At 38.9% G+C, this 1,153,433-nt stretch overlaps 28 protein-coding genes and 7 long non-coding RNA genes across 90 annotated transcripts in view; 16 read left to right on the forward strand and 19 right to left on the reverse strand.

Moving 5' to 3' along the window:
• Positions 1 to 3,317: 3,317 nt before the first annotated feature.
• Positions 3,318 to 6,191, forward strand: LOC105663153 (uncharacterized). Its single transcript, XR_001096630.2, has 2 exons — positions 3,318 to 4,882; positions 4,933 to 6,191. It is a non-coding gene; the product is annotated as an uncharacterized LOC105663153 (long non-coding RNA).
• Positions 6,192 to 16,417: 10,226 nt separating this feature from the next.
• gw (trinucleotide repeat containing adaptor protein gawky) lies at positions 16,418 to 35,036 on the reverse strand. 5 transcript variants are annotated; one of them, XM_076541556.1, is made up of 17 exons: positions 34,710 to 35,033; positions 33,511 to 33,560; positions 33,082 to 33,216; positions 32,384 to 32,561; positions 29,010 to 32,123; positions 28,486 to 28,841; positions 28,077 to 28,410; positions 27,472 to 27,996; positions 27,015 to 27,394; positions 26,745 to 26,942; positions 26,481 to 26,636; positions 25,883 to 26,362; positions 25,698 to 25,797; positions 25,462 to 25,622; positions 24,830 to 25,059; positions 24,391 to 24,757; positions 16,418 to 24,143 (listed from the first exon to the last, which is right to left on the reverse strand). In XM_076541556.1, the coding sequence occupies exons 1-17, from the start codon at positions 34,777 to 34,779 to the stop codon at positions 23,802 to 23,804; spliced, it is 7,176 nt and encodes a 2,391-aa protein (XP_076397671.1). In that variant the 5' UTR covers positions 34,780 to 35,033; the 3' UTR covers positions 16,418 to 23,801. The 5 variants fall into 5 exon arrangements, with proteins under 5 accessions (XP_076397671.1, XP_076397670.1, XP_076397669.1 ...); XM_076541555.1 differs by having other exon boundaries at positions 24,830 to 25,050; positions 25,462 to 25,797; positions 27,015 to 27,391; positions 34,710 to 35,036; XM_076541554.1 differs by having other exon boundaries at positions 24,830 to 25,050; positions 25,462 to 25,797; positions 34,710 to 35,036.
• Positions 35,037 to 36,753: 1,717 nt separating this feature from the next.
• Positions 36,754 to 42,078, forward strand: LOC105663151 (uncharacterized). 3 transcript variants are annotated; one of them, XR_013041105.1, is made up of 6 exons: positions 36,754 to 39,109; positions 39,426 to 39,756; positions 39,845 to 40,341; positions 40,417 to 40,522; positions 40,587 to 40,720; positions 40,818 to 42,078. It is a non-coding gene; the product is annotated as an uncharacterized LOC105663151 (long non-coding RNA). The 3 variants fall into 3 exon arrangements; XR_001096628.2 differs by having other exon boundaries at positions 39,426 to 39,747; XR_013041106.1 differs by having other exon boundaries at positions 39,426 to 39,747; positions 39,845 to 40,328.
• Positions 42,079 to 46,333: 4,255 nt separating this feature from the next.
• On the reverse strand, positions 46,334 to 50,785 carry LOC100879057 (ubiquitin carboxyl-terminal hydrolase MINDY-3 homolog). Of its 2 annotated transcripts, XM_076541573.1 has the most exons (6): positions 50,652 to 50,785; positions 50,421 to 50,535; positions 49,227 to 49,653; positions 48,710 to 48,978; positions 47,310 to 47,607; positions 46,334 to 47,233 (listed from the first exon to the last, which is right to left on the reverse strand). In XM_076541573.1, exons 2-6 carry the CDS (start codon positions 50,521 to 50,523, stop codon positions 46,927 to 46,929), a joined length of 1,404 nt encoding a protein of 467 aa, XP_076397688.1. In that variant the 5' UTR covers positions 50,524 to 50,535; positions 50,652 to 50,785; the 3' UTR covers positions 46,334 to 46,926. The 2 variants fall into 2 exon arrangements, with proteins under 2 accessions (XP_076397688.1, XP_003708674.1); XM_003708626.3 differs by having other exon boundaries at positions 50,421 to 50,729.
• Positions 50,786 to 51,220: 435 nt separating this feature from the next.
• Positions 51,221 to 59,626, forward strand: LOC100879169 (triokinase/FMN cyclase). 3 transcript variants are annotated; one of them, XR_013041089.1, is made up of 11 exons: positions 51,729 to 51,864; positions 51,976 to 52,045; positions 52,159 to 52,269; positions 52,513 to 52,601; positions 52,657 to 52,873; positions 52,935 to 53,180; positions 53,251 to 53,634; positions 53,709 to 53,962; positions 58,929 to 59,056; positions 59,128 to 59,287; positions 59,369 to 59,626. XR_013041089.1 is itself a non-coding variant. In XM_076541570.1 (10 exons), the coding sequence occupies exons 1-10, from the start codon at positions 51,236 to 51,238 to the stop codon at positions 59,487 to 59,489; spliced, it is 1,644 nt and encodes a 547-aa protein (XP_076397685.1). In that variant the 5' UTR covers positions 51,221 to 51,235; the 3' UTR covers positions 59,490 to 59,626. The 3 variants fall into 3 exon arrangements, 2 of the variants coding, with proteins under 2 accessions (XP_076397685.1, XP_076397683.1); XM_076541570.1 differs by lacking the exons at positions 51,729 to 51,864; positions 59,128 to 59,287 and adding an exon at positions 51,221 to 51,259; XM_076541568.1 differs by lacking the exon at positions 59,128 to 59,287.
• LOC105664302 (general transcription factor II-I repeat domain-containing protein 2-like) lies at positions 52,034 to 58,843 on the reverse strand. 4 transcript variants are annotated; one of them, XM_076541567.1, is made up of 3 exons: positions 58,020 to 58,842; positions 57,006 to 57,948; positions 52,034 to 52,466 (listed from the first exon to the last, which is right to left on the reverse strand). In XM_076541567.1, the coding sequence occupies exons 1-3, from the start codon at positions 58,275 to 58,277 to the stop codon at positions 52,435 to 52,437; spliced, it is 1,233 nt and encodes a 410-aa protein (XP_076397682.1). In that variant the 5' UTR covers positions 58,278 to 58,842; the 3' UTR covers positions 52,034 to 52,434. The 4 variants fall into 4 exon arrangements, with proteins under 4 accessions (XP_076397682.1, XP_076397681.1, XP_012153589.1 ...); XM_076541566.1 differs by lacking the exon at positions 52,034 to 52,466 and adding an exon at positions 55,346 to 56,759 and having other exon boundaries at positions 58,020 to 58,843; XM_012298199.2 differs by lacking the exon at positions 52,034 to 52,466 and adding an exon at positions 55,346 to 56,453.
• Positions 59,610 to 71,020, reverse strand: mAChR-A (muscarinic Acetylcholine Receptor, A-type). Of its 2 annotated transcripts, none has more exons than XM_003701049.3 (6): positions 70,905 to 71,020; positions 68,835 to 70,018; positions 68,256 to 68,535; positions 67,996 to 68,122; positions 67,304 to 67,621; positions 59,610 to 66,465 (listed from the first exon to the last, which is right to left on the reverse strand). In XM_003701049.3, the coding sequence occupies exons 2-6, from the start codon at positions 69,301 to 69,303 to the stop codon at positions 65,863 to 65,865; spliced, it is 1,797 nt and encodes a 598-aa protein (XP_003701097.1). In that variant the 5' UTR covers positions 69,304 to 70,018; positions 70,905 to 71,020; the 3' UTR covers positions 59,610 to 65,862. The 2 variants fall into 2 exon arrangements, with proteins under 2 accessions (XP_003701097.1, XP_012135511.1); XM_012280121.2 differs by having other exon boundaries at positions 70,887 to 70,996.
• Positions 68,032 to 81,375, forward strand: LOC105661862 (uncharacterized). Of its 2 annotated transcripts, none has more exons than XR_013041107.1 (4): positions 68,032 to 68,141; positions 70,075 to 71,920; positions 73,232 to 73,338; positions 73,451 to 81,375. It is a non-coding gene; the product is annotated as an uncharacterized LOC105661862 (long non-coding RNA). The 2 variants fall into 2 exon arrangements; XR_013041108.1 differs by having other exon boundaries at positions 68,140 to 68,210.
• nopo (TRAF interacting protein no poles) lies at positions 81,314 to 83,715 on the reverse strand. 2 transcript variants are annotated; one of them, XM_012280122.2, is made up of 7 exons: positions 83,429 to 83,714; positions 82,969 to 83,343; positions 82,790 to 82,891; positions 82,597 to 82,719; positions 82,267 to 82,531; positions 82,060 to 82,197; positions 81,314 to 81,981 (listed from the first exon to the last, which is right to left on the reverse strand). In XM_012280122.2, exons 1-7 carry the CDS (start codon positions 83,539 to 83,541, stop codon positions 81,835 to 81,837), a joined length of 1,263 nt encoding a protein of 420 aa, XP_012135512.2. In that variant the 5' UTR covers positions 83,542 to 83,714; the 3' UTR covers positions 81,314 to 81,834. The 2 variants fall into 2 exon arrangements, 1 of the variants encoding a protein (XP_012135512.2); XR_001095129.2 differs by having other exon boundaries at positions 81,938 to 81,981; positions 82,060 to 82,193; positions 83,429 to 83,715.
• Positions 83,716 to 95,955: 12,240 nt separating this feature from the next.
• Positions 95,956 to 99,855, forward strand: LOC100877424 (activator of 90 kDa heat shock protein ATPase homolog 1). 3 transcript variants are annotated; one of them, XM_076541430.1, is made up of 9 exons: positions 95,956 to 95,976; positions 97,089 to 97,231; positions 97,968 to 98,047; positions 98,121 to 98,314; positions 98,393 to 98,513; positions 98,592 to 98,674; positions 98,775 to 98,912; positions 99,131 to 99,366; positions 99,466 to 99,855. In XM_076541430.1, exons 2-9 carry the CDS (start codon positions 97,152 to 97,154, stop codon positions 99,548 to 99,550), a joined length of 1,017 nt encoding a protein of 338 aa, XP_076397545.1. In that variant the 5' UTR covers positions 95,956 to 95,976; positions 97,089 to 97,151; the 3' UTR covers positions 99,551 to 99,855. The 3 variants fall into 3 exon arrangements, with proteins under 3 accessions (XP_076397545.1, XP_003701102.2, XP_076397546.1); XM_003701054.3 differs by lacking the exon at positions 95,956 to 95,976 and adding an exon at positions 96,066 to 96,351; XM_076541431.1 differs by lacking the exons at positions 95,956 to 95,976; positions 97,089 to 97,231 and adding an exon at positions 96,066 to 96,351.
• A 105-nt stretch (positions 99,856 to 99,960) lies between these two features.
• Positions 99,961 to 115,283, forward strand: LOC100877085 (cilia and flagella-associated protein 47). Of its 4 annotated transcripts, XM_012280128.2 has the most exons (30): positions 99,961 to 100,108; positions 100,418 to 100,639; positions 100,731 to 101,023; positions 101,112 to 101,249; positions 101,658 to 101,883; positions 101,977 to 102,074; positions 102,142 to 102,272; positions 102,344 to 102,409; positions 102,479 to 102,802; positions 102,880 to 103,023; positions 103,106 to 103,158; positions 103,237 to 103,464; positions 103,519 to 103,904; positions 103,979 to 104,363; positions 104,439 to 104,724; positions 104,823 to 105,142; positions 105,196 to 105,707; positions 105,775 to 106,066; positions 106,136 to 106,419; positions 106,477 to 106,725; positions 106,811 to 106,979; positions 107,148 to 107,395; positions 107,454 to 107,799; positions 107,878 to 108,036; positions 108,096 to 108,309; positions 108,367 to 108,585; positions 108,692 to 108,888; positions 108,956 to 109,184; positions 109,271 to 109,435; positions 109,521 to 115,283. In XM_012280128.2, the coding sequence occupies exons 1-30, from the start codon at positions 100,082 to 100,084 to the stop codon at positions 109,661 to 109,663; spliced, it is 6,753 nt and encodes a 2,250-aa protein (XP_012135518.2). In that variant the 5' UTR covers positions 99,961 to 100,081; the 3' UTR covers positions 109,664 to 115,283. The 4 variants fall into 4 exon arrangements, with proteins under 4 accessions (XP_012135518.2, XP_076397542.1, XP_076397543.1 ...); XM_076541427.1 differs by having other exon boundaries at positions 100,746 to 101,023; positions 103,237 to 103,904; XM_076541428.1 differs by lacking the exons at positions 99,961 to 100,108; positions 100,418 to 100,639 and having other exon boundaries at positions 100,890 to 101,023; positions 101,144 to 101,249; positions 103,237 to 103,904.
• Positions 101,885 to 103,542, reverse strand: LOC143266053 (uncharacterized). The gene is made up of 2 exons (XR_013041058.1): positions 103,403 to 103,542; positions 101,885 to 102,777 (listed from the first exon to the last, which is right to left on the reverse strand). It is a non-coding gene; the product is annotated as an uncharacterized LOC143266053 (long non-coding RNA).
• Positions 109,234 to 213,737, reverse strand: Cad87A (cadherin 87A). Of its 3 annotated transcripts, XM_012280126.2 has the most exons (29): positions 213,234 to 213,737; positions 212,050 to 212,254; positions 154,797 to 154,868; positions 136,220 to 136,275; positions 120,632 to 120,849; positions 119,870 to 120,127; positions 118,632 to 118,766; positions 118,261 to 118,453; positions 117,858 to 118,168; positions 117,629 to 117,787; positions 117,371 to 117,558; positions 117,096 to 117,258; positions 116,122 to 116,566; positions 115,854 to 116,045; positions 115,523 to 115,776; positions 115,334 to 115,466; positions 115,033 to 115,248; positions 114,664 to 114,963; positions 114,350 to 114,594; positions 113,996 to 114,289; positions 113,704 to 113,901; positions 113,410 to 113,632; positions 112,802 to 113,346; positions 112,561 to 112,736; positions 112,356 to 112,491; positions 112,144 to 112,268; positions 111,975 to 112,076; positions 111,693 to 111,906; positions 109,234 to 111,549 (listed from the first exon to the last, which is right to left on the reverse strand). In XM_012280126.2, exons 2-29 carry the CDS (start codon positions 212,088 to 212,090, stop codon positions 111,433 to 111,435), a joined length of 5,709 nt encoding a protein of 1,902 aa, XP_012135516.1. In that variant the 5' UTR covers positions 212,091 to 212,254; positions 213,234 to 213,737; the 3' UTR covers positions 109,234 to 111,432. The 3 variants fall into 3 exon arrangements, with proteins under 3 accessions (XP_012135516.1, XP_012135513.1, XP_012135517.1); XM_012280123.2 differs by lacking the exons at positions 136,220 to 136,275; positions 154,797 to 154,868; positions 212,050 to 212,254; positions 213,234 to 213,737 and having other exon boundaries at positions 120,632 to 121,198; XM_012280127.2 differs by lacking the exons at positions 119,870 to 120,127; positions 120,632 to 120,849; positions 136,220 to 136,275; ... (1 more) ...; positions 212,050 to 212,254; positions 213,234 to 213,737 and adding an exon at positions 118,854 to 119,000.
• Positions 118,315 to 121,945, forward strand: LOC143266052 (uncharacterized). Of its 4 annotated transcripts, none has more exons than XR_013041057.1 (6): positions 118,315 to 118,455; positions 118,555 to 119,273; positions 119,849 to 120,372; positions 120,444 to 120,954; positions 121,011 to 121,240; positions 121,339 to 121,945. It is a non-coding gene; the product is annotated as an uncharacterized LOC143266052 (long non-coding RNA). The 4 variants fall into 4 exon arrangements; XR_013041056.1 differs by having other exon boundaries at positions 121,011 to 121,108; positions 121,141 to 121,945; XR_013041055.1 differs by having other exon boundaries at positions 118,555 to 119,738; positions 121,011 to 121,945.
• A 1,006-nt stretch (positions 213,738 to 214,743) lies between the features above and the next one.
• His2Av (Histone H2A variant) lies at positions 214,744 to 219,275 on the reverse strand. The gene is made up of 5 exons (XM_003701043.3): positions 219,143 to 219,275; positions 218,920 to 218,997; positions 217,550 to 217,663; positions 216,253 to 216,382; positions 214,744 to 216,138 (listed from the first exon to the last, which is right to left on the reverse strand). The coding sequence occupies exons 1-5, from the start codon at positions 219,143 to 219,145 to the stop codon at positions 216,077 to 216,079; spliced, it is 387 nt and encodes a 128-aa protein (XP_003701091.1). The 5' UTR covers positions 219,146 to 219,275; the 3' UTR covers positions 214,744 to 216,076.
• A 956-nt stretch (positions 219,276 to 220,231) lies between these two features.
• Positions 220,232 to 232,759, reverse strand: SPARC (secreted protein, acidic, cysteine-rich). Its single transcript, XM_012280136.2, has 6 exons — positions 232,598 to 232,759; positions 223,516 to 223,592; positions 222,475 to 222,693; positions 221,716 to 221,934; positions 221,283 to 221,633; positions 220,232 to 221,201 (listed from the first exon to the last, which is right to left on the reverse strand). The coding sequence occupies exons 2-6, from the start codon at positions 223,588 to 223,590 to the stop codon at positions 221,145 to 221,147; spliced, it is 921 nt and encodes a 306-aa protein (XP_012135526.1). The 5' UTR covers positions 223,591 to 223,592; positions 232,598 to 232,759; the 3' UTR covers positions 220,232 to 221,144.
• A 1,680-nt stretch (positions 232,760 to 234,439) lies between these two features.
• On the reverse strand, positions 234,440 to 241,286 carry rin (ras GTPase-activating protein-binding protein 2). Of its 3 annotated transcripts, none has more exons than XM_076541297.1 (9): positions 241,077 to 241,286; positions 239,988 to 240,174; positions 239,733 to 239,913; positions 239,283 to 239,657; positions 238,784 to 239,215; positions 238,491 to 238,677; positions 238,130 to 238,389; positions 237,898 to 238,060; positions 234,440 to 237,822 (listed from the first exon to the last, which is right to left on the reverse strand). In XM_076541297.1, exons 2-9 carry the CDS (start codon positions 240,083 to 240,085, stop codon positions 237,683 to 237,685), a joined length of 1,836 nt encoding a protein of 611 aa, XP_076397412.1. In that variant the 5' UTR covers positions 240,086 to 240,174; positions 241,077 to 241,286; the 3' UTR covers positions 234,440 to 237,682. The 3 variants fall into 3 exon arrangements, with proteins under 3 accessions (XP_076397412.1, XP_003701093.1, XP_076397411.1); XM_003701045.3 differs by having other exon boundaries at positions 234,440 to 237,831; positions 241,077 to 241,283; XM_076541296.1 differs by having other exon boundaries at positions 234,440 to 237,831; positions 239,988 to 240,263; positions 241,077 to 241,283.
• A 1,447-nt stretch (positions 241,287 to 242,733) lies between these two features.
• sqd (RNA-binding protein squid) lies at positions 242,734 to 253,023 on the reverse strand. 9 transcript variants are annotated; one of them, XM_012280143.2, is made up of 10 exons: positions 252,739 to 253,022; positions 249,395 to 249,430; positions 249,249 to 249,289; positions 248,930 to 249,057; positions 248,606 to 248,752; positions 248,399 to 248,530; positions 248,092 to 248,317; positions 245,603 to 245,674; positions 244,063 to 244,178; positions 242,734 to 243,696 (listed from the first exon to the last, which is right to left on the reverse strand). In XM_012280143.2, exons 1-9 carry the CDS (start codon positions 252,861 to 252,863, stop codon positions 244,111 to 244,113), a joined length of 975 nt encoding a protein of 324 aa, XP_012135533.1. In that variant the 5' UTR covers positions 252,864 to 253,022; the 3' UTR covers positions 242,734 to 243,696; positions 244,063 to 244,110. The 9 variants fall into 9 exon arrangements, with proteins under 9 accessions (XP_012135533.1, XP_003701094.1, XP_012135531.1 ...); XM_003701046.3 differs by having other exon boundaries at positions 248,050 to 248,317; XM_012280141.2 differs by lacking the exon at positions 244,063 to 244,178 and having other exon boundaries at positions 252,739 to 253,023.
• LOC143266032 (uncharacterized) lies at positions 250,116 to 250,608 on the reverse strand. Its single transcript, XR_013041018.1, has 2 exons — positions 250,386 to 250,608; positions 250,116 to 250,307 (listed from the first exon to the last, which is right to left on the reverse strand). It is a non-coding gene; the product is annotated as an uncharacterized LOC143266032 (long non-coding RNA).
• A 442-nt stretch (positions 253,024 to 253,465) lies between the features above and the next one.
• LOC100876752 (uncharacterized) lies at positions 253,466 to 258,591 on the forward strand. 5 transcript variants are annotated; one of them, XR_013041012.1, is made up of 17 exons: positions 253,467 to 253,678; positions 253,779 to 253,995; positions 254,128 to 254,235; positions 254,305 to 254,451; positions 254,527 to 254,650; positions 254,741 to 254,887; positions 255,290 to 255,468; positions 255,547 to 255,753; positions 255,813 to 256,034; positions 256,104 to 256,296; positions 256,358 to 256,568; positions 256,626 to 256,932; positions 256,992 to 257,137; positions 257,206 to 257,422; positions 257,590 to 257,873; positions 257,950 to 258,170; positions 258,345 to 258,591. XR_013041012.1 is itself a non-coding variant. In XM_076541295.1 (14 exons), the coding sequence occupies exons 3-14, from the start codon at positions 254,437 to 254,439 to the stop codon at positions 257,803 to 257,805; spliced, it is 2,184 nt and encodes a 727-aa protein (XP_076397410.1). In that variant the 5' UTR covers positions 253,466 to 253,678; positions 253,779 to 254,235; positions 254,305 to 254,436; the 3' UTR covers positions 257,806 to 257,874. The 5 variants fall into 5 exon arrangements, 1 of the variants encoding a protein (XP_076397410.1); XR_013041013.1 differs by having other exon boundaries at positions 253,779 to 253,959; XR_013041014.1 differs by having other exon boundaries at positions 253,779 to 253,934.
• A 468-nt stretch (positions 258,592 to 259,059) lies between these two features.
• heph (polypyrimidine tract-binding protein 1 heph) lies at positions 259,060 to 742,395 on the forward strand. 11 transcript variants are annotated; one of them, XR_013041017.1, is made up of 17 exons: positions 360,897 to 361,900; positions 440,416 to 440,570; positions 552,698 to 552,751; positions 595,653 to 595,757; positions 634,377 to 634,526; positions 665,584 to 665,733; positions 686,621 to 686,761; positions 707,588 to 707,639; positions 711,109 to 711,167; positions 718,692 to 718,920; positions 723,017 to 723,234; positions 725,957 to 725,990; positions 726,779 to 726,871; positions 727,602 to 727,818; positions 727,892 to 728,033; positions 729,485 to 738,311; positions 738,344 to 742,395. XR_013041017.1 is itself a non-coding variant. In XM_076541298.1 (17 exons), the coding sequence occupies exons 3-17, from the start codon at positions 440,490 to 440,492 to the stop codon at positions 729,551 to 729,553; spliced, it is 1,794 nt and encodes a 597-aa protein (XP_076397413.1). In that variant the 5' UTR covers positions 360,897 to 361,900; positions 404,588 to 404,638; positions 440,416 to 440,489; the 3' UTR covers positions 729,554 to 742,395. The 11 variants fall into 11 exon arrangements, 10 of the variants coding, with proteins under 10 accessions (XP_076397418.1, XP_076397413.1, XP_012139253.1 ...); XM_076541298.1 differs by adding an exon at positions 404,588 to 404,638 and having other exon boundaries at positions 729,485 to 742,395; XM_012283863.2 differs by having other exon boundaries at positions 729,485 to 742,395.
• Positions 352,769 to 357,734, forward strand: LOC143266031 (uncharacterized). The gene is made up of 2 exons (XM_076541308.1): positions 352,769 to 355,960; positions 356,022 to 357,734. The coding sequence occupies exon 2, from the start codon at positions 357,048 to 357,050 to the stop codon at positions 357,720 to 357,722; it is 675 nt and encodes a 224-aa protein (XP_076397423.1). The 5' UTR covers positions 352,769 to 355,960; positions 356,022 to 357,047; the 3' UTR covers positions 357,723 to 357,734.
• LOC143266026 (uncharacterized) lies at positions 366,084 to 369,372 on the reverse strand. The gene is made up of 3 exons (XR_013040957.1): positions 369,215 to 369,372; positions 368,758 to 369,097; positions 366,084 to 367,588 (listed from the first exon to the last, which is right to left on the reverse strand). It is a non-coding gene; the product is annotated as an uncharacterized LOC143266026 (long non-coding RNA).
• Positions 742,396 to 752,263: 9,868 nt separating the features above from the next.
• LOC100875742 (uncharacterized) lies at positions 752,264 to 755,225 on the reverse strand. Its single transcript, XM_003702693.3, has 2 exons — positions 754,591 to 755,225; positions 752,264 to 752,892 (listed from the first exon to the last, which is right to left on the reverse strand). Exons 1-2 carry the CDS (start codon positions 754,998 to 755,000, stop codon positions 752,490 to 752,492), a joined length of 813 nt encoding a protein of 270 aa, XP_003702741.3. The 5' UTR covers positions 755,001 to 755,225; the 3' UTR covers positions 752,264 to 752,489.
• A 1,482-nt stretch (positions 755,226 to 756,707) lies between these two features.
• On the forward strand, positions 756,708 to 761,012 carry LOC100875857 (uncharacterized). The gene is made up of 2 exons (XM_003702694.3): positions 756,708 to 756,857; positions 760,213 to 761,012. The coding sequence occupies exons 1-2, from the start codon at positions 756,846 to 756,848 to the stop codon at positions 760,699 to 760,701; spliced, it is 501 nt and encodes a 166-aa protein (XP_003702742.1). The 5' UTR covers positions 756,708 to 756,845; the 3' UTR covers positions 760,702 to 761,012.
• A 5,721-nt stretch (positions 761,013 to 766,733) lies between these two features.
• On the forward strand, positions 766,734 to 772,997 carry LOC100882804 (uncharacterized). The gene is made up of 4 exons (XM_012283870.2): positions 766,734 to 766,883; positions 767,777 to 768,140; positions 769,951 to 770,217; positions 772,747 to 772,997. The coding sequence occupies exons 1-4, from the start codon at positions 766,872 to 766,874 to the stop codon at positions 772,926 to 772,928; spliced, it is 825 nt and encodes a 274-aa protein (XP_012139260.1). The 5' UTR covers positions 766,734 to 766,871; the 3' UTR covers positions 772,929 to 772,997.
• A 4,644-nt stretch (positions 772,998 to 777,641) lies between these two features.
• On the forward strand, positions 777,642 to 781,037 carry LOC105662346 (uncharacterized). The gene is made up of 3 exons (XM_076541527.1): positions 777,642 to 777,765; positions 778,643 to 778,975; positions 780,168 to 781,037. The coding sequence occupies exons 1-3, from the start codon at positions 777,754 to 777,756 to the stop codon at positions 780,456 to 780,458; spliced, it is 636 nt and encodes a 211-aa protein (XP_076397642.1). The 5' UTR covers positions 777,642 to 777,753; the 3' UTR covers positions 780,459 to 781,037.
• Positions 781,038 to 784,696: 3,659 nt separating this feature from the next.
• On the reverse strand, positions 784,697 to 794,142 carry LOC100875968 (pupal cuticle protein-like). Its single transcript, XM_076541721.1, has 4 exons — positions 794,005 to 794,142; positions 792,126 to 792,521; positions 787,408 to 787,682; positions 784,697 to 786,125 (listed from the first exon to the last, which is right to left on the reverse strand). The coding sequence occupies exons 1-4, from the start codon at positions 794,023 to 794,025 to the stop codon at positions 785,924 to 785,926; spliced, it is 894 nt and encodes a 297-aa protein (XP_076397836.1). The 5' UTR covers positions 794,026 to 794,142; the 3' UTR covers positions 784,697 to 785,923.
• A 6,018-nt stretch (positions 794,143 to 800,160) lies between these two features.
• On the forward strand, positions 800,161 to 802,504 carry LOC100876081 (uncharacterized). Its single transcript, XM_076541528.1, has 4 exons — positions 800,161 to 800,887; positions 801,108 to 801,606; positions 801,696 to 802,016; positions 802,197 to 802,504. The coding sequence occupies exons 2-4, from the start codon at positions 801,595 to 801,597 to the stop codon at positions 802,389 to 802,391; spliced, it is 528 nt and encodes a 175-aa protein (XP_076397643.1). The 5' UTR covers positions 800,161 to 800,887; positions 801,108 to 801,594; the 3' UTR covers positions 802,392 to 802,504.
• An 85-nt stretch (positions 802,505 to 802,589) lies between these two features.
• On the reverse strand, positions 802,590 to 804,624 carry LOC100876196 (MYG1 exonuclease). Its single transcript, XM_003702697.3, has 6 exons — positions 804,230 to 804,624; positions 803,979 to 804,074; positions 803,678 to 803,911; positions 803,395 to 803,596; positions 802,969 to 803,141; positions 802,590 to 802,899 (listed from the first exon to the last, which is right to left on the reverse strand). The coding sequence occupies exons 1-6, from the start codon at positions 804,442 to 804,444 to the stop codon at positions 802,728 to 802,730; spliced, it is 1,092 nt and encodes a 363-aa protein (XP_003702745.2). The 5' UTR covers positions 804,445 to 804,624; the 3' UTR covers positions 802,590 to 802,727.
• A 410-nt stretch (positions 804,625 to 805,034) lies between these two features.
• Positions 805,035 to 867,593, reverse strand: LOC105662353 (uncharacterized). 3 transcript variants are annotated; one of them, XM_076541522.1, is made up of 8 exons: positions 867,435 to 867,593; positions 867,102 to 867,208; positions 836,264 to 836,319; positions 814,731 to 814,792; positions 814,119 to 814,242; positions 813,232 to 813,400; positions 810,634 to 811,270; positions 805,035 to 810,510 (listed from the first exon to the last, which is right to left on the reverse strand). In XM_076541522.1, the coding sequence occupies exons 3-8, from the start codon at positions 836,295 to 836,297 to the stop codon at positions 806,746 to 806,748; spliced, it is 4,791 nt and encodes a 1,596-aa protein (XP_076397637.1). In that variant the 5' UTR covers positions 836,298 to 836,319; positions 867,102 to 867,208; positions 867,435 to 867,593; the 3' UTR covers positions 805,035 to 806,745. The 3 variants fall into 3 exon arrangements, with proteins under 3 accessions (XP_076397637.1, XP_012139329.2, XP_076397638.1); XM_012283939.2 differs by lacking the exons at positions 867,102 to 867,208; positions 867,435 to 867,593 and adding an exon at positions 856,886 to 857,495; XM_076541523.1 differs by lacking the exons at positions 867,102 to 867,208; positions 867,435 to 867,593 and adding an exon at positions 839,069 to 839,147.
• On the reverse strand, positions 864,345 to 866,615 carry LOC100883694 (quinone oxidoreductase-like protein 2). Its single transcript, XM_003702680.3, has 8 exons — positions 866,266 to 866,615; positions 865,742 to 865,975; positions 865,489 to 865,680; positions 865,237 to 865,418; positions 865,073 to 865,164; positions 864,877 to 865,003; positions 864,657 to 864,786; positions 864,345 to 864,586 (listed from the first exon to the last, which is right to left on the reverse strand). Exons 1-8 carry the CDS (start codon positions 866,512 to 866,514, stop codon positions 864,560 to 864,562), a joined length of 1,233 nt encoding a protein of 410 aa, XP_003702728.1. The 5' UTR covers positions 866,515 to 866,615; the 3' UTR covers positions 864,345 to 864,559.
• LOC100884026 (uncharacterized) overlaps positions 866,708 to 1,153,433 on the forward strand; it is a 392,036-nt gene continuing 105,310 nt past the window's right edge. For 2 of the 5 annotated variants that reach the window (XM_076541524.1, XM_076541526.1), the window contains exons 1-5: positions 920,114 to 920,437; positions 985,458 to 985,538; positions 1,026,889 to 1,026,963; positions 1,059,800 to 1,059,882; positions 1,096,223 to 1,096,300. In XM_076541524.1, the coding sequence (XP_076397639.1) occupies positions 1,096,231 to 1,096,300 (70 nt within the window). In that variant the 5' untranslated portion in view covers positions 920,114 to 920,437; positions 985,458 to 985,538; positions 1,026,889 to 1,026,963; positions 1,059,800 to 1,059,882; positions 1,096,223 to 1,096,230. Of the gene's footprint in view, positions 866,860 to 920,113; positions 920,438 to 985,457; positions 985,539 to 1,026,888; positions 1,026,964 to 1,059,799; positions 1,059,883 to 1,096,222; positions 1,096,301 to 1,153,433 lie in introns of those variants that run through there. The other 3 variants (XM_012283875.2, XM_076541525.1, XM_012283879.2) reach the window with 3 other exon arrangements.
• On the reverse strand, positions 867,792 to 872,003 carry LOC100883805 (uncharacterized). The gene is made up of 5 exons (XM_003702681.3): positions 871,848 to 872,003; positions 871,134 to 871,231; positions 870,859 to 871,063; positions 870,315 to 870,794; positions 867,792 to 870,232 (listed from the first exon to the last, which is right to left on the reverse strand). Exons 1-5 carry the CDS (start codon positions 871,921 to 871,923, stop codon positions 870,108 to 870,110), a joined length of 984 nt encoding a protein of 327 aa, XP_003702729.1. The 5' UTR covers positions 871,924 to 872,003; the 3' UTR covers positions 867,792 to 870,107.
• Positions 872,547 to 873,834, forward strand: LOC100883917 (putative rRNA-processing protein EBP2 homolog). Its single transcript, XM_003702682.3, has 3 exons — positions 872,547 to 872,710; positions 872,784 to 872,870; positions 872,929 to 873,834. Exons 1-3 carry the CDS (start codon positions 872,624 to 872,626, stop codon positions 873,712 to 873,714), a joined length of 960 nt encoding a protein of 319 aa, XP_003702730.1. The 5' UTR covers positions 872,547 to 872,623; the 3' UTR covers positions 873,715 to 873,834.

Here is a 1,153,433-nt window from a genome sequence, read left to right on the forward strand (position 1 = left end):
CTAGTTGTGAGACATCCTATAGCTACTATAGCACTGCAATAAAAGAGTCATGTAGGTTAGGTTAGAAGTGTTACGATACCAACTTCACTTGTTAAATTATAGTAAATAGATTTTGCTACAAATGCTTTCTCAATATAAACCAGACTCCATAGTCTTGACCTCTTGATTCGCCCTTATCTTTACTTTGTAACATGGCGACCATTCACCAAGAAAGTAAGTCACAATTAGGAAAAGTATACAGTCAGATTCTTGATTAATCGTTTCCTTTTGATTCTCAGATCAACAACGTTGTACGAGTCAGCGTGCAACAAACGTCCCGGTTAAGTCGTTAAATTAAGAGAAATTAAGTAGCTGAACGACAGAATCAGTTCTGATCGTAATGTCACATTTGGAATGATAGAAACATGACTTAATATAAAAATATATTATGTAAATATGTTCTTTCTACTAGGTTATGCGCGCTTAGTTATTAAAGCGAATACCTGAATCTACGAGAATTACTAAATTTTAGTTTAATTATCGTCGATCGGTGTTTTTGTAGATTTTCCAAATTTTGCACGAGGAGAATCTGGATTAGTCACGAGCAGTAAGGTAGAGGGCAGCAGATTTCTCCGTTACTGGGACAGAAGCGTTCCTCGCTTCACGGAGTCATATCTCCGCCATTTTGTTCATCGCAAAGAGTGCCATCTTGCTCTTTTTGCCCATATCTGACCCAGATAAATAAACGTTCGGCTTGTGTCTAAAGTTTACGTATACGTGTAACTATTTTGTTAATAGTTAAATAATACAGGGACGAATCATGAATTCGAATTGCTTATTCAATGCCCTTATTTTGAATTCCATTAAGTTCTAATGTAAAAAAGTGGACAGTAGACAGAAGACGTTTTCGTTTCAGCTATTGTATTCATAAAGAAAGTGTTCAATCGTTGAAACAGTCATGGGACTAAGAGGAGACTGGACGCCATACTGTGCCTCGGTTTGGCGGGAAATTCAAACGTGATTCAAATGGCGGGAAATTCAAATTGAAAAAAACAAACTTCCCAATTTAAATCGAAAAATTTGAATAAAAGTATAATATAATTTAACTGAAACTTAAGTCTCCTCTTATTCCTACGTCCAACATAATTTTGAAAGAAGTATTTCCTCAAAATGACAATCAACGATATTTAAATTACAAAACCCTGTCTGCGAAATTACAAATGAGTAAATCGCAAAGCGTAGAAACTTCACAGTAACGGTAAAAATGAATGTTTCTTCGAAAGGCACAGAAGATTCGATGAATTATTTCATTTCTAACGTGTCCCTAGCCATTGGCGTAGCTAGCGGAGGAGAGTAGGAAGATCCTTCCTCGAGCTACGCCAATGTTCTCATTTCAAATTTGAAACGCAACATCGGGGAAGCTCAAATGAATTTACTGAACAGTACACTTATATCATGCAAATTTATATAGGCTGAACTTGTTTTATCGACGGGGTTATCGAAAAGATATTGCAAAGCTTCGTGACACAGCTTTCAGATTGTTATTCGTTTCATTGTGCATCTGTGTGTGTGTGTTCGTGCACGCGCGCGCGTACGATTTTTCTTTCATTAAAACTTTTGCAAATATTGGTTCAAAATTGGAGAGAAAAAAATGTGCGGAACTTAGAAATTTTCGCTTTGTTAATAAATAAAAAAATATTCAATGACAGAAATTTGTAGGTTTTATAGTACGACGAGTACAACGCTAATCAGTCATAAATGGAAAAACATGTTTATTTGTTCTCTTAATTATTGTTCCCTGGTATATTGGCACTTGACAGTTAAAACAAACGGTCCAGTTTTAACATGGTTTGTTATACGTCTTTTATGTCCTGCACAAATAATTTTTACGAGGTTTATTCTTTTTGTTAAAATCATTAAAAAATGTTATGAATTGATTTTATAGTTTCATAGATTTTTCAAAATCTGACAAAAAGTTCAGAAATAATTATAGCATTTTTCAAATTTTAAATCTTGCAATTTTAGAATAAATTTAAAAACAAATGTTAAAAAGTTGCGTTTACCATTTTTAAAAACAACAAATAGAATTTGAAGCTGAGCTGATTTAATAAGTTTTGATAAACTTCCTCTTCGTTGTACATCATAGCATTCCATCACTAGGCCGCTATTTATATTGCATTTCCACCATAAAGTAAGAGAACTTTTCGTCAGATAGAAATTTAAAAACCTCGTTAAAATTTTTTTAATGACAAAGTTACTTGTTACAAAGTTTAATGACAAATTTGAAGCGGTTTAAAAATTTTCGTGAAATGTTACACTAATTCAAAAGAGAAATATAATTCTAGCAGTATGCAAAAGAATATTAAAATCGACTCCATAGCGCCCCCTTTTAATTCTAATTTGGGAACATACAATTTTGGAATTATTTATTTTCAAGGGAGACGAATTTCAACAAATTTTTAAATAAAATTCACATATCATGCACTCGACAATCAATATCAATTCGATATAGTGAGTACAACGCGAAAAGATTGTCTGCACGCACTTTCTTTAAACATTTAAGCAATTATTTACCGATGGATATAATAAAATTAGGATACAGCTAATAAAATAACGTGGTTTTCAAAGTCGCACACAAGTAACACAGCACGCGTTAACAAAAAAATACATTTGAATTAAAAATATTGCAATAATAGATTAAAAGCAAATCAATTTTTACTTAAAAATTAAATAATCGCTGATTGAGACCTACCTATTCGGACGCGTCACTGTCGATCCCCATGAAAACATTTTTCTATAAACTGATCGTTCAAATAATTAAAAAAATTTACTTACGTATCACGCGTTTAATAATGTTTGAATTAGAGTAACATAAATTATTTTGTAACTGAAAAAAACTGCAAAAAGTAAGAGAGAAGCAAAAGATGTTTACAACTGAACTATAAACTTGTACGGATACTGCATGGTCTGATTGGAGGGGCAGAGACACGTGAAGGGTCACGTGGTGGTCCTCCCTCGCCAGAGACTGGCGAGTAATTGAAGGACAAGTGAAAGGGGCGTCGTCAAGCCCCTCCCACTCCACCAATAAGAAGTTAGACCACGCCTACAGGCTCCACCCACTCCCGCCCCTCGACTTGACTCCTCCCACTTATAAATTTTGTACATTTTTAAGTTTACAAATTTGTAAAGACAAAGATTCTAAGTAGAAAAAAGTTGACATAGTCCGTACAAGTCTATGAAATAAAACGAAATTTGTATGAGGGAAATTTGAAAACAAAAAGAAAAGGTTTAATTTGATTTTAAATAACTTTATTTCTATTATCATCATAATTATTAGAAAATGAGAGAACACCCATGATCGTTCAATCACTCGTTATTCTAATTCTCACTCAACGATTACATAATTAAGTAATTTTAAGAAAGCAACCCAGCGACATATCCGAAATAAAGAAGGAAAAATGAAACATCTTATTATAAACATATATTAAATTCATACAATTAATTAATATACATATGCATTTCTATATTGTATACGTATATATGTGTATATGCACGGACACGATACATATATACATACATACATATATTCATTTGTATATATATGTAACATATATATTAATTAATACAATAATAATTCCTACGGATTCAGATTAAAAATAAATAATAAAATGAAGAGAAAAAACCACGTTAACTTATTCACCAGACTTCTCATAGGTGTATGACGACATTATCTTTTTTTTTTGCCTTTTAATACCTTCTATAAAGAATTAACTAATTCGCTTATTGGTACGGTTCTACAATCGTTAATTAATACCTTCGTAATTCATTATTTTAAAAATTCTGAGAAAAAGCGTACTCGATTCGGTTCGTTAAAAAAAGAAAGTCTCCATTTAACATTACAGAGAAAGAAAAACGTTCAGAAAATGCAGGGTGATCAAAAAATAATGGTGCAAGAGACAATTGGTAAATTTTTCAGCGGAAAATAAGACGATTTTCGAAATTTTCCCAACAAACGTTTCAAAATATAAAAAATACTGGATTTAAACCAGTTATCTCACTATCTACCATGATCCGGTTACTCGCCACTCGTAAAGTACAATAAAAAAAAGCTTAAAAAAAAAGAGAAGAAGTTATGAAGTTAAAATCCACGAATTTCTCGACGATTGTTTATTTTTGTTGCCATCGATACAATTACAATAAAATACACCATACCGTTTACAATGAACACTTTCGTTCGACTCTTTCCTCTCTACAAGCGAACAAAACTAACGGATAAACAAAGACAACAGGAAAATCGGAAAACCATGTTATTTCCAACTAAAAAAATTGTTCGTTATTGCAGCCAGAATTTTAAGCCGTGATCCGCTATCTATCGACATTTCTTTTTTTCTTTCTTTTTAACGATGCAATCATTCTCGCTGAAGAAAAAACCACGGTTTAAGAATATATTCCATTTATAATCTAAGAAAGGCCGCAGTTTTCTCTTGTACTACAATCTTTAAAACACCCTGTGTGTGTGTGTTTGTGTGTGTAGTAGTAGAAAGTATGTTTAAGTAATTAATATGTATACATGTGTACGTGTATACGTGCACACGTGAATGATACACGTTTCTCATCCTACGTACTTATATGTATGACTACAAAATTCGGATACATATTTATTTTTATGGTGTTCATACATCGTTCACGTATATACGTATTGGGTACAGTCGCGTCCATAAACGATTAAGAGGAAGTGTATGTATTTTCATAAGTGGGAGGAGTCAGGATAGGGGGAGGAGTCAATGAGCGGGGTCAGTAGGAGGGGCTAACAGGCGGAGTCAATGCAGGGAGTAAGTAGGTGTGGCAGTAGGTGAGTCTATGGGCGGAGCCAAAGGGAGGGAGTCAGTAGGTGTGTCAGTAGGCGAGTCTATGGGCGGAGCTGGTGAGGGAAGTCAGTAGGCGTGTCAGGAGGCGAGTCTATGGGCGGGGCAAATGGGAGGAGTAAACGGAAGGGACCAATTTGAAGAAGAGAATGGTGTAATACAGTAACACAGTGTAATGTAGTGTAGTGTAATTTTGATTTCGAAAGAACTTAAAACCTACACTTCTGCTTAATCGAGAGATGGACGCAAGAATTTATGGACAAGGTCCGAAATTCAACTAGGTAGGGTGGTCATGTTGCTCAGGTGAATTTGTACCTTTCCAATTAGAAAATTTCACGCGGACACACAAACATCAGTTAAATATACATTACACGCGAATCAATTCTATCTAATTCGTTTATCACGAATATTCGTAAGTTCATTTCAAATTTCGCGCCAATACCTTCGTCCATTTTCTGAACCAGTCAGCGACCAATCGGGACGCTAGAATTTGACTTGAGCAATATGGCCGCCTCACGAGGCTCGAATTCCACCGTTTTCAAATCCGTCCGTTTTTATGGAAAGCAAGACCGAAAACGCGACCGTACGAGCATTTAATGTATACCGATACACACGCATACATGAGCACTTGGTTCACATAGGTGCACGTATATTCGTATATATGCATTGTATATACATATATATATACGGACATAGAATGTACAATTGAAGTGGAAGGGCGATATGTAAGACTCCCGGGTTCAGAATTAGCCTTCCCAAAAATGATTCGTTTTGCACACGCACTCGGGGAAAAAAACCAGAGGCATTCGTTCGGAGAAACGCATCGTCATAGAAACAAAGCTTAAGCGTATAACGTCATAGCGGTTACAAATATCTTGTATATAAAAAATGCGTGCAGTGAAGGAATCAGACTGAATTTAGAACGATCTTTTAAAGCGGACGTAAAAACGAAAAATTCGTAATATAGTTTTTCTTTTTCTCGACGACCGGAGTTTATCCTTATATATTTATATAACCATGTTACATATAGGGTGCTTAATATAGGAGGCGCTATAGTGTACAGTACAATTCCCTACCAATAAAACGAAATAATTTTCGGCAATACTTCCCCCCACCCTCTCTCCTCGTTCGAGTTTCAGTCAAGTCCGAGGGAAAAAACGTTGAAACCGGGAAAATCTTGAGAAATTAAAAAGGGTATTGAATTTCTGAAAATCATCTTATTTTCAGCACAGGAATCGTAACTGCGTTCTTGTACTATAATTCATGAGACACCCTGTACATATTGAATCGTTAAGCATATATATATAATATATATATAATATATATAATATATATATATATTTTTTTAAATACGTAAACACCACACGAGCGTGTTATCTTTTCTCGACCAAGAAAAGATTGTTTCCTCTTTTTTTTTAAATCTTATCTCATTCATCACAATATCGGCACACATACAGAGACGCAGGTAGAAAATGGGACCAGGTTCGACGTGCGAATACCATGCGCGAACCTTTTCTTTCTCGAGTAGAAAAAAGTCGAGGCTTTTTCTTTCCTCCTTGAAAATTTACTTCTTTTCTCGTTTTTTTTTCTTCTTCTCCCTCCCCAGGCTTAAATCCGCCGCGTTATTTAAATCCTAATCTTTTGTGTTTAAAGTAATGATTTTATATCCTAGAAGAGCTATATATTCAATATTTATTATCACAACAAATATCTTTCTGCTAGTTTAAGAAAGCTTTTCGCCCTTTGATTTAATTTGATATATATATATCATATATATGTACGTGTGTATGTAATGCATGTGTGTGTGAGTGTGTGTATGCGGCGTATATAATCCGAATGCTTAATATACGCGACATCCTGTACAACAGTGATAGGCAAATCAGCTGCGCTCGCGAGTATACAGGCTTATTAAAAGTTAAAATAAGATTTTAACCGCGGGAATGTAAGGGGGAGGGGCGCCACGCCCCTGCGTATCCCGATCCGAATGGTCAATGTTGATAAATCTGAGACAAAATTGGGAAAGGAATTTTCAGTTCTTTCTCTCTCAATGCCCCTGAGCTCGTCGGGCATTTGATTTGCCCAACACTGGTATACCTTTCCACTGTGAATTTTTTCTGGTTCTTTTTCTTTATGGGCGTGGTCTACGCCACACTCAGTAGCGGCAATATAACGAGAGTCTACTGGACGAATAAAAATGATAACAACATCAATTAACATTAGATCGTAAAGAATAACAGTGGAGTCTCGTTATATTAACGAGGATGTCTCGATATCTTCCTGCGTTGGGGGCCCTAGAGGCGGGGAGGACCATTGTCATGCTTGCAGGAAGAGGACACTACAGTGTGATACATAATGAATGTCTACGTTGTTACTTTTTACAAGGTAGTAAACATATCATTATAGGAATGTTAACTGAGTGTGACGTAGCATAAAAGACAAACAAAATAGAATTGAAATAATTTTCGATGTTTGTTCAACTCTGATATGTGTAACATCCCGTGTAGATAAATTATTTGAAGTCCTCGTTGCTACAATAATTTCGATAACAAGTAAAAGTACCACTGGACAAAGAAAAAGCCAGAGAAAATTCATCGGTGAAAAATCCCCGAACGTTTAAGTAAAAAAAAAAAAGAAAAAACAAAAAAGATAAACAAAAACAATGTTATTCACAGAATCCTAGTTACTTTTCCATTTACGCGCGATTTAGTTCTTTTTCTGCAATTCGAAACCTTAGCCTAAGAGTCCGTTAGAATTATCACTAAGCTACGTCGTGAATATATCTCTCAAATACCGTTAGACAATGAAAATCGCAAAAATCGTAATAACTATACTATTATATATTTTTCCATTATTTCGTACCGCAATCTCTATTTCTTTAATATATGGTTATTAGCACTATATATATATAATATATATGTATATATATATATATCGCGTTTATTTTTTTGTTGCTTATTAATGAACATTACGATCAATTATTATTTATTATTACTTGTTAATACCTATTTATTCCATTCATCATCATAATCAGCATCCTCGTCGTCATCATCGTTATTAGTTACTATTAATCTGTTTAAAATTAATTAATCTTTCATTCTTGTTAGGAATAGAGGTTACTCGCGAATTAGTCCACTTTGTTGCATTAATCAATAGTCACTTTTTTTTACTTTTACAATAATTAATCGATCTTACCAACTAATTACTCTTTATCAAACTGCATGTATTTCTATACTATTAATAATATTATAGGAATGTATATATGCGTAGGCGCGCGCGCGCGCGCGTGTACGCGCGCATAGCTGTGTAGTGTGTACTTGTTTGTGTGTGCATGCGTGCGCGCGCGAGTGCAATATATACGTATAAACAATGTGTCTGTCTCTGACTCTGTGTGTGCGTGCAGTACAACCTCGATATTTTCCTGCGCCAGGGGCTGTAGAGGCGGAGCGGTACGTACAACCAATCGCACACTATCCCCACTCCAACCATTTTACCGTTCCTCGATGTTAATGCAGGTCTGTCCTATCCCTACGCTGACCAGAGTCGTTCTCAGTGTGTAAAGTTTCTATGGCTAATCGGTTCAACTCGATTCAAATTCGACGCAATTCAAATTGGACGTGATTGAAATTCGACTCGATATGACTTCACACGATTCAATTCGATCCGACTCAAATTCGACGGGATTCAAAGTTGAGGCGATTCAATTTGGCGCGATTCGACTCGGTCGCACGGTTTCCTTGGCAACGAAGGCGTTACCGTGCGATCTCCTTATCAACGGAGGCGTTACCGTGCGATCCCTTTGGCAACGGGGGCGTGTCGCGTAGTCCCCTTAGCAACGAGGGCGTGCCACGTAACTCCCTTAGCAACGAAGGCCGTTTCCTTGACATTGCGAGATGCGTTGCACAGAAAAACAATGCCACTGCATTGTACAGACCTGCACTAACCGAACTCGCGTTGGACATGTGAGCAACAGAAATTTCAATCTAACAGAAATTTATCAAGGTTTGACTGTATACCGAAAACCTGCAATTCTGTGAATTGTTATGCGTGTGTGTGTGTGTGTGTATGTGTGTGTACGCGCGCTCGTACATGCGTGCCTTAATGTGTCCCTGTACTTGCTAGCTAAGTATGTATGTATATTGTTGTTAATAATACGCTTAAACGACGAAATTGGACTTTACTCCTTGATTCTTCTTGATTCACCTTTCTTTGATCTTTCGGGATGTTTGTTTCGAGACGTGTGCACGAGGGACACTTTTTCGTTTTCTATATCTAATGAACAACATGACACACACGAACTAATATCTCATAGTTGTATTTAGAATTTTCTTCATTTACTTATCGTTGAAAATCGGTGCATGGCACACACTCTGTCTTAACACTTTGACAGTCGCTTATCTTATGCGATTGTTTCAGCAACCTTCGAAAGATTCTATGATTTATCGGTATTTAAATTACAATTAATTCGGTGATTAGAAATGAGGTAAAGAACGCTGGCCTGGGTCAGTACCGGCCGTCAAAGTGTTAATCCCTACAGGGTGATTCAAAAGAGATGAGCAAAACTTCTGTGTGTTAAAATCAGGGTTATTCTGACCCAATGAGCTGTATTTACATTTTTAAGAGAAACTGATAAATAATAACATTATGGGGATTATTTTCGGTACTTAATTCCCTTGTCATTATTATGTTTATGAACATATATATGTTTATATGAACTTCCCTTATATTAAACATTTTTGGCCACCCTTTTTGAAGCACCCGTATATATATATAGATTTAGTAAACGTATACACTTATTGATCAATGTATACGTATGACAATGTATTTATAAACAGAACTTTTGTTATAGTGGAAGCATTATCTATCGAGGTTGTAACAAATTTGAAGGTTTTTAAATTTTGAGAAGGCAAGGAGGCCTGTGTTGCGTTCGAATATACCGATTGGTAACTTTGATGTATTTTCTGTTAGAAGACAACCATCTCTACGTATGGTAGATGGAGTCTCCCCAATCCTGAACAGAGGTGGGTGGAGTCTCCCCATTACTGAACAGACATGGGTGGAGTTTCCCCACTACTGAACAGACGTAGGTGGAGTCTCCCCCTCTACTGAGCAGAGGTGGGTGGAGTCTCCTCACTACTGAACAGACATGGGTGGAGTTTCCCCACTACTGAACAGACGTAGGTGGAGTCTCCCCCTCTACTGAGCAGAGGTGGGTGGAGTCTCCTCACTACTGAACAGGCATGGGTGGAGTCTCCCCACTACTGAGCACAAAAGGGTGGAGTCTCCCCACTTCTAAGCAGAGATGGGCGGAGTCTCCCTACTATTAAAAGTTTAACTCATATTTAGACTCGTGAAACGTTTAATACAATAACTAGTAATTGTATACATTTACTAAATTTTTACATTTTTCCCGTAATAAATTAAACAGAATTGTTCCAACGGGAATTCAATGCTTATTGTGAAATTAACATTTACTTTAAAATCGTTCATTATATTACTTGGATATCTTGATTAAATAATAAGTGTGCGTGAAAGCTTCATTGAAATTTCTCATTTTTTATATCCACTATATAGATTGTACGTTTATTGCAATTATGATATACACTTAAGTCATCGCACGATAAAAATCTAAACGAAAATTGACTTCAACGAAGATCATTTCAAATTCATCGAGGATATTTTTGTTACCAATATTAACAATCTTCTTAAATCAACAACATAATTGCATTTTGAACTGAATTCGTAATCGTTTGCACTTTCAAGGACATGTACCTCATAAATCTTCTTTTAAAATCTATTTATACCTATCAATTTTTTTTTTTAAGGCAAAAAATGTTATACTGATTTACGAATTTAATTTGCTACTTTCGAAGTATTTTGAAAGATTCGTCAGCCTTCGTTACATTTTTATCGAAACGTCGGTAAAACTTGTATTAAAAAAATATTTACAGATTTTTGCATTTTCATAAAGCACTTTAAACATCGAATACCGAACTTTTGATCAGTTTTACCCCTTTCTTTCGCTCCCGAACGAAATATCCGAATTTTCACCGAACTGAGTATTTTAAGTACTCAAAAATGCATGAAATATTTTGCTCACGTGATCTCGCGAAACATTTGTTTTCTTTCGTTAGCAACATAGAAAAAAAGAAAAACAAATACTAGAAACGTAAAAGAATATTCAACAAGCAGTTTTATTCTTTGTATTTTAACATTTGAAATAATAGCGATAAGAACTTAATTATCGAGCGTTACAATTACTATTATTTAAGCACATTTCGTGTATATATATCTCTTACTGAAATACGAGGAACTGTAGGAAGGAAAAAAGAAAAAAAAAAGTGATTCATTAAAATTTGAACACACACGTTCGCGGCTTGTTTAAATAATACTGTATAACAATTAAAAATCAAACTACATGGATAATCATTATTTTTTTTTTCTTTTTCGTTTAACTATATATGCGATCAGTGAAAGAAAAGAGAAATTAATTAAATAGCAACTTTAACGATAATATCATTTAACTCTGTTAAATTTCCATCCGCTAAACCTATCGTTATATTATCGTACATATTCGTTAACAAAATGTTAAGACGTAAAAACTAATTACGTATGCCTTCGTTTTTTAATCGTCACCGGCATTGTCTCTCCGTTAGCCATTGTAAAAAGTACTTAAATATTTGTATCGTTAAATTTGGCGACTTACACGAAGAAAAATCGAATTTACAATTATTATCATTTAAAAGCTACAGAAGAAAAAATATAGAGATATCTCTAACGTGTATAAATTAAAAAGTATATACTCGATACTTTTGGTCTCTACAAAGATTCCCTTACGCTTCGAATGATCGAGCCTTGACTATAAATTCATATTGTGATTAGAATTACACTAGTTAATCGTTACAATCTTTTTTTTTTATCATTTTCAATTATCGTATCAAATCAACAATGGCACACGCCCCTGATGCACACGTATTTTGTGTCGAGAACAGAAATAGCGACAACGCATCCCGAAAGAGAGGTTCGTATGTGTACGTTTTCTTACTGGCGCGTGTGTACGCATGCGCACGGCATAAGCAATCCGATTGGCTCCCAGTGGAGCGCATGCGCATACTAACTAATGTATGCCTGTATAAGCGTACTGAATCAATAATTCACGATAAAAATAGAGTAAGCACACACACATACGTACGGAATACGCATTAAAAAAAAAAAAATAAGAAGAAAAGGTGAGAATACGCATGCGCGTAAGCGTACTGAATTCGTATCGTATCGAATTGCGCGTATGCATAATACAAGTTCACGAATATAACACCTATTGACTGTGTTCCTTTAAAACTTCGCTCCAAACGTAAATTACAAAATGGAGAACTTTCTAAAGCCTTTGAAATTCGATGTGTTTCACTGGACAATATGTTCGACTTGGATAACGGATATTTGTACTGGTTTAAAAACAGAAACTGCGATTTAAAATTAAGTAGCTGATAAAGAAATTCTTATAACTAGCACTGTGGAAACTTTTAGGACGTTTGTGATTGATTTGAGTTAGGACTGTGCGAGGACCAAAATTGGGTATAGCTGGGCCGTGGTGGCTTCTGGGCCTTAGTTTTGGTGTTAATTTTGAAACGCACTGTATACTAATGCAATTATCTACAAATTCATATAATCTGTAATTTTTATTAATTAAAGATGGGCGGAGTCTCCCCACTTCTAAGCAGAGATGGGTGGAGTCTCCCCACTTCTAAGCAGAGATGGGCGGAGTCTCCCCACTTCTAAGCAGAGATGGGCGGAGTCTCCCCACTTCTGAGCAGAGATCTATATAAATAAACTAAATCCTCCAACTATACCCTATAATCACAGGGACGTAGTCGATACGTCAGGGACGTATCTAGGAGGGGCACCCAAGATAAAAAAATTTAGAGAAAAAAATTTGATTGAATTCGTATAAAGAATTAAATGTGATAATATAATTCCTCTCCCAAAATTTGGATTCTCGCACAACCCTAAAATAATTGCAACAGTATAGTAGAAATCGGAACGGTCAACGATCACAATAACAGACTGCGGTCTGGCAATAAAAATAATTGACTGTTTGAATTAGTTCGATCAACAGAACCCTTTGCAGTTTCAAAAGAAGACAGACAATAAAAGTAATATTAGGTACAATGCGTGTTTGCGAATGGATAAACGAGCGGATCAGACATATCGTCAAATGGCGAACAGAGGAACGAAGGAGGAGAGAGAAGTGCTTTGATATTCCGTTTGCTTTTTCTCTTCTGCGCATGCGTACAAGGTGTTGCGAATTAATCTTAAATATACAGCATGCTAACTCTAACTCGAAGTTCTGTTTATAAAATAATGACGACACTGAGGAGAAACAATTACTTGACCTTCCCCGACGATGAAAATTAATTTTTAAACTCCAGTAAAAATCAATAAAAACCTTCGAAATTTTGTTAAAAATTTCACGAATAAAATTATATATAAAAAAAAAATTCAATGATTCAAATAAAGAATTCTGGAATATTGTTAAAAAAAATAGCCCCCAGTGTCGTAAAAGTTCCACATATAAATACTTGGTATATTCTTTAGCTTAGCTTTTCTCAAACTTTTACGAGCAAATATGTCGATCATGCTTGGAGTGTGCTGCCGTTTTATCCCCGTGATAAAATGACAATGGATTCTTCCATTTCACTTGTTCAAAAAATCCATTGTCGTTGGAAGTACCAGCGCTTGCATAAATTTAATTTTTTTTTTGTTCTCCTTGCAATATAAATTTATGTTCCATCTCGTGGAACGCAAAAAAGGTACATTTACTATATTCAATACGCCCTCAGACCTCTATTGTATGTATGCATATATATATATATGTATATATACATATTATTAATAACATTATTTAATCTAATTATAATATCATCGCTACATATTTTCCTTATGTGACTGGTGCTTTTTTTAAAACTATATATATGTATTATACTACCACTGCTGCCACAATAATTCTTCAACGACAAATATTATTACTGCCACTATTAATACTACCGTTTAAAATATTACAATTGCGATTATTAATCGTTATTATCCTCGTCACAATCACTCTTATTTTTATTGTGGTTTACGGATTATTGATTACTAAATATATACATATATATATACATTTATATATATATATATTTATATAAACAGTAAGTTATACTCTCTTATACCATATGTTTTTTAATGTTAGCAGCCTTATTACTATTACCATTGGTTAATTCTATATCACTTAAATATATATATGTATATATATATATTTATATAACTATTGTGATTACTGCAGCTGACCGTCTACTACTATCATTATTTCTGTTTGTTCCACCACTACTATTTATTATTACTATTACTGCTATCATTATCTGTGCAGCATCAGTAATGACAGGGGAATTTTACGAAATAATAGAAGCAGTGATGCCAATACTGATAAAATAACAATAGCAGCAAGTAACAGCACCAATAGCGTTATATTCTATCATTTTTTTCTGTTTAACATTAATTATATTCGTAATAGTAGTTGTAGCAGTAACAATAATTGCACCCATAAATATAGTAGTAATATATTATTACGAGTAACTAATGGTAATAATAACAATGGAAATTAAAAAATTAGGGTTGCAAGAATAATATAAATATAGTGGTAGTAGTAGCGATTGGAATAGCAGGAACAGCAATAAACAACAATACAATTAGTACGTTTTAGTAATAGTAACAGTGGTAGTAGGTAATGGTAATGATAGTAGCAGTAATAGTAGCGTACCGATTATAGCCCCGTCAGTGGCGAATCCCATTAAAATATTTCATCAAATTTAATAAGAATACTTCAAATTATTCTACAATTCGGAGATTTAAAGGCTTGGAAAGTTTGAAATTCTAAGGTTGATTCGAAAGTCGCGGGCGCGGAAAGTGGCGCGCGCAGCATCGAGAGTGAAATGCGCACGCATGCGCCGCCATTACGAGAGATGCGCACGCATACGCAGAGTAAGATGCGCGAAGGGACTACGAACCCTACGTCTCTTCACGCTACAATTTACCATACCGTATCTGTATTAAAATAACTGAAGAAAGATTATAATCGTGAAAATGTAAGTGAAGATCGATCCCAAAGCAAGGGTAGATCCGCCCCTGAACCCCTGTCCCCAAAAATATGAAATAATTTTGAAACAACAGCAACGATAATACCAAAACAGTATCGACAGTAGTAATAATCATAATAATTACCGATGATGATTGTAGTAGTAGCAAAAGCAGTAATAATAATAGTGGTAACACCATCATTAATCCTATTATCACAATTACACAATATTGCCGCTATTACTATCATTGTCAAAGCCACTACTACCGTTGCAACTGCTATTACTACGATTATCATTTATTTTCCCATTTATTTATTTATCGGTACGACTACTTTCTTAAATGACCATCGTTAATATTATTGTTGCTGTCGTCGCTAATTCTACACTTTAATTATTATTCTTATTAAAAATTACATATTCTGATCTTTTCTTTTATCATACACGTCATTGATCAAAATATTATCATGGCTATTTATGTTGCTATTACTATTGTTTATATTGTATTATTACTGCTCTTATTTATTATTATTGTTGTTGCTGTTATTAATATTAGTGTTATTATTACTATTACTATCATTATCATTGCATTATCGTTATTCTTAAACTTATCATTATTATGATTCAGTGGTTCTATGGAACCTGAGATATCTGGGTAAAAGCTTAGCGTAAACTAATTTCGATGAATTGCAGAGGCAGCTTTTTCCAAGCATTAGGATACGAATTTTATAAATTATTCTTTTAATTCAAATTGAACGTTCGTTTCTTTTTTCCTTTCTTTGAACGTAAGTCTTCAGGTTTTAGGACACCACTCAAATCTCAAGTCTTTGTTCAAATTTTCGAAGAAATTACATTAAATATTCTACAGAATTAGCAGTCTGAATTAATCTGTTCAAAACATTTGAAGTTGAATGTTTGATTTCAAACTTTCGCGCCAATAGAACATGGCGTTTTTAAAATTCGCGCCAACAGAACTAACATGGCGTCTTTAAAACTCGCGCCAATAAGGCGGCCAGTGTTTTTAAAATTCGCGCCAAATGACTCTTCTACGTTTAACAAACGTAATGAAAACGTATGAAGCTCAAAATTCGATTTCAAAAATGGTGTCCTCAAAAGATTCTAAAAGAAATGCATTTTCTCTCAATCTTGAACTACTCAGAATAAACACAGTACAGGGACCTCTCAACACACGAAGCACTTATCTACTTTTCCCTTGTTTCTCGATACACTAATTTCAAGAAATTGTTAGTAGCTGTTTTGTTAGTTTAAGTGATATTAATAAAGCAGGACACGATAAAAACGAACATTCTTAGGTACGTCAAATTCGAAAAGAAAAATACTAAAATAAAAATTGTGTCATGAAACAAAACACGTTTTACGAACGTGTTACATGGAAGCGTTTTCTTCTTAAAAAGACTAAACATTTACGACCGAAATTTGTCTAACTTCAGTCTATGATAAAACGCATAATTTCGTTTTTTTTTCTCTCCTCCGACCACGTAATTAATTATAGTTTTGTAGCATCGTGTATCTTTGGCTTTACCAAACTACTGACAAATTTTTTTTTTTCATTTTTTTTTCTTTTTTTTTTATAAGTATCCCATATTATCTACACGCTTATCGATTCGTTCCAAATACACGGTGTATAAATAAATTTGTTAAATATTATAATTTCTTGTATGTTTAATATTATGGAATTCTAACATCCACTCCTTCGGATCTTTTGATTTTTTTTAAACAATTAACCCTTTCCTTTTCTAAACTAAATGTACAGAACCATTTTGATCCCTTCATTTTTATAACCCAAATATACATAGTCTGACTCAGAAGAAGAAAGGAAAAGAGACTATAGTTTGATTACACACACACATACACATACATATATATATATTTATATATACATATACATACATGTACTTTTAATGACTCAAATTTGATTGCAGATACTTGTACTTTTAGATGGAACGAAAACTATCTTTATTTTATTTGTCGGGCCCAAGTGTTCCAAAATGGCGGACTCGTCTTTAGTCCCACAATATAAATTTGATAATTCTTAATCATTTCTGAAGAAATAAATTTAATTCATGAAAAATGATAATAATTAAAAAAATCATTTATGATAATATTTTTGAACTGCCCATTTGTTGGGAAATTTTTAACTTGAACAAAAATGAATAAGTGTCGTTCCACCATGCTTCCCCAAGAAAAATGGCGACGCAGAAAAAAACGTTCGTTGTGTGAGTATCGTAAACATTCTGGTAAATAAATATAAACGATTATATTATTATTATAAATAAATATAAACCTTATATTATTATCGTGAATAATAATATAAGGGGCGCTTAATATTAATAATATTAATATCCGCATCACACGCATGTCATTAAGATCACAACCGAATGATCCACAGTTACAACGAACGTACTCCGAAACCTAGGGAATACTAAAGATCTAGAGGAAATAAATCTAGAGGACCCTTACCCATAAAAGCTACTGTACAGGAAAAATCGGAGTAACGAAACCGCTCGCTATATCGCCGTTTTCCCCAAGGAAGCGTACCAGTAAAATAAATCTAACGCCCGTGAAAAGACGGTAAATCTCACATCTATATATATATACATATATATGTATATGTTACGGCAAGATCTGTCATCTGCTTCAATGGCAGTCTGCAGAGGAGAACAGTTTTTTTTTTTTACTTTTTATCTTTTTGTTTAATCTTGTACCTAAGAGAAATCAAAGGTCTGAGGGCGTTATGATATATTTTAGAATATCAGAAAAAAAATATTGTGCAATGAATAAACACTCTTTTCTTTCCATCAGTATGGTTATCAGTCCATTCAGGTACCTTTGACGTTGAAAACATACACATACATACAGGCGCACGCGAGCGTACAAAGCAAGCTTACACACATACACACACGCACGCGCACACACATACACACATACGTAGATGTGTCACGCGTACACGCACACGTACGTATACTAGGATTAATAATTTTTATGTACATACACACCGTACGGGTCAGAAAATCGAAGGAATGAGAATTCAATTAAGGCCATCATTCAAAGTCATTCTTACGCTTTGTAAACGCTTCTTCCCAATGGTTTAACCCTCGAAAATTAGGCACAGTTTCTCAACGAAATGGAATTTTAAATTGAATTTGAACTCTGCGTGCGTCGGGTCGGTGACCCGTCTTTGTCCAAGGGTTAATGAAAAATACAGGGTATCTCACAAATAGTGAACCTAAAATGAGGAGAAGCTGATTCTGAATGAGATTTCCCTTTGCGAAAATGCGATCCGAAGCTTCGTTTTTGAATTATTAAGGAAAAATGCAGAACCAATCAGAGCGCGTGAATTTCCCGCGCACAGCCGCTTGGCGCGAAACCGACTGCGCACGCAGACGCGAGAGCGACAGCGTCACGCCTACCGGCTAAGCGCGGGAAATCCTCCCGCTCTGACTGGTTCCGCATTTTTCCTCAATTATTCAAAAAGGAAACTTCGTACCACATTTTTACAAAGGAAAATCTTATTCAGAATCAGCTCTCCCTCATTTCAGGAATACTAGTTAACACCCTGCAGTTTTAACTTCTAAGGGTTAAAATATATTGTACATTTTCCACAACCGAATGGTGAAAATTATCGAAAGAATAATAGTCGAATTTAAGTGTAACGTTTCTATCACATACGATCAGGGTTGACTAATACATTGCAAGAAAATAGTAAACTTGTTTTACACAGAGATTCGTTAATTGTACGTGACGTGAACCGGCGAACTATTACACAAATTTTCGAAGAATTATTACTAGAACGGAATCGTCGTAAAAAATAAAATATCTATTACTAGTCAATAAACAGATTGATGGATTGGTACAAGGGCGGATCCAAAAACGTCGCTTGATAGGGTGAAATATGTAAAAATATATTTTCGAATCTCTTTCTGCACGAATATGTTTACAGTTTATTTATTAACATTTTTAAGCAATACTTCACATAAATTATTTACAATACGTGTGATTAAATAATTTATTTTATAAAAACGAAAACAATAATTGTTAAAATCTAATAAAATTAGAATACTAGTAAAAACAATTTTATTTTACAATATTGATTAGTTTTTTTTTGTAAGAGCTTATAATTGTTGAAGGACGCCCCTTTGGATCCGCCCCTGGACTACAGGGAGACACATGAGCAATTATCAATGAATCGATAAACCATCACATATTTGAGTGTATGTACGTATATGCCGATCTATATTACAAAAGAATGGTGAGGTTTTAAGGTACATTTAATAATCCAGTCAAATTCATCATTCACAAAATCTAAAACGACATTTGTCGATATGAGGTACCCGTTTCTGATCATAATATTCAGTGTACAACAACAACAAAATATCTATATTTGTGAAGCAAATATTGGTCAATTATTGTCTGATACACAAGTGTCACTTTTAAGTAGATGGCAAGAATATTTGAAAGGAAACCTAGCGAGTACTCAAGGGAGAATCCAGAGAAAACCCAGGAAGAACATAAAGAGAGCCTAGGGAAAACCCAAAGATAACCCGATAACCCAGGGAGAGCCTAATCTCCTGTCTTCCTAAGCTGCACACTACTGTAATGCTAACAATTAGAACTAGTAACAGAGGCAATGTTTTGAACAAGTTATTAGGCAATTTAATATACTTTGTGATCTTCCAATAAAAGGAATTAGTCTAAAAGTTAAAATTTTTGTAAATTTGGTGGTACGAATATACATGAATTTTGAATAAATAGACAATCAGATTAAACTTTTTGATTCTGTCAATGATTATGCAAATTAAAAAGAAAATTTGACTCGTTTCAGTTCACTGTTCTTAATAAAGAACACTAAGCATTAACTTCTTGTTACACAAAATAAATAAACTAAAATAAAATAAAATTTTCAACATAGATAATATAATTACGTAGTACATAGTACATAGTTCCAATGTACAAATACCGAATCAAAAATTTAGTATACTCAGTTAAAGTAATAAGGAATCTGAACTTTGGGTTATACGCGACAATCCTAATTCGATTTTAGTATTAAGTCTTACATACGTATAAGAACTATGTTGTAAGGCCACCTGTGGGTATAACAGCTTCTGCCTGTGGCAGCGGATATAAAATAAAGTTGACTTTACTAGCCTTATACAACTGAAATTTACTAGTTACGCGAAGATGGAACCTAGTTTAAATCTCAAGCTGCTAAACAAGTTCTGTAAGAACTATCCGTAGCAACTAAAATGAAACACCGTAAATAAATAGAATGTGAAGAAAGCGAAGAAGCATCCTATGACTTGTTCGACAAGAAAACAAAATAAACAAAGAAGGATATGTTTGCAGACAATTAATAACATTTGGAATGACATTAGTTACAACAAAATAACTGAATTAATGAAAGTATTGATCAAAGTATCAACTAACATAGGAACAGTTCATAAAAGGTTTTGAAGAAAATTGTTTCCGATGAAGAGAAAACGGAGATCAATCAGTTCTTAGAAGCATACACCGCCTATTCTAAGGAAATGTCTTTATTATCACTAGTCATGGAGGATACTGATATGTCAACCATAACTCCAACAACACATTGGAAACAAACTGGAAGAAGTTTCTGAAGTCAGAGAACTCGAGTAACACTTCCCTAGAAAGTCATCCGCTGAAATCAGTACCAGGAATTAATGAATGTAAATTTCTACGTAACTAACCGGTCCAGTCAAAGTGCAATTAACAAATCTCTAGCATATCATAGAGTTTACTATTGTGATTTATCTATATGTTTCACGCACTGTCGCTGAGGATTATCGTATAAAAGGAAACTTCCTGACGCTTCTTAAAACATAAAAAAAATTAATATGTATTTTTTGCGACAATCATAATATATGAATATTTTCTGTGTCATTATAGAGTATCATGTAATAACCGACAAAATATATAGAACAATATTAATGTATCACTAAATACCTATTAACATATTAATTTTGCCAGTCTGTTGCCTGAATCTAAGCCTGTAACGCATATTTTATTTGTACCAAAGAGTATCTGCTATCCTAAAATAGTATCAGGTGAAAGAACATACAGATACATCTAAAAATAAATATCACCTCATCGAACAATCAGAAAATTTGAAATAATCTTAAAACTTTGATTTAGAATTTTAGCTCAAGACTTTGCATCTTGTTAAATGCTACTTTTATGAACGAAACTTGACCAATGGGAAGTGGTACGTTGTTTACTTCGTTATTGTTCAATTTAAACAACCACTCACAGACATAATAACGCATGTATGCACTCACGTACGCACACAGGGAGGAGAGAAAGAGAGAGAGAAAGAGAGAGACGCACAGGTATACACAGAACAAGATAACTAGAGAAAAACATCGAATTGCCATGTTCGTTATAACTCTATAATTAGTAAATGGTAAAGAGACACGCTGGACATTGGCACGACAGGTGGCATTTAGATTTAATATAGAATAAAATTTATGTTATTGCGATAACATTTGGTATCGTTTTTGTTGTTGTCGCAAGAATTCAGACCCCGATGTAATATACCCTTTTCTTTTAAAGGTTTCTGGGCACTTTCAGAGATAGAGAATCGATTTTCACAAGAAACATTTCTCAATTCTTTATTAAGATTCAAAAATGTTTCCATATATGTCAATAATTCAATTGTTAATGTCATTTCAAACAATTTCATCAGGCATAACAACATATAAAAAATAATTGTGAATACCAATGTTCTAATTTAGAAACGATTCTATTGTATATCATGGAAGATCATACACATCTGATAGAGAAACAATTATATTTCTATAATAAGTGTGATAAGTACTTACTATAGAAAACAATAATATTAGTACTATTCCTAATAACATATATATTTTACGAGAAATAGTAATCACATTATTGAGGTTAATTAATCATTATTTCTCCACGGAAATAGTAGTATAACACTAAGCAGTGTGAAATCTACTGAACTTACCGACGTGACAGATCGTCCATGAAACAAAGAATACGTAAGTCTTCTCAATTATTTTCTTTCTCGCCGATTCATTAAAATCAATTGAAATTCAATTAAAAATTCGATTCTGTATCACCATCGCTAATGGAAGAGGTAATTTACGTAGCCCAAAGCATCGATGTGGATCCTTGCTTGGTTTTCTTTAAAAGAGGTAATTATCCCTTCCCCCTTTTTTTTTTTTATTTTATTTTTGTTTCATTCAACTTATTTCTTTTCTCCGCTTATTATTTTTTCTTTTGTTTTGATTAGATTGGTACAGTCTACGTTTGATACGCATCGCAGTCTCGATTAAAGGAAACCTTTAAGAGCAAAAAAGTGGAACACTCATGAGACCAACGATCATAATTTACTTTCTTACACGCGCATTCTTAAGGAATCATTGGCGGCGCCATTATCTAGAAGCAGCCATCTTATAATCTTTAGACTTTTCTTTTTCGAAGCTAAATATATATGGTTACGGTGTTATGGCGCGTACCTTCTCGTATCGTTTGTGTTCTAATTTTCAATACGTAAAAAATAGTCAAAAATTTGTATTTGTTTTAAAGAAATCGTTTGCATGTCGATGTTTTAATATTAATCACACGAGCGCATTCGCGTTTAGCACGTTACTACGAATCTTGTTAATCGAACGGAAAAAAAAGAAAGAAAGAACTAACACACACGAACAATAATACTTAAAAGAAAAAATACAGATACAAATATACTGTAGTTTCTTACCGATACGACGTGTAATAATGTGCGTTTATTAAATATACATATATATACACATATATATACATATATACATATATATATGTATATACATGTATATAGAGTAAAAGAGATACGCACAAATACCAGATACCGAAAGTTAAAAATGCGCTCGAGACGTGATTTCAAAAATTTCTTCTTTTTGCAACATAATCCGTGTGATTTATATCCATTTTTACTGCAATAAAACGCATAAGCGCAGCAACGAATAAAAAGTTTAAAATATATTAAAACATCGAGAAGATTTGCAGTATACCAAATACACGTATCGAATTGAACATCGAAATATGCTAGTAATACACGTTTTCGTTTGAATAAACGGAATATCGTTAAAGAATACACGATAATCAAAAGATGACTTGCACAAGGAAGAATACTTATAGTTCAGTAGTGTCATTAAAATATGTGTTCTTCTTTTATATATATGTATATATATATGTATCGAATATGGTGCGCACTTAAATGTACACACATACGCGCATTATTCGTCAGATGAAATTAGTATTAACTTTAAAAATACCAAGTACTAAAAGTAGCAACACAAGCAATATCCATTCAGTGTGATAATACTAATCATTTTTTTTTTGTCTGTTTCTTTCTTTAAAATATATGTAAAACAGTGTGTAGTACACGTTTATCACATAGTACACGTGATAACAACCAGCATCCATGCGTAATGTTAAATGTAATCGGGTTACTACTCCCAACGAACAGTTTTCCTTTTTTGAGAAAAATACGGCGCACACCAAGAGAACCTTGGAAATTCGTAAAATATTCTTTTCCCCTCCCTTCCTGTGTATCCTTGAATCGAACAGGATCCCCTTCCGGGAAACGGAAAACGAAATGAAAAGGATGATCAAAAGTCAGATCCCTGTGTTACTGGTTTCAATTGAGTTTTGTTACGCGTCGTGTTTAGGATGCGCGTATACGCGGCACTGATTTAAGTAACTTCTTCGCGAGAACCGGCCCATCGGACAATGCGGAATATATAATTGACGTATCGTGAAGTAGAAGAAGGCTTGGTCGTCGCACGAGTGACACCGGCTCCGTCCGTGCGGCACTCTACATCGACTCACCTCCCAGAAGGTCTCCGGGTAAGTACGAGTTCAGTGAACTGGGCGTAGCACGTTGCTGATCGTTGCTGTCGATACCGGTGCTGCTCCACAGTGAATTGCTGCTTTGCGGAGCGCCCCACAATTGGCTGGAACTCCCGCCCCACGTGTCTGGCGGTGGACCAGTTTTGTTCGATGGCCGTAAACTCCAACCTGCTCCGGTTGTCGCTCCGGTCTGCTGTTGACCCCCATGACTTAGCTGTTGTAACAGAGCGTGTACCTCGCTATCGGCCGGTGATTCTGCGAATATCGTCGTGTTGCCCAGGACGCAATTGTTCAGAGCACCTTGTGCCTGTCACAAAATAACAATTTCTCTTATTACTTACTCCTTTGCTTAATTCAGAATTGCAGGAATTTTGTAACATAGGAATTTAAGGACATATGAATGTATAGAAGGATCTAAGGTATTTAGACCCAGGGATATAAGAGTGTATAGTGATCTGCAAAATGTAAAAATTATTTCAAAATTGGAATTAGTGATTGGATCAATATATTTTTAAATTTGGAAATATTAAAATAATAGATGAAGGGTACTATACCTTGATAGCCTCGTCTCTCGATGAGTACTTTGTTAACGCAATTCCATGATTGAGGTATAGTCGAAAGTCTTGAACAGGACCGTGCTGCATACAAAGTGTTTTCAATGTAGAACCATCAATTTGAGGCGTCAAATTTTTTAGTAGTAGCCAGGTGGAAACCCAGCCAGCATTTGTGCTTGATTGAAGACCCCATGAACTAGATGATCTACCAACGGTGCCAAGACCTGCCCAGCCATTGCTTGTATTCCCTGTGGCCTTGCTGCTCAGTCCTGGCGGTGGACCACGAACCTTACTCATCGGTGCTCCCCAGAGTTCTGAAGTGACTGCAGTCGGTGGTGGTGCAGATTCACCCCAAGTATTTTTCGCACTGAAAACAAATGTATTCATTCAATTCACATCTACAGCTTTACAGGAAGTTACCTTGTAAACGAAATTTTACCTTGTAAAAGCACTTGGAGTAGTGGCAGGTGGATTGAACGTCCATGTAGAATTACTTAAACTTGGTATTGATGTATCAGGATTAGTAGGTTGTTGCGGTGGCGGTGAAGTCTTGCTGCTTGAAGAGAAGATGGCATCGGGATCTTTGATCGTTGCCAGAGACAGTGGTGAACGGACCACAGAGCCCGGAGTAATGCTAGGATCATCCTCGATGCTCTTCATCTGGGTACCCTAAAATGAAATCAAATATAGGTGGACCCGAATAAATACCAAACCTGGACAGGTATTCATTTTTCCCTCCTCAAGGCTTTTCGCTAACGAACTCTAAACGGTGCTTCTCGTTGACTTTTATTAACATGTGCTAGAAATATATAAAGTATTAGAATAAATCACTTATGATAATACCAGAATTTTTAGCAGCTTCAACATTATTTAAACAATACATTTAAAAAATGATTATTTGAATAATGTCAATTTTCTGAGTCATATCAGAATATTGAAATCTCTACCGATCTCACCCGAAGTGTTCCGTGCCGTCCCGATCTCGGAAGTTCGGGATCCTGAACATCCATAACGGCTAGTAAACGTAAAAATTGCCTTCCAAAAGGAAGTACGATATTGGAAATGGATTACCTTCCATGGCTTGCCAGGCTCAAATTCAGGTACTAGGTCGGTGAAGGCAGCGGCTCCAGCAGCTGCACCCGTTGGCTGCCAGTCCTTTCCGTCAGTGGAGTCCGTGTTACCTGGATCTGGCCAACCACTCTCCCCAAGTCTGGTGGACCATGTACCATCTCCTTGACCCAACAAAGGATTCATGTTAGGACTACTGTGTGATCGTGTCAAACCAGCCGGTGTAGCTGCTGGCTTACTGGTTGTTCCTGGCGCTCTCGAAAACTCGTTTGAAACTAAATCTACGTCCTTGTCCAAAGAAGGCAACTTCCACTGATTAAGTCTTGATTGTTGCTGACTCTGTAATTGTAAAGAACATTCAATGTTATCTACATTCACAGAAGATAAGTACGGACATATCTTTAATTAAATAAAGAGAACTTACGACAGGAGGCTCCTTGTTCATTGTCAAGTCCGTGAAACTGTTCTGCAACGCCGACATGGGATCATGTACAGAACTCTTGTAATATTCCGAACTCTGAGATGGTGGCGCCGGATGCTGTTGTTGCTGCTGCTGCTGCTGTTGCTGTTGTTGCTGCTGTTGCTTCATATAAGTAGCTTGTTGCACAGCGATTTGATTTTGGAGATTTGCTATCTGCTGTTTCGTCTTGGTTATTTGTACGCTTATCTGAAGGACTGATTGATTATTACCCTTCATTGTACTTTGCACAGAATGTTGCTGATGAAGTTGCTGCAGTACTTTGATTTGTTGCAATAATTGGTTCAAAAGTATTAGAGTTTGAGGTGCAAGTGGTTGATTTAGAATTTGGTGGTTTAAGTAACCTTCTTGGACGGCTAATTGAATTTGTTGTACTAACATACGTAGCTGCTGAGTACTAGGCTGATTTTGAGGAGCTCTGGAAGCCTGAAGTATCAAAATAAGCATTAACAACCGAAGCAAATAAAAATTGTAAGTAACAAGAAAAAAATACATTGACCAAAATTATCGATTGTTGCACGATTCTTGACGACGATTGTTTTACCTGATTAAAAGGTGGTTGAGGTGCATTAGTACTAGGTTGTTGTTGTTGTAACGGAACAGCGGCTTGTTGTTGCTGTTGTTGTAACTTCAGCAAACTTGCACTAGCAACCGATCCTCCCACACTGCCAGTTGTGTTTCCACTTGGTACTCCAGCACCCTGTAATTATAAACTAATTCATGAGTACCGTCCATTTAAATTTTTTCAACTTTTATCAGACACTGTAGTTGTTACACGAATGTCCAAAGGTTACAATAATTCTTTTACCGGTGGGAAAGACATCTGTTGTGCGACGTGATTAAATCTAGGATATGCTGGTGCAGTTGTAGCTTGATTTGTCGGATCATAACTGGAGTGTGCGTCGTGTCTTCTCCATTGATCCAAAGGCCGCAACTGACTTAGAAGTTCCAAAGCTTCTTCTCTGTTCATTTCTCGATTCCTGAGGGCCAATTCAACATCTTCCTTCTGCAAATTAAACAGTAAAAATTATTACATGAAGAACGATTTATAGAAAAAGATTCTGAAAGTGTCATATACCTTGAATCCCAAATCACACAAATATCGGAACTCCCTGCTGTTCCATATAACTTCCTTTGTGAGAGTAGGTTTTGTAGGATGACCCCAACTGGGAGCAGAATCCATATCGGCATCGACCCAGCTTCCAGTAGGTCCCATTGGTTTAGGTTTATGTGTACTAGGTGCACCCCAAGTGCCAGGGTTCAACGGAGCTTCATTCCAGGTACTTGGAGTTTTAGGCTCATCCCATGAACCTGTATCATGTGGTCCTTCTGCCCAACTACCATTACGTCCGCCAGGTGCACCAGGATGACCCCACATTGGTCCACTTACATCCGGTTTCATTCCAGGTTGACCTGGCATTCTGTTCTGTGGCATGCCTGGAGGGCATTGCATTCCTACTAAGAGAATTTGATCATTTATCAATAACATTCCAACTCATCACACCTAATACAAAACACTGATTAAATAAACAAACCTGTTCTGCCCAAATTTGGCGTTGGAAGATCCTTCCAGTGAGAAACTTTAGTTCCAGGTATTGTCCTTTGATTGGCTGCAGGATTACCCCACAAACTTGTACCGTCATCGTAATTCGGAACATTTCTTCTTTGTGTCGGTGGGGAAGGTTCTTCCCAACCTGAAGGTTTTCCAGGCATAATATCTTTCGGCGGTGGGGCAGCCCACTGATTTATGTTAGATGGATTCAACATTTTCGTAGGAGGTCCCGAAGGATGTTGATGTCCCATTTGATGATGTGGAGGACCCGGAGGTTGGCCCCACATGGCATCCGCATTGGCACCGTTCAATCTTCCAGAAATTCCACGAGGATCACCGCGCATGTCGGCTATTCTAGGATCTCGAGCCATTGGATCCATCACACGCATGTGTTCCCGAGGATCCAAGGACATCCTATGATCACGAGGATCCCGCATCTCTCTAGGATCAACAGAACGAAGATCTCGAGGATCCCGATGATCAATTCTTGGATCACCCCAATTAGATCCTATGACCAAGAACAGTTTATACGTTTAAACAACCAGTTCAAACAACGTGAAATCTTTTATATTTAAAACGGTAGCTTACCTGACCACATGCCGGACTGATTGCCTGTGCTGGTTGTCCATTGTCCAGCTGCAGAATTTGGTTGAGAAGACGTAGGAGCACCAGTCCACATATTTGACGAGTCAGCTGCGTCGTCATCCTCGCCCCAAGTTCCACCAATATTTGTAGCTGGTGTATGACCCCAAGGTGTTTTTGCTTGTTGTTGCGGTGGTGGCTGACCACCGTTTCGAAGATTGGCTTCCCATAAGTCTGTACCGTTATTTACTGGTGGCTTCCACATTGGAACTCCATCTTTAGTCATGCTAGGCTCTGGAGAAGTTGGGACGTCCCAGTTTGTGTCTTGATTAACGTGTTGCTAAGGATGGAAAGAATGATTAATTAAAAATCCAAGTTTAGGTTCGACTCGTAATTTAATAGTAATTTAACTTACACAGCCCCAACCATCCTGGCTGAACAGTGCTTCCCTCATTGTATTCAATTGTTCTAGTTGTTGTTTCGTCGAAGGGGTATTGCTAGCAGATGTGTTATTATTGTTAACGGATCCCTGAGCCTGATTATTCGGCTGATTATTATTGCTACTGGAATTTGACTGCTGCTGCTGGACTGAACTATTATTGTTATTTTGACCGGAAAGGTTTTGGCCAGGCCCTCCAGGGTTGTTGGATTTTCCTTGTGACCATTGGTTACTGTTTTGTCCACCTTGAGTCGTACCACTCGACTGAGAAGTTGGTGGCCCTGATTGTTGATTCGACTGCTGATTTGGATTGTTCACCTTATTTACATTTCCTGTGTGACGTACCCAAACAAATGTATTATGTGAAATGTTCTAGTTACTAAAAAATATTGAAAGTTTAGAATATTATAAATTGATGTTAGAATCCTAAGTGAAAACCTGAAATGAAGCTGCAATATATTTAAGAAGAGAAAGTTTGAAATATTGAAACACAAAGGTACCTGGAACATTTTGTCCACCGGGTCCTTGGTTCTGATTTGGATTCTGATTGGCAGTAACAGATCTGTTAACGCTATTTCCAGTCCAGTTTCCAGGTGCCCCGCTGTTACCAGAAGGGTTTCCCGAGGTACCACCCCATCCTGATTGATTGTTGTTGTTATTGTTTGTAGCACTGGTCTGCGTAGAGCCCCAATTAGTAGCTCCAGCGCTGTTCAAAGAGGTTTCACCTCCACCGGCTAATTTGAGAATGCCAGGAATGCCCCATCGTTTCTTATATTCTAAATTGGGCTGATCTAAATTGTAGACCGATCCGAAAAGAAGCTTTAACGCCTGCTTAAGATCATTTTTGTGAGCTTGTAGTAAAGTGCCTGCGGAAACTCCCAGGGATGCTGCTATGAGATTCCTTGCGTATGCGATAAGTTGAGTTCGGTTTGAGCCGTTTACAATAGTTTCATTACTTTCGAAGTGAACAGGAATCGAATACTTCGCATTGATCTTATCTGACTGGGTCGAAGTAGTCGGATTATCTTCGGGACTCGTTTTATTCTCTGAACGGAGAGCTGTTCGAGACCTTTCGAATTGGCTGCAATCGTAAAGGTCTACAACGTTATCCGTCCTCTTCAAATCCGGGGTATTCGCGTTACAATGATGGCCGTCGACCGATCGGGCAGTCTGAGGCGTCGAACCGACGAGAGCAAGTCGTTTACAATTGATCAGACTTTTTGTAAAAACGTTCTCAACATTAAATCCGATAACTTCGTGTACTTTGTATAACCTTCTTTTAAATCGATACAAATCACAGAGATCCTCTCGGGTAATTTTATCATTGATCAAGCCGACGACAGCTTGATATCTTAGCTTGATTCGTTTATTAAATAAATTAGAGCGCAACGAACTAATTGAATAAGACGCATGTGACCCCGAGTACTTATAGCTCGCTAGATAAGTGCCCGAAGGCTCGTTAGACTTAACATTATCCTGAAATGAAAGAGCACCAACAGTAATTGTTGCCACGTCACTAATACCATTATATTCCGAGGACAACATCTCCATTGTCTTTTCGTTTAAGTTCAAGATCAACGTGCCCGTGGTTCTCGTAGAGATACGAGCGTCCGGATGTTCGTTCTTCGAGGCCAGTCTCGAATACATTCTTCTAAAGATCTTTTTTAATAGGAACACGCAGTTTCGTGCGAGAACTGTTGTGGAGGTAAAAATTTCATCGTTCAATTTTCTTAAAGTTACAAGCGACCAATCCGACATCCTACCATCTATCACACTGAACGACGACAGGGCATTCAAATGTTCTCTCATTGAATTCATGTGGTCACAATTGATCGTTGTCAATGAATTCATCGAAGAAATTGAAACTCCCTCGTTACAAAGAAAGATCTCGTGACTAATCCCTTCGTGGGGACACGTTATCGTCATCGCCGTTATAAAATTTGGTATGTTAAATGTCGTCCCGTTTATTACACAGACAGAAATACTCAAGAACTGAACATCGAGATGCGTCCTTTTTTTGTAACTAGTCTCGTGGCTCGGTATCCCCTTCCACGTAATACTAAAATCGCGAATTACCTTACAGCTAAGTTTAACCACATAAAGCTTACATCCTAACGAGAGTGGAACACATGCGCGTTGCGTCAGCTCGCTCGCGACCAGGTCGAGCCACGAAGGAGAGGATTGTGCGCGTATCGGCGCGTTTCTCAATGGGAAAGGTCGCGGAGGCTGCTGGTCGGTTAGCTCGTTTCCGGGAACGATAAGCGTAATGGAAGAACTGGTGGCCACGTTTTCACCTTCTTTCATCAGACGTGATTCTTCGTTCGACGACGTATCGCTTGCTTCAACTTTCTTCAGCGTTATGAAATTTAAAGGCGCTTTTGATATTCTACAGTTCTCTTCGATTATCATCGAAACGACGTTTTGCAATGTTACTCTGTCCCTAACGTCGATTTCCATCGAACAACATTCGATCGTCACTAAGACAGAAGAATTAATCTCTGACGGGTTATCAACGATTTCCAAATAAAGTAAACGAGATTCGGCTTTCGAATACGGATATGTCGATAAAAATATTCGAATCTTTGAACGAAGGTACTTAAAGGTACATAAGCGTGACAAACAGAGTTCATTTGAGTCTTGATTTTGACGTGGAAATGCACAATTAATCTCCATGAGAATCTTACTAGATTCTAAAAGCGTCAAAGAAAATTTGCTCGATGGACTTCTTGATCCGAAATTAATCTTAAGCTTGGTTTCGATCGTTTGGTCGTTTATTAAGAACATCGTGTTTGTGATTGTGAAACGTTCATCATCCTGCGATTCGAAATGATATTGTTCTTCATTTTCTAACGATAAACCGTCGAAAAAAGAATTGACGAAAAATCTGAATAAATCCAAATGGGTTCTTAATTTCATTGCAATCGCACCACCGTCCATTTCGACGCGGAGGAAATAATGGTTACTGGTTGAGCTGAGCAATATCACAGACTTGTAGTTATCGTTATTATTACTTAGGAGGCTAAAATTAGACTTAACGTTATTGTATTTGCCCGAATGAAGGCAGGACCCTAGTAAGGAGTAATTGTCAAGAGAGTCGAGAGAGAAGTGGCCTGATGAGGGGCGATCAGACTTGGGTATCCTAACTAGGCTAGGTACCCCTTCACCGACTGCACACTTATCTCCTGTTAATCGTAGATTTACGCTTATACTTAGTACCCTAATATTTAGTATGCTAAAGCTAGTCTTATTATCACTTAATGTCTTAGACATAGACTTAGAGTTATTGGCGGAGCTGACCGGTTTGTTCTTACCGGACAAGCCCGGATGTTTTCTTTTTGTTGTTGTTGCTGTTGTTGTATGAACTGTTGGTTTTCGATCGTCTTGATGATTATGTTCCGCTCGATTTGAGCGATCATTTAGTTTAGGATTATCATTATCATTATCATTATTATTATTACCACTACTACCATTGTTATTATTAATATTAATAATAATATTATTATTATTATTATTATTATTATCGTAAGTTAGAAGATGATTTTTTGTTGGGTGTTTTGTGGTTGACGACGCCACTGACTGGCAGATCAAGCTTCGACTAGTCAAGATAAACTTGCCTGCAAAAATACAATTATGTTACTATAATTTTCTACAAGATTTGAACTTTCAAAAAAAATTGTACATAGAACTATTTCCTTTTTCAAAAACACTCAAATTTTAATATGTCCAATAAATATTTCCAGATAATTCATCATTCGATACTACCACAGTTAATTCAATAATGTTCATTAAAATGAAATTAATTTAAAACTTAAATTCCTGTTGTAATATTGTAGAACATAAGATTCAAGATGCAACTATAACAATTAATAATTACCAGTTTGGCTTGACAGGACGGTTAAAAAGTCAGTGGCGACGATATTTTCGAGATGGCTAGTAGGTTTTGCCATCATGCTGTTGTTTATGAATTCAATATCACAGTACCTAGCATTCTCTGATTCTCTTCCCTCCCCCATCCCTATCGGACTGTTTTTCCCTAATACTACTACATCCCCCTGAAACAAGAAAACACCATTACAATAGAACTTCAAAATACTTCATTCCTGCGATTCTTTGAAATATTATTTAAGAAAATTTTAGTTTAGCTTGTAAAAAAAGTATATCTTCCTATTTCTTTAGTTTGAAAAGAAGTTTGCTATACAGTGTTTATCCAAAAGTTTGCTCAAGGTTTTACTGGTACATATATTATGGTATAGAAAAATACAATAGCAGGAAATGAAGCATAAGATATCATGTAATGCTATAAATATATTAAAGTATGTAGGTAACAACAAAATATATGCGATGTATTATCCAGACATTCGCAGTCACCATTTCCTGTGCTGCCTATGACATAAAGTACATTTGGTGCTTTCTACTAATGCAACATAAAATGTCACATTCTTTCATTTGTTTCTGAACAACGTATCCTGTACTCCTTTTATGAATACAGTAACATTAGCAACAATTACAAAATAACAAGTAATTTGAATATACTAAAAAATTAAAATTATATAAATTACAGTTAAAACTTACCATGGAATTTTGTACGAAGGCATTTGTTTCTGTAGAAATCTCATGTGAACTAGAATTGTGTGGAAACATAGGGCTCAGTTCTTCTTTGGCAGGCAATGCATAGAAACCAAGATCTAACATTTGAAAACAATGTACCTTATAGTAAGATACATTTAATACCGATTTTCATATGGTAATAGTATCACAATTAAAAATGTGTAAATCAAGTCTAATTGTACTCATCCAAAATTATAATACACTAAAAATTGTGCTCTCTTCTTCATTTGTAGTTTGAGGATTTTTACTTTAAAGCTTTTATATATAAATTAAGACACGGTTTGCAAGTTAGTTTATCTATACTTAATTTCAATTTATCGAGCTACTAATTTTATTAAACTTCCACAAATTGATCAAATTTTTAAATCACTGATGCAAAATATAAGTACTAACCTTGTAGACTATCACTATCAATGTGCTCCTAGCTCCATGCCAGTGGAGATCTGTAACAAAAAATTATATTTTTTATTACTGGAGAAATCATGAAAAAAAGATATATGAATAAAGAATTGTAAGCTCTGTATATTTATTAATAAAGATACATTGCAAATACTTAATGAAAAGACTAATTATAATTTTATTGATCCATTCCTATAAATAATTAGATTTTATATAAATAGTTTCAAAAGATGAATAGAAAAGGTAATATAAAATACATGTTAACTTGTATATAGAAATAAACAATCAATAATATATAATGAATCATAAATATGTTATAAGCTCAAGTGCTGAACAAAAGTACTGTCATAGGCCAGATTTTAATATGGTATTAGAATGAAATATGTTTTATTTAATCCTTTAAAATTTTATTGCAGATAAAGTATTATTTCCAAAATTACAAGCCAAAGTCTTACTAAGTGAATTAGATTACGTTACTTCATAAAATAGTAATTTCTTAAGGATTTTTGCATGAATAACAAAAATAAATTGCAACTTTAGTCCATTCAATGTCTCATCAATCAAAACTGTAATAAAAAACAGAAGATAACACATTATTAAACAATATAATTTAGTATTTTATACTGTAGAAGCTGTGAGTGTCTAATACTTCTCCGATGTTGCTCCCAATTGATATATTGCTATTTTTGTAACTGTGCAATTATTTTATATACATACAGAGCTTGTTATATATTTTATTTGTAAATTAGAAGCTGCATTTTATAAAAAGATTAAGTAAAACACGATAGTATGTTCCAAATGTACATGCAAATTCATACTAAAATATTGTCTGTGTCAATACTTTAGACCAACAGTGTAAATATTGCTATTAATACCAATTATTAAGATTCTTCATCAATGGAGTTAAATATTACTCCGCACGTTCAATTCTTAAATCCAATCATGAATGATCACACGCATACACCAACATTATAGAACACCTCTTCCTATTCAAATGTCGTAAATACATACTGAATACCGAAACGGAAATCGTCGTTTCGATCGATCTTATTCGTTCCGGCAACAAGCTCGTATTCACTTTTCTGATTCTTAAAAACAGCATAGCAAATGGAAAATCAAATTCAAGCGATCCCCGTGACACCAAAATACGCCATTTACCAAATTTACGCGCAATACAAGGTTAGATAACTTACAGAATAAACAAGACGAGGACGAAATTTTTGCTCTCCATAGATAATATCGCACGTATACATGCGCACGCATACATTATATACATACACGTGCATATATACACGTTAATTAAAAAATGCAAGAATATTTAACGCTGAAATAAAATCTTTTCCATCCACCCGAAACTCGTACGCATTTATATACGTACCACGATACATCCAAGCATATTCATGAAAGTATGCACAGTGTATTCCAAAGAATATATAAATTTATCTGGTATAAGTGTACATATATATGCACGTACATTAGGTGTGTAGCTTGTGTGCGCATGTGTAACTTATATTTATATACACACATATATGTCCTCTGCATATACATATGCAAGTTTATGTGCGCAGATATGTATGTGTGTACATACATGTGCGCCCACCCTACGCACACTGGCGTAAATACATATGGATTTATGTAATATGTACATAATCAAAGAACGTAGAACGTAAAATGTGAATCAAGGCCTGAAAAAAGGAGCACTCCTCTTTTTTCGGCCAAAGTATTTGTGCACGTTGGAAATATATAGAATACGTGTCTCGGTGAAGAGAAAGAGAAGTTCGTAGACTTACTGTTTAGATTCGGTGCCCGAAGAAGAGTTCAGTCTAGTCGAAGATATTTCGTTGGTGCACGAAACGGGCAGAGCGAGTACCGCTCCGCTGGTGGGCTATTCCCGCGAGCGGCGCTACTCCCCCGGATTTCGAGGACTCGGTGCGGCCGATACGATGCGCGCACCGAGACCCGATTCATACTTGTACAATTGCGAAAAGTCCCTTTCACATGGCGGAATATATAATCATAAACAACCGCTATGTATTCTGACGAATATTACATAGCTATTTCTAATACAAAATATTACATATCTGGAATATATACTGTACTGGACGAAAGTATTGACACAGGAAACATTGCAATATGGAATTGCATGTAAATTTGGGACAAAACATTATGGTTTATTTTATCTTTTTCTAAAATGTACCTATAAACTAGTACATAACACGCTACGAAACTGCATACAAAAAATAGAAAAATACAGTTATACAATTTATCATGCACTAGTTATAGAAGTCCCTTTTATTTAATTATCAGAAAACAAATACTTTTTTTAACAAGTTTTTTGTACACATGGTATATGTACTATTTTAACAAATAATTTACTGTGTCTAATGAAATACATTTTATTGACACAGAACTAAGCTTACATATAACAGCAATTCTAACTTGGTCGCATGTCAATTTACATGTATAATAGCTTCTAAATATTCATATATAACTTCTTTTTAACAAAGCTTTGGATATTTTCACATATTTCCATAACTTTTACTTCTGCTCTCATTTTATTCGCAACTTGAAAATTTCTTAAATTTATTTTCAAATCCTATACTCGATCAGATTTAAATGTAATAACTCTGATGAAGTATATAGTAGTTTTGAACAGGAATTCTTTGACTATGTACACATATTTAATCTAAATATATCTGGATAAATCTAATAAAAATTTATGGGAAACCATAAATCTGCTTTCACAATAGTAGTTCTACAATTAATAATTTAAAAAGAAAATGCAATAACAAGCAGTACAGTTCTATTCATCGTGGAATACATATAAGTCATTGTAAATATGAAAAAGAATGTTGTAAAACTAACATGAATCAGTTGTAGACTTTGAAACGACATAGAACTATGTTGGCACTAACTACGTAGAGACTTTAAAATAACATAGAACTATATCATTGCCAGCCAATGCATCAATTATGATAGACAGCAATCAGTTTGTGAATATTGATTCAGTTTATAGCAACCATAGTAGAATATTGTGATAAGTCATTCATTTGTTTCATTATACTTTCTCAAGTCGATGAGATAAATAATTCAAAGAAATCATATACAAATATATAGAGAGTTTTATTATGCTTAATGAAGTTTCATTCTCTTGATTCTTGCCTGATAATAATTTATAAGTGCTAATCTAAAGTATAAAGTACTTCTCATATTCTTTTGTTTACTTAAAGATGTAGTTAACGTTTTACTTAACATTTGTTTATATCGTTCTCAACTATATTATATATTCTAATTCAAAGAATTTTGTTCTGGACACAATAATAAAAATAAAAATTCAAATTTTTAAAAGGTACAAAACTAAAAAAGATCGAATATTTTGATTTTAATCGGTTATAAATGCTGTGCCATAAATGATTAAATACGCATTTAATATTTACAGTTCAATTATACCGTTACATAAAGTTGTACAATTACAACGAAGTAAGTACAGTTACAGGGAAGTAAGTTAAGTATTTTCGAACAAAAACGGAAAGTTTTATATCTACTATAAGCGGAACAATCATCTAGATTAAATCGGATAAAAAATTTAAGTAATCTTCATCATTGTTTCATGTGAGATAAAACAAGTTACATTATGCCGTCATATTTCCCGCTGTTAAGATATGGAAGTTATCGAACCGTTAAAGGTGGTACTAGCTAGGTAGATATATGTATGCGATCTTTACCTATAGAGAACCTCTAATATCTACGCGTGTACAAGTGCGTGCTATTCTCTGTGGCGCACGTCTGCCCTTTGCTGCGACAAGTCCGCTTGCACTATAAATTGCCAATGGAAATTCATGTAAATACTTTATACACAGAGCGAGGAAGTTAACTGTTACTGCTTTTAAATATCATCGAGACAAGTTTGTCTAATAAGAATTTTATGGTATAGAAGGGATCATCGTATAATTTTCTTTCCAGATGGAGTTGTTCTCGAAATTAAAGGTCACCTTTGTTTTTCGAAATAGAATACACACTATGCTTTTAGACAGGGCCGCAATAATGCCTTCAGAGACTCCAAACTCCAAGCATAATATAAACTGTAAAATAAAATTTTATTTTTCAATATGGGATTCTGGAATTTTCGATATCCAAAATTTTTGGGTTTAAAAATTTAGAAACTTCGAAATTTTAATTCTTACATTTGAGAACGTAGAATTATGAATTTTGGAGATTCAGGAATTTGGGACACGGAATATAGTCCGCCATAAATTCAGCAATGGAAAATTTGTGTGGTACCCTTCTCTTGATGCCCTAAACACGTGCTTATTTTGCATAATGGTTTAATCCAGCCCTGCTTTTAGATTGACTTTCTAATAGAGGTTGCTGAGAATACAATGGTGTATGATGTGTGTGGTCAAACATAATAATAAAAATGTCTCTTAACTGAAAATAACTGAATAATAAATTTCCGAAACGCAGTTATATTTACCAGTAATAATAATAGGAATACCAGAGAAAAATCATATGACAAATACGATAATATTAGCGTGAATAAATAAAATGATTGTGTAGGATGTACTCATTTATAGAATAAGTTGGCATGCTTTTCATTTAGAAGAATGTCGATAAAATTGAACAACTAAATATTTACCGGGGTGAATTTGGAAGCCATGTTTGCAAAATTCCAACAAAATCACGATATTAGCAAAAGCGAAACTATTTTATAAATAATTTTTTTATTTTCGTCATTCTTGCCTCCATTGCACCTCTTCTGGATTCGTCACTGTTCTAAATTAACGTTTATACCGCTCTCAACCTTTACGCTGGATGAATTAAAAGAATAGCTAAAGCAAAATTAGAAGTTTAACTCTTCAAAAAGGAATCTGTGTCAAATTTCATGTAAACTGGATGTTAGTCGTAAAAGTGTACTTCGTATTCATTGTTATCGTCATACGTTCAAGTCATCGTAGCTTTTACCGAGGATCAGATAGCACGAGGCATAGAAATTTCGGAATTCCAAAGTTGGGAATTTAGAAATTTCAAATTTTTCGCGGGAAATCACTAGTATCGAAGTTTTGGCAACTAATTGTTACATGGGAGGAGTTCCGTTTATATGTACAATTATTTTCGTTCCTGCAGTCCTATACAGGACTGTATAGCAAAATTCTATTATATTTGCTGCAAAAATAAGAAATATACAAGACATATGGAACTTCGACTAGCCCAATTATTTCGTATCAAATCGGAACAAATCGGGCGGACTCGAACAAATTCTTGCGATACCCGATATCTCGATTCGATTCGATTTAATTCGAGCGGGCTCGATTTTCTCCGACTTTACCCGAATGTAATCAGAGTATCCGAAACAGTATACAAAAATCCTATGTATTTACATCAGTAGATAAAACTGCAATATTTTATAATACCAGATAAATATAAAATACACGAGTTATTTAATTATTATTTCTTAACCATTTCAGTTTGTAATTTTATAGTTCTGTTAAAATAGGTTTTAAGGTTATCTATATCCAACGTTTTTCATGATACTGACCTTTGGCCTGGGCCCTGTAAATTCTAGGGACAGCTCTGGTTATCAGTAACAATTTTTGTAAGCATTAACAATATGCACATCATATTTCTTCAAGAAATATAAGGTTCATTTTAAATAACTTCTAAATAGAGTACAAGTAAAATACTCACCCTGGACGTTACAAAATTATGAAATAATAATTGAGATTAAAAAAGAAATACATGTAACAGTTTACCATAAATTTGTACAATCATAGCGGTATATGATCATTTACACAAAAATATTATCTATACCAAAGATTATTTTCTTATTCTCTGTCATATATTATATTAACAGATACATATTGATATATATTGATTTTGATTCAGGCTAAATCAATATAATTCTGTTGCAGATATATTAAATACTTGAAACAAATTAAACGCAACATTAAATTATTGTCGAAGGACCACGCTTTACTGTATATATAAATTGCATACAAGTTGAAGTTATTAATGTTTACATATAATTGCAATGTTACTGAAAAAGTATAAAAGCATTAAAAATAATTATGTGATGATATAATCAAATAGTCAATAGTATAACTACTACTTGAAATAATTCAAAAAATATTTAAATTAATTTGGGTACAGTTTTAAGAGTATATTATAACCTTATGTCAATTAAAATTACAGAAAGATTTCAATATCATCAGCGATTCAAATATATGCTGTAAGGTAATAAATGTAAATGCATTACTGATATATACATGCAAATATATAACAGTCAATTCTTTCAATAGCAAACATATATTGACACAAGAATTTTTTACAGTAAAAAGATGATTATTGATCATTTCATGAAGCTTATATTCCAAAAACAATGGTGTAACAGATTTAATACAGAACAAGTGATATAAATTGGGCAAACTGAGTACCAAATGTTTGATTCAAATCAAAAAAGTAGTAGCACTTGAATATTAATCAAGTTACTTTGTAAGGTTATACATATATATATTACATATATATGTACATATATACATATATACACATGTATATTCGACAATAGAAATAATGAAAATCAAACTTACCAGAGTATATGACCATGGAAAGTTCTCAAGATCAGGCAGATTATAACACTACAGGCTTTCAAAAACACATTTCGTTGTGAGCACAATATTATTTACCGAAAATACATCTCCACCACTAGGCACGGAGTTTAAAACTGTGCTGTTTCACGAGCCACGTCATACAAAACAGATTGAAATCTTCAATAGGGTATTCTCTTTCGGACAAGGACGACATCTTGTACATGAAAAGTAAAAAATATATGTAAGCCGGGTAATTCAAATGTAACTCACGTTACACTCATACTTTTTAATAGTTTACGAATATTTTACGTTCTAGAATACTTAATATAAAATACATGGGCACAATATTAGAATAACATGTCGATTTTTAAATGCTGTGCATAATTAGAGATCTAAGAATCCAGAGGTATAGAAATCTAGAGGTAAAGTATAGATCTTTGATTTCAACCTATTTTAATTAAATATTTATTTAATATAATATTTCAGCACATTTCATGAGATGAAAGTTATAAAGGTGCAAAGTAAGCATTTTTTTATTTACGCACCAATGATCTTTATTACATTTTCGTATTACACTCTACTATATCGACTGGAATTAGTAAATCACAGCGCTTCTGGTGGTAGGTATTGAAAACAAAAACGCATATTTTACATCAAAGATGTCCATAATCGTTCCAAACTTCATTTCCATTATGACTATTTTCCTCGTGTATGTAGGTTATGAATTTCTAAGAGAAGGGGAATCCCATAGCAACTTTGTACATCCCTGATGTACATTTATTCAGAAAGGGTTCTGAACGGTGTAATCACAAATGTGACCTTGCATACTTGACCGAAACGTCGCATTTGCTTGCACGTTCGATACCTACAGTTACAAAAGCGATAGAATAGTATAATATTGATTAACTGAAAATTTTGGCATTGCTTTTAAAGCCAAAACCTCTTAACAGAAAAAAACATTCATTTTCTATCATATTCTACATACTCTTTCATCTATATTTATGATAAAACTAATCATTTGATCAAATGCGGAAATATTTTTACGCTTTTTTTAGATATGATATTTTAAGATATCAATAGACTCCTTCAAAATTGTTATTGCAGAATTCATTACATCATACTTCAAAAGTACAAAATGCAAGTTAATACACTAAGGTTTATAAAATAAAATACTTTGATTATAATAAAATAATTTATTTCTACTAACAAAAGTATAATTTTATATCAAATAACTTTAAACTCATTTTCTTTGTGATATTGAATGAAACAAGAAATGCAAAGGCCTGGATGACCTTCACAGCCTGGACAGTAGGATGATACATATTTTCTAATTTTGTTCTGATAGCATAACCTACACAATTTTTGTGCACGCCTTTTCTTCTTCAGAGGACATTCAGGATATATTGCTGGGAAGTGAACTGAGTTTATGAATGAGGAAGTGGAGGGAATACGATTGGCAGAAAGTCTTCCTGATGGTGGACCTGATAAACTCTTCACTACTTCTAAGCGATATCTAAATAAATAATATTCTTTGTCCCCTGAATACCTCCTGTACAGCAAGTAGGAGTTCAGCAGCATTAATTCTAAAATATCAAACCACAATTTTGTATACCACTTTACTGACCTCCTTGTAGTAAGGTAATATGATAAGAGTTGATCAATGCCTCCTACATGCTTATTTAATTTAGGCATCCCCTCTGATTTTTCTTGCCCAAGACCTTTACTTGTGGTAGTTTTGGAAACAGCAACATGCAGATGGCTATCTTTCTTGGAAAATTCTTGAAGCATACTAGAGTTTAAAGTTGTTCCATTATAAAGATCATCCGCAAGAAAAGAAGGATTTGAATGTTCCAAGCCTTCAAACAACATATGAATACCTCTATTGGAATCTCTTTGGCTTTTGCCTTCTGTGCCAGGATGAAGCAACAAACGTTGGACTAGTCCATCGTTTTCGGCTAATATATACATTTTTACATTGCGCTTCTGAGTTTTGTTTATAACATAAGATCTATAAAAAATACGACCATTCCACGACGCCAGTGGCTCATACGGATTAATCCTTCTTTCTGACTTATACACTTCCATCATCCTATTCTGGAAATGGTCCACTATAGAACGAACTTTATAAAACGGATCCCTAGGTGCTGTTTCCCGTTCTGTAGGATCTTGAGCAAAGTGGAGACATTGGAGTATAGCCATATATCTGTTCCTGGACATTCTACTTGAGAAGAATGGAAAATTAAACAGTTCACTTTTGTCCCAATAGTATCGTATCTGTAATATCTTTACAACACCAGTGTGAAAGAATAAACCAAAAAAAACTCTTAACTCATCTACAGTAAGCTTTTTCCAATTTGAAATTTGAGAAGATGGAAGATAAGCAAATCTGTTTGTTTCATATACTATTTCTTGCAACAAATCTCGCGTAAATAACAAAGAAAAATAATCAATGGGAGTATTAGCATTAGGTCTTACTTTTAATGCTTCATCAAAGTGTATATTAGTACTTAATGAAGGATTATCATTATAATCAGAAGAGGTTGCTGTTAATGGATCTGTATCAGGTTCACTGCCAGCAGACTCAGGATTCAAATTTGGATTGGTCATTTCAGGTACACATAAAAATGTAAAAAGGGTAGGACATTTCAACATAGGCTTTTCATCAACAGTTTCAAAGGTATAATCGTTGTCATCATTATCACCATGATGTTCACCTTCTAAATCTGAATCTAAATCTGAATTTTCATCCAACATTCTTGTTGAATCATGTTGATTTAAGGTTCTTTTCATCTTTTGCAGTTTTCTGGATGGTTCAAATGATGAACCTCTACTGGTCCCAGGAATTGATGTACCTGTAAATTTGAGAAGCATATGTAATGATAATGTTTTGGCAACAGTGAGTGAAATATTTAGAATATTTATTAGGTCGCCAAAGAGGAAAGTACTATGGAACATAAAAAAAGTCAAAGTCAAAATTTTCTGTGCTTTCTGCGCTGGTTTAAAATTTATAGAGTCCGCGACTTTGTATCTCTCGGTAATAAGAGAAATAGCTCACCATTAAGATCCATACGTCCGTAAACAACTTCAGGTCGTACAAACAATAAGAAATGATTTCTTACAAAAACTATGATGATGTTGGATATGTATATCACAATTTTCTAATAAAAGCTCATGTAAAGTTGCCGTTGTACACCACTGCGTTCTGGACCAGCGTCAATCACTTAGTCTCGTCGAAAGTGATCGAATTTGCACTTTTACGAAGAATCAACAGATTGTGTTGTTTACTTCAAAGCCGGTTAGCAGAATTGCCGCATGACAGAACTTGAGAGTTGTGTGAAACGACACAAAGGTGAAAAATGTATATTACTCTCCTCATTCCACCTGACCCCACCATTGACGCTTATGGAGCCTTCACATTTGGGTTCTCGACCATATTCATGCAATGGACTGGCTGCTAAGATCTACGGACATTGTCGAGATGTGTGGATGTCTCGGGAACCCAAACTTCAGATTGAGAAGAAATTCGGACGATCGGTATTGCGATAGTAGATCAGATTATAAGACAGACTTGAACAATTTCGGTACCACATTCTAGTCCTCTCATATCTAGACGTTGAGTTTACCACTCTGTTGCGCTCAAATAGTTTTACCATCTCTTCGAATTTTGCTGTCCTTCCAGCACGTATGTCTATGGAGTTCTGGACCGGAGATTTTGAAACTAACTATTTTATGGCGGTAGATTCTACGAGGCTGCACCGTTGGTTGGATACCACCAACAACTTGTAAGTGGGGGTTATGGAAAGTACTTAGTGGGAGGAGGTGGTGTATGCCTTGCTCGTCTTTTTAAATTAGTAATCCATATATGTTACTATACCTAATGCATTTATAATACTAGGTCTGTTTGATTAGGCGCTTCGCGCCTAACCTAACAATGTTGCGCAAGCGAGTAAATTTCACGCTAAAGCAAAAATAGTCAACCGTGTCATCCGGTTGAATTGATTGAGTGGTGCAAGAGAAAAGTGTGGATAAAAAAGTTGAAAAGTCAAGTACATAAGCGCGAGCAAATTCAATTTTGCATTAATGTGTCAGCATTGCGATACGTACATGAGCCGCCTATGTCAATTCTACTGCACATGCAAAGTGCAATATTTCGGGACTTTGACGATGTAATATTGTTCCTGAGGCATTTAGAAACAAATTTCTATTAGGGTTCGATGCGTTTTGATGCCTAATAAAGCCAGAAAATCAATTTTTGTCGAATTCGGTCCAAAACGGTACAGGTGGCGCCATCTAGCGGCGAACGGCGGAACCACGAAAAATTAAAATTTCGATTTTCTCCGAAATTAGACAATTTCACGTATTTCTGAGGGTCAGAAATTGTTCTGTGACTTCTCTAGAACTTATGTAATGCCACAAGAACCTCCTCAGAGCGCTAGAAAAGAAAATAGAAAAATAGTCCAAAACGTGGACTAAAAAATTGGCGTCCATCTAGCGGTGAAAGTTGGAACTACAAAAATATAAAAATGCGATTTTCTCGAAAATTAGCGAACTTTGAGTACGTGTAAGGCTCAGAAAGTGTTATGTGATCGCATTAGAAGCAAAATAAAGCAATAAAAGCTTCTTAAAAGCTTTAGTAAAGAAAATAAAAAAAATGTTATTTTATGGAGAAAATTTGTGGCGCCATCTAGCGGCGAAACTGCGAACTAAACTGAAAAACCGTATGTCTGAACACGCCTTGAGGGGTCAAATAAAAATTGATTTTCTGGGCTTAATAGGTAAAAAAATGAATAACTTATTGAACAAAAATTGCTTTGAAATGTCTAAAGAAGCATACTACGTCGTCAAAGTTGCGAAATATTACTTTTTATATTTTTCCTTCAACGCGTGTTCCGACATACAGTTTTTCAGTTTAGTTCGCAGTTTCGCCGCTAGATGGCGCCACAAATTTTCTCCATAAAATAACATTTTTTTTATTTTCTTTACTAAAGCTTTTAGGAAGCTTTTATTGCTTTATTTTGCTTCTAATGCGATCACATAACACTTTCTGAGCCTTACAAGTACTCAAAGTTCGCTAATTTTCGAGAAAATCGCATTTTTATATTTTTGTAGTTCCAACTTTCACCGCTAGATGGACGCCAATTTTTTAGTCCATGTTTTGACCTTTTTTTTAATTTGCTTTTCTAGCGCTCGGAGGAGGTTCTTGTGGCAATATACAGGTTGTAGAGAGGTCACAGAACAATTTCTGACCCTCAGAAATACGTGAAATTGCCTAATTTCGGAGAAAATCGAAATTTTAATTTTTTGTAGTTCTGCCGCTCGCCGCTAGATGGCGCCACCTGTACCGTTTTGGACCGAATTCGACAAAAATTGATTTTCTGGCTTTATTAGGCATCAAAACGCATCGAACCCTAATAGAAATTTGTTTCTAAATGCCTCAGGAATAATATTACGTCGTCAAAGTGCCGAAATATTCATTTTCTTATTTTCCTTATATGCGTGTTCGGACCCTCACTTTTTAGGATCAGTTTTTTCGGTGATTATTCGTTCGTAGCAAGTCTGATTAAAATTTTTTTCTCTATGTCCACCTGGATGTACATACGTATGTGCATGCAAAATTTGACGAGAATTGGTTGAGTGGTGCAAAAGAAAAACGTGGACAAAGAAGTTGCAAAGTCAAGTATAAGAGCTTCGCTCGCCTTCGGCTTGCTCGCTCAATAATATTACTAATCCATTTTTATATTAGATGTGAATACACAAAGTGTATCCTCAATCCCGCGCCATATGCAAGAAACGGTAGAAAAGAAATTGCACATGTAACTTATTAAATTAATTGTACAAGTTATTAAATAAATTAAAATAAATTAAAATGAAATGTGTTTCCTTATCCTGTTTCAAAACTAAACAGTATTTTCGTGAAATTACTTTATTATTCGTTTTTCCATAGATGTGTGTTATTAACAATAACAAAATGAGTGGTAGTTATTTTATGCATATATCTTTATAATGACAAATTTGCCGATGGTTAAAAAGTTCTTTTATACATTGTAAGACACTGACAGTAAAGAAATAACTGGAACATTTGCTAGTGTTGCTGATTATAAAAAAAATACAAAACTTACTCTGAACACTTCATTTTTGATATAAAAAACAAAAGCACAAAATTATTGAAATGCCGATAAGGTGACTAGACTACAATTTTAAAGTAACGTATACATTTAACTACGAATACAATCTTCGTAGATTTGTACATATTTTATTAAACATTTTATTTCCATTCACCTCTTTTTTGTGACTATGTTTCTTACATTTCATGTTCGAATTGTTTTTGTTTCATAATTATCGTTTAACATCGCTTCCTTCTTTTAGTAGAATTAGTAAGTTCGACCTGAAGTTCAGAATCGAATGTAAATTTCGTGAAATGGAAATTAGCTCACAATATTATGCAACGAAGTTCGTTACAAAACCCTAAAATATGTTGCACATACAATAGTTTGCAAAACTAATTGCAAACTTTTTAAAAGCTAAAAGAACAAATTCGGTGATCATTTGGATCAATTACTTAATCTTTTATAGTATTAGATTAATGGTGTTTCAATATTTTTATCAAACAATAAATAAAATTCTATCTGTTATTCAAAAGCTTCGACAAATCCTTTTTTCTATGGAAAATTAGTTCCACGTTTTCTTAAAAACGCAAACAACCTTTCTCTGATTATGTTTAAATTACTTATCTCTCGTTCTTTAAATTGTTTTATTACGTTTTCCTTTGTTTCCTTACATAGGAACTCTAACAATGTTCTCACAAATCAAATCCAAGCAAACTAATTTAATTGAGGCTCGGATTTTGTCCAATATCCCACTGAATTTCAATTCTGGGCCATTTTGTTTGAAGTACCGTTAACATTGGATTACTTTCCATGATTGCCTTAATAGTACATTCTAATAAAACCGCTTGTCCTTTATGATACATCACTTTGTTGTTTGGGTTACTGTGCCGAAGTCCATTATAATGATACAAGGGGAACGTGTCTGGACAAGTCCGAGGTTTTTCAGGAAAGAATTCATCCATAAAATAACTACGTAAAATAATTCCCAAGTTTTCATTATCTAACTTTTTCCTCATTACATTAACGCTACAATAAAAAGGTTTTCAAACATAATGTAAAAAGTCTCAATACAAATATTACTGTTATTCAAAGCAATACTTACTACTCAGGATCTGTGACTAATCCAAGTTCAGCAAGAACATCCTGAAGCAAATTAGCAGGAATAAAATTATTTCCTTCAGGATCGAATTTTCTGAAAATCCTTTTTGCCTGATCTGCAGGTGTTTCAGGGCTTACTAGCCTTTTCTCGTCAGAAAATAGTACGGTTAAATGAGTCTCTGAACCCAATACCCAAATAGGATACGATGGTGACTTCAAGAATGTGCCTACTTCACAGTAACATAAATGTTCCAGAAGTGCAAGAAAACCTATAGTATTTTGCTTATCTATTCCTCGCAATTCTGAAATCAATATTTATTTGAATGCTAACTAACAATGTAGTGAATCTCAGTTGACTTATACAGCTCATAAATTGATGCTTAAGGAAAAATGTATAACAGCGTGAAAGTATTACTGATAGGAGAATAAAGATGAAAGTTGCTTTGTTTTGAAAAAGTAATACAACACCAGCAAGAACATTTTTCTCAAGGTTATAGTTTCGAATTTTCAAGGTCATCAGTGTGTTCTTATGACACAATTTGGAATACCTAGATGAGAGAGCACCTCGAGACAAATTCAGTGATGTAATTTACATACATACTATTTACTTACGTGTGTAGGAAGATATTTAACATGACGTTCAGGGAAGTTGATGTCTGGAGCAGGGTTATCCTGATGTTCATAATACTTTGTAATGTTTATTTACAAACGGCCAGCAACGTCAATGCAACTTTTCAGTCGCTAAATAGCAGCAGCTCAACATGTGATAACACAGTCAAATTACAAATCCATGAATACTGATCCATTACTAACTAAATCTTTTGTTTATGGTTATTCTTATAATTCAAGCACTATGTATTGTGCAACCATTTTGTTGGAACCACATCGCGTAACTTGTATATTCATTTTGATTAGATAGTACTGGTAAAATTTTCAACACAAAACTATATTCTATTAATTTAACATGAGGACCAACAATTTGATTGCAAAGTATCCCACACCAAACATTATTACCCTACAGCTTTTGTTTCATTATTTTGAATCATTCAGGATTTTTGCTTGACCAATAATAACTGTTTCTCAAATCCATTACATAATGTGAGAGGTCAGTCACATATCATTAATTAAGGAAGACTACTGATATTTATATTAAATATCTCCCTAGACATGTAACTGAGTAACGCATAAACATTATTACTGAATTTGTCTTCAAATACTCATTGACTTTATCAAAAACTTATACAGCATCATTTAACAAACATTGATGACCTTAAAAATTCTGATGAAATACACCTGATAAAAAGCTTTTTTTATGAAACTTTGACACATTTCTGAATTTGTTTCAGCAGTGTACATTTAAATCATGTGTTTTATACTGAATATATATTATAATAAATGTCTTACTGAGGCCTCCAATATCTTGATCATGGTCCCATACATGGCTGACTGCTCTGCCTGTGAGCATCAAATTTATGAGACTTTGATTTCCATAACCATATGTAGAATCAATCATTGACTCTGAAGGATCTGACATTTCAGAACGAATTTCAGTGATACCCTTTGTACCAATTACACTATAAAGAAGTAATAAGACACCATATTTGGCTTTCAACATTTCCAATTTTTCGGAAAAAAATTCTTCTACTTGTTCCGAGGTGTTTGTCGTAAATAACCTAAAATGTTATTTATTCTTATGATACATTTAAAAACTCATTTCCATATTTCATAATTTATATCTTTATGCATTATTTTACGCCATCTTGGACATTATCCCTATATAAATTTTTTGTTACCCCTCATCCAAGAAATGCTTACAGTTACTTCTGCCATTACCTATGTTTGTTTTGCATGCTAAACATGACCATAATTATTTATAAAATTTGTAAGTAACTATTTGAATAATTTAATGACTTTCTTTTACCTCAATTGGGAGTGGAAAGAATCAGATTCCACATTGGTACATTCCTCGTTCACTTCCTTCATTAACAATTCTTCATTTTCCTCCTGGCTCTCCTTATTTTCTACATTTTTTTTCTCCTCCTGTTCAGTTTGTGATGTATTCTCAGACAGTCTACTCTTTTCCTCATTGTTCTTGTTTGATAATTTACAATCCATGTACACAATTAAGAACTTTGGGACCTTTTCTCCTGCAGCTTGTTTTAAAATTTCAACAGAAGCTTGCACAAGAAGTTGGTAGCATTTGTCCTGGTTAATATTTCTCCAGATTGAAATATCACATTCAGAAAGTAACACTTTCAAAATAAATGCCTGGACAGGAGCTATAATAGCACATGGACCACCTTTTTCTTGTATCAATGCTGTAGGTTCATCCGGGCTAAAATAAAATCCTGAAACAATAAAAATGAATAATGTGAAAAGATTGAAATATTGCTAGTTCTTTTTCATTTATCTGTCTAAAACAATCTTTCTTGTGAACTTGGTTCTTTGACCATTTCTACTTAGCACTATCATCTAAGCCAACAATATCTCTTATTTCAATATGGGAAAGAAGTTAATTCTCTCCAAGTTAACATATAGGTGTGCTCAAAATATTCACATATAGTTGCAACACAAACATATTGAATTGTTAATATGTTAAAGAAAATGTAACATTCGCAAATACTCGCTACACTTTTACTTCAAACTTTAATAGTACATTACCACTGATACAAGAAGGATTTTATCCTTTAGATCAGGTGTTCCAAAATTTGATACTGTGTAGACTCAAACTATTATTCAATAGCATAACATAATATTTGTCAAACTTATATACCAAACTGCAAATTACTATCACAATTCTGTTTAGACGCATACATATATCCATCTCACTTAAAGCATTATGGTGTTGATCTTGCTCTCATGGAATGTATACTTCCATCAACTAAGTTACAATATTAACATCTAACATCATTAATTATATTCAACTTAAAAACTCATATATTGTTTATCTCTGAAATAAGAATCTGTTTCTTTAATACTAAGACCAATATTCATTCAAAACAGATGTGATCAATAACTGATTAAAGTATTAATGAAATGGCAGCAAATAGAGAATCGAGAATACGAACTTAATTACAAAGTTATCAATAAATCAATGGAAAAATAAACGACCTACCTTGCGCCCATCGTTTGAACACATCTTCTTTGACAGAACTACCCCAAAGCAGTGTTTTGATAGAACGTATCAACTCATCACACTGAACAACATTTTCAGCCATTATCTAAGTTTCCTGCGATTAATCGAACATTAAACCGCGTTTCATTGACTTGAATTATTTCAACGCAGTCATAATATTTTTCTATAACATTGACAAATCAAATTATCTTAATACTTTTCTTGATATACCTCAACTTTTATCGGTTAACCTATTTCAGAAACGAAATACTCGCTAAACACGTCGCCATTTTGAATGTACAAACATAGTCAAAAAAGATCTGAGGTGGACAATGTCCATTTTTGTTATTTCAAAAATTACCGAACTTTGGATCGAAATCCGCCAGTGGATTACGGTGGATATTAAAATATAAAATATTTAAAGATAGTATGGCAATATTTTTAAGTAGCTTCTTTCCGGAAAGAGTGCTGCGTGAGAGAGTGGGACATTGGGGTTTTAAAATTAAGAGATTTTTAAATTTGTAAATTATGAAATTTTGGTACTTTGGCATTTCATGGTTTTGGAATTTTGAGACTTGACCTTGGGCTTTAAAGTTTAAATCTGTAGATTCAAAGTTTGAGGTCTCCCTACGTTTAAATAAGGCGCTCTATAATATCGAAATACTATCGAAGCTTCGATGTACCGACCATCGATCGATAATCAACGTTAACTAGTATTCGAAAGTAAGTGCCAGTTTGAATTATTGTACTTTCGTCTTAACCGACTAGTTATCAAAAATCAAAAATGTATTGTTTTGGAGACAAAATTTTCCATTATGAAGAGAAACGCATTAAAAGAGGTAGTTAAGATAAATATTTAATTATAATACTATGACTGCATCAGTTCACGAACCCTCGTATGCTAACCGTTCTGGTTATGTATCGGAATGATCCCGCCTTTTTTGTAACGTCATTTCTACAGCGCATATCTTCAAATAACGACATATAATATTGTTTGTTTTTATTATTATAACATGTACATGTTTATTTCTAGCGATAAGACAACTTTTTATCGCTTACCACAAGCAACTTGCATCTATAGATCATAGAGACATGGTACTTGCGATACTATTATGCATACAGTACTGGTATATTACTTAACAGCTCTCTATTTATGTACTTGACTTGTATTAGTACTGAATATGTATAACTACAATTTTTATTAGGTTCTCTAAGTTAGCGATAACCTATGACTTCCTCCGAGTCACGATTAATCTTAAACGATTTTCATTCTCAGTACGTCTAACTACACTTTCGTTTAATTTATAAATTGCTCTTAACGAAAACAATGAAAAGTTTAGTGAATTCGATTAACGATAGTGTCACGGAAACGCTATATGGTCTGAATTATGCTTATCCGCAATTAGAGTATCAAGTGTCACATAAAGTGGTTTTAATGCCAAGGGTTTGTACATAACCTTATACATCTATCAATGCATTACATTATCAGTGCTTAAATCACGATATTATACTTTTTTCTGTGGAAATCAATTTATTCAGAAATATAATATTTTAGCTCCAGGATCGGAAAGGCAAAGTATCTATCATATGTGGAGGCGGAAGTGGACACGAACCTTTTGCCGCAGGTGATTGGTAAATCCACCTAGACTGTTCCTAGACCTTCTTCGGTTTCCCCTAGATTTCCCAAAACCCAGTGGCGGAAGCAATGAATGAAATAATCTGCGACATTTTCTTCTAGGTTTCGTTGGAAATGGCATGTTGACAGCATCAGTGGCGGGCTCCATATTCGCTGCTCCGCCATCTCAACATATTAGTTACGCTATCGAACGTGTTTCCGAACACAGTAATGGTAATTAAACTTTTTTATTTATAATATTAAAATAGTTCAACATTTGTTGTAGAAGTAATTACATGTCATATATTACTAACAGAATATAACATTTCAAACTTTTTTATTTCTGACGCTTATCACGTTTCGGATTAGACGCTCAGCTTCCGGGGAACCTGTGTTACCTCAGGTGACTTCCGGCGCGCCACGTTTGAATCCTAGACAACACGTTTTGAACAATAAACTGATTACGAATACTTTCAGGTGGAATTTTAATGGTAATCCCAAATTATACTGGCGACCGACTAAATTTTGGAATAGCAATCGAGAAAGCGAGGCAAACAGGTGTAGAGGTTAGCTTCAAATACAAACCAAGTTTGGAAATATTTCTAATGCTTCACGTTTCAGGTGGAGGACTTAGTTGTAAACGATGACTGCAGTATACCAAGCGAGGAACAAGGTGTAGCTGGTAAACGTGGTTTAACTGGAATGCTGTTCGTTATTAAAATAGCTGGCGCGATGGCTGAGAAAGGGTCACCACTGAAAGAAGTCTATAAAACTGCACAAGTTGTTCTCCAAAATATGGCCACCTATGCGGTTGGATTAACCGCTTGTGCAATCCCTGGTATGCGTTGATAAAAACAACAAATCGCTTAGAGTACACATTATCTAATTAAACTTATCAGGACAACCACTGATGTTTGACCTACCGGAAGACGAGATAGAATGCGGTATGGGGGTTCACGGCGAAGCAGGATACGAGAAGCTTAAATTAAAATCCTGTAGCGAAGTCGTTGCATTTATGTTGAAATGTATTTGCACCTCGCTGTCTTTGCAAGGTGGTGATTCAGTTGCGGTTATCGTAAATAATTTCGGTGCGTTAAGCCAATTGGAACAGGGAATCGTTGTCCATGACGTAGTTAAGCAGCTTCGTAAGTACAGGATGCTTCATATAGCCGGCTCCCTAATTATTTAAAAAATATCATCTTTTTCTTTATATAGGAAACATGAACATAGAACCCCTACGTGTGTATTCGGGGGTCTTAATGACGTCATTGAACAGCGCTGGAGTGCATATTACTCTCTTAAAAATATCCTCGGACAACAAGGTCTTCCTCGACTACCTGGACGAGCCAACCAATGCACCAAAATGGCCCGGTTGCGTTTACAGTGTTCCCTCAAATTCTCCACCAGTTGTTCAAGACAAAGTATCAAGAAAAATAGAGAAGGTTGGAGTTGAGCTCAATTCAAGACAACAGATGTTATTCAAACAATGTTTACAAAGTAGTTGCAAAAGTTTGATCGAGAAAGAGACTCATATTAATGATTTGGACAGAGGTTGTGGAGATGGGGATTGCGGTTCTACCCTTAAAAGACTCGCTGCTGGTACATATCCATATTTTCAAAATATTTTATTTCTCTTGGAAAAGAATCACATTTCTTACACGCATTCTTTTTAGATATATTGCAAAATTTGGACCGCTTCCATATGTCACATCCGTCGTCAGTTTTTATCGAATTGGCTTATATAGCCGAACAACAAATGGGTGGCACTTCTGGAGCATTATATTGCCTGCTGTTTACTAGAATAGCTAGGGAATTAACATCGAATCAACAGCATGACGATTGGATAGGTTTCTGGGCTCAGGCATTGCGCGTTGGTTTAAGTTGCTTAAGAATGTATGGAAAAGCGGAGCCAGGCGATAGGTCTATGGTATGTACTTTATCATTATTTTTAATTATAATTTTCTTGAATGATGATTTGCATTTATATGGGAGCAAATTCTGGAGAAAGCTTTGTGAAGGGAAGAGTGAGAAAGCATGTTGTGAAGGGAAGTCTGTAAGATTTCATGGCGTCACCAATATCCTTCGCTCAGGTCAAGTAGGACCCAAAATGCCTAAGGTTCAGTTACATGGAGCGGCCAGTATACACGCATAGCGCTATCAATTCCAAGTATTATGATTCACCAGTGTCAGCGATGGGCATCGGGGCAGTAACGTAATCTGGATCAGACTGGAACGTGTGTAGTCGACTTAAGGCGCTATCTCTGGTCTTGAACTGGTTTATTTGGATCGAAACGTATCGCGTTACTGCCCCGATGCCCATCACTGCATCACTGGAACTTGCAACATATTATCTGACCCGTTACTCGTTTCAATGCTACAGTTCTGTTTATCTTATCAGCATCTCCAAACTCTTATCTTATGGAACCCTAAATAATACTCTTAATATGCTTATACCTTTGAAGGAAATTTTCACTCAAATTTCCCGCCAAATTAGGGCACAGGAATATTCCCATTTTGATGCAAAAATTTTAATTTCAGTTCATTTTCATTCCAGCGTTGAAATTATATCGATTTTGTATTCTATTAAAAGCATCAGATGCTGTAGAGCAAGCTCAAAAGAGTTGCTCTTCGATCGGCAGTCCTACCTTGCCCGCGGGCAGAGCTTGGTGACGTCAGAAACTAAAATGGAAAAGTAGCTCTGACTTTGTATCATTGCTTTCTTTCACCATGAATTTTATTTAAAAAACAATTGATAAATTTTTACGTTAAATACCTTTGGTATTGATCGTTTAGGTCGGAGATACGAGGGCAATCTCCTCGAGTAACATGATACATTGAAACCCAAACAAACCTAAGTAACGAAACGTGTTGCTTTAAGCAGTAGTCACAACGTCTTGTTCGATCACTGATTCCTTTCAAATATATTACAATATAGTAAACACAATTCTATCATAGTTACATATATAAGATTGGAGGAAAATATTATTTAATATAATTTAATTGTTTAAGTCATATAGTAATTATAAAATTAAAGAAAGTAATCGAACAGTTGTGTAGCCAGCTTAATACGGCGGCATGTCGTGTCACTGTCTTGGTTCAAGTTACAGTGGGTCATATTACTCAGAGATTATCCTGATGGTCATCCCCAGTTTATGTCTAAAATTATATACAGAGAGATTCATAATATTAAGAAAGTAAGTTCAGTTTTTTGGGATGATAAGGTTTCTGATAAACAACTGAACAGAATTGTTTTTATATTTTTTAATTTTAAACTGAAATTAGAAGAATTGAAATGAAGTAAACAGCAATATTAAGATGAATAATTTGTATCATTATTTATTCTAGTAGGATGAAAATTATACAAATTTTACGTAATATTAGCGCTTACTTATTAATAATATAATATACAGGACAAGTACGCTTTTATAACTGATAAATGCTTACGTACAGTACAATATTTACAGTTTCTTGATATGTTGCATTTTGTACATTTTGTATACTTATTACGTTTGGAATGCGACGATATTTACATGAGTTTTATATGATTAGGAACTAATGAGCATAATTAAAAATAATATGTATCTTTACATATAAAAAGTAAATGCAAAACAGATATGAAAAATAAGCACTCAAATATAAATACTATATACAACCTTAATAATAATAGATACTACAAAAGATACAAAGGTATGTCTTAAAATATAAGTACTATATATGTATATTTATATATATATATAGTTTGAAAGTAAAAGGAATTTTGCCTTTGCTTTTACTTACAAACTTTTAAATATGATACTGTTTGAGCAAAAACACTTGCTTCTGAACAATTATTGTATCTTTTGTAGTATCCCTAATAAGAGTACACTGCAAATAATAATTTTTATTTGTGATGTAAACAATAATCGAATGTGATAAATGAATTATTAAATGTAGTACCAACTAGAAGGATGCAATAAAAAATATCGAAACAGTTAATTGTATGAGTTAGAAATAATATTAGAAATCATGGATTTATATAAAAAGAGATTGAATTCAGTTTATATCTAATGGTATCGAAAATATTTGATAAATTTTATTCTAAACAAGCAATCACATTCTGTAACCATGTAAAATGTTATGTACCAAAATTGAAGGATACTGTACATATTATAACAAACATAATAATTCTTTGAAAGATTCACAACATTATGTTTAAAAATAAAATTTTCAAAACTTTTCAGAACAGTAAAATATTCAAGATTAACAAAAGTTAAATTTGTTAATTTAACAGAAGTTAACAAATGATGGTAAACATAACAGAAAATACTATTACATCAAACTTATGACAATGTATTGTTAAAAATAAGCCAGCTATTCTGTACTGAACAGTCGTCTAGATGATGTCTGTAGTCTTTTTTGCTCCATTAATAGACTAATATCTGGAACAATTGATTGGCACGAGCTCAATATCAATGAACACTTTAAATTATAATTAGTTAATCCTGTCCTGTGAATAGATTTTGTTTTTTTCATATTTGAAAATAACTGTTCACAGACATAAGTGGACCCAAACATACATAATATTTTACCTGCCAAAATATACAACAGTGGAAAACGAATATGTGAAAAACTTGTATAAAAATGCATCAAAGATTCTGCTTGATTGAACTTAGTTTTTAACATTCTATCACATTTTAAGTCAATCAACTCGAGCTGCATTTCTGGTGGAACTGTGTCCAAGTTAACTGAAAATGGGGTAGCAAATATATTAAACTCTGTATTTAAACTTTGAAGGTCCTTAAACCTACTGTTAAATTCTTGTTCAAGTAAATCTAAAACTGAGCAATATTTTGTGAAACAACTTTGATTTGCTGCAGCAGCTTTCAATTTTGGAAAATGACAAGCATTTCCAATTTGTAATTGTCCTATCCACAGTTGTATTTTCATTTGAAATGCTTGAATAGTGTCGTATAATTCTACTATGAGCATACCTTTCCGTTGCAATGATTGATTCAGCATATTCAAGTGATGAACTAAATCGGTCAAAAATGCCAAATCAATTAGCCATTCATTATCCTTCAATTCTGGTACAGGATTTTGCATTGCTTCCATAAACGTGGCTATCTCGCTTCGAAGATTATAGAATTGTTCCAATAACTTCCCCCGGCTTAGCCATCTGACCTCTGTATAATATGGCAAGTCTGCATACTCTGAATCTAATTCTTCCAGGAACGCACGAAACTGTCGTCTTTTTACACCATGATTTCTAATGTAATTAGTAACACGGACAATCACAGACATTACATTTGACATTTCCACATTCTTCGAGCATAAATTCTGTCTGTGAATGAGGCAGTGCACTCCGATCAACTTCTTTGCGCTGCCTAATTCATTTAACTTCTTCCTGAGGCGACCAACAAAACCATTATTGTTATCAGCCATGGCTGGAGATCCATCGGTCGCCACAGAGATGAGTTTATGCCAGTCCAATTGGTTGGTTTCTATTATTTCCTCGACACAGGAAAAGATGTCCTCCCCGGATACGCCATCCCTCAATGGTACCAGATCCAACAATTCCTCTGTCACTTGTAAATTATTGTTCACACCACGAATAAAAATGGCTATTTGCGGTGTGCCTGATATATCACTGCCCTCATCGATGGCTAAAGAATACACAGTGAAAGTAGCACACAACTGTCTTAACTGGTCCATAACATTGCTGGCCATTGACTGAATTCGACGAGCAATGGTCATTCTCGATAAACTGATAGCTTCGAATGTCTGTACTTCTGTCGGGCACAATTGACCCGCGGCGTTCACCAAATATTTCTTCACAACATCACCGTCCGTGTAGCTGCGCGACGATCTCGCGATTTCAAGAGCAATTCCGAAGCTCGCTCGCACGGCTGCCTCGCTACACGACGACACCGTTTCCTACGAGAACAACAAAACGTTCACTCGTCGCGTTCTTTTTCTACGATAATAAAAGAATCAAGGTAACTCACTTCCTCCACTTCCGCTTCCACGAATTTCTGCTTCAACTGCGCGACTTCTGCTTCGCGTTCTTCACCAGCTAATTGCGCATGATGTCCGTGCATAGACTGAAAATGTCGTTGCAGATTGTACTTTTTCACTTGGTGCAATTTTTTCCCGCATATCAAACAGGTCGGCACGCCTTCGTGCTCTATGAAGAAGTAGTCCGATTCCCACGATGGCTTGAAGTACGTGGAAACGGAACTTCTTTTTCGATGATATTCAGCCATCGTCGCGACGCTACGTTTTATATAACACTGGTACGCTCGCGAGAAACGTACGCTTCCCTCGATCAAGAGAAAGTGTAGAGCGGGCCTGCACAGCAACTAATAGGACGAGCGAGGGCGCCCTTCCGCTGCCCGTGGGCAGCGCGAGGGGCAGCAGGGGAGGGCAGAAGCTCCAGGCAGCCATTTAAGAGTGGGGCCGGCTAGTCACCACTCCTCACCATAGAGATATAAGACATAGAGCACACAGTCAGCTGAAATTGCAGTAGAGGAATAAAAACAGAACGTTGCACATGGGCCAGTTATGTCCTTGTCCAATCACGCATGTGCATAAACATAGTAAACGCACGCGTGATTAGTGCGCATGCGCACTAATGCAATAAGTGTAGCGCGCGATAAGTGTATATCATTACGCAATTATACACAATTTAATTTTAATTAATTAAATTCATTGATTATACGGTTTATATTTATATTACGAAAATAAACTGTCGGCACGAGGCGTTTATATATTCCTTGGTAAAACTTTTCAAAATAATGCGGACAACAGTGGTTACTGAGCGAGTTCGCGTGCGTGATTAGCGAAGATCAAGATGTACGAATGACACTTGTTAGTTGACACATGTTTAATATCCGTAACTAATGTTTATTTTATAGATTGATGTAATCAGTGCGGTTTGTGAGAAGTATGAGATCCTGCTGAATAAACCAATAACTGAAATTTGTGAGATATTGAAGACGGTAGCTTGGCAAGCGTGCGAATCTACAAAGAACATGAAACCAAAGTAAGCATAAGGCAAATTGTTATCTGTAAATACTGTGTAAGATCTGATTTTACATTTTCGATTTTTATCAGTGCATGCTTTAGAAAGGGACTACTAATTTCATACATCCATGACTAACAGAACTAACAACTAACAGTAATTTCCCGCCAAAATTTGACTTCACGGTTTTATCACTTACCGTTAGGTGGCTTTACTGCTCCTCCGCTATGGCGGTTTCTTCCAGTTTAAAAGGTTTCCGTCCAGAATCCGATTTTTAAAATTAATTTATTTAATTGTCTTGATATTTTAATAAAATAAAATATTACGTTACAGGGTCGGGAGAGCCAGTTACGTGAAACAGGAGCAATATTTACAAAATGCAGATGCAGGTGCATACGGAGTTGCTACTTGGATTAACGCCATCACTGATGTTATTAAGAACGCCAAAGCATAATATTAATTAATAGAAATAATTTAAATCATGCGATAAAGGGTAAAATTTGAGACGATTTAAATCAGTAATTCGTCGTATTTAGTTATTAATCTATTATCTATAAAATGTTAAATAAAACGCTTGTTAATTACAGATAATACGGTATATTTTTCCAGATTCTACTGGTACCATTACATACAATTTTCCTATACGTTTCTTCCAGTTACGTGACTCTTTATTTTTTTGTTCGTTTTCGCCTTATTATACTCTTCGTTAATATAAAACACGTATATAAACATAGATTGAGTATATTGGTGTTTACAATAATGTATGGTTAAAAAAAAGTCGCACACCATTGTCATTATTTTCAGTATACGTTTATACGAAGACATCGTTTCCTTTAAAATGAATGACACAATTCTTTCTTTGTTTTTTTTTTGTGCTCTACTACGTGCAAGGTTTCCACTGTTACATACTTTTGTATCTAAACGTATATAAATTATACCTTATTGTTAATTGAAAATAGTTTCAAATAACATAGAAAAATTGTACTGTGCATAAAAAAATACCATTGAAACTATGAATCTATTTGTAAATTAAATTTTCAAATTTCAAGTTAGCTAAATGGGTAAGAAAATACTTTTTTTTTTATTGCAAAAAAATTTATCCTAATAAATGGAATAGAATTCTTAAGTGTAGTTTTTGTTTCTTTTTTTTGCAGAGAGTGTTGGATATAAATGTTGAGATGTACTTTCAAATGACACATACAGCCAGTTGAGGAATTTGGTGAAGGATCTGAATTTTGGTGTTTGGTGCATTCTTGGAATGCACACAAGTGTTTCTAATCAAGTAGCTTTTGACAATTTAGAAATTTGAAGAACCCAAGAAGAGTCTGGAGAAAATTAAAGAAAATTCTAGGGATAATTCAGGGGAAGAAGAATCCAGTCCAGCTGGTTTGAATGAATATTGTAACTTCTGGGTTGAATATGGACACCTATTTTTTTTTAACTATTTTCCAAAATTGAGATTTTATACTTTGAATATGTTCTTTCTCAAAATGTTCACCAAATTTCATCTTGATTGGCTACCAGTGCTACTCAAAAGAATATCCAAATGCAATGGTACATAAGTATGTATCGTATATCGGTGAAATTGAACTGAACGTCTGCACCGGAAGTAAAAGTTTGACGCACGATGTTTTATACCTATTATTTGGATCACTAACAGTCAAAATTGAACACGTTCGCAGTAAGTTTACATATCTTTTAGCGATAACAATACGAATATGATTCAGCTTAATGAATCTTATATGAAACGAGTAAATTTGATTCGCAGAGTTCGATATTCAAAGAATTGCTGAGAAATCTCGAGAAGTATACGTTATTTACATCAATTGTACATTTACAATTAAAATATATAATGACAATATTTTCATGAATTATATATTTTATCATGTATATGTGTGTTAAGTTTTCTTCTTGAAAATGGCGGGAAAACGTATAGGTTATGAATCACTTACCTCAAATTATAATTAATTTTAATATAGTTGAAATTTAAATATATAGTTAGTAATAAACATTCTTTTATTTATTAATTTTGATTATATTTTTTGAATGTCGTTGAATGAAAGTCTAAAGCAATGTTGCATAAATCTGCAACAAAAATGTTCTTAAACTGGAAAAGAGTGGTTGAAATATCTCAGATCTTGTAAACTATTCGAAACTAGGAAAAGTATACTCCTCGATATTTATCAGCGTATTATCTTCATACGAAGTTATAATATACGATTCTATTTACAGAGAAAAATTCTAAACGACATTGCTTGATCAGACTTTTCTGTACACAAAATTGTGCGCGCCATTTTACGCAATAATTCCCTTCGGCGTGAATCATGCGTTTGAACGGGCAACAATTGCCTTTATATCAAGAACAGGCACCAGTCTTTTGAAGTGATGCATAGGATATCTTGAAATCAGGACTATGATATACTGCACAAGTTCTATGGTAACAAGAGGTTTCTGAAATGTGTAATATTACATGGTTGGGTCTGAAAGTCATGTTATTACTTCTGTAATAATATGCACAATATTTGCATAGGTTAAGAACAAATTGAAAGTAGTAACAGTGATTTGTAAATTTGGTAGATGAAAGTTGTATATCAGTTCTGAAGACTTAACCTCTGTAGAGAGATTGTAAGAGCTAACATATTTGTATAACCTTGAACTGATTATATGTATAACCTTGAACTGATTATATGTATAACCTTGAGCTGATTATATGTATAACCTTGAACTGATTATATGTATAACTTTGAAAGAATGTTAGTAGTATTCATATTATATTTTGAGATAACATCTGCAGATCACTTCTAATTTGGTTCTTTGTTGATTGTAAATGTTGTTATGCAAAAATTTATAATGAAGACTCATTTATAATCAACACTCTATTGAAGATAAAAAGAGCCACAAATGTAGAAGTACAAAAGAACTATATAAATTAATTTTTAGTGACTTGTTAGCAGCATATAACCTTGATTTATATAATTTCGAATGCATCAGTTCAAAAGTGGTGCCCATTCTCGATTTACACAAAGAGAACTTTTCAGCGGTCGCGTGATTGATACTGTACATGTAACTTTATCCTCTGTTTCGCTCATTTATTTCTATCCAAACGGTCTTTAAATATAAACTTCAAATATCTTCTATATATATTTACAAATGTACACATCCTAAGTAATAATAATAAAAGTTAAACAAGTGGAATGTTAAGGTATACCCAATATCTGCGATAGAAAATAGATTCTTTCGATAAAAAAGGAAAGTAGAATTGATACGTCGTTTGGATCAGCGCGACTGCTGCGAAGTTGACAATATATTTATCGAATAAATGTGTACTTTCAAAATTTTTATCAATCGAATCAGCATAATTCTATGCTACGATTACAAACTTTTTATGAGTAAAATTATTTTTGATTGGTAACTTATCAATTTTCAAACTGCGAAACTTCAAAGATTTGTAATTTCTAACTTGTAAATGAAACTGCCTATTTTTTTAAAAATAGGTCCATTTTTACTGGTTCTTATTTTTTTACACTTCAAAATAATGGGAACTCGTTTCTTACATATAACACGTAGAAATGCGACACAATCGAGAATTGTTAAAAACTATTTCCAAAAGAAAATATGATATATATAAAATTCATGATACTCTTTTCAAGAGCTAGATATTTGTACTTACTTTTATTTATATACATACAAAGATAATAATGATTTCAGGTATATGTTTCAAAGTATTACACTTCCATTAATTGTACTGTTTTTATATAATAAATTTGATTACATCTAGGAAACTGGAATAAATTAGAATATACAGGGTCAACTAGTGTCCCTGAAATAAGGGGGAGCTGATTCTGAATAAGATTTCCCTCTGCAGAAATGGGGTTTGAAGTTTCGTTTTTGAATTATTAAGGAATAACGCGGACCAATCAGAGCGTGAGGATTGCGCGCTCTCGCGTCTGCGCATGCGTAGTCCTCGCGCTTTCGCGTCTGCGCATGTGTGATCCTCGCGCTCTCGCGTCTGCGCATGGGTAATCGCGCTCTGATTGGTCCGCGTTTTTCCTTAATAATTAAAAAACAAAGCTTCGTACCCAATTTCTGCAAAGGGAAATTTTATTCAGAATCACGTCAGCTACCCCCCATTTACTAGTTGCACCCTATAAAAATTAAATAGATATAAAAACATACAAAATTATAATTACAGAATATATATGTAATTACTAATAAATTATTAGGAACTTTGTAATTCACATAAACGGTAATCAACGCCAATTCCATAAAATACATAAAATCAGCAAATATAAAAAAGAGTATATATATCACAAAAGGAAAGGTATTTGAGCTTCGAACTTAATGAATGTTCTCCCATGCTAATCGATCGATTTGATTAGTGTAAACGTTTGAAAGGACACATTTATTAATTTACCTCCCTAAACCATCATTAAAGCTTCGTTTGGCACGTGTGATTAGAATGTCACTTAATACGAAAGTGTTAGAATATTAATGAATACAAAAGAATCGATGTAGCGCGTTTCACCCACTGTTGTTCGCCATTTTGTCTTGACACACTCTATTGTATAACAGCGCTTGTTCATTTTGTTAATTTTTTTCTTTGGTTCTTCATAACTAAATTACACTTAAAACACTCAGTTACAACTTGGACTACTATTTAAAATGTACATCGAGTGCGTTGTTCCTCGAATAAAACGCACGAGAAATGCCTGTCTTTTTATTAACATTTTTCATTATTCCCTTAGAATTCGAATAGATTTTGTTTCTTTGTGCGGTGTAGCTTTGTAGGAAGTCTGCGAAATCGAGTCAGTTTCTTGCAGCATGTAAGTAAAATATTTTACATAAATTAAGAATTCAAATTTTTTAACAATATGGTTAAATAAATTTTTGTCCGTAGGTCAATTGTACCGGACTCGCCTTCAGATTGCCTTCAGGCTTGAAGAAATCTACAGAGAATTTATTGGAAGAGAAAACCTAGAACATCAAAATTTACAAAATAGAAGAGACAATAAATAAAAAAACTTTAAAGAAATTTTATCCTCGGGGTCGATAAAAAAGTTTGTTTACAAATATACAGAGAAGTAACTTGAGAACGGCACGAAAACTGACTCTCTTCCGCGAACTATAAAAAAAAAGATGACGACACCAAGTATTCGTCGCAAGATGGCCGCTAAGATCGAGCCACGAATTTGGTACTGTCGAAGAACGTGCCCGTTCATTTCTTTCTTCTTCATGTCTCTTCTCCTTTCTTTTTGTACGGTTCAGAAATATATTTATAAAGATTATTTTTCATGGCAGTATTCGTGTTGCATTGCCTCAAATATGGAAATCCGAGCTGTCGTAATGGCAAACGTTTTTTTGCTCTCTTTTTATTTCCCCAGAAATAATATTTGTCATTTTAATGACGCTTGTAATCGAAATTCAATAGAAAAATGAAAGGTGAATTCTAATGTACAAAGATATACAGTGTGGTTCAAATAAATGGCACAGTACCTGATTAAAAAATTAAATGTTTAATTTAAAAAATGAGTGGTTGAAAGCAGAGTACAGAAGACCACCATTTTGAATAAATAATGTTAGAAATAAAGTAAGGTTAGGTCAAATGAAATTCTTCATTTAAAGAACTGAAAATTTGAAACTAAGTATGGCATGTTTCAGTTGGACCACACAGTATTTAAATTCTACCGTCAATCAAAATATGCAATGGAAAAGAACATGATCGATGGCAAAGTACGCGTAGAAAATGCATTTTCTAAATTTATCAAATCGAATTGTACACCCTGTTTTTCCCCAGATCTAGTTCTAAAATATGCAACGAAACTTTTCGAGCGACATACATTTCATCCACTTAAATTGTACATACATATTTTGATTTGTATATAAACGTTGCGAGCCATTTTATTTCGTATCCGTTTGAACATTCATATACGTACACGAAAGGAATATGTTTCATGCGATATATCCTTAACAGTAATTCCGTCAAAAAATTCCTTAAAACAATCTATCTATTTAATGCAATTGCATTTTTTCTCTTTCAGGAAAGAAGTATTAACAGATTGAAACTGTTTCTTAACAGTTATTTTTGTAAAATGAAAGAATTATGGAAGAAAGTAAAAAAAACTGTGGACGCTTTGGGACTACTCGTGAGGTCGGCGTAGAGGAAGTAAACATGGCGTAGATGCGCAAAGAGTATGCGCATGAGCACATGGACCGCGGTTAGCGAAGGGTAATCTCTGTTATAAGTTTTCAAACAACTTTGTTATGCTGAAACTTTGACTTACTGCAATAATTATTAAGATTAATATGTCTCGTCAAACTAGAGACTTTCTAGAATATTTTTTGGCAAAGTAAGTTTAAGAAAAAAATGATTCAGTGAAAAATAATTTACCTTTATTACTTGTGAACCTTCGACGTTGGGTTTAATTATTAAAACGCTATTAAAAAGATTATCAGATAAATTTTAATGTAAAATCTTCAGTCTCTGTTCCGAACTATCAAGTTTTCCAACAGTTTCTAAGTCCCCTTACATTTTCAGATGTCTATCTGTAAGTACTCATCGCTACCGACTGATTCCAGTGCGCATGCGCGTACGCATGCGCAGTGTCGCCGTTGCGTACTGTAGCTGCGCCAACCCAGCCAAAAAGCGTTTCAGCAAATCGTAGGAAACGAATGTTATCACTGTATATCGAAGCAACTCAGTTTCCTTATTGTTGGCAAGCAAGTTCGGTGGAATGTTTATAAAACGATAAAAAAGAAAACAGTAACGAAACAAAAGGTGACACGCTTCGGCGCGCAAACGCGTTGCACGCGAAGCGTTTCTACTGATATCATCCTCTGTCAACTGCGGCCCTGTTTCTGTTATGCCACTTGCACTTGAGAATCCTCACGTAGGTTCTTCGGAACGCCGCGTTGCATAGAGCGTAACACATTGGGTTCACAGTACTATTAATATAACAAAGGTAATAGAAAAAGTCCCATAACTGCTGCGGTATGTACCACGAGCAGGCTGTGATGGATTTTATTAAAACGAGAATATTGTACGGCGTCCAAGTGATGATGAACGCCAACAAGATGGCCGACAATGTCTTTGCCGCCTTACGGTCCGCTTTCTTCTCCTGTAGCTTCTTCTTCTTCTTGTTCGCGCTCTTGTTCGCAGGCACCTTGCTGGCCAATGCTTTCGGGATGTTTTTCGTGTTTAACGGGATCCTTATGTCGGGCATTCGCGACGGTCTTCTGATCACAGGCGACGGGCTCGATATCGTGCTACCCAGACGAAATATCTTCCCGTTCTCCTCCTCCACGTCCTCGATCATACTGTGAAGTTGATAGGTCACTGCTTCGTCGTGATACATCTTTATGCTAGGGCCCTCCGTGTACTTCCCCATGCCGCTGGTATCCCTTGTGGGCAGCCGGATTAAGATCGTGTACACCTATGTGGAAATTTTTAAGGTTTTAGAAAATATAGCCTGATGAGGCTGGATGGTGACTCTTGTGAAGCTTCACACTTAACACTGAGGCTTTTGGACGTGAGTTCAGAAGGAACCGTTTAACAATATTGGTACTAGTGTACACTCGTGAGCACTGCAGGCATCCACAGATGAAACACTGTTTTTAGATCTGAGAACTTCCACTTAGGTTTTTCTTAGTTTTTCCTAGGTCTCTCTGAATTCATCAAGGTTCTTCCTAGGGTTTGGACCCCTTGGTTCCTTCCATATCCTTGTGGGTTCCCAAGGTTCCTATGGGTCACTTGTGGGCTTCGTTTGTTCCTCTGCTTTCTTCTTTGAGTTTCCTAACAGTTTCTCTTTGTGAGAAGCTCCTCTATTTACTGTTAACTGAATACCTACATTGCACTCAAGTGTACACAAAGCTTCAAATAAATCTTTAGATATTAGTTATATGCAACAGTGTTAAGTGTGTCCTAGCAGTAAATGCTTCAAAACATCTATACAACATGTTTTATCATCAAAATGATTTATGGTAGTTTTCGTCCTCCTACTGGCAGTAAATCTGCGTTTACCTATAAACAAAACGGTATGATTTATTATGAAAGACAACACTGAATTACATTTGCAGGATTATAATGTTTTGCTGTAGCCAAGAACATCAATTTATTATGAAAGTAAAAGGAATTATCCAGGTACCATTTTTAACATCTTTGATCTGAACATAACCTCAACTGAACCAATGTTCAATCACCCAATCTTAGCTAACTTTAAGCTTATTCTAACAGAACATGCAACAAGAGTTGAATCTGAAGCAAGGACTCACTGAATCACTGGAGATGCTCTTTGTCGACAATTCGCCGCCCTTCCCAGACTTCTTGTAATCGTGGATATCCGCTATGCAGACAGTCTTCTCAACTGTTAGAGCCGTAGGATGAATCCCACTCAGAGAGGCTGATCTAGAGACCGTGCCAGTTAGAGGTGTTTCAGCTGATAGTGGCGTTGTGGCTTCATCGTAACCATGGCCTGTTCGACTACTCTCGGCTCCTTCGATGTCGTCGTCGTCGTCGTCGTCTTCACGACCGCTGTGCCACCACGCGATGCACCACATCTTCAACCACATCCACGATAGAGGTCTGTATTTCTGCAACAGGGAAATCATTTTTAGGGAAGCACCATTCTTTAGGCAAGCATTGTAGCATGACTCAACTTTGGATAAAGGTTTGTAAATACAGAGACTAGGATATTGACCGTGATCTTGAGCTCAAGGTCAAGCTTAGCAAATTTATTAGTGTATAGTACTCAAGGGGATCTTAATGGTGTAAATATATGAAACTTGTTTTTACAGGGGTCTATTGAATGAAGTCTTGGAGTTGAATGAAGGCTATACATATTTGAGGATCAATATACTATGAATAATAAGGTGTAGTGTTGCAAGTTGGAATGAGAGAATGCTGCACTTAATGTAAGGCTTTAAGTTTTTAATCAGAGTGAAGTAACAATATGATAAGCACTTACTGTTTTATATTGAGGACAATGTTTTTCAAGATAGGAGACAGCGATATGCGTGGAATTCATGTCCTCGGCTCCTGTGCTAGACTCGCTCCTAGGCCTCTTGCAGTCCTCCATGTCCAACGCCTCATCGCTAATTAAAAACAAGCAAAGTAATTATTTAGAGAGTCTGCAAACAATGATAACATAAATGAAATTAACTAGTAATACTACACTGACAGGTAATATAATTTATACTACATAACAGTAAAAGTATAATAACTAACCTAGAGTTACTCCGTTTGCTAGCGTCTTGTTTCCCTGCCTGCAAGTACGGAAGGTCTTTCTGCCTCTTCTTGGTCTCCTTCCATATTCGCCAGTAAAGAATAATCATCACAGTAACAGGCACATAAAATGCGGCGATTGCGGTAATAAATGTGATGTAATGATTTGTCTCGATGAATTGAATGTAGCAGGCGTTCACGGGCACCGTTCTTTGCCCCTCGATGTATGGCCAAGCATAAATCCATGGCGGCCATAAGACCATTGAAACGCCCCACGCTAATGCTGCAAGTAGATTATTTTGCCGTTCTTACCATTATACGAAATTACCACCGCCGTAAGGTTTTATGAACGTTAATTGAAACTAATGCGAGACTAAGAGTGAGAGATGCAATTGGGGATTCTGTTAGACTCACTGTATGGCTGCAACTGATTATTTTCACAATTTATATTTTTAATTTCCTAAAATTCTCAAGGTTTGAATTTTTTAAATTTTGAAGTTCAGTTTGGAGAATTTGAGAGGTAATATAAATTGTGAACGGTGGCCATATAGTGAGGTCATCGGTATCAGAAAGTTATCTTACCGATCATAATGCCTGCTTTGCAAGTAGTCCTCATGGCGCGATAAGTGAGGGGCCTCGTCACAGAGAAGTATCTGTCGAAGCTGATAAGAAGAAGGTTTAAAACCGACGCGTTGCTGGCCAAATAATCGAGCGCCAGCCACGTGTCGCAGATGTGCGGTCCCAACGGCCAATAACCGAGCACGGTGTACAACGTGAAAAGAGGCATGGAGATTAGACCGATCGCGAAATCGGCGACCGCCAGGCTGAACAAGAAATAATTTGAGATCGTTTGCAATTGTTTGTCGATCTTGAATGAGATCATGACCATAATGTTACCAACGACGGTCGTTAGACTGAGGACAACGGCAATGATGACTATCATCACACGTTCCCATATCCCGTAGGAGTAGGTGTCGCCGCCGCAGTCGAGACCGTTGCTCGCATTGTAACTCTCGTTGCCGAAGATATCCGGTTCCGAAGTGTAATTCATGTCTGAAAGATTCGCTATTGCCAAAAAATACTTTGTGCGTTCTGAATGCGAGTCTTTTTTTTTCTTCTCGTAATAATAAATAAATTCTTTCACTCCGCTACTTTTTCTACGTTTAAGTACAAATTTGCCTTTTTTGTTTCCTAGTTTAGAATATACCTTCTCGATTATATTCGAAAGTGTGTTTTTACAAGTTACTCCTCGAAATTCTTTGCTCGTCGTAATTGTCCGTTTTAGATACAAAATTGTCTTATTCTATCGTTTAGAATTCTTTTTGTTTAGTGTACTCCTGTTCTACTTTGAACACGCCCGCTGTTCATTTTCTCTCCGTAGAATCGATTCGTCCGAAGTTTTCCCAAACTTTTTAAGCTACTTTTGTTTACGTATTTGTTCTTCTCGTCTCTCCCCCTCTTCTGCCCCTCTCTCTCAATCCCGTTCTATCTTACCGATCGCTGGTAACTCAGTGTATTCAGAGGTATTCGACGCGTTTTGTCACGTGTCCAGCCAGAACATTTTTCCTAAAAAGCCTATCTCTGTGCAAGCTCTTCCTCTTTTCCTTCGCATGCAAACAGCAAAAATGATTACGCGCGTACGCACACACGTACGCACGTACGTATCTTTGTTTTTGAACCTTGTTCTCTTTTTTCTCTATGATTGTTATGGAACCGGGGGATACGTCAACTACATACTCTCAACCTGTGTGTTGATGGTGTGCGATCTGCAAAAAGGAATGTTTACCTTTTACTTTTATTTTCTGTTTTCTGTTTGTTTTAGTGGAGGCAGCATTTTTATCTTCTATGGAGGAAAAATGAAAAAATAGAGACTTGGAGAGGAAGTCAGTGAACATCCAAGATGGCGTCAGAGAACTTACTTTGTTAGAAGAGAAGAAGAATCTTGGAAGCAATTTGAAGATAGAAAAATGTGAAATTACTTAGGAAATTTGAGAATTGAGAAATTTGGAAGTTGAGGAATTTAAAGATTGAAAATTTGAAACTTTGAAAAGTACTTGAGAAATATTTGGAAATGAGGAGATTAAAGAACAGGGAGATTGAAGACAGGAAATTAAAAGTAGGGAAATAAAAGAGAGGGAAATTAGGAAATTTAGAAACAGGAATTAGGAGAATTTCTAAATTGAGAAATTTTGAAGTTGAGGAATTTAGATTTTGAAAATTTGGAACTTTGAAAAGTACCTGAGAAATATTTGGAAATGAGGAGATTAAAGAACAGGGAGATTGAAGACAGGGAATTAAGAGTGGGGAAATAAAAGAGAAGGAAATTAGGAAATTTAGAAACAGGAATTAGGAGAATTTCTAAATTGAGAAATTTTGAAGTTGAGGAATTTAGATTTTGAAAATTTGGAACTTTGAAAAGTACCTGAGAAATATTTGAAAATGAGGAGATTAAAGAACAGGGGGATTGAAGGCAGGGAATTAGGAGTAGGGAAATTAGTTAATTTAGAAACAGGAACTAGAGGAATTTCTAAATTGAGAAACTTGTAACTAGGGGTATTTTTAAATAGAATTTCTAGGTACAGTCCTAGGCTAATTATAAATTAATAATTAAATGAAGGAATAAATGTTTATTACCAAGCATATAATTCATACCAATATCCAGGCAGCCATTGCCATCATCGCTGCAAAAATGCCCATGGATGTGTAAGCGAACATAGTCAAACACACCACAATGTCCTGGTGAAGAGATCATTTTGGATATTTACGTTCCTGTAAGAACGATAACTCGTATTCATAATTTCTATACTCGTATCTATAATTTTGTTGAAAAAACAGCATTGTGAGAAAAATGTTTGTTTGAAACTCTTTTTCGATAAATTATCAGTATGAAAAGAAAAATGGCGCATTGTTCTCCATATTGAATATAACATTGTTATCTGAACGAGCGAAAGACTCGACAGTTGTCATACAAAGGTAGATTTACACAGTAGTTCTAGCCGGTAAAACATGGTTTATTATTAAAGTGGCATCGTTGCACGTCGATAAAGCTTTGCATTAGCTCTCCTTATTCATGCTATAAATAATTTTCCGATATTGTTCCATCCTCGCACGCGTAAGCGCCTATAATGCACGCCAAGCGATAGTTCTATTCGTACACATTAAAAATATCATCTTGAGAAAGGATCAGCCATGGTTAACGGAAAACTGTCGTGTAATAATATCGTTCGTGGCCTCGTTAATACACCCTTTCAAAATGCATAAATCTTAAAGCGCGACATAACATTATTATACAGGTCGGATCACAAAAGGAGAGCGCGACGTTCGTAACATTGATTAGGTTGAAACTTTGAGCGACTATAGGTGATGCGATATATAATAATTCTTTGAAGGAATTACTCGCTTCGACTGATAATAGAGATATTCATATTTGATGTCTGGTTACAGGACTCTCGTTATATTATCGTGGACAGGTTTATACGGTGCATGGTGAATGCAGCGGGTTAGATGGCCTCATTAGTATGTTTTCTAATCTTCACATTTCTGTGTTTATAGATTTGTGAATTTTGAAATTTTCAATTATTTCTATGGATTTCCAAGTTTCTAAGTTTTGCAATTTTTGAGTTTCCCAAATTCCAAATTTTTCAATTTTTAGATGTTTTAATTATTTAGTAAGTAATTTTCAATTTCCACATTTTTCAAATTCCAAATTCCCCTAGTTCCATATTTCCCAATTTCCTAATTCCCCTAGTTCCAAATTTCTCAATTTCCAAATTCCCCTAGTTCCAAATTTCCCAACTTCCAAATTCCCTTAGTTTCATATTTCTCAATTTCCAAATTCCCCTAGTTCCAAATTTCCCAACTTCCAAATTCCACTAGTTCCATATTTCCAAATTCCCCTAGTTCCAAATTTCCCAGTTTCTAAATTCCCCTAATTCCAAATTTCCCAACTTCCAAATTCCTTTAGTTTCATATTTTCCAATTTCCAAATTCCCCTAGTTCCATATTTCCCAATTTCCTAATTCCCCTAGTTCCAAATTTCTCAATTTCCAAATTCCCCTAGTTCCAAATTTCCCAACTTCCAAATTCCCTTAGTTTCATATTTCTCAATTTCTAAATTCCCTTAGTTTCATATTTTCCAATTTCCAAATTCCCCTAGTTCCATATTTCCCAATTTCCTAATTCCCCTAGTTCCAAATTTCTCAATTTCCAAATTATCCTAGTCCTAGTTCCAAATTTCCCAATTTCCAAAGTCCCTTAGTTCCAAATTTCCCAATTTCCAAATTATCCTAGTCCCAAATGCCCCTAGTTCCAAATTTCCCAATTTCCAAATTCCCTTAGTTCCAAATTTCCCAATTTCCAAATTCCCTTAGTTCCAAATTTCCTAATTTCTAAATTCCCTTAGATCCAAATTTTTCAATTTCCAAATTTCTCTAGTTGCATATTTCCCAATTCCCAAATGTCTCAATTTCTAAATTCCCTAATTCCTAAATTTCCTAATTCCCTAGTTTCCTAGTTCTCAAATTTTCTAATGTCCAAACTTCTAAAATTCTACATTTTCTAATTTAGAAATTCCCCTAGTTCCAAATGTCCCAGTTTCTAAATTCCCTATTTCTAAAATTTCCTAATTCCCAAGTTTCCAAAATCCTAAATTCTCTAATTCACAAATATCCCAATTTCCTAGTTACTAAATTTCATTTTCCATCTCATAAATTCTCCACCTCTTAAATATCCCTATCTCTTACTTCCCTAACCTTCAAATTCCCTAGTTACCAAATTTCATTTTCCACCTCAAAAATTCTCCACCTCTCAAATATCCCTATATCTTACTTCCCTAACCTTTAAATTCCCTAGTTACAAAATTTCCCAATTTCCCAATCTCTAATTTTTGAAATTAGTCAATTTTTTAGTTTCTAATTTAGCCACCATAAAAATATCCTAAAACCCAAAAATTTGACACTAATAAATCTCTTTGATTTCAGAAAGACCGTAAAAAGGTAGCTAAAGAGGTGGCCTATCCGGTAATATAACGAGAGTGTGCAGTGAGAGATCGGTGCTACTCGACTCTTAATTAGGAGGGACATAATAGGTGAGGATTCAATTTGTACGTTACTTACTTGTTGCAAAAGCGTACTTGCAGCTCATAGTCGTTTGACGATAACATGTCACGCTTGCTCTTACATCGACGAATTTTGTTTCAGGATCGTACAGCGTGGATGGTTAATGAAAACAGCCTCGCCAGTCGTGAACATGATGGCTGAATTCTATCTTTCACCAGCAGCTTTCCGTAGTTGCATTCTTCGACGGTATTTCACAGTCATGATATATCACAGTCGACGATATTTTGTTTCCGGTTATTTCGTGTAACGTCACTAGAGATTACTCTGCACAGAAATATACACATCCGAGTAAGATATGGGCGCAGTCGATGATGTAACTCCTTCGATAAAAACTTTCGCGTATCACCGAAATTCGATCCGAGTCGAGAATCCTCGTTACGTCGCATAAAAATCAACTTAACGCGGAATTTTCTGCGTTTTAATCGAATTTCGCGTGCGGTCACGCAAAGGAGCGTATAGTGTCCATTTTGAGGCACCGTTCCTAACAGTCCGCGTGCGAAGCGCCCTAAAATACGTGGCCGAATAAAAACGTCTACTTTCTCTGAAACTAGAGGAAGCGAGCGATCGTTGACTGTGAGAAAAATTAATACCGAAAGTTAACGGGAAGTTAGTTACATTTGCGTATATTTGAATTCTACGAATTTCTTCGCGGGCCTCGGAGGAGCGTCCAAAGTTTGTCTTTCAGGCAGGAACTGCGAGGCTGCGAGCTGCCGCGATCCAACAAAATAAAATTAATCTTCGGATAACTAGAACGCTTAAGTATTCAAACTTGTTTAATTCAAAACCTGCGCTCTTGGTCTTGCAGCGTTCATTCGGAAACAATTTTACTGATTATAAAATACTTTAATTTTATGTACATACTTTATGTAATAGTTTAACTTTTGTACACGTTTGAATGAGGATAATGTGCTTGGATTGTTAAATTGTTAATTGTATTTTGTTAATGTTTTGTGGAGGAATGTAGTATTTGTATTAGGGAAATTATAATTAAATTTAGTGAGTGAGTGATGAAAATTGTATGGGTGTATGTTGTGACGGTTGTAATAATGGATTTTAGTGTGGAGAGATTGGGTTTTGAGATAGTGGAGTTTAGGTATTTAGGATAGTTTAGGATTACTGGGCTTAGGGGTATTGGAAATTAGGAATGTTGGTTTTTAGGGATTGTGGGATTTAAGGGTACTAGTAATTAGGGATACAGGGACTTAGGGATATTAGTATTTAGAGGTACTACAATGTAGGGATATTGGAATTTAGAAATACTGGAATTTAGAAATACTGGGACTTATGAAGAGTGGGATTTAGGAATACTGTAACTTAAGGATAATGATATTTAGGGATACAAGGACTCAGGGATATTAGTATTTAGGGTTACTAGTATTTAGAGGTACTAGAACTTAGGGATATTGAAATTTAGAAACACTAAGATTTAGGAATATTGGGATTTAGAAATACTGAGACTTGGGAAGAGTGGGATTTAGAAATACTGTAACTTAAGGATAATAGTATTTAGGGATACAAGGACTCAGGGATATTAGTATTTAGGGTTACTAGTATTTAGAGGTACTAGAACTTAGGGATATTGAAATTTAGAAACACTAAGATTTAGGAATATTGGGATTTAGAAATACTGGGACTTGAGAAGATTGGGATTTAGGAATATTGTAACTTAAAGATAATGGTATTTAGGGATACAAGGACTCAGGGATATTAGTATTTAGGGTTACTAGTATTTAGAGGTACTAGAACTTAGGAATATTGAAATTTAGAAACACTAGGATTCAGGAATATTGGGATTTAGAAATACTGAGACTTGGGAAGAGTGGGATTTAGGAATACTGTAACTTAAGGATAATGGTATTTAGGGATACAAGGACTCAGGGATATTGGTATTTATGAATACTAGTATTTAGAGGTACTAGAATTTAGGGATATTGGAATTTAGAAACACTAGGATTTAGGGATATTGGGATTTAGAAATACTGGGTCTCAGGAATAGTGGAATTTAAGAATACTGTAAGTAAGACTTAGGACTAATGGAATTTACTGTAACTTAAATATAATGAAATCTAGAGATATAGTTACTTAGAAGTACTACTATTTAAGTCTACTAAAATCCAAATATATTCCAATCTATAAATATTAAAATGAACACCATAATCAAGAAAATTGAGATTTAGGAATAGGATCTAGGAATGTAAAAATAATCTTGATACAATAATTGAAATTTTTACTAAAACATAATACAATAAATATACAATCCAAGTTCATGTACTGCAGATTAATTTGTTAATAATGACTTCACTATTTCTATTATATTAATTATATATTTTGTAAAATTTTTTGGTATTTGAGGTTAGGTACAGTCAGTAAAATGGCCGATTTCGAAGCATAAAATGTCTGACACAATTTGATAACATAAAAGTACAGCAAAATGGCACTTGTGATACATCAATTTAAAGCTTAAAGTCTCACGAAAATACCTGCATGGAAGTTTCATCGATATTTTTAGTACAAAAACGTCCGCTAATTATAGACAAGAATGGTAAATTTTGGAACAAAAGGTAATACGACTCGTGGACATGAAAATGTTTGTAACAAAATGTAATACGATTCGATGACAGAAAAATGTCAGCAAATACGATACAACAATTAGAAGCTTCAGAAAACAGACTAGATAAACCCCGTATTAATCATTTTTGTATAAAGTAACTAATTGGCAATTACAGCTAACAATAATCGATTTCAAACATCGTACACCAAAATATCGATTTAAAGTTTGATAAAAATGTATAAACTCATTGTTCAAACATGTTGACTGCGAATTTGAAGCAAAAGTAGTAAACAAATTTTTCTATTTTACAAACACGTAGTTTCGGAACACACATATATCTCATGCAGAAATAAATAGAGCAAACTTTATGGAGTTTGAAATCAGTTCAAGCCCTACAAAAGTACTAATGTAAACACATACGACATACATGCAAATTTACGTTACATCACTGTAACTTTTTATACGTGACTTTCAAATAATTTGCACGTTTATTGTTCAAAAGTGGCAACATAACGAGAGTATTAAAATCATATCTACAATGTAAAATTTAATTTAGGATGAAAGGAAATTTATTTGAGGTTTAATAACAAAATGGCCTTTTCATAAAAAACTACAGAAGTTAATAAAAATTATTCGACATTGAAAAATTAAGACACCAAGGTTGAAATAAAATAACAAAAGATTATATTGCAGTTTTTTAATAGAAAATACATAATATACAATATGATGTATCCACAATAACAACGGCATCAGTGGCGCCATCGACGTTAATTCCAACGAAAATAACAACAAAAATAGTAAGCGATTAATTAATACACCATTTAGCTAAAAAGACACTACACAAGACAAAGAACACGAATGACACCAAGGTTTCTTCTTTACCTTCTTTCAAACGTTCGCAGAGGTTAGCCACTCGGACAGAAACGTCCCTTAATCTCAAAACACACCCTTTATTCGGTTTCATGTTCACGTTCTGATCACCAAACGAAAACAAAAGGGGCATAAAACTCGTATCCTTGAATGGAGAACTTAGGCGTGGTACCCAATAGTTGACAGAAAAAAAAACAACCCCGAATCAGCTAATTGTCCATCGAGGAAATAGCAACGATAAAAAAAAAGTTGATATAAAAGTGATCCGTTCAAGGATTACCCTTAAAAAATAGTACACGCACCGATTTTTCACGTGTAATTTAAATCACTGGTATCCAGCATTGGTGTGTCGAGTAACGGTACGGTCTTGATGAAAAATCTCGCGTGCATTTGGTACACAAAATACAATTCGGATTACGTAGCACCGATGTCGAGTACCACCCTTTTATCATCAACAACACATTTTTGATTCACTGGAACCCGAACCTAAACCCGGAGGGAGATAGACAACAAAACAAGCAGGCACACAGATTAAGGGAGGACAGACCGCGTGTATGTTATATAATGTACCCGCGTACGTGTAGATGCGTGAGAAAGAGTAAGTGAACGAATAAGTGAGGAAGAGAGAGAAAGCTAGTGCAGAAAGAGAGAGACTGACGGAGAAAGAGAGAAGAAAAGCGAGAGACAGAAAGCGAGAGAGAGAGAGAGAGAGGAGCAAAGTGAGGGAGAGAGAGGAGGACGCAAAGACGACGATGATTGCACGAGGGATGCGTTCGCGACGGAAGTACGAGGCACACTAAGGGCGTGGGCAATCGGAGCAAGGCCTGTGTGGAGTTCTGAGGGGTGGACCACATTGATTTTGATTTTCGAAGCGCGCGCATGAGTGTCCGTGTTCAGCTCTGCCCATTCATACGTATGGGACGTTGGACCTTAGACCAGTATACTACTCCCTCGATCGTTCTACGCTCAACATCGAATTTTCTTCCTGGACAGATTTTCACTTTGGAGGATGATTGTTATGGGAGATTTGGTAAATGATGGGTATGTGGAATGTGGAAGCGGAATTTTCGATATCGAAGAATAGGCGGGGACCAGATGGGCCCTTCCAATGTGTGGACTGAACCATCTTTGACCTGAAATTATTCGGATAAATCGAATTTTGTAGGAAGAGTTATACGGGAGTGATTCTTTACTGCGGTCTTTAGCTATGTATTATGGGAGTAATTTTTTAATTGTGAGGAGTGGTTATATCAAAAATTCGCAAACTGTACCATGCTAGGGTTCTCTAATTGTCGAACTGTATCATGCTGGGGTTTGCTAATTGTTAAACTGTATTATACGGGGGTGACACCATGCTGGGACCAAGTAGGGGTTGGTCGATTCTTAAATTATCGTATGAAGGATGTAACTGGGACGGGGTTCCTGAATTGTACCATACTGGGGTTCCCTAATTTTCGAACTGCATTATACTGGAGTTCCCCAATTCCTAGATTCTCCAATAGGGAGTTCCTCAATTTCTAGACACCACAATAGGGGGTTCTCCAATTCCAACACTCCCCAATAGGGGTTCCTCCAATTCCAACACTCCCCAATAGGGGTTTCCCTAATTTCAACACTCCCCAATAGGGGCTTCTCCAATTCCTAGACTCCCCAATTCCAACACTCCCCAATAGGGATTTCTCAAATTCCAACACTCCCCAATAAGGGTTTCCCCAATTCTTAGACCCCCAATAGGGGGTTCCCTAATTCCAACACTCCCCAATAGGGATTTCTCCAATTCCAACACTCCCCAATTCCTAGATTCCCCAATTCCAACACTCCCCAATAGGGGTTTCTCCAATTCCAACACTCCCCAATAGGGGTTTCCCCAATTCCTAGACTCCCCAATTCCAATGCTCCTCAATAGGGATTTCTCCAATTCCAACACTCCCCAATTCCTAGACTCCCCAATAGGGGTTTCCCCAATTCCTAAACTCCCCAATAGGGGGTTCCCCAAGTCCTAAGCTCCACCATACTGGGGTTCCCCACTTCCTAAACTCCACCATACTGGGGTTCCCCAATTCTCAAACTGTATTACACATTACCCCCAATCTTGAACCATGTACGAAGCTACCCTCGATTCTTAAATTACCGTATGAAGGGTATTCCTACGATTCCACCATGTTGCACTGTATTCCCCTAATTTTTAAACTGTGTTCCCTAATTCTCCATTCCCCACAGGAGTTTCCAATCCTCAAATTGTGTAGGGGCAGTATAGTTAGAGGGACCACACGAATTCTTAAACCTTGTCATTGTCCCTACCATTCTATGCCTTTCATTTTTTTATTATTCTGTATTTCCTTAATTATCAAATCGTTCCCTTAATACCTTCAAACAACAAAGATGTCCGTCTACTTTTAGTCCCCGTTAGAATGAAACCGCGTCACGTGTATAACAAGCATGTAATCCTGAACGAAGCAAAAAACGAAAAGTGTAAATTGAAGAATTGAATCATTGCACCCTTAGTAACCGTTATCATTAAGGGGGGCAATACCTTTAGAATCTTAAAAAATTACAAAATTTTTGTTTTCTATAAAATGTTAGTGTAACGTCTTAAAAATATTGTCTCAAAATTTTCGAGTGAAATACGAAGCCCTTTTGAAGTTATGGCCGATTAGCGCCGCGGGTATTCACGCGTTCAGTGCGGAGGACTGAAACTTTAAACGCGTTTTTCTCAAAACTACATTTTTACAATTGGTGTGACTGATAACTCAAAAACTGGTTTATCAATCGCGCTCAAATTTTTTGCACATATCCATGACAATAGTATCTAACATATGAACCTATATTTATGAAATAAATTGAACATTAAAGTCCCTTTTTATTGCAAAATATTGCAAAAATTTTTAGTGAAATTCAAAGTTTTTCTTTAAAAGCGCGCCATTTCTTTAATTTTACACATTTTGCACACTTCTGAGGTTCATCTACTAACTGTGAATGTTAGTTTTCGAAACATTGTCTGCAAACTTGCTTCAGACCAATATATCTAAAGCTAGAACCCACACCGATTCACGAGACGCGCCCAAACACTTCCAGAAAGGATTGTCATAATTCTGGCATTTTCAAATATTTTTCAAAACAGAAAATATTCTGTAATAGCCAATAATTATAATAAATTATACCGAAATTTCGAAAATGCAAAACAAAGGTGTCCTATACAAAAAAAATTCACAAATATCAGCTTATTTTCATCGGTCTAAAGGTATTGCCTCCCTTAAGTGCCTCGCCACTGTGGCCCTCGACTAACACGTTAACCGCAGCAGTGAAAATGGACGTAACATTACCATGTCGCTTACGTGTAACGATTTAATTTCTTAATTCAACCCTTATCATAATTTCATCATTTGATTCTTTGACGTGGTCGTTGATTTCTGCCACAAACAAATTGCAATCCACAGTTTGTGCTAACAAAAGCGTTCTTATAAAAGTTAACGATGGCTCTTGCAGTTTATCTTCGATATATTTTAATTATAGCTCAAGGATTGATTTTTTTCATCTTGTTATAACGTGCCGCTAAACTTTTTTTAAATAACTCTTTTTTTATGCATTATAATAATGTACCGCTTTATTATTAAAGAACAAGGTAGTCCAAGTTTATCGCGCAAGTTATTGAAAAGTAATTTTTATTTAAACAATTCTGTAAATTAAATATAAACATTGTATAGCAATAAAACATTCGCAGAACAGTAATTAAGAGAAGTAGTTCGAAAGCATAAGTCTGACTTATGAGGGTCGTATACTACTTACGACTTACAGTAGCCTATCGTTATATTGCCACATTCGCGCGGATTTCCGTGCGCAATTATGATAGTCCTCACCGTCGAGTGTTTTATGGCCATGCGTTGTATCATCGGGCGTTATGTCCTCGTATATTATAATTCCACGCATTATTTTGTCATTCCAGGAATTTCCGCTGCAATATATCGAGAGCCTACTGTAGACAAATGGGGTTACTCGGTCGCTTTTATTGTTGATGTAGTTAATGAAGCGATACATGCTTTTTGTTTCCTTTTTTGAGACTTGCAATCTAATTATACTCATCGTAAACAGCTCTTCTGATGTATCTTTTTCACCTTTTATTTAAGATCTTGTTTCATTAATTAGGATTGAAATGAGCAGTAAACACGAATGAACGCGTGGCAAAAAGTAATTATCGCAAGACACAAATTTGAGGAAAAACGGCATTCATAAGTTAGGGGCTGAAACAAGATTATTGAGCGAGGATAATTATCCGTGAGAGACAGGATACGAAATACGTGAATGCATGTGTGTTTATAGCGCATGAAAACCGCATAAACTTTCCAGAACACCTAATAACTTTCTCATCTATGTTGAATCGTTTGTACAAAGCGCAAACATTGAAATAACGCTTCAGAACTTTAACTATATCGCATCTAACATTGAACAAAGACCTGCGAAAATTGATCGAGAATGTGTTCTGGATCAGTTACAATTTTTGTAAAAGAAAAATCAATATCTGGGAATACAGTACTTATGTTAAACATTTATTTAGATTTTGTATAAAAATATAAAATAGACAATACAATTCTGTGTGAATGTCATATAATAAATAATGTTGCTGCTCTCACACTTTTAGGACATATTTACATTTTAAAAAATAGTGTACTACATGTTTTCCCAAACAATGTTTATAAAAATATGGACTTTGACATAATAAACTAGTGGAACATGTAGTTCCACGTGGTTTGTATATTTTAATATATTAGAACAGACATTCAACAACAATTTTTTTCACCTTGTAGATTACATATCTCTCACAGGCTCACGTTACCGATTACATGTAATATAAATAGATTTTCCCTAGCATCTCTTTACGCGAAATTTCATTTGTTTCGTATTTCTAAAATATCAATCACCTTAAAGTGAAATTGTGGCTAAATATTTATACAGTAATTGACTCAGTTTCTACGCATGACAATGCATAGAATCATAGTACATCAATTTCCTATAATACATTTGGCGTGTAATTGTCATTATAATTAATCTATATCAAACTTCTTTGTCTTGCATCTAGTTTAAATTTTGCATCTTCTTTTGCTTTCTTCATTTTCATACTTAATGGATTGGGGAATCTTTCAAGCTTCGAATGTCCTCCAAAACCATCATACATAAGATTACCTCTTACTTGTTCCTGAAACATACTTTCTATAAATATACAAATATAAAACATTAATTATCAAGTGTGAAAAATTGTTGTGTAGATCATTACATTTGGCTTCTCAGTTCTTGGTCTCTTTGTAAAGATGGACGGATTCAGATTACTTGTATTACGTTTTGTTACTGAATGTTTTAAAACAAACAAGCCCCCCGATTTAAGCGGAAGATACGGCGAGTTTGTATCATCTGTCTAAAAACAAACTATTTAACATAAACCAACATTAAAAATAATGCAAACTGGCAGACTAATTTTCATTACCATCTCAGTCGATTGACTTTTGTCTTCTGATCTCCTTCTTTCTGTATTGCTCTTTCTCTCAGTTTTTGCATCATTTACAGCAGTTTTAACTTTATTTTGTTCACTATTACTAAGTAAATTTAAATCACTATTTAATGCATCTACTTTTTGTGAATCATAATCACTTGTTCTTTTTGCTAATGATATATTTCTTTCTAGCTCTTTTACCTTATTTTGTAAAAACATTTTTTCACTTTCGCAAATCATTAAGTCTTCTTCTAATTTTCTGAAAACAAAAAATGTTTTATTAATTAGTCAATGCTCATTTATGTCATTTTAAAATATACATACTTTCTTTTAACCTGTTCTTCGGACAACAAGTTCCTTTCTGTTGTTACTTTGGTAAGCTCTTGTTGTACGCTTCTTAATTTACTTCTTAACTCTTTCCTTTTGTTTAAACTCACTGTCATTTCCCTAGACATAACTTGTGACTTAGAAAAATTAAGTATAATTGTATATTGTACAAATAATGGCATTCAGTTACCTTTTCATCACACAAATATATGTAATAAGTGCAGTGGGTTCAGCTGTTCTTGAGATTATCTCGTCTACATGTTCTGTAGATGCTTCAAGTAAGGTTTGTACACTTGAAAAAAAGAAAAGGTACATACACTAATTGAATACAACATTTGCATAATTAACGTGTTATATATTTTCACATACTTTTTGTAGGTTTCAATTTCTTTTCGTAGCTGCTCAATTTCTTGTCTTTTGGCTTCTACTTCTAAATTCTGTTGTTTGAAGTACTTAATCTGATCTTTAAGAGCATCAATTGTACATTTTTTTGCCCTGAGCTCAGACTCCAGTTTATATACTTCTTTTTTTAGCTCTGCAGTTTGTTTTTCAAATGTTTCACTCTTTTCCATAAATTGTTTAAGCTCATTCTGTTTCAGTATGAGCTGAAAATTCATTTTATCAAGTTTATCCTGCAAAGAGCAGGTATCATCGACGATGGTATCATTGTTAGAGAAATTAAAATATATTCTATGAATTTTATGCGAGGTAGTTTTCTCTCTACATTGTGGACATGATCTGGATCTACGAATAAAATGCATAAGTTTAAATAGATGCTCTTACATTTCTCTGTGTAACCATTTATTTCATACAAACAAACATCAGTTACCTTTCTAACCATTGGGTTAAACAAACAAAATGAAAAATGTGCCCACAAGGTGTGTGGAAAACATCATCAGAAGGTATTAATAAATCACTACATATTACACAAACAATATTCATCTTGTATGTCTAAAGAAAACAGTAGTTTAACTCAAGATAGAATTATAAGAAAATTCTTATTAATATTAGTATATTGTTCAACCTATTTTAACGTACAAAATTCAAATTAAATAACATAACAGAATACTCGTTTCATACAAGGCCCATCAAGTACTCCATATCATGGACCTAGGGACTTCTAGGAACATTCTGTTTGCATTTTTGTTCTCTCGAAAGCACTAGCCCTTTACTGGTTGTGCAAACGAGCGGAAAATTTGAAATTTAAGGGTGGTAAAAAACTGATAATAGTTTAATAAAGTTAAAACAATTCGAAGTTAATTGGACTTGCACTTCAATGCAATTCGAGTCATATTATAATCAATTATACTAATAAAATCAATTATATTAATCGAATTTAACGGAAAAATATACACGTGGCGCCGCCCTGTGGCAGCGTGGAGAACTAACGAAACTGCAGTTTCAAAATCGTGTAGTTCACCCTGTTCGTCGGAGAGATGGCGCTGGCGTCATTTTCACGTGGCGCTGTCTAGTGGCAGTTTAGAAAACTAACGAAACTGCTGTTTCAAAACCGTGTAGTTCACCCTGTTCGCCGGAGAGATAGCGCTTGTTCTATTTTCGCTGATGACGTCACTTTTTAAAAAACCGCGCGTAAAACTTTCGAAAAATACGAAACTATTATGCGTTCAAAATAGTTCGCACAAATAAAATATATTGTAATATATTAATTAACAATCATTTTGCATCATATCTGCAAGAGTAAGTTAAAAAAAATAATTAATTTAAATAATTACAACAATAAATTTGTTAATAAACTACCAAAAAATATAGAATTATAAAAAATTTGACGATAGAATAATCATACAGCAACCAATGAGAGTGGCTTCACGCTATTGGTGGATTACATGATGTCTGATTGGCTACTGTACATTACCAATCACTCTTGCACTTCGATTTGATCTATTGGTCGATTACGTGATGTCTAATTGGCTACTGTAAACTACCAATCGCACTTGCACTTGAAGAGGTCGCCGCTGCTCAGTTTTGTTTTGGAAGTCGAGGAGGTCGGATCGGCCCTGTCAACACTTACCGGTACGAGTCAAGGGTTTACTTTACCGATATTGTGCTTGTCCCTGTATTACCTACTGTGCTTTAATAAGTGTTTAGTGTGTTTTAATAAATATTTTTTAATAAATATGCGGGTGTATTAACAAATTTTATGGTGTGATTCTACAAGTGTCAGTGACTTAACCAGTGTGTTACCTGCATGCATATACGGATATATTAGTGTACCTAGTGTGTTATTACTAGTGTTTAATGTGCTTTAATAATTATTTTTTATTAATTATGGGGGTGTATTAATAAAATTTATGGTGTGGTTCTACAAGTATCAATGACTTTACTAGTGTGTTCCCTTAAGTGATTGTGCATGTGTGTACGGATTTATTGCTATGTTTTATGGTGCGGTTATTTGAATGTTTTATTAATTTTTTACTGTTTTAATTTATTTTGTGGAGTGATTATTTAAGTGCTTTTACAAACTGTTATTGGGTGTTGGTGTACTTTATGCAATGATTATTTAAGTGTTTTGGTATAGTGTTACTGGTGCTTTAGTGTACTTTATGCAATGATTATTTAAGTGTTTTGACATATTGTTACTGGTGGTTTAGTGTATTATGTGGAATGATTATTTAAGTGTTTTGACATATTGTTACTGGTGTTTTAATATATTTTATGGAGTGGTTATTTAAACGTTTTAACAAATTGCTACTGGTGTTTTAGTGTGTATTATGGAATGGTTATTTAAATATTTTAACAAATTGTTACTGGTGTTTTAGTATGTATTATGGAGTGGTTATTTAAATGTTTTGGAATACTTGCACTGGTGTTTTAATGTGTTTTACCTTGTAGTTATCTATGTGTTTCGGTATAAATTTGCAAACGTTTTAACCTGTGCCATACAATAATTATTCAAGTGCATTGACATATTTTTTCGAATATTTTATAATGTTTCACTGAGTGACTATACGTTTTGATATACATTTGCAAATTTATTACTGGTTTTTGTAATGTAGTACTGCATGCATGCTTAACTTGTTTATTAACTGTTTGCGTTTCAAAAATGTATACGTTACTCGAAATGCAAATTGATTGACAGTTATTAAATTGTTGTCCTGCTATGATTACAGGTCACGCTGCCAATCCAATGGACAAACTGCCAAATCCAAACGTTGCCAAAGCAGTCCAAAGCAGTCCAAATCTCTGATGCTTTACCGGTAAAGCGATCGCAGTGGCGCAAGTCAACGATCGGTGAGTCGCATGCTTTATGGTTCCTCCGGTTCCCATCATGTCGTAGGACGAATGGTCCGAAGCGACACGGGAACTGGTTGTATTTTATATTTTTGAGCGAGCATAGTGACCACGACTGTACGATCGTGCAAAATTCGTACAAACTGTTTATTTTATTTATTAGATCAGGTCAGGGTTTTCTTGTACATTTTCTTTTTGCAATTTTAAAACTACATAGAAGTCGGATGACCCTCCGATTTCACAGTAGTTGTCGAGTCACTTTTAAATTCTTTTTACAATTTTATAAATTCCATCAATTTTCAAATACATATGTACAAGAAAGTATCGCGAAAAACAGATTTCGATATCAAAGTTATTTACGAATGTTTGAGTCATTTAGAAATTTACTTTGATATTAGAAATCTGTTAAAAATGAAACAATCGCATACTTAGATTTTTGCAAAGTGATCTTCCATTTTCCATTTTGAGAATTTTTTAAAGTTAGAGTCAATTTTTGCTGGAAGACACTTTATTAGCATGTTTCTAATCACGTTTTTTAGCTCAGGATTTTCAGCACACATGAAGAAAACTGGTAGGTCAAAATACATGTGGCCGTGTTCATTTTTATGCTCTATACTCATGCGCGTGCTTAGATGCTACTCGCATGGGTTAGGGCAGGTGGACACGGTTTAGTTTTAAGATGTTTTGGCGATCGACAAATTGACAGTGAATTATCGACACAAGTTACACGTGTGTGTGTGGTTAGGTCGTGGACCTTGTGTCGATTATAGTTTTATTTTTTAAATTTTGCAAAATTCTATTTGAAAATGCATACAAAATGCAAGTCGAGTCATTTGAAAATGCATGCAAAATGCAAGTAGAGTCATTTCAAAGTTATATAAATTGATTAAATTAGAAAATTGTATGAGTAGTTAAAATTATTACATGTGCATATTACATTGAATATTCGAAAGAGTAAGAAAATGACATATGTATGTTCACTGTCAATTGTCGGTCGATTTCAGCAAAAAGGTATGAACTTAGAGTGTGAATGTAGTATTGAACTCGGGTGTCGGAGACGTCCCGGGACGTACTCCCTAGGATTAGGCTTTTTTGCACCCGGGTGGCATGTGTGAGAACCGTGGAGTGTGTTTTTGTGAGAATGGACTTTGCAATTTTTTAAATATAGCGATAGGCAGGCAGGTAGCTTACTTCTGGTGTGAATGAGTTAGTTTTAAGTAGGTAGGGCCAGAGCAAGCTTTCACGTTTCTCTGTCCTCCTCTCTTACACGTGAGATGCTTGCATCTGGGGGGTTCACGAAAAATCGAGAAGAGAAAAATTAAATATGAATATATTTAATATCTCTTGAACTCGATTATTCGTTCAGGCCAGGCCTTTTAGTTTGTAAGTCGCAGTCGGGTTCTAGATCCGACTGCAAAAATGAAGTATACTGTGAAGTGAAGTGAAGTGCAGTGAAATAAAATATTCTGCTCGGACATTCTTTTACGGACAGCGCATTCTGAGAATCGCTGGTCGTATTTTTATTTTGAGTAATTATTTTTCTTACCAAATTAATTTATTATGTAATACATAAAATTTTGATTTTGTTATCGATCGAAATAAATGGATAGTTGTGCAATTTTATTTCTATAAAACTGTCTGCTATCTGTTTATGGAGACTGATAGCGAAATTGAGAATTTATGTAATTGAAAACTAAGAATGTCCGAGTTACCGTAAAAATTCGCGAGTGATTTTTGTGAGGCTTTGCCGAAGAGAGAAGAGGCTATATGCCGAAGAGCCCCGGCAAAAATTGCCAAAGAAGAGGGGAACTATTAATGGCTGTCCATCTTAGGATGGACAGTCATTTTGTCACTATGCTCGCTAATTGTTTTTTTGTATTTTACATGTGTTTTTTTGAACGATACAAAATGTATCGTTTTGCTCGAATTTTTACGAGCAAAGCCACCCGCGATTTTTATGCCCTCCCAATTAAATTTCGAGATTAAAGATTTTTGCATAACTTCGTGATTAAATTTTAGAATTAGAGATTTTTGTATCCCTTCGCGATTCGAGATTTTTATGCCCGCCCAATTAAATTTTGAGATTAGAGATTTTTGTGTCCCTTCGCGATTACATTACAAAATTAGAGATTTTTGCATATTTTCGCGATTCGAGATTTTTATGCCCGCCCAATTAAATTTCGAGATTAGAGATTTTTGCATCCCTTCGCGATTACAGTACAAAATTAGAGATTTTTGTATCCTTTCGCGATTAAATTTTGAGATTCGACATTTTTATATCCCTTCGCGATTTTATTTCGAGCATCGAGATTTGTACACCCCTTCGCAATTTTAATTTCCCCGAATTTTATGTGCTAATTATTTTTCTCTGTTTCAGGAATTGATTTAGAATAAATTGTTTTATTGTTGATTGATCTTAATTTCGTAATTGTCATTGTGTTTTCTGTTTTTCGATAGGGTTGTTTCACTTCTTCTCGTACAATTTTGTAGGATAATAAAATTTTGTATGTTTCAGATTTTACTTTTTGGTAAGCTAATATGTTCTCTTCTCAAATTTCTGTTTTAATAAATTTTTGTCTGTTTCAATGTTTCGTATTTGCTAAGTTCTGTCGTTTTCTCAAATCCGCAATTTTCATTGCGTTTTGTATTTTTTGAAATTCTTGTATGAAATAAAGAAAAATTTTCCTCCTCCTCCCACAATTTTCTGTGTTAATAGAATCTTGTCTGTTTCAGATTTTTATTTTACGAAAGTAATGAAATAATTTATATTTGTCTTAATAAAATTTTATCTGTTTCAGAATTTAATTTTTCAGGTCCTTTTATTGCATTTTCTATTTTATGAATGCCTTGGTGGGATAAAGTAATGATTCCCTCCTTTGCTTAATTTTCTATTTTTCGTGGGGTAAAGTAAAATTATTGTTCCTTGCTTAATTTTCTATTTTGTGGGTGGGCTAAAGTAATATTTCACTCCGTTGCCTACTTTTCTATGTTAATAAATTTTTGTCTGTTTCAGAATTTAATTTTTCGTAAGTTCCTACGTTGTTCTCTCTTCTCAAATTTCTGTGTTAATCAATTTTTGTCTGTTTCAGCATTTGATTTTTGGTAAGTTCTATTTACTGCATTAGTTTTACATTAATTCCGAGCTTGTGGGAGGATGGGTGGGCTCGGGCGCAGGTTTTTCGTCACGACACGTGGCGAAAAGCTTGCGCAAATTGTAAGTGCCTTTTGTTCTAACTTGCACTCATCTTTACGACAATTTTTTAACTTGTTACATATTAGCTTGTAGTAATAGCCTATCATTTTTATTTTCAATTGCTCGAAACTTAAAAGAAAGTTCTTCCAACTTTCTTCTTTATCCCTTTTCTTTACAAAGTTTTAGATTATACGAGTGCAATTTTAGAACAAAAGGCACATTTAGGGCTTTTGTTATAAGTATTGTAGTATGCGTGAGTGTGTGAAAATGTGAGTACAGGATGCAGGACTTATTCGTCTCGTCGTGGGATCATAGAGTTTTTCAAATTCTAAATGATTTTATTTTTCGCTTCCGCAGATTTCAAGTCTTCGCTGTTTTATTCCTTGCTTCGAAGTTTTCAAGCCTCTTCAGTATTTTATTTCTTCCCCTGTCTTACTTTATTATTTCATTGGTTTTTAATACTTGTACTTTCGTTTCATTTTCTCTTTCGTTTCATGCGTGAATATTATTTCGAGCTTCGAAGTTTTTGGATCACCTCATTTTTCCAATTCAGTTTCGAAGTTTTTGGATCACCTCATCTTTTCAATTCGGAATTGAAGTTTTTAATTTCTTGAGGGTTTTATTTCAGATTTGAGTGTTCTGAATCTGTTCGTCTTCTTATTTCGGAATTGAGGTTTTCAAAATCGTAATTTTATTTCGGATTTGAAGGTTTTCAAAATCTACGATTTCAATTTTCGAAGAGTTTCGTTTCAAATGAAGGGAGATTTCATTCCTTGCTCCTTCAATTTTCAGTCTCAATTACTTTCGTCTGTTTCAGGTTTTGATTTCATGTAAATAATTTAATTTTTCATATGTGTCTAATTACAATTTGTCTGTTTCAGATTTTTATTTCAAGTAAGTAATTTATTGGTTTATGTTTATATAATTACTTTTCGTCTGTTTCAGATTTTTATTTTATGTAAGTAAGTGAATTTGTCATATGTATCTAATTACCTTTCGTCTGTTTCAGATTTTTATTTCAAGTAAGTAATTTATTGATTCATGTTTGTCTAATTACTTTTTGTCTGTTTCAGATTTTTGTTCATGTAAGTAATTCATTGATTTATGTTTGTCTAATTAATTTTTGTCTGTTTCAGATTTTTATTTTAAGTAAGTAATTCATTGATCTATGTTTACCTAATTATATTTGTCTGTTTTAGCTTTTTATTTCAAGTAAGTAATTTATTGGTTTGTGTTTATATAATTACTTTTCGTCTGTTTCAGATTTGTATTTTATGTAAGTAAGTGAATTTGTCATATGTGTCTAATTAGATTTGTCTGTTTAAGATTTTTATTTCAAGTAAGTAATTCAATGATCTATGTTTGTCTAATTACTGTTCGTTTGTTTCAGATTTTTATTTTAAGTAAGTAATTCATTGATCTATGTTTGCCTAATTACTTTTTGTCTGTTTCAGATTTTTATTTTAAGTAAGTCTTTCATTGATCTATGTTTGCCTAATTATACTTGTCTGTTTTAGCTTTTTATTTCAAGTAAGTAATTTAAAGATTTATGTATGCCTTAATAATTTTTGTATGTTTCAGCTTTTGATTATTATATGTAAGTAATCTTTAATGATTCATATGTGTCTTAATTATTTTTGTGTGTTTTAGCTTTTAATTTCAAGTAAGTAATTCATTGATTTATGTATGTATAAATTATATTTGTATGTTTCAGGTTTTTATTTTATGTAAGCAATTTTTAATGTTTGATACATGTCTTAATTATCTTTGTATGTTTCAGTCTTTAATTTCAAGTAAGTAATTTTTAATGTTTTATGTTTAATTATAATGATTTATTTTTGTATTAATTATTGTTGTATAATTCAGGTTTTAATTTTATGTAAGCAATTTTTAATGTTTGAAATTTCCTTCAATTATTTTTGTATGTTTCAGGTTTTATTTTAAGTAAGTAATTTTTAATGTTCGAAATTTCCTTCAATTATTTTTGCATGTTTCAGGTTTTTATTTTAAGTAAGTAATTTTTAATGTTTCATGTTTATCTAATTATTTTTGTATGTTTCAGGTTTTAATTTTCAATAAGTGATTTTTAATGATTGATATTTGTCGAAATTATTTTTATATTTTTCAGATTCTTATTTTAAGTTAAATGACCTTTTATTTTAATTTAATTAATTGTCTTAAGTTTCACTTGTATATTTCAGATTCTTATTTTAAGGTAATTGAGGTATATTTCTCTTAATTTCATTTATATTTTTCATTCGCATATTCTAATCTTACATTTATTAATCCTTTCAGATATTATTTCCCTCTGTTACAGCATAGGTGATCCAGAACTTTTACAGAAAAGAAGGATGCGCTAATTTTAAGTTAATTTTAAGTTGCGTCGATTGCAAAAAAATTGTAGTATGAGTGAGTGCATGTATGAATTGCGTATACGCGAAGATTGAAGACATCGATCATCGAGGGATCATCGAGGCAACTTCGTGGGACGCGCGCGTTAGTTTTAAGTTAATTTTATGCGTGCGTTAGTTTTAAGTGTATGCTTGTGGGCAGGGCGGGTGGGTCCCTGTAAGTGCCTCTTATTCTAACTTGCACTCATCTTCTCAATTCTCAAACATTGTACGCGTTAGGCTATAGTATACTCAGCTATTTTTTGTCAATCGTTCCGAACCCAAGTGGATCATTGGGGGTTCATAGCGCTGTGAACACGCGGTAGAGGTGAGCTGCAAGTGCTGGTGTAGCGCCAGGGACACATCTCTGCGGGGCCGATCGATTGATGAACCATCTCGATCTGCCGCCTCACGGCAGGGGTTTCCTCTCTGCGGTCAGACTTGCTTTAAACGCAAGCGGGGAGAAATGGGAGACCCTCCGCGGATGTGTCACTCGTTCTTGCCAGTATTTTCGGTTCATCTCTGTCTCGTGGTTCACGTAAGCCACTATGGACTACCCTTTGACCCATGGAAGGCGAGGTTCACTTGGCGAAAAATACTGTTCCCCTTTTTTGACAGAAAGTTCTTCTAACTTTCTCTTCTTTTTGTCAGAAAGTTCTTCTAACTTTCTTTGCTTTTAATAGAAAGTTCTCCTAACTTTCTTCCCTTTGCTTTTTGAATTCGTCATAGATTATTTGAGTGCAATCTTAGAATAAGAGGTACCTTGCGGCGTTTAAAATAAGTTAAGCGTATGTGTGTGGGTACCCATGCGATTAGTATTAAGTTAATGTATGTGTACGTGTGTGATACAAGTTCTTTGCTGGATGGTGGTAAAGAACTTGTATATGCGAGCCTATGAGCTAAGTAGAGTCAGAACTCATTTACCCTTCCGATAAATGAGCGATTTGCAAATGGAGGGTGGTAGGGATTTGGAGTTAGGGTGGGTCACTCTCTAACGTAGCCACCTCCTCGTGGTGTGACCCGGTAATCGATGTCGTTTTCTAAATATTTTTCACGAAATTAACTTTAGAAAACGAGATCGAGCTAAGAGCTACGATCATAACTTCTCAATTCCATATCTAAATTACAATAATTCCGAGCTGTGGGAGGAAGGGTGGGCTCGGGCGCAGGTTTTTCGTCACAATATATGGCGAAAAGCCTGGGCACATTGTAAGTGCCTTTTGTTCTAACTTGCACTCATCTTTACGACAATTTTTTAACTTGTTACATATTAGAGTTTAGTAGTAGCCAATCATTTTTATTGTCAATTGCTTCAAACTTAAAAGAAAGTTCTTCCAACTTTCTTCTTTACCCCTTTTCTCTACAAAGTTTTAAATCATAGAAGTGCAATTTTAGAACAAAAGGCACATTTAGGGCTTAATCATTTTTATATATTTCAAGTTTTTATTTTATGTACGTAATTTATTTATTCATATGTGTCTTAACTGTAATTTGTATGTTTCAGGGTTCTACTTTAACGATTCCTGTCTGTTTTAATTTCATTGATATGTTTCATGTTTTGATGTTAATAATTCTTGTTTGTCTTAATTTCACTCAGATGTTTCAGGTTTTTATTTTAACTAGATAATCTTGCATTTCCTTTTCTGTTTCCTTTTTCCTTGTCACACCTATTTATTTTACAGGTAATGAATAGTTCATCATTGAAGACATCGATCAGCGAGGGATCATCGAGGGATCATCGAGGGATGCGTGCGCTAGTTTTAACTTAATTGTATGCGTGCATTAGTTTTAAGTTAATTGTAATCGTGTGGGCAGGGCGGGTGGGTCCTTGTAAGTACCTCTCATTCCAAGTTGCACTCATCTTCACAATTCTCAATCTTTGTACGCGTTAGCTTGTAGTATACCCACTTATTTTTTGGCAATCGTTCTGCGCCCAAGTGGATCATTGGGGGTTCATAGCGCTGTGAACACGCGGTAGAGGTGAGCTGCAAGTGCCGGTGTAGCGCGAGTGATATTCTTTGCCCGGCGGGGCCGGTCGGGGGGAGCACCTCTCATAGCATGATGTGCCCCCTCGATCTGCCGCCATACTGCCAAGGGGCATCACGGTAAGGGTGTCCTCTGTATAAGTCGCCCGCGCGTCAGAAATGGGAAACCCTCCGCCAACTGGGGTGTATCACTCGTTCTTACCAAAGGTATCTTCGGTTCATCTTTGTCGTCGTGGTTCACGTAAGCCACTATGGACTACCCTTTGACCCATGGAAAGCAAGGTTCGCTTGGCGAAAAATAATGGTCCCCTTTTTTGATAGAAAGTTCTTCTAACTTTCTTTTCTTTTAGTAGAAAGTTCTTCTAACTTTCTTCTCTTTTAGTAGAAAGTTCTTCTAACTTTCTTTTTTGCCCCTTTGCTTTTTTACTTCGTCATAGATTATTTGAGTGCAATCTTAGAATGAGAGGTACCGTGCGGCGTTTAGAATAAGTTAAGCGTATGCGTGTGGGATCCCATGCGATTAGTATTAAGTTAATGTATATGTGTGAGCGTGTGTGATACAAGCTCTTTACTGGATTGTGGTAAAGAACTTGTATATGCGAGCCTATGAGCTAAGTAGAGTCGGAACTCATTTATCCTTCTGATAAATGAGGTTGCATTTGGAGGGTGGATGGGATTTGGAGTTAGGGTGGGTCACTATCGTAGCTACCTCCACGTGGTGTGACCTGGTAATCGGTATAGTTCTCTAAAGATTTTTTAAAGAGTCTTTAGAAAACTATACCGAGCTGAGAGCTACGAATTCGATTATAATTTTGTTCCACATTTTCTTTTGTAAAAGTGTTTGGATTATGTATGCATATATTACAAATTACACACTTATACAAATGTAGAAGATTTACAGATCTTATAATAAAATGCGAAGCTTTGAAAACTATTGATAATAATAGTTTTTTATTATTTATTATTTATTATTAACTAATTATTATTAATTATTATCTATTATTTATTAATTAATAATAGTTTCGTAAAGTCAAAACAATTCGAAGTTAATTAATTTTGCACTTCGATGCAATTCGATTCATATTATAATTAATTATACTTATAAAATGAATTATATTAATTGAATTAGCGTAAAAAACAGACGCGGCGCCTCCCTGTGGTAGTGTGGAGAACTAATTAAACTGCAGTTTCAAAACTGTGTAGTTCACCCCGTTCGCCGGAAAGATGGCGCCACGTCCATTTTCCTTGATGACGTCACTGTTTTAAAAACCGCGCGTAAATTTGAATTTTTAACAGCATTGAAACTTTTCGAAAAATATGAGACTATTATGTGTTCAAAACAGTTCGCACATTGTACTGAGTCTCTTTGGTAATAAATAATTACTAAGAATTACATAAAAATAAAGAATAGAATAATTCCTAGATAATTTACAAGATATTCGCTCGACAAAGTTGTGAAAATAATGCTTTACAATAATTAATTTATATAATAATGAGTTACAGTAAAATATATCGTAATATATTAATTGACAACCATTTTGCAACGTACCTGCCAGAGTAAATTAATAAAAATGATGAATTTGAATGGTTACAACAATTTTGTAAATAAATAACTAAATTATTAATTAGAATAAAATATATGGTAGTATATTAATTATCAATCACTTTGCAACATACCTGCAAGACTAAGTTAAGAAAAATAATAAATTTAAATAATTGCAGCAATAAGATGCATATGTCGACTTTGATTGGCTCGAATTTATTATGTAACTAGATACAATGCACATGCGCCCTTATACAATTTGTGACATTGAGCGACATACCTGGTGATCATTTAATCGAAGGCGCCATTTATACCTTTTATCGACCGAATTCAATTAATATTGATTTTCTTGGGTAAGTAGACGATAATATACATCAGTTTTCCTCATAAATCAATATTAATTACGTTTAGATGATTTAAGAGTGTTAAGAATCGAGAGAGTTAACATAAATGCTAATTTTGTAATCGTAATTTGGTTCCATTAGTTCTGATCCTCTATCACTAGATGGCAAGGATTGCAATCCATAAAATGCAATATTTTTCATTTTTTTTTAACACATTATGATAGCATTTCTTCATTTCTATTGATGTTGTAAAATATGCGCCCTAAAAAAGAATAAAAGTCGTAGTTTTTGAAGAAAAGTATATTTTCATTTTGCAAGTTCTGTCATTTACCGTTAGATGACGTTAAATTTACCGCTTTGGAAAAAAACCGCGAAAAATATAAATTTTAAAATGGATATAACAATGAGAAATCCAAAATACTTTCAATCTTCCAAATTATGTACTTCACACTAAATTATGTTTTTTCCCGAACATTAAATTCACATTATACTTCTATTATGAATGTAAATTTTGATTGTAATTCTACTTTCCTCCCATTTTTTCTAGAAAAAATCAATTCACACTTGAGTGTCATTCCATTTGTCCACAGGGTATAAAAGCAATGGTGTACGGTAGAAGAATCACACAATGTGGAAGGAATCCCATTGAAGTTAACCGAGTTGCGCAAGTTGGGTATGGTCTATTGTGAAACGAGTAATAAAGTATCTTAATTTCCTAGCCTAGTTTCCTATCTAGTGTATTTTCTTTTCCATAAGTTCTCGAAATTTCTAGAAGGATTTCAGATCCCCCTTCACGTTTAAATTTGTTTCTTTAGTAATTTCGAGTTTAGTAAGGAAGGTTACCTCGTCACATTATTTACTTCGTCAGAGGAATTTTGACGTTCACGTGCATATTTGGGATTTCCTAAAAATAGTTGTTTTCTCGTAAAGAAATATGTTGAGCGTTTAAATAAGATCTGTTTTAAAATCGAATTTCAATTGTACATAAGTAAATATTTAAGTGACTGGTATACTTATTTTCTAGTCGGAGAAATTTTTTAAAATTTCGGTGAGTAAAATATTATTGACGTTACGTAAAAAACTGCGTTATGTAAAGTACAATATTTTTCACTCATTCAAAACGTATATATTGTGTATACAATTTGCAGGTTATGGTTCCTGCATTTTCTTTCGATTCAAAGTCATTTGTGTAAAATTGTACGTCTGCTGCTCCGATTTCATTATTTCGTAGTTAATTCCTATTTTCGGTCTTTCCTATTAAAATCTTTTGTTAGATCTATTCATTCAATTTTTATTGATAATTTCGTGACAGTGCAGAAACTGAATCGTTCCATTTCTGAAACTTGAAATTCGATTAACAACATTTGTTACATTTCAATTAATTTTGTCATATTCTACGTTGTATGTATAAATTTGTTGGTTTCCATTGCAATGAAGTTTCTTTTAAACAAAAAGTTGGATCAAGTTTTTGTTAGTACTATAATTTAAATTACTTTTATTAATTTTTACATTCTCTACTCCCTATGACTGAAATATTTTATAAATTTTGAATTTAAGAATTTAAAAAAATTTTTTTTGCACATGTATTTTATGGTATTTTAGTCAGAGTTATAATTCTATATAATTCATTTAAGCAAAATAGATAAATTTTTAAAGATTCTGAGATTCATATGCCATGCTGCAAAAGTTAATATTCTATATGATTTATCTTCATATAACAAATTTATTAATCATTCATAATAATTATTCTGTTATAAATAATTCAATATCTATTGTATGTTTTAGGAATAATTATTTATTTTAGTTAATATATTTGAGCAGTATTATACAGTTCATAATTTCTGTGGCATGGCTAAGTGGGGAGAAGGAGATCCACGCTGGATTGTGGAAGAAAGACCTGACGCTACTAATGTTAATAACTGGCACTGGTATGAGAAAATGTGCATGTAATAGTATTAGTTCATTTAGTTTTAAATTAGCAGTGTTAAACAAATTCTTTACATAAGTTACGTAAGTTCATAATACTAATAAAATAAATGAGTAGTCTAATTTAATGTATTCAAAAAATAGGTTTATCTTAACATAATCATCTTTAAATAATGTTATCACAGTGTACTTATTTCTATTGTTTTCATTTTTATTATAGAAGAAATGGAATTAAATTACATTGAATTTACATCATGATTAATGGCTTTTTGTTCATGTAAATATATAAATAAATAAATAATAAAACCCTACGAAGAATTCTGTTATTACTGTTACTCATTTTTTATGAAGTACATTTCTTGCAACATTTATCTTAGAATTAAGATTCTAAAATGGTTTATCTGTCAATGCAAATTATACATATTTTTTGTTATTATAATTTGTAAAGGATATTAAAAAGCAGTACTTTCAGAGAAACCTGTGTATTTATTTATAACTAATATAGTATCCATTTACAGAAAGTAATAAATTTATGGTTTCTTTATATGCATACTATTTTTTGAATGATAATCATATTAACAAATGAGTTTTTACCTAGTAGATTTCTCATTGAACTTCATTGAATTTATTATTAGAATCTTCATTAATTATATATATCCCACTGAAGAAATTACATAACACTATATTAGATATGCATATATCTTAGTCTCAAGGTTTTTAATATTTATGTTTTTTAAGGACGGAAAAAAATGCCTGTGCCTGGTCCATTGAAAAGCTTAAGGACTTATTTACCAACATGAAAATAGAAGGAGATGGAGGTTTGTATTTTTAATTTATTTAATGATTATTAATACTGAATTGATTATACATATCTAAAATTATTGTTTCCAGTTTCTTGTACAGTAACAGAAGTAGAAAAATGTGAAGGTGAAGCAACAGCAAATAATCGAAAAGGTAAATTAATCTTCTTCTATGAATGGAATATTATTTTGAAATGGGTATCTGAAGGAAAATCTAACAAGAAGATTGAGGGTAAAATAAACATTCCAAATTTATCAGAAGAAAATGATATTTCTGAAGTAGATGTAAGTAATGAGTTTCACTGTAATATAGTACTTCACTATATCAATAAACATTTATTAAACATTTCTAATTACTTACAGATTGAAATTACCTTAAAAGATAGTACAGATGAAGGAGAATTAGTAAAACATTTCCTGCATACGAAAGGAAAAGAAGCAATTAGAGAAAAATTGAAAAAATATGTTTCTTCTTTAAAAGAAGGTAAGTCTTAGAGTTTAAATTATGGTAGGAGAAAAATGAAAGATATTGATTATATTAATTCAACTTTTGTTGGATTAGAATTCACAGTTGGAATGATCTTGCCTAAAAAAGATAATGTGAAAGATAATATCTCGAATATCACTTCTGGATTGAATGCAAAAGTAGGTAACACGTTTATTATTTGATAGGAGCAATATTAGATACACTGTTAAATGTTACACTGCTGTAAATGCATGATTAATTTTTAATTAATCGTTGCAGATACAAATGAATTCCACCGTGGTATCGTCAAATAATAAAAAAGAAATAGGATGTAAAATTTCAACAACAACAATTAAACAACAACAAAAGTTTCAGTGTCGAGCTGAAGAGTTTTACAACGTTTTCACGACAACTGAGGTAAAATAATTTTTATATTAATATGTTTCAACATACTAGTATTACGAATTAAATTCTAACTATTTCCGAAATCAAATTTGTTACTATTTTTCAATTATTGCATCGCTTGTCTTAAGGTATGCATTTATTGCAAAGCATTTTGTGTTTATAATTCCAGTTTGTTGTGATTATTCTAGTAATTGAATAATGTCTTCATTCGATGATATTTGTTTGTACAGATGGTTCAAGCATTTACTAAAGGACCGGTAAAGTTAGAATTGAAAAAGGCAGGCAAATTTGAGTTGTTTGGCGGTAATATACACGGTGACTTTGTAGAAATCACACCTACCAAGATTGTACAAAAATGGCGCTGCAAACAGTGGCCTGACGGTCATTTTAGCGACGTGACAATTGACATTTCTGAGAAAAATGATCATACGGAAGTTAATCTAACGCAAATAGGTGTACCTGTTAGGTAAATTATTTACATTGCTATGTCTAATCCAAAGTGAACTTTGCACTGCATAGTTCTTCCTATATGAATATTAAACTAATAAAATATATTGCTTTACAGCGAGGAAGAATCGACGAAAGAGAACTGGGAGAGGTATTACTGGGATGCTATAAAACGTACATTTGGATTCGGTTACTTCATGTGATCTACGTATGCTCTAAAATTTGCACGCTTATTGATAAGTAGAAAAATAATAAAAATGTGTATTGTCGTAAGTTGCCTCGCAAACTTTCAGCATACTAGCCGCATGATAACCTGCCACGGACGAACTATTTTCTCTTTCGATGATATTTACTATAATTTTCTTACTTTGCCCTTCTGTCTCTTCTATTTAAAACATTGCATCGTATAAGCAGGACATTACGTCGTTGCTTAAGCGTAAATCAAGTATCATCATGACACATCTGTATTAATAGTTGTATATGTCGAATAAATCAGGTCAGATACTTACATACATGTTGTTTTAATTTTTGCCCATTGACACCTTAATAGTTAAGTTATGAATGAGGCATAATAGGCGTGAATCTATTGAATCAATAAGCGAGTGAAATTTAGCGTTATAGATAAACAATCGTTATGAGAGCGTTGTTGGTAACGCTGGAAAATACCAAAGTTGGTTATGAAGAGAAAATGAATATAAACTTTTGATTACTTTATTTTTATACTAAATATAAAAATGTCGCTCAGAGGAATAGAAAGTAAGGTGAGAAATTATATCAATGTATTGAGTTACATTTTGGGTGTAAAAAATTAAAGTTTGACAATTTTTTTTGGTAAAAGTTATGAAGCTAATACAAAATTTGGTACGAGTCTCTTTTTGTGTGCGCTTTAAAATACATGAAAATATTTTTTTATCTGTTCTTATGAACAAAGTAATGGCACTGGACTTGCCTCACAATGGCTCTTCTTGAAAGAGTGCCGTATCAGTATTTTAGCAATACTTGTATTAAGTATAGTTATGTTTGATGTTTTCAGAAAGATTAAATCTTTATTTTGTTGTAAATGTTTTTAGACAAGCACCTCCATTATCCTTATACAGGAAGGGGTTGAAGTGAAAAGTATTCGGGACTCATGTGATGCAATACCAAGTGCTGTACATGACAATGTCCATATCACCCCTAGTTTTATTGAGTTTCAAGAAGCTAGCGAGGGAATTACATGTCGTCAACGTATCGTTATTAAGAACACAGGCATTAAACCAGCCTTTGTCAGACTCCGACAGCCACAATCAATTGTAAGTTAATGTCCCTGTACAATGTGAGGCTCTAAGTCCATTTCTTTAGTTGAGGAAAAGTGTGATAGAAGGTTCTAGGTTAAGTCCTTAGATTTTTATATTGCAGGTGTTCCAAGTAAAAATATTGAAAAATGGGGTGATGCTTAATCCAGGCTTGAGTGTGTCCACAAGCGTGATATACTCGTTCAGGCGACCATCTTTCTTGCGTGCAATGATTCCTATTGAGATTAATGGGAAGACCCTCGATTATCGAGTAGTGTGCAAGTTATTGGAAGAAGGCATCAGTGTTGAACCAAAAGCAATTGATTTTGGAATTATTGATATTGGGTATTCCTCTGGAATTAAATTATTAACTTTGAAAAACGAAGGTGGTAAAAGCACAAGGTATCAATGATATATATATATCATGTTTTTTACTTAAGTTTAAAATATTCGAATTTTCGTTCACTACTTTGCAATGTAAAATTAATAGGTTCTCGATTGATCTTGGTAAAAATGATTTAGAGGTTGCAGTGAAGCCTTTACGTGGTGTTGTTAGACCTAACAGACCATTTCAACTTACAGTTGAATTAATTGGTATGAAAGAAGGCATCTTTTACAGTGAATTTTGGTAATTCTTCTTCATTGGTTACTTAAAAAATTACAGTGATCTTTGACAATTTTTTCTGGAAAAATGGTAAAATAACTAGAAATTCTATAAAAAGTTTTTTATTGTACATATCCTAAGGTATACGAATATATTTTTTAATTACCTTTTTTGAACAAAATGGCGGTGCTGCAGCTGCCTCACAGTGACTTACACTTTCATAGATAGCCACCGTGAGGCAGCTGCAACGCCGTCATTTTCTTGCGGACAGAGATTAAAAAAATATTTGTACTTATTCTGAGATATATATAACAAAGAACTTCTAACAGATTTCTGAATTACTTCATAACTTCCAAAAAAAAAATTGTCAAAGATGGTGTTGATTTTTTCTTATGCAATTCCTTAAGTATTCATTATATTTCTTCTTTCCAGGATAAAATCAGTTCCAAATATACGTATACCTCTCAAAGTTAATGTAATTACACCAAGGCTGATAGTTTATCATCCCAATACGACTGGAGATTTTACCCTAATTGATTTTTCTTTGACCATAGCAAACACAAAAAAATACGATTCATTGGTTTTACGAAATGTTTCTTCACAAGTGGCCAGCTATGTGGTACTTGGCGAAATTGAAAACGAAGTGAAATGCATTCGGGTAACTTTTTATCATTTATTGTTATGAAATAATCTCATAATTTTTTAGATTATATAACAATATCTTATACAGGTATTCTGTCTTTTTTTATAGGATATTGATCGTAAAAAATATCCTGTTTATAGCGCTTTCGAAATTCGACCAATTGAGGGCCGTATGGGTTCCATGGAAGGAATTATTTTTGAAGTAGGGTAAGCTAGCCTTCATAGCGAAAAGGACCTGCTGTTTCAGTATGCACTAATTTCTACGTCGTTTTAGATTTACGCCGACGAGCAAGCTATTACGATGGCGGCAGAAAATCAAAGAAACAACCGATAGACCAGAAAACGATTTCATGGCTTTCCTCAGAATTGTGAGGGTACACGTTACCGAGACAAAGAATATCCCGAGTATTTTGCATTTTATATAGATTAAATGTACTTTGTATACATTAAATGAATTGTGTGAACAACAAATTTAGGAAGTGATGCAATACGAGCACTACTTGCAAGTGAAACCGCAACACAATCTTCTTACGACATTAACGGTGAACATTCACTATTTTAATTTAAGGTTATTTTATATATATTGGGTTTATTGTAATAAAACTTAACAGATAGCGTAACGATTATGAACTCCCCTTCTTCGACGTCTTCATCATCGAGCATGGAATGCACTGTACATGACACGATAAGACTCTGTCTTCATGGCGAAGTTGAAGAAGCATATTTGAAGTTCGAACCAGATATAGTTTATTTTGGGGATCTTAAAGTCGGTGAAATTTCTCAGCGTGTTGTGCGGATATTGAATCCTTTGAAATTTGCGCCGGTCATATATCGTTTTGTACGTAATACAGCAGTGCATTGCCATCCGGAATCGATGGAACTGAAACCGGAAGGGTGCATAGAAGTACTTCTGAAAATCAAAGGAAAAGAGAATGGTATATGATGGTATATAGTACTTATGTCTAGGAATTTAGATACATGTAAAACAGCACTTGTCAATTTTTGTTTTTAGTTTCCTCCCCCTTCAAAATTTACTTTGATGCCGTAGCAGATTCATATGAGTCAACGATAACCAGAGATAAGATAAAGTTGAAAGTAGGAAGTTACTCTGTAGAGTGTATAGTGAGCATGATACTTTTACCAAAAAACTTAGCAGGTAAATTAAAAAATATTGCACTTATAAACAATGCTGTATATCAAGTATAATTATATTCATGTTACATTATCACTTATTATAGAACGCCATGATCATTCAAGGGGTATTAGAAAACCATCACTATCACAGTTTCTGGTAATATCAAAATAATCAAAGGAAAAGTGTAAATGAGAATACCAAAATTTTCAAACATTTCATAATAAATGTTTTCAGGATAGAAGAGTAGAACCAGTCAAAAAAGACCCAGACAGTGGAATAATAGACAGAGTTATTGGTTCCCCTAAGTGGAAGTTTAAAGACATGTCAAAAATAGTAGAATGTAATCCTGCTTTGCAAAGAGAATTATTATCATCAAGAATCAATACTGAAGTATTAATACCTTTGTCTCCTTTGCAAATATACAATGTGCATATATATCCTTCAATGTTCACTTTTGGAATGGTAAGTAATTCTCATCAATTTTCTCCATCAGTTTTCAAAAACTATTCATTGCAGGTTGTACTAAAAAGTCACAATTACCGACAGCTAATTGTTGAGAATAAGAATAATTTTCCAGTCATGATTCGCCTAACGAGCTTGTCGGTCAGATGTATCCAATTCCCAGAGGGAAATTTAATTACTTTACCAGCTGGTGCACTCGTTACTCGGCTAGTTGAATTTCGAGCACATCATCTTGGCAAATTTAATGGTTACATTGATTACATTATTAATGATAATCACTCGTTCGAGCTAGGAGTTACTGCTGACGTTGTTCACAAACATTTGTCACTCAACACACGTGAAGCAGTGCTTGGTACAGAATGGTTTGGAGAAGAAGTTTATAAACCATTAGACATTGCACTTCGCATTAGAAATAAGTTGGATGCAAAAACTCATTTCAAGTAATAATCTTACCAATGAATTTACCAAGGCTAGGAAACTCAATTACATTTATTGACTATATTTATTATTTCAGGTGGGAAGTACCAGCAACGTGTAACTTTTTCATAGAACCACATTTAGGTGTCATTCGTGAAAACACTTCATTACTCTGCTACGCGTATTACAAGCCTCATGCTGTAAGATCTCATAACACAGAGTTGACATTAAAGTGCGAAGGTGGTACCTATCTTGGGGTACGACTCAGTGTTCCAACTCGGACACCAAGAGTGAGCTTCATTGAAGACACTATAAATGTCGGCGAAATACCACTTAACCTCCCAGTGGAAGTAGTCGCATTCTTGAGGAACTTTGACTTTATCGAAGCTGTGTACGAGGTTGATACTTCATCTTTGATGTACGGATGCAATGTTCTTTCTCATCATGGCGTAATATTACCACGTGGGATGGTTGCTCTTGAAGTATATATACTAACCTCTAATTAGAAGTACATTGTTACTATGCAATACAAGTGGTTCCATTATTTTTATATTTAGCTGAATCTCACGTTGAGCCTGTGCTTTAATTTCTCTACGGTAATCCATGTCATAGTGCAAGGATGTTTACATCTGGAATTAAAAATTGAAGGAAGTGTATGCTATCCACAGTTAAAGTTACATCCACATTCAATCAGTTTGAGAAGAATAAGTGCAGCTGCTTATCAGCATTATTTAATAACTGCCATAAATGCTGGAACTACTTTGCTGAAATTGAACTTTTTGTTACAAAATTATCCAGAGTTTCGAATTTCTCTTTCACCGGATAGAAGAGACTCTGGTTTAGGTATACTTCACTTTAATAATTGTATGATGATAGTTACTTCATTATCCTTGTAAATAGAAATTACATCTCACTAATTGAGAGTTATATTTTATGAACAGGACATGAACATGTTTTCATCCAGCCAGGGTCCAGCACGACTCTCCACCTTCATTTCGATCCGATCGATTTCGCTAGTTATGCTTTCTATCTTCCAATAGTCGTCAACGACATACTTGGCCCAGCAGTGGAAATGGAACCAAGGTCACTTAGAGTTGTGGAGTATTTAAAACCATTTTTAAAGCACTACGAGAATATATCTAAAGAAAACCTGCACAATATACCTTCCAAACTTGTATCGATATCCATTGATTGCACGGTTGCAGGATACGTTGTCCATTTTAGCAAGTTACAGTTTCACTTCAGTGTCGCGAACAACCAGGTAAACTTCAGAAGCTTGTCATCATAATGTAGCACTGATTGAAATTTTCAAAGGTTGAAGAATTCTGTATAGAGAATGGTAAGCCAGCAGAAATAAGATCGGTTCGAATAGACACCAGCGACTTCCTGCTACCCGATTGTCCATTTTCTATCAGATGGTCTCATGGCAAAGAAGCAACTGTAACATTGAATTCTATTGAATGTACGCTAAAGCAAGGAGAGAAGTGCGTTTTTCTACTAGCATTTCATTCAAAATCACAAGGGAACTTTAGTGTGGAAGCACCGATCTTTGTAAGTGGGGAACTGGATGGGCAAATGTTTAACAAATTATCTCTGAGCGGTGAATGTCCTGTGAGATCTATCAGTGCTGAGCCTGCAGACATTTATTTCACTCCCGTACCACTTGATACAATGTCTGAAAAATCATTTCGATTGATCACGAGGAATTTTGACAAAGTTTCAAGAATTTTGGCAAGGGTATTACTGCCTGATTATACTAGTGGCATATATAAGGAAGATACCTTGACCGTTTGTTTTATAAATGATAACATTGTGCCAGCTTCTGAGTAAGTTTATATAAAATGTTTGTGTTATGATATTATCTGTTGTAATGTGGGGATAAAATATTACAAGGTACTCAGAACTGGAACTGAAAGTAATGTTCAAAAGTGTTGTGCCTGTATCTTTCCGTTTGACTGTTGAGTTCTTCGATGAAAGTAGATTAGCTTCTTGTCTTGTGAGGATGTATGCTATTGCGGATAATTGTTCATTAACAACGCATGCACATATCAGAAAACCTTGGAGTGAGTTTGAATGGTATGTGGACCAGGATAAACGAGTATCCCATATTTCCAAATTATCTGATAGCATTACGGATGAAGAAGATGATGAGGATGATCAACAGAGCTCATATACTGGTAGACAGGTAAGATATAAAATAGAATTTAAACTTGCTAAGTATGTTGATACAGAAAATAATTTGAATTATTTTCAGAGACAGTTGTCAGGACCAAGAATTAGTATTCTATCTTATATTGAAGCACACAGTGAAGGATCGCTTAAGAAACTGTTGGAATCTAGATTCAAGTTACCGGTTTTAGAAAAATCGACGTTTATGAAAGAAATGAACAGTGATGACCATAAATCTGATGAGGAGATAGAGAAATCTCATTCAGAGAAACGTCTATCAGGTCTTTCCTCAAAAGTTTCATCGTCTCATGGTAAAAAGTGCTCCGTACAACTGGAGTATCCATTTTTTCCTTCTGACGACGAGGGAGAGTAAGTTGTTCTGGATTCATCAGTTCTTCTTTGAGCAATAATTTATTGCAATTATAGCAATTTCGAGAGACATATGAACGACGCGTTAAAGGCTGCTGAAGAATGGTTGTACACCACCCCCTTCAGATTCAGTTTTTATCCTGATATCCCAAAGGGCATGACAGTATCAATGTCAAAATCTTATACAAAAAAACAACCGCAGGCCAGGAGCAGTAGAAGTCAGAAGGGTCCTATTTATGAATGGTTTTTCTTGGATGTACTTGAATTATTTGTAGGTCCAACACTGTATGATTATATTGAAATGCCGTAAGTATTATTATTTGGAATTATTGTTTTGTGTTATAATATTATTTTGAAAAATAAATAATTAAGTTTAAATTTTATGTTGCAGTAAAACTCCACCAGATGATAATATTGAAAGAGCGTACTATTACTTCAATCTTTTTGATGCTATCCTAAATTATTTATTAACATGTGGAGCACACGTGTGTCATGTATCAGCTCAGTTCTTATTGAGTTATGAGAGCTATGTAATTATTACAGAGAATGTAAGGACTAATGTAAGTACAAAATATCTTCTTCAGTTTTAGGTTATGTTGTCCTTGGGCTCTCCTTGGATTCTCCTTGGATACCCATTGTGTTCCTTGGGATTCAGAGGAAGTTGTAGCTAGGTGTACTGAATTGTTCTATATCTAAAATTGTTTATTTAATCAATTTTTGTATTTCAGAATAAAATGCAAAAAGCATCAGTAACGAAATGGACATCAACAGAGAAGTTATCACCACGGTTATTTGAATCACGAAGCAAACAGTGCTGGCTAGATGTAATATTACAGACATACAAATGTTTTGTTCTTCTACCTATTTCTGATATAAAAGTGAAAAAAGAACCGTCAGTTTTTGGTTCAACTTCGGTTCCCACTTCTAGACGATCTACTGTTCATCGAGCATCTGTTATTTCACCTTCAATATTCAGGTATACTTTACATCCTTTATCAGACGTTGAATATTCAGATTTCTCTCCGGATTTACAGTCTACCAAGGCAATGTGAAATACATGAGAGAAATATTCGGAACATGATCCAGTCATGTGGTGATCGTAGAATACGTAATAATAATTATACTCAGCAAGAGTTATTTTTAATGGCATGGTTGGAATATCATTACGAACAAGAACGTACAAAAGAATGGATGATTGATCGTCGATTCATATTGAATCCTCATCAGAGTAAAGATGTAGCGAATGCACGTCTCGTTGAAAATTTTGATAAAGATTTAGCTGATTCCTTAGTATTAATTACGGTCACTGCTGCTTACTGTCCCTTTCTTGTTGAAGAATGTTTTAATAGCATATATATTAGTCCACGAAATTTGGAAGAAGTATAGTGTTTAGTTCATATAATAATTGTTCATAACTTTAGACAACTGAATATTTTATCATTTGAATTATCGTTAAAGGTAATACACAATGCAATATGCATTGTAAACACTTGGAGGAAGATACGACTTGGTTTTATAATTTCACCATTGGAAATTGCATACCCAAATTGTGTAAAACTGTTAATGTTGGTTACATATTTATACAAAACATTACCAACTTACATTCCAAAAGCTAAAGTTAGTATTTAATTCAATAATTTCTTCTTGCTCAATTTAATACTTACATCAATCTCTAGATTAGGTTTAGTTGTCCTCTGTCTGAGATTGCAACAAGGCAAATAAATTTTACAAATTCAACTCCTCACAATGTTGGTTTCTTGGTAGTTTTATTTGGAAATAGTAATAAATTCTTTATGACTGCAACCTCATCACCGGTTATACGCTTAAATGCTCATGAGACCACTGTTATAAAGCTGCAGTTTCATGCTAAGAAAATAAAAAAGACCAAAGGTAATATGGAATAGAAATTTGTGAAGAAGAGTTTAGTGTATCTGTTGTATACTGTAGCTTACTTGCTGTTCTGTGGAGCCGCAATTGGCCCTCACTTTGGTAGAAATCAGACATTCATTCTTGAGGGTCAAGCTGACACTTTGGAAATAGCAAATGAGTACACAATAAGCAGCAAATTATATGAGGTTCTTGACGAAAATTTAAATATTGATGTACCTTATGAAAATCCAACTGAATATGAGATATGGATGTCTGAAGAACGTCCGAGTAAACCAAGTAATTCGTAGCACTCCTTTGGTTGTTCCAGAATCTCCACTTTTCCTAACCTTTCAAAATCTCTACTTTCTTCTTAACCAAAAGAAGCCTACCCTGTATTTTATAGGTACATTGAATTTAACACGATGGTCTGAGCTACGCTTGAGGAAGATACCTCGAAGACTATTTTTAAATCAAACATCAATTACAGTAAAAGAAGATAGTACGCAAGCTATTTTATCGATCACAGTGGCATGTATTATGCCAGTTAACAGAAATTTCTGGATTGTTTTTCAATCTAAACATGGTGATTTTATTATTCAGGTAGAGCTGTAACATATCAATATTGTCCTCATCAATATTTGTAATAATTTATTCTCCTGTGATATAGATCAATTCACGCTGGCAGTCATCAATAATCGATAATATTGTAGTAACATTGAAGGTAGAAGAAGACCAATGTATTTGCACAGATATGGATAGTGAATATAGTGAACAGTGTCCTTTGCATGTGGTAGTGCCTATACCTTCTAAAAACAAGCAACTTTGGGGCTGCGTTGCTCACATGTTCCAAAAAACTCTTGATCAGCAGGAACGCATATTTTGGTCACGATACTTAGGTATGTAGTTGTAAAATAATAAATTATAAGTTGAAATTGACGTTACGTATAAAGTGTCAAAACTTTTTATTTATTGTACGATGAAGATACTTATATTGGTCTACATTTGATTCGTTGGTTAATGGGAGGATACGCTGGGGATTCTGTTGCATTGGAATTTTCTCATATATTTGATAGAAAAGTTACTTACAATGTAACAACATCCAAGACATCTGGTATACTTGATATTCCTAAAACACTTACTATAAGTGGTTAGTACATTTCATTCTGTTTTTGAAAATGTAAAAACTACATTGACATTTTATCAATCTTTCAATATTTTATATACGAATTTAGATGTAATGAATACTACAGAAAATATTCCAATCGATGTTCATATTGTTCCTTTCACTGGTCCATTGTATGAAACAACATTAACGTTAACATCAGTTAATGGTAAAGAATTAAGGAAATATACAATCAGTTTCTTGTGTACTTAAAAGTAAGGAATGCATCAGCCGAGTTGACTTATATTTATATTAACAAAACTTTGTTACAAATACTTTTTATACAACTAATAATTTTAACATTTGGTTCTTTAACAAAAGTGTCAAATTTGCAAAATGAATAAAAAATTTAAATGTGTCCTTGATAACATATTTATGTATGTAGTGTGTGATGATGCTTTTATATTGATGATTTTTTAAAACAAAGCGCCAAATGTATAAATGAAAGGTAAATGTATAAATATCGAGAAGAAAATTAAACGTACACACGTTTTAATATTTATTTCCATATGGTGTGAGATGTAACGAATGTTGATGTATGAATATTTTTTATCAATGGTTTACATAAAATATGTTACAATAAATTTATAATCAATTAAACCGATGCTATTTACTAACTAGATTATTCATAACCATCTAGTAATATCGTGAGATTAATATAATTTTTTTTAATTAAATGCTCATAGACATAACATGATCGTAGTTATATTATTTTTTTTCCGAGTACATGACATATTATGAGATCCATTCGCAACTAATTTCACAGATTCCAATGCACGCATATTTTGCTAAGGGCGGTTGAAACAATGACAAGTGATGTGGTTTTCGCAAACAATCCGTATTACATTATCCGGACGATATCGAAATTCGGTGCGAATGTCTCTGTTTAACTAGCTATAATATGACTATATCCGCCCATCGCCAATGATTCTTTTACTAAATCTCAAATCGAAGTTAATCGCTACGTATTCACATACGCGGACATAAGGAAATCACAGATCAATTGGACAAAATTTAATCCTAACTTAGATAAATATAATTTGCATTTTTAAATTAATCAATCTACTCAAATTCATATATAATGTATATGACGATATTTCGATTGAATTTTTCTCATTTTCTTATTACAAATACCTTTAACATTATGAACTTGTTTTTCAGCTACGATATTTTGTTATGTTAATGCCATGATATGCCAGTGATTCGTTCGTGTTGACGCAAAGAGTAATGACACTTTTGAGTACGTTCGTTTTTTTCTTCTCCTTTCCACGTGTAAAACGTACATAAGTTATATAAATACTAAACTAGCGAGGAGGTAATAAAAAAACTGCGCTGGACGGAATCTACACATTCATCATTTATATACATATATCTGTCGTGCCAAGCTTCGCTCGTTAAACTATTTCACAGTGTCATCTATCTACCAATTTTGATATTCTTAACAGTGAGCATAAAAGTCGATTGGATGAGACCACAGGTTGGGAACGTACAATCAGGTGCAACTTAGGCTCTCAAGAGGAAGTCCAAGGTTCTTTGTATTTTCCTGGATTCATAAAGTTTCACCGGGTTCTCCAAAAATTGAAGGCAAATGACAAATTCTCGCCATACAAGAGAACCTTCGTTACACCCAAGGGTACGTGTATAGATGCACGTACCGCCTACAGGGAAATATTTATTTCAATAATATTGACCGTCGTTCGTCGTAATGTTGTCTGATGGTTTTTGATTACTGTAGGGTTCAAACTGAAATAGCGGGTTACACAGTTAATTCGCACAATTCAAGATAATCCTTACTTTGCACACCGATCTACTCGTAGGTAAACCTAACGATATTACCTAATTATTGGTAGAAAGGGTGTGTACGTAACAAGTGTCGTTTCGGGAAGACGCGTGCAGTAGTTAGAGCCGCGGATAAAGAGGCACAACGTATGATAACAAAAATATATTACTAATTGAGAAAAGAAATTGGCATAGTACCTAACTTATATTAATCCTGAAACGAACTGGGGTTGGCCATCACGGTCAAGTGTAAGTTGAGGTATTACACTTGACGATGGCTGGAATGTTGATCCTTGGAAACCCATCGCTGATTCGTACAGCTGCAAAAGAACATACATGTTTACTCCAAGTATCACAAGCTTATATTGTAAGTTTGCATTTACTAGTTATGTACATTGTGATCAGGTTAGGTTTGCAACTGTCATATACATTGTGGTTAGGTTAGGTTTGCATCTGTACATACATTGTGGTTTCCTGGAAGTGTCGTGTAATCTGGCGTTGTTGGACGATGCCTGCTTGTAGGCAATGGACGTTGAATGGTAGCATAAGTGTTATCTTGGGACGTATCACCTATACCAACGCTAACCCCACTTCCACGTCTTTCTGTACCTAGTCCTCCTTCAGGTTCACTGAATACTTGCATCGTTAACTCTTGTTCTTCATACAGTTTAAGTTTCCTAAGACGATCAGGATTAATATATGCTAAGCAATATTAATTTCTTATACATCACTTGTGTCTACTCACTGTTCAATCCACAAAGGATTTTCTGTAGTATTCAATTCATCGATGATTTGCTTCTTTATTAGACCATCCTTCTTTCGGATATCATTTGGTACAGTGATTACCCTAAAATGATAAAATAGTGTTGGTATCTTGTAGTATGAGTTAAGTTCATTAGATCATTGCTATGTACCAGTGACGTAAACAACAGCAGACTACTATTACTGTGACAGCACCAACTAACAGCACCACCAATAAGGCTATCAAAGCTGCCAATGCAGGATCAAATGACTCTTCTTGAACTCCAGCGTACGCAGGCTGTAATAATTGCAAATTATCAGAACTATAATATTGTTACATATATGAATACGTATAATGACATTTTCAAACAGAAAAAGTATTTACCACCACATTTTCAATAGCGAAGCCTGCATAGTAGTCTTTCAAGAAATCATATTTGGCATCAATAACCTTCAGTACTTGAGGAATAGGAGCTATAGTATTGGTTTTTGGTTCCACAACGTGTAAATACATGTCGCACCTGTAGAATTAAAATATGTTTCTAAGAAACAAAATAATACATTAAGAACCTATTTAGAACTCTGCTTACCATTCTCTTCGAATGTGACCCGATGCATCCACATGGTACCGTATATCATCCACAACAACTCTGCTTTGCGTCACATTTGATAATTCTGATACAATTTCATCACGTTCGCGGTTCACTTCTTCAGGAGGTCGCGACAAAATTACCCTTATCAGTTGTGTTGGCTCGAAAACCCAGACCTTGATCATAGAAATAAATAAGTAACCAGAACTATGGATATAAAAGTATTTGCAATGAAACTTACATGAACTTTGGTCATAGCGTATCGTTCTGGAATAACAATTTCCTTTGCTACAACTTCAATGATGAACCTGTCTTGATTGTACTCTGCCATATATCCACTGGTAAGGATTTTGCCATCTTGCGTGACATTAAATGGACTTGGAACTATAGAACCACTAGGTTTCTCAGATCCATATTTGTAAAGATTTGCGCTGGCAATGTAATAATGTAGTGTGCCGTTATCACCAACATCCAAGTCTGATGCTGTCACTTTTGTTACAAAGTCATTTATGTTCGCCATTGAATTAACTCCAGCGTAATAGTCATTGCGTTCGAATATCGGTGGGTTATCGTTTTCATCTAGAATCGTTATAGTTACGTTCGCATGTCCCTGATCGGTACTCTGAGTTACTGAACGTTTTGCATCCATGGCGTTGATGTAGATGTTAGGATCATTAGAGGCTAGTATCAACAAAATGTACTTGTCCCTGACTTCGCGATCAAACGACTTGTTCGCGTAAATACTGCCATCGGATTTGTCCAGATAGAAAGCGTAGTCTTCGTTCCCTAAAAAATGTATCTATGTACGACCACGTACGATTTGAACTAAATTTACAAATCATTATTTACCAGCTTCTATGTAGTAATACACTTTGGCATGTCTGCCTTCGTCTTTGTCTTCCGCGGTTACTTTTCCTATAAAGTAATCTTTAGGACGATTTTCTGACACGTGGAAATGATACTCGTCGAAAAACTGTGGCGCATTGTCATTAGTATCAACTAATTGTATGGTGAGTAGCCGCAGGGTTTCGTATGCTGTGGGTGTACCATGGTCAGCGGCTACTAGCACAAGCTGAAATTAACCTTAATGTTATTATCTTTGAAAATGGTTAGGTTAGGTACCTGTACATTTTCGTGTCATACCTCGAATTTACTCTTCGCTTCACGATCAAGAATAATCTTTGATCTTAACTCGCCCGTATCTTGGTCTATGGAAAATTCTTCCGTTTCCTGAACATTTCGGTTCCCCACTTTTAAGTGATAATTTACGTGGCCGTTTTCACCGGGATCTCTATCTATCGCTTTCACCGTTAATATTAAATAATTTGGCACACCAGTATTCTGGAAAACATCGTTCATTATAATGTTTGATTTAGTGACTTGATATGTTAGGTTAGATTAGATAAGGTTAAGTACAGTAAGGTTAGGTACGTACTTCAGGCACTTCGACGGTAGCATTGCTTAATTCGGGTAGAACAAATTGAGGTTTGTGTTGATTGACAGGTGTTACCCGTATGTAGACATAACACCTGTCAGAATGTGGTCCATGGCCAGCGCCGTCTCTCGCCTCTATTTTTATTCTGTAAGATCCAGCTCTACCAAGGAGTGCTGCGCCAGGGTACAGAATACCCGTTTCACGGTTCAAAGAGAACGATTCATTTTCGTTTCCATGCATTATGGTGTACCACACTTCTCCGTTGACTCCTTCGTCATGATCTACAGCTCTAACCTTATGAGAAACACATTGTTAATGTTTGCTGATTTAAAGTTACATTAAGATGAAGCTTACCTGTAAAATAGGAGCTGGTGGATTCACGGATAAATTTTCAGCAACGGATGCTCTGTAGCTGTGCTGTGTAAATATTGGTCGATTGTCATTAACGTCTACAAGCTTCACGACCACTGGAACTGTGCTGCTTCGACAAGAATTTATGGGAGCACCGTCACTTGCCAGCACAGTGATAGTGATCTTCGAAGTTACTTCTCTATCCAGAACAGTTGCGCTGCCAACAGTGATCTCGCCAGTCTCGTGCCCTGAAAATCATGTAGACTAGCTTTTACAAAATATTTTTACTGTGCTTTGTTTTGAAGAGTTTCATTCACCAATGTTGAAGTCAGCAGCATGATCACCGATGAGGCTGTAATTAACTTCTCCAAATGGACCTTCATCCCCATCTGTTGCTTTAACTGTGATGACATGTGTGCCCGGTGGGGAATTTTCTTCCACAGACGCATTGTATAATTCCTTCTCAAATTTGGGGTTTTGGTCATTAACATTTATTACAGTGATTGTCACTTTCGCGGATGCGGATAACTGAGGAACTCCAGAATCGTAGGCAACGACAGTAAACTCTAACTGTTTTGTTTCTTCATAATCAATGACCTGACTAGTCCGCACAATACCTGTGGAAGATGTAACATGTCATGTCTTGCTGTTTGTATGTCTACAAAATGACAAAACTTGTAGTTAACCTGTGACATTGTCTATACTGAAGTATGGACTTGGCGGTACAATTGCGTATCCTGCTATGGTGTTGTCCGCGTCGACTGCTGTGAATGCTCCTACAACAGCTCCAGTCGGTTGTTCTTCCTGCATTTCTATTAGATACCTCGGATTTTCTCTTGTCCAGGGTTTCAAGAACTCTGGTGCCAAGTGATTCACATCAATAATTGTGACAACCAGTGTACCTGATTTCAAATAAAAAAGTTACATCAAATTTGAATTACGTTTGAATATAATTGTATGCTATATAAAAGTGTATGCAATATGGACCTCTTCCTTGCTGTAAAGTGGGTGCTGTCGTATCGCTTACAACAATGGTGATACTTATTGTGGCTGCAGTGTCACGGTCCAAAGGCCTAACTACTGAAACTTGACCTGTTGCACGATCAACAGCAAAGAAGTCCTGCAAAATATAATTAAGTTACAAGCATGAAAAGTAGACTTCAATGTTGAACATACCTTAAAAGATTTACTGTCATTCACTCGTTGGCCGTTTCTATCAATTGCTGTGATGGGTTCAGAAATGGCAAAATTTAGTGCCTCTAAACTAGCACTGTCTGGATCAGTGGCTTTTAGCGTGGTAAACACTGTACCAATGGGAGTGTCTTCTGTGACTTCGGCTCTTTGCGTTTCAGGAGTAAAATATGGGGCTTTGTCATTGCTGTTTTCCACATTTATCATTAATGTCGTTGTTCCAGTTAAACTGGGAGTTCCTGCAGAAAAAAGGTTAGGTTGTGATGGTTAGGTTACATGATAATTACATGATACCTTTCTTCATGTGTTCACATACCTTTATCCAATGCTATAACCTCTATATGATACGTATTTTTATTGTCATAGTCTAATTTTCTAAATACTGTTACAACGCCTGTGGTTTCATTAATTGTAAAATCATCAAAAGCTCCCTTTTGTATTCTGTAGATCAGCTCTGCATTAATCCCTGTGTCAGCATCTGTGGCTGTCACCTCCTCTACTATCGTCCCTGTATAAAACATAGAAAATTATAGTAGATGATCATTTATATTTCAAGTGTAATTATTAACCAAATCCAGGCATACCAATTGGTGATATTTCTGGTATACTAGCAGTGTACAGGTCATGTGGGAAAACTGGCGCGTTATTATTGACATCACGGATTGTAATGTTGACAGTAGTGGGATCCACAAATATCCCATCATTTGCTTGTACAACCAGTGCAATCCAGTCATGAGTCGAGTTTGTTAAATTGAGTAGACCTTTTCTTTTTACTGTAATTTCACCAGAATCTTGATCTATTGCAAAAAAATCCAAATCATTGCCACCTACTATTGCATATGTAATTTTAGATGTTTTGTCTTTGTCTCTGGCTTGTACTATTAACTCAGGCTCAAATTTATCGGCTCCTTCATCTATAACGGCGCGATATTTGTCTTGCAAGAAGCGTGGCGGATTGTCATTGGCATCTGATAAGTTAATGCGCAGCGAAACGCTTGCTGTTTGTCCCTGACCATCGTCATCAGTTGCCTAACAAAGAAGAAAATAAATATTTGAAGCATTATATTTAATCTTACTTGCCTTATTTTATTTATTTATATAATACAATCACATCTTAAAGATGTATTGCTGTATAGGAAAAATGAGATAGTGAAAAAATTAGTAATGAAGAAATATAGTTTTTAATGAGTTATTAATGTATAAGATACCTAAGTAACTCCACAGTAGTTTACTAATTTATGTACATTTATGCAAAAAACTGTGTAGTGCACGTCGAAGAACAAATACAATCACATCTTGTAGACTTATCGCTGTACATGCAAGAAAAGGAAAATAATTCAAAATTAGTAAGAAAACGACTAAGATAAGTAAAATTAGTAATGATTCAATTTGGGTAGTGTACAGATTTTGAGGGTTAAAACTGTACATGCAAGATCATTACATGCAAGAGAATGAAAATCATTAAAAATTAGTAAATGAATTATACCCTCCATTTTTATCTATCGCAGAACAACAATCAAACCATTTACAAGTTATTCAAATTTTTTTACATAAGTACCTTATAGGTGAGGAAATATTCTGTCTGCTCCTCATAATCTAAGCAAGGTGATGTTCCAGGAGTTGGACAAGGAGCCACAGTGATAGTTCCAGTCTTACGGTCTACAGAAAAGTGTTGGGCACCTTGTCCTAGTAACTGGTACGCTATTCCAGCTGTACCAAATCTAAAATACAATTTTTTATTAAGCTAACGTAGGTTCTGTAGCTTAACCTAGTCAACCTAGGTTCAATAGTTAATTAGGAACATTTAAGAGTTAAGTTAGGAACATTTCTCACCGTCCACTGTCCCTGTCTTTGGCAGTGATTGTTATAACTGGCATCCCTGGAGATGCAAGTTCTGAAATTACAGCTGTATACGTAGGACTACTGAATGTTGGTGAATTATCATTTACGTCAGTAATGGCAATGGTTACAGTTGCAGTGGAGGTAAGTTTAGGATTTGTGTGAATTTCTTCTGCAACAACCTAAAAATTGCATTGTTATTTATAAATTATGCTACCTAAATTATAAATGTGCAGTTGAACAAAAACTTACAAGAATGATGAATTTACGTTGGTTAGGATTCTCATAATCAAGAGAACCATTCGCAACGCGAATGTTTACAGACGTACTTCCAGTAGCCACAGTTGGCTCAATGGTAAATGCACCATCTGTAATATCTTCTAGACGTAAAGAGAATACTGAGTTCAACCCCTGCAACAGAAGTAGATTATAATTTTATTATAATTTCATGCTAAACCACTTCATGTAAAGTGGTACTTACAATGTCAGGGTCTCTGACAGTCATGTCTAGATTACGCAAAGGTGTACCGTTCATTACATTTTCTGGAATTTCTATATTGTACTCGCGATGATTAAAAGTAGGCGGTTCATCATTGACATCTTTTATTGTCACCGTTGCTTCTGCTGTTGATACTGTTAAATTATCATTACCCGGAATACCATCAATTAGTTCACGTGCTTTCACTTTCAATTTTAGTACTCCTGTTGAATCCTTTAATGCTTCTCTGTTTAGAGGCTTCGCTGTTCTTAATTCTCCTGTCTCATCGTCCAGAAGGAAATAGTCAAATGGATCTAAAAGGTAGCAGAAAATATGCAAGATTTTGTATAGATGTTATAACATATTTAACTTTAAAGGTTAAGTTTGGTGATTCAACAATACTTACTGTTGACTAATTCATAAATGATCTTCCTTGGCAATCCTCTGTCTCCATCTCTAGCTTTAACGGTCATAACCAGTGTACCAATTGGAGCATCTTCATGTACCACACCGGTCAAAGAGTCTAGAAATTCTGGAGGACTGTTCTGAATATCTCCCACCTTGATTTCCACTCCTGTGGTCTCATTGTTCAACCCATCCTGTAAGCATATATAAATAATTAAAAAGTTATTACAATCTTATAACAGTTGTAAAGAATTCATAGCTTAACATCACTTAACGCAATATGACATTTCACCAGAAACATTATGAGGTTTGGTATATTACATTAAAGTGATGAGAGCACAAGAGATTAATTAACTTGGAAGCTTTACTTACACTTGCTCTGAGTAACAGTTGGTAGAAAGGTCTCTCCCTGTAGTCAAGTGGTTGTTGCAGCACCAAGGCACCCACATACGCATTTTGACTTCTCTCTACATCCACTATACCAAACTTCTCGCAAGCGTCGAGAAACTGTAACAGAACCGTAAACTTGATTCCAACATTCTGGAGGGTTGGCTGCCCGCGATACTGCGTGGTATTTGTTTAAACGTATCTTACATACAAAACGGGTGCTAATATGCCCAGAACAGTCAAGAAAGGGAAAGTGAAAGAAACAGCCGTAGAACAGAAGCTGATTATTCGATAATAATCCCTGGAAAGGGATGGACAAGAAAGATGAGAATAAATGAAGCCAACAGAGGGCATGGAAAATAGGAGGTGAAAATACAGTGGTAACGGAGGAAGGAGAACATCCGGGGAACGAAATCGGATTGGGGAAAGTAATGAAGGTGATAAGCACGCTAAAGGGTAACAAGGCACCGCTCTGGGGCAGGATAAGCAATGAAGTATGGAAATATGGAGAAGCAGAGCAGAAGATAGTACGGTGTGAGAGGAGAATAGAAAATAGGGATAATAACTTCGTTTATGGGAAAAGGAGAGGTTATGAACCTGAATACGATCAGTATTCGATTAAGTTAGGTTAGTTTACCAACTTCATTCATGGGAAAAGGAGAGGTTATGAACTTAAATACGATCAGTATTTGGTCAGGTTAGATTAGGTTAGTTTACCAATTTTATTTATTGGAAAAGGAGAGGTTATGAACTTAAATAGGATCAGTACATGGTTAGGTTAGGTTAGTTTACTAATTTCATTTATGGGAACTGCAGAGTTTATGAGCTTGAATATGATCAGTATATGATTATGTTAGATTAGGTTAGTTTATCAATTTCATGTATGGGAACAGCATAGGTTATGAGCTTGAATATGACCAATATATAGTTATGTTAGATTAGGTTAGTTTATCAATTTCATTTGTGGGAACAGCAGAGGTTATGAGCTTGAATAGGATCAGTATATGGTTAGGTTAGGTTAGTTTACCAATTTCATGTATGGGAACAGCAGAGGTTATGAGCTTGAATATGATCAGTATTCAGTCAGGTAAGGTTAGTATACCAATGTTCATAACTGTATCGTTTCTTCTTTCTAAACATTTTCAAGTATCATTCCGTGTTTTCTTAAATGTGCCATGCAATTAATTCTTGCATATCTACAGGTGGTAGCCCTAATGGCTCACCTGTGGCTGCGGGACGCAGGTGAGATCTATGGTGTCGCCCAACATGTCGGGGTCCATCACCCTAATCCCCGGAAGAATGGTCGACCCAACTGGAAGGTCCTCCACGGCCACGGCCTCGTATGGCACACCCAGGAAACGCGGGGGGTTGTCGTTCTCATCGAGGACGATAACGAACGCGTCAACGCCGACGATGTTCGGTTGCTGACCCGCCGGGACTTCGTCCTCCAGTGTGATGCGAAAGCGTATCGTGTCGTATTCCTGAGGACAGAAAGTTTCGTAAACAAACTGCTGTTGAAGAATACGCGTCAATCAAGGATAGCGAGTTAGCCTGCTGATGGGAGCTATAAAACAGAAAGTGCGCCACTCGGGGATGATTGAAGAGGGAGAACAAAACGGAGGTGATCGATACGGGTAAATCCAGGAGATATCTCAGAGGAGGGTAATCAACGTTTCAGGGCGCACCTGGAAACGACAATGCTGAAGGGAATAAGGATGCGGTTCAGGTAGGTGGATTCGCCAGAAGGCGCTTGGACCAGCATCTAATAGAATCTGTGGTGATGTAATGTTCTTCTAGGTGAGTGGCGGCATCTGTGGTCGTACAATCAGCTATTTGTTCAAGGCTTAACGCGTTCAACTCGGGTGAAGCCTCCAGGCCATCAATCTAAGCGAACCCTCTGTCCAAATGATGCTTTAACCATTGTATTAATACAGTACCAACGGGTGTTTTCTCTAAATGTTAAAGTGAAAAGAAAAAATACGCACCTCACGATTTAAAGGTTTGGCCAATTTGATAACGCCAGTGGTTGGTTCTACGACAAAGTAGTCCGTTAGTTGTATACCATATTTCACGGGCGATCCCTCGGGATCATGGCCCTTAAGGACAAAAACTTCCGTGCCAACTTTGGTCGATTCCGACAGTGTCAGACCTGCGGGATACCCTCCGCCCTCCAGGATAGGCGGCTCGTTTACATTGTTAGCGCCTGAAACAATGGAGAAACGTTTACTCGGAGATTTTAGCAGAAATTTCCTTGGGAAAAATCTGGGACGATGAATGTAAACTGATTTTTCTTTCTGGCATTTTTGAAGTAAGTTCTTGTTAAATATTTTTGGGTATCCACATGTTACAGGTCTTTGTTTGCAGGTCCATATATGCCTAGGTCCACGTGTGGATAGGTTCACATATTTCCAGGTCCACATATACTCCCAAGGCCACATATTCCCAGGTCCACATATTCCCAGGTCCACATATTCCCAGGTCCACATACCCCCAGATCCACATGTACTCCCAGATCCACATACCCTCAGGTCCACATACTCCCAGGTCCACATACTCCCAGGTCCACATACTCCCAGATCCACATATACTCCCAGGTCCACATACCCTCAGGTCCACATACACCCAGATCCACATGTACTCCCAGGTCCACATACCCTCAGGTCCACATACCCTCAGGTCCACATATCCTCAGGTCCACATATACTCCCAGGTCCACATATCCTCAGGTCCACATATCCAAACCTCCACATCTCAAGCTCCTCCATCCCCCAAATTCGGACAAGTCCCCAAACACATAAATCTTCAAGCTCTAATACCCATAAGTCCTCATATTTCTAAGTCTCCTCCCTAAGTCACCAAATCCTTACCTCCCCACATTTGCATCTTCCTATCTCCCAAACGCCATAAAAATCAAATCCCCGCACTCTCAAGCGTCCACATCTTTAAAACAGTGATTTCTTCATCGCGAAATCGAATTTCTCTAGTGACACGTTAGCGTAATTTGAACCATCGAACAAGCAGCGTAATGGGACCCGGGTGTGGAGAAGAAGCATCAAGAAAAAAGACAGTAATGAAACTGAGGATAAAAGAAAAGCTTGCGGAGAGGTATACGACAAAACTTCTCCCCCGCATCGGTACATTCAACGGAAGTATCATCTTAGACTTGTTAATGCAATTTCCTTAAAAGCTCTCACGATATATCACCGCGTTAACGTTCTACAGGGTGTTTCAAAAATTGCGCGATCCTGACAAACGTGATTTTTATGGAAAAATAAAAAACCTATAATGTTTAAAACTAATTTTATTTTGTGTCTGTTACTATTTGGAAATTTCATTTTTTAACCAGTAGAGCGCAACGTAAATAGGCAGACGAGCGATCTGCATGCCGCAAATTCCCGTAGCTGACTGTTATTAGGTCGTCGCACCGAGGCGACTGGAGATGTCAAATAGTCGAAGCAATTTGTCCGGAAGTATTTATTACCTGCCACGTACGGCTCTTCCGGGGAAGGAAGAGGTTAGGTACGCTGGATCGCATTCGTTTCTACTGAACCAGAAATAACACAGAATGGAATTTAATAATCCCCATGGAGGGAATTTACAATCTTTCGCATTATTCGCCCTTGATGTGTGAACATGAAGCATGGAGAATGTGCCGTATACGAAGGGCGAAGTGGATGTGGTGCATGCATTGGAAAGAGTTACACTCGTGCATGTTGGGATACTTTAGGGGAGATAGCGATATATGGAGGTATATATCACTTATTTATTTTTTGTTGGAATGTTTTCAAATTTAGAGATTTAGGAATTTGGGGTTGTGGGCATTTGGGGAGGTGGAAAGTTGGGGATGCAAAGTTTTGGGGACGTGGGGATTTGGGGACGCAGGGATTTAGGGGACGTAGAAATTTGGGAATGCAAGGTTTTAGGGACGTGGGGATTTGGGGATCGTAGAGATTTGGGGACGTAGGAATTTGGGGGTCGTACTGATCTGAGGATGCAAGGTTTTGGGGACGTGGGGATTTAGGGACGTAGGGATTTGGGGGTTGTAGAGATTTGGGGACGTGGAGATTTGGGGGTCGTAGGAATTTGGGGATGCAAGGTTTTGGGACGTAGGAATTTGAGGGTCATAGTGATCTGAGGATGCAAGGTTTTGGGGACGTGGGGATTTAGGGACGTAGGGATTTGGGGGTTGTAGAGATTTGGGGACGTGGAGATTTGGGGATCGTAGAGATTTGGGGACGTAGGAATTTGGGGGTCGTACTGATCTGAGGATGCAAGGTTTTGGGGACGTGGGGATTTAGGGACGTAGGGATTTGGAGGTTGTAGAGATTTGGGGACGTGGAGATTTGGGGGTCGTAGGAATTTGGGGATGCAAGGTTTTGGGGACGTAGGAATTTGAGGGTCGTAGCGATCTGAGGATGCAAGGTTTTGGGGACGTAGGGATACTGAAACGTAGGGACTTGCGGACGTAGGAACCCAGAAGTCGTAGCTCAAAACATAGCAATTTCAGGTCGTAGTGATTAGGGCACATAAATACTTTTATACATAGGTATTTACATAATTAGAAATATAGGGATTATCGGTCTAGGTAGAAGGAATAGTAGGCTCAAAAAATGAGGATGGAGTCCTCCATCCGGGACCTGCTAGTGCACTCAATAATGCATACTAGCAGGCCCCTGTCTTAAACAGGGCACACCGTACCTATTTGTAGGCGTCGGAAGACTCAAACACCTGCGAGAAAGTTTCTCGATCTCCTGCGCCATCTAGCGGCAATGCGCGCAACCATGAAAGCGCCTCAAGGGATTCGGTTTGACTACTTAGGAACATAGAGCATTTGAAAAATCTGCAACTTAAGAGAATCATACACTTGCAATTTTTGAAATGACATAATTTAGAAATTGCACGTCACAAAAATCAAGTGTAGAATACATAAAAATAGAACCATGTACAAATAAATTGAAAGTCCCTCACCGATCTCCAATGATTTTTATTCTTCCGAACTTTAGTTCAAACAAATTATTCTTTCTCCAAACGAACGAGTTCAGTTATTTTTTATTGGAATTGTACATTCAAAGCGGTAGTGTCCTAGTTGGAAAACTTTCATCGATTCGTTTCCCCGATAAGAAAAGCTGTGCATCGAAGACAAAACCTTGTCCATTTCTTCTGGGACACAGAAGTTCTGTAGAGTAGCAATTTAAAAGAGGTTCTGTATTTAATCAATGGATTCTGTACAAGCAAGGCTGTATGGACGATTTACGGACGATTCGAATCGACTGAAAAAGAGAGAGCATCGGCTGCGAATAAATTTGTCGAGTGTGTTCGTGTCGACATGGAAAATATTACAAGCTGGCAGCGAATCGGCGAAAAAAGAGAGAGAGGAGAAAAATTAGTCTTGTCGACCGGGCTGACGTTCGAGAATCGATCCTGAAACTTATCGAAGCTCATCGGGTAATAACTGCTGAGATGACGAAGAGGATCCTTGGATTCGATGTGTTATATATTGACTTCGCTCTCTTCAGCCCGTTCGTGTGATCTCGTAAACCTCCTTCAACGGTTTTCCCCAATTTCGAGATCCTCCTACGTAATACAGCCGCTATCGACTATCGGTAAATGTATCGATTGTGATTCGTATCTATTGATACTTAACGATACATCGATTGTATTGATATTAGTGGCAATCAACTACTATGTATAATTTTATCATTCATATCTCGTCAGGTTTGTTCAAATTTCAGACCTAACCTAACCATACATGCAGTTAGGTTACTGACAAGTTAGGTTAAGTTAGATTAGTCCAATTTATTTGACGTTAGGTTAGATTACTACAGATCAATTAGGTTAGGTCAAACTAGTCCAAATTGTTTGACGTTAGGTTAGATTAGTACAAATCAGTTAGGTTAGGTCAAATTAATCCAAATTGTTAGACGTTAGGTTAGATTAGTACAAATCAGTTAGGTTAGATCAAATTAGTCCAAATTGTTTGACGTTAGGTTAGATTAGTACAAATCAGTTAGGTTACGTCAAATTAGTCCAAATTGTTTGACGTTAGGTTAGATTACTACAAATCAGTTAGGTTAGGTGAAATTAGTCCAAATTGTTTGACGTTAGGTTAGATTAGTACAAATCAGTTAAGTCAGGTTATATTAGTTCAAATTGGTTGACGTTATGTTAGATCAGTGCAGGTCTGTTAGGTTAGGTCTGATCAGTGAAAATTATTTGAAGTTACGTTAGAGTAGTACAGATCTAGTTACATTAGGTCAGTTCAGTACGAGTTATTTGACGTTAGGTTAGGTTAGTACGAAGTACTTATGTTAGGTCAAGTTAGTGTAAATTGTTTGATGTTAGGTTAAATTGAAACAGAACAGTTAGGTTGGGTTTGATCAGGGCACATTGTGTGAAGTTAGGTTAGATCAGCATTACGTTTGAACATTGTAAGTTGAGATTGTGTTAGGTGAGATTGAATTAGATGGTCAGGTTAGGTTTCTTCCGTACTTTCTATCACTCTCTCAGTAATTATATGGCGCATTTGAAAGCGTCACGCGTGCACAGAGATATTACGGTGATTGGGTCCGGTGTAACGCGTTAAACCGTGACCGTGTCCGTTCGATCGGAAGGTTAGAACACAGAGAGAGGGGCTTCGCCTCCGGGTAAAGTGGGATCCGATGGTCGGCTAGCTACGTCGACGATCGTCCATTTGAAGCGTCGTTGAAAAGAGCCAATATTCCGTTCGGTTGCGCTATGCAGAGTTCGATTCATCGGGGAATTCAATTAGCGCCAGTTGCCGGAAACCTCAAGCAATTTGCGCTCAGCCTCCGTCCCTCTTCTCGCCCTTTCGCCTTCTCTGTCTTTCTATATTTCCCTCTTCTTCCGTCCGCCGGCTCTCCTTTCTCTCTTGTTGTTACGATTCCACGTCTGTTCCCAATTTCCAACCGATTCTCGCTCCGTTTATATCTGTCCGTGTTTGATCCTTCTTCAGCCCTCTGATCGTGTGTTACCAGCTCCGGATATCCGTGCGTACTGTCCGCCCTGATATTCCATTTGTGTCCACGTTCGAGCCCTGACAAATTTGCCTGACTTTTTCCAACAAGATACGTGCTTCCAGACACTCTTTATTTTATCACGATTCCGGGATACTGCGGGTTTAGGTAGCGGTAAAGAAAGTATATCGGATATGTCTGATGTCGGCTGAGATAAGACATATCTTATGTCAACTATGTCTTACGTCCAATAAAATATGTCGTATCTCTATGCCGAGAATATTAGAGACGGTAGAACTAGCTCCAAATGCATATGATCTCATTTTTTCTCTTTACACTTAACCAGGAGAAGCATCCAAGGGGAATCATAGCAACTCCCATTCAAATTTCCCGCCAAATCGAGGCAAATGGTGCCCCATCACTCTTAGGCTATACCAAATCTCTTATATCTAGATAAATGTGAATTCTATCAATACAATTTCGCAACAATTAATCTTCTATTACTTCAAAAACTATTCCCAACATGTCAAAACACTGTTCACAACTTTTCGCCCGTAAAAAGTCCTCCACCCGAGACTGCTTCCCGCCACAATCGGCCATTGTAAAAAAATGCTTGCGTCAACTGCACAGCACAGTTTGAGTAGCTCGGCAGATTACGTGAGCTTGCAATCGGTGGAGCAAACAGAGGATCTCGCAAACGCGTGACACGGTTGCGCCTGCGGAATGGCAGATAAAGGGCTGCCAGCGTATAATTACCTCCCTTTTAGCCGGTACCGGGCGTAATCTTTGTTGGAGTTTGAGAACGGTGTTGGTCTTTCGTCCATTGGCCGGTTATTTCGTCTTCCACCCCCCGGGCGATCTCCCGATAAAGTCTCGGGTTTCTTCTTGGCACGAGGACCTCGCGGCCCGAAACTCCGCGTTGCCCGGTGGCCAAGGGTCGCTTTGATGTCGAATGGCGGACGCAAGTAATTTGTTTTAGGCGAAACTGCTGGCCGGGAACGCGTCAGCAACCGGTGGCATGTTCTTTGATTACGGTGCGTTGGACATGTTAATTTCTGTTGGGCCAGTTTCGTCTGGCGTCAAACTCAGACGGACATCCTGTCCACGGCACAAAGCTCCGTGTCGCTCGTTTTTTCTGTTTGTCGTGGAAAGTTTGTCACTCGCTGATGCCACGTGAACTTGTTTATCGCCTGGACCTGCTTTCCGACACTGTTTGTCTTGTTGGACGAACTGCTGATTAACAACCTCTGATTGTCTGCTTTAAACTGAGGTGCGGGACGTAATTAAGAATCTTGGACTTCGTAATTGGGGGATTATTGAGTTGTTGAGTAACTAAACCTTTGACAGAGTTTAGATTCTTATCTTGCTTTGAAGTTACAATTCAGACGACGATTTTCGATTAAGAGGTTGGAAGTCCTAATATTATCGGGGTGGTCATTAGTTCTGAAATATGCATGTGCAAAACCGACATAGTCGGTTCGGTGGCTTATATAAAATAATTCAGCATATTTGGTATGCTCCACGTTAACTTTGGTCTAAAATTATAGGCAGATATATTATTGACAGAATTTGATTTTAAAATAAAGAGATTCGTGTACTTGAAGATTCGGCATAGTCGGTTCGGTGGCCTATACATAACAATTTGAAATTTTGGTTAAATCAGTGTTAGATTCCGGTTGTATTTGATAGATGTCAACCCCTAAATACGTCCACAAGCCTCCTATCTACTAAACTTGATCGTCCAATCCAAGATTCGTATACTTGAAGATTCGGCATAGTCGGTTCGGTGGCCTATATATAACAATTTGAAATTTTGGTTAAATCAGTGTTAGATTCCGGTTGTATTTGATAGATGTCAACCCCTAAATACGTCCACAAGCTTCCTATCTACTAAACTTGATCATCCAGTCCAAGATTTATATACTTGAACTTCCGGCATAGTCGGTTCGGTAGCCTATATATAACAATTTGAAATTTTAGTTAAATCAGTGTTAGATTCAGGTTGTATTTGATAGATGTCAACCCATAAATATGTCCACAAGTCTCCTATCTACTAAACTTGATCATCCAATCCAAGATTCGTATACTTGCACCGGCTTAGTCGGTTCGGTGTAATTTTTGAACTTATGCCTACATTCTCCGATCTCTAGCAAAGTGTTAAACCTCCGCCTGTTATTTTCGGTTGTTCTACAAGCCCGAGAAGTTCGATGATGATCCTCATTAGTGTTTCAGACTCGATGAAAGTTTCTAGACTGCTTCTTGAACTTTTAATCAGTGTTCAAACCTGGCAATCTTCGATAAATTATATTTGAGAAGGCAACATTCATCGCCGCTCTTCTCTTGTTAAGTAAACGATTTATAAACTTGCACGAAATTAAAATTTTCAACATTTGTCTCTGGTTTTAAAATATTTGCCTCTCCATTTTTTATGACGATGTCGAATGTTATATTACAGTCGTAATTGGCTGAGCGTGCGTCGGAATTTTCCCGTTTCTATTTATTTCTGCTGAAATTCCAACTTATCAAACGATACGGTTCACATTACTTTTTCTGCAGATTATATGTACTGCGGCTTATTAAATCTGCTCGGACTGTGTCTACAAAAATCCGTGTAATATAACTTTGTACCTTCTACTATCTCTGTTTTATGCTACCTCCGTTTTATGTGTAATTATAATTTATTTGGTCAGAGCACGCTCTGTGCATATGAAATGTCAGGTTTCAAAAATAACAGAGTGATTTGATGACAGAAAAGTTACGGAAAATTCTGCTGCGTGGAAACAGGTTAAGGATACATTTGAGGCGTCTACGTTAACAAAATGGCTGACTAAGCATCAACAAAATGGCTGGCTAATCGTCAACAAAATGGCTGACCAATGGTCAACGAAATGGCTGACTGATTGTCAACAAAATGGCTGACTATTCTTCAACAAAATGGCTGACTACTCTTCAACAAAATGACTGACTATTCTTCAACAAAATGGCTGATCAATCGTCAACAAAATGGCTGACTAATCTTCAACAAAATGGCTGACCATAAGCTTCTAATTTATTTGTAAAACTAAACAGAGTCTAATACAACTTTGCGACAAAAAACTATTACAAAATGGCAATTATTTTACATGAATTTTAATATTAAAAATTAAATAAGAAGGCTACATAAACAATTTATCAATCTTTTTATTACAAAATGGTTGCCTGACAAAAAAGAGATGAATTTTTCAGTAACATAATTGTTCAAACACGAATTTTGAAATTAAATACAATGAGTATAAATCCAACTACATATCGACCTTCTAAAAATATATATGTATTTCGATTAAAAAGAATGATGTCGAAGAGATAACGCCAAAGTTGGAAATAAGAAATAGCGAAGAAAAATTTATAGGAAATTGAAGAAGTTTCTCCTTCAAGCCTGATGGCCGCCATCATGTCAGACTGGAAAATGAAGCTGGATGAAACTTGAGAAAGAACATACAGAGTTCTTTGATCTTGACGCAGCTAATATGCAGTCTGTTTTAAAAAAGATGTGCTGTGTGAAAATTGCAAATTCTCCGTGTTAGAACCTTCGTTTCAGGATATAAACGATTAAAATTGGATATCCAATTTCCGGGGAGCTCGTGGAAGCTTCCTATAGGGAGGGTGGATCGGGAGATCTTGTTCTTCGGAATTCATTAAAAAATTTAATTCGTGAAATTTACTGAACTTCATTCTATATATCATATTGTTAAATTTCCTTGTTAATTTTTTAGGTTCTTTAACTTCCACTGTGATTTATTTAAGTGTGTTACATTTGATGAGCATTTGTAACAAAATGGCTGACCAGTGGTCCACAAAATGGCTGACTCATCATCAACAAAATGGCTGACCAGTAGTCAATAAAATAGCTAACTAATCGCCAACAAAATGGCTGACTAATCATCAACAAAATGGTTGACCAATTATCAACAAAATGGCTGACCATAAACTTCCAATTTATTTGTAAAACCATACAGAATCTAATATGACTGTGGCAAAGTACCATCACAAAATGGCGGCCTACCGACACCAGCTACTCAGCTCAATATTAAAATCGACAAAGTTGAAAAGTTACGTCAATCAGCCATCGCATGTCGACTATGCAAGTTATAAATGTACCCGAACTCCAAATCGAGACGTGTTGAAAATTTAACTAAAATTGACGAAACTGCGTCACGAGTCAAAATAGTGCAAGAGTTTAATCGTAGACCAAGCTGAATTATTTCAAGACCTCGTTTGAAATATTCCCAAGCGACGAATCTCTCCGGAAGATAAATAACGAATGAAATCGATACGGTTTAAAAATGATTCCAGCCGACCTTTCCATCCGAATTCCGTCCACGTGTGTGTCCGCGTTTCTATGTACGGTTAGAACGTAATCGAGGGCGGCGTTCGCGAGAAACTAAACGTTGCCCTTTGGGTGATCAATCGTACGCAGTCGATTGCAAACAAGTCGAGTTTCAATACACGCCGGCTGCGTTTCATTACCTCTTTCCCCGCCTGATTCGGCGCTGCCGCGAATGCCGGCCACCAAAGAAGCGTTTATTTCGGAACAGAACGGTTTTTCGATGCCCACCTCAAAGGACCATCAATTAGAGAGCGAAAAAAAGCGCGATGGATGCCGTGGGAAAAACGAGAATTCTGGTTGTGGTCGACGTGGTGGAAGAAATGAAATTTTTCTGTTAATTGTGGAGGGATATTTTGGGAATTTTTTTATTGGGGCATGTTGGGATTTTAGGGTGGGAGATGTGGGAGTTTGGGGGTGTAGGAATATGGGGATGTGGGGAGTTTTGGAAGGGAGGAATTTCGGGAACGTAGGAATAGGGGGATATAGGGATTTGCGGAGGTAAGGATATGGGGACGTAGGGATATGGGGACGTAGGGATATGGGGACGTAAGGATATGGGGACGTAAGGATATGGGGACGTAGGGATATGGGGACGTAGGGATATGGGGACGTAGGGATATGGGGACGTAGCGATATGGGGACGTAGGAATATGGGGACGTAGGGATATGGGGACGTAGGGATATGGGGACGTAAGGGTATGGGGACGTAAGGGTATGGGGACGTAGGGATATGGGGATGTGAGACTTTGGGGACGTGGTGACTTGGGGACGTGGTGATTTGGGGACGTGGTGATTTGGGGACGTGGTGATTTGGGGACGTGGTGATTTGGGGACGTGGTGATTTGGGGACGTGGTGATTTGGGGACGTGGTGATTTGGGGACGTGGTGATTTGGGAACGTGGTGATTTGGGGACGTGGTGATTTGGGGACGTGGGGATTTGGGGACGTGGGGATTTCGGGACGTGGGGATTTCGGGACGTGGGGATTTGGGGACATGGGAATTTGGGAACGTGGGAATTTGGGGACGTGGGGATTTGAGGACGTGGAAATTTGGGGACGTGGAAATTTGGGGACGTGGGGATTTCGGGACGTGGAAATTTGGGGACGTGGTGATTTGGGGACGTGGGGATTTGGGGACGTGGGAATTTGGGGACGTGGGGATTTGGGGACGTGGAAATTTGGGGACGTGGGGATTTCGGGACGTGGGGATTTGGGGACATGGGAATTTGGGAACGTGGGAATTTGGGGACGTGGGGATTTGGGGACGTGGAAATTTGGGGACGTGGGGATTTCGGGACGTGGAAATTTGGGGACGTGGGGATTTCGGGACGTGGGAATTTCGGGACGTGGCGATTTCAGGACGTGGAAATTTGGGGACGTGGGGATTTGGGGACGTGGGAATTTGGGGACGTGGGAATTTGGGGACGTGGGAATTTGGGGACGTGGTGATTTGGGAACGTGGAGATTTGGGAACGTGGAGATTTGAAAACGTGGGGATTTGGGGACGTGGGAAATTAGAAAAAGTAGCAATTTGGGGTTGTAAGGACTTGGCAACGTATGAATATGAGCACGCAGCGATATGGGGACACCTGATTGTTGATGTTTCTTTGTTAATAACTTAAGAACGGAGCTTCAGATCCAATTTTCGTAAAGGGAAAAGTTGTTCAGAATCGCGAACCCAATTGAGTTATGATGTTAGGGGCACTGTTTGTGAGACACCCCGTTTACCCTTTCTGAAGGGGTAGGGACGTAGGGACAGGGGGACGTAGTTATCTGAACATAGTGGACCTGAAGACATATCACTCAGCCAATGTAGAGATTTGAGGGTGTACAGACTCCCGAGACGTTAGGGCTCCCTAGATATAGAAACCCTCACATTTGTTATAAACAAATCTCGTCACAAATACCTCGAAAACCTTTCTTTAAAAAATGAAGCCAAAAGATTAATCACACATTCTGAACTTATCCTTCCAGTAAAATCATAACCTCATCTTGTACCTATAACCTTACCCTGTATCTATAGCCCCACCTTGTACCCCAAGTCTCGTAAACCCTGAATTAATTTTTGTATATCTATTCTAAGAAGAGGAAAGAGAAAAACACGCGGGAACAGAAAATAATTATGATCGCGTTCGGCAAGGCAAATTATTCGGCGTGCCGGTATAAGGGAGGAACAGCGATTATGAGCGCGTTCGCAGCGCGAATGTCGAACAAAAGAGGAGCAGACAGGTCCTAATGAGAGAAAACGCGGGAGAGAAGGAATAATGGGGCAGGAGAAGGAAGGAAGGGAAACGGAAATGGATAGGGCAGGGCGAGCGGAGACGCAGACGGGCGTCGGCCGACCGGGTCGAAAAGGGTTTTAGCGGGTTGAGGAGGCGGCGGCGAGAAGAGTTGGCGCATCAATGGGCCAGAGAAACTTTTCAACCGATCAACTGTGATCGAACAGACGCGTATTATTGAGCGAGCGACGCATTATCCGGTAATACGGCCGACTGCATCCGAGGTATTATTGGAAACTCGTTGCTCCTGCCTCGACGAAGCTCTATTTAATAGGATCCTGAACAAATCTCCCGGACAGAAGCCGCATTCAGAAATGAAATAATAATATGTAAGGAGTGATTGATGGAAGATTCTGCGTTCTCCATTACGATACCGGATGAATGCTGATGATATTAACTGCTGCTGCATTTTCTGGGAAATTGAATTTTAAAATAAATGTAAAGCACATTAATTCTGTGTAGCGATGAAAAGGTTGCGATATATAATTTTGTTGAGCTACATTTATTCGTTTACAGTTGTCTTGGCGGTGATGGCTATCTTGTTTGTTGGCGGCCATCTTGGTGTTGACGGCCATCTTGTTTGTCTACGATCTGTGCGAGCGATCTCTTACGTTTCGTGTAATTTTATATTCATTGGTATATGGTACAAAATGCGTACGGAGAGATTGGGAACTTATTATATTTTCAGTTCTGAAATTAAAGAATTTTGAAATTTCGGAATTTTCGAATTCTTAAGTTCTCAAATTTTCAAGGTTCCGACTCCCTAATTTCCGATTTCCTAAATTCCCGATTCTCTCAATTCCCGACTCTCGAAATTTCCAACTCCTTAAATCCCCCACTCCATAATTCCCCGACTCCTTAAATCCCCAACTTCCTAAATTCCCGACTCCCTAAATTCTCGACTCCCTAAATCCCCGACTCCCTAAATCTCCGCCCCCTAAATCCCCGTCTCCCTAAATTCCCGATTCCCTCGATTCCCGACTCTCTAAATTTCCAACTCCCTAAATCCCCAATTCTCTAAATCCCCCACTCCTTAAATCCCCAACTTCCTGAATTCCCGACTCCCTAAATTCTCGACCCCCTAAATACCCGTCTCCCTAAATCTCCGCCCCCTAAATCCCCGTCTCCCTAAATTCCCGATTCCCTCAATTCACGACTCTCAAAATTTCCAACTCCCTAAATCCCCAACTCTCTAAGTCCCCCACTCCATAATTCCCCGACTCCTTAAATCCCCAACTTCCTAAATTCCCGACTCCCTAAATTTTCGACCCCCTAAATCCCCGTCTCCCTAAATCCCCGCCCTCTAAATCCCCGTCCCCCTAAATCCCCATAAAATGAAATAAAAATAAAAATAGTCTAATAAAAACAAAACTAAAGTAACTCATAATTCCTAAAAAATTCCAAAAAGTCACCCAACAGCTAAAAACCGAAAAAATAAAGGAAAAAGAATTGCGGAAAGGCAGAAAAATGTCTGGCAAGCGTAAGAAGAGTAAAATGTTGAAGCACCTAAATGTCACAGAGTATTCACCATCGGTAAACGTTCGATACACAAAAGGTGAGTTGTAACACTTGCAAATAAAGGTAGGAAAGTTAAGACGGTAGAAACGGAATCGGATATAGAGGAGAAATGCAGGCAAAAGCGCGGAGAAACGAAGGCAAAAGGAAGAAAGCGAAGGGTGAACAACATTTCTTTTCGTTGGAAAATCGTTCGCCGAGAAACGAAGCTGTTTTAAGAAGGAACAGCCAACAGGGAATGTGACAAGTCGCTTCGATAGTACAAGCTTCCTGTTTCCTGTACCGGAAAGGAGAACACCCTGTTCTTTTCGCTCTTGTATTCACCCTTTCTGATCTTTATTTCCTCTTGAAACAAATAGACAACATCTTCACAAAATGGCACTGCAAAATATGTACGTTCTTTCAGGGGGTTGTTTTCTGAAATGCTTCTACATATTTTCAAAAAAATATTTTGTTAGCTACAAAAATATGTGGACAAATATTTTTCATATTCTTTAATCAAATTTTTATTTTTGCAATTTATTTATACTTTCTTTCTAAATCACATTTTTATTTTAAAATATATTTGTCCACATATTTTGTTTATAAAAAGTATAAATATTTTTCAAAAATTAAGATATGTCTGCAAAAATGATTTAGAAGGAAGCATAAGTATAAATAAATTTTAGAAATAAAAAAAATTGTTTAAAAGAAGTGATTTGTTTTTTAGTAAAAATGGTTTGAATAATTTTGAAGTTAGTTTTTTAGAGGCACATATGGGTGATACTCTTGTAAGTTATTGTCAGGCATTTTGTAAGGTCTGGCCAGATTCGGACGTAGATTTATGAATTCGAGGACAGCAGATCCGCGAGGAGACACAAATGGCTTAAGGGAAGTTTTGTCCCAGCGTAAGAAACCTATCGATCAATTACCACCACCACGAACGACAATTCTTTAAACCAATACAAGTTCTCCCTTATTTTGCCGAAGTAATATTAGCAGAGACAAAACTTTTCGCACCCTCGATGTTTCCTAACAAGTATTGGAAGAATGTTTCCACGAGGAAAATTGTTTCTTGGGGGTGTTACAGGAGACTTATGTTATATTGCCATAATGGGAAATTTTTGGTGAGTGGGATTGGGAGATTTAGGGTTTGGGTTTTAAGGATTTTGGTATTCTGGGATGGGAGATTTAGGGATTTAATAATATCAAGTTTAGTTTTTGAATGTTCGAGGACCAGCTTTTTAAGTTTTCAAGACTAAGTCGGGAAATTTTTAAATTCGTAAATTTTGAAATTATGGAATTTCTAGATTTCCAAATTACTAAATTTCTAAATTCTCAAATTTCTCTCTTCCTATATTGCAAATTCCAAAATCCCCAATTCCCACATTTTCTAAATCTCAAAATTCCCTCTTCCTATATTGCGAATTCCTAAGTCCCCACTTCCCACATCCCCCAAGTCTCAAATTTCCCACTTCCTATATTGCAAATTCCAAAATCTCCAATTCCCACATCCCCCAAGTCTCAAATTTCCCTCTTCCTATATTGCAAATTCCAAAATCCCCAATTCCCACATTCCTTAAATCTCAAAATTCCTTCTTTCTATATTGCAAATTCCTAAGTCCCCACTTCCCACATCCTCTAAATCTCAAATTTCCCTCTTCCTATATTGCAAATTTCTAAATTCCCAATTCCCACATCCCCCAAGTCTCAAATTTCCCTGTTCCTATATTGCAAATTCCTAAGTCCCCACTTCCCACATCCTCTAAATCTCAAATTTCCCTCTTCCTATATTGCAAATTCCTAAATCCCCAATTCTCACATTTCCTAAATCTCAAATTTCCCTCTTCCTATATTGCAAATTCCAAAATTTCCAATTCCCACATTTCCTAAATCTCAAATTTCCCTCTTCCTATATTGCAAATTCCTAAATCCCCAATTCTCACATTTCCTAAATCTCAAATTTCCCTCTTCCTATATTGCAAATTCCAAAATTTCCAATTCTCACATCCCCGAAATCTCAAATTTCCCTCTTCCTATATTGCAAATTCCTAAATCTCCAATTCCTATATCCTCAAAATCTCAAACTTTCCTCTTCCTATATTGTAAATTCCTAAATCTCCAATTCCCACATCTCCAAATTCTCAAATTTTCCTCTTCCTATATTGTAAATTCCTAAATCCCCTAAATCTCACTCTTCCCTCTTCCTATATTGCAAATTCCTAAATTCCCAATTCTCACATCCCCAAATTCTGAAATTCCCCTATTAATAAACCCCCAAACTCGTACTTTAGTAGACTCTCGTTATATCGCCACAGTAGGAAATTTCTCATAACTCATGTTTAAAAATTTAATATCTAAATTTTTGAGATTCTGTAATTTCTGTAACGCAAATTTAGGGATTCACAAATGAAATATATTTCGCAAAACAAAATTTTTGAGTAAAAAGAAAACACTTACCAGCGCTTGTGGCCAGAAGAAATATCACCAGCATCGTAGAGAACTTCATAGAAAACCTGAAAATAGAAGAAATTATTCACAATTTGTCCAAAAAAATTTTTATAAAATAAATAACTCCAATCTTATACATAATAAAATACATGTTATTATTACATAACAATAATATTAGCACCGAAATTATTTTTATTGAATCTTTCAACTAAAAGTTTTCCCAGAAAGTTTAGTTTTGGTCCTAACAAGCTTATTTTGTCCCCGATTCTTCGGATGTTCCAGCACCGAAGGTAATCTGTGACATCAGTTGTTTTTGAAGTTTAAGACAACATCGAACTAACTATTCGTGTTAACCGGTTGTTGAGAATGAGCCGCAACCGGAATTAAGACAGAGTGGCTGGCAATTAGACATTTGAGAGATCGATGCTTCGAGAACATCGATTAGAAGCATTCGGTTCGCTACGATCCTCTGATAATTCAATTGATCGCCACAACCCTAGCCAACTTCAAAACTTAAAGTAACTAGTTGTTTAATAGTTTAACACGCGATTCAGCTTTCGGAGGCTGGGTAATTGGAATGCAAGATTAATTAATTCAGTTTTATTTAGATTAGGTTAGGTTAAGTGATACTAAGTGTATTAGTAATACTAAGGTTAGGTTAAATTAAGCTTGAGTGATTCTAAGGTTAGGTTAGATCTTAGAAATACTAAGGTTAGGTTAGATTAAGCTATTGTAATACTAAGGTTAGGTTAGATTAAGCTTTAGTGATATTAAGGTTAGGTTAGATTAAGCTATTGTAATATTAAGATTAGGTTAGATTAAGCTTTAGTGATACTAAGGTTAGGTTGGATTAAGCTTTTGTAATACTAAGGTTAGGTTAGATTAAGCTTTAGTGATATTAAGGTTAGGTTAGATTAAGCTATTGTAATATTAAGATTAGGTTAGATTAAGCTTAGTGATACTAAGGTTAGGTTGGATTAAGCTTTTGTAATACTAAGGTTAGGTTAGATTAAGGTTTAGTGATACTGAAGTTAGGTTAGATTAAGCTATTGTAATATTAAGGTTAGGTTAGATTAAGCTTGAGTGATACTATGGTTAGGTTGGATTAAGCTTTAGTGATACTAAGGTTAGGTTAGATTAAGGTTTAGTGATACTGAAGTTAGGCTAGATTAAGCTATTGTAATATTAAGGTTAGGTTAGATTAAGCTTGAGTGATACTATGGTTAGGTTGGATTAAGCTTTAGTGATACTAAGGTTAGGTTGTATTAAGCTTTAGTGATACTAAGGTTAGGTTGCATTAAGCTTTAGTGATATCAAGGCTAGGTTGGATTAAGCTTTAGTAATACTGAAGTTAGGTTAGATTAAGCTTTTGTAGTACTAATGTTAAGTCCGGCTTTAGTGATACTGAAGTTAGGTTAAAGTAAGTTTTTGTAATAGAAGGTTAGTAATCTGAAGTTAAGTTAGGTTAGGTTGATTTAGTAATCAGAAGTTAGATTAGGTTAAACCTTAATAATACTAAGGTTAGATTAGATTAAGCTCTCTCCGAAACCCCACAATCCCAAACAAACTACCATAAAACTACATAAATCCAGACGTTTTTGAACATTCATGATTCCGCGACAGGGGAAGAGCAGTCAGAGCGAAACGAATTGCCCCGTCCGCCACTCTGAATTCTGTATGTTTATGATTCTTTTCAGCGGTTCGGGCGTAGCTGGAAGATAGCCGGGCATAATTTAGTTGCAATTACACGGTTTTTCCTTGTTTACAGACGCTGGTTAGAAAACGTGTCACTACTTCCGCGTGGTACACGGCAAGTGCTCGTCCTCGTCGGAGCTTCTGCCCCAAGGGTGACCGAACAAAGAGAAAGTAGCTCAGACTCGGGCTTTTCACCGTGCCTCTGCTTTACTCCACTTTATTTAAAAAGAAAAGTGTTATGGTATTAGTTTAAAGTGTCGAAAGCACGTCGCCGTAACTTGCCAACTCCGAAAGATTCTTACCGAGATTCGAGCTGTACGACAGAGGTATTTGTTTTCTGGTAACAGAAGCTTCTTGGGGTGTTCATCAAATTTTTCAACTTTGCAAGTTTTGTGCTTGTGAGGGTTGATAAAGTGAGAAGTTATTGGATTCTGATAATTTTAAATTGGGATATTTCCATATTCATATCTTCCTGTATCCTTATATTTCTGTATCACTACTCCTTGTATTACTATATTCCTACATTTCCATATTTAAATATCCCTAGATTCCTACGACAACATATTTACATATTCCCGTATTCCTATATCACCACTCTCTACATCCCCACTCCCATATATCCCCATTCTCTATATCGCCACTCCCATATATCCCCATTCCCATATATCCCCACTCTCTACGTCCCCACTCTCTACGTCCCCACTCCCTATATCCCCACTCCCATATATCCCCACTCTCTATATCCCCATTCCCATATATCCCCACTCTCTATGTCCCCACTCCCTATATCCCCACTCCCAACATCCCCACTCTCTACATCCCCATTCCCATATATCCCCACTCTCTACATCCCCATTCCCATATATCCCCACTCTCTATGTCCCCACTCCCTATATCCCCACTCCCATATATCCCCACTCTCTATCTCCCCACTCCCTATCTCTCCACTCTCTACATCCCCACTCCCTATCTCCCCACTCCCTACATCCCCGTATTTCCATATCCCCATATTCCTACAACCCCATTTCCCACATTTCCACATTTCCCCAACTGAACATCAACACATACCTCCCCACATCGCTAAATCCCACATCCCCATATTTATTCGACGAATGATACTTCCGCGAGCCAGATAATAATTTATGTAATTAGGAACGGTACATCGATGTCGTGTATTGAGGCTCTCGAGTTACAGGGACGTGCTACTGTACGACGAGAATGCGCTATTACCACTACTTACCTCATATTGCCGACATGCAAACGTGTAAGCCCTTGTCTGGCGTGTACGGCAACGTTAATGCAATTGCGAAGATAACGTAATTAACACGTCCGAATTTATACACTCTCTTCGGTAAGAGCAACTGTATCCGGGATGTATATATATTCGGGCGCTTAGTCTACCCCTAATTTAGGATATGACATTATGTCATGCACCTCGATACACTTTACCATCTTCTTATTTTCGTATACGCACTTTCGATCAGTATATGATTTCATTTTGACAAAATATCTTAGAAATGTTAACTAACCTAGCCTAACAAGTTTGCCAAAACCTAACCTAATAAGTTATCCAAATCTAACCTAATAAGTTATCCAAACCTAACCTAACAGCTGCCTAATAACTTAAAACCTAACCTAACCTAAGATCCTCCCGTGTGGCGATTTCGTCCGAAGATATAATTCGGCAATATAACAAGAGGTTATTGGAATCACTGTCTCCGCGACTTAATTTCTCACCACATTTTTATACCGAATCCAATTAATCACAAAGCTCATTAAAAAGTTCCAAATTACCCAGGGCAGGCAAACTTAGCGCGTACCATGCATTTTGTCTGAGTTAGTAGAATTCGCAGACCAGTGTCTCACAAGGGAATTCGGATCGATAGATTCCAGCAACCGCGGTATGCTGCGGTGTTTAATTGATACTCCGTAATATTAAAATCGTAACTTCAAACGGGTCAAGTCCTTTGTACCATAATCAAATACCATAACATCCAATCTTGTACAAATTCAGCAGATCTGATGGAAAAATCGATGAGGTAAGAATGATTGTTTCGACATGGATGCTGATGATATTCACAGAAGCGTCATTTGCGAATAGAATAATAATCCTGGCAGGTGGGAGGGGCTGCTCTAGGAGTCATTAACTCGAATTAATTAATGGCTACGGACACAATCAAGGACCGCGACCATTTTGGATTTGGCTACCGTAATGAACTTCAATTTGTGGCTGCTTGTTATCCGCGATATTGGGATTTGCTAATTTATATAGAACCGTATTTCCATCGATCCTACTCTTAAAATGGTGGACTAATACCGAATTAACTTGGACTCGCACCTACACGAGTTTAGACAAGTCCTTGACTCTTTTAGAGAGATTTGTTTCTTTTATACAAGCAATTATTTATTATACAAGCCATTTGATCTCTTGTTAACTTTAACATTTGTTACTTAAAAATTATTGACCTTCATATGTCCTTCATGTTCATTCATAAACAGTCTGACAATATTAAATCAATTCCCCTTTGAAACAGAACAAGCTTCAGCCATTTTATTAATAAGTTAAATATTATAAATGAGGACAAGTATAGTTAAAAATAGACCACCTTGTATATACGTAAACTTCTATTATAACTTACTTGAATTTCCACTAAAAAAAAATAATATTCACTTAATGTATATACGTCAATACACATAAAGCACGAGTTCGCGCGTTTGAATTTCCCGCGCGTTCCTGTAAAAATGGCGGCCCTCACTCGGTCCGAGTACCGCTGTATTTAAACTTGATTTTAATTCATTTAAAGACACACTAAGTGAACAAAACGAAGATATACTCATACACAGCTGTTCCTATATTAATATATATTTATTTATACTTATATGCATTTATTTTAATTAAAATTGATAATATACAAGGTAACATGAGTTGCTCTAACCGATGCAGACTTCAGGATAATCATTTAATACGATCTGCTAATTATTGAAATCTACATGCGCGTGTCAGAAGTCGAAACAATGAGCAGACCACGATAATATAGATACACGGAAAGGATTGTCATGTCCGTGGCTGACATTCATCCTACAGATAACCAGTTTCCGCCGCGGGCGCTTCCTGCGACTCGAATGATGCATAACCGCCTCGAAATGGGGCCTTCATGAAATCACGCGAAACATATGCTGACTTTGGCAATATTGGACTTTCGGGGTCCTTTCTAGAAATTCTGAGATTCCTTAAAATTTTTTAAAATTCAAATTTTTGAGTTTGGATAATTTTGGTAATTTTCATAATTTGGGAATTTTAGGTTCCAAGACTTCTCTTCATATCGATTGCATCCTCAATCTCCCTCGTTAAAGACCTTTACCTACCCAAAAACACTCAAGCGGCCATATAACGAGACTCCACCGTATTTCGCAACGAAGCAACGTTACGAGGACAAAAATGAATACAAAATGTTATGAAATACGAAGATGCAAACTTCTCTCCAATTCATAAAAATCAGGTGAATTCTCCGTACGAGCCGTACATCAACACTTCCCAAGTTAGCCAAACCGGCAAAAGTCTGGCTTCCAAAAGAATCTGAAATTCCGTGATCAAAAAGTGTCGGACTCGTCGTAGAAACGTCCGCGATAAGATTCATGCAATTTTTGCTGAAACCCGGAGTGATGAGATGTATATTGTCTTGTCCGGGTCGTTCTTTCATGCCGGTGGTCGTCAGTGGTATAAGTGTAGCATACAAGCGTCGGTTCGTCGCTGTTGAATTGACCCGCACCACTGTCTACGGGTAGACACTTTCATTCATAGCCGAGAGCTTTTTATGAATATTAAATGTCGCCAAGTGGAATATCTCTGCGGGTTTCTAGATTGAACTACGACTTGCTCTGATCCGATGCGAGCATACTGGAGCCGTCATCTACAGCTATTGTTTTTATGAAATCTACGACGGCGTCGAATCGATCGGCCCGTGGGCTTTTTTAATATTTCACCTGCGGGTCCTGCGAACGATTTTCCTTGTGTATTTACTGGGAAACTTATATATATCTATATACCTTGTCAGATATAGTGTACAGTGTGTTCGTATGGGTATAGTGCATACTGCGCTGTGATTGACCGGTGTTTGTTTGTTAATAACTCGAGAACGGAGCTTCGGATTAAAATTTTGTAAAGGGAAAAGTTGTTCAGAATCGCCAACCCAATGGAGTTATGATGTTAGGGGCACTGTTTGTGAGACACCCTGTTCACCCCTTGGGAGGGGGTGGATTTGGGGATATGGGGAGTTAGGGATGTGAGGATTTGGGGATTTGGGGATTCAGGGATGTGAGAATTTGGGGATGTGAGGATTTGGAGACGTGAGGATATAGAGATGTGAGGATTTGGGGGTTTGGGGATTCAGGGATGTGAGAATTTTGGGATGTGAGGATTTGGAGACGTGAGGATATAGGGATGTGAGGATTTGGGGGTTTGGGGATTCAGGGATGTGAGAATTTGGGGATGTGAGGATTTGGAGACGTGAGGATATAGGGATGTGCGGATTTGGGGGTTTGGGGATTCAGGGATGTGAGAATTTGGGGATGTGAGGATTTGGAGACGTGAGGATATAGGGATGTGAGCCTTTGGAGATGTTTGGCTTTGGAGATGTGAGAATTTGGGGATGTGAGAATTTGGTAATGTGACAATTTGTGAATATGACAATTTGAGGATGTGACAATTTGGTAATGTGATCATTTCAGCATGTTCGCCTTTGACGATGTGACAATTTATCAAACTTATCATTCCGAAATATAAAAATCAACCCCTGCAGTAATTTACGAACCTCTACAACCGACAAAACTATGAACCTAAAACTACAAAAATTTAACAACGTCCAAACATAAAAATTCGTACAGTACATAGACGTTATTAAACGTAACAATGGATGAGCTATCGAGCACACTACTCCCCACTCACCCGCCATTTTTAATCTGGTCATTACATTAAAAGCGCCATCGTTGTTCCCCGAACAAGTATTCGTCTCCGAATGCCACATACAAAATTTCGCAATCCATCTGCAGCGTGTATCGATAAAATCGAACATTCATATCCAACGAGTCGTTTAACAGAATTTTGAAATACGATTTCGCTCCGTTGAAACTCAATAAAATGGTGAGTCGTCGAACATAAATGTGATGGAGGTTCTGTTATATTTAGACAGAGTAATATACGAGGTAGTAGTATTCGCGAATGATTTAATTGGCATCGCACTCATCGGTACATCGTCGATTCTTTCGGGAAATATTGAGAGTTTCCGAGAATTTGTGGAATTTGTTCGCAACGTTCTGCGAACGTAGTGTCGATCAGAACTCGATCGATGAAATATTTCGCTGTAGCTCGTTTTATTATTCTGGCTTGAAAAGAGAACTTTTATAATCCTTCGAGAAAGTCAATTCTTAAGTTTTGTGGAAGGCTTTCAGACTGAAATAATGGCGATCATTTTAATTTCAATATTGCTGAGAAACTAATTTAGAGATATAGGGATTTAACTTAACCTAACCTAACCCTTCAATAATTTTACCTGAAAATGTAACATGACCTAAGCTATTCTTCTCCAATAATTTCACCTGATAATCCAAAATGATCTAACCTATCTGACTTCAATAATTTCACCTGATAATCCAACATGACCTATTCAAAAATGAAAACCTAACAATCTACCAACTCTACACCAAGTCCAACCTAACCTGACTCGCCCTAATTAACTACGGAAAATATAAAGCGGGAAATTAAATGTGAAAGGTGACGTCAGTGAAGTTACACAGACACCGTGCCGCCATTTCGTAAACGGTCCAGTTAAGAAGGTTAGCATACTCCAGACTTCAAGAGGACGCAATATTCGAAGGAAATGGAAGTAAGATTGCGCGAAGATGTTACAAGTGTTATTATCTTATTTTAGTATCATCCGTTACAATCGTAAGACCGTTCACGATCATTCTAAACAAGTTTGCCGCTTAAACGTCCCGAGCCGTTCCGCTTGCCTGATGAATAATTTAGATGCAGACAGTAGTTTCATCTCACGCTAGCATGCTGCAACGTCGATGCACTCTAACGTTGCTCGGGTAACAGCTACCTTAATAATAGATGCAACTAGTTCCAGCTTTATTAAACATGTCTATTTACGCGGGTGAAGGTAGTCCGAGCGTGTCGTAACGCGCGACTACTGCCTTACGAAATAATTTTCCAGTTACCCACCAGAGACCGGATATGATTGTATAACCTTGTCTTCGCGAAGCGGTATCCACTTGCAACCGAGAAACATCATCCCTGGAACTGCGCACGGTTACCCGATACCGCACTCAGGAATGTGTCCTTTGTTGATTTTTGATCAGCGAGGATTTCAGGATCCTTGCTTCTCCTGTCGCCGGAAGGATTAGAGCGATTGCGGATTATAGATTCGATTACCTAGGGCTTGGCTTATGAGCTCCTGGAGACGTATTGGGACATTTTAATTTGCTGATTTGGGAATTTAGGGGCTGTGGATTTCAGATGGAATTTGGGGATTTGGGAATTTAGGAATTTGCAATATAGAAAGAGGGGGATTTTACAGTTTGGGGACGTGAGAAACAGGGAGTTAGGAATTTGCAATATAGCAAGAGGGGGATTTTAGAATTTGAGGACGTGGGAATTAGGGATTTTGGAATTTGCAATATAGGAAGAGGGGAATTTTAGAGTTTGGGGATGTGGGAATTGGGAATTTTGGAATTTGCAATATAGGAAGAGGAAAATTTGAGAGTTTGGGGATGTGGGAATTGGGGATTCTGGAATTTGCAATATAGGAAGAGGGAAATTTGAAAGTTAGGAAATGTGGTAATTGGAGATATAGGAATTTGAAATATAGGAAGAGGGAAATTTGAGAGTTAGGGGATGTGGGAATTGGGGATTCTGGAATTTGCAATATAGGAAGAGGGGGATTTTACAGTTTGGGGACGTGAGAAATGGGGAGTTAGGAATTTGCAATATAGCAAGAGGGGAATTTTAGAATTTGAGGACGTGGGAATTAGAGATTTAGGGATTTGCAATATAGGAAGAGGGGAATTTGAGAATTTGGGAATGTGGGAATTGCGGATTTTGGAATTTGCAATATAGGAAGAGGGGGATTTGAGAATTTGGGAATGTGGGAATTGCGGATTTTGGAATTTGCAATATAGGAAGAGGGAAATTTGAAAGTTAGGAGATGTGGTAATTGGGGATTTTAGAATTTGCAATATAGGAAGAGGAGAATTTGAGAGTTTGATTATGTGGTAATTGGGGATTTTGGAATTTGCAATATAGGAAGAGGAGAATTTGAGAGTTTCGGGATGTGGGAATTGGGGATCTTGGAATTTGCAATATAGGAAGAGGGGAATTAGAGAATTTGGGATCGTGGGAAATGGGGATTTTGGAATTTGCAATATAGGAAGAGGAGAATTTGAGAGTTTGATAATGTGGGAATTGGGGATTTTGGAATTTGCAATATAGGAAGAGGAGAATTTGAGAGTTTCGGGATGTGGGTATTGGGGATCTTGGAATTTGCAATATAGGAAGAGGAGAATTTGAGAGTTTCGGGATGTGGGTATTGGGGATCTTGGAATTTGCAATATAGGAAGAGGGGAATTAGAGAATTTGGGATCGTGGGGAATGGGGATTTTGGAATTTGCAATATAGGAAGAGGAGAATTTGAGAGTTTGATAATGTGGGAATTGGTGATTTAGGAATTTGCAATATAGGAAGAGGGGAATTTAGGAATTTGCAATATAGAAAGAGAGGAATTTTGGAATTGGGAATTTATGAATTTGCAATATAGAAAGTGGGGAATGTGAAAATTGTGGATTACAAAATATTAAAAATTTGAAATTGCGAAAATGTCCAAATATGACCCAAAAAAATATCAAAATTTCATCCTATAAAAATTTTGCAATGTACAAATCTCCCAAATTGTACGTTACAATGTCTCCCTATATCACCAATCGCGTCGCACCCATACATCAAGAGTACGATACAAATTCCGAATAAAAAGATTCAACCCTCGTAACTTGCAATTAATCCTAAAAGAACTGGGCTAAAATCGATAGGTAAAAATTACACGGTTAAACTATGCAATTAATCTAGAGGTAGTAAAGGAGGTAGAGGCAATAAATATCGAAGGAACGATGCAAATACAGGTGGAGGGTTCAATTAATAATCGGATTAGTATTTTTCGAATGGATAAGCCAATTACTCTCTTTGTTCCGGCGATAATTCACTTGGTCCCTGTCGAAACATAGTTGGCCGGCATTAATCAACGTCCAAGGGAAGTACGCTCGTGACCCCAGTTTCGGTTCAAGGAAGGATCGACTTTATCAACGACTTTATCAGGATAATCGAACGGAGTCGGTCAACCAAACTCGGCTCCCCCAGGAAAATACACCATCCTTAACGAAATGGCCGTTTATCGAGCGACCAAGCTGACGAAGTGACTGGTTCGGTGTCCTATTCGTCGCCACCGTAAATCACCGGCGATATAATAGACCATTCGCATCGGTAACCGTGAAAATTGCTTCTCTCGATGCCTTTCTGTGTTGTTTGCCATTTAAGGGGCTTTAGAATGGGTTGGTATTAGGTTAGGGCTGGGGAATGATCAACTGAGAATTAGGCGAGGTTAGGATTAGGTCAGTATACGCTGATGAATCATAGATGAGGTTAGGTTAAGATTAGGTTATGTTATGATGGATGATCAACTGAGGACTGAGTTAGATTAGGATTAGGTTGGGGTACGTTGATGATGAATCAAAGGTGAGCTTAGGATTAGGTTAGGATACGTTGATGGATGATCAACTGAAGACTATGTTAAGTTAGGTTAGGTTTTGGATTGTCAGATAAAGTTAGTGGAGAAGGATAGGTTAGGTCATGTTTAAATTGTCTGGTTAGATTGTTGAAGGATGGGTTAGATTATACTGGAGAGTCTGGTTAGGTTGTTGAACACGTTAGGTCATATCTGCTTGTCTGGTTAGGTTATCAAAAAAAAGCAAGTTAAATTATATTGTGCAGTTAGGTAAAATCCCCTCCCAGTCACCAACAACTACCAAACTCCCAAATCCCTAAACTCTCGCTATATTGCCGTTTCCCAGAATGCCTCCCATACAATCGCAGTCCACGTAGAACATCGGTAGTCCACTCTATTATATCGGAAACATACGTAAGTACAAATGTGTAGCAATTCCCTACGGAATTTACAGAACTAGAGTCATTCCACAGTTTCCCCGCCCCCCTGTGTCGCGACGTTTGTTCTTTGCGTCGTGTCGGTTGCAAGTATTCACGGCGTTCTACCACCCGCCGGTTTCGCACGCACAAAGTTTAATCCATAGGGAATTTCCGGGGCGGCGCGACTGCATTCCACGGCCGAACGGCTCTATCAGATATCATGGACGTACCTTTGAGCCGGCATACATAGTGGACCGATTACCACGTTCGATCCTCGCGGACCCTTTGAAACCGTTCGATCAAAATACGATTATACCGTCTCTCATTATCAACGATACGGCTGGCTCGTAGCAACCCTCGATAATGAAACGCCGCGGCCCTGCGTCGCCATCGCTGTTCGAGGTTTTCGATCTGATTAAAATGCATGGCAATTTATACGGGAGACGCTGGAATATTTTCCTGCCAGCGGGATTTTTAAGCTTCTTACTCGATCGAACGGTCCATTTCGCGTTCGGGGAAATATCGGTGACGGTATTTTTAAACTTAGAACGATACGGCAGCTGTACGTAAAAACCCGCTATAGAACGGTAACGATATACCGTGCTCGTAAATCGAATCGATTACCGTTGCCGTTTCACTGAATCACCGGTTTCGTTCAAATTTTCTACGACTATAAAGCGCAACAAGAAGAATAATCTTGTATGATCGTGGAGTGCAATTCTCTGAAATAAAGGAAAAATAGTGGCGAGTTTCGGTATCTACCGCGGCCATCATTAGTCACGTGACAGGAGAGATTTGTGGCGCGCGATTTGAAACGCGTAAAGTGATCAGTAAATTGTTCGTTATTATTTACATTAAATATATCATTATTAATGAAGTTAATATACTCGTTTGTTTATTGTGTACACAGTACACTTGCTACACTGTTATTAATATCAATTAATTAGAGCATCATTAGTTACGTGACATTAGGTTATGGCGCCCAATTTGAAACGCGTAAAGTATCATTAAATTGTTTATTATCATTTACATTAAAAATATCATTATTAATATAGTTAATATACTCGTTTGTTTATTGTGTACACAGTACACTTGCTACACTGTTATTAATATCAATTAATTAGAGCATCATTAGTTACGTGACATTAGAGGTTATGGCGCGAAATTTGAAACTTGTAAAGTGATCAGTAAATTATTCCTTATCATTCAAATTAATAATACAATTAATATAATTTATTCTAGTTCATTTACTGTGTACACACTATACTTGTTACACTAATCAATAACAATTACTGGCCTAAATAAAATAATAAAAATATCGAAATAACGATAGCTGTGCAATTTTTTTTTTTATATAAAATTTTTCTTCTATGCAGCAGTTCTTTGTGCGCACGTATTCATTTCACGTATTGAATTTTATTAATTAATTACTTGTGACTCGGATGAACCAAATATTGTTGTTTGTTGATTGTTCGTGAGGATAACATATTTTCTCAACAAAATTCCGTTATTATTTCATGCACGCGAAATTAATATTTGCTATAACAACCGGTTCAGCAAAATGAAATGGTGTCGCCCTATTCATGCATTTCACGCTTAAACAACAACAAAAGCGTTCACTAATTGCAAACTGGGAGTACGTATATACATATCGGTGAGGTTGCTTATATAATGTATAGAAGCTGGTGACTCAGGAATAATTTTTAGTGGGAGACGAGGTGGGGGAAGGTAAGTGAAACTCTTGTACTTTCTTAAATTTTTGGGTTAAGGAATTTATAGGTCGTTTTTAAATTTTTTGGTTTTTAGGGTTTTATGCTTGTGGATTCTCAAGTTTATATGTTTCTAAATGTACAAGTCTCGAAAGCTTTAAATCTCCAAATATATAAAGCTTCAAAACTACAAAACTCCAAATGTCCAAAGCTCCAAAGATCCAAAACTCCATGTCACCAAATCTCCAAATTCCTAAATCTTCAATGTCACACAACTCCAAATTTCCAACTCTCCAAATCCCCAAATTAAAAATTCCCAAATCTTCAAATCCCCAAATCTCCAAATTCCCAAATTTCCAAATTACCAACTCTCCAAATCCCCAAATTACCAAATTCCCAACTCACCAAATCCCCAAATCTCCAAATTCCCAAATCTCCAATTCCCAAATCTCCAAATTCCCAACTCTCCAAATTCCCAACTCTCCAAATCCCCAAATTACCAAATTCCCAACTCTCCAAATCCCCAAATTACCAAATTCCCAAATCTCCAAATTCTCAAATCTCCAAATCCCCAAATTACCAAGTTCCCAAATCTCCAAATTTCCAATTCTCCAAATTCCCAAATTACTAAATCCTTAAATCTCCAAATCCCCAGATCTCCAAATTCCCAAATCTCCAAATTCCCAAATCTCCAAATTCCCAACTCTCCAAATTCCCAACTCTCCAAATTCCCAACTCTCCAAATCCCCAAATTACCAAATTCCCAAATCTCCAAATTCTCCAATCTCCAAATCCCCAAATTACCAAATTCCCAAATCTCCAAATTTCCAATTCTCCAAATTCCCAAATTACTAAATCCTTAAATCTCCAAATCCCCAAATCTCCAAATTTCCAAATCTCCAAATTCCCAAATCTCCAAATTCCCAAATCTCCAAATTCCCAAATCTCCAAATTCCCAACTCTCCAAATTCCCAAATCTCCAAATTCCCAACTCTCCAAATCCCCAAATTATCAAATTCCCAACTCTCCAAATCCCCAAATTACCAAATTCCCAAGTCTCCAATTTCTCAAATTTCCAAATCCCCAAATTACCAAATTCCCAAATCTCCAAATTCCCAAATCCCCAAATCTCTAATTCTCCAAATCCCCAAATCTCCAAATCTCCAAATCCCCAAATCCCCAAATTTTGAAATCTCCAAATCCCAAAAACCCCAAATCCCCAACCCTCCAAATCCCCAAATCCTCAAATCCCCAAATCCCAAAACCCACAAATCCCCTCCCCAACCTCCCCTAAACATCCCCAAAATCCGCGAAAATCCCCAAATTCCCAAATCAGTTCCCCCGAATCCTTAAATATATAATTACACACGCTCGCAACGGTAGTTTCGTCGGTAATTTTCGTCGATCGTATTTCGGGATTAGAGCGCTCGCGAGCGGTCGTTAGGTTCGCCAGTGTGCATAGTCCTCGTTCGACATTACGAGATAATTAAAATCGAATTTCAGTCGGCCTGGGTTGTACACGCAGTCGAGCATGATTATCGAAATTGGCCAAGTTCGTTCTAGCTTAGGCGCATCTCTGAATACCCGTGGAATTATGTGTCAAAATTTATTGGCGAACCGAAATGCATGAATCCCGCCATTTTCTATCCCCTCGCAGACGGCCGACAGCAACAGTACCATTCAAAATGGTCGTTTCACTTTGTACATTGATATTTTGTTAATTACTCGATTCGTGTGTCAGAAATCTTGCTGTTTCTGTCACCGTTGCCATTTTTGTTTACCGTTTCACATTTGATTGGGGATATTTTGTAATAAATCGTGTGTGGTCGATTTGCAAGGATATTATCGAGCAGATATATATTTTTGGGGCATTCATTTATTTTTAATAGATATATCATTATTAAATTTATTATTTTTTGAATTATTTAATGAATATTCAAATTTCCCTTTTATTATATTGCAATATCCTAAATCTCCAATTCCCACATCCCCAAATTCTCAAATCTCCATTTTCTTATATTGCCAATTGCTAAATAACGAATTCCCACATCCGCAAATTCTCAAATTCCCCTCTTCCTATATTGCAAATTCCTAAATCTCCAATTCCCACATCCACAAATTCTCAAATTTCCCTCTACCAATATTGCAAATTCCTAAATCCCCAATTCCCACATCTCCAAGTTGTCAAATTCCCCTCTTCCTATATTGCAAATTCCTAAATCTCTAATTCCACATCCCCAACTTTTCAAATTCTCCTCTTCCTATATTGCAAATTCCTAAATCCCCAATTCCCACATCTCCAAGTTGTCAAATTCCCCTCTTCCTATATTGCAAATTCCTAAATCTCTAATTCCACATCCCCAACTTTTCAAATTCTCCTCTTCCTATATTGCAAATTCCTAAATCCCCAATTCTCACATCCCCAAACTCTCAAATTCTCCTCTTCCTATATTGCAAATTCCAAAATCCCCAATTCCCACGATCCCAAATTCTCAAATTTTCCTCTTCCTATATTGCAAATTTCTAAACCCCTAATTCCCACATTTCCAAATTCTCAAATTTCCCTCCTCTTATATTGCCAATTGCTAAATACCAAATTCCTACATCTCCAAATCCCCAAATCCCATATTTTAATAATTATTAAACTTAGTAGTAGTCGCACGCGTCCCGTGAGTTGGCGCGCGACCCAGCACCTGCACCCAGCTCCCACACGCCAACTTACCAGGCACAGTCCGCAATTACCCAGCGTCAAAAGACCAATTTACAAATTTTCCGCGCGCAGCCACGCGTGATCCGCGTACCCAGCGTATTTTATCATATTTTTCTTTTTTTTAATAACTCTCATTCCATGGGAATAACATCGTCAGTCTTTTTTGCTGAAAAGAGTGGAGAGCAGGAAAAGCAGTCGGGGTTGTTGCCCGGAAAAGTTTCGCAACAACGTTGAATGGGTGTTGGGCGCATTGTTATTCGGCTAACCCTGTCGCAACTTTCCATCCTGCCGCTAACGAAAGGCTTGAGAGAAGAAAGGGTTGGTATGGAAAAAAAAACGTGGAGAACGCTGTGAAAAAAAAGGAGGCACGAAGAAGAGAAACGAAGGGAGCAAGGAAGATAGATTTGTTCGGGCTTGTTCGACCATGATGATTTGAAACGCTCGCGAGTTCCATGCGCAATGCCCGATCGATATAGCAGTTCTCCACGCGACACCGGATGCGATCCCTGTTATCATCGTCGACGTTCTACCCCGTCTCGTCTTTTGCCCTTTTCAACCCTCTTGTTGTTGCTGTTCTTCGGAGATAACACCGCCCATGATTTTCTGGTGTCGCTGAAAATAATCTGTCGGGACGATCAATCGTTCGCACGCTACGAATGCAGTCGGTTGGGGGCTGACAAGATGGCAGTTGCCTCTGATCCGATATAACGGATGGGATTTTTTGGCTGTTTCGGGGGACAATAGAAATATTTGTTGGATAGGATTTTTTGGTAATTTCAGGAGGTTTTTAAATTGGAGTGTAGGGGGATTTAGAAATTTGGGAGTTTGAGAACTTAAAGAAGTGGGAACTAGGGAATTTAGGAATTCAGGTATATGGGAACTAGGGAATTTGAGAATTTGGGTATATATCGCCTAGGGAATTTTGAAATTTAGCTATATGAGGACTGGGGAATTTTTGAATTTACCTAATGTGATCTAGGGAATTGTTGAATGTTTAATTTGAACTAGGGAATTTTTGAATTTCGAAAAATAAAACAGTGGAATATGAAAATTGGCAAACATGCAATATAAAAAAATGTGAAAATTAAAAATTATTGTAATCAGAGAAAATTTGTGAAATTAAGATTGTAGGGCAGTGTAAAGCACGCCGTAGGGAATATCCGGCAAAGTTAATTTCCGCAAGATTCTAATTCGTTAAAGAACGAATGACCGAAGTAGAGAGAAATCCGATTTCCATATCTCGAATTGTTCCAACAATTTATTTTCGAAGTCCAATCTTGCTGCACTCGATTATCATTCATAACCGCGAAACGGGCCAGGAGAATTAAAGCGAAATGAAACTCGGAAGGAGGACGAAAGATGCGGGGAACAATTTAAAAGTTCAATAAAATCGTAAACAACGGGTAAGGCGAGGTAAAATAATTTGCTCGCCAACGCAAAAAAAAAGTGACAGTGGAGGGAAATATAGCGGGCAAACGGATAGAAAAACGTGGAAAATACGTGAATAAATATTTTCAACCTGGTGTTTGCGCATTATGGAAGGAAAATATATTCGTTCGTAAATATTTTCGCTTTTCGGGAATAACAAAGTGCTTTATTGAGATCCAACGGATTTATATTTTTCTCATTTTTTTAGTACACAATTTTATCAGTTTTTGGTTTTTAAAATTTCAAATTTTTAAACTTTGAAATTCGGGAATTATTAAATTTGTATGGTGGAGGATATTTAGATAAATTCCTAAATCTCTACGTTCTTTTCATTGCTAAAACCCTGAAGTCTATTTTGATATTTTCACACTCCCGAATTCCCAGCTACCTAAATCCCCGAATTCTCAAGTCTCCAAATTCCTAAACCCTCAAATTCGTATATTTTGCCACCTCCAAATTTCCAACTACCTAAATCCCCGAATTCTCAAATTTTCAAATTTCTAAATCCCCAAATTCCCATATTTTCACACTCCCAAATTCCCAGCTACCTAAATTCCCAAATTCTCAAATCTCCAAATTCTTAAACCCTCAAATTCGTATATTTTCACACTCCCAAATTTCCAACTACCTAAATCCCCAAATTCTCAAATCTTCAAATTCCTAAACCCCCAAATTCCCATATTTTCACGCTCCCAAATTCCCAGCTATCTAAATCCCCGAATTCTCAAATCTCCAAATTCCTAAACCCTCAAATTCGTATATTTTGCCACCTCCTAATTTCCAACTACCTAAACCCCCAAATTCTCAAATCTTCAAATTCCTAAACCCCCAAATTCCCATATTTTCACACTCCCAAATTCCCAGCTACCTAAATTCCCGAATTCTCAAATCTTCAAATTCCTAAACCCCCAAATTCCCAATTTTCCCACTTCCAAATTCCCAGCTACCTAAATTCCCAAATTCTCAAATCTCCAAATTCTTAAACCCTCAAATTCCCATATTTTCACACTCCCAAATTCCCAGCTACCTAAATCCCCAAATTCTCAAATCTTCAAATTCCTAAACCCCCAAATTTCCATATTTTCACACTCCCAAATTCCCAGCTACCTAAATCCCCAAATTCTCAAATCTTCAAATTTCTAAACCCCCAATTTCCCATATTTTCCCTCTCCCAAATTCCCAGCTACCTAAATCCCCGAATTCTCAAATCTCCAAGTTCCTAAACCCCCAAATTCCCAGCTACCTAAATTCCCAAATTCTCAAATCTCCAAATTCTTAAACCTCCAAATTCCCAAAATACCTAAATTCCGTTTCCACTTATTTCACAAAAGAAGGAAATTATTTTTAAATCCCTCAACGTTTAAATGTGAGAGAAAACGGAGAGTCCGATATCTGGGACATCTTTTATTCAAAGCTGAAGCAAGCAATCGATCTGGGTTAAGTTTAATTGGTACGCTGATCAATTAAAAAGCAGTTGATTGGTGATTAATAATGTATATATAAATATGTGGATTGCACGACATGCATCGGTATCAAAGCATCCTTAAATTGAGAATGAAGCTCCTGCCAATAGAACGTCCAGATGTTATTTGTTATAATAATGGAATTTTTATGAGGCGAATTCTTTGTGAGGATTTGCAGAGATGGAATGTTTTATCATTTTATAATAAATATGGAGTATTAAATTCTTTATGATCGTATTTTACATTTGTGGATTAAATGTTTTATAAATTGTTATTTTATATTTAAGAGATGTAATTATTTGAAGAGTTAAGTAGTGTTTAACTTTATTTTATATTTAAAATCAGTTTAATTTTAATTATTGTTAATGGAGTAGGTTTAGTGAACACTTACCTCATTGAGGTTATGTGAAGAGGATGAACCTCCATTTTGTTTTGTAGTCCCGTAGTTTGATATTGTGTCCGCCTGCAAAGAATGAAATTATAATTAATATTGAGGGATATACTGTATTTCTTGGAGTCGAGGGTGAATATAAGCATTAAGCTGGTCTACCAAGTATGATAGATATAAAATAGCGCTTGTGATACATTAAATTCAAGCTTGAAAAGGAAAGAGGCTGCATACCGATGTCAACCCATGAGCTGGCGCCTGAAGCTATAAACTTCTTAGGTAACCTAATTCCCATAGTCCCTAGAATCACCACAGTTGCAGACCCTCAGATTCCCTATATATTCTTAGTTTCAGTTTCCAGTATCACTAAGTTCACTAGGACTTCCAGTCCCTTGGATCTCTAGGACCCACATCCACACATTCAACATATTCCCTGTTAACTATAAGTTAGGATACCTAGTTCCCATGGTCCCCAGAGTCTCCACAGTTCCAGATCCCCAGATTCCCTATATATCCACAGTTTCAATCTCCAGTGCTAAGTTCGCTAGGACCTCCACAGTACCCAACCGTCAAATTACCACGCATCGAATTACCACGCGTCGAATTACCATGAGTTGGATTACCACGCGTCGAATTACTACGCATCGAATTACCACGCATCGAATTACTACGTATCGAATCACCACGTACCGAATTACCATGCGCCGAGTACCCAAGCGTCGAATTACTACGTATCGAATCACGACGTATCGAATTACCACGCGCCGAGTACTCAAGCGTCAAATTACCATGCGTTAAATACCCATACGCCGAATTACCACGCGTCGAATTACCACGCATCGAGTTACTACGCATCGAATCACCACGTACCGAATTACCACGCGCCGAGTACCCAAGCGTCGAATTACTACGTATCGAATCACGACGTATCGAATTACCACGCGCCGAGTACTCAAGCGTCAAATTACCATGCGTTGAATACCCATACGCCGAATTACCACGCGTCGAATAATCATAAGTAGAATTACCACGCGACAAATTACCACGCGCCAAATTACTATGCGTCGAATCACTACGTACCAAGTTACCACTTGGATCCCTTGGATCCACATCCCACATTCCCATGGTTCCCAGAGTCTCCACAGTTGCAGGCCCCCAGATTCCCTATATATCCACAGTTTCAGTCTCCAGTGCCAAGTTCGCTAGGACCTCCACAGTCCACAGTCCCTCGGATCCCCAGGTCCCCACATCCCCACATTCTCTACAGTTCCCGAATTCCCCAGATTCTCACAGTCCTCGGAATCGCCATATTTCCTAGCTTCCCAAAATCCCTACGTTCCCTTGGATCATCACAGTCTCTACTGTAGACAAGCCAGGAGTTGGCGCGTAGGTCGAGCCAGAGTAAAAGAAGCCACTCGCTCCACCTAACCACCGTGAACACTTCCAGTTACATTTCGGCAAATAAGAATAATGACCATAACTGCTGAACGCGATTCGCGCTATCTCGAGACGTTTGCCGACTGTCATTTTTGGTTTAATTAGTGTGAGTCGATATACCGAAAAAGGCGTCCATTTTTCTATTCTGACAGTAGCTCTAAACAGCTGACTCACGCGCCAAATCGTGGGTTGACATCGGTAAGTGGTTCATAAATATTCTCAATACAAAATGTCAGATTAAAGATAAATTCAGAGTCGACCATTTTGTATTAAGGACGTCGACAACAAGCTTCAAAATATAAATTTATATATTAAACCTTTTTGCGATACGTTTATGTGATACATCCACACGAGACTTCTTTACTTCAAAATCCCCTTGATACTCCGAATAATAACCCATTATATGAGTATAATAATTCGACGATTCTTGAACAGGTACGACATCCAATTTCATATCGTATGCGCTGCGTCATTATAAGGATTAACTTCAGCAGGTTTTATAGACGATTCTACAGTAGTGGAAATGTAAAACGTACATAAGCAGCCCAAAGTGTCTAGTATGCAGATTAAACCAGTTAGCGGGTTAATTTGAATATTCAGTTTGCGCGGTTTCATTTAATTTTACATTCACATGTCAAGCTTTAAATTAATAAAATTTTACAGACTACGTATGTACATGTTTCAATTAGATACCGTGATACTTTGTTTGAAATACTTTGTAGGTTCCCTAACTTTCAAAGTTTTACATTTCTAAGATTATTGAATTTAGGAATGTTTAGAGTGATAGGTTTTCAGATTTTCTGATATGGCAGGTTCTCAAGTTTAATTTCCCAGTTTCTATGAATACAAATTCGGAAATTCCCTAGATACCATATCTCCAAATTTGCAAACAACCTACTTTTCACATTTCCTAATTCTCAAATTCCCTAATTTCCATATCTCCAAATTCTCAAACACCCTAGCTTCCACATTTCCTAATTCTCAAATTCCCTAGTTCCCACATTCCCAAATTCTCAAATTCCCTAGTTCCCATATCTCCAAATTCCCAAATTCCCTAGTTCCCACATTCCCTAGATTCTATACATCCAAATTTCTAAATTCCCTAGCTTCCACATATCCCAATTCTCAGATTCCCTAGTTCCAACATTCCCAAATTCTCAAATTCCTTAGTTCCCATATCTCCAAATTCTCAAAATCCCTAGTTCCCACATTCCCTAGATTCTATACATCCAAATTTCTAAATTCCCTAGATTCCACGTATCCAAATTCTAAAATTCTCAAATTCCCTAGATCCCATACATCCAAATTCTCAAATTCCCTAGATTCCATAAATTCAAATTCTCAAATTCCCCAGATCCCAATTCCCAAATTCCCTAGATTCCACGTATTCAAATTCTGAAATTCCATAGATTCCATACACCCAAATTCTCAAATTCCCTAGATTCCATAAATTCAATTTCTCAATTTCCCCAGATTCCATATATCCCAATTCCCAAATTCCCCAGATCCCAATTCCCAAATTCCCTATATTCCACGTATCCAAATTGTCAAATTCCCTAGATCCCATATATCCAAATTCTCAAGTTCCCTAGACTCCACAAATCCAAATTCTCAAATTCCCTAGATCTTCTCATATGTCCCTATCATCACATTTCCAAGTATCAGAATTCTCCAATTCCCAAATTTCCTTACCTTCATATATCCAAATGTCTCCCTAACTCTAAAACCCCATTTTCGCAAATCCCCAAATTCCCTGTTTAAATATTCAACCCTTAAAATTTTCGTCTCCCAAGTTCCATAATTCCCCAAAACAGCAATAAGAGGTAAGAAAGCGTCGATCCAAGGGGCGCAGTAAATCAGTATGAAATTCCCGAAAATCCCAGCAATCCACTATTTCCCGGACTGCATCGCGCTAGATAATCAAGCTGATTGTCGCTAAGAGAATTTCGGGGCGAGAGTCGGTCGTTGCCGGAAACTTTCGTCGATGATAAAGTTTCCCCCGGAACGGCTTCATCGTCGCGTCTGCTAGGAAAACGGCACGGCACGTGAACGGGCGAGGGCTTTCAAGTATCCGTGAAAAGTCCTGGAAGAAACAGCTGTATGGAATCGTTGGCCGAAGTCGAAGCAAACCATAAGAAAGCTGAGAGGTGACGTTGCTGGCACAGAACGTACCGGGGGTTGAAAGAAGAGCACGAAGTGTCGGGGAAAGCATTTCCAAGTCCTCGAGAAAATTCGTTATCGAGAATTGAAAAGTTCAAGGAAAAACGTGCTCACGTAGCTAAATGAAGTGGGTACGGGTTAATGCATGCCAAATGGGGTGGCCACCCCCTCTCTGAGGGCCAGCGAACCTCCGAAACTGAAATGGAAATGGGAACTTTCCACGAAGCCAGGGTGGAGAACCGTGAAATCAAGTGGAGACGTTTCTCGTGTCCTCGGAAAACTTTCTGCGATCCGATATTTCGTGAACGGAGTCGCTAAAATTCTTAGATATGCAAGAGCATGCGTCGTTAATTATTTACGTTCTTCTACGGACAAACATTTACTGGGAGGATGTACTCCACTATCTAGGGAATAATGTGTACGTAGGATTTTAAGGTTATTCGAAAATTTGAAGGTTACGTTTCCTTTCTGTTCCTCCCTTTTATTTTAATGAAACGACGCTATGTAGGGAGGTTCTTTGAAGGATTCTCAGTGAAAAAGTATAGGGGTAGTATGTCGAAAAAACGAATGAATTACGAGATATTTTAATAAATAGATCCACTGTCGAATACAGTAGATCTCAATATATCGGCACCAAGCTTAAAATTCAAGATTACAACACAACCTAACCTCAATAATGTTGTACATGGTGATGCTTGAGAGATTTTTATATGGGTGGGAGCCAACGAAGTCGACTGACAAAGGGAAGAATTAAAAATCGGTTTCTTGAAGCATGAAATCGTACGACTTCGACCAACGGATATTTATGAGCAGAAGTTCTTGGCAAACGGTTTCCGATATTCCTCCACGTTCGTGCAGGTCCAGATAGCTTTTGAGAACTACCTAACCTTATGGATATGCTTGTAATTAATTTATTACGTTTTTTGTTAATAAATTATTACAAGGTTCTTACTATTTTTTTGCTATTAATTTATTACAAGGTTTTTAGTATTAATTAATTACAAGGTTCTTTCTATTAATTTATTATAAGCTTTTTTTTAATTAATTTATCACAAGTCTTTTGCTATTAATTTAGGTTCTTACTATTAATTTATTATAGGCTTTGTTTTAATTAATTTATCACAAGTCTTTTGCTATTAATTTATTAAAAGGTTCTTTCTATTAATTTATTATAGGCTTTGTTTTAATTAATTTATCACAAGTTTTTGCTATTAATTTATTACAAGTTTTTTGCTATTAATTTATTACAAGTTTTATATTTAATTTGTTACAAGGTTTTTACTATTAATTTATTATAACTCTTTTGCAATTAATTTACTGCAAGTTTTTAGTAATTAATTTATTACAAGTTTTCTACAATTAATTTTTCACAAGTTTTCATTTAACTTTCTTAATTTCGTCTATTTACAACTATTACTTGTGGTTTGCAGCCGCCATTTTGTAGCACCGCGCGCTACGCCAAAATGGCGCGTAATTTGAATTCACGCGTACCACTATTCATTCAAAATTATTAAATTTTCGTGTGTAAATGAACAAAGGACATATTTTTCGAATGGTTCCATACAAATTTAATTAATACTAATTAAAGCAACCAGCTTCATATTTCATATTTAATATTAAAAATATTTTGTCGAACTGTGTCACATTTCGTTCATATAAAGAATGATTTCATACAATGAATAAGTTAATTTATTTTACAGAAATAATTATGCAATTGATTTAATGCAAAAGTTACTGTTTTATACATGCTGTCTCATTTTGTTCATATAAAGAAAAATTTCATACAACGTATAATTTATTTTATACATATAATTATACAATTGCTTTTATGCAAAGGTTAATTTATTATACATGGTGTCACATTTTGTTCATATAAAGAAAAATTTCATACAATGTATAATTTATTTTATACATATAATTATACAATTGTATACACGTGAAAGTTAATTTATTATACATGGTATTTGCTCATAAGTTTCTCCATTAAACATTTAAAATTAAGCGTGCCATATTAAGAACATACGTGAGTAAAATATGGCGCCATCCGAAATACGCCATTTTGCGACTCGTCGCTTTGAGCGTTCATTTAGTCTCCATTTCAGTATCGTTAATGACCCCCTTTCGCACCCTTTCAGAAGGCACGTCCTTTCTCTCATCCGAGGACAAAAGCGATCGAGTATCGTTAGAAGTTTGTGCTTCCTGTTTCCTCCGCGTTTCGAATGTAAAACCATTGCGACGTTCCTTTTCTTTGTACCGTGGTGATCCAAGTGGTAATCAAAAAGGAATCGATTACGGTTCCGCCATGATTATTTCCTTCCGTTCTTTCTGTCCATCTCTGTTATTATTTCGAGGGAACATACCATTTCTCGGTGTACGTACGTGCGCATGTTTCTTTGTGAAAAAAAAGAGGAGAACAAAGGATACGATCACTTTTCACGCTCGCCTTTCCGGTTGGTTACAGTTTCTTTGAAATGATGATCGCCGGCTTGAATATAACATGAACAGCCATGGCGTGAAACATCTTCGTTTATGTCTTGTTGGACAGTGCCGCGCAGCTACCGTTAATAACAACGACGAATAAATTACTCTTTAGAAGCTATGAAACTACACGCTCGAGAGCTTGATGGATCTGCTACGTTTACGTTAAAAGTTTAGCTGCTTTTAAGCGCTTTTGAAAAATATGTTTAAATTTTAAACGACGGATTGATTTTTAGGCGGAGCTGCTTTGTGAATGGCGGTTGCAGACGTATACGTCATTAATGAAATTTTATATATTTTATACGGGGATTTAGAGATACAGGGATTTAGGGATACAGGGATTTAAGGATACGGGGATTTAGGTATACGAGGATTTAGAGATACGGGGATTTAGGGATACGGGGATTTAGGGATACGGGGATTTAGGGATAAGGGGATTTAAGGATACAGGGATTTAGAGATACGGGGATTTAGGGATACGGGGATTTAGAGATACGGGAGTTTAGAGATACGGAGGTTTAGAGATACGGGAATTTAGGGATACGGGGATTTAGGGATAAGGGGATTTAAGGATACGGGGATTTAGAGATACGGGGATTTAGAGATACGGGGATTTAGGGATACGGGGATTTAGAGATACGGGAGTTTAGAGATACGGAGGTTTAGAGATACGGAGGTTTAGAGAAACGGGAATTTAGGGATACGGGGATTTAGGGATACGGGGAATTAGGGATACGGGAATTTAGGGATACGGGGATTTAGGGATACGGGGATTTAGGGATACGGGGATTTAGGGATACGGGGATTTAGGGATAAGGGGATTTAAGGATACGAGGATTTAGGGATAAGGGGATTTAAGGATACGGGGATTTAGAGATACGAGGATTTAAGGATACGGGGATTTAGAGATACGAGGATTTAAGGATACGGGGATTTAGGGATAAGGGGATTTAAGAATACAGGGATTTAAGGATACGGGGATTTAGAGATATGAGGATTTAGGTATACGAGGATTTAGAGATACGGGGATTTAGAGATACAGGAATTTAAGGATACGGGGAATTAGAGATACGGGGATTTAAGTATACAGGGATTTAGAAATATTGGGATTGTGAGATTTAGGGATTTTGGGATTTTGGGATTTTGAGATTTAGGGATTTAGGTAGCTTAGGAATCTCTAAATTCCTAAATTCCCAAATTCTTAAATATCGAAATCCCTAAATTTCCACATTCCTAAATTCTTAAATATCCAAACTCAATGTCGCCATTCTACTATACGCTTTAATTATCAACCTCCGTACATACCTCACAAGAAGTCCTCTAATGTATCCCATATAACCTCAAACATTAATTGAAAAATCCCCGAATTTCCTATCACCATTACACCAACTTAATTATCCCCTCCTACCTCACAAGAAATACAATAAAAACATAATGAAATCCACAAACAGCTAAGTCCAAACGAGCGTTCCAAGGTGAGATTCCTCTAAAGCACTCCGAAAAGCGTCCTCCAGATTGCCACTTGCAAGAACTCTATTCTCGCAGACCCCGTGGCAATATACCGTGGGTCTACTGTATATAAAGGCCGATTTACATTCCCGTTCGTTTTCTTTGCGTTAAACCGAATCGATAGAGTTGTCCTGGAGGATCTTCCGAGCTATTGGACCACATACAGCTTCGATTCACCGGATCTCGTTTCCGTAAACGTCGTAAATTGACTCGGTCGACGGTTTGTCCACTCCTCTGTCTGAAAACGTAGAAACCGAGCTTCTTTCGAGATACGTTCAATAGGAGAACGTCTGTGCTATGATTACGTTCGACACTCGTTCCGACGGAAACGATTTGAAAGATCTTTCTTTACTTTCCACTCGTTCGCTCGGCCGCCATCTTGCTATCTGCCGGCCGCTTTAATTATGGAATGTCATTATCCCTGTTGATAAGAAACTGCCCTGTTAATCGTGGCGTGGGTTTAAAGGCTGCCTTCCATGAATATCAATTTAAAATAATACAGTTTCGTAATTGGGACTTTGATTAATTAATTTTTAATCATTATTTTTTTGTTTGGTAGTTCACTGCATGTGTCTGACAAGAAGTCCTCCGGTCTAGGGATATGTAGACCTGACGATTTTTAAGGTGATTTCTAGGTGTTCAAGTTATTTTTGGATACTAGAATTTTTAGGATTAATAAAGAATCATAAATGTCCCTAGATTCGTAGATTGCTGAACCTTGATGTTCTCAAATACCTATGTTCCAAAATTTCAAGACCCTAATATCTCTAAATCTCCGTATCTCTAAATCCACGTATACTTAAATCCCCGTATTTCTAAATCACTATATACCTAAATCCCCGTACACCTAATTCCCCGTATACCTAAATCCCCGTATACCTAAATCCCCGTACACCTAATTCCCCGTATACCTAAATCCTCGTACACCTAATTCCCCGTATACCTAAATCCCTGTATCTCTAAAACCCCGTATACCTAAATCTCCGTACCTCTAAATCCCTGTATCTCTAAATCCCCGTATCTCGGAATCCCCGTATACCTAAATCCCCGTGTACCTAAATCCCCGTATTTCTAAATTCCCGTATCTCTAAATCCCCGTATACCTAAATCCCATTATCTCTAAATCCCCGTATACCTAAATCCCCGTATCTCTGAATCCCCGTATCTCTAAATCCCCGCATCTCTAAATCCCCATATACCTAAATCCCCGTATCTCTAAATCCCCGTATACCTAAATTCCCGTATCTCTAAATCCCCGTATACCTAAATTCCCGCACACTTAAATCCTCGTATCTCTAAACCCCGTATACCTAAATCCCTAAACCGAAAATTCCAAAATTTTAAAATCTGAAAATCCCATCTCCCTAAATAAACCTCCCATAAATCAGCAAAGACGAATGATTGGTGGTCTCCTTCACTGCAGGCCATAAATGCCCTAATAAGGTCAGATCTCCCGTTGACCGCGATGACAAAATGGAGAACGTAGAACGCTGTTTCTCGTCCGTTAAGTTCCGCTGCCTAGAACGGCTCGAGTGGGTGTCGCGCACACTTCAGGGCTCGTACCCGTCGAGAAATAAGGAAAACAAAAGAGAAAAACGCGCTGAAGCGGTTTTCCAGGCGCGACTGAAAGCGTAAGATCTCGGCGAAGGGGCCGGGGATTTAATTTAAATCGCTTCTTTGTCCGATTCAAAGCGTTCGCGCGTTTCTTTCTTTTTTACGAGTCGCAAACAAGTCCGGCCACGGATAAATTTCATACGATTATTTAATTCCGTCAAGCGCGTTTCGAAATTTCGAAATTAAAATTCTCGTAATACTCCGCCGCGACTTTCACTCGTTTCTGTACACGCTCGTTATTGTTCGGCGGAATTACTGCTTCTTTTTTCCTCGCATCCGGCCATCTGTAAATAATTTCGACTCCGTATTTCCCTGTTCTGTTCCTCCCCACGGCTTTCATTTAAGTTAATTGATGTATTATATGCACTGACTGAAAACTGCCTGGGTGATTTATGATTCTTATTATATTGTTCCTTTTTAACGCCGAGATGAAAACGCCCTTCGAGTTTCTGGGGTAATGGCCTTCCTTTTACAAGCTGCTCCACAAAGAATCTCGATATTATACTAGGAGAAACCAGTGATATTTTTACGGAACAGATACTTTTTAAACAAATGAATTCAAGAATTATACATTTGTATGGACAAGTATTGTAAACTGACTGGAAGATGAAGATAAATGTGTCGTGTTTGGAAATGTGCGGTGAGAGACTGTCCGCCATTTTGTGACGCTCGCGGTAGACTCACAAAATGGCGCCGGAGACTCTACATCTGTTCATCTACAAATTATGATGAAACAATTATTGTATGGTGAAATTGTTGTGTAACGGTACAATATAACAGTGGAAATAGTTGAGTAGTTTATAGTTAGGTTAGGTTAGGTCATAAAATAAAGCAGGAAAATAATAGTAAATATAATACTGTAGAATAATTTTACAGTGTAATAAAGTAAACTGCTAAAACAATGGAAATAATAGTATATACATTTTTCCCAAAATCTTATGTTCTCAAACTTGTAGATCCCAAACCTTGCAGGTCCCCACATACTTATGTTCTAAAACTTGGAAGTCCCCTAAATTCCTAAGTCCCCAAATCTCTATGTTATCAAACCTCTAAGTTCCAAAACTTGCAAGTCCCAAACTATTTATATTTTTAAACTTCTGAGTCCCAAACCTTGCAGGTCCCCAAATCCCTATTTTCCAAAGTTTCGAGGTTTCCCCAAATTCCTAAGCTTCCAATTCTCTATATTCTTAAACTTCTAAGTCCCAAAACTTGCAGGTCCCAAAATATCTGTGTTCTTAAATTTCTAGGTCCCCAAATCCTTATTTTCCAAAGTTTCGAGGTCTCCCAAATTCCTAAGCTTCCAAACCTCTATGTTATCAAACCTGTAAGTCCCAAAACTTGCAGGTCCCAAAATCTTATGTTCTCAAACTTGTAGGTTCCAAACCTTGCAGGTCCCCACATACTTACGTTCTAAAACTTGGAAGTCCCCTAAATTCCTAAGTCCCCAAATTACTATGTTATCAAACCTCTAAGTCCCAAAACTTGCAAGTCCCAAACTATTTATATTCTTAAACTTCTGGGTCCCAAACCTTGCAGGTCCCCAAATCCCTATTTTCCACAGTTTCGAGGTCTCCCTAAATTCCTAAGCTCCCAAATCTCTCTATTCTTACACTTCTAAGTTCCAAAACTTGCAGGTCCCAAAGTATCTATGTTCTTAAATTTGTAGGTCCCAAAGCTTGCAGGTCCCCAAATCCCTATTTTCCAAAGTTTCGAGGCCTCCCCAATTTCCTAAGTCCCCAAATCTCTATGCTATCAAACCTCTAAGTCCCAAAAGTTGCAGGTCCCAAACTATCTATATTCTTAAACTTCTGGGTCCCAAACCTTGCAGGTCCCAAAGTATCTATGTTCTTAAACTTCTGGGTCCCAAACCTTGCAGGTCCCCAAATCCCTATTTTCCAAAGTCTCAAGTTCTCCCCAAATTCCTAAGCTTCCAAATCTCTACATTCTTAAACTTCTAAGTCCCAAAACTTGCAGGTCCCAAAATACCTAAGTCCCAAAATTCCAAGACCCTCCCATTCCTAGGTCCCCAAATGTCCCAAAATTTCCAAATCCCAAATTTCTCGATTACAAATACTAAAACATATGAAAAAATATAAATTTCCAAAACAGTACTATCCTAATAAAATTAATATAACAATAATTTATTAATAATAGTAGTATTATAATATTTGAAAGGAAGGTGTAAAATAATAGAACCGAAATTTTGAAATAAAATCCAAATGATTGACGCTTTGAAAATAGTTCCCGTCAAAGCCGTTAAAAGAGGATGAAGTTGGAAATTTCTTTTGACATAAAACGCGAGAATGGAGTCGTAAGTTACTTGACGAACAACAGAGAAAATTTTGAAATAAATCACCACGATTTTACCGCACTACCGGTACCAAGTTTCTTTCTGTCCTGCGGTATTGTTTGAACTACCGGCTAACGGAAAGAAGTTCCAACCCTGTATCGTTTGTTGGATTAACAGAAAGTTGTACTCACGAAATGCATGTTTCATCGAAATGAAGTCGAACCGTGGAGTTTACTCGGAGTTCCGCAATTTTCATCCTCTTTCCTTTATTAATAGCCTGCAAACTTTTATTGTGAGTAACGAAGTAGCCGGGGTATGTAATTAATAATTCTGATTAGATCGGTACTTTTTTTATTGTGTGCACGTTGTTTACGGCTTAATTATGGCAGTTTGGGAATTTCATATTATACGCGCTTTTTAGATTGAATAGTATTTGGAGGGTGAAGTGATAATAAGGGTGCAAATTTTATTATTTGTGGATATTCGAGTTTTTACGTTTATCAATTCTCACAATTTTCCACTATCAATTTTCCCGATTTGCAACTTTTCCAATTTTCTCAATTTCCTCATTTCCCAATCATCAAATTTCCACATAGGGGACATAGGAATTTGGGGGCACTGAAATTTTGGGACTTAGGTATTTTGGGACCTGCAAGTTTTGGGACTCAAAGATTTGGGGCTTAGCAATTTTGGGACTTAAGTATTTTGGAACCTAAAAGTTTTGGGACTTAGAGATTTAGGGCATAGCAATTTTGGGACTTAGGTACTTTGGAACATGAAAGTTTTGGGACTTACAGATTCGGGGCTTAGGAATTTTGGCACTTAGGTATTTTGGGACTTAAAGATTTGGGGCTTAGGAATTTTGGCACTTAGGTACTTGGGGACTTGCAAGTTTTGGGACTTAGAGATTTGGGGCTTAGCAATTTTGGGACTTAGGTACTCGGGGACCTGCAAGTTTTGGGACTTAGAGATTTGGGGCTTATCAATTTTGGGACTGAGGTATTTTGGAACCTGAAAGTTTTGGGACTTACAGATTTGGGGCTTAGCTATTTTGGGACTTAGGTATTTTGGAACCTAAAAGTTTTGGGACTTACAGATTTGGGACTTAGGAATTTTGGCACTTAGATATTTTGAGACCTGCAAGTTTTGGGACTTACAGATTTGGGGCTTAGGAATTTATGAGACTACCAAGGGGAACATAGATATGTTCCAAACTTTCCTTATTTAAATTTACTAATTTAATTTCCCAACTTTTCCAATTCACAAATTTCCCAACACCTCAGTTTTCCCAGCTACAAATTTCCCAAATCCCCAGATCCCCAGCCGCAACAGTATAAAATATCCCAGATATATAAATCCCGACATCGCACGAAAGATGGCAATCGCTGTTTAAGCAGTGTATCCACGCGATCCGTAGGATAACGAGCACGAAACCGACTGGTTGGAATACGGATTATAGGTGGCCGTCGGATGGACCCCATTATCGGAGCAACAGAGCGAAATCAGGCTCGTTTCTGTCTCTCTCTTAGTCCAAGCGTTCTCCTAGGATTTTGGCCAAATAGGATCCTAGGAATTCGTGCAGATGGCTGCTGGAAAACAGAGACGTAGATGCGTCTTATTGGCTTAGCCTTATCGATTAGCCTCGCTGTTCCTTTTTTCTCTGTTTTTTCGTCAAGCCGAGATTTTCCTCTGGAAATTGTCTCGTCTTTCCGCCGTGGAAAGTGGAGATTCATCGAGTGTTGAAAAATGTTGGATTTATTCTGCAGCCACTTTAATTTCAAACAGGGATATAGTGTGCGCTGCAAGAACGGAGTTAATGTATGCAGCTGTTTTGCTGGGACGTGTATCGTTTTTATGGAGGGGTATGTGTGTTGGTGTATAAGTGTGTCGATATGATTTATAGGTGCACATCAGGACATGTAGAGGTGCCTATGGGAGGACACATATACAGCTAGTTATGGTAGGACACTTATACAGGTACCTATGGAGGGACACATATACAGCTACCTATGGTAGGACACCTATACAGCTAGTTATGGTAGGGCACCTATACTACCTATGGAGGGACACCTATACAGCTACCTATGATGGGACACCTATACAGCTACCTATGGTAGGCCACATATACAGCTACCTATGGTAGGACACATATACAGCTACCTATGGAAGGACACCTATACAGCTAGTTATGGTAGGACTCCTATACAGCTACCTATGGAGGGACACTTATACAGCTACCTATGGTAGGACACCTATACACCTACCTATGATAGGCCACATATACAGCTACCTATGGAAGGACACCTATACAGCTACCTATGGTAAGACACCTATACAGCTAGTTATGGTAGGACACTTATATAGCTACCTATGGAGGGACACTTATACAGCTACCTATGGTGGGACACCTATACAGCTACCTATGGAGGGACATCTATACAGCTACCTATGGTAGGACACATTAAAGCTACCTATGGAAGGACACCTATACAGCTAGTTATGGTAGGACTCCTATACAGCTACCTATGGAGGGACACTTATACAGCTACCTATGGAAGGACACCTATACAGCTAGTTATGGTAGGACTCCTATACAGCTACCTATGGAGGGACACTTATACAGCTACCTATGGAAGGACACCTATACAGCTAGTTATGGTAGGACTCCTATACAGCTACCTATGGAGGGACACTTATACAGCTACCTATGGTAGGACACCTATACAGCTACCTATGGAAGGACACCTATACAGCTATCTATAGAGGGACATCTATACAGCTACCTATAGTAGGACACATATACAGCTACCTATGGTAGGACACCTATACAGCTACCTATGGAAGGACACCTATACAGCTACCTATGGAAGGACACCTATACAGCTACCTATAGAGGGACATCTATACAGCTACCTATAGTAGGACACATATACAGCTACCTATGGTAGGACACCTATACAGCTACCTATAATAGGACATCCAAATAGCTACCTATGGTAGGCCACATATACAGCTACCTATGGTAAGACACCTATACAGCTAGTTATGGTAGGACACTTATACAGCTACCTATGGAGGGACACCTATACAGCTACCTATAATAGGACATCTATATAGCTACCTATGGTAGGCCACATATACAGCTACCTATGGTAAAACACCTGTACAGCTGTCTATGGCAGGAGACCTATACAGCTACCTATGGCAGGACATACTTGATAGCAATACTACTAAGTCCTGATAACCTTACGTCCACATATAAATACATTTTGATATACCTTCATCCCGACATCTCTAGATACCCCTTTGTCCTCAAACGTCCTATTCTCCGCACCCAGAAACCAAGACCCAAACTCGCCCTCAGTTAATTGCAGTAGCCTAACAAGATTGAATAGAAGCAAATAAGATTTCTGCTAAAAAGCAGAAATTAATTACGGTCTCATAAAGCGATTATTCTTGATTACAGCACGAGGCATTCGCGTCCGAGATTCTTCCAGCCCATAACCCGCACCGAGAAGGGAAGTAAAGCGGAAGTGGAAAGGTCGTCACTCTTACGAGATCGGTGACCGGAGGGAGAGGGTCAACCACCAAATTACGAGAACTCGCGTCGATGCGAGTTCCCCTTCGAAAACGGCTCATCCGTGTGAGTTCCTGCTTAAATGGGCGCTTGGCTGCGTCGACACGAGCTACTATGACACGCAAATCATCGTCGATTCATCTCTTCCCACGATTGTTGGGCGAACGTCTAGTCAGGACTATTCTGATCTTTCCATCGATTTCCTGGGACACAGGTTTCCCCTTGTGAGTGAGGCAACTTGCTAAATCGTTATACTTAGGAAACCTAATGCTGATGTATGTATGAGGAGTAATGTGATGTAAGTGTAGATGAAAATGTACGGAAAATAGTCACATTATGGACTTTCTTCGAATGAGGTGGAATATAAAATAAAATTGTATAAAAATCTATAAAACTATATATATAAATATATAATACATATGTGTGAATATATTATACATAATTACATCTAAGATTTCAATAATAAAATTTAAGTTTATGCATCAAAACCTACAGCGTCATTTAACGCGTTTGAATTTCCCGCGCGTTCGAGTTTCCCGCGCATGTCTCCACAAAATGGCGAAACCGTAAACCAGACTATTATTCAAAGCAAATAACAGCACAAAACAGAGTAGTTCCTCACTCCAACTCCCGAATACCTCGATATTCCTTTAAATATTGAATATACCAAGATTCTGACGTAAAATGTACTAAGTACCTTAATGCAGCAGAGCATAAAAGTAGCTGTAATGGTTGACGTACGTTCAGAAGAGCCGATTTGCAAATCGGAGCGCGCTCGTAGTACGATTTCAAACGGAAGGAAAATAACCGTGGAATTTTGTACCGAAAATATGTACGGCAATAAATCGGCGTGAAATTTGTGCAAATACTGCCAATACATTCTGTGTGTGCAAATAAGTTGAGGCTCCATATGAAATTTCCTCTCCGGGGACTGATCGGTAACGCGTGAGAGGCAATCGATAAATGGAACGTGATTAAATGAACGCAAGGCAAATTTATATTTTCCATAATTACTATCGGAAAATATGCGGTGTAATTCGATACGTGATGGTTAAATATTGATTTTTCCTACGTGCAATTTATAGCGTGCTACCAGCCCGTAATTTGTCGAATGCTAACTTGTTAAACTGATCGATGAATAATAATGTAATAAAACGAATGAATTTTTAAATTTTTTAAAATTCCGACTTTTTAATCTGGCTGGGGATTTTGGGCTTTGGAAGTTTAACAACTTGTAAATTCCAGAATTTGGAAATTTTTAAATTTATAAAATTTGGTCATTTTTTATTCCCTAGAATTTTTTAACTCTTTGAATTTGGTAATCCCTAGAAGTTATTATTTCTAAAAATTTGGAAATTTTAAAATCCCTAGAATTTTCAAAAAACCTAAAATAAAATATTCGCGATAACGTTAGAAAATGGTGGAAGTCAAAGCACATGGCGGCAAAAATGAAATCGTTGTTTCGTGCGCGTCGACCGCACGGTGCCAGCTTGCGAGGCTCGTGAAACTTTTCCGTAAGTCGAGGAGAGCAATTTTTCAGTGCAGCGAAAAGGTTTTGCGACCCCCGACCAGACTTCATTATTAAGTTTCACAGTGAAATGCCTCGCATTCGAGTGACGTTGAAAACAAGAGAAATTCTACGTAATTTCACCTTTTACGGGCCACGACAGGATCTTTCTCTTCTGATAAACTTTGTAATAAATATTTGTAAATAAAGTTTCCGTTTGAAACCGGTATGCTCTCATTTGTGTCGCCGCTTTGCAGTCCTTTGAAAGAACATAATTAATAAAGAGGTACATTTGTACGGTGCTAATGGAGAACGTGGCGGGCGCCATTTAATGAATACTCTATTTATATTTACGGGAGCAGCTTTTAAGTGAGGTGAAAATGGATGTCGTTATATAGAGATATTTGGTTACAATATTAGGTATGGAGTTATTAGGTTTCATATAGGGATATAGTGATTTGGTTTAGTGATAGGGTTTAGTGATGAAAAGATGTAAGGATTAGGTATATGGGGGCATAAGGGATATTATGGAGTAGTAAGTGGCGATGTGGAGATATTGAGACGGGAAGATATGGGGACGTGGAGATATCGTGACGTGGAGATACAGGGACGTGGAGATATCGGGACGTGGAGATATGGGGATGTGGAGATATTGGGACGTGGAGATATGGGGACGTGGAGATATGGGGATGTGGAGATATTGGGACGTGGAGATATCGGGACGTGGAGATATCGGGACGTGGAGATATGGGGACGTGGAGATATGGGGATGTGGAGATATTGGGACGTGGAGATATCGGGACGTGGAGATATCGAGACGTGGAGATATGCGGACATGGAAATATGGGGACGTGGAGATATCGCGACGTGGAAATATAGGGACGTGGAGATATGGAAACGTGAAGATTTCTGGGGACGTGGAGATATCTGGACATGGAGATATTGAGACGTGGAGATAACGGGATGTCGAGATATGTAGATGTGAAGATATCGGGACGTGGAGATATTGGAATATAGAGATATATCGGACGTAGAGATATCGGGACGTAGGTATATTGAGACATAGGGATATGAGGACGTAGTGATGTTAGAACATAGTAATATCAGTACAAGACTTAAAGTTCGACGAACCTTTAAGTTCAATTATTCCTAAAAGTTTGTTTATTCTTTTAATAAATACGAGTCAACATGCCCCGCAGCCGATATGTTCCAGCCCAGAATTCATTTACGAGAATCAAAGTGTCCTGGTACTTTGAACGCTTTTAGGAGCCGCCAACCAAACGGAGCGTTAAACCGCCGGAAATTGTTCAAACACTTGAAAGTTTGAAAGCAAAGGAATTTAGACGGAACTCAAAGTGTGGCTCGCGTTATGAACAAATTATAGGTATGCGCGTGCGGTGTTTGGAATAACCGAGCTCCCTTACGGCCTTACATGATGAACAAGTTTCTCGTGGTACCCTTTTCGAACTTTCCCACCGGAGAATACGTGACTGTTGGCCTTAGTGGAAACTTTTGCACGCGACGAATACAAATACTGAAAATGTATTTTTAGTATCCATAAGACGGAGGATGTACGAGATCAGTCAGGACACACTTAGATGACAACTAGTAGAAACGTGACCTAAGTGTATACAGCTACTATCAGAATAGAAGGACGCCTTTTTCGGTATATTGGCTCACATCAATTGGACCAAAAATGACAGTCGGCAAACGTCTCGAGATAGCGCGAATCGCGTTCAGCAGTTATGGTCATTATTCTTATTTGCCGAAATGTAACTGGAAGTGTTCACTGTGGTTAGGTGGAGCGAGTGGTTTCTTTTACTCTGGCTCGACCTACGCGCCAACTCCTGGCTTGTCTACACTAGAGACTGTGATGATCCAAGGGAACGTAGGGATTCTGGGAAGCTAGGAAATATGGCGATTCCGAGGACTGTGAGAATCTGGGGAATTCGGGAACTGTAGAGAATGTGGGGACGTGGGGACCTGGGGATCCGAGGGACTGTGGACTGTGGAGGTCCTAGCGAACTTGGCACTGGAGACAGAAACTGTGGATATATAGGGAATCTGGGGGCCTGCAACTGTGGAGACTCTGGGAACCATGGGAATGTGGGATGTGGATCCAAGGGATCCAAGTGGTAACTTGGTACGTGGTGATTCGACGCATAGTAATTTGGCGCGTGGTAATTTGTCGCGTGGTAATTCGACTTATGGTTATTCGACGCGTGGTAATTCGGCGTATGGGTATTCAACGCATGGTAATTTGACGCTTGAGTACTCGGCGCGTGGTAATTCGGTACGTGGTGATTCGACGCATAGTAATTTGGCGCGTGGTAATTTGTCGCGTGGTAATTCGACTTATGGTTATTCGACGCGTGGTGATTCGGCGTATGGGTATTCTACGCATGGTAATTTGACGCTTGAGTACTCGGCGCGTGGTAATTCGATACGTCGTGATTCGACGCATATTAATTTGTCGCGTGGTAATTCGACTTATGGTTATTCGACGCGTGGTAATTCGGCGTATGTGTATTCAACGCATGGTAATTTGACGCTTGAGTACTCGGCGCGTGGTAATTCGGTACGTGGTGATTCGATGCGTAGTAATTCGATGCGTGGTAATTCGATGCGTAGTAATTCGACGCGTGGTAATCCAACTCATGGTAATTCAACGCGTGGTAATTCGATGCGTGATAATTTGACGGTTGGATACTGTGGAGGTCCTAGCGAACTTGGCACTGGAGACAGAAACTGTGGATATATAGGGAATCTGGGGGTCTGAAACTGTGGAGACTCTGGGGACCATGGAAACTAGGTATCCTAACCTATAGTTAACTGGGAATATAGATGTGGGGATGTGGGTCCTGGGGATCCAAGGAACTGTGGAGGTCCTAGCGAAGTTGGAGGCACTGGAGACTGATACTAGGGATATGTAGGGAGTCTAGGGGTCTTAGTAGAGGTCCTAGCTGTCTTAGGGGTCCTAGGAGGGGTCCTAGTTGTCTTAGGGGTGTTACGACGAATGTCCGATAACATCACACGTCAGCCAATACGATCCATATTCATCCACTTGCTAGACGCGCAAAGCGCCATAGACGCCATTTTGTGCTCCTTGTCCGCCATCTTATATAAAAGACAGTATCCCTCGCACCAAATACTATTACTCACACATTACAATTACTTTATACCTGTTTACTTTTTAATTGAAACAGTATTGATTTCTTAGGGAATCCACAAAAAAAATCTTCCAACAAGCCGTTCGCGAAAGTATATACATCGATGCCGTAAATATATTCAGATTCCCCTCATCGCATCCGTTTTTCCGCGTACATAAAATATCAATCTGCGGTACGTCACAAAACAGAAAAGAGCGAAGGCAATGACAACGTCAACTCAGGCTGAGCAAGGAAAAACAATATTACGAATTGCAGATGGGAGGAGCACAATATCCCGTGTCCGTGTATGAGCGACATGAAAGCATGCTAGCTAGAAACACGTATGCTTTTTAGTTCCAACATGACAGCGCCGAGAAGAAAGATGACGCGCAACTATTCTTTTGTTGGCACAATGTTATCGGAGGCGGCTCGTGTGCATAAGATAAATTTATAGTTAAAGAAACTTTCGTACCGATGTTCGAACTTCTTTTAGTTCGCTTTATGGTAATGGAGGGACTGTCGGTTATGGGCAGATGCGATAAACCTGCACGCTTTGCGCTTGATTCCAGTTCCAATATGGTGAGTGCCATCTATGGCACGGTCATAGTATTTTCGAGACTTTTCTGGGAAAATTGACGATGGTAAGATTGCTTTCTTCTGTTGTAGTATCATGTAACTTCTGTTGTATTATCTTGTAAATTATGTTTATAAATATTTCGTGCAAACAGCTAAATTCCCATCTCATAAATCCCTAAAATTACCAAATTCCTAAGTCCCTAACTGCCTATATAACTAAATCCCTAAATCTCCAAATTCCCAAACTTCCAAGCCTATAAATTCCAAAAATTTCAAACTAGCTAAATTCCCACCCCTAAACCCTATTAATTCCTGAAATTCTCAAATCCCTAATCCACAACTTCCCATATTCCCAAATCTCTAAATCCCCAAATTCCCAAATTTCCGAACCTATAAATCCCTAAAACCCCCTAATGTCAAACCAGCTAAATTCCCACCCCCTAAACCCTATAAATCTCTGAAATTCCCAAATCCCTACATCCATAAATTTCCACATTCCCAAATCCCTAAATCCCCAACTTCCCAAATCCAAAAATTCCCAAATTTCCAAACCTATAAATCCCCAACACCTCCTAATGCCAAACCAGCTAAATTCCCATCCCCTAAACCCTATAAATCCCTAAATCCCCAACTTTCCAAATCTCCAAATTCCCAAATTTCCAACCCTATAAATCCCCAAAACCCCCTAATGTCAAACCAGCTAAATTCCCACCCGCTAAACCCCATAAACCCCTGAAATTCCTAAATTCCCAAATCCACAAATCCCTAAATCCCCAAATTCCCAAATTTCCAAACCTATAAATTCCCAAAACCTCCTAATGTCAAACCAGCTAAATTCCCACCCTTAAACCCCATAAATCCCTGAAGCACTGCAACCTATTATAACCTAAAAACATAATAACCTCACTTTTCCCGCCAATTTTACAGGATATAAAATCCCAAGATGCCCCAATATGTAAGAACATCTCGGACGAAGCATTTGCAGACGTCCGTGACACTTTACTCAGCGTTTATTGTATCATCTTTCTGGTTGTCTTGCACATTGTACCTCCGAGGTCTTCCATTCTCGCTAGTCCGCCATTTCACGGCGTTACTCGGAGTGCATTGTATTACCCGGCAAAATGGCCGTCCTCGTTTTCTCAAAAAGACCTCGCAGAAAGTTTCCAACTGTTTCAAACGATAACCATCGAATCTAGCGTGGTGCGGCACTGTATGTGTGTGTGCATATATCCGTCTGCGTTTCTGTTTACCCATGTCCTATGTACATTGGTGTAACCTGCAAAGTCTGCGTCTCGAGACGGTTATATTCCATGTACACCCGTGTAAATACCGAAATATGTGAGAAAGGTCGTTGACATGCGAGTGAACGGGGAATCATTTTGTTATGTCATGTTTGGGGAAGTCTTCGTGGTATTAGGTTACTGAGTGTTATGTTTATCACGTGGGCAAACGCAGACTTTTATGACTTGTATATTACTAGATTTATAAATTTTTATTTCACTAAATTTGTTGGGAAATCAGTAGATACATAAGTATTTACTTCTTTAAATTGCTAGGGTACGAAGTCCCTAGATAGATTAATTCTTATATCTAGAAATTTTTGGGTTTCAAAGTTACTAGTGAAAATCACTGGATTTACAAGTATCAAAGTAGTAGAATATTTAGGGTACTAAGTCCCTAGATTCATAAGTTCTTATTTCTAAAGATATATAGGTTTCAAGATTCCTGGTAAAAATCCCTAGATTCACAAGTACCAAATTAGTTGAATACTTAGAGTGTCAAGTATTCCAAAAGTCCGTAGATTCGTAAGTTCATATTTCTACATATTTATAGGTTTCGAGATTGCAGGTAAAAGTCCCTAGATTCACAAGTACCAACCCACTGAATTACTTAAGGTACCAAGTATGCCAAAATTCCCTAGATTCAGAAGTTCGTAATTTTTACTGATTTATAGGTTTCAAGATTCTTGGTAAAAGTCCTTAGATTCACAAGTACCAATCTATTCAAATACTTAGGGTACCAAGTCCCTAGATTCACAAATTTGTAAATTTCTAAATTACTAAGTCTCCAAGACCCTAGATTTGCAAATTCCTACGTTCACAAATCCCTACTTTCCAAAATCTCCAGGTCTACAAATTTCTTATGCTTCCTAGTCCCTAAATTCCCCAAATTACCAAATTCATTGAATCCCAAATTCCCTAAATTCCCAAATTCCCTCGTCTCTAATTCCCCAGTTCTACAGTTCCCCAAATTCCTGAATTCCCTAATTCCCCTAACTTCCCAAATTCCCTAGTCTCTAATTCCCAAATTCCCTAAATCTCTAAATTCCCAAATTCCCTAGTCCCTAATTCGCCAATTCCCCTAATCCATAAATCCCCAAATTCTCTAATTCCCAAATTCCCTAGTCCCTAATTCCCAAATTTCCCAGATTCCCAAATTCCCTAATCCCTAAATTCCCAAATTCCGTAATACCTAGATTGCCAAATTCCCCAATTCCCCAAATCCCTAAATTTCCAAATTCCCCAAATCTCTAAATTCCCAAATTCCCTAGTCCCTAATTCCCAAATTTCCCAGATTCCCAAATTCCCTAATCCCTAAATTCCCAAATTCCGTAATACCTAGATTGCCAAATTCCCTAATTCCCAAATTCCCTAATTCCCTAATTCCCAAATTCCCTAGTCCCTAATTGCCAAATTCCCAAATTTCACAAATCCCTAAATTCCCCAAATCTCTAAATTCTCAACTTCACTAGTCCCTAATCCCAAAATTCCCTAGTCCCAATATACTCAAATTCCCCGGTCCCCAAAATTCTCCAATTCTCTAAATTCCCAAATTCCCTAGTCCCTGAATTCCCAACTTCCCTAGTCCCTAAATTCCTACATCCCCAAATCTCTCCCACATCCCAAACTTCCAATTTCCCAAAAATCCCTAAACCTCGACAAGCTACTCTACTCCCAAATAATCATATTTCTTATAGAAAGCAAATTTGACGTCGACTGTACATCGCGTTCAGTTTCAAGTTCACTGACTTCTGTTTGAAAGCCCCCCACGATCGTTAAGCACCGATAAGCCATCGATAAGGCATCGACAATCGATGGTCACACCTCCGGTTTCCAGGAATGCACAGGTGTCCGGGGTGCGTTTTCGACGAAACGTATGAACCGAGTTGTCTCTACTTTCTCTCTTTCGCTCCGTTCATCCGACTGGTCGCGAAAATCGATTCTGGCCAGTCTGGTAAAGTGGTGCAGACGAGAGGAGAGAAGAGAAGCGGGGAACTGGTCCTCTACGTCGTCTCCCTTCCATACGATATCGTGTAACCTACTACCTGTCCGTTATAACTGGCTCTAAAGCGCACTACTGCCAGCCTGCACCGAAAATCTCAAAGGGGAGGTTCGTTTGAGGTCTCGCCTAGAACCTCGACGAACGGACCGTGTCATAAACCTATTACGTGTTTTAATTGTATCCATTAGCGATACCCGGTCGCTATAGTCTTCTCCCTCGCCTACTGCGCGCTCGCTACGCGTCCCTACCGTAACTGAGCGCTGCGCCCAAAGTTGCACAAAAATGTCCTGCGACTAAATATTTGCCCGGAGTAAATTGTTATATTTCATTAATTATCATAAATTACTCCAGTTTAATTACGTTTCCCATTTCATGATGAAATTTTAAATACACACGCATACGAGTCGTAATTTTGTTACGTATTTCACCTATGCGCGCGTTTTAAAAAAGGCACATTTCATTTTATGCCCGAGTAATTTCAGTTTTTCGTGAAAAGGGTAATTTGTGAAATTTAAGTTAACCGTACTTGATTCGCTGTAGCTCTAAAGTATTCAATTAATTAAGAACATTTAACGACTTTTTATGACTTTTATGCAGAGGCGGCGGGGCTCGATGGGATCGGCTTGAACTACGGGGATAAATTCGATTTCAATTTACACGGTAAAAGTGCGGTAGACGTTCATTGAAAAGTTGTTCGGACTTACCGGTTTTTGTAGGTAACTTGTTAATAGCGCTTAATTTATTGATCGTGCGAACGGTAACGATAAAATAAAGTCAAACGACCTATTTACTATTTCGAGAGCCAATTCGGTTCGATGAAAAGTTCGACTGAAATTTATTTGTGGAGAGGTGACATGCATAAATAAATGATTTCTGATAATTTTGTGATGGCGTTTGGTTTTATTAAATTATTAGATTTAATAATTTTTTAATTTTGAAATTGACAAGTTATCAAATTTACATATTCTCAAAATTCTAAAATTAATAAATTTACATATTCATTAAAGTGACAAGTCCTTAATTTCTAAAAATTTCTAAAGTTCCTAGACTTCAAATTCCCTAATCCCTAAATTCCCAAATTCACTAGTCCCTAAATTTCAAAATTCCCTACTCCCTAAATTACTAAATTCCCTAGGTCCTAAATTCACAAATTCCCTAGTTCCTAAATCCCCTAATTCGCTAATCCCTTAATTTCCCAATTCCCTGGTCTCTAAATTCCCCAATTCCCTAGTCCCTAAATTCCCAAGTTCCCTAGTCCCTGAATTCCTAAATTCCCTAGTCCTTAAATTCCCCAATTCCCTAGTCTCTAAATTCCTCAATTCCCTAGTCTCTAAATTCTCCAATTCCCTAGTCTCTGAATTCCCCATTCCCTAGTACCTGAACTTCCCATTCCCTAGTCCCTAAATCCCCAAATTCCTCAGTCACTAAAGTCCCTAGTCCCCACATTACCTTGTCCTTAAATTCCAAAACCCCTTAGTCTCTAAATTCCCAAATCCCCTAATTCCTAAATTCCCCAAATCCCTAATCCCCAAATTCTCCATATTCTCCAAAATCTCCAAATTCCCCAAATTACCAAATTCTGAATTCCACAATTCCCTAGTCCCTTAAATCCCCAAATCCCTAATCCCCAAATTCTCCAAATTCTCCAAATTCCTCAAATTACCAAATTCTGAATTCCATAATTCCCTAGTCCTTTAAATCCCCAATTCCCTAGTCCCTGAATTTTCTAATTCTCTAGGCCCTAAGTTCCCCCATTCCCTAGTCCCTAAATTCCCAAATTCCCCAGTCTCTAAATTCTCTGATCCCTACATCCCCTTGTCCCTAAATTCACAAATTCTCCAGTCCTCAAATACCCCAAATTCCCCAAATTACCAAATTCTGAATTCCCCACCCTCGAAATCCCCAAATTACTAAATCTCCTAAAGAAATTTCAGCGAGTGTTAAATTCCCTTTCGTCGCCATTTTTTCCACGGGAACCGACGACGGTCTTTAGTCACCGGTGTAAGTAAGTACAATGATCCATCCTGAAAAAGACGGCGTGAAAACGTTGAATGGAACCTAAGTATAAGAACTCCTTCATCCCTTTACAGTGTAAACTTTAGTACGCTGTCAAAAAAAAAAAAAAAAATAGAAAGAAAGAAAGAAAGGAAAAAAAATTAGTCGTCCGAGTCAAACAACAGCACCGTTCCATTGTAGCAGATCTCCATTGTTTCGTTGACTCTCATCAAACGTGCATTTCGTGGAAACAGCAAGAGTGGACAGGCTATTCAGGAACGCTCGAGTTTTTCTCAGCACTGCCGGACAAAAAAGGATCGGTTTTCAAAGGATTGGTCCTAGGAAAATGGTCGAGGCGAACGGAGAATAATAAAATTCTGAAGCGGAGACAACTGAGGAATGAAAATGGAAATAACGGCAGACATCCAGGTTAAATGACTGGATTAATTATAAAGGAACAATAAATTTAATTGTCTCTTATGAAAGGCATAGCAATTTAACGAAGTAATACATTCCGAAACAAAGCTGAATATATGAAAAGAATAACTAACTCACTCTAAAATTGAAGTTAATAAATATTTGTATGTTCTCTATAGGACGAGTAATTTAAAAATAAAATTGGAACATCAAATTTATTTGATATTGCGCGATATTTTTGGTTGCACTTGTGCAAATCGCAACATTAATTGCACATAAAAAATTTAACTCCCCAGAATTTTGTTCGCTGATTTATGAGTGCAGTTTTTATTGGGAAAGTTAATGTGCGACACTGACGGTCAGAATATGAACTAATGAAAGTGGTCTATCGGATGGAGCGATCATGTACTGATGGCAAACCAGTAGTTTGTGCAGGACCCAGCTGTTTAGAGCTACTATCAGAATAGAAAGGACGCCTTTTTCGGTACATTGGCTCACACCAATTAGACCAAAAATGACAGTCGGCAAACGTCTCGAGATAGCGCGAATCGCGTTCAGCAGTTATGGTCATTATTCTTATTTGCCGAAATGTAACTGGAAGTGTTCACGGTGGTTAGGTGGAGCGAGTGGCTTCTTTTACTCTGGCTCGACCTACGCGCCAACTCCTGGCTTGTCTACAGTAGAGACTGTGATGATCCAAGGGAACGTAGGGATTCTGGGAAGCTAGGAAATATGGCGATTCCGAGGACTGTGAGAATCTGGGGAATTCGGGAACTGTAGAGAATGTGGGGATGTGGGGACCTGGGGATCCGAGGGACTGTGGACTGTGGAGGTCCTAGCGAACTTGGCACTGGAGATAGAAACTGTGGATATATAGGGAATCTGGGGGCCTGCAACTGTGGAGACTCTGGGAACCATGGGAATGTGGGATGTGGATCCAAGGGATCCAAGTGGTAACTTGGTACGTGGTGATTCGACGCATAGTAATTTGGCGCGTGGTAATTTGTCGCGTGGTAATTCGACTTATGGTTATTCGACGCGTGGTAATTCGGCGTATGAGTATTCAACGCGTGGTAATTTGACGCTTGAGTACTCGGCGCGTGGTAATTCGATACGTCGTGATTCAATACGTAATAATTCGACGCTTGGGTAATCGGCGCGTGGTAATTCGGTACGTGGTGATTCGATGCGTAGTAATTCGATGCGTGGTAATTCGATGCGTGGTAATTCGGCGTATGGGTATTCAACGTGTGGTAATTTGACGCTTGAGTACTCGGCGCGTGGTAATTCGATACATCGTGATTCGATACGTAATAATTCGACGCTTGGGTAATCGACGCGTGGTAATTTGGTACGTGGTGATTCGATGCGTAGTAATTCGATGCGTGGTAATTCGATGCGTAGTAATTCGACTTATGGTTATTCGACGCGTGGTAATTCGGCGTATGAGTATTCAACGCATGGTAATTTGACGCTTGAGTACTCGGCGCGAGGTAATTCGATACGTCGTGATTCGATACGTAGTAATTCGACGCTTGGGTACTCGGCGCGTGGTAATTCGGTACGTGGTGATTCGATGCGTAGTAATTCGACTTATGGTTATTCGACGCGTGGTAATTCGGCGTATGAGTATTCAACGCATGGTAATTTGGCACTTGAGTACTTGGCGCGAGGTAATTCGATACGTAGTAATTCGACGCTTGGGTAATCGGCGCGTGGTAATTCGATGCGTAGTAATTCGATGCGTGGTAATTCGACGCGTGGTAATTCGGCGTATGGGTATTCAACGCATGGTAATTTGACGCTTGAGTACTCGGCGCGTGGTAATTCGATACGTCGTGATTCGATACGTAGTAATTCGACGCTTGGGTACTCTACGCGTGGTAATTCGGTACGTGGTGATTCGATGCGTAGTAATTCGATGCGTGGTAATTCGATGCGTAGTAATTCGACTTATGGTTATTCGACGCGTGGTAATTCGGCGTATGAGTATTCAACGCATGGTAATTTGACGCTTGAGTACTCGGCGCGAGGTAATTCGATACGTCGTGATTCAATACGTAGTAATTCGACGCTTGGGTACTCGGCGCGTGGTAATTCGGTACGTGGTGATTCGATGCGTAGTAATTCGACTTATGGTTATTCGACGCGTGGTAATTCGGCGTATGAGTATTCAACGCATGGTAATTTGGCACTTGAGTACTTGGCGCGAGGTAATTCGATACGTAGTAATTCGACGCTTGGGTAATCGGCGCGTGGTAATTCGATGCGTAGTAATTCGATGCGTGGTAATTCGACGCGTGGTAATTCGGCGTATGGGTATTCAACGCATGGTAATTTGACGCTTGAGTACTCGGCGCGTGGTAATTCGATACGTCGTGATTCGATACGTAGTAATTCGACGCTTGGGTACTCTACGCGTGGTAATTCGGTACGTGGTGATTCGATGCGTAGTAATTCGATGCGTGGTAATTCGATGCGTAGTAATTCGACGCGTGGTAATCCAACTCATGGTAATTCGACGCGTGGTAATTCGATGCGTGGTAATTTGACGGTTGGGTACTGTGGAGGTCCTAGCGAACTTGGCACTGGAGACAGAAACTGTGGATATATAGGGAATCTGGGGGTCTGGAACTGTGGAGACTCTGGGGACCATGGGAACTAGGTATCCTAACCTATAGTTGAGAAGGAATATATTGAGTGTGAGGATGTGGACCTGGGGATCCAAGGGACTGTGGAGGTCCTAGTGAAGTTGGAGGCACTGGAGACCTAACTTATAGTTGCCATAGATGTGGGGACCTGGAGATCCAAGGGGATGTGGAGGTCCTAGCGAACTTGCCACTGTAGACTGAAACTATGGACATATAGGAAAAGGCCTTAGAACCTAGACTCCAAGGGCTACAGGAACACTAGGCCCCTAAGAAACCTTGCAACCCTTCTTAGTAAACATTACTCATCACCACATGTTTGATACGCAGCTCCTTCCACGCAGCTCCTTACATCAAAAGTGTACTTCAGACGACTTCAGCAGCTACACGACCAACATAAAAAGAAATGCGTGCTGCCATCAGAAGCAAAAAGTACACCCTCCAAGTGTAAAGAGAACTCGGAAAAGTAACGGAGGAAAGGAGTACGAAGAAATGAAGCGAAAGAAAGTAACCAAGGGAGCAAGGAAGGGTAACGAGGAAAGGATACAGATAAAGAAGAGGAAGAGTGTGAGTGATGAAGCCAGGGCTTCGGGGTATCGCAAAGAGCGAATTTCTACTGGCATTCCTGTCACTTCCGGACTCAGAAACTCCGTCCACAGTTTTCTCTTTAACCGGGCAGCAGATGTTCTCTACGACATTCGTGCTGCAAAACTTCTCGCCGACCAGGGAAATGTGCTTAACTAGCAGTCGCCACCCGATGCCGTCCGCCATTTCGGTTACCTCGATTTCTCTAACTCCGACCCTAAACAAATGGCACTCCCGAAGAGGCAAAATGGCGACGGTACCCCTCTCGAAACAGTCCCTTTTAATATTCATGCGTTGCCACTCGCGAGAAGAGTACTATCCCCAAATTGTACCGCGAAATTTAACCTTCTCTGCATCAAATTCAATTTTCAAGTTTGTTCGAATGGGTCTGCGGAATTTAGGTCCGGTACGGAATTTACATGTGCATTGGATAATTGTGTTTGGGATTCGAGAGTGAGGTGGGTGAGGGAGTTTTTAAGGTTCAGGGACGTGGAGATGAGAACTAGTTGGGATATGGGACTTTGGGGATTTTAGGGATTTTGGGGTGTGGGTGGAATATGGAGATTGGAGGATGCATTTGCTGCTTTTAAGATTTGGATATGGGGATTCTGGGTATAGTCAAGGTGGGGAATATGGGGATTTAGGGGTGTAGGCATTTGAGGACGTGAGGAGGTGGGTATGTGGTGTTTTGGGGATGTGGGGATTTGGGGACGTGGGGATTTGGGAACGTGAGGATTCGGGGACATGGGAAATTGGGAAAAGTAGCAATTTGGGGACGCAGCAATATGGGGACATCTGATTGTTCGGTGTTTTCTTGTTAATAACTCGAGAACAGAGTTTCAGATTCAATTTTTGTAAAGGAAAAAGGTGTTCAGAATCGCGAACCCAATGGAGTTATGATGTTAGGGGCACTGTTTGTGAGACACCCTGTTTACCCCTTGGGAGGGGGTGGATTTGGGGATGTGGGGAGTTAGGGATGTGAGGATTTGGGGATTTGGGGATGTGAGGATTTGGGAACATGTGAAATTGGGAACATGAAGATTGAGACATGTAGGTATTTGACGACATGGAAAGTTGCAAACATGAAAATTTGGGGATGCAGAAATTTGGGAATATGGAAATTTGTGGAAATGTGGATTTGAGGCTATACTTCAACAATTTGAGAATTTGAAAGATTTAAAATTTTGAAAACCTTAATTTTAAAAAAACTGCAAACTAAGTCCAAAAAGTAAAAACCTTGTCAACATACCCAAACTCACAAAACACCCCAGACACCTTGAAATCCAGCTCACTGCAACAAAGTCCCCAACCAAAAAGCAATTTCCAACTAATTAAAACTTCATAAGGAACCCATAATTTTCTAAGAAAGATGGTTAATCGAATTTGTGTAGCACGAGTGTTCCAGTAACGACGACACACTGTCCAGAAAATTGATACCGAAAATATATCTGATGCGACGACTGCGATGCTGGCGAAACGATAGAAGCGTCAGGGGTGTATTTTTCACGTCATGGCGGCAGTTGGACGTGATCGATGAACAGTCGTTCTCTCGAGTGAAACTTGTCCCTTGTAAAACGTGCATAGCTGCACGGGCTGGATCCAGCACCATTTTTCGGATATTAAATATATTAAATTTCTGTGCCATCCACTTTCAAAGGCGGCTATTTGTCAAACCTCTCTCGTTTATAATGCACTATACTGTGATGTAGCTAGGTTTAAAAGCTTTGAAGTTACGGAGTTACGTTCTGGAGTAGCCAGGTTGAAGAAATCCAATTTTATAAGCTTTTGATTTTTACATTCGCAAATTTGTATGATCTGAAAAATTATTAAATTATGTTCCACATCTCTAAATTTGTAATTGTACCAATTCCACATCTCCAAATTTGTAATTGTACCAGTTCCACATGTCCAAATTTGTAATTGTACCAATTCCACATTTCCAAATTTGTAATTGTACCAGTTCCACATCTCCAGATTTCTTATTGTCCCAATTCCACATCTCCAGAATTCCTAATTGTCCCAATTCCACATCTCCAGAAACCTAATTGTCCCAATTCCACATCTCCAAATTTCTAATTGTCCCAATTCCACATCTCCAGAAACCTAATTGTCCCAATTCCACATCTCCAAATTTCTAATTGTCCCAATTCCACATCTCCAAATTTCTAATTGTCCCAATTTCACATATCCAAATTCCTAATTGTCCCAATTCCACATATCCAAATTCCTAATTGTCCCAATTCCACATCTCCAGATTCCTAATTGTCCCAATTCGACATCTCCAGATTCCTAATTGTCCCAATTCCACATCTCCAAATTCCTAATTGTCCCAATTCCACATATCCAAATTCCTAATTGTCCCAATTCCACATCTCCAAATTCCTAATTGTCCCAATTCCACATATCCAAATTCCTAATTGTCCCAATTCCACATATCCAAATTCCTAATTGTCCCAATTCCACATCTCCAAATTTCTAATTGTCCCAATTCCACATCTCCAAATTCCTAATTGTCCCAATTCCACATATCCAAATTCCTAATTGTCCCAATTCTACATATCCAAATTCCTAATTGTCCCAATTCCACATCTCCAAATTTCTAATTGTCCCAATTCCACATCTCTAAATTTCTAACTGTCCCAATTCCACATCTCCAAATTTCTAATTGTCCAAAATCCACATCTCCAAATTCCTAATTATCCCAATTCCACATCTCCAAATTCCTAATTGTCCCAATTCCACATCTCCAAATTCCTAATTGTCCCAATTCCACATCTCCAAATTCCTAATTGTCCCAATTCCACATCTCCAAATTCCTAATTGTCCAAATTCCACATCTCCAAATTCCTAATTGTCCCAATTCCACACATCCAAATTCCTAATTGTCCCAACTCCACATCTCCAAATTCCTAATTGTCCCAAATCCACATTTCCAAATTTACAATCACCTCAAGTCCACATCCCCAATGTGCCATAACCCCAATATCCACATTACCGAAACCTAAAATCCCAACAATCCATACCCTAAATGCTGAACCTCCCAAATCCCAAAATTCCTAAAACCCATACCCCAAATGTGCAACCTCCCAAACCCCAAAATTCCAAAAATCCACCCCACAAATTCCCACCTCCTAAATCCCCAAAATTTCAAAATCCTAAATTTCTAAAATCCCTAAAAACCCCCATCATCCATTAATACCTAAAAAAATTCAGTACCTCAAAGCATCCGACAGTCCGCTATCTCCTATTCTTCACTCAGGACGCAACATTTGAAAGAGCCTGTACATCCTAAAGGATCACCCAGATCCCGGATAACGCAATAACGTTAACATGCACTGAACACAGCAATCTGACCCAAACACAACATACATCCATAGGTCCACTTCGGGTGGCGTGCTCCAACAAGATGGTAAACGAGAAACGGTACCGTTGCATAATAAATCACCTTCCGCATCGACGACGTTCAGCCGGAAACGGGGAAAAGATGCACTGAAGCGAAAGAACAAATTGAGGAAGCAGCCATACGTTATACTCCTAGAACAAGTGTGTACCATTGCGATCAAGCCTTAAATTCGCAAAGAGAATTATTTCATATTACGTCAAACTTTCAAATTTCCCGCCAAATTTTATTTGAAGTTGGAACCTTGTTTGTAAGATTAATTTTACTTTTATGACTGCTTATTGGGTCCTGCTAAAGTATTATCAATTATTATAGATAATCAAATTGTGTGGGTGATGATTCATATTACAAGCAAACTTTCATCTTTCATATTTCCCGCCAAATTCAATTTGAGGTTATGTTGGTACCTCGTTGCTTACAAGATTAATTCAACTGTTATGACTGTGTATAGAAAATCTTGGGCCCTGCTAAATTATTACTGAATACGATAGTCAAATTGTGTGGGTGATGATTCATATTACAAGTAGACTTTCATCTTTCGTATTTCGCGCCAAATTCAATTTGAGGTTATGTTGGTACCTCGTTGCTTACAAGATTAATTTCACTTTTATGTATGGATGAAATATATTAACATGTGTTAATGTACATGTATCATGTTGCAAACTAAATTATATAACTACAATTGGAAGAGGTTTTAATTTTAAGGAAAATTTGGTCCAAGGTGTAATAGGAGTATGTCGATAAAAGTAACTCGATCGGATGACAGGAATCATCGAGGGAAATGAAGTGTAATCGGAGAAAAAGGAAGTGTGTCTCTTCGGAAATCCGTTGGATTATAGAAACAAAGAGAATCGTTGGTATCCACGACACGGCTGGTGGCTTGTGCCACGAGTCAGAGACCTACCCTTTGCCGGATTTCCCTCGAGAAAATCATCTTACCCTCAAACCTCGATCCTTGTTCCTGTAGACACGAATGAAATATCTATTTGCATACGAGCCTGGATCTTGCTGCAGTCTCCCAACTCCTGGCTAGGTAAATAACGATCAGAAATTCGCGTTGCGGAATCGATAACATACTCGTCTTGTAAAATTTACGTGACGTGGCTGCCCGATGGGAACAACAAATGCTACCGCGAATTTTTACCGTAGACTTTTATTTCGTCACTTTTTGGGATGAGGACTCTTTTGTGACGATGGCGGATTGTAAAATAAATTCGTCGATTGAAAATACCAAACTCTACGATCCTTAATGGTTCACCTTCAAAATATTCTGAAATTTCCATACATGCACAGCCATAAACTCGCTAAATTTCCCACGTGAAAACTATCCGAAAATGCTTCCAGCAAAGTGGCATCGATGATCGAAATATGGCCATATAACAGGTCCGTAGGCTAAAGCGATCCGCTTGACTATCATGTCCGCATAATAGCTCCCCACTATTGATCGATTAATAGGATAAGTGGATTTAAGCATGAAATAAACTTGATATTAGTGCGTGTAAAATGAATTATACGGCGTGAAACAGGCAGGCACAAATGACCGTATAATGATATATACTGTGTGCTCAGCTCGAGCGTAACTAAAGGGTTCATTCCCTTACTCTCGTTAGCGGGTTCAAATCGATCATGTGCGTTGAACGTTAGAACAAAATGGGCTACGCGATTATCTAGATTTATCTTGATAGGTACAACTCGTGGGAAAGCATGAATCGCGCGGAGAAATACTTCCGTGGTAAAAATTGTGGAGAAAATGTATATTGTCTCATATTTCAAACTTTAACTTAACCTAACAGATTTGAATGATGATATGTTAACTTTATTTTAGTTGGACTAACCTAACAAATTTGAATGGTGAAACACAACCTAACCTGACTTAAACGGACCTAAAAAATTGAATAACAAAACCCAATCTAACCAACAAAATTGAATGCTAAAACCCAGCCTAACCTGACTTAAACTGAGCTAAAAAACTTGAATAACAAAACCAATCTAACCTACAAAAATTGAATGATAAAACCTAGAGTAACCTGACTTGAACCAACCTTAAAAAATTGAATGACAAAACTCAACCTAACCCAAAAAAATTGAATGACGAAAACCCAGCCTAACCTGACTTAAACTGACCTAAAAAAATTGAATAACAAAACCCAATCTAACCTAAAAAAATTGAATGATAAACCCTAGAGTAACCTGACTTGAACCAACCTTAAAAAATTGAATGACAAAACCCAATCTAACCTAAAAAAATTGAATGACGAAACCCAACCTAACCTAAAAAAATTGAATGACAAAACCCAGCCTAACCCGACTTAAACTGACTTAAAAAAATTGAATAACAAAAACCAACCTAACCTAAAAAAATTGAATGATAAAACCCAGTCTAACCTGACTTAAACTGACCTAAAAAACTTGAATAACAAAACTAACCTAATCTAAAAAAATTGAATGATAAAACCCAACCTAACCTAACCTAATAAACTTAAATAAAAATATCCAATCCACCCTGTCTTTCCTTAACCTAACCTAAAATATTAACCCGAACCCAACCGATTCAAACCTGATAAATAATTCCCCGTTAACTTATTCACAGGTATTTACCCTGTACAAAATTATATATTACATCCGGAGTTGAAGCAAGAATAAATAGATTCCGGCGATAAGGTTCTATACTATACCGAGTGTTATTTCTTAATTAATTAAGACGTCTGGCTCTTGAAGGTGGCACGACGTTAAGGCACGTTTATGGAACTTGAAAATGTTAGTCGACTAATTAATTAACTGGCGCATTTGTACGCTGCAGCTCTCCGTGAAGCACAATAGACCGCAGTTAACGGGAATAGAATAGATATTCCATAGCGAACCGACGAACCTCGTTATCATCTTTAATGCTTTGCGAGATGCAAGATTTTATTCGGTCCACGATCTGTCTTCGCCGGTTGGTATTAGGTTGTTGCAGATGACGTTCGTAGAACCTCATCAGTTATTTAAGACTCTTATGGATAGTCTCTTTATGCATTTCAGGAAGAAAGGGATATGTCCATTATAGAATTTACGGTGGGAGGGATTTTAACGGAATGGAGTTTTGCTAAAATCTGCATGTGGACATTTGGGAGTTAGGGACAACCTAGGTTGAAATACTGGTGGGAGCAATGATATTATAGTGGAGTATCCTTAAGTACAAATATACCCAGGTGTCCATCTTCACCAGATCCTTATATCGCTAGTCTTTATCATAGTATGATAGTTTTGATTGTGGACAGTTAGGGACACCCTATGTCCACATACTGCTATAACCATTGCTCCTATAACCCAGTACCCCCACATCCTATGTCCTATGACTCCACTCCTTATTGTCCTCCACTATACTCACATGTGGAGGTTTAGGGATACCCCACATCCCAATATGCCTATAGTCCACTATCCTTAAGTGCAAGTACCCCCACATCCTATGTCCTATGACTCCACACCTTATTGTCCTCCACTATACTCACATGTGGAGGTTTAGGGATACCACACATCTCAATATGCCTATAGTCCACTATCCCTAAGTGCAAGTACCCCCACATCCTATGTCCTATGACTCCACATCTTATTGTCCTCTACTACTTTCATATGTAGAGGTTTAGGGATACCCCACATCTCAATGTGCCTATAGTACACTATCCCTAACTGCATGTATCCTCACATCCTAGGGCCCACATCGCTAGTTCCTATTGTCCTCCACTATGTCCTCACATGTGGACATCTATTGACATCCACATCCAAATTCTATTAGATCCCATATCTAAGCATGCAGCACCTATCCTATTATGCAGTATCCCTAAGTGATATCTCTATGTCTATCATGCATCCCTAGCATCCCTAAGTGATATCCCTATGCCTATCATGCATCCCTAGCATCCCTAAGTGATATCCCTATCCCTATCATGCATCCCTAGCATCCCTAAGTGATATCCCTATGCCTATCATGCATCCATGGCATCCCTAAGTGATATCCCTATGCATATCATGCATCCCTAGCATTCCTAAGTGATATCCCTATGCCTATCATGCATCCATAGCATTCCTAAGTGATATCCCTATGCCTATCATGCATCCCTAGCATCCCTAAGTGATATCCCTATGCCTATCATGCATCCCTAGCATCCCTAAGTGATATCCCTATCCCTATATCCCTACATCCTCTACCTAACCTAACCATCCTCCACTATAACCCTATACCTCCACATCATCGCCCTCCATCATATCATCCTCCACCATATTCTCCCTTTTCAAAAACTCCAACACTATTGTTTAGTACCCATAAACGTTTATCAGTGTCTTAAAATCCAAAGTAAAACGAACGGATCAGTATCAGCCCCAAGATTTATCGCATCTTATTTCTTTCTCAAGTCGGTAGGAAAAAAATCGTGTTAGCCAGATAGTATCGAAAGGTCAAGAGATTCGTGGCCAAAAATGGATGGTCTACAATTACGGGCCAAGCTCACTCTCCCTACCCCTTATCTCGGCCATTTCCTTTCTCGTGCACCGTTTGATCGTATCTTTCTAATTCCCCTCTTACTGCGAGTATTCCATTAATGGAAACTGATCATTAATGAAAGTCGATTAACCCGTTAAAGTATAGGACTGCTTCGTGGATGAAGATTGTGTCGCAACGCGAGTTAGGTGAAAACGTGTGTTTCTAATAGTAAGAGTTGGTCATTTTCTTCGTTAGGTTAATGTAGATGTTCATTTGGAACTTTTTTTATGATTTCAATTTTCAGAGTAGCTTTGTGCAAATTGTTAAGTAAGGTAGTTTTACAACATTTCAATATTTGTACCTTTGAATAATTGACAACATTATGAAATTCGATTACAATAATTGCAATCTTTAAATTATTGAATCATTAGTTCCAAAATCCCTAAATACTTATATACCAACATTGGTGACGTTTCAAATTCTTATGCCTTCAAATCCCTAAATCCTCACATCGAAATATCCTCATATGCCTAAATCCCCGTTCTCTAATTTCCCATATACCTAAATCCCCGTATCTCTAATTCCACGTATCCTTAAATTCCCGTACGCCTAAATCCCCGTTCCCTAATTTCTGTATACTCAAATCCCCGTATATCTAATTCCCCGTATCCTTAAATTCCCGTATACCTAAATCCGCGTATCTCTAATTTCCCGTATCCTTAAATTCTCGTATCTCTAATTCCACGTATCCTTAAATTCCCGTATACCTAAATCCTCATATCTCTAATTCCAAGTATCCTTAAATTCCCGTATGCCTAAATCCCCGTTCCCTAATTTCTGTATACCCAAATCCCCGTATCTCTAATTCCCCGTATCCTTAAATTCCCGTATCTCTAATTCCACGTATCCTCAAAATTCCCGTATACCTAAATCCTCATATCTCTAATTCCACGTATCCTTAAATTCCCGTATGCCTAAATCCCCGTTCCCTAATTTCTGTATACCCAAATCCTCGTATCTCTAATTCCCCGTATCCTTAAATTCCCGTATACCTAAATCCCCGTATCTCTTATTCCACGTATCCTTAAATTCCCGTATCTCTAATTCCCCGTATCCCTTAATTCCCGTATACCTAAATCCCCGTACCCTTAAATCCCTGAAAGGCGAACGCATTCGCCCAGCAGTTTTCAATCGCACGGTCAGAAAGGCAAAGTCCACTCAGTGGCTGGCAATCACGAGTATATACAGTAGATACACTTTAAGCGGAAGCGAGAAAACTGGTTTTCCCCGCGACAGAAACAATTTCCATCGGTATGGCGGCACGACGGTCAGAACCGAAGAAAGACGACGGAGTTTCTCGAGTTTCATTCCCTTTTTACGCGGTCCTCCTCTTTCGCCGCAACTTCGTCTCTCCCTATTATTTCTCCGCTCTTCGCCCCGTTATTTCCCTCTGCCTCCGACAACCTCCCCCCTTCCTATCCCTTTTCTACCCTCTCGTTTCTTTCCGTCCTCGTCCGGGCGACTTAATTCGTCGGACGTCTTAATCAAAAGTTACGATTCGCTGTTTTGCCCGAAGTTAAACGGAGTTACGAGACGACGGTCTCTTATAAGAATGGATTTTAATTCGACGAAAGTGAAAAGGGAATTTAATCTCTCCGCCGTTGGCAGAATGTCGTTCTCCTGGTGATAAAAGGTGCAGTGGAAATCGTGTTTCATTGCTTTCCCGACGTCTTATGTTCTTTGCGGATGGATAATTGTACAGATCTCTAGATCCGTGGATTTATTCTTTCTGTATTTAAGTCTTCCTAAATTTTCATTTATCTAGGTTCGAGTATTAGGAAATAGGGAATCTGGTGATTTTCGAATTGGGATAAAATCTGGGAACTCTAGAAAATAATTGAAAACCTAAATTTCCTAATATCATATATTATAAATATTGAAATTGGAAAATTTACAAATTTCTCTCATATAATTCCCTCTAAACGGCGATATAAATAGAGTCTACTAAGAGTGAAAGAACCATAAATCGAAACAATCTTAAGACCGTCAATTTCTGTACAAAAAAGGAATGATATATCACGAAATGTGCGATGGTCAAAGCATTAAGAAGCACGAATCAACAGTCTCGTATACACATTGTGCCGAGCTGATCTTACAAGGATCCTGGATTCCGGCGGGATTTTCTTTAATGCCCGTTTACGTGCGGGATTACCTAAACAGGGAATAGCAGCTATGTCCGATTTCTACGCTTCTGCGAGCAAATTCAAATATAAGAGAGATCGATTCTCTCGCATAAATAACATATCTTTCAAGGAAAATCCTTTTAGGACACAGACAGAAGAACAAAATAAAACGAAAATCTTTCTTTCTTATAAAAGATAAAATTACACTTATTTTCGGTGGCAATAATTATTTTGTTACAATCTCTACATGCAAATTGTGTATTGAATTAAGCTTCTCTAATCGCAAATGTCGGCCATTTTGATTAGCTCGCACGCTGGCCGCTAGGGTCGCATGTTACATTCATACTCCGAGTTATAAATATGTATAAATGTCTCGTACCATCATAATTATTGCAACTATAACAATATTTTTAGTTCTGACACTTTAAGACAAGACACGTCGCCGACCCTCTGGACGCATCCTTGTCAGGGACTGTTAGTTTGAAGAACTGTGGCGGTTTCATTTCTACGCTCGCCGCTAGATGGCGCATAAGACCGAGACTCTCTCGCTAGCACTCAAAGAGCTTTCCTTCTCATACTGTTCCTATCCATTCTTTCCATATATCGCTGTGTCTAAGGCAAGGTCCTGCTAGGATATCTTACTGTCTTCCTCTCCTCCATTTTTCCCAGCCCTTACATTAGCTACCCAAAGCACCAAAGAACGATTGACTTCACAAGGCAAACATGAACAAGATGCTCTCATCTTGCACACAGCTTATAACCGGGATTAGCACTGACACGAGGACAAGGGTTACAAGGTTCCGAGGAAATTTGTCTTTAGAAGTAAGTAGGGACTTAAGAGTGGAGATTTCGAGGTACACCCTGGGTGACACGCAACGGCCTGTACCCGCTGCAAATCCGGCGAGCTTGAAATTTCATTAAGCTCGGCCGACTGTTCGCGGGAGTACCGGTAGATTATACGGTACGTGTGGTACATGTTAAAAGGAAGTAGTTATAAAATTCTCGATATCGTCGTAAACTGTCGGGAGTTGGTCCCATCAAAAGAGATTAAAAGTTTCGCGGCTTTGCACGTTGCGTCTCCGGTATTTTCGAAACTTTTCAACCGGGGATTAACCGGAAACCCTGACGGGGATCCCCTTTATGGAACCAAGAACTTCGCGGCTAAACGACAAGCGTTCCGGGTAATTTTAAACGAAGCCGGATTACAATTCAATGCGAGACCGCAGGCCACACTCTTCGATAAAGAACAACTTGTCGAAGTTCAATTAACGGAAGATCGTTTCAGAAACGGATTAAGAGCTCCTGGCGCTTCGAACGTTTTCCAGTTCCAATTTTTGCGTCCTCTCTGAATAAATACTTCACCCAAATACACAGAGAATTAAACGAGAGAAATCATAAAAATATTAACACAGTAATATCTTTTTCAGTAGTGGGTCAAAAAGCAAAATGGGCGGACCTCTTTCATACGTCGCTGACCAACGGTCACGTTTCAATAGCCCAGCCATTGACACAAATTGCGAGGGTAGATAGATCCTTTTGAATCGGTCGGTTGAATGCGGTGCTTTCAATTCGTGGCCATTTGTAACGAAGCACGGATCCCTGTCTGAGCACCTGCGCTTAATACTTGACGCCAAGCAGCCAGTTTAGATTTTATTATGACGAGTATGCACGGTAAGCTATAATCCTCGGAGAGGGTGGCGTATTTCACGGCATGCCTAACAGCCGAGTCGGAGCAACCGGAGAGCAGCCTCTCCGCTATTCCGCCCTCGAGAATTTAGTGGTCCAAGTGATATTACCAACTCTAGGATTATTTAGAGCCGTGCGACCGCAAGGGCCCGGCACATACCGGAGGACCGAATGCAATGCGTTGCAGGTGCCACGAGAATTACAGGCGGCGTATTTACGGAGCCGATCGATGCGACTTCTGATAACTTTTACCCGTTCAATTCTGGTCAAACGGTTTATATGGTTGAGAAGGAGGGTCACGGAAAAATAACTTAGAATATGGTACAAGTTAAAAATGTCTGTCGAAAACTTCGATGTGAATGGGCCTGTGACACATGAGTATGCAAGGACGCACAAGTTTGGGGTCACCGATCTTCACTGAACTTTCTGTGATTAATCTAGAACAGATACAGGACCATTCACATTTGATGGTTTTACGCAATACTTAATTTAAGAGAAAATATTTAATATCTTTTATCACGGTGTCAGAAGTTCAATGTGACCAACTCTTTCAGTTTCTTTAACTTGATATAAAATCATAGAACAGTAACAGAAGATTTCATAAACAATAAAATAGTAAAATGACACAGTAAAGTACAAGGAGTTTCACGATCCCAATAACGATCATGTTACATGGATCACCCTGTACACCAAAGAACCCGAAACGTAGCTTTTACATCAGCGATAGAGTATTCAGAGTAGATGAACAAAAAATGAAACATCACAACCTAGTGAAGTACAGGGAGTTTCACAATCTCAATGACGACCACCTCATATGAATCACCCTCTACACCAAAAAACCCGAAATGTAGCTTTTATATCAGCGATAGAATATTAATTGCAGATGAATAAAAAATACATCACGACGTAGTGAAGTACAGGGAGTTCCACGATCCCAATAACGATCATGTTACATGGATCACCCTGTACACCAAAGAACCCGAAACGTAGCTTTTACATCAGCAATAAAATATTCAGACTAAATGAATAAAAAATAAAACATCACAACCTAGTGAAGTACAGGGAGTTTCACAGTTTCAATGACGATCACCTCACATGAATCACCCTGTACACTAAAAACCCCGAAATGTAGCTTTTATATCAGCGATAGAATATTAATTGCAGACGAATAAAAAATACATCACGACGTAGTGAAGTACAGGGAGTTCCACAATCCCAATGACGACCACGTCACATGAATCACCCTGTACACCAAAGAACCCGAAACGTAGCTTTTACATCAGCGATAAAATACTCAGAGTAGATGAATAAAAAATACATCGCGACGTAGTGAAGTACAGGGAGTTCCACAATCCCAATGACGACCACCTCACATGAATCACCCCGTACACTGAAACCTCAAAGCAGCTTTTACATCAGCAATAAAATATTCCTTGCAGATGAATAAAAAATGAAACATCACGATCTTTCTCCCCAACAAAAATGCAACTCTCGGTTACCCTGGCAACAGCGTGTATCCAAAGTGGTAAAATGTGCATCAAGTGGACAGATTAAATTTATTTAACTCCTGAACATATGTGTTCAGTCGTAAATTTATAACAAGCTCCGTTTCGCTTTAAGCGAGCTGCGCGGCCAGCTTCGAGCTCGAACACAAAAAAAGCGGGGGGAAATAAAAAAAATAAGAGGCTTGCATAAATAACGAGCAATTTCTTGTAGAACGGATACATAAACCGTATCTGCCTTTCCGACGTGCCGATGAATTCATAAAATTTGAATAATGTATCGCTGCAGATATTAAATTAATACGTTACGCGAAACTTGCGAGTAATGATTGAATAACATTTCATTTACATTTTGTAACGACGTTTGTAAAAGCAGGTTTATTTAGTGCTCCTTTTAGTTTAAGCTGCAATAAACTTGATTAAATGTAGTTTTAGGAAAGTTATTATAGGACATAAAGTTTGTAAGCAATTTGAAATTCGTGACACACCAGGTGCGTCACACGATAGGTCATGACACACCAGGTGCGTCACATCATCGCTTATGACACACCGAGTGCGTCACATAATAATCTATGGACACACCCTGTGCGTAAAATAAGAATCCATGACACACGAGGTGCGTCACGACTGCTCATGACACACATGGTGCGTCACATGACAGCTCATGACACACCTGGTGCGTCACATGATAGCTCATGACACACCGCGTGCGTCACATAGTAATCTATGGACCACCTTGTGCGTCAGATGAGAATCCATGACACACGAGGTGCGTCGCATGACAGCTCATGACACACCTGCTGCGTCACAAGATAGCTCATGACACACCGCGTGCGTCACATAGTAATCTATGGACACACTCTGTGCGTCAGATGAGAATCCATGACACACGAGGTGCGTCACATGACAGCTCATGACACACCTGCTGCGTCACAAGATAGCTCATGACACACCGCGTGCGTCACATAATAATCTATGGACACACTCTGTGCGTCAGATGAGAATCCATGACACACGAGGTGCGTCACATGACTGCTCATGACACACCTGCTGCGTCACAAGATAGCTCATGACACACCGCGTGCGTCACATAGTAATCTATGGACCACCTTGTGCGTCAGATGACAATCCATGACACACGAGGTGCGTCGCACGATGATTCATGACGCACCTGGTGCGTCTTATACGAAAATTTGAATTGTTAATTAATAATTAAAAAGCTGAAAATGTGACGGTACTGTATGGAAATAAACAAATTGGAAAAGGAGTGCGAAATTGGAAAGTTGAACAAATTTCGAGTCAAATTAAAAAATAAGCAATTTGCAATTCAAACAGTGTAAATAAAATTTACATTATAACGCTCCTCTGCTATTTTCAACATTTCTGGTTCGAATTATTAAAAAGTTCTAACCTTTCACACCGCCGCTGTAATATCTAGCAATTCCGATTAAAAAGTCCGATAATTTCCCGGCGTACATTATGGAAGCCAAACATAATTCCTCGGTTAATCCGTTTTTCGATATAAAAATTACAGAAGCTCCGTTAATTTTAGAAAATACGTGTCCGTCAAAGTGTTAATTACGGCCGTTCATTAAAAGTTGCATCGGAAAGGTGTTAAAATTAATCATCGGCGAAAGTTCAGTGAACCAAGACGGCCATAAAAGAAGGAGCCGGGGGGAAAAAAAGGGAAAAGAAAAAAAAAAATGGAAAACAGTGGCGTTGAGTGGCTGCGGTGCTAATGACTTAATAAATCGATTCGAACTCGAGACGGTAACTTGCCACGTTATTTTAACTCCATTAGCCGAAAATTGCATTATAATTTTCCAGTTATCCCTGGTGGTGAACACGTACCGTACGTTAACCACGCTACTTGCAGTTTCAGCGAACTTCGCGCAACTGCAGCAACAGAAATTGATGGAGATGTTCCAGCAAGTGACATATCGCCAACTACGAAATTCGCTTTCGCCAGCCACCGAACAAGATGAACGTAAACATACATGCGAGAGCATACATGAATACATAAGCAGAACTTGCATATGCAAATAACTTGGACGGTAAATATGCAATTGTGTCAGTTCGCAGCTTACCTTCTTAGCAAAAGAAATTTTAATGTACAGAGAGCCAGGGACTCGAGTGGTCCACTGGACAAAATGAATGCCTGCAAATCCAAGGGTCATGGGATCAAATCCGCTTTTCGGGCTTTTCGTATTTTTCGATATTTTCTGGTTTTCATTGTAATTCATATTTGAGTATTCGAATTCTTGTTGAATTCTGACTTGAAATTCGAGTATTTGAATATTTGAAGTCGAATTTCAAATAATTCAAGTATTTAAATACCAGTGGAATTCGAAAATTCGAATGCTTCGGTATTGAAAGAATTCTGAAAATTAGAATAATTTCGAATACCTAGTACAATTCAGATAATTCGAATACTTAGTACAATTCGGATAATTCGAATACCTAGTACAATTCAGATAATTCGAATACCTAGTACAATTCGGATAATTCGAATACCTAGTACAATTCGGATAATTCAAATACCTAGTACAATTCAGATAATTCGAATACTTAGTACAATTCAGATAATTCGAATACCTAGTACAATTCGGATAATTCAAACACCTAGTACAATTCAGATAATTCGAATACCTAGTACAATTCAGATAATTCGAATACCTAGTACAATTCGGATAATTCGAATACCTAGTACAATTCAGATAATTCCAATACGTAGTACAACTCGGATAATTCGATGAATTCAAATGTTCGAATACCAATAAAATTCGAATGATTCGAGTAACTCAAATGTTCAAAAACCATGAATTCAAAATAACAATTCAAATACTCATTTGAAACCTAATTCGAATTGTTAGGTTCGAATAATTGGAATTCGAAAACCATCAAAAAATTCGATAATTCAAAGAACCTGTATATCCACAAAATTTGTGTATATCTATTCACTTAGTGAAATTTCCACTAAAAGGATGACTTGAATATTTGAATACCAGCAGTGTATTCAAAATCGAACCAATAAAAATTGAATACAAAGTACGAACATATTAATATTGTAACAGAACAAAGTATTGATAAATCCACAAAACAAACAGCAAAGAGAAGGAATAAAATTCGACAATGAAACTTCATACGGCAATGATATACAGCCACTCACACGAACATGCGACACGAACGTAGTAACCTTGTATAGTGACCGACCCTCAGCTCCCCACCCAATTGTCCTAGAACGCGAGAGGGTGTTACGGAAGTAGCGAATCGGAAACGTGACACATCGAAGTCACGTTCTATTCAGTGTCTTTCATTCATCCAAAGCGACTTGGGGCAATGGACGGTTAGTTTAGTCCCCGTGCTATCACCGAAGACTATAACGAATGGTCCAATAAACGTACGGTAACAGTCGAATGCACAGGAAGGCCATTATTCAATATCATATTTTGTGACATACGTACGCTATTCGCAACGTTCAGCTTTTAACTCTTCGGTCATCGTATCTGTGCTAACACGGTTTTAATCTTTCATCGCATTTGTTTCGTACTGGATTAATAATTATTCTCATCAATTTTTGCAACATTTTTTTCGAGGTTGAAGGACAAATTTATATTATATTTATGCTTTGATAAATGTTTTTAGTTGGGTCTTGAAAAATTTTGGAAATATATGGTAAGTCTGGAAGTCTTTGATAAATTCGGAATGGGGAAATCCTAAGGACAGACAGAAGCACTTCAAGGCTTAAGAATTGTACAAGGACTGAGACTAGGACTCTTGATGGACTTAGGGGGAATCTAGAGAGGTCCTAGGTAGAAGCGTGGACCAATGCAAAGGGATGACACTCGTACAGGACCCAGGACGTCCTTGGGTAGAACCTTGAAGCAATCTAAAGAGGCTGAACTCGTGGAGGACTCAGAAGGACCTGGGTAGAATCTTAAAGCAATCCAAAGGGATGAAACTTGTGGAGAACCTAGAAGGTCCTTGAGTAGAACCTTGAAGCAATCCAGAGAGGTTGAACTCGTGGAGGACCTTGGAGGACCTAGGTAGACTCCTCCAACTGACCCAGAGGACCCTACTGAAATCCTAGGTGGAATCTTGAAGCAATCCAAAGAGATTAAACTTGTGGAGGACCCAGGATCTAGGTAGACTCCTCCAACTGACCCAGAGGACCCTACTGAAATCCTAGGTGGAATCTTGAAGCAATCCAAAGGGATTAAACTTGTGGAGGACCCAGGACCTAGGTAGACTCCTCCAACTGACCCAGAGGACCCTAGAAAAATCCTACATGGAATCTTGAAGCAATCCAAAGGGATTAAATTTGTGGAGGATCCAGGACCTAGATAGACTCCTCCAACTGACCCAGAGGAACCTAGTGAAATCCTAGGTGGAATCCTGAAGCAATCCAAAGGGATTAAACTTGTGGAGGACCCAGGACCTAGGTAGACTCCTCTAACTGACCCAGAGGACCCTAGAAAAATCCTACATGGAATCTTGCAGCAATCCAAAGGGATTAAACTTGTGGAGGACCCAGGACCTAGGTAGACTCCTCTAACTGACCCAGAGGACCCTAGAAAAATCCTACATGGAATCTTGCAGCAATCCAAAGGGATTAAACTTGTGGAGGACCCAGGACCTAGGTAGACTCCTCCAACTGACCCAGAGGGAACCTACTAAAATCTTAGATAGAAGAGGGCCAGAGAGGTTCAAATAATCCTTAAGAATGATCCAGAACCACCTACAATCCTTTCAATGAACCCAGAGAAAACGTACGGATCATAAATAACCTAAAGAAGTATAAGTAAACTAGTCTGCTAAAATGAAAAAAATCTAAATAGCACCTAGGTGGTAATATTGCATACAAAATGGCAGGTAAAACGTTTCCATCGATTCGATCTGCTTTCATCCGAAAAACAGAAACGAGCATGCTCGTAATTCCGACAACGCCTCTGTCCGTGCTATTCGCGAAATTTATATGCGCAACAGCCATCCCGGCAACTGATGGACATATTTTTAGGAGCGTGACACGTCCAACGAACTCGACATTCAGCCACGCCATGTTACCGGCATCGCGACATTGGATTCTGGCCTTTCTACCGCGGGTTTTCGACAAGCCGACAAAACGAACAGGCGAACGATGTGAAGGTGCGAAAACGCAAGTCAGAAAGCCGTGGAGTACGGTTGTATAGGAAGCCCAGGATCAGAAACGTGACATATCGAAGTCACGTGCTGCGCATTCATGGCTCGTAGCTTTTCATTTATCCCATATAATAGAGCAGTTGCGAACTGCTGGCTGACACGTGCCAATGTTACGGAAGCGTAACTTCATCGGAAGGAAACGAATAGCACCGTGCCGCAGGAACAGCCATCCGTGTAGTTCGATTATACGGATGAAAAAAAACTGTATACTCTAGCCTTTTTTTTTTGCGGATATAACGACGTGACGAGCGAAATTTGTTCTCTGCGTCCTCTCGTTTTAGGCACTTTCTAGGCTTGGGTTGTATTAGGGTCTTAAGCTCCCTTTTATCAAGGTTTTACCCCAATTCCTAGAGCTCTCAGGTTCCAGAGCTACCTCTGAAGTAGCTCTGAAACTGTCCAGTTTCTAAAATTCCTCTCATCATTGTCCTACGATTCAAAGGCACCAAAAAATGTAAAACTAGATCATTTCCACACCTTTCAAAAAGTGATCAAAATCAGCCCATTGTCCCAAAGCAAGATAACAAAATGAAAGATTTTGGGAGATGTTCCTCCGACAATGATATCGTATCGGCAGTGTAAATCACGCACGATAAAAAGAACGTCGTGTCAATGGTAGCAAGACAGAGAGAACAATGAACCCCCCGGACACAATGAAAACCGTTTCCACGATTCTATCGCGAATACCTCGAGCATCTGAACTCTCTCACATGAGTATGAATAGAAGCGAAATCTTGGATGTTGCGCAATTCAGGTCTACATCCGCACAGAACGCTTTCGTCCCTTTTACGTTTAAGATTACGGCTGAATGCGATGAGAAAAAGAGGCGGGTGCTTCTGACGATTCAATGTGGGATGTGCCAGACGATGTGCGTTAGGTATCTAATCACAACTTTTCTGTCTACGTTTCTTTGTGGGGGATCAATTCTGCATAGTCGGTTCGGTGGTTTCAAAGTCACTTGATCTGCCATAGTTATTGTCCACATCCAAGTTACATAATAGTGGGACTTTTGAATCTGTGCAGCAATGGAGACGTGGGAGATCTTGATAAGACGAGAAAACGTTACTTTTGATTTCTGTCGGTAATATACTGATTTTCCTTCAGTGCCACTTACGCAGATGAGTCACACTTATGCACAGGATTCACACATATGCACATGAGTCACACTTATGTTCCCTTCTTTTCCTTTTCAGAGAAGAAACGAAGGAAGTGCTTAGTATGGCCATGTACATTTTTTTTGAGACAACCTGTAGCCTTACGCAGATGAGTCACACTTATGCACAAGAATCATACTAATGCACAGGAGTCACATTTATACACACGAGTCACACTTACGTTTCCTTCTTTCCCTTTTCACAGAAGAAACGAAGGAAGTGTTTAGTATAACCATGTACATTTCTTTTGAGACAACCTGTACATCAGCTTGTACCACTTATTTCTGGACGCGTTTCAATCTTTGTTCGGGCGGAAAATGGTTAGAAAATGTGGGTAATTTCAGGAAAAATAGGTAAAATCAGTTTTTCCGTACGGGTCCGACCAACCGTAAAACAAGTAGACCGTTAATCGATTGACGGAACCGTTAACTGTAACGACGTTGCTTTCTGCTAAACACTTGGATTCCCTGTTACGTTGTCTGTAACTGCAGATTGCTTGTTTCGTTCCCTATTCCAATCCCATTTACGAACAATATCCTGCCGATTGATAACAACCGCCGCTAAATTCGTGCGTTACGTTACTGGAAATTACCCTCAGCGTCTACACAATGCGTACCATTTACAATGAAACCGTTTTATCGTTTTGCATATCAAGCTTTAAATAATTAATTTTCCGAGTAACGTCTATCATCCGTTTTCCGGAGAATAAAATACAGATTTCATTTTAACAAAGTCAACTCACGATATTCCGCGCGAATTTGATATTGGAAAAATGATCACCTGTTATGATTTATAAACAATTCGCAACTTAATTAAGTTTGATCGAACGATGTACCACGTCGGATGTTTAATGTGCAAACACGGACTTGTCAAGCTGTACGGAATGAAACGTATGTTTTTCCAAAAATGTACGATTTATTACATTTCATATTTATTATTGAAATTTATTTCTGACGTTTCACGAATCCCGTGGATTTCCTCGGTTTGACCTGGGCTCTCCCGGGGATCTCCTCGAGTGCTCTCTGAACTCGTTCCAGGTTCTCCATAGGTTTTCCATAAGTTATCTGTAAGACCTTATGTTCCTTGGATTTTCTGAACTTTATATAGAGCCTCTTTTATCTTGGACTCTAAATCGTTCATTATTTTTATAAACGTCATCTTTTTATGGAGGACACATGAAGGATGCTCTTTGCAGCTACATTTATCAAGCTTCATCAAAATGAACTTCATTACGTTTCAAGTTCATGAGTATCCTTTGAGATACCATGCTGTCTATCTGACCCATCTGATACCTTCAAATCATACCAACCCATCAAATCTGTCATCAAACAGTATTACAAGTATCTACAGCAAGTTTGTGTTAAAAATATTGGCGAAGTATGCAGAGTCCATTCATGGAAATGAACTTCATTAAGTTTCAAGTTCATGAGTATCCTTTGAGGTACCATGCTACCTATCTGAACCTCATCTGATTCAAACCATATCTTCAAACCATACGTACCCATCAAATCTGTCATCAAACAGTATTACAAGTATCTACAGCAAGTTTGTGTTAAAAATATTGGCGAAGTATGCAGAGTCCATTCATGGAAATGAACGTCATTAAGTTTCAAGTTCATAGGTATCCTTTGAGGTACCATGCTACCTATATGACCCATCTGATACCTTCAAACCATACCAAACCGTCAAATCTGTCATCAAACAGTATTACAAGTATCTACAGCAAGTTTGTGTTAAAAATATTGGCGAAGTATGCAGAGTCCATTCATGGAAATGAACTTCATTATGTTTCAAGTTCATAGGTATCCTTTGAGATACCATGCTACCTATCTGAACCTCATCTGATTCAAACCATATCTTCAAACCATACTGACACCATTAAATCTGACACCAACATACTTAAACCATATGTACCTAACATCCAACTCCTATCTGACGCCTCCAAACCACATTTTATACTAAAAATATTGGCAAAATAGTCCATAAAGGAAACACGAAATCGGTACAAGTGGCAGCTAGAGGTTTTATGTCATCGGATGACGTCAGATACGTTTGGAAACCGTTTAATATGCAACAAGGTAATACTTGAGTGTGGTAGTGCAGTATAGAAAGCATATCTCGGAGCTCAGTGGCGAGATACACCATACCGTATGGGCAACGTCGGGTCAAACCGTTACTTCAGCCGTCTGCTTGCACGTACACTTATCCATAGACATAACTCGCCGGAGAATCTACATTTTCCCCCCTTTTCTAACCTTCCTTTACCGTTTGAACGGTCGTTCTTCTTTGGTTATGGCCACCTCTTTGAATCTATTTTGTGCTCTCTAAATATTCAGGCAAATATATAAAATAGATACGTATTTTATCGTGAAAGGTTTATTAATGGACGTGAGTGTTACACTGGTGTTTTAACGGTCGTTAAATGCTGATGTGGAAGTTGGATGTCGATGAAGTCCCGGGAGACGCTTTCGACAGGAATCGAAGGATTTTCGTGCCATGTTGTCCAAATTTTGGGAGCGATGCTAGTCGGTGGCGGGTACAGTGAATGTGGTGATGGAGTTTGCAACTACGGTGGTATGGTCATTTACGGTATGGTCTAGCAACATGATTGTACGGATATTTTGTTGAACCAATTGCTCACTGTGGATCACTCACCAAATACATTACGGTCCTCCAATACACAGCAGAATCGTAAATCAAGAATTTTTACATTTTCACATTTCCACTAAACCATGGTACCATGATTATTTACGGTATGGTCTAACAACAGGATTGTACGGATATTTTTTTGAACCAATTGCTCGCTGTAGGTCATTCACCAAATACATTACGGTCCTCCAATACACAGCAGAATCGTAAATCACGAATTTTTACATTTTCACATTTCCACTGAAAATCAACTGATAACGTGACGAATAAATATGGCAAATGAAGATCTAACCTAATCTAGTAATTGAGAAATAACTTTGCAGTTTGGACTTTTGTCAAAAATGTCTGAGTGAGATAAATGCCATAGGTGCTTCATCAAGTCCAATCAATTTAATTTACTTCCTATGCAGTTACAAAACTGCAGATCTTCCGTGTAGATACAAGGAACTAGAAGATTACATCCCGATGCATGGAGGCAAATGATATTTATGATGAGATTTATCCCATAAGCTTAATGAACCTTGATATAACGGTAGCGGTAATTAACGATCAGATGTGATTTAGCGATCAGAATTAATTTTGCATAATTAATTTTAATTACAAAAATAGGGAAAAGTGATAGTTCTTTCGCGTCACTGTTCACATTGTTGCACTTTTAAGTTCTGCACTGCGAGGATCACTGTTGACATTGTTGCACTTTAAGCTCAACAGTGGGAGACTCATAGTTCACATAGTTGCAGCTTTCTTAAGTTCAGCACTGCGAGGATCACTGTCCACATTGTTGCACTTTAAGCTCAACAGTGGGAGACTCATAGTTCACATAGTTGCAGCTTTCTTAAGTTCAACGCTGCGAGGATCGCAGTTCACATTGTTACAACTCTGTTAAGTTCAACCCTCCGAGGATCGCAGTTCACGTTGTTGCAAGTTTGTTAAGTTCAACACTGCGAGAATCGCAGTTCACATTGTTGCAACTTTGTTAAGTTCAACGCTGCGAGGATCACAATTCACATTGTTGCAAGTTTGTTAAGTTCAACACTGCGAGGATCACAGTTCACGGTGTTGCAACTTTGTTAAGTTCAACGCTGCGAGAATGACAGTTCACGTTGTTGTAATTTTAAGTTCAACGCTGCAAGGATTACAGTTCACATTGTTGCAACTTTGTTAAGTTCAACACTCCGAGGATCGCAGTTCACATTGTCGCAACTTTGTTAAGTTCAACCCTGCAAGGACCACAGTTCACGTAATTGCAACCTTGTTAAGTTCAACCCTGCGAGGATCACAGTTCATATTGTTGCAACTTTGTTAAGTTCAACTCTGCGAGGATCACAGTTCATATTGTTGCAACTTTGTTAAGTTCAACCCTGCGAGGATCACAGTTCACATTGTTGCAACTTTGTTAAGTTCAACTCTGCGAGGATCACAGTTCATATTGTTGCAACTTTGTTAAGTTCAACCCTGCGAGGATCACAGTTCACATTGTTGCAACTTTGTTAAGTTCAACCCTGCGAGAATGACAGTTCACATTGTTGTAATTTTAAGTTCAACGCTGCAAGGATCACAGTTCACATAATTGCAACTTTGTTAAGTTCAACACTGCGAAACCACAGTTCACATTGTTGCACTTCACACTATTATACTGGAAATAAACTGAGCAAACTATAAGCAGTATTTTACAAGAAGAACCAACATTTTACCAACACTACTAGCTTCATCACAAATGAACTCCTTACACTATTTTAACGAGGCAGTCTCGTGACGTACTTACAGTTCAAATGCAACAAATCTTGCTCGAATATTTAATACATTTCAATTTGAAGTTCAAGTCGAATTTGTATAGTCAAAAACCGTTGAATACAAAATAGCCTCAACATTTTCACTTTCCTTACTAATTTTAATTTAATATTGTAGTTAATAGTTAATGACTGACACACTTGACAAACTAATCATGCAGCAATGGGTCAAAGCACACTGATTTAAAATGGCAGGCCCGAAATTATCTAACGTGTAATTACTTGTATCCAAAGAATGAAGACACACACTGAAACACCGCGAAATATCTTTTTACATCGCGCAACGTTTATGGAACACACTGTACAGACAATTAGCGGTTAATTAATCAATCATCCCGCAGTCTATACGCTCAATCTTCGCATAATGAATTCCACAGTGTATTTCTCAATTTTAGGTTATTCCGGGTCAGTATAACTGTTACTGACTATATGAGACTTAACGGTCCGCATGTATATTTACTAGGTAGGCCAATCATCAGGCAGATGAATTGCTGTGTATTCTAATAAAAAGTATGACAAGTTTTATCACTTTGAACTATCGTGAAGATAATGTCTCACCACTTCCTTGTTGCTGACTACTATTTTTTAGTACTTTTAACGTTTATAGGGCCTTGGAATTGTAATGATATTTAGATGCTAACATGATACACATATGACATTGACACATGTTAGGTTAGGTTAGGTTTGCTTTGGTCACCATAAGATTAATCCCTCATCACTTATTAATTTATCATGATACAATTATCGATAGTAATCAATTGCTATGTATACATCCTTATGAAAATTCAATAATAATTTTTGACCCAAGACTTTCCATTACAAAAATGAAATTAGCCCTAAATTTAGTCCTGAAATTTATCCTAAATTTAGGACATACAAGCATGATGTCTGGTCCAAAGTTCCAAAGTTTGGTGCTATACTCCGGACCAAATTCCCTCCGCTCTTTCCGCAAAATCAAAAGAACAGTAGTGACTCACGATAGGTCCCCAGAAAATTCTAACGAAGCATAATTGATGGGAGGACGCAACTGCTGTTACGTTTTACGAGACCACATGAGGTAATGAAGAAATACTTCCCGTATTTATGTACGAAATTCCCAGGCTGTGGCTTTCGTTCTAACAACGATTCTGTGTTCTTTCCTTGCACGGACCTGGCATGCAGAGATCCCTGCTATGTGGGATTAACTTTCACCGCAGCATTTACCGTCGACTCGATGACGTTGGCGATCACAACCGACCTTGCGTTCCGAGTACCGGTATTTAGATTAAAGAAAACATTTTTCACCGGTACTAAACTTCATAAATCAGATCTCGATAATATTTGATGTACATTTTTCTGTTTCGATGATTTTTGGGATCTATGATATACTTGTTTAATGATTGGTGAGAGAAAATCGTAATAAGTGAGGATGTTGGGTTGGAAAGTGAAAGACACAGGTGATATATGTTATATATGTTATATATGTTATATATGTCACATATGTGATATATGCTATATATGCTAGATATGTTATATATGTCATATATGCTATATATGTTATATATGTGACATATGTTATATATGCTATATATGTTATATATGTCATATATGTCGTATATATCATATATGTCATATGTGCTATATATGTTATATATGTTATATATGTCACATATGTGATATATGCTATATATGCTATATATGTTATATATGCTATATATGTTATATATGTGACATATGTTATATATGCTATATATGTTATATATGTCATATATGTCGTATACATCATATATGTCATATGTGCTATATATGTTATATATGTTATCTATGTTATGTATGTTATATATACCACATATGCTATATATGTTATATATGTCACATATGTTAAATATGTCATATATGTTATACATGTTATATATGTCATATATATCATATATGTTATATATGCTATATGTGTTACATATGTCATATATGTATATATGTAATACATGTTAAATACAATATAATTAAACAATGAATAAAAGAATTTTACAAAGAACATAAAAATATAACAATATATTGAAATATAATCTAGTATGTAGTAATAGTTAAAAAGCAAATAATTACTTAAATAAATAAATTAAAAGAAGTTCTTAATAAACCTCATAAATATTAAGTTTAGAAGGAAATTATGAAGCGTCACGTCACAAGGAGACACGTTTAGATGCGAGCAAAAAAGCGTCCACTTCAAGGTAACTCATGGCGCCAAATTCAAATCGCATAACATTAATTTTAGGATTTAACGTTTCCCTAGTTGTTAATAAAAATACAACGATGCAAAATGTAAATTTTATTTAAGAATACGTAGATTAAGGAATATTACAGCGAAGAAATGATTAAAAAAGGAAAACAGAGAGCTGAGAAATTAGGACACGAAGACATGCGCGTAGAGTGTGCGCAGTAGTCTAAAGTCATGCAGGGTTAATTGACAAGCGGTAAATGTACAAAAAGTAGGATTAAGAGCAAGCAGTAAAAAAGATGGAAATTTGCTAAAAACATTGGAGAAGTTTTTAGTGATCGATTTGCAAATGTTACGAAACGGTGGTCGCAGTGAAAGTACTGATTCGACAGTTTTTAGAACCGAGACGAAATACACCTTGCGGTGTGGATGCAAATCCGAGCAGACACTTTTATTCGAACCTCAATTATTTATCGAACGATATTCCGATAATTAAAGCAGAAATTATTAATACAAACTGCGAATTCTGAAATTGTGTCCTCATTAAATATTCTCATTAAATATTCACCGAAGAAACGTGACTTTGCTAATAAATTAAACGATTTAATTTTCATTTCTAAAATTGCACTCAAAACTAGAAGCAAATTTTCCGGAACATTAATGCGCTTCTAGTCGGATAATTTGCCTTTTGAAGTTGTACAAACATCTCTGTAAATTTATCATTTACCCGTCAACAAACAGTGTGCAGTGGTCTTTCCACTGTTCGGCACTAATTAGTATTATAATTATATTTCGTAAACCCCTAATTAGATCGTACAATATTAATTTGCCGGTGTCCAATTACGTAGTTGTGGATTTAAATAGTTCTGTTCATGATTCAACCATTGACGTCAATGATTAATGTCATAATACAACAGTTACCACTCATAAAAATAGTTATTTTATTTTCACTTTTAGTAGAACATATTAGTGTCATTATTTTGAATTCAAATTTTCGCGCCACTGCGTTGCGTAATGGCGTTTTTTAGACTACTTCAAAACTAGTTCCTTTTATAAATATGTTTATAAATTATAATCTTCATAAATAATTTTCAAAAATAATCTGATTATTTATAGTCTATAATAATAAATTAAAATTTAATTAACAAATACATGCAAAAGTTTTATTTCCTTTCTCAAAGGACATCATCTTAAATTACTACATTAATAAATGAATTTACTTCTTCCAAACTATTAACTTTTATTATGAACATTTCTTTCAAACTTATTACCAAACAATTAATTCAAAATATGAATATTAAGTCTAATACTTAATTAAGTAATCTCGCCTCGAGCGTTTAACCAGCATGGAATTATCAAGCAATAAGCACAACCTAAAAAGGTATGCAATTGTTTAAACCATATACACATTGTTTAACGATTAAACCACAAAAACTAGTGAACCAAAATTAGTGATGAACCATGAAAAAGATGGTCAAGTATCCTTGAAGACATCCGTTATTAAAAACAGCCATCATAAGCGTGGAAGTCGAAAGGAAGCATCAATGCTGTTCATTGACCTTCACTGAAGCAACTAGTGTTCAAGTATATGTTCCCCTTCCCTCCCCCATGATTAATCTACCAAGATCAATAATTCAAAATTGAATTGAAAGGGCAGTAAAAGCGAGTTTTCACTGAATCGATCAATGACTGGTATGATTTTTTTTATACAGTAAAATCTGACGAAGCGAAACAATATTACACGAACACATCTTCCTTTCACCTGACGTAACGCGCTAACTTTTCCGAGTAAAAGATTACGAAAATGGAAATTACTTACCGGCCACGAAGAGTGCCTCGTTCCGCGTGTCGATCGGTCATCCTCAGACGGTCGTGTCAACGTCGAGGAATTTAAGGACTCATCTCGATGATTCTCGGGAACAGTGTACGATTTTGTAAATGCACCCTCTGCCCCGCGCGCTTCGAAATTCCTCAAAGGCGTAAATACCGACAACAGCGCGACGGGCGATTTCCGGATTTGTTACCTAAAATTCGCGCCAAGTTCGATTAACCTTAATGTTGGAAAACTTGCAAGTTTTAGTTCTACACTCCCTTTTATTTTTATACATTCACGTTGTGGATTTGGATAATTAGTTTTCTGGAGTTTTCTAATTTGGAAATTAGTGATTTGGAAATTCTGTGTTTAGATAATTTCCAAATTTCTAATTTCGCTAATTTCTCAATAGGTAATTCCCTATTTCTCTAATTTCCCGCTAACTAATTCCCCATTTCTTTAATTCTCCATTTCTCTAATTCCCAATTTCCTTAATTCCCCATTACCTAATTCCCTATTTCTCTAATTTCCCGCTAGCTAATTCCCCATTTCTCCAATTCTCCATTTCTTTAATTCTCCATTTCTCTAATTCCCCATTTCTCTAATTCCCCATTACCTAATTCCCTATTTCTCTAATTTCCCGCTAGCTAATTCCCCATTTCTCCAATTCTCCATTTCTTTAATTCTCCATTTCTCTAATTCCCCATTTCTCTAATTCCCCATTACCTAATTTCCTATTTCTCTAATTTCCCGCTAGCTAATTCCCCATTTCCCTAATTCACCACTAGCTAATTCCCCATTTTCCCATTAGCTAATTCCCCATTTCCCTAATCCCCATTTCTCTAATTCCCCATTTCCCTAATTCCCCATTTCCCAAATTTACATTTTACAAATTTTCTATTTCTCCAAATCGCCCATTCTCCCAACCCCCAAACCTCAAATAAACATCCAAATTTCCAATTCTCTCAAATCCCAAAGTTTCCCACACAACTTCCACAAAACACAAATTTACAAATCCTTAACTCCCCAAATACAAAATTACAGTTCCAATAATATTACACTAAATTTTAAATTATAATATTATGATCTGTCCACACTGAATACAATGAAATACAAGCATCCATGATTTTTAACAACAACAAACCACAGTGAAGCACAACTAACAACATAAATATTATCAGAATATTAACCGAATGCGTGGCGAATCCGCGTCGTCCTGTCGCACTGTTCTGTCACTGTTCCGTCGAATTCTAGTAAACGAGAGATCTTTTGATCGATTGTTATCTTTGACGTAAACCACCACGCGTACTGTTGCCGGTGTGTACAACTTTGACCCTCCCGATTACAAACGAGAAGCTTAAGAAATCCGTGGAGAGATCCTGTACCCGGCGTGAAGTCAATAACACAGAACCGTGTCGTACGATGGAATTTCAGTGGCGGTCTGTTCACATTATAATCGTAGTCACAACACACACCCGCCCAACCGACCGAACCCGTGAAAGGCGACTGAGGTTCTGACCGATCTAGTGGGACCTCTTCTTTGCTGTTGTCTCACTCTAGCAGGAACGCGAGGAGCCACATCGTTCCCCACACGAGAGAACTCGACGAAAAACCGCAAGGTTTTGAACGAGCCAGGGGATTGGCTGCTGGTGGGGAAACGGGAATAGTGATAGGAGACCGCTCCCACTGTGATGGCAGCACTGCAACCGAGAACGTCGATATACAAAATTTTAATCGTCAGTAACATAGAAAAAGAACGAAATTGCATGAAATTTTAATTACTTGGAGAATTTTAATAACCGCTGGTAGTCGAAACAGAAATGGGGCCATATAACGAGACTGCGCTATATTACGTCTTAAACCTTGTTAAACCTTAAACATTTCTTGAATAATTTTAATAACCGGTAGTCGAAGGTAAAACAAAAAGTGGGCCATATAGCGAGACTGCGCTATTTTACGGTCTTTAAACCTTCCTAAAACCTTAAACGTTGCTTGGATAATTTTAATAACCGGTAGTCGAAGGTAAAACAGAAAGTGGGCCATATAGCGAGACTGCGCTATTCTACGGTCTTAAACCTTCCTAAAACCTCAAACATTTCTTGAATAATTTTAATAACCGAAAGTCGAAGGTAAAACAGAAAGTGGGCCATATAGCGAGACTGCGCCATATTACGTCTTAAACCTTGTTAAAACCTTAAACGTTGCTTGGATAATTTTAAGAACGGGTAGTCGAAGGTAAAATAGAAATTGGGCCATATAGCGAGACTACGTTATATTACAGTCTTAAACCTTGCTAAAACCTTAAACGTTGCTTGGATAATTTTAATAACCGACAGTCGGAGGTAAAACAGTAATTAGGCCATATAGCGAGACTGCACTATATTACGGTCTTAAACCTTGTTAAAACCTTAAATGTTGCTTGGATAATTTGAATAACCGGTAAGCGAAGGTAAAACAAAAATTGCGCCATATAGCGAGCCTGTGGTTGATTTGAAATATACAAACGCTACTTTCTTCTGAAGAAAGTATATTTCTACATGGTTTGTTTACAGATGATACGAAAAATTACACAATTCATGTACAATACACTTACAAAAATCATTCGTTGTGACGACAGCCTAGTTTAGCAAAATCTGCGATTTCACTTCGACGATAAAAAAGGCACAAATAATAGCTCGATTTTTAGTGATTAAACGATGCTTAATAGTAAAATTGCTCTTTATTATGAAAATGAACATTTTACATATGGCTGATTATTCAATATGTGGTATAATATACCGAAGGTACAGCGAAAATTACGCTAAATGACACAAGTAACAATAGCTTTACGATTAATAAAGTGAAAAAGGAAGAATGATACGAAAATGATAATTTTCTTGGAAAACGTGTACCGTTTGTATGCTTCAATCTTTCTACTATAGAATTTACATCGATTGAACACTACCGGAATAAAGATGAATTACGTTTGAAAAGTGCAACGTCGAAATGTCTCTTACTGTAATTTTACTAAGCCTATGAACTTCAAAGATTCCAGTCTCACGATTTTAATACACTGTGTACCATAAGCTGCAACGCATAATTTTGTGTCAGTTTAACGTTTGAGATCCATTAATTACTATTTATAGATACCATTAACTTTTAAGAAGTTAACAAAATGGAAACAATGTTTGTAGAATTATAACCTGCCAACTAATCTTACATACCTACATGTAATGCTAAGGAGACTGAAAACTTTAAAAATGAATCTTCACAACACAACGCTTTTGGAATATGTTTGTCCAAAATAAAAATTTCCGCCTAAACATATTTATGCACATTTCATACTGTTATAAGACAGTTGAGAGTATTTAATAACAAGAATGAGTATGCATCTTGCGGCTACATGCACGGTATATATTTAAATCAAACTTGAAATTTTTAAATACACTGAAAGTAACATAAAGACTATTAATACTTGATCGTATTATACATTTCAGCGTAACACTGACGCGATCTTCGAGTAGAAAACATAAGAACTTGCGTATGATACTTTTAAAAGAAGTCCATGAACAGAACAGAACTAAAGCAATTTTTCCTTATTTTTTTTTTCTTTTTATCTAAAACTATACATAACAATTGACACATCCAAGTCCTTAAATACTCTAACTTTCAAAACATTTAGTATCCGTGTACAGTATCAAAGATATCTGCAGTTTTGAGCAAGCCATGCTACAACACATCGCTCGTCAAATAATTGCAGTGCAGCATACACTAAAATTTATTTAGTTTAAACCTATATTGTTAACTTTTTTTGTTTTGAATGCCAATTAAGTGATGAAAATGTCTTTTCTTTTTAACTCTCATTGCCTATATTAAATTATATCAATATTTGCTTTATTTATATATATATCTATATCTATATATATTTATATATATATATCACGCCAGTCTCGCCATCAATTTAGTAACATAGGTACACTTTGTCAACAATCACTCTGCCGCTTTGCATCTGCTTTCTCTATAGATTTCAAACGTTCTTGAACAAATCACTAAATTATGCTGGCTTTTGAGAACCCTTCTTTCCGATCAGTGATTTGTGGATATGTGGAATAACACCTGTAAAAGAAATAGAATTGCTTATTGCTTTATATCGCAGTACAATCTCAACATAAACATAAAATTCTTGAAGCACTTTCTGTTCTGCAACATTCTGTAACAGTAAACACATACCTCCTCCTGCAATAGTTGCTTTAATGAGACTATCTAATTCTTCGTCACCACGAATAGCAAGTTGCAGATGTCTCGGTGTAATACGTTTAACCTTTAGATCTTTAGATGCATTTCCTGCTAATTCCAGTACCTGAAACAAAATTCCCTTTACCACCTAAACTCTACAAAACTAACGTTTCATTTCATGAACAAAAATATTAGCGCATAAAACCATAAAATACAATTGTGTAATAAAGTAAAGACAACAATATATTTAATTTAATATTCCAATTATCCAATCTTGATTAACAAGTCGTGTGCTTGAACCTGGCTAACAACATGTTTGTTTCTCTAATTATGTTAGGCTCTCTTCAGGATTATAATACACTATACAAATCTGTAAGGCAGTTAATACATTAATTGTTGAATAGTTTTATGAAATAATAAATGATGATGGTGTAGAGATTATACTTACATACTATAGAATTGTGGGTTTTTATTTTACATGTATAAAACACAAGTGCACTGACAAAATTAAAATATGATATGAAAACACGCTGTACTGGTATGTACAATGTGGTGTTAAAAAATGAATGTTGTATTATAAAATCATGTGCTGATCGTGTACATGTACAAATGGTAAATATACAAAAGGTATTTCTGCTCAAATGTGAAACATCATGTGTGTGGTTAATGCTTCATGACGTGTCATTCTTTGCTTCTGATTTTCAGACATTCTTTGATTGACTGATTTTCAGTCATTAATGTATGAAAACATTTATTCAAGATTGGATAATTAGTATATTAAATTAAACAGATTGTCATTATTATCTGCAACTATTATCAAATCTTCAAATAAATCATGTATAAAAAAAGTTGCATTGAGAAGAAAATTAAAACCTAACAATCTGGAAACTTAACATAAACTAAACTACTGATAACAAAAAAGACTGCAGTGGTGGACAAAAGTATTGACACAGACATACTTTGGTCTTTCAAATATAAAAAAATTTTTGAGCAACGCGCACACATGATAATAAAACGTAAAAAAGACGACGGAAAATTTTGAGAGAACCGTGTAACACAAGCAAAAAAATATGCTGTTCCTTATTTTGCTTACGGTTGATGAAAAGGCGGGAAAAATCAGCCATAATACTTGGCGTTAGTGACGCCATCAGTAGCTAGTTATGCCCAACGCATATAATCCAGGGTTATAACGGCTGATCTTCCTATTGTGCGTATTTGCCTGTGTCCCCCCCTGAACCCCTCCCCAAACGACTATCTCTGTTTTGCGAACACTTTCTTCTCTTTCACTCACCTCAGCAGTGAGGTATTCCAAGATAGCCGCGCTGTACACCGCCGCGGTGGCACCGACTCGACCGTGACTTGTGGTTCTGTTTTTCAAATGCCTATGAATCCTACCGACTGGAAACTGAAAAAAAATAGACAAAAAAATAAACGTAACATTCGAAATTTGTACGTACGCAATGTGCATATACGAAACTAGTTACATTGACAAAATATATTGCTTTCGTGGCAAGGTAAATATTTTCAGGTTAGGACGCATCGTACGTAATGTCTATTCGAGTAACATCAGGTCATTAGCGTCAGCAGCTTTTCACGCGAGAAATATCGAACGAAAAAACATGACACGAATTTCTGCAACAACTCGTTCACGTTGCGTCTCCGTACGATTTTATGCCAGTCAATTTTTCAGTGACAAAAACCGATCAAAACGTTTGCGACAATGCACGTAATACGGTCCTCTTTTAACGCAACAGAATATCGAGCGGTATACGATTATTTGGCTCTCCCGAGCTCTGCAGCTCGGTACGTTTCGTCATTGAATAGTGCACGCCCCGTATTTTCATTTATTTACGTTTAAAATAGTAACAGAATCTCTCAGACGGTTTTGTAGATCGGTATCGCTAATAACACGTTAAGTTACTTTACAAAGTGTTGCTATTGACATCTACATGTTCTCGCACGCGATGATAAAAATGTAAACATGTGACTAATAATTAAATCGTTAAATCTGTATCGATGCGTAAATATTTAAATAAGTTTCAAAGTATCGGTTCGGAAACGCGTACATAAACAGTTGTTTAAGCGACAGGTAAATAACGAGTGAATACAAAAATAAGTCATGTTTTATGCTCAAGTCGCATTTGACGATTTTGCGAACAATTTAATTAAAACATAAATAAACATTGATAAAACAATTTCCGGTTGCACGAACTTTCTTTCGATTGTTATAGAAAAAAATATTTCAATTAAAGGCACATTAGTATCTGAATTGAAAGATAAGAGAGGGGGGAGGACGTACACAGGCTCAACCGTTTGGTTTGAAAACTTCCGAACTTAGACGTGACCACCATAACTTTAATTCGAAAAATAATGCATTTCCCGCAAGCATTTCGCGCTCGTCTGTCGCGATAAATGTAAACGGAAGTTAAATCAAGCGATTTCACGCTTTACGTTTCACCAATGATCAACGAAACTCGGAAAAAAATCAACTGTCGTTAGTCGGCGAAAAACGCTGGCTTTTCGCGCCAACCATGATACTTTAACCTGTTTACTTTTAAAATTTACGGAGATAATCGCGGAAATACGGGTTGTCAAAATATAACGTTGCTCGAAACGCAGTGTACGCGTTCGAGTTGGTTGAACAACGGGCAATAAACTCACCTGCAAGCCGGCCCTAGCTGAACGAGAGACCGCCTTTGCCTTCGCTTTACCAGAGTCCTTGCCCGCCTTTCCGCCAGCCTGTTCAGACACGAAAATTACTGTTAATTTGCAAGATACAAGCACAAAACTTCGCCAGACGACAGATTGAACATCGCAGAACACGATGGTGTGGTTACGAGGCACGGATGGCTCAAGGAGCCACTGGAAACTTGCGGATACTCACCATTATCTGACAAGAGTCTTTGCGGTTCGCTACACGACAGACTTGCGAGAAGCACAGACGACGCCGTCTAATCGCGGTCCCGCCAAATACGCTTGGCGCTGTCGGCGCCTCCCGCAATTCTACCACGTGACTGCAGCCCACCAATCACGGACAACCGTCGAAATACCCCCGCGCCATCTATTGGACGACACTCGAATCACCACTTTGACAGAAACGTTTCTATCAAGTGTCAGAACATTGAGGAGAACCTTTCGAACGTATATGTCCACTTTTGGTTATGTAGGTACAAATAATAAATTAAGTTTATACAACTGAGTGTCTTCACTTTTAAACACAGATGTTTTAAATTTTAGAACTTTTTTTGATAGACGTTTTTTAAAGTAAATAATAAATAAAGAATAATAAATGTAGAAGAATAATAACTTGTTTGGTATCAGTTTGCTTTGTAATAATTTTATTAGAGTATAGTATGGTGTCCAGGTATTCGTAATTGGCGCCACGGCGCATGCGCAGTGAACAGCCAATAGAATTCGAGCATCGGATATTGGTATCCCCTGCCGTCTCCCCTCGTGCAATCCTAGCTTACATCCCTATATTCCCAGGCCCATATCTTGTAATACTTGAACCGTTCCGTGGTCCGGGTAATTTTCCACGCTGTTTAAGGCACACCTTTTTATTCGAACAGCTTATTTTGATTTTCAAGTTGCATACTTTTTAAACCATCTTTTTCCTTCATATTTTTAGACACTGTATATGTTTGTCCGACGTTTACGTTTGAATTTGATGACTTCAATTACTGCGTTTATGCGTTATAAATCTTGTATATCTAATAAAGTAGTAAAAATCAGAAATACATTTTTTTAACGTTGGAGTTTATGCTTCATAAAAATAGTTAATTGAATTTATGTGCTTTTATATACGTTTGAAAGCACTTTGCGTTTAATTTAAATTCGGATAGTGCTTTAAAAAAATAGAGCACTTATAATTTTTTAATAAAATACTGAGCTTTAGAGAAAAGTTATGAATATTATAAAAAGGTAAAGGAACATTTGTGTCATTTTACATATTTTGGTAATTATTAATATTGGATGAAAGAAACTGTATCACTCTTTATTGATAAAAAGGCAGTCATAATAAATTTATACAAAAGACGTATATATACGTACACGTTGTGCACGCGTGCGCCTCTGCATGTATATTGTATTTATATATAATACGTTGTTGCTAAGAGAATGTCAAGACTATAGGACGGGAAATGGGCAGCTCTATTTGAAATCATGTTGTAATATAACTAATAAAAAAGTATGAAACTGTCTCTAATGTACACACGGTGCAACTTAGGCTTCATTTAGTTAAGGATGAATATGCAAGGAGGAGATCCTAGCTTAGGGAGATCCCAAGGAAAAGTGAAGAGAACCTGAGGACTGGAAGGAGAACCTGAGGACAACTCAAGAGTGCCTAGAGATTTTGAAAATTTAAAATTCTGAAAGAGCCTAAGAGTCCTAGCAAAATCCAGGGACTAGATGGAGACTTAAGGAGAACCCTGGTAGCCTTAAGAGAATTCTAAAAGAATTTTTATAGATTCCCGATAGAATCTAAAACCCTGGACTCTAGAATGTAAAAAAGTCTCGAGAGGATTCAGGAAAAGCTCTAAGAGGATTCAAGTCGAGATATAAATCTGGGAGAATTTAAAGAAGTTTGTAAGGCTGAAAAAGTCCAAGCAGCCGGAAGCTTTTATCTCGCTGCATAAAGAAAGAGGCAGATAGTGGAACATTTTCCGCATATTCTCTTTTAACTAACGGAAGCCTGAGTTGCAGCAGGCCGTCCATATCTATACTTTACTAGAGAGCACTGTCTAAAACTGCAGTTGGCACGGCCATCACGTTCGGGTTGCAATATCGACGAGTCTCTGCGCAGACATGCGCACTGTTCGTGCGCAGACGTGCAACTTTTCCCGCCATTTTTCCCCCACTCTTTTTTTCTCCACGCGTATCGTCTGGTATTATTGGTCGGGGTTTGTCGCTTCGGCCAATTCGTCGCACTTCTCGTCCAGATCCTCCTGCAATTATTAGAATAAATATTAAGAATTGTAACTTACAGGAATATTGAAGATGCATCTTCTTTGCAGGAGGAACATTACCTCCTCGAGTTGCAGGCATTTGCCCCATTCGGTAAGGGTAATTTCGTGATCGTTATTAATATCGCAAGAGTCGAGGAACGGCCCGATGCAGTGTTCCAGGGCCATTAACGGCGCTCTGATGGGGAAAAGTTCGTGTCTGGAAACGGCTTTGTCATGGGGGTGGCCATCCAAGTCGCACCACTTCCAAATTGCCGCGTTGCTCCAACGTAATGTGTGATTAGTTTCCGCTTCCCGCTGCATCTTCAGATAATGCGATGGCAACTCTTGACGGTCGGCCAGGTCCCTCATGATGTTGAACAGCCAATCGCGCATACGCCTTGGGAAATCTGCCATTTCTTCCTCTTTACACATCTGCAATTAATTTGGTCATTTTAGTCAAGATTCGATTAAGGTCATTTTAATTCAAGATCCAATTGAATGAAGGAGTAATTACAGGCATCTGACGACATTGGCCGTAGTACTCGATGTGGACATGCTGGTAATCGGGGCCCTTGCACCTGTCGTCGTTGGTGTCGCAGAAACAACGTTGCTGGTAGACTTCACAGTCGCTGCTGAACGTCTCGTTGTAATTGGTGCAGACCTTTCGTCTGGGGTCGACCTCTTCGCCGCATACCTCCACGCAGACACACTCGGCGGTCTCCTCGTCGATGGCCTGAAATTTGGCAAGGCTTAATCAAATGATATCATTCGATTTAAATTTTAATGGACTGGCGAAACTTTACGGCAAGGACTAATATTATACTGACATTCTTAAGAATAAGGATGGTATCCTTGATAAGAAGGATACTTTTGTATATGAGAGTCTGCTAAGGCCCCTCATAAGGAATCTTCACTTCTAAACCACTTATTTTGTACTTATAATGAAATCTTTACTTTTGTATGTATCATATGTTCAAATTAGTAGTAAAAGACATAAGCGCTGAATCTTAGTCAACTCAAACTGAAGCAAACAGAAGAGGACTCCAACAGAAGTAATCTGCGCATGAGACTCTAAAATAAAAAATGCCTTGCAGCTGTGTCTCTCACATGAAGTTCTAAAGTTCCAACTAAACTAAATCTCAAATCATTAAATTCAGGAAGTGAAATCACATCAAGCCACATGATGGATGTTCCACATGAGGCCACACATCCTAGTCCATGCGATTAACAATCGCATCATTTGTTACATCCAAAAGAATGAATTTGGACGAACCTTGCAAACTCGTCCTGCGCTGCAGTGTTTATTCATGCACGGATCCATACGGAGCAAACTCTGACGCTTCGATCCAACCTCGTTTCTGCCATCTTCGGCGGCGACCTCAGCCTCCTCCGACGTCTGTTCGGCTATTTCGTCAGCCTCAAGCATGTTCATGACCTCATCTTGAACGCTGGCTTCCGTCGTGGTCGTGCGACGACGGGGTCTTCCTGCTCGCTAAAAAATCGATAATCATCTTGATGTTAGGCTATCAGACGGTCCGCCATGTTGCTCATACATGGCTGAGGCATCTTGTAGGACTCTTATAATGAAATAGAATTTGTAGCACTGTATTTGGTAGTATGGTACATGGTATAGCAAGGATAACTGAATAATGAGGTAGAGCAGTGCAGTGAAATGGCAAATTCAAACATTCTCGTCCGCCATGTTGCTCACACGTGGCTGAGGCATCTTGCGAGAGCCTCATAATGAAATACAGTTTGCACCAGTGTATTCAGTAGTATGGTACATGGTATAGCAAGGATAACTGAATAATGAGGTAGAGTAGTGCAGTGAAATGGCAAATTCAAACATTCTCGTCCGCCATGTTGCTCATACGTGGCTGAGGCATCTTGTGAGAGCCTCATAATGAAATACAGTTTGCACCAGTGTATTTAGTAGTATGGTACATGGTATAGCAAGGATAACTGAATAATGAGATAGAGTAATGCAGTGAAATGGCAAAGTCAAACATTCTCGTCCGCCATGTTCCTCACACGTGGCTGAGGCATCTTGTGAGAGCCTCATAATGAAATACAGTTTGTACCAGTGTATTTAGTTGCATAGTACCTGCTATAGTAACTGAATACTGAAATAATGAGATGAAAGAGTAGTATAGTGAAGTAGTAAGCATCAAGGTACATATGTATAGTGAAATAATATGAAAGTAAACACACTGTATCATAGTAATGTAATGTAACAATATAGCACTGAGTAATAACAATAAACGACTTGTGTTATTATAAACAATATAAGAAGTATAAGTTTATTTATAGTTACCCGTTTAGCAGAAACATCGGCCAGCATGGAGAGCACCACCAAGGCGAACAAGAGGAGCTTCAGCTTCGTCCTCATCTCTGCAACATCAAACATCATCTCTGTATTCATCAAACAATTGAGGGACACTTATTAGAAAACGAGAATAGATTGAGCCGTGCGTGGCTCACTTTTCGAAATTCCCAGTAATCTGACATCGCACGATTCCGCTCGGGTCAAACCGATGACCGATAATAAATCTCGGAGACCTTAATAGGAGCAACGAAGCGATAACCCAGATATGTATGTACCCTGAAACCACGATCCTTTACGAATCAGCGTTTACACGCGATTTCCTTTGCACTTAAGCTAATAGTAAGAATGCAACTTGACAAACTAGCGTTCTTGATAAATCTTCTTTGAACATTTGGAGAAATTGTTTGTTATTAATGGAAGGATGTTATCAAGTAAACGTGGGCTATTTTAATGGTCGTGCGTCATTGTTATGGAAGTCTGGAGTACGGCAGTCGATGAAGTTTCGAGAGGCACTTTGGAGGGCGAATCGAAGAATTTTAGTGCCATGTCCAAATTTCGGGGAGGATGGTACTGTGATGGGGAGTTTCCAACTATCTGGTATGGTTATTTGTATAGTGAGCTGTTGAGAGGCATCTTGCAACGGGATCGAACCTTTTTCTTGTGGAACCAAGTGGCTGGGTGATTCATACATTAAGGAGCACAACATTGTTCCACGGCAGAATCCATAAACATATATCAGATGTGAAATTTACCTAATTCCAGGTTTGGGAATTTTGGAATAGGGGGAATAGGGAATTTGGGGATTTGGGAAGTGGGATGTAGGGAGTTGGGGAAATAGGGAATTGGAGGGTTTGGGAATTGGGGAAATGGGGACTTAAAGGGGTTGGGAATTGAGGAAATAGGGAATTGGGGAATAGGGAATTGGGGGAATAGGGAATTGGGGGAATAGGGAATTGGGGGAATAGGGAATTTGGGAATTTAGGAATTGGGAAAATAGGGAATTTGGGGATTTTGGAATTGGGGAAATAGGGAATTTGGGGATTTAGGAAGTGGGATGTAGGGAGTTGGAGAAATAGGGAATTGGAGGGTTTGGGAATTGGGGAAATAGGGAATTAAAGGGGTTGGGAATTGAGGAAATAGGGAATTGGGGAATAGGGAATTGGGGGAATAGGGAATTGGGGGAATAGGGAATTGGGGGAATAGGGAATTGGGGGAATAGGGAATTTGGGAATTTAGGAATTGGGAAAATAGGGAATTTGGGGATTTTGGAATTGGGGAAATAGGGAATTTGGGGATTTAGGAAGTGGGATGTAGGGAGTTGGAGAAATAGGGAATTGGAGGGTTTGGGAATTGGGGAAATAGGGAATTAAAGGGGTTGGGAATTGAGGAAATAGGGAATTGGGGAATAGGGAATTGGGGGAATAGGGAATTGGGGGAATAGGGAATTGGGGGAATAGGGAATTGGGGGAATAGGGAATTTGGGAATTTAGGAATTGGGAAAATAGGGAATTTGGGGATTTTGGAATTGGGGAAATAGGGAATTTGGGGATTTAGGAAGTGGGATGTAGGGAGTTGGAGAAATAGGGAATTGGAGGGTTTGGGAATTGGGGAAATAGGGAATTAAAGGGGTTGGGAATTGAGGAAATAGGGAATTGGGGAATAGGGAATTGGGGGAATAGGGAATTGGGGGAATAGGGAATTGGGGGAATAGGGAATTGGGGGAATAGGGAATTTGGGAATTTAGGAATTGGGAAAATAGGGAATTTGGGGATTTTGGAATTGGGGAAATAGGGAATTTGGGGATTTAGGAAGTGGGATGTAGGGAGTTGGGGAAATAGAGAATTTGGGGGTTTGGGAATTGGGGAAATGGGGAATTAAAGGGGTTGGGAATTGAGGAAATAGGGAATTGGGGGAATAGGGAATTTGGGAATTTAGGAATTGGGAAAATAAGGAATTTGGGGATTTTGGAATTGGAGAAATTGAGGATTTGGAGATGTGGGAATTGGGGAACTAGGGAATTTGGGAATTTAGGAATTGGGAAAATAAGGAATTTGGGGATTTTGGAATTGGGGAAATAGGGAATTTGGAGACGTGGGAATTAGAAAGAGAGAGAATTGGAAAAATTGAGAATTTAGGAATTTAGGAATTGAAAAAATAGGAAATTTGGAGATTTTGGAATTGGGGATATAGGGAATTTGGAGATTTTGGAATTGGGGAACTAGGGAATTTGGGGATTTTGGAATTGAGGAAATAGGGAATTTGGAGATGTCGGAATTGAGAAAAGGGAGAATTGAAAAAATTGAGAATTTGGGAATTTGGAAATTGGGAAAAATAGGGAATTTAGGGATTTTAGAATTGGGGATATAGGAAATTTGGAGATGTGGAAATTGGAGAAATAGAAATTTAGAAAAATTGAGAATTTGGAGATTTAAAAATTGTGATAAAGAGAATTAGCAAAATAGAAAATTTATTGATCTTGAAATTGGAGCAAGTGCTTGTCTGCCACCTTGCTTTATAGATAGAAGACAAAATGGCGGCCATTAGACTCTTCTCTAACATTAACCTAACTCTCTACCTGTATTATTCTTTTTCAAAATACATTTACGATTAATTATTATGTTTAATAGTTACGTTCAGATAATTTCAAGTATTATTTATAATAATAATTTTATAAAATAGTATATATGTATAATTATCTTGTAAAATGTCACATATAGTAACCTTGTTAAAAATTTCAAAAGCTACATTCAGATAACTTTGACTCTTGCATAATAACAAACTTATAAACTATTATATATAATAACAATCTTGCAAATTATTATATTAATAATCCCGTTGAAATTTGAAAATCTACGTTCAGATAACTTTGAGTCTTGCATAATAACAATCTTGCAAAGTATTATACATAAAAATCTAACAAAGTATATAACAATCTTACAAAGTATGTAATCTCGAACTTTCGAAAGGTAAATAACAGAGACTGATCACATAACCAGCGTCATATCGTTCCGTCATCCCGACTTAAATATCCGAATGAACTTATTGCTCAACCTCGCACTTTTTATGAGAGATATGATCAATACGATCTATTTGTACATAGTGTCATCGCTTTAAATTGATGACGAGTAACGAAGGTTACGTTGAACAACGACCGCCTACTTGTAGCTCGAACAATGTTCGCGCGTTTCTAAGTTTGCATTAATGTTATGGAGTTTGTGATGCTAGCGTTTTACTTCTTCGTTCCGATGATTAGCATATATTTCCGGCGTACAAGGTGAACTACATAACCTCACCACTTCTGGTTATCGCATCATCAATAAACTGATTAATCTCAATAGAAGAAAGTATAATTTTTACATTATTTTTAAACGAGTCAACCTGTATAGAGTGTGCAAGAATATAAATTATAAGAACATAAACCATAAGATTATAAATCATAAGAACATAAACCACAAGAATATAAATCATAAGAACATAAACCACAAGAATATAAATCATAAGAATAAAAACCACAAGAATATGAAACATAAGAATAAAGCTAACAAGAATATAAAACATAAGAATAAACTTAACAAAAGAAGACAAGGACCTCCTAATAAGATATTAAAAATATATCAACAAAGCTGCAGAATATTAACAGCATAAGTAGATTTGCTTCTGAAAAATAGATCGCTGCAATAATAAAGCAAGCTGAACACATAAACAGTTTTTTATGGCCGCCATTACATCTACAAACTGGGTCTCTAACCTTTTAACCGTTTAATACGCTAAATATATCTTGTTTGGTTTATGCGTAACGTTTCCTCCGTTTGATTACATTTGCAAGTTTCCGCGAACTTGTTCAACACTATCATTGCATAATTTACATCTCATCTTTAATCCCTACCAAGAAATTTTGTTCACTTTATCAGAGTTTTAGGAGTCTTATCAAGTTTTTATTAAAAATTAACATTCTTTCAAAGACTTCTTCTCAAGGTTTTTTTTGGTTTTGGAATTGGGACATAGGAAATTTGGGGATTTTGGAATTGGGACATAGGGAATTTGGTGATCTTGGAATTGGTGAGCTAGGGAATTTGGGAATTTTGGAATTGATGAGCTAGGGAATTTGGGGATTTTGGAATATTAGAAACACAGTTTCTAATTTTTTTTAGACTATAGTTTTGAACTTTTTACATAGATTTTTTTATGGCGACTTGTCAGTGTCATAAAACGTTCCTCTTATAGCTAATTTCAGTTTTGGAAAAGGGAAGTAATCGCACGGAGATCAGGCGAATTTGGAGGATGTCGAAGCACACAGACTTTTTCGCCAAAAATTCACGAACAGACAGTTCTGTGACACGGTGCGTTATCATGCAACAGAAACCAACTTCCCGGCGCTCGATATTCGGGCCTCACACGAACGATCCTCTTCCACAAATGTTCCATAACACCCAGATAATATTCGCCGTTAACATTTTGTCCCTGCGGAACGAATTCCCGAAGTATAATTCCTTTAGAATCGTAAAAGCAAATTAACATTGTCTCTCGGGACTTCTGGAATCGCAATTTTTTTTATTTTGGAGAGCCTGGAGATTTCCACGTAGCACTTTGGCGCTTTGAGGTTCATACTTGAAGCACCAGGTCTCATCACTAGTTACAATTGATTCCAGGAATGTATAGTTTCTTCTAGCTGTTTTGATAAGATCGCAATATTCAACGCGAGCAATTTGTTGCGCTCGCCCGCGATTTTGTGACACGGTGACGAAAGGTTCTGTCGCATTAAACGCTATAAGTTATTCGTTGCTCGATGACTGCTGTGTTTTGTAGGGAAGGTACACTGTTTTCAAATAGCATTTAATAGATGATGCTAGTTTAAATTCAAAAACCGTTACTTTTCCGACATACTGCGTATTATAATTTTTCGATAAAAGAAGAAGCTACGTCTACAGAAGATAACTGATAGTTGTGTCGCTATTTTTAAGATCAGTCTACTAGGAAGAGCAAGTAAACAGTACTTCCTTGAAGAAGCCTATCAGTTATTTCCCTGAATTAAACCCTGAAACAGTATCCTCTGTATGTCACGTGAGCCCACGATTAAAACTCTGGACGTCGTAATTACGAACGTAGGGACTCAAGTTCGATGTTTACTTAAAGCATCTGCAATGAACGGGTTGTTCTTTTTTTAAACCGTTCGATCTCGAATGGTGTTCCAGAAACTTTCCAAGATGGCGGTCCGGTGAAACGAGAGTTTGAAGCAAGAAGAGAACGCGGAGCAGCGATACGCAGCGATTTATGAAGCGTGGAGGCGAACGCATGTAGGAATTGCGAACGACCCTGTTTTTATCGCTGCTATGATCGTCGCCCACGAGCTCACGTAATCGTCGTCATCCGAACTTTTAATAGATATTATAGAAACATATTACTTTGCGTTCAACGGGGAATTACTTTTGCAGTTTGTGAAGTTGCAGTTTTGTGAGGAGAGGTCACTTGGGGATAGGTAGATTTGGTTTGTGAGGTGGATAGATGGAGGAAGTGGAGGAGAGGTTTTGGAAATAGGGATTTTGGGAGGTGGGAGAGGGAGACATAGGGAATTTCAGGATTTCGTAATTGGGGAAATAGGGAACTTGGGGATTTGGGAAGTGGGATGTAGGGAGTTGGGGAAATAGGGAATTCTGGGGTTTGGGAATTGGGAAAATAAGGAATTTGGGGATTTTGGAATTGGAGAAATTGGGGATTCGCAGATGTGGGAATTGGGGAACTAGGGAATTTCGGAATTTAGGAATTGGGAAAATAGGGAATTTGGAGATTTTAGAATTGGGGAAATAGGGAATTTGGGGGTTTTGAAATTGGGACATAGGGAATTTGGGGCTTTTGGAATTGGGACATAGGGAATTTGGGGCTTTTAGAATTGGGACATAGGGAATTTGGGGATCTTGGAATTGATGAGCTAGGGAATTTGGGAATTTTAGAATTGGTGAGCTAGGGAATTTTGGAATTTTGGAATTGGGGAAATAGAAAATTGAGAAATCTGAGAGTTTGGAAGAAATGAAAATTGGGAAAATGGAGAATTTGGAAAATTGGAAATTGGAGAAAATGAAAATTGGGAAAATTGAGAATTTGGAAAATTGGAAATTAAAGAAAATGAGAATTGGGAAAATTGAGAATTTGGAAAACTGGAAATTGGAGAAAATGAAAATTGGGAAAATTGAGAATTTGGGAAATTGGAAATTAGAAAAAAAGAAAATTGGGAAAATTGCGAATGTGGAAAATTTGAATTTGGAAAAAATGAAAATTGGGAAAATTGAGAATTTGGAAAATTGGAAATTGGAGAAAATGAAAATTGGGAAAATGGAGAATTTGGAAAGTTGGAAATTGGAGAAAATGAAAATTGGGGAAATGGAGAATTTGGAAAATTGGAAATTGGAGAAAATGAAAATTGGGAAAATTGAGAATTTGGGAAATTGGAAATTGGAGGAAATGAAAATTGGTAAATTGAGAATTTGGAAAACTGGAAATTGGAGAAAATGAAAATTGGGAAAATTGAGAATTTGGAAAACTGGAAATTGGAGAAAATGAAAATTGGGAAAATTGGAAATCGGAGAAAATGAGAATTGGGAAAATTGAGAATTTGGGAAATTGGAAATTAGAAAAAAAGAAAATTGGGAAAACTGAGAATGTGGAAAATTTGAATTTGGAGAAAAAGAAAATTGGGAAAATTGAGGATTCGGAAAGTTGGAAAATGGAAAATAAAAAATTTATGAACATCACAATTAGTCCTAAACCTCTCAATTACCCAAATGAAACACCTAAAATTTATAAATGAACAGACTCGAAACATCAAAACTCTAAAAACATGACAAACCTCCACCAGAATATTATTGACGAAGCTTTCATTTCGCTGACGAACTCCAAAATTGATTACTATATCACGTATCGCGTTCCCGCAGCAATTCGAGAGCCCGAACCTCCATTTTATCCTCGTCGAAGCAGTTTCTAGGTCGATCGAGATTTCCCCGCAGTGTAATTGCCTGTTTTTTTTTTTTTAAACCGACCGATAAAGCTCGACTTTGAACAACATCGAATGCTTTGATAATGAAATACTTGTTTCTCTTTTTCTCGTTTCGCGAGGAGGATGTTGAATTTCCGTTCCGAAAGGATCATTTCCGAGGTACGCGGGACAAGATAAGCTGATTACGACGGACGCCTACTATCGATGTGTTCGTTGGGCTTATTTGCCGGTAAAATTATGCCATGGAAACAATGGACAGGCATTTATATTAAGTTAAACAAACGAATCGTGGACGGTTCGTGTGCTTCCTTGTCTGTGGACTTAATTAATTCATTAGGCGAATCCTTCCGCGTACAACTGCGGATGACGCTTTCTGACTTGCACGATGTTATATATTTAGAGAATATATGGAGAAGAATATAACCATAGTAGAAGATTTTAAGGAATTTAGTCAAAATATAGTGAAAAATGTGATTTTATAGATAAGTACTGCGGAGTTTTAGTATTTGTTTATGTAGTTTGCATAGAATGTAAATAGATTGGGAACTAAGGAATTTGGGGATTTTGAAATTGGGATATGGGGAATTTAGGGATTTGGAATTGAGGAGATAAGGAATTGGAAAAATTGAGAATTTGGAAATTTGTTAAATAGGGACTTTGGGGATTTTGGAATTGTGGAACTAGGGAATTTTGGGATTTTGGGATTAGGGAAATAGGGAATTTGGGGATTTGGGAATTAAGGATATAGGGAATTTGGAAATTGGGATATAGAGAATTGGGAATTTGAAATTGAGGAGATAAGGAATTGGAAAAAATGAGAATTTGGAAATTTGTTAAATAGGGACTTTGGGGATTTTGGAATTGTGGAACTAGGGAATTTGGGGATTTTGGTATTAGGGAAATAGGGAATTTGGGGATTTGGAAATTTGAGAAATACAGAATTGGGATCTAGGGAATTTAGGGATTTGGAAATTTAGGAAATAAGAAATTTGGGGATTTAGAAAATTGGGGATTTGGAAATTTGAGAAATACAGAATTGGGATCTAGGGAATTTAGGGATTTGGAAAATAAGAAATTTGGGGATTTGGAAAATAAGAAATTTGGGGATTTGGAAATTTGGGAAATAGAGAATTGGAAACTAGGAAATTTTGGGACTTCAGAATTAGGGAACTAGGGAATTTGGAGACTTTAGAATTGGGGAACTAGGGAACTGGGCAATTTGGGAATTAAGAAAATGGGGAATTTGGAATTTTTGGAATAGGAGAAATAGGGAATTTGGGGATTTGGAAAGTGGAGAAATAGAGAATTGAGAAAATAGGGAAATTTGCAATTGGGAAGCTAGGGAATTTGGGGATTTTGGAATTGGTGAAATAGAGAATTAAGGAAATTGAGAGTAATTATCAAATTTGTAAATTTGATAATTAGAGTTTGGGGACTGGGAAATTGGGGAAATAGGAAATTTTTAAATTTTGAAACTAGGGAACTAGAGAAATTGGTGATTTTGGAATTAGGGAAATTGAAAATTTAGAATTTGGAAATTAGAAAATTTGATAAATAGAGTTTGATGACTTGAAAATTGGGGAAATAGGAAATTTTTAAATTTTAAAACTAGGGAACTAGAGAAATTGGTGATTTTGGAATTAGGGAAGTTGAAAATTTAGAATTTAGAAATTTGAAAATTTGATAAATAGAGTTTGGGGACTTATAAATTGTGAAATAAGGGAATTTTACAACTTTGAAACTAGTGTCCTAGGGAAATTGAGGATCTCGAAATTAGCTAAATAGAAAATTGAAAATTTCGAAATTTAATAACTAGGGAATCTGTCAATTCAGAAATTACACAAATCAAGAATTAAAAAACCTAGAAATTTGTAACTTGTCAAATACCAAATTCAAAAATTCCAAGATTCCAAAAATACACTTAAAATTGCAAAATAAACAACAATAAACACTTTCAAAAATTAAAAATTCCCTAAAAATTAACCTTAAACAATTAAAACCTTACATTTTTACAAAGACCCACATAAGATCATAAAGTCCCAAAAAAAAACGCACACCTGTCCCAAATGCAATATCACCTACCTGGAGCTTATTCACCTTAGCCGAATGGTTTCTTTGCGCAGAGTTGTTGTCCTTTCTCCGATCGTCTTTTTTTTCGAGGAACGTTCAAATGTGCCCTCCAAATCGGTCGGTGGACCGGTACTGACTGCGCGTTGCGCGACCAGAAACACCGTCCAGCGAGTCGCGGAGATGATCTCATCGTTTTTCTTTCTTCCAACACCCCCGTTTGATCTTTCTGCCATATGCACCGCTTCTCTTTACTCTTTACGAGCCAGACCCTGCGATGAATTACGCAACCAGCTTCCCGAGACTCGTGTCAGCACGAACACGCGCCTACAGCTTTTTTTTATTTCTTCAGACTGATTATTATCGCTCTACAATAACGTATTTTACGTTTCTGAAATCCGAGGGGCTATTCCATTTATTTTAGTAGGAAATATAAGTTCGATTGCTTTAATTCAATTATTGAGGGACTTCCATGGTGGTAAAATGTGGGTTTGGTTCAAAATATAATGAAGAATGGGTTTTTCTTTTTTGAAATAAAAAAAAATGGGAACTGGTTGAAAATATTTTATGGTAGATTAGGTGCAGTTAGTATAAGAAATGATTAGTGGACTTTGAGAGTGGTAAAATGTATTAAATTTGGTTTTGGGTATGATGGAGTGGGAATTTTGAAAAATTGGAAGGGAGAAATTTGAGAATTTGTAGTTGAAGAAATTTGAGAATTTGAAAATTTTTTAATTTGGAGGTTTGAGATTTGAAAAAATTGGAATTTGGAAATGCAGAAATTAGGAAACTTGAGAATTCAAAAATTTGGAATTAAGAAATGTGGAAATTGGGAGATTTGAGAATTCAAAAATTTGGAATTAGGAAATGTGGAAATTGGGAGATTTGAGAATTCAAAAATTTGGGATTTGAAAATGTGGACATTAGGAAATTTGAGAATTCAAAAATTTGGAATTTAAAAAAGTGGAAATTGGGAGATTTGAGAATTCAAAAATTTGGAATTTCAAAATGTGAAAATTAGGAAATTTGAGAATTCAAAAATTTGGGATTTAAAAATGTAGAAATTGGAAGATTTGAGAATTCAAATATTTGGAATTTAAAAATGTAAAAATTGGAAGATTTGAGAATTCAACAATTTTTAATTTAAAAATGTGGAAATTGGGAGATTTGAGAATTCAAAAATTTGGAATTTAAAAATGTAAAAATTGGAAGATTTGAGAATTCAAAAATTTGGAATTAGGAAATGTGGAAATTGGAAGATTTGAGAATTCAAAAATTTGGAATTTCAAAATGTGAAAATTAGGAAATTTGAGAATTCAAAAATTTGGGATTTAAAAATGTAGAAATTGGAAGATTTGAGAATTCAAATATTTGTAATTTAAAAATGTAAAAATTGGAAGATTTGAGAATTCAAAAATTTGTAATTTAAAAATGTGGAAATTGGGAGATTTGAGAATTTAAAAATGTAGAAATTGGAAGATTCAAGAATTCCAAAATTTGTAATTGTAGAAATTTGCCTGAAATCTTTAGGAATCCATAATTTAGTAATCAAACACAAATAGTTAAAAATGAAATGCATAAAGGTTATCTAAGAATATAAAACATACTTCTTAAAAACATATCACATAATTATTAAATGATCCCTGGTCTTTATTGTTGTATAATCTACATTCTCCCCTGTGATTTAATGAAAACTAAAGAACATTGAATAAACATAAAAACATATTATAATCACATAATACAATTTTGGTAATTAAAACTACAAAAGTGTACTCACAATTTATCAGCTGCAATCAGCTAAAAACCTTGAAAGAAATGGTAAACATTTGAATAATAAATAAAGAAATATTAATAGGATTTGGTAGTAAGGTAGGTATATTATACTAAATGCAAAAATGTTACAATACATTTGATGTTTGTTTTTGTTTCTTTTTTCCTCTCATTTTCCTTTAACATTGTTCTTTTTCATTTTTGTCGTAGTAACGTTGTTTGACCATTGGTTGTACACACAAATTGGCCCGAATAGACCGAAATAAAAATGTATACTACAAAAATTCACAACTTATTATTCGCCATCCTCTAATTATATTCCTTTATAATTATTTTATCTTCCTTCGTTCATTTATATTTATCTTTGTATTATTATTATTATTATTATTAATATTATTATTAATATTATCATTATTAATAATAGTCGCTTAAAAACAAAAACATTCACACTAAAAATTTGCAGAGCTTTCGTTCAAATATAAAGAGATGATCCCGCGTCTGTACGTGGCTTCTGAACACTTTCTTTTTCTTTATTTATTCATTTATATTTTTGCATTAAAAATGCTGTGACTATCGAAACGAATCTACTTAAAAACTGTATATACATCTCGGAGATTTTCTTACAATGTTAAAATTAAAGTGCTGCAGTATGCTCGCATGACATAAACCATATGATGCCACAGTGGATCAACAACTTACTGACATACTGATTTATTATTGTCATAATTCTCAACCTATCTAATTTTACTACTCAATAATTTTGTTAACTTAATTTCACTACACATAATTTAATACTCAAACTTTAAACATTATGCCAAGCTTACATTTGTAGACCTCAATAAAAACTAGCACTAAATCAGTTACAAAATATTAAAAACATGCAGTACATTTTCTAATATAACCTAATACAATTTTCTAATATAATCTAATACAGTATAAATTGTTTTATTAAAACAAAGTGATGGAATATGACAATACTTTGTTGACCCACAGTGTAAGCGACCCGGTGCATGGATATACAATATAAAATTTGTACAATTGAAATTACATAGACTGACCCACGCATTGGCAAAATGTAATGAGAATGAACAGTACAAAGTCAAGAAGTTTGACAGCACTCTAATCGCTCGGTATTAGAAATAATTCAGCCACCTAACTACGCGAAATTGCCTCTTTATTTATGGCCAAGATGAAGCAGCGTCGTCGCGTTAATAAACAGCGAATCAGCGAAGCTTTGAACAAATGTGTGCCTTGAAAAAAGGGGTCTTCTGTGTTCGAGGTAATCGGAACAAGGGCCAAGTGTTCGATGACGACCCTGCTGCATCCGGGACACGATCTGTGTAACGCATTCGATTACAAACTATTGAGGATGTTTAATGAAAACTACGTAACAATTTAATGGATCAATAAGAAACGTAAATAATTACTTTTCACATGTTCTCAGCCTTAATGTCGTAGCGTTTTGCGGTTTAGTCGCTGTGCACTTAAGTTCCTGAATTACAGAGTTGCTTTCATTCATCCCCTGTCTTTTCTTTCTTTTTGTCGGTGCCAACACGGTCAATTTCCATGCGTTTGACGAGATGGCACGTGATATTATGCGCAACGACCGTTTCGCGATGTTTCTTCTCTGCCGGTGTACAGCGTAGTCTCGATATATGGCACTCTTTGATGCTAAAGAAACTTCGAATTTGTGTGAAATAAATTTCCAAAGTTTCTGCTTGAAGATTTAGAACGTTAAGGCCACATACCAAGCCGCTGTACATCAGTTCAACTTCCAATCAGTCAATTACATTTAGGACAATTTCGAAAGTAGAAGCATCGCAGAACTCGTGTCGCTTTCTGCAGAAAAGTCTCCTGGTGTTCTTTCTCTGAAAACACTACCACCTTAATTAATACATGATATTATTGACATGAATTAAGTTTAATATCTTCATACAAACACTTATCGTACCTATTTATGTATGCACAATAGTTACAAGAATAACACCAGTTTCAATACACTTTGCAGAAAGACTACTTTAGTCTTTGAAGAGTGCACGAGTTCTGCGACCATCGAATACTTATCGAGCTTTTATTGGAATTTTAAAGACAGTAATTTGCTCTAAGGTTAAAAAATGATGCTTAAAGTAAATCGGTGAGGGATAAATAAGAGGGAAAGAAAGCGACAGCCAAATTGCACGGAAATACGCGAATGCAGAAGAGGATAAAATCAAACGAAAGAAAAAGTCAGCAGATGGAAACGAAAATAGAGCATTAAGCGACACTTGCGCAAATGAATTAGGAAACGGCGAGACCAGCTGCAGTCTAAGAAATGTCCCATTACCAATCGATACCGGTCGATTGATAATCGGCCATGCTTCGTGAGAAAAATCGGCTGTCTTTTTGTATGCGACCAGAGAACAGCCACAGCTTTTTTACTCCTTTAACCCAACATCGACCAACTACCACCTATAAACATTATTGCCGACTTTTTCTACGTGTAAGGTGGAACGTTTAATCGGCAGTCAATGAACATTAACTCGAGAGCATATGAAATGTGCACGGCGATACTTTTGTTTGTGAAACACAACGGTTCGTATCCTCTCGTTTTAATTTCGTTTTTTAGTTTGGCTTATTTATACGATAGCGGAAATTCGTACCGCCGGTGTCTCCTTACTGCGATCGGAAAAACAAAAAAGAACTAAAAGAGCGACGTATGGTTTTCTTTTTTTTCGGTGTCGTTCATCCGACAAAGAACAAAACTGTTTCTGGTTCGACGTGGTGTGCGCAAGCGCTTCTGTCCTTTCCTCCGTCCCTTTTTATTCAGTTCCAGTTTATATCGTTTGCACTTCATCACAACTTGATCATTTTTGCTTCTTGGGCTTTCGGGAGACGAAACACAACTGCATTTTTAACGAGATTATCACGCGCCGCTCTGTTCTGTGTGTACATGTGTGTGTGAGTGAACATATTTTTTTGTATTCTCATCGTAAGGTTGCCTGACGTTGATGTATGAAGGGCGAACTCGCGGTGTTTCGTTCATCGAATATCCAACGGATCCGGTCGAACGTTCAATGAAATTATTTTACTATATTTATTACTCTTATTCGCGAGCTCGATAAACCTAGCTTAAATGCGATAACCCGATTATCCGTTCGTCGAGTTCGTGTTTCATACAATTTGAGCTGCACCATCTACAGTTGTTTCTTAACGAGAACAATGCAAGCGATGTTTAAGCGTAATGTGAGATAGTCCTGGGTTTTTGAGTCTGGAAATGAGGATGGTAGTTATATACCGATGACTTGTTCAAGAAGAAAGAAACTGGAGATGCCTTAAACGTTGGTTGAAGTATTAGCGGCGATTTTGGTAGCTTGGGTTGCTTGGATTACCGGGTTGTCGCATTCCACCGCCACCCCTTGCGCCGTCACCGCCACGTGAAAATCCTCCGCGTCCACCTCTTGTTCCGTGTTGACCGCCTCTCATCACGCCTCCTGGACCACCTAAAGTCAGTTCAATCGCAAAACTTGGAATAACAGTACAGCAACGCAATAGAATAAATTACCCACCTGGACCTCGTTGCTGTTGCTGCTGTTGTTGGCCTCCCATGGCTCTCATGTTTCCATCGTTAGAATTCAACCGTCCACCGCTGCCGTCCATCGACATTCTAGGCCTGACCTTCTTCTCTTCCACGTTCAGTTTTTGCCCATTTTCAGCAGGGTAATAAATCGGCTAAGAAGGAACGCGAAGGTGAATCGTTTTTCTTGAGTTCAGAGAAAGAATTATACAAACGACACTAACCAGATTCTGCAACACCTTGTTGACAACTTGCTGGTCCTCGAAAGTGATGAATCCGTAGTTAGGCACTTTTCCAGTATTGTTTCCTTGTGCCCCTTTGCACCTGTCATTCGATTTACTGTGTATACGTAGCTCTACTACCCTACCGTAAGATTCAAACACTTGGCGTAAATCATCTTCAGACGCATTGTGCGGCAAGTTTCCAAGGAATAGTTGATGAGCATCACTGTACTGACTTTGCCTCGTACCACGGCGGTCACCATCTACAGAATTTATCGTTTCGATTAGCAATGTAATATAAAATAAAACTCTGAGAAATGAACTTCTACTGCTGTCACTAATACCTTACAGCTAACTTCTTTACCTCGTTGTACTGCTCCCCCTCTCGGAGCTCGTTGTTGCTGATGCTGTTGCTGCTGTGGTTGCTGGTTTCCAACTCTGTGAGTCTGTTGCTGAGGCGTGGAAACATTCGTTGACGTAGAAAGCGCGGGTCCACTGCTGGTCGGATGTAACGGTGACCTGTCATCTAATCGCAAGTTCGTCATCGGTGGCTGAAAATGAAATGAATATATTTACCGTTTTAATCTCGCATGGATATGTTGAAATTAATCAGGATTTGCCTGCTGAAAACCAACATTGCAATTATAAAATATATACCGGTGACATAGACAACTTGGGGGCTTGAGGACTAGTTGCGCCGGTGGTACTGGGGAAGGATTTCACAAGATTGGCGTACGTTTTCGGTCCGCTACTGGTCACACTTGTGTTCGACACTTGATGTTCTGGTTCGGATTCTTGTGCAGAAGCAGTGAACGTTTCAGCCTCGGGTTGTTCGCGAGTTTCATTCGTTTGAGGTTGTGGTTCGCTTTCCGCTGGTTGTTGCGGTTCAGTTGAAGTGTCTAATTCTGCTTCTTGCACAAATTCCGTTTGCGATGTGGACTCAGTTATGTACTGATGCTGTTGCGCAGGTGGTGGTGGTGGAGGCTGTTGCTGTTGTTGCTGCTGCTGCTGCTGTTGGGGTTGCTGATTAATCAGTGGCGTTTCTTCGTGGACTGATCCATTCAAAACCTGCTGCATTACAGGATGTACCTGTAATGGTAATCTTGCTTAAGACAGATTCTTAATGACATTGTCTCATTTATAACACTAAACTAACATGGGACTGCTGTGGCGGTGGAGCATAATACATTTGTTGTTGCTGTTGAAGTACAGATGGCTGTGCAGGAATAAGCGGCGGCTGAGTTTGTGGTTCCGTCGTTGCAGCTGGTGCTGTAAGCTGCTGTCCCCGATTTTGATGTTCCTCTTCCTCTGCTTCGGAACGTACTCCCTCTTCTCCTTCTCTCTCAACTGATTCACCTACACCTCCTTCTACACCACCTACATCCGTTTCCTCCTCGTCAGGAAAGATCAAATCTTGGTAGCGGAATATATCGTTATGTACATAATACGTTTTTGGCGCTTGTATAGCCAACACGAACGTTTGCGTAAAACGACGCATCGGCTGCCCCGCATTAGACAGTTCTCCTGACACCTGTGGATAATTAAATTGTTAATAGTATTTTTGGAGTATTAGCATATGTATCGTTGTGGCCATATCTTTACTTACTTGTACTACAACACCATTCTCAAGAGTAAGTTGCGAATCAACTTGACTTATCTTTGCATGGCAATCACGAAAGTTCAGTTGTTGAATTTTTTGGTGTATTTGTTTTTGCCCAATAGCAGGAGTTGATTCTCTATTAGAATCTAATCCTCCATGCACAAAGGAAGAATGTTGATTGTAGAACCTGCAACATTATTTGGCACAAATTAAACGAGTGATAACAACTTACGTGTTTGATTAGTGAATAATTTCAATTACCTATGAAGATGCGCAGGTGCTTGATTAAGTAAAGTGTAATACTGTCGGACAAATTCACGACCGACATTTTGTGGAGAAGGGGATGCCTCCATGACCATTTTCTTACTCCTAACGTCTAAAATAATACTTTGCTTAAACAGCAATGGAAGGTTCGCTAGGTAACTGTTAAAATTAGAATGTTAAACGTCTGTAACAAACAAAATACTTACAATTTATATAATCGTCATGTACTATTCTCTTTTTCTTATCCAAACATTACAGCGTAAAAATACAATTCTACAAAAGACAATTATACATATTCAGAGTAATTTATACTTGTCGCATACGCTTTAAAGGAGAGAAAAAATACATAACGTGACTAAAGACTACGTCATTATGTGCTTTATTACATAAATAAAATGTATACAAGAAATAAATGCGCAATATAAATGAGATAAAAACTATAGATATGCACATCAATCAAAGTGGCTATCTGTGGCTATCACATGAGAATGATGCGCTCGAAAGTAAAGCTTTCTAGCAGCAACTATTTTTCCAAAATGAATTTCTAATTGCATACATGCGAACGGTAAACACGATAATATCGAAATGCGTGTTCGAACGTATAATCTCGATAATTCTGCACGAAACTATAATAAGCTGCGCGGACACGCGCGTTTTGAAGGAACATGTGCTCGCGCTGGTCTAAAATTCGCAAGAATTGTCGCGAAACGATCGCACGAAAACAAAAAACTTGTCCATCATCTTTAAGCTCGTGCGCTATATGATCAAGAGCGAGGTCGAGGGCAAGAGGGCCGTCCGGTTGTACGAGCAAGCATGGCGATATTTCTTCATCTCAGAAACGGTAACGCTAAGCCTCAAAAGCACGAAATTTTAGCGGGATACTTTGGACAAATATCGTTCAAAATTATTCAATGAATTAGACGATAATCTACAAACGATTGATATCGTTAAATTGTTCACGATTTAACCGAACTTGTTCGTAATATTGCATCGTGCTTGCTTTGCTGATTCGCTATGAGGTCTCCTCTATGAGAAGTCGAATGAAAGAACATCGGCAAAGCCGATCTTATGGTGTTGTACACTCACCCGATGGAATCACTAATACGCGACACAACCCAATGCTTTTTCCCGATCAAACGAGATGCTGTGATGAAAACAAAAAGTTTGTACGAGCAACAACAGTTCACAATAATGTTAATTATAAAAACAGTTCAATGTATGCTCCAAGCACCTTGATGTCAGCACATGCAGCGGAACCTGCACAAAAGCACCGGTCGCGTGTAGACGAGCGACTCTAACGGGATTTTTACATCAACCTTTTGCGGATCTTATGGAAACTACACCGAAATTGATATTTGTTTTGTCCCTAGAATATTTGCTAGGAATATTTCTTCCTACACTATTCCTTGCAAGATGGAGTTGTGTAAGTTGAAAACTGAAAGAAAGACCACGTTTAGATGTCTTTTACGCAGATCTATTGTGATTGGTTTTAAGACGCTTTCGTAATTAAAAATAATGCGCATGTTCGTCACAACATTTCTGTTTCTGAGTCTGTATATTTAGTGACCTTTTATTTAGTATACTTTCTTACGTGACTTTTTTCTTGCATTCATATATTTTTTGTTCACTATGTATATGATCATTAAATAAAAAGTAGACATTAGATTGGCGTCACACATATATTGCGGAGTCTTTTGATCTGTCGAGATGCGCAGAATTGGTACGGTTCTCTCTTGGAATGAAATCTAATCAAACATCATATCTTCCATATTATATAACCTTAAAAGTGATAAGGGAATTTCATAAGACGGTAGAAATTTATGTATACTTTATACTATGTAGTAATTATATACAATTAGTAATAGTATAACAGTACTTTGAGTGCTTAATTTTTTAGTTGTGTTAATTGTTTTAATATTCTTGAAACAGAATACCATTCTAACAACATGCAATAAAAAGATATATATGTATATGTACTTATAGGTCTTATTTTTACATTAAATTTTTGTACTCAATCTTTGAATAAATTATTTCTATTGAAAAATTAAGTTCGTACATACATTGGGTATAAAATGTACATAATGTAATACTCACAATGTAGACAGTAAATCTTTAATTTTATAAACATAGTATACAAAATTTTGTTTCATATTTCTGTATATAAATTAGTAAATAATAAAATTGTGGTCAATAAATGATATAATACATAAAAAATTATCTAAAAAATTGAATTTCAAGAATATGCATTCCCTTCTAATATAAGTTTGAAACAATTTTCAATTACACGCTAAGAATTAATTTTATACAATTTAAATTTGTGAAATTAAGAAAAGACAAATAGTTTTGTCTAATTTTTTTTTAATATAATACTTTTGTGACATAGAACAGTGTTGAATTTGAGAAAAATACAATATTTTCTTTTACTTTTAAAAACCTTATTATGATGTTCTCCGCCTAGAATGAAATTGTTGGTATATAAATATAATGTACAAGTGTTATTTGTTGAGTGTAGAGTAAAAACTGAAGGAATACTTAGCTCGGTGCTCGTTATCGTGATAGAATCGGCAAAATATTGTTTTTCGTAATACAAATTCACTAAATCTTCGTGTCAGTCTTATTTAAATCTAATGTATAGATATTTATCGCTATATTTTAAAGAAATATCGTGTACATATCATTTTCCAAAAAGAAAAAGAATTAAATTATTAAGGATCGGTTAACACAAATATAAACATACATGGGATATTATTATGTACACAAAATGAATTTATTTTATCCTATTTCTCTTACCAATAAGGAAGCAATAATCTTTTTACCTCATTTTCATACCTCACACAATCATTATAAACAACTTGGTACTTCTCATTTTTCTCTTTTTTCTTTTTTGTCTTATAACGTAGCCGTGTAAAAAGTACATTGCCTGCTTACTTCTCTACAGTGGGTTTCTCATCTTATTAAGTTTAGTTTTATAGACAAATTAAAATAATCTTATTGTTAAAAATAGGGACGAAGTTGTTCCCCAACAGTCCCAAAATGGTGAATAAGAAACTTGATTCTTCCTAATATATCTGTATTTAAATTATTTCCTATCATCTTTTGCTTTCCCATTTGCACAAAAATATTGCGTTACAATGTTTCATCGCAAGGCGTAACATCGGTTTATTCATCCATACGTTTGGAAAATTGACATTGCGCTACATTCGTATTGTGTCAGCACACGTTTATTATTTTTCTTTGCAAACGTACTACGATACGATCCTGCCTCACGCTGAACGACTGAACGTACCATTAGTAAAAAAATTAATGATAAATAAGATGAAGTGAAAAGTAAGACCAATGAAAAATATGAAGTATTTTTCGCTTTGTACAAAAGGGTAAACGAGAGATGGAAGAAAGCATTGTGTACCTATCTTGTATGTATGTGTGTACCAACAATCATATGTATATCTATATATGTATGTATACGCGGTACAGACATATATACACACACACACACATGTTCATTTTTTTCTTTTTTCTTGTCCTTGATAATACAGATGTATTGCTAGACGCAAAATGTGAAGCTATTACGATTTTTGTCGTGACTCCTGATGATTCATTTTATTTTGCGGCAGTAGTCTGCGTTGTTGAAAATCTGGCTGAAGGTGGCGTTGTTTAATGGAATGATGATTTAACGAGTTATGAGATTTGTTGTAAGACAGGAAACCTGAAAAAAGAAAAATATACATTCAATCATCTTCCGTAACAATATTTATAAAAAAACAGGTCGACTACATATTTTTTTCATAACGATTTAAATAACCACCAGAAAGAATTAGTTGTTATTGCATATATGACATTTTGGAAAAGGAAAAGAAAGGTTCAGATACATACACTGAAGTCTGGATGTATGGCTCTGATTTTTCTTCAGAAAGATTCATGAAAACTAGCCAGAATTAAAAAATTAAATATTTTGAATTTTGAAAATTCAAAATATTTAATTTTCTGGAGACTGACTAGTTAAACACTAGATAGTAATGGCCATATAGCGAGACTCCACTGTATAGATGTCAGGAAAGCTATGATGACTCACCAGCGGTTACAATGCGTATTGCATTGCGGTCGCAATGAATGATTTCCATTAATAGGGTTGGTGCCTTTGGTTCTGACGACCACCTCCCCTCTGCTTTCCGCCGTAGCCTGAGCCTCCTGAAACAATACCCATGACATACGTTAGTCCAATAACTTAGGATATTCCCCCTCGCCTTCCCGCCATTCTTTCTTTTTCTTTTCAAAGAAATTACAACAGATTCATCGTAAAGTATTCTACTTATAAAAATCGCACGCACACTTCTATCAGTAAACAAATTAAAGTATGAAATAATATAAAGACTAACGTAATGGCTATAAAACTATGAAGAATCTACATAGAGGCTACAGGCTAAGGTAGTAAGCTGCAGGCTGCGTTCTGAGTCATACTCTCCTCCTTTTTCTCCTTATACATTTCTGGAATCTGGAATATGTTTCTGAAATGGGATCCCAATTTACTGATGTATTGAATACATTGTTGCAGAAACCTTCCAAACTGCTTAAATCTTATTAAAATTTCTAGTGTAATCTTATATTAATATTTCTTAAATACTATCATTACAGTATGGCTTGAAATAGTACTACTAATACAATTATCAGTAAATTCAATTATTTCTACCAAATAACCAGAAATGTTTAAGGCTAAGGATGTACATAAATGAAATAAAGATGAAAATGGATCAAGTGGTACGGAATATCATTCTCGACTTTTAATATGTTATTTATAACATGTATCATATTTAATATAAATAATTTTAACAAAATAAAAGTCGATGATCTATAACATGTGTACTAGGTAAAAAGTAACACTGTTTTCTTTAACCAAACTATCAAAATATCTGAAGAATTGTACATTTTTTTGAAAAGTTATAAATACAGTAACACACTTAAAATTAATGTAGTTGTTAAAACTTCACCAAACCTTTATCTGGTTAAAGAAAACGTACAACCAAGATAAATTTTATTCATATATTAATATTATTAGAAAAAATATCATTTTTTTCTTCACTTAATGCATACCAATAAGCTGAAAATTCTTATTAGCATGGTATCAATGAATTCTGTCCAAACGTGCACGTACACACAAGAGTTAGAAAAAAGGGAAGATGAGGATAAAGGATTAAAACAAATGATTGGTGGGATTAAAAGTAATGAGGTGTGCGGGATCCACATCATGAGGTCAGAAAACTTCGGGTAAGATCGCTGTATGACTCAGGATCCTGAAACTGAATTGAAAAAGTTGGAGAGATGAAATTTTAAACTGTGTTAGAGAATTAACGTTTTAAAAAATGAGATTAAAGAACCAATCTATAATTCATAAGTTATGTATATACACATATTTATTATGCATAACTTATGATTAATAAATTGATTCTAATTTTACCCAAAGTTTTCGAAATTCGGACCGATCCGCACACCCCTAGTAATGAGCGATGAACAGAAATAATCGATGAAGTGAATGTGAATTTTGAAGTCAATATGCTAACAAGGTAGAATATGTTCGGGAAAATATAAAACAATAGAGAAGGAACGCTAATGCGTACCTTTACCGCGTGCACCACCGCGCCCACCACTGTAGCCACCATCGTAACTACCACCGCCATAGCCATAGCCGTCTGCGTTTCATGGAACACACGGTATAAGAGACAAATGGGGTAAGTATTAACATGAACCGGCGACTATACTTTTAATTTCTATAGTACAATATATATACGATAATAATACAAATTATCGCCGGCACATAAGCACATCATTTATATGACTATCAAAATCTTAATTTGATTCTCAAATCTTTATGTCAAGTGCAGTTACAATACATCAAGTCTTTGTCATATATATTTTTACATCATTTAACGACAATAGAAAATTTGATCTTCCAAAGGGTTCATTGTTTTCATATTTAATATGCAATACAAGTGCAGAGGCTGTTCAGAAAATTGACTCATGTTTTAAGATACTACAATTGGCTTTAGTAAAACATTAATACAGTGTAATATCTCCCTATATGACTCAAGGTCACCCACCCCTCTATTTTTGAAATGGACAAATTTGGAAATTTGTGAACTGGGAAGTGTTCAAAATTTTTAGACTAAAAACTGGGGTAACATGGATAGGTCCTATTCCAAAATTGTATCTTCCGACCATATAGCGAGATTTCACTGTAATACAAAATATCATGCGCTTAAATCATTCAATTACGACGGAAAAGTTCAGTATAAATGTCCCAGGAAAGAGATAGTGTGCAATACCGACACTTAAAATGGATAAACGTACAATTTGCTATTGTGTCTAATATGTAGCAAATGAAGTAGTTTCATAAAATGGATCTTGTATGATTAATGATGAGAACAGAAGCTATCGAACGTTTTGTTCCTTCGTTCTGAAATAATAATCGCGTTGACGGCCAATAAAAGATTTAACAAAAAGGAAATTAATGAAACATGAATATTGCAGATATTGTTGACTGAATGTGTTAATTGTTCATGAATGAAATGATTACGTGAAATGTGGAAATATGTGACACATGCAAATCAGGAGACGTGGCAGGATTTGAAAGCAAGGATTCAAGGCTCAGTATACTATTTCATACGACATCATCCTGCGTAGATACGGTTTTCTCCATAGATAACTGTACAGTGATTGTATGTGTTTGAAACAGCTTTCAGGATCCACAGGAAAATCAGAAGCTATAAAAATCAATTTATTCCACGGATTCACTGATCAGTGAACACATGAAATATTTATTTCATACAATGAATTATTCATTGTATTAAAATTAGACTAACATTTTCTACGCACAAACTTGTAGAAATTTAAGCAACAAAAAAGTTTTTTTTCTTCACACAATCACTGTAACATATGATATCCTGCTTTTCTGAACATACTATTCGTTCATGAGTATACATATATATAAATAATTATTATGTATATATATGTACATTTACCAGCTAAAAATTAACAGGACATCAAAAAACATAACTTAGAACACTGTTGGGATCAGTAAGTTAGTTGTTCGCAACTCAAAAACAGCCAACCCTCTGGAAGTAGGGATTCACTTTTCGGATTATGTTTAATATACTTAACCGTTTGTCCAGTAGGACAAAATCGTGTAATAACAATCTTAAACACAACATAATCCGAACGTAGTTCCTACATATCTGAGCAGCTGGTTTACTTCAATAATTTAAAAATATTTACCATGTTATTTGATTCTAAATGTCTTATGTAACTAATGAATGTAAACGTACTTACATAAATAAAATTACTGCTGATTTGCCAGCAAACCAGCGCTCATTTTATAATAATATCAAGTATAATATAATATTCTTTTATAATATCACTATCACTAGCACTACTGAAGATATGAAAGTGTTAAAAATAAAATACTGTTTGAAGGGACTTGACGTCTTGCACTTTTGGCAACATGTACACTATTCTAAAATACGTAATTTATGACACCTTTCATATCTTCAACAGTGATGGAGATATTGAAGATGGTTATCATAAACGGGACACGTAATACCGATTTAGTACTTCATGTAGGCAGACGATTTGAAATCATGTAATAAAAATTAAGATTCAACAAATTTATACAGGATGTATTCTCTAAATTTTAAAATACAAAGTCATATAAGTCATTGAATCTGTCTTAACACCACAACTCTAATGTTCAAAAGTTAAAACTAAAATTAATTTTAATAGCCACATCCTGTAATAACAAATCTGTGATTCTAAAATTTTGCACAACTCCATAATCACTATGTTAATAATAATATAATAATAATAATAAAAAAAACGTATATAGAAAGAACGATTATAGTGAATATAAGAGTAATAATTTAAAAATTACGTTCGTCTACCGAATACACTGGGACGGTTCACAGCTGACTATTATCCGCTGTTGATTATTGTAAAGAACTGAATTGTTCAAAATAATCGTACACAGCGACAAGCTTGTGTAAGTCCTTTTAGTCATAATCAGTAAAATTACCGTATCCACTGTAGTCGTAACCACCATAGCCGCCGTACCCACCGCCGTAATAATCGTAGCCTCCTCCGTATCCGTCATAGCCACCGCCATAACCGCCTTGGCCGTAACCCCCGCCGTAGCCACCTCCGTATCCACCTTGGCCCCAACCACCTTGACCGCCAAAACCGCGTCCTCTACCTCCCCTTCCGCCACGGCCGCCGCGTCCGCCAGCTCCACCCCGCATTCCTCCCATTCCGTCTGGCTTAGGTGTCGCCTTCTTCACGTCGACCTATACAGACATTTCAATTGCCTCGTTACATAAACTGTCCATGATATTGATCTTCATTATCTACTACGCTCCTCTACGTACCTCTTTGCCGTTGATTGTTTGCTTTGGAGTTTTTAATAATTCGTTTACTACTTGTTCAGATTCAAAAGTGATAAAGCAGAACCCTTTCCTCTGGTTCTTTGTCTTGTCAAATGGCATTTCTACGTCCACAATCTGAAACAGGCGTTTGATTTTATTGTATCGTTCAAGTAAACACTCGAGAAATGAAGTAACAGTTGATGTACTTACTGTTCCAAATTGAGAGAAGAAATTTTTGATATCTTCGTCCGATAACTCTGTTGAAAGACCACCAACAAATATTTTTCCATGTCTAGCTTTCGCCTTCTTCGGGTCGACTTTTTTACCGTTAATTATGTGATCATTAGCTGACATGATCTAAAATAAAATAACTTGTTAGTTACAGAAATTTTAAGACTGTAAAAATTTTGTTTGAAATTATATCTCAGGAGTGGAATATCGTCATATAAACTCGGTAGCAGAACTGAAATAAGGTTTCATCACGTTGTTGAATTTTTTTTACGTAAGATAAAATATATTTATGAATTACTTTACCTTGTCTAGAGATTCGGCTTTTGCAAAAACAATGAAAGCGAATCCTCGTGACCTTCCGGTATTGGGATCCGTTTTAACATTGATGCTTTCGATATCTCCATATGTGCCAAAGTGATCTCTGAGTTCCTCTGAAAATTTAACACTTAATTTAGGAAACTATAATATTTCTTAATAAATTTAATTTCAAGTGAAAAGAACAATCAGTTGTAAACAATTTAGTCTCATCTGACGTACGTCATCTGAAGGTGTCCTAAGTAAAAAATCATCATGCTGTTTGTGTATGTAAGATTAGTTTGTTATGAAGCCAAGAAATACTCACTGTCTGTGGTTTCCCAGCTTAAGCCACCAACAAACAATTTCCTGCAAAAAATAAAAATAAAATATTGAATCGCTGTCTCGAAAATATTTTTAGTAGCAATTCTATATGGCATGCATTAATTAAAAAATAAGATAAATTGAACGTACCTATCATTCAAAGAATCCTGATTACCACCAGTTGACCTGCAAAGCAATGTAATGAAATTTATTATAAGGGTCTTTGAAATTAATATTGATTTTAAGGACTAAGGTTGAAGTAAAAAATTAAGTTCTGTTATAAATAATTTCCATTTATGTTTAAAAAAAGGAGTTTGACTTGACCCCTGGAAAAATTAGAATCAGAGTTAAAATATTAAAATCTAATATTGACAATGTACAAGAAATGCAAGAGACCAGTAATATATTATTTGGAAAAGGGGCACTGGATAAAATTTTTAGACATTTTGGTAAGGAACTTTATTTAGCAGGTTAATGTACGTAATTTATTATATACTTCATATTTATATAAACATAAATTATACTCATATATAAATGTATTCTATGATCGATTAAGTGACCTACATTAATGTTTACTTGAAAATTTGGAAGAATATTTTTGTAATAATAATATTATCTTAATTTGATAGTTACAGTTATTAATAAGACCATTAAAATACCATTCCTAGAATAAATGAACTCACTGATATAATATCTTATTGTATGAAAGGTTGTATGTCTGTCCTTAATAAAAAACAGGATTACAATATAACCATGAGAAGACTGCTTTGCACACCACATAGACCTTGATTTCAACTTCAAATAAATGTGCTTGTCAACAAAAAATTAAAGGAAAAACTTGGAAAAAAGTAGATATATATATATATAAAAATTAACGCATTGAAAAGAGCAAAGTGTATTTTTCACGATGTTCACATGTGAACTCGAACAATAGTTACAACTCCAGTTGACATACAGCTGCTCCTAAAGGAAACAAGATTTAACTTTTCCAAGTTGAACTCTGACTGCTGATTGGCCCAAAGAATTGACATATGGTAGACTGACTGCAACTCTATTAAAAAAGCTAAAAAAATTGTTTCCACATTACAAGTTAATGATGGTCACTTCTTGATATTTTGTTTGAAAAATATCTATTACGCACACAATATTTTATATTTATTTCTACGTATGTTTATATATATTATTTCTCTCTCTTTGTTTATTCATCAGCAAAATATTATTATTGTTTCAAGTCCTGATAATACTTTTCAGCCTTTTCATGTACAAATACAACGAGCTGCAATATTTTTCATTTTTCTGGCAGTGTGACGATAGTTATCTGTACTTAGATTCGATCATTTCATATATCATCTAGGGCTGGTGATAAATACCGTAGGCACCAGTCACTCGCCGGTAATCAGTTGTTGGTCGGGTCACGGTTAGCCGGTTGCGAGCCGCCCGCCATAATCGCACTGGGTCGTTTGCCACCTGCAGATCAAGCCACATAAACTGGGTTAATGGCATTCCGACCTATCAGAGTTTTTCGCATTGGCCCTAGTGACTCTGTGCTTTGATCACGCCCAAACAGCATTGACATCTGATCAGAAATTACTCTACGCGTGACCCAGCAGGCAAGTGTGTGTCTGTGCGAGACTTATTGATCTGACGTAATTGACTCGATTTCCAGTGCTTGTGTCGTGACGAAACATGACGGACTTGAACTTGACGTAGACTTCTCACAATAATTCAGACTCAGAAGTCAATCATAAGGCTTCACGGTTCAGTTCACAGATCCCAGGTAAGCGTACATATTGTCAATCGTAAACAATTGACTAACCAGAATTCTGCTGCAATGAATCAACGAGGAAGACTCGGCTGGCCAAAAATGCATTTCAAAGTTTATGCTCTATAAAAATATTACAATTATTATTTGTGCAACGTGTAGAAATCTTTATCATTGATGAAAATCACAATTCTCTTTTTACCAAGTACAAAACTAGAATAGAATTAACTAGGAAGGAGAGCAGAAAATAAGGAGTTTACACAAAAATTACAAAATTTTTAAACGGATAAACGTATACCTCGCAACAACAGCACATATAAAGTTATAACTAATACTTATTATTCTTATACGTATAGTTAGCTTATCTTAATTTTGCAATAAACAACATGCAATAATTATCTTTATTCTCTCAGCTGTATAGACTAGCCTAATAGATATCCGAATACCAGGCTTTCAGTTGTTTACTTTTGTTACTTCGTGCATAGATATCACGTCCTTCTAATACGCACCTATGTATTTTCATAATAGGTAAGAGGAAGCATACCTCCAAATTCCAATTGGATCTCTCGTATCATTAATCGTACAAAAAAATCACATTATATACGATGTTATATCAGCTTTCAATATATAACAATATAAATACCACGTTGAATATTTTTCTTAAATTTGAAGGTTACATCTTCTTTCCCAATATCGTTCCAAATACTTCTACAAGTTACAATTTAAGATAGCTTACCCTTTTTGCAAAAACACCCCAAACTATGTTAGAGTTTGTGACAATCCAAAGCTGTAGGAGTACTAAGAAAAAAAAGTCGAATCCCTTCGGTATCGAACCCAAATTGCTGTGATGATAAAACAAGAGAACGAATGTATATTGCGATATTACAGAATTATTTACATAAACTGTGTTCGTACATTAACATTCTACATCTAAACTCGTTGGTAGGCAATTCGTCCAGCTCGAGATCTCGTTACGCTGAAAAGGGGGGAAAGGCAAGGTGCTGCGCGCCACCAGCCACCAAAAATTCTTACAATCTATGAAATATTTCTAATAAATATCACGGCAATACTGAATAACGGAAAATTATTGAGCATTACCCTCCCTGAATCATCTACATACTCATTATGTTCACGCAAGATATTATCCAGTAAGTGTTTCGACTTGATGCACAAATGCATGTCGCGTGCGTAAAAGAACACAAGGACGTGATACGATGTAACCGTAACAAAATACCAAAAGACGAGCCCAAGCAAAGCAAATCGAATCCGTAACAAAAAAGATTGTCTAAATCAAACATCGAAAATAATTCTCTCTTACTAACTTTACAACAATGCATGGGCGCGCCCTTTCTAAACCTGCGGCCGGCATTCTTTCCTGTGATCGACTCATTTGCATTTATTATCGCTTACAGTTTATTTAGAAAAAAACGATTGATACCCAGGATTTTTTAATACTGCAACAATGCAAAAAGAATTAACTGCAATGTTAAGAATACTCGCTTTGTAATCGATGGAAATGGATTACGATTTTTTTCGGGGCCTCGCGCACATCCGCCATTTTGTTATTCGCGACAATCGTATCGCACAAAGCAAGTCTCGTTTGTAAGCCATCATCGTGAATTCCGCGCGTTCAAAGCATATCAATTTAACCGAGATCGATAGTTTCTTTTATAAAACGACGTTTCATTTCGAACGCAAGATCGAGAGATACGTAGGATGAAAAAAAGGTTACCTGTCCTCCTGCGATTCTTGGCCATTTTCTGCGGCGTCCCCGCCGCCGTTCTCCGCTTCGCCGTTCTGCTCGAAGTTTTGATCGGCAATATCTTCGCTGAAGTCCTTGTTCTCCTGATCGGCCATTATATACTATTACTTTGTTTTTCTTTAATTAAACACTTAAAACACAATACAAGATCGCGTTTTAACGAATAATTAAATACACTATAGCAGCTAATACACTCTCACGTCCGTACTGATCGGCCGCCGAATGGAGAAGGGAGAGGTACGACCTGCGCCAGTTTGACTCAGGGGATTCCGCGCAAAGCATCATGGAATCTCTTTCACCGCTCCCACCCCTTACCCACTCTTTCGACCAATCAAATTTTACCATGCAATAACGTAGCTTTAACATTTGCGCCCTCTGATTTTACACTTTCTCAAATGTACGCATTATTCATTATAAATTTTCTGCAATACTGAAAAAAATTATATTTTCTAAAAGTATTATTTCAATGTATCTCATTTCTAATGTATAGTACATGTAAAGTTTTCAGTTTGACTAAAATTAAAACTTGTAATTTTTAGATTTATTAATTTTGTTAAGTGGTTTGGCTTGGTTGGTTTAAACAACTACTTTTAATTTTATTTTACAAAGTTTTGCTTGTGATGGAATACTTTTATCGATGACTAAGTAAATTTTATTGAAGCGGTAAAAAATTATTGATAACAAAGAAAAAATAAATTATTACAATTTGGAAATATCGGTACGTCCCTAGCATACCAATCGATGTTGCCGGGTATTCCAGCAAAGGGGAGCAGAGCATGTAATGGCCAGCATATGTAAATTTTCGTCCAGCGTGGGGATCAGAGCGAAACGAAGGACCAATACGATTCATGGTAACCGCTGAACACTGTATGTCAGCCAATAGCTACTCGTCGAAGATCCGGCTCCATTTGTAAGCATCATTTCCCAGAATTCTATACGCGTAACCTCCAAGAAATCAATAAAATATTCCTTATAAAATCCATCCCGACACATTTATTTTCTTTCCCCAGGTTTTCGTATTTTTACTTCTATCATTTCATCCAGATAAACGGTTCAATTATTCATTCAGAAAAATCGAACTGATTTCTACGCTGACACGCAATAAAAGCGGGAAACATTTATAGTTGATTCAGCATTCTCGGTATGGGATGAGTCAACAGACGCTAGTAGGTGTCGCTGCAGGCGCTGCAGGTGTCGCTACAATACTGCGACGCACAAAGAAAAATTGTTAAAAACACGTTACCTTTGAAATATATTTCTTTCTTTCAGATTATTTAGCTAATAAAATTTTTATTGTTAATAATATTCTACTTACTCATTTTGTTATTCCTTTATTTTAATGCTAGTTTGTAATTGTAGGCAGTGCTGTCGCTAGAGGAGGGAAGATGGGGTTACTGGACCCTCAGAACTTTCAAAACTTATAGAAATAATTACATGAAGTATAATATGACTACCACTTTTATTCAAGTAAAATCACTTTTTATTCTAGTAAAAACTTGAGATACAGTATTATAATGTCGCTAATTTTTATTTCAGATAAATTCAAGCGGTGTTAATTGTACACATTCTGTAATTGAATTCCGATCTTCATTTGTTTACCAAAGTTGATCGATGAAATTCTTACGTGTCACAATAAAATTCCCGTGATCTTTAGTTGCTTTCTTGAAAATGCCTGAGGAAAAGGTAAAGTCCCCCGTGTTTCCTAAAATAAAACGAACGGAAGGACGCACATGGTCACAGCATATGCTCTATCCTTAGATTTTGAGGCTGCAAGATGTTTGGCGTACTTGTAACAAAATAAGGGCGGCGATATTTCGCGTTGGATTTAGTTTATGGGATTACTATAAGCCTCTGGACCCAGAAAAAAATTGCTTGATTTCAGGTACAATAATTAAAGCATTTATTTTTTTTTAAATAAAAATCTCATAAGTGATCGCATCTTTATCGCCGATTATATAATGTTAATATGCAGAGTCGAAGTTTATTTCGGTTTTGGCTGGGCCCCTGAAGGATGTAGTCGGTCTATCCGATAGCGAAATTTGCGATTTGGCTGATTATTTTCGCGTTCAAGATGGCAGAGTACTGTACACGCAGTTTTGCAAAATTATCCACGATAGCGGTATGAATAATTTTTATAAATAAATCTTTAACTCAAACTTTGACCCAGTTTAATCAATTTTATCGTGCACAGAAACTTGCACTGCATGTACGAATATTGATATGAATTTTCGATTGCATAGAGAAAGAAATATTAAGCGTCGAAATCTGTGGCCTGCGGTGTCTAAAATCCGTATTCATACCTGAGGTACCGTTAAGTCAGGGCTTCCCAAACTTTTATGGGCCGACCCACATTTTGAAGCTATTCACTATTCACTCGTACCTAGGATTTTACGACGCCGAAATCTTCACAATTGCACTTTGAAATTTTTTAAAATATTTAAAAATAATAACTTTTCAGTCTCAAATTTTTGTTTTTGACTAGATTGTATGATGCACTTTGTAAATACTGTTTTTTCTGCAGTTCCTGAATTCGATAAAAATAAACCGCTCGTAACCGGACTAGAATGGGAAGATCCGGAACACGTGAATCGACTGAGTGCAACAGAGTATCGCAAATTATGTCTGATACTCACTCAAATCGCTGTTCTTGTGACCAAACGGAGACTCGTCCTCAGGCCCTATTTTCAAGACTATGAATTAGTACTGTCTCAATATCAAATCCTTGAAAAATTAAAAATTTATAAAATTGTACCCTGTTACAATTTCTTTGATTCACAGATCTCGAAGAATGCAGGAACAGTGACTTTCACGCATTTCGGCCGAATCTTGAAATTCTTAGACATCCTCCTGGCCTCCGAAGAATTCACTTTGCTCGTCAAAAGATTCGCGAAGGACGCTTACACGATTAATTACGTGGCCTTCTTGAAAGCGGTCGACGAAATTCAGTCCTACTTCGACAAACACGGAATGCTGGCTCTTGGTGGAGTAATGATCATCCATTTTGTTAAACCGATCTTATTTGTCATTTGGAATATTTTTAAAAGGAGTTACTCGATCAATTCCCTGGGCGAATCATCACAGCTGAGCTACCGAAACTTCCGAGGCCGGAAATCGGAAAGTGCTCGCCTGGAAAAGTATTTGGGAAGCAGACGGTTTTCCATCCGGTGACGGAGGAGCCGAGAGTTGAGATGTCGTTGATGGAAACTGTTCGACGCATACAGCGACACGTTTACGAACATCGAATACGCATTTCTGAGTTTTTTCAGGTTAACTCGCATTTAAATAAGCTTTATAACTTCTATTAAGCTTGAAGACTTATGCGAAATTGATTACAGAGGTTTGACCATTTGAATGCGGGCAGAGTAACGATCTCGCAATTCAAAAGAGGATTAGACGGTCTTCAGGTTTCGGGCCTGGGAAGGCTTTATTTAGCAGAAACGGAAATCGACGCCCTCGTTCAGCTCTACAAAGATCCAAACGATCCGGATCGAGTATGTTGGCGCACATTCCAAGACGACATCGATCAAGGTTCTCATCCAAAGCAAACATTAAACATTCGATATACTTCAATTTTGTTTTTCATTCACAGTATTCACCGTGAAGGAGTTGGAAAAATTGCCGAATCTGAAAGTTGAATCACCTCCAAAGGAAATAGCGGAGCTAAACCGGAAGGGAACGGCCGATTGGCAATGCGTGTCGAAGGACATCAGAAACCTTTGCGAGGAAACGCTGCAGAAAGTTCGTCACCGAGTGAACGAAAGAAGAATTATGATCAAGCAATTTTTCAAAGACTACGATCGGTATGAACGTGAAAAGTGAAATTAGTTATCTGTAATTTATTCGTGTTTACTTTCCAGAAATAACAAAGGTCACGTGTCACGTGCACAAATGCGTCAAGTTTTAACAACTGCGGCGGTGTTGATTTCAGAACAGGAGGAGTACGCGTTAGAGCAGAGATATAACGACGAGTTAGGGTTTAACTATATTTGGTTCCTAAGGGAATTAGAGTCGCAGCGAATAGAAGAACCTTTGTACGCTTCTCTACTGAAAGAGAAGGAAATGATCAACGCCGAGAAACCGCCACCGGAACCCAGCGCCGACGAGACAAATATTGTTCTAATTTTAGCAAAGATCAAAGCAAAAGTCGTGCGCGAACGCGTGAAGGTAAACGCGATAGTACAAATTTCCTTTGGGTAATTGTAATTCTTTCGTTTTACGTAAAGGTTGTTGAATTCATGCGTCAATACGATGTTCATAATGAGCTCGTGATTAAGAAAACAGACTTTATGCGAAGTTTAGATCAACTGCGTTGTAATTTAACTTGCGCGGAAATAGGAACCATTATGAAGGTCTTCCAATCGCCAATGAGGTAAATATGGGACACATTTATGGTGTTTTCATGGAACTAGGTTTTAAATTTGATTTCTTATTTTGAAGATCGGATTGCGTGGATTACGTGAAGTTCGGAGAAATGATCGAGGAGGCTGTTTCCTTTGGTAGTTTAGAAAGAGCTCCACTTTTAGTGCCGATGCAACACGTGCCCTCGGAAGCTTCTCCTAAAACGTTCTTGACTTTCGATGAGAGACATATGGCTACGACTGCAATGGACAAACTGAGCAGAGTGAAGCAGCCGAATCTTTCAGAGTTGTTCAAGGTCAGCTGAACACTTAAAAAATTTATCAAGTATTAGACTAAATACATCAAATATTATATATACAACTAAATGAGTTATAATGTTACACAATTTATTATTACATATTATTAGTTACTACAAATAATAATTTAGAAATATATATTTAATTTTAACACGCTGTTCTGTAGGACTGTGACAAGGAAAATATCGGCACAGTTTCAAAGAACTGTTTGATGAAGGTCCTCTCCACCAGACATATGTTACAGTTAATCGGTAACAGAGAGCTGGACGCAGTACACAAATGTTTCTCTGTGGAGAGGGGTGGTCGCTTGGAACTTGATTATCGAGCATTTTTGCATGCTCTGCACCTAATGCGGGAGAACAGAAAATATCTGCACTTTTAAGTCAATTTATTATAAAAGAAAACTCAAGAAACTGCATTGAATAAAATTTGGTATTCCAACTTTACCAGGTATATTTTAGAAATACCTTGTATTCTCAGAATATGGCATTCAGGTTCTTAAGAATTCTTGGTTTTTGACCTGCAGGCAATAAAGGTTTGGACCTATCATTTTTCCTTCAGTACCTGCCGTATGGCGTGCAGAAAATGGACAACAAAACCTGACCCTCCTAAACGAGATACGATCCTTCGGTAGCGACATGGTTATAGAGAACAAATTTTTCCTTCTACACGTTTCATATATCTGCTACAAATCTATTTCTGTTCAATAGTTTCCTCTAACTGCAGTACAACAAAATTTAAATTTAGGTAACTTAGCTATCTTGTATAAAAAATTGTTTAACTATGTTAACTATGTTAATGTTTTTGTATGTAGTTCTTGTCTTAAATACAAGGTTTCTAATTTGATCTTGAATATTTTTTATTTAAATCAACTTTTGGTTTAGGAATTTCAAGACTCAGGATGTTTGATTATTTTTATAGCTATGTTACATATTGGCAACATGTGGCAAATGTGTGAGACGTAAATAAAAATGTCAAGATATTTTGTGAACACTGAAACTTTATTACTGTATAATGGTAAATGGAGAACTGACGTTTTCTACATTACCAACAGTTGTGATCACAGCTGGCACAGTAGGATGTGACTGTATCAGCTGCTGACTTATTGTAATATGAAATATTTAGAAATTAATTACTTCTATAAGATATAATTTGATATATATTATAGTACATTAAGCAGATACAATATTAATTGAATTTTAAAAAAAAATATAGGGTAGTCTTCCTATATTTTAATAGTCAATAAATAATAACTTTACAAAAATAACTGATTTTATTGAAATTGATTCTGGATTTGATTTTAATACGTGTTCTTGAATTCAGGTTTCATTACATAATGAATAGCGAACGATTTTCTTTTTAAAATAAAATTAAATATGATCAAACGACGATAGCTTTAAACTTAAACATCAATCATTTGTTAAAACGTACAAATAGAATTCTTCATGATCGACGGCTTGGTAATAGAACTCTTCTTGACTGACAACTCTGATGATCATTACAAAAATATAACAAGTGGCGCCATCTCTCCGACGGACCATAAAGTATTCTACAGTTTCGTCGGTATTTATATTCTTAGATTAGATTCCAACATTATCGATTAAAGTAATCTTGTTTCACTACAGTAGTTAAATACCTTATCTCCACTTTCACGAAACTTCAACCTTAACCTAACCAAACTATTTCGACTCCAAAATTAAATTAAAAAAATATCCGTTAAATGGTGCATCACGGGTACGAGTCGCGTAGTACCCATAATCCCGCGAAATCCTTATCGGGTAAGCAGTGCAGCAATAAGATGTCGACAGTGTGGCCGATTATGGTCGAAAGCCTCCGTCTGTCTCGTGAAATGCCACGGCCCAAAAGTGGCAGCGCGTGTCTCCTGTCGCTCGGAACGATTCGGCGTGTGTTACTGTTGTGTACAATTGTTATCATCAAGATATCCCTTTAGTTTCGTCCGTTCTCCGTACGCATGACAAGTGTTCGTTCTCATACGTAGTAGACCGCGTGCGAGTCCGCATGAAAACCCATAATCCCCAGCATTTCGAACGTTTACGTCGATCAAGGCGGTGACGACTGTGATTTGCATTGCGGCAGCGTTCGGGTGCGGTGACGGTGATTCAGTGTTGTTCGACGTGGACAGGAAAACAGTGTCGAGGGACAGGTGAATTTAGCCGAGCCGGACAAGCAGACACTGCGGACCAGACGGTCAGGGAAAAGGTTAACGCGACACAGACACGCAACGTCGCACGTACACAGCCGGGCAAAGAGACACGCGACGTTTACGCATATCGGTGCAGTGCAGGCGAAAAAAAACGAACGGCTGGTCGTCGAGCCGGGCGGAACGGTGATTTTTTCGCCGCCATATTTGTGCCGCCGTCACATGCAACCTGTTGTTTTCGGTGCGTCCTCGTGTCGTCGCTGAGATCGCTGCCGGATACGATCCGGCGACGTGTGCGTGAAACGTCAAACGCGGGAGTTAGAGGCCCTGGGGGACAACGTGGGTAGCCGCCATCAGGATGAACGGGTAAGTTTATCTTCCCTATATTATCGATAAGTCGCGGCGCAGTGGCGGATTCTCCCAGAGCCCCACGTTACATTTTCAATCTTAAAAGATACTCACGATGAACCTAATAATTTTTTGGGCTCACCATAATATTAAATTTTGTGTGCTGTATGTTATGCCATATATACAGTTAAAAATTTGTGTAATGCCCCGGGCACACAGTGAGGTAAATCCGTCATTGGGCGCGTGTACATTCGTGGAAGAAAGGGAAAGGATACAGGGTGTAACTGAGTGGATGAGAGAGAGAAAGAGAGAGAAAGAATCGATCTGTGCGTCATAAAGAGAGAGGACATTACGAGAGTGGGAGAAGGAGAGTTCAGTGAGAGTACAGTGAGCAGGCGCTCTTTCAAAATACCGCTTTTCTTTATCTTCATCTCTCTTGGTATTCTTTACGCTTTCACGCGTATGTGTGCACGTGTGTACGTACACGTGCCCAACTAGACGTTACTTATGGCTTTTCTGCTTCTGCGTGCCGGTGGCCACGTGATGCCTCAAACTGCTGCGTCGCGTGGCCTATCTCTTACTCTCACTCTCATTCGACAATCATTTTGTCATCGGGTTTCGCTTCTGTCTGGTTTAATGGTTCTTACGTATTTTCTTAAAACTTGCAAATTTTTTTATTCTTAATGTTTGCGGGGCTTCAGAATTAATTTATGAAGGGTTAAGCGTTTATCGAATTAAAATATTTGAGGGGTAACTTTCCGGTCGGTATTTCGACGCACGGGGTAAGTATCCGGATTCCACCCTTAACAGGTGTGTTTTATCAACCCTCGGTCACGTGATCACTTCTATCATCGGTGGATAATATCTGCAATTATCAAATTCGAGTACTGGCAAATTGATATTTGGCCGATCGAGTATGTCCAAATATACCCAAGGTTAGAACGTGAGAGATACTCGAGATTTTCGACACCGATTTTATTGTAGCAGAGAAATATAAATTTTTCTAAAAAATTTGTTGTTATATGACCATACTGTCAAAATAGAACTACTACAAAGATCAGAACTACTTCAAAGAGACTACTACAAAGTTCAGAACAAGTATCGACTTCATACAAAGAGTAACACAAAATGAAACTCGTAAAAAGCGCAAAAAATTCCAAAATATGGAACAATGCGCTATATGGCATATTTGAAGAACCATCTCCCTAATGAGAGTCACTGTGTTCCAATTTTCGATTCCTAATTACACAAAGTCGTCCATAACCCTCAATCCGAAGACGTCTATATACACTTTAGTGGGTAGGATCTCAAGACGAAATTAGATTTCGCCACTTCATCGGTTCCGCGTAGATATGCAATAAGACGAACGTGTCCAGCTCGTGGATTCGCGCCAGCGAAAGATTTATCGGCGGACCGTGTGCTACTACTTAATAAGACGCTCTGATAGTTACCTACCGGTAACCGTGCTTCCAATAGATCTCCCTATGACACGCCTGTTCGAATCCTAGCTCGTGGATAATGGGACAATTAGGTGACATCGTTCCAACGCTTGTAACACGGAGATCACCGTGTTTCCCGAAACTGTGCTGCCAATTCGTCAGACTTACTTTTTGGAATTCTACATAGATTCCTATGCATACATTTTGTTGATCATCATTGTGCGTTTTAACTGTTAAATCAGATTATAGCTATTGGGTTTGATAATTAGGTCAGTTTGTTAGGTCTGTTCGAGGTTCAGAATTAGGTTCAGGGATTAGTTTAGTTTAGGGGTTGCTAGGTTCAACGTGAGTTGACAATTTTTGGGTTTAGCGGAGGATTTGGGTTTAGAGATTCTTATAATTTATACTTTTATTTATTTGTAGTTATTACGAGTGATAATGTTAGAAGATTAATCGATGTGTCTTTCGTCAGCGCACTTCTAGTGTATGCATCGTATGTGACGCCACTGCGTCCACAAGATGGCCGCCACTGCAGCCACAAGATGGCCGCGCGCCGCCATTTTGTCACTGCGACTGTTAACTCTCTTTTGGACCCACTTTTTGACCCTTACGCACTAGCAACATATATTATTTTGTACAGTGATCGACACTAATCCAGCAGTCGACTATTGCAAGCAGAAAGCTATATTATATTATTAATTCCAAAAATAATTTAGCTCTGCAGTTTCATTAGTGGTATACAAGAGATCTGTGCTTTAGAAGATCTAAGTTAGAGCAGTTTCTTTGAGTCCAAGTGCTCTAAACATGTTTACGAGTGTCCTCATTAATTGAAGACATTGTATGATGTCTTAAGTCCCCTCATTAATTGAAGACATTGTATGGCGTTTTAAGTGTCTTCAGTAATTGAAGACATTGTATGGCGTCTTAAGTGTACTCATTAATTGAAGACATTGTATGATGTCTTAAGTCCCCTCATTAATTGAAGACATTGTATGATGTCTTAAGTCCCCTCATTAATTGAAGACATTGTACAGCCTCTTATGTGTCCTCATTAATTGAAGACATTGTATGATGTCTTAAGTCCCCTCATTAATTGAAGACATTGTACAGCCTCTTATGTGTCCTCATTAATTGAAGACATTGTATGGCGCCTTAATTGTACTCAGAAGTCAAGGACATTGTATTAGCCTCATTGTCCTCAAAAGTTAAAGACACGTTAAGAAAAAAATAAACCTAATATCTTGAAAGAACAATTTGAATTAGCTAGGAAGAAAAGTGAATTGTAAAAGAAGGAACAAGGTAGGCAACAGGCTCGATTTATCGACAAGCTGCAATTTCCAAGTGGAACGATGTCCCAACTATCCGCGACAATGGTTCCGTTATCGATGCTCGAAGACACGGAATCGCGTGAGGAGAATCGGATCGCGCGAATCTAGTCATTTCCGAGGATCGTCCCTTTGATCGGTTGGTAGCGGCACGATCGATGTCACAGCTATTGAAACGCAATATCGAGCACGAAGATAGGCCCCGGTCGCTCCGCCGTTCGCATTCAGCCGCCTCGCATTTATCAACGAACCGGCATCATTACCTAACACGTATTCAACCAAGTCAGACGCTAGCAGGCTTCAATAACTGCCAACGATGAATGCGATCCTGCGAACGCGAAAAACGCGACGGCCAATAAACTGATTTTCATTCAGAGCCGATCCTTTCAGAGATGTATGCAATTAACATGTGCTGGGGTATTCGCGTTTTGTCACGTTCTTTCACGATAACATTGTTCCTAACTCCTCGACCGTGCCGCAGCTGCTGTTCAACGTGCGTTTTAACGAAATGAGAGAACTAAGGACGCGGTCCAGAATTGTTCAAGATGAAAGCGTTCAATTCGCTCGTCATTTCCCGCGGAACAATTTCCATATCGAGCCATTTGAATCGCATCGGTCGTCCATTTCGCTAGGAAACGAGCACTTAAAACGATCGATCCTTTCATCCGAGCGCTTCAGACTGTTCCTACGAATGGAAGAATCGTCACGATCGATCGTACAGAAAAATCAACCGTGACAACAACCTTCGAAAAAAAGAGGTAAAAAAACAGCGAGCAGAAAAAGGATTGATGCAACACGATTGACACGAGTCAGTGCACGTCGGGACACTGTGCGGCGTCGTATTCATCGATATAAATGCCGAACGGACGATGGGGACATTCGAGGCTGCATCGAAAAGTTCAATCGACGGATGCGCAACGATGCATCGGTAATGCACCCATCCGGGGCTTCGGGGCCAATTTTGCTCGACGAGAAAGGGTGAGAGCGAGAGACAGATGACGAAGAGGCGCAGGGAAGCACCGATGTCCCTCCAGTAGCAATTACCGGGCATTCATCGCGTGGAAACGTCGTCTGTCTCCTTTTCACCGCCATTGTCACCGGCCTGGCCATTTCTGTCCGCTCAGAAACCCTGCGTGTAATCAAAAATCAAGTGTTGACCCCTATGCATGGCTATTGATTATCGATATTTTATCAATGGCAATCGATACAACTTTGGAGCGCAAATTTTAGCTGAAATATGAAAGGAAATGGGTAACGAAGTATACCTAACCTAACCACGATACCGTAGAACTTTTCTTATTTGGCTGAGGGATCACAAGGGTGGTTAGAGTTTCGAGAGTTGACATCATTTGTCACATGTTTCAGTTAATCCTCCATTTTGCGAGGGTAGCTAATCGTATAAGGAAGCTTGAGTGATTCTTCCAGATCTTCAACAGTCGCATCTTTCACTAAAATTAATTTGATCCATATTACAAGGATACATTGGTACAAGTTACATTGATACATTGGTTCAAATTAAGAGGTGCGAAGAATCATCAGTCGCGTAGTGATTTGACTATTAACGATTATTGCGAATCGTCGAAAACAGGGTGACTCATAACTAGTATAGGTTCCAGAAATGAAAAATGATTCTGAGTAAGATTTCCCTTTGCAGAAATGGGATTTGAAGCTGCGTTTTTGAATTATTAAGGAAAAACACGGACCAATCAAAGCGCGAGGATTACGCATGCGCAGACGCTAAGCTGCGTACTCGCGTCTGCGCAGTCGCGTTATAAGTGTCATAAAACGTTCCTTTTATAGCTAATTTCAGTTTTGGAAAAAAGAAGTAATCACACGAAGATCAGGCGAATTTGGAGAATGTCGAAGCACACAGACTTTTTCGCCAAAAATTAACGAACAGACAGTTCTGTGACACGGTGCGTTATCATGCAACAGAAACCAACTTCTCGGCGCTCGATATTCGGGCCTCACACGAACGATCCTCTTCCACAAATGTTCCATAACACCCAGATAATATTCGCCGTTAACATTTTGTCCCTGCGGAACGAATTCCCGAAGTATAATTCCTTTAGAATCGTAAAAGCAAATTAACATTGTCTCTCGGGACTTCTGGAATCGCAATTTTTTTGATTTTGGAGAGCCTGGAGATTTCCACGTAGCACTTTGGCGCTTTGAGGTTCATACTTGAAGCACCAGGTCTCATCACTAGTTACAATTGATTCCAGGAATGTATAGTTTCTTCTAGCTGTTTTGATAAGATCGCAATATTCAACGCGAGCAATTTGTTGCGCTCGCCCGTGATTTTGTGACACGGTGACGAAAGGTTCTGTCGCATTAAACGCTATAAGTTATTCGTTGCGGAATTCCAATAATGACTACCGTGTTTTGTAGAGGCGGTATACTGTTTTCAGATAACATTTAATAGATGGCGCTAGTTTAAATTTAAAAACCTTTCCGACATAGGTATAACAATAACAAAGGAATTTTCGTGGGAAAAAAAGAATCATAGGATCACCTTTCTAAACAAATCCGAAAAGGAAGAAAAAACATTCGTTCAATCAACAGAGGCAGGAAAAAAAATCCGCGCAAATCGTTGTTAACTGTCGAGCACTTCTGATCTTGGCGGACGGTAGCCGGGCAAAATTGAAAAACGTTCAGAGGCCGCAAAAATGATCGCGCTTCGATTTCATTGCCGTCGGTGGCCAAACAAAGCGTTGCTCCATCGCGATTCCGACGATCGAGCCGTTTTATAAAACGCCATCGAACAGTTACCCGACAATTTTCCAATCTCGCATTTCCAGCCTCGTTGGAAACGCGTTCCAGATGCCGTTCGTAACATCGAACACGGATGGAATCATCGAGATGATTCGATTACAAAGAACAGAATGCTTTCACGCTGGAAAAATGAATGCCCCTCATTGAACCATTCGCTCGCGTGCTTGTTGCAACCTGATGTTTAAATAAAACTATTTGTAGTTGGTGAATAGCTACGTTTTATTGGATTTCTTAGGTTCAATATGGTGGACTGTCAGATCATATAACGTTTAGGTTTTAACATATATGAATTTTGAAGATTTAACTATCTGTATATATAGTTTATCTTAAACTATAGTTTTCTATGGAGACTTTTAGAAATCTAACAGTTTTTAGCTCCATGAGATGTGGTACTTTTAAGAAATTGTGAATTAATTATAAAGTTGTGAAGACATTATGCAGTTGGAGGTCCATGTCTACAGGGAGGCACCTCTACTTAAGGACATCACCATTTTTGTCATTATTACAGTGAATAAAAGTTTGTGAACATCAAATCTTTCACCATTTCTCAACATCATTCACCCAAACTCCTCTCCTAAGTCCCCGTGGCGATACAACAAGAGTGTATCATATTTCATATAATTTCCCTTGCGGTACGAGGACTTAACTCTTTAGCTACTTGCTGTGATTACTACTGTAAAATATAGTAGTGAAACTTGCTATACTTGCTAATATTACTACTGTAGTTACTATACTTGCTATAGTCACTACTATAAAACATAGAAACTTGCTATAGTTGCTAATGTTACTACTGCAGTTACTATACTTGCTATAGTCACTACTATAAAACATAGAAACTTGCTATAGTTGCTAATGTTACCACTGTAGCTACTAAACTTCATATAGTCATAAAATAGTGAAACTCAAAACATAAACCTCCCTCCAAGAAAAACCAATACCAATAGAAGTTGAATTAATTCAATAAGCGAATACACCAACGAGAAAATATCGAATCGCACGTTCATTTCCATGAAGGACCCCGAAATGGACTCCCAACGCAGCGACCTCCCATAGCGTTTCCCATCACGAGCGTTTCCTAGTCAAATCCAGCGCAGTTCAGGCGCGTGCTTCATTTATGTGCCGTGGATGTGTTCGTATAAATGTCGCTTGCACGTGGTCGCTCGCATACAGAGGGATTTCGACTAGATTCCAGCTTGCCCGACTGAACGTTCAGCCAAACATCAAGAATGACGGGCGAAATTATAATCGCGCGGGCTTGCGGCTGCATACGAATGTCGGCTCGATTATCGCGATCGATGTTTCGTTGATGTCCGTTCTATGAATAGATTTTAGAACCGGTATTGCTTTTTTTGGACGTTATTGATCTGTTGGTTGGGAGCTATTTTTTAAATTGACTGTGATTAAGATGGCGTTTATTATTCGGTTAGGATGTGAGCATACATATGAACATTATTTATATAGGGCACTTCAAATGGGGATTAGAATAACTTGGCTGGCAAACAAAGATCTCTTCTTCATTAAACTAGTAATTAGATGATCAATCTCTTCGTACAAAATAATTTTGACATGATGCTAACAGTTTCTGCTAACAGCAGCCATATTCAGGTGGCTGGCTTTAACTCAACATGTACAAAATGGCTGAGCTTCAATCGTGGACCAGAATGATGTCCATCTGAAGTAAAAACGTAGCTCACATTCATTTAAATTATGGGAATGAAGAATGAAATTATAGAATGAAGAATGAAATTATAAAATGAAGAATGAAATTATAAAATGAAGAATGAAATTATAAAATGAAGAATGAAATTATAGAATGAAGAATGAAATTATAAAATGAAAAATGATATTATAAGAATGAAGAATGAAATTACAGAACGAAGAACGAAATTATGTGAAGAATATTTTGTGTCAGTACATGTGGAGTGTTTCAGAACAAATATTTTGAGACAGCCTATACATTCTCGAAGCTGTAGTAACAAAGTTCCCTGCGCGATTTAACGATCACGTTCTGATGCTAACAGTTTGTGGCACAGTGCCATGGTGGGCCATGAAAAGGCGCTATAAATTTCTGAGCATCGACATCGAGTAATAATTCAAGCAGCCCGCACCAATTGCAGCGAGATACTGTTTTGACCGTTATTATGACTGTAATTTGTATGGGAGTCGGCTTCATACTGGCAATTCCCCTTTACTTGTGTTATTAAAAATTGTCCAGAAAGAAAAAATCAAGTTTGTTATTGAAATTTATTTTTTATTCTCAAAACTCTTTGAAATTTTTGAAAATTCTTTAAGTTCTTCCTTTTGAAAATTTTTTAAATTGTCTTCCTTGAGAATTCTTCAAATTGTCCCTCTTGAAGGATTCTTCAAATTGTCCCTCTTAAAGATTCTTCAAATTGTCCTTAAAAGTTCCTCAAATTGTCCCTCTTGAAAGTTCTTTAAATTGTCCCTCTTGAAGGATTCTTCAAATTGTTCTTATTGAAGGATTCTTCAAATTGTCCCCCTTAAAGATTCTTCAAATTGTCCTTAAAAGTTCCTCAAATTGTCCCTCTTGAAAGTTCTTTCAATTGTCCCTCTTGAAGGATTCTTCAAATTGTCCCCTTTAAAGTTTCTTCAAATTGTCCTTAAAAGTTCCTCAAATTGTCCCCCTCAAAAGTTCCCCAAATTGCCCCCCTCAAAAGTTCCTCAAATTGTCCCTCTTGAAAGTTCCTCAAATTGTCCCCCTTAAAAGTTCCTCAAATTGTCCCCCTCAAAAGTTCCCCAAATTGCCCCCCTCAAAAGTTCTTCAAATTATCCTTCTTAAAAGTTCCTCAAATTATCCCCCTGAAAAATCCCCCAAATCAAAACTAAACTAAAACTTAAATTTGCCAAATGCACTCAAATAATTTATCTCGTATACAGGAAATAAACCCGAAACGATCTTTGTTTTTCCAACAAAGAAAAAGCGTTTCAAAGCAGTGAAAGACCGTCGGTTGTCAAACGGTTTCGTTACGCGAGAACGTTTTTCCACAGTTATATGAACGCGACGATTTGAATCTTTTATGGGGTGCACGCAAACGCCAGATCAAACTTCACGCATCGTTAGGGTGATTGTATAGAATTTCACGTGGAATGTGTACAACCCGCATGCAGCCCATACCGTTTCGTTATCGATGATTGCACCCTAACGTATGCGTAATTTTACCCTTATCAGTTTTTTACGTGGTCTGTGACTAAAACAGTCAAGGTGCATACTCGTCACGACACGTTTTATACATTTTTGAAGTTAACGTGTGAGGACTTGTGAAACGTTTATTTATGCAGAGTATGTGTTATATTTTTATTGGGGGATTTTATCGAAAATTATGGAGATTGTAAATAGAACGATGTTTGGATATTGTTTGGTCACGTTTGAAATTTAAGGGTTGTTTCATGGTTGAAGAGTTGGGAGTTTTGGAACATGTGAGATGAAGATGTGGAAATTTGGTAATGTGTGGGCTTATGTGATGTGGAATGTGTATATGTGGTCTTACGTGATGTGAAATGTAAATATCTAATGTGGAATGTGAATATCTGATGTGGAATGTGAATATGTGATGTGGAGTCTAATAATGAGACGCAATGTCTGCATCAGAAAACCTAGCTGGCACCTTGAGCTAAAGACCAGTTCATTGCTGGACCATATAATAAACATGGTGCACAGTCTCTCTTTTCTTCAAGTGGACCTATCACAACTAACTCATAGTTCATAGTCGACTTAAATTAAGTTCACATAACATCAAATATTGGGAGCTAAACAGTTCGATGTGTATAATACGAGTAAATAGGCCAAGATCGAATAATAATCAGGAAACGAAATTCGTGAGAACGGAAAATGATCGCAAATCGGTTCGATCGTCTTCTTGGTTCGATTTTGATTTCCTTCACCGTGATTTCTCATCAGACCGACTAATAGGAATGCACCCGTAGAGTTCTACTTCACCGTCTGGCGTCTATATCAGTGTGGTAGCTGTGTGTTGCTCGCCTTCTTTTCTTCGACACGAGGACCCTCGATTTCGTCCTCGTCGACGTCGTCGTTGATGGAAATTAATGAGATCGATTCCGCGCAACCGGCTTCAACCCGCCGTTAGAATCAATGTGCATCTGATCGAATTTCGAAACGCTTCAACAAACTCTGTCCTCGAGACTGGATTGTTTGTGATTTTCCGAGTTAACGGCGAATTTCACGCGGCCAGAAGCTTGGTAATTGATTATCACGCACCAGATCCATAATATAATCGTTTAATTTTAAGTTCTTAAAAATCTTCTAAAGAAACTTTGGGATGGATCAAATTGAAGTACAAACATAACCTAACTTTTGTGATTGACTTCGAAAGTCAAGAATGACGAAGAAGAATTTAATGTTGAATATAAAGCATTTTTATGTCTGAGATCATTATAAAGGTAGCAGCAAACATAACCTAACTTTTATCATCGGTAGACTCTGAAAGTCAAGAAGAATGACGAAGAAGAATATAATGTTGAATACGAAACATTATGTCTGAGATCATTATAAAGGTAGCAGCAAACATAACCTAACTCTCATCATCGATAGACTCTGAAAGTCAAGGAGAATGATGAAGAAGAATATAATGTTGAATACCAAACATTTTAATGTCTGAGATCATTATAAAGGTTGCAGCAAACATAACCTAACTTCCATCATCGATAGACTCTGAAAGTCAAGAAGAATGACGAAGAAGAATATAATGTTGAATACGAAACATTTTTATGTCTGAGATCATTATAAAGGTTGCAGCAAACATAACCTAACTTCCATCATCGATAGACTCTGAAAGTCAAGAAGAATGACGAAGAAGAATATAATGTTGAATACGAAACATTTTTATGTCTGAGATCATTATAAAGGTAGCAGCAAACATAAGCTAACTTTCATCATCGGTAGACTCTGAAAGTCAAGAAGAATAACGAAGAAGAATATAATGTTGAATACGAAACATTTTAATGTCTGAGATCATTATAAAGGTAGCAGCAAACATGACCTAACTTTCATCATCGGTAGACTCTGAAAGTCAAGAAGAATGAAGAAGAAGAATATAATGTTGAATACGAAACATTTTTATGTCTGAGATCATTATAAAGGTAGCAGCAAACATAACCTAGCTTTCATCATCGGTAGACTCTGAAAGTCAAGAAGAATAACGAAGAAGAATATAATGTTGAATACGAAACATTTTTATGTCTGAGATCATTATAAAGGTTGCAGCAAACATAACCTAACTTTCATCATCGGTAGACTCTGAAAGTCAAGAAGAATATAATGTTAAATACGAAGCATTTCTGCATTTCCTTACAAAGAAACTAGAATCGTTACACTACAATTTTCCGTACAATTAGTTTCCTCCATAAACGACAGATAAAGACCCATCGCCATTTTGTGTTTACGGTGATAGAACCACGTGACGTCCATTTTCTGGAGGTATCGATTCGCGCAAACTGGTGGTCCATAAAAAAGGACTCGCACGCAATGTATCACGCTAAAAATTGCAAGAGGACATTAACGCAAAGAAGAGGGGAAGAAAGCATACGGAAATAAATATCAAGATCAAGATCGGTAAGAAATCGTCTCCCAAAAAAGCGAGGAGAATGTCAGAAAAATTCAATACCTGCCAGCCCGTATTTCGTGCAAACACGACCCTCGACCCACCCCTGCGTCCATCCCCCTCGGTGAATTTCAGCCATGCTGGGGCTCGAAGAATCAGGTTACACCGTGTGCGGGCCGACCGATCGACAGATTTATTATTTGCGGACGATTTGTCATTTGCGCGTCGCCTTCGAGTGGCCCTTTGTGTGCCTTTAGGATCGAGATATCGACGCCGTCGGATCGGGGTATTCCTTTCACTCCACCCCCACCCGAGGGTGAAAACGTTCTCGCGAGAGAACCGATGATTTTGGGGATGCGACCTACACTGGATATAAAGCTGTTTTATACCTCGAATATATCGACCGCCTTGTGATTTCGCCGGCTTTATTCGGGAAAATAGCACCGGTGTTTTATTAGCGTCGACTAGCAATATCACATTTATCATTTGACCAAATTCTTAGTTTAGTAGATTTGTAGATTCTTAGATTTTTTGAGTGTTTTCTTTGGAATTTTAGGATGATACTTGGTTCAATAAGTGAAGGTTTTGCTATAGGATTTTTTGCAGGGTGACATTTAGGGATAGCTAGTTAGGTAAAGCATGTAAGCTTCTTTAAATCTTGAACTTAAAAGAATAAGAGTACGTTTTCCGCAAAGAGAGGTCATCATTTGTAGATTAAATGAATTAGGCATCAAATAAATTTAAGCATTTATTAACGCATTGAACAAGAAGAATTTATTGAAAGATTGAACAAGTACATTGAAAGCAATAGAGGAGTAATTTCCGAAGGAAGCAATGATGAGGACGCGTGAAATCTTGATGGACGAATGAAGAGGAAGTTTGGCTGACAACGGAACCATCCAGACAGAACACGATGCGTCGCGTCATGGGACACCGTGTGTCAGTTTTAATTAGCGTGCACCGGCATCGATGCCAGCTAGCCATCAAACACGGACCACCGGCACGTTGCGGTCGTTAATAAAATTCCGTAACCACCGTGTCGGCCATTTGCCGAGACGCAAAGTTGTTCAGGTAGTAGGATGCCTTCGCTACAATACGTTATTGGCTCTAGGGAGTATTCTGATGGTTAGATTGAAATGGTATTTTTTTGGGGTACTTCTTCTAGGGTAGTTGGTACTTTGGAGTAGTTTAAATGCATTTAAATATCATTTGGAAGTTTTATGTGGCTCTGAGGATATGTGGATCTATGAATATGGGGATCCGAGCATATGTGGACCTATGAATATGGGGATCTGAGCATATGTAGGTCTATGAATATGTGGATCTGAGCATGTGTGGATCTATGAATATGTGGTTCTGACCATATGTGGATCTGAGCATGTGTGTACCTATATGAATATGTGGATCTGAGCATATGTGGACCTATTAATGTGTGGACCTATGTGGAAGTGAGCATATGTGGACCTATTGATATGTGGATCTCAGAATATGTGGATATGTGGCTCTGAGGATATGTGGACCTATGAATATGTGGATCTGAACATATGTGGACCTATGAATATGTGGATCTGAGCATGTGTGGATCTATGAATATGTGGTTCTGACCATATGTGGATCTGAGCATGTGTGTACCTATATGAATATGTGGATCTGAGCATATGTGGACCTATTAATGTGTGGACCTATGTGGAAGTGAGCATATGTGGACCTATTGATATGTGGATCTCAGAATATGTGGATATGTGGCTCTGAGGATATGTGGACCTATGAATATGTGGATCTGAACATATGTGGACCTATGAATATGTGGATCTGAGCATGTGTGGATCTATGAATATGTGGTTCTGACCATATGTGGATCTGAGCATGTGTGGATCTATGAATATGTGGTTCTGACCATATGTGGATCTGAGCACATGTGTTTACCTGTATGAATATGTGGATCTATGCATATGTGGACCTATTAATGTGTGGACCTATGTGGAAGTGAGCATATGTGGACCTATTGATATGTGGATCTCAGAATATGTGGATATGTGGCTCTGAGGATATGTAGACCTATGAATATGTGGATCTGAACATATGTGGACTTATGAATATGTGGATCCGAGCATATGTGGACCTATGAATATGTGGATCAGGGCATATGCAGGTCTATGAATATGTGGATCTGAGCATATGTAGGTCTATGAATATGTGGATCTATGAATATGTGGTTCTGACCATATGTGGATCCGAGCATATGTGGACCTATGAATATGTGGATCTGAGCATATGTAGGTCTATGAATATGTGGATCTGAACATATGTGGACCTATGAATATGTGGATCCGAGCATATGTGGACCTATGAATATGTGGATCTGAGCATATGTAGGTCTATGAATATGTGGATCTGAGTATGTGTAGACCTATGAATATGTGGATCTGAGCATGTGTAGGTCTATGAATATGTGGATCTGAGCATGTGTGGATCTATGAATATGTGGTTCTGACCATATGTGGATCCGAGCATATGTGGACCTATGAATATGTGGATCTGAGCATGTGTGGATCTATGAATATGTGGTTCTGACCATATGTGGATCCGAGCATATGTGGACCTATGAATATGTGGATCTGAGCATATGTAGGTCTATGAATATGTGGATCTGAACATATGTGGACCTATGAATATGTGGATCCGAGCATATGTGGACCTATGAATATGTGGATCTGAGCATATGTAGGTCTATGAATATGTGGATCTGAGTATGTGTAGACCTATGAATATGTGGATCTGAACATGTGTAGGTCTATGAATATGTGGATCTGAGCATGTGTAGGTCTATGAATATGTGGATCTGAGTATGTGTAGACCTATGAATATGTGGATCTGAGCATATGTGGACTTGTGAATCTATGGATTTGGTAACATAAGGATATCCCAGAATTTAGAAATTCGGGAGTTTGGAAATTGGAGGATTTGAAAATCCTACAACCTGGAAACTTGGGAATATGTGGATGTGAACATATGTGGATCTAGGGGTATACGTAAACTTATGAATCTAACCCTGACATAAAGACATTCTAACATTCAGTAATCTTGAATTCTCCACAAATAAGAACTCAATAACCCCAAAAAACAATCTACCACATATACCAAAAATCTAATTATATTGCATTAAACGTCAGCTCTATCCCCAGAAAGAAACAAAGAACAAAATTAAGTAAAAGATTTTAAATAAAATCGCAGGGTTGTTCACGATGCCAGGGGCGTCTCGATTAGCATTTTAATCGTTTATCCAACGAGTGACGAGCTCGTTCGTCGGTCCAGTGGTTGCCTCGCTCATTGGCCATCGTCTAAACACGTGCGAGCCTGTTGAATGCCTTCCTTCCGCGATGACAAAGTCGATATTAGCCTGTCTCGAACGATCCCGTAGACTCTACTTTGCATATAACTCGCTAACGGAGCTTCGCTTTTAATTCTGTTCACTGTAGGAGGCGTGCAGCGTGTAATTACCTTGTTTTACGACGCGTTACGTCGGATGAGCAACGCTTCCATATTCGAGCGGAAAGTGTGACCGAGTTGACTCACCGGAAGGAACCCAAAAGTTTGGTCAACGGCTAATTACAAACTTATTTTAAGTGATATGGATATGGGAATCTTTTCAGAATTTACTATCTTTTTACAAATATATAATGATACAAATTCTGGCATTTTGTTAAAATATTCATTTTATAATTAATGAAGAATTAATAAATCTTCTATGCATTAAAGCAGAGAAGGTTAAATGGAATTTCTAAGGGATGAGAATAAAATATTTCTAAGGGGTGAAAATACTTTCATCGGATGAAGTTGTTAAATAATCTGGGTCGATTTGTAACCTTGATTTAAATAAAATATAACGATTCATCGGGTCAATTAAATGTTGATTTCACACATTTTTGTTTGGACGAATTTGAAAGTAAGCGCGTGATCGAAATATTAAAACGAGCATCTAATAGTTAGTAATATATCTGTAAATACGTGAAAATATTCGTAAAGAGATCGTTTCCCAGCAAATGTGAAAATTTTGTTGTTTCCCAATTTCGTCTCACAAAATATCCGAATAAACACGATTATATGCGTTGGTAACTTTCAGCTCCGATTCCAGTTTCGACCCTCTTTTTTTCCTCCATCAACAGGCGCGCGTGCTTTATTTCATTATATCAGTGATAATGTATTTTAATGTATTCCGTATTTAGTACGCGTACGAAAATAAAGAGCAACGGTTCGATTGTTGCACGCATAAAAACTTGTCAATCGTTGAAATTCAAAAGCCTTGCTCTGCCCGATCGCTCGTGTCATTTTCATGTTGCTTTTTCGCACGTTGAATATTTTATTCAACTCCATGTTTTATTAAATCTCTGTAGGAAAAAAATATCTCTGCAAAAGTTAGATATTGAATGCGAAATATTGTATTTCATAGCGTTACCGATGTCAACCAGGTGTCAGGTGCTGTTGAATAGAAAAATGGACGCCTTTTTCGGTATAGTGGCTCACACCAATTAGACCAAAAATGACAGTCGGCAAACGTCTCGAGATAGCGCGAGTCGCGTTCACCAGTTATGGTCATTATTCTTATTTGCCGAAATGTAACTGGAAGTGTTCACGGTGGTTAGGTGGAGCGAGTGGCTTCTTTTACTCTGGCTCGACCAACGCGCCAACTCCTGGCTTGTCTACAGTAGAGACTGTGATGATCCAAGGGAACGTAGGGATTCTGGGAAGCTAGGAAATATGGCGATTCCGAGGACTGTGAGAATCTGGGGAATTCGGGAACTGTAGAGAATGTGGGGATGTGGGGACCTGGGGATCCGAGGGACTGTGGACTGTGGAGGTCCTAGCGAACTTGGCACTGGAGACTGAAACTGTGGATATATAGGGAATCTGGGGGCCTGCAACTGTGGAGACTCTGGGAACCATGGGAATGTGGGATGTGGATCCAAGGGATCCAAGTGGTAACTTGGTACGTGGTGATTCGACGCATAGTAATTTGGCGCGTGGTAATTTGTCGCGTGGTAATTCGACTTATGGTTATTCGACGCGTGGTAATTCGGCGTATGGGTATTCAACGTGTGGTAATTTGACGCTTGAGTACTCGGCGCGAGGTAATTCGATACGTCGTGATTCGATGCGTAGTAATTCGATGCGTGGTAATTCGATGCGTAGTAATTTGATGCGTGGTAATTCGACGCGTGGTAATCCAACTCATGGTAATTCGACGCGTGGTAATCCAAATCATGGTAATTCGACGCGTGGTAATCCAACTCATGGTAATTCGACGCGTGGTAATTCGATGCGTGGTAATTTGACGGTTGGGTACTCGGCGCGTGGTAATTCGGTACGTGGTGATTCGATGCGTAGTAATTCGATGCGTGGTAATTCGATGCGTAGTAATTTGATGCGTAGTAATTTGATGCGTGGTAATTCGATGCGTGGTAATTCGACGCGTGGTAATCCAATTCATGGTAATTCGACGCGTGGTAATTCGATGCGTGGTAATTTGACGGTTGGGTACTCGGCGCGTGGTAATTCGGTACGTGGTGATTCGATGCGTAGTAATTTGATGCGTGGTAATTCGATGCGTGGTAATTCGACGCGTGGTAATCCAACTCATGGTAATTCGACGCGTGGTAATTCGATGCGTGGTAATTTGACGGTTGGGTACTGTAGAGGTCCTAGCGAACTTGGCACTGGAGACAGAAACTGTGGATATATAGGGAATTTGGGAGTCTGGAACTGTGGAGACTCTGGGGACCATGGGACCTCGATATCCTAAGCTGTAGTTTTCAAGGAATATTTAATGTGGGGATGTGCGCTGGGGATCCAAGGAACTATGGAGGTCCTAGTGAAGTTAGGGTCACTGGAGACTGGAACTATGAACATATAGGGAGTCTAGGCGACCCTAGGTGAATGCTAAGAATTGCAAAGAGAGTCTAGGGACTATTAGAACTCTATATATCCTAAAAAACTTGTAGGTCCCAGGAATGTGAATATTGAAATCTAGGAATTCTGAAATTTGACCTACTACCTTGTACACTAGTAATTCTTCATATCCAAGTTACAAATTAAGTTAGCAACAACTTAGAATTAAATTAGAACAATTTGTATTATTCCTAAATTAAAAGTATAAGTAAGAAAAATATTGATTACTATGTTTCTTATGAACATCGCATATAGAGCGTTCCTTAGAACCTAACGTGAAGATCCTAACGTGAAACGAATCCCATCACCGTGGAAAAGCCTTTCCGGTCGATCTGTCAGCTTATTTTCACCGATTTGGCAAAAGTACAAAGGAAAAGAGGACGACAGAAAGAAAGCAGAATCACGGCTGACATTTATGTTCACGCAGGTATACCGAATTTCAGTGACATGCCAAAAGGCGAGCGTCTCAAGGATAAATCCTTTAGACGTCGAAAAGAACACGACACGTGCTGGTTTCTTCCTTTTTTCCACCTTTCAAGCTTTTTATTTCATTTGTCAGTGTATAAATAATGTTACGAAATATTCTGATGGAACTTTTCAGAGATACCTCCAACTTTAGAGCTGGGAGAGAAAGTCATATTATAATCCTTGCATTATGCGAATTCCAAATGATCTTTGGGTGTTTATACATGGATTAGCAGGTTCAAATTTTGGCCTGAATCTTCAAATTAAAATACCTCGTTTTTTGTTATTAAGTAAGATGATGTTCTTTGATTTCTGAGTTACTGTGTGAGATAGCTGGAGAGTCACACTCTAAGAGTCCTCATGTGACATTTGCACATTTGCAAATCCCATATTCACCAAATCTCAGATTTCTCACTCCCCATTTACCTAAATTCCAAATTTTCAAATCCCAAGTCTGTCAATCCCCAATTACCCAAACTCCACATTTGCAAATCCCAAATTTCTCAAACCCCATTTACCCAAATTCCAAATTTTCAAATTCCAAGTCTCTCAATCCCCAATTACCCAAACTCCACATTTGCAAATCCCACATTCACCAAATCCCAAATTTCTCAAACCCCATTTACCCAAATTCCCAACTTGCAAATCTCAAATTAACCAAATCCCAAGTCTCTCAATTCCCAATTACTCAAACTCCACATTTGCAAATCCCAAATTTCTCAAACCCCATTTACTCAAATTCCAAACTTGCAAATCCCAAATTATCCAAACTCCAAGTCTCTCAATCCCTAATTACTCAAACTCCACATTTGCAAATCCCACATTTACCAAATCCCAAATTTCTCAAACCCCATTTACCCAAATTCCAAACTTGCAAATCCCTAATTAACCAAATCCCAAGTCTCTCAATCCCCAATTACTCAAACTCCACATTCACAAATCCCAAATTAACCAAACCCCAAATTTCTCAATCCCCAATTACCCAAATTCCAAATTTCTCAATCCCTAATTTCTCAAACCCCATTTACCCAAATTCCAAATTTTCAAATCCCAAATTAACCAAATCCCAAGTCTCTCAATCTCCAATTACTCAAACTCCACATTCACAAATCCCAAATTAGTCTAACTCCAAATTTCTCAATCCCCATTTACCCAAACCCCAAATTTTCAAATCCCAAATTAACCAAATTCCAAATTTTCAAATCCCAAATTAACCAGATTCCAAGTCTCTCAATCCCCAATTACTCAAACTCCACATTCACAAATCCCAAATTAACCAAAACCCAAATTTCTCAATCCCCAATCACCCAAATCCCAAATTTCTCAATCCCCAATTTCTCAAACGCCATTTACCCAAACCCCAAACTCAAACCTAACCGAATTCCGAACCCAACAAGCATTTCCATCTCCACCAAAAAGAATACCGAGCTTTGCAAACTCTTACAAATAGCCTTCCCTTTCACAAATCGCGTTGTAATCCAGTACTTCGGATTAAGACCGAAATAACAAGTAATATCGTTCGAGCGATTGGAAGTTGTTGAGCCATTTTTTTCCAAAACAGGTACGCCCGTAAGCCTCGATAAATCGCGTGAAATTTTTGTTCCCATCGGAAATCCCGTTCTCCATAAACTTTCCTAGAATCTGCTGGCACTAAGCTGTTCGTATAATTCTCGAAACGGATTTTCGAAAAACCGAGATCAAAATGTATGTCTCGTTTACATTCGCTATCGATTTGCTTCGACAAGACCGGTATATTTTTGCGAATTTTACAATTAAAAAGAAGTCGTGATTTAGCAGCCTTCGTTTACCAGCGGATTCTTTTCATATTAAGCAATTCCGGGCCGGACGAGATAATTAAAAATACGCTTCGCCAGAAATTTCATACGCGAAATGAAATTTCTGAACGCACAAAGTGCGGCGATCTTCTATGCAACGGAAGAATACTGTCAATCAAAATTAAAAAAGTAAGCGAATTAATCCAATATGCGAGATATAACAGTACGATTTACTAGCGTACGGTAAAAATTTTCATTCGATGGCGAAGTCTTCGTATATATTGCAATCTGCATTTTAATATGCCGTTTAAAACGGGCAACCGCGGAACGTACGTGACGTAATGTGAACTTTTATTATTCGTCTGATTGATGTATCATTTAAAAAGTTCCCTTCTCTTTCACCGTCATATTCGTTTTTATATTTTACGAAAATTTACGTGCAACGAGACGTTTCATTACGATTCGGCGAAATGAAAAATGCCGGGACAAAGCGGAGCCTCGAGCGAGGGTAAACCGAATTACAAAGAAATCTTACGATTTTCCTTTACATTTACCACTTGTGCCGCAAAAACAAGCTTTTCCATTAGGTACCGCTTAATCGTTCCTTAATGTCGGTTTTCTAATTTTTAATATTTCGTTTCGTTGGTTTCGTGCAATATAATAAGAGGGAGATATAATACTTTCATTTTGTTGGTCAGTTAATTTCTGTCTTTGATGAATTTTCAAGGAAAAAATTCATTATTTTTCGTACATCATTTTGCGCGGTGGAAAGATTGATATAGGACAAAGATATTGGTATGAACTTACGGTATATTGCAGAGGGATATGTATTCAATAGCAGTGTAATGCGTAGGAATACAATGCGTTGAAATGCAACATGTGTCTGTGCGTTGAATTGTCAAGTGTGGAATTATGAGACGAGGAATTACAGTATGTGGAATTATGTCACATAGAATTATGGTGCATGGAGTTACAGCGCGTAGAATTGTCAAGTTTGGAATTATGAGACGTGGAATTACAGTATGTGGACTTACAACATGTGGAATTATGGCGCATGGAGTTACAGCGCGTAGAATTGTCAAGTTTGGAATTATGAGACGTGGAATTACAGTATGTGGAATTATAGCATGTGGAATTATGTCGCATAGAATTATGGCGCATGGAGTTACAGCGCGTAGAATTGTCAAGTTTGGAATTATGAGACGTGGAATTGCAGTATGTGGAATTATGTCACATAGAATTATGGCGCATGGAGTTACAGCGCGTAGAATTGTCAAGTTTGGAATTATAAGACGTGGAATTACAGTATGTGGAATTATAGCATGTGGAATTATGTCGCATAGAATTATGGCGCATGGAGTTACAGCGCGTAGAATTGTCAAGTTTGGAATTATAAGACGTGGAATTACAGTATGTGGAATTATAGCATGTGGAATTATGTCACATAGAATTATGGTGCGTGGAGTTACAGCGCGCAGAATTGTCAGGTTTGGAATTATGAGACATAGAATTACAGTATGTGGAATTACAGCATGTGGAATTATGTCACATAGAATTATGGTGCATGGAGTTACAGCGCGTAGAATTACGACGCGTGGAACTACGATGCGTGGAACTATGGTGCGTAGGTTTACGACGCGTGGAGTTATGGCGCGTGGAAGTACGATGCGTGGAGTTATAACGCGTGAAACTACGGCGCGTGGAAGTACCATGCGTGGAGTTATCGACACGTGGAACTACGGATCGTGGAATTACGGAGTGTGGAAGTACGATGCGTGGAGTTATGGCGCGTGGAACTACGGCGCGTGAAAGTGCGATGCGTGGAGTTATCGATGCGTGAAGTTATGACGCGTGGAGTTATCGACGCGTGGAGTTACGATGCGTGAAACTACGGCGCGTGGAACTACGGAGCGTGTAATTACGGAGCGTGGAAGTACGATGCGTAGAGTTATCGACGCATAGAGTTATGACGCGTAGAAGTACGACGCGTGGAGTTATCGACGCGTAGAAGTACGACGCGTGGAGTTATCGACGCGTGGAATTATCGACGCGTGGAGTTATGAAGCGTGGAACTACGGCACGTGGAAGTACGATGCGTGGAGTTATCGAAGCGTGGAGTTATCGAAGCGTGGAACTACGGCGCGTGGAATTATCGACGCGTGGAGTTATGACGCGTGAAACTACAGCGCGTGGAAGTACTATGCATGGAGTTATCGACGCGTGGAACTACGGAGCGTGGAAGTACGACGCGTGGAGTTATCGACGCGTGGAATTATGACGCGCGGAACTACGGCGCGTAAACGTACGATCCGTGGAGTTATCAACGCGTGGAACTACGGCGCGTAGGAGTACGATGCGTGGAGTTATCGACGCGTGGAGTTATGACGCGTGGAACTACAGCGCGTGGAACTACGACGCGTGGAGTTATGACGCGTAGAACTACAGTGCGTGGAGTTACAGTATACGGAATTACGTCACGATGAAATGCAATGAATCTAAAATCCTCAAATTGGAAAATTGATCACACAGACTAACAGTACCTTGATCATCCACCTTGTCCCAAATGCAATCCCCCTAATTCTTGAATTATACCTTCCCAAAAAATTGTCCACAGCAAATTCACTTTGTCGCCAATAGATAAGTCCGCCTGTTCAAAGGGTTAATTATCACCGAGCTCAAGGTACTCGTAATTTTCGAAACGCCAGAAAAATTGCGTTTAATTCGCCACCTATGAATCATGGATGTAGTATTGTCCAACGTTTCCAACATAAAAGCAACGTAACGGCAAAGTTTTTCCACGGACAGTAGATTGTCCGCGGCTACCGTGGCCCCTCCCTGGTCCTAATTAACCCCCGCATAATGGAGCGTGAGGGGGTGCATGTAGGTTAGGGGTTGGCCGACTGCAGAGACGATAGGCTTTGATATTTAATCGCGTTTAACGCAAGCGTCGAGCGACCAGGTTGGTTTTAATTCTGTTTGTCCCGCGAAAGAGGAGAATTTCTGGGTCCGAGTTGCCCACAGGAATCGCGCAAAGGATTACAGGATTACGGTATTACCACCTGGACGTTCGTACACGTCTGTTCACCCTTCGAATTACTAACTCTTTATCTTCACTATTTCCTACTCTCCCCTCGCATTTCGAATCATTTTCTCGTTCAAAATTAACTGGTAAATATACTGCATCTACTTTAATTATTATTTCAAGTGTTATTTGAAACTTTTATTATGGGATTGAATTTAATGATATATTTTTATTTTATAAGCTCAGTATAGCATCTCTATGTTAGGTCTGGATGTGGACATAGGTCTCTGGTTAGAAACAAGATTATATTGTTATATCGATACTTTTTTAATTTATTTAAAAATTGAGGTCACATCAAAATTATTAAAATAGGAGATGTTTGGACCACAACCTCGATCATTATCCACGATCGTTAATTAACCTAATTTTGAAACCGCGACCAAGTCAGACCCTATCCTGCCTTCATCCGCAAATCACTCGGCTCGATCGATAATTGTTATCCGACGATTTTGGACTGATCAAATTATGAGCTGCGTATCGACCGCAGGCGGTTTTGTTTGCGTAACGGATACCCATACAGGGCTGTCGCCTAAATTCGGAGACAATCCGTGGTCCTAATGGGTCCGTAAACATTTGCGTGCGAAGATCAAACGGCATGTCAGCCTGATGTCTCTGTGGTATACCGCACTGTCATCGAATTTGTACGCTAATGACCTGAACAACTCGACCCGTCCTCTTACACGTGCGGACATGCTTTCGACACTTTCAAATTTGTTTCTTTTCATTATTTCGCTGTGACATCTCTTCGTGTGCTAACTTGTGGATTGCGACACAAAATGGATGAGAAGTCAAAATGGTGTCTGTGATATATAATCTAAAAAACGAGAAAATAGTGGTTGTTTCTACGCCCTGTAAGTCCACGCGACATAGTTCTACGCGCCGTAATTCCACGCAACATAGTTCCACGCGCTGCAATTCTACTCGTCCCAACTCCACGCGTCGTAATATCACGCGTCATAACTCCACGCGTCGTAGTTCCACGCGTCGTACTTCCACGCGCCGCAATTCCACGCGTCGCAATTTCACGCGTCATAAATCCACGCGTCGCAACTTCAAGTGCTGTAATTCCACGCGCCGTAGTTTCATGCGTCGTAGTTCCATGCGTTGCAACTTCAAGCGTCGTAATTCCACGCGCCATAACTCCACGCGCCGTAGTTCCATGCGTCGTAGTTCCACGCGCCGCAATTCCACTCGTCCCAACTCCACGCGTCGTAATTTCACGCGTCATAAATCCACGCGTCGCTACTTCAAGTGCTGTAATTCCACGCGCCGTAGTTTCATGCATCGGAGTTCCACGTGTTGCAACTTCAAGCGCCGTAATTCCACGCGCCATAACTCCACGCGCCGTAGTTCCATGCGTTGTAGTTCCACGCGCCGCAATTCCACTCGTCCCAACTTCACGCGTTGTAGTTTCACGCGTTATAAATCCACGCGTCGCAACTTCAAGCGCCGTAATTCCAAGCGCCGTAATTCCACGCGCCGTAGTTTCATGCGTCGTAGTTCCACGCGTTGCAACTTCAAGCGCCGTAATTCCACGCGCCATAACTCCACGCGCCGTAGTTCTATGCGTCGTAGTTCCACGCGCCGCAATTCCACTCGTCCCAACTCCACGCGCTGTAGTTCCATGCGTCGTAGTTCCACGCGCCGCAATTCCACTCGTTCCAACTCCGCGCGTCGTAATTTCACGCGTCATAACTTCACTCGTCGCAACTTCAAGCGCCGTAATTTCACGCGCCGTAGTTTCATGCGTCGTAGTTCCACGCGTTGCAACTTCAAGCGCCGTAATTCCACGCGCCATGACTCCACGCGCCGTAGTTCCATGCGACGTAGTTCCACGCGCCGCAATTCCACTCGTCCCAACTCCACGCGTTGTAGTTTCATGCGTCGCAACTTCAAGTGCCGTTATTCCACGCGCCGTAGTTCATGCGTCGTAGTTACACGCGTTGCAATTTCAAGCGCCGTAATTCCACGCGCTATAACTTTACGCGTCGTAGTTCCATGCGTCGTAGTTCCACGCGCCGCAATTCCACTCGTTCCAACTCCGCGCGTCGTAATTTCACGCGTCATAACTTCACTCGTCGCAACTTCAAGCGCCGTAATTTCACGCGCCGTAATTTCACGCGCCGTAGTTTCATGCGCCGTAGTTCCACGCGTTGCAACTTCAAGCGCCGTAATTCCACGCGCCATGACTCCACGCGCCGTAGTTCCATGCGACGTAGTTCCACGCGCCGCAATTCCACTCGTCCCAACTCCACGCGTTGCAGTTTCATGCGTCGCAACTTCAAGTGCCGTTATTCCACGCGCCGTAGTTTCATGCGTTGTAGTTACACGCGTTGCAATTTCAAGCGCCGTAATTCCACGCGCTATAACTTTACGCGTCGTAGTTCCATGCGTCGTAGTTCCACGCGCCGCAATTCCACTCGTCCCAACTCCACGTGTTGTAGTTTCATGCGTCGCAACTTCAAGTGCCGTTATTCCACGCGCCGTAGTTTCATGCGTCGTAGTTACACGCGTTGCAATTTCAAGCGCCGTAATTCCACGCGCTATAACTTTACGCGTCGTAGTTCCATGCGTCGTAGTTCCACGCGCCGCAATTCCACTCGTCCCAACTCCACGCGTCGTAATTGCACGCGTCATAACTCCACGCGTTGGAAACTAAAGCGCAGTAATTTCACGCATCATAACTCCGTGCGCCATAACTCCACACACCGTAATTCCATTCGTCCTAACTCCACGCGCCGTAGTTCCTCGCGTCATAACTCCACGTGCCATTATTCCACGCGCTGTAACTCCATGCGCTGTAGTTTCACGCCCAAAATACTTTTTTATTTCAGTCTTCTTTGCTAAAAAATTGTTGAGAAAGAATCCGTTTATTTCGTTGTTTCCCAAAATCAATAGAATTGATCTCTGGACAATGTTTCAATTATCCAGCTCTCGCGAGGGTAAATATATTGTTGGACTGCAGTTTCATTCTGTCGTCGCTGAAATGTGAAAAATGTTTCGGTAATAATGCTTTCATGCAGTAAGTTAGATCACCTTTTTTCGAGCCTCATTTCGAAACAGCTTTGATTTTCAATGCGTTCTACTTTAGTTTCTTGGAAATTCATTTTTAATTCATTATTAAACGGTGCAAAACGTCCGAAAGAATGATTGACTCGAACGAAAGTTTTGCAATAAAATCAACGATGTTTGCACGAACATTCAAAGAATTTCACGCAATTTCGCGATTAATCCTGGCAAGTTTCCGACCTTAACTCTGCCACCTAGACACCGGATAATCCTCCATTTACTCGGTCGTTCAGTTCCTTTCATCCCCGCTTGGACTTCGGCGTAATTCTTTTTAATAATGAAAATCGTGTTTGTACCGGCAGTCCGCGGGACATAGTAGGGGAAAGTTTTTAATGAGCGAAAATTTAGCGGCCAAAGAAAATCATTCGAGTTTCCTTGAGGAAAGAAAATTAATATCCAACTTCGGCCTGTGAGATAATAATCCTGTAGTTTTGATTCTTACGTCGGATTTGTTAATGGTTATATTATGGTTGCGGTGATGTGACAGCAGGTGGCGGGAGGATATCGAATTTCGGAAGTTAGACGTTTTGTGTCAAGGTGTGGAAACTTTGGTGAAGATTTGGGAGTTTGAGGTTTTTGGGATTTTAGGAGATGGGAATTTGCGGATTTTGGGGATTTATGGGGTGAGAAATTAGGGAACTTGGGGAGATTGGGATTTGGAGATTTTTGGAGTGAGAAGTTAAGGGTCTTGAGAATTTGGGGATTTATGGGGTAAGAAATTAGGGGACTTTAGGATGTGGGGAATTGTGGAGTGAGAAATTAGGGGAATTGAGGATATGGGGATTTTTGGAGTGAGAAATTAGGGGACTTGAGAATATTGGAATTTGGGGATTTGTGAAGTGAGGAATTAAGGGACTTGAGGATTTGGGGATTTGGGGATTTATGGGGTGAATAATTAGGGGACTTGAAGATATGGGGATTTGGGGATTTTTGGAGTGAGAAATTAGGGGACTTGTGGATATTGGAATTTGGGGATTTGTGGAGTGAGGAATTAAGGGATTTGGGGTTTTATGGGGTGAAAAATTAGGGGACTTGAAGATATGGGGATTTGGGGATTTTTGGAGTGAGAAATTAGGGGACTTGAGGATATTAGGATTTGGGGATTTGTGGAGTGTGAAATTAGGGGACTTGAGGATATTGGGATTTGGGGATTTGTGGAGTGTGAAATTAGGGGACTTGAGGATATTGGGATTTGGGGATTTATAGGGTGAGAAATTAAGGGACTTGAAGATATTGGGATTTGGGGATTTAGAGGGTGAGAAATTAGGGGACTTGAGGATATTGGGATTTAGGGATTTATAGGGTGAGAAATTAGGGGACTTGAGGATATTGGGATTTAGGGATTTATAGGGTGAGAAATTAGGGGATTTGAGGATATTGGGATCTAGGGATTTATAGGGTGAGAAAGTAGGGCACTTGAGGATATTGGGATTTAGGGATTTATAGGGTGAGAATTTAGGGGACTTGAAGATATTGGATTTTGAGATTTTTTTATAAATATTAGATAAATCCCCAATTCTCCTAATTTCTCACTCCACAAATCCCCAAATCCATATCTTCAAGTCTCCTAATTTCTCGCTCCATTTTACTTACAACACTTTTGACTTAAATTTAAATACCTAACCTAACCTCTTATTACAACTTCTCAATATATCAGTAAATATGAAAAATAGATTTGTCACTCACTGTAAACAGTAAACTTCTAAATTACTAAAATAATTATAAGTAAAAGGAACGAAGAAGTGCAGAATATAAATATTTCCAAAAAACGTGTATTTTTAAAAATATTTTAAAATAAAGTGAGGATTTTGTTAACATCGTTCAGAAGACATTTTCGAAATAATTTAATTTACGTATATTTTCCTGCCAGTCGCAACGTAAAGCAATATTGATCAGACATTTTATCGAGAAAATAATTATTATTTGTTAAAATGGTTCATCAAATATTATTTAAACGAGGAGTTAAATATTGACGGAAGGCAAACGTTTTTTTACACTTTTTATTGCGGAAGCACGTCGCTTGAATAACGTTCCGCGTTTCCCTGGTTATTTTATCCCCCTCCCTGGGGCCTCCATGAAACGTCAATTCCACCGAGAAAAAACTGTGTGCAACAAAATATGATGGTTAAATGTCGAACATCTTTACCAGAAGCTATTTCCCCATGAAATAATAAACGGAACCATTGCGTGGTTTCATGTTTTCGGTCGGACCGTATAGTTGCTTTTGGTTACCGTTTCGACTCGTTGAATGCTGGTAAAACATCAGCGTATAAAATAATAACTTCCTCCTGTCTAAACAAACAATATGGAAACTAAAATATTATATTAAGAGGTTAGGTTACTATACTAATAGGTTAAACAGTGACACGTCAGATCCTAAATGAACTCGAATATATTTCACCTAAAATTCACCATCGATTTTTGGCGATAGGGCGCCATTTTGTTCCGTTTCCGTGTCAGCGTCCTCCATTTTGTTTCTCTTTGAAACGGTTACAATGTTAATCAGAATCTCGACCTTGTTAGCCGGCGCCGTATCTTCAGAGGAATTCTTCTGACGTCAATGTTTCGCAAACGAACAGGGGCCACGTGTGTAGCGAGCACGATGCAAAATCGGAAATTCAAAGTAAGTTGCCTTCGTTCGTAGCTGCGTTTGACACATCTGTACTGATTCGTAGCCGTATGCGTCCTCCACTTTCGTCACAAGATGTCTTTCTATCGTGATGCCGTCTCTCTTGTCTCCTTTCGCGTTCTTCTGTTCTTTTGTATCAATCTGAAAGTCGATATCCTGTACCCTTCTGCTTGTTCTTTGAATTTCTTCGTCGCTATTCTCTTGTAGCTTCCTCTTGTTAAAACTTTTATAACTATTTCGGTAACTTCACAATTTTTTGTCGTTCTCTTTTGAGATACGTCTAGTATTCGTTTTTTTGAATATTTAGGAATATTTTTGTGTAGTGTCATAGACATATTTTGTCTTATTTTGGACTTTTAGGGACCCTAGGACTAAGAGGTGGTTTGGGGATTTTAAGGAGTTATGGGAGTTTAGGGATTCTAGGGAATTTAGGGAGATTCGCGAGTTTTGGGATTTTAGGGAGTTTAGGGATTTTAAGGAGTTTAGGGATTTTAGGGATTTTAGGAATTTTGTGGAGTTTTGGGATTTTAAGAAGTTTATGGAGTTTATGGAGTTTGTGGAGTTTAGGGATTGTAAAGAGTTTAGGGAGTTTAGGGAGTTTAGGGACTTTTGGAATTTTAAGAATTTTAAGGAGTCTAGAGAGTTTAGGGATTTTAGGAATTTTAGAAATTTTGGGGAGTTTTGGGATTTTAAGGAGTTCATGGAGTTTGTGGAGTTTAGGGATTTTAAGGAGTTAAGGGAGTTTCGGGACTTTTGGAATTTTAAGGATTTTAAAGAGTTTAGAGAGTTTCGGGATTTTAGGAATTTTAGAAATTTTGAAGAGTTTTGGGATTTTAAGGAGTTTAGGGAGTTAAGGGATTTTTGGAATTTTAAGGATTTTGGGGAGTTTAGGGAATTAATGGAATTTAGGGAATTTAGGGAGTTTAAGGTTTTAAGGAGTTTGGGGAATATAGGGATTTTAGGAATTTTAGGAATTTCAAAAATGTTAGAAATTTCAGAAATGTTAGAAATTTCAGGAATTTTAGGAATTTCAGGAATTTCAGGAATTTTAGGAATTTTAAGGAATTTAGGGATTTTAGGGATTTTAGGGAGTTTTGGGATTTTAAGAAGTTTATGGAACTTGTGGAGTTTAGGGATTTTAAGCAGTTTAAGAAGTTTAGGGATTTTTGGAATTTCAGGAATTTGAGGTATTTTTGGAATTGGAAGGATTTTAGGGAATTTATTGAATTTAGGGAGTTTAAGAAGTTTAGGGAGTTTGATACTTGGAGACACTTTAGAGACTTCATAGTTTCTAGGGATCCTAGTAATACTAGGGAATTCATGCATACTTAAGTCCTACTGACTCCAGGAATTTTTAGATGTGGATTCTAGGGATTTTGAAGACAGTAAGGAACCTGTAATAACTCCACGGAGTTTCAAGTAATCCCAGAAATTGCCAAAAGCTTCAGAAGTAATGGTAAAAAAAGAGTATCAAAAATAAGGCAGTATTTAAAAACCCCAAAACTCTTCCCCCAGTTAAAAAGTTGCAATATTTAAAAATTTCTCCATCTACCCAAATTGCATCCATATCCCCATTGAGCACGCACAATTAATTAATATGAAACGAAAACAAAAACCACGCTCGAAAATTTCCCATTTTGCCCGCCGCGGCTCTCATCGACCGTTCCCAATTCGCCAAAAATTGAGAACGTACAATTAAAATCAAGCCGAAGCGAAAAAAAATGGCACAAAATCCCTGTCAAAATTTCTGCGCCATTGCAAACAATTCGGCCTCGTCATCAGCCCCAAAATCGTTTGAACTCCGGCGTTCATCGTGCGGTGAGGTCGCGCGCAGCGAAACGCAAAAGGTAACACGCGAAACAATACGCGGCGCCCAAAAACCGGGAGGAAAGAACGGAAAAAAATCAGGGAAAATAAGTTCGTTCCAATCAACGCGTATCGGTCGTGTGGTCGAACGGAACGGCAATCGTTGCAACGGCTCCCGATTCAATTAAACGAAAGCGAGGTGCAAAAACAGGGTTTCGTTCTTGGCTTACTCGCCGTTTCATCAGACCGGAAAGCGGAAATATTCCGCAGGAAACCGTAGGGGAAAAAAGAAAATCCCCGGCGCAACGTTTGTTGTTTGACGGACGTTTGTTTTCAACGGGGTCTGAGAAGGATTCTTCTCGTTATTGGCCTGCCATTTGTTTCTGGTTGCTTTTGATACCCGGCGATGATGTTTTTCCGCGGTTAAAGAGCAGCCAGCCACGGTTGATCTTCTCTTTCGGCCTCCGGGCGAAATGTTTAAACGTTTTTCAAAGCGACCCTGTTTCAACGGCGAAACTTAATAATGATATACACGTCTGTTTCTGATCCGACGGTGGGCCACTCCTTTTTATTTAATGTTCAAACGAATTATTTTCTAGCTTTATGCGTTATATGGTTTCAGGAATATAAGGATTTTTCGTTAGGGGGACTGTTAGGTGGATTATTAGGTGGATCTGGTATTCTGACATTTTATTTGCTTTTGGGCCAGATCCACATTGTTTAGATTCTTTTATTTCTGAGGGTCCAAATTATAGCTTAGGATGTGGGGGTGGCTGGGGAATAGCCATGGGGTGAGGCTAGGGTTGAGTCTTAACTTTAAGGTAGTTTACCTGGATCTATGGAAATAGGAAGGATTCCAGAACTTCCAACTTGGAACATTCCTAAAGCCACTAAGGTCCTAGGGGTACCTATGGACTTAGGAATCTTGTGGAGTCTATGGACCCTGAAGGGGTACCCATGGACTTAGGAATCTTGTGGAGTCTATGGACCCTGATGGGGTACCCATGGACTTAGAACTCTTGTGGAGTCTATGGACCCTGAAGGGGTGCCTATGGACTTAGGAATCTTGTGGAGTCTATGGACCCTGATGGGGTACCCATGGACTTAGGAATCTTGTGAAGTTTATGGACCCTGATGGGGTACCCATGGACTTAGAACTCTTGTGGACTCTATGGACCCTGAAGGGGTGCCTATGGACTTAGGAATCTTGTGGAGTCTATGGATCCTGATGGGCTACCCATGGACATAGGAATCTTGTGGAGTCTATGGATCCTGATGGGCTACCCATGGACTTAGGAATCTTGTGGAGTCTATGGACCCTGAAGGGGTACCCATGGACTTAGGAATCTTGTGGAGTCTATGGACCCTGATGGGGTACCCATGGACATAGGAATCTTGTGGAGTCTATGGACCCTGATGGGGTACCCATGGACTTAGAACTCTTGTGGAGTCTATGGACCCTGATGGGGTACCCATGGACTTAGGAATCTTGTAGAGTCTATGGACCCTGAAGGGGTACCCATGGACTTAGGAATCTTGTGGAGCCTATGGACCCTGAAGGGGTACCTATAGACTTAGGAATCTTGTGGAGTCTATGGACCCTGAAGGGGTACCTATGGACTTAGGAATCTAGTGAAGTCTATGGACCCTAAAGGGGTACCTATGGACTTACGAATCCTGTGGAGTCTATGGACACTGAAGGGGTACCCATGGACTTAGGAATCTTGTGGAGTCTATGGACCCTGATGGGGTACCCATGGACTTAGAACTCTTGTGGAGTCTATGGACCTTGAAGGGGTGCCTATGGACTTAGGAATCTTGTGGAGTCTATTGACCCTGAAGGGGTACCCATGGACATAGGCATCTTGTGGAACCTACAGACCCTGGTGGACTGCTTATGAACTTAGGAATCTTCGAAACTTTGAAGACTCTGGAAGTTGCAGAACCCTTGCTACTCTTACCCATGCAGGGTTGTAGGGACCTAGGTGGCCTTAAAATCTTGGTGGCCCTAGAAACCTTCTGGGCTCCAGATGCTACTGATTCCAGCTCTCTTGCCATTTATATGGATCTAGGTATCTCAACCAAAAGATACAAGGTACCTTGTTAAGGACTTTTGATAATCCTATAATCCTTGTGTTCCTATGTACCTTGAGAGTCGGGGGCCTTAGAGAACCTAGAAACCCTAAGTACCTTTGGATCATAACCTTCAGACCTTGCAAAATAACCTGACCTAAGGTGTATTTAGTTTCAATATTTCATTTCCATCAAATGAGCGTACAATAACTAAACTTGCAAACTCCAAAAAGAGTAAATATAAATTATCCTTGAGACGTAAACCCATACCCTTGAGATGGGAGCGAGTTGCCCTATAAGAAGGTGCATTTCACAAAGGGTACTCAGACGTGTAACGCTGGAATTGGCACTAAATACGTATAGGTGTATGACGTTTGCAATGGTGCGCAGGAACGATCACGCATGTCCGAGTACGTCTGGTTAGAGTTCCAAGTTGAAGGGGGATGATGCAGCAGCTACAGGTAAATGTAATTAGGGACTAATCGAATGGTAAGCACGAGGCTGTCTAATTGCCCGAGCAGATAGCTCTCTTCCGACAGCCGGATGCTTTGGCTGCATCCTAGCTTAAGATAATTCATCGCGATGCCGCGTATTCGATGTGAGTCTGTTTTGTTATATTGCACACCGTTGTTAAGTCTAATAACGAACAGGGTGTTATTGTTTCAGCGGTTGCCATTTGCGGAAACTTTCACGGGATATATTACAAGCCAAACGAACAATTTAAAAATTAATTTGTAGCTTTACATAGTTTTCAGCTTGTTTCGCGCGCTTCATAAGGCGCCTGCCAGATACTGAGGGATTCCTGCGACTCGGATGAAACGATATTGGACGAAACTTTTTTCAATAAAAGCATTTTCCTTTTTCTGATTAATCTGCGCGAAATTCCCTGGAAACTCATAGTTCAAATGGTTTCCTACAGAAAGATAGCGTTCAATTACGAATTTATATAAATTTCAAACAATATCGCGGCGATATAACAGGAGTTGCCGAGAGGTTTAAAAAGTTCGAAAGTTTACAAGTCTTTTTTACAATTACAAACTTCGGAAATATTTCATGCTATTAAGCCTTATACCAAGCATTTGTACCGTACTGCTGCAAACAAAAAATTCACGGTATTTATTTAAAAGTCCGGTTGAATCGTTGAAAGTGTTGCTCGTTATCTGGGGCAGCGTTCGAAAAGGCTCGTTTCTCGCCAAACGTTATTGATTGCACGCAGAATTACACGGGGATTATTTGTAACGTTATATAGCGGCCGATCGAGCGTTACTAATTGCCGACGCAAACAAACGTACAGTGTCGTTTGAGAGCACGCAGTGGGCGCTTTGCATCCGTCCAACAATGTTTCAACAAATAGAAGTTTATGACAGCTTTAGGGCTGTTTATGGCTCGAATTTCGTCGACGTGTATGAATGGAACTATCCAGGACGTGCATTCTTTTTAAACGTTTCTATGGTTCGTTCAAAAAGGTTACAGATCGTTTCAAATAAAAGTTGTATGTTATTTGTTCACAAAAAATAAATGGAAAAGTCCTTTGCAGTATTTTTGTGTAATGCTTCGTTTGCGAGATATGAGCGGTTAAAGTTTTGAGGTGACGATTGTGACGTCATGATCAGCTGATCGCGCATGCGCAGTATGGTTGTTAAACTTTATTCGCTTATATCTTGGGAACGGTACGTTGGATCGAGAAGTGGTAAAGGACTTTTCGTTCTGGTTTTTTATAGACAATTCATATTTTATAGAATTACGCTCATAATTATTATAGTATTCAAGCTTTTCTGTTAAATGTATCTAATAAGGTGTATTCAAGTTAAATGTATAGATTGCTATGATTGAAGATCCTCCAAATGTTCTTAGAATTAGAAGATTGTTCTTAAAGTGAGAACATCTTATAATAAAAATAATCTTACAGTTAAATGGTGACCTGCTTTTAGAATCGAATTTATAGAAGCATACAAAGAATTTGCAGCAGTGTAAGCGCAAAACGAATGCAAATATCGTACAATGACTGTATAAAAATGGTGTGTTAGCATATTGCGCAGACGTTTGAATAAATTGTTAATAAAATGAAATAAAGAGCAAGCCTCGTCAAGATTACGTATCGTCGAGAAGGAATTCTAATTAGTCAGCACACCGACGCATTATCAACCCTTTGCGAACGGTTGCCTGTTGCCCTACGATAACGCCACCCCCTCGCGAGGCGACCACAAGGCGCTTAGGGTGCCTCGAAGGGTGCCTTACAACGACGTTTAAACCCGCTCGGATACTCGCATAGGTGGTGCCGACAGTGCAAAATTTTTCGAGCGATCGCAAAAAGCGCCTGTGGAACTCGAGATTAAGCAGATTAAGGTTGTTCGATGCTGGCAATTCGCGAATGTTTTTAACCCCATGCATATTTTGCACAGGGCCGTTCAAAAGCTGGTCTCAACGGCTCTTTTCTTACTTTCAGCATTATTACTTTTTGCAGATCAATTTTTATAGTAAAATTGCAGATTATTGATTAAAGTTTTGAGATTAGAAATTTACAAATTTTTATTGGTGATGAGATGAAAATTTTTTTTAAATGAAGTAAAATGGAGGACGAAGCAGCGAATTAAGGAAATTAATTTTGATTTAAAAGCCTGTGAATTTTTGAAGCGACAGGGAATTATTGGAGAGGGAATTAACGGAAAATTCAGGAAATTTATTTTATTTGTGTAATGTGTGATTAGATACGAATATTGAATTATTTTGAGTGTATTTTTATTTGTGAACTATGCATGATTTTCTGCTTCCTATAATTTTTCAACTTTCAATTTGCTACTAACAGTCTCAAACTATCGAGAGCTCTTTGTTTAAAGATTTTCCAAAGAAACATGAAGTAATGGAATCTTATACTGTTGCAGGTAATCTATATGAGAAGAATTGAAATTCCAAATCTTTTTGTTTGTTTAATTTCGGAACGCATTTTTGCCTTTTTTGGAGCCTGTGCTGAAGATAATGGATACCGTATTTTATTTTGCAGACATTAACATTTGATCATATGTTGCTTTTTGTATAATAAAAATTTATATTGTTAATTTGCATTGTTATGCAGAATTTTGTTCTAGAATTTCTTAGGAATTAATAAAAATTATGAATTACAGCTGATTCGTTTTTCTTTAACAAACAACCCTTCGAATTTCAATATTATTAAACATCGTTACTCAATATTATAAATATTATAAATACTTTTCTATTGTTTAATAATGGTTTATAATTTTATTGTAAAATAATCGATACAGAATATTAAATAATTTAACATTTAGTATGTGTTATTGAATGTTCTTCAAATAAAAACAAATTATTTTAAAAAATCATTCTTTTTATTTAAACAAATATGAAATTTTATTTCTGGCATTATTTTAAAATTTTGCAACACATTGTAACATAAAATCAGTAACATATTAATTATTAATTATTTTACAAATTTCCCAAATGATTTTGCAAATAATTTTACAAACCTCACAAATGAGTTTGCAAATAATTTTACAAATTTCAGAAATGATTTTGCAAATAATTATATATATTTTAGGAATAGTTAAACAAATTTCACAAATAAAGATAATTTTACAAATATATTTTACAAATTTCATAAATATTCATTTTAAAAATAAAAGTAATTTTACAAATGAATTATACAAATTTTATAAATATTCATTTTACAAATAAAGACAATTTTGCAAATAATTAAACAAATTTTACAAATGTTTATTTTACAAATACAAACAATTTTACAAATAATTAAACAAATTTTACAAATGTTCATTTTACAAATAAAGACAATTTTGCAAATAGTTATACAAATTTTATAAATGTCCATTTTACAAATAAAGATAATTTCAAAAATAATTAAACAAATTTTACAAATGTTCATTTTACAAATAAAGACAATTTTGCAAAGAGTTATACAAATTTTTTAAATGTCCATTTTACAAATAAAGATAATTTCAAAAATAATTAAACAAATTTTATAAATGTTCATTTTACAAATAAAGACAATTTTGCAAATAATTAAACAAATTTTACAAATGTTCATTTTACAAATAAAGACAATTTTAGAAATAGTATATACAAATTTTACAAATGTCCATTTTACAAATAAAGATAATTTCAAAAATAATTAAACAAATTTTACAAATGAAGACAATTTTAGAAATAGTATATACAAATTTTACAAATGTCCATTTTACAAATAAAGATAATTTCAAAAATAATTAAACAAATTTTACAAATGAAGACAATTTTAAAATTAATTATACAAATTTTTCAAATATCCATTTTACAAATAACTACCCTCGAAAATTCAACAGAATATTGTAAAAATCTCCTCAACCCCATTAAAATACCAGCACACAAATTATAAAAAAAAAAAAAAAAAAAAATACAGAAAATATGAAAAATAAAATTATTAAAAAAATTGTTCACTCTTTATTTCAGACCCCATAAAATAATAACAAAGAACATATCGAACCATTCGAATCCCAAAAAATGCAGCAATCTTTCTCTTCACCCTCTGTCGCTCGCTTTCTCACCCTCTGTCTCTCTTTCTCTATCTCCAATATTATGTTCGTAGACTTAGTAATTAATCCTCTTCACCCGCTTCTTAACCCCATATCTATCGTATTTATGTGTACGTTTTTTCTAACTCTTCTCTTTTCTGTTTTACTTTACAGAGATACTCTGCACAGCGGGCAAAAGGTACGAGCCTCCCCTACATTTTACAGTTTTCTTTTTTGTTTAATTATTTACTTTTTTTCTCTCTCTTTTTCCTCCTCGTTTGTTGTCTGTCTCTTTCTCTGTTGCTCACTTTTCTCTGTCTGTCTTCGTCTCTTCTCCAAACCCCTTGTGCCTGTCGCGTTTCATTGCCATCTTGAAATTCGATACACAACACGAATATTCAGTCTGTAATTTTAGGGATGTTCGACGGATTTTTGTGAGAAAGAGGGGGAAAATATTCGAATATGATGTTCACCCTTTTGTTCAGTTTTATTTTATTTTGCTGAGTGAAGTTTGATATCAATTATTTTGCTACAATTTTTATAAAAATTATTTTGGTACAATTTTTATAAAAATTATTTTGGTACAAATTTTTCTAGAAATTATTTTGGTACAATTTTTATAAAAATTATTTTGGTACAAATTTTTCTAGAAATTATTTTGGTATAAATTTTTCTAGAAATTATTTTGGTACAAATTTTTATAAAAATTATTTTGATACAAATTTTTATAAAAATTATTTTGGTACAAATTTTTATAGAAATTATTTTGGTACAAATTTTTATGCAAATTCATAGTTGTCTTACAAAATGCTAAATTAACAATTAGATACGTTTATTTAACACATGCGTTAATTTCAAATATTAATATTCAGTTGGTAAAGCAATAAAAATGACAATCATCATTAACAATTTTTATCTCAACGTCCATGTCATTTGACTAGTTATTTCAGTATAATAATCACAGTAAATTAGGATCAGAGTCAAACAAAAATTACTAAAATCGAGTTTCATTAAGTTTGCGACTAAAAATGTCCCGGCCGATAGACGTCGAGCAACCCCGAACCTGAAAAATATCCCCCGGTCTTCAGTCTTCTTCACGTAAGTAGATAAACATTTTATTTTTATTTTTTCTTTAACTCAAAAAATTTGCAAAAAGACTATGTGGTAAAAATCCGATCACGCGATATCGCGTGCGAACAAAATTTAAATTAGACGGTGTTACGATTAAATGGAGTCCACGGTAAGTGTGTCGATAAGTTTGATAAAAGTATTTTGGGTTTAACAACGTAAAATTGATCGAAGCAGCGTTTCAATGGATCGTGTTCGCACATTTCCCGAAAGCCCAAGACTTACGCGAATATCCCGTGACTTATGGCTCCCGTTACCCGTGCCGGGTTCTTTGAATATCGCCACCCTTGCCGCGGTTTAAGCGCTTTTCCCTTCGTCGAGCTCCTCCGATTAGCAACCCGCTCGAATCGCACGATATCAAGTTTCCGCAAAGCAAACGGAATTAGCCGAGCTACTTCTGATGTTTCCGGGAAATGTGATTCCGAGAAATTAACCGTTTCATGAACCTACAAATCCCCGTATTAAAGTCAATTTGTAATCGCGTTTTTAACTTATGGCGTTTCGGACGGTTCGCCGTTTCACCAATTTGGGATTCTGATTTTGTGCTTCGCTTTTCTAACCGCTAATTTAGGGAGATTTTGAGGAGGATATGTGGAAAGATGGACAATTTTGGGATGTTAGAATTGTGCGATTTTTTACCTTTGAAATTTATATACGTTTGGAACTTTGAAATTTATATACGTTTGGGACTTTGAAATTTATATATGTTTGTACTGAATTAGGTTTGCGTTGTGAAACGTGAGTCACGTACAAATTATGGTGGAGACTGTAGGAGTCATTAAGGAACATTATTTGTAAAGGAATAGCCAAAAAAAAAAACGAAGGGAAAGCATTGGTATGAAGATTTTATTGTGTTCAAACCCAAGTGGGTAATATTACTATCTGCAGAAATAGAGTGATCTTTGATTGAGAAGCACTGTAACTAACAGCTGATGTGTTCAAACCCAACTAGGTAATATTACCATATCTAGAAATAGAGTGATTTTTGATTGAGAAGCAGTGAAACTAAGAACTGATACCTTCAAACCCAGGTGGGTAGTATTACCACTATTAGAAATAGAGTGATCTTTGATTGAGAAGCACTGTAACAGCTGATGCCTTCAAACCCAACTAGGTAATATTATCACCTCTAGAAATAGAGTGATCTTTGATTGAGAAGCACTGAAACTAACAGCTGATGCCTTCAAACCCAACTAGGTAATATTACCATATCTAGAAATAGAGTGATTTTTGATTGAGAAGCACTGAAACTAACAGCTGATGCCTTCAAACCCAACTAGGTAATATTACCACCTCTAGAAATAGAGTGATTTTTGATTGAGAAGCACTGAAACTAAGAACTGATGCCTTCAAACCCAACTAGGTAATATTACCACCTCTAGAAATAGAGTGATTTTTGATTGAGAAGCACTGTAACTAACAGCTGATGCCTTCAAACTCAACTAGGTAATATTACCACCTCTAGAAATAGAGTGATTTTTGATTGAGAAGCACTGAAACTAAGAACTGATACCTTCAAACTCAACTGGGTAATATTACCACTATCAGAAATAGAGTGATCTTTGATTGAGAAGCACTGTAACTAACAGCTGATGCCTTCAAACCCAACTAGGTAATATTACCACTATCAGAAATAGAGTGATTTTTGATTGAGAAGCACTGAAACTAACAGCTGATGCCTTCAAACCCAACTAGGTGATATTACCACCTCCAAAAATGTAACGATTTTTTATCAAAAAGCACTGAAACCAAGAAGCTGACACCTTCAAACCCAACTGGGTAATATTACCACCTCCTAAATAGTGCAATTTTTTGTCAAAAAGCCTTACCCCTCTAAAAATCTAACCAAAAGCCAACACCCTCAAACCCACCAAGGTAATATTACCACCTACCCAAATCAAATTAAACTTCCCAACTTCAAATTAAAAACTCAGAGAACTACATACACTAAACGATTATGATTACAACATACACTTAGATCGTACAGAAAAATTTGTCGTGGATTTTGTAGAAAAGACCCCATGGCGCAGATATTTCCGAGAATCCGTTGGAAAGGGAACCGGTTCGACAATAGCCGGAGAGAGCCAAGGTATCCGCAAAGAGAGGATCCAGAAGGTGGATCGAACGGTAGAAGACGTTGAATCGTATTTAAATTTCAAATGCCCCTTGAGAAACCAGTGCGGCCGGATATAATCGGATATCCGGACGTTCCGTGGAAAGCTAGGTATTACGCTCGCTGTTACGGGGATACCGATTTACCTGAGTAACCAGCTGGAAAGCAACTAGAAATAAACTGTGTTCTTTTTGAACGCGGTTTTAGATGTGAAATGTTCTTGTTCTGTATGTCGACCGCCATATTTAGGTTCTTTGTCGTCGTATCAGGTTACAAGTATCAGGTTACGAGTATCAGGTTACGAGTATCATATAGTGGAGGCTGTATCTGAAGTGATTATTTGGTGAATTTAGGAAATGTTTGTATATTTTTGTGTTGCAGTAAGGTTACTGTGAAAGCAAGGTTTGAATACGTGTATTATGTATTGCAACATTTTAAAGTTACTTCTTACTGCTCAATCTCTTTATACCAACATCTGCATGTCCTTGGGTCCCTATCTTCAGATCTCCATACCTTCTTTCCTTTATGGGCTAGTACCATTCAAACCCTAGGATTCTTACTACCTGTACAATTGCTACATTCCCATATTCCCACGACCCTATGTCTCTACATCCTCATATCCACATATCATATCTGTGCATTCACCTATCAATTATCGTCAAATCCATAGGCTTGTACGATCTGTACAACCTTTATAGTTCTTTTCCCATATGCTCATATCTTAATATCTCTATGTCTATGTCCACCTATCCACACATCCCATATACCTATATACCTATGTCCACATGTCCCACCTATCCACATATCCCATATTCCTACATCCTTATATTTCTATATGCCTCTATCCACATATCCTATATGCCTACATCCCACATCCCTACATTCCATATCCTTATGTCCACTCATCCACATATGCTATATTCCTACATCCACAAATCCCTATGTTCCCTTATCCCTACGTCCCCAAATCCCTAAATCCCCCTACGTCCACCCTTTCAGAAAGGGTAAACAGGGTGTCTCACAAACAGTGCCCCTAACATCATAACTCCATTGGGTTCGCGATTCTGAACAACTTTTCCCTTTACAAAAATTGAATCTGAAGCTCCGTTCTCGAGTTATTAACAAAGAAACACCAACAATCAGGTGTCCCCATATCGCTGCGTGCTCATATTCCTACGTTGCCAAGTCCTTACATCCCGAAATTGCTACTTTTTCTGATTTCTCACGTCCCCAAATCCCCACGTCCCCAAATTCCCACGTTCCCAAATTCCCATGTCCCCAAATCCCCACGTCCCCAAATTCCCACGTTCCCAAATTCCCATGTCCCCAAATCCCCACGTCTCGAAATCCCCACGTCCCCAAATTCCCACGTCCCCAAATTCCCACGTCCCGAAATCGCCACGTCCCCAAATTTCCACGTCCCCAAATCCCCACGTCCCCAAATTCCCACATCCCCAAATCCCTACACCCCAAAATCCCCACGTCCCGAAATCCCCACGTCTCCAAATTCTCACGTCCCCAAATTCCCATGTCCCCAAAATCCCCACGTCCCGAAATCCCCACGTCTCCAAATTCCCACGTTCCCAAATTCCCATGTCCCCAAATCCCCACGCCCCCAAATCCCCACGCCCCCAAATTTCCACGTCTCCAAATCCCCACGTCCCGAAATCCCCACGTCCCCAAATTTCCACGTCCCCAAATCCCCACGTCCCGAAATCCCCACGTCCCGAAATCCCCACGTCCCCAAATCCCCACGTCCCCAAATTCCCACGTCCCCGAATCCCTACACCCCGAAATCCCCACGTCCCGAAATCCCCACGTCCCCAAATCCTCACGTCCCCATATCCCTACACCCCCATATCCCTACACCCCCATATCCCTACCTCCCCATATCCCTACATGCATCCATCCCTACATCCCTACAACACCAAACTCCTATATATCTCTCCCTCCCTCCACATCTCCATATCCACCTCCAAATTTTCATTCCTCTTCATTTATTTTCGAATGCCTATTCTCACGAATATTCCTCATCCACTCCGTATGACAAAAAAATAATCCCCAATTACCCTCTTTGTTTTAAATTCAATTTCCCACCCAGCTCAACAGTCAGAATTTCAGTTCTTTTTTTTGGAACGTATCAACCGGTATAAACTCTCTTTGTGTTACGTGTGCACTTGACGTGCGCATATTGCCACATGTCCTCACCAAATTCGCTGCCATAATACTCGTCAATAATCGATATCGCGTTTTGCAGTTCCTAGCCGACGGTCATTTATTCGCTCGACGCTATTGCGACGTCTGTGCAATGCTTTCCTTTCAGTTTTTTTGAAATATTTAGAACATAGTTCACTTGACGTGGGTTAGAATTGACTATATGACTGTACTGTATTTTTCAAAGCACATGGAAGAATGTGTTTGAACAACATAAACAAACATAAATAAATGTATATATAAATAAATAAATATTGACTAATTTATGGACATAATGACTTCTTACATAAATTGAGAAAGACAAGTGATACAAAGTCGCCACTAAAGTGATACAAAGACATCCACGTCCGAAACAAATGTGAAAATGGCTTCACACTAGGACCAATATCGTCCGCATTCGCAACTCGTTATATTCGATAATCAGCTTGCAGTATTCTCGAAACTTCCATACTAATTACAGATCACCGCATTCGTGTTTTCATCCCTTTGCTCGCATAATCTACCTCCCAGCCCTGTATGTTCCCTTTTGTCCCGCGTCGCTGCTCTCGATCTCGAGTGGCGTGTCGAATCCTATAGGAGTATTAGTCTCCTCGAATCGTTAATTAACCGTTTGATGCTGGACTCGGTCCACTGGATGTTCTGTCCAATGTTTGTCGTTCGCTGGACCACCTGGATCCACATTTCATTCACAAATATTTCCCTACTGTTCCTTGACAAATTAATGCAAGATCATTTTTTGTGGAGAGTCTACTTTTTGATATTCACCTAACCTAGTCAATAAAATCGGTAGATTATTATCTTAACCTAATCTAACCTACATAACCCATAGGCTATTAAACTGATCTAACCTAACCTACATAACCTATAGGCTATGAAGCTGACCTAACTTATCCCACGTAATCTATAGGCTATTAAGCTGACCTAACGTATCTTACATAACCTATAGGCTATTAAGCTGACTTAATCTAACCTACATAACCTATAGGCTATGAAGCTGACCTAACGTATCCCACATAACCTATAGGCTATGAAGCTGACCTAACGTATCTTACATAACCTATAGGCTATTAAGCTGACATAACCTAACCTACATAACCTATAGGCTATTAAGCTAATTTAACCTAACCTACATAACCTATAGGCTATGAAGCTGATCTAACCTAACTTACATAACCTATAAACTATTAAGTTGACCTAACCTAACCTACATAACCTACAGGCTATTAAGTTGATCTAACCTAACTTACATAACCTATAAGCTATTAAGTTGACCTAACCTCACTTACATAACCTATAGGTTATTAACTTGAACAAACATAACCTACATAACTTATAAGTTATTAATCTAACCTAACCTAATCTCCATAACCTATAGGATATTAAACTGATCTAACCTAACCTACATAGCCTATATGCTATGAAGCTGACCTAACGTATCCTACATAACCTATAGGCTATTAAGCTGATCTAACCTAACCTACATAACCTATAAGCTATTAAGCTGATCTAACCTAACCTACATAACTTATAAGCTATTAAGTTGACCTAACCTCACTTACATAACCTATAGGTTATTAATTTGACCAAACCTCAGTTACATAACCTATAGGTTATTAACTTGAACAAACCTAACCTACATAACTTATAAGTTATTAATCTAACCTAACCTAATCTACATAACCTATAGACTATTAAACTGATCTAACCTAACCTACATAGCCTATATGCTATGAAGCTGACCTAACGTATCCTACATAACCTATAGGCTATTAAGCTAATCTAACCTAACCTACATAACCTATAAGCTATTAAGTTGACCTAACCTCACTTACATAACCTACAGGTTATTAACTTGATCAAACCTCAGTTACATAACCTATAGGTTATTAACTTGAACAAACCTAACCTTCATAACTTATAAGTTATTAACCTAACCTAACCTAATCTACATAACCTATAAGTTATCAACCTAACCTAAACTAATCTAACTAATGCAACCAAATACTCATGTCACAAATATTGAACGACCTCCATTCAACACTCTCTATATATTGCATAAACAAAAATGATGAAAAGCTCATATAACAACGGTAGCCGAACCTTACCACAGTGTGGACGAACCTTAAGGTCCTTATTTTCCGCCGCGCTTTTATCCACTGCTATTAATGCTCTCCTGCAGGCGTACTAAGCCGAAATAATGTTTCAACTAAATACTTAAAGGCCCAGTCGTGGTCCCGTTTCCGCGGATGGCTTACCCGCTCACGGTTCCGGAATTACCCGGAAATCCTTCTGCGTAATTCGTAATGCATCGATCTTGAGTTTATGCGCGCGAAGGATTCGTGATTAAAGCTTCACGGATAATCTTACAGACATTTGCTTATTGCTTTGGGCGAGGCTGCTATGAGGATTTGCTTTGGGTTTGCTATTATGAAATGCGGGGATATAATTATGCGTGAATGACTGCCTTTGCAAAGTATGATTACGGATGACGGATAAGGTTGCCTCGCGTTATATTGCCGGTAGAGGAATTTTTATTGGGGACTGGTTGAAATAATTTTTAGTTTTCTTATTGATTCAAGTTTGTAAATTGAAGGATTCTTGATATTCATTTGTGGCGATACAACGAATGTCTACTGTAGAGTACTGTAGTTCTACTGTAGCTGGAAGTGGGGGTGGACTACAGTCTAATCCAAACGACAGTTATACTACAATTTCTGCTGAACACATATCAAACTGTCAGATATGTAGCTCTCACATCTTCAAGTCCCTAAATTGTAAAATTCGAAGACATCCATATGGGGCGATATAACGAATGTTTACTGTAGTCCACTGTAGTTCTACTGTAGCTAGAAGTGGAGGTGGACTACAGTCTAATCCAAACGACAGTTATACTACAATTTCTACTGAACACATATCAAACTGTCAGATATGTAGCTCTCACATCTTCAAGTCCCTAAATTGTAAAATTCGAAGACATCCATATGCGGCGATATAACGAATGTCTACTGTAGTCCTCTGTAATTCTACTGTAGCTAGAAGTGGAGGTGGACTACAGTCTAATCCAAACGACAGTTATACCACAATTTCTGCTGAACACATATCAAACTGTCAGATATGTAGCTCTCACATCTTCAAGTCCCTAAATTGTAAAATTCGAAGACATCCATATGCGGCGATATAACGAATGTTTACTGTAGACCACCGTAGTTCTACTGTAGCTAGAAGTGGAGGTGGACTGCAGTCGAATCCAAACGACAGTTATACTACAATTTCTACTGAACACATATCAAACTGTCAGATATGTAGCTCTCACATCTTCAAGTCCCTAAATTGTAAAATTCGAAGACATCCATATGCGGCGATATAACGAATGTCTACTGTAGTCCTCTGTAATTCTACTGTAGCTAGAAGTGGAGGTGGACTACAGTCTAATCCAAACGACAGTTATACCACAATTTCTGCTGAACACATATCAAACTGTCAGATATGTAGCTCTCACATCTTCAAGTCCCTAAATTGTAAAATTCGAAGACATCCATATGCGGCGATATAACGAATGTTTACTGTAGACCACCGTAGTTCTACTGTAGCTAGAAGTGGAGGTGGACTGCAGTCGAATATAAATGACAGTTATACTACAAATTCTGCTGAACATATAACAAAGTGTCAGATATGTAGTGGCGATATAACGAATGTCTACTGTAGTCTGCTCTATCTTTACTCCACTTAGAACTGCGGTCTACCGTAGCACCCAAACGACAAGTATGCTAAAATTTCCGCTGAATACGCATACAGAGTGAAAAGGGTTGATCGGGCAGAAAGGGGGTTCTTCTTGGAATCGTCTTGAGAGCTCGTTTTAGGAAACTTGGTCATTGTGGACGGTTGGCCGGAATTTAGGGCGCTGAGACCGCGCTTGGAAATTTGTTTTTGGGCGGATTTTATGTACAGGCTTCTTCAATGATGTATAATTTGAAGGAGAGTCGCTCAGGTATTTTACGGCGGAGGAAGGAAGTCGATTAATAATATCGTAGTTTGCGGCAAGCCTTTGTGTTTATTAATACGATGATGAAAATTAAGCGAGGAATAAATATGTTAGGGACGTGAGTGATGGGTGAAATTACTGCTTATTAATGGTCTACGATGCTGAAATGCTCTCATTTATTGTTATTAATTAATTACACTATTAAATTGGGGAAGTTTAATGAACTTGAATTACCTTTTGGTATCCACTGTAAGGTTGATGCTGACCGACTCTTATGAAGCTATCTTTCCAAATCTCGAACGTGTGGGCTCACGTTAAAAATAAGGTATTGGTTCTTTTTTTGAAATTGTTAGGTTAGGTTAGGTTAGGCTGTTAAAATATACTTTTGATGTAATACCAGATATATTGGCTAATAATTTTTAAGTCTTTTACTTGTAATATCGTGACGCATTGATGACGCACGCATGACACACTAGCGATGCACTGATGACGCACGCATGGCATTCGTGACGCATCTTATGATGCACGCACCACACACTAGTGACGCACTGATGACGCACGCATCACACACTAGTGACGCATTGATGACGCACGCATGACACACTAGTGACGCACTGATGACGCACGCACGACACTAGCGGCGCACTGATGACGCACGCATGGCACTAATGACGCACCTATGACGCACGCATGGCACACTAGTGACGCACTGATGACGCACGCACGACACGAATGACGCACTCTTGACGCACGCATGACACACTAGTGACGCACCGATGACGCACTGATGACGCACGCATGACACACCAGTGACACACTGATGACGCACGCATGACCCTCGTGACGCATCTTATGATGCACGCATGACACACTAGTGACGCACTGATGACGCACGCATGACACACTAGCGACGCACTGATGACGCACTCACGACGCACGCATGACACATTAGTGAGGCACTTATGACACTAGTGACGCACTCATGACGCACCCATGCACCAAATCTAAATCGTATTGTAAGTAAGAAAATAATGTACAAAAGAATTTTAGTTCTGAAAATTGTAAAGTGTGAAGATGAGAACCACTGAAACAGCTGATCCGCACACGCGCAGAAAATTTTGTATGATCACGAACGCGTGTGAACGGTCGAATTCGGACGAATCCAGTTGCACGGAGCTAATTACGCGACTCATTAACAATGAAGCCACTTCAAACGGAGCTGCTCGCACCGTTGCTTGATTATTATTAGCGTACAACAATGAGCGTCGTTACAAGGTTCGTCGAAATATTCGTAACAGCCCTATGGCGTTTTAGTCGCGCGGCTGTAATTAAATGTACTCGCGCACGGTTATTCATTTTTGGATAACATATCCTCATTATTCTTGGAATTATATTTTTAATTCTGATTGTTTAAAACAACGTTGATGTTAATTATTTTATCGTTATTGTTCTCGAGCTTGCAAATTTTAAATTTGGGAATTGTAAGTTTTATGGATTTTGAGGTAGAAGGATTTTTGAAGGATTAAATTATTAAATTACGAACTGGAGAAATTTTGATTCCCAAATTGTCCTATTCACCCAAATTATCCACCTCTCTATTCCTAAATTGTCCAAGTGTCGAATCATAAATTTTCTGACTTTTAAATTCCAAATTGTCCCACTTTTGATTCTCAAATTGTCCATCTCTTGATTCCCAAATTGTCCCATTCTTCCAAATTGTCTAACTCTCCACTCCTAAATTGTCCAAATGTCAAATCACAAATTTTCTAACTTCTAAATTCCAAATTGTCCCACTCTTGTTTCTCAAATTGTCCCACTCTCGATTCCCAAATTGTCCCACTCCCAGTTCCCAAATTGTCCCACTCTCGATTTCCAAATTGTCAAACTCACATCTCCCAAATTGTCCCACTCCCGATTCTCAAATTGTCCAACTCTCGTCTTCCAAATTGTCCCACTCTCGATTCCCAGATTGTCCAAGTCACGTCTCCCAAATTGTCCCACACTCAATTCGCAAATTGTCCTATTCTCGATTTCCAAATTGTCCAACTCACATCTCCCAAATTGTCCCACTCCCGATTCCCAAATTGTCCAACTCTCGACCCCTAAATTGTCCCACTCTTGATTCCCAAATTGTCCAACTCTTGACCCCCACATTGTCCAACTCTTTAATTCCACATTGTCCAACACTCGACTCCCAAATTGTCCCACTCTCGTCTCCCAACTTGTCCCACTCTCGATTCTCAAATTGTCCCACTCTCGATTCCCAAATTGTCCCACTCCCAGCTCCCAAATTGTCCCATTCTCGAATTCCAAATTGTCCAGTTCACATCTCCCAAATTGTCCCACTCCCGGATTCCCAAATTGTCCAACTTTCGACCCTTAAATTGTCCCACTCCCGATTCCCAAATTGTCCAACTCTCGACCCCTAAATTGTCTCACTCTCGATTCCCAAAGTGTCCAACTCTCGACCTCTAAATTGTCCCACTCTCGATTCCCAAATTGTCCAACTCTTGACTCCCACATTGTCCAACTCTTTAATTCCACATTGTCCAACACTCGTCTCCCAAATTGTCCCATTCTCTGCTCCCAAATTATCCAACTCTCAAACACCTAACTCTTCAAAAATCGCAACAGTCCCAGTCCTAAATTACGAACTACACGAATGTATCAAATATGTCCTCCCCGCCATTTTCCCTAAGGACCCCAGATCAGCGCAAGCAGACGTGACAGTATTTCCGATGAAATTCGAGCCGGCTGAAACGTCGCGAGTTATCGCGTCAAACATCAACAACAAACAAGCAAACAAACGGAATAACGTGAACGCGAAGATCAGCGCAGGGTCAAAGGGTGTATTTTTCTTCGTCAGCGGCAAAGGTCGCAATTTCCGGCCACCTGGCAGAATTCGGTTGAAACACGGCCAGATAAGTCGGCTCGAATTCAGACCCAGATGTTAGCAATCAAACTGTCAGCGGCATCGTCTCAAAAGCAAATCCGATATTGTACACACGGTGCATCTGCAAGTATGGATAATCAACGGGGTGATGTCGGCCAGCGCTAAGTCACAAAGGGAATCGCAAAGTGCGTTAGTATTGCGGCCAAATTGGCCTGCGCGGCCACAGATCGCAGTATGATTGGTCGATGTAACGTTCGATCCGTGGCTTAGATTGCCCTCGTCTCGATTGTCTCTGGGCTTCAACGGTTTACTGGAATTCTGATCATTTCATTGGGGGTAATTTCAACCCCGGGTTAGTCACTTCGTTGGGTGGAACGACACTGATACGTTCGGCTACGAGGGTTTCTTTTCATGTTAAAAAATTGTTGGATATTATATACTGTTTCTTTCTTGAAATGGTTAGGTTAGGTTAGGTTAGGATGTCGAAATTTTTGGTATACTACTAGGTGTATTGGTTAATTCTTAAGCCTTTGATTTGTAATAGCGTGACGCACTCATGACGTACTCTTGACGCATTCATGACAGAGTCGTGACGCACTCGTGATACAGTCGCGACGCACTCGTGATGCATTCATGACGCATTCGTGACGCACTCACGACGCATTCGTAATGCATTCGTGACGCACGCATGACGCACTCGTGACGAATTCACGACACACTCATGACGCACTCATGACGCACTCATGACACACTCATTACGCACTCGTGATGTATTCATAACACACTCGTGACGCACTCGTGATGCATTCATGACACACTTGCGACGCACTCATGACGCACTCGTGATGCATTCATGACACACTCGTGACGCACTCATGACGCACACATGGCATACTCGTGGTACACTCATGACGCACGCACGACGCACAGATGCAATAAACCTAAATCGTATTGGGAGCATGTTTAAGTGTAGCTATGCGAAGTTGAAATGCAGCACCTCTCTTTATATTGCCAATATCAAATATTTTCAAAACTGCAACCTATGATGTAAATGATGTTTACACATTAAATATTTCATGTATAGAAACACCGAAGAAGTTTTATTTAGAATGTAATCTTCAGTACCTCTCGTTATATTGGCAATTTCAAATATCTCCAGTTGTAAACTGCAAGGTACAATGTAAATGATGTTTGTACAATATAAATCTCATGTAGAAAAACACCTAAGAAGTTTTATTCCAAATGTAGTTATGTATAGATGACATGCAGCACCTCTCGTTATATTGCCAATATCAAATATTTCCGAAACTGCAATCTGTGATGTTTATACATAAAAAATCTCGTGTATGGAAACAACTAAGTAGTTTTATTTGAAATGTAGTTATGTATAGGTGGCATGCAGCACCTCTCGTTATATTGCCAATATCAAACATTTCCAAAACTGCAATCTGTGATGTTTATACATAAAAAATCTCGTGTATAGAAACAACTAAGTAGTTTTATTTAGAATATAGCCATGTTGCAGCACCTCTCGTTATATCGCCAATATCAAATATCTCTAAAACTGCTGTTGGATGACCTATCTTAAACAAATAATAAGTCATAGCCAAACCATGACTCTCTCGATGCACAACAACAAAAACAGCGTACTTCCACTATTAGTCATAAGGGCTAAGGTTGTCCTCCCCCACTAGAGAGAGGATATATATATATTGTCACTGACCACGGGTTCGGGAGAAAGAGTCCAGAAATTGTAGAAAGAGTTTAGACAGAGAATCAGTTTTGCTGTAAGTTAGCAAGGAGGTCGTTGTTTCTATTCTTCACACGATTTTCTGTTAAAGTTGAGTTCGGCGTAATCATAGAGGTTTTAAATCCAATAAACTTTTGCTTATTGTAAAGTGGTTTTATTCCTCAACCCGGATTCCAACACTGCAACCTACGATGTTTGTACATAAAAAATCTCTTGTAAAGAAGTTTCAATCCGTCCAAAAGAAAAAAATGAATCGATTTGACGTATCGTTGAATCCACTAGTCCGATAACTTTCATTTAACGAGAATTATGTAAAGGGGCAGTGCTGTTCGAACAATATCGTATTATTCAGCCTCTTTCAAGGGAGAACGAGACAGAAATAGAAGGAAGTCGATGTAAGGCCGGCGATATCGTTAATCGAAGACGGAAATTCCCGACAAAGGATGAATAGACCGAACAGGGAATACAAAAGCTGGATAAGTAAATAGCTGCGGGTTTACGTAACTCTTGAGCCGGCTAGTTTCTTTTTTTCCTACCCCCGTGGTTAAGCACAAGTTCGTCGAAGCGTTGTTAACGTTTGTTCGTGGTATCGATTACCCGGTTTGGTTTGCTGAAAACTGATACTCTATTTTCAATACGCGTTTCCAACTCGATAGAATCCTTGGAACGAATCTTCCTTAAATTTCCTTCTCACTTTATCGAATCATCTTCGCACAAACTTATTTCATAGTCGATCATACTGACAGGGTAAAAATGTCGGGTATCAAATATTTATTAAACGAAATTATGTCACGAGGAATTTTTTGAAATTCGTTCAAAAGGTCAGAGGTTCAATAATTACAAACGCGGAAAATTGGTTGATCAAACAAGTTTGGGAATTCTTTGCCCATGAACAATAAAATATTTACAGGGCGAGGTTGTTAATGTTTTTTACCCCGGAGCGCGTACGAGCGAATTTCTCGTCCGCTCGTTTCTTGCCTTTTTCACATCGTAAATGGAATTTCAACAACCTCCCTGTACGTTCGTAAAACAGAAATTTCATAATAATCGAGCAAAAAGGGAGAAACATTTGACCAGCCATGATAAATTCGTCCGTATTTTGCACGACCTGAAATTTTTATCTTCCCCAACGTATCGCAAGGCCGCGCTCCTCCATTTCTTTCCAACATTTCGTTATTCGTCAAATTATTGATCAAACCGTGACGAATGGATTTCGCGATTTAATCAACCGAAACGTGTCCTCCTTTTTCCATGTTTCTTTTGATATTACAGTCAATTTCATTAACTTCGTTTGCAGGGTGCGTCAGAGAGAAAAATTTCGAGTGTCGAAGGGACGTAAATTTTTGCAGTTCGAATGGTTTTATCGCAGACGGAAACAAAATGAGACGGCGTTTAAGCACCGTGGAAAATTCAATTTGGAAAAGCGATCCCAGCTCGTGTATCTCGGCTTCAATTTACCAGTCTCGAAAGGATCATGCTGCTGTTATGGATACTGCGGATTCGACGGAGAACTCCATATCGCGTTGCCAATAGAAACTAGAAACCGTATCAAATCTTTCGGACCCCGCACAGCGTTGTTTTACCGTAAACAACGGTCACTGATGTTTAAATGTTCGACTTACTGTTGTGGATCCATACATCTTCAACTAATATGCCATTAAATCTACACAGATGTCTGGCGCCATCTATTAAAACAATGTTATCTGAAAACAGTATACCTCCCCTACAAAACACAGCAATCATTATTGGAATTCCACAACTAATAACTTATAGCGTTTAATGCGACAGAACCTTTCGTCACCGTTTCACAAAATCACGGGCGAGCGCAACAAATTGCTCGCGTTGAATATTGCGATCTTATCAAAACAGCCAGAAGAAACTGTACATTCCTGGAATCAATTGTAACTAGCGATGAGACCTGGTGCTTCAAGTATGAACCTCAAAGCGCCAAAGTGCTACGTGGAAATCTGCAGGCTCTCCAAAATCAAAAAAATTGCGATTCCAGAAGTCCCGAGAGACAATGTTAATTTGCTTTTACGATTCTAAAGGAATTATACTTCGGGAATTCGTTCCGCAGGGACAAAATGTTAACGGCGAATATTATCTGGGTGTTATGGAACATTTGTGGAAGAGGATCGTTCGTGTGAGGCCCGAATATCGAGCGCCGGGAAGTTGGTTTCTGTTGCATGATGACGCACCGTGTCACAGAACTGTCTGTTCGTGAATTTTTGGCGAAAAAGTCTGTGTGCTTCGACATCCTCCAAATTCGCCTGATCTTCGTGTGTTTACTTCCTTTTTCCAAAACTGAAATCAGCTATAAAAGGAACGTTTTATGACACTTATAACGCGACTGCGCAGACGCGAGTACGCAGCTTAGCGTCTGCGCATGCGTAATCCTCACGCTCTGATTGGTCCGTGTTTTTCCTTAATAATTCAAGAACGGAGCTTCAAATCCCATTTCTGCAAAGGGAAATCTTACTCAGAATCAGCTACCCTTTCTGGGACCTACACTAGTTGTGAAACACCCTGTATATTTTCGACGATTCGCAATAATCATCAATAGTCAAATCTCTGCACTGATAATTATTCTTAATCCCCCACTCTTAATCTCCTCCAACTACAAAATCATATATAGCAAAGTATTTCATTTGGTACCCCTTCCCGAGAAGTCCATATGATGGTTATTAACCCCATGATTATTGACGCCAGCGCCAGAGGTAAACGTTGACAGACCTGACATAATGCAGCTGAAATTCGAAAGCCGAGCCCAACTTAATGCCCCAGCTATTTCCATATTTATAACCGTGGCTACCACGAAATAGAACGAGGCGAAAAGTAGAAGTTCTGTATGATATCGAAGATTCTTCGGAGCCTTTCAAGCACGAATTTCTGATAGCTATTCCGTTGCATCAGTCGGCGCTACTAATGCAGTTTGGATTTGCTGTTCTATGGCGTTCGCCACACGTCACACGGGGAAACACGGAGAGAGGTCTGCATAATCCGAACTCCGGCTCAGATCAAAGCCAAGTTCCTCGTAATGTATTCTCTATGAATAACTGTGCGCCCGAGCTCACTCTATATCTGCCGTATGTAGTTTTCCCTGTTACGAGCTTCGACGTCCTCTGTCTCTGACAGATGCTGATTTCCTATCGATATGGATTCCCTGCTGGACAAACAACTGTTTACAGCTTGTAATTATAGGTCTGTAAGAGGCTCATACAAGTAAAACACCTATGGGAAATACTGCTGACCGTATTTTTGAAAAAAGTGCCAACTCCGAGTCGACCGAGGGACGCCGTCGGTAAAGTAGGGATCTGTACCAAACAGCGGACTTACAGGAATTTACATCCCTGTAATTTCAGGGGCCAAAGTCCCCGTATTACCAACTGTTTGCATTTTTAAGTACAGTTATGAAGTGGTGGAAAAGAGTGAACACCCGGTAGATGAGCAAAACTCGTAAGACGGCGAACGAAACGCGTGCCAGGCACGCGAGAGGATCCACCGGTATCAATCGACGTTCCAATTCCATCAGGAACACGCATCATCGTCCCACGAGATATCGCGCGTTAATTTTCAGCGAAATCTCGCACGACAGCTCGATCTCGTGACCCGTACCATCCCCTGTCAGAAGGATAGAAAATGCCGGCGAGTTAATAGAGGGAACCTAACCTCGCTTGTGTTCACGACAATTTTACTACGATCGCATTAAATTTACGAGAGGATCGGGCATAGAGCGTAGACAGGCTTCTGATTTTACTGTTACCACTGTTCTGCTCGTAACTTCATAACCGAGAGATGGCTTCTTCCCGCTCATGCATGCCAGCTCGAATAATTTTATTGCGATTTCGATGGCTTCGCGACGGGAACCATTCGAAAGCTCCCAACTGTGTTCCTCTAGTTTATTGCGCGCTGAAATCGATCCAGCAAAGAGTCAGATGTCTATGAATCTTATTTTATTGCGGGGCTTAATATTGGGGGAGAAATATGAGGTGTAATTGAGGTCGATTTTTTGTAGTTCGCACAGTTGCCGCTAGAGGGATGCTTCGGACACTACTTTCTCGCAAGTGGTCACACAGTTAAGCGTCACAAGTAGTTTAAACTATTCCCACTCCTTAAATACTTGACACACAAGATTTTAACTAACCATGTATTCATCAAATCCTCAGTTTCTCTGCTATTGAGATACATATGTGAAGATATAATTTGGTGGAGTCCTTTATTGCGTGAATTTTGTGTTTGAGTTCTTGCAGTCACCGCTAGAGGGACGCTTTGGCCACTACTTTCTCGCAAGTGGTCACTTAGTAAACCGTCACAAATTATTTAAACTATTCTCACTCTTTAAATACTTGACACAGAATATTTTAGTTAACCATTCATAAAATTCTCAATTTCTCTTCTATTGAGATACATGTGTGAATATATAACTTCAAAGAAATTGCATGAATTTTATCTAACCATAAACTACGTTAGAATAAATAACGTAGAAGAATAATTTTAAGTGTGTAAGAAAATTCCACGTCAGAGTGGAGACAGGTTCTAACGAAGTTTTTATAGCTTCTACGTCGCAACGGCAACAGGAACGTTAATTAATACGTTAACGAAGAGGGTGCGACCCCTTTGAGCTTGTAAAATCTATATAAACATTCAAGATTCGAGCCAGCTGTTCGTTCGACGAAAATCGTGCCTCTGCTTTATCGAAAATGCCAGTCAAGATCGATATGCATTTTGGTGGAGCTTGCAGGAACACAACGTTCCAATTGCTCGGCAAAATTAACAATTTAATTAATAGCTAACTTGACTGTATCTTTAACAATTCTTACCTAACAAATTTTCTATAAATTTTCAAATGTTTAACTTCTCAAATTCATGTCGATTTCTTTTTTTTATGGAAGATGTAAAAATTATTTCACGTGAAATATGATGGCAGTGATTTATCGAACTGTACCAACTCTTCTTCAAGTTTTAACTGCGAAAGCTAAGAAATAACAGAGGTACCGAAACTCGAGGGTCAAATGTGACCTTATCACGGTCCTTAAACATTAACCAAACCGTGTCGTGCAAGTGCAGCGCAGGTCTTCGGGTCCTCAGATTGAAGAACGATGAGGAAGGGAACGGCTCGAGCATCGTCGCATGAAAAGTTGAAATATCGTCGGACGTTGTTTGTCTCGAGGGCATACAGGCTCGTTAGGCGGGCAAATATGCGACAAAAGACTCGGGGAAGACGAAGGGACTTAGTAATACAAGATATTACAGTTGCGTAAGATAAGGGTTTGAGGTTGAAGTAGCGTACGATCGTTAATAAGACATGTTCGACATGAAAGTTGATCTCGAATGCATTCTCTTGTAAGGCGGAAGGTCGTTAAATGTTTCAGGAAGATTACGCGCAAAGTTCCGAACTTTTGAAATAATTATTCTTGCTACATCGTTGAAAATGCTGACTTAACTACTTCGAGATCGTGTTAAAATTAATATAAATTACTTGTTCATTTTGTACCATGTTATATAAATCATATTCTTTATGATGTATTCAAGAGAAATGCTTGGTTGAAATAATCTAATTTTGCTGGAGGTAATATACGTTCAAGTTTTAGGTTAGCTTTTTCGGCGGGAAATTTAAATTCTTTTAAAAGGCATTTTTTACTTTCAATGAAAATTTGCATTATTTTCTAACTACATGTCCTACTTATAGTTGATTGAAGCAATCTCTTTCATCAGAGATAATATATACGTTCATAGTGTTATTAAGCTTTAGGTTAATTCTGACTGAGTTGGCGGGAAATTTAAATTCTTTTAAAAGGCACTTTTTACTTCCAATGAAAATTTGCATTATTTTCTAACTACATGTCCTACTTATAGTTGATTGAAGCAATCTCTTTCATCAGAGATAATATATACGTTCATAGTGTTATTAAGTTTTAGGTTAACTCTGACTGAGTTGGCGGGAATTTCAAATTCTTTTAAAAGTAACTTGTTACTTAGCATGTACACACTATTTTTTGACTATGTGCACACCTAGGAATGATTAATTCAACTAATTTGGTTGTCTACTGCTGTCATAAGGACCTTGTTTAGCTCCAAATTGGCGCGAAATTCAAACTGCCTTTAAGGCAACTTCTGCTTTCTCCAAAAAATTTCAAATCATTTAATAATTCTTTGTTATCAGTCGTATTCAGGAACATAAAATAAAGGATTTAACGTGTGTTTAGTGTGTATTAAGCTCTCAAAAAGTATAATATGAGCCTTAAGACGAAATTTCAAGTAATTCCTGTCCTTCATGGCCACAATCTCAACTCCACTTTCTGCAAACCTCAGCACAAAATTCCCTTTCCTTACGTCATTTATTTGTCGAGAAAGATCAAGAGAATTGTTGCGGAAAATGAAAGTTGTCTTCTGAAGTTCTCTCACCAGCTCGCTCACGCGTGCATAATCTCTCGACAACGACCATCTTAATAACCTGCGTCCTGTTCATCTTTTTCTTTCTGTTCACTTCTCGACTTCGATCGAAATAGACATTCAGAAATTTGAGGATTTGAAAAAGTTGTAATATAAGAACATTTGTGAAAGTACCCCAAATTTCTCTTTCTAGAAACATACAAAGATAGCAGGTTTAAGAACAGCAGTTCGATAAAGCTCTATACTGGATCCGACATTCATGCAACGTACATTATGCATAAGGTTCGTAGCCGGACACCTTCATGAAAGATTCAGACTAAGCCTCGAAATGCACATACGCAAATCTTATCGTGGCTACTGCGCATGCACCGCTGCATCCTGCTGCTAATTAATCCAGTAATTATATTTTGGTCGAGGCATGTTTGCTGGGTATGTTTGTGCACCTGTAATACTTGGATCTTGTAAAACTATAACATTTATATTCCACATGTTACATTTTAAATTTGCTACCAATATTAGTGCGATGATTTATACAAGATTAATACATTGTCATATTGAAGCAGTTGAAAATTAGTACAATTATTTTTAACAAACATTATTAAATATTAGGATGATTTATTCTATTTGTTAATCAAGGTTTTAAGTAGTTAATATGAGTACTTTTTGTGGGATAACAACTCAAACTTTTAATATTATGAGTGATTCATATGATAGTTCATCATCCACATGTGGGTCATCATACACATATGTGTCGTTATCCACATATGTGTTCTTATTCACATGTCCTCATCCACATATGTGTTGTCATCCATATATGCATCTCTTCATCCACATATGTGTCTTCATTCACATATGTGTTCTCATTCGCATATGTGATTGTCATCTACATATGTATCTCTTCATCTACATATGTGTCTCTTCATCCACATATGTGTTGTTATCCGCATATGTGTTGTCATTCACATATATGTCTTCATCCACATATGTGTTGTCATCCACATGTGTATCTCTTCATCCACATATGTGTCTCTTCATCCACATGTCTCTTCATCCACATACATATGTGTCTCTTCATTCACATGTCTCTTCATCCACATATGTGGTCTCTTCATTCACATGTCTCTTCATCCACATATGTGTCTCTTAATCCACATATGTATCTCTTCATCCAAATGTCTCTTCATCCACATATGTACCTCTTCATCCACATATGTGTCTCTTCTTTCACATGTCTCTTCATCCACATATGTATCTCTTCATCCACATGTCTCTTCATCCACATGTCTCTTCATCCACATATGTGTCTCTTCATCCATATATGTGTCTCTTCATCCACATATGTCATAATCCACACACCAGTCAAAGTATTAAAATCCAGTAATAACTCTAACCAGTTTAATCTGCTACCCGAAGAGATTATGACAGTTAATCATAAGCCATAATTTGATCATTATTTGCCAGCAACATCAGCATCACCATCGTCATCATCGTTATCATCTTCTTGGAGGGTATTGGCGTCGAACCGATCCTCTAATGACTATTGTTGTGTATCGAGGGAGGATCATCCCCGAGCAAGCGAGCTGACCTAAATTATCTGGCCATGGGACGGGTCTAACACGGATGTACGAAGGTGGACGTATGTCCGTTAAGCTTCTCCGGTTACCTGCTGGTTATACTATGTCGGTACGTTTCACTTCCAGCCTCCTAAGAGCAATGGAGATCGGCTTTCGTCGATCGATGAGCAAACTGAATACGTACGTTGTGCATACATTGGTCGCTCGACTTTAAGGAACACGATATTTCGTGGACCATGGTGTTTCAGCGTCCACATCTATGGAGTATGTACGAGTTGGAATCAAAATACGGATATGTGGAAGGCTAGTATCCCAAAATGAGATATCCAATTGCTGATAGAATTAGTGTGCTATTAGGGCGCATTAGTCTAATAGGTATATCTGGGCTATTCATGGTAAGGCGACGTTCGATGCGATTGGTTCACGGGACAACTCATCAGATACAGTGCTAACGGGATGCTAGCAATAATACTTAGGTCCCAAATCAACTGTGGCGCTTTCATAGTTGCGCTCGCTGCCACTAGATGGCGCAGGAGACCGAGACTTTCTCGCTAGTACTCAACGAGCTTTCTACTCAAACTTTCTACTCAAGCTTTCTACGCTCCCTTAAGACCAAATTGGAAATTCCTCAAACTCCCATATTCCTGAACACCGATATCCCTAAATCCAGAAATCCTCAAATTCTCAAGTCTCCAAGTCTCTAAATCTCCAAATCCTTAAGTCCCCAAATCGCCAAATCCTAAAATCCTCAAATTCCCAATCTCCGACGTGCCTAAATCTCAAAGTCCCCAATTTCTAAAATCTCCAAACCCTCAAATCCTCAAATCACCAATCAAATACCCAAACCCCGAAACTCCCAAGTCCTCAAATCCCCAAATTCACTCTCATCACCTGATCGAAATAAAACACATAGCCCACTATCAGTCTCCTTATACAGCCACTATTGATCGCAGTCACAGGATACTTCCGTATCGTAATTAACCGTTGTCCAGCGCAGTACAAAGGGTTAGAAGGACGGAAAACTCGTGTCCAGCTTGTGTACAACGAACGAGAGATTACGGGACCCGACTAATTAGCTGATGAGAAGCTGAAGGGTCCTAAGACTACCGTTGTTTTGGTTACCAGTATGCACTTGAACGTCGGATCGAATATGGTTTCGGAATATCGGGATAACATGTTTGTACTCTTAAACAATGGAGGGCTATCGTTAGAAATAATCGAACCACTCTCGTGTGATCGGGTTAATGGAAATTTTGAAAGCCTCGGTTTGATGGCTGAAATGGCCGGCAATTGAGTGGTCGGTTAAATCGTTAAATTATTGCTACTTCAATACGTAGCCGCTGTTGAATTTTCGAAAATGTTATTGTGTGCATCCCTCCGAAATCGAGCAAATCCGAAATATTTAATGGGGGCATTTCTTCTTTATTCGCTGGGTATTTTTGCAGACCGTGAAAAATGCCCGCATAAACATTCGTAGTGGACAAATAATTATTCTTCGCAAGTATTTGATGCATCAGGAGCTTGTCAAGTTCTCCCCGAAGAGGGTAAATTACTCGGGGCCGCATAAAAGCGATGTATTGCGTCCTCCCCCGCTCGCCCCCGAAATTTTTCATTTCCCAGAAGCGTAATCGCGGATAGAGAAGTGAACTTCTTCTCTTTTTTCGCTCCCCCGCCCGCAGCCCCTGACGGAACCATGAAAGACATACAGTGGAACTGTGCGGGGGTTGATTATGGGGAACTCGGAAAAACTCGGCCACTCCGCGTGATTGCGGCTCCAACGCGTTCTTTTTCCGCGGATTATTTACGTCCACGCCACTTCCGGCCTCTTCCTTCTTCGCCAGACCTGCTTTTTGTTTTTTGTTTTCGCTTTTTTGTTTTGTAAGATGAGCTCCAGGTGGAAACTCGTTCGAACTTCTCGCTTTTCAATTCTGGATCTTGGACTAAATTCTTATGGGATGACATGCTTGGCGTGACGGAGTGTTTACTGCGAAGCATTCCTAGGATTAGGTAACCTGATCTCATTATGGAGAGCAGCTGCGAATACTTCCATGTGTTGTATGGCTATTTATTTTATTCTGATCAGTGGAGAGTGGATTTGAGGGTTGAGAGTTTTGGAGATTGAAGGATTTGGAGTGTTAGAGATATATAAGAACTATTGGGTGAGTAGAAAGCTCGTTGAGTACTAGCGAGAAAGTTTCGGTCGCCTGCGCCGCCTAGCGGCGATGATCTGAAACCGCCACAGAGGTTTACATCCTAGTTCATGAATTTAAATATTTAAAGACTTGTCAGTTTGGAGTCTTTAAAGATGTGGAGAATTAGAGGCTTGAACATATGAGTACTCGAAAAGAGATTCATCAGAAAATTTAAAAATATAAAAATGTAAGATGGTGAAATTGTAGATTTGCTTTGAACGTCAGCGCCTCAGACCTTCACACCCTAACTTCCCAAGTAAATTTTCGAAATCTTTGTTCCATCGTTTCATCTCCAGGTTTGACAAGAAATACGGGTTCCGTTAATTGTCGGAATAATGAACACAGTTCCAAAGGGGGGTTCAGTTATTCGGTGGTGTGCGCCTCCGCGCACCTGTTCTCGTTATTCCATTGGCACCGTTCTCGTCGTTATCGTGCCTTCGTGATCCCTCTGTGCTCCGTTTTCCAGCACGTCAAGAATTCCTGTCCGCCGCGATAAATCTGGTTGCCGTGTGTTTTGCGCACCCCCAGCAGCTACCTTCGGCTCTTTGTAGACGCACGGAGTTGCGTTAACAAGCCCGCCAGCTGAGATGCTAATCACGTCGAACTGCTTGGAAAGAAGGGCCTCCAGGACCCCGTTTGATCGAGTCTTGCCTTCTTGTCCTACTCCCTTCTTCAGCCACCGCGATTGTGTCGCTCGAGACGGCTGCTAATTAATTTACCAAAAGTTCCGAAGATTGTTCGAGCTGGTCATTGTTTTGGAGACAATCGGCGCTCGCTGTTCATCTCAAAAATCACCGTCCTGTTGTTTATGGGGAGAAAGGCTCTTATCTTGCTTTGGGGTGCTTCAAGTTTATGGGACGAGAGAGCAAACACTGTGCTCTATGGATACTGACTCGATTTCTTCACTGAATTTGTACAAAAATTGGAGGGTTGTAGTGATGTGTTTTGAAGGTACCTGAGGACCAACCAAGGTTAAATTAACCAAGAAGGTTACAATGAAAGAGGAATGACTTGTTGACAGTTTCAGACCCGATTGTGTAATAGGACGCATATGTGGACATCACATGCTCTCCACACTGAAATTAAATGTCATGAGGTCTAGGTTGAAACTGACGCTTCAGCATGATTGACGTATTTTGAAGAAGATACCTGAGGATCTGAACAAGGTTAAAATGAGAGGGAAGTAACTTTTAGCAACTACAGACCCGACTGTGTAATGTGACACATGTGTGGACATCACATACACTCCACACTGAAATCAAATGTTATGAGGTCTAGGTTGAAACTGACGCTTCAGCATGATTGACGTATTTTGAAGAAGATACCTGAGGACCTGAACAAGGTTAAAATGGGAGGAAAGTAACTTGTTGGCAACTTCAGACCTGACTATGTAATACGACACATATGTGGACATCCACATACATGCTACATTGATATCAAATGTCATGGGATTTAGGTTGACACTGATGTTTCATCAACCTTGACTGGTTAACAACTTCAGACGTGACTAAATAATACGACACATATGTGGACATCCACATACATGTCACATTGATATCAAACATCATTGGATTTAGGTTGACACTGATGTTTCATCAATCTTGACTTGTTAGCAACTTCAGACGTGACTATGTAATACGACACATATGTGGACATCCACATACATGTCACATTGATATCAAATGTCATGGGATTTAGGTTGAAACTGATGTTTCATCAACCTTGACTTGTTAGCAACTTCAGACGTGACTATGTAATACGACACATATGTGGACATCCACATACATGTCACATTGATATCAAATGTCATGGAATTTAGGTTGAAACTGATGTTTCATCAACCTTGACTTGTTAACAACTTCAGACCTGACTATGTAATATAACACATATGTGGACATCCACATACATGTCACATTGATATCAAATGTCATGGGGTCTAGGTTGAAACTGATGTTTCATCAACCTTGACTTGTTAACAACTTCAGACCTGAGTATGTAATATAACACATATGTGGACATCCACATACATGTCACATTGATATCAAATGACATGGGATTTAGGTTGAAACTGATGTTTCATCAACCTTGACTTGTTAACAACTTCAGACCTGACTAAATAATACGACACATATGTGGACATCCACATACATGTCACATTGATATCAAATGTCATGGAATTTAGGTTGAAACTGATGTTTCATCAACCTTGCCTTGTTAACAACTTCAGACGTGACTAAATAGTACGACACATATGTGGACATCCACATACATGTCACATTGATATCAAATGTCATGGGATTTAGGTTGTAACTGATGTTTCATCAACCTTGCCTTGTTAACAACTTCAGACGTGACTAAATAGTACGACACATATGTGGACATCCACATACATGTCACATTGATATCAAATGTCATGGGATTTAGGTTGTAACTGATGTTTCATCAACCTTGCCTTGTTAACAACTTCAGACGTGACTAAATAGTACGACACATATGTGGACATCCACATACATGACACATTGATATCAAATGTCATGGAATTTAGGTTGAAACTGATGTTTCATCAACCTTGACTTGTTAACAACTTCAGACGTGACTATGTAATACGACACACATGTGGACATCCACATACATGACACATTGATATCAAATGACATGGGATTTAGATTGAAGCTTCATCATACCATGTCCTTATCAATTTAAATGATTTATAAGATCATCCATAAATCTCCAAGTACTTCAAAATCTTTTGAAGACATACCTTGTAAAAAACTCATCAGAGTTTTTCCAGTAGAAATTCATCCACATCTATTTTTAAGGAAATACCGCTTTGCAGTTGTTTTCTTCTTGTTGCATAAGGGCTAGATTGAAATTTACAAGGTTTTAAAGAGATTACGTTTCTTCTTCGCCCTTCAAAGAATTTTATAATTGAAACTTGTATAGTTATTCAGGAAACATAATTTCACTCGTTCCTCATTTTTCGTAATTGAGATCCGACAGCCATTTCGTCCTTTGAACGTCTTAATTCATTTTTCAATCTCCTCGCTAAATTAGAAGTTCTTTCATAAAAGACATTATTATACTGATTTGTCCAAATGTAAGAATTGTGCAAGTCTTCCAAAAACTTTTCAAAACTATAAACCTCAAATTTTGTCATACAGTTTCTTGAATTTTGAGTATAGCGATTTTTGAATGAATTTTTGAAGTGCATTTATAGGACACCCAGTATAATCCAGCATCACGGAAGAAAATGATGTACAACAATTTTCTCTCGTCATCTGGCGTTTACATCCCCATCTCGTTGGCCCTTTTTCTTCGCTCGAGAATCGTAAGCATAGCTCGTGTCACTATCTTGACGTGCCCCGAAGTATACTCGAGACAGTTCCGTATTACTCGCGTCAGAGATTCTCAATCGAGAACGCATCCGAGTTTTCCGGGCAAAGATTAATAACAACGAGCGGAAGTTTCAGTGTACCCGAGGCATTGTTGTCGATGAATCACCCTCCGTAATCCTCGAAATTCTTCTCGAAGGGGTTCGGAATCAAATTTCGTCGCGGTCCCACGGGGAATCCGGTGTCGAATTAGATACAGCCGTATTAAGGCAACTAACGGGGACATAACGTTGGCTTCATCCCTCCAGATTTTCAAATATTCATTTTCTCATAGCGGCTCTTGCATGGGCTACTCCCCCGGTTCGGGGATGCAACGGATTACGGCAATGGCATAACCCCCCTCTATAGAGCACGGGAACTTTAAGACTTAAGATGACGACCCTGAGCCGATTAATCGAACTTCCTATCGATCTTGGTCGTTCAACATTCATGGAATAATTCGGGGACTTTTCTTTGAAATTTCATGGAGTTACAAATATTATCTAAGATATCCTTTCTGAGGGAGAATTATTGTTTCAGACACACTTCTTTGAGTATGGTATTCATAGACACTTTAGGAAAACACTATTAAAAGAAGGATTGGTATAATATTCTTAGCTTTTGTGGATGACATGTACTTGACATAGTCTTCATAGATTGTTATACGTTTAGTAAGGAGTGTTATGTAGTCCTTAAGATATGTGGAATTAGAACTGAATTTGTCAAGGAGTTGCATTTTTAATTATCAGACTTCTATGTCTAGCCCGAGTCCAAATCCAGTGTCACATCCAGTGTCTTCATAGGTGTACTGTGTGTGGACCTTCAGGTAGCAATAATCCTAATAATAGCACGTTTAGAATTGGTTATATAATTAATAATTAAGGTTTGTCATGATGAATTAGCTCTGAATCCTTCAGCATCCTCCTATGGTACTTATGGACATTCTGTGTATGGACCTTCAGGTAGCAAGGTTCCTAATAATAACGCATTTGGAGTTGGTTATATGATTAATAATTAAGGTTTGTCATGATGAATTAGCTCTGAATCCTTCAGCATCCTCCTATGGTACTTATGGACAGTCTGTGTATGGACCTTCAGGTAGCAAGGTTCCTAATAATAACGCATTTGGAGTTGGTTATATGATTAATAATTAAGGTTTGTCATGATGAATTAGCTCTGAATCCTTCAGCATCCTCCTATGGTACTTATGGACATTCTGTGTGTGGACCTTGAGGTAGCAAGGTTCCTAATAATAACGTATTTGGAGTTGGTTATATAATTAATAATTAAGGTTTGTCATGATGAATTAGCTCTGAATTCTTCAGCATCCTCCTATGGTACTTATGGACATTCTGTGTATGGACCTTCAGGTAGCAAGGTTTCTAATAATAACGCATTTAGAATTGGTTATATAATTAATAATTAAGGTTCGTCATGATGAATTAGCTCTGAATCCTTCAACATCCTATGTAGCTCTGTGGACACCTCTGCATTGTGGACTCTCAGTGAGGTTCCTGATAATAAGACATTTGGTTATGTAGTTAATAGTTGAGGTATAACTTGGGTCCAGAATTCTTCAGGATCCTCCTATGAATCCCTGTAGATCCTGCATCCTCCAGCATCCTCCTATGAACCCTTCTGGACCCCGAATCCTCCAGCATCCTCCTTTGGACCTCTGTGTACACTCCTGCATTGTGAACCCTCAATAAAGTTCCTACTAACAACGCACCTAATTAATAACCGCGGTATATCTTAAATAAACCCTGAATCTGATCATACGCGAACACCCAGTAGACAACGGATGTCCATCCAGCGAATTCCGGACACGTTCACGCGTCTCGTTCATATTGACGGTCGACTTGCCACGATAATGACCGGCCGGGCCAGGGCAAAAGTGCAGCAGGGATCCTGGTCGTCCGCGCGTTCCCCTTTCCGCGACATGGAAATCGGGCCAGCATCGATTACGATATCGTCGTGTCGCATGACAGAGCGAGCCACCCGGCCATCACAATACGCTAATGCGACATATTGTTCAGCTCCGCAAAAATTGCCGCTCGTTACACCACCGACAATGGACGAGTCACTGTCCTACGCCACCATCAAACGTTCTGAAAATTATAGTGGACATATTCTGACTTCGAATTGACTCTGTTGGGCTGCTGGAGAAGAATCTGGTTGGCTTAGATTAGCTGGCTATGTGCGTTTTATCATCTTGCGAGGACTGTTTCCTTCATTTTTGAATTATTATGCTAACTACTGCACTACCTGTTACAGTGAGGATTTTGAACTTTAACAGTTTCTCCCAGTAATTCACAAGTAATTTTAACAGAATGTACATGTTTCTCTATGTCCAACCGAAATATCACCGTTCGAATATTGTCCCCTAAAACACCCGAACGAAACTTGATCCAAATAAACTCGACCCGACAGGATCTTCAAAGAGTCGTGACGGCGAGCTCGGACAAAGGAAAACCCGGGTGTATTTTTTTAACCGTAGCAAAGGACAAAGAGAGCGAACGCTAACATCCGCGAGAGGAAAAACAACCAGTTGGAGATACTTGAAGCGAAACAACCACGAGGACCGCAGAGCAGGCGACCGGCCTGGCCGTTGATTGACGATTTGCATAGACAAATAAGTTCCGGAGCTCTCTGATGAGTCGCGTCGCCTAGCCTGTTTACCTAGCAGTCGAATAATCGTTTTCGAAGCGATTTCGAGAACCGTGTTGAAATGTGCAAGGGCAAACAATGGACGAGTACCTTTCGAATTCGTTCGCGATCGACTGTGGCCATTTCCGCTCTTCGACGCCTTTGAAACATTTTCCAAAGAAAATTCTGGATGTGTTTTTTTATGGGGACCTGTTTAAGAATTTAAAGAAAGGTGTAATTAAATTATGAAATGCTCTGTTAATGAAAGGTGGTGCGCATAGTTCTTCAGAATTTAATAAATTCTGATAATAAGTTACATTCTTTAATAAGTTAGAAAACCAAGCAACTTGGTTGTTTTCAAATAAATAACTGATGCAATGATCGTCATTTTAGGACCTGGTTTCTGGGAAACGTAGAGCACAATATCTCGTCTAATGGCCCATTAATTTCAGGAAAGTCCGAAAATAAAAATGTATTCTTCCGTAGATTCTAAAAGTGTTATTGCGAGGGCTACCCGATACATCTTCATTTAACAAGCACCACAATTATCCTCTTTTACTATCCGTTCTTCGCCAGACCGCCCACAAAATCCACATAACCTCGCCCTGAAAACAAGAACTAAAGTAGCCCCCAGTGGCTCATTTCTCACCGTTCCCGCAGGAATCTTCGGTAGGTTAGTCCAGGAAACCGCTGGACGTCATCGAAGACGTAACCAATGGCCACTCACGGGGTCATCTTATTGACGGCCTCAAGGTGGAAGGGTAATATTGTAATATTATTCTGTTTATATATAAAATTAATGGAAAAAATGAAAGTTTGTAAGGCTGATGGTATTTGAGGGCTGGTATCATTAGGGTAGTTCTTCTAAATCTGAACCTGCTGTACTGTTCGGACTTTTAAGTTCCTTGTCGTATCTGGGGTCTTCGTGTATCTATAACACCTGGACCAGAATTTTTTTATCATTCAAGACCCCATTGATGTATCAACTGACAGTATATACCTTGAAGACTCGAATATTTTTCACCAATTTCCAAGAAAATTATAACCGAGGCAGTGCAGCACTCTTTCATATCTTTGGCAACAAGGTGGAAGAGTAATATTGTAAAATTAATGAAACAAATGAAAGTCTGTATTGAGGGCTGGTAGTATCATTAGGGTACTTCTTCCAAATCAGAAACCTGCTGTACTCTTTCGGACTTGTAGGTCCTTCGTCGTATCTGGGGTCTTCATGTATCTATAACACCTGGACCAGAATTTTTTTATCATTCAAGACCCCATTGATGTATCAACTGACAGTATATACCTTGAAGACTCGAATACTTTTAATCAATTTCCAAGAAAATTATAACCGAGGCAGTGCAGCACTCTTTCATATCTTTGGCAACAAGGTGGAAGAGTAATATTGTAAAATTAATGAAACAAATGAAAGTCTGTACTGAGGGCTAGTAGTATCATTAGGGTACCTCTTCCAAATCAGAAACCTGCTGTACTCTTTCGGACTTGTAGGTCCTTCGTCGTTCCTGGGGTCTTCATGTATCTACAACACCTGGACCAGAATTCTTTTATCATTCAAGACCCCACTGATGTATCAACTGACAGTATGAACCTTGAAGACTCGAATATTTTTCACCAATTTCCAAGAAAAGTATAACCGAGACAGTGGAACATCCTTTCACATTTTTAGCAACAAGGTGGAAGAGTAATATTGTAAAATTAATGAAACAAATGAAAGTCTGTACTGAGGGCTGGTAGTATCATTAGGGTACCTCTTCCAAATCAGAAACCTGCTGTACTCTTTCGGACTTGTAGGTCCTTCGTCGTTCCTGGGGTCCACATGTACCTATAACACCTGGACCAGAATTTTTTTATCATTCAAGACCCCATTGATGTATCAACTGACAGTATGAACCTTGAAGACTCGAATATTTTTCACCAATTTCCAAGAAAAGTATAACCGAGGCAGTGGAACATCCTTTCACATATTTAGCAACAAGGTGGAAGAGTAATATTGTAAAATTAATGAAAGAAATGAAAGTCTGTATTGAGGGCTGGTAGTATCATCAGGGTACCTCTTCCAAATCAGAAACCTGCTGTACTCTTTCGGACTTGTAGGTCCTTCGTCGTTCCTGGGGTCCACATGTACCTATAACACCAGGAGCAGAATTTTTCGACCTAGACCCCATTAAGACATCTACTGACAGTATGAACCTTGAAGATTCAAATATGTTTCACCAATTTCCAAGAAAATTATAACCGAGACCCAGCCATAAAATCAAGGAAATCCTCGAGAGTGTGCCTGAGGAATCCCTAGATTAGTGTCCGTTTTAATTGTCGCTGGAAGCGGTCGAAGAAAAAACAGCGACTCGAGTGTGTATAAACGTGGGGCCAGAAAGCTGGCGGATTATCAACGGCTAGACCTCCCCGGAGGATGGACACGGCTCTCGGTTCTATTAAGACAGAGCTAATATACGAAAAGCATAATGGAATCCGTTGGAAATTAAGTTCCACGCGGTGCGGAGAGTTAACGCGTGCATAAAATATGCAGGAGGCCAGGTTTCCATGGGGTTTCTTCGCCGCTCAGGGAAATTAATCATACCAGGACTTGGCGGAGGCGTGTTTGTCTTCCTACCGTTTCCCATTCGTTTCCGGCTGCGCGAAAAAGAACTCGACGCGCAGGAATCTTGGTCGCGATTATAATGAAGACAAACGTCGCGTTCTTTTACGACCACTTTGTGGAACGAATTTGACGATCGGGGGAAACGTTTCAATTAATGAAATTTATAGGGACTATAGAGCTTCTGGTCTGTTAATATTTCTGGGGGGAAAATAATACAGATGGTATAGTAAGAATTACTTCTAGTTTTTGACACAATTTGACGCACATTGACGCACTTAATTTAACTTGACGCACCTGACGCAACTTGATGTACCCATTGCAACCTGACGCACCTGACGCAACTTGACGCACCTGATACAACTTGACACACTTAATTCAACTTGACGCATCTTGACGCACCTAATTCAACTTGACGCATTTGACGCAACTTGACCCACCTTGACGCACCTAATTTAATTTGACGCACCTAATTCAACTTGACGCACTTGACGCAACTTGATCCACCTTGACTCACCTTATTCTATTTGACGCACCTGATACAACTTGACGCACTTAATTGAACTTGACGCATCTCGACGCACCTAATTCAGTTTGACGCACTTGACGCAACTTGATCTATCCTGACGCACCTAATTTAATTTGACGCACCTGATACAACTTGACGCACTTAATTCAACTTGACGCATCTTGACGCACCTAATTCTATTTGACGCACTTAATTCAACTTGACGCATCTCGACGCACCTAATTCAACTTGACGTACTTGACGCAACTTGATCCACCTTGACGCACCTTATTCTATTTGACGCACCTGATACAACTTGACGCACTTAATTGAACTTGACGCATCTCGACGTACCTAATTCAGCTTGACGCACTTGACGCAACCTGATCTATCCCGACGCACCTAATTCTATTTGACACACTTAATTCAACTTGACGCATCTCGACGCACCTAATTCAACTTGACGCACTTGACGCAACTTGATCTATCCTGACGCACCTAATTCTATTTGACGCACTTAATTCAACTTGACGCATCTCGACGCACCTAATTCAACTTGACGCACTTGACACAACTTGATCCACCTTGACGCACCTTATTCTATTTGACGCATATCATACAACTTGACGCACTTAATTCAACTTGACGCATCTCGACGCACCTAATTCAACTTGACGCACTTGACACAACTTGATCCACCTTGACGCACCTTATTCTATTTGACGCATATCATACAACTTGACGCACTTAATTCAACTTGACGCATCTCGACGCACCTAATTCAACTTGACGCACTTGACACAACTTGATCCACCTTGACGCACCTTATTCTATTTGACGCACCTGATACAACGACGCATTTAATTGAACTTGACGCATCTCGACGCACCTAATTCAACTTGACGCACTTGACACAACTTCATCCACCTTGACGCACTTGATACAACTTGACGCATCTTGACGCACCTAATGCAACTTGATGTACTTGACGCAACTTTATCCACCATGACGCACCTAATACAACTTGACGCACTTGACGGAACTTGACCCACCATGACGCACCTAATTCAATTTGACGCACCTCATACAACTTGACACATCTTGACGCACCTAATGCAACTTGATGTACTTGACGCAACTTGACCCACCATGACGCACCTAATACAACTTGACGCACTTGACGCACCTAACGTAATTTGATGCGCCAGAACAATTTCCATTGAAATCATAATGGATCTCTGAGTCTTCCCTCATTATTCTATTCTAAAATTTTACTTCTACACAGCTGTGTTACATTGACGTTCCAATAAGATTTAAGAAGAAATAAGAATGTCATAATTTTACAAAAGCAAATGTTCGAACTTCGATTCATCACTGTTCCCACAGGTTTTCCCTAGGGCGAATTTCCGGTCCGTTTGCACGCAGCACCTTCGCTCGTTACGCGTGTCGTTTGCCGAGCCGTTTATCTCCTCGCCGTTAGTTTTGCCTGCTTCCAGGCGTACCTTCTTCGTTCCACGCCAGAATACCTTGTGGTTCTAATTGCCAGTCACCTCGCAGTGTTTCGTGCTCGGGAGATCCTGGAGCGTGTCGGACACCGGATTTCCCTTTCGAATTCTTGAGAAGGGGTTGGAGATAGGGTTCTTTCGTGCTTCTTGGATTGCCTTTATGGACGAATCACGGGAACTTGGATCACTGTGGTTCTGGACGGTTTGCTCGAAAGTTATGCGATATGGGTTTCAAGGCTTGGTTTCGTTGGAAATTTTCTTAACCTAAATTTTCTTAGAAAGCATAAAGGGGTCTTCAGAACTTCGGAAGGGTTCTTCATTTCACTTTGATGAGGGGATCGCAATCTGAGAAGTCTATCACTCTTTACTGTTTTCTATTTGTTTCAGAATTCTAATGAATTAACCTTAGTCAATTTTGTTGATCTACAGTTATGAAGCTTTTCTTAATCTACAATTTTTTTTAACATGCAAGTTAACCCCCGAACCTACAAGTTACATCAGAGCCACATAATAATTACTGTTTAATCAAATTTATTATTGTCAAACTTGAAGAAGTAAGAACTTCCACTCCATGTTACTTAAAGTATTAAACAACCTCCTAAAAAATTCAAAAACCTACCGACTTTTAGGTCACATAAACAGCAGTATGCTCTCTAAAAATTAAAGACTTAAACAGCACAAGTACACGTGCACAGATTCGTATTAAGGCAGCTTAAGTAGTTTTCCCGTTTATCGGCGAGCTTCATTGGACACGAGCGAGTTCGTAAGCACCCTTCACCCTTACCCTGTGGATACGAGTTTGATAACGGGGAATTAAGTTCGTGGATTAGCAGTTTGACTTAACAAATTCGGCTTCGCATGTACACGCAGCTCGGCTTAATTCGATTACCGGGCGCCCCATGAGACCTATCTTGTCGAATGACACATTTTTCACACCGAGATAGGGACAAATTTTGATGGATAAAACACTATTACAATTATACTGTAACAGAAATGTAGACAAGATTAGTTAGATGGTTGAGCCCTTGTAAGGTGCGTCAAGTTGCATTAAGAGTGCATTAAGAATGAATAATGAGGGAAGACTGAGACGTCCATAATGATTTTAATGGAAATTGTTTTGGATAGATATGTACATTTAGTTACAAGGTAAAAATCATAAAAAAAATTATTGAGCAATGTATACATAGTGAAACATTAGACTTAACCTCTTAACAGCATAGAGTCGTATTTGCTTTCGGCCATCTTGTTCGTCGCCGGCCATCTTGTTTATCCACAAGTTTGCGCGGGAAACTTCCCTTTTACATTTAATCCCACATTAGAGCAGCACAAACTGCATGCAAACTTTCTCCAAATACTTATATTAATAAAATATCATAGTAAAAGTTGTACACATATAAAAGTACAGATTATTAAATAACATATTCGTATGTAAACAAATTTTGACTGTTACAAGATTACATTTTGACTAGACAACATGTATTAGAAACATTCATAAAATTCAAAGAACAGTGTATATAAAAAAGGCGATTAGTATCGAATTTCCAATGGCAATTGTACGGGCTGCACATGTTAATCAACGTGTCCACGTGTGTAGAACGTACGCCGGTGACCGATAAAAGGTAACTGGACTGGATTACCCGTCTATTTGTCGCGAGAAACTAATTGCAGCAGGACTGCGGCCATGCATCACGACGACAACGGTCTCTTGGAAAAGCACGGCTCGGTTTCGAGTGAATTACTGGCCAGAGGATTGCTTTATCACTTTTAACGACGCCCTCGTTGACTCGTTTCCAGCATACTGCTCACCCTCCAGTGTTTTCGAGTTCACTGGGTAACCTTGAAGGGCTCGTTATGTGGAAGGACTAACGTATGCTCTCTGCTGTCATGTGTGCTCTATTTTCTCGGATTTAGACGTCACTGGTTCATCAAGCTTACATTTGTTATTTTGTTATACAGTTTCTTATTTTTTTTTAATTATTAATTTATTATTTTTTTTATATATAATTTATAATAATTTTTTAATTACTCCAGACGTCACTGGTTCATCAAGCTTACATTTGTTATTTTGTCATACAATTTCTTATTTTTGTTATTAATTTAATTTATTATTTTTTTTATATTATTTACAAAAATTTTTAAATGATTACAGATGTCACTGGTTCATCAAGCTTCCATTTATTTTGTTATACAATTTGATATTTTTTTTATTAATTTAATTTGTTATTTTTGTTATACAATTTTTATACAAATTTTATGGACACAGTAATTGTTATCAGAAATTATTTTTTTGCAATTATTTTATGTATTAGTTTATGTAAATGTGAGTGTGTTTGTAGTTAAATAAAATGAAACTGTGTTACAAAAATTTTGTTGTTAAATAATTATTGCAGTTCAAATTTATGAATAAAGTGATTGTTATTAAAAATTATTTTTATGCAATTATTTTATGTATTAGTTTATGTAAATCTGAGTATATTTGTAGTTAAACAAAATGAAACTGTGTTACAAAAATTTTGTTGTTAAATAATTATTGCAGTTCAAATTTATGAATAAAGTGATTGTTATTAAAAACTATTTTTGTGCAATTATTTTATGTATTAGTTTATGTAAATGTGAGTATATTTGTAATTAAATAAAATGAAACTGTGTTACAAGAATTTTGTTGTTAAATAATTATTGCAGTTCAAATTTATAAATACAGTGATTGTTATTAAAAACTATTTTTGTGCAATTATTTTATGTATTAGTTTATGTAAATCTGAGTATATTTGTAGTTAAATAAAATGAAACTGTGTTACAAAAACTTTGTTGTTAAATAATTATTGCAGTTCAGATTTGTGAACACAGTGATTGTTATTAAAAATTATTTTTACACAAAGTGAAATCATAAAATATTAAAATGTAGAGATTTACATAAATAAACACACGCGTAAGAATTTTGTTACCGACGTCATATTCTAACTTTACTTTACCTCGGAGAATAAAAATTTTATTAAAATGAAACACGAAGTAATTTCACGTTTTTAATGAATGCAAGAAACGAACGCTATATCCTCTAACGACTCGTCTTCTTTTTGTTGCAGGTAAGCATTCTGGAGAACACGGTGAGTTTACATGCAAAAATCTGTGATATTTTGTAATCTCCCTTAAGAAGGGCTTCTGCGTAAAACGTTTGACCTAATTCGTTGTGAATATCCTTGCGAATTCAGTGTAAACCGAATTATTACGATCTTGTGAATTTACTTGAATTTATTCGCTTATTGCAATAATACTAACCTCAAAACTAGCTTTTCTGAATTATTCACTGTTATTATTTATTTTATTTTTCCATAAACTTGCTAGACTTCATAAACTTCATAAAAGTATTTTAGTTACTAAAACAGATTTAAATTCGTTTTTTCGTACGTACAAAATGTACACAGCGAAACGTAACGCTACTACAATAAAATGGCTGCCATAAGACTCAAATTAAAATGGCTGCCATAAGACTCTCAAGTTAAAATGGCTGCCATAAGACTCTCAAGTTTAAATGGCTGCTATAAGACTCTCAAGTTTAAATGGCTGTCATAAGACTCTCAAGTTAAAATTGGCTGCCATAAGACTCTCAAGTTAAAATGGCTGCCATAAGACTCTCAAGTTAAAATGGCTGCCATAAGACTCTCAAGTTAAAATGGCTGTCATAAGACTCTCAAGTTAAAATGGCTGCCATAAGACTCTCAAGTTAAAATGGCTGCCATAAGTCTCTCCAGTTAAAATGGCTGCCATAAGATTCTCAAGTTAAAATGGCTGTCATAAGACTCTCAAGTTAAAATCGCTGCCATAAGACTCTCAAGGTAAAATGGCTGCTATAAGACTCTCAAGTTAAAATGGCTGCCATAAGACTCACGAGTTAAAATGGCTGAAACACCAATAACTCAGTGAAACATAACCTACATCTTATTGCAAAAGAATATTTAAAATAATTGAACTTACATCAGAAATCGCGTAGCCACATTTCTAGAAACAAGAAATAATTTGCAAAGCTCTATCATTTTAGTAGAAATATTAGTGTTGGTATAAATAAAATTATCTGGAAGCCTTTTCCACTATGCATCAACGGTATTTCCGTGTGTAGGAAAGTTTCGACTACGATAACCGTGAAGCGAATCGGGGACACGGAAGCTATTTTTCCTCGACAAACTTCCCATGTATTATTCACCCCTTGCGCCTCTGATATTTCACCCCTGAATGCTCTAACGCGTTCGGGTTATACGTTGAAGACTCGATTCTTCAGGATAACTTTTTGATCTTTGTAATTCTCGGAGATATGGATCGTGTCACATCGACAAGTGTACGATTATTCAAAATGGCGGTAACAATACTATAAAATACTGACTTATTACTATAAAATAATGAGTTAGGTGGATGTTTAAACAATTAACTTAATAAATATTATTCAGACGTAATATTGTACTTTTTAAATCATTTCCGTTTGTTGGTAAAAATACAAGTCATAAACAAAACGTTTATCAAACATTCTTCCATTTCCACGTCCGCCATTAATTATGCGCCATTTTCGCAAGCACCCACCCCTCGAGCGTACCATCAAAGGAATTAACAATTATCTTCATCTCGAGATAGGATCGAGTTTTTTCTGCTCGCTTCTCCTAAAGGGCGAAATTAACCGGGAGAAAGAGAAACGAACGGAAGAAAAAAGGGAAGAAGAGGAGGGGGAAAAACGACCCTTTGGCGGTGCTTAAAGTAGCTTCGGCGGTTACGAAACCTGCAAAGCGCGCCGGATATCCCTTTAATTTCGCGTAAGCCCGGTCTTAAGTTGCGGGGAGCAAAAAACCCGCGGGAAAGTGAGAGCAAGCGCTGCTATCCTCTTAAACACGCTTCGACAACTTGGCTGTTTGTGGAACAGCATGTGTCTACAATTGGTTTTGCTTTGTTATGAGAGCGATAATTAATTGATGAAATGTGAAGTTATGTGATATGTGAATAGGTAGATAGATTATGTAAATAGATTGAATTGGACTGAGGTATGATCTACAGGATGTCTCACAACTAGTGCACATATTAAAACTAGTGTATCTATTAAAACGTGTTATCTGAAAATAGTATAGCTCCTCTACAAAACACAACAATCATTATTGGAATTCCGCAACGAATAACTTATAACGTTTAATGCGACAGAACCTTTCGTCACCGTGTCACAAAATCACGGGCGAGCGCAACAAAGTGCTCGCGTTGAATATTGCGATCTTATCAAAACAGCCAGAAGAAACTGTACATTCCTGGAATCAATTGTAACTAGTGATGAGACCTGGCGCTTCAAGTATGAACCTCAAAGCGCCAAAGTGCTACGTGGAAATCTCCAGGCTCTCCAAAATAAAAAAAATTGCGATTCCAGAAGTCCCGAGAGACAATGTTAATTTGCTTTTACGATTCTAAAGGAATTATACTTCGGGAATTCGTTCCGCAGGGACAAAATGTTAACGGCGAATATTATCTGGGTGTTATGGAACATTTGTGGAAGAGGATCGTTCGTGTGAGGCCCGAATATCGAGCGCCGGGAAGTTGGTTTCTATTGCATGATAACGCACCGTGTCACAGAACTGTCTGTTCGTGAATTTTTGGCGAAAAAGTCTGTGTGCTTCGACATCCTCCAAATTCGCCTGATCTCCGTGTGATTACTTCCCTTTTCCAAAACTGAAATTAGCTATAAGAGGAACGTTTTATGACACTTATAACGCGACTGCGCAGACGCAAGTACGCAGCTTAGCGTCTGCGCATGCGTAATCCTCGCGCTCTGATTGGTCCGTGTTTTTCCTTAATAATTCAAAAACGAAGCTTCAAATCCCATTTCTGCAAAGGGAAATCTTACTCAGAATCAGCTACTCTTTCTGGGACCTACACTAGTTGTGAAACACCTTGTATATTTTCGACGATTCGCAATAATCATCAATAGTCAAATCTCTGCACTGACAATGATTCTTAATCCCCCACTCTTAATCTCATTCTCCCTCTTAATCTCCTTGTAATATATCCTTCTATCCAACATATCCTTGCACGTCCAATCAAATATTCAAACCCACAGTTCGATAAAGTATCACCATATCACCCAATCCAGATCATTTAATGCTGTTTGATGCTGTTCGAACATCATCTTACTGTCAGCTCGAAGCCGGATCACAGGGAATGCATCATTTAGCGTGCGCGTAGAACAGCTCGTTGCTCGGGAAAGCAGCTCTACCCGGTGATGCATTGCCCCGGGAGATTAATGTATCGTGGCGCACAGTTTGTTAGAGTGAATAACGACCGGCTGCAATAATGATATCGCCGTTAAGCTGTCCGCAAAAGTTTCGCTTTCGCGGCCATACACAGTGAACGATCTGGCCTTTACAGTCCGATCGACTCGAACAAACGGATCGATTGTTTCGATCCTTGTAAATGCTACTCTAATTTGTTAACGGGACGCCGACAGGATAATTACAAACTGGGAGGGACGTGGGAATTAGGGGGTCTATTAGGAAGTTGGGTATTTGGAAGTTTTTGGGACAGGCAGGGGTGATGAGAATTTGGAATTGTGGGACGTTAGGAGTTAGGAACTTTGAAAATTTTTGGGTTATGGGAATTTTGGGGCTGTGGGAGTTTTGGGATTTTAGGGATTTTGGAGTTTGGGGTGTTTGGACTTTGGGGCGTTTGGAGTTTGGGACGTTTGGAGTTTGGGATATGTGGATTTTGGGACGTTTGGAGTTTGGGACATGTGGACTTTGGGACGTTTGGAGTTTGGGACGTTTGGGGTTTGGGACATGTGGACTTTGGGACGTTTGGAGTTTGGGACATGTGGACTTTGGGACGTTTGGAGTTTGGGACGTGTGGACTTTAGGACGTTAGGAGTTTGGGACATGTGGACTTTGGGACGTTTGGAGTTTGGGACGTTTGGAGTTTGGGACATGTGGACTTCGGGACATGTAGACTTCGGGACATGTGGACTTTGGGACGTTTGGGGTTTGGGACATGTGGACTTCGGGACGTTTGGAGTTTGCGACATGTGGACTTTGGGACGTTTGGAGTTTGGGACATGTGGACTTCGGGACATGTGGACTTTGGGACGTTTGGAGTTTGGGACATGTGGAGTTTGGGACATGTGGAGTTTGGGACATGTGGACTTTGGGACGTTTGGTCTATGTGACGTTTGGACTTCCGGACACTTGGACTTTTGGGCATTTGAACTTTAGAACGCTACGACTTTGGGACTTTGGGACTTTTGGACTTTGAAAGTTTAGTGGAATTGAGACTTTGTAACTTTATGACGTTTAGACCTTGCTACTCTAAGACTTTCAAACTGTATAACTTTTGAATTATTGAACTTTTGAGACTTTTGGTACTTTGAAAGTTTTGACCCACTGTACTCTTGAATTTTCTAAAACCCCCGAACTTTAGGATTTCAGAGCTCTTCACTTTTACTACTTTGAAAAACTACAAAAGCTTTGAAAACTAAACCCCTAATTAAAAATAATGCATTCGAATAATACAAAGTATTTGATTAAATCTAAAACAGGCAACTACCATCCATCTTCTCGAAAACGAGTTTAAAGTTCCATTGAATATGACACGTGTACGCGTAGTTGTAATGGCACGAAGAAAGATGGCGCTTGTCGCACAGTTCATTTAACCCCAGCCACGGTTTCTCTCTGACCAGCTGGCCACCAGGGTGTAGTAACGCGCTAATGAAGTATTTATTATTCCATTACCACGTACCACGAATTCACCGTGCCCTATCGTTCCTCATACATTGTTTTCTCTCTGCTCACGCGAGACAAGCTTCTATAACTACGCTCCTTATCCTTTGATGAAACGTGTCAACTTTACACGACGCGACAGTAAATCCCGCTAAACGTTAACTATTTAGAACGGCGATTTTCTGAGAAATTGAAGCTCTGTGTTCGTTTGATAATACTGGCTGGGTGGTTTGTTAATACACTTTATGTAATTCTGATGATTTTTATAAACTTCATATTTACTGTAGTCTGTGTTTGTTTTTAAGTTTGTGTGGACTTCTGCAGTAATTAGTGTCTAATACACCTTAGTACCTAACCTAATCTTACAATAATAATACACCTTACTACCTGACCTAACTTGACAATAATAATACACCTTGCTGCCTAACCTAACTTGACAATAGTAATACTCCTGACTATCTAACATAATCCTACAATAGTAATACTCCTGACTATCTAACCTAATCTTACAATAGTAATACTCCTTACTACCTAACCTAATCTTACAATAGTAATACTCCTTACTACCTAACCTAACTTGACAATAATAATACACATTACTACCTAACCTAACTCGACAATAGTAATACTCCTGACTACCTAACCTAACCTTGCAATAGTAATACTCCTCACTACCTAACCTAACTTGACAATAATAATACACATTACTACCTAACCTAACTCGACAATAGTAATACTCCTGACTACCTAACCTAACCTTGCAATAGTAATACTCCTCACTACCTAACCTAACTTGACAATAATAATACACATTACTACCTAACCTAACTCGACAATAGTAATACTCCTGACTACCTAACCTAACCTTGCAATAGTAATACTCCTCACTACCTAACCTAACTTGACAATAGTAATACTCCTGACTACCTAACCTAACCTTATAATAGTAATACTCTTGACTACCTAACCTAACCTTACAGTAATAATACACCTTACTACCTAACCTAACTTGCCAATAGTAATACTCTTGACTACCTAACCTAACCTTACAGTAATATACACCTTGCTACCTAACCTAACTTGACAATAGTAATACTCTTGACTACCTAACCTAACCTTACAGTAATAATACACCTTACTACCTAACCTAACTTGCCAATAGTAATACTCTTGACTACCTAACCTAACCTTACAGTAATATACACCTTGCTACCTAACCTAACTTGACAATAGTAATACTCTTGACTACCTAACCTAACCTTACAGTAATATACACCTTGCTACCTAACCTAACTTGACAATAGTAATACTCCTGACTACCTAACCTAACCTTGCAATAGTAATACTCCTCACTACCTAACCTAACTTGACAATAGTAATACTCCTGACTACCTAACCTAATCTTACAATAATAATACACCTTACTACCTAACCTAACCTTACAATAGTAATACACCTTTCTACCTAACCCAACCTTACTATCACAACATGTATCATATCACTACTATATGATTTGAGTTTGGAACAACTGAACTGCTCCTAAAAGTATATAACCCGCACAGAGCAGTCGATCGCACAGTAATCTACCTCGTGGGATAACATCCTGCTTTTTGACATATTCACACTCGACTTATTTTTAATGATGGATTTACTGATCGATATTCGTCCAGGCAGCTCTCGTCAGAATATTCGGTTCAAGACGATAAACCCGATCCTTGGACACGCATGGATAGCATTTGGCACGATATTGGAAACTAATCAAGCGCTCTGTCATCATCGAAGTGTTATCAATCTCGATTACGCGAGCAGAGACGAATAGTGAATAAGATTGTATCCGATGCGTCTACTTGGATCAAAATTGTAACGCGACAGTGATATAACTTCTTCAAAATGATCATTTTGAGATCATTTGAACTCTGAGGATTTCGGATAAGGTACAAGCATTTTGTGTATATTCTTATTCGCACGTTCATTCACAATTACAGGCTTAACACTAATGTCTGACACGTGACGCACATGACGCACCCGATATTTGGTGTTCAAATCCAATTACAATCCACATAATCAAGATTCGCTGAATATAAAAATATTCTCCGTTCCTTGATATTGTCCGATCAGTTCTGACTGACCCGACAAATAAATCATAAGGCAAGGTTACCTCGTAGCACTGCAGCGCGTGACAATGCTGTCGCGAGTACATTGGAGCGAAGTTTTTCATGATTAAATTTTTTCCAAAGATATGATATACTCTAACTTTGATAATTTACTTTTTGGAAAATTCACAAAATATGTCATTTCCAAATGTTTCCGATATCGTGTATTAGTGCGGGAGGTGCCCATGGTGCCCGAACTTGGCGCTACCGTTTATTTACGTGTCATGTACTTTTGTGGGATACTCTTCTAAAACGTGGCGAAAAAGTGCGAGTCAAAACATGTGGATCATTCAATTGAAATGGGTGAGCCGGTAGAGCCACTGTGGCGCTATGTGATGATGTTTGCGAGGGGCACTATAGTGGTCGTATAGAGAGATGGTACTACTACGGTGCCTATAGTGATCGTATGAAGACATGGTACCACTATGGTGCCTATAGTGGTCGTATAGAGAGATGGTACGTTTATAGCGCCTATAGTGGTCATACAGAGTCATGGTACCACTACAGTGCCTATAGCGATCGTATAAAGACATGGTACCACTATGGTGCCTATAGTGGTCGTATAGAGAGATGGTACGTCTATAGTGCCTATAGTGGTCATACAGAGTCATGGTACCACTACAGTGCCTATAGCGATCGTATGAAGAGATTGTACCACTATGGTGCCTATAGTGGTCATACAGAGAGATGGCACCACTATAGTGCCTACAGTGGTCATACAGTGACATGGTACCATTATGGTGCCTACAGTGATCCTACAGAGACATGGTACCATTATGATGCCTATAGTGATCATATAGAGACATGATACCGCTATAGTGCCTATAGTGATCATACAGACCTATGGTACCACTACAGTGCCTACAGTGATCCTATAGACATATGGTACCACTATAGTACCTATAGCGTTCATACGGAGTAATAACCACTACATAGCCTAACAAGTTAAATAATATAAGTCAGGATGTAAACTAACATCAAACTGAAGACTTCCACAAATTGATAATTTTATCTAAACGACATAAGTGAGACTGCGTACTTTTGAACACCGAAACAGAAAGCACTTGTAGCACGTTTCCAATAGGCAACGTTCTGTACGAGTCGAAGAGAGCCCTGCGTGTTTATTCAGTGCACGGCCGTTCATTACCCACATGACAATATTGGTTGATGGGAATTGCTTGTATCCCGTGGTACGCACCATTTGATATGCGGGCCCTTCTCTTACTCGCTCTGTGAGTCACTCGTCCGACCGATCTGTTTGACGTCGCTCGTACCAAGTTTTTTACCGCAATTGTCAGCCATTGTCAGGGACTCCGATGTGGCGATATACAGGGTAAGGCACTTAAAATCTGAATTAGCTGCTGATAGGAAAAATGCAGGAGGGAATTATTTAGAGGGAATGGTACAAATCTTTTGATAGGTGGCGTCAAGGATGTATGAAGATCTCTGGTAGGTTAGGTAAATACAAGTTATTGGCAAAATCTGAAACCATGAGACATGAAAGCTGTTCCACAAAGCTGTACATAATCATAGTTCCATGTCAGGGTATCAAATTTCCAAGCTTAAAGTATATTCCCACTCTTTCAATCCCCGTCTCCCTAAATTCCCCATTTTCTAAATTCCCGAATCCCCAAATTCCCACTCCCTAAATTCCTGGCTCCCTAAATTCCCAACTTTCTAAATCCCCGAATCTCCAAGTTTCCATTCCTTTAATCCCCGTCGCCCTAAATTCCTAATTTTCTAAATTCCTGAATCTCCAAGTTTCCACTCCCTAAATTCTCAACTTTCTAAATTCCCGAATCCCCAAGTTTCCACTCCTCTAATCCCCGTCTCCCTAAATTCCCTACTTTCTAAATTTCCGAATCCCTAAATCCCCAGTCCCTTAATTCCCGTCTCCCTAAATTCTCAACTTTTTAAATTCCCGAATCCCCAAGTTTCCACTCCTTTAATCCCCGTCTCCCTAAATTCCTAATTTTCTAAATTCCCGAATCCCCAAGTTCCCACTCCTTTAATCCCCGCCTCCCTAAATTCCCTACTTTTTAAATTTCCGAATCCCCAAATTCCCACTCCCTTAATCCCCGTCTCCCTAAATTCCCAACTTTCTAAATTCCCGAATCCCCAAATTCCCACTCCCTTAATCCCCGCCTCCTTAAATTCCCAACTTTCTAAATTTCCGAATCCCCAAGTTCCCACTCCTTTAATCCCCGTCTCCCTAAATTCCCAACTTTCTAAATTCCCGAATCCCCAAATTCCGACTCCCTTTTCCTGTCTCTGCAAAGTACTAAATTTTCAAAATACCCTGCGATCTAATATCATAAACTTAAAGAATTTCAAAAATTCCAAAGCACCAAGCACATCACCAAAATCACAATCAAATCATATAATTTATCCAACAAAATAAATTCATCGAACGTCAGAAAAATGCTTTGAGATTCCACTTAAACGTTTTTAGACCGCATTAAAAAGCGAACGCGAGCTACACGATATATTGCATCGAGGCCAATTGATAAAACGCCAAATGGAACAACGAGGACATCTGAAACTCATTCAGTGACACGACGTCACCTAATGATACGCACGACATTTATGATGCCGCAAACAATATCGTGCCGCCATTTCAAAACCCCTTATTTTATTGGACTCTAAGGAAAACGATTTATTATCGGGAGCCAGTGCCCGTTTGAACAGTCGACGAATAATTTGTTATATAGGTATATATGTGGGCCGGATGTCACCCGAAATACCGCTCTGTATTTCAACGAGAAAATAAAACGATTGACCCGTGACATTTGCTGCCTTTGAGAGACGCCTTGAAATATTCGATGCGTATTCACATGGTAATTGAAGAGGCTTCGGCTTTTGTTGGAATGAATTTAGTGTCAAGCTTGTTTACAGCCATTTTGTTAACATTAGCAAAATTATTGAAAGTTTCAATTTTGGAAAGGAATTTTTGAATTTTTGAGTTTTTAAGTTTGGGAATTTGCAAATTTTCAAGGTTCCAAGTTTTTAAATTTGCAAATTTCCAAATAACCGAATTCTTAGTTTCTCGACTCCCTAAATTCCCGACTCATTAATTTCCCGACTTCCTAAATTCCCGAATCCCTATGTTCCGAATTTCTAAATGGCCGAATCCCTAAATACCCGCTCCCTAAATTCCCGTCTCCCTAAATTCCTGAATCCCTAAATTCCCACTCTCTTAATCCCCGTCTTCCTAAATTCCCGCTCCCTTAATCCCCGAATCCCTAAATTCCCGTATCTCCAAATTCCCACTCCCTTAATCCCCGTCTCCCTAAATTCTCAACTTCCTAAATTCCCGAATCCCTAAATTCTCGAATCCCTAAATTCCCACTCCCTTAATCCCCGTCTCCCTAAATTCCCGAATCCCTAAATTCCGACTCCCTAAATTCCCAACTCCCTAATTTTCCAACTCCCTAATTTTCCAACTCCCCAATTTCCCAACTCCCTAATTTCCCGATTCCTTAAATTCCCGAATCTCTAAACTCCCACTCCCTTAATCCCCGTCTCCCTAAATTCCCGAATCTCTAAATTCTCACTCCCTTAATTCGCATCTCCCTTAATCCCCGTCTCCCTAAATCTTCGTCTACCTAAATTCCCCAATCCCTAAATTCCCAACTCCCTAATTTCCCAACTCCCTAAATTCCCAATTCCGTAAATTCCCAACTCCCTAAATTCCCAACTTCCTAAATTCCCAACTCCCTAAATTCCCATCTATCTAAATTCTCCTCAAACTGTTTATCTGTGTACATATAGTGGTTAATTAATTGTGTACACGTGTTAGGTAAATTATGCGTGTGAACGTGGAGTTGAACCTATAAGAAAGTTAGAGTAGTTAACGTTATACCGGTATCGGGTTAATTGAAATCGATTCGTTTGCTTTTCGATATGATATTGTAAGCGAACTCATGAATGAAATCGAGGTTACGCGACGAACTTTGTAGTAACTGCGGGTAAAATCGGAAAGGAAGAGATACGAGCGTGAAACTCGATAAAACGGACTCATTCACTAGTTATCTCGGGTAAATATGTACCCAGATACGCCCTTACATAATGCATCTGCCTGTTCTCTGCCCACGTGCATCGCAGTTGTGTCTTTCGCAAATAAAAATTTTTGACTAATGGCAGACTTTCTTATTTTTGACGAAGCTGGTTAGGTTAAATACTGTGAAAAATTAACTAGTATTAAAAACGTTAGGTTAAGTACATATTAGGTTTTGTGTAACAGTGAATTAGTATTATTGATGTTAGGTTAGGTTAATTTTAGATTAGGTGTATTAATGGACAAGTATTATTAACGTTAGGTTAGGTCAAAGTTAGGTTAGATGTTTCAATGGACTAGTATTATTAATGTTAGATTAGGTCAAAGCTAGGTTAGTTTAGCAGTGAATTAGTATTATTGATGTTAGGTTAGGTTAATTGTAGATTAGGTGTATTAATGGACAAGTATTATTAACGTTAGGTTAGGTCAGAGTTAGGTTACATGTTTCAATGGAATAGTATTATTAATATTAGGTTAGCTCAAAGTTAGGTTAGTTTAGCAGTGAATTAGTATTATTGATGTTAGGTTAGGTCAATTTTAGATTAGGTGTATTAATGGACAAGTATTATTAACGTTAGGGTAGAGCAGAGTTAGGTTAGATGTTTCAATGGCCTAGTATTATTAATATTAGGTTAGGTCAAAGTTAGGTTAATTTAGCAGTGAATTAGTATTATTGATGTTAGATTAGGTCAAAGTTAGGTTAGTCTAGCAGTGAATTAGTATTATTGATGTTAGGTTAAGTCAATTTTAGATTAGGTGTATTAATAGACAAGTATTATTAACGTTAGGTTAGGTCAAAGTTAGATTAAATGTTTCAATGGCCTAGTATTATTAATATTAGGTTAGGTCAAAGCTAGGTTAGTCTAGCAGTGAATTAGTATTATTGATGTTAGGTTAGGTCAAAGTTAGGTTAGTTTAGCAGTGAATTAGTATTATTGATGTTAGGTTAAGTCAATTTTAGATTAGGTGTATTAATAGACAAGTATTATTAACGTTAGGTTAGGTCAAAGTTAGATTAAATGTTTCACTGGACTAGTATTATTAGTGTTAGGTTAGGTCAATATTAGGTTATATGTAACAGTTAATTAGTACTATTAATGTCAGGTTAGGTTAATGTTAGGTTAATTGTAGCACTGTATTAGTATTATTTATCTTAGGTTAGGTCAATGTTTGGTTGTATATAGCAGTGAATTAGTGTTAGTAATGTTAGGTTAGATCAATGTAAGGTTAGGTGTAGTATACCAAAGACTAAATGGCCACCCAAATACATTGCCAATTTCATTTTCCGTTTCTGCTGGCTCGTACTGCAATAGAAACAAGTATCCCAAGTATATTGAATCGAAAGCAACGACAAACCCTATCAAACGAAAAAGCAACGCAATATCACGCGCAAGCAAAGGGCTTCTCATTGAGCGCGACATCAGCCCGTCTACCAGGTTGCGAATATTAGCCGGCACGTCGGTCCTCTGGCAAAGATTTGACAAGCCCACAAAGAGAGAGGGGGAGGAGATCCCTATAGAAGCTTCCACTTGGACGTCCTGGAATGGAAACGAGCAGCCTACCGGTCTGACGTCCGCTGTCAGGCGATTTGACAACGAGATGAGCGTAAGCATCCGTGGCTCGCTGAGCTCCACCGATATCCGATGGATTTCGGTTACGTAAGGGTCCTGTTTGACGAAACTTGTCAGAGAACGCGACTTTACTTTTAAACAGAGATAGGGGAGGATACCAAATTCGCATCTAGGTTAATTCCAAACAATCGGTAACATTGTAGCACTCTTCACGTATATTGTTTATGGCTTGGCATACTATTGGTGGATTATTATTACATCATTAGAACAGTTTATTTTGACGGATGCTCTTGGCTGTGATTCATAGCAAGGATTTACCCCGGCCCACTTTCATGATGACATAAGCGGTATAATTAAATAACTGCGCTACATTTTAAACGGCATAACATTTTCTGATGAAAACACCCATGGTCTGACGCGTGACGCACACGACGCACCCGGAATTTGGAGTTCAAGTCCAATTACAATCCACATAATCAAGATTCGCTAAATATAAAAGTATTCTCCGTTCCTTGATATTGTCCGATCGGTTCTGAGTGACCCGACAAATAAATCATAAGGCAAGGTTACCTCGTAGCACTACAGTGCGTGACAATACTGTCGCGAGTACATTGGAGCGAAGTTTTTCATGATTAAATTTTTTCCAAAGATATGCTATACTCTAACTTTGATAATTTACTTTTTGGAAAATTCACAAAATATGTCATTTCCAAATGTTTCCGATATCGTGTATTAGTGCGGGAGGTGCCCATGGTGCCCGAACTTGGCGCTACCTTTTATTTACGTGTCATGTACTTTTGTGGGATACTCTTCTAAAACGTGGCGAAAAAGTGCGAGTCAAAACATGTGGATCATTCAATTGAAATGGGTGAGCCGGTAGAGCCACTGTGGCGCTATGTGATGATGTTTGCGAGGGGCACTATAGTGGTCGTATAGAGAGATGGTACTACTACGGTGCCTATAGTGATCGTATGAAGACATGGTACCACTATGGTGCCTATAGTGGTCGTATAGAGAGATGGTACGTCTATAGTGCCTATAGTGGTCATACAGAGTCATGGTACTACTACAGTGCCTATAGTGGTCGTATGAAGATATGGTACCACTATGGTGCCTATAGTGGTCGTATAGAGAGATGGTACGTCTATAGTGCCTATAGTGGTTATACAGAGTCATGGTACTACTACAGTGCCTATAGCGATCGTATGAAGAGATTGTACCACTATGGTGCCTATAGTAGTCATACAGAGAGATGACACCACTACAGTGCCTATAGTGGTCATACAGTGACATGGTACGACTATGGTGCCTATAGTGATCCTACAGAGACATGGTACCACTATAATGCCTATAGTGGTCATACATCTATATGGTACCACTATAGTGCCCATAGTGGTCATACAGAGTCATGGTACCACTACAGTGCCTATAGCAATCGTATGAAGAGATTGTACCATTATGGTGCCTATAGTGGTCATAAAGAGAGATGGCATCACTATAGTGCCTATAGTGGTCATACAGTGACATGGTATCACTATGGTGCCTATAGTGATCCTACAGCGTCATGGTACCACTATAATGCCTATAGTGATCATATAGAGACATGGTACCGCTATAGTGCCCTATAGTGATCCTACAGAGACATGGTACCACTATAATGCCTATAGTGGTCATACATCTATATGGTACTACTATAGTGCCTATAGTGGTCATACAAAGATATAGTACCCCTATAGTGCCCATAGTGCCCATAGTGCCCATAGTGCCCATAGTGCCTGAACCTTATTCTACCGAGGAAAAATGATAACAGAGGCAGTTCTAATATAGCCAAAGGCAAAATCCCCATGGAAAAGTTAGACAGCCATATCCATGTGATAGCTGCTTAAACGTCGCGAAGTTTAGTCGGAACTGTTATTGGAAAGTCAAACATCGAGCGGCACGGAGCCGGGTCAAAAGTTGGCCACGAGCCCAGCTCGTGCTGTTCTGGCATCAGAGTACAGGGACAACCAGCTCGTGTGCCGAGCAGGAGAGACAGAGACGCGGGAAGATGCGAGAGAAGAATAAAGAGCTGGATCGCAACAAGTCGCTTCTAGCGCGACACGCTTTGACACCGTGGTTAATTAACTGGCTATATAGCGTATGATCGACTTGTCCGCGGCAATTAACGCAAATTCGTGCGCGGAATATGTTTAAGATGGCCAATTTATAGCCCTAATTGCGATTGCGGATACTGACTTCTAGTGGGCTGGGCGAGATTTTAATTTGCACGTGATTTATGCGATCACAGTGGTTCTCAGCTTGGTGGGTTTGAGAGGAATTTATTTGGAGAGATGGGCATAGGTTCATGGAGTTCTAAAATGCAAAAAATATAAAATCCTGTAATCCCAAAATTCTAAAATGATAGAATCCTATAATCCCCGAAAACCAAACCCCAAAATCCCAAAATCTCAAAAATTCCTAAATTCCCGACTTGTTAAATTCCCGCCTCCTAATTCCCGTCTCCCTAAATTCTCAACTTCCTAAAACCCGAAAAACTCCTAAAAAATTCCCAAAAACCCCATAACCCCAAATCCCAAACTCCAAAATCCTAAAATCCCAACATCAGTACAGTTTGAAAACTGACTAAATCCATCCACATTCCAGACCGACTTTCTCGAGCAGTAAAAGAACAGGGTTCCATCAGAATTCCAGAGAAATCTTCCGAGTGGCCAGACGCGTAAGAAACGAGGGAAGTAAAATTAATCTAAATTAAGTAATCGCTCTTCCTCCGCTCTCCAGGGAGTTCTATGACTATAACAGAAGGAGAGGAACGTCGCATCGTCATAATCGGTCCTCCTCCATCTTTCTTCGTTTCTCGTCGTCTTTTACTTTCTGTTTCGCCGTTACGGTATGCGCCATCTGCCATCCGTCTGCTAGTTAATTAATTGACCAGCCTGTCCTTTCCTCCACTCGCGTTTCCCTCTTATTCGTACGATAGTAATAGATTCGTGGAGGAGACTTTCCCAATGATCAGACATCTTTTTATTTTAGTAGAACTTCAAGAAAAGGTTTTGTATGATGATATACAAACCCTAGTCATCGAATTGGGACTAAACGTAATTCCCGACTCTCAAATTTCCCGCCTTCCTAAATTCCCGAATCCCTAAATTCCCGACTCTCAAATTTCTCCCCTTCCTAAATTCCCATCTCCCTAAATTCCCATTCCTTAAATTCCCGTCTCCCTAAATTCCCGACTCCCTAATTTTCCGACTCTCAAATTTCCCGCCTTCCTAAATTCCAACTCCTTAAATTCCCGACTCTCAAATTTCTCCCCTTCCTAAATTCCCGTCTCCCTAAATTCCCACTCCTTAAATTCCCGTCTCCCTAAATTCCCGACTCTCAAATTTCTCCCCTTCCTAAATTCCCATCTCCCTAAATTCCCACTCCTTAAATTCACATCTCCCTAAATTCCCGACTCTCAAATTTCCCGCCTTCCTAAATTCCAACTCTCTAAATTCCCGAATCCCTAATTTTCCAACTCTCAAATTTCTCCCCTTCCTAAATTCCCACTCCTTAAATTCCCGTCTCCCTAAATTTCCCGACTCTCAAATTTCCCGCCTTCTTAAATTCCCGACTCCCTAAATCCCTTAGACGTAATTTCACTTTCATGAGAGTCCAGGATCTGTAAATTGACGCTATAACAAAGAAGTTCCCTCAACAACCCTGTCAAAATAATCAATACGTGAGAACGGTTTCCGTGCAGATTATGATGGCCATCTACAATCGTAGATGTCCCAATTAAATGCTCAAAGCCGGCACGTCGATACGTCCTCAACAATGACGCTTATTTTAAATTCTCGTCTGTCGATCGGTTCACGAATGATCGAACGAGCGTGTAATAGGTTCTTAATCGGACTTGAAATTCAGGTTCACGGTTGTTCGATCGAGAGGCGAGGAATCGAGGCGTGTCGTTTAATCGGTCGCTTAAGTAATTGTTTCCGCCTCGTTGGTCGTCGCGTTGAAACGCAAAGGAGCATCACTGTGCGATCCTGTCGAATTGCCGTTTCTGGTAATGGTTCTCTGTAAATAGTTACTGTTATTATCAAAATTCTGCGGACAAAACTATATATAGATATGTCATATGTGACTATTTTTAGTATGTTTGATTTTCAGGTTAGGTTATGGCATTCAACAAAATTTACGTTTATGCATATGTGTGTGTTGTTGAAGATATTTATTGTACATATGTATTATGCATGTATATATATACATATACATATACATACACATATGCATATGTATACACATGTACATACACATATGCATATGTTCACACATATACATACACATATGCATATGTATACACATATGTATACACATATGCATATGTTCACACATATACATACACATATGCATACGTATACACATATGCATATGTATACACATATACATACACATATGTATATGTATATACATATACATACACATGCACATCCACATACACATATGCACATACATCTACATATACATATACATATGCATACACATATGCATACACACATACATACACATGCACATCCACATACACATATGCACATACATCTACATATACATATACATATGCATACACATATGCATACACACATACATACACATATACATATACATATGCATGTACATATATATTTGTATATTCAAAACTCTTAACTCGAACTTAAAAGAAGATGAACTACTTGCATCCATGATGTGGTTGAACTTCGGGTCCGTTCGTGCAGCCTTGTGCCTCACCGCATTCCAATATGGCCGACGACTACAATCAACCCTTCAATACTACCGACTTATCACCGCAAACTATGGCAGTAAAAAGTGAGATTTCTAGCAAAAGAAGTTCTGGAGAAGCTTAGCCAATTTTTATGGCATCGCTCAAGACAAGTTTCTCTGTCACATCGTGAAAGAAACACGGCAATGCAAGAGCGTTGCTAGTTAAAACTCATAAGTCTTCGTCGTGACTTCGCGACGCCACGTGAAAAGGCTTCTTGGTCAAACGGCGCCCACGATAAATCTTAATTCGCGCGATGAAAGCGGCGCTTAACGTTTCGCCGGCTGAGATATGGGCTTCCTTCTTTGTGTGCGTCCCGTGCGAAAAAGGAAAACAGGGAAATTGTCCTGCTGGAACAACCTCGTTTGCATATTTATTTCTGGTCTATTGAGTTGCTAGTTTCTTCAGGGTCAGATCGTGCGATTGCGGTACGCAGCGAGATCCAGCAGATAAGTACGTCAAATTAGAAAGGAAAAATACGGTGAATGATTCTCGTTAGTCTTTCAATATTAATCATTCTCTATTTTACTGCGTGAAATTGAAATTATGGATAATTACGTGAATGGAGTGGGGTATTTGAGAGGACTCTTGTTATATTGCCGAAAAGGGTGGTATAATAAATTAAGGCTTTTGCAAGATTTTTTCAAGATTTTTGCAACTGACCATGAAGTGAATTGGTTCAAGAAAGGATAACTGTCGAATGCTCAAGACGGCGATATAGTGAGAGTCTAGATTTTTGTCAAAATATTAATGTATTCTTTCACATGAGTTAACGTCTGAATTGAATCATTCAGAAAGGAAAAATATGTTCACTGATTCTCGTTAGTTAACTTCCAATGTTAATTATTCTCAATTTGAGAAGACTCTTGTTATATTGCCAAAAGAAGGTAGTATAATAAGTTAAGGCTTTTGCAAGGTTTTTGAATTGACCATGAAGTGAATTGGTTCAAGAAAGGATAACTGTCAAATTTTCAAGACGGCGATATAATGAGAGTCTAGATTTTTGTCAAAATATTAATGTATTCTTTCACATGAGTTAACGTCTGAATTGAATCATTCAGAAAGGAAAAGTGCGTTCACTGATTCTCGTTAGTCAAGGTCCAATGTTAATTATTCTCAATTTGAGAAGACTCTTGTTATATTGCCAAAAGAAGGTAGTATAATAAGTTGAGGCTTTTGCAAGGTTTTTGAATTGACCATGAAGTGAATTGGTTCAAGAAAGGATAACTGTCAAATTTTCAAGACGGCGATATAATGAGAGTCTAGATTTTTATCAAAATATTAATGTATTTTTTCACATGAGTTAACGTCTGAATTGAATCATTCAGAAAGGAAAAATATGTTCACTGATTCTCGTTAGTCAAGGTGCAATGTTAATTATTCTCAATTTGAGAAGACTCTTGTTATATTGCCAAAAGAAGGTAGTATAATAAAGTAAGGCTTTTGCAAGATTTTTTCAAGGTTTTTGTAATTGTTCATGAAGTAAATTGATTCACGAGAGGACAACTGTCAGATTCTCAAGACGGCGATATAACGAGAGTCTAGATTTTTATCAAAATATTAATGTATTTTTTCACACGAGTTAACGTCTGAATTGAATCATTCAGAAAGGAAAAATATGTTCACTGATTCTCGTTAGTCAAGTTCCAACATTAATTATCCTCAATTTGGGAAAACTCTTGTTATATTGCCAAAAGAAGGTAGTATAACAAATTAAGGCTTTTGCAAGATTTTTTCAAGGTTTTTGTAATTGTTCATGAAATAAATTGATTCAAGAAAGGATAACTGTCAGATTCCCAAAACGGCGATATAATGAGAGTTTACATATTTAGCATAATGTTAACATATTTTTTTACATGAAATCACTTGAATTATTCAGAAAGGAAAAATAGAAGAAGTGCAGACTTGCAGCCTCGTTTTCAATGAACCATTGTGAATGAACATTGCTGGCGGTCATTACACGCCAGCACATCGTTCCGCAGAGCGAATAGAGAACGTGTATTTTGGTACTCTTGCAGCGTGAAATAATAATTCATTACCTAACCTAGCCCAACCTCTACGTCGGTCGACAAACACGGAACAGTTTTATTTTCTTCTTTCAGGTTTATCGATCTCCGCGACGCGATGAATGTATTATATTATCGAGTTACCGTTTCGATACGTAGCGCGCAATCTCGCGGTAAAAAATGAAGTCCGCCCAATCGACTCGCGTTGTTTCCCCCGTAATAATGTTACCAATTTATCGGTAATTAAAGGCTGCCACGCGAAGCACGCCGGTATGCCGGTTTAATTAAACTTTTTCTTTATTGTTGCTGCCGATCGTTAAAACCGATGTAACGGGACCGAAACATCGCGAATTTCTGCGCCCCATTTTCCATCCCCCGGCAAATATTCCGACCTTTATCAAACGGAATTCCTTGTTTTTGTAACGACGAACATATTTTCGTCACGAATTTTGCCGTTCGATTTTGTCGTCATTTACCCGTCAATAATTTGCCGTTCAAATTCAGAAGTTGTTACGGTTAAAAGTACAATTACATTTATCAAATTAGTTTATAGATCACGGAAATTCGAAAGAGTATTCGAATTTTGCGATGGCGATGTATCATTAAATAAGTAAATTATTTTTTTAATAAAACATAGATGCAATTTTTTTAATAATTTGTTTTATAATTAGTGATGGATTATTACGTTTGTCCATTTTCACGGGGAGCCATTTTGACATCCACAGTTTCGATTTAGAACAGGTATCGCTGGCGCCACCGTCGCAGACACTCAGAAACCTGTTCGTGCAAATACGATTGCCTGCACGAGTTTACACGCGAAGGCCCATCCTTTGTGTATAGAACAAGGATTCTGTGGGTATGTTCCCATGCAGGAGCGTCTCAGGGCTGTAACTTTCTACTTTCAGAGCGCCCTTCGCAGACCCCACCTTTGGATATCAAAATTCTATACATCCTAGGTTAAATCGAATTAGTAAATCAGCGAGTTCTAATTATTTTCAAGAAAAATGGCGATGTGAGTGTTATTCATATATTGTCCTAACTGTCAGATGTCCACATCGTCTGCATTTTCCTTAGGAAAGCCTTGAGAGCCACTAACCTAACCTAACTTTTTAATGCCCACATTTCCAAATTCTCAAATCCTTGAAATACTAAATTGTAAGGAAAGTGAATGTTGGGATTCTTTCAACCATATCCACATTTTCCATAAGGAAGCCTCAGAAGCTTCTAAATAAACCTAACCTAGCTTAAACTAACTTAACTTTCCAATAACTTAACCTAACCTAATCTAATCTAACCTAACTTTCCAATAGCTTAACCTAACTTAATCTAATCTAACCTAACTTTACAATAGCTTAACCTAACCTAATCTAATCTAACCTAACTTTACAATAGCTTAACCTAACCTAATCTAATCTAACCTAACTTTACAATAGCTTAACCTAACCTAATCTAATCTAACCTAACATTCCAATAACTTAATCTAATCTAACCTAACTTTCTAATAGCTTAACCTAACCTAATTTAATCTAACCTAACATTCCAATAACCTAATCTAACCTAACTTTCCAATAACCTAAACTAACCTAACTTTCCAATAACCTAAACTAACCTAATTTTCCAATAACTTAACCTAACCTAACCAAACTTTCCAATAACTTAACCTTACCTAACTTTCCAATAACTTAACCTAACCTAACTTTCCAATAACATAAACTAACCTAACTTTCCAATAACCTAAACTAACCTAATTTTCCAATAACTTAACCTAACCTAACTTTCCAATAACTTAACCTTACCTAACTTTCCAATAACTTAATCTAACCTAACCTAACTTTCCAATAACCTAACCTTACTTTCCAATAACCTCACCTAACTTTCCAATAACTTAACCTAACTATCAAATGTCCATACCTCAAAATTCCCAAATTGTAAGTAAATACGAAACTGTTTTCCATATCCCAATTTCCCCCAGGGAAGCCTCGCAGCAGAGTGCACAACGTTATATAAATTTACTATTAACAAAAGCTTTTACGTAATTCGAATATTCGTATCCGTCAGTATCGCCTCGATATTTACCGTTGCGTAATACAAGTATATTGCATGCTTTTATGTAACTATTGCGCGATTTTAGCAAATTAGTTTTGAACGTAATAATTGGTTGACAACAGGCAGCGTTCAGGACAAATGTTTCGATCGCTGCTGCATCCTTGGGGAATTCCAAGAAACGCCAGGGACAGTGGCTTCGTTTTTTCTTCGAAACCGTCGGTGTTTCCTTATTTCGCCACTGGTCGCTTCTCGACTCGTCCGACTACTTAACCTAACCTCTTTGAGCCTTGTGCTGGATTAATAGAAGGTTCGTTGTATTTGAATTCTGATCATTCGTGATTTATAATGTAGGATTGTCGTTTTATTAGTTATAGACAAAACGGGGAAATGGACTGTTAGGGAAGGTAGGTGATCATTTAAAAATATAGAAATTTGGAAAGTGTGATATATATAAAGCTTGAAATTTGGTCTGCAATGCTGGACAATGTAGAAGTTTCTGATTGGTCAACTCGCAGAGTGGTCACCATGTCTGAAGGCACGGAGTGCGCGCGAAATTTGAAATACATTTTCAAGTATTTGTCATAATAATCAAATTATAAGTCCATTTTCAGTATATCTTGCGTCAATTCATATTTAATGCATGTACACATTTATTTTATACAAAGTTACTAAAAATTATTTTTGTTACAGAAAATTTTCATTATTCTATTATTGTAGGAATTCAATAAATGAAATTACTTCTGGAAGTTAAAAATTAATTAAATAATGAGTAAAACACCATTACAAGAATAATCTCTTCACAATTTTAATAATTAGCCTACCACAATGCGAACGATATCGTTCGTTTGATTGGATCTGGGTTACGCTCGCTAATTAGTCGCGAATTTTCGGCAGAAAATTGATGAAAGAGGCAAACGAACCGGGTATGGTACGATACCAGGCGGTTCATTGCAAAAGCGTTAAAATGTAACCGTTAATTAACAGACCGCTACGTCTTTCTTAACTTTTCCTTTCCATTTCCTGCCGGCTGTGTAATGCGAAGTCGTCTTGTTTACTTTAACAGTGAAAGGGGTTACTTCACTTACATTCATTGTTCGTTACAAGTTAAAATAAAGGGAATGGTGAAGCAACGAGTGAGAAATTGGATAATATTGGACTTGGAGGATTCTATAAGAATTTTAATGACATAGCAATTTATGCGGAGGCTTATGAAGTTCTGGGGGAGTATAGATGTGTTAAGGAGTGTAGAGACTGGGAATAGTGGAGACTCTGGAGTATATGGACTATAGGTGTTATAGACATTTTAGGAATGATGGAGACTCTGGGGACTAGCTGGACTCTAGAGCTACCATTGGTACTAGGACTCTGGGGACTACCAGATTTCTGGGGACACCATGGGTACTGGAGACTACCAGATCTCTGGAGTTACCATGGGTACTGAGGACTGCCAGGACTCTGGAGCTGCCATGGGTACTGAGGACTACCAGAACTGTGGGGCTACCATGAGTACTGGAGACTACCAGATCTCTAGGGCTACCATGGGTACTGGAGACTACCGAATCTCTGGAGCTATCATGGGCACTGGAGACTACCAGATCTCTAGGGCTACCATGGGTACTGGAGACTACCAGATCTTTAGGGCTACCATGGGTACTGGAGACTACCAGATCTCTGGAGCTATCATGGGTACTGAGGACTACCAGAACTGTGGGGATACCATGGGTACTGGACACTACCAGATCTCTAGGGCTACCATGGGTACTGGAGACTACCAGATCTCTAGGGCTACCATGGGTACTGGAGACTACCAGATCTCTGGAGCTATCATGGGTACTGAGGACTACCAGAACTGTGGGGCTACCATGACTCTGGATACTCCCTGGACTCCGGAGGCTATCAGGTCTCAAGAAACAATGGGGACTCTGTGGATCACCAGGACTATGGAGACCACTAGGGCTATACGAACCACTAGGACTATGAGGACCTATGAGGATTATAAGCACAAACACGTCAGATTAACATTGTACCTCAAGCAACAGAAAAATTGTAAAAATTTTTCAAAAGTATAGTGTCATATCAAATTCTATGAACTTATTTTACAAAGCCTTGTCTTTAAAAAAATACCAGTCAATTCAATGTCTTATGTTAAGTTAAGTCAGCCCCATACTTCGATCCTGAAATCAAAATGTCCTCTAAACAAAATGGCCGCCTCCCACGACTCCAAACATCATTCCATTAACATAAATCGAAACAACCTAAGAAAAAACCAATTTTTCTAAAGTGCCACGATGAGTCACCATTTTCCCATCTGAAACGTACAGCTTGAACCCGTGTCTAAGACCGATGAAGAAGAAAGGAGAATAAACTGTGAAAAAAAGAAAATATCGGGCATTCCGTAGCTGGAGGCGTATCTTCATCGAGTGTCTTCTAGCAAGCTGGGAGAGCAGCCGTGTGAAAAGGGCTTTACGTGTGCGAATCGCCGCCAGCGGAGACGCACGAGGGCCTTCTTTTCCTTTAGACCTGTACTTCCTCTCTTATGCAGGCTACCCCAACACAAAGCGGTGTTTTCTACGCGGCACGGAGCCACGCTGTGCAAGGTCTCTCGCGTTCGTTCCCCTCCCTTTGCCCCTAACCCCTCCCCCCTTCGCATCGCGCATCCACGCTGTTTCACAGTCGTCGTTCCTCTTTCTCATTCGCCCATTCTTTCTCAGGCCCTCATCGTGCCCTCTCGGTTCCTCACCTTGCCCAGTCGTGTATTTTTTTCGCCTATGCCAGTGGCGCTCAACTGGTACGCAGGTGATACGTTATACGATACTTTTATTGTCTATGCAGTCATTTTACATTTAAAGGTGCGGGCTCTCGGTAAATCCCCGCTGGATAATTTCATGTTGGTGCTATTTCATTCTTGTTAGTATTATCTCATGGTTGGTTTTATTTCACACAAATTACCATGCGAGTTCTCCCATCAAGGTCCATTTTCTACTACTGTCTCTAGAGCCCCAAAAGCAGGCAATTATCGAGCATGTAAAGTGTAACCAAATAAAAATTGATTCAAAGGAAACAGTTCTTGTAAATTAAATGATTTTTTTTATTGAATACTGTTAATTTTTACTTTCTCCAATTATTCTAAAACAAAATGGACGTCTTTTCATATGTATATCTTAGTGATTTAGCGCTGCTTTTACGTATTAAAAAATAGTTGAAAACCGCTGGAATATGCGACCGTGTGCATACACCGGGTGTCGAATGGGAATAGATTTGCACCGATTACTGTAATTAAGTATAGGTGAATTTGTAAAAGGGGACTTTATTCAAATGTCTTCAAACTGGGCGGGGTTATAGGAGCGTGTTGTCTACAATGCATTCATCGACTGAGACAAGGGGAATGACTCACCATTTGCATTATTCGTCATTGTTCAGTGCATGAAGTTCAAGGTTAACTTAGGCGCTGCTTCGAGATTTTTGGAACAAATTTCTGGTTTTGAACCTTGAATAAGTGACGAGAGCCCATGAAGGGAAACCTTGCCCTAGGTTCTCCCTAGCGCAAGTTCAGGGACTCCCCTCTTAATCAACGGAAGCCAGTGGCGAAAATATACTTCTTCACCGATATAGCGAGATCATAAATTCCACCCTTGTTGAAACATGACTATAGGTCCATATAAATTGCAGTTTCCTTATAAGACTACAGTTCCGAGTTTAACGATTTTTCGCATGAAGGCAATGGGTAAAAATCCGCGCGAAACAATCGCGGGTTTTAACGGGAGGACCGCCTCTTGGCAACCGACGACAGCTCCCACGAATCAGACAACAATAGACGAACAACAGCAACACCTTGCGTACCGGCAAAGTTTTCGCGTGTGCGAAACAGCATTACCGGCTTTCGAGTTTCGCGTCGTGAGACACCACCCCGTATAGGAGGTAGTGGCGGCGGTACACAGAGGGGCCGGGTGTATCGTGTGTCGATACACTAATACACATCACACAGATGGTCGCAGAGAAACGGAGAAAGGGTGCCAGACAGAGAAAGGGAAAGAACGAAGCAAGAAGAAGAAGAACAGGAGTAGTCGAGTCGAGTCGGCTGTTGCCGGCTGTGCGAGCTTCTCCCTCCCTTCGTTCTCTTGCCATCCCTCCCCGGCTTCGTCGCCCTACCCAGCATGGTCGCTTCAATCACCCCACGTCCCTCCGGCGAGTCGACATGTTTCCCCGTCTGACCCCTCCGCACCCTAAGGCTGCGTTCACAATACTAATTCTACATCTTGGGGGTGCTTCCATTTCACGTATGATTCCATATATTTCATGTGTGATTATTTCATATATTTCATGTGTGATTATTTCATATATTTCATGTATGATCATTCCATATATTTCACATATGATCATTGTATATATTTCACATATGATCATTCCATATATTTTACATATGATCATTGTATATATTTCACATATGATCATTCCATATATTTCACATATGATCATTGTATATATTTCACATATGATCGTTCCATATATTTCATGTATAATCATTCCATATATTTCACATATGTTCATTCCATATATTTCACATATGATCATTCCATATATTTCACATATGACCATTCCATATATTTCACATATGACCATTCCATATATTTTATATGACAAGTAACTAACTTTACATTACAAGTAATTAAGTTTAAGGACCAAATTCTATTTGTGGGTAATATTTTCAGGACTTAATTACAAGAATATAATTGAAAAATATAGGATTGAAGAATGGTAGGTCTGAGGATGTGTAAGAGTGTGAGGATTGAATGTGGTGATCACACTATTTGAGAAATTAATTACAAGAATGTAATTTAAAAATATAGGATTGAAGAATGGTAGGTCTGAGGATATGTAAGAATGTGAGGATTGAATGTGGTGATCACACTATTTTAGAAATTATTTACAAGAATGTAATTTAAAAATATAGGATTGAAGAATGGTAGGTTTGAGGATATGTAAGAACGTGAGGATTGAATGTGGTGATCATACTATTTGAGAAATTGATTACAAGAATGTAATTTAAAAATATAGGATTGAAGAATGGTAGGTTTGCGGATATGTAAGAATGTGAGGATTGAATGTTATCATGCTATTTGAGAAATTAATTACAAGAATGTAATTTAAAAATATATGTTTATTTTAAAATTTTTAAATTTGAAATATAAATTTTAAGTATAATTTTAAAAAATATATATTAAAATGCTATTTGAAAACTTGGGAACTTGGAGTGTGTTTAAAAGTGCAAACTTAGGACACCACGTGACTGAGGCAGCCATTTTGAAATGAGGGACTATACATGAGCATCACAATGTGATAAATTGAAAATGTGACAATTTGGAAGTGGAGATGTAAAATATAGATGAAAAGTTTATGAAATAAAAAAATTTGAAAGTATCAGAGATGAGTAATTCTGCTGAAGTGAAAACAATTGTGAACGCAGCCTATAGCAGCCGAGAGTCGAGTGGTCGTGTACGTCCTCCCCTCGTGTCCCTCGCCCATCGTCTCCTTTCCCCCTCTGATTCGTCGTCTCGCTCTACCCCTCTCCGTCCTCTACCCTCGGCTCCTCTCGTGGCGTGCCACGACTCGTGGCGAAGTTTTAGCGTCGCCTACCTCTACTCGTGGCGTGCCTACAATTCTTAGCCGGATCTATTACGCGCAGTTTTCGTGTTCGCGCGACGTTTCGTCCTCGCCAATTCGTTTTCTCTGCCCGTAACCTTCCTTTTTATCCAGCCGTTCGTCATCTGTTCACATATTTTTTTTTCGTAGCCGAGCGGAGTCAGTGTGTAATACGAGCCGAAATAGTGAAACGGTTTACGATTTTTTTTCACCACGCGGGTGTACCGGAAGAAAGATCTCGCCGGAAGTAACCCCCCACCAGTGTGCTGTAAGTGGCCGATCCGCGCCATCTCCTAACCTCCAAAAACGTTTTCGCGAGGCAAACCGCTGTTTCGTGACAAGCCAAACCGGGCAGCGGCTGCATCCTGCTCATCCGCGTGACGTTGTCTTCGATTCAATATTCAGCAGGCGTTCGCGCGTTCGTTCACTTCGCTTCGGTTTGTGCGTGGAAATCATCGATCTCCGGTTTTTCGCCGTTTGTGAACCGATAACGTTTTATTTGGTTTGTGCGGTTTTTTGTGTATTGTGCCAAGGATACGCCTCCATCTTTACGGAATTACGTTTTGGATACGATCTTCTCTGCCCGCCCGGTCCTACCGTTCGCACGGTGAGTAACGGAAATTGTTTTATGACAAGCAAAGCCGAGCTCGCGACGATGCTCGGCGCGCGCGTGCTCCGAAATCCGTGAGTGTACGCGCGTACCCCACCGTCTGTGAGTTTCAAGGGCGCATGTCCAACGACCATTCGCCGACGCTTCGTTCAAACGTAACGTCTCTTTTCTTTTTTTTTTTCGCTCACAGGTAACTACGCCGTATTCGCATCGCCGTGTTTTTGTTCGTGGCGCGGCGTCGTTAACCCGCTCCGTTTTCTCGCGCACGATTGTCCGGCAACTTTTGTTCGCGTCTAGGTCACGATTACTGGCGTCGATCCTGGAAATCATAATATTTGCTTCGCTTCGGGTGTTTACGTTCGCGCGCTCGTCATTCGTTCACACACGCGCGCTTCGTTACGCGCCAAAACTTTGCCGAATTTTTACACCGGTTTCCTTTCTTACAACTTTTCGAACATCGATGTTTGAATCGAAAATTAATTTTGTCGATAATTTTATCGATAATTGGTAGTTAGGTCTGTAATGTACATAATTTTGTCGCCCGATTTTAATGTTTAGATTGTCAACATTAGGTGGTTTGAATCTAACCTCTTTACTTGACAGATTTAAATGACAAGTATGAGGTAAACATTAAAGTTTAATAAACAAATTTAATTGGTAAAATGTTGCGTCGTGGGCTTTCATAAATTTTCTCAATATTAGATGTTCATAAATATTAAGATACATAATAATAAAATATTAAGCTACATAATAACAATAAAATATTAAGCTACAGTACTCGACAGCCACGCGTCGATGTTTGAATTTCGCGCGCTTCGTGCAACGTTCAAATTCAAACGTTTTTTAAACGTTTCAATTGAAACAGAGTCTAAGTAATTACAGACAGTATCTCAATTATATTTTATGATGAATTTAAGCTTATTATACAGTTGAAATAATACCCAGGTATTCTAATGACTATAATAAATATTAATGTTGGCTCGATATCTATGCTTTGAAACTACTATACAGCGCGTGTATCATTTGTATCCAGATCTTTATATCATATTGCTCTGCAAAATGCTTAATTTCTTGCACCACTGCACAACTTAGTTTACGAATACAAATTTAGCATTTGCTCAACCATAACGTATATCTTTCCAAGTAGATTTACGATTGTACCATCATTTTCGAAGTCTGCCAAGTGTCAAATAAATCATGTTGACGTTAACAATTCCTTCAAGCATGCAAAAGTATTCGACTTTACAAATATACCGACCACTTCCTCCTAAAACTCTCTCGTAATCCTCGCCCGTGACCAAACTACCTTCTTACTTTCTCGATTTCCCTTACGAAACAGCCTCGGTCTTTGATGATACTAGCCTTGGTATACTACCATTATAGTTTTTTTGTGCAATCATTAGATCACTCTACGAGTAATGTTCTTTCTACTTTACTTTTGTGTATCTTGTGACTCATGTCGGAAATTAAAAAATTTTTTAGGTTTCTGGTGGGTAGATTCTCAAATTTTATAAATTTTCTTGCTTTCAGATTTCTAAGAAGGGTCTGTATATTATTAAATGACAAATCTAGTATATTGCCGAATTTTCTATTTCAAGTCTACTATATCGCCAAATTTTGAAACTACTAAATTTTAGGATCTACAAGATTTAAATTCCCAAAATTTATAAATCCAAATTATTATAATATACAAATCTACATATATCGCCGAATTTTCTATATCTCCAAATCTCCTCTGTCCCCGAATTTTCCACATACTTAAAGCTCTATCTTCGAATTTCCTGCATCCCCAAATTGCTATATTGCTATATTGCCGAATTTCCTATCTCCCCGAATTTCTCATATCCCCAAAGCTTTATTTTCGAATTTCCTATATCTCCAAATTTCCTATATCGCCGAATTTCATATATTGCCGAATTTCGCATATCGCCGAATTTTCTCTATCCTCAAATTCCCTATATATCCGAATTTTCTACATTCCTAAAGCTTTATTTTTGAATTTCCTATATCGCCGAATTTCATATATTGCCGAATTTCGTATATCGCCGAATTTTCTCTATCCTCAAATTCCCTATATATCCGAATTTTCTACATTCCTAAAGCTTTATTTTCGAATTTTCTATATCGCCGAATTTCATATATCGCCAATTCCCTATATTGCCGAATTCCCTACATCCCCAAATTAAATTTCTACCTTCTCAAACCCTCAATCCCAAATTTCCAAGATTTTCAAATCCTAAATATCCAAATCCCCAAATTTGCTATATTGCCGAATTTCCTATATCACCAAATTCCCTATATTGCCGAATTCTCTACATCCACAAATTAAATTTCCAACTTCTCAAACCCCCAAACTCTAAGTTCCAAAATTTTCAAATCCTAAATATCCAAATCCCCAAATTTGCTATATTGCCGAATTTCCTATATCGCCATATTCCCTATATAGCTGAATTCCCAACATCCACAAATCAAATTTCCAACTTCTCAAACCCCCAATTCCGAATTTCCAAGATTTTCAAATCCTAAATATCCAAATCCCCAAATTTGCTATATTGCCGAATTTCCTATATCGCCAAATTCCCTATATCGCCGAATTCCCTACATCCACAAATTAAATTTCCAACATCTCAAACCCCCAATCCCAAATTTCCAAGATTAACAAATCCCAATTATCCAAATCCCCAATTTTGCTATATTGCCGAATTCGCTAATTTCCTACAACCCCAAATTTCTAACATCTCTCAAATCTCGAACTCTCAATCCCAATATTCCCAAAATTCCTAAATACGAAAAATCTCCAGACTCGATTTTCCGAATTTCCGTTCGCAGAACCACAAACAGGTCTAAGATCACCGGACTTATCGTAGCATTAGGGTAGTATACTTAACCACTTACTCGTAATCCTCTTTCAGTCCTTCTTTCAGGTCAGTTCCTACCGCAAAACAGTCCGAACAGAAGGCCAGAACTGATCGATACTTTTCCACCCACGTGGGCGCTTGTACGAGGGTATTGGACCCATTGGTTAGCGTGGTCGCGTACACGCGATGAGTTCGAGGAACCAACAGACACAGAAGTCGCCGTTTCCACGATAAAGCCTCGTGTAACTGTACGCTACGAGGGCAGCATTTTTACGCCCACTACACACCGAGTAATCACAGATATCGTGGGGTCGCTAATAACAATTTAATGGGTCAAAAGCGGACGAACGCCCCGAGATAATTCTGGCTAATTGACATCGCCGATATCGTGCAGCATTAACGAACAATCAAATGGGAGAAATTTATGAATGGACAGTTCATTGGCGATGATTAGAATTTCCATGAACTCACTTTGATAACGGATTTAACAAAAATTTTCCAGAGGTTTAATTGTTAAAGTCACGGGTTTGTTAGCGGTTGGTTTGTTAATTCAGAATTTGGCAAAAATGCCAGAAATTGTCTCGTTATGCTAAATGATCGTGATTGAAATAATTAGAGTGGAATTAATGAAATATTCCCGATAACGGATCATTTTAAAATACGTTTAACACCTTGTAATTAATGAACGATGTCGCGGATGTTTTGCGCGATCCCCAGCAATTTTGGAACGCTAGAAATTCATTTCGGATGCTATTGAAATAAATAGAATATCCGAAATATTACACGCGCACGTCGAACGGTGATATCGCAAATTAATTTAATACATTCAACGCGATGTACATAATTAGTGACTTAATTGAATCTCTGTATCCAACTAAATTAACCTCGTTAAATAAAAACATTAATTGCTCTTCAAAAATTCGTTAAAAAAATGTTCCTTTTACTCGGCGAAAGATAAATAAAAAAATTGCTCGCGTATGCGGGAAACTTTCGGATCTCTGGATAATTAACGGAACAAAACCTAACAAGTTTCGACACACGATTCGCTGAGAAGTTTGCTTTCAGTTCGCCTAGAAATAGTTTCGATTATTAATATCGTCCAAAATTTCACTGGAGAACGGAGTATCTGGCAGCTACTAATTTTAGACAGTATTTCCTTAGCAGGTGCTCGTAAAGCAACTTCGGCATCATTTTTTTATGAAGCCGAAACTATAAAGCGGACGAAAGAGTTAATTTATTTCTTTATTCAGAAATACAGTTCATAATAAAAGTTAGAAGTTCAGTTTTGAGCTAACAAATTCAATATATTACTATATGTTACTATTTGTTGTGTTATCTGCTACTTCATTAAATTTATTAGCTGTGCAAGAAAAATAAAAAAAAAGGTCCAAAATAAATTTCAAGTTCCTCTCTAAATAATTGCAATTTTTGCCCGAAAATATCTATCAGGGTCTTTCCAAGAAAAGTCGATGAAAACCCTTTGTTCGACCCATCTGGGTCAGTCAAGAATAATGGACAGTGTTCAACACAAATTTGACCAAGGTGGGCTCTGTTTTGATCGAAAATTGAGGGGGCGTTTGTTGCAACCGCAATTTACCTCGCACGAAGACGGTCGATGTCGATCTGGCTCGCAATAACGACGCCATTGTCAATAGAAACTGGCTTTAAACCGGCAATCAGAGCGTACCTTCCTGCAAGTTAAACACGTTCGCATCGCGTATTGCGTTAGAGCGGTTGTCGGCCAAAGAAACTCTTTGTACGTAACAGCCTCTTCGACGATTAGAAACTGTGTCTTTTGCGTTGCTTTTCACCAGGCTTCTTCCTTGACGAGGAATTTATCGGACGGAATCGTGAAACAATTGTAGGGACCTCAAAATATAGCTTGGATGTATATTTTATGTTTGTTAGGTCAGTATTTTTGTTTGGGAAATTCGTAACTTTCGGTTTGTTAGTTTTGTTGGCTTTTTTTGCTTGTTGCGGGTAGTTTTCGTGTGTTGTAGAGTCATTTCTGGGTTTGTAGGTTGTTTTCGAATGTTGTCAGCCATTTCCGTATATTTTCGACCATTTTTGGACGTTACCGATCATTTTTGGACGTTAGCGGTCATTTTTGGACGTTGTCGGTCATTTTCGTGCGTCTTCGGGCATTTTCGTACCTTCTCGGCCATCTTCGTACGTCTTCGGCCATTTTCCTACTTTCTCGGCCATCTTCGTGCGTCTTTGGCCATTTTCGTACCTTCTCGGCCATCTTCGTACGTCTTCGGTCATTTTCGTACACTAGCGGCCATTTTCGTACGTTGTCGGCCATTTTGTGCACGATCAGCCATCATTTCTCTCCCTCATCGCTCAAGATTTAGTTTTGAAACACTTTTCTTTCGAACAAAAAGAAATATCAAAGAAATTTTTCACTTCTAAAGAGGTATAATACATACTTAAACAAAATAAATCCATACAGAGAATTTTATTAAGTAAAAAATAACTTTCAAGGCTAAGAATTGAAGAGTTCCTTTAATAAAATGTTCCTTGAATAAAATTCCTTTACATAAAAATTGTATAAACCAAATATTAGAATATTAGAATATTAGAACTGTCTCCGTCATAAAATTTAAAAATGAGCGATCTAATCGTAAGAATTCGTCCGAATTCATCCGCCAAGAATATTCAACCAGTTTCGAAGCTCCGTCTGCGTTCCTCGACTGAAATTCCCCAGAACACCGGAGAAACCGGTTCCACGTGGCTGCTACCGCGATGGGGTCCACACCGTTGCAACAAGGGACGTCCAGTAACAAAAAGCGTCCATGGGCATCGAAACAGGTGGCCCCTGCGTCATCTGGGAAAATAACTTTCAGTTTCATTGGGGCATTTGACTGGAGTCATCGTTTATACGTAACGCGACACGAATCGTTGAGATATGGGTCGTTTTGATAAGACACCAGATTCACGAGCTACGATTGCGGCTGTGCTACAGTCATCAAATGTTAAATTCCTCTCTTGCTAATGTTAACTGGCATTTTATCGTTGTACGAGGTTACTAGTGGTTTATATGATGCTTTTATTTATTTAGGTTAGGTGGTTCTGCTGGTTATTTCAGTTAGGTTGTGTTAGGTTATTATTAGATGGGTTTCGTTTTAAGGTAGGTCTAATTCTTAGTTTGGTCTCATTCAAAGTTAAGTCTAAGCTAGATTCAGTTTTAAGCTAGGTCTGTTAGTTTGGTCTCAATCTAAGTTAGGTCTGATTCTAAGCTAGGTCTCATTCTTAGTTTGGTCTCATTTTAAGCTAGGTCTAATTCTAAGTTTGCTCTCATTCTAAGTTAAGTCCAAGCTAGATCCAGTTCTAAGCTAGGTCCAATTCTTAGTTTGGTCTCAATTTAAGTTAGGTCTGATTCTAAGCTAGGACTCATTCTAAGTTGAGTTTAAGCTAGATCCAGTTCTAAGCTAGGTCCAATTCTTACTTTGGTCCCAATTTAAGTTAGGCCTGATTCTAAGTTAGGTCTAATTCTAAGTTAAGTCTAAGCTAGATTCAGTTCTAAGCTAGAGCCAATTCTTAGTTTGGTCTCAATTTATGTTAGGTCTGATTCTTAGCTAGGACTCATTCTAAGTTTGGTCCCATTCTAAGTTAGGTCTAATTCTAAGTTTGCTCTCATTCTAAGTTGAGTCTAAGCTTGATCCAGTTCTAAGCTAGCTCCAATTCTTAGTGTGCTCTCATTCTAAATTAGGTCTAATTTTAAGCTAGGTCTAACTCTAAATTTGGTCTCATTTACGAATGAGTGACGTTTGAAATGGATGTGGATCTCCATCTTGTAAGACATGATACTCTTTTTCTATCAGACATCACAAGTGGTTCTATGATTTACTTTAGTTAGGTTATGTGACTGTTTCATTATCTTTGAAGTTAGGCTTCATTTATGAATGAGTGACGTTTGAAATCGACATAGAGGTACATGTTGCGAGACATGATTTTGTTCTTCTATCATTTATCAGAAGTGGTTCTATCATTTACTTCAGTTAGGTTATGTGACTGTTTCATTATCTTTGAAGTTAGGCTTCATTTATGAATGAGTGACGTTTGAAGTCGACATAGAGGTACATGCTGCGAGACATGATTTTGTTCTTCTATCATTTATCAGAAGCGGTTCTATCATTTACTTCAGTTAGGTTATGTGACTGTTTCATTATCTTTGAAGTTAGGCTTCATTTATGAATGAGTGATTTTTGAAATCGACATAGATGTCTCATCTCTCATGTGGTTGTTCAGGTCCATCGTGGTTGTGTAAAGTTAGGTTCTTTTGAAATGAACACAGAGAGTTGTTGAAGTTTTGTCATCTTGTTTAACGTCACTCCTATAAAACACGTTGAACATTAAAGAACTATAACATCAGTTTACCAAGAACAAATGTTCAAATCCTAAAATACATGTGGACAATTTTCCCCGCGGGCCACTGTGCAAATTAACATACATACGAAACGCGTGTATGCGTTGCTTGAAGTTTCCAGTACGATTTTATTTGGCAAAAAAATAATTTAAAACGACAAAAGAAAAACACACAGAGAGGAATAATTAAATAAACCGTCGGTTTATACTGCGGTCGCGGCTCTCGATAATAACACTCTCGTCCCGAACCTCTCGGCCCCCCTTTTCAAACGGCCTCCCCCCCGGATTAATTTATTTCCCCCGTTCCTCTTTGTTCCGTTTAATCACATTGCGCCATTGAAATGCGTGGTCGCAGTAAAAACAGCATTTTCGTGCTGGCCCGTTGATAAATTGAATTTAACCGATGATCGGAGCACCGGGATCAAATATTTATTACGTGTACACCGGTCGCGTTTACTATTTTGTCTCGCGCCCCCGCCGTTATTTAGGTTGCTCTCGTATCGATTGCAACCTATCGAATCGTTCTGCCCGACCCGGTAACTATCAATTTCCATCGAACCAACGACATAATCCAAACGATCTACCGGTTGCTACAAAATTAGGGAAATCTCCTAGGAAGGGCTTGACTGACATTTCTCTTTATTTGCAATAATTCTGTCTCTTTGAATATTTTGTGGTTACTTATGTGGTCACTGGATAAGTGGACGCTGGACTTCCTTTGGGAAATCAAGTCTAATTGTTGACGAGCGTAGAGAGACATGGGATCCATTTGCTGTATTTTCTGGAACCTGAACGTCTACATTACGTTATGAGGAGACATGGGGTCTCCATTTGTTGTATTACCTTCTCCACATGTCCTAAAGTCTGAACGTCCTCACCACGGTTCTTCGGCTCTTTAGGTTATTTAGGTGTATTCCAAGTGTGAGGGATCCTTGGACCCATTTTGTCTGATAGGTTTCATCAAGATTCTAGAACAACACATAGGTGTTCTTCAATTCTAACTTTCTGGGTGAAGGTATCTCTGGATTTGCGGAGTCCCTGATTCTTTAGACTCCAACATTTCTTAAGGATTCTAAGTGATTCTCCTGAAGAAGGATTCTCCTTCAACTTCTTAGACTGCCTAGGATTGCCAGATGTATTGAACTCTTGCGTTTCGTACTTCCTAGCTCCTAGAACCACTCAGAGTCCCTTGTAGTCTTCCCATTCCTTGTAGTCATCTCTTAGATTTCTGTTTTGCTTGAAGTCTCTAAGTCCTTTGTAACAGGTACCCCTACCTTTATCTTCCTTCTTGATTCATCTTTCCTCTTCAAACGTCGATCTCTAGATTTATAGGTTTCTATATATACACTCATCCGTAGTTAATTTATTAAAAAGAATGCACTGTCATAAGATGTTACCAGATATTTTTAGATGACCATGCAATTCGCCAGCCACGCAAAGGAAAAAACAACTTTTTTCACTTGCGTAGTTCCATGTTATTGAATCTGGATGCCGTCCAGTTTACACTCGCCGATATCGCATTAATTGTACAGGGAAAAACGAAGAAAAAAACGTCGAAATGAATGGCTGTCCTCGTACGAGGCCTTGGGACTCGCTATTTTCGTTGCCATTGGTTCTATCGATGTTATGTCTTCGTCAAATATAACAAAATAGAAATAGAATTCGAAAACTTGTTAGCCTCGGTGAAAGTGTTGGACGCGGTAATGAATGTAGGTACCAGAAATTTATTGAGTTGTTTATCATTTCGGAGACAATTTTGAATGATTGGGAAAGAGGATGTTAGGTTTGAATGTGGAACATCTTTGAAATTGGAGAATTTGACATTTTATTATCTAGATATGTGGTGTTATTTTTGTTGGTCATTTAGTGATTCCATGTACTGTTGCCAACCCAGTGGCGCATGGCCCAGCTGTTTAGAGCTACCATCAGAATAGAAAAATGGACGCCTTTTTCGGTATAGTGGCTCACACCAATTAGACCAAAAATGACAGTCGGCAAACGTCTCGAGATAGCGCGAATCGCGTCCAGCAGTTATGGTCATTATTCTTATTTGCCGAAATGTAACTGGAAGTGTTCTCGGTGGTTAGGTGGAGCGAGTGGCTTCTTTTACTCTGGCTCGACCTACGCGCCAACTCCTGGCTTGTCTACAGTAGAGACTGTGATGATCCAAGGGAACGTAGGGATCCTGGGAAGCTAGGAAATATGGCGATTCCGAGGACTGTGAGAATCTGGGGAATTCGGGAACTGTAGAGAATGTGGGAATGTGGGGACCTGGGGATCCGAGGGACTGTGGACTGTGGAGGTCCTAGCGAACTTGGCACTGGAGACTGAAACTGTGGATATATAGGGAATCTGGGGGTCTGGAACTGTGGAGACTCTGGGGACCATGGGAACTGGGTATCCTAGCCTATAGTTTTCAGGGAATATTGAATGTGGGGATGTGGGAACCTGGGGAGCCGTAGGACTTATGACAGCCATAGGACATGTGGAGGTCCTAGCGAAGTTAGAGGTACTGTAGCTAACTAGAGGAACTATAGGAACTCTGAGTAACCTATAGTTCTCAAGGAATAAATATTATAACCTAGAAATCTCCCTAATATATTCTAGCTTATGGTTCGACCTCACGCGTCATCTCCTAGTTAAACTACACTAGAAGCGCAATTTTTTTCTATCCAACAACTTCATTACATCACAACGATGCGGCTTAATGATAGACGTCGTCTGAGAAGTCCCGATGGCGTTCAGAGATTTCTGTGTTACCGCGCTTCCTAATTATCCAGTTAAACGAAACACATAAGGCCGGTTATTACAACCAGTCCAATAACTTCTCCCCTCCAGATAGGCAAAATAAATAATAGTACACGGTAATAAATGTCGTCGTTTGTTCTTTGGACGATAAGAACACCCGATAACAACCAGTTCCCGCGTATTTCTAACGACGTGGATTTTGTTCAATTACCGCGATGATGTAGCTGGTTTCGCTCCATTGAACGTCTCTCGTTTTATTTGCACGTAATAAAGTGACGTAGACTTGATAGCGTAAATTGTTAAGTAATGTTAGGTTCTAATGGATCGAATTTCCGTGTAATTAATTATTCGCTGTTCATGTATCGTGTTCAATTCGAATATTAATTAGTAGTCAGTTTTGAGGTTTTACATGGGATTCGGTAGATTGGGATCGAAATTTGTAGACCTGGGTTGGGTTAGGTTACGTTTCGTGTTCTATAAAATTCAAGAAATTAAGTTCACAAAATTTAGTAGAAATTTGTTAAATAATTTTAGTGTTTATTCAGAATGTGTCTAATGTTTTTGTCAAATGATCACAAAGTATCAAGATGATATCTAAATAAAATAATTTCTATCCAAACCACATTATACTCTTGCACTAATTGGCCTTTCATTTCCGAGAAACAGTTTCTAAATTCATGGCCATGTCCGCAACGCCGAATTGATTTTCTCCGACGAAAGGATTAATTGAGTTCATAAAAACCGAACGGTAGAATGTTTTTGTTTTGGGGAGAAAGCAAACAGAATACAATATTGCATTTAACAAAGAGCTGTAACAATACCGTTGTAACTATGAACACACGATCATTAAACCCCGAAATAAAACCCGGTTGCCAGAACGTACAGGGAAAATATTTGATTTTTCGGATATCAAAATGTACGCTGTATTTTATATGAACAATATAGAAGTAACTCATACTACGAATTTTAATAAACAAAAAAAAAACACATTTCAAGAGAATGTTTACTTTTCCTTGTTTGCGGTTTGTAATTTAAACTCTGGGTAAAAGGTAAATGTTTCGTGAATTTTAAATTGTAAAATGTGCTGGGATAGTTATCATATTATGATGAAAATTATGTGTTTATTATGTACAAGTTTATTGGGTTAGTATATCACTAGATTATTATATTACTTGAGTCATTAGATTTTTATGTCACTCATTCATACTTTTGTCATTGCATCTCTATGCTACATAAAAGTCCCTATGTTCCCTAAATCCCCATATCGCTTCATCTTTCTCTTGATATATCTCCTCTCATTGAATCCCTGTACCGTTAAATACCCGTACTCTCAAATTCCCATACCCCTAAATCCCCGTACCCTTAAATCCCCGTGCCTCTAAATCCCCGTACCCTTAAATCCCCGTATCTCTAAATCCCCGTACCCCTAAATCCCCATACCCCTAAATCCCCGTACCCTTAAATCCCCATACCCTTAAATCCCCGTGCCTCTAAATCCCCGTACCCCTAAATCCCCATACCCTTAAATCCCCGTGCCTCTAAATCCCCGTACCCCTAAATCCCCGTACCCCTAAATCCCCGTACCCTTAAATCCCCGTACCCCTAAATCCCCATACCCTTAAATCCCCGTACCCCTAAATCCCCGTACCCCTAAATCCCCGTACTCCTAAATCCCGTACCTATAAATTCCTAAATCCCTAAAATCCCAAATTTTTAACCTTCCCCCAGGCCCTCAAATCTTCCACAGTCAAAAATGTCATTGATCTAAAAATTCAATATCCACAACGACTCCAAAAACAACCCCTTCATACAACAAGAAGTAACTACCAAAAATTAAATAAAAATTACCATTGGTCTCAACACCTCACCAGGCATAAAGCTTGAACGACCACAAAAAGAAATATCGGAGATTTCATATGAAAGTTGTTTGTTCGAAAGAGGAGAGATGTATTTACAAAGAGAAGTCTTGGAGAGTAAATAAAAGATTCGACGAATATGTTGTGGGACCTCGACGGAGAAGCAACTAGTGTCGCACGTGGTTTCTTTGGCCATGTCGAGGAGCCATGACGTTCGACGGAAAGTTTTTTTCCGCCACGAAATTTGCATTACAAACGACGAGCATCGTACGACAGCCATACGAACAATGAGGCATACTTTTCGTCGGACAGCATTCGACGAATCTTTGGCCCATTCGTTGCGACATTATCATTTCTATATTTAAAGTTAGCGTTCTTGTGCACGTACCGGGGTCTCTGGATCTTTGAACTTTTCTGTATTTGTTATGTAGGAGTAATATTTGACGCACCTGGTGTGTCATGCATCGTTCCATATAAGTTACATTTGACGCACCCGGTGTGTCATGTATCATTTCATATAAATAACATGTGACGCACCTTGTGCGTCATGCATCGTTCCATATAAGTTACATTTTACGCACCCTGTGTGTAAGATACTGTTTCATATAAATAACATTTGACGCACATGGTGTGTCATAATACATTGTCTCATGCAAATAACATTTGACGCACCCAGTGTGTCATAATACATTGTCTCGTATAAATAACACGTGACGCACCCGGTGTGTCATAATACATTGTCTCATGTAAATAACGTGTGACGCACCCGATGTGTCATAATACATTGTCTCGTATAAATAACATGTGACGCACCCGGTGTGTCATAATACATTGTATCGTATAAATAACATGTGACGCACCTGGTGTGTCATACTACATTGTCTCATGTAAATAACGTGTGACGCACCCAATGTGTCATAATACATTGTCTCGTATAAATAACATGTGACGCACTCGGTGTGTCATAGTATATTGTTCCATATAAATGTCCTCGTGCGTCATGCGCCATTTCTATTTAAATTACCGTTTCACGAATTTCTAAAATATGCTGGAAGTATCGTCCACATAATATTTCGTAATTTAACCGTTCGCGATGATTTAACTTGCATGGCCTATCGTCGTTTCGCGAGCGGACCGCTAAACAAGGAATGCGGCCCATTATTATGCTCCCAGTTGCACCACTTATCATCGATCATGGCGTATTCCACGAGAATTGTTCTCCACGGATCGTTCCACCGTTCGCGAAGACCTTTTTGCAGAGAAGGTTACCCGGCATTTCACCTTGGAAAGCGACTTTTAACCCCTTCGCTCACAATTTTCTTCCGTGAATAAGTTACTCGTAAGTAGCGTCTAGCGCCCGCCTCTCTTTGTCCGAGAAATTGTGCGAAAAAAAGCAGCGAAGTGGGAATTTATTAGACCGGAAGATTAACGAGCTTTCTGCCATTTGTAACGAAACATGAAAACGTCGAGGTACTCGTAGCGCGTTGCTGGAAAGAAGTCGTCTGCTGGAGGTGGCGTTTTCCTTCAACGTTCTCGAGGCACGGAAGGCTGTTCACGTTCGAAGGCTCCATTTTTCCCGTCGATCGAACGTCCAATGGAGGTGGCTCGTAATTCACGTCGCTGAGAGTTAATTAATTAAATCGGCCTCGTTGTGCCGGCTGATCGATACTGAAAATTATGTGGCTCGATATGACCGGCTTCCGCTCTCTCCTGCCAACTTCCTCCAGAGAGAACGATCATTATCACGACTCATTTTCGTTATTGCACCTATGTATTCACATTCCATGCGGCATTTAGGACGAAATTGACCCGTTGACGCCGTGAAATTCTGTCGGGAGGTTACTCTAAGCTTTCACTGGGATGTTCAATGTTTGCGGTTTGGAGAAATAAAACTACAAATATTCGCAAAATTCTTATTATACTTCCTTATTAATACAATTTAAGTATTCTGAGACGAGCAGAATTTGGAACTCCAATGGTTATGTAGCAGTAGACGCATCTGGTGCGTCAGCAGATGCATCAGACAACCCTATACGCACCGGGTGCGTCATGAAGTTTATATGCAGCTTAGAAGTTTATAAAACTCCAAGATCTTCAAACTTGAAGAATACTCTAATTTCCAAGTTTCCACACTATTAAACTTCCTTTAAATACACGACAGTATTAATTGGCAGCTAATCGAAAAAATCAAAACAAAGCCTAGATAGCACTTGACGCACCAGGTGCGTCACGGAATGCCCACGTCTAGAAAGTTCATAAAACTCCAAAGTCTTCAAGCTTGAATACCCTAATAAAATATAAGAACAATTTCCAAGATGACCTTTGACGCACCCGGTGCGTCATCACACGGAATCCCCACGTCCAAAAAATTTATAAAATTTCGAGACTTTAAAATCTCAAAAATACCCATTTTCTAAGTCTTTCAAGCTATCTTTCAAACACCAGGCAGTATTTTTTGGCAACCGTACGGAAAGACTAGTACGAAGGTGTCCTATCTATTCATTTCACACTGAGCAGCTGAGGAAGAAAGGTGTCCCAAAGATCATGCAGCTGTTCTTTTCCTCCTCTCGATACTATCGACGTTTCTCGAAAGAGAAAAACATCTGCTCGATCACACCTCAGTTATGTCCTCAACACATTCGATGTTATTTAGCAATTATAATATTTGAGCGTACCCAGCCAGTTTTTAAGTGGAACACTTTTTTGTATAGTTAGAAGAATCTTGGATTTTGTACTACGTTCAAAAGTTCACACCTTGACCCAGAATCAGCAAATTATTGATTTATCAATTTGCATTCTGTACTGAGAAGCTGATCGCTGAGTACCTGGCTCGAGGAAAAGATTTTTAACTTGCACTTTTTATCTTGAATGATTAGAGAGTCAAGTATTTAAAGATAGCAGTTTATGGATAGCAATATAGGACTTTGAGCAAAGGTATCTGGATCTAGGGATATACCTAAGACCTAGATATTCTCGTTAATGTAGCTTCTAAGATCTTAACAGAGTGTACCATTGCTTTCACGACCGCAGAAACATCCACGGTGCAATAATTATCGATTTGAAATTGTTAATTATTGCATCTCGAATGCAACCTCCATCTGAATGCTATTTCTGAACAATGACCGCTGGCAGGTCTTTTGTCTTTAAACCAGGATTATTCGATACAGAGTTGAAACTGTTCCGAAAAAACGAGTAGGTCGTGATCTTTGAAACAATATCAGCGTTACATGCGAACGAGCGCATCCGGATTATCGACGGATTGAATAATTCAGCTGGTTGATGAAACCCAATGGGTTGTGCTTTTCCATTGAATGATCACGCGTTTTGAGTGCTGTGCTGTTCCGAGAACGCGAACGTTCGCTGAAAATGGACTTCGTGTAACGTTTCCACGGTGCAGCCAGGCACAATGGACTCGGGAAATACGGTATATAAAAAGAAACGTTGGTATCGAAGAAACAAGAGCTTTCAGACTTTCTATATGGACCTTCTTTTCTCTTATTTTGGTCTGTGAATGTTCGTTGCTAACGTTCCTATTGCAAGGTTTTTTTAATGTATAATCTAATTTTTATGTCGATCATTATGTATTTAAGAAGTGAAGAAATAAACTAATTTGCTTGAAAGAGGAAAAAGTTTAAGCATAGCACATGACGCACCATGTGCGTCATTAATAGTATCGTGTAGATATTGGACGCAACCAGTGAGTCAACATCTGAATCACCTATGAAATGTTTCATGCACCGTATGGTTCATTTCACCATATATTAGTACTGGACGCACCAGGTGCGTCAGACATTCCACCATATTAAATGTATAGTATAGTATAGGACGCACCGGGTGTGTCAGTCATTTCGTCATATCAAACGCATCGTACAGCGTAGGACGCACCAGGTGTGTCAGTCATTTCACCATATTAAATGCATCATACAGTGTATGACGCACCATGTGCGTCAGTCATTTCGCTGTAACAAACGCATCTTATAGTGTAGGACGCACCAAGTGTGTCAGTCATTTCACCATATCAAATGCATCATAAGTATAGGACACACCCGGTGCGTCAGTCATTTCGACATAACAAACACATCCTACAATATTGGACGCACCAGGTGCGTCAGATATTTCACCATATTAAATGCATAGTACAGTATAGGACGCACCAGGTCTGTCAGTCATTTCGTCATATTAAACGCATCGTATAGTGTAGGACGCACCAAGTGTGTCAGTCATTTTACCATGTTAAATGCATGACACAGTATAGGACGCACCAGGTGTGTCAGACATTTCACCATATTAAATGCATTATACAGTGTAGGACGCATCATGTGCGTCAGCTATTTCGTCATATCAAACGCATCGTATAGTGTAGGACGCACCAGGTGTGTCAGATATCGTTCCGTATAAATACCATTTGACACACCGGGTGTGTCATGCATCTTCCCGTATAAATAACATTTGACGCACCCGCTGTGTCATGCATCGTTCCATATAAATAACATTTGACACACCCGGTGTGTCATGCATCGTTCCATATAAATAACATTTGACACACCGGGTGTGTCATGCATCGTTTCATATGAATAACATTTGACGCAGCAGGTGAGTCATGCATCGTTCCATATGAGTAACATACGACGCACTCGGTGTGTCATGCATCGTGTCATATAAGTAACATATGACGCACCCGGTGTGTCATGCATCGTTTCATATAAGTAACATATGACGCACCCGGTGTGTCATGCATCGTTTCATATGAGTAACATATGACACACCCAGTGTGTCATGTATCGTTCCATATAAATAACATTTGACACACCCGGTGTGTCATGCATCGTTTCATATGAATAACATTTGACGCAGCAGGTGAGTCATGCATCGTTCCATATAAGTAAAATATGACGCACTCGGTGTGTCATGCATCGTTTCATATGACTAACATTTGACGCAGCAGGTGAGTCATGCATCGTTCCATATAAGTAAAATATGACGCACCCGGTGTGTCATGCATCGTTTCATATAAGTAACATATGACGCACCCGGTGTGTCAGACCATGTTTCATATGAATAACATTCGAACACACATCGTTCCATGTAAATATTTGACACACCCGGTGTGTCACATATCCTTCCATACAAATAACATCTGACGCACCCGGTGTGTCAGCGTTCAATGTCCGCCATCGAACATCGACGTTTCGCGTACACCACATACACTTATCAACGTCATGACGCAGGTGTACATTAATTGAACGTTACACGACGCGCGGAACAGTGTTCCACGAACGGAAGTGTACGTGGACGGTGACGCGCGTCGCACACGCCAAGGCGGCACATGCACGTATCTTAAGTCCTCTTATATTAGTTCGGGGCGAGCGCATGCTTTTATCAGCTTATCTTTGAAAGCAATGGTAAACATTTGAATTATTAAGTCCACCGGCTGGCTGTCTGGTCCTTTCTACTTCTCTTCGCTTCTGTCTTTTGAACTCCGTTTCGTGCGTCACCGCTTCGAGGCGTAGGCGGGCCGTGTAACAAAGAGCAAGATCATCCTGAAGCGGAAAGTAAAGTTAGTCTGGTACAAGAAAAAAAGAAGAGTACTTTGTAAGAAAGAAAAATGGAAATTAATGAATCGTTGCACATTTATGATTCTGCGCTGAGAGAAACACAGATCTCCTGGGGTTTGCACAAATTTTTCAAGACTTCAAGCTTTTCGGTTCTTTTAGAGTCCTAGGTTTCTTAGGGCTGTCACATTTTTAGGATTTCTCTGAATTTTTGAAATTTGTAGATTTTCCAGATTTTCTTATGTTGCCAAGTGGGTCAAGATTCTTAGGGTTCTTAGACTCCCAGTTAAATCCTCTGATCAGATACCCACTGGTTCTAGAGATCATAGCTTTTATGGACTCTGGGGCTCATGGGGAGTTAGGTTCTCAGGTCTATTCAGGTTCTGAAATACCGTTAGATTGAGGATGGTCCCCAAGAAGTTTCAATAGGTTAGACCTGAGTGAATCGTAAATCTTGAGGAACTTTCACTAGCTTCATCTCTATTCTATGGTCTGGCCAGGTTTCGTGGTACAGTTTTGTCGATCACTCGGTCGTGGAAAGGAAACAGATGACGAGTCTGAGAATGGAAAAAGTGAAAGTATGTTGGTGGGTCAAGTGTGCCGAGGGCTCCTTGCGTAACGCGACCTCGTTCCTCAATGATCGTATAATCCACGATCGGTGATTTCTAATGACTTGTGATCAGGAAGAGCAAGAATTTTTATCATAGAGTATCCCATTTAACCATGAATTATCACAAGTCACCTGGATCTTGAGGAACTCACCAAAAAATAAATAAGAATGTACCTCTTCAGTCTCATAGCCTAACAAATTAGAGGATTCTCCAGACGACCTAAAGCATAAAGGGAACAGAAATCGGTAAACAATTTTTCCAAGGACATTGTTCAGCTGTTCGTCACGTTCAAGGTTAACCCACAGTTTCCAGAGTTCCACGAAACGAGCAAGCCAGGCTGGCGGGAACAATGAACAATTACAGGCTGGCGGCCAATCGGGTCATTGCTCGTAGCCCCTGGGCCTGAACCGGGTCCTGAACAAAGGATGAGCCTCCCTTTCCCTTTCTGTTCTGGCTCGTGAAAGCAGAACTTGTCGCGGATGAAAGGCGACTCCGGGCTGAAAGAACCGACTGGAACGAAATGGGGGGCGTATACCGCGCCGTCAACGGGAGGGTTCACGGTAACAATGTGGCCAGTGAAACGTGTAAAAGTGTTAACTGTTAATTGTATGGGAGAAATTTGTTTAACCTTGGGTTTGGGAAATTTTGCGTTGACCTTGGGTTGATCATAGGAATCATGAGGATCGTGTGGGGTTATAGGAAATGTGGAGATGGTTTGAATTGTGAGGACTGTGAAGAGGACTCTGAGTGTGGGGATTCTAGGGGAGATTTGGATGTGAGGATCATGCGAGTTTGGTGAAGGTTAGGGATTGTGGGGTTGGTGGGAAGTTGGGGGTTTTAGTAGGAAGTTGGTAGGACGTTGGGAGGCTGAGGACTATGGGAGTTCTAAGGCAGTTAGGGACGGGGGGTCCTTAGGAACCTAGGTACTATAGGGTGTTCTGAGGAACCTAGGGACTAGAGGGGGTTCTTAAGGAACCTAGAAACTAGTGGTGGTTCCTGAGGAATCTAGGGAATAGTGGGAGGATGCTAAGGAACCCAGGGATTAGGGGGGTCCTAAGGAACTTAGGGACTAGAGAGGATCTAAGGAACCTAGGGGGGTTCTTAAGGAACTTAGAGACTAGTGGGGGATACTAAGGAACCTAGGGAATAGAGTAGTGGTCCTAAGGCACCTAGAGACTAGAGGGCATCCTAAGGCACCTAGAGACTAGAGAGGATCCTGAGCCACCTAAGTGCTAGAGAAGGTGTTCTAGGATACCTAGGGACTGAAAGGTGGTTTCTAATCCTAGAAATCTAGGGACTGCGAGGTGGTTTCTAGGATACCTAGGGACTGAAAGGTGGTTTCTAGGATACCTAGGGACTGCGAGGGGGTTTCTAAGCAATCTTGATACTAGGAGGGTTCCTAAGGAATCTCGGGAATAGGGTAGTGGTCTTAAGGAACCTTGGGACTAGGGGGATTCTGATGGTCCTAAGGATCCCTAGGGTTTATAGAGATGTACGAACCCCAGAAATTGTATGGAACCTTCCATAGGAGCTCTGGAAACACTAGGGACGCTAGGAATCCTAGGGGACCCAGAGTCGAAGAAGGACCAATGTCTCCATGAAAGAAAATTCTGAAGTCCTTAAGTGCTATAATTCCAATGTCCCAAAATCCCAAAATTCCAAAATTCCAAAATCCCAGAATTCCAAAATCCCAAAATCCCAGAATTCCAAAATCCCAGAATTAAAAAATCCCAGAATTCCAAAATCCCAGAATTCCAAAATCCCAGAATTTAAAAATCCCAGAATTCCAAAAAACCAGAATTTAAAAATCCCAGAATTACAAAATTCCAATTACAGTCAAAAATTTCCAAAATTCTAAAATTCCAAAATTCCAAAATAACCAAAATCTCAAAATTCCAGAGTCACAGTCCAAAATTCCCAAAATTCCCGAACACGAAGTGTGAAAATCCGAGAGTGTTGAATCGCGATAACGAAAATAATGCGACTGCATTACAAGCGTCGAAACATTTTTACGACAGCGAACTGAGATGCATTTAGCAAAAACTAGCGCACGTCGCGCTGTCGCCAGAGAAACACAATACCGTCCGTTAATTACACCGCTATCAGCTCGTGATAAGCGTCGGTTTACATAACGTGGACAAAACGTTTTGTTCGACCGAAACCAGAGAATGGTCGTTGCTTCGCGTTTCCAGCGAAATCGCTAGAACGATCGAAATTGTTGCTTCAACTTCGACGAAGTCCGTTGTTCCGTTGTATCTGCCGCGTCTGTCGCCGTATCGAGTGCCTGCGGTTGACTGTCACACTAGCTGAATTTCATGACAGAAAAGTATCGTCAAATGGCGTTTATGATGCGTCATTTTAAAGCTGGAAACTTGATGAAAACGCGTGTAGAAATTTTTCATCGATATTTTTAATTGGAACTGATTATTTATAGCATTTAGTACAGCTTGATAGATTAGGTCACTTGTGGACATCAATGAAACTTCACGTATTTATTTAGTATTTTTTATTTATTAGTATTTAAGTTTGCTGAGATGAAGTCGTTTGTTTATACAAGTATTTTAATTGGTACATTTGTCGCTACGTTTGAGTTCAAACGAAATTAAGATTATTTCAACTTGTGATGTTAGCCTATGTCATTTGTGGACCTTAATTAAACTTCACGTATTTATTTAGTATTTTTTATTTATTAGTTTTTAAGTTTGCTGAGATGAAGTCGTTTGTTTATACAAGTATTTCAATTGTTACATTTGTCGCTACGTTTGAGTTCAAACGAAATTAAGATTATTTCAACTTGTGACATTAGTCTACATCACATGTGGACATCAACAAAACTTCACATATTCATTTATTTTTGCTTGTGTGCATTAATACTTAAGTACTATAGAAATCATTTGTTTACAGAAGTATTTTAATCCTTAAATTTATCGTTACCTTTGAATTCAGACTGAAATAACATTATTTCAACTTGTGACGTTAGCCTACATCACATGTGGACATCACATGTGGACATCAACAAAACTTCACATGTTCATTTATTTTTACTTGTGTGCATTAATACTTAAATACTATAGGAATCATTTGTTTACAGAAATATTTTAATCCTTAAATTTATCGTTACCTTCGAATTCAGACTGAAATAACATTATTTCAACTTGTGACGTTAGCCTACATCACATGTGGACAATAATAAAACTTCACATGTTCATTTATTTTTGCTTGTGTGCATTAATACTTAAATACTATAGAAATCATTTGTTTATAGAAATATATTAATTCTTAAATTCATCGTTACATTCAGACGGAAATAGCGTGATTAACATACGTCGTGCACAAGAGAAATTTAACTTTCCGTGTATTTGATTTTTATTACGAGCTTGAAAAAACAAGGATGACTCATTGAAACGGTAATGTGGAAGTAACACGGTGGAAATATTGCAGTTGCGAATAAATATTTTAAAAGCTGGATTATAAATCAAGAGTAATTTATAGTCGAATATTCTGCAGTGATCATGAGGATCTGTTATATAAAATGGCGCTGCAGATTAGCTGGATTCGGTACATGTTTATGAAATATTGCAAATGTAAATTTTAAAATTTTACCGTTTTGTACACCTTTAAAATTTGCTTTGTGACGTCGAAAATTATGTAACAGAAGAGATACATTAAAACTTATAAATTTATTTCTATAATATAATTCACTATCATTTTTAAAATGTTTCTAATTCACTGTATTTCGAAAATATGTGATTGGTAAAATATTCCGAGTATATCTGTAAATAAAAAATGTAGGAATTGCAAATAAATAATTTTACGACCGTCTGCAAGATTCCTCGACGCAGAATATTTTGTTCAAATCGCGTTTCGAGTAAAAATACTGTAACAAGGACAAGCTATTTTTATACGCATCCGTGAAATATTGTGAAATAAAAGATTAAAGTGAATTACGAGAAATACCGTGGCACGATAAAATGACGAGGTTTAATACCGATCATTTTCACGTAATTCCTCGGAGATGTAAAAATAAATGATACACCGATGACGTTGTTGAAATACAATTACGTGGCGTTAAAAAATAGCCGAGCACGGAAAAACGTGTTCTCTGGAAATATTTAGATCTAACCAACGAAATAACATTTTTCACAGTCATTAAAATGGATTAATTTTTATTTAAATTGCAAACTTGATAACTGCAAACTGTCAGATCAAGAATTTTCATATTTTTACAATTTTACTTAAGTTTAAAGTCAAAATTTAAATTCTGTATCAAGTTGAAAATAGTCGTGTAATCGTCCATTTTGTATTCTTTTTCATCTTGTCGTCTCCACGTGGCTTTCTTCGACGACCTTGTCCGACATTCCGTGAGCGGATTGCGAGTTTCCGCTGAGTCCCTTCTGCCGAGCGTTGAAATCTTTAACTCATCGAAACACGTTCTATCTTGGGGTCCCTAGATTCATTAAACTTCCCATGTTCGTTAAACTTTCCATCTAAGGTCCTTAAACTTTTTGCGTCCAGAATTTCTTGAATCCAAAATTTTTATGGATCCAGATTTTGGTCCTAAAAATATTCGAGTGGAGACTAAAATTTCTAGCGTCTCTAAATTCTGTGTCGATTAAGTATAACTAGTATTATCCCCATAAATAAAATTCATGAATTATTTGTAAATTTTCAGTAGCGTATAGTGATTTTTCGAATGAAAAAAGGTAATTATTATTGAATTTCAGCCAGATAAAGTTCGTTCAACTGTATTCGTACCTGTAATTTATTTAACAGACGTCGATCGAACGTTGAAAGATTCATTACCAATTTTGACTAGCTGCATTAATCATGACCGTTTCTATCACGCTGACAAATATAAGCGTTCATCGAATACTTCATTTAGCGAGTTAAATTGGTTGTTGAGATCGAACGAATTTCGAAGTATCGGCTCTGAATTACGCTCGCAAGAATAGTTCGTTCAACCTCTCGGTATCGTTGAAAGCGAATTACGTGGATGACTGGACGTTAACTTTCAGCGATATTAAACTTCGTATTGAACCCCTTTCTCCGTTGATTCCAGTGTGAATGATACTTGTATTTTATATCGGTTTTGTTTCATTCATCGTTTCCGTTTCTACTCGTTCTTTCGTGTCAAAGTAAATTATCCAGATTCATATAATTGCTCTTACTGTATCTCTTAATGATACATTTTTATTAATTTATTAAGCGTTAGTTACCATACTTTACATCCTCTGTAATTTACGAATTTCATCATACGGTCACAAATATTGATTATACGATCGCAAGAAAATTAAAGGAAATAAGAAAATAGTAGACAAAGCATGTAATGAATAATAAGTACCTATAAAAATGGTAAAGATAATTAGAAAAAGAATTAAGCAAAACCTTCATAACACACTTCGTAACGGAGTATCAATGCACACCAATAACAAATCGTTTAACTCCAAAGTAGTCAAATATTATCACAATTTGCTTACATTACGCAAAGATCAAATATTGGTTGAGGCGACAGAAACCGTACCGATAAGAAATACAGATACCGCTGCCAACCCATGAGTTGGCGCATGAACCAGGTGTCTAGCGCTACTATCAGAATAGAAAAATGGACGCCTTTTTCGGTATATCGGCTCCCACCAATTAGACCAAAAATGACAGTCGGCAAACGTCTCGAGATAGCGCGAATCGCGTTCAGCAGTTATGGTCATTATTCTTATTTGCCGAAATGTAACTGGAAGTGTTCACGGTGGTTAGGTGGAGCGAGTGGCTTCTTTTACTCTGACTCGACCCACGCGCCAACTCCTGGCTTGTCTACAGTAGAGACTGTGATGATCCAAGGGAACGTAGGGATTCTGGGAAGCTAGGAAATATGGCGATTCCGAGGACTGTGAGAATCTGGGGAATTCGGGAACTGTAGAGAATGTGGGGATGTGGGGACCTGGGGATCCGAGGGACTGTGGACTGTGGAGGTCCTAGCGAACTTGGCACTGGAGACTGAAACTGTGGACATATAGGGAATCTGGGGGTCTGGAAATGTGGAGACTCTGGGGACCATGGGAACTTCGGCGCGTGGTAATTCGACTCATGGTGATTCGACGCGTGGCAATTCGAATCATGGTAATTCGATGCGTGGTAATTTGACGCTTGAGTACTCGACGCGTCATAATTCGATATGTGTTGATTCGATGCGTAGTAATTCGACGCGTGATAATTCGATGCGTGGTAATTCGGCGCGTGGGTATTCGATGCGTGGTAATTTGACGCTTGAGTACTCGACGCGTGGTAATTCGATATGTGGTGATTCGATGCGTAGTAATTCGACGCGTGGTAATTCGATGCGTGGGTATTCGACGCGTGGTAACTTGACGCTTGAGTACTCGACGCGTGGTAATTTGACGCTTGAGTACTCGACGCGTCATAATTCGATATGTGTTGATTCGATGCGTAGTAATTCGACGCGTGATAATTCGATGCGTGGTAATTCGGCGCGTGGGTATTCGATGCGTGGTAATTTGACGCTTGAGTACTCGACGCATGGTAATTCAATATGTGGTGATTCGATGCGTAGTAATTCGACGCGTGGTAATTCGATGCGTGGGTATTCGACGCGTGGTAACTTGACGCTTGAGTACTCGACGCGTGGTAATTTGACGCTTGAGTACTCGACGCGTCATAATTCGATATGTGGTGATTCGACGCGTAGTAATTCGACGCGTGGTAATTGTAAAGATTCCAGGAACCTTGAAACCTAGGTATCCTAACCTATAATTCCTAGGGAATATGAATCTTGAAAACCTAGGAATCCTGAAATTCGACTTACTCGTACTTCACATGCTAACTCTCCTTGTATACCATCGTCCCTAGGGAAAATTCTCCCAACCTTGTAACGTTCCCTACATTGATCTACTCTCTAGTGTTTCCCTAGAGAGACCTACTCCCTAGGGCTTCCCTAGAGAAGCCTACTCCCCACTATATTCTGACTCCATTCGCTCTGAATCCTACACGTGAGTAACCTATAGTTCTCAAGGAATAAATATTATAACCTAGAAATCTCCCTAATATGTTCTAGCTTATGGTTCGACCTCGCGCGTCATCTCCTAGTTAAACTACACTAGAAGCGCAATTTTTTTCTATCCAACAACTTCATTACATCACAACGATGCGGCTTAATGATAGACGTCTCTGGGGAACTGGGTATCCTAACCTATAGTTGGCAGGGAATATTGAATGTGGGGATGTGGGGATCTGGGAAGCCATAGGACTGTGGAGGTCCTAGTGAAGTTAGAGGTACTAGAGCTAACTACAGGAACTCTAGGTAGCCTAGTAACCTAGTAATCTCCTCAATATACATATTCTGGCTTATGAGTCTACCTTACGCGCCATCCCTGGTTTGACTACAGTAGAACATTCAATTTTTGCAACAATTGGAAACTCTAGGTGTTCTAACATGTATCTCAGGGAATATATCAAAACCTAAGAATCCTGAAATTCCTACTCATAACCACACCAACTCTCCTTCACCACAATTTACCTTAGGGAAGCCTGCCCAACTAAGTTTCCCTAGAGAAGCTTCCATATTCTAACTTCACTAACCTACATATTCCAACTTCATTAACCCGATCTTACACGCCGACTCATGGGTTGTCTACCGTACACAGACAGACAAGAACAATAACATAAAACCCTGCGAACACGGAATTTCATCGACGATCACCTTTCCACACGAAAGTCCCATTCGATTCGCAAGCAATCGCCGGTCGAAAATAAACGTGTTGTCACGTTCGTAAATCGAACCAACGGGTGTGCAGTCGTGTGTTTGCGGTGGTTCGCTAGTTGGTACGCACGCTAACCGAGTGACACACTGTTTGGGAGGTGAGACCATTTTCGCGTGTCCGGTCATCAAGCAGTCATATCCGGTCCACGGCGTTTCGGTAAATAGATCGATTCTTCGTGTGTGATTGCGTTGGACGCGTAGAAAGGGCCGGCTGAGAAATATTCCACGTTGTTGATGAAATCGCCTTCCCTACGGAAATCGAGGAATCGATCGTCGTTGTCATGTGTCCTCCATTTGTCAGCCATTTTCGAAGGAAATGAATTTCTGCTTCACGTCGCTTTTGCATGCTATTTTATACCATTTGTCTCATTTTTATTCTTCAGGCTCAGATGTGGTACTTGTTTTCTAGAGATCCCAAAAATCAGAGTTGCCATACTTGAAACCCAACACATTAAACACCTTGAAACCCAACCACATTACTCGTTCCACAAACGAATGAGAGCTCATCAAACGTTACATATAGAATTACACATAGTACAATACTTAATATTTGTATATTAAAGATAGTTATCTAATTATGTCCGCGAAAAGGTATCCAGAAACAAAATAGGACTCATCTAATTACGAAGAAGACAAGAGCACCCCTGAAAAAAGCACACGTACAGCCCGATACCAGAACGCCCTTTTCAACCCGGGACTACGGTTTTCGACATAATTGCGCGTACGAGCGAGGCAAACAATAATCCGTGTAGGAAAAAGGGAACGGGTCTGGCGTAGTAACAAACAGAAGCGTCGAGTGGGCCAAGTAGCAAAGCATTCGTGCAACGCGAGCTGAAAGGGCCGGAGGGTGAGCACGAAAGCTGCAGAGAAAAGTGGACTAGCAACGGAACAGGGTGAAAACGGGGGGAGATAGATAGGTGGTCGAAGGGTGCACACAGGCAGGTACACGAATTTACATGCAGCTGCGTTGACTCGGCTTTAATAATTCAGAGGGCCGACTGACCGACGCTCCAACGTGTCTGCGGTTACGGCTTCGAACGAAACCGACATGGCGGAACACGGAGAAAGTCGCTGCTCTTTGTTCCCTTGAAGGATAAAATTTTCTTTGGGACTCTAGGTGAAAGGAATTTCGAATTGTAGGGTAACTGATATAGCGTGGTCGTAAATTAAGTGACTTTTCAAATCTTACCGTCTAAAAATCTCAGAGGGCTACAGTTTCAAGCACCTCAGAATTAAAAGATGTCGGTCTCTATCTTAAAATCCCAAAATCACAATATTTCTTAAAAAAAAAAATTCTAAAGTCCAAAGACGTCAAAGTTCCCAAGACCTAAAGTTCCACTATCAAATCTCAAGTATACAACATATGGAAACTTATACCTAACCTTTCTCTGCGTAATCTCGAAGTTCTTTCATGTTCCTCCGCTCGAGCGATTTTACGACCGCGCTATACCCACACGGGTACACGGAAGGTAGAGACGCAGGCCTATAGGTGTCGTCCGCAGTCGAAGGGTTAATCCGTCCATTTAATTTGATCGCTGCGGACCGTTTTAGGATTTAATCAAGTTAATGCCGGCGGGACCATAGCGGGCACGATTAATTCGCTTGAAACGCGGTTGGGCCGCGCCTATGGCAAGGAATCCGCCCGCAAAACCCACGACACAAAGCGGCATGATACAACGAGCAGTGTGCAAACGTCTTTTGTGGAACGCACAAACGGCCACCAGACGGTCCATTAAGCTTGCGTTTGGACGAGTGTGCCTGTCCTGTGAACCGCTTCCTGCGGGATCCTGGCCGGGCTAACGCTGCGGCACAGTTTCGGGCAGAGTGATGATATAGTTCGGTTCTGAATTTTGATAATCTGGTGTTAATGTTTAGGATGGATTTATAAGGGTAATTTGATCATGGTAGAATAGTACGATTGCCCTTTGATATTATTACTTCATTTTGTTATATTATCGCTCCATTTTGTTGTATTGTCACGTGACTCCATTTTGTTATATGTCATCACTTGATTTTGGGATCACAGGACACTTTATTTATTAACAACAACTCAATTTGCAAAAATTTTGTCATGTCACTCGTACATTTGCAAGCTCTATTCGATATCTCTCTTTGTATTGTCACGCTTCGTAATTCCACGCTGTCTATCGTCCGCTTATAATTCGCCACCTGGTCCATCATATCTCTTGATTTTGTTATACTATTACGGGACACTTAATTCATTAGCAACACCTCAATTTGCAAAAATTTTGTCATGTCACTTGTACATTTGCAAGCTCTATTTGATATCTCTCTTTGTATTGTCACGCTTTGTAATTCCACGCTGTTTATCGTCCGCTTATAATTCGTCACCTGGTCCATCATATCTCTTGATTTTGTTATATTATTACGGGACACTTAATTCATTAGCAACACCTCAATTTGAAAATATTTTGTCATGTCACTTGTACATTTGCAAGCTCTATTTGATATCTCTCTTTGTATTGTCACGCTTCGTAATTCCACGCTGTTTATCTTCCGCTTCTAATTCGCCACCTGGTCCATCATATCTCTTGATTTTGTTATATTATTACGGGACACTTAATTCATTAGCAACACCTCAATTTGAAAATATTTTGTCATGTCACTTGTACATTTGCAAGCTCTATTTGATATCTCTCTTTGTATTGTCACGCTTCGTAATTCCACGCTGTTTATCGTCCGGTTATAATTCGCCACCTGGTCCATCATATCTCTTGATTTTGTTATACTATTACGGGATACTTAATTCATTAGCAACACCTCAATTTACGAAAATTTTGTTGTGTCATTTGTACATTTGTAAGCTCTATTTGATATCTCTCTTTGTATTGTCACGCTTCGTAATTCCACGCTGTTTATCGTCCGCTTCTAATTCGTTACCTGGTCCATCATATCTCTTGATTTTGTTATATTATTACGGGACACTTAATTCATTAGCAACAACTCAATTTGCAAAAATTTTATCACGTCACTTCTACATTTGCTCTATTTAATGTCACTCTCTATATTGTCACGCTTGGTAATTCCACGCTGTCTATCGTCCGCTTATATTTCGTCACCCTATATGCAAGTTTTAATAAGTATGTTCGGCACACGAGTCCAATAAAATATTTCACTCTGCAAAGGAAGTGATTAGTCTTGGGTCAAGCTTCGTTTGTTACGAGGCGATTTGACGTGGTGTGTTAGAAAATCTAACGGTACCATACGTGACAGTTATTCGAATAGTGCTGATTAAAATGTTTGTAGACACAGATATATTTTTGTTACAACTAAACCAGCTCTTTATTATTCTTGTATATTTAGCGCTATGTTAATTCTCCTACATAAAAATTTTGAACATATGGAGTCAGTCAAATTGACATGGTCAAACATGGGTCATATGTGCATGTTAGGTCAAGAATAGATTTTTACGGCTGGCAAGACTGTGTATCCCTAGAACGAATTATTTACTTCTGGCCAGGAATAGAACGGCCGGATATTTATTTATCCACTGTCCCTGCTTGCACCACCCGACGAAAATATAATTTCCTACGAAATGTCGATTGTTCAACTCGTCTTGGAATTTGCTTGTGCACTCTTCTGCGCTGGGTCGTTACTTCCCGACGAATTTAGCTGGCGATTGTGCCAGTTCTCCAGGGACCGCCTTCAAAATGCCTCGTTCATGTTGCAAATAAGTTGGGAAGTTTCCGGACAATTTAATCTGGCATTCGTTATTAATTCACATTGCGTGACAGAACGGGTAATGATATTAACAATAGTAGGGAACGACAAAAAGTATCAAAAGTTGTTCTTAACGACAGATTCAGATTTGTCATGTCAAAACAAATAAAAAAGTCCTTTACAGTTTTTCGATACGCCGCTTTGTTTCCGAGATACAACCGTTTGAAAATTGGTTCCTCCACTTCCGGTGGCGTCAGCTGTTCACCGGAAGTGAATTTTCAATCGCTCGTATCTCGGAAACGAAGCTGCAGATCGAAAAACGGTAAAGGACTTTTCGATTCGTTTTCACCCAACAAATCTAAAGCGATGGTTTGCAAAATTTTCTTCGCATTTTTTGAAATATGAACGCGCTTTGAGAAAAGCAAGCGTCTGACGATTGACTTGTAAATAAGAGAAAGTTGTTAATCAAAAGAATGCGAAATAGGAGCAGATTAATTCTGATCGACGTTGAACGTCGAGACGGATGGTAGGTGTCAGGCAAATTCCCGACGTGACGGCAGCATGACCGGCAACGTCGCTGCGACAATTGGCAATTAGCCGGTTCGAGCCGGTGGGTCAATTGGACCCACGCTTACAACGGTCCGATTTGCGAGTCTGGTCACGTCTTGCCACGAAATTACTCGTTGGTATACGCATCGTCGCTGCTCTCCTGAACTGGCAACTTGAATTACTCGACTCAACTCGTACACTCGCGCTCATAAGTTGTCGAACACCTTAGAACTAAATGCATTTCATTACTTCTTATATTGCATTGTCGTTCTATTGCACAATAGTCATACTTGTTCGAAGCTAACATACTTGTTAGCAAAATTAATATGCAACAGTTGAAACAAAATGGGTGTGCAAATTTAATAAAATGGCTGCCTCATCTGAACAATATCATCTGTACATCTTTGAGAAGTTCTGTTACTTTTACATTTTTTGTCCTGGGAGAAAGAATTATGGGAAATGAAAATGATGATAGAAATAGTATATGCAATGATCAAATGTATATGCAAGCTATAGTTTTCTTCTGCAAGTTACTAGAATGCGAGGAGAGTGGGTCCAAACGTGACATGTCCTTTTTTACTCAAACTTGATATACTTTCAAACTTGATATGTTTGAAATAATTGCAAGTGTTTTGTTGGTAGCTAGAGAGATTAGTATACATCATATCGTCACATAATTTATATTGAGAGTTGAAAGTAGTGTCCTACGACTTATGGAGGGGGTTGTACATCCTCCTTCGCTGTTACATGTGTTCGACCTTCGTTCAAGCTCCATCTCCGTGATTCTCATCCGCTCAGAATCATTTACACGTTTAACGCTTTGATACAGAGCCAATCAAACGTTTACCGTTCCTTTGATTCACGAAATTACTAGTATCAATATGGAGCTACAGAGTCTTCCAAAACAGAGTGTTCCTCATTTTACATCGTGCACTATTTTCCTCTTCATCTCTAATAATCATACAAAGAATATTGCAACCAAACTGCGATTGTCAACCGATCCAATCAAACTGTGAGTGTCAACGATTGTCTCAGTACAAGTTCAAGTCTACGAGTCAGTAATTATCAAAGATTTAACTCATCATTGAAAAAAAGAGTTTGTAATAACTCTTTTAAATAACACTAATTTGTAAAGTCACCCTGTATACACAGTTACGATCCGTCGATTCTCGTAGGACGAATATACGCGCAGCTCAAAGGGTTAATCGTCTTTTTGCTCCGAGCTGTACGCGAACACGAAACGACATATGGCAGTGCTCCAACAAGTGGTAGCAAGAACGTCATATGCAGACGTTGTGGCCGCGTGCACGTCGTCCATTGTCTGGCCTGACGCGTGACGTTCTATATGGTGTTGGAAAAAGTATTGCTCGAAAATCTCTGGGATTATGGTTGTTCTGTAAGCTGTTTTATAATGGTTGCTCTATAATCTATTCTGTAATGGTGGCTGTATAATCTGTTCCATAATGGGGGCTGTATGAGCTGTTCCATAATGGGGCCTGTGTGAGCTGTTCCATAATGGTGGCTGTATAATCTGTTCCATAATGGTTAGGTTAGGTTGGTTGGATCTGTAGTTTCTTCCATAATGGCTGACATATAGTCTGTTCTATAGTGGTTGGATCTGTAGTTTGTTCCATAATGGCTGGTATATAGTCTGTTCTATATTGGTTTGATCTGTAGTTTGTTCCATAATGGCTACATAGTCTGTTCTGTAGTGGTTAATCTGTAGTCTGTTCCATAATGGTTAGGTTAGGTTGGTTGGATCTGTAGTTTGTTCCATAATGACTGATATATAGTCTGTTCTATATTGGTTGGATCTGTAGTTTGTTCCATAGTGGCTGGTATATAGTCTGTTCTATAGTGGTTGGATCTGTAGTTTGTTCCATAATGGCTACATAGTCTGTTTCATAATGGCTGCTCTATAGTCTGTTCCATAATGGCTGCTCTATAGTCTGTTCCATAATGGCTTCTACATAGTCCCTTTCATAGTCGTTCATAAGTCAAGTACAGCTACAGAGGTAACAAAATATAAAAATAAACAACCGCATAATTACTCCAATCATCAGTCACTCAAACAACAAATATAACGAAGACAAACTCCTCGCTTCAAAGTATCAAATGGAGATAATAAAATAATAGTGGAAAATGTTTAGAACAAGGACTTAAGCACGAGGACTTAATGTAGGTTAAACTGTTTCATGCATCATGGTCATCTGTTCCACCATTTTGCTTTGCTGTTACTATGACATGGCTATTATATGGTCATTTAAAGAACTTCGTATGCTCCTCCATCTTGTTTGACATGTACTATGACATGACTGCTATATGATCATTTAAAAGACTTCATCTCTTCCACCATTTTGGTTTACACTTAATATGACATGGCTGCTATATGATCATTTGAAGAACTTCTTCATTTATTCCACCATTTTGATTGACGCTTACAATGACATGGCTGCTACATGATCATTTAAAGAACTTCTTCATTTATTCCACAATTTTGTATAACACTTACAATAACATGGCTGCTATATGATCATTTAAAAGACTTCGTCTCTTCCACCATTTTGGTTTACACTTAATATGACGTGGCTGCTATATGATCATTTGAAGAACTTCTTCATTTATTCCACCATTTTGATTGACACTTACAATAACATGGCTGCTATATGATCATTTAAAGGACTTCATCTCTTCCACCATTTTGGTTTACACTTAATATGACATGGCTGCTATATGATCATTTGAAGAACTTCTTCATTTATTCCACCATTTTGATTGAAACTTACAATGACATGGCTGCTACATGATCACTTAAAGAACTTCTTCATTTATTCCACCATTTTGATTGACACTTACAATAACATGGCTGCTATATGATCACTCAAAGAACTTCTTCATTTATTCCACCATTTTGATTGAAACTTACAATAACATGGCTGCTATATGATCATTTAAAAGACTTCATCTCTTCCACCATTTTGGTTTACACTTAATATGACATGGCTGCTATATGATCATTTGAAGAACTTCTTCATTTATTCCACCATTTTGATTGACACTTACAATAACATGGTTGCTACATGATCACTTAAAGAACTTCTACATTTATTCCACCATTTTAATTGAAACTTACAATAACATGGCTGCTATATGATCATTTAAAAGACTTCATCTCTTCCACCATTTTGGTTTACACTTAAAATGACATGGCTGTTATATGATCATTTGAAGAACTTCTTCATTTATTCCACCATTTTGATTGAAACTTGCAATGACATGGCTGCTACATGATCACTTAAGGAACTTCTTCATTTAGTCCACCATTTTGATTGACACTTACAATAACATGGCTGCTATATGATCATCTAAAAGACTTCATCTCTTCCACCATTTTGATTTACTCTTACTATAACATGGCTGCTACATGATCATTTAAAGAACTTCTTCATCTATTCCACAATTTTGCATAACACTTACAATAACATGGCTGCTATATGATCATTTAAAGGACTTCATCTCTTCCACCATTTTGATGTACTCTTACTACAACATGGCTGTCACACGATCATCTAAAGAACTTCACCTTTTCCTACAATATTGATAGACAATTATCAATCTTGCTGCTATATGATCATTTAAAAACAAAGTCAGTAAACGCGTAACAGAGCAAAAAGTTGATGAAAGTCACGCAAGTGCAATGTGAACGAACCCTAAGGCTGTCGAGCGAAACGCTCGCGAAGGTCAAGGCTCCTCGTCGCTGCCAAGAAATTCGCCGGCTCCCTTGGATGTCCATTGTTCCCGGCAAGCTAGCGAATCCGTTGATTATCTTCCGGGACTATCGGAGTCCCCATCGCGTTATGGGAGCGCGGGCAGAGCCAGGGAATGGGGTCGTTTTCGTACGGACACGCTTTGTATTCGTGATACTCTCCGAAAAGTTATTCCGGGAGCTGGTCGCAGAGGAAAGGGAAAGTTCTCTCGTCGAATCGATTAACGGAGGTCGTTTTTTATATCGAAAATTCGTTGGATCTGGTATCTTGTATCAATAAATCCTGTCTTAATATATTTTACGGTGATTTAGATAGAACGTATAATTTAATGTAATTTTATTGCTGTATGGTTTTAGACTTCGTAGTTTAGATAAGATTTGAGTTAAATAAAAGTGAATGAAGATTAAAACTTTTGGCGGGGAGTGTACGGCCACATACCAAGCCGCGATTTGAATTACAATCGGCGCATCCCGCCATCCCGTCCAGCCGGTTCGCGTCTCGTTAACCACCCGCCATTCTTATGTAATTTTATGCTAAATTTCCACCGTGCACCTAAAACTCCGTCCGTCAACCCTTTTCCCATGAAACGTTGCTTGATTTTTCGTGTCTAAGATCTTTATTTTTTTTGATACACCAATCAAGGTTTTAACTTTCCACGTGTTCTATTTTTCTTTACAGGAAATATTGTAAATTTGAAATGAAAAATTTTTGTATTTTTTGTGGATGAAACAGGGAATGTTAATTTTGACAATATTTACGGACAGTTATTAATTTACAAAATTCCCCGAAAATGTTTTCAAACATTCGAAACATTTAATTAGTACTAATTGATATTACAGAGTCCATCAAAAAAGTTGGAACAAAAAATCAATTCATATTTACTTGTAAAAATGGAGTTTATTGATGTCTCTTTGATCAGAATTTCGCAGGATTTTTTTTAATTAAACTTCCATTAGGTTGTATAAAATGTGAGAGTGGATGATTCAGTTGTAGTACGGTTGAGAGGAACAGAAAAGTTGCCCTTGGAAAGAGTGGAAGATTCCTTCTATTGTACTTTTTCTTCAGGAAAAATACTTGGAAGTCGGTACAAGATTCCTTGCTTCTTCGAACACTTCCTTACCGCCGGCAGATGAACAAGCATTCTACCTTATCCTCTTGCGGACAAATGTGTCTCTAAGAAAGTTTCCTCCGAGGCGATCGATCTTTCGGGTCTTTGAAAGTTTCTCGTTTGAGGTGGACAGGATATTTAGCGTGCAATTTTGCTAGTGGTAATATTAATTTTATCGAGGTTATTTTAATTTTAATGTTAAATAATGACATTAATTGTAATGATGGTAATAATATTAGTCATGGTATTGTTATTAATGGAAATATTAGTCATGGTATTGTTATTAATGGAAATATCAGTCATGGTATTTTTATTGATGGAAATATTAGTAATAATGATAGGGATATATGGTCAAGGATTTGGTTAATTTGGCAGAGTAGGAATCTGGGGATATAAGGTCATATTGGGGTATAAGGACATAAATTTAGATATCTAGGTATTTGAACGTCCAGGTGATGGGAGAGTTGGTTTTCAGGATCTAGTGACTTTAGTGTTAAAGAAAATTGAGGTATAGAAATTTTAAATGTAAGTATAGAGACATAAGATTTGGAGGATCCAGATATTTGGACGTCTAGGTATTTGAACGTCTAGGTAGTGGGTGATGTTCAAACACTAAATCCCTAGACACCTAGTCTAGGTGATGGGAGAGTTGGTTTTCAGGATCTAGTGACTTTGGTGTTAAAGAAAATTAGGGTATAGGAATTTTAAATGTAAGTATAGGGACATAAGGTTTGGAGGATCCAGATATTTGGACGTCTAGGTATTTGAACGTCTAGGTAGTGGGTGATGTTCAAACACTAAATCCCTAGACACTTAGTCTAGGTAATGGGAGAGTTGGTTTTTAGGATCTAGTGACTTTTGTGTTAAAGAAAATTAGGGCATAGGAATTTTAAATGTAAGTATAGGGACATAAGGTTTTGAGGATCCAGATATTTGAACGTCTAGGTAGTGGGTGATGTTCAAACACTAAATCCCTAGACACCTAGTCTAGGTGATGGGAGAGTAGGTTTTTAGGATCTAGTGACTTTAGTGTTAAAGAAAATTAGGGTATAGGAATTTTAAATGTAAGTATAGGGACATAAGGTTTGGAGGATCCAGATATTTGGACGTCTAGGTATTTGAACGTCTACTTAATGAGAGATGTTCAAACACTAAATCTCTAAATACCTAGTGTAGGTAATGGAAGATTAATCTTTTGTCTTTAAGAATATTAGAGTATAGGAATTGCAAATGTATGCATAGACTATTTTTAAAGGTTTTGCCTATCTACATATTTGGAGGTCCAAGTGTTTGAACATCTAAGTAATAACAAATTAGGTACTTAGAATCTAGTGATTTTTGAGTTTAATAACATTGTGGTAGTCTGGTTGTAAGTACTGTGTAGAGACGTTATTGTAATCATATGTATAGAGACATTATTGTAGTCAAGTATGTGTGTGTGTGTACTTTGTAATTGTATGGTATATGTGTGTTTGACATGGGTGCATAATATGAATGAAGCTTGCGTATGGTATGATTGAAGTTTGCATGTAATGAAGGTTGCTAGAAGATTGCCTTTTTGGTGCGATTGAATGTTTTGAGAAGAAGCTGAGAGTCTTTGCTTCGTGAGAGATTGTGTGATAAAGACGTGAGAAATTTGTTAATTTGTGAAGTTCCATTTTGTGTTGCGTTTAATTAATTATAGCCAATTATATTTTGTCAATAAATCTCATTAATCGTTCTAATTATTAAATATTATACTACATATGTATAGAATTCTGTTTTGAGGATCCACATATGTGGAGGTCCATATGTGAAGTCCCAATGTTCCATCTCATATGTTCCATCTCATCTACATAAAGACAGATTAGAAATCTAGTAATTTCTACTTAAAAAAAAAAACAATTTATAAAACATTGTAACTACTCCCACAGTACAATCAGTAATACTATCTAAATGCCAAAGGACGTCAAATGACCGTCGTTTAAACATCATGTGACATTACGTTGCCAGAGGTGTGGTAACTGTATAAAATTTCACAGGAACATGTTTGAAATCGATAACGCTTGGTAAAAATCTGGATACGGCTGGTCGTCGAAGCCCTTTTAGCACAGAAGGTTCTTTGTACCTTCACTGGAAGCCTCGCGTGAAATCAGATATGGAAAGGAAGGAAAAGGGAATCAGAGAGCGGAAAATCGCGACGAAACGAAGGTTCGTTGCTCTGATCAATGGTGACGTTTACCGATTCACGTTTTTAATGGAAAAAAAAACAAATTCGGAGCTTGTTATCTTACGTCACTCTCCATTTCAAAATTAATTATTACATTATTTAATAAATAAATTAGGATTATGAGTATTCGGTTTGGACCTTTGGGTAGATATGGCTAAATCATGTCATGGAGAGTTGTAGGTAGATATTGTTTGTCATGGGTAGTCAGGATTTTGTTATAGGTAGACATGCTTTTGTCATAGGTGGAGGTGCGTTTGTCATAGGTGGAGGTGCTTTTGTCATAGGTGGAGGTGTTTTGTCAGAGGTAGATATGTTGTTGTCATAGGTAGATATGTTGTTGTCATAGGTAGACATGCTTTTGTCATAGGTGGAGGTGCGTTTGTCATAGGTGGAGGTGCTTTTGTCATAGGTGGAGGTGTTTTGTCAGAGGTAGATATGTTGTTGTCATAGGTAGATATGTTGTTGTCATAGGTAGATATGCATGTGTTATAGGTAGACATGCTTTTGTCATATGTAGACCAACGTTTGTCATAGGTAGACATGTTTTTGTCATAGTTAGACATGCTCTTATTATAGACAGACCAACTTGTATCATAGGTAGACACGATCTTGTCATAGGTAGTCATACCCTTGTCATATGTAGACATGCTTTTGTCATATGTAGACCAACGTTCGTCATAGGTAAACATGTTTTTGTCATAGTTAGACATGCTCTTATCATAGGTAGACCTACTTTTATCATAGGTAGACACGATCTTATCATATGTAGTCATAGCCTTGTCATATGTAGACATGCTTTTGTCATATGTAGACCAACGTTTGTCATAGGTAGACATGCTTTTGTCATAGTTAGACATGCTCTTATCATAGGTAGACCTACTTTTATCATAGGTAGACACGATCTTGTCATAGGTAGTCATACCCTTGTCATATGTAAACATGCTTTTGTCATATGTAGACCAACGTTTGTCATAGGTAGACATGCTTTTGTCATAGTTAGACATGCTCTTATCATAGGTAGACCTACTTTTATCATAGGTAGACACGATCTTGTCATAGGTAGTCATACCCTTGTCATATGTAAACATGCTTTTGTCATATGTAGACCAACGTTTGTCATAGGTAGACATGCTTTTGTCATAGTTAGACATGCTCTTATTATAGACAGACCAACTTGTATCATAGGTAGACACGATCTTGTCATAGGTAGTCATACCCTTGTCATATGTAGACATGCTTTTGTCATATGTAAACCAACGTTTGTCATAGGTAGACATGCTTTTGTCATAGTTAGACATGCTCTTATTATAGATAGATCAACTTGTATCATATCTAGACATGATCTTGTCATAAGCACTCATGCTTTCCTCATATGTATACATATAAAAGCATGTTTTAGATAAATCATCCTCAAAAACATATCTGTATCACTCCATGACCAAAAGACTTAACATCCACAGTAAATAAATAATTTTCACGTTAATCAACTCGAAATCAATCGTAAAGAACAGCGATTCGCATGAGAGTTTATCCGTAAACCGGCTCATGAATCGTTAAATTGCACCTTTATCGACGAGCGACAATTTATCAGTCCACTTTCTCCCTTCCTCCAAGGTTCATTTTTCCCCGGTTCCAACAGCCTCGACAGGGATTATACGTCGCGTACAATTAATAATGGATCCGAGAACGGGAACGGTGACGGTCATGAATAAATTGAAACTTCATTGGGCGAGCAGGAGCTGCAAACAGGCTGGCCTGCTCATTAGCATGCAAATTTTCTAAAGCCGACCTGTCCCCTTCGAGTAAATTCCCTCTTCTTCGACTACTTCTTCTTCATCGCTTGCTCTCTTCATTTTTCAACCCTCTATCCGATTAAGACTTTAAACGTTCGATATCTAATCGGTATCATCATTTTTTAATTGTTAAAAATAAATTTATGGTTATAAATAGTTTCTGTATATGTCGCTGTGTGTTTGTACGCGTAGCTCCGCCTACTAGGGCCGAGCGCGGCCGACGGCGCCCGAAGACGCACGACGGCGGCCGACAGCTACCGAAGGTAGCGGCGAGAACTACTTTATTCTTCACTTCTATTTGGTTGCAACAAGGGTTGAATGTCCGTGAAGCAATTTTGTTCATTTCAATTGCAAATAGTTTTGCAACGTATTAATTTCCGCACGTTTCTCCTTGTCAGCGGCTCTGATATGGAGACTTCCTTGATTGTTATCTGAGCCTGGAATTACGGTTCGTTGATAGCAGTTACTGGATTCGGGTAAAATCGACGAAGTGCCTCTCTCTAATTTTATGCTTGCCACCTAATTTGAGATTTTTATTTATAGACTTACTATTTTAGTTTACAATATATTTTCAAGTCCCTACAAACAAAGTAAGCCTCTTACGATATAATTCGATCATCGGAAAAATTCAGAAAGAAACGGGCTTAAAAGCGTTCTATCGCGAGTTCATTCAGAAGGAAACGAGAAAGAGACGAGTTACATCGAGGAGAAAATTAGCGAGCTTTGCGTAATCCTCGTAATCCGCTTTTGTTCCACAAAAATGGCCGGTTACATTCTCCGTCGGGGTCACCGTGAATTTGCATGCGACACCTGTTTCTCGTACTTCAGACCCTTGTCCATTCTGTTTCTGCCCGTAAGTACAAAGCGTTTCTGGTGCCGGCTTAACTGGTTCGTTGAACTGATTAAAGAAAAAAGACATGGGAAACAGGACAGTCTTTGCACTTTTTGCTTCTTAATTGCTCTTGCTAGTATTATTGCAGATAGGGATATTTCACTTTGGAATATTATTATTGGGGTTGAAAATAAAAATATTACATGTGGAGATATCATTAGGCATATAGTGATGGATGTACTGAGAAGGACCTCTAGGGACTCATTAACAGCTGGAATATTACTATTCACCTCTAGGGACTTAATAGGGACATTACTCGCCTTTAGGGACTACCAGCAACAAGAATATCACTACTACTGATCTATCAGTAATATCGAACATCAACAGTAAAATTAACGAAGAGCAATTTAAGATCAATAGCAAAATCTGGGGAAATTTTGTTCCCAGAAATATGTATGACACAGCATCGACTGCGAGACAAATTTTCCAAACGAGCGCCGCACCACGTTTCCACCTTGCACGCCCATATTAACGTAATTCGCGGCAGCGAACGAGCTTTTTAATTAAAAGTACCTGCGCCGCCATTATCTCGCGCGGACTTATAATCGCGCCTATCCATCCACCCTGGTCGTCACCTCCTAGCGACCTGGAAGTCGGCCTTTATTCGCCAAGCACGAGACCGTAATGAGTAATAATTCAAATTTCTATGCCGTACGCGGCCGGCGCACCGCCACCAAGGAAAATAGAACGGCTCGCCTCTCTGTAATGGCTACGAACAAGATTGTCTCCATTTACCGCGGTATAATACACGGGCTACGAATGAAATCTTGTTTCAACTTCAGGAATCTATTTTCTTTTTGGTTCGCTTTAAACTGTTCTACCGACGAATTGAACCTTAATTAATTTCTTTTTTATACAGTACTCTATGAATCGGTTGATAGCTTAGATGTGATAATTAAATAGGAGAATCATAGAATTTGATGGAATGTGTGGTGATTTTGTGGGCGTGATCTAATGGGAGGGGTCCGATGGGTGGATCATCCGATGGGGAGTGACCGTAGGGGGAGTGGCTAGTGACTATCCAACTTGTTAGCGGTTTCAAGGACAGAGACTCTTAGTGACGGTTCATATAGTTAATATCCCAAGCTGTATGACTAGTTACTAACCGTGTGATTGTACCAGTAGGCCATAGACAACGTCGTGATTGCTAGTCCCGGGCCTGTGAGGCGTGGCTAAGTGGGTGTGACCAATAGGCGTGACTAATGTTCGTACCGATATAATTGCTGCATACGATTCAATAGAGCAGATCTACATCCAACAAGCAATTGAAGCAAATTGCTGCCGTTATTTATCAATATCGTTCGGTATGTACCCGAAAAGATACTCCCCCTACCACAGGTAACCGAAAATTTCAGTTTCGTTGCTCACAATATTCTCAAAGATCGTCATTTTTCTTGGCATCGTTATCCCCGGTGTGTTCGCACCCTTGAACAGTCGAGCACAGAAGGGGGTTGAAATTCGTTCGGCAGCGCAAAACTCCGAAGCAACCAGCCGAAAACTCGTTTCGAAGCCCCTCCGCAAACTCTCGTGCGCCTGTCTTTCCGTGCCGTGTCACGTAGAAACTTGGATCGTTGAAGTTGCAGCTTTGCCAACGACAAGTTGGATCGGCGAAGTTACCCTGTTGCCCCTCCCCCCTCTGCCCGCCCCCTTCTGCCGGTACACGTCTCTTCGAAGCTATCGTCGACTTTCGTCTGTTCGCTAACGGTGGCGGGCACGTTTTGAATCTGTCCCCCGTAGCCGTAGCCCGACGTTGGGAAACGAGGGAATTGTCGTTGGAATCGTGCGTAGAAGACAGGACAAAGGAAACGCCTCCGGGCGACGGGCGGGCAAAGTGGGCGGTTGAAAGTCTTCCCTCCTCTTTCGTTCGCTAACGTTTCCGCTTCCACGGCGAGCCGGGCTCTTTCGCGGGGCTGTTTTGACACGCTCGTTAGGATAATAGGGGAGATGTAGCTGCTGTAGATGAAGGGGAAGAGGACGTTTAAGGATGGTAAACGACGAAAGACAACGTTCGAGAAGAAATTCCGAGCTAAATGGCCTTCCGAGATCATAATAAGATTCTTACATCGATTCACTTTGGGATATCTGGACTTTGGAAACTTTGGAGGTCTTAGAAGCACGAGAACTTAGAAACCTTACTTTGAGAGCTCTGAGGTTCTACATATTCTATGGACCCTCGGGTCATTTACGAATTCTAGGGTTTTTGAGGATCTCAGAATCTCAGATGTTCGATAAGTTTTAGTAGGTTACCTCTGTCGATAATTTTGGAAAATGATTAAAAAATTTGGAATTATTTTAAATTTAATACTTAAATTAATGTGAGAATATTTTCAACAGATTTTAAACAGCAGTTAAACTGCAAGGCGTGATTTAATTAAAAATTATCTGACGGACGTGTTTCCCGCGCGTGCTCCGTGGCGGCACACGTGTGGCCCCCGGTTCTTGCGGCACGTCCGTGGCACCCGTCGACGAGCTCGCTGATAAAACACGCGCCGGAAATTCCGGTAACGACACCTGTTACGTCTCCCGTGGTTTCAGATGTTTAACACTTTCACATTTTTAATAGATACGAAAAATCCTCGATGTTATATTCTTTTTGTAAATGTGTCAAGGTAAAATTAAAAGTTACGGGATTAATTAGCAAGAAAGAAAAATTTGTATATTCCGGGAAAGTCATTGGAACTTTCACTGTTTGAATAAATTAAAAGTTGCGTAAAAGTGGAAGTTTTAAAGCTTTGAAAACGGCATTCATTCTTATCATTCAACGGTTGATTAAAAACAACGAATTAAGAAGAAAGTTTCGCGATATTACAAAGCAGAAGAGGGCAACCGCTGCAATTTTATACGGCAGAAGGCTAGTGGAACGTTCTTTCACGTTTTTCCCCCCCAACAGATCCTGACTTTTCCTCTTTTCTCTGTTTCAGGTGAGTTTCCCCGTTTCCTGAGGGACCAAAGACTTTTCGCGGCGAGTCGGGGTGAGTTAAGGCTAAAAGTTTCCTAAGAATCCCTCCCGTTGAGGGATCGACAAAGGTCTGCCCGGTAGACTTCCCTGACTACGCGCCTGCCACAATGAAGATGATCTTTCAATTTCCTGTGAAGGATCTGTTTTTCCTTGCGATTCAATTATTTCTCAAAGAACAATTCACCAAGTATAGTCCATGTTTCAGTTATGGGTCATTCCACGCCAAATCGATCACTTCTAGACGCTATCATTTGCTGTAATAATAATATTTAGTAGTCCACGTGAAATTAGGGGGTTTTCAGTCATCATTTTGCCGGTTTCGAATTTGTTAAGGAATAACAAGCCTTCATCGCAATTTTTGCGAAAATAGGCTTCCCTTAGGAATTTTTTTCTCAGAAACTACTCAACGAATTTAGCTAAATTCTTTTTTGTTTTATTCACAAAGGATTGGGCTATTTTAAAATATTTTTTTTAACTCCGTCAATTTGTTATAAAATTTCGAAAAATTTGAACGAGTCTTTTTTTGCGTTTTTTTCAATGAGGTCCATTATAAAATTTTTGGACGTTCTATAATAAATTTGACGGAATTGAAAAAAATATATTAAAATAGCCCACTCCTTCGTGAATAAAACAAAAAAGAATTTAGCTAAATTCGTTGAGTAGTTTCTGAGAAAAAAATTCCTAAGGAAAGCCTATTCTTGCAAGAATGTACAAAAATTGCAAACTCAGAAGGCTTGCTATTCCTTAAAAAATTCGAAACCGACGAAATGATGACTTAAACCCCCCCTAATTTCGCATGGACTACAAAATATTTTAATTACAGCAAAATCGCAGATGGCGACTAAAAGTGATCAATTTGACATGGAACGACCTTCTTGCAATCTCTGAAATTACACTAAAAATTAAAATAGTGGATAAAATGGGTAATAAACGAAAGGATAAATGTTTTCGAAAATGTGTTCCCAAGATAATTTTTAATTCACCCATGCACGGTTAATTAATTGTCGTTAATTAGCGCGTTCTCTCCTATTCCTCTTTATCCCCGGCGTGTTAATAATGTCATGGTAATGCCGTTTTTAATTACGCTCTATTACGTCGCTCTTTTATTACGCTTTTACCCTGTAGCGTTTGGAAACATTTAATTAGTCGAACGGTTCGCTTCCTGACGAAATAATCTCAAAACTTTCGGGCGTTATATTTTTCCCGTCCGATATTTTTAGCTGACAAGCGTTGACTCGTGTTCCGATCGCAAGAAACGCGGGTTCGCATTAGAATTACGTGTTTCTCGATTTAGAACGAAATTGACACGATTGGGAAATCGATGGGCGCTTTCGAAATTCTAAATAATCGATGGCACCCTCGAGGATCTTTCACCCTCCGGCAAAAAAGAAATTTGCGAAATTACTCTCGACATCATTTTTTCGTTGAATTTATTCGAGAAAGTTGTGGAATTCCGAAAAGGAAAGGGGTGGAGTTAAATTGTTCCATTGTTCGTTGCGAGTAGAAAGACACCGGGGGTGGGTCGACTAGAGAGGGGTGGGAAACGACAAACGAAGGGTGGCAGGCTGGCTGGGTTTGTGTGCGTGGAAATTTTCCCCACCTGTTGCCAAACAATTCCCATGGAAACGAAGTTATGGCTACGGTTTCCGCCAGATAAATACCGCGTACACGCGCACGCGTTTCCGGTAACGAGCATGCTACGTGAAATAAGTTTCCGTTGACGAGCTTTGTGCTAAATCTCGGATTCAAGATTTGTGTTCTCAAAAATTTGCGGAAAAATATTCTTGATGTAACATGAAACACTCTGTATATTTATTAGAATGAATTGCTTTTGTGTGTCTACAAAGGTAGAGGACTTATTCAGTAATATAATATGAAACGCCCTGTAGATTTGTTTAAATAGGTGCTTTTTAAGTGTCTGGAAAAATAGAGGACACTTTAGTCTGTATCATAATATGAAACACCCTGTACATTTATTAAAATAGGTGCTCTTTATGTCTCTAGAAAAATAGAAGACACTTTAGTCTGTAACATTATATGAAACGCCCTGTAGATTTGATAAAATAGATGCTTTTTGTGTGTCTGGAAAAATAGAGGACACTTAGTCTGTAACACAATATGAAACACCCTGTAGATTTGTTAAAATAGATGCTGTTTGTGTCTCTAGAAAAATAGAGGACACTTTAGTCTGTAACACAATATGAAACACCCTGTAGATTTGTCAAAATAGGTGCTTTTTGTGTGTCTGGAAAAATAGAGGACACTTTAGTCTGTAACATTATATGAAACGCCCTGTAGATTTGTTTAAATAGGTGCTTTTTGTGTGTCTGGAAAAATAGAGGACACTTTAGTCTGTAACATAATATGAAACACCCTGTACATTTATTAAAATAGGTGCTCTTTATGTCTCTACAAAAACAGAGGACACTTTAGTCTGTAACATAATATGAAACACCCTGTAGATTTGTTAAAATAGATGCCCCTTATGTCTCTACAAAAACAGAGGACACTTTAGTCTGTAACATAATATGAAACACCCTGTAGATTTGTTAAAATAGATGCCCCTTATGTCTCTACAAAAACAGAGGACACTTTAGTCTGTAACATAATATGAAACACCCTGTAGATTTATTAAAAGAAATGGTGTATTTGTCTCTAAAAAAGTGTAGATGACTTCAGTTCCTCATACAAGCTGAAACACCCTGTAGATTTGTTAAAAAAAGTGTTCTGTATGGGTCTAGAAAAATGTAGAAGACTTTGTCACATATTTTGAAACACGCTGTAGCCTTGTTAAAACAAGTGGTCTTTGTGTCCTTAGAAAAGTGGAGAAGACTTCGTGTTTAATCATCCTCCATTATGCAGATATACAGGGTGTTTCATTTACATCTACCCTTGCATATTTCGACCAAGTCTTTTGAATAGAACTATAGCCCCCGAAAAGTAGTCTAACACACGTTTACAGTCACAGTGTATCACACATTTCAGCCCTCCTTATTTCGTAAAACTCAATGTACATAATTTCATCTGAATTGTTGAACAATTAAAGGATAAGGAACACATCTATCCCAGAAACGAAATAAAACGCGTTTTAGCCGTCATCCTCCACATGTTTCATCCGGTGGTCGGGTGTTAATTGCTTTCGCGAAGGGCGGCTGAACGATTTCAATTATTCCTTCCCTCCACCACTCTTCCTTCCTCCACTTCCCCCGCCTCCTGGTCGTCTGGTATGATCGCCCTCTCGCCCTTGTTCGCCGGGGTGGAAATGTGTCGGAGGATCAGAAAAAAATCCAGAGATTTTAATTAGAAGCCTCTCTCGTCATCGTACCGAAGATCAGAGTCATCAGCACAAGGGTCGACGTCTACGTCACAGACGCTCCGCGGGGGTGCAATATACAGGGAGCACCCCCTGACTCTGCTCCTCTCCGTAGCTTGCGATCCGTGAAACTTCCCATCGTTTTATATGCATGTATTTCCTATAAGTGCGTGTGCGTGTGGTGTGACACCCTATACAGGGTGTTTCAGTCGAAAAACGCACTTCATTTCGACGTAGACTATTACTTATATAAAATGTGGCCATATACGTGGATGTGTTGTTCAAAAGTCTTCTACCTCCATTACATTTCATGAAATTTTCATTGTTCCAAAAAAACCTTTTTTGAACTAAATATTTTGCACCAAGAAGCCATTGAATATTTTATTGATTATACAAACAGTCGAACCGTTATATAAACGTAAATTAATGAAACCGCAATTATTAGTAAAAACAGGGATTTATATATCCTCGCTTATTAACGCAACAGGGATTTACGAAGCCGTATTGTAAATAAACGGGAAGAAGGCTTGATTAATCTTGGCTCATTATTGCAAATGTTTCATTATTTTCCATGCACCGAAAGCATCGTATATCGATACTTCCCGCATCGTATTATGTTTCATTTATAATCATTTGCAAATTGTAATTGTGCCGAAATTATTATTGATTCCTACAGCAGATTTGACGGTGATTAAAATACGCGGGTGTAGACCCGAAACAAGGATACGTTTTCGCTTAAAATATTTCGTAGTGTTGTTAATTGTAACGCGCGCTCGTGTAATAATTAATACACGCCGATCAGTTTCAGGAGGTGGATTATGAATGTATTTAGGAAACAATAGCATCGACGGGGGCTACGTAATACTGTATAAAAACATATACATGATACATGAAATTGTTAATGGTCCGTTTTCGTATTCCATTACCGATTGTTAAACTACATTTATATTTTATATCTATGTATGTTTACGGTGTAATTGGAAACATGGTCTTGTTATTATTGATTAATGCGGAATTTTATTATTGTGGTGCATTCAATGCGCAGAGAGATGATTTGGGCCTGGCCATTCGGGGAGTGGTAATTGGGGGCGTGGTGATTCAGAGCGTAGTAGTTCAGGGAGTGGTAATTCGGTGCGTGGTAATTCGAGGCGTAGTAATTCAGGGCGTAGTAAGTGGAGGTGTGATAGTTGGAGGCGTGGCTATATGGGGGAGGGGGGATCATAATGGAGAGTGGTGATACAGGGCGTGAAGATATGGAAGGTTGTGATTCGGGACGTAGTAGTAATTGTAGGCGTGGTAATTGGGGGCGTGGTAATTCGGGGCGTGGTAATTCAAAGCGTGGTAATTCAAGGCGTGGTAATTCGTGGCGTGGTGATTCAAAGCGTGGTAATTGGGGGCGTGGTAATTCGAGGCGTGGTAATTCAAAGCGTGGTAATTCAGAGCGTGGTAATTGAGGGCGTGGTGATTCAGAGCGTAGTAATTCGTGGCGTGGTGATTTAAAGCGTGGTAATTGGGGGCGTGGTGATTCAGAGCGTAGTAATTCAGGGAGTGGTAATTCGGGGCGTGGTAATTCAGGGCGTGGTAATTCAAAGCGTGGTAATTGGGGGCGTGGTAATTCGAGGCGTGGTAATTCAAAGCGAGGTAATTCAAAGCGTGGTAATTGGGGGCGTGGTGATTCAGAGCGTAGTAATTCGGGGCGTGGTAATTCAAAGCGTGGTAATTGGGGGCGTGGTGATTCAGAGCGTAGTAATTCAAGGAGTGGTAATTCGGGGCATGGTAATTCAGGGCGTGGTAATTCGAGGCGTGGTAATTCAAAGCGTGGTAATTCAAAGCGTGGTAATTGGGGGCATGGTAATTCGAGGCGTGGTAATTCAAAGCGTGGTGATTCAGAGCGTAGTAATTCGGGGCGTGGTAATTCAAAGCGTGGTAATTGGGGGCGTGGTGATTCAGAGCGTAGTAATTCAGGGAGTGGTAATTCAGAGCGTAGTAAGTGGAGGTGTGATAGTTGGAGGCGTGGCTATATGGGGCGGGATCATAATGGAGAGTGGTGATACAGGGCGTGAAGATATGGAAGGCTGTGATTCAGGACGTAGTAGTAATTGAAGGCGTGGTAATTGGGGGCGTGGCAATTCGAGGCGTGGTAATTCAGGGCGTGGTAATTCAGAGCGTGGTAAGTAGGCGTGTGATAATAGGAGGCGTGGTGATTCGGAACGTGATAATATATAGTGTGCTGATACGTAGCGCGAAAATACTGAGTGTTCATTCGAAACGTGATAATATGTAACGTGGAAATATAGAACGGTCCAATACAAGGCCTAATAATACTACACCTAAAATTACAACATACACAAATACAATTCATGGTACTACAACAATAGAGCATACCTATCTCACCTTCCAGAATGTTGATTTCTAAACCCTGTTCCGCTACCCAGAATCATTCATTCAAAGACAAAGCTGGACCTCCACTGCTTTGTCCTCGCTTCAACCTGAAAAATATCGTCCTCGGCTCGCCTCTTAATAGTTTCAGCGTTCTTTCGCCGTCGCGGCGATGATTTATCGAGCGTACACGGTGTCGTCGGGACACGTCGAGTTAATCGTTATTTCCTGTCCAGCTCGCACGCGAGCCAGCTCCTGGAGCCTTCCATGGCTACAGATATCAGCTCCTGCGCGCTTTATCGGCCGCCAGAGAGGGGGGGAGTGGCTTAATAATTTACAACGACAAGATACACGCCTCTGTTATTGGCCCATAAAGCATCCCCGCTATGCTTCCACTCGTTTACTCGCCGTCCGTGTTTTATGTCGTTCTCTTCGGCTCTAGGATGGACCGATATGGGATTCCTCGAAGGTTGTGGCCTATGCCTGGACATCATTTTTGTTCCTTTCAAAATTCCTTCTGGACTGTTCATTCTTCACTTCGATTCTTTTAGCTGCTTTTTCATAAGGCTGGGTCCAGTGTATATCAGTACTCGGGTCAATAGCTGTCTTCAGACTTGGACAAATTCTTATCGGTACATTAATGAATTTGAATTTTTGAACGTTTCCAAACTGGGATATACACACTTTTTAATTATACCGTTTCAAAAAAACTTTAAAAATGGAGGTTACTATTTCTCTGGGTATGTAACTTCTCTGCTATCACACATGGCCAGGGGTGTTTCGTCGTAGAGTGACGATGCCCGACTTAGGAGGCGGTCTTAAGTGGCCCCTTAATATTAAGGCAAGCGTTGCCAGTCGTTATTGGCACCCCTGTGCATTAATCCGGTTACGGCGCGCAGCAGCCGGAAATTTGTAGGCGGTTATAAATTTTAAAACTTGTTCACGCACCTGCGTTCATACGCCCTACCATTTACGGTTAATCGATTGACCTGAAATATTTGCAGGGTCCTTAATGATGTACCTAAAAAAGTATCCAAGTTTTCAACTGTCAGTATCTGTTCTCTGAGTGTCCATTACTCCAGCAGGTGTTATTGTCAAATCTACAGATAGGCGAACACATCCACGGCCAATTAATCGATAATATACTTAATTAACGCCGTTTCGTTCCACGCTACTGACGGATATTTAATAAATAGCATTGAAAAGCGGCCTGTTAGCGTCCTTTACACGGACATCGTATTATATGTCAGCTAATGAGAGACTCAAAGTTAGCCCAGAGGCCGTTCGTGATCCCGATTGGTCGACTATTAACAACGGCCGACCGTAACGATCATGGGACGCGCGACAAATACAAATTAATTAATAACGTTCATAAACCACTCCCGGCCGTGGAGTTGCTTTAACGGCTGGCCCGGGCCCGGGTTAGTTAATACCCGTTAAATTATCTCCGGTACTTACGCGGCGATCATTAATTTACCTTCTGTCCTCCTGCTTTTCGCGTGCACGCACTAGCCAAGACTTCGTACCTAGATATTAACCAGAAGTTATTTCGTCTATTGATTTTTAGGCGTATTGATCATTGTGACAGTCTTGTGTGTTCAGGTTACTCATAGGACTGCAATGTGGACATCTCGTTCGTGTCTCTAGCAAGTATCTTGGTAGAAGATGCTGGTAGAAGAGATTCTTGTTAGGTGATACATATGTGGAGATCTATATGTGGTCCCATCAAGATTTGCTACCTTCAGAGACTTGGAGACATAACAAGAATTTGAGACCTGAAGATGTGGACTTCAGAACCTAGGTCTTGAATATGTGTTAAACTATCCAACTATCACATCAGACTACATTATGGACACCTTCAGAACCTAAGCCTTGAATATATGTCACTCTATCCAACTACCTCATCAGAATACAATGTGGACACCTTCATAACCTAGGCCTTGAATATATGTCACACTACACAACTACCACATCAGACTACAATGTGGACACCTTCATAACCTAAGCCTTGAATATATGCCACACTATTCAACTATCACATCAGACCACAATGTGGACACCTTCATAACCTAGGTCTTGAATATATGTCACTCTACCCAACTGTCATATCAGACTACAATGTGGACACCTTCATAACCTAAGCCTTGAATATATGCCACACTATTCAACTACCACATCAGACCACAATGTCGACATCTTCATAACCTAAGCCTTGAATATATGTCACACTATCCAACTGTCACATCAGACCAGAATGTGGACACCTTCATAACCTAGGCCTTGAATATATGTCACACTACCCAACTACCACATCAGACCACAATATGGACATCTTCAGAACGTAGGTCTTGAATATATGTCACACTACCCAACTACCACACGAAACTCCAAATGGAGGAGTGCGCACCAGTTGCCAGTATGGACACCAAGGGCTACCCAGACTTGGACCGCTTTTTCCCTCTTTAATGTTTGCAATCACCGTAATTCGACGCGAAACAGAGTGGATGTCACTTGTCCTACCGCTGTCGCGACTAAGTGATTGCAAACCTTTGTCCCGTTTTAGGGACAGGGTAGTAATTATTCTTAATTAACATGAAGGTGGTTCGGTACAATTGTGGTCCGAGGGACTAAGGACTGGACGTTAAAGTCAGACTTCACCTAACTGATTTCAAACATTCTCCTAGAATACTAGATGTAATCTAAAACGTACATCATGAGTGTGCATCAATGCTGTACCCATAGAGTGGCTATGCCCTACCCATAGCGTGAAATAATCATTGATTACATCGCTGAATTCTTCATCAGTTAATACGAACTGGTACCTGACATCTCTTTTACATCGCCCGCGTTAAACGAAGCATCAAATCGCCCAATAAAACCGAATCGCTCGCGATACAGCCGAGAGGTCCATCCGGGCGAATGCGACACCTCGCGGTTCCCAGTCGATCGTTAAAGCGCCCCCTACGAAACGGCTGCTCGTAAATCAGAACATAGTCGATCGGACATTCGTCACATGAGCTTTCGGCCCGGTTGTCCGAATAAAAGGGACACCGAGCGAACGGTTGCAGCTGGGGGCTGACAGTTTTCACCGTAAAAATGACGACGCCCCTGGCTATTTTATTACAGCCTAGTCGAGAGAGAACGGGATCTACGTTTCCCCGTATAAACCGCCGTACTTGGTAGTTCAATTATTATCAGTCTCGTACGGACGTTTCTCGGGGCTGAATTTGTCCGCCGCTCTGGTAACGTGGTACAGTCTGTTTGGAAAGCGAGGGTGATTTGTGATGTGGAGATGTTTGTTGGATGGAAGATGAGGATTGGAGGGATTTTGTGGAGAGGGAGAGTTGGAGTTTGGGGATTTTGGGAATTTGGGGATTTGGGGAATTTGGGGATTTGGGGATTTGGGGATTTCGGGATTTGGGGATTTGGGGATTTGGGGATCTGGGGATTTGGGGATCTGGGGATTTGGGGATCTGGGGATTTGGGGATCTGGGGATTTGGGGATTTGGAGATTTGGGGATTTGGGGATTCGTGGAGTTTGGACGCGTGGAGTTGGGACGCGTGGATTTGGGACGCGTGGAGTTGGGACGCGTGGGTTTGGGACGCGTGGAGTTGGGACGCGTGGATTTGGGACGCGTAGGAGTTGGGACGCGTGGAGTTGGGACGCGTGGAGTTGGGACGCGTGGAGTTGGGACGCGTGGATTTGGGACGCGTGGAGTTGGGACGCGTGGGTTTGGGACGCGTGGAGTTGGGACGCGTGGATTTGGGACGCGTAGGAGTTGGGACGCGTGGAGTTGGGACGCGTGGATTTGGGACGCGTGGATTTGGGACGCGTGGAGTTGGGACGCATGGAGTTGGGACGCGTGGAGTTGAGACGCGTGGAGTTGGGACGCGTGGAGTTGGGACGCGTGGAGTTGGGACGCGTGGAGTTGGGACGCGTGGAGTTAGGACGCGTGGATTTTGGATGCGTGGATGTAGGATGCGTGGATGTAGGATGCGTGGAGTTGGGACGCGTGGAGTTGGGACGCGTGAATTTGGGACGAGTGAATTTGGGATGCGTGGAGTTAGGACGCGTGGAGTTGGGACGCGTGGAATTGGGATGCGTGGATGTAGGATGCATGGAGTTGGGATGCATGGAGTTGGGATGTGTGGATTTAGGATTTGTGGATTTGGGATTTGTGGATTTGGGGATTGTGGATATGGGATTTATGGAGTTGTTTGTCGATTTGGGAATCTAAGGACTTGGAGGCTCAGGAATTTGGGAAGCAAGAACTTCATAAACCTGTCAAGTTCAAATGTGAAATCATATGTTGTCACTCTAAACTTTCAGAACTAGCCACTTTAAGTGTATGAAGCCCTATAGACATGTCACCCAATTAAATTAACATGTAATTACATCTAGTCTTCCATACCTCTTCACACCTATCACCATCTTATATTCTTGACTTCTGTCCCTGTTATCAAACTGTCCAACGTCAGACATACCGAATCACCAAGCCATCCAGATTAAACTCCTTCAATAGTATTTCCGAACGCTACCGCGTTAAGAGACCGATCATTCCCCATAAGCAGAGAGAGACTGATTCCAAATGGAAAGGAAAAAGGTAGTTCGAAGTTCGAGTCGAGTGTCGGTGGCACTTAGACGTGGTTCGTTAGTTTCTGGAGATTGCATCTCCCTGGATTTAGCCAGGTTACCAAGCCTGCACGTCGACCATTACCAGACGATTGCCGGCTCGAGTGCAATTTCGTTTCCGGATATCGAGCCTTGGTCGCCGCAATTTCTTAGCTGCCACTTAAGTATCCGCTATTTTTCGCCCCTATCCCATCCTGCCCTCCACAAGTACACTTACTGCTGGGTTAAAGCGCCCTTCATTGATGTTATTCTGTTCGTCTCTTGGATAAGTGTTCTCAGCCGTAACATAATTATGACAGTATCAGTGGGTCTCAAATAACCCAGCATTAAGAATACTAGACCCTCTTAAATGTCAAATTAAATGTGAACGTCATTTTATTTATCGAATATATGTATTATTACAAAAAAATTTCTTTAAATGTTATCTTTTACTTTCTTGAAACACATGACATTCGATTCGTGTCAAAATCTCCTGCGGATATTCGACGAATGAGCTCCTTTTTCAAAAGTCGCAGCGTGCAGAAAGTTATTTTTTTACCTGTAACAGAATCAAGATCAATCGCGTGCGACGAAAGCGCCAGGAAATTCTAAGCCGACAGATACGGAAAAACAAATGTCGCAAAATGACAAGCACATCAGTCTTCGGAGAATTTCGGTAACCGGAGCGGATCCGCTCTGAAGACGAAGCTGTTTCGTGCACGCGGCGCGCATCGGAAAAGCCATCAGTGTGCAATCGAGTCCTGGTGCGGCCACGATCTCTGTCCGATTATTCCGCGGATTTCGACACGAAGAAATACGAGCTGTCAGGGGAAAACCTCACGGTGCACGCTGTCGTGCTAGGAAAATTGCGGGACATCGTTTCGAAATTAGCCTTCAAAAGGACAAAGCGTACCGTGAAAAATGCGGAACGCGGAAGCTTACACGAGATATTGTGTATCTACATCCCTTTTAAAGCACTTTCGAATCAACTTTTTGCGTAATTAATTATGCACTGAGTCGCTAGAAGTTTGAAACGCAATTATGTATTGAATGGCTGAGAGTTTGTCAGATTCAGAACTTTGTTCTTTGATAGAAAGTGCATTTATACAAGTTTGTTTTGTTTTATATTTCATTTATAGCGATTTTGTTGGTTTAAATAGTTTTTAGCAAGGTCTACTTAGGATATAACACGCCTACTTTGTACATACCACGCCTACTTTGCACATACCACGCCTACTTTGTACTTACCACTCCTACTTTGTACTTACCACTCCTACTTTGTACTTACCACGCCTACTTTGTACTTACCACGCCTACTTTGTACTTACCACGCCTACTTTGCACATACCACGCCTACTTTGTACATACCACGCGTCCAGAGTCGCTTCCACCTACCTCCGCCCACGTAGCTCCGCCCACAAGTGGTAGGAGAACGAAAACAAAGATTACACAATTCAATACATTTCACGAAACAATAGATTTTAAGAAAATTTGATTGATTTCTTAAAGAATTTGAACAGCAATCGACTCATGCTACTTGAAAATACAATTCAATAAAAATAATGGATGATCAGATGGATTCAGAGGATTGAAAGGTTTTCAACGTTCTCGTTGATCGTTCTACGTCTACCGAAACTCTGGGGATCACGATGGAAACCGGAAAATGTCGGGAAACCTTGGTTGGATTTAATTCCCGGAGGACGGCTGAACGTCCTCTCCCGAGTGTTTTCGATTCCCCTGCTTTTTGCATTATGCCGTGTTTCACCTGCATCTACCTTTTGATTCTCAGCTGTCGACAAAGAGAATTATTTTCGCTCGATAACGAATTCCATTAACGTGAAAGTGCGTCTTTTATAGATAAGCTTATAAGCTAGTTACATCCCCTTTTTGACCTTTTTTCCCACCATTTCTCTGCTTCTCTTGATTGTTCGACTTCAAAGTCGGGAACTGCAGTCACAGAATGATCTTTATTAATTAATGTCCGATTAACTGATATGTCGGAAAGCAGCTGTAATTAAAGTACGAACGAGGTGAACCATTGTTAACTTTTTTAAAGAAAATTTAAATTTTGGAAATTTGAGTTTAGACTATTTTTACATAATCCAGCGCAGAAATTATCGGTGCACATAGAAAAAGAATTAAGTTGTGAATAACGATTTTGTTTACGTCCATTTTGCTAAGGCCAGATTCGTGATAGAGGCAATACCAGTTCAATGCGAGCCCCCATCTGGCAAGTTTCACCATCCACCTTCGTAACTAACTCTGTCCTTGATGGCTAATTAGTTATTACTAATTGCCCGGAGTAGTTTGGCAGTTTCGATTCGTCGCCTCGTATCGGTCCAAGGGTGTGGGACGCGTTCATGCTTCTCGGGGGGATATCACGTTGGAAGGGTCAATGGGGGTGAACAAATATGTGGCTGTCTCTGAAATTCTGTCAGACTTGTCAAATGACAAATTATTGAAATTTTTCAATGATTATTTTTTGTACTGTGTTCATTAATTTTTCTTGTAAAATACGTTTGACACTGGTATTAACAAAATGGAGATTTTTAATTGTATATTAATCTACAATTTCGTGACGCACATATGACGCACATATGACTCACACGTGACGCACACATGACTCATACGTGACATACACGTGACGCACACGACTCACACGTGTCGTACACATGACTCACACGTGACGCACATGACTCACACGTGACGCACATGACTCACATCTGACGCACACATGGCTCACACGTGACGCACATGACTCACACGTGACGCACACGATTCACACGTGTGGTACACATGACTCACACGTGTGGTACACATGACTCACACGTGACGCACATGACTCACATCTGACGCACACATGACACACGTGACGCACATGACTCACACGTGACGCACACATGACTCACACGTGACGCACACATGACTCACACGTGACGCACACATGACTCACACGTGACTCCCACATGACGCACACGTGATGCACACATGACACACACGTGATTCATACGTGACATATACATGACGCACATGTGACGCACACGTTATGTACATATGACGCACACACGACTCACACATGACGCACGAGTGATGCACACATGACCCACACGTGATTCATACGTGATACATACATGACGCATATGTGACGCACACGTTATGTACATATGACGCACACATGACGCACACACGATTCACACATGACGCACGCGTGACGCACACTACAGTTGGAATATGATGGACCAGACTTCTTCACTGCAATTGAATTTGGTGTTCAATTCTAATTATAATTTGTATCATCAAGGAACTGTGGGCAAAATAAGCCTATCATTTTAATATTTATTTTAACGTTGTAGATAGCTGTGATTAGATAGTTGTGTTATTAGATAGCTGTGAATGACTGCATAGAAAATAATAGATTAAGAGGTTAATTATCGAGTTACAATTTTTGTCCAAAAGTAGATACCGTGTTTTTCACCGATGTTTGCTAAAAAAAGATCCTTTAACGATTTAACCCAGCATCTTTAACCCAGCCTTATTAAACATCGCCAACGACAGGAACGGAAGTCGAATATAACGATTCCTTTCGGCAGGATCGATCGATGCGAACAATTGTTCGCTAAGTACGAACAACCGCTAAAGGGGTGGTCGGGGGTTGAAGAGGGTCTCCTCTCATCTAGCAACACGACAAAGGACACGACCGACGATTATTTTATTTATAGACACGCTAATGACCCTCGCTGGAACGAGAAAGTTGTCGGCTCGTTATTTCCTTTCTCCCTCGCAGCTCTTCCGGTTCCTGCGCGTGACGTGGCACTCTTTTAATCGCTCCAGACGTCGATTTCGAACCCTTCCGAATTTCACCCATCCATTGTTTCTCGGCTAATTTTGAACCTCGTTTTTTATTACGAAGAAAAATTTTTTTGGGTTTAGACTAGTTTTATTATGAATTTTCTTTTGTTACTATTTTGTAAGAATATATAAAAAATTATATTAACACTAAAATTATTAAAATTGTTAAACAAATTTGGAACTATAATTTGTTAACCCTTTATCTTAATTTCTTTTACCTACCAATTCTTTAATTCACAAAATGTATCAATAAGATCCAAGAAAAATGTGATGTCTTGAAAGTGTGGAAAATTGAATACATTAAAGTTTGTGAACTAGGCACTTGGATATGTGGGAATTTGGGAATGTGGGAACTTGGGAGTGTCTGAACTTACGAATGTGAAAATGTGTAGTTCCAAAAATGAAGTGTACACTACCGTCCATAAGTATCCGGACACCAGCGAAATATGCATTCGCGTTGCATGAAAGTTATTCAAGTATCTGCAACAGTAACTAAAATCGATATTTTTTCTGCGAAGGTCAGAATACTGGAACGTTTTTCGATTGATAATTCTCGTTTGGAACTCATATCTCGATGGAAAAGAAGCTACAGACGAACTAAACCGAAACTGTCGAGTGCGTAGCGTTACCTCCATTCTTATCTCCATTGAGGGAACCTAAACATCTACCAACAGTTTACAAACACTTGAAACATATCGAAGAACCCTCTGAATACTTTCTGCACCATAGAAATGAAACACAGTAGAAATGAAAATTTTTTTTAGAATCGAAAGCGTTTCATTAGATTCACAAATTTGGACTTTGTACTTCTGGACATGAATTTTACTTTCACACTTTCATTGTATAATTTGTACTTAAAAATTAATTCTATTACGTTATGACACCTCAAAAAAGATAATAATAATTATTACAAATGATATGATAACCCTAAATACCTTTTGTACAAAGTTCAACTATGTTTTATGTAACGAAACCGAGTGTCCGGATACTTATGGACGGTAGTGTATATAAATTTCAAGATACTTAGATTGTAGTCTCCAAAAGGCACTAATGATGAAAAATCGATCATAAGCCAAGGCCACTGATAGCCCTTTTCTTGAAGGCACTCGAGCGTGTTTCCGTTAGCTGGTCGGACTTAATCGGAATAACCGAGATTCCTCTGGTTCCCAGCAGCCGCGCCAGGCTCTCTGGAGTACCCAATTCCAGACCTAACCTCGTTCGTCCTGGTAACTAAGTGGCGCAATCCTGTCGTGGATTCTCTCGTTTCGAAACTTAATCGCGCGGCGTATCAGGATCTCGCGTGTCAGAGAACGATCGTCGACGAACGACCCTCTCGAAGCTAACGAATTGCTTAGCTGCACCGTTTCGCAAACGAGAACATCATTCTCTGGCCACCTGGCAACCCATGAAGAGCGAGAAAATGGGAGTAGTTTTTTTGGACCTTAGGTGTCCGGCAGACACGGAACCCGGCGATAAAATTTATTTATTGCTGTTCCGACGATTTTGGGGATCACTGCTGAAATATGTGGACGAATTGTTTAGTATTTCTGTGTTCGTAGCCTGGTAATTTAGGAAAGTACTGAATCTGAAGTGTGGGTTTTACGCGCCGTAATTCCACGCTTTGTAAATTCCATGCTCTGTAATTTCACGCATCGTAATTCTAAGCATTGCAACTTCACGCTCCGAAGTTCCACACGTTGCAATTCCATGCGCCGTATTTCCACGCATAGTTACTCTACGCGCTGTAATTCCATGCGTCGTAATTCCACGCATCATATTTATAAGCGTCGCAACTCCACGCTACGTAGTTCTACGCATCATAATTCCACGCGTTGCAATACCATTCGTCGTAATACCACGCGGTGTAACTCCACGCGTCGTAATTCCACGCAACGTAATTCTAAGCGTCGTAATTCTACGCACCCTAGTTCCACGCGCTATAATTCAACGCTCCATAATTCCACGCGTTGCAATTCCACGCGTAGTAACTTCACGTGCCGTAACTCCACGCACCGTAACTCCACGCACCGTAATTCCAAGCATCGCAACCCTACGCTCCGAAAGTCCACGCGTTGCAATTCCATGCGCCGTATTTCCATGCATAGTTACCCCACGCGCTGTAATTCCACGCGTCGTAATTCCACGCACCATATTTCTAAGCGTCGCAACTCCACGCACTATAATTCCACGCGTTGCAATACCATTCGTCGTAATTCCACGCGCTGTAATTCTACGCGTCTTAACTCCACGCACCGTAATTCCACGCCTCGTAATTCTAAGCATCGCAACTCCACGCTCCGAAGTTCCACGCGTTGAAATTCCATGAGCGGTATTTCCATGCATAATAACTTCACGCGTTGTAATTCCACGTGTCATAATTCCACGCACCATATTTCTCAGCGTCGTAACTCCACGCTCCGTAGTTCTACTCATCATAATTCCACGCGTAGCAACACCATTCGTCGTAATTGCACGCGTAGTAACGCCATGCGCCGTAACTCCACGCGTCGTAATTTCACGCACCGTAATTCTAAGCGTCACAACTCTACGCTCCGTAGTTCCGCGCGCTATAATTCAACGCGCTGCAATTCAGTGCGCCGTAATTCTACGCGTAGTAACTCCATGCGTTGTAATTCCACGCATCGTATTTCCAAGCTTGCAACTCCACGCCCTATAATTCCACGCGTCGTCGTAGTTGCATGCGCCATAGGTCCACGCTCCGTGGTTCCACGTGCCATAGTTCCACGCTCCGTAGTTCCATGCTTCGTAGTTCCACGCGCCGAAACTCCACGCGCTGTAGTTCCACGCGTCCTATCTTCACAGTCTAATGTTCTGCGTGCAGTAACTCCACGAATCTTAACCCTTTGCACTCGAAGATAATTTTACTGTTTGCAAACAGCAACTTTGAAATATTAATTAAAATGTTAAGTGACTTCTTTTGAAGTTATTATTTCTCTACTAATAATTTCCACTATTGTCTATTTCGCTATGTTTATACATCACATAAGCACTATTATAGAATTAATTAAATAATGCGTCTTTTAAATTATTGTATTAAATCCAGTGGCGCCTAAGAGGCGCCTTTGGAGCGCAAAGGGTTAATATCTTGCACAGTTCCATGCGTTATAGTATTTCGTATTACATTCCCGCACTCTTTACCGTTGATAGCCGGTTCTAAACGTTCAATTAACGGTCTTGTGCATTTTTTTTTTGCACTCTGCGCTTAAAGCTCGTAAACGAACGACTCGACTATTCGCAAACCCTGACCAATTTCCATTCGGAAATTTCGCGATAAAAGTAGGAAGCCCCGTTTAATATCAGCCTCATTATACCGCTATTGAACGTTGATTCGGAAGCACGTGGCATAAATTCCGACGATTTATTTCGTCCATTGAAACGGTGTTAATTAACAACTGGAACCGCGAACGTATTCCTTTCAATTTTCCAAATTATCCGTGCGATCATGAACGCGCGGAGAAAAGGAACGACACCGTGTGTCGGTCGGCGCGCGTTTTAATAAAACGATCAATAGGGTAAAGATAATTTAATGAAACAACAACGTTCGTTATTCACGGCAGAACAATTCGATTTTCGCGGACGCGTTGGAACGCGAAACCGTGTGAAAACTGGCCAAATAACCGTCGCCGCGGTCGTTTACATAGAAATCGCTGCGGGGGCCGATAAACACGGGGCCCCCGGGGCTGCCGATGGTTTTCGATTTTATTAATTGCAGAAATTAATTTAGGCACCGGCGAGCGAACGCTAACGCTTCAATTAAGACTGAACAGTCAATCAAAACTAATTGAAACAGGGATATAGCGGCGTTGATTGGATGTTTTTAAACGTAACCATTAACGGCACCGATATCGTTTACAGACACTTTTCATCCACGCGGAAAATCGCCTCGTTCTTCTGCTCCTTTTTTTCCATCGTGTGTCGACTAAATTCATAGATTCGTTTTTTCTATAATTTACAAAATTTATGACCAATGAAAGGTTCGAAATCTATAAACGAAACGATCGTTAATTGCGTACATGATAAACTTTCGTGTAATCGCGAGTTCACAAAATTGTTGTCGACGACGCAAAACGTTCGAAAGATTAAAATTAACGATATCGCGATCTCGCCCGGTTTATTTCGGGACACGTTACAAACGATCCGGCATACGGTTCAGTTAATGGCTAATTACCCGACTAACACCGATTCGATTGATCGGTAATTATTTTACGAGCTCCATGTAGCTTGCGCGGATAGTCCGCACTCAAAGCACGTTATCAAAGTTATAGGGTCGTACAGACATTCCCTTACGAATCACTTGACTCGTTTTTATCCCGTTTAACATCGATTTTATCACACTAATTAAATATACGTACTGTGTTCCTGTAAAGCATTTTTGCGTTACTGGATGTAATTCTACATACAAATTTTGGGAAAATTAAATTCTTTGATGGTGGACTTTGCAGCGTGTAGTTAATTTGTTATTAAAAATGGAGTTGAAGGGTAGAGGAGTAAATATTAAATTGTGCATTAATTGGGTAACTTGAAAATTGATGTAGATTTTAATAGGCATATTTTTGAACTTGTTATGTATTCTAAGGTCTACATTCACAAGTTACCACCTTCCCAAGTTTCGACATTCCCAAGTTCCCACCTTCTCAAGTTCCTACACTTCCAAGTTTCTACATTACCAAGTTCCCATATTCCCAAGTTCCCACATTCCCAAGTTACCACTTTCCCATGTTCCTATATTCTCAAGTTTCTACATTCCGAAGTTCCAATATTCTCAAGTTCCCATATTCTCAAGTTCCCACATTCTCAAGTTCCCATATTCTCAAGTTTCAACATTCTCAAGTTTCCATATTCTCAAGTTACAGCATTCTCAAGATTCCATATTCTTAAGTTCCCACATTCCCAAGCTCCCACATTCGCAAGTTCCTACCTTCTCAAGTTCCCACATTCTCGGGTTACCACCTTCCCATGTTCCTACATTCTCAAGTTTCTATATTCTCAAATTTCTATATTCTCAAGTTCCCACCTTCCCAAATTCCTACATTCCCAAGTTTCCACATTCCCAAGTTACCACCTTCCCAAGTTTCGATATTCCCAAGTTCCCACCTTCCCAAGTTCCTACATTTCCAAGTTTCTACATTTCCAAGTTCCCATATTCCCAAGTTCCCACATTCCCAAGTTACCACCTTCCCATGTTCCTATATTCTCAAGTTTCTACATTCCGAAGTTCCCACATTTTCAAGTTCCCACATTCTCAAGTTTCCATATTCTCAAGTTTCAACATTCTCAAGTTTCCATATTCTCAAGTTACAGAATTCGCAAGTTTCCATATTCTGATGTTCCCACATTCCCATGCTCCCACGTTCCCAAGTTGCCACCTTCTCAAGTTCCCACATTCCCAGGTTACCACCTTCCCATGTTCCTACATTCTCAAGTTTCTATATTCTCAAGTTCCCACCTTCCCAAATTCCTACATTCCCAAGTTTCCACATTCCCAAGTTACCACCTTCCCAAGTTTCGATATTCCCAAGTTCCCACATTCCCAAGCTCCCACGTTTCCAAGTTCCTACATTGCCAAGTACCTCCATTCCTATATTTCCACATTCTCAAGTTTTCGTTTTCCTGAATGTTCTCATTGTTATGTTCCTACATACCAAAGTGCCTAGTATCTTATCTCACATGTTCATAATTCCGTATGTCCACATTTTCACATCCATACATTCCCAAGTTCTCACATTCCTAAGTCTCTACATTCTCAAGTGTTCCATACTCACAAATTTTCATATTGTCATATCCCTACATATCTAAGTGCCCAATGTCTTACCTCAAATATTCATATTTGCATATCTCCACATTCTCACATTCATACATTCCCAAGTTCTCACATTCCTAAGTTTCCACATTCTCAAGTTCTCGCATTCCCAAATTTTTCCTCTTGTCAAAATCAATTATAAAGCAAATAATACCTCTTGTTATAATAAAAATAATACATCTCTTCATATTACAAACTGTAGCACTCATATGAGTACCTTTGGATCACATATGTACATATTTCATGAGAGTCAATGAATGCAATGTACATAATGATTCCAAACTACCTTACAACCTTCCCCAAGAATGATTTACTTCAAAAAACTAGATGAAGTATGTGAATAGAATCGTAGCCAGATTTCTAAAGCACAGCCAATGGCTCGGGGCACAGGTGAAATTTATTAACGGCTCCAAAAGGACATCCTTTGGATCTTTATGAGCAAGCTTAATTACCTTCGGCATTTCAACCCTTCGCCCCTCGTTTTCTCTCGGAGGCGTTCTACATCTCGCAGAAATTCACTATCAACGCGATGCAGGGGAGTTTGCGCCTTCTGGCCCTCTCCTTTCGCACCCTTACCGCCATCCCCGAAGATGCACGAAGCCTCAAAACATAATTAAAATTTTCTAATTAAGAATTTCGATAACGCGCTGCTTTCGCGATGCACCTTGGCTCATTTTCTTCGACCCCATGCCGCCATCCGTTATCTGTCCGCCTCCATCTTGTTCCTATCGTTGTCGTTTAATATCGGATGCAACCCTCCGTGTTTACTGAATTAACGAATTCCTGCTTGTCATTGTCTACGGATGCATCGGTGAACCTCAAAGGAATCTTTTCAGGGAATCGAAGAATCTTGGTTCAGTTGGTTGTCTGAAACGAATCGGAGCATGATTGGACAACAGACTCCTTCTGATTCGAAGAATTGTAGGGTTGATTCTCTTCTGGCTGGCTGCTTATTGTTCTTCGAGGATATTTTCAGATGGGAACTGGATGCACTTCTTTTGTGTTAATTTCAATTTTCTTCCTTTGTTCGTGTAATCTTGTTTAGCTACGCTCTACGGGGTCCATTCAGTGGAGCTAGATTTATAATTGACTCGGGGGATGAATTTATGGTGTGGTTCCTGTATTTCGAGGCGGATTATTAATTTGACTGTTCGCATATTTAGAAGTTAATACACTGGCAAGTGTGCACATTCTCAAGTTTTTAATTATCAAGTTTTCTTATTCTTAAATTTTCTCATTCTTAAGGTCCGACGTTCTGAAGTTTCCATATTCCCAAGTTTTCATATTCCTAAGTTCCCACATTCCCAAGTTCCCATACTCTCAAATTCCCGCATTCCCAAGTTCCCACATTCTCAAGTTCCCACACTCCCAAGTTTCCATATTCCGAAGTTTCTATATTCCTAAGTTCCCACATTCCCAAGTTCCCACATTCCCAAGTTCCCATACTCTCAAATTCCCACATTCCCAAGTTCCCACATTCTCAAGTTCCCACACTCCCAAGTTTCCATATTCCCAAGTTTCCATATTCCCAAGTTCCCACATTCCCAAGTTTCCACCTTCCCCAGTTACCACCTTCCTAAGTTACCAACTTCCCAAGTTACCACCTTCTCAAGTTCCCACATTCCCAAGTTCCCACCTTCCCCAGTAACTACCTTCTTAAGTTACCAACATCCCAAGTTACCACCTTCCCAGATTACCACCTTCCCAAGTTACCACCTTCTCAAGTTCCTACGTTCCCAAGTTACCATCTTCCTAAGTTACCAACTTCCCAAGTTACCACCTTCTCAAGTTCCGACATTCCCAAGTTCCCACCTTCCCCAGTAACTACCTTCCTAAGTTACCAACATCCCAAGTTACCACCTTCCCAGATTACCACCTTCCCAAGTTACCACCTTCTCAAGTTCCCACGTTCCCAAGTTACCATCTTCCCAAGTTAACACCTTCCCAAGTTACCACCTTCTCAAGTTACCACCTTCTCAAGTTACCACCTTCTTAAGTTACCATCTTCCCAGGTTACCATCTTCCCAAGTTACCACCTTCTCAAGTTCCCACATTCCCAAGTTCCCACTCTCCCAAATTGCCAGCTTCCCCCTCCTTCTCAAGTTCCCACCTTCCCATATTTCCAAGTTGTCACCTTCCCTAGTTCCCTTATTCCCACATTGCCATCTTCACTAATTCCCATATTCTCATGTTTCCATAGTTCAGAGTTCCCATATTGCCAAGTTCTCACATTACCAAGTGTCTACGTTCTCACATTCCCAAGTTCTCACATTCTCAAGTGCCCACTCTTAAGTTTGCATATTTCCAAATGTACACTTAATATGCACACTTTAATATACATTTAAGTTTGTATATTCCTAAGTTCTTATATTTCTAGGTTTTCAAATTTTCAAATTTCTACATTCCTGAGTTCCTACGTTCTCAAGTTTTCATATTCACTACTTTCTACATTGTTGAGATCATGCATTCCTAAGTTTCCACATTCTTAGGTACTTAGTTCTTCACTTTTCATATTCCCTAATTTGCACATTCTCAAGTTTATACATTATCAAGTTCCCACATTCCCAAGTTTCCACATTCCTAAATTTACACATTCTCAAGTTCTCATATTCTTAAATTTTCACATTGTCAAGTTCCCACATGATAACATACCTAATATCTTATCTAAAATCTTCATATTCCTAAGTTGTAACATTCCCACGTTCATACATTTCCAAGTTCTCACATTACTAAGTTTCCACATTCCCAAGTTCTCACATTCCCATAGTTTCATATTGTCAAGTTCCTACATGACGAAATACCTAATGTCTTATCTTAAATGTTCATATTCCTAAATATCGACATTCTCGCGTTCGTACATTCTCAAGTTCCCTCATTCCTAAGTTCCTACATTTCCAAGTTCTCATTTTCCTAAATATTCACCTTGTCAAGTTCCTACATGATCATATACCTAATATCATATTTCAAATATTCATATTCCCAAATGTCCACGTTCTTACGTTCATACATTCCTAAGTTCTTACATTCCTAAGTTTTTACTTTCCTTAGTTCTCACATTCCTAAGTTCTCACATTACCAACTTCCTATATGTCCTTCCCACATTCCAGTATATTCTAAAGTTCACAAAACAATAATCTTCATGTGCCATTCCAGCTTGATCGTTTCGTCCTGTTTGAGAATGTTGAAACTTGAGAATGTGGGAGCTTGAGAATATGGAAACTTGGGAATGTAGAAACTTGAGAATATAGCAACATGGGGAGGTGGTAACCTGGGAATGTGGGAACTTGGGAATGTGGGAACCCTGGAAAATGAGAACTTGGGAATGTGGGAACCCGGGAAAATGAGAACTTGGAAATGTGGAAACTTGGGAATGTAGGAACTTGGGAATGTGGTTCCAGTATATTCTAAAGTTCACAAAACAATAATTTTCATGTGCCATTCCAGCTTGATCGTTTCGCCCTAATTATCCACCATTATCTTCCAAATCGAATTAACGACACCAAATATTCCACCATTCTCAAAATTCCGTTAACTACCATCTCCTTAGCATCGCACAGTTCACGGTGCTTAAAGAGCCAGCAGAAATTAGACGCGGTAGCTACACACAGCGAAGGCTTCAGCCGGACGTCGTGCTTAATCCTCGAGCTGATGAATATTTTTTCACGGATTCCTTTTTGCCCCCCATCGCGCACAACGCACCGCCTCGTTTCTGACCGTCTTTCCGAGCCGTCAGCTCGCGCTCGAGAAACGCTGGCCCGTGTTTTATGCAAGCCTCGGGTTTTATGCAATGAGACTGCAATATCAAACGCCGCGAGAGACGAACGGGCCGAGATGCCGCTGAATAAAATATCCACCTCTATAAAAAACCGTGCGAGAGAAAGGAGAGGAGGTGGACGGGACCGGGGGGCGAAAAAGTAACGCTGTTTAAGGGATGGAAGCAGATGGTAGCCTCACGCTTCTCGGATTTTTGTATTCCAGTCTGTTTGTAGCGTGCTCTCGCAAAGGGAATTTAAGGCGATCGCGTGGTTCATTATGTTCTTTATGCCCGTGTTTCACTTTGTTATAAATCGTGCTTAATAACTATTATTTATACTTTGTCGAGGACGCCTTTAGTTCACGGCTTGATAGTTTGCTGTTCATGGTTGATCTGATATTTGAGGTAGTGTGTCTTACTTGAAGGCTATCAAGGTCATTCGAGTGTCAAAAGGGTATACCGAGTTTAGGACAGTTGGTTGGTGGATCATTATTATTTGGGAGGTACTGTGTCTCACTTGAAGGCTATCAAGGTCATTCGAGGGTCAGAAGGGTATGTTGCATATAGGATAGTTGGATGGTGGGTCATTATAATTTGGGAGATACGGTGTCTCACTTGAAGGCTATCAAGGTCATTCGAGGGTCAAAAGGGTATATTGTGTATAGGACAGTTGGATGGTGGGTCATTATTATTTGGGAGGTACTGTGTCTCACTTGAAGGCTATCAAGGTCATTCAAGGGTCAGAAGGGTATGTTGCATATAGGACAGTTGGTTGGTGGATCATTATTATTTGTGAGGTCCTATGTCTCACTTGAAGGCTACTAAAGTCATTCGAGGGTCAAAAGAGTATATTGTGTATAGGACAGTTGGATGTTGGTCATTATTATTTGGGAGGTGCTGTGTCTCACTTGAAGGCTATCAAGGTCATACAATGGTCAAAAGGGTATATCACATATAGGAGCTTCTGATGGGTGATCATTGCTGTTGATGAAATACTGTGTCTCACATGAAGTCCTTCAATGTTATAGAAAGGTCAGAAGGCTACATGACATGTAGGACCTTCTGATGGGTGATCATTGCTGTTGATGAAATACTGTGTCTCACTTGTAGGTTCTCAAGGTCATACAATTGTCAAAAAGGTATATCACATGTAGGGCCTTTTGATGGTGGATCATTGCTACTGATAAGGTACTATGTCTCACATGAAGTCCCTCAATGTTATAGAAAGGTCAGAAGGCTACATGACATGTGGGACCTCCTGATGGGCGATCATTGCTGTTGATGAAGTACTATGTCTCACATGAAGTCCCTCAAGGTTATAGAAAAGTCAGAAGGCTACATGACATATAGGAGCTTCTGATGGGTGATCATTGCAGTTGATGAGGTACTCTGCCTCACATGAAGTCTCTCAATGTCATGCAAGAATAAGAATAACATAGATGATTTGATAGTTGGTGACTACTGTCAGTCAGGTATTGTGTCTCACATGTGGTCTCTTCAAGTACAAGAGTACAAAGGACATGAATGGTTTGATGTTTGATCATTACTATTAGTAATGTACTGCGCCTCACATGAAGTCCCTTTAAGACCGTACAAGACTAACAACATGTACATATACATGACCTTATGACATCATTAGATCCTGAACAATTAATCCAGATGATAAAAGTGGTGATCACAGATAAAGTACAATTCTTCCACATCGATAAATTGTATCGAAGTTGCAACAGTCATTGGTTAGACGTAGTGCAGGCCACCAGGACAATTTACATTTTTAGCCAATATTCGAGCCAGTCATCTGCTCGACGGACCGTGACTCGTTTCCGTTTCTCCACGGCCGTTGCTCTCCAATTTTCTCTGTTCATCTGGTCCGTCGCCATCGCGTGTGATTCACCGATTTCGCATCGTTACGCCGTGTACCTGTTGCCGGATTATCGGCTCGTGCTGCCTCGTATCCCCGGGGATACTGTCTTTTCCGGAGCCTGGAAATTAGATTGAACGGTGGATCAAGATCGGCTGAGATTTAGAACTGTTCAACATGTTGCTTCTGACGGCGCTACGGAGCTTCCTTACTTCGTAAGTTTCGGTTGAGATGAGAAGTTATGACGATGTGTTATACACGCGGAATAATTCCACACACCGTAACTTCACGCGCCGTAATTTCACGCGTCGAAATCCCACGCGCCATAATTCCACGCGTTGTAATTTCACGCGTCGTACTTCCACGCGCTGTAATTCCACGCATTGTAATTCCACGTGCCCTAAATTCCATGCGCTGCAACTCCACGCGCCGTAATTCCGCGCGACCTAATTTCACGCACCGTAATTCCACGCGTTGTAATTTCACGCGTCATACTTCCACGCGCTGTAATTCCACGCGCCGTACTTCCACGCGTTGTAATTCCACGTGCTTTAAATTACACGCCCCATAATTGCACGCGCTGCAAATTCCATGCGTTATAATTCCACGTGCTGCAATTCCACACGTTCTAATTCTACGCGTCGAAATCCGATGCGCCGTAATTCCACGCGTTGTAATTTCACGCGTTGTTCTTCTACGCACTGTAATTCCACGTGCCCTAAATTCTATGCGCTGTACTTCCACGCGTTGTAATTCCACGTGCTTTAAATTACATGCGCTGCAAATTCCATGCGCCACAATTCCACGTGCTGTAATTCCACACGCTCTAACTCTACGCGTCGAAATCCCACGCGTCATAATTCCACGCGTTGTAATTTCACGCGTTGTAATTCCACGTGCCCTAAATTCCATGCGTTGTAATTCCACGTGCCCTAAATTCCATGCGCTGCAACTCCACGCGCCGTAACTCCACGCACCGTAACTCCACGCGACCTAATTTCACGTACCGTAATTCCGCGCGTTGTAATTTCACGCGTCATACTTCCACGCGCTGTAATTCCACGCGCCGTACTTCCACGCGTTGTAATTCCACGTGCTTTAAATTACACGACCCATAATTCCACGCGCTGCAAATTCCATGCGCCATAATTCCACGCGCTGTAATTCCATGTGCCGTAAATTCCATGCGCTGTACTTCCACGCGCCCTATTTCCACGCGCTGTAATTTCACGCGTCGTATCTTCACGACCCATATTTCCACGCGTCACATTCCCATATTCTCCTATAGCTCCGCGACAATATAACAGGATTTTAATACATTTATACGTATTACGCCCAGAAAAAAGATTGAACGCGCCGTTGATCGAAGATGCCTGATTCCGAATTGAAGGTTAAAGCGTACCTCTCAGGTAAAACGCGCACGTCGACGATGCTCGCGTTGAAAAGAAGTTACGTGAACGCGAGAATGAGCCAGAGGCTAACTAGACAAAATAACAAAAAGCTCGATTACGATAATCACGTAGTCGAGGCTGGGAGCGCTTCCTTAATACTGACTCCGTTAACTGCTCTGCTTCATCCTCAAAGCTGAAAGACCTTCGGGCTAGGAAACGTGAATGGCCTACGATTTTCTGCTTCACCTCTGATGAAAACGATTTTCACCCGTGCACCACTCTATTTAAACATCTTGCCTATGTGCTGTTATGGTTCTTTCAAATTACTAGTGCTAATTATTTTTCATTTGGGACGAAGTTTTGATAGTCTGAAGTGTTTGCACAAATATTTCAAAGTTACAGAGATTCGATGACCTACAAAGAATATGTCTTTTGCAAACTCTTCATATGTAGATGTGCTAACTTCCTCACATATTCAGTTAAATATTCATTTCTCGTATACCGAATTATTTTCCCAAGTTAACATTGTCGAGATAAAAAGTAATCTTAGAAGTACTCCTTCAAATCTTTGTTCAAAAAGCCGTTCAGTTTGTTACATCTAACTCGTGCTCGAAGTTGGTAGCCCTTGTTAGGGATAGTAACGGTGTGTTACAGTATAAGGAGGATCCTTCCTTATGGGACAGTCCACAGATCCTCTGGGCACCTCTTACCAACAAGCTTCCCCCGGTTAGGAAGCGAAGTTAGCCACGGGTCGTTAATTCCGGTATGAATATGCCCGGCAGAAGCACGGCTAGGTGCTAGACCCCTCTGTTAAGTATGTTTCGAGCGTTGGTTTATTAAGCAGAAGCCTGGATCGCTGATGGTTTCCGTCCGTAGCGAGAGATTTTGTTTTGATGTGGCCCCGAATCCTTTAGGAACGGGACTTGTGCACACGGTGTAACCGGAGATCATACTTGCTGACCACTACGAGTTTGCTGAATCATTTATGAACCTGCATTTGTATACCGTACGTCTTCTTGATCTTAGGATTCTGACTGCGATGTGGAACTTGTGAAGGCGTCGAGTGTACAATTGTGTGAAGGAGCATGCAGTGCCACTGGGGATGCCTTTTGGTTAATACGTTGTGCGTTCAGTTGGCATGGAACGATTTCGGATATAATTTGTGGTGATATAAGGCTGGGGGATATCACTTATGAAAGTGTAATTTCTGGAGTTGTAGCGTATGGAGTTACTCTATTAGGAATTATGACGCGTTAGAATACAGTACAGGGAAATAGAGCGCGTGGAATTATGGTGTGTGTAGTTACGGCGCGTGGAATTGTAAAGAGTGCACCTGTGACGCGTAGAAATACGGAGAGTGAGCTTACGACGTGTGGAAGTACGATATAATGAGATTATGGCGCGAGGAAATTCAATGCATGGTATTACGGCGCGTGGAGTTATGGCGCGTGGAGTTACGACGCGTGGAACTATGGCGCGTGGAGTTAGGATGCGTAGAATTACAGTGCGTGGAACTACGACGCGTGGAATTACGACGCGTGGAACTATGGCGCGTGGAGTTAGGATGCGTAGAATTACAGTGCGTGGAACTACGACGCGTGGAATTACGACGCGTGGAACTATGGCGCGTGGAGTTAGGATGCGTAGAATTACAGTGCGTGGGACTACGACGCGTGGAACTATGGCGCGTGGTGTTAGGATGCGTAGAATTACAGTGCGTGGAACTACGACGCGTGGAACTATGGCGCGTGGAATTACGACGCGAGGAACTATGGCGCGTGGAATTAGGATGCGTAGAATTACGGCGCGTGGAATTACGACGCGTGGAGTTAGGATGCGTAGAATTACAGTGCGTGGAACTACCACGCGTGGAACTACGACGCGTGGAATTACGACGCGTGGAGTTAGGATGCGTGGAATTACAGTGCGTGGAACTACCACGCGTGGAACTACGACGCGTGGAATTACGACGCGTGGAACTATGGCGCGTGGAGTTAGGATGCGTAGAATTACAGTGCGTGGAACTACGACGCGTGGAATTACGACGCGTGGAACTATGGCGCGTGGAGTTAGGATGCGTAGAATTACAGTGCGTGGAACTACGACGCGTGGAACTATGGCGCGTGGTGTTAGGATGCGTAGAATTACAGTGCGTGGAACTACGACGCGTGGAACTATGGCGCGTGGAATTACGACGCGAGGAACTATGGCGCGTGGAATTAGGATGCGTAGAATTACGGCGCGTGGAATTACGACGCGTGGAGTTAGGATGCGTAGAATTACAGTGCGTGGAACTACGACGCGTGGAACTATGGCGCGTGGTGTTAGGATGCGTAGAATTACAGTGCGTGGAACTACGACGCGTGGAACTATGGCGCGTGGAATTACGACGCGAGGAACTATGGCGCGTGGAATTAGGATGCGTAGAATTACGGCGCGTGGAATTACGACGCGTGGAGTTAGGATGCGTAGAATTACAGTGCGTGGAACTACCACGCGTGGAACTACGACGCGTGGAATTACGACGCGTGGAGTTAGGATGCGTGGAATTACAGTGCGTGGAACTACCACGCGTGGAACTACGACGCGTGGAATTACGACGCGTGGAACTATGGCGCGTGGAGTTAGGATGCGTAGAATTACAGTGCGTGGAACTACGACGCGTGGAATTACGACGCGTGGAACTATGGCGCGTGGAGTTAGGATGCGTAGAATTACAGTGCGTGGAACTACGACGCGTGGAACTATGGCGCGTGGTGTTAGGATGCGTAGAATTACAGTGCGTGGAACTACGACGCGTGGAACTATGGCGCGTGGAATTACGACGCGAGGAACTATGGCGCGTGGAATTAGGATGCGTAGAATTACGGCGCGTGGAATTACGACGCGTGGAGTTAGGATGCGTAGAATTACAGTGCGTGGAACTACGACGCGTGGAACTATGGCGCGTGGTGTTAGGATGCGTAGAATTACAGTGCGTGGAACTACGACGCGTGGAACTATGGCGCGTGGAATTACGACGCGAGGAACTATGGCGCGTGGAATTAGGATGCGTAGAACTACGGCCCGTGGAATTACGACGCGAGGAACTATGGCGCGTAGAGTTAGGATGCATAGAATTACGGTGCGTGGAACTATGGCGCGTGGAGTTAGGATGCGTAGAATTACACTGCGTGGAACTACGACGCGTGGAACTACAACGCGTGAAACTATGGCGCGTGGAATTACGACGCGAGGAACTATGTCGCATGGAATTAGGATGCGTGAAATTACAGCATGTGGAATTACAACGCGTGGAATTAGATTACATAGAATTACGCCGTGTGGAATTAAGTTGTGTGGATTTACAACAAGTGGAAGTACAATGTGTGTCTCTACAACCTGCAGCCATTACCATCTCGTACATCGCTTCTCTACACAACATACGACAAAATAACAAGAGTCTACTACACCCATTGTGTGATATACCGTCACACATCAATCTCTCCCTCAATAACTGCGCAACCGCACAAGTGAAGTTTGATAGTATCTCAGAGCTCTCAGGATTTTACAGCGCTGAAAATTTCTGTGCGCAACCCACCCCCTCGAGCACGTACGCCGCAACATCACGCTAAACCGTGTAACTAAACCTGTAAACCATCGTTCCACCGCAATTTTATGTCCCGGCAACTTCCCTTTAAAACCACCCTCCAACCTAACCCGGCCCAACTACAACGGAACAAAACTCGCCTAACCGAATTTCAAACATGACCCCGATGCTGCTGCTGTATATACCGCTCGTGAAACTCGGTCGTTTTCTCGTTGCATCGTGATCTTCGAGGATTAAAGTGGTCGCGTTCGATGAATACTCGAGGCACGAGAAAATCGATGATTTCGTTTCTTCGAAACTGATTTCTGGAAATTTTGGGAAACGGGGTTGATAATACCGCTCAGCTGGATCAGCACGCACTCGGGTGTTTTCATGTAAATTGCTGGATTATAGGCTTGATCGTTCGGTCGTGGGCTTATTAAAGTGTGCTTAGGTCTGATTCGCGATGGGGATCGTCGCTGTTGTAAATCGTGACCTAAATACGAGTGTTGGTTCTCGAAGAACGTGAGATTTTGTAAGTAATCGCGTTCGAGGCTTTTTCGTGATTTCTGCTTTCTGGGATTTCAAGTTTAGGGTCATTCGAATGTATGGGGATTTGGTATTGGAGAGGGTGGATCATTTGGAAGTTGGGATATTACGTGTAGGGATTTGTAATTATGGAGTTTGGGAATTTGGAAGTTGGGTTGTTGAGATATGTGGGGATTTAGAATTGAGGGGTTTGAAAATATGGGGATTTGCGACGCGTAGAGTTATGATGCGTGGAATTACGGCGCGCAGAGTTAGGACGAGTGTAGTTGCGGTGCGTAGAATTACGGCGCGTGGAGTTACGACGCGTGGAACTAGGGAGTGCGAAGTTGCGACGCGTGGAGTTACAAGGCGTGAAGTTACGGCGCGTGCAATTACAACGCGTGGAATTACGGTGCGTAGAGCTACGGCGCATGGAGTTATGACGCGTGGAACTACGGAGCGCGAAGTTGCGACACGTGGAGTTACGAGGCGTGGAGTAGCGACGCGTAGAACTACGGCGCGTGGAATTAGGACGCGTGGAACTACGGCGAGTGAAATTAGTGCGAGTGGAACTACGGTGAGTGGAATTAGTGGGAATGGAATTGCAGCGCGTGGAATTTACAAAGTGTGGAATTACAGAGCGTGGAATTTACAAAGCGTGAAATTACAGAGCGTGGAATTTACAAAGCGTAGAATTACAGAGCGTGGAATTTACAAAGCGTGGAATTACAGAACTTCGAATTTACAAAGCGTGAAATTTGCAACGCGTGGAATTTATAGAGCGTGGAGTTACGGAGCGTGGAATTTACAAAGCGTGAAATTACAGAGCGTGGAATTTACAAAGCGTGGAATTACAGAGCGTGAAATTTACAAAGCGTGGAATTACAGAACTTGGAATTTACAAAGCGTGGAATTTGCAACGCGTGGAATTTACAGAGTGTGGAGTTATGGAGCGTGGTATTTACAAAGCGTGGAATTTTCAAAGCGTGGAATTACAGAACTTGGAATTTACAAAGCGTGGAATTACAGAACTTGGAATTGACAAAGCGTGGAATTTGCAACGCGTAGAATTACGGAGCGTGGTATTTACAAAGCGTGGAATTACAAAGCGTGGAATTTACAAAGCGGGGAATTACAGAACTTGGAATTTACAAAGCGTGGAATTTGCAACGCGTGGAATTTACAGAGCGTGGAATTACAGAGCGCGGATTTACAACGCGTGGAATTATAGGGCATGAAATTACGAGGCGTGGAGTTACGACGCGAGCAATTACAACGCGTGGAGTTACGGCGCGTGCGGAAATTTGCAAATGGCAATATTTGTCCCCACACTAATTCAACCCTAAACAAATCCACAAATCCACAATATACAAAATTAACCACCATATTTTAAAAATTCCAGCAGTTACAAGACCATAATATTCTCTCAACTCAGTAAAACTTCCGAACGAAAAGTTTGGTGGGGATTTCGCAATGTCTCTCTCAATATGTCGCCTATAGTTGATCGCCTTAATAGAAACGCGGTCGCGAGACCGATAGAACTGCCGGGACTCCCCCGAACCGACTAGACGGTAACCCAGGAAAGCGACGAGTTCGGAACAATGTTCGTTCGCGAGGCGTGTCGTTCGAGCCGAGAAAAGTTCGGTGCAGATAGGTCGTCGCTGCCTTTGTTACTACCTTTGTTGTTCAGCGAGGATTTAAGATAAGGGCGGTCGCGCTTTGTTCCCGAACGCTCGTCGTCGCTCGAGTTTGCTGATTGCACGCGTTGCTCGCTTTCACGGAGACGCAGGAACGTGTTGCGGGATTGTGAGTTTCTTTTCTTTCAAACGATGCTTGTAGCGACATGTATACTTCTTTCTCCGAAGTTGTATCGCTTCGAGGTACATACGTGCTGTGTAGGATGGATAGAAATTTTTAATATAGGTTTATAATTTCTTGGAAGTAAGGTACAGAGAGCTTTCGATGGTGTATTCGACGGTTTTACGGAGACTTGTGTTATAGTTGGTGGAGACATTGTGAGTCATACGATATTTAAGTGGTAGTTACTTCATTGTAAGACGCAATAGGTTGATGTAAAGAGAGTGGGGATGTAATACGAAGTATTCTAACGGGTGAAATTGGGAGAGAAGTTAGGTTCGTGGGGTCTCTAAAGGTAAAACGTTAGCGTGCGGAAATATGGCGCGTGAAGTTATGGACCGTGGAGTTGTGACGCGTGGAACTATGACGCGTGGTACAACGGCACGTGGAGTTGGGACGTGTAGATTTACGGGGCGTAGAGTTACAATGCGTGGAATTACGGCGCGTGGAGTTACTACGCGTGGAATTACGACGCGTGGAGTTCCTACACGTGGGATTACAGCGCGTGGAGTTTCTACGCATGGAATTACAGCGCGTGGAGTTACTAGGCGTGGAATTACGGCGCGTGGAGTTACTACGCGTGGAATTACGGCGCGTGGAGTTATTACGCGTGGAATTACGGCGCGTGGAGTTCCTACGCGTGGAATTATGGCGCGTAAAATTTCTATGCGTGGAATTACGGCGCGTAGAGTTCCTACACGTGGAATTACAGCGCGTGGAGTTCCTACGCGTGGAATTACAGCGCGTGGAGTTCCTACGCGTGGAATTATGGCGTGTAAAATTTCTATGCGTGGAATTACGGCGCGTGGAGTTCCTACGCGTGGAATTATGGCGCGTGGAGTTCCTACGCGTGGAATTACAGCGCGTGGAGTTCCTACGCGTGGAATTACGGCACGTGGATTTACTACGCGCGGAATTACGACGCGTGGAGTTCCTACGCGTGGGATTACAGCGCGTGGAGTTCCTACGCGTGGAATTACGGCGCGTGGAGTTCCTACGCGTGGAATTATGGCGCGTGGAGTTCCTACGCGTGGAATTACAGCGCGTGGAGTTCCTACGCGTGGAATTACGGCACGTGGATTTACTACGCGCGGAATTACGACGCGTGGAGTTCCTACGCGTGGGATTACAGCGCGTGGAGTTCCTACGCGTGGAATTACGGCGCGTGGAGTTCCTACGCGTGGAATTATGGCGCGTGGAGTTCCTACGCGTGGAATTACAGCGCGTGGAGTTCCTACGCGTGGAATTACGGCACGTGGATTTACTACGCGCGGAATTACGACGCGTGGAGTTCCTACGCGTGGGATTACAGCGCGTGGAGTTCCTACGCGTGGAATTACGGCGCGTGGAGTTCCTACGCGTGGAATTATGGCGCGTGGAGTTCCTACGCGTGGAATTACAGCGCGTGGAGTTCCTACGCGTGGAATTACGGCACGTGGATTTACTACGCGCGGAATTACGACGCGTGGAGTTCCTACGCGTGGAATTACAGCGCGTGGAGTTCCTACGCGTGGAATTACGGCGCGTGGAGTTACTACGCGTGGAATTACGGCGCGTGGATTTCGTATGCGTGGAATTATCCCGCGTGCAATTACAACGCGTTCAAGTATAAAATACCATACAAAACATATCAAAAAACCGTACAATAATGCAATGCGTCTCTATAAACCTTGAAATCCATTGCGAAACATCAATTATGAAATCCAACAATATTTTAGTTACCCAAATTCGCTACCAGTTCCAACTCAACATAAATTCATTGGAACCTTGTCTTTCGACTGAACCAGATTTGCACGCAAAACAATAAACTACAATTTCCTACGATGTTTAAGATTTTCAGTTAATAAAATAGAAGATGTACGGACATTCCTGTGACAATTGTTTAAAATAAAATATCGAAGTTTATATATAACCGGAGGCAATGTAAAGCACGAGGTGCCATATTGTGTACGTGTTAACGGGGTCAGAATGACCGAAATACGATGCGCAAAGTTTAGACTTGATGAAAGGAAAGTTTCCTATGCATCTTCGTGGTTTATTGCGGCCGTAAAGTGTTTCTGTTCTTTGAAGCATGTGTAATAAACGTGTAATATCGGTGTTTACTACGTATGCCCGTGTGTCATCGACAAATATCTCTCACTTGCATGTATCTGAATTTATGATGTCATGATTTTCTTTGAACTTGTTTATGATTTTAATATTTCCATTTTGCATAAATATTTTCTTGGCTTCTCACGGGGATTTTGCGTTTGATACGAAGTCGTACTGTAATTTATTATTTATCGAACGTTTATGAAAGATTTTCTAGGGAAGTTTTCTGCTACGTCATAGGATTTATTATTACACTCATTTATTATTTTACAAAAAATTATTATGCAATGAATTCATGGACTGTTATTATTCAAGACACTTTATTATTAAATTATTAATCTATTCATGAAAAATTTTAAATAAAGAAAATTTTCTACTACGTCAATAATGAAAAATTTATTTATTCAAATTTATTTATTGTACAAAAATTATTATTATGCAATGAGTCCACACTATTATTATTCAAGACACTTTATTATTAAATCATTAATCGACTACTTAAAAAGGATTTTAAAAAAACAAACTATTTTACGATGTCCATATTGAAAAATTTATTATTAAACAAAATTATTATTATTACATAAAACTAATTATACAATAAATTCATGAACTATCATCATTAAAAACACTCTCTCACCAAAATTGTTTCAAAAAATTCAGAAACAGTCAGAGATAGATTAAGTTCTATTTCGTTAAATGTATTGATTACCAACACCATTTTGTTTGAACGTGCCCGTCTGACGTACCGCCATTTTCTGTGTTTCAGGTAGGTCTAGTAAGCAATAAATTGATTTGTGTTCTGTGCACGAAGGGAAAGTACGTGCGAAGATTCTAGACAGTATGATGATGGCAAACCTACCCCCCGTTATGCTGCCACCCCTTACCGACTATGGGATGCTGACTCCTACCCTCGGAATAAAGGTGAGTCGAGATGATCCACTTTGGATTGGCAGTCTCGTTCATATATATATTTTTCTAACTATCTTACGTTCCTTCTAAAACGTTGTAACCTTTTAAAAATAATGGATCGTTCGGTGTTTGGGGTAAGTTAATTATACCTTTCTTCAATTTTTTCATTTTTTGGCTTATTGTTAGGGTGATTATGTTCAGTTATTAAGGTTAGTACCTTATGTTTTATTATTAAGGTTAGTACCTTATGTTTTATTATTAAGGTTAGTACCTTATGTTTTATTATTAAGGTACTACCTTATGTATCATTATTAAGGTACTACTTTATATTCTATTATTAAGGTATTACCTTGTGATTTATTATTAAGATACTACCTTACATTTTATTATGAGGTACTACCTTAATGAGTAATTCCACGCATTGCGAGTCTACGCATCGTAGTAAAGCTTGCGAAGATACGACGCGTGGAGTTACGACTCGTGGATTTACGGCGCGTGGAGTTACGGCGCACGGAGTTACGGCACGTGGAACTATAGCGCGTAGAACTATAGAACGTGGAGTTGCGACGCGTAGAACTATGGCGCGTGGAGTTCCGGCGCGTGGAACTACGGCGCGTGGAGTTACGACGCATGGAGTTACGGCGCGTGGAGTTATGGCGCGTGGAATTACGGCGCGTAGAGTTGCGACGCGTGGAACTACGGCGCGTGATATTATGACGCGTGGAACTACAGCGCGTGGAACTATGACGCGTAGAATTGCGACATGTGGAACTATGGCGCGTGGAGTTACGACGCGTGGAATTCTGGCGCGTGGAACTACGGCACGTGGAACTGTGGCGCGTGGAATTAGTACGAGTGGAATTACGATGCGTGGAAGTGCGATGCGTAGACTTCCGACGCGTAGAACTACGGTGCGTAGAGTTACGGCGCGTGGAGTTATGACGCGTGGAATTACAGCGCGTGGAGTTGCGACGCGTGGAACTACGGCGCGTGGTACTATGACGCGTGAAACTATGGCGCGTGGAACTATGATGCGTAGAGTTGCGACGTGTGGAACTATGGCGCGTGGAGTTACGACGCGTGAAATTATGGCGCATGGAATTAGTACGAGTGGAATTACGGCGCGTGGAATTACGATTCGTGGAAGTGCGATGCGTAGACTTCCGCCGCGTGGAGTTATGACGCGTGGAACTACGATGCGTGAAACTACAGCGTGTGAAATTACCGCGCGTGAAATTGCGGCGCGTGGAATTACAACGCGTTATATTATTAAGGTACTACCTTACAATTTTATATTCTTAAGGTAATGTCTCACATTTTATTATTGAATTAACACCTTTTATCGTTCCATTGCAATATTCTTTGTGTTAACACGTGGACTATCGTCGTCCACGGGCTGTAGATTGCTTGCTTCGATGTTGCGAATGTTCCCAGGCATGTTTTCAATATTTTTCTTGTGAACACTGATTCATAAATATTTTACGAAATTCATGCTACCTTAAGACTTTTCTGTCTGACTATTGCCGTTCCATACTACTTGCATATTCCATAGTACTTGCCACTTCTGTCACATTTCCCTTTACAATTTTTAGAACAATTCATACGATTACATGAACTTTATTGCAGTACAAAAAACCGTACTACGTTTTTCAAGAAGATAAATTTGACAAAATAGAGGAGAAATATGATTACTCAAAAGTAGTAAAAATTCCGTATTCTCTCTAAGGTAGAATATTCGGTTGGCAATAAAAAGAAGAAAGAGGAAAGTCATTCCGTGATCGCCTTTCATCCAGCGGTCTTTTGTACCCTTGTGAGCCACGTTCGACTGGGTCGCTGTAAACCACCGGATATTAATTAAAATTCCTCTGCAAATACTTGGTAGGTGAACGTGTGTCGATGTGTTCGTCGACGACGCGTCTAATTTACTACGCGATTTTCCACGTGCTGCCCTTGGAAAATGGAAACGTGCATCGATTGCTCGCGGTTGCCGCGTTCGTAGCTGCCGTTGCCTTCATAATTTCGCTGTTTCGGTTGGCTCCTTCCAATTATTACCACCTTTAAACCTTAATAGCCTACACACTGAACCATCAGCACCCAACTATATTTTTGAAGAATTAGTAAATTGAAAAATTCATTTAAAAAAATTTGATATGAGTTTATGTGTAAGTTCACGAAATGTGCAAATTCAACATGTACAAATTAGTGAAAACAGCAATAACAAATTTGATATGTTTTGTGTGATAATTATTAGAATGATTAGAATTACGGCGCGTGCAATTACAACGTCTGGAAGTACGGTGCGTGGAGTTATGGCGCGTGGAGTTGCGACGCGTGGTACTATGACGTGTGGAATTACGACGCATGATACTATGATGCGTGGAATTATGGCGCGTAGAATTGTAGCGCATGAAACTTAAAGCGCGTGGATTTATAGCGCGTGGAGTTATGGCGCATGGAATTTACAGCGCTTGGAATTGCAGCGCGTGGAATTGTAGGGCATGGAATTATAGCGCGTGGAATTACAGCGCGTGGAATTACGGCGCGTGGAGTTGCGACGCGTGGTACTATGACGTGTGGAATTACGACGCATGATACTATGATGCGTGGAATTATGGCGCGTAGAATTATAGCGCATGAAATTTAAAGCGCGTGGATTTATAGCGCGTGGAGTTATGGCGCATGGAATTTACAACGCTTGGAATTGCAGCGCGTGGAATTGTAGGGCATGGAATTTACAGCGCGTGGAATTACAGCGCGTGGAGTTATGGCGCGTGGAGTTGCGACGCGTGGTACTATGACGTGTGGAATTACGACGCATGATACTATGACGCGTGGAATTATGGCGCGTAGAATTATAGCGTATGGAATTTAAAGCGCGTGGATTTATAGCGCGTGGAATTATGGCGCATGGAATTTACAGCGCTTGGAATTGCAGCGCGTGGAATTATGGCGCATGGAATTTGCAGCGCGTGGAATTACAGCGCGTGGAGTTGCGACGCGTGGTACTATGACGTGTGGAATTACGGCGTATGATACTATGACGCGTGGAATTATGGCGCGTGGATTTATAGCGCGTGGAATTATGGCGCATGGTATTTACAGCGCTTGAAATTGCAGCGCGTGGAATTTACAGCGCATGGAATTTACAGCGCGTGAAATTACAAAGCGTGTAATTACAGCGCGTGGAATTATAACATCGTGGAACTACGATGCGTGCAATCATTTACATTCAATCACATTAAGAGTCAACCAATGACCTTTGATGACGTCACACACACATGTAAAAACGGCCATTAAAAACTTAATATCAATACTGAACTTACATCTCCTAGAAATGAAATGAATTTACCGGGTGTTAATTTTATCACTAAATTTCCCATCTGATTTTGACTTTTACAGATGTTAGGGAAGTTTCATAAAAATTTCTCTTGTCTCGCAATATCTCTTCTCTAAAGAAATTACAAAGCAGTCGGCAATTAAGGGAAATACCAGACGTGATTTTATCGCGGCCTCATCTCGAAGAATACGGCATTGTAGTCCGATCGTGTTCTTTCCCGACGCGATAACCGTTCTCGTTACCTGAGCTTATAAAAGAGGAATGCAAAACAGGCCTGAATGCGGAGGTTCCTTTCGGGCAAACTAGGACGAAAAAGATGAATAACATTAAGTTACTTAAATCGCCGCCGTTGCAACTCGCGAAATTTCAAAGGGATGACCTGCATTGTTTTGGTGAAAAAGATAACTCTTGCTGTCTTTATTTTTATTTATTAATATGAACACTGATTGCTTATTTGTGACAATTTGTCATTTACTGAACTTGCAACTCTTAATGATCAAACGGGGGTATATGGGTTATGAATGATTCAAGGCAATTTCATTTCAATTTAAGTTATTTTATATCTTGAAAATTTGAGATTGTTCTTCCATGCATTGTAAGTCTACGCACCGTAGTTAAGCTTGTGAAGATGTGCTGCGTGGATTTACGATGCGTGGAATTACAACGCATGGAATGTAGGGTTGCGGCGTGTGGAATTATGACGCGTGGAATTACTTCATGTAGAGCTGCGACGCGTGGAGATACGGCGCAAAGAATTACAACGCGTGGAATTTCGGCGCGTGGAGTTACGACGCGTGAAACTACAGCGCGTGGAGTTACGACGCGTGGAGTTACGGTGCGTGGAGTTACGACGCGTGGAACTACGGTGCATGGAGTTAGGATGCGTGGATATACGGCGCGTAGAATTACGGCGCGTGGAATTACAACGCGTGGAATTTGTACGCGTTGAAATACGGCGCGTGGAACTACGACGCGTGGGACTGCAATGCGTAGACTTCCGACGCGTGGAGTTATGACGCGTGGAACTACGATGCGTGAAACTATGACGCGTGGAATTACCGTGCGTGAGATTATGACGCGTGAAGCTACAGTGCGTGGAGTTACGACGCGTGGAATTACGGTGCATGGAGTTAGGACGCTTGGATATACGGCGCGTAGAGTTACGGCGCGTGGAGTTATGACGCGTGGAGATACGGCGCGTGCAATTACGATGCGTGGAATTACAACGCGTGGAACTACGATGCGTGGAATTTGTACGCGTGGAAATACGACGCGTGGAATTACGATGCGTGAAACTATGACGCGTGGAATTACCGTGCGTGAAATTACGATGCGTGGAGCTACGATGCATGGAGTTACGGAGCGTGGAATTGCGGTGCATGGAGTTAGGACGCGTGGATATACGGCGCGTAGAGTTACGGCGCGTGGAGTTTTGACGCGTGGAGATACGGCGCGTAGAATTACGGCGCGTGCAATTACGACGCGTGGAATTACAACGCGTGGAACTACGATGCGTGGAATTTGTACGCGTGGAAATACGACGCGTGGAATTACGATGCGTGAAACTATGGCGCGTGGAATTACCGTGCGTGAAATTACGTCGCGTGGAATTACGGTGCGTAGAATTACGGCGCGTAGAACTAAGACACGAGGAGTTAAAACGAATGGAACTACAATGCGAACAAAATTTTATAAAAATATTTTACAAAAATAGTAAAATATTTGCAAAATGATAGAAATTAATATTGGTATTCAACGGAAATCTATTTAAGGGATGAAACGTCAGAGTCCCGTGAACCGCACTCCTAGTTACAAAACAAAGTTTAATTGCCGATGCAACAATTCATGGGCAACCGTGACGTTTTAGATTTCTCCAAGGGGTACAAGTTTTTGACGCGTCGTCAATAATTCTGGTCGCAATCAAACGTTGAACGCGTTATCATCCCCTTAGGCTGGATCTCATCAAAACTATCGACCCCCTCCACCTTGCTGTTGTCACGATCCCATTTACGTTTAATTAAAGACTACGAGATTAATTAAGCGATTCAATTAAGTAGATACAGAACTTGCGAAGAAGGCGACCCCCCTTGTACGGAAATCGAGACACTTCGTTGGGAGACTGATCGATACCTTGCTTCAAATTTATATTACTTTCTCAACTTTCATTCTAATTCATTAAATTTTATGAAAAAATTTTACAAAACATCAATGATAAAATGACTATGTACATAGAAGGGCTGGAATTAAATAATAAAGAAAAATGATCAGGGACAATTTTTATGTGACCTTGAAAATTCATTAAGTATCGTTATATCAAGTTTATAGAAATTTATTTTATTTTGTTCAAAAATTTTTATTCTGACTTTGAAACTTCACTAGTTACTCTTAAATCAAGTTTAGAAGAGGTATTTCATTGACAACTTCATTTTGTTTATAAACATAAATTTTGAGGTTTTTATTTGAAATAAAGTAGCCTTTATAGTTGCATGTCCCATGGTGTCCACCATTTTGAAAATTCATTATTTTCATCTAAGAAGATAAGAACTCAAAATAGTTTTCATAGTTCAATATCAGATGTGTCCACCATTTTGAACATTCATTATTTTCATCTAAGAAGACAAGAACTCAAAATAGTTTTCGTAGTTCAATATCAGATGTGTCCACCATTTTGAAAATTCATTATTTTCATCTAAGAAGACAAGAACTCAAAACAGTCTTCATAGTTCAATATCAGATGTGACCACCATTTTGAAAATTCATTATTTTCATCTAAGAAGACAAGAACTCAAAATAGTTCTCATAGTTCAATATCAGATGTGTCCACCATTTTGAAAATTCATTATTTTCATCTAAGAAGACAAGAACTCAAAATAGTTCTCATAGTTCAATATCAGATGTGTCCACCATTTTGAAAATTGATTTTCATCAATTAAACAACAAGGACTCAAAACAGTCTTCATAGTTATATGTCCAATCCGTTCATCATTTTGAAAATTCATTTTGAAAATATTCTCATGCATGTCTCTACAGACCTAACTGAATTTTTATAAATCAATGTAACTGTGCATAAAAGACCTCACCTAATCATATGAGCAATTTTTCGTAAACGAACCTCCTGAAAGTTTGAAGAGCCGGTTGATCATTTTAGTGTAACGCCGTCGATTCCCCTAACGTGTTTCGACGACAATAACGCGCTCCCTGGGGCAAAGGAACCCCGATCGAGCGTGGAGAAGGACGTGTCCGCTCCTAATTCCTCTGTTTGCGTATGCAAACGAAGACCACCAGCTCTCGCCACGGGGTGCCATACCGTGCTTCTGTGTGGACCGTGTGTCGGTGTGTCACTTGCAAACACTCACACAGCCCGTCATGTCCAGCGTCTGTACCACGAACGTTCCTTGTTTCTTTGGAGAATTGTTAGATAGTTCGATTCCTTTGAAACGTGACTAACCCACACGCTTTTTGATGCTAAATTATTTTCGTGTAGGGCTAAGCCTTTTGGAGATGTCCATTTGGACCTTTTGGGTCACTTGTGTCTTTTGGAGAGGGCTGACCTTTTGGGGAGGTTCCACTGCTCCAGCAATTTCATTATTATCTAAAACAGTATTTGAGTAAATTACTTCTCTCTTACAATTCTTGAGATGAAATTAGTGAAATGTGTAAGCCTTTTGAAACACCCTGTACACGTCTGGTGAGCAGAAATTAATAGCAAGTCGGTGGGTCCTACACGATCTAGGCTAGCTATTATACGTCCTCGGTGTCCACATGACTACTCAATAAATTTGATTGCCATTCAAATCGTCGTCCAAAAATCTGTAAGCCTTTTGAAACACCCTGTACACGTCTGGTGAGCAGAAATTAATAGCAAGTCGGTGGGTCCTACACGATCTAGGCTAGCTATTATACGTCCTCGGTGTCCACATGACTACTCAATAAATTTGATTGCCATTCAAATCGTCGTCCGAAAATCTGTAAGCCTTTTGAAACACCCTGTACACGTCTGGTAAGCAGAAAATCCCGTAGGCAAAGGAGGGGGACCGTGTCGAAGCGAGATTCCCGAACGGCTGTAAGTCAAGGATTGTCTCGGCCGCGGATTACGCGCGTTCCTTCACGAGGAAAATTCCCCGGTTCCAGGGATAGGAACGGCGCGACGAGGCTGATTTGAATTTTTCTCGATGGCTCGACGCCTGCGGCCTGTTCCCGGGACACGTCGCATTGAATATTCCATAAATAAATCGGCGTTTAATAGAAAATCGGAGGGAACCAGCGGCCCACCTCATCGCTCACTGTCACGCGGTGCTCCAGCGAAACCGCCTGGTATCTCAATAATATTCAGTTTATAAAGTTTCAATGGCTCCCTTATCACGTGGCTGAACGCCTCTTTGCCTCTGTTCCTTCTTTCTTCGCCGTTTAACGATCTTCATTTAACACCTTAATAGTGGGCCAAATGTGAACGCTCGAAAATGTGATATTATATTCAATATTAGGAACTCCAGGTCGTACGATACTGGATGTGGTTTTACTAATTAGAATGCATTTGATATAGTCTTCTTTATGGTTGGATTAAGATGCCTTCATTGCTGAGAATAATTAGCCACGCCCAATCAGACTTCTGGTTTGGTAACGCCCAGTTAAATGACTTTTAGATTGACTGTCAAATTAGTTTGGGTCTAGTAGGTTATATGCAATTATTTTACATGTAAGTAAACCACTTCCTACTGTATTATCACGCCTCTTTGTATGTCACGCCCCCTTATGTCACGCCCCCTTATATATCACGCCCCCTTATGTCACACTTCCTTATATATCACGCCCCCTTATATGTCACACCCCCATTACATCACATTATATCATATCACTCCCTCTTACAGAACGTTCCTTAGCATTGTATTGTGTTACACAGTTCACCTTAATACCACGCCCCTATACACCACGCCCCGTTACACAACGCTCTGTTACACCACGCCCCGTTACACAACGCTCTCTTACACCACGCCTCCTTACACTGTCTCCCCTCCACACAACGCCCCGTTACACCACACCGCGTCATACCACGCCCCATTACACCACGTTCCGATAGACCACGCCCCTTTACGCCACGCCCCGTTACACTACGCCCCCTTACACCACGTCCACAACTCACACTAATGAAATACTACATTAATAACATAATATACACATCATGACAGACTCGTACTACAATACACACAAATTCAGTGACACAGTAAGTTTACGTAAAGTATTACAAATGTTTTTAATGTAAACTGCACGTTACTTTGAAAATGAAACCGTTCAGTTAAGAAATGACTACGTTTACTAAGTGTCAGAGAATTGCAGCGTGCGGAGAACGTTAAGTTTGTCAGAAAATAAATGCCAATATTTATTTTCATCGATCCGCGTTCTGAAACACGGGAGCACTTGAATGAGTTGACAGAAACGAAACATGATAGCTTTTTGTTCGATTTGTTTGCTTCCCATCAATGGGATTACACGTTTTGTGAGTTATTTGATGTACTTTCCGTTCGTTTACAGTTGTCAGGCTCATTTTTTTAATTTCGTTAACAACGTAATCGTTGATGAAACATGTGTTAATGGTAATTGAAAACAAATATCAATGCATAGGGGAATACGCGATGCGCGTTTGTGTAAGAATGATTCGATCGATTTATTATAATAATACCAATTAATGATTATTTATACCTTGCATAACAATATTTCAAATTGCAATTAGTAGGACGTTAATTATTTTGACGGAAATTGTAATGATTACGCGCAAAATGTTTGCAAATGATTATGCGCTATCATTAGAAGCATTTTAATGTTTATTTTATATGAGAAATTCAGGTAATGTTAAACATTGTTAAATAATTTTCACGGCGAAAGTATTATCTGGATTAAAAATCAGGATGAGAATCTTAGATATCAAAATTAATGGTATAGCATTATCGAAATAAAATAATAATTTCGACGATATTTTATAATGTGTCCAGCATCCGTGACTCCAAAAGTCATTTTTTAATACGGAAAAAGGCTGTTCTGAATGGAAGCGTGATGGTTTACCTTTCGCCGGCGCTTTATCAAAAACCAGATAATTATTTACGTGAATAGAGGCACCCTGACGAAGCAGAAATCCATCACACTCGATCAACCACCTTTCCGCCCCCCAATAATATCTAACATTCAGCCAATCGACGATGTATACAGGGCTCGTTTATCTTTTTATACCCTCTGTTGGCTCGCACCGGGGCTGCTTCTGAAATGAAGGACCCGCGGATACATTTTCCCTTGCAATGCTTATTCATACCGTGTTTTGGGATTCTTACGTGATAAATGACCGAATTGCTGAGATCCTTTGCTCCAGAAACCGGGCGAACGCTTTTTTTTTAAGGGGGCGAAAACTTTTCAGTGCCTCCCTTTTCACAGGAATGATTCGTCGAAAGTTACGTTTTGTTCGGAGAAGAATGAGATAATCTTGTTAACGTTTGGTACACGTGAGGCTGCTGGAAATTATAATTAAAATGGAGGTTCTAAAAGTTGGCTTGGTCAAATGGTTTTTTTTAATGTTATAAAAATATAAGTCATATGGATCTCTTAAGCTATATGAGTCATACAAGTTGTATAGGTATATGAGTCATATAAGTTACTTAAGCCATATGAGTCATGTAGGTCACTTAAGCCATATGAGTCATGTAGGTCACTTAAACCACATGAGTCATACGAGTCATGTAGGTACATAAGTCATATAGGATACTTAGGTCATATGTGTCGTATGAGCCATGTAGGTATACATAAGTCCTATAGGACACTTACGTCATATGTGTCATACGAGTCATATAGGTATACATAAGTCACATAGGACACTTAGGTCATGTGTCATACGAGTCATATAGGTATAAATAAGTCATATAGGACACTTAGGTCATGTGTCATACGAGTCATATAGGTATACATAAGTCATATAGGACACTTAGGTCATATGTGTCATACGAGTCATGTAGGAATACATCAGTCATATAGGACTCTTAGGTCATATGTGTCGTATGAGCCATGTAGGTATACATAAGTCCTATAGGACACTTACGTCATATGTGTCATACGAGTCATATAGGTATACATAAGTCACATAGGACACTTAGGTCATGTGTCATACGAGTCATATAGGTATAAATAAGTCATATAGGACACTTAGGTCATGTGTCATACGAGTCATATAGGTATACATAAGTCATATAGGACACTTAGGTCATATGTGTCATACGAGTCATGTAGGAATACATCAGTCATATAGGACTCTTAGGTCATATGTGTCATACGAGTCATGTAGGTATACATAAGTCATATAGGACACTTAGGTCATGTGTCATACGAGTCATATAGGTATAAATAAGTCATATAGGACACTTAGGTCATATGTGTCATACGAGTCATGTAGGTATATCAGTCATATGGGACATTTAAGTCATATGAGTCATACAAGTCATGCAGGTAATAAGTCCTGAAATAGCCTCTTTAATTAATGTGAAATGTTACAAACTGTAATGTATTTCAGACAATGTACTAATTTATACGTAATATAATGTGACCCCCAAAGTAACGTTGAATGACGATTAAAATCCAGAGCCAGTCAAAGTAACGTTTCATGTAGCAGCGCGAACATATGGAAAATGTAATCAACAACAAAATGTCAATTGGACAATGCAAACGATTAAACAAGATAACTAAAACAGTATCGTGCTGTAGGCAAACGGCAACCAGGCCGAAGAGAAAAGTCCCTCAGGCGTTGCTCGTAATGGCCGCCGAAGCGGCTGTGGTTGCAGCGTTCCAGGGGCGGCGCGCCTAAAATCCACCACCCGGGCCGAAACAAAGCGGGCAGCAGGCTCGGTCGTTCAAACATCCGGCTTCTACCCTTGCAAAACTTCGACAATGGTTATTGTTTCGGCCTCTACCTGTAACCGACCTAATAAAATAACAAAGGCTAACCGTGGAAAAAACGGCCATAGGAAAAATCGGTACGGGGTGGAACGGTAACGGGGATGCTGCAAGTACCTGGCCTATGGGTCATTATCGTTTCCAGCGTGCTTTCTGATGTTTCTCGCCGCCTACGGTTCTGCCTGTTTGCTTTTTAACGACGATGGGGAATCGGCCTAATGGCTGAGCCGGTGTTTTAGAGAAGCTGCGAGATATTTAATTGCCGGGCCGTTTTCCTCGTTGAACGGCTGTTGTTTTTTTCATGGGGTTCGATGATTTTAGGAACACGGTTAATTAGAGCTTTGGGCGAACGTACGACCCGTTACGTCGAGGCAATTTCATTTCGCTTTGTAAATAGGTCGGTTGTTCGGAGTTTCGGAATATTTGACGGGATTTGAGAAATTCCGAGGTGGAAAACGTACAGGTTCGCGGTTCACTCAGCTTATTATTTCGACGTTAACTTTCCTCGCGGAGTTGGTGCTTCGTGATTTTTCAACCGGGGCCATGGTTGTTGTCCACCGATCCGATTTCTGTAGGGTCTCGCGTCGGTCCCTCGAGGGACGATTTACCTTTCACGTGGAATTAACTGGTCGCCGAAAGCCACCTATACCGATATGTTGCGAACGATGTTTCAGTAACAGCGTCGTCGTCGACGACGATGGCGACGACGACCTTGTCTGTAATTAAACTAATGGAAACCCAGCCGGTGCTTTTATGCGATTCGAGGGTGCACGTTGTACAGAGTGTACACAAGCGCGGGAAGGGCAAACATTGGGACGCGATCCATTGAAATTTCACGGCGCGACGAATTCACGTTGTTGAAAGCTGCGAAACTCCACCGACGATGGCTGAAAAATTGTCAAACGACGGAAAGACCTGATACTTCAGCCCTTTGACGATGATTTGACTGTAGGTTAGGTTGTTGGAGATTCTTGTGGTTGCGAAATCAAGTTATAGTTAATATGCGTAACTAATAACTAACTTAATATATTCTAGCTCAACTACAATACGTTCGATAGATGTACAATGATGTGTTACCTTCGTAAATATTCAGTAATTGTTGCCTGATAAGATACTTATGACGCACCTGGTGTGTCTTATATGGTTTGCTTTTAATGCCATAGATGACGCACCATGTGTGTCATATGCTATTTACTATTGGTACTCATGACGCACCTGGTGTGTCTTACGTAGTATATTATTGATGCGATACATGACGCAACATGTGTGTCTTATGCTATTAACTGTTAATACTCATGACGCACCAGATGTGTCATATACTACTTACTGTCGATTCTCATGACGCAACATGCGTGTCTTATGCTATTTACTGTTAATACTTATGACGCACCATGTGTGCCATATGCTATTTACTGTTGGTACTCACGACGCACCTGGTGTGTCTTACGTAGTGTATTATTGATGCGATACATGACGCAACACGTGTGTCTTATGCTATTTACTGTTAATACTCATGACGCACGAGGTGTGTCATTATTTACGGTTGATTCTTATGACGCACCATGTGTGTCTTATGTTATTATCTATTCGTGCTCATGACGCACCAGGTGTGTCATATACTACTTATTGTTGATACTCATGACGCACCACGTGCGTCCTATAGTGTCATTAACACAACTAATTTATACGATTTAACCAAATACCTATGCGTATATTATCAACGGAATAGAATGTGTATTCGATGAAAATAAAAAAATTTTTTGTTTGCATCAGATATTGACGGCAATTGTAGTAATAGCTGCAGTTCTGTTTTGATTAGAAATCTATGAATGTCAACTGGGAGCCGAATGTATCGTCAATTAATATTGAACGTAGACGACAAATAACAGTCCGTAAATACATACTAATTGTATTGGTAGTATATATTGATCGTTCTAGTCGCTTTATATGTTTTGTGGTATTTACTATGCGATCGATGACCTGTGTACATTCTACGGTACTCGGTGGTGCAAGGTATGACGCATATTGTGTGTCTTATACTTAACATTGGAACGATAGATGAAAATCCTATTTATAATATATTTTATGTGTTACTAGAAACGTGGTAGATTTTTGTTATATTACCACAGTAACGTGAAGTTTTTGAAATCGGCAATATAGAGAGAGGTACAGCTAGATACGATAATTTGATGTCTATGTTGCTTAATTTGGGGATTAATTAGTTTTCTTTAGAAAGACTCTTGTTATATTACCACAGTAATACGAAGTTTTCGAAATCGGCAATATAGGGAGAGGTACAGCTAGATACGATAATTTGATGTCTATGTTGTTTAATTTGGCGATTAATTAGTTTTCTTTAGAAAGACTCTTGTTATTTTACCACAGTAACACGAAGTTTTCGAAATCGGCAATATAGGGAGAGGTACAGCTAGATACGATAATTTGATGTCTATGTTGCTTAATTTGGGGATTAAGTAGTTTTCTTTAGAAAGACTCTTGTTATGTTAGCACAGTAATACGAAGCTTTCGAAATCGGCAATATAGAGAGAGGTACAGCAAGATATCATAATTTGATGTCTATGTTGCTTAATTTGGGGATCAATGATTTTGGTTTGGAAAGACTCTTGTTATATCACCACAGTAATACGAAGTTTTCGAAATCGGCCATATAGAGAGAGTTACAGCAAGATATCATAATTTGATGTGTATGTTGCTTAATTTGGGGATCAATGATTTTGTTTTAGAAAAACTCTTGTCATATCACCATAGTAACGCGAAATTGTTTAAATCGGCAATATAAAGAGAGGTACAGCAAGACATAATAATTTGATGACTATGTTGCTCAATTTAGGGATCAATGATTTTGTTTTAGAAAGTGGTGTCTGCTAATTGCCTCAATTAAAAAATGTTCCCTAGGAAAACAACGGAAGCGAGAAATAATGAATTCGGTTGGTAGAAAGTGATTAATGGCCACGGCAGAGCGTTTAAGATATAATTAATTAGCGGGTTAAGTAAATTACTCGACTTTAAACAGTTTTCAAGTTTCATCGAATTCAATGGCGGCGTTTAAAACAAATAATTGTCTCGCTGCCGTATAAACGGCTCGTTTGAAAAATCGAAGATATATCACCTGTTTTTAACGAACGTCGGACTTAATTAAATTGCAAGCTTTTCGCACGGATTTTGATAAGCTTAATCAAATACGGAAGAACGTATGTTCTGTTCACATATTTAAACTGGCTCTTGTAGATCGTTCAGAAAATACAATTCACTTATTCTCAACATTTTTGTACCTTTCTATGCTTTGAACGAATTATTCATTGATAATAATATCCCGTACAATTTTTCACAAAAACCCTATACTCATGACGCACGAGATGTGTCATACGCTATTTACTGTTGATTCTAATGACGCACTTGGTGTGTATCATATGGTTTGTTTAGTGATATGATACATGACGCACCATGTGTGTCATATGCTATTTACTATTAATACTCATGACGCACCAGGTGTGTCATATGCTATTAACTGTTGATTCTCATGACACATATGGTGCGTCTCATATGATGCTTTTATTGCTACCATAGATGACACACCATGTGTGTCATATGCTATTTACTATTAATACTCATGACGCACTTGGTGCGTCTCATATGGTTTTTTTAGTGATATGGTACATGACGCACCAGATGTGTCATACACTATTTACTATTAATACTCATGACGCACGAGATGTGTCATACGCTATTAACTGTTGATCCTCATGACACACTTGGTGCGTCTCATATGATGTTTTTATTGCTACCATAGATGACGCATCACGTGTGTCATATGCTATTTACTATTAATACTCATGACGCACCAGGTGTGTCATATGCTATTAACTGTTGATTCTCATGACACACATGGTGCGTCTCATATGATGTTTTTATTGATACCACAGATGACGCACCATGTGTGTCATATGCTATTGTATGTTGATACTTATGACGCACAAGGTGTGTCATACGGTATTATAAATATGTACCATAATTTCATGAACAGCAATTTGAAGAGCGTACATTTAGCAATCGATTAACATATCACAATTTCAAGGTCGATAATTGTTCCGCAGAGATCAGGAAGTAATCATTCGAAAATGTGGAGGTAAAAGACGAGAAAGACTAAAAAAAGGAAAGAAATAAGATATCGATAGAAAGTATCTGATGGCAGATCGTATATCCGTTAAACGATAATAAGAGAAGCAGAGTGTGGTCGATAGTAGACATTACCGGTACGATCTTGGGAAATGGTAAAATCGCGGTGTCCCGACGCCGGCAAATGGAAAATGGATCCCTCGTACGATTTTAGTACACCACGTGCGCTGGATCCGCGAACCCGTTGTATTGCCTCGTTGCATTGCCGCGTTACTATCTTCCAGCTACCATATCGTATAAAAGCCCTCTCGAATTCGCATTCCTGATAATGGTGAGTTCTGGTAAATTTCACAGGCTCTAGAATCGTTGCGATCTCTACATGGAGATTTGTTTAGTTGGCGAGCCTTTAGTGCCTTCAACCTTTACTGTCGCAATCTTGTCCCTCAAGGCTTTGCAAATGCGACAGCTATGTACTTTCATACTGCTGTGGGGAAAATGGTACTTGTTTATTGTGGCACTTGTTTATCGTGGCACTTGTATACTAATTTGGAGGAAGGTGTTATGGGATTTGGCGGTGGTGAAGAGGAAGGGAGAGTTTTGTGGGGGATATAGTGGACTTGAGAGAATTTGGAGAATTAGGATTTCATGATTTGGGAATTTGGGGGTATAGACACTTGGGGATGTAGGAATTGGGGATATAGGAATTGGAGGATGTAGAGATTTGGGGATATAGAGATTTGGGGTGCAAGGATTTGGGGAAATAGGGATTGGGGGTGCAAGGATTTAGGGATATAGGGATTTAGAGATATAGGAATTGGGGATGTAGGGATTTAGGGCGCGAGGATTCGGGCATAAAGGGATTTGGGGACGTAGGGATTTGGGGATATAGGAATTGGAGAATGTAGAGATTTGGGGATATAGGGATTTGGGATGCAAGGATTTGGGGAAATAGGGATTGGGGGTGCAAGGATTTAGGGATATAGAGATTTAGAGATATAGGAATTGGGGATGTAGGGATTTAGGGCGCGAGGATTTGGGCATATAGAGATTTGGAGATGTGGAGATTTGGGGACGTACGGATTTGGGGATATAGGAATTGGAGGATGTAGAGATTTGGGGATATAGGGATTTGGGGTGTAAGTATTTGGAGATATAGGGATTGGGGGTGCAAGGATTCAGGGATATACGGATTTAGAGATATAGGAATTGGAGATGTAGGGATTTAGGGCGCGAGAATTTGGGCATATAGAGATTTGGAGATGTAGAGATTTGGGGACGTAGGGATTTGGGAATATAGGAATTGGGGAATGTAGGAATTTGGGGATCTTGGGATTTGGCGGTGTAGGGATTTGGGGACGGAGAAATTTAGAAATGTAGGTATTTGCAAATGTGGGAATTTGGGTATGTCAGGTTCTAGGATATGTGGGTAGGTGAATGTAGGAATATGGGATGTGTAGATAGGTGGATGTAGGGATATGAGGATGTGAGAATATGGAGATGTAGGATCAGAGGAGGTTATATGGATCCTAGGATTTAAGGATAATGGATAAGTGCATGTGGAGATGTGAGGATGTGGAGACTTATTGATGTTGCGACTCGAGGATGCTGAGATTTGAGGATGTGGAGATGTGATGATATGAAGATTTGTGGATGTGGATATTTGAGAATGTGGTGATTTGAGGATGTGGAGATCTGAGGATGTAGAAATGTGAGGATGTGGAGATCTGAGGATGTAGAAATGTGAGGATGTGAAGACTTATTGATGTTGCGACTTGGGGATGCTGCGATTTGAGGATGTGGAGATGTGATGATATGAAGATTTGTGGATGTGGATATTTGAGGATGTGAAGACTTATTGATGTTTCGACTTGAGGATGCTGCGATTTGAGGATGTGGAGATGTGATGATATGAAGATTTGTGGATGTGGATATTTGAGAATGTGGATATTTGAGATTGTGGATATTTGGGAATGTGGTGCTTTGAGGATGTGGAGATCTGAGGATGTAGAAATGTGAGGATGTGAAGACTTATTGATGTTGCGACTTGAGGATGTGGAGATGTGATGATATGAAGATTTGTGGATATGGACATTTGACAATGTGGTGATTTGAGGATGTAGACCCTATGTACTATACTTCTCATAGAACCTACATTCTCAACAGTCCATCAAACTGCGTTCTGAATCTAAACCTAACCCAGCCCTACCCTAACCTAACTCTACTTCAAACATTACCCACCAATTCCCCATATGATGACCCCACTCAAAACCAATACCCAAGTAACCATCCCATCCACAAAGAATCCTTCCACCCCACTGCTTACACCCCCACTTACAAAAGTACAATAATCATAAATCCGAGAAAATTAAAATCACAATAAACAAACAAAATAAATACAAACGAAAAGAGCCAGTACAAAAGAACTTTTTTCCCTCTGATACAAGCACTCAGCCATTAGCCAAACGCGACCCATTGGAAACGTAACCGATTGGACAATAAGGGGTTAAACAGTTATTAAACTGTTTATTTGACTGCCCCTTGGACAGCGAGAGGAGGCAAACACACGGAAAGCAGGGTTGGACGTGCACAGGTGAAAGGGTATGGGGGTCAGTATCGTTCAATCGCACCCTTAATTAGCGCACTCAATTAAGCAGGCGCAGCGAGGCCATACGCCACAGCGCGTTTTTGCGTTTAAACTGCGAGGATCGAATTATCGACAATACTGCTAGTAATTGTTTCTCGCTTCTGGAAAGAATATTAGTTAAATATTTTCTTGAGTAATTTGAAATGGGGAACTGTCACGGTTTTAACAAAGGACGTTACGGTAAAATCAATATCGTCGGGGTCTTATGGTTTCTATAAACGTTCCGTCTAATATTAAATTTTCTTCGATTTTCCGTAGCTAACCATTCATTGGGGAATTGATTAGAAATTCGTCTCCTCGCGTGACGTTATTGTCAGTCGCCTCTCAGACCCAGACAGTTCAATGAGACCTTATTTCTAGTTGCGAATTCTGCGCCGTCCTTTGTTAAGTGATATTTTCTGCTGGAACAGGGCGAAGTAAATCACGACGACGACAAGGAATTTGGCCTATTTAATGCTCCGCTACTTACCCGAGATGGAACTCGGAATTGGTTAAAAGACAAGGAGAGCTTTTATATGTCCTATTGAATTTGCTTCGAACTGTCTGTCAATTAAGAGGTTAACGTGACGTCACTTCTCCGTGAAAATTAAGATCTCCGTACACAATTTCAGTTACTTCGTCTTGAATGATCGAGTATGTGCTCAACCAGTGATTTAACATCGTTGGAAGTATATCTCGCAATTGAATTTCTCTTCGGGGTGCTCTGCAACTACGAATCGATTCCAATCCCACCGTTAATCTCGCGAAAATTAAGTAAACTAACGCGTTTGCTCGGAGCGCATCTATTTGGTCACTAGGAGTTCCTTAAACACCTCGATTTCGGCGCTAGAAATCGTCCAGAGATGTTTCTCGTTGCTGCTTGAAAGCTTCTTGATGTTGTGGAACAGGAATGTGATGTACATGTGAGTGGTGGGGGTCTGTCACGCCCCTTGAACTCCCCACGCCTCCATTTTTAAAAATTGCAAGTTTAGTTTGATGGATTCATTGTTAAACGGCTATAAGATTCATTAATATTTTAATAAAATAGGGATATTTATTCTGGTTTAAAGATATAATAATTTAGATGAAGTTATTTTAGATGGAAAACCTTTGCTCCACCCACTTATACTGGTTACCGCCCATATAGAGTTACTTTAATACTATAGCTCCGCCTTCTACCGTCTTCTACATTCACCATTTTACTTAATAAGTTTTAGTTTTAAGGGAGCTCCGCCCTACATAATTGCCACGCCTTCTAGGGCGTTATTTTTTAACAATAACTCCTCCTTCTGTGATCGTCACGCTTTCCAGAAAGTTAATTTCCAATTGTTATCTCTTCTTTCATGTTTTTCTTGACTGTTCAAAACTTATTTCTAAATTGTAGCTCCTCGCATTCAATCATAGTCCTACCCTGTATGCTAGCCACGCCTTCTGATAAGATAGTCCCACCCATAGCTCCACCCCTTTCTCTAATCCCGCCCAGTATTAAATTTTCTTTATTTTCTCAACAATTTCTCGTCATATTACTCTTAAATTTATACAAATGTTAATAAATTTCCACAAAATATTCATAAAATCCTCGGCAATGACATACGTCTCACCCGATCCAAGTGACCAGTAATATAAATTAAGTTGAACCGAATTCCAATAATATTTCCCCGATAATCGTGTTACAGTTACCACTTTTGAAAGCTTTAAATCCGATACGATTTTAATGAATAAACATCACATTACATTCGAAAGATAATTCGTAAACATTTCACCAGACACCGAATGACAAATCGCCGGCTAACGATTCCTCTTGTGCCAACCGCGATTTGCATTTTGTCAGCGAAATTTTATAATTATGTCGGTCATTCGTTAGTCCTCAAAGGAAACGGAGATTCAACGCAAGTGGAGCCTGCATTTATGCAGATGTATACATTCATGAAACGCTTTCTCTGTTCCGCTCTTACGATGTTTTTATGCGTCATTTGCATGCGTTTCTCGCACAGTCGTATTACAAATAAAGGAATTGTCTAACATAACAGTTGACGGTGGACACGGGAAATATATTTGCTAGCCCGCCACAAATCACCAGGTTCCTAATCCGTTGGGAAGGTCGAGGGAGGGAGACCTTTTTGGACTGGGTTCACATTTTCTTCCTTGCGATCCTCTTCACCGAGTTGTCTTCTCGTAGATTGCATCTTGAACTCTTGATTTTCTTTTTGGATAGGAAAATGTTGGGATGTGAGCGGATGGACTGGGTTGCTAAGGTTAGGTCAATAGAGGTGTGTGTTGAGTGTAGGTACTGGACACTCGTGATTCATTCATGGACACTTATGGGGACTTATAGGCATTTATAGGTACTTGCACTGCTTTTGTCTATTTGTAGGTAGATCTGACCTAAAACTGGAAGTGTCAGTAATTCCAGGTTCATACTTCATACTGTACTGTATGTACCTGTACCTATGAACTCATATGTGGTCATTTGATGTGGTCATCACTAGGATGTGACCCATAGGCTACCAGGCTATTTGTGGGGAGATCTGATCTAAAACTGAGGGAATCAGTATTTCCAGATTCATACTTCATACTGTACTATATGTACCTGTACCTATGAGCTCATATGTGGACATTTGATGTGGTCATCACTAGGATGTGACCCATAGGCTACCAGGCTATTTGTGGGGAGATCTGATCTAAAGCTGAGAGAGTCAGTATTTCCAGGTTCATACTTCATATTATACTGTATGTATCTGTACATATGAGCTCATATGTGGCTATTTGATGTGGTCATCACTAGGATGTGACCCATAGGCTACCAGGCTAATTGTGGGGAGATCTGATCTAAAACTGAGGGAGTCAGTATTTCCAGGTTCATACTTCGTACTGTACTGTATGTACCTGTACCTATGACCTCATATGTGGCTATTTGATGTGGTCATCACTAGGATGTGACCCATAGGCTACCAGGCTAATTGTGGGGAGATCTGATCTAAAACTGAGGGAGTCAGTATTTCCAGGTTCATACTTCATACTGTACTGTATGTACCTGTACCTATGAACTCATATGTGGACATTTGATGTGGTCATCACTAGGATGTGACCCATAGGCTACCAGGCTATTTGTGGGGAGATCTGATCTAAAACTGAGGGAGTCAGTATTTCCAGGTTCATACTTCATACTGTACTGTATGTACCTGTACCTATGAGCTCATATGTGGACATTTGATGTGGTCATCACTAGGATGTGACCCATACGCTACCAGCCTATATGATTTTTACAACTAATACACTATAGTTATCCACTGACCCCCAAATCTTCATATAACGATGAGGTCCTAGCACTTACTCATCCCTCCAAGTAGCTTCATATTTAAGCTGCAAAATAATCGGATTAAAAGGTTAATCAAGTCACCGTTCCCTGCACCATCCATCATCCCCGATCCTCTAAATCTTCAAATTATCATCAGGCAGCTATTTATCACTGCAACTCTTCTCCAGTCCGTTCCACAGTTTCTCCAAGAAAGCACTTTCGCTTTCGCGGCCACTTTCCAAATCCTCGTCCAAGCGTGTGGACAAAAAGGAAATGGCTGTAGGGCGATCGGTCTGCTGGGAGTCGAATCGACGATGGAAACGGGAAATCGGTCGACGCACGATTCCCAGCGGAAACGAGTCGGTGACGGGCTTTAAATAAATAAAGAGTGAGCCCGCGAAGGGAATCAAGAAAGTCGAAGGGGCTGCCACAGGACGAATGGCGAATCCCGGTGAGGTGGCATAGGGGATGCGCATCCTGGGAGCCATGCATCAAGTCCTATTACTCTCGCCAGCCTAACTGCTAGACGTAACTGAAATCCAGGGAAATCTGCTCCTTCGAAGGGACCGAACTTTCGATGTCCACCCTGGGCGCGTTTGATTGTTCGTCGAAATGGATTGTATATAGGCTTCTTTGGGTTTTTGAGGGTGGTGATTGGCAAATTGAGGGTGATGGTAATTGGTTTTCTGGTGACATTGGCAAGCTTAATTTTGCTTGTGGTTAAACTCTTAGACAATAGTCTACTATGGTATTGCTACTATGGTGACTTTTGCAGATATCTCTGTATGGCCACTATAGTGTCCCTCACAAAGGTCATCACATAGCGCCATAGTGGTTCTACCAGCTCACCCATTTCAATTGAATGATCCACATGTTTTGACTCGCACTTTTTCATCACGTTTTAGAAGAGTATCCACAGAAGTACATGACACGTAAATAAAAGGTAGCGCCAAGTTCAGGCACCATGGGCGCCTCCCGCACTAATACACGATATGGAAACATTTGGAAATGACATATTTTGTGAATTTTCCAAAAAGTAAATTATCAAAGTTAAAGTATATCATATCTTTGGAAAAAATTTAATCATGAAAAACTTCGTTCCAATGTACTCGCGACAGCATTGTTACACACTGTAGTGCTACGAGGTAACCTTGCCTTATGATTTATTTGTCGGGTCAGTCAGAACTGATCGGACAATATCAAGGAACGGAGAATATTTTTATATTCAGCGAATCTTGATTATGTGGATAGTAATTGGATTTGAACTCCAAATTCGGGGTGCGTCATGTGCGTCGCGTGTAAGACATTAGGGTTAAGCCTGTAATTGTGAATGAACGTCTGAGAACATGTACAAAATGCTTGTACCTTGCAGTGTTTCAGCAAAGGTTTAAAGTGCGAGTACATTCACCTTGAAAAGTATCGATTCCTCGACCCACCTTGATGCATCCTTTGCATTTTATTTTCGCTCGGCCCGTGGCGCAACATCAATCATCCTTCGTAATTTAGCACGTGGAACAATCGACAGCTGGACCGTAAATGGATTTACCGGCACGTATGCACGGATGACCGCAATAATGATTCGTTCAAACAGAATTATGCACGGCCGATGCCGCGATAACAGCGCCGCTAAACATGGACAAATCGTTGTTACACAATTCTCTGCCGGCTACCGACGTTCGCTGGCTCGATAGACAGAATCGATTAGTCTGGAGATCGACTCTTGTGTTCTTAACCCTTTCACTGCTGTACATTGTACATTCGCCTTATAATGTACTATGTTGTTATATAATGTTTAGATATTGGAAAATTGTTTGAAAGGTGTTTGGTTGCGGGACGGTATTTTTTGGAAGGGTAGAGTCAAGGTTTTGGAAGTTTTCTGTTGCCATTTATCTAATTTTTCACATATTACAAATTCCACATATGTCAATTTCCATATATCCTAAGCTCTACATATCCCCATTTCTACATATTCCAAATTCTACATATGTCAATTTCCACATATCCCAAATTCCACATTCCTCAATTTCCACAGATGTCAGTTTCTGCATATCCCAATTTTCACATATGTCAATTCCCACATATTCCAATTCCACATATGTCAATTTCCACATATCCCAATTTCCACATATGTCAATTCCCACATATTCCAATTCCACATATGTCAATTTCCACATATCCCAAATTCCACATACTCCAATTCCCACATATCCCAATTTCCACATATCCCAGTTCCCACATATCCCAATTTCCACATATGTCAATTCCCACATATCCCAAATTTCACATATCCCAATTCCACATATGTCAATTCCCACATATTCCAATTCCACATATGTCAATTTCCACATATCCCAAATTCCACATACTCCAATTCCCACATATCCCAATTTCCAAATATGTCAATTCCCACATATCCCAATTCCACATATGTCAATTGCCACATTTCCCAAATTTCACATATCCCAATTCCACATATGTCAATTCCCACATATTCCAATTCCACATATGTTAATTTCCACATATCCCAAATTTCACATATCCCAATTCCACATATGTCAATTCCCACGTATTCCAATTCCACATATGTCAATTTCCACATATCCCAATTCCACATATGTCAATTCCCACGTATTCCAATTCCACATATGTCAATTTCCACATATCCCAAATTCCACATACCCCAATTCTCACATATGTCAATTCCCACATATCCCAATTATCACATATGTCAACTCCCACATATCCCACATTTCACATGTATCAATTTCCACATATCCCAATTTTAACATATTCTAATTTCCACATATGTCAAGTCCCACATATCTCAATTTCCACATACGTCACTTCTCACATATCCCAATTCCCACATTCCTACCTTCCCAAATTCCCAAATTCTCAAATTTCTCGCATCCACAACCTCCCTTATCTCCAAAATATCCCAACCCCAAATTCCCAAAATCCTCTCCAAAAAATGTTCGCAATCACGTTGAAAATCCCGTTAGAAACCTGACCAATGAAGGGTGCACATATCGGGGTGAAAATCCCGGCGGCTGTACGAGCGATTACAGAAATTATAGTATAGCGGAATACACGAACGCCGCTGCGGAGTAAGTTAAATAGGATTCCTAGGGACATTTCGATCTTCCGATCCCGTGGATCCTCTTTAGCCAAGCGTGCGCCAGTTAATCCTCAACGTATGTTGCGATTTCGCGATCTGCATACTGCTTACCGAGAGTAATTTCCTCGGGACTTAGGGTCGCTCGACGACGACGCACGAAAACGTTCGTTTGCCCAATGTATTAAGTCGTCGCCGGTCTAGGGGATTAACGATCGCTGCGACGCCTAGTAATTTCGTTTGTGCTTAAAGGGAGCAATACCTTTAGAATCTTAAAAAATTACAAAATTTTTGTTTTCTATAAAATGTTAGTGTAACATCTTAAAAATATTGTCTCAAAATTTTTAAGTGAAATACGATGCCCTTTTGAAGTTATGACCGATTAGCGCCGCGGGTATACACGCGTTCTGTGCGGAGGACTGAAACTTTAACGCGTTTTTCTCAAAACTACGTTCTTAAAATTGCCGTGGCTGATAACTCGAAAACTAGTTTATCAATCGCGCTCAAATTTTTTGGACATATCCATGACAATACTGTCTAACATATGAACCTAAATGCATGAAATAAATTGAACATTAAAGTCCTTTTTATTGCAAAACATTGCAAAAATTTTCAATAAAATTCAAAGTTTTTCTTTAAGAGCGCGCCATTTCTTCAATTTTATATATTTTGCACATTTCTGAGGTTCATCTACTAACTGTGAATGTTAGTTTTCGAAACGTTGTCTGCAAACTTGCTTCAGACCAATATATCTGAAGCTAGAACCAACGCCGATTCACGAGACGCGCCAAAACACTTCCTGAAAGGATTGTCATAATTCCGGCATTTTGAAATATTTTGCAAAACAGAAAATATTCTGTAATAGGCAATAGTTATAATAAATTATACCTGAAATTTCGAAAATGCAAAACAAAGGTGTTTTATACAAAAAAAATTCACAAATATCAGCTTATTTTCATTTGTCTAAAGGTATTGCCTTAACTCGAGGCGTTCATTAACGTTTCACGATGGTTCTTCAAAATTTTCGATCGAAAGTTTTCGAAAATCTTGAAACCGACGGTTTCGAGAGTTAAAAGGTTTACATCCGAAACGAATTTAAAAGCGTTCGATTAGAAAATGTCTGCCATCCGACAAAGTGGTTTACCGAATTAAGAATTAATTAATTAAGACATAATTTAATTTATGTTCCAGGTAAGATTTCTGGCCTCTTTGACTCCGTTTCCTTTGGCACACAAACGGCTCGGTAAGTTAATTAAATTTCTGTTGGCGTTGTTGTTTTCATCGCGGTGCGAATAATGAAAGAAAAATGGAGGGAAAAGGATTTCTCTCCGCTGAGTCGCGAGTGTGTTGTAAAAACTTCATTACAGGTCCGGCTCAATTAATAATTCAAAACGTCGAATGAGACGGTGAAGTTCTTATGCGTAATGAAAGACGGAATCTGTTTCTTCGACGTTCTTTATGACATACCATATTAAAAGCGTGATTCATCATGGAGTTGGACCTTTTATTGAAATTTAAAATTTTATTAAAATTAAGGTAGTTTATTTATTTGGTATATGAATCTTAGATAGCTAATCGTGATTTAGCATGTTTAACAAGAATAAAATGTGACAATATTTTGAAATTGTCAGAGCAGCGAATTTTTTTCTCAGAAACTGCTGAATTGATTTAGGTAAATTGTTTTTTGGTTTATTTATGAAGGATTGGGGTATTTTTACATATTTTTTAATTCTGACAATTTGTTATAAAATACATTTGTGGAAATTGGGATATGTGCGAATTGACATATGTGGAAGATGGGGTATGTGGGATTTGGGATCTGTGGTAATTGGAATATGTGGAAATTGACATATGTGGAATTTTGGATATATAGGAATTGACATATGTGGAACTTGGGATATGTGGGAATTGACATATGTGGAACTTGGGATATGTGGGAATTGACATATGTGGAAATTGGGATATGTGGGATTTGGGATATGTGGAAATTGGCATATGTGGGAATTGCCATATGTGGAATTTGGGATATATGGGAATTGACATATGTGGAAATTGGGATATGTAGGATTTGGGATATGTGGGAATTGGAATATATAGGAACTGACATATGTGGAATTTGGAATATATAGGAATTGACATATGTGAAACTTGGGATATGTGGGAATTGACATATGTGGAACTTGGGATATGTGGGAATTGACATATGTGGAACTTGAGATATGTGGGAATTGATATATATGGAAATTGGGATATGTGAGATTTGGGATATGTGGAAATTGGATTATGTGGGAATTGACATATGTGGAAATTGGAATATGTGGGAATTAACATATGTGGAAATTGGAATATGTGGGAATTGACATATGTGGAAATTGGGATATGTGGGATTTGGGATAAGTGGAAATTGGATTATGTGGGAATTGACATATGTGGAAATTGGAATATGTGGGAATTAACATATGTGGAAATTGGAATATGTGGGAATTGACATATGTGGAAATTGGAATATATGGGAATTCACATACGTGGAAATTGGGATATGCGGCAATTGACATATGTGGAAAAAAAATTCAAACAAATTCATTTTCTGCCAATTTTTCTTCAGATGGACCCTGAAATAATAATCTGCTTCAGGAATGACACAAGTTAAAAAATAACACAATATCAGAAAATACAAAAATAGTTTAAATTCATGTTTCCTAATTACAACTAAAATTACCAATAAAATAGCCAACCAATGTTCATTATACAAACTTCATTCAGAATTTTCTCACAAAAAAGCTTCCTAAGAAACTCAAGTGCAAAAAAAAATCCAAGAGAGTTATCCAACATTCGGTTGTTTCATCGTAATTAGAGGTGGCCGTAATCTCGAACCGCGACGCCTAGTAATTATTTCATTTGCTACTTCTTGATTTGACAGTAATTAACGAACCCCGTTCGTCGACCAGGAATTACCACGTCAAACGTCAAGTCAGCCCCATCGAGTTACTCGAAGTCGCATTCTTCCCCTTGTTTAACCTTCATTGTGCCTGATACCACGGTTCTGTTTAATTAACGATATTTACCCCCATGCTACCTTCGTCTTCTTGTCTATTTCACCCTTGAAATAGAACTCGTGTGGAACATGGACTCACAACTTTCTTTGGGGGTGGGTACTATTTGGTTATTTCTTGGAAGTTCAATTTTTTATAGAGTTTCAATCTTTATTTTCGGTGGAGAAATTATATTTAAGGGTTGAAATAATAGTTGTTCATTTTTGGGAAATCGACAGAGTCTTTCTCTTCAACCCTCTTTGGAAATTATTATTATTTCATGGTGTTTGTGGGAGAAAATATTTACTGCAGGTTGTGTTACAGATTATACATGTTATGAAGGTTACTGTAGGTTATACTATTAATATCTTGTAAATATTATAGTCCTCGTTCCAACTTTCTTGGGGGTTGGCAATTGATTTCGATACTTCATGCAATTTAGTTTAATTTTATCTGATTAGGTTATTCAGTGGAGAAATTATAGTTAAGGGTTGAAATAATAGTAGCATATCTTTTAGAAATTTTTCTAATTTTTTTTCAACCCTTTTAGGGGTGCTATTATTATTTGATGACGAAGTTCATTTGTAGTGCTATTTATTATATTGTTATATTATAAGTTTTATTATAAATATTTTTGTAAGTTATACTATAAATATTATTGCAGTTATATTGTGAATATCATCATATTTATTTGTCAGTTACATTGTAAATATTATAATATTTATGTGTCAGTCATATTGCGAATATTATTATATTTATTTGTCACTCATATTGTAAATATTATAACATTTATTTGTCAGTTACAGTATAAATATTATAATATTTATATGCCAGTCATATTGTGAATAATATAATATTTATTTGTCAGTTATATTATAAATATTATCATATTTATTTGTCAGTTACAGTATAAATATTATAAAATTTTTTGTCGGTTACATTGTCAATATTATTATATTTATTTGTCACTCATATTGTGAATATTATAATATTTATTTGTCACTTATATTATAAATATTATCATATTTATTTGTCAGTTACATTGTAAATATTATAATATTTATATGTCAATCATATTGTGAATATTATAATATTTATTTGTTAGATATATAATAAATATTGTAATATTTATTTGTTAGATATATAATAAATATTGTAATATTTATTTGTCAGTCATATTGTATTATAACATTCATCAGTCACATTATAAATATTCCAATATTTATTCACCAGCTATTAAAATTTACTTTTAATTCATTTGATCCTCAAATAAATATTAACAAGCGTATATACACGAAACACGAAGTGTCGTTTAAGAACGTCAACGATCGAATTACATTCAGTAGGTGGAATGTGTTAATTGTCCAACAGAGTTGGAGCACAAATTACAGCGGTCTGTTTGACGCACGTGGATGCGGTACGAAACTAATGAGGACGAAGTATTCAGAAAAAGGCACGGATTACAGTCCTTTGCTTGTCACAGCAAAAACTGACAGAGAAATTTTGTGAAAGCTTGAAACACGCATTTCACCCTCTACAAATTCTCTATCTCGATGTTCTTTTATGTGCTCTGCTTAAACCCTGTTCGGGTAAATTAGCAGAAATTGATAGGGTAGTATTTCTCTACTATTCTTTACAATTTTTTTCGGTACCTATATTACATCCATCTTGTTTTTTCCAATTGACTTTTGCAAATCAAGTACAAATAATTATATATAGTTACAAATAATAAATTAATAGAAATTGATAGGGTGGTATTTCTCAACTATGCATTAAAATTATTTCAGTATCTATATTACATCTATGCTGTTTTTTCCAATTATGCAAATCAAGTACAAATAATTATATATAGTTACAAATAATAAATTAATAGAAATTGATAGGATGGTATTTCTCAAGTATGAATTGAAATTTTTTTTAGTACTTATATTGCATCCATCTTGTTTTTTTCACTTCTGAATATCAAGTACAAATAGTTATGAATTGGGATATGTGGGAATGGACATATGTGGAATTTGGAATATGTGGAAACTGGGATATGTGGGAATTAACATATGTAAAAGTTGGGATATGTGGAAACGAACATATGTGGAATTTGGGATATGTGGGAAATGGGATGTGTGGAATTTGGGATATGTGGAAATTGGGATGTGTGGAATTTGGGATATGTGGAAATTGGGATGTGTGGAAATTGGGACATGTGGAATTTGGGATATGTGGAATTTGGGATATGTGGGAATTGGGATATGTGAAAACGAACATATGTGGAATTTGGGATATGTGGAAATTGGGATATGTGGAGTTTGGGATATGTGGAAATTGGGATATGTGGAATTTGGGATATGTGGAAATTGGGATATGTGGAATTTGGGATATGTAGGAATTGGGATATGTGAAAACGAACATATGTGGAATTTGGGATATGTGGGAACTGGGATGTGTGGAATTTGGGATATGTGGGAATTGACATATGTGGAAATTGGGATATGTGGAATTTGGGATATGTGGAAATTGGGATATGTGGGAATTGACATATGTGGAAATTGGGATATGTGGAATTTGGGATGTGTGGAAATTGGGATATACGGAATTTGGGATATGTGCGAATTGATATATGTGGGAATTGACATATGTGGAAATTGGGATATGTGGAATTTGGGATGTGTGGAAATTGGGATATATGGAATTTGGCATATGTAGGAATTGACATATGTGGAAATTGGGATATGTGGGAATTTACATATGTGGAAATTGGGATATGTGGGAATTGACATATGTAGAAATTGGGATATATGAATACTTACAAATAGCTCCAAATAATAAATTAACAAATAGGCTACTTCTCAACCAAACTACATCAAAATTTCCGTCAATGACCCCTATATTAACCCCATCCCTTTTCTTTCTTCCACTTCTACAAATCATCTACAAATAGCCACAAATAGTTATGAAAACAGTACAGTCCAAAAGTTCCATCCCTTAAGACATTCATCGAATCCCCGGATAATCAGGTTACCTCTTTCAGAGATAGTCGATTGCTCTCGAACTCGTCGAGGGTGAATCGGTTCATTGTGCAATCGATCCTGATCAACGGTGGTCGTTTCTGAACAATCAGCCCCGAAAAGAAGTCGTCGAAGGTCCTTGTGTGGTCTCGCTTTTTGCTTCTTCTCGTTTTCCTTCCAACTTCGACGATTCGGATGATTACGAAGCTGCGTGATTTCCTTCGTTGCTTCCACTGGCAATCTTCATACACTCGAATCATCTTCATGAGCCTTTCTGGATATTTGGACTTGCGTTGAGTAACTGGATTTTTTGTATTAGCTTGAAATTTGGGCTTCGATGGTTCAAGATGATTCAAATTCAAGATGGTTTAAATTCAAAATGGTTCAAATTAAAGATGGTTCAAATTCAAGATAGTTCAAGTTCAAGATGGTTTAAGTTCAAGATGATTCAAATTCAAGATGGTTTAAATTCAAAATGGTTCAAATGAAAGGTGGTTCAAATTCAAGATAGTTCAAGTTCATAAGATGCTTCAAGTTCAAGATGGTTTAAGTTCAAGATGGTTCATGTTCATAAGATGGATGCAATGTTCAATATGGATTCTATCAAACAATTTATTAATTTTAACATAAATTGTTTACATAAGCAGTTGGACTTGGTGGTATCTGTTTAGAGCAGTGCTTTCAACCCTTTAACACAGGTAACCCAACATAGGTATAACCTTGACGTTACTATGAAAATGTGTGTAGTGGAAGATTTTTCACGCCTTGCACCATAAGTTTATGAGACCATAAACCAACCATTGTATCCACCTCTATGATGGACTACTTCCAAAAAGTTCTAAAACATCAGCAATCAAGAGGCATTAAAATCGAATTCTCAATTTTCATGAATTCGCACAGTCACAAACTTGACCACCAAACATGATCACCAAAGTGCCTCCCCCTAAAGGGCGGCATCCAAACAGTCCATGAAGTGGTCGAAGGTACCAAAGGAGCAATCTCGGTGGCAAACACTCGTGTTGAACAATCGCGGCACGTGAACCGGGGCAGATCAAGCGATCGAAGCGTAGCAACGATTAAGCGCGGTAGAGGCAGACGGTTGTAAAAAGAAGAGGAAAGCGAACGAAACAGGGTTAGTAAAGACACACGGGTCCTCGGGTGGGATGCGTAAGGGGGGAGTTCGCGAATGTAGCCGCCGTGGTGGTCGCGAGCGCGCAGACTCGTGCAGTTTCGCTGGCGGTCGGCAGCGTCTGGTCGGCGATTGGCCTGGGACGCGGTGCCGGGGCGCGAGGAGCGGCGGGGTGGCGTTTGAAAGCCGCGTATACGCCGCGACACGACCCGGCTGCGGCGACGGTGGCGGTGGAGGCCTACGCGGGCGTCGCGAGAGAGACGCTCCTCAGTTGTGTCAAGCTAGGCGATCGAGTAGGACGCTCTTTAATCGTTCCCGCCTCCGAGTTACTCTTTCACGTACACACACACCGCCTCACACACACGCACACACACAGCCCCACACGTACACTCTCCTCCTCTCTGTCTCGTCTCCCGCGTTGCTCCTCAGAGCCGCTCCGCAGACCAGTCACACACGTGCACACAGACAGACACACACGAGCCCGCGCTCTCTGTTTTTCTCTCTGTCTCCCCTGTTTGCTCAGCTTCGTTCTCTCCTAGATTCTTTGTTTCCCTCCGATCCACCCGCCGATCGCCCGTACTCTGTTTACCCGTTTTCATCCGCTTTGTCCGCCACGCGCGCGTGCCAGCCGATCACCCTCGCAGGAGGTCTCCATCGGCCGCGTCTCGAGGACAGCACATGATACGCGCCGCGACGCGACCAGGGGCGATTACCAGCCTCGAGTCACCTGGTCCCCGTACGGGAGTGTCCCGACGACTTTAGCCAGCCCCCCGGTCAACGGGGCACACGCATGCACCCGCTCGTTGAATCACGGTCTCACTGTCCTGTCCCGCTCTGTCTGCCGACGACCGTGTGTGTGTGTCTGTGTGTGTCGAACGCGACCAGTGAGACCAGTTGTTTCGCTAACGCCGAGAAAGTTTGCCAACCACCCTGAACTGCGAAACGGGTTCAAGGTCGCCCCCATCGTCATCGTCGCCGTGCCCGTGTGGTGATCGCACGCGCTGAAACTTAGCTGACCGCCGGATTCTGGAGCAGGAGGAACCGCTGGAAAGAGGGAGAGAGCAAGGACGCGAGGCCGAGATATATTTTGTTTTGCCGCGGCGGGCCGCGATTCGGAGACCCAAGCACGGTCTCGAAAGTCGTTCGAACGTTAGATGATCCGTGGAATCAGGAACTAGAGAGAACAGCTCTCATCCTTCTCGTCTTTTAATTCCATATTAGGCGTAAACGAACTTGTTCGTAAGTATTAGGATATTAACATAATATAAGAAGAGAAGGTCGCGAATCATGAGCGACCGATCGAAATAAAGAGAATCGCGTCAAGACAATCAAGCACAGTAGTGGGTTGGGCATAAACGAGAAACGAGAAGAAGGATATAAGGGAGAGAGTGAGAGAGAGAGAAAGAGAGGAAATACGCGTTTCCTCTCTTCCGGGGTGAGCCTATGTCGAGAAATAACGAGTTTCGTGTCTTCATGTGATCTCCAGCCTCTGTACCGAGTCTACGTGTGTACACGCTCTATTATTCTATATAGATATATATATGTATATGTACATATACATACGATATATATATTATATATATTTACACTTATATACATACGTTTATATGTATACACCCTTCGCACATATCCGGTTGGGCCCAGCTAGATGATCTGAATCAGGCCCGAACGTCTCTTCCCTGTGTGCCCCCGTCACGTAGGGGCGTTCTCTGTCAATCTTTGTGACAATCATTTTCAGCTAGCTCTCTTAGTGTATTCGGACTTAAGTGTCTCTTTTTAAAGTCGCGTTTTACCAATCGAGAAAGCGGAAGATTAGTAGGAGAAGCAAATCACGTACCTACGACGTTTCAATTAACGTACACGAGCGAGCCGTGCGAAGCCCACGAAGACTTCCGCGCGTCTTCGTCCCTTTTCTCACCTTAACCCTGCACTTGACACACATTTGTACGCGTGTGTGCAGTAGCGTGTATCTTTGGCCCCCTCTGTCTTTACCTTTGCACGGAACCCTGTACGCCCTCTACTCGCTCACCACTTTGACAATCATCACTTTGTACCATACCGCGTCTGAAGTAACCCTCTGGTCGCTCTGTCACTTTAGGCTTAACGTCTTCGGCCTCCGTGCGATCTGTTTAGGTGACGGCCTATCAAGCGTCGATAAGCGCGTGTTGTATCCTAGCTCGTAAGACCCCCAGAGGAACTCACCCGGGTATCTCGTTCGGACGACAATTAGATTAACTCGATTCGCAAAAGAAATCATCGGCCTCGCGGTTCAATCGCCTCTCGAGCCGAGGACATCGGCTGAACGACAATCAGTCAAACTGTGGTGGCCATCGTGCGAGTTGCGACCGAGCAAGACGGAAGCTCGCCATCAGGCGTCCCTGGAACGTGCCTGGGCCGCACAGGAACGCGCCAGGTTCTTCTGGAGCCTGCAGTCGTTGGCGGCGACAGGCAACAGCCGTTTCTTCCTCCAACCAAGCAAGTCTTGGCTAGCTGAAACGATCGGCGCCGAAGAGGCACGTTCCTCCATCACCACGTATTTTCATTCGTACCCGTTTGTCCCGGGTGGTGCGGTGTCCCTGCCTCCGCCCCTGCTGAACAGTATCAACAACGCGGCGGCAGCAGCGATCACCCCCGGCCTGGTAGGACACCTTTTCGCCGGTCAGCAAGCCTGCAACCTCGGCTGCAGCTGCACTTGCACCAACATCGCAAATTGCAACCCGCACCACCAACACCACCATCATCAACAGCAACAGCATCACCATCACCAGCAGCAGCAGCATCATCGGCCGCTCGCTGCTACCACTGTCCTCCTGCAACCAGTCGAGCACATCAAAGACACCATGGTGAGTCTACTTACTTCTTACGTGATGACCTCCGTGGTTACATGTTGACCTACGTTGTTACATGCTGACCTACGTGGTGACACTCACATCAGACATGGTGACAATATACTCAAAACCACTTTGATAGAAGTACCCATATAGAATTCTACTGTTAAGTATACTGAACTAGCATTTTGAGTTGTCTTCCTATGAAGAATGGATGGGGTAAAAGTTACTTGGGAATGTGAAGCTTCAGAGTGATTTAGAACTGAATAGAGTTGTCTGTGAACAGTTTCGCTTTAGGGAATGTGAGGACTAGGGAAAATGAACCTAGGACTCTGGACCCTAGAGTCTATAGAGTCTACCTATGATCAGATCTAATTTGAAAGAGCGTAGTCTATGAGAAATTGATGGATCTAACAAAAGTAGAACCTAGCATGAACCTAAATCTAGAGAGAATTTTAAAGAGACTCCTAGAGAGTCCTAAAAGAATCCTACAATTAAGTTTTCACTCACATTTTCATTACATTTCTTCAACACCAGAAGCTGATTTTTGTAACCGTCAGACTTGTATCATCATCGTAACGATGCTACGAAACGCATAATTTTCCACGATCCGTGGGTTAACTACCCTGGTGAACTTGCCGCTGGATCGATTCGTGTCCAGAAATAGCGTCGTCGTCGCGTTTCACAGCTTTGGACTCGTCTTATTGCTACTGGCGTCTCGTTGCTTCATTCTTTGCACTGTTTGACGTCTCTTATAACACAGCTAGTTCCATTATATTCTGTATTTTGAACTTCTAATTCTCGGATGTCAAGTCGAAAAGTTCATGACTTTCAGACATTGATTCTGTCCACAAAATGTGACTATATTAGGTGATACATAGGTAGATGTTGAATGGTTAATGTCGACTGTGATGCTAAAAGCAGTCGTCAATGAAATAACAGATTGATCCACACATGTTAACCTAATTAAGGAAAGTATTTTGAGCTCATGTCATCCAGGCAAGACGTTCGAACAGATGGTCTGAACTCTTCGTACTCTGACCAGAGTATACTTTAGGCTAAAGACCAGTCATCATAAAATTATGAAATTATAAAAAAGATTCCTTAAAAAAAATTTCGCGGTTAATTGAACAGCTGCCTTAGAATGTCACACCGAAGGATGTTTAATCGTACCGGAAACTAGACGGGATCCATCGCACGAGGACAGGTGCGCCTAACGCAATTCCACGTCCGTACGAGTAACAGAGGAAGCTCGGATCGCGCGATCGAGCGGAAAGCCCGAGTTTGCTCAGGATTCCCGATCAGACGCGTCTCCGTTCACGTAGAGTCCCCTCTCGACACCTGTCGATCGAGGGATTAAAGAGGACGCCACGCTAGAGACACGGCGGGGCTTAAAGCTTCTTCTTGCCGGGCCGCAAACCTCGGCAAACAGGTTCTATCCACGAGGAATGAGAGGCTGTGAAAAAGGAAGGTACAGTTTGTGCCAAGGCCGGGAGTCGCTTCCGGAGGAACTGTTTGCTCGACAAACCTTGTGTTCGTGCCTATCTCTTCTGTTCTATATTTCAATGTCAACAGCTCGTTTATGGGGGATTGGGTCATTTTGACCCGGTAGATCGATTGGTGTGAAGGACTATCGTGGACTATCGTTTGGTCTGAATGAAGGTGATGGGACTTGGAATTTAGGGAGACATTTGGGGTATGTCAAGATTTGGGGGATGCCTAGATCTGAGGAGTGCTAAGATTTAGAGAGTACGTAAAACTGGGGAGTTCCTAAATTTGGGGGCTTATAGATTTGGGGAATGCCAAGATTTGGGAGATGCCTAGATCTGGGGACAGCCAAGATTTGAGGAATAACCAAATTTGGGGAGTGCTGAGATCTGGGGTATGCCAAGATTTGGGAGATGCCTAGATCTGGGGAGAGCCAAGATTTGGGGGATAACCAAATTTGGGGAGTGCCGAGATCTGGGGGATGCCTAGATTTGGGGGATCCCTAAATTTGGGGTATGTCAAGATTTGGGGGATGCCTAGATCTGAGGAGTGCTTAAATTTGGGGAGTGCCAAGATTTGGGGAGTTCCTAAATTTGGGGACTTATAGATTTGGGGGATAACCAAATTTGGGGAGTGCCGAGATCTGGGGTATCCCTAAATTTGGGGGATCCCTAAATTTAGGGAGTGCCTAGATTTGCAGAATCCCCAAATTTAGGGAATACTAAGATCTGCGTTATTCCCAGATCTGAGATATCCCTAAATTTCGGGACCACCTAAATTTCAGAATGCTTTTAAACTCAGAACCAACCAGAACACCTCAGACCTAGAATTACTATACTAGAGTGTTTTGAGAGTAATTGTTATCTACTCAAATTCACATTACTCGCTATAGAAAATGCAAACGAGCAGTACCGAAAAGCCGGAAACGAATGTCCGCTAATAATTCATAATTTCGTCGACGGAAGACTCCAGTTGTTGTTGTTGCCGAAAGTTTTCAAGCGCCTGAGCAAACGTACTTATGATATATCCTATCAAGAAACTTAAACTTCTGGTTCGCTTAATCTAGCCGTCAAATGGGAGGGAAAGTTCCGCTTGAGCAGTTTGCTAATTTTGCCACCTAAACAGTTCCTTAAGGACTGGCTGTCAGGATTTCGAGCTGTCGCCGACTGCTTTTCGGCCGGTTCTCAATCTCCATTTCGTATATATTCCGTGTAACAGCTCTTGCTGCTGCAAATCCATCTTGAATTGAAAAGAGTTACAAAATCGATATTCGATACATCTTAATTATCGGAGGTACATATCTGGAGTGATTTGGACATTTCTGGATGTGATATTCATTATAATTTTCATTGGGTTGTTGAAAAAATTGTGGTGGTAGATTGTACAGTTTTGGGCATAGATGATTTTCGTGGGCGGGGAGTGGGAAGCGAGTGGGAGGAGCCTCGGGCCTCGACTCGGCAGCGTTCGGCTACTCTCGGCGACTTGGCCACGCCTCCCGCTCGAATGTAGGAGGGGCGAGAGCTTCTCTATGCACGTAGGTATACAAATCGTTCAAAACTTAATTAGGATTATTATTCATATGTTGTTTCAGGGAAATTAATTCAAATCATACATTTGCAAAATTGTTGCATCTAGTTTGAAACGATTAATATTTATTGCGAGGTAATTTTATGAGTATCCAATGTTTGCAACTGCTTAAAATTAAATATAAAAGTTGAAGATTAGGAAAACAATTTTCATGGATATTTCTTGAAGTAAATTTTCTGTGAATAAAGCGCGTTCGAGCAATAAATAATTTACCAGTAAAATGTTATCACAATTTGTCATCGTTTAACTACATCCACGTATCCCGTAGCTCCTGTATGGAAGTTTATGCGAAAAGTTGATGGAAGCAGAGGAAAATTTTGTAGAAATCGTAAGGGCGAAGGTTCCCGTAACAAACTTGCCCGGCGAAGTAGTAAAATCGTATTCCGAGGAATTGGAATTGTTGGATCCTTACGTCCGGAGGATTCGCCGCGCACTTTCGACGACGAACGGAGCTTACGTCACGCTCGAGAAACGAGGGAGAACGGTCGTTGCCTCTTGACAGGCCGTTTCAATGCACCGTTTCCGGGAAGATTTACGCGCGCCTCGAGTTCACGCGCGATTCGACGCGACATTTACACCGCGGCGCCGAAGATACACGCACTCACGAACCTCGTTGAACCCTGCCGGGAATTTATACCCGTCCCGTTCTTTGTTCGGGACAAAAAAGACCCGGGCTTATTTCGCGATCTCGATCATTCACTTCGCTGATCCTAACGAACTGACTTTTTCACGTCGAATCTTTCGTTTCCGATTTTTCTTTTGGAGGACAGTTCCTGCGATGTGTTTCGTCAGTGACAGTTTGGCAATTTTGCAATTTGGGGATTTAGGGATTTGAGGATTTGGGAAGGTTCGGATTTTTAAATTTGGGGATTGAGGAGAGTGGAGGAGGAGTGCAGTTGTGAGAGTTTGGAAATTGGGATTTTGGAGGTTTTTGAGGATTTCAAGGTTTTGAAGTCAGGAAATGTGGGAATTTGAGGTTTAAGAGTGTTGGGAAATTAGTAAGCTTGGAGATATGGAGACTTGGGGGTCTGAGAAGGTTGGGAAATTAGGAGGCTTGGAGATATGGAGACATGGGGGGTCTGAGAAGGTTGGGAAATTAGGTAGCTTGGAGATATGGAGACCTGGAGATCTGAGAAGGTTAGGAAATTAGTAAGCATGGAGTTATGAAGAATTGGGGATCTAAGAAGCTTGGGAAATTGATAAGCTTAAAGATATGGAGACTTGGGGGTCTGAGAAGGTTGGGAAATTAGGAGGCTTGGAGATATGGAAACCTGGGAATCTGAGAAGGTTGAGAAATTAGTAAGCATGGAGTTATGAAGTCTTGGGGATTTAAGAGGCTTGGGAAATTGATAAGCTTGAAGATATGGTGACTTGGGGGTCTGAGAAGGTTGGGAAATTAATAAGCTTGGAGAGATGGAGATTTGGGGGTCAGAGAAGGTTGGGAAATTAGTAAGCTTGGAGATATGAAAACCTGGGGGTCAGAGAAGGTTGGGAAATTAGTAAGCATGGAGTTATGAAGACTTGGGGATCTAAGCAGCTTGAGAAATTAATAAGCTTGGAGATATGGAGACTTGGGGATCTGAGAAGGTTGGGAAATTAGGAGGCTTGGAGATATGGAAACCTGGAAATCTGAGAAGGTTAGGAAATTAGTAAGCATGGAGTTATGAAGACTTGGGGATCTAAGAAGCTTAGGAAATTAGTAAGCTTGAAGTTATGAAGACTTGGGGATCTAAGAAGCTTGGGAAATTAATGAGCTTGGAGATATGGAGATTTGGGGGTCTGAGAAGGTTGGGAAATTAGTAAGCTTGGAGATATGAAAACCTGGGGGTCAGAGAAGGTTGGGAAATTAGTAAGCATGGAGTTATGAAGACTTGGGGATCCAAGCAGCTTGAGAAATTAGTAAGGTTGGAGATATGGAGACTTGGGGATCTGAAAAGGTTGGGAAATTAGGAGGCTTGGAGATATGGAAACCTGGAAATCTGAGAAGGTTAGGAAATTAGTAAGCATGGAGTTATGAAGACTTAAGAAGCTTGGGAAATTAGTAAGCTTGAAGTTATGAAGACTTGGGGATCTAAGAAGCTTGGGAAATTAATAAGCTTGGAGATATGGAGATTTGGGGGTCAGAGAAGGTTGGGAAATTAATAAGCTTGGAGATATGGAGATTTGGGGGTCTGAGAATGTTGGGAAATTAGTAAGCATGTAGATATGGAAACCTGGGAATCTGAGAAGGTTAGGAAATTAGTAAGCATGGAGTTATGAAGACTTGAGAATCTAAGAAGCTTGGGAAATTAGAAAGCTCAAAGATATGAAGACCTGGGCGTCGATATGGTTGGGAAATTAAGTAGCTTGAAGATATGGAGTCCTGAGTGCCTATATGGTCGAAAAATTAGTCATTCTGAAGATTCAGAAGATGATTGTGAAATTCGTGAATCAAATACATCTAACTATTCCACGCGTTATCGCGTGCTGAGCTTCAAAAAAAACCCTCCACCCACTAACCTTAAAACTTGAATATACCTCCCCGAACAAAATCACCAAAACAAATTATAAACGACGGAAATATAAACGCTTGTAACGGTAAACAGTATATTAGGAAGGATGAAATCGCAACGAGTGGAGATTAAACTAAATCCTGGCCGGGTCAAAGCGTTTGATATGCTGTTGCTTTTTCATCTTTCGCAGCAAACTCCGCGTTAATTACCCGGTGTACATAAGGAACGAGGTATAAAGAAGGAAGAAGCGTTCCTTCGAGTTTCACTCGTTTTGCCAGTGGCTTGTTGACGTTTACTTCAGGCCTTTTGAAATTCAGCTGAATAGAAAACTTGCATATCGTTGCAACTTTATTCCGTGGCATTAGCTACTTGAATTAATGGAATCACGTGGTCGAGAGATTGCGTCAGGTTAAAAATCATACTCCGACGTTGTAACGCAATTGGAAGGAGATATTGCAAATCTTGGCAAAGCTTTAGATTTGTGCAGGGAGTTGTAGGAAAGAATGTTATGAAAAGTAACATCTTACGCTGGGGAGGAAACAGCGACGGAACTGTGGTAATTGTTTTGATATAATTTGAAGGAAGTATTTCTTGTGTCTCAGACAGGATTTCCTGCGGTGTTGAGTACATTTATTGTACTTTGCGAAAAGATTTGTCTTCCGTTAGATGTTATTTCATTCCCACAATTGTTTCCGTGATCTAACAAATTTTAAATACAAACATTATTAATTAATTTTATGTTGTTTCACGAATTCTTTATTCTACGAACATAAATTCTGAAGCTTCCCAATAAAAAACTGTGCCGCAGAGATTCGATATCTGAACAATAAAAAATGAATACGAGTTCGTCCGTTCGCAGTTCTTCCTCCGTGTCTGTTCCTCTTCCTCCTCGTGTTCAAGAACCATGCCGTCTGCATCAACTTCCGGTCCACGGGCTGCGTGAAAAAAGAAGAATCCTCGAGCTAGTTAATTATTCGAGCATTCGTTTCACTCTTTGTATTCGGAGGCAACGTGAAGGACTGTACACGCTATTGATAAACAAAATGTCCACGATATCGTTTTTATTTCTATTCTTATTGAAAGTAGTAGGAAAATGTTTGGTTTATTTTTTATTGGGTCTGTATTTCAATTTTAAAATGGTGGAGATATTCGATTTTATTTATGCTAAATATAATAATTATTTTTACAAAGTCTATAGGGGTTTGTTTGATAGATAGGGATTTGTTTGATAGGTAAGAATGAAAGTTACTACAGAGAATTTGGTTGTGATGTTTTTACGGAATCTAGGGATTTTATGAAGGTTAAGAAATATTGTGACTTTAGTTACTGTCAGAATTTATGGAATCTAGAACCATTTATAACTTTATACCATCACTATGAGTATCAATGAACCACGATGAGTATCAATAACACCAACAATTCGTTTAACTGCAAAGTAGTTAAATATTATCACAATTTGCTTACATAACGCAAAGATCAAATATTGGTTGAGGTAACAGAAACTGTATCGATAAGAAATACAGATACCGCCGCCAACGCACGAGTTGTCGCGTGACCCCAGTTGTTTAGAGCTACTATCAGAATAGAAAAATGGACGCCTTTTCGGTATGTCGGCTCACACCAATTAGACCAAAAATGACAGTCGGCAAACGTCTCGAGATAGCGCGAATCGCCTTCAGCAGTTATGGTCATTATTCTTATTTGCCGAAATGTAACTGGAAGTGTTCACGGTGGTTAGGTGGAGCGAGTGGTTTCTTTTACTCTGGCTCGACCTACGCGCCAACTCCTGGCTTGTCTACAGTAGAGACTGTGATGATCCAAGGGAACGTAGGGATTCTGGGAAGCTAGGAAATATGGCGATTCCGAGGACTGTGAGAATCTGGGGAATTCGGGAACTGTAGAGAATGTGGGGATGTGGGGACCTGGGGATCCGAGGGACTGTGGACTGTGGAGGTCCTAGCGAACTTGGCACTGGAGACTGAAACTGTGGATATATAGGGAATCTGGGGGTCTGGAACTGTGGAGACTCTGGGGACCATGGGAACTTCGGCGCGTGGTAATTCGACTCATGGTGATTCGACGCGTGGCAATTCAAATCATGGTAATTCGATGAGTGGTAATTTGACGCTTGAGTACTCGACGCGTGGTAATTCGATATGTGGTGATTCGATGCGTAGTAATTCGACGCGTGGCAATTCGATGCGTGGGTATTCGACGCGTGGTAACTTGACGCTTGAGTACTCGACGCGTGGTAACTTGACGCTTGAGTACTCGACGCGTCATAATTCGATATGTGGTGATTCGACGCGTAGTAATTCGACGCGTGATAATTCGATGCGTGGTAATTCGGCGCGTGGGTATTCGATGCGTGGTAATTTGACGCTTGAGTATTCGACGCGTGGTAATTCGATATGTGGTGATTTGACGCGTAGTAATTCGACGCGTGATAATTCGATGCGTGGTAATTCGGCGCGTGGGTATTCGATGCGTGGTAATTTGACGCTTGAGTACTCGACGCGTGGTAATTCGATATGTGGTGATTCGATGCGTAGTAATTCGACGCGTGGTAATTCGATGCGTGGGTATTCGACACGTGGTAACTTGACGCTTGAGTACTCGACGCCTGGTAATTTGACGCTTGAGTACTCGACGCGTCATAATTCGATATGTGGTGATTCGACGCGTAGTAATTCGACGCGTGGTAATTGTAAAGACTCCAGGAACCTTGAAACCTAAGTATCCTAACCTATAATTCCCAGGGAATATGAATCTTGAAAACCCAGGAATCCTGAAATTCGACTTACTCGTACTTCACATGCTAACTCTCCTTGTATACCATCGTCCCTAGGGAAAATTCTCCCAACCTTGTAACGTTCCCTACATTGATCTACTCTCTAGTGTTTTCCTAGAGAGACCTACTCCCTAGGGCTTCCCTAGAGAAGCCTACTTCCCACTGTATTCTGACTCCATTCGCTCTGAATCCTACACGTCATCTTCTGTATTGTCCACAAGTGCCATTTATTACAATCATCCTGTAATATAATATAATATAAAATGGAAAATGATTTTCAAAGCAGAAGAAAATACCGAAAGACCTCTCACCAAAGTGCAGAAGATAAACTCGTTATCAGAGAGCTACTCGCAGGATTTGTCTGACAATGGCGGAGAATCAGCCACGTTTAGCGAAGCAGCTCGCGCGTAACAGTTTGTCATGCCGGGTTAAATTGCAGCAAACGACGCCAGTTTGCCTCCCGACCGCATTGACCGACAATTATATAACCCTTTTACACACGGTTCTGTTATATTCCTTCGGGATTCACGGGGCTGCCTTTGAACCGACGTCCTCAAACACCCGCGTACCTTCTTGATTACCTTGAATCCGCTTCAAGATGCATACTCCACCGGCTCGAGTTCCTTTCAGAGAACTAGAAGACTAGTTGAGTAATTGCTACTTGTAAATATTTTAAGTGTCTCTTTATTTCGTACTTTAGTAGTCTCATTTTAGTGGAAAGAATTTTACTTCTCAATTTTTTGTGCGTTGTATTGTCTCGCGTTATATGACCGCGATTTGCGGTAAGCTACCCGTAAGCTTGCTGTATATTCGCTGCATTACCGTCAGGAAGTTCGCGATCAATTGAGAAATGTTCTCCCCCCTCTTGCCATTCAGAAGAAAACGATACACAGGATTTTATCTGTTGGTCCTCTTTCTAGACTCGCGTGTTAGGCGCAAACTAGCCGCAGCCGTTTCTCGGCAGAATCGTCACTAATTCAACAACGAACATTCCCGTTCCGGTTTCTGTTCATCGTCTAGTTTCGAGTTTACGAGGCCTCGTAGTCGAGTTGAATGCCTGTTCGATCTCACTCTCTATTCGTCGATTCGATTTTTTACGAGTTCGCGAAACAACTCCGACGCTCGTCCGGGAATTTTCCGTTTTATCGAAAGAGTTTGATTAGAAAGCAATTCGAGCCGTCTGTTGTAGTTTAATATTAAATGAGGTGTATCTGAAACATGCAAACATGCAATTGGTAAGCAGCATTCATAAAATAGTTGGATTTTTCTGGATGAATTTTTAGATCAATGAGGGTTTCGATAGTGGAAGATTTGGGGACTTGGGGGGCTTAGAAATTTGGGATTTTGGGGATTTGGGAATTTATAGGTACGGGAGTTAGGGGTACGGGGAGTTAGCAGTACGGGGATTTAAGGGTAAAGGGATTTAGGAGTACGGGGATTTAGAGATATGGGGAATTAGGGGTACGGGGATTTAGGAGTGTGGGGATTTAAGGGTATGGGGATTTAAGGGTACGAGGATTTAAGGGTATGGGGATTTAAGGATATGGGGATTTAAGGGTACGGGGATTTAAGGGTACGGGGATTTAGAGGTATGGGGAATTAGGGGTACGGGAATTTAGGGGTATGGGGATTTAAGGGTACGGGGATTTAGGGGTATGGGGATTTAGGGGTATGGGGATTTAAGGGTACGGGGATTTAGAGGTATGGGGAATTAGGGGTACGGGGATTTAGGGGTATGGGGATTTAAGGGTACGGGGATTTAGCGGTACGGGGGTTTAGAGGTACGGGCATTTAGGAGTATAGAGATGTAGAAATTTGGGAATTTAGGGATTCGAGAAACTCCAAGTCCCCGTATTTCTAAATTCCCGAACCCCTAAATCCCCGTATCCCTAAATCCCCTGCAATCCGAATCCCGAAATTATCCAATCAATCACGAAAGAGTTCGAAGTACCATAGCCGGCCGAGTATCCATCGATTGATCAATTATCATAGTAGCATCTTTTTCAGCCGTTTCTTTTCGCGACAGGTAACACCTCGAACGAAGTAATTGATAACATCGTTGCTCAAGCGTCCTGATTGCTCGTCCAAGTTCGATTGGGAATCAGTCGAGTGCATCGGAGTGCGCTTTAATCGCGGCACGATGGTAAATCGTAAGAATCGAAACGATTCTCGAGCGAGAGCATCGGAGGGGGAAATAGCGAGGGGGAAAAGGTGGGGAGGTTGAAAGAGTAAATTGAAGATTCGTTGAAAGTTCTGGCTCGACTCGAGATCGTCGAGGAAAGTTTGTTGTTTAATACGGTGGCCGGGGAAATATTCCGCTCGGCGCGAAAGTGTATCTTGAAAAATTTGTTCAATTTACAGCGAAACGTCAGTCCGAATGTAAGGATAAGAAAAAAAATGAAAGAATTCGACGGAGGATCTGGTGAAGTTTCTCGAAGTTGCTCGATCCCTCGAAGGTCCGCGTTATATATTTAAAGAGGAATTTAATAAAGTTAAATCTCTGTTCTCATCCCCTTTGCGTTAATATTTGAAAGGTGCGAAGTGGATCAATCGGTAAAGGATATAACGCGTTGTACCTTATGGTAATACAATGCGTCGTATAATGGTTACACAGCAGGTACAGCGGTGCGCCTCGAGTATGGGCCAAGGTACCATAAAACCCTTGCCCTACCACGTACAGGCCAAACCGTGCTAGATACGACTTTTTGTCATAGAATCAAACTTTCTTAAAATGGGCCAAAACCCCTAGGAAAATGGTCAAAATTGTTTAAAAATGACTGACAGGCGGTGGAGAGCCCCCAGTGAGCAAAAGCTAGTCAGCATACTATAAAACCCCTGCCCTGCCACGTACAGGCCAAACCGTGCTAGATACGACTTTTTGTCATAGAATCAAACTTTCTTAAAATGGGTGAAAACCCCCAGGAAAATTGTCAAAATTGTTTAAAAATGACTAGGGGGCGGTGGAGAGCCCCCAGTAAGTAAAAGCTAGTCAGCATACTATAAAATCCCTGCCCTACCACTCACAGGCCAAACCATGCTAGATACGACTTTTTGTCATAGAATCTAACTTTCTTAAAATGGACCGAAACCCCCAGGAAAATTGTCAAAATTGTTTAAAAATGACTAACAGGCGGTGGAGAGCCCCAGTTAGCAAAAGCAAATCAGTATACTATAAAATCCCTGCCCTACTATGCACAGACCAAACCGTGCTAGATACGACTTTTTGTCATAGAATAAAACTTTCTCAAAATGGGCCAAAACCCCTAGGAAAATGATTAAAACCGCCGAAAGACGGCTAACGGCCGGTGGGAACCCCCAGTGAGCGAAGGCGAGTCAACATACCATAAAACCCTGCCCTACCACTCACCGCTTAAACCGTGCGAGATACGACTTTTTGTCAGAGAGTGAAACTTTCTTGAAATGGGCCAAAACCTTTAGAAAAATTGTCAAAAGTGCCGTAAGGTGGTTAACAAGATTACTGGAGTGTAGGGAAGTTATAGAGCCGGGGTCCCACCGCTTGAAGCATTTCATCCCATGTTACTAATTAACATATTCCTAATTAACGGGTGAAGCTTCAAAAAGTTGAAAAAAAATCGTATAAGAGGAGGTAAAACACAAGATATCAATTTGAGTTGGTTAAAAGAGTGAAAGGAGTGTATCGCGACGATAGCAATTTCAATCCACGCGGAGGGTTAAAAGAGGGGGCGGAAAAGAATCACGCGACCTAAATTCTCGACTAACAGCATTCCAACGAGAGACGAACTACACCGTTACTTTCCTCATTTTTCCTGTACCTTTTGTTCCCAAAAAAAAAAAGTGAGCAAGCGAAGACGAGGGCACGCATGAATCTCGTTTCTTTTCCTTTTATCCGCGTCGCGGGCCTACTTTCGATCTCATTTCCGAGGATCGCCTTCCATCTTGCATCGCCTGGAACCTTCAACGGCAATTCCCTCGGCAAGAGGTTGGCTGCCGAGACAGAGGGGTGGTCGAAAGAAAAGGAAGGGGTGTAAATGGGGTGGTATCGTAATGCAGTATTGTGAAGACGTGCCTGCAGGCTCTTTTCCACCGGCTGAGATGTAGCTACGATATGCAGTTATGCTCGCGAAAAGGAAAAGGGTGGCTCGACAGCGATGGCGACAAACGAGCTTTGAATATTTTTCGCGATATATACCTGCATTTCCAATTCTTCCATTATATTCTGCGGTGACGCATTGATTTTTACGAACAAAGGGTAACGCTTTCTGTTATCACGAATTATCAGTCATTTTATTCTCTGTGCTTTGATTTATGGAATATTTAGAATCTTTCTTTTTATTCTTATATGGAGACTTTCGTTTCGAATTATTTAAAATTATCGTTGACTTATTGAATTTTTATAAGTAATTTTTATTTGCTTTTTTAGTGACGCGACTTTTGGCGGGCTTTTTGAATTTAAGGAAAACTAGCCCTTTCTATTAAAATAATAACTAATCCTTTTTATTTAAAAAGTTATTTTTCCGACCTATTGTTTATAACAAATTATAACTAAAATGAAGGATACCCGAAAACGATATTGTTAAAAAAATAAAAACAGATTACCCAGACACGTTAATTAATACCATCGATTACGCAGCAAATTATGCGTAAACACTTATAATAATAAATAAATATATTTAGTTCTCGAACAAATTACGCGTACAAATATTTGTCGAAACAAAAATTGCTTGGAAAACACTTGAAAGGTGAGAACCCTTGATTCGGAAACAAATAACAGTAGAATATCGGTAATTGTGTTGGAGCGAGAAATTCGTTTGAATTGCCTAGTACGAAAGTATTAAGGCGTAAACAATCGCGTCCGAGCGGTGTGGAACGGTTGAAAACATCAGGCCAAATACACCACACCTCGGTGGTCGACCTCACTGCACATTCGTAGTCTTCGTTCGACCGTCGTAGAGTTTGGGTCGGTGCTTGAATTTTCCTCTCGTTTTTACGCTTTCTGTGTGTGTGTGCCATGATTTTCTACGATCGCGGTTTGCCGCAGATGAACCACTACCCCATTCCATTTTACAGATGTAATAAGGTATTTCCATTTTTGTTATTGTATTATTTTATTATTTCATTGTTTTATTATACTGTGTTGCACTTCATTAGACTTCATCCCCTATTGTGTTTTACCTCATTTTGCAGTTTTATTAGAACTTTGTGATAGTAAACTTGTAAGTCTGTTCACGACAATTTTATTGTTATAAAATAATAAGGTTTTACAAAAATAATAATATTCTACTACATTTGTCCCCTGTTTTACTGTAATTTTAGTAAAAAAAATTTCGAAGAAACCCCTAAAAAATGTTCAAAAAATAATATTCTATTACATCCCCCATTTTACTAAAAAAAATTGCAACTCTACTACAACCCATATTTTGCTAAAAAAAATTCCAATGACATTGTGCAACCTTGCACAGTAAAATCATCCACAAAATGTTTAGAAAATAATATTCTATTGCATCCCTATCTCACTGCAATTTTGCTAAAAAAATATTTATGGACATTATGCAATCTTGCTGAGTAGAATCGTCCATAGAAAATGTTTAGAAAATACTCTACTACAACCCTTATTTTGCTAAAAAAAATTCCAATGACATTGAGCAACCTTGCACAGTAAAATCATCCACAGAATATGTTTAGAAAATAATATTCTATTGCATCCCTATCTCACTGCAATTTTGCTAAAAAAATATTTATGGACATTATGCAATCTTGCAGAGTAGAATCGTCCATAGAAAATGTTTAGAAAATACTCTACTACAACCCTTATTTTGCTAAAAAAAATTGCAATGACATTGTGCAACCTTGCACAGTAAAATCATCCACAAAATGTTTAGAAAATAATATTCTACTGCATCCCTATCTTCCTGCAATTTTGCTAAAAAAATATTTATGAACATTATGTAATCTTGCAGAGTAGAATCGTCCATAGAAAATGTTTAGAAAGTACAACCCTATTTTCCAGAAAAAAATCCTATGACATTTTGTAACCTTGCAGAATCATCACAGAAAAGAAAGAGTTTACAAATACTTCACCTCCCCTATTTTACCAAAAAGAAAATTGCAGTAGATCTTAGTAGACTAGAAACAACAGAATGGTTAGAAAACAACCCCCTAACAAATATTGATTAATTCGAATCCACCATTAGCTCGTTATTCGATAAAAGTGTCCAAGTTGAAACGCAAGAAAAACAAGGAGGTGAATTTGACCGCTATCCTTCCGGGAAATCCAATCCCCCTTCAAACACGACGTGGACAGGTAGGAAAAGAACCTTTTGCGATACGTAAAATGTAAACTCGGCGAGTAATGGCGGGCTCTCGAGAGAAAAACGTGGAAAAAGCGTTGGAAAGTCGTGGCGGAGAATTTTCAGGGGGTGCACGAGCTACTCGAGGCCATCAGCAACGTTGTTCCCGGCCGGAAAGCGTACTCAACCATCCCCTTATGTATCGTGCAGGCAAAGTAATGCCCCAGGTATCTATTGCGGGCATAGTAAATGCTGAAAGAGACCCAGAGAATGTACGTGCACCGCCTATGCTTACCTGGGGCTGCTTGGGGCTTGGTTGTTTGCTGCAGGGGTAAGTGGCCGTGGCAGAAGTCGTGAGAAAGAGACTGTACTGTTCAGTGGTTCTCATTACTCGCGGTTACTTTTCGTGGTATTTTAAAATTGTCATTAGTTACGTTAGTTATATAACTCATATAAGTCACATAACTCACATACATTATATAAGTCATATAAGTCACATATGAGTTCCAGGACACACATGTATAGAATACGTATGAGGTATTTGGACATTATGACGACTTCACCCTTTCAAGTTTCAAAATATATTCACATAAGTCGTATAAGTTATATAACTAATGTAAGTCACATAACTCATATAAGTCATATGTTCACTGAGCTCTGGATCACATATGTATATGGTACATATGATCTATTTGGGCACTATGGAGACTTCACACTCTCAAGTTTCAAAATATATTCACATAAGTCATATAAGTTACATAACTCATGTGAGTCACATAACTCATATAAGTCACATATGTTCACTGAGCTCTAGATCACATATGTATATGGTACGTATGAGCTATTTGGACACTATGGAGACTTCACACTCTCAAGTTTCAAAATATATTCACATAAGTCGTATAAGTTACATAACTCATGTGAGTCACATAACTCATATAAGTCACATAAGTCACATATGTTCACTGAGCTCTAGATCACATATGTATATGGTACATATGAGCTATTTGGGCACTATGGAGACTTCACCCTTTCAAGTTTCAAAATATATTCACATAAGTCATATAAGTTACATAACTCATGTGAGTCACATAACTCATATAAGTCACATATGTTCACTGAGCTCTAGATCACATATGTATATGGTACGTATGAGCTATTTGGACACTATGGAGACTTCACACTCTCAAGTTTCAAAATATATTCACATAAGTCGTATAAGTTACATAACTCATGTGAGTCACATAACTCATATAAGTCACATAAGTCACATATGTTCACTGAGCTCTAGATCACATATGTATATGGTACATATGAGCTATTTGGACACTATGAAGACTTCACCCTTTCAACTTTCAAAATATATTCACATAAGTCATATAAGTTACAGTACTCATATAAGTCACATATGTCACATATCTTCATTGAGTCGTAAACCACATGTGTATGCAGTACATATGAGCTATTAGGGTGCTATGAAGACTTCACCCTTTCAAGTTTCAAAATATATTCAAAACTTGTTTAAATTAATAAATTTGAAGATTTAAAAATCTGAAACCTTGCAACTTAAAAATTTAAGAATCTATTTTAGAAAATTTAGAAAAACTTGATACGAATTTATTTTAGAAAATTTAGAAATACTTGATACGAATTTATTTTAGAAAATTTACAAAAACTTGATACGAATTTATTTTAGAAAATTTACAAAAACTTGATACGAATTTATTTTAGAAAATTTAGAAAAACTTGATACGAATTTATTTTAGAAAATTTAGAAAAACTTGATACCTCAATAATTTACAATTTGAACCCTAAATTACAAACTAAATATTTAGAGTGTATTTTAAGCACCACTCACAGATATTATTAAAAAAATTAAATAATAAACAATATTTTTGTACAAACCTTGATATCAAAAGGTGTATCTCAATTAAATATATCAATAATCAGAATTGCAGTCTGACACTTTGATTTCAGCTAGAACCAGTGTTAAAAATAAGCTTCACTCGAAACCGCCACAATTAAATTATATCAGTATGAAGGGAAGCTAAATTTGAAATCCATCAAAGTTTAATCAAATTACAGAAGCAATTTGATCGATGTTAAAATTTGAGAAATTTCGAGTAAATTTAGTTTCTGGAAATGTGAGAGGTGGTTGAGAGTCACTGTGTCCCATGGGATTACGTCGACCATAAAAGGTTTTGTGAGAAAGGTGATGCTCCCCTACCTATGCCAATTTCTAAGATTATATCACTGCAATTTGTTCCGTTACATGCCGAGTAAAACTTGGGAATCTTTGTTTTTCGGAATAATCGAGTTTGCACTTCGTACTTTAATTCTATTTACAAAAATTTCATTTTAATTGAAAAACGATAATTAGTTATATAAGTCTATGTTTTTGATGTAGTACAAAATATATTACGTACTTGTACGTCCATTCTTGTACATTCATACTTTTTTCATTCACAAGGTTTATTATTAAAAAAAATATTCAATAACAATTGTTACAACGCGTCACAATGTTACAATGCAATATTTTACTAACAATAAAAAAATTAAGCTTCATTATAAAAATAAAAATTATTACAAATTAAAATTGATTAAAAATTATTTAATAAAATTTTTACACAAGTTAAAAGTACTATTAATAAAATTTACTAGAAAATTGACAAAAAAAAATGTTAGAACATCGATCAAAATTTAGGTTCGATCTCAAGCCAATAATGAAACATTGATCAGCAGGTGATGCAAGGATAACGATGTTGTTCACGTATGTTCCCATAATTTATGTTCCTGTAAGATACGAGGATTTAAACTAATAACGATTAAGCGAGTTTCTGTGGGATCGCATGGAAATGGATTCTCGACGTTACTCGAAAATTTATTGTTCCTTCGACGATGGCTTTCTGATACGCTCCTGAAATTATTACCTATAAAATATTATAGTGTCCGTTTAATAACGAGATTTTTAAGGATGCATTTAGAAAAAATAGAGTACTATCACGTTTAGGGGTTTAAAATTTAATTTATGAGGGGTTGAATAATAATCGTTAGGGGTATGAGGACTTTGAGGGGTGGGGATGTAGGGAATTTGGGGATATAGGGATTTTGAGATATAGGGAGGAGTTCCAGGGAATTTTGGGAGGTTCAGAATTTGGAAATATATATTTGGGATATTATGGGGATTTATGGGGATATTTACTGGGGACTTTAGGATTGGGGAATGTACGGAAATTTTGGATTTTGAGAATTTAGGAAATTAGGATATAGGAAATTAGGAAGATGGGAAATTAGGAATATGAGAAATTAGGAAGATGGGAAATTAGGAAGCTGAGAAATTAGGAAGGCGGGAAATTAGGAAGATGGGAAATTAGGAAGATGGGAAATTAGGAATATGGGGAAATAGGAATATGGGAAATTAGGAAAGTGGGAACTTAGGAAGCTGAGAAATTAGGAAGGTGGGAAATTAGGAAGATGGGAAATTAGGAAGATGGGAAATTAGGAAGATGCGAAATTAGGAAGATGGGAAATTAGGAATATGAGAAATTAGAAAGATGGGAAATTAGGAATATGGGGAATTAGGAATATGGGAAATTAGGAAGGTGGGAAATTAGGAATATGGGAAATTAGGAATATGGGAAATTAGAAAGATGGGAAATTTAGAAAGATGGGAAATTAGGAATATGGGGAATTAGGAATATGGGAAATTAGGAAAGTGGGAACTTAGGAATATGGGAAATTAGGAATATGGGAAATTAGGAAGGTGGGAAATTAGGAAGATGGGAAATTAGGAATATGGGGAATTAGAAATATGGAAAATTAGAAAGATGGGAAATTAGGAATATGGGAAATTAGAAAGATGGGAAATTAGGAATATGGGAAATTAGAAAGATGGGAAATTAAGAAATTAGGAAATTAGGACATAGGACGTTAGAGACCATAAATTTTACAATCCCGGAAATTCTCCACAATAAATAACAAACCACATAATTTGCGAATCTATAGAATTTATGGAAACTAGCCCCCATCTATTTATGGCATCGAATTAAAGCACTAATTTCCAGAATCGAGCTATTTACCCCATAAAAACGGCACGACGAGTACTCCAAACAATCCAACGAATTAATCCTCGTTGTATCGTTAATCCGACGTCGCCAATGTATCCGTTATAACCCCGCGGTTTAATATCTCATCAGGGGAATGATTTCGTGACGAATATCCACCCCCTCGGCGGCATCCCTCTCATCGATGTCCCGGCGATGAGAAATACGGTGATTTAGGGGAATTCGTCAGAGCCCGCGAGCCTGTCTAGATCTATTATTGGCGTTGGAACGTAAGTTAGTAGCCGCAGGGGTAGCGAAAAGGGGCCGTGGAAGTAAAGGGGGTGGTTTGCACCGATGGTGTCTGGGGATAACGTAGCGGACGTATTAGGTAATTGTGGGGGTGAACCTTGGAGGAACGGGTGATTTATATTGCTGGCACGTGACGCTGGATAGGAATGATCGTTAGCCAAGGGTGCTGCAACCCCTTATGTTTTTCCTTTGCTTTTCGATTATCAACTGAATTCTTTCAATTGCTTTTTCCATTCCCTCAAATTCTCTCAAATTTTTGTTGCATTGCGAATCATTTTTGTAAGGTTATTTTTTCTAAAGTGCAACTCCTTATTTAATTTACAACCCTTATATTTATTTTCTTGGATCGTTTTTTGCAGTATGAAGATAATTTTAGCTAGTTTGAATTATTTGAACTATTTGAAGTAGTTTGCACTGTTAGAACATTTTTAGATAGCTTCTTAAGGGTTGAGCCTTGATATTCCCCTTTCACCCCCAATTTTCGTATCTTTTTACAAAATATTTGCAAGCTTAATATTTTTTTAATAGCACTGTCGTTCATGAACTCAAGGGTGCAACTGTTATATACGTCGCATACATTCCAATATATTTTCTATTATAGGGGTTGTTTTGTCATAGTCTTTGTAAAAAGAGGGGTGATGAATTTTCTTAATAACTTCTTTTACAGCAAATTATTATTGAACTCAACAAGGTTTATTTCCATTGTATACGAATGTATTTTTTATTATAGGGGTTGTTATGTTATACTCTTCGTAAAAAGAGGGGTAATTAATTTCTTTAATAATTTCTTTTGATAGAAAATTGTCATCAATGAACTAAACAAGGCTGCACCGTTATAAACACTCGAATACATTTTCTAGCATAGGGGTTGTTATATCATACTGTCCTTGAAAAGAGATCTGATGAATTTCTTTAATAGTTTCTTTTAATAGAAAATTTTCTTCAATGAACAAAACAGGGGTGTACCGTTATAGACACTCGAATACATTTTCTAGTATAGGGGTTGTTATATCATACTGTCCTTGAAAAGAGATCCGATGAATTTCTTTAATAATTTCTTTTAATAGAAAATTTTCTTCAATGAACAAAACAGGGATGTACCGTTATAGACACTCGAATACATTTTCTAGTATAGGGGTTGTTATATCATACTGTCCTTGAAAAGAGATCTGATGAATTTCTTTAATAATTTCTTTTAATAGAAAATTTTCTTCAATGAACAAAACAGGGGTGTACCGTTATAGACACTCGAATACATTTTCTAGTATAGGGGTTGTTATATCATACTGTCCTTGAAAAGAGATCCGATGAATTTCTTTAATAATTTCTTTTAACAGAAAATTTTCTTCAATGAACAAAACAAGGATGCAACTGTTATGTTTGTCGTATACATTCAAATATATTGTCACACTATAGGGGTTGTTATAATATACACTTCACAAGAAGACAGCTGATGAATTGTTTTAATAATTTCTTTTAATATAAGTGTTATATCATAATGTCTGTAAAAAGAGAGCTCATGAATTGTTTTAATAATTTCTTTTAATAGAAAATTGTCCTCAATGAACAAAACAAAGATGCAACTATTATGTTTGTCGTATACATTCAAATATATTGTCACACTATAGGGGTTGTTATAATATTCTCTTACTAAAAGGAGAGCTGATGAATTGTTTTAATAATTTCTTTTAATATAAGTGTTATATCATAATGTATATAAAAAGAGAGCTCATGAATTGTTTTAATAATTTCTTTTCATAGAAAATTTTCTTCATTGAACAAAACAAGGGTGCAACTGTTATGTTTGTCGTATACATTCAAATATATTGTCACACTATAGGGGTTGTTACAATATACTCTTCATAAAAAGAGAGCTGATGTATTGTTTTAATAATTTCTTTTAATATAAGTGTTATATCATGATGTCTGTAAAAAGACAGCTGATGAATTGTTTAAATAATTTCTTTTAATATAAGTGTTTAAATAATTTCTTTTAATATAAGTGTTTTAATAATTTCTTTCAATATAAGTGTTATACTGTCCACAGAATTTATTTATAAGTAAAGGATGAAATTCCAGGGCGGCGTAAAACGAAACGCAATCGCGACTGGAATCCGATGGTCAAGTAACTTTGCCCGACATTTTTCATCGTTTCCTCTGTTCTCTGTCCAGAGGGTGCAGAGATTGAATTTTCGTCGCGAGCGTATCCGGCCAAGGGTTTCGCTGGAATTTAAAAGCTTTCACGGCTGAGAATTCTCATCTCAATAGGGTGACATCTTGACGAGACATTCAGCTTTCGAGATCCGTATTACGGAGACACTCGTCTACCCCTTTCAGGAAACTACCCTCTCCTAGCTTCTTTTGACATCCCTCCACCGGAAGTCCTCACCCTTGATTTATAGTCGTCAGACTCGTGATAGGAAAAAATGGATTTCGGCGGTTTAAGTGTAAAATACCCGACAAGATTTATTCCGATTCTGAGGGCTGGCGCGACAAATGGCTTTGGGGGTTGGAAAAAGAAAATTGTCGTTCGAGAACTAAATTGAATATTCTGAGTGATTGAATATGCTGTGGTTTAAAAGTGACTAATTATTACAACCTTCTTCATTAATATTTTTAGTATGTACATCTTTCAACAATATTTTATTAACATTTGTTAATAACATTGCTATCAAACTTTTAATTAAATTAATATAATCATGAGCCTCATTGTGAGGTTGACAATTTAATTTTTCCAAATAATTCTTTTACAATGCAAATTATTTAAAAAAATACAAAAGTGGCCACATCATAAATTATTCTAACAAACAATTTTTCTTTTTGTTGCAGGTAAGTCGACAAATACTTCTCAGCTAATTATCAAGTACCTAATTCTGTTGGTAAGTTACAATTATTAAAACTGTATCAAATAATCGATCGACACCAAAAATTTCCAAACAAAATAATAAAAATTTTTGCTGAACTGAAAAATCAGAGAATGAAAAAATTGACGTGCGCTGACTTTGAAAAATTTACAAACAAATTTCTAAACAAAATAATAAAAATTTTTGCTGAACTAAAAAATCGGAGAATGAAGAAATTGACGTGCGTCGACACTAAATAATTTCCAGAAAAAAATGTTCAAAAAATACTTCTAAAAAAAATAATAAAAATTGCTCAACTAAAAAATCAGAGGATTAAAAAATTAACTTGCGTTTACTCTGAAAAATTTACCCCAAAATAAAATTGCACAACAATTTACTAAGCATATCGACATTCCGCAGAAAATATGTGTAGACATGAAATTCGGGTTTATCCAGAAAGTTTAGCATGGAGAAAATCATCCCTTAACGAGGATCGCAGGTTGCTCGAAGCGCATAACCCCGTGGATAATGAGAGGGTGGCGAGAAAGAGGGTAACGGATAGGAACGAAGGGGCACCTGCGGTTTGTCGGTACGTTACTGCGGCGTACGATGCGGTGTCGAGCCGTCAAGTTCATATTGCTGGTTTCCTGTCATTAACGTGCCTCACGGTCCCTGCACGGACCGTTCTCTGCACACGGTGTGTGCGATGTGACCCACAAGCTGCTACGAAATATCGAATTTCTCGTGTTCTGTGCACTCACGCACTGCTAAATATTTTTGGTAATCTTCGTTTATATATTTGGAATCGTTTATATAATGGTATTCTTCATCATTTTCTGTTTGTATAATGAATGTTAGGGGGTGAGGGTGTAATATGATTGATGGAACTCTGAAGGTAGAAAGAAAGGTGGAAAAATTGAGAAAAGATTTTGGTTTTGTTGTTTGGAATTTTGAGAGACGGGGATTTAAAGGGTCGGGAATTTAGAAAGTCGGAAATTTAGGGAGTGAGAATGTAGAGATTTGAGAATTTTGGTATTCAGGGATTTAGGGAGTCGGGGATTTAGGGAGTCGAGGATTTAGGGAGTTGGGGATTTAGGAAGTCGGGAACTTAGGAGGTCGGGAATTTAGGGAGTGAGAATGTAGGGATTCGGAAATTTAGAGATTCGAGAATTTTGGGATTCAGGGATTTAGGGAGTCGGGGATTTAGGGAGTCGAGGACTTAGGAGGTCGGGAATTTAGGGAGTGAGAATGTAGAGATTCGGAAATTTAGAGATTCGAGAATTTTGGGATTCAGCGATTTAGGGAGTCGGGGACTTAGGAGGTCGGGAATTTAGGGAGTAAAAATGTAGGGGTTCAGAAATTTAGAAATTCGAAAATTTTGGGATTCAGGGATTTAGGGAGTTGGGGATTTAAGGAGTCGGAGAATTAGGAGGTCGGGAATTTAGGGAGTGAGAATCTAGGAATTCGGAAATTTAGAGATTCGAGAATTTTGAGATTCAGGTATTTAGGTAGTCGGAAATTTAGGGAGTCGGAGATTTAGGGAGTCGGGGGATTAGGAGGTCGGGAATTTAGAAAGTCGAGAATTTAGGGAGTGAGAATCTAGGAATTCGGAAATGTAGGGAGTCGGGGATATATTAAAGCGAAGAATATGTCCGTAAAAGTATTTGAAGAAAATCCGCAGAAATTTTGCTAAAGATTCTTATCGATGAAGTTCCGAATGTTTAATTCGATGATCGAATTGGATCACGAAAGCGTGTATAATCAGGGCTAGAGTTTTAAGTCGATGAAGTTCCAAGTCCATTTCCATTCCCTTCGTATTATCGGGGACTCGAATCGAACAACGAACGAACCGAGAGTGTTCGCTCGTAATGGAACGACGGTGTTTCAGACCGTTTTATAGAAAGTAAACGGTCGCATTTTCGCGATGACGAGGGAAACACGAAAGCTCGAAGCGGCGAGGAACGACACGTTGCTAAGGGCTTTCGTCTGTTTCACGCTCGTCACGTTATCCTTAATGCTTCCACCCGCTCGAAATCCTTACTTGTGTCCTTTTCTCATGTTGATTGTTCTGCGAAATGCTTTTAAAGAAGTATCCTCGGAAACTCACGAAATTGTCGTGTACTTTTGGAAATTTTGGAAATGGAGATTTCTTGATTGTGCTTTGAAATGGCGAGGGTGCATTGTGGAGTGTTCGATGGATGTTTCGTGGAAAGTATTTTAAATTTCATGGGTCTCTTAATTCCCGACTTTCTAAATTCCCGACCTCCTACATCCCTGACCCTCTAAATCCCCAACTCCCTAAATTCCCGTCTTCCTAATTTCCCAACTTCCTAAATTCTCGAATCTTTAAATTCCCGACTCCCTAAATCCCTGAATCCCAAAATGCTCGAATCTCTAAATTTCCGAATCCCTACATTCTCACTCCCTAAATTCCCGACCTCCTAAGTCCCCGACTCCCTAAATCCTCGACTCCCTAAATCCCCGACTCCCTAAATCCCTGAATCCCAAAATTCTCGAATCTCTAAATTTCCGAATCCCTACATTCTCACTCCCTAAATTTCCGACTTTCTAAATTCCCGACCCTTTAAATTCCCGTCCCGTAAATTCCCGACTTCCTAAATTCCCGAGCCTCTAAATTCACGCTACCTAAATTCCCGATTCCCTAAATCCCCAAATTCCTCAATCCCCAAATTAAGTAGTAAAAAAATTGCACCATCACCAAATCCAGAAGTCGAACTTCCTCACAGGTAGTCCAGACGATCGTAAAATGCCAGCCGTCCCAAATAATGTCATTAAAATGGGCAAAAAACGTGGTAGCATCCGATAAAATGACAGGTAATCAGAAAATTGAATCTCTCGTCCTCGAAACCTTCCATTATTCCCCGGAGAAGAACTTGCAGGTCTATATTTGCACGTGTAGAGAACCCGTTTGGAAGGTTGTCCGGTTGCGGCCAGGATGTGATTATGGACTTGGCGACCTCATGGTGGCCAACCACCATTGTAAACCGCTCGGAAAGCTTTACCTATGTGTCCACAATGGCCTGACCTTCGTACTCCTTACGGGAACGGGATATTGATCATTGGATGGGGACTTCTGACATTGTGGAAAATATCTACTTATGGAGGCCGAATTAGTTTCAAATCCCCATCTTCTTATTTCATCGTTTATTTAGTTTATTAGAATTATATGTCCTGTGTCGTTCGTGTTGATCTTCTTTTCAATGTGAACATGATAAATTTTTTAATTTGTTAACACAATATCGTTGTACAATAGCGTGACGCACGATACAGTTTATTTGGTGGTCGATAAATTCATAAGGTCCCAATCTTGATTATCAGGGAATTAATTAACGTATAGATATCAAACAGTGATGATATTGTTTCCCCTAAAAATGGAAGATTAAGAAAATCGTGAAGCGGAAGGAATAAGTAAAAGTAGAAAGAGCCGGCATAAAATGGATGAAAGAAGACGAGGGAGGCGTGAGAACGCACGATAGGAAAAAAACAGAGGGATTTTCGGTGATCCAGGTTGTCTACGATGGCAGAGCAGTGTGCACTGTCGAGCTAATGTGACAGCGGAGAAACAGGCGAAAGGCTTTAGAGCGTGCCCTTTTCGTTGCTTTGGTCGAACGGTTTCAAGGAAGTTCGCGAAACCGGAAGGATATTGGGAAAACTTGAAGATCGAGAGGCAATGTCGGCCTTCGGATCGAGTTCTTCGATGAAAAATGGTAGTTCGAAATTCGGGGACATGGATCAATATAACATATCAATTTTTCAATTCTAGTCAAACTTAACTGTGTAACTGGACATTTGTATCAAGCTTAAATTGATGTAATCTTCATTTAACCTAACTTAATTCAACTTAATGTGCACCTAACGTACATTAAGCTGATCTAATTTTGACATAACCTGACTAATCTAGACCTAACCTAACTCGATTTAACTTAATCTGAACCTAACGTGCCTTAACTTTATCTAACTTCGACCTAACCTAACTTAACTTGATCTAATCTCGACCTAACCTAACTCAACTTGATCTAAACTTGACCTAACGTAACGTAAATTGATTTAAACTCCACCTAACCTAACTGAACTTGATTTAATCGCGACCTAACCTAGTGTAACTTAACTTAATCTCAGACTAACCCATGTAAACCTAATTTAATTTCAACCTAACCTAACTTAACTTCATTTAATCTCGACCTAACCTAACTTAACTTGATCTAATCACGACCTAACCCAATTTAAGTTGATCTAATTTGTACCTAACCTAACTTAACTTGATCTAATCACGACCTAACCCAATTTAAATTGATCTAATTTGTACCTAACCTAACTTAACTTGATCTAATCACGACCTAACCCAATTTAAGTTGATCTAATTTGTACCTAACCTAACTTAACTTGATCTAATCACGACCTAACCCAATTTAAATTGATCTAATTTGTACCTAACCTAACTTAACTTGCTCCAATTTAAACCTAACCTAGCTTAAATTAATTTTAACCTAATGTAACCCTATGACTTCTATCGTGACGCACTCCTGACGCACATTATACAAAACGCAAATAATGCAACTCACACAAACTGAAAGTTCAGAAGATCAAACATAACAGAAACGTCTCTCAAAAGACTACCACATTAATATGAAGAGGCAAACACGGCTAAAAATGATGAGTCGCTCAAACAGCAATATGGATCCGAGCAAAACACGTCCGAAAATTTGTGCCGTAGCTTCCTCTCATTTTTGTAATAACGCGGCAAAGACGTTTAACCAAGCAAACGCACGATGTCGTGAAATAATTAAATGTCAGCCAGCCAGAGAACTCGAGCATTAAGTAGACTTTCGAGGTTACTTTGCTCTTCTCTTACCAGTCTTAATAATCTTTCCAGGATTTGCTCGGGAAATAGCAAGATGAAACTGGATATGTTGAAAGCGGAGGGTATGTGCAGTTTGATATAGGGAATCTGAGAGTACCCGAAGACATCCCATCAAAGAAACTTCGAACAGAGCTGGATTTTCATTCGCAAAGGAATAACGGGGCTTTTATAAAGTGCTGGTTATGGTTACACGGGAATTAGGAGGGGATTTTTGATGTAGGAATTAGCGGAGCAATTTGAGAAGCAGTTGGAATTTTTGAGATGTAAGGATTTTAGGTTATTTGGTTAAGGTAGATTGGAGGTTAAATGAACTTTTCTAAATCGATGTCACAAACTTACTATATTTGCAAGTTAAATTGTTAATTTAGTGAATTTGTAAGTCATCCAATTGCCAGGTTCTGAGTCCTCGGATCCCCACCTGCTGAGGTCTTCAGACTCCCAGATTGCAAAATATTTTACTAACCTAAGTGCTAAGACATTTGCAGACTCATGAGTTTTTGGTTCTCAAGTCTCCACATCCTCAGATACTCAGATCTCCACATTCTAAAATAGTTCCCCAGTTTCAAATTACCCCAGCTATAACACATTGTCAGATTCAAAAGTTTCAGATCCTCAGGTCTCCAGATTCTCAAATTCAGAAATATAGCATCCACTGTCCCAAGCTACCTTAGCTCTGGGACATTGCCAGGTCTACAACTTCAAGGTTCTTAGGTCGCTACATCCTCAGGTCCAGATCTCCACATTCTGAAATCGTTCACCAACTGTCCCAAGCTACCCCTGCTCCAAGATATGGCTTCATAAGTTCCAGACCCTCAGGTCTCCAGATTCTCAAATTCAGAAATATAGCATCCACTGTCCCAAGCTACCTTAGCTCTGGGACATTGCCAGGTCTACAACTTCAAGGTTCTTAGGTCGCTACATCCTCAGGTCCAGATCTCCACATTCTGAAATAGTTCACCAACTGTCCCAAGCTACTCCAGCTCCAAGATATTGCTTCATAAGTTCCAGATCCTCAAATTCAGAAATATGGCATCCACTGTCCCAAGCTACCTTAGCTCTGGGACATTGCCAGGTCTACAACTTCAAGGTTCTTAGGTCGCTACATCCTCAGGTCCAGATCTCCACATTCTGAAATGGTTCACCAACTGTTCCAAGCTACCCCTGCTCCAAGATATGGCTTCATAAGTTCCATACCCTCAGGTCTCCAGATTCTCAAATTCAGAAATATAGCATCCACTGTCCCAAGCTACCTTAGCTCTGGGTCATTGCCAGGTCTACAACTTCAAGGTTCTTAGGTCGCTACATCCTCAGGTCCAGATCTCCACATTCTGAAATAGTTCACCAACTGTCCTAAGCTACTCTAGCTCCAAGATATGGCTTCATAAGTTCCAGGTCCTTAAGTCCCTAAAAACTCAGATCCTCAGATCTCCACATTCGGAGTTATTTCATCAAATGTTCCAAATTACCAGCTCTAAGATATTTAGGTAAACCTTGAAATATAAACTGTGTATTTGAGTTAGGTTTTGGATTTGAATAGACGCCACCAACGAAGGAATAGAAATGCAACTAACAGGTTGCGGCTCTGTATTTCCGGACGAATTCATCCCGAAGTGGAGGAATTAGGCAAGCTGTCACGCTTCGAATTGAAACTGGAACACTTAGCACGGACTCACGCTACTGCACGACCTAAAGATTATGGCAATTAATATTAGGGGATTCCAAAGCGGCGAGCGAGAGAGATTTCGAATTGAAACGAGGTGACTTGGCACCGTGACAAATACCTGTGTCACATGTTTTACCGGGGTTAAGAGTAATAATTGCACGTTCTGTTTGTAAATCCTCCAGAAGAATTTTCATAAATATTTAAATCGCGCAATCACATTTCTGTAGTGCTTCTCCTCGAAATCTCCATACGCTAGTTTTTATTTTACGCCGAAATAAGGATATGCGCCGGTACAAAAAATAATAAATCTTCAAGCTGTACTCGTCGACGACACTCCACGATGGAATTTCATTTCCTGAATCGTTGCTACGAAACGTTTCGTTTCCCATTATTTCTTACACACGCTGTTCTTTCATCAAGCGCAAGATATTTCATTTCCTGTTGGCAACGTGTTCGTTTAAACATTAAAATCGGGATCCTTCACTCTCGATGAACCTTTGTGCGACGTTTAATCTCCTGGGACAACAATTCACCAAAATTTCAACCGTTCATTTCCACTGCAATTTTTCATAAGTATCGCCATTTTCATTCACCTTCGATTTTTAACATCTAACCATTCGAGTCATTTTACCACTTTTTGTATGTTTCTTTTAATTGAGATGACGCATCCTGACGCACATTACACATTCGTGACGCACTTATGACGCATTTTTGAGGTACGTGACGCACTTGTGACGCACATTACAGATACGTGACGCACTCATGACACACTCGTGACACACATTACACATTCGTGACGCACTTATGACGCATTTTTGAGGCACATGACGCACTCATGACGCACACGGCACACTCTTGACGCACTCGTGACATACATTACATATTCGTGACGCACTTATGACGCATTCTTGAGGCACATGACGCACTCGCGACGCACTCATGAGGCAGTGACGCACTCTTGACGCACATGACACACTGTTGGCGCACATGACGCACTCGTAATGTACATCACACATTCGTGACGCACACATGACGCACACGTGACGTACATTATACATTCGTGACGCACTCATGACGCACTCACATAGTAATGTTAGTCTCATAACGTGTAATACATCTTTATATAGTCATTTAAAGTTTTACAAGTACATCGTTTATTTATTCGAGTGACTACATAAATCTTGATTGCAGACAACACTGTTTATTTGTACTTAATCTACCTTCGGAATCTTCCAGCTTTTTTGCCGTAGTAAATAAGTTCGAGATCAAGCAGCTCCGCTGTAACATTAGTTGTAATCAGAGTAATTAATTTCTGTTAATGAAATCCAGTTGGAAAAGTTAGACGCCGTTGATACCTGTAGAACTTTTGATTAATTAAAAGTTTGAACTCTGAACCTGAAAGATTCGCGACTGGACCATTATGATAATGGAATTTGTATCATTCGTTGCAGTTTATTTGTGTTAGGATAATGTTCGCGAAGTACGGTTTTTCGTGGATTTGGACGGTTAGAAATATATTTCGGACGTTTCGGAGATAGGATGGATGCAAGGAATACTGGGACCGTGGACCCCCGGCTATCGGTTTCGGCAGGCAGAGTCAAACACGCGGCACTTATCACGACAATAAGACCGTTTTTGACTTACTACTCGAATCGAGACGTCTCTGCTGAAAATCAGTAAATTTCTAAGCGTTACGTCTCGAAAACTAGTAAAAATGTAAATACATTAAATCTTAATGAATTCGTCTTGAAAAGCACTATCCTGATCGAAAAAAAAATAGTTCCATTTAAAAATCGAAACTTCATCATATCTTTTACATTAATAACGTTAAAAAAATTTGTTTACGCCAAAACATAGAGCCCCTTTATCCTGCAATTTCTGTATAAACACTTTTTCGTGTTATCAATAGTTCATGAAATGCGCTGTCACACTTAGGCGTGTCTTAGGTGGTCACCCTGTATGTTGGATTTCTTAGCTAGGGTCATCTGTGATTCCTGCTACTAACTATTCTAGATGAGACATCTCTGCAAACTTTCCCTCAAATTTTTTTGTAAAATCCGAATATTTGGATGCTTGGAAAACGCGAAGACTTATTTGAACTCCGATATTTTTATCTGAGGTCATCCAACAATAAATCATTGAAATTTTTGTGTTCCCATAAGAACTGGTTTTCTTTCTTTAGTTTTTTTTTTCTAGAGTCGAAAACTCGATTATAAAGGGATCTTAAGTCGAAGGAACGGTCGAAAAAATCTGAGAAAAGAAATATTCTGGAAGCTCTGTTCTCGTCGATGCAAACCGTGTTTACTGGCCGGAAATAAGAGGGTCCTTCTTCCCCTGAATAGATTCGAGGCTCGTTTCGGGAACAGAGAATGTCCTAGTGAGAAATCAAGTTATTTCGGTTGAACGAAAAGCCCTTTTCCTCGAGAAAGAATTCTTGAAAAGATTTTGCTGGGAATCGATCGGTTCCCACTACCGTCGACCATTTTAGGTGTCCTCGTTGCTAACTTGAACACGAGAGTTATTCTATTAAAAATTTCGGTTCACGTATTTCTATTATTCTGTGGATGATATGGAACATTGGAATTGATTGATACTTGCAATTATTAGTAGGATTATTTTATTTGGTACTTGTAGTTGGAAATTTGGGGTTTCGGGAATTTGGGGATTTAGGAATACGGGGATTTAGGGATACAGGGATTTAGGAATACGGGGATTTAGGAATACGGGGATTTAGGAATACAGGAATTTAGGAATACGAAGATTTAGAAATACGGGGATTCAAGGATACGGGGATTTAGGTGTACGGGGATTTAGGGATACGGGGATTTAGGGATACGGAGATTTAGGAATACGGGGATTTAGGGATACGGGGATTTAGGAATACGGGGATTTAGGAATACGGGGATTTAGGAATACAGGACTTTAGGAATGCGGGGATTTAGGGATATGGGGATTTACAGATACAGGGATTTAGGAATACGGGGATTTAGGGATACGGGGATTTAGGGATACGGGGATTTAGGAATATAGGAATTTAGGAATGAGGGGATTTAGGGATATGGGGATTTAGAGATACAGGGATTTAGGGATACGGGGATTTAGGGATACGGGGATTTAGAAATACGAGGATTTAGGAATACGGGGATTTAGGAATACGGGGATTTGTAGAGTTGGGGTTATGAGAATATGGGGTTTGTGAGGTTGGGAGATGTGGAAATTTGGAGATTTAAGGATGTGGTAATTTAAGGATTTGAGTATTCAAGAATTTGGAGATTTAGGGATACGTGAAGTTTGTAATTTGCGAATTTGAGAGTTTTGAGATTTGGGGTTTAGGGAATTTGAGGTATGATGAGAATTTGAGGATTTGGGGAATTGGGGAATGGGGGATTGAAGAATTGGGGAATTTGAAAATTTGAGAATATAGGGATTTGGGGATGTGAGAATTTATGGGATTTGAGAATTTGAGAGATTGGAAATTGGTAATTTGAAAATCTGGAGTTTAGGAAATTTGGCAATTTTTAAATGTGGGGCCTAGGGAGTTTGGAAGTTTGAAAATTGATGGCCTAGAGAATTCGACAGTTTGGAAATTTGGGGTCTGGGGAACTTGGCAAATTGGAAATTTGGAACCCAGGGAATTTGGCAATTTGGAAATCGGAGGCCTAGCAAAGTGGGTAATTTTGAAATCTGAGATCTAGGGAATTTGACAAGTTTGAAATCTGGGACTTAAGGAATTTGAGAATATAGAAATCTGGGGCCTAGGGAATTTAATAATTTGGAAATCCGTGGTCTATGTAATTTAGTAACTTGGAAATCTGAAACCTATGGAATTTGACAATTTAGAAACCTGAGAGACCTAGGGAATTTGACAATTTAGAAATCTGTGGCCTAGGGAATTTCACACTTTAAAACTCTGAAGCCTATGGAATTCGACGACTTAGAAATTTTGAACCTAGGGACTCCAATAATTGTGAAATCTAGGACCTAGGGAATTCAACAACTTGAAAATCTGAAAAATTTAGAAATATTTTAATTTAGATGAAACATACTTCAAGAGTGTTCACGTTCGGAGATTTAAGAGATCACAGAAAGTTGAGTCACTCGGTATATCGCGACGGAGAACGAGCAAACATGCAATTTAGCGGTTCAATATCCTATAATGCGTCGCAGAAAGATCAACAGTTGGTGAATCACAGTGATTGGATGCAAGTCTGTTGCAGTTCGATTCTAGGTTCCCACGCAAATAAACGAAACTTTAACGCGAGTTTCTATCGCGATACTTTGTTGCGAACGTGGCTTTACGCTCCGCGGATTCGCACACTCGAAATATTAACAGTATCGATCTTCGAAAATATATAGAAGCATTTTCCACGTTCGTAATGTTTATTTATTAATAGATGTATCACCAAAGTAAATAACAAAATAAATGTGATACCATTTTCCCATCGCTGATTTAATTAAACATGGCATGTTTATCTGTGACGTCATATTCGATATGAGAAGTTTACCTAAATTTGTAATGGAAGTTTTTGAAATCAAAATGGATTGGACGTTTGAAACGCGAATGGAAACGAAAGGAATGGAGAGTTCTAAAATAGAAAGGAAAGGCATGGGGGATTGTAAAAGGTAGCAAACCGAGAGTGCAACGACCAAATGCAGACGGCTGTGCAGAAACGTCACGGTGGGGTGAATCCCCGTGCATTCCACTCGGCTTCAAGGTTGAGGTCAAGGCACACCTAACTATTCATTGCCGATCTAGGAATTCGACTAAGCTTGGCGAGCTGCTTTACAGGAAATATGGAGGCACACGTGTTTATAGTCTTTCGTGAAATACCAATTTTAGCTAAAGGAGAGGTTTATGATGTAAATGTATTATCGAATGATATTGTATACTGATTTCTAGATTAATATTTAAGAAAAATTACTATGTAAGTGCACTTTCATTATGGGTGAAAATGGTTGGTTGATATAGGTAGCTTATTGTTCTAGGATGTGTCACATAATTAATTTTGAAGTACGAAAAGTCTTTTAAAAATTCATGACAGAAAAGTATCTTCAAACAGCAAGTTTAATACATCAATTTCAAGGTAAAAGTATAGGGAAAATGACTGTGTAAGTGCACCTTCATTATTTTTAATACAAAATGGCTGATCGTCACATGTAGTAGACAGTGAAGTTCTAGGTCCATGCCTACAAGTCACACAATTAATTTTAAAGTACAAAAAGTCTTTTAAAATTTCATGACAGAAAAGTATCTTCAAACAGCAAGTATAATACATCAATTTCAAGGTAAAAGTATAGGGAAAATGACTGTGTAAGTGCACCTTCATTATTTTTAATACAAAATGGCTGATCGTCACATGTAGTAGACAGTGAAGTTCTAGGTCCATGCCTATAAGTCACACAATTAATTTCAAAGTACAAAAAGTCTTTTAAAAATTCATGACAGAAAAGTATCTTCAAACAGCAAGTATAATACATCAATTTCAAGGTTAAAGTATAGGGAAAATGACTGTGTAAGTGCACCTTCATTATTTTCACTTCAAAATGGCTGACAGTCACATGTGTGAAAAGCCCCAAACCTTGCTGTACGTCACATAATCACTATGACACAATTGCCATAAAACCACTCATTCTAAGAACTCATTATACATCGTTGCAAAGAATCTTACAAAAACTACTAATTAACTAAATATTTCAATTCATTAATTTCGAAAGAGTTCAACCTCGAACCCAGCCTCCTCGGAGAAGTTTTTTTCACAAAGAAACTGGTTGCCCTTGTCCTCGCTTTCGATGTCTGCATTTCATTCGGACTATCTCCCATTCTCGATTCGACTTACAATATCTTGAAACCCTGCCATAATTTTTGTAGCTAGATTTCGTAAATTTGGGAGAGCATAGGAGAAAATCGCCAGAAATTCATCGAACGAGCGTCTCGTGACTCCCCATCTCTTTGTGGCTTGGATTCAACAGGTTGCAGCCGTCTAGTTGCGAGACGAAAAGAGGTCGTTCGTCCTTCCTTCCTTCCTGTCTTCCTTCCTTCCTTCCTCTCATCGTCAGCCTTTTTATTCTCCGGTTTCTGGTTTCAATTAAACGCCTCGACAATGTGTTTCGCTGTGTTATTCAACTGATGACAATTCTCAAAATATTCGGAAAATATTTTTATAATTTCAATAGTTATTACAAGTAATAATATTACTGCATTAGTTATAGTTACTAGTTATTTAGAATAGTTATCAATATAAGATACATGGATAGAAAATATTAAATTTTCAAGTAAGGCAAATTTTGAACTAACATCACCTTAAGCCAATCTAACCTAACTTAACATCATCACTTTCCTAAACTAACAATATTTCAATGCAACAATAATCGGTGAACCCAAAAAACGCCGCAGAAACAATCATATCCCCTCGGTACGATCCCAATCCAGCTTACAACCCTCAGCGACCACCCTACCTCGAAACGAATTGCCTCGAATCTCCCCTCTGTTAAGCCGCTGGCACCCTCGTTTCCTGGAACACGAAAACCCAGTTAGGGCAAAACACGCGTCACCGTGTCACGGGGTGCAAATCATTATAAAGAGACCAGTGGCCATTGACGATAACGCCGGCTACGTGAACGTCCAGGCGTATTACCCTCGTTGAAACGGGCTTACGGTCGCCGTGCGGGTATAACACAAGTTTGAGACTTTGATTAGCTATCATATTTCGTCCCCTGATTTCGTTTTCTGAATAAGGGCGATTCATTGTGGCTCATCGAAGTGTGGACTGTTTGTTCGCGTTGTTGAATAACGGGATTATGTGGGGAGTTTGGAGGTGGGGTTTGGATGTGCACCTTTGAGGATTTGGGGATGTGGGGGTCTTGAAAGTTTTGGAGGTTTTGGAGATTCTGGAGACACTTTTTACCCTGGAGATCTAAGGAACTGTGGAGATCTAAGGATTTGTGAAGTGACTCTGGGAATCTAGTGATTGAATTAGTGGGATTTTGGTGTTAGGGATTGTGAAAACTAGGTAGTGAACTCTAGGTAGAAACTGTCATATAGTTCTAAGAGCTATGTGATCTCTCACCCTAGGAATTCTAGGTTTTTTAGGCTATTTGGAGATCCTGGAGATTCTGGGACCTCAGGAATTTGGAGGTTTCCAAGGAGCACCACAGTAGAGATGTGGATCAGGGTCTTTAGTGATTCTATGTAAACTATCTAGGTTCTAGGTACTCTATGATTTCTCAGTACCCTCAGTAGGTCTACTAGGCGGATTTAGGTGCTTCTAGGTATTCTGGGGGATCATATGGACTCTCGGGATCTTAGGACTTTGGAGGACACCAGGAACCCTACACTAGAGATGTGGATCTTTAGGGATTATATGGAAATTACAATTGTTCTAGTAATTCCATCATTTCTTAGGACCTTGACAAGGTTTACTAGATAGATCTAAGCGCTTCTAGGTATTTTAGGGAATGGTAGGAACTCTCAGGATCATAGGAATGTGGGGGACCCCAGGAACACCAGAGTAAAGATGGGAATCAGGGTCTTTAGGGATTCTATGGAAACTATGTGTTCTAGGTACTCTATGATTTCTCAGTACTCTGACTAGGTCTACTAGGTGGATCTAGGTGCTTCTAGGTATTTTAGGGGATCATAGGGACTCTCAAGACCTGCAAGTGTGCTAATGATGGCACAGCTGAACATTGATCGCTAATGTATGAACTGTGGTATCTGAAGAATTTTGAGAACCCTATGAATGCTACAGTCTCTAGGGATTCTAGGTACCTTAGAAATTGTAGAAATGTAGAAGACCTCAGAGACCCCATAGTTCCACAAATTTAAGTATCCAAGGTTCCCCAATTCCCAAGTGTCCATATACACAAATTCCAAACTTGTGAATCCACACCAGTAACCTGAGACTTCACTAGTACTCTATAGCCTCATTAGTACTCTATAGCCTCACTATTACCTTAAAGCCTCACTAGTACCCTAAAGCTTAACTATTGCTCCAAAGCTTCACTAGTACCCTATAGCTTCACTATTATCTTAAAGAGCCACACTAGTATCCTAAAGCTTCACTATTGCTCCAAAGCTTCACTAGTATCCTGAAGCTTCACTATTGCTCCAAAGCTTCTCTAGTACCCTGTAGCTTCACTATTACCTTAAAGAGCCACACTAGTATCCTAAAGCTTCACTATTGCTCCAAAGCTTCATTAGTACCCTATAGCTTCACTATTACCTTAAAGAACCACACTAGCATCCTGAAGCTTCACTATTGCTCCAAAGCTTCATTAGTACCCTATAGCTTCACTATTACCTTAAAGAGCCACACTAGTATCCTGAAGCTTCACTATTGCTCCAAAGCTTCACTAGTACCCTATAGCTTCACTATTACCTTAAAGAGCCACACTAGTATCCTGAAGCTTCACTATTGCTCCAAAGCTTCACTAGTACCCTATAGCTTCACTATTATCTTAAAGAGCCACACTAGTATCCTATAGCTTCACTATTGCTCCAAAGCTTCACTAGTACCCTGTAGCTTCACTATTACCTTAAAGAGCCACACTAGTATCCTGAAGCTTCACTATTGCTCCAAAGCTTTACTAGTACTCTATAGCTTAACTATTACCTTAAAGAGCCACACTAGTATCCTGAAGCTTCACTATTGCTCCAAAGCTTCACTAGTACCCTATAGCTTCACTATTACCTTAAAGAGCCACACTAGTATCCTAAAGCTTCACTATTGCTCCAAAGCTTCATTAGTACCCTATAGCTTCACTATTACCTTAAAGAACCACACTAGCATCCTGAAGCCTCACTATTGCTCCAAAGCTTCACTAGTACACTAAAGCTTCACTATTGCTTCAAAGAGCCACAGTAGTACCCTAAAGCTTCACTATTGCTCCAAAGCTTCACTAGTACCCTATAGCTTCACTACTACCCTATAGCTTCACTATTACCTTAAAGAGCCACACTAGTATCCTGAAGCCTCACTATTGCTCCAAAGCTTCACAAGTACCCTAATGCTTCACTATTACCTTAAAGAGCCACACTAGTATCCTAAAGCTTCACTGTTGCTCCAAAGCTTCACTAGTACCCTATAGCTTCATTATTACCTTAAAGAGCCACACTAGTATCCTAAAGCTTCACTATTGCTCCAAAGCTTCACAAGTACCCTAATGCTTCACTATTACCTTAAAGAGCCACACTAGTATTCTGAAGCTTCACTATTGCTCTAAAGCCTCACTACTACCCTATAGCCTCACTAGTATCCTAAGGCAATTGTTCTAGGAACTCCATCAATTCTTAGTACCTTGACTAGGTTTACTTAAGTGCTTCTAGGTATTTTAGGGGATCATAGGAACTCTCAGGATCTTAGGACTTTAGGGGACACCAGAAACCCTACAGTAGAGATGAGGTGATTGAAGAGACTAAAGTATTACCTCGAATTCTAACTAGTGACCCAAAGTCTCACTAACCTAACATGAACCCCTAAACCCAGAAACTCGAACATATAAAACACAAGTCAGATATCAGAACGCTAGTCGGTGAAAGGAATAAAGTAAAACAACGGGGAGGGAAGCATCTGGTTGCATCTTCGATTCCACTTTTCCAGCCGGATGCAACGGAATTCGAGCGTGGAACGGAACGTGCCGCCGGAATTCGGCTGATGCATAGTCAATCCCGAAGCGGTTCGTGAACGGAAGTTGAAGAGAGGGCGCTGCTTGCTCCCAGTGCCCCTGGGAGCGAGGCAACCGCTGCGAACCTGCTGCCACGGATGCGAAGATACGGAGGAGGAAAGTCAAATTTGCTCATGATAATGCCGCGAATTTCTACGCGGAAAAGTGGAAACTGTTTGTGTCTAGAGTCAACGTTTTGCGACTTTGGGAACTTGGAGAAAAAGGGAAAGGGATGAAAGTGACTGAAGTGAGGTTCGATTTGAAGTGAAACCTTATGCAGGACGTTTTGAATTAAAGTTTGAATTTGACACTAGATGCACGTATGATAGTCGCTTATATTTAAATTTGAACTAAAGTAGAAAAATAAATAAATTCGGGTGACATGTGGACTGCCTAAGACCTTCTACAGCTCGATGATTGACATTTTTACAAAAATTGCTTAATAAGTTTTAAAATAGATCTGTGATCCGCTATTTTAACAAGTGTCTAGTGTTAACGAAGAAATTTTTGATAGCACAGTCGCAGAAATTTCAGTCAGTTACCTTTGCACGTCATCAGTTATCCCCTCAATCACAAATACCCTGATATAGTTAGCTTCTGAATCGATTACTAAACTTGGACCATCGATGTTCGTCTTTAAGCCTCGCTATCGATTTCCCGTGTCAGTTCCATGCCACGGTTATCCGTCAATCTTGTCGGTCCTCATTTAACCGACTCTGTTCGATGCAATTTAACGGCAATCGTAGTAGAAACAATTCCAAAAGTCCTCAAGTAAAAATATCCTGACCCGGTTTCAGAAGTCCTTGAACCACATTCTTGAAAGAAGCTCTCAAAAAACCGTTACGTGATTTACGAGGCGAAATTTCATGAATCCTCCGAGGAGCCGACACCGGGCTGTCCAGTAAACCGTGAAGCGGCACGATCGAGCATGACAGCGAAGTTTTCCGGGAAACAGCTCGGAAAATTCGAGGCCTCGGGGAACGAGGCTGAGTTAAGGATACCAGGGGTACCATAAATCCGTCTAAATTGCAACCACGACCTTCGATCTCGAGATCAGCCTTGGCCAACGGCAATTACTCGTTCGACCCCCTCGGTTTTCTTTCGCATGGCTGCTCCCTCTCGTTCTTCTTACAGATGGTTCCTGCAAGACCTTTCTCAAATTCTGTCGGCACTTGTCAGCAGTTTTTTAGTGACAGTGGAGTATGAAGGTTTTTGATAGTACTCGGGGGGTTTGTTGGGTTAGGAGGATAAGGGTGAGGGATTCAATTGGGGTAGTGCTTTGAAGGTAACTTGTTGATGGTAGCTGGATGGTAGTAGTTGATTATAGTGCCGTGGTGGTAGTATTTTGGTGTCTACTCTTAGGGTCAAGTATAGTGAAGTTCAATCGAGATCACAGTCTGGCATTTGGACATGAAGGTGTCTAGCTTCATAACTGGCAGGACCTTACAATGGTAGGAGATTGACCCAGGTGTACGTCCTCAGATAAGGTTGCTAGAGTGTCCACACTTTCCTAGACCACTAGATATCCATAGTTTCATTCCTAAGGTCGTTGGACACCTAAGATGTGGAGGACGTCTGGGATCTGGAGGATCTCTAGGATCCGAAGGATATCTAGGATTTGGAGGACGTCTGGGATCTGGAAGATCTCTAGGATCTGAAGGATATATAGAATTTGGAGAACGTCTAGAGTCTGTAGAACTTCTAGGATACTTAGGATCAGTAGGATTCTTCAGATCCCTAGTGCTCAGAAAGTCTCTAAGACTCCATGGACCTTAGGCTACTGAGGAGCATTCCTCAGAGGAATATAGGACCTGTAAGACCTCAAGGATCTGATGGATATCTAGGATCTGTAGAATTTGCAGGACACTTAAGATCAGTAGGATTCTTCAAATCCCTAGTGTTCAGAAAGTCCCTAAAAGCCCAGGGTCCTTAGGCTACTGAGGAGCATTCCTCAGAGTAATATAGGACCTGTAGGACCTCAAGGATCTGATGGACATCTAGGATCTCTAGAATTTGCAGGACACTTAAGATCAGTAGGATTCTTCAAATCCCTAGTGTTCAGAAAGTCCCTAAGAGCCCAGGGTCCTTAGGCTACTGAGAAGCACTCTTAAGAGGAATGCAAGACCTGAACGACCTGTAGGACCTGTAGGACTTCAAGGATTTGATGGACATTTAGGATCTGTAGACCTTGCAGGACATGTGGGATACCTTGGACTCCAAGTGTTCAGAGAGTCCCAGAATCCTTAGGATCCTCAGAGTCTCCAAAGTCTCCAGAGTCCCTAAGATGTCCGCAACATCCAAAACCTTCAGAATTGCAATATCTCATAATATAACATAGTATCATTCCTATCTGACAATTCTCAGGTGCTTGAATCCTTAAGAATACCAGGACCCCAAGATCTGGAGGAGATGTAGACCTTCTATGACACTTAGGATCCATCAGAAACCTTGAGACCCAAGTGTTGATAAAGTCCCTAGGACTCCAGAACCCTTAGTATCCTCAGAGTCTCCTAAGTCTTCAGAGTCCCTAACACACCCACACATCCTAAACCTTCAGAAAGTCCTAGGACTTCAGAATCCTTAAGATCCTCAGAGTCTTCAAAGTCTCCAGAGTCCTTAAGTCACCCACAACATCCAAAACCTTCAGACTTGCAATATCTGATAATATAACATAGTATCATTCCTATTTGACAATTTTCAGATGTCTGAATCCTTAAAAATACCAGTACCCCAAGATATGAAGGAGATGTAGACCTTCCATGACACTTGGGATCCGTCAGAAACCTTGAGACCCAAGTGTTGATAAAGTCCCTAGTACCCCAGAAACCTTAATATCCTCAGAGTCTCCGAAGTCACCAAAGTCCCTATGACACCCACAAATATTCAAATCTCCAAATTTTCAGAATTGCTATATTTGATAAAGTAATACAGTAATTTAGTACAGTACGTCCCCTGCAAGCTTTTATAAATTTGAAACGAAATTGAATATTTTTTCATGCATACTCTCGCAGTCCAGAGCGAGCACATGAAACGAATTTATTGATTGGCTTTGATGGAAATTAAAACGTGGATAGAACAGCAATTGAATAGATCGATTTTCACTAATTTCGTCGTGGCGGGTCTCGAATGTTTATTAATTGTCGTTTTCGTTTCGCCTTTCACGATAAACACCCGTGTAATTAAGCTTGTTGCGCCGGATTGATTCGTTTAAACGGAAAGTTGTTTTTTCCAGTTCGCGTCTCGTTTGTAAGCTGCTCGAAAGTTAGTTCCGCCGGGTGAAATTTCTGGAAATTTTGTCGTATAACTCGCGGACTGAATATCGATTCGAAATTATCTCGTATTCCGTTTTAAGCTTAAACCGCCGGAATTTAATTACGAGTTGCAATTGGTTTTCGATTCGGCAGGGAAAAATGCGATAGTTTTCGTCATTTAATAAAAGCCCGATGCGAATTAGAAAGAATGTGCGGATACCTTCGGAATTGTATCACGAACAAAAAAAACGGTTTATCGACGTCGTTTTCTGAACGAGCTCGACAACGTCAGGATTATCGGGAGAGCTACGTTTCCGGTTGATCGGAGCCACGAAATCGGCCATCTAATCGAGATATCACGACTCGCACGGTCCACGGACCTTCGACTTCCGGGACAGCAGCGGGACGTGCAAACGAGCAAAGAAATCCGTGGTGCGTAAATTTCAAAAGCGTCCCGACGCTTTTCTACGGATAAACCGATATTCCTGGGACGTTGAATCTCTTGGATTTCTCTTGAAGAAAAGAATAACTGCTGGAGGAAAACATCTGTCGTGAGGGATCAGGGAAATTCGAGCGACCGAGGAAATAACCGTTCTCGATCCTCTTCAGTATGCTTGAAATATTTTTGAAGAGTGCATTTCATGTTTACCTCTTATTCAAAATTAACCACGCCCAGTTGGACCACTGCATCCATTTGAATTATGGTTACGTGTCATTAGGACACGTCTAAGTACGCTATAATTTAGTCAGAGTATGCGTAGTTAGATTATAGTTAGTTAGCTGACGATCTACTTGTGGTATAGGTAGGTTAGGATAGTTGGGATGCACCCCAATTGGGACATAGCACTTGGTACATACAATTGTGGCATAATTAGGTGATGTCCAGGTAATTGACACTCTGTTTGGGTCATTCTTTAGTTGGGACACAGTTATATTGGGTCATACTGTAGTTGCAAGCCACCCAAATTGGGACATCCTTCAATGGGGACATGTCTCAGTTGGAACACCTCTGAGTTGGAACACAATCCAGTTAAACACATGTGAAATATACAGTTCATACATAATTAGAACACTCCTAAGTATGCAGTAATTTGGTCAGAATATGCATAGTTAGATCTTGTTGAGTTGGGTGATGATCCACTTGTGATATACGTGAGTTAGGATAGTTGAGATGGACCCCAATTAGGACATAGCACTTGATGCATACGATTGTGGCATAATTAGGTGATGTCCAGGTAAATGACACTCTGTTTGGGTCATATTTCAGTTGGGACACACTCATATTGGGTCTTCCTGTAGTTGCAATCCACCCTAATTGGGACATCCTTCAATGGGGACATGCCTCAGTTGGGACACCTCTGAGTTGAAATACAATCCAGTTAAACACATGTGAAATATACAGTTCATACATAATTAGAACACTCCTAAGTACGCTATAATTTAGTCAGAATACGTGTAGTTAGATCATGTTGAGTTAGGTGATGATCCACTTGCGATAGCCAAGGTAGGACACTTAGGATGTACCTTAGTTGGAACATGCTAGTTGGTCTACACTGTTGTTGTGGCATGACTAGGTGATGTCCACCTAGTTTATACTCTAATTGTGCCATACTCCAGTTGGGACAGGCTCATATTGGGTCCTATCTCAGTAGCAACCCTAGTTGGGTCATGTTTCTATTAGGACATGTCTGACTTGTACACCCTAGTAGATACACACTGTTGTGGCATAATCAGTCGATGTCCAGTTAGTTAACACTCTAGGTTGGTCACACTTCAGTTGGGACATGCTTCATATTATGTCCTACCTCAGTTGCAACCTACCCAAGTTAGTATATACTTCAGTTAGGACGTGGTCCAGTTAAGACTCGCCTCAGTTAGATCATAATCCAGTTAAGCAGCACATGTGGACCATATAGTTGAGCTTCTTCAAGGACATGTTTCATATTGTGTCCTGTCTCAGTTGCAACTCACACAAGTTAATATATGCTTCAGTTAGGACGTTGTCCAGTTGGGACTCGCCTCAGTTAGAGCATAATCCAGTTAAGCAGCACATGTGGACCATATAGTTGAGCTTCTTCAAGGACATGTTTCATATTGTGTCCTGTCTCAGTTGCAACTCACCAATGTTAGGGTATGCTTCAGTTAGGACATGGTCCAGTTAAGACTCACCTCAGTTAGAGCATAATCCAGTTAAGCACCATATGTGGACCATACAGTTGAGCTTCTTCAAAGACATGTTTCATATTGTGTCCTGTCTCAGTTGCAACCCACATAAGTTAGTATATGCTTCAGTTAGGACGTGGTCCAGTTAAGACTCACCTCAGTTAGAGCATAATCCAGTTAAGCACCATATGTGGACCATATAGTTGAGCTTCTTCAAGGACATGTTTCATATTGTGTCCTGTCTCAGTTGCAACTCACCAATGTTAGGGTATGCTTCAGTTAGGACATGGTTCAGTTAAGACTCACCTCAGTTAGAGCATAATCCAGTTAAGCAGCACATGTGGACCATATAGTTGAGCTTCTTCAAGGACATGTTTCATATTATGTCCTGTCTCAGTTGCAACTCACCAATGTTAGGGTATGCTTCAGTTAGGACATGGTTCAGTTAAGACTCATCTCAGTTAGAGTATAATCCAGTTAGCCACATGTGGACCTTATAGTTGAACATTTCAGTTGAACATCTGTGACTACATTTGCTTGTTTGGATCATGGATTTGCTTGTTTGCATCACTATTGAATCAGGCCTATATAAACCAAGTTAGTCCCAACCAGATATCCCACTAATCACAGTAAACATATTTTCATACGTCCCAATCTCGTAAGTGCTAATATCTCCAAGTTATACTTCATCATTTCGTTCACTCGGATGCAGCCATAAGTTGTCTGTATCGGATGTTTACGATGATTGCACAGCACATCCAGGCAGTAAGCTTTAATAATGAAATAGACGTTGAAGATTAACATCATGAAACGGTAAAGCATGCCAGGTATATCTGGACATTCGTTCCGGCCCACGAAGGGATAATTCGAGGCGATACACGGCGCCACGGAAGTTGGTCTAATCTCCCGGAAGCAAGCCCGAGAAGAAAAATTCCGCTCGTTTCGTGGGGTCACGCAGAGCTAGCAGCAATTTCGTGAATGGTCCGTGCCACAGCCTTTTTAAACATTAATCCCGCCGCAATTGCATTTTTCGCCGGGGCTTCCTTGCCGATCCTTTAGCCAGGATTCACCGTGGAAACGCGATTAGGTCGCCTCCAGTGGTTCCCAGCCATCGAGGAAACCCCCGTACACCCTTGGGGATGAAACCCCTCGATCGTGTTCAATTTCGTGCGTGAGCGAGGGAGATTCGCGATGATCCTCCGCATACACTCCGATCATTTTTTCTCTTCTTTCGTCAGACAACTTTGAATACGGATATGATTTCTTTTCTTGGCAAATCGAGAAAGTTACGGGTGATTAAAGTTGTTCGTCAGTTTCCGAAGGTCCAAATTTTTTATTATTCTGATTCTGGACAAGAATATTTCGGTCGCAAATGGAAAAGGAGATATGAAGGTTTCAGATGAATTTAAGGATGTTAAGTCCATAGGTACCTCCTCTACGGACATTCACCTTTTTGGCCATAACTCCTGAATGGTTCAATCTATAATAATAAGTAGCATATCGTTTTAAACTACAGGTTACACTCTTTCAAACGACACCTCATTTGTCACTATAGGGAATTACGAAGGGGGATTTTAGAGGGAGGGCTATAAATCCATAGGAATCCCTCATCTCTTCAGGCCCTAAAGTTTAGGGAATAACCTGACAAATTTAGTATCTGCAAACTCTTTTTAGCTGTCTAACTATAATACTGCACCATTGAATTTCAGAATTGTCAAGTTTGATAAAGTCCTTTGATCAAGTTCCCCATGAAGGAAATTTTGTTCTAAATCTATCCTCTGTCATAAAACGATCTTTCTTATGTCTCAGTATAGTCTCCCTATAAAACAGTTTCTCCGTAATAAACTTAAGGTTAGCAGGTGCAAACACACGTAAAGTACCTTCAGACCCCTCGAAACGTCCCCGTCCTTCCGTCCATTTACATCTTCCCGAAAGGGCAGTTTCTCAGACTCCCCAGGACCACTCATGATTCCTCTAATGGACTTTCAGGAAATTAGACCATGCGTCACGTAGAAAGCTCGTATTAATATCGTCTCGGGAGTTTTCATCCCTCCACGTGGTCCCAGAGGGATGCATGACGGTTTCAGGGGAGGATCCCCCAGATAAAACTTTGGCGCTCCTCCTTAATTTTGACCATCAAATCCTCGACCCTGTAACAAGCTGATAACTTGTCGCATCTTGTAGCATTTTGCTAACTCTTCAAATCTTAGGAAGTACTTTTGATGGATTAAGTCCAAACCTTAGAACCTAAGTTGCAAAACTTTTGGTGCACCTATGATCAAATTTTATAAAATCTTTTTATGTTGCATTGTGTCTTTCTTGATTTGACAATGTATCTCCACATCCAATTCCCTATATGTCCACATCTCCAGCCCAACTCCCTATGTGTCCACATCTCTAGCCTAACTCCCTATGTGTCCACATCTCCAGCCCAACTCCCTATGTGTCCACATCTCTAGCCTAACTCCCTATGTGTCCACATCTCTAGCCCAACTCCCTATGTGTCCACATCTCCAGCCCAACTCCCTATGTGTCCACATCTCTAGCCTAACTCTCTACGTGTCCACATCTCTAGCCTAACTCCCTATATGTCCACATCTCTAGCCCAACTTCCTATGTGTCCACATTTCTAGTCTAACTCCCCACGTGTCCACATCTCTAACCTAACTCATACATGTCAAAACCCCTACACAAGTCCCTATATCCCAAAATCCCAGTGTTCGCAACTATTTATTGATCGAAAGCCCCCAAAATCATGAATATCCCGTTTCATCCAGCGCATTGAAATTCACAACAGTTACATCTCAGTGACAATGAAAACGCACGGTCACGCAAACGATCAGGTACATGAAACTATGCGATCCATCGGCGAAATCTTCTCCGACGGTTCATAGAGGAGCGAATACCGAGTGATATAAACCGGCATGCAGAAACGCTGCATTGTTTCGAGGCTCAGTCATTAACCCTCTCGCTGGAACTTCCAGTTGGAACAACAGAGAGTCATTATCGACCTCCCGGCCTTCCCGTCGTTTCAGCGACGGGTGTCCGATCTTTTTTCTTTATCTTAGTTTGATTCTCTAAACTTTGATGACAACGTTTAGTTGACCTCGGATGGAAATATTGCAATTGTTATGTAAAATAATTGTTTGCATCACTTTTGCGAAAATAGGCTTCACTTACGAATTTTTTTCTCGGGAACTATTCAACGAATTTGGCTAAATTCTTTTTCGCTTTATTCAAGAAGGATTGGGCTGTTTTAAAATATTTTTTTTAATACCGTCAATTTGTTATGAAATTTCGAAAAATTTTAACGAATTCTTTTTTCGCGTTTTTTCAATGCGGGGCTTTATAAAATTTGTCGACATTTTATAACAAATTTGACGGAATTAAAACAAATATTTTAAAATAGCCCAATCCTTCGTGAATAAAACAAAAAAGAATTTGGGTAAATCGGTTGAGTAGTTTCTGAGAAAAAAATTCGTGAGTGAAGCCTATTTTCGCAATGGTGGACAAAAATTGTGAATTTTTAAGGTTTGTTATTTCTTAACAAATCGAAACCAGAAAAATGATGACTTAAACCCCCCTCCCTAATTTCACATGGACTACAACATATATTGATTAGAGCAAGTAAAGGTCTTATTCTGACGAATTTTATTTTTCTGTTTCAGGTAAGCATTAATGGACCGTTTGGTGAGTGGATGGAAAAATTAAGGAAAAGTATTTTGAACTGACGCATTCGGTAGTTTTATCTCTACAGAATTTTCGTCATTACTTTCCTGTAATAAAATATTCTGTTTACGAGCGGATATACATTTCTTACGAGCTCTCGGGTTACCCGCGTTAACGGTGGATGTAATATTACGTAAATCCTAGCTTTCCATGTCGTGGAAATTTCTCTATTTCCTTCATTTTCGGGTATCTCAAAGTCGAAATAATTATTATCCGAAATGGAGTGGGTTGTTTGTTCGCGCTGAAAATTCAGATTGAGGGAAATGAAATTCATAAATAATATTCTAGAACGCCGTTAATTATGCCACGGTAATTCTATAATGCTAGTTTCAGAACGCGATTAAAACGGGGCTCGTTTTAAACACATCGTCAAAAATTCATACGGAATAATTATTCAGGCTATTTAGCTGCCTTATTCGTTTATAATATACGCAAGTATAACAGGAATATATAAATCATGCGGTATAAATTACTCAGAATTTGTAAATATGCAGAACTTTACGGGGAATAAATTTTGTAAAAACATTTTGCATAAACGTGCTTTTCATTGTTTAATATTTTCATTATATTTGCAATATGGACAACGAAGGAATTAATACAGTGACCATATTTTAAGAGGAGTTAATTTTGTGAAATCGCCGAGTACCATGTATCAAATTACCACGCGTTCGAATACCATGTATCGAATTACCACGCACCAGAGTACCACGTATCGAATTACCACGCGCCAGAGTACCACGTATCGAATTACCACGCGCCAGAGTACCACGTATCGAATTACGATTCATCCGAACACCGCGTATCAAATTACCACGCGTCCGAATACCACGCATCGAATTACCACGCGTCGAATTACTACGCGTCGAATCACCATATATCGAATTACTACGCGTCGAGTACTCAAGCGTCAAATTACCACGCGTCGAATACCCACGCGACCAATTACCACGCATGGAATTACCATGGGTTGAATTACTACGCGTCATATCACTACATATCGAATTACCACGCATTGAGTACCCAAGCGTCAAATCACCACGCGTCGAATACCCACGCGCCGAATTACGACGAGTCAAATTACCACGCATCGAATTACCACGCGTCGAATTACCACGCGTCTGAATACCACATATTGAATTACCACGCGTCCGAACACCACATATCGAATTACCACGCGTCCGAATAACCACGTATCGAATCACCACGCGTCCGAACACCACATATTGAATTACCACGCGCCCGAGTACCATGTATCGAATTACCACTCATCCAAATACCACGTATCGAATTACCACGCGCCCGAGTACCACGTATCGAATTACCACTCATTCAAATGCCACGTATCGAATTACCACGCGCCCGAGTACCACGTATCGAATTACCACTCGTCCGAACATCACGTATCGAATTACCACTCGTCCGAACATCACGTATCGAATTACCAGTCATCCGAGTACCACGTATCGAATTACCACTCGTCCGAACATCACGTATCGAATTACCACTCATCCGAGTACCACGTATCGAATTACCACGCGTCCGAACACCACGTATCGAATTCCACCGTGTCAAATTACCACGTATCAAATAACCAATCAATGTTATCGTCATTTTGGTATTCAAGTATTTTCTTACTTACTTAATCTTATGGTACTCAGATTCCTCGGCAGGTATCAAGGTTACCACCCATTTGTTAGCGATTTTATGAAATCGCTATGTTTATTGAACGAATTTTCCAAGTTATAATATCGTACTCAAATAAATTGTTAAGGAAAGTTCCTTTATTAAAAGTTCCATAGAACGAGGCAATTTGTACCACAATGCTGCGTAAAAGGTACTCGGGCAAAATGTTTTCGAGAAAACCAGCACGCACGAAATTAACTGAAAATAGAAATTTCAATTCGCTGACATAATTCGTATTTCATTTGTGTGTATAGTAATCTCGTTTGCCTGCTTATCTGTTTGACTTATCAGTATCCGCGAACCTATCGCGATAACGCAATAACCGTGAATAGACAGACGTATTCGTGTCACGTACAACAAGAAAGCAAACATTTCAAGCTGTTTGTAGTTTCAATGAAATTGATGTTATTGATCTTTACTTCGCCATTCTCATTCATGGAGTGATAACAATATTTGCAAATCTTAAGAGAATTGCGGTTGAACATATGTGGGATCTACGTTAGACTGAATTTACAAGGTATAGCTATTCTACAAGTTAATATTTAAGGTATAGTTACTCTACAAGTTACACGAAAGATCTACAAGGTATATTCGTGTGATAGTGGCGATATAACGTGAGGTACAATATATTGAGATACGTCATATGTCGTACAGAGTCGTAAAGTTCGCTGCTGATGTAATGAGCCATCTGATGCAACGTCATGTAACGTGCCGCCACATAAATAGTCGCCATGTAACCGCTATTGAAAGGCTGCTATAAAATACAGCCTCATATACCAACATTTTCGTAATGTGCCATAAACTTGTACATAGCGTTGCAATTAAGAAGTCTGACTCTGATGAGATGAATTTTGTATGTGCATAAAACTGGGATCCTAGATGAAGGGCAGATGTAGCAAATATGTAATGTTCTACTAACGTGTGGCATGTAGCCGTCATGTAACGTGCCGTCATATAAAGCAATGCCATATAACGCGCTGACATCTAAACTTGTCAAGCTACCGCCATATAACGCTTCTACAAAATGCGACATACTACTGTTTTTATCTCAGAAACATATATGAAAAGTTGCAATTAAAAAGCCTGTTACTTTTGAGATGATATATACTTGTGTACAATCAATGTAAAGTTCGGATCTGAAATGAACAGCAAGTGTTGCAAACACATCATGTGCTGCTATTTAATTCACTGTTGTGTATCGCATCGCCACATAATGTACTGCTATGTAGCGTATCGCCATGTAATGCACTGCTATTTAACGTACTGCTATGTAATGCACTGCTATGTAACGCACCGCCACATAATGCGCTGCTACGTAACGTATCACTATACAACGCGCCGTCATATCATGCAGTGCTTTGTAACGCACCACCACATTACGCGCTGCTATACAACGCACGGCCATTATAACTTGTCGCTACTTAACGCACCGCCAGATAACGCGCTGCTATCTAATGTACCGACACATTACGCGCCGCTATACAACGCACCGCTATTATAACTCATTGCTACTTAACGCACCGCTACATAACGCGCTGCTATGTAACGCAACGTCATATAACGCGTCGCTAGGTAACGCACCATTACGTAATGCGCTGTTATGTAATGCACCGTCATATAACGCACTGCCGTGTAACCGCTCCGCCAGATAACGCGCTGCTATGTAATGCACCGTCATATAACGTACCGCTTTCTAATCGCTCCGCCAGATAACACGCTGCTATGTATCGCACCGTCACGTAACACGCTGCTATGTAATGCACCGTCATATAACGCACCGCTATCTAACCGCTCCGCCAGATAACGCGCTGCTATGTATCGCACCGTCACGTAGCGCGCTGCTATGTAATGCACCGTTATATAACGCACCGCTATCTAACCGCTCCGCCAGATAACGCGCTGCTATCTATCTTACCGTCACATAACGCGCTGCTATGTAATGCACCGTCATATAACGCACCGCTATCTAACCGCCCCGCTACATAACGCGCTGCTATCTATCGCCCTGCTACATAACGCACCGCCAAATAACGCGCCGTTATTGACATCACCTAATGTACCACCGTAATGCTTCACATACCGTTTTCCTAACATTCTACAATCAAATTCAAAAACTTGCACTTAAAGAGCTTAACCCAGTCAAGATAAATTTTCCATCCTTATAAACCTTGAATCTCAAATTATATAGTAAAAATCTAACAAGAGTAAAATTTCAAAATAATTTGAAAATCCTTGTCTCCTACTCGAAGTGACCATACACAGCTCTTTCGAAACTCCATCGAACAATGGTGTCGCAGACGATGTAAAGCCGTTGTCCACGCCACGAGTGGACACGGTGTCTCCTCTCTTATTTCCTGACCAGCGGAAGTGACGGTTGTTGTGTGCGTGCGTTGCCTCAAGCCCCGAGGGGCAGGGGTCGGTTTTAATTAGAGAGGCTGCAGATCCCAGGCTACAGGACCGAAACAGGCTCTTCGATTAAATTATTAATTAACGTTCTCGTGGAAATACCACATCACACACGACTGGCGGGGCCCCACAGCGATACGTGGGAAAAGGGCGAGGGATGGAAAGGGTACAAAGAGAGACAGCCCAGAGGCATGAACGGGGGAGAGACGAAGGGATTTTACGCGTGTGCTGGCCATGGATGCATGTAATCTGTAGCTTGGCGCATTCACTGCCCACCTATGACGATGGAAAGTGTATTATGGTGGCTTGCTACACGATGCTTTCAGCTATTCAACCGTCTCTGGGCTACTATCGATCACTGAAAGGCGATTGATCGTCTTTAAAATTCTAAGGTTCGTTTACGCAGCTTTTTAGAGATTTGCGTATTCTATCCACAGTTTATTTATTTTTCTGGGTATTTGACAATAGTCTCGTATGTTCACATACTCGTCAAATGACCTCTACAGTTCACACTCGGTCATTCTACGCCATTACATACTTCTCCTTTGTGACGTATACGCCTGCGTCATTCTAAGATTTTCCTCCATCATCATTCACCAAAAAATGTCCTAACATGTGCAAAACGCAAGACGTCAGAAAAGTATCGTGGCGACCGACTTTCTTGGGAGTTTAATTAAAGCCACCTACATTTCTCCCGTATCTCCCCGTAAGTCGATTTCCTGGCCCCTATCGTCTCATTCTCCCCGTCTTTTACGGTGGTGTGTTTATTCTTGCCGTCTGTCTGGCGAACGCTATTGACTCTGTCGAAGGCCTCTTCGTGTTACGGCCCAGATACGACGCCTCATTGTCCATGGTGTGGCGTGTCGCACGCCAGCCTAAGTGCCGATGCGTGTGTTGATCGATGGGTACACGTGTGACTGTATGCACCGGTGAACGTGAGTGACGCGGGTTCCGGTAGATCGTGCACCATGATTGGCGTTCATACTTCGGGTTACGCCACTTTCGATAACCTATTTTCTGCCCAAATACGAAACTTCCATTATAATTATAGCTTCCTTAGGTATATTTAATGTATAGGACTTTAAGGTGCAGTTAAAAAAATAAGGGTTGATGAACAAGGTATGAGACTTTGGTTGGCATTCTTCTTGAGGTGCACTCTAAACAGAGGACATGTTTGATGTCTCTGAGATGAATTTGTGCTGTTCAAGATATTCTATTGTATCTGCTTCTGAGGAGACAAAATGAAGATACATAGTATATATTTACATCGAACTATTTCAATTAGCTTATTCAGAAGAGAATGAAAAATGGTGGAGCGAGAGTTTGAATGGAGACTAAAATACACTTAACGCACCGCCATTTATCGAGCCGCCACATAGTGCGCTGCTGTGTAACACACCGCCGTGTAACGCACCGCCATTTATCGAGCTGCCACATAGTGCGCTGCTGTGTAACACACCGCCATTTATCGAGCCGCCACATAGTGCGCTGCTGTGTAACGCACCGCCATGTAACGCTCCGTCACATAACGCACCGCCACGTAATGCACTGCTATGTAACGCTCCGTCACGTAACGTACCGCTACATAATGCGCTGCTATGTAACGCGCTGCCAAATAACGCGCTGCTACTTAACGCACCGTTATGCAACGCACCGCTACATAATGCGTTGCTACTTAACGCACTGCTATATAATGCGCTGCTACTTAATGCGCCGCTATGTAACGCATCGTCATGTAACGCACCGCCATGTAACGCACCGCTATGTAACGCTCCGCCACGTAACGCACCGCTACATAATGCGCTGTTATGTAACGCGCTGCCAAATAACGCGCTGCTACTTAACGCACCGTTATGCAACGCATCGCTACATAATGCGTTGTTACTTAACGCACTGCTATATAATGCGCTGCTACTTAATGCGCCGCTATGTAACGCACCGTCACGTAACGCACTGACATGTAACGCAGTGCTATGTAACGCTCCGCCACGTAACGTACCGCTATATAATACGCTGCTACTTAACGCACTGCTATATAATGCGCTGCTACTTAATGCGCCGCTATGTAACGCATCGTCATCTAACGCACCGCCATGTAACGCACCGCTATGTAACGTTCCGCCACGTAACGCACCGCTACATAATGCGCTGTTATGTAACGCGCTGCCAAATAACGCGCTGCTACTTAACGCACCGCTATGCAACGCACCGCTACATAATGCGCTGCTACTTAACGCACTGCTATATAATGCGCTACTACTTAACGCGCCGCTATGTAACGCATCGTCACGTAACGCTCCGCCACGTAACGCACTGCTACGTAATGCGCTACTATGTAACGCGCTGCTACTTAACGCACTGCTACATAATCCCCTGCCACGTAACGCACCGCCACCCATTTACCCTTAACGCAAAAGTAACTTCCCTCGCAACTAAAAATTATTCGACTCCCATCATGAAGAACGATTCAAAGTGTAATATTTGACACAATTTAATGGAATTTTCGTCCGTTTTCGACACCGCCGAAAAAAGGCAACGAAACATCACGTCCGAAAGTGTCTTTCACGCGCGATACATTAATTTTTCACGGATACGAGATTCCGTGGAAAAAGGAAGGAAAATCCGCGATCAATCATCGCCGAAATCGGGCGAACTCGGGTCCAGTCAGGAAAAGGAAAAAGCAGGAAATTTCCACGAGAGCTTCTCGACGAGTAGCCACCCTCTCCCTTCGAGAACACACAGTTCACTTTCGCGATACTTCTGTTTTCACATTGATCTAAACGTCTGTTTTTCCACCCTTCCTTGTTTCCTTCGCAGGATTCTATCATTTTTCACGGCCAGACGTAATAAACCGAGTCGTGTGGCATACCCAACACACGTTCTCACCCTCGAATTTATCATAATGGGAGCGATCATTCGGACACTTTTTCACGTTTTATATACGTGAACTGCCTAAGGTAAGGTGGACGTGTTCTATGAAATTCATTCCGCTCGGTTTGCTAATTACTTTTCGCAGCTGACTTTTTTGGGATTCGGAACAATTTTTGGTTTATGTTACAGCGTTTTACAGGACCAAATTTTTAGATTTTCTAATTCTCACATTTGAGGATGACTAAATGTACAAATTTCCATGTTTTTAAATTGTTTAATTTTTAAGTTACAAACTTTGTGACTTCACAGATTTCCAAATCCCTAGATGCAAAAATCCGAATCTCTAAAATCCTATTACTCTAAAAATCCTCGAATTCCCCAAACAACTCGGAAAAAGAAAAACAGAAAAATTGACTGATATTTCCCGAATGCGGTTCTCGTATCGCCACGAAAATGGAAAATATATCTCGGTTATACAGAGCGACGACATTCGGCGCTGTCCGTTCGCTACCCTTGACATGGATCACCAACCCCTGCCTCATTTTTTCCCCCTTTCCATTTAGCCGGCTCTCTGACCGACACCCTTGGGATCCCGAAACTTGCCGACGTATAACCGGTAGACAGGACGTCTTACTAAAGTTCTCGGAAACTTCCCTCGCGTTTATATCTTAACAAATGTGCTTGACAACTAAAGTGAATAGGTACGGAGATAAAATTGTACGATGTTAGGATACTGACAAATATATCTTGATATCGGCTAATGTATCTTCATTAGCTTTTGTAGTTTCATATGTATTTATATTCTTCTTCCAATGATTATACTTTCTTAATGCGACAAGTTTATTTAGGGGTAGTTCTGGTGACTGTTCATCTGTAATTTCAATTTTAAAATGATGAAGACATTCGATTTTAAAATTTATGTTAAATATAATAATTATTTTAACAGATGCTGTAGGGCTCTGTTTAATAGATAGGGATGAAAGTTACTGGGGAGAATTTGGTTGTGATGTTTCTAGGGAATCTAGGGATTTTATGAAGGTTAAGAAATATTGTGACTTTAGTTACTGTCAGAATTTGGGGAATCTAGGACCATTTATAACTTTATACCATCACTGTGAGTATCAATGAACCATGATGAGTATCAATGAGTATCAATAACACCAACAACTCGTTCAACTGCAAAGTAGTTAAATATTATCACAATTTGTTTACATAACGCAAAGATCAAATATTGGTTGAGGTAACAGAAACTGTACCGATAAGAGATGCAGATACCGGAGCCAACCTACGAGTTGTCGCGTGACCCAGTTGTTTAGAGCTACCATCAGAATAGAAAAATGGACGCCTTTTCGGTATATCGGCTCACACCAATTAGACCAAAAATGACAGTCGGCAAACGTCTCGAGATAGCGCGAATCGCGTTCAGCAGTTATGGTCATTATTCTTATTTGCCGAAATGTAACTGGAAGTGTTCACGGTGGTTAGGTGGAGCGGGTGGCTTCTTTTACTCTGGCTCGACCTACGCGCCAACTCCTGGCTTGTCTACAGTAGAGACTGTGATGATCTAAGGGAACGTAGGGATTCTGGAAGCTAGAAAATATGGCGATTCCGAGGACTGTGAGAATCTGGGGAATTCGGGAACTGTAGAGAATGTGGGGATGTGGGGACCTGGGGATCCGAGGGACTGTGGACTGTGGAGGTCCTAGCGAACTTGGCACTGGAGACTGAAACTGTGGATATATAGGGAATCTGGGGGTCTGGAACTGTGGAGACTTTGGGGACCATAGGAACTTCGGCGCGTGGTAATTCGACTCATGGTGATTCGACGCGTGGCAATTCGAATCATGGTAATTCGATGCGTGGTAATTTGACGCTTGAGTACTCGACGCGTGGTAATTCGATATGTGGTGATTTGATGCGTAGTAATTCGACGCGTGGTAATTCGATGTGTGGGTATTCGACGCGTGGTAACTTGACGCTTGAGTACTCGACGCGTGGTAGTTTGACGCTTGAGTACTCGACGCGTCATAATTCGATATGTGGTGATTCGACGCGTAGTAATTCGACGCGTGATAATTCGATGCGTGGTAATTCGGCGCGTGGGTATTCGATGCGTGGTAATTTGACGCTTGAGTACTCGACGCGTGGTAATTCGATATGCGGTGATTCGATGCGTAGTAATTCGACGCGTGGTAATTCGATGCGTAGTAATTCGACGCGTGGTAATTCGATGCGTGGGTATTCGACGCGTGGTAACTTGACGCTTGAGTACTCGACGCGTGGTAATTTGACGCTTGAGTACTCGACGCGTCATAATTCGATATGTGGTGATCCGACGCGTAGTAATTCGACGCGTGGTAATTGTAAAGATTCCAGGAACCTTGAAACCTAGGTATCCTAACCTATAGTTCCCAGGGAATATGAATCTTGAAAACCTAGGAATCCTGAAATTCGACTTACTCGTACTTCGCATGCTAACTCTCCTTGTATACCAGCTCCCCTAGAGAAAATTGAGTCTATATTCCTACCCAGTATTCCTAGAAAGCCCAGTACACATATCAACATACTCTAAATACTGAAAATCCAGCAATAGCTTAACTCATCCATCGTAAAACACCCTATAAAAACGTAGGAAACCTAAGCTCAAAACGTTCGCATGCTTCCACGTGAATTCAACAAAATCAAGCCCCCAGGAGAAAAACAAGAACTACAGAGAGAAGTGCGTCAGTCGGCCAGCTTAAGCGGCGATAAATGCTAATTAACGTCTGTAACCGGCGTTTACGAGCACGCCGTCATAAATGTCCAATCAAGGGTAGGAAAGTTTCGCAGAGCGGGCAACCCCGTTTCTCCTTAAGCTGTCGAGCTAGTTTCCGGGCTAGTTTCCAGCATTCGTTCTTTCCTTGTCCTACCCGACACCTCGGCTCAGACCGTGTTCACCCTCTCGCCGTATTTCTAAGTAAATTTCGTTGTACGATTAACGCTTAATATCCGGGCAACCTAGGGGAAGCCGAATCGGTGGCCAGAATTCGCGTTTACTCGCCTCGAATTAACTGGAACCACGCGAGATTATTTCAGTTGAAGGACAAAGGATGTGCCTTGTCCCGGTTAATCCGTCCTACGTTCTGACCCTTGTTTTCTCTTTGCTGTATACTCTCGTTTGTTTACTGGGGTTGCTTAATTGACGTGAACATGAAAATGACTGAGTGAATGCTCGGACTGTTATTCAGGAGACTTCATTTTGGAGATCGTGTCAGACTAGTCACCTAGCTAGAGTAGTCAGACTAGTCAAACTAGTATGGCAATTTACTGAGAATTAATGTACTGGTTTATGTTCGAATTAATGTACTAGTAGTGTACTAATTGATCTACTAGTTAATGTACCATTTAATTATTGTTTTCACGTAGTTACAATGATGGTCCACAAGTAGATCACAAAGGGTCCTCACAACATTATATTACGTATACACATCAGTTTGAATACTACAGCACTAATAAGATTAAATCTGACCACGCACTCAAGGGCTGAGGTCACATGTAACAGCGCATTGACCATCGAAATGAAAATTCTGGCGTTCGTCAGAAGCAATCGTCTCCGGAACGTTGGCAGCGAAGCACGGTAGGGGTGTGAACGCCTGACTTACCCTTGCACAGGCACCCCCTGATCCCGTGCAACGTGCCGTGTTTCACACGACCACCAACCATGCCCATTGTGCTCCACTATTACCCTCCTCTCACCCCCATTCTGCTTAGCCCGAGACAATTCCGATAACGAGCTTTTACCCAGTTTCGATTAGAACTGGCTAATGCTGAGGCGCATCTCTGTCTCTCCGCTTCCATTATCTTGTCCGGTCTTCTAATAAGAAGTTGTGATTAAAACGTTGCGTATTGGATGTATTTGTAGTTGACAAAATATGTGATGGTTGTCAAGGATAATTTAAAACTGAGATGAAAATTTGAAGAAGATTTGGAAGATTATTTGATGTAGTTTATCTACCTCCAATAATTCTGACATTAATCAAACAATCCACTTCAAAAATAACTAAGTTCGATAAAAACGCATTTGCTGGAAGTGCATCTGGTATAAGAATGATCGACATCGAATCTGAAATATGAAAACAAATAAGACAACGTTCGATAATTTATACGATTCGCATGGAACGGTACCGGCGTTCTGGGTTAGTCGCGGGGGTGGTGAGGGTTCAAATTACACGTTTCACGATAACGTCATTAATCATTCTGTTTCGAATGTTCAACGCGTAAATAGAGGATCGTTTTGAAGCGAGGACCGTTTCTCCGCGCGGATTATCTGGCGTCCATGTGAAACGAGCTGGCCGCATTTTGTAAGCGTGCATGAAATATTGAACCTGTTAGTCGGCGGCAATATATCATTTTAATATCGTTGTAATCAATAGTGTTGCCAGTTCAGTTAATTAAACTGTCTTTCGGTGGCTTCCTATCTTCTGCTTTTCTTCGTGGGACGTTTGAAATTGTTGGACGTTCGAGAAATTGTTTTATAAACAATTCGTCTTTGGAGAAAATGGATGGTTATTGAATTAGGACTTTCGCTTTTGTGACTGTGTGTGACAAGTATTTTTTTAGTTAGTTAATCTTTTGGTACTCGGATTCCTTAGCGGGTAGCAGAAACCACGCATCGAATTACCACGCTTACGAATACCATGCGTTAGGGTACCACGTATCGAATTACCACGCTTGCGAATACCACGCGTTAGAGTACCACGTATCGAATTACCACTCGTTAGAACACCACGCATCGAATTACCACGCTCCAGAGTACCACGTATCGAATTACCACGCACCGGAGTACCACGTATCGAATTACCACGCGTTAGAGTACCACGTATCGAATTACCACTCGTTAGAACACTACGCATCGAATTACCACGCGCTAGAGTACCACGTATCGAATTACCACGCGCCACAGTACCACGTATCGAATTACCACGCGCCACAGTACCACGTATCGAATTACCACGCGCCAGAGTACCATGTATCGAATTACCACGCGCCATAGTACCACGTATCGAATTACCACGCGCGAGAGTACCATGTGTCGAATTACCACGCGCCACAGTACCACGTATGGAATTACCACGCGCCAAAGTACCACGTATCGAATTACCACGCATCCGAGTACCACGTATCGAATTACCACTCGTCCGAACACCACGTATCAAATTACCACGCGCCGGAGTACCACGTATCGAATTACCACGCATCCGAACACCACGTATCGAATTACCACGCGCCCGAGTACCACGTATCGAATTACCACGCGCCCGAGCACCACGTATCGAATTACCACGCGCCAGAGTACCACGTATCGAATTACCACGCATCCGAACACCACGTATCGAATTACCACGCGCCCGAGTACCACGTATTGAATTACCACGCATCCGAATACCACGTATCGAATTACCACGCGCCCGAGTACCACGTATCGAATTACCACTTGTCCGAATACCACGTATCGAATTACCACGCTCCAGAGTACCACGTATCGGATTACCATGCATCCGAACACCACGTATCGAATTACCATCGCGCCAGAGTACCACGTATGAAATAACCAATCAATGTTATCGTCATTTTGGTATTCAAGCATTTTCTTATTTATTCTTTTGGTACTCGGATTCCTCAGCAGGTATTAGGGTTACCACCATTTTGGTATTCAGACATTTTTTTACTTACTCAATCTTGATTTTTGTATTATGTACCCTGTCCGCCAAATTACGTATGAAAATTCCACGTTTATGTCATATATGGAAAATCTTGGGAAAATTACTGAGTACGATAACGATGTATACAATTTGTTAATGTCGATATTAAATTGTGTGTTAATAATGTTATATGTATCATGTTACTAGCGAAACTATATCATTATTCGGGTCGTTTAATTTTAAAAATACTGATAATTCATACTGGTAATTCGATGGCGACTGTACATTAATATCGCGGTCTAGTTCGTGGCAAATCTGGTATCGAGTCTGGAGTAATTGGTAATTAAACAACAACAAGAGTAATAAATTACTCGGGGTATTATTGATGACAGTAATAGGTCTTGGTTGATTTATGTCGCGAAATTATAGCAAATTACAGTTTGATGTACTTATAATGGGTCTATAATGTGATTTAAATTGATTTTTGTCTGCCTAGATTCATGTTACGAGTCACTCCGGTTTCAAAGTACATGCACCGGAAAAACTTTCTCTATTTATTTAAACAAAGGCCGGAATTATGAGGATATTACATCGATGGTCTAAAATTTAACTAAAATTTCCAGCTGGATTATTTAATGTTTTTCGTACGAAATAACTGTCAGTTACAGACAATGGTTCAGAGCGAAATTCGTTCATTATTCTTCCACATGTTACAGTCAGAATGTACTTCAATAGGACCGGTCTTTTAATACGATATTTAATTAACGCATAATAGGACGTTGTTAAAAAAGTTCCGATAGGAACGTTACCAAAATGAACAATTTCATGACGGTTTTAATTAACGAATATTTCGTATCGAATGGCTGACGTTTCTGCTTTCATAGATTAAAATTTTAACAAACTACCTCTTTAAACGGTATCTATCAAATAAATCTAAAATTGAACATAATACAATCGTACATATTATTAATAAATTATACAATTGACGTAAATAATATTTAATTTATATAAATAACCATTTGAAATTGCCTGACCGATTTGAAATTTGAACTGGTTTGAAAACGCAGTGCAATTTAGCAATGTTTCTTCACGTGGAAAGGACGGTCAGGTCGTTGGAAAGGAAAAAGATTGCCCTTTAAAATGAACCTTGTTCCACGTTGATACGACTTCCGGTTGCCGAGATATGGTGGTTTAAAGAGGAGGCTCATTTGTGACGTTTTGCTATCCGCGTCTCGCTCGCACGCTGACCTATCACAAACGGGTCACGTGCTTGCTGGTTAGTGATACACGCCGAGTCAGTGCTTTTTTTACTAGTATTACTAGTGACGTAAGCGTTACTAGGAGAAAAAGTGGGTCATCGTTCCTGGAATTTCAGTCGCCATTAAGGAGCGTTCCCAACGTCTTGAAAATTTCGAACTTTTAATTTACATGTCTTTTCCCTTTGAACTGTTTACAGCACCCTTAATTGCAGACCAATTAGTACAGTATTAATTAATCGCCAACTTCGCAGTGTCCAAAACACACTCGGAAGTTCTTAGCATAAAAAAAATCAAATCGATCGTTCAATCACACGTTCGAAACTTCGCGGTTTTGCCTGAAACTTTTTCTCAAACGTCTCTCTTTCGTGGAACGAGAATAAAAAAAAAAACACCGGCTGGGCTGTTAATGAAACGATCGGTGAAGCGGAAACTTTTCAGCGACTGGGAACGACAGTCCCCGGAAGGTGTGCGTAATCAAAACCAGCCAGAAAAAGTTTCAAGAAAATACTTTCGTCAACTAATAGAAGCCGTTAGTATTGGTAGCTGTAATTTAATCAGGCGACGTAAATCTTTCGGTGAACTTACACGACAAGTACAAAACGAAGTTTCATTCGGGCTTTGCAGACATTTAGAATTAATTTAATTTATAATAAAATATTTAAAATACTATATTTACTAATTTAAGCATCTTAGAATAGGGATAGTAACAATTAAATAATAAATTCATTGCTGAAAAGGAGAAAGAAGACTTTTCCCGCCATTTATAACGGTTTGTGACGTCACGTGACCCGATCGGTGCCGATTACGCCCGACACTGCACGAATCAGTCCGAGACTCCGCCCACTGGCCGAGAGTCCGTAAGTCTTCACGAAGTTAACTTATGAACTGTAACTTCTGTGATTGCTATATGTTCAAGTCTTGTAGATATTCAATGCTAATATAATTTATAATAAAATATTCCAAATTTGTATAAATTTCATCTCACATTGCATCTCAGAATCGAAAAAGTGTCAAATTCATCGCTGAAAAAAGAAAGTAAAGCCGTTATTCTGCCACTTACGCTTCGCGGCGTCACGTGACTTGATCAGTACCGAGTCAACCCGACACCGCACGAATCAGTCCTAGGCTCCGCCCACTGGCCGAGAGTCCTTCGTAAGTCTTCACGAAGTGTAACTTATGTAATTACTATATGTTCAAGTCTCCCGGATATTCAACATTAATATAGTTTATAATAAAATATTCCAAATATAATTACAAATCTCAGAATCGAAAAAGTGTCAAATTCATCGCTGAAAGAAGAAAGTAAAGCCGTCATTCTGCTACTTACGCTTCGCGGCGTCACGTGACCCGATCAGTGCCGAGTCAATCCGACACCGCACGAATCCTAAGCTCCGCCCCCGATTTCAAGTTTCCGCGAAGTGCTTTAACTTATGTGATACATTTATGAATAAATTTGTTAGGAAATTCATTCTTGAGGCGTTTTCGTGAAACTAAACCTTCATCGTGCGTGACGGAAGCGAAGGTGGAAACAAAAGAACGGAAAGCCGTGTGTCGACCGCATTTTTGCATCCCCTTTCATGGCTCACGAGCGTCCATCGCGTTTCCCGCTTAATACCCTCGCACGCGCCACCCCTTTCTACCCACCCCCGTTTTTTTCTGGGTAGCAGAGTGCTCGTTTTGTCGGCTATTTTCCACGTTCACCTTTTACGATGTGTGTCCATCCCGCGAAGGTTCCCCATTTTTGTGTTTCGACATTTTTTTGCCACCCTCCTCCATCGAAACTGCATTTCCTCTTCATTTAATTTTCTACCCTTCACAAACGAGGCGATACCGATATTGCCTATTAATATTGATTTTTATGAAAATTCCACGGATGTTTATGCAGATTTTCATTTTTCCAATTAACGATTCTACCCTGTTGGAAAAACTGAAAACAGCAAAGTCAGCCCCTGCTTTAATTTCGTATCTCCGTTCGCCATCGCGCTTAACATTCTCTACGTGTTCTTGAATATATTCCGGCGTGTCACGGGTTTTAATCGCGTTTTATTTTCGAGGAATCGATACATTAGTGGAAACTTAAGTATAAGTGCTGAATTATGGACCGTGTTGAATGCGATTATCGCGGCTGTTAATTTTCAGCAAAGTAATATAACATTCGGGTTCGTGTTTGCGCCGGCCACTGATAATTCATCGTGTTCGCCTAATGGGTTATTCACTTTGTTAATTAATGAAACCAATATTCGCTGTTAATGCTGATTACCAGACTGCGGATGTTTATGCATTTGTGACGTATCATATTGTACTGAACTTTGCATGTTGCATATTACGAAACATGTAGACACCATACATATATGCACAACTTTTATCACGTTCAGACATCTAGAGTTATTATGGTGGTGATTGTAATACTAATTTTAACATTCGAGTGCAAATATTATTAGTTAATTATTCAGTTGTTAGACGTACACGACGCACTCATGACGCACATTACACACTCGTGACACACTCACGACGCAATCTTGACGCACATGACTCACTCGTGACGCACACGGCACACTCTTGACGCACTAATGACGCACTCGTGACACACATTACACATTCGTGACGCACTTATGACGCATTCTCGAGGCACACGACGCACTCGTGACGCACTTATGACGCATTCTTGAGGCATATGACGCACTCGCGACGCACTCACGAGGCAGTGACGCACTCGTGACGCACATGACACACTGTTGGCACCCATGACGCACTCGTAATGCACATTACACATTCGTGACGCACACATGACGCACACGTGACGTACATTATACATTCGTGACGGACTCATGACGCACTCACATAGTAATGTTAGTCTCATAACGTGTAATACATCTTTATACAGTCTTTTAAAGTTTTACAACTACATCGTTTATTTATTCGAGTGACTACATAAATCTTGATTGCAGACAACACTGTTTATTTGTACTTAATCTACCTTCGGAATTTTCCAGCTTTTTTGCCGTAGTAAATAAGTTCGAGATCAAGCAGCTCCGCTGTAACATTAGTTGTAATCAGGGTAATTAATTTGTGTTAATGAAATCCAGTTGGAAAAGTTAGACGCCGTTGATACCTGTAGAACTTTTGATTAATGAAAAGTCTGAACTCTGAATATGAAAGATTCGCGACTGGATCATTATGATAATGGAATTTGTATCATTCGTTGCAATTTATTTGTGTTAGGATAATGTTCGCGAAGTAAGGTTTTTCGTGGATTTGGACGGTTAGAAATATATTTCGGACGTTTCGGAGATAGGATGGATGCAAGGAATACTGGGACCGTGGACCCCCGGCTATCGGTTTCGGCAGGCAGAGTCAAACACGCGGCACTTATCACGATAATAAGACCGTTTTTGACTTACTACTCAAATGGAAACGTCTCTGCTGAAAATCAGTAAATTTCTACGCATTACGTCTCGAAAACTAGTAAAAATGTAAATACATTAAATCTTAATGAATTCGTCTTGAAAAGCACTATCCTGATCGAAAAAAATAGTTCCATTTAAAAATCGAAACTTCATCCTATCTTTTACATTAATAACATTAAAAAAATTTGTTTACGCCAAATCATAGAGCCCCTTTATCTTGAAATTTTTGTATAAATACTTTTTCGTGTCATCAATAGTTCATGAAATATCGCGATGGAATTCTTAGACCCTGATTTTTTTTAAGTATTTAAAATCGATCGTGTCATTTGCAAGATTAACGATTCAAGAGGAAACCCGATGAAAATTTAGCCTTCTGTCCTTGGAGATTAAGTTACGCGGAACTTTTAATGGAGGCCAGGAATAATCGTTGGGATTTTGCTTTTCAATTTGCTTCGGGCGTCGAAACACAGAGGCCGGAAACTCATGTTTATTTAATTTACGTGGCGCAAACAATGACGATCCGCCTCGGCGAAATCAATTTTCCGCCCATTACCGGGATCCAGTGGAAATTTATTCGGGAAATTTCGGCGAATCGGGAAAAACTAATGGATTCTCGTGAATATTTCATTTGTTATCGTTGCAACGTTATTATAAAAATAAAGGTGCAGTTGTTCTCTTCGAGAAATTTCACATTTTTATATTTTCATTTCTGCAATATCATACATTAAACCTGTACAAAAGATAAAATTATTTATTGGAATTTTTGCCATTAATATATTTACAAGTTTGCATTTCATTAAAATTTAAAGATAAAAAATAATATGAAAGGTAGACCAACTTTTGCATCATTTGATAGTAGTAAATGATAGTAAGTTATATATTACATAATTATTACATTAATATATTTAAAAGTTTGTATTTCATTAAAATTTAAATATAAAAAATAATATAAAAGGTAGACCAACTTTTGTATCATTCTGAAATAGTAAATTATTGTAAGTTATACATTTCATACAAATATTTTTATATTTCCTAAAAGGTATGAACGTCAAAGACCAACATTTTACAATAATAATTAACGACTACCAAATAATTAATTTGATAATTCTTGTCGATACTGAAAGAGCCCCTAAAAGCGAGTAACCCGACGTCACCGTACCAAAAGATGTCTGCCCGAGTCATTACCAAGGCACAATGGACCATAATCCGATCTTCATGAAGGAAACGCGATATGTTCCCGTTCCTATCCGGGGAACAAATCCCGCGGATAAGATTGAAAAACGGATTACTCGAAGGTCATTCGAACAGCCGTTGAAAGGATCGACAGCCGCAGCCAGCGTACAAGCTATTCAGACGACGCGGCTTTTGTGATTTTCTCATTACCCGAGTGGTAAGACACGATTTTGGAAGTCGGGGATCGTGCTTTCAGACTTGAACACGATCTTCTTATTTCCTCCTTTTGACGTAGGTAATATCCTATAAATCGGCTGACGTTGAGGTGTACTAAGTACTTTGTAGTGTAGTTAACTGGGGAGATGGGGTGTGGAGACTGATGGCAGGGTTGGTAGGGTTGTGGTGTTTGTTGGTCTGAGGAATGGTTGGGAGTGTTGGAAGTGAGGACTGGTGGCAGTAGGATTGTTAGTAGTAGGATTGGTGGCAGTAGGGTTGTTGGTATTAGGAGAATTGGCACTAGGACCAGTGGTAGTAGGATTATAGGCACTAGGACTATTGGTGCTACCACTATAGGCACTAGGATTATTGGTACTATAGGAGTATTGGTACTGGGACCAGTCATACTAGGATTATAGGCACTAGGACTATCGGTACTAGCACTATAGGCACTAGGATTATTGGTACTATAGGAGTATTGGTACTGGGACCAGTCATACTAGGATTATAGGCACTAGGACTATTGGCATTATCACTATAGGCACTAGGATTATCGGTACTATAGGAGTATTGGTACTGGGACCAGTCATACTAGGATTATAGGCGCTAGGACTATTGGTACCAGCACTATAGGCGCTAGGATTATTGGTACTATAGGAGTATTGGTACTGGGACCAGTCATACTAGGATTATAGGCACTAGGACTATTGGCATTATCACTATAGGCACTAGGATTATCGGTACTATAGGAGTATTGGTACTGGGACCAGTCATACTAGGATTATAGGCACTAGGACTATTGGCATTATCACTATAGGCACTAGGATTATCGGTACTATAGGAGTATTGGTACTGGGACCAGTCATACTAGGATTATAGGCACTAGGACTATTGGCATTATCACTATAGGCACTAGGATTATCGGTACTATAGGAGTATTGGTACTGGGACCAGTCATACTAGGATTATAGGCGCTAGGACTATTGGTACCAGCACTATAGGCGCTAGGATTATTGGTACTATAGGAGTATTGGTACTGGGACCAGTCATACTAGGATTATAGGCACTAGGACTATTGGCATTATCACTATAGGCACTAGGATTATCGGTACTATAGGAGTATTGGTACTGGGACCAGTCATACTAGGATTATAGGCGCTAGGACTATTGGCACTAGCACTATAGGCGCTAGGATTATTGGTACTATAGGAGTGTTACCGTGAAAGACCGAAACCGGTGAATGTCGACATATACCAAATACGTCGGTGAAAGACCGAATATTTTATTACATTCTTGTACATTCGGACCTTCACCGGTGTATGTCGACAATCACAGATATGCTCTGGTGGAGGTCCAAAAGAGAGGTGCCGACAAAGAAGCGACTGGCTCTCTCCCGCCAAATCCTGTGTTCTGCGTGGAGTCAGTCAGCTTTATCAATCTTATGCAAGCTTTGATGATGCGAGCAACGTTTTCTTAATATTTTTTTCCAATACCGTAATTTATACTGAATGGATACTGCAGTAAATCGTGATCTTTTTCTTGAAAAGTTAAATGCATTAATTGCGGGTAAACGAGAAGACAATTGTTTTTATTTTTCTCAAGAAAAGTACTCTAAAATACTTTCTGAAGTGGTTTCTGCTAAAACTAAGTGCAACACACCTTTGGATTACAGACGATTAAAACGTTTTGACGTTTTAAAAATTAATGATGAAAGGAAATTAATTGTACCATTAAAATCAGGGGAAACGAATATACAGTATTATGTTACCAATGAAAAATTGTTCAGTATACTATATGAAACTCACGCCAGAATAGGCCACGGAGGAAGAACACGTATGCTTAGAATGTACTATGTGTTTTAAATTCTTGGTCTCTCCTCTCAGAAAGAGAGGCGAAAAAGTTACGTCACCCTTGTGACGTTTTATAGCGACTGAATTACGGAGAAGAAAATATAAATCTCCGACATGTTCAACATTCACCATTAGTGCATGGTGAATGTCGACATTTACCGGTGTAAGTCAGAAATAAGGGTATTTAGCAAATATTTCGGACATACACCAAGCGACTATGTGAATGTCGACATTCACCAGATTTCGGTCTTTCACGATAACAGGAGTATTAGTACTGAGACCAATCATACTAGGATTAAAGGCACTAGGACTATTGGCACTAGCACTGTAGGCACTAGGGCTATTGGTACTTGGACCATCAGTACTGGGAATTCAAACAGAACTTCAAGTCTCGAAATTCACTCAGAAGTCTGTCTTTTAAAAATCACACCATAAATTACAATAAAACTCCCTATTAAAAAAATGTCGATCGATCTCTTTTTGAACAATATAAATTTCCAAAGCAAGAATAAAGGTAGTAATTAAAAAATAGAAACTTGGTAGGTGGAAAAAAATAAATCTTCATTAAGCAAGGGAGGTTCGCTTAGTTAGCAGCTTAATGAATCCTAACGCATCCTTCCATTAATCTTCCTCCGATTCTGGCCCACGTCAACGTGCATACATCGGAACTATAATGCAGTCATCGTAACTCGGCCAGCAAGTTTCGAATACACAGTGATTCTAATTTAGTTGCGAAACGGATCGCGAACAATGCCGTTCGCGGAGCAATTTACATTTTCTGCTCGAAACTGAAACTGATGATTACGAGAGTACAATCGTAATTAACGGCCGTGAACGAACGGCGTCTGCACGAGTATGTATATTTTCACTTTTAATTTTCTTATTCCCTTTATGGTCGTTCGAGGTTCATTCTTTATATAATCATTGAAGAACAAGATTTTGTAAATAACCTAATAAGGAAATTTTTATTCAAAATTAATAATTTGTCGAAACTTCAGTAGGTTTTACTAAGAGTAGATAGGACAAGATAGGACTCCAAGTGCCAACTTGTCGGACGCACACTCAAATGTACATACGTTAATTCATGAGTTGGCGTGTAGGAGTCGATACAAAGTAAAGAAAGAGTAGAATTCAACAGAGACAGACTTCTGTTTGAATTCCACGACTAGAACTCCTCATTACATTTCGAAACGACTTAACCTTGTGTTAAAACCCCAGAAAAACACGACCTTGAAAATTCGAACCCCTAACACCTCTAAAATCTAAAAAGACATAACCTTGCGTGATGTACTATTAATTTGTTATTAGAGTAACAAAAGAGACTGTAAAAGTAAATAAAAAGTATGACAGATAATCGAATGAGAAACCATAATCACCGAACACCCCATCCGAGTCACCTGTGTGCACCAAGACAATTCAGAAGCACCCCGGTCGCCGTAATGCAGCAGCATTCTCATTGTTTTCCCCACGCACGACGAAATAAGCCGCGTCATAGAAACGTCTGCCAGTTACAATACTAATTGGTGCCGGGTGATGGACAGGTCCGTAAACAACCGCGGAAGCAGCCATAGCTTGGCCCCCTTTTCCCTTCACAAAGGCAGCCGACTTTTCTGCCAACCCCTGCTGCCTCTCACTGGCAACGTCTACTTCGCCCGGGTAACAATGGGGATGAACACCCTCCGTGTTCCGGCAACAGCCAACGGGGCCAGAGTAAATTGGCAGAGATCGTCCTGTCGTTTTTGTTAGAACTGTTCATGGTTTAATATTAACCCTTATTAACATTACTTAGTAACCTTAATGTTGCACGTTAGTGTTAAACATTTTGCGTTCACGTTTGAGGTTTTGGGATGTAAGAGTAGATTTTTAATTATAATTATTGTTATGGATTTGGGTATTGTTAGGGATGTTTAGGACTAGGGATATTTTAGTTAGGGATGTTCGGAACTGGGGATATTTTAGTTAGGAATATTTGGAACTAGGGATATTTTAGTTAGGGATGTTTAGATCTAGGGATATTTTAGTTAGGGATGTTTAGAACTAGGGATATCTTCGTTAGGAATATTTTGAACTAGGCATATTTTAGTTTGGATATTTTAATTTCTCAAGTTTCAGATTTCTCAATTTCCAGATCTCTCAAGTTTCAGATTTCTCAATTTCCAGATCTCTCAAGTTTCAAATTTCTCAATTTCCAGATCTCTCAAGTTTCAGATTTTTCAAGTATCAGATTTCTCAATTTCCAGATCTCTCAAGTTTCAAATTTCTCAAGTATCAGATTTTGCAAGTTTCAGATCTCTCAAGTTTCAGATTTCTCGAGTTTCAAATTTCTCAAGTTTCAAATTTCTCAAGTATCAGATTTCGCAAGTTTCAGATTTCTCAATTTCCAGATCTCTCAAGTTTCAGATTTTTCAAGTATCAGATTTCTCAATTTCCAGATCTCTCAAGTTTCAAATTTCTCAAGTATCAAATTTTGCAAGTTTCAGATCTCTCAAGTTTCAGATTTCTCAAGTTTCAAATTTCTCAAGTTTCAGATTTCTCAATTTCCAAATCTCTCAAGTTTCAAATTTCTCAAGTGTCAGATTTCGCAAGTTTCAAATTTCTCAAGTTTCAGATTTCTCAAGTATCAAATTTCGCAAGTTTCAAATTTCTCAAGTTTCAAATTTCTCAAGTATCAGATTTCTCACGTATCAGATTTCTGAAGTATCAAATTTCTCAAGTTTCAAGTTTGGAACTAGGGATATCTTAGTTAGGGATGTTTAGAACTAGGGATATCTTGGTCAGGAATATTTGGAACTAGGGATATTTTAGTTAGAGATGTTTAGAATTAGAGATATCTTGGTTAGGAATATTTGGAGCTAAGAATATTTTAATTAGGAATATTTGGAACTAGGGATATCTTAGTTAGGGATGTTTAGAACTAGGGATATCTTGGTCAGGAATATTTGGAACTAGGGATATTTTAGTTAGGGATGTTTAGAACTAGGGATATCTTGGTTAGAATATTTGGAACTAAGAATATTTTAATGAGGAATACTTGAAACTAGGGATATTTTAGTTACGAATACTTGAAACTAGGAATATTTTAGTTACGAATATTTGAATCTAGGGATATCTTGGTTAGGAACATTTGGAACTAGGGATATTTTAGTTAGTAATATTTAGAACTAGGGATATTTTAGTTATGAATATTTAGAACTAGGGATATTCCGATTAGGAATATTTGGAACTAGAGATATTCTAGTTAAGAATATCTGCAACTAGAAATATTTTAATTAGAAATATTTAGAACTAGAAACATCTTAGGAATATTTAAAACTGTCACCTTAGTTACCTCAGTTATTTAAAACTACCTTTTAAGTATAATAACAACCTTTACCCCCGAAGTAGGGCAATTCGTTAATTTAATTTCACAAGTATCGATTCACCTCCTCCACAGTATTTTACAATCATTATTCCATTTTATTTTGGATTTGTCCCAGTTCGACTGTGATCAGTTCACGTAGAACTAAACTATACATACGGTTTGGAAATTGTTGGAATCAATAGTACAGCAGAAATAGGGGTTGCTTGTCGATCTTTGGGGAGCGAATCCCGGTGTTAGGGTCCATGTTTTTTCTGGATCTCAGATTTACTATTGCAGTAAATATTAGGGTGGTAAATACATGATATTAGGACCATCAGAAAATTAGGGAGCATCAGTAAATAGGGGTGCTGTGAAAATAAATAATATTAGGATTTGTAGATATAAATAATAGTGGGGTGAAATAAATTATGGTATACTAAAATGAATGCTATTAGAGTTAGAATAAATTTCAGAAGTCATATAAATTGTATTTAAAACTTATGCTATAAATTGTATTTTAGGGGCGAGTAATTGTAAGTTTGGGGGTGTGATACTAGAGTTCATGCCATTAGGGGAACAATATAGTGTACACTAAAATAAATCCCTCAAATAATTTCCCACAACAATAGAAATAAAATTAAACACCAAAGTTTCGAGTATTAAATTTAGGTGTATTCAAAACGATATGAAAAATAAGCTTGTTAAACTATGACCATTATTTCCATAACACCCTGTACACTTAAAGTGGCCGTACACTAATGCATGTACACTTAAGTTGGCCACATAGAAGCCCCGGTAACTACATCTGCTTGCAGAAGCTTCCGACAGTTTCTTCTCACCCCTGGCAACCCCCGCCACGACCGTCATTATCATCCATTTGCTAATACAACAAGATAAATTGCCCTTCCTACGTTGCAACGTAACACCCTACCTGGCAAGTTTTCTCCTTCAGTCTGCTACCTTCTCACCCCTTTCTAAAAGGTAGAGGGAAGTTGGGGGTTCGTTCGCTACGTCGAGGGTGGAAGCGCCACTTCCGCCGGATTTCTGCCCCTTTTCTTTTCTTTGTTAGAATTGCGTGCGGCGTGGGTTGCCAGTTTGAAAAGAAATTTGTATTTGTATCTTTCACTTTGGCCTATTGATTGCGAGGGGGATTTGATTAATAAGGGAGAGGTTTTAGAGAATTTTCTTGTTCACTCGAATTTATTTGGATTCGCTTTTTGGGGATAGAGGATTTTTATTTTTGAGTTTGTCGAGATTGAGACTTTGGGGTTTGTGGATTTTTTAAGGATGGGGATTGTCAAGTTTCAGGTCTGTCAAGTTTCAGATCTCCAAAATTGTAGGTTACTCAAGTTTCTGGATCTCTCAAATTTTAGGTTTTTCAAGTTTCAGATCTTTCAAGTTTTAGGTCTCTCAAGTTTCAGATTTCTCAAATTTCCAGATCTCTCAAATTTCAGGTCTCTCAAATTTTAGTTTCTCAAGTTTCAGATATTTCAAGTTTTAGGTCTCTCAAGTTTCAGATTTCTCAAATTTCAGGTCTCTCAAATTTCAGATCTCTCATATTTCAGGTCTCTCAAGTTTCAGATCTCTCAAATTTCAGGTCTCTCAAGTTTCAGATTTCACAAATTTCCAGATCTCTCAAATTTCAGGTCTCTCAAGTTTCAGATCTCTCAAATTTCAGGTCTCTCAAGTTTCAGATCTCTCAAATTTCAGGTCTCTCAAGTTTCAGATCTCTCAAATTTCAGGTCTCTCAAGTTTCAGATCTCTCAAATTTCAGGTCTCTCAAGTTTCAGATCTCTCAAATTTCAGGTCTCTCAAGTTTCAGATCTCTCAAATTTCAGGTCTCTCAAGTTTCAGATCTCTCAAATTTCAGGTCTCTCAAGTTTCAGATCTCTCAAATTTCAGGTCTCTCAAGTTTCAGATTTTTCAAATTTCCAGATGTCTCAGATTTCAGGTCTCTCAAGTTTCAGATCTCTCAAATTTCAGGTCTCTCAAGTTTCAGATCTCTCAAGTTTCAGGTCTCTCAATTTCCAGATCTCTCAAATTTCAGATCTCTTAAGTTTCAGATTTCTCAAATTTCCAGATCTCTCAAATTTTAGGTCTCTCAAGTTTCAGGTCTCTCAATTTCCAGATCTCTCAAGTTTCAGATTTCTCAAATTTCCAGATCTCTCAAGTTTCAGATCTCTCAAATTTCAGATCTCTCTAATTTCAGATCTCTCAAGTATCAAATTTCTCAAGATTCAGCTCTCATAATTTCCAGATTTCTCAAGTTCCAGGTTTCTCAGTTTCCATATCCCTCAAATTTCATGTTACTCAAGTTTCAAATTTCTCAAGTATCAGATTTCTCAATTTCCAGATCTCTCAAGTTTCAGATTTCCCAAGTTTCAAATTTTTTCATGTCTCAGATTTGTCAAGTCTCATATTTATCAGATCTGATACTTCCCAAGTCTCAGATTTCCTCATGTCCCAAATTTCTCAAGGATCAGATTTCACGAGTCTCATAATTCTCAAGTTTCAAATTTTTTCATGTCTCAGATTTGTCAAGTCTCATATTTATCAGATCTGATACTTCGCAAGTCTCAGATTTCTTCGTATCTCAGACTTCTCAAGTATCAGATTTCATAAGTCTCAGACTTCTCAATTATCAGATTTCACAAGTCTCATAATTCTCAAGTTTCAAATTTCTTCATATCTCAGACTTCTCAAGTATCAGATTTCACAAGTTTCATAATTCTCAAGTTTCAAATTTCTTCGCGTCTCAGATTTCTCGAGTATCAGATTACTGATGTCTCATATTTCACAAGTATCAGATTTCTCAAGTCTCATATTTCTCAGCTCTGATACTGCTCAAGTTTCAAATTTCTTAATATCTCGGACTTCTCAAGTATCAGATTTCATAAGTCTCAGACTTCTCAAGTATCAGATTTCACAAGTTTCAGACTTCTCAAGTATCAGATTTCACAAGTCTCATAATTCTCAAGTTTCAAATTTCTTCATGTCTCAAATTTCTGAAGTATCAAATTTCTTAAGTCTGATACTTCTGATGTCTCAGATTTCTTCATGTTTTAGACTTCTCAAGTACCAAATTTCACAAGTCTCATAATTCTCAAGTTTCAAATTTCTTCATGTCTCAAATTTCTGAAGTATCAAATTTCTTAAGTCTGATACTTCTGATGTCTCAGATTTCTTCATGTTTTAGACTCCTCAAGTATCAGATTTCACAAGTCTCATAATTCTCAAGTTTCAAATTTCTTCATGTCTCAAATTTCTGAAGTATCAAATTTCTTAAGTCTGATACTTCTGATGTCTCAGATTTCTGCATGTTTTAGACTTCTCAAGTACCAAATTTCACAAGTCTCATAATTCTCAAGTTTCAAATTTCTTCATGTCTCAAATTTCTGAAGTATCAAATTTCTTAAGTCTGATACTTCTGAAGTCTCAGATTTCTTCATGTTTTAGACTTCTCAAGTATCAGATTTCACAAGTCTCATAATTCTCAAGTTTCAAATTTCTTCATGTCTCAAATTTCTGAAGTATCAAATTTCTTAAGTCTGATACTTCTGATGTCTCAGATTTCTTCATGTTTTAGACTTCTCAAGTATCAGATTTCACAAGTCTCATAATTCTCAAGTTTCAAATTTATTCATGTCTCAAATTTCTGAAGTATCAAATTTCTTAAGTCTGATACTTCTGAAGTCTTAGATTTCTTCATGTTTTAGACTTCTCAAGCATCACATTTCTCAAGTCTGATACTTCTTAAATCTCAGATTACTTCTCAGTCTTCTCATAATGTCTCAGTCTTCTCAAGTTCCAGATCTCAATTTCTACATTGCTCAAGTCTCTTCCTCAAGTCTTACTTCCTCCTTGCCAATTTCCCAGACTCACAACTTTCCAAATATTCAACCCTCCATTAAAGAAAGTATTTTTCAAAGCTTCCAACCCCGTCTCGTAAAAATACATTCTCTCTCAACGTCCACGTCACAAACTTATCAAACAACCAAATTTCTAAATTTCAGAATATAAAAATTTCCAATTTGCCAAAATTTCCAACCATTGCATCCTGCACACCCCAAGTACACAGCGTATCACACACAACAAGCCCCGATTTCGATATCCATTTACATGCACATTCTTCGTAAACAGCATCGAAGGACACGATCTTATCAAGTAGGGGTAGCTCGATAACTAGTTAGGAAGGGGTAGAAAAGGGGTAGCGATTCAACTTGCGTGACCAGCCTGATGAAGCCTCATCGACCCGTTTTCAACCATTTACGTACGCGTTCGTGTTCGCTGGGATTCTTCATTGGTTTCTTTTTTTTCTCTCATTCTTTCAACCCCTTCCATTCCATTATCGGACCGTTAAGCCACAGTTTGTTCTAGGTTTATAGTCGCGAATACTATTTTTCTGTGTTTTCTCCTACCTTCAATGAATGTTTATACGCGCTTGTTTGGCTGCTTTCTTTTCGTTGTACGTTTGTAAGTAGTAACGGTCGACGCATTGTCAAACACCGGAAATTAATCCGTGCGGGTTCTGCTAGCGAATGCAAAACATTGGTTGATCAATTTTGTAAAAGCTTGTGTATTGAACGAAGTACAGTAGGCACTTCACGATTTTCAAGTTTTATCGAATTTATGGAAAGTTTTTGAATTTATGTTTCGAAATTTATTTAGGAGACAAAGGTTTGATTAAAACTGGTTTTAAATTTATTTAATTTATGGAACAGTTAGTTTATTTATGCAAGAACAATTTTCTAATTTATTTTATTTATGGACGTGTTTTCGAATTTATTTTTGCAACGACAGTTTTCTAATTTGTTTTATTTATGGAAGCGTTTGAAAATTTATTTATGGAACAACGGTTTTCAAATTTATGGAATTTTCAAATTTAATTTATGCAACGATGGTTATCAAAATTATTTAATTTATGAAACAAAAGTTTTGGGGTTTATTGAATTTATGGAACACTGAAAGTTGAACTTTTGGAGGAAGTTACCTCGTTTATTGAATTTAGGAGAATTTATAAAATGTGGACTGTTTATTTCAAACTCATATATTAACAAAAGTTCTCAGTTGAGGAACATTGGAAATTTGTTTAAATAGAGTTATTGTAAAAACAATAGCTGCTCATGTAATGTTTTCGTTTTTGGTCAATTTATTAATAACAAAATATTTTTAAAATTCAGTTTGTGTATGTATTTCACATAGTAACAGTATTTGTTCCTACTGAATTTATTAATAACAAAACATTTTTAAAATTCACTTCATGTATGCATTTCACATAGTAACAGTCTTTGTTCCTACTGAATTTATTAATAACAAAATATTTTTAAAATTCAGTTTGTGTATGCATTTCACATAGTAACAGTCTTTGTTTTTAGTCAATTTATTAATAATAAAATATTTTTAAAATTCACTTCGTACATGCATTTCACATAGTAGCAGTCTTTGTTTTTAGTCAATTTATTAATAATAAAATATTTTTAAAATTCACTTCGTACATGCATTTCACATAGTAGCAGTCTTTGTTTTTAGTCAATTTATTAATAATAAAATATTTTTAAAATTCACTTCGAGTATGCATTTCACATAGTAACAGTCTTTGTTTTTAGTCAATTTATTAATAACAAAATATTTTTAAAATTCAGTTTATGTATGCATTTCACATAGTAACAGTCTTTATTTTTAGTCAATTTATTAATAATAAAATATTTTTAAAATTCACTTCGAGTATGCATTTCACATAGTAACAGTCTTTGTTCCTACTGAATTTATTAATAACAAAATATTTTTAAAATTCAGTTTGTGTATGTATTTCACATAGTAACAGTCTTTGTTCCTACTGAATTTATTAATAACAAAATATTTTTAAAATTCACTTCGAGTATGCATTTCACATAGTAACAGTATTTGTTCCTACTGAATTTATTAATAACAAAATATTTTTAAAATTCAGTTTGTGTATGCATTTCACATAGTAATAGTCTTTGTTCCTACTGAATTTATTAATAACAAAATATTTTTAAAATTCAGTTTGTGTATGTATTTCACATAGTAACAGTCTTTGTTCCTACTGAATTTATTAATAACAAAATATTTTTAAAATTCACTTCGAGTATGCATTTCACATAGTAACAGTATTTGTTCCTACTGAATTTATTAATAACAAAATGTTTTTAAAATTCAGTTTGTGTATGCATTTCACATAGTAACAGTCTTTGTTCCTACTGAATTTATTAATAATAAAATATTTTTAAAATTCACTTCGTACATGCATTTCACATAGTAGCAGTCTTTGTTTTTAATCAATTTATTAATAATAAAATATTTTTAAAATTCACTTCGAGTATGCATTTCACATAGTAACAATCTTTGTTCCTACTCAATTTATTAATAATAAAATGTTTTTAAAATGCAGTTAAGACAATATTTTTAAAATTCAGTCAAGACAATATTTTTAAAATTCCGTCAAGGTTTCATTTAATAAATAAATCATTTCTAATGTAAACTGGTGATGCATTGAATTACTTTATTTCACTTTAAGGTACATAAAAAAATGAAGACTTTAAAAATGACCGAATGCAACCATTGCTATAATTAATTAAGTAAGCAATAAACAATGAACATTGAGGAGATAAAATAAGAATTTTTTGTTACAGGTGAGTGTCCCGGAATTCCAGTACGCTCGAGGGACAGGCGCGTCCCTGACGATGGTAAGCCATAAAGCAATGTAGCTCGCGTTTCATCCCCCGTCGACCAGTTTCAGCGCCGCGTGGCCCCGTTTCTGCTTTACCACCCCCAACCTGGCTAATACCCCCAGACATCCTTCTTAATTAACGTCTCGCGATATATATTCCGTTCGTTTGCGCGATTAAGCGACTCCGGCGACGATCTCCCTCCTCGACGACGCTGAAACGCCTTTAAACGTCCTCTTTGAGCACCAGAGATTCGCGGCTTGACCGAGTCCTTGTAATTGGCGCTGTTCAAGATATTTGCTTTAGGTATGCCACCGTTGTATTCAGATGTTTCTACTCTGTGTAAAATCGCTGGAAGCGTTGAGGTTTGGTGTTTTTCTGCTGTGCAAATTCTCTTTACTGTAATTTTCTTTTTGAGGGGGAGATTGTTGGAATGTTTTTTGAATTCGGAATGTGGGGGGAGATTGTTGGAAAGAGAAATATTTTGCGTAATTCTGGAGGGGATTCTAGGGATTTTTAGGACGGGGAAAGAGAATTATGTGCTTTGCGTAGTTTTTTTTGGGGCGACAAAGTTTGTAGCGGAGAAGTCATTCGATAGAACAATTTGAGATATTAAAATATTTTCTAGGTAAATATAGTGTGGGACATGTGTAGTGAAACAGACGAGGACAGAATAATTAATAGTAGAAAAATAATAATTTCAAAAGACATGCATACAGGAACTCTTAATTTTAATCTTCATTTGAAGATATTGTATAGCTTATAATTAATTTAGTTTATTTATAATTATGCATTTCTAATTTATTTCATGTTTTATTATATGACCGATTTATGTTTTATTATATGAACAATTTTTATTATATGAATAACTGCTTTATTGTAAGATCAATTATTATTGAATGAATAATTGCTGTTTTATTACATGAACAATTATTGTTAAATGAATAACTGCTGTTTTATTGTAAGATCAATCATTATTGAATGAATAATTGCTGTTTCATTACATGAACAATTATTGTTAAATGAATAATTGCTGTTTCATTACATGAACAATTATTGTTAAATGAATAATTGCTGTTTTATTACATGAACAATTATTGTTAAATGAATAATTGCTGTTTTATTGCATGAACAATTATTGTTAAATGAATAATTGCTGTTTTATTACATGAACAATTATTGTTAAATGAATAATTGCTGTTTTATTACATGAACAATTATTGTTAAATGAATAATTGCTGTTTTATTACATGAATAATTATTATTGAACGAAGAGTTTTATCATAAGACCAGTTCATGTTTTATTATATGAACAGTTTATATTTCATTATAAGACCAGTTTATCTTAGCAAACGGGGGTCGGTTTTTTGGAAGAACAAATCAAGTCTCGTTTTACAGTTCGTAGCCTCTTATGTTCTACCCTTGTTCGTCTAAAATAAGACGTGTCCCACGAGGGGTAGACGAATGTGTTTGTATATCATCAGGGTGGCCACTAAGGGGTGCAACTCGCGAAAAATCGCTTCGGGCCACTGGGGTAAAACGTGACATTCTCGTTGACGTTGAATCATTGTCTCAAAAATACTGTTGTAGCTAAGGGTGCACAATTTTTCCATACGCTATAATATAGCTGTGACTGACTTTAGCGCAAGATTTTCAAGATGTAAAATTATGATGCGTAGAATTATGATGCGTGTAATTACAACACGTGGAATTAATAACGCGTGGAATTGCGACGCGTGGAATTACGACGCATGGAATTATAACGCATGGAATTACAACGCGTGGAATTAATAACGCGTGGAATTGCGACGCGTGGAATTACGACGCATGGAATTATGACGCGTGGAATTACTACACGTGGAATTGCGACGCATGGAGTTACGACGCGTGGAATTACAACACGTGGAATAACGATGCGTGGAATTACAACGCGTGGAATTAATAACGCGTGGAATTGCGACGCGTGGAATTACGACGCATGGAATTATGACGCGTGGAATTACTACACGTGGAATTAATAACGCGTGGAATTGCGACGCATGGAGTTACGACGCGTGGAATTACAACACGTGGAATTACGATGCGTGGAATTACAACGCGTGGAATTAATAACGCGACAGAAATCAACTTCCCAGCGCTTGATATTCGGGCCTCACACGAACGATCCTCCTCCACAAATGTTCCATAACACCCAGATAATATTCGCCATTAACATTTTGTCCCTGCGGAACGAATTCCCGAAGTATAATTCCTTTAGAATCGTAAAAGCAAATTAACATTGTCTTCTCTCGGGACTTCTGGAATCGCAATTTTTTGATTTTGGAGAGCCTGGAGATTCCACGTAGCACTTTGGCGCTTTGAGGTTCATACTTGAAGCACCAAGTCTCATCACTAGTTACAATTGATTCCAGGAATGTACAGTTTCTTCTGGCTGTTTTGATAAGATCGCAATATTCAACGCGAGCAATTTGTTGCGCTTGCCCGCCATTTTGTGACACGGTGACGAAAGGTTCTGTCGCATTAAACGCTATAAGTTATTCGTTGCTCCAATTACTGTGTTTTGTAGAGGAGGTATACTGTTTTCAGATAAAATTGCTTTAATAGACGTCACTAGTTTTCCTTAAATTTAAAAACTTCTATTACTTTCTCTACTGTGTTCCTTACAAACTTTCACATACAAGTACTCAGACCTGTAAAATTAAAAACCCAGAAATTTTCCTGAAAACCACCCCAAAATTACCAAAAGTTGATCACACTATTAATTACTCAACTCCGTATGATTAATCTCTCGACACAGGTCGACAGAAGCTCGCCCGGAAGCTCCTTTTTTCCGTAGAAGGTGAAAAATGCTGGTGTCTTTGGAACCGAAACTTCTGGCCGGAAGAAAAGACGAGAGAGGCTCCTTTGAAGCTGAAACCCGCGAAAGTGCACGCTCATTTCCGTGTACATTGAATACCCTCGATCTCGTCCGACATAGTACCAGTCGTATTTTTCATCGAAGGGCAAACGAAAAGCTTCTTTGGGGGATGAAAGGTGTGACGGAGTCGCTTAAAAGGGAGAATTTGTTCGACGTGTTTCCCTTTTTTTACGGCCGTCTCGGAATTTTCGAACTCGGGCTTTACGGATAAATTTTACCCTTTGAATTATTAGAAAATGCCTTTTGATGAATATTTAGTTATTTAGATGTGGAGGAGTACAATATTTATTTGACAAATTTTTTGAGTTAAACAATTTTTTATTTTGTACTCTTTTTATGGGTACAGTATTGTAAATTTAGGAAGCAGAATTATTTTTTTTTTTAATTGATATTTCTTCAAATATTAAACGTATACTTTTACAGAGTTTCTGAAATAAAAATGTTCCTAATATGTAACATACTGTTCCTCATAAGTAACGTACAATATACAGAACTGTATCACACGTGTGTCACATGAAATCATGTGTCATAAAATCATGTATGATGTGTGTCTTCAAGAATTGAAATTTCTAAAAAATCTTCCTCCCAAAAAATGTAAAATGTCGTTAAATGATCTCCGTAAAGAGCCAGATATTTCTCGTAGATCTGAAGATCCGTATACGTCACATGATAGATTACTATCACGTTGAGCCGCGAATACGTCACTCCGTCGCGAAAATAGATTTCTCGCGCGATTCGTGGCACGGAAATTCCATTCGTGAGGCTCGATACAAGGGGAGGAGAGAAAGGAACGAGGGAGGGAAATGTGCTCCAGGGATTTCGAAGCTAGGAATCCTCTGCTCGAAACGCGGGACTCCTCCACCTCGCGAGGGTCAATTATTGGCAGGCTGCCTAAAGCGTTGGAAAATGAAAAGATATCGCTGCGAGTGGGCTTACCGACCAACCCAGATCCCTTCGATATTGATTTTCTTAGCGTTATTTGTTTCCTTCCGATACAGCCTGCCAGCGAATTTCGTTTTCTCTGATTTTCCTATTGTTGCGATGATACTCCAATTTGTGCATCGTTAGAACGTGTATTGATTTCTGTGTAATATTTAAGAGCCGCATGTAGGTAGCCATTTTGTTGGATATGTAGACATGGAGGCATGTTTAACTTCTAACTAAAAAGATTTGTAACAAGGTTATGTTATTTTTAGCACTATTATATTGTCAAAGGCTACCAGACCTTCATGGACCACCTGATATGACGTATACCCTGACGACGCTTCACTTATGAATTTTTTTCTCAGAAACTACCCAACCGATTCATCCAAATCCTTTTTTGTTTTATTCACAAAGGATTGGGCTATTTTAAAATATTTTTTCTAATTCCGTCAAATTTGTCATAAAATGTCGACAAATTTTATAAAGCCCCGCATTGAAAAAAACGCGAAAAAAGAATTCGTTTAAATTTTTCGAAATTTCATAACAAATTGACGGAATTAAAAAAAATATTTTAAAATAGCCCCATTCTTCATGATTGAAACAAAAAAGAATTTGGATAAATCGGTTGAGTAGTTTCCGTGAAAAAAATTCGTAAGTGAAGTGTCATCACCCTACATGTCATCAAGTGTCTTAGCTAATGTGGACCACATGCGACTACGCGATAAATAAGAAAGTAATAGTACTCCGAGAAAGTTGTACGTCGAAATCGTAGGAACTGTATAAAGAAAGGAAACAGCAGGCGGAGTAGAAATCCAGGGTTCGGCTTATCCCCTTTTCCAGGCGATTTACGTGCGAAGTTCACGTGGAAGGAAGAGAATCGTTTATCACCTGACGAGCTAATAGATAACACGGTGGTTACGTGTTCGAGGTTCGATCGGTGCCAAACCTCTCCCAGAATCCACTTTATCGGTCTCGATCGACCGGCAGCTGCGGCCTCCAGGCTGGCAATTCTGTCTCGACGTCGAACTTCCGGGGATGCTCGGTCTGCCGGAAGTGCGTTACTCTTTGAGACCGACGTGACCCTTACTTTACCGCGATCCTCGTAATGCCTCGAACAATCTGTGAATCTTGCTAACTTCGATAATCTTATTGGCGAGGCGCTATTGTACCTGATACTGATGTATGGGGCTCTAGGGATGTGGGAATTTTAAGAGTCATGGAGAGATCCGGAGATACAAGTATGTGAGATAGTTGGGAATGCGGGAGTACTGAGTTGTGGAGTTGGGAATAGAGGTGGATTAGAGGGATTTGGGAGTATAGGCATTTGGATGTGGAGTGTAGAAATTTGGGGATGAAACTCAGGCAATAGGAAACCTGGTGGTTGGTACATAAATTTGTAGATATAGTGGCTGAGAATTGGGGAATTCGGGACATAGAGATGTGGATATGTAGGGATGTGGACATATGGGGTTATTGGGATCTGGAGTATAGAAATTGGGGTTGTGGAGATCTCAAGCAAGAGGAGTCCTCAGATCTGAGGTTAATACATAAATTAGTAGATACAGTGTCTGAGAATAGAAAAAATTTGGGACACTGAAATGTGAATTAGTTAGGATTTGGACATATGTGCATATGTCCACATATGGCCAGGTATAGGCATCTGGGGTGTTAGGTATCTGACATATAGAAATTTGGGGATGTGAGGATCAGCTGCAGTTGGAATCTTAGGATCTAGGTCTAAAGATACGTCTGTAACTTTAATTGTAAGAATAAGGGAATTTGGGGACATAGAGATGTGGATATGTAGGGATGTGGACATATGGGGTTATTGGGATCTGGAGTATAGAAATTGGGGTTGTGGAGATCTCAAGCAAGAGGAGTCTTCAGATCTGAGGTTAATACATAAATTAGTAGATACAGTGTCTGAGAATAGAAAAAATTTGGGACACTGAGATGTGAATTAGTTAGGATTTGGACATATGTGCATATGTCCACATATGGCCAGGTATAGGCATCTGGGGTGGTAGGTATCTGACATATAGAAAATTGGGGATGTGAGGATCAGCTGCAGTTGGAATCTTGAGATCTAGGTCTAAGGATACGTCTGTAACTTTAATTGTAAGAATAAGGGAATTTGGGGACATAGAGATGTGGATATGTAGGGATGTGGACATATGGGGTTATTGGGATCTGGAGTATAGAAATTGGGGTTGTGGAGATCTCAAGCGAGAGGAGTCTTCAGATCTGAGGTTAATACATAAATTAGATATAGGGTCTGAAAATAGAAAAAATTTGGGACACTGAGATGTGAATTAGTTAGGATTTGGACATATAGGCATATGTCCACATATGGCCAGGTATAGGCTTGTGGGGTTATAGGGATCTGGAGTACAGAAATTTGGGGATGTAGGGATCAGCTGCAGTTGGAATCTTAGGATCTAGGTCTAAGAACATATAGATCCATAGACTTAGTGGTAAGAGTAGGAGAATATAGAGACATGGAGATATGGACTTGTAGGGATTTGGACATGTGGAGACCTGGGGTTATGCAGCTCTGGAGTATAGAAATTAGGGTATATGGGATAATCTGAAGCACTAAAAGTCTTGAAAACTAGGTGTCTAAGTACACAATTGGTAGATCTGATAATAGTAATCTAGTGATAACGGTAGTGACATGCTGATGTGGTGTTGTAGGGGTTAGAAACATCAAGATTTGAAATTACAATCATGTGGACATACACACATCCCAATTTCTTTCCCACCTTGAGTATACAAAACCACCATAAAGTAGCCAAAACATAAATTCAAAATATTCAAAAAATTTGCAAAATCGAACTCAAAAAAATGTTGTAAAATCAAAACAGATAAAACATTATCAAACTCTTCATATAGATCCAATTTCACAAATTTCTCTAATTGAACCCAAGCTCCATTACGTACTGGAGCTTATCACCGCGTCGATCAGGAAGGTAGAAGCGAAAAAAAAATAGAAAGAGGAAAAAATCCTTTGAAATCCTACTTCAAAGGTAAGAGAAGTTTGACGGTGATGTCACAGGCAATCCACTTCCGGTCTTATTTAGTAAATCGACTCCCCTGTCGGGGGAGCGGGTCTCAGAAGTATCTCGCAATAAATATATCGGCTTATGGTCGTCTCGAGGAGTTTCACGAGTCATCAGAAGCTGGAGAAGCCAAACTCTCATCGGGAAACCCGATGAAATAGGACTCGGAGCTCCTTTTACTCCCTTTGGACCCTTTCGTCCTGATCGACACCGGTCCTTGGATATTGAAACGCATGACAAATCTGGGCGGTCTTTGTTTTTAAGGTACTTAGAAAAAAAATTCATTTTTGAATATCAGTTTCAGTACTGTAAGACTATAGTAGTTTCACTCTACTGTAATGGTAGAAAAATTCATTTTTGAATATCAGTTTCAGTACTGTAAGACTATAGTAGTTTCACTCTATTATAATGGTAGAAAAATTCATTTTTGAATATCAGTTTCAGTACTGCAAGACTATAGTAGTTTCACTCTGCTATAATGGTAGAAAAATTCATTTTTGAATATCAGTTTCAGTACTGTAAGACTGTAGTAGTTTCACTCTACTGTAATGGTATAAAAATTCATTTTTGAATATCAGTTTCAGTACTGTAAGACTATAGTAGTTTCACTCTACTGTAATGGTATAAAAATTCATTTTTGAATATCAGTTTCAGTACTGTAAGACTATAGTAGTTTCACTCTGTTATAATGGTAGAAAAATTCATTTTTGAATATCAGTTTCAGTACTGTAAGACTATAGTAGTTTCACTCTATTATAATGGTAGAAAAATTCATTTTTGAATATAATGTCACTTGTGAGGAACTTGTCTATCGTACCAATCAATGCTATTTTATTATTCATGTACATAGTATATAGGGTAATATAATTTTGCCCTAAGTATCTTTCACCCTCAAAATTATTTGGTCCACAAGTAGGAATAGCAAGACACCTGTTCACCTACCCCATTTAATTTATACAGCACTATTAACCCTAAAACTACCAGACCTGTTCCACAAGTTTGATATTATAAATTGCATATTTTGTTAAAATGAATTTTTTGAACTCTTCATTTATTTTCACCAAAATGAAGAATTAATTTGTGCACTAACTTACATATTGTCTTTTGTTTATTTATTCTTCAGCTTCATTTTTAATTTCAAATAAACTGCACATAGATTGCCAGGTTTAGTGTCAACATAGAACATTTTCATAACAGCAGTAATAAGTTTGATTCATTAGTTTGTCATCAAAATGAAGAATCAATGTGTGTATTAATTTATGAATTGTCCTTTGTTTATTTATTCTTCAGCTTCATTTTTAATTTCAAATAAAGTGCACATAGATTGCTAGGTTTAGTGTCAACATAGAACATTTTCATAACAGCAGTAATAAATTTGATTCATTGGTTTGTCATCAAAATGAAGAATCAATGTGTGTATTAATTTATGAATTGTCCTTTGTTTATTTATTCTTCAGCTTCATTTTTAATTTCAAATAAACTGCACATAGATTGCTAGGTTTAGTGTCAACATAGAACATTTTCATAAGAGCAGTCATGAATTTAGTAAGCAGTTAAAAATGAATGTAAAAATGAGACGCAGAGAAAGAAAGGTCCATCCGCCATTTTGTTAAACAGCAATCGAGCAAACGGCAATAGAAGCTTTGTAAATCGGCGGGCAGAAAGCACGAAAGCGTCTCGAAGTGCCAGAAAAAGATTCCCCGTGCCAGTTTCAACGAGGCAGGCCAACCACCCTCTCTCTCGGTTTCACCCTCTGTGGAGAAGGGGGGAAGCGACTGTAATAATGCTGGCTGGCCTCGTTTGCGTGTTGACGCGTCTATAGAGACCGAGAAACCGGAAACGAGGTGTCCGCGGTTATCTTTTTGGAACGCTTCTCTCTTGTGAACAACATGGGGACGCAGGGGGATGAACGGGGGGTGAAACGAGACGCTTGTAACGCACTCAAACGCGCCGATAGGATTGTACCCGTTTGGAATTCCTCTGAAAAACACGTCGACCTGCTTCTATTCACCAAATTTCCGGGGAATTATGGATTTCTTGGTCAATGTACAGCGTATCGGGTGTCCGCAGACGTCTGTTGCGTTTAATGCACTTTGGCCATTTTTAATTGTGACATTTCTGTAGCTTTCAATATTTTTAGTAAATTTAATTTTTTACAATTTTTGTAATTAGGCATTTTTCAAATGTCTATTGTGTTTAGTACACTTTGGCAATTTTTATTTTTTTCTAAGGGGTAATTTTATCACACAGTAAGCTTTGAATATTTTTAGTTAACAAATTAAATTTTTTACAATTTTTGCAAGTAGTCATCTGACTTCCAAATAAATGTCTATTGCATTTAATACACTTTGGCAATTTTTATTTTGTTCTAAGGGGGTAATTTTATCACACTGTAAGCTTTGAATATTTTTAGTTAACAAATTAAATTTTTTTCAATTTTTGCAATTAGTCATCTGACTTCCAAATAAACATCCATTACATTTAATACACTTTAACAATTTTTTCTTCTAATTGCATAATTTTATCAAATTGCAGTAACCTTTAAATATATACCTTTAATTAATAAATTAAATTTTTTACAATTTTCACAATTAGTCATTTGACTTCCAAATGTATCATTTTAAAATATGTATGAACTAATAATAATTCAATTTGCATGAAGAATGAAACTGAATATTAAAAAGAAATTATAAATTCACATTCAATTTACAGAAATTACATTTGTAATATTTTTAAATGAAATTCCTGGTATTTCAATAAATTTTTAAAATACATATTTAAACCATGAAACATTTCCTTCTTTTTCAACTAAATTTTTCCTTCAAAATTTAACAATATAATATGATATATAAATAAATTTAAAAAATTTGTAAATAAAATACGAGATGAATAGTAGTTTAAAGGTTAAAAAAGAGGAAAGAAATATCGGAAATAAACGATAACGTTTATAGAACTCATCGATCCATTTAATTAAAATCGACGATTAAAGTGAAGCGAGCAGAGTTTCGAGGTGATCGAAAATCGCTCATCGTTCGTCATTAATCGTTAATCGCGATTTTATCGAGGCGAGGACCACGCCGTTGGCGATCGTTACATAATAAACGATGAATTTTCATAGCATGAATATGAAGCGGGGCTAATGAGCGCATTAATATTTGCTGGACGATGCGTTTTGCACCCTCGCGTCGACGAGCCGTGCGTTAATTCCGCTTTGCTTCGAAACCCCATCGCGCGTGTGCGTTTCTCAGCTTCATTTCTTGACCTCTGATGCTTCATCTCCTTTAGAATTATTTCTATGATACAACCTTATTATTTACTGTAAAACTATTTCATGTAATTTTAAATTTTATCTAATTTCTTGGTTCTTGACAATTAGTTGAAGGAACTATAACAAGGGGTAGTTTTTGTAATTGTTTATTTTCGGCATAAGTTTTACTGAATGGTAGTTTAAATTTAGAATTGATAAATTTATTATTGCATTTTTATAAAATTTTTAAGGAGTTGACTGTAGCTTGCAAATAAAGGCAGTTTTCTTAAATCTTCGTTTTATGCAGAGGTTCCATTAAATGTACATTATAGTTTAAAATTAGAATTAGTAATTAGAGTGATAAATCTCTTATTGCATCTATGTAAAACTCTTGAAGAATTGATTATAGTATACAAGCATTGGGGTAGTTTTTAACTCTCGATTTTGTGCAAAGGTTCCAATAAATTTATATTATAACTTGAATTTAGTTTTAACAATTATGATGCTAAATCTCCTACTACATTTTTCTAAAACTCTTAAAGAATTGATTATAGTATACAAACATTGGGGTAGTTTTTAACTCTCGATTTTGTGCAATGGTTCCAATAAATTTATATTATAACTTGAATTTAGTTTTAACAATTATGATGCTAAATCTCCTATTACATTTTTCTAAAACTCTTAAAGAATTGATCATAGTATACAAACACTGGGGTAGTTTTTAACTCTTGATTTTGTGCAAAGGTTCCAATAAATTTATATTATAACTTGAATTTAGTTTTAACAATTATGATGCTAAATCTCCTACTACATTTTTCTAAAACTCTTAAAGAATTGATTATAGTATACGAACATTGGGGTAGTTTTTAACTCTTCATTTTGAGCAGACATTTCAATAAATTTACATTTAATAATTGTGTCGACAAATCACCTAGAACATCTTTATAAAATATTTGCAACACAAACTTGGACATCGGTACACAATTTATGGGGTAGTTTTAATTTCTGCTACTCCATTTCCGAGTGTACTAAATTGACGAGTAATAAATAAGAAACAAAATTTATTCCGCCATTGTTGAAGCAATATTGCATGCATCACGTACCGTCAGAATTTATACGGTTCATGTAATACCTGGATAAAGTAATATATTGCATTAACACGTGAATGAATCGATTAAATTTTAAACGTGCCATTACAAATTTCTGATTCGATGCATTATAAATTTTGTAATTTGTAATAATTAATTATACGAATTGTGCAGTATGTTTCCGTGGTTGGGAGTGACACTTCGATTTCCAATTTAACACGTAAGAATTAATTACCCTAATTGTTGACAAGGTTCACTTTTATACCACATCACTATTACAATGATGTACCAACCTTAACTCTGCATATTAAACTTACAATTTTATTTTTGTAACAACCCTTGAATTTTCATTTTAGGAAAAGTTAATATTCACAGAATTTTATAGATTCGTTTTCATAACAATCCTTAAATTATTATACCTTCACGATACCTTCAAAAATAAAAATTGTCGTCTACGAAAATTTCAACCCTCTTCAGAAATCTTTCAGAACATTGCTCTTTCATGTCAACAAGGGTTGAGATTAGATTCGAATGGTAATATACAAGTGCTACGAGGAATTGACATAATATATGTATTGATATAATGTACATATATACAATAAAAAATTGTGGTCTACGAAAATTTCAACCCCTCTTCAGAAATCTTTTAGAACATTGCTCTTTCAACAAGGATTGAGATTAGATTCGAATGGTAATATACACTACCGTCCATAAGTATCCGGACACAAGCGAAATATGCATTCGCGTTGCATGAAAGTTATTCAAGTATCTACAGCAGTAACTAAAATCAATTCTTTTCTTCGAAGGTCAGAATACTGGAACGTTTTTCGATTAATAATTCTCGTTTGAAACTCATATCTCGATGGAAAAGAAGCTACAGACGAACTAAACCGAAACTGTCAAGTGCGTAGCGTTACCTCCATTCTTATCTCCATTGAGGGAACCTAAACGTCTACCAACAGTTTACAAACACTTGAAACATATCGAAGAACCCTCTGAATACGTTCTGCACCATAGAAATGAAACACAGTAGAAATGAAAATTTTTTTTAGAATCGAAAGCGTTTCATTAGATTCACAAATTTGGACTTTGTACTTCTGGACATGAATTTTACTTTCACACTTTCATTGTATAATTTGTACTTAAAAATTAATTCTATTACGTTACGACACCTCAAAAAAGATAATAATAATTATTACAAATGATATGATAACCCTAAATATCTTTCGTACAAAGTTCAACTATGTTTTATGTAACGAAACCAAGTGTCCGGATACTTATGGACGGTAGTGTACAAGTGCTACGAGTAATTGACATAACATATGTATTGGTATAATGTGCATACACACAAAAAAATTGTCGTCCACGAAAATTTCATCCCCCTCATAACTCCTTCATATCAACCCTTCGAATGGTAATGTACAAGTGCTACGCGTAATTGATAGTTTCCACAGAAAACTACCCCTTTATCACCGGATTTTTCGCGGAACGCTCCACCCTTAATCGAGTTGCCCTTAATCGACCAGCCTAATTTTCAATGATACCCAGAAGATATCCCGAGGTTGGCGAAGAACCAGGGAAAAAGTTAACACCAAGGGTGCGGCAACGGATTCGCTGTTTCTTTAGTTTCTTCCATCCATTCACATTAATCACTGGTTCGGGGTGGAAGGGGTGGTCTTTTCCTTCCTCTCGTTTTGTTCTCGCGGCGTACCGTGTTGCAAACGCCGCTTTAATGGGTTTCTTGGAAACGAACACCGTGGCCGCGATAAACATCGATAAAGTCTGCTACCACCACTTTGCCATGCTTCTTTATTCTGCCTACGGATGAAAGAGACAACGCTTTAAGTGCGAGGGTGGGTTTTGTACAAGCTTTAGGAAAAATTGTATTACTCTCGGTTTTCAAATATTATTTGCCTGTTTTTTTAATTGTTTCTTTATAGGGGTTGAAATTATTTTCTATTGAAATATTTATAGTTTTTCGTTCATAAAATTATTTATACACAATTGGTTTCCAAATTTTGTGTACTTTTGTATTTTTCTTTTGTGATTTTTTTATTTTAGTGAGGGGGTTGAAATTGTTCACAGTTAAAATATTTTGAATTTTGCAATCAAACTAACATAGGTATAATAATTTTCCAAATTTGATTAACATTTGTCTGGTTGTTAATTGTATTACTTTTTTGAAGGGGGTTGAAATCATCCACCACTAAAATATATCAATTTTTGCAACCAAACAAATATAGAAATAATTGGTTTTCAAGTTTAACTAACATTGATCTTTTTGTTAATTGTATTTTACTTTTGAAGGGGGTTGAAATAATCCACCACTAAAATATATCAATTTTTGCAACCAAACAAATATAGAAATAATTGGTTCTCAAGTTTGACTAATATTTATCTTTCTGTTAATTATATTATACTTTTGGAGGGGGTTGAAACCATCCACCACTAAAATATATTAATTTTTGCAATAAAACAAAGATATAAATAATTGGTTCTCTAGTTTGACTAATATTTATCTTTCTGTTAATTATATTATACTTTTGAAGGGGGTTGAAATCATCCACCATTAAAATATATCAATTTTTGCAATCAGACAAATGTAGAAATAATTGGTTCTCAAGTTTGACTAATATTTATCTTTCTGTTAACTATATTATATTTTTGAAGGGGGTTGAAATCATCCACCACTAAAATATTTCAATTTTTGCAACCAAACAAATATAGAAATAATTAGTTCTCAAGTTTGACTAACATTTATCTTTTTGTTAATTGTATTATACTTTTGAAGGGGGTTGAAATCATCCACCATTAAAATATTTCAATTTTTACAATCAAACAAACGTAGAAATAATTGATTCTCAAGTTTGACTAACATTTATCTTTCTGTTAATTGTATTATACTTTTGAAGGGGGTTGAAATCATCCACCATTAAAATATTTCAATTTGTACAATCAAACAAACGTAGAAATAATTGGTTCTCAAGTTTGACTAATATTTATCTATCTGTTAATTATATTATACTTTTGAAGGGGGTTGAAATAATCCACCACTAAAATATATCAATTTTTGCAACCAAACAAAGACAGACATAATCAATTTTCAAGTTTGATTAACATTTATCTATTCGCTAACTATATTTTCCCAAAGGGGTCGCAAACCCCCAAAATATTTCCCAAGCAAAAGAAACAATTTGATTGTGTGCCGGTATGAGTAACAATCTTTATGAGGTTATAATTTTATTCCGTTGGCTAGCAACCCTTATCTTGACCACGGTCGCGGATAAATTTTCGGATGACAGTAAGATGGATGAAGGACAGGGTAGAAGGCAGGTAGAGCAATTTAAAACCGACCAAGACGGACAATTTAAATTTTTCGCACTACCCCGACTACCTGCAATTACTCCACCCCGGTCAAGGGGGTGGAAACGAAAAGGAAGCGCGAAAAGAGACGCGATTCTAGCAACTCGCGGGTAATTGCTGGCTGCCATAATTGCTTCGCTTCGATACCATCTTCCTGGGAGGGGGTGAAACAACCCCTCATGAGTATGACTGAAGATTTCTTTTGTTTCCACTTTTTAATATTTTTTGGGGTTATTGAATAGCGGACGGTTTCTCAAGGTAATATTAATTTTAGTATTAGAATTTTTAATTCTATTGTGACTTGACATATAATAATACAATTGGTTGTAGAAATAAAATTTAAAATAAATAATAGAAATTCAAATTTAAATAATTGAAACAAATCAAGTTATATTAAATTGTATACCGTAAATAAAGTAATGAACTGCAACCCTGAGTGAATAATATTTTAAATACATAAAGTATAATGCTTTCACCCTGCACCAAAGTAAAAACAACCCCACATAAAAATGCTCCGCGTAATTACGCGCAAGGGTTGCAGAAGAAATTAATCACAGATTTACCTAATAAAACAATAAATCCCGCAGTGCGTCGAACGTGCAAGTGAATAAATAAAAGCAGGGTGGATGATGTCAGAAGGGTGTCGGACAAGGGATGTTGCAAGTTTTCACGGTTGCGCAGGTGCGACGAGAAAAAACTCACGAAATAAATCTCGTGGCCAGCAGAGTTTCACCTGTAAGAGAGACAGCCTCGTTCCCATCATCCCCTAACCTAACCTGTAGGAAAAAGGGCGGGAAAAAGAGTGGCAGAAATAATCTGGAAGAAACGTTGCAGGATTATTACGGAATTTTCCTTTCTTTTTCGCTGCAATCACTGTCTCCCTTTTTTCGTGCCTGTTCGTCCGAGTTTCTTCGTTCCCCTTTTTTTCGCCGTTGTATTTTATACTGGACCGGAAGTCGCTCCGTCTTTCTTACGACAACGGATTACGTCGTTTAATTGTTTCTCGAGATAGATCGACGACTTAGGTGTTCTAGTTTTCTTTTGGGATGAAGGGACTTCTTGGTTGGAGGTTAAATTGCAGATTCGTTTGCGATGTTTTAGGAGAGTTGGAAAATTTTTGTTTGGGGAAGGTTGGCAAATTTTTGTTTGGTGAAGGGTGTGAAATTTTTGTTTGTTGATGGTTGTCAAATTTTTGTTTGTTGATGGTTGTCAAATTTTTGTTTATTGAAGATTGTCAAATATTCGATGTTTTTAGATGACTGAATTGTTGAATTGTTTGAATAAGTAGAGGGGTGGAAATTTTCGCATATCAACCCTTTCTTGTTCTACACTCTTCAGTAGAACATTTAAGATATCTTACGAAATTTATACCAGAAGAGCTATTATTCCTACAATTCCACATGGCTATATCTCTAGATTTCTACAATACCATGTCTAGTATCTTAAAAAAAATTGTCACGATTAAAAGTGTTTTGGTGAAGCATGCACAAAGTTATCGTTCGATTGTCCTCGTACGGAATCGTTTCCGCGTTCCCTGAGACGATCGATCTCCGATAGGCGTTTTTGATTAGGCCAAGGATCGAGATTAAACCCGGAGCAGGTGTCCGTGTGCAGCGGAAAAACCGTCTTCCGTTTTTAATCCGGTTCTTCCAAGAAAATTGCGTTAGTCACGGAATCGATTCTCCGGGATCAACGAATCGCTAATAATAGGATGAGAGTATCTCGAAGTACCATTACCTTGTCTCGCCATAAATTAAACACTGTAGCTTGCTACTTTACACACTCCTTCATTTTGTTCGACCCCTCAAATAAAGCTTGAGTATACCGATGTCAACCCATGAGTTGGCGCGTGAGATAGCTGTTTAGAGAATAACAGAATAGAAAAATGGACACCTCTTTCGGTACATCGGCTCACACCAATTAGACCAAAAATGACAGTCGGCAAACGTCTCGAGATAGCGCGAATCGCGTTCAGCAGTTATGGTCATTATTCTTATTTGCCGAAATGTAACTGGAAGTGTTCACGGTGGTTAGGTGGAGCGAGTGGCTTCTTTTACTCTGGCTCGACCTACGCGCCAACTCCTGGCTTGTCTACAGTAGAGACTGTGATGATCCAAGGGAACGTAGGGATTCTGGGAAGCTAGGAAATATGGCGATTCCGAGGACTGTGAGAATCTGGGGAATTCGGGAACTGTAGAGAATGTGGGGATGTGGGGACCTGGGGATCCGAGGGACTGTGGACTGTGGAGGTCATAGCGAACTTGGCACTGGAGACTGAAACTGTGGATATATAGGGAATCTGGGGGTCTGGAACTGTGGAGACTCTGGGGACCATGGGAATGTGGGATGTGGATCCAAGGGATCTAAGTGGTAATTTGGTACGTGGTGATTCGACGCATAGTAATTTGGCGCATGGTAATTCGACTCATGGTTATTCCACGCGCGGCAATTCAACGCGTGGTAATTCGGCGTGTGAGTATTCGACGCGTGGTAATTTGACACTTGAGTACTCGGCGCGTGGTAATTTGACGCTTTAGTATTCGGCGCGTGGTAATTCGATGCGTGGTGATTCGACGCATGGTAATTCGATACATGGTAATTCGACGCTTGGGTACTCGGCGCGTGGTAATTCGATACGTGGTAATTCGATGCGTGCTAATTCGGCGCGTGGGTATTCCACGCGTGGTAATTTGACGCTTGAGTACTCGGCGCGTGGTAATTCGATACGTGGTAATTCGACGCTTGGGTACCCGGCGCGTGGTAATTCGATGCGTGCTAATTCGGCGCGTGGGTATTCCACGCGTGGTAATTTGACGCTTGAGTACTCGGCGCGTGGTAATTCGATACGTGGTAATTCGACGCTTGGGTACTCGTCGCGTGGTAATTCGATACGTGGTGATTCGATGCGTGCTAATTGGGCGCGTGGGTATTCCACGCGTGGTAATTTGACGCTTGAGTACTCGGCGCGTGGTAATTCGATACGTGGTAATTCGACACTTGGGTACTCGGCGCGTGGTAATTCGATACGTGGTGATTCGATGCGTGCTAATTCGGCGCGTGGGTACGCCACGCGTGGTAATTTGACGCTTGAGTACTCGGCGCGTGGTAATTCGATACGTGGTAATTCGACGCTTGGGTACTCGGCGCGTGGTAATTCGATACGTGGTGATTCGATGCGTGCTAATTGGGCGCGTGGGTATTCCACGCGTGGTAATTTGACGCTTGAGTACTCGGCGCGTGGTAATTCGATACGTGGTAATTCGACGCTTGGGTACCCGGCGCGTGGTAATTCGATGCGTGCTAATTCGGCGCGTGGGTATTCGACGCGTAGTAATTCTACTCATGATGATTCGACGCGTTGTAATTCGGCTCATGGTGATTCGATGCACGGTAATTCGGCGCGTGGGTATTCGTCGCGTAGTAATTCGACTCATGGTGATTCGACGCGTTGTAATTCAACTCATGGTGATTCGATGCGTGGTAGTTCGGTGTGTGGGTATTCGACGCGTGGTAATTCGAATGTAGCTCCTAGTGAACTCGAGTCACTAGAGACTCTAGTGACCAGGGTGGAGAAAGGACATGTGGAGACCTGGGAACTCTTAAAACGTTCTAAACCGGGATCAGCCTATTACCTTCACCTACCTTCATATCCAAATGCGACCCAAACTGTAACTACTGAATACTCCAGAGAAATATTACACGCAGCTAACTCAATATTTTCATCTCGAAACAGTACAAATTGGGGGGGGGGGGGGGGGGGATATATATCTAATATGTTACCCATCGAAGACGTAACGTTACCTTGCAATATTACAATTTTCCACGAATTCCCCGGCGATATTGTTATTTCATCGATGGCGCATCCATTCGATATTCAGTTTCTTTTCAATTCATTCGAGCTTCATTTTCACCACGGCTAACGCAATATCAACGTTAGACGTAACACACTCGGCTTGAATATCTCGCGAGATCGACTTTCTCCTCCATTGATGGCGCATCTGCACCATCGAGCCTCGTTTCCGGTTGGCTTAGCTCCGGTCTACCACCGGCATCCTGTAAAATATTAATACGAATGCTCTCGGATAGGGTGAAAATTCGATACTCCCTACTCTACTTCGAACTGTCGTTCCGCCCACACACCCCTTCGACATTTCTCACGGTGTTCGTTTCGTTTTATCTGCTGTACGTATATCGGGTGTCTTTTATTCAATTTAAAGATGACTGATCCTAAAATACATTTGCACATCTCTTAATCCTACAATTATAATGTAATTATGTCGATTTATGAGTTTCATTGATTTATTTAAAATTATAGGGTGGTTCATTTTTAGATTTTCAATTTTAATAAAAGGCAATAAATTTTTATTTTAAATTACAAAATTTTTTAGCCGACTTCTTCGAATAAATAAATTAATAGTTACATAATTTACAAATATTCTTCCAGTTTAATTTTAAATTACAAAAATATTTGACGAGCAACATAATGTTCTAACTTATTTACAACGTTATGTAGTATTCAATGTGTCAGAAAAGAGAAATTCGCGGAGTTTCAGAGTCATGAATGTCTGTCGATTCGCTAATATTTTTCTTTGGCCATTATCCAAGATATGGTGATTTATGCAACACCCTATATGCAGAACACTCGCTGGCTCTAGGACTTGCGTTACAGCAGCCTCGGAATCTATTGCCAGCAGAGAATATTCAATGCACTGGTCAAGTAAATATTCGATGAAGCTGCACTAGCTCTCCTTTCAATCTACAGGGTGACTCAAAAACAGTGGTCCGCCATTTTTATAACAAATAAAGGTTTCGAAAAAAAATTATTATAAAATTGCTACAACTTAATATATCTGAACTATATAGTCATATAAATCATAGCATTTTTATTATATGTGGCAGCTTAGTTTTTAAACGATGCAAAAATAATTAAAATTAACAACTGAATAAAATCGATTTTTAATAGTGAATCATAATAAATTACGTTACCTGCCAAATATTTCAGTATCGAGCTTTCCGTGAAAGTCCAGAAAAAAAGGGCCAGCTAAAATGAACGAGACAAAAGAAAAAGTGCAATTCTCTGACTCTGCCTCGATTTCTCTAGAGGTTCGTTAAACAATTTCCCGATGAAAATTCTCACCGACGGAATCGAAGGAACCATGTACCGGGGCGGTTTAATCGTGAAAAACGTGGCTCGAGGAACGAGCTAGCTCGCCTTGGAAAAAGAACTCGACGGGCTAACTCGATTTACCAAATTTCCATATTTATACGGGGCCACTCCATCCCGTTGAGTATACACCACGCGTGTGTGGCTGGTTTTCCTCTTGTTTCCCTTTCGATGGGCTAAAAAACAGGCACCGACCGGGGAAAAAAGAATCGAACCCTTTCGATGGCGACTAATTAAAAAATTACGATGTTACAGACTAATTTGTCGAGTACCGCTATACGTTCTTCTCATGAATTTGCTTGAAAATTTCCATTGATTTCGTGACTTTGCTTGGCTTTTTCATTCAGTCGTTTTAATTAGATTCGGTAGATATTACTATTATATCGCCACCCGGTATATGGAAGGTTGTTGCATTTGTGCTTTGGTTGCGTTGGATGCGATTTGTATAGTTGTGTTGAGGAGCTGTTTTTTGGCGGATTGTATTACAACGCGTTTAATGCAAGTGGGGTGAGGTTTTGTGAATTCGGGTTGTATAGCGATGCGTTGTGATTTTGACGCGTTGTGGTATTTGAGCGTTGTAATTTCGACGCGTTGTGATCTCTATGCGCTGTAGTTTCTAAGCCTTGCCGTTTCTACCCGTTGAAATTGCTGAGCGTTGTGATTTCGATGCGTTGTGCTATTTAAGCGTTGTAATTTCGACGCGTTGTGATCTCTACGCGCTGTAGTTTCTAAGCGTTGCAATTTCTACACGTGGAAATTTCTAGGCGTTGTGATTTCGATTCGTTGTGGTATTTAAGCGTTGTAATTTCGACGCGTTGTGATCTCTACGCGCTGTAGTTTCTACGCGTTGTGATCTCTAAGCGTTGCAGTTTCTACCCGTAGAAATTTCTAATCGTTCTGATTCCTAAGCGTTGTGATCTCTATGCTCTGTACTTTCGACGCATTGTGATCTCTAAGCGTTCCAATTCCAACGCGTTGTGATTTCTACGTGTTGAAATTTCAACGCGTTGTGTTCTCAACGCACTGTAATCTCGACGCGTAGTGTTCTCAACGCACTGTAATCTTAACGCGTTGTGTTCTCAACGCACTGTAATCTCGACGCGTTGTGTTCTCAACGCACTGTAATCTTAACGCGTTGTGTTCTCAACGCATTCTAATCTTGACGCGTTGTGTTCTCAACGCATTCTAATCTTGACGCGTTGTGTTCTCAACGCACTGTAATCTCGACGCGTTGTGTTCTCAACGCACTGTAACTTTGACGCGTTGTGTTCTTAACGCACTGTAATCTCGACACGTAGTGTTCTCAACACATTCTAATCTTGACGCGTTGTATTCTCAACGCACTGTAATCTTGACGCGTTGTGTTCTCAACGCATTCTAATCTTGACGCGTTATGTTCTCAACGCACTGTAATCTTGACGCGTTGTGTTCTCAACGCACTGTAATCTCAACGCGTTGTGTTCTCAACGCACTGTAATCTTGACGCGTAGTGTTCTCAACGCGCTCTAACCTCAACGCGTGTGTTCTCAACGCACTCTAATCTTGACGCGTTGTGTTCTCAACGCGCTCTAACCTTGACGCGTTGTAACCTCGTCTTACTGTACCTCTCTGCACTCCACCCTGAAAACATTATATTCTCACCTCGTACCCCACATTACATCTCCTCTTCCCACATCCCTAATAAACTCATCCACATCATACATCACCACATTCTACATTCACCATCCGTCGAAGTCACACAAGGACTTCACCCCACTTTTAAATACTCGCAACCACACATGCACCTTCTCCAAAAACGGTGATCGATAGGGTACAGAAACTAATTTATCGAATTGAATTAAAATCCAATAGTAGTACGGCAAATAGACCCGGGTCGGTTGATTCAATTTGGACGACAAAGAGCGACATACAGGGGCGTACCATCGCAAACGGCACCCGTGGGATGCGTACGAAAACTCGGCAACACCATTCTTCGACGGTATTTTATCTCCAGCGTCCATTGCATATATCTGGGTCGCGTATTTTTGCGTTTGCCGCGCACCCTGGGACAAAGGAATTTGATTTACGCGCCACGCGACGCTCGTACGTCCTCGCGGCCGCAACTTCTCGAGACCGGTGCTATCGATAGGCTCGGCGGACTCCAAATTGCTTTTGTTTTATTGCAGAAGTGGGTTGGAGGACCTGTTTGAGACAGGTTTCATGAATATAGTGTTTGAAATGGCGGAGATTTTAAGACAATTGGCAAAATTGTGATTGAAAATTATGGGTGGGTGTTTTGTTTGTATCGAGAGGAGATTAAATTATGGCGTTTTTTGGTATTGATGTTGTAAATTAATGTGTTTTGAGTAGATTGGGATAACATTTACAAATGTAGGGAAGATAAGTAGCGAAATCTATCAGGTAGTAGAGAAGGAAAAGCGTTCATCTAAAATGAAAACGAAAGATATCGAGTGCCGGCGAAAAAGGGAGGGAAATAGAAGAGTTTTCCTTCCGACTCTTCGAATGGAATTACTTAGCTCACCCGTCGCCCGAGGGATCCTTCTAATCGTCTTCAGCGCACCCTGTAAAGGAAATAAAGTAATTCGGAACCTTCGGCTTTTGTGGGCTAACAAGCTTCTAGTTAAATACAAACACTTTATCAGTTACAGATTCAATTAATCTCCTCTAAATTTTATTTAAACACAATTAAAAAACTGTCAAAACTTTTCAGATCCGTCTGAAAATTTTTTTAATCAGCTCTAAACAATACTGAATCTAAATTCGATATGTCACAGAAAAATGCAACTTTATAAAATATACCAAAAAAAATTTTAATATCGCAAAAGAATAACAAATGTTTGACTGCGGGGTCTAGAAACAGATTGCAACGAAAAGACACAGTTGAATGCAATCGAAACCAGGTCGTTGAAATTTAATTTTGAATATTGCCGTCCCTGTTGTTTTTCCTTCGAGGAAGAAAAACATTGTCGCGGCACGTGCAACCAGGGACACTTTCGATATTACGACGGAAAGGTATTTCTATCAGCTCGTTAAGAAATTACTGTGGATCGAAGCCACGTCGAGGACGTTTACCCTCCTCGAACTCACCCTCTTTCGATTTCACCCCAGCGTTACGAGACGCAGACGTTTATGGTGTTTGGAGGATATTTAATGGCCCTTTCTGGGATTCTGACTTTCCACTTAATTTTACTCGTATCAAATTTATTTTTCATGCACCGATTGTTGACTCGTGAGATATTTTCTATCGACCTTATATGTCTACGCTAGAAGGTTTTACATGATTAAATTTTTCCCAAAGATAGCGTTAAAGGTACAAGAATTTTGTATATATTCTTATTCGGACGTTCATTCGCAATTACAGGCTTAACCCTACTGTCTGACACGTGACGCACATGACGCACCCCGAATTTGGAGTTCAAATCCAATTACAATCCACATAATCAAGATTCGCTGAATATAAAAATATTCTCCGTTCCTTGATATTGTCCGATCAGTTCTGACTGACCCGACAAATAAATCATAAGGCAAGGTTACCTCGTAGCACTACAGTGTGTGACAATGCTGTCGCGAGTACATTGGAACGAAGTTTTTCATGATTAAATTTTTTCCAAAGATATGATATACTTTAACTTTGATAATTTACTTTTTGGAAAATTCACAAAATATGTCATTTCCAAATGTTTCCATATCGTGTATTAGTGCGGAGGTGCCCATGGTGCCTGAACTTGGCGCTACCTTTTATTTACGTGTCATGTACTTTTGTGGATACTCTTCTAAAACGCGGTGAAAAAGTGCGAGTCAAAACATGTGGATCATTCAATTGAAATGAGAGCCGGTAGAGCCACTATGGCGCTGTGATTACATTCGCGAGGGGCACTATAGTCATAGTGCCATTCAAAGATGGCGTCCGTGAAAGTCACTATAGCGCCCAAGTGGTTATTCAACGCGTTTAATCCTCACGCATCAACATACTCATTTTTCTAATTTCCTTCACAACATCATGTAACCCCCAATTACTCGAATCACAATATTCTTAAAGAGCAGCCATCTTCTTGTTCCATATACTCGAAACGGTTACCAGATCGCGCCAGCAGGTTGAAAGTTTAATTAATTCGTGACATTAGGTCGGGCGTGAAGCGATATTCGTGTACACGAATTAAAGGCTGAGTTTGAAGCGTCGCTCGAGCGATAAGTGACACTCAAGTGAAATTTGTGTAAGGAACGGAGGCGAAACGTCAGCCGTCCATTAATCCCGATACGAGTCGCGTAATGAGATGACTTAATGACATGGCGGCCGCGTGCCGTTTAATCGTTCTGCCGGAACAGAAATTGGATCGAGTGCTAGACGATCTGACGTTTGAGTGACGCGGTCGATACACCATACGAAAATAACCATTTTAATTGCGATATGATACGTGTTCTTTTCACAAAAATGTCATTACATTTTTCAATTTCTTTGTGTGGTACTTATTCGTTCATTTAATGTTACAGTTTTCATGCATTAAGTTAGGTTAGGTTGAAATTAAAGCAAGTTAAGTTGGGTTAGGTTGTGTTTAAATCAAGTTAAGTTGGGTTAGGTTCAGTTTAAATCAAGTTAAGTTACGTTAGGTCAAGTTCAGATTAAGTTAAGTTAGGTTAGGTTGAAATTAGATCAAGTTAAGTTGGGTTAGGTTGAAATTAGATGAAGTTATATTAGGTTAGGTCGAGTCTAGATCAAGTTGAGTTGGGTTGGGTCAAAATTAAATCAAGTTAAGTTGGTTTAGGTCGAGTTTAAATCAAGTTAAGTTACGTTAGGTTAAGTTTAGATTAAGTTAAGTTAGGTTAGGTTGAAATTCGATGAAGTTATATTAGGTTAAGTCGAGTTTAGGTCAAGTTGAGTTGGGTTAGGTTGAGATTAGAACATGTTAAGTTGAGTTAGGTTGAGATTAGAACATGTTAAGTTGAGTTAGGTTGAGATTAGATCAAGTTAAATTGGGTTAGGTCGAGTTTGGATCGAGTTAAGTCATGTTAGGTCAAGTTTAGATGAATCTAAGTAAGGTTAGGTCAGAATTAGATCATGTTAAGTTAGGTTAGGTTGAATTTGGATTAAGTTATGTTGGGTTAGGTTGAAATTAGATGAAGTTATATTAGGTTAGGTCGAGTTTAGATCAAGTTGAGTTGGGTTAGATTGATGTTAGATCAAGTTAAATTGAGTTAGGTTGAGATTAGATCAAGTTAAATTGTGTTAGGTCAAGTTTAGATCGAGTTAAGTTATGTTATGTCCAGTTTAGATGAAGCTAAGTAAGGTCAGGTCAGAATTAGATCAAGTTAAGTTAGGTTAGGTTGAATTTGGATTAAGTTATGTTAGGTTAAGTTGAGATTAGGTCAAGTTAAGTTAGTTTAAATTGAATTTAGATCAAGTTGAGTTAAGTTAGGTTGAGATAAGATCAAGATAAGTTAGATTAGATTGAATTTAGATCAAGTTGAGTCAGGTTAGGTTGAGTTGAGATGAAGTTAAATTAGGTTAGGTCAAAATTAGATCAAGTTAAGTTAGGTTAAATCAGGATTAGATGAAGTGAAGTTAAGTTGAAATTAGATCAAGTTAATCTACGTTAGGTTTAGATTAAGTTAAGTTAAGATTAAGTTATGTGTTTCATCTGGACTGTAACGTGCGTCACGATGCGTCATAGAGCTAAAACTAGACCTTAACACAATCCACCTTGAATCATACTAAAATTCGAACAATGCACCACTCACAATGTATCCCACTTTTCTTCAACTTCCACCACCAACACTTCAACCTGCACTTCTACCAGCAGTCTGAAAAACATCCCCCCGTAGAAATTTGCCTAATCGCAGACTCGATTAAAGAAGCGAGACGCGTGAAAGAAACATCAAAGACACCCCCGTTGTCGAACGGCCAAGCCGGAAGATCCCGGCGCTCGTGAGTCGCGCGCGAGAGGAAGGGTGGCTGCGGAGTACGAAGGGTTGAGGGTGCAAGGCGTGGCTCGAGGAAACTTTTTGATAACACTTGCAAATTGCTTTCGAAAATAGAATAACAATCCAATTTCGAGGCAGTCGCGGTGGTTCGGTGAGGCTGCCGGGATGTGTCGAAAGGGGTCGGAGAACGGCGCCAAGGGGCGAAGGGAAAAAGAGGGACGCGAAAGTGGGCGTGCTACGACTATTGCACGTGTCGCGAGTTCAATCTTTTCGTTGTACTTGAACAGACAAGTTTATCCGGGAATAGCGTGTAAAATCATGGCTTACATTGTTACATTTCGTCATTTTTTTCAAATTTATTGTGCGCGTTCAAAATAAAATTCTTCTTGTCAAGTGCTTATGGTTTCTCCTCTGGAGTGTCTCTTGTGGTAAAAATATTTTACAGTGCCCTCATATATTCATCTGTGAAAGTATCATTTTTTCTGTCTGTCCAAATTAATATCTGTGAAAGTTGCGATTTTATTATCGTCAAATTTTATTATCGTCAAGAGTGATTTATTGTGTGGTAATTTGCTGTGGTCCTCACTATATGTTTTCGACAGAAGTAAATTATAAACGTTCTTCTAATGATGTTCAAGATCATTCAGAACGGCATTCGTCCCACAGAAAAAATTTCATCCCCATGTAACGATTTCCGACCCTCAGCATCGCCGAAAATACACGTCAGAGGCCTGGTTCCGCCACAAATTTTCCTTTTCCCCGGGAACAATATCGCGCAGGGTGGCCGGCCGCAAATGGCCGTGTTTCGCGGCCACCGATATTCCCGGAGTCGATCGACGGTAAAATCGAGCCATCGAACGCCGGTCGACAGCCATTTTTCCCCGCCACATAATAGCAATTATATTGGCAGGAACGATCGAGGCTATTCCGGAAACGGAAGGGACGCGCCACGATTGTCCGGAAGCCGTTGAAGATTGCGCGTCTCTGGTCGATTTTCGTGAACCTCGATCCCCCAGAAAACTAACCGCCCTTCATACGTGTCCACCCTCGATATTGCTTTTCATCGATAAAATATTGCCACGAGAAAATCTCAGAAATTGTTGTATCCATTCTTTTCGAGTAACTATTGCATAACACCACATTTTCAAAATATCATTTCATAAATTTTGTTTGGTTCATTATTTGCTTTCATTATTTTTTCTGGTTTTGAGGCATAAAGGGTTAATGGCAAGATTTCATAAATTTTTTTTACTATAAATTTTGTTGGTTTTGCGTCACAGTGAATAAGGGGTTAATGACAAAATTTCATAAATTTTTTTACTATAAATTTTGTTGGTTTTGCGTCATAACGAATAAGGGGTTAATAACAAGATTTCATACATTTTTTTTATTACAAATTTTGTTGGTTTTGCGTCATAGTGAATAAGGGGTTAATAACAGGATTTCATAAATTTTTTTTGTTACAAATTTTGTTGGTTTCGCGTCATAGGTGAGATAAATAAAGGGTTAATGTCGAAGAGGAGTGTAACAGGAAAGATTGCATAACAGCACATTTTGAAAATATTAGTACAATTTCATAAATTTTTTTATTACAAATTTTGTTGGTTTTGCGTCGTAGTGAATAAGGGGTTAATGACAAGAATTCGTAAATTTTTTTTTATTACAAATTTTGTTGGTTTCGCGTCATAGGTGAGATAAATAAAGGGTTAATGTCAAAGAGGAGTGTAACAGGAAAGATTGCATAACAGCACATTTTGAAAATATTAGTACAATTTCATAAATTTTTTTATTACAAATTTTGTTGGTTTTGAGTCATAGTGAATAAGGGGTTAATGACAAGATTTCAGAAATTTTTTTTTGTTATAAATTTTGTTGGTTTTGTGTCGTAGTGAATAAGGGGTTAATGACGAGGAGAAATTTTGTTTATGGCGAGTCATATAGTAAAGGCATTATTTTACTGCATCCTTGATGTCGCAACAACAAGACAGCAATCGGCTTCTTTCAACAGCTTTATCGCCCCCTTTGAACCGTGTGCTTTCATCGTTTCTTTTCGTTGCTCTTACGCAGCTTTTGTTCACTTGGGCCTCCAACTTTGAGATTTTTCTTGTTCAATCCTCCTTTTGTACTGTATTTATGGAAATGATACAAATTCCTGTATTACATGGAATAACACTTGTGAATTAGTTTGATTGGTTAATAATTTTTGTGACAAATTTATGATATTGCCCATTTAACAATTTTATTATCTTCGATAATTGTGGATGAAAATTATGAAACTTGTAAAATTTGGAAATTGTGATAAGAATTGAAGAATTATAAAATTGTCATTGATTAAAAAATTTGTATAATTATAAAGCTGTGGACGATTGAAAATTGCAAAATTATAAAATTGTGACCCATAAAAAATATCAAAATTATGAAACAATAACCAATTAAAAAATAATAAAATTACAAAATAGTGACCCTTAAAAAATATAAAAATTCTCAAACTATAACCAAATAAAAATTAATAAAATTACAAAGTAGTGACCCTTAAAAAATATTAAAATTCTCAAACTATAACCAAATAAAAATGAATAAAATTATAAAATAGTGACTCTTAAAAAATATAAAACTTCTCAAACTATAACCAAATAAAAATGAATAAAATTATAAAATAGTGACCCTTAAAAAATATAAAACTTCTTAAACTATAACCAAATAAAAATGAATAAAATTATAAAATAGTGACCCTTAAAAAATATAAAAATTCTCAAACTATAACCAAATAAAAATGAATAAAATTATAAAATAGTGACCCTTAAAAAATATAAAAATTCTCAAACTGTAACCAAATAAAAATTAATAAAATTATAAAATGATGACCCATAAAAAATAGTAAAATCCAGAAACCGATGGACTTAAAAGTTAAAAATTGGAATCGTTTATCAGATAGAAGAAACGGTTTGTACAAGGAGTGTTTTAAGGAAGTGTTGAACTCTGTATGCTCTTAAAAGTTGATCATTGTTATTAAAAGTTTCAATATTTTGAAAGAGCCACTGGGACAGAAGAAAGTCAGATGAAAAGAGTGCTTAAAAGGAAAAGCATTGTGTTTTTACGGGGCTGGAACTTGTTCCGACAAATTGCTGGAACCACTTCTCCGGTTATTAAAAGTTAAACAACTTGTTAAGTGGTGAATATTAAAAAAGTTTCATCCCTGAGTGTAGCCATTAATATGGTAATAATAATCACTCGTGGTTCATTGTTTCTTATCTTCTTTTATCCGATTAACGTCGTTTGTTCATATTGTTAACAAATATTGTTTCGGTTTGTATCCTCAGTTACTCGTAAAAAGAATTATTCTTACACCTTGTGTTATTACAACAAGCTCACAATGTTATAAGATACAAGCTTACAGCATCCAAAAAATTAATTCACATAAATTATTTAAAAGCTTTGATGCTCACAAAATTGAAAGATACAAGCTCACAATGTAATAAAATACAAGCTCATAACATTATAAGATACAACCTTACACTATCCAAAAGATTCCATAAATTATTAAATAACTTTGATGGTAACAATTGTTTAAAATTCTATACTCGTGATGCGAGCTGAAAGACAGTAATGTGCCTATGAAAGAATTGTTTCATCTACATCGTATCAGAATGCTGCCATTTATGGTCTTTCAGGAACATACTCGTAGTTCGAAACTACACGTGCTCAGGATACTGGTCAACCGTGCTCCATCTTTATGGGAAACCCGATTTACGATGTCGTAAAACACCAATAATCTACTTTTAAAACACTAATTCCCTGAAGTATAATATTTTACACCGCGATATTTCAGAGCTAGAGAAAGTACAGTCGTAAAAGATCGAACATGGATGCTGTTGCAATCGTATCTTTCTCTCATTTTTCTATCACGCTGTGCACCGTGTATTAGAAGAGTTCATTATTTTGGGGCCTGTCATTCTGTAAATAATGGTGGCTGTTGGACGTGTTGTATTTCAGAGGTTGTAGATCGTATTCTAGGTTTGTTGTGTTTCTGGGACACTGTTGCAGGGAGGTATTTTAGGGAAGATAGAGTCGTGATAAGTGTCGAAGTGCATGTGTCGTATTTCAGTTGAACGTTGCAATCGTAAAATATCGGAAATTTGAAGTGTTGCGAGCGTAGAATGTCGCGGGCGTCAAATGTCGCGAGCGTCAAATGTCGCGAGCGTAAAATGTCGCAACCGAAGAGTATCTCAAGCTTAAGATGTTACGTGCTCAAAATATTACTAGTGTCGATTGTCTTTATTTTCACAAGTATAAAATGTTGCAAGCGTAGAATGTCGCAAGCGTCAAATGTAGCAAGCGTCAAATATCGCAAGCGTAAAATGTCGCAACCGAAGAGTATCTCAAGCTTAAGATGTTACGTGCTCAAAATATTACTAGTGTCGATTGTCTTTACTTTCACAAGTATAAAATGTTGCGAGCGTAGAATGTCGCAAGTGTTAAATGTCGCAAGCGTCAAATGTCGCAACCGAAGAGTATCTCAAGCTTAAGATGTTACGTGCTCAAAATATCACTGATTTTGATTGTCTTTATTTTCACAAGTATAAAATGTTGCGAGCGTAGAATGTCGCAGGCGTAGAATTTCACGGGCGTAGAATATCACAGACGTTAATTGTCGTAAGCGTAGAATGTCGCAGACTTAAAATATTACATATGCAAAATGTCGCTGAAACTAAATATCGCAAGTATAAACTATCGCAAGCGTATAATGTCGCAGGCGTAGAATGTCGCAAGCATAAAATATCGCAAATGTAAAATATCACAAGCTTAAAATATTAGTTTATAAAACATCACTATTGCTAAATATCGCAAACATAAAATCTTGCGAGCGTATAATGTCGCAAGCGTATATTATCGCAGGCGTATAATGTCGCAAGCGTATAATATCGCAAGCGCAAAATGTCGCAAATGTAAAATATCACAGGCTTAAAATACTAATTTATAAAACATCACTAATACTAAATATCGCAAGCATAAAATCTTGCAAGTCTAAAAAGTCGCAAGCGTCAAATGTCGCAAGCGTAAAATGTCGCAGGCATATAATATCGCAAGCATAAAATATCGCAAATGTAAAATATCACAAGCTTAAAATATTAGTTTATAAAACATCACTATTGCTAAATATCGCAAACATAAAATCTTGCGAGCGTATAATATCGCAAGTGTGAAATGTCGCAGGCGTATAATGTCGCAAGCGTGAAATGTCGCAGGCGTATAATGTCGCAAGCGTAAAATGTCGCAAATGTAAAATATCACAGGCTTAAAATACTAATTTATAAAACATCACTAATACTAAATATCGCAAGCATAAAATCTTGCAAGCCTAAAATGTCGCAAGCGTCAAATGTCGCAAGCGTAAAATGTCGCAGGCATATAATGTCGCAAGCATAAAATATCGCAAATGTAAAATATCACAAGCTTAAAATATTAGTTTATAAAACATCACTATTGCTAAATATCGCAAACATAAAATCTTGCGAGCGTATAATGTCGCAAGCGTATAATATCGCAAGCGTGAAATGTCGCAGGCGTATAATGTCGCAAGCGTAAAATGTCGCAAATGTAAAATATCACAGGCTTAAAATATTAATTTATAAAACATCACTAATACTAAATATCGCAAGCCTAAAATCTTGCAAGCCTAAAATGTCGCAAGCGTCAAATGTCGCAAGCATCAAATGTCGCAAGCGTAAAATGTCGCAAGCGTAAAATGTCGCCAGCACAAAATACCACAAACTATTAATTTATAAAACATCACTTACTAAATATCGTAACACAATATTCCAAGCGTAAAATGTCGCAGGCGTAGAATGCAACCATAGAACGTCACAAACATAAAATACCTCACGTCCCATACCTCACGATCGATATCTACCTCGTACGTCAGATGCGTCGAATATTTCACGCGTGTCACGTCTCACACTTTAAATACCTCACGCGTCGAATGTCTCACGTATCAGATACCTAACATCATAACTGCATGAAGTGGTTCACGCGTCAGTCGCGAGTGTCTTCCCAAATATTTCACGCGTCCAATCACACGTCTCTCTGTAACGTGTTCACCTCTCTGCAGCTGGCGGAAAATTGAAACGAAAGATCGCAATTTTTGCAATTTATCAAGGGAAACGATCATATGTTCGAATTCGATAAGACAGGGGTGTCGACTTCTCATCTCCCCGGAGCTTCCCGAAGAGGCAAACCTCCTCTTGCATTCGTATCGTCGATCTCAAAGGGGTTGCAGGCGAAACAGGATGCTTTAAATTTCATCTGCAGCACCAGGAATCGACCTTAATCGCATTCGACCGACTAAATTTCCCATTCGAGCCTTCCTACGGGACCGTTTTCAACCGATCTCTCCTCGTGCCGGGATAATAAAGTCTGAATCGGTCTTATGGGGGTGTACGAGTGGTCGGGTGGTAAGATCGAAATTGTATCGACTGGTAAGCCGGCATAATAGAACCCGCAGCTTGGCCATTTCTGGTCATCAGAAGCAATCTTCGTTCTCTATGTTCCCTTTTCTCTCTTTCAGACTTTCTTCGCTCTTCTTCGTTTTTTTATTTTTATTCCGGAATTCATCGAACCGATCTCTCGATGCGGTCTGTTGTATCCTTTTGTGTGCGTTGTCTTTTTTCTTGTTTCTCTTCGTCGATGATCGGACATTGTAATTGTTTCGATTTACTCGACTGTGCTGCCTTTCTTTCTTGGAAACTCCACATTTGTGTAGAACTCAAAGTACGAACACGTTTGCTTTGGAATTTTGGATTCTGTTTTTGTAATTTACAGGGGAACAATTCTGAAACTGTCAAAGCTTTGCGTCAAATGTTTGAGGCTTTCTTGAAAAATTCGTCAGCTGAGTCCATTATGCAGTTTGTAATTTTTTCTGTTGGAGGAATAATTTTCGAAAGTGTTAATATTTCAAGGACAGCTTGTTACCATTTTATATTCATCCTTTCGGTATTCCCTGGGGTCCAGTGAGAAGCAAAGTCGAACCGTAAGGGAAGCAACGTTTCCCAACGAATACCGATCAGCTTTACGTTCGTTCGTAATTCTTCGCTATCCCCCATCGTTCTCGAGTCGATGCAACGGTGAATAGTATGCACATAACTTCCGGTCTGGGTAATGTTCGATCCTTTGGGAATATTCGAAGCTTGGTTGCATGGAAATTTACAGTTGGCTGTTCGACTGTTACTCTTCGTTCTGTCGAAGATTCTTGGATTCGTTACCGAATCATCCGCTTGTATGGAAAAATTTCCACCCTTGAAACCCAAATACATCAGGGAGGCCATATCGATATTTCACTTTTATTTCAATTCGTAATAGGTGTACTTTGAGACCGTAGGTATGCTTATAGCTTGCATCTGGGCAGATAAGTCTACCGATGTCGACCCATGGGTTGGCGCGGGACCCAGCTGTTTAGAGAATAACAGAATACCATAGACTGCAAAGTAGTTAAATATTATCACAATTTGCTTATATAACGCAAAGATCAAATATTGGTTGAGGTAACAGAAACTGTACCGATAAAAAATTCAGATACCGCTACGGTACGTGGTGATTCGATGCGTAGTAATTCGACGCGTGGTAATTCGACACGTGGTAATTCAACTCATGGTAATTCGACGCGTGGTAATTTGACGGTTGGGTACTCAGCGTGTGGTAATTCGATATATGGTGATTCGATGTGTAGTAATTCAACGCTTGGGTACTCGGCGCGTGGTAATTCGGTACGTGGTGATTCAATGTGTAGTAATTCGACGCGTGGTAATTCAGCTCATGGTAATTCGACGCGTGGTAATTCGATGCGTGGTAATTTCACGTTTGGGTACTCAGCGCGTGGTAATGCGATGTATGGTGATTCGATGTGTAGTAATTCGACGCTTGAGTACTCGGCGCGTGGTAATTCGGTACGTGGTTATTCAATGCGTAGTAATTCGACGCATGATAATTCAACTCATGGTAATTCGACGCGTGGTAATTCGACGCGTGATAATTCAACTCATGGTAATTCGACGCGTGATAATTCAACTCATGGTAATTCGACGCGTGGTAATTCGATGCGTGGTGATTCGACGCGTAGTAATTCGACGCGTGGTAATTCGATGCGTGGTAATTGGTCGCGTGGGTATTTGACGCGTGGTAATTTGACGCTTCAGTACTCGATGCGTGGTGATTCGACGCGTAGTAATTCGACGCGTGGTAATTCGATGCGTGGTAATTGGTCGCGTGGGTATTTGACGCGTGGTAATTTGACGCTTGAGTACTCGACGCGTAGTAATTCGGTATATGGTGATTTGACGCGTGGTAATTCGATGCGTGGTAATTGGTCGCGTGGGTATTCGACGCGTGGTAATTTGACGCTTGAGTACTTGACGCGTAGTAATTCGATATATGGTGATTCGACGTGTAGTAATTCGACGCGTGGTAATTCGATACGTAGTAATTCGACGCTTGGGTACTCGGTGCGTGGTAATTCGGTACGTGGTGATTCGATGCGTAGTAATTCGACGCGTGGTACTTCAACGCGTGGTAATTCAACTCATGGTAAATCGACGCGTGGTAATTCAACTCATGTTAATTCGACGCGTGATAATTCGATGCGTGGTAATTTGACGATTGGGTACTCAGCGCGTGGTAATTCAATATATGATGATTCGAGGCGTGCTAATTCGACGCGTGTGTATTCAACACGTGGTAATTTGACGCGTAGATACTCGGCGCATCGTAATTCGATACGCGGTGATAATATCTTAACCTACAGTTCCCAAGGTATATATTAAATGTGGAGTAATTGGTCAGTGCATTAGATCATTTGTCCACATCATCATCCACATTTGGATGTGGTCATTTAATAACACTCTCGTTTAACTAAAAATTGAATAGTTACAACCCATATCACATATAAAAGAAAATTCCTTCAGCGAACGGAAGCCCTTCCAGTCTGCTTCTCCTGCAGCAATCACATTTAATTTCACGAAAAGCGGATATTCAAATATCGAAGGAACCACTCAACGAAGTCGCAAATAGAAAATGTGTTTGCTCTAACGTACGCGACTTTTTCCTTCCCACCTCTCTGCCCGGAATGCACCCCCTCGAAACTTCCTTACGCGGTTAAGCCATTCGACTTCATGAATTTCAAAGTAACGCTTCCAGGAAAATACGAAGACCTTCGCGAATAACTTGTGAGACTGTGAAAACGAAATAAATATAGGGGTGTTAACAAACTGCGAAATCTGTCTCTTGCTTGCGAGTTTTGTTTCTCTTTGGGGTTCAAGGGAAAGTTGGATGGTTTTGAAGATGCTTTAAATGAAAAATGCAATTGTCTCTGTTTTATGTGTTTTCGTGGGGTTTGTTTTCGGAAATATTTGAGATGATGGCTAGGGGTGCATAAAAGATGGCAAGTTATAGGATTTTGGAATTTGGACAGTTAAATTAGGGTGGATAAGAAAACCTAAAGTAGTCAAAGCACCTAAGATAATGAAAATGGCGATATAAGAAGAGACTGCAAAAATATCGGTTTATTAAACTGTTTTTCGAACGATAGCCACGATAATTGTAATAAGGGTGGTTGAATGCGACCAATAGGCAATCGATCTTTTCTGCAAAGAACTACCGTTAACCGGAATGACAATAACGATACTCAATTACAACGTCCCATCGCCGAGGGATCTCGATAAAACCGCGAAACGTTGAATAGCATCGCGGAACAATCGACTCGTCCTCGAAGAAAATATCGCTGTCCCAAATCGTGGTAACGATGTTCAATTACGAATTTCTATCGCAATCCGCTATGAAATTACGCTGCAAGGAGATTCGATAAACCCTGAATCGAATCGATCATCCGTGAAATTTTAAGTAATTAATTCGACCCTCAGTTTGAAATGTTCGCATTTCTAAATTCGTTGATAGCAATCTATTAGTCTGAAAATTTGCTCTTTCTAATTTACATTTTTAAGTTATTCAATTTTTCTATCTGAAAAATTTTACATTCAAAGATTTGCAAGAATAAAAATTTTTAATTTTATTTTCAGAATTTTCATCTTCTAAATCTCAAAATTACCAAACTTGAAAACATCTAATCCTGATAATTTCACAATTTGAATTTAAAGAAATAATCCACGATGTGTCACTTCAACAAGTCACTCGACCTGTCCACCTACTAACTTGTACCATCAGGCAATCATTGATTATCCAATTCCCGGCTAATCTTTCACACAGCAGAAAACGGTGGAAACAAAATTTTCCTAGTCATAAACGCGTATTCTCTCTCGGTTATCCACGCTTCAGCGTCGTTAACTCGCCCTTTGTTTCTCGCGATTCGCGCTACTCAGCGATATTAAAGCTTGGGAAAGGACGTTGCTCGCTTCATTTACCTCCCGATTTACCTGTGATTCAGTTTCAGCAACAAAGCCGGCAACTATGCATCGCCCGGCACAAAGTGAATTTTCTCTTCTTTCTACGAAAAAGTGGAGCTTCAAGTAAATTTCATCATTCTATTTTTGAACAAATTTTTTATAAAAGTGCTACATTTCTTGCTTGCTATCGACTTAGGAACTTATGAAATTTAGTAGACTATTAGTTAATTAGAATATAATTATTTATAGTGAGACATAGAGACAGAGACATGTGGAAGGATATGTGGAGGTATATGTGGAGGGACATAGAGACAGAGACATAGAGATGAGGATATGTGGAAGGATATGTGGAGGAACATAGAGACAAGGATATGTGGAGGGATATGTGGAGGGACATAGAGACAGAGACATAGAGACGAGGATATGTGGAGGGATATGTGGAGGAACATAGAGACAGGGATATGTGGAGGGACATAGAGACAAGGATATGTGGAGGGATATGTGGAGGAACATAGAGACAAGGATATGTGGAGGGATATGTGGAGGGACATAGAGACAGAGACATAGAGACGAGGATATGTGGAGGGATATGTGGAGGAACATAGAGACAGGGATATGTGGAGGGACATAGAGACAAGGATATGTGGAGGGATATGTGGAGGGACATAGAGACAGAGACATAGAGACGAGGATATGTGGAAGGATATGTGGAGGAACATAGAGACAAGGATATGTGGAGGGATATGTGGAGGGACATAGAGACGAGGATATGTGGAAGGATATGTGGAGGAACATAGAGACAGGGATATGTGGAGGTATATGTGAAGGGACATAGAGACAGGGACATGTGGAGAGATATGTGGAAGGATATGTGGTGGGATATATAGAGGGACATGTGGACTGATATGTGGTGGGATATGTAGAGGGACATGTGGAGGTATATATGGAGGGACATAGAGATAGGGACATGTGGAGCTACATATGGAAAGATACATGTAGGCACATGTGGTGAGATATGTGGAGAAACATATGAAGGAATATATGGAAGTACATAGAGACAGAGACATAAACATACCTCCTAACTTTAAAACCTCTTAACCAGCACACCTAATAATTAAAACTTCAACAAGCACCACAAAAATAATTTTAAATAAATAAAATATACATACATTACTCCATGACCAAAATTTGTAGAGGTATATTGCATATTTAAAATTTGTAAAAGTCAAACGAGCAAAGATCAGGAGTACGCAACAAAGGATTTCCCAGAAGGAGCCAGCCAACCAGATAACCGAATGAGGCTCGGAAGATTTGTGTCAGACTGTCGTGATTTTCATCGAGACCCTTCTTCTCCACGGTAAATGACGTGGAAAGAGGGGAGAAATTAAAGCTGCTCGTTAGGGTGAAACGTTGCTCGTCCGATCGGACCCGTTCACCCGCGAGCCAGCCAAGCAACGAGTCCGATATTCCAGATACAAAGAGAACGAAGGAAAAGTGGATATCGCGTGATTCTTGCTCCCTTTTTCTTCCCTCTGATTCCTGACTGGCCATATTAAATTGGATCAACTTGGAAACGTCCAAGGAACAGCTGGCTGAACTTCTTCTCTCGTCACCCCTTCAATTTCGAGATAATTAATTGGATGTCGGGAAAGGGATAAGAAAAGTCGAACCGTTGTTAATTCGTATTCTGGGTGATATTATGCAATATAGCATCACGCCGTTCTTTGAGAGAGGAATGAACTCTTCTGGGAGGTGGACATTTTGAAGGTTTGGAAATTTGAGGATTTGGGGATTTGGAGATTTCCAGGTTGAGGACGTGGGGATTTGAAGATTTCCAGGTTGAGGATGTGGGGATTTGCAAGTTGAGGATTTGCAGATTTGCAAGTTAACGACTTGGAGATTTGTAAGTTGAAAATTTGAGGATCTGGATGTTTTGAAGTTGCGTGATTTATAGATGTGGACATTTTGAAGATGTGCAAGCTTAGGATGTGGAAATGTGATTTCTAGATCTGTACACATGGACTTTGGGATTTGATCTGGACAGGAACTTTGATGATTTATTATTTCACTACAAATTTCTCAGTTTCACTCCAAACAGTAACACACTCAACAAAAATTCTCACACATGACTCCATAACAATTTGTAGTCATAGGTAGACACCGGTCTACCTATGAACTGTCTTCAACCAAAGTATATGTACCTGAAATTCATATCAAGATCGCCCAGTACAAAAGACATTACCCTAAGTGCCATCATCACCAGGGTTGTCCTTCTAGATTCTAATCTTGCCAGAGTCAGCAGGTTCCTAGGATCAAGGGAGAGTTACTATGTAAGATCAGATTCATGGTCCATCGATTTGGTATTCTCTTTCTGCACCAACTTGTTTCTTAAAGATAGTATGCTATAAAATCTCCCTTTTCGTATGCTTTATCTTTAGTACCGAAAATGTATGTGTCAGTTGAAATAGTTTGAAGTCCAGAGCTAAAGATTATTAAATTCCTAAAAATTTTGTTGAAGGACCCCCGAACGTTTCAATAATTTGCGACGCAGAATTTCTTGAAAAATCTCTTTATAGAAATCTGTCCAACAAAACGATACACAAATCCCATATCCCCTACTTGAGTCATCCATCTTGAGAGACCATAACCGTCTCAGGCGGTGTCTTATCAAGAAGGTTATCTCGTGTCAATATTATCACAGAAGCTTCGATACTCCTCGAAGCCGAAATATTTCGCGAAAAGTAGTTTCGTGCCAGACGTATAGAGTTTCAATCCATCATCGTGTCAAGGATTTTGCGACCAGTTGAAATTTTCATGAGATCCATTTTAACGGGCGTTGTTATTCTTCTCTGTTTCGTAAAAAGCATTCTCCAGCGTTTCGTATTTGTAGTTACAGAAACCGTATACAGGTTCTCGGTAGCCGAGTTAACTGGAAAGAAAACGTAATACGAGGTTAAGGAGGCCATAGTTGGCCACGAGATTAGCCAAGTTCTCCCTTTAGAATCTGTGAACCAAGGTTGGTCCACAAAGTGTCCCAGTTAGCCGGTCGTCGAGCAAATTGTCAAGAGAACCGAGCGTGTGCCAACTGTTTGCCCTGCAATTAATGCGAGTCGCACGAATCCTCGAGCAAATAGGAGGAAAAGCAAAGCCCTTCGACCATGGGGAAACTCGTGGGATCGCCTTGCAGCTCGGTCGTGAAATTGGTTTGTCAACCGGACGGACCCTTCGCTTGCCATCTCGAATACTGGATTTACAATCGTCCTTCGACACATTCGTCTTGAACAAATAATAAGACGGCTAACGTTTATTGGAACAGTGGCAAACGTTGCTGAAATTGTTGAGCGACGAAATACTGCGCGTGGGATGCTGTCTGAGACATTTGACGCTCGCGACATTTGACGCTTGCGACATTTGATGCTTGCGACATTTGACGCTTGCGACATTTGACGCGTTAGATATGTGACGAGAGATATTTGACGTGTGAGATATTTTATGCGTGAGATATTCGACGTGTGCAGTATTTGACGCGTGAGATATTTGACGCTCGCGACATTTGACGCTTGCGACATTTGACGCTTGCGACATTTGACGCTTGCGACATTTAACGCGTTAGATATGTGACGAGAGATATTTGACGTGTGAGATATTTTATGCGTGAGATATTCGACGTGTGCAGTATTTGACGCGTGAGATATTTGACGCTCGCGACATTTGACGCTTGAGGCATTTGACGCTTGCGACATTTGACGCGTTAGATATATGACGCGAGAAATGTTTGATTTGTGAGATATTTTATGCGTGAGATATTCGACGTGTGCAGTATTTGACGCGTGAGATATTTGACGCTCGCGACATTTGACGCTTGAGACATTTGACGCTTGCGACATTTGACGCGTTAGATATGTGACGAGAGATATTTGACGTGTGAGATATTTTATGCGTGAGATATCTGATGTGTGCAGTATTTGACGCGTGAAATAGTTGACGCTTGCGACATTTGACGCTTGCGACAGTTGACGCTTGCGACATTTGACGCTTGCGATATTTGATGCTTGCGACATTTGACGCTTGCGACATTTGACGCGTTAGATATGTGACGAGAGATATCTGACGTTTGAGATATTTTATGCGTGAGATATTTGATGTGTGCAGTATTTGACGCGTGAGATGTTTGACGCTTGCTGCATTTGACGCTTGCTACATTTGACGCTTGCTACATTTGACGCTTGCGATATTTAACGCTTACGATATTTGACTCTTGTGATATTTAACGCTTGCAACATTTGACTCTTGCGACATTTGACGCTTGCCACATTGGCGCTTGCAACATTTGACGCATGTAGCATTCTACTCGTGTGATATTTGTCGACTAGAACACTTCATACATGAAATATCCAACATAGATACGACACATAAAATATAATAAGCATGACACACGGTATGTCGACTTACAACCCATCAAATTTTAAAGTGAAATATAACGAATTGATGTTGAACACGATACAACGAATTAAAATTGAACATGATCCTACAACGTGCAACAATAAGATAACATAAACGCACAGCGATAAAAGTTAATACACATCCCATGGTGATATACATAGTGGCAATATCAAGGGAAGTACAGCCCCAATTTTTCATGACATCACAAACAAAAGAAACATCAATTAATATACGAACAGAAAGCAATTCTTCCGCTGGTGAAAGCAAATGGACGAACAGCGACGAAGAAATTTCCCCCGGAAATGGACGGAACTGACAGCGAACCGGCTAGGCTTCGATAACAAAAACAATTCCCTCGAAGCTCTCGAAGCAATCGATTTCCCTGGATTCAACAAAGTACCTTCGACAAAAGAAGGCACAAAGAGGAGGAGGAAATTCCGCAAAATCTGAAGAAAAGGCCAGCTGAATTTCATATATTCCGCGGATAGGGCTGGTTTCATCCCCGACTAACATCCGGTCCACCGAACCAACAGACTACCGGACCTCCTGTATTATTTACTTTCCACGAACCTATGGATTATGGACTTCTTGCTCGCCCTTACTCTTTTCAGCGAAAACTACCACATTCCCTTCTCGTGTTCCACCTTGTCCTTAAATCTGGGGTCTGCACTCTGTCGATCGGAGTGTGTGGAATTTTTGGAAGATCGATAGGGTGGAACTATTGAATTCTTGAGAGGAATTTCTGATTTACGTGGTTGATAGATTTTAGTACGGTTTGTGGAGGTCTGAGTTGATCTGATTCGTATTTAAGATTGAGGATAGTAGTTTATGGGGAAATTGAGCGAATGTATTTTCATGGGTTAACCGTGAGAGATATGATTTTTTGTCAGAGAAGTAAACTTTTTTAAAAACAGTCAAAATCTCTAGAAAAATTGTCAAAAGTGTCGTAAGATGGCTAGTAGGGGCTTGAGTGACGGGGTGACCTCAGTAAGTGAAAGCGGGTCGTATTATAAAACCCTTGCCCTACCACGCACAGGCCTAACCGTGCTAGATACGACTTTTTGACAGAGGATCAAACTTTTTTAGAATGTGCCAAAACCCCTAGAAAAATTGTCAGAAGTCCCTAAGATGACTAATAGACGGCTAGGGAGTGGTGAGTCCCCAGCGGACGAAAGCGTTACCATGCTATAAAACCCCTGCCCTAGTACCCACAGGCCAAACCGTGATAGATACGACTTTCTGTCAGAGGACCAAACTTTCTTAGAATGTGCCAAAACCCCTAGGAAAATTGTCAAAATTGTCTAAAAATGGCTGACAGGCGCTGGGGACCCTCAGTGAAAGAAGACGAATCAACATACTGTAAAACCCTTGCCTTGCCACTCACAGGCTAAACCGTGCTAGATACGACTTTTTGTCAGAGGACCAAACTTTCTTAAAATATGCCAAAACCCCTAAGAAAATTGTCAAAAGTGCCAAAAGATGGCTGACAAGGGTACGGGGATGAAGGGTCTCCCGATAACAGAAGTGTCCTCCCAAAAACATCAGAAAACAATGTATCTAAAATATCTATTAAAGTATGAAGGGAAAATCAATTCAGTAGCATAATTTAAACACAGAAGAGCAACCATCCAAATACCATTGAAAATCCTTCCATAAATATTCCTCAAAGCAAGCTGCATGCTTCTTCCTTTCCGTCAAGTCTTTCTTACGTAAACCCGACAGGATCCTGAAGCATGATCCTGCGGGACTCTTTGATCTGCCATTCTGTCTCTTCAGCGGATGACATGGACCACCAGGCCACCCTCTCTCCACCCCCGTCGAGGTTATGAATTACCTTCAAGCCGTATTTTCTTCGTTGAAAGGTCGAGAATCCGTTTCAGTACCGAGCAAAATACCTTGCCGTTAAATTGTGTCTATAAATTGAGTGGAAGCTTTGCGAACAAGAGTTCTTTTTTACCGGAGGATTCGCTAAGGGGTTGAAATCGGCACGGCAAGACTACTCTCTCTCTCTCTCTCTCTCTGTTTATCGCCGTTTCCTTTGAGGGATAAGACCCGGGAACGGAGAATTAGAGTTGGGATTCGCGTGATCCTGTTATCGTAGTTCTCGTGGAATCGCGAGTTAAATGTGTTTACGGAGTTGGAAGGATTTTAATAATCCACCCTGGGATGTGCAACGCTGTTCTGGGGCTATGGGGATCCGTTTAACGTGGATCTCCGTTATCTGCCTATCATTTCACCTAAATATCTTCTGTTCAATTTTCTATTTGCTCTTTTAGGGTATTCTAGTTTCAAATAGCAGTATTAACGGATACGCTTCCAGTAAATGATGCCAAAACGTCTGTGTAGATGTACATAAAGGTCGTCTGCCAAATCACGTTCTAATATAACCTGTTTTCGTTTCTTGCAGAGGGGTAGCGACGAACTTTTGTCGCAAAGCGGAGCAGTTAGCAATGGTGCTGCAATGAGTCCACAACCACATCACGCGGCCGACAACAATAATGACGCCAAGAAGGTAAGTACTCTCAGCCATCAAATTCTGACGAGTTAAAAAATTTGTCACAAGTGTTTATATACTTTTTTCTTAATTGGCAACCTATAACGATATGGTCGATCGAGCACACCTGTTGTGCCGACAATTTCCGAATAATTAATTACCCTCCACTCCGTGGCAGTAAAATGCAAGTTTTTATCCTTGACATTCAATTAAAATCCCGTGAAAATAAATGTAATAAACTTAAAAATGTAGTAAAAGCTGACCACACGTTCACGAACAATATTCGACGTTAAATTCCGGCGTTCAACAAATATTTGGCTCAAAAACAGTTAACAATTTCGATTCGCTGTAGCCAGCGGACGCGAGAACAAATGCTTTTCACTCAGCCGGGCAAAAACTATCGGGGCAGAATTTTGCAACGTGGACCGGCAGGAAATATTTATTATTGTCAGTGACGCGTGACGTTGCTGCTGGCCTCGTATGCTGGAACGATGATGGAAAAAATGTCGGAAGTTTAGGCGAACGATAGATGCAGCCGTGTGTTCGTAAGCCACGAATGATGCACGTCTCTAACAGCGGCTGCACGTGCACCAGGTTGCATCGAAACTTGCATCCACGGTCTCGTTAATCATTTTCTCTACGTGATGGGGAGGAGAAAAACAGTAAAGTCCTGCGACATACAACGTTCGATTCTTGTCTTCCTTTTTCTTTTGTGTCGTCTTCTTGTAATATATCATACGGGGAGGAAGTTTTACTTTGGTCCTTAATATTTTTACATTACTTTTTATTTTTTTTATTTTTTAGTCGCGTTAATTTTATAGGTTTATTGCTGTTGTGAATGATTTTTTTTATTTGATATTGTATGTAGTTACATTATTTATTGACATTATTTTTTGTCATTGTTATTAATTTCATTTTTTGACAATATTCTTAACATTATTATGTGACGTTATTAGTAACCTTATTTTTTGACATTATTATTAACATTATTATGTGAGATTATTATTAACATTGTTATATGGCACTATTATATGACAGTAGTATGTGACATTGTTATATGACATTATTATATGACATTGTTATATGGCATTATTAAATGACATTATTAAATGACATTTTATATGACATTATTAAATGACATTTTATATGACATTATTGTATGACATTATTATATGACATTATTAAATGACATTATCATATGACATTATTAAATGACATTTTATATGACATTATTAAATGACATTATTATATGACAGTATTATGTGACATTTTATATGACATTATTAAATGACATTTTATATGACATTATTGTATGACATTATTAAATGACATTATCATATGACATTATTAAATGACATTTTTATATGACATTATTATATGACATTATTAAATGACATTTTACATGACATTATTATATGACATTATTAAATGACATTATCATATGACATTATTAAATGACATTTTATATGACATTATTATGTGACATTATTATATGACATTATTGTATGACATTATTGTATGATATTTTTATATGACATTGTTATATGACATTATTATATGACATTATTAAATGACATTATCATATAACATTATTAAATGACATTTTATATGACATTATTGTATGACATTATTATATGACATTATTAAATGACATTTTTATATGACATTGTTATATGACATTATTAAATGACATTATCATATGACATTATTAAATGACATTTTATATGACATTATTGTATGACATTTTTATATGACATTATTAAATGACATTTTATATGACATTATTGTATGACATTATTATATGACATTATTAAATGACTATATCATAAGACATTATTATACGACATTATTATATGACATTATTATAAAAATAATTATTAACAATACTTTTATTACTCGTAATTAACAGTAAAATAACAGTGTAACGTAACAGTGTAACACAAGAACTCGCACGATTGAATTAAAATTAGAAGCTCCGTGTAAAGTAGTTCACACGTGTCTCCGCGGTGCAACATTGCGTTAAAAAAAAAAACAGTACAGTGACGGATCGTTAATGCGGCCGCGGAAAGAAACAGAGACGAACAACGAGGGATTCGGTGACAAAGCTTCGCGTTCTCGGCTTTTACTTTGAAAACGAACACGCTCTACTTTTCGACGGTCTCAAAAAAAGGGCGAAATTGTTAGCGGCCTATGGAGCTTGAAACTGGAGGCGTCTCTGTGTAAATTTCGCAAAAATCGATAACGATATTTTCCTTAACTCTTTTATCTGGGAACTGTCGGGTAATTTTGTTTTGGGGAAAATTATGCAAAAGATCGACAATTTTGTGCAGTTAACTTGTGAACAATTTTCTTGGTTAAAAAATTAATAAATTGTCAACTTGTAAACATTTATAAAAAATTTTCTTGATTAACAGATTAATGAATAGTAGTCAACCTGTAAGCGCTTATAAACAATTTATAAACCTTAGCAAATTAAAGCTTAACAAATTTTTCAACCTACCTTACCTATAAACAGTGACAATATCATACTAAATTATTTAAAATATATTCAAGGTTATTTCGAACCTCATTAATCAAATACTAGAAACAAAGATTTTTCTGATAAATGATTAAAACATCCCTAGTGTCCGCGAAGAAAGATCAAACGAACGAGAAGAAAGACGTAGAAGATAAAAAGAAAGAAGAAAAAAAATAATGTCCAGTAATTGAGTCTGCTCTAACACCTTTAACGAGACCTTAACGTTCTTCTTTCCGTAGACGTGTCAAGGGGGTGAAAGGAACGCACCCCCGCAGGAATAAGTGGCGCAACACCGTCACCATTCGTGGATAATGGGACGGAACGAAGCAGTAAATGGCACGTCAGAAAAAAACTGGGACAAAAGAGACTTTGTCCAACTAATACAGCCAAGTGTCGAACGACACTCACGATATTAGGCCAGGTTTTTACGTCCCTTCATCCACTAACTCAAACCCTTCTCTTTTACGAGTAATTTTTCTTGTACGATGTTACTCAAAATTATATTAAACTGTGATGGAGATGTTTGTATTTTATTTATACTTTATTTTTATATTTGTTTACTTGTCAGATTTTTAAACGAATGTTCTTTTATTCCGCTCTTTGTGGATTAAGGCGTTAAGCTACTGGGTGCATCAGGTGCGTCATGCAGAGGTACCTAATTATTACCGCAGTGCTAAACTAAATAGAGAAGGTTGAAATATTAGGTGTATTTTTGATTTAGGTATCTTCAATCATACTAATTACTATTGGTGTCGAACCCAGAACTCGATTTTTATGCAAATATTTAATTAGGTTTGTCATATTTGAACTGTGAGGTGCGTCACGAGTGTGACTCCATTATGAGCCAAGAACGAATTATATTTCTTCTATACAAATCCTGTGTATCTTTAGCCTAAGTGTATTTGATAGTTAGTGACACCTTCGCAGTCAGTTGATGTCCAAAATTACAATTATAGGTTAGGTTAGTTTGGACTTAATCGCTCACTTACGAAGAGTCGATCACTTACTGAAAGTCGTACATCACGAAAGCCGTGTATTGATTAACCCAACTGGTTACAGTTATCAAGAACACCTTGTCAAATAACAAATATATTTTTGTTATTATAATTTTGTTATTATAAATATTTACTATTTATATTTTAGTTTTAAAGTGCACCTATTTATAGTTTAGGTTTAAACACGTCACTCACTTATCGCTCACTTACGAAGAGTCACTTACCAAAACTTACCGAAAGAGTCGTTTCACCTGTATCTAATAAGTGAAGATAAAATATGATCGAGAATATGAGTTAAAAGGTTTTTTCATAATAAATCACAGTAAAAAGCCATAAATGAAAAATTGCATAAAGTAGTATCTAATCCTGAATAGATAATAGAAGATCAGCGTTCGAATGCAATTTCCTCGCGGATAAAGGATCACAAAGGACGTCGTGATCCCACAATAATTATGTTGGAGATGGCAGGACGTAAGCAGATTACACGTAGCCGATAATTCAACGGGTTCGATTCAGCTTGATCAAAAGCCACGAATGGCTTCCGATTTCCGAAAGATCGCGCTGTCGGCTATCCTTCTTTTCATGGCTGCCGTCGTTCAGCCATTTTCTCGATTAAAGACGACGGAAACCCGTCGCGGGACACTCTGTTTCTTTCCCTCTCGTTTCCGCTCCCGATCGGCCAACCTAATTTCGAGATTGCTAAGAACGCCTTATCTCGAAGCTCGATTCTATCTTTCGTTCACGTCTGACGGAAGTGTATGTACTCTTGTTTCACGGCTCTATTTTCTGTTTTTAGATGTTTCGTGTCAGGGAAGTAATTAACTATTTGTTCATACTTTTTGTTTGTTTATATCCATCACTCGAAACTGTTTAAATTTTTTAACTCAACATTTGATTTAATAGCAATTTGAAATAAGCATTTTTTAATTTATTCTACATTACATGTTTCGTGTCACGAAGTAATTAACCATTTGTTCATACTTTTTGTTTGTTTATATCCATCACTCACAATTTTAAAAATTTTTTAACTCAACATTTGATTTAATAGCAATTTGAAATAAGCATTTTTTAATTTATTCTACATTACATGTTTCGTGTTACGAAGTAATTAACCATTTGTTCATACTTTTTGTTCGTTCGTATCCATCACTCACAATTTAAAAATTCTTTTAACTCAACATTTGATTTAATAGCAATTTGAAATAAGCATTTTTTAATTTATTCTACATTACATGTTTCGTGTCACGAAGTAATTAACCATTTATTCATACTTTTTGTTCGTTCGTATCCATCACTCACAATTTTTAAAATTTTTTAACTCAACATTTGATTTAATAGCAATTTGAAATAAGCATTCTTTAATTAATTCTACATTACATGTACGATGTGTACAGTGAAACAACAGTACAAATTATTAATAACGTAATAACCTTAAAAACATTTATTTAACTTTTTAGCTGCTAAGTTTTAAAATTGTTTGCAAACAGTTTGAGTGCATCCAATATTTCTACATCTCTAAATTGATGAAACCGGTGATTTAAAGGGAAGGTAAATACCTGTATTTTAAAAACAGAATGTTGACTTAGTTTATTACAGTTTCGTCGGATTTTGTTTTTGAAAACAAAAGCCTTCATCTCCGCCGAGAGCTCTCCCCGTCCGATTGTTTTTCCGGATGTCGGAATTTCATATTAGAAAATGCGCGAGAGAGACCAATCACCTATGGAGATTTCTGAAAGCTGACCGAAACTTCTGCTCGGCGTGTCTGACATATTTCATTCTGGAATGTTTCTCTGCGAATGCACCGGAACGTTTGCTACGATTTTCGGATGCCAACAGTCTGCCGTGTGGATAATTCCTATTTCGCGATTTTACGTTTCAGAGCTCTTCCCATTTACCCTCAGCTTGATGAAGTTAATTAAACAATGATATTTTATGTTCGGAATACAAAGGCTATTTGTTCAGATAGGTTATTTAAAAGTTGTTACATGTATTCTGATTATTTAAATAACAGTTTAGTCATTTTTCAACACCCTGTATATTAACTACACTTGTCAAATTATTACTGGGCAATTATTACTAGGTCACATTATTACTAAGTTAAATTACCATCACTATGATCAAAGCACCATCACTATTTCTCTTTTCATGCACAAATAAACCACACACGAACGAAACAATAAACAGAAAGCTTTTTGAAAATCAAACGCATCTAATTACATCGATTGCACTTTGCTTCAATCGCTAAAACAGTTCGATGCCCCAGAAGAAAAAAATCTGAGTTACCCAGAGGCAAAGAACGCGTTTAATTCGCAAGGTTTGCATTCAGCAAATGGTGGAACGAGATGCTCATTGTCTGTTCGTCTACCAACGAAATGAGCAAGTATTGGAATTAGACAAACGTGGCTTTTTCAAAGGAGCTTGGATAAATGGAAGTTTGCTGTTCGATTTGGTTCATCAAGTAGATCTTGAAGTCAATGGCTACCTAGCCTGGATGTGGACATAGGACTATAGTGTAGGCACATAGTAACAGTTATAGCAATCATATTAATCATTTCAATAAGTTGCGAAAGAGTCATGTCATAGTTCAGATGCATCTTCAAGTAGGTAGCCTTTGGACCTAAGGTGTCAGTGGTCTCTTCTGTCAACTCTGGATGTGGACATAGGACTATAGTCTAGGCACATAGTAACAGTTATAGCAATCATATTAATCATAGCAATAAGTTGCGACAGAGTCATGTTGTCATAGTCCAGATGCATCTTCAAGTAGGTAGCCTTTGGACTTAAGGTGTCAGTGGTCTCTTCTGTTAGCGCTGGATGTGGACATAGGACTATAGTGTAGGCACATAGAAACAGTTATAGCAATCATATTAATCATTTCAATAAGTTGCGAAAGAGTCATGTCATAGTTCAGATGCATCTTCAAGTAGGTAGCCTTTGGACCTAAGGTGTCAGTGGTCTCTTCTGTCAACTCTGGATGTGGACATAGGACTATAGTCTAGGCACATAGTAACAGTTATAGCAATCATATTAATCATTTCAATAAGTAGCGAAAGAGTCATGTTGTTATAGTCCAGATGCATCTTCAAATAGGTAGCCTTTGGACCTAAGGTGTCAGTGGTCTCTTCTGTTAGCTCTGGATGTGGACATAGGACTATAGTACAGATACACAATAACAGTTATAGCAATCATATTGATCACTTGAACAAATTACAAAAGACTAATGTTATAGTCCTATTGGATCTTCCAATAGGTAGCCTCACCTAGGTAGCCTGAGGTAGCCTTCTTGTTAGCCCTGATGTGGATATAGGACTATGTCATTCACATGACGTCCATAACCAATTTTAACAAAGATTTACTATAAACTTGGGAATTGGGAAATGTGGAATTGGGGAATGTAGGAAATGGGGAATGTGGGAATTGGAGAATATGGAACTGGGGAATATAGGAATTGGGAAATGTGGGAATTGGGCAATGTGGAAATGGGGAATTTGGAATGGCGAAATGTGGGAATTGGGAAATGTGGAATTGGGGTATGTGGTAATTGAGGGATATGGTAATTGGAGAATAGGGGAATTGGGGAATGTGGGAATTGGGGAATGTGGGAATTGGGGAATGTGGGAATTGGGGAATGTGGGAATTGGAGAATTTGGAATGGCGAAATGTGGGAATTGGGAAATGTGGAATTGGGGAATGTGGTAATTGAGAGATATGGTAATTGGAGAATAGGGGAATTGGGGAATGTGGGAATTGGGGAATGTGGGAATTGGGGAATGTGGGAATTGGGGAATGTGGGAATTGGGGAATGTTGGAATTGGGGAATGTGGGAATTGGGGAATGTGGGAATTGGGGAATGTGGGAATTGGGGAATGTGAGAATTGGGGAATGTGGGAATTGGGGAATGTGGTAATTGAGGAATATGGTAATTGGGGAATTGGGGAATGTGGGAATTGGGGAATGTGGGAATTGGGGAATGTGGGAATTGGGGAATGTGGGAATTGGGGAATGTGGGAATTGGGGAATGTGGGAGTTGGAGAATATGAAACTGGGGAATGTGGGAATTGGAGAATATGGAACTGGGGAATATAGGAATTAGGAAATGTGGGAATTGGTGAATGTGGGAATTGGGGAATGTGGAATTGGTGAATGTGGACCTAGCCCTTCAACATTAACATTATAAATCAAAATTATCTCACATCGAAAAATTCATAGGCTACAAAGTCCATGTACTCCAAATTGTGGTATCGGAAGACATCTTGTCCGTACGACACGCAATCAACGGCAAAGAGTCCCATATCCATCGATCGTGTGACCCAAGCGGAAAATCGTCTCTTGCCTGACCACGGATCGCTAAGTACGTCCACTTTTTCCGGTCCGTCTTTTTATTTGCCTGGCTGCAATATGGCGGGTACGCCCACATAATCGCGTGCAGTAGCAACGGGTTGAAATCTCGTCGTACTGGCCACGTACAAAAGAATCAAAGCGTAGGAAAGGTAATGGTACGGCTCTGCCGGCGGCCAGTAATATTCCGGATGGACTCTGCTTTCGATTCGAGTGCCCTCACAAAGCTGCCGTTTAGATAAATTGCTTCCACCTGCGTCTGCCTTTTTGGTACGGACGGTGGTCCTCTCGTTATGTCCCCATGAAAAAAGAGGGTGAAGCGACCTTTTTGTCTCTCCTTTTTCATGGTGTTTCTCATTCTTTGATCCGACTGGAGAATCGGACTGATAACGATGCGGAAATTATAGGTTTAATTTACTGGATGTTTCAACCAAAATTTCATCTCTATGTCGTTTGTCTTACAAGACGGTTACAAATCAATATCAATTTTTCGTCAGGTTTATTAAGGGACACCGGGTCGTCTATTTTGCGACGAGTCTGACGCTTAATTTGGTAACAACCTGATTCGCTGGCCTTTTAGCCACGTCTATTTCGACCAGGGTTAGGTTTAGTTTTCACCAATAGCTGACACTTGGTATTTTTATTAGGAGAGAATGTCGAGGTATCGATGCGGTAATGAAATCGGTTTTATCGTGGATGTGTGACAGATTAAATGAATTCCATTGTAAAAGTGGGCTGTAAATATACTCTTTGATAACTTAATCCACTCCAATTTCGTATTTCTCAATTCCTACATTCCCCAATGCCCTCATTCCCCAATTCCACATTCTTCAATGTTCACATTCTCCAGTTCCATATTCTCCAATTCCTACATTCACCAATTCCCACATTCCCCAATTCCACATTCACCAATGCCATCATTTCCCAATTCCTATATTCCCCAGTTCCACATGCTCCAATTCTCACATTCTCCAACGTTCATATTCCTTCATTCCACATTTTCCAAATCCTGCATTTCCCAATTTCACATTCACCAATTCCCACATTTCCGAATTCCTACATTCCCCAGTTCCATATTCTCCAATTCCCACATTCCTCAATTCCACATTTCCAATTCCTTCATTCCCCAATTCCACATTTCCCAATTCCACATTTCCCAATTCCCACATCTCTCAATTTCCACATTCTCCGATTCCCACATTCCCCGATTTCTACATTCTCCAAAGTCTACATTCCCCAATTCCACATTTCCCAATTCCACATTCTCCAATTCCCACATTCCCCAATCCTACTGTCTCAATTCGTATATCCTCCATTTCTCACATTCCCCAATTCCACATTCCTCAATTCCCACATTCCCCAATTCCCACATCTCTTAATTTCCACATTCCCCAATTCCCACATTCTCCAAAGTCCAGATTTCCCAATTCCATATTCCCCAATCCCACTGTCTCAATTCGTATATCCTCCAATTCCACATTACCAAATTCCCACACTCCCCAAATCCAACAATCCTCAATTCCCACTTTCCCCCATTAACATTCCAAAGGTAGCATGATATTTCATGATTCTCAAATACTTTGTAAATGTAGTATCATGCAATCATTGCCCATGCAAATTATAACTGGACCTGAACTCGAAATTAAAGTGTATTAAAATTGGTGTTAAGACGCATATAAAAAAATAAAAAATCATAGTTTCAATTTTAATTTTAACCCAAAATTAAGTAACAATTTATACATGATGAACTTCGCAAGTTGAAAATAAAGTCTGAATGCAATAAAATACGATCGATCAAAGCTTAAAGTTTCGAATCATGGAGGAACAATAATTTTCACCCCTCACGGAAGCATCAATCCGTGCACTATTTTTCTTCTCTAATTCTCGATTACCCGCGGGAGCAGCCCTCGAACGTTAAGGCACGCGCCAGGGGGTGCCATGATGATAAATCAAGCGGATGTGAGATTAGGATAGGGGGTGAGGCAGGTACAAAGTAGCAACGAGACAGGTAACATGATTCCCATTGAGATTCGTAGTAGCTGGCAGCCAGCCAGACTACTCTGTTTCTCTTTCTAACCTCTCTCTTGTAATCTGACCATAACTCACCCCCTATTTTCCTCTCCTTTTTTCTTTGTCTTCCTTTATTTCATTACGTGGCTGTTTATTTATGGTTTCAAGGGATGAAAGAGTTTGTTCATGGATATCGTTGCAAACTTTTAGAGTACATCGAATAATCTTTTCTGCATACTGGGTGATCGGGAAATAAAGTTCTGCTTATTGAATTTAGAAGAATTCTTACGAGTTTGTGGATCAAACAGTTCACATTCTGAAAAACATCGCTTCATCAAAATTTTTAATTCGTTAGATGTTTTAAATATTTTGAAATGCATTTGAAATTGTAAAGTTGTATGTTCTTGCCGAATAACACAACACTTAAATAAATAAATTGTATATTGTACTTTAAAATAAAATTACAGCGAAACTTTTGGTGAACAAAATTCAACCCTTATTTAACAAAGAAAATAAGAAGTAAAGGGTGATCAGAAGCTGTCGAGGTAGACGAATAACGCAGCGAAGAAAATAGAACAATAAATTTAGGGGTGGAATTGAAACCGTGGCGATTAAGATTTAAATGGTCGATGTAGAATAAAAGTGCAGGCCGAAAGTATGGCGAAAAAGCTTCTTCCGGTAGAACCGCGACGATAAAAAGATATTGGCGGTCGTAAAGACGCGTGGAATCGTGCTTGTAAAAAAATTGGACGCCGCGCGTAAAAGCGGCGGAACTTACTTAATGGCGGATCTCTCGGCCCTGGGCGTAAAAATAAGGGAAACAGGTTGCCGCGTTAAAAAAGCCCCCGCTCTGCCGGGGAATAAATAAGCCCCTGCAACCGTATAAACTTCACCACCTCTTCCTTTAATATTTCCGTTTGCTACGGATGGAGGAAGTGATTCTGCTCTGAACTTGTTGCAAAAATCTGGGGAATTTGGGGATGTTAAACGTTGATGAAACGTAAAATCGCGGTGGATAGTAAATTTTGGTGTAAGAAAATTTTTTTATTTTTTAGTTATTTGTTGTATAATTTTAACCTTGAATATAGTACAACTTGAACCTTGAACATTGTACAATTTTAATCTTGAACATTGTACAATTTCAACCTTGAACATTGTTCAATTTTAACCCTGAACATTGTACAATTTTAACCTTGAACATTGTACAATTTCAACCTTAAACATTGTACATTTTTAATCTTGAACCTTGTACAATTTTTATCTTGAACATTGTACAATTTTAACCCTGAACATTGTACAATTTGAACCTTGAACATTGTACAATTTCAACCGTGAACATTGTACAATTTTTATCTTGAACATTGTACAATTTTAATCTTGAACATTGTACAATTTGAACCTTGAACATTGTACAATTTTAATCTTGAACATTGTACAATTTTAACCTTGAACATTGTTCAATTTTAACCCTGAACATTGTACAATTTTTATCTTGAACATTGTACAATTTTAATCTTGAACATTGTTCAATTTTAACCCTGAACATTGTACAATTTTAACCTTGAACATTGTACAATTTCAACCTTAAACATTGTACATTTTTAATCTTGAACCTTGTACAATTTCAACCTTGAACATTGTACAATTTGAACCTTGAACATTGTACAATTTGAACCTTGAACATTGTACAATTTCAACCGTGAACATTGTACAATTTTTATCTTGAACATTGTACAATTTTAATCTTGAACATTGTACAATTTGAACCTTGAACATTGTACAATTTTAACCTTGAACATTGTACAACATTAACCCTAAACATTGCACAATGTTAATCTATCAAAAATCCACGTGTAAAATAAATTTTAATCCCCAATAAATAAATTTCTAAATTTTCCGTTCGTGTTTCAATGAAGTTCAGTAATTATCGAGTAAGTGATATTGTGACTAATATTTTTGAAGCACCGATATTAGGCGCTTATTAGGGGGCTGATCGTACCTGCAGGCGTAAGAGGGTTTACTCGAATTTCAGTCAGAGTTTCGCGAACCTCTCACACACGCGATATTTCGATCTACGAAACTTTCTGTTGCATATACGTTTGGACTCGCTGGCAAATATAACCCTATATTAACCGTGTGACGTGGGACTGCACCCCCCGAGGGTGCTTTTGACGCTCTCACCCTCCCGTTAGCAAGCTGATCGACGTGCTGGAGTTAGGATCCATAATTTGTTTGCGAATCGATTTGTCCAAGTGTTTATGTGCCAACTTGCCTGTTTGTGATAGTAATTGAAGGCATATCTTTGAAAGTATACTTCAACTTTTACTCTTGTTCTCGTTTTATGATCCACTGTGGAAAATATTGATATAGACTTCATTATTTTAGGTTTGGTAAACTTTCTGTTGTTATGGGGTCATATAATGAGAGATGTATAATAGGTATAGTAGGTGGGGATGTAAATGTTACCGTGAAAGACCGAAATCTGGTGAATGTCGACATTCACATAGTCGTTTGGTGTATGTCCGAAATATTTGCTAAATACCCTTATTTCTGACTTACACCGGTAAATGTCGACATTCACCATGCACTAATGGTGAATGTTGAACATGTCGGAGATTTATATTTTCTTCTCCGTAATTCAGTCGCTATAAAACGTCACAAGGGTGACGTAACTTTTTCGCCTCTCTTTCTGAGAGGAGAGACCAAGAATTTAAAACACATAGTATATTCTAAGCATACGTGTTCTTCCTCTGTGGCCTATTCTGGCGTGAGTTTCATATAATATACTGAACAATTTTTCATTGGTAACATTATACTGTATATTCGTTTCCCCTGATTTTAATGGTACAATTAATTTCCTTTCATCATTAATTTTTAAAACGTCAAAACGTTTTAATCGTCTGTAATCCAAAGGTGTGTTGCACTTAGTTTTAGCAGAAACCACTTCAGAAAGTATTTTAGAGTACTTTTCTTGAGAAAAATAAAAACAATTGTCTTCTCGTTTACCCGCAATTAATGCATTTAACTTTTCGAGAAAAAGATCACGATTTACTGCAGTATCCATTCAGTATAAATTACGGTATTGGAAAAAAAAATTAAGAAAACGTTGCTCGCATCATCAAAGCTTGCATAAGATTGACAAAGCTGACTGACTCCCAGCAGAACACAGGATTTGGCGAGAGAGAGCCAGTCGCTTCTTTGTCGGCTCCTCTCTTTTGGACTTCCACCAGAGCATATCTGTGATTGTCGACATACACCGGTGAAGGTCCGAATGTACAAGAATGTAATAAAATATTCGGTCTTTCACCGACGTATTTGGTATATGTCGACATTCTCCAATTTCGGTCTTTCACGGTAACATATACACTACATTAATTGTGAAACACCCTGTATAGATACGAGTATATATACGACACCCTGTATGTATAAGTATATGTATTTATGACTAAAAATGTTCAGTCATTGTTAGGTTAGGTTCACGAATAAAGATTATAGTAAGAAATAAGAGATAAAATTCGTGTACCACTTTTGAAACACACTGTATGTGTTCTACAGTGAAAAAGTTCGCTGCAATTCGGATATTTAGAATGTAACATAATATCTGCGCAATGTAACGTGATACCCGTATAACCTTGCAGCCTCCATTTTGCGTAAATAGTCCACCATTTTGAACCTAAAATTTAGTGCAACCCGTTTTCATAATATCTAACGCTTAGTAATTGCTATCCGAGACTGCGTTCAACTTGTATTTACCTATTACGTGATACCAACACCGAAGGTAACTCGAAACTTACTACCTACGTCTATGACATAACCTACTCTTTGCTACTATTAAAATCTACTATACGGGACTTCCCAATTAATCGTGGTAAGGTTACTCGTGTTGCGGATTACTTGGAACTACCTTCCTGAATTTTGAATACGGACGAGTGCGGCTGGAGCAGAAGACGTAGACTATCCACGAAATTGTTAAACCAGTGTCTCTCAACCTGTGGGTTGCTTCATTTAAATTTTTCATTCAGCTTTTCTTAAAAAAAAAATACTAAATGGATCGGGTGTAATAGTTAATTTTTAATTTTTGTGCTGGAGCAGGATAGCTTTCAATTTTTTGGGGAGCATTGCGGGGTAAAAATTCCCCAATTCCTACATTCCACAATTTCTACATTCTCCAATGACCACATTCCTGAATTCCACATTCCTCCATCCTCACATTCATGAATTCCAATTTCACATTCCCCATTCCCCAATTCCGAAATTGCCTAATTCCTACTTTCTTCAATTCCACATTCCCCAATTCCCACATTCTCCAATGACCACATTGCCCAATTCCCACATTCCCCAATTCTCACATTCCTCAATTCCACATTCCTCCACTTTCACATTCGCCAATTCCACATTCTTCCACTCTCACATTCGCCAATTCCACATTTCCCAATTCCCATATTCCCCAATTCCTCATTCTTCCACTCTCACATTCCCCAATTTCCACATTCCCCAATTTCCACATTCCCCAATTTCCACATTCCCCAATTCCACATTCCCCAATTCCACATTCCTTTCCTTTCACATTCGCCAATTCCACATTTCTCAATTCCCATATTCTCCAATTCCACATTCCTCCGCTTGCACATTCGCCAATTCCACCTTTCCCAATTCACATATTTCCCAATTCCACGCTCCTCAATTCCCACATTGTTATATTCTCACATGGTCCAACTACTACATTGTCTAATTCTAACATTGTCCAATTCCCACATTATCCAACTATCACATTCTTCAATTCCCACATTATCCAACTATCACATTCTTCAATTCCCACATTCCCCAAAACCATTCAAAAACACTTAAAAAAAAGTTATAAATACACTAGAAAAAATATCATAAAAAATGTTAAACACATTGTTAATAAAAACGGGGAGAAATAATGCAGAAATTACAATATTTCCGTGATCGTGACAGGGGTAAAAAATAATCGACGCGCCGCGTATTGCCGTGGCGCTTCCTGTATCGCCGCGGTCGATGGAAGTCATATTAAACGTATTAAACACCGTGAATAAATATCAGTTTGATTGATCGTTATCGGCAGCGTATCGTTTTCGAATTGTCTCGTTTCTACCCGTTGCATCCTTTTTTTTTTTTAATTCAGGGTGAAACGTTACAACCCTTTCTATCCATTCGCAGTTTCTGCGTATCCGAAGCTACGTCGATGGCGTTGATTTATGGATGTTACTTGGCCATTCTCGTGTCATCGAGACACGTCGGATGGAAAGGATCGAATGAGTCGATTATTCACTCGCCGTTTTCCGTTCTTGTTAACCGGCCGTTCATTAAGGGTGAATTGAATGTTTCGGCTCGAACGGTGCTTGATTTTGATCTGGATACACTGCTGCTGACAAGTGGATTTTTGCATAATTTGTGAATAAATTGTATATTGGCGACGAAGTTTAAAAATATTATAAAATTATGTCGTGATTACGCTCTCCAATTCCACATTCCTCAATTCTGAAATTTTCCAATTCCTACATTCTGCAATTCCACATTCCCCAATTCCTACATTCATCAATTCCACATTCTCCAATTCCACGGTCTCCAATTCCCACATTCCCCAATTCGTACATTCCCCAATTTCCACATTCCCCAATTCCCACACTCACCAATTCGCACGTTTCCCAATTCCCACATTCCTCCACTCTCACATTCCCCAATTCCACATTCTCCAATTCCACATTCTCCAATTCCCACATTCCCCAATTTCCACATTCCCCAATTCCCACACTCACCAATTCGCACGTTCTCCAATTCCCACATTCCTCCACTCTCACATTCCCCAATTCCACATTCTCCAATTCCACGGTCTCCAATTCCCACATTTCCCAATTTCCACATTCCCCAATTCCCACACTCACCAATTCGCACGTTCCCCAATTCCCACATTCCTCCACTCTCACATTCCCCAATTCCACGTTCTCCAATCCCCACATTCCCCAATTCCAATTTCTCTAAACCCCACATTTCCCAATTGTATGTTCTCGAACTCCCACGTTCCCCAATTCCACGTTCTCCAAACCCCACATTCGCCAATTCCACGTTCTCCAATTCCCATAATCCCCAATTCCCATTATCCTCCACTTTCACATGCGTCAATTTCACATTCTGCAATTACACATTCCCACATTCCTCAATTCCACATTCCCCAATCCCTACATTGACCAATTCCCACATTGTCCAATTTCCATATTGTCTAATTCCCACATTGTCCAATTATTACATTGTTTCATTCCTACATTGTGCAATTCCAACATTGTCCAACTACCATATTGTCCAATTGCTACATTGTCCAATTTCTACGTTGTCCAACAACCTCATTGTCCAATTTCTACGTTGTCCGACAACCTCATTGTCCAATTCTCACATTATCTACTTCCTACATTGTCCAATTCCCACATTGTCCCACTTCCACATTTTCGAATTCTCACATTGTCAGTAAACTGTACTCTGAAATCTTTACCCTAAAGCTATTTTAACGTGACACAAAATATCTAATTATATTGCGATACAAATTGCAAAATAAATTTGTCGATCTCGAACAAGCGTTTGAACTTCAGTTCGGTTTTATTTTATTAAGCAGAAATATATATGACCCGTTATTCCTTTCAATTACAACGATAAACGGATTCATAAGAGACACGCAGAATTCAGTTTCATTGGATCCCGTTTTTCGTTTCGGACCATTGTATTCGAAAACAGAGGGCAAACGTCCAAACATGGAAACAATTCGACTACCAGTAGAAACGGTCGGAACAATGCAGCCTCGTTAAACTTTATTTACTGTGCATTAAACAGAGACAAAAATGTGTAATAAAAAAAAAATGGAAACATGAGAACGTTTCGTGCTTCTAACTAAAGTGGAAATAACTTTGTTATAAATAATAGGACGTTTTATTGGGTGAATGTAGTTATTGTGTTTTTTGTGGGGTCAATTTGTACCGCAAATGCATATTGCCGAAAACGCTTTTAACTGGTTGTTTAGTTTTGGGTGTAGTCGGTTTGAGGTTATGGGATACTTAGGAGGACATGTAGGAGGACACGTAGGAGGACACTTAAGAGGACACTTAGGACAGTTTCATAATTCTTAGATTACAAAACAGCATTGTAGATTTATTTTTCATATGAATCAATTTCATTTTTCACGATTCCACGCTTTACAATTTCACATTGAACAATTCCACATTCTCCAGTTTCCACATTATCCAATTCCCACATTCCCCAATTCCCACATTTCCCAATTCCCACATTCTGCAATTCCTACACCCTTCAATTCCCTCATTCCCCAATTCCCGCGTTCCTCAATTACCCACATTCCCCAATTCCCACATTCCTCAATTCCCACACCTTCCAATTCCTTCATTCCCACACCTTCCAATTCCTTCATTCCCCAATTCCCACATCCTCCAATTCCCTCATTCCCCAATTCCCACATTTCCCAATTCCCACACCCTCCAATTCCCTCATTCCCCAATTTCCACATTCCCCAATTCCCGCGTTCCTCAAATCCCACATTCCCCAATTCCCACATTCCCCAATTCCTGCGTTCCTCAAATCCCACATTCCCCAATTCCCACATTCCCCAATTCCCACATTCCTCAATTCCCACATTCCCCAATTCCCACATTTCCTAATTCCCACCCCCTCCAATTCCCTCATTCCCCAATTCCCGCGTTCCTTAATTCCCACATTCCTCAATTCCCCAATTCCCGCGTTCCTTAATTCCCACATTCCTCAATTCCCACATTCCCCAATTCCCACATACCTCATTTCCTACATACCTCAATCCCTACATTACCCAATTCCACATTCCTAAATTTCAACATTCCCCAATTCCCACATCTCGAATTACTAAATTCTCGAACTCGAACCGTATGCAGCAACGTCTGAACTTAGACTTGGTACCTTGTGATTTATGGCGTCACTATATCATTTATTATAGTATTTATAGATTTATTTTTGATACGATTCAATTTCACAGAATTCCAATTTTGCCTCACCTTACATACTCTCATACTATCTCATAATTTCTAAAAATTAATTTAGGGAGTTGCTAGAATATGAAATTACAAATGCGACACTAAAAGTCAGCACGCGAACTATTCAAAATGGCCGACGCTCCGTAAACAAATGTGACTGTACAACTTAAAGTCAGAATTGTACGTTATTCTGTTGTTAATGTGTTGCTTCGGAAACATTTTCGTTAGAAGTTTTACGAGGCTGTTCGCACTCTCGCTAAACAGTAATTGCACGAGGTGGCACATGGTAGATTTTCGAAATTGTCTCCTTATTGTCACTAGCTTCCTCCGCTGAGAATTTCTCTTTTTTACGGTGGTTCATCTGTTCGTTGATGGTCGTCGACGTCGACGCTCGTAAAACTGCATCGACGTATAATCACTAAATCGACCTCCGTGGAAGTCTAGGAATTCTCTTTAAAAATACCTTTATACCCCAAAAATTACTATGTATTGTAACTCCAAATTAAACTGTATCAGACATTCGAATAAAATTGATCATATGCAAAGTACCAGTGTGTCAGACTCAAACTACCAAGTCCACTATCAATATAAAAAATAGTCCCAAAAATTAAAATCTCAAAGTTTAAAAAATTTGAGTAAGGAAGGAATGTAGCATTAAAAAATGTAGTACTAAAACAGTAGCAGGTTTATCGAGGAACCGCCCCTAATAAATCCCGCATGGACTAACGAAAGGGTGCCAATAGGAACGTTCGAAGGTTGGTAGTAGGAGGGGGTAAATAAATTGGTCGACGTGGCGATATAGAGGGGTCGCAATGCAGTCTTGCTGGTTCCACGGAAAGGGTGTAGAATCGTAGGACCGACAGCAGGCTTGGAAATACCAGTTATTGATGAACCGTGCACCCCGTAACCACCCCCTTCACGACACCCGTGTGTCCAGTAACGTCTGCTAGCGTGTGCACACCACGATACAATGCCGTAACGCCACGTTCATAACCGTATTTGAAACCATGCAGCCCTGGAACATGATTAATTGCAACCCCTGTTATCTTCTACGAACGACAGTGGCCCGGAAAAAAAGGGGGAAAAAAAGGAATTTCTGACCGAGGGTGAGGGCCGTGCTGTGGACTGCCTTTTTTATGCAAACTTGTATTTCCTGTTTCTGTTTTTTAGAGGCTTGTTGCGAGGGGGTGGGTAATGTGGTCAAGGTTGGTATAATGAAATTTGGCAGGGGATGAATTAATTCGGTGACGGAGATCTGTGGCACTGTTCTGATCTTTTGAGCTTTTAGGAATTTTCTTGAAGACACACAAAGGTAATGTGATATTTTATGACATTTATTTTTATGTTATTTGTTGGAAATAAATCAATTTCCACATTTCCCAATTCTACATTCTCCAATTCCACATTCCCCAGTTCCACATTCCCCAGTTCCTATATTTTTCAATTCCACATATGTCAATTCTCACATTCCCAAACTTCCACATATCCCAATTCCCACATTTCCAATTCCAACATTTCCCAATTCCACATTCCCCAGTTCCTATATTTTTTAATTCCACATATGCCAATTCTCACATTCCCAAATTTCCACATACCCCAATTCCTACATTTCCAATTCCAACATTTCCCAATTCCACATTCCCCAATTCCTATATTTTTCAATTCCACATATGCCAATTCTCACATTCCCAAATTTTCACATACCCCAATTCCCATATTTCCCACTTCCACATGCTCCAATTCTCACATTCCCCAATTCCCACATTCCCCAATTCCCACAATCCCTAATTCCCACATTCTCCAATTCCCACATTTCCCAGTTCCCACATTCTCCAATTCCCACATTCTCCAATTCCCACATTCCCCAATTCCCACATTTCCCAATTCCAATCTTCTCCAATTCCCACATTCCCCAATTCCCACATTCCCTAATTCCCACATTCTCCAATTCCCACATTCCCCAGTTCCCACATTCCTCAGTTCCCACATTCCCCAATTCCAACCTCCTCCAATTCCCACATTCTCCAATTCCCACATTCCCCAATTCCCACATTTCCCAATTCCAACCTTCTCCAATTCCCACATTCCCGAATTCCCACATTCCCCAGTTCCCACATTCCCCAATTCCAACCTTCTCCAATTCCCACATTTCCCAATTCCCACATTCCCCAATTCCACATTTCCCAATTCCACATTCCCCAATTCCCACATTCCCCACATCCCCAATTCCCCCATTCCTACATTCTCCAGTACCAAATCCCAAATTCCCAAATCCTAAATCCCCAAATTCTCAACTCTTCGCATCCCCAATTCCCCATATTTCTCCTCCTTGAACCCTCCACAAAATAAAGACCCTTCAATGACCGCCCTACGCGTCCCACCTCCCTAGAATTTCGTGAATCGTCGTAGCGCCATCAGAATTATCGTGAAAATGTCAATATACATTATCTGTGCGTCACTCCATGATCGTTTAGGCAACCCCTTGCACCCGCCCCAATTGCAAATGGCCACCAAACCCGTACGATAGTAAGAGACGAATGGTTCGCATTCGATGAAAGGCAATCTCTTCGGGTTTCTAGCCGGGGTTTGATGGATTGCTGTGTTTCGTTCTCACCCAACAGGGTGCTCACCCTTACTGTTCGTTTGTAAACGTTCGATTTACCATTCCTTACAGCTCCTTCTTTGTTTCCGCTCGAATTGCATTCATGACAAGATTATCCCTCTCGGGGAACCCCCTTTTGTACCCGCGCTGTTTTATCGCCTCGACCGGAAAGTTAAAATATCTTTTGTAGTTTTATGAAATGGAACTACCCTGTATTCAATGAATTTTAAATAAATTAGTGACCATGGATTTCTGCTACCATTTTAATCAAATAAATATTGAACTGCATTTATGTATTTGCAAATTTAAAAAAATACGACTTTATTTAAAATCACAAATAATTTTTTCAAGGTTCCAAAATTTTACTTAAGAGGTAGATAAATAATTAAGATAAAATCGCAAGATAAAATAATATTCATTGCTATATTAAAAATTGAAGTTGTACGTGAAGATGAAGTTTTTCATCAACGTCATAAGACAAGAGCTTAATTGATCGTGCGACTGTCATAAAGACCAATATTTTGAAACTTTTCAAACGACCTCCCATGGAAATAGATGATTCCCGGCATTGAATCGACACATGAAAATCGATTCGTAGATTTGACATGAAAATCCACGGGTGATAAGCTCGCATCAAAGTGTTCGACAGTGACAGAACTTGGTAGCAGTCGAATTTTACAACCGATCTTCACTTTTCCATTGATACAAAAAAGAGTAATTTGGAGTGAAAGAAATTGGATGGGGTGACAATCAGAACTTGTCATATCAAGCTTATTCCAAAATAAAAATATAATACTGTTTGCGTGCTATCAAGAATAAATCAAATAGGTTCTTCAATTTTTAACTGGAAATTCTGCTAACTTATGTGAATGTTCACAAAATTATATTTTTTTGCAAAGTTTGGGGAAAGTTCAAAATCATGAAGTATCGTGTTACTTTTGGATTGTGGGAATTGGGAAATGTGGGAATTGGGGAATGTAGGAATTGGGGAATGTGGGAATTGGAGAATGTGGAATGAGGAAATGTGGGAATTGGAGAATGTAGGAATTGGGGAATGTGGGAATAGAGAATGGGGAAATGTGGAATTGCAAAGTGTTGGAATTGAGGAATGTGGAATTGGGAAATAAAGGAATTATGAACGTGGGAATTGGGAAATGTGGAAATGGGGAATATGGTAATTGGAGAATAGGGGAATTGGGAAATGTGGAAATGGGGAATATGGTAATTGGAGAATAGGGGAATTGGGGAATGTGGGAATTGGGGAATGTGGGAATTGGAGAATATTGGAATTGGGGAATATGGGAATTGGGGAATGTGGGAATTGGGGAATATGGTAATTGGAGAATAGGGGAATTGGGGAATGTGGAAATGGGGAATGTGGAATGGGGAAATATGGGAATTGGGGAATATGGTAATTGGAGAATAGGGGAATTGGGAAATGTGGAATTGGGGAATGTGGAATTAGGGAATATGGGAATTGGGGAATATGGTAATTGGAGAATAGGGGAATTGGGGAATGTGGAATTGTGGAATGTTGGAATTTGTAATATATTAATATGAAAATGTAAAACCCTAAACTGAGTAACAGAAATCTTGAATTCCAAAAAATTGTAGCAATCTGAATAATCTGAGTCGTACTAGAAAAATATCCTCACCGTCTACGTAAAGCACTCGTAAAAATGAAGAAAGTTAATAACAAGCTACACACAATAATTTCACCGAAAATTTGTGAACGCACCCCTGCGATAGAATATCCATGTTAACCTGTTTATTATATTTCCGAGGATAAACCATCGGTTTACATTTTCCTATTGCCATGTTTTCATCAAATATTCGTGTTTTTGTCGCGATATCGAGGGTGAAAGCACTTTTTCCAACTGCATCCAGGAAAATATTTGTCGACGTCGGTCACCGTTATCGTTTCACTTTTTTTTCCACCTCTTTCCGCCGTAAAATGGTGCCGTTCTATCGGATCGGTTAAATGCACCGTTTATTCGATAATAAAAGAAAAACAGAAGCCTCGTTTTCAGGATTAATCAAGAGACCCGGCTGAACTTCGCTTGGAACATCGATTTCTTCATTTCGCAAACCTTCTTGGGAAATTGCCTTTTCGCTGTTGGCTTTCATTAAACAATTTTGTGTACCAAGAAAAGGTATCGATTCCTTTAAAAATTCAAATTACGCTTTTGTAACACGCTTCGAACATTTTCATTCGGGTTTTCATTGAATTTTAAAAGCGTTTTTTCAGTCGAATAAATTCCAATATCGTACCCGTAACAATAACCGTGTAACTTTTCAATAATTTTCATGCTTTCAGGAGCTTCGATTATTTTTTAGATTGCTTTTGTAATATGACTGTTAATTGTTCAATCGACGCGTGTGCGTACGGTTATTAATAACATTGATTTTATCCCCCTACTTTTTTACGATCCGCCATCTTTTCAACGAAATAAAGAGCGCAAATTAACGGACAGTGTTTTCGTTTTATCGCTCGTTTTTGTAATCCGCCATCTTCCGAGCGCGCGAAATAAAGAGAACAAATTGACGGACAGTGTTTGATAAATCGGCGAAGAAAAAAATGGTGAAACGCTCGAATAAAACGTTTCGATAACAAAGGCCAATCGAACGCAATATTCAAAACTCAAAGCAAATACCATTCATTACAAGTTTCCAGACATGTTTCCTTGTTCAGTTAACAATTACGATTCGCGTGGAAAATAAAAAGAATGGCGCACGAACGAAGGTCTCGTTGAGGTCTCCATTCAACGAGACAAAGGTTCTAACAACGTATGAAAAAGAAAAGAAAAATCTGTTTCACTTCTCTGACCATATTCGAGAGAGCATTAAAAAAAAAGTGACGTGAAAGAATCAATTGTTTCCACCGTACACCGACAAATCAATCGATCGACATCTGACAACAATAAGCTCGATAATTTTATACCGTCATGGAAATTAATCAATTGATGAAATGTGAGATGGATTTGGTGTGTTGTATCGTATATTTTTGGGGGTGGAGAAATTTTGGAAGGTTACATGGTGATTTTGGGGGAATTATGGGGTGCTAGGGATATTTGTACATTTCAAGTTTCCCTATTTCAGAACTTTCAAATTCCACATTCTACAATTCCATTTAACCAATTCCACATTCCACAATTCCAACACTATGCAATTCCACATTCCTCAATTCCACATTTCCCAATTCTATATTCCCACATTCCACATTTCCCAATTCCATATTCTCCAATTCCCTCGTTTCTAATTTCTGTATTTCCTAATTCCACATTCCCCAGTTCCAACACTCTGCAATTCCACATTCCTTAATTCCACATTTCCCAATTCTATATTCCCACATTCCACATTTCCCAATTCCCACGTTCTTAATTTATGTAGTTCCCCATTCCACATTCCCCAGTTCCAACACTCAGCAATTCCACATTTCCAAATTCTATATTCCCACATTCCACATTTCCCAATTCCATATTCCCCAATTTCCACGTTTCTAATTTCTGTATTTCCTAATTCCATATTCCCCAGTTCCAACACTCAGCAATTCCACATTTCCCAATTTTATATTCCCACATTTCACATTTCCCAATTCCATATGCCTCAATTCCCACGTTCTTAACTTATGTATTTCCCAATTCCACATTCCCCAATTCCAACATTCAGCAATTCCACATTCCTCAATTCCACAATTCCACATTTCCAAATTCTACATTCTCACCTTCCACATTTCCCAATTCCATATTCCCCAATTCCAACACTCTGCAATTCCACATTTCCCCATTCTCTATTCCCACATTCCACATTTCCCAATTCCATATTCCCCAATTCCCACGTTCTTAATTTCTGTATTTCCCAATTCCACATTCCCCAATTCCCACATTGTCCAAATTCCCACATTGTCAAAATTCCCACATTGTCAAAATTCTCACATTGTCAGAATTCTCACATTTTCCAAATTCCCACATTGTTTATATTTTCATATTGTCCAAATTCCTGCATTGTTCATGTTCTCATATTGTCCAAATTCCCATATTGTCCCAATTCCCACCTTGTCCAAATTCCCACATTGTCCAAATTTGTAGATCCCCACATTTCCAAATCCCCACTTTTCCATATCCCTACATTCCAGCACCCTGTATCCTTATCCGCACATTTCATTAGTCTTCCACATTCTGAACTCCTCACCTTTCTACATTCCCCTAAAAAAGAATTAAGCAAGCATAAAAATTGTAAAGCATCCCCATCTCAAATTACTAAATTGTCGAACCGTCCGCGACAATATCTGAACGTAAAATCGTAAATAATATATTGTATTATGGATTATACCAGAAATATTGTGAAATTCTGTATAGAGGGTATACTGTGAGGGTTTGAAAAGGGGGTGTAGAGGGAAAAATGTGTAGAACGGACAAGTGACCTATCGAAATCGATACCGTGGCGTGTATTCATCGAAATCGAAACGCGAGACTGCGGGGGTGAGAGTGGCTGAAGGGAACGCGTTTCGTTGTAAGGGATGAAAAATGATGGCAGCTCGTTTTCTTTTACATGACCAGCGCATACGTGGGTTGAAACGGTTGCTTTGTTTCTGTTCGTTATTTTATTAGGGGAATTGAGATAAGAGTAAAATATCGTGTAGTTTAATGGCTCGTTTTATAATAATAACTGCGGCGGGGTGGATGTAGAAAAAGGGTTGGCTAAGGGTTGAATGTCTCCGTTGGGACCGTGTTACTCTGATGCGATACTTTTTCCTTTAATACAAAGGATTATTGTTACCATTGTGGGTTATAGCTGAACTTAATATCAAATTTAAGATCTATTATTTCATCGTAGAAACACTTCTCGTGATGGTATCACTTATTGCAACGTCAAATTACGTCTGTATTTTTCATCTACTTTAATCACTCAAATTGTAAAATAATATCCTATCGATTGAAAGATGTAGTTTTCTGTTAATATGTTAGTTAAAAATTTAATGTTTGGTCGGACTTGATCAATTTCTACATGATCAAATATTCTAGAGGATTCATTCATCAAAATATATTAAAGGATCTGATGAAATATTGTAGTGGACTCTATCCGATTTTTAATAAAATTGAAGTTGCTGAATCTTTATGTTCATTCCCACATTTCCCATCTTTTTTGATTTACTTTGCTAGCCGATGTTTTTTGCACGCCATTTCTCATCGGTTTCCACAGGCTGTTCTTCCAGCCACCAATTAAACGAACACCCAGGCTCCTTCACTTTTTCCCGCCGACGTTCCATCAGTCTTCTCGATCGCTGTTCATTTATAGAATTGTCGACGTGGCTCGTCGATATCCCTTACCTTGGATAATTGAAAAACGAAAGGCGAGTCGCGATTTATTTTTCTTCCAACAACACGCGAATTTGTGTTGGCTCTACTCGAGACGTGATTAATTCCGTTCGATGAAAAATTGGGGCAACTTTGCATTTTATTTTTGTTGGGCGTCAGATACTGATGTTAATGAGTTGGCGTGTGAGGTCAGTTCGGAATAAAAGAAGTTATGGGCTTTTTAGGATGCGTAGAGTTCTTTAGAGTTTCCACAGCCCACTATGACGGCATATCAAATTACCACGTATCAAATTACTCTGCGTTGAATTACTACGTATCGAATTACTGTGCGACGAATTACTACGCGTCGAATTACTACGCGTCGAATCACCATGAGTCGAATTACCACGCACCGAATTACCATGCGTCGAATTACTACGCGTCGAATTACTACGCGTCGAATCACCACATATCGAATTACCGCGCATCGAGTACTCAAGCGTCAAATTACCACGCGTCGAATACCCACGCGCCGAATTACCACGCGTCGAATACCCACGCGTCAAATTCCCATGCGTGGAATTACCACGCGTGGAGTTACCACGCGTCGAATACCCACGCGTCAAATTACCACGCGTCGAATACCCACGCGCCGAATTACCACGCATTGAATTACCACGCGCCGAATTACTACGCGTCGAATCACCACATATCGTATTACCACGCGTCGGATTACCACGCATCGAATTACCACGCGTGGAATTACTGCGCGTCGAATTACCACGCGTCGAACACCCACGCGTCGAATTACCACGCGTTGAATTACCACGTGCCGAATTACTACGCGTCGAATTACCACGCGTCGAATTACTACGCATCGAATCACCACATATCGAATTACCACGCGTCGAGTACTCAAGCGTCAAATTACCACGCGTCGAGTACTCAAGCGTCAAATTACCACGCGTCGAATACCCACGCGCCGAATTACCACGCATCGAATTACCACGCGTCGAATTACTACGCGTCGAATCACCACATATCGTATTACCACGCGTTGGATTACCACGCATCGAATTACCACACGTGGAATTACTACGTGTCGAATTACCACGCATCGAATTACCACGCGTCGAATTACTACGCGTTGAATCTCCACATATCGAATTATGACGCGTCGAGTACTCAAGCGTCAAATTACCGCGCGTCGAGTACTCAAGCGTCAAGTTACCACGCGTCGAATACTCACGCATTGAATTACCACGCGTCGAATTACTACGCGTTGAATCACCACATATCGAATTACCATGCGTCGAATACTCAGGCGTCAAATTACCACACATCGAATTATCAAGATTCGAATTGCCACGCGTCGAATCACCATGAGTCGAATTACCACGCGCCGAAGTTCTCATAGTCCCCAGAGTCTCCACAGTTCCAGACCCCCGATTCCCTATATATCCACAGTTTCAGTCGCCAGTGCCAAGTTCGCTAGTACCTCCACAGTCCACAGTCCCTCGGATCCCCAGGTCCCCACATCCCAACATTCTCTATAGTTCCCGAATTCCCCAGATTCTCACAGTCCTCGGAATCGCCATATTTCCTAGCTTCCCAGAATCCCTACGTTCCCTTGGATCATCACAGTCTCTACTGTAGACAAGCCAGGAGTTGGCGCGTAGGTCGAGCCAGAGTAAAAGAAGCCACTCGCTCCACCTAACCACCGTGGACACTTCCAGTTACATTTCGACAAAGAAGAATAATGACCATAACTGCTGAACGCGATTCGCGCTATCTTGAGACGTGTGTCCATTTTTCTATTCTGATAGTCCGAACAGTTGGTTCATGCCTCAACTGATTGGTTGTCTACCGTACTCCTTACCAATAAACCTAATGCCTCCGAAGTCAACTATGAACATCAAATATCAAAAAGACCTGAAATTTAGAAGTTTTAGCAAAGTTTCGGAAACCAGAACGTTTGGAAAACTGAAATGAAATTCAATTGAATTCTTCAGGAAGGTTGATCCCAGTCGATATTTCTCGCCGGTGACGAAAGAATACTCGGTATCTCGTCGAAAGAGACACTCCAGAACTCCTCTCAGCACTTTTCTCGGATGCACTCGAGTGCATTTGTCGCGAAAGAGACGTGGCCCGTGCTTATCTGCACCCCAGCCGCAAGGTTGCTTCTTCTGGGAAAGGAATCTGGGTTTCCTGTCGGTGCTCGGGGGCCTGGAAACGTGCCCGAAGGGCAAAAGTTACAGCAGCCGAAGTAAGACGAGAAAAAGGAGCGACGGGAAAACTGGGGTGGAAGGAAATTTAAAGTGTGAGGGTTGCTACTTGGAATTCTGATGGAGATACGACGATCGCGCAGCCTGTTGCGTCGTGGCACGTGCTTCTCTCTAACTGTTTCATTCTTACATTATAATTTTCTACATTTAAAACATAGTATCATTCATTACATACATTAGCTAATAACAATTTTTAATTTGTTTAATTTTATGCAAGATCATAATACACAATAATTTTCAAATCCAGACATTTCTTGCCTCGAATATTATTGAACGCTTTTATTCTCCCCTTTTCAGTGATCAATGAATTATATTTGCAGCTCATTCGAATTTCGCGCCAAATTTAATAATAATAATACAGCTTCGTCGAATCAGTGAACGATCGGAGCCGAACGCGATCTCACCCGATTTGCGCCGTCTTCGCCCGAAGCTCAAAATCTGGCCCTACCTTCATACCTTTTACTTCATGCAAGTTTAGTTCTCGAATGAACCGTGAACACGTTAGTTATGTCACAGAAAGTGTCGTGCTTGTGAAACTTTTTATATGACGCGTATTGTCATGGCTACCGATGTTGCATTTGAAAAATTCAGATGCATGCGCAGTAGTATGAAAAGCAGATCGCATGGTAGGAAGTGGTTTGGACTGTGGCCAAACTTCCTGACGAATGTAAGGCTTGAACATTATTATTTATTTTTTCTGTGGACATTAGGGGATGTGGGATGGGATTTGGGGTGTTGGAAATTTGGGTATGTGGAGATTTGGGATGGTGAGAATTTGGGAGGGTAGAAATTTGAGATAATGGTGGTTTGGGGTGATGGAAATTTGGGAATGTGGAGATTTGGGATGGTGAGAATTTGGGAGGGTAGGAATTTGGGATAATGGTGATTTGGGGTGATGGAAATTTGGGAGGGTAGAAATTTGGGAATGTGGAAGTTTGGGGTGGTGAGAATTTGGGATGATGGAAATTTGGGAGGGTAGAAATTTGGGAATGTGGAAATTTGGGATGGTGAGAATTTGGGATAATGGTGATTTGGGGTGATGGAAATTTGGGAGGGTAGAAATTTGGGAATGTGGAAGTTTGGGGTGGTGAGAATTCGGGATGATGGAAATTTGGGAGGGTAGAAATTTGGAATGATGGAAATTTGGGATGGTGAGAATTTGGGATGATGGAAATACGGGAGGTTAGAAATTTGGGGTAGCGGAAATTGGGGATGGTAGAAATTTGGAATAATAGAAATTGGTGATAATGGAAATTTAGGGGTGGTAGAAACTTCCAAATTTACAATTTTTAGAACTAGCAAATTACAAAATTGAAATACCTAAAACCTTTCTAAAATTTGAAACCCTCTTCTGAAATTTTTAATATTATTGTAGGAACTGTTATATAACCTTGAAAGTACATATTAAACTACGTCAAAACTACGCACACGTAATATCATTGCAACATGATGCAATATGCAGTCGTAAAGAATTTATTGCGACGCAGCATCGAAGGGCGGCATTGAATGCAAGCCCCAAATAATAAAAATCAGCTGTCGCATTATTCGAGGGGAGACGCAGTCTACAAGACAGGGATTCCCATATCGTCCTGTTTATCCTGTTTCATCCTGTGTTACACACATACTTCTCTACGAATTCCCTATTTACCCTCGTTCTTTATTGCCATGGTTTAATAGAATTTTCACTGGCGTTTCGTTGGATTTCGAGCGAACTCGTTACCGTATTACGATTACAAACTTCTTATTTCCACAATAAAAAGTTCCCTGTAAAAGTTGTAAAACGTACAAATAAAAATTCTGACAGAAGATATTGCAACGTATACTTTCTACAGAATTATTTAACTTCGAAGAACATAAATTTTTCACAGTATTCTTCGTCGAACTTAATTTTCAACGTTCGAAAGTGTATCTCCGTGGAGATTATTTTTAAACCTGATTTTTCGCAATTTCTCCCAGTTACACGGGCGAGTAATAAAATTTTTATTTCAGCGTGCCTCCATTAGCGCCGCGATCGATAGGTATTAAAAAAAATATTACTGCAAACGCGTGGAACCATTCCATTGGTCCAATTTATCCTGTCCAAAGTGGTCTATTTTTATAAAATCGATTAATTAATATCCATTTTGCCTTTCGAACGTCGCGAGACATTTCCATTTAGATTAAATAATGTAACTTCGATGGGATTCATTATAGATATCTTGGCCATTGAATTAGAACGAAAATTTCACGGGAACCGTAAGTATTCAGATTCCTCAGTAGGTATCAGATACCACGCATTGAATTACCACGCTTTCGAATACCAGGCGTTAGAGTTCCACATATCGAATTACCACTCGTCCGATTACCACGTATCCAATTACCACTCATTCGAACACCACGTATCGAATTACCACGCGCCAGAGTCCCACATATCGAATTACCACTCGTCCGATTACCACGTATCGAATTACCACGCATCCGAACACCACGTATCGAATTACCACGCGCCAGAGTACCACATATCGAATTACCACTCATCCGAACACCACGTATCAAATTACCACGCGCCGGAGTACCACGTATCGAATTACCACGCGCCAGAGTACCACGTATCGAATTACCACGCGCCAGAGTACCACGTATCGAATTATCACTCGTCCGAACACCACGTATCGAATTACCACGCATCCGAACACCACGTATCGAATTACCACTCATCCGAATACCACGTATCGAATTACCACGCATCCGAACACCACGTATCGAATTACCACGCGCCAGAGTACCACATATCGAATTACCACTCATCCGAACACCACGTATCAAATTACCACGCATCCGAACACCACGTATCGAATTACCACGCGCCAGAGTACCACATATCGAATTACCACGCGTCCGAATACCACGTATCGAATTACCACGCGTCCGAATTACCACGCATCGAATTACCACGCGCCAGAGTACCACGTATCAAATTACCACGCGTCCGAATTACCACGTATCGAATTACCACGCGCCAGAGTACCACGTATCGAATTACCACTCGTCCGAACACCACATATCAAATTACTACGCGTCCGAATACCACGTATCGAATTACCACGCGGCCAGTAACCACGTATCGAGCTCCAGCGTGTCAAATTACCACGTATCAAATAACCAATCAATGTTATTGTCATTTTAGTATTCAAGTATTTTCCTACTTATTCAATCTTTTGGTACTCAGATTCCTCAGCAGGTAATAAGGTTACCAGCTATTTTGGTATTCAGACATTTTCTTACTTAATCTTGATTTTTGTATTATGTATCCTAGCCTCCAAATTACCACGTATGCAAATTTCACTTTTATGACTGTATGTCATATAGGGTACATCTTGGGTCACGCAAAATTACTGAGTACGATAACGATATATACATAGCAATTTATTTCTATCAAAAATAAATTGTGTTATATGTATCATGTAATGTTATATGTATCATGTTAGTAGCGAAACTATATCATTACAATTTCAAGCCTTTCAATTTTAAGAGCCGTGAAAAATACTGAAAATTTAGACTGTAAATGAAATGAATGAATCCTGGGATTCAATTTGTGAATCCTCACAAATGACCCAGAATCGTGCATTGAATTATCCTGGGCCAGCAAGTAAATCGCAACTTTTCAACGTCTACGATACAAGTAGGCCATTTAAATAATTGCCACACATTTATCCCGAGGAATATTTCAAAGTGCTTTTGGGACTCATAATGGCGAACCACCTAGGCTGATGTCTCCTTTAACGAGCAGATATGACCGCATAATGGATCTCCCGACCATTGCTCATGGGTTTCCTCATTTACAGCTGCCTCTAAGAGGTCGGTCTCGTTCAACAGCGGGGGTGTGATGATTATCGACGCGATAAAACGTTTCAGGGCTGTGCAAAAAGCTTGGCTTACCCTCAAAACGTACTTGCTGCGCGATAAATAAACGCTGACTTAATGTGTCGTTGTATATCCTCGGTTTATGTCGCATTAATATTTTGTTGGTTTTATGAAATTTTAGTGGGATTTGAGGAATTGGAGTTTGGAATTGAACGGTGTGGACAAAGTTGTTTGCTTGAACAGTGAGCCGTCTATGCCCGAGCATTTTCTAACGGAATTGGAATGTTGACTTCCGGTTGGCGGAGTGCGCATCCTCCCTCGTTATCAGCCGATGGGAGGAGGTCACGGTACCCATTTCCTACGAGCGATTTTCCGCGAATTGCCTCCATTATGTCCAATTATCGGCTCGGATGAAGGAAGACGTATTCTCGACGAGGGTGAGACTCGAAGATGGGCCGACGTGGGGGAGAGTTGAATTTTTCATCGGACTTTGGGGGTGGAAATGAAAATCAGGGAGGAAAATTATTTTTAAAATTCACTCTTTTTAGACGTCTTACACTTGGGCTAATTAAGTACTCAATTATTTACAATTTTGAACACCTATATATTTTTTTAATGTACTTCAAGTGTACTTGAAATGTGATATTCACATGAGACTTGAAATGTGATATTCATATGAGACTTGAAATGTGATATTCATATGAGACTTGAAATGTGATATTCATATGATATTTGAAATGTGATATTCACATGAGACTTGAAATGTGATATTCATATGAGACTTGAAATGTGATATTCATATGATACTTGAAATGTGATATTCACATGAGACTTGAAATGTGATATTCATATGAGACTTGAAATGTGATATTCATATGATACTTGAAATGTGATACTCTTATGACACTTGAAATGTGATATTCACATGAGACTTGAAATGTGATATTCATATGATACTTGAAATGTGATATACATATGATACTTGAAATGTGATATTCATATGATAGTTGAAATGTGATATTTACATGAGACTTGAAATGTGATATTCATATGAGAGTTTAAATGTGATATTCACATGAGACTTGAAATGTGATATTCACATGAGACTTGAAATGTGATATTCATATGATTCTTGAAATGTGATATTCATATGATACTTGAAATGTGATATTCACATGACATTTGAAATATAATATACATATGATACTTGAAATGTGATATTCATATGATACTTGAAATGTGATATTCATATGAGACTTGAAATGTGATATTCATATGATACTTGAAATGTGATATTCATATGAGACTTGAAATGTGATATTCATATGAGACTTGAAATGTGATATTCACATGAGACTTGAAATGTGATATTCATATGGTCTTGAAATGTCATATACATATGATACTTGAAATGTGATATTCATATGAGACTTGAAATGTGATATTCATATGATACTTGAAATGTGATATTCATATGAGACTTGAAATGTGATATACATATGATACTTGAAATGTGATATTCATATGATACTTGAAATGTGATATTCATATGAGACTTGAAATGTGATATTCATATGATACTTGAAATGTGATATTCATATGATACTTGAAATGTGATACTCTTATGACACTTGAAATGTGATACTCTTATGATACTTGAAATGTGATACTCATATAACATTACAAATGTGATATTAATACTAGCAGACTCTTAATAGTACCAACATGATTAATATTGATCAAGTTCACAATTTGATCGTCAAATAGTGAAATTCTTCAGAATTAAGTAACTGTATTTTATACTACATGCAGTGTTTACTACAACGAGTAAAATTCAATCTCCCAAAAAATGAATAATAGTTCAATGTAAAACCTACCTCAGTTGTTCGTTTCATGCCCCAAAAGAAAATCTCTAATTTCGATGAATCGTGATTAAACGCCACTTATCAACGAAAATTGCCGACCGCATCGAAGTCATCTACCAAAAAGAGAGACGCAGCGCGGCAAGGAAAGTGAAGATGCTAAAGCACGTTGTCCAGACACGAAGAGGTCCTCGAGGTCGTTTTCCGGAGTGGTTGAACGGCACTCGAAGTCAACCTTGTTTGCACCACGACCGCGTTCCTGCCTAAGAGTGCTTTCACGTTGGCCACATTTCATGGCGTAGTGTCTTAAGCTGTGGGATGAACATCTTTTGATTACAAAAATGGTGATTAAATCTTTATGGAATCTGAGTATTTGAGGATGGGACAGATTTACTTTTGTTACAAAAATTGAAATGGTGATCACACCTTCACGTGATCTGGTTTATGATCCTCATATGATCACCTATGATCTTCAAATGACCTTACATGATCTACCTATGAAGATAGCACGAGTCCCATCATTTTCAAGAAGCCTAAATCACAGAAAAAATCCAGAAAGTACACAGGAAACCTAGAGGAGTTTTAAAGGAACCTTGAAGTTGTCCTAGACTTCATAGGTAGACCATCAAGCGAACGTTGTAGCAAGTCGATATCGCCATTGTGAATCAACCCTGTTCCAGATTCGCAGGGAAGGGATTCACCGGGCAATTAAGTCCCTTCTGCGATCGACAGACGCTCGCGTGGCCCGTCGTTTCGCCCTCGACGTCTCGAGTGTCTCATTTGATAGCCTCTTCTTGGAAATTGCTCACCCTGAACGAAACCTCTGCCCTGCTGTATTCTCCACTCTTTCCTGCTTATTGTAGTCATTTATTTCGGTGTTTAATATATTGTGCCTTTATTATTCATTTGTGGTATATAAAATGCACTTGGATTATTATACAGGGCGTCTCACAACTAGTCGTTGAAGAGGTTGTCTGAACCTGAACAACTTTGGTTTTGTTTTGTTGATAATTAAAAAATGAAACTGCAAACGCTATTCACTTCAGCCACCCCTTTTTATAAGTCACCAGTTATGAAATACCCTGTAGAATCTTAAAATACCAGTTTCTGAATCTAATTACATTAGGCTGGATGTTTACGAGTTTTCGTGACACATGTCGTTATTTTTAATTTTAGAAATATAAAGTTTGTCTCGTTGACCCACTTATGGCTAATAGTAATGGAAAATCGTCTACGTTCCATATTTTTATCGACGAACGTATTCGTCGTGATTTATTATCTGTCACTTTGACGAGACCAATTTTTAATAAATATTACAACATGTTATTTCGCTTGACCTGTTTATTCCTCAGAAAATGAAAAATGTTTCCTGGTACACATAAATCATGAACCTCGATGCCCGCGAGCGCGACGGGCACTTGATCTGCCCGCCCCTTCGGTGCACTCTGATCGAAACTGATTCTTGGTTTTTACCCCGTAGCGCGTTTCCACTCGATTATTAAAATGCAATTAAAGGAGAATCGAACAGATCATACGTTGAAAAGTTTCCCTTTACGATGGATCTTATATCGTGCTATTAAATTATGTTCAATGATGCCTTCGTTATGCATTGTGCATTGCGAGCTCGATTATCGAATAATACGTGAATATAATACGCCATTATGCCAGCTCGTGGGGGGAGGAACCGATTACTTCGCATTCAAGTCGTGCAATCTCGTCGTGAAATCTCCGGAAAGTACAGGAAGATTTAATCCGAGCAACCCTCCACTATATTCCGTGGAAGCACAATAATTCGTGCACAACATTGCCATTGTATTTATATTCGATACTCGTTCGAGGATTGGTCGGGACATTTACGTGAAATGATGCATCGTTTTATTCCATAATGTTCACCCTTACGACATCTCATAACCTGGGGTGCAATACTCGAATCGAATTTACCTTTTCTATATAAAAATTGATGGCAACTTGCAAGATATGACATATACAGGACGTCTCACAAGTGGTGTTACTTTCAAAAAGGGGTTGTCATATTATAACCCTCTATGGACCACAAAACTGAAATCAAATTCACCGTTTTCTGTATAAAAATTGATAGCAACTGCTAGAGATGACATATACAGGTCGTCTCACAAGTGGTGCTACTCTCAAAAAGGGGTTGTCATATTATAACCCTCTATGGACCACAAATCTGAAATCAAATTCACCGTTTTCTGTATAAAAATTGATAGCAACTGCAAGAGATGACATACAGGTCGTCTCACAAGTGGTGTTACTCTCAAAAAAGGGGTTGGTGTTAACTAAGAAATGTAGCTGACTTTTTGGTTCCAATTGGTTGGTGTCTTTTTGCAAAAGTTCAAAAGGAAAGCTTCAACCCACAGTTTACAAAAGAAAAAGTGTAAAATCACGTGTGCTAACCCTGTAACATTGTGGGGTAATATTACTTGAAATACCCTGTATATGTGACACTGAATCTCCCCCAAATCTGACTGATTCTAACCAGATCTCAACTAACTTTGAAACTGAATTTTATATTAGAGTTCACCCCTTTCTCATGCAAAGTACTCTGAAACGTCACCACCCTGCGAGAAGAAAAATATCAACTTCTGCAGTTCGCTGCAACGAAAAGAAGTGACAGAAGCATCCGTCTCCCTTAACCCCATAAGAAGCGCATTTTCCGATCGGTTAAACCCGACCAAACCTCGGCTCGACTCTTCCCAGGGGTTGAAACAGGAACTGCGAACCGAAGAAGCGGAGGAAGAATGAAAGAAACAGGCGGAAAAGGGAGGTCGACTAGATTGAGGCATGATTGAAAATTCTGCCCCCGGCTACAGGGTTGCTTTCGATTTAAATGTATACACCACTGACAAGTTTCGTTACTTTTACACGTGGAGTGAATCACGACTAATGGGGGTGACATTTCGTATCCAATTTAAAATTGTATTTTTGTAACATATAAATTAATCAAAATATAATAACCTTATATTAAGGAAGAATTTCAAAATTGTTTTAAAATTTATTGGAAAGAGTAAATTAGCGTTTCTAGGTGTTTATTGTCTGCTCCCCTGGGTTCACATTGCGTAACCTAACCATGAATGTACCCATTTTAACTAGAGCTAATGGAATTTTAAAGATAGCCCCAAGAAACAAATAACAGTTCTATCACAGAAAACTACCTGAAGGGGTAGTTTGATTACTCGTGGTTATAAGATGCTTTAGAATGTTTCTTTACATTATTTCACTCGGTATTGCTTCCTTCCGGCGATTGTTCATAGAGCTTTTTTGCAGGGGTGGTAGGGATACGAGGGAAGTTAAACGAGAGTTGAATTGGGTAACTTTGTAGGAGCGTTGTTTTGGTTGTTTTAGGGGTGAACAGTTGTTTAGAATTGTTTTGTAGTCTTCTGTGCAAGGCGCTGCAAGTGTGGAGGACGTTGTTGTGAAATGTACGAGCTTTTGATTTCTTTGCTCTTGCATTGTATGATCACGCTTTATACGGTCAAGCATTGTATTACCACGCTTTGTATGGTCAGATGTTGGCATGGATCGAATTACCATAGGCCAGAGTACCAGGTATTGAATTACCAAGCGTTGGAGTACCACGTATCGAATTACCACTTGTCCGAACACCACATATGAAACTACCACGCGTCCGAATAACCACGTATCGAATTACTGTGCGTGAGAGTACCATGTATTAAATTACCACGCGTCCGAATGCCACGTATAGAATTACCGCGCGTCCGAGTAACCACGTATCGAATTACCACGCGTCCGAATAACCACATATAGAATTACCACTCGTCCGAAGACCACGTATCGAATTACCACGCATCGAATTACCACGCGTCGAATCACTACATATCGAATTACCTCGCGTTGAGTACCCAAGTGTCAAATTACCACGCGTCAAATACCCACGCGCCAAATTACCACGCGTCGAATTATCACGCATCGAATTACCACGCATTTAATTACCACGCGTCGAATTACTACGCGTCGAATCACCATATATCGAATTACTACGCGTCGAGTACTCAAGCGTCAAATTACCACGCGTCGAATACCCACGCGACCAATTACCACGCATCGAATTACCACGCGTCGAATCACTACATATCGAATTACCACGCGTTGAGTACCCAAGCGTCAAATCACCACGCGTCGAATACCCACGCGCCGAATTAGCACGCGTCGAATTACCACGCATCGAATTACCACGCGTCCAATTACTACGCGTCGAATCACTACATATCGAATTACCACGCGTTGAGTACCCAAGCATCAAATTACCACGCGTCGAATACCCACGCGCCGAATTACCAAGCGTCGAATTACCACGCATTGAATTACCACGCGTCGAATTACTACGCGTCCGAATAACCACGTATCGAATCACCACGCGTCCGAACACCACATATTGAATTACCACGCGTTCGAATACCACGTATCGAATTACCACGCGTCCGAATACCACGTATCGGATTACCTACGCGGCAGAGTACCACGTATCGAATTACCACGCGCCAGAATACCACATATCGAATTACCACGTGACGAGTAACCACCTATGGAATTCCAACGTGTCAAATTACCACGTATCAAATAACCGCACGATGTATCCTCAGCTATTACATTAGCATGCATGGAATTACAACGCGCGGAATGGCCGCCCACTGAATTACCACGTACATTATGACCCATTACATCACCACATATTGTGTAAACAGCGGTTACAACCGCGTGTAAAGATCCAGTACAATAGAATATTTAACAGTAATATACGGTATCAGTGATAATATTGAAATAAACAAGTCTAAATTAATTTGTGCAAATAATTAATCAAGAAATTATTTTTTGTTTTAGGTTAAATTGGACAAAAGCCACAACGGCAAACCTTCAAGGGTTATTCACATCAGAAATATCCCAAATGAGGTGTCAGAGGGTGAAATCATCCACCTTGGTGTACCCTTCGGTCGCGTCACCAATGTCCTCGTTCTCAAAGGCAAGAATCAGGTAAGTCCTGTGCAACTTGTTTAATTAATTGAAAATTGTATTCGAATTTTGTTAATTAATCATCTGCCCATTTAATCATGGAATACTTATGATTATACATCGGTTGAATCAAATCGTTAATTGATAACGAAACATTTCGATTGGAATCGTATTAATGACGTGATATATTGCACATCGCATGGTGCGAATAATTAATTTTCTGCCGAAAGTACATTGAAATTTAGTAATTGCATACTTCGATCGATCTAAACTGTTACTTATTGATAATTCACTATAGCGAAATGAGTGAGCTAATGAACTGTATCAAATCAGGAGCAATTGTTCCGTCCGATTTGGTCAAACGAGATTCCCCATGTTGCTTTCAACTATCTGAATCGCAAAAATGCTTTGATCCACGCTAGGAATTCGAGTTTGCGTCCACTTTGCGACTAGGACGCGGTTCGACGAGTACGCAATAACAGAAACAATCGAATCATCGAAACGCCTGTTTAGGCATCGTTATCCATTAATATCCTCCCTCTGCACGGAACTGGTATTCGTTCGATACAACCACCCCTCTTTAAACAGCCCTCTTAACTCGTATCTGATCGCCTACAATTCCTTGAATCTCGATTTACCAAAATCTGAAGTCTTAAATTAGCAAGTCCTAGATTTATAAATCCAGTTCTTAAAATTTTTAATTCCCCAATTTGTCAAATTCTTGGACGCTCAAAATCCCGAATTGTCATCCCCAAAGTCTCAAGTCTTAAAATTGTCAAATCACTGAATTTTCAAGTCCTAAAATTCTAAAATTCCCAAATTCTCAAACAACAAAATTTTCAAATCCCCAAATTCTCAAGTCCCCAACTTCTCAAGTGTCCAAATTCTCAAGACCCCAAATTTTCAAGTCCCAAAATTCTAAAATCCCCAAATTCTCAAATCCCCAAATTCTCAAGTCCCCAAATTCTCAAATCCCCAAATTCTCAAGTCCTCAACTTCTCAAATCCCTAAATTCTCAAGTCTCCAACTTCTCAAGTCTCCAAATTCTCAAGATCCCAAATTTTCAAGTCCCAAAATTCTAAAATCCCCAAATCCTCAAATCCCCAAATTCTCAAGTTCCCAAATTCTAAAGTCCCCAAATTCTAAAATCCCCAAATTCTAAAGTCCCCAAATTCTCAAACCCCAAATTCTCAAATTTCCATTACCTCCCTCACCGAAATCCCCAGATCTCAAATTCCCTATACATCCCCTAAACCAGCCTCCAATATCAATCCCGATCAGACGTCTGATTTTCTATTTTCGGAACGCGATATTTCATATGCATCAAGTACATTTCTCTCGACGGACGTTCCTCGAGTATTTTTAATAAAAGCCAGTAAATTAAATGCAACGAGTATATTTAATGCATGTAAACGCGCCAGCTTTCAACAACGAGACACGTGTTAGTGAACGATCCGGTACAACAGGTATACGATAATGCCAGCTCGGTTTGTTTATACCAGGGAGGATTAAAGTAATGCATCGATGCACGTTGGTCCGCCGCATTCAGCTTGATGAAGAGATTTACCATCCATCCGAACCCCTTGCCTCCCCCTTCTGTGTGCAAATTACATACGCATTAGTGGTGGAAATATGGTGTACGAGGCGTAAGCCACGATAAACGCGAGGTCTTTGTGCGAAGAAGCGGCTAACGAGATTCGATTTCCGGTTAATCCTTTCGTTACGAAGGACCTATGGATCTACGTACTGCGGTTATAGTTGAAAATTTTCTGACTCTTCATTGATAAGGCTTTTGTTTTTCGTGGCTGCTAAATTCTTTAATTTCTTCGAAATTTATAATTGTCCTTTTGAGGTTTCAAGTTTTGGGACCTTGGTGTTGGGTTGTATCGTAAATGGGTGGAAACTGTACTTTATCTTTTAAGATGGGAACTTTAGTTGACTTTTTGTACCCTTCTGACGAGACTGACTCGTGACGCACTCATGACACACTCATGACGCACTTTTCACATATATGACGTACTCGTTACACATATGACGCACTCGTGACTCACTCTTTAGATATTCGTGACGTACTCATGACGCACTCATGACGCACTTTTCACATGTATGACGTATTCGTAACACATATGACGCACTCGTGACTCACTCATTAGATGTCTGTGTCGCACTCATGACACACTCATGACGCACTTTTCACATATATGACGTACTCGTTACACATATGACGCACTCGTGACTCACTCATTAGATATCCGTGACGCATTCATGACACACTCATGACGCATTTTTCACATGTACGACGTACTCGTTACACATATGACGTACTCATGACTCACTCATTAGATATCCGTGACGCACTCATGACACACTCATGACGCACTTTTCACATATATGACGTACTCCTTACTCATATGACGCACTCGTGACGCACTCATGACACACAAGATGCACTCATGGCACACATGACGCACTCATGACACACAGGATGTACTCATGACACACATGACGCACTCGTGACGTACAAGATGCACTCCTGACTCACATGACGCACTCATGACACACAAGTGTACTCATGACACACATGACGCACTCGTAACGCACAAGGTGCACTCCTGACACAGATGACGCACTCATGACACACAGGATGTACTCATGACACACATGACGCACTTGTGACGTACAAGATGCACTCCTGACTCACATGACGCACTCATGACACACAAGTGTACTCATGACACACATAACGCACTCCTGACACACATGACGCACCTGTACGTCGTGATCAGTTTTACTCAAATTTTGAATACGCTTCCAGTTTGAAGTTCCAATTATAATTTGACGTAACATTTCAAGTTTCTTGACTGTTTTATCATTGTAGATGATCTGACCACACAATTGCAAGGCAAATATAATTTACTTCGTTGTATTTGAGTTGTGATGTGTATTACGAGTGCGTTACAACATTGTAGGACAAGGTTAAAATTCTGAACGACGTACGCGTCAGACGTCAAAGTGAAATTTCCTAGTAGACGTAAAATCACTGCATCGAGTTCCGTATGATAATTCTACAATGATCGAGGAAACTCGTGTTATTATCACGTTGTCTTGCTCGCGGGGCCAAGCTTCCCAATTACACGCAAACAGACGGTGAGCATTGTTGCAACACGACAATAGACCCAGGCCTGGTATGTGCATCAAAGCACACCCTTCACTGATACCACCACCGTCGATGTACGTCGGTAGTGGTGGCACAGGGCTAGTGGTGGTGGTAAATCGAGTTTCACGATGAACCGGCGAATTGACCCCTGCGGGCACTTTCGCTGTGTTTGCTTTGATTCGAAGTTTCCGGTTAAGTTGGTTACCGGAACGGGCGGACAAGGCTCTTTGTCTGATCCTGTAAAGCCGCCAGGCCTGCTGGATTTTCGATATCGTTCCTAGTCCAATCGTTTCGCCGGTTCCATTCATCCGTGGAATCTTCGGAGATAGGCTACGAATATAATTAATACGCTTTCTGATACCCTAACTGGGAAGATTTATTGAAACGATAATTATCTAACGCGCTGCACATCGTGTGGGTACACGTTTTATAACAACACGCTACATAACTTCCCATACTCTATCGTATCATATTTCACAGAAGACTTCTGTTACATTTATTGTTTATCACAATGTATTTTATCAGCCAATATTATATTTCTGTCCTTTTTGATGGTACAGCCTCTTAAGCCTTGTATTCACGTATCATATTTCCTCACGCTTTGTAACAACACGCTACATAACTTCCCACACTCTCGTGTCGTATTTCACAGAAGACTTCTGTTACATTTATTGTTTATCACAATGTATTTCATCAACCAATATTATATTTCTGTCCTTTTTGATGGTACAGCCTCTTAAGCCTTGTATTCACGTATCATATTTCCTCACGCTTTATAACAACACGCTACATAACTTCCCATACTCTCGTGTCGTATTTCACAGAAGACTTCTGTTACATCTATTGTTTGATTAAGTACGTTATATCTGAGGCTTCGGCGATAAAACAAATTCTGTAGGTTCAGATTCACCCCGATCGAAAGTTCGTTCGAAGTTCAAGAATATTTAATTACACGGTGAACTTTTGTAATCACCGTGCGACGTGTTGCGGCACGAAGTTGAACGTTCCTCTTGTTTCATGCGCTGTATCGTCGAAGATCCTCTATTTACATGGTTTAATATTAACTCGCGTTACTAAGTTTCACGTCGGTTAACTGATACAGAGTAACCATAGCGTTCCGTTGGTTTCTACGTTTCCTCGGTATTGAACTTACTCTTGAAATGTGAGAATTTTTCTGAATTATGTTTCTTAGTTGGTCGAGTTTCAGAAGCTCTTTGGTTCCGTTAAACCCACCATCGTTTCAATTTTTTTTTCACGAAGAATTAAACAATATTTATCTGTTTTGAAGAATGAGGTTGAATTCAAATTAAAATAGAAAAATAAACAGAACAATAATAATTAATATGTACATTCTTTATTTAAATAAAAATGAATATAAATTTGAAGAAAAACATCTTAATAAATTTTATAATTTGAAATAAGAGAATTTCAAAAAAGTCAAATAACTGTTAGAATTATTGTTTTAACGCCTTGATAATTATATTAGTAATATTCCTATAAAATGCAAAGATTCTAGAGGGAAAATAGCCTCCCAGTTTGCTCTAGGTGCTGCATGTTTTGTCTGACACTATCACGGTTACTATGGCTTCGATCATCGATTGCGTGCTGTACATAAAATTTGTTCTACTCTAATTTAAAGCTGAAGCTCTCAACTATTCATATCACTATCTTTATACCTATCATATCCTTATCTTCGTACACAACACTCGTTTTGTACCAATAAAAATAACTAGACGAGCAGTATTTTTAACCTTGTATTCAGATTGTGGTTATTTATGCACAGATAATGAGTGCAGATAATAATACAGATGATATATAATAATACAGTGAAATAGTAAAATAATGATATATTAGTATGATGACTTTATCTGAAGGGATATAATGTATTGCAAAATAAGTGAGAGATTAGTGGAAGATATGATATAAGTGAGTGGTCTTGTTATAAGTGAGATGTAGGTTAGTAGAATAGTATAATAGTAAAATGATAGAATAGTATAATAATCTTATCTGGGAGAATAAAATGTATTTCAAAATTTGTAGACTAGTGAGAGTTTTAATATAAGTGACTGGTTTTCATATAAGTGATATATAGGTTAGTAGAATAGTATAATAGTAAAATAATAGAATAGTATAATAATCTTATCTGGGAGAATATAATGTATTTCAAAATTTGTAGACTATTGAGAGTTTTAATATAAGTGACTGGTCTTCATGTAAGTGATATGTAGGTTAGTAGAATAGTATAATAGTAAAATAATAGAATAGTATAATAATCCTATCTGGGAGAATATAATGTATTTCAAAATTTGTAGACTAGTGAGGGTTTTAATATAAGTGACTGGTCTTCATATAAGTGATATGTGGTTTAGAAGAATAGTATAATAGTAAAATAATAGAATAGTATAATAATCTTATCTGGGAGAATATAATGTATTTCAAAATTTGTAGACTAGTAAAAGTTTTAATATAAGTGACTGGTCTTCATACGAATGATATGTAGGTTAGAAGAATAGTATAATAGTAAAATAATGAAATAGTATAATAGTCTTATTTGGGAGAATAGAATGTACTGCAAGGTATGTAGATTAGTGAGTGTTTTGATGTAAGTGACTGGTCTTGATATAAGTGATATGTGGACTAGTAGTACAGTATAATAGGACATTAAAAATAGAGTGCAGTATGATAATAGCTCAATAGTAATGCAATTTATTGAATTATTTTACAATTTTTAAATAACCTTGTGAAGTATGGATTGTGTACAGGGTGTTTCACAACTGGTGTAACTCCTGGAAAGAAGTTGTAACTGATTATAGTACTCTCAAGTCCTCAAGTTGTCAAGTGCCAAGATTTTAAAATCTCCAAATTGTCAGATCCCCAAATTCTCAAATCCCTAAATTCTCAAATTTCCAAATTTTCACATCCCAAAATTCTCAAATTCCCAAATTCTCAAATCTCCAATTTGTCAAATTCAAAAATTCTCAAATTCCAAACTTTTCAAGACTCCAAATTTCAAGTTCCAATATTCTCAAATCTCCAAATTTTCATATCCCAAAATTCCAAAATTTCCAAATTCCCAAATTCTCAAATCTCCAATTTGTCAAATCCCAAAATTCTGAAATTCCCAACTTCTCAAGACCCCAAATTCTCAAATCCCAAAATTCTGAAATTCCCAACTTCTCAAGGCCCCAAATTCTCAAATCCCAAAATTCCTAAATTCCCAAATTCTCAAATCTCCAATTTGTCAAATCCTCAAATTGTGAAATTCAAAAATTCTCAAATTCCAAACTTTTCAAGACCCTAAATTGTCAAGTTCCAATATTCTCAAATCCCCAAATTTTCATATCCCAAAATTCTGAAATTCCTAACTTCTCAAGACCCCAAATTCTCAAATCCCAAAATACTGAAATTCCCAACTTCTCAAGACCCCAAATTCTCAAATCCCAAAATTCTCAAATCTCCAATTTGTCAAATCCCCAAATTCTCAAGTCCCAAAATTCTCTAATTCCCCAATTCCCAAATTCTCAAATCCCAAAATCCCCATCTTTCCACTTCACAAAAGAAAAATCAACACCAAATCTTAACCACACCCCTTTCCCACCACTTCTGAATCACCCTCTATTCCCCATCAAATAAACTCCCCGAAAACTTCCCACCCCAAAAAATTTCAAAACACCCCAAAGAAAAAGTCTCAGTACACCTTCCCCCACACAATGAAATTTCATCGAATAATTCGATGAACCTCGCTCGGTCACGGTTAACGAACGTTTAGCGCGATTTTAATTTCCAGCTAATTAACTCGCATCCGCTTTGACTCGTTCGTGGGATATACCGCCAGAAAAGAAAGCAAAAGGGTAGAAACCGATGGTCTAAAAGGTAAAAAAAGAAGAACGGTAAATATGGAAACGGTTGCGCAGTCGGTGGGATTTTTCGAGCGAAAAAGGAACAACGCGATGAACATGATAAAACGCGAACGCGGTGCTTCTCGGTATTAACATTTTAAATTCAATTTAAATTCAATTAAAGTTGCCCGGGCCGCTTAAACGATTGGTCAAATGCTCGGGGGATGGACATCTTCGGGGTTGAATGGAGAAGCGAAGTAGGAGGTTGAGTTCGCGGGGGTTACTCGGTAGACTTTGCGCAAACGGTGGGTGGATTCGTTTCTAATTATTGCACCCCTCGTTCGCTACCCTTGCCTCGTGTTTCATTTCTCTATCGGCTAATTAACCGGTTCTCTTTCTGTCTTTATCGATTGTTCCGCTGAAGAATTGTTGGATTTTAAGTGTTCGATATTAATCGTACTAATTTCTTCTTATTAATACGTGTTATTGATAATATTGATTTTTTTTTATTAACACTAAACCTACCGGCATATAATGTGTACTTAATTCGAAATTAAAAATGAAGTTAAAACATAAATAAACAAACAACAAAACATAAATTAGTACACACATTTATTCTTAATCTTGATGAAAATCAATTCTGATTTCAAGAAATGTACTTTAACGAAATGAGTACCTTATAATAAGAAACTTGTCGAGCGGTCATTTGACCGGTTTGGTAGTTTTAGTGTTAATTTGGGATATTTATGTTTTATGTCTTATGGTAGCATTTTCTTGCTGTACACGTACCAATTTTTTAAATTATAAGTGCCTGAATATTTTCCATTATTAGATGCAGTTAAAAGTACTGATTTTAACGAGGTTTTTAAAGATCCCGCCTTTAGAGCCCCGAGCGCAGGGAAATATATGTATGCGTGCCGTGACCACTAAATAGAAATCATTCTAATTAACAGCTGAACCTCTCTAACAATTCTAATAAGTGAACCATTCTAACAATTTATTTTCTAAAGACTTTTCAACGAGGTTTTCGAAGACTCTGCCTCTGGAGCCCCGAGCGCAGGGAAATATGTGTATGCGCGCCGTGACCATTAAATAGAAATCATTCTAATTAACAGTGAACTTCTCTGACAATTCTAATAAGTCAATTTTAACAATTCTAACAAGAGAATCATTCTAATTTATTTTCTAAAGACTTAACAAGGTTTCTAACGACTCCGCCTCTGGAACCCCGAGCGCAGGGAAATATTTGTATGCGCATCGAGTAACCATTAAACAAAAATCATTCTAATTAACAGCTGAACCTCCCTGACAATTCTAATAAGTGAGTTCTAACAATTCGAACAAGTTAACCATTCTAATTTATTTTCTAAAGACTTAACGAGGTTTTTGAAGACCCCGCCTCCGGAGCCCCGAGCGCAGGGAAATATATGTATGCGCATCGAGTAACCTTTAAACGGGATTAATTCTAATTAACAGCTGAACCTCCCTGACAATTCTAATAAGTGAATTCTAACAATTCTAACAAGAGAACCATTCTAATTTCTTTTCTAAAGACTTAACAAGGTTTCTAACGACTCCGCCTGCGGAGCCCCGAGCGCAGGGAAATATATGTATGCGCATCGAGTAACCTTTAAACGGGATTAATTCTAATTAACAGCTGAACCTCCCTGACAATTCTAATAAGTGAATTCTAACAATTCTAACAAGAGAACCATTCTAATTTCTTTTCTAAAGACTTAACAAGGTTTCTAACGACTCCGCCTGCGGAGCCCCGAGCGCAGGGAAATATATGTATGCGCATCGAGTAACCATTAAACGGAAATCATTCTAATTAACAGCTGAACCTCCCTGACAATTCTAATAAGTGAATTTTAACAATTTTAACGAGTAAACCATTTTAATTTATTTCCTAAATATCTTCCAAGTACAAATACATCGAAAGTAGAACAAAAACAAGAGACTCTTCATAAAAACATTTTTTCGACAAAATATGGATGTGTTTCAGTGAAGTTACCCTCGGAAAAATCCACCTTATTCAACTGGAGTGTTTAAACAGAGGGGAAAGAAATAGACGAAGAAAATAAAAAAAATGGGGCAGAACGAGATATGAAGGAACAAATCCCGTTTTTTGGCCGTAGATTTCGATGCTCGTTAAGCTCAACCATCGTTCCCTGCTTCCGGCCTCTTGGCTCCGACCGGATGTTCATCTAACCCCTTAAAAAATTTCTGCTCTACGTATCAGTACGGATGTATACCACGAATTTCCAAAGCCTTTTGGATGTTTTTAAAAAAATTGAAAACAGTGTCGTCATCAAGAAACTGATAAAACTGAAACGTACGAATCATTACATTTACATTAAAAATGATTACATTCTAAATAAATAACATTTTAAATAAATTACATAAAAAATTATTACACACTAAATAAAGAATATTGCAATTTGAAATAAAGCATATTCCAATTTCTATACAGATTTTAATTAATTTTCGTTTCAATCAATCTTCATTAAGTTAATTCAAAAAATCAGCGACACGCAGGGAAAAACGATAGTCAATACTCGAGGGAGACAATAGCGCACAATTATCAAAATTAAAAGCATAAGTGCAAAATGCAGCCGTTTCTGGCGTCCCAGCAAAGCGCGCAAATAACGGTGAAGCGTTAAGCAAACTCGTCGTCGAACTCGTCATCTTATATACGGAAAGCAAAACGCGAGAAGGCAATTAAAAAAATGGAAAGCTCCCCGGGGTGAAAGTATACCCTTAATTAGATGCAGAATAAACAGAAACGAAAAAGTTTGACAAATATTAGTAAGCTGGTTACAAAAGGATAACGTAGGAATGCGATGAAGAAGTAGGTCGTAAACGCCATGGTAGTCCATATTTAAGTAAACGAGCTCGTTACGTGCGATACACCGTAAAAATCGATAGGGTAGAGGGAGACTCGTGCACGCACCCCTTCACGCAGTTTTTACTGCACCCAATCTCCCTCCGCGTTTGCATAATGGAAATTTAATCTTAATTTAATGCTGCCTGCAGGGATCCAACGAATATGCTACCCGTTCGTAAATAATTCCATGATATCTTTTGTTCTTCGACGTATTTAGGCAAATTGTTCGAGTTGCATGTAAATGGCGATTTTTTCGCGAAATAACAAATTTCACGACGTTTACCGGCATCGAAAATATTCACTGTTGCATGAACGGTTATTTGATCGATACACGCTTTGTTATTAATGCTGCTCTTGCATTATTAGTTTTAGAGGGCATATTTAGGTTTTTAAGTTATTTATTTTAAAGGTATTTAGGTTTTTAATCGATTATTACAGTGAGAGGACAAGTTTGTAGCGATTAACTGCTTTTATTGTGCGCGACAAATGCAGCTTGCGACAAATGTAGCTCGCGACAAATGCAGCTTGCGACAAATGTAGCTTGCGACAAATGCAGCTTGCGACAAATGCAACGCACTACAGATACAACTCGTCTCAAAAGTGTTACGTGGTAAATTTAACTCTTGACGAATACAGCTTGCGACAAATGCAGCTTGCGACAATTGCAGCTTGCGACAAATATAGCCCGCGACAAATGCAGCACGCGACAAATAGAGCACGCGATATATGCAGCGCGTGACAAATACAACATGTCCCAAAAGTGTTACGTAGTAAATTTAACGCTTGACGAATGCAGCTTGCGACAAATGCAGCTTGCGACAATTGCAGCTTGCGACAATTGCAGCTTGCGACAAATGTAGCCCGCAACAAATACAGCTCGTGACAAATACAACTCATCCTAAAAGCATTACGTGGTAAATTCAACGCTTGACTATTGCAGCTCGTGACAAATGCAGCTTGCGACTAATGCAGCTCGCGACGAATGCAGCACGCGACAAATGCAGCACGCGACAAATGCAGCACGCGACAAATGCAAATCACGACAAATGTAGCGCGTGATAATTGCAACTGGTCCCAAAAGTGATACGTGGTAAATTTAACACGCGATGAATATAGCTCGTGAAAAATGCAGCTTGCGACAGATGCAGCTCGCGTCAAATACAGCACTCGACAAATGCAGCTCGCGACAAATGCAGCTTGTGTCAAATGCTGCTCACGAAAAAATTCCACTTATGTTACCTCGTAATCCTAATGATCACTGCGTTCATTAACTGCTCCTGCGGAGCGTCGCGCATACCGATATTTCCCTGCGCTCGGGGCTCCAGAGGCAGGAGCTTCAAAATCCTCTCTAAACGCTACTTTATCCTACATTTTTTTTTTAAATAAGTATATTAAAAGAAGTGTACATAATATCTAAATAGAAATTGAAAAGTTATCTCCGAAATTTCTTTTCATTATCCAAAAACGTGTAGGTAAGGACGTAACAGGTGTCCCTCCGATTCTTCCGATTCGCCTTGAATTTCGATTCGATCGAAGTTTACCTTACACAGTTACTCTAATCTCGTTTTTTCCATCGCGTTCCATTGGCGCACGTGTGCAGCATCCCTTAATCCACTCGGAAGCCAGAATTCAATATCGAAGGTGATGCATAGAATTTCTCATTTTTATATTTATTTAAGAAAATAAAATTGCAAGATTGCTTTTATGAGTCTTTCCTTGTTTTTAATTTTATGGGGCGTGATTTAGAACCGCGCCGTTTTATGGCTGCCACTGTGAATGGATTAACTGGTTCTGAACCACCGGAAGTACGGTTTATGTTCCATGACGGTCAATTTACGAGGAGAGTTACATTGTGTTTTTATCGAACAGAAGTGGTTTAAATCATAGATTGCTTAAATAAATTTGCTATTTAAACAACAATTTAATTTAAACAAACAATTCGCTATTTTCAAATTTGGAATTATTGATGACAAAAAGTTTCAACAGCAAAGACTTAAAAATTGAAATTGCAAAAATATAAAAATTTAAATTGTACAAACATAAAAATTGAAATTGCGGAAATATCAAAATTTCTACCGCAAAAATATAAAAATTTAAAACAGAAAAGATTGAGAGATACATAAATGAAAACTTTGGAACTTAAATTTTAGGAAGTACAATTACGACCACTTGAACGAACAGAAAATATTTTCCCAGTCAGTAAATTTTTACGGAATTTTTTTAATTACGAATGTACCTTTCTTAATATCGAAGAAAAGGACAATTTTTCTGATGAAATTGGTAGTGAGTTCATTAGGTTTCTTTGCTCGAAACTTTCAGTTCCACGTGGACTTCATTTTCCCTTCCTTCACGGTATGCTTCATTTTTCCGTTGTATAAATTTAATTAAAAGTTGAATGAAAAATCTGGAAGTTTCTCCGAACATATTTCGAATGTGCTTATCATGTAAAAAACGCGTCATAAAATTACTATTGTTAAAACAGTTTGTCATCGAATAAAACCGATTGAAGCAAGGAATATTTTTCGTTTCTTAATTTCCGACCTGTCGGCAAACAGGCTATTAATTTCGTACTCGCGCATGCAAAGTGAAATATCAAAAACGATGATCATTTTTCCATTTGCAGAACATCTTAGAATTTATACAAAATGAAACTGGAATGAAATTTGTCACCAACGAGAATAGAATTCTATTTCCTGTATTTTTGTCATGAAATAATAGCGATGGGTTCATTGTGTCGTGGGAGAAAAAGAGAAAAAAAGACTGGTGTACCCGGTGAAAATGGACCCAGTTTTTCAATACATCGTACGTTTCGGATCGAACAGTCTCTGTTTCTGCTTTTATTATGCGACTCGTTGTTCTTGTCGCAAACAGCGGCCTTGTTTGCCTTTACGTGTTCGAAACGCTGTTGTAACGGATGGTCCGGTTGGGAGGTAGATCGAAATGTAAAAATATGTTGGGGATTTTGGGTATTTTTGGTTGGGAGGTGCGGAGGTGGAAATGTGCATTTTGGGATTTTAGGGGGTGGGGAATTGGAGAGTGAGAATTTTGGAATTCGGGAATTTTGGACTTTGGGAATTTGGAATTTTGGAATTTTGGAATTTTGGAATTTTGGAATTATGGAATTTTGGAATTTTGGAATTTGGAATTTTGGGACTATAGGATATGGGAAATTGATATTTTGGAATTTGGAAATTTAGAATTTTGGGCTTTGAAAATTTGGAAAATTGGAATTTTGGAATTTTGGGACATGGAAACTTGGAATTTTGGGATTTTCAGATTTGGGGATTTGGAAATTTGGAATTTTGGAAATTTGGAAATTTGGAATTTTTGAATTTTTGAATTTTTGAATTTTTGAATTTTGGAATTTGGGAATTTGGGAATTATGGAATTTTGGAATTTTGGAATTTGGAATTTTGGGACTTTAGGATATGGGAAATTGATATTTTGGAATTTGGAAATTTAGAATTTTGGGATTTGAAAATTTGGAAATTTGAAAAATTGGAAAATTGGAATTTTGGAATTTTGGGACTTGGAAACTCGGAATTTTGGGATTTTCAGATTTGGGGATTTGGAAATTTGGAATTTTGGAAATTTGGAAATTTGGAATTTTTGAATTTTTGAATTTTTGAATTTTTGAATTTTGGAATTTTGGAATTTTGGAATTTGGGAATTTGGGAATTTTGGAATTTGGGAATTTTGGAATTTGGGAATTTGGGAATTTTGGAATTTCAAATTTGGAATTTTGGAATTTTGGGACTTTAGGATATGGGAAATTGATATTTTAGAATTTGGAAATTTAGAATTTTGGGATTTGAAAATTCGGAAATTTGGAAAATTGGAATTTTGGGATTTTAGGACTTGGAAACTCGGAATTTTGGAATTTTGAGATTTGGGAATTTGGGAATTTGGAAATTTGGAATTCTGGAGTTTAGAATTTTTGAATTTTTGAATTTTGGGATTTGAAAATGCGGAAATCTAGGGATTTTGGAATTTATAAATTTGGAAATCTAGAGATTTTTTAATTTATGAACTTGGAATTCTAGGGATTTTGAATTCAACTATTTGGAAATATAGGGATTTTGGAATGTATACACTTGGAAATGTAGGAATTTTTGAATATATAAATTTGGAAATCTAGGGATTTTGGAATTGACCAATTTAGAAATATAGGGATTTTGGAATTTATGAACTTGGAAATCTAGGGATTTTTTAATTTATCAATTTAGAAATATAGAGATTTTGGCATTTATGAACTTGGAAGTCTAGGGATTTTTGAATTAACCAATTTAAAAATTTAGGGATTTTGGAATTTATGAACTTGAAAATCTAGGGATTTTGGAATTAACCAATTTAGAAATATAGGGATTTTGGAATTTACCTATTTAGAAAGATAGAGATTTTGGAATTTATGAACTTGGAAATCCAAGGATTTTTGAATTTACAAATTTGGAAACCTGAGGATAATTTAGAAAATTGGAAAATTACGGACTATAAAATTTGACTGTTGGTATTTAGAAATTTAAAAAAATTTCATGTTTCACTACGCGTCACGTATAGCCAACAAAACCAGGGTTCGCAAATAAACAAAACTTCAATTTCCCTAATAAAAAGACTGCAATCGCAATGAATTACCGATTTCAAGAATCTCGAAAAAACACCCCATCGAGAGTAACTCGAGCAACAATCCACCCCCGACGGCAAGAAACGGTGCGCGGCACCTTGAAAGCAGAAAAGGGCGAAGGAAGTGGCACGCGATCGGCTTTTCGACTTTTCCAGCACGCCGGGGCGGCAATAAAAATAGAAAGAAAGGGGAAATTGGTAAAGTCGGTGACCCGGAGCGCGGAGGAGGTACGAGTAACGTGGTACGGGGATGAAAGGTCGGCCAGGAGTTTTTCGCCGAGGGCTTTTCTGCGGCTTCCAGTCCCATTGGCTAACCGCGAACCAGCAGTTTCCCTTTTTCCCAAGGGAGAGACTCGTTCCCGTTGTCCCTGTCCCGTGCTCGTTACGTTTTTCACTTCCTCGACCGACCGGCAACTTTGCCGCGAAACTTTTTCATCCTGACTTTTGCCCCTCTTTTCGGACCACCCTCTTTGGGAACGTTACTTACGAGGATTGTTAAGGATTTGACGGACGTCGATTTTTATCAATTTTTCACCTGCCTGCTTTTATAACAAATACCCGACACGACATTGCCTTTCAAATTTTTTAAAACCAACAGCCAGTATTGGACGCTGAAATTTTTATGACGTTTTCGTGTACCTGAAAGGAATTTTTTAAAACTTTGGAAGACCGTAAACGACCATCAAATTTTACGGTTAAAAATGTATACCTGTGCATTCATATATAGCTTCATAAAAAAATTGTTTATAATTTGCACAGTATGAAAAAATTAATAAAAGAATGAGTCGCGAAGCAGCTGCGACAGGTAGATAAACAAGATACGGTTATTTATGTATGCGCCATAATTTATGCCTTGTTACTTTCCATAATAACGCTGTGTAACCCCGTCGAGTAGAAAGTAGACCAACGAGGCTGTCGAAGCAAGTGGAAATAAAAGAATCGTCCGTGTCCAACGGCGTGGGATCGATCCGAGAGCTAGAGGCCGATTAATAAATTGCTTCCGTTCAATTATAGGCTGTGATAAATCGAGCCGTCTACAGGTAGTCAGCCGACTCGTCACCGAGGAAATTGATCTCACACACGATCGACAGGCAAGTGTGCACACGTGCACGTGCATCGAACTTGGACCAGGGAAAATTGAAAAGTTAGCCCCTGTAGAGATTGACTGGTCGACAGGAGGACACGGTTGTACCACAGTGCCCCGTTAAATCTACCTATTTTCAAGATATACGTGCAGTTAATTTAACAACTCTTTTTTGCTTCGTTATGTTATTTAGGGATTTTGGGTAGTTTTTTGGGGCAGTGACGAGGAAAAGGAGAACTTGATTTCGAAATGGGATTCAATTTTTATTTTTGCAGCGTGCGACAAATGTAGCTTGCGACAAATGTAGCTTGTGACGAATGTAGCTAATGGTAGATGTAGTTTTTCACAAATTCATTGCGTGGTAAATCAGCGGATAGAAAATTTAACTAATGACGAATGCAGCTTGCGACAAATGCAGCTCGCGACAAATGCAGCACGTGACAAATGCAGCTTGCGACAAATGCAGCTCGCGACAAATGCAGCACGTGACAAATGCAGCTCGTGGCAAATGCAGCGCGAGACAAATGCAACTCATCACAAAAGTGTTACGCAGTAAATTCAACGCGTGACGAATACAGCTTGCAACAAATGCAGTTTGCGACAAATGTAGCTCGCGACAAATACAGCACGCGACAAATACAGCTTACGACAGATACAGCGCGTGACAAATGCGACTCATCCCGAAAGCGTTACGTTGTAAATTCAAAGCATGTCTATTACAACTTGAGACAAGTGCAGCTTGAGACAAGTGCAGCTTGCGACAAATGCAGCTCGCGACAAATGCAGCACGCGACAAATGCAGCTCGCGACAAAGGCAGCTCGCAACGAATACAACTCGTCCCAAAAGCGTTACGTGGTAAATTCAACGCATGACTGTTACATCTCGAGACAAATGCAGCTTGCGACAGATGTAGCTCGCGACAAATGCAGCTCGCGACAAATGTAGCTTACAAAAAATGCAGCTCGCAACAAAATCAAGTGGTGAATTCAGTACTGAGTAAATCCAGCACATTGTAAATCCAACTCGTTACAAATGCAACTCGCGACAAATGCAGCTCGCGACAAATGTAGCTCGCGACAAACTGAAGTAGCGAATTCAGTACTGAGTAAACCCAGCACACTGTAAATCCAACTCGTTACAAATGCAGCTCGCGACAAATGCAGCACAGTAAATGCACCAGGTGATATATCCTGTCGTGACAAACATGCATACATAATGTACTACGACAAATGTAACTCTATTAAAACCACCGCAAAATTACGTAGAAGTATGTCCCTAGATTCCTATGTTTCATCCCCCATTTCTAATCACTTTAAAATAATCACAATGTACGGCCATAAACGGTATGTCATTTATCTTATGCACCAGGTCGTCTACCCTTAGACCAGGTTTTCATGTTCATCACCCCGGTATTTGTCTTAATGAATTGAATCGTTGCTTTAAATGGTGCTCGACTAATTATTCTGAAAACAGAGCGAACGGTAGATTGTTCGTTTTCATGGAGGATCACGCGAATACCGAGTCTTTTGTTCGTCCAAAGTATCCCGATAGAATAACATTCATGAGGCTCGAATGATTTATTATAAGCAGGTTCGTCGGTTGAAAAGCATAATGCTGGTAGTATCGAGTTTTGTTGCCCGTGAGAACCGGCCCGTGTGCTCTTCCTATTGTAGACTCATGGAAACACGAGCTTTAACCGGAACCGAGGTAATCCTCTTAGCCTTTAGGGTGTTTATTAATTTTTTCGGGAATCCGCGATCGGACGTGCGAAAGCGAGAAATTGAAATTTATGGATTAATCTTTCGATCAATTAATTTCCACATATATTTTTATAATCCCTTCTATTTTATGTATAAAATGAACCTGTGGAAAGTTTGATAATCCAGAATCATCTTAGGTGAATGAAAGATCAATTTGCGCATATATTTTCCTAAGGGTACCCTTCATCTGATCTTTGGTCCTTCATCACGGAATATGTAGTCAAACTGGCGTCACACGAAAACCGTAACTCGGATGTGAAGGTGATGAGGGCTCGGAAGGAATTAACCCCCGAGATGCACGAGGGATGATCGCGTGCAAAAAGCTGTTTTCACGATCTTAAGGTCCGGTCCAGACGTTATTCCCAGCCGAATCGTGACCCGGGATTACCACGTGCGCACCCCTTGTCCCACTTCCTCGTCCAACTTGGTGCAATCTTCTCGCGCAGGCTACCGCATTCACCCTATGTCGCCCATAAAGACGTTATTGGATCGAATTCCCGTGCTACGCCGTAAACAACCCTCTTCTGATCTTGGTGCGCACGATACTTTGTGCTCAATGATTTCTGACGGGATTTTGAAATTAAACCCTCGAACATTTGAATAGCATGATAATGGTCTTTTAATACCGGTTATGGTGGGGAGGTTGGGGTTGGGATTTTGGGATTAAAGGAAGTTTGGGATTGTGGGGATATGAGGACTTTGGGGATTTTGGTACTTAGGTCTTCCATGCATTAGATTTTATTATTCTTAGATATTTCTGCATATTACTGGGTCAAATGTCTGTATCCTTAGATCCATAGATGTTTACAATCCATATCACTGTATTCCAAGTCCCAGATAAGTCCAGGTCCACATATCCACATGTTCCTAAAGCCTATATACTTATGTACTTAGATCCCAGACTTCTACATGATCAAATCCTTCTGTTCCTAGATCTGGACAAGCTCAGAACCCTATATACCCACATCCACATATCCCCACATATGTAGAACCCCAAATCCACATGTCCTTAGATTTTGAACCTAGATCTCTATGTCATCGAATCCTTATGTGAATGTGTCTCTATAATCCCAGACTCCTATACATCCAAATCCTTGTGTTCCTAGATCTGGACATCCTCAGATCCACATATGCCCATATCCTTGCTTCCACGTATGTAGAACCCCAAATCCACATGTCCTCAGACCTTGAACCTAGATCTGTATGTCATAGAATCCTTATGTGAATGTGTCTCTATAATCCCAGACTCCTATACATCCAAATCCTTGTGTTCCTAGATCTGGACATCCTCAGATCCACATATGCCCATATCCTTGCTTCCACGTATGTAGAACCCCAAATCCACATGTCCTCAGACCTTGAACCTAGATCTCTATGTCATCGAATCCTTATGTGAATGTGTCACTATAATCCCAGATTCCTATACATCCAAATCCTTGAGTTCCTAGATCTAAACATCCTCAGATCCACATATGCCCACATCCTTGCTTCCACATATGTAGAACCCCAAATCCACATGTCCTCAGACCTTGAACCTAGATCTGTATGTCATCGAATCCTTATGTGAATGTGTCTCTATAATCCCAGATTCCTATACATCCAAATCCTTGAGTTCCTAGATCTAAACATCCTCAGATCCACATATGCCCACATCCTTGCTTCCACATATGTAGAACTCCAAATCCACATGTCCTCAGACCTTGAACCTAGGGTCCTATATAATTAAATCCTCATGTAAGTGTATCCAGATCCCCATAACACCACATCCCCAGATTTGTCACATCCTCACACTCATATCCCCAGACATCCCCTGAAGTCCTCACATGCCCTTAAGTCCACCCATCCCCCTAAGTCCTCACATTGCTCACCCCAATATCCTCTACCCAAAACTGCAGTACCTTCTGCACACTATCCCACAAATTGACAACCGTACATAATTTCCAGTAACAAAAATAGTATCGCAAAAGGAAAAAAGGCGAGATATGCAATGCTTCAGCTAGCACATGTGGGTCCACAGCGCCCGACTGATACAATGGAGAAATAGTAAATATAAAGGAAACGTGTACACACGAACGGATGGAAATTTCACAGGACAGCTCGTCCCAAAGGATCAGGGAGAAAAGCCGTTTCTGTCCTCGAGCTAGAAGAGACCAGTTACAGGGAAGAAAGAAAGAGCGGTGTGATCCCCTTCTTTTCTCATCTGTGTTTATCTTCTTGTCCACGGGCTTCTTTCTGGACGTGGCTCGATCAAAATTTATTCACGCCATGCGAAACTCTCCGTGGACTTCTGACGTTCCTTTTTATATTTCAACGTGATTTTCTGCGAAATAAATTGCAAATTCATCGGTTTTGTATCGCTAATTCCTCGGTGAATAAATGAGCACAAAGATAAATATGCAGCTTGCAATAAATCGGAGGATATCCAAATACCAGACCAATATCGAGCCACCCCGTCTCCATTCTCACGATTGATGGAAAACGTAAGCGTCCAGCAACAGCATCATCCCCTACCGACGAATTAATGGTGTAGGGGGGTAAGAAGAGTTATTTCTGATTTAAATAAACTCTCAGAATCTCGTCTTCCAGTCGACGATCCGAACGAGGACTTGTTTGCTCGTCGTCGACGACGACGACGACGACAGAGGGGGTGGCAGAGGGGTGAACGTGAATGTAATTTATCCAAGCTATAAGGGATGCGAAACGGGTTTCCTGCGACTACGTTTGAACTCGTCCGCCCTCTTTCTACCCCTTCAATTTTCCCTCCAACCAAGTCTGTCTCTCTTTTTTCCACCCCCGTTTAAACGAGAGACTCGGTTGCAAAGAGTGGATCATGGGGGTGGTTGGCAGGAGGTTGTTAAGGTGGAAGCTCCGGTGAATCAAAGAAATATTATATCATTAATATAGACCCCAGGGTGCAATGGAGCCGAGTGTCTGCGTGGAGTTCCTCGTCCCCTTGAGCGTCTCGAGCAACCCCCACCTGCTTAAAATGAGGGGTGAGATCCTTACGAATATATATCTTGATAATTTAACGCGGCTTATGTAGCGGGCGTAACCATTGTTTACGACTTATAGGTTCGTTCCTAGTTCTGGAGCTAAGTAAAGAATGTACTCGAAGAGGGGTTGAAGAGAACCTCTGTCAACTCGCCAGAAGAAAAATCACAGCTACAGAGGGTTGGTGCAAAAGTGAAAATACTTCAATTTGATCAATTTCAAAATTTGTAAATATTAAGCTTGGAATTTGAGAACTTGCAAAACAGATTTGCAAAAATTAAATTTTTGAAAGTTTGCAGAATTCAGACAAATTCAGCTCGCGACAAATGCAGCTTGCGACAAATGTAGCTCGCGACAATTGCAGCTTACGACAAATACAGCGCGTGACAAATGCGACTCATCACAAAAGTGTTACATTGAAGATTCGACGCATGACTATTACAGCTCGAGACAAATACAGCTTGCAACAATTGCAGCACGCGACAAATGCAGCTTGCGACAAATGTAGCTCGCGACAATTGCAGCTTACGATAAATACAGTGCGTAACAAATGCGACACATCACAAAAGTGTTACATTGAAGATTCGGCGCTTGACTATTACAGCTCGAGACAAATGCAGCTTGCAACAATTGCAGCACGCGACAAATGTAGCTTACGACAATTGCAGCTTACGACAATTGCAGCTTACGACAAATACAGCGCGTGACAAATGCGACTCATCACAAACGTGTTACATTGAAGATTCGACGCTTGACTATTACAGCTCGAGACAAATACAGCTTGCAACAAATGCAGCTTGCAACAATTGCAGCACGCGACAAATGTAGCTTACGACAATTGCAGCTTACGACAAATACAGCGCGTGACAAATGCGACTCATCACAAAAGTGTTACATTGAAGATTCGACACTTGACTATTACAGCTCGAGACAAATGCAGCTTGCAACAATTGCAGCACGTGACAAATGCAGCTTGCGACAAATGTAGCTCGCGACAAATACAGCACGCGACAAATACAGCTCGCAACGAATGAAACTTGTCCCAAAAGCGTTACATGGAAAATTCAACGCATGACTATTACAGCTTGTGACAAATGCAGCGTGCGACAAATGTAGCTCGCGACAAATGCAGCTCGCGACAAATGTAGCTTACGACAAATGCAGCTCGCAACAAACACAAGTGGTGAATTTAGTACTGAGTAGATCCAACACATGAATTTGCAAAGTATACCAAATTTAAGAATTTATGAAATATAAATTTGCAAAAATGAAATTTAAAAAATTTTGCAGAATTCGTAAGATGAGTATCCCGGTATTTTTGACAGAGCAATCCGTAAACATGAGAATGTAATAACAAAATAATTCCCGAATTCTCGCTGGGATTTTTCCGAGATGAAGTACAGACAGCGGCGAATTTTCTTTATTAAATTCCGGGTGCTGACTCGTCTTAAGTATTCAACCCCTTCGACTCGTTCTTTGTGGATACGATCTCACCCCCTCTCGACGTGTCTCGATCGTCAGTCTTTTGTTCCCTCTGTTCCTTCGATGATAAACCACTGAATTCTTAAATACGAGCCACTCCGTTCGTTTCCTGACAAGGCACCCTTTTAAGCGATATCGATTCCATCCTCGGGGAAAAAATTCAGAATGTGGAACCGGGGGTTGGGGCTGGCTCGATGCAGATGCTTCTCTTAGCCATCGATTGGTACAAATCATAGGGGATGGGGTTGTTCCGAGTACTTTGGGGTTTCTCATTTTTTATTTACTTATTGTTTGCAAATGAGGTGATTTATGTCTTTAAGAACCTTGATCTGGTATTATCGGATAGTTAAAGGGGTTTGATATATTTCTAGGTTATTTTTAGGACTTTATTGGGTTTCTACATATATTTTTGGTTTACCATAATATGATTCTAGCCATCGATTGAAACAAATAGGGGATGGGGTTGGTGTTGAGTACTTTGGAATTAGGGGTGAGTTTCTCATTTTTTATTTACTTGCTTATCATTATTTTATTATATAATTTTTTATTTACTTACTTATCATCATTTTATTATATAATTTTTTATTTACTTACTTATCATCATTTTATTATATAATTTTTTATTTACTTACTTATCATCATTTTATTATATAATTTTTTATTTACTTACTTATCATCATTTTATTATGTCATTTTCTTATTTATTTACTTATTGTCATTTTATTATATAATTTTTTATTTACTCTTACTCATTATCATTTTATTATATAATTTTTTATTTACTCTTACTCATCATCATTTTATTATATAATTTTTTATTTACTCTTACTCATCATCATTTTATTATATAATTTTTTATTTACTCTTACTCATCATCATTTTATTATATAATTTTTTATTTACTCTTACTCATCATCATTTTATTATATAATTTCTTATTTACTTACTCAACACCATTTTATTATGTCATTTTCTTAATTGTTTACTTATTGTCATTTTATAACATCATTTTTTATTTACTTACATATCATCATTTTATTATGTCATTCTTTATTTACTGCCTTATTACTTTATTATGTCAATTTGACATAACGGCTTGTCGTCATTTCACGTCCTTAAGTCCCCAGATCGCCATACTTAAATAACCAGATAAAAGATCCGTTTAAGTTACATTTGTAAGAATATTTGAAATAGTAAACAGTTAGCTTTTAGTACCCGAATGCATATTTATTGCACACTGTTTATTTAGTATTCGCCGCGTCCGGTAACTGCAGAGAGCAGTAAAACGGGAATGAAATCATCGTGCAAACAATTGTGCGTAAAAAAATCGTTCTCGTAAAAGCAGTGATCAGAGAAGGGGCTTCGTTAGCTGGGCCACGAAATTTCGTCGCGGAAAAACGTGCAGTTTGCACGCGGAAATCAAGTTTCGCGATCGTTCATTCGCATTTCCATGGGAGGTGGTCGTCATTCTGCGGGGCCAGCTTGCGCGCCCTCTGCGGCTACCGCCGTCCACATACTGGGTGTCCGTAAACACCTCCACTTCATACCATCTTATAAAATGAAGGATTATAAGAAGTTTCGTACCTTCTTGTTAATTGTAGCTTGATATTATAACATTAACTGTAAATCGACTACCAAATAAAATTCATAAAATTGTAATTTTCTGAAAAAATATTTATATTCGGAATTTATTTGTGTTAGCTGTTAGTTGCATCATTCGACGATGAAAGAGTAGATACTCAACTGATATATTCATAATGTGACGGTGTATTATAATGAAACAGTGATCTGAGACTCATTGAGCACCGAACCTACTATGCTGAATTTTAAGTCTTCTTCTAAAAATGAAATATGTGTGTCAGCTGTTCACAGCATCATTCAAGGATGAAATAGTAGATACTCAACTGATATATTCATCATATAACCATGCGTTGTAATCAAAATAGTGATCTGAGACTCATTGAGCACCGAACCTACTATGCCGAAGTTTAAGTCTTCTTCTAAAAATGAAATATGTGTGTCAGCTGTTCACTGCATCATTCAAGGATAAAACAGTAGGTACTCAACTGATAAATTCATCATATAACCATGCGTTGTAATCAAAATAGTGATCTGAGACTCATTGAGCACCGAACCGACTATGCCGAATTTTAAGTCTTCTTCTAAAAATGAAATATGTGTGTCAGCTGTTCACAGCATCATTCAAGGATGAAATAGTAGATACTCAACTGATATATTCATCATATAACCATGCGTTGTAATCAAAATAGTGATCTGAGACTCATTGAGCACCGAACCTACTATGCCGAAGTTTAAGTCTTCTTCTAAAAATGAAATATGTGTGTCAGCTGTTCACTGCATCATTCAAGGATAAAACACTAGATACTCAAGTGATAAATTCATCATATAACCGTGTACTATAATGAAATACTGATCTGAGACTCATTGAGCGCCGAACCGACTATGCCGAATTTTAAGTCTTCTTCTAAAAATGAAATATGTGTGTCAGCTGTTCACAGCATCATTCAAGGATGAAATAGTAGATACTCAACTGATATATTCATCATATAACCATGCGTTGTAATCAAAATAGTGATCTGAGACTCATTGAGCACCGAACCTACTATGCCGAAGTTTAAGTCTTCTTCTAAAAATGAAATATGTGTGTCAGCTGTTCACTGCATCATTCAAGGATAAAACACTAGATACTCAAGTGATAAATTCATCATATAACCGTGTACTATAATGAAATACTGATCTGAGACTCATTGAGCGCCGAACCGACTATGCCGAATTTTAAGTCTTCTTCTAAAAACGAAATATGCGTGTCAGCTGTTCACTGCATCATTCAAGGATAAAATAGTAGATACTCAACTGATATATTCATCATATAACCATGCGTTGTAATCAAAATAGTGATCTGAGACTCATTGAGCACCGAACCGACTATGCCGAAGTTTAAGTCTTCTTCTAAAAATGAAATATGTGTGTCAGCTGTTCATTGCATCATTCAAGGATAAAGTAGTAGATACTCAACTGATAAATTCATCACATAACCGTGTACTATAATGAAATACTGATCTGAGACTCATTACGCACCGAACCGACTATGCCGAACTGTAAGTCTCCAAAAAATGAAACATCTAAAATAATTATAGAAGAATTTCTGTTATTAAGTTGTGTACTTCAACTGTCTTTTAATGAAGACATATCAAATTTTTATTTTAAAAGTAGAATTAAGGGGTGATGACAAGTAGAACACCGGGTATAGGGAAAAATTTGCACGACCGCGTACAGAAGCGCGAATAATGTCGCGACCGAACGAACCGTCCTGAATTTAACGCCCTTAACTCCGTTTCCAAGCGCTAATGACGCATAGAGCCACGCAATTGGGTTTTCATTTGAATCGAGGCAAATTCAGCGGGGGATCTCTGGCTAGGATACGATGTCCTTATGTCAAGACCACGCGTGCGCCGACCGAGCGTACGGTAAATCGACGAATGACCGCGCTATTATTGTTTGCCGATTAAACTAGCGCCCGTGATTTCCGTGAAAATGATCTATTCAACGGGAAATGAGGAAATCGTTCGGAACGAGTTACCACGTGCTCATATACTCGATTCTTCCGGTTCTATGTCTTTGGATCCACGTCAAGATTGAATCTTTCTTCATTTTTTTTTAACCTTTTAGACACGGTCTGAAGTTGAGCAAATTGTTGGAGTTGTTTTGGAGTTGAGCAAATTAGGGTTGTTCAAAGTAGAGTTGAAAGGAAATTACAGGGACGGAGATTGATAACATGGTGAAATTATTTTTTAGACTTAATGAAAGGTTCCGCATAGTCGGTTCGGTGGTCAATGAGATTCGGATCGATACGTGATTATACACCCTGCAGTCACACGATATGTGACTATGTAATTCATGGAAGAATGTGCGGAAATATTTTCACTTTCATCGGGTCAAAATATACCCCTTCCACTGCTATGACAAGGGATAAATATCGAATTATTGTAAATAACACTTATTCCCAAACGGGAAAATAAAGTTGTTCGCTAACTAGTCGAAGTCAGTTCGTCCGGTTCATCAAGGCCCTCGAAACAAAATGACCGGTTCGCGAAACGTTCACAGGATACAGCTAAGAAAAACGGTGGAGAGACACGAAAGACGTGCATCTTAAAAATGTAGAATCGGAAGAATGGGTGGCATGACGATAATCGTAGAGGCGTGGATAGCGTTCGTGGTAACCGAGCCCATTACAAGGGTAGAGGGCGCGTTTATGGGCTCGTAAATCACCATGAGAGGGTGGTACTGAGCGATTATTATTTTGTGGATACACACGTAGGCACTGAGTCTCAAAATTTTGGGGATTGGGAGATTCTGGAGTGTGGAGACTGAGGATGTGGGGAGATGTGTGATGTGTGGATGTTGAGTTCTTTATGTCTGTGGATCGGTTTGTGCTTGTGTTACTAGGTCTTTTATTTCTTTGTTATTGTTTAGTAGGTACTGAGTGGGTACTATAGTCTGTAGGTACTGATAGATGCATGGATGCGTAAGTAACAAGATATCTAGATATAATAGATATCCAAATATAATAGATATCTACATATGTAACTAAATACATATAGGTAACACGATACCTACATATTTAAGTAGATACATATAAGTAACATGATACCTAGGTAACAAGATAACTACACACGTAACTAGATACATACAGGTAACATGATACCTACATACCTAAGTAGATGCATATACCTAACATGATACCTAGGTAACAAGATATCTACATACCTAAGTAGATGCATATAAGGTAACATGATACTTGTATACTTAGATATCTACATACGTAACTAGATATATACATGCAACACGATACCTACATATCTAAGTAGAGGCACATACGTAACATGATACATAGATATCAAGATATCTACATACCTAAGTAGATACATATAGGTAACATGATACCTATATACTTAGATATCTACATACGTAACTAGATACGTACATGCAACATGATACCTACATACCTAAGTAGAGGCATATACGTAACATGATACCTAGACATCAAGATACCTACATACCTAAGTAGATGCATATAGGTAACATGATACTTGTATACTTAGATATCTACATACGTAACTAGATACATACATGCAACATGATACCTACATATCTAAGTAGAGGCACATACGTAACATGATACATAGATATCAAGATATCTACATACCTAAGTAGATACATATAGGTAACATGATACCTATATACTTAGATATCTACATACGTAACTAGATACGTACATGCAACATGATACCTACATACCTAAGTAGAGGCATATACGTAACATGATACCTAGACATCAAGATACCTACATACCTAAGTAGATGCATATAGGTAACATGATACTTGTATACTTAGATATCTACATACGTAACTAGATACATACATGCAACATGATACCTACATACCAAAGTAGAGGCACATACGTAACATGATACCTAGATATCAAGATATCTACATACCTAAGTAGATGCATATAAGGTAACATGATACTTGTATACTTAGATATCTACATACGTAACTAGATACATACATGCAACATGATACCTACATATCTAAGTAGAGGCACATACGTAACATGATACATAGATATCAAGATATCTACATACCTAAGTAGATGCATATAAGGTAACATGATACCTACATACTTAGATATCTACATATGTAAATTGATACCTACAGGTAACATGATACCCAGATATCTAGATATCTACATATGTCATTACATACATGAGTAACAAGATACCTATATACCTAGATGTCCACATGTTCAGATACCCAGTCTCCTAGTTCTGTGCAGAATTAGATCTTCATATGACTGAACAAAGCATTTGCAAATGAACTTTGTCAGATAAAAAATTGAAAAACCATTTCTGTGAGAATATCTGAATGGAGTATTTCGTTTATAATTTCAGAACATGTGGTTTATCCTAATTGAAGGCTACGCACATTCTCCGCAGATGAAATATTTTTTTATTCTACCCCCTTTTTTCATCGAGCAATGGAAGTTTGTAATTATAAAGTTAAACATAATGTAATTGTGAAGAGGGACTTCATTAAAAGAACACACAGAAGGAAACAAAGAAATTAAAGGGACGAGACATTGAAAACGAGGAGAAAAAGCTAAATGAAACGAGCAGAAAGAGTCGAAATAAAATTTCAAAGTTCCAGTGAGAATCGCCAGAGGGGAGGAAAGAGTTGGTTCTACAACTCCTAATTATTAATTTAAAGTTTGATGCTTTAACTACCTTTATAATTCTGCGTTTATTATTCTGCTAAAGGGACTGCTGGAATAGAAATAATATATCAATGTTTACACACTTCATTGAAAAATGGAATTTGTTTAAATTTTTTTTCCACATATCAATTGCTACATATACCAACTTCCACATATCCCAAATTCCACATATGTCAATTGTCACATATCCCAATTCCACATATGTCAATTCCCACATATCTCAAATTCCACATATCCCAAATCCCACATATTCCAATTTCCACATATGTCAATTCACACATATCCCAAATTCCACATATCCTAATTTCCACATATGTCGATTGCCACATATCCCAATTCCACATATGTCAATTCCCACATATCTCAATTCCTACATGTTCCAATTTCACATATGTCAATTCCCACGTATTCCAATTCCCACATATCCCAATTCCATATATGTCAATTCCCACATATCCCAATTCTACATATGTCAATTCCCACATATCCCAAATTCCACATATCTCAATTCCTACATGTTCCAATTCCACATATGTCAATTCCCACGTATCCCAATTCCCACATATCCCAATTCCACATATGTCAATTCCCACATATCCCAATTCTACATATGTCAATTCCCACATATCCCAAATTCCACATATCTCAATTCCTACATGTTCCAATTCCACATATGTCAATTCCCACATATCCCAATTCCACATATGTCAATTCCCACATATCCTAATTCCACATATCTCAATTCCTACATGTCCCAATTCCACATATGTCAATTCCCACATATACCAGTTCCACATATCCCAATTTCATATATGTCAATTTCCACATATCCCAAATTCCACATATCCCAATTCCCACATATCCCAATTCCACATATCTCAATTCCCACATATTCCAATTTCCACATATCTCAATTTCCACCTATATCCATTCCCACATATCCCTTTTTTCACATATCCCAATTTCTACATATGTCAATTCCTACATATCCCAATTGAATGCAAAATGGATTCCTCTCAAAATGTGAGCAAGGGGAGGGCACTTGAATGAACGTAAAAATTCAAGGAATGATAAAAAATTTTCTAAAAAGTGCAAACTGGTAAATATAAAGCTTGAAACTTGCTGTTACAAAGTGCAAAGTTGTTAATCGAGATTGGTGAATAAATAATCCTTTGATTAACAGGACATCTGCGAGACACGCAATTAATTAAAACCAAACTTTCCAACGTCCGAGTTTCTCAAAAGTTGCCAGTCTTCCTTCGCGGCCCTTTTTCCCTCTCTGTTTCTCTTTTCGCTGAATTTCTCTGTATTTCGAGTGTGTTTACTCAACCCCGAACTTCAGATATTCCATTACTGTCGTGTGCTCCGAGGCAAATGTAAAAATGCATTCCTTGCTTGTTTTCCTCCCTTTTTCCCTGCGTGATTCCAGAAGGAATCTGAAAGTTGTTCTGAAGATCGTGTTTGAACTTCTAGGCGGAAACAACCCGCTCAAATCTTTATTCTTTTTTCTAGCTGTTCCTTCAATATCGTTTCTAAAGAGTTTATTAAATTTTTTCAGCTTAGAAGAGAATGGAAAAATTCTTTAAAAGAATAATTTTTCATTTTGGGATCTCTTTTCTTTCTTTTTAAAGAATATCCTTTGTAGGTGATTTTCAGTGAGCTCAAAGAGAAAGTTCGTGCTTCGACGAAAAAAAGATGGAGGAGAAAATAATGTAGAATATTTAACGAGAGTAAAGAAAAGGATAGGAAAAGATGTCCTTTGAGGCGCTCGGACGAGAAATCGATATCGTTTAAAGCACTTGTTACAGTAAAGTGCTATTAATTATTTATTATTTCCAGAAGGACATTTCCTTCCTTAAGTTACCGTCCAAGAAATTAGCAATTTCTTTCCGTATCGTGCTACGTTGAGTGCATAATTTATTGTTGTACATAAATTATCGACGTAAATGGTTTTCTGATTTAAAATAACTATGCTGAAGTTTCAGGAGCACACTCTATTCATTTTACAGTGATATTTTACCAGTATGGGATTTATGGAGCTTGGAATTTATGGAAATTTGGGATTTTAGGATTTTGGGAGTTTTCGAGATTTGGGACTTTATGATTTTTTAATTTTGTAGGCTTCCCACATATCCTAAATTTCACATATCCCAATTTCACATATGTCAATTCCCACATATCCCAATTGCACATATGTCAATTTCCACATATCCCAATTCCACATATCCCAAATTCCACATATCCCAATTTCCACATATCCCAATTCCATATATCCCCATTCCACATATGTCAATTCCTACGTATCCCAATTTCACATATGTCAATTCCCACATATCCCAATTTCACATATGTCAATTCTCACATATCCCAATTTCCACATATCCCAATTCCATATATCCCCATTCCACATATGTCAATTCCCACGTATCCCAATTTCACATATGTCAATTCCCACATATCCCAATTCCACATATCCCAATTCCATATATCCCAATTTCCACATATCCCCATTCCACATATGTCAATTCCCACGTATCCCAATTTCACATATCCCAAATTCCACATATCCCAATTCCCACATATCCCACATTCCACATATGTCAATTCCCACATATCCCAATTTCCACATACCTCAATTTCCACCTATATCCATTCTCACATATCCCAATTTCTACATATGTTAATTCCTACATATCCCAATTCAATGCAAAATGGATTCCTCTCAAAATGTGAGAAGAATTTTGGAATTTGAACATTTTTTATATTTAGAAATTTGAGGACTTTAGCGTTTGGGGATTTTGAGGATTCAAAGATTTGAAGATTTTGAAGGTTTGAATATTTGAAGATTTGGGGATTTGATGTCACAGATCCTTTGTAAAATTACGAATCGGTTATTCATTCAGACAGTTCGAAATTTATCGGTTACCATGATGTTTATTAGGATTATTGATTTCTGTTGCAGGCATTTCTGGAAATGGCGGATGAAAATGCTGCGGCAACGATAGTGAGCTATTATGCGTCGTGTATCGCTCAGCTTCGAGGCAGACCGGTTTACGTGCAGTTCAGTAATCATCGGGAACTGAAAACGGATCAAACGCATGCCAATAATGCGGTAAGTACTATAATTTCGTGAACGTTATTTGCCTAGGACAAGTTGTAGTATCCTTCATGGTTATGAGACATAAATGATTGGTACATAAACAGTATAATCGCTGTATAAAGATAAGCTAGGTAACTTGAGAATCGTGTAGATGATAGGAGTCATTAAGAGAACACAGGAAATGTGGAGACTAACCTAGGACTAACTTGTGAGACAAGGAGTGTACCGTAGTCAACCCACCAGCTGGCGCGAGACCCAGCTGTTCAGACTATCAGAACAGAAAAATGGACGCCTTTTTCGGTATATCGGCTCACACCAATTAGACCAAAAATGACAGTCGGCAAACGTCTCGAGATAGCGCGAATCGCGTCCAGCAGTTATGGTCATTATTCTTATTTGCTGAAATGTAACTGGAAGTGTTCACGGTGGTTAGGTGGAGCGAGTGGCTTCTTTTACTCTGGCTCGACCTACGCGCCAACTCTTGGCTTGTCTACAGTAGAGACTGTGATGATCCAAGGGAACGTAGGGATTCTGGGAAGCTAGGAAATATGTCGATTCCGAGGACTGTGAGAATCTGGGGAATTCGGGAACTGTAGAGAATGTGGGGATGTGGGGACCTGGGGATCCGAGGGACTGTGGACTGTGGAGGTCCTAGCGAACTTGGCACTGGGGACTGAAACTGTGGATATATAGGGAATCTGGGGGTCTGGAACTGTGGAGACTCTGAGGTCCATGGGAACTAAGTATCCTAACCTATAGTTTTCAGGGAATATTGAATGAGAGAATTTAATTCAGATTTAATTTAATTCAGAGCAAACCAATATTCTATTTCCCCCAAAACACGCAGTGATTAATAATCGAAATGAAAGCAGTGTCAGCTATTGGTATGCTGTTTTTTAGTGATACCACGGTATTCATGCATCTCCCAACCGAAATTCGTACTAAAAAATAGAGTCGTACCTTCAAACGACTAAAGAAGAACCCAGACTTTTGAATGCATGAAAAAGCAGCAGCATGATAATTTTTCAGCGAACGCTGAAGAAAGCAGTGGCCGGTTTCCTTTTCGCTTTACTTTCGCTCCTCCATATTCAGTTATTGCGAAGCAGTTCGCGCAATTACTTTTTAACGAGTGGCTCGCTCTACCCTTAATGTTTTTCATAATTCTCCATCTTTCTTTCCTTACTTTTTTTTTTTGAAACGGCTCGGAAAAGTCTGCTCGCGAATTTTTTCTTCTGTGCGGTACATGAATCCCTCGCGACGTTTTCAAAATGAATTTTCGAGGATTCCGAAAACCTTTGATTCTTTCTTGCAATTCGAAAATTTTTAATGTATAGGTATGTTTAAACGATACTGACATTATTTCTTGAAAGAGCTAAAATTTTTATTTGAGGCAATTTTATGAGGAGTTATTGTGTAAGTTTTTAAGAATTTTCACTCGTCAAATCATGACATATAGAATTACTACGCAGCGAATGTCCACGCGTCGAATTATTACGCGGCGAATGTCTACGCGTCGAATTACTACGCGGCGAATGTCCACGCGTCGAATTACTACGCGTCGAATGACCACATATCGAATTACCACGCGTCGAGTACTCAAGCGTCAAATTACCACGCGTCGAATACTCACGCGTCGAATTACCACGTGTCGAATTACCACGCGTCGAATTACTACGCGTCGAATCACCACATATCGAATTACCACGCGTAGAATTACCACGCGTAGAATTACCACGTATCGAATTACCACGCGCCGAATACCCACGTGTTAAATTACCACGCGTCGAATTACCACGCGTCGAATTACTACGCGTCGAATCACCACATATCGAATTACCACGCGTAGAATTACCACGTATCGAATTACCACGCGCCGAATACCCACGTGTTAAATTACCACGCGTCGAATTACTACGCGTCGAATCACCACATATTGAATTGCCACGCGTCGAATCACCACGTATCGAATTACCACGCGCCGAATACCCACGCGTAGAATTACCACGCGTCGAATTACCACGTATCGAATTACCACGCGCCGAATACCCACGTGTTAAATTACCACGCGTCGAATTACTACACTTCGAATCACCACATATCAATGCTGTAGTGTAAGCTTGTTTTGAATAGTGTAATTTTTATTTCATAAAATATATCTTGTTTCAAGAAATAATTTATTGTGGACATAATGAAATTAATGATTTATTATAAACTTAATGATACGTTATACAATTGTATAATGATGCAATGTATAATGATAAGAATAATTTTATTTGAGAAATTGTTTAAGAGCAATACGAGTATACCGAATAGTATTAATTAACGGTATAGATTAGATTACCGCACTGTCACGTACCATTTATTTCAGAAAATTGTTGAAACAATATCTGTTTCGGCTTCGATAGTATTCAGCCGTTTGTGCGAGCGTTCATGCTTCGATTATCGATATCTCCGACAGTGTATCTAGCTCGAAGCGCATAATCGAAGCTTTATGCGACGATGTTCAGACAGTATTCTCGGTGAAAAGCAACGAAAACGTGCTGGTTCCGCTTCGAATCCCAAAACGTTGTTACTCGATGAACGTGATTAATTAACGTGTCCGATTTGTCGACAATTCGAAACTGAATTTGAAGTTGGAATCTCCGTTCTGTTAAGATTTATAGTATTACTGAAGAATTTCCTCGAATTACTTTAAAAGCCAAAAATATAAACGACTCTTTTTTTAAGAAATCGAAATTCAAAAATTAAATTAAAAAATTACTGTCTTGGAAGATTAAGAAATTTTAGGAGACAAATTTAATTATTTCAATAAATACAGCGTGTAATATTAATTGTTAGGTCAATTGAATAATTAGGTATTGATAGTAAATCAGTTTCTCAATTTGATGATGATAAATTTGATAACTATTTAATTAATTTAATTTAATATTTATTTAAAGGGAATAATAGAGTCCCTCCATCAATTAAGTATCAATTATGTTTTGATACTAATTTCATTTCTTAATTTGATGATGATTAATCTGACACCTATTTATTTAATTTGATTTGTTAATTATTTAAACTGTATAGTACAATCATCACTTAAGTAACAATTACGTGTTGACACTAATTCAGTTCCTCAGTCAAGTGATCAATTTTTCAATTAACAATATTATTGATAATCCGCTAACGATCTCTCCACAATGAACATCCAAACCGATTAACGTTTTCTGACAACGAAAGATGATGGTCGACAGGATGTTTTAACTAAACCCGTCAAGTCGATAAACGGTCCGGAAACTCTATTATAATTAACGCGTCCATAATTTATGAACAATCCCCAGAGGCAAGGGAGTCCATCTTCCCCGTGATCCTGTCTCCGTTCTATTCTCTGTTCAGGAGACACTGTCCGTCATGCGAGTTGTCTTTGCAGCTGTTTAGATGTCTCTTGCACGTGTCCCTCTGCTTGTCATCCATCCTATCACTTGACACGTTCCGACCACGTGTCGTTCTAGTTGCTTCACAATGTTAACTTTTACTCGCGTTAATCTCCATAATGAAAACGACCATTTTCTTCGTTTTCATTTACTTAATGGCGTCGCTATTTTTCGACTGCTTATGAGGTTTCATTTCCCTAAGGAGCATTGTACTTCAATTTTGAACAATTTTCATTTCACTATTCTTAACCCTTTGCAATTAATTTTTATTATTTACTTAATGGCGTCGGTATTTTTCGACTGCTTATGGGGTTTCATTTCCCTAAGGAGCATTGTACTTCAATTTTGAACAATTTTCATTTCTCTATTCTTAACCCTTTGCAATTAATTTTTATTATTTACTTAATGGCGTCGCTATTTTTTGTCTGCTTATGGGGTTTCATTTCCCTAAGGAGCATTGTACTTCAATTTTGAACAATTTTCATTTCTTTATTCTTAATCCTTTGCAATTAATTTTAATAACTACTCCTTTATTTACAAATTTCATCAAGAAGGGATTCTCTATATAAAATATATTGCAATCTGGACATGTGACAAGTACATCTTTAATTTATTATAAATAGAAAATATATTCAAGCTTCTATTTATTTGAATTATTTTTAAGATCAAGCAACAGATACATTTTTAATTTATAATAAATAGTAAATATATTCAAGCATCTATTTATTTAAATTATTTTTAAGATCCAAGCAACAAATACATTTTTAATTTATTATAAATAGTAAATATATTTAAGCTTCTATTTATTTGAATTATTTTTAAGATCCAAGCAACAAATACATTTTTAATTTATTATAAATAGTAAATATATTCAAGCATCTATTTATTTGAATTATTTTTAAGATCCAAGAGAAATGTGATGTTGAGGCACACTTGACTCAATGTTAACATTTGTGTAATTTAGGCTAGAGCAGTTAGTGTTAATCTCAATGCAAGTTTCTTTTTTTAGTAACAATTTTTGTAATAATTCTAATTGTTCGTTATTGCAAAATTACTGAACACAGTGCTTTATCTGTTGAGCTATGAATTTTACTTAAACCCTAATTTATTTCATTAATTCATTCAACCTTATTAGACCCATAAACTACATTTAACTCACGCTTGTTCTTTTTGTTCTCCGATTTGTTAACAGTAACAAAACGCCTCTCTTGAAATTCTCTTGAATCGGTTAGCTCAAACGCATTGGTTCAATAACAGCATCAATTGTACTTTCGGTGTGCTGCTCGATTTACTGCCAAACAAATCCACAAACACAACGCGTACAAGCTTCCGTCCGCCATTGTGCTACTTGTTCCGTGCACACGCATTCTTTATCGAAAAACAATTTCAGACTCTTTTCGTCAACATTTTAGAACGCGAATGGGACAATAAAAAACGATGAAGCAGGGTTGTTTTATATACATATGTGTGATGTAAGTAATAGTACTGTAAATATTATTGAATTTTGTAAAAGGCAAAATTTCAGTGAGATTCATTTGTGCAATCATATATTTGAATTCCTAACTTTCCACCGACGAAATTGCAATTTAGCAACAAGTTTAGCTGCTGGAATTAGCGTAGCCAGATTACAATACCAGTTACATGAAGGACCGAAAGCGTGACGTGAATGCAATGTGCAGTTACACAAATTTGGACTTTACAGGCGTGGAAATTTGAAAGTCTTAGAATTTTTAAATTTGGGGATTTTTATGGTCTTGAGTTAGTAGATTTGGGGATTTGAGAATTTGGGAATTTGAGAATTTTGGGAAATTGAGAGTTTGGAAATTTGAGAATTTGGGGATTTGTGAATTTTGGGAAATTGAAAATTTGGGAATTTGAGAAATTTGATATTTGAGAAGTTGGAAACTTGAGAAATTTGAAATTTGAGAATTTGGAAACTTGAAAACTTGGAAACTTGGAAACTTGAGAACTTGGAAACTTGAGAACGTGGAAATTTGAGAACTTGGAAATTTGAGAACGTGGAAACTTGAGAACGTGGAAATTTGAGAACTTGGAAACTTGAGAACATGGAAACTTGAGAACATGGAAATTTGAGAACGTGGAAATTTTAGAACGTGGAAACTTAAGAACGTGGAAATTTGAGAACTTGGAAACTTGAGAACTTGGAAACTTGAGAACGTGGAAACTTGAGAACTTGGAAACTTGAGAACGTGGAAACTTGAGAACGTGGAAATTTGAGAACTTGGAAATTTGAGAACTTGGAAACTTGAGAACGTAGAAATTTGAGAACGTGGAAATTTGAGAACGTAGAAACTTGAGAACTTGAAAGTTATAAAATTTGCGAATCTTCAACCTCCAAACCCTGTCAAAATACAAACCTTCCAAAATTTGTAAATTTAAGAATAAATTAATTTTCAAATTCATATCCTTAATCACCCCAAAAGACAGGAAAGTAGCGCAAAGCATTCTCCGTCCGCTGCATTTATCTAAAAGAAAGTCTTCTCCCTGCGGTACAAAGGACAAAAGAGAAGAATTAGTTGGCGGATGAAATATGGAATCGATCTTGTGCGACGATATCTTCGGTATTTATTTGTATTGTTCTTGCGGCAGCGAGCCAGGCCGAAAGAAATGGCTCGGGGAAGTTTTTATGACAGTTTCCTCGCCGCTATAAAGCGAGGAGGAATTACTTATTAATTGCGAAAGTTTGCTGGTCCGCGGCGGCTCGCGGCAGAAAGGGAGAAATACGAGCTTCCGGTATCTTTTTCCCTGCTTTTAATTGAAAATAGTTTCGGTGCACTTCGGGGAGAGGGAAACTTGGGGTAACAATGGTTTCGTTTCGCGAGTTCGAACAAACTGGGGAAAGTGGTATCTTTTGTTGCGATGATATGGTAAATCTCCGGAACAATTTCTTTTTCTGTAATGAGAAATGCAAAAAGTATTACGTTGGTTATAATCATACCTTTTCATCTGATATACTTGTATAATTCTTACATTAATATAATTAATACATACATTAATATGAAAACAGAAATCGTCAGTTACCGATGTCAACCCATGAGTTGGCGCATGAGCTGTTCAGACTATCAGAATAGAAAAATGGACGCCTTTTTCGGTATATCGGCTCACATCAATTAGACCAAAAATGACAGTCGGCAAACGTCTCGAGATAGCGCGAATCGCGTCCAGCAGTTATGGTCATTATTCTTATTTGCCGAAATGTAACTGGAAGTGTTCACGGTGGTTAGGTGGAGCGAGTGGCTTCTTTTACTCTGGCTCGACCTACGCGCCAACTCCTGGCTTGTCTACAGTAGAGACTGTCATGATCCAAGTGAACGTAGGGATTCTGGGAAGCTAGGAAATATGTCGATTCCGAGGACTGTGAGAATCTGGGGAATTCGGGAACTGTAGAGAATGTGGGGATGTGGGGACCTGGGGATCCGAGGGACTGTGGACTGTGGAGGTCCTAGCGAACTTGGCACTGGAGACTGAAACTGTGGATATATAGGGAATCTGGGGGTCTGGAACTGTGGAGACTCTGGGGACTATGGGAACTTCGGCGCGTGGTAATTCGACGCGTGGTAATTCGACTCATGGTAATTCGATGCGTGGTAATTCGGCTCGTAGGTATTCGACGCGTGGTAATTTGAGGCTTGAGTACTCGACGCGTGGTAATTCGACATGTGGTGATTCGACGCGTGGTAATTCGACATGTGGTGATTCGACGCGTAGTAATTCGATGCGTAGTAATTCGACGCGTGGTAATTCGATGCGTAGTAATTCGACGCGTGGTAATTCGATGCGTGGTAATTCGGCTCGTAGGTATTCGACGCGTGGTAATTTGAGGATTGAGTACTCGACGCGTGGTAATTCGATATGTGGTGATTCGACGCGTAGTAATTCGACGCGTGGTAATTCGATGCGTAGTAATTCGACGCGTGGTAATTCGATTTGTAGTAATTCGACGCGTGGTAATTCGACGCGTGGTAATTTGACGCTTGAGTACTCGACGCGTGGTAATTCGGCGCGTGGTAATTCGATGCGTAGTAATTCGACGCGTGGTAATTCGATGCGTAGTAATTCGACGCGTGGTAATTCGGCGCATGGGCATTCGACGCGTGGTAATTTGACGCTTGAGTACTCGACGCGTGGTAATTCGACGCGTAGTAATTCGACGCGTGGTAATTCAATGCGTAGTAATTCGACGCGTGGTAATTTGGCGCATGGGCATTCGACGCGTGGTAATTTGACGCTTGAGTACTCGACGCGTGGTAATTCGACATGTGGTGATTCGACGCGTAGTAATTCGACTCTGGGGACCATAGGAATCAACAATGCACCATCTCATGGGTTGTCATCTATACATCCCCCAAATTAAAAATCATATATTCACTTCAAGATAATATAATCCAAAAGAGCTATCACAAAAGAAGCTTATTTTCAGCTACTTTTCGAAAGAAGCTTATTTTTTATGATTAAAATACTGTCAACTAGTATCCTGTCATTAATGAATCAATACGAATCAGTTTGATGTGCCTAAAAAATTTTGAACCTAGATAAAAACACTAGAAGTAACTTTTCCTATTCAGGGAACTGATGAACTAACAAATTTACCAAGTTCGTAAACTCATCGTTCATCGATAAGATGCCTGCACGCTTCATAATTCAACATTGTCTGCGAGTTACCCTCGCCTCCTCGTGTCCATAAATTAAGGCATAACTGTTGCGGCAGCCTCTCAAAAATTGAAATACCTGTTCGCATGAAAATTTCCAAGTTCATCGATCGATACCAAGTCAGATCGTCGAACGTCGTTATCGTTAATAAGGATCGTCGTTCAAGGGAGCCGAGTTTCTGGATGGCACGTTGCATCCCGAAGGAGTCTCGGGAGTTGTCAAACTGCCTCCCTGCTGCGGTGATGTGACAACTCACCGAAAACGGACACCGATTCCCCTAGGAGTGCGGAGTTTCCCGGTCTTGAGGGACCGAGAGGAAAATACGAGACGACGATGCTTTTTTTGGGACACTTCCGAAGTGTATTTACGATTCTTGACAGACACTTCGTTTTACATATTGTTATTTGTATTAGATGTGTTACAGTGAATTCATATATGGTTCTTCGTTCATATATGTATATATGTTCATTAGTTACTTTTGACGGGGATAAATAATTAGTCCAATTTCTCCAATTTTTAATTAATCGCATAATTCACTCCGCAAGAAATTCCCCGTTCAAAATGAAACGTAATCACGCGTGGATAGATTCCGTGCTCGAGAATTTCCTGAAATCACTTTTCCCTTGAACGGGTTTCATTCGCGTGGAAATTCTGGCGAATGCCAAGTATTTTCGCCACATAAAGTGCTAGGGAAGAATAAGGGAGAGTGTTGTCCGAAGGGTTTGCGGGGATTTCATCATGCTACAGGATTCCGGGCGATCGATCAAACCATTCCGAATCCCTGGAAGTCTATAACTCTTCAATAAGGAATATCAGTTTCATCCTTTCATTTTATTGATCCGTCCAACAATACAGTAATACTCATACAAATTTTAGTTTTATAGTTTATGGTCAATAAAGAGGAAGGTATTATTATTTTGGACGCAGACTTACTCAATTTAGGGGTGCAGCATTTTTTATTATATGCTAGGATCATATTATAGTCATACGTTGTATTACTACGTTTTAAATTAGTATGAAGTTAGTTAGGTGCGCAGAGCTACTGCGCAGCGTAGCAGTATGCGCATAGCTACTGTGCAGCGTAGCGCCACGCGCACGATTACTGCGTATCGCACCGCCACGCGCACGGTTACTGCGCATTGCACTACCACACGTCGAATACCCACACATCGAATTACCACGCGTTGAATACCCACGCGTCGAATTTCTACTCGTCGAATCACCACATATCGATTTACCACGCGTCGAATACCCACGCGTGGAGTTACCACGCGTCGAATACCCATGCGTGGAATTACCACGCGTCGAATACCTACGCGTCGAATACCCATGCGTCGAATACCCCACGCGTCGAATTATCACGCGTCGAATTATCACGCGTCGAATTACCACGCGTCGAATACCCACGCGTCGAATCACCACATATCGAATTACCACGCGTCGAATACCCACGCGTGGAGTTACCACGCGTCGAATACCCACGCGTCTAATACCCATGCGTGGAATTACCACGCGTTGAATACCTACGCGTCGAATACCCATGCGTCGAATACCCCACGCGTCGAATTACCACGCGTTGAATACCCACGCGTCGAATCACCACATATCGAATTACCATGCGTCGAATACCCACGCGTGGAGTTACCACGCGTCGAATACCTATGCGTCGAATTACCACGCGTCGAATACCCACGCGTCAAATACCCATGCGTGGAATTACCACGCGTCGAATACCCACGCGTCGAATACCCATGCGTGGAATTTCCACGCGTCGAATACCTACGCGTCGAATACCTACGCGTCGAATACCCATGCGTCCAATACCCACGCGTCGAATTACCACGCGTCGAATTACCACGCGTTGAATTACCACGTGCCGAATTACTACGCGTCGAATTCCTACGCGTCGAATCACCCTGTATCAAATAACCACGCGTCGAATCACCTCGTATCGAATAACGTGTCAAATCACCACCCGTCAAACTTCCCATCCTTGCAAATAGAGATCCTAACCCTTAAATCCCCCATAACCCCTCACATTCTTCTAAATCAATTCCCAAGCTCCACTTAACCCCGTAAGATTTGTGTTTTTTTAATCTAAGACGACTACAAATCTCTTTCCATCTTGATTCAAGAGCGTTTTAACGGGCGCGGATAAAGATGGTTTGATTTCCCGGCGTGAATCCACCCCCGCATCAGGGGTCGAATGATTTCTCGCTGAACATCTCGGCTGACAAACGATGCCCGGAAAGCAATCGCCGTGAAAGCCTTGCTCTGTTGCTTGCATGCACGTGCTCCTCTCTTATCTGCTTTTAAGAGACCTTTCTGAGGGGAAGGTTTTTTATAATGTTGCTGCAGCTTGACAGAGGGAGTATTTCATGGTTTTACCGTGCGACAGGGGTTACGTCTGTTTTCGAGGAGTTTGCAGGAAACGTGGACAATTTTTAGTTCGCTACGACTTCCCGCCTTCGAAGTTTTATTTCTTTCTTTGGAAGGTAATCGAAGAAATGAATTTTTGGTTTGAAGGAGAGTTATGAGCTGCACCAAATTTTTCATTCAATTTCAAACTTTTTATTTTAAGATCTTTTATGTTTGTGAAACTTCATCTATCTTTCTAGAGGGAGAATGATCTTTTGAAATAGAAAATAAATTTTCTCTTGTTTTACTTAAATGGTTTTAAGCTTCGCTTCTAAAACTTTTGTTTGAATTTTTTTTGTTCATTTTCTGACTGCACCTGGCATTTTACATCCACTCCGTTGTAATTTCTTTCTGCCTGACTTCTTGGCCCGGGTTCGTTTCTAGACCCGTAAAGAGTTTCGTGTCGCAATCTGGAGGTCTTACTCAAGATTAAAAGGCATTTTTACGCGGTTAATCCACCCTCGTTTCCCGTTAACTGGTCATTTCGAATAATTTAGATACTAGTCTAACTACCACTTTTACTCCGCTGTTTCTCCTCCTTATCCTTCTTTATTTGTCCGCTGAAATTGAACCTGATTCGATTAGTTTTGAACGCTTCCTTCCAACTGTTTCGTATCCCCGTTTCAACGAACGTACATTGATTCTTCTCGTATCTTCGCACATAGCTTTCAATTTAGATTTTTTTTCATTTTCCTCGGAATTTCACCTAGGTTGCACGAAGGAAATTATGGTGTTATAAATCGTTATATTCCGTGCTCCATAAGTCATCTTGAAGAAAAGCACTTAATTTTTCAATCAACTAACACGGTATAAAACTGCACTAAATTTAATGTCCCAGGTGCACGATATGTAAACTGCAGCTGTAAAAATTTAACGAAGCCGCTGTTTCCTTGTAAATTTATCGCGCGTAAAGGGCTGATCATTCAATATGATTTTGTACATACATTGAGATTGGTAAAAAATTGTTACTTAACATCAATTAATTTATTAATAATAATTTTATGGAAGATTGATCGAGGAATTTATTGGATTGAATTATTCAAAAGTTTAAAATTTAGGACGTTATCGAGGCATTTTTTGTAGGTCACGCGTTATATTGCCACGCGTTGTATGGTCAGGTGAGGTCCTATCATGCTTTGTATCATCGCGTGTCGAATTATTATATATCAAACTACTACGTGTCGAATTACTGGAAATTGAATTATTATATGTTGATACAACAGGTATCAAATTACCACGCTACCTATTATAGCGTATTGGGTTACTTATGTTGCATTATTGTGTATCGTGTTACCACGCGTCCAATTACCACGCTCCGGTGTACCACGTATTTCATTACCACGCGCCGGTGTATCACGTATCGAATTACCACGCGTCCGAATACCACGTATTGAATTACCACGCGCCGGTGTATCACGTATCAAATTACCACGCGACCAAGTTCCACGCATTGAACTACCACGCGCCGGTATACCACGTATCGAATTACCACGCGCCGATGTTCCACGTGTCGAATTACCACGCGACCAAGTTCCACGCATTAAATTACCACGCGCTAGAATACCACGTATCGAATTACCACGCACTGATGTTCCACGTATCGAATTACCACGCGCCCTAAATACTACGTATCGAATTATCACGCGCCGATGTTCCACGTGTCGAATTACCACGCGCCCCAAAATACCACGTATTGAATTACCACGCGCCGGTGTATCACGTATCGAATTACCACGCGACCAAGTTCCACGCATTAAATTACCACGCCCCGGTATACCACATATTGAATTACCACACGTCCGAATACCACGCGCCAGAACACCACGTATCGAATTACCACGCGCCGATGTTCCACGCATCGAATTACCACGCGCCTAATTACTACGTGTCGAATTACCACGCATCGAATCTCCACACGTAGAACTCATCAAGCTTGATACTATAACGCACCGAACCATGTGCCATACCACGTTATGATCCCCAACTAATTCCAATATCACTCACCTTCATAAAGCAGTACTAGTGAATAATAAATAATGCTATAATATAACAATAACTTAAATGAAGTTAAACCCTCTATAATCCCTAATAATATAACCCATCATTATCTTCTAAGACTTGACTAATTATAAGAGTAGTACTAGAATGAATTCGTTTGACGATCAATCGAATATCAATTGATTATCAATTGAAAGGCACCTATCACCGCGTTTCTGCTTTTCCTCCAGCACGTCGCTCCATTGCTTCCTTTTTCCAGGACTCAAAGAGGTCAGGGAAGACCGTACTCGAAGCGGTGGTCGCCGCTGGTGTAAAGTAGAATTATGTCACGGCTTTACGCGGATACTTTTTATGGGGTTTCGTTGGGCCTCTAAAGGCTACCGAAACTTTTCCTTCTCCTGGCTAAAGCCATTAGCTCCTCTCGTATATTCTCGCACAAAGGCAGCCTTGCTTCGCAGCCTCTCAAAAGGTATTGGGAAACAGGTGTCTGAGCTGAAGTTTGCGGCCTGTCACGGGAAAGAATTCTTCAGGATGTGGAAGTGCGTCAAACGGGTGTCGTTCTTTGAACCTTTTGTCAGACATTTTGATTAACACTTTGAGAGTCTTATCTTCACGCGTGTCTGACAGTGTCAGTATTTGTAGTTTTAAATCGCAAGAAAATTAATATTGTATGACAACTTTGTTGGATTTTATTTCAAATTTTGAAGTATTGCTACAGTTGGAGTCGACGTACGTTCTTTTAAATGGACAAATTAATTTGGTGAGTTATGAGAAGTGATTTCTTCCTTAAACGAAGCAGATATTTTGCAAAAGGCAGGTATTTTATAAAAATGAGCGAGGAATTTTTCCTGACATTTCACAGCGTCCCATGCTGTGCTTTCAAGTTGACCTTTGACATAAACCCTTCCACAACGAATCGAATTCCACAGATACGGAATACACTGTCGTGTCACGATTTGACAAAAACGATATTTAAGTTTCCTGTTTCTCGGATTGAAATCGGCGAACACGATGCATCATCATCACCCGGCTGAAATCCAAACACGAGCCGGCTCTTTCGCCATTTTGTCGCGCTCTTTCCACCCCCGTGGTGTTCCATTTTCCAGCCACGATTCGCACGTTATCCATTTTACTCATATTTCATCTGGCTGCATGGCAAAGAGGGAAATGGAGTAAGGGGGGGAAAAGAAAAATCGAACCGGTGTTGCGAATCTGAAACGTCCTCGTCTTTGCACTCAAAAATTGCCTCCGCCATTTTGTTTCTAACATCGCTACTTCCGCTTCAGTGTACACTAAAAATAAAATAAATTGTATGAATAATTTCAGTATCGTTGCAAATATTGCAGTACGTATTATTCGGTTAATTTTCCAGTAACGTACGAACGTCTCGTTGCACCCTGAGCTTCCAGGATTCCTGCAGCAATTATTCTTCGATTCCTCCGCAGACATCTCGAGCGGATACAGGATGCTCGCTCGTTTCGCAAACAAATCGCAGGACCATGTTGCTGGTGGCAGCTCGAGCAGACGCAATTTTCCACGGCCCCTTGGCTGCCAGCGTTAATTCTTAATTTCTTCATTTTCTTTCTTGCCTCGTGCACCCAAACGATCGTTGAAATATTTCGGATTCGACGAATAAATGCCGAGTGGCCGGTTACCAACTCGGGGTAAATTGAACGGGGAATTGAAGCACTCTTTAGCTCCGCCATTTTTTTTCCTGCCTGCGACTTGATTTGGCTGAGAGTTCCGGCAAGAATTCTCCAAACAGGATTAAGAACCCCAATTTTCTTTCTTCGTTTCAGATCATATTTTGTAACGTCTGAGAAATTTTTTGGTGGAGAGTTACTTGTAAAATTGCGTTACATTATAAAGGAATTTTTAGGATTTCGGTAGTGGCATTGCAATTGTTTTGAGCTGATGGCAGGCTGTAAGATGTTTGAATGATTAATGTTTGAATTACCACGTATTGAATTACCACGCATCGTACTACCACGTATCGAATTACCACGCGTCAAATTACCACGCATCGAATTACCACGCGCCGAATACCCACGCGTCGAATTACCACGCGTCGAATACCCACGCGTAGAATTATCACGCGTCAAATTACCACGTATCGAATTACCAAGCGCCGAATACCCACGCGTCGAATTAGCACGCGTCGAATTACCAAGCGCCGAATACCCACGCGTTGAATTACCACGCGTCGAATTACCACGCGTCAAATTACCACGCGTCAAATTACCACGCATCGAATTACCACGCACCGAATACCCACGCATCAAATTACCACGCGTCGAATTACCACGCGTCAAATTACCACGCGCCGAATTCCTACGCGTCGAATACCCACGCGTAGAATTACCACGCGTCAAATTACCACGTATCGAATTACCAAGCGCCGAATACCCACGCGTCGAATTACCACGCGTCGAATACCCACGCGTAGAATTACCACGCGTCAAATTACCACGTATCGAATTACCAAGCGCCGAATACCCACGCGTCGAATTACCACGCGTCGAATACCCACGCGTAGAATTACCACGCGTCAAATTACCACGTATCGAATTACCAAGCGCCGAATACCCACGCGTCGAATTACCACGCGCCGAATACCCACGCGTAGAATTACCACGCGTCAAATTACCACGTATCGAATTACCATGCGCCGAATACCCACGCGTAGAATTACCACGTATCGAATTACTACGCGCCGAATACCCACGCGTCGAATTTACCACGCGCCGAATGCCCACGCGTAGAATTACCACGCGTCAAATTACCACGTATCGAATTACCACGCGCCGTATTTTATAATTCCTTGGTTTCTCAACAAGTTAAAAACAGTCAGTCTTCACTTGTTGAAAGTTTTCCAAAATGGTTACCGTCAAAGATGTCGTCATAACTAACGAATTTATAGTATTTCTGTCAGGCACTGTTTAGGTTTGGCGACAAGGTGTAAGACATTTGAACGAAGGGGTTGAAAATCGAGGACACGTCTCGACCCGGGTCGTTATTTATTATCGTTGCTTTTATTATTACGAGCACGTTCTGTTTCGAAAGAACCGCATCCCTGTGAAAGAAGGGTGGTAGGGCGGGTGGTCGGTTTCCGGCAAAATGTATATTTAACCGGAAAGAGCAGAGAGGGTTGCTCTCGGGGTGTTTACCACGCGGTCGAGCGTCAGAACGTTAAAACGCGTTGTCACGAATGTGGATCATGAGGTCACTCGACGAAGCTGCTTTTTGTTTCGTTACTTGTGCGCAACATGGCGAATAAAATAACGTGACGTGGACTTGCTCGATGTTTTCCGTTCGGTTAATACCAAGGAATCTCTTGTGAATTCGATAAATATGTTCTGATACTCTTAGTTTTGATACTCTTTTTAGGACAGTTTTCGTTTGACGTTCATTTGCTGAATTTTTTAAATTTAAAAGTATATTTCACGGTAATCTTTTTCGCGTTTCTGTTATTTTATCTATATGCCTTCAGCAATTTTTATCGGGTTCGGATGTCAAGGATCTGAACGTTTTTTCAAATTTGATCTTCATTCCTGTCTCATATTTCTTCACGCTCGACGTACCGTGAATCTTGCTTTTGCCTTTTCCATATACCTCTTCCTATTTTAACGTGTTCCTATATTTTCTAAATCCTCGATTTCTCTTCATTGCTACCTTCTCCACATCCCTTACGTCTCCATGCTTTACGGCTCTCATTGATTCTTATCGCGTTTGTATTTCATACGTTTATTTTGTATCGTTCCTTTCATCCAGTCAAAACCTTCATTTTATTCGTCATGAAATAATCGTCAAATTAGATTAAATTGAATTATGGTACTGAGTTATGGCAACTTGATAAATATTTGTACATTGACTTTGAGGTTGCTTTCCGAGAACTATGGGCTCTGTGACAATGAAATTTCACGAAATCAACATGTAAGCTCGAGTGTTTTGTGACCCAGTGTAGAAGCAGGAGGCAACAAGTAGAGGAAGCTTATGGTAATGTTCCCGTCCGAGCACTTATGGTTAGTTGGAGGGTTGAAGCCATCAGAAGGGGATAGAAACTACCCCTTGGAGTAGTTATTTCGCCTGTTAAAAGCTGCTTCAGGCAAGTGCATAGTCAAAGTAACGATCTCGACTCGGTCCTTCGCCGAAGCAATCTTACTTGGATTACTTTGAGTCGCAACCTCGACTGATGTCTCTCTCTCTTTTTATTTCTCTATCTTTTCTTACCACTCGCTGACTCTGAAGTGTCTTTCAAAATCTTCAGCTTTTAACTTCGAAAATTTTTGTTAATTTCTTTGACATATGAACAAAAAAATTCAGTTTGAAATATTTTTTTTTTTTTTCAAAAAATAAAAGCTTTAGATATTGACTTGTTTTTTTATGATTGTATAAAAATTAAGTCTGATACGTTATTTTCCTGGCGTATTTTATAAAATTTAAATATCAAGTTTGAGAAGATTCCTCGAGCAATTTAGGGAGAATCGCCGTAGGAAATGTTGTGTAATAGACGTGCGCGATGTCTAGTGAAATTTCTGAGTTTAGGGAAATTTATAATTCGACGAAACGCGATAGTCACGACCGAGCAGCTCTGAAACTTTTAACCCGATCTCGCGCAACTTTCCAACGGATATTCGCGTTTTTCATGACGCTGTTAAAACGCTCTGCGCATCAAAATTGAGTTGTCATGGTTTTCCCTCTCCTTTTTCAACGGAAACTTGCCTATCTGACACTTGCTAACGAAACATGAAAAGTCTGACAGTAATTGATGAATGTATGATTAAGGTATCACAAAATGGCGGGTGTCACTTTACCTCAAAACAGAAAATGGCTGCCCAAACATTTTTAATAGACAATCTGATCGTCTATTGTAATAACAATTACTTGCAAATGAGATCTGAAATAATTTTTTTCTGCTAAAAATCACGTTCTGAATTAATTTTGAGCTTTAGAATTTATTTTCAAACAGAAGATTCACAGGCATTCATGTCGAACTGCAAAGCAAATTAAAATTGTAATTTTGTAAATAAAATTGTACGTAAAATTTTTCTGTTCTCACAGTTTATTTCTTAAAGCTGTTCCTAAAGTTAGAGATTGAAAGAAATTCTCGGGCTTCCGATATGCCCCTGCCAATTAGCAGCTCATAAAGATCTCTCGCACACCATAAATTCCAGCTCCCACTCTGTTCAGGGGAAAGTCGTACATTTGACCTGAAGACGTGAAAATCGGAAGAATGTACTGCAGAAACGAGAGACGCTCTTTCGTAGTACATAATTTTCTTTCAAATGATAATTTATAGCGAGTCACGTGACACGGAAAGCGTTAAACTCGCTTCTAAATAACAATTTTTCAAAGTAGCATTGAAAGCGAGCGCTCCAGATGGAATAATAAAATGAAAAGAAAACGGAAACGTTCCTTCTGTTCGAGATGCTTCAAAGGACGCTCTTCTCGTCACTCGGCAAGATGCAGATGGTTTAATTATGCTGAATGTCGATAATAAAGTCGCCAGCTGCGAGCAACCCGTGGTAAGGCTCAATTAAAGTTGTACCTTAATTTCCCGGGCACGAGGTAGAAGGGGCAGATAAGAAGATCGTGACGAGTGAATGAAACGTGAAACAGGGACGGAGATTGGCGAAATAAAAAGAGACAAATAAACCGAACAGAAACTTAAATTCACGGAAATTCAGAAATTAAAGAGACGTTGAATCGTAGAGAGTCAAATAGCTTACATAATTGATTTCAATAGTTCTCATTATGAGAACAGATGTTTAAGAATTTTGTTAAATAACTTTAATTGTACTGTATCTGTGGAGATACTTTTCTAGTTGCAATTTAAATACGCAGGTATATTTTTTAAGATTCAGCTACAAATTTATTATAAGCGCCATTTTGTGATAGTTTTATGTTCTTGAGTTTTATTTGACTTTGTATGCTTACAAGTTAGTAACAGTTCAGTCTAACTGATAGTCAGCCATTGTGTATTAAAGACACCAGCAGACGCCATTTTGTTTGAGCCACGACTCAAATGGATGTCCTATAAATATCATTTCGAAGTTCATATTGTGATATTTTTAAATTATATCTGACTTCATTTGCTTACAAGTTAGTGATAGTTCATTTTAACTGATAGTCAGCCATTTTGTATTAAAGACACCATTGGACGCCATTTTGTTTGAGCCACGACTCAAATGGCTGCCCTATAAATATCATTTCGAAGTTCATATTGTGATATTTTTAAATTATATCTGACTTCATATGCTTACAAGTTAGTAATAGTTCTATTTTAACTGATAGTCAGCCATTTTGTATTAAAGACATCAGCAGACGCCATTTTGTTTAAGCCACGACTCAAATGGATGTCCTATAAATATCATTTCGAAGTTCATATTGTAATATTTTTAAATTATATCTGCCTTCATATGCTTACAAGTTAGTAATAGTTCAATCTAACTGATAGTCAGCCATTTTGTATTAAAGACACCATTGGACGCCATTTTGTTTAAGCCACAATTCAAATGGATGTCCTATAAATATCATTTCGAAGTCCATATTGTGATATTTTTAAATTATATCTAACTTCATATGCTTACAAGTTAGTGATAGTTCATTTTAACTGACAGTCAGCCATTTTGTATTAAAGACACCATTGGACGCCATTTTGTTTGAGCCACGACTCAAATGGATGTCCTATAAATATCATTTCAAAGTTCATACACTAATATTTTTAAATTATATCTGACTTCATATGCTTACAAGTTAGTGATAGTTCAGTCTAACTGATAGTCAGCCATTTTGTATTAAAGACATCAGCAGACGCCATTTTGTTTAAGCCACGACTCTAATGGATGTCCTATAAATATCATTTCGAAGTTCATATTGTGATATTTTTAAATTATATCTGACTTCATATGCTTACAAGTTAGTAATAGTACATTTTAACTGATAGTCAGCCATTTTGTATTAAAGACACCATTGGACGCCATTTTGTTTGAGCCACAATTCAAATGGATGCCCTATAAATATCATTTCGAAGTTCATACACTAATATTTTTAAATTATATCTGACTTCATATGTTTGCAGATTAACAATTGTTCACAGCAACTGACAGTCGGCCATTTTGTACTAGAAACGCCTATAGACGCCATTTTGTGTCCGCCTCGCTTAAAATGGCCGCGCTATAGCACTCCAAAGTTCATAAAACCGATTGAATATTTCCGATTTTGCAAATCTAACGTATCATACAAGGTTCAGAGTGACTTTTTTTGCAAAAGTATCGCTCAGAAGTGGTGAAAACGTTTCTCACGGAGCTGGATCGATTTCTTGAGCATCGTTCCGGCGAGCTAACTCAGTAACAAGTTCCTCTTTCACGGGACTTCCGGTGGCGTCGAGCTACCAGGCTGCGTTTTAATCTCCATCGAAAATCTAATGTGCCGCATTTCTTTAGCATTTTATGGTAATCGCTGTGAAGTTTACCCTGACAGTTTGCTCTGCAGCGACAGCTGATGACAACGATAGGGTTGCTCCCCGTTGATGACTTCCGTAAACACGCCTGATTTTCTCTGTGGAAGGGAAAACCTTAAATACTGTGTTATTTAAATTATATTAAACATTGTTGGTGTTACGAGACTAGTCTTATTACTACTGTGTTTAATTCTCCCTGTTACATTTAACCTCTTAGGTACTTTAGGTACCTAAGAGCACTAGTGGTACCGCCTCTCTGTCCTATAGTGCCCCTCGCGAATGTCATCACATAGTGGCTCTACCGGCTCACCCTATTTTAATTGAATGACCACATATTTTGACTCGCACTTTTTCACCACGTTTTAGAAGAGTATCCACAAAAGTACATGACACGTAAATAAAAGGTAGCGCCAAGTTCAGGCACCATGAGCACCTCCGCACTAATACACGATATGGAAACATTTGGAAATGACATATTTTCTGAATTTTCCAAAAAGTAAATTATCAAAGTTAAAGTATATCATATCTTTGGAAAAAATTTAATCATGAAAAACTTCGTTCCAATGTACTCGCGACAGCATTGTCACACAATGTAGTGCTACGAGGTAACCTTGCCTTATGATTTATTTGTCGGGTCAGTCAGAACTGATCGGACAATATCAAGGAACGGAGAATATTTTTATATTCAGCGAATCTTGATTATGTAGATTGTAATTGGATTTGAACTCCAAATTCGGGGTGCGTCATGTGCGTCACGTGTCAGACAGTAGGGTTAAGCCTGTAATTGCGAATGAACGTCTGAATAAGAACATGTCGCTAGAACAGCATTGTAGTGCAGTGTAATTCGAATATTTTTAACCAATTTCGATCGAAGACCAAATAAGATTTCTTATCAGACTCGACTAACTTTCTTCCTGTTTTCTCGCTGTTACAGAACTCGAACAACCAAGTCGCACTTCCGGGACAAAACCAGGTAGCACAGACGCAAGCAGAGACCCAGGGTGGTCCCAATACGGTTCTCAGAGTCATCGTCGAACAGATGGTTTACCCAATTTCCTTGGACGTGCTCTATCAGGTGAGTTATGACTTCTGGTTCCTATCTGTCGAACGATTTATCGTCAACTTAGTCCTACTACGATTTCGTATTAATCGTGATAATTGATCACCTTGTCCACATTTATCGATGATGATACATTTCACTCCATCGTAAGATACTCAAACGACTTTGAACTAGTTTTTAATTTACTTGTAGCAGAGTAAAATGAAGTAGAAGGTTCATTACATAGCTGCCATTTTGAAGTTCATATTGTGGTAGTTTTAAGTTATGTCTGACTTGAAATGTTTTTGTAAACTGATAATTCACAGTCAGCCATTTTGTAGTGAGAACACCAATGGACCGCCATTTTGTATGAGTCTGCCTTTAAATGCATGTACTATAGGTATTTTGTTGCTAATTTGATTATGTGACATACCACATGTGATAGAAGTGACAACATAAGTACATTGATTAAAGTAATTTTTTAAATTATTACCAGAGCGATTATGCAGTAATTTTCATTGGATCATCTCTAAGTCATAAATGCTATTTAATGATACCTTTGTGCCGCGAAATTATATTTGACTGTACGCGAACCATGCAGAATATTAATATTCATAAATATTATTGAAATTGACAATTAAATAAATCCTTCCATTCATTTAAAACTCTATCGAAATAAATTATTGTTATTCGCAAAATCATTTTCATCCTGGAAATTTAGCTGCAATTTAAAGAGAACCGTGATACGAGGGGGTGGAGTAGCCAGAGGGTTGTATTCAAAAGCAAAAATCGTCGAAAATCGCCGGGAATGATGTGGGAGATGAGAAATTAATCGGATTTCGGGGTTGTTCCCGAATTCGATTCTCGATTAATCGGATATTTCCTCCGATATCCTTCGTGGATTACGATCTGCAAGGGTTGCGGCATATTTCCCCGAGATTTTTCACCCCTGTAGTCCTGAACGCGTTTTCGTTAATGGAATATTAAACAATACCCGATTAAATATTTATCAAAATTTCTGTTTCAGTGATAATCTTTTATTCTCCATAAATTCTTTTATATTTTATTGCTTGCATACCTTAGAATAATCCTTATTTTTCATGGTAAATCAACTATTCTTCCCAATTAAAAATCAGTGACGGGAGGAAACGTGTTAAATTTTGGGGTATTATGTTTTGATGCGTTGATTTTTCGACGTATTGTAATTGGGCATGAAGTAATTCGACATATGGTAATTCTACGCGTTCGTAACTCGATACGGTGGTAATTTGATACGTAGTAATTTAATACATAGTAATTCTGCGCGTGGTAACTCGAGACGTGGTAATTGGATGCGTAGTAATTCAATACATAGTAATTCTGCACGTGGTAACTCGAGACGTGGTAATTTGATACGTAGTAATTCGATGCATAGTACTTCTACGCGTGGTAACTCAATACGTGGTAATTCGATACGTGGTAATTCGATACATGGTAATTCGACACGTGGTGATTCGACGCGTGGTAACTGGACACCTGGTAATTCGATACATAGTAGTCCGACACATTGAATATCCTACGCGTTGTAATTCGATACTTTCAATTCTCCAAACGTTGTAATTCGTTGCGTTGAATTTCCCACGTGTTGTAATTCGATGCGTTGAATTTCTTACGCGTTGTAATTCAATGCATTGAATTTTCCACGAGTTGTAATTCGATGCATTGAATTTTTTACGCGTTGTAATTTGATGCATTGAATTTCTCACGCGTTGTAATTCGATGCGTTGAATTTCTCACGCGTTGAATTTCCCACGCGTTGTAATTCGATGCGTTGAATTTCTCACGCGTTGTAATTCGATGCGTTGAATTTTCCACGCGTCGTAATTTGATGCATTGAATTTTCCACGCGTTGTAATTCGATGCGTTGAATTTCCTACGCGTTGTAATTTGATGCGTTGAATTTCCCACGCGTTGTAATTCGATGCGTTGAATTTCCTACGCGTTTTAATTTGATGCGTTGAATTTCTCACGCGTTGAATTTCCCACGCGTTGTAATTCGATGCATTGAATTTCCCACGCGTTGTAATTTGATGCATTGAATTTCTCACGCGTTGTAATTCGATGCGTTGAATTTCTCACGCGTTGAATTTCCCACGCGTTGTAATTCGATGCGTTGAATTTCTCACGCGTTGTAATTTGATGCATTGAATTTTCCACGCGTTGTAATTCGATGCATTGAATTTCTCACGCGTTGTAATTCGATGCGTTGAATTTCTCACACGTTGAATTTCCCACGTGTTGTAATTCGATGCATTATATTTCCCACGCGTTGTAATTCGATGCGTTGAATTTCTCACGCGTTGTAATTCGATGCGTTGAATTTTCCACGCGTCGTAATTTGATGCGTTGAATTTCCCACGCGTTGTAATTCGATGCATTGAATTTCCCACGCGTTGTAATTCGATGCATTGAATTTCCCACGCGTTGTAATTCGATGCATTGAATTTCCCACGCGTTGTAATTCGATGCGTTGAATTTCCCACGCATTGTAATTCGATGCGTTGAATTTCTCACGCGTTGTAATTCGATGCGTTGAATTTCTCACGCGTTGAATTTCCCACGCGTTGTAATTCGATGCGTTGAATTTCTCACGCGTTGTAATCCGCCGCGTTGAATTTTACACGCGTTGTAATCCGCCGCGTTGAGTCTTATCGCACTGTGCTTCATTACTTTGAATTTTACCACATATTATAATGCAACACACTAGTTTGTTGAGTTCCGAAACATCCTACCTTCCCGTAGTACATCACCGCGTCATAGATGCCATAAAACTGATTAAAAACATCGTTCCATCATGTCACTATGACCTTTTCACCCAACCCCTGCGTCGAGCATTTAACAAAGGAATAAAAACCGTTTACTAAAAGTTTAGTATCCATCGATGTATTACCGAAATTAAGATTGTAGAAAATCGTCCGAAATCCCCGCGCAAATCATCTTCACGAAGAAGAAACTCGTAACTCGAGGGAAGTAAAGAGGGTAAAAGGAAATCGCACGCTTCACGACATACTTTCCATTTTTCGGTGCATCGCGAAGAAAATAAAAAGAGAGCCATCTTTTCATTCGAATCGCACGGAAAACAGGTTCCCTTAAAAGCCACCCACTTTTAAGTGCATTCACGACGAAAAAGGGAATATTTAGCATACGTCACGTATGAAAACACAGTACATTCAGGCAGAGAAAGAAGACCTTGTTTCCGGGATCGTGGCACTTGACGATGGCGCGCATTATTCCGGTTAAAAATGCATGGACCACTCATCTCGGACCGGAAGTTCCAGGGTTATCCTGTTATCCTGTTCCAAAGATAGTTCTACTTAATGAAAGCCACTGTCGCGACTCTTTTGTCTCCTTTCATGGCTGGCTTCTTTCATGTACAGAATCGTGTCAAATGTACCGATGTCTTCCCATAAATTGGCGCGTGATTTCAGAAGACCTAACGATGTTAGATTTGTAGAAATAATGATTGTACTGTAGACAACCCAGGAGTTGATGCATGAGCCACGAGTTTAGAGCTCACACATGTGACAAGAGTAATTTTTAAATATTGGTTTAAAAGATTGAAATATTTAAAAGCTAGATATAAAGTTCGGGAATTACACAACTAATAAAATCTGAAGCATAACGACAGAGGAGAACGTTAGAATAATAGCGACCACGATAATCCAGGTAATTTTAATCGACTCGTTAATCGACCGTTTCATCCAGCGTAATTAATCGTCCGCGGAATCAGCTTCTGCTGCGAGCGTGCCGACCACCGAATTAATTCAATAATAACGCGTAATTCCGCCTGTAATTGCGACTCGCACACCCGTAAATATGTAATTCGATCAAGGACCATTTCCTTATTGCGAATTTGTAATGCAAAATCCTAATGAAGATGCAGTGAATCGTAACAACGCGTGCGGTCACCCGTTTCAACGGTTTCGCATTAAACACTTGGCTTTGGTAATGTTGAATAACAATTGGACACCGATCACGTCAAACTTTATACGACATTTACTTACTGGAAATTTATATGGTAGAAGATAAACATTTCAATGTTTCAAATTACAAATTATTTGGGAGAAATGAAATTGAGGGAGATTTTTGTAGAATTTTGATTCTGAAAAGAGTAATGTGAGAGGTAATACGATAGCAGAGAACAGAGTGAGATTTGATGCCTGGAGGTTCTCGGTGATTTGATACGTGGTAATAAAATACGTATGGTGTGTTGGAGATCGACGTAATTCGGTAAGTGGTTGTGTGATACTTTGATGCGCAATGCGTAGTAACTCGACGCGTTGTAATTCGGATCATGGTGATTCGACGCGTAGTAATTCAGCGCGTGGTAATTCGACGCGTGGTAATTCGACTCATGGTGATTCGACGCATAGTAATTCAGCGCGTGGTAATTCAGCGCGTGAGTATTCGACGCGTGGTAATTTGACACTTGAGTATTCGACGCGTGGTAATTCCATATGTGATGATTCGACGCGTAGTAATCCGACGCGTGGTAATTTGACATTTGGGTATTCGACGCGTGGTAATTCCATATGTGGTGATTCGACGCGTGGTAATTCCATATGTGGTGATTCGACGCGTGGTAATTCCATATGTGGTGATTCGACGCGTGGTAATTCCATATGTGGTGATTCGACGCGTAGTAATTCGACGCGTGGTAATTTGACACTTGAGTATTCGACGCGTGGTAATTCCATATGTGGTGATTCGACGCGTGGTAATTCCATATGTGGTGATTCGACGCGTAGTAATTCGACGCGTGGTAATTCCATATGTGGTGATTCGACGCGTGGTAATTCCATATGTGATGATTCGACGCGTAGTAATCCGACGCGTGGTAATTTGACATTTGGGTATTCGACGCGTGGTAATTCCATATGTGGTGATTCGACGCGTGGTAATTCCATATGTGGTGATTCGACGCGCAGTAATTTGACACTTGAGTATTCGACGCGTGGTAATTCCATATGTGGTGATTCGACGCGTGGTAATTCCATATGTGGTGATTCGACGCGTAGTAATTCGACGCGTGGTAATTCCATATGTGGTGATTCGACGCGTGGTAATTCCATATGTGGTGATTCGACGCGTAGTAATTCGACGCGTGGTAATTTGACACTTGAGTATTCGACGCGTGGTAATTCCATATGTGGTGATTCGACGCGTGGTAATTCCATATGTGGTGATTCGACGCGTAGTAATTCGACGCGTGGTAATTTGACACTTGAGTATTCGACGCGTGGTAATTCCATATGTGGTGATTCGACGCGTAGTAATTCGACGCGTGGTAATTTGACACTTGAGTATTCGACGCGTGGTAATTCCATATGTGGTGATTCGACGCGTGGTAATTCCATATGTGGTGATTCGACGCGTGGTGATTCCATATGTGGTGATTCGACGCGTAGTAATTCGACGCGTGGTAATTTAACGCATGGTAGTTCGACGCGTGGTAATTTCACGCGTGGTACTTCGACGCGTGGTAATTTAACGCGTGGTAATTCGACGCGTGGTAATTTGACACTTGAGTATTCGACGCGTGGTAATTTGACACTTGAGTATTCGACGCGTGGTAATTCCATATGTGGTGATTCGACGCGTAGTAATTCGACGCGTGGTAATTTGACACTTGAGTATTCGACGCGTGGTAATTCCATATGTGGTGATTCGACGCGTGGTAATTCCATATGTGGTGATTCGACGCGTGGTGATTCCATATGTGGTGATTCGACGCGTAGTAATTCGACGCGTGGTAATTTAACGCATGGTAGTTCGACGCGTGGTAATTTCACGCGCGGTACTTCGACGCGTGGTAATTTAACGCGTGGTAATTCGACGCGTGGTAATACGACGCGTAGTAATTTCACGCGTGGTACTTCGACGCGTGGTAATTCGTGCGCGTGGTAATTTAACGCGTGGTAATACGACGCGTAGTAATTTCACGCGTGGTAATTCGACGCGTGGTAATTTAACGCGTAGTAATTCGATACATCGTACTATGATACTCAACTGTGCACCGCGTGGTAATTCGACGCGTAGTAATTCGATACGTCGTAATCTGATACTCAACTGTGCACCGCGTAGTAATTTGATACGTAATATAATACTTGACAGTGCAAGTCGTGGTAATTCGATACATGGTAACATAATCTTCCCTGTGCAGCGCTTAGTAATTCGATACGTGGTAATATAATACTTCACTATACAAGTCGTGGTAGTTCGATACGTGGTAATCCTACGACGTAACAATACCACGCAGTAGTACCATATACCAATAATCATATATCCATCCAAAACGTCTTCATACAACGTATACCTTGTAGCGATATACCGCGTGGAATAATACAGTACAAATCCATATCTATAACTCCCCTATCAATATAATACAATATTCCAACTTAAAATATCTTCACATAAAATTCAATGGACCTTCATAAACCCCCCGTAAATTTCCGTGTTCCAATCTATTTACACAAATTTCATTCTTATAAATCCCAACCATTCTCCAATAACCCTTCCGAAAGCCTACAAAAGCAAGCGTAATCCAGTAGCATTAAACAGCAGAGCCGAGTACTTTGCCAGTAAATCGAATTGAAATTCCCGAAGATTACGGGAGGACGAGCTTGCTCGTTGTACGATGTTGCTTTCACGTATGCCTGCTTTTTCGATAAGCGTGCGCAGAAGTCCTAAGCCGATAATGGACCCGATAGAAAACATTTTCGGATTACGGGTCAACCATTGCCGGTTATTTTGACGTTGTAACTAAGTGATTTGAACGCTTGCATTCACACGCACTGCGATTACTTCGGAAGATTAGCCTGGCTTTCGACGCCATCGCGGTAAGTCCGCTGTGTCTACAGACCGGAAATGCTAACGCTAATTTTGACGGTGGATGCTTCCGTTTCGCTTCGTTCTCGAGTGTTGGGAATTTGGGAATTTGCAGGTTTCATACTTGGCAAATTTGGAAATTTCGAAATTGCCAGCATTGAAGTTAGAAATTTTCAAGTTTCAAATTTAAAAATTTCCAACCCTCAAATTTTAAAATTTTCAATTCCAAAATTTAAAAATTTTCAACCCTCAATTTAAAAAATTTTCAATTCCAAAATTTAAAAATTTTCAACCCTCAATTTAAAAAATTTTCAATTCCAAAATTTAAAAATTTTCAACCCTCAATTTAAAAAATTTTCAACCCTCTAAATTAAAAAATTTTCAATTCCAAAATTTAAAAATTCTCAACCCTCAATTTAAAAAATTTTCAATTCCAAAATTTAAAAATTTTCAACCCTCAATTTAAAAAATTTCCAAACCTCTAAATTAAAAAATTTTCAATTCCAAAATTTAAAAATTCTCAACCCTCAATTTAAAAAGTTTCCAACCCTCTAAATTAAAAAATTTCCAACCCTCAAATCTGATATTCAACAACTCACTATTCCAATTACAGAAATTTTCAAATTTTCACAAACAAAAACCTTGCAAATTTTCAAGTTCAAAAATTTTAAATCCTCTCAAACCATTGCTAATTTTTAATAATCCTACATTACAACCCTATATAAAATTGTGTATATTTTATAAGTTTTGAAAGTCATATATCCCCATTTCCTTTACCAACTCCAATCAAGCGATCGAAATAATTTCAGCAGTAAAATAGCGATCAAAAGATAATATCGGCTTACTTTTTGCAAATGGAGATATTTCAGTCTCCATAATCCCTTTTAAAATGTTTCATTTATAAATACACGGCTACAGAGGTATGAACGATTGAAAGGAATCTGCAAATATTGATTTCTCGTCATCGATCTGTTTTGAAATATGGAGGATCGAGGAGGAAACGCGGAAAATTTAATAAGAGGTCTCTGAACCGTGAAGTCTTCTATTTGGACGGCTGAGAAATGCTTGGTCGTACTACTTGCGGCTGCTTCCTGCAGACTTCAACTGAAATTAAATGCATATCATTCGTACCTTTCTTACTCCATGTACGTTTTTTCCCATTTTCCTTTAGCGAATTTACATTGTGCGATTATACATTTAAGAGATGGATATTAATTACTAATTAAGAGAGTTAATTATATCTTGCAAGAGGTCCCTGTCAATATTAACGTTTCTTTTTTCTTCAATGAGGAGCTTGATTAAAAAAGGACGTTAAATAATTATTAATTAAGACGATTGTTTATAATTTGCAGAGATCTGTTGGAATGAAATGTACGCAACTCTTTATTACTGCAACGTTTCCGTGGCAAATTTACATTGTTGAGTAATTGTTAATTATGAGAGTATTTTGTGGACATTTTAATCGCATTTAATGCGTACCTCTTGTACGTTATTAAATTTACCATCGTTTTCAATTTGAACTGCATTTTCATAACCGTTAATTAAGGAAGAAGTTAAATATGTACCTTTTCACGCAATAAAAGATTTTAAAATTGAATTATAGGGTTTGAATTAAAGCGCAAATCTTTATGAATACGCACTGACTTACACTTTCACAAAGTATTTCGTTTATAAAGTCACTAATTAAATTGAAAGCTGTAAACTTTTTAAGAAGTAATTTATCTAATGCTACCATACAATCGAAAACATAAATCCGACAATCGTTAAAGGAATAGGGGAAGTGAAAATAATTCTCATAAGAATTAACGTAAAATCCTTTGTGTTCTCCCTACAATTAATATATTTACGCAGACTTGGAAACTGAAAAGAAGTCATTCAAGGATCTTTGAAATTCCTTTGAGATCTTCTCCCATCCAAACACAATTTTCTCCGTCGAATCGTCAAAGCATTCTCGGTCGTTGTTTCACTTTACGGTTTCGTGGACCGATTAAACGCCGTGGAAAGAGCGTTCAGTAAGTTGCACAGACCCCTCCGTTTCGTGAAAGGGTGAGAAGAAAGGGTGTAATAAAGTAACGGTGTTCAGGTGTGCCTCGCGAATTGACGCCATGAAAACTTGGTAATATAGGCGAGGCGCTGTTAGTCAGTGTCGGGGGCTGCTTTAAAATTTCTAATGATCCGTGAACCTTAACGAAATCCCGCTGCTAGGGGTCATTGATCACCTCCAACTTTTAATGGCCTTCTACCCTCTGCACGAATATTTAGTATTACGTATCAACCCAGGAATTGAGGTCTAAACCAGAATTGAAGGCCCAGAATTGGGGACACAGAATTAGAGACACAGGATATATGATACAGTTATATGATAGTTTTATGATACTTCACTGTACAACGCGTAATTCGACGCGTGGTAATTTGATATGTAATGATTCAACGCGCAGTAATTCGGCGCGTGGTGATTTGACGCTTAAGTATTCGGCGCATGGTAATTCGATATGTGGTGATTCGACGCGTAGTAATACGGCGCGTGGTAATTCAATACGTGGTATACGGACGCGTGGTAATTCGATACATGGTACCCCAGCGCGTGGTAATTCAATACGTGGTGTTCGGACGTGTGGTAATTCGATGCGTGGTAATGCAATACGTAGTAATTCGACGCGTGATAATTCGATACATGGTACCCCAGCGCGTGGTAATTCAATACGTGGTGTTCGGACGTGTGGTAATTCGATGCGTGGTAATGCAATACGTAGTAATTCGACGCGTGATAATTCGATACGTGGTACCCCAGCGCGTGGTAATTCAATACGTGGTGTTCGGACGCGTGGTAAATTGATATGTGGTGATTCGGCGCGTGGTAATTCGATGCGCGGTAATTCAATACGTAGTAATTCGACGCGTGGTAATTCGATACGTGGTACGCCAGCGCGTGATAATTCAATACGTAGTGTTCGGACGCGTGGTATTTTGATATGTGGTGATTCGGCGCGTGGGTATTCGACGCGTGGTAATTTAACGCGTGGTAGTTCGACGCGTGGTAATACGATGCGTAGCAATTTCACGCGTGGTAATTCCACTCATGGTGATTCGACGCGTGGTACTTCGACACGTGGTAGTTCGACGCGTGGTAATTCGACGCGTGGTAGTTCGACACGTGGTAATTTAACGCGTGGTAGTTCGACGCGTGGTAATTCGATACGTGGTAGTTCGACGCGTGGTAATTCGATACGTGGTACACCAGTGCGTGATAATTCAATACGTGGTGTTCGGACGCGTGGTATTTTGATATGTGGTGATTCGGCGCGTAGGTATTCGACGCGTAGTAATTTAACGCGTGGTAGTTCGACGCGTGGTAATTTAACGCGCGGTAGTTCGACGCGTGGTAATACGACGCGTAGTAATTTCACGCGTGGTAATTCCACTCATGGTAACTCGACGCGTGATAATTCGACGCGTGGTACTTCGACGCGTGGTAATTTCACGCGTGGTAATTGGACGCGTGGTAATTCGACGCGTGGTAATGCGACGCGTGGCTGTTCGACGCGTGGTAATTTAACGCTTGGTAGTTCGACGCGTGGTAATTTAACGCGTGGTAATTCGACGCGTGGTAATTCGACGCGTGGTAATTTCACGCGTGGTAATTCGACGCGTGGTAATTCGGCGCGTGGTAATTCGGCGCGTGGGAGTTCGACGCGTGGTAATTTAACGCGTGGTAGTTCGACGCATGGTAGTTCAACGCGTGGAGATACGGCGCGTAGTAATTTCACGCGTGGTAATTCGACGCGTGGTAATTCGATACGTAGTAATTCGGCGCGTGGTAATTCGATGCGTAGTAATTAGACGCGTGGTAATTTGACGCGTGGTACTTCGACGCGTGGTACTTCGACGCGTGGTAATTCGATACGTAGTAATTCGGCGCGTGGTAATTCGATGCGTAGTAATTCGACGCGTGGTAATTCGATACTTAGTAATTCGACGCGTGGTAATTCGTTACGTAGTAATTCGACGCGTAGTAATTCGATACGTAGTAATTCGACGCGTAGTAATTCGACGCGTGGTAATTCGATACGTAGTAATTCGACGCGTGGTAATTCGATACGTAGTAATTCGACGCGTAGTAATTCGACGCGTAGTAATTCGACATGCCGTCATAATAATTCAAAACCGATCCCTCGAAAGAGTATTTTATTCGATGCCTCAGCTTGACTACGAGTTAAGTTCTTTTACACCTTAGAAAATTGTGTTCCATTGAGGTACTTCTAATTTTATTGAACTATATAAAAGAGTAACTTGTTGCCCGCAACAGTTTACTCGCGATAACCTGGGACAGCAACTTCCCTTTATTTCAATGTTTGACTCAAAAATAGAGATGAATACATGAAAATGTCTTGGCTCGCCACCTGGGACGCCTTAAATCTTGCGTTATTAAACAGGAAGACACTTTCGGAGGCAAAAATTTTGGGGAGTCTCGGTCGGATGCAAAATTAAGGTCGTTGGTGTTCTTTTATTTTAGCTAATATTGGTACCTGGGAAATTCATGGTGACTTCAGATGCGCTAAATGACTTTAAATGAGCTAGACTTTAGATGATGAACTTTGATACCTCAGTTTTAAAGAACTGTTTAATAAAAAACAATATCGACTAATGAACCTTATCGAAAACACTGTCAAAGTTACAGTAAATTACAAAATTACAATAAATAACCCGCAGACTGTACGCTTATTAAACATCGAAAGATTTATTTCACAGCACGAGCCATATCTTTTTTTTCCGCCATTTTATTAATGTTCCGACGCTATTTCCCGAATCCGCTTTTAAACGCGAGGTGAAATGAATTTCATTTATAAATATTGAAAGGAAAGCGGAAAATGTTCACTCGCTTTTGTATCGATCATTAAGCGAATTGAAGAGACAAGATACAAAATGTCGCAACGGAGATCAACCGTAAAGTCTCGTTTCTCGCGTGTGTCTACATCATGAATAATGGCGGATCGTCGACGTCGACACGGTCGAAATTACGTTACTATTATTGCACGCGTTATTGCATTAGCGGAGCCACAGAGCGTAGATAACGTTCGACGATGATCGAGAACGCGAATTAATAACTGTTACATCAATCAATATGTACAATGCGTCGTTGGACTGTGCGTAACGATGACCGTGAAAGGGGATGGTAATCGTAAAGATACCCTGGAGACCCATAAATCAACAATGTTGATAACTGAAACGAATGCAACACCCGGGGCCGTGTAAATATACAAAAATTAGTGTAATGTCCGATGGTTTGGTTTCTTCAATGTTTCTATATAGAATCATTTATTTAACAAATGTTCATATGACGAGTTGCTCAATTTTCGAGAAAATATCGCGAAAATTCTCTGTTTACGTTTTCACGTCAATTTACATTTCCGAAATGAAAATTTTAAATATTAAAGCTTCAATCCCGGTCCTTTATTTTCTTTAATTTCCACGCTTTTACAAAAATATAAAATCGGTATATGTTCCAAAATAACCATTTTGAATACTGAAGCATGCCATTATCAATATTGAAAATTGTTCAGAAAATAGTATCTGTGAATTGTTTTACAAGGTGTTGGTTTTAACGACCCCGCCTCTGGAGCCCCGGGCGCAGGGAAATATCTATCCACCGCAGCGTAAAAACGCTTAAACGACGGAATATTTAAAGTTAACAGAAGGTGTTACTTCTAAATGGGTCTCTAAGAAATGAATTTTACTTCGAATAAATAGAATTTTGCTGTGTGATGGTTCGAGAGCCATCCGAATAATGACTCCTCGTCTTATGTGGGTACAGAATTGATTTGAAACTCAATTACTCTGAGTGTAAATTCTAACAATACCTTGACTGTACTCCTTGTTACTTTTACTGATATTTGAGTGGCTGTATACTGCTGTTATGACCAAATAAAAATATTCCAGATTTGAGTGACCCAGAATGTAAAATATCGATAGTCATAAGATTGTATCTAGATACCGGTAGAAATCGCGTATAGACAACAGGCAAAATGTAGAGCAGCATTGTCGAATATCGATGAGGATTGATTCGCATTGTGGCATCGCGAAAGGAGCATTAGGGTTCGTGATGCAATCCGAGCACGTTTGACATAACGTTTGTTAAGTGCTCGACACTGCGGAATTCGGGCTTCGAAATCGGACAGCATTGAACTCGAATTCAAGAAGGACGATTGCTGATCGATTAAATGATGGGTCCCTTTGGGAACAATAATCCTGTTTGACTGTGTTATCCACGAACAGCTCCTAAATCTGACGTCAAATTGAATGATCCCAAATTGCAGGAAAGGATTTCTTCCAGTATTAGCAAAGTTTAGATGAGACGGAGAATTTTAATCTTTCCTTCGATTATTCCAACTCGAAGAACATCGACAAAAATTGCGTTCAATGACAGTTCGAAAGAGTTTCTGGTTTTTTCCTCGCGACGGGCAAAAATTACACCATTGTCGCTCGAACATTTCTCGACTACGTGCACACTTTCCCGAACGCGTACCTTTGAGCGACTTGATTTCCCGCGGGATTTTTCGCGGCCACGTTCCTGAAAAGTCTACCAGACTGCTGGATCGAATATCGACGTGAATATCATGCTGATTGAATCCAACTTGCAACCAAGAAAATGAACACATAAATTGATACTTCTAATTTCTGTAATGATTTTAACAAGTATCGTCTTGGGGAATCGATTTCGAACGGTTTTGAAGGACTTTCGGTCTCAAACCCCGGCTGCGGACAAATGATGCCCGGAGGCGTTTTTAGTGCATATTAGCGAACACTGCTGCGCAGGTTGGTTCTTTGTGTAAAGACTGGTTTGTTTAAACCTTTAGACGGTCAAAATTTTTATATTCTTTTGGAACTTTTTTTGGTGATTCGACACGTAGTAATTCGACGCGGGAGTATTCGGGGCGTGGTAATTCGGCGCGTGGGTATTCGACGCGTAGTAATTCGACGCGGGAGTATTCGGGGCGTAGTAATTCGGCGCGTGGGTATTCGACGCGTAGTAATTCGACGCGGGAGTATTCGGGGCGTAGTAATTCGGCGCGTGGGTATTCGACGCGTAGTAATTCGACGCGGGAGTATTCGACGCGTAGTAATTCGACGCGTAGTAATTCCATTCATGGTAATTCGACGCGTGGTAATTCGACGCATGGTAATCTAACGCGTGGTAATTCGGCGCGTGGGTATTCGACGCGTGGTAATTCGACGCGTGCTAATTTAACGCGTGGTGGTTCGACGCGTGGTAATTTAACGCGTGGTAATTCGGCGCGTGGGTATTCGACGCGTGGCAATTCGACGCGTGGTAATTCCACTCATGGTAATTCGACGCGTGCTAATCTAACGCGTGGTAATTTAACGCGTGGTAATTCGGCGCGTGGGTATTCGACGCGTGGTAATTCGACGCGTGCTAATTTAACGCGTGGTGGTTCGACGCGTGGTAATTTAACGCGTGGTAATTCGGCGCGTGGGTATTCGACGCGTGGCAATTCGACGCGTGGTAATTCCACTCATGGTAATTCGACGCGTGGTAATTCGACGCGTGGTAATTCAACGCGTAGTAATTTCACGCGTGGTAATTCGACGCGTAATGTTTTAACGCGTGGTAATTCGACGCGTGGTAATTCGGCGCGTGGTAATTCGGCGCGTGGTAATTTAACGCGAGGTAGTTCGACGCGTGGTAATTTAACGCGTGATAGTTCGACGCATGGTAATTCGGCGTGTGGTAATTTAACGCGTAGTAATTCGACGCATGGTACCTCGACGCGTGGTAATTAAAAATTCTTATATTTTTTTAGAAATTTCAAGGTTTATAAAGATATAAATTACCATATTAGTTTTGTAGTTATATAAATAGGTTCAAATACAGAATATTAATATTGAAAGCGTCACAAACTGAATAAAGTGCATCTCTCATGCAGACTTAAATTTAAAATAAATCACAAACCTTGAAAATTACAAGTTAATATAAAAATGTATAAATTGTACCATCACAGGAAATTAATTGCAATGTGAACTTGTAATATAAAGCTAAAAAAAATGAACAGAACAGAAAGCAAGGTTTTAAGCGTCGATATACTCCGTCCCCGATTTCGAATTTTTACACGACGATATAACAGCGATTTCGAGATTTGACGGGTTTCCATCGTTTACCCGACGATCCGCAATGAATTTGAAACGATAATCGCGCACGGGAATATTCTCGATGCGCGGAAGAAGCCTGTCGGATTTTCATAAATAAAATATGCGAGCCGACTGCACGAGGAATTTTCGATCCTCGCCAACGGAACCGTGATTGTTGCGTTTGTTTGTGCCGGTCCGTGAATTATACAGAATTCAGAAGATGCAGAGAGATTGCGTACACAGTGCAAGATTCGAGAGAGGTTTGACTCTTGATAGAACCGGTTCCGTGTTTTATTCAAATATTCGTTCTGTGTGCTATTCTGAACGATGTGCGCCGGTTGTGTCACGCGATATCGCGTGCGTGTTTGCTTATGATAAGGCATTTGCTAAATTGAGAATTGTGAGGGATTTTGGAGAATTGTAAAATTCAGAAATTTGAGAATTTTGTAAATAATTTAAAAAAAAAATTTTTCTTATTAATTTTTTTATTTAATTTTGTGAATAGTTTGTAAATAAATTTTCAATTCATGTCCTCGAAAATTTGGGAATTAATGTAACAATTTTTGAACGTGTAGAACAAAGAAGGTTCATATTTCAAAAGTATTTATCAACGAGTAATAACGCTAATGGACATCGAATTTTCGGCGAGTGATAAAAACTCACCCTTCGAATCAGCCTGCAATTAGCCTAAAAACGAGCCATTTCAACATGGGGAATGTTAACGGTAATAAGCATCAGTATGCGGAAAGTAACGATTTTTATTGTTATTAGCGACGCTTTATGCGACCATTACGGCTGTTGTACTGTTTATTTTCTGCTTAATTTCGAGAGGTAGTTGAGCTCGTTTGCGGGAAGTCGAGCTTTAAATGATTCGCTTTCGAATGGGTTTTTGCTTGGAAATACATTTCTTTTGGTAAAAGTAATGGGATACAAAATTCGTAATAAGTTATAAAGTCTGTAGTATTTATATAGTGACATTATGAGAAGAATGTACTGTTCACAAACCAGATGGCGCGTGGAGTCAGCTGATTACGGTCGACTTCAACTGGGTTGACATGTATACATACATTGACTCTACATGTGTGGATTGTACATGCATTGACTGTCACTGCACTTTTTTACCCATATGTGGTAGTTCGACGCGTGGTAGTACGACGCGTGGTAATACGACGCGTAGTAATTTCATGCGTGGTAATTCAACTCATGGTAATTCGACGCGTGGTAATTTCACGCGTGGTAGTTCGACGCGTGGTAATTCGACGCGTGGTAATTTCACGCGTGGTAGTTCGACGCGTGGTAATACGACGCGTGGTAATTTAACGTGTGGGTATTCGACGCGTGCTAATTTAACGCGTGGTGGTTCGACGCGTGGTAATTTAACGCGTGGTAATTCGGCGCGTGAGTATTCGACGCGTGGCAATTCGACGCGTGGTAATTCGACGCGTGGTAATTTCACGCGTGGTAATTTCACGCGTGGTAATTCGACGCGTGGTAATTCGACGCGTGGTAATTTCACGCGTGGCAATTCGACGCGTGGTAATTCGACGCGTGGTAATTTCGCGCGTGGTAATTCGACGCGTGGTAATTCGGCGCGTGGTAATTCAACGCGTGGTAATTCGACGCGTAGTAATCTCATGCGTGGTAATTCAACTCATGGTAATACGACGCGTAGTAATTTCACGCGTGGTAATTCGACCCGTCGAACTATCACAATATATTATAAAAAACTATTTATTCAACTTCTCAAGTCTTAATCCCGTGTTCACCGATTTCTCCAAATATGACTTAAATTGCCCACCGTGAGATAAAAATAAATGAACACCGTTAATATCTGTTTTATCGCGTTTTCAAGCTCATCAGGATTTGTAATTATGAATATGAACAATGTCCGTTTTGATCGTATTTCCTGTAGGTAAGATTTACACACTGACCTCCCTAATTGAATGCGGAATAATTAAACCGATGGAAATATTAATTGCATGCACGCGAACTGCGATATCGAATTTCGCAATGATTTTATTCGTCTAAATGAGGGGCCATGGTAGTTTTATTGCGATTAAAATCTTCGTTTACTATGATTGCAATTATGACTTTTAATGTGATGTACATGCTTATGACACTATTACTGTATGACTATAACTGTGACTATTAGTATATGACATGATAGACTCGAAGAAGGTGTACGGTCGAGTTACAGTGGTTTTATTGTGATTGATATCTTCGTTTACTATGATTATAACTATGACTATTACTATGTGACTATTACCTTGTGACTATTGCCTTATGACTATTACCTTGTGACTATTGCCTTATGACTATTATCTTATGATTATTACTTTATGACTATTAGCTTATGGCTACTACCATACATATATCTATTACCTTATGACTGCTACTATATGACTATTATCTTTTGACTCCTACTATATGACTATTACCATATGAAAATTTCCCAAAAAACGAAATAACACAACCAACAATATAATCACCAACATAAAAAGACAAAACAACTGATTCACACGAAAGATTATCGTATCCCAATCACACGGTCCGCTCTATTTTTCATCGCGCAGATTTATCGTTACGTCAACGAAAATATAAATTCTTCATTTGATCCGGTAGTGACGTGGCGATATTGAATATTCGATGAAAGCTAAAACGCGTAACACCGCTAGCATTAGCGAGCAACCAACCCCCCGCACCCTCTCTAAATCCAACCCCCATAACAGCCCACTCACTTGACGGGACGCGATTCCGATTCCATTCACATTTTCAGATATTTCTCGCGTTCCTCCGGTGCCATGCATTTTTATGAGATTTTATTTATTTACCAGCAGAATTACACGACTGTCCGCGCGTTGCTCGTTCGAGCTCGCTAATCGTTCGAAAACGATCGCTGATTTTTTTTTTTTTTTACCGCTGCTGCAATTGCGAATATACGAGTTTTTTTGGTATCTTTATTTTTGTGCACGGTTGACGAATTTAGCTCATAGTAATTTGCGCATGTTCGTTACATTTTTTTGGGGTGGATGTGTACAGATGGAAACCCAGGAGTTGGCGCTTCAGCTGTATACAAATGGATGTCAAATCAAGAGCTGGTGCTTCAACTATGTACATACAAGAGTCAACCCAAGAGTTGGCACGTCAACTATGTATATGTTACCGTGAAAGACCGAAATCTGGAGAATGTCGACATTCACATAGTCGTTTGGTGTATGTCCGAAATATTTGCTAAATACCCTTATTTCTGACTTACACCGGTAAATGTCGACATTCACCATGCACTAATGGTGAATGTTGAACATGTCGGAGATTTATATTTTCTTCTCCGTAATTCAGTCGCTATAAAACGTCACAAGGGTAACGTAACTTTTTCGCCTCTCTTTCTGAGAGGAGTGACCAAGAATTTAAAACACATAGTACATTCTAAGCATACGTGTTCTTCCTCCGTGGCCTATTCTGGCGTGAGTTTCATATAGTATACTGAACAATTTTTCATTGGTAACATAATACTGTATATTCGTTTCCCCTGATTTTAATGGTACAATTAATTTCCTTTCATCATTAATTTTTAAAACGTCAAAACGTTTTAATCGTCTGTAATCCAAAGGTGTGTTGCACTTAGTTTTAGCAGAAACCACTTCAGAAAGTATTTTAGAGTACTTTTCTTGAGAAAAATAAAAACAATTGTCTTCTCGTTTACCCGCAATTAATGCATTTAACTTTTCAAAAAAAAGATCACGATTTACTGCAGTATCCATTCAGTATAAATTACGGTATTGGAAAAAAAATTAAGAAAACGTTGCTCGCATTATCAAAGCTTGCATAAGATTGACAAAGCTGACTGACTCCCAGCAGAACACAGGATTTGGCGGGAGAGAGCCAGTCGCTTCTTTGTCGGCTCCTCTCTTTTGGACCTCCACCAGAGCATATCTGTGATTGTCGACATACACCGGTGAAGGTATGAATGTATAAGAATGTAATAAAATATTCGGTCTTTCACCGACATTCTTCAATTTCGGTCTTTCACGGTAACATATATACAAATATGAACCTAAGAGGAGGTGAACCTAGAGTTCTCAGTCCCTAGCGTCTCCACAGCTGGGCCTCGCGCCAGCTCATGTGTTGCCATCGATAGATGCAACCTAAAAATTGTACACTACAATATCTTAATCGTGTCACGATATTAATACAGTTTATGTCCCCAAAACATTTCAGCAATTGTTACTTTTAACAAAGCACTCTCCAGAAATATTTCGCACCTCTCCGGACAAATGCTAAATAAACGAGCTTTCCAAATGAACGAGCTCTCTTCGCGTGGTGATTAATACTAACAGCTCAACATGAGGCGCGTGCGTTTAATTAATTAACTTCATTTTTTCGTTATTTGCCGCGACATTTCGCGTGAAAAAGGAATGATCGATTGCTCGTATGTTTGAACAACATTCGATTTTCAATCGTTACAGGAAGAAAAGATTATAATTAATTGACGCTCGGATTATTCGTTCGAATCGGAACTCATTTCTGATTGAATTAACGTATTATCGGGGACGGCTGTTATTAATAAATGAAACGCGAATCGTGTAGTATTTGTTAATTTAATGACGTTTTCTTGGGGGTGGGGCAGAAAAGTGAAATACCCCTTATGCAATTAGAGATACTCGTTGAAGATTTGTGCCATCATTAAGGTAATTAAAAGCTTTACTCTGTGAAATCCCGAGTTAAATGCAGCGAACGCAAGCTCGAAAAAGCGTAACTCATTAAATTAAGTCACTGTATTCTCCCGGTCGTTTTTAGTTTGGTCGCGGATGATATTAATTAAAAGATTATACACCTGCGTATCATTTGCTGAATCCATTATGACACTGTCGGATATTGATTTTTATTTGACTGGGACGTATCGAACATTGCGGAATCTGTATTAAGAGGGAGCGTTAAATGATAACTGGATTGGGGTGATTCAAGGGGGATTTTCTGAATCTGGAACTTTAGGAGATCTGAGGATATAGGGTTTTCGGATTTGGGGCATAGGGATGTAGGGACATGGGAATATGGGGACACTTGAGATATAGGGACATAGGGATATAAGGGCAACTTGGAATATGGGGACACAGGGGATATGAGGACATAGAGATATGGGGACACTTGGGATATGGGGACATAGGGATATGGGGACACTTGGGATATGGGGACATAGGGATATGGGGACACTTGGGATATGAGGACACTTGGGATATGGGGACACTTGGGATATGGGGACCTTGGGATATGGGGACATAGGGATATGGGGACACTTGGGATATGGGGACACTTGGGATATGGTGACACTTGGGATATGGGGACACTTGGGATATGGGGACACTTGGGATATGGGGACACTTGGGATATGGGGACACTTGGGATATGGGGACACTTGGGATATGAGGACACTTACTTGGAATATGGGGACACTTGGAATATGGGGACACAGGGGATATGGGGACACTTAGGATATGGGGACACTTGGGATATGGGGACACTTGGGATATGAGGACATAGGGATACGGGGACATATAGGGATATAAGGTTAGTGGGATATAAGGATAGTGGGGTATATGTGGATATTTTGGATTTAGGACACAGAGATCTAGGGATATTTCAGATTTCAGATTTGGGACATACGGATATAGAGACATGGGTATTTTAGATTTGAGACATAGAAATCTGAGAATTTCCAGATATTTTATTATATACCTCTCCATACACATATCCTACTTTCATAACACCGAGTCCAATATTTAAATTTTTAGATTAATTACAATATGGAAATGTAATTCAATATTTTAATGAAGAACTTTATTTTTGTTCCAGATATTCACGCGTTTTGGCAAGGTCCTCAAAATCGTCACCTTCACGAAGAACAGTAAGTATTATATTACATACATATAGCCGGAATCTAATATAGACACATATGATACTTGTGTGACACAACAGGTGCGTCATATCGTATTTGCAGAATAACATACCGACACACCAGGTGCGTCATGTCATATTTGTAGAACATAGTGACACACTAGGTGCGTCATATACTTGCAGAATAACATACTGACACACCAGGTGCGTCATGTCATATTTACAGAACATACTGACACACTAGGTGCGTCATATCATACTTGCAGAACAATATACTGACACACGTGGTGCGTCATGTCATATTTACAGAACATCGTGACACACCAGATGCGTCATATCGTATTTGCAGAATAACATACTGACACACATGGTGTATCATGTCATATTTACAGAACATAGTGACACACCAGATGCGTCATATCGTATTTGCAGAATAACATACTGACACACGTGGTGCGTCATGTCATATTTGCAGAACATAGTGACACACTAGGTGCGTCATATCGTATTTGCAGAATAACATACTGACACACCAGGTGCGTCATGTCATATTTGTAGAACATAGTGACACACCGCGTGCGTCATATCATATTTGCAGAATAACATACTGACACACGTGGTGCGTCATGTCATATTTACAGAACATAGTGACACACCAGATGCATCATATCGTATTTGCAGAATAACATACTGACACACGTGGTGCGTCATGTCATATTTACAGAACATCGTGACACACCAGATGCGTCATATATTTGTAGAACAATATCCTGACACACCAGGTGCGTCATGTCATATTTGTAGAACATAGTGACACACCGCGTGCGTCATATCATACTTGCAGAACAATATACTGACACACCAGGTGCGTCATATATTAGCCTTGCACTGCAACTCTACAATTGTTACAATTAGGTTAACTCCACCCCTAGATTAGGTCTATTGTCAGTCAATTGCTCCATCTTCAAACGTCCATGTCTACAAAATGGCGCTTCATATTGGAAAATGGAAGACACTATAGTTTTGATGACCAACATTAAATTTTGTTGGTCTGCATGATTATTGATTTTTCTCCGTTAAATGTCTCGTCGAGAGGGATATTCGTAACGTTAATACGCGCCTTTGATCTGCATAAAAAAACACGGATGGCTGTTTTATTAGCGATATAATGCGACAACAGGGAGGGCGGAGTTTTTCGCCGAGCGGAGCGTTATTCAATTTCCATCGTTGAGTTAATCGCCACCGGGGGAATCGAGGGTCGATAATAAAAATTCATCCGCGGAGAAAAACTGACCGGTGTCACAACATATTACCGCGAATCGAGAGGGAAAAGAGGAGAACACGGTGGTTGCCTTTATTTCCATTTAATTTCAGCTTTAGTTAATTTTCGGCGACGAGGAGCGCCATTGGAAACGACATTCAATTTCGAAAATCGAGGGACGAGCGCGACGAATTTTTTTTTTCCACGGGAACATATTTTATATTTACCTTTTACGAAAAAACCTGCTTTGATTCCGGATAATATTTCGCGTAGTTTAAGTTGAACAAATAAACGCGGTGTTGAATTTTCGTTTTGTTGACGAATTAAAATAATATTGAAACTTTTGTGCGAAAGATAACCGGAGATTGAATTTAATTAAACGCCCTATAAAATGTTCTATCGAAAATTTCTGCGATATTATTTATTTACAATGAACGTAAATTGTCAAACAATTACGCGCTGGTTTATAATTGGTTTCGAAACCTTTGAATCATTTCCAGATAGTTTCTACATTAATTTCGATTCGGCGTAATTAGTCATCGAATAACATAACCGGTTCTCGTATTAATCTCTCTCTAATACAGTTAATTGTTACACAATTTCTAAATTAATTTCAGTTTTCAGTTAATCGTAACCCGAGATTGTATCGGGCCAATGTACTAATCAATTCCGCTAATAATTTTCAAAGAACTCCTTTTGCGATTAATTCTAACATTATTTCTATTTTGTTGTGGGTTAAGTTAATATTAGACAAAGTTAGGTTGGTACTACATGAATTTAATGTAGGTTAAGTTAGCACTACTTTAAGCTAAGTTAGGTTAGGATCGGATTAAACTAAGTTACTTCAAGTAAAAATGAGGATAAGTTAGATGGAGGTTAATCTAACTAGGTTAGTGTAAACTTAGATCAGATTAAGTTAGGTTAGATTGAGATTAGATGAACTTAAGTTCGGTTAGATTAACATAAGATCAAGTTAAGTTAGGTTAGGTTGTGATTAGAACAAGTTAAGTTAGGTTAGATCGATATTAAGTCAGTTTAAGTTAAGTTAGGTTGAAATTAGATTAAGTTAAAGTGGGTTAGATTGAGATTAGATTAAGTCAAGATGGGTTAGGTTGAGATTAAGTCATTTTAAATTTGGTTAGGTTCAGATTACATGACGTTAAGTTATGTTAGGTTGAGTTTAAGTCAATTTAAATTAGGCTAGTGAAAATGGAAGACACTATAATTTTAATGACCAACATTAACTTATTAGGTGTAAGGCTAGGTTGTGATTAGAACAAGGTTAGTTAGGTTAGACTGAGATGAGAAGAAGTTAGACTAATGTACATGGAGGTTAGAACATATTAAGTTAGGTTTGGTTCAGATTACGACAAGTTAAGTTAGGTTGAAATTAGATTAGGTTAAAGTGGGTTAGATTGAGATTAGATTAAGTTACGATGGGTTAGGTTGAGATTAAGTCAGCTTAAATTAAATTAGGTTCAGATTACATGACGTTACGTTATGTTGGGTTGAGAGTTTAAGTCAATTTAAATTAGGTTAGGTTGTGATTAGAACAAGTTAAGTTAGGTTAGATTGAAATGAGAAGAAGTTAGACTAATGTAGATGTAGGTTAGAACATATTAAGTTAGGTTAAATAGAGATTAGAACAAATTAAGTTAGGTTAGGTTAAGATTAGGACAAGTTGAGTTAGGTTAGATTGATATTAAGTCAATTTAAGTTAGGTTAGGTTGCAGTTAAGTCAAATGAAGTTAGGTTAGATTGATATTAAGTCAATTTGAGTTAGGTTAGGTTGCAGTTAAATCAAATTAAATTAGATTAGATTGATATTAAGTCAATTTGAGTTAGGTTAGGTTGGATGTAGGACAAGTTAAGTTTGCTTAAGTTGAGATTAGATTGAGGTTAGGTGATTTAAATTGAAATTAAGTAAAATTAAATAAGATTATGTTCATAATTCATCAACTTAAGGTAGCTTAACTCGAGATAAGGTCAAGTTAAGTTGAGTTAGTTCATGAACCTCATAATTAATTATTATACAATTTTCAAATTAATTTTAATTTTCAATTAATCATAACCCATGTCGAGTCAGTATACCAATCAGTGTCGTGTATAACACATGTACGAGTACGAACAAGTAGTAAAACTACAAAATTTACTAAACCATAATTCTCAAAGAACCCTTTTTGCATTTAATTCTAATATTATTTCCTTTTTGTTCCAGGTACTTTCCAGGCACTAATACAGTACGCGGACATGCTGTCAGCGCAAACCGCTAAACTCGTGAGTATCCGCTTTGGCTTTTCCTCCGTTTTTCCGCTTTCAACCCTCCCACCCTTTTTTTATCCTTCGTTTCTCGTATTTCAACGACGCATATGGAAGTTCTCCTTCTCTAGATTGCACGTCGAGCAACCGTTTATCCGACGTCCCGCGGGACACATAGAAATTTTTCGTGGAATATTTTCAGAAATACACATCGTGCCATCCATTAAACGGTGTCCAGTTGCCGGGGCACGAATAATGCAAATTTTAATTGCTGCCCGGTATATTTCACCGACCGGAATTGCGCGTACTCCTTTCCTTTTATTAATGAGGAAAAATACTTGCCGGACCTCTCCACTTACTACACTCTATTCTTTTTATCCTGTTAAATTACCAGGATGTTATGGAGGACGATGTTATTTCTGTTCCATCAAATTGGGTCAGATCAAGCTTTTAAAATGGATAGAAACTTCATTCTTTTAATGGAAGCGGGCTTAGGAGATAAGTGTGCTATATGGAATAGTGGGAAATATATGGAACATGTGGAACATATGGAAAAGGTGCATAGAAAGTTTATGAGCTCAGGCTGGGATTATGGGGATAAGATAACAGGTGTTCATTCTTTTAACAAGAGCAGCATATAGGGAGATGGGAGGTTATGTTGTAAGATGTGTGGACCATAGGTACTAGGTTCACTGGTGGGTCTATGTGAAGCTCAAGTCAGGTAGCAAACTTAGAGGTTGAGTGGTGTAGAATATCAAGTCTGTGAGATTCAGGACATGTGGGAGGGTGGATATGTGAGAGTGTAGATATGTGAGAGTGTGGACCATACTAGGTTGACTTGTGGGCCTAAGTGAAGCTCAAGTCAAGTAGCAAGTTTAGGGGATCAGTGGTGTAGGCTATCAAGTCTGTGAGATTGAGGACATGTGAGAGTGTGGATATGTAAGAGTGTGGACCATACTAGGTTGACTTGTGAGCCTAAGTGAAGCTCAAGTCAAATAGCTAGCTTAGGGGATCAGTGGTGGAGGCTATCAAGTCTGTGAGAGTGGATATGTGAGAGTGTGGAGATATGTGAGAGTGTGAACTAGTGAGAGTGTGGACCTGTGAGAGCGTGGATATGTGAGAGTGTGGACTAGTGAGAATGTGGGCCTGTGAGAGTGTGGATATGTGAGAATGTAAATATGTGAGAGTGTGGGCCTGTGAGAGTGTAGATATGTGAGAGTATGGATATGTGAGAGTGTGGACGTATGAGAGTGGATATGTGAGAGTGTGGACCTATGAGAGTGTGGATATGTGAGAGTGTGGATATGTGAGAGTGTGGATATGTGAGAGTGTGGATATGTGAGAGTGTGGATATGTGAGAGTGTGGATATGTGAGAGTGTGGATATGTGAGAGTGTAGATATGTGAGAGTGTGGATATGTGAGAGTGTGGATATGTGAGAGTATGGATATGTGAGTGTGTGGACCTGTCAGAGTGTGGATATGTGAGAGTGTGGGCCTGTGAGAGTGTGGATATGTGAGAGTATGGATATATGAGAGTGTGGACCTATCAATGTGGATATGTGAGAGTATGGATATATGAGAGTGTGGATCTATCAGTGTGGATATGTGAGAGTGTGGACCTCAAAGGAGTGTAGGACCTAGGCAATACCTTAGGACCTACAACTAGCTTAAAACCCTTAGAGTATCCAATAGGAAGAGTAGACCTAAGAAGAGTATAATCCTTAAAAATACCTTGAAATTTATTGAAACCTACAACCCTACTAAGAATGCAATACATAGCCCTATTAGTCCCAATCCTAATAGCACCTGAGTCCTCCTTAGAGCTACCTCTGATTAATTTCCAACCAGTCATTTTTTGTATTCATCCACTTTCCCCAACTTCCCAACAATCACAAGAAAATAAACATTTTGCGTAATTTTCATCAAAGGTAAAATTTGTCGCTCGAAACACCCTCCCTTTTAATCCCTTTCCGATTCCCTGTTTATCCTCGTCGATGAACGTAGCTAACTGAGCTTTAGATCGTAATTTCCGGTAATTAACGACAGTTTTTCGTTCGTAAGCTCCTCGGAAAAGTTTTAACGATGTTCGTTTATCGGCACGAATAAAAACACGCCGATCTGCAGCGCGTACAATGCGATATAAAGGAATAAATTTATAATGAATGAGATTTATCTTGCGTTGTAACGGATGCTGCAGATTTTTCGTGGCGTTTTAAAGTGAACCTTTATAAATGAGCTTCCTTTGCCTTATCGGATTTATAATGTTCATTATCTACTCTTTGCCTTAATAAAGCTTCACGTTCAATTTTGCACTCAACGTTTTCAACTTCGCCATAATTTACCTTATCTCGATTTTAAAAGTTGGTTTCTGCACTTTGATATTAAAATTTCGATTTTTTGCAGATCTTTCTGCAACTTTCGTTGCTAATTTGCATTGCAAATCTCACGGATTTTTGCATATGTAAATTTTTAAGTCTTTTATAAATTTTAATAGGTGTTAATTTGCATTAGGTCAATTTTAACGAATTTTCAAATTTTCTTTTCTGCAAGATTTTTTACAAATTCTCATATTTCCAGAGTGTTTTAGAGAAATTAATTCCGTGAAACAAATCCGCGTATTTTGCAGAACACTCTAACGAAAAACTGCAAACTCGAGTTCGCGTGGAAACGTGATTTCCGTTCGTTGACAAAGATCACGGTTAATAAAACGCTCGAATTTCGAATTTTCCGCTTGTGATCGAGTTCGCTCGCTCTCGAAACGAGCCAAGAAACTCGATTACCAAAGCTTCCGCCCCTCCTTTGGTTGCTTCGATTCCGTGCGACGTGTATTCCCATTTTTTTTTTTTGTTTCTTCCAGCGAACCATTGTTTTCAGGGTTGAAAAGGCTTTGTCGATCGTTCCAACCGTGGGATTGGCAAACGCAATTTTACAATTTAACGGAAGTCACAGAAACGCGACTACAAAGCGAACGATGAAGCGAATTTTGAGGAGTGCTTCGAACCAGCTCGCGTTATTTCATAATTTGCCTTGAAATTTTGGGGTTAACAACCCTTTTTCATACATTTTTTATGCATTTTGTATGCTTTTGGAACTTCAGTTTAGGTTAGGTTGGGTTGAGTTAAAATTAGAGACAGTGAGATTAGGTTAGGTTGAGATTAAGTCACGTTAAGTTAGGATAGGTTGAGATTAAGATAATTTAAATTCGGTTAGATTGAAATTAGAACAAGTTAAGTCAGGTTAGGTTGAAGTTAAGTTAATGAAAATTAAGGTAGGTTAAGATTAGAACAAGTTAAGTTAGGTTAGGTTGAGATTAAGTTAATTTAAATTAGGTTAGACTAAAATTAGGACAAGTTAAGTTAGGTTAGGTTGAAGTTAAGTTAATTTAAATTAGGTTAGGTTGAGAGTAAGTTAATTTGAATGAGGTTAGACTAAAATTAGGACAAGTTAAGTTAAGTTAGGTTGAGATCAAGTTAATTTAAACGAGGTTAGACTAAAATTAGGACAAGTTAAGTTAAGGTAGGTTGAGATTAAGTTAATTTAAATTAGGTTAGACTAAAAATAGGACAAGTTAAGTTAGGTTAGGTTGAGATTAAGTTAATTTAAATTAGGTTAGACTAAAATTAGGACAAGTTAAGTTAGGTTAGGTTGAAGTTAAGTCAATTTGAATTAGGTTAGGTTGAGAGTAAGTTAATTTGAATGAGGTTAGACTAAAATTAGGACAAGTTAAGTTAAGTTAGGTTGAGATCAAGTTAATTTAAACGAGGTTAGACTAAAATTAGGACAAGTTAAGTTAGGTTAGGTTGGGATTAAGTTAATTTAAACGAGGTCAGATTAAAATTAGGACAAGTTAAGTTAAGTTAGGTTGAGATTAAGTTAATTTAAATGAGGTTAGACTAAAATTAGGACAAGTTAAGTTAAGTTAGGTTGAGATCAAGTTAATTTAAACGAGGTTAGACTAAAATTAGGACAAGTTAAATTAGGTTAGGTTGAGATTAAGTTAATTTGAACTGGGTTAGATTAACATTAGAGTAAGTTAAGTTAGGTTAGATTGAAATTAGGTCAATTTAAAGTAGATTAGGTTCAGATTAGAGCAACTTAGGTTAGGTTAGGTCAAGGTTAGGCGAAGTTACGGTAGATGGGGTTGAGATTAAAACAAGTTGAATTGGGGCTTGATGAAGTTGAATTTGATTAGTTTGAGATTAAATTAAGTTAAGCAAGGTTAGATGAAATTAGTACTACAATTTTTAGGGATTTATCAGTCTTCTGATTAGATTCATCTGATGTTCTGGCCACAATTACGGCCATATTGTTCATCCGCTTTATGAATTTGAGTAGGGTGAAATACCTTATCTACCTCTTATTTAAAATTATAGATACTGTGATCATGCCAATTAATACAAGATGTTGAAACAGTTGCTTCCAACCAAGATTACAGTAAATAAGTATAAAACAACCCTTTTGTAACATGATTTCTGGGCAATAAATCATAAATTCTGACTAGAGGCGGTTTCCGATGTCCAGGGGTGAAATTGTCTCGTTCGGACGTAGGATCGCAGCAAAGGGCAAGCTTTAGCCGTCGATCGTGCCACGGGCCAGCTGTAATTATGTATGAAATTCATTAGCCCGTGTAAATATGGCCGTCGTAGACGGTAGAGATAGGCAAAGCGTGTGCACGCGTGCATGTTGTAACAATACACGGCCAGCGGCGCGTACGGGGGTCAAACACGTCCGTGGTTTGGTCTGCACCTATGCAGAATCGAGCGTGCATACGTAATTAGGCCGCGTCTTTCCAGGCTACGACTGCATTAGGCGTGTACTCGTTGTTATTAATGGAGATCAAATGCAGTTGCATCGTGAGAGGCCAGCCTTCCGGCTATCGTCTCTATGTACGCGCGGTTTCCGGCTGCCTGCGTTTCCTCGCCTTCGGGGGATCGCTGTGGAATGGCCTGCTTATGATTTAATTATTCTCCGCTAATTGCGTACGATGAATTTCGTTTCGTATGCAATTTTAACGCTTTGATAACCGAACTACATCGGTCTAGCGTTACAGCTATTCTACGCTTCGAATAGACGTTTTCGTTCTTCCTTCGGTCTCACCGACACATTTTCTACCACGTGTTTTACGATCACGATTATATCACAATTGATGTAATTACTTCTAGAGATTTTAATCTTCTGACGTCTTAATGCTCAGTAAATTTATTCAAGCATATGTAACGTAAACGTAGAATACTTTCTATTCTCAACATACAATTTTATACATTTTTCATCATTTACACATTGCGTCATCGCTATTAGAACATCAAAACAAATTAATATGATTAAAATATTAGATACCATCAAATTGAACGACAAATTTAATTATGCTGAACATACGAATTTATTTTGTACCTCTCTGACAGTAGCGTGCGTCACGAGTGCGTCATGAGTGCCCCATAAGTGTGTCACGTATGTCATGAGTGTATCACTAGTCCATCACGAGTGCATCACTAGTGTGTCATAGATGTGTCGCGAGTGCATCATGAGTGTGTCACCAGTGCGTCACGAGTGCGTCACCAATGTGTCATGAGTGCTTCATGGGTGTGTCATGAGTATGTCATAAGTGCATCATGAATGAGTCATGAGTGCGTAAACAGGGTATCATGAGTGCGTCACAAGTGTGTCATACGTGTGTCACGAGTGCGTCACCAGTCCATTATAATTGCGTCACCAGTGCGTCGCGAGTGTGTCATCAGTCCATCATGAGTGCGTCGCCAGTGCGTCACCAATCCATTATGAGTGCGTCGCCAATCCATTATGAGTGCGTCATCAGTGCGTCACCAATCCATTATAAGTGCGTCACCAATGCGTCATGAGTGCGTCACCAATCCATTATGAGTGCGTCACCAGTGCGTCACCAATCCGTCATGAGTGCGTCACAAATCCATCATGAGTGCGTCACCAATCCATTATGAGTGCGTCACCAGTGCGTCACCAATCCTTCATGAGTGCGTCACAAATCCATCATGAGTGCGTCACCAATCCATTATGAGTGCGTCACCAGTGCGTCACCAATCCATCATGAGTGCGTCACCAGTGCGTCACCAATCCATTATGAGTGCGTCACCAGTGCGTCACCAATCCATTATGAGTGCGTCACCTGTGCGTCACCAATCCATCATGAGTGCGTCACCAATTCACTATGACTGCGTCACCAATGCGTCATCAATCTATTATGGGTGCGTCACCAGTGCGTCACCAATCCATTATGAGTGCGTCACCAGTGCGTCGCCAATCCATCATGAGTACGTCACCAATTCACTATGACTGCGTCACCAATGCGTCATCAATCTATTATGGGTGCGTCACCAGTGCGTCACCAATCCATTATGAGTGCGTCACTAGTGCGTCACCAATCCATTATGAGTGCGTCACCAATCCATCATGAGTGCGTCACCGATCCATCATGAGTGCGTCACGATATTATCCACCAAATCAGTCAATAATTTGACTCTTAATAAATTTGTGACACAAGAAGAGTCGCCTCTGATTTAATCGTTAAATTATATTCAATCTGACGAGTTACTTAGGGAGAACACGAAGGAAGCAAAATGTGGTTCGCGTTGAATCGTTTTGGGGACAGATTGGTTGCCATTTGGGGTTGGATCTTGTGTTTTGTGGTGATTCGAACAAGGGGTTGAGAAAGATAGAGTGAGTCTAATTAGTGTAATTAGTGGATGCTGGTGGAATTTACAAGGGTAGAAGTGGGTTCTACAATTAAATGGAGAACAAGATACGGTTTAAGCGGCAGATGACTCTAAGTAATAAATCTTACGTACGTAATTGAAAGGCTGTTGACGTTCCAGTAATCCTGATGTTTAAGCAATCTTTTTACAAATTAAACAATTATATAAACAACATTGCTTAAATCATTTTAAAATGACGTGTACAAAAAAATCTCTTCTGTACATTTTATTTAAGATTTGATTTTTTTATACTGCTGTCACTAAATAAAATTTGTTAATGAAATTATAACATATTTTTAATTAAATATTTTGCTTTGAACGTTCAGAGTTTTATATCTGTTAATTGTTTTTCTGTCTTCTAAATTTTGGTACTCATTTTTATAAACAATTTAAGAAACAATTTACTGAATATTCGTTTGTCTTAAATTAAAACTAAAAATTGTTTCAGTCAAATAGAAAAGTAAAATCTTTCTCTAACTCTGCCTTGTGAAATCCAAAAAGCGTAATGTTTCAATGAAATACAATTAAGAACGTTACGATAGTACAAGTATAATTAACTTTCGCAATTAATTTAGCCACGTTTCACGGCGAAGTAAGCCAAACCACCGGAATAATTCATTAAAATTAATTTCATCGCAACAGTAAATATATGTACGAAAATGTAATGCGATCAAATGATAAATAATGTCAGATATTAAATGGGAATTCATTACTCACTTGTTACGAGCGATCGATGAAAGTTGAAACAATTTAACTTTATTTTTAATAAAGCAATAATTAATAAATTGTATTGATTGCTTCTTCTTTATGTTTCAGTCGCTGGAAGGACAGAACATCTACAACTCGTGTTGCACGTTACGCATCGATTACAGCAAGATGCAAAACTTGAACGTGAAATACAACAACGATAAGTCGAGGGATTACACCAACCCTTCTCTGCCAACTGGTGACGCGAACTTAGACGCGGCATCCCTTGCTCTCGGGGGGGAACTTCTTCCACAACTGTTGATGGGTGCTGGATCGCAACCGCGAGCTAGAATACCCGGTGAGTTTCAACGATTTTTGCATTTTCGGATTTACGTATTCCGAAATTCTTTAATTTGTACATTCACGTAATCCTACAGTTCCTAATTCCAAATTCCTAATTCACCAAATTCCCAATTCACCAAATTCCCAATTCACCAAATTCCCAATTCCCCAAATTCCCAATTCCTCAAATTCTCAATTCCCCAAATTCCCAATTCCCCAAATTCCCAATTCTCCAAATCCCCAATTCCCCAAATCCCCAATTTCCCAAATTCCCAATTCCCCAAATTCCCAATTCCCCAAATTCCCAATTCCCCAAATTCCCAATTCCCCAAATTCCCAATTCCCCAAATTCCCAATTCCCCAAATTCCCAATTCCCCAAATTCCCAATTCCCCAAATTCCCAATTTCCTAAATTCCCTAACCCCAATTCCTCAAATTCTACCTTCTCCCAAATCACAATTCCTAAAATCCCCAATTCCCCAAATCCCAAAATCCCCAGCTCCACAAATTGCAACTCACCCGGTCGCAATAATTCTCACTATCAAAATACATCCTCAATCTCGAAAATTTATCCTTCATCCCCGTTGAACGATATCATAATTTATTCACACTTGCCACACCACGTTCGTCGACACGGTTAGGGGCAGCGACCATAACCTAATCGATAGAAGATTCAATTAGCCCCCCCAGTAGCTAAGTAATAATAATACTAACCGGACACGGTTGAACGTGGAAGAAACTCAGCGTGTCGGTCGAGAATATAACCGTGAAATGAAATTTGCCGGCAAGTTGGCCGGTCGAATTGAAATTTCCGCGGCCCCGTGGCTGTTTTTTCATTATGAAAATTGAATTCCCGGGATTTCCGCGGCCGGTTTATTCCGTGTTTCCATTATTCCGCTCGCGTCAGCCCGCGGGCGCGGCTTTCTCTATAGCGTTCCTTCGCGAACTGTTTGTTCACCGTGTCCCGTTGCGTGTCTATTTTTCAACTACCGATGTCAACCCACTAGTTGGCGCGTGACCCAGCTGCTATTGATCAGAATAGAAAAATGGACGCCTTTTTCGGTATATCGGCTCACACCAATTGGACCAAAAATGGCAGTCGACAAACGTCTCGAGATAGCGCGAATCGCGTTCAGCAGTTATGGTCATTATTCTTATTTGTCGAAATGTAACTGGAAGTGTTCACGGTGGTTAGGTGGAGCGAGTGGCTTCTTTTACTCTGGCTCGACCTACGCGCCAACTCCTGGCTTGTCTACAGTAGAGACTGTGATGATCCAAGGGAACGTTAGGGATTCTGGGAAGCTAGGAAATATGGCGATTCCGAGGACTGTGAGAATCTGGGGAATTCGGGAACTGTAGAGAATGTGGGGATGTGGGGACCTGGGAATCCGAGGAACTGTGGACCGTGGAGGTCCTAGCGAACTTGGCACTGGAGACTGAAACTGTGGATATATAGGGAATCTGGGGGTTTGGAACTGTGGAGACTCTGGGGACTATGGGAACTAGGTATTCTAATTTGTAGTCTGCAGGGAATATTGAATGTGGGGATGTAGGACCTAAGAATCCAAGGGACTGTGCAGGTACTCGTAATTCTGTGAGTGGTTATATGATACTTCGCTGTACAACGCGTGCTAATTCATCGCGTAGTAACTCGACGCGTTGTAATTCGACTCATGGTGGTTCGACGCGTGAGTATTCGGTGCGTGGTAATTCGACGCGTAGTAATTTGATATGTGGTGATTCGACGCGTTGTAATTCGATACATAGTAATTCAACGCGTGGTAATTTGATATGTGGTGATTCGACGCGTGGTAATTCGATACGTGGTAATTCGGTACGTAATAATTCGACTCGTGGTAATTTGACGCGTGGTAATTTGATATGTGGTGATTCGACGCGTAGTAATTCGATGCGTGGTAATTCAATACGTAGCAATTCGACGCGTGGTAATTTGATATGTGGTGATTCAATGCGTGCTAATTTAACGCATGGTGGTTCGATGCGGGGCAATTTAACGCGTGGTAATTCGGCGCGTGGGTGTTCGACGCGTGGTAATTCAACTCATGGTAATTCGACGCGTGGTAATTCAACTCATGGTAGTTCGACGCGTGCTAATTCAACTCATGGTAGTTCAACGAGTGGTAATTCGATGCGTGATAACTTAACGCGTGGTAGTTCGACGCGTGGTAATTTAACGCGTGGTAGTTCGACGCGTGGTAATTTAACGCGTGGTAATTCGGCGCGTGGTAATTCAACTCATGGTAATTCGACGCGTGGTAATTCGACGCGTGGTAATTCGACGCGTGGTAATTCGACGCGTGGTAATTCGACGCGTGGTAATTCGACGCGTGGTAATTCGACGCGTAGTAATTCGACGCGTGGTAATTCGACGCGTGGTAATTTAACGCGTGGTAATTTAACTCATGGTAATTCGACGCGTGGTATTTCGACGCGTGGTAATTTAACGCGTGGTAGTTCGACGCGTAGTAATGTGACGCGTAGTAGTTTAACGCGTGGTAGTTCGACGCGTGGTAATTCGACGCGTAGTAATTTAACTCATGGTAATTCGACGCGTGGTATTTCGACGCGTGGTAATTTAACGCGTGGTAGTTCGACGCGTGGTAATTTAACGCGTGGTAGTTCGACGCGTGGTAATGTGACGCGTAGTAATTTAACGCGTGGTAGTTCGACGCGTGGTAATTCGACGCGTAGTAATTTCACACGTGGTAATTCGACGCGTAGTAACTTCACGCGTGGTAGTTCGGTGCGTGGTAATTTCAGGCTTAGGTATTCGGCGCGTGGTAATTCGACGCGTGAGTATTCGGCGCGTGGTAATTCGACGCGTGAGTATTCGGTGCGTGGTAATTCGACGCGTGAGTATTCGGTGCGTGATAATCCAAGTGACTGTGAAAGTCCTTGCGAAATTAGAGACACTGGGGAAACTATGGACATATGGCCTATGGAATCTAAGGCGTCTTAGGTAAAGACTCTCGAGACTGTATACACTCTAAGTACTATAGGAACTCTGTGCATCCTAAGAAACTTATGAACCCCAGAAAATATGGAAATCTAGAAATTCTGAAATTTGACCTACTCGCACACACCAACTTTCCTTACATACTATTTCCCAATCTTCTAACTTTTACTTTGGGTCCACCTCACGCGCCACCTCATGGTTTGCCATCAGTACCTTCCACAACTATTCCGTCATCGCTCGTTGTTTATCGACTTTCGTTAGAAATTGCTCGTTGAACTTTCGAACGTGACATTGCGAATTATCGATCGATCGCGTCGTCGTTAACCATCGATCAATTAATTAATCGCTTGTACAGTCCATTAGAATTAATTTCGGTCCATTCGGTTACCGTTCATGATGAATTGTTATTTTGCGAGCATCTCGTCCGACTTCCAATTTGCCGCTTGTTTTCAGCTCGATTTTCGAACGGCATCCAATTGCATGCGGTCAGACGGTATTATTTCCATTGGATAAATTAATTAATTGCATCTCTACCGAGGAACCCGATACGAGGTGTTATCTCCACCGATGAACACGCTTTTTTCATTCCATTTTGAATCCATAGTTTTGTTTCTATTATTTTTTTTTCAATACAAATTTTTCGTGGAAATTTGATTTAAAGTTAGTAGGAATTGATTATGAAAAATTGTTCAAATTAACGTATACATATGAATGAATTCCATCCCTTACTTATCCATACATACTCTTAACTTGATGACATTCTACAAATAACCTATGTATCCCCATTTTCAAAAACCCTACAACCACATCGATTCTTCTCCTCCAATGCAACATATATAGGGTGTTCAGAAATTAGACTGCAGTCTTCACATATCAATGAAATGAACTTTCTAGCTGATACCCTAATCGATGGGTAGATTTGCACTTATGTTTGCAGAATGCAAAGTAATTTGTCTAAATGCAAATTAGACTTAAATTGTCACCTCATGTACCTCATAAAATATTTCACATATGGAGATGTATAAACTTGCACTTAATCTTGCAAAGAAATTTAGATGAATTAATATGTTTCTGAACAGCCCGTATATTTTCCAAGGTCGATCGGTGCTAACAACAGTTTGTAAATTTCCTGAAGTAGAGTCCATTGCAGGGGCACCGGGTGTGCTGCCCACGCCCTTCGCGGCCATGCACGGTCTGCCCTCGCCCTTGGCGGGGCCTTACAACGGTGTGCCACCAGCTGGAGGGTTGGCTGGACTCGGTGGGTTCCCTCTGGGTGCGGCTGGTCTCGGGGTGCGTGTGCCTACGAACGCGCAAACGTCGGCGGTCTTACTCGTCAGTAATTTGAACGAAGAGGTAAGTTCACTACTGAAATTTTACAGCTTTCGAAGTTATTCGAGGGCATTCGTGATGCGCTGATCGAAAAATAAGGCACGGAAAAGTTTCATGAAGATTCGTGTCTTCTATTTTTTTCTCTTTTTGACAATTTTTTTAGTGGAAGAATTTTAGGAAAAGATCTGATGTATTATTTTAGAGCTTCAAATAATTTTGGAGCCTCAAATAATTTTAGAGCGTAGATGATTTTAGAGCCTGAAATAATTGTTGCAGCTTCAAGTAATTCTACAAAATATATAATTTTAGAGCCTCAAGTAATTTTACAGTCTCAAAGAATTTTAGTGACTCATTCAATTTTAGAGCCTCAAATAATTTTGGAGCCTCAAATAATTTTATAGCATGGATAATTTTAGAGCCTCAAATAATTGTTGCAGCCTCAAGTAATTCTACAGAATATGTAATTTTAGAGCCTCAAGTAATTTTAGAGCCTCAAAGAATATTAGTCACTCATTTAATTTTAAAGCCTCAAATAATTTTATAGTCTCAAATAATTTGAGAGCGTAGATAATTTTAGAGCCTCAAATAATTGTTGCAGCCTCAAGTAATTCTACAGAATATATAATTTTAGAGCCTCAAGTAATTTTACAGCCTCAAAGAATTTTAGTGACTCATTTAATTTTAGAGCCTCAAATAATTTTGCAGTCTCAAATAATTTTAGAACGTAAATAATTTTAAAGCCTCAAATAATTGTTGCAGCCTCAAGTAATTCTACAGGATATATAATTTTAGAGCCTCAAGTAATTTTACAGTCTCAAAGAATATTAGTGACTCAATTAATTTTAGAGCCTCAAATAATTTTAGAGCTTCAAATAATTTTGGAGCGTAGATAATTTTAGAGCCTCAGATAATTGTTGCAGCCTCAAGTAAATCTAGAAAATATATAATTTTGGAGCCTCAAATAATTTTAGAGCCTCAAACAATTTAAAGTGTAGGTGATTTCAAATTGTCCTAACATCGCCAGATTAATTAACGTCACAGTTAAAGTGAAGTAGTTCGTTTAATTGCTTTTCCGTTTAATGACCAGAATCTTCATCAAGAATTTCTTCGTGTCTAAAAATGAACGACCAAAGCGTACACAGCGTCGATATTTGGAGAAATCGATATTAATTCGTTATCGACGAGCTGTACGCTTCTGTTAGAATAACTTTCAATGAACACCGAGAGAAGGGGTTGACTCATTTTTAATTAACAATAATTGTAATAACATCGACGTTATTTTTACGACCATATCAATTTCCGTTCGATTACATCTCGATTGAGAATAAACTGTTTTTCATTAATTGCCATCTAATTATGATTTCAATTAGAACGTTAGTGTATCGACGAGAATATTCGAAACTCGGTGTAATTTAATTTATATGGCAGTAAATTGAAACATAAATTCCAAATATTTGCCACGGTTCACGTAACATTCCGCGAATGGTTTCCGAGTTTTGCAAATATTGTTTTTCGACGCAGAAAATTCAGCCGTTTCTCTCGGTGTTTGCCTATGTACACGAAACTGGCTTAGGTACGTACTCAAACAACAAAAACCACGCAAATACAACGACATGATTATAACGTAGTGCTACGTAGGCAACCCTATAGCAGTTTCCGTCCGCTCGAATTTCCCTTGTCGAATGGCCATATAACGAGAGAATATTACTGTTTAAAAATTCCCAAAATCTTTACGATTTTTAAACTTGTACAATATTTAAAGATTAAAAGTGTTCAATTTATTGCATTTATTCCTTGATGAGCAGTAGTATGAAAACGGCAATATAACGAGAGTTTACTGTATTTCTCTATTACTCAACAATTTTAACAGTATTGTTACAATGTAGAAGATTCGACAAGATGAAAATCGAGATTTCAATGCGTATGCGCCCTGTTTTACGTCAACATCCTTTATATCTCACCCTCTGGCCCTCATATTTTCGAAACGCATAGAAATCGTCCGAACGTCATCCTCTCCTAAGTAATCGTAGCGTCACGACGTTACTTCCGTCGAGGCATCTTTCGTTTAACTGTAAAATTGTGGAAAACGAAAGTTGTCTCAAACTGTGTGTCGACGTCACACTTCGCAGCTGCAACTATTGTCACTACTATACTATAACTATGTGTACTACTATCGTTGCGCCGCGCACAAGCTTCCGACCAAGTGTTCTCCTCTGGCAATCGTGTGTTTTACTTACCTGCCTCTCTCTTCGAATAAATATACATATTTTTTTTATTCACATTTTTAACCTTTATCACGAAGGATTCATATTGACGAGAAGGTCCCGTTTCTTTCTCTTTGCTTTCTCTACTCTCTCCTTCTTTCTCTTTGTGGCTGAAAACTCCAGCCCTTTCGTCGCTTCAAATCGACGCGTAGACACTCGAATCGCGAATCAAACTTCGGTTCTTAAAATCTTCGCCAAATTCAAACGGACACGGTTCGCGCCTAACTTTTATTAATCAGTATAGTTCAAAGTAAGATAGTACGAAAGCAAAAGCGTCTAGCTTGAATTTTACTATATTTTTTGTTAAATATTGTACGATGTGAAAATACACGGAAGCGATTCGATTCGTTTCGAATGGTCTTGTGGGTCGTGAATGACCCTAACATGAATGGTGAAACTTGTGCGCGTGCCAACACTATTTTTACATTGATTCCTATTATACTCGCTGACTACTGACTGGACTCTGTCTGTTCTCTGTGTAGATGGTCACGCCTGACGCTCTCTTTACCCTGTTTGGTACGTCTCCACATTTATATTATTAATTATATTACATTATTAATTATTATATTTACACTCGCGTTCTCTCCGACACATGTACACGGACACATATACACGGAACAATTTTTTTGCGAGAATATTTTCTTATTATTTTTCTGGAGAGTGAAGAAGATTTTATTCTATTTTCTTTGTTACGATTTCCATTTTCCAAGCTACTTTTTTCATTGTCACTCTCCTTTTCTTTTTTATTATTATTTTCTGTGTCTCGCGGTGATTAGTGTTTTTTTTTTATTTTTGAATCATTCGTACAAATTCACCCACGATCATGATCATATGAATATATATAAATTCTTTGACCGACACATTTTTTTGTTTACTTTTATTATTATTATTTGTTCAGTTTTCTCATGTTCTCTATTTCCAAGCATCTCTTCTAAATTGTTTCATTAATATTTTATTAATATCAGTTCCAGACACCTTAATATTACATAAGCTTTCGCTTATTTTACGTAATACTCCATTTCTCGAGGGTGATACGGTTCAACCACTTCCCCGTTACTTATTCATAATATTCTGAGATATGAATACCCTAACCGTTCAAATAATATATTTCATGATTAATTAACGATTTTTTAATACGTGGTTGAACCGATCGCCTAGTTGCATGTCCCAAATCTTAGTCCGATCGTACCCCGATCTCGATCGATTATTATTATTGTCCTGTTCTCGACGGTAATCCCTTTACAAATTTTTTTTCATCGACTTTTTTTGGAACTTGACTAAAATGTTGCGTGTTGTGCATGTAGGCGTTTACGGGGATGTACAGCGTGTGAAGATACTCTACAACAAGAAGGACTCGGCACTCATTCAGATGGCCGAACCTCATCAAGCACACCTAGGTAATTATTTGTGATTCATCATTTATTGTTTCATTTTAACCTACATAAAAATATGAACTTTATTCATTATGAACTGCATTCATAGGACTGCTGGTTTTTTTCATAATTGTTCTTAATAGCAACGTGGTCATAACTCGTTATGTGGCCACTCGTTATATGGCCATGCAATGCTTTTCTCATTTTGCCGCATTTTAAATAGACTTCACTCACGAATTTTTTTCTCAGAAACTACTCAACCGATTTGGCTAAATTCTTTTTTGTTTTATTCACGAAGGATTGGGCTATTTTAAAATATTTTTTTTAATTCCGTCAATTTGTTATGAAATGTCGAAAAATTTTATAATGACTCTCATTGAAGAAAAAAGTAGAAAAAGAATTTGTTTAAATTTTTCGACAATTCATAACAAATTGACGGAATTAAAAAAAATGTTTTAAAATAGCCCAATCCTTCGTGAATAAAACAGAAAAGAATTTAGCTAAATCGGTTGAATAGTTTCTGAGAAAAAAATTCGTAAAATTTCAAACTTTTTTAGCTTAAGTTCCAATCTTAAGACGACGGATTAAATCCATATTAATTTCCCAAAAATAAATTCCTTCCTACACTATTTTATTATACAAGTCATACAGTAAAAAAGTAGTACTAGAAACGCCATTTTGACTCCGTCGAAGGTTAATATTGATTTTAGAATTTGATTCGCGGTTAATACATACGTGTTCTGCGTTTGAACAGCATTGACACACATGGACAAATTGAGAGTATTCGGAAAGCAGATCAAGGTGATGCTGAGCAAACATCAGACGGTTCAATTGCCGAAGGAAGGTCAACCCGATGCCGGTTTGACGAAGGATTACACCAATAGTCCTCTTCATCGATTCAAGAAACCGGGCTCGAAGAACTACCAGAATATTTACCCACCGAGTGCCACACTGCACTTATCGAATATTCCGTAAGTGGAAATTGATTAAACATTGGTTCAAGTCATGTTAACTGGTTATGATCATGATTATTGCAATTTTCAGAACTACCGTAACCGAGGAGGAAATTAGAGATGCATTTACCAAGAACGGTTTCACTGTAAAAGCATTTAAGTTCTTTCCGAAAGATAGAAAAATGGCGCTCATACAAATGCCTAGCATGGACGATGCTGTCGCTGCTCTGATCGTAAGTATTCTTTATTTTTAATTTCCCCCTCACCATTTCTATAAATTAAAAAGATATAAAAGTACTTTTAAATGCTGTCGATTACGTGTCTAAATAACCCAGAAATTCTCATTTTATTTCCCAGTTCGCGAGTCGCTTGCAAATGTATAACATGTTCATTATTTACGATGTGAAATTTCATCAGAATTGTAATTAGCTTAGTTGCCGGTGCCGTGTTATTTGGCTGTGATGCAATTGAGCAAAATTATAAATAACTGATTAAACTTGCGACTGCGTAACGCCATTGTCGTTTTACCTTTGTTACCAGCTAATGGAATTGCCTTTATGTCATTGGCAATCGCTTCTAACTTCGTTTCCAGCAGAATGTAACGTTGATATTAGGTATACCTATAATGCTGTACTATTATAGTTCCTGTCAAGCTTCACATAATTAATCTTCTGACATACCAGCGTTCATCAATCCAGATTCTGCGTTTATACGCTCTATTCTGCAAATATCTGTGGGGAGAAACTTAGAGGGCAGCTCCGTAGGCTTATTCGAGAGCTGTTATAACTCTTTAGCTGAGAGAAATTTAGTGTGACCTAATTCAACGTCAGATTTAAATTTGGCGCCATTAAAATTTAAAACATAACCTAAATTCGACTGAACATGATCCCACTGGATGTGATTCAACTCAACCTGACCCATATGTAAAGTGTCTGAGTGTTCCTTCATCCACCTTTCAAAACCTTAACAGTAGCAAAAGAGACCTAACCTGCAAAACTTCAGACTGAGATAACCTAACCTAATTCACATAGAGCCAGTCATCTATTGAGTACTAATAAAAGTTTGCACCCTAGCCTAACCTAACCAAATTCCACATAGATCCAGTCATCGATTGAGTACTGATAAAAGTTTGCACCCCAACCTAACCTAACCAAGTCCCACATAGAACCAGCCATCGATGGAGTATTAATAAAAGTTTGCACCCTAGCCTAACCTAACCAAGTTCCACATAGAGCCAGTCATCGATTCAGTACTAATAAAGGTTTGCACCCCAACTTAGCCTAACCAAATTCCACATAGAGCCAGTCATCGATGGAGTATTAATAAAAGTTTGCATCCTAGCCTAACCTAACCAAATTCCACATGGAGTCAGTCATCGATTGAGTACTAATAAAAGTTTGCACCCCAACCTAGCCTAACCAAATTCCACATAGAGCCAGTCATCGATTGAGTATTAATAAAAGTTTGCACCCTAGCCTAACCTAACCAAGTTCCACATAGAGCCAGTCATCGATTGAGTATCAATAAAAGTTTGCATCCTAACATAACCTAACCAAATTCCGCATGGAGTCAGTCATCGATTGAGTACTAATAAAAGTTTGCACCCTAACCTAATCTAACCAAATTCAGCATAGAGCCAGTCATCGATTCAGTACTAATAAAAGTTTGCACCCATCTGTTTCAGAAAATGCACAATTACCAGCTGAGCGAGTCCAACCACCTGAGAGTGTCATTCTCCAAGAGCAACATCTAACAAGAGTCACAATCAAACGACCGGCAGTGGTACCCGCCCTACGCCCTAGTCCCCTTTTGGTCGCCCGGCTCAGTGTACGACTGATGATCCTCGGTATGGGTGCCGTCATTCGTTGGTTTCTACCAATGACTGGCCACCCTGTGGATCGACCACTTGGCTCGAGAACGAAGGAAAATTTCCTTCGGTCAAGAAGCATACACAGGTTCCTGTCCTCGAGCTAAAACCTCGACGGCACGAACGTGCCGTGCTGCTCCGTGTTGGGTGCAGTCCACCGTATCCAATTTCTATTTCTTCGCGTCAACCGTCTACACACACATACACACACACACAGAATGTTCACACACGAGCGAACGAAATATCATTTAAGGGCTGCGGCATCAGCCCCAGAGGGTCGGCGAAAGCGTAAGGGCACCGCACCACCCACTGCTTTCGAGACACTGGTGCTGGCTTCTTTCGATCAGAGACATAGCCAGAGAGAAAGAGAGAGGAGAGACTATTTTAGAGGCGTGTGTGACGTGTCTCCCTTTGTTGGGTAGGAGTATTTCGAAGGGAGAGGCTAGGTTAAAAAATGGGTACGAAGAGGCGCTCTTGTACAGAGTTAATCTTTAAAAGTTAAGGTATATTATATATATACATATATATATATATATACATAAAAAATATATATTATATATTTTACGAGCGTAACGCTAGCCGGACGCAGCGGAATGACGAGCCGCGCGTAATCATACACCCGGCGACCATATACACACAGACATACAGACACACACGCGCTCGCGCGAGAGTGACGGCGTTAAAGTGAAATGATTTTTAAAGAATTCGCGGGACCCCAGTCCCCCTGTCAGGTCGATCTTTCCCCGGACGCGCACACGCGCGTGCGCGATCCGCTAGCTTAAGACGGTCGACGTCGCAACACTGTGTCGAGAGAACACGAGCGAGGATGAAAGTAGCGCGCGTACCTGGTACCCGGTCAGCGCGTTCTGTCGTCTTCGAGGCTGGCTGGTACCAAGATTAGTCGTTTAAGGCTAATGTCACGGGACCCTTTGCAGCTTTCGCGAGGTGCTACTCGCGCCCTTTCCCCGACGACCGGCCACCTATCCGGGCGTGATGAGAGACAGGATAGCACCTGGGTCAAACGGGAAAGGGCTGTGGACGATTTATCGAAGTCTCATCCGCCACGTGCCACGGACGATCCTCTTTCATGATCTATTTTTTTTTCTCTTTTCTATGCGTACCTTCAGTATTCCCGACGCCGTGGATCGAGACCGATCAGGCTGGATCGCGTTCGATCGCTCGACTGGCTACGTGGCGGAGCTGCGCACTGTCGTAGTCGTCGTTGCAGGTGGTATTTTTATAATTTGTATGTTCGACGATAAGTATTAATCACACTGACAGAGGACACTTACGTGACGAACCGACATACACGCAAACACACACACACATGCAAACACACACACGCAGAGACATTCAGACGCAGGTTTCTTAGCTGATAGGTGCTTAGGATTGTGTAGAGTCTTAATCGTATAAGTAAGGACGAGCAAGTATCGCCAAAGTATCATTTGGCGTGGAAGGACCGTTGAACATATCGCTAATTAGATTGAAGAATACGAGGCGTTCGTACACGCGCGCGTTCAGGATGCTGTGACAAAAATTTCGGGGCGATTCTAGAGCGCCTGGGCATGAGACAAGTTCTTCAGGCTCGTTCAGGTCCGGCTGACGATTAGTTCCTGATCTCCGAGCATTCCTTTCGACAGGCAAAATGAAAAAAAAAAATAATAATAAAACGCGCCCCGTAGGCGACGTAGAACGAACCGATCAGAAGGAGAGAATCTTCGGTGTGCGGGTCTGTTGTGTTACAGAGCGTTCGTGCAGCGCTGGTGTCGTGTGTAATGTTCTAAGATTAACAAAAAACACTAATGATACACACCTAGTAGCCTAAATAGTCCGCAAGAGCGTTAAATATATTCTCTAGAGATATTCACAATGGAGGGGCCCATTTTGTTGAAACAAAAGGAGAACGACGATGAGTATTGGCGTGGATAGGATCAGATTGTGTCCTCGTGTCAAGAAGCGTAGATTATCAGTAGTATCGTAGAGTCGTGATAAAAACTGAACGGGGCTATCGAAGGGATCGTTCCGACGATACTGCTCCAGAATCTCTCGACCCACCTGACCTGCGTGGCCTCCACACAGGTGCCCAGCGTCGTCGCAACCCTCCCGCGAGAGACCCGTCGTTTTTTGTCAAACCGACATTCTGTTGGAGTCAATTAAATCTTATTAATATACGTATCGATCGTAGAGAGACGTAGAACGCAAGGAGAACAATGTTTCCGCGTATGGTTGATTGGCTGAGCGTGCGAAAGGAGAGCCTGACGTGTGCCAGATGTGTGCGTGCGTGAGATGAAGTGTGATGGAAAAAACCGAGAAAATTACAAAAAAACGTATATATATGTATATTAAAAAGCGAGTGCCGGCCCGGGCAGTGTTGTTTGTGCCAAAGTAGGCTAGCCGTTAACTCTAGGATGGGATGTGTCGAGTCACGAAGAGATGTTACTTGCCACCGTACGAACGTCGACTATTTGCACCAAACAGATGGCGGTGTTCGTCGGGAGGTCGACCAAAATCAACAAGTAGAGACGTAGCGAGTAGCCGGCATGAGCGAAGGGGCCAGTCTTTGCATCTATGATCTGTCTTTCGAATCTCCCACGTAATTGTTTAATCCGACGACTGCATTTATAGATTCTACGAGAGGCGCTGGTCAGGCGTCAACACACTGGCTGTACACACGAATACACGCGTTTTGTTTCTTGGCTTCCTCGGAACGGGCTTGTTCCGGTGTTCAGGCTGTGACGCCGGAGGAGGCTGCTTCTTGTTCTTTTTGGAACACGCGACAGTTAACTGCCGGAACGAGCTTCAGCCTCTCCGCCGTCGCCATTTTACCTCGCAGTTGTCCTGCGTTCCGTCTTCGATCCTATGTTCTTCAAGTATTATCCAAAGCAGGCTCTTTCAATCTCGCGCCCGCGAGCGCACAAATTGTCCCTGTCTTCGACTGAGGACCACTCGCACAATAGTATTTCCGGCACAATTGCAAGCGTACCTGAAAAGCCTGTAAACGTTTCGTTCTTTTTTTTTTAAGAATTTCCGGACACATTCCCGTTCACACACTCACACGATCACGTACACGTATACACGGATCTGGGCAGACTTGCCTGCAGGACACTCGACAATGATTCCTTTATTTACTTCCCTCCTGATTTTAAGGGGAGACTTCCACCGTTAACCGGGAATTTCTATTTGAGGGACAGTAGTACAGCTTTAAGACAAACAATCAATTTGGTAAGTTATTTGTGTATGGGTTATAGTCTACAGGGTGTCGAGTCGCACAAATACATATATTCAAGGGTACAGTTAGATATTCAAGTATTACTGTAATTTAATCATTGATTTCAAGGTCTTGTTTGCAGAGGTTTAAGCTGATTTGAATGGATTTTTTTCAATTTCAGGGAAGTTTGAACAAGTGATTGAAAGTATTTGTTAGAGACCTATCATTTGAAGCAAACACATTGTTTGATGTTTGAAGTAGTTTGTCAGATAATTATAGATTGTTCTTATTTCAGATATCAGCCATTTTGATCTTCTTGTTCGAAACAATCTGTTGAAGCATTGAAGGTTTGAAGAGGTGTGAACCGGTTGTTTTTTGAAGACACCCTGTAGAGGGTTTAGATCGAGTATATCACTAGCTGGGTTGAGGGGGGCCGATGTGAGAGTTGGGATAGCCAGCACTCGCTACATGGTGTTGCAGATATTCAGGCTCCGAAATTTCTCCAGACCAATGAAAAATCTCCTTGCGAAATTCTAGAAAAATCGTTCTAATATATTGTATACAGATATTCGACGCGATCTCCTCATATAGACGTATTTTTATATAATAGAGACAGAAGGAAAGAACGTGTGACCAATGAGATTGCTCGATCGACTTCGATCAGGAGGAAGTTTGAAACTGTTTGAAATCATCCCGGTTCATACACCGTGGATTGCTCCTTCCATTTCTCTTTTCTTTAACTCATTGATACCTTGGAGATTGGTTGTTGCCACTGAGATGATTGTTTTTTTAATTACTTTTAAATACGAAATGTTAGATTATAGACTGTAATATAGATTGTCAAGGATTATTAATAGAACTGCCTTTGTAATTGCAAAAATTTGTCAAACTTTGTCAAACCAAATTGCACTTCAATTAATGCATATCAATAGTTATTGATATTAACATGCTCCTCTCTGTCAGTTTATTAAATGTGTTTTGATGTTTGATCAGTTGACATAAGAGGAACCAACAAACCTTATGGAACATTGAGAAGTGTCATTGGACCTCAACAAACATCATCAAACTTTGTCAAACATTAAGATGTGTCATTGGACCTCAAACATCATCAAACATTATTAAGTATTATGAAATGTCATTGGATCTCAAACATCATTAAACATTATTAAACATTAAGAAATGTCATTGAACCTCAACAAACATCATCAAACTTTGTCAAACATTAAGAAGTATCATTGGACCTCAAACATCATCAAACATTATTAAACATTAAGAAATGTCAATGGACTTCAACAAACATCATCAAACCTTGTCAAACATTAAGAAGTGTCATTGGACCTCAAACATCATCAAACCTTGTCAAACATTAAGAAGTGTTATTGGACCTCAAACATCATGAAACATTATTAAACATTAAGAAATGTTATTGGACTTCAACAAACATCATCAAACCTTGTCAAACATTAAGAAGCGTCATTGGACCTCAAACATCATTAAATATTATTAAGTATTAAGAAATGTCATTGGACCTCAAACATCATCAAACATTATTAAACATTAAGTAATGTCAATGGACTTCAACAAACATCATCAAACCTTGTCAAACATTAAGAAGTGTCATTGGACCTCAAACATCATTAAACATTATTAAGTATTAAGAAATGTCATTGGACCTCAAACATCATCAAACATTATTAAACATTAAGTAATGTCATTGGACCTCAAACATCATTAAACACTATTAAGTATTAAGAAATGTCATTGGACCTCAACAAACATCATCAAACCTTATCAAACACTAAGAAGTGTCCTTCGACATTTTGAAGTGTCACCAAACATTAAACCTTATCAAACACTAAGAAGTGTCACTTATGACATGTTGAAGTGTCATCAAACATCAAACCTTATCAAACTAATCTCAAAGAGCAACAACCATAATCTGTAAGTATCACTTCATGAAAACGTTTCATGATCAAAATTGGAGTAAAGTCACGATACGAAAGAAAGAAAACTGAAAACCAGTTCGGACCAAGGAAATTCGGGGTCTGGTTCGAGCCACGCAGTAGACGAAGCTTAGCCTACAGAGGTTAATTAGAAATTATAAATAAACAAGAGTCATGTATGTACACACTTGAAAACATTCACTCGAAACAACCCGACACACACGCATACACACGTACACACTATGTATATCTCCTATATATTTGATATATCGCATTGTAACACAGGTGTGTCCAAAAGTGAGCAGCGGCTGCATCCCAATAATATCTATATTTTATTAATAATTAATAAGTCTAGGATTATCGTCGTTACGGTTCACTCGATGAGCCACAAAAGATTAATCTATATTACGAGTTTATTGTACATTCGGTACTAGGGACACGATGATGAGCTACGAGGGTGTGAAAGCGCGCGAAAGTGACACGAGTGAATGTCGGTATAGCACATGTGTATATCTCGTTCATCGTGTATGGTGTGTTTGCCTAATCGGGGCCTTAGGCGTCGTTCAAAACCAAGATTTAACTGGACCAGCGCTTAATCGTCGATTCTCGTCGCCCCCGGGAGCTAATTAATTAAATTAAATAATAGGGAATAAACGATTTCGACGCTGTTCGATCAAACTTTTTTTCTCCGTGTTAGATATTATGGAGAATTTATAGGAATGATATACAGGGTGACCCAACCTTTCGAAATGGGTTGTCAAACTTTTCTAGCTTAAGATTTACTTCTTCACTGAAATTTTTAATAAAAAAATATGACAAGTAGAAAAATTTCAACAGATTTCAGAAAGTACAAGTTCAATCCCGGAATAACAGCTGTGCGGCCCCTGTACAATACGTAATACCCACTTGGGTTTGAAAGTGTTATTGAAAGTGAAATTTTTGCTCCATTTTCGTTCCAAAGGTTTGACTACCTATTGTCACCCTGTGAACATTTGGCAACGAGACAGGGAGAGAGGTATACCTTTAACTGACCGCCATGGAAGCCATGGTTTGTTGAATATTTCATTGCTTTCCGGTTTAAGTGGACATATCAGCGATCATCGTGTCTAAGACTGTCTGGAAAGTACCTTCGTCGTTTCCGTTTCCATTTTCTTTTCTTATTTTAATGGTGTGCCTCAATGGGTTCGAGTGATTTTATCTTGCCTGCTTTCCATGGGAACCACGTTTAGGCCATGCGTAGAGTTGGTACAATAGCGTCGATACATTGCCAAAAATGATGGTTTTGAGAGGGGAAAACGAGAACGAGCCTAATCAGTGCCGATGACCCCAGATATCAAGATTATTGGAGATAAAGGTCGAGGACGATCTTATGGGACTTTAAGTGAGCGTTAAGTCGAGATATAAGAGATTATCTAAGGAGTAGCTGTTAAGTGGAGGACACAAAATAACAAGTTTAGTGAAATGATTATAAACGACACACACACGTGCATGTGGTCCAAAGTAGACTTCTATTCAAAATTAAATAAATTTTCTTTTAGTAAATTATTGTCAATTAACAAAATTAATAAAATTCCACTGACAAATTTTTAATGGCAGACTAGAAATTTTTGCTAATTCTGAACAATTTCAAATTGTAACATTAAAGTTAAATATTGTCAATTTTTTTTCTATTATTTAATTTGTAAAAATTTGAAGAATCGTGAAATCTTGAAAGTGGAATCATAGGAATTTTTGCAAAATCGCTTTCGCCACGTGCACGAAAGAGTACAGTCAGAGAGAGAAAACACACACGTACACAGAAACGCAGAACACACAATCTTAGCGTGTTAGACTCGTGTAGTAGAGCCCCCCTTTCTAATTAAGCCTCCAGATCTTTAACAATTACTAATGTATAGGTAAACGACAATCACTGGACTCTCTGTATCGAGAATCTTCGATCCCTGAGCCGTTGGAAAAGCTGTCGAACGAACGATTTATCAGTCATCAAATACCTCGATCTTTGTTTTAGCTGTCCACACTTACGTTCATCTTTCTTCTTTCGAATCTACACAGCGAGCATTTTATTTCTGTACCTTTTCATGTAAGATTCAATATTCCAGATTTGATCTTCCTTGTTTGAACTACTGTTACACTCCTGTGGTCCTCGTTGGCATGTTTAATCTGGGATGATTTACCTGTGATGGCTATTTACGCTAAGTTTGAAATTTGGACAAGTTTTCTGGATTCACTAGAGTTTGTATATTATTTGGAGATTTTTAGAGTCTTTGGAGGTTTCTGGAGGACTAGGTTGTCTGAGGTCTACGTTACAAGACTCAGCATTTATCACAAGACGCTAGATTAACTGAGGTTACAGGTCCTTCTGGGTTTGTAGACCCATCATGGTCCCTAAGTTGCCCAGAGTCTCTAGGTTTTCTGGTGTCTCTAGGGTTTCCGGGGTCTCAAGGTTTCATAGAGTTTCTAGGTTTCCTAGGATCCACAGAATTACCAGGTCAGATCTTAGAGTCTCTAGGCTTTCAAAGTTTCCACACATCCTAGGATCCTCACAATCACCAGGTCCCTTCAGATCTTTAGGACCTCTAATCTTGCCAGAGTCACTAGGTCCAAATTCTCTAAGATCTGGTAACCCAGAGTCTCTAGGCTCTCAAGGTTTCCACACGTCCTAAGATCCTTACAATCACCAGGTCCCTTCAGATCTGTAGATCCACTAGGACCTCTAAACTTGACAAGGCCACTAGGTCCACATCCTCTAATATCTGTGGGTGTTGTAGAGTCTCCAGGTTTCCCAGAGTCTCTAGTTTCTCAAGGTTTCCAGATATCCTAAGATCCTTACAATCACCAGGTCCCTTCAGATCTGTAGGTCCACTAGGACCTCTAAACTTGACAAGGCCACTAGGTCCACATCCTCTAATATCTGTGGGTGTTGTAGAGTCTCCAGGTTTCCCAGAGTCTCTAGTTTCTCAAGGTTTCCAGATACCCTAGGATCTCCACAATCACCAGGTCCCTTTAGATCTGTAGATCCACTTGGACCTCTAAATTTAACAGTAGGTCCAAACCCTCTAAGACCTATGGGTGTTTCAGAGTCTCTAGGTTTCGCAGAGTCTCTAGCTTATCAAGATTTCTAAATATACTAGGTTCCTCATGATCACCAGATCCCATCAGATGTGTAGATCTCCTAAGACATCTGGAGCTACTAGGATCACTAGGTCCTCCACATCTTCTGGGTCACCCAGATCCTTTAAAATCCTCAGAGTACCTAATGTTCCTAAATACTCTAAATTCTTCATATGTTCCATATGTCCCATGTTCCATGTTCTATGTTCCACATGTAAAATGTCCTATGTTCCACATGTCCTATGTTCTATGTTCCATGTTTAATGTTCCTTATTTCCTATGTTCCACATGTCCTATATTCTATGTGGCATGTTTAATGTTTCTCATGTCCTATGTCCCATATGTCCTATGTTCCATATGTCCTATGTTCCATATGTCCTATGTTCCACATGTCCTATGTTCCATATGTCCTAGTATTCCCAGGATCTCCAAAGTTTCTCACCACCTTTAACCTTGAAAGGATTGGATTAACCTTGAAAGACCTGAAAGAAAGGATTAACCTTGAAAGACCTATAAAGAAAGGATTAACCTTGAAAGATCTGAAAGAAAGGATTAACCTCGAAACTCACATCAACAACTTTTGAGCCTCCCCAAAAAAAAATACAAAAATCACTATAAAATGAATCCTAGGTTAAACATGTCCAAAGAGGATCCCCATTAAACTGACTTCAGACAACTGATTTCCGCTGGTTAAAACATTTGGTTAAAATGACTGCAGGGAGAAGCGATCAAGGGAATCACAATTCGTGGGCCAGGAATTGCGTTGCATGTCACAATCAGCTCGTCTCCGGCAAGACAAATCAATTTTTCATTTTCTATATACACGTTTGAAGAGAACGTATTCTCTCTCTCTCTCTTATTAGATCTGTCAGAGCGGGCGTGTTTACGGTTTAAGCTGTTTCTAGTTAGTTTCGTTTAGGGATTAGTTGTGTGTGTCATACAAGAAGTCGTACCTCGAGTTTAGGGACAGAGACAAGGAGAGGAACTCGTTTCCGATCGATCGATCGATCGTCGTCGAATCGTTATTGCGTTCACTGCGCTTCGTCGCGTGCTCGAGCTTCTAAGCTTCCCACGCGATATCGCGTGAACGACATCCAGATTCGGGGAATTTTGGAAATTTCAAAATTTTAATATTTAGATTTGTGCATGTCTATAAATTTGAAAATTTCTGAATTCTCCGGTTTCACGCTGAGACGCTCACGCGGTATCGCGTGCTCACGCGTGTAGATAGAAACGATCAGATACCAGTCACTGTATTTTTAAACGATTAGACGGGGGTCGATAAACTTGTGATCAAATTTATTAAAAATTTCCTTCGTTTCTTGCAGAAATTCTTAGACTGTAAACGGGTTTGACCCAGAACAGTTTTTCGACCCCTGAATAGAATATTCGCAACTAAGAATAAGGACTTTTGCGTAGTTGAGGTGAATTTTCTAATACGCTCGGATTCAAAGTGCCAATGTCTTTGAAATTGGAAACGCTTTTATTCAAATTCTCCGCTTCTTTTAACGATATTTTATTCCACTTTTAATTCACTTTCCAGTTTCAATTTTAAAATACTGTCAATGTTGTCCGAAATATTTATAATCGCAAAATTGACAAAACTGAATCTGAGGCAGAGGGTCTACAAAGCTCAACGACAATCATTTCCTACTTATTAGAAACTTTCGAGGATTTTCTACATGGGATCGCAAATACAGCAGTGCTATTCTTAAACATTTTTACAAAACTAACTATACAACTAACAGGGTGAAAGATAGACGACGATCGACGATCAGCATTTAACACAAAAAGAACGTATCGCGTTTTGCATTTATACACACACGACACGAACACACAGAGACGCACATACAAATGGAAAAAAAAAAATGAATCGAACAGTATCGATCGTTCTTTCGTCACGATTTTTATACCTCGAACCCCTCTGTCACAAACCCTGCGAAAAGTATTTTCCGTGTTACTGAGTACCGGAAGTGGTTTTTCCCCTCGTTTCGAATATTTTGTACGAAAAATTGTATCTTGGAGGCGGAGGGAAATTTCCGTTTGTTTTAACATCTTGATTTTTCCGCTTCCGGGACTCGACGTCTTTCAGGTATTTTCGATACGAACTACCCTCAAACACGACACCCTTTTCTCATCGAATATTCTGTTCGTTGAAAGGAAACGTTTTTTGCGTCGTCCTACAATTCTTAACACTTCGACTTGTTCTTTTTTTATTATTATTATTATCTACTATTTTTTTTTATGATTACGACGATTATCATTGTTAATTGTCACCCTTTAATCGCTGCGTTCTGTTTTCTTTTTTTATTCTATCTTAATTATTAATTGTAGCGCTAATTATTCATTTATCTTTAACATTGTCATTGAATATTCCCTAGTTCGTATCCTCTATTTACCTACTTACTTTTTTTTACTTTAATTCTAACTCTAAGAGCGTATCGATAGCGAGAATCCCTTGGACGTTCATCGTATTTTAATTTTATGTTGAAACAAATTATTTTACGGTTTGAAACATTTGATGAAAAATTTATATATTAGAATTGATGATTGACAAAAACGATAATGGACAAATAATTGCAAGTATGAAAAGTAATTAAATTAAATAGATTATACAGTACAGTAATTAAATAGAGTATACAAGAAAATAATTAAATAACTGCAGTTAAATTGATATTTTACAAATTTTTGTGACATTTTACGATAAACGTTCAAGGGGTTAAGAAAGAAAGAGAAACGCATATAATGCACACGTGTATACACATCCAAACACACAGACACACAAAATGTTTCTTTAGTTTCGTTAGTTTCTAAGCTCGCTATTTCTCTTTTTTCCTTTCTCACAATTGTTTCTCATCTACCTTTCAGTTTTTTTTCTCTGTCCTCTCTCTCTCTCTCACTCTCTCTCTATCTCTGTCACTCACATACACTCTTGTAATACGTGTATCGTACCTTTGTACTTCTTATCACTACTACTCTTACTGTATCGTCTTTGCTACTATATTATCTATCTACTGCTAGTAACGCTCTATCACCGCCTGTTCACCCCTGGAACCTTTCGTCGAACCCCTTCGAAGACGCCATTTTTATGATGTGAAGATTTTATGGATTCTTGGGCAATTTTTGAAAGATAGGGTGTTTAATGTAGGTGCTTGAAATGAGGAAGTTGATTCTGAGTAAGATTTCCCTTTACGAAAATGGCGTATGAAGCTTCGTTTTCGAGTTATTGAGGAAAAACGCGGACCAATCAGAGCGCGAGTGCGCAGTAGAGATTGCGCGCAGGTGACTGGACTGCGCAGACGCGAGTACGCAGCTTCGGACGTGGCGGCTGCGCGCGCAACTCGCGCTTTCATTGGTCCGGTGTTTTTCCTTAATAATTCGACAACGGAGCTTCAAAACCAATTTTTGCAAAGGGAAATTTTATTCAGAATCAACTCCCCCTTATTTTAGGGACCTATACTAGTTTTGAAACACCCTGTATACTCACTTGAGTAGTAATCGGGGTGAGTAACTAGATCCTAGTAGAACTAGGGGTGTGCAATTTTGATTGACCTCAGATGCAACATATAATTTTCAGTAAAATTTTCATCTACCTTCAGTATGTTTCTATTGTTAAAAATAGTATTATAAATAACAACCCCCTTTGCAAATATGGACAAACCCCTTAAATTCGTATATTGTAGTATCGTCAAAAAATGTAATCAATGTAGTTAAAATTGCAGTAAAAATTTGCTACCTTAAGGGGTTGAAAATTGAAAAAAAATTGATAATTATAAATTTCCAAATTTTCTAAAAAATTAATAAACCAAATTAAAATTAACAAATGAGTAAATAAAAAAGTAAAACACCCTTGGTTTTACGAAACGCCCCAAAAACGCCCTTATCAGAAAACGATTAACGCGTCTTCGTAGAGGAATGTTTCACTCGACACCCTTTGCAACCCCTTTCCTTCGTTCAGCGGCCTCGAACTATTTTTCTTACAAAACCGTTTAAAAATAATTTTGAGACTGTAGGGATGCAAAGGGTGGAAACGTCGACGGAACGTCGGGGGTGAGTTTCATCGTGATTTGCGACTTGTATGCAGTTCGGTGTTTTCCATTATTTTTTTTCTATCATTGTCCATGATAAATTGTAACGCGACTTTAATTTCTTTAAGCCCCTTCGATGTATACCGAGTTTCTAACCCCCCCGTTTCGTTCTTCTTTCCTTTTATATTTTTTTTATTGTACCACGCTTTTCTCGTCTGTAACTGAGATAAGGAAAGTGTTAATCGAGTGTCGAAGGAATTAAAGAGAAACTAGAGATGAATATAAATGAGGAAAAAAATATGCACGATGAGATACGATTTGCTAGCGAGCGGGTAAAGAACTAATTTACGTATATAAAATATAGCCGATTTGTCAAGAGAAAGCAAAAAAAAAAGCATTGAATGGAAAGATAAATAAACCTGTCCGTTTTTTGTGTTCTTTCTGTGTATCCAGCTGTACCCTCTTTTCCAGCCCCTCTTTTCTTCTACTATTTTTATACGACGTAAGAATTTTTTGAAAAAATTTGTGATTCTGAAGATGGCGATATAACGAGAGAATTCTTGCGTCGCATTCTTCGCTTCACTGTGAATCTCTTTATTTTATCATTTCTCAAATTGAGTGTAAAATTTTCTAATGTACATTAATTCGATTTTAATTAATACACAATTTGTTAGAAAAAAATTCCTCAAAATTAATCGATAATTCCTGTCTTCGAATTTTGAAAAGTTATTCAAAAAATTTGTTAAAATTTTGTCCATTTTTGTCAAACTTTCTTTTCTCTTTCCTGACCGCAGTTTTAACGTTTTATTAGAAGAAGCTCACAAAGTTTGGCACAAAAATTTGAAGACGAGAATAAAAAAGTTTGATGAAATCCCTGAAAAATATCCTCAGGAAAAAATTCAATATCAAAATATTACAAAAGATAGTTTGAATTTTTAAAAATGTTTTACCTTCAGCGTGAAGTCTGGTGAAAGATTCTAAAAAAATTTTTAAATATTTTACATTAATCGTTTTTGTTCTGTTTCAGTGAAAGGGAGAGGTTTCTCGAACTTTATCTTTCAGTATTATGTTTTCTACATTGAAAATGTAGCTTTGTTATTTTAAAATCCATCCTTTGTCTTGTTCTCTGTTTCTACTAATTTTTCTTCCAGCTCAATCATCGACCATTTTCACTATTCTACTGCCTATCGTCGTCTTCCTCTTCTTCGTCAACATACGAATGGCCTATTTCTACTATCGACGCTTTTTTATAAATATTTCTGAAAGAGGAACCACTCTCAAAAACTAAGAGCTTAAACGTTCGCTTTAATGTTAATTAAAATTGTAAAGAGAAGTGCAGTTCGAAAAACCAGGTTGTATTATAATCAAATAGGTTTTAGTTTTGGAGAATGGTTTCCATTTGCACACGTCCTATTTTATTGTCATTCGAAGCTTCGACCTTCTTAGCACGTGAACATTCACTGGAGCAACTCTTACGTTGTCGATTTCTTCCTTTCAATCTCAAGAGCTTATCGCTTAGAAAATAAAGTTCATTGTCAATGACACAATCATTTCGAGCACATAGTAATGTCAACTAAAATTAGAGCTTAGAACAAATTTCCAAAAAAATTAGCTTAGTCCCAGAATTTGAGAAAAATGTGATATACTAAAATCCACCTAGAGATATAGAAACCTGACACATTCCTTCAAATTTTCTTATTAAAAACTTGTATGATACGTGTAGTGATACATTCTTATTAAATTCCATTTGTCGCACACTAATGTAGTACAAAAGAGATATGTTTGAAAAAGTCACGGAATTTATTCACAGATACCCGTAAAAGATAGAGTAAGACGTCACTTGAATAACGCAGTTTGTTTTACGCGAATAGCGTAAGCGGTTCCTGAGATATGGGCCTTCAAAGTTTGGTCGACCGCCATTTTGCGCGCGACACTAGTGCAGCAGTCACGTGACGCAGTGCGCTGCCCACGTGACGTAGTGTCGCTGGTGGCGTGACGTCATCGCGCACTAGTGTACGCGAAACGACGCTCGACTTCAAACGACGATATCTCAGGAACCGTAAGTCCTATCGGGATGAAACAAAAACTGTTTTAAAGAGGAAGCTTCGCTCTTTACGACGACGTTAATCGTAATGTACTGTGATGACTGACGATGTATTCCTTTAATGTTCATCGTAACGATTCGGATCAATTTTTTCATTTGCTTAATGAAATTAAACATTCCCATGAAAGAGGAAGAAAGAAAAGACTTCTTTCCAAGGAGAAAGTGTGAATGTAGGTGCAGAAGGAGAGAATGATTCTTTCTATTTCTATTTGAATTCCTCTCTTCAGGACGTGCGTCTGAACACTTTAATATAGGGATATAAAGTCAATTGCTCGTAATTTATCGCGTAACAAATGTCGCAACAGTATTGTGTAGATATACAATAAATCGGTGCTGGACTTTTTTTTAACACATTGCACCCGTGCAATCGTTGACATGTTTTTGATAATTATTTCAGCCTTGTTGCAAACTATTTTAGTTCAATATTTCAAAGTGCTGTTAAGTGATAATTTAAAATTTATAATTAGACTCCAGTTAACTGCCACGTAAATTAAATTTCTAAATGTGAAAACTTATGGCAATATAACGGGAGTCTGCAGTAGAACGTTCCCTAAGTTTTCTATTGCAAAAATCTTTTTGTTGACACATTATTTGGGTTCTAATTTTGCAATTCTTTGCAATATTTATTTATTTTCAAAATTTATTAGACAAGGCTTAAATAATTGTTTGAAATAAGGTTTCCAGCACTGATAAACTAAATAGACACATATACACACAAATGAACAAACACAAGTACACAAATATATATGAGGATAAAAAATAATAAATAAGAAACGTTGTATAATGTTTTATCGTCGCTAAGATAAATCGACGTAGTTTCGCGAATTAACGAGTAATTCAAAGTTAAAGAGAAACCGTATAAATATTTGTCGAGCCACCTTTTGTCCCGCAAAAACGATGATCCGTTGCCAAATTAAATTAAGTTCAGCGTACAAACAAGTTCCAAAAATATTCCGATCAGTTTTTAATTAAAATTTCTAGCAACTTTTGTTGCCAACGTTGCAAATTAGAAATTGTTCCTACAAATTTTAATCTCGATTTTCCAATCAAAATTGCCAGCGGACGAAACGTGGCTCTTTTCGAATTTTTCGTTGACGTTACAAGAGAATACCGCCCACGTTGATTAAAAAAAAAAGAGGAAACAAAGATGGAGATAGGAGAAAAGCTCACAGTGAAAAGCTCGAAGAAGGGAGAAGTTGTCGAAGCATTAATATATCAAATTGTCGAGTACCATTGTAAAATTAGTTGACAAAAAAAAAGAAGATCTAGAGGAGAAGAAAAGAAGGATGAGGGCATTGGAGGAAATGCATCTCGATCCGACAATGTTTCTTTTATTCTCTCGTCTCTCACGCTTTTCACTTCCTGTTCACGAAAGTCGAAAAATACGGATATGTATTTTTCTTTATCGAACGTTGATGTAACTTTGAAAAATTAGGAATGAAAAAATTGTGGATTATAAGCTTTTTAACAAATATGAAAGTGAGTCTAAATAAAGAGATACAAAATTTGTGGCATTATAATAATTGATAAAAAAAATATTACTTAGACTCTCGTTATATTGCCGCTGGAGCTATTCATTTTTAAAACGTACAAAATTGCTGAATTTTTAAAATCAAACATTGATATTGATTCTCAAATATTATAAATAAATAGGAATGTCAATTATAAACTTCAGTTATTTAACAAATTTAAAGGCTGGTCATAAATGAAGAGGTGTAAAATTTGTGGCATTGTAATAATTGATGAAAAGAATATTACTGAGACTCTCGTTATATTGCCGCTGGAGCTATGAATTTTTAAAACGTACAAAATTGCTGAATTTTTAAAATCAAACATTGATATTGATTCTCAAATATTATAAATAAATAAAAATGTCAATTATAAATTTCAGTTATTTAACAAATTTAAAGGCTGGTCATAAATGAAGAGGTGGAAAATTTGTGGCATTGTAATAATTGATAAAAAAAATATTACTGAGACTCTCGTTATATTGCCGCTGGAGCTATGAATTTCTAAAACGTACAAAATTGCTGAATTTTTAAAATCAAACATTGATATTGATTCTCAAATATTATAAATAAATAAAAATGTCAATTATTAATTTCAGTTATTTAACAAATTTAAAGGCTGGTCATAAATGAAGAGGTGTAAAATTTGTGGCATTGTAATAATTGACAGAAAAGTTGTAGTTGAGACTCTCAGTATATTGCCACTGGAGCTATGAAATTTTGAAACATCAAAAATTTCAGAATTTTAAAAATTGAACATTAATATAGGTAGCCTTGAAAATTATAAATAAATAAAAATATGGATTATAAGTTTTAATTATTTAATAAATTTAAAGTCTGGTCATAAATGAAGAGGTGCAAAAGTAGTATTGCAATGATTATCAAAAAAGTTACCCTTGCAACTCTTAGTATATTGCCGCTGAGGCTATAAAATTGTAAAATATAAAAAATTGCAGAATTTTCTAAATGGAACATTGATACAGTTACTCTTGAAAATTATAAATAAATAAAAATATGGATTATAAGTTTTAATTATTTATCAAATTTAAAGGCTGGTCATAAATGAAGAGGTGCAAAAGTAGTATTGCAATGATTATAAAAAAAGTTACCCTTGCAACTCTTAGTATATTGCCGCTGAGGCTATAAAATTGTAAAATATAAAAAATTGCAGAATTTTCTAAATGGAACATTGATACAGTTATTCTTGAAAATTATAAATAAATAAAAATATGGTAAACTTCACTTATTTAACAAATTTGAAGATTGGTCATATAAGAAGAGTGTAAAAGCGATATAACAGTTGTAAAAAAAAGTTACCCTTGTAACTCTCATTATATTGCCACCAAATTTTGAAATATCCAAGCTTACAAAATTTTATAAACTAATCTATACCCTCAGAAATAATAAACAAATACAACTATGAATTACTAGCTCCAGTTATTCAAAGAACTTGGAAATTAATTGTAACAAACGAGGGGATAAAAAAATTGCAATCCTCCCTCGACAAAAAAAATACCGTCATGACTCTCGCGTTATATTGCCGAAACCTAATTTTCAAAAGGCTTAAATTGAAAATTGCAAAATTTTTCAAATCAAAGAATTAGAAATAAAAAAAATCGAAAAGAACCAAAAAAAGCTTATCATCCAAAGTAAAAAAAATGGTAAAATTTGAAAGTTTGTAAATCAACGTTCGATCGAAGTATACTTAAAATGACTAAAAAAAGAAGAAGAGTAAAGTGTGAGAGGATTTGCACGAAATGTTTGAATCACTAATCAGATTTAATCGCACGGATCCGTGCGCGTTTAGGACGAATATGTTACATATAAATATGAATATTAATATTTAGATTTATATTATATGTATAAGGGAATGTTAACGTGTTGCGATTACGGCTACAAGTGAGATGTAATACGAGTGACACAGGGGACACTTACGTCTTTTTTCGTTTTCTTAATATCATTCCCATTGTCATTATTGATTAACGTTTTCGAATTGTCTCGCGTGAAATGTATCATAATGTAACATAATTTTTGCAGGAATTGCAAAAAACAGTCTTGTCACTGATACTAGTTTCATGGCTCTAATTGTTATTATTGTTATTGATTAACGTTAAGAGCCTTGACAGTGTCGAGCATTTAACGATCCTAATGGAGTTCTCAGTATTAATCAAAAATGGGGTGAAAACATTGCTCAACCCTTTCTTCGACAAATCAAAAATATTAACATTGAAAATTACTAAAATTATTATTGTAATTAAACGATCATTAAAACTAGTATAATTACAATTTTCAATTACTTAAATGATTATACTAGAATTCCTTTGATTATCAATTTTTAAAAATAATTTAAAAAAGTCTACTGACAAATTAAAGAAGGGGTTGTTCCATGTTTTCCAGAAAAAAAGAAATGTATTAATTTTTAAAATATCAGTTTACATTATTGTGCTCACCCTTTTTGTATTTGATTCCTAAATGAAATGTAATATTTTGTTTAATCAAACGAAAAACGAGACTTAACGATTGTATTTGCAAAAAAAATGTATTATTTTTCTTGCAGAGTACGCATGATAATGATGATGGGTGTTGTTAATTCGAGATGGCTATTTTCTAACGGTTAATTAATTAAGCGAGTAATTAAGTTTTTGATATTGATTAACGAACGATTTCATTGTATTGATTCGACCTCTGTTTTATAATGCGACCTCTATGGGATACGACAATGGCGACGACGAAGAGGACGATGAAGATTCAGAATTCATTTGATTGATATTATTGATTGATATCGTGTGTATTTCCTGCGTTTCATTGTCCTATGGCAGCCGGCATTATTTTGTAAAGAATAAAAGTAAATTGACAAATGTACAGAATGTGTTTGTTTCTTTTTGCGATTGCGATTTTTTTCACAATTTGGGGATTTTTGGGAGAGTTTGAGAGATTTGGGAGTTTATTGATTTGGGGATTTTGAAATTTGAGAAATGGAAATTTGGATGTTTTTGGAGATTGGGGTTTAGGGGTTTAGGGGTTTAGGGATTTAGGGATTTAGGAGTTTAGGAGTTTAGGAGTTTAGGAGTTTAGGAGTTTAGGAGTTTAGGGATTTAGGGGTATAGGGATTTAGAGATTTAGGAGATTAGAGATTTAGGGGTTTAGGGATTTAGGGATTTAGGGATTTAGGGATTTAGGGGTTTAGGGGTTTAGTGGTTTAGGGATTTGGAGAGTTGGAGATTTTAAGATTTGGAGATTTAGAGATTTGAAGATTTAGAGATAAGGAGATTTAGAGATTTGGAGATTTAGAGATTTGGAGACTTAAAGATTTGGGGTTTTAGAGATTTGGACATTTGGATAATTGAAGATTTGGAGACTTGGAAATATGAAGATTTAGAGATTTAGAGATTTGGAGATTTGGAAATATGAAGATTTAGAGATTTAGAGATTTAGAGATTTAGAGATTTAGAGATTTAGAGGTTTGCGAATTTGATGATTTACTTATTTACAGATTTAGATTTTTGCAAGTTTGGAGATTTACGTATTTACAGATTTACTAACTTGCAAATTTGGAGATTTACATATTTACAGATTTAGAGATTTGCAACTTTGAATATTTACATATTTGCAAATTTAGAGATTTACAACTTAAAGTTTTGTAAATTTGGAGATTTACATATTTATAAATTTAAAGATTTGCAACTTTGAATATTTACATATTTGCACATTTAGAGACTTGCAACTTTGAATATTTATATATTTGCAAATTTAGAGATTTATAACTTAAAGATTTGCAAATTTGGAGGTTTACATATTTACAGATTCAGAGGTTTGCAAGTTCGAAGATTTACGTATTTACAGATTTACAGGCTTGCAAATTTGAAGATTCACATATTTACAGATTTTGGAGATTTGCAACTTGGAATATTTACGTATTTGCAGATTTAGAGATGTACAACTTAAAGATTTGTAAATTTGGAGATTTACATATTTATAAATTTAAAGATTTGCAACTTTGAATATTTACATATTTGCACATTTAGAGACTTGCAACTTTGAATATTTATATATTTGCAAATTTAGAGATTTATAACTTAAAGATTTGCAAATTTGGAGGTTTACATATTTACAGATTCAGAGGTTTGCAAGTTCGAAGATTTACGTATTTACAGATTTACAGGCTTGCAAATTTGAAGATTCACATATTTACAGATTTTGGAGATTTGCAACTTGGAATATTTACGTATTTGCAGATTTAGAGATGTACAACTTAAAGATTTGTAAATTTGGAGATTTACATATTTATAGGTTTAAAGATTTGCAACTTTGAATATTTACATATTTCCACATTTAGAGACTTGCAACTTTGAATATTTACATATTTGCAAATTTAGAGATTTACAACTTAAAGATTTGCAAATTTGGAGGTTTACATATTTACAGATTTAGAGGTTTGCAAGTTTGAAGATTTACATATTTGCACATTTAGAGACTTGCAACTTTGAATATTTATATATTTGCAGATTTAGAGATTTACAACTTACAGATTTGCAAATTTGGAGATGTACATACTTATAGATTTAAAGACTTCCAAATTTGCATCAAGCAATAGCTTTACAGATTTTGACATTTGACCACCCATGTACTGAAACTTCAACCCTGAAGACTACCTCAGCATTCCAGACTAGAAATCCAATATCCACCCTCGAAAAAATCCCCTCCAATAATCATAAACATTCTCCAACGCAAACAAAATTCCAGTTCCACAAACACCCTACTGAACGTTCAACTCCAAGCAGGAATGCCTCGTCTGTCGCCTCTAAATTGCACCTGGACCCATCAACCCGAAAAAAAGCGCCATCATGGATTATCACCGGTTACGAGTCGACAATACTCATAGAAATTGTTACACCTCGAGCATACGGCCCTGAAGTGTGGACATATTAGGGCATAGTCGAGCAACGTCGAGTTCCCGACGGAAAAAAGCGTTTTGTAGCCGGATTCCAGAGGGAGGCCTTGAAGACAAGCGTGACCAGTTTCGAGTTCCTCTTCGGCCCTCGGATGACCCGTGCTCCAGCAACCAGGAACTGGATACTAGTCCTGGTGGTATGCCTCCTATATAAACGGGCTAATGCAGCCAGCTGAAGATATCCGAGGAAATCACTGTGGGGGGATCATACGTAGTTGGTCTCTGATAGCAGTGAGTGGGTGGACATATCTGGCCTGTGTCTTATGTAAAGGATGTTATGGGGAGCTTCGGGTATGGGAGTGGGAGTAAGCTTGGGATATTGTATTCAAGATTATAGTTCTTGAATTTATAATTTTACAATCTACAAATTATTTGTTTTTGAAAGTTCCCAAATCTCCAAACCTCAAACTCTTCGAATCCCCAAATCTTCGAATCCTCTCTAACTTTTATCCATTTCTGTCCCGGGAAAATAGCAAGTCATTTTATTCCCGCAAAAAGGTACGAGACACCGCAGTTACAAAAGCAATTTCTTTTTTGTTAAATGTTTTATACAGTTACTCTGGCGTGACGGAAGCTATGCTTCATTATACCTGCACGCATCTCGCGTTCTGCAATCGTCTCCTTCCATTTGCGTACTATCCTCGACCCAAATTCGATGCAATCGATCTTGACACGACTATAGATTTAGCTACAAAATCGCTGTGAATTTAATACCTATCGATTTCTAAGTCTGTCGCGTTGTAATGAAATTCTAGCAACGGCTTTTCGTCCATCGGATCGCAAAGTTAGTGTCGATTAATTATTTTTTTCTTGATTGACGCGTCGATACACATTCCGTTGATATGTGATACATTGTACTCATTTTGTACCAAATAAAAATTTCATGCAACGTTAAAATTTTTAAAAATATATCAAGGTTAAATACAATAGCTAGATCAGGTCGCGCGCTAAGTTGCCTTGCGTTATATCGTCATGGGACTGAGTTACCAAGAGCTACTTAACAAAACCTATAATTTTCTCAGCAGATGTGTTAATTAAAGTTCACTAATTATTGCTGCAGTGTTACAATAAATAAAAAAAGGTGAAATGTTGAGAATATTTTGCTTTTAGGTATCGTTGATTGTGCAAATTATAATTAATGTTAAACTCACGGTGCAAAATACGATTTAGGTTTGTTGCGTCTGAAGAGCAAAGTGCGTCACGAATGCGTCATGAATGCATCATGAATGCGTCACGAACGCGACAGGAGTGTCATGAGTGCATCGTGAGTGCGCCACAGGTGCGTCACGAATGCGTCACGAGTACGACCTGAGTGCATCATGAATGCATCATGAGTGCATCACAGGTGCGTCATGAATGCGCCACGAGTGCGACATGAGTGCGTCACAGGTGCGTCACGAATGCGTCACGAGTGCGTCACAGGTGCGTCACAGGTGCGTCGCGAGTGCAACCTGAGTGCATCATGAGTGCATCACAGATGCGTCATGAATGCGTCACGAGTGCGACATGAGTGCGTCACACGTGTGTCATGAATGCATCGTGAGTGCGACATGAGTGCGTCATGAGTGCATTGTGAGTGCGTCATGAGTGCGTCATGAGTGCATTGTGAGTGCGTCATGAGTGCGTCATGAGTGCGTCAACAAGTTACATGGAATAAATTATTTCAAATTTATTAATAAAAAACGTAAAAGCTCTGAAACTCTAATCTAATATTTGTTTTGCAAAAATAAACCAAACACAACATCATCAAACTTAACTTTATTATACCAGTCTACATTATTCAACACCATATGGCAGTATAATCAAGCTTCCGAACTACATATACCCAAAATTCATTTCAAAGAAAAGCAATAATCATCCTCGAACCAGCTCAAGACCCACGAAAATTGATCTATCCAAGCATTCGACCAGTTCGTTGTTTAAAGAAGAATCGCTTAACGTATTTATATTCCGCAGCCTATCAATTCGTTTAATAGACGAGTCTTCCATAAGCGAGCGCGGGTCCAGCAACGGCAAGTACGTCGGCGGATTTCGCGGATTCCGTGGCGAGGTTCAGTTTCTCGTTCAGATGCGCAGCCGCGTGTGCAGCCTTCGCTACGGCGACTTCCGGCGTGTCCTGTACCCTGCCGTCTGGACCTATGGGCGCTCCACGCACCAGGAGAGGAACGGCGAGTGACGGGCCGGTCAGTAACGCTCCCGATGACCTGGCTGCCTCGTTTGCTAGATTGATCCTCTCGTTGATCTGAGCTGCTGCGTGGGCGGCCCGGGCGGCGGCCACTTCCGGTGTGTCTTGTACTCTTCCGTCGGGGCCTACGGTGGCTCCGGAGACCACTGAGGTGAACACTCGGTTGGACAGCACTGGTACCAGTTGACTGCAAGTTAATCATAATAAATTAATCATAATTTATGATTAATCATAATTTATGATTAATTTATGGATATTTAATGCTGTTTGCTAAGATTGAGGATAGTACTCTTTTTTGTGGATTGAAATTTTTACATTTTATTTTGCAATATTGTGTCATACTTGTGATGCACCGATGACGCATCACTGACGCACCCATGACGCACCATTGACGCATCATTGATGCACCAGTCTCATATGTGACAAACTTAATAGTACTCTTTTCACTGTTTGAAATTTTTAAATCTTGCTCTGCAACATCGTGACGCACCAATGACACACCATTGACTCGCCATTGACGCAGCATTGATGCACCAGTCTCATATGTGACAAACTTAATAGTACTCTTTTCACTGTTTAAAATTTTTAAATCTTGCTCTGCAACATCGTGACGCACCAATGACGCACCATTGACCCACCATTGACGCAGCATTGACGCACCTCCCTCATATCTGACAAACCTAATAGTACTCTTTTTCTTGCTTGAAATTTCTAAATCTTGCTCTTGAATATCGTGACGCAGCAATGACGCACCAATGATACATCATTGACGCACCATTGATGCATCAGTCTCATATCTGACAAACCTAATAGTACTCTTTTTCTTGCTTGAAATTTCTAAATCTTGCTCTTGAATATCGTGACGCAGCAATGACGCACCAATGACACACTATTGACGCACCATTGACGCACCAGCCTCATACCTGACAAACCTAATAGTAAACTATTTGTTGTTTGAAATTTCTAAACCTTGCTCTGGAATATCGTGACGCACTAATGACGCACCAATGACACACCATTGACGCACCAGCCTCATACCTAACAAACTTGATAATAATTTTTGTTGTTGTTTGAAATTTCTAAATTTTACTCTGCAATCTCTTGTCACACCCATGACGCATCAATGACGCAGCCATGACGCACCATTGACGCACTATTGACACATCGACCTCGAACCTGACAAACCTGATAGTACTCTATTTGTTGTTTAGATTTTCTAAACCTTGCACTGCATTATCTTGTCACAAGCGTGACGCACCAATGACGCACCATTGACGTGCCAGTCTTATATTTGACAAACTAGACTCACATTGTCATTGCAATTGAATTTTGGGCTCAACTCTGATTATAGTCTTTATAATCAAGGATAGTTGATTACAAAACGTGCCTAGCTTTTAATTTTCTTCTATTAATCTTCTTGCTGTGGTACTATTTATTCAGATGTGTATGATGCAACTGAGTAGCAAATTGTAGCTTAAGGGATTTAGGGAACTGAGGTACCTTTCAGGCATTTGGACATTCGATAACTGAGATACAATGCTGGATTTTAAGGTCTTGTGATTCCATTTTAAAGAAGTTTGAGAACACTTTGGAATGTGGTTGGACTGGGACTATGAATTAGACAATGAGTTATGATTAGGTTATGGTTTGAACGAGTTAAAGGCAGTTTGAATAGTTCCACAAGTTTGAATAGCTCTAGAAGTTTAAATAGTTCAAGAAGCCCGAATAGTCTAAATTATTGTTGCTACTCCTAAGTTCAAACAAATTGCTCCACAAGGAAGACAGACCAGCGAAGTGTGACTAAATTTACAAAGATTCTTATAAAATGTTTCCAATATAAAAGACCTATCCATCAAAGAATAAAACAAAACAACAAATCCATTACCCATTCAAATCCGCGGCCGCGGACCTAGCAGCCTCATTAGCCAGATTGATCCTCTCGTTGACCTGCGCGGCCGCATGAGCCGCCTTAGCAACCGCAACTTCCGGAGTGTCCAAGACCTTCCCATCCAGCCCAATCGGTGCCCCAGGCACGAGTACCAAGGACGATTGCTTGACAACGGTCTGCAAATTCCCAGAGGACCTAATAGCCTCGTCAGCTAGCTTCAGCTTCTCGTTCAGATGCGCCGCCGCGTGTTCCGCCTTGGCCACCGCGACTTCCGGTGTGTCGAGCACCCTGCCGTCCGACCCGATCGGTGCACCAGGTGATAAAGCGATCAACGGTCCGTGCAGGAGACCGGGTCTCGCCACGACCGCCGAGATCACACTTGCCAACAACAAGACGACCGGTCCCATGATCGACGAGTTATGGTTCCAGGGACTAATCGGTTAGCCGAGGGATCGTTGGACAATGTGCGTGCCACAATGCAGCGGATCGTCCTAGATTGGCTTTTATACAGGCCTAGGATTGATCACGTAACGCGGCGCCGGGAGAAAAATCTGGAGGATAGAAAACTCCGTTTCCGTTGCCTCGAGGCAAGGCAAGCGTGTTTGTAAGCCGAGTACGTATCTGCGGCTGGGGGAAATATACGGGCTCCATTTTCGTATCTTCTCGTGCAGATGACACTCGATCCCTTGTCATTTCTCTGCCGGCCCTGATCACCAAGGGCGGTATTCCAGGTGCTCGTTATAATCTGACGTTTTGCTAGCTCTGGTGATTCTGGAGATTTTGGAGGATCTTTATTAGGATGTTACTGTTTAGGGAATATTCCTTCATTTGGGGTATATCAATCGGGTTCCTTCGTTTGTGGACGTATGGAGTATGGACGTATGGAGCATATAGATGTTTGGAGTATGGACGTGTGGACGTATGGAGTATATACATGTGTGGAGTATTTATGTTTGGACGTATGGAGCATATAGATGTATGGAGTATGGACGTGTGGACGTATGGAGTATATACATGTGTGGAGTATTTATGTATGGACGCATTGAGCATATAGATGTATGGAGTATAGACGTATGGATGTATGGAGCATATAGATGTATGGAGTATGGACATGTGGACGTATGAAGTACATACATGTATAGAGTATGGACGTGTGGTCGTATGAAGTACATACATGTATGGAGTATGGACGTGTGGACGTGTGGAGTATATACATGTATGGAGTATTTATGTATGGACGTATTGAGCATATAGATGTATGGAGTATGGACGTGTGAACGTATGGAGTGTATAGATGTATGGAGTATGAATATGTTGACGTATGAACTACATACATATGTGGAATATGGACGTATGAACGTATGGAGTATACACATGTATGTAATGTGGACACATGGACATATGGAATATATACATGTATGGAGTATGCACATATGAACGTATGGAACATGCACATGTATGGCTTATTTTTAGCATACATGATCTTGTGTATTGTATAATGACCTTGTTTTGACCCTTACAGTAAAATATACAGCAAAATAAGTAGAGTTACTTGGTGCTCATCTATTTGAACAATCACCTCCATCAAATTTAAAAATGTCTCATTTTCAAAAACCTGTCTATTTGCAATAAATGTGACATTGGCAAGGTTGTAATAAGTTTTTGTGCAACTCCAATTACCATCACGGCCACACACGAAAAAATTCATTTAAAAGTACCCTGTTCAGATGATTAAAAATGTAAGAAAGGAATGTCTTTCACAATCGAAAAATGATCCTGGCAGATTAGATGGGGAATGGTGGATTAGTAATGTGAGAACAAAGGTTGACTATACGTACGCCACATAAGAGAACTGAACATTACCAAAGTTAGATATGTAAAGAAGTTCGAACACCTCAACCTGGTAAAAAACGGATCGATTCAATGGAGAGTCCCAAGGTCGCAAAGAAGGAAGTCAGAAATTCTTCTACAGGGAAAAAAACTAGGAACCTAAAATGGTTGACAAACGAAAGGAAAGACGAATTCTTGGCGATTCGATTGGACCAAGTGTCAATGTCAAGTGTATCGGATTTTATTGGACAGGGCGTTTCCCGTTCTCCCATCGATGAACGCGTGCCCCATGGAGCGAAACCTTTTCGCCCAGGTAGCTATATAAAGGCCAGAGGACGTGGTGGACACCATGAGAACAGAACAAGGCACCTTGGCGAGTACTGTGCTTCAGATAGCGTTTAAGGAGCCACATTTTGTTCATCATGAATACTCTGGTGAGTAACTGTCTATATTCTTTTCTTAATTTCAATCGATATTTTCTGGTGGGTTCATTTTCCTTTTATTTCACAAGTTAAATATGCTTAGTTCGATTGTTACACGATTGCAACACCCGCATTTCCTACGTTTCATTTAATCTAGAACCTTGCTGAAATCTGAGAAACTCCAGACATTTCATCATGCTACTCTGTTACCAACATTCTTTCTAGAAGTGATAAGATGGTCAAATGGCCTCATTTGTGTCGTCAGCTATTTTTATTGAAATTTTGAAAATTTTTCAACTTTTTTTTTCTTTCTGAAATGACTCTGTTACCGTGAAAGACCGAAATCTGGAGAATGTCGACATTCACCGGTGAATGTCAACATTCACATAGTCGCTTGGTGTATGTCCGAAATATTTGCTAAATGCCCTTATTTCTGACTTACACCGGTAAATGTCGACATCCACCATGCACTAATGGTGAATGTTGAACATGTCGGAGATTTATATTTTCTTCTCCGTAATTCAGTCGCTATAAAACGTCACAAGGGTGACGTAACTTTTTCGCCTCTCTTTCTGAGAGGAGAGACCAACAATTTAAAACACATAGTACATTCTAAGCATACGTGTTCTTCCTCCCTGGCCTATTCTGGCGTGAGTTTCATATAGCCTACTGAACAATTTTTCATTGGTAACATAATACTGTATATTCGTTTCCCCTGATTTTAATGGTACAATTAATTTCCTTTCATCATTAATTTTTAAAACGTCAAAACGTTTTGATCGTCTGTAATCCAAAGGTGTGTGCACTTAGTTTTAGCAGAAACCACTTCAGAAAGTATTTTAGAGTACTTTTCTTGAGAAAAATAAAAACAGTTGTCTTCTCGTTTACCCGCAATTAATGCATTTAACTTTTCAAGAAAAAGATCACGATTTACTGCAGTATCCATTCAGTATAAATTACGGTATTGGAAAAAAATTAAGAAAACGTTACTCGCATCATCAAAGCTTGCATAAGATTGACAAAGCTGACTGACTCCCAGCAGAACACAGGATTTGGCGGGAGAGAGCCAGTCGCTTCTTTGTCGGCTCCTCTCTTTTGGACCTCCACCAGAGCATATCTGTGATTGTCGACATACACCGGTGAAGGTCCGAATGTACAAGAATGTAATAAAATATTCGGTCTTTCACGGTAACAACTCCACTGTTAGTGGAATAAGAACAATGGGTGGACAACTAATATCAGATCTACCCATATTTCAATCAGTTACTCCCACAATATACTGCGTTGCACAAAGAGGGGTAATTATTACCTACCATGCAATTAACATTAGCAATCCATTTTGATCTACCCATTTTGATTACAAACCTACAGAATTTTTGTGACAATCCTACAGTGTACAGTTAATGAATAATAACCACATGTGACTCCTCCATATGTGACTCCTCCACATGTGACTCCACATTACCCACATTAGTCACCTATCTTCGCTTGCATGTCAATCAATAATACTGTAATTCTAAATACTATACTATAATCCTGTAATTCTGAATATTGCACTATAATACAGTAATATCCCAATAAATCCTACCCTCAATACGAAACAGCCATGTCTCAACCTCTCCACATTTCGATTACAGGTATTACATAGGAACTCCTCTGAAACTTGACAATGCTACGCAATATCAATGTACACGGGCAATTAATATCCAAGCTTAAACAGTTAAAGCGACTCCATTTAATCGTACTTGAGACTCGATTTCAGATGTACACAAACTTTTTTGTATTTAACAATGATATCCCACATGATAACAAATAGGGTATTAAGGTATCAATGTACTTAATATTAATGGTATTAAAGTACTAAGGTATTAATAAGGTAAAAGTGTACTTGACACTGTACCATCATTTAATATTGCCAGTTTCAATTATATATAATATTAGTCTTCTTAGTCATATTACATTAGTATTATTCAATTGTATATAATTATACATCAGTTTCAATTATATAGAAATTCCTCTTAGAGTGGCAATACTTAACCTAACAATGCTTAATACTTTGGCTAACCAAACAATACTATGGACGTAACTCCTTAACCTACAATTATTTAGACAGTTGCATCATTCTAATTCCTAGAACGCGAGGACGACTGAAAAAAAGTTAAAATGTTACATTAATACGTTCAGGGATCCTTAATTATTGAGATTGAACCCAAAATCAATTGCAGTGCAAATAGGAGGCTAGTTTATAACATTTGAACCATGTGCATCGTAAGTGCGTCGTGGATGCGTCATGGGTCTGTCATGGATGCGTCATGAGTGCCTCATGAGTGCGTCATTAGTACGTCACGAGTACTTTATGAGTGTGTCACGAGTACTTCATGGGTGCGTCATGAGTGCGTCAAGATTACTTCATGAGTGCATCATGGGTGCGTCACGAGTATTTCATGGGTGCGTCATAAGTGCGTCAAGATTACTTCATCAGTGCATCATGGATGCGTCACGAGTATTTCATGAGTGCGTCACGAGTACGTCATGAATGCGTGATGAGGGCGTCCCAAATGCGTCATGAGTGCTTGACGAATGCGTCACGATTGCGCACCACTCCTTAATTTCCAACTCCCTAATTCCCAAATACCTAATTTCCAAATACCTGATTCTCAACTCCCTAATTCCCAACTTCTTAATTTCCAGCTCTCTGATTCCCAACTCCCTAAGTCCACAGTCTTTAATTCCCAACTCTCTAATTCCCAACTTCTTAATTTCCAACTCCCTAATTCCCAAATACCTGATTCTCAACTCCCTAATTCCCAACTTCTTAATTTCCAGCTCTCTGATTCTCAACTCCCTAAGTCCACAGTCTTTAATTCCCAACTCTCTAATTCCCAACTTCTTAATTTCCATCTCCCTAATTTCCAAATACCTAATTTCCAAATACCTGATTTTCAACTCCCTAATTCCCAACTTCTTAATTTCCAGCTCTCTAATTTCCAACTCCCTAATTCCCAATTTCCTAGTGCGTTATGAGTGCATCATGAGTGGATAACGTCTGCGTCACGAGTCGAATTCATATGTTTTCTGAATCTTGATTTATATACATATCATGAAGTCCCTAGCCCTCGAATTACCACATACCAATTTCACTTTTACAGATCTAACATTCTATCATACTTAACATCATATTAATCAGTATTAACATTATATTTCAATATTACCGAAAACTTGAAGAATGCCGAAAAGTGTAATTCAACAATCAAAATTATTAAAACTTCCTTCCAATAATGTCTTCAACCCCAATATTAATCCCGACTGTCCATCCAAATATTAACATCAAAAATCAAAATATTCTAATGATAAAATCTGTTTCCAGATCATTTTCTCCACTATCCTAGCAGCAGCCTTCGCTCGACCGAGCGTGCTGCTGTCCCCCCAGGTGGCGACACTGTCAGCACCGGTGGTCGCCCGACTGGTCCCCGGAGCTCCCATCGGCCTAGACGGCCGAGTGGTGGACACCCCGGAAGTGGCGTACGCCAAAGCGGAACACGCAGCGGCCCACATCAACGAGAGGATCACCCTAGCCAACGAAGCCGTCAAATCGGCCGACGTGATCGCTTACGCGTCTCCAGTAGTCGCCACCGGAGTGCAACCGCTCGCCATCGCCAAACTGGTGTCCTCCGCACCTGTAGGACCCGATGGACGAGTTGTCGACACGCCGGAAGTGGCGTTCGCCAAGGCGGAACACGCGGCGGCTCACATCAACGAGAAGCTCGGTCACATCGCGGAGGCCGGGAAATCGGTGCAGGTTCCTCTCGTCATCTCGACGTACTCCTCCCCGCTGTTTCAGAAATACATTCTATAAGGACGGAACGATGCATCTGGAACGCTGAAAATTGACGACGTTGGTTCTTGTACATACTCTCCTGAAATATATTTAAGAGAGCGGCTGGTTTTTGTAATTTTGACTGCTTGAAGACAGCTAGAAGAATTGTTCATTCTTGAAACTTTATTATATCTCTTGGGAAGTTTCATTTGCGAGCGGTTGTAGTGTAATTATTTTTTAAGGTTAGGTTAAGAACTTCGTGTACTCATGAAGCATTGTAAATTTGGAAATTGTCTTTCGAATTTTGCTGTCGTTTTTTTGGATTCGTGAATAAATTTGACTACGTGGAACCAATCTTTTATTACTATTTTGAATACTTCCATTTTATTTCAGGTCCTGATCTTTCGCAAACCTCGGACAAGTAAAATTGATTCGTGAATTTGTATTTCGAGAAATAAAAGTTTGATGGTTCTTGAATAATCTGTGTTTACATTACGTCATTGATCGAAATTCGAGCAAACGTCATTGGGTAAAAATATCTTGCTCCAAATGCGAGTGTTTCCGCTCCCAAAGTCGTCCTTGGAGCAACGCTCGGTTCAATGTCACGAAATGACAACATTCACGGTCGACAACTTTGTGATTCGATCAAAAGGCGTGTCCCTAAAAAACGAATACTGATATCTCGATATCTTATTGCCACTGAAAGGTTGGGCCTTTCGTAAATCAATCGACATTTAATTCTCGAAGCCGGATCTCTGTTGACCCCACGTATGACTTGACACCACATTTTTTGAATTCGCCACGATAATATTTCCTGCGTATCATTATCCGAAGTATAAATTTACAATTGTGAGATATGAGAGACAATCAATGATAGTTGTGGAATAAGTTAGGTTAGGTAGGAACGTAAGATGCGAACTTAATTTTTTAGTTTAATATATTTCAAATAAATTGACAAAATGTAGGGATTTAGTGGGAGTTGTATAAATTATTTCTGGGAAGACGTATAATAACGCTTGCATAATTACATTGTATTTCTTCAAGAAAAAGAAAAACGAGTCACTTTCCTTGCGACAGTTGAATAATCACACTTCTTTAGTTCTATTTGATCATGCATACTACTGTTTTCTTAAATTGTTTCATAGCAATGAGAACATAAAAACTTGATTGTGTCAGTGTCCTTTGAGACCTAACCTAAAACTGAAAGGCGTACTTCCTCTTGTACTTAAACCTGTATCTTGTACATAAACTTTAAATTGAAGTTAGCAAAATTTTGATGGAAGTCTTTTTTAAAAAAGTAGTACTGAATTGTCATTCCTTGTCTATAAACCTTGTTTTTGTATAATCGTAAGACTTAGAAATAAAAATACCAGGTAAAAGTCTCAATGTATTTGTTATCGCAATTCAAGAACTGTTTAAAATTGATTATAATTTATTTTAATGCAGAGAGGTTTAATATCTGGAAAAGATTTACTTCCTTGATTTTTGTATGGCATTTTTTATTAATTATTTTAGCGACTTATAAATAATATTATTTATATTCATTGTTTGTACTGACGAATAAAATTCTTGACGAATGTTCTTTCGATACTTTCACCTTAAACTACCATTCTTTTATAAGCTAGTTACGAGCGAATTATTAAATCGCCCCAAATTTTTGTCCCCGTTTGAACGTATTAGAATTTCTTCGTGAAATTCCAAAAGTGCAACAAGTGGAAAATGTCGTGATCATTACTTGCGCAATCGAAGGGTTTCTCTCTATCGATTCGGGAAAAAAACACGCCGGCTTTCTAATATTACACGCACGCAATTGCAAAATCCTTTTTACAATTATTGTTTCGCCAATTGAAAATAGTTGTCACCGATTGTGACACTTTGCGAACTGAATACCCGTCGTTTCGTAATTACACATGCAACAGGGTGACAAAACCGTTCTTACGGCACTTGTCTTACTTCTGATACCTTTCTTTTTTAAGGTGTCAATAAAAATTTGTCAATATCCGCTAATAATCATTTTTCAGATGATCTGGTTAGGTAACCTTGCAGATGATCTTGTTGGATAACCTTAGAGATGATTTTGTATTATACGTAGTATATTTTACGAAAATGATCGCATGAAGATCAAAGTAAAAGAATTACCACGCATCGAATTACCACGCGTCGAATTACTATGTGCCGAATCACCATATACCGAATTATCACGCGCTGAATACTCAAGGATCAAATTACAACGCGTCGAATTACTACGCGCCGAATCACCACATATCGAATTACCACGCGCCGAATACTGAAGGATCAAATTACCACGCGCTGAATACTCAAGGATCAAATTACCACCGTTGAATACCCACGCGCCGAATTACCACCCGACGAATCACCAGGAGTCGAATTACCACGTGTCAAATTACCACGCGATGAATTACTATGCGTCGAATCACCACATATCGAATTACCACGCGCCGAATACTCAAGGATCAATTTACCACGCGCTGAATACTCAAGGATCAAATTACCACGCGTCGAATCACCAGGAGTCGAATTACCACGAGTTGAATTACCACGCGTCAAATTACCACGCAACGAATTACTACGCGCCGAATACTGAAGGATCAAATTACCACGCGCCGAATTACTACGCGTCGAATCACCAGGAGTCGAATTACCACGAGTTGAATTACCACGCGTCAAATCACCACGCGACGAATTACTACGCGCCGAATCACCACATATCGAATTACCATGCGCCGAATACTCAAAGATCAAATTACCACGCGTTGAATACTGAAGGATCAAATTACCACGCGTCGAATACCCACGCACCGAATTACCACGCGTCGAATCACCAGGAGTCGAATTACCACGCGTCAAATTACCACGCGACGAATTACTATGCGTCGAATCACCACATATCAAATCACCACGCGTCAAATTACGTATAATAGAGAACGTTACAAAGATGGTATACAACAAGGAGAGTCCCTTGCATACCTAGGTCCCGCATCCCCACATTGAATATTCTCTGAAAACTATAAGTTAGGATACCTAGTTCCCATGGTCCCCAGAGTCTCCACAGTTCCAAACCCCCAGATTCCCTATATATCCACAGTTTCAGCCTCCAGTGCCAAGTTCGCTAGGACCTCCACAGTCCACAGTCCCTCGGATCCTCAGGTCCCCACATCTCCACATTCTCTACAGTTCCCGAATTCCCCAGATTCTCACAGTCCTCGAAATCGCCATATTTCCTAGCTTCCAAGAATCCCTACATTCCCTTGGATCATCACAGTCTCTACTGTAGACAAGCCAGGAGTTGGCGCGTAGGTCGAGCCAGAGTAAAAGAAGCCACTCGCTCCACCTAACCACCGTGAACACTTCCAGTTACATTTCGGCAAATAAGAATAATGACCATAACTGCTGAACGCGATTCGCGCTATCTCGAGACGTTTGCCGACCGTCATTTTTGGTCTAATTGGTGTGAGCCGATATACCGAAAAAGGCGTCCATTTTTCTATTCTGATAGTAGCTTTAAACAGCTGTGCCACACGTCAACTTGTGAGTTGACGGTAATCAAATCACCCTACTTACATTTATAATTTTCAACAATTACAACCTCATCACACTTAATTACTCCTATTGCAAATAAAAGCTAGATAATAGCAATAACATGAAAGAACTATTGCAAAATGTGCATAGAATGTAAATACGAATGTGATATGATCTTACCCGTTCATCGCGGTTCATCAAAAACGTTATTGCAACGTGGTGTATAAAGTATCATTCATTAAGTTCCTCGTTAACAACAATCACTGTATCTCAGAATACGAAAATTGCATACGAATCTGCTTTCTTTTCATCGATCCGAAGCACTATACTTCGTACAGCGTAAATGTACGGGCCGAAGTGGAAAAATATTGAAGGAATGCATTCTCCTTGCAAGACTGTCCTTCGAGGCTCGAGTCCTTCGTCCGTTCAGGGTTGGTAAGTCGTTTAATAGTTGCGTTTATATGTCTTTGTCTAAAGGACAACGAATTGCCGGGCGAAAGGAGAAACAAAATCGACCGATTCGATTGATATATCGCTCTGTGTATGGACAGTGCAGAATTTACAAATACTGAATTTAAAAAGTCTCAAGATTCAGTATTCAGTAATTCTCGTATTTTCATACGAGATAAAATGTTGGTTTTAGCGAATTTCAAGTAATACCTAATTCCCAACTCTCTAATTCCCTACTCCCTGATTCCCCTCTCTCTAATTCCTAAATCCCTAATTCCCAACTTCCTAATTCCCCACTCCCTAATTTTCAACTCCTAATTCCCCACTCCCCTAACTCCCACTCACCTAATTCTCCACTCCCTAATTCCCCACTCTCTAATTTCCCAACTCCCTAATTCCCAACTTCCTAATTCCCCACTCCCTAATTCCCCACTCTCTAATTTCCGAACTCCCTAATTCCCAACTTCCTAATTCCCCACTCACCTAATTTCCCACTCCCTAATTCCCCACTCTCTAATTTTCCAACTCCCTAATTCCCCAATTCCCAAATTCTCAAATTTCCAAATCACCAAACCCCAAAATCTGCTAAATTCCAAAAGTATCCTCCGTCCCTCTATAAAACTACTAAAACAACTCTAACGAAATTAACTTTCATGGCCGACGTCAGCCACCACGAATTACGCCAATGCAAACGATACAATGACAAATCTTGAAACGTAATTACAACATAAACAACTTCTCACCGCGAGCAAAACCATTTCCCATATGTAATTACAGAGAAAAATGTCGCGGATGTAACTTCCTCTGATATGATGCAATGTGCTCACTTCTCACGTGCCATACGACTCTCACGTGAATTCTCATGTTTCTGGCAGCCAGAAATGTAATTGCAGTTTGTCTTCCCATTGCATTTTCATTGTAACTGAGACTTTGTAGCCGTTTCTAAATCGTCTTGCTACTCTAGATACTCGAAAAAATGTAATTAACGTCTTTGTTTTATTTACTTCTCGGCTTCCTTGATGTTCGGTGATTTATGGTCGCATAATATCATTAAGATGTAATTAGTTATGGTGAACAATTTTATTTATTGAAGCTTTTATAGGTAAAAATTTTTGAAGGGTCAAATTTGGTTAGGTTCGAATTTTTGGAGGGTCAAATTCTCATAGGGAGTTTTTTCAAATTTTCTGATTCCCCATTCCCTTAATTCCCTATTTCTCTAGTTCCCCCATTTCTCTAATTCCCCATTCCTCTAATTTCCTATTCCCCTAATTCCCCATTCCCCTAATTCCCCATTCTCCTAATTCCCCATTCCCCTAATTCCCCATTCCTCTAATTCCCCATTTCTCTCATTTCCCATTCCCCTAATTCCCTATTTCTCTAGTTCTCCATTTCTCTAATTCCCCATTCCCCTAATTCCCCATTCCCCTAATTCCCCATTTCCCTAATTCCCCATTCCTCTAATTCCCCATTTCTCTCATTTTCCATTCCCCTAATTCCCTATTTCTCTAATTCCCCATTCCCCTAATTCCCCATTCCCCCAATTCCCCATTCCCCTAATTCCCCATTTCTCTAATTCCCCATTTCTCTCATTTTCCATTCCCCCAATTCCCTACTTCTCTAGTTCCCCATTTCTCTAATTCCCCAATCTCAAATTCTCAAATACCCAATTCCCCAATTTTCCAAATCCCTAAATTCCCAAACTCCCAAATTTCCAAATCCTACCCACCCAGTGTCCATAACTATCCCTGCCCCTCACTCCTCTCACCCCACAAATCCCCCAAATCAACTAAAAAGAAAAAACCTTCCACACGTTATCACCACTCCCTCTATCTCCACAATCAAAGGTCGCAAAATTCATAATATCCAGTAACTCATCCACAGCAGGGGGACCGACATCCTTCCGGTGTTGGAGTGCATGGAACCCGTTGAAATGCCAAGGTCCTGCCCTGCCCGAAAGGAGGGAGTATCCTTTTTTCCTGCCGCGCTTCCCAGGCTACGTGGGTTCACCGATCACCTCCTGGCTCCCTCCAGGTCGTGGCCAAGTGGTCCACGTAGGAGGGGGCGGATGATCACAGCTATAAATGGTACCAACCAGCCGTTCTCCAGGAACACAAAACGTCCGACCACGGCTGGAGCGGAAACGAGCGAGTACTGGCCACCACCAGCAGCGCCATCTCACTTTTTTTTTTGTTTACCAGCCGGGAGAACGATAAAGGATCATGAGAGGATTGGTGAGTCCTGCGCTGCGAACAAAGGAAAGTGAAAGGTTAGGGTAGGTCAGGTCGCGGGCCCACGCGAGTTTCTGCTCTGCAAGAGATTAATCCTACGTTCTTCCAGATTTTTTTATTTGTTTTGTTATTTTTAGTCAAATATTTATAGGCAATTTGCAAGTCTGTACTTCTTTATTTTTAGACACTGGTGTTTAAGTTCTGTGGATTTTATTAAAATTTATTTTTGTCTGAGCCTTTTTGTAAAATTATTGAGCCTTCGAGTTGCTGAAATTAATTATTGTGTATATTTAATTTTGTTATGATAGTATGACTAGTTTTATTATTTTTGTTATAATATTATAATAATGTAATAGTTATATAATTTTGTAATATAATGCAAGTCAATTTTTTAAACTTTTGAACATGACTCGATCAGTAACCTTCACAAGAATGAACCTTTCTTTTGTTAAACAATTTATGCAAAATAATTATATGCGAAATTTTAACTGAAGTTTATAAAACATTTTATTCAATGTTTTTCATTTTCAAAGAAATAAAGAAAGATCGTTTTGAAAATTCATTCTTTTTCATTTTTAAATAAATTTTGTTTTAGACAAAGTTTATTTTGGAACAATTATAATAATTTTACAGTAATTTTAGATGAATTATAGTAATTTTGAATAAGTCTTCAAGTGAACATCTGTTTAACCAAAATTCAACAGAGTTACCCTTACAATTTCATTTTTTTTTTGTTAAACAATTATATACAACATTTGAAGATTGTTTTGAAAGTTTGTTCTTTTTCATTTTTAGATAAAGTTCATTTTAGAATGATTCTTTCGTTAAAGCAAAATAAATTCAATAACATTAATTTTTTAAGAAATGTATGGTTTAATTATAAAATTTAATTGCAGATAATTTTAGTTGCGGTGGTAGCCAGCAGCAGGGCCGGTTTCCTAAACCCAGGATCCTACAACGAACCCCCAATCCACCCTCAACCAGTACCTCAGAGGTTCGCACCCCCTGCGCCAGTTGGTCAAGATGGCAACGTGATCGATACACCGGAAGTGGCGGAAGCTAAGGCCGCCCATTTTGCAGAATTCGCAAGAGCTGCTGCGAGAGCGGCCGAGCAATTGAAAAATCAACCCCAACCTGATGAATACAGCCCTCGTGCGCAGGCACCTTCTTATAATTACCCCCAGGTGCAACCTACGGTTCCTACTTATGTTCGGCAGCCGAGTTATCAATCCTCTGCACCTGTTTATCAATCTGCTCCAGGTAAAGTATTTTAATTATTTGTTATTAAAATTTATGAGGTTGATTAGGGTTATTATGAAGGATGTGTGTTAATTTTTTTTATTTTGAAATGATTTTTTATATGTGGCATTTGATCAGATAGTAGGATTGTATTAAGTAAGTTAATAATTGGTCTGAACCATTGTTTTTTTATTTTAGGATGATTTATAATATAATTATAAGAATTAATAAATTAAAAACCGATCACTGTTTTCTTTATTTTAGAATTATTTATAATGTGTTTCATTTGATTACCTATTGACTGGGTAGAAGAATTATGCTGATTAAGTTAAAAATGAGGTTAAGTTAACTTAAAAGTCGATCAAAGCTATGTCCTCCTTATTTATGAGTTTTGTTCGATCAGATAGAATTATACTATTCAAGTTAACCTAACAAATAAAATATTTTAGAACACGATTGATCCTTAAGTAAGCAAGTATTAAGCACACAAGTAAATTTGAAAACTGATTAAAGTAAGTAAAAAATGTTTCAGAGTCATTAAAATCTTGCCATACATTGTGACGCACTCGTGACGCACTCTTCGGTATGCCATACATCGTGACGCACTTGTGACGCACTCTATAGTGGCCCATACATGATGACGCACTCGTGACGCACTCTACAATGTGCCGTACATCGTGACGCACTCGTGACGCACTCTTCAGTATGCCATACATCGTGACGCACTTGTGACGCAATTCTATAGTGTTCCATACATTATGACGCAGACATGACGCACTCTACAATGTGACGTACATCGCGACGCACTCATGACGCACTATACAAAATACCATACGTCGTGACGCACTCATGACGCACTCTTCGGTATGCCATACATCGTGACGCACTTGTGACGCAACTCTATAGTGCCCCATACATGATGACGCACTCATGACGCACTCTACAATGTGCCGTACATTGTGACGCACTCACGACGCACTCTACAAGATACCATACATCGTGAGGCACTCGTGACGCACTCTTCGGTATGCCATACATCGTGACGCACTTGTGACGCAATTCTATAGTGTTCCATACATTATGACGCACTCATGACGCACTCTACAATGTGCCGTACATCGTGACGCACTCACGACGCACTCTACAAGATACCATGCGTCGTGACGCACTCATGACGCACTCTTCAGTATGCCATACATCGTGACGCACTCACGACGCACTCTACAAGATACCATACGTCGTGACGCACTCATGACGCACTCTTCAGTATGCCATACATCGTGACGCACTTGTGACGCAACTCTATAGTGTACTATATATCGTGACGCATTTTTGACGCACTTTACAATGTACCGCATATTGTGACGCACTCGTGACGCACTTTGCAGTATACCATATATCGTGACGCACTCGTGACGCACTCTGCAGTGCAATGACACAAACCACACTCGTATTTTCATTGTACTTGAATTTTCGAATCAATCCCAAACACAATCTACAAAATGCAATCTCCCTAAGTGCAACACATGTCTAATATATTAGTCTTTCTTATTCTTAACCTTAGTCGTAACATTAGAACAATAATTAGTCAGCTGTGCAACTGCCTATAAAATTTGTAGGTTAAGTATAAAAATTCGATATGTACCGTCAAAATTAATTTTTCATTCTGTTAATTTAATAAGTTAATCTGTTAGTAAGTTTACTTTTAAGGAAAAGAAAACTCTCCTGTAATCCTACTTCCCTGTAATCCTGTAATCTTACTCAGCAGTAATCTTACATTTAGTTGATTTTTTCTTTTCATTTTTATTAGTTAATAATAAAATGATTTCAGTACCAGCGCCTATGTACAGCCAGCCAAGCCCAGTGTCCTATCGCCAACCGCAGTACTCTGGAAATACGAATTACGTAGGCCAACAGAACTATGCACCTCCGGTTAAACCAACCCCATTCGTCCCTGCACCCCTCGCTGAGGATGGTACAGTAATCGATACACCGGAAGTGGCTGCTCTTAAGGCCGCCAGGTTAGCGGAGTTGGCGGAGGCTGAGGCGAGGGCGTTCAAGATGGCGCAACAATTCAAACAGGAAGCTCAAGGCCAAGGTACGTTGAGGATGCTATACATTTTTATTTGAATGTCAAATATTTTTTGTGACTACTGTAACTTGAGAATTTGAGGATTTGAGATGGAATTTTATTTGAGGATTTGTGATGGAATTTAACTTGTGAATTTGAGATATAATTTAACTTGAGAATTTGATATTCAATTTAACTTGAAAATTTGAAATGTAATTTAACTTGGGAATTTGAGATACAATTTAACTTGAGAATTTGAGATGCAATTTAACTTGAGAATTTGAGATACAATATAACTTGAGAATTTGAGATGTTATAGCATATTTTGAGGTTATGTCACGTAAAGTTAGTATATTAAATTCTCAGGTTAAGTTATAGTTGTAGGTATAATTATAGTTGCATATAAAAATAAATAAATGTAGGTACACATCATATATATTGAACAAATTTCATTGTAAATTGCAAATTATTCTTTCATCTAAAAATATTTTATGCAAAATTATGAAATAGAAAATAGGTAAATTGTAGGAAAAATTAAATTGGGAAAAGTTAGATTTCAAATTTGACCTAATTTAAAAATGATGAAATAGTAGAATGTAGGTTTAGGACAAAAATTAACAAATTTTACTAAATTTAACAAGTTTGACTAAATTTCAAAATTAACTTTGCAAGAATAAACAGCGTCCACCTATTAAAACAGCTATTTTAAAAACAAAACTGAAAACATTTTAGAATCCTCTAAATTAAATCTGTCCAATACAACCCCAATATTTAATTAAATTTCTATCACCAAAAAGTTCAGAGGAAAATTGAATCCTGCGTGACCCAGACAGAATAAAAATTTAACAAATTTAGAATAGTTTCCACTGGAATTTTTAACGAGACAAATTATTGCAGTATCAGAAAATTGAATCACGAATCTTGAATGCAAGATCAAGAATGTATAATTGAATGCAAAGTTTGTGACTGGTAGTAACAATTGAACTCTGATGGACTATGAATACATTGAGGTACAATGATGCAACGGAACAGTCGGGTTGTTACTCAACAACTTAATCGTTCGATTGTTCCTATGAGAATGGTCCGTGCAGGGGTTAATCGTTACGAATATAATCGTGACCTGGACATTTCTCTTTGGGAACATTGGGGGGACTTTGTGAGTCATTGTTAATTTATGAGATTGGAAATGTGGTAGATTAATAATTGTGATGTTTGGTATGGAGAATTTGTATTTTTGATTATTAAATGTCTTGAGAAATGTACTATTCTCGTGTACTATTCTTAAATGTACTATTTTCATGTACTATTCTTATGTAATATTCTCAAATATACTTCTCTTAACATTTTACAATTATCACATAGAGTGTAGATTCACAAAAATGAAAAAATTTTAAGTTTGACTAAATTTGAAAATTATGAAGTAGAATATAATTAAATGACAACAGTTTAAAAATTTTTTGAGTTTGATCAAATTTAAAGATTATGATAGACAATACAGATAAATGACAAAAGCTTAAAGAAATTTTAAAGTTTGACTAAATTTATAAATTATAAAACAGAATATAATTTTACAACGCAGTTTACAAATTTTTTTAAATATGACCAAATTTCAAAATTATGATATACAATACAGATAAATGACAAAAGCTTAAAGAAATTTTAAAGTTTGACTAAATTTATAAATTATAAAACAGAATATAATTTTACAACGCAGTTTACAAATTTTTTTAAATATGACCAAATTTCAAAATTATGATAGACAATACAGATAAATGACAAAAGTTTAAAGAAATTTTAAAGTTTGACTAAATTTATAAATTATAAAACAGAATATAATTTTACAACGCAGTTTACAAATTTTTTTAAATATGACCAAATTTAAAAATTATGAAATAGTGAAACATAGGCTTATGACAAACTTTGACAAATTTTAAATTTGACTAAAATAAAAATTATAAAATATAATATGAGTAAAGTATGACAAAGTTAAAAAATTTTAAGCTTGACCAAGTTTGAAAATTATAAAATAGTGAAACATAGGCTTATGACAAAATTTGACAAATTTTAAATTTGACTAAAATAAAAATTATAAAATATAATATGAGTAAAGTATGACAAAGTTAAAAAATTTTAAGCTTGACCAAGTTTGAAAATTATAAAATAGTGAAACATAGGCTTATGACAAAATTTGACAAATTTTAAATTTGACTAAAATAAAAATTATGAAATATAATATGAGTAAAGTATGACAAAGTTAAAAATTTTAAGCTTGACCAAATTTGAAAATTATAAAATATAATATGAGTAAAGTATGACAAAATAAAAAAATTTTAAGTTAAACAAAAATTAAAAATAATAAAATATAATATAAGTCAAGTATGTAATAAAAGTTTAAAAATTTTAAGTTTGACCAAATTGAAAAATTTCAAAAGTTTAATAAAATAAAAAATTTCTAAAAATTGCTCTGAATAGACGTACTATAAAATTGAAATATTTAACTAATTTAACTAAGTTATCGAAATATATATATATATAAGTTAATTTATTTGTTTGCAGCTTATGGAGGACCAGCACCAGGACAATCTCCAGTACCCTACAACACTGGACAATACAGTGCTCCTGTAGGACGAGTATTTCCAGGACCAGGACCTGCATATCCTTCGCCACAAGCTTCCTTCAGCAAACCTGCTTTTCAACCTCACAACTACCAATCACAACAATTAGTCGGTGCTTACTGAAATTCGGACAAAATTTACAATTGTACATAATTTAGGCCAATAAATTGTTCCCTCCTTTTTTTTATAAAATAGGTGCCTGTCATTCTTCTCCATATTCATCCTGAATGATAAATTTAATCTATTTAGTTGATGTTTCAATTTTAATTGCAAACTTGTTGATTTATAGTCAAGTTTTTATATTTCTATTTCTGTACTATTTTTGGTTTGATATTTTTTAATGTTTTGGTAGGATATTTTTTAATAATTTTGGTTTGATATTTTTTAATACTTTGATTTGATATTTTTTACTATTTTCGGTTTGATATTTTTTACTATTTTTGGTTTGATATTTTTTACTACTTTTATTTTGATATTCTTTAATATTTTAGTTTGACATTTTGAATTTTTTGATTTATAATTTTTTTGCTGAATGTCAGAAGATGAAAAAGGAAATCTTAAATTATTTTTGCAACATAAAACATAATTTATTATAAATAGGAAATTACAAGAAAATTTGTAACGTAGCTTTAAAAGGTTTTTACTACCACTTTTTTAAATGTTATATATTCTAGTTCTTTTTGTACAAAGAAAATTAATTTTTAGTATTACCTGCAATTATTTTTCATTTTACATATTTTATATAAGAAAATTAATTTTGCACAAGAAATTCATTTCATAATAAATTAATTTTGCACAGAAAATTCATTTCATTTCATACTAATTTAACTTGAAAAAATATTACAAAATAATAGAAATAAATTATACTAATTTTTGTCTGTCCCTCAATTTAATAAATTCAAAAAAAATATGTAAAATTCCAAGCATTTATTATCGAAATAAAGGAAGGAACATATTATTCCACAAATTATCAATGTGAATAATAAATGTGTTTGAACGAACAATGTTTTTAAATCATTTTCTTCATTCATTAGATCTCTCGTAACAGTGTATATATTTATTTAGGTCAGTCTGAAATAAATTCGCGATCAATAATCCACGGAATCAACGTAGCTGACAAATCAGCAACGAGTCGTGAGAAACCACCGGTTAACCTATATTTGATTTCACTATGCGCTGTGGTCAACGTAATACAAGAATTAGAAAGATGTCCTAACCTCCTCCAGTCAACGAGAACACCCCTTCATGGCCGTTTGGCGTGAAAATTTTATTCTTATTTCTATGACTGCGTAGAGAACTTTGTTAATAAAAGCAAATTTATAATAGAGAACTTTATTCAAACATTTTATGTTATAACTAAATTATTGATTTTATGTAGGTACCTACATAACCTAATTTAGAAATGAAGATTTATGTGGTTGGTTAATTTTAAAAAATTACTGTTCGTTTTTAATCAATTTTGACAGAAGTTTCAGACAAAAGTTTAGTTCATTTTGAAGAAGTAAAATCTATATTATTTAACCTTGCATTAGTTAATTTTTAAAAATTATAATTTGCATGTTCAAGTTTTTGATCAATTTTGACAAAAGTTTGTGACAAAAGTTTAGTTAATTTTAAAGAATTAAAATCTGTGTAATTTAACCTTGTATTAGTTAATTTTGAAAAATTATAATTTACAAGTTTGATTAATTTTGAAGATTTAAAGTCTACATAATTCAACTTTAAATCAATCAATTTTGAAAAACTACAGCTTACACATTCCTTTAATTCTAAAGACAAATAATAATTTGAAAAAATTGAATTAAATAATTCCAAAAAAAATTGAAATCTAAATAATTTAATTTTGCACTAAAAATTAACAATTTTAAAATAGAGTTAAAATTTAAAAAAAAACTATCAGACAGTAAATTATCTGATAATTAGTATAATTAATTTCTACATTGACGTGTACTGCCTAAATTGTGAAGGGCAAATCGATGGAAGTTTCGTGGAAATGGGATTACCTTTCATAAGTTAGCTCTAGATCGTAATTATTACGAAATAGGTCAGTGGTGCCTCTGAAAGACGTGAGAAGAAACGCGAGGAACGTGGATTCGTTCCTGTTGAACGAACTTGATCATCATGATTCGTCGATTTTTTGTACGGAAAGGTCGAGTATTATCAATTGGGTTCGAAGCATTCTTCAACGTGCGTGTAATTCAGCCATTACGTATTAATAATGGCGACATTGTAGCACTTCAAAATTTTCAATGATTTATAATAATTCAAACAAACTTTATAATAAATTATAAGATTCATTACTACATACATTACTACATACGTTATTAGATATGTTACCGTGAAAGACCGAAATTGGAAAATGTCGACATTCACCGGTGAATCACAGATATGCTCTGGTGGAGGTCCAAAAGAGAGGAGCCGACAAAGAAGCGACTGGCTCTCTCCCGCCAAATCCTGTGTTCTGCTGGGAGTCAGTCAGCTTTGTCAATCTTATGCAAACTTTGATGATGCGAGCAACGTTTTCTTAATTTTTTTCCAATACCGTAATTTATACTGAATGGATACTGCAGTAAATCGTGATCTTTTTCTTGAAAAGTTAAATGCATTAATTGCGGGTAAACGAGAAGACAACTGTTTTTATTTTTCTCAAGAAAAGTACTCTAAAATACTTTCTGAAGTGGTTTCTGCTAAAACTAAGTGCAACACACCTTTGGATTACAGACGATTAAAACGTTTTGACGTTTTAAAAATTAATGATGAAAGGAAATTAATTGTACCATTAAAATCAGGGGAAACGAATATACAGTATTATGTTACCAATGAAAAATTGTTCAGTATACTATATGAAACTCACGCCAGAATAGGCCACGGAGGAAGAACACGTATGCTTAGAATGTACTATGTGTTTTAAATTCTTGGTCTCTCCTCTCAGAAAGAGAGGCGAAAAAGTTACGTCACCCTTGTGACGTTTTATAGCGACTGAATTACGGAGAAGAAAATATAAATCTCCGACATGTTCAACATTCACCATTAGTGCAAGGTGAATGTCGACATTTACCGGTGTAAGTCAGAAATAAGGGTATTTAGCAAATATTTCGGACATACACCAAGCGACTATGTGAATGTCGACATTCACCAGATTTCGGTCTTTCACGGTAACAGATACATTACTAGATACATTAGTCATATGATACTTTCATTGTTATAATAAAATGTTACAATAAAATGTTATAATAAAATGTTATAATAAAATGTTAAAATAAAATGTCAAAATAAAATGTTATAATACAAAATGAAGATATATGTGTGATTAAATACATGTAATTATGCCACACAAAATTTTTGTTACAAATTAATTGTAAAGTGAAGGTTCATCATATCTCTTATCTACGCATTGGAACAAGTTTGCGTGAAACTTTGCGCAATCGTTTCTTAAAGTTCTCGACCAAATTGTATCGTGTTACATAAACAGGGAATTTGAATCAGTGTTAATTAACCAAACCAGGCCAGCGTACTCGTTTTCTCGATAATTTCACTTATCAGATATTGATATATCATTATTTTTTACATTTTATAATTAATAACTTTAGTTTTCATATTTTATCATTTTACCATTATTTTTTACATTTTATAATCACATTAGAGTATCAAATTGTTAAAAACATAATATACAAAATTCTTCAGAAATTTTCATATTTTACAATGATTAGAATATGAAATTATTAAAAACGTTATAAAAAATTCTTCAAAAATTTTCATAATTTTTACAATCACGTCAGAGTATGAATATGTTAAAAACATTATACAAAATTCTTTCGACAATCACTTTCTTAAAAACTTCAAACAATAATAATTACTCTACAACAGTAATCAAAAAAGATTCTAAAATTCACAGTCAAACTTTATTATATCAAAAGAACGACAAAAAAGTAAAAATAAATTGTCGTACTTGTATCTAAAAATTTCCAAAATTCTAATTTCTAATTTTCATTAAAAAAGATACCAAATTTAGAATGTGGAAGGTAACAATAGTTTAATAACTCAGAAGCATCGTTTATAAAGGGAACTAGTCCTCGTCGTAGAAAGAGGACTACCTTGAAGGGATCGTTAGATCACTAGGAGAGCTATGATCCTGTCCAGTCGTCCGTGAATAAGGCTTGTTTTGAAACCGCAGAAAAACTTTTGCTTAAGTTTTGCGGCGAAGGGTGAGATTGCAGTGCGTGAAAACTCGGCCTCGAAAAGTCGAGACGGGATATCAGGGACGTTTGAGGACGACATCAACATTTTATCGTCGCTCCTCAATTTTTTATTCTATTTCTACATTCTACGAAACATAGTACTCTTCGATCACATCTATTATACATTTTAATCATTTTCACCAACTTATTTAATTTTTTCAAATTTATTTTTAGTTTATTCTAAAACTAATTCTTCTACAAATTAATCTTATTACTAGTCTATCAAGTTGGTAATCAAACGTTAGAATTTTAATTAAAATTTTTGTTCTTCGAAATTTCTTTCTCCAGTTCTTTTATTAGTTTCATATTGAAAGATTGATTTGTCATGAAAGATATATTTGTTAGCTAACAAATTGAATTTTGAAATATTGTACACCGCTGTTCTATGAATTAAAACAGAAAATTGCAATTGAATTGATAATAGTTTTGTTGAGTAAAAATGAATTTTTAGCAGTGTTTCGAGATTTCGAATATGGAGCAGAAATTATTGGGAGTTCGATTAATTTAAAGTGGATGCACTTGATAGGGTCACGGTTAATATTCATCACCAGTAGCGAAACAATTAAAGTATCATATTCATCCCAGATGTGACCATCGTAACGTGGTTTCCCGCCTCGACACCGCAACCCTATAAAAGCTAGATCGATCGATCGATATTGGCACATTCGCAACCAAGACGTCTGTTTCGTGGCCGCTGGTGTTTCAGCAGCATGAGACTAATCGTAAGTTCGATTTTGAACAAGGTTGCTTCTTTAAACAATTTACAAAAAAGGGGATATCGTGGACGAACAGTGGATTTATTAATTTTAAACATTATAAAAAAAAATGTACAAAAAGTCGTAATAAAATGAGTATAGTTTAAAAATTGTTAAATTATAATTAATTAAGTTGGTCATATTTAATGAATATATATTTTGATAAATAATAACGTTTCTAATAAATAAATTAATAATATTTTTAATACTAATAAGTTTAATAAAAATTATATATTTAAAATTGAGTCAATTTGTTAAAGAATTTTTATTTTAAACACAAGAAAAATTAAGTAAATAATCAATATTTTATTTTTATAAAATTAATGAAGAAGTCACTTCATGTCAACTTACTATAAATTAAAAATGAAAATGAAGAAACAAATTAAAAATGAAGGGTTCCAGTGTTCAGATTTTTGGGTTTCTTTTAAATTGTGAGATTGCTAGCAAACCTAACTTAACAAAACAATAATTTATCTTTTTCTTTTGAACAACAATATAACATTGAATATATGAGAGGTAGATTTTGTAGAAAAACAAAAGAAATAGCATACTAAAAATATATCAGTAATTTGCACAAAAATTTTTCTGAAAAACTTCTTTTTAATATAAATAATTGCAGTCCTAAAAATTTGTAATAAAACTTAATAGAAGTCCCAAAAATTTGTAATAAAACTTAATAAAAGTCCTAAAAATTTGTAATGAAACAATAAAAGTCCTAAAAATTTGTAATTTTTAAATTTTACTAAATATAATTATACTATCAACCTCATATTTTTAAAATTCCTCCAAAGGTAATAAAACAGAAAAATAATTAACAAAATGTTAACTTTCATTTGTTTTTTAGATAGTCCTGGCAACGTTAGCCACATTGGCAAGCGCCGAAATATACGAAGACAGAGTATATTACCAATACCGTGGTCCTCCAGCGCCCCTCAGCAACGATGGGATGGTCATGGACACACCGGAAGTGGCCCACGCGAGAGCTGCGCATCTGGCTATGCACGCTGAAACCGTAGACAGATTGAGGAAGGCGAGAAACGATTATGAAATGTACGAAAACAATGAGATGTCGTATATGACACCTCCTATGATGGATGAGCCGATGATGCCGAAACGTCAGCGTCAGAGAATGTTTGCTCCTTCGCCTAGGGATGGAAGGATGATGAACACCCCTGAGGTAAATACTTTGGAATTATTGTAGAAATTGGGTTTGGAGGGAAGTAGCTAGAATTGAGGGAAGATTAAGTTTATGGCTTGATGTGGGTAGATTTTCAAGTTTTTTAATTGGTAATTCCATTGTGAAGTTCCTACGTTCCAGATTCTTGATTTTCGTAAACTAATAATATTAAGTTTTACACATTCCACGTCTACTATTTTACGGATCCACCAATTCGAAATTTGCAAATGCCTAAAGTCCAAATCATAAAATCTTCAAATTGCTGAATTTTCAAATCAATACATTCCCAAATTTCTACATTCCCAAATCCCTAGATCCCCAAATCCCTATATTCTCAAATCCCTACATTCCCAAATCCCTAGATCCCCAAATCCCTACATTCCCAAATCTCCACATTCCCAAATCCCTACATTCCCAAATTTCTACATTCCCAAATCTCCACATTCCCAAATCCCTACATTCCCAAATTTCTACATTCCCAAATCTCCACATTCCCAAATCCCTACATTCCCAAATCTCCACATTCCCAAATACCTACATTCCCAAATCCCTACATTCCCAAATTCCTACATTCCCAAATCCCTACATTCCCAAATCTCCACATTCCCAAATCCCTACATTCCCAAATCCCTAGATCCCCAAATTCCTAGACCCCCAAATCCCTAGACCCCCAAATCCCTAGACCCCCAAATCCCTACATTCCTAAATCCCTGGATCCCCAAATCTCTAGGTCCCCAAATCCCTGGATCCCCAAATCTCTAGGTCCCCAAATCCCTAAATCCCTACACCTTCAAGTCCCCAAATCCCTGGATCCCCAAATCTCTAAGTCCCCAAATCCCCAAAATCCCTACACCTTCAAGTCCCCAAACCTCTAAGTCCCCAAATCCCTAAATCCCTACACCTTCAAGTCCCCAAATCTCTAAATCCCTACACCTTCAAACCCCCAAATCCCTAAACCACCACACCTTTAAATACCCAAATTCCCAAATTCCCAAATTCCCAAATTCCAAAATTCCAAAATTCCAAAATTCCAAAATTCCAAAATTCCAAAATTCCTAAATCCCTACACGTCCAAATCCCCAAGTCTCCACCCTCCTCTAAGTCAATCTTCCAAAACTGAGAATACTCTCCCAGGAAAATGTAAACATCATCCATACATCCATTTTAATCTCAGTCGTCGTTCTCATTCAAGATGGCGGAGCCAAAGAACTCCTACTTATCGACGCGAGCTCGAGCAGCATCGAAAGCGTCGGAGTTTTACGAGTTCGACGCGTTCAACGGACAGAAGAACTTAATTTACCTTACTCCGCTACGCGTTACGTATAAACACACGACACCGGTGGGTTATCGAGGACCCTTCGCACCACTTGGTCCGGATGGACGCGTCGTGGACACGCCGGAAGTGATGAGGGCGCGCGAGGCACACATGAAGGCTCACGCTCGTGCCATGGCACTTTCCACGCAGAATGACCTTTATTATTGAAAAAATATTAAGAATTTTTAATGAAGTTCGGATGAGCGGGTACGTAGAATATCTTGGAGTATTGCTTTAGCTCTTTTTATACCGATTATCTTCGAGCTTGTCCGAATCTCATTGAATTTAATGTAAAAATAATGTAAATTAAGGATTACAAGAAACCAAAATCATTCGAGCTTTTGTCAAACAGTTAACATTCGATCATTTAGACTTGAGAGAGAAGAATTTATGTTGTACCTGACTTTTTTACTGTTTTGTTCGGCATTTTGAAATGCATAGAATTCCCGGTTGAAAGTTGACAGAAGTCGAATGACGAATATAGTAGACACTATTGTACTTTGTAAATAATGTTTATTTTAGATTTATTCCAGTTGTTTTGTATACCTAGATGAATTTCATTGCCATACAATTGTTAAGTGATCGTGAAATTTTTAAGTTATCGTTAAGTGTTTATATCTGTGACACGGTGTATCTTGTGTTGATGAAAATGTTATTAAATTAAGAAGTTTTGCCACCGATATGTATTCCATTTTTTTTACTGCTTCTTCGTGGTGAAATAAAAGAATTTTTGTTTGTTCCCTTTTATCACTTACTAGTCTACTCAGTTATTCACTAGCTAGTCTACTTATTAGTTTATACACTTGATAGTTTATTTACTAATTCATTAACAGCTCACCGATGTCAGCTTGAAGCTAACCCAGCTACTATTGGTCAGAATAGAAAAATGGACACCATTTTCGGTATATCGGCTAACACCAATTAGACCAAAAATGACGGTCGGCAAACGTCTCGAGATAGTGCGAATCGCGTTCAGCAGTTATGGTCATTATTCTTATTTGCCGAAATGTAACTGGAAGTGTTCACGGTGGTTAGGTGGAGCGAGTGGCTTCTTTTACTCTGGCTCGACCTACGCGCCAACTCCTGGCTTGTCTACAGTAGAGACTGTGATGATCCAAGGGAACGTAGGGATTCTGGGAAGCTAGGAAATATGGAGATTCCGAGGACTGTGAGAATCTGGGGAATTCGAGAACTGTAGAGAATGTGGGGATGTGGGGACCTGGGGATCCGAGGGACTGTGGACTGTGGAGGTTCTAGCGAACTTGGCACTGGAGACTGAAACTGTGGATATATAGGGAATCTGGGGGTCTGGAACTGTGGAGACTCTGGGGACCATGGGAACTAGGTATCCTAACTTATAGTTTTCAGAGAATATTGAATGTGGGGACTCTCCTTGTTGTATACCACCTTTGTAACGTTCTCTATAATACGTAATTTGACGCGTGGTAATTCAACTTGTGGTAATTCGACTCCGGGTAATTGGACGCGTGGTAATTTGACGCGTGGTAATTCAACTTGTGGTAATTCGACTCCGGGTAATTGAACGCGTGGTAATTCGGCGCATGGTAATTCGATATGTGGTGATTCGGCGCGTAGTAATTCGTCGCGTGGTAATTTGACGCGTGGTAATTCGACTCCTAGTGATTCGACGCGTGGTAATTCGGCGCGTGGTAATTTGACGCGTGGTAATTCGACTCCTAGTGATTCGACGCGTGGTAATTCGGCGCGTGGGTATTCGACGCGTGGTAATTTGATCCTTGAATATTCAGCACGTGGTAATTTGATCTTTGAGTATTCGGCGCGTGGTAATTCGATATGTGGTGATTCGACACGTAGTAATTCGTCGCGTGGTAATTTGACGCGTGGTAATTCGACTCCTGGTAATTGGACGCGTGGTAATTCGGCGCGTGGGTATTCGATGCGTGGTAATTTGATCCTTGAGTATTGAGCGCCTGGTAATTTGATCCTTGAATATTCGGCGCGTGGTAATTCGATGTGTGGTGATTCGGCGCGTAGTAATTCGTCGCGTGGTAATTTGACGCGTGGTAATTCGGCGCGTGGGTATTCGACGCGTTGTAATTTGATCCTTGAGTATTCAGCGCGTGGTAATTTGATCCTTGAGTATTCGGCGCGTGGTAATTCGATATGTGGTGATTCGGCGCGTAGTAGTAATTCGACGTATCGTAATTTGATCCTTGAGTATTCGGCGCGTGGTAATTCGATATGTGGTGATTCGGCGCATAGTAATTCGACGCATGGTAATTCGATGCGTGGTATTTCTTTTACTTTGAACTTCATGCGCCAACTTGTGGGTTGACTTCTGTACTATACTCATATTCTACTTTATCGACAAGCCTACCGCACTAATTAATTCACTTAGCCTATTAATCTATTAGCTCGCGTATTTCTTACTTGACTACCGATACATCACTGATAGAGCTAATGCGCATAATCTATCGACTGATAAATTTTCATTTCAATACTTATCTACTATTTCAATCACTTGTTTTCGATTTTATCTATTTCTCACATAATACATTACTTGTATTTTCTCGACACTTCCTTTTGCATTCATTTATACAGTCAATTAGATATTAATTTATGTTTCTGCAATCACATCCTTTACCTACTTCCTCTCTAACCTTGACCATACGATTATTATCCATACTCATGTATCTGGTTCAGTTGTATCTTCTCTTTCATATGCCTTTGAAAATTTCAAGTATACCATATGGATCCTGATTTAACCTATGTGGGCATGCACTTATTCCGTCATCCTACATCGTCCCAGATTACTCACGCTTGAATGTAGGTAAATAAGTAAGCAGGTAATGTAGGCGTCGGCCAATGTGAAATGGAAAGGAAGAGCACTCCCTGTTTGATCTATGCGTTGTGAAACGTGAATACCACATAAGAATTCCTGACATTAACCGGAATTCGAGTGATGCCGATTGTTCAAATCTCTTTCGATATTTTATGCGAAATGACTTGATCGAGATATTATTGTACAGTGGCGTAGCTAGGACTCATATTTTAGGTGAACCAGGTTTCAAACGTATCATTGTTTCTGGAAGTTTGGGGATTTGGGGATTTGGAGATTTAGGGATTTATGGACTTAGAGATTTGGGGATTTAGGAATTTGAAAATTTGAGGAATTATTAATTCTATTTATTAAACAAAGTCGTTTGATTTCTTAAAAATCTCCAAACAAATCTTTTGTTTCCATATACCTTACGTCTTTTGTGCAATATATCGAGTGTTCTCTATCTACATCGCCATTATCAGAACTCATCATCTACTTCAATTTGCAACCACCATAAATCCTCATCTCCCCATCTATTTTCCTTGTTTACTTCTCCCGATCCATCGATAAGAAGAAATTTGATCCAGATTTTAACCTTGAACGAAAGATCGGATTTCATTATTCATCACGCTTTATATGGCCAATTAAACGCAGTCGTCGCGATAAGGATCACGATAAATGACTCGTGATCCGAGTTCTGATCGAGCAAATGATCCGTGAATCGTGTCGGCTACCGGTAGTTGAACTAACCCCAACGTGCAGACACCATGGAACCGGTTCCATCGCTTAAAAAACGGAGAACGTGACACCGTGTATCCTAGACGGTAATTCGTGTTGCCAACAAGGACGTGATTGATCATGCTTGACGAAGAATGCCACGCTTTAAGGTCCTGAAACTTTGATTTCAGTTGACTGTTCTTTAACATTTGCCTACAAAAATGTAAGTCGTTGTATGTGAGACATCTGTCATTTTTATATATGTCATTCTATATAAGTCATTCTACATATATCATTCTATATAATATGTCTTCAAACATTTCAAGCCATGTGTTCCCACTAGCATTTTATTTTTTTTGGAAAAATAACAATGCTTGTATAGATATTCAATACTTTATTCAACAAATAAATTGTTACAATAAAAATAATATGTCTCTTCGTGTTAAAAGTTTGAGTTGTCATATGAGTATATTGAGAACATATGCACATATGTGTAAACATATGTGTATATGTGTACATGTGTATATGTGTATTTTAAATGCATTGTATAAATATTCAATACCTAATTCAGCAAATAAATTGTTATAATAAAAATAATACATTTCTTCATATTAAAAATTTGAGTACTAATATGAGTATACTGGGAACATATGAACATATGTGTAAATATATGTGTATATGTGTACATGTGTATATGTGTATTTTAAATGCACTGTATAAATATTCAATACTTTATTCAGCAAATAAATTGTTATAATAAAAATAATATGTCTCTTCATGTTAAAAATTTGAGTAGTCATATAAGTATATTGAGAACATATGAACATATGTGTAAATATATGTGTATATGTGTACATGTGTATATGTGTATTTTAAATGCACTGTATAAATATTCAATACTTTATTCAACAAATAAATTGTTACAATAAAAATAATGTCTCTACGTATTAAAAATTTGAGTACTCATATGAGTATATTGGGAACACATGTGCACATGTGTATATGAATGTCAATGCTGTGTACTCGTTTCAAATGCACTGTATAGATATTCAATATTTTATTGAACAAATAAATTGTTATAATGAAAATAATACATCTCTTCGTATTAAAAATTTGAGTACTCATATGAGTATACTGCGAACACATGTGCACATGTGTAGATGAAAGTCAATGCTGTGTACTCATTTTAAATGCACTATATAGATATTCAATATTTTATTGAACAAATAAATAGTTATAATAAAAATAATATATCTCTTCACATTAAAAATTTGAGTACTCATATGAGTATACTGGGAACACATATGTACATGTGTATATGAAAATAAATGCAGTGTCAAATGAGTACTGGGGCAAAATGAATTAAGTAGATTAATGAAGGTTAGGTTAGGTTCGTTTTCACTTGTAGGTTTGCAGGTTGAAAAAAAAACTAGTCTTTGCTAGGGATTAATTATAATCTCCATTATGTACAAGCATAATTTACAAATTTATTCACCTGCGCTACTCAAGAGGTTAATACACGAAAATATTCGAACAAACTTCATTTACATCAAAATTGCAATTCTGAAAAATTAGACTCACAAATTACAATTAAAATTGTATAACCGAAATTTGTCTAAGTGAGAAATAAATTTCATTTCATTGAAATGAAAAGTGACTACGGATCTATTGTTCGAGTGCTCTCGTGTACACTTTCCCTGACTAACAAACGCGAAAGCGATGAAGAGATCACCTTGAAGAGGAATGTGACAAGATTTTTGCAGAAGGATATCTGTAACGGTACACTTCACCGTTATTCCATTTCCATTCGAGAACTATTCCAAACGTTCTCACTTTCAACCAATAATTTTTCCTTTTTACAACTTTTTTACGTTTTTGCACTTTTTTACAAAATTAACGAAGATTAAAAATCTCACGAAGAAAGACATTTTTTTTTAAGAAAGGAAAGGAGGTAGATGAAACACGATTGCAAATGACCAGCCGCAACCGCAATAAGAAAGAATGAAAATAGAGAAAAAAATATAGAGTTGATTTTCAGTAATATTTTCTCTGTCACAATGATCGAGGTAGATCGAGTGGATCGAGGTAGAACATGAAAGAAATTAAAATCGTTCTAATACTGGTTCCAACTGTTTCCGTTCCAGGAGGGATTGTAGGCGCCTGAGGGGTTCCATGATGGGTTGTGGGGACCTGGTGCCGGTGGAGCGGGACGCTGCGCTTCGGCGTTGAACAGAGAGAAGTGCACCGCTTTGGCTTGTTGGACTTCTGGGGTGTCTACTACGCGACCGTCAGGGCCTAATGGAGCTGGAGGTCCACTGGAACATTACAATCATAATGTTACAAATTGGAGATTAGGTTAAAAAAGATTTAGACGTGTGGATATAGTAGTTACTTGAGTATCAGGAAATTATGTAACGTGTCTTTAACAAGTGGATGATGAAAGACGAGGTTTACTTTGAGTATTAAAATAAACTTGCATGGTATTCAAGTATATGATTATAATTCATATGTGATTATAAAACAGTGGAAATTATGTAACGTGACTTTAACAAGTGGATGACAAAAGACAAAGACTACTTCGAATATTAAAATGAACTTCTATAGTATTTAATTATATATGATTATAAAGGATTGGAAATTATGTAACATGACTTTAACTAGTGGATGACGAAAGACAAAGGCTACTTCGAATATTAAAATAAACTTCTTTGGTATTCAATTATATATGATTATAAAGGATTGAAAATTATGTAACATGACTTTAACTAGTAGATGGCAAAAGACAAAGGCTACTTCGAATATTAAAATAAACTTCTATAGTATTTAATTATGTATGATTATAAAGGATTGGAAATTATGTAACGTGACTTTAACTAGTGGATGATGAAAGACAAAGGCTACTTCGAATATTAAAATAAACTTCTTTGGTATTCAATTATATATGATTATAAAGGATTGGAAATTATGTAACATGACTTTAGCAAGTGGATGATGAAAGACAAAGGCTACTTCAAATATTAAAATGAACTTGTGTAGTCTTCATAAATATAGGTGTTTAACCCTTCAACTGCAAATGTGGTTTATAAATCATATGTTAAAATTAAAATCAGAAATGTGGTATATAAACAATAAGCTAATTCTTGCTAGTATCAAACAACACCTACTGTCTATATGCCACTAAAAATACAGCAAACAGATCTTAATACAAATCTAGATATAAAATACAATATCAATTCAGTAATAAGATCAGATGAAAATTAGTTAAGATTAAATTGAAGCTTATTGAAAAAAGAAGATATCTACAGTCAAAAATGTAAAACATTAAAAATTGAAACTTACTAAAAGAAAAAATACCTACAGTCGAAATTATAAAACATTAAAAATTGAAACTTACTAAAAGAAAAAATACCCACAATCAAAATTATAAAGCATTAAAAATTGAAACTTATTAAAAGAAAAAGTACAAGTAAGATCTCCAGTAGAAAATGTTAAACATTAAATTGAAACGTTTTAAAAAAAAACCACCCACAGTCAAATATATTAAAAGATAAATGAGAAATATCTGTAAATTCCGTTACTAAAATAAATATCTAAAACCTGTAGTGTGCGCCATAGTTTCCAGGTGCATAGGGACCAGCAGGGCCGGGATAAGGGCCACCAGGGCCCCCGGGGCCTTTGGGCGCCCTAGCATTGGCGTCAGCTAGCGCGGCTAAGTGAGCTGCCTTCAACTGTGCCACTTCCGGTGTGTCTACCACTCTTCCGTCGGGTCCTAATGGCGCTGGGGCTGCGTGGCCACCATACGCTCCAGGATGACCACCGCCATACCACTGTGGTGCACAGCAAACCACGTGCAAGGTGACAAAGAGAAGAATCTGAGGACAAGAAAAATTTTGTTAATACACTATGTATGTTTAATAATATTCATATTGTGTGAATATAATTTTTGTGAATGTTATGTGAATATAATTTTTGTGAATGTTATGTGAATACTATTTTTGTGAATGTTATGTGAATACTATTTTTGTGAATGTTATGTGAATACTATTTTTGTGAATGTTATGTGAATACTATTTTTGTGAATGTTATGTGAATACTATTTTTGTGAATGTTATGTGAATACTATTTTTGTGAATGTTATGTGAATACTATTTTTGTGAATGTTATGTGAATACTATTTTTGTGAATGTTATATGAATATTAATTTTGTAAACATTATGTGAATATTATTTTTGTAAATGTTATGTGAATATGATTTATATAGACATGTAAATATTATTTAAGTGAAAATTATTTACATTTAATTTGGGTAATTTGTTTGAAATAGTGATCTGAGGAATGCCTTATATTGTCTAATACCAAGAGTGAGAAATGATTAAATATTATTTGTACACATGTATAAATCAATACTATTTCTTGTCATATTTTAATAATATTTAGTTGCTTAATAAGTAAAAGACCTTCTGCCAGTATTTGAAAAATACAAATTCTACTAATCGATCTTGATTTTTATAATAATATGTGATTCAAATTTTGAAATTGTGGGTCATGTACCTTGACTGTGTTGGTTAACAAAAATTTTAAAATAATAGACACTGAGATTCATCTTAAACAAATTCAATTTAATTTAGATAGAACGATCAAAAAATTCAAGAATAAGAAAATAGGAATACTAGGTAATATACAGAAAGGTCATATATTAAATGACCTAGAATTACTATCCCGATGAAAATAAAAATCGCAAATAATACAATTATTTGACAAAACATTTCGACACAAAAATATTTAAGAGAATCTTGTAAGCCTATTTTGTAGTAAACTTAGCACAAATTTGAACATACTAAAAAGTGAAGTAAAGGAACAGGAAATAACGAAGAAAGACGTCTACTCACAAGGTACCGGATCATCCTGTCGAAGCTCAGAACACGTCGATCCAGCGACTATCAAAAGAGCTTTAGATCCACTATCGTCGATCGTCCAATTTATAGGGGTACAGGCTGCGTTAGTATAAGGTGCCCCACCCCTTGTAAGGCGGTGAGACACAACGGGGTATAACCACACCCAGGAAAATGCTCTGCTTAAGACTGGCTGCCATGCCCCGTAACATTTACCAGGCATTAACAATGACATCGTGTCCCGTAACCTCGTCAGGAATAAAACTCGATTGCCAGCTATGCGACACTAGCACGTGGACGCCCGTCATCGCGGATGCAATTCCGACGTCCTCGTTATTCCTATATCTTATCCTATTAATCCACTGCTATCCTATTAATCTCATATTTTTCACTGTTATTCCTAATTTTCATGTTTGAAAAATTATTTATGGGTGCGAAGTAGGATGTACAAAGTAGGTGTGAATAGTAACGGGATTGAAGACGAGATTTGAAGATTGTAGTTTTTGGGACTTTGAGGAATGTGGAAGGCATATTCAAACTTTTATGGTTGGATGTACTAGTTACTAGTTTATTAAGTTAATACTTTAGTTAGGTATTTGAACTAAGGGTCAGAGATGGTGGAATAAGTTTGGCTCGTACAGAATTGTATCCTAGGAGATAGTCTTATATCCATCTGCTACATTCATAGATATGTGATTAAATATGTGGACATATGTGATTAGATATACTAGTTTATTAATTAAGTTCTCAAATAATACTGTATTCTCATATTTCCACTAAGGGTCAGAAGTGGTGTAATAAATTAGGTTCCCCATATCCACTGTGTCCACACATGTGAACATATGTGAATAGATACACTAGTTTATTAAGTTCTCAAATAATACTTTATTCAGATATTTCCACTCAAGATCAGAAATTGTATAATAAACTAGGTTTCTACAAAATTGTATCCTAAGTAAAATTGCATCTTAGTCCCCACATGCGCCATGTCCACACATGTGGACATATGTGGTTACATACACTAGTTTAACAAATTCTAATACTTTATTCTGATATTCAAACTAAAATTCAAAAATGGTATAATAAAATAGATTCCCCTAAATTGCATCCTAGGTAAAATTGCATCCTAGTCCCCACATCCACCATATCCACACATGTGGACATATGTGGTTACATACACTAGTTTAACAAGTTCTAATACTTTATCCCGATATTCAAACTAAAAGTCAAAAATGGTATAATAAAATAGATTCCCCTAATTTGCATCCTAGGTAAAATTGCATCCTAGTCCCCACATGCGCCATGTCCACACATGTGGACATATGTGGTTACATACACTAGTTTAACAAGCTCTAATACTTTATCCCAATATTCAAACTAAAATTCAAAAATGGTATGATAAATTAGGTTCCTCTAAATTGTATCCTAAGTAAAATTGCATCCTAGTTCCCACATGTCCATATATGATCATATGTGGACATGACTGAACTATGGCGTTTAAATATCAAGTATGTAGGTGTCTCCAAGAAAAATGGTGATTGAAGAAGATTACTCAGAAATTTATATCCCATATTACCAAGCATTCTATCATCGTTTCTTTTTGAAGATATTTACCTTATAAACTTGTAGAGAAATCTGAGAATATGTGGACTGAGTGATGATGTGGACCGTGATAGTGTGGGATGTGTGGTAATGTGGATTGCTAGGAAATATAGAATGCGTGGTAATGAACACAAAATATGGGATAATGTGTGATAATGTGGAATGCGTGGTAATTGCTGAATAATCCTCCATTCTCTACATTAGTATTTTTCCTAGAGAAAGGTATCTTAGGGAAATACCCTACTATGTACTCTATTCATGTACCCAAAGTATATCTACTTATTTACCTACTAGGTATCTACTTCTGTATCCACTTGTGTACCTATGTACCCTAGGCACTCGCAAGCGATCATTTCCTCAGTTAAATCACAACATAGTCCTAAAGACTTCCAAGGAATGTATATCACGAGTGCACAATGAGAACCTCTCATATCCACATAAGCATTCCACATTTTAAACTTGAAATGATATCAGCAATCTAGGAAGTCGTACCATAAACCTTGATCAACGCTAGAAAATTACAGATCTAACCGATACGTTCATACAATGATTCAAAGAAGCAGGTGATCATTTGCTACAATCAATACTTGCTACCACCGCCAAATAAACAACTGTTGATCAAAAATTATATGCCCGTCCATAAAACCTTGTTAGAGACCTCACTAGACTTCTACTGCCTTCTACTGAATTTAAACTGCCACCTTGTGTGCCACCACAATTTTCAAAGTACCTCAACTCCATTTTCACCTTCATCCGCGTGTTGTCACGCGGTGATACAAGTGGTGCACACAGCTTCCTTTTTATTTTTAAATAACGAACGTTGTTGCAACAGTTGTCCTGGTTCAAAGACCAACTCATGCATTGTTCGCGTGTTGACCTGAACGGAACTGCGAGCTTGTCGCCAACGCTTTGATAACGAGGTAGATGTGGTCGAGAGGACAGAGATTTGAATGGCTGAGAACGTGCTAGATCGGACGGGAATGCGTTACGCGAACTAATCAACGGGTGACATAACATTTTCGTATTGGTTACTCCAATTTTCTTACTATTTCCATACAATAACGTATGTATATGATTTTTATGTAAATTGACATGTCTTCACAATTTTCTATTAACGTTACATTGCTTCAAATTTTGTTAACACTTGTTTTCATATTTCATCTTCGATTTTCTCACTATGTACTTTTGACGCAATATTTTTTATGAAGAATCGATGATTTTTAAATTTTATTTCTTCTTTAGTTGACTCAAATTTTTTTGATATTCTATTATTTTTTAAATATTCTGTATTTTTATATCGTACACTTTATTGGTGCTTTCATGCAGTTTTCTGACTCGAAGGCGTGTAGGAGGAAATTGAAACCTAACCTCACTATTTTGTATCTTAATGTTAGTTCAATTATTGTTAATACCTCACATGTTCATATCTCATGTCACCTCACATGTTCATATTCATATATGAATATATATGACTTACTTAAGAGTTATACTCTCAAGTATAACATGATTAAAAGAGGCAACCATTTTCTCACTGTCAATTTTGTCAACACAAGCACACATCGCAAAAGGGTAACAAAATAAACAACAGAAGCTCCAGTAAATAATTGCAATCTCTTTAATCGGTCATCATAATCAATTCCATACAAAACCAAAACCATATCATACAATAAAACCTCGTACATCATAGCTCAAGTACAAAAAGAAGACAAAACCAGTGACGTTCGACTCTAGAACCAAAACTTCATCTCCAGACACCTCTAATTACGATATCCACGATAAATGTACTGGTTCTAAACTCGATCGTGCCTCAAACCCAATTCACCAATGGATCTGAGGATAATGTTGAACGATCTTCGAAAGTTGGTCCGCGTGCGCAGCCAAGTGCGCAGCCTTAGCGTGCGCAACTTCCGGCGTGTCGATCACGCGGCCATCATGAGCCAATGGCGCTGGAGGACCGTGGTACGCGTTCTGCACGGGACTTATGTACTCCTCGTATTTTCCATCGGAATAATCCCCGTATCCCACGGGTGAAGCCTTCGCAGCCTCCACGGCGTACGCTGCGAGGTGTGCTGCCTTTGCGTGAGCCACTTCCGGCGTGTCGATTACTCTTCCATCTTGAGCTAGGGGTGCTGGAGGTCCGTGGTATATGCCGGCACCGGCGTACGGGCCGTACGTTGGAATGGCGGATGCTGAGAGGAGAAGACAACAAAATGGAAGCTGAAAAAAGTATTATAGTTTATTATTAGAGACTTCTATTATTCTATTATTATAAGTAGTTCTTAACTTGATTAATAAATTTTGATGAGAGTAAATTTTGATGGTGATTGTTAGTAAATTATGGGGTAAATTTGTTATTTTATTATAGAGACTAGTAGTACGTTTTTAATAAATGGAAGACTATAGGTCTTAGATTTAGGAGGAGTTTATAGCACAAATTTTTAACTTGCAATTACCAAGTGATCAAAGTCAGATTTTCTAAATGAGGACTTAAGATTTCCTTGAATATTAAAAATTCTGAATTTTCAAACTTGCAAAACTCATCACCTATTTCTGAATTAACAAATTTCCATATTTTCAAGCTGTCAAACACCTAAATTCCCAAATCCTCCAGTTCTCAAATTCTCTAGTTCCCAAGTTCTCCAATTTCAAATTCTCAAATTCCCAAATCCTCCAAGTCCCAAATTCTTCAAGTCCCAAATTCTCTAAGTCCTAAATTCTCCAATTCCCAAATTCTCTAATTTCCAAATCCTCCAAGTCCCAAATTCTCAAATTCCCAAATTCTCCAATTTCCAAATCCTCCAAGTCCCAAATTCTCTAAATCCCAAATTCTCCAATTCCCAAATTCTCCAATTTCCAAATCCTCCAAGTCCCAAATTCTCTAAGTCCCAAATTCTCCAATTTCCAAATCCTCCAAGTCCCAAATTCTCTAAATCCCAAATTCTCCAATTCCCAAATTCTCCAATTTCCAAATCCTCCAAGTCCCAAATTCTCAAATTCCCAAATTCTCCAATTTCCAAATCCTCCAAGTCCCAAATTCTCTAAATCCCAAATTCTCCAATTCCCAAATTCTCCAATTTCCAAATCCTCCAAGTCCCAAATTCTCTAAGTCCCAAATTCTCAAATTCCCAAATTCTCCAATTTCCAAATTCTCCAAGTCCCAAATTCTCAAATTCCCAAATTCTCCAAGTCCCAAATTCTCTAAGTACCAAATTCTCAAATTCCTAAATTCTCCAATTTCCAAATCTTCCAAGTCCCAAATTCTCTAAGTCCCAAATTCTCAAATTCCCAAATTCTTCAATTTCCAAATCCTCCAAGTCCCAAATCCTCCAAGTCCCAAATTCTCAAATTCCCAAATTCTCCAACTTCCAAATCCTCCATGTCCCAAATTCTCCAATTCCCAAATTCTCCAGTTTCCAAATTCTCTAGTTTCCTAACTCTCCAATTCCAGAACTCTTCAATTCCCAAACTCTCCAATTCCCAAATCTAGAAAAATACAAAATCCTCCCAAATTCTACCACATCTCAGCACATATAAATAACAAAACTCCCCCCAAAAAATTCCCCAAACAAAAATCCACCAAACGAACAAAACTCCCCCCAAAAAAACAGAAGTCCAACTAAAAGTTAGTCGGACTAAAATGCCAAAATTTGAGACTAGCATCAAAGATATGAGGAAAATTTTGAGGAAAACAGATACTCACAAAGAGCCTCATGTTTGCCATGATCCACGATCAGATGCTATTCTGCCGGTCGTAGAGACCCAGGTACACCTTATATAGTCGTGGAACAATACAAGCGCCCACTTGTTGCGCTTGTAAACAAGCTAACGCGAGTGTACGCGAAATATTTGCTCGCGCGAGCGCGCGTTCCGCTTGATTTTCACATAATAAGAAGAGGTAGGGAGAGGCGTATCTGTTTGGACGAGATCGAACACGGTGAAAGAAACCACAGGGTGAAATGTTACTGTTGCGTCAATTTCGATAAATGGTCGTTGCTGAAACTCGTGAAAAAGTCATCTCCTTACGCCAGAGCGTCCTTCTTTGATTCGATTCGGTTCGAGGGTTCCGCCGGAAGTGTCTTCAAGGTTGCGACGCTGATCTTGAAGATGGGTGTCAGGGATTAGCTCTCTTGCCTTTCGATATTTCCTTCTTCTCTCGCTTTAATTTTTAGATTTGTAAAAGTGAAAAGTTTTGAGTATGCAATTTTGTAAATTTTAGATTTGCAATTTTGTAATTTTTAAATTATAAAATTTTGTAATTTTTGAATATATAATTTTGTCATTTTTAAATGTACAATTTTATAATTTTTAAATGTACAATTTTGTAATTTTTTAATGTACAGTTTTGTAATTTTTAAATATACAATTTTGTAATTTTTAAATGTACAATTTTGTAATTTTTAAATGTACAATTTTGTAATTTTTAAATTATAAAATTTTATAATTTTTGAATATACAATTTTGTAATTTTTAAATGTATAATTTTGTAATTTTTTAATATACAATTTTATAATTTTTAAATTATACAAATTCATAATTTTTAAATATACAATTTTATAATTTTTAAATTATACAAATTCATAATTTTTAAATACACAATTTTATAATTTTTAAATTATACAAATTCATAATTTTTAAATATACAATTTTATAATTTTTAAATTATACAAATTCATAATTTTTGAATACACAATTTTATAATTTTTAAATTATACAAATTCATAATTTTTAAATATACAATTTTATAATTTTTACATTATACAATTTTATAATTTTTAAATATTTAAACTTGCTGTCTTTGAATTTCCATACGTGACATTTTGACATTCTTAAACTATAAAATGACCAAATTTATAAATTTCAAATTTCAAAATTTTCATTACAAAAAATATGAAAGTACTCCAACTAGGAAAGTTTCTAAATGAAAGTTTGCAACTTTGTAGTTTCTACTTGTGCACCCTCTAATAGCATTCTAGATCAACAAAAATAGCAATCAACATTTCAATAAAAAGTTAAAAATAGAAATGGAAAAAGCATTTAAACGTAGAAACGTTATACAATTATTTCACTTAGATTTTTCTCTGAGAATTCTTATAAAACAGCAGTAGGTTTACATAATACATGTCACTTTCTAGTAACTTCATACTGAGGAGTTTTCTTTCGATAAAAATTGCTCGTTGGTTTTGCATACGATAGATTCGTGGGTTCTCAATCTTCGATGTAAATTTCCAGAGAATTCCATCACGTATCGCTACGCCCGAGTTCTTAATAATCCTTCGAACAATTACACTTTGCGAAAGAGGCTGGTGAACAATGACACCCATTTGAAGGAACAATCAGGTCTAATGAGCACTGAACACCTAATTGGGACAAGTTCGTTATGATATAATGATGACATGCAATTTGAGTGACCTGATGAAGCGATAAGGATACTTAGCTAAAAATGGATAAATAAATGATTTTGTGATGAGGATGTGTTGTGATGATAGGTAACTTATGTAGGTTAGGTAACATGGAAAGGTTTATATAGTTATAAGAGACTCTGTTTATATTGCCATATTTTATATGGATTTTTCGCATGGTGGCGTTCTACCACCACTGAACGTTGTGATACTTGTTGGATCAATGTGATGAGTGTTGTGGTGCTATATGTTGTGTTAGAGTGGGTTGTATCGCCACACATTTTATTACCACGCGTTATATTGCCGTGGATAGTATTTCCATGCGTTGCTACCATTTTGTGTTGAATTTGTAATACGTTATATTCGCCACGCGTTGGATTACTAAAGGATCTATCACCACGCGTTATATCGCCATGAGTGGTATTTCCACGTGTTGTATCGCCACGAGTGGGTTTTCCACGCGTTGTATCGCCACGAGTGAAATTTCCACGCGTTATATTACCATGAGTGGTATTTCCACGCGTTGTATCGCCACGAGTGGAATTTCCACGCGTTATATTACCATGAGTGGTATTTCCACGCGTTATATTACCACAAGTGGTATTTCCACGCGTTATATCGCCACGAGTGGTATTTCCACGCGTTATATCGCCACGAGTGGTATTTCCACGCGTTATATCGCCACGAGTGGTATTTCCACGCATTATATCGCCACGAGTGGTATTTCCAAGCGTTATATCGCCACGAGTGGTACTTCCACGCGTTATATAGCCACAAGTGATATTTCCACGCATTATATCGCCAGCTATTGGATTACCACGCGTTATATCGCCACGAGTGGTATCTCCACGCATTATATCGCCACGAGTGGTATTTCCACGCCTTATATCGTCACGAGTGGTATTTCCACACGTTATATCGCCACGATTGGTATTTTCACGCGTTATATCGCCACGAGTGGTGTTTCCACACGTTATATCGCCATGAGTGGTATTTCCACGCGTTATATAGCCACGAGTGGTATTTCCACGCATTATATCGCCACCTATTGGATTACCACGCGTTATATCGCCACGAGTGGTATTTCCACGCGTTATATTACCACGCGTTGTATTTGCACGCGTTATATCGCCACGAATAGTATTCCCACGCATTTTATCGCCATGAGTAATATTTCCACGCGTTGTTTTCGCTTTCTATCGAATTCTTGGCGCCTTATATTCACCAGCAGTTCTACCTCCACGCAATTTATTACTTCACGATATATCGCCACGCCTTCCTTTTACTCTGCATCATACTCTCCTTGCATTATATTTCCCCTGCGCTATATGACCACTAATTTACATAAGATTGAAGCAACCGATCCAACATAAATTTTGAATTTAAGAAAATTTGTCCATAAACGCGTATAAAAATTGAACTGTCGCAAACGGTGGCAATCGTCTGTTAAATAGATGAGGAAACAACATTGAGTAATTTAAACCGAGACCCTCTGACCGCCCATTTTCACGCATGAGTGCCAAACAGAAAATGAAAAACTTTGAGAAATCATAACGATGGAATTTTTAAATGATTCTCGATTAAGTAATCAAATAGCGACGTAACGCGTTAAATAATGAATTGAACGCTTTATCAATGTTAACACCTTCAAACAAGGACAAGAACTTTTTAGGGTTCATTGTGTTCACTTTTCTGAACGATTTCATAGTAGAAGTTCAAATTTCGTCATTTATATAGATCAAGTTAAAATCCTGTTCTCAGGAGATTATTCCATTAATGGCATTGTGTTCTCCATTTAATGTGGATTAGTCTTGTACCTCCGATAAAGGTATTAACCATACTAATCGCGGTATTACTATATTCCATCAATAGCTCTGTAACAGCTCATGGACAGTGGATCGATACGTTCGTACGATATTACATATTACAGATATATTGTAGTAAAGTTATCTAATAATTTATTCATTCTGATATCGTCACGAATTTTATTTCCACGTATTATATCGCCACGAGTGGTATTTCCACGCGTAATATCGCCACAAGTGGTATTTCCACGCTTTGTATCGTCATGAGTGGTATTTCCACGCGTTATATCGCCACGAGTGGTATTTCCACGCGTTATATTGCCGCGAGTGGTATTTCCACGCGTTATATCGCCACGAGTGGTATTTCCACGCGTTATATAGCCACGAGTGGTATTTCCACGCATTATATCGCCACGAATGGTATTTCCACGCGTTATGTCGCCACGAGTGGTATTTCCACGCGTTGTATCACTACGAGTGGTATTTCCACGCGTTGTATCACTACGAGTGGTAGTTCCACGCATTATATCGCCACGAGTGGTATTTCCACGCGTTATATAGCCACGAATGGTATTTCCACGCGTTATGTCGCCACGAGTGATATTTCCACGCGTTGTATCACTACGAGTGGTAGTTCCACGCGTTATATCGCCACGAGTGGTATTTCCTCGCGTTATATCCCCACGAGTGGTATTTGCACGCGTTGTATCGCCACCTATTAAATTACCAAATCTAATCTAATTAGCATAAATTCAGTCTATCATATAGTAATTCAATGATACGTGTTACATAAGCCTGCAGTACTTTCTTCATAAAGAATTCCAAGGACAGTAACTAGGATATGATCAACTTCACAAGTAAATTTGCATCATTAAAGGTACATGTCACAAAACATTACATCATAATTGATTCATCATCAAAGGAAAATCCTGCATCCACTGTTCTAAATGTCAAAACAACCCGCCAGAAGTGACATCCGCTACTATTCTACAACACCATAAACAATCAAGTGAATGTCGATGAACGATAGGCATTCGCTGTCGATAACCGTCCCTGGCCTCGTGTACCGGCTTGCTGACACACCTAATCGTCCCATAGTGTTCGAGAATGATCCTGGATCAGGAAGCAGGAAGCAGGACTTAACGAGACGTCATCGTGCATTCAAAGAATATGATTAGGGAGGAAAGGAAAGGTAGGAGGTTAGGATGACTAGGTGATTAGGTTGACTAGGTACTATTTAAGGCAGGAGGTAACTTAGATTCATTAGTCTGCGCTAGGTTATGGATTAAGAATTAAGGTTCTGGGTCTCCTAAAATTTTTTGGGAGTTCTAGATGAGGATTGCTTCAAACTTTCTGGGGGGTTCTAGTTGAGGATCTCATCAAACTTTTGGGGGGGGGTTCTAGATGAGGATCGTTTCAAACTTTTTTGGGGGATTCTAGGTGAAGATCATCTCAAACTTTCTGGGGGATTCTGGAGGGATTACTTCAAACTTTTTAGGTGGATTCTAGATGAGGATCACTTCAAACTTTTTGGTGGGTTCCAGATGAAATTCACCTCAATCTTTCTGGGGGATTCTAGATGAGGATCATCTCAAACTTTCTGGGGGATTCTAGATGGATTATTTCAAACTTCTGAGGTGGATTCTAGATGAGGATCAGTTCAAACTTTGTGGGGGGTTCCAGATGTTCACCTCAAACTTTCTGGGGGATTCTATATAAGGATCATCTCAAACTTTTTGAGAGGTTCTAGATGAATTACTTCAAACTTTTTAGGTGGATTTTAGATGAGGATCACTTCAAACTTTTTGGTGGGTTTCAGATGAAGTTCACCTCAAACTTTCTAGGGAATTTTAAATGGAGATCATCTCAAACTTTTTGGGGGGTTCTAGATGAGGATCACTTCAAACTTTTTGGTGGGTTTCAGATGAAGTTCACCTCAAACTTTCTGGGGGATTCTATATAAGGATCATCTCAAACTTTTTGAGAGGTTCTAGATGGATTACTTCAAACTTTCTAGGTGGATTTTAGATGAGGATCACTTCAAACTTTTTGGTGGGTTTCAGATGAAGTTCACCTCAAACTTTCTAGAGGATTTTAGATGGAGATCATCTCAAACTTTCTGGGGGGTTCTAGATGAAGATCACTTCAAACTTTTTGGTGGGTTTCAGATGAAGTTCACCTCAAACTTTCTGGGGGATTCTATATAAGGATCATCTCAAACTTTCTGGGGGGTTCTAGATGAGGATCGCTTCAATCTTTTTGATTGATTCTAGATGACAATTACTTCAAACTATTACTGAGTTAATAGTCTGAGTCTTCACTGAGTTAAAGTATCCAAGAAATTGTAAGTTAGAATCTTTCTGAAATAAGTTAGGTTAGGTAGGCAATTTAGGTAATTTGAATTAAAGTACATAGACTGAAGATACTAGTCAAAGCTCCTTTAAATTCCTTATATTAGACTCTTCTAGGACAATGTTAGGTAATGTAGTTATACAAGTAATTTTTAATTAGACTCTTCTTAAAGTAAGTTAGGTTAGGTAGGTAGTTAAGGTAAGTTGAATTAGAGTACATAGACTGATGGTTCTAAATAAATCTCCTTTAGACTCCTCATGTTAGACTCTCCTTGGACAATGTTAGATCAGTTCCTCAAGAAATTTGATATTAAATCTTCCTAAAATATGTTAGGTTAGATAGGAAGGTTACATAAGTTAGGTTAGATATGTAGCTTACATAAGTTAGGTTAGATAGATAGGTTACATAGTTAGGTTAGGTAGATACACTACATAAGTTAGGTTAGATAGATAGTTACATAAGTTAGGTTAGGCAGGTAGTTACATAAATTAAGTTAGATAGGAAGGTTACATAAGTTAGGTTAGATATGTAGCTTACATAAGTTAGGTTAGATAGATAGGTTACATAGTTAGGTTAGGTAGATACATTACATAAGTTAGGTTAGATAGATAGTTACATAAGTTAGGTTAGGCAGGTAGTTACATAAATTAGGTTAGATAGGTAGTTACATAAGTTAGGTTAGACAGGTAGCTTACATAAATTAGATTAAATAAGTAGAATTAGAATACACAGAACAATATTAACTTGGTACACAAAATTTCATAAGTACTCCAACATTATTTGTCGTGCCATTCGGAAAAACAACCGGAGAAATATCCTCGATACGCTACAAGCTGTCTTATTCCTCGAAGCCGAGCAAAAAGTGGATTCGTTTCAGTCAATCACCAAACGATTGATTATTCCGAGGACGCGGCCTTCGTCCAGATCGATGTACCAACGTTCTCCGTTTTTAATTGCACTTCGTCCGTGTGTTTCTTTCCACGATCCACGTTAAATACGCTCGAGGTCGATTCGCTCTCCTACTCTGGTAATTGAGAAATTAACTGATTACACTTAATTCGAGATTCATTCATATAGCATGTTGATATAAATACGACGAGACATGGAGATAGTTTGAATGACTTTGTACATTCGTCGAATGTACAGACATGTTTACAAATTTGAGTTTAAATAATTTGTCTACATTTGTCTACTGTTTAAGACATTTATAAAATAATATATTTGAAAGAATTAATTAATTTTTATAGAGCAATCGGTATGAAAATATATGAAGACAAGGTAACACGGGGACAAATGTATGCAGTCGAACTGTTAATAAGCGACTTAAAACCCCCTTTCAAGAGGCAGCATTCCTCCACGCAGTTTCAGAGAAAACTGCTTTTCATTTTGACAAGAAAGTACGATTTCAAGGAGAATCAAACGAAAACAGTTGTTGCAAGGCTTTTCTTCTCGTACGATGGGAGAGCCTCGCAGTGCCTGATTGGTCCCATCGCCGGTGCACCTGACCTCGTCGGACGGCGGATCCTTTGAGAGACGAGACTCGGTGATGAGAAACGACAAGCATAATGTCAATGTCACCACTTTACGTGTAGCACTTGTTACAGGGTGTGGTCCCCTCCTACGGGTCGACGACTCCCTACCAGATTCACATATATAAAAGGAGAAGCCTTGCTTCGACTTGGTACACAACAACCTTAGGGCGAGTACTGGTTAATCAGCAGCGCTCTTTTGAACATGAACACTTTAGTAAGTACTCAGGGATTAAAGTTATTTCTGAGACTTGGACAATTTTCTCATCGCAAATATTGCAAAATTCTGTTTGATCAAAATTGCAGATTCTTGCGGCACTCGGCACTCTAACGCTGGCAGAGGCAGTTTACCTGCCGGTGGTGGCGTACAGTCATCTGGGGTATCCTCTGGCCTACGATGGACGAGTTTTGGACACGCCAGAGGTGGCACAAGCGAAAGCGGCTCACCTTGCGACCCAGGCTTATGAGGCTGCTAGAAACACCTTAGGTTACGTGCACGTGCCTGCCCTGGTCCGTGTTTACCCACCTGCAATTACGGCGGGCGCACCCATAGGTGCCGATGGCCGGGTTGTTGATACACCTGAGGTTGCGGAAGCGAAGGCTGCTCATCTCACAGCTCACGCTCTGGTAATTGCGGAGAATGTGACAACTTAGCCGAGAGAATTCTTGATCAGCCAATATTCCTATAGATTTATATATTTATATAATTATCCTTGTTATCATAAATATTGTACACTGAGCATTGTCTGTGAAATCCATGAAGCCTTTGAAGATTATCATTCCACCTAAAGGAATATTATTTTGCAGGAGGCAGCCAAAAACGCCGGCCTCTACCCGTACGGTGCTCTCTCCTACAATTCGGCACCCTATGCTTATGGGTTCGGATACGGCGCTCCCATTGGTCCTGATGGTCGAGTGGTAGACACGCCAGAAGTTGCACAAGCGAAGGCAGCGCATTTCGCAGCACATGCTCAAGCCGCAAGAAATGCGCAGAAAATTTGATTAATGTCACTTGAGATCAATAGATTAAATGATTGATCAAGTTGTGATAATTTGATGATTTGTATACATTTACTGGAAACGATTTTTAAAATAAATATTTTATTTATAAGTAACTAAGTATCTCTTGTCCACATCCTTAATTATTTTTGAAACTCTTTAAGTATCTGGAACGTGTGGGTTAATGATTAGAGACCACAGTAAAAATGTAATACTTTATTGCAAAATATGTACAGCATTTCAAAATTTAAGTACCAGTTTTAAATAATAAAAGGGCATGATTGCATATTGACACGATAAATAAAATTGGTCTAAGAGATAAAATTGCTAGGTTTATTATCATATAGTCTTTCCTAGTTCGAGAGCCTTACGGGCCATCATTAATGCACCTTCTCTGGTGTTGTGTCCACCAGTGAATCGTATTGTATGTACAAATTCTGCACCTGGAACTCCACAAGCAGTTTCCAGCGCTTCGTTCCTCAAACCTGCCCAAGCTTCTGGCAAAAATAACCTGTAAACATAACCTATAAACACAGTGCACTCATAAATTGTAAGGTTAAATCACTACTTCAACAAATACCTTGCAACAAAACTTTTAGGTTTCACTGGAACGCATCGTATCCTGTAGTTGCTTTCTTTAAAAATCATATACTTTAATAGAGGTTCTACGTTCATCTCTTTTTCTAATTCAAAGAGATGTTCAGACCATGGTACAGGCTGTGATAATTCTATGATTTCTCCACTAGGATCAACCTGTAACGTATATTCATGCTGAAACTTCTCCATTTCTATTTAATTAAATATGTATGTCTTTATGTAAAGCACAATGTCGAATTACGTAAACACCTATGATACATTTGTATGTAACTAATGACCATGTATTGCAATGTTTTATTCAGAAAGTACCATTCTATTCAAATTAATGTAAATGTAAAGACATACATCAAGCAAATGTATTGATAATAATATCATGTTAATTACAAATTGGATTATAAACTATAGTCACCTCAAAGCGTTTTGCAATAGCATCCTGTACAATTATTTTAGCTGGTAACCACACATGTGCTGCATAATTTAAATGTTGCAGAAATTCTTGACCAGTCAATTCCACTGCTTTTGGAAACTGCTCATCAGAAGTTCTAGTTTTATCATTCCATGGAACATTTAAGAACTGTACACGAGATGATAAGTCCGTTACAATTCCATAGCTAAAAGAATGAACAAACCATAAACATTTAGTATTATTATGAATAATACTGCAAAAGAGGAACATGTTACTGATTGCTTACACTGGTTCTTCCTTAAACATAGGAATTCCATTGTCTATACCATCAATTTCCTTAATGAATGTATTATAAATTTGTTTAAAAACTGCTTCAACATCATTATTACTTAGTTGAGGAATTAGATGCTTAATAATTTCATGACCAAAATGGCAGTAAATTAAGCCTGCACTGCTCAACTTTATGTCTGAATTGTATCCTGGTTTCTTTACCACTGTACTTAGCGACTCTTTGAAGTCTCTAATTTATAAAATAAAAGGACATTTTTAATGAAAGTATAGGTAACATAAAAAACGTTTAGCCATACCTCATATGATGATCATAACGATGCTTAGAAGGATTGTATTCACCACCAACATCGATAACAATATCACAGGTATCCAGAATACTCTTATCACGTGATCTACAAATACATTTGACATTCTTTTATCGATACTTCAAAATGTCAAGGATATATTTCAAAATTAGAATCATATTAGCAAATATGAATTATATTAGCTTAATCACATGGTTATTCGAAAAGTTATAGGTTATGAAACAATATATTACAATAATTACCTTACAATAACCGCATCTTTGTATTGTGGTAAAGTTTTTAACATGAAACAAGCAAGTGCTTCATCACAATGAAAACAACCATCATGTGTACCGATTTTCAGGCTTTTTGACATTGTAATGTATCGTGGTTTCACTTGTGTATAGGTTAGGTAATTCAATGAGGTAATAGTTTTGGAAAAATACTGAAAAATTGTTCTGGAATATCCTCTTACCATGTCATAACATGTTAGTAATTAAATAATATACTCAATATGAGATTAACCTGTAAAAAATTGGAAAAACCTAACCTATCGATCAGGTGTGGTTTTGTTTATTATTATTGATCACGTGGATGAGAGACCTCATGCGGCGAAATTAGGAAGTTGTGGCTGTTGTCCTTGTCTTTCTTGTGAAAGTAAACAAGGATAGTGAATGTTTAAAGTTTCTGGATTTCGCCGTTTGAGGGATCTTCAACGATTTCTTCACACATTTAAGAAAAATCGCCATGGTCCATAAAATTTTATGATTCTAGCCAAGAATGGTGGAAAATATGGAATAAATAACTTCTGACCTGCTTTATTAACTCAGGTAATAATAATATAGCTAATATCTAAACTCTAAGCTGCTATAAGTAGAACCTTAAAAAAACGTAACGCTGATTTACAAATTATATTAACAAACTTACGATATTTACAATGAACAAAATGAAGAATTCTTTCCTTCTGTATTAAACGAAAAAATGAAGTGTCTTACCAGCTAAAAAGAAAATAGAAACGCCGGGGAAATAAATAAACTAGAGCGGGTTACTACTAAGACGTGAGACGAATTGCACATAATATACAATTATTATTAACACAGTATAGATCCTTAAAGTTGACATGCGTGTAGGGACACATTTGTATGTACAGAAATCGTCGTCGAACACGCAGTTTCAGAGGATAACGTCCTACGGATTACCTTATCACATTATCTATGGGATAAATTCACATGCAAAAATATATAACGTGTACGTGTAGGTAATCTATTTATACATTTATACCGATAGGAATTTCGGGGACCAAATTTCTCCGCCAAGTAAGGGACACTGGAGTAATTTCTTCGGTACGTTTTCTTTAAAAGGAATGTAAAATTACAAGTTACGAAACGCTAAGGTGTTAAGACCGTCGTAACGACGATTGAGTATTTCTGTCTCTTCGTGTACATTCTCAAAGTACAGTTGGTGGAAACGATTGCTATTGGTAATTTGATATACAAAGAAACAAATTACAGTTGACGGATGCTGAAGTTTCCATCTACTGTACAGCGTAGAGCCAACTAAAAGATTCTGTACGCAACGTATTGAGCAATGCGCAAGATATTGTCGAAAACAGTATTAAAAGTGATATGATCTTCCGTGAAGTCCATCGTGAACGCCGTCGAACCTAGGAACCGACATTATCGCTCTTTTACTCTATGAAAAGAGACAGAAGTCTTCTACAGAAATCAGCTAGGTACCTCCACTTGACTAACGATTATTTTTTACTATAATTGACCTATGCACTTTAGGGACAATCTGCAAACACTGCATTGGTGGAATTAGGGCTTGTTCGCAAATCTCCCAAACTCATAAATATCAAAATATCTAAAATTAGGGTCAGTCCACGGCAAATCATTTTTGGACGTCACCATTTTAGTCTAATCAAAATATGTTGTAGTCCATGTGAAATTAGGGGGGGGGGGGGGGGGGGGTTTAAGTCATCATTTTACCAGTTTCGAATTTGTTAACAAGCCTTGCAGTTTGCAATTTTAGCCCATATTGCGAAAATAGGCTTCACTTACGAATTTTTTTCTTAGAAACCACTCAACCGATTTGGCTAAATTCTGTTTTGTTTTATTCACAAAGGATTGGGCTATTTTAAAATATTTTTTTACTTCCGTCAATTTGTTACGAAATTTCGAAAAATTTAAACAAATTCTTTTTTCGCGTTTTTTTCAATGCGGGGTTTTATAAAATTTTTCGAAATTTCATAACAAATTGACGGAATTAAAAAAAATATTTTAAAATAGCCCAATCCTTCGCGAATAAAACAGAAAAGAATTTAGTTAAATCGGTTAAATAGTTTCTGAGAAAAAAATTCGTAAGTGAAGCCTACTTTCGCAAACTTGGGCAAAAATGACGACTTAAGCCCTCCCCCTAATTTCACATATTTTGATTAGAGAAAAATCGCAGATGACGTCCAAAATTTGGCGCGAAATGGCCCATTAGATCAAAGATGTCCTACGAAAGCACACCCTAAGTCACACCAATGTCAGACAAAAATATCCCCAGCTGAAAGATTCCTGTTCCTGAAGATTCTTCCCCACCTACACGCTCCGCGTTAATTTTAATAAGTGTGAATCCATCGTTCATGTACAAGGTTTATGGCAATGCTGAGGAAAGGAACGGCCCTCGGATCCTACAGTAACAATATACATAAATATACACTACGTTGTCCTGGGATTCACGAATTACCAAAATCAACGTCGCCAGGGACACGAGGACCTAGGAGGCTTCCTGGTTACCATTGTCTATCTGGACACCGTTTGCTACGAACGTCGTGACTACAACTCTGCGTCTCCTCGTCGAAGGCAGTGCCCTCCTCGCACACGAACCGGAAGTCGAGAACCTGCCTCGAGGTGAAACCGGGCGAGCAGTAATGAAACAGTCTACAGTCCCTGTTGTCCCCGTAGAAACGGTACATCTCTTTCTCCAGGCAGTTGAAGCCACCTTGTCGCCTTAGGCCCACCATTTTGCGAGTCGGCCTCACGGTTATCGAATCCATCTCTTCGAGTTTGGAGGTGGTCTCTGTAGACATATCAGGAAGGGTCACCTCGTCGTATACGAACGTGGATGTGGACGCAGTAGACGTGGATGTGGACGTAGACGCGGTAGATGTGGACGTAGTAGGTGGCGTGGTCTCCTCCGTCACTGGTTTAGCGATAGTAGTCTGATCAGCCTCCGTTGTTGAAGAAACCGACGTCGGAGTTGTCGTAATTTCAACATCAATGAAAGTGAAGCTCTTAGCAGTAGTCTTCTCAGCCTCTGTAGACTCTGTATCCATCAGTGTCTCCTCGATCAGAGAAGCCAACGTCGTCAATTTGGCTAAAGGATAAGGAGTGAAGCTTTCCTCATCTTCTTTCTTCACATTCGTAGGAGACTTCTGCTCACTAGGACTAGAGTCCTGGTCATTCTTATTCTTCAAAGCCTGGGGTGCCTCGCTCACCGGTTGACTTATGGGGTCCAGCTTGCTCTCCAACACGTTCTCCTCGCTCTTGCTGGCTTCCGTGCTCGTAGGTATTTCAGTTACTTCCGGCATTGTCGTCGTGTCCTCCTTGATCGTCGTAGTCGCCATGGTGCTCGATTTACGCGTCAGCAGGGGGAATTTTCTGATTACAGGCTTGGGTGCTAGCTCGTTGTACGACTTAGGGGGCTTTGCTGGTTTTGGATTCAGTAGACTTAATCTTGGTTTGATGACTACTGGGTTTGGGGTCGTTGTGGGAGGTATGTAATTGTAGCTCTTCCTTGCGGAGATTGGCTTGAATAGTTTTGGACGAACTGTTGTAGTTGTTGTAGTGGTAGTAGTAGTGGTAGATGTACTTGTTGATGTGGTTGTTTGCAGGTCTATGTCCTCTGTGGTGGACTCTTTGAGTTCTTCGGTTGTTTCTTCTTCTTTCTGAGTGGTGATCTCATCCTTTTCATCCTTGTGAGACGTGTCGTCATCATCTTCATTCTTTTTGTGCTTTTCATCCTTCTCGTGCTTTTCATCCTTCTTATGTTTTTCATCCTTCTCATGTTTTTCATCTTTTTCATGCTTTTCATCCTTCTTATGCTTTTCATCCTTTTCAGCCTTCTCATGCTCTTCATCCTTCTCATGCTCTTCGTCCTTCTCATGCTCTTCATCCTTCTCATCCTTCTCATCCTCCTCCTCCTTCACACCTTTCTCTTCAGATTCATCTTTGCTCTCCACCACATCAGATTTCACTTTCTCATCATTCAAACTATTCGTATCAGAAGAATCCCGTCCCTTATAGCTTTCAGGTTCATAATTATCATCCACATAATCATGAGCGACATTCTCAACCGAATCCGATGACTTCTTACTCTCCGGTATTTCTTCCTTCTCCTTAGGCAGCTCATCGGTAAACTTCAGAATTCCTTCAGTGCTTCCCTCCTGGTCGCCCATCCACTCTTCATCCTCTCCTTCAGCTCTGGAACTCGGAATTTCTTCAGAGTTGTGTTCAGAGGTTGTATCCTCCGTTTCAGGATACTCTTCGTCGTTGACTTCGTGGGTGTCGTAGGACTCTGTGGAGTCATATTCGAAGGACGCCTCCTTAGAATTGATCTCTTCCATCTTCATCGTAGAATATTCTTGAGATTCTATCTCTTCCTCTTCGTTCTCGTTCTTCTCCTTTTTGTGCGAAGACACTTCTCGCGAGGAGTCCACGTACTTCTCGTTCTTCTCGTAATGAGAGCTTTTGATCTTTTCCTGACTGCCTTCTTCAACATCTTCGCTGTCGATGATCGTGGTGGACTCTTCCTCCACATTTTCGTGTTCAATGGAGGAGCCCTCTTCGTAGTCGGTCTTTTCTAGAGAACCGTCTTCGGTCGTTGTCTCAGGCTGATCTTCTTCAAGTTTCTCCAATGTTGAGGTAGTCGATTCTTCATCAACCTGTCTCTCTAAAGTCTCGTACTCGTTCGCGTCACCCTTCCGATTCTCCTTGCCTGCGTCCTGATCCTTGCCGCCCTGAAGACTCTTCTGACTGTTCTGGCTACCCACAGCCCTCGTGTCGACCTCCTTGGAAGTCTGAGACTCGGGTTCGTTGAAAATATGCTTATCAATCTGCTGTGCTTCAGAATTCTCAACTAACGTAGTAATTTCTACCTTTTCAGTAGTGGTTTTTGGAGGTGCTTGAGGAGTCTTCTCATTTTTCGTCTCCTTCTTCCTTGAAGAGATCTTCCCAGACCTGATCCTCGAACTCTTTCTTTTAGGCTTCTCTTTCTTAACCTCTTCTGTCCTCTCATCTTCCTTTTTAGAATGCTCAGGTGCGTCATCCTGATCTATGGGCTTCTTCGGGTCCTTGCCACTCATGCTTTTCTTCAATTCAGTGGCTTCAGTTGTGGAGACCTCCGTCGTTTCTTCGGTAGTACTCTTCTCATCCGCAGATTTTAATCTAAGATACTCATTAGGATCAAGAATAATAATATCGAGCTCTCGTTCTGGTTCCTTGATGGTCTTACTTTCATCGTCCTTCAAATTCACGACCTCACCATCCTCGTTATCAGAAGCTTCGTGCTCAGTTTCTGTATATTCCACATTCTTGTCTGACTCCGTATGGTCCTCAAAATCTACGTACTCAGCGTCAGACATTTTATTCGGACTCTTAGCCTTACTCTTCCTCTCCTCCTCATCATTCTCGTCATCGTACTCCCTAGCCTTAAAGTTCTTCGAGGCCCTAGGTTCCAAGTCCTCCAGACTCTCCTTCTTACCATTCACTTTTACACTGTTCTTACTCTTCTCTTCAAAAATATTGCGAACAGTGTCCTCCGTGAACTCCTCTCCAAACAGAATATCTCTGAACCTCATCAGACTCTCCTTGATAGACTTAAAGTCCTGGCTGTTATCTTCGATGATCACCCTGTCGTTGATCTTCCCCTTATCTCCCGTATCCTGAACATCCTGTCTCCTGTTAGTCTCTCCTCCATAAACGAAGGACATCATAGAGCTCTTCGTACCAACCGACCTCTTGGGTCTCCACCTCGTCCTGCCTCTCACTTCCCCATAAGCTCTCCTGCTGTTCCTAATCTTGGGAACATCTCTGTAGAACGGGTCAAAGGACTCGTCTCCTTCCTTATAGTCGTCATAACTAGCAGGGATCGTCGGGAGCGGCAGGGTGACCAACTGCGTGGTGTTTAGGGGTCGGCCCGACTCGTCGCTAACGCTAGCTTTAGCCGTCACTATCACTCGAGACTGAGATGGCAGCAGGGACGATGGGTTCTGCACGATCCTCTGAATATCTGGAGGTGGTAGGTTGATAGTGATCTGATGGGGCTTCAATTGGGGAATCTGAACAGGGGGCAGGACGTGTATGTGCTGGGTGACTTGGTCGCTGTTCTCGGACTTCGACGAGGTCCTCGGAGTCGGGTAGAAGGATCGGACGGTCGTCTCGTCGGTCGCTGGAGTGGAGAGGAAGCTTCCTGAGATCCTCTGCTGCGGACTCTGGCTGCTGGTCTTTTGACGAGGGGGTTCCGATGTGGGCACGGGGGATATTGTCAGCTTCGAAACCTAGGAATTACATGATATGAATATTCTTATATAACGTGGTATTCAATTATGATCTAACGAGAGACTACGTGATCATGTACCACATATCACATATGTGGGACATGTGATATAACGCGTTCTCACCTTTCCTTTATTAGTCGACTGCACCGCCTCCAGCGGCCTAATCTGCTCCCCGTTTTCCCGGTACTCCGACGTATCCCTAGGGTTATTACTATGTATAGAAAACTGCTCCGTCGTGCTGACAATCCCATGATTATGGAAAATAGGATTGATCAACGAGGGGCTGTTTCCGTTGTTCAGAAGCGTCTGGATCGTAGAGGAGTGGAACAGCGGCGCCACCGTCGAAGGCTCGTTGTGGATGATCTGTGGACTCGCTGTCGAGCTGAACCGAATTTGATGGACCTGAGGAGTTTGGACAGTAGTGGAACTGACTCCTTGGTTGCTGAACAACTGGTAGGAGGTTGCCTGTTGGTTGTTGTTCCTCTCGCCGTTGTGGAAGATGTACTGGTGATGGTATCCTCCGTTCTTGTCGTCGTACAGGGACTTGGACTGGCTGGTGTGCACTTGGGGGAACGGAGGCTGCGGCTGGAAGTGTTGAGGATAGCCAGTGGAGTGCGAGAACGAGGAGGAAGGTGTTGTGGATGGTTTGGAGGTTGTGGTGCTGGTTGTGGTGGTTGTGGTGGGTCGGGCGGAGGTGGTGCGTTGATGGTCGTTTGTGTGGTCCAGGGGGTCGATGTCGTCCTCGCTGTTTTCATGCAAGCTGCAACGTTATTGTAAGATTATTTAAATGCTGTTTAATTGAAAACATCTCTAATCTACACTCATTGATCATTAGTTGCTCTATCATATGATAGTCCCTCTCAGAGCTTATTAATTTGAGACAAGTACTTTCAACTTCTTCACATATTTGTCTCCCAAATGTTATGTAACCCCTTATGTCATCTTAAATGTATTATGTCATCTTAATTGTTAATTATAACACTGATTTCTTTTCGTCCCTCTTTTATTTTCCCTTTTTACGTTTCAATTGACCAAGCCGGTCGATTAAAATAGGAAGTACTGCAGGAAATTGCAATGCACCGGAGAAAATAACCGTTGCAACCAGTTCACCTGTCGCTAAAATTTTTATTTTCCACTGTCTGAACGTTCACCGGCGTTTCGTAAGGACCAAAGTTACATTGATCCGCATACCAGTTTCTACTTTCGTGACTGATATAGAATCAAGTGGGGCGTGATTGCGTGTGTCGCCGGTTTTTGATCGATCACGTCGATTGCATGTGTTTCCTTAATATTAAGTGAAAGTTTACGCCAATATTGCGAATCAAGTTTGCCTTACGAGCGTGAGCTTAACCTTTGAAGGACGGACACTTTACTTGACTTTATATCAGCAATTTTTAACGTTATAAAGCTGAACGTATTTTAATACCTGTTTTACATTTTATGAATTCATTTCTAAACTTTGCTATGATCTTGTTCCCTTATGTACCTAGACCACATGTGCTTAGATCACAATTTGCTTTAGTCTGGATAGCAATATGTTACTGTAGCGTTACGTCTCTTATCTCTAACAATAAGTCACAATATGTCAAGATGCATTTATTTCTATAGCCATATATCACTCTCACTATCTGTACATTCTCATGAGTTGAAGTCTCAATATGTCTTCATGTCCACATCCCTATATCATTCTACGTCTGCATATCACTATTGTAAGTCTAAGCTACGTGACTATACCTATGTATCCACATTCCTCTATCCTTGCAATGATAGGGACCATACGTCCTCATGTTTCTAAGTCTCACTATACCTATGTCTCCACGTCCATCTACCTTTGGATTACTATGTCTCTACGTTTCCACATAACTACGTCCCCATATCCCTACGTCTCCCAGATCTCTAGCTCTCTTACATCATTAGGTTCCTCACATCACTAGGTCCCTCACATTACTAGGTCCCCACATCCCTATGTCCCCACATTGCTACGTCCCCACATCTTTAGGTCCCTTGCATCACTAGGTTCCTTGCATCACTAGGTCCCTCACATCACTAGGTCCCCACATCCCTACGTCCCCACATCCCTACGTCCCCACATCCCTACGTCCCCACATCCCTACGTCCCCACATCCCTACGTCCCCACATCCCTACGTCCCCACATCCTTGTATCCCCACATCCCTATGTCCCCACATCCCTACGTCTCCCATATCTCTAGGTCCCTCACATCACTAGGTCCCTCACATTACTAGGTCCCCACATCCCTACGTCCCCACATCCTTGTATCCCCACATCCCTATGTCCCCACATCCCTACGTCTCCCATATCTCTAGGTCCTTCACATCACTAGGTCCCTCACATTACTAGGTCCCCACATCCCTGCATCCCCACATCCTTGTATCCCCACATCCCTACGTCTCCACATCCCTGCGTCCCCACATCCTTGTATCCCCACATCCCTACATCTCCCACATCCTTGTATCCTCGCATCCCTACGTCCCCATATCCTTGTGTCCTCACATCCCTACGTCCCACATTCTTGTATCCCCACATCTCTACATCTCCCACATCTCTACATCCTCCACATCCCTACATCCACTACATCCCTACATCCCCACATTCCTACGTCCTCCACATCTCTACCTCCCTACGTCCCACATCCCTAACCTTTAATATACCTGCGTCTGCACATCCGTACATTCTACACAACATAAAGTCAGTTGTTTACCTGAGTGTCACTGCGTTATTGCCATACAGTTCCAGGTTCAAGTTGTAGAATCGTTCGCTCTTGCTGCAGTCAACCTCGTCCACCCTCTCGCAGACCCTGGTTTCCTGATCGAAGACAGTTCCATTCAGACAAAGGAACTTTATGTCCATAATCTCGTCTGAAACCAAGTCTCATGGTGAAGGACAGGATCATTATTCGGGGATGCTCTTCTGCGTCATCATATCATGATGTCTCATTAAATGTTCACGTTTAATGATTTTCTACATAGACTCAATTTCTACGCTTGATCTACACTAGATTAATGGCTTCTTCTTCTCTTAATTAACCTTCAAATACCTCTACATTTTATTATATATATAAATTTTCATTTTGGAAATATATCAAAACGTTTTCGATTCGATGAGGTATTAATTTGACGAAAAGTATTTTCTAAGAATGCACAATTATATTCGAAAATTGAAGGGTTAAAGGTTAATCAAAGAACAAAGGCACGTCGATCGATCTCTCGTGAGGAGACGTTCCCGACTTAGGTCAGTAAACGTTCCTCGACGACCGTGACATTCTCTTCCTCGAGCGATCTCTCGATCGATTACAAAACTTCGATCAGCTTGCCGGGCCCCCGAGCGGGCCTCTCGATCGTTCGATCAATCGATTTGTCGAGTCAAGATGCTTGTTCTATCCGACACCAGTTTAATTATCGCCTCTAATTGTTACGATGCCACGAGAGTTAGATCGGGAATTGATCCATCGAATGACTAACAACTACAACAAAATAGCGAAACTACCTTTTGCAAAATCGTGAAATTAAAAAAAGTTTTTCTTTAATGTTTGCAAGATTTTAAAGATTATTAGGAAATTGTGAGAATGTGACGATATGGCTGAATTACCTTTCTGTCCAATGGTGCAAACGTGGAACATTTGGCAGCCAGCCTCAACGTCCGCGTAGTAGCCACCGATCACCTTCCCCTGACACGAAAAGTTCGTTTCCGGAAGGTTGTCGAAGTCCAAATACTTGAAAAATAATGTGTCACATAATTAACAGCACCTCGAATATGTTACTACTACTTTGATAATTAATTCGATTAACCCCCTTGTATTTTGACTTGTGACGCATTCAGAGTTCACGTGTGACGCACCCATCAGATGTTGACTTTACTCAAATTTTTAATATTTTTAAAAATATATAAAATATTTTATCTTGAAGTTAGGTGCAATTATAATTCTACAACATAATTATATTTTGTTGTGACATAATTTGTTAGAATTATAATTTTTACTGACAATAGTTTTCTCTGTTTTAAAATATTGAAAGGTATGGCCAGTTATGACTGACGTATCTGACAAATTAATACAAGGGGTTGATCATTATCTTATTAATACCAGAAGAGTGATATATAAATACATATAGTTCATCATGTAATTTCACAAATAATTACATCAAATTTATTTAAACATACAATATTTCTTCAAAGTAATTTTATAGTAATTTTAATACTTACGCCAGGTTCCCCCGCGCTGCATAACACGACGCCATGCTGGAGGTTGAGTATCAACAAGAAAACTGCAACAAAACAATAACTTTTTTCACTTTCGATCACCGGTTATTTTATTTCCATAAGTAAAAGCGCTAAGTGAATAATTTTTCCGTCGATGGAAAATGAACGAGAGGGAAGTACGGTCGTTGCGAGAATAATTTACTTGTCTAATTTATGCGGTTACGGGACACTTTTACCGGCGGACCCTGTACCACCGGTTACAGATATAATTATCAACTGCTATCGACACGCAACCAGATTGCTGTACCAGAATATTCCATAGATTTCTTAATCGTTGTAATATAAATTTCATTTGGTAAGGAAATTTCTGAACTTAGGTTTCACAAACTTTCTGGGATCTTTGAACCTTCAAATTTTTAGTAAATTGATGTCCTTGACGTTCTGAAATTTCAAAATTCTGAAATTCCAAAATTCCAATATTCTACAATTCTGAAATTTCACAATTCCGAAATTCCACAATTTTAAAATACTGCAATTCCACAACTCCACAATTCCAAGATTTAAAAATTCCGCAATTCCCAAATTCTAAAATTTTATTATTTGAAAATTCCGCAATTCCCAAATTTCAAAATTTTACAATTTGGAAATTTCACAAATCCGAAATTCCACAATTCCAAAATTCTGAAATTCCGCAATTCCACGATTCCAAAATTCTGAAATTCCGCAATTCCACGCTTCCAAAAATCTGAAATTCCGCAATTCCAAAACTCCACAATTCCAAAATTCAAAATTTTCACAATTCCGCAATCCCGCAATTCCAAAATTCTGAAATTCCACAATTCCAAAACTACACACTTTCAAACTTCAAAAATTCCGCAATTCCAAAACTCCACAATTCCAAAACTTCACAATTTCGAAATTCCACAATTCTGAAATTCCGCGTTCCCGCAATTCCAAAATTCTGAAATTCCACAATTCCAAAACTACACACTTTCAAACTTCAAAAATTCCGCAATTCCAAAATTCCGCAATTCCAAAACTCCACAATTCCAAAACTTCACAATTTCGAAATTCCACAATTCTGAAATTCCGCGTTCCCGCAATTCCAAAATTCAGCATTTCCGCAATTCCGAAATTCGTCAATTCCACAATCTCGCTATTCTATTTTCCGCAATTTCTAAGTTCCACAATTCCAAAATTCGGTAATTCTAAAATTCCACAATTTAACAATTCCAAAATTCGATAAATTCACAATTCCGGAATTGCACAACTTCCTAACTCGACAATTCCAAAATTCCACTATCCCGCAATTCCAATATTCTAATATTTCAAAGTCCTCCAAATTCCAAACTGTCCAAAAATCCTGCAACTCCAAAAATTCCAAATTCCTAAAAACCGAGAACTCTAAAATCCCAAAGCCAGAAATTTCAAGAAATAAAAAACGCAGAAATTCCGCTTTCATAACGGATAAATTAAGTGAATCTACGTCACCATTTTGTTAGGTATAATAAAACTTGTTAAAAGCCCGATAAGATTAAAATGGAAGCCGGATCCAGACAGAAAGCAAGAAAACATCGTTCGACGCACCCACAGAGACTTGTCACCGGATCTCCGTCAAGAGCATTGATTTCAATCGGGTGACAGAAAAATGATTATCGATAAAATAGAATGTCCGAGGTACAGTATCGATCGAGTGTGGCCAGTTGTAGGCCGAGGTCATCCGGTATATACACCGGGCCATCCAATCACAATCGTCACAAGATCCTGTCGATCTTGCGAATTTAATATTCGTGATCGAGGCCTTCTGCATAGGTACACCCATTCATAGGTGTGAACACTTTGTACAGGAGCTTTCATAATTTATGTTTCGGTGAGGTCAAACTTAGGTCAAAGTTCAGTTATGTATTAATAGAATTTGTCAAATTTCTTTATTTTTAGCTAGGTTCCTGTTGTGAATGGGATTGTTCAAAAATTCAGTGAAATTATCAGTGATATGTAGTTTGAGTTAATCATATTGTGTCATGGTTAAATATAGATCAAAAATGACCAAATCAATAACAGTTTTTGTCAAATTTTTTTATTTTTGACATGGTGCTTTTTATGAATAAGATTCTTAAAATATTCAGTGAAACTGTGATAATTTTAGTTTGAGTTGTGTCGAGTCAAGGTTAGGTTATAATGATTTAATATCGACTCAAATAGCACATCATTTCTTTATTTTCCATCGAGTCACACGATCCAAATAAGTAGTCGAAGTCGTTAAGAATTTTATATAAGAAGGCCACGAAATGGGTCCTCGTTAAGACATTATGTTTCACAAGTCAATTTCCCTGGGCAATTTAGCCCCCTTCGAGATCCAATCGTTAAGAATGTTAAATCGAACGCGATTACCAACCGTGCGCATACTTCTGCCTGTTTTTTATTCGTCTACTTATGCGGTAGCATCGTCCGACCAGGCAATGATATAATCCTTTCAGCGCGTAACGTCTGTGTGAATCTCGTGACATTTAGATCTGGTCGATGCGCATCTTCAAGGTATCAAATAGATCATGACGGTTGTGTCGGTCTTCCGACGTTCGTCATTGAACTGTGATATGCATATTCATCGTTTGGGAATAGCGTTTAGAATGCTAATAGTGGTCTGGAGTTTGGTTAATTGGTGTAAGTTGTAAGTTCACGCGTCGTAAATCTACGCGTCTTAATTCCACGCGCCGTAATTTCACGCACTGAACTCCTGCGCGGCTTAATTTCATCCGTCGTTCATTTAACGCGTTGTAGTTTCACGCACTGAGCTCCTGCACACCTTATTTCCATGCATTGTACACCTAACGCGCAGTAAATCCACGCGTCTTAATTCCACGCGCCATAATTTCACGCATTGAGCTCCTGCGCGGCGTAATTTCATCCGTCGTTCGTCTTACGCGTCGTAGTTTCACGCACTGAGCTCCTGCACGCCTTATTTCCATGCATTGTACACCTAACGCGCGGTAAATCCACGCGTCGTAATTCCACGCGCCATAATTTCACGCACTGAACTCCTGCGTGGCGTAATTTCATCCGTCGTTCATCTAACGCGTCGTAATTTCACGCACTGACCTCCGGCACGCTTTATTTCCATGCATTGTACACCTAATGCGCGGTAAATCCACGCGTCGTAATTCCACGCGCCATAATTTCACGCACTGAACTCCTGCGTGGCGTAATTTCATCCGTCGTTCGTCTTACGCGTCGTAGTTTCACGCACTGAGTTCCTGCAGGCCTTATTTCCATGCAATGTACACCTAACGCGCGGTAAATCCACGCGTCGTAATTCCACGCGCCATAATTTCACGCACTGAACTCCTACACAGCTTAATTTTATCTGTTGTTCATCTAACGCATCATAATCTCCCGCACTGAGCTCCTGCACGCTTTATTTCCATGCGTCGTACAGCTAACGCGCCGTAAATCCACGCGCCATAATTTCACATACTGGACTTTTGTACGCCTTAATTCCGTGCGTTGTTATTTCAAGGGCCATGTTCTTACGGACTGTAATTACATGCACTAACATGTCATAATTCAACCCCTCATAATTCCTCGCGCCGTAATTTCGCGGGTCGTATTCTACACACTGTAATTCCATACATCATACACCTAATTTGTCATAATTCTACACATCGTAATTCTACGCGCCGAACTCCTACACGCCTTAATTCCATGCATTATATACCTAACGCAGCATAATTCTACCCGTCGTAATTCCACGCGCCGTAATTTCACGGGCCGCATTCTCACGTACCGTATTTCTACGCACCGTACACCTAATTTGCTATAATTCTGCACGGTCTAATTTCACGTACCATAATTCCATACGTGGTACACCTAATGTGTTCTATATCCAAGCGTTATAATTGCACGCTTCGTAATTCCACGCTCCCTAATTTCATGGACCGCAATTTTCGATATGTAGTTACCAATTCTCTACGCGTTATTCGAAAGTTAAACAGTGCATCAAATCTAATAGATAGATCGGCAATCAAATAAAACGATAGCAATTATCGATTCCCAATCGCGATTTCAATCGCAGACCTTTGAAACTTCGGTCCTCTTCGATTCACAGAATAGTTTCTCAAGATTTAATTGTCCCATTGTTAATCCCGGTTAAGAATCTATTGCTACTAATTGTTTTATTCGTCCGTTAAATTGCAACGTGGAAAGTTCGATTGTTGCTGGGGTCACCAAATGTTTCTATCACCTGTTTGCTAATCCTTGAATACATCACTTGAATTCACCAATTTATTGAATACTTAAGTACCAAGCTCATATAAATTATGTAAATAAATATAAAATAATTGTAACATTGAAGATAACTTAATCGAAGGCATCAAAATGGTGCGCGGGAAATAGTACAAGGTGGAATAGGAGCAAACGCGACAAGTATCAAACGCGTACAAGAAGAAATCTGGGCTCGATTATCGCAATAGTTACAACCATTACCTGATATTACCGTTACAGTAGCGTCACTAAGGCATTACTACATCCAGCTAGTAGATTGCTCAATCTTGCTCATCTCTCGAAAGGCTGTTCGCCAGATTCGCTTCGCTCGACTCGATTTTCCTCGAACAACTTATTATCTAATAATTATAATCAATGAACTTCTTGCTACACCTTGAAATTATTCATTTTTATTGCAACAGCGTATTGTACCGATTCAACCCATTATAACCTCGCCATGTATAATCATTAAAAAGTTAATTCAAAATTCACCTTTGCTTTAAAATTCACTTAAGATTAAATATATAGTCATAAACGTGAAATTTTCATATATGGTAACTTGGTGGCCACGGTACATAATACAAAAATCAAGATCAAGTAAGTAAGAAAATGTCTGAATACCAAAAAAGTAACCTTGATACCTGCTGCGGAATATGAGTACCAAAAGATTAAGTAAGAAAATACTTGAATACCAAAATGCCGATAACATTGATTGGTTATTTGATACGTGGTAATTTGGCACGTTGAAATTCGATACGTGGTTATTCGTCGCGTGGTAATTCGATACGTGGTACTCTGGCGCGTGGTAATTCGATACGTGGTATTCGGACGCGTGGTAATTCGATACGTGGTACTCTGGCGCGTGGTAATTCGATGCGTGGTAATTCGGACGCGTGGTAATTTGATACGTGGTACTCTGGCGCGTGGTAATTCGATGCGTGGTAATTCGATACGTGGTATTCGGACGCGTGGTAATTTGATACGTGGTAATTCGATGCGTGGTAATTCGGACGCGTGGTAATTCGATACGTGGTATTCGGACGCGTGGTAATTTGATACGTGGTACTCTGGCGCGTGGTAATTCGATGCGTGGTAATTCGGACGCGTGGTAATTCGATACGTGGTATGCGGACGCGTGGTAATTTGATACGTGGTACTCTGGCGCGTGGTAATTCGGACGCGTGGTAGTTCGATACGTGGTATTCGGACGCATGGTAATTCGATACGTGGTACTCTGACGCGTAGTAATTCGATACGTGGTACTCTGGAGTGTAGTAATTCGATGCGTGGTAATTCGATACGTGATACTTTGGCGCGTGGTGTTCGGAAGCGTGGTAATTCGGTGCATAATAATTCAATGCATGGTAATTCGGTGCGTGGTAATTCGGTGCGTGGTAATTCGACGCGTGGTAATTCGATGCGTGGTAACTCGATGCGTGGTATCTGATACTTGCTAAGGAATCCGAGTACTAAAAGATTAAAATGTCTGATAGCCTTGATAACTGCTGAAGGATCTGAGTACTTGAAGTTCCCAAGAAAAATAAAAGTGAAATTCACATGATCCTAATTCGACGTTACAAATTTTAGGTCATGTCCCAAACATTCCAAAATAAATCTGAAAATCTTATCTCAACTTTTCTCAGTCAATTTTTTGACGCAGTAACACGACGCCGAGGCAGATTCCTCATCAACATTCTAATTAGGTAATTGACGTAGTCTAGCACGCCTCCGCACTGATTTTCAGATATAATCACTTCCTGGTTCTATAAAAGCTTCTTTCTACATCCTGTCTGTTAAAAATAGCGTCCCGGACCCGTCCATGACGTGGCACAATTGTTCCGTATTTCGCTGGTGACAGCAGTCACGTTTATTTATACACCGTAAATATTCTTTATTCTTTCTCAGCTTTTCAGAGTTTGCATTTATTTGATTCATTACTCGGCCATTCAAATTACTGTCTTATTACATCATTTCCAGCGCGTATACACGTACGATTCCCCGCATCGATATATCGCCCACGCTGGCTGACAGCGGTGCATTATCGACGTTCCTTCGTAACCGTGGATATTCGGTGTAAAAGCGGTACCTGTGCTGAAGAAGGTGAAAGGTGCTCTTCTTACGTGACTGTATAATACAACCGGGTGCCCTTTGGCGTAAAGCTTGAAGGAAGACGCGGGTCGAATTAAATTTCAAGCAGATCGATCTCCTTCCTGGTTAGAAATTTTTATTTCATTTGACATTAAATGGACATGAATTTTATTTTATGGTTTGAGTCATCTAGGGACCTTAGGAGGTAGGGGGATTATGGAAGCTATGAGAGCTATGGGGGTCCTAGAGACACTGCTATACTTTAGGGCCTTATGGGACTTGGCGAGTCATTTTTTGAAAGGTTTTAGAAACTCTGAAAAGTTTAGGGATGTTAAAATTTTTTTTGAGCAATTGTAGGAATTTTGAGAATGGTCCCCAAATCCTCAAATGCTCAAATCCCCAAGTCCTCTAATTGCCAAGTCATTATATCCCTATATCCCTAAATCCCTATATTCCCAAATCCCTATATTGCCAAATTCCTATATCTCCAAACCTTAAATCCCCAAATCTTCAAATCCCTAAATTCTCAAATGCCCAAATCCCCACATCTCCAAATCCCCAAACCTTCAAACCCCAAGTCCCCAAATCTTCAAATCCCTAAATCCTCAAATCCCCAAGTCCTCTAATTCCCAAATCCCTATATCCCTAAATCCCTAAATCCCTAAATCCCTATATTCCCAAATCCCTATATTGCCAAATCCCTATATCCCCAAACCTTAAATCCCCAAATCTCCAGATCCCCAAATCTTCAAATCCCTAAATCCTCAAATCCCCAAGTCTTCTAATTCCCAAATCCCTATATCCCTATATCCCTATATCCCTGTAGCGGCTGGCTTCGTGATTTCTTAAGCGATCATGGTAAGTGCAAAAGGCCAGCACGGTTTACGACGTATACGGTCAAAACGGCTATTTTTGAGGATACCGTTAGATTTTCTCGAGGCATGTTTTGTAGTTTTTCGTCAACGGTCTCAATAGCTACGTACGGCATCATAAACCGGGGATTTCCGAAGGGACCACGGTTCCGGGCTTGGCGGTCCCTGACCGTGCAGGGGAGCGGTAAGTGGTCACCGGGAAATCCCGCTGCATTGCCAAATTTGTCGTTTGAAGACACCCCCACCAAGGGATGTAAGAGGTGTCGAGAAAACGCATCAAGGGTGCAGAGAGCAGTTCTTAACAAACCTTCGCGCTTAGCACCTCATCCTTTGAAATAAAGATTCGCTCCGACTTGATAAAAAACTTAGACATTTTTGTATTCACCCACCAATTCCTAAAATCCCCAAATCCCTATATTCCCAAATCCCTATATTGCTAAATCCCTATATTCCCAAATCCCTATATTGCTAAATCCCTATATCCCCAAACCTTAAATCCCCAAACCTTAAATCCCCAAATCTCCAGATCCCCAAATCTTCAAATCCCTAAATCCTCAAATGCCCAAATCCCCACATCCCCAAATCCCCAAACCTCCAAACCCCAAGTCTCCAAATCTTCAAATCCCTAAATCCTCAAATCCCAAAATCCCCAAAATCCCAAAAATCCCAAAAATCCTCAAAACCCCCAAAATCCCAATAATTCCCAAAAACAGCCAAGGACCTCTATTGCTGATCTCTCGTACCAACGATTCGAGGCATGCAAAAAGATGCCCGACAGCACGATCAAGAAAGGACAAGACACGCGTGGTATAAGAAAAACAAGATCTACGGAGGATGAAAGTGAAGGTGAGCAGAGAACCGTTCGTTTCGTTGCAAAATCTAGCATCGGCGGTAAAAGGACAAGAACCTCGTAATTCGGCTCGTACGTCATCGCTTTCTAACGATTATGATGTCACGACGGGACGCGGCAACGCGTCATTGACGTAAATGGGCCGACTAGGTGCATGCGTACGAATAAAAACATTTAACTACGGCTGAAGTGCTCTGAAAGCCTTTTAATAACGCATCGAACTGTTTTTAATGGACGATCGATGTAACACTTCATTTTTGCCATTTAATTGGATGTATTACGAAACGCATTTATTTTTAATAAAGACTTCTTTGATGCAATTATTGTGTGTAGATAAAAGACACTTAAAGATGTCAATCATCGTCAATTTTGATTAGCGTTGCTTTTAGTATGGATCGATAGCAATTACGGTAATTTACTTAAGGTTAGCAGAGTGAAATTGTAATTGGCAGTAATAAAGAGTGCCACTGTTATAAATCTTCACTGTCAAAGCTCTATCATCGCGAATTATCGTTAATCTTCGTGGATCTTCTATGAAGACGTAGGACGTCACTGGCGCCCACGGCAATATAACGGGAACACTGACTGTACCAGATACGACTTTTTGTCAGAGAATAAAACTTTCTCAAAATGGGTCAAAAACTATAGGAAAATTGTTAAAAGTGCTGGAAGGTGGTTGACGGAGGGTCTGGAGGACAGGGAGCCTCCAGCAAGCGAGGACCAGTCAGGGTACTATAAAACCCTGCCCTAGTATCCACAGGCCAAACCGTGATAGATACGACTTTTTGTCAGAGGACCAAACTTTCTTAGAATGGGCCAAAACCCCTAGAGAAATTGTCAGAAGTCCCTAAGGTGGCTAATAGGCGGCTAGAGAGTGGTGAATCCTCAGCGGACGAAAGCGTCACAATACTACAAAACCCTTGCCCTACCACTCACAGGCCAAACCGTGAAAGATACGACTTTTTGTCAGAGGACCAAACTTTCTCAAAATGGCTCAAAACCCCTAGAAAAACTGTCAGAAGTGTCGAAAGGTCACTAGGTCGGGATTTGGAGAGAGAGGCAATCCAGCGAGCGAAAGCGTACCACATTTTAAAACTGCGCGACTCGTATCGAAATATATAATTTTATATAATTATTATAATAAACAAAACCGGTTTCCTTTTTCGATTTCAATTTTTGTTGCAACGCGACTCAACAATGGACCAGCCAGTTACGTCACCACGCTACCCTCCATTATATCACTTTTATTTTCATCAAACCGAGTATATTATCCCTCCGATATTTCCTTCTTCCTATTACACTTTCACCTACTTAATCGATTCATTTATAAATAGATAACCGAACACGTTGCCTGCAAAACAGTTACCTAAACCCTGGCAAACCGTTCGAAAGAAACGAGAACACGAAAACATCTGAAAACACTGCATAATTCACGAAGGAATTCATGTTCGATTAGAGGAGGAAACATCCGCGATCATCTGGCCATCTGAATATTTATGAGGATGTCGCCGTCCGAATTCTCGTCCTTTGTAAACTTTCACCCAAACCATCTGTGCTCTCGCTTTTTCTCCCTCGAATGTGTCGGTGTATTAGAGGACCGTTGTTGGTAACTTTCTACCTTGACAACCTGTCTTCCTGGTACCCTTCTGGGTAAATATTTACTCCTGCACAGGACTGTATTATCTTCTCATTATGGACAGGTAAAAATTCTAGAATGAGGCTTCTGTTGGTGGTACATTTGCATAGTCTTTTGTAAGATGTATTTAAAAGGTTGACTGCTAAGACTTGATTTGATCTTAAAAATGATATTAAACATTTCAATCTTGGAGATTATTTTAAAGAGTTTAATCTTGAAGATCATTTTAAAAATTTTAATCTTGAAGATAATCTTTAAGGATTTTAATCTTGAAGGTTATCTTTAAGGATTTTAATCTTGAAGATTATCTTTTTCTCCCAAAATTATCTCGAAGATTATCTTTTTCTCCCAAAATTATCTCGAAGATTATCTTTTTCTCCCAAAATTATCTCGAAGATTATCTTTTTCACCCAAAATTATCTCGAAAATTATCTTTCTCTCCCAAAATTATCTAAAAATTATCTTTTTCTCCCAAAAATTATCTGAAAAATTATTTTTCTCCCAAAAATGATCTCCAAGATTATCTTCAATCTTGAAGGTGGTCTTGAAGATTATTTTCAACTTACGAAACATCGATGAATTTGTTCAGAGTTAAAAAATGCGTAAAATTATTATAAAAAATGGACCTCGATTTTCGTAGAAGTCTGCGGTTAGAATTGTTAGGCAAAATTGCGTCGGAACAGTTTCGATACGACCGCAAATGGGTAAGTAGATCCGTGAACGGTGTCGCAAATGAATCATCGTCGAATTGCGTTTACGATGCAAGTCGCATCGCCAGACGATGGAAAAAGAGGAGAGCACCGTTGCTCGCTTTAGCGGCTTTGTCGCGAGCTAAGCGAGAAGAAAGTTCCGCTCGAGACGAACGAGGTTGCGTGGCCCCCGAAGCAGAAGCGTGAAACACGCGGAAGGATATTTTTCGAATGATCGAAAAGATACGAGGCCGGTTTCCGTGTTTCAATTAAAATCAGGAGGAAATCGCCGAAAGTGAAATTCCTTTTGTTCTGATGATTGATGAAACATCGACGGGAACACGAATATTGTAATATTTTCTATAAATTACCATTGTTCTAGAAATTAGTAATACATTTTCTGTATTATGCAATGGAATACGTTTACATTCTAGTTTGGACGATTCGTGTGTACATTCTTCATGTACATTCCACCGGTGCTGTAGTTGACCTTAACCTACAAGTTTTTCGGCTGTTGCGTCATGTGGAGATAATTATTACTCCACTGTTAAGATAAATGGACATTAACATCTTAGGTATATTTTGGATTGTGATCTACAAATTGTGCAGTTACAGGTGGTATTCAAGTTAGGAGTTTATCTTCATGCTAATATGATTCTGTCACGTTTGGACTCTAACGTGCGTCACTGGACTCGTGCGTAACTGGATGCTATACGCCCAGGGGTCAAATAGATTCTTGGTCAGAAAGTAGTCATCTACATGTCATTAGAACCAGCTCATTACTTAATGTGAAGGACATTTATAAAAATAATACTGATAAGACACGCGTGGAAAATCCATTAGGTCTGAAATCCACATGTGTGTTATTATTGTAGAAGTATACCTTCAGCACATACAGTCAGTGTAAAAAGTATTCGTACAGTAATTAATTTCAACAAAAATGTTGTGAAACGTCATTTATTAACAAAATTTGAACAAATAAAAAATACATACACATTCTTACATAGAATACATAGACATCTAAGAATATGTATGTATTTTTTATTTGTTCAAATTTTGTTAATAAATGACGTTTCACAACATTTTTGTTGAAATTAATTACTGTACGAATACTTTTTACACTGACTGTATCAATATTTCTTAATGTAATAATACTTCGAGACTAATATAAAGAACTTACTCATAAAATTACTCATAACATAAAGAATTATGAAGTATGAAATTATAGATGATTATAGAATTATGAAGTATGAAGAGTATGAATAATATGGATATCATGAAGAATATTGAAGTCGTGTTCATAAGTAGACGTTGATAGTACATTAAATGCAACGGATGACGCCGAAAGAAATGTTGGATAGAATTTGTGACAATTAAAGAAGTAACATGGTGTTGGTTGAGGTGACAAAGTGAAATTAAGATCGTGACTGAGTAACGTGCGTCTTACGTGACATCGGCACCGTCCAGAGACACGCTTCGAAAGGTCTAACCGCATCCTTGCGCTGCTGTTACGCGGTTACGTAAGAAGGAAAGTCAGATAGAACGGCAGTGAGAGCAAAAGAGATATAGGGACACGAGAAAAACGTGTTGGACATGCAAGGTTTCTTGAAAATTCTTAACATTATTACTAGAAAATTTGATGTACTTCATGCTGTAATATACATGCATTCCCACATACTTGGACTGATAGATTATATATTTGGTATATTTGCAAATTTTAATAGTTCACATCTGTAGACTCAAATGCATTCCCAAATTTCTATGAACTATGATCACTCTATAAGCTTGAATTTCTAAGGCTACAAATTACTACATCCTTAGAATCCTATACATATGATCACATATGTCTTTAGACTCCTACATGTCCACATCTCTGTATCTGAAGATCCTTGTGTCCGCACATCTCTATAGTCTTACATCTCTATCATTACATTTCCTCGATCATTACATTCCTAAATTCTTATATGACCAGATCTCTACGACCGCTAGTTATTACATCCCTAGTTTCCTACATATATAATCACATATCCCCTTCGCTGGATACCTATATGTTCAAATCTCTGGATCCCTGTATTTCTATATGATCACATATGCATATTCCCAGATACCTATATGTCTAGATCTCTGCATCCCTGGATTCCTACATGCCTAGATCCCTATATGACCAGATTACTACATATACAGATCTCTATATACCTGGATCCCTATATTGCCAGATCACTGTATCCTGAGATTCCTACCTGTCCAGAATCCTATATCTTGAGATTCCTGTATCCCCAAATCCCTTCATCCTTAGATCTCTATATCCCCAAATCCCTATATTCACAGATCTCCATATTTCCAAATTCCTATATCCACAGATCTCTTTTTCCCCAAATCTCTAAACCATCAAATCCTCATATGTTCAAATCTCTATATCCCCAAAATCTCCAAATCCCCAAATCCCTAAATCCCCAAAACCCAAACCCCAAACCCCAAATCCCGAAATCCCGAAATCCCTAAAATCCCAAAAATCCCAAAAATCCCAAAAATCCTCAAAATTCCCAAAATCCCCGAAATTCCCCAAATCCCCAAAATCCTCAAAATTCCCAAAATCCCCCAAATCCCCCAAATCCCCAAAATCTCCAAATCCCCAAATTCCCAAATCCCCAAATCCCCAAAATCCCCAAAATCCCCAAAATCCCCAAAATCCCCAAAATTCCCCAAATTCCCAAAACCCGAACCCCAAATCCCGAAATCCCCAAAATCCCCGAAATTCCCCAAATCTCTGAAATCCCCAAAATCCTCAAAATTCCCAAAATCCTCAAAATCTCCGAAATTCCCAAAATCCCCAAAATCCCCAATCCCTACCCCCATCTTCACATCAGTTCCCATATCCCTAAATTACCGCACAGAATAACATACCCCATCATTTAGCAATTCACAAACGTAATCATCGCGTGAAGCAAAAGAAGTCAAGCTCCCTGGCGTTACGTAATTGTGCATTATACAGCAATATTAATCGAAAGGTCGTCGAAATTACGAAGCTCAGGTTAGGAGTCTAGAAAGTCTTGGAATTGTTCGGTCGCGCTATAAATAACCAGCTGTTTGCGAAGAATTTTGCATAACAGCTGCCCGAATGAAATAATTAACTTTCCTTTCCGCGGCTACCCGATCATAAGCGCAATGAACTATTAATCGATGGAGATGGAGCGACCTAAAAATTTGTTCGGTAAAACCATGATTCGGATTCTCTGAGAGGACCCTTTTATGGAAGACGATTAGATGTTTACTCGAGAACAAAACAAAAATTCTTCGCGGCCAAGAAATTAATTGGCAGCCGCTTTTTCTGCGGTTTCCTGGCCGCGTGCCTGTAATCACGACCAATTATATAGCCTGTTAAACATGCTCGTGCATCAGTTGAAACACGAAATACGGTTGAAAGTAACGGCGTTATCAGCCCGCACTAATAAAGTGTACGAAGCGTGTCGAGGAATGCGCAAAGAAAATGGAAAGTCGCAGCTGAAAGGAAAATAATTCAGCGGAGCTGGTACGCGTTAATACACGAAAGTTGGAAATGAAAATTTACCTCGTTCAGATCGTTGGCGATATTCCGAGGCCGTAAATCGAAACCGTTTTATTTATCCAGGGGATTGAGCACTTTATTTCTTGACGCGAAATGAAACTGTTCGGGTGCACGATCGGAAACACGCGTCCCGCTAATTAATTCTAATGAACAGTTACCGGGAAAACAATGGCGTCTTTCACTGAAGGCTCTGAACTTCACGCAACGACCTTTCGCCGTTTCTGCGCTCAGTTTTCACCTTGCGTTGTACATTACTGTTCAAGAGTCGCGGGATTTTATGTGAATCGCAGAATTACGTTCGTAGAAAATTATTGTGGAATTTTCTGAGAGGTTTAGAAATTAATTTGGAAGGTTAAACGCTTTATGACGACATACAAATTTCTGTTAATTTCTATCAGTTATTTGTAGAATTATTTCATTTACCTAACGGTCATTTACTTAGCGGTCACTTACCTAGCGGTCATTTACCTAGTGTTCACTTAACGATACTTATTCCAATTTTATTAAAATTTTAAGCATGTCAAATTTCTATTAAATTCTATTAAATTTGTGGAATTAAATTCATCGGTCAGTTACCTAGCGTTCAGTTAACGGTACGTATTAGCAAATAATGAGAGTCTAGTTTGTAATAATTTATTCTTCGTATTTTATTACTTTGAGTGAAGATATAAAATAATCCTGTAAAATTTCTATTGACCTCTATAAATTATTTGTAGAATTAACTCATCGGTTACTTATCTAGCGTTCAGTTAACGATACCTATTAGCAAATAGTGAGAGTCTAGTTTGTAATAATTTATTCTTTGTATTTTCTCATTTTTAGTGAAGATGTAAATTAAGCCTGTAAAATTTCTATTGACCTCTATAAATTATTTGTAGAATTAACTCATCGGTTACTTATCTAGCGTTCAGTTAACGATACGTATTCATAAATGGCTAAACAGCTTGTAATAATTTTCCATTTTTCTTTTGACCCTCTAAAACAAAGAAAACGTGTTGTACCCGAGTGTACAGGGGCTAATTAAAGCTAATTATGGTGCGACAATGGTTGAAGTTTCTTCGATCTGTGGGAAGAGTCTCTGCAGGAAGTTCGAACATTGTCTGCGAAATTTGAAGGGAACCCACGTGAAAGTTTATTGATTCTTCTTTAAATATTAATTATTTCTCCGTTAGACGGTTACCCAATGATCGAATTTGAAAGAAATCTGCATTGTGGCTTGGCGTGAACACGTGTCTGCTCACGCAAGCGCTTACTATAAACGAGTGAGTTTCATTGAGTAGCGGAAAGATGAATGAGTCGAGGATGCGGACGTCACTCACAATATAAATGTCACTGGATACTGTCGATAGTCACGTAAAAGTCGAGGGAAATCTCTGTTCGAATGAACAATGCTCCATCAATTTAATCTCTCGTTTAATGGCACTCTATTTGGACTTTTGTGTTATGGTACTGGAAATACTACTGTACACATACTTCTTCAGTCACTTTTATTATAAAATTTATTATATTTATTACATAATGTATTATAAAATTTATTTGTGAGTTAACTTTTTAAAAAATCTTCCTAATATTTTTAAACATTATAAAAATATTTACATATAAACGTTTCAAAAAATGTTTCTAACATTCTTGAATATTATAAAAATATTTGGCTGACAAATTTTTAAAAAATGTTACCAACATTCATGAATATTATAAAAATATTTACTTGTCAAATTTTTAAAAAATGTTCCTAATATTCTTGAATATTATAAAAATATTTGCTTGTCAAATTTTTAAAAAATGTTCCTAACCTTCTTAAATATTACTAACTTAAATAACCTCACCTTCTTAAATATTACTAACCTAAATAACCTCACCTGCTTAAATATTACTAACCTAAATAACCTGACCTAACCTATCCGTGTCCTTTTCATCCAGACCATAATACTAAACATAACCTAACCTAACCTATCCATGTCCTTTTCGTTGAGACCATAATACTCAACATATTAACAGATAGTAATTTCGAAACACTCAAAGTGTTAAAAGATCAAAGAGTACAAATCATGTTCTCGAAATATTTTCGTTACAGCCACAATTTCGTTCTGTACCATACACGGAATACATCACGATCCGAGAATACTTCTCGTGTCTCGTGGATAATCGAGAACTTCCGTTTCCTGCGGCAGCCCTCGAATAGCAATGACTCCGTTCTCGCCTGTTTCTTACTTTCTTGGGCATAATGAACCGGCACGTACTCGCATACAACGGCACGTAATCCAGAAACGCACGGAAACATGGCTGGAGAACGCCTCGTACCGGAAGTGGAAGCACCAGTTACACTGGTTACCAACGTGCACGGTGTTTACGTGCACGCACTGTAAACAGTTATGATTTTACTTTTCAAAATTTCTATACATTCCTATCTTCGCTATTTACGTTTATAAAATCACCCTACTTTCATAGCTGCCTGGAAAAATTTCTCTTGAATAAGAAAACACCTTGTTACCATCATCTTGAAAATGACTCTTTAAACAGTCTTTTAGCTGAGCTTGATCTTAATTCACCCTTGCTGATTTTAAATTTACTTAAGGTTATTTATAATTTATATAGTCATAAACGTGAAATTTTCATACGTGGTAATTAAGTGGTCAGGATACTACATAAGACAAAAATCAAGATTAAGTAAGTTAGAAAATGTCTGAATACCAAAGTGGCTGGTAACCTTGATACCTGCTGAGGAATCTGAGTACCAAAAGCTTGAGTAAGTAAGAAAATACTTGAATACCAAAATGACGATAACATTGATTGATTATTTGACACGTTGGAATTCGATACATGGTTACACGTCGCGTGGTAATTCGATACGTGGTTACACGTCGCGTGGTAATTCGATACGTGGTACTTTGACGCGTGGTAACACGATACGTGGTATTCCGACGCGTGGTAATTTGATACGCGGTGTTCGGACGAGTGGTAATTCGATACGTGGTACTCTGGCGCGTGGTAATTCGATACGTGGTACTCTGACGCGTGGTAATTCGATACATGGTATTCGGACGCGTGGTAATTTGATACGTGGTGTTTGGACGAGTGGTAATTCCATACGTGGTACTCTGGCGCTTGGTAATTTGATACGTGGTGCTCTGGCGCGTGGTAATTCGATACGTGGTATTCCGACGCGTGGTAATTTGATACGCGGTGTTCGGACGAGTGGTAATTCGATATGTGGTACTCTGGCGCGTGGTAATTCGATACGTGGTACTCTGACGCGTGGTAATTCGATACATGGTATTCGGACGCGTGGTAATTTGATACGTGGTGTTCGGATGAGTGGTAATTCCATACGTGGTACTCTGGCGCGTGGTAATTTGATACGTGGTGCTCTTGCGCGTGGTAATTCGATACGTGGTATTCCGACGCGTGGTAATTTGATACGTGGTGTTTGGACGAGTGGTAATTCCATACGTGGTACTCTGGCGCGTGGTAATTCGATACGTGGTAATTTGATACGTGGTGTTCGGAATAGTGGTAATTCGATACGTGGTACTCTGGCACATGGTAATTTGATACATGGTGTTCGGATGAGTGGTAATTCAATACGTGGTATTCGAATAAGTGATTAATCTCAAACAAAAAAATGAAATAGCTCCTGAATATTTTAATGCATAACATGCCAGTCGAAAGTGAATTACTCAGCAACCTACGTAACATAAATTTGAAAGCAATTAATTAAACTTCACATTCAAACATAAGATCGCAACAAATAAAGTCATAAATCGTACAAAAAGCGTTGGATGAAATAAAATAAAAAAATGCATTTAATCAAATACTTTCTACGCAGCAGACAAAAAGAAAGCAATTTAATTCACCGTTTCGCGCAACGAAATTAAAATTCTTTCGGTCAAACGTAAATACTGGCACGCGTTTGCGAGAGGATCATGCTCGCTGAATCGAGGGAAACAGTGCTCATAAACGAAAGCCGCGTACAGGCGGCTATTCAAGCGGATCAATTTATTTCCCCGTTGAAACGTGCCAATCCTGATTTACCTGATCTACCTAGCAGCCCCACGATCTATCGATCCATGCACTGGATACGCGAAAATCGCTCGAGTAGACAGTTTCGTAACGAGCTCCACCGTTTCCCGTTTTGCATTTACGGGCCACACTGTTGCATAAATGTATTACACTCGTCGGTCAATTTGTACGGATATTTTTACGGGGTGCTATTAGCTTGTCGAGAGTTTGATTTTTAGGTAATTTACCCCCTTGTGCTGTGAATTATAGTCGTTAGTTGTTTGAATAAATGTAGGTAAATATTGTAAATTTTTATGTTTTTAGTGGAAGTTTTTTTGGGGAAGGTTTTTAAGAGTAATTATAATTTCGGAGAATGAGGATTGCTGTATAGAATAGTGGAGACCTTATCGTCAATTAACATTGCTAGTGTTAAATAACGGCAGTCTGTCGAAGTGAAACAATATACCGGTCTTCGTTACTGAGCGCATTTGTCACTTGGTATCTGCACGTTCCTCAATCTTAAATTTTAAGTCTTGTATTAATAACCACACATACGAAAGTTTACATTTAAGTTTGTCATCGTCAATTGACATTGTCAATGTCAAATAACGGCAGCCTATCGAAGTGAAACAGTATACTGCCCTCCGTAACTGAGTGCATTTGTCACGTGGTATCTGCACGTTCCTCAACCTTAAATTTTAAGTCTTGTATTAATAACCACACATACGAAAGTTTACATCTAAGTTTGTTATCGTCAACTGACATTGCCAATGCCAAATAACGGCAGCCTATCGAAGTGAAACAGTATACTGCCCTCTGTAACTGAGTGCATTTGTCACGTGGTATCTGCACATTGCCCAACCTTAAATTTTAAGTCCTATATTAATAAAGTTTTAAGTCCTGTATTAGTACGAAAATTTATCTAAGTTCTTTCATCGTCAATTACCAATGCAAAATAACTCAGTCCCAAATAGGTAATATTACCCTAACCGATTTATATCCTAGAGACTGCAAATAACAACAAGAGAGCGTCAGAACGACCTTAAAAGAGGTCGTGTAGATAAAAGGCGAATGAACAGACAAGACCTCCGTAGACGAGGAATGACTCACTCGTTGCATTTGTATTACGACTTCGCGAGGGCGTTTTTAGATGCGTTCGTAGGATGTTTTCAGAGAATCTCACGTTTCTAGCATGGCATCTGTGCTTTTAGAATTTTACGATCTTCATAGTCACCCATCTCTTGTTGAATAAATTTTGCGTTTGTGACGCATAGTTATTTTTAATGAGCGCTTGTATAAAAATGAAGCTTAATAAAAATTTGTTCAAAATCAGGTGGTCATCTTAAAATTCCCATATCATTTATGTGGTAAATAATTTATGGTGTAGCTATGTACAGTCAACCTAGAAGTTGTCGAGTTAGATTGACCCAAAGTAAAGAAGCTTTCTATCCCTAGTATAAACATTTTCATAGTCTTCTCAATTCCTAAGACCCCTAATTTTTTTCTACTTAATTGAAACTGTAACTCAACACATCAGCCTCGCATACCAACTCCTGTATTGGCATCAAACATGAAACTTCAATAATTCAGACTTGCATAACTCATCAATGTTATAACACACAAGCTGAATATGCCAACTGAAATCTTTTCCATTCCGAATTAAAAAGAAATCCGCTCCAAAGAGAAAAATAACCGAGATCAAGCAAATCCATGAAAGATGCAGACGCAAATGATGGAATTTGTATTATCATTGTTGGCTTGAAGGACCGCACAGGATTATACCGCAGAATCCAGCTTGACGCAAGTGTCGTTCGCGTATATTTACGTTCACGTGGGAGCTAAATGGATGTTGCACCGCGGAGAATCGGTGAATGGAATACAGTCTCGTGGGACATCCGTCCGTGAAACGTATGCATCGCGGTCGAACCACGTGGGACGTAGCCACTTGTTTGCAATTTTATTTTATCTTAGGCTTGTTGGTGCTTAACCCTTTTGGTTTATGGCACCCTTCAAGTTTATTCGAGTTCGGTGCGGAATGTCGAAGGCTACGTTAGGTTAGGTTGGAGTTTATTCAAGTTTCTTTCCGGTACGGAATGTTGAAGGTTAGGTTACGTTAGGTCGAATATATGAAGGTTAGGTGAAGTTAGGTCGAATATGAAGGTGAGGTTAGGTCGAATATATAAAGGTTAGGTTGAATTAGGTCTAACATATAAAGGTTAGGTGAAGTTAGGTCGAATATGAAGGTTAGGTTAGGTCGAATATATAAAGGTTAGATTGGATCAGGACGAATATTTAAAGGTTAGGTTGGATTAGGTCTAACATATAAAGGTTAAGTGAAGTTAGGTTGAATATGAAGGTTAGATTAGACCTAATATATGGAGGTTAGGTGGGGTTAGATCGAATATATAAAGGTTAGGTTGGATTAGGTCTGATATATAAAGGTTAGGTGAAGTTAGGTCGAATATGAAGGTTAGATTAGACCTAATATTTAGAGGTTAGGGAGGGTTAGAGCAAATATATAAAGGTTAGGTTGAATTAGGTCTAATATATAAAGGTTAGGTGAAGTTAGATTGAATATGAAGGTTAGATTAGACCTAATATATGGAGGTTAGGTAGGGATAGGGCAAATATATAAATGTTAGGTTGAATTTGGTCTGACATATAAAGGTTAGGTAAAGTTGGGTCGAATATGAAGGTTAGATTAGACCTAATATATGGAGGTTAGGTAGGGTTAGGGCAAATATATAAAGGTTAGGTTGGATTAGGTCTAATATATAAAGGTTAGCTGCAGTTAAGTGGAATATGAAGATTAGGTTGGGCCTAATATATAAATGTTAGGTGAGATTAGGTCCAATATGAAGGTAAGGTTAGATTTCAATCGTTGTTACGATTCTTGGTGTACGACTTAAAGTTAATGATATTGAAAGTATATGAAATATATAATGGAAGTATATAATGAGTTTATATACTGCTTCATCGAAACTGCCTTTACTTTCGATTTAATTAACCTGATTTGGCTAGCTGGTTTTATTGTAGTTTAGGTAATGGACATAATGTTATAGTTTAATTTGACACTTTGCTAATGAAACCTAAGATAACCAGAATTAATTTAAGTATAGTAATACGAAGAAACTGCGTTATGCGTAGAAAAACTTATTACATAATTTCAGGATCGATAGTCACCGAGAGTAAGCTATTAAATCAGCGCCATAGAAGGATGCAATGCAGCCCGTTGCATGCACTCTGCACTTCTTCCGTGCATTGTTTCGTTCCCTCTGCCTTTCGAGGACCTTGTATGCAATGACCGAAGTTGAGTTAGGTCAACCCCAGAGTGCAAATTCCTTCTCGGTGCATTGTTCTCTGATGCACCATATTGCATTCCTTTATTTCTGACAAGGGCATATGCGTGCAGCTACCGGAAGGGTTGGAAATAAAAAACCGATCCGAGAAATATTTGTGGAATAAATAAAATGCATGATACGTCACTAGTGAAAGCTACTTTCTACGTTTCACGTGAATTAGTAAACTAATTATAAATTCCTGCAATTCTACGCTTATGTAAATGCTGGAAATGACTTACCCTGTAACAAAAATCCATGCAGCGCGAGGTTCATGGCTACGATCAGTCCCTTCAGCCTGGAACAAAGAAGTATCATTTTAACAGTAATTTAGAATTTACGAAATTTATTTGACGGTTTCGAATCGTCGATGATCGATAAAATCCGAACATGTGCACGCACCACTCGAAGGTCCTCGAGGAACAATGGCCGCGTTGCAGCGGAAACAATTCAGGTCGAGCACGTATAACGCGTAACGGTGCTCTCGGGCACAAAACGGCAAACGCAACAACAGCCTGGAATTATTAGGCTACTGCATTCATTGGTGTTATAAGTTCCGAATTATTGTTTTTAATATTTAAAATTTTCTTAGACCTTCAAACTTTTATCAACCTTTAGAGGAACGTTTATCAACGTTTCCCATTTATGGGGTTTTCAACGTTTCTCATTTATAGGTTAGGTTTCTAAAATGGCCATTGATCTATTGATCATTGTGCTCAAATTTTAAACTATGTACCAAAATATTTATACATAAACTACAAAACCTGTAATTCCCAAAATCCACAAAAAAACATTGTTCTGCAAAACACGAGCATAAAGGAAGAAATAATTCCGTCAGAGCTGGTAATAATAGTGACGTAGCCCGCGAACCACCCGGTGGCCCATCACGAAGACTCGTCGATCCTGCAGGAACATCGAGGTGAATACAAAATCGAGGAACACGGTCGACGTTCACGTGCGTGCAATCGGTAATGAACCGTGCTCTCTCGTCTTTTGTATCGTAAACTATGAGCTGTCGGGGGATTCGCGTTCGAGCTGACGTTTCAGAAAAATGGAAAAATCCTTCGCTGTTCTATACACGAATCTCGTTCAGACACTTTTGTTCGCTATATTAGTTATAAACAACTTCAGTTGACTACTGAATTAGTTATAAAGATTGTTTAAAATAAAGTGAAAAATATTTTGTTTTTAAAAAATGTTCATTTTAAAAAAAAATCATATTTGTTTGCACTCAAAAGATGGCTCGAAACATTTGATTTAAATCTATAATATGAAGTAGGTAGTTTTTAATGAAATCTAGAGTGCTATAGCAGAAGAATAATAATTTTTTTAAAAATTCATTAGGTCAATGACAAATTTTAAGATTGCCATATGCAACAGCAAAAATACCTTCAAGTGCAAACAATTATTTTTCACTCATAAAATGTTGCAACAATTACAAAATTCTATCAATCACAACCATTTTTCTTCATGAATTTTTAACAATGTACACATATTGCATATAGTAACAATGTATATATTACATATACTGTCTAATTTTTATTAAAATTGTTAGATGAGTGAGTAACATATGTCTACAAAAAAGGGTAAGTAAATCGAACATGTGCATAAGAAAGTAGAACCGATTATTTTCTCCTCTTTACATCCGATATGCGGGTCTCTTTCGTCTCAAAGACGATTTTCACCTTACGTAAAACCGGCACATCGGCCGTGACTCGTTTCCATGGCGAACGACTTTCCCCGATTCTGTATCGCGAACGTTACAAGCTTTAAAAAACGATCGATGCCACGCCTTTGGCCATCTGGCAGAAAATTACATGACGGTTTCAAGCGTGGCTCTGTACATGTTGCTGACTGAAGATATATGTGCAGTCAATATGTGTATGTTCATGTGTGCAGTCAGTATGTGTATATTCATATGCGAAGACAATATGTGTATGTTCATATGTGCAATCAGTATGTGTATGTTCATATGCGACAGTCAGTATGTGTATATTCATATGCGAAGACAATATGTGTATGTTCATATGTGCTAGTCAGTATGTGTATATTCATATGTGAAGACAATATGTGTATGTTCATATGTGCAATCAGTATGTGTATGTTCATATGCGATAGTCAGTATGTGTATATTCATATGTGAAGACAATATGTGTATGTTCATATGTGCAATCAGTATGTGTATGTTCATATGCGATAGTCAGTATGTGTATATTCATATGTGAAGACAATATGTGTATGTTCATATGTGCAATCAGTATGTGTATGTTCATATGTACAGACAGTATGTATATATTCATATGTGAATACAATATGTATATGTTCATATGTGCAGTCAGTATGTGTATATTCATATGTGCAATCAGTATGTGTATGTTCATATGTGCAGTCAGTACGTGTGTATTCATATGTGCAGTCAATATGTATATATTCATGTGTGTAAACAGTATGTGTATGTTCATCAGTATGTACATGTATGTTCACCATATGTGCAAACAGTATGTGTATGTTCATCAGTATGTATATGTATGTTCACCATATGTGCATCAGTATGAATCAGTATGAATCACTGGGGTCCTTAGAATCACTGTGAATCCTTAGCATCACTAGGATCCTTAGAGTACTTAGGCTCCTTAGAGTACCACCTTAGAGTGGTACCTAGTACCCTAGGTGTCCTCAGTGCCCTCAATGTCTTCAGAATAATTGAAACCCCTAGGACCCCTAAGATCCTCAAAATTCCTAGATAACACCTTGTCCATAACATCTTGATGACCCATAAAGTGTCTAACAACACCAGAACATCCCAAAAACCCTAATAGTCCCTAAAGTCCTAACTTTAGATCTACATATGTGAATGAACATATGTGAACATATGTAAACATAGTAACAATTAAACACTCCTCTGTCCCCAAATGCAATTTTGTATGAAATAATAGTAAAAAGCAAATGGCTGATATTGGTATCGATTTTCCCCAACAGAGTTCTAATTCAGTGGTCGAGAAGGAAAGTGAATTCCAAGCGGAACGGTAACCACCCGTTTAGCATACCTTTTGACGTTGTTGTTCTTCACTTTTGCTGTTCGTCTCCTTTTTGTCTATTTTGGAAAGTAGAAAACCCAAGGACGTCTGTGGCAACCGACGAACTACATTGCTTCTGTACGCATGAAGTGGACAATCGCTAAAGAATTTCTGCGATGATAATAATAAATCTGTTGTGTACATGGTTGTTAATTGAGTAATAATTTTATATGAACCTGATTTTTGACATATGATGATTTTAAAGGGTTATAAATCTTCATATGTGGTCCTGACGTGATGGCCACTTATACTCTAATGATCAAGTTCACTCAAATTTATATCCTAATGATCAAGTTCACACAAATTTATATCCTAATGATCAAGTTTACTCAAATTTACATCCTACTGATCAAGTTTACTCAAATTTACATTTTAATGATGAAGTTTACTCAAATTTACATCCTACTGATCAAGTTTACTCAAACTTATATTCCAATGAAGAACTCTACTCAAATTTCCCAATAATCACAGCAATCAACTTTACTTAAATTTACCTCCTAATGATTAACTCTATTCAAACTTATATCCTAATAATCAACACTACTCAAATTTATATTCTAGTCGGATCAACTTGACTCAAATTGATATCCTAACAATCAACTCTACTAAAATTTCCCAATAATCTAAATAATGAAATTTAATGAAATTTGTATCCTAGTTTACGTTATAAATGATACATCAAAGCACTGAAAGAATCTAGTGTCAAGGTAACGTCACAAAGAGTTTATTTCTTAACTGGTTGATTTAAGATCCGCCTGAAGCGGTCACATTCGAGCGCATCCTCGACTTTCTAAAAGCGATCGACTCGATCGTGCGAGTTTTATTCAAGCCCCAGTCACGAGCTCGATTCTGTTTCCAAAGAAAACGATTTTCCAGAGACAACGCGTTACGTTACGTTGACTCACAATCCAGTTCGAGAACGACTCTCGTTTCCGGCTTTGGATCGATAGACCGGATATTGCCTGCAGTCTCGCGTGTCCAACCTCTTCGATGATCTAGATCTTCGTTCTCTTCCTTCTCTCTTTGCCAATGCGTTCTCCTCTTATAATTATAGCTACATTTACTTTCTCAGATGGATAAATATTTGTTGGCTATAATTAACAATTTTTCTCATCTCACTGATATTTATATTAGTTTAAAATTTATAATTTAGTAAAATTAACTTTTTAACTGGAAGTACTTTTCGTATTTTTTTTAGTAAATATTTTTAATATAATCTCGACTAATTTTACTCTAATCTTATTACTGAATTATTATTTTATTTCAAAATTGTTTTCTTTGCATTTATTTTAGATTTAATGATCACCTAACCTAACCTAACCTAAATTATCCATAGCCACAATTTGATAATATTAAAAATTAGCTTGTTAATATACAGACACCTATTATAATTTTAACCTAACCTAACCTAACCTAAATTATACACAGTCACATTTTGATAATATCAAAAATTAGTTAGCTTATATACAGACACCAGCTATAATTTCAGCCTAACCTCACCTAACCTAACCTATCAATAGTCACAATTTGATAATATCAAAAATTAGCTAGTTTATATACAGACACCAGCTGTAATTTCAACCTAACCTCACCTAACCTAAATTATGCATAGTCACATTTTGATAATATTAAAAATTAGCTTGTTAATATACAGATACCTATTATAATTTTAACCTAACCTCACCTAATCTAAATTATCCATAGCCACAATTTGATAATATTAAAAATTAGCTAGTTTATATGCAGACACCACCTATAATTTCAACCTAACCTCACCTAACCTAAATTATCCATAGCCACAATTTGATAATATCAAAAATTAGCTAGTTTATATACAGACACCAGTTGTAATTTCAACCTAACCTCACCTGACCTAAATTATACATAGCCACAATTTGATAATATCAAAAATTAGCTGGTTCATATACAGACACCTATTATAATTTTAACCTAACCTCACCTAATCTAAATTATACATAGCCACAATTTGATAATATTAAAAATTAGCTAATTTATATACAGACACCAGATATAATTTCAACCTAATCTCACCTAATTTAAATTATCAATAGCCACAATTTGATAATATCAAAGATTAGCTTGTTAATATACAGACACCTATTATAATTTTAACCTAACCTAACCTAACCTAAATTATCTATAGTCACAATTTAATAATATTAAAAATTAGCTTGTTAATATACAGACATCTATTATAATTTTAACCTAACCTCACCTAATCTAAGTTATCCATAGTCACATTTTGATAATATCAAAAATTAGCTTGTTCATATACAGCCATTGTACATAATTCTAACAAAAATGATATACAAACTATATCCTCAATTAAATAGTTAACAAATCCCAAATATATTCACAAAGAATAATTTTGCAAGCTGTTAATTATTCAAAGGCTCAGTTTCCCCAACATTCCATAAAAAAAATACCAGAACATTACGATTCAACCGTATGCACAATTTCACTCATACGTTACATCCAACTTTCTTGCGATTCTTATGTAATGTCGGTAATTATCGCTCGAACGATCGACTGTTCGCCGCATAGTCTTACTTAATCGATCGGTATCGCGATAAATAACCCGGCCAAAAGATGGCCCGTGTTGCCTGTGGATTTTCGAGCGAACACCTGTCCAGGGTCTAGTCGATTGCCTAGGATCGAGCCAATGATCGGCTATCGACCGAGAAAATCTTCGAGGCGGCTCGTATATAGAGCGAAGGTAAACGGGGAATCGTGATCTAGCCGGGTATCCATAAATCACGTGGAAGCGCGGCTCTCGATCTCCCGTGTTCGTGGAGAACGGACGATTCTAGATCCGCGGATGAATGGATCGCGATCCAGTTCTCTTTTCTTCCTTTTTAAACCGTGTCAGATGGAAATTAGATTCTAAAACGGGAGTTCTACTTCTTTATTTCCCTTTTCGTTGACGGAAAAATTTATATCGTACCGTATTTTATGTTTCGTTACTGATGCTCTGATGCTCTAGGGAATTTCTGATGCTCTAGAGAATTTTTAGTGTTTGTAATATTCTGAGTTTTTATATAATTTTTCAAGTTCCAGGGAATTTTTATGTGATCTGTGATGTTCTAGGGGTATTTCATGTGATAAAGAATGTTCTAGGGAATTTTTATAAGGTTTGTGATAGTTTTAGGGAATTTTTATGGAGTTTGTAATATTCCGAGGAGTTTTTAAATAATTTGTGATGTTCCAGGGAATTTTTATGTGATCTGTGATTTTCTAGGGGTATTTCATGTGATAAGGAATGTTCCAGGGAATTTTTATACGGTTTATGATAATTCTAGGGAGTTTTTATAGAGTTTGTAATATTCCGAGGAGTTTTTATATAATTTCTGATGTCATAGGGAATTTTTATGTGATTTGTGATGTTCTAGGGGTATTTCATGTGATAAAGAATGTTCTAGGGAATTTTTATACGGTTTATGATAGTTTTAGGGAATTTTTGTGGAGTTTGTAATATTCCAAGTAATTTTTATATGATCTGTGATGTTCTAGGTATATTACATGTGATTTCTAATGTTCTAGGGAATTTTTATAGAGTTTGTATTGTTTTAGGATCTTCTTAAACGGTTTATGATAGTTCTAGGAAATTTTTATAGAATTTGGAACGTTCCAAAGGATTTTGATATGATTTGTGATGTTCTAGGGAATTTTTTCTGTGATATGTAATATCCTAAGGAATTTTTCTGTGATCTGGGATGTCCTAGGGAATTCTTACAGTCTTTGTAAAGTTCCAGAGAACTTTTATGCAACCTGTAATGGTCTAGGGAATTTTTACAGAATTTTTAATGTTGCAAAGAATTTTTATATGATTTGTAAATGTTCTAGAGAATTTTTATGTGATCTGTGAGGTCCTAGGGAATTTTTATGTGATCTGTGAGGTCTTAGGGAACTTTTATGTGATCTGTGAGGTCCTAGGGAATTTTTATGTGATCTGTGAGGTCCTAGGGAATTTTTATGTGATCTGGGAGGTCTTAGGGAATTTTTATGTGATCTGTGAGGTCCTAGGTAATTTTTATGCGATCTGGGAGATCCTAGGGAATTTTTATGTGATCTGCGAAGTCCTAGGGAATTTTTATCCAGTTTGTAACCTTGTAGAGGATTTTTATACAAGTTGTAATATTCTAAGGAATTTTTAAAGACTTATTAGTAGTCTAAAAATATTTTATATGATGTCTGATGTTCTAGGGAATTTTAAAATAGTTCTAAATGTTCTAGGGGATTTGTGTGTATCTTACCGTATTGTTGATCGTTCGAAAACACTAAAGGATAGTAATTCACTTGCTAAATTGAAATTCCAAGAGAATTAGAGATCGACAGGTTGTCGAAACAAGGGAAATCATGGGATTGGATAGAAATAATTATTCGGATTTCAAGATATTTTCGAAAGCAACCACTGTCTTGACAGCTATCTATAAATCAAGGTACTGTATAATCTAGCATTTTTCAACGCTATTAGTTACCTCTAATGCAAATTGCACTCGTTAATTAGGATGATGCAAATGTTACCCATAAACTAGCTGGATCGTGTATTACGCGGCGCAGAGATTTAAACGGTGGGTAAGGAACGATCTTCTCCCTCGATTATGTAAAAACATGAATATTACAATAACTTTATGCAACGGTGCAATTTTGACAAAATCTAATACAACCTCTGAAAAGTTTCAAAAAAACGATCATAAAAATTTTTCGTGTCTTTTAAAAAATTGACAAAAATTTTGTAAAAAAAAACTATTTTATTCAACAGACTAAAATTGTTAGTAAATTGACGAAATAAAGCGAGGAGGAATGGGTTCGATAATTAGAGAACATTTTGTGTTCGATACCCAGATTCAGAATCAGTTCGATGAATCTCGAATCGCAGCTTGCTCTCGCATCGTGGGAATCGGATGATTTAGACAAAGACTAATTGATCACTCGAAGCGATGCTTCGTTTGCTTTCACTTTCCATAAAATCGTCTCGAATTGAAGCATAATGCTCGCAGGGAAGATGGGATCTCACTACTGAACACACAAGTCCATGTAGGAAGGAGAACGGCTTCACTTTTGACGATGTACAGGACGCTACAAAAATAATGTTCCTAATGTTACATTATATTTCTCATATTACATATTTGCATTCGTTAATATAATTCATTCATAATATAAGCATATTATCATAACTTTGAAAGTTTCACAGTTCCAAAAAATAAAATTTTTAAGGTAGATATGTTGATTGGTAAAATTTTCAAATTTCTACATTTGCAAGTTTACTAATCGAACACTAAAATTTATAAATTGAACCTGTGAATTTCACACGTGACAGCAGATCTAACTGAATAATAATTCAGAAGTGTACAGAGCTTTGCAAAAATAATGTTCCACATTCCTAAATCCCATCACCTTATAAATTTCTCAATGAAAAAAATTTCAAATTTCTCCCAAAAGTTTCCAAATTTTGACAAATCATCACAATCTCTAAACCTGTGAATTTCACACACGAGACCTAAATAATAATTTAAAAGTAATTAAAATACCTTGAATGATGTCATAGCTACACCACAGAATGGAGTTACAAAACCATGGTAGGTGGGGGAGATAATAACGTGATCGATAGCTTTCTCCCCGTACAGTTCTAGAAATTATGTTCGCGCCATATATGCAACGTTCAAAAAGAATTGATTGTAACGCGACTCCGCAGTCCACACACGATCATCGACAGCGTTCAAGATTATGTAAATTGTTACACATAGACAACAAATCCTCCATTCTCTGATCGCGCTCGAAATGGTCGATTTGTTGATCGCTATGCGATACCCCCACTCCGTCTGACCCGCGGTGTACCTTATTACACTTTCAAAATGCCCGCTGAAAGTAGGAATTCGAGTGACATATTTTCAGCCATAGGAATTCCACGAACCGTGTTTTATTAACATACGTGTAGAAGTTTCTTTATTCGCGGAATTGCTAAAGTGATATTAATTATTTTCTGATGCTGATTTATATACTCTTGCGTTACATTCTGAGATTCTTTGAAACTCGTTGTCAAGTCGATTTAGTCATTCGATTGATTCGATTGAGTTTGTGGGTATTTTGCATGATTCAAGATTTTCCTTGTATGACATTTAGTCATGAACGCGAAATTTTCATATGTTGTCATTTGGTGGCCAGGCTACATAATACAAAAATCAAGATTAACACTAGATTTACGGAACCCGTCAAAACGACGGATAATAGGTCTATTTTAGATGACAGTTTGTTAAGAAATTTTTGTAAAAATGTCAACTTTCAGCAAAAGAATCAATGTTTTTGGCAGTTCACATATCATCTGCAATTTATTTATTTTTCTACTTTAGGTAAATTTAAATAAAAGTGACCATCAAACGTCCGTAAATCTAGTGTTAAGTAAGTAAGAAAATGTTTGAATACTAAAAAGGTAACCTTGATACCTGCTGAGGAATCTGAGTATCAAAAGATTGAGTAAGTAAGGAAATACTTGAATACCAAAATGACGATAACATTGATTGGTTATTTGATACGTGGTAATTTGACACGTTGAAATTCGATACGTGGTTACTCGTCGCGTGGTAATTCGATACGTGGTACTCTGGCGCGTGGTAATTCGATACGTGGTATTCGGGCGCGTGGTAATTTGATACGTGGTGTTCGGACGAGTGGTAATTCGATACGTGGTACTCTGGCGCGTGGTAATTCGATACGTGGTACTCTAGCGCGTGGTAATTCGATATGTGGTGTTTGGCCGAGTGGTAATTTGATACGTGGTGTTCGGACGAGTGGTAATTCGATGCGTGGTATTCGGATGCGTGGTAATTCGATGCGTAGTGTTCGGATGCGTGGTAATTCGATGCGTGGTATTCGGATGCGTGGTAATTCGATGCGTGGTGTTCGAATGAGTGGTAATTCGATGCGTGGTATTCGGATGCGTGGTAATTCGATGCGTGGTGTTCGAATGAGTGGTAATTCGATGCGTGGTGTTCGAATGAGTGGTAATTCGATGCGTGGTATTCGGATGCGTGGTAATTCGATGCGTGGTATTCGGATGCGTGGTAATTCGATGCGTGGTGTTCGAATGAGTGGTAATTCGATGCGTGGTATTCAGATGCGTGGTAATTCGATGCGTAGTGTTCGGATGCGTGGTAATTCGATGCGTGGTATTCGGATGCGTGGTAATTCGATGCGTAGTGTTCGGATGCGTGGTAATTCGATGCGTGGTATTCGGATGCGTGGTAATTCGATGCGTGGTGTTCGAATGAGTAGTAATTCGATGCGTGATATTCGAATGCGTGGTATCTGATACTTGCTCAAACATCTGAGTACCAAAAGATTAGCCTACTAAGAACCTAAATACCTCGACCATTTAATTCAATCCCAAATATTTCAAAACAGGTGCCCAAATACCCATGTCCCAAGATACCCATATAATTAAGTAATTAACACCTAAATGTTTCCCTACCGAAACGTTTAAACGCAATTTTCTAAGCAGTCATTAAGTTTTTCCCATAAATTGTCTACACGGTACAGAATGTCTTAAGGGTGATTACCGGCCCCGTTTACATGGAATTACGTAGGCGTACAGTGTTCTATAACAGCGTACAAATGTAACAAAATGGTAGGACGTGTCGATGGCAGTCGTAAAGTGAAATTTACAGGTTTTCGTTGTGCGCAAGTATTTCGTGGTGTCGTTTTACGATCCAGGTCGTTGAAGAATGTTTTTCGAAAAGGAGAAAGTGCTTCTAAAGCGAATTTAATAGCATGAATCGAATGATCGTAACTACCTTGAAAAACGATCCAAAAGATTTTCAGAAAAAAAAGAGTGTAATTTAACGGCGTCTAATGATGTATTTTGTTCGGACGTTTAGTCACTTCTTTTCAGACGTGTGGCTATGCTATTTCAAATAACTTTCGAATGCGGTAATTGCTTGTATAAAACAAGGTTTCATGCGAATAATCGTGATATGGAATTAGGTAACGGATATCAAGGTTTTGTTGGATTTGTCAGCATTCACGTTCTTTGAGGACTCACATTCTTTGAGGTACTTTTGTTAGGTGGTTTAGGATTCAACTGTATCTACAAGGTGTCACAACTAGTGTAGGTCCCTGAAATGAGGGGAGCTGATTCTGAATAATTTCTACTTAAATAAAAAAGTAAAATTTCCATGTGAATAACAGTAAAATTTCCATGTAATAGTAAATTTATTTACAGATGAATTATTGTACAAATATAAGGTTCAAATCAATTATTTACCAAAAGGAATTGAATTTATTTACCGATCTAAAATCGATACAACCCTCTCCATCGTCTGAGGACTTTATAACGCCAGGACAGTCACAGTGAAACTGGACATTAAACTTCATCCGTTGAAATTCAATCCGTGCAAACCGGGCAAGGATACGAGCCAAGGCGAGAAGCTTTCAGGTGAATCGATTTGAAAAGTAAAGGTACAAACGAGTAATGTCCGATTTATGCTCACGGTTCACCGTCCACGGTGCATTAAGCCGTGTCCACACCTACGTAGTCACTAGATTGGGATACGTTGTGCAACACTGACTCACGTAATTGGCAGACCGCGAATGCGTTTGTGGTGATGGGCAGATCAAATGCTTGCTGTGGAACTTATATATAATTAACTTCTAGGGACCCTTGACGTTAAATGAAACTAAATAACTAACCTCAAACTTTTTTATGTAAATGAAAAACTAACCTCAAACTTGGTGTTGCAAATGAAAAACTATCCTCAAGTCTCAAGTTTGTCGATGTAAATGAAAAACTAACATCAAACTTGTTGATGTAAATGAAAAATTAACCTCAAACTTGGTGTTGCAAATGAAAAACCATCCTCCAGTCTCAAGTTTGTTGATATAAATGAAGAACTAACCTCAAACTCTTTGATGTAAATGAAAAACTAACCTCAAACTTGATGTTGCAAATGAAAAATTATCCTCAAGTCTCAAGTTTGTCGATGAAAATGAAAAACTAACCTCAAACTTGATGTTGCAAATGAGAAACTATCCTCAAGTCTCAAGTTTGTCGATGTAAATGAAAAACTAACATCAAACTTGTTGATGTCAATGAAGAATTAACCTCAAACTTGATGTTGCAAATGAAAAACCATCCTCAAGTCTCAACTTTGTTGATGTAAATCAAAAATTGACCTCAAACTTGATGTTGCAAATGAGAAACCATCCTCAAGTCTCAAGTTTGTTGATATAAATGAAGAACTAACCTCAAAACTTGTTGATGTAAATAAGAAAAACGAACCTCAAAACTTGTTGACGTAAACATGAAAAACTAACCTCAACTTTGTTGATGTAAATCAAAAACTAACCTCAAATTCATTAATGTAAACGAAAGACTAACCTCAACTTCGTTGACGTAACTGAAAAACTAACCTCAAATATGTCGATATTTTTGTGCAGTGAGTTTCTCTTAGAAATATGTGAACATGCATTGAAGTATGAAAACGCAAGTAGAAAGATTTAAGAAACGCAGATTTATATAATCTTAAACGGCAAGCATAATGGAACGAAGTTTAACAGCTGCGGTTTCGGGGTTAAAAAACGATTTAAACCTGTCATAGTTACTTTTTCCGTAATATGACACATTTGGGAAAGTACAATGCATTCGGCGTTAGGGTTACGTAACGATCTATCCTTCGAGAACTATCGGCAAGAAAACTGGGGGAAAAAGGTATACTTCTTATTAAAGGACTAACTTTCTGTATTGGTATTTAGACAGAGTTGATACAACAAGAGACACTAGACAAGGAAACCTAGAGAGAGACAGAGGATAAATTTAAATACTCAAATCAAAAGAGTTAGGGGTGCGCATGCGCATAGTGTAGAAGTATGGCGGTCGAAAAAGAAAAGTTTAAACCTATTCACCAGTGATTTATTTGTAATAAATATTTGTCATATCTCTGTAACACATTCATCTGTAATTCCTTGTGACAGTTTTTCATTTTCTTAGAAGTTATTTGTAGTAATCATTTCCGTACATATTCTTCAAATATATTTAGTACAGCAATCATTTTGGTATTTCTTTTCTTTTCCAACTTTTCTACGCCGTAAAATTGATAAAAATACCTCCAAAGACAATGTTAGTAATATACAGAAAATTTATTAGAAATATATTCCAAATTATTAGAGATTTGTTCGATTTAAATTTCCCGCTCGCTTGTACAACCAATTTAAAGGGACAGCTTTCGAGAGATCAAAGGTGCCGACAGAGAGTGTCTCTGGTTTACTCTGTGATTTAGGTATGCAATTTTCAATGAATATGATGTTATTTTATTTTGGGTATTTTTATCTAGTTACTTCATGTCGGGGTTTGTCATGTTACACAGTTTTTGCAGCGTTCTATTTAATAATATTGATCGATTTAATCGACAAGAGGTGATTTAAATAGCATTTCCGCGGTCTGCGTTCTAAGTTTATCATTTTCGACTTGGTTACAGCAGAAATTACGCAAGCGAACAGAACTGGATTTCATAAGCGATCGAGCGCGAATTAAAAAAGAAACTCGCGACCGCGCGGATTCGAAATACACCTAATATGCAAATGTATAGGAGCGAAAATGGCGACCGTTCGATTTCCTTTATCTCCGCTCTCGTAATACACTTTCGCGTCTTAGATAACTGTATGAAAAATATCTATTATCCTCTGAACAAAAATATCGATTCTCTTCTTTTAATTCTTTTTAGACAATTACTGCAAAGAAATTCAACGAAAGTTGAATATGAAGTTCATTTTATTACTACTTGCTTGAATTAATGTTAAATTTAAACAAAGCTTGAAACTTTTCAAACTTTGCATCAAATATTTTATTAAAACTTTCATTCATAATGAAAAAAAATTTATCAAAAGTTTTGTCAAAAATTTATTTTCTAAATTAATTTAAAAATGAATTACTTAAGTGATTTTTTTAAGTAATTCTACACTATTCTATTATTAAAACAAGAGAATGTTATTATTAAGAAAGGTCAGATATTTTATAAAAAATGAAGATGAAGGAAATTCCAATGAAGCGACTAAAATGGCGATCGACAAGAATGAAAGAAGAACTCGCAAAAAGTCGATCAATTCCGGCAACAGCTGACATTTCACAGCTGGTTACATAAACGCTTATTTCCGAATCGAAACAGAGAAACTTCGACTATCGGCTAGGATACAACACACCGACTTGTCGTTATGGCGTGCCAATAAGAAGCCCAGAACCGCCAGCAGCGATAGTTGCTGGACAACTGGGTAACCAGTTAGCTTTCATTTTCGATAACCACTTGTTCAAATGTCTACATTCTTTCGAAAGGTCGGTAATCGTGCGTAAGACCGCGATCGACGAAACCGAAAAAAGAAGTACTGAAAAATCGGGGAACCAGTTGATAAATTCGATCGGTTTTCCGAGATAGCTTGTAATTATGAATTTGTCACTTAATTGCGTTTTATTTGGTCTTTCGGATCAACCCTTAATTTTCAAGTTTTTTTCATTTTTCAGATATTCAATTTTTGTTAGAGTGATTAGGAAAATTTTTATTTTTGTTAAGTTGAAGTATTTTAGTAAAATTATGTTTGTTAAATTTTACAAATTTCAATACTTATTAAATTCAAGTATTTCAATAAAATTACAATGTTTGTTAAATGTTTTAAATTTCAATGTTTATTAAATTCAAGTATTTCAATAAAATTACAATGTTTGTTAAATTTAAGAAATTTCAATGTTTATTAAATTTAAAAACTTTCAATATTTAGTAAATTTGAAAACTTGCAATGTTTATTAAATTTAAAAAATTCCAATATTTATTAAATTTAAAAACCTTCAATATTTAGTAAATTTGAAAACTTGCAATGTGTATTAAATTTAAAAGATTCCAATATTTATTAAACTTAAAAAATTTCAATATTAATTAAGTTAACAAATTTTGAATATTTATCCAATTTAAAAAATTCCAATATTTATTAAATTTAAAAACTTTCAATATTTAGTAAATTTGAAAACTTGCAATGTTTATTAAATTAAAAAAATTCCAATATTTATTAAACTTAAAAAATTTCAATATTAATTAAGTTAACAAATTTTGAATATTTATCCAATTTAAAAAATTCCAATATTTATTAAATTTAAAAACCTTCAATATTTAGTAAATTTGAAAACTTGCAATGTGTATTAAATTTAAAAAATTCCAATATTTATTAAATTTAAAAAATTTCAATATTAATTAAGTTACCAAATTTTGAATATTTATCAAATTTAAAAAATTCCAATATTTATTAAATTTAAAAACTTTCAATATTTAATAAATTTGAAAACTTGCAATGTTTATTAAATTTAAAAAATTCCAATATTTATTAAATTTTAAAACCTTCAAATCTTCTATTAAATTAATTAGAAAAAAGTAAAAGAAACACGTGGCAATATAATTAAAAAAAAGTGTTCAGTGATAAAAGAGTTGATGTGTAAACGGCAATATAACGAGAGCGTCATTGATTTCAATGGACACAGTCATCACTAGGTGGTCCCATATTTTTGAAAGGATGCTCTTCAAGTTTATGAAGTCTGACCGAGCAATGTTCATTAATGAATACCGTTCGATAATTCAATAGACGATTCACAGTGTAAACCGGTTCGACGAGTGTGGTCCAAGGAGAGAGCGTTCATTCAACGGGGGTGAACAATAAATTATTGCATCGAACGTATACCTCTAAACAATGATATTTGCACTGTTCTGATTACATGGTTCATTGTACTGACTTATTGTAAACGCAACAGCCAATTTATTTCACCTCGAACAAATTCGATTATTCTGGTTAGATTTATTACAACTTTCAACCGTTATGAATTGAGCATAAAATTAACTTACATAACATGAACGTCAAAAATGTGGTCAACTTTTTATCTCCTCAGAGTGGAATTTCTTAGAAATGCTTACCGGTTATTAGAAGCGATTATCGATTATTAGAAATGCTTACCAATTATTAGAAATAGTAACTTCATTCTTGAAACGATGTTTAAAAAAATTCTGGCATCTCGGCTAAATAGAAATCGTTACGATGAACATTAGTCATTATTGATCCGCCGGATTTATTGCAGCCGATATGCAATCAGGATCGCGTTTCTTGCGGCGTAAACAAGAAAGCATTCTCTCCAGACGTTATCTAACTGCGAGAAATCTAAGAGTTTCGTTTCACTTCATGGCGAGTCACCATAAATCAAGGCACCACTCGTATTATCGTCCCTATCATGGCCACATCAGGTTCACAGATCAATGGAGCATACATTCATAATGTGGTAAATTAACGAATTCCATATATGATTTGATAGTCTACGCAGAAGTGACTGTACCTTCATAACTATTTCATTTTAATACTGTTATCCATTATGAAGTCATAAATAGTATCTTAATAATTCATGTGAACATACGTGAAAATTAGAGTGGTATATTCATAAGAACCACTAATTTTGAAACACTCTGTAGGAACATCAAAAAGACATAAATAATATACAAATCATTTCTATGAAGATATGTGAAAATTGTCTAATAAGATGTCCATTTTAAAACATCCTATATAAACATCAAGTATCACTCATTTTGATGCATCCTGTATAAACATCAAGAAGCTACATATGTATATACAATATCATTAATTCATATGAACATATGTGAAAATTGTTTACTAAGATGTTCTGAAGTACCGTCCATTTTAAAACATACTATACAAACATCAAGTATCACTCATTTAGATGCATCCTGTATAAACGTCAAGAAGCTACATATGTATATACAATATCTTATTAATTCATATGAACATATGTGAAAATTGTCTACTAAGATGTTTTGAAGTACCGTCCATTTTAAAACATATTATACAAACATCAAGTATCACTCATTTAGATGCATCCTGTATAAACGTCAAGAAGCTACATATGTATATACAATATCTTATTAATTCATATGAACATATGTGAAAATTGTCTACTAAGATGTTTTGAAGTACCGTCCATTTTAAAACATATTATACAAACATCAAGTATCACTCATTTTGATGCATCCTGTATAAACATTAAGAAGCTACATATGTATATGCAATATCTTATTAATTCGTATGAACATATGTGAAAATTGTGGACTGACATATTCACATATGTCACTCATTTTCATGCACCCTGTATAAACATCAAGAAGCTACATATGTATATACAATATCTTATTAATTCGTATGAACATATGTGAAAATTGTGGACTGATATATTCATATGTATCACTCATTTTGATGCACCCTGTACAAACATCAAGAAGCTATATGAATACAATATCTTATTAATTCATATGAACATGTGTGAAATTTGTGGACTGACATATTCACATGTGTCACTCATTTTGAAGCACCCTGTATATACATCCAGAAGCTATATATATACAATGTCATTAATTCATATGAACACACGTGACACTTGTGGACTGACATATTCACAAGTACCATCCATTTTAATGCACCCTGTACAAACATCAAGAATCTACATTAAGAAGCCATAACCTAATAATTCCTATGAAAATATATAAAAATTATAGAGTGACTTAGAAGTACCTCTCATTCTGATGCAAACCTGAACAAATACCATCTTAATAATTCCCATCCAAATAATATTCTAATAATTTCCATGAAGCTACATAAAAATTGTATTAGTGACAAAAGTACTATCCAATTTGGTGCACCCTGTACAAATACCATCCCTATAATTGTCATCCAAATAATATCCTAATAATTTCTATGAAGCTACATAAAAATTGTATTAGTGACAAAAGTACCATCCATTTTGGCGCACCTGTACAAATACCATCCTAATAATTCCCATCCATATAATATCCTAATAATTTCTATGAAGCTACATAAAAATTGTATTAGTGACAGAAGTACCATCCATTTTGGTGCACCTGTATAAATACCATCCTAATAATTCCCATCCAAATAATATCCTAATAATTTCTATGAAGCTAAAAATTGTATTAGTGACAAAAGTACCATCCATTTTGGTGCACCTGTACAAATACCATCCTAATAATTCCCATCCATATAATATCCTAATAACTTCTATGAAGCTACATAAAAATTGTATTAGTGACAGAAGTACCATCCATTTTGGTGCACCTGTACAAATACCATCCTAATAATTCCCATCCAAATAATATCCTAATAATTTCTATGAAGCTACACGAAAATTGTATAGTAAATGGTACTAGTATAGTGAAGTACCATTTTGAAGCAGCCTGAACCAATACAATTCTAATAATTCCCATCCAAATAAAATCCTAACATCCATGAAGCTGCATGAATTAGAAGTACCCATTTTGAAGCACCCTGCACAACATAGTGAGCGAAAGGGTGAAGTCCTGAAAGACTTATGGTGTTCCATAGGAAACAAGATCCAGCCCTAACCGTTTGAATTGTCTTCGCGCAGTCATCAATCAATGACAGCGTCGAGACACGCTTTCTTAATGCCACGCCGCCATTGCTAAGCAAAAATGAGGATTCTTCGCTGCCAATCTGGGTATCCCTTACGCAACAGGTGGCAGTTGAGTGCTGGGATCCCCCGTGAAGCTCCGTGGCAAAAGTCGACAGAAGATGTTGTCTCTGTACATCTCTATAAGTGTCCAAGCAAACGTGAGAATTTCTATTCAACTACCCATCCTTGATTTTCCGTTTAAATTCTTCGCTTTATACTAATACAGATATTTAATATACCTGCTAGGTGATTCAATCACGGTCTATCTACGATCTGGTAAATTATAGGCAATAAATTAACCCGTGATGCGTGCTATTGCCTAATACTGTGGAAAATAGCAGGGAAACTTGCACGGAGTTCCGCGTTAATTTACCGCGTTTTTTTTTCGGCTCGGATGCGATTTATGCAAACCACCGTCTCGCCGGGGATCATTTCTGGAGCAACATGGTGTAATTGATTGCTCGCTGTGCCCTGATTTCAGTGCACACTTCCCTGTGGAAAATCGGTGCCCGCTAATGGAGTCTCTTGCAGAGTCCAACACGGTAATTTAGAGATGTCTATGGATTATTAAGTGGCCGGTGTGTGAGGTACCAGCTTGGGAGGTTTGTATCATTATTGAGAATGTTATACTAATTGATGGACTACTTGCACAAATCGATTATAATTCCCTGGTAAAATATTTAAGTTCACATGCGTAATGACCTAATATCATCATCATCATTTATTTGATGTATATTGTCTATATTGTCTATATTGCATATATTGTTTATATTGCCTATATTGTCTATATTATCTATATTGCCTATATTGTCTATATTGTCTATATTGCATATATTGCCTATATTGCCTATATTGCCTATGTTGTCTATATTGTATATATTGCATATATTGTATATATTGTCTATATTGCCTATATTGTCTATATTGTCTATATTGCCTATATTGTCTATATTGCCTATATTGTCTATATTGCCTATATTGTCTATATTGCCTATATTGTCTATATTGCCTATATTGTCTATATTGTCTATATTGCCTATATTGCCTATATTGCATATATTGTTTATATTGCCTATATTGTCTATATTATCTATATTGCCTATATTGTCTATATTGTCTATATTGCCTATATTGCTTATATTGTCTATATTGCCTATATTGTCTATATTGCCTATATTGTCTATATTGCCTATACTGTCTATATTGCCTATATTGCCTATATTGTCTATATTGCCTATATTGCCTATATTGTCTATATTGCCTATATTGCCTATATTGCCTATATTGCCTATATTGTCTATATTACCTATATTGTCTACATATGTCTAAACTAATCTACCCTAATCTGAATTAGTCTAAGAAATATAAAATCAGAATTACGCAACGCTGAACTAATGAAAGTCTAATGTTGCAACTCATAAATATCTAAACTCTGTTAAGTAGATGTTTAAGTTATGTCTTAATCGATGTAGATTTTTGAACCGCGTCAAATTGCTATGAAATGGAGGTTACGTAACTGGATATTCCAATCATGGGGAAGTATGGAGAACATTATCACAGTAAGGAAACTAGCATGCACTCTGAATAATAACTTTGATAAACTGAAAAATAGCTTGAACTCGATACATCTCCATTTTGTACCTTAATGATCGGACAATTGCAGTTTATTAGAAAGTGGTCTAAAAATAACGAGGAAAGTTTAAATGTGCTACACGGTGATTCAAATCTAACACTACCAGGTAAAATAAAAAATTAAGAACCTATGCGAAGTGTCCACATTATGGATACGTACGTAATAATTAGCAACCCACAAGTTCCCGTATGACAAATCAGGCGTAATGACAGAGAAACTTGTTTTTTAATAACTTGTTTTTCCTGTGTGTCATACATTTTCCAGAAACTTCAACTTTTAAAGATAGTTTTATGTTAAGGACACTTTTAGTTTGATGTCATCTGAAGAAGTAGGACTTCAGAATTTTATTCTTGAATAATTTTTAATAAATTACTATAATTTGTCAGTAATCAAACTATACTTTTGTCAGAGATGTCGTTTTAACAAGATGTTGATTATTTCATCTGCACGCAAGTCTTTGAACAAGTCACATTTTAATGATCCTCCGTTTGAGGAGCTACTTGGTGAAGTTACAGACTTAATGATAGACGTAGTGAATAAAATAAGATGGAGAAAGTTTATGAAAATATATGACCTGAAGAGTGAGGTCCTTTAAGAGTTATAACGGTATATGAAGACAAACCTGAGGTATCCCGCTTCGATCCCCGCAGGACGAGTCTTCGTTCGACGACCTCTGGGCACTTGTGCCCGCGGATGGACGGCAGGACGAGCTATCTGTCCCTGGAAGCACGCAGGATCTCGCGCATGTTAACGCACGCAGCTCGCTGTTCACGGACACAATTCATTCTGTCCCGATGCACGTGAGTGCACTCATCCTCGATCGATCCTTGATGAACCTGAGCCACCGGTTTCTACCTCCTTGGGATAGATCGGTATCCACCTGGAGATATCGCGTCACCGGACTAAACAACACTTTCTCTCCGCGCCGTCACGAAAATAACCACAAACGAACACGTCCTTTTACCGATTTCTTCCAGTCACGAATTCCTAGGCCGCAGAAAACCGGCACGTGCCACCTGAAAGACAGACTCTGGACCAACACTCTAAGGGCTAGAGTACCTGGCGAGTTTCGGAAAGGACGATTAGCTCGATGTGGACCCACTTTACACTTCTTCAAAATTTTCGTAGAACTCGCGGGAAAATTCGGGTTGAACACACGGAGACACAACGGGGGATTTGTCAACCTCGCTCCGTGGAAGCGGTCGTCAGACTAAAGTCGTTCCACTGGAAACCGAGTACGTGCATGGGTTTCTTATCCCTCCTGTTAGCTCGAAATCTCGCCATCTTGCTCTCGCTCGTGCACTTCGAGAGTGAATTCGCTCCCTCTCGCTTCACTCCGTTACCGACTGGGGAAGGGATACCAAATCCAAGGATACGAATTAAAAAAGCTCTTTTGGTCGAATCTTCGAAAATTTTCAGATACTTTCTTTCTTCTGGGTTCAATGTCGCCGGAGTGTCATCTTCGCGAGGTTACGTGCGGTTAGGTTAGGTCATCTTCGTGAGCTGTCATTTGATAAAGGACCTCACTCTTCAGGTCCTATATAGGTTCACCGAATAATTCTGCATCAATGGACTTTATTTTTTTTTAACATTTGAGGTTATGTACAATGATTACAATGATTGTTATATTCTATTGCTGACACTTATATCATAAACAGTGATGAGTTGCTATAAAAATTTACTCTTTAAGTAAAAAATCAAGGTTAGGTTCTTCAAATGGGACGATGTATTTTTAACTTGATGGTATGATTGATATAAAAATAGTAAACGAATAAAATCTGTAGTATGAAATACTACATACATGCACAGTATATCAGAAAAATAAAAGAAACATTGATTTTGGCTAAGCTACTCTTTAAAGCATCCGCCATCTTTAATTTTTGTCATCGAACTTCGAACAGCTTGTGAAGCAAATTGAACTAAATAAAAATTCTTATGCATTAATTATGAATGCTGATATAATTTATTCACTTAGCAGATGTGTACATAAAGATATTCTTTCGTGACATGAAGAAATAATTCGCAATCATCCAAAAAATGGCAATTTGTCATTCTCAAATTACAGAGCACAGAAAGCTGAGGCACAAATAAGGAGAAGGGTCGTATTCGAAAAAAGTGTGATAACAGGAATTACCAGAATTGAGTGTTCGCTTTTCAGCAGTTAATCATTGCATACGGAGATAATAAGGGGAGAGCGAAAGGCGAGAAGAGAGATCGACATGTTACGCACGAAATACCCATCGAGCAATTTTTCACACGCAAAAACATGCTTTCAGTTAAATTTGATGATCGGTTTTAGCGATGGTTACCTTGGAATTGAGATGTAGATCGCTAACGAAATCGTTGCGATAGAAGATCGTGGGTTCGGCTGAAATTTTCGGACCTACAATTACAGAATAGAGGTCTATGATTTTGTAGATTGATTATGCAATTTAAGGGATTGATTTGAAGTTCTATCGAATCGATCGTAAACGCCTCCAGCGACAAATAGCAGAACAATAGATCGAAAAGAAAACGGCATTCAGATCTCGCTGGAATTCATACTTTTCTATGGACGGTATATAAATCGGCACGAAAATAGAATAGACAGGAAGGTGAAGAGAAAGAGAGTGTGCCAAGAATCAGCTGAGAAAAGTGCGAGGGAAAAGTGAGCTGGATGGCCTTCGCGACAATCCACATTTACTTCTTGTTTCGCTTCTATTAGGTTCTATTCATCAAATCTCCAAATTCCCAAATCGACAACTTCCTTGCGACTTTCTAAATTTTCCCGAATTCCAAAATGAAGGGGGAGATAATATCTCTACCCTTGGTTGCGTTCGAATAAGATCCAATTGCATCCAGAACAGATGTCGAGACCAGTAATTAAAATATCGGTCTAATTACAACAAATCCGACTACTGTCCACGCGTAAAAAGAATCCGATCCGGCTACAGAAATCGGTGTTCTCGCATAGAGGGTTCGCATTAAAGCTGGCAGAGAAAGGCGGCCACCCACTGGCTTACACAACTTGCTCTAGTTATTAGTGTGTGACTGTTTTACGGGCCGTGGTTTTGTCATTCATCTCGAGACTTCGCTGCTGGTTAAACGAGTAACATTTTTTCTACACATCGCTTAACGAGTTAATTCCAAAAATCATTAAGCAAATCGATCTCCGAACACTATTGATCTCGATTAAATCGTCAGGAGACGAAACTCCAATGTCATCCGTGGTTGATTAATGATCACGTGCTCGATGAAAGTGTTATCATTTCACAATGCCACGTAACAGCCGGCTATTGTCATCGTAACTATCTACGTGCTACCAGAACCGACTGACACAACAATACCGGGACCATGGGCTGTGCATAAAATTAACTGGCTCTCTGTCGTAACTTTATTGCTGACCGTACCTCAACTCGTAGAAAAGCGATCATAATTATAGTGTTTGTTGCAGTCGGATCTTTCAGGGACGATGGATTCATTTGGGTTTGAGGAGTGTGATTCTGGGGTGATTTTGGACATTGTCTGGTTGGAATTGTTGGTACTAAAATGTGGTACATAATTGTGCATCATACATGAATATCATACATGAATATCATACATGAATATCATACATCAATATCATACATTAACATCAAACATTAATATGCTACATTAATATGATACATCAATATCATACATTAATATCATACATCAATATCAAACATTAATATGATACATTAATATTGATACCTTAATATGATACATTAATATCATACATGAATATCATACATGAATATCATACATCAATATCATACATTAACATCAAACATTAATATGCTACATTAATATGATACATCAATATCATACATTAATATCATACATCAATATCAAACATTAATATGATACATTAATATTGATACCTTAATATGATACATTAATATCATACATCAATATCAAACATTAAAATCATACATCAATATTATACATCAATATCAAACATTAATATGATACATTAATATTGATACCTTAATATGATACATTAATATCATACATCAATATCAAACATTAAAATCATACATCAATATTATACATCAATATCAAACATTAATATGATACATTAATATTGATACATTAATATGATACATCAATATGATACATCAATATCATACATTAATATCATACATCAATATGATGCATCAATATCATACATTAAAACCACACATCAATATTATACATCAATATTATACATTAATATCATGTATTAATATCATCTATCAATATCATATATCAGTATCATATATCAATATCATATATCAGTATCATATATCAATATCATATATCAATATCATATATCAGTATCATATATCAATATCATATATCAACATCATATATCAATATCATATATCAATATCATATATCAATATCATATATCAATATCATATATCAGTATCATATATCAGTATCATATATCAATATCATATATCAACATCATACATCAATATCATATATCAATATCATACATCAATATCATGTATCAATATCATATAACACCATCATAGTATCAATACCGAGTACCTAATACCTGATACAACATCAAGTCACCAGTCAGCAATCATTAGTATCAACATCACCATCACAAATGTAACTTGACTAAGAATGCTTGTAATTAAGAACAACAATGGCTATATAATATGACACCAATAAAGTATCAATACCCAGTATCTAATACGTGACACAACATCAAATCCCCAGTCAGCAACCACTAATGTCAACATCGCCATCACATATCAATACAAATGTAAATGCAAGAATTTGACTAAGAATGCTTATAATTAGCACTAACAATGCCTATCCGCTTAAAAACGATTCCAACACAATCAACTGACTTTCATATTACGCAAATCCCGTTTTGCAATTTTCTATTGACGCCTTAATACGTGCATCGAATTGAACGATAATAAAACATATCGCCTTTCAAATTGTCACACAAACGAGAACAGGAAAATCCTGTGAAGTTGTGACACAAAGCGTCATAAAATGATTCGGAAATGAGTCGGGTTCAAGGAAGGCGCCTGCTATCAGCAGCGATCGATAATTTCGACAAATGTAAAATTATTGCGTGGCCGCACGTGTGGCCCGATATCAAACAGCCAATTTACCGGTTGTACCGAAGGAAAAGCCTTGTAAGTGTCCCTTGCTCTTTTCTAATCATATTAGCATATCTAGGTGAACCATGCTCTCTCTCAGGAGTGATTGTACAGATCTACACGCGCGGCACCAGAGGCCATTTCCTTTTATCGTTCTTGCAGACAGAGCGACAAATGTCGTGTAACTGCCACGCGGATATGCGAACTGTCGTAAGCTCTCCCACTCGTTTCTGCTGTACGATAATACAGTTATTGTTAGATAAAAAATCGTTACAGAAGATATAATGACTGATAGGACTAACAGGATAACACTGACACGATATTAATACTCCGTGTTAACAATTACCTCTAAATTCGATATACATCGGTTAATGTCCCTAACACCAAAAATCGGCGCCTAGGAGTGCCTGTTAAAATAAAAATATCAGCAGCTATCGAACGATCCATCAATTCAGAAACCGTTGAAATCCATAAATCCTTCCTATCAGAACAATTAATCAAAAGCGGTTCATAATTTTTTAGAATTGAAACAAATGGTCCGAATGTGCTAATCAACCAGCAAAATTACGTCAGGAATCGCACTCACGGTGCCATTTTGGTCGCTCGATTTCGACATTCCTCCTTTCGATCCTTGAAGGATAAAAGGAGCTACCGCAGCAGGAGGGCGGTCGAAATTACAGAGACAAGGCGTCTCGTTGAATCATTGAAAAGAAAAAAAGAGGAAGAACGGGCAGTTTCGAGCGTGCGCGACGCGAAAGTACCGAGAAACCGTGACTTTTTGCGCTCGATGTCGTATTATGTAACCTGTCCTTTCGATCTACCAGGAACCTTTATTTCTCCTCCGCCACCGACATCTGGCAAGCAGATCGTCCGTAACTCTTCTCCTTCTAACGGCGGTTAATTGAAAGATCGTATATCTACGTGCATCGTAACAGGAGAGATGCTACAGGAGATTAGCGTGTTCTATGGACCTGCATTTTTATTTATTGATAGAAACTTAGCACTTTCTTTAGGTTGGATAGTCATCCTTTGGAGTGGAGGATCATAAACGGCCATTCTTAAGGTCCACTGCTTATGGAGACATGGTACATTGTTAACCTAACTCGAAACATAACAGGTTCTGAGGATTACAGACACTTATTATTTGCGATTCACTGTAAGTTAGGAATCATACACTGCTGAGGACTTATGTGGTCATAGGGTATATGGCCAGAGGGTGCATAGCCATAGGACAGTCATGCGGTACATAGCCCTAGGACAGCCATAGGGTACATAGCTATAGGACAGCCATAGGCTACATAGCCATAGGGCAGCCATACGGTACATAGCCCTAGGACAGCCATAGGGTACATAGCTATAGGACAGCCATAGGCTACATAGCCAGAGGATACATAGCCATAGGACAGCCATAGGGTATATAGCCATAGCACAGCCATATGGTACATAGCTATAGGACAGCCATAGGCTACATAGCCAGAGGGTACATAGTCATAGGACAGCCATAGGGTACATAGCTATAGGACAGCCATATGGTACATAGCCAGAGGATACATAGGCATAAGACAGCCATAGTTGATCCAGCTATCACAAAAATGTTTCCAACACTTCACCCAAATTGCAACCTCTTCAGAAAGCAGAAAGTACACTGATGAAGTGCAGTCCAAAAACACTATGTACACATATAATAACTGTGGTTAGAGTTCATTTAGTGACCAGTAGTTTCAGTGGTTAGCTGAACCATTAGTTCTTAATCCATCACTAAGAACTGTGTACCAACGACAGCTACAGTCACCTATGAGGACCTAGTGTGGACTAAGTGACTATAGACGTCCCTGTACACTAAGTGCACCCGCTAGGACCATTAGTCCAGCTATTGGACTATGGTGACTAGGACTATTCACCCACTAAGGGATTGTAGCTAATCTCGTGTAGACATAAAGGATTATGTCGCCACGTTGACACGTCTTACAAGCTTTACAAGAAAAGCAGTGGCAGCAGATTTACATAAGTCCTGTATCGGCTGGACAATTGAATTTTGAAATCGCACCACACCCACACGATCACCCGCTAGGCGCCACCTTGAACCCCGGACAGTACCGCATGATTAACGACACGAGGCATTCTAATTGGCCTTCGTCATGGAATAAAAGCGGAGCATTCCTCGATTGAAGGTGGCTATGATCCGAAATATGAAGCTAACGGTGACAATGGACCGGAGGTAGTGAGGGGAGGTTGTGAAATTGGGAGGATGGCGAAAAATATGCGTCCGATGAAGAGATAAGCTACACCATTTTGTGGGTCAGTCATGAAAGGTTTTGGGTGATGAAGTGGGTCGGGTGAAGTTGAGTGGGGCGTGAAGGTGTATGCTTACATACTATAAAGGGTGCTTTATACACATTCACACACCTGCGCAAGCTTCTTGACGTATAAAAAGTACTTTTTAATTATAAATCATTAGCGATCGAAGATTAAGATCGAACAACTGGTTGCAGCCTTATGCTACCGCCAGCACGCTTTTCCTTTATCTCGCTGAACCAAACTATAAAAACACGATAGAAAATTCTTCGCTACCATTAGAGGAACTTATTTATAATCGACGATTTCACAGGAGGGACCCGTTCTCAGGACTTTTACTCGCAGTTTCGTTGCTCGGTAGCTCAGCAACAAAACGTTCCAGTTTCGATAAAAGGACGTTGAGCAACCGATAATGACCGCGACCAAGTTAGTATAGCACGGCTACCTGAGAACAATCGTATGCGTGCAATTTTCTGTTGTCTCAACGTCCTATGGACACGTAATCCCTTGGAACGTTGCAATATCGACTGTCATGTACGGTGATGGGAATAAAAAGTAACACATTTTTGGTTTTATTTAATTTCTTAATATTCCTGCTGCTATATTTTTACATTTCAGTTATTATAACTAACGTACAATAATTAGGGAATGTATTAAAGGTCATAAAGAAAATTACCATTCTTGCTATAATTATAAAAAAAGTTTATTAAAAATATTATACAATATTTTATAACTTTTATATGCTTGTAAGCAATATCTCTGTAAATTGTGATCAATAAAAAACGTAATATACATACTAGATTTATGGACAACGATCATAAATACAGATTTGAAAACTTATTATTCATTAGCATAAGCTGTATAGTACCAGATCTTTTATACTAATCTTTAGCCTACCTATTTTTTACATCAACAATGACCTGCAAAATTGAAACCATCGTTTATATCAGTGTTATGCGAATGGACATTAAACTACCAGTTTACACTCACTTTTCCTGGAGATTTCTTATTGAGAATAAATTCCACCGCGTCGTTTACCTTAGACAATTCGACGGTTAATACGGTTGTTGGTTTAATCAGACCTTCCTCAAAAAAATCTAGAATATCATCCCCTGCTTGTCTGATATAGAACACATAGACATTAAAAGATTTAAATATAATCTAAACTGTATCCCACAAATTTGGGCTAATTTAATAAAAAATATTGTACCTATATGTTTCAGGTTTTTTCTTTCTATAGTCTCTTAAATTAAATCCAGTAACACTGAAACCACCCTCCTCATCCTTGGACTCATTGTTTGTTGAAATTGCAGCTGTGCCAGCAATTATTGCCCTACCTATATGACAAAAGCGTTACACAGTTGGTCCTACTCCAAATTGCAACTAACTCAATAATAATTCTGTACCTTCACGAGAAAGATGATGTAATACTACAGCAAAACTATCATCGCGTAATAAATCTTTTATTGTAGCATCAGATTTGTAGACATTTGTGAAGCTAAAAGTACAACAGAACTGCTGCTACTTTATGTTTGTATTTATCATTTTCAGTTTGGTCAGAGAGACTTACCACGTTAGGATCTTTTTAAAATATTCACCATCAGCATCTTCAAAAATAGCTTTAATATCTTTTTCAGCAGCTGCTTCCTCCATTTGTTTTAACAATGTTCGATCTTTAAATTTGAAAGAGGCTAGCACACCTTTTTCCCTAGCAAGTGCTGCCCCATCTTCAGTAGCACAAACACTTATTACCTGAATAAACAATTGCCTAATTGATAACATGACACCATGACATTTGAGAGTCAGAGAAAACTAAACTAACCTGAGCTTTGAAAACATTTGTTGCAAGATCAACTGCTGCCAAGCCGACACTACTTCCACCAACATTAACAAACATGATATCATCTTCTTGGATACTAACTTTTCTTTCTAAAGCAATTAAAGCAGTAACATAATCATCAAGTAGTCCTACTGCATCTACTGATTTCATTTCAGATGGTATTTTCCAAACATCCTACAAATTTAACTTATAGTTTGATGCAACCGCACAGATGACTAAATGTATGAAACCTTACATCAATTTCTGCTATACATTGTTCAGCTAAACCTCCATAACGATCTTTGTTAAGAGCAATAACCTTATCCCCAACTTTATAGCCTTGCTTTTCTGCTTCTGGACCAACTTGAACCAATTTCCCAACAAGTTCATAACCAAGAACCATTGGTAAAGTTGGTTCGAATGTATATAAATTTTTAGATAATAAAGCATCTGACGCATTTACAGCACAATAATTAACATCTATAAGAACCTGTCAATGGAAACGATGCTGTCTTTTTATCAAATTTATTGAAAATTACTTCATATGTTCGCTACCACACAAATGTAAAAAAGTTTTATCAAGTATAAGTAATATATTAAAATGTTTTATATTCCCTATTCGCTTTATTACAGACATTACATATTATATTTATAGCAGTTAACTGGTTAGTCATATAGGCTTAAATTATTATAAATTAAAAAATTACAAGTAATAAAAAATTCACAGTGTTGGAACTTAAATGAGTTGTTAAATTATTAATTTTTAAGCGACACACTTACTTCATTTGTTTGTAACGTCTTAGGGACTTCTAACTTTTCTATAACAATTGAATCGGAGAATTTTTTTAACACGGCCGCAAGTGTTTTGCCTGCTTCAGAAGCCGGTACTCCTTTTGTATTATCTTCTAGGTTAGCTGCCTTTTCATTAGTGGCGGAGCTGAACCTCGATATTGTTGTACGCATTAACACTTTCTTCAAATGATTATCGCAAAAATGCGTTAAAATTCTTCTTCCTGCCACGACCGACATTATTTTTGTGCAACAATTATTACCCCAAACACAAAAATAATAAAATCGCGAACATTGACACGGAATCCATATGTCAAATCACATCGCGCATGCGCGCCACTAGCTCGATATCGAATTTCAAAAATTTAAATATCGATGAACATACGATCGAAGTTGAACGTTAATATATCGATATTTTAAAACCGCGAAGAGCAGATCCGTTATTCGCAGTTCGTTGCTTCGGTTCGGTTTAAAATAGTGCGTGGTGTAATTAATAGTGTAGTGAAAGTGTTTTGTTATACTCCTGCAAATTGGGAAATAACGTGGATAAAGCTGTAAACTACTCGCAGACATCAGTTATAAAAGGTAAGTGGAAAAGAATTTAATTTGATATATTCGCCATAATTTAAATACGGTGTGCACTTTGTTCAAAAAACATGGTTGACATTTTTATTTATTTTATCAAGTAAAAGCGGTATTATTGAAATATTTATTTAATAATTATATTCTTTGTTATGACTAGAATTATATACTACAATTTAAATATACTAGCAGAGATATATAAAAGTAGATACAAAATATAATATTTTAATATAGAATAAACTTACCAATTTTCCGGTGTGCGAAATATCCTTTCGAGAAAATTCCCGTGGCTATTAAAGGAGATGTAGACTTTTTCAGTGAAATCGTTGTAGAATCCATAGTAAAAAATCTACTATGAAATAGAGGAAAACGAAAATGAATTAAAATTAAATAAAACATATATAAATTTTGAAAAATAATTGACAAATATAAATGAAATTGTAAAATTTCGCAATATGACGCAACCTCGCAGCACGATATTTAAAAAATTCGTAAAGTCATAACAAAGAAGTAAAATTAATTTAAAAATGTATTTATTTTACGAACAGTCACTGAGTTTTAATATTTATTCGATATACCTATTAAACGGATCAATATGGTGCACTTTCAATTCACTCGATTTATTCACAAATTTTATTAACGCATGTAATTAATAATCGATTTAGAGATTTATGATTAACTCGATGTGTGTTTGAAAACCGACTATAATCACACAAGCATGTTTCCTCTCTGAGGTTCAAAATAAGAATGCATCGTTTGACTTTTGATTCTTCGAGCCTCCCCCACCGCTACTACATTCATTTTTTTTTTTTTTTGAGCTTCCACGTTGACCCAGCCAGATCGTTTAATGTTGCTCGTTCCTAAATTACAATTATGTTGTAATTAAGATTTACATATAAAAAAACTGTGAGAAGGGTAAAATGATAGAGTACACAGCATCTGAACTTTATTTATTGGGTTAATACATCTTTGCAACTGATACGTCTCTTGTTTTGTTCAATGATTATATAATAATATTGTACAGTAAAGAATACACAATAATTCAATGTCTGTAAACAACCATGAAAAATTAAGTACAACATTTATACAGTATATGGAAAATATTCATGGAAAATTTTCTCTGTTAGTTTTGTTAAAATAGAAACATAAAAACTATAGTATTTATATACTGATCATATAATAAATAATTTATGAGTCGAACAGAATGATACTTGCCAAGGTATCATTAGCACAAATGATGACATTGTAAATTTGATTAAATTTATTCGTTGACAATATTAATCCATGCATTAAACAGTATGACCAGCCTTATCCATTACTATCACAAAACAGTTACATCATGAAATTGTTAGTTTATTGCTTAAAATAATCATATCGTAGATACTAAATTTGATTGACCAGATTAAAATTAAAAAATAAGGCGACGAGTATGACTAGTATTAAATTACAATCTTGTATTATAAAAGTAGTAAACCTATTTAACGCTTGGTGTGTTAGTTCAAATAAAACTAAATAATGTTAGAATATATTTAGGCTGCTTTGATCCGACTTATGATTCATACATGAAATGAAAGGAAGTAGCAATGAAAAAAGCGTTTACGTTAATGAGATATGCTATCATAAATACTCTAGTTCCGGTAGAAACATGAAAAGTTCTGTAAAAACGTTCACAGTGCCTTATTCACAATGCACATTTCAATTATAATGATTATAACGTTGAATCTATAACAGACTAAGTTAACAGCTTTGATACCTTGAATCCAACACATCTAACGCTCTTCACCTTACAGAAACTTGATTAATACTAGAAAAAAAGTTATTTCGCTGAAAGGCATATACAACGTAAGCAATACAAAGCATTGTGTAAATATAAAGATTTGTATAAATATTTAACAATTGTGAACTCTTAAAAAGAAGTAAAATATTTTTATGTAACATCAGAGAAACTGATAAATAACGGAGGAATTAATTACATATAAAGAAACACAGAATAAGCAAAATAAATATGAAATTAAAAGATCTCAAAACAATTTGTTGGAAAAATTAACAGACACAAAAAATTTGTGTCTTGTTTATACAATCACCACCTTTGCAATTTGATGATATCACTTGATTAAGACTGCGGTATCAATCATTATTTTTTAATTAAAAAATCTACCTACATCACATATAATAAACAATACGAACACTTGTTCCCTTCCTCGCAAAAGTCATCAAGTGAAAATGCCAGGTCGAAGCATTCTTCATTGGTAGCAATAGCTGGATTATAGAACACATACGTTGACATAAATTCGTCTATAAATTTGTTTTTGTCTTTTTTTTTTTAAACATATCAAACAGTATACTGTGCATTCACGTCCATAATACTGTGAATGAGATTTTCATCTTAATCCTACGCAGAATATTAGGATATTACTGCAGTGGTACTACACACTTCGTTGTTAAGTGTACAAGTTTAGTACAAAAGTTCGATTACAAACGTTAGAAAAAACTATTGTTATTTTTTTCACCTTCGCTTAAAACTGAAATCTTAGTAGTAAACCTATACTCTGGAATGCTGTATCAATAATACTTCTAATTTGACATCGATGTATATCAAAAGTCGTTCCGCGTGGATACGTTTCTTTCGATTATTGTGCAAAATTCAGTTCAATGTTTGATAAGAATTAAAAAGGAAGTACAATTTAAATTTAAAAAACGTTAAAACGTCATATAAATTGAAGTCGTTTAAAGTTATTTAAAGAATACATCATTATTTTTACAGGATTTACCAATTTAACAACTTTAATATCAATGAATTCGTGGGGTTAATAAATTAAAGTGCACATCGTCATTTATAAAATTGTTAAGCAAACGATAACTATGTCTGTTTCTTGAAACATTCTTGGTATAATATTTATCCAAAAATCGTATCTACTGAATACTTTCATCGTTACATGAAATCTACCTGAATTGGAACAAAATGAAAGATTAACATAGAACTTGAAGTTACCTATTCTTGCATCTATAGCAGAATTAAAAATTAATTAAAATTTTCGTACGAAAAATCGAAACTAGTTCTTGAAATATTTCAACCATTATTTAGTAATTATTTAGTAATTTATCTTACAAGTCTTACGAAGTATAAAACTGTACCATATTACTATAAAATCTGTGAAGAATTGACTAAATACAAGAAAACTATGAAAAAAATTTAACTTTGTTCAATTCAATTAATTCCAACACGATTTAAGATTAAAGACTAGTTCAACTTAAATTCTGTCTAAAGATTCAATCCTTTCACCATTTGAAGCTATTTTACATTTTTTCTGCGATTGATTGTACATTGTTTGCAGAGGTACATGAAGCAATTCCACAATTTCTATAAAATTAGGCTCTGTAATGGACAGAATAAAAGATTTATGATAGATCTAAATTATGTGACAATTGTGATACACTACAAACAGGGATATACTTACCATTTTCTGCTGTAATGTATCCATGTCTAATTAAAAAGTCAAGAGCAACTGGTACAGATGTTGTTTTGAAATGTGAAGATAATATCCTTTCTACACATTCATTAACTGGAAGCAATTCAAAAGTTTCTACTTCTCCATCATTATTACTTGGTATAAAATCTGGTGGTAGCTCAAGGTCGTATACAAATTCTGTATTGGGAAACAATCCTCTTTCACTTTCAAAAAACAGAGACACGCAACCAACACTTTTCAATTTAGCAATTAAATTATTGGGAATACTGGCTTCTTCTCCAGCCTCTTTTATTGCAGTTTCATTAATTCCATAACCAACACTTAATCCACCGCTCACCATATTATCCCAATATCCAGGCCAAGTCTGCTTGTTTGGACTACGTTTTTGTAACCATATTGATAACCCTTTCACAGGATCCATAACATATCCATTAATATCTACCCCATATTTACGAATTCCAAATAAGCCTACAAAATGATTAATGTCTGGCAACATGTTTCTAACAAAGCAAAATATGACTAGAATACATACATGTGGCAGATCTATCCATTTTGAATAATGGTGGAGTGTTGAACTGTGCACGTACTTCGTAACATTCTTCCCGCCATCCTCTGAGAGTTACAAATTTCTCACCTGCACGCCATTCTCTTAAAACTTCTTCAACACGAGCACTTCTCTCTGCATAGTCTCGAAATGCTGGATTTAGTTGCACATATTCAGGGTGTACTTGAAATACCTATGAAAATGTAGTTAACATAGAGACATTTCTTGATTATTTATAGTTATAAGAATTAATTTGGAACTACCTGAGGATAATTTAACAGTTCTTTCATAACATCTGGACGTACAAGGCCAACTTGTTGTCCATCGACAACAAAAGCCCTGCATTCACCTGCATGGAAACCTGAAGAATTTGATACATTTATAGATGTCACCTCTACTGAATAAATCTAATAATAAATTATAATATACATACTTTATTTATATGTTATAATGTATTACAAAATACAGGATAAACATATATATAGTAAAACAAATATATAACACAAAAATATATTTTAATAATATTAAGTGTACAAATAATTAAGAATAATATAACACAAGGATTTTATAATTATTACAGATTGTGTTTCTCATACTTATTTCCAGCTTCTAAAAAGAAAACAAAAGCAACTGTCACACACAGTTATATGATACACATTCTTGACATCTGCTTCAGCAAACATACATATAGCATTGATCTACTCAAAATACATAATATAAAAAAAAGGAATAGATCAGATACAGAATCAAAGGATCACAGCAAGTAGCTTTAGAAAATTCATAGATTTTCCCATAAAATATAGAGAACTTTTTGTTATTTTACGAGAAATACAAGAAAGAATACACAACAGACTCCAAATCAATATCTCAGTAGACAGGACAGAAAGCCACGCGTTTCTGTGCACTATTCGATGCAAAATCAAGCAGACGGCACATACGGGAGTACGGCACGCAATTCATCGAGCGATTTTACTTACCTGACAGGTAGAAGCAATTAAATTTATTAGCGAGCTTCAATAAGCGTGACATCGGTTTCTTATCACTGTCCGTCATGATGTTTCGCTGTCGTTAACCAGCTGTGACAAAAAATGTTAGCATAGAGTATAGAGCTGTGTCAGAAGCGAGCTTCACGAAATTTCTGCGCACCGAGCTACAGTTATAGACTGAAATTGCTACACGATTGGTCCGAAACTTGTTTTACTCCTTTCTATTTTTTTTTGTAGATTCAGCGATAAGATACACGAATTTATTATTTGTACAACTGATAAACTGCGATAGTTTTGCTCTATCAATTGCGGTTATTTTAACAGGTGATACAATTTATTACTTAAGATAATTTGATAGTTATATTCTTCAAACATTGTGTATTGATAATTTCATGTATCAAATATTATGATAAACTGGAAATAACCTCTTTTTTGAAGATTACTCAAAAACATTTTTGACTGCTCCAAAATTAGATGTATATTCTAATCAAACCTAATCTGACCCAACCTAACTTAACCATAACCTAAAATTATTGATTAATAAAGCAATAAGATGCAAACAAATAATTGTTTATAAATCATGGCAATTCTGCAAAATGATTTTATTATATTTAAATTATGTTTGAACATTTTGGAGGATCTCTTGCTTATCTTACAAGCACTGTACTAAAACATGCTCAAAACTTCCAGTAGATGGTACTGAAGCGCTCTGTTTACTACAAAAAAGAGCCGTGTGTTTATAAGTGTTGTGACAATAATTATTAACAATGAAGCTAAAGAAGGCAACTAAAAATGTTGGCAACCCATTGGAATCCTCTGAATCCGAGTCAGAATACAATAGCTCAGACGAAGAAGTAAATACCACCTAAACTTATAAGATATTCAAAACATAACCTTTTTCTAACCTAACTTTTTTCACGTGTGCAGCTAAGAGAGGCGTATGCAAAAGGTTTATTAAAACCTGGTCTCAATGTGGTGGTGGAGGAAACGAAAAAGATTCACAGAAATTGTGTTGTAAGTACAATAATGTCACAATTTATTTTGTGAGTATCATGTTTGAAATCATTTTCAGAATCTGATGAAAGAGAAGTTAGATAGTATCAAATTGAACTTGCCATGGGTAGAGAGATTAGATTTGACCAATGCACCGGCACCTCTGGCACCAGAGCTGGCGTTGCAAATGCAAGAACAGGAAGTGAGACGCGCGAAACAGTTGCAGGGAAATAAAAAGTTACCTCAGTATGATCCGGCAGAGGATCCTGTCCTAAATGACTTCCGCAGGGAAACAATGTTTCATAGACAAGCACAGGGTGCAGTTATGGATGGTATCACACGGCTGAAGAAGCTTGGAATTCCAACAACTAGGCCAGAAGACTATTTTGCAGAAATGGCCAAATCTGATGAACACATGCAGAAGGTTAGACAAAACCTGATGAGAAAACAGATAGTAACGCAAAGAACAGAGAAGATACGACAAATGAGGCAGCAAAGGAAAGTGAGCAAACAGATGCAGATAGAAGCAACTCTAAAGAAACACGAGGAGAAGAGGAAATTAATGGAAGAAGTTAAAAAGTATCGCAAGGGTATAAGACAAGATCTGGATTTCCTAGATGACAAAAAGAAACCACAAAAGAAGGGGCTGAATCCGAAGACAGCAGCAAAGCGAAAGATGAAGGATGCCAAGTATGGTTACGGTGGAAAGAAGCGAGACAGCAAGAAAAACACAAAAAGCAGCTCTGCAGATGTTTCAGAATATAGAAGGCCCGCAAAGCCAGGGAAAGGTTTGAAAAAGGGTGGAAAGACCAAGCAGAGATTAGGGAAGAGCCGTAGGATACAGATGAAAGCAAAGAGGAAATGACAGCGTGCATAATTTATAGCTTACTTTATTGATAGACCTAATTAACGCGTTTTGTACGACTCAGCGGGTGTGCATTTGTAAAATAAATCGTTCGCAGGAATAAATGAACCGTTATTTTCATCCGTTGCTATTTCTTACTTCCTTTTTTCCGTCGCCAATGTCCTGGATCCGACGAACAATTGCGAACGGTCTCAACAAAAGAATTTTGTCGCATGTGTAACTATGTTCAAACGCATTCAAACGTGTACTCGCAGCTAAGATTACGTAAAAGCAAAGGCGTACCAGAGAGCGAGGAAATATTTTTCCATTTCAGAGACCTTTTTCAACTTAGCTAACACTGTTTCGTGTTCAATCAGACGCGAATTGCTCCGTCATCGATATGGCGATGCAGCACAATTCTACCACACGCTTGGAAAAATATACGGTGGTCCAACTGAAACGACGTCGACTATTGTGCTTCTTATCATTCGCACCTCTCGCGAACTCTTAAAAGGAAATTCTTTTCTGCTGCGTCTGATAGTTGCAGTATTTTTTCGCATACGATCGTTATCTCTTAGATATTTTTTGTTTCAAGCTTTTTGATATCTCTTTTCTTCGATACAATAATCCCGTTATTTTTCTTTCAATTGCTTTTAGAAACTACTTCGTGTAACATGACACATAAGGCGATTCAGTTCAGCAGAACTCACACATTAAAAAGTTTTATCGGTACAAAGGAATGATAAAGTATTATAATTTCCTAGCGACAGGCCACCCAATGCATGAATACGCAAGCAGCAAAACAAATTTGCAATCTGCTTGCAAAGACACGTTCAGAAGTCTGAGGTGTGTACACGAGAAAGGAAGACGAGGTGGAATCATCATTAACCGTACACCCTGGGGAATCAAGCAGCAATCGCTGAAGGAAAGGGGCCGTGTACACTATACACATATATTTCCACGCGGAAGCAAACGTGGACGTGCATGTAATATGCGGTGTAATCGCATTTCCATGCATGTAACGAGCCCTGTAGATATAGCGGATTGTCTAATGGATGACACACGTTTAGTATTCCTACTGTACCCCGTGCCGATAGGGAGATCATTCTGATCCGCATTGACCATAATCGCTTCATTTTTATATTCTACAATTTTTAACTATTCAGTTGTGCATAATCGTGTTGGCGTTTGATAGATAATATTGCAAATTCACTTTGTGAATTAACTGTGCAATTTCCACCCTGTTATTTGCATATTTTGAACGTTTCTTGCTTTGTTCATTATATTAGGATTCAAATAAAGGATAAGCCTTTAAGTATTGTTAAAACGTCAAATTTTTAAGATGTCAAAGTTTCCTTCGGACATCGAAAATGATGAGATTTTGTTAAAATGATTATTTTAACCATTTTCATAAAATGTCCTAACAATGTGGCTTTCAGTCTTCATGATGAGGTTATGACATTTTCTGCAAGCAGATATTATAATTTGTCTCGTGTACTTTGTAAGATCATAACGTCGTCTGTAATTTTCGTGAAGAAATTTTGTAAGTCAATTAACAGTTAAGAGCGTATTCTAAAGGAGGCCGAAAATTGCCATGAAACAGATGCGATCGATTTTACTGGCTCAGCATATCGGTACACCTGTATACGCGTGATCAACGATACGATGGATCCTCGAAGAGAGCTGTGATGGTCAGCAGAATATGGGATAACACGCGTGATTGGGTTCCGAGTGTATACTTGTTATTTGGTGAGTGGAAACACCGCCAATCGAGCCGCATGCATAAAGCCCCGGCCATTCGTGTTCACCCGCGCGCATACACGACCGTGTATACATATTTTTTTTTTTACAATAGCCTCGGGTTATTGTATTTAAATCCACGAGCACTCTCGCACTGTCCGGCACAGACACGAGAGAGCCCTGGGAATCTGCCCTTCAGGTAACAGCTGTTTCAGAGAGAACCCTGGACGAGCTTTCCACATTTTTAGCCCCGCTACAATTTTCCCAATTACTAGAGTGTCAGGGGTTCGTGTGAGACCTTCATTTCCTTTGTACCGGAGTGTCGGGTACGGAAGAACTATTTGCTTGGACGTCGGAAAAAATTAATTATATATTTATTGGAAATTAAGGTTAACTTTAATGAGGATTTAATTTAGAGGCTAACTTTAATAATTTAGAGGTTAACTTCAATAATTTAGAGATTAACTTCAATAATTTAGTGGTTAACTTCAATAATTTAGAGATTAACTTTAATAATTTAGAGGTTAACTTTAATGAGTAACACACTTCTTATAAGATGTGAAAATGAAGCATGTAACGTCGTAAAAAATTAATTATATATTTATTGAAGATAAACTTTAATAACGATGTAATTTAGAGGTTAGCTTTTAAAATTTAGAGGTTAACTTTTAAAATTTAGAGATTAACTTTAATAACTTAGAGATTAACTTTAATAGGTAACATTCTTCTTATAAGATGTGAGAATGAAGCATGTAACGTAGGTGAAACGTTTCTAACCTCAACAGGCATAGTTGTTTAATTGATCAACTAACCAATTAAGACATCTCTATCATTGACGACCAATGATCCGTGACGTGAACACGGTCTGCTTGAATGATCAGTAACTAGCAAGCAAAGTCCCTGGATATTGTTTGATCCCTGATGAAGCTAACTGAGACGCTGACGAAATGACGGGATACTCGTCCTTTCGGACGTGACCCACATTCAGAAGTTTCGGTACCAACAGTCCATTAATTTTTAACCGAATCCGTCTGGACGTTTGCTAATACGATATTTTTATCTTGACACAGTTCGCAACTGAAATTGACGTCGTGTCTATAATCAAATATTAAACACAAAATGGCCGAATGGTAGGAACTTTTAGACAGAGGCGGAATTGTGTTCCATGAAATTGGCCAGTTTTTGGGTGACCAATTTACAGCGTTAACACGACCCGGACCAAATAGTCGATGGTATTTATATTGTAGTTCGAACACGTGCTGTACAATTCTACGCAGACGGAACCGGGCTTTTTTTTCATCACGCGTGTGAATTCGCCGGTCGGCGGGAGTATGGACAGGTATCTCTCGCAGATATTTGTATTGATGACAACCACCGTGCGACACGTATCCTCTGTCGGCTGCTAATGGGTGAAATTTGTTTCGCTATTGCCGTCGGGCGATTTTGTCCGATTTCGAATCTCGCGAAATTTCGCCGCGGATACACGCGTTGAGTGGAAGCCGACACTGCGATCATACATCCATCTCAATTATTTTGGTTAAACGAGATGCTCTTGTTTGCTTTTCGGAAGTCGGGGCTAAGTTAAATTAAGTCGGGGTGAGGAAATGTGGACGGTGGACAAATTGGATTGATGTAGTGCCATGAACGCGTGTTATATCGCCATTGTACGTCCATGCGTTACATTGTCCACTTCATAAGCATAATACACTTTCAAAGCGTAGGGTTACAGTGAACGTAGATTCTGGCGAATTGGCAGGAAGGAGGTCTGCACAGTGACGTAACTAGTTAGGGATCAAAAATATGCTTTTAAATCTGATCGTACCGTGACGGAACCACGCGTGGAAATACAACGCGTGGACATAGGGCGCGTGGAGGTATGGCGCGTGACAGTATCACGCATAGAAATACAGCGCGTGACGGTATCATGCGTGGATATTTCACGCGCGGTAATTCCACTCTTGGTTATCTCCACGCGTGGTAATTCCACGCTTGGTATTTCCACGCGTGGTAATTCAACGCTTGGTTATCTCTACGCGTAGTATTTCCACGCGTAGTAATTTCACGCTTGGGAATTCCACCCTTGGTATTTCCACGCGTGGTAATTCCAAGCTTGATATCTCGACGCGTGGTAAATCCAAGCTTGATATCTTTACGCGTGGTAATTCCAAGCTTGATATCTCTACGCTTGGTATCTCTACGCGTGATAATTCCACCCTTGGTATTTCCACGCGTAGTATTTCCACGCGTGGTAATTCCACGCTTGGTTATCTCTACGCGTAATATTTCCACGCGTAGTAATTTGACACGTGGGAATTTCACCCTTGGTATCTCCACGCGTAGTATTTCCACGCGTGGTAAATCCAAGCTTGATATCTCTACGCGTGGTAATTCCACGCTTGGTATCTCTACGCGTGGTAATTCCACGCTTGGTATCTCTACGCGTGGTAATTCCACCCTTGGTATCTCCCTGCGCGATGATTCTACGCACAGTATTTCCACGCGTCCTATATCCGCGCATGATACCGTCACGCGTCGCATCTCGACGCGCCGTATTTCCCCACGTTGTACCGTCACGTGCCACATTTCCACATGTGGTACCATTACGCGCCGTATTTCTACGCATTGTATTTCCACGCGTCTTCATATTTTAGTGCATTGATTGACTCATTTAATGAGTAAGAATTGTATATTTTTAGATGACGGAAGTGTTAAGATAAAAATGTAGGTTACGCCAATGGGCGCTACAGTATTCCCGAGCAACTTTTCCAGGAAGCATAAAATCGTGCGTTCAACAGCACGTTGTTGGCACGTGGCTGGCGGTAGGCTGCATCGAATAATACAGTCGTTCGTAGACGAGATAGTTAGCCATTGGTTACTTCTGCGTTCACCCTCGCAGCCAGTGTGTTCCATAAAGCTCATGGTAAATCGACTGTGAGCCGTGCAGCAACCTCTCGTGTTGTTGCACGTACGTGGAACGCAGCCTGTTGGGGATGGGGATGAATGGGGTTTTGGGGAGTGGCGAGAGAGGACGGTCAGGGAGGATGGGAAACCATTATTGAAATGCAGTAAATGGCCGTGAGTTTCAATTGCCCCTGGGTGCTTCCAGCATGCCGTAGGAAAGAGAACCACCCCTCCGTCCCCCGCCGTACCCCGCTCCTGATCCCGCACGAAACCAGCCTTCTACTAGATGGAAGGGAATTACGAGAATTCGCAATGATTCGCTCTCTGTCGGCGCACGAAAACACGCAGCAGCATCGACTGATCGGCCTACGAGCCGTTCGCCTTCGATGGATCGACTATTAGGTGGAGGGAGAACTATTGCTTTTGCTGAGACTTCCTGTCTGCCCGGATGCTGGCGGGGATTCTATTTCGGTTGGGCTAGCTCTTTGTACTTGTATCGTGTGTGTTTTATGATTGCCGTGTCTTTGTTACTGGTTGAGTGTTAGTTATGGAGATGCTACCGTGATCAATAGACTACGGATGTCTGTATGGCTATAGATTTATTCTGTACGCCAGTGACGAGCAATTGTGCAAAGATCCGGCACTCGAAGATAACCGTTGGGGAAATGCTGATTTTTCATAGTTTTGCAATGACGTTGACCATCTACATCCTCATGTGAACCTAACAGATCATCCTTAAGGATGATAATTCTTAAGGACATCGTTCTTAAATATTTAAATATCTTGCAGCAGGGGAGGTAATCTGGTGTAACTGATTATTGCACAATATGGCGCGGATTGGGAGTAAAAAACAGATGATCCCCATCGATACGCAGTCACGTCCGGATTCGGAACAAGGGCCGGCAGAACGCGATCGTTTAGGTAACGCAGTCAGGGAGACAAATGCGATATCGCGTCTCATAGCCGTGGCGGAATTTCAATGGAGCAGATGATATTCAGCGATTCGCAGACGTCGGTAACGAAATTGGACCCGCGTGTCACTGGCATACCAATAAGCGATACGCGCGCGGCCAGACACGGCTTGCTTTATTTTCTCTGAATATGACGCGACCTATTCGCGAGCACGTATTTTGTCAGCGAGCCACGCGGAATACAGCCACACTCAGCCTGTTTTCTGGAAGAAGCAGCCTCTGACATTTTGTATGCGGGTCATACGTATTCATGCATACGTACCGTGCAGGCATTCGTTGGATAAGCCTTACGAAAGTATCGAAGCTGAACAGGGTTTCTTCTTCTTAGATAACCGAGGTTCATCATCGACCCTGGAATTTGCGTCTCTTTTAGGTTTTTTTTGGTACAAATAGCTTTTGCTGCCATCTACATGACTTTGAAATAAAGAGAGAGAATGTGGACGTAGGGCAAATAGTCAGTTTAGTAGAATGAAAGTTTTACAACCAGATTAACAGAATGTTGATTTGGAGGTGATTAGACAGGTAGAATAGCCGAAGGAGGTCAGACAGGCCGTATGTGGTAGAACAAGTGGAATGTGAGGTAGAGATGGTAAGATAAGTAGAATGTGAAATAGGTAGACATACAAGTAGCTTAACTGTATGTCGTTAGACAAGTAGTGGAGGACTGTATGTCATCAGACAAGTAGAAGAGGACTGTATGTTATCAGACAAGTAGAGTAGGGACAATACGTCATCAGATAAGTAGAATAGGACTGTATATCATCAGACAAGTGGAATATTCTTTGTATATCATTAAACAAGTAGATTGAGAGCAATAGGTGGTCAGACAAGTGGAATATACTCTGTATGTGATCAGACAAGTAGAATATGCTCTGTATATCATGAGACAAGTAGAATGAGAGCAATAGGTGGTCAGTCAAGTGGAATATGCTCTGTATGTGATCAGACAAGTAGAATGTATTTGTACATCCTCAGACAAGTGGAATACGCTCTGTATATGATCAGACAAGTAGAATATGCTCTGTATATCATGAGACAAGTAGAATGAGAGCAATAGGTGGTCAGACAAGTGGAATATGCTCTGTATGTGATCAGACAAGTAGAATGTATTTGTACATCCTCAGACAAGTGGAATACGCTCTGTATATGATCAGACAAGTAGAATATGCTCTGTATATCATGAGACAAGTAGAATGAGAGCAATAGGTGGTCAGTCAAGTGGAATATGCTCTGTATGTAATTAGACAAGTAGAATGTATTTGTACATCCTCAGACAAGTGGAATATGCTCTGTATATGATCAGACAAGTAGAATATGCTCTGTATATCATGAGACAAGTAGAATGAGAGCAATAGGTGGTCAGTCAAGTGGAATATGCTCTGTATGTAATTAGACAAGTAGAATGTATTTGTACATCCTCAGACAAGTGGAATATGCTCTGTATGTGATCAGACAAGTAGAATATGCTCTGTATGTCATCATACAAGTAGAATGTACCTGTACGTCATCAGACAAGTAGAATACAACTAATCAGGTGGTCAGACAAACACATGAAGTGCACTGCCAGACAAGTAGAATGTGACATCTATATGATCAGACAAGTAGAACATATCTAGTAAGTCACCACACAAAAGAAGTGTGGAGATGGTCAGACAAGTAGTACAAGTTGTCGAATCAGTAAAATATGGTTTATAGGACCTCAAACAAATAAAATCCAGAAAGTACGCTAGGGTAAGTCAAGATATAACACGTATGTAATTATAGGGATAGAATGAGGGAACTAGGTGAGCTCAGCAGTAGAACTGCCGACCTGGATAGTCAAACAAACCATACCATGGATATAATGATTATTTATTAAAAATGTATAATTCTCGACAAAGATATTAATCTTGAAAATTAATAATGTAATAAACAATTTTTTGAATCCGTGGTTGTGAATTTTCTACTAAACGATACAAATCTACGGGATTTAACTGTGCAAACGAAGAACGCGAACGGTAGAGTATTTTCACTTGCACATGCAGTTTTAACGTATTCTTCCGAGCTGGAATTTAAATATCTCCAATTAAAATCCGGCGAGCACCTTTTAAAAGCTGGAAATTTAAATTCTGCCGATAAAGCTTTTGAGTACGAGGCAGCATGAACAATTTTTTTTCTCCTAGGCTTAGAAACGCTATTAGTTGCCGGTTACTCTTCGTCAAGCGGAAAATTGTTCTTTTAACGGGAGAAATTGGAAATGCCGTCAGGAATGTCATGATAGGCTAAGGATAGTGAAATTTACTTAGGCGAGCACATTTTATAACGATAATAAATATCGGACTTTAATGGCTTTATTAAATGCTTAAAATATTCCTTGAACGCTCTGCACATCTGCATTTTATCTGCGGATATACGACCTTATAAGTTCTCAAAATTGTTAATAAATCTGTACGTCTATCGATGCATAAAAAACTTCCAAGTAAGATTTAAATTTTTAATCGATAAAACCACTTTGAATATGCCACGAAGAATCCTATCGTTTAATATTGAACGATCCTGTACATTCAACACTGTAAAAAAGTTCAGTCCTATGCAATCTTAACCGTGTGTACCGTATTACGCTTAATCCCCTTGAAATCGATTTCTCGTTAAGAGGACTTGATCGATTCAAAGATCGTCGTATCGCGTGTGGTGCATCAGCGAAGCTCTCGATATGTTGCCGGAGCACGCAACAGTCATAATAGGAGAAGACATAAAACACGTGAGCACGTAAAAGTCTTTAGAAAGAGGATTTCCCAGTGCGGACATCGTTATGTGCGGTAAACGTTTCGTAATCTTCATTAGAAGAATTGAGGAAATATTAAGGTTAAAATTGTTTTGAAATATATTTTTAATTGTATAGTTTTTCAAGGGACTGTATTGTGACGGGTAGAGCTGGAACTGTGGAAAATTCAGGTAACTAAGTTAGGTTGTATTGGTTTGACCACTTATATGAGATATTTTACCAGATGCAACACATAGTGCACGTTTTACTTGTCTCACTACGACTGGGCTGCATACTACTTGTTCTTATTCCACTTGTCTGATCACTGATTAATCTTATTCTACTTGTCTGACCACCTACTGCACTTATACTACTTGTCTGACCACTTACTACTCTTATTCCACTTGTCCGAGCACTTATTACTCTTATTCTACTTGTCTGACCACCTACTGCACTTATACCACTTGTCTGAGCACTTATTACTCTTATTCTACTTGTCTGACCACCTACTGCACTTATACCACTTGTCTGAGCACTTATTACTCTTATTCTACTTGTCTGACCACCTACTGCACTTATACCACTTGTCTGAGCACTTATTACTCTTATTCTACTTGTCTGACCACCTACTGCACTTATACCACTTGTCTGAGCACTTATTACTCTTATTCTACTTGCCTGACCACCTACTGCACTTATACTACTCGTCTGACCACTTACTACTCTTATTCCACTTGTCTTAGTACTTACTACCCTTATTCTACTTGTCTGCCAACCTATTACTCTTATTCTACTTGTCTGACTACCTACTGGTCTCATATCACTTGTCTGACCACCTATTGATCTTATTCCACTTGTCTGACCACTCGTTGCTCTTCTTCTACTTGTCTGATCACTCAGTGTTCTTACTCGACCTGTCTGACCTTCGCATAATTCTTATTCCACTTGTCTGACCACCTACTGCTCTTATTCTACTTGTCTGATCACCCATTCATATTATTCCACTTGTCTGACCACCTACTGATTTTATTCCACTTGTCAGACCAGTCATTGTTCTTCTTTTACTTGCTTGATCAGTTATGGTTCTTATTCTACTTGTCTGACCAGACTTAACTCTATTCTACTTGTCTTACCACACTCAAACCTTATTCTACTTGTCTAACCACACTCAAACCTTATTCTACTTGTCTGACTACACTCAACGCTTATTCTACTTGTCTAACCACACTCAAACCTTATTCTACTTGTCTGACTACACTCAACGCTTATTCTATTTGTCTGACCACACTCAATCCTGATACTACTTGTCTTACCACAGTCAACCTCATTCTACTTGTCTAGCTACACTCAATCCTTATACTTCTTGTCTTACCACAGTCAACCTCATTCTACTTGTCTAGCTACACTCAATCCTTATACTTCTTGTCTTACCACAGTCAACCTCATTCTACTTGTCTGACCACACATGCCTCATATTCCACTAGTCTGACTATATAGCGTACATTCTACTTGCCTGGCAGGTAGCAGTTTTCTACATGTCTTACAACTGATCCATGTTCCACTTGCCTGATAATTTAAGTATTCCTTTTCACGTTCCCTACTATTTACAGCTCCGCATTCTCTCTTAATTGGCTACCTATCTATGTTGAGGTGACCTACACTGTTCCCTCGACCAACTATGGCTCTCCAAAATTTATTGCACTTGTCCGACTACCCACAGTGCTCTGTACTTATACTATTTGCTCCAATCGTACTGTATTCTACACATCAGTCACATTCTCTGTCTGACCACCTACGGTCTGCACTAGTGTCTACACAGACAACTTTTCTCATTACCATTTTCTTAATACTACTCCTTCATAAATTAAGAAACAAATTTCCTGAAAATATTTCTTGTATTATCCAAAGTAGAAGGTCGGTAGAATCGTAACGAGATTTCGCAGCAAATAAACACAACCGTCTACCTAGTTAATAACCAGGAAGGAATCGTCCTTTTCCCTGCCCTATCAGGATACGTTTCGAGTATTTACCAAGCGCGCTAATAAAAAGGTTCAAGGAGAGGGAAAAAGGGAAACGATTAATATCGAGCTTATTAATGGGAGAGAAGGCAGCTAACAAAGAGCAAATTTCCGGGACACGAGCGGCAGGCAGCGTAAGAGACTGAACAATTTCCAGGCGGATGCATCTTCTCGTTCCTCACCGTTCATTTCTTTCGAGACATCGTGTCCGTCCCGTATTGATATTTGACTTCTTTTATTGCGCGTCCTTTGACGACGCTCGCGACTTGATTACGCCGCAAGAATAAAACGCCCTGCGATATTACCGTCGGTATAATTCCGGACGAAACGAGCGAACGTGAAACTTTATCAGTCGCGTCCGGACCCAACGAGACCGAATCGATGAGTCTCGTACAAACCTGCCATTGATATTGTACACTTTTTGCTCAATTTCCGTTCCCTTTATATTCTTCTTTCCTTTCGGGAACCGATTACATTCTTTGCAAAAAATTGCGGAAGTTTTAACGTATTTGGAACGGTGCTTTTGGGAACTGACTTCATTTTCGAGTCGTATATTTTGGTCTTGCGGTCTATTGCCAAGTTTCACTGTGCTTAGTTCAATTTGGTCGTGTTTTATTTTAGCACGCGTCATATCTTCGTGCGGTGTATTATCACGCGGTATATTTTCACGCGCCGTATCTCCATATGTCGTATTTTCATACACTATATTTCCACGCGCTGTACTATCAGACACTGTATTTCCACGCGTCATAATTTCTTTTACTGTAAATTTATATACTACACTTTCACGCGTTGTATCTCCACGCGTCGTAGTATCACGCACTGTATCTTCACGTGTCGTACCGTCACGCGTTGTATGTCCACGCGTCGTAATGTCACGCATCACATCTCGACGCGTTGTACCGTCACGCGCCGTACCTTCACGCGTCATATATCCACGCATGGTACCGTCACGCGTTACATTTCCACGCGTTGTATTTTGTACGCGCTGTACTTTTACGCGCCGTATCACCACGCGTCGTATTTCCACGCTTGGTACCGTCACACGCCAGATATCCACGCGTGGTAATTCCAAGCTTGATATCTCTACGCGCAGCATTTCCACGCGTGGTAATTCCAAGCTTGATATCTCTACGCGTAGTATTTCCACGCATGGTAATTCCAAGCTTGATATCTCTACGCGTAGTATTTCCACGCGTGGTAATTCCAAGCTTGATATCTTCACGCGTAGTACCGTCACGCGCCGTATCTCCACACGTCGTATTTCCACGCGTGGTACCGTCACGCGCCATATATCCACGCGTGGTAATTCCAAGCTTCATATCTCTACGCGTAGTATTTCTACGCGTGGTAATTCCAAGCTTGATATCTTCACGCGTAGTACCGTCACGTGCCGTATCTCCACGCGTCGTATTTCCACGCGTGGTACCGTCACACGCCAGATATCCACGCGTGGTAATTCCAAGCTTGATATCTTCACGCGTAGTACCGTCACGCGCCATATCTCCACGCGTTGTATTTCCACGCGTCGTACCGTCATACGCCAGATATCCACGCGTGGTAATTCCAAGCTTGATATCTCCACGCGTCGTATTTCCACGCGTGATACCGTCACGCGCCATATATCCACGCGTGGTAATTCCAAGCTTGATATCTCTACGCGTAGAATTTCTACGCGTGGTAATTCCAAGCTTGATATCTTCACGCGTAGTGCCGTCACGCGCCGTATTTCCACGCGTCGTATTTCCACTCGTGATACCGTCACGCGCCATATATTCACGCGTGGTAATTCCAAGCTTGATATTTCTACGCGTTACACTTCTACGCGTGGTAATATTAAGCTTGATATTTCTACGCGTAGCACTTCCACGCGTGGTAATTGTAAGCTTGATATCTCCACGCGTGCTATCTTTACGCGCCGTATTTCCACGCGTTGTACCGTCACGCACTGTATCTCCATGCGCTATATTTTCACCCATCGCATCTCCACGTCCTATAGTTTCACGTATTGTACTTCCACGTGCCATGCCACCACACGCTTTACTTCAACGTGTCGTACTTCCACGCATCATATTTTCTTGTTATAACTTTGTTATAGCCTTATTGTAACTCCTCGCGTCATATTTGCACGCTGTGTAATTGTACGCTGTACACTTCCACGTGTTATATCTTTATGTATTGATGTAATACGAGGTGTTGATCACGTAGAATAGAGATAGTGTTGAGTCTCCCGAAATCCTTGAAACTAATTATGTCATAGATATCGACGAACACTTCCCCCAAACTGATAATTCGATTCTCAACGATACGTATCAATGTCCATTTGCACTAGTTCGATTGCATAAAGACGATATCCGATATTTGATAATCATAGAAGGGAAACTGGAGATTCTGGATAGTTAGTGTCTATTTCCTCCCTAAGCGGCTCAAACGGAGCGTCTGTCATCGATATCATTGTCGACTCCGAAATATCATCCTTAAGTATTATTGTCTGAATTATTTATTTGCTTTCCTTGCGTTCTGCAATTCTTGACCTTTCCATATATGAAAATAGATCTCACTTAGTAATTAATTACGTTGATTTGTTTCTGTTAAAATTATCAAACTTTGGAGCAAATGTTTTCGGGCTAAAACAACCTGCAACACATTTTTCCTTAATGATAGCCACAGTTCGCCTGTCGCTTATCGTTCCTCGGCGACTTTTACTCGTACGAATCGTTCGGACGTTTCACTTTTCACCGCACGTGGACCAAAAAGAAGGCAAAAGGAGAAGTAGAAGCGAAGGGGAAAAAAAGACGAGGGAGGAAACTTCACCCTCGCGTCTTCGGGTCGTGTATGGTTCTTCTGGGACCCAAAGCGACACGTTAAGGGGGTTGAGAGCAGACCAGCAACCGAAGAGATAAGGGCTTAAACTTCTCACGAGCGGTTGGCTGTCTGGTTGATTTACGAAATTGTCCTTTTAAGGCAACGCCAGTAAGAGTTGCGAAATTCCTTGTATGCTGCATAAACTGGAAGACCGACTTCGTCGGACGACAGTTTTTTTTTATTATTTCCAGCCGGTTCATGCAACATTAATAGTCCTTCTAGCACGTATCCCTATTTTTATTCGTCGGAAATATGGAGAAAATTTTCTTGATATCGGATCCGATAGTCCCTGTCGTTCGGATGAATATTTCATTTGTTTCGAATGCCGCCAGAAATTTATTACCGGAAATAGATGCAAATAAGCTACTTCTTATAATAAACTCGTTTATGCTATAAACGCGTTATCATAAAAGTGAGGTATAAAAACATTTTAAAATTCTCCGAGAAACGTCTTTTAATCTCGCGTAAAATTTGCTGAAATTTGAGGAAAATACTTAATTCGATATTTGAACATTATGAGGAAAAATTTGAATAAAATCTGAGATTTAAAAGAGCGCGTTTTATATAATTTAACCTATATTTTCTCGCGCGTTCCTTCAGCTACGATATTTTAATTTGATAGAATATTTCTTGCAGATATAATTTTTTCGTATTTCTTTAGAAATTGTATCGTACTCGGTTTTCAATACGTCACGTAAAATTTCATATTAATCTTTTAGCGGTTTCGTGGATATTTAACCATTCGCCATAAAACATTTCAACATAACAATCGCAATAAAATGCAGTATAATGATAATAACAGTGCATAAAATTGCATCGAATATATTATTCAGCTATACCTTCCGGTTGTCCCAGTTCATTTTTCCAATTCGTTTTATTTAAACGATCCACCACGCGATCGTATTGAATATTTCAACGGATATACACGAGCACAATAGACCTCCATTTCACTACATGATATGTAAATAATCAGTGTACCGAGCTTTTAGTATTTCACGAACAGCTGTTCAGCGAGACAGATCTGGGTCACGTTGAATTCTACCCACCGTGTTAAGTGTCATAAACGAGCTCCGCCATGGTTACCGTGAAACAAAACGGGGTGCTGCTCAGACGTAAGAAAACGCTCGTAAAGAAAACAAAGAATAAATTTGCTTGTCGATAAAATTCAGTTAAACCGCTCGCCAACGTTGTGGATCATGAAAATTGTTTCAGAAAACCTTTTCAGAGATTTCATTTGTTTTCTCGATAAAATGAAACTTTCTTACTTTAACTCTTATACAATACATGTCTAAAATTATCATAATACTTATACATCTTAGTCTTCTGCATATGGGAGCTCATATGTGAAGGTTCATATGTGAACCTTAAACCCAACGTGTGAACATGTAACCTATATAATTATGTACGTATATACGTATTTACATATAACCTTCATAATTATAACCTACATCATACTTTTCTGCATATGTGAACCTCATATGTGAAGGTTCATATGTGAATCTTAGGCCCAACGTCTGAACATGTAACCTACATAATTATGCACGTATATACGTATTTACATATAACCTTCCTAATTATAATCTACATCATACTTTTCTGCATATGTGAACCTCATATGTGAAGGTTCATATGCGAATCTTAGACCCAACGTATGAACATGTAACCTATATAATTATGTACGTATATACGTATTTACATATAACCTTCGTAATTATAACCTACATCATACTTTTCTGCATATGTGAACCTCATATGTGAAGGTTCATATGCGAATCTTAGACCCAACGTATGAACATGTAACCTATATAATTATGTACGTATATACGTATTTACATATAACCTTCATAACTATAACCTACATCATACTTTTCTGCATATGTGAACCTCATATGTGAAGGTTCATATGTGAATCTTAGACCTAACGCATGAACATGTAACCTATATAATTATGTACTTATATACGTATTTACATATAACCTTCATAATTATAACCTACATCATACTTTTCTGCATATGTGAACCTCATATGTGAAGCTTCATATGTGAATCTTAGACCCAACGTGTGAACATGTAACCTATATAATTATGTACGTATATACGTATTTAAATATAACCTTCATAATTATAATCTACATCATACTTTTCTGCATATGTGAACCTCATATGTGAAGGTTCATATGTGAATCTTAGACCTAACGTATGAACATGTAGCCTATATAATTATGTACGTATACACGTATGTACATGTAACCTACATAATTATAAGTAACCTAATATAAACCTAACCTGAATGTAACTCAGATATAATGAACCTAACCTATATAATTATAAATAACTTAATTTAAACCTAACCTAAATGTAATTCGTATATAATGAACCTAACCTGACCTATATAATTATAAGTAACCAAATTTAAACCTAACCTGAATGAAACTGAAATATAATGCAAAAGTATAACTTAACCTAACATTAAGAAAGTTAATCATTGATAGCAACATGGTAGATGACCCAATGATTTCTCCGCGACGCCAGCGCCATCTGTCTGAACCCAAAGCGAGCGTAATTAAAAGCGGACACTTTGTCCCGCGATAGTTCGCGATGAATCGAGAAGCCGGCTAATGAAAGCGACTTGCTGATTTTCAATTCCAACTTGCCGCTTTCGACAGCGAACGTTTTCGTTGCAAATCGAGTAAACCCCGTCTTCTTTGGTCCGAGGGGACGTTCAGTCTGATTAACGGGCCACTGCTGCAACTTCCGCCCGGTTGTTCCCGGTATCGGGCCAGCATTGATGAATTCACGGAGATTAAGGAGCACGAAATGGATTCGTTAATTGCTCGCTGTGATTTAAATGAGAGCTTTATCGTGGAACGAACAACGTTCACTGAACGACAGGTTTTAACCACTTTGTGCCCGTGCGTCTGTTCCTGCTTCGTGCGGCATTTAATTATACAGGACGTCTCAAAATCAGGATATCGTTTTTAAACTGTATTTCCTAGTCACAAATCTGTGGAAATCTCTGCAGCGTATCAATAATTACGTCACCTCATCAATTAAACTCGATTCATTAAGCTAAAGGTAGTTCGAGGCTATCGCGGAAATTTCTTGGATCACACAACCCAGGAGTATCTAAATTTCCAGACTCCCATCTGTCTCTCTCTCTCGTTGGTCGTGTAACTAACTTTCGTCTTTAAAGTCTGCGAGTGTGTACATTAAGGTCTTTGTACGTAAGACCTCGAGCCCAGTTTCTCGTGCATCTTGCATCAGTTCGCCTCTCTGCGAGAGAGAAGGTCGACCACGTCGGTTGATACCTCGCTGGTACTTCCTAATTAACTCTCTGGGTTTCCTCGCACGACTCCGTTCCACTGTCATTATCCTCGCGCCTAGCTGGAAACCGAGTGTTGCTTACACGTGAAACTGCGACCGGCTTGACGAAAGGGTGCGAACTGACATCGATCGCTGGAAAAGGGGAATCCTTTTCTCTGCTCTTTAAAATTTAACGCGGTTTTATTGAAATTTGGGGTTTGGACTCTCTGGAGGGAACCCTCGACGTCTACAGAAACACCGATGGCGGGGCCATATAGCGAGACTGTCGGCTCCAGGTCCAAATTGAAAAGGGATATGGAGATAACGTGACTCGAGAATATCATCATTAATCTTCTGCGTTTATTATACATAAGTGTACATGGTACAAGGTACAGAAATGCATATCTACAAGTATGTATTTGAATTACCTAAGTGACTTAAACAAGGCTAGTCTATTTGCAAAAATTCGAAGGTGAAGTGTATGTGGATGCTGTATGCATTGTCGCTTCTGACACAGAATCAAGCAAATTAACCTTTCAACGTTATTTCTTTCGAGCAAGTTATACGGTCACGTTACAACCAACGTTAGTCTTTGAAACACGTATGCAACTGCGGGTATAATATGTGCAACCGCTAAACGACTCGACTGCACCCGTACACCCACAGCTAAGTATGTAATTATAATGCTAGTGCATTCTCAATGTCCTGGTATACTTGACTATTAGCGTTTGTGGTTTGCCGAAAATGGAACGCTGTACGTTTGCGAAACGACATCCAACAAAATCGAAACTAATCAGAGTTTCTGTTTGCGACTGATGTTGCATTGTAACGTACGGGAAAATTGTCGTATTAAGTATTTATTATGTAAGCGAGTGTGGGTGTTATATTGAGAGGTTTATTCTTAGTGTTCATATTTCTAGTTTATTATAGAGGTCTTCATCTTATAGGCACCTATGTCTGAAGTGACAAGCCTATGTATCTATTTTTGGTTCATGTGAAAAGACATACAATATGCTATATTCAACATGGTCAATGTAGTCATATGTACCCAAACTCACATCTCTATATGCTTATTCCTGGTTCATGTGAAAAAACATACAATATGCTATATCCACTATGGTCGATGTAGTTAGATGTACTCAGATGCACATCTCTACATTATTATTCCTAGTTCATGTAACAAAAGATACAATATGCTATATGAATATCAGGGTCAGTGTAGTCAGATGTACCCAGGTCCTTATGTACCCCAGCCATATTCCTATAACCTTATTTCTAGTTTATGTAGCAGGGGTTAGTCATGCTATACCACCATAGCCAGTGTAGTCAGATGTACCCAGCTAGATATGTACTCAACTCCACATCCCTATAGCTCTATCCTAGTTCATGCAGCAAGAGATACTGTATGCTACATCCACCATGGTCAGTGTAGTCAGATGTACCCAGCTAGATATGTACTCAACTCCACATCCCTATAGCTCTATCCTAGTTCATGCAGCAAGAGATACTGTGTGCTACATCCACCATAGTCAGTGTAGTCACATGTACCCAGCTAGACATGTACTCAACTCCACATCCCTACAACCCTATCCTACTTCATGTAGCAAGAGATACTGTGTGCTACATTCACCATGGTCAGTGTAGTCAGATGTACCCAGCTAGACATGTACTCAACTCCACACCCCTATAGCTCTATCCTAGTTCATGTAGCAAGTGATACTGTGTGCTACATCCACCATAATCAGTGTAGTCAGATGTACCCAGCTAGCCACGTACCCAACTCCACATCTCTATAGCTCTATCCTAGTTCATGTAGCAAGAGATACTGTATGCTACATTCACCATAGTCAGTGTAGTCAGATGTACCCAGCTAGACATGTACTCAACTCCACATCCCTATAACCCTATCCTACTTCATGTAGCAAGAGATAAATGCTACATCTCTATAGCGTAGCATACCTCACCACCTCATCACAAATCCATCACAAATTCTTGACATCAGGAACTTGCAATCTACCTAACCCGTTATTTGTTCAAACATAACCCTAACATATCCAACTTCTTTTTCATTTCCCCGCCATTTTATCTTCTCACAGCGTGGTAACAGATGGATGAATGTAATTTTGATGTATATCGATCACCATCGCTCTACTTGGCTCCTGTACGTGCCCAAGAGTAAACAAAGCAGACAGAGCGATTCGATGTGGAATAGGTCGCCGAAAATTGCAGCAGCTCGCTTAATTTGAAACCTCTCCGACGACTTCTTAACGCGTAATTACGCCCTTGTCCCGATTTTCAAACGCGCTGACATTAAGCATATGCGAGGCTCGAAAACGGCGGGGTCGGGGGCGACCCGAGTGGAATCGTTTTGTTTGCCGTTCGAGGGTCGTTCCCGTAAGCGCGAGCTTTGCGGTTACTTATTTCAGCCCGGCGTGTAACGTAACCACTTTATCAAACAGTTCGAGAAGTTTGATCGCAGCTGGTGTTAGAGCGCGGATAAATGGGGGCTGTTCGTTTAATAAAAATGCAAATTGTTCGAAATTATTTTTGCGAAACGCACTACATCCGATGTGATCGATTAACGGAATAATATTTTGTGGACTTTGAGAGGAAATCTTCGTAAAGTCTTTATAATCGAAAATTAAGATCTGTAGGCTCACGCGTCGTAGTATAACGCACTATATCTCCACGCGTCGTATTTTCACACGTGGATATCGTCACGCGGCATGTATCCACGCGTGGTAATTCTAAGCTTGATATCTCCACGCGTAGTACTGTCACGCGTCGTATTTCCACGCGTGGTACCATCACGCACCGTATCTCCACGCGTTGCATCGTTACGCGCCATATTTCCACGCGTGGTACCATCACGCACCATATCTCCACGCGTGGTACTGTCACGCGCCGTATTTCCACGCGTGGTACCACCACGCGCCGTATCTCCACGCGTGGTACTGTCACGCGCCGTATTTCCACGCGTGGTATCACCACGCACCGTATCTCCACGCGTGGTACTGTCACGCGCTGTAACTCCACGCATTGTACCATCACGCGTCGTATTTCCACGCGTGGTACTGTCACGCACCGAATCTCCATGCGTCGTATTTCCACGCGTGGTACTGTCACGCGCCGTATTTCCACGCGTGGTACCACCACGCACCGAATCTCCACGCGTGGTACTGTCACGCGCCGTATTTCCACGCATTGTACCATCACGCGTCGTATTTCCACGCGTGGTACTGTCACGCACCGAATCTCCATGCGTCGTATTTGCACGCGTGGTACTGTCACGCGCCATATATCCATGCGTGGTACCATCACGCACCGTATCTCCACGCGTTGCACCGTCACGCGCCGTATTTCCACGCGTGCTACCATCACGCACCGTATCTCCACGCGTGGTACTGTCACGCGCCATATATCTACGCGTGGTAATTCCAAGCTTGATATTTTTACACGTAACATTTCCACGCGTTGTAATTCCAAGCTTGATATCTCCACGCGTTGCATTTTCACGTGTGGTAATTCCAAATCTTCGTAATGTTTTTATCATCGAAAATTAAGATCTGTAGGCTCATTAATGGAGTTTGGTCAGTAATCACGTACCGCTTACCATACGAGGCTCTAACGTCTGGCCGGTCCGCGGAGATAATCCCCGAATATGGCTGACAAGCGTGCGCGCGGGCGAGCGCGCATGAATATACGCATGAATATTTACCTGCACGGTGGCCGCGCGGGAAAATCGGCTATTTAACATTCGTTAAAATTATAACGTTCGTATCCGAGTGGCCGTGTAATCGAATGCCGCTGCGTATAAATATATAATCGAGCGAGCGAGACGGCAACGTAGGATAGGACAGCGCGTGCAATTCATGCGTCAAGCCGATATTTCCGTATCGACGGCAATTCAGTAACCTGGCCGTGTCTGAAATTCACCGATTGCACGTCGAACCGAATTTTCGTCCGTCCGCCTCGCATGCATGCGCGCGCTCGCATGCGGCTACAATAATGAAGTGGCCGTGTAATTATGCGAAGCTGCAGCGGCGGTTCTGCCTAATTCCTGTTCGCTACGTTGCGCGACCCGACGTCCACCCTGGAAATAATTTCGATGAATGTTGGATGCGAGGAGTATGGTTTGTTTTTCGCTCGGTCCGATGTTTTTGTAACGGGACGTGCGAACGAGCGTGCAAATATTTTGCGGGACAATGGGATACTGCTTTTCGTGGTGGAAAGAGCTGATGAGTGACAGGTGGCGTAATGAAATTAGAGCGGGTGGAGGGTGAGGTGGTTTGTGTAGGAAGGTGTTTGCACTAGCGTGGCAAAGTGGACGTAGGCAGGAATATATGCTTCTATATTATTTGCTGATTATTTGCCTACATCTTTAAAATCGGTGTAGGATGACTAGTTGCCTACATCTATAAAATTCGTATAGGATGATTAGGTATGTAGGTTATCCCAACTCATGGTCATGATGATCAGGTTGGGCAGGTAGCAAGTCAGATCCTGCCCAGTTAAGTAGAGAATATGACCTAATCTTCTATGGTACTTGATCTGACTATTTGTCTAATTTACGTAGCATCTTTAAAATCCATATAGAATTATTAGCTTGATCATCCCAACTCATGGTCATGATGATCAGGTTGGGCAGGTAGCAAGTCAGATCCTGCCCAGTTAAGTAGAGAATATGACCTAATCTTCTATGGTACTTGATCTGACTATTCGTCTAATTTACGTAACATCTTTAAAATCTATATAGAATGATTAGCTTGATCATCCCAACTCATGGTCATGATGGTCAGGTTGGCCAGGTAGCAAGTCAGATCCTGCCCAGTTGAGTAAAGAATATGACCTAATCTTCTATGGTACTTGATCTGACTATTTGTCTAATTTACGTAACATCTTTAAAATCCGTATAGAATGATTAGCTTGATCATCCCACTCATTGGATCATGATAATCAGGTTGGTCAAATAGCTAGTCAGATCCTCTTCAGTTAAGCAAAGCATATAATCTAACCTCCTCTGATTACTTCATCTGACTACTTCTATAGTATACAACATCTTTAAAATCCATATAAAATGATTAGTTTGATCATCCCAATTCGTTGAATCAAGATGATCAGGTTGGTCAAGTAGTTAGTCAGATCCTCTTCAGTTAAGCAAAGCATATAATCTAACCTTCTCTTATTACTTCATCTGACTACTTGTCTAGTGTACATCTTTAAAATCCATATAAAATTATTAGTTTGATCATCCCACTCGTTGGATCATGATGATCAGGTTGGTCAAGTAGTTAGTCAGATCCTCTTCAGTTAAGCAAAGCATATAATCTAACCTTCTCTGATTACTTCATCTGACTACTTGCCTAGTATACAACATTTTTAAAATCCATATAGACTGATTATCTTGATCATCCCAACTCGTTGGATCATGATGATCAGGTTGGTCAAATAGCTAGTCAGATCCTCTTCAGTTAAGCAAAGCATATAATCTAACCTCCTCTTATTACTTCATCTGACTACTTGTCTAGTGTACATCTTTAAAATCCATATAAAATGATTAATTTGATCATTCCAACTCGTTGGATCATGATGATCAGGTTGGTCAAGTAGCTAGTCAGATCCTCTTCAGTTAAGCAAAGCATATAATCTAACCTCCTCTTATTACTTCACCTGACTACTTGTATAATGTACATCATTAAAATCCATATAGTATGACTAGTTGAGTCATCTCAACTCGTTGGGTCATAATGTTGGGTAAGTTCAGGTTAGGTAAGTAGCTAGTCCAGTTAAGGAGATAGCCTGTGTGGCCTAGTAGGCCATCTTAGTTTCAGTGACTTGCCTCTGGTATTTACCTAGTGTAAACGTTCTTAGAAGACTGTTCAAACTGGGAGGATAGGTAAACAATCAGGTAAATAGCATCAAATTGTGGAAGTCTTCTTCACATGTTACACTCCTGACCTATCCTCACTCAGTTGACTTAAACAATTCTTCAAGATCGATTATTATGCATAAATAAAAATGTTCAGATAAGTTAGGCTAGCTTTAGTTACCTAAAGGTGACTACGAGTCAGTGTTCAAAAGTGATCTGCTAAATTTACCTCTCATACTTGTAACTTGTCTATTTATCTGACATTGAGAGTAAAGAGGTTATACTAATAGTAATTTGTACTACAAAAGCATGTTAGGTCGAGACGTGTATTCCCAGATTCTAATCCGAATCGATGATGACACGATCCGATGGCGAATCCAATACGTTTGAATTGGATCTCGGTTAGATCTTGAATAGATGTTGATTAGATTTCAATTAAGACTCAATTGCATCCAGATTAAACCTCGTCTGCATTTGGATCAGGTTTGAGTTAGATACGAAACGATTTAAGTTCGATTTAGCCACGAAAAGGAGTTAATAGAAACTTAAATTCAACTTTAGCTAATTTGGATCGATAAGAAATTTTTCAGCAAATTTCTTCATAAACAAATCAGTTCTGACGGATCATTTCCATTTTCCACTGCGACTGAAATTTATTCCAAAAATTAGAATACATAATCCATTTTTTCTCGATTATTCTCTGAAGGCTACTTTTTTATCGCTCTTTGCGGGAGAACTTCCCTTGTCTTATTTAAATAAAACAGCCTCACAATTTAGTATAAAAATTACGTTTGCAAGCTTCTACGTTAAATACAAGTTAATTGTGTCTTCTCAATATTGATCCTTCCGGACCGACCTGTTTGATTGTGAATTGGCCCTCGACGGTTAAATAAACCTAATCAAATTCGATGGGTTAATTCTCAAAGTCCAATTCCGAAAGCCGAGTATAAGCAACGCAAAAGCGAATGAAAAGATGAGCTATAAACTTCGCGTTTGACGGTGACTTTAAAATCGGCTGATATAAAAGCACCTGGATAGGTGGAACGCCCACGGGACTAGGTGGATCCAAAGCTATTCCCGACCCTGAGGGTCATCCCAGGCGACTTCGTTTTCCGTTCGAATACGAGGAACCGTGCTAGAAACACCGGATATCGTTCTGGACGCTTTCGATCGTGTAGAAAATCAAACTCTACCGAATCGATTGCCCACAGGGTTCTTTCGATGATTCTGTGCAAGCAAAATCGTTCAAAAGCGCCCGAACAAACCGACCTTAATATATTAATCCTGAAACCTGTCCGTACCAATTGTGACCGCCAAAAGATACACAATGAATTGTATACTCAAATTTGCAAATGAAATTGTTATTTAAACGTTCACTTAAACAAGTTTGATGAAGTAAACGCAATTAAATTCAGTGTACGAAAGAACAGTAGCAATTAACGAGTATTGATTAAATATTGAGTATGTTTACCATGGTGTACCCAAATATGTCTCTCTATTATCGTGAACATTTATTCGCTATAAAAATTTGTTACACTACTGCCATAAAGATGTATTTTACTACCCCACACTACCATAAATCTCCTACCGTTACACTCGTATTTCCGTTTTTTTATTTTTCTCATAATTTTCGAAGAAGCTCCCTTCATCATTTACCGCATTCATGTGGATTCAGTGCTTCTCATTTTTCAGCTACTAGCGAAAATGAAGCTACGGACCAAATTGGAAGATATTTACAGGCATGTTTTTATTACGTAACTTGTAGCAACTATAAATGTAGATCAATATGAACTGCGATATACAAACTGTATACAGATTCTAGGAATTGTGAATACGTTACCGTGAAAGACCGAAATCTGGAGAATGTCGACATTCACATAGTCGCTTGGTGTATGTCCGAAATATTTGCTAAACACCCTCATTTCTGACTTACACCGGTAAATGTCGACATTTTCCAATTTCTTTCACGGTAACAAATATACACATGTACATGTCCTTTGTTATTGTCGTACGTCTGTCGGAAAAGGAACTTCTTAAATTTAAGGAAAACTAGCGCCATCTATTAAAACAATTTTATCCGAAGACAGCATACCTCCTTCACAAAACACAGTTAAAAAGTTCCACCATTTTTCCGACATACTGTGTAATTTAATACAAATTGTATAGTTGCTGATCCTCTGAAAATGAGTTCTAAAGTGATTTGTAAAAAATGACCACATGCCCTGTGGTATAATTTGATCGGTCCATTAAAAAATGAAGTATAAAACAGATCCCATCGCAGCAGGTTCTGTCGGTCAGCGTAGCCCGAAAAGTGGATCAAGTTGTTTCCGTATAAACGCGGGTTGCACACGTGATGCAGATGGATAAACGCGTGTGCACGTGCGGCCAGGCAAAGCCTCGGCTCATACAGAAGTGTTTAGAGTTTAGGATGCACATGGGAACGCGCGAATCCGGGCGACCCGTATTAGGGTCACGTGCAGATTTGCCCAGGCTAGAGAGCCTATCTTATGCGTCCCACGTACGCTCATCTCGGAATCAGAAGGCCGTCATAAACGATGCAAGGGATATATCCTCTTTCTGGATGGTCAAAATTCACCAGCGTGAAATCTCACCCGCGAAAATTGTCAGATCCGACCGAATCGAACGGCAAACATTCTGACCGCGTCCGACCACTTTTTGCCACCCTTTCCCTTCGTGAAAAACTGCGAGAAAACTTGACGAGTGAACTTATAAGACTGAGATGACTTAACGAGTGAACTTATAAGATTGAGATAACTTAACGAGTGAACTTATAAGATTGAGATAAATTAACAAGTGAAACTTGTAAGACTGAGATAACTTAACGAGTGAACTCATAAGACTGAGATAACTCATAAGAACTTAACGGTATTAGGTTAAGTTACGTCTGCGCACGCGTAGCGGCGAGTCGCAAGATGGTCGCCACCGGACAGCGTTGTTTTATTCAAGAAACTGAATATTGAAGCGAAAGTCAATATCACTGGACCGCTTTCAGGCGGACGCATCGATATCCCTGGTAATCCGCGTGGAAGCGAGCGGAACCCACCCGGAAACGTCTGGACGGATGGACGCTCCTGATCATTTCGCGCTGCAAACAAGTGGATAGAGGTAAATTACTCGGCTGTCTAATTGATCAGGCGTCTATCGTCCGCGATTACCGCGTTTAACAGCGACGCGAGCGACGCTCGGTCGACGCGGCGCCTGATGGCGGCGGTTATCGTCAGGACATTACCCGGGGCAGCTTATGCGTCCGTTTGTTCTACTCTGTTTGCTGCGAACCATTTCGCGAATTTGCAACATTAGCTCGCCCCCCTACGGGCTCCTTTAAATATTGATACTCACGACGCGTATATGTCGTTTGCGCGCGGTATTAATGGTACATTGGACTGATTTAATCATGCCATAACCTAAACTTATCGGGCACGCCGTCTAATTGGCACATGTTGATTCTGCAATACTACGATTCTATTTCATTAGTCTTTTCAGTGTTAAACAAGGTTGTATAAGAAAGATAAGAAGGTTGTATAAAGATCCTTTAGTTTTTAAAGCTTGACTCGGAGGCCAGATGCAAAATTCAGAGTACTTTATGTGTCTCTAAATGAGACATTTTATGACATCCACAGAGAAATTTAATTTTTAACGAGATAGTCATTCGGGGACCTCGAGGACTTTTGTGCTTTGGCACGAGATCTGTAAATCATTTTTTAGTTTCCGTTTTTAAGGAGGAAAATTTCCGTGTCGGTTTTCGTGAAGAGAAGCGTCTGGGTTGCGAATGATTCGGGGACGAAGGAAATAAGGATAGCGGTTACTCAACTTGCGGAGCCGTTTTTCCGCATCATCGGTGCACCACGGATTTTCACGAACTTTCCAACTCGCTAACGTTCAACCCCCATCGTTATCGCCCCTTTCTAGTCGAACCATCGTCGTATCGAGAGTAATACGGTCTCCGACTACTTCATCAAATTAACAAGAGCACCAGTGAACTTACGGCTCGAAGCAGGTGCACTTTGCAGGATAGTTACGTCTGTTGCGATATCCCGCCATCTAAAGTTCGAAACTATGCCCCCGAACTTTTTTCTTATATCTACTGGACCTTTTTTTTAATTTATGGAAATTCGAAGGACCCGAAGAGTTAATTGAACGATTTGGTATATCGATTTATTTAGGAAGTTACAATTGGACGTGATGGGTATGACTGATATGCGTGATTAAACCTGGAGAGAAATAATCGGAAGCACACTCGATCATGTTTGAACCAGGACGTTGTCATGGCCACGTCAATATTCGTCAGGGGCGATTGCTTTTATTTTAATTAAATTCGAAAAAAATAGGCACTGCATCACGTGCCTGTGATCAGGGTATACAAAGGACTCTTTCTATTAAATCTGCTACATTTTAACAGAAAATTTTTCAATATGTGTTGTTTTAATAAAAAACAACTGATTGTTTGTACAAGAAAAATACTGTTTTGTTCCAATTATTTTGCAATTTTTTGTGAGCTCAAATCTGACTGTTCAAGGTTGTAATATTAAAACAAACAAAGAAAATTAAGTTGTGAGTATTTTATATTCTGTGATCCCTGATTATACAAATTATAATTGTATCTAAACTTCAGCATGAATATTAAAAATAAGGTTTGTTATAGTTGAACTGTGAGTGCGTCACGAGTGCGTCATGAGTGCGTCACGATATTGCAGCACAAGGAATGCGTCACCCACCCTAAAGAAGACCAGTAAAACTTAAAAATCTTATAGATAAAGAACGAAGTCTGATGCCTTTGAACTGTGAGTGCGTCACAAGTGCGTCACGAGTGCGTCATGAGTGCGTCACGATATTGCAACACAAGGAATGCATCACCCACCCTAAAGAAGACCAGTAAAACTTAAAAATCTCACAGATTAAGAACGAAGTCTGATGCCTTTGAACTGTGAGTGCGTCACAAGTGCGTCACAAGTGCGTCATGAATGCGTCATGAGTGCGTCACGATATTACAGCACAAGGCATGCATCACCCACCTTAAAGAAGACCAGTAACATTTAAAAATCTCACAGATAAAGAACGAAGTCTGATGCCTTTGAACTGTGAGTGCGTCACAAGTGCGTCATGAGTGCGTCATGAGTGCGTCACGATATTGCAGCACAAGGAATGCATCACCCACCTTAAAGAAGACCAGTAAAACTTAAAAATCTCACAGATTAAGAACGAAGTCTGATGCCTTTGAACTGTGAGTGCGTCACAGGTGCGTCATGAGTGCGTCATGAGTGCGTCACGATATTGCAGCACAAGGAATGCGTCACCCACCCTAAAGAAGACCAGTAAAACTTAAAAATCTTATAGATAAAGAACGAAGTCTGATGCCTTTGAACTGTGAGTGCGTCACAAGTGCGTCACGAGTGCGTCATGAGTGCGTCACGATATTGCAACACAAGGAATGCATCACCCACCTTAAAGAAGACCAGTAAAATTTAAAAATCTCATAGATAAAGAACGAAGTCTGATGCCTTTGAACTGTGAGTGCGTCACAAGTGCGTCATGAGTGCGTCACGATATTGCAACACAAGGAATGCATCACCCACCCTAAAGAAGACCAGTAAAACTTAAAAATCTCACAGATTAAGAACGAAGTCTGATGCCTTTGAACTGTGAGTGCGTCACAAGTGCGTCACAAGTGCGTCATGAATGCGTCATGAGTGCGTCACGATATTACAGCACAAGGCATGCATCACCCACCTTAAAGAAGACCAGTAACATTTAAAAATCTCACAGATAAAGAACGAAGTCTGATGCCTTGGAACTGTGAGTGCGTCACAGGTGCGTCATGAGTGCGTCATGAGTGCGTCACGATATTGCAACACAAGGAATGCATCACCCACCTTAAAGAAGACCAGTAAAACTTAAAAATCTCACAGATTAAGAACGAAGTCTGATGCCTTTGAACTGTGAGTGCGTCACAAGTGCGTCACAAGTGCGTCATGAATGCGTCATGAGTGCGTCACGATATTGCAGCACAAGGCATGCATTACCCACCCTAAAGAAGACCAGTAAAACTTAAAAATCTCACTGATTAAGAACAAAGTCTGTGTTACAACAAAAGCTGACGTTAGCTCCTTAGTTAGATCACTATGTTAGGTAAGTTAGGTTACGTAAGTAGCCATCTATAGCCGAACGTCGATATTATTCTCCATGGGTGAAAAGAGCCAGCCCTTTGAGCTGCTACCAGAATGCATGGATTACACAAGCATATCGGCGCGACAACGGCATGCGATTGAATGCTGCCACTGCGTACAATTCGATATGCGATTTGTGCCCTATCGTTGTGAATGCGTACACGTATGGCCCGCATAATTGATAGACGGCAGCTACAATTGGCGTGTGTACGATCTATGTGGGTGATCTTCAAGGGTCTTGACTTTCATCCACATAACCTCTGGAATTCGAGGCGCTTTGAACGTCTGTGTTTCAAAAGAAAGGATCAAACGACCGGTGACTATTAGTTGTGCATTTCGGGGAAGGGACAATTTAAGTACAGGTTTATATTTTTAGGTTAAAACACTAAATAAAAGATGATACAAGTTGATGAACCTAGTTGATAGGTTGTAATAGGTTAGGTTTCTTACTTATGCCTTTTTAACTTAGATCACCTAACCTAACTGACTAACTCGTTACTGACTGATTCATTAACTATTTACTTATGAACTAAACCATCTACATTTGGTGCTTGTGACCAACGTCCAAATGTTAAGTTCTTTTGCAGATAATATTTGAACAAAAGAACATTGGACATCCAAGTGAATGTAACCTAACCTGCGCATAAATCGATGAAAGGCTTGTTTGCATATTCGAAGAATAATTTCACTTTTGAAGAACAGAAAAGTAGGTTCGGTCGTTAACTTTTAACGAATCAAGTTTCCGCCAATCGTCCAAAGACTTCGCGCCAAGGTATTTGCAATCTTCGTCTTTGACAGAGTAACTCGAGAAGAGCCATGCCAATTTACATGCACGGTTATCGCGAAACAACTTTCCTGCCCGTTGCACGTAACAACTTGGAAACTCGTCGTTCGCGGTTACCGTTGAAGTTTATGGCGGTCTTCCTCAAAACGTCCGACCTGGCGATGAAAAAATAAAGCGACGAACATGGGAACTAGAGAGCTTCTCGAGAGAACGCGGGAAAAAAATGGTCGGACGATCGTTAAAACGTTGGGTAACGAGTTGCCCCTTTGTCCTTATGAAAAGCTTTCATTTTCACTGAAACCACTGAATTTATAACATTCTTTGGGTCAGGCGATATTGAGGGACGAATCTAGGATTAACATTCATTATATGTAAGGACCAACATTTATAATATACAAGGACCAAAAACTTACAATTTATAAGAATCAACATTTATAATATATGAGGACCAACATTTATAATATACAAGGACCAAAAACTTACAATTTATAAGAATCAACATTTATAATATATGAGGACCAACATTTATAACATACAAGGACCAAAAAGTTACAATATATCAGTACTAACATTCATAATACAGGGTGTCTCACAACTAGTGTAGGTCCCATAAATCTACACTAGTTGTGAGACACCCTGTATGAGGAGCAACATTAATAAAATATAAGGACCAAAAACTTACAATTTATAAGAATCAACATACATAATATATGAGGACCAACATTTATAATATACAAGGACCAAAAACTTACAATATATCAGCACCAACATTCATAACACAGGGTGTCTCACAACTAGTGTAAGTCCCTGAAATATACACTAATTGTGAGACACCCTGTATGAGGAGCAACATTAATAAAATATAAGGACCAAAAACTTACAATTTATAAGAATCAACATTCATAATATACAACTCTGAAACTTTATAATACATGAGCATAAAAATTTACAATAAACCAGAGCCAATATTTTAATAATATTTATTAATGTTTTGTTAGCCATGCGTCATGGTTACTGTTCACACGTGATGGACTTAACGTTAAGGGATTTTCATGTCGTCGCAAACGACAAAACTCTTTCCGTCTTACCAGTTGGAAATCGTTCCACGGCTCGCATTATAGCCATAACGCAGATTTACGACGCACACGACGTCCCTGCCTGCAATATTTGTAGCGAATTTGTCATTTCACCGTGCAGTTATTACTTTCTCGTTGTTGCTGTTCGCGGTCCGCCGTATGCTAAACCGTGAAAAACGTGCGGGCAAAAAGGTCCATGAAAACGCGTCCACGCAATTCGTCTCGTGTTTACAGTTCTTAGACGTCCTTGATCGGAGTTACGCAAAATGGCGGACCAATAGTAAACTGGATCTTTATTCATTCAATCGCTCTATTCTAACGACATTGCTGGTCATTAGGAAATTTTAAGCATCAATCAGAATTAGATAATAAATTAGACCTCAAGAAGTTTTCAAAATTGTATGGTTAGAACTACAGTGATAGTGAAAGTTCCGTGAAAGCTTCAATATCGTGTATCGATAAAATGGCGCAACTTCCTTGAGGATCAGGATACGGAGATTCGTGGTCCTCCATTATACACGTTGCACTGACAGTCTAATATCGTACCGGGAGACTGCAGGATTAACTTGAAATTTAATGGGTTTTCGAATTGCCATGGGAAGAGAGTCATTTGCGAGGGAGGTGTTCGAGGCGCAGGGATTTATGGGGAACTCTCCAACAAAACAGAGGAAAAAATAAATAAATAAATTGCGATCGGAGGCTTAATGGGTTATTAATTAAAGCACGCTTTCTAAAGTGTATTTATTATGTAACAAATTGGTACGTCCTGTTGATTTATTAGCTACGATGAAATTTACTGCTCGTAAGAAATACGTGTACTGTATTTTTTAATGGTCAGGCTCGGTCAAACAATGGAAGTGTTTCTTCGTTTTCTTTGGGTTTCTCGCTTTCAGGTTTATCTTCTCGTAGTTTAAATAACCATACTTATTAAATCATGAACAAGATACACGAAACGGGCAAGTTTTACGGAACTTACAACTTCCGGAAAAAAGAGGAACAGTTTTTCCATAATGTGCGTTCGTGGTTTGAGGAACAGAATTTTTTGTGGATGTGTAGTATGTTTTTTAATATTCTCGAAACGTACATGCAAATTGGTACACTAATACAATCTTTTAAGCATTTATTAAAGTATCTTATTAAAGTATCATAATACTTGAAATACCTTAGTACATAAAACAATGAAATCAAAATTATTGCATATAATAAAATATTGAATGTATCTAAGTTAAGTAGCTAACACAAATATTGACCTATTATAAATATAACAATGTTACAATGAGTGGAATACTGCACTTTGTGGGATATGTTTATTAGAATGATTGAGTAGTGATTCAGTACATGAGCACTAGCGAGAAACATGTCTCACGACGCCATCTAGTGGCTGCCAAACAAACCCATAACGTGGACACTGTCAATAGTGTGAATCCATAGACTTAATCATCTAATATTCTAAGCTAACATCCAGGCCATTCAAAAAAGTCAGTCGACTTATTAAAACAGTACAAACAACGAAAAATGTGTGACAATTAAATTCTACGTCGTACGAATAGCTTACCGATATACATACAAGCACATCAAGCAGGTGAGGAACAGTGAAATAGAAATACTAATGTTCTCTCGCGAGGAAGCTTTGTAAATGCACGGAAACAAGAAATCAGGAAGCACTAGGCGAAGCTTGTTAAGCGAACTTCTTTGAAACTTTCCCTTCAACGTTGAACGTCTCTGTAAATTAGTGAGCCCGGTCTTCGGAACGTGACTAATAAAAAGCGTAATAATAGCAGTTACCTCTTGCTTATACAGGTTGTTACAGAAAGCACGACGCCAAAATCAGAAATTTTCTTTTGTTAATTTAATGATTCAACTTTAAATACATTTATGAAATACCTAAATGTTTGTCTAAAGAAAATTTGAACCCAATTAAACCATGTAACATTAGAAACCGTAGCTATGAAGGTTCAGAACAGACACTTTCTACTCGGTATTTCAAACATCTCCATCTACCTCATACATTTTATATTCCTCCGCACATGTGTAGTATGCACAGCTGAAGTGTTCCAGCGTTCTCGTGAAGTGTTCTGTAAACGATAGACTCCGGTTGATCTCACGGATAATAATTTACGGGATTTAAGTGAGAGGATTCAGGTCCCATATCCAATAAATTTGATAATTAATATTTTCTACCGTTACAAATACATTGTAATTTACAAAAATAAATTATTCAGTACTTCCAAGGACTAGGTGTTCAGTTGCAGTCTAGGGTCATCGATGTCTGATATTGACATTTGCAAGTACACTATAATTCTGATGGTGTTTGATCGGTTCACGAAATTCTGAATGCGTGGGGCAGTTTTTCAAGGGTTAGTTTTGTGGGTTAAGGCAGAAGAAATATGGGATATTAGGGATACGAGAATTTGGGAATTTGAGGATTTAGAATTTGGGATTTGCTACTGGAGGAGTGTGGGAATTGGGGGAATGTGGAATTGGGGAATGAGGGAATTGGGGGAATGTAGGAATTGGGGAATGTGGGAATTGGGGAATGTGAGAATTGGAGGAATGTGGGAATTGGGCAATCCAGGAATTGGAGGGAATGTGGGAATTGGGCCATCTAGGAATTGGGGGGAATGTGAAGTTGGGGAATGTAGAATTGGGGAATGTAGAATTGGGGAATCTAGGAATTGGGGAAGTGTGGAATTGGAGAATGTGGGAATTGCAGAATCTAGGAATTGGAGGAGTGTGGAATTGGGAAATGTGGGAATTGGAGAATGTTGGAATTGGGGAATATTGGAATTGGGGAATGTTGGAATTGGAGAATAATGGAATTGGAAGAGTGTGGAATTGGGAAATGTGGGAACTGGAGAATCTACGAATTGGAGGAGTGTCGAATTGGGAAATGTGGGAATTGGGGAATGCTGGAATTGGGGAATGCTGGAATTGGGGAATGATGGAATTGGGGGAGTGTGGAATTGGGAAATGTAGAATTGGGGAATGTGGAATTGGGAAATCTAGGAATTGGAGGAGTGTGGAATTGGGAAATGTGGGAATTGGGGAATGCTGGAATTGGGGAATGATGAAATTGGGGGAGTGTGGAATTGGGGAATCTAGGAATTGGAGGAGTGTGGAATTGGGGAATGTTGGAATTGGGGAATGGTAGAATTGGGGGAGTGTGGAATTGGGAATGTGAAAATTGGGGAATCCAGGAATTGAAGGACTGTGGAATTGGGGAATGTTGAAATTGGGGAATGTTGGAATTGGGAAATGTTGGAATTGGGGAATGATGGAATTCGAAAATGTTGGAATTGGGGAATGATGGAATTGGGAAATCTAGGAATTGGAGGAGTGTGGAATTGGGAAATGTGGGAATTGGGGAATGCTGGAATTGGGGGAGTGTGGAATTGGGGAATGTAGAATTGGGGAATGTGGAATTTGGAAATCTAGGAATTGGGGGAGTGTGGAATTGGAGAATGTGGGAATTGGGGAATCTAGGAATTGGAGGAGTGTGGAATTGGGAAATGTGGGAATTGCGGAATGATGAAATTGGGGGAGTGTGGAATTGGGGAATCTAGGAATTGGAGGAGTGTGGAATTGGGGAATGTTGGAATTGGGGAATGATAGAATTGGGGGAGTGTGGAATTGGGAATGTGAAAATTGGGGAATCCAGGAATTGGAGGAGTGTGGAATTGGGGAATGTTGAAATTGGGGAATGTTGGAATTGGGAAATGTTGGAATTGGGGAATGATGGAATTTGAAAATGTTGGAATTGGGGAATGATGGAATTGAGAAATATAGGAATTGGGGAATGTGGAATTGGGAAATCTAGGAATTTGGAAATGTAGGAATTGGTGAATGTGGGAATACGTAAGTCTACACACTGTCCGTCATACGAGATGTAGCACACTTCGAACGTGTTAAAAGTTCGTAACCGTCGAGCATCCATCTACGCGGTCTTACGAGGTCGTTTCTTTTCGCTGAAATACGAAACGTACGCACGCGAGTATAAATTACTTTCTGCGATACGCACACAGGCGCGCACAGTCCGTTCATAAAACATGCATAATAAACACGGTTCCCGCGTCGCTGCGCTTGCGTGTGTTCAACGCTCAGCATCCCTGAAGGGTCGGGGCTCTCGGATCGATCCTTCAGCTTTATCTGTGCTGCCCGAGAGAACCGAAGATCCTTCATTTGTACCTACAGGGCTGGTCATCCTTCGTCGGTGAATGTCGGAGCAGCCGCAAACGGATGGCTTTCCTTACGTCTCGAGCTTTGTCGGCGTATTCTCGATACGATGGCTGCTTCTTTATTGCTGCAGTTGGATTTGAAACTCGAGAAGAATCACCTTTTGTTTCAGACCCTTCAGGATTTTTGAAGGATTTGAAGGATTGCAGGATTTTTGAATTTAGGCAATTTTTATAATTATTAAATTATATTGGTAATTTGATTTTGAAATATAGTTTAGTATATTCCATAAACAATTACCATCTCCCGTACGAAAGCATGGATGTTTTTATTTGATCGTCGATGCATGTTTTCCGTAAACGAAAACATAACCTCAATTTGTAGCCATGGCAACCGTATCGACCTTTTTTGTTTTTGAAAATTGTTGTTGTACTTCGAAAACACTACACACTCGATGATTGTTTTAATATCGGTAGGTGTTTATTTGCAAAAGGGGCATGTAGCGAATCGATCGTTCGACGTCAGAATAAATCCAAATGCATTTCGTAAAACATATTACACGTATGCATTGTTTGAACGTATTTGTCCACGTCTGAATGTTAACAAGATCTTGGCCATAAGGTATTCCGTGGACGAAGCGCGGATTTTCCGTAGCATCCTCGCGAATTTCTCCATTTCACGGGCGATTTGTCCATGGCGGAGGGTTTTCACGCGCGGGGTCAGCATGGGACGACTTTTTAAATCTCGCCTGACATTCCCTCCCTTCAAGATTTTATTCGCTCGCTGATCCCCAACATCCTACCCGTTGTTACTTCTACCGTATTCGTGGGGCTTAATGGTACATGATTTATCGGACAAGAAACGAATACATCTTTAACTTTCTTACTTCTTATAGCCTTCTGCAATTTGCATATTTTCCGTTTTTATTTCATGTTTTCCCTGCTTTAATCTTCATGTACTAAAATAATGATAGATTTTATAAAGTCATAAATGACTCATGATTTCTATAAAATCATAAATGACTCATGATTCCTATAAAATCATAAATGACTCACGATTCCTATAAAATCATAAATGACTCATGATTCCTATAAAATCATAAATGACTGATAATTTCTATAAAATCATAAATGACTGATGATTTCTATAAAATCATAAATGACTGATAATATCTATAAAATCATAAATGACTGATAATTTCTATAAAATCATAAATGACTGATAATTCCTATAAAATCATAAATGACTGATAATTTCTATAAAATTATAAATGACTCGTGATTCCTATAAAATCATAAATGACTCATGATTTCTATAAAATCATAAATGACTCATGATTCCTATAAAATCATAAATGACTGATAATTTCTATAAAATTATAAATGACTCGTGATTCCTATAAAATCATAAATGACTCATGATTTCTATAAAATCATAAATGACTCATGATTCCTATAAAATCATAAATGACTCATGATTTCTATAAAATCATAAATGACTGATAATTTCTATAAAATCATAAATGACTCATGATTCCTATAAAATTATAAATGACTCATGATTCCTATAAAATCATAAATGACTCATGATTCCTATAAAATCATAAATGACTGATAATTTCTATAAAATCATAAATGACTGATGATTTCTATAAAATCATAAATGACTGATAATATCTATAAAATCATAAATGACTGATAATTCCTATAAAATCATAAATGACTGATAATTCCTATAAAATCATAAATGACTGATAATTCCTATAAAATCATAAATGACTGACAATTTCTATAAAATCATAAACGACTCATAATTTCTATAAAATCATAAACGACTCACAAGTCTTACAATCATTTCATAATTTTATAGTACTGATAATTAACTCTATAGGTGCATCCTATGGACAGTGTCTACAACAGAGGTTCGTTCCGTTGCCACCAGATGGCGTCGCAAGACACATTTCTCGCTAGTGCTCGTTCCCTAAACTACTACTCCGAACCATAACTCCGTATTCTAATAACCATATCCCACAAAGTGCAGTACTCTACGTTCACCCACTTTACGCTCTGCAATTCTCCAAATATACATTAACCTACCAACAGCAAACACCAAACACAAAGCAGTAAACATCCCCCTTTCCCAATTTTACCCCTCGTCCATTATCCTACAAATCCAACAACAATACTTTAAACTCTCCAAGACATAAACCTTAACATGTACCCAAAATAAAGTATCCACAGTTTCACATATCAAACATAAGTCTGATCGGTGATAAAACACGAAGCTTTTTTTCGTTTTATTAGCAAGACGCTGCCATGCATAGCAGCGACGGGAAGTTTGGCCGAGAAAAGTCGCTAGTCATTCGTCTGCCGGTGTCGGTACTTTTGGTCAGCTTTAAAACTTCTTGGGCGATAGTTTGTCGAACAACGTGAGAACAAGTGAAGGATGCTCAAGCTTCCACCCTTTCCAGGGACGGTTACTTCCGTCTTGGCAGTTAGGAAAAAAACGGATAAATTAATTGCTTGCGCGTTCGAACGTGTTCCTGACACTTTTTCAAACAACTACTTAGGAAGTACTTATTAACTTGTACATGCATTTACCTGTCCTCCTTAATTTACGATGAGGGAATTGACAAGTGGGTAATTAACGGTCGTCGCATTTATTCAATTAGAATTATGATGGACTTAAGTAACATCGAAGGCCTCAACAGCAATGACTGTTTAAGTAACGTCGATACTTTTGTTCTAACGCTAACTTAACCTTGGAGGGACTTATGAAAAATAAAATTGTGGAGTCGTTAGTATAAGAGTTCATTGTAAGTTTGAATCATCCGATCACATTTATCAGAGAAGAGGAAAATAATTCCGGAAGACGCAAAACGCGGAAAAGTTGTTAAAGCTGACGTTCCGGTAATTAGATTCAACGGCGCAAAAGAGCAATGGCGGCGCTTGACAGCGGGAAACTTGTCAACGATCCATTTCGATGAACGATTGTAAAATCCGTCTACGTGTATACAGAAACTTCCGTCGTTCCCCGACATATTTTGCAATTATTATTTTCATTTACATAGCAACCAGCCTTGCGGCCGACGGAGTAGCTCGTTTTCCAGCGAACGATCGTTCAGATACAAATGAAACTGTACGTGAAAACGCGGCGCGTTACAAAGAAACCCGGACGCAATTTTAGTTGTAAAATGGCGAAAGTACAATTGCAGAAATGTGAAATATTCGGTGTATTATTGCATTCCGGTGAAATTTCAGTTGGAACAGGTAGAATACTAGACTGGGAGATGTAGATAAAGCATGGAACAGTGATGGGCAGATCGAGTGCCCGCGGAGTGGGATCGGGCACTCTTCGGTTCTAAACTTTCAACTCTGTTCCTTAACTTATACCTTTTCTTACGTCTCTAAAACAAATTGTAACTCTCTAATTTTACATAATAGTAAAAGGTATTACGCTGAACGTACAGTTGTCGAATATCGAATGTAAAACAGAGTTTAAGGTATGAACACGTGTTCTACAATATCTGAACCGATCAGGTAAAAATGAAACTACGAAAAAACACGATGCGAAGGGCAGGTTTTAATCGTTTATTCCATCCTGGAATCGGTTACGTAGAAGCAGAAGGGGAAGAAATGACAGGAATTAATTTCATCTGACATTTATGTAAATGAAAGAATGCGTCTGTCTATTGAACCAGAAGTACAGGCGCGCGAGTGTTCGTTTATAGATGCAGGATTCTATCGACGGAAAGGTTAATTAAAAATTTCCGTGTTATTCTGCAAGATAATATTGGATCTCCGGTGAATTTTATAAAAATATCCGAGTTATTCTTGATAGAGGATGGGAAGTATCGGGACAATAGGTTAATGGTTGATTTAATGTCAGCGGTCAGTAGTTCTGACATAACCTAATTCTGTGACGTCATGAGGCGTTTAGTTACGAACGAATTTAGGTATATTTCGGTTCGTTACGATATTGGTAATTATGAATTGACTGTTCGAATAAATTAGGGATTTGTTCGAATGTTGTGAGATTATTTTCTTCAAAATTTAGAGTTTTATGAATTACAAACACCTGCACTTTCTAGGTGATTAAAAATTAGAATCTTCAGGTCTTAAAATTTTTAGTATGACGTTTCCAATGTTGACAAAATTAAAGACTTCAAAAATTGATAGGTATAAAGTTTCCTAACCTCAAAATTTCAAGGTTTTGAAGATCCACAGTCCCAAAATTCCAAGGTTAACTTTCTCAAAGTTAACAAAATCCAAGACTTCAAAAAGTGATAGGTTTAAAGTTTCCTAACCTCAAAATTCCAAGGTCTAGGAGATCTACAGCCCTAAAATTCCAAGGTTAACTTTCTCAAAGTTAACAAAATCCAAAATTTCAAAACTTCATAGGTCCAAAGCTTCCTAACATCAAAATTTCAAGGTCTTAGAGATCCACAGTCCCAAAATTCCAAAGTTAACATTCTCAAAGTTAACAAAATCCAAAACTTCAAAACTTGATAGGTTTGAAGTTTCCTAACCTCAAAATTTCAAGGTTTTGAAGATCCATAGTCCCAAAATTTCAAAGTTAACTTTGCCAAAGTTAACAAAATCCAAAACTTCAAAACTTGATAGGTTTAAAGTTTCCTAACTTCAAAATTTCAAGGTTTTGAAGATCCACAGTCCCAAAATTCCAAAGTTAACATTCTCAAAGTTAACAAAATCTAAGACTTCAAAAATTGATAGGTATAAAGTTTCCTAACCTCAAAATTTCAAGGTCTTGATGATCTATACTTCAAAAATTTCAAGATTTATTTCCAAAGAGACTATATCTGAAGTTTTCAAATTTCTTAAGTTCCAAATATTTCAAAAGACATGAAATAACAAAATTTCACTTTGACACACATTAGCACACTGAAGTAGTTGAAAATTTTATTTCTGAGAAATCTTGCCAAATATTATCAATTAGGTTATTGGAATTCTTAATAGTACCAGAGGTTGTGATATGTAATTTAATATGTAACAAATTCTTAATAATACCATATGTAGTAATATGTGACTTAATAAGTAACAAATACTTAATAATTCCATATGTAGTAATATGTGACTTAATATGTAACAAATTCTTAATAGTACCAGATGTTGTGATATGTAATTTAATATGTAACAAATTCTTAATAATACCATATGTAGTAATATGTGACTTAATAAGTAACAAATACTTAATAATTCCATATGTAGTAATATGTGACTTAATATGTAACAAATTCTTAATAGTACCAGATGTTGTGATATGTAATTTAATATGTAACAAATTCTTAATAATACCATATGTAGTATTATGTGACTTAATAAGTAACAAATACTTAATAATTCCATATGTAGTAATATGTGACTTAATAAGTAACAAATTCCTGATAATACCATATATAGTAATATGTGACTTAATAAGTAACAAATTCTTAATAATACCATATGTAGTCATACGTGACTTAATAAGTAACAAATTCTTAATAATACCATATGTAGTAATATGTGACTTGATATGTAACAAATTCTTAATAATACCATATGTAGTAATATGTGACTTAATAAGTAACAAATTCTTAATAATACCATATGTAGTAATATGTGACTTGATATGTAACAAATTCTTAATAATACCATATGTAGTAATATGTGACTTAATAAGTAACAAATTCTTAATAACACCATATGTAGTAATATGTGACTTAATATGTAACAAATTCTTAATAATTCCATATGTAGTAATATGTGACTAATAAGTAACAAATTCTTAATAATTCCATATGTAGTAACATGTGACTTAACATGTACCTCCCACATGTGGTAGTGTAAATGTTAAGGTATGTCAGAGGTAACAGTTAGTCCGTCTATTAGTTCCGAATATTAGCGCAAACCTCCAATCAAACGGCGTGCCTTTACACAACACGCATCTCCCTCGAAGGAAATGATTCCCCTCCGCTTTTCGCGAATCTCGTTTGATCTCGTCGGTTCGATAGCGCGGGAAAATGAAGGAAGCACCTTTGACGCTAATACCCCCGACCCCGTTCTTGGGGGTCTCGGCTTGTAAACCACGAAGCATTAAAACTAATACATAATTATTCACGGTTCATTTCGTTTTCCCATTTCCTACTCGTCTCGTGCTCCTCCATCGAGCGATCCACTGGCATCCACTCAGTCCGAACGGAAAGAGACGGGACGAGCGTGGAAAAAAGATGGCGACCGGGGCGGGAGGCTGCGCTTGTCCGCAGGCTTGTTTCTGCGCTTTGAGCATGCATTCTGTCGTACCGCGAACATGGGCAAGTTAACCAGCCTCGCGACTATCGCGAAAATAACGCCGTGGAAATCCGCTTGAGCGGAAACGGGTCGTCATTCCATCGATCCAATCTGCTCCCGTCTCGCCCCTCTCCTCGGCTTGTTTTTTATCCTTGCTCGTTTCCCTCCTTTTTCCGTTTCTTTCTTTTTTTTCCACTCTGTGTTCGTCGCTTCTCGTTTTGTTTTGCCTGTTCCTACTGTGCTCGTTCGAACTTCACGTTTCGGGCAGGAAAATCCGGCTCGAATGGAGCTACTTGATTTATATCGCGATAGCTTGTTTGCGTACAAATATATTCCTGATGGAAATCGGCCGCTTTGACTCGCGCCTCGTAGCTTCCGTGTAATTTTATTAGCCTCGGTGCTGCTGTTCTGCTACTTTTTTTGTTTTTGTTTCCGCGTTTGTTGCTTTGTCTAATCCGCAGCGATTCGAACGCGCTCTGGCGGAAAGTATCGACAGCGCGATCGCAGGCCCTAGTTTTTCCGAAAATTGACTCGGTAACTATGATCTTTCAAATTGACCCCGGTTTGTGAACTCTGGCGTTCGACACAGTTTCTCTGTTTCATACTTCTTTGTAAACGTTTCGAATCCAATATGGACGGCTAATGGATAAGAATACTTTAGTGCAATATTTCAAATCTACTTGATTTCGAATTGGTACTGCAAGGTTCAATTCTTTAAATTCATCTTGCTGACTGGATTTTATTTTAAACATATTTTAAATTATTAAAGTTAATTTTACATTGTTTAAGTTTTACATAGCTTTATTTTATTTTAAACATGTTTGACATAGTTTGATTTTGTTCTAAACAAGTTTGACATTGTTTGATTTTATCTTAAACAAGTTTGATATAGTTTGATTTTGTTCTAAACAAGTTTGTCATACTTTCATTTTATCCTAAACAAGTTTGACATGGTTTAATTTTGTTCTAAACAAGTTTGACATAGTTTGATTTTATTCTAAACAAGTTTGACATAGTTTGATTTTATTCTAAACAAGTTTAACATAGTTTGATTTTATTCTAAACAAGTTTGACATAGTTCTGTACAAGTTTGACATGGTTTCAATCAACTTTAAACAAGTTTGACAAAGGTTGATTTCATTTTAAATAAGTTTGACAAGGTTCTGTAAAAATTTGACATAGTTTGATTTAATTTTAAACAAGTTTGACATAGTTTGATTTAATTTTAAACAAGTTTGACATGGTTTGATTTAATTTTAAACAAGTTTGACATAGTTTGATTTTATTCTAAACAAGTTTGAGATAATTCTGTAGAAGTTTGACATGGTTTGAATGAATTTTAAACAAGTTTGACATAGTTTAATTTAATTTTAAACAAGTTTGACATAGTTTGATTTTATTCTAAACAAGTTTGAGATAGTTCTGTAGAAGTTTGACATGGTTTGAATCAATTTTAAACAAGTTTGACATAGTTTGATTTTATTTTAAACAAGTTTGACATAGTCCTATAAAAGTTTGGCATGGTTTGAATCAATTTTAAACAAGTTTGACATAGTTTGATTTCAGTTTAAATAAGTTTGACGTGTTTCTGTAAAAGTTTGACATAGTTTGATTTTATTTTAAACAAGTTTGACATAGTCCTATAAAAGTTTGGCATGGTTTGAATCAATTTTAAGCAAGTTTGACATAGTTTGATTTTACCTTAAACAAGTTTGACAAGGTTATGTAAAAGTTTGACATGGTTTGATTTTATTTTAAACATGTTTGTCTATGTTCTGTAAAAATGTGACATAGTCTGATTTTATTTTAAACAAGTTTGACTATGTTCTATAAAAATGTGACATAGTCTGATTTTATTTGAAACATGTTTGTCTATGTTCTGTAAAAATGTAACATAGTTAGATTTTATTTTAAACAAGTTTGACATAGTTTGACAAAAGCCAACTTTTAATGTACAAGTCCATTCTTGCAGGGCAGTGTTCCATATTTTTGGATTCTTCCTATAATGCACTATCCGCTTAGATGATAAACCGTTCCCGAAAATTTTCGTTTGTTAAAAGTCACCCGTTCGAAAAATCCCAACAATAGGCGAAAAGCTTCGGAAAGCTCGAAACGAGAAGACAATACTCGAATTGACCCAGAAACCTCAAATAAACACGCGAAACATCCTCTCATAATTATTGCAAGCATCTCGGACGGGGAGTAAAAGTGGTGGGTCGTCGAAGCCAAAATTGTCTCTGATAAATCGAGCCGCGGTACGAGGCTCCGAAATAATAGGAACGTATGCAGGGATTATCAGCGCAATTTTCCCTGCTCGGTGCGTTGAGGTATCGCTTCTAAATGTCGTTAAGTCGAGTTATCTGTACACGAATAATTTCATGGCTGCGCCGCTCGGCTGCACTACGTTTCACTATCTCCATCATACACGGTTCTAAACACGCGTGTGTGAGAGGACGTGTACAAGGGATGTATCTTATGCAACCCCTATGTGACCCGCCCACTATCTGAGATCGCTACTTATGGCTAGACACGATCTCACGATGCTCCCCATTTTTCTCTGATAACCTCTATACCCCGTGCGCCGATAAATTCTGATTTGGGTCATCGATGCGAGATGAGAACCGCTGGTCTCCCGAATTTTAAAACCTAATGATATTTAGAAGGACTCGCAGGATCCATTGATCTGATTTCCGCGATACAAATGTGATTAATATTTATAGTCTCATCATTGACGGTATTACAGGAAGCTTGCAACACTTCACAGACTAACCGATATTAATATACAGAGGCTGTATTAGCATCGAGTACGAAATTTGAGTCAGATATTAATCATACCGCAGAGCTTCCATACTAATTCGCTGATACCGATGAAACGCATTAAACATCCATAGTACAATAAATTCCTAATACAATCGGCGATGTGTTACATGAACCAGTGAACCGAAGTTCTCTGTTACGTGTGCAATATTCGCGAATTTCAATGGTTAAACGAGTGCTTCGTCAGCCTTTATCTGATTACTAAATGGACTATAATGCACTGATAATGAAGACTCTGCTCGCATCACAAAAGAAATCAAGTTTATGTAGAAATGAACTTAAATCCTGACGGAACTCAGATCGACTTTTCGCATCGAAATTTTCAAGTTAACTTTGGTAAAGGAATTTGATAATTTTGTTCGAAGAAGAAATCAGTGTCACGTTTTACCAACGTCAAAAATCAATACAAGTGACACGAAGTTGAAGGATGTTTTAAAACTGCAGCAGGAAGTTACGCGTGTACCTAAAAAGCGTTATTAGGTCGACTTTATAGAGGAAGTTCCCGAGCGTTTCTTTAAACTTACTTTCGGCGTGCTCGGCTGTGCAAACGTGTTCGCAAACTCAATCGAGAATTCTCAATACACAGTAGACACCTTTAAGGCGAAATTGGCGTGCCGTTGAAACCTCTTAGCGTAGCTACGTGCCACGATGAATCGAGGCTTTCTTAAATATCGTCTGAAGCCAGACACCATTCCCGGAAAAGTTTCTGGGAAACGACGAAATTATCGAACCTTCCGATTCACGCCATATACAAATACTATAACCGATTTCGAAATTACGGATGAGTGCGAAATCAGAAAGATTCTTTATATTGCCTTACGATTTCGAAATTTTACAAATTCCAGATTTTAAATTTCTTATTTTAAAGTACAAGTTGAGGAACTTTTGTGAAGATTCACTTTCGTCAGGAAGAATGGTGTTAGGTAATTTCATCATAAATTATTTACTTGCTTAGTTTCAATTTGAGAATAAGTAGTTAAGTATCCATAAATCTAATATTGATCTTTCGATGATCGTTTTCATGGCGTGTATTATGAGAGAACGTCTAAAACTACGGATGGGGCCATATATCGAGAGCCGACTCTAATAGTATTGTACGTGGTAATAGTACAAAGTTAAAAGATTTGTTGCAACTCAAAAAACACTTTGTCCTACGTTGATGTAAAATTTTAGATGAGGCAATATATCGAGAGTCTACTGTAATATTGTTAAACATAGTAATAATATGAAGTTACAAGATTTCATGCAACTTCGTGTCAAAAGACATTCTGTCATCAATTGATGTAAAATTCTAGATGAGGCTATATATCGAGAGTCTACTGTAATATTGTTAAACGTAGTAATAATATGAAGTTACAAGATTTCATGCAACTTCGTGTCAAAAGACATTCTGTCATCAATTGATGTAAAATTCTAGATGAGGCAATATATCGAGAGTCTACTGTAATATTGTTAAACATAGTAATAATATGAAGTTACAAGATTTCATGCAACTTCGTGTCAAAAGACATTCTGTCATCAATTGATGTAAAATCCTATATGAGGCAATATATCGAGAGTCTACTGTAATATTGTTAAACGTAGTAATAATATGAAGTTACAAGATGTAATACAGCTTCATATCAAAAGGTATTTTGCTCTTCACTGGTGTAAAATTATAGACGAGGCAATATATCGAGAACCTACTATAATATTGAATGTAGTAATAGTACAAAGTTAGAAGACTTGATGCAACTCCATAGTAAAAGGTATTTGGTCCTCCATTAGAGTGAAACTTCAGACAAGGCAATATATCGAGAATCTACTATAATATTAAATGTAGTAATAGGACGAAGTTAAAAGGCCTGATACAACAATATATCAAAAAGTATTTCGCCCTCCACAGCTGTAAAATTATAGAGGAGGCAATATATCGAGAACCTACTATAATATTGAATATAGTAATAGCACGAAGTTAAAAGACTTGATACAACACTATATCAAAAAGTATTTCGCCCTCCACTGCTGTAAAATTATAGAGGAGGCAATATATCGAGAACCTACTATAATATTGAATGTAGTAATAGCACGAAGTTAAAAGATTTGATACAACACTATATCAAAAAGTATTTCGCCCTCCACTGCTGTAAAATTATAGTGGAGGCAATATATCGAGAACCTACTATAATATTGAATGTAGTAATAGCACGAAGTTAAAAGACTTGATACAACACTATATCAAAAAGTATTTCGCCCTCCACTGCTGTAAAATTATAGAGGTGGCAATATATCGAGAACCTACTATAATATTAAATGTAGTAACATTACAAAGCTAAAAGATTTGATGTATCTCCATGTCAAAAAGCACTATCTTCCACCATTATAAAATTCCTTTCAAGGCAATATATCGAGAACCTACTGTAACATTGCCTGTAATAATAGTCGAAAGTTAAAAGATTCGATGCAACTCCGTGTCAGTCCCGTTCTCAATAAACCGTCGTGGGTCAAAGCTGTCCTTCGCCGACGACATACCGCTAAACGCGTCCTCTTTCAAAAAACTGCGCCAGAAAAGGTACTCTGTCCTCAGTAGGAACAGTAGCTTTCCCTAACCATTGTACGATTCGTGATTGGTGGAGGGGGGGTTGTATGTCTGGGGTGGCGCGCATGCGTGGTCGGCGGGGTTGGTCGCGTTGCCTGCCGACTCCGTATCCCGGCGTCATCGGCAGTTATCGGCGAACCGCGATTCAATCCTCGTCGTTTGGAGTCGCGTCGGCGAACCGGCGACATGTAACGCGACTATCAAAGTCCACGTACAGAATACAAGCCATAATCGTGACGTTCGATCATTCGGATTAAAAAAAAAAAAACCGAGCCGCGCCGTACACGGACCTTGTGATCGCGAAGGTGTGGTGTGTGTTGCAACGGATTTCTTCTTTTTTTTCTTTTTTTCCCTCCTGTTTTCCCTTGGTGACCAGGACATCGATCCCCCGGTGCTCCAGAACTTTACAACGTGAGGACGGTGCCCTGAGCGAGGTACGTGTTGATTTTTGAACCGGGTCGCGACGACCCCGTGCCGGTTATGCGGGTGTGCCGCGCACTTCAAATCCCGCGTGTGTGAGGAATAAACCTATCTGGAACAATTGAGAGCGGTTCTTAATCAGGACGCTTAATTCCGCGGCCCCAAATGACTTTAACCTTCGTGTCGGCCCTTGAACTCGAGCATTGTTTACTCTGCCAATCTGCATAAGTTGAATGCACCAAGTTTCCCGGTTCCAACCGTAACTGAATTTGTATCACCCGGTGATCACACCTAGGTCTAGGTACTCTAGTGTCGGATAAATGCCAAGGTTAAATTTTGTGGAGGTATCAAGGTATACCTGTGATCAGTCTAGATCGAGGTACTCTAATCACAGTGTCGGATAAATACCAAGGTTAAATTTTGTGGAGGTATCAAGGCATACCTGTGATCAGTCTAGGTCGAGGTACTCTAATCACAGTGTCGGATAAATACCAAGGTTAAATTTTGTGAAGGTATCAAGGTATACCTGTGATCAGTCTAGGTCGAGGTACTCTAATCACAGTGTCGGATAAATACCAAGGTTAAATTTTGTGGAGGTATCAAGGTATACCTGTGATCAGTCTAGGTCTAGATACTTTAAATAATAACAGTGTCTGATAAATCTACTAGGGTTAAATTTTGTGAACCTATACTGAAGGTACACCTATGGTCAGTCTAGGTCTAGGTACTCTAAATAATAACAGTGTCAGATAAATCTACCAAGGTTAAATTTTGTGAGGGTATACTGAAGGTATACCTATGACTAGTCTAGGTCTAGGTACTCTAAATAATAACAGTGTCAGATAAATCTACCAAAGTTAAATTTTGTGAAGCTATATTCAAGGTATATCTATGACTAGTCTAGGTCTAGGTACTCTAAATAATAACAGTGTCAGATAAATCTACCAAAGTTAAATTTTGTGAAGGTATACTCAAGGTATACCTATGATCACACCTAGGTAGGGACTCTAAATAATAACAGTGTTAGATAAATCTATCAAGGTTAAATTTTGTGAAGCTATACTCAAGGTATACCTATGATCAGTCTAGGTCTAGGTACTCTAAATAATAACAGTGTCAGATAAATCTACTAGGGTTAAATTTTGTGAACCTATACTGAAGGTATACCTATGATCACACCTAGGTCTAGGTACTCTAAATAATAACAGTGTATAAATTTTGTGAAGGTATGAAGGTATGACCCTTGGCTGTTGATCCTCAAAAATCGATGCGGTTTACGTGATCCGGAAGGGCTTCAGGGTTCACTGCATCGGTGGGAATCAAGGTTAACCTTGAAGCTGCTGTAAACACAGTGCGATAACGCTTGGGTGCTCTTCCCAAGGCATAGAATCAATTGGACGAAGTTAGCAACGGCGATTAGAGCTCTTCTAACGACTAGCAGTTCCGTTAGCATGAAACATTATTCGATAGGGGAGGGGTACACTAATAATGATCGTTCCGTAGCTAATGTTTTGACCGTGTTTCTGGTTTGGCCGCGTGTGCAGTCGAAGTATAGTTGGCGAAATATAGGCAAGCTGTGGCATCGGTGCGGCTGATATTACAGCCCGTAATGTACCGGCCATCTCGTACAACCGGGACATTTCTCGAAACTTTGAAACGGTCTGTGGTCACGGTTGAATTGCTTCATTAGATCTTACTCGTTGGGAATTAAGGATCGGTTCGGCTTTTTATCGGGACGGAAAAACAGCGTTCTGTAAGTGGACATAGCGTGAATGTTGATCGTCATGACCGAGGAAAATTAGTCCGACATTAGCATTTATTAATATTCATCGTGGGTCTTGAAAAAGACTGGCGTGGAAACAAGTGTATTTACGCTCGGAGATTTATCGAATTTTTTTTATTCTGGTATGATCGAATAATGGAGGATTTCTTTACTACGGATGAAAGGTAGTGCCGATATTGTTGGATAATTGAAAAATAATTTATTTTCCGCGCCCGCGACTCACCACGCGGCTATTTTAATTGGAACTGAAAAGTCGACCGTGTTTCCGTGCCATTAAATTACTCGGCTTCCTTTGATTCCGCATTCCCCCTATCTTCCATATTAATTTTCAATAAAAATTCTTGCTTTCTCGCATCCGTACAATGCGTAGTACAAAATGTTTTATCTGTAATGAATTAATTACCAACGCATTCATAAAACAATAGATATTTAATAGTTAACTCAAATTTAACAGATGTTCATAAAATTTAGAGATAATTCCGGAAAATAACATCCTTAAGGTAACTTGATAATTATTTTGAAATTTTATTTTTCTTCAATTTTGTTTCAAACGTGAACGGCGTTTAGACATTATAGAGTAATGAGTACGTTTATAATAACGGTCAGTATTAGGTTTCCCGTGTATTAAACGAGTCGATACAATACTCCCATATACCTGCTAATTGAATACACGTTTACGTCGTAACTTTAATAATACGAACAGTGATGTGTACATTGAGCAACAACGATATTAACCGAGTAGCTCTATTCCTCAGGCAACTAGTAACGACGCCACTAACCATCATTAACGTCCTTAATGAAACAGGGTGAATCGCTAAATATGGACGCTTGTTAGGGGTAGCTAAGGCGAAACTAGACAGGTGTAATACACCTCAGGAGAAGAAAAAGACATCGTGCACGTAGATGTTAGGTTAGATTTTACTTTTAGTTATGTGATGATAGATACAGTAATATAATAATCGGATTTCATACACATGTGTCACTTGTTATTAATATATTCAAAATTGGTGTAATTTTGTTAGGTTAGATTTTATTTTTGGTAGTCACGTGATGATAGATGCAGTAATACAATAATTAGAAGTTTTATATATAAGTGTCACTTCTTCTTAATGTATTAAAAATTATTGTAACTTTGATAGTTAGGTTGGATTTTAGTTTTGGTAGTCACGTGATGATAGATGCAGTAATACAATAGTCAGAAGTTTTATACACAAGTGTCACTTGTTATTAATATATTCAGAATTGGTGTAAATTTGATTATTAGCTTACATTTTATTTTTCGTAGCCATCTGATGATAGATACAGTAATATAATAATCAGATTTCATACACAAGTGTCACTTGTTATTAATATATTCAAAATTGGTGTAATTTTGTTAGGTTATATTTTATTTTTGGTAGTCACGTGATGATAGATGCAGTAATACAATAGTCAGAAGTTTTATACACAAGTGCCACTTCTTCTTAATATATTAAAAATTGTTGTAACTTTGATATCTAAGTCAAAATTTGTGATAGTTATACTACAGTAATGATCAGAAGTTGTATACACAAGTGTAATATATGTATTTATCTCGCGTTATATGACCACATAAGTTCACATCCCATATTTTCACACGGCGCATCTCAACGCCTCATATTTCCACACGATATGTCGCTACGAGCTGTAATTTCATGCGTACTTCCACGTGTTGCGTCTCTTGCGTTGCAATTCCTTGCGTTGTAATTTCACGCTTTATATTTCCACGCGTATGTCTACATGTGCTGTTCCCACGCTTTGAATATCTACGCATCGTAATTTCACGCGTTGTACTTCTCTGTGTTGTACTTCTACGCGTTGTGTTTTCACGCTGCATATTTCCACGCGTTGTATCTCCACGCTGTGTATTTTCACGTGTTGTATCTCCACGCTGTATATTTCCGCGCGTTGTATCTTCACATCTCATATTTCTATACGTTGTATTTCGACGCGTTATAATTCCACAAATTGTATGTCCACGTTTCGTATTTTCACATATTGTGCTTCGACGCGTCATAATTCCATGCGTGATATTTCCACGCGTTGTATTTTCACATATTGCAATTATATGTATTATAGTTCTATGCATTGCATTTGGGAGATGCAAAATTTCAAAGGACCGTCCTTTCAAAACGCCAATGTTTCAAAGCTTCAATGTCTCAAAATCCCAATGTCTCAAAGCTCCAATGTCTCAAAATCCCAATGTTTCAAAGCTCCAATGTCTCAAAACTCCAATGTTTCAAAGCTCCAATGTCTCAAAACCCCAATGTTTCAAAGCTCCAATGTCTCAAGACCCCAATGTCTCAAAGCTCCAATGTCTCAAAACCCCAATGCCTCAAAACCCTAATATCTCACATTCCTAATATCTCGAAAACCCCAATGTCTCAAAATTCCTATGATACAAAGTACCAATATCTCAAAACCCCAATATCTAAAAATGCTAATGTCTCACATGCCCTATGTCTCAAAATCCCAATATCTCAAAACCCCAATGTCCCAAAATCCCAAAGAAAAATGTTAAAATAAATATTAAACCCATCAAAAATTCTCTCGCCATAAGTGTATCGATACTTCAAACATCTTTGACATGCAACTATACGAGTACTCATACGAACACCGAACAAAATTTGCCTAGGAATTTTTGAGCAGTCCGATACTATCGGTTTTGAATCGCCTTATAGAGAAGCTAGCCCATGGAGTGGTCTAGTGCAGCAGTGGAAAAGAGGCTTATCAAGGGTTGAAGAAAGAGGAGGCAGAGGGAAATTTCACGAGTCTAAGAGAAGGGGTTGCTCTCTGGTTGCTTCCTCTCTCTCGTTTCATTCCGTTCTCGACCTTTCTCTTGGGCAATCTTCCCCAAAACACCACCCTCTCTAGTCTCCGGGGGTCAATGTCTGCTGGAACGGCAACCTTGTCTCGCTTGATGCCGACGCAATTGGAATTCTCGGTTCCATTCTTACCCTTTCGAGACGGATGCCGGTCGTCTGCCACCCTGGAAAGTAACTATTCATTTTCATAGACGTGTTTGATACACTGCTGCATACTGCATCGGACGTTGCATATACGCTCTACGTTTATGTGTTGCACTCTGTGTTATCTATGGATATATGAAAATTATGAGGGATGAGAAGTACTAAATCTAATTTTTCAAATTTAGAAATTTGAGGATTTTCGCTTGATGTAAAATTGAGGGAAAATTACAGTAAGGGGTGGAACCACTACTTGTTAGTATTAATTCACTGAGTCTTCTAAAATTTCAAATTCATAAATCGGAATGTTTCAAAATAAGTGGTCGTGTGTTTCAGAAAATGCAGAGGATTTTTTTTAGAAATTTTAATGCGAGTTAATTGAAGAATTTAAAATTCCTGAAGAGGTTTAGAATAAAAGTGTGATAAGTCGCTAAATTAATCTGGAAAATTAGGCGACCACAAATCGCATCAAAGTAAATATTTCAAAGCGTTTAAAAGCCGCAGAAAATATTTTCCGTGAAACATAAACGGTAACAGTGTAATTTTTGTTCTTTCATTGCGAATTGCAGGATATGCTAGGTGCTCGGTCGTAGCATCCACTGAACGGATAACTTTATTTAATGGCTCCACGCCCTTAAATTTCGGGCTTTGGGCGCGAGGGTGGCGAGAACAGTTCACGGAGGCGTTGTACCGTTGATCGTTGTCGGGCTGTTTGCTTTCGTTGTGTTCGCGGCCGTGTTGTTCTGCAGCTCGTTTGATGTACGGAAGTTTGAGATTTTTGGGGAGCTTCCGTTTATGGAATTCGCGAAGCTGTTGTTGCGCGAGCGCGCGCGCGCGCGACCGAGCGAAACATAACTGCCTAGGCGAATGTTTTATGTATTTTACTGCGCGGCGAGTTTGAGAGAAAGGTTTTAGTTTCACCTCTTTTGTACCCGTTTTCTTCTTGTTTTACCGCCGGAAAAAATTATACTTCAAATGCTTTCGAGTGAAATTATGAAATTAATAGTTGATTCGCATCTTTCAACGCTGGTATTTGTTAACTGAGATTAATCATCAAAAATGAGAGCACAATTTTAACAGCACATAGATTTCAGAAAATTAAAATTGATTTTGACACAAAATTTATTGAAGAGAATTATGACCTAACCTATAACTTAATCTATATTATTATTGTTTGTATAAAACGTAGACAGACTTCAGAAAAATAAAATTCATTTTGACTCAATATTTATTGCAGAGCATTATGACCTAACCTACAACTTAATCTATGCTATTATTGTTAGTATAAAACACAGACAGACTTCAGAAAAATAAAATTCATTTTGACTCTATATTTATTGAAGAACATTAAGACCTAACCTATAACTTAATCTATATTATTATTGTTAGTATAAAACATAGACAGACTTCAGAAAAATAAAATTCATTTTGATTCAATATTTATTGAAGAGAATTATGACCTAACCTATAACTTAATCTATACTATTATTGTTAGTATAAAACACTGACAGACTTCAGAAAAATAAAATTCATTTTGACTCAATATTTATTGAAGAGCATTAAGATCTAACCTTTAACTTAATCTATATTATTGTTAGTATAAAACACTGACAGACTTCAGAAAAATAAAATTCATTTTGACTCAATATTTATTGAAGAGCATTAAGATCTAACCTTTAACTTAATCTATATTATTATTGTTAGTATAAAACATAGAGAGCCTTCAGAAAGATAAAGTTCATTTTGACTAAAAATTTATTGAAGAGAATTATGACCTCACCTATAACTCAACCTGTACTGCAAAACTAATCTAACTAACCTACTCTAACCGACATTAACTAACCTAACCTGAGACTAACTGGTACACTAACCTAACCTGTACTGACAACGCGTGGTCTCACTAAAAATTTGAATTATTGATAAATGAAAAAAACAGAATTTGACACGAAAGCATCAAATTCCGAGTATTTTTTTCCGGGCGCGTTGAAATGCCGACCCTTCAATAAAAATTCCCATGCCATTAAATTACTAATAAAACAGAATTTTTAGTCAGAAAACATGTATAAATCGGGAAGAAATAATGCGACAAATATTGCTTTCTACGTCCATCCAAATTCAATGCACCCCTCTTTTCCCTATTCCATCTACCCTTTCATATTCCATCCCATGTACACACGTTCCCGTCCCTTTGCACATCCGCGCACATGTACACCAAGGACAGGATTCGACTACATTATTTTGGTATCCGGATTTCGATCCCCTTCAATCCCTGTCCTCATCTCTCGCCACAGATTTCTTTCGTCGGCAATTTTCTGCATAATATCTCGCCCTGGTCTCGCGATCGGTGTCTGCGTTTCGGGTTAGATGGATCGTTAGGTGCATAGTGTTCAACCTAACCTTGCTTACAGTAAATGCGATGAAGTTATTTTAGTGACAATTATTTTATATTTTCAGTTAAATGATTACTAGTTAACTAATTGCGTTAGACACATAAAATATATGTCTGTTTTAACAACTAACCTAAAGGACAATCTAACCTAAAGGACTACCTAACATAAAGGACTACCTAACCTAAATAACAACCTAATTTAAAGGACAATCTAACCTTGAAGTCAACCTCACCAAAAGGACAACCTAACTTAAATGTCAACCTAACCTAAAGGGCAATCTAATCTTAAGGACATTCTAACCTAAATGTCAACCTAACCTGAAGGGCAATATAATCTTAAGGACAATCTAACCTAAATGTCAACCTAATCTAAAGGGCTACCTAACCTAAAGGACAATCTAACCTAAATAACAACCTAATCTAAAGGACGATCTAACCTTGAAGTCAACCTAACCAAAAGGACAACCTAACCTAAAGGGCAATCTAATCTTAAGGACAATCTAACCTAAATGTCAACCTAACCTAAAGGGCTACCAAACCTAAAGGACAACCTAACCTAAATAACAACCTAATCTAAAGGACAATCTAACCTTGAAGTCAACCTCACCAAAAGGACAACCTAACTTAAATGTCAACCTAACCTAAAGGGCAATCTAATCTTAAGGACAATCTAACCTAAATGTCAACCTAACCTGAAGGGCAATATAATCTTAAGGACAATCTAACCTAAATGTCAACCTAATCTAAAGGGCTACCTAACCTAAAGGACAATCTAACCTAAATAACAACCTAATCTAAAGGACGATCTAACCTTGAAGTCAACCTAACCAAAAGGACAACTAACCTAAATGTCAACCTAACCTAAAGGGCTACCTAACTTAAAGGACAACCTAACCTAAAGAGCAATCTAATCTTAAGGACAATTGAACCTTGAAGTCAGCCTAACCTAAAAGGCAACCTAACCTAAGCAACAGCCTAATCTAAAAGACAATCTAACCTAACCTATCCTCGCATATGGAAGTGTGAATTATAGAGTTATTTAAGCCATAAAAACTGATAGAGTAACACTGAGGAAAAGAGCCTGTCACTCAATTTTCCGTCGAAGAATGAACCCATTTTCCCGGCGCACCGCAACTTAAACTTCAATATCGAAGATTCAAGGACGATCGAGTTCTTTTTCTTGTTGGCCCTCGAAGTTTCCCGGCCATGCACGGTAATAAAGTATTGTTAACGCGGGCTCTCTGTCATAAGTCCTCGTCGGCGTCGTCGTCTAGGGAAAATTCTTGACAAGCTTCTCGTCGGCGTGCAGCTACAAAGCAACCAGCGGTCTGGAACGCGGGGAAACGCTGAAGATAACTACAACGATGAGAGGGCCCATGAGATTCTTGTGTCAATCAGTGAACCGGAATTCGAGAGCGAGGCATTTTTCGTTCATTCCTAACGTAGCATTTTCACAGAGAAAGAGGACACTTCGCGCGCTGAAATCTCAACTGTTGCGTTACGTTCCGTGGGTAAAACGAGGAGCCGCTGCGAAAACCCAATTAGCCCGAGGTCGGTGTGCGGGCGAAACGAATCTTTGAGCTCGGCCAACGGTAACCATCGATTAATTGCTCGTTCTTTCGTCGTTCGATGATTAATCGATCCTTGGGGAGAATGTGGGAAGCGAGGTTCAGAGGAGTTTGCTTTTTAAGGAATTTTTGACGGTGGTAATGCAAGTTTTGGATGTTTTTGAGGAATAAGTTTATATTTGCGGCTTATTGTTTGCGGTGCATTATTTAACGCGGGGAGATATAACGTGTGGCGGGATGACGCGTGGAGATACATACGTAGAGATATGGTGTGTGGAGATACGGTGCGTGATGGTACCACGCGTGGAGATACGGCGCGTGACGGTATAACGCGTGGCATTACAACGCGTGACAGTACAACGCGTGGAAATACGGCGCGTGACGATACCACGCGTGGAAATACAGTGCGTGAGGGTGCAACGCGTGGAATTACAGCGCATGACAGTATCGCGCGTGGAGATACGGCGCGTGATATTACCACGCGTGGAAATACAGACGTGTGACATTACCACGCGTGGAAACACGGTGCGTGAGGGTACCACGCGTGGAAATACGAAGCGTGACAGTGCTACGCGTGGAGATACGGCGCGTGATATTACCACGCGTGGAAATACAGACGCGTGACATTACCACGCGTGGAGATACGGTGCGTGAGGGTACCACGCGTGGAAATACAGCGCGTGGAAATACGTCGCATGACAGTACAACGCGTGGAATTACAGAGCATGACAGTACCACGCGTGGAAATACGGCGCGTGACATTACCACGCGTGGAGATACGGTGCGTGACATTACCACGCGTGGAGATACGGTGCGTGAGGGTACCACGCGTGGAAATACGAAGCGTGACGGTACAACTCGTGGAATTACAGCGCGTGACAGTACCACGCGTGGAAATACAGCGCGTAACGCTGCAACGCGTGGAAATACGTCGCGTGACAGTACAACGCGTGGAATTACAGCGCGTGACAGTATCACGCGTGGAAATACGGCGCGTGACGGTACAGCGGTGGGCGTCATTACTCGTATTCAAGAAAATGGCGCGCTTTTTGAATCCAAATAGACGCCTTCCTATATCCTTTAATTGAACTCAATCTATTTTAGTCAGCAATATGACCTAAAATTATAAAGACAATTTTGATGTAATATCATAATAAAAATTTTGTAATAAAAAGTTTTATTCCTCAGAAAGTAAAATGATTTATTGCGAAGAGATTATGAGTTAATTCTGTAGATTTCGAGGTTCCTATACAATTGAACGTTCGTTTCAATCATATCAATCGTTTTTAACAAAATGGAGAATTTTATTGAAGTTATTCAATAGATATCAACGCACTAGGAGAGCCGAGCGATTAGAAATAAAAGGATCCTGCAAACAAATCTCTTTTGATATACGGTTTGCTGCACCGCGACGCTCAACTTCAAACAGCTGCTGGATCGTCGAATTTAATATTTTTTGCCCCTTTTTTTTCCACCCAGCATGAACTCAAAGCCGTAGAATTTACGAGAGCTCATAGCTTCAGTGGTCAAAATAAATCCAACTGCAGCTTCGATGGTTAAAATAAATCTATATGCTGACAATACGGTCCTGAAATTCGGCCAGTGTAAAACAATTTTGATTGCGTATGCTCTAAATTCTATCAAAGGGTTTCAATTTGTCATTTCCTGGTTTTTATATTTTGCCGATCTTTTAATAATTCCACTTGTTACGCTTTTCAAATGAAAACGGATTGACGTACAAATATGTTAACGGATGTACAAATATTCTGCTTTTGAAAATATTTTTTCAGAGTACCTTTGTGTAATCGAATCAATAAATATTTGTATGGCTCGCAGAAATTGAAGATGTTGAACGATCTAGTTATATTGCCACTTTCAGATAAATTTACTTGTAGCGTTTAGTCATTAATGTAAGACAAGGTTATTTATAGTTATGTTAAAAATCAGTACTGTGTTATATCGTCACGTGGTAAAATGTCATGCAAATTACAGTCACGAGTTATAATATCGTGCCGTGTAGTCACATGTTATAACGTTATATGTCGTATAATTGCATGCTACGTCGTCGTATCGCAACATGTTGTAACGTCATAAGAGGTACCAGTACGCGTTATGTCGTTACACGTTGTATCTCCACGCGTCGTATTTCCACGCATTGTGTCCTTACGCATCATAATTCCACGCGTTGTATCGTTACGCATCATAATTCCATGCGTCGTACCGTCACGCGCCGTATTTCCACGCGTGGTAATGTCACAGGTAGTATTTCTACGCGTGGTACTGTCATGCGCTGTAATTCCACGCGTGGTACCCTCACGCACCGTATCTCCACGCGTGGTAATGTCACACGTTCGTATTTCCACGCGTGGCACTGTCACGCGCTGTAATTCCATGCGTGGTACACTCACGCACCGTATCTCCACGCGTGGTACTTTCATGCGCTCTAATTCCACGCGTTGTACCGTCACGCGCCGTATTTCCACGCGTTGTACCGTCACGCGCCGTATTTCCACGCGTTGCACCGTCACGCGCCGTATTTCCATGCGTGGTATCCTTACGCACCGTATTTCCACGCGTTGTGCCGTCACGCGCCGTATTTCCACGCGTTATACCGTCACGCGCCGTATTTCCATGCGTGGTACTCTCACGCACCGTATCTCCACGCGTGGTAATGTCACACGTCCATATTTCCACGCGTGGTAATGTCACACGCCGTATCTCCACGCGTGGTACTATCATGCGCTCTAATTCCACGCGTTGCACCATCACGCGCTGTATTTCCACGCGTAGTACCCTCTCGCACCGTATCTCCACGCGTTGTGTCGTCACGCGCCGTATTTTCACGCGTTGCACTGTCACGTGCTGTAATTCCACGCGTTGGACCGTCACGCACCGTACTTCTATTAGAACAATTCTAATCCTCTCGAAGGACCATTCTTATATTTCTGTCCTTAAACTTTCAGTTTATGTAACTAACTAAAATTGAATCAATTCAATTAAAGAATAGAGTCTCTATCGATTCCAAAAGCGCGCCATTTGCTCGAATAATGGAGATGAAAAGAATCAGTTAGAACTCCCGAACAATTCTAATCCCCTCAATGGCCCCAAAGATCTTTCGTTTGAAGCCTAACCTAACCTCCGTGTATCATTTTGTATAATAGTTGGCGCAAATCGTCAGGTTATCGATCGATGTTATTCGTCGACGCTTTTAGACTGCTCGTTACTCGATTATACTCCATCGAACCGGCTGATACGTAATCCTGCTCATCGACAACGACGACGCCCGAGAAGAATCCACTTACGAACGGTCGATCGGTTCGTCGTTTCAAAATTAACTCTAATCTAGGATCAGACCGCTTATAAAGTGGGTGCAGAGATTTGAGGGAGAACTAAAAAAATGATCGTTTCTGCGCCGGCTCGCCTAATTGGACGACACGGGGCATTTTGTTCGCTCAATTATTCCCGGCCGTTATCGAGGCTCTTTGCGCTTAAATGACCATCAGATGTCTGATCAGACGCGTTTTTTTAACTGTACTCGAGAGCGGTATTAATACTATTAGATCTGGTGCAGCTGCAATTTATGTAGGTACTAATTTGAGGTTAAGTTTCGGGTCAGAAGTACAAATTTTTGCAAGGTGATGTACAAGGTGTTTGGTTAATTATAGAAAGGTACACAAATTAAAATGACGATGGACTCAAGTTTTACATAACTTAGGTTGGGTTCTAATTTCAGGTTAAGTTCGACCACCAATTTTGACCTTGATGCACCAATTTTTTGTAATAAAACCCATACACAATATGGACATTAGGTCCACTATATAGAGGTACATAAATTGAAATGATAAGAGTCTCCTATATTTTACATAACTTAGGTTAGGTCCTAATTTGAGGTTAAGTTCGACCACCAATTTTGACCTTGATGTACCAATTTTTTGTAATAAAATCCATACACAATATAGACATTAGGTCCATTATATAGAAGTACATAAATTGAAATGATAAGAGTCTCCTATATTCTACATAACTTAGGTTAGGTCCTAATTTGAGGTTAAGTTCGACCACCAATTTTGACCTTGATGTACCAATTTTTTGTAATAAAATCCATACACAATATGGACATTAGATCCACTATATAAATATACACAAATAAAAATGACAAGAGTCCCACATTTTATATAATTCCATTTTTAAATTGTTCAGCTACTTTTAAAGACTACAGTTACATTAGGTAACCGTGCCAAGTATTGATTTGTACGGGAAATAACATTAGCACCGTGATAGATAATTACTTTTTGCGAGCCTTCAATTAAAGCATTTACTCGTGTAACAACATCGGTATTAGCCACATATTTCACGATCCACGTAATTCGACGAATCAACCTGATTAGTGGCATCCCGGGCTCAAACAGCCGGCCATCAAACCCCATAAATCGTCCACGGTTCGCCATCTAATCTGTAAATTCGAAATGAGTTATACTCTGACTGTGTGTGCTTTTCTAGAACGCTGCTTATCCGAATCACCCGCTTGTTTCCCGATTTGTGCGTGTGGCGAGTTGGTTTGTTGACCTTTTGACCCGTAATTGGTTATCGAGGTGCCGCTGCAATTGGTCACCGTTCGCAAACAGTTCGAACGATCGGAACTGAAGAGGTTGGAAATGCTGGAATACCATCAGATATTTGTGGCGTTTGAAAAGCGAGTATAATTATAATGAATCTAGGGATGTGGGGATGTTGTGATATTTAGGTATGTGGGAACTTAGGGATGTGCAAATTTAAATTTGTGGGATGGGTAATTAGAGATGACGTGTTTGTGGGGTTCTAGGGATATGTGGGGATTTAGGGATGTGGGGTTTTGGAATATGGGGACGTAGGTATGTGGAAATTTAGAGATGTAGGTTCAGATGTAGAAATTTGGAGCAGTGAAGATATAGGTGTGTCAAGATTGCTTAAGATGTGTGGACCTGTGATGTGACGATCTTGGGATATGAAGATCTTGAGATGTCAAGTTCCAAGAATGCGAGAATCTGGTAGAATGAGAATGTGGTAGAAACTAGAAATATGACCTGGGAATATATGTGAACCAGAAATATGGGGAACGTGGAGATCTAGATATGTGGAGATCCATATGTGGACCTAATATGAATATGTGAACAATTTAGTGATTTAGTGGTGATTTATTCACGGTGATCAAATTGATCTCTAAATTACCTTTTCATCGTAACCCCAAAATTTCCACCACTCAACTATTTTTTCAAACCACTTAAAATTAACGTAGAATGTTATTCCACACCCGTTATCCCGAAAGCCACCCTAACCCAATCCTCTCAAGATCACATTGTTTCGTCTACGAATCATTCAATTATTCGCCCCAAACGACAAGCATGAAGGAGAGAACTAACGAGGGCAAACAATTCCACGGTCGCCAATTACACGACCAGAAACGACCTCACAGAGTTGTCTCGAACAATTTCTCGCGAACGTATGCAACCGGGTGGATGATGCTGCTCCGTGTCCGCGCACTTGAGCATTTAAAATGCTCCCTTTCGCCCTTTTTTTCCCTCGGTGTCACTTACCTGGCGTAACGCTTTTAGCTCGGTGTCTGTGTACAAAGTGTACACAGTCTCTAACTTGGTCTGTACAGCGTGTTGCATATGGAAATGTGGACATCGTGCAGAGGATGGCTGTTCTTACGTGCCACGCCAAGGTGTGCATGCACGGATACTCCGACCATTTAAATTTAATTCTTTACCCGAAAGTTTACTGCTTAAAGTCTTCGGATCACATAATTTTACAGCCATTTTGTAATTTCGACATTTACAAATTTTCTTAGTCTTTTCAACTTTAATTTTGAACAATTTCAGTTTGACCTGATTCGAACGAAAGTTTGGAAAAATAGCGGATTCAAGAGTGTATATAAAGTGGACGCAGGAAAACAAAATGGCACAGAGCGGCGCACACAAAGAAAGGACCATCGACAAAAAACAATGATGCCATAGTCGGGAAACAATTCCGTGGCGCGTTCACGGGGAAAACGCTGAAATTTCGTAAACGCGTACCGCGGCGGCACAGGCAGGCATACATTAGTGTTCGTGAGGCGCACAGACGCTTTACATAATATCTTTGCCATTGTAAAATGCAAAGTACTGCACAGGGCGAGTCTCGCTGAGCCAGCTTTTTCCTTCCGCAGCGTTCGCACTCCGTGTACAGAGAGTAAGAGAGAGAAGGAAGAGTAGAAGGGATGCCTCGAAAGCAAGTTTTTGTCTTCTCATGTAAATCGCCGCGTAGACGGGCCGATTGAGGGCTTAAGCACATATTTTTGTATTCCCTTCTTAGGGCGAGCCGATCGCGTTCGTCTCGAAGAGAATCTTCGAGAGGAAATCGATATCGCTTGCTCAAGTAGATATACAGGGTGTATAAAGGTTAAAACATATCTCAAATACAGACAAGCTTTTTCTAAGAACCTTTCTGGTACAAAAACTGTGTTTGAAGGATTTTCCGTGGAATTGAGGTTTTAGGTTCAGATTCAATTTAGCTTAGGTTATCTATTTGTTCAAAAACAGAGTTTTAGCTTAAATTAGGTTTAGAAGTCTGTGTCGTTAAGTAGATGCTAAGTCCACATATCTGATGGATTGTTGAAATTTTTATTTTGAGGTTAAATTTGATCATGTTGGCTAAATCCTATTATGTGGTGGATCGTTCAGATTTTGAGATGGAGATTACATCTGAATTCTATGAGAGCAAATTCTTGTTGAGTTAGGTTTAAGAGTCTGTATTTTTGAACAGATGTTAGGCTAAGTCCAATTATGTGATGCATTATAGAGATTGTGAGGTGGAGCCTAACTTTGAAGCCTATGAGAGCAAACTCTTGTTGAGTTAGGTTCAAGAATATACATTTTTGAACAGATGTTAGGCTAAGTCCAATTATGTGATGCATCATAGAGATTGTGAGGTGGAGGTTAACTTTGAAGCCTATGAGAGCAAACTCTTGTTGAATTAGGTTCAAGAATATACATTTTTGAACAGATGTTAGGCTAAGTCCAATTATGTGATGTGTCATAGAGAATGTATGGTGGAGGTTAACCTTGAAGCCTATGAGAGCAAACTCTTGTTGAGTTAGGTTCAAGAGTCTATTTTTGAACAGATGTTAGGCTAAATCCAGTTATGTGATGCATCATAGAGATTGTGAGGTGGAGGTTAACTGTGAAGCCTATGAGAGCAAATTCTTGTTGAGTTAGGTTCAAGAGTCTGTATTTTTGAACAGGTGTTAGGCTAAGTCCAATTATGTGATGCATCATAGAGATTGTGAGGTGGAGCCTAACTCTGAAGCCTATGAGAACAAATTCTTGTTGAGTTAGGTTCAAGAGTCTATTTTTGAATAAATGTTAAGCTAAGTCCAATCATTTGATAGTTGATGATCCACATGAACGAAGTACATTAATAAGGTTCAGCCTGAGACACAATTTTGAACTACCTTGTTCACATACTTTCCCATAAATAAATTTTGTTTGCTTAGAGACTTAGAGACTGAAAAAGGGACGTGAGCTTAAATTCGACTATAGAACATACACGTCCAAGATTAGTTTCAACTCGAATCCGGATAGAGCTTGTAAGACAGATCTGTATCAGGCTTAAATCAATCATAGGTTACGTAGAAATCAGACATTGTACAAGCATAGGTTAGATACATAATCAACAGAGAGTAGACAAGTGTTAGTGTTGGATTATGACTGGTTTAGGCTAATACTACATGTGGCCTCCCTACAGATATTGTTGGCAATAGCTCGTTACAGATAAGACACGTTAATCAAGCATGTCTTAGGAACGGTATTGATTAGACGTTCATAATACGTACATCATAAATAAGCTGCTAACCAAATGAAGCGGGATTAAACGAATTAAATCTTAATCTGATGATTTGGTTGAGGTATAAAGTTTGAGTTGGGATTAGTTAGGTGTAAATTTTATCAGGTTTGATCGAAACGGAGATTAACTTGGATGCTGGTTAAATTGGACCTAGTTATTGTAATTATACGACCTTGAGGACGGAAGTAAAAATAAGGACCTTGGTTCTTAATTTTATTTTGTAAATGATTCAATCTGAGATATTAGCTCTGATATACATAGTCAGGCAAATTTGGAGGATGTTGGAGAATACAGACTTTTACGACGCGTAAGATTACGACGCGTGGAATTACGACGCATGGAATTACGACGCATGGAATTACGATGCGTGGAATTACAACACGTGGAATTACGACGTGTAGAATTATGGTGCGTGGAATTACAACACGTGGAATTACGTCACATGGAATTAATAACACGTGGAATTACGTCACGTGGAATTAATAACATGTGAAATTACGACGCTAGTAATTAATAACGCGTGGAATTACAACACGTGGAATTACGTCACGTGGAATTAATAACACGTGGAATTACGACGCATGGAATTACGACGCGTGGAATTACAACACGTGGAATTACGACGCGTAGAATTATGGTGCATGGAATTACAACGCGTGGAATTAATGACGGGTGGAATTACGACGCATGGAATTACGACACGTCGAATTAATAACGCATGGAATTACAACACGTGGAATTAAGACGCGTAGAATTATGGTGCGTGGAATTACAACGCGTGGAATTAATAACACGTGGAATTACGCCACGTGGAATTAATAACGCGTGGAATTACAACACGTGGAATTACGACGCGTAGAATTACGGTGCGTGGAATTACAACGCATGGAATTACGACGCGTGGAATTAATAATACGTGGAATTACGACGCATGGAATTACGACGCGTGGAATTAATAACGCGTGGAATTACAACGCTTGGAATTACGACGTTAAATTACGATATTCGGGCCTCACACGAACGATCCTCTTCCACAAACGTTCCATAACACCCAGATACTATTCGCCATTAACATTTTGTCCCTGTGGAACGAATTCCCGAAGTATAATTGCTTTAGAATCGTAAAAGCAAATTAACATTGTCTTCTCTCGGGACTTCTGGAATCGCAATTTTTTTGATTTGGGAGAGCCTGGAGATTTCCACATAGCACTTTGGCGCTTTGAGGTTCATACTTGAAGCACCAAGTCTCATCACTAGTTACAATTGATTCCAGGAATGTCAGTTTCGTCTGGCTGTTTTGATAAGATCTCGCAATATTCAACGCGAGCAATTTGTTGCGCTTGCCCGCCATTTTGTGACACGGTGACGAAAGGTTCTGTCGCATTAAACGCTATAAGTTTATAATTCGTTGCTCGATTCCAATAATGATTGTTTTGTAGTGGAGGCATACTGTTTTCAGATAACATATTGTTTTAATAGTAGTTTTCCTTAAATGTGAAAAGTTGTTTGTCCAAGGTGTATCAAACAATGGTTAGAGATGTGAAAAATTTACGGTAGCCGCCGTTGGCAGATACAGGCATAACTCTGGAATACTGTAAAATGTGTTCCGCAATACTGCTGACACTTGTGAGCTGTGAAGAAATATTGGCAGAACTCGCATGGAATCCTACGTTCCAGCTTCGTTGGAAATATTCCTTCCCGGACATTCTATTGGTCTCCCCCAAATTCGTTAAGCTGTCCGAAATAAATGGACCATCTATATGATGATCAAACCGCAAATTGTCATCAATTTTAAACAATTCCTGGCCGTAAAACTAATATCTAATACTCGAACTGTGGTCAGCGCAGTTCGAAAACCCTGGGCGATAAATTCATGGAATATCGATGGACCAAAAAATACCGGCGCATTCGTTGGGTCAAATTGGAGACGGGAGCTAGATGGAATACCTTTAACTCGTTCTCGAAACCCTGGATCCCCGTGTCCCGAACGAGATATGGGATTTATACGTGTCGCGATCCCCGCGTGGATTCGATCTAAACAAATCATGGAATTTCATTTCTGCTAGGTATCGGCCGGTGGATTGCGTTCGACCCATGGGATCCACTGAGAAATGTATTTCTTACGGTGAAACTGGTTTTATTACTTGAGTACCTTTATTACAAACTTTCATAATTTGTAACGTTAACTGTAAGAAGTGCTAGCTATATGTCTTGTGGTGATTTATTTTTAAAGGAGTACTTAGGAATGTCCATCACAAATATCACATATAATATCACATATAACATCGCATATCAAAATATCATATATAATATCACATTTCAAAGTATCACATATGATATCACATTTCAAAATATCACATATGATATCACATTTCAAAATATCACATATGATATCACATTTCAAGATATCACATATGATATCACATTTCAAAATATCACATATGATATCACATTTCAAAATATCACATATGATATCACATTTCAAAATATCACATATAACATCACATATCAAAATATCATATATAATATCACATTTCAAAATATCACATATGATATCAAATTTCAAAATATCACATATGATATCACATTTCAAAATATCACATATGATATCACATTTCGAAATATCATACATGATATCAGATTTCAAAATATCACATATGATATCACATTTCAAAATATCACATATGATATCACATTTCAAAATATCACATATGATATCAGATTTCAAAATATCACATATGATATCACATTTCAAAATATCACACATGATATCACATTTCAAAATATCACATATGATATCACATTTCAAAATATCACATATGATATCACATTTCAAAATATTACATATAATATCACATTTAAAAATATCACATATAACATCATATATCAAAATATCATATATAATATCACATTTCAAAATATCACATATGATATCACATATGATATCAGATTTCAATATATCACATATGATATCGCATATAATATCACGTATCAAAACACCACATATAATATAGAATATACTATAAAAAATATATAATAATGAATATAATGGTAATACAATACCCTTGCATATAACATATGGTAACACATGGCGATCACATGTGTCCTAACACGCTATCCAAACGCACAATGTATCTAACAGCTCTCCCGCAAAAAATCTCTAAAATGTAACACCATTTCCATAATTAGCAAGGAATAAACCTTGTCCAACAAATATTTGAACGGATATAGAACGGGACAACGTACAAAATACGGAGAAAGATGCGGTCCGGAGGGAGCCACCAGTGGACGAGGATAACGAACCAACGGATTACCCGACTCTCTAATATCATTACAAACTCCTCTCCGCTGAATATCGCAACGAATACAACTCTCTGTTCATATCTCCAACCTCAGACATACAGAGCGGTGCACTGGGTCAACTAAATCGTACTTAAGGTTCGTAATCACTTTGCTACTCGAAGTGAATTACAGTGGATTTGTTTAGGCGGACATATGGACACAGTTCTGATGTCTGTGTTAGGCATTATATTGCTGGTATCAAATATCTGTTGAACAGAAGTATAAATTATTGCGTAAGTGAGTGGAATGAGGATCATAATTATGCCTGACCTTACTTGAACTGGGTGGACGTTCATTGTACATTGTATCTGGTAGGCTTTGGTGCCTTAACCTAACTGCTTGTCTAATAGCTGATGTGATAGTCATTGCAATAGGCATTGTATTTTAATGTAGCTTCCATATCAAGTTTCAAGTGTATTCATGTAACCTAACCTCTAACCTATATCTTACTAATCTAGCCTAACCTCAGTACACTGCATTGATGCAGCGTAACCTTCAAATCTCTATCGTACTAATATAGTTTGATCTTAATGTACTGCACTAATGCAGCATAACCTACAAAGCTAATATAGCCTAACCTTAATATACTGCATTAATGTACCCTAAGCTTCACATCTATATGGTACTAATATAGTCTAACCCTATAGCCTAATATAGCCTAACCCTGCAGCCTAATATACCCTAACCTTGTAGATTAATAGCTTAATATAGCCTAACCCTACAGCCTAATACAGCCTAACCCTCTAGACTAATGTAGTATAACCCTGTAGATTAATAGCTTAATATAGCCTAACCCTGTAGCTCAATAGCTTAATATAGCCTAACCCTATAGCCTAATATAGCCTAACCCTTTAGACTAATGTAGCATAACCCTGTAGATTAATAGCTTAATATAGCCTAACCCTGTAGCTCAATAGCTTAATATAGCCTAACCCTATAGCCTAATATAGCCTAACCCTTTAGACTAATGTAGCCTAACCCTGTAGATTAATAGCTTAATATAGCCTAACCTAACCTAATATAGCCTAACTCTTTAGACTAATATAGCCTAACCTTGTAGCCTAACAGCCTAATATAGTCTAACCCTATAGCCTAGTAGCCTAACATAACCTAACCTAACCTCCAAATCTATGACTTATAATTATAACCTAACCTTAAAATACCGCATCAATGCGCCCTAACCTCCAAATCTAAATTATCAACCTAACCTTAATAACATTCCAACTCAATCCACTATCCACCTGAAAAACAACATTCTAAAAATCCATAAACCGCAAAATGGTAATGGTAAATATACATTTGCTCGTCACAGAAGCAAAAAGCCAATTACACGAATAAAAATGTTTTTAATTAGAGAGGTAATAATCCAAGCCCGTGCAACGATTTACGATAATAAATGTACGACGAGTGGTTCGTCTATATCATTGGCCGTGTTTCCTCGCTGACACATATCTTTTAGCCGCTGGAGGATGTTCACGGATGCATTGAATCATCCGGCTGACGGTCGGGAAAATTCTATGCATGTTTGAGCGAGACGCGTTCACAGTCGTTCCTTTGCTCAGGGCTACCGGGAGGTTGTAGAGCAGCCGGGTGAGTTCTTTTTATTCTTTTGGGTGGGATGGATTCTCCTTTTTTTTTCTCTCTTTTTTAAAGACAGAGGGAGCTCAGGTTGTTAGGTCAGAGCCGTTCGTTTGAGGACGTAAATTAGTGATATTTGAGGTCGAACGGAAAGCGATGGTTGCCAACTGAATTACCAATGAAATTAATTAATAATACAATTTCCCTTTTAGAATTCACTGATACTCTACAACTTCCTCTTTATCCCTTTAACTCGGTATCGGCCGCTCTATGAATCGCGAGAACTTATAATTCTGTTCAGTCATTTATCCATTTTCTATGGATCACGTTATACGATCTGTTGAATAAGACGCACTGTTCTCGTTGCGTCATGCATAGCCAGTTAATTATTCCCGCAACATGAAGAGAACTGAAGAAATTTTAAATGTTAGGTACGTTATACATTCAGTAATACTCGATTACGAAGATTACAATTCTAGATTACGAGTCTAGTTTATGACTTTGGGTCTGTAGTGTGCGTCACGATGAAACAAATGTGCGTCACGATCGGACAAGTGTGCGTCACGATGGGATAAGCGTGCGTCACGATGGGACAGGTGTGCGTCACGATGGAATAGGTGTGCGTCACGATGGAATAGGCGTGCGTCACGATGGGTCCAGTATGCGTCACGATGGGATAAGCGTGCGTCACGATAGAATAAGTGTGCGTCACGATGGGACAATCGTGCGTCACGATGGGACAATCGTGCGTCACGATGGAATAGGTGTGCGTCACGATGGGACAAGCGTGCGTCACAATGGGACAGGTGTGCGTCACGATGGAATAGGCGTGCGTCACGATGGGTCCAGTATGCGTCACGATGGGATAAGCGTGCGTCACGATGGAACAGGTGTGCGTCACGATGGAATAGGTGTGCGTCACGATGGAATAGGCGTGCGTCACGATGGGTCCAGTATGCGTCACGATGGGATAAGCGTGCGTCACGATAGAATAAGTGTGCGTCACGATGGGACAATCGTGCGTCACGATGGGACAATCGTGCGTCACGATGGAATAGGTGTGCGTCACGATGGGACAAGCGTGCGTCACAATGGGACAGGTGTGCGTCACGATGGAATAGGCGTGCGTCACGATGGGTCCAGTATGCGTCACGATGGGATAAGCGTGCGTCACGATGGAATAGGTGTGCGTCACGATGGGACAAGCGTGCGTCACAATGGGACAGATGTGCGTCACGATGGAATAGGCGTGCGTCACGATAGAATAGGTGTGCGTCACGATAGGATAAGCGTGCGTCACGACGGAATAGTTGTGCGTCACGATGGGTCCAGTATGCGTCACGGCGGGATAAGCGTGCGTCACGATTGGACAGGTGTGCGTCATGAAGATACAAGTGTGCGTCACGACAAGACAAGTGTGCGTCACGTTAGAACATGGCATTAATTCATACTTTAAGTAGTCTATACTTTAGTCTATAGTTTAAATACCTAACCACAAGTATAGTAAGCAAACTACATCTCAGAAAAAAGCCAGAATTCTTCAGACCCTGCCACATAGGAAGTGGGTCTCGATGCTGGTAGCGTGTGCCGCATAATGCTGTCGATATAACGATAGTCATCGAGCACGAGTAACGACAACAACACCGACAGCTGACAGTATCTACGGAATGCAATTCACTAAAGACAATGCCGCTGCGTTAAAAGGGCCCGTATAGATAACCTGGTGGCCTGGTCGGGCATACATAACACACGCGCAGCCACGTTCGCCCGTCGGCGTAACGATGTGGGGAATCGATATGCCGTCCAGAAGAGTGCATGACCGAGACACGGTAGTTGTATCGTCGGCTTGTTTGCTGATAAAACTGCTTTACTGGTCGGCCACTCGGCTAAATAATTGGTTAAATAATTGGCCGTGCGGTGGCCTGTCATTAACCCTTTGCCTGCTGCAATCTGCTTCAACTTTCAGTCTTTGCCCGACTTTATTACGGCCGGTTGTATTATTTTATTGGAAATCGAAGTGTGGTGGACTCTTGGTATATTGCCGTTTTCGGGGGGATGTGAACTGTGGTACTATGGTATTATAGGATATATAATACCATTGTTATTATAGGATATTATTGCTGTTGTAGGATATAGGTTACTTCTGTATGCGCTGTATGGAGTTATATTAGTGTTAGATTACTTCGTATATTGCAGGTTATACTATATCACTGTACGCCAGATCACTATGTAATATAACTAAACGTTGGACTACTACACATTAAATTACTACAAGTTAAATAACTACGCGCTGTATCACTACACGTTAGGTCATTATACACTATAACTACACGCTATATAATTACCCGTTAGATAACCACGCACTAAATCACTACACGTCGAATCACTACATCACCTCATTTTAAAAACGTGTGTATTTGAAAATCAGTAAAACCCAAAATTAAAACAGAACCACAGTGTCCACCAATTTTGAACCTCTCAATATATCGCCAACAGCAATTGTCCAACACTGTCCGCAAAAAAGCGAACTGTACAGGAATTTTTCCAAGATTTCCTAAAAATGCAATCCCCTCGGTATCCATCCGTGTCACCCATCGGTTCTTTGTCGAGAATTCTTTCGTTTCGTTGGCGTGCATTCGGAAGTTCGTTTGGTTCGCAAGTTGCAGGTTTTGCATAAACGACAGCTCGCCCGGAAACGTTTCAATATCGCACGAACTTGTAGAACTAATATTCTCCGATACGCCGGTGTGTTTGTGTGCGCGAACAGAGTGAACCAATGAGAGTAGTTCGCATATTTACCGTGACACAATTTTGGTAAATAGAAACGATGGAATATGTAATCGGAAGATGGGACGAGCTTCCTGGAATCGACGATCGATTCCGATCCTTGTTTAAATGGCGCGGAAACGTTTCGCTAACTGGCGAACTTCGTCCTTCTTCAATTTTCCCAGGACTTTAGAGGGTGGTTAATTGATGTTGGAGACTTTTAGCAGTCTGGCGGTCGCTTTAACGTTTCGGTATTTCACTGAGAATACAGGGTACTTCAAAATAGGTGTATGACAGCTGATGGCAATAGGAGATCTTAGGAGTTTTTTTAGGAATTATTTAACCAAAAATATGCCTAACAGTCTAACAGTCGCTTTAATGTTTCAGTATTTCACAAAAATACACGACGGTTCAAAATAGGCGTACGTCAGCTGATGGTATCTTAGCAATTGTTTCAGGAATTATTCAAACATACTGTTCATAATAAACTCTAATAAATAATATGATATATTATTTAGGCAAAAATATGCCTAACAGTCTGACAATCCCTTTAACATTTCGGTATTTCACCAAACTACAGGGCGGTTTAAAATAGGCGTACGTCAGGTGATGGTATCTTAGCAATTGTTTTAGGAATTATTCAAATAGACTGTTCATAATAAACTCTAATAAATAATATGATATATTATTTAGGCAAAAATGTACCTAACAGTCTGACAGTCCCTTTAACGTTTCAGTATTTCAGCAAAATACAGGGCGGTTCAAAATAGGCGTACGTCAGCTGATGGCAATACGAAAGATAACATGTTAACTAATCTGTCTATCTTACGACTTATTTATTCTATCTTACGACTTCTTAATAATAAACTCTAATAGATAATATGTTACTGCAAAAATGCCTAACCTTGGCCTTACCATCGCCTTGAAAAGGGAGCATTTAGCGTTCACAAAGCATCGACACGCGTCTTCTGAATTCTCGCGGGGTAAATAGTGGCTTTTATGCAAACACGTCTTCAATCCCGGCCAAGGGGCGCCACCCCTTGCGCATTTTTGTTAAGAATTGCGAGGCCATCCCTCGAATGAAACAGGGCATAAAAGGGACGTCAAAAACGCGTTGGAGGTGAAAGAAAGGATAACTTGAATGTCTATCGTTGTGCGTAATTGATCTTCTTTTTCCGAACAGTCTATGTACACAGCTTGCAATTAATCTGATCGGATCTGTCCATAAATCGCAGCGTAATTTCCCGTCCTAAATGTTAAACGCCAGCGGATATTTACAGAAGGTAATTAAGTGTACACAACCGTTCGCTAGATGGGAATCCCCTAGATTTTATCCCTAGTTTCGTTAATTTCCTCTCTTTCAAACATCCTCGCCGGAACAATCGCAAATTTATTTATTCAACGATTTTATTAATTTTATACACCTGGAATTAATTTCCGATATTTATCGATTCAAAACTTGTTTTAAATGTTTATTCGATGTTTTATGATGATGCGTAATTGTTTCGTAAATTAAAACGTTCACAAACGTTGTAATTTCACGTCTCGTTATTCAACGCTTCGTAACTCCACGCGGTCTAATTTCACGCGATACCCTCGAAAGAATAGTTATCAGAACCCGGAGCGAATATTGCGTTCCGGTGTACTTTTTTCCATTTCGACCTTCACCAATTTCACATCTTTTTGCTCGAACCTTTTCATTTTAAATTTCATTCGAGCTTTTTGTCTCGAGCAGCCGAGAAATTGAACGATTACAAACGTACAACGTGCACGAAATTTATTTCCCGTTTCTGAACGCTCTCGCGTCTCCGAAAGAGGAATTTAATCGCTTTCTTTGACCTTTATTTAATATCCCCGTCTTTGTTGGAACGAGATATAAAGGAATACGTGTGCAAGATAACTATAAAAGGTTGTTACAGGATTTGTGAGCGCGCGCCATAAAGCCAATAGAAATATGTCACGCGGATCAAAGCGAGCCAACGTTAGTAAAGATAAAAGATAAATTGACTTCGCATTAAAGGAGAGCTATTACAATTCAATTTCAAACCGTATAATTACCTCATACCGCACTAACCTATTTACTAGTTACAAATTTTCAAAACACAAATACACAGATTTCTTGTCGGCCATTTTACGTCAAATCACTTTTGGACGACACCATTTTGCTGTTATCAAAATAGGCTTCACTTATGAATTTTTTTCTCAGAAACTACTTAACCGATTTAGTTAAATTCTTTTTTGTTTTATTCGCGAAGAATTGGGCTATTTTAAAATATTTTTTTCAATTCCGTCAATTTGTTATGAAATTTCTAAAAATTTTATAAAGCCGCTCATTGAAAAAACCGCGAAAAAAGAATTTGTTTAAATTTTTCGACATTTCATAACAAATTGAGTGAACTGAAAAAAATATTTTAAAATAGCACAATTCTTTGTGAATAAAACAAAAAAGAATTTAGCTAAATCGGTCGAGTAGTTTCTGAGAAAAAAATTCGTAAGTGAAGCCTATTTTCGCAAAAGTGGTAAAAAATTGCAAACTTTGAAGGTTTGTTATTTTTTAACAAATTCGAAACCGGGTAAATGATGACTTAAACCCTCCCTAATTTCACATGGACTACGAAATATTTTAATTGGAGCAAAATCGCAGATGGTGACGTCCAAAGATTTGAAACGACCCTATAATTATTAAAAATAATGTTCTTACTTTTGATTTCAGGTAGGTGAAAGTCCCTATGGTATTGGTGAGTCATATATTTCTAATTATGGGCACAGTCAGAATTTGAATGACAAAGTGTGGGGTGCATTGTGTAGCGTGCGAGGTACAGATGGCCCTTCAAAAGGGTAAATAAAGGGTAATTCAGATTAGATTTCTGTTAATTTGAAAAGGGGGAGTTTCTAACCCGGACTTGATTTTTGTTCCATCAGTCATTAACGATAATGTTATCATCGGTAATGAACGTGTCAACGTGTTAAACAAAGATTAAAGTCGCACCGATAACTGTACCGAAGTACAATTGTCGCGCAGATAAAAGCATCGGGTATCATTGTTTAACTAATTTCCGCGCGATATTCATGTATTGATTCTGGAAGCAGCACGCGGCCCATTTAATCGACGTGTTCTAACGTCGAATGGGGTGGTTTCATCGCTCGTAACGAGATTCGAATCGTTTGTATATCGTTGCAAACCGCGAGGTTACGTTTCAGCAATATCCACCGGCAGCGTGCTAATGTATTTTTAATACGTTTCCCCGGCGATTAATCAGAGTATGCCGGTCGGCCGTGTGTTTTTAATGTTCGACGGGAAACCCTGGCCACCCTTTCATGGCCGCTGAAAATTTAAATAGCCGTCAGCGGACCCGTGACGGCAGATAAGGAAAATTGCCGCAAAAGGGGAACTGCTGGAACGTTCGAATAATTGTATGCTTTGTTTTTTTCCTAAGGGATGAACAAAATGGAATATAATTTTATAAATGTAAAACTCGTTACTTTGTTCTCATGAAATATTCATCGATGCGTGTTACGTTAACGCGTCTGTTTCTATTTAAATTTCATGCGGGCATCACTGGGATATACTTTCACATACTGGAATCATTTTGCTTATAAGGATAACAAGATTGAAGTTTAGGAATTTTACATTTGGAAAATTTGAGATTTTTTTGTTCGAAGGTAAATTCACTTTGGGCGATTCAAATTTCCCGCCTTTTGTCTGAGCATTAAACGGAGTCCACTCGCTTTAAATCATGTGATATGGTCATTAGAGCGATCTTTTAGGAATTTAGAACACTTAGAGATTTTGAGATTCAAGATTTATTTGTTCGAAAACAATTGCGCACTTTAGGCGATTCAAATTTCCCGCCATTTGTGCAAGTATTAAAATTCCTTACCGCCGTAAAGAGATCGCAGTGAAACGAGGTCCACTTGCTTCAAATTATGCAGTATGATCATCAGAATGATTATTTAGGAATTTAGAACACTTAGACACTTAAAGATTCAAGATATATTCGTTCGAAAACAACTGTTCACTTTAGACGATTCAAATTTCCCACCCTTCGTTCAACATCAAAATTCTCTACTGATAAAGATATTACAGTGAAACGTGGTCCACTTGCTTTAAATCATTGGTATGATCATTAGAGTGGACATTTTGGAATTGAAAACACTTATAAAATTAGAGATTTAAAGTATATTTGTTTTAGAACTAAATACCTCACTTTAGGTGATTCAAATTTCCCGCCTTTCGTCCACCATCAAAATTCTCTACTGAAACGTGGTCCACTTTCTTTAAATCATTAGTACGATCATCACAGTGGACATTTAGGAATTGAAAACACTTATAAAATTAGAGATTTAAAATATATTCGTTTAGGAACTTAATAATTCGCTTTAAGCAATTCAAATTTCCCGCCTTTCGCCCAACATCAAAATTCTCTACTGAAACGTGGTCCACTTTCTTTAAATCATTAGTACGATCATTACAGTGGACATTTAGGAATAAAAAACACTTATAAAATTAGATGTAAAATATATTCACTTTAGGCACTTCAAATTTCCCGCCTTTCGTCCACCATTAAAATTCTCTACCGTCAAAGAAATAGCAGCAAAACGACTCGGTTTAAATCATGCGGTACGATCATTAAAGCGATCATAACCTCGCGGCCAGCCAGAATCTCGCGGCTAAACAACAATTTCCCGTGGCGCATTTTTTGTCGCGGCCGCACAAAAGGAGGCGTCCGCCGGCCATTTAACCGCTTGTAACGGCTGGCTTTAATCTACGCTGACTGGGTGCGACTCATTAGATGCGATTAGTCTGCGAGCAGACACAGGCCCTTTCCGCGTCCACACGTGCATACATGCTTACGTGGATACACGTAGACGCGCGAATAACCGGCGCCAAACTGCGACGCTGTCCCCATCAGGATTCAAGCGGCGTGTCCTGCTTCGCGAGCGTGTATTTGCTGTCCCTCCCTGCAAATCTATATCTATATCGCTCTCGAATGCCGGGCCTGTGTGCGTGCTGCGTTCGTGCGATCCGTCGCAGTCAGCAGGTTCCAGCGACAATGAGGATGCGCTTTTAATAAATCGCCACCTTCTATCCGCAATCCTGCGTGTCGAGACGTCGCTGGCTGATTAATGAGGGGGTGCGGAGGGATGTGGAGCTTTTGCTGGCGCAGGGGATCTTCAAGGTTTTCCGAGAACTATACTCGAGGGCTTCATAAATGAAAAACTCTGTACAATTTCCATCTGAAATGTTTCATCGCTAAATATTTGATTAATTCAATTACCGAATTTTACCTATTGTATTTTTTAAAATCAGACATGTCGGTGTCTGTATCAGCGATTTTTGTTTGAACGCTGACCGGCGCGAAAACACGTTTTGAAATATGGGGATTAAAAATTAATAATCTTACGCTTCGCCCGTAAACATTGCAGGATAAAATGGGAAATTTTTTCATTTCCGGGAAAACCGGTTGCTGTAATGTAAATTTTCAATGTTAACAAGATAAACATTATCATCGAGCCCATACTACAAACACTGGTAATTAAACTTTGTTAAATTAAAAAAGTTGAGAAGGCACGTCGTATGCACATTTTAAACGCGGCGATTCAACTTCGTTTCAGGGCTGTCTGCCTTGACGGAGATGTAAAGAATAAATTGTTGGGCCAAGAACAAATTGTTAGAACAAGAATAAATTGTCCGAACAAGACGCAGAAAATTGTGGAACGAGGCGCAATTTGGAGAGAAAGCATCAGAGTGTGGATTAATGTCGAGACCCGGTATCGCGACGAAATTTACGGCATTAAACGCGGCGATTTACTGTGAAAATGTACCCTAACATCCAATACCCAGTTATTCGATCCAGTCGTATTATGGGGTAGCCGGTGTTCACGGGAATTTGCATTTCATTAACGGGGCGGCATGATGTCCCGTTTAACGGGGCATGGTACAGGAAAACAGGCCGCGTGCAATTAAAAGTTGAGGCAGCCTGGCTATTTGCATATGGTGTAAAAAGTCGTTACACGACGAAGCTCGCGTGACGCACGAACGGCCATGGAAAGTCTCCCGAGTTTTAATGTCATTGGTCCATGGAAATACTTACTTTTAACTAGTTTACACCGTGGATACACACGTGCCTCGGCCGCCGTCATGAGTTTCCGGTTAGTCGATTTTCTGATCTGGAATGAGCAACGAAGGGGATGTGCATTTTGGTATATTGCTGTAGGCCTATAGCTCGTTATTGTCGTTATATATCTTGTGGCGCAGTATTGCTTTTATAGGTTGCATTTTAGGGGTCTAACTTTTGGCAAATGGTCAAGTCCGAGGGGGGTCATATGAATGCAGAAGTGGGGCACTTTTGGGGTCTGCTTAGGTCTTCATTCTATAGTCATTCTTTTCTTAGAGTTATCAAAGTTTTAGAGTTCTTTATAGATTCAGTTTGGGTTAGTCTCGAGTCCTGAGTTCTAGGTTGGCGATTGTCTACTCTTTTAGTTGAGGTCCTAGGCAGTTCTGGATCTTCAGAGGTCATCTGAGGTGCTTCCAAGTTATTCTGAAGCTTCCTAGGTCCTTCTAGGTTCGTCTAGGTCCCTCTAGGGCCTACTAACTCCTAATAGGTCGTCTTAGGACCTTCTAGATCCATAAACCTCCTAGGTCTGTCCAGATCCTCCTAGGTCTTAAGTCCTCTTGGAGCCTCCTAGGTCCTCCTAGGTCCTCCTAGGTCCTCCTTCAGCTTCTTAAGTCTTCTTATGATTCTCTAGGCCCTACTAGATCCTCTTAGGTCCTCCTAGGCCCACCTAGGTCCATAAGCTTCCTAGGTCGTCCCAGATCCTCCTAGGTCCTAAGTCCTCCTAAGTCCTCCTAGAGGCTTCTAGGTCCTCCTCCAGCTTCTTAAGTCTACTTATGATTCTCTAGGTCCTACTAGATCCTCTTAGGTCCTCCTAGGCCCACCTAGGCCCATAAGCTTCCTAGGTCGTCCCAGATCCTCCTAGGTCCTAAGTCCTCCTGGAGCCTCCTAGGTCCTCCTTCAGCTTCTTAGGTCTTCTTATGATTCTCTAGGTCCTACTAGATCCTCTTAGGTCCCCCTAGGTCCTCCTAGGTCTATAACCCTCTTAGGTCGTCCCAGATCCTCCTAGGTCCTAAGACCTTCTAAGTTCTCCTAGAGCCCTATAGACCCTCCTAGATCCTCCTCAAGCTTCCTAGGTCCTTCTGAAGTCTCCTAGGTCCTACTAGATCCTCCTAGGTTTTTCTAGGTTCTTAAACTTCCAAGATTTGTTCAGATTCTCCCACATCCTTCTAGGTCCTCCTATGTTCTCCTGAAGCCTCCTAGGTCTTGTTAGACCCTCCCAGGTCCTCCTAAATCCTTCCAGCTTGTTCTGAAGCTTTCCAGGTCTTTTCTCTAGATTCTTCTCAAGCTTTGTCTATGAATTTACCCTGCATTCTGTTTAGGCACTCTGTAGGTCCTCAGTCTGCAGATCCTCCTTAGATTGCAGATCCTCCTCAGGACTTCCCTTAGTTCTCGTATTTCCTTAGAGTCCCAACCTCTTTACATCTCTCCTAAATTCACATAATTCTAAAACCGTGCTACCTACCCATTGTCTGCTATTTTCCCACCTCAAAATTCCATTCACATATCTCCACAAGTAAAATGTCTTCCATCGCAAACTATAACTCCATCAAAAACAGCCGAAAACATTGATAAACAGCTCTTCAGCCGGAAGGGCTCAATCGATGATAGTAATGCGAGAACATGGAAGTCACGAATCAACTGAGGGTAGAACAGCATTTAACCGGGTATCGTGAAGTTCGTGGCTAGAAGTGATTAATCTTCCTGCACGCGGTGCATTCCAGTTACGGGGGTCGTTCGTGTTCACGGACACACTGGAATCCCCCGTGAAAAAACCGTGCAGGAAAAAAGAACGGAAGAGGGAGGGCGCGTTAAGCCGAGCATTGCTCGGATGTAGCTTCGAATTCGTGTTTTTCACGCTTCCACGAGAACGCGGCCATAAAGGAGAGAGAACACGTGTTCTGCGCTGAGATTTTAAGTTCGTTATGAATGACAAGATGCTCCTTACTCTGATAGGTCCAAAATGGGATTCTTTGTTGATGGATTGAAATGTTTCAGGCACTGCCTTTTGTTCTCTTTCGTGCACAGTTTGAACTAAATGGACCATTTAGGGTGCCATGTGTTGGTATAAAAGAAATATAATTTACTTGAATCTAACTAGTTCTGTATTCACTAGGTCCGTATAATTTATATAGTCATCGAACGTGTTCTTCACGTGAGGTAAATTAACATGTCGACACAAGTTCCCTGATATTGTTAATAAGAATATAATATTTCCAGCATGAAATGTCTCGCAGAAATTACACGATGATATCTGAGCGGGTTCAGTCACTATTACATTTTACTTTCAGATTATGGCTTACAATTAAGACTTCCTTCTGTTAAGTCACTGCGTGAATAGCAAATGCAAAATGCCAGATAAAAGAACATGCAAACTGTGAATGCAGATTAACATGTGATGACTGAAGGAGGTGCAAACATAATTACTACTACCTTTTGATTTACGGAGGTATTCAGAAATTCGTACGAACATTTTGCTATCGTAACTGGAGAGTAAAGATTAAAAAATGTAACATCACATCGCTGCAACGGAATGAAGATTTTTTTACAAAAAATGCAGTGCGAAGTTGAGAAATTAGTAACCGTTTTAACCAGAATTTTCCTGTTCATTTTTAACCGTGCCTTGTAAAAACATGGCACATACATCACAACACATATATTACAAGTTCTTGTGGGTTGAAGGCCTTCAACGCAGGCCATAAATTCTCCCATTTCGTCGGGTTTCTTGCCATCTTTCCCTTCTCGTTCTTTCACTGTGTCGTCCGCCTTTGTTTCTCCGCCTCCTCGCCAGCTTGTCACCAGAAAGGTTCATTATCCCGTAACAGATGACGAGTAAACGTTCGCTTAATGAAATCTTCGCAGTGATTTTACGAGGGAAGTTTCGTGAACCGGGAATACTGGAGGGGTCAGGACGAAGGCGGAGGTGCCTACGAATACCAGTTTCAGGTTAAGTGTGTATGTACGACATTCTCTGGCGACAGTTTTCGAGACTCCGGAAGCAGGCGATCGGAGGTTGCTGAGAGTACTTGGAAATTAAGCGGAAATACGAATTGGAACACTCGTGTTGAAAGTATGCACATTGATTACCCCCTTGCCAGACGTTTCGGGACCTCCTTTTGTAATCATTCACAAGTTGCATTAATTAAACATACATCTTAAATAATGTAAGAAATGTGTGGGATTTCTCAGGTTTGGCATATTTGAGCTTTCACTCACTGAGGGGTTATTTGATCTGTCAGCTGTTCTTAGGCACTTCTAACAACTTTTCTGAGGGTTTTGGCGCATTTTGAGAAAGTTTGATCTCTTGACAAAAAGTCGTATCTAGCACGGTTTGGCTTGTGAATGGCAGGGCGGGGGTTTTACAATATTTTGACTCGTTGAAGGCTCCTCGCTTCCAGGTTGCAGTTAGACACTTTTGACAATTGTTCTGGGGGTTTTCGCCCCATTTTGAGAAAGTTTGATCTCTTGACAAAAAGTCGTATCTGTCACGGTTTGACCTGTGAGTACTAGGGCATGGGTGTATCGTGACTCTCTTTCGCTGGCTAAGGCTCCTTGCTCCCACGACCCTACTAGCCACCTTTCGGTACTTTTGACAATTTTCCTGGGAGTTTTACTCCATTTTGAGAAAATTTTATCCCTTGGTAAAACGTCCTAACTGTTACGGTTTGGCCTGTGCGTGGTACGGCAGGGTTGTATCTTGACTCTCTTTCGCTGACTGAGGCTCCTCGCTCTCAGGCCCCTGCTAGCCGCCTTTCGACACTTTTGACAGTTTTCCTAGGGCTTTTGCCACATTCTGAGAAAATTTGATCTCTTGACAAAAAGTCGTATCTGTCACGGTTTGGCCTGTGCGTGGTAGGGCAGGGTTTTACAGTATCTTGACTCCTTTCGCTCGCTAGGGTTCCTCGCTCCCAGACCCCTGCTAGGCACCTTTTGACAGTTCTTCTAAGGGTTTTGGCCCATTCTAAGAAAGTTTGATTCCCTGATAAAAAGTCGTATCTTAAACGGTTTGGCCTGTACGTGTATAGGCATGACTAAGCAGTTGGCATGGGGTGTCACTTTGAAGCGCTGTCATTGACAATTGAACCTTTCAAGACATAAATATTAATTTTGAAATTTTCAAACGTACAAAAGCCAATTTAACTATGTCTATAACAGAGTGTTAGCACTATCCATAGAAGTAGTACCCACACAAAAGTCTACGGCAATAAGCATTATTCTAGCGCAGTGGCTCCGTGAGAACCGGAGGAGAAATATTGAAATAATTTATGTCGGTCAATTTTTCTGGCTACGACCTCGGCTTGAATCTTTCATGCGGTCGTTTCGGCCGAGAATGCAATCGCACCGGTTGAATTTTAAATAATCAAGTTCAGATTACGGCCGCAAGAGGTAGTGGATGCCCTTTAATAAACCGGAAGGATCTCGCGCTTCGTTGGCTGCAGCTCCACTCAAATAAAGAAGCAATAAAACAGAAATAGAGAAAACTACCAATTACTTTCGAAAATTAGCAATGATGAAAATATTTGGAACATTTGTAAGCTCAAATCGGTTACTATGTTTTTAGACTTTCTCGATTGGTTGCCGAAAACACTCTATCACCGGTTCGGAAACAAAAGTGTACACCCCTCGAACATTTCCGTGTCACCGAGGGTAACGAGGGTAAACGCGATTTCGAAGGGCTTAGGGATAAAAGCTTCTCTCGAAAAAACAGGCTCTCGATACTGCAGGTCGCCTTGAAACTTTCTTCTTATCGCACGATTAAGCCCTTCTACGAACGGGTCTACGAGGTCACCTTTGTGACCCACAGGGCAATCTTTTATTAAATCTCGCTTCTGAACACCCCTTTCCGACGGTGATTCTTCTCCGTCCCCTTAGCAGCCCAATCAGACACAGTTCCGATCACTTGGAGACTAGTTTCCGACCAAGTGATGGTAAACGTCTGTTTGATTTCCGCGTTATCTACAGAATCGTTTGAAATTCACATTGACGTGTCGCGTCACAAAATTCTGTTTTTAAAATTCGTCTTTGTAGACTCTCTAAATTTTAGTCTTTTAATTGACAAATTTTCACATCATTTTTAAGGGAGTTATGGATTATCAAATTTCTCGTTTCCTAAATCACCGTTCCTTAAATCCCCGTTCCCTAAATTGTCGCTTTCTAAATTCCCGTTCTCTAAATCTCCGATTCCTAAATCCCCGGCCCTTAAATCCCTGTTCCCTGAAATCCCCGTTCCCTGAAATCTCCGTTCCCTAAATCCCCGATTCCCTAAATTTTCGCTTCCTAAATTCCCGTTCTCTAAATCCCCGTCCTTTCAATCCCCGATTCCTAAATCCTCGTTTCCTAAATCCCCGTCCCTTCAATCCCCGTTCCCTAAATCCCCGATTCCTAAATCCCCGTCCCTGAAATCCTCGTTTCTTAAATCCCCGTTCCCTAAATCCCCGTCCTTCCAATCCCCGATTCCTAAATCCCCGTTCCCTAAATCCCCGATTCCTAAATCCCCGTCCCTGAAATCCTAGTTTCCTAAATCCCCGTCCTTCCAATCCCCGATTCCTAAATCCCCGTTCTCTAAATCCCCGTTCCCTAAATCCCCGATTCCTAAATCCCCGTCCCTGAAATCCCCGTTTCCTAAATCCCTGTTCCTTAACTCCCTGTCCCTTAAACCCCCGCTCCCTAAATCCCCGAATTCCAAAAATCTGCACTCCTCAAAGCTTCAAACCCCAAAATCCGAAAAATCGCAAATAATCCACGGCGATATAAAGAGAGAACCGTGATTAATAATAATACTCGTGACGTCGATTATCGTCGATTCCCACGCTAGCGATTTAATCCGGCGCACAAGTGATCGAGATCGTTTAAAACCTGATCAGAAGTTCGCCGTTGATTCGGATAAATCGTCGAATAATCCTTGAAGTGTTTTGAATAGCCGTCGATTCTCAGGACGAAGAAGTTTCTCAGACAATGGGGGTCGGTCGATCTTAATTTTCCGTCCGCTTTAACGGGGTGTTAAACAGCACGGAACTCAGCGTGTCGGGCTTTAATTAAAGTAACTCGCTACTTACGTAGCCGGGGGAAAATATTCGCGCGATGTAATCTCTGCTGCCTTTGAATCAACTTGAATTGTCGTGATTTTTGCAACGGCTCTGGAGTTCAGCGCGATGTATTTATCTTGGTAACAAATTAAACTTGCACCGGTTTCAGTCTGACTCTTCAGCGGAGTTCAATTTTTAGCTGAGTTCGAATTTTTAATATGCATTTGGAGTTCATGTCCTATTTATAATATATAGTCAACGATCGTTCTAAAAATTTTAGCAGTGATTAGTTCTGACTGACCTTACAAGTCATGATGGAGTTAATGAAACTACACGTGTCAAAGCACGTGAAATGATGAACGTTAACGAATGATTTCTGAGTTCCCGATTCGTATGCATTTCGCTGGTGATATTCCAGCAGGATTGTATCATAAATCGAACCCTGGAGAAATCCTAACAGGGTTAATTAGACTGGAGTTTCTACAACTGGTTCGAGAAACGCTTGCGGAGCTAATCGCTTAACGCTAAAGGACAAGGATACTAAGGGAATCGATAGCTCGAACCGTCAGATCCTTGAGATTACAGGAAATCGGATGACCTCTGCGTTCCTCCCTATGGATTTGTGTAACACGATCTTGTGAGGAATATTACATACTTCATTATCTATTACTAATTTAATTGACGTTATTTGTACTTCATTATGCCTGCCATTTTCCTTTAAACATGTGTGTACATAGCTTCATGTGTAGAAACACATGTATAGCTCCATATATAGCGACACATGTATGCATGTGATCATAAGCTTCATATGTAGGAACACATCTATACATGTGATCATAAGCTTCATATGAAGGAACACATGTACACATGTGATCATAAGCTTCATATGTAGGAAGACATGTACACATGTGATCATAAGCTACATATGTATGAACACATCTATACATGTGATTATAAGCGTCATATGTAGGAACACATGTATACATGTGATCATAAGCGTCATATGTAGGAACACATCTATACATGTGATCATAAGCTTCATATGTAGGAACACATCTATACATGTGACTATAAGCTTCATATGTAGGAACACATGTATACATGTGATCATAAGCGTCACATGTAGGAACACATCTGTATATGTGATCATAAGCTTCATATGTAGGAACACATCTATACATGTGGTCATAAGCTTCATATGTAGGAACACATGTATACATGTGATCATAAGCTTCATATATAGGAACACATGTATACATGTGATCATAAGCGTCACATGTAGGAACACATCTGTATATGTGATCATAAGCTTCATATGTAGGAACACATCTATACATGTGATTATAAGCTTCATATGTAGGAACACATGTATACATATGATCATAAGCTTCATATGTAGGAACACATGTATACATGTGATCAAAAGCTTCATATGTAGGAACACATGTACACATGTGATCATAAGCTTCATATGTAGGAACGCATCTATACATGTGATTATAAGCTTCATATGTAGGAACGCATCTATACATGTGATTATAAGCTTCATATGTAGGAACACATCTATACATGTGGTCATAAGCTTCATATGTAGGAACATGTGTATACATATGATTATAAGCTTCATATGTAGGAACACATGTATACATGTGATCATAAGCTTCATATGTAGGAATACATCTATACATATGATTATAAGCTTCATATGTAGGAACACATCTATATATGTGTTCATAAGCTTCATATGTAGGAACACATGTATACATGTGATCATAAGCTTCATATGTAGGAACACATGTATACATATGATCATAAGCTTCATATGTAGGAACACATGTACACATGTGATCATAAGCTTCATATGTAGGAACACATGTATACATGTGATCATAAGCGTTATATGTAGGAACACATCTATACATGTGATCATAAGCTTCATATGAAGGAACACATGTACACATGTGATCATAAGCTTCATATGTAGGAACACATCTATACATGTGATCATAAGCTTCATATGTAGGAACACATCTATACATGTGATCATAAGCTTCATATGTAGGAACACATGTATACATGTGATCATAAGCTTCATTTGTAGGAATACATCTATACATATGATTATAAGCTTCATATGTAGGAACACATCTATACATGTGATTATAAGCTTCATATGTAGGAACACATCTATACATGTGATTATAAGCTTCATATGTAGGAACACATCTATACATGTGGTCATAAGCTTCATATGTAGGAACACATGTATACATGTGGTCATAAGCTTCATATGTAGGAACACATCTATACATGTGATTGTAAGCTTCATATGTAGGAATACATCTATACATGTGATCATAAGCTTCATATGTAGGAACACATGTATAGATGTGGTCATAAGCTTCATATGTAGGAACACATCTATACATGTGGTCATAAGCTTCATATGTAGGAACATGTCTATATATGTTGTCATAAGCTTCATATGTAGGAACACATGTATACATAGCTTCATATGTCTACAAAGTTAGTCTCATAAATAGCGAAATAACCTATCAAGCTTCATCCACACAAGTCAGCATCCCCTCATAATCCCTCATCAATTAAACGTCCAAAGACACCATATTGCCCATCCTCGTCGGACCATTCCCCAAAAGAAAGAGACAATCGATGCTTAATTGATTCGCATAAACGGCGGTAGATATCAAGGGTGCTCGCGGAGGTAATTACTCGCTGCTAACGAGCAGCGTTACCGGGCGCGATCGATTGCGTCAAACAAGTCGAACTCCAGCGGCATAAGCGGAAGTTAAGTTGAGACGAATAGAGTGAGAGTCGGTGCAGCCTCGAAGCAAATGAACCGAGTCTTCGGCGTTGTCCTTTCATCCCTGTGATTCCAGCTGGCATCGAGGAAATCTGATCTTCCCGAAGGGATGAGATATAAATTGTCACGCTACGAGCGGGAACACTAGACAAGTTGTTTGATGATCCGGCAAATTCGGACACCGATATCCCTCCTGTAATTTGATCGCTTGTTGCCGGCCGTTTTCTTTGCTGCTTCTTGCCGGACCTCGTGGGACCGTTTCCTTCGAATTAGGGTAATTTCGAACGATTCTACGGTGGAATTGATTCTACATCTGAGGCAATCCTACTCTCTCGTCTATAGGTCCGTTCAAAAGTAGTCCTGAAATCAACTGAACAATGAAATCACTTGTTACGTGAATTATTTAAATCTCCTAACTTGGACACAATCCCAGCTGATTAGATTTCATGTAAAATTAAATACGGACGAAGTCATCAAAATCTGCGGTTTTATTTGGGTCTCAAGTTGTGAAAGAAAGGTCGTAATGCATTTACAGGTTTAGCCTGTTCCAAGATCAATAAAGTTCTCCTTTCAGATAGTGTTTTAAATTATTCAGTTCCAATTTTGCAAAGGTTGAAGTTTGCCCTGATTTATTTAACCCCGATGAAGGCTCGCTATTTAAAAGATAATTTCGAGTACCTCTTACTCTTCCAATATTAGAAGAAGTATACATGTAAGTGAATATTCTTGGGGAGTTAAAATAACTTTGAAATTCTATAGGCATTCAATTTGATTAGGATCTTGTTTTAAATGTACATCGGAAAATATCTGAAACTTTCTGACGAATTAATGAAACTTTGACAGTCAGTAATTTATTTAAAGAATATCGGAAAGCTAAAATTTCAATGACTGAATTTCCTCGCGTCTCATTCGAATAAAACCATTTCTAACCTCAAATTAAATTTGATTAAATTTCATTAAAATTGTATTTTTACTAAAATTTTAAATTGTATTAAATTTTATTAAAATATTAAATTAAAATTAAACTAAACATCCGAGTATAATAATATTCGTTTTAATGTTTGAAGCAGGAAAATGAGTACCTAACCTGCAATTATTCATCTGCAATTTAGCAGTAAACGTTGAATGACGTTTCTGTTGAAAACTGGCCGGATCTGACTTCAATATCATCGTCAGATACGATTAATTCTTCGCGTCAGGCTCGTGACGATGGGACCGGACGAATTTATGCGATAAGAGAAATACTGCAATGACCGGTGATACGTTATCGAGCTTTTAATTCCGGCTCTTTAGCCCGTTGATATATCGCGTTTTAAATCCGAATTTAGACACGAAGTTTCACGTGATATATAAAAGCTTTGTGTACACATGCCCGAGCGTGTTCGTATTCGCGACGCTTCCTCCAAAGGTAGAAACAATTTTTTGAGATTTAGTGAAATAATGGCCGCCGCGTACGGCCATCTGGTTCGCCTTGAGTTACGTGCGTACGTATAAAACTGGCAAACTTGTGACAGTGCAATCCTTTCAAATTCTTCTGAAACAAATTTACTATCTTTTTCTTTTGGTAAAAGATTAAAACTTTATGTGCTCTATGCGTTACATTCGATCGGATAACGATGTTAACACGTATGTGATAAAACATTTTTGCAAAACTCATGAAGTTTGAGAAGACTTAAGGGAAAGTCAATGTTTGAATAATACTCATAGGATGTAATACTCATAGATATGTGGATTATAAATTATTAAGTAGGTTCATGTGGATCAAGTATCATACTAAGTGTCTAGTTTAAAAATTGAAATTGTTTCGCAGAAGACATATGTGATTACATATGATTAGGGCTAGAGGTTCATGTGGATCAAGGATCATACTGAGTGTCAAGTTTAAAACATTGAATCGTGTCCTAGAAGACATGTGCATTGCAAAAGATTAGGGCTGTAGGTTCATGTGAATCAAGGATGGTCAAACTTAGTGTCAAACTTGATATTTGAATCATGTGGATTACAAATGATTAGGGCTAGAGGTTCTTGTGGATCAAGGATCATACTGAGTGTCAAGTTTAAAACATTGAATCGTGTCCTAGAAGACATGTGCATTGCAAAAGATTAAGGCTGTAGGTTCATGTGGATCAAGGATGGTCAAACCTAGTGTCAAACTTGATATTTGAATCATGTGGATTACAAATGATTAGGGCTAGAGGTTCATGCGGATCAAGGATCATACTGAGTGTCAAGTTTAAAACATTGAATCGTGTCCTAGAAGACATGTGCATTGCAAAAGATTAGGGCTGTAGGTTCATGTGAATCAAGGATGGTCAAACTTAGTGTCAAACTTGATATTTGAATCATGTGGATTACAAATGATTAGGGCTAGAGGTTCTTGTGGATCAAGGATCATACTGAGTGTCAAGTTTAAAACATTGAATCGTGTCCTAGAAGACATGTGCATTGCAAAAGATTAAGGCTGTAGGTTCATGTGGATCAAGGATGGTCAAACCTAGTGTCAAACTTGATATTTGAATCATGTGGATTACAAATGATTAGGGCTAGAGGTTCATGCGGATCAAGGATCATACTAAGTGTCAAGTTTAAAACATTGAATCGTGTCCTAGAAGACGTGTGCATTGCAAAAGATTAGGGCTGTAGGTTCATGTGGATCAAGGATGGTCAAACCTAGTGTCAAACTTGATATTTGAAACATGTGGATTACAAATGATTAGGGCTAGAGGTTCATGTGGATCAAGGATCATACTGAGTGTCAAGTTTAAAACATTGAATCGTGTCCTAGAAGACATGTGCATTGCAAAAGATTAGGGCTGTAGGTTCATGTGGATCAAGGATGGTCAAACCTAGTGTCAAACTTGATATTTGAATCATGTGGATTACAAATGATTAGGGCTAGAGGTTCATGTGGATCAAGGATCATACTGAGTGTCAAGTTTAAAACATTGAATCGTGTCCTAGAAGACATGTGCATTGCAAAAGATTAAGGCTGTAGGTTCATGTGAATCAAGGATGGTCAAACCTGGTGTCAAACTTGATATTTGAATCATGTGGATTGCAAATGATTAGGGCTAGAGGTTCATGTGGATCAAGGATCATACTGAGTGTCAAGTTTAAAACATTGAATCGTGTCCTAGAAGACATGTGCATTGCAAAAGATTAGGGCTGTGGGTTCGTGTGGATCAAGGATGGTCAAACCTAGTATCCAACTTGATATTTGAGTCATGTCCCAGAAGACATGTGGATTACAAATGATTAGGGCTAGAGGTTCATGTGGATCAAAGATGATGACACTAAGTATCAAACTAAAAAATTGTCAGGAAGATTTAAAATTAAGAAATTTGATGTGAAGTAACAGTAGTCCAGTAGACAATATCGCAAGCTCTTTAGATAATGAAAAGACCCTAATTAGCGTCCATGCCAGCGATCTCCAGTGAAATAATATTTCATTAAAATTCCCGTTGGAGCAGCTTGACAAGGTATCTTCTAAGCAGGGATCAATCCTGACGCGTTAATAAAAGAGCAATAGACTGGTCGAGGATTCGAGGACCAGGATGGTGTGGGGCTTTCAATTTTCTCCATTTAGGCTCTAATGAAGAACCGGTCTGCTGACTTGGTCGAAGGGTGACGAAGAAAGCTGTCGGCAACGGGTAACCAGTTTCTGAACCCCTAGGTCTTAGGCTTGACGGGGTAGCAGCCAGTTTCCAACGGACTACTTCACGCGACAGAACTTATCTAATATACCTGGGATCCTCCCTCACGTCGACCCCTCCTTCAAGGATTCCTGCTCCCTTTATGCCACGCAGCCGCACTTTGGCAAAGTTCGTTCGCGCTAAGAAGCCGGGGCCACAAAGAGGAGAGCCGACTCGAATATAAAATAACTCTGTCTGTCCCTAGTGAATATTATACGGGAATTCGGGGAGAATCCCAAGTAGATCGATGCTCTTAATTTTTTAACACGACTCGGCGGAGGGGTGGATTTCGTCGGTGACGTGACTCGTTTCGTGGCTCAAGATACTCTCTGCAAGGGGATGATAACGATTGTAGATAGGTACTACGAAGGGGTCCATTTTAAAGCGCCCTTCTGATCTCCGCTTACAGTGACAATTGTTTCTTCTACAGGATTATTGACGAACATGACTTTATCTTATGGTTGGATACCTTTAACTTTTTACATATTTTGATGTCACACTTTTTGTTTAATAGTCCTGGTCCAGGTAGTGGATTTTGACATTGTTTAATGTCATATGTCAGCTTTTTTTTAAGAGAATCTTTGTAGAAACCACGGCCAGGTGGTTTTGACACTATTCCAACTGACGTCCAACTTCAATTGTACATCAATTTTCTTTTTAAAGGAAGAATCTTTTGAGACCTGCTCCAGGTAGTGGACTTTGACATTGTTGCAACTGACGTCATATATCAGCTTTTTTTTTAAGAGAATCTTTGCAGACATCAGGTCCAGGTGGTTTTGACACTATTCCAACTGATGTCCAACTTCAATTGTACATTAATTTTTTTTTAAAGGAAGATTCTTTTGATACTCGGTCCAGGTAGCGGACTTTAATAATGTTGCAACTGACGTCACATGTCAGCAGTTTTATTTAAAAGAATCTTTTTAGAGAACTGGTCCAGGTAGCAGATTTTGACATTGTTGCAACTGACATCACGTGTCAGCTTTTTTTTTAAGAAAACCTTTGTAAACACCAGGTCCAGGTAATTTTAACACTTTTCTAGCTAATGACCTTTTTTTAAAGGAAGAATCTTTTGAGACTCGAGGTGGATGTGATCGCAGGTCTCTTTTCGCAATTACGAGGTGTCTCAAAATAGTTGAATAGTTCGGTAATGTTGGAAATTACGTTCCGAGCATTGGCAGAGAGGGAAGAAAGGTATGTCTGTGTGGAGGACCTGCCCTTTATCGTGGGTCATCTCTTCATTAGGACCTATATGAGGAAAATTGAAAGCGCCATATCGAAGGCTGTACTCTACACAGATCGTAAACAGCGTGAACGTCGATTGCCCGTTGCTTGTTCCCCGTCGAAAGTCCTTGGAACTGCGATCGAACTCGATTGCGGCTGGCTGGAGATTGAACTACCCATTTGCGAATAAAATTACTATAGCGTCTATTAATTGAATTGCAGTTTAATTGGCATCTCGTTGCAACGACGAACTGGGTGAAAAGAGTGTTACTCCAGTTGGAAAAAATGGAGATACGTTAAGAAGGCACAACATCCTTCGGGGTAACGCTTGCGGAGCTCATCAGTGACCAGCAGCGTGTAATTAGGTAATTAACGGTAGACCAGGTAGAGAACCATCTAAAAATCGTCTCCGTTCGACTGTGCGTTGCTGGCAAGGTAAAAGCTCGAAAACCGAGGTGAAAGGCAGTCTCTGAAGGCGCAAAGTGCAACCACTTGCGCTCTCGAGCGCGCCTTGTTAATTCTCCATAGGCTGTCGTTATGGCGGGCCGGCCGGGTCGGCTGAGCACCGCTTTCGAGCACGCTGGTTAACGTGCTCGTCGAGCCGGAGCACTCGTAAGAAGTTTCTGCCCTTCTCGGCCGAGCAACGTCTGCTTTTTATTATCCCGCTGTTAGAGACACGCGGCTGTTTTTAGACAAACTTCTTACGTCTTGCTTTTCGAGGAACAGGTTACAGTTTCGCGGAGACCATGAACCTCATTTCGCCCTCCGTAATACCCGTACGCCAAATGGATGGTCATTTCGTAACTGTGTTACGTTTAAGTAGACAATTCAAACTTTAACACGTTCGATCCTGACCCCTATAAAGCGGGGCATGAAAAACGAGTCTACGAAATACTGACCTAGTATAATGGCTTCTTAAGTCCATACTTTATGAACGGTTTTACGACCTGACGTTAAGAAATATGTTTTACACGTCACATGCTAAAATTGAAACGATAGTAAGGGATTTTAATTAGCTCGGAGGTGCCTTTATTGACTGTCTTTGTATAAGTTAAACAGTGGCTGTGGTAGTCCTTTGATCGGGGATTAGCGGTTGTGCGAGCAAATTGTCATATCAAGCTAAACGGCGGTTTCGCGGAATTTTAGCTTTGATGTATTAGAGATTCTGGGAAAACTTTGTGCATCATTTATTCCCTGTATTCGAGTAATCTAATTAAAATGTACCTAACGTTCTAATTTTTCTGGAAGATAGATCTTAATCCACATCGTCGAAAATTTCCAGAGAATTGAGGACCGAATCGGCGACCCTCGGAAAGGAGCTCCGCAATCGAGCTCTTCGAACAGCGACGATTCCAGTAGAATTACCTCCCTCTCATCAGAAATATCTCACGTGGTGCAAGGCCATCAAACATCGCGAACACTCAGTTGAAATTTCTGCTGCGCCAGCATCGCTGAAAAATCCGCTCCTCGGAAAAAAGGAGGAGCACAGGAAAATAACGTTTGCCAGAGCTGAATGTTCCATCCGTCGTCGTCGTCGTCGAAACGAGCGATTGAATCGCGAGCCGCGGTTCACAAAGGCGAGACTTCAGGAAATTTCCGCGCCCGGGACGGTTCGTCAGACAAAAGAGTCTCGAAAGTTTGTTTCGCTGTTTAGAATATTTCGAGCCTGCCCGGTGAAAAGAGGGCGAGGTCTGGTTGCGAGCCATCAAGAATTAAATGTGCCTGGCATCCTCGTTTTTTCTTTGCGTTTCATTCTAAAAGCTGGGTTGCTGTAAGTGGTCGCATTTAGCGCTAGCAATTCGGATTTGCTTAGACAGGAAAATCTAAGAGTAAAATGTAAGAGTACCTTTAGCAACTTAGGTTAGTGTTAGCCTATTGGGTTGACTGCCTATGTTAAATTGTAGAGTTAGGTGACAATTAATAAGGTATAAACTAGCGTTGGTATGTTGGAACAATGTCAGAAGACTGGATACAGACGCTGTGGTATTTTGGAAGTGATTAATTTTGAGGATGCGGCACGTCGGTAACTGGGTGTTCGACTTTACCGACAGAGCATTGAACATGGATGTAACTCTACATTTCTACGATAAGCTTGGCCATAATTCAAGCAAGTATAACAAATGAATGTTTGTTACAAGCAATATCTAACCCAGATTTAAGGAAATTGCTAGCTCAAACATTCCGATGTTATTTTAAGAGCAAAGGCAATTAACGCCGTCAGTTAATTGATGCTGCGAGTGTAATTCTCCGGATCGCGAATATTTCAGCGAATATCTGAGAATCTTGGAGATACATAGATTGCGCCCGATCTTTTTTGCCTCTCCTTTTCGACGAGGAACAATTTCGTGGCGTTCGCTCTTTCGCCGGAATTTACGGCGTGTTTCGGACCGGGTCTCGTCTGTCCGCTTGAAATTTATGTCGCCTACGGTGACTATTGCCTTCGGCCAGCGGATTCTTTTTTGCAAGCTCGGATAAAGGTACCGGGTTAAATACGCGAAACGAAAGCCTGAGATGAATATTCATATCGAATTTTCCTTGTATCGTTTTCACCGACTTTTTTTGCGTGCTCTTTTTTGTGGACTGCTTTGTCGAAATGGTCCTGATTTTTTCGTGTTGATATTTTTCGTGAAGTGCGCTGAATAAGTTAGGTTTACAATAAATCTTTGCTTGAATATTAAAATGGGGATTATATGAAGTAAATGTGTGTTTACGTAGAAATTTGAGGACAGGATTTGGGTAAATAATAAATTCAAGATATACAGGGTGTCTCACAATTAGTGTAGGTCCCAGGGGTAGCTGATTCTGAATAAAATTTCCCTTTGCGAAAATAGGGTTTGAAGCTTCGTTTCTGAATTATTAAGGAAAAACACGAACCAATCAGAGCGCGAGTTACGCGCGCTCGGCCAATAGGCGCAAAGCTGCGTACTCGCGTCTGCGCAGTCCAATCAATCTGCGCGCAACCTACTGCGCACGCGTAATCCTCGCGCTCTGATTGGTCCGTGTTTTTCTTTGATAACTCAAAAACGAAGCTTCAAACCCAACTTTCGCAAAGGGAAATTTTATTCAGAATCGCGTCAGCTACCCCCCATTTCAAGGACGCACACTAATTGTAAAACACTCTGTAGAACTACATTTAAAGATGTAGTCAGGAATTTTGGCGTACAAGGAATATGGGACATTTCTCTCGGTACGGACTTTATAATTTAATCTTGGCTGAATTCAATTTACTATCTGAAGAGGTTATGATGTACCTAATATTTAATTTAGGTCAAGCTAACATCAGTTTAATTTACGTCAGGCTATCTCAACAGTAACATAATCTAATTTCAGGTGAATTAAATATAATGTTACACGGTGGGTAATTTAAACAAATATTGTGTCAACGGAGAACGAGAATTTTTAGAAACTTGATCTCGTATTGAAAGGAAAACATTTTCAACGTTTAATGTCGGTTCCACGTTAAGTGATTTCAACGTTTGCTATATTCTTCATCGTTCTCGTATTGCTTCGAATAAAACCGTGTACCGATGAAATTTCAGGCAGAAGTTAGCATTAATATGGAATTCCCCGTTGCCTACAATTCGTTCACGTTAATTGGCCCGCGAAACAACGGTACCGCGTCAGAAATAGCATTCGGCTAATCTAAATTCTAATTTCTCCATAATTAGCATGTAGTTTCCAGAAGCTTTCATAACGTCTCCCCCTATCACGTGTTATTGCATTAGTCACGCGTCTCGTGAATGTTATATTACCCGGTAGAGAGTAGTAAGATTATCCGATATCTCGTCGCATAATGTTAAAAGGAACATGCTCCCAGAAATCTACATTGTACCATGATAGGTAGTTAACGTTTAAAATATTAATTAACATTCACTTTCAGGTAATTTTAAATCGATCACTTTTGTACATCATCTGCGATTTTGCTCTAATCAAAATATTATGTAGTCCATATGAAATTACTGGGGGTTTAAGTCATCATTTTGCAGATTTCGAATTTGTTAAAAAATAACAAACCTTCAAAGTTTGCAATTTTTGACCACTTTTACGAAAATAGGCTTCACTTACGAATTTTTTTCTCAGAAACTATTCGACCGATTTAGCTAAATTCTTTTTTGTTTTGTTCACAAAGAATTGGGCTATTTTAAAATATTTTTCCAATTTCGTAAAATTTGTTATGAAATGTCGAAAAATTTAAACAAATTCTTTTTTCGCGTTTTTTTCAATGAGGGCATTATAAAATTTTTCGACATTTCATAACAAATTTTACGGAATTGAAAAAAATATTTTAAAATAGCCCAATCCTTCGTGAATAAAACAAAAAAGAATTTAGCTAAATCGGTTGAGTAGTTTTTTGAGGAAAAAATTCGTAAGTGAAGCCTACTTTCGCAAAAATGAATTTGGCGCGGAATGACTCTTTCATAACTGTATATAAAAAGACCTTGGATTTTTCTCAGAATTCTTATACCCGAATTTCGGGAACGAGTGTTTTAACCTCCGGAAAGAACAAACAGGCAGACTGTCCGCAGGCTAAATTAATTAAACCTGATAGCTTGCCGGTTCGTTTCAATTGACTGACGTCCGACTAATTTTCGATGAATTCCTGGCTCGCGTGCGTTCCCGGACTGACGTTAATAACGCGTGCCTTTCGAACATTCTCTTCCAACGCATAATGATAATCGTCCCGCGCGACAGAAAACACGTCGATGAAGGGAAAGCACGGGGACGAACAATTTGAACGATGAAACGATGTCGAATAAAAATGCCGCTTCCACCGTTTCAATTTCAATTGGAAGCTGGTCGAAATAATATCATCGTTAACTTCCTCGCTCGTAAAGTGCGAAGCCGGCTGATGAACCGGGGCCATGACGAAAATTAAGCGGACACGTAAAGGGCCGTGGGACATCTGGTTGATTGGAATCCTCGCAATCCACTTTCCGTCCACTTGCACACCGCAGACGTGACCCTAGTCCTTTCGGTTCGTTCATGCTGTGGGTATCTTGGTACCTTGAAAATATTATTTATATACTGGGGTGTTTCTGAATTTTTAAGTCTTTATGATGAGGACATTCTTAAGCTTTCGTGGTAGATCTATATGACATGTGATAGATTCAGGTTCTTTAAGGATCTCAGCAGGAGTCTCAAGGCAAGTCCTAGGTCGTATATGCTTTGTAGGATCTCTTAATTTCATAGAGTAACTAAGGTACCTATGATCTGTGGACTTCCTAAAGTTCAAGAATCTTCACAGTCCTCATAGTAGTAGGATACTCAAGGTGTCTAAAGTCTAGGACTTTCAGAGGTTCATATGTCTCAAGGGTATCTAACATCAGTAGGATCCACAATCACCTTATAGACCTACAGGCCTAGGTGCTTCCTTAGTCCTCACAATCATTAGGATCCCCAGAGACCCTACAGTGTCTAGGATTTCTGGAGGTCCAAGTGTCTCAACAATCTCTAACGTCACTACGATCCATAAACACCTTATAGACCCACAGTCCTAGGTGCCTCCATAGTTCTCATAATCACTCAGATCCTCAGAGGCCCAAAATTGTCTAGGATTTCCAGAGGTCCAAGTGTCTCAATGGTCTCTAACATCACTACGATCCACAAACACCTTATAGACCCACAGTCCTAGGTGCCTCCATAGTCCTCATAATCACTCAGATCCTCAGAGGCCCAAAATTATCTAGGATTTTCAGAGGTCCAAGTGTCTCAATGATCTCTAACATCACTACGATCCACACAATCCACAAACACCTTGTAGTCCTGAAGTCCCAGGTGCCTCCTTAGTCTTCACAATCACTAAGATCCTCAGAGGTCCAAGTGTCTCAATGGTCTCTAACATCACTACGATCCACACAATCCACAAACACCTCACAATCCTAAAGTCCCAAGGGTCTTCTCAGTCCATGTAATCACTGGTACCTCCAGTAAGATCTCTAAAATTCTTGAATCAACCTAAGTCCCATCCCACTCACTATCATTAAAATTCATCAAAACTCTCTAATTCCTCAAACTTCCTAAGATCAAAGAAAACCTGCCCCAGGTTTGAGAAATCCTCCCGACCTCCCACAGCTCCCAAAGTCAGAGTCCCCAGAGTACCTAGTACGAGTGCATAATACGCTTCATCGGCGCCACCTATCCCCATCATCCCATACGCTTTGTAGCAGTCTCCTATCCGCATTTTCGTCAGGGCACTGCACGCGACATTAGACAAGGAATGCGTGTGTTCGCGAATCGTTTGGTTAATTAAAGTTGGCGAAGGTTTGCTCCGCCAGCCGGAAACGACCGATAGAGGTTATCTGCGCCCGCGCACCCGGGATCAAATGATGAACGCGTCGCTGGATATTAACCCTGCAGTTATGAACCATTGTTTTTCTCTCTAGTAAACTGTATAGCCCGTTGATTAGTCGCGTGGTCCGAAAAGTCGCGGATACGTTTTCATTAAGGAGGATCCGTTTGTACGTGTACCAAACGCGACGAGATAAACGGATGGACGTGGTTACGCGACAGTAAATTTTAATTGTACATCCACGCCGCGATGGCGTGTTCGGTTGTCCGATCCTGCTGTTGGCAGATCCACCATATTGCGGTGCATATGTGCGTGCCGTTTAGTTGTCGGGCTGGATTCAGAATAGATTAGTTTGCAAACAATTTCGTTTCCATCCGCTGCCAAGAATAATAAAACCGTAGAAAGATGAGAAGGAATTTGCTTTCTGAAATTCATCATCTCTAATTCTTGATACAGTCAAAAGAACATTTGATCCCCTAGTCATGTTGCCAAAGTACACATCCTTTGGCGTAACTTCCTAAATTAGTCTATTTGTAAGATGAGCGCCAAGTAAAACAACGTCGGAGTCTTATTGTTTAACACTTTCCCAACTCCGTGATAATACACACTCAGCAATCTCTGTACCGGGACGAACAATTCCCAGTTTCAGTTTGTACATTTTTTTTTCACCGAGGGCAAAAATTACAGTTGCCGTTTCGGTGTGTATGCACTTTATCAAAGTAATAATGGATCGTTAGAGTCGGAATCGCTGTGCATGGGCGGTCGCACGCGATTTTTATGTCGAAAGATCAGCGATACGGGACGGGAAAACAGATTTTAATGCGAGCGTGCGTTCACTCGCTCGAAGTTTGTTATTGAAAATAGTTCGACTATCAACGTAATGAAACGTTGCTCGAGAAATGTTGACGGGCACTTTCGTAATTAAACTTCATTTCGATCATAATTACTCCCCTACAATTTGCGTATATCGAAAAGAAAATCTATAGAATTTCTGTAACAGCTGTTCCGGTGAGGCAAATCGCGCCAAGAGGCTATAAAGCTGAATCCTTCAATGTCCGGTGTCGAACGAGCTTTTCACTGTTTCCCGCTGAAACTTGCCGATTCCGTGTATCGACGCTGTCCAAGTTTTTGGAAGTTGTGGAACTCGAACGGAAAGCTTGCTCACTTGTTCGACCGGTTGCGAAAACGCTGTTGACGTTGACCCAGGTGCGCCGCCAGGTAAGTCCCTGCGGGACCGGGCTCACTGTCACCGGCCGGAACGGATCAATGCATTATTTCTACAGAGAGGAACACTAGAAGTGCGGAAAGTAGTGGAGCCCTGGGGACATTCTTTTTTTAACTTTGTTGCATGATTTGTAAGTTCTGCTCGCTGATTCTGGATGTTTAGGTGCATACGGTCGTGTCTGCTGAATTAAATAGCGGCTTAGAGTAAAATGCACTGGGGTAATTGGACTGAGCTATTTCACTAGTGGACACTAGATGATAAAACAAGTGGAAAATTTAGAAATTTGTGGATTAACAAAATAGAAGAATTATGGAGGGGTGATGGGACTTATTTAGGAAGTTGAGATGGAACATGTGGATAATTTAGGAATTTGCGTTGATCAGAAATGGTCCTCATACGTGAGATGTGGTCACTTGTGAGATGTGTGGAACAATAGAAGTGCAGGATAACGTTATGGAAAATAATTGATAGGTTGAACAGGAATTTGCAAATTAGAATTATTGAGGGGTGATGGGACTTATTTAGGAAGTTGAGATGGAACTTGTGGATAATTTAGGAATTTGCGTTGATCAGAAATGGTCCTCATACGTGAGATGTGGTCACTTGTGAGATGTGTGGAGCAATAGAAGTGCAGGATAACGTTATGGAAAATAATTGATAGGTAGAACAGGAATTTGCAAATTAGAATTATTGAGGGGTGATGAGACTTATTTAGGAAGTTGAGATGGAACATGTGGATAATTTAAGAATTTGCGTTGATCAGAAGCCGTCCTCATACGTGGCCACTTGTGACACGTTAGGAACAATAGAAGTGTAGGATAACGTTATGTAAAAAAAATTGATAGGAATGACAGGAATCCCTCTTTACATACTTACGAAGCAGCGCCATGCAAATCAGTAGTAAGGATCCTTTGGGAGAAGCCGTTGTCCGGGACCCCTTTATTCCCCGTCCGGAAAATCGTGGAAAGGACTTTTACTTAAAGGTAACCCACACATACTCAGAAGAACCGAGAAGAATATTTCTGGCTGGCTCACGTACCAGCCTGTTATCTGGTCCCTCTGCAGAATATTACCGGTATCGTCGCAGAGAGTCGCCTTTTTCCTCTGCAGCCCTCGCTGCACGCTGCTCCAATTACCTTCACCCCATCTCACCCCCGTTGCTCGTTCTTCTTCTCCAGCCGAGCGGGCGAATTCTGTCCTGTCCGGACGAAATTCATCAAGGCTCGAGCGGTGGCTGGCTCGCCCTGCCCCGAGGCTTTGCATTCCTCGGCTCTCGCAGGAAACACGCACACGTAGCGTGCACAAAAGCCGCCTACGGGGTGGCTGGACGAAGCGAGAAACACGCTGGGCCGAAGGAGGGGTTGGCGGGGTCGAAAGTGGTGCGGTTTCGTGTCTGTCCTCGTGTTGAACGGCTTCCGTCGTACACGCCACGCACGAGATTCCGAGAGTACGGGTCAGCTGGCGTTTCACGTGACAGTGATGCGCACCACCGTTTTTCCTCATCCTCCACCTTTCCGACCCATACAGTTGAATTATGTCTGGGGGCATGTTTGTCGTATGCTCTAGGATTTCTCACCGGGATCCACTCTTTTTTGCATTTCTTTTTTTCGACCGTTTCGTTGAGGAGCACGTTCGAGCTTCAAGCGTTAAATAGTCTCGTTTTATTTTCTTTTAGAAGACTGCTATTTTCAATTACTGGATTTCACTTAGGACGCCTGGAAATTACGGACTGAGATAACTTTCATGATGCACTTATATCTCAGAGTGGGCTACACAATATGTCGGAAATGGAACTTTTTAAATTTAAGAAAAACTAGCGCCATCTATTAAAATAATGTTACGTGAAAACAATAATATATCTCGTCTATAAAGCAATCATTAAATTGTTAACTTATAGCGTTCAATGCGACAGAGCCTTTCGCAAAACGACATAAAAAAATGTTGACATTGTTTGAGCATACCCAGCGGTGTACTGATGGAAGGGATGTATTTTGAATACAAAAAAAAATAATTTTGGGCAAACTAACTATTTCTCTTTATTTAAAAAGTTCCGGTTTTCCGACATACTGTGTACCTTTAGCCTGGTCTTTTCAAAGTCTGCTGCAGTTCCACAAATGTCAAGGTTCGCATATGTTAAAAAGAATTTTTCACTTTGACGGTTTTTTAAAAAAAATGTATTGTATGAAAATTCGCAGTGTACCAATCGCGCAATTTATCGCTGACCCCTCAGCAATCGTTGTATCAAAGCAAGGTTTATATCGGAAAGGACCCGTGTCCGTACGTGTTGCACGTGCACGCAATCGAGGTACTCGTGCATCACGCAGCTAGCCGGCGTTTTTTACCCCCGTGGCTTTTAAAAGGCCAGCTTGTCAAGGGGGGATGGAAAAAGAGCGGAAGAGGCCATTTAAGCTGAACGCGGCTCGGTACCCGACTGAATAACACAAAGGCAACGTCCCCCCGTTCCAACTTCGTCGACTGTGGTTACAGGTTTAATGGCGTAAATAGTCACCCTGCCTCTTTGCCTCCCCCCTCTCCGAGAATTTCGTTCTTTCTTCGATACAGGAAACCCGATTGCCGTGGGATCTTCGTTTCCCTCTATCCATCAATACTTGAACGTTTCATTGGATGCTTTGAGTCATAATTCTATGGGTATGATTCTACGGACGGGATTTGAATTATGGCCCTTTGTGTTCGTGGACTTTCGAAACTTACGGCGGAGCTTTATATCGTGTGCTATTTTTCTTTCATCGAAATTTTCCGGTAATTTCGGGAGGTTTGGCGGGAACGTGCGCACGCACGGATGCGCGGTTACGAAGGTAATTCTCGTGGCACTTAATCAGGATTATCATTAATTTTATTTTATCACGATTATACGGAGAATAAATTGTACGGCAGGAAGTTTTATGTAAATTGCGATAGTTTGCGAGGTTAATATATGCTATTTGTTATGCTTATCGTTGTTATGTAAACACTGAAATTCAATAAAGTTTCGATACTTTTCTGTCATCCGATATTTCCGACACGCGTCCCTAAAAAAAAAGAAAGCGATCCGTATCGAAGAACATTCAGGTGTACATCCATCACTTTGTCCCGATAATATTGTGGCGGACGCTTGTTATCAAGCGGCACAGCGCCGGCTTTCAATCGGCCATTTGCGAACTGTTACCATCGACTGTTATCGATTTCGACACAAATATCGACTTCATGGGCTGACGGTCTCGTTTTTGCTAATGGACGAGTCGCGTCTGTTTCGTCTCTGCTCATTATTATCCTAAACGTGTCGTGTAATAACCGATACTCGTTAGGGAGGTTAGATCCTTCTAATTGACAAGCTTAAGTATCGAAGAGATGCAACGGAAATATCTTCTAGACACTTCAGAATTATGAGAGGTATTGAATAAGCTACTTCAAACTATGTGCTTCAAATTTTATTTAGAATCCTAGGGATTTTAGGGCCTTTGGGGGTTTTTCAGTTTTTAGGTACTTTAGGAATCGTTGGCATGCAAGGATTTAGGGATTCTGGGGATTTGGGGAGTATAGGTATCTAAGGGACTTTATGGGTTTAGACTTTATGGCTTAGGGACCATATGGGTTTTAAGGAATTTAGGGACATGAGGGACTTATGGGATTATGGGTACCCTAGGGATTTTATGAACTCTGGAGGCTTTTCAATCTTTATGTACTTTAGGAATCATAGAGTTGCAGAGACTATAGAGATGCTAGGACATCAGAAACTATAGGTATCTTTATGGACTTTGGGGACCATATGGGTCTGGTGGACTTTAGGGACATTCGGGACTTATGGAACTGTAGGTATCCTAGGGACTCTATAGGCTCTGGAGGCTTTCGAATCTTTAGGTACCTTAGAAATTATTGAGTTGCAGAGACAGGACGTCAGAAACCATAGGTCCTTATGGACCTTGAGAATCTCATGGCCCTAGTGACTTTAGGGATTCCAGGCCATCGGGAACCATAGGTACCTTATAAACATTGATGATCTTATGGTCCTCAAAAACTTTAGTGGTATTAGGGACTTAAGGAGATGTAGGAATCCTCAGGAAACCATAGGTACCTCATGGACCTTGGGGACCACATGGCCCTAGTGACTTTAGGGATTCCAGGCCATCGGGAACCATAGGTACCTTTTGGACATTGATGATCTTATGGTCCTCGAAAACTTTAGTGATGTTAGGGACTTAAGGAGCTGTAGGAATCCTCAGAAAACCATAGGTACCTCATGGACCTTGGGGACCTCATGGCCCTAGTGACTTTGCGGATCCCAGGCCATCGGGAACCATAGGTACCTTATAGACATTGATGATCTTATGGTCCTCAAAAACTTTAGTGGTATTAGGGACTTAAGAAGCTGTAGGAATCCTCAGGAAACCATAGGTACCTTATGGACCTTCGGGACCTCATGGCCCTAGTGACTTTACGGATCCCAGGCCATCGGGAACCATAGGTACCTTATGGACATTGATGATCTTATGGTCCTCAAAAACTCTAGTGATGTCAGGAACTTAAGAAGCTGTAGGAATCCTCAGAAACTTAAGAAAGCATAAAAGTCCTAGAGTGTCTGGCAGTCCTAGACACCTCATAGTCTTTGGGTATTCTGAGAATTCTAGAGATCTCAAAACTCTATAAAGTTAGAAATCCTAGGAACTGTAGAGGTACAGGGTGCTCTATAGACCTTGAAAGTCCCAGGAACACTAAGGACCCTAGAAATGCTAGAGGCCATACAGGAACCTCAAGGATTCCTATAATAGAGATTCCTAATAGATACCCTACATATTCTATCGTTCCTAAAATCCCTAAAAGACCCTAGGATTCAATTCTAAATAAGATTTGATGCATATAATTTGTCACGAGTAAAATAAATATCTGACCTAACCTCTCACTAGATAAATTCCATTCTCGCAATATATTGCAAGTTAGCAGAAAATAAAGGAATGCTTGTTTTCTCGTCGATACCTTTCAACCATTAGCCAAACGAAATTAGCCTCGAACACGATAGCGCAGAGGTGAGATTAAATCCGTTGACACCGGTCTTTGCGAGCTGCCCATCAGCGCGCCGAGTGCATTATTATTAGCACTGGAACGGAAAGAGTGCCGTAATGGTCGCACTCGCCAGTTTTTACTGTCTTTGTCCGACGTGAACTTCCACGGCTCTTCTTTCATTCTCTGCCCGTCGTTCAGCTTCTTTTTCAGCCTCGGCTGCTCTCTTGTGCGAGCGCGAAAGTGCTTACCTAACCTAACCTACCCCTCTTTTGCTCGCCTTCATCCTTCCGCTATTTTCTTCCCGTGTTTTTCCTTCTTCTTCTTTCTTCGATGCCGTGTTGCCGCGTTTTTACCAGGCCTCGCGCCAATTTTTTATTCTTCGTTCTCTTCGTTATTCTTTGCTGCCCACCCATTTGCCCGCTATTTTTGTTACATCGTTCTTGCTTTTTGCTCCTGTTCCGATGTTTAGTCTCCTGCGTTTCGCTCTACCATTTCTCTATTCTCTCCGCTCCTGTCGCCCCTGTACTTTTGCTCTTTTCTTCCACCTTTTTTGCCCCGTTTCTTTTCGGTGTTTCGTTTATCTTCCCGGCTGTTTGTTGCTCCTCCTTTTTCCGACAGAACTTCGTGGCACGGGAAAGGATTTCTCTTTTGGGGTATTTAATTTGGCCGAGTTTTGGCGAAATTTGTGGTTTCACCGGACTTCTAAACTCGTGGAATCGTTTGGGAACTCGAAGTGTTAAATGGTTTTACTTCGCAAGATGTCTCGGCATCTGGTAGATCAGCTACTTGACTTTTAATTAAACTTTAAGACTATCTTAATCTATTTTTTACGATTGAAGTCATTGAACCTGAGAAATAGCTTCTAAATGCTGAAGAATATTCGCTGACTAAATGTTCTATTTTTCGAACGTTTGCACGAATCAGCGAGCAGGGGAGAGCAGCGCTTTTAAATTATTTAAACAGAGATAAATAGCCATCGTCTGGTTGTCATCGTCACAAAAGAGCTCTCATGCACGCGTATCATGACTGAAAGCAGCTCGTCTTCGAGGAGGATTCCCCCGTTTTGTCTCCTGCCTTTTTCATTTTCCTACTTCCCCTTTCTTCTTGCGAGGCCGTTCCAGCCTGCAGGATACACGACCGCCATAAAGCAAATCACAATGGCTTCCCTGCTCCGACGCAGATAATAACGAATCATGATGGCCGTCGCGTTTCAATCAGCTGATTTGGCACGCGTGCCTTCTACCCCTCTTATCTACCATCGGAACACCGTCCGTGAATTATTGCACACGATCTTCTGGCAGCTTAAACAGCTCAGGACTTCCTGAATCGCTATTTAGGATGATTACGAAATCACGGCTACTGGGGTCATTTCGGGGTGACATCGAAGGGGTGACTTTGCAGTTATGATTTTTCAGAGACAGAATCGTCTTTTTTATCTAGTCAAGTCTCTCAAGATTTTTACAGGATTGCTTTTAGGATTCTTGGAACTGGACATGTGGAGGACGTATGTGGATATGGGGACATATGTGGACATGTGTATATATTGATTACATATTCTCAGGTTCACATTACAGTGAATAGTGATATGATTCATATGGAGATAAGTCAGGTGAATTTGAAGGATGTTGGAGCATACAGACTTTTTCGCCAAAAATTCACGAACAGACAGTTCTGTGACATGGTGCGTTATTATGCAACTGAAACCAACTTCCTGGGGAATTACGACGTGTGGAATTAATCACGGGTGGAACTACGACGCGTGGAATTACAACGCATGGAACTACGACGTGTGAAATTATGACACGTGGAATTATGACGTGTGGAATTAATAACGCGTGGAATTACAACACGTGGAATTACGACGCGTAGAATTATGGTGTGTGGAATTACAACGCGTGGAATTAATAACGCGTGGAACTACAACGTATGGAATTACGACGCGTGGAATTACAACGTATGGAATTACGACGCGTGGAATTAATAACGCGTGGAATTACAACACATGGAATTACGACGCGTAGAATTATGGTGCGTGGAATTACGACGCGTGGAATTAATAACGCGTGGAATTACAACGTATGGAATTACGACGCGTGGAATTAATAACGCGTGGAATTACAACGTATGGAATTACGACGCGTGGAATTAATAACGCGTGGAATTACAACACGTGGAATTAATAACGCGTGGAATTACAACGTATGGAATTACGACGCGTGGAATTAATAACGCGTGGAATTACAACGTATGGAATTACGACGCGTGGAATTAATAACGCGTGGAATTACAACACGTGGAATTACGACGCGTAGAATTATGGTGCGTGGAATTACGACGCGTGGAATTACAACACGTGGAATTACGATGCGTGGAATTACGACACGTGGAATTACAACACGTGGAGTTACGATGCGTGGAATTACGACGCGTGGAATTAATAACGCGTGGAATAACAACACGTGGAGTTACGACGCGTGGAATTAGTAACGCGTGGAATTACAACACGTGGAATTGCGACGCGTAGAATTAATGTCGCATGGAATTACGACGCGTGGAATTAGGACGCGTGGAATTAATAACGCGAGGAGGGATTTTCAGATAACATATCGCTTTAATAGATGGCGCTAGTTTCCTTAAATTTAAAAAGTTCCGTTTCCAACATACCGTGTACATGTATTATTTCGCAAACGGGAGTTGCATCCCATTTTCTCAATAGTCATCTTCGATTTCGTATCCAATCTTCCCTCGTTTTTCATAATCTCCCTTCTTTTCTCTCTTTTCATTCCCCGTTCCATGGTTCCGTTACACACCCATTCACATCCCTCGCCCATCATTCACCCCCTCCGTTTGCAGCCCGTTTCACCGGTGGCCTCTGCGTCGCACGTTGGTCGTTACAGAGAGAAATTTTATAGAACGAGCCGCGCCCACTGCTCATTAAAGCAATTAGTACCTGTAGCTGGTACAGTGGCCTGCCTCTCCGTCTCTCTCGTCTATTTCTGCCATCGTGGCATGTGACTATCCTTTCTTCCCTTTCACGCTGCTCGTTTCGTCGGGTGTGACCGTTTTATTTTTTATCCCCGGAAACTAAGGAATTAAACGGAATTTTTACGGGAGAGGTTATCCTTTAAGGACATTCTTTCTCCCTTTTCGACTGTGAAATTTTAATGTTTGGGACTGGTATGATCGCTTGGTCGTTTAGGGTGGGGTACTATTTTGGTTAGGTTAGGTTAGGTTGGATTGTGCTTAATAACTCATTGATCTAAGATATTGGGTCACACTTGTGACGTACTGCAGTTCATGTGTGACGCACTGTAGTTCATATGTGATGCATAGTAGTTCATATGTGACGCACTGCAGTTCATTTGTGACGCACCATGGTTTATATGTGACGTGTAAAGTTTCATATGTGACGCACCACGGTTCAGATGTGACGCACTATAGTTCATGTGTGACGAACTGTAGTTCATATGTGATGCATAACAGTTCATATGTGACGCAACACAGTTCATATGTGACGCACCACAATTCATGTGTGACGCGCTATAGCTCATGTGTGACGCACTGTAGTTCATATGTGATGCATAACAGTTCATATGTGATGCACTACGGTTCATATGTGACGCACCGCAGTTCATACGTGACGCACTATAGTTCATGTGTGACGCACTGTAGTCCACATGTAACGCACCACAGTTCATATGTGATGCATAGCAGTTTATATGTGACGCACTACAGTTCATATGTGATGCATAGCAGTGGATATGTGACGCACTATAATTCATGCGTGACGCGCCACAGTTCATATGTGTCGCACCGCAGTTCATACGTGACGCACTATATTTCATGCATGACGCACTGTAGTCCACATGTGACGCACCACAGTTCATATGTGATGCATAACAGTTCAAATGTGACGCGCTATAGCTCATGTGTGACGCACTGTAGTTCATATGTGATGCATAGCAGTTGATATGTGACGCACTACAGTTCATATGTGACGCACTACAGTTCATATGTGACGCACTACAGTTCATATGTGGCGCACTATAGTTCATGCGTGACGCACATGTAACGCACATGTAGTTCACATGTAACGCACCACAGTTCATATGTGATGCAGAGCAATTCATATGTGACGCACTACAGTTCATATGTGACGCACCAGTTTCGTGCTTCCATTAAAATTGAATTCTAGGTTAAATTCTAATTATCTTCACAGTCAAAGATCGATGAAAACGTGTCTTATTTTTAATTTGTTTTACTCATTTCTCATTTTTCATATTGTAGCAATAATTAGTTCGTGCATGAGACAACTGCCTATAAAATTGTATGTTAAGGGTTTAAGTTCTGAATGAAATATTATCTAGATCTCGAGTCTAGATGGAATATTATTTTACGTAGATCTTGAATCCAGACGGAATATAATCTTTTCTACATCTTTCATCTAGACGGAATATTATCTTATCTGGATCACCAATCTAGAGCAGAATATCTTATCGAGATCTTCAATCTTTATGATATTAGACCCCGTAATCTTGATATAGATTATTTTTATAGTTCTGTCGTCGGATTAAATCGATCGAAACAGAGAACATGTTATTTTAAGAACGGTTTAATTTCCAAAAACCATTTGCATCAACAATCTGTTGATAATTGAAATGTTACGTGATTATCGGATTTATTGGCCGCGATTGTTTTAAACCCTCTTAACCGGAACTCGTAAACGTTTATTATTTTCTGCGGTTATAAATTAATACGATGCGCATACTATAGTTGTTATTGTATATTTATTGTTTTGTAATTATCATTATTGCTCGTTAATAAAATTGAGTACCAGCTGCATATATTCGTCTTTCGTTTCGTATTTCTGTGTTTATTTGGGGAAACCAGCTTCAAAGAGCAGATGTTTGCACAATTAAATTTAATATACATGTATCCTTAGAATTCATATGTTACACATATGCACAGGTACACACACATGCACTTGAATGCAAAAGTTTATTAATTTATTACAGGATCAGAAGGCCCTTATAACCTTTAAACATACACCATTAAATTTCATTAAAATATTCGTTAAATTATTCACAGTGAAGGATCTAAAAAATATATTACTGTCATTTTTGAATTTTTTAAAATCTTCATAAGATAGTTCTAAGTGAATTGAGTTTTCGTCCCAAAAAAATTAGTCCCTTAGCATCAATTCAATCAACACAAAATTTCACTGCAAACTTTTCAAATTCAAACATAAAAATCTGTAAAGAATAAACATAAAAATTTGACTGTAAACTATTTACATTCAAACATAAAAATAATCTGTAAAGAATGAACATAAAAATGTCACTGCAAACTATGTATTTAAATTCAAACAAAAATAATCTGTGAGGAATAAACATAAAATTAATTTTAGAGCTTCTACAAAGAGCACAACAATTACAATTAAATATCAATAATGTAATATTATGAAATATTGTCAATTTTATTTATGGAAGTGTATGCACGTTTAGTGAACAAAAGTGACATTCTTTTTGAGCGAGCCTGTATACATAAGAAGACCAGTTTCCGGAACATCCTCGTAAATTTCACTACAAACTATTTGAATTCAAACATAAAAATAATCTATAAAGAACAAACGTAAAAATAATTTTGAAGCTTTCACAAAGAGCACAACAATTACAATTAAATATCAAAAATGTAATATTATGAAATATTGTCAATTTTATTTATGGAAGTGTATGCACCTTTAGTGAACAAAAGTGACATTCTTTTTGAGCGCGCCTGTATACATAAGAAGACCAGTTTCCGGAACATCCTCGTAAATAGAGGGGTGTAGCACGAGTCAGGGACCCGCAAAAATTATTAGAATTCCGCGGCAAGGAGGGTAGGTTGGTGCAGTTATGCACTCGAGCGAAGTTACATATTTTCCAGCGCAGACGAGTTGACCCGCTTTCGTTTGGTCCTCTTTCACCCACCCTTCTCGCCATGTTTTCCATGGTATGCGCTTCAAACGCGTGTTCCAAATCTCGCACGGGTTTTTCATCGCATCCTGTATTGATTACTCGTTTACTTCTGCGACTTTTTTTTCAGCTTGTTCGCTGGTTGAGTACGATTGAATTCGAAACACGAAGGGATGTGCTATAGGATTGCATGGGGTTGACAGTTTTCGAATCAATAAACTTCGCTATAAATATTCATTACGTTCCGTTATAACCCACAAAACATTTACAGGATTGTCTATCAAAAGTCCTCAACATTTTAATTCCTCTGACGCTAATTGCTCTCCCTATTAGCGTAAAGCTGACCCATTTCATATCGGAGTTTTAGAGCAATAAATTGACTACCATTTTGCGATAGGCCGTTTCATTTTGATCAGCAAAAGTCAGCAACTCCTAACAAGTTAAACGATTAATTCCTGATGGGATCAAAGTTCGCGAAACATCGTAACCACGCGAAGGAAAAAAGTACGTGAACGGAGAAATTAAAAGCACGGAACTGCGATTATCGATCGTGGAACAGATTGTTTCCATAACGCGAGTTCCTCAAGAACTTTCGAGCCAGAGGCTGCAAAATTTTCCGCGCGTATTCTGTAATTGTTCCGGGCATACGAACGAAAATAAATACGATTTAAATACTTCTTGGACACGATGTAAATCCTCTGCAACAGAGAACGTTTTAAACGCAACAAAGTTAAACAGGGAAAATTACTCGTGAATTTCACGGAATTGCGCAACTTTGAGCGGAGCTGTACGGTCCTTTGATCTGTTGTTCCAAGAGCGAGCGCATTTAGCCATGTTGACAGTGCTCCGAAGGTCAAAGGTCTCCGGGACACGCAACACCGTCTGGCCGCGATATAAATCAGCAAACGATCGCGAAATGTGATTTTATCGCGGCGATGTCCTCGAGCTGCAGCCGTGATCGGAGAAGCCGTAAAATCGCAAAGCGGATCAGCTGACCTCCCGAAGCGATGCAGGTTCGTTCAACTGCGACACCCTAGTCGGCCGGTGGTCCGCTTAACCCCTTTAAAACAGGGTGGGGCTTTGTGTCTTTCGCCTTTTGCCCGCCTTTGTTTCTGCTGCACGCGGTGAATCGTTTCGAGCTGCCGGCTGACATGTCGCCTTTGATGCCAGCTAGGTGTCCTGGCCTCTTTCAGACGTTTGATCGCTGACTGTGACGCCTGCCAGTAGGATCATGACGATGAAAGGACGAGCTGATGATGTTTTGAACTCGTTCAGGATCGGGAACTTCAGAGAACAGCTTTTACACGTTTGGGAGTATGACTGTGAAGATGGAGACATTTTTGGGATGATATTTTTGGGATGAGCAATAGGGTCATTCTTTAGTAATCAAGGAGATGGTTGATTCGGAGATGAATGTGGTTGGATTATGATAGCTTATAGGGCTATAAGATGGCTACAAGGCTATAAGGTACCTACAAGGTAAATGATGACTATGGACATAGGCTATAGGATGACTACAAGGCTATAAGATAGCTACAAGTCTATAAGGTGCCTATAAGATGAGTGACGACTACAATATGACTATAGGCTATGAGATGTCTACAAGACTATAAGGTACCTATAAGGTAAATGATGACTATGGCCATTGGCTATAAGATGACTACAAGGCTATGAGATAGCTACAAGTCTATAAGGTGCCTATAAAATGAGTGACGACTACGATATGACTATAGGCTATGAGATATCTACAAGACTATAAGGTACCTACAAGGTAAATGATGACTATGGCCATTGGCTATAAGATGACTACAAGGCTATAAGATAGCTACAAGTCTATAAGGTGCCTATAAGATGAGTGACGACTACAATATGACTATAGGCTATGAGATGTCTACAAGACTATAAGGTATCTACAAGGTAAATGATGACTATGGCCATTGGCTATAAGATGACTACAAGGCTATAAGATAGCTACAAGTCTATAAGCTGCCTATAAGATGAGTGACGACTACAATATGACTATAGGCTATGAGATGTCTACATGGCTGTAAGGGACCTATAAGGTAAATGATGACTACGGCCATTGGCTATAAGATGACTACAAGGCTATAAGATAGCTACAAGTCTATAACGTACTTATAAGATGAGTGATGACTATAATGTGACTGTAGGAAATAACATGGCTACAAGACTAGAAGGTACCTACAAGGTAAATGATGACTATGGACATAGGCTACAAGATGACTACAAGGCTATAAGATAGCTATATGGTTGTAAGACATCTATGAAGTATATGATGATCATAATATGACTATAGGCTATAAGATGACTACCAGCCCATAATATGACTATGACAATCAATAAACCTTGATGTATCTGATCATTAGTCTCACAGTCAACGAATTTTCTGTTTCAGAAGGAAATGGTAGAATGGTGTGGATCATACCCTACATTCATCTTCCAAAACAACTAAATGCAGCATAGGGCTTCAAAATACGTAAGTTCACTATTCTACACACACCCCATTTTATAATATAAGGGGGTTTAATCTGATGTCCACCTATCATTTAGAACCTAACAGCATTCTAACTGAAACCTAAACACATCTGAAAACCTGTGATTACTAGAAGGTCCCTTTCCACCAAATCAAGGTGTCCACAATCCGAAAATCACATAGCCTAAAAAGCACAAAAGAATCCGAACGAATGGTCAGATCTGTCAGGGTTCCTCCAAAATTCATTCGTGGGCAAGCGTATCCAATAAAAACATTTGGAAGGAACGGGTCCAAAGAGGATGGTCGAAATTTGCGAGCGTGCAGTTATTACCAGCATGTCCCCGAAAGAACGCGCTTTGTGTCGGCTGTCTCCCCTTGTCAGTTTGGTCGTCGGTGTCGCGCAGGATACATATACATATATAAAGGATCCTCCTTTGTGTCTGGTCGCGGTCATTTTTGCCGTATCCCTGAAGAGCGTGTCAGACCGTTTTATCGGACGCGACGCCGATGGCTGCGCGTTCGCAAAAAGGCCGATTGATTCGCCAATCGAGCCGGCTACAGAGTTTGGTGTTCACGGCCGGCCATTGTCGGCCAATCGTGAGAGAATCGTTCCCCGGGCCAGCTTGGATCCGTTTTCTTTTGCATTCGTACAATGGAATGCTTCAACGTGGGTTTCTTTTGCGTCCCGTTGGCGTCTTCCTCATCCCCGGCTCGATCTGAATGTTGCTGTTTTTCTTTCGTGCCCCTCGGGCTAGCTTCTTCTCCGCCGCTGATGTCTACCGCTTTTCCTTTGCTTTTTCTCGTCCTTTGTCCCTTTTCCCGGTCTTTGTTGCCGCGCTTCGTTATTAAAAAGAACGTTAAATTTTAGAGGGATGGATATGAGCTTCCGAAAGGAACGAACTAATTTACTGAGTCTGATAGCTCATCGGTAGGTTACAGTATGACTAAAACATATATTTTAGACTTTGGTACAGTGAATAATCAGAAGCGAGTAGTTTATGAAGAACCACATATGAAAGTACGTCTAGGTACAAATGTAGGGATGTATATAAGTGTTCAGAAGGAATGAACAAATTTAGCAAGTATGAGTTCTGATCACATTGCTGAAATGATAGGTAGTAACCTAGGTCACAGTATGACAAAGTTTTAGACTTGGGGTAGAGAATAATCAAAAGCAAGTAATATGTGAGGAACCAAATATGAAAATGGGTCTAAGGTCCAAATGTAGGGATGGGTATGAGTGTTCAGAAGGAATGAACAAATTTAGCAAGTCTGAGTTCTGATTACATTGCTGAAATGATAGGTAGTAACCTAGGTCACAGTGTGACCAAGTTTTAGACTTGGGGATAGAGAATAATCAAAAGCAAGTAATATGTAAGGAACCACATATGAAAATGGGTCTAAGCTCCAAATGTAGGGATGGGTATGAGTGTTCAGAAGGAACGAACAAACTTAGCAAGTGTGAGTTCTGATTAGATTCAGGTGATAGCAACCTAGGTTACAGTATGACCAAATTTTGGATTTTGGGACAGAGGATAGTCAGAAGCAAGTAATTTCACTTATAAAAGTGGGCCTAAGGTCCAAGTGATGGGTATGAGCTACTAATACGAACGAACAAATTGATCAAATCTGAGCTTTGGTGATCAGTAACAACCTAAGTCCTAGGATGATCAAACCACATATTTAAGGCTCCAGAACAGAAAAATAGTCAGAACCACTTTTGTAGAGTCCAAATTTTGAGGGCTAAAAAGAACTAATTCAGCGAGTTCTGTTAAACTGGTTCCAGTATACTCAAAATCCTTATTCTGTACTCGAAGTAATTTGTGAAAGTGGGTCTCCCAAAAGTTGCATCAATATTTCAATCCTGCGGCAGAAATTCAATTGGGTTGTATACCCCTCCCGAAAGCTAGGTTTTCATTCAACCCTGATCCACAGTAATCTAGGCAAAGTTTCCGGGAAACTTTGTGCACTTTAACTATCCGGTGTCCATCACTGTACCTAAACCGATAACTAACTTAACAATGAGCTAAGTGACAGTGGCGCAGTTGGTCGTTCGTTATCAACCGTGTCGCCCGGACAGTTGCAGACTAGCTAGAAGGGTGCAAAATGAAGCGAAGTGGCCAGTGTCGAATGGCAGAGACGCGACTATAACACGGCCAGCCACTAACCCCTGTTCTAATTAAGCCCGGCTAACCCGCGAGTTAGGATTATTACTCCGTTGGAGTAAGAGATATAGAAAACCGTGCACACATGGGTCGTCCGTGTGTGCGGCGCTCTCACACGGTCAGGAAAGAAGGCGAGGGTGTCGTCTGGCATCCAGCCAACTATCCGCTTCCGTTCTCGTTCCTGCGGGAGCTGCTGACAGGAATTCAACACGTTTAGACGTTACCGAGGGGAAACTCTTTGAGAATTCTTGCAAGTACCGATGTAAGCCTGCTTCCTTCGCCGTCTCACGCATTGCGGCCTGTAATGTGTATAATATATTCGTTTCAATGGAATGTGTGTCGCGATACGAGAAGTTATTTCTGTCGGAGGATGAGAGCCAGATGAATGTCTCGGTATTTTCGGACTAAGTTTGATTAATGAGGACCCATCATTTCAGAATGGACCTGGGCGAAAATTTAGGCTATTTGTATCTTCACTTTTCGGGAAATTTTAGCTTTTTAGAAATTGACTGCATTGCGGGATGAAATGTCAGATTCATTAGACTCATTTTTAATTTAAACAAATCTTTGATATTTCTACCAAAAATATTTATAGGTTATTGTATTGTTTATTAGATAGTAATTTGAAACGTGGAAATTTCACATCCGAGGATCATTAGTCAGACGATCCTTCAAACCCCGATGCCGGTGAATCAAATTGCATTCAGAGTCTAAGAACACCGCGACACCATCATCCTAACCTCTTCAGAGTTTCATCTTCAACTCCTCTTTCTCCTGCTTTCAACGCAGTACATAGTAACTTTCTCCGCGAGACGACGGGAGGGCGACTAATTCGCATTCGTTTTAAAGCGAGGACGATAAGCTTGCTAGGAGGATCGGAAAACTACAGCGAGCCACGATAATACGTCTTTCCTGTCACGTAGCGACCGATGGCATTATGATAATGCCGCGAGTAAGAAGGATTCGAGGAGGAAATGTGAACGATGAGTGAAGTGGCGTTACAGGGCCGTACATTGACGTCGTACAACCCGGGTACATTTTTTTCCTTTAGTCAATCGTGTACATGGTGTCTCAAGGATTTATTTGAAATCGACAAAAAGATTTCGTATTGCATTTCTGTCAAAGCCATCACTACTTTTTTTTAAGTTGAATCTGTATATTTTTGTGTACATACAGATTTTGCGTATAATTTTCCTCAGAGAGTAAAAAATTCTCCCTAAGATTCTATTTAATTATAAATAAATAATGACTCATATTACAATAACAGTCTTCCGTAGAAAAATATTGTAACTGCTTGTTCAAGTGTGTTTGCCGCGCTTTACAGTTGCGGGTTGTAATTTCCATATGTCATAGTCATTATACAGTGTAATCTGAACGCATTGTAATCGTCACGCGTCGTAATAATAGTACCGTTGAATTCGACGTGGGTCGTAATCACGGTATGTTGAAACTGACGCGCGTTGTAATCTCTGCGCGTCATAGTCACAGCTTGGTGAAATGGACGCATATTGCAACCTCCGTGAGTTATATTCTCCACAAGTTGCAATCTCTACACGTTGTAATCGTTGCACGTTGAAATTAACGCGCGTCTGTATCACAGTGCGTTGAAATCGACGTGCGAAGATACAGCACGTTGAAACCAACGCATATTGCAATCTTCGAGACTTATATTCTTCACGAATTTTAATCTCTGTTATAATTGTCGTGTATAGTAGTCAGAGCATGTTGAAACTGACGCACGTCGTAATCGTCGTCCGTTGAGACTGACGTGCGTCGTAATTACTGCGCGTTATAGTCACCGCACGTTAAAATCAACATTGCAATTTTCAAGCATTATATTCTCCATGAACTTTAATATGTTATAATTGTCGTGTATAGTAATTAGAGCACGTTGAAACTGACACACGTCGTAATCACCGTCCGTTGAGAGTGACGTGCGTTGTAATCACCGCTCGTTACAGTCACCGCACGTTAAAATCAACATTGCAATCTTCAAGCATTATATTCTCCATGAATTTTAATATGTTATAATTGTCGTGTATAGTAGTCGGAGTACGTTGAAACTGACGCACGTCGTAATCACTGTCCGTTGAGACTGACGTGCGTTGTAATCACCGCTCGTTACAATCACCGCATGTTAAAATCGACATTGTAATCTTTTTGTGTTATATTTTCGCTGAGTTTGAATCTTTATGTATTCTAATAGCCGCGTGTAGTAATCACAGCACGTTAAAATTAACGAACGTTGTAATCACAGTGCGTTGACATCGACGTGCGTTGTAATCACCGCGCGTTGCAATCGCAGCATGTTGAAATTGTCGTCGATTGTAATATTCACGCGTTATATTCTTGACTAGTTGTAATTTCTAGGCATCGTAATTGTCGTGCGTCATAATTACAGCGCGTTGAAATTGACGCACGTCATAATTACAGGACGTCGAAACTGACGTGCGTCACATTTTGCGTGCGTTGCAGTGACAAACCATTAAAATTATCTCACATTGCAACCTACACACCTTATAATCATAGTCATAGTGCGTCAGAACTGACGCACATTGAAACTGACGTACGTTAGATTTTCCATGCGTCGCAGTGAAAAACCATTAAAATTATTTCACATTGCAACCTACACACTTTATAATCATAGTCACAGTGCGTCAGAACTGACGCACGTTAAAACTGACGTACGTTAGATTTTCCGTGCGTCGCAGTGAAAAACCATTAAAATTATCTTAAACTTTAACCTATGCGCGTTGTAATCATCGCGTATTGTTACAGTGCGTCAGAGCTGACGCACGTCGTAATTGCAGCACGTTTAAACTGACGGACGTTACTTTTTCCGTGCGTCATGTGACGAACCATTAAAGTTATCTCACATTGCAACTTTCATGCGTTGTAATCATCGCATATTGTCACAGTGCGTCAGAACTAACGCAAGTCACGGTCCGTCGAAACTGACGTGCGTTGAAATTACAGTACGTTAACTGAGGTTGTAATAATGCAAATGCATAATACATCCTTGTATATGGTAATCTGTTTCCCGTTGAAGTTCGAGTTTGAATGCAAAGTTGCATTTACTTATCCCATTTCTTGCCCGAGAAAATTATAACGTCGCGCGTCATGACACCGTGAAGTATTCATGGGAACTGTGTAAGACATTCGTCTGGTTTTGCCTGGTAAACTCGCATCGGATTTGACAAATTTTTGAGGTGCTCGGAAAAACGATGGCGGCGGAGATTGATGACTGGCGTAGTTTTGTTTTTGCTTATGCTGCCGCGCAGCCCCGGTATAACAACGCCGGTAAATTGTAATGGATGTTGCCGGAGATTTATGGATTCAAAATTTATAACGCGTGCATTAAAAATTTTAAACTGATTCTTGCGACGAGCGGGGATTTGTATTTCGTGTAACGTTGACTCTTTGTTTTCTGGCGTAACGGACGGGAATGATCGATACAAATTTTCAGACATATTGCGTTACGGTGGTTGATAAAATTTCGAAATTTCATGGAAACGCTGAAATCGCCTCGCGGAACTTAATTCACGGAAAGGCTTAATGGAATACGTGGAATTTATGGGCACTGAATAAAATATGAACGCGGCACTCCCGAATATCATATATCGTGAATAATTTCGCGATTTCTTTGCGTATATATACGTTCGAATCCCGTTCAGTTGATCGCGCGAATATCCGTTGGAAAATTCAATTATTTCCCTGTAATTTCACTTACGGATAATTCTTCTAACGTATTACGTCTCGAAAGCCCTCAATCACGTTGCAGTTTTCCAATTCCAAAAATTATTAAATAAAGGATTCGAAAGCAGCTTAATACGATTATAAAATAATCCGTTATTATTTAACCGTGTCACTCGCAGTCTCCCCGAGCGTTAAGTTTTAATCAAAGCGAGGGAAACTGTCGTTGAACCGGGAATTCGACCCGTACAATCTCTGTACACTTGGGTGACATGTTAGACCTCGATCGCCAACGTTTCTGCGCCGTCGCAGGCCTTAATTGGATAGAAAGCTAATTAGACGATACCCGTTCCGCGTCCGGCAAGGCAATCCGGGCTGAAAGTGAACCGCGAGATTTATGGCGATGAAAAGACCCCGTGAGAGAGCGAATCTCGAAGAACGGAGGCCAACAAGATCTATGGCTTCTGGCCCTTCCGGCACTGATACAAACTCTGGAACATTTAGACCCGATTGAGGATTATTGCTTCTAAGAATGCTAAAACAAATCTTTAGCGGTTCGTTTCATTTCTTTGTTTTGATGAGATTTGTCTTATAACAAGAGGGGTATTATGTCATAAATACTGGAGCAATTTATCAAAATTTATGCATCAAAAAATTTGTTCATAAATGGAGGATGTAGAGAGGTACAGATTCTATGCACGTAGGGGTTGAGATATTTTAGAATGCATGACATTGGAGATGTATTTGGGTATTTGGAACATTAGGTACCTGGACATTTGTGGATATGGGTGTTTGGGAGTATGGGTAGTTGAGGATCCACATATCTGATGAGTTAGGTTAGGTGTCCAAGGATTTAGACATCTAGAGATTCAATAATAAGTATATAACATATACATAGATGTATATATGCAAACAGCAATGTAGGTACCTAACTACCAAGCGATCTAGGTGTCTGCTGATTTAGAACTGGATACCTGGACATCTGGAGTATAGGTAGATGAGGATCCACATATGTATCTAATGAGTTAGGTGTCAAGGTAGTTAGATCTGTGTAAGTATGTAACATGTAGGTGTTTGTATGTAGTCAGCTATGTAGGTATCAAGGTATCTAGCAATTTAGGTATCAAGCTATTTAGGTATCTGGCAATGTAGGTATCAAGGTACCTAGCAGTCTAAGTATCGAGTTATTTGGGTGTTCAGCAACTTAGATGTCAAGCAATGTAGGTATCAAGGTACCTAGCAATCTAAGTATCAAGCTATTTAGGTATCTGGCAATGTAGGTATCACGGTACCTAGCAATATATGTATCGAGCTATTCAGGTATTTAGCAATTTAGATGTCAAGAAATGTAGGTATCAAGGTACCTAGCAATCTAAGTATCAAGCTATTTAGGTATCTGGCAATGTAGGTATCACGGTACCTAGCAATATAAGCATTGAGCTATTCAGGTATTTAGCAATTTAGATGTCAAGCAATGTAGGTATCAAGGTACCTAGCAATCTAAGTATCAAGCTATTTAGGTATCTGGCAATGTAGGTATCACGGTACCTAGCAATATATGTATCGAGCTATTTAGGTATTTAGCAATTTAGATGTCAAGCAATGTAGGTATCACGGTACCTAGCAATCTAAGTATCAAGCTATTTAGGTATCTGGCAATGTAGGTATCACGGTACCTAGCAATATATGTATCGAGCTATTTAGGTATTTAGCAATTTAGATGTCAAGCAATGTAGGTATCAAGGTACCTAGCAATCTAAGTATCAAGCTATTTAGGTATCTGGCAATGTAGGTATCACGGTACCTAGCAATATATGTATCGAGCTATTTAGGTATTTAGCAATTTAGATGTCAAGCAATGTAGGTATCAAGGTACCTAGCAATCTAAGTATCAAGCTATTTAGGTATCTGGCAATGTAGGTATCACGGTACCTAGCAATATATGTATCGAGCTATTTAGGTATTTCGCAATTTAGATGTCCAGCAATGTAGGTATTTAGCAATCTAGGTATGCAGCTATCAAGGTACCTAGCAATGTGAGTATCTAGCAATCTAGAGATCTAGCAATTTAGGTACATAGTCATATAGGTATCTAGCAATCTAGACATCTAGCAATCTAGGTATCTAGCAATCTTGGTATCTTGCAATCTTTGTATTTTGCAATCTGGGTATCTAGCAATCTAGGTATGTAGCAATCAAGGTACTTACCAATGTGAGTATCTAGCAATCTAGATATCTAGCAATTTATGTATCTAGTCATTTAGGTATCTAGCAATCTAGACATCTAGCAATCTAGGTATACAACAATCTAGATATCTAGCAATCTAGGTATGTAGCAATCAAGGTACTTAGCAATGTGAGTATCTAGCAATCTAGATATCTAGCAATTTAGCTATCTAGTAATCTAGACATCTAGCAATTTAGGTATCTAACAATCTAGGTATCTAGCAATCTAGGTGTCTAGCAATTTAGGCATCTAGTAATCTAGGTATCTAACAATCTTGCCATCTTGCAATCTTGGTATTTTGCAATCTGGGTATCTAGTAATCTAGGTATGTAGCAATCTTGGTATCTAGCAATCTAGGTATCTAACAGTCTTGGTATCTTGCAATCTGAGTATCTAGCAATCTAGGTATCTAACAATCTTGGTATCTTGCAATCTGGGTATCTAGCAATCTAGGAATGTAGTAATCTAGGTATGTAGCAATCAAGGTACCTAGCAATGTGAGTATCTAGCAATTTATGTAACTAGCAATTTAGGTATCTAGCAATTTGAGTATCTACCAAGTGAGCTGTTCAGCAATGTAGGTATCTACCGATTTAGGTATCTAGTGATCTTGGTATCTATCGATTTAGGTATCTAGCGATTCAGGTATCCACTAATTCAGGTATCCAACAATCTAGATACCTAGCGATCTACCTATCTAGCGAATGAGGTATCTAGCCATCTAGGTTTCTGAAATCTGAAGATTTGGAAATCTATGACATCAAGGTACCTACGACCTAAGTACCTCCATACCTACCGAATCTGAGAATATAGAGATCTAGAAGTCCCCAAACCTAAAAACTGAAAACTCCAACAATTTTAATAACCTGATAATTGCAAATTAAAAATGATTGTACAGGTTTATGTCTAAAGAGTTAATGAGTTTTCCACCGATTCCTAACAAGAGTAAAACATCAATCGAAGCCTTACAAGAGACAGAATCACTTAATAAACCCATGGTTTCAAACAACCCCCGGGAGACCAGCAAATGCCCATGAAAATCGAATCACACCCGGTACACCATGGAAGAAAAAGAGTAAAGCCCTGATAATAGGATTACACCCTGTCAACCGGCAGATTTCGACTAGATATTCAACCGGTCGACACATTCAATATTTGACAACTCGAATTAACGTTTCTGCGATTCCGCAACAGGATATCGATTCGCTCATGGCCAATCCGTGTGTTTCGTATAATCCGTCGAGACGCGACTGAAAATCCCCAAACGTTCGTTATAAATCTCTATCCGGAAACCACTTCTTCCTTTTCCCTATTAACTGCACTGTCCAATAACCGTTGTAAATTTTCATGCGAACACGGTATCTCAATTCGCGCGAAAATAAAATATGTTTCTTTAAGAAAACTTCAACCGCGAAAATTTAGCGAGATTTTTCCATTCGGTTGGCGAAGTGTTAAGTGCCACGCGTCGCCGACTTCCCGGACGGATTTGCGGTATCTATAGAAAAGTGTAGCGTGAAGAACGAGCTGACAGGTAGAAAAATGTCTAAGTTTCTGTTTCGCCGGTTTCAGTTCAAACTTTTATTCCCTATTTTCGTTAGCCGGAAAAAGTTGAGAAAATAGTCCATTTTCTGTAGTTAAGAGGGATCCTCTTTTCACGCGACGGAAATGTAAAGAGAGAGAAAGCATGATTAACGACGTGCCATAGTCAACGAATTTGTACATTTCACAAGGAGTTCGCCGGGTATTTTAATTCATAGACAGAGAAAAATCGAGCCTCGGGAAAATAACGTTGAATGTGGTTACTGAGAATTTACGCAAATTTGATTTTGCAAGAAATATCAATATTAATCTATTTTCGCAAAAATGAAATTTAAGAGTGTCGTAAAATTTTGAAACGTTAAATTTTTGCATTGAAGGTAAAAATTGTTAGAGAACCAAAAATGAATTTATAACTTCCGACAGTTCATAAACTAGCAGAACCAAAAAGAATGTATTAAGTTTGCAGGGAATTTATTAAAAAGTACAGGTGATCGTTATAAATGAGAGTAAAATTCATTATGCACATCGTTTTACTTAAAAGCTCCCCCTGACGCTTTCTCCCATCTATTCTTCGAGTATCTTCAAAACACCATAGCCAAGTAACGCTCGGAACACCATAAATTAGCCGGGGAAGCTGGCCAAGTAGCAACTTAAGAAACGTCTTACAAACTTTTGAACAGTGTTTCAGAAGTTTACCGTTCGGTTTCTTCCCGCTGCTTTTCCCCTTCGAGCATTAAATATTTTCCCTCTCTATTTTTCTCTGTGCGTTTCACGTTTGCGGAGGCTCATCTTTATTGAATAAAAAGAAGCGTGTCAAGTCGAATTTACAGCGCCGAAACACGCCGCCATTTTCGCCAAGTGTCTCTCGCGACATGGCTCTCAAATATTAATCTCCGAGGTAGTAACAGGAAATCGTGCAATGTTCTATTGTGTCAGGGAAAATTTATTGCTCCAAGGGGCACTGTTCATAATTCTATATTTCTGATTCTGTATGCATGAGGTTATGTAGGGTTTACATACAGTTATTTTTATATTTATGTAGTCATAGTTGTAGTTGTCTCCGCTTATAGCCATCACTACAAGTATGTAAACTATGATTTTGTATGTATGAGGTTATGGTAGGATTTATCATGTAGTTGCTATATCTTTATATCTGTAGTTATAGTCAAAGTCATAGTTGTACAATCATGGTCTCTCTAGACGTCTCCTCTTATAGCCATCACTACAAGTATGTACACTATGATTCTGTATGGATGAGATTATGGTAGCGTTTATCATACAGTTGCCATATCTTTATATCTGTCGTTATAGTCAAAGTCATACTTGTACAATTCCATGATCTCTCTAGACGTCTGCACTTATAGCCATCACTACAAGTATGTATGCTACGATTCTGTATCTATGATGTTATGGTAGGATTTACATACAGTTGCTATGTCTTTATAACTGCAGTTATTGTCAAAGTCATACTTGTACAATTCCATGGTCTCTCTAGACGTCTCCTCTTATAGCCATCACTACAAGTATGTATACTACGATTCTGTATGTATGAGGTTATGGTATGGTTTACATACAGTTGCTATGTCTTTATAACTGCAGTTATAGTCAAAGTCATACTTGTACAATTCCATGGTCTCTCTAGACGTCTCCTCTTATAGCCATCACTATAAGTATGTATACTACGATTCTGTATGTATGAGGTTATGGTAGGATTTACATACAGTTGCTATGTCTTTATATCTGTAGTTACAGTCAAAGTCATAGTTGTACAATCATGATCTCTCTAGACATCTCCACTTATAGCCATCACTACAAATGTATACTACATGCTATATCATGTCTTACATTTCAAACCAACAATACAGTATCAAATTGACAATACGTCATGTGAATCATGTGAATTGCCAGAAGTCTTTTACCACCAATTTCAAAAATTCTCGTAACGCAGCAACGGCAATATAATGAAAGGTAACTGGTATCCTGACGAGGAGGAAATTCGCGAAAAAGACAGCACGGTCGCTAATCGGAAGAACAGTTTGCGTCCGAAATCGACCCTAACTGGAAGCAGCGAAGCGATGAGACCGGAGAATCGCATTACCACTCTTAACACAGCCTCTCTATCGCGGCTAATGGAGGTCCCCGGTTTGGAGCGTCGCTCCATGGGCATGCTACTTAACCCCTACCTATCTGCGATTACCATGAGAGAAGGTACAGTGATCGAGAGAGGGATGAACAGATGACCTAGGGAAGCCCTATCTGCCTCTGATTTCGCTGGAACACATTCGGCTTTTGGTTGGTTCTTGCGGTTACCGCTGCTTCAGGCTGGCTTTATGGGAAGATTAAGATCCTTGAAAAACGTGGGGGTTTTTTAGGGTTCTATTATGAGCTCGACAGATATCTTTACAAATTATTTTAGGTTCAGATTTTGGAATGATGGAACATGATTGAAGATTCGTGGAATCAAAGGTCGGAGATTTATAAAAATAAAGAACGGTTCTTATCGCTAATGACCATAGAAAATGATGACAAAAGAGCAGTCAATCGTGTCTTCAGACGAAAGAAAAGTCCCACTAGAGAGGATCGAATCGAATCTCCTGGAAACGTTAAAAGTAAGAGCGCTGCAGCGAGGGAAAGATTAAACACTCCACGTCAAACACACAATTCCATCGATCGTGGCTAGGAAATTCCTCTGGAAACACTCTGTTCAAAGTGAAATAAAGCTTTTCTGCTTTGCAGGCTAGCTATTTCACCGTTCCTAAGTAATCAAGCGCTATTTCATCGAAATTGGACAAAACGAAAAAGTCCCACGACAAAGAACGAAAGCTCGGTCCTTGTAACAAGGTGTTCCACATACAGTGTCCGGAAACAGGAGGTGTAGTTAGCCCGGAGATCGCTCGGAACAAGGCGGAATCGTAAACAAACCGATCCGGGGCCAATCGTGTCTCGACAAGCCCAGTCATTTCGATCAAAAGAATCTTAATCGATATTCCGTGAACGAACCGGTTACATGCACGTCGGACGGGGCCGATTATTCAGATTAGCCGAGCGTGTTCTACGAGTGGTTTCATCTTGAACTTCGTTTCCTCGGTGAAAAGTTCGCGAACCGGGCGCGAGCACAGTCCGAGAGTATCAAAGGAGAAAGTTAGTCTATACTTAGGGAATATCGCTTTTAACGTTGCCAGCACCGGTAAATGTCGGGGCGGAGTTGCCAACTTGTGCGACGGAATCCAGTTCATACCGGTAAATTATTCAGCCTTTTCACCGGGCTACCTACTGTCAAACCAGGGTCCTCATTGTTTCAACTTTTTCAAAAACTCAGACCGGTGATGCTGGGTTCCAGTACAGGTGAACGACCAGTTTTGCTTATTGAATTGCTAAGTTTTCTACCAAATATGGTGCTTTTGGTCTGGGTGTGATTCGCAATAGAAGTTAAGGGTATATTTTGAAATAACATGCCATCTCAGTGTTTATCACTTTGGGGACCTGTTAGGTACTTGAATATTGTGTCAAACACTTCAGGCTCAATGGAGATTTCTGAAACATTCATAAGTGCAAGTGACCTTGACCTTGAAGTTCGAGGTCAAATATTTTTATTACGGTATCGTTTAGTACTTGAGAGGATGAAAAATTTGTGGGGAACTGTAGGTTGAAATTCGGTCGTTTAATCAGAAAATGTACTGATGCTGCTCTGATATCGTGACGCACTCGTGACGCACCCAGTGTTGGGTGCTATAATCTGCAGAATCAAGGATACCTGAGCGTACCTAACATTTTAGTTGTCTTAACGTGAACAATAATTAGATGTCAATGACGCAACTGTTAAGAAAATAAGGGGTTTGAGGGTTGAGTTATCCAAGCAGTGGTGTTGTTGCAGAAAACGTTTATCGGTGCAGCGAAATTCCAGTATCAGACATTTTCCCGGTCCGATTGAAAACCACTTGAAGGCACGTTTCTATCAGGTTATACGTTATTTAATCTGGGATTTAATCCAGCAAATTAGAGACGACAGCGGAAGGTAGAAGACGTTTCCTCGGGAACAACCGTAGTCCCATTCTCCATTTCCTCGCGCCGTCTTTTCTCTCCTTTACCGTTCTTCTATTTCTGGCTTACGGTCAGCGTCAGATCCCGCGGGATACCCGGGCTACTCGGTGGTCCCCGGTCGAACCAGACTTCGCTCTCCTCCTTTGCTCGTTGCTATCTTCATTTCCATCACGGTATTTCCTGCTGCTATCTCGTGGCTCTATCGAGATGTCCGCTTTTATCCTTTTTCCGCGTTCCCTTTCCTTACAGGCGTGCCTTGGCCTTTGGTTGAATCAAACGACGCCTCCGGATTCCTTTTTTCTGACGAGATTTGCATTCGACGCTAACGATGTTTCTTTTCTTGCCGCGATGCTCACTGGAAGCCGGGTAATTTCGACGGGAATCGGTCCTTGGGCGAATGTTTCGCTTCTTTTTTCAGTAGGTCGCTTCCTTTGAGAACCACTCTTTTTTTCGAGTGCAGTCGCGTTCAAATTTATCTCATCTACGTGTGTTCTGGGTACATTTTGTACTTGTTGAAATCCTGAAAACGTTAATTCATGCATATTTATAGACTAGGTTATTTATCATGCTTTGAGTCGGACATGTGACGCACGTGACGCACTCTGAATTTGTCTCATGTTGTCCTCATTCACACGTTCATTCATGCACAATTATAGGCTAGGTCATTTGCCATACTTTGAGTCGGACATGTGACGCACGTGACGCACTCTGAATTTGTCTCATGTTGTCCTCATTCACACGTTCATTCATGCACAATTATAGGCTAGGTCATTTGCCATACTTTGAGTCAGACATGTGACGCACGTGACGCACTCTGAATTTGTCTCATGTTGTCCTCATTCACACGTTCATTCATGCACAATTATAGGCTAGGTCATTTGCTATACTTTGAGTCAGACATATGACGCACGTGACGCACCCTAAATTTGTCTTATGTTGTTCTTATTCAGACGTTCATTCATGTACAATTATAGGCTAGGTCATTTGTCATACTTTGAGTCAGACCTATGACGCACGTGACGCACCCTAAATTTGTCTCATGTTGTCCTCATTCACACGTTCATTCATGCACAATTATAGGCTAGGTCATTTGCTATACTTTGAGTCAGACATATGACGCACGTGACGCACCATGAACTTGTCTCATGTTGTCCTTATTCAGACGTTCATTCATGTACAATTATGGGCTAGGTCATTTGCTATACTTTGAGTCAGACATATGACGCACGTGACGCACCCTAAATTTGTCTCATGTTGTTCTTATTCAGACGTTCATTCATGCACAATTATAGGCTAGGTCATTTGCCATACTTTGAGTCGGACATGTGACGCACGTGACGCACTCTGAATTTGTCTCATGTTGTCCTCATTCAGACGTTCATTCATGTACAATTATAGGCTAGGTCATTCGCCATACTTTGAGTCAGACACGTGACGCACGTGACGCATCCTGAACGCAGTTCTACGAAAGTCGCTCTAGCTAAAAGGTTAACATGCATATTTAGCTCTCTATGTTAATAGAAGCGAGGAAATTTTCTTTTGATACGCCCCTGATCAGTAGAAATCCGATACACATTTCGCAGAGCAGCATTGCTTTCCAGCATCGAAGAAACGTTCAACCGACAGAAAACTCGTCGAAAACGTGTCGGCCATCAGTGGATACCTCAGAGTCAGAGGGAACTGACGTTCCCGTGTGCAGTGCCGTTTTCTCATTCCCATTCGCTCCTGGCCAGTCTCGGTATCGTTTCAACCGTGGCTCGCCTTTTCTCTTTCATTTCTGGCTTTCGGTTAGCGTCAGATCCCGCGGGAGACCAGGTACTCGTAGAAGGATACTTTCCCCAGGCTCGCTTCTGCCGTTACCTTTTCGTATCGATGTCTTCGCTCTTCTCCTCCCTGCCACACTTCACGGGATAACGGCACGATGGCATTCCCAGGTCCAGGACCCGTTCGTTCGAGTTCGACGAAATCCTTAAGGACGTCGTTGACCTCGTTTCGACGATTCTGCAGCTCTACCGATTTCGGGCGACAAGCAAGCTTGCAAATAGCTTCGTGACGAACTGTGCGAATTTCTTCATTTAAACGTCACGTGTTAGTCTATATGTACTCGTTTATTGGCTTTAATGATAGTGCGTTTCAATGTGAAAATTGTCAATGCCTTTCAATATGAAAATGGTCAATGAGTTTCAATATGGAAATTGTTAATACGTTTCAACAAGAAAATTCAAAAATACAAGGTATCTCGTAATGTTACGCCTTGAAGGGGGTGGGGCATGTTATTTTGAACAAGATTTTCCTTTACAAAAATTGGGTGTGAAGCTTCGTTTCTGAATTATTAAGGAAAAACACGGAGCAATCGGAATTCGGGACCGGTAGTGAGAGCTTTGAGCCGTGCGCGATCGTGATCAAGTGCCTATGCTTTGGGACAGCCTAAATGTTTAGAATGACATCGTCTACTACCTCTTTCAGGGAGTAACACTAATTTAAATTGCCTAAATTCTCAAAATTATATATCTTGAAATCTTCAAATCTCCAAACTTCCACATTTCCAAATCTTCAAATCTCCAAATCTCCAAATCTTTAAACCTCCAAACCAACTAACCCTCCAAATCTCCGAATCTCCAAACTTCCAAACCTTGAAATCTCCAAATCTCTAAACCTTGAAATCTCCAAACCAACCAACCCTCCAAATCTCCAAATCTCCAAATTTCCAAACCTTGAAATCTCCAAATCTGTAAACCTTGAAATCTCCAAACCAACCAACCCTCCAAATCTCCAAATCTCCAAATTTCCAAACCTTGAAATCTCCAAATCTGTAAACCTTGAAATCTCCAAATCCCTAAATGCCTAAATCTCCAAATCTTTAAACATCCAAACCAACCAACCCTCCAAGCCTCCAAATCTCCAAATCTCCAAATCTCCAAATTTCCAAACCTTGAAATCTCCAAATCTGTAAACCTTGAAATCTCCAAACCAACCAACCCTCCAAATCTCCAAATCTCCAAATTTCCAAACCTTGAAATCTCCAAATCTGTAAACCTTGAAATCTCCAAATCCCTAAATGCCTAAATCTCCAAATTTCCAAACCTTGAAATCTCCAAATCTCCAAATCTCCAAATCTTTAAACATCCAAACCAACCAACCCTCCAAATCTTCAAATCTCCAAATTTCCAAACCTTGAAATCTCCAAATCTCCGAATTTCCAAACCTTGAAATCTCCAAATCTCTAAACCTTGAAATCTCCAAACCAACCAACCCTCCAACCCTCCAAATCTCCAAATCTCCAAATCTCCAAATCTCCAAATCTCTAAACCTTGAAGTCTCCAAATTTCTAAACCTTGAAATCTCCAAATCTCCCAAATCTTCCAATCTACAGTTGTGTAGATCACCCGTTTATATCGCCACATGGCAGCGTCCGATCCCCAAGTAACCAAATATCGTCTCGCAATACAATTTCCGTAGCCTTCAATCTGAAATATGGTTTTTTCTCATCAAACGACGTTCTAAAACACTGACGCTCTTAACCGGACCGTGGAGATTGAATCTCGGCTAGAGCGGATTCTGCCGTCGTGTCTGGTCTCGATATATGTCGAGACTTCGTTTTCCAACGGGCCGAGACACGTCGGGCCCCATCAAGCAAGGCACGATGCTATCTCCGTGATACCCGTAGAAAGACCTCTGCCGGAGAGAAATCGAAGACGATGCTCTCTGTTCCTCATCCACCTTAACTCTTTCTCCCCGTTGTTTCCTTTGAGCTTTTAGAGGATGATCGTTATGGTGCTTGGCGTTCGAGCGATTGGAGGCTGAACAGCTTTGTCCCCGTGGCTTCTCGGCGCGATGTGCCGATGCTTGGCGAGGACAATCAACGTGAAAGCTTCGGATTGGCGCTGATGTAGGCTGTGATGTGGAGCGAAGGGGGAATTTTGGAACGAGCTTTAAATGTTGATTGTGCTTGTATGTTGCGTCCATTGATTTAAGTCTGAATTTGCAAAGCTGTCTCACCGTTTCTTTGTCAAAAATATTTAGAAAATAACAATAATTGAATAACCTAATTTGTTTACAGATAAAGCAACGTGCCAACGAGTACACAAAACAACAGCAAAATTTGCCCGAAATTAATTTGCCGCTTATTGTTTGTTAAGTAAATAGACGTATGAATCATTTTGTGGCAAACAATCGATATTGTTTGGTATTTATTGTGACATGGGCAAGGTTTTACAATTTCAATGAGAACCCAAACAATGGCGCCGCATTGATTGCACACTGCATTACAATATCAATCAAAGCCGTGAGTACTATTCTCAGGTCGATTGTACACAGCATTACGATATCAATCAAAGATCTACATGCTGTCACTGTGCTGATTGCACATTGTAATATAGCATCCATCTAAACTGCAAATAATATTCTCTCATTGTTTGTGCATTATGGTGTAATAGCAACTAAGATTGTAATAAGCGAAATCGATATTTAGAATAATCTTCGTGTTGTACAGGGTGTTTCACAAATTTTGGGTCACAGCTGATTCAATTTTGAAGTATAATTATTAATAGGATAGCAAGTTTGCAAAAATTATTAACAAGGTTTAGCGATTTATTATTTTTATTACAATCAAATTGCATTGTATAGGGTGTTTCACAAGTTTTGGGTCACAGCTGATTCAATTTTGAAGTATAATTATTAATAGGATAGCAAGTTTGTAAAAATTATTAACAAGGTTTAGCGATTTATTATTTTTATTACAATCAAATTGCATTGTATAGAGTGTTTCACAAATTTGGGCCACAGCTGATTCAATCTTTACGAAGTATAATTAATAACAAGATAACAAATTTACATTATAATTATTAGGGTTTAACGATTTATTATTTTTGTTACAGTCATATCGCATTGTATAGAGTGTTCCAAAAATTTGGGTCACAGCTGATTTAATCTTGACGAAGTATAATTATTAACAAGATAACAAGTTCACATTATAATTATTAAGGTTTAACGATTTATTATTTTTGTTACAATCATATTGCATTGTATAGAGTGTTTCACAAATTTGGGCCACAGCTGATTCAATCTTTACGAAGTATAATTAGTAACAAGATAACAAATTTACATTATAATTATTAGGGTTTAACGATTTATTATTTTTGTTACAATCATATCGCATTGTATAGGGTGTTTCACAAATTTGGGTCACAGCTGATTCAATCTTGACGAAGTATAATTATTTACAAGATAACAAGTTCACATTACAATTATTAACAATGTTTAACGATTTATTATTTTTGTTACAATCATATCGCATTGTATAGGGTGTTCCAAAAATTTGGCCCAAAGCTGATTCAGTCTTGACAAGCTATAATTATTAAGATCACAACTTAAAACTATAATTATTAATAAAGTTCAACAATTATTTCTGTGACAATCATTTGAATTCACAAGAGTACAAGGTCAACCCTTTCCCTTTTATCGGTCTACGAAATATCCCCGTAAGGAATTCTGTTTGCATGATTTCCTTTTGGTGAATCGTTATGATATTTGTACCTGTATTTGCAAATATTTGGAACCAAGCTAAACATAACTTGCAGCGGATGCTAAGGGAAACTCAAATACAACTTTAAAAGCCAGAACTTGTGACGAATACGCCGGTATATTTAGCTGAAATGGTTTGATACAGGCAAACAGTTTGAATGGAGAAAATGTCAAAAATCAAACTCGTTTTTATCCCTCTCTCGTTAATCCATCGCTGCAAATGGTGAACAGTTTGCTGGTTGCCTTTTGGGAGCTTAAAAAAATGTGGACATTTTTAAATCGCTATAAATTATTTTGCAAGAATAATTTATTATATTTAGTTTATATTCTCTTCGTGTTCAGTATTCCTTCTGATATTTGTTATTTTTTAAGGTTAGATGAAGGTGATCAAGATTTAGTTGATGGAGTCAATCAGAAGGTTATATTTAGATTTAGGTTATATTCCTAGGTCCAGGAATTAGGAATTATAATAACCAGGTTCTAATTTTCAAGGATAAGTCATTTCTCAAAATTCAGTGGATCAAGAGTTGATGGAGTCAATCAGGTTATATTTAGATTTAGGTTATATTCCTAGGCCCAGAAATTAAGAATTATAATTACCAGGTTCTAATTTTCAAGGATAAGTCATTTCTCAAAATTCAGTGGATCAAGAGTTGATGGAGTCAATCAGGTTATATTTAGATTTAGGTTATATTCCTAAGCCCAGAAATTAGGAATTATAATTTCCAGAAGAGTAGAGGTACCAGGTGGATCGATTAATAATTATTAACAATTAGTAATAACAAGAGGTACCAGGTGAGGCACCAGGTGAACCTCTCCTATTGATTGTAATTTTTATTATAATTATTAATAATTATTAGCCAATCCACCTGGTTCGACTACTACCTAACCTCTTTAAGTTTCTCGATTTTCATGTCTCCCCACATTTACCTTGAAAATTTAAATTTTCCTCAGATCTACGTCTTCAAAGTCTCCGATCCACGTCGCCAAACAATTTTGCATATGACAGAGTTGGCGATTAGCGCTTAGGTCTTATCGAATTCTGGCATCGTAACGTTCATTTATCTTCCGCAGCCACTTCGTCATTCAGGGATGGTATCGGCGACGGGTAATTCAACTAAACAGGCCAATTTCGCGGTGAGCGCCGTAAACACGGCTTTCGATTGGATTCCAATAAATTCGCCTAATGAATAAGTTCCATAAGTCATTCTAGCCGCGAACCGCGTTGAAATCATTCGTTACGCCCGTTTCCATTTGTACACGCGTTCGTTTCACCTGACTTGAATAAACATCGATACAGCGTGAATGATTCTCCCGTGGGGAAGAAATTTATACGATCAACTGTTTTCTCTGGTGTTTGTACTTCTACTGGCGTATAAATCCTACTTTGTGAATCTTAATCTCTTAGGATAAATTTTCGGTGCGTCACAGATTATTCATTGAGGGAAAGAATTTTAAAATGTTAAGGACATTTTTGGCGATGCTTGATAATACAGACTGTAATTAGAATTAATTCAAAATTCAGTTGCAGTGAACGAGTATTGTCACATTCGTATGTGTACATATGTGACATAGGGATTAAGGTCAATGACATGTTAATGTCTCCTATCACTTCACAAAGTTAAATAAACTTTGTCATTTTTATAAAATAAAATATTTGACCGTAGGAAGAATAGTCAAGCTTCATATGTGCACATGTGTGAAGGGGCTGTTTCATGTGTGCACATATGTGAACGGGTTAAGGTCAATTCGACACGTTAATATCTCCTATCCCTTCACAAAGTTAAATAAACCTTGTCATCTTCATAAAATAAAATATTTGACTGTAGAAAGAATAGTCAAGCTTCATATGTGCACATGTGTGAAGGGGTTGTCTCATGTGTGCACATATGTGAACGAGTTAAGGTCAATTCGACACGATAATATCTCCTATCACTTCACAAAGTTAAATAAACCTTGTCATCTTCATAAAATAAAATATTTGACTGTAGGAAGAATAGTCAAGCTTCATATGTGTACATGTGTGAAGGGGCTGTTTCATGTGTGCATATATGTGAACGAGTTAAGGTCAATTCGACACGTTAATATCTCCTATCCCTTCACAAAGTTAAATAAACCTTGTCATCTTCATAAAATAAAATATTTGACTGTAGAAAGAATAGTCAAGCTTCATATGTGCACATGTGTGAAGGGGTTGTCTCATGTGTGCACATATGTGAACGAGTTAAGGTCAATTCGACACGATAATATCTCCTATCACTTCACAAAGTTAAATAAACCTTGTCATCTTCATAAAATAAAATATTTGACTGTAGGAAGAATAGTCAAGCTTCATATGTGTACATGTGTGAAGGGGCTGTTTCATGTGTGCATATATGTGAACGAGTTAAGGTCAATTCGACACGATAATATCTCCTATCACTTCACAAAGTTAAATAAACCTTGTAATCTTCATAAAATAAAATATTTGTCAGTAGGAAAAATACTCAAGCTTCATATGTGCACATGTATGAAGGGGCTGTTTCATGTGTGCACATATGTGAACGGGTTAAGATCAATTCGATATATTAATATCTCCTATCACTTCACAAAGTTAAATAAACCTTGTCATCTTCATAAAATAAAATATTTGTCAGTAGGAAAAATACTCAAGCTTCATATGTGCACATGTGTGAAGAGGTTGTTTCATGTGTGCATATATGTGAACGAGTTAAGGTCAATTCGAAATATTAATATCTCCTATCACTTCACAAAGTTAAATAAACCTTGTCATCTTCATAAAATAAAATATTTGACTGTAGGAAGAATAGTCAAGCTTCATATGTGCACATGTGTGAAGGGGCTGTTCCATGTGTGCATATATGTGAACGAGTTAAGGTCAATTCGACACGATAATATCTCCTATCACTTCACAAAGTTAAATAACCCTTGTCTTCTTCATAAAATAAAATATTTGACCATAGAAAAAATAGAGAAGTTTCATGTGTGCACATATGTGAAGGGGTTGTAAATTTGACGCATGTCCTATCGCTTTACAAATAACCCTTGTCATCTTTATAAAATATTTGAGTATAAGAAAGTCTTCACGCTTTTGTTCCAAGTGTCCATCTTCACAATAAACTCTTAACGAGCCTCAAAAGGCATCCGCCAAAACAATAGGTCCAAGAAGTTAAAGTATGGGCAAAGATGTTTCAAAAGGCGCCGCCCCCTAATTTTTCCTCGAAGGAATCTCACGAACGGGAACAGCGAAGGAATCCCAATAACTTTTTGCCACGATGAGTATCGGCGCAAAATGCAGCGGCGAACGAAGACGAATAAGCGTGGCATTCGCTCGACTATTCTACAGGAAAGAGAATACGATTTCGTCCCCGCCACTCGTCAACGGTGTCGCGCCAATTTGTCAGCGTCTCCAAGGCCGCGGCCCTCCAATGATTCTCCCGCCTTCCCGACGAAACTGTGACAGTGGTTTCCCCGGGAACGTAATGAACCGTATTTTCGCGGCGAACCGTTGTCAGAAGGAAAGTAGCTCGCAGAAAACGGAAGCAGATGAGCATCCCTGGCCATCCCAAGTTTTCCACGGCCTGGAATTTCGTGAACGCTTAATGGCGGCTCGTGGCGACGTTCCAGACTGATAATTCGTTTAATTACTCTCGAAGAAATTCCGCTCGTTATGGGATGGGGTCACTTGTACGGATTCGGGGTAACGACAGCCTGAAAAGGATCTAAGATACATCTTGACAGCGGTTCTCAGACTGTAAACCAACAGAAGGTTTTTTCATTTCAAACGTTTGACAAACAGACGGGGGAAAATTAAAAATTTTGCCTTTGATACTGCCGACAGTCTTCCATTTGTTAATATAGAAGATAGAAATATTTGAACGTCAAAGTCGGATTTTCTCTCGAAATTCGAAGAGAGTTTTCGATATGAAACGTTCGATTTCGACAACCGAAATCAATATTATTCGAAACTTGTTCTAGAATTACGACCTTTCCGTTTTCGTTTGTTTGGACGTTTCTCCGTTTCAAATCAGGATTAATGACCTTTATTCCCGAAATACGCTCACTGGAATCCGGGAGTTTCACCTGACTGATGTCTTGCTCTGGGATGTTAATTAATGCTTCCCAACATGGCCGTCTCTTTATCGGCTTTGCTATCCTAACTATTTCCACACTAAATATTAGGAAAATGGCTGACCTCTGGACCGATGTATCTTCCTGTTTCCATGGCATTCATGAAAACAAAGGAATTCCATCTGTCGGAATTTGCTGATACCAATAACAATGGAGTTAATTAATTCAACTTGTTCTTGGTGCTAGTTTCTGGCAATGAACTCTGCATCATTAATTTTACCCCGAAATCAATTTGCAATCGCTAAATAAAACTACTGGTGTTTATAGCCATCACTATTTTTGTACTTAGAGATTCTAGAATTTTTTTATATCTTTTAGATTCTAGAATATTTTTAGATTTTTTAGATTCTAGAATTTAAGATTCTCTAAAATTCTCTCAGATATGAATGTACGAATATTTCACGAATATTTTCAATTTAACCAAATTTCGAAATGACATACAACGCAGTACTATGTGTTCTCATTAAGATGTTAATTGTATGTACATTGTATATTAAGAATACTTTCAATCAACGTCGCTCTCAATCATTTACATTAATTACACATTTCACCGTAATATTAGAAGACCTACGCGATATTCGTGCATTGATTACATATTGTAATACTATGTTATCGAAGTCGGTAAACAGTATTCCCATATTAATTGCATGCACAATGTTAACAGAAGCTTCCAACGCTATTAACTACACGATACGCCAACGGTAAGAGTACCATCATATCTTTTGCTCGTATTACCGTTGCAATTAATTTCTGCAAATAATTTCCACTATATTTACCAACTTTCATGTGTAGCTCTCGTTGTAGGATAGTGCTGTATCTTTATGATCAAAATTTTCTGAAAATTTTTCAAAGTGATCAATTTATTTGAATTATTTCAATGAATTATTGTTAAAAATCATTTTTAGAAGATTTTTTAAAGTGATCAATTATTGGAATTATTTCAATGAATTATTGTTAAAAATCATTTTTAGAAGATTTTTTAAAGTGATCAATTATTTGAATTATTTCAATGAATTATTGTTAAAAATCATTTTTAGAAGATTTTTTAAAGTGATCAATTATTGGAATTATTTCAATGAATTATTGTTAAAAATCATTTTTAGAAGATTTTTTAAAGTGATCAATTATTTGAATTATTACAATCAATTATTGTTAAAAATTAATTTCAGACAATTTTATAAAATGATCAATTTAGTTGATTTATTTCAATCAATCATTATTAAAAATTATTTTCTAAAAATCTTTCAAAGTGATCAATTAATTGAATATACTTTAGTCAATTATTATAATAAATTATTTTCTGAATATTTTTCAAAGTGATCAATTATTTGAATTATTTCAATGAATTATTGTTAAAAATCATTTTTAGAAGATTTTTTAAAGTGATCAATTATTGGAATTATTTCAATGAATTATTGTTAAAAATCATTTTTAGAAGATTTTTTAAAGTGATCAATTATTTGAATTATTACAATCAATTATTGTTAAAAATTATTTTCAGACAATTTTCTAAAATGATCAATTTAGTTGATTTATTTCAGTCAATCATTATTAAAAATTTTTCAAAGTGATGAATTATTTGAACTGTTTTAATCAATTATTTTTCAAAACGATTTTGTAAACATCTTCTAAATTAATCAATTATTAAAATCATGTCAGTCAGTTATTTTCCAAAATGATTTTTAAAAAATGTTTCAAAGTAATCAATTATTACAATCATTTTTAAAAAAAATTGTCTAGGTAGTTATCGAGTGAGATTTTGCAGCATCTTAATAAAAATTTTCATTCTTGAGTTCGTGTATTGTTTCGGCAGCCTTAAAAATGGCCCCATTTCCTTAATATGGAGTCTTTCCGAATGTATCTCGCAAAGGCACTTTACAGACAAAACGAGCGTCCTTTTGTGCTGCCCCCTATAATCGAAGCTCGTTTACACGTCTCCGAGCGATCGTCGTTGTTGCCATTGTTCGAAAGTCACTTGAAAATCTAGTTTCCGAGCCGCGCTCGAGATCGCATTAATTAAAGCCGGCAGGAAAAGTGCCTTAATTACGATGTCATTGTCGCACAACTGTTCACTCGTTCGCCAATAGATCCGATGATGCATAACCTATACGGGTACGCGGTGTACACGTGCTCGTACCAGCACCAGCACGTTGACTAGCAAGCAACATAAATATCTCGCTAATTCTCCGCCACGAAATAAATCCTGGCTGGCACTGTGGAAACGTTGGCCCAAATTTGTGGGACCGTGCACGCCCACCGCACCGACCCTTGTGTGTCCCAGCGAGTCTGCCCGGACATTTGTCGTGCGAACGCAAACAGGCTGCTACGCTCGCGTGTATAGATTTGTATTCGGTGTGTATTTAGATATGGAACCGCCGGGAGGCGTGTTTCACTTGCGAGAAAAGAGGATTTCGAGGGTGCTGTCCTACATTGTGGACACCTCCATTTTTCTTCAAACTTATAAATCCTTTCCGCGTACAAAATAAATTGATTTCGATACTCTTTAGTACAAAGAGGTCGCAGAATGCAGTAATCGCGAAGTATGCAAGAAATTATGTCAACAAATTCCGCCTCGGAAATCCGCGAGAAAATCAAAGTGCCGCTTGTTTATCCGTTGGAAATTTCAATAATTCCCGAGCGCAGAATTTTCCAGCGTCAAGCATTTTGTCCCTTAACAAACGGGGGAAAAAAACTCGTAGCTCTGCACGCGAAATCCCTGTGTTTCTCGTCGCTACATGTTTCTAATAAAAAAAACTACAGGGCAAGAGCTCGTAATTCGACGTAGGGGTAGGTGGCGTTGAATACCGCCCCGCGCAAATCTATTCTTCGGCCGGAATTTCGAGCGTGGTCCGTGCACGTGTCGCGGCACAATTCTTGCGAAATGACATTTCGACAATGAATGCTTGTAAACGAATGCAACGCCGGCCCGTAATTCGTGCATGGGATAAAATTCCTCGCCGCTTGTCGCTCCGCTTTGTTAATGCGACTTTCAGCTCGTGCACGTGCGCGCGCGCGTATTGTGCCGTTCGTTATCGATACTGTGACGTTTGGTCGATGCTCGCGCCAACCATTGTGCCAAGCGAAAAATACCTGAACTGCCGTTAATAACTGTGAAACGGATTGTTTGCTGCTTCAAGTATTCAATTACATATGATAAGATGTGTCAGTCCACTTTTTTTTATTCGGACATTATTATTTTTTAGTACATTATATTTCTCATACATGTATTTACACTGTATTTCGTTTACGAAGGTACTTTCGTGATGTGCAGTTTTTGGCTTAGTCGGTTCGGTGCGAAGTCAAGATGGTGACCAGTGTCACTTTAGAGGTTAGGTTTGAAATACTACATAATTATACGTAACAAGATGTGTCAGTCTACTTTTTTTTATTCGGACATTATTATTTTTTAGTACATTATATTTCTCATACATTATATTTACACTGTATATCGTTTACAAAAGTACTTTCGTGATGTGCAGTTTTTGGCTTAGTCGGTTCGGTGCGAAGTCAAGATGGTGACGAGTGTCACTTTAGAGGTTAGGTTTGAAATACTACATAATTATACATAACAAGATGTGTCAGTCTACTTTTTTTTATTCGGACATTATTATTTTTTAGTACATTATATTTCTCATACAGTATATTTACACTGTATTTCGTTTACAAAGGTACTTTCGTGATGTGCAGTTTTTGGCTTAGTCGGTTCGGTGCGAAGTCAAGATGGTGACCAGTGTTACTTTAGAGGTTAGGTTTGAAATACTACATAATTATACATGATAAGATGTGTCAGTACACATATTTCGTTTACATATTTGATTTACAAAGGAAGTGATGTAGAAAGTTTTCGGCTTAGTCGGTTCGGTGGGAAGTCAAGATAGCTACCAGTGTCACTTCTACTTTAGAGGTTAGGTTTGAGATTTAGACACAGGTCTAAAGAGAAATATTAGTAAAATCATAGTATGTGTCAAATGGTACATCTTATTGAAAGCTAGCTTTCTATATTGTCCATCGAGTTTGACTGCGTCCATTAATCACTATCAGACTTAGTCATTAATCAAAATAGGCAATCATAAATTAAACCGAAGTGTCTCATCTGTCTCCTCCGATCTTAATGGGCGTTCAATACAAGTCTCAAAATGTATCTACAGTTTGTGTAGAAAGTCAAAACTATTGGCACCGAAAATTCACCAAAAAGTCCCCCTGCAGCGTCGATCGATCACACGGTAGAACCTCTCACAAAAGCGAGAAAACGATGAGGAAGAAGGGAAAAGGAATCTTCACCGAGACCGAAGTTATCGAGTAGATCCACGTCGACCAGGGAAACTAAGATCAACCTCTCACCCGGCGGGCGACAAAGAAGCCACCAGAACTGGTGGCTGGAGGGCCAAGGAGAGCCATTCACCGGCCAGGAAAATGGCGAACGACGAAGAGGTGAACCTGTCGTCGAAAAGGTTGACCCAAATGCACAATGGTAGAGAAGTTGCACCGTTGGCTGGCAACACCTACCGATACATTGGTGCTCCTGCGATATTCGAGGGGGATAAAACGGTGGAGGGGTCTAGGGCTCTTAAGGGCCAGTGTCCTTACCAGGGGTCGTAGGCTGACAAAAAGAGCCATTGTTACGTCAACTTTAAGTTTTCACGCGGCCCTACCCTTAACGCCGGGCTCCTTCGCTTTTTTTTCTCTTCGAGACGTGACGTGAATGCAGCCCTTTGTGCCCCACCTTACCAAGTTTGACGGATCAATCCATATACCTACCGTCGTCGACGTTTAGCTGTACTTCCGGCTTAGGCCGACCCTCCCCTGCGATAAGGAGAACAAATTGCCAACCACTCGGCTACCGCGATGATGGAGTCGCGAGAGGGTTGAATATTTTTAAACATTACGATATTCTTTCTGCCCTCGATCTTATGGGATCTATGGACATGTCATGATACTTCTGATACAAATATTATGTGTCATGACACTTCTGATACAAATATTACATGTTATGACACTTCTGATACAAATATTATGTGTCATGACACTTCTGATACAAATATTACATGTCATGACACTTCTGATACAAATATTACATGTTATGACACTTCTGATACAAATATTATGTGTCATGACACTTCTGATACAAATATTATGTGTCATGACACTTCTGATACAAATATTATATGTCATGACACTGTGTGCCTTCAAAGGCAGTTAGGCTATATCTTCACATGACATTAAATGACATAACCTCGGATGCAGCTGACATATGCTAACTAGATCACTTTTAGACGTCACTATCTGCGATTTTGCTGTAATCAAAATGGCGGTTGTTTCATGACACTGGACCCAAAGCTGCGCGCGCACCGAGCGTCATAGGCTGCGCGCGCACCGATCATCATAGGCTGCGCGCGCACAGATCGTCATAGCTGCGCGCTTATCTAGCAGACTTAAATGTCACATCCAATCTTCATCTCTCCATTCTGAACGAACAGAGAATCTGTCCTATTTAAGACGCGACTTTCAGTGTCATTTCTCCAAATATTTTCCAACTGGTACATGACACAAAAAGTGAAATTAATTTCACCTTAGGTTTCAATTAACGTTGAAAGTTCGTTGAATGACCTGTATTCGCGGCACAACCCTTCCGCTGGAGTTCCAAAGTTAATCAGCAAAATAATTACGAAATTGTCATTCGGGAAAGCGATTCATAAAATTATTTCGTTAGTCCGATTTCGCGGAGCGCTTCATAAAGTTGAAAATCAACCGTAACGTCCGACCATAAGCAGAGGCGGTATTTCCCGCGCTTGGATCGATACTCATGAATCCCAAAGCCGCCGCACAATTTATTTAATCGCGGAATAATCTCAGACATCTTGTACCGTTGGTGGACGGCCAAAAATTGATTTAATCGTCGGTTGAACACAGCTGATGCGGCTCACGCGTACCATCCTATACCTGAGTTCACGTGTCCGTAGGGCCAGTAATGGTGGACGTTGTAGCAATAATGGTGACTTGCGAGCTTCCTGAAACACCGGCTCTCACGTGAATACGCGAAAGTTCTGCAAACGGCCATTTGCATGTGTGCGTTATAAGACGCATAAATCGATCCCTGAACGACGCGTTTCGAATGTAACTTGAATTAGAACTTGAAAGAAAATTCCCTGTCTATTTTCGTCGCCTCGTCAAAGGAGGCGAGAATAGACAAACGCATAATGGCTTTTTTTGTCAACCGTCTCGTGAAATATGTGTGGCCCGGTTTTAACCTGTCTCCGTCGGTTGGAAAGAAATTTAGATATTTCTGTCTCAATATCCAGGTTCATCCATCAATCAACTAGGCAGGGAAAAGGGGAGCCTGGGTCGATACCTAGATTATCTATATTTTAAACAAGACTTTTTTTACGGGAGTAGCGGCAGGCCTTTTGCAATTGGGTTAAATTTGAAAATCATCAAGAATCTTGAGATAGCAGATTGTCTTAACAGAGTCGGATTAAGGTCAGCGAAAACGAATTCATTAAAGAGTTAATGAAAAAATCCGCAATCAGGATTAAATCCGTCCAAGAGATTCGCTAAGTGGAGAATCTCTTGACGAGATAATGATAATTTCTCAAGGAACACGTGTCCCTCCACTTCATCGAGATCCACCGTCCCCGATAACGACCCAACGCTCGTTGCCCTCTCATCTCATGACGAAACGCCTACGATCGATTATATCGCGCGCGTTCTAGCGTGTGTATATAAAACCGCAGGGCCTCCACCTTCTCCCTTGGCGGGGACTTCGTGACGAGAAGCTATTCCTGGAGTATTTTAGGGTTACAAGTTCCGCCGTAGATTGCGCAGATAGGCCCCCGCGGGCTTATTTATGGATCGAATCCGCGAGATTTCCGGGAAAGCTCGTTTTCCTCCGCCCCACATGCTTGCCTTCCTTCGCTCGCCAGGTTTATCCAGCCTTTGATACACCGGCCGCTTTGATGAAATATTATCGATAATCGGGGCTCTACGCTCTCTGTTCCTGGGATTGTGAGTCTCCCGATTTTCATTCGCACGCGCACGTGAGCTATTAATGTCGGTGCTATGGTGGCGCTATGTTGCGTATACCTCGAACAATGTACCTTGGTAAACTTTACTTAACATTACATAATCACTGCATTTAACCTTAACTTAGGCTATGATGACAAACTGTGTTCCATCAGAAAAATATCAAATTGTTATCTTTAATATTGTCTTCAACTAACTTCAACTCAGGCTAAGACAAACTGTGTTCCATCAGAAAAATATCAAATCGCCATATCTCTAAATTTTTCCATTGTCCTCAACTAACTTCACCTAACCTTAAGTACAACTAACCTCAACTAAAACAGTGACCCACCAAAAAAGTCCTCAAATCTCCAAATTCGTCCAAGTATTTCTTAGATACCTAAAGTGGTGAGATTAGTTTAACAGCTAAACAGCGAAGTGTAACAAAGGCATTGTTAACGTGGGCTTTCACGTCGATATGTGGATGCATCGTTTTTGCCTTTTGTATCGTATCAGCCGACAAACCAATCGGGTAGCCACAATGGGATCGGTGCTATAGCAACCGGTACGTTTCCTTCTGATTCCAACGACGGAGATTTTTCTTGACGAGCTCCATACAAACGCGATCGTTCCAGTCGTCGACGTCGCGGTGAATTCAATATACTCGAACATCGATACGCGGTGTACAACTCGTGTGCGTACATAATTCACGAGCTGCTCGAACTTTAATGGGGCGAATCTCGAAAACCTGCTCTGACGATCGATACTGGCTGTACAGTTTTCGGCGATTGTTGAAATATCGTTACCGAACCGATGATAATGGAAAATTTCATCGGGATATTATTGAATTGGTCACATGTATGCATGAGGACACATGTGTGCATAAGGTCACATATATGCATGAGGTCACATGTCATGTTATATTGTTTTATGTTAGATGACATTGATTTCTGGTTAGGATACGGTCAAGTTATTTTGTAGATGAAAATTTGGGCGGGAACTTATTGAATTGGTCACATATATGTATGAGGACACACGTGTGCATAAGGTCACATATATGCATGAGGTCACATGTCATGTTATATTGTTTTATGTTAGATGACATTGATTTCAGGTTAGGATACGGTCAAGTTATTTTGTAGATGAAAATTTGGGCGGGAACTTATTGAATTGATCACATGTATGCATGAGGACACATGGGTGCATAAGGTCACATATATGCATGAGGTCACATGTCATGTTATATTGTTTTATGTTAGATGACATTGATTTCAGGTTAGGATACGGTCAAGTTATTTTGTAGATGAAAATTTGGGCGGGAACTTATTGAATTGGTCACATATATGTATGAGGACACACGTGTGCATAAGGTCACATATATGCATGAGGTCATATGTCATGTTATATTGTTTTATGTTAGATGACATTGATTTCAGGTTAGGATACGGTCAAGTTATTTTGTAGATGAAAATTTGGGCGGGAACTTATTGAATTGATCACATGTATGCATGAGGACACATGGGTGCATAAGGTCACATATATGCATGAGGTCACATGTCATGTTATATTGTTTTATGTTAGATGACATTGATTTCAGGTTAGGATACGGTCAAGTTATTTTGTAGATGAAAATTTGGGCGGGAACTTTTGAATTGGTCGCATGTATGCATGAGGTCACATGTATGTACATATGTTACATATGTGCATAAGCTCACATGTCATGTTATATTGTGTTATTTTAGACTACACAGATTTGAAGCTAGGATATAGTCAAGTTATTTTGTAGTCGAAAATTTGGGCGGCAACTTATTGAATTGATCACATGTGTGCATAAATTCACATGTATGTATAAACTCACATGTATGCATAAGCTCACATGTGTACATAAGGTCACATGTCATGTCAATACTGTTTTATGTTGGATTAGATTTGAGGTTAGGATACTTTGTAGTCGAAAATTTGGGCGGCAACTTATTGAATTGATCACATGTGTGCATAAGTTCACATGTATGTATAAACTCACATGTATGCATAAGCTCACATGTGTACATAAGGTCACATGTCGTGTCAATACTGTTTTATGTTGGATTAGATTTGAGGTTAGGATACGATCAAGTTATTTTATGGTTGAGTTAGGGTCATGTTAGTCTATGTTATATTAGTATATTTTTAGAGTAGGTCAGTTTTAGTTAGGTCACAATTAAGTAACATCGAGTTACACGTAGATTAAGCTTCGGATTACATCGTGTTACATTTAAGAGTAAAGTCTACTCGTATAATTCCATTCCCGCCATCACACCAGCACAGAAAAATAAAAATGATTTAAGGTCAAACAAACTCCTAAGAGAACAGCACGGTCAAATAATTCCGTTTAATCCTTTGAAACGGTATGTTCCATATTTATACAGGTTGATTCATAATAAGTGAACACGGATTATTTCACATGGAAATGCGGCATCCAAAGCCGGGCATCGCTTCGCTTCCAAAAATCCCTTCAGACGGGTCACCGGTCGTATTAACCCAGAAAACAGGTGCTCAAGCAGTGACTCATTAAAATTTAAAGCCCCTTCTCCGGGGGTCAGAGAAAGATAGAAAGCAATTGTAGCGACAGCTTGTGGCGGATTTTCGCTAACAATAAGTGTCGCCAGAAGGGAGGGGGTTAGCAAGCTGTACGTCGGTGTCGACAACCCCGTGAACGAAGTTTCGCCCCTCGCAGGAGCTCCTACCGCCCCCTGTTTCTCGAATGGGGCGGTGTAGTGGGTCGACGTAAATGACGGTAGCATCGATTTGCCATTTGTCTCGGTCTCGTCGGCCAACATTATTTCCCGCCGAGCCTTCTGTCTTACGTCCCCGGCCATTTGCCGGGAATTCGGCGCGCGTCGGGACGCGTGCTGGTATGCGAGCGCCGGACGTTTCCACGGCACAAAGGTGTCCGGCGTAGCGTGTATAAGTAAAGGCCCGAGGAAACGTCCGCGTTCCTGACACCTGACGGCGCATTCAATGGACGCCGTGCGCCCTTACGCGTCGCTGGCATCCCCGTTACGATACGCTGCACCTGGCTTGACTCGCCTACGCCTGAATGAGCATACGCTGATTTTTGCCTTCCAGTTACCATGGAAAGGGGAGGGCTTTGTGATTCATAAAGTGACGAGTATATTTACTGGAAGCATAATTACCTCTTGTCTGCTCTTCCTCTGATTCTTTACTTAATTTTCAAAGTATAATGCAAACTTCACATTTTGATACAACATCAATATGAGAGAATCATAACCAATACCACGATGAATTTTTTTAAAATAAGGATCGCAGTGCCAACTCTCGCAACACCGAATGCATCGAGTCCATCTCGGATAGCCAGGTCACAGAAACAGCGGTGAATTTATACGTTATCACGATGGTGGTTCTACTCCCTTTCACCGTTCAGCTTTGTCCCCGCCAAAGGTCGGCATCCCTGAAAGAAGCCCGAGCCATTCAGGTGGCGGACAGAAAAAAAGTCCGCTGAATATCGCTGGGACGAGCAGATAAAGACAGGTCGCCGCCGCACTCCTATCCGCCGTGAAGGGAGGTTGTTTATCTGGATGATTTAATTAAGCCCGCCGCTAATTCAATGGACGTGTCCCAAGCAACTAACGAGTTACGGTCGTATCCACGTGTCGGCGTGGTGGGCACGTCCTGCCGCGAACCGTTCCCTTGGCCAAGGAGCGTGGTATCGTGTGCATGAATATGTCGGTAATTAACCGCAATTGTAGACGAGCCTGAAAATGCGCCGCGAATGTGGCTACCGGTTTATTCCTGTCGATGCGTCCGTCACTCCTAATTTAGGATTCTACGCGCGTCTCTGAAGGACCGCGGGGGTTCGAAATGTATAATCATTTTTAATCGCAGCTGTAATTAGAGTCGCTTTTATCAATCTGAGCGATTTTAGAAATTAAAATGTAGCTGCATTTAAATCACTCGTTATAATACAGATCTTGTAGCGAAAATTGACGTTATGTGAAAATTAACGTTGAAAAAATTATCAAAGTTTTCAAAATGCAAATTGCATGAAAGAATTGTTCACTAGAGACCTTTCGTTTGACACCTCGTTTGCAGTCCTATGTGCACAAATGTCGAAGAGAAAGAGAAACGAAACCGTGAGGTGGAGAAAAAGTGAACCGCCATGTCAAGATGGCGCCACCGAGAAAAACGTAGACCCTTGTTATGGTCGTTACCGCGATAATATCGTTGATGCACGTCCAGTCACACAGCGCGATGATATTTGCCAAGTAAGCTGCATACAACATAGCTGCCGGTTACGTGGTTACACAATGGTGACCCGGATGTAAACCCGCTAACGAGAACGTACCTCGACACCTGGCCTGAAGTTTACTTTGCCGCTGCACCCTTAGTCCGTGTAAACGGTGAATAATGAAGGATAACTGTTATTTGATTCAGTTACGCGGCTTGGCTCGCGGAAAATCCACGGAGTTGCGGATTCCGCGGGAATTTTGTTGCGAGTTTCGAGCATAATGAAACGGCCAGATCGTCGGATCGACCTTTGAGGAACAGTTGGCCGCGGATTGTTGCGGAATCACGCCTTTGGCTCGCATCTCGACGGCGTTCGTTTATCGAGTTATTTTAGATATTGCGGGATTGGAAGCTCTGAGCTTCTTCTGTCTGATACTCAATTTTTCAACCAAATATACGGTCGACCGTTTTTTTAAATAATTTTTGCAAATGAAAGCTTCTGGATCAAACTGAACAAAATAAAACTAAAGAAAGTAATGAACATCTGTGCTAATGTAGAATATTTTTACAAGGGAAATTTTCTAGGTTATATCATTAAAAGATGAAATACTTTAAAAAAAAATATGAAACAAAATTTTAAGAGAACTTAATTTTCATTTGACCCAAAAATTAAGTTCAGAGGTTGGCAAATGAAAAGTATTTACAGCACGATTGTTTTTTTAAAGTCATCCGCAATTTTCTCGCTTGCCTAGCGGTTACACGTCTGGGAATGGAAAGCGAGGTTATTGATCTAAAAAATTGAAGCTTCAAAGTGTGTTCGACAAACGTACCATAAAGGAACAGCATTCAATCAATATCTATGACGTTGTGTGCACACAACGCTTGTATTCACTAAAGATGGATGGTGTGAACATCAGAGGGGGAGTCCCAGAGGATCCACCAGTTGAGATACACACGCAGAGATACAATGGCACACGTTTCATGCGTGAAGTGCCAGTTGTCTGTTTTCTGCAAATGATCGTCGTGTAACTAGCTTTTTTTCATTAGCTTTGCACTTTTTTAAAATAACCTTAATAACATTTCCGTAATATATGTCGATGTAGAATATTTCTACTAAAAGAGGGCAAGAAATGCAAACGTAACAGGGTTTCAAAGCGCTAGTGGAAATATAAAAGTGATCGCGAAAAATATTTGCCGGTCAGTTTGCGTTGTATCGGGTCCTTTTTTTCCGTATGCAAAATAACGCACATATTCAAACCAACGAGTTACACTCTGTCCAATTGCTCCCTCTCATGTAACAAGTTTTTAAATAACGATCGATACCTGTCAGACAGAAAACAACTCTTGTCATCAAAGCTGCGCGAATGTTTCTTTGATCAGTCAATTAATTGTATTTATTTGAGCGGTTTATAATTTAAGAGTGGTTTAGAGTGGTTTATATCTTGATATTGTGCTAATAAAAGATTGTAACGAGTATTTTTGAATGTAATAGAATGTGTAACTGTCGCATGGGTGTTTAAGGGCGCCGCCGCTAGAGGGACGCCATCGTTAGACGCACGCCACTTAATTGAACGCGAATTCATAAGGATACGTAAACGAAGCTCGTAAAACTGAATACGCAGATATTTTGTACCATTATTCAATTATCTGATTTGGGTTTAGTAGCAATTTAACGACTTACAATACTGATTCTATCCCGTTTTCTCATCGTTGGTCGCGGAATCGTAAAACCGGTCATATCGAGCCTCGTAAAAGCCATCAAGCTCGGTGCTCTAAAAGGGGGGCAATTACAGACGCCCCGTAAATGAAAGTAAAAGGGACAGAATTACTTGGAAAAAATTCTCCTCCGTTTTCATCTTTGCTCGTTGAGTTTCTCTGTGCTGGGAAATTGTAAAAATTCAATAAGAGTCCTTAGAACCTTTAATATTATAATAACGCCGAGCTTTATGCAGACTTTGAGTGGATTAACAAGGTACACAGTATGTCGGAAAAATAACGGAACTTTTTAAATAAAAAGAAAAGAATTAGTTATTTTGCAAAAAATTCACGAACAGCGACAGTTCTGTGACATGGTGCGTTATCATGCAACTGAAACTAACTTCCCGGAGAATTACGACGCGTGGAATTAATAACGCGTGGAACTATGACGCGTGGAATTACAACGCGTGGAACTACGAGGCGTGAGATTACGACGCGTAGAATTATAACACGTGAAATTCCGACGCATAGAATTATGGTGCGTGGAATTAATAACACGTGGAATTACGACGCTTAGAATTATTAACGCGTGGAATTACAACACGTGAAATTACGACGCGTAGAATTACGGTGCGTGCGATTACAACGCATGGAACTACGACGCGTGGAATTATGACGCGTGGAAATATGGTGCGTGGAATTACAACGCGTGGAATTAATAACACGTGGAATTACAACGCTTGGAATTAATAACGCGTGGAATTACGACGCGTAGAATTAATAACGCGTGGAATTACGACGCGTAGAATTAGGGTGCGTGAAATTACGACGCGTGGAATTACAACACGTGGAATTACGACGCGTAGAAATATGATGCGTGGAATTACAACGCGTGGAATTAATAACACGTGTAATTACAACGCTTGGAATTAATAACGCGTGGAATTACAACGCTTTAAATTACGACGCGTAGAATTAGGGTGCGTGGAATTACAACGTATGGAATTGCGACGCGTGGAATTACAATACGTGGAATTTCGACGCATAGAATTATGGTGCGTAGAATTACAACGCATGGAATTAATAACGCGTGGAACTACGACGCGCGGAGTTACAACGCGTTGGACTACGACGCGTGGAATTACAACGCATGGAATTACGACGCGTGGAATTGCAACGCGGATCGTGGAATTACGATATTCGGGCCTAACACGAACGATCCTCTTCCACAAACGTTCCATAACACCCAGTTAATATTCGCCATTAACATTTTGTCCCTGTGGAACGAATTCCCGAAGTATAATTCCTTTAAAATCGTAAAAGCAAATTAACATTGTCTTCTCTCGGGACTTCTGGAATCGCAATTTTTTTGATTTTGGAGAGCCTAAAGATTTCCACGTAGCACTTTGGCGCTTTGAGGTTCATACTTGAAGCACCAAGTCTCATCACTAGTTACAATTGATACCAGGAATGTACAGTTTCGTCTGGCTGTTTTGATAAGATCTCGCAATATTCAACGCGAGCAATTTGTTGCGCTTGCCCGCCATTTTGTGCCACGGTGACGGAAGGTTCTGTCGCATTAACGCTATAAGTTTACAATTCGTTGCTCGATCCCAATAACGATTGTTTTGTACGGGAGGTATACTGTTTTCAGATAACATTGTTTTAATATATGGCGCGTTTTCCTTAAATTTAAAAAGTTGAGATTTAATGAGCAACAAATTTCCTATGTATTGCAAAAGTTGCTGGCGCAAATGACTCCAATTCATTCGGATCATCGATAAACTGTCTGTGAGTCCAACAGGTCTGCCAACTGCACGACGGGAGGCACACTTTTCCGTGCTCGATCGCTAGCTGCCGATGACAGCGATTACACGCGGAATAACAATGCTCGCGGATAGTTCTGGCTCCGTTCGACGTAACGTAATCAGCAAAGTACACCCGGGGTGCTTTATTCGACATGATGCGATCGATCGTTTTACGAACGGACGGTAAATCCGGCCGGCGGATTATCGTCGAGCATGTCGTTGCGACATATGTACGTGCGTGCAATATTTAAGCCTCGTTAAACCCGTAATTTCAAATCGGCCATGGGGTCCGCGTCATATGTTATTGATAATCGAGCCGTTCCTGCTACAGCATCGGTTGAATAATGCGCGGATTACGCGGTCTAAACCGAAGCAAACGTCGAATAATTAACAAGACTGGCAAGGCGCGCTTTGAAAAGCCGCCGCGAACGCCGAGGCTCCTCGCAACGCCGCGAGCGTTACGCTTCGGCCTCATTAACTATACAACTTCCAGTCTCTTTGACGCGGCGCGAAGAGATTGATGAGGCGAGCTCCCAACGATTAGAGACTGTGATTAAGAAAGTCACGTATAAGGTGTGTTTGTGTCGGTGCCTGCGGTACTCTCTGTTTTAGTCTGGTTAGCAGGTGCTGTTACATTTTTACCAACATTGCTTTTGTTATTTATTTGCTCTGAGACCTATGATTCTGTAGATACTAGAATTTTGCCACGGCAATTTCTCTCTGGGGTCACTTGGAATTTCTGGAGATTCATCCTGGGTTGAGCTTCCAAGCCCTCCCTGAGCTCTCATTAGTCCTCCCTACAGGCTCATCCTAAAATCTCCCTAGAATTGTCCTAAGCTCCCTGTAAATTCTTCTGGTTCTCCTAGAAGGAACTTGTAGCAGAATTTATAGTACTTTTGTAACTGTTTAGTCGAATTAGCAAAAGTCTCGCAGGCTCTTCTTGAGGTCTCAGCCCTCGCTATGGACTTTACCTAAATTTTCCCTAGGACTTCACTAATCTGGAACTAAATTCTCTTGGAATCTCTCCTAAGAGAGACTATAGAACATCCATAACTACTTAGTCAAATTAAAACTCTTGCAAACTCTCCATGAACTCATCTTCCCTATAGGCTCTTTAAAAAATCTCCCTAGGACTTCACTAATGTGGCACTAAATTCTCTTGGAATCTCTCCTAAGAGAGACTATAGAACATCCATAACTACTTAGTCAAATTAAAACTCTTGCAAACTCTCCATGAGCTCATCTTCCCTATAGGCTCTTTCAAAAATCTCCCTAGGACTTCACTAATGTGGCACTAAATTCTCTTGGAATCTCTCCTAAGAGAGACTATAAAACATCCACAACTATTTAGTCAAATTAAAACTCTTGCAAACTCTCCATGAGCTCATCTTTCCTATAGGCTCTTTCAAAAATCTCCCTAGGACTTCACTAATGTGGCACTAAATTCTCTTGGAATCTCTCCTAAGAGAGACTATAGAACATCCATAACTACTTAGTCAAATTAAAACTCTTGCAAACTCTCCATGAACTCATCTTCCCTATAGGCTCTTTAAAAAATCTCCCTAGGACATCACTAATCTGGCACTAAATTCTCTTGGAATCTCGCCTAAGAGAGACTATAAAACATCCACAACTATTTAGTCAAATTAAAACTCTTGCAAACTCTCCATGAGCTCATCTTCCCTATAGGTTCTTTAAAAAACCTCCCTGAAAACTTCTCAATCTATCTCTAAAATCTATCAACTTATCCCTAAAACTTCCTCCCTAGATCTCAAACTGCCTCTAAATTTACTCAGAATCCTCTCCAATAGATTATGGAACATTTGCAACAGTTTAGTTTAATTAGCAAAATATAAAGTATTCATATTTTGTACGAAATATGAATCGTTATTTGTTTCCCAGTGAAATTAACAAATTCCGTTTAAAGGTAAAACGGAAAATTAAAAACTGATATTGTCATCCATAGAGAGAAGGAATTTCAATATAACGAAATTTTTAATTTGTCTGAAATTATTCTCCGAATGATTTTATCTGACGGTTAAAAGTTGCTAAAACGTGTTCCGTAATTAGCGCGACAGTGTTTTCATCGGAATCAATTATTAATTCACAATGTTCTTTTGCTTAATTAATTTTTATTAATTAGTATTTTAAATGTAAGGGAGTTTCACTCGCGCCGTTTTCATCCCGAGTTTCGTAAACTCGGCTTTGAGGAATAGCGAGCGTAAGAAATTATTATTTTCCGTCGACAAAGAGCCAGACAGTTCTGAAACGTCATTGCGAGTTCTGTACGCACCGCCATTTTGTTCATCGCGAATTCACGGCGGATCACGCGATCATGTAAACAGACACCGTTCGTTGGTCCGTTGTTTCGCGAACGAGGAATTTTGTTACAACTTCTGGCGGACACGTTCCACGCTTCAAATTTTATTAGTTGCAATTAAAACAGTCGACTATAAAAGTGATCTAACGAGCGGGCTTCAACAATTAATCGGTCTTTAATGCATCCATAGGGAAATCTGACATTTTTGAAATTAGATCTATTTAATTTTAACGATTATCGACAAATTTTATTTACTGTTCGTTGCTGTTTAATATTTAGTTTTTATTCCCTGATCCACTGGGACTTGATCATTAAATTAATTCACTTTTCTGCTTATTTATTTGCTACAATATATCAAAATCAATATCTCTCAGCAATTAGCCAGTAATTATTAATTGCTTAATTTTAAACGAGATGATAAAAGTATCATTAATAATTATAAATATGAAATTTAACTTCGTGATGTTTGTCGAGTCATGAATATTAATTATCACGACAAACGTTAATATTTATGAGGAATGCGTTATCTGCGTACTTAATTTTTTATCGAGGCTCATATTTCGAGATGAATAACCCACTTTTGTAGCTGCAGTTTTATTCGATAAAGAGCTGTATTCACTGAATCACAGGCCTTGTCCCCACCATTCGGTCGTAAACAATATTCTCGTGCACTGGCATTCGCAAAGTCAGTCATTAGCTAACTTCGGTACGTTGTGTTCTAACTTTTATTTAAGTTCTTCACGTTTGCTTAAAATAATATAGTTGAGAAAATCTAGAAGTGTCAGTTGACATGTGTATAACATTACATATTTATTAATTTACATCAAAAATAGGAACAATTTTGAGACATTATAAACTTGAAAAAATATTGTGAATGTATTGCTGCCAACCCATGAGTTGGCGCATGAGATCGGCTTACGTCAAGCTATCAAATGACCTATAATTCAATATGTTTGTACTAACACTGTTTTCATCTTTTCAGGAACAACCAATGAGCGATATCACCGCAGACAAAAATATTTTCGCCTGGACGACAAACTAACCAGCAGGCAAAAACGTGAGTGTAATTCGCCGCGGCGATATGCCGCGCATTTCCCCCGCGAAATTAACAAATTACATTTTCCCACGGAATCCGAATTCTGTTAATAACACGTCCTAACCTACGGAACAATAGCTCGCCTCGTTTTATTTTTTGTTGCAGAATCTTTTACCCTATTTTCAGCGAACCGTGAAATTTTGAAATAGAAAAAAAAAAGCGTCGCGTAATTGCTTCCTCTGTCGTTCACTGGTTGCGAGATTGTAAAACGCGCACCACATAACCGTTCTACTTTTTGCAAGTTACAACTAGTATCAAAGAAAAAACGCAAAAAAAGGATGGGGTCGATGAACATTTTACGGATGCTTTGAACGATAACAACGTTGTAATCCATCTGAGTCATTGAGCTGAAAACAAGTTGTTATTTGAATAACATATTGTTTACGGTTCTTTAAGATTATGCGAGCATGTAGTGTTAATAATGACCTTGTAATTGTTTCATGCTTTTGAATCGACCTGTATGATAAGCTTCAAACAATACTATTACAATTCTTCAAGATTATGCATTCATACGTAGAGCCATAGTGTGATAAACACTCTTGTAATTGTCAGGTCCATGCTTTTGAATTGACCTGTATAATCACAAGCTTTAAATAATGCAATTACAATCCTTTAAGATTATGTATGGATATATAAAACTGTAGTGTGATGATAAACACTCTTGTAATTGTCAAGTGTATGCTTTTGAATTGGCCTGTATAATCACAAGCTTTAAACAATGCAGTTACAATCCTTTAAGATTATGTATGCATATATAAAACTGTAGTGTGATGATAAACACTCTTGTAATTGTCAGGTCCATGCTTTTGAATCGACCTGTATAATCACAAGCTTTAAACAATGCAATTATAATCCTTTAAGATTATGTATGCATACATAAAACTGTAGTGTGATGATAAACACTCTTGTAATTATCAAGTCCATGCTTTTGAATCGACCTGTATAATCACAAGCTTTAAACAATGCAATTATAATCCTTCAAGATTATGTATGCATATATAAAACTGTAGTGTGATGATAAACACTCTTGTAATTGTCAAGTCCATGCTTTTGAATCGACCTGTATAATCACAACCTTTAAACAATGCAATTATAATCCTTCAAGGTTATGTATGCATATATAAAACTGTAGTGTGAGGATAAACACTCTTGTAATTGTCAAGTCCATGCTTTTGAATCGACCTGTATAATCACAACCTTTAAACTATGCAATTAAAAAGAGTCAATCGTTGGGTCAATACTTGTCGAATCATTTCTTTATACTGTACGTTAAAACAAAATTATAAATCTGAAACCTAGAACTGCATAAGGGAGAAATCATATTTGAAACACTCTGTACGTAGTCACTGCAAGGTTACTGATCTAAAAATGCAAAATCCCTACCACATGAGTATGTTATCCATCGCATACTTAACAAGCTTAATAACATTAACAAACTGTGCCTCTGAATAATGTTATGAAGCCCCATTTTTGAAACACCCTGTAAATAATTTCAAGATAGAATTCTTCCTCATTTCCCCAATAGCACCCCAGAACTATACTACAGTCGGATGCGACAATCTCATCGAAAGACTTTTGCAACACCCAGTACACAGAATCGGAGATTGCAAGTTTAAAAAGCTCGGTGGCTCATGTCGCAAATGTATTCTATGTCGCGATTTCGTTTGGCTGTGTCTACAAAGTCGCGGCGACATCATGGAACGTAAATTCTGTCGTGCGATTATCTACATAATGGCCGAGCGTCGCGAGCGTACAGAAAATTTATCGTCTGACTTCCCGATGAAAATTCATATCTTTTCACCCCTGAAATTTCCCTGGCCGAACTGTTTCTGTGCTAGAACTAGACGCCTTTTGATCCTTTTATACTTGTCTATCTTTCTACTATTATCATGTTCCTTTATCCTCCAACTTTTAAATCTTATCTCAGATTTTGTGGTATTCTCAAATAGAATTTCTAGCTTTTCTGCAATTTTAGTGTGCTCTTGATGGAATTTTATGGAGATCAGTATTTTGGGATGATATATTAGGTAACTTTGAATCTGATGGCAAGTACATAACGTAACTTGCGATGAGGCTTAACGTAACTTGCGATCCTCGTATCCTTGAACTGTCAAATCTTATCTCAGATTTTGTGTTACTCTCAGTATGTTACTCTCATGATCAGTATGTTGGGATAATATATTAGGTAACTTTGAATTTGATGGCAAGTGGATAATGTAACTTGAGACGAGGCTTAATGTAACTTGAGGCGAGGCATAAGGTAACTTGAGACGAGGCTTAACGTAACTTGAGACGAGACATAAGGTAACTTGAGACGAGGCATAAGGTAACTTGAGACGAGGCTTAACGTAACTTGAGAAGAGGCGTAATGTAACTTGAGACGAGGCTTAACGTAACTTGAGACGAGGCATAAGGTAACTTGGGACGAGACTTAATGTAACTTGAGGCGAGGCTTAATGTAATTTGAGAAGAGGCTTAACGTAACTTGACACGAGGCATAAGGTAACTTGAGACAAGGCTTAACGTAACTTGAGAAGAGGCGTAATGTAACTTGAGACGAGGCTTAACGTAACTTGAGACGAGGCATAAGGTAACTTGGGACGAGACTTAATGTAACTTGAGGCGAGACTTAATGTAATTTGAGAAGAGGCTTAACGTAACTTGAGACGAGGCATAAGGTAACTTGAGGCGAGGCTTAATGTAACTTGAGACGAGGTTAACGTAATTTGAGACGAGGTTAGCGTAACTTGAGACGAGGCTTAACGTAACTTGAGACGAGGCATAAGGTAACTTGAGACGGTCCTAACATAACTTGAGACGGTCCTAACGTAACTTGAGACGGTACATAACCTACCTTGAAACCGTACATGTCTCATCTTGAATATCTGAGACAACCTGCCACACATATGTAGACCACACAGTAACAGTTATTCGACATTTTCAAAATAATTAACATTGACGATGTGAATGAAAAAGTATTTGTATCTTTCATCTGTAAATAAACATTAATCAAAGAGTAGATATAACAAGAGGCGACATATGTGTATGAAAAGTAATATCACACACATATGCGTATGAAATTATGAGAAATTGACATTGCTCGATATGACATCAACTTTGAAACACCGTGTACAGTAAGAGTCTTTCTAAGGACACCCAGTGTGCAACACACATGTACACGGTTTCGCACGTATGCACACAGGAAGCCCGAAGGAAATGTCTGGCAGACGCCGGGAAACGTGATATCCGAAGTCACTCACGAATTCATAGGATCCCTTTTCTTCTTTGTTTTCCTCCGCGCGGCCGTGTAACTCGCACGCGACCACGCGTACCGATTCGGTAATGTTCCCGAGGATTTCCCGGCAATCTCAGCCCGCTTTCCTCCAAATCTCCCGGCAATGAGCCGCGTGATGTTTTTCTACCTCCCTCCTACACACACAAGCGCACACACTTGTACAAACGTCTCGCTCGATGGTGACGGTCAGGAACTGAATTTCAGATGCTGCCAGCAGAGAGCGTGCAAACCTAACCTAACCGTACAGGTTTACCCCTGTTGGAAACAAAGAGCTTCGGATTCTATTTTGAAGCGTTAAATTATTTACAAGAATTTTTTGGAATAATGAGAAAGCTTCGCCCAATTTGTTAAACTGTTAGCACAAAAAAACAGTGAAACTCTAATCAGGACGAAAATTACGGTTGACTCTCGTTAACAGACAATTCAAGCGCCCAATGAAATTTTACCCTTGCTCGCATTGTATTTCAGATTCAATTTTCAGACTCCCATTAATTTCCCGCGGTACTTCAAAGGTTTGCCAAGATTAATTTTCCTCCTCGTCGAATCGAAAACATTTGTTTTGTGACAGAAGTCGCTCTCGCGTTCATCCAATTACGAAAAATTTGCTGGTTTTGCTTCAGCGTTCGATAATTACAATTTAAATTTATTCAAATTTTCTGCTATTTCAACGCCATTCGTTCAGCATTTCGGGAATTTCGGTGAAAAAAAAAAATTGTTTATACTGAATGAATTTTGGTCCGGGCGTTTCCTGCAGCCCTTCTGGCAGTTTTCTCAGTTAGGGGTCCCGCCCTTCTCAATCAGACCGAAAAGACACCCAATTCACGTGCTTGCGTGCTCACACACACGGTCCACATAAATTCCTGTGTAAGCGTCGCATTTTCATCCGGTCCGGTCGGGGGTCTAACCGGAAACGAAGAAATTGAGAGGAAGCTCCGACCCAACTGTATACCGTCACAGGATTTGGGTCAACAATGTGGAAGCTCGTGGAAATCGCTTCGGGGAATAGAGAGTCGTAACCGATCGAAAGTATTCTACTCGATTTGGCCACGATCTCTGGATCTAAGCGTGGTAATGCAGCCACCTGCTTTACCGACGGCCTCGTGTAACAGGATAATCGTAACTGGTGACCCAGTTCCTGGACAAGGCGTGTTTCACGATGTCCCGGACGTCGATCTACGATCCGACGTTGTATCGTTAACGACACGCCGCTTCGATTGAAATTACGTGGAAGGGTTTCGTCGTGTTCCAATTGGTCGGATAAGTAGCGCTATCTGGGACAATGGCGATGGATTGTTAAAGTAGCGGAACTAGAAGTGCGCGATGTGGTAACGCTCTCGTGCAAACTAGACGTAATAGTAACTCTTGAACATTAGAGTGACTGATGAGGTCCCAGTGTCCCTAGAACAGTCGCGAGTTGCCACTAGTTTGCAGGAGTGTCTCATTAATATCATCTTTCGGAAAATTACTGTTGTGAAGTCTGCACTAGGTTAGTTAGGACTCTTCTGAACTCTATCATCACTGTGATCTCTGTTATTCTGGGATCCTCCAGATTTTCGGCGTCTCGAGAGACTTTTGGTTCTCAAGGTCTTTTGGATAACTGGGGTACCTAAGGTTCCTAGGATCCTTCACAAAATTACTGTTGTGAAGTCTGCACTAGGTTAGTTAGGGCTCTTCTGAACTCTATCATCACTGTGATCTCTGTTATTCTGGGATCCTCCAGATTTTCGGCGTCTCGAGAGACTTTTGGTTCTCAAGGTCTTTTGGATAACTGGGGTACCTAAGGTTACTAGGATTCTTCACAAAATTATTGTTGTGAAGTCTAGACTGGGTTAGTTAGGGCTCTTCGAGAACTCTATTGCTATGACCTTCATCATTTTGGGTTCCTATTGATTTTCAGCGTCTCTAGAGACTTTTGGCTCTCAAGGTCCTTTGGATACCTAGGGTAGATTTAGGTAAGGGTTTCTAGGAGTTTAAGACATTTTTGGACTCTAAGAGTCTCTGGAATTCTGAGGGTCCTTACGTCTCCATGGAGTTGGGTCTCGAGGTCCATGTTCACATCCAGATTCCAGGGTATTAGTTTATCCCTAGGTCCAAATCCCTAGGTCTACAGTACCTAAGTAAGGTTTCTAGCACTCTAAGATTTGTTAGTCACTCGGTCTAAGTGTCTGGAGCTCCACAATACTAAAGGTCCTTACGTCTCTGGACCTGGGTCTCAAGACTTCTAAAGTACACATCCAGATTCGAGGCTACTAGTTTATGCCTAGGTCCAAATCCCTAGGTCTACAGTACCTAAGTAAGGTTTCTAGCACTCTAAGATTTGTTAGTCACTCGATCTAAGTGTCTGGAGCTCCACAATCCTAAAGATCCTTATGTATCTGAATCTGGGTTTCAAGGTTCCTAAAGGTACATATCCAGATCTCAGGGTAGTAGTTCATCCCTAGGACCAAATCCCTAGGTCTACAGTACCTAAGTAAGGTTCCTAGCACTCTAAGATTTGTTGGTTTCTGTGTATCCTGGGCTCCACTATCCTAAAGGTCCTTACGTCTCTGAATCTGGGTTTCAAGGTTCTTAAGGGTACATATCCAGATCTCAGGGTACAAGTTCATCCCTAGGACCAAATCCCTAGGTCTACAGTACCTAAGTAAGGTTCCTAGCATTCTAAGAATTATTGGTCTCTCGATCTAAGTGTCTTGGTCTCCACAATCCTAAAGATCCTTACGTATCTGGACCTGGATCTCAAGATTTCTAAGATACACATCCAGATTCGAGGCTACTAGTTTATCCCTAGGTCCAAATCTTTAGATCTACAGTATTTCTAATATTATACAAACTTCTTAGTTTTGACAATTTTAAGGAACTACAATCTCCAAACTCTGCAATCTTTAATTAATTTCAAAGACTCCCTAAGAAATAGATGACCCCAAGAGTCCATACATTCTGAAGTACCTAAGTCCATAAATTTTGAAGTAAATATACCTTTTCTCTTCAGATATGATATCCTTAGAGTTAATAGAGTTCATAAGCTCCTACCAAATTGAAGTTTGCTATGCTCAGTACGAGTGGCGCCCTCACAACACCATTTTCTCCACAAAAGCCTAACGGATTGTCAATGTAGCAGAAGACCCATTGTACATATGGGACACAAATAGCTTTGAAGCGGTCGTAAAAGCTACAAACCACTCGACCGCCTAGTTAGAAACGTTTCACTGGCCGAATTGTTAAGTGGTCGACTGTTATACTTACTTAATCCATGCTCGTACGGTAAAGCGAGCCCCGTTTAGGTTAGGTCTCTGGTGGGCGAGAGAGGGAAAAAATCTTCTTGGAACACACGTGTGCATCGTTGCGGAAACTGTTCAAAGGTGCCGGTGAATCGCGGTTAAACAATGGCTTGCAAATAAATCCCGGCACGTTTCGACGGTTTGCGTTTAATGTTTCCGGGGAACGGCGGCGCAGACGGGTCTAAATTGGGAGATTTTCAGCCGGTCGGCGCTAAATGTTTAATTGGAGTCGCTCGGCTCGTGGAGACCCTCAGAACGGATTGCGGACAGCGTTTTATTTCTGGATACGTACAATGTTTCGGTAAATATCACATCTCTTGGATAAACACCTTCAATATTTACTTTACAAGTAATGTCCGAAATTAATCCTCGTGGGGTTACCAGACTTCTGCATAAACGACGCAAAAATTTGTCATTCAAAGCATCAAATATTTGTAGTGACCCAATTTTTAGCGATATTAAATGTTTCACGACACAAACGTTAAAACCAGTGTCCAGTACGGAAATGCCATAAATCCAAGATCTAAACAGGCTCGGAACCCGTTTAAACGACACTTGTTTTTTTTCTTCACCTAACCTAGATTTCTCGATGCATTCGCAAGGACCGAAGTCGGGTGCTTCATGCAAGAGAGGGTTCTTTCTCGCGGAAAATTCTCGCGTTGCGAGGACATACATGCATTCGAGTCACCGCGGATGCATTTTGACCCCGGTCGGGTGTCAAACACGCAATAAAGCTGTGTTTGTGAGTGCGGTGACCCAGTTCGAATAAAAATATACACGCAAGCTCCGCGAGTATCCAGCGGCAATTCGCTCGAACACTCTAGCCTGCGCTTGCATTCTGTTCGCTTTTCTACGCTACCCAAGGGTATCAAATTATGCGATGCAGTTTTTATTTCGAAAAACCTTATCGCTGGATAACGAGCCATTCGAAAAAGCGTGGTTCTCTGGATTTTCTATCTGGTTGAAATATGATATCTGTGGGAGGACCTAGAGAGATCTAGGGGGTATTTAAAAAAAATCTGTGCGATTTTGCTCTAATTAACGTATGTTGTAGTGCATGTGAAATTAGGGGGGGGGTTTAAGTCATCATTTTGTCAGGTTCGACTTTGTTAAGGAATAACAAATTTTCAAAGCTTGCAATTTTTTATCATCTTTGCGAAAATAGGTTTCACTTACGAATTTTTTTCTCAGAAACTATTCAACCGATTTAGCTAAATTCTTTTTTGTTTTATTCATGCAGGATTGGGCTATTTTAAAATATTTTGTTTAATTACCTCAATTTGTTATGAAATGTCGAAAAATTTAAACAAATTCTTTTTTCGCATTTTTTTCAATGAAAGCATTATAAAATTTTTCGAGATTTCATAACAAATTTGACGGAATTAAAAAAAATATTTTAAAATAGCCCAATCTTTCATGAATAAAACGAAAAAGAATTTAGCTAGATCGGTTGAGTAGTTTCTGAGAAAAAAATTCGTAAGTGAAACCTATTTTCTCAAAAATGAACCAAAATTGCAAACTTACAAAGCTTGTTATTTTTTAACGAATTCGAAACTGGCAAAATGATGACTTAAACCCCTACTAATTTCACATGGACTACAAAATATTTTGATTAGAGGAAAATCGCAAATGATGATGTCCAAAAGTGATCGACTCGATGTGGAACCCAGGAGACAAAAATAAAATATAGGACAACTTAGACCGTAAGTGAAACCTGGTACTGTAAAGGATATCTAGGGAGAGTATCTAGTGAAATTTGTAAGAGTTAAGGTATACAGTGATTACGCTTAAAACTTCGAACAGAATATTTCTTTCGTTGATATAAATTTCCGGCCCTCGCGAAGATTCTAAAGTAATTTTATCGTTATTATGAGCCAGAGGGAGATTCTGGTAAATCATAAAGACGAAAGAATTCAGGTTGGAAGGAAAACGGAAGATGCAAGTATCAGGCTTTTGAAATTCGTTGGGATATTGAATAAGTGGAATCTGTTAGTGGGGGGTTAATTTTGATGATGTCCGAAGTTTTTATTGGAAAAGTTGCCAGCACGAGAATTTTGTTACGAACTAATATCTGAGGTATTCGTGTAAGCCCCCGTCGGAATGAACCGCGGGGTAACTTTGTTTCAGAAATGACTTAGTTTTCAATTGCTTTCGCCGTCCTGCATTCGCTGTAATTTTATGAAAACATATTAACCTGTCCATATTTTTCTTCCTTTTTTTATTAGTCGTAGGTCTTTGTTCCACGACCGGTTGTTTATGAATAACGTTTCGTATGCTTCAAACGTTAATTAAAGCACGTCAAATATTTGGTTTCAACCTGCGTTAATTATTTCAACAGATATTGCGGACAACGCGAATGGAGACATTTGAAATAATAATAAAATTCATCAAACATTTATTTATCAACAGAGTCGTTTTCATAAAATTAATATAAAATTGTAAACACACGAATTTAAACAGCCACGAAATTACTTCCATAAAACTCTGTTCCATAACCTCAAAATGTCGCTCTTAACTGACTCTTCTTAAGGACAACTCACAGACTTTGTCAATCACTTTCATGCTAAAACCAGTTCCCAAAATTATCTCCTAGCGAACAAAGTTCAAGCAACGTTATTGTTGCACACGTGTAGCCGTAGGATTACGCAGGACTGTGTGGCAGCTCGCATTACCTGGCCTCTTTCTCTCCCTATTATGAGGGACATTAACGCTGCCGGCGGTTGTGCCAGCCAGGGAAAAACAATAGGTATACCCAGGACACTTGTCCGCCTCTTTGCCATACTTGTCCATTGTTCAGCAGCGTCGCCTGTCGGTCTGTTGCCACGCAGAAGGCTAAGAACATCGTAGGAATCCTGGAAGAAGCCCTGTCTTTTATTAGCCCCGAACAATCGTCGAGAAAACGAAGTACTTCACAAGGTGACCATGGCTCGAAAAAACCTTTCAAGTGTGGCAAATAAAGGAATTCTAAGAAATCGAATCTTCTAGCATTATTTAGCCTTTCTGTATTTTGTTGTTAGTCCATTGTGTTAGCTTGAGTGATATGGTAACTTAATCTAGTAATTTAGTTTATGAGGTACGAGGGTGTAGCACTTTTCGATATAACGCGGCGATAGAATGCGTGGCGGTATAACGGGTGCGATTATAGTGTGTTGTTATGAAAAACTAGAGTAATTACAGTGCGTTGAAACAGCGCGTAGAAGTAGAAAACCACACCTTCTTATATACTGTTATGTAACACGCTGTCACATAATGGGCGGTTACATATCGGGCTGTCACTTGACGGACCGTCACATAAGAAGTAGTCATATAACGCTCTATCTCACAATGGGTCGTGACGTAATGGGTTGTCACATAAACGAATTGTCATATTAACGAGTTGTCACATAACGGGTTTGTCACATTAACGAGTTTTCACTCAACGGGTGGTCACATAAAGGGTTTGTCACTTATCGGGTTGCCACATAACGGGTTGTCACATAACCGAGCCGTCACATTAATGAGTTGTCACATAACAGGTTTGTCACATTAACGAGTTGTCACATAACGGGTGGTCATAGAAAGGATTGTCACTTATCGAGCTGTCACATAACGGGCTGTCACATAACTGAACCGTCACATTAATGAGTTGTCACATAACAGGTTTGTCACATTAACGAGTTGTCACATAACGGGTGGTCATAGAAAGGATTGTCACTTATCGAGCTGTCACATAACGGGCTGTCACATAACTGAACCGTCACATTAATGAGTTGTCACCTAACGGATTTGTCACATTAACGAGTTGTCACCTAACGGGTTTGTCACATTAACGAGTTGTCACCTAACGGGTTTGTCACATTAACGAGTTGTCACCTAATGGATTTGTCACATAACGGGTTGTCACATAACGGGTTTGTCACATTGACGAGTTGTCACCTAATGGATTTGTCACATAACGGGTTGTCACATAACGGGTTTGTCACATTAACGAGTTGTCACCTAATGGGTTTGCCACATAACGGCTGGTCACATAAAGGATTGTCACTTATCTAGCTGTCACATAACGGGCTGTCACATAACTGAGCCGTCACATTAATGAGTTGTCACCTAACGGGTTTGTCACATTAACGAGTTGTCATCTAATGGGTTTGTCACATTAGTGAGCTGTCACATAACGAGTGGTCACATAAAGGATTGTCACTTATCGAGCTGCCACATAACGGATTGTCACATAAACGAGCCGTCACATTAACGAATTGTCACCTAACGAGCCATCACATTAACGGGTTGTCACATAACAGATCGTAACAATCCCTCACATAACTCTCTATAGCACAATGGTCAGTCACATAACGAACCGCCACATATCGGACCTTCAGATAACAGACCTCCACATAACGTCCCATCACAATAACGCTCCCCCAAAGAAATAACGCAAATACCATCGTTCCACCGTACAAATTTATGTTTCAATATTTTGATGGCCTATCGATAGAACTGTGTATTACTGGAGCAAATAAGGGAATTATGTTGGCGGTCCGTCTGAATTATTCATGATAATAGAGGTACTATTGAATTACGAGACGTTCAGCTGGCATGCAGAGTGTATGGGGTGGAAGTCCAAGTTCTGTGTGTAATAAAAATTGTAGTTTCAGGGGTGGAGCTCGATCGTTCGACGGAGAATCGTCTTTCCAAGACAAACACTGCCGCTCGTTAAATTGAACACGCGGTTGGTTACGTTGGGGATGGTTGTTTTCTTTCCTCCTTTTTTCGGAGACCGGTGGACAACGTACGATTAATCACTTTGCCGCGGTGAATTTATCGGGGAATTATGGGTTACATTTTGTGTCTTTTATGTCATTGTAATGTTCCTCGCGTGAAAACAACTGTAAAAGTGTTATATCAGGGATCTTTTCAACGTTAACTGATGGTCTAATGCTATCGTTCCCATTGATTAGCTTCTTCATTAGCGTTCCATTACTGTGGAACAGCTCGAATAATTATCACGTTACATAATTAGGTCGTAACGTCATAATTAGAAGTGCCTCTTACGTCAGGTTAACATCCCAGGCCACCTAATAGATTTACACGCATGACACCTACGTGTATTCCTCCTTACATTAATTTCCATAACATCCGTCCACAAATTTTAACAGTAACCAATTCATCTCCGTATCTTAACATCGCATTCGAACTTTTGTTCCGTATTTCGAAATCCTGTACGTAAATTGTACCGTTCGCTGAAAACGCGTCGTGACGCGAAAATGCGATCAATTTTTGTTGCTGGCAGAGCTTGAGCGATGTAATCGTGCACGTGAATGCTGGACGTTTATAATTAGCACGCGAAAGGATCGCGAATGGCGCTGTCGTCGAAGCTAACCCGTAAATTTCTATAGAATTCTTCCATAATGCAGCTTTCTATAATAACGCCGATAACGGATTGAGGGTACCGAGTCCGTGCCATTAAATCCGTCGGTATCGCGTTAATTCCCTTTTAATTTTTGTATCATTGCCGTTCATTGAATCGCGGCACGAAGCCGTGCATGCTATTCCATGAAATATTCCTGCACAATTTTTATGTGGGCACTGATCCAGATATTTGAAGGAATTTTAATTCAATCTTTAAAAAATATATGAAATTTCGTTTACAAATCTGGCATGGAAATTTGAGATAAAATTATTAAACTACTCTTTTAAAATTATTAAAATCGTTAAATTAGGTTATTGTTAAATTATATTATTGTTAAATAAGATTGTGTTAAACTATTGTTAAATCTGCAAGGAATGTACCGTATACGAGGAAGTGTTTGAGTCGCCATTTTGTCAGTCGTGATAGACAAAATGGATGCGCGATGAAGCGCCATCTGGGTAGCGTTTCTCGATAACCGCTTTTAGTTATCCATCATTTCGAGTCATTTAGGGTATCTGCACTTCCTTGTTAAAGCAGCGCTGAATGGATGTCATTGAAAACCGAAATTCCCGTGTCAAATCCCCGGCCGTTAGGCTAATTATTAACATTACAACAACCGGACAGCGGATCCGGCGGTATCGCGAGCATCGGACTATTATCTCGGGTCGTTCGACCGTATGATTGCCGCCTAATGATCTCCTCCGAATTGTTAACTAACCACTGTTAAGTAATAGCGTGTCGCGTGCTTTAATAACGTTATGACGGGCGAATGGATATCGGGCTGGGTCGATTCGACCGGTGTTTATTGTCCGGCTGCTCGTAATTCTCGCGTAACACCAATTATCGTTTCGACTATGCGTACGCTGCTGCTTCCATGGAATTAATGCCGACACAGCACGGTCCGCGACGTTACCAAATATGTCCCGTGAACACGAAGACAGTGAAATTTCCATTGCAAAGATAATCGTTGGCCTATTAACGGCGTAACGAGATTTCCAACGCCGCTGGTCAGCTTTATTCTTCCCGGTTTCGTTGCAGTTTAACCACCAACGCCGCCGCCGGTCCTTGGCTAATGCGGCGGTTTCGTTTCATTTCGTTGCGGCTAATCTGCTTCCGCTGCTGCTGTTAATCCATTAACTGATGCTCCAAGATGGGGATTGCGTGTTCAATTATGCGTTTACGGATTTCGTTCTTTCTTATCACTGCTACACATTCACACGTTCCACCATCTGTGCACCCATTTTTATATCAGAGATTCTGAACCTTTTCAAATAAATTCAAAAGCAAATTTTCGATGTGAAGCTAGAATTTGACTATACATTGTTAGCTAACTAGCAACTAACTGTTAGGTAATTAACAACAAGGAAACCTAAACCTGAGGCTACTGGTACCTAAACACTGTTTGAGGCTGACTGACAGTCCACATATGTGGACAGAGGTTATCTGATATCAAGGTTGAAATTATTACAAGAGATACAAAGTTGGGATTGGTTTGTGGACCTATTTTTACATCAGAGATTCAGAACCATCTGAAGCAAATTCAAAGTCAAATTTTCGATATGAAGCTAGAATTAGAGTATGCACTAATTAGGTAACGACTAAGAAACCTAAACCTGAGGCTACTGGTACCTAAACACTGTTTGAGGCTGACTGACAGTCCACATATGTGGACAGAGGTTATCTGATATCAAGGTTGAAATTATTACAAGAGACACAAAATTGAGGTTGATTTGTGGACCTATGTTTCCATCAGAGATTCTGAACCATCTGAAGCAAATTCAAAATCAAATTTTCGATATGAAGCTAGAATTAGAGTATGCACTAATTAGGTAACGACTAAGAAACCTAAACCTGAGGCTACTGGTATCTAAACATTGTTTGAGGCTGACTGACAGTCCACATATGTGGACAGTGGTTATCTGATATCAAGGTTGAAATTATTACAAAAGACACAAAGTTGGGATTGGTTTGTGGACCTATTTTTACATCAGAGATTCTGAACCATCTGAAGCAAATTCAAAATCAAATTTTCGATGTGAAGCTAGAATTAGAGTATACTATTAACTGTCCCCATATGTGGACAGAGGTCATCTGATATCAAGGTTGAAATTATTACAAGAGACACAAAATTGAGGTTGATTTGTGGACCTATGTTTCCATCAGAGATTCTGAACCATCTGAAGCACATTCAAAATCAAATTTTCGATATGAAGCTAGAATTAGACTATACTGTTAGCTGTCCCCACATGTGGACAGAGGTTATCTGATATCAAGATTGAAATCATTACAAGAGATACAAAATTGAGGTGATTTGTGGACCTATGTTTCCATCAGAGATTCTGAACTATCTGAAGCAAATTCAAAATCAAATTTTCGATGCGAAGCTAGAATTAGACTATGTTAGCTGTCCCCATATGTGGACAGAGATTATCTGACAGTGCAAATTGTTTACAAACGCTTCAAATTTAGGATTGATGGATCTTCACATTTGGAAATGGAACTTCACATTTTATTGGAAAATACATTGTTCTTAAAGGAGCTAGCCAGAGATGTCTTGTCACTGATCAGACAGTGACATGGGTGCCGTTGATACCATATGACAGGAGGCTCAGAAGGACCTGGTATATATTTAAACAGCACAAAGCATCAAACGTTCTAAAGCATACTCGACATGTGACAAAGTATTATTTAAAACAGTAATTATTATTTAAAGCGACCTTACAGTGATCTGAGTGATCTGTGAAAATTTAAGTTTTCCCAAAGGTCCACAGTAGACCGAACCTAGTGTGAAGATTGATGGTTTCGTGGTAGTCGCGTGTCCCCCGCCACGTGACTCTTCTTCCCGAGATTTATCGAGCATTAAGAACGGTCAATTCAATTACGTTTGCGACTGACCGTGCATTCCGTCTTCCGCCCCGCGAAAACAGAGATTTAAACGGACAACGTGGCCAACGTCCGGATGCTTTAATGGCATTACCAGGAAATTACAAGATAAACAGAGATTATCAGTTCTCGCTAGCGTCCGCCATCTCTTCTTTCCGGCTTCCCCGTTCCAGCCATACTTGTCTCGTGCTAATGGCCGCCGAACCGGCAGCGAGGGAGAGGGGGGAGGGCTAGTCGAAGAAAATTTAAGGTTATTGCGGGTTTAAAGTAGCGAACAGTGACAAACTGGTGTCTCCTTAATCGTTTCGGAAAAGTTTCATTTGGCCGGACGTTCGAATAGATGTCAAGACAATAAAGATGGCGCTTGATGTTTGCCGGGGAACGGGAACGGAATTTCGTAGACGATTTTCGGATTGGAATGTATTGGATGGCTCTGGTATCTTCCTAACTGCTGACGTTCGAACTTGCTATAGTTTGGCTGGATTGTCATGGCACAGATATCTTCATAAACTTTTACTTATTACACGAATTCTTTAAATGGCGGGAAAATATTCGAATTCAAATATAAGTTCATTTTAATGTACCTATAAAGTCTTCTTACATAAACAATGCTCAAAATGGCGGGAAAATATATAAATTCAAACATAAATTTACTTTAATGGAAGTACAATGTCTTGCTACATAAACAGTGCACAAAATGGCGGGAAAATATATAAATTCAAATATAAATTTATTTTAACGTATGTCAAATGACTTGCTACATAAACAGTGCTCAAAATGGCGGGAAAATATATAAATTCAAACATAAATTTGCTTTAATGTAAGTACAACGTCTTGTCACATAAACACTCCTCAAAATGGCGGCAAGATATGAAAATTCAAATGTAAATTCACTTTGAAGTAAGTACAATGTCCTGTTACACAAACAAGATGCTTAAAATGGCGGGAAAATATATAAATTCAAACATAAATTTACTTTAGAGTAAATACAATGTCTTGTTACATAAACGATGCTCAAAATGGCGGGAAAATATGTAAATTCAAATATAAATTTGCTTTAATGTAAGTACAACGTCTTGTCACATAAACACTCCTCAAAATGGCGGCAAGATATAAAAATTCAAATGTAAATTCACTTTGAAGTAAGTACAATGTCTTGTTACACAAACAAGATGCTTAAAATGGCGGGAAAATATATAAATTCAAACATAAATTTACTTTGAAGTAAATACAATATCTTGTTATACAAAAAAAATGCACAAAAAGGCGGGAAAATATATAAATTCAGAAATAAATTCACTTTAACTAACAAATGTTTTTAATAATATATAATTTTGCAGTTTTAAGCCATAACGTATAAAATTCATCGCACGGTCATTTGTTGAACGGTTCGAATGTTGCAATTGGTTGAAAAACTAGCACCGTTTGTCTCTTTGTTCCATTTGAAAGCCACCCATTCAGAAATGATTCGTGCCGTTTAATGACATCAAAGACTTCCTCAATCATTGTTCCTCGTCTAGTTTCATAAAGGGCTGACCTTTCTATCATTTTTCTTGTCTCTTTGCCCCGTTTCTCGTTTCAATTTATCTTTGACACAAATGCGACCGTGATATTCATTACGGCGAAATTGTTTTAACGATAACCTGTCGACGCAGAGGAGCGTAGCTTCAATTTCTCTGGCTGCTTCCGGTCCCACGTCCTCTTCACCGCGCTACCCTTAGATTTTTTAAATACTGGGACGGTCGGTCTGTTTCACGCCTTCTTCGTTCATTAAAGTCGATGGCGTGATCCGCGGGAATCAGCTAAAACACGAAGATGAAATGCCTGCTGACGGTATTTCAACGTGGAAAATCCTTTCGGTATGTTTCTCATTTTGCCTCTCTCTGTGAACGCGATGACATGGGGAATTCTTTGAATTTTTAGAAGATTGAGGTTAGGGAACTCTTCCATCACTGCGTGTACTTTTATGGAGGCAAAAGTGTTTGAAGTGGAACGGTGGGAAATTGGATTCGTGGTTCATTAAGGGAAGGAACTTAATTATGAGTGCTTGGAATTTAGGTATAGGGATTTAGAGATGTGGGAGCAGAGGGTTTCAGGGGGATAGGTATGTGGGAGTAGAGGGATCTAGGGCTGTAGGTATCTGGGGGTGGTGGGATCTAGGGGTGTAGGGATTGGGGGTATAGGTATTTAGGGGTGGTGGAATCTAGAGGTATAGGCATCTAGGGGTGGTGGCATATAGGGATGATGGGGTCTAGGGGTGGTGAGATCTAGGGATGGTGGGATCTAGAAGCGGTGAACTTAGGAGTGGTGGGACCTAGGGGTGGTGAGATCTAGGGATGGTGGGACCTAGGAGTGGTGGGATCTAGGGGTGGTGAGATTTAGGAGTGATGGGCCCTAGGAGTGGTAGAACATCAGAGTGGTGGGATCTAGAAGTGCTGGGATCTAGGGATGGTGGGATCTAGGAGTGGTGGGTCCTAAGAGTGGTGGGACCTAGGAGTGGTGGAATCTAGGAGTGGTGGGACCTAGGGATGGTGAGATCTAGGCGTGGTTGGACCTAGAAGTGGTGGGACCTAGGAGTGCTGGGATCTAGAAGTGGTGGGACCTAGGAGTGGTGGGATCTAGGGATGGTGGGATCTAGGGGTGGTGGGATCTAGGAGTGGTGGGATGTAGGAGTGGTGGGATCTAGGGGTATAGGGTTCTAGGGCTACAGGTATCTAGGAGTATAAAGATCTAGGGGTGTAGATATCTAGTGGTGATGGAATCTAGAGCTCCCAGAATATAGAGATCCAGGGACTTGAGGATATCCTGTCTAAAAATCTAGAATTGTAGACCTATGTGTATAGGGATCTACGTATATAGATATTCAGAATTGATAACTTGATAACTTGAGACTTCATAATTTGAGGCTTGACAACTTGAAACTCGATAACTTGGCAGCTTGAAACATGATATCTTGAAGCTTGATAGCTTGAAACTTGGTAACTTGATACATTATAGCTTGAAACATGATATCTTGTAATTTAATAGTATGTGACATGATATCTTGCAACATGATATCTTGATGCTTGATATCTTGAAATATGATATCGTGAGGCTTGATATCTTGAAACTTGATAGCTTGTAATATGATATTCAAAATGTAGAAACATGTGGATGTGGAATGTCTAAAGATGTCATATACAAAATTACTAATTTTTGAGTTACGGTGATCTAATCATAGCTGCCCAACCATGTACTTGAATACTAGTTCTAGCAGTCCATAATTCCTGAATCCCTAAAATTCACCATACACAAATTAAAAAGTTTTTCATCCTCGAAAACAGTAATGTGTTCCCAGCGAATTAATTTCCCAAAAACTGGAAAAGACGGCGTATCGCAATAATGCAACATTTAAACGCTTGAACGTAAATTGTTTAAGAGTTCCTGGGTGAGAGATCCTCTTCTGGAAATTTACCTCGTAAAGTTCGCCGGCAAATTTTTTTTCAACTGTTTGCCAAGTAGTTGAGGAACGTTTTTAAAATTTCCTTGAGAAAGTGAAGGAACGCTCGAGGTTACCCGGAAGATAAACTTCTGACTTCTGAAGCTTCGTCTCGATGGAAGTTTCTTCCTTGGATACTCCCTGGTAGACCTCACAGACGAATCAATCGATAAACAACGTTAATCGCATTATAATCAAAATACGCCGCATAATCAGTGATACGTATTCACGGTGCGTCCCCTGGCCCATGAATAATGGACGACTCGTTTCACCGTATAATTTTTATTAACCACACCATCGGTAATTCTGTGCCTCCTATTATATTCGGATACTTATTCTTCAGAAATGGTCCTCTTTTACTGCTTTTACTTCTACTGTTTCCTTATCAATGACATATCGTTCCTATTAAATTTCAGGATTCATGTTAAACTTCAGACTTTTAAATTTATTTAGCTTCAAGAATTATTTTCAGGAACTTAATTCGTGATATTAGGACATCTTTATTTTTTGTATTACTCAAATGTGTGACCAACACATGTCATCACCACACATTATCACCACACATCATTGCCACACATCATTACCACACATCATCACCACACATCATCATCACATGTCATCACCACACATCATTACCACACATCATTACCATACATCATTACCACACATCATCACCACATGTCCTCACCACACATCATCACCACACATCATCATCACATGTCATCACCACACATCATTACCACACATCATTACCACATATCATTACCACACATCATCACCATACATCATTATCACACATCATTACCACACATCATCACCACATATCATTACCACACATCATCATCACATGTCCTCACCACACATCATCACCACACGTCATCATCACATGTCATCACCACACATCATCACCACACATCATTACCACACATCATTACCACATATCATTACCACACATCATCACCATACATCATTACCACACATCATCACCACACATCATCACCACATGCCCTCATCACATATCCTCATACATCATCATCACATGTCATCACCACATATCCTCACTACACATCATCCCCACATGTCATCACCACACATCATCACCATATATTATCACTATGTCATCCTCATACGTTACCACCACATGACCTGATCACATATCATCACCATATACCATCACCATGTTATTCCCATACGTTATCACATGTCCTGATCACATATCATCACCACATATCACCCAAACTTAAATTTCCTCATCAGTCTCAAACTCTACCTGTTCCTATCATCAGACTTGTACTACAATTTCAAGAAATCGATCAAAATTAGAAGCATCAGTTTAATCCAGTACCATATAGGTTGTGATTTTTGTCGTACACGTCTTGCCACTTCCTTCTCGCTCAGTTGCCTCCTGCACTTTCTCTTTCTCCTCCACCTAGCCGTGTCTTCCACCCCCAATTTATCTCTTCCTCCTCTATGTAGCTGCAGTGTGGCCCCGACAGCCGACAGCCACAACGTGCGTCGCCGAGCAAACTGTTCATCAACCCCCCGCGCCATCCCCCGCGTTTCTCTTTCGCCACGAAACTAGATTCACTGCTCATCCTAACTCCGCCACCCACGCGAGCCAACGACGGTATCAGTGCAACTGCATTTAACTTTCTCCCATTCTGTTCGGTTTCCAGTTCGAGTTGCTCCGTGGTTTGATGCTTTCTTTCGCAGAAGACACTTCTTTTTTTTGGAAGGACTCACAGATGTTTCTGTTTTCTTGGGTACTTTTGGAAGGTATTGATTTGATGAAGGGAAGAGGGACTGTTTTTTGGAGGATTGGATATGTGAACGTGTGAAGAGGATGTGGAGGCTTTTGGGAATAGTGTCTTTTGTGTTTGATCAGTGATGGGTAATTGCGGTGGGTGGTATTTTTAGGATCTATTTGTAATGGGGAGTTTGATTAGATGTGATGGGTTAGAGATGTTGAAATATGGGACTCTTATGGACCCTCTGGTGCTTTGTTATGATGTTCTTGAGTTCCAACACCTCAAGGTCCAACTATCCAAGGTTCCAACTTCTCAAGGTTCCAGCTTTTCAAAGTTTCAACTTGTCAAGGTCCTGATGATTCGACGTCACAACTTGTCAAGGTCCCAACGATCCTAGGTTCCAACTTGTCAAGGTCCTGATGATCGAAAGTCCCAACTTGTCAAAGTCCCAACGATGCCAGGCTCCAACTTGTCAAGGTTCCAATGATCCGAAAGTCCAGCTTGTCAGGGTTCCAACTTGCCGAGGTCCTGATGTTCCAAAGTCCCAACTTGTCAAGGTCCCAACGATCCTAGGTTCCAACTTGTTAAGGTTACTATGATCCGACGTTCCAGCTTGTGAGGGTTTCAACTTGTCAAGGTCCCTACGGTCCCAGGTTCCAACTTGTCAAGGTTGCCAGATGTCACTGTCTTTATGAGCACAGGTTCCAATGTGTCAAGGTCTTGATAAGCCCAGGTTCCAACTTGTCAAGGTTCCAACGATCCTAGGTTCCAACTTGTCAAGGTTACTATGATCCGACGTTCCAGCTTGTCAGGGTTTCAACTTGTCAAGGTCCCAACGGTCCCAGGTTCCAACTTGTCAAGGTTGCCAGATGTCACTGTCTTGATGAGCACAGGTTCCAATGTTTCAAGGTCTTGATGAGCACAGGTTCCAATGTTTCAAGGTCTTGATGAGCCCAGGTTCCAACTCATCAAGGTCTCAACCACCCAAAGACCCAACATCCCCACATAAGTTAGTCCAGCTAAGTACCTCCCAGATAAGTTCTCACTTACATAAAATTCCAAGATCTCAACACTGCATGGTCCCGAAATCCCAACGACTCCACACTCCATAGTCCCAAGACCTATCTTCTAGACCCCAGCACATCTCCTTGCATATCAAACTCTCAGTACCTATTCACAACCTCCAGAATACCCATCTCAAGCTTCCAAAATCCTAAGACCCCAACAAAATTGTTAAATTCCTAAATTCTGAACTCTCAATGTCAAAAACCATAAAATCTAACCCCATATCCACAATTAGCTTATGGTACTCTAGCAGTTGAATCGAAATTAATGAAACAGCGATGAAGTCACTTGACGATCGTAATTCCCGAAGAAATTAGAAGAAATTGGATTGTAGGCGCGTGCAGGGTGAGGTCGCTTGTTATCGCGTCGGGACGCGTAGGCGCCTGGTGTCGCGACGGTGCCCCGGCGGCTGCGTACACGTGCATAATTCCGCGTGTCTCGGGAACGTCATTTGACACTAATACACCGGCGCGGCATCAACTCTTGACGAAATTATGGCATGTGCGGGAGGGCTGCAGCCTGGTGTTCAGAGTCCTGTCAGAAAGGATTTCGTTGTGACGGGCTCGTTGCTTCGTTGTTTCGCCGCTGAGGGGTTCTACTGAGGGGTGACGAGAATTTGAATAATTGTTAATTGGTCTGTCATATTTTTCTTGCTTGAGATATAATTGTTTACTTGTAATTTTGTCGCATATTGGAGCAGTATTGTCTCCTTGAAACTTCATATCTCCGTTGCCAGATGTTTTTACATAAATCTCGAGTTGAGAAACAACGCCATAAAATAGAAGGACTTCCTCGGCAAATAAATATCCCCATGAAAATTCACAATCACTCCGCGTGACGGCGACGAGTGCTAACGTCGTTCGTGCATCAATTAAGTTATCGTTCTCTCCGGGGGGTGGTAAGTAATATTGGCGTGACCGGGGCTGGATTCTACTTCCCAACCCCCTTAACGTCATCCCCCTTTTCTATGCCAGGACGCCACTACCGCTATTAAGACGCGGCACTCTGCCACCTCTAACATCCACCCCCACCTTCCCTTTCTGCTTCTTCGCAAGGCATCCGAACCGGTCTCACCCCCTCGTACCCACCCCCTCGCCTTACGATCGATCTTAATCCAACCGGGTGCTCTACAAGTCGACAAGCTGCCGGTGCTCACGCTTCGACACCTCCGCAGCCAACTTTCTCCTCTCGAACAGGGTGTCTCTACTCGAATCCGCGTTATTGAATTTTCATATGCCACCTATTCACCCCTGCACCCTCGTTTTTTCGTCTTTGGGTAATTGGCGGGGTCGCGCCGCGTTTTCGCTTCGTCGAGGACCGTAAACTAGGTGAATCGATGATTAAGGAAGCCAGGTAGTTAGGTCTTTTGGAGTAGTTTTTTTTACAGGACTAATGGGTCCAGTTTAGTCGAGGAGCTCCTCTTTCCAGAACAAGATTCTGTTACCAGTTATTTCTTTCTGACAGATTGAATTACTTAAGCATCCTCATTCGAGTGCTCGGGAATTACGAACATCTTATCCGATGTACTTGGTCAGAGTTGCAAACTTGGGAAGCTTTGAATAAATTGGATGACCATGAAACCCAATTTGACTCATTCGAAGATCACAAACTTCTAGGCAAAGCTGTTCGAGAGCTTTGTGGCGGGTTTGAGAGACGAGCAACCTTTAGTTCAAAACGCAATTCGTATAAGAGAGGTAGGTTTATAGGTAGACGTATGGGTGACATCAAAGTGGACGTAGCCTCTATAGATATTTCTAGGTCCTTTCTGAGTATATGTAACTATAGAACACTTATAGACTCATTTCCTTATATTCAGATGTGTGTTTGATAAGAAAGATGTCGAGTGTAAGTCAATTCGTAATAGGTAGGAGTCCATAGGTAGACGTATGGGTGACATCAAAGTGGACGTAGCCTTCATAGGTATTTCTAGGTCCTTTCTGAGTATATGTAACTATAGAACACTTATAGACTCATTTCCTTATATTCAGATGTGTGTTTGATAAGGAAGATGTCGAGTGTAAGCCTCTCCGTAATAGGTAGGAGTCCATAGGTAGACGTATAAGTGACATCAAAGTGGATGTCGCCTCCATAGGTTTCTATAGGTCCCATCTGAGTATATGTAAGTACAGAACACTTATAGACTGATTTCTTTATATTCACATGTGTGTTGGATGAGGAAGATGTCGAGTGTAAGTCCATTCGTAATAGGTAGGAGTTCATAGGTAGACGTATAGGTGACATCAAAGTGGACGTAGCCACCATAAGTATCTCTAGGTCCTTTCTGAGTAGATGTAACTATAGAACACTTGTAAACTCATTTCCTGATATCCACATGTATGTTGGATAAGGAAGATATCAAGAGTAAGTCTCTCCCTCCGTAACTGTTCGGTGTCCGCTCAGTTACAAAGAGATTTTCCAATGGACACTTATATACCCATGATATTTGCACAGTTTTCACAATATAGACCAAGTGTAAGTCCTTCCCTCTGTAACTGTTCAGTGTCCGCTCAGTTATCAAGAGACTTTCCCATGAACACCTATATACTCATAGTATTTGCGCAATTTTCACAACGCGGACCAAGTGTAAGTCCCTCCGTAACTGTTCGGTGTCCCCTCAGTTACGAAGGGACTTTCCTATGAACACCTATATACCCATAATATTTGCACAGTTTTAACAATATATATCCAGTGTAACTCCCTCCATAACTGTTCGTTGTCCGCTCACTTACCAAGGGATTTCCCATGAAGACCCATGAACCCATAATATTCTCACAGTTTCCACAATGCAAATTCCATCCGTATTTCTACATACCTTTTCACGTGTGCCAGACTTGATGGCTCCGCTATAGATCGCAGGACACTATGAACGTCTGGAAGGGTAGGACCCTCGAAGGTCTCCAGCGTCCAGTTTATCTTGGAAATGTCCACGAGAGAGGCTCCGGAAAGAGTCGTAACGTTATGTCGAAGAAGATAAAAGGTTCTTGACGGTAATTCGCGGTCGAGCGTGAAACGTGCTTGGTATAAAGGGGATAGGTTTTATGGGCGCAGGGTGGTTACCCTTTAATTCGTTCGGAAACTGTTTTACGCCGGGTTTCGGCTGATGAGGCGGGGTGAACCGATCTGTTTGCTTTAACCCTTTGCTTCCCTTGGGAGCATTCGAGTTTTTTTCCGCAAACAGGCTGTTGATATCAAGGAACTGGTCTGTTAAAAGTTAAGTAGATTCTTAGATTTGATATACGATCATGCATTTAGGTCGGTTACCGTATTAAACGCTCCGAAATTCTACAGGCTGATAATGAAACAGTTATTAGCAAGACAAATGAAGCTTGATTAAATTTGGAACCGTATCGATACGATCTTCGATATCGAATTTTCATATTTTCTTTAATTGAAATTCGCATCGGCTGAAATTCACATCGAACTGCTCGAAATATCGTTCCCTATGATTTCCATTTTACAGTTTAATTATTATAGACCCTCTAACAAGGAAACGTCGAAAACGTCATGTGGCAGCGACAGAAATTCTCCATTTATTTCGTCATTGAATTTAATAAAAGAAATTATCGGACAGAGATGAAAAAAAAGGCATTCCCGAATGAAAACAAACCCCACATTTAGTCCGAGAGAAAAAAAGACTCATTGAACGTATCAAACGTTTATTTTATTCTGACCGAATGTTTCCACTCATTAAGCGACGGGCTATATTTTACATAACGTCATTATGTGTCACAGACCGCGTTGAAACATCGCGGTGTGTCGGTGAGTTTATTTTCGAGCAAACAAGTCATCGCTAATTCTCGTAGCGGCCATGCACTCGATTTCCCATAAGAATCACACGCGAAATATATTAATGCGCCGCACCGCACACGGGACCAGTAATGAATACATATCATCCACATTTTGTAAACCAACTCGACGTGCTGAATGCGTGAAAACGCAGACCATCGATTGTCCGCTCGTTTCATTTTTCCCTTGATACAATTTGTGAGCTTTCATTCGAGGTGTACGTGTTTAAATTTTTCTGTGATTCTAGGGATATAGGAATCTAGGGTGTAGGGATATAGGGGTGTAGGGATATTGGGCGGTAGGGATAGTGGGGTGTAGGGATATAGGGCTGTAGAAATTTAGAGGTGGTGAGATCTAGGGATGTAGGGATCTAGGGATGTAGGGATCTAGGGGTGTAGGGATCTAGGGGTGTAGGGATCTAGGGGTGGTGGGATCTAGGGGTGGTGGGATCTAGGGATCCGTGGATTTAGGGATCGGAGGATCTAGGATCGGTGGATCTAGGATCGGTGGATCTAGGGATCGGTGGATTTAGAGATCGGTGGATCTAGGAATCGGTGGATCTAGGAATCGGTGGATCTAGGAATCGGTGGATGTAGGGATCGATGGATATAGGGATCGGTGGATGTAGGGATCGGTGGATCGAGGATCGGTGGATGTAGGGATCGATGCATATAGGGATCGGTGGATTTAGGAATCGGTGGCTCTAGAGATCGGTGGATGTAGGGATCGGTGGATCGAGGATCGGTGGATTTAGGATCGGTGGATCTAGGGATCGGTAGATTTAGAGATCGGTGGATCTAGGGATCGGTGGATCTAGGAATCGGTGGATGTAGGGATCGGTGGATCTAGGAATCGGTGGATGTAGGGATCGGTGGATTTAGGGATCGGTGGATGTAGGGATCGGTGGATCTAGGAACCGGTAGATGTAGGGATCGGTGGATCTAGGAATCGGTGGATCTAGGAATCGGTGGATGTAGGGATCGATGGATGTAGGGATCGGTGGATTTAGGGATCGGTGGCTCTAGAGATCGGTGGATGTAGGGATCGGTGGATCTAGGATCGGTGGATCTAGGATCGGTGGATTTAGAGATCGGTGGATCTAGTGATCGGTGAATCTAGGAATCGGTGGATGTAGGGATCGGTGGATCTAGGAATCGGTGGATGTAGGGATCGGTGGATTTATGGATCGGTGGCTCTAGAGATCGGTGGATGTAGGGATCGGTGGATCTAGGGGTGGTGGATCTAGGGATAGTGGGATCTAGGAATGATGGGACCTAAGGGTTGTGCGATCTAGTGATGATGGAATCTAGAGTTGGTGGGATCTAGGGGTGTAAGGATCCAATGGTGTACATATCTAAGAGTTTAGGGATCTACAGGTCTAGGGGTCTATGGTTATAGGTATCTAGGGGTATTACGATCAGGGTGTATAGAATTACAAGGACTTGAGTGTATAGTATCTAGAAATCTATGATATCATAGATCTATATGTATAATGATCTAGGGATGTAAATATTTAAAATGTAAGAATATAAAGATGTAGAATTTAGAAGTACAGTGATGTTCAAAAATAGTGATTTTTGATACCTCTCAAAATTTGTCAAATATCACTTCATGGTGATACCTCCTCATAAAATAAATATTTCTATATAATTCGAAATATTTATAAAAATCCACGTGAGAATATAATCACCCTGTGTGGTGAATTACATCTCTGAGAGGGTTTAGATACATACTTAAATAAATCAAGTCACAAGCAGATAGAATCCCCCATAGACATTCACCACAGCCCCACAAAATCGAAACGTATCTGTCTGTTCGCACGGAGACCCCTTTACCATCCAGGCAGCCGTATTGAATAACATTCATGGGGAATTACCGATGTGTATTCACCGATAGCCCGATTGAGCGGTACGTCTGTCCACATTGGGATTGGTTCTCGAGACGTCGGCCTTTCAAGGGCGATTTCATGCGAGGACGATTTAAGATCTGCCTGGGCCATCGGGCAACTCTCTTTTTGCACACGGACGCGAACACCCATAGACATTCGGGATTACCGCGAACAGAGAGGCAGAGTTTTTCTCGATGACCGAGCATCGACCACGACGACTTTCCTTCCCCATTCTCGACCCTCCCAACGCTGTCCAACTCACCGGTGGCTCGGTTACCAACGTTACAAGCCTGCGAGAACTCGAGTGGCGACCTCTCCGTTTCCAGCCTTTTTCCTGCCGAGATATATAGACGGTCACTAAACTTCTGTCCTTCGCCATCAATTCTGCTGCAGAAGGATCGCGCACTAACGCGGACTTCTGCCTCTGCACCTCTCTGTTTCTCTAACCTGGATGCCTGCAGGCTCCATCTTTTTTGCCGACGATAGCGAGCCGGCTATCTTTCGCGTTTAAAAGATCGTCCCCTGCGACGGTCATCCTTCAGACCAGCCTCCTGGGGACTGCTCCAGCAACCGTACTTTGCGTAACCCTAGCTGGCAAAATTGAATCGAAGCCGTTTCGCTGGTACTGGCTATTTGGGAGATGTGGGTCAATCATGGGAAAAGTATACAGAATCTTCCACTTTAAGTGATCTATATTATCCCTGATGTGGACACAAATCTTGTACAAATGGGGCTGCCACGAATGACTTTCTTTCTTCGATGTAACTGTACATTTAGATATGTAGCCTATTACAAGACAAACTTAGTTATGTGATCTCTGAAGTCAATTAGGATTATAAATCCTAACTTACATATTTTGAAAACATGGCTGAACCAGAACAGATTCACGACAGAACCAGAACAAGTTTCACCTGAAAAAGCAGAGGTTACTATGAAATCTCAGTTTCGTTGGACAAGATGTATGTAACAAGTTCTCCTTCAGCAAAGTGTCTTACTCGAAGTTCATAAGATAAGTGCGGAGATAATTTGAGACTTGATAACACAAGACTTGATAACATGAAACTTAATAACATGAGACTTGGTAGCATGAGACTTGATAACATGAGACTTGATCAGTTGAGACCTAATCACATGAAGCTTGATAACATGAGACTTGATAACATGAGACTTGATCACTTGAAACCTGATCACATGAGGCTTGATAACATCAGACTTGATAACATGAGACTTAATCACTTGAGACCTGATCACATGAGGCTTGATAACATGAGACTTAATGACATGAGACTTGATCACTTGAGACTTGATCACATGAGGCTTGATAACATGAGACTTGATAACATGAGACTTGATCACTTGAGACTTGATCACTTGAGACTTGATCACTTGAGACTTGATCACATGAGGCTTGATAACATGAGGCTTGATAACATGAGACTTGATAACATGAGACTTGATCACTTGAGACCTGATCACATGAGGCTTGACAACTTGAAACTTGATAACTTGATAGCTTGAAACATAATATCTTGAAGCTTGATAGCTTGAAACAAAATATCTTGAAGCTTGGTAGCTTGAAACATGACATCTTGTAATTTAATAGCATGTAACATGATATCTTGAAACTTGATAGCTTGTAATATATCTTGAAACATGATACCTTGATGCGTGATATCTTGAAACTTAATACCTTGATGCTTGATATCTTGAAACTTGATACCTTGAAACATGGTATCTTGAAACTTGATACCTTGATGCTTGATGTCTTGAAACTTGATACCTTGAAACATGGTATCTTGAAACTTGATGGATTGTAATATGATATCTTGAATCTTGGTAGCTTGTAACCTCATATCTTGAAACATGATACCTTGATGCGTGATATCTTGAAACTTGATACCTTGAAACATGGTATCTTGAAACTTGATGGCTTGTAATATGATATCTTGAGTCTTGATAGCTTGTAAGATGATATCTTGAAATTTGATAGCTTGTAACCTGATATCTTGAAACATGATACCTTGATGCGTGATATCTTGAAACTTGATACCTTGATGCTTGATATCTTGAAACTTGATACCTTGAAACATGGTATCTTGAAACTTGATACCTTGGTGCTTGATATCTTGAAACTTGATACCTTGAAACATGATATCTTGAAACTTGAAACTGAAGCTTGATAGCCTCCTGCATATTTCTCATATTCTGACCTACGTAACCTAAAAACAGTCTTCTTTAAAAAGTCCTAAGAATAAAATGCATAGTTCCAATAATATGTTATTACTTGTACCAGTCCGAAGTACAGTAAGTGCCCTTGCAACGACGATAATGTAATGGAATAACCCCATTGAGGAAATAAAGAGAAAGAAGAAACGTCTCCACGGTGGTGTAATATCTAGCAGCGTTTTTAAGCGTGTGTTTTACACAGGACTTGTTTTACTCTTATTCCGCTGCTAAATGATCACTCCCTGCAAGGGAGGTTTCTTTCTACTAGCTCCTTGGGACCAATCGCTCTGTGAATTTTTTACGAACATTGCATGTACTTTTATCTGAAGTTCCCGGTAAACGACAGGCGAACAATAATTCCTTTCTACGAGGCATTCATGCAAACGGGACGATGTAAATAACTGAAATTGCATTACGTTCAATTTCAATTTAGAATGGAAAGTTTCGATTTGTTCATATATTTGTGTATCAATGCTCGCGGTATATCGCCCTCTTTCGCCATTCACACTTGTGGAGTACAATGTAACTTTACTTGGATATTGTAGAATGCAATCTTCCGCAGCTCGCAGTGTTTAATTCATAACTTAGATTATACGAAACTGGTACTATGTCTAAGCGTAATATCGAGTATCATAACCTAACCTACATTCGTTCCGACCTCAATCTGCACCTAACCTCAAACCATCCGTGCAAATTCATTTGCAAGTAAATTTAAAATTCCGTTTCGTGTAATTAAAGTTTATCCATTAGACCTCATATATGTTAACCTAATTGTTGCATATTAAATGCTAGCCCAGACCTGACCTGGACTTAATCCGCGCCATATTTGGCATCCCTATTTGCTCGCTGCAAGATTACGCTTCATTGTGGTTAAACTGGATATGTTTATCGCGATAAATATTATTTGAAAAATGCAGAAAGTTTTAAATGGTCGAATATTGCATTGTCACGCGTAACAATGCTTTTTGTCTTGCTTGTAATCCGGGGACGTTTTAATATTTCAAATTAACGTGCATCAGCAATCACGAAACAAAAGGAACATATTCGACCGCGAAATATTAAATGGTTTCCGGTTACAACGTTATGCTTTCAGTAGGGTACGACGCGTTCATGCTCTAATATCGTGAATTAATTTGGCATCGAACTGATGTGAGGCAAGAAAAGCGTATAGAAACGGAAGAATTTAATGATTCACTGTCAGCCTGCCATATTGTCATGACGTCATACAAATGCAAACTGCATATTCCAGATATATTGATCCGCATCGCTCAAATATCATATTCTTAGAGAGGTATCTGCATATCGGATTTAACATCCGTTCAATGCATTTCAAGGAAATTTATACACAAAAAGACTTCATAGTTAAATTATTTGCGCGGTAATTCTATTTAGCCTTTCGACAATCAATTTTGTATGAAAAAAATTTGTATAAATTGTCTAAACGCGAGTGTATTACGTATGATAATCTCATAAGCTTACCAAGTGTTCGAAATCACCATAAGTGAAAATGTGGACACCATACACTTCCAAGAAGGATTCAGCAAAGAGTTTCTCGCAGCTTGAAGAAACAGTTTGTTTGCGGACCAGACTGCAGATATTACATCGAAGAACCAACTCCACAGGCTCCACTTCGTGGATGCACGGTTTCCGTGAACATGTGTTGATCCCTAGCTCTTGTGTACGGATGTCCACAGGATCTTTCTGGCTCCGAGAATATCGTATCCTCGAGCTAGGATTTGTCGCGTCGATGTGTGCGCGTACATATCTCGATAGATTCCGGTGTTTCCACCAATACTTACTTCAGTCAGACAGCTGTACGCCGCGTGACTTCTATTGCTACTGGCTGTTACAAAAATTGTGGTCCGTCAGTAATATTATTCTACAACTGTAATTTGGGAAATATATAGGGTCGGTAGAGTCGATACGTTCAATTCGAATTTGGTATAAATCATTATGATTGTATAGGATGATTCAAAAGTGATGTCATAGTATCTATAGACAAGGTTTAGATGGCTTCAATGGTGTTCTTTTATACTCTGAACACAGATAGTTTGTTCAAACTAGTATTGACACTGTGTTTGTTCAATTATAGTAAAGATCATTATGATCGTATAGGATGATTCAAAAGTGATGTCATAGTGTCTATAGACAAGGTGTAGATGGCTTCAATGGTGTTCTTTTATACTCTGAACACAGATAGTTAGTTCAAACTGGTATTGACACTGTGTTTGTCCAATTGGAATATAGTAAAGATCATTATGATCGTATAGGATGTTTCAAAAGTGATGTTACAGTGTCTGTAAACAAGGTTTAGATGGCTTGAGTGGTTTTAATTTATACTCTGATCAAAGATGGGTAGTGCAAATTGATATGAGCACTATGTTTGTCCAATTTGAATATAGTAAGCATCATTATGTTCGTATAGGTTGATTCAAAAGTGGTGTTACAATGTATATAAACATGGTTCTAATAGTTTTAACATATATTCTGAATATAAATAGTTGTTCAGATTGTTATGAACACTATGTTTGACCAATTGAAATATAGTAAGGATCATTATATTCGTATAGGTCCATTCAAAAGTGGTGTTACAATGTCTATAAACATGGTCCTAATGGTTTTAACTTATACTCTGAATATAAATAGTTGTTCAGATTGTTATGCACACTATGTTTGTCCAATTGAAATATGGTAAGGATCATTATGTTCGTATAGGTTGATTCATAAGTGGTGTTACAATGTCTATAAACATGGTTCTAATGGTTTTAACATATATTCTGAATATAAATAGTTGTTCAGATTGTTATGAACACTATGTTTGACCAATTGAAATATAGTAAGGATCATTATATTCGTATAGGTCCATTCAAAAGTGGTGTTACAATGTCTATAAACATGGTCCTAATGGTTTTAACTTATACTCTGAATATAAATAGTTGTTCAGATTGTTATGAACACTATGTTTGACTAATTGAAATATAGTAAGGATCATTATATTCGTATAGGTCCATTCAAAAGTGGTGTTACAATGTCTATAAACATGGTCCTAATAGTTTTAACTTATATTCTGAATATAAATAGTTGTTCAGATTGTTATGAACACTATGTTTGACCAATTGAAATATAGTAAGGATCATTATATTCGTATAGGTCCATTCAAAAGTGGTGTTACAATGTCTATAAACATGGTTCTAATGGTTTTAACTTATATTCTGAATATAAATAGTTGTTCAGATTGTTATGAACACTATGTTTGACCAATTGAAATATAGTAAGGATCATTATATTCGTATAGGTCCATTCAAAAGTGGTGTTACAATGTCTATAAACATGGTTCTAATGGTTTTAACTTATACTCTGAATATAAATAGATGTTCAGATTGTTATGCACACTATTTTTGTCCAATTGATATATGGTAAAGATCATTATGTTCTTATAGGATGATTCAAAAGTGGTGTTACAGTGTACATAAACGTCGTCTTAGGCCTTTTACTCTGAACAGAAGTGATTGGTACAAATTGTTATGAACATTGTGTTTGTCCAATTAATATATTGAAATCGTATGAGCTCTACAAGGTGATTCAAAAACAACTTTTTTGAACGTAAACATGTTATATACTTCATGATTCAGTTTCTTATAAACGACTGCTTCAAATTATTATAGTATTTAAAGAATGGTATAGTTTGAAGATACAGGGCAGTTCAAAAGTAATTAACGCCAGAGAACTATTCGTAATCCTGTGATTTCTATTTTTTGCAGAGTTTGCCATTTCCGATGTACAATGCGGTGATTCCAGAGAGAACAGGACGTCTCTAGAGAATTACAGTGCGCTCATAAAAGTGGTGAGTTTCGATTTTTATGTCTTTCATCGTTCAGAACGTATCTTTGCCCGAGCTAACATTTTTATTACCCGTGGACAGCCATTCGTCCGCGAAATTATTTCGAAATCAGAGATAAAAGTGATTCAGAAAGGGAAGCTCGATTTCCATAAAATGGAAAGCTCTCATTTTCATTGAAACCGGTGGCTCTATTTACTCCGGCCAAAGAAAAACTTTGACCCCTGGTCCGCGTTGCCCGCGGAAGGGAAGCGAAAGAATATAATTTGAAAGCAAAGGCGAAGAAGAGGAGTTGATTAAACGGTCGTTAGAGGGAAATGAATTTTAAACACGATTCCCCATACGTGAACGGGAGACGGAAATGATCGTGAGCCCGGGCTCCTTTCTCTGGAAACGTTTCCGTAATATGCGGACCCGACCTTCGGTTGAATTAATTTTTGCCCGAATTATCATCCGCCACGAGATTTCCAGAAATTTTCGTCGCCTTTCGCGTGAACTTTTAGTTGGAAAACGGTCCGGAGATAGAAATATTTGATAGAGAAACGGTTGGGAACTTAAATGGAATTGGGTCTTTGAAAACGGTACCCGACATTTTTTTCTTCGAAATTTCAAATCATCTCTTTCAAAAGTTCAAATTTAATTTTCTCTTCGAACGCAATTTTCAGTCACAAATATCGAGCCTGAACATCTTCACTTTGATTCCTTAAGCGAATTCAGTTCAACATTCGTCACGTTTCCCGCGGAACGATTCATTTCCTCCCGGACGTTCTCCTCGGCGTCGAACACATGCAAGGGCAGAGTAGCTGGTCTGGCGAAGATAAACGTGGCCAGATCGAATCCCGACTCGATCCCGAGTCGACCAGCCAATTGGTTGAAGTTGTCTGCCTGGCCAGGCCGATTAATCGATAAGCCCCATCGTCTTGGCTGAAAGCGAGAGTGCTCCTTCCAGAGACGAAGCAATCGTTGAAAGGGAAGAGAGGAGCGTATCGACGCTTCTTGCCTCTTCGATGCTCCTCTATTCGTGTATCCACGTTTTCCGAGTGCTTCTAGGTCCGTGACATCGTGTTGCTTCGATCGCAGTTGCTTCAGTCTGATCGATACACCTTGTGACCATAGTTCCAGACTAACAGAAGTGCTCTCACCATTGTCGACAGCTCATAGTTATGGAATCGAGTTCAGAGGGCATCTGAGTGGTCTCTTTGTATTTGTCACTTGTTTTTATAGGAATTTCGACTTATTGGAAACTCTATTGGTACATTTAGGATCTGTATTGTGTGATGGGTTTGCTCTATTGGTATTTCCTTTTGATTGGCTTAGGTTAGACCTATTGTTAGAATCATTGGTCTGATACTGGATAACCTGGGACTTAAATCACAATGTGACATACGTCAGAATCTCAACATATCTGAGTTGGGACCAACACTTTGGATCTACAGGAGGATCCAAGGGTGCTATCGTTAGATTGGGATTTTCATTTAGTTAGGTTCTACATTAGGCTAGATCCTCTGTGGGGTTAGAATTTGACTTGATCTGAAACTGGACGACCTCCACTGGATGTGGACCTAAGTCACAATGTGACCCACATCAGAATCTCAACACATCTGTATTAGGTCTAACATTTAGGATCTACTTAGGATGTGGATTTCCCTGGGCAACTATCATTAGATTGTGATTCCCATTCAGTTAGGACCTGGGTTAGACCTATTGGGTCAGAATCATTGGTCCGGAACTGGACGACCTCCACTGGATGTGGATCTAAGTCACAATATGACCCACATCAGAATCTCAACACACCTGTGTTAGGACTAGCACTTAGGATCTGCATAGGATGTGGATCACCCTGGGCAGCTATCATTAGATTGTGATTCCCATTCAGTTAGGACCTGGGTTAGACCTATTGTGTCAGAATCATTGGTCCGGAACTGGACGACCTCCACTGGATGTGGACCTAAGTCACAATGTGACCAACATCAGAATCTCAACACACCTGTGTTAGGTCTAACACTTAGGATCTACATAGGATGTGGATTTCCCTGGGTAGCTATCAGTAGATTGTGATTCCCATTCAGTTAGGACCTGCACCGGGTTAGACCTATTGAGTCAGGAACTAAATTGGTCTCGAACTGGACTTCCACTATACTGGAACCTACGCTACAATCTGACCTACGTCAAAATCTCAAGTTAGAACTTCCACCGAGTGAAACTCTCATTGAAGTTAGAATCTCCCTTAAATTAAGATATCCATTAGATTACCTCCACGAAGTTTCCATTACCTCCACATTAGCACCTAGGTCATTCCTTATAGGTTATTCCATGAGACCCAACGAGAGGTTATACTACGAGACCTAACGCAGTAAGGTTTAAAAATGTACCCATTTATTCAGACACAGAATAAATATCTCCAAGAAGAAAGAATCCCAACAGACATCAAAATCAGAGTTCATCACGCTCCAAAGGAGCAGTTTCTCATTTCCTTTCCCAGCAGCTGTCCACCTAGCCCACCCCGGCAAGACCCCCGTTTTCCATAAATATAGATACCTTGGTAACGTTTGACCAGCTCTGAGAACCTCTGAGGTCCCTCCTTTCGGGTGCTCCATTGCCGCCTCGACGAGAAGAGGATGTCCGGGGGACTGAGGGTACCATTGTCTTAATTGAGAGAGGTTAATTCGAGACGGACGAGTTCTGAGAGTTATAGACACTGTGCCGTGTTTAGCCGGGGCTTAGACGGCTCCTCTTCATTGCTCGATACCGCAGACACGGGACACACCGCTGTGAGTTGTGCTGGTGTGCTCGCCTGTCTGCCTTCGTTTTTGTCCCCGTAGATTTATACATGTACGAGCAAGCGGCTCGTGTCTGACGTAGATTATGTACTGGCTGACCGCCGGGTAGATTTCATTACGAGCCTTCTGTGTCTTGTAATTTATCTCTTATCAGCTCCGAGGGTCCGAATGGTTCTTTCCGTGCTGACTGAGCTAAATGATTTCTGTGATGGGTTCTGAGGCGATGTTAATTCTTACGATCTTAGTTTGGTGAAATTTTTGCGCATCAAATTTCGTAATGGAACCCTAAACACACTTTCCTCGAATGTTTAGCTGTTAACATGGAAAGCATTATTTCAGCCATCACGGTAGGATTGCCACGGCAAAATCTTGTCTCGGTCCATGGCTCTAACCCGAATCACGGCGGAGAGCTACTTAACCTCATTTCCAGCCGTTCTCTCTCTCTTTGTCATTTAGTCATTAGGGCTTTCAGGCTGCTCAGACTAATCTAACTTTTAACAGACCGTTACTCGACGGGCAAGAAATGTTTTCAAGTCCGTGGGACCACCTTAGACTAGCCGTGTTTCACCGATGAGCACCCTCGCCTTGACAAGGACCCTCATTGCATAATGTGCTCGTTGAAAGGGGGGATGAAACAGAACTGCGTGGCCGACGAGGCGCATCTCAATTTGAGGGCTCGTCGTTGATGACGAGAGTGACTCTCCTTTCTCCAGGGACGCAGGGTTGAGCACCGTGATAGTGCAAAGAAAAGCCGGCGGGGTAAGGAGGGCGAGAATCATGGCAGTGTGTCTCCAAAACGTGACCGAGCATAACGTAAACTTCGTTAGGAAAAGTGGATGAGGGCGAAGAAACGCGGAAACTCGATGTTCCCCGGGTGAAATTATGTGGAACGAGGAGAGAAATCGTTTGGTTTATCGACTGATATGCTTCGCTGGTGATTCTCCTCTGAATCTATTAGTATGGCTCAGAATGTATTAACAATGGCGCAGTAAATATGACGCGATAAGAAGCGTGTATGCCTTTCATAAAAAATGATAAGAGCGGCATAATTTATGAAAAGCATTCCTTTAATGGACGCAAAGAATCGCATCATTTCACAGGATAGAAGAATTTTAATCAATTTATTCCTCGCCAGCCGGGTCTCTCGTGAAAGGTATCCTAAAAAGGTATCCAATAACACATGCACCGGGCATCCACTTTCATCGAACATTGCTGACATTCTGAATCCTCCTCTGTGCGACAAAGGAGACCGGAGAGGGAGAAAGGAGAGCGAAGAGAGAAAGAGGGAAAAAAATAATAACGACGCAACGAAATCTGAGACGTGATCAAGCACGTGGGAAATTTCGCTGTGACAGCAATGGAAGAGAAAGGAGGAACAAAGAACGATAGCGCGGAAGAGAGGCGAGAGCCATGCAAGTTCTCCTTCCGTTTTAACCGGCCTGCGCTTCCGGAATTCTGGATATTCCCCGTTATCGAGGACAAAAAATGCTTTTTGCTCGGTTGGTCGGATGCTACGCCGTTATCAGTGTCCATCGTGAATTGCTTCCCTTCGGGAAAACATTTTCCGAATTTTCTGTGGTCTTTCCTTTGTAATTCGAAATGGAATAATTTTTTCCGAAGACTGCAAATTTTTTTATTAACTTCGACTCCAATCAGGAAAACGTCCCGTGAAACGAACTGTACAAACGTATTGCGCATTTCGTTTGTTGGATTTCGTGCCGATTAAATTTTAATATAAATCGACAATTCCTCCAGCTCTTTTAATCAAATACCATTCCTGCGTCAAAGTATCTCGAAATCTCTTCGGATGCCGACGGGCGCTGAAACGGCCGGAGTCAGGGGTGGCCTTACAATTAAAACTTTGCTCCCGGCGTCTTTCTCTTTCAGCGTTCTTCGCCTCTTAGAGTGCAAATAAACTGCCCCCGTCGTCCCTTCTCCTGGATATTTTGTCGCGTTGCTCGGCAGAAGGGTACCCTTTCTTCAAATAAAAAATTGACCTATAAACGATCGCGTACAATTCGTAAAAACCTACGTTAAAACCGATGGGATCTTCGTTCAGAATGAACTGAGGAGCTTATTCAAGTATCTTGTCCATGTAATGTGTCAGAAAGTTGCAACTTGATAGCTTGTAAGGTGATATCTTGAAACTTGATAGCTTGAAACATGATATCCTGCAACTTGATAGCTTGAAACAAATTATCCTGCAACTTGATAACTTGAAACATGATATCTTGCAATTGGATAGCTTGAAACATGATATCTTGCAGCTTGATAGCTTGAAACATGATATCTTGCAATTCGATAGCCTCAAAACATGATAACTTGCAACTTGACAGCTTGAAACATGATCTCTTGCAACTTGATAACTTGAAACGTGATGTCTTGAAACTCGATAGCCTCAAAACATGATAGTTTGCAACTTGATAGCTTGAAACATGATATCTTGCAGCTTGATAGCTTGAAACATGATATCTTGCAGCTTGATAGCTTGAAATGTGATATCTTGCAACTTGATAGCTTGATGCTTGATATCTTGATGCTTGATATCTTGAAACTTGATAGCTTGGAATATGATATCTTGAAATTTGATAGCTTGTAACCTAATATCTTGATGCTTGATATCTTGAAACTTGATAACTTGAAACTTGATAGCTTGAAACATGATATCTTGAAACTTGATACCTTGAAACATGATATCTTACAACTCGATACCTTGAAACACATCTTGAAACTCGATAGCTTGTAACAGAATATGAGAAACAAGTTTCAAACGGATATGAACTTAATTCAGAATGAACTGGAGGGCTTATGTCCAGGAATCCTGTCCATGTAAGGTGTAAGAAACCCTATGGCACTTTTTCGAGTCCTAAGAAACGCAATTCAGGAGAAATCTGTAGCTGAAAGCTGGCGTGCAATCCCTGTGTAGCCCGAAGATCGTCTCTAATTGGCCGGTGGCGGGATTGTCCGTTCCGCCATTACCACGAACAAAGAGTGGATCCGTTATCCCGGTCGGGTGGATCGTTGAAATATTGCCAGGTGGCGGATATCAGCCTCGGCCTACCGGAATGGCTTCCATTCCTTTCCGGCAGCTGACTCTGGATTAACCGGACCGCGAGGGATCCTACGAGACGGTCGACCTAGGAGTATTAAAGCCGGCCCTCCGATATTGCTTTCTTCAATTTGCAACCGCTTTCAGCTACTGACATCTCTGCTCCGGGTCCTCCTGAATCAGAAACGCTGCCCCGTAACGCTTACAAGTTGGCCGACGCGCTCCTATAGACTTATTCATTGATCGGCTCATGGGCTTTGGGTTCTGTGTGAACGGAAGGCGCATTCACATCGATGATCGGTCTGATAGGTCATTCTTGGAAAGATACAAGTTTATCAGAGTACTTCGTTTCACAGCTAAGATTAAAACCTGGTGTAGTCATAAATCATCCTGACGTCTTAACCTGTCACCCGTCATCAAACACCCGTTTGCTTGTTTTTCAATGTGGACGCTTTCTTAATTAACCGACAGCGAACGTCTGCGTTAAATGGTGTCTGACAGACTAAAAAGCTCCCGATGTCCATCATGTTAGGAGAAAAAGAGTGTCGTTAAAAACCGGCTGACGATCTGTCGGGGACAACGGTAACGACGCGTGTCTGATTCACCAGCGGAGAAAACAGCCTGGAAGACACGCAACACCGTCGACGGAAATATAGCCACGAATACCCCGTCGTAAAAAACTTTCCTCTGAATCATCTTGGTCACAGTTTCGCAACAACTCTCGTTACGAGTGTCAGCCCTTGCAGTAAAGTGGGGTCTGCGCGAGACCAGCAGACGTTACCGTTGTTATTGCGCTCGGAGAAGTAAGAATCGCGTTGTTTCTTTCTACGTTACGACGAACGTTCCCGAGGGTTGCACCGTTCAGGACTGCCGCTTCTGGGATTAATTCAGGGAAGCGTTAAGGGCGATTTGCGGCGCTGATAAGGGACCACATCACGGAGCTTAATTGCGGACCCGAAGAGGGTTGACCCAGTTTTAGAGGTAAAATACTTTGTGAATATAAAAGTTAGAGTAAATATTTAACCTTGATCGAGGGTGGGAAAAGTTATTTTTTGACTGTAATATTGCTGTTGTTTTTGGAGATTGTCAAAATGTTCACACTGTATTAACAATTTGCGTTAGAGTGACTTACTCGTGACGCACTGTTGATGCACTTGTGACGCATTTACGACGTATTAATGACTCACACATGACGCAATTCTGACGCATTCACGACACATTCGTGACGCATTCTCGACGCATTATTTATGCACTCGTGACGCACTCGTGACGCATCTAAGACGTATTGGTAACGCATTCATGACGCAGCTACGACGCACTCGTGACGCATTCGTGACGCATCTAGGACGTATTGCTAACGCATTCATGACGCAGCTATGACGCACTCGTGACGCACTCGTGATGCATCTAGTACATATTGGTAACGCACTCGTGACGCACCAATGACGCAAACATGACACACTTGTGACACACCTATGGTATTCGTAACTCACACGTGACGCACTCGTGACGCATCTAAGACGTATTGGTAACGCATTCATGACGCAGCTACGACGCACTCGTGACGCATTCGTGACGCATCTAGGACGTATTGCTAACGCATTCATGACGCAGCTATGACGCACTCGTGACGCACTCGTGATGCATCTAGTACATATTGGTAACGCACTCGTGACGCACCAATGACGCAAATATGACACGCTTGTGACACACCTATGCTACTCGTAACTCACACGTGACGCACTCTTAACGCACTGTTGATGCTCTCGTGACGCACCTACGACGCACTCGTGATACACACTATATTTGAAATGTGAATCCCGATTCAATTAGAAACGTGATGTCAATGTTCAAAGTTCTGAAAGTGTCGAAAGTTCTGAAGGTTTAGAATGTCTTGAAAGCTCCATAAGTCTAAGTCTTAAAGAACTTCTCTCGAAAATCGTGCAAGTCGAAACTCTTGACAGCTTATTGTGCTAATAGCTTGAAAGTCGTGACGGTCTTTGAAGTTTTGAATGTTAAAATCGTAACAACCCTAAAAAGTGTTAAATCCCTGAAAATTCTTGCAACCCTAAAAAGTCTTGAATGTGTTAAAATTCTTGCAATCCTAAAAAATATACGTCTTAAAATCCTTGTAATCCTAAAAATTTTTGTAGGTCTTAAAATTCTTGCAACACTAAATGTCATAAAATTGTTGAAACCTTAAAAGACCTTGAAACCCTGAAAGGTCCTAAAACCGCAAAACGTTCTGAACATCCCGAGAGTGCTGAAAGTCTAGAAAGTTGTAAAAGTGGTGAAGGTCAAAGAGCACTATTGATCTTAAAATACGTGTCACGTTTCAAGCAAGAAAGTCCCGAGAACATTAGGGAAGCAAACAGGGGTAATGCCGCTTAATCACCATGGTATCGACCCACGCCTATAAACAGAGCGGCCTCGTGGTAGCCCGAGGCGTCGACGTATCAAAAATGCGGACAACGGCTGGTCAGCGAATACACGGAACGAAGATTTGCTTTTAAGCCGAATACGAGCGGAACGTCCGGCGTTAGACATTAGAGTCGGCCACCTGAACTTGTTTGCGTTGTAGCGACGCCGACGACAGCGGCGACGACATCGGCGCCCGTGGCCTAAAATTAAATTCACCAGACACAATGGATCCCTCCTGCGACGTCCCCGATGAAAGCTGTCCGTCAGGACTGGATGCGACCGCTTTGCGTTCATTCTCTCTCTCCGTCGAGAGACTCCGTCAGTTTTTGTAACTGCTTTTCAGAGATGAAACGTTGGGGTCGGAATTCGAGTTCCAGGAATATGAACCCGGTTAATTTTTAATGGCTTCGTTGAGTGGACTGTGAGCTTGTTAAAAAATAGTCTGTTTCGGGAATATGAACTCTTGAAGCTAAATGTGAAATCAAATTGCGTCACGTGCGTCAGACTCAAAGTCTGGCAAAAACCTGGAGGTTAGGTAATGAACCAGAAACTTGTGTAGCTGTGGAATTATAGAACTCGGGATTTTGTCGAATCTGAAGGTTGTACGTTGATTCAAGGACCTTCGATTATGCTCGAAATTCGAGACGTCGGTTTCGAAAGAGGGTCGCGACGAGAGGGGTCTGAACGCGCTGTGATTTTGCGCCTTTAATATCCAGTTTAAATATTCATGAGGCGGAGGATGGGCGCGGGATATCGTATCTCAGCGGGCAAAGTCCTCGACACACGTATTTTCGGTCTTGGACACCGGCTACGTTGCGCTTGTTCAGTGCATAACGAATGAAAGGTGTTTTTTAAATTTCATGTGGACTTCAGGAGATTCGCCTTTAAAAAACGAGACAAAATTTTCGCTGGAAAGCTTTCCACTCTCTGCGTTCACTTTTCCTTTCTTTTTTTTTTTAGATGACTCGTCGAGTTATCGTTGAAATAATTTTACTTTCTGTAACTATTCTCTTTTGTTACTGGAATAAACATCCGTGATAAATTTGAGCTTTTCAAAACTTGCTAAGGTCTAAATTTTAGCTGCAATTTATTGTACATGTTACAGGAATTTATTAGAATAAATTTACTGAACGTTATTCAAATAAAATTACTTTCTGTAACAATTCTTTGTTGCTATTAAAATAGACGTCCATAAAAAATACTGTAACTTGAACTTTTTCAAATTTTGTGCATTAGCAGGGTTTTAATGTTAGAAGCATTTATTATTTTAGAATTTATTATAAATGTTAGAAGACATTATTACTGCAAATTTATCGAAAAAGTGGTAAATAAAATATTGGATTAATACAACACTGATGTGACATACTTGTGACACACACATGACGCACTATTCGTGTACTCGTGACGCACTCTTGACGCACCCCTCATTCAGTCGTGACGCACTCTTGACGCACCTTTCATTCAATCTTGACGCACTCTTGACGCACCCTTGATTCAGTCGCGACGCACTCTTGACGCATCCTTGATTCAGTCGCGACGCACTCTTGACGCACCCTTGATTCAGTCTTGACGCACTCTTGACGCACCTACTATTATTCACTCGTGACGCACCTACGACGCACTCTTGAATCAATCATGGCACCCTCTTGACGCACCAAAGACGCAATGTTGATATACTCGCGACGCACTCTTGATGCACCTACGACGCACTTATGACTCACACGTGACGCACACTTGACGCATTGTTTACGCTCTCGTGACGCACTTATGACACACTCGTGACTCACATGTGTCACACTATTGACGTAATTCATCTATGATGTCCTCGTGATTCACCTATGACGCACTCATGACGCACCGTTTGTACACTTGTGGTGTGTTTGCTAATGACGCACTCGCGACGTGTCTATGACGCACTCGTAACACGTGTGCGACATATTGGTGACGCACTTGTGACGCACGTACGACGCACTCGTAACACATGTAGGACATATTAGTGACGCATTTGTGACGCACCTACGACGCACTCGTAACACATGTAGGACATATTAGTGACGCATTTGTGACGCACCTACGACGCACTCGTAACACATTCGTGACACAGTCGTGACATATGTAAACATATACCTTGAGTCCATGTATTAACCGTGTCCAAGGGTTGATCAAGACCAGTTTTAATTTTACCAAAGTTCGAAGGTGAATATCCATCTCCGAGGCGGTTTATTTCGTCGTGGCCCACTTCACGCTGTAAGGAACTCATTTTCGAAAGTGACTAATCCATAAAAATGCGTTTCGCCCGCCTCAAAGAATGGATGCCCCGGTATTCATGCTTGCATCACCGACGTCAAAAAGATTAATGCCCCGCTCGCGGCGAGGATAGCGACCTTTTTCCTTTTTTCTTTATCCCTGAATGCGAAGGAAGGAAACCGGGAAACCGGTGCCCGGGAAAAACCACCTTCCACCGCCAAGAAATTACATTCCCGTCTACGTTTCGCAGTTTTCTTCGTTTGCATAAAAATCTTGATAACAAAATATTGTAACTCGTATTTTCCTGCTACGGCTGTTTTTCAAATGGCCACGGACGAAATGGCGCTTGATGGGTCTTTCATGGGACATTTCCGTGATCTTTGCTTGGAAAATTGCCAATTCTGTGCAAATTGTGATTATAATAAAAATATTAAGACTGATGGGAAAAAGAAAACTATGTGGATTTACTGTTTTTGGTCCCACGTTGAAATTTTGTTTTATCGTCGGTAATTATACTGTCGTCATGCGAGTATGTGATGCATTTAGGAAGTGTTTTATTGTAAGTCTTGCGATGATTATGTGGATATATTTTATTTGGAATATGTGTTTTCAGCGCATGTATTCTGAAATGCGTTTATAGAGTACTGAATCATTGAAATACGTTCAGGTCCATGAAAGAATTCTACCTTACCGACCGCTCCGCGTGGACGTTCGATTATAGGTTAAGTGGGAATATTAGTGACTAACGAGGGGATTACCTTAATTGCGGTCTGAAGTGGAAACGGATTTCCTGTTTTAAAGCCCGTCTAAGCGTTCTTTCGTGGAAGCAAATATTGTTACACAGATCGTAAGAAAATTGCAAGATTCATTAACGCGATACAATACGTTTAAACGTCCAAACCTAAAAATGTGGCTCGAAGCTTTCTCGGAAGCCATCAGAGTTAAAAATTGAAACGTCCAAACTGAGTCGCGCATAACCTATTTAAGCAGCTATAAGAAGAAGCCGACCTGAAAAATGACTGGTCTGGTGACACATTCTTGAAAGCTTCTATCTTTAGAATGCCGATGGCATCGGGAAACAGGGCAATGGCTGACAACTGGCCACTACTTTCCTGCCATCGTAAATGCAGATAATGCGATTATTAATTCATTAGCGGGCGTAGAGCATACGTTACGCGTCGTTTGCGTGGTCATTAGGCACACAACGAGTGCGGATCGATCGAACCACTCTTCATGTACGTTGCTCGCAATTACTCGACCGTTATATTAGGTGGACTGTCCTGACAGATTACTCGACAAACCGGACCCTTCCAAGATTTAATTGTGATTTATGGGCAGCCTCTGTTACTTTTTGTGGCGTCACATATGCAGGAGGATAAATACTACTCTGTTCATTGTCGAGTTTCGTGTCATTGACATTGATTTCTTATAACTTGACTGCTAGCAGAGAAATGGTGGGTTGGGGAATTTAGAGTCGCATGAGGGTCTGTTAGACTGAGGGTAGGTTGGTTAGTACACCTGGTATATGAGCAGATTTGTTCAGATTTTCTGGTGAAACTCGTGTGGGTTAGCAAACGTTAGATAGGATTTATTTGTTGTGATAAAATTAGAGATATGGAGTTTGGAAATATGCTGAAACATGATATCTTGCAATTTGATAGCTTGCAACATGATATGTGAACACTTGATAGCTTGAAACATGATATCCTGCAACTTGATAGCTTGAAACATGATATCTTGCAACTTGACAGCTTGAAATATGATATCTTGAAACTTGATAGCTTGAAACATGATATCCTGCAACTTGATAGCTTGAAACTTGATATCTTGCAATTTGACAGCTTCAAATATGATATCCTGCAACTTGACAGTTTGAAATATACCTTGAAACATGATATCCTGCAACTTGACAGCTTGAAATATACCTTGAAACATGATATACTGCAACTTGATAGCTTGAAACATGATATCTTGCAACTTGACAGCTTGAAATATGATATCGTGAAACTTGATAGCTTGAAACATGATATCCTGCAACTTGATAGCTTGAAGCTTGATATCTTGCAGTTTGACAGCTTCAAATATGGTATCCCGCAACTTGACAGCTTGAAATATATCTTGAAACATGATATCTTGCAATTCGATAGCTTGAAACATGATATGTGAACACTTGATAGCTTGAAACATGATATCCTGCAACTTGATAGCTTGAAACTTGATATCTTGCAATTTGATAGCTTGAAACATAATATCCTGCAACTTGACAGCTTGAAATATGATATCTTGAAACATGATATCTTGCAATTTGATAGCTTGAAACAAATTATCCTGCAACTTGATTACTTGAAACATGATATCTTGAAACTTGATAGCTTGAAACATGATGTCTTGAAACTTCGTAGCTTGAAACATGATATCTTACAACTTGATAGCTTGAAACATGATATCTTGAAACCTGATAGCTTGTAGCAGAACATGAGAAACATGCTTAAAACCGATATAAACTTGATTCAGTATGAGCTGGAGGCACATATGTTCAGGAAGAATGGTGGTATAGGGAATTTAGAGTCTCATGAGAGTCTGTCGGACTAAGGGTAGGTTAGAGGTCAGTGCACCTGGTATATGAACAAATTAGTTCAGATTTTGTGATAAAACACATGTGGGTTACCAAACGTTGAATACGATTTATTTGTTGTGATAAAATTTGAGATATGGAGTTTGGAAATATGCTGGAACTTTAGAAGATTTACCTTGAAACGTAGCTATTTGTGAGTTTGGATATTTGAGGATCTAGGACCTGATAATCCAGGGGCTTACTTGACAGATCCTTGTCACCTTATTTTAAGCTTCTAACCTTCCCAATATTTACACCACCCACGTTATCAATTAATCTACGTAACCAATAAATAATTACTGGTTATTGTAACTGTCGTTTGTACAAATACTCCCTGTTGTCCCCAAAGCCATTTTGCATTTCGATTTCTCAAGGAAGGAAAGATTAGGGTAGTTTAAGGTCGACGGAAACGGTAAAACCTTTAGAATTTCTTGGGCTTTCGAATTGGGCACTTGAACTTTCGGAACTTCTGTAATTTTCGAACTTGCGCGATATTAGAGTTACTCGGGACTTTCTGAATGGTGGCAACCTTTGAATTGTTCTGTTGGACTTTGAACTTGTTGGCTCTCTTGGATTCTCGGACTGTCGTCATCTATGGAAACTGTTGTCCCTTGATAAGGTTTATTTGTACCAATCGTGTTACGTTTCATGAAATTGCAAGTTTGTAGAATCATCTTTCAGAACTGAAGATACATCAAATGCTAATGTTACCATGTTCTCTTTCTATTATTTATTATCAGATTATTAATATCCTTTGTTAAGATTAATGACCTCTATCAGACCCATGTGTGTTTATGTATATTTTTTAATATTAATGATCTTTACCAGACCCATATGTTTATGTATATTTATTAAGGTAAATGACTTGTATCAGACTCATGTGTGTTTATGTATATTTGTCAAGGTTAATGTTTTTCATCAGACCCATATGTTTATGTATATTTATTAAGGTCAATGACTTCTATCAGACTCATGTGTGTTTATGTATATTTGTCAAGGTTAATGTTTTTCATCAGACCCATATGTTTATGTATGTTTGTTAAGGTCAATGACCTCTATCAGACTCGTGTGTGTTTATGTATATTTGTCAAGGTTAATGTTTTTCATCAGACCCATATGTTTATGTATATTTATTAAGGTCAATGACTTCTATCAGACTCATGTGTGTTTATGTATATTTGTCAAGGTTAATGTTTTTCATCAGACCCATATGTTTATGTATGTTTGTTAAGGTCAATGACCTCTATCAGACCCATATGTGTTTATGTATATTTGTCAAGGTTAATGTCTTTCATCAGATCCATGTATGTTTATGTATATTTATTAAGGTCAATGACCTCTATCAGACCCATATGTGTTTATGTATATTTGTCAAGGTTAATGTTTTTCATCAGACCCATGTATGTTTATGTATGTTTGTTAAGGTCAATGACCTCTTTCAGACACATGTGTGTTTATGTATACTTGTTGAGGTCAATGACCTCTATCAGACCCATGTGTGTTTATGTATATTTGTCAGGGTTAATGTCTTTCATCAGACCCACGTATGTTCATGTATGTTTGTTAAGGTCAATGACCTCTTTCAGACCCATGTGTGTTTATGTATACTTGTTAAGGTTAATGACCTCTATCAGACCCATGTGTGTTTATGTATATTTGTCAAGGTCAATGTCTCTCATCAGACCCACATGTGTTCATATAACAACTTCATATGTTCATATGTCAAAACATAAAAATACATGATATAAGGGCATAAAGGTCCAGTTCAATAAGTCCTTACGTAACAATTTATTTCAAAAACTTGCGCCCTTTTTACAAAGCTTTATCACCGTCGCGTTGCAGCTGTTCCCATAATCGAACGTGTCAAAGCAGAAAATTGATGTTCATAGCTAAATATTGTTCATAAACTTAACCGTTCTCATTCTGAACCTCAGCAATCAATCAGAAATTCATTTCCATCAAGAGACAGCAAACCCATCAATACGAGTTTCATGATCAGTTAATTCGAAACGTGCAAAATAGGTGATCTGTCATTAAACTTCCAAATCGTGCAAGATTAAGAACGCTTGCTTATTATCCCAGACGTAAGACCTCGAAAAACAAGGAGACAGTAATTGCTGCCAAACTGAAGAGACAGAGGAAGGGGCGGTGTGGGAGGGGGCGAGCTGTGTCGCGGTTATGCAAAAGCAGACGACAGAGCGCCACCCCAGGCTTTTAGCGGAATTGCTTTTACTAACTGATTACATAACGTAATAAAGGTTATTTTTACGTGCCCGAAAACGTTGGCACGGTGATACGTCACCCGAAACTTCGGCCTGGACGAGTTGCTGTTAAAACCGCGTCAATTTGCATTTCCTTCGCGCCTTCGTTGTCTTCGGACGAAGATGTGGTTTGAGGATGTGGTATCTCAACGGGATGATGGAACTGTGACTGTTCAATAGGAAGGATAAGAAGATTGTGTGTCCTGAGCGGTTGGTCAGGCAACATAACTGTAGTCTTTTTGATTTTAGTCGATTTTGTGGAGGTGTGAATTTGGTGCCTTTGGGGTTTGGGTATTGGGACGTGGAACTTGGGGAATTAGGATTAGGAGATTTAGGATTTGGAGACTTAGGATTTGGGGCTTGGGTATTGGGACGTGGAACTAGGGGAATTAGGATTTGGAGATTTAGGATTTGGAGACTTAGAATTTGGGGTTTTAGGAATTGGGGGTTTAGGGTTTGGGAATGTAGCACTTCAGGACCTAAGAGTTGGGGGTGTAGGACTTGGGGATTTAGAAATTTGGGACCTAGGAATTGGGGACTTAGGACTTGGAGATTTAGAACTTGGGAACCTAGGAATTGGGGACTTAGGACTTGGGGAGCTAGGATTTGGGGATCTAGGACTTAGGAATTTAGGATTTGGGGGCGTAGAACTTGGGGAGCTAGGACGTGGTCATCTGAGACTTGGGGAGCTAGGATGTGGTCATCTGAGACTTGGGAAGCTAGGATGTGGTCATCTGGGACTTGGGGAGCTGGGATGTGGTCATCTGGGACTTGGGGAGCTAGGATGTGGACATCTGGGACTTGGGGAGCTAGGAAGTGGTCATCTGAGACTGAAGGAGCTGGGATGTGGTCATCTGGAACTTGGGGAGCTAGGGTATGGCCATCTGGGACTTGGGGAGCTAGGAAGTGGTCATCTGGGACTTGGGGAGCTAGGAAGTGGTCATCTGAGACTGAAAGAGCTGGGATGTGGTCATCTGGAACTTGGGGAGCTAGGGTATGGCCATCTGGGACTTGGGGAGCTAGGAAGTGGTCATCTGGGACTTGGGGAGCTAGGATGTGGTCATCTGGGACTTGGGGAGCTAGGATATGGTCATCTAGGACTTGGGAAGCTAGGATGTGGTCATCTGGGACTCGTGGAGCTAGGAATTGAGGACGTAGAACTTGGGTACCTAGGATTTCGAAACCTAGGATTTGGTGAGTTGAGATTGAAGGACTTAGGAATTGGGAGTGAAGAACTTGTGGATCTGAGTCTTGGTGACCTGGAACTTGGAGATGTAGGAATTGGGAATGCAGGCCTTGGAGTCCTAGGAATTGATGACCTAGGACTTGGTGATCGTAGTATTTGAGCACCTAGGACTTGATGACCTAGGACTTGATGACCTGGGACTTGATGATCTGGGACTTGATGATCTATGTCTTGTTGGTCATAAGACTTGGGCACCTAGAATCTGATGTCCTAGAACTTGATGACCTAAGTCTTGGTGGTCGTAAGACTTGGATACCCAGAACTTGGAGACTCAGGATGTTACACTTTGAATTTGGACCTTTGATGAAATCATTTGGACCTGAAACTTGTGAACTTAGAACTTGTTGAGTTAGGTCTATAGACTTAGGACTTAAATATAGACATATGAAGCATAAGAGTCTATTACATAGGACCTGGATACTTAGGTCCTCGGTACCCAAGAAAAACCTTGCAAGGTATAACTTTAGAAACTACAACCTTTCTTTTCCACCCTACATAACTTCCCTTTAAAAATCCCGTTTAACCTCTATAAAAACAACTACGAAATCATTGAATTACCTAAGTTTGAACAATCCCTAACCCAGCATACCTCCCGTCAAATCCTAAAAGAATTTTTTGCGACAACTCCAGTACTTCGATCCACAAATTCAGCTCCCGAATTCCCTCTGCCAGTGATTAAACCACGCAGAACGTCAGAATTTATCGGCAAGGTACTTGAGTGCAGTGTGCATATCAGCGTAGGGTGCTACCGGGTGTGTCGGTGGGCGACTCGCACACCATCGAATTGACACTAGCTCAGTCGACATGGTGTCGCGTTACAAACACCAGCATCCGCCCCTCGGCCATTTTCCATCCGTCCTCTACTCGTCCAGGTGGGATTCTTCCACGTGACGGACGTGTATCGCCATGGATCCGGGTGTACTCCACTTTCTCGTTCTCCCTTCGCCATTCACTTCGTGACGTGCGTGTGCATGTGTGTGGAGCGGGATCTTCAATTACTCATGATGTACGCCTCGATCAATTACACCCTTCTATCTATTGTAACTCTTGCGTCTCTTACATTCATTAAATGTGAATGTGAAGTTTTAGCTTCTTGGCTGTTGTCATAAAAATTAGGTTGTTTGCAAGTTTTTTTAAGAGGTGTATAAAGTGGTAAGATATGAATGATTATATGTTACATGGTCAAATGTTATATGTTAGAGCAGCTTAATGTTGGTCTGACGCAGTCTATGTTTGTATATGAATTTCTGTAGCCAGTCTCACCCACAGATATGTAGGTATGGATCACTTTTAGATGTCACCATCTACGATTTTGCTGTAATTAAAATATCGGTTGTTTCATGCCATTGGATCCAAAGCTGCGCGCGCATCAATCATACTAGCTGCGCGCGCATTGATCATAGTAGCTGCGCGCGCAGCGATCATAGTAGCTGCGCGCGCAGCACGCCTATCTGAAACAGAGACACCCCGCGACTTTTCCAGTTTGTGACGTCAGTTTTCGAGTCTCCCTCGTTCTGAAGGGCTCATTTCAAAGGGGAAGCTTCAAAGAATATAACCATATTTTTGAAAATTAAACCCCTTTACGCTTCTCATTGAAAAAACGCAAAAAAGAATTTGTTTAAATTTGTCGACATTTCACAACAAATTGACGGAACTAAAAAAAATATTTTAAAATAGCCCAATCCTTCTTGTACAAAACAAAGAAGAACTTAGCTAAATCGGTTGAGTAATTTCTAAAAAAAAAATATTCGCAGATGTCTAATATGTGATGTGTTAGCTCAGTCTAGAAAAAACGCAAAAAAGAATTTGTTTAAATTTGTCGACATTTCATAACAAATTGATGGAACTAAAAAAAATATTTTAAAATAGCCCAATCCTTCTTGAATAAAACAAAGAAGAATTTAGCTAAATCGGTTGAGTAATTTCTAAAAACAAAATTCGCAGATGATGTCTAATATGTGATGTGTTAGCTCAGTCTAGAAAAAACGCAGAAAAGAATTTGTTTAAATTTGTCGACATTTCATAACAAATTGACAGAACTAAAAAATATTTTAAAATAGCCCAATCCTTCTTGAATAAAACAAAGAAGAATTTAGCTAAATCGGTTGAGTAATTTCTAAAAAAAAAAAATTCGCAGATGATGTCTAATATGTGGTGTGTTGGCTCACTCTAGATTCTTGTCACCCAAAATGTCAGACCAGCAATGTCCAAATGAAACAAGTCTAAATTGTACAACAGAATGTCAGAGCGATGATGCAGAATATTTTCTGGAATGATGTCTGTGTCGGACGTCAGTGAACGCAAGGTTGCCCGCAAAGTTTCCGTTGCACTTCAGCTGAAGCTACTTATCCTTAATCCCGGTATTACTCGAAGACGGAATAGAGCCAGACTCTCGGATTTGTCACGTCGAGAAAGGGCTGAGAGAGAAAGCAAGAGACGGAAAGAGAGAAACGGCAAATTAGTTCGCATCGATCAGACTCACCCCTCCGCTGGCAATGAAGACGTATCGCGAACGACACTTATCAGCTCAAGATGTGCTCGATTAATTTGTTTAATCGATCTTCATCCTCGCTCGAAGAATCCTCTGCTGTTCCAGTTGAATATCAACCACCAGGGATGTTCCATGGGTATCTAATCGATAACTTCTCGATTCGAGTCGAATTGATTTGCAGTCCTATGGGAAGCCTTTGAATATCTATTGTTTGGCAACTTGTGTAATTAACTTGATGTACATAGGTGATTAAATTTGCTTCGATAATTATTCTGGTACAAATATTTAAGCATGTACCATACTTTATGCTAACAGTGGGGTTAGTTTGGGGACTTAGCCTGAGGAATGGCAGCTTGTATGAAATGTGATGGGTGACATTGTCATGTAATCAAATTATATATAATTAATTTTTGTTAAATTTGACAACTTGGAAATTTGATAATTTTGATCGAAAATATTTTGAAACTTGAGATTCGGTAGTCCGGAAATTGGAAATCTGAGAATTTGGTAATTTAGAAAGTACAGTAATTCCAGTTTCCGCGAAAACTTCCAATATGCTAATTGAATCCTACATTCGAAAAGATTTTCCCGAGCGAAGAAAAAGTGTTTGTTCAAGAATTCCGTACAAGCGTTCATAACCGAGCAGCTCCAATTTTCTCAGACGTTCGCATTATCGTACGCATTTTAATTAATTTAAGTAAATTAACTGTACAGTTTGTAGTATACCTTTGAAACGGGTAATGGATAAAAATAGGAAAAAGTTACATGAGAAATTGTCGGGCGCGAGCGTCCGAGGGTAAGTTTTAATTTCGAGCGGTAGAATCGAGAGAGAGTTAGAACGCATATCCTTTGCCCTCGGTTGCGGCAATTGTCTTTAAAGTGGCTTAAGTAAGTCACGTTTAGAGCAGAATTGAGCTCGGCAGCCTTAATGAATTCCACGCGCCATGTTCGCTAGCGACTTGAAACGTTTCTTGCATTCGTACCGTCAACAACCATGTTTACTAAAAATAATGCTCTCAAAAATTCTGTTCTCGTCGGCAAATACTTCGTTACTTGTCTTCTTAAATATCACTGAACTCTTATTTTTATCCATCTAACCTAACCTAACTTGTAACATAACCTCAGTCCGTAACATAATCAATGTCATATTTTTCTTTGGGTACTGTTATTAATCTTTATTGGATCAATCTACTTGTCTGATCACATAGGTCACATTCTACTTGTCTGATTACGTATGTTACATTCTACTTGTTTGACTACATAGATGTCAATCTACTTGTCTGACTGCATAGGTCACATTCTACTTGCCTGATCATATAGGTCATATTCCGCTTGTCTGACTACGTAGTTGACATTCTACTTGTCTGACTACATAGATGTCAGTCTACTTGTCTGACTACATAGATCACATTCTACTTGTCTGACCATATAGGTCACATTCTACTTGTCTGATCATATAGGTCACATTCTACTTGTCTGACTACATAGGTGACATTCTAGTTGTCTGACTACATATGTGTCTTTCTACTTGTCTGACTACATATGTGTCTTTCTACCTGTTTGACTACATATGTGCTTCTCTACTTGTCTGATTACATATGTGTCTTTCTACTTGTCTGACTACATATGTGTCTTTCTACTTGTCTGGCTACATACGTGTCTTTCTACCTGTTTGACTACATATGTGTCCTTCTACTTGCTTGACTACATATGTGTCTTTCTACTTTTCTGACTACATATGTGTCTTTCTACTTGTCTGACTACATATGTGCTTTTCTACTTGTCTGACTACATATGTGTCTTTCTACCTGTTTGACTACATATGTGTCCTTCTACTTGCTTGACTACATATGTGTTTTTCTACTTGTCTGGTTACATATGTGCTTTTCTACTTGTCTGACTACATATGTGTCTTTCTACTTTTCTAACTACATATGTGTCTTTCTACTTTTCTGACTATGTAGATCCCATGCCTATTATATCTATTATATGCATTATAATAGGTTATAGGCTACCTTTTGTATGTTATAAAAATTTGATTGTATACAATTTTTATTGTAGGTGTTATTGTAGTATACGAGACATGTGCTTGAGCATATATCAAATAGCTTGTAGGCAGAATTCAGCTATTATTCCGCTAGTAAGCAACCATATCCGCGCGACTCGATCGGCTTTCCGTAACTCGCAGCCGTCTCTCGTAAACATTTATCAAAACTGTCCACCGCAATCGCGATGGAGATGAAGTTAAGGGGTCCCGCGCAGTACGCGTCGATCCAATCCCATCGTATTATCTAAACAAAAGCCCCCGACTGAATAATTCCCTAGCGCGGCCGCGAACACGTGACAGTGCAGCCACACATCGTCAGGTAACCACCGCAGTGACAAGCCGCGATACATCGTCGAATAGATAGGCTGTTCTGGTACGAGAACGATCTGTTATCAGCGTCACCGACGCAATAAAGCAAATTGTCATTGATGTACAATCGTTGTGATCCCTGTGTGCCACGTGCACCGCGTGATCGTATAACATCAAAACAACTTTAACCGTATTAGACGCTATGACGTTTGGTGGCGTTCGCCGATTCAATTAAACGCACGGAATTGTTGCTAATTCTGAGCAAGGTAATTGTTTTCTCGTGCGAATTTCGAAACTACTTTGACCACATTACATCTTGCGGCACAATTTGTGTAACTGGGATATTGTTGCACTGCTATTTTTAATCAGAGGTACCTTTGCGTTGGATACGCTGTGTTAACGTGACCTCGAAGCGACTCTAATCATATTCAGAGCTATGTTACGGTATTTGGGAGTTTGTGACCAGGAACACTGCTAGACGTCATCAATGATCAGTCATCGATCAGTCATCAATTTGTTTGATTGTTATTTTTAAGAAAGGTCAAAAGGTTCGAAGAGTTAGTCAAATTACCTGGTAATTTGACGGGTTTATACTACTCGTAGTTACAAAACTTGCCCACTTGCCATAACATTCCGTTATTTGCATTCCGCTATAGAAAGCAACGCGGCGTGATATGCATTGCAGCAATAATTACGCACGATTGCAGGATTCCTCGTAGCCGAGCGCGGTATGCAGGGAACAAAAAAGGAGCAGCTCAGTGAGGATTCTCGCGTATTCGGCACAAGAAACCGCGTAATCGCGCGGCATATGTCCGGATTCCGGTGTTGTATCAGAGATTCAACGGCATACGCAACGTTAGAACGATAATCAAGCCCGGGGCAAAACGAAAATTTAGCGGTTCCCACGGGAACGCGTGCGGCAAAATCGGTCACCTAACCGCTTGGCTGACGGTGATTCGTGGATTTGCTAATCCTCCAGAGTTATGCGGGACAGTTTCTGATCGTCAGGCTAACTAATTCAAACCTTGTGCATGGGGTGTACAAAACAAACCTCAATGGCAATATTATTATTGGTGTTAACTTGGTCAGACTTATTCTACTTGTCTGATTATAATGTGGTGTATTGTGTTTGTTTGATCATATACTGATTTTCTATTAGTGGTTTGAATGTTCTTTTGATTACATTCCTTGTCTGATTAGGTACTGATAATACTTCATGTGTCTGATCACATAGGGATCAATCTACTTGTTTGACTATATATGTGTCTTTCTACTTGACTGACTACATATGAGTCTTTCCACCTGTTCGACTACATATGTGTCCTTCTACTTGTTTGACTACATATGTGCTTTTCCATTTGTCTGACAATATATGTGTTTTTCTACTTGTGTGACTACATATGTGCTTTTTTACTTGTCTGACTACATATGTGTCTTTTACTTTTCTGACTATATATGTGCTTTTCTACTTGACTGACTACATATGTGTCTTTCTACTTATCTGACTACATATGTGCTTTTCTACTTGCCTGACTATATATGTGTCTTTCTAATTGACTGACTACATATGTGTCCTTCTACTTGTTTGACTACATATGTGCTTTTCTACATTTCTGACTACATATGTGTCTTTCTATTTATCTGACTACATATGTGCTTTTCTACGTGTCTGACTACATATGTGCTTTTCTACTTGTCTGATTACATATGTGTCTTTCTACTTGTCTGACTACATATGTATCTTTCTACTCGTCTTACTACATATGTGCTTTTCTACTTGTCTGACTACATATGTGTCTTTCTACTTATCTGACTACATATGTGCTTTTCTACTTGTCTGACTATATATGTGTCTTTCTAATTGACTGACTACATATGTGTCCTTCTACTTGTTTGACTACATATGTGCTTTTCTACATGTCTGACTACATATGTGTCTTTCTACTTATCTGACTACATATGTGGTTTTCTACGTGTCTGACTACATATGTGCTTTTCTACTTGTCTGACTACATATGTGCTTTTCTACCTGTCTGACTACATATGTGTCTTTCTACTGGACTGACTACATATGTGTCTGTCTACCTGTTTGACTACATATGTGTCTTTCTACTTGTCTTACTACATATGTGTCTTTTCTACTTGTCTGACCACACATGTTCTGTTTGTGTGGCTACATTAATGCATTTCTACGTCTGTGATCTACTTGTTTAACTATGTAGTTGTCATTCTACTTAACTGATCATCCAAGAACCTTTCTACATATCTGCCTACTCAGATGTTGTACTTCCCTTCTAAATGTCTATATCGTACATGTCTGGTATAGATTAGCTTGTTCTACTTGTCTGACTACATGGTGACCCACTTCAATGGTAATACAAACTGTCCTATTTGTCTGAATACCAATCTCAACTCACTTGTCTGGCTCATGACTTACATTACATGTCTATATCTCTATTTCAATGACATAATCATATTTCCTTATCCGCCCACACAGTATCCATACTTGTTTAACTTAATAGTAAACTGTATTTTGTAAAACGTAACACACATGAAATTAAATTAACACCGATGAAATTATATGGAGACGTCGTTGAAAGGCGGCGTGATACAAGAATAAAAGGAGGGTACACAAAAACGGAAGATGAAGGGTAAAAATGTTGGAGGTAGTTGCTATTCCTGGCGGAGATGTTTTCGTTAAGTTCCACCTTCATTTCTGTAAAACGTTTGCAGCACGTGAATACTCGCTTTCAAGCGTATTGTACAACTCTTAACCGCAACTAGGACAGCGGGAACGTGTATGCTGGATACTTTAATCTTTTATGTGATTGTTACGGGAGTTCTTGTGCATCCCCATACACTTTTTCCCTGCATAGCTAACAAGCTTCCAGCGGATACACCTGCACGCGCAATTTTCTTGGAAAAGTACGGCCAGTCCGCCACTGAAATCAACGCTATCGAATGACACAAGTGTCCGTGGAATTTCTTCTGTTCCATATTCTTATACTCTGTTCCACAGACTTTGTATTAAATAGGCAATCTCGAAGCGCTTCTTTTGAAACGCCTTATACAATTTTTTCCCCTGACACCGTTAAGAAAGTTGACAGAAATCTTTGTAGGTCAAAAATTGATATTTCTTTCGGTGCTCGAAATAACCTTCGTTTGATCAAAAGTAAATAAAAGAGAGGAAGCAGAATGGTGTCCAGAGGAAATATATTTCCACCTTTGGTGTCATTAGATACATAGAGAAGGAAGGTCTGTCCCCGCGCATCCTCTCTTCCCTCGGGGCTCTCCCACGGTTTCATCGTCGAAACGCGTCCCGTTTGAGCTTCCATTATTGGTGGACCACGATGAGCCCGTAAAATGCAGAACTCTCGCCCGTTGTTTGTCGACTATTGTTTATCCGCACGGTTATGTGGCTCGTTGTTATCGTTTCCGGATACCTTCGTCCGGGGCACAATGAACATTCACGTTTCCGGGAATTTCCGGCCCTGCAGAGGATATAACTGGACCGGCTTTTTTCCCGAAGTCGTTCCCACTCACGCATTAATTCACAGAGTCGACGTCGAGCGATGCTCGTTTGAGCATTTCCGCCGTTTTTTCGCCGCTTTCGAGCGCGGTGGTCAAGCTTCGGATCTTTAGACCCCTTTCTACAGGGTGTTTCAAAAGACAAATCTGTGGGAGCCAAATTTGATTTTAGGAAGGTTACTTTCTTGTCGTTTGGAACTACAGGGTCATTCAAAATGAATGACCATTGAAAACGAATGAAATTTGCTTCATTTATTCTGAAATAGGACGTTTCAAAATATAAGTGTGTGGAAGTGAAATTTGATCATTCGAATGTAGGAAGGTTACTCTCTTGTCGTCAGGGACAACAGAGTTATTCAAAATAAATTATCCTTTCTACAGGGTGATTCAAAAGTGCAGGTTGGAGTGTATTTAGTTTACTATTTTTTTGAAGAATGGTTTGATAGGAGACATATTATTATACCTAACATATTTTTGCTTTGCTTCTATAGGGCGTTCCATTTCCTCACATATTTTTGTTTCTACAGGGCGTTTCAAAAGATAAATGTGTAGGAGCGAAATTTGATTATTGGAGTATGGGGAGGTTACTCTCTTGTAATTTGACTACAGAATCGTTTAAAATGATTAATCCTTTCTACAGGGTGATTCAAAAGTGGAGGTTGAAGTCTGTTTAATTTATTAATTTTTGAAGAATTTGTTTGTGAGAAAAATATTAATATACCTGACGTATTGCTGCTTTGCTTCTACAAATCGTTTCATTTCCTTACAGGTGTTTGTTTCACTTCTACAGGTCGTTTCAAAAGATTCTTCATACACATTTCACAAAATGTTTTCTTTGATTTGTAGAACATGGTAATCGAATTTAGAAGGTGTATTTTCTTGTGTACAGGTTTCAAATTTGAGAGAATGATCTTCATGAAGAACTGAAATATTGATTTTATCTTTCAAAGGTCTGACTCAGATTTTTTAGAGAATTATTGACTTCTCTCTTCTTTAAGTATTTGAACTGCGATTGTATGACCCTCAATCGATCAGTCTCTACCTCATTAACCAGAGGGTGTTAAATGATGCATCCGCAATAAGTGGAAAACATTACAGTTTCCAGCTGAAGTATCTAATCAGCTGCGTATGAATATGTAATCGAGCGTAGATTCGTTTCATCGGTTCACATGGATGCTTCGTTTACAGTACACTTGCAGATATTATTCAACGCGTGCACGTACCAGCCACGTGCACGGAACGATGCATTGGCTCATTTGATCGGTATTGAATATTTGATTAGACTATAATTTAGTCCTCTTTATTTAAGAGATACACAAATACTTAATTCACGAGAAATCGGAACAAAGTCGAAATCGAACAAAAAGAAGCGCATTTCGAATAGCTTTCGATTCGACTTTCCGTTCAAAGAACTCCGTTTAACTTCACCGTTTCGTGTAACGGCAGTCCATGCAATTATGTTTCGTCGGTCTTCGTATTTGTAGGTTTCTTCTGGTCGATAGCGAAACAGCGAGCTGGAACAGTACGCCGGCAGACGTAAAAGAAAATATAGTTTGAAGGCGCCGCTTCGACGAGGTACTCGTCTTTCCATTTCCAGCTAAACGTCGCTAATAGAAAACAAGGAATGATTACTCCGAAACTTTTTCTCCGGAAGTTTCGAAGTTAACGCGTGTTAAACCAAGGATTTAGGTCACCCAAATTTAGATTAGCTCATCTAAAATTATGACTTCCAAAATTTAGCAAACCTGATTGAATTAATTAACCTGAAGGGACTTGGTGACTTGAGAATGTGGACACCTGGTGACTTGAATGTTTCTTTCAACCGATATTCATCGAAAATGGACTCCAGCGTTTTAACATCTCGTTGGAGACCGTTAATGCTATATTGAAATAGCAATGAATTTATTCTGGCAACAGTAGCAAAAACGTGTGCGATACATTGAATCCCCGATTCATATTTCGCCGGCGAACGACTCGATTCGTAAGCTGGATTCGTTCGAGAGCCAGCTATCTCCGCCTTGTCCCTGTAATTAGCCAGGAATTAAACTCGCCCCGTCCCGGACCCACCCGTTCCCCGTGTTTATCCACTAAAGCGGCATTAGCGCGAATTACCGGTGAAACGTTGCACGAAAATTGCATGTAAACAGTGCACTTTATTCGATTACGAGTCACGAGGCAGAGGGTGGGGGAGGGTGGGAGTGGCTGGCAAGTTCGAGTGGCCTCGTATTAGACGCGATCAAATTAGTCTCGTTCGCAACGACTGCAGTCGTGCAATTGAGTACTCGATAATGTTCTACCGGCGAAATGTGTTTCTGAATCCTGCAAGAATTTACGAATTAGTTTGTTGCTATTGGCAGATTCGGATTTAAGGGTCTCATTATATTGTCGTGGATGAATAAGTCGGGTATTTTAATTATTGGTGGCTTAGTTAGGTTAGGTAGGTTCAGTCAGATGTGGATTGGTCGGAAGGTAGGTTAGTTAAGGTAAATTAGGCGTGGAGGGATTGGAAGTTAAGGTTAGGTAGGGTTGTGAGATGTGGATGGTTCAGGAATTACGTTAGGTCAAATTAGATGTGGATTGATCAGAAGTTAGGTTAGGTAAGGTAATGAGATGTGAATGATTCAGGAGTTAGGTCAAATTAGAAGTGGATTGATCACAAGTTAGATTAAGTAAGGTAATGAGATGTGGATGGTTCAGGAGTTAGGTCAAATTAGATGTGGATTGATCACAAGTTAGGTTAGGTAAGGTAATGAGATATGGATGGTTCAGGAGTTAGGTCAAATTAGAAGTGGATTGATCACAAGTTAGATTAAGTAAGGTAATGAGATGTGGATGGTTCAGGAGTTATGTTAGGTCAAATTAGATGTGGATTGATCAGAAGTTAGGTTAGGTAAGGTAATGAGATGTGGATGGTTCAGGAGTTAGGTCAAATTAGAAGTGGATTGATCACAAGTTAGATTAAGTAAGGTAATGAGATGTGGATGGTTCAGGAGTTATGTTAGGTCAAATTAGATGTGGATTGATCACAAGGTAGGTTAGGTAAGGTAATGAGATATGGATGGTTCAGGAGTTAGGTCAAATTAGAAGTGGATTGATCACAAGTTAGATTAAGTAAGGTAATGAGATGTGGATGGTTCAGGAGTTATGTTAGGATAAATTAGATGTGGATTGATCACAAGGTAGGTTAGGTAAGGTAATGAGATGTGAATGATTCAGGAGTTAGGTCAAATTAGAAGTGGATTGATCACAAGGTAGGTTAGGTAAGGTAATGAGATATGGATGGTTCAGGAGTTAGGTCAAATTAGAAGTGGATTGATCAGAAGTTAGGTTAAGTAAGGTAATGAGATATGGATGGTTCAGGAGTTAGGTCAAATTAGAAGTTAGATTAGGTAAGGTAATGAGATGTGGATGGTTCAGAAGTTACGTTAAGTCAAATTAGGTGTGGATCACTTAGGAGTTAGGTTAGATTAGGCAAACTAGATGTGGACTACTCAGAAGTTATGTTACATAAATCAAATGAAAAATGGATTACTTGAAGGTTAGATTAGGTAAGTCCAACTAAATGTGGATTACATAGATGTTAGGTTAAATAAGTCCAACTAAATGTGGATTACTTAGAAGTTAGGTTAGATAAGTTCAATTAGATGTGGATTACATAGATGTTAGGTTAAATAAGTCCAACTAAATGTGGATTACTTAGAAGTTAGGTTAGGTAAGTCCAACTAAATGTGGATTACATAGATGTTAGATTAAATAAGTCCAACTAAATGTGGATCACATAGATGTTAGGTTAGATAAGTCCAATTAGATGTGGATTACATAGATGTTAGGTTAAATAAGTCCAACTAAATGTGGATTACTTAGAAGTTAGGTTAGGTAAGTCCAACTAAATGTGGATTACATAGATGTTAGGTTAGGTAAGTCCAACTAAATATGGATTATTTAGATGTTAGGTTAAATAAGTCCAACTAAATGTGGATTACTTAGGAGTTAGGTTAGATAAGTCCAATTAAATGTGGACTGCTCAGAAGTTAGGTTAGGTAAGTCAAGTTGAATTGGCTCAGGAATTAGGTCAAATTAAATGTGGATTAGGTTGTGTCAAGAGCTAGGTCAATTTATAGCAACAATTATTTTGTATATAAATAACTTGATATACTAAAAAAGTAAATAAAGTTCACACACGATAAACTACCCTCATATTTAAATGCACAAGATCTAGACTACCTAATCCTATTGAAACAGGAGTCTTGTCATTTTACTGCCGTGAAAAAGGAATTAGTTACGTCAGTGCAAAGATTTGATCCTTTTCAGTTCGTGTTAACATTGTTTTAATTCCTAGTAAGCGAAGGCTGGTACACGTAGCGGTACACTTTTGTCAGTTGCGCTTTTAGCATGAATTTAAATATTGGGTCATGAGTTTAAACAGCATAAATAGAAGCTGCATATTCCATAAATTCAGCGATATTTCATTAAAATGGAATCTGTGGAATTACGAGCTTGTAAATCCACGTGACCCGCTTTTATTCGTACTACCATCTTGTCTGATAATGATTTTATACGTTACTATAGAACATTTTATAAAATATAAGATTGCGAGAAGTGAGCGTATTGTTTGCGACGGTTCACAAATTTCCCCTGCCATTTACGAACGTGACACAATAAAAATTACTTGACCCAAAGATGACCTAAATGCTTAAGAAACATAAAATCGCTATATTCGTAATCATAATTAGCCTTGTTAGTTACTATAAATAACCCGAACAAGGCTAGATAACGCTGCCACTGAATTTAGTTATGTTGAGATTTCCTTGGGTGATACCTAACCTCAATTAGGTTCAAAATAACCTCTCCCTTGTTAAGGATTAACGTTCAGATTCAGGCCACATTGGTTTTTTGCTGACAACTGGTCAACATATCAACATGTCTCTCATTGCTAAATCTAGTCTTGCTAATCCAACAAATTTAGTTGACAATTGTTCACAAGTTGCTAACTATTTGACAACGGCAGTTAAACAGTAAGCGGTCAGAATTCATGGTTGCAGTATCGTGCACGTCCCTACGCGTAGGTGTACTGGTGTGTACGGAATGTAATATGGTGGCTGGCAGCGTCACATGGCTATTTAGAGGATCCGAAGACGAGGAGTTGGAAAGAGTTCCCGGTATACCCTCCCATCAGGAACACGCGAAGGAACCGGGAGGAAGCGGGGGGACAGTCACACGAAGAGGCGCTCGGGGCGTTTCAGTTCTAACCGGCATCGTCCGGCTCCCTTTCTTCGTGTTGTCTTTTTTATCCTACGTACATTCGACGTCTCGTTTCTCTCCTTTTTCTTCGGGCTCTATTTTCTGCCCAAGCCACATTAGCATCTCCGTCGCCCGCCCAACCACCGGCCGCTCTGTCTCTGTCGGCGACGTTCGCTTTTTTTTTTGCCCCTCGCTTTGTGTACACGCTCGCGTTTCTCATTTTGCACCTTTGGGAGCTCACGAACCGCCGCTTCACTATTGGTTACAGATAACGCTCGAGTCGTGGCGACAGTAACGCACGAGGGCTGTATGCGAATGGAAGTCGATAGCGGTCTGAGCCAGGCTGTAGCTTGGGAGGACGAAAGAGGTCCATGCGAAAATGCAACTTCATTATTTCGCGGATTTATCATATTTTTTAAGTTAATTCTTTGTTCTATCGTGACGCACTTATGACGCATTCATGAAGCACTCATGACGCACACATGACGCAATCTTGTTGATGCATTTATGACGCATTGTTAATCTTGACGCACTGTTGATACACTCGTGACGCACTGTTGGTGCACATGTGACGCACTCATGACGCACTGTTGATGCATTCGTGATGCACTCATGACGCACTGTTGATGCACTCTTGACGCACTGTTGATACATTTGTGACGCACTGTTGGTGCACCTGTGACGCACTCGTGACGCACTGTTGATGCATTCGTGATGCACTCATGACGCACTGTTGATGCACTCTTGATGGACTGTTGATACAATCGTGACGCATCTATGCTACACTCGTGACTTACATGTGATACTCCCTTGACGCACTCATGACGCATTCATGACGCAGTCTTGACGCACTGTTGATGCATAGGTGAAGCACTCATGACGCAATGTTGATGTATTCTTGAAGCACTGTTGATGCATATGCGTCGCACTCATGACGCAATATTGATGTACTCTTGAAGCACTGTTGTTGCACTTGTGACGCACTCATGATGCATTGTCGATGCACTCTTAACTGACTTGATATACTTGTGACGCACTTGTGACGCACTGTTGATGCATTCTTAACTGACTTGGTATACTTGTGATACACTCATAACGCACTTCTGATGCACTCTTAACTGACTTGATATACTTGTGACGCACTTGTGACGCACTGTTGATGCACTCCTAACTGACTGATATATTCGTGACGCACTGTTGACGCAGCCGTGACTCACATATGCTACACTCATGACTTACATGTGATACATTCATAAAACATTCATAACGCAGTCATGACGCATTTATGACGCACTCATTCATGATACAATCTTGATCAACTGTTGACACACTCGTGTACATCAACAGTGTTACATATGTAAATGTACATATGTTATAAGCATATGTTATCAGAAACATATTTTCATCGCAATTGAATTCTGGTTACAATTTTAATTTTAATAGTAATGATCAAGGATCATGATTTCTTAATTTTCTTTATCTTTGCATTGTAAAAATAATTAGCTGCGAATAACTCAACATGACGACGCGAGTGTAGAAAATTGTAAATAAAGGAATTAGGACTTAAATGACAATATGTGAGTAAATGAAACAGCGTTAATCCCAGAAACAACACACAACCCGGGAAAACAATCAGCAGTAACCTCGGCACGCGAGACACCTAACCAATATCCAAACAGAACGAGAGAGACATCACAGGCGGCACAAAGGGACGTAGCGGAGCGGAAGGAGCCCCGTAATTTGCTTCCATCGCTCACGGGAGAAGAATGAAAAGGGGCGATCGGTGGTTGGTCGGATTAAGCAACGCTCAGATTTTCGACAAACGAAGCAGCAACGCGGAAACCGGACGTCGGTCGCGTTTCTCAACCGGTGCTCGGTCAGTAAGAAGGGACTGGACCCCGACGACCGTGGCTGGGTAGGAAAGAGCTAATATCCTGCGGGAAGGGAAGCTTTTATTTTTCTTTATTAGCCCGGTAACAATGGTGGGGCGAGCGCCGGTGTCAATGGTCTGGCTTTTCGCAAGCTCGAGCGAGTCTGCGAGCCAGCCGAGCGGATGGGACGGGCCGCATCTGCGGATTCCCCTCGCGGTTCATCGTTGTCTGCTTCCAGAAACCGGGAACACGCGTCTGTGACTGTGCGTCGGAAAGAGTTATGCGGGGAGACGGAATGATATTAAAAAAAAATACAACGGAAAATAACCTGCTGCCTTCGGGCACACGTGTCAGACAAGTGTCGAGTTAATGTTTTATGTTGGAATGGAGATCTCATTTTTTAAAAGTACTTTTACTTACGTAAAATACATTTTGCGTTACAGGATATGACCATAAGATGGATGTGTATAGTTCAGATTTACTCCTTCTAGTTTTCTTAGTTTTTCTAAGGGTCATGGTCGTTCTAAATTTTTCTGAGATTCTCTCTGAATCTTCCATACTTCACATCAAGTTTTTGATGTGGTCTTTTAATTCTCCCTAAGTTTTCCTTAGGTGTCCCAGTCTGTCTCCTAATCCACATATCTTCACATTCTTCGTAGGATTATCACTTATGGCAACCGTAACCCTTTAAAGTATAATACCGTGACGCACTTCTGACGCACTAGTGATGTACTGTTGATACACCCGTGACACACTCTTGACGCACTCATGACGCACTGTTCATGTACTTGTGACGTATTCTTGATGCACCTGCTATTCACTCGTGACGCACCTATGACGCACCCTTGATTCAGTCGTAACACCGTCTTGACGCACTCATGACGCACTGTGGATGTACTCGTGACGCATTCTTGATGCACCTGCTATTCACTCGTGACGCACCTATGACACACCCTTGATTCAGTCGTGACACCCTCTTGACGCACGCATGACGCACTGTGGATGTACTAGTGACGCACTCGTGACGCACCTACGATATACTCTAAATTCAGTCATGGTTATCCTCTTGACGCACTCATGACGCACTGTGGATGTACTCGTGACGCACATTTGACGCACCTGCTGTTCAATCGTGACGCACTTACGACGCACTTGCGACTCACTCGTGACGCACCTACGATGCATTCGTAATGTACACATGACGCACCTGTGACGCACTCTTGACGCACACTGTATTCGAAATATGAATCAGACATATCTTTTCACTCTTTGAGTTCTTGATTCTGCAAAAATAGATAAAATCTTAATAATAGAAAATTTTAACATTTTAACTTTCTTTAGTTGTAGCTAACTATGAATGACACCCTCGAAAATTGTATGTTAAGTTGCTAATGAAAAGAAGCTCGACTCGTGTACGCAAAGAACGTGAATCGAACTATAATTTCCGTCTTCAAAGTTCGTCACACCGTGCACTAATACGAGAGTAACCTGATATAACATGAAAACCCATCTCGCGGAGACTTTAATCAAATATACCGAATGCCCTTGCACGTGCAACGCCCCGTCGAGCAAAGATATTTCCTCGTGGCTGTGCAACACGCGAAAAACAACCGGGATGCGCTCGAAAAAAGCCGCAGACCGGCAATAGAGCTTGCTAGAAGCCAGACCATTGACACTGGCCCGCGCCTTCGCATTGTTACGGCACCTGGCTAATAAAGAAAAATAAAAGCTTTCTGTCGGATATTAGCTTGGTGCTCCTCTTTTTTTCTCTCTTCCGTCGGGGAAAAAGGAAAGGGAAGATCGACGCGACGAAACTGTAGGATCGTGACGCGATTCTCAAAGAAGCAAATTTATGACTCGCTCGAACATTGATCCATGAAGAATTGGTACAGGAAGAATAGTGCTATATATTGTTTCTGAATTAATTTGTTTTGTCGTTGTTTGCCGTATTATTATTTGCACTCTTTAATTTTTTTTATTAGCTCTTTCAAAGTAGATCAAGATGGCGGTTCTTAATAAAATGGCGACGGTGTGTATGACAAATTTATTTATTACAACTAGTGTAATAATTTATACAATTTATAAGGTTCAAGTGGAGTATGATGTCCAGCCATATTGGGCATAGTGTAAAGGATTAAGGACAATTTTAATTTTCCTAGAAAACACGTCTCGAACACTAATGTCATCAGACGCTAATTTCCTAGAAGAGGGAGGCCGACTAATCGACGGCAAATGGCAGAAAAGTAGAGTGCCTGAGCAAACGTCCAGCTAATATCAACTTTCGTCCCCCTATAGTTATCCGGCTCACGAAACATCGAAAAACAACACTCCCCTCGTCGATGGGGTACGCAATTAGGGAGGGTCCTTGTGTGCAAAATTGTTCCAGCGAACTGGATACTGATGGATGGGTCGAGTATCCAGGATCGCTCTCGTCACCATGGAAATTCGACGATTGATGCCGCGAATTTCTACCTGGATCTGTGAATGGCCAGGGGATTCACTTTGGAAATTATTTTACGCGATGTCGAACGCTCGAGTGTAGGCAAACTTTTATCTTTCAATTTTCCTCATTATAAGCTCGTAGAATGCCTTGTCATAGAGGTTATGTTTTAGGCGGACCTGTTACACACGTGAAAAACGTAATGGGCCAGCGCATGAGGAATCCTTTCATGAATAGTTATCCTTTCATGAATAGTTAATTTAACCTGAACCTAATCCAAATTTAATTTAACCTAGTCCACATGTTTTACGTACTTTTACCGTGCGCCTAAAAGCGGTTTACCGTGTATTTTGTTAAATAACCAAGATTTAATTATTTCGTTTATGGGAGGATCTTCAAGTATCACGTTTTATTGATGCACTTTAGATACACTCTTGATGCATTTGTGACGCATCTATGACACACATGTTACTCACACATGACGCACTCTTGATGCAATCTTGACGCACTGTGGATGCGGTCGTGACGGGCTCATGACGCACTACTGGCACATTCGTAACGCACTGTTGATACAGTCGGGACGCACACATGACGCACTGTTGATGCAGTCGTGACGCATTCATGATGCACTGTGGATACACTTGTGACGCACTGTTGATGCACTCTTGATGCACTGTCGTTACAGTCGTGACGCACTCTTGACGCAATCTTGACGCACTGCCGATGCACTCATGACGCACTGTTGATACACCGGTGATGCACTGTTGATGCACTCTTGATACACTCGTGATGCACTCTTGACGCATTCATGTCGCATTAATGACGCAATTTTGACGCACTGTTGATGCTCTTGTGACGCACACATGACGCACTGTTGATGCATTCTTGACGCACTGTTGATACAAGATTGAATTATTTCATTTCTGCAAGGATTTTCAAGTATCTTCAGGCAATCACAGATCCAGAATTTTATTGTTGCTGTTGGACCTAACCCAATCTTAATGCAAATTCACATAACCTAACATAATCGAATGGCCACATGTTCTACTTTAAACATGAGCTTCAAAGTGGATAACAATGTATTTTGTTTAATAACCAAGTATTCATGACGCACTCTTGACGCATTCATGACGCACTCTTGATGTTCTTGTAACGCACTCATGACGCACTGTATACAAGATTGAATTATTTCATTTCTGTGAGGATTTTCAAGTATCTTCAGGCAATTACATATCCAGAATTTAATTGTTGCTGTTGGACCTAACCCAAACTTAACGCAAATTCAATCTAACCTAACATAATCGAACGGCCATATGTTTTACTTTGAGCATGTGCTTTAAAGTGATTGACAGTGTATTTTGTTTAATAATCAAGAATTCATGATGCACTCTTGACGCATTCATGACGCACTCTTGATGTTCTTGTAACGCACTCATGACGCACTGTATACAAGATTGAATTATTTCATTTCTGTGAGGATTTTCAAGTATCTTCAGGCAATTACAGATCCAGAATTTTATTGTCGCTGTTGGACCTAATCCAAGCATAATCCAAATTCAATTTAACCTAACTTTTAGTCCAATGGCCACACGTTTTACTTTTACTGTGGGCTTCAAAGTGGTTCACCGTACATTTTGTTAAATAACCAAGGTTGAATTATCTGATTTCAGTGAAGATGTTCGAGTATCTTCAGGCAATTACAGATTCAGAATTTAATTGTTGCTGTTGAACGAAGTAAATAGTACTTTTCCCCGTACAATTAATCCAATATAAATGATCGCGGCTGCTTTATCTGTTACAGATCCGAAGATGAAGTGGCCATTAGTGCTGACTTGTTTTCTGCTGCCGCATTCGTGCATCCTCGGCGCATCGCATGCCGGTAAGTGGTTATTCTTGCTGTTTCTTATTCACCGATCGTCGGAATAAATTATATCGTCGGCAATCATCTCGTTATTGCGGCCATCGACCATGTGACAGGTCGATGAATACCTAGAACGTTTCCGAATAAATTAGCAACCCTTCACAGGCCTGAATTCGATTATCCCAAAATAGATCGGACATTTGCAAAATAACGAAATACGTTTATCAAAATATTAGCGAAAATTTCATTGTATCAATTAGTCAAAATATTAGAGAAAATGTCGTTGTATCAATTAGTCAAAATATAGAGAGAAAGAAACAGTCGATCAATCACCCGAAAGAAGTTGGAACTTCCTTTAGAAATCAATTCGTCCGAGTAGAGAAATTCTTGGGTAACCCCGAATTCACTTTTTCCCGGGTCATAAATCTCCGGGGTACCTTTCACGGCCCTAAAAATCGAGCAAGACATTCACGAGCGTCCCGTTAATAAATGTTCGATACAGCGACAGCGATGCTCAAAGGGTTGAACTCGACAATAAAATCGACGCCACGATTTCCGGCCGTGCTGTTATCGCCTCATAAATCATTTCCAGGATCGACTGAGCGCCGGCGTGAAGGTTAGGTCGCAAGACCCTTTAGTTTCAAGCAACGAGCCGTGAAAGCTGGAGAAACAGACGAATCATGTTCGCTTTCTTTCTATTAAGGAGGGTGCAAAATCCTCGATTGGCGGAACGGAAACCGCCCGTGAAACGGGGGTGCTAAATTACGGTCATCCTGGAAATGTTATGGGGTGGTAGACCCATTTACGACATTTGCCTCAGTATCTCAGACAAATTCGAAAACTGGAAGTCACGCTGGCAGATTTTATTTGGACTTGTCGCTTCAAATTTTTGGGTGACTTGGAGTATGGGGTGATTAGTTAAATAAGATTGAAGGACGTCTTCATCTCAAGGATTCAAGAATTCAAGGATTTAAGGATGCAAGGATTCGAGAATTCAAGGATTCGAGAATTCAGGCATTCGAGAATAATTCAAGGTTTCGATAATTCAAGGATTCGAGAATTCAAGGATTCGAGAATTCACGGATTAGAGAATTCAAGGATTCGAGAATTCAAGGATTCGAGAATTCAAGGATTCGAGAATTCAAGGATTCGAGAATTCAAGGATTAAAGAATTAAAGAATTCGATAATTCAAGGATTCTAGAATTCAAGGTTTCGAGAATTCACGGATCAGAGAATTCAAGGATTCGAGAATTCACGGATTAGAGAATTCAAGGATTCGAGAATTCAAGGATTCGAAAATTCACGGATTCGAGAATTCAAGGATTCGAGAATTCAAGGTTTCGAAAATTCAAGGATTCGAGAATTCAAGGATTCGAGAATTCAAGCATTCAAGAATTCAAAAATTCAAGGATTTACGGATTCAAAGATTGAACTGAAAGGTGGAAATGCTTTCTAAATGCATAATAAATATGGCACTTATCAAGGAAAATCAGTCTGGCTCTGGGTCTGCAACTTGTTAGGTGTACACACAGTCTGGAACACACTGCCTCTGGAGACACTTTGATTTAAGTTTTGACCCAGGAACTCTCAACACTTATTTAATTTTACTCATCTGAAATCCACATTCAACACATATTTTCATATTAAATCTTGCACCTGGGTATGTGACTTCTTGCTAGAAGTTGTCTTTGTTGTCTGAGGTGTCTGCGTATATGTGTATTTGAGGTGTCTGAGTATCTGAGGTATCTGAGGTATTTGAAATGTCTGAGCTGTCTGAGGTGTCACTGTAGTTTGAGCTGCCTCTGTAGTCTGAGGTGTCTGAGGTGACTCTGTAGTCTGAGGTGTCTCTGTAGTTTGAGCTGCCTCTGTAGTCTGAGGTGTCTGAGGTGACTCTGTAGTCTGAGGTGTCTCTGTAGTTTGAGCTGCCTCTGTAGTCCGAGGTGTCTGAGGTGACTCTGTAGTCTGAGGTGTCTCTGTAGTTTGAGCTGCCTCTGTAGTCCGAGGTGTCTGAGGTGACTCTGTAGTCTGAGGTGTCTGAGGTGACTCTGCAGTCTGAGGTGTCTCTGTAGTCTGAGGTGTCTCTGTAGTCTGAGGTGTCTCTGTAGTCTGAGGTGTCTCTGTAGTTTAAGATATCTGACGTATTTGAGGTGTCTGAGGTCCCTAAGTATCTGAAGTGTCTGAGGTGTCTCTGTAGTTTGAGTTGCCTCTGTAGTCTGAGGTGTCTCAGGTGTCTCTGTAGTCTGAGGTGTCTCTGTAGTGTGAGGTGTCTAAGGTGTCCCTGTGGTTTGAGGTGTCTCTGTAGTCTGAGGTGTCTGAGGTGTCTGAGGTGTCTATGGTGCCTCTGTAGTCTGAGGTGTCCTTCTAGTTTGAGGTATTTGAGGTGTCTCTGTAGTCTGAGGTGTCTGAGGTGTCTTTATAGTCTAACCTGCCTCTACAGTCTGAGGTGTTTAAACTATCTTTGTCATCCAAGTATCCGAGGCATCCGACTCCCACATCATCAACCACACACTCACCGCTCCAACTCTCCCAAAATTCCCAAAATTGTCAATATACTTGAAAAACTGTGACGTGAAAAGTTTCCAGTAATGCACAGCCATCTATGCCCCATAACCGCAGAGCTTATGGGTCTGTCCTCTGCTGAGTTGCACACGACCGGACAAATTGCCTTTTCTTCCCTTTTCCATCCCCTTCCAGCCGACTCCGAACATATTGTTCTTATTGTTCCGGTTTCCGTGGCGATTAATCACCCACCACTGATCCCCTTTTACTGGCCAACTAATCGAAATCGAACGGGGAGAAATCGGATGCTGGACGGTCCGAGGTATGCTTAGGAATTTTAATTTCGGGCTGTTGTTCGACGTTTACCGGGAAATTCAGGACAGTAAATTGATGGTTATGGTAGTCTTTCTTTTTTCGGGGTCGTTAGACATGTAGGGAATTGGTTTTATAAAATGTAAGTTTAGTTTTACTGTGCGAGGCGAGGCTTTTATTGCGAATGACGGTGTCTAGGGAAATTTTGTACGGTCATATTTCTTACAATACGGAAGGTTACGATTCATAATTTTTAGGAGAACATTTTCAGAAGTTCTCTTCGGAGTTTTTAATTTACGATTCTCGATACAAAGAATTACACTTAATTATCAGTGTATCGGTTCATTGGAAGATATTAAATTCAAAGGAAAATTTAGCTCTTGCCTAGCGTCCTACTATCGTGAGCCTAATTTGCATGCGAATGGGCCGTAAAAGAACTGTGCAGATAAGCTAAAGGCACGTAAATATTTTCAAGCCAGTGCTAACTTGGCTAATAAACAGCTTAAAGGGTCATAATCGTATAACGGATAATACTGCTCCGAGTAGTCTAATCTTAATTCCGATTATGATCTCGGTGTACGACATTGTGCGTCGTTAGTAATCTCCTTCATCTTAATAACACACCATCTTGCGCCTCATGTCACTAATAAAATAACTTCAGCGTAGAAACTTATTATTTACGTACATTTTAATAGGGGAATAAAAAAAACGTCAAGTGGAATATAATTTCATAAACGTATCCATTACTGTGATGGATACGCACGTTGTGTGTGTATCGGTTCTTATCGCCGGATGTTACATTACCATACGTTAAGTTATTGCTATCGTCACGCGCCTTATTGCCACGCGCTGTATCGTCACGCACCGAATACTGTAATCGTATTTCTATGTTGAGGCTTTACGTTTTTAATTATTTTGTTGCATTACCTTGTGTTAAAGTATATGTATCGTTATGTGTCATGTAACGTCACGCGCTGTATCGTCACGCGGCGTACTGTCACGCTTCGTATTGTCATGCGTTGTATCGTCACGCGTTGTATTTCTACGTGTTGAGTTTTTCCGCCTTGAATTCCTTCGCGTTGTATTTCCACGCTTTAGAATTCCACACGTTATACCGTCACGCGCTGTATCGTCACGCGCTGTATTGTCACGCGCCATATTGTCACGTGCTGTATTCCTACGCGTTGAATCACTACGCGTCGTATCGTCACGCGTCGTACTGTCACGCGTTGTACTTTCACGCGCCGTATTGTCACGCGCCCTATCGTCACGCGTCGTATTGTCACGCGCCGTATCGTCACGCGTCGTATCTCTACGAAGCAATATTTCTACGCGTTGAGATCTTAAGCCTTGAATTCCTTCGCGTCGTATTTCCACGCGTTAGAATTCCACACGTTGTACCGTCACGCGCTGTATCGCCCCGCACTGTATTGCCACGCGTCATATTGTCACGTGCTGTACTCCTACGCGTTAAATCACTACGCGTCGTATCGTCACGCGTCGTAATGTCACGCGTTGTACTGTCACGCGCCGTATCGTCACGCGTCGTATCGTCACGCGTCGTATTATCATGCGTCGTATTGTCACGCGCCGTATCGTCACGCGTCGTATCTCTACGAAGCAGTATTTCTACGCGTTGAGATCTTATGCCTCGAATTCCTTCGTGTCGTATTTCCCCGCGTTAGAATTCCACACATTATACCGTCACGCGCTGTATCCTCACGCGCTATATTGTCCCGCGCTGTATTATCACGCGCCCTATTACCACGTGCCGTATTCCTACGCGTTGAATCACCACCTATTAAATTTCCACGCGCCATATTACCCTGCGCTATATTCCTACGCGTTGCATCGCCCCCTATTAAATTTCCCCGCGCCATATCGTCCTGCCTCATATCGTCAAGCGCTATAATATCACGCGTCCTATCGCTACGAACAAAGTTAGTATATTATACTAAAATAAAACAAAACGCACGAAACCTAACGAAGAAGAGACCATATCGAAAAATCAAGATCCTTCGGTACAATGGAAATTCGTTAGATTTACCTTCGGTTCCCGTAATTTCCTCGCGAGGCAATACGTTGCGGGGGCTCGAGGGGGGCGGCCGGCGAGTATTTGCTTTGAAGCAATCTACACAGAGGGAAAAAAGAGAGGGGGTACACGCGCGGCCTGATAGAAGCAAGCTTTTTCATCGGAAGAGAACTAATTTTGCGACGATGAAAATGCACGTTTACAGACCGTGGCTGGGCACAAGGGTGAGCCAGTCGGAAGGGAGATGAACCACAAGGGGGTGGGGATGAACCGTGCGAGTGGGAGAAAGAAAAACGATAGCCTGGAGCTGAATTCGTTTGTTCCTTGTCCCCGACGGCTCTGTAACTTTGTAATGAAGGTCCTGTCTACATATGTGGATCGTAATACATGGTTATTTCCGGTTAATGGGGTGTGAAACAAAGGGACGTCTTTGATCATGTCGTCAAGTATCTTCGATACTGTGTTCGTCTTTGTATTTAAAATTTTGCTTACTGTTATTGATAGGCCTTGAACACCTTGCAAGCTTAATTCTCATATATCACATATGTGTAAGGTTACTGGTTATAGTTTGTAAATTACAATAGGGGCAATTAAGAAGACACCATAAAAATTTGGGGTTATGTAGATACTGTTTGAGGTTATGTAAATATTGAGGTTATGTGAACACTGTTTGAGGTTATGTGAATACTATTTGAGGTTATGCAAGTACTGTTTGAGGTTATGTGAATTCTATTTGAGGTTACGTAAGTACTGTTTGAGGTTATGTGAATACTATTTGAGGTTATGTAAATATTGAGGTTATGTGAACACTGTTTGAGGTTATATTATTACTATTTAAGGTTATGTGAGTACTATTTGAGGTTATGTAAGTATTGAAGTTATGTGAATACTATTTGAGGTTATATGAATACTGTTTGAGGTTATGTGAATACTATTTGAGGTTATGTAAGTATTGAAGTTACGTGAATACTATTTGAGGTTATGTAAGTACTGTGTGACATTATGATTTATGTTTACAGTACTGTTTAGAGGTTAAGCTGCCATGAACCTCCATTCATTGCCCCATGTTTTGCGCGCTGAATTATGTCAATTTGTTCAATCACATTAATATAATGTGTAATGTTTGATCATAAAACCTGAATCATGACGACTGCAAATCTCTGGAAGTTATTACTTTAACAAGCCAAAGGGACATTCGTTTCCGGGCAAGCTCTAAAAAATACGAGGGGCCGTAAATCGGGAATCGGTCGATAGAGGTCGCGAAACTCCATGTTTACACGGGCTTAATGTCGCGCTGATATTCGAAATAATAGCGTGAGCTACAACATGGCTCAACGTGGAACGGTTAGATTTACTGTTTCCAGTTTGCAATGGGGTCGCTGTGAGCAGGGTACACGAGCGACACAGGCGATGGAAATTCGCGAACAAAAAGTGACATCCATCTTACGTGTTCCTGTACCGTGTGACGGATCGACAGGCGTTGATTTGGATGCTGATCCATCGCGGAACACGAGATCTCGATGTTTCGGTGTTATTGAATTTCACCGTGTCAATTTGTTTCGCGTGGCTCCCGATTTGTTGCTTGAATCGCGGCTATATATTCCTCCAAGGATAACAATAGTAAGACGTGTCTCTTATATATTAACCAACGCATCCATTTTGTTTGTGACGTGGCGCCATCTATTTGCGGTATCCTTCTGGTCTTACAAATAATTTTATTGGCATAAATTTTATATTGAACCGTAACTAAAATATCTTCCTTATCAATATGACTTTGTATTTATATTACTAAAAATTAATGCAAAACCTAACCTAAAATTATGATAAAGAAACGTTTCTATAAAAGATTGTCCACGAGTGTAACAATGTAACCGTAACTGAAATACCTTCCTAATCAATATGACCCTGTATTTATATTGCTGAAAATTAATGCAAAACCTAACCTAAAATTGTGATAAAGAAATGTTTGTATAAAAAATTGTCCACGAGTGTAACACTGTAACCGTAACTAAAATACCTTCCTAATCAATATGACCCTGTATTTATATTGCTAAAAATTAATGCAAAACCTAACCTAAAATTATGATAAAGAAACGTTTCTATAAAAGATTATCCACGAGTGTAACAATGTAACCGTAACTAAAATACCTTCCTAATCAATATGACCCTGTATTTATATTGCTGAAAATTAATGCAAAACCTAACCTAAAATTTTGATAAAGAAATGTTTCTATAAAAGATTGTCCACGACTGTAACAAAGTATCGATAAATAAAGGTAATGGGGAATTAATAATCCGTGAGACCGCGCATCTTTTATTGCAAACGTCAGTATCCGTCAAAGCAACGATCGAATCATTCCGCAGCCCGCCACAAAGGAGATAAAAGGTCAACAGTTAGTTCCAGAGAGATTGTTCGCGTAACCACGTCGTCGACAACGGTCTTTACGCCATTGTCCTCTTGGAATCCATGCCATTAACGAGTTTCGAGCTTCTTACTTTCCGTTCGCCCTTTCTTTCCATCTCTGAAGTGTCGTTGCATCGACCCCGTCCTCGATCGACAAAGACGGCTTTGCGAGGTCCGAAGCTGCCAATTAAGGTGGTTATCAAATTCAGCGTTCAAAGGGAATCACTGATCACAAGTCCGGAATTGAATGCCGGAGACATCGGCCCACCTGCTAACTTTTTTACGACTCCGGGCAATCACTCCGCCATTGTGCTCCTTGTAAGACGATTCCGTTTCGATCACCCACGACACCAATCATCCTTTGCCTGTTATCATTAAAACGGAATTGGCTCGTTTCGCTATTATGTATATTCCCGTATGTCGATCGTTATAAATTGGCAAGGTTAAACTTTCATTTCATGTCGTCAAATAAATAAAACTAGGTTCGAAAGTTATAGGTTTTACTGACGTATCGACGTTTTAATTCGAAATCATTTATAATAGGTTAAAATGACCCTTCATACGTCAGGCACGTCAGTGACAGAGCCTTCTTCGGTTAATTAAAATACGTTTTCCTTTATTCGTGTCCCGACCCAGGTAATTTCGTGAAAGCCCAATATGGTTCGCCTCAAATTTCGCCAACGGCATAATTGTTGCTGACGCGTAAAAAATATGCACTGTAAAGTAGCTTCGACAATAGGCTTCGAGGAGAGCCAAGCCTCCATGTCATTGTTCTCAGCCAGCCATTAACAAGTTCCCTTCTTAGTTGACGTCCACGAGTTTGCAAAGCGATGGCACTTTAATCGAGAACTTCTCGATTAACTCGAAAATCGGCTAAAACCAAAAATTATTAACGATACAAACTTTCGAACGATACAATTCCTTTCGATCTTTCATCGTGGATTAACGATGATCATTCTCAAAGGTGACCTTGAACACTAAACGCGTGCGCAGTAGATAACGAAGAATAATTAATCTGCGCAGTGAAGTGCATGTATTAAACACACCAAACCGAAATATAATAACTTTTCTGCGCATAAATATCACGCATACTTAACGACTGCGCATATGTTTTATACCAAACGTTCGTAAAGCTACTTTTTCAAAGAACTGTAAGGAGAATGCTAATTTAAAATACGTCTTTCAAATGTCATACAGAGTTCTTTCAGAGCTTATTCCCTTACTTTTCGATAGTAAAACCTAACAATCCTTTAAGTTTATTCTTTAATCCACTGCTTCAGATTCAAATTAGATTCTGTCACGGTTCCGATCATTTTATTTGAACGAAGAAATGAAATAATAATTCTGTCTCAGAGTATGCAGTGTTTCCTCGGTTGAACATCAGTTCCTTCTCAATTCCTGTAAAGAATCTGCTTGATGAAAAGTTTCACGTATACGTCACTTTTATCTCCCATCTTTCGTATTGTCAGAATTTCTCTCGAAGTCACGATTTTTCGCTCGAATCCACTAATTTTACAAATCTCATCCGACTCAGCTAAAAAACGTGTCTCCAATTGTCATTCAAAAAGTCTTGTCGTGTAAAGTTAGAACCACATAAATTAACAACAGTTCATTTTCCCGATAAAACCTTGACCACATTTTAAAGCAAGCTTCAAAGAAGGGAAAATGCATATACAATCGCGATAGAACGATCGATTGTTTGAGCAAGTACCATTAACGAGTTTCCAGGTTCTTTTGTTAGTTTGCGATCGGCCAAAGCGCCACTCGAATCGACGTAGACGCCTAGCGCCGCGCCGTTAGTCTCGAAGCCGCCAATTAAGTCAAAAGGGGAAAGTCTCGTCAAGTTCCCCGAGATGCGGTTCCTTTAGCCCTCTGTTAAGGTGTGCACTTTGCTCCCCCTCTGCCCCTCTGTCTCGAGATCGAACTACAAGTTGCCAGACCGGTGAACAAGGGATTGTTTCCTGTGATACACACAGCCCCGACGGAAGATTTGCCAGAATGGCACCGAACAAGTTGCATACCGCCGGACAAGTAGCGCAATCGAGTGCCAGGTATAGGTTAGGTTTCGATACATAGGCTGGAACGCGTGCCAGCACATGCCCAAAGGATATCGACCTCTCTGTCGTTATGTGGGATGTGTAATTGTTTCGATCTGGCTTCATCCCTTTACTGCGAAAGGATTTAGGGGAGTTCACGGACTTTTTTTGGAAAGGGGATCGTGGAAATTGTTTGTACAGTAGGCTTTGTTATATAGGTTGCGTGATATACTGCAATACGTTACATTGTTTTGTGAAAAATTCGGGTTAGGTTAGATTGTTGGTAAGTGTTGACGAGTGGTGATACGTGTGGTGGTGCGAGGATGCGTGCTGATATGATGCATTGATGTACCACGTGTGGTAATACAAGATGGCGAATTACGGTGCGTTGATGTACTACGCGTGGTATTACAAGATGGTGAATTATGGTGCGTTGATGTACCACGCGTGGTATTACAAGATGGTGAATTATGGTGCGTTGATGTACCACGCGTGGTATTACAAGATGGTGAATTATGGTGCGTTGATGTACCACGCGTGGTATTACAAGATTATGAATTATGGTGCGTTGATGTACCACGCGTGGTATTACAAGGTGGCGAATTACGGCGCGTTCATCTACCACGCGTGGTATTACAAGATTATGAATTAGGGCGCGTTGATGTACCACGCGTGGTATTACAAGATGGCGAATTACGGCGCGTTGATGTTACACGCGTGGTATTACAAGATGGCGAAATACGGCGCTTTGATCTACCACGCGTGGTATTATAAGATGGCGAATTACGGCGCGTTGATCTACCACGCGTGGTATTACAAGATTATGAATTAGGGCGCGTTGATGTACCACGCGTGGTATTACAAGATGGCGAATTACGGCGCGTTGATGTTACACGCGTGGTATTACAAGATGGCGAAATACGGCGCTTTGATCTACCACGCGTGGTATTATAAGATGGCGAATTACGGCGCGTTGATCTACCACGCGTGGTATTACAAGATTATGAATTAGGGCGCGTTGATGTACCACGCGTGGTATTACAAGATGGCGAATTACGGCGCGTTGATGTTACACGCGTGGTATTACAAGATGGCGAAATACGGTGCGTTGATGTACCACGCATGGTATTACAAGATGGCGAATTATGGCGCGTTGATCTACCGCGCGTGGTATTACAAGATGGCGAATTATAGCGCGTTGATCTACCACGCGTGGTATTACAAGATTACGAATTACGGCGCGTTGATGTACCACGCGTGGTATTACAAGATGGCGAAATACGACGCGTTAATGTACCACGCGTGGTATTACAAGATTACGAATTACGGCGCGTTGATGTACCACGCGTGGTATTAGAAGATGGTGAAATACGGCGCGTTAATGTACCACGCGTGGTATTACAAGATGGCGAAATACGGTGCGTGGATGTACCACGCGTGGTATTACAAGATGGCGAAATACGGCGCGTTGATCTACCCACGCGTGGTAATACAAGATGGCGAATTACGATGCGTTGATGTCCCACGCGTGGTATTACAAGATGGCGAATTACGGCGCGTTGATGTACCACGCGTGGTATTACAAGATGTCGAATTATAGAGCGTTGACTTACCACGCGTGGTATTACAAGATGGCGAATTACGGCGCGTTGATCTACCACGCGTGGTATTACAAGATGGCGAATTACGATGCGTTGATGTCCCACGCGTGGTATTACAAGATGGCGAGTTATAGCGCGTTGATGTACCACGCGTGGTATTACAAAATGGCGAATTACAGCGCGTTGATCTACCACGCGTGGTATTACAAGATGGCGAATTACGGCGCGTTAATCTACCACGCGTGGTAATACAAGATTACGAATCACGGCGCGTTGATGTACCACGCGTGGTAATACAAGATGGCGGAATACGCTTGAAATACCACTACTCTACAGAGTATTGTGCTTCGTATTACTACTCATGGTGTTATAACGCGTTGCAATATAACTGCAGGAAAACTTGCCCTGTCACCACGGTTTCCACGAATCGTAGAACGGCATGTCCGCACAGAAGCGGCAATATAACGAGAAGCTTCCATAAAAGTATTCATGCCGTAAAACTTGAACAGACTCCTTTAAATACGGATCGTCGGATGTAACGAATAGAAGAAAGAGGCAGGAAAAAATTCATAGAAAGAGAGAGTAAGGTTGAATCGACGGGGATCAAGCTAAATGGCGCGGGAATGGAAGTGCTTTTTACGAGGTTACCGACCACTCGAGCCCGTGAAGTGGCTTTCGCTACGTTTTCGCCACCCTAGCGTTTATGATAGCTCGTTTGAGTCCCTTCAGTTCGCGGCATCGCCGATGTTGTCGAAGAAACTGCTAGCTGTAATAAAACTAGCATGGCGAGGCCTAGCCTAACCCGGGTGTTTTTAAACGGCGTCAACGGAGAGGTTAAAACATTGCTCGCAGAAAGCTTCCTTCTCTTCTGGAATTAAAAAATGTTCAACCAGTTTTCCTCGTTTTCTGTAAGGCTTCGCGATCTTACAGACTACGGTTCAATTAGATAATTGAAACGCTATGTACCATCTAATACTTTCTTTTACCTCCGTTTTATATGGATCTTCGTTTTTATTACTGTGGCAGCTCGTAAAAAGCTTCTCTTGCTGATATTCTTATTATTTTTAAAAGCACAGGATGTGATGTCATATCTTAACGTTTTTCTAGGTTAGGATATTGATTTCGTAGAAACGTAGTCCATCAAATTAGTTTCGTGTTACTGAATATAATTTCTAACCTCATTTATCGAAGCATCATTCAAATATTAAAATAATGTCATAATATTAAAAGTGTCGTAACTGTTGCCATAGTAATCCCGTCCCTGAAACATAATTTAATATAACCTCAACCACGCCTCACCGACCACAAACAACCTTAATCCCCGTTACCATTTTTCCAAACAGTTTCAGAGATCACCCATTCCCAGTATCTCTGAAACAGTTCTCAAGACAAACAATACATGCCAACATCGAGGCAGCACGCACGACTAGGCTTGATCCAAACCCTGTCACCCCTTTCTCTCCTTTTCCCGCTTGGCCGAGTGTGAAACCAAGAATCAGAAGGGTGGACACGAAGAGTCGAGGCTCCCCAAGCCACGACCTTCCTCTACTCGTTCAGGGGTTGTGTTTGCGGACGGGGGACTGAGTTAGCATAATTTCGTCTAGCTTCGGTGCATTTGATCGCTCAGGAATAGTTTCTCGTTATGTCGTTCGTGTACCACTGGTGGCGCTTCATTCAGTTAGCGGTGTAGGCACGTAGATGATATAGGTGCATAGGTGACATAGGGACAGAAGTGGTACAAGCACATACGTGGTATAGGCACATAGGTGACATGGGCATATAGGTGGTATAACTATGTAGGTGTCATAGGCACATAGGTGGTATAGGTATGTAGGTGTCATAGGCACATAGGGAGTATTGGCACATAGGTGATATAGGCACATAGGTGATATAGGCACATAGGTGATATAGGCACATAGGTGATATAGGCACATAGGTGATATAGGCACATAGGTGTCATAGGCACATAGGGGGTATTGGCACATAGGTGGTACAGGTATGTAGGTGTCATAGGCACATATGTAGTATAGACACATAGGTGGTATAGGTATGTAGGTGTCATAGGCACATAGGTGGTATAGCCACATAGGTGACATAGATACATAGGTGGTATAGGCACATAGCCACATAGGTGACATAAGCACATAGGTGGTATAGGCACATAGGTGACATAGGCATATAGGTGGTAGAGGCACATAGGTGACATAGGCATATAGGTGGTAGAGGCACATAGATGATATAGGACCATAGGTGACATAGGGACAGAGGTGATATAGGCACTTAGGCGGTATAAGCATATGTATATGTAATATAGATACATGTGGTATAGGTGACTATGGTATATTCACTGTGATTATATCATCACAGTCACTATATCATCAGTAACTGTAGTATAATCACATATGTGGTATACATATGTGATACAGATACATATGTAGTATAAGATACATAGGTGGCATGAACACATATAGGTCAAAACTCATATAGGCACGTATCATCAATGACTGTAGTATAGTCACATATGTGGTATACATATGTGATACAGATACATATGTGGTATAGATACATAGGTGGCATGAACACATATAGGTCAAAGCTCATATAGGCACGTATCATCAATGACTGTAGTATAGTCACATATGTGGTATACATATGTGATACAGATACATATGTGGTATAGATACATAGGTGGCATGAACACATATAGGTCAAAGCTCATATAGGCACGTATCATCAATGACTGTAGTATAGTCACATATGTGGCATACATATGTGATATAGATACATATGTGGTATAGGTACATAGGTCGTATGGACACATATAGGTCATAGCTCATACAGGCACATAGCTGGTCTTATTCTAAAGAAAAAAATCTAACTGCAGCAAATGATGTGATGACTTAGTCCTAATTGAACTAGAGGTAAATTTTATCGAACGATGTAGTAGGAATAATAGCACCTAACCTAAGAATACCGTCCATTTCAATCGGACGAAACGCAGACGAAGATCGAGATAGAGTGGACGGGATATGGAAATGTGAAAAAAGGAAGGAAAAGGCAGTAGGAAGTCGAGACGGGTTTTAATCGTCACCGTCGCGTTCCTTTTTTGTGGCACCGTGTGCCAGTGTCGGAATCCACTTTAACGGACCTTACTAATTACCAAGCGAGCTAGTCCTCAGCTTGTTTACCTCGACTCTGATTAACCCTCCACGTGGCTCTCCGTCCGAGGAACACTGACCTCTCGCAGCCTCTCCCTTTCTACGTCTGTCGCGCAAAAAATTTCACGACCAGCTTAAAACGATCGATGCGATTAATTCTGCGCGACGTGATTTCACGAGAGACGCGTGCCGTCTGCGTTTACTTAGATAATTGAAAAATTTCGATCTTCGAAAGGGAATGGAACACGTGTATACCAGCATTCAGCGAAATTGAACTTACCAATCTTCATATTTTCAATGATGTAAATCCTTGAATGGATATACTTCATAAAATTACGTTGAACCTTGTAACCTAGTTGCACTAGGCCCTTTCCTTCGATTTTCGCCTAAAGCTCCTTTCAAACGAGCGCGGCCCAAAGACCGTAGTCAAAATCGCGTCAGAACTTGTCCATCCGAGCTTAATGCTGCTGGCATAATTCCCTTCAAGGTATCCCCCGTGCCGCGAAGCGAAAGAAATCCGATTAGCAGACCGCACCTAAAGACCGTGATTCATAAAAACACACGGGATTACAAGGGGGCGATGATAATCGGTGGTGTCAAGGGAGTCCAGATGAGGGATGAGGGACTACGATTTCGTAAATACTACCATATTTTTTAATATCTTATCATTCTTTCGATTAATAATTTGATGGACGAGTGGTAGCCATATGAACTGGTCTCTTAGGCCATAAGTCCTAGACAGGTTCTTTGAGGCACTAGGTACTGGTAGGTCCTCTTTGGATACTAGACTGCCAGACCTAAATTACTCTTCAGGTCCTAGACTTTCAGAGCTAAATTTCTTATTGATCTTAGACTTCTCAGGCCTTCTAGAGATCGCTACTGAGTAGTTCATCATAGGCCATAAGTCCCTGACAGGTTCTGTGAGGCACTAGGTACTGGTAGGTCCTCTTTGGGTCCTAGACTGCCAGACCTAAATTACTCTTCAGGTCCTAGACTTTCAGAGCTAAATTTCTTATTGATCTTAGACTTCTCAGGCCTTCTAGAGATCATTACTGAGTAGTTCATCATAGGCCATAAGTCCCAGACAGGTTCTTTGAGGCACTAGGTACTGGTAGGTCCTCTTTGGGTACTAGACTGCCAGACCTAAATTACTCTTTAGGTCCTAGACTTTCAGAGCTAAATTTCTCTGTGGTCCCAGACTTCCAGACCTTCTAAATTTCTCTTTGGTCTTTAAACTTTTGTTAGGTTCTATAAGTTGTAGAATCCATATGAGTCCTATGCTAAGTCAGACCTGATGTCAGACCTAAGTCCGGACCTCCTTAGTTTCTCTTTGGTCTTAGACTTCAAACCTAAATTTCTCTTTGGTCCTTAAACTTCTGTTAGGGTCTATAAGTTGTAAAATCCGTGAGTTCTATGCTAAGATCACCCAAATGTGGTCTATTGATCTTCTCCATTATTCCGTAATGAAAATCACTGTAAATTTGTACGAAACTTACTTTCTCATATTTTACTATAATTCACTGTTAAGACCATCCACGAAGCGTTCTAAAAGACATCGAAACCAAAGAAACGAGGAAGAAATGAAACACTTTTCGACCTAAAGTAGATCCGAAGTCATTCGAAAAGATTTTGCGCGAAATTTCCACTGGTTGGAAACTTCATAGCGAGATAAGAGTGGAGAAATGTTCAACGGTCCATTAATGAACGATCGTCTCCCATTTGTATGCACGTTTCTCTATGTTCGCGGCGGAAAAATGCATTTTGAGCTTCGCCTGGCGTGTCCTCGTGGAAAACGAATAATAATAGTAACAAAAAAAGCGAGAGGAAGGTAGAGAGCGGAGGGGGAAAAACGAAGGATCCGGATGCAACGGAGCGAAACATCGTACAGCCAGAGGGCTGAGCGTCAACCGAGTTTTTCAGCGGCATTACCGATTTATATTTTACGCCGGATTTGCCGCCGGATACGTGCATTTTTAGCGCACATCCTTCGAGCGAGTGGCGGATGCACCGATGCACCCTGTCAAACGTTCACTCGCAGCGAAAGCCTCGTGTTTTCCACCCCTCGTATTCATTTTCTTTTTTCCTGATTTCTACGCCGCTTCGCGCTGTCTGTCAGAAGGAAATTGCATTTTTCAAAATTAACCCTTTCTCGTTGCGGAAGATTTTTCCGCGAATTACGCTGCTGGAATCTAACCTCAATAATTTCGAGTATCGAGTTTCTGAATTTTGCCGAACGATGGCGCTTCGGGAGGGACGGAGACCTCTGTTAATATTTGCTAGTTATATTGTGCTTTTATTCCAATTTATTCTGTATTTCTTTCAAGTAAACATGGGTTGACCTCTTCACTAGTTTGATTCCGAATTTAATACAAGTAGATTGATACAATTCTCATACAGGTCTGATACAGGTGGAGTTACCACAAGTACAGGACTCAAACTTTTATAGATGATCTTAAGGTTTCCATGTGCTGAAAGTTGTATACAGGACATTTAAAATCAGCTGGCAGAATAATAATAATCCTAATAGAAAAAATGCAACAGGTAAAAATTATTTTTTCCTATCATCAACAGCAACCAAGTTATTCAGACTAGTTTAGGCCAGTCCTAAGTGCCTCACCCTGAATGGACTATGAACTGAGCCTCATCTAACTTAACCTACTTAACCTAACCAAATGATTAGTATCATGTGTCAGACTTGACCTAATCGAATTTTAGCCTGATGCATTTTCTCCTACCATCAACAGCAAGCAACTTATTCAGACTAGTTTAGGCCAGTCTTAAGTGTCTCTCTCTGTATGGACTATGAACTGAGCCTCATCTAACTTAACCTACTTAACCTAACCAAATGATTAGTATCGTGTGTCAGACTTGACCTAATCAAATTTTAGCCTGATGCATTTTTTCCTATCATCAACAGCAAGCAAGTTATTCAGACTAGTTTAGGCCAGTCTTAAGTGCCTCACCCTGTATGGACTATGAACTGAGCCTCACCTAACTTAACCTACTTAACCTAACCAAATGATTAGTATCATGCGTCAGACTTGACCTAATCAAATTTTAGCCTGATGCATTTTCTCCTATCATCAGCAGCAACCAAGTTATTCAGACTAGTTTAGGCCAGTCTTAAGTGTCTCACCCTGAATGAACTATGAACTGAGCCTCATCTAACTTAACCTACTTAACCTAACCAAATGATTAGTATCATGCGTCAGACTTGACGTAATCAAATTTTAGCCTGATGCATTTTCTCCTACCATCAACAGCAACCAAGTTATTCAGACTAGTTTAGGCCAGTCTTAAGTGTCTCACCCTGAATGAACTATGAACTGAGCCTCATCTAACTTAACCTACTTAACCTAACCAAATGATTAGTATCATGCGTCAGACTTGACCTAATCAAATTTTAGCCTGATGCATTTTTTCCTACCATCAACAGCAAGCAACTTATTCAAACTAGTTTAGGCCAGTCTTAAGTGTCTCACCCTGAATGGACTATGAACTGAGCCTCATCTAACTTAACCTACTTAACCTAACCAAATGATTAGTATCATGCGTCAGACTTGACCTAATCAAATTTTAGCCTGATGCATTTTTTCCTAACATCAGCAGCAACCAAGTTATTCAGACTAGTTTAGCCCAGTCTCAAGTGCCTCACCCTGAATGGACTATGAACTAAGCCTCATCTAACTTAACCTACTTAACCTAACCAAATGATGAGTATCATGTGTCAGACTTGACCTAATCAAATTTTAGCCTGATGCATTTTCTCCTATCATCAACAGCAAGCAAGTTATTCAGACTAGTTTAGGCCAGTCTTAAGTGCCTCACCCTTAGACTGCACACATACTGTAATGGCGGACAATGAACATATTTATTTATTTACTTTTTGAAACCTACTTTTTGTCAGCTCGACTTTTGTCAGTTTGTAATAAAAGATGAATTAAAATTCGTTTCATTCCACCCAGCTCGCAAAGTTAGCTACGTCGAAAGTCAGAAATAGTTGTTGAGGGTGATTCAAGTTAATAGCAAATATGCACCGTTCCAAAACGCGTCCAAGTTTCAGCAGGTTACACGAAACTCCAGCCGCTTCCAAAGGAACATCTGAAGTAGCTTCCTTCTTAACAGTTTTCCACACGCGATCGTGTTTGCACGCGCGGCTAAACGTGTCTTCGCCGCGCAGTTAAGCGTGCACGCGCGCGCAATTTCACGTGTAAACCCCGTCGCCGGCGGAGTAGGGTGTCTCTGTGTCTGTTGATGGGCGACAGCGGCATGAGAGGGAGCGAGAGAGGACGAACAAGCGTCCTAGATAGTCGACGCTTTGTATTTGCCCATTAATAGTGAACTACCATCCTAGGCTGGGTTGCCTAGTCGGCGCTGAGAAATTAGCGGAGGCGCTAATTGTGTTACGTAACCTAGTTAGCGATGTATGCACTTGGAAATTCGAAGCGAAGATCCAACTCCGCCCGCCCACCACCGATATAGCCCCCTGTCGAACGACAGCTTTTTCGCCCTAATTAGTTGGTAACCCCGATGTTCCTTCTTCAACTTTGCTCCTTCGAATTTGGCTGATCTGACATTTTGTTGGAATTCTTGCACAGGATGCGTTTTACTTTCTTCGGTTTTAGGGAAATTATGAGAACTTCGGAAGCAAACTGACAAAGGGAGAACCCTGGAGATTTTCACTCCCTATGGTCCTTCTAACTTAATGGCGATGGATGAACTTTGGACTGGGCGTTTAATGGGCGGCGGTTGTAATGCTTGCAATAATAACAATAACCTTTGGGAACTTGAAGGTTTTGACTCCTCGGGGTCCTTTCATGTAAATGGCCAGTATACCATTTCGTGTAAAGTGCTTAGAATAGTTACTGTAATAATAATCATCTTTGGGTAAGATTTGAAAACTTGGACTCTTCAGGGTACTTCCGAATGAGTAACAAGGGATTGGAAGTTTATACAGTATTTACACAGTATGCCCAAAAAATAACGGGACTTTTTAAATAAGAAGAGAATTAGTTATTTTGCCAGAACCAATTTTTTAAATTCAAAATACATCCCTTCATCAATACATCGCTGGACACGCTCACACAACGTTAACATTTTTTTATGTCATTTTGCGGAATCGCTTCAAACACCAGGATTGCCTGGACATCTCTTTCTACGCAGAGATTATGGTGCGTGGTATTGCAGCGCGGGGAGTTACGGTGCGTGGAATTACGACGCGAGCAACTACGACGCGTGGAATTATAACGCGTGGATCTACGACGCGTGGAAATATGACGCGTAGGACTACGACGTGTAGAAATACGACGCATAGAGTTACGTCGCATGGAAGTAATAAGACGTAGAATTACAACGCGTGGAATTGCGACGCGTATAATTATGGTGCGTGGAATTACAGCACGTAGAAATACGGCGCGTGGTACTACAACGCGAGGAATTACAACGCATGGAATTACGACAAGTGGAATTAATAACGCGTGGAATTAATAACGCGTGGAACTACGACGCGTGGAATCACAACGCGTGGAACTACGACGCGTGGAATCACAACGCGTGGAACTAGGACGCGTGGAATTACAATGCATGGAAGTAATAACACGTAGAATTACAACGCGTGGAATTACGACGCGTAGAATTATGGTGCGTAGAATTACAGCACGTAGAAGTACAGCGCGTGGTATTACAACGCGAGGAATTATAACGCATGGAATTACGACGCGTGGAATTAATAACGCGTGGAACTAGGACGCGTGGGACTGCGACGCGAGGAATTACAACGCATGGAATTACGACGCGTGGAATTAATAACGTGTGGAACTGCGACGCGTGGAATCATAACGCGTGGAACTGCGACGCGTGGAATCACAACGCGTGGAACTAGAACGCGTGGAATTACAACGCATGGAATTACGACACGTGGAATTACAACGCGTAGAATTACGATGTGAAATTACAATATTCGGGCCTCACACGAACGATCCTCTTCCACAAACGTTCCATAACACCCAGATAATATTCGCCATTAACATTTTGTCCCTGTGGAACGAATTCCCGAAGTATAATTCCTTCAGAATCGTAAAAGCAAATTAACATTGTCTTCTCTGGGGACTTCTGGAATCGCAACTTTTTGATTTTGGAGAGCCTGGAGATTTCCACGTAGCACTTTGGCGCTTTGAGGTTCATACTTGAAGCACCAGGTCTCATCACTAGTTACAATTGATTCCAGGAATGTACAGTTTCGTCTGGCTGTTTTGGTAAGATCTCGCAATATTCAACGCGAGCAATTTGTTGCGCTTGCCCGCCATTTTGTGACACGGTAACGGAAGGTTCTGTCGCATTAAACGCTATAAGTTTACAATTCGTTGCTTGATTCCAATAATGATTGTTCTGTAGGGGAGATATACTGTTTTCAGATAAAATATTATTTTAATAGATGGTGCTTTTCATTAAATTTAAAAAGTTCCGTTACTTTTCATACCGTGTTACTTTTCATACTTTTCATACGTAGTAATTATACCAATTATTTGCGAAAAATTTCGTTTAAAATATGAGAGAAATTCAACGTAGGTTTATTTGCTCGAATGTTTTGAAAATGTCGCGTATCTTATGTTTCTCGAGTTGGCGGAGGTTTTCAGTCGGTAAATTTCGAGTCGTTTATCGGTCGAACGGCATTCATGAATTCCGCCCACAGTTACCGAAGATGGCGAAGGCCACGAGAAATTCCGAGGTAGTTCGCTTTGATGCGAAACAGGCGAACCATTAAAAAACTCTCGAAAAAACTTGAATAATTCCTCGCCCTCGAAAAGGATGAATAACTGGTAATCTCGAATTCCTGAGCAAAACTGAAACATTAAGAGCTTCCGGTTCTCAAAGGGAACGATGCATTAACAATTCCGGAACTCTGCCGGAATTCTCACGGAATCCAGCGACGTCGCGAATCGAACGAAACATAAAAGCCGTAACATTATATCATTGTTTTCAATTAAGAGATCGATGGATTCCAAGTTCGAAATCCTTCCATTAAATGGATTTAAACATCAATTCGGGAACATCCGGTCGAACGAGCCTGACACATGACTGATAAATGCAACACGGTGCGCCCGCCGCCATAATAAACACCTTTTTTTTAAATATTAAAAACCCTTTCGACGCGGCCCCCATCATCGGATTTGCCGTTAAGCCGCGTAATGGCGGAAAAGTATATTATGCCGGCCGAGCGTGGATAAGCCGAGCATATTACCGTCGAGCGAAACCGCGTTGTGAATCGTGAATATAAATAGGGAGTTGAATGCGAACGCGAACGCGTGTGCGCGCTTATTGTAACAAAAGTGTTTCGCGTTCTGTGAATTCTCTGCACGGTTATAATAGTCGAACACGGCTGTTCGCCGACTTAACCTAGTTCGCGTAATGGCTGAAAGGTAACAAACTGCAGTTGCCTAACCTAACTTTTTGCCTTCAATTACCTATGACCCTTCACCCTATCCTTGAAACCGGTTGACACAGGAAACTCAAATATTTTTTAAATTATTCATGTTTGCATTAGAGGCTGCAGGCTCGCAATAATGTGGTTATTATTATTTCAAAGGAGATTCTCTTCGAGGGAGATGACTTTTGGGGAAGATTCTCTTTAGGGAAATGGTATGACGTTGCATAGTCGTTTTCGAATGCAACGCATTTTAACTTGTGGGGATGTAATATTTAATATCTTTCAGCGTGCCGCAATTCAGGAGGTGATATTTCAATGTATAGGATTTCAACGGGTAGAAATTTATCAAGTAGGAATTCAACGCATGAGACGTTAACGTATAGGGATTTGATGCAGAGAACTATAGCGCGACGAATTATACTGTGCTTACTTTCTATATGTGAGAGGTACGCATGATGATACAGTGCGATGAAATACTGCGCATGGAATTAGTACGCGTGGAGATACTATGCGTGGAATTACAACGCATGAAGATACCAGACGTGACGTTACAATGCCTGGAATTAGCACACGTGGTGATACTATGCGTAGACACACCATATGTGATGTTACAATGCGTGGAATTACCATACGTGAAGATACTACGCGCAGAGATACCATATGTGACATTGCAAAGCGTGGAATTAGCACACGTGGAGATACTACGCGTAGAGATACCACGTATGAAATTAGGACATGTAGAAATACCAAGCGTGGAATTAGCACATATGGAGATACCATGTGTGGAACTAGCACACGTGGAAATACTGCGCGTGGAGTTAGCATATGTGGAGATACCACGCTTGGAATTAGGACATGTGGAAATACTACCGTGCGGAGATATCCAGCTTGGAATTATCATACTTGGAAATACTACGCATAGAGGTATCAAGCTTGGAACTACCACACGTGGAAATACTACGCGTACAGATACCAAGCGTAGAGTTACCACACGTGGAAATACTTCGCGTATAGATGACAAGTGTGGAATTACCACGCGTGGAAGTACCACGCATATAGATACAGTGCGTGGAGATTCTACCGCGTGGATATATCAAGCTTGGAATTACTACGCGTGGAAATATCAAGCTTGGAATTACCACGCGTGGAAATACTACGCGTCGAGATACAAAGCGTGGAAGTATCACGCGTGGAGATACTACGCGTGGAGATTCCAAGCGTGGAGATACTACCGCGTGGATATATCAAGCTTGGAATTACCACGCGTGGAAATACTACGCGTAGAGATACCAAGCGTGGAATTACCACGCATGGAAATGCTACGCGTAGAGATACTAAGCGTTGGAATTACCACGCGTGGAAGTACCACGCATATAGATACTTTGCGTGGAGATACTACCGCGTGGATGTATCAAGCTTGGAATTACTACGCGTGGAAATATCAAGCTTGGTATTTCCACGCGTGGAAATACTACGCGTAGAGATACCAAGCGTGGAACTACCACGCGTGGAAATACTACGCGTAGAGTTACCAAGCGTGGAATTACCACGCATGGAAATGCTACGCGTAGAGATACTAAGCGTTGGAATTACCACGCGTGGAAGTACCACGCATATAGATACTTTGCGTGGAGATACTACCGCGTGGATGTATCAAGCTTGGAATTACTACGCGTGGAAATATCAAGCTTGGAATTTCCACGCGTGGAAATACTACGCGTAGAGATACCAAGCGTGGAACTACCACGCGTGGAAATACTACGCATAGAGATACCAAGCGTGGAGTTACCACACGTGGAAACACTACGCGTAGAGATGCCAAGCGTGGAATTACCATGCGTGGAAGTACCACGCATATAGGTACCATGCGTGGAGATACTACCGCGTGGATATATCAAGCTTGGAATTACCATACGTGGAAATACGACACGTAGAGATACCAAGCGTGCAATTACCTAGCGTGGAATTATCGTAAAGATCAATGTAAAATCTCCTCGAACTAGTCTTCAGCAATAACCACAAAGTTTCTGATTCCCACCAAGTAGAAAGTAAAATCGAATGCCATCATCAATAATCTAGAAGGTGTCATCGAGTGAATAGAGGTTAGTACCTATTATGCGATTGCTCGTTATTGTTTTACGATCCTGGCATGCCGTCCGCAGGCTCGAAGGGTGGTTGGCTCTAATAAAATCAAAGTACCAATGGCGTCTGTGCAGGTCCCTCGATTCTTGCACGAGGGAGACACGACAGTGGTGGAGTGGGTAATTGCACGCTGGCTGGACGTGTTAATTTTACGCGAAGCTGTTGACTTCTGTCCTCCTTGCGGTGAAAATAGCGACGCTTGCTTCTTGGAAGGTGTTTTTGAGCATTCTGGCTGCGTGCCGGATTGATGGTAATTATTCCAGTGGTGGTACGTGTCAGGAAAGGCAAGCACTCGTTCGTCTCTGGAGGATGAGTGGTGATGATTCGACGGTGGGGCGATGAAATAATTATTTCTGGCGTGTTACCCGGCAGTATTCGGAACAAAGCATTTCTAACACGTAACCGTCTAACGATCGAGTGGGTCTAACGTTTCTTCAGATATCAGTTTTTAGATATGGGACTTTGTAATCGATACACAAACACGTTCCAGAAGTTCGGGTCACGACTCTGATCTGTTAGGTTAGGTTACACCGAACCGTTTTATCCCGAAATACATTTTGCAGAGTCAATAAACAAAAGTGTCGATATGCATCACGCTCGAAGCCGAACGGGACTGCAGAACGAATAAATATTCGGATAGCAGCCTTTATAAGCGGATAAACATCTCGATAACTCTCCTCGCGGATATACGAGCCGACGAGAATGCGTACTACTATGTTCTCGACACAATGGAAAACGCGAATCCTCTTTTGGCCTCCTTCCGATATCGCTCGATGCAACTCGAGATCCCTCGATACCCTCTTTTGTGTTTGTTTCGTGGACCCGGAATGTTTCCTTGGCCTGATTGAAACGTCATGATTGCTTTGCTCCTTCGATTTGTGGATCAATGCCACACAATTAACCGTCCGATTATTCACTGCCATCTGTTACTTCGTTTCTTAATTCTCCTATGACCGGTGCAAGTAATAAAGGAACCACTTGCCAACAATTTGTATCTGTCTACCTCAGTAACCAAGGGTTAACATCCTGAGATAACCAAGCAGGCTAAAACGTAGCAAGAAAAGCCATAACCTCGACGGTGATAAACATGGAATGAGAAATTGGCCGCGGCACGAGAAGAGGGATAAACACGGCGCAGGAACAAAGAGACTGCGACAAGGACGAAATTCAAATCGAATAAGACGCGGCAGAATCTGGTGAAAACCGGCGTGCCACGAAATGGAGGCAATAAAATCGTTCAAAGGGCGTCCCGTCTGCTCGAGACGCGACGCTGCAGGGAACTCGATGCCCTGCCCATCCTCTCAGCCGTCCGTGGGCTAAATGAAATAATTTCTTCGAGAACGATTTGTTTGCCGGCACAATAAAACACGCGCGACCGATGAAGATAAAGGAGAGAAAGGCTCGATTGGGCGTCGAGACGCGACCTCTCTACCGATGAATGAGACGGGCTCTGGAGAGGGCGTCCATCGAAATCGAAAGACAAGTGGGTAATCCGCGTGGCTCCGCGGGAACAGAGAAGTCCTAGAGGATATCGAGCGACGCCGTCAAAGAGAATTCCACTTCGTATTGTACATGGCTGTTTGCATTGTACATTTGCGTTCGGCTAGAGGAGTCTCCGATACCGATAGCCAAAGCGTCGATCATCCGATTTTCTTTGCTGAAGAATTTTCTATGTTGAGTGATTTTTTGTCTTTGAAACTTCATACGTGGGGATACTACGCGTAGAGATACCACGCGTGGAATTAGGACATGTGGAAATACCAAGCGTGGAGACGTCGAACGTGGAGTTACAGCGCGTAGAGATATCAAGCACGGAATTATCTCGCGTAGAGATATCAAGCGCGGAATTACCACGCGTGGAGACACCAAGCGTGGAATTACCACGCGTAGAGATACCAAGCGTGAATTTACCACGCGTAGAGATACCAAGCGTGGAATTCCCACGCGTGGAAATACTATGCGTTGAAATACCAAGCGTGGAATTACCACGCGTAGAGATATCAAGCGCGGAATTACCACGCGTGGAGACACCAAGCGTGGAATTACCACGCGTAGAGATACCAAGCGTGGAATTCCCATGCGTGGAGATACCAAGCGTGGAATTTCCACGCGTAGAGATACCAAGCGTGGAATTCCCACGCGTGGAAATACTATGCGTAGAAATACCAAGCGTGGAATTACCACGCGTAGAGATACCAAGCGCGGAATTACCACGCGTGGAGACACCATGCGTGGAAATACTATGCGTAGAAATACCAAGCGTGGAATTACCACGCGTAGAGATACCAAGCGCGGAATTACCACGCGTGGAGACACCAAGCGTGGAATTGCCACGCGTAGAGATCCCAAGCGTGGAATTATCACGCGTTGAGATACCAAGCGTGGAATTACCACACGTAGAGATACCAAGCGTGGAATTCCCACGCGTGGAAATACTATGCGTAGAAATACCAAGCGTGGAATTACCAAGCGTGGAATTACCACGCGTAGAGATACCAAGCGTGGAATTATCACGCGTAGAGATACCAAGCGTGGAATTACCACGCGTAGAGATACCAAGCGTGGAATTTCCATGCGTGGAAATGCCTAGTGTGGAATTAGCACACGTGGAAATACTACCGCGTGGAGATATCAATCTTATACTTAATAAGTAAGTTATCTCAAATATTTTAATTAAGATGAGTTCATCTTATCTGTGGAGACACTTAAGTGTACCATTTAGAATTTCTACAAAACGAAAGATTGACCCACTGTCAGACAATACCATAGAGTTGGTCATTGAACGTTTTGTACGTTCGGCTGACCTGAATGTCGCAAGGCAAGATTAGATTGTTCGTGGAAGCAAATGGCAGAGGTTGCTTAGTCTTTTCTATCAGAATGTCAGAACGAGGCGGACAACGAACCATTCATGCGAAGACAGAAGAAAGAACCATGGTACTGTTCTGAACCGCCATTCTGACCCGGCGAAAGGAGGAATGAAGGGTAAAGTGAAAGAATAGGGGAAACGAAGTTAAAGGTATGGAGGAAACCGAAGCGAGACCGGCCAAAGGAACATGAAGAGATCCAAAGTATTCGAGAATGGACCGTAAAAGAGGAAGTCGAGAATCTGGCCACTGGTTTGCGCACAAATTGGATGTTATCTCTCGGCAGCTGGGGACAGAAATGAGACTGTGTAACGCACACAGACGGACACTGGCATGATCAGATGAAAAGCTACTAAGCGCAGGTCAACTGATTTTGGCGTCGAAGTCCTATACATTGTAATTTTATTGTTGGGAGGAGCATTGTGATTCTCGGGGATTAGTATAATTTGATGGGGGGACGCTATGGGTGCAGTTGATTAGGATCTGGATTTACCACGCTTGACGTTACATTTCGTGGAAATACCACGCGTGGAATTAGGACATGTGGAAATACCACGCATAGAATTAGCACATGTGGAGATATTACGAGTAGATATACCATGCGTGGAATTAGCCCGCGTGGAAATACTACGCATGGAAGTAGCACATGTGGAGATACCACGCGTGACGTTACATTGCGTAGAAATACCTCGCGTGGAATTAGGATATATGGAAATACGACGCGTGGATTTAGGATATGTGGAAACACCACGCGTGGAATTAGCATATATAGAGATACTACGCGTAGATATATCATGTGTGGAATTAGCACATGTAGAGATACTACGCGTAGATATACCATGCGTGGAATTAGCATTCGTGGAAATACTACGCGTGGAAGTAGCACATGTGGAGATACCACGCGTGATGTTACTTTGCGTAGGAATACCACGCGTGAAATTAAGATATGTCGAAATACCACGCGTGAAATTAGGATATGTCGAAATACCACGCGTGAAATTAGGATATGTCGAAATACCACGCGTGGAATTAGGATATGTAGAAATACCACGCGTGGAATTAGCATATGTAGAGATACTACGCGTAGATATACCATGCGTGGAATTAGCACGCGTGGAAATACTACGCGTGGAAGTAGCACATGTGGAGATATCATGCGTAATGTTACATTGCGTAGGAATACCACGCGTGGAATTAGGACATGTGGGACTTGAGGATTGGGGTACGTATGAAGATAGGGACTTGTGGATGTGGGAATATAGGCACATAGGTGATATAAGCATGTAGGTGATATCACCACATATGTGGTATAGGCACATAGGTGACACAGACACATAGCTCACATTGCCACATAGCTGCTATAAGCACATATATCATATAAGCCATAGCCCATATAGACTCATAGGTGGTCCAGGTGTACAGGCATTTAGGAAACTGAAGATCTAGAGACTGAGTCACTCAGCTATTTCAAAATTTAACTATCTGAATGTATAAATGTCTGAAGTCCTACGTATTCAGTCCTTTACATACCCTGATACCTAAATGTCTGTTGAATATACATACACATCTTGATGTCACGTGTCCCACACGTCCTTGCACGCCAGATTACAGAGTTAGACCACCTTTGCTATGTATGGTCTCCATTACACGGTATTCAAAACATCTTGCTAATCCAGAAGACCTAATCCCGTTCCTAGACATCATAAATCCTTTCATCAGCATTGAACCTTTGACCGGCGAACTGTGTTAAGCACAAAGTGTCCTTTCTTTCCTAACACTGTCCACGCTTTTCACGTACCCCTCGGTGCTGGTTCAATTATCTGGAGCACGATATTCCCTCCTTTCAGGTGGGGAATAATTAGATCTCCCTGGACGATGTCAAGGCGAGCGTCCACTTTGCCTCTGTTCTACGTGGGCGTAGGACTTTTTGCAAGTCAAAACCGCGTCTAATTATTCAGCGAAATCTCGAGTCGCCGTGTCGCGTCGCGGCGCCGTGCGACGCGTCGTTTGATGTAAAATAATACGCGCGGTAATGGAGCCGGAAGTCACGCGTTGTTGTACACCACGCGGAATGGTAGGCCGTGGTCCTGCTGGGGGAAGGCTGGAATGTAACTGGGGGGAACAGGACGAAAACAAAATGGTGGAAACTCGTTTTACATGGGAATCTTTTACTGCACTCATTTTTCTTATTTCATTAAACTTTGAGGTTGCTCTTTATTTTATATTGAACTTTAAGGTGTTATTCTTCATTTGACAAACTTTGAAGTGTTCTTTACTTGACAAACTTTGAGGTGTTATTTTTTATTCTACTTTAAACTTACGGTGTTACTTTTTATTTTGCTTTAAACTCTATTATTTTTTTTTTTGTGAAGGAGGACCTTGCTGTTTATTTCTAATTATAAACCTGGAAAACCTAACCTATACTTAAGGTAAATTCTTCTTTTTTAGATGCGACGTTCTTTCGTTCTATTTTGTACGAAACTTTAAAACTTCCTTCTTAATTAACTAACTTTAAATCGGTAGATTATTTCTTAGGATTTAACCTAACCTAACATGAAAAGTTTTAACCTCAAGATTCTTTTACTTCCTTTTTCTTTTTTTTTTAAATTCGATAGTTTCTAAAAATGTGCGAAGCATTAATTTTTACAAGATTCGAAGCAGACTGGTTTTAAAAATAAACTGAACCTAATTTTAACTTAAAAATTATTCTTTCCTGACCTCAAGTATTAAATATGTAAACAATGTATTAAATATGTAAAAATGTGAAGTATCAAAATTACTTCTAAAAATTTGCAGAACATAAATTTTGACAAAATTTGATGGAGGACCTAACCTAACCTAACGTAACTTTAACCTAAAAATTCTTCCTCTTTTCTACCATAAATATTTAAAAAATAAAACTTCGCAGAACATAAATTTTGACAAAATTTGATAAAAGACTTAACCTAACCTAAGTTCAACCTAAAAATTCTTCCTCTTTTCTACCATAAATATTTAAAAAATAAAAATTCGCAGAACATAAATTTTGACAAGAAGTGAAAGATTAATAAATTTCGATTAATAGTAATTTATTAAGATTTGAAAACGTGGAGCATCGTACGGATAATATCGAGAAGGATATTAGACTGGACGCGTGCTTACTTATTTATTGTTAACAGCTGGAAGCCAGCCGCTTTATGCAAGAATAATAAATGAGCTTGCTTGAATATTTATAGGCAACACTCGCCTCATTCATGTTTCCAGAAGGGAGTCATAAATTAATATTTAAATTTATACTGAAAGCGCTGATGAGAAAATCCCTGGCCCTCGATCACCTACGGGGGATTACGTTGTTTATAAATCATGAAAAACAACAGATTGCAATCTCCTGGACAATGGAAATCTATCATCATTGAAATGTTTATCGACTGATCACGATTGCATTGATCACCGATATTAATTATAACGTAGTGACGTGCAACATCGAAATATTGTAAATGATTTATTTTAATATCGTTTTGCAACTAATGGACGTTTTTTGTTACGATATCGCGCAGCGAAATTGTTTATCAGTTTGTTAAAAAACATATTTTTAATATTTGAGACTGTGCGTAGACATAATAACTGTTTATACGTGATATGCTTTTAACAGAATGATCGAACAAAAATGTCCATGTCTTTAACTAAATATTGGAAGGGAATTTTGAATTGCAACCACATGAAATATAACAACGTTTATTTATCCGTGTCCGTTTGTTTATATTCCACGTGCCGTTGAAATAGTAAATAATCAAGAGTGCTTCCGTTTATTAAATAAACACATAAAGTTACTCTCTAATTTTATCTCAGCTTCGTTAAGAAATTGCAGTGTGTATAAACATTACATTATTTATTTACCGATGTTTGAGAAGAGCAGTAATGGTATTTAATTATAATTAAAAGGGTTTCATTATTGAACGACGAACCGATAATTCCACCGGAATTAAGAAAAATGTTTGTGCTGTTTCAATTACTTTTTATTTAAAAATACTCGAGGAGAAATGTAATTAGCTAAGTTGATCTGATGCTTCTGAAAAGGTCTTAAAATAGAAACGGTAAAAAATGAATGAACCTCGGAAATTCATTAGAGCCGCTCTTAAAATGGACATCTGCAAGTGTTTGAATGTTTAAACAAAACTTATTAAAAATTTATTTCTGTGTACACTCATATATTGCAATTTTATAATTTTGGATACAAGGAGATATAACGCGTGGAATTATCAACCGTGGAAATGATATGGGTAGAGATACTACACGAACAAAAACTACGCGTAGAGATATCAAGCGTGACGTTACAACGCGTGGAAATATCATGCGTGCAAATATTACGCGTGGAGGTACCACATATGACGTTACAGTGCATGGAAATACCACGCATAGAGTTACCAAGTGTGGAGATACCAAGCGTGGAATTACCACGCATAGAGTTACCAAGTGTGGAGATACCAAGCGTGGAATTACCACGCATAGAGTTACCAAGCGTGGAGATACCAAGCGTGGAATTACCACGCGTAGAGATACCAAGCGTGGAGGTACCAAGCGTGGAATTACCACGCGTAGAGATACCAAGTGTGGAGATACCAAGCGTGGAATTACCACGCGTGGAATTACCACGCGTGGAATTACCATGCATAGAGTTACCAAGTGTGGAGATACCAAGCGTGGAATTACCACGCATAGAGTTACCAAGCGTGGAGATACCACGCGTGGAATTACCATGCATAGAGTTACCAAGTGTGGAGATACCAAGCGTGGAATTACCACGCATAGAGTTACCAAGCGTGGAGGTACCAAGCGTGGAATTACCACGCGTAGAGATACCAAGCGTGGAGATACCAAGCGTGGAATTACCACGCGTGGAATTACCACGCATAGAGTTACCAAGCGTGGAGATACCAAGCGTGGAATTACCACGCATAGAGTTATCAAGTGTGGAGATACCAAGCGTGGAATTACCACGCATAGAGTTACCAAGCGTGGAGATACCAAGCGTGGAATTACCACGTGTAGAGATACCAAGTGTGGAGATACCAAGCGTGGAATTACCACGCATAGAGTTACCAAGCGTGGAGGTACCAAGCGTGGAATTACCACGCGTAGAGATACCACGCGTAGGGATACCAAGTGTGGAGATACCAAGCGTGGAATTACCACGCGTGGAGATACCAAGCGTGGAATTACCACGCGTGGAATTACCACGCATAGAATTATTAAGCGTGGAATTACCACGCATAGAATTACTAAGCGTGGAATTGCCACGCGTAAAGATACCAAACGTGGAATCACCACGCATAGAAATACCAAGTGCGAAATTACCGCGCGTGGAAATACTATACGTAGAGATATCAAGCTTGGAATTACCACATGCGGAAATACTGCGCGTAAAGATACCAAGCGTGGAACAGCTACCATGTTATATTCCTAATACACAGCATCAGATTAAGAGAATTAATTCGAAACATTAATTAATATTACATTTATTAAACCTTCATTAAAGATATGATGATATGCACCAATTTCACCCACAGCAATTAAAGCATCAATCAGCACAATAAAATTTCCATGAAAAGTTAATGTAACGTTCAAATTAATTCCAATCACGATAATGGAAACATAACAGAAGAAAAAAAAAAGTTCACGTCATAACCATCTGCAGCAGGGCTCTTCTGAGTGCAAATATTATGCGAGTGTGTCGTAACCTGTGCGACAAGCTGGCAGCACAGTTAGACCCCGTTTGACCTCCATTAATAACGAACGGTTTATTCACCGTAAATATGTAAACATAATTAAGGGTCTCGTTAACATGAGCAAACGATGGAGACCCTGGCTTTCACCGTTCCTCCTCACAAGGAGCCCTTAACCTGACAGTCAGCCATGGAAAATGGAAAGAGGCTGACTTTTTGATCGAATGCCACCCCCGTTGCTTGTTTGCTGGACCTCCCCTTGCACGGATGTTAATTATGAATATTTAATTTCGAGTTACGCCGCTTCCTCTTGCCGTCTTCTTCGAACCAATTTTCTGCACTGAGGCCGCAACTTGCAAATCGCTCAAACTTCCGTTGCATAATTGATCGACTCGATTAATTACGGGGCTGTTTAAACTGCCGCGGCGTTGAAATTTTTAGTCGAAATGGAGAGTTGCGTGGGAGATGCGGTGCGTGGAGATAACAGGTGGAATTTTAGGAGGCGAGGAAATAGGAAGCGTGGAGATACTGCGCGTGGAAGTAGCACGAGTGAACATATGTGTGGAGGATACTATGCAAAATGTTTTAATGCGTGGAAATGCCATATAAAGAGATAAAACGCTATATACTATATACGGAAACACTATACAAGGAGTGCAGTTACCAAACGTGGAAATAATATACATAGGTAGAGATACTACAGGAGGAAAACCTACGTGGACATATCAAGCGTGATGTTACAATGTATGGAAATATGCGTGTAACTACTATGCGTAGAGCTACCATACGTGACGGTACAGTGCGTGGAAATACCACGCATTGAAATACTACACGTAGAGATACCAAGTATGGAATTACCGCGTGTAAAAATTCCAAGCGTGGAATTACCAAGTATGGAATTACCGCGTGTAAAAATTCCAAGCGTGGAATTACCACGCGTGGAAATACTATACGTAGAGATATCAAGCTTGGAATTACCACGCGTGGGAATACCACGCGTAGAGATGCCAAGCGTGGGGTTACTACGCGTAGAAATACTACGCGTGGAATTAGCACATATGGCGACACCACGCGTGGAATTAACACATATGGCGACACCATGCGTGGAATTAGGACATATGGCGACACCACGCATGGAATTAGGACATGTGGAAATACTACCGCGTGGAGATATCAAGCTTGGAATTGTCAAGCGTGGAATTACCAAGCGTAGAATTACCAAAAGTGGAATTACCAAGCGTACAAAAATAGCAAGCGTGGAATTGCCAAGCGTGAAATTGCCAAGCGTGGTATTACCAAGCGTGGAATTGCCATGCATGAAATTACCAAGTGTGGATTTGCCAAGCGTGGTATTACCAAGCGTGGAATTGCCATGCATGAAATTACCAAGTGTGGAATTGCCAAGCGTGGAATTGCCAAGCGCGGAATTGCCAAGCGTGAGATTGCCAAGCGTGAAATTGCCAAGCATGGAATTGCCAAGCGCGGAATTGCCAAGCGTGGAATTGCCAAGCGTGAGATTGCCAAGCGTGGAATTACCAAGCGTGGAATTGCCAAGCGTGGAATTGCCGAGCATGGAATTGCCAAGCGTATAATTGCCAAGCGTGATATTATATAGAATGGAATTACTACGCGTGGAGATAGATGACCTAACTCTCCATTCCTAAACGAAATTCAATCACTTTTCAACTCGATCTTTCACACTCAATTTCAAAGTTAAATATTCAATCTTAGTATCACTCTTTCCTCTTTTGCAGATGATTCGTTGTTTTTCAATATTGAAGTGCTTTCCGAAAGCGCAGAAATTTATATTCGTGATTCCCCGGAACTGAACACAGAAACGAAAAGCTAGTGCAAGAAATATCCATCCTCTGAATTATGAGGTGAATCCAGCCAGCGAACTTTTCGGAAACTTCGTAGTCCCGGTCACACTTTCTTCCTGTTTTTTAAATTGGCCGTGCCACTTCCGTCTTATAAATAGCCCGCTTCCGTCGGGAACTTTTCTGTCTCGCGGTGGATCGCTTTCAGCGCTGTTCTTGCCTTGTCGTCTCTGTTCCCCTGTCATTTTGATGGAAACCTTCATGAAATTTTCAGGTTGACACCATTGTTTCATGTTTCGTGCTCTTCGAAGAAGTTCCTTTGTAAATCTTTCCGACGATCGACTTCATCGAATTAATTAGTAATCTACAGGTTCGTGCATTAAAGTTAGAACCTAACCTAACCCATACTAACCTAACTCCGTAAACTAGGTTAAGCAATCGCTCAGTAATACAGAATAACTGAGGAGTTAATTTCGCGGAGCAACGAACATTAATAACTTAAAACCCGATAAATTCCACCTACAAATCACGTGATACGAAATTCCACGTTAGTTTTTCAGCCGTAGTTTATTAACACGCATTAACCGCGTCAGACAATGCGGCAGAGAAATTGAAACAACGGTTTCACGATTCCTTTTCGTCTGTTACTCACATAGTCCACATATTCACGTGTTTATGACTCAAGATGGACGTAATGACGCTCGGCACCATCCTAGACCCGTGAATTTTCAATGGCAACCACACCGTAAACAGAATGCGATATTTCCCAGCGTGAAACAATAACGACCCGCCACGGTCACAATGTGTGCACCGTTGTTCCGTAATATCGCGTCCATCCTCCCTCCTGGCGCCCTCCTCGCCAATCCTCCGTGCAGCCTGTTCTCTCCTCTTTTTTTCGCTTTTTGTTTTTTGTTCGCCGCTTTGTCTTTCTCTCAGGCCGCTTGCGCCTGTCTGCTCCGGGAAAATCGCGAAAATCCTGAAGCGTGATTTGCATTTTGCCGAGGATCGACGGGAATCGCTGGCTCTTCGTTTCGGGCTTGATGCCATGGCGACCGGGAGTGTGGGGACGTTGTAGAAAGAATTCTATGGTGGTAGAACCGGCCCGATTAATTATGCGTTTTCGTTCTTTTGGAGGCGAAGGTGTCAAGGGGTGTTTCGGAAATTTTTAGGGATTTAGCACTTGTGGTATTTCAATACTTGGGAAATTCGGGGGAACAGTGGGGACTTGGGGAAAATTTGTGGAGATTGGAAAATAGAGGTAGTGAACGTGGAATTATTACGAGTGAAGATATCAGGTGTGGAGATACCAAGCGTGAAATTAACACAAATGGAGATATTAGGCAAAGAGATAGTAAGCGTGGAATTACCATGTGTATTACCAGTGGTATTACCATGAGTGGAGATACTAGGTATAGAAATAGAAAGCTTGGAATTACCACGAGTGGAGATACTAGATATAGAAGTAGTAAGCTTGGAATTACCACGAGTGGAGATATTACGCACAGACATAGTACGCGTGGAATTACTACGAGTGGAAATATTAGGCACAGAGATAGCAAGGGTAGTATTACCACGAGTGCAGATATTAGGCACAGAGATAGCAAGGTTGGTATTACCACGAGTGGCGATGTTAAGTATAGAGATACCAAGCTTGGAATTACTACGTGAAGAGATACCAAGTGTAGAACTACCACGCGTAGAGATACCAAGCGTGGAATTACCAAGCGTTGAGGTACCAAGCGTGGAGACACCAAGCGTGGAATTACCACGCGTAAAGATACCAAGCGTGGAATTACCAAGCGTGGAGACACCAAGCGTGGAATTACCAAGCACTGAGGTACCAAGCGTGGAATTACCACGCGTAGAAATGCCAAGCGTGGAATTACCAAGCGTGGAATTACCACGCGTAGAAATGCCAAGCGTGGAATTACCAAGCACTGAGGTACCAAGCGTGGAATTACCACGCGTAGAAATGCCAAGCGTGGAATTACCAAGCGTGGAATTACCACGCGTAGAAATAGAAGCGTGAAATTACCACGCGTAGAAATACCAAGCGTGGAATTACCAAGCATGGAATTACCACGCGTGGAAATAGCAAGCGTGAAATTACCACGCGTAGAAATACCAAGCGTGGAATTACCAAGCATGGAATTACCACGCGTGGAAATACCAAGCGTGGAATTACCAAGCGTAGAAATACCAAGTGTAGAATTACCAAGCATGGAATTACCGCGCGTGAAAATACTACGTGAGGAGATACCGTTCCCTGTATTCGGTGTATTAAAAAGAACTGCTGATCTGGTTTCACCAATCAATTAACCTAAAATATGACCATGTACCTTTTCCCTTGTCCCATGTACCTTTTAGTTTGCCGTTCCAAACTAAAATCAGAATTGTAACGCGAAAACTAATTCCTAAAAATTCGGTATTATTCCAAATGAATTTATGTCCATGTAAATTTTCATTCGTGCTCCGCCGTCGTATATCGGATGCGGAGATCGAACGAAGCTAATAACAGAGCTCTCGCGTGCTAAACGAGAATTTATGCCGCAAATTTGTAGTCCGGCTGATTTATAAATTTCGTTACAAACGAAACGTCTCCTGTTTCCTCTATGCCTTGTATCGTGACGGGTCATCGAAACTGTGGCTAAACTGTTGCGTTGAACAGCGCACACATCGTAGAAAGAGAAATACAGAAGCTTTTACAACGGGAATAAAAAAAGGGCGTTCATTGATTGCGAACGTCAATCGTTGATCGTTGTCGCAGAAAAATTTAATGGCGTCGAACCATTATAAAAACTCGACTGTAGGTCTCTGGCAATTTTAATGGACGTCAAAACGAGCATTCAATTACCGTTGCGACCCTGATGTGTTCCATGGATTCGTGCACGACGGGAATGGGTCTACCTCCATTTGTAATCCTGGCTTTCGTGTCGTGTAAACATTCGGACATCGAGGCAGGCACAGCTTGTTACACGCATATTCGGCAGAGTTGCCGAATGAAAAGCTTGCCATTTGGAAACGACTGGAAGATGGGAAAAGGCCTTTAGGAAATAAAGAACTTTGGAGTTGGATGATTCGAGTTCGCGAACTTACAGGGTGTCTCGCAAGTGGTGCAACTTCTTAAAGGGGTTGTAGATCCTGACTTTTCCTTCGCAAAAGAAGCTTCGTTTTTTAAATCTGTTTTAATTATGCTAGTTAGATGTCCTGTATAGTAACGAGGTTTCCATCTTATGTTACAGATATTTGGATGAAAATTTAAGACTCATTAGAATAAAAGTCCGAATTGTCTCAAACAATTAGGTAACTTAATATTCAGGCTTAATGTGATCATTCGTATTGATCAATCAGTTAAATTTGCACTGTGATGTATTTGTCAGGTGCCCCATTCAGTGATCCTTGATTATACACATTATAATTACAATTGAATTAACAATTTATTTACGGTGAAAATATGAATCTGGTTTACATTCAAACTGTAAAGTGTGTCACAAGTGCGTCATAGGTGCGTCATGACTGTGCGACCAATGTGTGGTAAGTGCGTCGTTGGTGTGTCACGAGTGCGTCACAGGTGCGTCAAGAGTGCGTGATCAATGTGTAATAAGTACGTCACAGGTGCGTCATGAATGCGTCACAGATGCGTAAGGAGTGCGTGATTGGTGCGTCATGGGTGCGTCAGGCGTGTGTGACCATTGCATAGTAAGTGCGGCATCAGTGCGTCACTGATGCGTCACGGATGCATCACGAGTGCGTAACCAATGCGTAGGAAGTGCGTCATTGGTGCGTCATGAGTACGTCACGGGTGCGTCACGAGTATGTGACCAATGCGTCGTAAATGCGTCACCAATACATCCTAAATGCGTCAAGAATGCGTTACAAATTACATCAAGAGTGCGTCCTGAATGCGTCACCAGTGCGTCGTGAATGCGTCACTAGTGTGTCATGAATGCGTAACCAGTGCGTCATGAATGCGTCACCAGTACGTAATAAATGCGTCACCAGTGCGTCATGAATGCGTAACCAGTGCGTCATGAATGCGTCACCAGTGCGTCGTGAATGCGTCACCAGTGCGTCATTAATGCGTCATCAGTGCGTCATGAATGCGTAACCAGTGCGTCGTGAATGCGTCATCAGTGCGTCGTGAATGCGTTACCAGTGCGTCATGAATGCGTCACTAGTGAAAATAGTGCAAATAGCTTTGTAACCTAAAGTTAAATAGTCAAAAATTGACACAAGCGCAGATATCGACACAAGTGCTATTAGTATTCCCGCCAGTACTTTTGCACCCAGTCAGGAGTCATCGTTCGCAAGCCTATAACCGCATTCCCAGCTTCTAAGATGCTAAAAAGCACTTTCCGCGAGAGCACAATACGAAAAGCGACAAACGGCAAAGACACTCGAGCATGCGAGTGCATGCGTGCGTCCTACACGTGTTTCAGCGCCAAGAACACGCGGCACTCGACGGTAAAGTGCACACGGACAAGGGATCAGAGGGCTGGCAGGTCGATCGATGAATGCAGGTGGATAGATTTGTCGGATACACGTGGTGTGAAAGCCTTCGGTCGTGAAACGGAATCACGTAGAGGTGGACAGAAAGGCTACAAGCACAGAGCCATAACATTAAACACAAAAATAGAACTAGACATAGTAAACAATTGTTCGTTCAATCGTTTGTAAAAAAATATCTGATCGTTTATTCCGAGCTTATGAACCCCATTTCCACCCTCGTATGCTTGAAAAAAGGACCCTTTAGACCATACAGGTGCAGAGCGAAGACTGCAGCGTTTTTCGCGGTTAAAAATTCAACCGGACGTCCTGCTGCTAACGACGATACAAAGAAACAACGTAACTTATGGCGGTAACGGTTAACGAGCTCAAGAACAAGAACGGACGAATGTAAAGAACAGCGACGAAAGAGGGACGGAAAGGGTTTTGTAAGGGAGAGGAAATCACGAGGTCCAAGGTTCTCCACGAGCATGAATAATTTTCACCCAGGGAAAATAATTTAGGAGCCCAGAGGCTTCGCGACTCTTCCTACGAGCACGTCCGGTTTTGTCCTCGCGCTTCCGGAATAACCAGGTCCACAGGACGTGGGTGAGTGGTTGGTTACCGGCTATGGGGTGGTCCAATTACGGGTGAAAGTCAACTTGATGCAGTCCGCCTGGTAAAGAGTTTGTTGAGAGGAAAAAATGACATTGCGGACTTTACGTGGAGATATTGTGGATATTGGAAGAGATACTAGGTATAGAGATAGTAAGCGTGGTATAATATTACCACGAAAGGGGATACTAGGTATGGAGATAGTAAACGTGGTATAATATTACAACGAGTGGGGATAATAGGTATAGAGATAGTAAGCGTGGTATAATATTACAACGAGTGGGAATACTAGGTATAGAGATAGTAAGCGTGGTGTAATATTACCACGAGTGGGGATACTAGGTATGGAGATAGTAAGCGTGGTATAATATTACGAGTGGGGATACTAGGTATACAGATATTAAGCGTGGAATTATCACGCGTAGATATACCAAGCGTGGAATTACCACGAGTGGAGATACTAGGTATAGAGATACCAAGGGTGGAATTACCACGTGAAGAGATACCTAGCATGGAACTACGACGCGTGGAGATACTAAGCGTGGAATTGCCATGCATGGAAATACTATGCGTAGAGATACCAAGCTTGGAATTACCAAGCGTGGATTTACCACGCGTGGAGACGCCAAATGTGGAGATACCAAGATTGGAATTACCAAGCGTGGATTTACCACGCGTGGAGACGCCAAATGTGGAGATACCAAGCTTGGAATTACCAAGCGTGGATTTACCACGCGTGGAGACGCCAAATGTGGAGATACCAAGCTTGGAATTACCAAGCGTGGATTTACCACGCGTCGAGACTCCAAATGTGGAGATACCTATGCGTGGAATTACCACGCGTGGAAATCCCAAGCGTGAAATTACCACGCGTAGAGATACCAAGCGTGGAGATAGTTAGCGTGGAATTACCACGCGTGGAAATACCAAGCGTGGAATTACCACGTGTCGAGATACCAAGCGTGGATTTACCACGCGTGGAGATACCTAGCGTCGAATTGTCACGCGTGGAACTCCCAAGCGTGAAATTACCACGTGTGGAGATACCAAGCGTAGAGATACCAAGCGTGGAGATACCTAGCGTGAAATTACCACGCATGGAATTACCACGCGTGGAGATACTCAGCGTGGAAATATCTAGCGTGGAGATACCCAGTGTAGAGATATCTAGCGTGCAATTACCACGCGTGGAAATATTACGAAATATTCCACATATTACATATGTGGATCATATGTGGATTTTCCGTAAAGACATTTTAATATCAACGAAGAACTAATTATATTATTTCTTGTGAACGTATTCGCAAAACGCTCACTTGACTCTAGGACTATAGAAGTTTTTAACGTATTCATTCATCCCCTTGAAAGCGGTCTAAAATAGCGAGAAGCCCCAGGACCCAGACGTTTGCCCGATTTTTATTTGGCCACTTTAATTGCTCGTGAATCATTCAATCCAGCTGGCTCCAGGCTGAATGTCCGGTTTCCAATTAGCTCGTTACACGTCAACTCGTCGAATATTAAAGAACCATCCTGGCGTAAGTAGCAGCCGCGTACTTAGCGACGAATTACAAGCTTCATCGTGTCCCGGGATTTGAAAAGAGCCGAGGAGAACGGTTTCGCCCCAGTTTCTGCGTACACCGTGGACGAAATGTTTCCATTAAAATCAACCATGAAAGAGGCCGTCTAAGCACTCGAACGATAATATCGTTCCGGGACTGAATGGAGAAAGGACTGGCCCGTGCCCGCTCATGTAAAACCCAGCCTCGTAAATGCGATTTCGCGATAATCACGATGAAGCCTGGAACCTTAAGCCGAACAGAAAAGGGACGAATGAACGGACTGCAGGAAACTGAATTGCTAAGTTCTGACATCGTTCTGTTCTTAATATCGGTACATCCGATTTGCGAGTGTCCGACGTTTTTAATTCTTCAACAACCGAAGCTCCGTTTATATACAGTCGGAAAAATTACAGAGTTTTTTGAATAAAAAATTACAATAAATTTAAAAAAAAATTATTAACCGTATGCTAGTGATATTAATGTGGCTGATAGTTGCTGGTAGTCGCACATTTATACGGCTAATTACGGTGCTTGACTACAGCGATGAAGCAAAACCATCAGGTGCCAAAAATGTGAAAAAAGATAAAAGTGAAGCTAACTGCAAAATTCAGCAGCCGAAATGGAGGCAATAAACATTAACCTCTGGCGGGAAGTGGCAGTGGAAATTGCCGGTCGCGAAATCTCCCGCGGAACGGCAAACAATAGAACCACGAAGGGTTGCAGTAGGGGTTGAAAAGGGGAAAAGGAGGGAGTAGCGTTGGATGGAAAACAGCGAGACCAAGGTATTCACGGAGATGCCACCCACGAACGTTCGAGACAATACATCAAAAGTTCCGCATTAATTGTTCTTAAGTTACCGGCGATAAATTCATTAGGGGGATGGTTAATGGTGTTATCGTGTTTTCACCCCGTAGCCTCCGTAATACCGGTCTCCAGACCCTGTCCACCCCTTGTTCCGATTTTTCAAGGTACGCCTCGATGAAGCTATGATCTTCAATAAAAAAAAGTCACTTCCTATAAAACCTGTTAAGGGTGAAAATATTCAAACTAATTTAATATGCCACAAGTGTCATTTTGACCACCATATTTTATATATTTTAAATGTACGTTTCAAAGGGGAGAAAATTAAATTCAGTCTATTTATTCGTTCGAGCAGACAGGGCACGAAAACTCGTCGCTAGGAAGGCGGGACGGGGGTGGAAGGGTGGACGTCTGTCGGGACGAGTCCTGGATAGAGTCTGTCCCCGGCCATTCGTCAGCCAGACCTTTTAAACTATTAGCGAAGATGACACGAACGGAATGAACTTTCGAATGGAAGTTTCATGGGGGTAACGACGGGGTGGGTAGCTATGGGTTCGACCCTGTCTACTACCGGATGACGCGTGGTTTTCGAGAGGACCTTTGAGCCACTGCTACTGGGTTTCCACATTTGAGAAAACGTGTCCTCCATTTCGACCAAATTTCTCCATTCACAATTTATCAAAAATTGTGTATTCAAAGAATATATTTGAACGATATTCAAAAATGATTTTGTGAATATTCGTTTGTAATGATGGCTTCTGAATACTCATGGGAAGATATGATAATGATTGTTCGAATTTAGTTCGAAGTATAGATGCGCGGGGAAATAGTACGAGTAGAGATATCAAGGGTGGAATTACCATGAGTGGAGGTCCTACGCGTAGAGATATCAAGCGTGAAATTACCATGCGTACAGATACCAAGCGTGGAATTACCACGCGTGGAGATAAGGCGCGTAGAGATACCAAGCGTGGAATTACCACGCGTGGAGATACCAAGCGTGGAGATACCAAGCGTGGGAGTACCATGCGTGGAGATACCAAGCGTGGGGATACCAAGCGTGGGAGTACCACGCGTGGAGATACCAAGCGTGGAATTACTCCGCGTGGAAGTACCACGCGTGGAAGTACCAAGCGTGGAGATACCAAGCGTGGAATTATTACACGTGGAAGTACCACGCGTGGAAATACCAAGCGTGGGAGTACCACGCGTGGAGATACCAAGCGTGGAGATACCAAGCGTGGAATTACTATGCGTGGAGATACCAAGCGTGGGAGTACCACGCGTGGAGATACCAAGCGTGGAATTACTCCGCGTGGAAGTACCACGCGTGGAAGTACCAAGCGTGGAGATACCAAGCGTGGAATTACTCCGCGTGGAAGTACCACGCGTGGAAATACCAAGCGTGGGAGTACCACGCGTGGAGATACCAAGCGTGGAGATACCAAGCGTGGAATTACTATGCGTGGAGATACCAAGCGTGGGAGTACCACGCGTGGAGATACCAAGCGTGGAATTACTCCGCGTGGAAGTACCACGCGTGGAAGTACCAAGCGTGGAGATACCAAGCGTGGAATTACTATGCGTGGAGATACCAAGCGTGGGAGTACCACGCGTGGAGATACCAAGCGTGGAATTACTACGCGTGGAAGTACCACGCGTGGAGGTACCAAGCGTGGAGGTATCTAGCGTGGATATACCAAGCGCGGAGATACCAAGCGTGGAGGTATCTAGCGTGGATATACCAAACGCGGAGGTATCTAGCGTGGAATTACCATGCATAGAGATACCAAGCGACTTGAACGATATTCAAAAATGATTTGATAGCTCGAAAATGCTTCGCAAAGTAGACTTACGTGGTCTCGTTTACAAATTGTCGAAATAGAGTTGGCAACTGTGGAATATCGACGTCCGACGCCGTCCGAAACATGATTTATCCGCGCCGTTTGACTTCTATTGTTAGTCGGATACACGATGACAGTGTTATTTTCTCTGGCAACGATCTGTTCCAACAGAATGGACGCACACAGGGTGTCGAAGAGCCGAGGGAAGAGGACTGAAATTGGTAGAAAGGAGCGTAATTTCCTGAGGGGCACAGGGAAATATGAGCTCACGGAGTTCCTCTTTCCGTCGTTTATCGACAGTCTCTCTCGGACAATATTTTATCGAGGAAATATCGTCGCCCGTTAAATATGTTTATCCGTTATTGATACACGTTCAAATCGTTTGTTGTAATACCCTTTCTTTTTTGTTCCATATTCTGCTTTTTATTACTCTTCTATCGCCGCTGTTTGCAGCGATCATTTTTCCCATCAGTTTCTATGCCGTTGCAAATGGATATCGTTTGAACGGTGCGGTAGGTGTGCGATCGTTAAACAATAAATGTCACGAACGCGTGAAAGCGTTGCTAGGCATTGAAAGTTATTTTTATTAACAATGCCCGTACAGAATAATTCATAGCTCCATTTCCGAGTTTCATTCAAACTGCAAGCCCAAACTCCACAGAAAAGGGATCAACATTAGCACAGACTTATTTCCATTGCCAGACGTCTGTCCGTAGACCTAGCACCAGCGAATTTACTCGCCATTAATGCCTGCAATGTGACGTAGTCGTCGTGTACACACGTCCCTAAACGCCGTGGACGTTCACGTATACGGGCGAACGGTTGGAAGGGGGTGAAACGGGATATGGACGTAGGAGGGACGCGCGTTGCGAGTGTGTGTGCTCGTGGAAATTGCGTACGAGCTGTCATTGGCACGGTACCGAGCCAACGATATCCAATTAATTTGCTGCCATCATTAAAATTAAAAGCGCTAGTATCCTGCCGATACGCTGTGAAACGCGAGCCTCGTCTTATCGTCACGGGACTTTTATTTCGCGGTGATAATGATAGTACATGTCGTCTTTTGACTTTTTAATGGAATATGTGTACATAGTTTTATGTGACATCGTTTCTGGGTATCAAAATAAATGGACGTTATGCGTGGGGATATAATTTGTTGAGATATAAGGTGTGGAAGTACTGTTGCGGGGAGATAAAGAGCATGGAGATGCGGAGCGTGAAGATACAGTGCGTAGATTTATATGGAGCGTGGAAATATAGTGCGTGAAGATACAACGCATGGATATTCAGAGCGTGGAGACACGGCGCGGAGATTTACGGAACGTGCAGATATGGCGCGTGGATTTGTGGAGCGTGGAAATATGTCGCAGAGATTTGTAGAGCGTGGAGATACAGAGCTTGGAGAACTAACGCGTTGATATACAAAGCGTGGAAATACAGCGCGTAGATTCACGGAGCGTGGAGATACGACGCGTAGATTTATGGAGCGTGGAGATACGGCGCGAAGACTTGTGGAGCGTGGAGATACAGAGCTTGGAGAAATAACGCGTTGATATACAAAGCGTGGAAATACAGCGCGTAGATTTACGGAGCGTGGAGATACGACGCGTGGAGATACGACGCGTAGATTTATGGAGCGTGGAGATACGGCGCGTAGACTTGCGGAGCGTGGACATATGGCGCGTAGATTTATGGAGCGTGGAGATACGAAACGTAACATTATCAAGCATGACATTCCATAACGTGATACCTTATCGCACAGAATTATATCACACAGAATTGTACATAATACGTGGCAATTCTATGCGTAACAATTGAACAATAATTCAACTCGCGGCAATACAACACGTGACAATAGAACGCGAGGCAACACAACACGTGTAGGTCCAGGCCCATGCAACCCGTAATACAACAATCGACAACACAACGCGTGGTTATACAACGTTTAACAGTTACACTTTGAATCCTCCATTTTATAATTTCAACAGCGCTGTAACACAAATTGGATCATTTTTAACGGACAGTTGAGAGAAAGACCGAAACAAACCATCATACGTTCTTCCCATTTGTTTTACATTATCGCGCAATATCATCGCCATTATTGCAATGGACGTGGTTATGCAATCCTCTTCCTTTCATGTCGGTTTCATCAATTTGATTCACAGATAAACGAACAAAGCTCGTTCGCTGAAAAATTAATTACTTAACCGAAGTACGAGTGATTAAATTTTGCAACGTTTAAATTCGCGCGCTTTTAAACTCCTCCCACTTTGTTCATCCTGCGTTCGCATCGTTTTACCAGACGCAATAAAATGCGTTTTACCGTTCTTCAAAAATGGTATTGAATAAACTGGAAAAATAAACGGTGAGGTTCGAAGTAATTGTGGATTATGTATGGCGATGGGAATTACAATCGTATGACCGGCCATTAGCGACCCATCACGTGATACGTTTGTGAAATATGCAATAATCGTTTGTACTGATGGCTTCTGAATAATACTCATGGGAAGATATGATAATAATGATTGGTCGAATTTAGTTAGAAGTGTGCATGCGAGAGGAAATAGTACGCGTAGGGATACCATGCGTGGAGGTGTTATGCGTAGAGATATCAAGCGTGGAATTACCATGCGTGGAGATATCTAGCGTGGAATAACCACGCGTGGAGATACTATGCGTAGAGATACCACGCGTGGAATTACAGTGCGTGGAAATACTACGCGTGGAGGTACCACGCGTGGAAAAACCAAGCGTCGAATTACCACGCGTGGAGACACCACGCGTAGAGATACCAAGCGTCGAACTACCACGCGTAGAGATACCAAGCGTGAAGATACCAAGCGTGGATATACCACGCATGAAGATACCACGCGTGGAGATACAACGCGTAGAGATACCACGCGTAGAGATACCACGCGTAGAGATACCACGCGTCGAATTACCACGCGTAGAGATACCAAGCGTGGAGGTACCACGCGTGGAGATACCAAGCGCGGAAATACCACGCGTGGAGATATCACACGTAGAGATACCACGCGTGGAGATACCAAGCGTCGAATTACCACGCGTAGAGATACCAAGCGTGGAATTACCACGCGTAGTGATACCAAGCGTGGAATAACCACGCATAAATACACCAAGCGTGGAGATACCTAGCGCCCGAATTACCACGCGTGGAGATACCTAGCGCTCGAATTTCCACGCGTGGCGATACCTAGCGTGGAGTTACCACGCGTGGAATTGCAGTGCGTGAAATTACCTCGCGTGGAATTACAACGTGTGGAATTACCACACGTGGAGATACCAAGCGTGGAATTACCATGCGTAGATATACCAAGCGTGGAGATACCTAGCGCTCGAATTACCGCGCGTGGAATTACAACGCGTGGAATTACCACACGTGGAGATACCAAGCGTGGAATTACCACGCGTGGAATTACCATGCGTAGGTATAGCAAGCGTGGAGATACCAAACGACCATTAGCAACCCATCACGTTTCATTAATTTATCAAATACTTACTCTGAATAGTGTATCGATTTTGGCTTGCGTGTTCTTGCGGACAATTTAACGAACGACTAATAATAACTTGGTGCCTAGAATCGAATTAAATCGAATCGAATCAGCTCCTGAAATGAATGAAATTAAATGCAACTAGGGAACACGTGTGCCTTTTATACGGCTCGCGAACGGTTATTTACTTTGTCGCGTTCGTTTCAAAATTACATTTTGTAAATGCATCGCAACATACAAATCACCGAGCCATAAACAGCATGATAATTAAGCGGGAAACAGCCAATTCGGAATTTCGTTAGTCTGTCGATGGTGATTGAGTTTTCCGTCAACGTTCAATCTATTTTCGTTTTTAATATTCATTAACAGAAAAATATCTTATTGACGTTAAATTATATTCCCTTGTTTTCGAATGAAACTTTTCATGAAATTCCGATCAAAGTCAGGTTGAGGTGCTTAATGACTTTCGTTGTTATACTGGAAGTTTCAAATATGATAGTATTTACTCATTCCTATCCCCCATAACGACCTCTATTACCCCTAGTATCAATTACCCACCCCAGTCCACAAACCACCCTATCAACCGAACTACACATGTCAGTTTTCAAACAGAATCGAGTCCATAATTGAATGTCCATGAATGGCTACGATTTCCACGAATCGCCCTTCGTCAAGCTACTTCACCCTTATTGCAGGCGACTCCAATTTTGGCCGGGAAAACGCACCGTGTTTTCTTGGTTATGGGAGAAGACAATAGGGCGATCAGCTGGTCGGCGCCATATACGGGGTGGCGTGTGACAAACGATCGACCAACGCTCGCAATATATCCCCGTCGAGCTTAGGCGTGTTAGGCCGAAAATAACGGCAGGGGAGGTCATTAAATTTTTATTTTGCTTTCAGACGATTTGCGTGCACCCCCGCCGGTGGGGGTGTGTCTAATGATGATGTATTGGACTGCAGGGCGCGCTGGGACACAGGGGTGCCTTCAAGTCGATACTATTTGCTGGGTCTCAAACGGATTCCAATTTGAGCACGTTGATTTTAGCCTTTGCTTTATTTCATTAGGGTGTATTCATACAAAGATGACTGGCCTACACATAAACATAACCATACTCTCAAACATGTATTTAAACATTCGTTCAATTAGAGCTTTGGAATAAGGTGGTTCGTTCAAGGTGGTTCATTTGTGATTTTGTGGACACCTGGGTCTTTCCAAACCAAATCGATCACTTTTGGACCTCACCATTTTGGTCTAATAAAAATGTTTTCCATGTGAAATTAGGCTTCACTTATGAATTTTTTTCTCGGAAACTACTCTACCGATTTAACTAAGTTCTTTTTTATTTCATTCAGAAAGGATGGGGCTATATTAAAATATTTTTTTTAATTCCGTCAATTTGTTATGAAATATCGAAAAATTTAAACAAATTCTTTTTCGCGTTTTTCGCAATGAGGGAATTATAAAACTCTTCGGCATTTTAAAACAAATTGACGGAATTAAAAAAAAATATTTTAAAATAGTCCGATCCCTCGTGAATAAACCAAAAAAGGATTTAGCTAAATCGGTTGGGTAGTTTCTGAGAAAAAAATTCGTAAGTGAAGCCTATTATGAAATACATATCAACTGAGCTCTGTCTCAGATGACAAAATGTGTTGTCACATTTGCACATCAGAAATGTGAGGATTACCCAAAAGTAAAAATCTGAGAAACCTATTTAAACTTAGTAATTTAAAAGTCAGAAAACATCTAGAGTCCATTAGCTGCGGAGCCACATGTATCCGTTCCAGAGAACTTGAAAGGACGAGGCAACATCCATCACCGAATGGTCACAACACATCGTAGCCAGCGAAAAGAACATTCGGATATCAATCGAAAGCCGTGTAAATGGACATCGATCCGCAGCGATTTGAAATCGGACCAGCGTTCCCTTTCGTCTCCCTCAGAGCGATGCATTTCTTCGTGAACTCGCGGGCTATCGGTGTTCGAGCCACGTACACCATAGGGCCCTAGTTCTATGGGGTGACCAACAGGGATTAACCGTGCGTTTACCCGTTACCCTGTAAACTTGATTAAGGCGATTGCCAAGCCGAGTTCGTTACCAGGATCGAACGATTTGCGTGACTCTGGTGCTGCGGCTTCGGCTACAGTCTCTCTATGCGCACGCGGATGCTCGTTATTGCGGCCAGATCGATCAATCGTTCGATTTGCGGTCGGGCCGTAGCGACGGAAACGAAAAAACTGATTGAAACTAATCGTGATCCATTAGGCAACAGCGGATGCAGTTCGATAATAAGAATTGGACCTCGAGTGTCATCAGGTGTAGTCCCTTTTAGAGAATTTAAAAGATGCAGAGCTGCTCTTAGGTTTGTCAAAGCTATTTTAGAGACGAGAGTTGTATCGTGCAATTAGTCTGAGACTTACGAATATTTCACAGCGGTCAAGAGATGCAGACTTCGAATAGGTCTGACCGAATCGATGGGACGAGGACTTGCAAATATTTTAGAGCGAACCGGTCGACGAGATGGCGACTTCGTGTATACTTTGGACGGATCGATCAGACGGGAACTGTCGATTATTTCGAGGCGATGACTGAGTCGATGAGACCGTGTACATTTGGGAACGAATGGTGGAATCGACGAGATGGAGACTTGCGGATACTTTGTGTAAGCAATCGACAAGATGGGAATTTGGAGATATGGAGGGAATAGGTGGATTTGGAATTGATGAATTTAGGTGGTGTTTGGAATTGGTGACTGGTGCACTTGCAATTAGGTACGTTAGGTGAAATTAGGAATAGTGTACTAACAAGGGTAGTAACAAGTGGTAGTTAGGTGGAAGTTAGGACTAGGTGGAGTTTGGATCAGACTTGTGAGTAGATGGACTCTGGATTAGATTTGTGATGGACTTGCAATTAGGAGGACTTGCAATTATGTGGACTTCTGGATATGTACTACGGAATAGGTCAAATTAGAACTAAATGAAGTTTGGATTAGGTGGACTTGTGAGTAGATAGACTTTGGATTAGATATGTGAGTAGGTCTTGCAATTAGGTGGACTTGCAATTATGTGGACTTGTGGATACGTACCAGGAAATAGGTCGAATTAGGACTAATTGAAGTTTGCATTAGGTGGACTTGTGAGTAGATAGACTTTGGATTAGATATGTGATGGACTTGCAATTAGGTGGACTTGCAATTATGTGGACTTGTGGATATGTACCAGGAAATAGGTCGAATTAGGACTAAATGAAGTTTGCATTAGGTGGACTTGTGAGTAGATAGACTTTGGATTAGATATGTGAGTAGGTTTTGCAATAAGGTGGACTTGTGGATACGTACCAGGAAATAGGTCGAATTAGGACTAATTGAAGTTTGCATTAGGTGGACTTGTGAGTAGATAGACTTTGGATTAGATATGTGAGTAGGTCTTGCAATTAGGTGGACTTGCAATTATGTGGACTTGTGGATATGTACCAGGAAAGAGATCGAATTAGAACTAAATGAAATTTGGATTAGGTGGACTTGTGAGTAGATGGACTTTGGATTAAATTTGTGATGGACTTGCAATTAGGTGGACCTGCAATTATGTGGACTTGTGGAAACGTACCAGGAAATAGGTCGAATTAGGACTAATTGAAGTTTGGATCAGGTGGACCTGTGAGTGGATGGACTTGCAATTAGATGGACTTGCAAATGGTCTACCAGTTTCTATCTTGAATTAGAACTAAATGAAGTTTGGATTAGGTAGACCTGCGAATATCTGTACTTGGCAACAGATGGACTAGGAAACAGGTGGTCTTGGGATCAAATGAACTTGGGAATAGATGGACTAGGAAATAGCTATACCAGGGATTAGGTAGACTTAGGAATAGATGGACATTGGATTAAGTAGACTCATGACTAGATGAACTGGGATATAGATGTATTTGGAAGTAGTTGGAGTTTGGGTTAGGTGGACTTGAAATTAGATGGACTTGCGAATAGCTGTACTAGGAAATAGATGGAACTAGGAATAGGTGGACATCAGATAAACTTGCGAATGTACTTGGGAATAGATGGAGTATAGATGGCCTTGGATTTAAGTGAACTTGGAAACAGATGTACTAGCAAGGTATACTAATAGGTGAACTTAGGAATAGATAGACATTGGATTAAATAGACTTGCGAATAAATAAAGTGAACTTAAAAATAGATGAACTGTTAGTCTATTAGTTTGAATAACCCGCAATCTCATTGCACAAAGTTGCCACGACCTCGAATGCAAATAATAAATTATTTATTCGTAATACACTCTCCATCCCCAAGGTAGAACTTGATGAGGAATTCTCCGAGTAGTCTAAAGGTTATTTAAGCGTAAGGAAGAGGGTCACAAAAATGCGATACAGAAAGACGAATTTTACGCTCCAGCGTTTCCTTTAAGGTTAAAATAACTTCATCGAAGCCTGAATTCAATCCCGCTGTGATTCCGTATGTTCTTCCTCTTTGTGCTACAGCAAATCCAACGTTTCATTTCATTAGAAGCATCTCTTTGTGATCGCTTCGTTAAAAAAATTTAATTTTATACCACATCCCCTTTGTTAATTAACGTTTTTTACACCGTTTCGCCTCGTTTCAACTTTGTGCCACGAATTCCCTTGTGCATAAATTTGTAACAATCCCGCGGAGGCAGCTTTCTTCTCGCGTTTTTCGCCGTGGATTCCATATCGAAATCCGATTCGATCCGAGATACGTAATCGTGGGAAATATAATTTACACGAGGGGTGGTATTTAATTTGAGACGGCGGATAGTGAAACGAGCCGTTTAAATCAATTCAAGCATGGGTGTGCCGATGAATCCCGTGAATCATGGGGGACTATGATCGTCGTCGGTCCAATATCACGTCGGATTTCGTTTTAATTCAGCCGCACGGCCGGCTTTATTGGACTGTAAACGTAACGCGAGGCGCGATCGCCAATTACATCGAAGGATTCCTTGGTATAAACCCGTTGGACCGCGATTGAGTGTGCCAGCGTAGCCGATGCCCCTCATATTCGCGAGATTAAGGCGGATTTAACGAGCTCGTTAATTTATTAGCGACGCCATCTCTACGGCGATTCGAGGACCACCGACGAAACACCGGAACATGTTTTCTCGTTCGCGCGGAATATGGGGCTGAAAGGAATTTCGCGATATTGCCAACGTTTAAGGTTAAATCAAATTTATACGCAAGCTTAAAAAACATTTGTTCACGATTACGTTTCTGCATAATATTCTACTGATATTGATACTTTGAATGTAGACGAATGGTTAAATTTATCGGCGAGCTTGAGAAACATATGACTGCGATTGTCAGCGCCATTTCTGTAAAACATGGAGGCTCTCGGGAGATTCTGACAGTATGGCGGAAAAATGACGGAACTTTTTAAATAAAAAGAAGAGAATTAGTAAAGTTACGTTACTTAGATCGTCAGAATAGAGGTTAGATGAAATTACTTGAGAAAGTGTGCGATTAAAGTGACGCTAAGTCGATAAATTTTCTAGTTCAAAAAGCGCGGGAAATTTAATATGAAATAACGTGCGTGATTTGTGTAACAATATTTTATATGTAATTGCGGTAAAGTATAAAATGAATCGGTAATTATTACAAAGTAGAAGTAAATGATGCAGTAATTATTACAAAGTAGAAATAAATGAATTGTTAATTAGCATAAACAAATTATTTGTGAAATTTAAATGGATTGTCAATGAAGCGAGTTTTTCATGAATTCCATTTCTCCGCTCCATTAAACGGAAACACAGGACGAAAGAAATAGCAATTGGTCGTAATTCAAAGGCGGTATCTTCGCCGGAAACATTTGTACAACCACGAACCGATGTTTTTTCACGCCCGGTTGCCTGAGCGGCTGTAAATTAATGCGCCTAAAACAGCAGCGGCCGGTAATTGAAACGCATGGAAAATTTCGTCTGGCCGCGAGCCGGCAAATGAATTAATTAATACCTCTGTAAAAACGTGGCTTTTGGTTAACCGGTATCCGTTGTTCGCCGATACTGAAATATAACCGATGATCGCGGATAGATAAATTTCTCGCGTAATTATTCAACAGGCCACGGTTCAAGCGAAAATAATTCTCGTAATTTTGCTTTGACAATCTTTATTACCTTTTGCCATTTTACAATTAAACAGTACGAATATTACATTGACATTCGCGGGGATGAAAACAAATAACATCGTTGTTTTCATATTTTTACAAATTAAGAATTATGAAATTTTCACCGCTGTTATAAGACACGAAAATTACAATATACGTTATTATGCTGTTTGTGGCGTTCGAAATTCGCGCGCCCGCCAAATTCAAACGTAGTAATGTAATTTGTTGCTTTACTGTGTTTTGGGTACAGAAATTTTGGGCAGAAATTGGGGAAATATTTAAATGGATGGACTGAATGTTCTGAACTTATGATATAAGCGATTTATTGCAAGTTCGAAATTTCCCGCGCGCGCCAAATTCAAACGTCCTAAAGTAGTTTACTGCTTTACTCTTTTCCCACTAAAGAAACTGTTTACTAAAATTGAGAAAATATTTCCGCAGATGAACTGAATGTTCTGAACTTGTGATATAAGCGGTTTATTGCAAGTTTGCTATATCGTTCGAAATTTCCCGCGCGCGCCAAATTCAAACGTTCTAAACTACTTCACTATTTTATTTCGTTCTGTACACACAAATTCTCTCCTACAAATTGAAACAATGACTATAACGATGAACTGAATATTATTTAGAGGGAGGAAGAAATATTTTGAATTGCGAAAGGTAAGCTAATTGTTTCCGAAACATCCATTAAAGTTATCGTATAGGAAAGTTCAATGAAAATTGCATCTGCGAAATAGGTGGATGAAAAGTGTGTACAGACAAGGAAGTCACTGAAGCGTTCATTTTCTCAAATTAGAGTCCATATCGTGTTATAGTGCGTTTGCTTCCTCTTTATTAGAGACTGCAAGGACGCGTCCTGTTGCAGCATCCGCTTCGTTAATTCGGTTAAGCTAAGTTCCTTGTTCGTACGCGGTCGACATTTATAATATTCACTTTATGCATGCATTCGGGAAGTTCTTGCACGTATTATCGTGACTGGAATACCGAACGATTTGACCTGCCATCTTGGGGTCATGTAATTGCACTTCGACTAAAAACCTCGATACTTTTACAAATGCAAAATACTCTTTAATAATATAGTGCGATATAATATGGTATAACAACTTGTTTATAAAAAATAATAATTAAACAACTCTATATTATAAACAAATTTAAATTTGCAAACGACAAGTTATCTAATTTGAGGTTAGAAATGTTGGAGTTAAATAATGACGACTGTATCCCATTTTCAGTCCGTGTCGCTCTAAAGTTGCTCGCAGCTAATTTCAGGTGTCATCGCGCTCGATTTTCGGCAAAAGCACCGTGGGCGAAATTTATGCGCGACGCGAACGCGAGAAGCCAATTTATTTTTAAACAAAAACAAGCCGCCGGTTGTCTGACACGTTCCTCCCGACATCCGGGCGCGAAAATTATCTGATTTCGTGCGGCGACGAAGCATGAAGCGGGAACGTAGTTGCGTGCATGCGGTTGCAAAGCATTAGGCGCCATTCTTGAGAACTTGTTGAAGGTGTTACTGCTCCGCAGCGCCCTCGCGGTATTTTTCGAAAGTCCTAAATTAGTTGAAGGCATTTGCTTCCGATGCGATGGCAAACTTTCATCTTCAATCCTTTACTAACTTTACTGATGATAAAATTAGAACATAATGTACCTGTTCGTGTAACTTAATTATGACGTTATCTAACGTAACTTTAACTTGAACTTTACCTGACATGCTTCTGTCACAATTATAAACCTAACGTTAATTAGACTGAAGCTAACCTAGCATAATTCTGATATGTCTAACCTAACTTCAACTGAACCTGGTACTGACATGTCTCTATACACAGCTTCAAACATAACCTTAGTTAAAGTGAAGGTTACTTATCATTCTTCTGATGTACATGTCTAAAGTAACTTAAACTGAAGCTGTTAGTGACATGTCTCTATACACAGCTTCAAACATAACCTCAGTTAAAGTGAAGGTTACTTATCATTCTTTTGATGTACATGTCTAAAGTAACTTAAACTGAACCTGGTACTGACATGACTGTATCCACAGTTTCAAACATATCCTCAGTTAAAGTGAAGCTAACATATCACACTTCTGATGTATATGTCTAACCCAACTTAAACTTAACCTAGTCTTCACATGTCTCCATCCACAGCTCCAGACATAACCTTAGTTAAAGTGAAGGTTACTTATCATTCTGCTATTGTACAGGTCTAACCCAACTTAAACTTAACCTAGTCTTCACATGTCTCCACCCACAGCTCCAGACATAACCTTAGTTCAACTGCAGCTAACCTATCATTCTGGTATTGTACAGGTCTAACCCAACTTAAACTTAGCCTAGTCTTGACATGTCTCCATCCACAGCTTCAGACATAACCTTAGTTAAAGTGAAGGTTACTTATCATTCTGCTATTGTACAGGTCTAACCCAACTTAAACTTAACCTAGTCTTCACATGTCTCCACCCACAGCTCCAGACATAACCTTAGTTCAACTGAAGCTAACCTATCATTCTGGTATTGTACAGGTCTAACCCAACTTAAACTTACAATTAGCCTAGTCTTGACATGTCTCCATACACAGCTTCAGACATAACCTTAGTTCAACTGAAGCTAACCTCTCATTCTGCTACTGTACAGGTCTAACCTAACTTATACTTAACCTAGTCTTCACATGTCTCCATCCACAGCTCCAGACATAAGCTTAGTTCAACTGAAGCTAACCTCTCATTCTTCTAGTGTAAATGTCTACCCCACCTTAAACTTAACCTAGTCCTGACATATCTCTATCCACAACTCCAGACATAAGCTTAGTTCGTCTGAAGCTAACCTATCATTCTTCTAGTGCACATACCCAACTTAAATTTAACCAGAATCTAACATATCCGCAGTACAAAACCTAGCTCTAATCAAATTCAAGCTAACCTATCCTAATGTAATGTCTAACCCACCTCAAACTTAACCTGAACCTGACATATCCTATCCAAGTTCTAAACCTAACCCCTATCAAACTCATATCATGCTTCTAATGTAACTGTCCATCACGAAATATTAAAGTCCTAACCTAAATTATGGTAAAATCTGACTCCGTTCAAGAACTACCTATACTAACTTGTAACCTAACCTCAATCTTTGCAACTCTCTGACCTCAAATTAGATGTGACCAATTTTAATTTAAAGTGACGCCACAAAATATACGGAAAGTCATTTGGAGGCCTTCATCATCTTGTCGTTGGTCTCTGTAGCGATCGTTCGATCGTTCCCTTCAACCACGCGTTAATATTCTCTCTAGTCTAATCGATAATCCCGTCAGTGTTTCCGGCCTCTGGCTGGCGAGTCGCACGGGTAACCGTGAATGTGGCTGGTGCGCGCGCGTGCACACATAACACTGTACATAAATTACCGGAACAGTCGATGCACTTTACGAGCTGGCCGCAACGTTGCATACACGATAAACAGGCTTTCCGGTTATCTTCGCGGTCTGATGAAACCGGTAAATCGTAAAAGGTGGCCAACGCTGGTCCTGCCTCGACACTTGGTAATTTTCGATCCAGTAAAAAGCCGGAGGAACTGGGTCATCTGGGCTGTTGCTTCCATTTTGCTCTCCTTTATCGAACAATGGGGCTGTTATTCCTCCGAACAATTTCAATAATTTCACATAATTGCGCTATTAATAAGATTCAAATTTATCAGCTGAAGTCTTGCAAAGGTCTATTCTGGTAAAATCTTTTGATCGTTTATTTAACCGTTTACGTTCGAATTTATGTCAAGAACAGTTTCCCCCATCGACCGCAAAAACCCGAAACATCAATCATAATTGTCCAACGTCTCAACTTATAGACTTCCGAGACACCTACTTCAGCTGATACAGAGCCCGGCTGCTACCGCCGAACCAATTATAAACGTCCATAGCATCAATCTCAATTTCCTACAGACATCTGACCCTCCCGGCACCCGTTTTCCACCCCTGAATCACCCAGCTGTTCTGCACCGCGCAGGGCGTATTTGATCGCCGTAGACCCCCTAAATCGGTATATCCCAGCGAGTCGCGACAGAGCACGCTTCCCAATTCGTATTTCCCTGGGTGTACGGCTCTTTCTTGCCACCCTTGTCGCTATATTCCTCCCACGGAACGATATCCTGGCCGTTTTCTACCCTTGACGGTGCTCCGTCCTCCAGGACGACCTAGCCGAGGCTGTCTGGCTGCCACCCCCGTGTTTAC

This window comes from Megachile rotundata, chromosome 16 (genome assembly GCF_050947335.1).
Source record: "Megachile rotundata isolate GNS110a chromosome 16, iyMegRotu1, whole genome shotgun sequence".
Taxonomy (NCBI): domain Eukaryota; kingdom Metazoa; phylum Arthropoda; class Insecta; order Hymenoptera; family Megachilidae; genus Megachile; species Megachile rotundata.

Bases quoted from the DNA above. Each gene is read 5' to 3' on its own strand.
- LOC100883694 (XM_003702680.3), bottom strand. From the start codon at position 866,514: ATGTCGGTCGTGGCAGGAAGAAGAATTTTAACGCATTTTTGCGATAAT. The intron at 865,419-865,488 runs GTTAGTTTAGTT...TTGTTTATTCAG, and splicing joins CAAATGTTTTCAAAGCTCAG to GTAATAAGTGTTTGTGCTAC. The intron at 865,165-865,236 runs GTAAGTCTCTCT...TTGTACTTTTAG, and splicing joins TTTAAAAAGATCCTAACGTG to CTTCACAAATGTCTACAAAT.
- gw (XM_076541552.1), bottom strand. From the start codon at position 34,779: ATGCGTGCGCATGTATACGTGCGATATTATCTATGGAGAGCAAAAATT. The intron at 25,060-25,461 runs GTAATCCATTTC...ATTTCATTTTAG, and splicing joins AGCCTGGCAAGCCATGGAAG to GGTACCCAGATGAAGAGCAT. The intron at 24,758-24,829 runs GTAAAATTTCGT...ATTTGTTTTCAG, and splicing joins ACTCCAAGTGCTTTTACAAG to TGCGAAAAATACTTGGGGTG.
- LOC143266031 (XM_076541308.1), top strand. From the start codon at position 357,048: ATGGGTACTGGAGACTACCAGATCTCTGGAGTTACCATGGGTACTGAG.
- LOC100876196 (XM_003702697.3), bottom strand. From the start codon at position 804,444: ATGGTAAGAGGATATTCCAGAACAATTTTTCAGTATTTTTCCAAAACT. The intron at 803,912-803,978 runs GTATGGCTAAAC...TTTATAAATTAG, and splicing joins CGTTATGATCATCATATGAG to AGACTTCAAAGAGTCGCTAA. The intron at 802,900-802,968 runs GTATTTGTTGAA...TTATGTTTACAG, and splicing joins CCTAAAAGTTTTGTTGCAAG to GTTATTTTTGCCAGAAGCTT.
- LOC100883917 (XM_003702682.3), top strand. From the start codon at position 872,624: ATGAAGCTAAAGAAGGCAACTAAAAATGTTGGCAACCCATTGGAATCC. The intron at 872,711-872,783 runs GTAAATACCACC...TCACGTGTGCAG, and splicing joins ACAATAGCTCAGACGAAGAA to CTAAGAGAGGCGTATGCAAA. The intron at 872,871-872,928 runs GTAAGTACAATA...AATCATTTTCAG, and splicing joins AGATTCACAGAAATTGTGTT to AATCTGATGAAAGAGAAGTT.
- heph (XM_076541298.1), top strand. From the start codon at position 440,490: ATGATGATGGCAAACCTACCCCCCGTTATGCTGCCACCCCTTACCGAC. The intron at 711,168-718,691 runs GTGAGTATCCGC...TTTATGTTTCAG, and splicing joins CAGCGCAAACCGCTAAACTC to TCGCTGGAAGGACAGAACAT. The intron at 725,991-726,778 runs GTACGTCTCCAC...TTGTGCATGTAG, and splicing joins CGCTCTCTTTACCCTGTTTG to GCGTTTACGGGGATGTACAG.
- LOC100876081 (XM_076541528.1), top strand. The intron at 802,017-802,196 runs GTAATTGCGGAG...ATTATTTTGCAG, and splicing joins ATCTCACAGCTCACGCTCTG to GAGGCAGCCAAAAACGCCGG.
- LOC100879169 (XM_076541568.1), top strand. From the start codon at position 51,748: ATGAAAAGTTTAGTGAATTCGATTAACGATAGTGTCACGGAAACGCTA. The intron at 52,874-52,934 runs GTATGCGTTGAT...TAAACTTATCAG, and splicing joins AACCGCTTGTGCAATCCCTG to GACAACCACTGATGTTTGAC. The intron at 53,635-53,708 runs GTACATATCCAT...CATTCTTTTTAG, and splicing joins CCTTAAAAGACTCGCTGCTG to ATATATTGCAAAATTTGGAC.
- LOC100877424 (XM_076541430.1), top strand. From the start codon at position 97,152: ATGGCTAAGTGGGGAGAAGGAGATCCACGCTGGATTGTGGAAGAAAGA. The intron at 98,315-98,392 runs GTAAGTAATGAG...AATTACTTACAG, and splicing joins ATGATATTTCTGAAGTAGAT to ATTGAAATTACCTTAAAAGA. The intron at 99,367-99,465 runs GTAAATTATTTA...ATTGCTTTACAG, and splicing joins CAAATAGGTGTACCTGTTAG to CGAGGAAGAATCGACGAAAG.
- LOC105662353 (XM_076541522.1), bottom strand. From the start codon at position 836,297: ATGAACCTCGCGCTGCATGGATTTTTGTTACAGG. The intron at 814,793-836,263 runs GTAAGTCATTTC...GTTTTGTTGCAG, and splicing joins GCATGGATTTTTGTTACAGG to TTTTCTTGTTGATACTCAAC. The intron at 811,271-813,231 runs GTAAACAACTGA...ATAACGTTGCAG, and splicing joins AATAACGCAGTGACACTCAG to CTTGCATGAAAACAGCGAGG.
- rin (XM_003701045.3), bottom strand. From the start codon at position 240,085: ATGGTCATGGAGGCATCCCCTTCTCCACAAAATGTCGGTCGTGAATTT. The intron at 238,678-238,783 runs GTATATATTTTA...TTTCATTTTCAG, and splicing joins CCAAGTTGTCTATGTCACCG to CCACCGATGACGAACTTGCG. The intron at 238,061-238,129 runs GTTAGTGTCGTT...GTTCCTTCTTAG, and splicing joins ACAAGGTGTTGCAGAATCTG to CCGATTTATTACCCTGCTGA.
- His2Av (XM_003701043.3), bottom strand. The intron at 217,664-218,919 runs GTGAGTTTATTG...ATTTTTTTTCAG, and splicing joins CAGCTAGGGCCGGCTTGCAG to TTTCCAGTCGGTAGGATTCA. The intron at 216,139-216,252 runs GTATGTGTTTAC...TTTCTTTTACAG, and splicing joins AGCAACTATTGCAGGAGGAG to GTGTTATTCCACATATCCAC.
- LOC100877085 (XM_076541427.1), top strand. From the start codon at position 100,082: ATGTCGCTCAGAGGAATAGAAAGTAAG. The intron at 102,075-102,141 runs GTAAGCTAGCCT...ACGTCGTTTTAG, and splicing joins GGAATTATTTTTGAAGTAGG to ATTTACGCCGACGAGCAAGC. The intron at 102,410-102,478 runs GTGAACATTCAC...AAAACTTAACAG, and splicing joins ATCTTCTTACGACATTAACG to ATAGCGTAACGATTATGAAC.
- LOC105664302 (XM_012298198.2), bottom strand. From the start codon at position 58,277: ATGGCTGAATATCATCGAAAAAGAAGTTCCGTTTCCACGTACTTCAAG. The intron at 57,949-58,019 runs GTGAGTTACCTT...TTGTTCTCGTAG, and splicing joins TGGAAGCGGAAGTGGAGGAA to GAAACGGTGTCGTCGTGTAG.
- Cad87A (XM_012280123.2), bottom strand. From the start codon at position 121,198: ATGTGGACCTGGGAGTATGTGGACCTGAGGGTATGTGGATCTGGGAGT. The intron at 112,492-112,560 runs GTAAGCAGAGTT...TTAATTCTACAG, and splicing joins GGTCACATTCGAAGAGAATG to GTGCGACATGTATTTACACG. The intron at 111,907-111,974 runs GTGAGTAGACAC...TGATCGTCTTAG, and splicing joins AATCCTTTGTGGATTGAACA to GAAACTTAAACTGTATGAAG.
- LOC100879057 (XM_076541573.1), bottom strand. From the start codon at position 50,523: ATGGCTGAAAATGTTGTTCAGTGTGATGAGTTGATACGTTCTATCAAA. The intron at 47,608-48,709 runs GTAAGACATTTA...TATTGATTTCAG, and splicing joins TCAAGATATTGGAGGCCTCA to AATTGCGAGGAATAGATAAG. The intron at 47,234-47,309 runs GTAAGTATTGCT...TTTTTATTGTAG, and splicing joins TTAGTCACAGATCCTGAGTA to CGTTAATGTAATGAGGAAAA.
- SPARC (XM_012280136.2), bottom strand. From the start codon at position 223,590: ATGAGGACGAAGCTGAAGCTCCTCTTGTTCGCCTTGGTGGTGCTCTCC. The intron at 221,935-222,474 runs GTTCGTCCAAAT...GCCAAATTTCAG, and splicing joins GCGCAGGACGAGTTTGCAAG to GCCATCGACGAGGAGACCGC. The intron at 221,202-221,282 runs GTAATGTTCCTC...TAATAATTGCAG, and splicing joins AATGCCTGCAACTCGAGGAG to GAGGATCTGGACGAGAAGTG.
- mAChR-A (XM_003701049.3), bottom strand. From the start codon at position 69,303: ATGAATTACACTTCGGAACCGGATATCTTCGGCAACGAGAGTTACAAT. The intron at 67,622-67,995 runs GTAAGTGCTTAT...TCCCTGTTGCAG, and splicing joins ATTGTCCTCAATATAAAACA to AAATACAGACCTCTATCGTG. The intron at 66,466-67,303 runs GTGAGTCCTTGC...ATTTCCACATAG, and splicing joins AGAGCATCTCCAGTGATTCA to GTGTACACGATCTTAATCCG.
- LOC100876752 (XM_076541295.1), top strand. The intron at 255,469-255,546 runs GTACTGTCTCAA...TTTGATTCACAG, and splicing joins ATTTTCAAGACTATGAATTA to ATCTCGAAGAATGCAGGAAC. The intron at 256,933-256,991 runs GTAAACGCGATA...TTTTACGTAAAG, and splicing joins TCGTGCGCGAACGCGTGAAG to GTTGTTGAATTCATGCGTCA.
- LOC100882804 (XM_012283870.2), top strand. The intron at 768,141-769,950 runs GTAAAGTATTTT...AAATGATTTCAG, and splicing joins TGTTTATCAATCTGCTCCAG to TACCAGCGCCTATGTACAGC. The intron at 770,218-772,746 runs GTACGTTGAGGA...ATTTGTTTGCAG, and splicing joins ACAGGAAGCTCAAGGCCAAG to CTTATGGAGGACCAGCACCA.
- LOC100875968 (XM_076541721.1), bottom strand. From the start codon at position 794,025: ATGGCAAACATGAGGCTCTTT. The intron at 792,522-794,004 runs GTGAGTATCTGT...TACTTTTTTCAG, and splicing joins TGGCAAACATGAGGCTCTTT to CTTCCATTTTGTTGTCTTCT. The intron at 786,126-787,407 runs GTTTTAGATATT...GTAATGTTCCAG, and splicing joins AACTATGGCGCACACTACAG to TGGACCTCCAGCTCCATTAG.
- LOC100883805 (XM_003702681.3), bottom strand. From the start codon at position 871,923: ATGACGGACAGTGATAAGAAACCGATGTCACGCTTATTGAAGCTCGCT. The intron at 871,064-871,133 runs GTAGTTCCAAAT...ACATTTTCATAG, and splicing joins AACTGTTAAATTATCCTCAG to GTATTTCAAGTACACCCTGA. The intron at 870,795-870,858 runs GTATGTATTCTA...ATCATTTTGTAG, and splicing joins AATGGATAGATCTGCCACAT to GCTTATTTGGAATTCGTAAA.
- nopo (XM_012280122.2), bottom strand. From the start codon at position 83,541: ATGAATATTGTTTGTGTAATATGTAGTGATTTATTAATACCTTCTGAT. The intron at 82,892-82,968 runs GTATGTGAAAAT...CTTTTTTTCAAG, and splicing joins GAAATTGAAACCTACAAAAA to TGTACAAACCTTACTTGAAG. The intron at 82,720-82,789 runs GTAACTGAATGC...AGTTATGTCTAG, and splicing joins TATATTTGTGTGATGAAAAG to GGAAATGACAGTGAGTTTAA.
- LOC105662346 (XM_076541527.1), top strand. The intron at 778,976-780,167 runs GTAAATACTTTG...TTCTCATTCAAG, and splicing joins GGATGATGAACACCCCTGAG to ATGGCGGAGCCAAAGAACTC.
- LOC100875742 (XM_003702693.3), bottom strand. From the start codon at position 755,000: ATGGGACCGGTCGTCTTGTTGTTGGCAAGTGTGATCTCGGCGGTCGTG. The intron at 752,893-754,590 runs GTAATGGATTTG...ATTAACTTGCAG, and splicing joins GCGGCCGCGGATTTGAATGG to TCAACTGGTACCAGTGCTGT.
- sqd (XM_003701047.3), bottom strand. From the start codon at position 252,863: ATGGCCGATCAGGAGAACAAGGACTTCAGCGAAGATATTGCCGATCAA. The intron at 248,531-248,605 runs GTAAGTACATCA...CGCCTGTTTCAG, and splicing joins TCTTCTCTCAATTTGGAACA to ATTGTGGACGTAGAAATGCC. The intron at 243,697-245,602 runs GTACGCATTAGC...TTCTTTTTTCAG, and splicing joins CGGTGGTGCACGCGGTAAAG to GTTTCCTGTCTTACAACAAA.